The sequence below is a fragment of the Capricornis sumatraensis genome, chromosome 12 (assembly GCF_032405125.1).
Source record: "Capricornis sumatraensis isolate serow.1 chromosome 12, serow.2, whole genome shotgun sequence".
NCBI lineage: Eukaryota > Metazoa > Chordata > Mammalia > Artiodactyla > Bovidae > Capricornis > Capricornis sumatraensis.
The window spans coordinates 53,375,818-54,529,250 of record NC_091080.1 but is presented as its reverse complement, the minus strand read 5'-3'; the positions used below and the strand labels follow the sequence as shown (position 1 = coordinate 54,529,250).

At 36.5% G+C, this 1,153,433-nt stretch overlaps 1 protein-coding gene and 2 non-coding genes across 4 annotated transcripts; 1 reads left to right on the top strand and 2 right to left on the bottom strand.

The window, feature by feature from the left end:
* Positions 1 to 62,152: 62,152 nt before the first annotated feature.
* Positions 62,153 to 62,292, bottom strand: LOC138089389 (small nucleolar RNA SNORA48). The gene has a single exon (XR_011145814.1). It is a non-coding gene; the product is annotated as a small nucleolar RNA SNORA48 (small nucleolar RNA).
* A 305,303-nt stretch (positions 62,293 to 367,595) lies between these two features.
* Positions 367,596 to 367,721, bottom strand: LOC138089390 (U6atac minor spliceosomal RNA). Its single transcript, XR_011145815.1, has one exon. It is a non-coding gene; the product is annotated as a U6atac minor spliceosomal RNA (small nuclear RNA).
* A 56,726-nt stretch (positions 367,722 to 424,447) lies between these two features.
* Positions 424,448 to 962,007, top strand: KLHL1 (kelch like family member 1). Of its 2 annotated transcripts, XM_068984579.1 has the most exons (11): positions 424,448 to 424,950; positions 633,473 to 633,655; positions 650,402 to 650,538; positions 683,239 to 683,435; positions 762,956 to 763,168; positions 823,347 to 823,533; positions 853,633 to 853,857; positions 910,470 to 910,632; positions 935,612 to 935,824; positions 953,675 to 953,846; positions 961,948 to 962,007. In XM_068984579.1, the coding sequence occupies exons 1-11, from the start codon at positions 424,448 to 424,450 to the stop codon at positions 962,005 to 962,007; spliced, it is 2,253 nt and encodes a 750-aa protein (XP_068840680.1). The 2 variants fall into 2 exon arrangements, with proteins under 2 accessions (XP_068840680.1, XP_068840681.1); XM_068984580.1 differs by lacking the exon at positions 633,473 to 633,655.
* Positions 962,008 to 1,153,433: the final 191,426 nt, after the last annotated feature.

Sequence of the window (1,153,433 nt, the reverse complement as noted above, 5' to 3'; positions counted from 1 at the left end):
GAAGGAAACTGTAGATGAGGCTGATGAGAATATTCTCTGACTGAGAAACTCACTTATATTGCTAATTCAAATGAAAACCTGCCACAGTGCTTTTAAAAATATTTGATACTGTAAGCTAATACCTTTAAAACATTCATAAACTGGCTCACTATAGCTACTGATAAGAAGTCTGTTGTAAGGATATAATATCAAGGAAAAATTAGATAAATATAGCATTCCCTTGAATTCATCAATTGGAATCAGGCTGCAATTTAACAAAATGAGAATACTTAAGTAAATTATGTGATTATTGGAAATATATTATTGAAAAAGAATATTTAGCAAAAGATTCAATTACAAAAATAAATAGAAAATGCGTGCATAAAATAGCATAGATAGAATGATCTCAATAATGTAAGATATAACATATGCACATATCCATTACTTAACATCAGTAATTATTTCCCTCATGACAGAATTTAAAAACAAATGAAATAAGTAAAAATGCAATTACTGTCATATTAAACTATCATGATTCTATATGCTTTATTATTGTTCCCATTAAATTTCTGAATGTTTTCTCTTGCTTTATCTTTATGGATCTCTTACTTTTTGTTCCCTCTGATACTTTTCCAAAGTATTTTTAAACCAATTTATTTTAAGATGTTAACCACAGTTTTATGAGTTTTGATAATTCCAGTATACAGTCCATGGAATTCTCTAGGCCAGAATACTGGAGTGCGTAGCCTTTTCCTTCTCCAGGAGATCTTCCCAACCCAGGGATCGAACCCAGGTTTTCTGCATGGCAGGCAAATTCTTTACCATCTGAGCCACAAGGGAAGCTTATTAATTCTATTATTACTATTCTAAAAAGAAGGATGTTAATTTTGACTAGTAAGGAATATGTAGCCAAAGAAAAAATGAGGTTAGAAAAAATTCCACTAAATATCAAAATTTAATTGATACTTGCTTAACTCCCTAGACTATATTCTTAACCATGAGTCTACAATAACACCTCCCAGTACAGGCTGTCGATTTTTGCGTCTCCAGGAACAAGACATCTTGGTTATGTTCTTAAGAAAGTGGCCCAAAGAGTTTAATGCTGAAAATAAAAACAAAAAGTTCCCCTTGTGTTTGTATGTGTGTTTAAAGAAAATTTATACAGTTATAATTGTTTTTAATTATAAAGCAATATAATTAGGGTAGTCAGAAAAGTGGTAATAATTTTCTAGTTATGTTTGTACTTTTAACTTGTGAACACATTCACATGACACTAAGTGTTAGACTTAAGAAATATATGTGTTTTATTGTAGACCTTTTCAGAAATATTTTAATGGTCACCGTTTCAAAGTAGAACAAATCAGATTATTTTAACCAAGACATAAATGGAGGAAAGAATCGGTGTAGTATGAAGAAACTGAAATATGTAAGGCAAGCTGACATTCAAGGATAGACATTATGTCTGAGATCAATATATTTCTATAAATTTTAAACATCAAATATTTTTCTTGGTCCTGCATAGTTGGTGCACATTTAAAAACTGAATGGTAACATGAAAAGTAGTGTATAATTATAGAAAAAAACTAAAACAAATCATTTGATGTTATACTTTTAAATTTTGTTATTTAAAAATATGCAAGAAGTTTATAATATCATAGAATTTTTTATTTAGGACTATATTGTTGTTACAGTTGTTACAAAGGATGAGATGGTTAGATAGTGTCTATGGACATAAATCTGTGCAAGTCCTGGGAAGTAGTGAAGGACAGGGGATCTTGGTATGCTGCAGTCCATGGGGTCTGAAAGAGTCAGACACAACTTCGCAACTCAACAACAACAACAAACAATAGTTGTTTGATTTAACTTCTGATTTCTGCTCTCAAACACAACTATTTTCTTTAAGCTATAGAAGCAAAATGAAATTATTGAAAACTGAAATACTATAATTCCAGATGTCTGTTTATTAATAGTAGGTTTCTAATGTGTAACTGTCCAAAGAGGTCATTATCTGTGAGATTTGAATTACTAAGAGCAAATACTTACAAAAAATCAAGATCTTAATTTGTAACTTTTTACTATTAGTGTTTCTGTGAGTATTCATTGCAAATTTTTAAGGTAGATGAAATCTTGTACAAATTAAAGCAATTCCAAAATTCAAGATATTTTAAAGTTTTCTCTGTAATTTCATGGAATATTTATATGTATAAGTAAAATGATAGAATAAATAAGTGAATTGACTCAAGGAAATATGTGAGTACAAGATTAGAATGAGGAAAAGGAAAAGTCTGATAAGATCATTAAGGGCATGCCACTATTGTGTGCACTAACACCCATGTTGTTAAATCTCATTTTAAAAAAATTAATGCTGAACTATATGCTCACATGGAGAGATGGAGTCCTTTAAGAGTAAGATATTAACTACAGTAAGTAATAAGTAAGGACGGAAACTTTTGAAGAAAGGGAAAATAAAATTTGTGTATAAAATCAGGAGTTAACTGTAAAATTCTGGTAACTTTCTTAACATATTTACCATTATTATATTAAGCTATGTGTAAGAAAAGTGACTAAATGCAACATTTCTATAAACATTGTGATAATTATTTTGTCAAATGTAAACATGTAGTTAAATAACTCAGATAGAAAGTGAAAATCGCTCAGTGATGTCTGACTCTGGAGTGGGTAGCCTTTTTCTTCACCAGGGGATCTTCCCAATGCAAGGATCAAAACCAGTTCTCCCACACCTCAGGCATATTCTTTACCAGCTGAGACACAAGGGAAGCCTGAGAACAGTGGAGTGGGTAGCCTTCTTCAGCGGATCTTCCCAACTGCTTAGAACTCAACGAAGATCCCCTTCGTTAGCATTTTTGTTTATTTGTTTTTGGTATAATAGACGTGGCTTTGAGCTTTTCAAGTACAATAATTGAATTCTAGGAGACTCTCATTAAATGGTTATTTTCTAAATAAAACTTACGTTGGATTCTTCCCTCATAGCTCAGTTGGTAAAGAATCTGTCTGCAATGAAGGAGACCCCAGTTCTTTTCCTGGGTAAGGAAGATCCGCTGGAGAAGGGATAAGCTGTCCACTCCAGTATTTTTGAGCTTACCTTGTGGTTCAACTGGTAAAGAATCTGCCTGCAATTCGGGAGACGTGGGTTTAATCCCAGGGTTGGGAAGATTTCCTGGAAAAAGGAAAGGCTACCCACTCCAGTATTCTGGTCTGGAGAATTCCATGAACTGTATGGCCCATGGGGTCTCAAAGAGTCAGACATGACTGAATGACTTTCACTTTCACTTGTATTCTGCAAATTAGCTCACTTTGAACACAATCCTGAAAGGTGATGCTTTGAAAGCGCTGCACTCAATATGTCAGCAATTTGGAAAATCAGCAGTGGTCACGGGGCTGGAAAAGGTCAGTCTTCATTCCAATACAAAAGAAAGGCAATGCCAAAGAATGGTCAAAGTACCTCATAATTGCACTTATCTCACACGCTAGTAAAGTAATGCTCAAAATTATCCAATCCAGGCTTCAACAATAGGTGAAGCATGAACTTCCAGATGTTCAAGCAGGTTTTAGAAAAGGCAGAGGAATCAGAGATCAAATTGCCAACGTCTGCTGGATCATTGAAAAAGCAAAAGAGTTCCAGAAAAATATCTATTTCTGCTTTATTGATTATGCCAAAGCCTTTGACTATGTGGATCACAATAAACTATGGAAAATTCTGAAAGAGATGGGAATACCAGAGCACCTGACCTGCTTCTTGAGAAATCTGTATGCTGGTCAGGAAGCAATGGTTAGAACTGGACATGGAACAACAGACTGTTTCCAAACAGAAAAAGGAATACATCAAGGCTGTATATTGTCACCCTGCTTCAGTTCATTTCAGTTCAGTCACTCAGTTGTGTCCGACTCTTTGAGACTCCATGAATCGCAGCATGCCAGGCCTCCCTGTCCATCACTAACTCGTGGACTTCACTCAAACTCAAATCCATCAAGTCGGTAATGCCATCCAACCATCTCATCCTCTGTCATCCCTTTCTCCTCCTGCCCGCAATCCCTCCAAGAATCAGAGTCTTTTCCAATGAGTCAACTCTTCGCATGAGGTGGGCAAAGTATTGGAGTTTCAGCTTTAGCCTTAGTCTTTCCAATGAACACCCAGGACTGATCTCCTTTAGGATGGACTGGTTGGATTTCCTTGCAGTCCAAGCGACTCTCAAGAGTCTTCTTCAACACCACAGTTCAAAGGCATCAATTCTTCAGCGCTAAGCTTTCTTCACAGTCCAACTCACATCCATACATGACCACTAGAAACACCATAGCCTTGACTAGATGGACCTTTATTTGCAAAGTAATGTCTCTGCTTTTGAATATGCTATCTAGGTTGGTCATAACTTTGCTTCCAAGGAGTAATCATCTTTTAATTTCATGGCTGCAATCACCATCTGTGGTGATTCTGGAGCCCCCAAAAGAAAGTCTGACACCGTTTCCATGTTTCCCCATCTATTTCCCATGAAGTGATGGGACCAGATGCCATGATCTTTGTTTTCTGAATGTTGAGCTTTAAGCCAACATTTCACTCTCCTCTTTCACTTTCATCAAGAGGCTTTTTAGTCCTCTTCACTTTCTGCCATAAGGGTGAGGCTTCAGCAATATGTGAAACGTGAACTTCCAGATGTTCAAGCTGGTTTTAGAATAGACAGAAGAACCAGAGATCAAATTGCCAACATCCTCTGGATCATCCAAAAAGCAAGAGAGTCCCAGAAAAAACATCTATTTCTGCTTTATTGATTATGCCAAAGCCTTTGACTGTGTGGATCACAATAAACTGTGGAAAATTCTGAAAGAGATGGGAATACCAGACCACCTGACCTGCCTTTTGAGAAATCTGTATGCAGGTCAGGAAACAACAGTTCGAACTGGTCATGGAACAACAGACTGATTCCAAATAGGAAAAGGAGTATGTTAAGGCTGTATATTGTCACCCTGCTTATTTACCTTATATGCAGAGTAGTTTATGAGAAATCCCCGGCTGGAGGAAGCACAAGCTGGAATCAAGATTGCCGGGAGAAATATCAACAACCTCAGATATGCAGATGACACAACCTTTATGGCAGAAAGTGAAGAGGAACTAAAGAGCCTCTTTATGAAAATGAGAGGAGAGTGAAAACGTTGGCTTAAAGCTCAATATTCAGAAAACTAAGATCATGGCATCTGGTCCCATCACTTCATAGCAAATATATGGGGAAACAGTGGAAACAGCAGCTCTTTTTTTTTTTGGCTCCAAAATCATTGCAGATGGTGTTTGCAGCCATGAAATTAAAAGATGGTTACTCCTTGGAAGGAAAGTTATGACCAACCTAGACAGCATATTAAAAAGCAGAAACATTACTTTTCAACAAAGGTCCATCTAGTCAAGGCTATGGTTTTTCCAGTAGTCATTACGAATGTGAGAGTTGGTGTATCAAGAAAGCTGAGCACAGAATTAATGCTTTTGTACTGTGGTGTTGAAGAAGACTCTTGAGAGTCCCTTGGACTGCAAGGAGATCCAACCAGTCCATCCTAAAGGAGATCAGTCCTGGGTGTTCAGTGGAAAGACTGATGCTGTAGCTGAAACTCCAATACTTTGGCCACCCTATGCTACGAGTTGACTCATTTGAAAAGACCTTGATGCTGGGAAAGATTGAGGGCAGGAGGAGAAATGGACGACAGAGGATGAGATGGTTGGATGGTATCACTGACTCAATGGACATGGGTTTGGGTAGACTCTGGCAGTGGTTATGGACAGGGAGGCCTGGCATGCTGCAGTTCATGGGGTCACGAAAAGTACATGACTGAGTAACTGAACTTAACTGAACTGAACACAATCCAGTCTCCTTCAACTTAGTGTTCCTTTACTATTGCAACTGAACTCTCAAAAGAAATATATCCGATTCTTTCACATAAAAGACTCAGCAAGTGACCACAGTTAAGCCAGGTAGATGCATCCACATAAGACTTGGCAAAAATGATTAATGTGGTGTGGTGGCTATAAATGTGAAGATGTGGTACAAGCATTTGTTTCTCTTAAAGCAGTTCTAACAAACTGTTTTCCTGTCTCTGATGCTCTAGGCCTCAGGTAATAGGCATTACTTTTGTAAGATTTCCACTGGAAAAATCCCAGTTATATCTAGGTATTTTCTTGACTAGGTCATTCCAGTGTTGTTGCATTGTTGCACATGCTTCACGCTATGCTATGACTCAGGTTGCATGCCTTTGCCAAGCTCGTTATTTACAGAGTTGTTTCTGTTCAGAGGAAAATATTATACTAGTTCATATAAATTTGCTTTGAAGACTTGTGGGGTGGACTTCATTACTAGCAACATAGCATCAAACCTTACTTATCTGGTCTTCTAGAAATTTTGTAGGCAAAATAATACACTGTAAGAAATCCTGTTGTTTATAGTGATTATATTGGACTCTTATCTGCAGCTATGGAGTTTAACTGGAATGAAACTCTTGCCCTTTTACTTTACCCCTGGTAGTGATACCGAAACTCAGTATGATTCTCTTTTGTGTGTGCTTCTTGTTTATCAACTTACAATATGTTTTGAAAGAAACATTTAAGCCAGCAATCTGCAAAATTGGAAGTGATTTTTCTTGGTAGTCATTCCTTTTTCTATAACTCAAGAAGGAAAGCATTCATATAAAATACTATGCAAATGTTGGCATCTTATATGCTTACATACTTTGTTCTAAATTATCTTTTATTCTTTGAACTGAAATCAAGCATTAAATTCTGCAGTATGTGAAACCAAGCAAAAAATAACTATTTTCTTCAGGAAGCACTTGTTCCAGTAAGATAACTTATAAAATATTCAAACTTGCTTCTTTACCAAGACCACAGCTTCTTCCTTAGAACTAAACTAATAAAGTTCCAGCTTATCATCAAGACTGGCTTCAAAATTCCTGCCTTACAAACTCCATCCTCATCCAAAGATTACATGGTAAATTTTGCTCAATTCCAGTATATATTCCAACTTCTTAAAGTATTCCTTCAAATCGTCCAGCCCAAGGGTTTTAACTTTATTAACTCAAAATACACTGGGAAAATAAATTAGAATTAATGTAATTATAAAGCAATGTTTCCTAAGTCTGCATCTCTCATGTGTTCATCTCAACCTAGAAGATTTTACATTAGCAAATATTTAGCAAGAAGACTTCTAATTTCACATTTTTTTTGGTTTATAACTGATTATGGAGCATGAACTTGTGAAGATCTAGCCATTTCCTCACACCCTAACATTTTTTTCATAATGTTATATATTTGTGAATTGGTTAGCTAGGTTTCAGTGTATAAAGAAAAGTAAAACAAAGCTAACAGTTTTCTGTGAGTATTAAATATTTAAATTTTCTCACATTAACACATGTCCAAACTGACCATATACAAATTGGTTAATTGGTTATTTAATTTTGAATATAAATTATGCTTATTATCACAATATACTTCCTTATTCTGTTTTTTAAAATCAAGGTTTACATAGTTCGTGTATGTTTATTTATGCTGAAATATAATTAATCAGGGTTTAAAATAGTGTCCTACCATAATTCCATAAAGCTTAAGCTAAGATAAATTATAAACTAAAGGACTGACAGAAAACAATGAATGCCTGTAAATATATTGTTAATTATCAGCTTCAAGTATCTTCCTTAGATTTGCAAGAAACCTAAGTCTACTTTCATATCTTTTCTTTAATTCAACATCTGAATTTCCCTAAACCCTACACAACAGGTATGCTTTTCTTGAGCCAGCTAACAACTCACAAACATGAAAGCTATACCCTTAGTAAGTTTTTTTGGCCCAACATACAAATGACTGATGTTTCATTTAAAGAAGACACAAATAATTGGAAACATATCCTGTTTTCATGGATTAGAATAACTGATATAGTGAGCGTTCATTCAAAGTGATTAACAAAGTAAGTGGAATCCCTATCAAAATCCCAATGGGACTTTTCACAGAAGTTAAAAAGAAATCCTAAAATTTATATGGAATCAAAAAAGATGCTGAATAGCTAAAGCAAACTTGAACACAAAAAAGTAAATCTAGAGGCATAAACTTTTTTTATTTTAAATTATATTATGAAGCTAAGTTAATCAGTATAGTATGATACTGGTATAAAAAACAGACCCTTAGAACAAAGGGAAGAAATAGAGACCTTAGAAATAAACACAGGCATATATGGCCCACTAATCTTACACAAGTGTGCCAAGAATGCAAAACAGGAAAAGAATGAATTCTTCAACAAATGGTGCTGGGAAAACTGGATAATCACATGTAAATAAAAGTAAAATTAGACCCATATGTTACACCAAATCAACTCAAAATGGATTAATAATTTAAAGGTAAGGCCTAAAATCCACATACAGTGGAAGGGAGATTATACATTGGAAGTGAGAAATATATTTAAGGGACTAGCTCTGATAGACAGAGTGCCTGATGAACTAAGGACAGAGGTTCATGACATTGTAAAGGAGTCAGGGAGTAAGACTGTCCCCAAGAAAAAGAAATGCAAAAAGGCAAAATGGCTGTCTGAGGAGGTCATACAAAGAGCTATGAAAAGAAGAGAAGCCAAAAGCAAAGGAGAAAAGAAGAGTTATACCCTTTTGAATGCAGAGTTCCAAAGAATAGCAAGGAGAGAAAAGAAAGCCTTCCTGAGTGATCAGTGCAAAGAAATAGAGGAAAACAATAGAATGGGAAAGACTAGATATCACTTCAAGGAAATTACAGATAAAGGGAACATTTCATGCAATGATGGGCTGGATAAAGGACAGAAATGGTATGGACCCAACAGAAGCAGAAGATATTAAGAAGAGGTGGCAAGAATACACAGAAGAACTGTACAAAAAAGATCTTCATGACCCAGATAATCACAATGGTGTGGTCACTTACCTAAAGCTAGACATCCTGGAATATGAAGTCAAGTGGGCCTTAGGAAGCATCACTACAAACAAAGCTAGTGGGGGTGATGGAATTCCAGTTGAGCTATTTCAAATCCTAAAATGATGCTGTGAAAGTGCTGCACTCAATATACCAGCAAATTTAGAAAACTCAGCAGTGGCCAAGGGACTGGAAAAGGTCAGTTTTCATTCCAATCTCCAAGAAACGCAATGCCAAAGAATGCTCAGACTAATACACAATTATACTCTGGGCTTCACCAATACGTGAAGAATGAACTTCCAGATGTTCAAACTGGTTTTAGAAAAGGCAGAGGAACCAGAGATAAAGTGGCCAACATCCGCTAGATCATTGAAAAGGCAAGAGAGTTCCAGGAAAACATCTACTTCTGCTTTATTGACTATGCCAAACAAAGCCTTTGACTATGTGGATCACAGTACATTGTGTAAAATTCTGAAAGAGATGGGAATACCAGACCACCTGACCTGCCTCTTGAGAAATCTGTATGCAGGTCAGGAGACAACAGTTAGAACTGGACGTGGAACAACAGTCTGGTTCTAAATAGGGAAATGAGTATGTCAAGGCTGTATATTGTCACCTTGCTTATTTAACATATACACAGTATATCATGAGAAACGCTGGGCTGGATGAAGCACAAGCTTGCTGGAATCAAGACTGCTGGGAGAAATTCAATAACCTCAGATATGCAGATGACTCCATCCTTATGGCAGAAAGCGAAGAAGAACTGAACAGTCTCTTGATGAAAATGAGAGAGAAGAGTGGAAAAGTTGACTTAAAGCTCAACATTCTGAAAACGAAGATCATGGCATCCAGTTCTGTCACTTCACAGCAAATAGACGGGGAAACAGTGGAAACAGTGGCTGACTTTATTTATTTATTTATTTTTTGGCTTCAAAATCACTGCACACGGTGACTGCAGCTATGAAATAAAAAGGTGCTTATTCCTTGGAAGAAAAGTTATGTCCAATCTAGAGAGCATACTAAAAAACAGAGACATTACTTTACCAAAAAAGGTCTGTCTAGTCAAGGCTATTTTTTTTTCCAGTAGTCATGTATGGATGTGAGAGTTGAACTATAAATAAAGCTGAGCGCTGAAGAATTGATACTTTTGAACTGTGGTGTTGGAGAAGACTCTTGAGAGTCCCTTGGACTGCAAGGAGATCCAACCAATCCATCCTAATGGAAATCAGTCCTGAATGTTTAGTGGAAGGACTGATGCTGAAACTCAAACTCCAATACTTTGGCTACCTAATGCAAAGAAGTGACTCTTTGGAAAAGACCCTGATGCTGGGAAAGATTGAGGGCAGGAGGAAAAGTGGATAACAGAGGATGAAATTGTTGGATGGCATCACTGACTCAATGAACATGAGTTTGGGTAAACCCCTGGAGTTTGTGATGGACAAGGAGGCCTGGCATGCTGCAGTCCATGATATCTCAAAGAGTAGGACATGACTGAGCAACTGAACTGAAGAGAACTGAACGTCTAAAATCATAAAACTTCTAGATGAAAACCTATGGGAAAAATTAGTTGATGTTAGCTTTACTTTTTTTTTTTTGTTTTTGAAACATTTTTATTCCCACAGAACAGCCTAGGGTAGGACTGCGAGCCCTGAGCTTGGTGGAGGAACTTTTTGGAGCAGGGGTGCACTCTGTGTTCCCCGGGTATACACCATTAGCGGTTGGTTTATAAGCAGATCATCATGGGCACTGGCTTGAAGGCTGCAAGGGGCACAGGCAGCAGATTCCAATGGGAGCACACTTGTAGGGATATAGGTAGTGTGCAGGTCCTTCTCTATCAGGGGCTCTTCCATGGGACCATACCATGTCACCAGACAGCACTTTTGTCAATGAGGAACTTGGGAAAGTTCCATTTGATGGCATTTCCCACCAGGCACCTCACTTTGAGTTGGACTTCATTCACTTCCACAGAAGGTGGGCTGTTATCCCCATTCACATAGATCTTATTGCACATTTCAAAATTGACATGAAAGCCTGTGGTACTCTTTGATTCCTGTGTTCTTCCTGGCTCCTGCCTCTCAAACTTGTTGTGAGGGAAGACCAGGATCCCTAAACCACTGCTCAAGCGTACGAACAGTGAAGGTCATCCAGTTGACTTGGATGTAGTTTAGGTCCTTCTTGCCTCCTTGGGCAGCCACATTGGTGAGAATGCAGAGAGAGCCATGGTATTTGTCCAGGTTAAGTTTTAGATATAACACCAAAAGCACAGGTAACAAAAGAAAAAAAAAAAAAAAGTGAGTTTCTAACTGGGATTCCCTGATGGCTCAGTCAGTAAAGAAGCTACCTGCAATGTGGGAGACCTGGGTTCGATAAACTGACTAAGGAAGGATCCCCTGGAGAAAGGCATGGTAACCCACTCCAGTAGTCTTGCCTGGAGAATCCCCATGGACACAGGAGACTGGTGTGCTGTAGTCCATGGGGTTGCAAAGAGTTGGACATGACTGAGCAACTAAGAACAAGAGCTTCTGCACAGCAAAGGGTGCAGTCAACAAAATGAAAAGACAACTGCAGAATGTGAGAAAATATTTGCAAATCACCTACCAGATAAAAGATTAATATCCAAAATATATTTTTAAAAACGTAATTCAGTAGCAAGAAAAAATAACTACCACCAAAATGAGCATAGGTCTTGAATAGATATTTTTCTATAGGAGAGATAAAAAAGGCCAGCAAGTAAATGAAAATGTGGTAAACATCACTAATCATCAGGAAAGTGCAAATCAAAATGACAATGAATGTACATCATAAAAAAAAGCAAATGGAAAGGATATGGAGAGAAGGCAACATTCATATGCTGTTGTAGGAAATGTAAATTGGTTCAGGCACAATAGAAAATGACATGGAGTTTCCTAAACAAACAAACAAGCAAAAAAACACAGCAGAACTACAGTATGATTCAGAAATTCTACTTCTAGGTATTTATCCAAAGGATTTTACATCAAGACCTAAAGAGATCTGTACTCCCACATTTACTGAAGTTATTCACAATAACAAAGACATAGAAGCAATCTAAATGTCCATCAATGGATAAAAAATAAAGATAATATGGTATACACATACCATGGAATATTCTTGAGTTAAAAAAAAGAAAATTCTGCCCTTGTGACAACATAGATGAACCTGTCATATTATGATGTGAAATCCTATGCATAATAAGACAAATATCCTATGATCTTATTTCTGTGGCTTATCTAAAATAGCCAAACTCACAGAAGCAGAGTTTGTGATTGCCAGGATCTGCAGAAAGGGGAAACTGAGGAAGGAATTTGATGTTCAAAGGGTACAAAGTTTCATTTCTATAAGATAAAGTTCTGAAGACCTTCTCTACAGCATAATGCCCATAGCTTTCAATACTACATTGTATACTTAAAATGTACTAAGAGGGTAAATCCTATGTTAACTGTCCTTACCACACACACACACACACTCACCCAGAAACACACACCAATATTAATAAAAGACATGTGAAGAAATTTTGGGAGGTAATGAATATGTTTATGGACTGAATGGTGGGTATGGTTTATGACCAAACTCGTTTTGTTGTGTACATTAAATATATAAAGCTTTTTACATGTCAGTCATGCCTCAGAAAGAAAAACATCTACTTGAGACAGTAATAGAGAAACTTCTTTAAATTTAATATAGAGTTAAAGGCACAAGCAGATCATTTTAGTTTTCTTAAAAGGACAGTGTTATAAACACACACACACACACACACACACACACACATACACATATACATACACTTTAGAAAAAGATGTTTTCACATTTTCAGCCAAAAAAAAAAAATCTTAAGCTCATTATAAAGGTCATTAAAGATGAAATATTTTAAGAAGAAAAAAAATCAATTCTCAAGGAAAACTTGAACAAATATATCCCCAGGAAAACAGTTTCTGAGTTTTGTAGGGAAATCTTTTTTTAAAAAAATCTTCTAATCTGGAAAATTTATCCACAAAGGAAGCAAAGGAAACTGTTATGGAATTAGCATTAAACCTGAATGTCATGCACATTGTGGGCAATCTGCTAAAAATGTTCCAAAAACAGAAGGAATCATCAGCCCTTTTAGATATTTAAGTAGATACAACCCATTACATACATGTTTTCAAGATGAATTGTAATCACTTCTTAAGTCAGAGGACTTGACAACATCATGTATCACACATAGGGTATTCTAGTTTTACTTGGTAATTAGGGTGACCATTTTGAGAAGGCAATGGCACCCCACTCCAGTACTCTTGCCTGGAAAATCCGTGGACAGAGGAGCCTGGTAGGCTGCAGTCCATGGGGTTGTGAAGAGTCAGACACGACTAAGCAAGTTCACTTTCACTTCTCACTTTCCTGCATTGGAGAAGGAAATGGCAACCCACTCCGTGTTCTTGCCTGGAGAATCCCAGGGATGGGGGAGCCTGGTGGGCTGCAGTACATGTGGATGCATAGAGTTGGACATGACTGAAGCGACTTAGCAGCAGCAGCATGGTGACCATTTATGCTGGCAAATTGACTTTATCTGGAGGAACAAAAAGCTGCTTCTCATCTCTTGATGACAAGAGGTATTTCTGTCACTTGGAATAAGAGCCACCTAAGCATGGGAAATAGATAGGGAAACAGTGGGAACAGTATCAGACTTTATTTTTTTGGGCTCCAAAATCACTGCAGATGGTGATTGCAGCCATGAAATTAAAAGACACTTACTCCTTGGAAGAAAAGTTATGACCAACCTAGATATTATATTCAAAAGCAGAGACATTACTTTGCCAACTAAGGTCCGTCTAGTCAAGGCTATGGTTTTTCCTGTGGTCATGTATGGATGTGAGAGTTGGACTGTGCAGAAGGCTGAGTGCAGAAGAATTGATGCATTTGAACTGTGGTGTTGGAGAAGACTCTTGAGAGTCCCTTGGACTGCAAGGAGATCCAAACAGTCCATTCTGAAGGAGATGAACCCTGGGATTTCCTTGGAAGGAATGATGCTAAAGCTGAAACTCCAGTACTTTGGCCACCTCATGCGAAGAGTTGACTCATTGGAGAGGACTCTGATGCTGGGAGGGATTGGGGGTAGGAGGAGAAAGGGACGACAGAGGATGAGATGGCTGGATGGCATGACTCGATGGACATGAGTCTAAGTCAACTCTGGGAGATGGTGATGGACAGAGAGGCCTGGCGTGCTGCGATTCATGGGGTCACAAAGAGTCGGACATGACTGAGAGACTGAACTGAACTGAACTGAAGCTAGGTTTCTTTCAGTTCAGTTGCTCAATTGTGTCTGTTCAACTCTTTGCGACCCCATGGACTGCAGCACACCAAGCTTACCTGGATCTTGCTCAAACTCATGTCCATCGAGTCGGTGATGCCATCCAATCATCTCATCCTCTGTCATCCCCTTCTCCCCCTGCCTTTAGTCTTTCCCAGCATCAGGGTCTTTTTCAATGAGTCAGCTCTGCATCAGGTGGCCAAAGTATTGGAGTTTCAGCTTCAGCATCAGTCCTTCCATTGAATATTCTTGGTTGATTTTCTTTAGGATTAACTGGTTTTATTTCCTTGCACTCCAAGGGATTCTCAATAGTCTTCTGCAACACCACAATTCTTTCAAAATACAGGCACTGGGAAATCTGATTGCTCTCTCCCTTGATGCTGATGTTTCAAAGAGAAGATTCTCAGGTTCTCAAGATATTCCTGGTTTCAGAAAATTAACAAAAGTCCAGCCCATTAAAGGCCAATCTAGTCTTTGAAAGTATTTGTATACATTTCAAAGAGATGAGAAAACAATTATTTAATGGTTTTCTAAGGTAAATGCTCTGAAAAAAGAAAGGGAGGAAAACCTTTCACTTTCAACGGGGAAAAGTAAAGCCTTTTTATTGTCAACTTTAGACAAACAAAAATGACAGTGTAGAGAATCAAACAGCATTACAGATGATGACTTTTATTAATAAAAAACATTAAAAAGATAGAAAAGAAAAGAAAAGCCAGGGGCTTTAAAAAAATATTAATATAACAAAAGGGTTTACCTTAACTCTGCTTGAAATGAAGCAGAATAATTTTTTTTTTCCTTGAGAAAGACATCATTGTTAGAGTATTCCATAGGAAAAGACAGGTATGAAACCATAACTTTTTGTTTTATTTTCTGTATATAATCTGATTTTCTGAACATAATCATCAAAATAACATTTACTTATATATATATATATTAAAATATTTATTTATGTATTCATTTTACTTGGATTTGCAAGGTCTTATTTGCAGCATGTGGAATCTTCAGTTTTGTTGAGGCATGCAGAATCTTTAGTTGAAGCACATGGAATCTAGATACCTGACCAGGGATTGAACCATGGCCCTCTCCATTAGGAGCATGGAGTCTTACGCATTGGACCAGCAGGGAAGTCCATCCTCAAAATAAATAGAAAGCAACATCCAAGGGATTAAGATACTTGTCTGGCTATCCTTAAATCCTGACAGATTTCCTATTACATAAACAATGTTGAAATAGTGTTTATATCTTAAATAAATGGGAATGTTATATTACAGTGCTTGGACTATATCTTATTGGAAAAGGAAATCATTTATGTATATGACCGACATCAGACTTGTATTTTTTTTAATAGAAAGTTCTGTGGAAAAACGGATTTTTAAATAAGCAAGGCAGAAGAAAAACTTGAAGAAAGCTTACAGTGAGGAATGAAACTCACATTTCTGTCTAGGTTACTTAAAGTATCTTAACAATCCTAAAAGCACCCTGCAAATTTCTGTGGGTTAAAATTTCTCTTAGATTCTCTGGGCTCTGATTTTTGCATCTACTAAATTCTCATTATCATTTCTATATCCTATGGCTGATTTTTCATTCCTGTCTTGATACTGAAAAAATTAGTCATTTCATCATTGTTGCTGTTTAACCCCTCGGTTGTGTCCAAATCTTTGTGACCCTATGGACTGCAGCATGCCAGGCTTCCCTGCCCTTCGTCATCTCCTGGAGCTTGTGCTAACTCACGTCCATTGAGTTGGTGGTACCTTCAAACCATCTCATTCTCTGCTTGCCCCTTCTCCTCCTGCCTTCAATCTTTCCCACCATGAGGATTTTTTCTAATGAGTCAGATCTTCACATAAGGTGGCCAGAGTATTGGAGCCTCAGCTTCAGCATCAGCATCAGTCCCTCCAATGAATATTCAGGATTAATTTCCTTTAGAATTGATTAGTTTGACCCTTGCAGTCCCAGAGATTCTCAAGAGTCTTCTCCAAAACCACCGTTCAAAAGCATCAGTTCTTTGGTGCTCAGCTTTCTCTATGGTCCAACTCTCACATCCGTATATGACTACTGGAAAAACCATAGCTTTGACTATATGAAAATTTGCTGGCAAAGTAATGTCTCTGTTTTTTAATATGCTCTCTAAGTCTGTCATAGCTTTTCTTCCATGGAGTAAGCTTCTTTCAATTTCATGGCTGCAATCACCATCTGCAGTGACTCTGGAGCCCAAGACAATAAAATCTGCCACTGTTTCCATTGTTTCCCCATCTATTTGTCATGAAGTGATGAACCTGGATGCCATGATCTTAGTTTTTTGAATGTTGAGTTCTAAGCCACCTTTTTCATTCTCTTCTTTCACCTTCATCAAGAGGCTCTTTAGTTTCTCTTTGATTTCTGCCCTAAAGGTGGTTTCATTAACATATATGAGGTTATTGATATTTCTCCTGGCAGTCTTGGTTCCAGCTTGTGCTCCATCCAGCCTGGCATTTCACATGACATACTATGCATATAAGTTAATTAAGTAGGGTAACAATAAACAGCCTTGATGTACTTTCCAATTTGGAAACAGTCTGTTGTTACATGTCTGGTTCTAACTGTTGCTTCTTGACCTGCATATAGGTTTCTCAGAATGCAGGTAAGGTTGTCTGATATTCCTGTCTCTTGAAGAATTTTCCACTGTTTGTTATGATCCACACGTAGGTTTTAGCATCTTCAATGAAGCAGAAAGTGAAAGTGAAAGTGAAGTCACTCAGTCGTGTCCAACTCTTTGCGACCCCGTGGACTGTAGCTCTCCAGGCTCCTCTGTCCATGGGATTCTCCAGGCAAGAATACTGGAGTGGGTTGCCATTTCCTTTTCCAGGAAATCTTCCTAACCCAGGGATCAAACCCAGGTCTCTTGCATTGCAGGCAGACGCTTTAACCTCTGAGCCACCAGGGAAGCCCAATGAAGCAGAAGTAGATGTTTTTCTGGAATTCTCTTGCTTTTTATCTAATGCAATGGATGTTGGCAATTTGTTCTCTGGTTCTTCTGCCTTTTCTAAATTCACCTTGGACATTTAGAAGTTCTTGGTTCACACACTGTTGAAGCCTAACTTGGAGAATTTTGAGCATTACTTTGCTAGCTTGCAAGATGAGTGCAATTGTGTGGTAGTTTGAACCACTTTGGGTATTGACTTTCTTTAAGATTGGAATGAAAACTGACCTTTTCCTGTCCTGTGGCCACTGCTGAGTTTTCCAAATTTGCTGCCATATGAGTGTAACACTTTCATAGCATTATCTTTTAGGATTGGCAATAGCTCAGCTGGAATTCCATGACCTCCACTGGCTTTGTTCATAGTGATGCTTCCCAGGGCCCAATTGACTTCCCACTTCAGGATGACTGGCTCTAGGTGAGTGATCACACCATTGTGTTTATCTGGGTCATTAAGATCTCTTTTGCATAGTTCTTCTGTGTATTCTTGCCACCTCTTCTTAATATCTTCTGCTTCTGTTAGATCCATACTATTTCTGTCCTTTATTGAGCCCATCTTTGCATGAAATGTTCCCTTGGTATCTCTAATTTTCTTGAAGAGATCTCTAGACTTTCCCATTCTATTGTTTTATTCTATTGTTTTTTGTTTTTTTTTCTCTTTCTTTTCATTGATTCTTTGCCATTAGAGTGGTATTATCTGCATATCTGAGGTTATTGATATTTTTCCCAGCATTCTTGATTTCAGCCTATATTCATCCAGCCTGGCATTTCACATGATATGCTCTAGGCTTCCCAGATGGCTCAATGATAAAGAATCCACCCGTAAATGCATGAATTCAAGGGCAGATATAAGGACAATCTCTGCATTGGGAAGATCTCCTGGAGGAGAAAATGGCAACCCACTCAAGTATCCTTGCCTGGGAAATCTCATTGGCAGAGGAAGCCTGCAGGCTTCAGTACATGGGTTCCCAAAGAGCTGGATATGACACATAGCCTACCCTCTTCATATAGCTCAAATCAATAGCCTTGTTTTACTTCTTTCCCAATTTTGAACCTGTCAATTTTTCCATGTCCAGTTCTAACTGCTCCTTCTTGACTTACATGCAGGTTTCTCAGGGGACAAGTAAGATGGTCTGGTACTCCTATCACTTGAAGAATTTTCCACAAGTTGTTGCAACCCACACAGTCAAAGGCTTTAGTATAGTCAGTGAAGCAGAAATAGATGTTTTTCTGGAACTCCCTTGCTTTCTCCATGATCTAAAGGATGTTGGCAATTTGATCATTGGTTCCTCTGCCTCTCTGAAGCTCAGCTTGTAAATTTGAAATTTCTTGGTTCATATATTGCCTATGCATAGCTTGAAAGATTTTGAGCATAACCTTGCTAGCTTGTGAAATGAGCACAATTGTAGGGTAGTTTGAACAATCTTTTGCAAAGCCTTTATTTAAGACTGGAATGAAAACTAAACTTTCCCAGTCCTGTGGCCACTACTGAGATAGACAGACAGACAGATAGATGGATTTGTTATAATGAAGTAGCCATATACAATAATGGAATCATGTTAGCTGGCTAACCTGTGTCTGTAAGTCTGTTATTTCTGCATATGATGTGGAGCTTGACAGCCATGGGTAGGAGCCACTTGTGGAAAATGGGGAAGATCAAGGCAGTCTGAAACACTCAAAAACAAGTTGGATTCGCAGAGGATGAACTGACATACTTTCTGTTCTTGTTTCATCTCATTTGGTGATGAAAGTGTTTTTCAGAAACCAGGGTCCTTCATCATGAAACTGAACACACATCTGTGGCCCAGGAGTTAGAAAAGCCAGAGAATCTTAGGGAAGATAAAGAAGGTGCAGCCCTAGTTGTTGCCTCATGTCAGCAGTGTGAGTCAGCAGATGGGAGTCATTGGATATGAGTTAAAAAATGGCTGCGTCTTCCCTCGTGCCCTCCAGTTCCCCTAAGAATCCCCCCGTGACCCAACCTAAGTGGAAACATACAAGAAAATAATAATTCCAATTATTAATATTATTAATAATTAATTGCTATTAATTATTAATAATGAAATGCAATTCAGGCTAGTCAGTTTTATACTTTACAAAGCCATCACATTCAGAGTTATCTTTTCTTCTTGAATCCCTCACCTCTCTCCCTACTACAACCACTCATATGATGCAGCTGTCCATAATGAACTTTTATTAGAAATTTTTGGAAAACAGCAATTCATATCAAAAAGTCCTTTGACTTCTTATGCTTAATTGACTTATTGATTTAGTCTCTCTTATAGTTCTCATTTACACACTGAACAGATAGATATATGTGCATTCACTTTTATCCGTAAATGATATATAATATCCCTCCCAGATGAAATAAGCTCCATCTATTTCTCTTTTTTATACAATTTATAAACATTTATATTAATATGACAAAATTTAGCATTAAAATTTTTGCAGCCATAAGTTACATAGCAAATTTAAAAAATGAAGTTTATCTTCTATCACTGTAAACAGGAATGGTGTTCTTTTGGAGATAATAAATGCATCTGAAAGTTTTTAGTCAGCAGTGTCCTAGGAAAGACTGTTTTAGGCAACCTACAACATAATTATTAGGTAGCACAATAAAAAAATATAGGAACAAAAATGCATTTGACAGACTAAACAGCCTTTATACTTTACCTTGAAATATTTACTTCTTACATATAACTTTCCTAAGTGAAAATGTATCTTTGTTGCACATTCTTATTTAAATGTCCTAGAAATTGCCATAGACTGTGTTGACTAATTTATGCTTGTACAGATAGAATTTCAACATTGTTAATCTAAGATCTGACAAATGTTCTTACATACTGCTTTGCAACTTCCGATGATCTTCTATTATTTTTCTTTAAATGTTGACAGAAATCCAATAATGTTTGCATGGTTTGATGATATTTTGGGTTTTCAAGGTCATTTGCAGTAGTTGATAGATCATGATCCCCATAAAGGCACATCTTGAAGATTTATATTTATTGGCCTGTTACTGTGTAAAATTAAATTTTGTTTTCAATATAATTCTGCTATTAGAGGTGATATTTCCTATAAACAATGAGTACTATTCAGGCATTTATTTCTTTTTTGGAACTTACTATAAAACAATAATTTCTGAAGTTGGAAATGTTGAATTTAGTAGTTGTAAATCAGAGTATTTCAATGGCTTAGAACAATATCTGAAATAAAATAATAGGTATTTGATCTTCAGTGGGGGTGGCTAGTGTTGTGGTCTGGGTGTGGGTTGGAAAGAATTTCCAGACATGAGACAGAATGAGAGGAAAATAAAGTTTATTAGAGTGGGAGACACTGTTAGAACAGCAGGCCAGCTCAAAGGGTCCTTAGTCCACTTTTAAGAAGTGGGCTAAGGGCCTTGTGGGTCATTTATCGATTGGATGAGGCATGTATCCTGTGTGGGGGAAGAGTAAGGCAAATGCCTTCTGCCTGTCGGGTAGGAGGGGAGACAGGTTATACTGTTCAGGAGAACCTGAAATCCATTAACAGTTACAACATGGGAAGAGAAAGATGATAAGGGTCTGGTTTTTCCATTCTTGCATTCCAAGACCCTCTTTGGTTTTAGCTGCTTTTTAGTTCTTGGGTCACTATAGATATAGATATATAATAAGCTTTTACATCTAGCTAAAAGATGATTTACACATAAAGGAATTTGAATTGTGGGACATTAAAGCTCAGTTTGACATGGGTAGAAACTAATAATTTCCATTATAAAACTAATATCCTATATCTAGAGTATTTCTTTAAAAAACCCTTGGTACCTTTTTGTATGTATATATCCCTCTTTCTTGGAGTTTGACTGTGAAACTATAAAAACATATTACAAAAAGAAAACAATCTGCAACTTTGTTTCATAGGCTGCAAAATGCTTTCATTCCAACTGAGAAAGGTACTGCATTCCAAATTAGATTCCAGCTTCTATCTTGATGAACAATGAGAAAAATATGCTCTGCACTGTTTGCACCTTGAGACAGTGTCTCAACTAAGTGACAAATCATTCTCACTTGGAATATCTTTATTTTGCATAAAATACATCCATACATATCCTCAAGCCTCAGTGAGTGGTTAAGTGGTTATAAATAGATCTCTGTAGTTCAGTTGTACACCAACACTCCATTCATTACCAATGAAAATGACTTTTCAAATTCTTGGTACAAATTCTAGTAGAATACATTATTAGAAGTAAATTATAGTTATATTATTGCTTGCAAAAGACTTTCATTAAAAGACTGTACCTGGCAGTACCTAGACCAGCTGGTAAGGTTTAATAGTTCATAAATTAGCAATTGCACTGCTTTGGAAATCTATCATTTATTTTTATTGCATTTAAAAATGTTTGCTTGTTGGTTCAAGTCATTAAACATTTATACACTTAACCTTCTCAGCAATAAAATCCATGATTTTTTTGGCAGTCCCTCGATAGACCATACAGGTCTTAATACTTTTGTCTTCATAAATTAGAATATAATTCAGTAATATAAATTACTGCTCTAAATTTGATCTAATTCTGGAATCTATCAAGTTAGCCACCTCATTTAAATGAGTTACTGCCTAATACATCAGAAGATTTCATTCATTTTCATGGTCTAATTACATTAATCAGTTGCATCTAATAATTTTTAAAGTTGACTTGCAATAAATCATAAATATAAAGAGAAAAAAATTACATCAATCGTATTATCAAGAGACCGAATTTCATGAACTGGTGTGCCAGAATTATGTCATAGCTATTTTGCTTAATATGAAATTAATAATCTATTTTGTTTGCTAATTTAAATTTATTAAAACTTTTTTTAGGTTCATCAACAAAGAGGAATGACTTTAATAATACTGTCTGGACATAGCTTTGCACCTTGTATATATTTAATTTTGACCTTCATAACAGATCAATAATTTAGATTGGAAAATATCTCCAATGGGAAACAAGAAAAATAAAGAGAAAAAAGTAAAAAAATAAAAATGGTCATTGAAAATTTCAAATGCCTTTGTCAGTCGACATTTGAAACCTCTATTTCTCTGGAATTTTCTTTCTGCACTGAGGTATTCAATTTTCCTTTCTATCTTAACACATTTATCTAATTTTCATTATCACAAGAGGACTTGCAGAAGGAGAGATGCTGGAAAGGATGTTGATGACTTAGCAGGAGCCCTCAAAGGTATATTTATGGAAGAAATGATTTGTATTATACCAGAACCTTCTTCCCTCCTTGTGATTCCCATCAAATTTTACTATTATTTCACTTTTCACTTTTCCTAATTTGGCTCCTTATTAATTATCCATGAATCATTTCTTTTTAATTTCTCAACAGCTATCCTGAGCTGCTTGTTGGTAAGGGTAACATTTTAGATCTAAGTGTGCCTCAGAGTGTCTGAAACCTACCAGGTGGCTCAGTGGTATAAATTCTGCCTGCCAGTGCATAAGACACAGGAAATCTGGGTTCAATCCCTGGGCTGGGAAGATCCCCTGGAGGAGGAAATGGCAACCCATTCTAGTATTTTTGTCTGGAAAATTCCATGGGCAAAGGAGCCTGGTGGTCTACAGTCCATAGGGTCACAAAGAGTAGGACACAATTGAAGTGACTGAGCACACACACACACACACACACACAGTGTCTTGACATAATAAGTAATCAAAAACTACCTGCTGCATTAAGGAAAATACTTTCCTTACAAACATTACTTCATTCTTCATTGTCTTTCAATTTTAGCCTACAGATGCCAGACAAAATATCTGAATTTTTAACCAATATTTTTCCCATGGTTTATGGCCTCAACTTCATTATGAGAATATGCTGTGGTTTAGTAATGTTCTTTAAGCCTAGCTTTTCTAACCTCACTGTGAAATAAAGTAGAGCAAAATTTCTGCTTATGTCAGAATATGAGACTGTCTGTTTGTAAACAGCAATAATTATTTGGACAGGTAGAGGAATTGGTCATATAGTGAATATTGAGATAAAGTTGAGTTTTGGGACAAAGTAATAAGTGAAACCAAGAGCACAACAGATACTTAAATGAAAATCTTCAGTTCAGTTCAGTCGCTCAGTCGTGTCCGACTCTTTGCGACCCCATGACTCGCAGCACGCCAGGCCTCCCTGTCCATCACCAACTCCCAGAGTTCGTTCACCCAGACTCATGTCCATCAAGTCAGTGATGCCATCCAGCCATCTCATCCTCTGTCGTCCCCTTCTCCTCCTGCCCCCAATCCCTTCCAGGATCAAAGTCTTTTCCAATGAGTCAACTCTTCGCATGAGGTGGCCAAAGTACTGGAGCTTCAGCTTTAGCATCATTCCCTCCAAAGAAATCCCAGGGCTGATCTCCTTCAGAATGGACTGGTTGGATCTCCTTGCAGTCCAAGGGACTCTCAAGAGTCTTCTCCAACACCACAGTTCAAAAGCATCAATTCTTCGGCGCTCAGCCTTCTGCACAGTCCAACTCTCACATCCATACATGACCACAGGAAAAACCATAGCCTTGACTAGACGGACCCTAGTCGGCAAAGTAATGTCTCTACTTTTGAATATGCTATCTAGGTTGGTCATAACTTTTCTTCCAAGGAGTAAGCATCTTCTAATTTCATGGCTGCAGTCACCATCTGCAGTGATTTTGGAGCCCAAAAAAATAAAGTCTGACACGGTTTCCACTGTTTCCACTGTTTCCCCATCTATTTCCCATGAAGTGATGGGACCGGATGCTACAATCTTTTTTGTGGCCAAAGCTCTGCCTTTGAACACCATAACCATAGGTTTACACTGGATGCAGGAAAAAAAAAAAAAATATGGCACCCTCCTTAGCATTTCAGTACTAAGTACAGTTTACAATACTCTATGTTCACTTAGAAGACCTTAAGGTCGCTTAAAAACTGAGAATGAGGTAACTGAAACATGAAATTGGCTGCCTAGCACTAGACATGAAATGTGGAAAATAAGATGTGCAGAAACAGTTGCATAGACCTGGAAGAAGAAGATACCAGTTGTGGTAAGTAGAATTCTAAGGATGGCTTTCCTAAGATTTACATCCCTTCAATATTCAATGAAGCACAGATCTAAGTACTGCAGAGACAAGATTTTCCTTTTCTCCCCTCCAGTTTCCTATGTAATCATCCAGATAAACCACTTCTGTTGTTTCCTGTCATCATGGTTTTCCAATGTGATACTATTCCCCAGGTGCCAAATCTGACTGATGTCTTTAGCAACTGACCACATTTTATCTTTTCTTAGTGAATTTCCTTTTGATTTAAAAGCTAAATGACGTTAGCTCTCCCCCTATCTTTTTTATTTTTTAATTTGTTATTCACTGGTATTCTTTAACGACACCTTGCTGCTACTGCTGCTAAATCGCTTCAGTTGTGTCCAACTCTGTGTGACCCCATAGATGGCAGCCCACCAGGCTCCCCCATCCCTGAGATTCTCCAGGCAAGAATACTGGAGTGGGTTGCCATTTCCTTCATCAATGCATGAAAGCGAAAAGTGAAAGTGAAGTCACTCAGTCGTGTCCGACTCCTAGTGACCCTATGGACTGCAGCCTACCAGGCTCCTCCATCCATGGGATTTTCCAGGCAAGAGTACTAGATTGGGTTGCCATTGCCTTCTCCAAATGACCACCTTAATGTCCATTGAACTTTCTTCTGTTTATACCTCATGTCCTCCTACCAAATTATTAACTCTTTGATAAAGTAAAAGCATCTTATTTATCTTTCTAGGAAGCCCCCAGCATATTACTTTGGTCTCGAAAGATATTTATAACGTGTTTACTTAATTAGTTTGTTGAGTTTAAGGAACAAGGAAAAAAACAGACTGCTAAATTTACCTTAACAATAAATAATATATTTACATTCATCTTTCAAAAGCATTTTACTTTTCTCTCAATAAATATGATAAGTCACCTATTCATTTCTAGCATTCCGTACAGACTTCAGAAGGACTACAGTAGAAGTGATGTAACTATTGATATGTCTTGACTTTCTTGCAAAATAGAGTAGTAAAAGATTTATTATTCTGTCAATTATTTCCAAAGAATGACCATTATTTCCTTGAACTGGTGTATGTGTACCCTAACAATTCTAACACAACGTGACACTAAATGGAACTAAATGACAGAATAAACTAATATTAGAAAAAGACAGCAGGTAGCTATTGGCTTGTACACTGGAACTGGCTCACGTGCCTCCCCGGCCAAAAAAAAAAAAAGAAAGAAAGAGAGAGAGAGAGAGAAAGAGTGCTGGAATTCACTTTCCACAATGTGATATTTACTTTGAGTATCACTTCACCATTTTAGGGGAAATTTTCTATAAGATAACATAAAAGTGTGTAATGTAAGAGCAGTTGCATACATAAAATCAGCACAATTACAAACAAAATAACCCACACTTTAGACCAATGGTCCACAATCTTTTTGGGACCAAGGATTAGTTTCATGCAGGATAATCTTTCCATGGACCAGGGAGAGGGGGAATGTTTCATGAAGATTCAAGTGCAATACACTTACTGTGGACTTTATTTCTATTATATTATTATTATATTGTGATAGATAATGAAATAATCATATAGCTCACCATAATGCAGAATCAGTGGGAGCCCTGAGCTTGTCCCACATCTAGACAGTCCCATCTGGTAGTGACAAGAGACAGTGACAACCACTCCCCAGAGCTAGAATCACCACCTCAGCTCCTCCTCAGGCCATCAGGTAGTAGATTCTCATAAGGAATGAACAACTTAGATCCTTTGCATGCACAGTTGACGGTAGGGTTTACTCTCCTATGGGAATCCAAGCTGCAACTGATCTGACAGGAGGCAGAGCACAGGTGGTAATGTGAGTGATGGGCATAGTTGTAAGTACAGGTGAGGCTTCACTGGCTTACTCACTGCTCATTTCCTGTCCTTTGGCCCAGTTTTTAAGGCCATGGTTCCTGGTCCAGGGGGTTGGGGACCCTTGTTTTAGATGGTCTTTTAAAAGTCTTATTAGTTTTTTTTTTTTTTTTTTCATTTCCTCACACATCAACTTTATTAGGTTTTCATTAGTTTTGTAGCATGTATATTATTTAGGATTTCTCAGAATACAGGGCACTCAGGTGTCTCCCAAGGATTTGTGAATCTTCAGTCTTCACATCAGCAGACGTGGGAAAGAGGCTGAACTTCTAGATCTTTAATGTGCTCTCAGTTAATGCCAATATTGCTGATATGAGGACTGAGCTTCAAGAAGCAAGAAAATAAAGAGATGAAAGAAAAAAAGGTTAACTTAAATTTTTTACATACTTTAAATCTCTTTTGAGATAAGATGAAACTGGATAGATTTTAAGGGATAGACAAATAAGTTAATTTGTATTATATTTAGGATAATTTAAAGTTTCTCTGTTTAAAAAAAAAAGTACAATCTTCTTTATAGAGAATTGTAGAAAAGAGAAAACTAAATAAGCCTTATACATGTTATTTTAAGGTAAATAGTGGAAGATTAATAATACCTTTAATATTTAAAGGCAAGAGAGGGGACAAGGCTAGGCAGTTAACTAAATCCTCAACTTTTATACAGCTTCAATAGATCACCGTTAAAGTTAAAGAAACATAGATGAAATTGCTGTGGAACTTTTATTTATTTAATAATCTCTCAAAAGCATATGCTAATCTGTTCTACAGAAAACAACCAGAAAGGATAAAAAAGGAATGTGCAATAAGCAACTTGTCTTATTTGAAGAAATATTTGATTCTAGTTCGACTTTCCTTTATTATCCATATAATAGAGTAGCCAAGGAAATTTATTTCAAATAATTTGCTATATTTTGAGATATGTTGTTACTATTAATATATTAACTATGTTTAGTAAATTTTATTATCTAGCTGCTATAGTAAATATTTTTAAATTAAGCATAATTTGCTCTGCAAAATCCAAATGCAATATTGAAAATGCCAAAACCTGAGGGGCCTCATGTGTAAAATGAGAATAATACACCTTCTTTATGTAAGGGGATATAGAAGTATAGAGAAGTATTGTTGAAATTCTATATTCTTCTAAAGTAAAGGAAAGTGTTCCTATTTCCTTTTTATCACCCATGTGTCCATAGAGTATATTGTCACATTCTTTTTCATGTGCCTTTCACTTTTTAAAAAAAAATTTAGCACTATCTCACATGTTATTCTGCCATCAACCAAAACAAAACATGTATTAAAGATCAACAGTGTGATGTGACACCTAAAATATAAACACATACAAATTCTTGAATGTATAAACTGCATTTTATGTCAATTTAGATTTACATTCTACTTAAAGTGACAGTATATAATGGACAAACATTCTGTGATCTTTTTCCCCTGAAGAAAAACATCAAACAGCAGTATGTGATATATGCTCTCATCTCACAAAAGGTTGACAAGCTAATTGTTAATATTTCTTATGTTCAAATAAGCAGTTGAATCGGCAAGTAAGAAAAATCATAGTTAAGTGAAAGAAAAAGTTTTGTGTATATCTTTCCTGTTGTTCAGTCACTGAGTCATGTTCTTCCTACAAATATCCTTCCTAGAAAACATATATTTTTAACTTGTGGTTACACAATGAAAAAAACAGATCCATTCTTTTAAATCAGATTGTACAGTCTATTTTATCTTTATTATTTTCTCGTGATGAATATAAAATGTAAAAACAACCTAACCCATTTTCAGAAATTTAATTTCTGTTTCTCTTCAAACAAAGGATATGAGTTTTCCCAATACTCTTCTCTGTCCTTCCATATGTCATATTTGATTTCATTTCTGTTTTCTATTTCCCTGACTGCTTTTATAAGTCCAGTGCTTGAAACAGGCGAACAGCCCTGACATTTAAAGCAGGAGAGCTTGAATACCATGAACCTGCCATTCAGAAATATACTTTCCAGCCAGAAATCCCCAACCCTAACATCTTTCTAAAGATGAAACCATTAATTTAGAAAATCATATTAGAAAGCAACATTTACTTCCTTTGAATGCCATCCTGTTTTCTAACAGTGTGAACTATGTAACACAACAGAAATACTTTACTTAAAGAATTATTTAAACACAGAATTATTGTGGTTCGGTGCAATAAAATGTTCCTTTTTGTTTAGGTGAATATAATAATTGCCATGCTATCTCTATTTTTTCAAGTCAATATGGCAATTATGGGAATATTTTAGATTTAATCATTTCTTTAAGAATATGTACATTTTGAATATTCATTCAGCATTTTCAAAATTAAAGAAAATTCTATTTGACAGCATTTTATTATATTAGATTACATACCTTGATGATGTGAAACAATAAATGCTTTCATACTTATTGTTTAAAATTATTTAAAGGATCCAATTTTAGAGAAAATATTATATCATGATCAATATATAAAGTGAATTGCTTTAATTTACTAAAAATATTTAGTTTGCTAAACAATCTATAATTCATCATATGCATTATTTATTGGACAAACATAAAGTATAAAGGAGAGAAAACAAAAAAATGAAGGCTTTCTTCCATCTGCCCTGTATTCCTTCCTATAATACATAAAAGTAAGATATCTGTCTAATGGAATACAGAATAAAGTAAAATGTGTGGTTATATTTATTTAAAATTACTGAATGCATTCAAATCATACAAAGATGCATATTCAAAATCAAAACACAAAATTATTTTTCTAAATTATTCATACCATTTTTATTCTTCACTGAAGGGAGTGAGAACATTTCACACAGCAGTGACATGAAGGCTTTTTTTTTTTTTTCAGATTTTATTTTATTTTATTTATTTTTTTACTTTACAATATTGTATTGGTTTTGGCATACATCAACATGGATCCACCACGGGTGTACACGTGTTCCCCATCCTGAACCCCCCTCCCACCTTCCTCCCCATACCATCTCTCTGGGTCATCCCAGTGCACCAGCCCCAAGTATCCTGTATCCTGCATCGAACCTAGACTGGCGATTCATTTCTTATATGACATTACATATGTTTCAATGCCATTCTCCCAAATCATCCGACCCTCTCCCTCTCCCACAGAGTCCAAAAGACTGTTCTATACATCTGTGTCTCTTTTGCTGTCTCGCATACAGGGTTATTGTTACCATCTTTCTAAATTCCATATATGTGTGTTAGTATACTATATTGGGTACCCCACTCCAGTACTCTTGCCTGGAAAATCCCATGAACAGAGGAGCCTGGTAGACTGCAGACCATGGGATCGCTAAGAGTCGGAAATGACTGAGCGGCTTCCCTTTCACTTTTCACTTTCATGCATTGGAGAAGGAAATGGCAACCCACTCCAGTATTCTTGCCTGGAGAATCCCAGGGACAGAGGATCCTGTTGGGCTGCCGTCTATGGGGTTGCAGAGAGTCGGACACGACTGAAGCGACTTAGCATACTGTATTGGTGTTTTTCTTTCTGGCTTACTTCACTCTGTTCCTTTTGTTTACTGGTAATATAGTTATTTTATTCTTAATATTTTCAGGAATTTAAAGCAGGCCTTTATATATTAATGCAGATTCCATATAGTAAATTGGATTCTCAGCTTTGAAATTTAATTAAAATTTTAGAATCTTAACATGATTAACTATGTTATAATCAATAATAAGATAGTATCACACAAATCTTATTCCTTTGTCTAAGGAGTCACAAGGCAGTAGAAAACCCAGATGAGTGTTATTATGCCATGTCTCTCTGAATGTAGGTGTCTCGTTGCCTAGAGCAGTGGTTCTCAAAGTGAGGTTCCTAGGCCAGCAGCCTCAGCTCATCCAGGTACCAGTTAAAAATGCAAATTTAGGCTCAAGGTGTTTATGATATGTGCTAATTTATGAAAACCACTGACTCAGAATAGCTCAGCTGTTTCTCCTTCTTACTCCCTTATAATCAGTCCCAAATGTGACTGTAAAAATCTCCCTACCACCTTTAGAAAACCACACCTTATCCTCAGAATTACAGTTTGTCTTTTGTGAGAAATAGACAAAAAAAGAGAAAAGCTTATTGATCTCAAAAATTCATCTTTATTACATTTAAAATATACTCTACAATAGCTTTCATTTTGTCTTCTTGCACTTCAAAACACTGTAAAGATTGGTGCCATGTAAGTCTTTTAGTGAAAAATACATTTTTTAAAAACTTATTTGTAGCAAATCAAACCCTGACACTCTGATAACTTGCAGTGTGATTGTAGAGCTTTTCTAATTGTACTAACTAAAATTATAGATCACCGTGGATGGTGACCGCAGCCATGAAATTAAAAGTTGCTTGTTCCTTGGAAGAAAGGCTATGACAAATCTAGACTGCATATTAAGAAGTAGAGACATCACTTTGCTGACAAATGTCCCTATAGTCAAAGCTATGGTTTTTCCAATAGTCATGTACAGCTGTGAGAGTAGGACCATAAAGAAAGCTGAGCACTGAAGAACTGATGTTTTTGAACTGTTGTGCTGGAGAGGACTCTTGAGAGTTCCTTGGACAGCAAGGAGATCAAACCAATCAATCCTAAAGGAAATCAGTCCTGAATATTCAGATGCTGAAGCTGACGCTCCAATAATTTGGCTACCTAATGCAAAGAAAAGACTATGATCTGGGAAAGACTGAAGGCAAAAGGAGAAAGGAATAACAGAGGAAGAGATGGTTAGTTAACATAACCGACTCAATGGACCTGAGTTTGAACAAAGTCTGAGAGATAATGAAGGACAGGGAAGCCTGGCGTGCTGCAGTCCATTGAGTCACAAAGAGCCAGACATGACAGCGACAGAACAATTATAGAAAGGGATAATGATGTCTAAGATTTTTATGTTGATTAAACAAAGGTAGATTAAGTTACTATAGGAGGGCTTCCCTAATAGCTCAGTTGGTAAAGAATCCGCCTGCAATACAGGAAACCTTAGTTTGATTCCTGGGTTGAGAAGATCCCTGGAGAAGGGAAAGGCTACCCACTCCAGTATTCTGGCCTAGAGAAATCCATGGACAGTCCATGGGGTCGCAAAGAGTTGGACACTACTGAATGACTTTCACTTTCACTTCTTGTAAAGTACTTGGAGCAATGTAGGTTCTCAATACCTACATACCCTTTCTTATGTTTTCTTACCTATAATTTCTTCTTTTCTTAGAAATCATGTCTCCGCCGTCCTTAAAGAAAGAAAGAAAAATGAATATGTTAACTGCTCACTCCTGTGGGATTCCATGGACTGCAGCCTGCCAGGTTCCTCTGTCCCTGTAATAATTCAGGCAACCATGATGGAGTGCGTAGCCATGCTCTTCTCCACGGGATCTTCTCAACCCAGGGATCAAACTCGGGTCTCCTGCATTGCAGTGAGACTTTTCCCTGTCTGAGAAACCAAGCAAGTGCAAAGACTCTTCAAGTGATTCTCAAAGTAAGATTTCAAAATAGTTCTAAAAAGAATTTTGTCTCAGAAGCTCTGATAAGTATAAATCACATGCCCTGTTATTTCCCATTGAATATACAACACTTCCTAAAAGCCTCCTCTTTCACCTAATTACATCCGTTTGTCCATGTTTACAACTCTGCCTGGTCTATTGTCTCTTTCTTTGGAGATAGTAGGAACTTGAAAATAAAAAATGTCTTTATCTTTTGCCTTTAATTCTATATTGTTTAATAGGTGCTTTGAAGATAATATTTGCATTTCTATAGCAGGTCACATAACCTCATCTGTACAAGTTTATTTATCTTGGGAGAAAAAACAATATTTGGGTATTTTTATAAGTATCCTTCATTTAGTTGTGCATTAATAGAATCTACAGGTGCTAGTAAATGTCACATTTTGAATTTTAAATATTAACCATTTTTGTTTTACTATCACAAATACATAACTTTTTTTTTTTTTACAATTGTTTTAATTCTGTTTACTCAGGTAATTTATTTACTATGTATGATTCTATTTTTCAATGTTCTACTAAATCCAAAATGTTGATACTGAAGCTTCTTTATTACCAAATATACTTGAAGATATTTCCCTATTCCACAGTTTTCAAAAGTTATAATTTACTTTGTTATATATTCAGTGACCTTGTAATCTAAGTTTTCTTTTTCTTTAGTTTCAACTCGTCACATTATGTGTCATTGATCTTAACACTAAAACAGTTTTTTGTTTCATATTTTCTAATATTGTCTCTTTTGTTTTCTTCAGGACCATTTCATTGCCTACACTCATTCACTATTTCAGCAATCTCCTGTATATACTAAAGCAGAGACATTTTGAATGTGTGGAGGATAGTAATGACAGTATGGGATTTATTTTTCTTAAAATTTATAGGGAAGAATGTAATATAGCATCTAAAATTTTAATTAAAATACCCCTTAAAAGGAATTTATGCACTGCATTAATTCTACTAGTAAATACTTAACTCTTTCACCAAAGTATTCTCTTCAGCCATGTCTGACTCTATGAGACCCAGTGGACTGCAGCCCACCAGCTTCCACTGTCATGAGATTCTCCAGGCAAGAATACTGGAGTGGGTTGCCATGCTCTTCTTCTGGGGATCTCCCCAATCCAGAGAAGGAACTCCCATCTCTAAAGTCTCCTGCATTGGCAGAAGGTTCTTTACCATTAGTGCCACCTGGGAAGTCTATAGCAAGAACAGCTTCATTTAATTTCTGACCCTATAACTTGCCAAGCCTATGTCTTTGGGTACTTTATTTAAGCTCTCAACTTATATAAAGCTTAATTTCTCAACCAAAATTAAAGTGCACAACATGAGAGCTGTGCATTTCAGTTTAATTTAGGTTCTTATTAGGACCATAACCTGAAAATTGGCCTCTCAGCTCTGTGGAGCTGCTCTGAAGAGATGGGGGGGTGGTCAGTATATATGTGATTTTGGAAAAGGAGTACATGCATTCAAGCACGTATCTTGGCAGGTTACTGTTAGTTGAGAGGAATCCATTAATGATTTTTCTGCTTTTCTAAGTATGAGACGATATAGTAATTGGGGCTTACAAAATTTTCTTCTGAAAATATCTAACTATTCAAAGGCCTATTCTGCCAGTTTCCTCAGATCACTGATTCATCATTCCTGATCTTCATCCTGAATTCTTTTCAGTGTGTGGTGAAGGTCAGAGACTGCAGTGCCTCAATCCTTGTAACAACAGATGGCGAGCAACATTCTTTAGTTGGCAGTGTTCCCTCATGGTAATAAATTCAACCAAGGTTTAGGAGGCATTTCATGACCATTTTGTCCCATAATACTAAGAATCCTCACTTCTACATCAGGCCAGAATTTTGTTGATATGTCAATCAGTGTGCTATGAGTAGACTAAGCCCTATTAATTGTGGCCAAATGCCAGGGGATCACCTGTTTAACTAGTCTGTTATGGCCCAAGAAAGTTTCTTTTCTGTCTCATCTTTCAATTTCTAGTATTATACTACTATAATCATTTATCTCATTTAGAGCTAAATATTTGGTCAATCATTTTTAGTCACCTAGTCATCATTATTTTTATTGGGTGCATAGTTATATCTTTGGTAATGCAAGAAACAATCTTTTAAAATACATAGAATACAAGTAATATCGATAATAGCATTAACTGGGTCATAAGTAAGACTTAAAGCCAATAATTTCCTTTAGATGTGGTTCAGTCTGTCTCTAGGTCATCTGATACAATCTGCCCCACATGAACCACTGTCCTAAAGGTATATATTGATCTTTTATTCATAAAAGTTCAGCCCAATTTCCTAGTATTATTATGCTGATTATCCTTGGTATGGTTTGTTACCAACATAAGGAGGCTTTTAAACTTCAGTGATTGTAGCTTGATGTTAACCTTATATTCATTCATGCTAAGTCATTTCAGCCATGTTCAACTCTTTGTGACCCCATGGACTCTCACTAGGCTCTACTGTTCATGGGATTCTCCGGACAAAAATACTGGAGTGGGTTGCCATTTCCTCCTCCAGAGAATCTTCTTGGCCCAGGGATTGAACCCTAATCTCTTACTTCTCGTGCATTGGCAGGCATGTTCTTTATCACTAATGCCACTTGAGAGGATCTAACCTTATATATACATATCCATAATTGCATGAGGTTCTTCCTAATAATGGGAGATTATGGTATTTGGCAGGGATTCAACTTACTGTTCTGACAGAGTTTAAGTAAACATAAAGAAGATTTTTATTTATAGCCATGTTTGGAAAAAGTATGATTGCTTGGCCAAGCAAGGTGGGGGAGGGGGTCATCCCATCTAATAGTATTAATAGTAATAGTGGACCAAACAGAACAATCATTTCTTTCTTCTAGAATAAGTTTACTACAGGCCATCCAGTTAGAACCTTGGAGAGGAGAAATCTACTATGGTAACCCTGAAGTACTGGATGTGGATAATTGATCATAAACTCAGATAATTGGATTTATTTTAAAACTGTATATGAGTGGCCTCATACTAGAATACAAAGGTTTGATTCATATGCAAAACTATAAAAAATTAAGAAAACATGTATACATGTAGGCATTTTGTCTATTTCTAATGTTATCTTCTCATCCAGACATTGTTTCTCCTCTGTTTGAGCACTGTTTTAAGGTGAGTTTGAGATCAGCAGCCTCTGTATAGACCAATATGATGCAGAGGTACTTTCTATGTGCACACATGCTCTGTCTTTGCTACCTTTGGACTGTAGCCCACCAGGCTTCTCTGTCTATGGGATTTTCCAAGCAAGAATACTGGAGTGGGTTGCCATTCCTTCTCTAGGGGATCTTCCCAATCCAGGAACTTGAACACCCTTCTCCTGCTTCTCCTGCATTGTAGGCAGATTCTTCATCACTGTGCCATCATGGAAGCCCCAAGATCTTTTCTAAGTGAAAAATATAAATGCAAGAGACCTGTTCATGTACAGAATCTTTTTCTTATTTTCTTTTTCACAACCTTCTATGACTTCCTTTTTCACCTTTAGATTTTTCCATGCATACAAAATTGTTTTCCTTAGCAGTTTTAATTGCATTTTTAATTAGAATTCTTAATTCTTAAAAGCTTTAATTTCTAGTAAAAAACTACGACATAAGCAATTATACACTAGAAATTTATATATTGACAAAATTAAATACTATATATAGTTTTATATTATATTTATAATTTATATATCTTAAAATATATATTATACATATATAAAATAATATATAAATATAGTTATATATTATATATATTTCTATATTATATATAGATATTATAGATTATGTTAACATAGATTTATATTTATAAGCTATTTATAATTTCTGAACACGTATGCTAATAGAAAATGTCTCATTGTGACACCAAACATATTTATTAACAGTGATAAATATCTTTAGTGTCCTTGTAAAAGGAAGCCTATATTCAGAAGTTAATGTTTCAGTATCTTATTTTATTTGGAAGTGATCAAGGTATTCCAGTAGCCCTCCATTATTTAATTTTATTTAGCACAACTCTGATGTTTCAAGTTACCAAATAACTGGGGAAATTCTTTTTTAGGTGAATATTCCTAAAAACATAATCATTTTTAAATAATTTAACTAAAAACACATACTAAATTTAATTTACCTATAAAAACTTTATCATACCAAGGTTTTTTCTAACAAAGATTTTATAGCAGAAATAATAAGGTCTTAGAACTTCCACTAAACCTAGATATACAAACATTATACGAAATGTTAATGACTCAAAAGACATATTTATACTAATTAAATCAATAGATTAACTATAATATCAAATATTAATATTTTTCAGATCACATGAACCTGAAATTCATTTAGGTTAGTATGTTTCTGATCATTTATATAAGTGCTTAATTTGCTTTAAGCCAATTAAATATATATTATTTACAAATTAATTTAGTAATACTATCTGAAGAAAGATATATATTTTATCTGTAATGTACACACAAGACATACAGGCAAACACACACAGGGATCTCATAACTTTATTATCAATACTTAGTCATGAGTCAGGTATTGCATTAGTTTAAAAATAACAGTGGGACTAAGTTAAGTTTACTTGTTTAAGTTTCAAAAGACCTCTTTCCTGATGTTTTATTTTTAATTTCATGAATGGGAGATAGTCTAGATAAGAGTACGATTTCCTGAGAGTTCTGATATAACACTTAGATCTCAAGACACAGGATGAGAAGTGCAAGCTCCTTGTACAATAGAAAGACTTATTCTTTAGGGTCAGCAATCTGAAAAAATGTTTTATCAAGCTGGCTTTCTCTAACTGTGTGCATAAAAACCATTTCGGATGTCAGAAGAGCCTTGTGTTGTCCATTTTCAAGGTGAGATTTCTTTTACTCTCCGATTAAGTACTTGTAAGTATCAGTTCCATACATACATAAACATGGCTAGGGTCTTAGTTGGAGGTTGGTTTTCTAAAACCCTTCATTTAGCCTAATTGTGGAAAAGCATTAAGCCAGTCTCTAAATTAATTACTCAGTCCCGACTTCTTAGTATCTTTCAACTGTAGGGGATACTTTACCCTAGGGTCTTTCACCCAGCCTCCCTAGGTACTTGTTGAAACTGAAAGTGCTAGCAGCTCAGTCATGTCTGACTCTTTATGATCTAATGGACTGTGGCCTGCCAGGCTCCTCTGTCCAAGGAATTCTCCAGGCAAGAACTGGAGTGGGTTGCCATTCCCTTCTCCCGGGGATTTTCCAGACCCAGGGATCGAACCTGAGTCTCCTGCATTGTGGGTAGTTTCTTTACCTTCTGAGCCACCAGGAAAGTCTAGGTACCTGTTATTCACTGCCGTAAAGATCTCAGGATCATCAACAAATACTTCAGTTCAGTTCAGGCACTCAGTTGTGTCTGACTTTTTGTGACCCCATGGACCACAAAATGCCAGACTTCCCTGTCCATCACCAACTACTGGAGCTTACTCAATCTCATGTCCATTGAGTCGGTAATACCATCCAACCACCTCATCTTCTGTCTTCCCCTTCTTCTCCGGCCTTCAGTCTTTCCCAACATCAGGCCCTTTTCCAATGAGTCAGTTCTTCACATCAGGTAGCCAAAGTATTGGAGCTATAGCTTCAGCACCAGTCCTTCCAATGTATATTCAGGACTGATTTCCTTTAGGATTGATGGGTTGGATCTCCTTGCAGTCCAAAGGACTCTCAAAGGTCTCCTCAAAGACCATAGCTCAAAAGCATCAGTTCTTCAGCACTCAACTTTCTTTCTGGTCCAACTCTCACATCCATACATGACTACTGGAAAAAACAGCTTTGACTTGATGAACCTTTGTTGGCAAAGTAATGTCTCTGTGTTTTAATATGATGTCTAGTTTAGTGATAACTTTTCTTCCACAAAGCAAGTGTCTTTTAATTTCATGGCTGCAGTCACCATCTGCAATGATTTTGGAGCCCCCCAAAATTAAGTGAGCCACTGTTTCCACTGTTTCCCCATCTATTTCCCATGAAGTGATGGGACCAGATGCCATGATCTTCATTTTCTGAATGTTGAGCTTTAAGCAAACTTTTTCACTCTCCTCTTTCACTTTCATCAACAGGCTTTTTAGTTTGTCTTCACTTTCTGCCATAAGGGTGGTGTCATCTGCATATCTGAGGTTATTGATATTTTTCCCGGCAATCTTGATTCCAGCTTGTGCTTCTTCCAGCCCAGTGTTTCTCATGATGTACTCTGCATATAAGTTAAATAAGCAGGGTGACAATATACAGCCTTGATGTACTCCTTTTCCTACTTGGAACCAGTTTGTTGTTTCATGTCCAGTTCTAACTGTTGCTTCCTGATCTGCATATAGGTTTCTCAAGAGGCAGGTCAGATGGTCTATTATTCCCATCTCTTAAAGAATTTCCCAATGTTTATTTTTGTTGCAATGGTGAATGGAATTGTTTCCTTAATTTCTTTTTCTACTTTCTCATTATTAGTGTATAGGAATGCAAGGGATTTCTGTGTGTTGATTTTATATCCTGCAACTTTACTATATTCATTGATGAGCTCTAGTAATTTGTGATCCACAAAATTAAAGGCTTTGACATAGTCAATAAAGCAGAAATAGATGTTTTTCTGGAACTCTTTTGCTTTTTTAATGACCCAACGGATGTTGGCAGTTCGATCTCTGGTTCCTCTGCCTTTTCTAAATCCAGCTTGAACATCTGGAAGTTCATGGTTCATGTACTGTTGAAGCCTGACTTAGAGAATTTTGAGTATTACTTTACGAGCGTGTGAGATGATTACAATTGTGTACTAGTTTGAGGATTCTTTGGCATTGTCTTTCTTCAGGATTGGCATGAAAACTGACCTTTTCCAGTCCTGTGGCCACTGCTGAGTTCTCCACATTTACTGGCATATTGAGTACAGTAGTTTCACAGCATCATCTTTCATGATTTGAATTAGCTCAACTGGAATTCCATCACCTCCACTAGCTTTGTTCATAGTGATGCTTCCTAAGGCCCACTTGACTTTACATTCCAGAATGTCTGGCTCTAGGTGAATGATCGCACCATCGTGGTTATCTGGGACATGAGGATTTTTTTTTTTTTTGTATATTTATTCTGTGTATTCTTATCACCTATTCTTAATACCTTCTGCTTCTGTTAGGTCCAAACCATTTCTGTCCTTTATTGTGCCCATTTTTGTATGAAAAGTTCCCTCGGTATCTGTAATTTTCTTGAAGAGCTTTCTAGTCTGTCCTATTCTATTATTTTCCTCTATTTCTTTGCATTTATATTTTTGCAACCAATATTTATGAGATCCCAAGACCAGCAGAGTCTCACCTAAATTTATCTAAACTCAATGAGGAAGTACATGGGCACAAGGGGACCTAGCTGGTACAAAGGCTCTAGATTTCCATAGTTAAGGGGGAGAGAAGTCCATTCTGATTTCCTTCATGTTCACCAAAATTGATGATGGAAATAAAAGCACACAAAGTGACAATTGTTAGTTACAGTTTTATTTGTGGATTTACTGAGGACTGCAGCCTGTCAGACAGTCTCTCAAATAGCTCTGGGGAACTACCCTGAAAAAGTTATAGGAGGGGAAAGGTTTTTGAGAAGGTATGTGCAGTTAAAACATCTATTCTTGCTTCATTGACTATGCCAAAGACTTTGACTGTGTGGATCACAAGAAACTGTGGAAAATTCTTAAAGAGATGGGAATACCAGATCATCTGACCTGCCTCTTGAGAAATCTATATGCAGGTCAGGAAGCAACAGTTAGAACTGGACATGTTAAAAAAAAAAAAAAAAAGAACTGGACATATAACAACAAGTGAAGTGAAGTCACTCAGTCGTGTCCAATTCTTTGAGACCACATGGACTGTAGCCCACCAGGCTCCTCCATCCATGGAATTTTTCAGGCAAGAATACTGCAGTGGGTTGCCATTTCCTTCTCCAGTGGATCTTCCCAACCCAGGGATCGAACCCATGCTTCCCACATATGTAAACAGCAGACTGGTTCCAAATAAAAAAAGGAGTATCACAAGGCTGTATATTGTCACCCTGCTTATTTAACTTACATGCAGAGTACATCATGAGAAATGCTGGGCTGGAAGAAGCATAAGCTGGAATCAAGATTGCCGGGAGAAATATCAATAACCTCAGATATGCAGATGACACCACCCTTATGGCAGAAAGTGAAGACAAACTAAAAAGCCTGTTGATGAAAGTGAAAGAGGAGAGTGAAAAAGTTTGCTTAAAGCTCAACATTCAGAAAACGAAGATCATGGCATCTGGTCCCATCACTTCATGGGAAATAGATGAGGAACAGTGGAAACAGTGTCAGACTTTACTTTTTGGGCTCCAAAATCAGTGCAGATGGTGACTGTAGCCATGAAATTAAAAGATGTTTACTCCTTGGAAGGAAAGTTATGACCAACCCAGATAGCATATTCAAAAGCAGAGACCTTACTTTGCCAACAAAGGTCCGTCTAGTTAAGGCTATGGTTTTTCCAGTGGTTATGTATGGATGTGAAAGCTGGACTGTGAAGAAAGCTGAGCATCGAAAAATTGATGCTTTTGAACTGTGGTGTTGGAGAAGACTCTTGAGAGTCCCTTGGACTGCAAGGAGATCCAACTAGTCCATTCTAAAGGAGATCAATCCTGGGTGTTCTTTGGAAAGACTGATGCTAAAGCTCAAACTCCAATACTTTGGCCACCTAATGTGAAGAGTTGACTCGTTGGAAAAGACTATGATACTGGGAGGGATTCGGGGCAGGAGGAGAAGGGGACGACAGAGGATGAGATGGCTTGATGGCCTCACTGACTCTATGGACATGAGTTTGGGTGAACTCTGGAGTTGGTGATGGACAGGGAGGCCTGGCGTGCTGCAATTCATGAGGTCACAAAGAGTTGGACACAACTGAGTGACTGAACTAAACTGAACTGAACATGCAGTTAAGTACACAGTCTGGTAAAAGATTACTGTTAGTCAAGAGAAACAAATGTCTCTGATAATAAATTTAATGCTTTTCTAAGATTGGGAAGGTGGAAAAAAAATGGGGTCCATAACATTTCTTCCTGAAATATCTAGCTATCAGAAGACCTGTTCTGTAAGTTTTTCCAGAGCACACAGTGCATCATTCCTCATCTCCAAACTGAGTTTATTTCAGGATGGAGGTCAGTGACTGCAATGCAACAATCCTTGCAGAACCAGATAGCTAGTGACATAATATACTCTGTATTCCATATTCTATAATTGTCATCTTCATCCTTCTGTTTATTCATCTACAAAATATGATAAATAATAATGGCACTTACTGTCTATGAGTGTATTGAAAACTGAATATATCTATAAATACACATTCAGTGGAAGACATTTGTTAGTAGTTACATAGTTATTGTTGTGGTAATTAATAAGTATTTCTTAAAAAAGAATATTTGGTTTCATAAAGATGTGTTGTTGTTGTTGTTATTTGGTTGTTAAATCATGTCCAACTCTTTCCAGCCCCATGGACTACAGAAAACCAGTCTTCTCTGTTCTCTGTCTCCCAGAGATTGTTTCAAATTCATGTCAATTTAGTCAATGGTGTTATCTAATCATCTCATCCTCTGTATCCTCCTCCTCTTTTTTGCCTTCACTATTTCCCAGAAACAGCTGTTTGCATCAGGTGGCCAAAGTATTGGAGCTTCAGCTTTAGCAACAGTCCTTCCAATGAATATTCAGGGTTGATTTCCTTTAGGATTGACTGGCTTAGTCTCTTTGCTGTCCAAGGGACTCTCAAAAATCTTCTCCAGCACCACAGTTTGAAAGCATCAATTCTTCAGCACACAGCTTTCCTTATGGTCCAACTCTTACATCCATACATGACTACTGGAAAAACCATAGCTTTGACTATGTAGATTTTTGTCAGTAAAGTGATGTCTATGCTTTTTAATACTCTGTCTAGTTTGTCATAGCTTACTTTCCAAGGAGGCAGCTTCTTAATTTCATGGCTTTAGTCACCATCTGCAATTGGAGCCCAATAAGAGAAGATCTGTTGCTGTTTCAATTTTTTCCCCCTCCTATTTGCCATGAAGTGATGGGACTAGATGCCATGATCTTAGGGTTTTTTTTAATGTTGACTTTTAAGCCAGCTTTTTCACTCTCCTCTTTCACCTTCATCAAGAAGTTCTTTAGTACCTCTTCACTTTCTGCCATTAAAGTTGTATCATCCGCATTTCTGAGGTTGTTGATATTTCCCCTGACAATCTTGATTCTCGTGTGTGAATCACCCAGCTTGATATTTCACATGATATACCCTTCCTATAATTTAAATAAGCAAGCTGACAGGATACAGCCTTGTTGAACTCCTTTCCAAATTTTGAAAAAGTCAGATGTACAATTGCTGGTTTTAATTGCTGCTGCTTCACTGCATACAGATTTCTCAGGAAGAAGGTAGTGCTAGTTGTTCAGTTGTCTTCACCTCTTTGTGACCCCATGGACTGTAGCCTGCCAGGCTTCTCTGTCCATGGAATTCTCCAGGCAAGAATGCTGGAGTGGGTAACCATTCCCTTCTCCAGTAGATCTTCCTGGCCCTTGGATTGAATCTGGGTCTCCCACATTGAAGGCAGATTTTTTACCATCAAATCTACCATAACCTGATATTGCAATCTCTTTAAGAATTTTCCATACTTTATTGTGATTTACACAGTCAAAGTCTTTAGTGTGCTCAATGAAGAAAGTAATAGATGCAACAGTCATTTGAATTAAATTTGCTCATTCCTGTCCACCTTAGTTCTCTGATTCCTAAGTTGTTAATATTCAAGCTTGCCATTTCCTGCTTTACCACATTGCTTACCTTGATTCATGAACCTAATATTCCAGGTTCTTATGTGATACTGGTCTTTATAGCATTAAACTTTATTTTCACCCCCAGTCACAACCACAACTGAGCATTGTTTCCATTTTGGCCCAACTGCTTCATTATTTCTGGAGCTATTGATAATTGCTCTATGCTTCTATGTGGCTCAGATGATAAATAATTTTCTTGCAATGAAGGAGACCTGACTTTGAGCTCAGAATCCAGAAGATCCCCTGGAGAAGGGAATGGCTAGCAACTCCCATATTCTTGCTTGGAGAATTTAATGGACAGAGGAACGTGTTAGGTTATAGTCCACGGGTTTGCAAAGAGTCAGACATGACTGAGTGACTAACACTTCCACTTTCATTCCCCCAGTAGCATATTAGACACCTTCTGAACTAGATCTCATCTTCTGGTGTCATATCTTTTTGCCTTTTCATACTGTTTATGGAGTTCTGGCAAGCATACTGGAGTGGTTGCTATTTCTTCTTCCAGTGGACCATTTTTTGTCAGAACTCTTCACCATGACCTGTCCATCTTGGTTGGACATGGCATGGCTCATAACTTCATTGAATTACAAAAACCCCTTTAACCTGGTAAGGTTATGATCCATATAAAGTATAAGGAAAGTACAAATACATAATTATAGAATTTACAGTATTATTTGGAAAATATGCCACATACCTAAAGAAATCAAGAATTTACATGCCCTATGCTAATTTATACATAGTCAAGATAGATAACAATTATGGCTATGTATTTAAGTATTAGTAGGGAAAAAACAAATCCATAGTTAACAATCTTGTGCTAAAATTTTGACTTTTCCAATTATCAAATGACTAACATCTAACAAGTCACACAAGCTATCCAAGATTTAGCTTTATTATTGTAAGTCAGTTCAGTTCAGTCGCTCAGTCGTGTCTGACTCTTTGCGACCCCATGAATCACAGCATGCCAGGCCTCCCTGTCCATCACCAACTCTGAGAGTTCACTCAGACTTATGTCTATCGAGTCAGTGATGCCATCCAGCCATCTCATCCTCTGTTGTCCCCTTTTCCTCCTGCCCCCAATCCCTCCCAGCATCACAGTCTTTTCCATTGAGTCAACTCTTCGCATGAGGTGGCCAAAGTACTGGACTTTCAGCTTTAGCATCATTCCCTCCAAACAAATCCCAGGGCTGATCTCCTTAAGAATGCACTGTTTGGATCTCCTTTCAGTCCAAGGGACTCTCAAGAGTCTTCTTCAAGACCACAGTTCAAAAGCATCAATTCTTCAGCGCTCAACTTTCTTCACAGTCCAACTCTCACATCCATACATGGCCACTGGAAAAACCATTGCCTTAACTAGACAGACCTTTGTTGGCAAAGTAAGGTCTCTGCTTTTCAATATACTATTTAGGTTGGTCATAACCTTTCTTCCAAGGAGTAAGTGTCTTTTAATTTCATGGCTGCAGTCAACATCTGCAGTAATTTGGAGCCCCCCAAAATAAATTCTGACATTGTTTCCACTGTTTCCCCATCTATTTCCCATGAAGTGTTGGAACCAGATGCCATGATCTTTGTTTTCTGAATGTTGAGCTTTAAGTAGAAAAAGTATTATTTTTCATGGTTGCTTTGAGATTAGGTATAATCTGTATAAAACACTTAGCATGCCAAGTGAGAGGAACACTCTTGGTAGATAATTTTATTTCTTATAAATTTGATAGCTGTAAAGAAGTCAAAACCAAGATGTGTATTTATAGAATAACAAACGGAGAATAAAGAATTAAAGAAATTTAATTTATATTATGAGAGTATTATGCACATTACAAATTATGTGATTTATTTAAAATTAAGCTATTATGTCACATTCTACAGTTACATTTAAATAGGTATCAGTATTATCTTCAAATATTGATGGAAAATCCACTATAAGTTCTCAAATATAAGATTACTCCATTACTAGCTATAGCTAAGTACATATAGAAAAACATAATCATTAAATCACTGGTTATAATGCCATATTGATTTCATGAATTGTCATAACTAATTTTTTTCTTCATTTATATTTATCATAAAATGCTTTAAAATTCTTTTAAAAATTCTCCAAGATACAGTTAGTTTATCCTAAGTGATGACGCCTTGATATTTCTGCTTTCCTTTAGCAACTCTGATGTGAACAGATGATGCTAGAGATTTTCTAACAGTGTTAATTAAGGAAAGAGAAGAGTTTATAGGGAATAAATAATCTAATATCTATAGATAAGGACTTAAGCTTTGATTTACTCTTTTTTTTTTTTTCTGATTATCTACTTTAGAAATATTGATAGTTGATTATTCTCTCGTTAGTTTCTTGTTAGTTTAATTATACACTTTACATTTATCTAGCATATTCCTGAATGGATTTCTAACATTCATAGTCAAATTGTAGGTTTCCTACTTTCCAATGTATTAGATAAAATATTTAAAGTACTTGAAGTGGTCTATAAATATTAATTTTCCATTGCATCTTCCTATTCTCTTCTATGTTATCTGTCTCTTCTGTCTATTCTTTGTTGTTGCAGTTATTATCCAGAATAGAAGTAATGGAACCCAAAATACCTCTTAATTATATAAATTATTACAAATTATGCAAGCATAGAGGCATTTATCAATACTTACAAAAAATCAAAACTGTTTAATCATCAAAAATAATTTGAAAGATTTTTAAAAAGCTGTTTCAGAAATGTTTCAGCCAGAGTTGCTTGCATAATATAGGTTAAAAAAAAAAAATGCCTCCTCTGAACTCATACCATTTAACCAGAAAAATCAGAAAAAGGCCTCCAAATTGATGTACACCTCCAAGCCAATGCGAAACACCTGGAGAAGTGAATAGGATTTAATTTGATTCCAAGGAGACCCATGACTGAGATGCTTCTGTGTAAGACACAAACTGCATAATTATGTAGGCCTTGGTCTCAGCCAAAGTGAAGCTCCCTGTGAGCTTTCGACTAATTAGAGTTTTATCATTAGCTAAACACTGTAGGAGCATTTTTCTGATTGTAACCTAAGCAGAAATGGGTGAAAAGGAGGGAAGACACTTTGCATAAGAAATTTCCATGTTCTAACAACTGTAGTGAACTATTCAGATCTAATTTGAAGATGAAAATATTTGTTGTTGCTGCTTAATGGCTAAGTTGTATCCAACTCTTTTGCAACCCCATTGACTGTAGCCTGCCAGCCTCCCCTGTCCATAGGATATCCTCCCACAAGAATACTGGAAGTGTTGAAAGTGTTAGTTGCTCAGTTGTGTCAGAATCTTTGTGATCCAAGAACTGGGGTTCACCAGGTTCTTCTTGTCCATGGGATTCTCCAGGCAAGCATATTGGCACCAGTTGTCATTTCCTTTTGCAGGAGATATTCCCCACCCAGGGATGGAACCTGGGTCTCCTACATTGCAGGCAGATTCTTTACCGTCTGAGCCACCAGGGAAGCTCACAAATACTGGAGTGGGCTGCCACATCTTTCTCCAGGGGTTGAACCCAAGTTTCTTACATTGGTAGGCAGTTCTTTACACTGAGCTACCTAGGAAGTTTAATAAAAGTATAGAAGAGTTTTAACTTTTAACTTGTATTCTTGTATTTAATATATTATTTTAGATATGAAAAAAAGAAGTCAGCAGTAAAATTTACAAAATGGGGAAGATAGAATGACAGAGGGCTTCCCTAGTGGCTCAGCAGTAAAGAATCTTTCTGCAATAAGGGAGACACAGGAGACTCCAGTTCGATCCTAAAGCATAATGACAGAAAACTTAAAGCATTTCAAGGAGTTGCCTAGATATCACATTTACCTTTTAAAATATTTCAGTTCAGTTGCTCAGTTGTGTCCGATTCTTTGAGACCCCTTGGACTGCAGCATAACAGGCTTCCCTGTCCATCACCAACTCCTAGAGTTTACTCAAACTCATGTCCACTGAGTTGGTGATGCCATCCAATCATCTCATCCTCTGTTGTCCCCTTCTCCTACTGCCTTCAGTCTTTCTCAGCATCAGGGTCTTTTCCAATGAGTCAGTTCTTCGCATCAGGTGGCCAAAGTGTTGGAGTTTCAGCTTCAGCATCCGTCCTTCAAATGAGTATTCAGGACTGATTTCCTTTAGGATGGACTGGTTGAATCTCCTTGCTGTCGAAGGGACTCTCAAGAGCCTTCTCCAACACCACAGCTCAAAAGCCTCAATTCATCAGTGCTCAGCTTTCCTCATAGTTCAACTCTCACATCCATACATGACTACTGGAAAAACCATAGCTTTGATTAGATGGACCTTTGTTTGCAAAGCAATGTCTCTGCTTTTTAATATGCTCTCTAGGTTGGTCATAACTTTCCTTCCAAGGAGCAAGCATCTTTTAATTTCATGGCTGCAGTCACCAATGTGTGCTTTACTATTGCAGCCTGGTTAAAAAATATTCTTAATAAAAATTAAAATTTTGCTTTCTTTAACAGGCTTCAGTTCAGTTCAGTTCAGTTCAGTCATTCAGTCCTGTCCAACTCTTTGTGACTCCCATGGACCGCAGCATGCCAGGCCTCCCTGTCCGTCACCAACTCCTGGAGTTTACTCAAACTTGTATCCATTGAGTTAGTGATGCCATCCAGCCATCTTATCCTCTGTCGTCCCCTTCTTCTCTCGCCTTCAATCTTTCCCAGCATCAGGGTCTTTTCTAATGAGTCAGTTCTTCGCATCAAGTGGCCAAAGTATTGGAGTTTCAGCTTCAGCATCAGTCCTTTCAATGAATATTCAGAACTGATTTCCTTTAGGATGGACTGGTTGGATCTCCTTGCAGTCCAAAGGACACTCAAGAGTCGTCTCCAACACCACAGTTCAAAAGTATTGATTCTTTGGCATTCAGCTTTCTTTATAATCCAACTCTCACATCCATCCATGGCTACTGGAAAAACCATAGCCTTGATGAGATGGACCTTTGCTGACAAAGTAATGTCTCTGCTTTTTAATATGTCTAGGTTGGTCATAACTTTCCTTCCAAGGAGTAAGCATCTTTTAATTTCATGGCTGCAGTCACCATCTGCAGAGATTTTGGGGACCCCAAAATAGAGTCTGTTACTGTTTCCATTGCTTCCTCATCTATTTGCCATAAAGTGATGGCCTGGATGCTCTGACCTTTGTTTTCTGAATGTTGAGATTTAAGTAAACTTTTTCACTCTCCTCTTTCACTTTCATCAGGAGGCTCTTTAGTTCTTTACTTTCTGCCATAGGATGGTGTTATATGCATATCTGAGGTTATTGATATTTCTCCCAGCAATGTTGACCTAAGCTTGTGCTTTATCCAGCCCAGAGTTTTTCATGATGTACTCTGTGTATAAGTTAAATAAACAGGGTGACAATATACAGCCTTGATATATTCCTTTCCCAATTCTAAGCCAGTCTGTTGTTCCATGTCCAGTTCTAACTGTTGCTTCCTGACCTGCATACAGATTTCTCAAGAGACAAGTCAGGTGGTCTGGTATTCCCATCTCTTTAAGAATTTTCCACAGTTTCTTAGATCCACACAGTCAAAGGCTTTGGCATAGTCAATAAAACAGAAATACATGTTTTTCTGGAACTCTTGCTTTTTGGATGATCTAGCAGATGTTGGCAATTTGATTTATGGTTCCTCTGCCTTTTCTAAAACCAGCTTGAACATCTGGAAGTTCACAGTTTGTGTATTGTTGAAGCCTGACTTGAAAAATTTTGAGCATTACTTCACCAGCTTGTGAGATGAGTGCAATTGTTCGGTAGTTTGAACATTCTTTGGCATTGCCTTTCTTTGGAATTGAAATGAAGACTGACCTTTTCCAGTCCCGTGGCCACTGCTGAGTTTTACAAATTTGCTTAACAGGGTTATGACCATTTAAATTAATTTAAATTAAATTGACAGACTTATAACTTTAAATATGTAATTAAAAAATAATTTATATTGCAGAAAACTGACCAAAATTTTTGAAAGCACAGTGGTTTTCTGTATAGACAGTTTGACTTGGAATCCATTAAATCATTTGAGAGATGCTGATGCATTATTCTCTACTCCTTTATCCCATGTTGATAAATAAAAGCATTCCAGAGAAAGATAATATTGTGTGATATCAATGACACGTGGAATCTAAAAAATATAAAAACCAGTGAATGTAATGAAAAAGCAGACACAGATGTAGAGAAGACACTAGTGGTTACCAGTGGTGGGGGTGCAGGCAACACAGAATGAAGGAGTGGGAGGTACAAATTACTGGATGTAAGATAGGCTCTAGGATACAGTGTTCAACACGGGGATTATAGTCAATAGTTTTCAATAACTGTAAATGGGAAGTAACATTAAAATTGCATACACTTAAAAAAATAAATTTAAAAAGTTTCTTAAGTAAAAATGGAACATCCCAAAGTATACATACTGTTTTATTCTTGCTATTCTGAAATTTACTTTGCTACACTTCCTGGAATTATTCTTAATTCTCTCTTCTTTCATTTTTGTCTTCTTTTTTCACCTGTTCTCTCCCACACTCTCTCTGTACCTCTTTTTCATAACCTTGTCTTTCTATTTTCTGGAACATTCTATTAAAATTTATTTTTAATTTATTTAGTTTGCATGACCTATTTCTAGGTCATGATTAAATAGTAAATCATGTTATGATTTACTATTCTGAATATCTTCTTTCAGCTCTGAGTACATTTATTGTTTTGTACTTTTCCTCCTCATTTTCAAAGGCATCTTCCTTCTTATCTCTGACTCACTTTTCTCTGGGTTATTTTGTTTGTTTGTTTGACTTTTTCCTTTTGTCATGGAGGGTTTCCTAAAAAGTCAGATACTTTTGATACTCTTCTTATATTTAAGAATGATGTACTTACTATAACGCAAATCGTTAACTATTTGTAGTTGATAAATCACTAGTGAATGTCACTATGAGCTGATTCACTTCTTTCATTGGCACATTATTCACTGAGAATAAATGCAGTTCTTTTCCCTTTAGCTTGTTGGTTTACCCCAAAGAGAAAGCCTTAATACATTATTCCAGTAAATAAAGAAGCCTGGTGAGCACATTCTTACATTTGAGCTGTTTTACAAACTGGAATTTCACTATCAACTGTGTAAAATGTCATCAGATTCATATATTTTAGTTCAATACTTTAACCAACAAATATGCCTGCTGTCTTCAAATTTAATTAACTTAATAGAATGTTAATTAGTTAATCAGTTCAATAGAGAAGAATGGTCAATTTTTCTGTTTGGATTTCAGTTGCACACATACTTGTTTTTTGTTTGTAAATGTTGTCTTTCTTCTTGTAGCTGTTCTGTAGCTGGGCCTACTGCCTCCACTCAATAATTAGCTTTTTGTTTACATCATTTTATTAAGAAAGCTACTATTCCTTTATCTATCTTCTCTTCTGTTCCTTTTTTCTGATCTCCATTTGTCTTATTTTTGTATACATATGCCTAATTTTTTCTTCTTTATGATGGAATTAAAGGAACATAGACACTTATTTGTATTTGAACCGCTCTGTCTTATTGAAAGTACTAAAATTGCTTTTTTTTCTTAAAAGCTTGTCATCTACCCCAAGGGCAAATAGTAATTGCTTCCCTGAATATGAAGCTTCTACTCTATCACAACTTATCTAGCATTTATGAATGGATACAAATTATCTAAGAAGTGTATCTTTAGATTATCTTTGAGTAATACAATATTTGCTACTTTTCATGGCACATAGCAACAAGCATTTCTTTAAGAGACATTATTATTATTGAGTGAATTGTAGTTATTTCTGTACTTATGTTTTGTACATTTTGTACTGGTTCAGTTAGTCAGATGATCAAATGAGGAAGTAACAGAGGAGAAGTAATTTCTAAATTTCATGTAGTCATGTTGACAACAGGGAGTGTATAGCATTCATCTTTATATCCCCAAATTTACTTTATTCAGCTAAAATATGTGAGGTTCTGTTACAGATAAAACCCTGTTATTGACAAATTTATGATCCATTGATGCTTACATTTTAGGTGAGAAAAGTCAAATGGTAAGCAAATTCATACATATGTTGTATTAGTGATTTGTACTTTAAATTTGGACAAGGATAATGAGTATGATAATAAAAATACTGCTCCTTTATATATGGTAGTCAACATACTTCTGCAGTAATGTGACACTGAGTAGATTCTGACATAAATGTGGGAGATAGCATGTGCTTATTTAATAGAGTACATTGTATGTGAGAGGAGAGCAGTTGAAAATACTCAAAGATATGAAGTAGGCTTTTTGAACTTGTGGGATTACAGAGAAGACAGTGTTTGAAATGTAGTGAGTGAGGGAGCCTAGATGGATATCAATTTCTAGCTCATAAAATTTCTTAAAGATGTGAAAAGGGATTCAGAATTTACTTTGAGTGACATTCAAAATTATTAGAAGGTATTGAGTGGAGCTATAACATGATACAACTTACAATTTAGTGACATACTAGAAAATTATATGGAGAACAGATTTAAGGGCAAATCACAAGGAAAAGTACAAGTTATTAAATTTAAGAATCAGATTTTTAAAAATAGCATGAGAGGAACTGATGGAAGTGGTATAAGCTATCAGTAGTGACTGCTTTGGGAATAAATTAAAAAATCAACAGGTTTATTTTGTCGACTTAACATACTGTAGGAGATTCAAGAATAACTACAAGTAACCACTTGTTCCAAGCACAGAAAGGTAGACTTAGTTATAAAGAGTGGAGGGAAGGAAATGTTGATCAAGATATGGAGGCTTGACAGAAAGTCATGGTTGAAATTATTTACATATTCTATGTTAAGATGTCTATTTTAATCCAAACACATATGTTGACTGTGTGGATCACAGCAAACTGTGGAAAACTCAGGAAGAGATGGGAATACCAGACCACCTTTCCTGTCTCCTGAGAAACCTGTGTGTAGGTCAAAAAGATACAGAACCAGACATGGAACAACAGGCTAGTTTAAAATTGGGAAAGGAGTATGTCAAGGCTGTATATTGTCACCCTGCTTGTTTAACTTATATGCAGAATACATCATGTGAAATGTCAGGCTGGATAAAACACAAGTTGAAATCAAGATTGCCAGGAGAAATATCAATAACCTTAGATATACAGATGACACCACCCTTATGGCAGAAGCTAAAAAGGAAATAAATGGTTTCTTGATGAAGGTGAAACAGGAGAGTGAAAAAGCTGACTTAAAATTCAACATTGAAAAAACTAAGATCATGACATCTGCTCCCATCTCTTCATGACAAATATGAGGGGGAAAAAATGGAAACAGTCACAGACTTTATTTTCCTGGCTCCAGAATCACTGTTGACAGTGATGGCAGCCAAGAAATAATTAAAAGATGCTTGCTTCTTGGAAGAAAAGCTATGACAAACCTAGTGAGCATATTAAAAAGCAGAGACATCACTTTCCCCACAAAGGTCCATATAGTCATAATTATGATTTTTTCCAGTAGTCTTGTATGGAGAGATCTGAGCACTGAAGAATAGATGCTTTCAAATTGTGGTGCTGGAGAAGACTTGAGAGCCCCTTGAACAGCAAGGAGGTCAAGCCAGTCAATCCAAAAGGAAATCAACCCTCAATATTCTTTGGAAGAACTTTTGCTAAAGCTGAAGCTCCAATACTTTGGCAACCTGTTGTGAAGAGACAATTGATTGGAAAAGACCCTGATGTTGGGAAAAATTGAAGGCAAAAAGAGAAAGGGCCTTCAGAGGATGCAATGGTTGGATGACATCATCGACTCAATGGACATGAGTTTGAGCAAACTCTGGGAGAGAGTGAAGGACAGGGAAGCCCGTTGTGTTGCAATCCATGGGGTTGCAGAGTTAGACACGACTGAGCAGCTGAATAGCAACAACAGATGTTGAGCTTCCAGTTGGCTAAGTAAGTCTGGAATGTTGAAGTAGAAGCCAGTTCTTAGGCTATATTATTATGTACTATAATAGTTACATAATAGTTACACATAATTGTTACTTCTCTATTATATAATGGGACTACCAGTATAGAAAAATTTTTGAGGGCTGAGAATTCCTCAAGTTCAAATGTGAAAACTCTTATTGTATGTTCAAATATCTTAGATGTTCTCTGACAAATTCCAAGGGAATAAGAACCAAATTATTCACCAAATGTGGGAAATGGTCAAAAGTGGGTCATTCCTAATGTAACTGACATGCTTTAAAAAAAAAAAAAAAAGCTCATTTTCACAATTTTTGTTGTCTTTTCTCCATATCCATATAAGATCTGGAAATATTAAAAAAATACACTAATAATTTTCACAAGGTAAAGAATCTGCCTGCAATGCAGGAGACCCAGGTTCGATCCGTGGTTCGAGAAGATCACCTGGAGAAGGGCATGTCAACACACTCCAGTTTTCTCACTTGGGGAATCCCTTGGACAGAGGAGCTGGATGAGCCACAGTCCATGGGGTCTCAAAGAGTCGGACATGACTGAGCAACTTTCACTTTCACTTTTCAATAATTTAGGAATAATAAAACAGGGAAATTCTGTTTATGCTACACCATGTATATTATGGTGATTATATACTTATCAGAGTGATTATTTATGTCCATAAGCTAACACATTTCAGCGTTTTTAATAACAGACAGAGAAGAAACACAGCACCATTTCTCTCCCAAATGCCTCCTTTCTTGATATCTAAATTTCTTATAAAACATGTGTCTATATTTTTCCCTTTTAGGAAAATTTCCATATTTGTAGATTAATTTGTGGAAATATATGTAAACTATTTTCTAAATAGATAATATAAATTCTGTGGATAAGTGTAATTTTCTAACATATATTTACAATGCTTATGACCACAGTTGTTGCTATTGTTGTTTAGTTGCTAAGTTGTGTCCAACTCTTTGGGACCCCATGGACTGCAGCATGCAGGCTCTGCTATCCTTCATTATCTGCAAATTCACTCAATTCAGGCCTATTGGGTCGATGATGCCATCAAACCATCTCATCCTCTGTTTCCCTCTTTTCCTTTTGCCTTCAGTGTTCCTCAGCATCAGAGTCATTTCCAGTAATTCATCTCTTTTCATCAGGTGGCCATATTATTGGAGCTTCAGCCTTAGCAACAGTCCTTCCAATGAATATTCATTCAGGGTTGATTTCCTTTAGGACTGTCTGGTTTGATCTCCTTGTAGTTTAAGGGACTCTCAATAGTGGTCCCCAGCACCATAGCTCAAAAGCATCAATATTTCAGTGCTCAGCCTTTTTTATGGTCCAACGCATTCATACTGGACAAAAATGTAGCTGCGATTATATGGACCTTTGTTGACAAAGTGATGTTTCTGCTTCTTACTGCACCTGTAGGTTTATCATGGTTTTCCTTCCAAGGAGCAAAGGTCTTTTAATTTCATGGCTACAGTCACCTTCCACAGTGATTTTGGAAACCAAAAAAATGAAACCTATCATTGATTCAATTTCCCCCCCTTCTATTTACCAAGAAGTGATGGTATGGGGAGGGAGGTGGGAAGGGGGTTCACTTTCTGCTCTTAGATATGCTCTTGCATATCTAAGGTTGTTAATATTTCTTCCAGCAACCTTATTCTAGTTTGTGATTCATCCAGCCCAGCATTTCACATGATGTACTCTGCATATAAATTAAATAAACAGGGTAACTATATACAGCTTTGATGTACTCCTTTCCCAACTGTTGTTCATCATGTCCAGCTCTAACTTTTGCTTCTTGACCTGCATACATGTTTCTCAGGAGACAGGTGTGGTGCTCTGGTACGCCATCTCTGTTAGAATTTTCCACAGTTTGTTGTGATCCACAGTCAAAAGCTTTAGCATAGTCAATGAAGTAGAAGTAGATGTTTTTTTTTTTTCCTGAACTCTCCTGCTTTATTCATGATTCAATGAATGTTGGCAATTTGATTTCTGCTTCCTCTGCCTTTTCTAAATCCAGCTTGTACATATGGAAGTTCTTGGTTCATGTACTGCTGAAGCCTAGCTTGAAGAGTTTTGAACATAACCTTGCTAGCATGTAAAACGAGCCCAATTATATAGCAGTTTGAATATTCTTTGACATTGTCTTTCTTTGGGATGGAATGAAAACTGACTTATTCCAGTCCTGTGGCCACTGCTGAGTTTTCCAAATTTGCTGACATATTGAGTGCAGCACTTTAACAGCATCACCTTTTAGGATTTTAAGTTGCTCAGCTGGAATTCCATCACCTCCACTTGATCTTAGTAATGCTTCCTAAGGCCCAGTTGAATTCACAGGTCTAGGTGAGTGACCACATCATCGTGGTTATCCAGGTCATTAAGATCTTTTTGTGTAGTTCTGTGCATTTTTTCCATGTCTTCTTAATCTCTTCTGCTTCTGTTAGGTCCTTACCATTTTCATTTATGAAAATTTCCATCCCAGCCTGAATTGTTCCCTTGATATCTCCAATTTTCTTGAAGAGATCTTTAGAGATTTTAAGATATCTTTTGAGATTGCGCCCAGGTACTGCATTTCAGACTCTTTTGTTGACTATGAGGGATATTCCATTTCTCCCAATGGATTCTTGCCCACTGTATTATATATAGTTGTCTTCTTTGAGTAACACAAGCCCCTTCACCATGACAAAGCTGTGATCCATGAGTAGGATGTGAGTATTACTTTTAATAAATCTAAAAATAGAATGTTGAGCTATCCTACACCAATAATTCCTTTGTTACTTTACTAGTTGATATCCACAAACTAAGGTCTACATTTCTCCAACTATATGCCATTAATGTTACTTCTATAATTTGACATAGTCAAGCCTGTACTTTCTAATTTTATGAAGATATTTTTCAAGATACACACAATGTTGAAGTGCACTTAATAAAAGTTCTGTTTTGCTCCATTAAAAAGTTACATACAATTTTTATTCCTAGATAAATTTTATTTGTATTTAGATAAATAGAAGCTTCATGTATCTTTGTTATATAAATTGAGTAGCTTTTGAAAGTTAGGTAATTTTATTTTCAATTAATTTGAGCATATCCAAACAAGAATATATATTTGTATGTATAAAGTAGATGGTAGTTTAACCCTGATGTAAATTTTATGTTCACTTACAATTTATATTCCTAAATACTGTGTCTCTGACTGAACTCTCAAGTATTACCTTGGAAGATGTATGGGAGATCAGTTTTTAGAATTTATGCATAATATGTACTTAGCCACAATTAAAACATGTAGAATGTATATAAAATATTTTATGTTATAATTTTTAGCTCAAGTATCATTCGTGGGCAATAAATTGGTGCTTATTAAATAATAAAATAGAGCTCATTTCTATGCAGACATACAATTCTATCATAATTGTTTAACCAAAATGTGTTTACTTACTAAATCAAATTTAATTATATATATAGTGAAAAGTATATCCAGTGCACTTATGTCAGATTTATGTCATATTATTCTATAGAAAAATCAGGTTTATTTTTCATAAAGGAAACTGATCAAGAACAAATTTGTACTTAATTGAAGGAATAAATGAAGGAAAGGTGTTTTCAATTATATTAAAATATCTTAGCCATCTCCTTTTTCCTGGGTCATGATTGAAGTCCAAGTAATAGAATTAGCATTTTTAAACAGAAAATTCTTTTACTAACTGAACAACTTCACTTTCAAAATGAAATTAATCAATTAAGCAAGTATATGAGATGACAACAAAATGTATGCCTGATTTCTTTTAGAAAGAGTAGAAGTATTAAAAGATATAGTAGAGCTCTTCTTGCCTTGAGAACCCCATGAACAGTATGAAAAGGCAAATTGATAAGATACCAAGAGAGGAACTTCCCAGGTCATTAGGTGCCCAATATGCTACTGGAGATCAGAGGAGAAATAACCCCAGAAAGAGTGAAGGGATGGAGCCAAAGCAAAAACAATACCCAGTTGTGGATGTGACTGGTGATAGAAGCAAGGTCCGATGTTGTAAAGAGCAATATTGCATAGGAACCTGGAATGTCAGGTCCATGAATCAAGGCAAATTGGAAGTGGTCAAACAAGAGATGGCAAGGGTGAACGTCAACGTCAACATTCTAGGAATCAGCAAACTAAAATGGACTGGAATGGGTGAATTTAATTCAGATGACCATTATATGTACTACTGCAGGCAAGAATCCCTCAGAAGAAATGGAGTAGCCATCATGGTCAACAAAAGAGTCTGAAATGCAGTACTTGGATGCAATCTCAAAAATGACAGAATGATCTCTGTTCGTCTCCAAGGCAAACCATTCAATATCACAGTTATCCAAGTCTATGCCCCCAACCAGTAATGCTGAAGAAACTGAATTTGAACAGTTTTATGAAGATCTACAAGACCTCTTAGAAAGAACACCCAAAAAAGATGTCCTTTTCATTATAGGGGACTGGAAGGCAAAAGTAGGAAGTCAAGAAACACCTGGAGTAACAGGCAAATTTGGCCTTGGAATGCAGAATGAAGCAGGGCAAAGACTAATAGAGTTTTGCCAAGAAAATGCACTGGTCATAGCAAATACCCTCTTCCAACAACACAAGAGAAGACTCTACACATGGACACCACCAGATGGTCAACACCAAAATCAGATTGATTATATTCTTTGCAGCCAAAGATGGAGAAACTCTGTACAGTCAATAAAAACAAGACGAGAAGCTGACTGTAGCTCAGATCATGAACTCCTTGTTACCAAATTCAGACTCAAATTGAAGAAAGTAGGGAAAACTGCTAGATCATTCAGGTATGACCTAAATCAAATCCCTTATGATTATACAGTGAAAGTGAGAAATAGATTGAAGGGCCTAGATCTGATAGATAGAGTGCCTGATGAACTATGGAATGAGGTTTGTGACATTGTACAGGAGACAGGGATCAAGACCATCCCCATGGAGAAGAAATGCAAGAAAGCAAAATGGCTGTCTGGGGAGGCCTTACAAATAGCTGTGAAAAGAAGAGAGGCGAAAAGCAAAGGAGAATAGGAAAGATATAAGCATCTGAATGTAGGGTGCCAAAGAATAGCAAGAAGAGATAAGAAAGCCTTCTTCAGTGATCAATGCAAAGAAATAGAGGAAAACAAGAGAATGGGAAAGACTAGAGATGTCTTCAAGAAAATTAGAGATAACAAGGGAACATTTCATGCAAAGGTGGGCTCGATAAAGGACAGAAATGGTCTGGACCTAACAGAAGCAGAAGATATTAAGAAGAGATGGCAAGAATACACAGAAGAACTGTAAAAAAAAAAAAAAGATCTTCATGACCCAGATAATCATGATGATATGATCTCTAATCTAGAACCAGACATCTTGGAATGTGAAGTCAAGTGGGCCTTAGAAAGCATCACTACGAAGAAAGCTAGTGGAAGTGATGGATTCCAATTGAGCTGTTTCAAATCCTGAAAGATGATGCTCTGAAAGCGCTGCACTCAATATGCCAGCAAATTTGGAAAACTCAGCGGTGGCCACGGGACTGGAAAGGTCAGTTTTCATTCCAATTCCAATGAAAGGCAATGCCAAAGACTGCTCAAACTACCACACAATTGCACTCATCTCACATGCTAGTAAAGTAATGCTCAAAATTCACCAAGCCAGGCTTCAGCAATATGTGAAACATGAATTCCCTGATGTTCAAGCTGGTTTTAGAAAAGGCAGAGGAACCACAGATCAAATTACCAACATCTGCTGGGTCATGGAAAAAGCTAGAGAGTTTCAGAAAAACATCTATTTCTGCTTTATTGACTATGGCAAAGCCTTTGACTGTGTGGATCACAATAAACTGTGGAAAATTCTGAAAGAGATGGGAATACCAGACCACCTGATCTGCCTCTTGAGAAATCTGTATGCAGGTCAGGAAGCAACAGTTAGAACTGGACATAGAACACCAGACTGGTTCCAAATAGGAAAAGGAGTATGTCAAGGCTGTATATTGTCACCCTGCTTATTTAACTTACATGCAGAGTACATCATGAGAAACGCTGGACTGGAAGAAACACAAGCTGGAATCAAGATTGCTGGGAGAAATATCAATAACCTCAGATATGCAGATGACATCACCCTTATGGCAGAAAGTAAAGAGGAACCCAAAAGCCTGTAGATGAAAGTGAAAGAGGAGTGTGAAAAAGTTTGCTTAAAGCTCAACATTCAGAAAACAAAGATCATGGCATCTGGTCCCATCACTTCATGGGAAATAGATGGGGAAACAGTGTCAGACTTTATTTTTTGGGGGCTTCAAAATCACTGCAGATGGTGATTGCAGCCATGAGATTAAAAGACGCTTACTCCTTGGAAGAAAAGTTATGACCAACCTAGATAGTATATTGAAAAGCAGAGACTTTACTTTGCCGACTAAGGTCCGTCTAGTCAAGGCTATGGTTTTTCCTGTGGTCATGTATTGATGTGAGAGTTGGACTGTGAAGAAGGCTGAGTGCCGAAGAATTGATGCATTTGAACTGTGGTGTTGGAGAAGACTCTTGAGAGTCACTTGGACTGCAAGGAGATCCAACCAGTCCATTCTGAAGGAGATCAACCCTGGGATTTCTGTGGAAGGAATGATGCTAAAGGTGAAACTCTAGTACTTTGGCCACCTCATGTGAAGAGTTGACTCATTGGAAAAGACTCTGATGCTGGAAGGGATTGGGGGCAGGAGGAGAAGGGGACAACAGAGGATGAGATGACTGGATGGCCTCACGGACTTGATGGACGTGAGTCTGAGTGAACTCCGGGAGATGGTGATGGATAGGGAGGCCTGGCGTGCTGCAATTCATGGGGTCGCAAAGAGTCGGACACAACTGAACGACTGAACTGAACTGAACTGAGAACTATTCATGATATTGATACCATTTTCTAATTCATATTTTTCTTATTTATGAATTTTGTATTTGCTACACATAAAAATATGAATTCTGAAATGATAAATTTATTTACATCTTCCTTAACTACCTTACACTGAATATTAATAAATTTCTTTTGTCACTATGTGCTTTCTATGTGTGTATACACATCCATACATAAAATGTTTTATATATATATATATATTTAGAGAGAGAGAGAGAAAGAAATGTTTGTCTATGCACATAGAAATATATAAACATATATAATAGAAGTCATAACCTTTTTTGTTGTTGTGTGTGTTTTTTTTTTTTTTGCATATCTTTACTCCTAAGTTGAAATAGTTTCATGTATCTACAGGCTATTAGAAGTCCTTCTAAGAAAAAAAGTATTGCTTAAGGAACTCTCCTGTACCCTATGTTCATAAAATATTCTAATTTTATTTCTAAATATTTATTTTTACAGAAAATTTTTAAAAAAGTTTCAAATTTATTGATAGAATGTCATTCATAAGTAAGTAAATAAAAAAGTAAGTTCAGTTGCTCAGTCGTTTCTGACTCTTTGCGACCCCATGAGTCGCAGCACACCAGGCCTCCCTGTCCTTCACCATCTCCCAGAGTCCACTCAGACTCATGTCCATCGAGTCCGTGATGCCATCCAGCCATCTCATCCTCGGTCATCCCCTTCTCCTCCTGCCCCCAATCCCTCCCAGCATCAGAGTCTTTTCCAATGAGTCAACTCTTCACATGAGGTGGCCAAAGTACTGGAGCTTCAGCTTTAGCATCATTCCTTCCACAGAAATCCCAGGGTTGATCTCCTTTGGAATGGACTGTTTGGATCTCCTTTCAGTCCAAGGGACTCTCAAGAGTCTTCTCCAACACCAAAGTTCAAAAGCATCAAATCTTCGGCGCTCAGCTTTCTTCACAGTCTAACTCTCACATCCATACATGACCACAGAAAAAACCGTAGCCTTGACTAGACGGACCTTAGTCGGCAAAGTAATGTCTCTGCTTTTCAATATACTATCTAGGTTGGTCATAACTTTTCTTCCAAGGAGTAAGCGTTTTTTAAATTTCATGGTATTTTATCTTTAGTATTTTTCATTCCTGGTATCAGTTGGTTTTTTTCCCTCTCAGTTCGGAAGTGCAAGTAAGAACTACAGCAGACTGTCTTTCTAGTTCAGTCCTAGGGAGGCAATGATAAGTTCCCTACTGCCAAATATCCTGAAAGTAACATCAATCTGGTTATGCTTTAATCATGTGCTCATTATAATTATCAACACTACCTTGTCTCTGGCAGTTGAGTGTTACATCAGAATTCTGCTTTCTGGTAGCTGATACTACCACTTAAATAAGATTTAATGGAGAAATCTTGCAATGCCAATTATTACTGAGATTTTTTAAGGACTCGTGCAGAAGCTTATTAATTTTTGTTTATACTTTGGTAAAGGCAGTATTTCCACACCCTTCTAGTATTGAAATCAATGGTTTCATGTTTCTGTATTAGACAAAGTTCTGGAATTTTTGTTGCTGTTTTTGTTTTCATTTGCTAATTCATGTCCAACTCTTTATGACTCCATAGATTGTAGACTGCCAGACTCCTCTGCCCATGCCATGGGATTTCCCAGGCAAGAATACTGGAGCAAGTTGCTGTTCCCTACTGGAGAGAGTCTTCCCAACCCAAGGATTGAACCCACATCTCCTGAATTGGCAGGTGGATTCTTTGATACCAAATCACCTGGGAATCCCAGTTTCAGTTATGCAATATAGTGATAGAGCATTTATACACAAGATGATCACTGTGGTAAGTCTAGTTATCATCTGTTATCATTTAAAGTTATTGCAATATTATTGACTATATCCCATATTCTGTATATTATATACTTATGACTTATTTATATATATATATTACTTATATATATTATGACTTATACTTAGGGCTTCCCTCGTGGCTCAGAGGTTAAAGCGTCTGCCTGGAATGCAGGAGACCCGGGAATGCAGGAGACCCGGGTTCGATCCCTGGGTTGGGAAGATCCCCTGGAGAAGGAAAAGGCAACCCACTCCAGTACTCTTGCCTGGAGAATCCCATGGAGGGAGGAGCCTGGTAGGCTACAGTCCACGGGGTCGCAAAGAGTCGGACACGACTGAGTGACTTTACTTACTTACTTACTTACTTTATGACTTATTTATTGTATAACTGAAAGTTTGTGCCTCTTAATCTCTTTCATCTATTTCAACCATCTTCCACACCTCTACCCTGTAGCAACTATCAGTTTGTTCTGGATATGAATCTGTGTCTATTTTGTTTGTTTATTTGGTTGTTTTTTAGATACCACACACACAATATGTGAAATATCATACTTGCCTTTCTCTGACTGACTTATGTCATTAGCATAGCATATTCTTGTCACCAAAGGCAAAGCATTATTACATTTTATGGCTGAGTAATATTCTGTTATTCATATATATATATATATATATACACACATATATATATATATATATATATATATATATGTATATATACTATGCATTCTTTTTCCATTTGTCTATTCATGGACACATTTTTTGCTCCATATCTTTACATATTTACTGTTGTAAACAATGCTGCAATGAATATGCAGTTGTATATATCTTAGTGTTTTTGTTTTCTTCAGAAAAATAACAAGAAATGGAATTGCTGAATTGTATCATAGTCCTATTTTAATTTTTTGAGAAACCTGAATGCTGTTTTTTATAGTGGCTGCACTAATGTGTTATACATTTCCACCAATGATGCATAAGGGATTCCTTTTTCTCCATATCCCTCCCACCACTTGTTTTTAGTTGGCTTTTTGATAGTCATTTTGACACATATGAAGTGATATTTCACTGTGGTTTTGTTTTGCATTTCTCTGATGATTAGTGATATTGAGCATTTTTTCAGGTTTCTGTTCACTGTCTATATGTCTTCTCTGGGGGGAAAAACTTGCCTATTCAGATCCTCTTACCAATTTGTTTTTTTAATGTACCCTAGGCATGAAATAGCTCTGGCCTCCAGGCATCAAGCTAGGATGAACAAAGGACTAGACATCTGCTTTGCCCTTGACTGATATAAGAGAAACACCACCAATCAGGTGCCTCTTTGCCCATTGTCAGGAACCTCTTACTATTTTTAATAGGATTTTTTGGTTGCTTATTTGCTTGATATTGAGTTATATGAGTTATTTATGTATTCTGAATACTAATTCTTTATCAGATATAAGATTTGAAAATATCATCTCCCATTCAATAGGTTGCTTTTTCATTTTGTTGATAGTTTCCTTTAATGTGCAAAATTGTACAAAATATCTTTAGTTTGATTTGGTCCCATTTGCTTAGTTTTGCTTTTCTTTGCCCTTGCCTGAGGAGATTAAGAATATTGCTATGGATCAATGTCAAAGAGCTGACTGCCTAAATTTTCTTCTAAGAGTTTTATGGCTTTAGTTCTCACATTTAAGTTTTTAATGTATTTTGAAAGGTTTGTTATTGTTATTGTTTTTTGTTTGTTTGTTTGTTTGTTTTTGTATCAGCTATAAAATAGTGGTTCATATTTATTATTTTATGGTACCTGCCAAATTTTTCCAACATCATTTATTGAAGATAAATGTCCCATTTTAATTTTTGCCACCTTTGTCATAGATTAATTGACCATGTGTGCATGGGTTTATTTCTGAGCTCTCTTTTCTGTCCCATTGGTCTATGTGTCTGTTTTTGTGCCAGTACTACACTGTCTGATTACTATGGTTTTATAATATAGTTTGACATCAAGAAACATGACATTTCCAGCCTCATTCTTTTTGTGTCTTTCATGATTCCATACACATTTTAAGATTATGTGTTCCAGTTCTATGAAAAATGTTTTTGATATTTTCAGGGGTATTACAATGAATAGGTATACTGCTTTAGGTGTTATGGGTATTTTAACAATATTAATTCCTCCAAACATGAGCATAATGTATCTGCTTATTTGTGTTCATATCAGTTGAGAGCCACTTTGGGCACCTGGCTGGAGCAATGTAAATGGTACTATCAAGGTAGATGACCACTGTAAAAAATGATACCCAACAGTGCCTGGCCAATTAAGTAGAGGCAGAATTTTCTCTTTTTTTTTTTTTTTTTCATTTTTAATATGGAGCCCAACAGTGCTTCCAATAGATCTCTGCCTTTTCAGCACTGGCTGTAAAATTAGTCAATGAATCTGCCTCATGTTTGGCCCAGGGGCTTTTCACTGCCTTTGCACTGAGACTCAGAAAGTGAGTTTTTACAGTAGCCTTTTAAAAGTTAAGTCTTGGTTTGCTACAGCACACTCACTCCCTCCTCTCACTGCCAGCTGTCCAGGGAGTAAGCCCTGATAGATTTCAAAGCTAATTGTTATGGGTGATTGTATTCCCAGTGCAGGTTCTTAGGGATGGGGTGTCCAATATGGGGCTTGAACCCATAACTCCTTAGGAAGGACCTTCATGTTTATGGTATTTCTGTTTTGGGGGGAGAAAGTGTAACTGCCTTTGGGTGTGGGTACTATGTAGACTGTGTTTCTACTTCTCCTATTCATCTTAATATGTTTTCTTAGTTATATCCTGAGTTTTAGAAGAACTGTTCTGCTCTCCTTCAGGTTATTTCCAGATTTGTTCCATATACAGTTTTAGTTTTGGTGTGTCCCTGAGAGGATGTGACACCAGGATCTCCTTCTTTCTCATCATGACACCATATCCCAAAGGCTGGCATTTTAAACTTGCTTAATAAGACTATCAGTTCAGTCACTCAGTCATTTCTGACTCTTTGAGACACCTTGGACTGCAGCACATCAGGCTTCCCTGTCCATCAAAAACTCCTGGAGCTTGCTCAAACATGTCCTTTGAGTCGGTGATGCCATCCAACCATCTCATCCTCTATCATCCCCTTCTCCTCCTGCCTTCAACCTTTCCCAGAATCAGGATCATTTCCAGAGTCAGTTCTACACATCAGGTGGTGAAAATTTTGGAGTTTCAGCTTCAGCATCAGTCCTTCCAATGAATATTCAGGACTGATTTCCTTTAGGATGGACTAGTTGGATCTCCTTGCAGTCCAAGGGACTCTCAAGAGTCTTCTCCAACACCAAAGCTCAGAGGCATTAATACTATGGCACTCATCTTTCTTTATAGTACAGCTCTCACATTCAAACATGACTACTGGAAAAACTGAAGTTTTGACTAGATGGACCTTTGTTGGCAAAGTAATGTCTCTGCTCTTTAATATGTTATCTAGTTTGATAATAGCTTTTCTTCCCAGGAGCAAGTGTCTTTTAATTTCATGGCTGCAGTTAACAGCTGCAGTGATTTTGGAGTGCAAGAAAGTAAAGTCTGTCACTGTTTCCACCCTATCTATTTGCCATGAAGTGATGGAACCAGATACCATGATCTTAGTTTTTTGAATGTTGACTTTTAAGCCAACTTTTTCACTCTCCTCTCTCACTTTCATCAAGAGATTCTTCAGTTATTCACTTTCTGCCATAAGGGTGGTGTCATCTGCATATCTGAGTTTATTGATACTTCTCCAGCAATCTTGATTCCAGCTTGTGCTTCACCCAGCCTGACATTTCACATGATATACCCTACACATAAGTTAAATAAGCAAGGTGTCAATATTACAACCTTGATGTACTCCATTCTCAATTTGGAAACGGTCTTTTGTTCTATGTTTGCTTTCAACTGTTGCTTCTTGACCTGCATACAGATTTCTCAGGAGGCAGGTAAGGTTGTCTGTTATTCCCATCTCTTGATGAATTTTCCACTGTTTGTTGTGATCTACACAGTTAAAGGCTTTGGTATAATCAATGAAACAGAAGTAGATGTTTTTCTGTAACTCTTTTGCAGTTTCTATGATCCAGTGAATTTTGGCAATTTGGTCTCTGGTTCCTCTCCCTTTTCTAAATCCAGCTTGAACATCTGGAAGTTCACAGTTCACATACTGTTGAAGCCTGGCTTGGAGAATTTTGAGCATTACTTTGCTAGCGGGTGAGATGAGTACAGTTGTGTGGTAGTTTGAACATTCTTTGAGATTGGCATGAAAATTGACCTTTTCCAGTCCTGTGGCCACTTCTGAATTTTTCAAATTTGCTGGCATATTGAGTGCAGTAGTTTCACAGCATCATCTTTCAGAATTGAAATAGCTCAACTGGAATTCCATCACCTCTACTAGCTTTCTTTGTAGTCATGCTTCCTAAAGCCCACTTGACTTCACATTCCAGGATGTCTGGCTCTAGGTAAATGATCACACCACCGTGGTTATCTGGGTCACAAAGATCTTTTTTTGTATAGTTCTTCTGTTTACTCTTGCCACCTCTTCTTAATATCTTCCGCTTCTTCTAGGTGCATACTGTTTCTGTCATTTATTGTGCTTATCTTTGCATTAAATGTTCCCTTGGTATCTCTAATTTTCTTGAAGAGAACGCTAGTCTTTCCCATTCGATTGTTTTCCTCTATCTCTTTGTATTCATCACTGAGGAAGGTTTTCTTATCTTTCCTTGCTATAGTTGATTTCAAATTCTGGTGAGACAATAAAGTACATTAGAAGCCCTCAGAGGTGTTTAAGGCAGAACAGAGAACCCTAACACTCTGGTTAGAGCAAGTACATCTTATTTAACATTATGGAGATATTCTTAAACTTGGATCTCATTATTTTTTCCATTGGATTTTAGATATCATTACAATGAATACCTAAGTGCTTATTAATAGCAATTGTATTGACAGTATGTCCTCCATTCTATATTCTATATTTAAATTTGTTCCCTGCAAATAAAAATCATTATAAATTTATTCGGATTAGTGACGACATAAAGCTGAAATAGAAGGGCCAAGAGGCGAATCCAGTTCTCTAGCTATTAATACTAAAGTGAGGTATATTTTGATGTTGATGTGATCTTTTCTCCTTGCCACTCATGGCTGTCTCTAGATCTTCACAGTTCCTAGTTTCTTGACTTCAAATTTGCCTTCAGAGCATGGTTGTTCATTTTGATCCAGATTCTGTTTTTGACGCTTCGAGTTTTTACCCTTTACAAAAATATCGTTTGTATTTTCCTGGATACAACCTTTCTTTGCCCAGTGGTTCACAGGTACCCCCACTTGCTGTCCTTGCTCCCCGATTCACTTCCAAAGTTATAGCATTAAAATGTTTGTTGGGATATACACTTCTGAGTCTTTCCTGGCACTTGAAAATATTTTTCCCTCAGCAGGTTGAGTTTCCCAGAATTCCCTCCATTAAATTCTCTGCAGCAGCAAACCTATATGTTGGCTTGATTCTGATTTCAAAATATCATTTTGATTAGTCTCCCTTTACTAATTAAATGGAAAATAAGGTTTTGATTGGCTTTATTACTCAGAAAAGCAAACTTATTTTCTTAATACAGTGAAGCCTTAGTTCCCAAGTAGTACTAATCAATATTTTCGACCAATAGGTACAAACTGACTAACAAATTATTCTTTAAAGTGTATTTATTTTATTTGTCTTTGTTCCAGCATCCTGTATTCTCACTTCAAGTGTTCACAAAATCTGAACTCATTGCTGAGGCTTGAACTTCCCTTCAGGGGCTACACTCTTTCATACTCATTTCCCAGTTACATACTTTCCTGACCCCTTGTCAAGTTTAAACTTTTTTTTTTTTCTTCCTTTTCAACCTTTTGATGCCCTTCACACATTTCTTGCACCCTACATCTCTGACCGCTACTGATATATTTTCTATATCTATGGGCTTGTCTTGTGTTTCTTTTAGTTTCCACATATAAGAGAAAGCAAACAGTACTTGTCTTTCTCTGTCTGGTTTATTTCACTCAGCATGATATATATATCACAACTTCTTTATTCATTCTTCCATTGATGGACACTTGGGTAGTTTCCATATCTTGACTATTGTAAACAGTGCTTCAATGAACATGGGGTACATATAGTTTTTCAAGTTAGAGTTTAATTTTCTGTAGATAATACTCAAATTGAAATTGCTGGGTCAAAAAAAAAATTTAATACATTTTGGAAGAGGTTAATAAAGCTTATTTAGTACCAGCCTGTCAGGAATGAAACTATTAGACACTGAATACATTGAAATTATATCTTTAAAAAATAGAAGTACTGTACTGTAATAATTCTGACTACAGATGGGTTAGAGTTTGGAATACAATTCCTTTTAAGTGGTGCTGCTAACTTCTGAGTATATTTAGAATCTGAGTTATTTCTTCCTATGCATGAAGAGGACCGGACATATTCAGATTATCCTAATAATATGCTCTTATTGATGTTCATTAATGTCTTCATTTGAATAAGACCTATAAAGTGAAAAAAGACAAGTTATATGTCTTTACATTCAAATATAATGGTAAGACAATAGCAGCAAAATTTGTATGTGCAAGTTTGCAGGAATTACTGAAATTCTACAGTGTATACTCACATGAGGCTCTAATAAAGATGAAGAATATGATTCACAGCAGAAAGGATGCTCAGGCAAACACAGAGAGGTCTCAATGCCCCAGAACAACTTCTAAAACTTTTTGTCTTTTGTAGAAAATGTGTTTTGTCTTTGAACAGTGAACTGCCAACATTAGTCTGAGATACACTAGCTATGGAAGCCAAGGCTCAAGTGTACTGAATAATATTTTATAGCCTACTGGTAAGATGGCTAAAACTCTGCACAATAACCAGTCAAACAAAGGGTTAATGTTTTCAGTAGTGAAGTTGAATACCCATGCCTCCAAGACAGAAATGTTTAGAGCTCAAACAGCAAATTGAAATGTCACTTTCAAGTAGATTTCATTCCTATTTTGAACTAAAGTAAATACTAGAGTCCCAGACATTTCTGGATATCACTATAGGGCTACCATAGACCAAACTCATGTTAACAGTATGTCTAATGACAGATGCATGAATAAAGAAGATATAAGTATACAGCAAAATACTACTCAGTCATAAAAAGGAGTAAAATTAGATCATTTGTAGAAATGTGGATGGACTAGAAGTCTGTCATACAGAATGAAGTAAGTCAGAAAGAAAAAAGCAAGCATTGTATATTAACACATATATGTGAAATCTAGCATCGGAGATGAGTGCAGTTGTCTGATGATTAGCACATTCTTTGATGGTACACTTCTTGAAAACTGGAATGAGAATTTACCTTTTTCAGTCCTGTGGCCACTGCTGGGTCTTCCAGATATGCTCACATAATGAATGCAAAACCTTGATGACATCCTCTTTGGGGATTTGAATAGTTCCACTGGAATTTCATCGCATTCACTAGCTCTTTTAACAGCAGAGTTTCTTAAGGCCTATTTGACTTTTCACTCCAGAATTTGACTCTGGGTGACTCATCACACCATCATAGTACTCTGGTTCATTAAGATCTATTTTTTACAGTTCTTCCATGCATTCTTTGCATCTCTTCTTTATTTCTTCAGCATCTACTTGGTCTCTACCATTTTTACCATTAATTGTGCTGATCTTTGGGCAGAATGCTCACTTTATGTTTCCAATTTTCCTGAAGGGATCTCTAGTCTTTTCCCTTTTGTTGTTTTCTTCTGTTATTAAACATTATTCATTGAAGAAGGCCTTCTTGTCTCTTTTAACTATTCTTTGAAATTCTGTGTTTAATTGAATGTATCTTTCCCTCTCTCCCTTACTTTTCACTTCTCTTCATTTCTGCTATTCATAAAGACTCCTCAGATAACCACTTTGTCTTCTTGCTTTTTTTTTTTTTTCCTTTGGGATGGTTTTGTTCTGCCTCCTGTACAATATTATGGACTTCTGACCATAATTCTTCAGGCACACTGCTATCTAGATCTAGTCCTTTGAATCTATCTGTTACCTCTATTGCAAATTCATATGGGATTTTATTTAAGTAATACCTGGCTGGCCTACTGTTTTTCTGGTATTCTTTAGTTTAAGCCTGAATTTTGATATAAGAAGGTGATGATATGAGCCACAGTCAGCTCCAGGTCTTGTTTCTGCTGACTGTATACAGCTTCTTCATCTTCAGCTACAAAGAATGTAATCAATTTGATAAAATATTGCATGCCAGTCTTCAGCATTAGCTAGTCATCAGTATGTCTTCATCATGCTAGTCTTCAGCATGTCATCATGCTAGTCTTCAGCTAGTCTTCTTCATGCTGCTGCTGCTGCTGCTGCTAAGTTGCTTCAGTCATGTCCAACTCTGTGTGACCCCATGGTAGGCAGCCCACCAGGCTCCCTCGTCCCTGGGATTTTCCAGGCAAGAACACTGGAGTGGATTGCCATTGCCTTTTCATGCTAGTTTTCAGCAAATCAACAAATTTCAGATCATCTAAGCTGGTTTAGAAAAGGAAGAGGAACTAGAGATCAAATTGCCAATGTTTGCTGGATTATAGGGGAAGCAAGGGAATTTCAGAAAAGCATCTATCTATGTTTCATTGACTATGCTAAAGCCTTTGACTGTGTGGATGGATCATTACAAACTGTGGAAAGCTCTTAAAGAGATGGGAATACCAGACCATCTTACATATCTCTTGAGAAACCTGTATGCAGGTCAACAAACAATAGTTAGAATCCTGTATGGAATAACTAATTGGTTCAAAATAAGAAAGGAGTACAACAGGGCTGTCTGCTGTCACCCTGTTTGTTTAATCTATATATTGAGCAAGTCATGAGAAATGCCAGGCTGGCTGAGATACAAGCCGGAATCAAGATAGGCAGGAGAAGCATCAACAACCTCTGATATGCAGAAGATACTGCTCTAATGGCAGAAAGTGAAGAAGAGGTAAAGAGCCTCTTGATGAGGATGAAGGAGGAGAGTGGAAGAACCAGCTTAAGACCAAGTATTTAAAAATTAAGATCATGGCATCTGGCCCCATTACTGCGTGGCAAATAGAAGGGGAAAATATGGAAAAAATGACCACTTTTTTCTTCTTGGGCTCCAAAATCACTGTAGTGAGCCATGAAATCAGAAGACAATTGCTTCTTGGCAGGAAAGCAATGCCAAACACAGAGAATGTGTTGTAAAGCAGAGACATTACTCTGCCTACAAAAGTCCATATAGTCAAGGCTATTGTCTTCCCAGTGATCAAGTATGGTTGTAATATTCGGATCATAAAGAAGGCAGAACATCAAAGAATTGATGCCTTTCAACTGTGGGGGTGCTGGATAAGACTTTAGAAAGTCCTTTGGACAGCAAGGAGATCAAACCAGTCAATTTTAAGGGTGATCAACCCTGAATATTCACTGGAAGGGCTGATGCTGAAGCTGAATCTCCAGTATTGTGGTCATATGATGTGAAAAGACAACTCACTGGAAAATCCCTGATGCTGGGAAAGATCAAGGGCAGAAGGAGAAGAGGGCATCAAGGGATGAGATAGCTGGATGGCATCACCAATGCAATAAACAAAAACTTGGGCAAACTCTGGGAGATGATGAGGGACAGGAAGGCCTGGTATGCTGCAGTCCATGGGGTTGCAAAAAGTCAGCTATGACTGGGTGACTGAAGAACAACAGCAACAAAATGTGGAATCTAGAAAAATTATACAGACAAATCCATCTGAAGAGCAGGAGTAGAGATGCACACATAGTGAAGAGGCATGTGGGCATGAGGTGGGGTGTGGAGTGAAGTTGAATTGGGAGATTAGGATTGACACATACATGTGTAAAATTGATAGCTAGTGGGAACCTTCTGTATAGCAAGGGAGCTCTGCTCAGTACTCTGTGGTGGCCTATTTTGGTGGGATGAGGGAGGGAGGGACGTCCAAGAGGGAGGGACCTCTCTCTCTCTCTCTATATATATATATATATTTATATATATAGAGAGAAGAGAGACCTTAATCACTTTGTTGTACAGCAGAAACTAACACAACATTGTAAAGTAATTAAAGTATTGTAGTTTTGCATTGTTGGATTTTGCCATTTGATATTGGAATCCAACATAACACTGGTTATGTTTTACATCATTTTCATATATATTTCTCAATTTATGCTTCTTTTTTTGCTAATGACTTATTAGTTGTTGTTTATTTTATACTTATTTTAGACTGTAGGATTGATGTTAGACAAAAGGTAAATTTGAGCAATTTTTTAATTTGAGTTCAAAATGGGTTTAAAGCAAGAGAGACAACTTGCAACATCCACAATGCATTTGGCTCAGAAACTGCTGATGAATGTACAGTGCAGTAGTGGTTCAAGGAGAAAAGAGTCTTAAAAATGAGGAGCACAGTGGCAGGCAATTGAAATTTGGCAATGTCCAATTGAGAGGATTATCAAAGCTAATCCTCTGACAACTACACAAAATTTGCCCAAGAGCTCCATGTCAACCATTCTATGGTCACTCAGTTTTTGAAAAGGTGAAAAAGTTTGATAAGTGGGTGCCTCATGTATGCAAATTAAAAAAAAATCATCATTTTGAAGTGTCATCTTCTTTTATTCTATGCAACAACAGCCAAACAGCTATTGACTAGATTGAGATGTGCTATGAAATGTGGATTTTATATGACAACTAGCAGTGACTAGCTCAGTGGTTGGACCAGGAAGAAGCTCAAAAGCAATACCTCCCCCATCCAAAAAAAAAAAGAGCAATACTCAAAACCAAACTTGCACCAAAAAAATGGCACTGTTTGGTGGTCTGCTGCTGGTCTGATCCACTACAGTTTTCTAAATCACAGTGAAACCACAATATCTGAAAGTTACACTCAGCAAATTGATGAGATGCACTGAAAACTGCAACACATGAAGCCAGCATTGGTCAACAGAAAGGTTCAAGTCTTTTCCAAGACCATGCCTGACTGCATATCACATAACTAAGGCTTCAAAAATTGAACGAATTGGGCTACAGAGTTTTGCCTCATTCACCGTATTCCCCTGACCTTTCCAATAAACAACCACCTCTTCTAGCATCTAGACAACTTTTTTACAGGGAAAATGTTTCCACAATCAGCAGGAAACAGAAAATGCTTTCTGAGAGTTTGTTGAATTCTAAAGCATGGGTTTTTATGTTACAGGAATAAATAAACTTATTTCTCATTGGAAAACATGTGTTGGTTGTAATGGTACCTATTTTGATTAATGAAGATGTGTTTGAGCCTAGTTATAATTATTTAAAATTCACAGTCCAAAATTGCAAATATTTTTGTACCAACCTTATACTCCAACTAAAAAACAGAGAGAGAGAGAGAGAGAGAGAGAGAAGTTAGGCACACCACATCCACTAGTCTCAAAGAGTAAATATTCTTAGGTCTTCTCTGAGAAAGGAAGTGAGTCTTCAATAGCGTCTGATTCTGCTTTCTAAGAGTTCTTCCCCATTACTCTGTCCTCTCTCTGCCTTGTCCCATTTCTCTTAGATTTTGGTTTGCTCTCTGAAGGACCCTTTCTTTTGTATAAGAAATATCTCATAATTGAAAGAAAATACACCTCTTAGCCTATACAGCTACTGAAAATTCCTCTTAGCTCAAGTTGGTGTTTGTTTGTTTGTTTGTTTGTTTGTTTTTCAGATACAACTATTACACAATCCTTGTTGGATGTGACTGGTGATAGAAGCAAGATCCGATGCTGTAAAGAGCAATATTGCATAGGAACCTGGAATGTCAGGTCCATGAATCAAGGCAAATTGGAAGTGGTCAAACAAGAGATGGCAAGGGTGAACGTCAACATTCTAGGAATCAGCAAACTAAAATGGACTGGAATGGGTGAATTTAACTCAGACGACCATTATATGTACTACTGCAGGCAAGAATCCCTCAGAAGAAATGGAGTAGCCATCATGGTCAACAAAAGAGTCTGAAATGCAGTACTTGGATGCAATCTCAAAAATGACAGAATGATCTCTGTTCATCTCCAAGGCAAACCATTCAATATCACAGTTATCCAAGTCTATGCCCTGACCAGTAATGCTGAAGAAACTGAATTTGAACAGTTTTATGAAGATCTACAAGACCTCTTAGAAAGAACACCCAAAAAAGATGTCCTTTTCATTATAGGGGACTGGAAGGCAAAAGTAGGAAGTCAAGAAACACCTGGAGTAACAGGCAAATTTGGCCTTGGAATGCGGAATGAAGCAGGGCAAAAACTAATAGAGTTTTGCCAAGAAAATGCACTGGTCATAGCAAACACCCTCTTCCAACAATACAAGAGAAGACTCTACACATGGACACCACCAGATGGTCAACATCGAAATCAGATTGATTATATCCTTTGCAGCCAAAGATGGAGAAGCTCTATACAGTCAGCAAAAACAAGACAAGGATCTGACTGTGGATGAGATCATGAACTCCTTATTACCAAATTCAGACTTAAATTGAAGAAAGTAGAGAAAACAGCTAGACCATTCAGGTATGACCTAAATCAAACCCCTTATGATTATACAGTGGAAGAGAGAAATAGATTTAAGGGCCTAGATCTGATAGATAGAGTGCCTGATGAACTATGGAATGAGGTTCGTGACATTGTACAGGAGACAGGGATCAAGACCATCCCCATGGAGAAGAAATGCAAAAAAGCAAAATGGCTGTCTGAGCAGACCTTACAAATAGCTGTGAAAAGAAGAGAGGCAAAAAGCAAAGGAGTAAAGGAAAGATATAGTCATCTAAATGCAGAGTTCTGAAGAATATCAAGAAGAGATAAGAAAGCCTTCTTCAGCAATCAATGCAAAGAAATAGAGGAAAACAAGAGAATGGGAAAGACTAGAGATGTATTCAAGAAAATTAGATACCAAGGGAACATTTCATGCAAAGATGGGCTCGATAAAGGACAGAAATGGTCTGGACCTAACAGAAGCAGAAGATATTAAGAAGAGGTGGCAAGAATACACAGAAGAACTGTACTAAAAAGATCTACACGGTCCAGACAGTCATGATGATGTGATCACTAATCTAGAACCAGACATCTTGGAATGTGAAGTCAAGTGGGCCTTAGAAAGCATCACTACGAACAAAGCTAGTGGAGGTTATGGAATTCCAATTGCGCTGTTTCAAATCCTGAAAAATGATGCTGTGAAAGTGCTGCACTCAATATGCCAGCAAATTTGGAAAACTCAGCAGTGGCCACCGGACTGGAAAGGTCAGTTTTCATTCCAATTCCAAAGGAAGGCAATGTTAAAGAATGCTCAAACTACCACATAATTGCACTCATCTCCCACGCTAGTAAAGTAATGCTCAAAATTCTCCAAGCCAGACTTCAGCAATACGTGAACCGTGAACTTCCAGATGTTCAAGCTGGTTTTAGAAAAGGCAGAGGAACCACAGATCAAATTGCCAACATCCACTGGATCATGGGAAAAGCAAGAAAATTCCAGAAAAAAACATCTCTTTCTGCTTTATTGACTATGATAAAGCCTTTGACTGTGTGGATCACAATAAACTGTGGAAAATTCTGAAAGAGATGGGAATACCAGACCACCTGACCTGCCTCTTGAGAAATCTGTATGCAGGTCAGGAAGCAACAGTTAGAACTGGACATGGAACAACAGACTGGTTCCAAATAGGAAAAGAAGTACGTCAAAGCTATATATTGTCACCCTGCTTATTTAACTTATATGCAGAATACATCATGAGAAATGCTGCACTGGAAGAAACACAAGCTGGAATCAAGATTGCCAGGAGAAATATCAAGAAACTCAGATATGCAGATGACACCACCCTTATGGCAGAAAGTGAAGAGGAGCTAAAAATCCTTTTGATGAAAGTGAAAGAGGAGAGTGAAAACATTGGCCTAAAGCTCAATATTCAGAAAACGAAGATCATGACATCCAGTCCCATCACTTCATGGGAAATAGATGGGGAAACAGTGGAAACAGTGTCAGACTTTATTTTGGGGTCTCCAAAATCACTGCAGCCATGAAATTAAAAGACGCTTACTCCTAGGAAGAAAAGTTATGACCAACCTAGATAGCATATTCAAAAGCAGAGACATTACTTTGCCGACTAAGGTCCGTCTAGTCAAGGCTATGGTTTTTCCTGTGGTCATATATGGATGTGAGAGTTGGACTGTGAAGAAAGCTGAGCACCAAAGAATTGATGTTTTTGAACTTTGGTGTTGGAGAAGACTCTTGAGAGTCCCTTGGATTGCAAGGAGATCCAACCAGTTCATTCTGATGGAGATCAACCCTGGGTGTTCTTTGGAAGGAATTATGCTAAAGCTGAAATTCCAGTACTTTGGCCACCTCATGCGAAGAGTTGACTCATTGGAAAAGACTCATGCTGGGAGGGATTGAGGGCAGGAGGAGAAGGGGATGACAGAAGACGAGATGGCATGATGGCATCACGGACTCGATGGACGTGAGTCTGAGTGTACTCCGGAAGATGGTGATGGACAGGGAGGCCTGGCATGCTGCGATTCATGGGGTCACAAAGAGTCGGACACGACTGAGCGACTGAACTGAACTGAACTTAATTGAAGGGTCTTACAGCCACACTCTTCATCTGATTTTTTACCCCAGGTCTCATATCACTTTGAGAATTTTTTTACTAACTGAGAAGACTGGAGATGAGATGCAGTTTTGTTCTTCCAACGTAGCAAGTTCTTTCTCCTCTATCAGTCAGTTCAGTGCTCAGTCATGTCTGACTCTTTGTGATCCAATGGACTGCAGCACACCAAGCCTCCCTGTCCATCAGCAACTCCCAGAGTTTACTCAAATTCATATATATTTAGTCAGTGATGCCAACCTGCCATCTCATCCTCTGTCATCCCCTCTTCTCTCTCCTTCAATCTTTCCCAGCATCAGGGTCTTTTCTAATGAGTCAGTTCTTCACATCAGGTGGCCAATGTATTGGAGTTTCAGCTTCAACATCAGTTCTTCCTATGTACATTCAGGACTGATTTCCTTTAGGATGGACTGGTTGGATTTCCTTGCCGTCCAAGGGACTCTCAAGGGTCTTCTCCAACACCACAGTTCAAAGGCATCAATTCTTCGGCACTCAGCTTTCTTTATAATCCAACTCTCACAGCCATACATGACTGCTGGAAAAACCATAGCTTTGACAAGACAGACCTTCACTGGCAAAGTCATGTCTCTGCCTTCTAATATGCTCTCTAAGTTGGTCATAACTTTTCTTCCAAGGAGTAAGCGTCTTTTAATCTCATGTCTGCAGTCACCATCTGCAGTGATTTTGGAGCCCCAAAAAATAAAGTCTGGCACTGTTTCCACTGTTTCCCCATCTATTTCCCAAGAAATGATGGGACTGGATGCCATGATCTTCATTTTCTGAATGTTGAGCTTTAAGCCAACTTTTTCACTCTCTTTCACTTTCCCATTACTTCAGGGCAAATATATACGGTAACAGTGGAAACAGTGGCTGACTTTATTTTTGCGGGGCTCCAAAATAACTGTAGATGGTGACTGCATTCATGAAATTAAAAGACTCTTGCTCCTTAGAAGAAAAGTTATGACCAACTTAGAGAGCATATTAAAAGGCAGAGACATTACTTTGCCAATGAAGGTCTGTCTAGTCAAAGCTATGGTTTTTCCAGCAGTCGTGTGTGGATGTGAGAGCTGGACTATAAAGAAAACTGAGTGCCTTTGAACTGTGGTGTTGGAGAAGACTCTTGAGAGTCCCTTGGACAACAAGGAGATTCACTCAGTCCATTCTAAAGGAAATCAGTTCTTAATATTAATTCATGCTGAAGCTGAAACTCCAGTACTTTGACCACCTGATGTGAAGAACTGACTCATTAGAAAAGACCCTGATGCTGGGAAAGATTAAAGGTGGGAAGAGAAGGGGACAACAGAGGATAAGATGGTTGGATGGTATCACCAACTCGATGGACACGAGTTTGAATAAACTCTGTGAGTCGGTGACCGACAGGGAGGCCTGGTGTGCTGGATTCCATGGTGTTGCAAAGATTCAGATACCAAGAAACTGAACTGAACTGAACTGAAAGCTTTAAACATTACCAGAAATATTGGTTGAACATAATAAATGATTTATGAAACATTAATGATGACGGTGATAATGATACCATTTTATCTTGATGATCAGTAGTAGGAAACTTAACACTGACATAGGTATGACTCCTCTACATTGTGTAACTCACCTAATGAAGGAGAAAAACACATTTGAATAAGATGTGAGGTTTCTGGGTTTCTCTCCCTACCCTTTATGGTGTACCTTTTGCTGCTGGTGGTATTAACTAGTATAAAAATTTCACACTGTGAATGGGTATTTTTCTAAGAAATATTGGCTGATGCTCATATTATCTTCTGTGACACCGGCAGATTGAAAAATCTAGCAGCAATTCTTCATCCTATAAAGATGGCAACATGAGAAATTGCTATGAATAGTTACCTTGGATGTCATTCAAATCAAGAATATATTAATTTCTCTCATTTGAATGCATTGTTAATCTAGAATAAAAATAGAAGAGTAAAATATATTATGTACTTAAAGCAAAAACTCAGATAGTTACAGATACACAGATTTAGAAGTTGCCTTGCAGATTCCATTGTTCTTACCCTTTATAGATCATAAAACTCTAAGAATCTTAGAAAAACTATGAAATTGTGTTCTCAAAATCCATATGTGCACATTGCAGCACAGTTTTAGAAATAATGTCCAGGGATTTCATGGACTTTCTCGAGGCAATCTGTAGACTTTCAATAATTATAGACTTCATATAAAAATATATACACCCATGGTGGATTCATGTCAATGTATGGCAAAAACCAATACAGTATTGTAAAGTAAAATAAAGTAAAAAAAAAAAAAAAAAAAAAAACATGAACCAATAAATTGTCTTAACTTTTGAAGCTGCTATAATTCAAGAAATTTGGCAAACTTTTGCACATGATATAGTGATTTTAAAGCAATTTGTGAAAACTATTATGTTGATTTTTACATTTGTGATTTTATATAAGGCTTTCCTTAGTATTAAATTTTTGATCTTTCTATGATTCCTTGAAGGTAAATCTAATAAAAAAATCTAAGAATTGTTTTTTATATGTTATTACTTGCTAAAAATCTATAATTTGTAATCTAAGTAGAAAAATATGAAATGTGAAATGGATGCTATTCTAGTATCATTGCATTTATTAATCCTAGAGCAATGATTAACCCAGCAAAAAATAGTGTCCTTCACAGAGAAGTATTAGAAAAAACTAATTAGGCTGTGTAGATTTTAATTAGAAAATAAATTCCACTATTACAGGATTTGAAAAACTAAATTGTAAAGGGTAAACACATTGAGACCTTGTTAAAGGAAACATAGTTGCCCCAGAGAAAATCATTAAATTATTAGATTATGATATTTTGATATCATTTGCCCACACTCAATTATATCTGATATGTGTTGTATTAATCACCAAACAAAAATGTGCTACTTAACAAAGTCAATTATACACAGGTAGCTTGAATAATTCTCTGAAAGGTACAACACTTCAGAAATTGTTGACTATAATGGTTTTTAAGGTTTTTTTTTTTTTTTTTTTAACTTTGCTTATTTGTCTTTAGGATTAGTAAATTAGTTATAATATAATGATGGTACAGACCATTTTGTCCACTTTAATATTATAATGAATAGGGAAATAAATAATGAAGTGTTATTGAAAACATTCTTTGAATTGAACCACGTATTAAAAAATAACTTATGTAGGCTCTGCTGCTACTTTGAGCTAATTACCAGTGTCATTTCCATAATTATGCACCATATTCATTTCACAGAGCAATCCTTAGGATGGAAATAACTTAATTTAGCATACCCATTTCAGTAAACTGCAGAGTTGAAAATATGCATGAATAAATTTTAAGGTATATGAGTTCTTGGAACAGCAGTGTCACAAAATGTCTGGGAAGTAAACATTAATATCATCAAATTAGTTATTTTAAACAACTTTGAGCTCATGACTTTGCATAAGCCTTTATTTAAATTCAAAACAGTTAAATATGATTAATGCAAATTCCTTACTCTGAAATCTGTGATTAGATAGATAAAACTAGGTTTAACTTTATCCTCTCAAGGAAATATTGATTTAAATATAAGCATTTATCATATATATTTCAAGAAAAGATACTTTTTTGATTAAAATAAAAACTTCTAAAACATTTTTTTAAGCTTAAGAACTGACTTTTCCATGTAACAGATAAATAAATGTTATAATGAATTCAGCAGTAATTAACATGGTTCTTTAGAAACAAAGTTTCTTGAGCTGGAATACATCATATTATTGAGTCTCAAAATAGTCTTATGACAAAGGAATGACATCACTGTTTTACAAATAGAAAAATTCAAACATTAGAGAGGTTAAATGATTTCTGAAGGTAGCACAGAGTAAGTACTAAACAGGGAGGCTGTACAGGGCCTTCTGCGTCTATCCTGGTTCAAATCTGGTGGGCTTTCATCACAATACTTGGACATAACCCTGATATTTCACTTCAAAACATTTGAAGATGTTTTCTGAGAAAATGCACATTGATGTTTTAAACTAACACAAATTAAGCCCTCAGGGCTTCCCAGGTAGCACTAGTGGTAAAGAAACCCCCTACCACTGTAGGAGACATCAGAGATGGGGTTTGATCCCTGGGTCAGCAAGATCCCTTGGAGGAAGGCATGGCAACCCATTTCAGTATTCTTGCTTCAAGAATCCCCATGGATTGAGGAGCCTGGCAGGCTACATAGGGTCACAGAGGGTTTGGACACAACTGAAGCAATTTAGCACACACGCACCCAAGAGGAGAGTCAGAGATTAAAAACACATTGGAAAATAACGTTTGGAATTTATCAGTTCTCTTTCCTGCTCCATTTCCCAATACACTGCCCTTCACATTTTGCTTCAGTCTTCTCATTTCACCCATAACTGAACTGATCCCACACGACATTTTCAAATTTCCTGTGTTCCTAATGAGTTATGTAGGACTATCTCCTATATTGGTTACACAAAGCTTACAACTGATTGACACACCACTACTTTATGGCTAAGTGAGCAGACTCATAATCTATTGTTAGATTTTAAGAGTTTTGCAAAAGACACACAATACAATTTTTTTCTATCCTGTTTCCAGAATCTAAAAGTATATTTCAGTGTAACTCAAGACAAAATCAAGAAAAGCCTCTTCTACAAAGCTTAATTTTTTTCATGACTAGCAACACGAATTTTCCTAATTAACATATAGCTGGTATTTTCTCATTTGAATAATTTCAGTTTATTTGTATTTACCCAATCATTCATTTATAGCTTATATCTATGAAAATTGGAGATTTTAAAAGCATTCTTTTGAAAATTGATATATAAAATTAACGTTTTAAAATGCATAATATATTGGGATGTCTGCTTTAAAGATTTTTAATACAATGTTAATATTCTAAAACCAACTAGCATAAACCACCAGCAAAACATTTTTGTCCTTCTAGTTTGTTCTCATTGCCATATATACACCCAATTTACCATACTCTGCTAGTCATTTGGTTCTATTATCATTGATTTCTTTTTATTTATGAACTCACCATGAGTTTAATATGTGGAATTATTCAGGATAATATCTGTCCTGTGGTTGGTGCTCTAAAAATTCATCTGCCTCTTGTATAATCCAGCAAGAAATTATGTTGTAGATTTTTTTAAAGATAAAAATACAGTGTCTTAATTTTTTTACTAAACTGTTTTTGACTCCTTCCTATGTGTCAAATAATCCACTAATAAGTATGTAACCTTTAATTTTCACAATAAACTAGTGACAGTGTACTATGAAATATATAATAATATATTTCTGTATTTCCATTATTAATTCATTTAGCTGACAACTTCTGCAACTTTAATATGCCACACCAACTACTAGGCTATTTACTCATGGTCTCTCTCATGGGGCTTTATTTTTTAGCAATAGAGAATGGTACATAAGCAAAAAATAAAGAAATAAATATAGTAAGTCCTCTGAATAAAGTGTGTAGAGGAATCACTCAAACACTGATAATGGAAGAGCCCATTAGAGGGGAAACAAAATCATAACAAGCAGCCATGTATATGATTAATTATTAGAGTCAACTTTCAACATGGTCATTGGTTAATAATAATAAAAAGTAAATCGATACTCCAAATACGTTATTCTTACCAACATTTCATTTCTAGTTAATACAGAAGAGTAAATTGACTCTATTTCTCAAGTGATGCTATAGTTTTTATATTTCAAACACTAACCATTAAATACCATTAATACAAGGTCTACAGAAACACGTATTTTTTTGTTGTTGTTGTTTGTTCATTTTGTTTTGTTTTCATTCTTATGCACTGGGAAGATAATATCTTAGTCTGTGGTACTAAAACAGATTTACACCTAACTTAACTGTAATGAATTTTAAAATTGAATGGAAATAGTTAGCAATTATTAGATTTTCATACAAGAATCCTTCATTTTTTTTTACTTCTCTGGTAAAATCACGTTATCTTGAATTGGAAGGATATTACTCATCCAAGGAGATTACTCATTAAAGTATGAATTTTTTGATGTGATCTTTGAAATTTATCTAGGTAAATATAAAGCTTGAGAGATGAAATCTGATAAGTCTTGATGGTAAAATGATAAGATATGAAGACCTGAATTCAGCAAAAAAAGCGTTCTCTTTCTCCAGTTCACTCCAGTGCTATCACCTAGACCATTTTTTTTCTTTTTAATTTATAGTGTAAGAATTAAAGGTAGACATATTTGTTTCAACAACTAGATATTATGAATGGAGCACAACCAAAGGTCTGAGGTCTTGCACTTCTGTAATCTCACATCAAGCAGTCATTAGCAAAAGCATTTTCTAGTAGTCAGTCTTGTTTGAAGTCAGATAAATTCTATAGTCAGGAAACTTAAATTGTATGGATGCACATGAAGAATAGTGCCCTGAGTTGTCCATTATCAAAATGTCTAAGGTTAAGTGGAGAACTGCACTGAACAATGTCTAAAATCTAATTTCCTAGACAGGCAGAGAGGCAGCCTGTCTAGGAAATTAGGAAATTTTTTTACAGAAAATTTCTTTATTTATAATTACCTTCCACTTTTAAATTTTCTAACATCTGGCAGCATCAGTCTTCTAATTTTATAATGACTGAACTATTAGATATCATTTTTTTTCACCTTTTCTTGTGAATCATCTGGAAGATAGTTACAAAATTATTTTATTTGTTTTTGTTTTTCTGAAACAGCCAAGGCTTCACAAACTGTAATCTACGTGGCAATGTGAAAAAGTAATAGGTTTGGATAATAGCTATTCACTCCTGAATTTTACATCAGCATTCAAATGTCTTATCAATGTTGTCAGTGGCAAGAAGTATGCTAGTTGGCAAAATGATTTCTTTAAGAATTGCAGTCTTCAGCTTCTTAAATTAGAAAAAATTCTAAAGAAAAAAACAGAATGGAACTGTACATATATGCCCAATTTGTCAATTGCCCGGTTGTTAGATGAATGTATGGAACTATGTATACTCAACAATGAAAGTAATTTTTCCTCTAACTAAGCAAAGTTTATATTCTTGGAGCATATATAAAACATATATATAAATTAGAGGTATTAAGAATATAATGTGAGTTTAAATACATTGCATTGTATTATAAAACTCACAGATTTAGCTTATCTATCCATCTATTTTATCACCTTTTATCCATCTAAATCTAGATGTTATATAGTGATAATCTAACTTAGATATGAAGAGACTCAAGGAAAAAATATACAGGAAAATGTTAATAAATAAAACAGGAATTTGATCTGGAAAATTTGGATAAAAATACCAAATGAAGAAAAACATAAGTAACAAAGGCAATGTTGCTAATGATTAAGGGAAAGACTCAAAACTGATTGTCTGGGATCAAATCTCAGCTTTAAAACTGGATTTGTATTTGACTTGGGCAAGTTTCCTAATTTTAAAAGTCCCAAAGTTTATAGTGAGAATTTAGTAAGGTAACATATACAAGGAGCTAAGAACAATGTCTATTGTTTAATAAAAGCAATATTTTATTACTATAAAATATTCAGGTAATAAAGAATCAATGGCTGCTATGGCTGAGTTTAAATATAGGACAGCTTTTTCTAGTAATAAGAGAGGACAAAAGTAAGTGGAAACTTCAATTTTCTTAAATAGTTTCTTTATCAGAAATTCTATCTTCTCATGCAAAAATTCCTAGCCCATAGAACTGTAAAAATTTTAAAGTATATAAATTACAATCTGACAATATTTAGTATTTTAACTGTTTCTATTATTATTTTTATTATATGATTCTCTTTATTATAAATAAGCATAATAAAGTATGGGATTACCAAAGATTATTTTATGTTTCTGTTTTTACTTATTATGGATCTTCTTGGGTTAATTTATGACTTCAGAAGTTTATGTTGTGATTAGAAAAATAATATTAAAAATGCCAAGAGCATTTCTTCTAAAACACATAATGTTGGAAATTTTCTAAGTGTCTTTTTATAAAAGTTGAAGTAACAATGTTTAAATGCAACACAATAAATATACTTTCTGAGAGGATTTAAATTAACACATAACAATACTGTCCAAGACCATAGCTCGCATTTCATTTGTCATTTCTCACAAGAGTTTTTAGACGACAATTGTTTAGCAGAGGATTTAAGCCTGACTCTAACAAGAGTTGCTGAAAGTGTGAAAGTCAAAGTGTTAGTCACTAAGTCATGTTCCACTCTTTTTGACCCCATGGATTGTAGCCTGCCAGGCTTCTTTTTTCCTGGAATTCTTCAGGCAAGAATACAGGAGTGGGTTGCCATTTCCTTGTCCAGGGGATCTTCTTGACCCAGGGATCAAACCCCAATCTCCTGAAAGGGTCCTCTTGCAGGAAGACCCTTCACCATCTGAGCCACATAAGGGGCCACAATAAGAGTTACTCGAATTTTGTTATTCAGTGATAGTAGTTAACTGTACTTTAGACACCTTGCAATACAAAGTTGTTCTTGTGAATACATATGAGTGTTTTTCCTTAACTATCATGTATCAAAGAAGGTTATAAACTTCATTGTCTCCATATAAAAGTAAACAAAATCAGCATCTCTCTTCAAGGAAAAAAGTCATGATTTACATCAATAAAAATATAAACTCTCATACAGTCCACAAATTTTACATGATAGCCTGGAGCCAAAATAGTTTCAGTCTGGAATTTTCTTATGAGAGTTGCCATTAATTCTCTACCTGTACTACAGGAGATTTTCAGCATTGCACTATTCAAAAGTGAAATTTAGAGAAAGAATTTTTTACTTAATGCTACGTATCCTAGAATGTATGGAATAAAAGTGAGTATCATAATAACTAAGAAACCAACATACAGAAATTTTACTGTATAAGGCAATCAGACTTGAACTCCATATTGAAGTATATTTTGAAGGATAATTTATGTGTTTTATGTAGTAAACAATGTTAACATTCTTTCTTTGATAGTCATTCATTTTTATTTGAGAAGATTTGCAGTTCATGAATGTAAGAATATGCTATGCTTGTGGGGTCAAAAGTGATTTAAAATAATATGGACAGAAAGGAAATAGATTGGTGGGTGTCTGGCATCTCTTTTCCCCACTAAGATTTTCATTTGATTGTTCAGGATCAGTGTTAAGATCAGTTTCTTAGTTATCCCTGAGTCTCAAAGCATTATTAAAATTCAAGACTGAGGCGTATATTACTAGCTAACATTTTCTATTGAGTTAGTATAGATTAGGTAGTAAACAGTTTCTGCCCACAGAGTCAAAGGCAATGAAAAATCAATAAAAATTTTAACTGCTCTTATTTTATTCTTGATGAAATTCTCCAGAAATTGAGTGTGTCGCATAGGTAAATAATTGAGTTGTGGGTATAAAATCCATTAGATTTTACTATTAAATGATTGCATAAAATATCTGAGTTTTAAAAAGGAAATGACACCACATTTATTTGGCTTGCCTGAATACTAAAATATAAATGCTTCTCGACTGGTTGGGCATTTCCCTTTTGAAACAAAAATCAACATGAGCTATGCTTTAACTGTTTCTCTCCGAGACAATAGCTACAGAATGGGGAAGGAAAAAAAAAAAAAAAAAAAAAAACTTTGACAAGTCTTAATATCTAAACTTAGGAGTCTTTGTATTTATTCCTGAAAGTAAAAGGATTAGTGGGAAGGATAATAACTTCAGTTCAGTTCAGTTCAGTTCAGTCGCTCAGTCATCTCCGACTGTTTGTGACCACATGAATTGCAGCACGACACAGGCCGCCCTGTCCACCCCCAACTCCCAGAGTTCTCTCAAACTCATGTCTATTGAGTTGGTGATGCCATCCAGCCATCTCATTCTCTGTTGTCCCCTTCTCCTCCTGCCCCCAGTATCTCCCAGCATCAGAGTCTTCTCCAATGAGTCAACTCTTCGCATGAGGTGGCCAAAGTACTGGAGTTTCAGCTTTAGCATCATTCCTTCCAAAGAACACCCAGGATTGATCTCCCTTAAAATGAACTGGTTGGATCTCCTTGCAGTCCAAGTGACTCTCAAGAGTATTCTCCAACACCATAGTTCAAATGCATCAATTCTTTGGCACTCAGCTTTTTCACAGTCCAACTCTCACATCCATACATGACTATTGGAAAAACCATAGCCTTGAGTAGATGGACCTTAGTCAGCAAAGAAATGTCTCTGCTTTTCAATATGCTATCTAGGTTGGTCATAACTTTCCTTCCAAGAAGTAACCGTCTTTTAATTTCATGGCTGCAATCACCATCTGCAGTGATTTTGGATCCCCCCTCCCCCAAAGAAAACACTGTTTCCACTGTTTCCCCATCTATTTCCCATGAAGTGATGGGACCAGATGCCATGATCTTCGTTTTCTGAATGTTGAGCATTAAGCCAACTTTTTCACTCTCCACTTTCACTTTCATCAAGAGGCTTTTTAGTTCCTCTTCACTTTCTGCCATAAGGGTGGTGTCATCTGCATATCTGAGGTTATTGATATTTCTCCCGGCAATCTTGATTCCAGCTTGTGTTTCTTCCAGCCCAGCGTTTCTCATGATGTACTCTACATATGAGTTAAATAAGCAGGGTGACAACATACAGCCTTGATGTTTTCCTTTTCCTATTTGGAACCAGTCTGTTGTTCCATGTCCAGTTCTAACTATTACTTCCTGATCTACACATAGATTTCTCAAGAAGCAGGGATGATAACTTAGAACACATATTTTAAAAATGATTTTTAGAATGCTCTGTAAAAAATACTCCATACTCCATCTCACTTTTAATACATTGTCCTAGAGGAAAGGAAAGTGAAGATGATCAGGCGTACTGGACTCTTTGCAGCCCCATGGACTGTAACCTACTAGTCTCTTCCATCCATGGGATTTTCCAGTCAAGAGTACTGGAGTGGATTACCATTTCCTTCTCCAGAGGATCTTCCTGACTCAGTTATGGAACCCGGGTTTCCAGCATTGCACGCAGATGCTTTACTGTCTGAGCCACCAGGGAAGCAGAGTGAAACGTGTCCCTGAGTTGTCCTAGAGAAGGAAATTTAAAAAAAAAAAAAAAAAAAAACAAACAAACAAAAAAATACAACAACAAAAAAAAACTTTAGAACAAGGTCATCAGGGAAAGAAAAGTTAACGTGGAAGTAGACAACAGGTGTAATAGCCTCACAAAAAGTAAAGGGCACTGTTAAAGTTTGAGACAAAAATGATCAGGATATCTAAAGGGATACGGTGGAAACTATTAAGTGAAAAAGCCTCTATTTATTTGGCCTAAAGAATCATCTAAGGACTAAAGTAAAAGTTTTTTATTATTTGCTGTGGTGTGGCATGGGATTTGCATGTGTGGCCGGGATTCTATTGTTTACAAATATACTATTGTGCTAATCTATTTAGGTTTACTTCTATGTTCTTTCTTCCCATGCAGACAGATACAGATATTTCCTTTAGAGAGGTTCAGATTATTAAGAAAGTTATTAAAAGGAAAAGAGAAGATGAATGTTTAACTTTGTACTTCACAAATAAAATTTCCAAATATGCAGAATATGATAATCATTAAAGCCAAGCTTTATTTAGAGAAAAAAAAAAGATTTTATAACTCAACAATATTTTAACTGTAGACATCAAGATAGAAAATTGACCAATCGAGAAATTTTACAATTTTAACAATATATAGATTAGAGGGGAAAGAAAAAATGACATAAAAGAAGTTCTAAAAGAAAATAGGATTGGTAGAATCTTTTCTCTATGATTCAGAGAGAAAGTAAGGATCTTGTATTATATAGGTGAAACCAGCTCTAGACTGTGTTAATGTTAACATGAGTACTAGTATTGAATTTGATGAAAATGGGTGGTGGGCCACTGATTTTCAAAGTGTAGTCCACAGATCCCTAGGGTCCCCTGATATGTTCTCAAGGTGTCTTCCAGGGTTAGGAAAAATCCTAAGAAATTATTCGCTCTTTGAAATTATATTGACATTTGCACTCATGGTGGAAAAAAGTGTTGTGTAACAGTACATGCTTTTTCAAGATTCAAAATATGGTACCAAAATTATACTGAATCATACTGAATTCTTCACTACCACACATTCAAAGGAAAAACAACAACAACAACTCTTATCTAAGACTGTTGTTGATTAACAGCAATATAAAATTATTAATGTTATTAAACATTGACTCTTGAATGTCATCTTTATAATATTATGTGTGCCACAAATAGAATTCTGTGTAGCTCAGTTCTGCTGTATACATACCAGTACCATGACTTTCTCTAGAATGTGTTTTAGTTGCTCATTCTAACTCTTTGTGGCCCCATGGACCATAGCCCACCAGGTTCTGCTGTCCGTGAAATTTACCAGGCAAGAATACTGGAGTGGGTTGCCATTTCTTTCTCTAAAACACACTTGTAAAATAGTCTGACTTTCAATCTCAACTGTTTTTACCATGAAATAACATTTTTGTTTGAAAAAACAATTTACCAACTATAATGATTTGGGCCTTGGCATCTAGCAGTTTTTCAAAACAGGAATGAAGTGAATCTGACACTTGAAGGAAAAAGATAGAACTAACAGTGCTCATTGTCAATGGCAATCATTTTTATGGTAATATTCATAGCTAATTTGTATTATCTAGATACTCTCTGTCCGTTGCCTAATGAAGTTTCTAAAAGTAGAACTCTAAAAACTTATATTTACTATTGTGACTTTGACAGCTTCTCAATGCTTAGAATTTTCTGATGAGATTGATGGAGACATTAACATTTATGATCTTTTAAATATACATTATAATAAAATATGTCAACCTTGAAAATATGTATAATTCAGTGAACCAATATTTTCCAAATGAGCAACTCATGATGTTACAAAATCATGCAAGAATAAAACCTCTATTCAAAGTGCAAGATAGACCAATGGTCTTTAATGAAGCCAAATATCAAAGAACTTAATAGTTTCAGATAATATATCACATCTAAATTTTAAGAAATTATCACTTGTTGAGTTTGGGCACAGTGTCAAAGAATATCTCTAGTCATCAGAACAGAATAATGGAACAGTTGCAGAGGTACATCACTTCAATCAATCTTCAAGAAAAGAACAAAAATGAAGTGTAGAGGAGCCTTCAAATGCTAAAATCTCTGAGATTCACTTCAACAAGGCTGAAGGCGTAAGCATTGCTCTATACCAGTTGCTCCCCATCAGTGACTGAGGAGTGTAGATACCAGAGCTGACCATTATGTCTGAGATGGAACTCCACTAATTGTCAGTTTTTGCTCTGGTGCTCCTCATTCATTTAGCCAAAACTCTTAAAAGCTACACTGACATCTGAAATCTTCCTCCCAGATCCTTTTTCCTTCACTTTATCTTATCTTCCTGACCAGTATCAAAGTCTGAAAGTCCTCTCTGGCTTATCTTACTCTCTTTCTTTTTCATCTCTCATAGACATCTCTTTTAATAAATATCTTGCATTTCTATATTTGCATCTCCTGCCTGGGGGATATTTTCTGTTACATGATCCAAATGTATTTCCATTTCCAACTATATAAATATGTATGTAGGGTGGATTTTCATCATGTATGCCAACTGACATGCATATCACAATAGATTGGTGAAAACAGATACGAAAATTCAGCTTTCTTTGTTATGTCAGATATTGAAAGATTTGCAAAACCATAAGATAATATCACTCTTGTAACAAATTTACAGGAATATAGATTTTTTTCATAAAAAATATTTTATTTGTGTTAGCATAATGTTTTTTTTTTGCTATTTTAAGATAGTTGATGTATATTTTAAAACATTTAAATCAAGAATATATTTGTTTTTGTTGTTATTGTTGATGTTGCAACAAATTACCACAAATTTAGTGGTTCAAAATAACATAAATTTGTTATCTTCCAGTTCTAGATGTAAGACATCTGAAGTAGCTGTTAGTCAATTAAAATCAAGGTTTTCGCAAGATTATGTCCCTTCTTAAAACTCTAGAAGGGAATTCACTTTACCTTTTTCTAGCTGATAGAGACTGAACTTATTCCTTGGCTCTGGGCCCCTTTCTGGTAATTGCATTGCTTGTACCTCTGCATCAGTTATCACATCTTCTTCTTTGAGTCACACTCTGCCTTTACTGCCTTCTTCTTCCATCTTTTAAGGATCTTTTGCTTACATTGAGCCTACAAAGATGATATAGGACTATCTTCCTCTCTCAAAATCCTAAACTTAATCACATTTCAAAGTCCTTTTTCTATTTATAATAAAGCATATTCACAGGTTCCAAAAATTAAGTCATGAACACCTTTGAAAGTGTATACTATTCTATCTAACACACAGTGTAAGAATAAAAGTGTTTAAGAAGGTAAGAAGTTATGACATGGGCTTGATAACCATGTTACTCATGGAGTAAAGATGGAAAAGAGTATAGAATGTCACCACTGCAATTCTTTTTAGGGCTAAGCACATTTTTGGTAGATGGTTAGTTGTAAATGATCAAACAAAGAAATATCAAATAGTCATTCTTTTAGAACCAGAAGACAGAATTCTTAATCCATTCACTCCAATTTAAAAGACCATTTCTCATACTAACCATTTATCTCATGAAAAATTATGTCTACTAATGCACTGAGTCATATAGGAAAATATCCTTATCCTTTCCCTTTAGAATTAAACTAAAAATTCTCCTCTAATTTTAAATGTTGTGGAAACTGAAAAATGAACTTTTTTCTGCAACAAAGAAATTTAATTGATTTAGTCTCACTTTTGACTCTTGAAGGAAAATATATTTACCATGGAGAATAAGGGAGATGGAGGTGACATAGGGCGATGATGAGGAAACCTTGACATTTACCAATGGTCATTTATCAGTATCCAAAATATCTTGAACTGAAGTCAGGCTACAGCTTAACTTCTTTCTTCAAGTATGTTTCCAATAATTAATTATTTTCAGTTTGACCTGAAAGTTATTGAAAACAGTATTGTATGGATCTGCATGCTATGTCAGAAACACATCAGTGTGACATGAAAGTTGTACTTGAGGATATAAAATTATGGAGCTCTGTAGCCATAGATAAATCACTCAACTACTTTAAGTTTCAGTGTCTCCTTGTCAGATGACAATTACTTCCCTCTGTCCTTTCAGGATTGTTGGACTAACCAGTGCAATCATTTCTGTGAAAGTGATTTTTACCTTTTTAAAAAACCATTGATGGCATTGTTACTAATCAAGAAGCTTCTATGCATTAACTTTTCCTACTCTCTGTATGAATCAGTTCAGTTCAGTTCAGTCACTCAGTGGTGTCAACTCTTTGCGACCCCATGAATCGCAGCAGGCCAGGCCTCCCTGTCCATCACCATCTCCCAGAGTTCACTCAGATTCACATCCATCAAGTCCGTGAGGCCATCCAGCCATCTCATCCTCAGTCTTCCCCTTCTCTTCCTGCCCCCAATCCCTCCCAGCATCAGAGTCTTTTCCAATAAGTCAACTCTTCGCATGAGGTGGCCAAAGTACTGGAGTTTCAGCTTTAGTATCATTCCTTCCAAAGAAATCCCAGGGCTGATCTCCTTCAGAATGGACTGGTTGGATTTGTTTGCAGTCCAAGGGACTCTCAAGAGTATTCTCCAATACCATAGTTCAAAAGCATCAATTCTTCAGCGCTCAGCCTTCTTCACAGTCCAACTCTCACATCCATACATGACCACAGGAAAAACCATAGCCTTGACTAGACGGACCTTAGTCGGAAAAGTAATGTCTCTGCTTTTGAATATACTATCTAGGTTGGTCATAACTTTTCTTTCAAGGAGTAAGCGTCTTTTAATTTCATGGCTGCAATCACCATCTGGAGTGATTTTGGAACCCCCCAAAATAAAGTCTGTCACTGTTTCCACTGTTTCCCCATCTATTTCCCATGAAGTGATGGGACTGGATGTCATGATCTTTGTTTTCTGAATGTTGAGCTTTAAGCCAACTTTTTCACTCTCCACTTTCACTTTCATCAAGAGGCTTTTTAGCTCCTCTTCACTTTCTGCCATAAGGGTGGTGTCATCTGCATATCTGAGGTTATTGATATTTCTCCCGGAAATCTTGATTCTAGCTTGTGTTTCTTCCAGTCCAGCGTTTCTCATGATGTACTCTGCATATAAGTTAAATAAGCAGGATTACAATATACAGCCTTGACATACTCCTTTTCCTATTGGGAACCAGTCTGTTGTTCCATGTCCAGTTCTAACTGTTGCTTCCTGACCTGCATACAGATTTCTCGAGAGGCAGGTTAGTTGGTCTGGTATTCCCATCTCTTTCAGAATTTTCCTCAGTTTACTGTGATCCACACAGTCAAAGGCTTTGGCATAGTCAATAAAGCAGAAATAGATGTTTTTCTGGAAATCTCTTGCTTTTTCCATGATCCAGCGGATGTTGGCAATTTGATTTCTGGTTCCTCTGCCTTTTCTAAAACCAGCTTGAACATCAGGGAGTTCATGGTGCACGTATTGCTGAAGCCTGGCTTGGAGAATTTTAAGCATTATTTTACTAGCATGTTAGATGAGTGCAATTGTGTGGTAGTTTGAGCATTCTTTTGCATTGCCTTTCTTTGGAATTGGAATGAAAACTGACCTTTTCCATATGAATATTATTGTATTAATATTTCCAAGATCAATTATGTTATTTATTATCAAACATAAAAGGTGATATTATTTCGCTAGCTCCTGGATTAGGATTATAAGTGAATCATTTTTCTAAATCACATTTTAGTCATACTCCTTAAACTTTCAATTACTTCAAATGATAAAATAATTTTCTTTTGAAAAAATATCTTCAGATTATTTTCAGGTGTTTGTCCAAAGACTAAAGTTAAATTTTAAAGTTAACTGTGTTGAGAAGATGTTGTGTTATTGAATAGCTTGTGTAGTATATTCAATTTCAATAAAACTCATGTCAAGATTTTGTTTAATTTTAGGGGGGAAATATAAATTCACTTTAATACTTTTTCTGATATATACATCTTTTTCAAATAAGACATAATTTGTTTACAATTATATGGCAAAGTGTTCAAGAAGCAGGTTTTCCGAATATTTTCTAATTGACAACATGCCAGGCTTATGAATTTTTATCTTTATTCTGAGCATCATGAAGTACCTAGTTAACTTAATTGTTTAGTGGAATGTGTGAAATATTTATATATAAACATATGTGCTTTCCCTGGTGGCTCAGATAGTAAAGCATCTGCCTGCAACGCTGGAGACCCAGGTTCAATCTCTGAGTCAGGAAGAGCCCCTGGAGAAGAAAATGGCAACCCACTTCAGTATTCTTGCCTGGGAAATCCCATGGACAGAGGAGACTGGTAGGCTACAGTCCATGGGGTTGCAAAGAGTCAGACATGACTGAGAAACTACTTTACAGGTTTTATGCATACTTTCTAATATTGATTGTAAAGTTAAATACATTTTAATTCTAGTTTCTGGTCTCAACCAAGTGATTATCATCTATATTATCACATAAAATCTACCATCTTTTCATAGCAACTATTACCCAGGGAGTGGCCCAACTGAGATGATATCATTGTGGAGAAGGCCACCCTTATTAACCAAACTGGCTTACTGAAGTAATGCACAGGAGAGATGAGAGAGGCAAAGTCAGAAATCTTTCAAGTTGAATTTACTTTTTATTGTGGTTAAAATATACAGAAAACATTTACCATTTTAGTAAAGTTGCAGGATATAAAATCAACACACAGAAATCCCTTGCATTCCTATACACTAATAATGAGAAAGTAGAAAAAGAAATTAAGGAAACAATTCCATTCACCATTGCAAGGAAAAGAATAAAATACTTAGGAATATATCTACCTAAAGAAACTAAAGACCTATATACAGAAAACTATAAAACACTGATGAAAGAAATCAAAGTGGACACTGATAGATGGAGAAATATACCATGGTCATGGGTCAGAAAAATCAATATAATGAAAATGAGTATACTACCCAAAGCAATTTACAAATTCAATGCAATCCCTATCAAGCTACCAGCCGTATTTTTCACAGATCTAGAACAAATAATTTCAAGATTTGTATGGAAATACAAAAAACCTCAAATAGCCAAAGTAATCTTGAGAAAGAAGTATGAAACTGGAGGAATCAACTTGCCTGACTTCAGGCTCTACTACAAAGCCACAGTCATCAAGACAGTATGGTACTGGCACAAAGACAGACATATAGAACAATGGAACAAAATAGAAAGCCCATAGATAAATCCACATACATAAGGACACCTTATCTTTGACAAAGGAGGCAAGAATATACAATGGAGTAAAGACAATCTCTTTAACAAGTGGTGCTGGGAAAACTGGTCCACCACTTGTAAAAGAATGAAACTAGATCACTTTCTAACACCGCACACAAAAATAAACTCAAAATGGATTAAAGATCTAAATGTAAGACCAGAAACTATAAAACTCCTAGAGGAGAACATAGGCAAAACACTCTCCAACATACATCACAGCAGGATCCTCTATGATCCACCTCCCAGAATTCTGGAAATAAAGGCAAAAATAAACAAATGGGATCTAATTAAAACTAAAAGCTTCTGCACAACAAAGGAAAATATAAGCAAAGTGAAAAGACAGCCTTCTGAATGGGAGAAAACAATAGCAAATGAAGCAACTGACAAACAACTAATCTCAAAAATATACAAGCAACTTGTGCAGCTCAATTCCAGAAAAATAAACAACCCAATCAAAAAATGGGCCAAAGAACTAAATAGACATTTCTCCAAAGAAGACATATGGATGGCTAACAAACACATGAAAAGATGCTAAACATCACTCATTATTAGAGAAATGCAAATCTAAGCCACAATGAGGTACCACTTCACACCAGTCAGAATGGCTGCGATCCAAAAATCTGCAAGCAATAAATGCTGTAGAGGGTGTGGAGAAAAGGGAACCCTCCTACACTGTTGGTGGGAATGCAAACTAGTACAGCCACTATGGAGAACAGTGTGGAGATTCCTTAAAAAAATTGCAAATAGAACTGCCTTATGACCCAGCAATCCCACTGCTGGACATACACACTGAGGAAACCAGAATTGAAAGAGACACATGTACTCCAATGTTCATCACAGCACTGTTTATAATAGCCAGGACATGGAAACAACCTAGATGTCCATCAGCAGATGAATGGATAAGAAAGCTGTGGTACATATACACAATGGAGTATTACTCAGCCGTTAAAAAGAACACATTTGAATCAGTTCTGATGAGATGGATGAAACTGGAGCTGATTATACAGAGTGAAGTAAGCCATAAAGAAAAACACCAATACAGTATACTAACACATATATATGGAATTTAGAAAGATGACAATGACGACCCTGTATGCAAGACAGCAAAAAAGACACAGTTGTGTATAATGGACTTTTGGGCTCTGTGGGAGAGGGAGAGGGTGGGATGATTTGGGAGAATGGCATTGAAAGATGTATACTATCATGGAAGAATCGAATCACCAGTCTATGTCTGATGAAGGATACAGCATGCTTGAGGCTGGTGCATGGTGATGACCCAGAGAGATGTTATGGGGAGGGATGTGGGAGGGGGGTTCATGTTTGGGAACGCATGTACAGCCGTGGTGGATTCATGTTAATGTATGGCAAAACCAATACAGTATTGTAAAGTAAAATAAAGTAAAAATAAAAATTAAAAAAAAAGAAAGCTGTGGAACATATAAAAAAAATTACCATTTTAATAATTTTAAATGTCCAATTCATTTTAATGACATAAGTGCATTCACTAATGTTATCAATCCATTGTTATGCAGCTGTCATCATTATTCATATCCAGAACTTTTTCTTATCTCTGACTGAAGCTCTGTACCCATTAAACATAATGCCCTGTTCAAACCTTCCTCCCATTTCTGTGGCAATTGTTATTTTATTTTCTATCTCTGTAAATTTGATTATTTTTTAAAGGTCATTTCAAATGAAAAATACCAGATGTTTAAGGATAAGAGGGAATGTGGAATATCCATCAAATATCCTTATTACCAGTCCAAAGCTCTCTATTGTTTTCAATAAAATAATCTCATTGTCAGACTGTAGATGTTCTAAAAAGATGAATACAAAACCCAAATTAATTTCAGGACAACACTATGATGTTGTTTTTAGAGTAAAATTATTGGACTGGGCTAGTAACAGTTGTGCTAGGCAGAATTCTAAAATAACTTTCAAGATTTCCTACACTGTCCTTCCCTCTTGTGTGTAATTCCTAGTAGTTTAAACAGGGTTTCACTTCATAACATAATGTTACGTTCTCTACAATTCAGCTCAAAATAGGAATATTTTCAAATTAATCACATGATCCCATTAAAAGCAGAGTCTTCTCCTCTGGGTGGCAAAAGAGGAAGCCATAGATTTGAAGCATGAGATGGATTCCAAATGCCACGACTGGCTTGAAATTGGAAGGGGTCATTTGACATGAAATGTGGGTAGGTTCTAGGAACTCAGAGTAGTTTCATACTGACAGACAGTCAGGAAATAGGGACTTCAGTCTTTTAACCTCTAGATAGGAATGTATCAAAAATATGATTGGAAGTGAATTTTCTTCCACAACCCATCTTGTACAACATCTTGGCCTGGGAATACTCTGAGTAGAGAATTCACCCACATTAAAGCTAGACTTAAAACTTGCAGAACTCAGGACTGATCATTAGGTATACTTATTTTATTTGTGATAATTTATTACGCACAACAAGAAAGAAATGCAATAGCATAATTCAAAAAGATGTCTACTGGGGTCCAGCCCCGTTTGGATCCAGGGTTATCCTCAGAGTGACGGTGTTGGCAAGAGAGAGATAAAGAGATAATGAGAGAAAGAAAGAATGAATGTTGCAGTTAAGAAAATAGAGGAGAGAAGAGGCTGATATTCCTTGGTTTACACAGAAAGCCAATAAAGCCCCAGCATGGGACTTGCACTGTTCACGTAGGCCACAGGTACTCTCTCGAATTGCTGAAGGTGTCCCACCTTGGGCACCTTCTCAAGTGAGTCTTAGAAGCCCAGGCAGAGAAGTGAACTCAGAGGGCCCCTGCGCTCCAGGGAGTCAGCCTGAAAAGAAAGAGGAGGAAGGAAAGAATGACACGGGGAGACCAAGCTTCAGTGAGCAAGGCCCACAACTTTATTTTCCAAAGGAGCTTATATACCTTAAGCTGTACATAGAAAATAATGGAAGATGCAGAGTCATGCAGGGTCAGCAGTCCTGATCCTTATCGAGACCAGGCGTTCTTTCTGCATTTTTTCCAATATACAAAGGTCTTGGTTGATTTACATCATCTTCTGGCTAGGAGGCCTGCTAACGTTTTATGACCCTTTCTGATAATGATTAGTCAACCAGAAAACTTGTTTTCTCCAAAGGTGATTTTTCTAAAGTCAGGTGCCACTCTCTGAAAGCACTAGATAAGGTTGCATTCCTATAGGGTAAGGGTGTAGTGGGCTATAGCATGGAAATAATTTATTAATTCAAGGTCTAATGTGGTTAAATCAAAGGCTACTATTTATTTTCCCCACATACCAGCTATATTAATAATAGATTATCAGGGACACAGTGGGTAAGGGATATGGAAACTTTAGCAGCAAATATTGGCTCAACAATGAAACCCTCCACCAGTGCTATTCTAACAATTTTTTAACTCCCCAAAAGGCTCTATATTTTTGGAATGTTTTAGGCTTCCCATGCCTCTCACGGTTGGGAGGTTGTAAACAATCACATGCTTAGCTGCAGGAGTCTGAACAAACCTGTCAGGCAGTCTAGAAAGCCATCAGGGGGATTTGGATTGGAACACTCTATTATATGCAGGAGACTTATTAATTAAAGCTCTAAGTTGATTTTCTTTAGAGAAAGGTGGTCAGGGATAGCCCCCCGTTAATGTTGGAGAAGTTGGTGAGAGGCATGAAATAGTAAGACAGACAGATTCTAGTTTGGGGGTAGATGCTCAAGCAGGTCCAGGGGGTCCCTCGAGTCCTGATTTGCCTTTGTCCGTCAGGTCTCTTCCTCATGACCTTTGCCATGGGTGGGATCTCCTGTGCTGGCTCCTGGCAGATGTCAAAAGTGGTGAGGCACTATTAGTAGTCCCTGGAAGGAGGCCAAAGTCTGATGTAGCCAATTTGCCAGGGAAGAGAGGTGCTACACCTCATATAATGTGGTTTTCTTCATAGAGGCAAACAGGGCAAACTTTGACAGCAGTCATGATTGCATGCAGTGGTGGCTTCTGTATAATAACTTGTAGTCCTTTACTGGGTGCCTTGCACTGTCACATTTAGTCCAATGAGCACCCAGGTGTCATGCCATGACATGATCAGTGCTGAATTGATAAGCAGCCTGATTTCAGTTAGTGTCCTCAGAGGAGGGGTCTTTATCATGGGCATCTATATGAGTGATCCAGACTCTGCAATCAGTAGCCTCAACAATATTATTTAAGTTTTCGACCCTCAAACAGGATATCTTTAATTTGCTAGTCCATAGTATTTAATGTGGCAGACTAGACATTGGCAATAATCCAGGTCAGTAAAAATGTAATAGAGTTCATCAGTGGCAACAGTGATCATGGTTAAGAGAATTCCCTTTATTTCTGACAAGTGACCAGAACAATCATGCCAGATTTTAGTCTGACATGGTTGACATCCAGGTTGAACAACAGTGGAATCACGATAGCCACTATCTAGTTTTAACTTGCAAAATTAGCAGTGAATTGGGGACAGATATTTAGGAAAACCTGTGTCAATCAAGGCTTACATAGAACCAGTGCCTCTTCCTCAGGTGGTAAAATGTGACATAAGATTTACTTCAAAGGGATAGCTGCCATCCCATAATACAAAATTAAAATGGCACTAGGGCCATTTATACTCTTGAATTTTCTTTTGAAAAGTGAGCTTGGCTGAATCCTTCATATACTGTTAGCCTTTAGTCAGAGTTGATCCATCTCAAAATAGTGATACCAGACCAGAGAGCCACAGGCTATTCATGGGTCAAACATTCAGCTTTATGGAAAGATCAGGAGTGGGTTAGTAACTGCTTTACAAAGGGGATTTGTCTGGTGGCTGTGTGTGCAATGCATTGAACCCCTCAGGATGCCTCTGGGTGGAGTTTGCCTTCTATTGCCAGAGGCTGTAATTAGAGGTGCATATCTAAGGGGGTGATACTTTTGTGAGATCTTAAAAGTACAGAGAGTCACAACTGAGTTCAACTTCCCCCATAGCTGAGTAACTCTGGCCCCAAGCTAAAAACCCTGATTTCTGGTTAATCCAAATGAAGGTTCAAGTAAAATGTCTATGTGAGGCATGCATTGTCTGGAATACTTAAAGAATTTATACGGTGATTATCCTCCTTTTGGTGCCAGAAGGCCAATGATGTAACAGAGGAATTTTCAAATGTTCAAAAACCTGTGCTTTGTGAATAGGAACCTGATTTGTGTCAGGGTTTATCGAGCTCCTCTTTTATTTGAGATATGATAATACTACATTTATATGGAAACTGAGGTTTCCAACTTGGCCACCAACTGGAGCTAGTCTATGTGGTAAAATCTTTGGATTCAGAGAGTACAGGCTTTTGTGCCATATCATGAACCCTCAGTAGTGACCAATCTCAGAGAAGTTTAAGTATCCATAGGGGAGCATTGCAGATGTTCTCTGGGGGCCTTTTGAAATGAATATGACAGATATAATACTGTTTCTTAAGTGTGAGTAGAATAGGAAAAAAAAAATGTTGGCAATATCTCAGCAGCATATCATGCATCTTCAGTCCTGGCAATGGATTTCTGGAGAATCCTATGGACAGAAGAGCCTGGCAGGCTTCAGTCCATAGAGCTGCAAAGAGTTGGACACGACTAAAGCAACTTAGCATGCACACATGCACGCATGCACGCACACGTGTCATCACTTTGTCTGGAAGAGCTGGGGCTACAGGAGCTAACACTGATGATATTTCCACTCTAGAAGACTCCAGATGTTGTAACCCTTTCCCCTGGCCATGCAAGGCTGCTGTAGATAGTGCATCTTTCATTACTTCTGCTGACTTTAATTCCTTAATCAGGATTGTGATTTTCTTTTCACCTCCTGGGATTCTATATTGTTTTTGTTGGACCCCATAGGAAAAAACAAGAATCATTCTCCATATGCAGCAGTCTCTAAATGGGAGGATCTCCTTTGATATTTTATGAGAACTAAAAGAACAAATAGGTAAAAAGCATGAATGCCAATTACACATTTCCCACTAACAGTACATTGATTTGACACTGACAAAGTCACAATAAAGTGACTTTTATAAACCGTATAATTTGTGCGTGTTTGTGCACACATACGCATGTGCATTTTCAGGCACCTATGTGTTTTCTTCTACAGGAACATGAAGCAGTCTAACACTCCTCCCAAGGGGAGTGCAGAGCTATTAGGAATGCAGGGGAATCTAGCCTGTGGGGAATTATCAGGGAGGTTTTTATCTTTTGGCTTTTTGCTTCAGAGACAGCCCTGTCTCCTCTGCTGTGTACCAGGTGGTTTCTGCCACAACTCAGAAACTCAGGGCTCATTTGCTCTCATCTCTGTTGCCTCCAGCTTTCAACTACTTCTGCACATGGCTCCTCATTAGCCAGAGATACATTGCCTGCCAGCGGGAGAGTGGGGATTGCTGTCCCATTGTCATAATAACTTTTTCTTCCTATCTAAGGAAAGTGAGCAAAATTTAGTGTATCAGTTTTGTGGCTTGTTTTAATCTTAACTCTTACTGTTAGCCCTCTAAATCTGTAGTTTTATCTGAAACAGTGAGAACCCCTTACTTCCTCTGAGTCCTATGGGATGAGAGAGGATTAGATTGGGTGTCTACTTTTTCTCCAGGTGTACTTTATGAGGAAAGTCATATTGTAGCAGACATATACTAAGATTTAGAAATGCAGACATCTAGAGCAATTTTTCTTTCCTCTAGGTATATTTCAAAATTCACAGGTCTTGCTTATGGATTTGGGTATGAAATATGAAAGTCTGCAGTGAAAAATTATCACAAACTTTTTTTTTTTTGGTCAGTTCTACTGTATGGATGGAACTGATATCTAAAAATTAGAAAATATTATGAGGAGATTTCATTTGTAAGCAATTCATTCAAAATTGGAGTTTTAATAGACCTATATGATGAAGTGAGAATGGCTTAAGGGAATTGAGGGAAATGTATGATTATAAAGATTAGCCATGGAATCCAAATGGACAAAGAAGGAAGTGAAATTTTGAAGATGTTTAGCAATAGAGAAGAGTGACTAGAAGCAATCGTTCGTACAATCTAATATAATTAAAGAATTGTAGGTGATGCCAAACCAGAAGGAATTGTCTAGAGATGCAAGAGGCAAATTTACTAGGGTAGAATGATTTAAATTGTGACTACAGAATGATTGCAGTAATAAAACTACTAGGCCAAGCATATTTGTTTGCTTTTACATAACACATTATCACATAAATAATGACTTAAAAAAACTTGCATTTATTAAGTGAATTTTCACAGTTCAGGAGTCTGGGCATGGCCTAGCTGAGTTCTCTGCTTAGGGTCTCACAAGTCTCCCATCAAAGTGTTGACTGGAGTATGATCTCACCGGAAGAGTAAACTAGAGAATAATCCTCTTCCAAGTTTATTCAAATTGTTTTGCAGAATCCATTTCCCTGTGGTTGTAAATCCAGTGGTCTTATATTCTGACTGTGGGTTGAATACTTCCCTCATGTCTTGTGGTCCTCACCAACAGCATTTCCTAGTATGGCTGACTTTCTCTTCAAAACTAAAAGGAAAATCTGCTAAGACAGAGTGTAATAAAATGTAATGGAATCAATCATCTCATCACCTTTTCTGTATTCTATTGTGGAGAAGCAAGACCAGGTTCCACCCTTAGTTAAGGGTAGAGGATGACACACTATGGGTACCTTTAGAATATTTTTGACACACAACATATTCAGGATTGAGTTATTGATAACTGACTAATGGTAGGCAAATGAGTGAGGAGATATTTTTGGACATTACATTTTAATTTTTCCTTTGAACTCTGTAAATAATGAATTTTAATTTTGTTACCAAAACTTACAAAATGTGAAATTGTTGATTAAATGGATATTTAAAATATTATATTATTTTTATTCTCCCATGAAAATATTTGGTGCAATGCCTGTAAAACCATAATTCTTACCCAAAGAATTATTGATAAAGTGCCAATAGACACACATAAAATTAAGAATAAAAAAGGTCATGTCCAAAGAAGACATATAAATGATCAATAGGTGCATGAAAAGGTGCTCACATTACTACGTATTAGCAATATATGAATCAAAAGCACAATGAAATACCACCTCACATCTGTTACAATGGCTGTTATCAAGAAGACAGAAAAAACACATGTGGGTGAGTATTTGGAGAAAAGAGAACCCTTGTGCACTGTTGGTGGGGACGTAATGATGCAGTCAATATGGACTACAGTATGAAGTTTCTTCAGAAAATTAAAAATAGAACTACCATATGATTCCTTAATTCCACTATTGACCAGCTAAAAAAAATCACATATTGATGTATACCATACATGTTGAAAATCATTAGTAATTGGTTATTTAGCTTTCAAGATTAACTTACATTATTTTAGAGATAATAGTTATCAATAGAAATTCATCTAGAAAATTTTGATGACTTCTCCATCTATTAGTGTCATCAAAGAAATTCATCTACAAAGAGCCACAGGATATTATTTATGTATATATATAAATATATATATGTAAATATATATTTATACATACGTGTGAGTCTGTGCTCAGTCACTTAAGTCATATCTGACTGTTTGCAACCCCGTGAATTGTAAACTCCCAGGCTCCTCTGTCCATGGGATTATCCAGGCAAAAATACTGGAATGGATTGCCATGCCCTCCTCAAGGGGTTCTTTCTGACTGAGGGATCGAACCTGCTTCTCCTGTGTCTCCTGAACTGCAGGGGGATTCGTTACCATTGAACCACCAAGGAAGCTCCAAAATGGGACTGTGTTATTTTCAGAAAATGAAAAGAAATTGAGCACATAGGTATACTCAAATAATTTAGAAAATAAGAAAAAAAAAAGAGGTGTGCATATAAATATATGTTAATACTAAGCAACAGATATGTAGATATACACATAATAAACCAAAATGTTCATATAATCTATCAACTGAAACTTATTTTCCTCATAAAATAATGTAGGATATATAACAATCCCAAATGTTTCATCAGCTAAAAATTGCAGCACTGCATATATATTCAACAACAGTCTAGAGTTCAACAGACTCGCATGACCTAAGAAAGAAGTGAGGCTAATAAAACTGGAAACTCATTAAGTTTTAAAAGGTGATGACCATGGAAATAGAAGTGCAGTGTTTCAAATTGACAGGATAGTATAAATCTATGCTACAGGCTTTAGATATATACCTGTCAAAACAGAAACTTGATGTAGAGAGAATCACTAAGAAGTGGGAGTATCACACACACACATAAAAGAATTGTGTGTAAAGAAAAACCTTTTTAATTAAAGAATGGGCGCTTGCTTTTGTTCTTAATCTATTAAGGGAAAGTCAATCACTTGATTTCATTATGAATCCCTTCTCTGTCTAATTAACTACCTAATGGAATAATGTATTTGACACTAAATATATTAGCTCAGTCTAAGCTAATTTTATGTGATTTGAGTTTCAGGGAGAAAGATTTATTCATGTATATATTTTCTGAATTTGAAAATATACTTATTCTAAAAAAATAAGTGAATTTTAAAAACCCTTTCTCATCTCTCTGAAGGCAACAGCTATTGCTAAGACTATATTTTATGGATCAACTTTAAATTACTAAATTTTATAAAAAATCTGACACTGATTACTTGCACTTTTATATAAGCAAGAAAAAAAGAAAGACACCGACTTTCACTCATTATATGGAACATATATTGTCTAAAAGCACATGAAAAAATGCTCAACATCACTTATTATTAGACAAATGCAAATCAAGGCTGCAATGAGGCTTCAGCTCATACCAGTCAGAACGGCCATCATCAAAAAAATCTACAAACAATATATGCTGAAGAGAATGTGGAGAGAAGGGAACCCTCCTACACTATTGGTCAGAAAATAAATTGGTACCACCACTAAGGAGAACCGCATGGAGGTTCCTTAAAATACTAAAAATAGAGCTACTATATGACCCTGCAGTCCCACTCTTGAGTATATATCCAGAGAAAACACTGTCCAAAAAAATACATACACCCAAAAGTTCATTATCGTACTGTTTTCAATAGTCCAGACATGGAAGCAAACTAAATGTCCATCAAAATAGGAATAGACACAGAAAGTATGGTACATATAGATAATAGAGTATTACTTAGTGACTAAAAAGAATGAAATAATATAATTTGCAGCAACATGGATGACCCTATAGATTTTAGGATGAGTGAATTAGGTCAGCAAGAAGTAGAATTATGTATGTGAATCTGTTTCTGTTTTGTAAATAAGCAAGCTTTTATTATTACTTTTCAGATTCATATAAGGGATATGATACAATATGTAGAGCTCTATTCCTTTTATCTAACAAAATGTTAAGATAATGAAATCAAGTTCTGACAGAGTGTGGTCCAATGGAAAAGGGAATGGCAAACCACTTCACTATTCTTGCCTTGAGAACCCCATGAACCGTACGAAAAGGCAAAAAGATGGTACACTGAATGATGAACTCCCCAGGTTGGTGAACGTGAAAGTGAAGTCGCTCAGTCGTGCCCAACTCTTTTCGACTCCATGGACTGTAGCCTACCAGGCTTCTCTGTCCATGGAATTTTCCAGGCAAGAATACCGGGGTGGATTGCCATTTCCTTCTTCAGTAGATCTTCCCCACCCAGGGATCGAACCCAGGTCTCCTGCATTGTAGAGTGAGTGAGTGAGTGAAGTTGCTCAGTCGTGTCCGACTCTTTGCGACCCCATGAACTGTAGCCTACCAGGCTCCTCCCTCCATGGGGTTCTCCAGGCAAGAGTATTGGAGTGGTTGCCATTTCCTTCTCCAGGGGATCTTCCCAACCCAGGGATCAAACCCGGGTTGCCAGCATTCCAGGCAGATGCTTTAACCTCTGAGCCACCTTGTGCTCCTACATTGTAGACAGACACTTTATCATCTGAGCCACCAGGTTGGTATGTGCCCAATATGCTACTGGAGAAGATTGGAGAAATAACTCAAGAAAGAATTAAAAGACATAGCCAAAGAAAAAACAAGGCCCAGTTGGTGATGTGAATGCTGATGGAAGTTAAATTCGATGTTGTAAAGAACAATATTGCATAGGAACCTGGAATGTTAGGTCCATAAATCAAGGTAAGTTGGAATTGGTCAAACAAGAGATGGCAAGAGTGAAAATCAGAGTTTTAGAAATCAGTGAATGAAAATGGACTGGAATGGGCGAATTTAATTCAGATGACCATTATATCTACTACTGTGGGCAAGAATCCCTTAGAAGGAATGGAGTAGCCATCATAGTCAACAAAAGAGTCTGAAATGCAGTACTTGGGTGCAATCTCAAAAAAGACTGATCTCTGCTCATTTCCAAGGTAAACTATTCAATTCCACGGCAATCCAAGTCTATGCCTCAACCAATAATGCTGAAAAAGCTAAAGTTGAATGGTTCTATAAAGAGCTACAACACCTTCAAGAACTAATACCAAAAAAGTTGTCCTTTTCATTATTGGGAAATGGAATTCAAAAGTAGGAAGTCAAGAGATACCTGGAGTAACAGGCAAATTTTGCCTTGGAGTACAAAATGAAGCAGGGCAAAGGCTAACAGAGTTTTGCCAAGAGAATGCACTGGTCATAACAAACACTCTCTTCCAACTATACAAGAGAAGACTCTGCATAAGGACATCACCAGATGGTCAATATCAAAATCAGACTGATTATATTCTTTGCCGCCAAAGATGGAGAAGCTTTATAGTCAGCACAAACAAGACTTGGAGCTGACTGTTACTTGGATTATGAATGCCTTATTGCAAAATTCAGACTTAAGTTGAAGGAAGTAGGGAAAACCACTCGCATATTCAGGTATGACTTAAATCAAATCCCTTACGGTTATATAGTGGAAGTGAGAAATGATTCAAGGGATTAGATCTGATAGACAGAGTGCCTGAAGAACTTTGGGCAGAGGTTCCTGATATTTTACAGGCAGTGATCAAGATCATCTCCAAAAAAAAGTAATGCACAAAGGTTAAATGGTTGTTTGAGGAGGCCTTACAAATAGCTGAGAAGAGAAGAGAAGTGAAAGGAAGGGAGAAAAGGAAAGATATACACGTTTGAATGCAGACTTCCAAAGAATAGCAGGAAGAGATAAGAAAGCATTACTTTGTTATCAATGCAATGAAATAGAGGAAAACAATAGAAAAGGAAAGACTACAGATCTCTTCAAAAATATTAGAGATACCAAGGGAACATGTCATGCAAAGATGGGCACAATAAATGACAAAAATGCTGTGGAACTAAAAAAAGCAAAAGGTGTTAAAAAGAGGTGGCAAGAATACACAGAAGATCTCATGACCCAGATGACCACGTTGGTGTGATTACTCACCTAGAGCCATACATCCTGTAATATGAAGTCAAGTGGGCCTTAGGAAGCATCACTATGAACAAAGCTAGTGGAGGTGGTGAAACTCCAGTTAAGCTATTTCAAATCCTAAAAGATAATGCTGTTAAACTACTGCACTCAATATGCCAGCAAACTTGGAAAACTCAGAAGTGGCCACAGGACTGGAAGAGGTCAGTTTTTATTCCAATCCCAAAGAAAGGCAATGTCAAAGAATGCTCAAACCATTGCACCATTGCAGTCATCTCACACTCTAGCAAAGTAATGCTAAAAAATCTCCACACCAGGCTTCCCCAGTATATGACCTGTGAACTTCCAGGTGCGCAAGCTGTATTTAGAAAAGGCAGAGGAATCAGAGTTCAAATTGCCAAATTTTTCTTTGGGTCATAGAAAAAAAAAAAAAAATTCTGGTAAAGCATCTACTTCTGTTTTATTGATTATGCCAAAGCATTTCATTGTGTAGATCACAGCAAACTGGAAAATTCAGAAAGATATGGGAATACCAGACAACCTGACCTGTGCCTTGAAAAATCTGGATGCAGGTCAAGAAGCTACAGTTAGAACTGGACCTGGAAAGATAGACTGGCTCTAAATCAGGAAAAAAAGTACATCAAGACAGTATATTGTCACCCTGTTTATTTAACTTATATTCAGTGTACATCATGGTAAATGCTGGGATGGATGAAGCACAAGCTGGAATCAAGATTGCCAGGAATAATATCAATAACCTCTTATATGCAGATGACACCACACTTATGGCATAAAACGAAAAAGAACTAAAGCGACTCTTGATGGAAATGAAAGAGGAGAGCGAAAAAGTGGCTTAAATCTCAATGTTCAAAAAACTAAGATCATAGCATTTGGTCCCAGCACTTCATCACAAATAGATGTGGAAACATTGGAAAGAGTGACAGACTTGATTTGGGGGGCTCCAAAATCACTCAGATGTTGACTACAGCCATGAAATTAAAATATGCTTGCTCCTTGGAAGAAAAATTATGACCAACCTAAACAGCATATTAAAAAGCAGAAACATTACTATGCAAACAAATGTCTATCTAGTCAAAGCTATGGTTTTTCCACTAGTCATGTATGGATGTGAGAGTTGGGCTATAAAGAAAGCTACGTGCAAACAAATTAGTGCTTTTGAACTGTGGTGTTGGAGAAGACTCTTGAAAGTCCCTTGGACCACAAGGAGATCAAACCATTAGTCTTAAATTAAATCAGTGTGAATATTCATTAGAAAGACTGTTGTTGAAGCTGAAACTCCAATATTTTGGCCACCTGATGCAAAGAACTGACTTATTTGAAAAGACCCTGATGCTGGGAAAGATTGAAGGCAGGAGGAGAAAGGGATGACAGAAGATGAGATGGTTGGAAGGCATCATCCACTCGATGAACATGAGTTTGAGCAAGCTCTGGGAGTGGGTGATGGACAGGAAGCCTATTTTGCTGCAGTGCATGGGCTGGCAAAGAGTTATACATGACTGAAGCTATGGAACTGAATTGAACCGAATTGATTCTTTTTATTCCATGGCTGACGCACACCACATTTCTTCATCTTATAAGCCAGCGACATAGAATCTTCAGATCTGTTTGATTCTGTGTTTACATTGCTTTCTATCTTACAATAATACTTGTGACTACATCTGGATCACCTATTATCATCCAGAATAACTACTGATTTCAAGATTTCGAACTCAATCACATCTTCAAAGTCCCTTCGCCATTTAAGGTAACATAATGACAACTTCTAGATATTAGTACATTGACATAGAGGGGGTCATTATTTCCTCTACCATACAGAGTAACGCATAATAAGAAAAATGTTTCCAACTCTACTCTTTGCTTGGTACAAAAGTAAATGCAGTTTTGCATTATTGAACTTTGCCATTTGATATTGTAATACATTGTAAAATGTGGTTATGTTATACATCATTTTGATAGGCATTTCTCACTTTTTGTTGCTTTGCTAATGAGTTATTATTTAGTTTATTTTATATTTATTTTAGAGTTTAGAAATGATATTAAACAAGAAGTAAATTCGAGTGATTTTTTTTTTTTTTTTGAGTACAAAATGTGTCATAAAGCAACAGCAACAACTCGCAACACAAACAGCACATTTGGTCCAGGAATTGCTAACAAATGTACAGTGCAGAGGTAGTTCAAGAAGTTGTGCAACGGAGATAAGAGACTTGAAATGAGGAGTTTAGTGGCTGGCCATCGGAAGTTGAGAACGACCAACTGAGAGCATCATCAAAGCTGATTCTCTTACCAGCTACACGAGAATTTGCTGAAGAACTTAGTGTCGACCATTCTATGGTCATTTGGCATTTGAATCTAATTGGACAGGTGAAAAAGCTTGATAAGTGGGTACCTCATGAGCTGACTGAAAAACAAACAAAATCATCATTTTGAAGGGTTTTCTTTTATTCTATACAGCAACAATGAACTGTTTCTGGATCAGATGGTGCTACGTGATGAGAAGTGGATTTCATATGATAACCGTGACAATAAGCTCAGTGGTTATACAGAGAAGAAGCTCCAAATCACCTTCAAAAGACAAACTTGAACCGAATAAAAAGGTCATGGTAACTGTTTGGTGGTCTACTGCTGTTCTGATATATTACAGCTTTCTGAATCCCAGCGAACCACTACATCTGAGAAGTATACTGAGGATATTAATGAGATGCACCCAAAATGCAACGCCTGCAGCTGGCATTGCTCAACAGATTGAGCCAAATTCTTCTCTAAAACAGTCCCCAACCACAACTCGCACAACCAATACTTCAAAAATTGAATGAATTTTTATTCAAAAATTGACTATTAATTTTGTCTCATCTACCATATTCACCTGACCTTTGCCAACTGATTACCACGTCTTCAAGTACCTCCACAACTTTTTGCAGTGAAAATGCTTCCACAAGCAAAAAGTTGAGGTTTGACAGAAAACAACAAAATTCTGTAAAGCAATTATTCTTCAGTAAAATATAAGTAATTTTTTTTTTTAATTAAAGGGACACAGGAAAAGAAAAAAAAAATGAGGCAGAAAATCCTTTCTAAGAATTTGTTGAATCCAGCAGCAAAGACTTACACTACAGGAATAAGCAAACATATTTTTCATTGGCAAAAGTATGTTGATAGCTGTTGTTGTTCAGTCACATAGTCATGTCCAATTCTTTGCAACCCCATGGAGTGCAGCACTCCAGCTTTCCCTGTCCTTCACTATCTCCTGGTGTGCACTCAAACTCATATCCATTGAGTCGGTGATGCCATCCATCCACTTCATCCTCTGTCATCCCCTTCTCCTCTTGTCCTTAATCTTTCCCAGCATCAGGATCTTTTCCAACGAGTCAGTTATTAACATCAGGTGGCCAAAATATTAGACCTTCAGCATTAGTCCTTCCAATGAATATTCAAGACTGAATGCCTTTAGGATGGACTTGTTTGATTCCTTGCTGTCCAATAGACTCTTGAGATTCTTCTCCAGCATCACAGTTCAAAAGTATCAATACTTTGGAGTTCAGTTTTCTTTATGTTCCAACTCTCACATCCATACATGACTACTGGAAGAAGCATAGGTTGAGTAGATCGTTTTTCCAGTAGTCATATATGGATGTGAGAGTTGGACTATAAAGAAAGCTGAGTGCTGAAGAATTGATGCTTTTGAACTGTGGTGTTTTAGAAGACTCTTGAGAGTCCCTTGGACAGCAAGGAGATCCAACTAGTCCATCTTAAAGGAAATCAGTCTTGAATATTCATTGGAAGGACTGATGCTGAAGCTGACACTCCAGTACTCTGGCCAGAAGATGCAAAGGAGTGACTCATTTAAAAAGACCCTGATGCTGGGAAAGATTGAAGGTGGGAGGAGAAGAGGACGATAGAGGATGAGATGGTTGCATGGCATCACGGACTCAATGGATATGAGTTTGAGTAAACTCTGGGAGTTGCTGATGAACAGGGAGGCCTGGTGTGCTGCAGTCCATGGGGTTGCAAAGATTTGGGTATGACAGAGTGACTGAACTGAACTAAACTAAGGAGGACCTCTGTTGCAAAGTGATGTCTCTGCTTTTTTATATGCTGTCTAGGTTTGTCATTTCTTTCCTTCCAAGGAGCAAGCATGTTTCAATTTCATGGCTGGAGTCACCATCTGCAGTGATTTGGGAGCTAATGAAAATAAAGTCTCTCACTGTTTCCAGTTTCCCCTCATCTCTTTCCATGAAGTGATGTGACTGGAAGCCATGATCTTAGTTTTTTGAATACTGAGTTTTAAGCCAGATTTTTCGCTCTCCTCTTTCACCTTTATCAAGAATTTCCTCTTTGCTTTCTGTCATTAGATTGCTGTCATGTGAATATCTAAGGTTATTAATAATTCTTCTGGCAACATTGATTCTAGCTTGTACTCCATCCAGCCTGGCATTTTGTTTTGATGTGCTATGCATATAATTTAAATTAGCAGAGTGACAGTATACAGCCTTGATGTACCGTACCCCTTTTCCAATTTTGAACCCCTCCATTATTCCAATTCTGGTACTAAATGTTGCTTCTTATCCAGCATACAGGTTTCTCAGGAGACAGATAAGGTTGTTTGGCATTCTCATCGCTAAGGGTTTTCCACAGTTTATTTTGATCCACAAAAAGTCTCTAGTGTAGTCAATAAAGAAGAAGTAGATGTTTTTCTGGAACTCTCTCACTTTTTTCTATGATCCAGTGGATGTTGGCAATTTGATGTCTGGTTCCTCTGCCTTTTCTAAATCCAGCTTTTACCTCTAGAAATTGTCAGATTCACCTACTGTTGAAGCCTGCATTGTAGGATTTTGAGCATAAACTTGCTAGCCTGTGAAATGCATGCAATTGTGAGGTAGTTTGAACATTCTTTGGCATCACCCTTCTTTGAGATTGGAATGAAAACTGACATTTTCCAGGCCTGAGGCCACAGCTGAGTTTTCCAGGTTTTCTGGCTTATTGAATGCAGCACTTAAAAAACATCATTCTTTAGGATTTAAAATAGCTCCGCTGGAATTTGATCATCTCCACTGGCTTTGTTTGTAGTAATGCTTTGGAAGGCCCACTTGATTTCACATAGAGCCAAGGATGTCTGTCTCTAAGTTAGTGATCACACCATAGTGGTTGTTTGGGTCTTAAGGCCTTTTCTGTACAGTTCTGTATATTCTTGCCACCTCTTCTTGATATCTTCTACTTGTGTTAGGTTCCTACTGTTTTTGTCCTGTATGCTGTCCATCTTTACATAAGATGTTCCCTTGGTATCTCCAGTTTTCTTGAAGAGATCTCTACTCTTTCCCAGTCTATTGTTTTTCTCTGTTGCTTTGCATTGTTCACATACGAAGGCTATCTTATCTCTCCTTGCTCTTCTTTGGAACTCTGCTTTCAGATGGGTATATACCTGTTCAGATGGATATTAATTGTAATGGCTCCTATTTTGATTATTAAAGATATGCTTGAGTGTAGTTATAATTATTTAAATTTCAAAGTCTGAAACCACAAATACTTTTGTACCAGTCTAGATTTACTAGACTTAAACATCTCTTTTGATGATTTAGTCGCTAAGTTGTATCTGACTCTTGCAACCCCATGAACTGTAGCCTGCCAGGTTCTTCTGCCCATGGGATTTTCCAGGCAAGAATACTGGAGTGGGTTGACATTTCCTTCTCCAGGGAATCTTCACAATCCAGGGATTGAACCGAGGTCTCCTGTGCTTCAGGCAGATTCTTTACTCACTGAGGTATCAGGGAATCCCTTAGAAACATCTCTAAGAGTCATAATAAAGTACTAGAAAAACCAAATGCTATTTAAATATTAAAAGTAAGCATTACTACTGGTATTTTCCCTATGTTTTCCTTTTCATTTCATTTTCTACATTTATTTTTAATTGGAGGATAATTGCTTTACTATGTTGTGTTGGTTTCTGCCATACATCAACATGAATCAGTCACAGGTATGCATATGTTCCCTCCCTCTTGAACCGTCCTCCCACCTCCCACCCAGCCCATTCCTCTAGGTTGTCACAGAGCCCCAAGTTTGAGCTCCCTATGTCATATAGCAAATTCCCACTGGCTATCTATTTTATATATGGAAATGAATATGTGTAATGCTGCTCTCTCAATTCATCTCTCTCTCTCCTGCCCCCACTGTGTCTACAAGCATGTTCTCTATGTTTGTGTTTCTATTGTTGCCCTGAAAATAGATTCATCAGTGCCATCTTTCTAGATTCATATATATGTGTTAATATATGATATTTGTTTTTCTCTTTCTAACCTACTTCACTCTGTATAATAGGTTCTAGGTTCATCCACAACATTAGAACTAACTCAAATATGCTCCATTTTTTTGGTTGAGTAGTATTCTATTTTGTGTATGTATATATATATATATATATATATATATAATAACTTGTTTATGCATTCATCTGTCAATGGACATCTAGGTTGCTTCCATGTACTAGCTGCTGTAAATATTGCTGCTATGAACATTGGGATACATGTATCTTTTTCAATTATGGTTTCCTCAGGGCATATGACTGGTGGTATGATCACTGGGTCATATGGTAGTTTTACACCTAGTTTTTGGTTTTTTTCCTTTCTTTTTTAAGAAATCATATTGTTTTCTATAGTGGCTGTAACAATTTATATTCCCACCAACAATCCAAGAGAATTCCCTTTCTCTACACCCTCTCCAGAGTTTATTGTTTGCTTTTTATTGACTTTTTGATAATGGCCATTCTGATCTGTATGAGGAGATACCTCATTGCAGTTTTGATTGCATTTCTGTTACAATGAGTGATATTGAGCATCTTTTGTGTTTATTAACCATCTGTATGTCTTCTTTGGAGAAATATCTGTTTAGGTCTTCTGTCCTTTTTTGGTTATTTATTTTTCTGGTATTGATCTGCATGAGCAGCTTGTATATTTTGGAGATTAATTTTTGGCAGTAGTTTCAGGTTCTATTATTTTCTCCCATTTAGAGGGTTATCTTTTCCCTTTTCTTATAATTTCCTTTGCTGTGCAAGAACTTTTAAGTTTAATTAGATCCTACTTGCTTATTTTTGTTTTTATTTCCATTATTCTAAGATGTGGATTATAGAGGATTTTACTGTGATTTATGTCAAGGAATGTACTACTTATGTTTTCCTGTAAGAGTTTATTATTTCTGGCCCTACATTTAAGTCTTTAATCCCATTTGAGTTTATTTTTATGCATATTGTTAGGAAGTGTTCTACTTTCATTCTTTCACTTTCATTCTTTCACATGTAGCTGTCCAGTTTTTCTAGCACCATTTATTGAAGAGGTTGTCTCTTCTCCATTGTATATTTTTGCCTCCTTTGTCAAAGTGAAGTGTCCAAAGGTGCATGGGCTTATCTCTGGGCTTTTTATCTTGTTCCATTGGTCTATATTTCTGTTTTATTTTTTGTGCCAGTACCATACTCTCTTGTTAACTATAGCTTCGTAGTATAGTCTGAAGTCAAGAAGGTTGATTTCTCCAGCTTCCCTTTTTTCTTTCTTAAGATTGCTTTAATTGTTTGGGGTCTTTTGTGTTTCTATGCAAATTGCAAAGGTTTTTGTCCTAGTTCTGTGAAAAATGCCTTTGATAATTTGATAGGGACTCCCTTGAATCTGTAGATTGCTTTGGTTAGTATAATAATTTTTTACCATATTGATTCTTTCAATCCAAGAACATGATATATCTCTCCATAAATTTGCATCGTCTATTTTTTTTTCATTTTAAAGTAGATTTTTCTTTCACTTATCTAAATTTTATATAAAATAGTTTATGCATGCAGGCTTTTCAATAAATACAAAATTAACACAATTATTAGAATTTATAAAACAGTATAAGCATGCAATGCACATTTATACTTTGATTGTCTTTATGCATAATAAGCAAAAATACCACCTGAAAACAGTCAGGAATAGTTTAGTATAAAATCTTTAAACATACTGTTAGAAAATCTTTAAATATATTGTTAGCAAAATTTTAATGTAAAATCTTTAAATATACTGTTAGAACAGTCATTAGCATACAGTTATACAATGAGAAACAATTACTTATTGAAATTCTATTTATAGTATGCCAACATGGTATATACTTTTGTGTGTGTGTGTGTGTGTGTGAAGTCGCTCAGTCGTGTCCGACTCTTTGCGACCCCATGGACTGTAGCCCACCAGGCTCCTCTGTCCATGAGATTCTCCAGGCAAGAATACTGTTGAGTGAACAAAATATAAGTACTAAAGATATTAAAAAATAAGCTTCAGAAGTAATATAATACATATTTTCCCAAAAAGAAGCAAATTGTTAACTAATAATTTGATGATTGAGAGTATTTGTTTGTACATAAACAATGTTTGATTCTTTTGTCAAAGAGTCTTATTAAGATCATTGATTAGTCTGAATTCTGACATTTAAATCAGTAGTGTAGTAATGTAATAAAGAAATGATATTACAAACACCAATCTTATTTGGAATATGTATACTCAAGGTATAATTCAAGACAGAGAAGAAAATTTAAATTTATAACATTTAATCATATATCACATCTTGTACATAGCCATAGCATTTTATTTCCTTCACAGAATATACTTCTTTTTTTGAAATATACCAGTATAACACAATATTCAGTCTAATTATACAATATACAGCCTTATTTATTGTTATTTTATGACGGTGTTTGTAACTACTCAGCATATTTCTTATATCTGAGTCACATATTCTGTCATGCTACCAATAAATCGTGAAGTCTCTGAGGACATAAACTTGTAGCTTGCATTACATTTTGACCAAGGCAACACTGAGCTCAGTGAATGGAAGAAATAATTTTAAATGATCAAATTAACTGATTTCAACATAAAAATCAAATCTTAAAAAAACATTCAGGGCTCCTTTTCTATCTAATTTTATTTTTGGTTCCTATAATTGACAAAGTGGAGAATGCAAGTGGAGAGCATGTCTTCAATGGATTAAAAAGTCGTTCAATAATTCCTAAGCCTGAGGAAAAGCATGTGAATGGACTCTATTTTAAAATTCTATTATACTAGCAAATCTAACTTCAATAATATTTCTTTAAGAACACACATTTTTGTGATTTTTTTCTGTTCATAATAAAATAAATATTGAACTACATATGCAGTTTCTTTCAAAAAGGACACCATGTATCATTTATGCCTGCTCAAATTCAAATTGATAATAGTGTATTTTGATATATTATTTTCACACTTGTTACTTCAGTCAACAACCTTGTACAGTATTCATTTGAAGAAAAATAGAATAACTTACAAGACATGTTTGAGTTAAAACTGTAAAAGGCTCTGTGTGCCTTTAGTAATAAAAGATTAGGAATATAGAAGTATGATCTAGGTTCTATCAACATAAGGCAAGTTCAGTTCAGTTGCTCAGTCATGTCTGAATCTTTGTGACCAGATTGACTGCAGCAAGCCAGGCCTCCCTTTCCATCACCAACTCCTGGAGTTTACCCAAACTCATGTCCATTCAGTTGGTGATGCCATCCAACCATCTCATCATCTGTCATCCTCTTCTTCCCCTGCCTTCAATCTTTCCCAGCATCAGGGTCTTTTCTAATGAGTCAGCTCTTCTCATCAGGTGGCCAAAATATTGGAGTTTCAACTTCAACGTTAGTCCTTCCAATGAACATTCAGGAATGATCTCCCTTAGGATGGACTGGTTGGATCTCCTTGCTGTCCAAGGCACTCTCAAGAGTCTTCTCCAAGACCACAGTTCAAAAGCATCAATTCTTTGGCACTAGCTTTCTTTATCGTACAACTCTCACGTCCATACATGGCTACTGGAAAAATCATAGACTTGACTAGACTGACCTTTTTTAGCTAAGTAATGTCTCTGCTATTAAATATGCTGTCTAGGTTGGTCATAACTTTCGTATCAAGGAGTAAGTGTCTTTTAATTTCATGACTGCAGTCACCATCTGCAGTGATTTTGGAACCCCCCAAAAATAAAGTTTGCCACTGCTTCCACAGTTTTCCCATCTATTTGCCATGAAGAGATGTGAACGGATGTCATGGTCTTAGTTTCCTGAATCTTGAGCTTTAAGCAACATTTTCACTCTCCTCTTTCACTTTCATCAAGAGGCTCTTTCATTCTTGTGTGGTTTCTGTCTTAAGGGTGGTGTCAACTGCACATCTGAGGTTATTGATATTTCTCCCAGCAATCTTGATTCCAGCTTGTGCTTCATCCAGCCCAGCTTTTCTCATGATGTACTCTGCATATAAGTTAAATAAGCAGGGTGACAATATAGAGACTTGAGATACACTTTCCTGTCTGGAACCAGTGTGTTCAACTATTGCTTCCTGACCTGAATACAGATTTCTCAAGAGGCAGGTTAGGTGGTCTGGTATTCCCATCTCTTTCAGAATTTTCCACAGTATATTGTGATCCACACAGTCAAAAGCTTTGACATAGTCAATAAATCAGAAATAGATGTTTTTCTGGAACTCTCTTGTTTTTCAATGATCCAGTGGATGTTTGCAATTTGATCTATGATTCCTCTGCCTTTTCTAAAACTAGCTTGAACATCTGGTAGTTCATGCTTCATATACTGTTGAAGCTTGTCCTAGAGACTTTTGAGCATTTACTTTACCAACGTGTGAGATGAGTGCAATTTTGTAGTAGCTTGAGCATTCTTTGGCATTGCCTTTCTTTGGGATTGGAATGAAAACTGACCTTTCCAGTCCAGTGGCCACTGCTGAGTTTTCCAAATTTGCTGGTGTATTGACTGCAGCACTTTCATAGCATCATCTTTTAAGATTTGAAGTAGCTCAACTGGAATTCCATCACTTCCACTAGATTTGTTTGTAGCGATGCTTCCTAAGGCCCACTTAACTTCACATTCCAGGATGTCTGGCTCTATGTCAGTGATCACACCATCGTGATTATCTGGGTCATGAAGATATTTTTTGTACAGTTCTTCTGTGTATTCTTGGTACCTCTTCTCAATATCTTCTGCTTCCCTTGGTATCTCCAATTTTCTTGAAGAGATCTCTAATCTTTCCCATTCTATTGTTTTCCTTTATTTCTTTGCCTTCATCGCTGAGGAAGGCTTTCTTATCTCTCCTCGCTATTCTTTGGAACTCTGCATTCAAATGGGAATATCTTTCCTTTTTCTCTTTGCTTTTTGCTTCTCTTGTTTCCACAGTTATTTATAAGGCAGCTTCAGACAGCCATTTTGCTTTTTTGGTTTTCTTTTTCTTAGAGATGGTCTTGATCCCTGTCTCCTGTACAATGTCACTAACTTCATCCATAGTTCATCAGGAACTCTATCAGATCTATTCCCTTACATCTACTTATCACTTCTACTGTATAATCATTAGGGATTTGATTTAGCTCATATGAATGGTCTAGTGGTTTTCCCTATTTTCTTCAATATAAGTCTAAATTTGGCAATAATGAGTTCATGATCTTAGCCACAGTCAGCTCTTGGTCTTGTTTTTGCTAACTGTATACAGCTTCTCCATCTTTGGCTGCAAAGAATATAATCAATCTGATTTCGGTGTTGACCATCTGGTGATGTCCACGTGTAGAGTCTTCTCGTGTTGTTGGAAGAGGGTGTTTGCTATGACCAGTGCATTCTCTTGGCATTACACTATTAGCATTTGCCCTGCTTCATTCTGTACTCCAAAGCCAAATTTGCCTGTTACTGCAGATGTTTCTTGCTTACTACTTTTTCATTCCAATTCCCTATAATGAAAAGGACATCTTTTTTGGGTGTTTGTTCTAAAAGGTCTTGTAGGTTTTCACAGAACTATTCAACTTCAGCTTCTTCAGCATTACTGGTTAGGGTATAGACTTGGGTTACCATGCAATTGAATGGTTTACCTTGGAAATGAGCAGAGATCAGTCTGTCATTTTTGAGATTGCACCCAAGTACTGCATTTCAGACTTTTTTTGACTATGATGGCTAACCCATTACTTCTAAGGGATTATTGCCCACAGTAGTAGATATAATGGTCATCTGTGTTAAATTCACCCATTCCAGTCCATTTTAGTTTGCTGATTCCTAAAATGTTGATGTTCACTCTTGCCTCCTCTTGTATGACCACTTCCAATTTGCCTTGATACATGGCCCTAACATTCCAGGTTCCTATGTAATATTTCTCTTTACAACATCAGACAAACAAATGGTTAGTTTATTCTGTGAATATATATTAAGATTTACTTTTGTTGTTTAAAAAACTGGATGCCCAGGTCATAAGAGAAAAAAAAAAAATTCAAGACTTTGTTTATAGCAATAGTTTTTTCAAGGTAAGAAACATGTATTTATAAATGTCTTAAAATTGTATTATATACTACTGTATAAGTTTATAATGTGTATCATGTACATAGGGATGTGTGCATATATATATAGGGCCATACTTGTGAAGTGAGGTATGTATACATGGATGTGCAAGTGTTGCCATGTGCCATTGTGTGTATGACTATGTGGATATAAACACAGAAGGTGTTGATATGTATGTATGTGAGTGTCTAAGGGTTCATGGAAATAAGAGGGAATGTTATGTGGATGCATGTTGTGTATGTGGATTTATATCAGTTCATTTCAGTTCAGCCATTCAGTCGTGTCCCTCTCTTTGCGACCCCATGAATCGCAGCACGCCAGGCCTCCCTGTCCATCACCAACTCTCGGAGTTCACTCAGATTCACGGCCATCAAGTCAGTGATGCTATCCAGCCATCTCATCCTCTGTCATCCCCTTCTTCTCCTGCCCCTGATCCCTCCCAGCATCAGAATCTTTTCCAATGAGTCAACTCTTCTCATGAGGTGGCCAAAGTACTGGAGTTTCAGCTTTAGCACCATTCCTTCCAAAGAAATCTCAGGGCTGGTCTCCTTCAGAATGGACTGGTTGGATCTCCTTGCAGTCCAAGGGACTCTCAAGAGTCTTTTCCAACACCACAGTTCAAAAGCATCAATTCTTCAGTGCTCAGCCCTCTTCACAGTCCAACTCTCACATCCATACATGACTACTGGGAAAACCATAGCCTTGACTAGACGGACCTTAGTCGGCAAAATAATGTCTCTGCTTTTGAATATGCTATCTAGGTTGGTAAAACTTTTCTTCCAAGGAGTAAGCGTCTTTTAATTTCATGGCTGCAGTCCCCATCTAGGAGGAATATATTTGTCTTTGTGATTCAAAACTAAGGGCAATTTTTTTCACCAGGGAATGTTTGGCAATGTGTAAATTTATTTTTGGTTGTCACAACTGTAGGGGAGATGGGCTACTGATTTCTAGCAGGTAGAAGATGCTTACTTTCATTTCCTTTCATTATAATTTCTATTTTCTCACTTTTCAACTATTTCAGGTTCATCCTGATAGAAGAAAAGGCTGAAAATTATATCACCAGTTTATTACTGCATTTGTCTGGGGGCACTTTTTAGATTGAAATGACACTCAATCCACTGGGAGGCAGAAACTATGGATGCAACCCACACAGCTGTGATCAAACCTTTGACTCTGTTACTACAGCTGTCAAAATAAACTGATATGAAATATGAAAAAAAAGAGAGTTCTTATTTTTAACTGCCAGATACACTCTATAACTCTCTCAAAATATTTTCTGTTGGTTATAAAAAAGATGCATACTTTTTCGGTCATAAAGCTAAAAAATGCTTAATAAATACAGATTGCATATATGTCAAAGGCAAATTTGTTTATTAGCACAAAGACATGCATGCTATAATTTCACAGGTAAGGCTATTTCTGGCAATCTGCATACAATTTATTTTTAAAGCATGTATTTATGGTAGCTGCATGAGGTCAGCTTTTTTCCAAAATGATAATGTAGATTGTCACAGCTGATATTTAGCTATTATTTTTAAATGTTATTCTACATATGAAATGCTCTTTTCTCACTGCAAAATAACACTAACAGCATGCCTTTTGGGGATTCAGAGGAAAGATACATCAATTTACATTTTTTTGTACTTTCTCTCACATCTATAATAGGATATTATTGGGAGTTTAAATATTAGAGTAGTTTTGCATCTATTTCTTAAAAAGTTGCTGTTGTCAACATAAGTAGCTGAATTTGTGTAGCTGTTTTTTGGTGTGCATAAGATGCTACAGTTTTCTCCTCCTCTTTAAAAATCTTTACAAATGCTTTAAAAAAGATGTCTGAGAGAATGGACAGTCAGACTAATCTATCCCTGTGGGCTCATCTTTAATACATCATCTGTCTGTCTGGCTTTCATTTTGATAAGCAAGGCAACCCACATGATAACAAAGTCATTTATCTCCTGAGGTTACAACCATTGCATTGCTGCCTCCTTGATGAACAAATATATTCACTGCAGAGAAAGACACACTAACATTTTATATCAGATTAAATAGGATTACACGAAATAGTTATAAACTATCAATCACAAATCATTGAAAATAAAAATGCTCTGCATATTTCTATGGAAATTTCTAGAGTTGGAATTGTTTCATGATCATGAAATTTGACATCCAAGTTGATAGTAATCATCTCCTTGAATTGGGATAGTTTCTGGAATATGCAAATGAATGTTGATGAATATCAGATGGTGTAAAAAAGTTACTTCAGGTATCAATTAGCATGTGAGCAATTACAAAATATTTTGAATTCCTATCTTATTAATAACTGCTTTTTTCTTGCTTCTGCATTTTATTTTAGTTGGAATATAGCTGATTCACTTTGTTGTACAGCAGAAACAAACAGAAAACTGTAAAGCAATTATACCTTAGTTAAAACAACTGCTTTTTAATCAGTGCTATAGAGTATTAAGTATATCAATGGATGATAAAAAGCCAGTTATCCATATGGTACAAGAAAGAAACTGTTCTTTTAATTTTCCTATATCTTTTACATTTCCTAGGTTCTTGAGACAAATTTTAGAGTGAGAGAATAAAAAGAGCTCCAAGGTGGCTCAGTTAATAAAGAATTCCTTGTGACTCAGCTGGCAAAGAATCTGCCTGCAATGCATGAGACCTGGGTCTGATTCCTGGGTTGGGAAGGTTCCCTGGAGAAGCAAAAGGCTACCCACTCCAGTATTCTAGCCTGGAGAATTCCATGGACTAAACAGTCCATGGGGTCCCATAGAGTTGGAGACAACTGAATGACTTTCAGTAACTCACTGCCTGCAATGCAGGGTCAGGAAGGTCTGTTGGAAAAGGAAGTGGCAACCCTCTCAAGTATTCTTGCCTAGGAAATCCCATTGACAGACGTGCCTGGTGGGCTACAATCCATGGGTTGCAAGAGTTGTCCGTGACTTAGCAACTAAACCACTACCACCAACAACTACCTAAAACTGACGAAAGACAGAGTGACACTGTGTTAGTCAATGTAAAGAACTGAGCATCTTACCGAGAATCCCTTTAAGAGATTTAATTTTTAAGTGAGACTACAAATATGAAAAACAGATATTTCCTTCCCTGTTAATAATGTATCTATATTAATATTTGAAGAAAAGCATCATCAAAAGTGTTTTAATCACATTTAGGACATGTTTAAATATATTAGGAGAACAACATAAAGAAAAGAAAGAGAATACAAAGTGGAAGGGCCATTTTCATGTATTTGGGATAAGCAAAACAAATTAAAATGGTCAAAATTTGTTAACTATGTTACATAGTTACTACCATGAAATCACTGATAGTTCAGTTCAGCTCAGTCACTCAGTCTTGTCTGACTCTTTGCGACCCCATGAACCGCAGCATACCAGGCCTCCCTGTCTATCACAAGCTCCCAGAGTCCACCCAAACACATGTCCATCAAGTCGGTGATGCCATCCAACCATCTCATCCCCTGTCATCCCCTTCTTCTCTTGCCCGCAATCAATCCCAGAATCTGGGTCTTTTCCAAAGAGTCAGTTCTCCACATCAAGTGGCAAGAGTAGTGGAGTTTCAGCTTCAACATCAGTACTTCCAATGAATACCCAGGACTGATCTCCTTTAGGATAGACTGGTTGGATCTCCTTGCAGTCCAAGGGACTCTCAAGAGTCTTCTCCAACACCACAGTTCAAAAGCATCAATTCTTTGGCGCTCAGCTTTCTTCACAGCCCAACTCTCACATCCATACATGACCACTGGAAAAACCATAGCCTTGACTGGACGGACCATTGTTGTCAAAGTAATGTCTCTGCTTTTTAATATGCTATCTAGATTGGTCATAACTTTTCTTCCAAGGAGTAAGCGTCTCTTAATTTCATGGCTGCAATCACCATATGAAGTGATTTTGGAGCCCAGAGAAATAAAGTCACCCACTGCGTCCCCCTCTATTTGCCATGAAGTGATGGGACCAGATGCCATGATCTTCGTTTTCTGAATGCTGAGCGTTAAGCCAACTTTTTCATTCTCCTCTTTCACTTTCTTCAAGAGGCTCTTTATTTCTTCTTCACTTTCTGCCATAAGAGTGGTGTTATCTGCATATCTGAGTTTATTGATATTTCTCCTAGCAATCTTAATTCCAGCTTGTGCTTCTTCCAGCCCAGCGTTTCTCATGATGTACTCTGCATATAAGTTAAATAAGCAGGGTGACAATATACAACCTTGACATACTCTTTTTCCTATTTGGAACCAGTCTAACAGAAGCAGAAGATATGAAGAAGAGGTGGCAAGAATACACAGAAATGTACAAAAAAGATCTTCATGACCCAGATAATCACAATAGTGTGATCACTCACATAGAGCCAGACATCCTGGAATGTGAAGTCAAGTGGGCCTTAGGAAGCATCACTACAAACAAAGCTAGTGGAGGTGATGGAATTCCAGTTCAGCTATTTCAAATCCTGGAAGATGATGCTATGAAAGTGCTGCACTCAATATGCCAGCAAATTTGGAAAAGTCAGCAATGGTCACAGGACTGGAAAAGGTCAGTTTTCATTCCAATCCCAAAGAAAGGCAATGCCAAAGAACACTCAAACTACCACGCAATTGCACTCATCACACATGCTAGTAAAGTAATGCTCAAAATTCTCCAAGCCAGGTTCAGCAATATGTGAACTGTGAACTTCCTGATGTTCAAGCTCGTTTTAGAAAAGGCAGTGGAACCAGAGATCAAATTGCCAACATCCGCTGGATTATCAAAAGAGCAAGAGAGTTCCAGAAACACATCTATTTCTATTTTATTGACTATGCCAAAGCCTTTGACTGTGTGGATCGCAATAAACTGTGGAGAAATCTGAAAGAGATGGGAATACCAGACCACCTGACCTGCCTCTTGAGAAATCTGGATCCAGATCAAGAAACAACAGTTAGAACTGGACATGGAAAAACATTGATCGTTTATCAGTTTAAAAAAAAATCATATATTATGTTAAGCCATTCACTATTGAATAAATGTTTTTTTTTTCAAACAAAAAAAATCATCTTTGTGTAAATAATGATAATAATTCATGGCTGTTAATTGAATTGTGCACTGATTTTAGATCTGAAAACATCTAGAATATGTATTCTCTTAAATGTGTATAACAGATAGGTAGAAACATTTCAAGTACTTTACCTAGAGTGAGCTTGGGCATGTTACTTTGTGTATGTCTCCAATTATTCATCTCTGAAGCATGGGAAGAAATAATGACTGGCCTTGATTATTGTAATAACAAAATAAGAGAATTTGTATTAACATATTATGAGACTGAAAAGTGTCAAAATTTTAGCAAACATTTATTAAATGTAGGTATGTACCAAAAACTGTGCAACATACTGGGAGACACAGATAAATTACAAAAGTTTCTATCATTGAAGTAACCTTTCCTACCAGTGGGAGACATGAAGTTATATCTTTAATTTATGTTAAATTCTAAACAACAACCAGTTGAATGACTAATCACCTACTAAATTTCCATTGTATTTGCAAATTACTACCAAAGAGTTCCCAGGTGGCTTAGAAGGTTAGGAATCTGCCTGCAATGAGGGAGACCCATGTTCTATCCCTGGGTCAGGAAGATCCCCTGCAGAAGGGAATGGCTACTCCCTCCAGTATTCTTGCCTGGAAAATTCCATGGGCAGAGAAACCTGGCAGGCTACAGTCCATGGGGTCACAAAGAATCAGACACAACTGATTACCCACACAGAAAAGTGTAGTCCTTATTCAAAATAGTTGAGGATCAGAATTTTATATCTTTCACAAATATTTATCATTTCCTTCTATTTTATACTGTCAGCCTAGAGGACTTGCAGTATTTTGTCTAGCTAATTCTCATTACGTTTTTTTTACCTGAAATGTTTTTATTTTTTATTTATTCTTTAAAGATTATTTTTCTGAAAAAAAAAAAAAATCTGGATTAACAAGTTTAATTCCTTTCAGCACTTAAAAGTTTTTTCACTGTTTTATGTCCTCCACATTTCTGAGCAGAAGTCAACAGTATTTAAGTATTTATAATATCATTCTCTTGCATAAATGAATCTTACTCTGATTAATTTTTCTTAACTTTTGAGTTTCTGTAGTTTAACCATGACATGCATAAGCGTGGTTTTCTTTGTTTTTATCCTGCTTAGGACTCACTGAGCATGAAAAAATGTAAATTTATGTCTTCATCATATTGGAAAATTCTCTTTTATATTTTAAAAGTTATTTTTCACCAGTATCTCTCCATCAGCTATCCATCTCTGAGTATATATGAGTAACTCCAGGAGTTGGTGATGGACAGGGAAGCCTGGCATGCTGCAGTCCATGGGGTCACAAAGAGATGGACATGACTGAGTGACTGAACTGAACTGATATGTGTACATATATCTATAACAGTTTGCATAAGTTACTGAAGTTCTTTATAGTTATCATATTTTTAATATAGCTACATTTTTATTGATTCTTTCCTCCGCTATAATCACCATTCTGCTGTCTAGCTTATCCAGTGAATGATTTTATAACAGAAATTGGAGTTTACCCTCCAGAATTTCCATTTTCATTTCCTATTTCTCTGTATTTATCTTTTCATTTATGTACTATTATATTTTTTTCCTTTGAGTATATAATAGTAACTGATCCACTAATTCCAATAACTGACTCATCACAAGCTCAGTCTCCACAGATCACTCTTCTTAAGAATTTGTCACTTGTTTCCATTCTTTAGATATTGATTAATTTTGTATTATATCATGGATATTGTGAGGGTATATTTGGCAATCCTAATTTCTGCTGATACTCCTTCAAAAAGTCTTTCCTTCATCCCTTTCTCCTTCCCCTTCCTTCCTTTCTCCCTTATCTTTCTCTCTCTCTCTTCTTCTATCTCTCTCTCCCCCTTTCCTGTTTCTTCTCTCTTGTTTCTGAAGGTGGTCAGATTGGTAGGACTCAAACAACCAGTAGATATTGAGTATTAGATCAAATTTCAGTTCAGTTCTTTGATTCATAGATGGGTTGCTTGAAGCCACGTATTCATTTTACAGAGTCCAGTCAGGTTTTCTGGATTTGGACAGAATTTATATATATAATTTTAGACCCATTTTCTATGGCTATCTCCTTTTTGAATTCCTTGTTCTTCCAATTTGCAGAGGCTGTGTTTGATCTGAATTTTTTCTTCTTGTTCTTCAGGATACAAATACTACTATCTATCTATCTATCTATCTATCTATCTATCTATCTATCTATCTATTTTTTTAATAAAAACTGTAACCATGTGTTATGGTACAGACTTTAGACTGTGGCCAGTGTTTAGGCTAGATGCTATTAAGATAGGAAATTCATTCAGTACTTTTCCCTTGTTAAATCGTAAATATCTCTAGATTCTGTCTACATTCAGTGGCTCCCTAGTGATGTCAAGTACTTTTTGTTTTAACTCATACATGACCTGCCTCTTGAGAAACCTATTTGCAGGTCAGGAAGCAACAGTAAGAACTGGACATGGAACAACAGACTGGTTCCAAATAGTATGAGTATGACAAGGCTGTATATTGTCACCCTGCTTATTGAACTTATATGCAGAGTACATCATGAGAAATGCTGGGCTGGAGGAAGCACAAGCTGGAATCAAGATTGCCAGGACAAATATCAATAACCTCAGATATGAAGATGACACCACCCTTATGGCAGAAAGTGAAGAGGAGCTAAAAAGCCTCTTGATGAAAGTGAAAGAGGAGAATGAAAAAGTTGGCTTAAAGCTCAACATTCAGAAAACGAAGATCATGGCATCTGGTCCCATCACTTCATAGCAAATAGATGGGGAAACAGTGGAAACAGTGTCAGACTTTATTTTTTGGGGCTCCAAAATGACTGCAGATGGTGACTGCAGCCATGAAATTAAAAGATGCTCACTCCTTGGAAGAAAAGTTATGACCAACCTAGATAGTCTATTCAAAAGCAGAGATATTACTTTGTGGACTAAGGTCCGTCTAGTCAAGGCTATGGTTTTTCCAGTGGTCATGTGTGGATGTGAGAGACGGACTGTAAAGAAAGCTGAGCATCAAAGAATTGATGCTTTTAAACTGTGATGTTGGAGAAGACTCTTGAGAGTCCCTTGGATTGCAAGGAGATCCAACCAGTCCATTCTGAAGGAGATCAGCCCTGGGATTCCTTTGGAAGGAATGATGCTAAAGCTGAAGCTCCAGTACTTTGGCCACCTCATGCGAAGAGTTGACTCTTTGGAAAGGACCCTGTGCTGGGAAGAATTGGAAGCAGGAGGAGAAGGGGATGACAGAGGATGAGATGGCTGGATGGCATCAACGACTCGACGGACATGAGTTTGAGTGAACTCCGGGAGTTGGTGATGGACAGGGAGGCCTGGTGTCCTGAGATTCATGGGGTCTCAAAGAGTCAGACACAACTGAGCGACTGATAGTTCTTGACAAAATGGTTTGCCACATAGTATCTTCAGTTCAGTTCAGTTCAGTCGCTCCATCGTGTCCGACTTTTTGCGACCCCATGAATCGCAGCACACCAGGCCTCCTTGTCCATCACGATCTCGCGGAGTTCAGTCAGACTCATATCCATCGAGTCCGTGATGCCATTCAGCCATCTCATCCTCTGCCATCCCCTTCTCCTCCTGCCCCCAATCCCTCCCAGAGTCAGAGTCTTTTCCAATGAGTCAACATAGTATCTTACTCAAGCAAAATGCAATTGGAAGTTATTCTGCATTAAAATTATAAATATTACTTTTTCATTGTGAAAAGGAGAAAGTAACTAAAATGTCACCTTGAAAACATAAAGTGGATTTTTATTTATTTAGGTCTCAAAGGATTCTATCCCTCTTTCTCAAGCTAAATTGAAAAGTAATGTGTATTAATAGACCATTTTTTTTTTACTCATATATTTCCAGATATTTACTTAAAGAAGTAACACCACAAAAAGACTCTTCTATCATCCAGGGAAAACATAATGAGTCATACCTGTCTTACAGTAAAATATGTATTAAAGTGAAGAGGATCCTAGAAGTTTATGCACATCTCTTTAAACCTTAAACTAGCTAGAGGTTTCTTACTGCTTTTGTTAATTATTCCTGCCTGAAATAACACTGCAATACAGATCTTATGTGGCATTTCTGAATGGAGTTCTTCACAGCCAGAATTGATACTGAAGTCATATACAAGAGTAGGAATATACCCTATGTTAAACTATTAAATTACTTCAGAAACTCTTGATGAGGATCTATTTCCTGTGAATCACATGCTTTGATAGGGGTAAACGAACCCTTGGAAATTTTCTAAATTTTATTTTTAAAATAAAGTTTTTGTTGAAGTCAAAATTACATAAGAAAAGAACAAATCATGAAAATAGAAATATACAAGTGGTCTTAAAGCAAACATATATGTGCAAATTCACTATGATCCAGGCAAGTAGCATGGGCATTCCAGAAGCTTCCTCATACAAACTCTGTAAATGGTTCCACAATCTTCCCCACTTATGACCTGTTTGATTTCCAGGAGATTAGCTTTTCTTATTTGGAGACATTTGGAAACTTACTTAGAAAGTCATGTCCGTCTCTGAACTCCATGGACTATATAGTCCATGACATTCTCAAGGCCAGAATACTAGAGTGGGTTGCCATGCCCTCCTCCAGGAGATCTTCCTAACCCAGGGATGGAACTCAGGTCTCCCACATTGCAGGCAGATTTTTCACCAGCTTTCTCTTGGCTTGTGAAGAGAAACCTGAGAATACTGGAGTGGGTAACCTATCTTTTCTGCAGTGGATCTTCCCAAGCCAGGAGTCAAACCAGTGTTCCAACAGCGTTCACATTATTTATTCACTCTACTGTTGATGAATATTTGTCAGGTTTCAATGCAGTGACTTTTATGTATAGTATAGTTATGAATAACTTGTATTGGTGTTAAGATTTACCAGATTTTCCTTAGAGTAAAGATGGAGGATCACAGATTGTGGATATCTTAAGGTTTAATCAATGGTGACAAACAATTTTTAATAGTAGTTTTTCTTTTCCTTTTTCTCTTATTTACTCCCTCATAAGCAGTGTGCAAGAAATTCAGTTTCTCAAAATCTTTGATAATATTTGATAGTTTTAAAACTGTATTCTTTTTTTTTTTTTTTTGCTGTGTAGTGAGCAAACTTACTGAGGTCTTCATCTGTATTTCTATGATGACAAGCAAGTATAAATAAATTTTTGATGTATTTGTTGACCATGTGTATATCCTCTCTTGTGAAGTGCCTTGTTAAGTCATTTGCTTATTTTGTTTTAGTGCTGTCTGTCTTTTCTTGTACTTATCTCTGGATTCAAATATATTACAAACATATTGCCAATATAATGCCAGTATATTACAAATATCTCTGCCACTCTTTGGATTTGCTTTTTTACTTTAAGAGTACCTTTTGATAAATTCTCAGTTTTACTAATCTAGCTTCTCAACCACTTCTGCAATAATGAGTGCTTTTTGTAATCTCTTAAGGAAATCATGAAAGCACACACATATGTTATAATCTAGAATTTTTGTTGTTTTGTATTTAATTTGGAGAATCTAAAAATTGGGCTGACTTACTTTAAAAGAAGACTGAGATTATCATAAAATATTCTATTTCAGTTACTTGAGGTCATTTAGGATTTTAAGTATAGATTAGATGATTATTTTAAAAGAATTTCTTTTGATTCCTAGAGTTAATTTTTTTACATTGATATTATTTATCAATCTTTTAAATGTCCTATACTTCAATGTTTAATTGAGAGAAATATCATATGAGGAATTTTTAGTTCTGTCAGATTTACTTTATAAACTTTATTTATTTTTTTATTATATATATTTTTTGTTTGTTTTACTTTACAATACTGTATTGGTTTTGCCATACACCAACATGAATCTGCCATGGGTGTACACATGTTCCCAGTCCTGAATCTCCCTCCTACCTCCCTCACCATACCATCTCTCTGGGTCATTCCAGTGCACCAGCCCCAAGCATCCTGTATCCTGCATCAAACCTAGACTGGTGATTCGTTTCTTATATGATCTTATACATGTTTCAGTGTCATTAGATAGTATTTATTAGGCTCATCATTTTTGGGAGGTTGATGAAAATGTTCTAAAGTTAGATTTATGGAAGGCTGGTCAGGAAGATCCCTTGGAGAAGGCATGGCAACCCACTCCAGTATTCTTGCCTGGAGAATACCATGGATAGAGCAGCTTAGCAGACTACAGTCAATGGGGTCACACAGAGTTGAACATAACTGAAACAACTTCGCATGCATGGATGCATGATTCTGTACTTCCAAGGAAAGATAAACCAGAGATCATGTTGCCAACATCTGCTGGATCACTGAAAAAACAAGAGAGTTCCAGAAAAACATCTATTTCTGCTTTGAGGATACCAAAGCCTTTGCTTGTGGGGATCACCGGAAACTGTGGAAAATTCATAGAGATGGGAATACCAGACCACAGGACCTGCCTCTTGAGAAACCTATATGCAGGTCAGGGAGCAACAGTTAGAACTGGACATGGAACAACAGACTGGCTCCAAATAGGAAAATGATTATGTCAAGGCTGTATATTGTCACCCTGCTTATTTAACTTATATGCAATGTACATCATGAGAAAGGCTGGGTTGGTGGAAGCACAAGCTGGAATCGAGATTACTGGGAGAAATATCAATAACCTCAGATATGAAGATGACACCACCCTCATGGCAGAAAGTGAAGAAGAACTAAAGATCTTCTTGAAAGTGAAAGAGGAGAGTAAAAAAGTTGGCTTAAAGGTCAACATTCAGAAAACAAAGATCATGGCATTCAGTCCCTTCACTTTATGACTGCAGATGGTGACTGCAGCCATGAAATAAAAAGATGCTTGCTTCTTGGAAGAAAAGTTATGACCAATCTAGACAGCATATTAAAAAACAGAGACATTACTTTGCCAACAAAGGTCCATCTAGTCAAGGCTATGGTTTTTCCAGTTAGTCATGTATAGGTGTGAGATTTGGATTATAAAGAAAGCTGAGCACTGAAGAATTGATGCTTTTGAATTGTGTTGCTGGAGAAGACTCTTGAGAGTCCCTTGGACTGGAAATCAGTCCTGAATGTTCATTGGAAGTACTGATGTTGAAGCTGAAACTCCAATATTTTGGCCACCTGATGCGAAGAGCTGACTCATTTGAAAAGACCCTGATGGCGGGAAAGATTGAAGGCAGGAGAAGGGGATGATAGAGTATGAGATAGCTGGATGGCATCACTGACTCAATGGACATGAGTCTGAGTAAACTCCGAGAGTCAGTAATGAGCAGGGAGGACTGGCATGGTACAGTTCTTGGGGTTGCAAAGAGTCGGACATGACTGAGAGACTGAACTGAACTGAACTGAACTGATACACTTTAAACAGTTGAATTTTATAGTATTTAAATTTGTATGTATAAATCTATTAATTTTAAGTGTAAATATGTTCCAAGATTAATATATTTTAAAAGAAACACAATCAATCTTTTTTATTAGTATAGATAATTCACTTTTGTTACCTGTGGTTATTATCCCCAAATTATATTTTGACTGATCTTACAAATACTAGCTCAGATTTATACTTATTAATATTACAAGTATATCATTTCATATATTTTGACATTTTTTGAAGTGCTTCTTTAAACCTAAAAAAGTTATTGTTTTTATCTGTGTATTCAACATGCTTTATTAAGAATCAGTCAAGCAAATTATATTATATTTTTTAATAGCAGTGTTTCTTTGCTTCCTCCCACCTCCATTCACTAAATTCTGTTGGTTGGATCTAATTTTCTTCTCCAGGTTTAGTTTTTTATTTTAGTTTTAAATTTGTTACTTTGTCCATACTTATATTAGAGCTGATTATTTTATGTCAGTATTTAATGGCACCTCAACATTGTATTGTTTAAAAGACTAAAGTTTAGATAATTTGAGTAAATTGTTCAGAAATACAAAAGAAAAATTCTAAAACCAGGAGTAGAAATCTGTCCAACACCATCTCCATTACATATTGTTATTCCAGTTGACATAAAAGCAGATGCTTTGAGGCAATATAGCACAATTTAAAACAAATTAATGTTGGTTTAGGTAACACGATAGAAAAATTTAAAGGTGATAATTGGAGAAAACTATATGAAAGTAGATTAATAATCATTTGACACTTTTTTCAAGACATTTTAAGATGTATAGTCCCACATAATTCCAGGAAAAACCTTAAAAATAATCACCTCCATTTTAGAGATATAAAATCAATGTTTAGAATAGGTACATAAATTGTTATTAAAATGGCAATAAGTTAGAATTTGAAACAATTTTTGACTGAATTTTTTGCTTCTTTTGAGCTTAATCATGTTTGTCATTATAGACAGATAGGAGTTTATCTAATTTCTTCTCCCTTTTATGCTTGTTTTCTCAAAACAATCTTCTAAATTGTGTTCATTTCTCTTTAGCTTAAACTAAGAATTTCCATCATTCACCTGCTCATACTAAAAGATAAGCAGACTTCAAGCTGTCCTCTTCTTGACTGATCATTCCCAGGAAATAGTACCTCAAGAGAAAACAGATCATTCCTGTATGAAAAATGAAGTGAATGTGTCATATGGGAGTGGACTGTCAAGCAGAACAGATGCAGAGAAATCCCTTCTCTCTGTTCCCTATCAGTTATTTTTACTTCCTATATGGCAAGCTTTGTTTTAAGGTCTTAGGCAAGGATATTAAAATATATAATAATTTTAGAAACAATTATTTTATTAACAGTAAAAATTAAAACTGTCTACCTTTCATGTACAACTTTTCTAAGTCTTTGTTACAGCAAAATTTAGATGCACAGTCAAATGTTTATTTACTGATCACAGTTAGATATTTTGATACTTTTGATGCAATCTGCTTCAAGCAATAAACACATGATTCTAGATCAATACTAGAGGAAAGGGACTCTATAATCATGGAAATATCTAAATAAATGTCAAAGTCTCTCCTTGGTTAAACTTTAATAGAGCTCTTCTGAATCATCTTCCCAACAAGTCTAGGTTTTTCAATTTCTGTGTCAGTCTTGGTTTTGCCTAGTTTTAACAAAAATTCCTGTAAGTTGGTTTAGCTTAGAATTTCCCACCTTCAGTATCTCATCATCCTTAATATATGGCCAAATTCTCTTCACCATCACTCCCACAGAAGATATCTGACCACCCTGGCCTATCATTAGCAAGAACCATTTAGGTCAATTTAGCAAAGAGTCTTTCTACCAATTCTTTACCAAAACTAGCAAGTGATTTTCCTTTTATCAATCTCTACATCATTTTCTTTGACCATAAATCCCCACTTTCCTTCAATTTGCAATTGAGTCCCATTTAAACTCTTTAACTATTGTCTAGCTCTAGGTTTCTTCAACAGAGCTCAACCACAATCAGAGTTTTGAAGAGCGAGGAAAGATTTTGAAAAGGCACACTTTCAGCTTTGATAGTTTTATCATGCATAAAAAGCAACCTCAAGATCTCAAGGCATTCAAACAACAAATAGCTATTTCTTGTGCAGGCAATGTGAGATTTGTGTATAACAGTATATCTGCTGTGCTCAACTGGGCTTGACTTGGCCTCAAACATCTCCCTATGTCTATGTTCAAGCCCAGGATGCAGGAATACATGTAGAAATGAAAATAAAATAAATTGTGATTCTGCTTAGTTAATCCTTATAGAACTCATGATTATGTATGTATTAGTTGCTCAATCATGCCCCATTCTTTGTGACCCCATGGACTGTAACCTGCCAGACTCCTCCGTCCATGGAATTCTTCAGGCAAGAATACTGGAGTGGGTTGACATTTCCTACTCCAGGGGATCTTTTTGACCCAGGAATCAAACCCACGTCTCCTCCATTGTAGGCAGATTGTTTATCATCTGAGCCACCAATTGACTTCTAGTAAAAGACAAGCCATGGAGCTTAAATAATGTCTGAATAAGTAGTGAGAACGTTTCTTCCTACAAGTGTGAGTTTACATTTCTAGGAAGAGAGGGATTAAATCTCAGACGCCTGGGGCCAGTGGTTTATATTCCAAATGATTATAAATGACTGGAGATCTGGGGGTTTTCTCCCTTGTCAGAGAGGGAGAGAGGACAGCTGTCCCATCACCATGTAAACTACCATATTCATAAATTCAGGGTTCCATTGCTGTGGTGCAAGAAACCCATCTGTATGTGCTAGCCTAACCATCTGGCATTCATTATACTGCCCCAGAAAGAAGAGGAACTCAGAAGTGGTGAATTATTGCAATTATTGTTGTAAGTAAAAATCATCTGTCCTTGATCCAGAAACTTTATGTTTCTGAATATTATTTATATAGATATTTCATAATAGTATTTATATAAATAGAAGCATTAAGAACTTAAACTGGTAGTCACTGCTCTTACAGTGAAGAGAAAGAGTAGGGAGTGGTCCAAAAATATAAACAAAGTGTCCAGCTTCCACTTAAAACTCCCACATTCATGTATGCTTACATTTTATTGGCCTAAGCAGATCATAAGACCCAGCAGAGAGTCCATGAAATGAGATAAGTATGGCAAAAATAGGAAGGAAATTAAAATTGTAAGTGAATATTACAACCCACCACAGTCCACTGCGCTTAAACGTTTCTTACTTCCTGCACAGTAAGTGTATTTATCCCTTTTCAAAACATCTAAGTTCTTATCCAATCATTGTGTCAAGCTTAAATCAAGGTTAAAGTCCAGTCTGGATCTAATTCATTTCTGGAACTGATGTCTCTTGATTCAGAAAACAAAGAACTAAGACAAAAACAGGTCATCTGCTTCACACACATGCACAACACACCCCACGGTGAAAAGAGGGCTAAAATTATTACAATAGATTACAGGTGACAAATGGAAAGCACACAGGCCATCTCTGGTTCCTTAGAGTTTTGAAATTCAGCCAGGAGGACAGATGTTGCAAGGTCATCCTATTCTTCAGTTAAGACACAGTTTTTGATTGGGCCTTGGCTCTACCCTCTAGGGTTAGATACTCTGTTATAGTCTTCTTTGGATTTGGTTCCTCATATAAAGTCCTCCTGTTTCCTTATCCTCCCTGACCAGATTTGAAATGGGAGTTAGGGAATATACCTTTCTTGGCAGCCATTCTGCTTTTCCTGTTTGCTTCCTGCCAAAGATATTTGCACTCTGTAAGTCATTTTACATCTCTTTGAGTCAAGGACTCTTTTAACCCAAACTGAAGGCATTTTTCATAATAGAGCCTTTGAAAATGCATTGGTGCTTGTTTCATTTCTCTCAGCATCATCTGTGCATAGCCACACCTTTCTTTCATTATGTCAATTTAATTACTGATATTTTTAACTTATAAGGCTTTCCTGGAATTGCACTTTACGGTTCCTTTATTTGACCCATTTTATTTAACTGAAAAGATGTACTAAGGTCACTTTATTCAAGTCAAAGCTCTTTTTAGAAAGACCTATGAGTCATGTTCTTGATTTGGCCTTAGTTCTTGTTGTGTTCTAATTTAGAATTCTGGGGAAATAAATGTTCAGTAGACAGATATTGTAATAGCCTTTGTATTTACACATGAGTATGCCTAAAAGTATGTACATTGTTGACAGATATTAATATTAGCATATTACACTATACTAATGATTGTTTACAAAGATAAATTATTTTGTTTTTCCAGGTGTTCTTTATTCCAAATTTGTTAGTCAAACACTTTCATAACAGTTTTGCATTTAATTTTAATCTGAATAATTTTAACAAATATAATTACTCCTATTTTCCTTCTTTTTATTATAGTAATGAAACAAATCGCAGGGTTACTTGATGACCTTTTTAGGAAACCAAAATATAAATTTAACATAAGAGAGCTTAACAATCATATTATTAAGAATTTGATAAAGACAGAATCAAGTACAGGTGTTAGAGAAAATAAAATATAACTTGAAAGTGAAAGTGAAAGCTCTCAGTTGTGTCTGAGGACAGAATACTAGAGTGGGTAGCTTTTCCCTTCTCTAGAGGATCTTCCTAACCTAGGGATCGAACCCAAGTCTCCCACATTGCAGGTGGATATTTTACCAGCTGAGCCACAAGGGAAGCCCACATATATATAATTTAGAAGTTATAACTTCTATAAGAAATATAACTTAGAAGTATATAAAATTATAAATAATTCCAAGTAATGATAAAAAATATAGAAACAATAATTATTATAAATTTAACCCATATAATAAAAGTTAATTTTTAATATATAGAAAGTATATTAAAAAGCATGATGTATGGCAAAACCAATACAATATTGTAAAGCAATTAACCTCCAATTAAAATAAATAAATTTATATTAAAAAATAAAGTTAAGGAAATTAAAAAATAATAAAAGAAACATTGAAAAAAAAGCATGGAGAATTAACAATAATTTGGTTATGAAATAAAGCTCTAGTAATCTGAGCAAAAAATAATTCAGTAATTTTACAGAAAAAATGACCACAGATTCTGGTCTTACATTATTCATATAACAATTTTCTATTAAAAATTCATAATTATTACTTTAAACGTATGTTTAGGCATGCTCAAATACATAAGTATATCAACTGTAATAATGTAAAGTTTTAAAATATAATACTTACTATATTGGTGTTTTTCTTTCTGGCTTACTTCATTCTGTATTATAGGCTCCAGTTGGCATTGAAACATGTATAATATCATATAAGAAATGAATCGCCAGTCCAGGTTCGATGCAGGATACAGGATGCTTGGGGCTGGTGCACTGGGATGAACCAGAGGGATGGTATGGGGAAGGAGGTGGGAGGGGGGTTCAGGATGAGGAACATGTGTACACCTGTGGCAGATTCATGTTGATGTATGGCAAAACCAATACAATATTGTAAAGTAAATAAAAATTAAAAAAATTAAAAAAGAAATAAATTCATTTGAGTTCAGTAGTTCAAAAAAATAAAAAATAAAATACTATATTAAATAAAATCAGATATATTTCATATTAAAATGTCCATCTGAATAAATCATAAGAACAATTTTAATAAAAAGGTAGTGAACATTACTTTTTTTTACTTCTAAATTCATCTTTTTCTGAAATGTTTGTACCTAGTATAAGTAGCAATTTATATTAATTATTACATTTAACCAAAATAATCAATGTTTCTTTTCTCCAGATACGAGGGATGACTACAGGATAGAAAATTTAGAATAACTATTTTATTCTACATAGATACTTACTTAATATCATTTTAATGTTTGGGAATGCATGTAATAATTAAAGATTTTAAAATTAAAAAAATAAAAAAACTAATAAAAAATTGATAAATAAATAAAATAAACAATTTTAGCCAGACAAGGAGTGGTTTCTACTATAACAAACTCCTCTTGGCATATCTATGTTGTTGCTAGTGTTTAGTCACTAAGTTGTGTCTGACTCTTTTGTGACCCCATGAACTATCAGAGAAGCCCATACCTACATACTACAGAACAATTAAAGTAGTTTATGAGTAGGTTAAACCAAACAGACAAACCAACTAACTATCTTTTCATTGTCTGTGATTTACTATATAGGGCCCAGGATTCAATATGCATATTTATTGTTGTTCACTCACTGAGTCATGTCCAACTCTTTGTGACCCCACGGACAGCAGCACAACAGGCTACCCTGTGCTTCACTATCTCTGGTAACTTGCTCAAACTCAGGTCCAACCAAACATTTCAGCCTCTGTCATCTCCTTCTCCTCCTGCCTTCAATCTTTCCTGGCATTAGGGTCTTTTCCAATGAGATGACTCTTTGAATCAGGCAGATTAAGTATTGAAGTTTCAGCTTCAACATCAGTCTTTCCAATTAATAGTCATGGATGATTTCCTTTATCATTGACTGGTTTGACCCTTTTGCTGTCCAGGGGAATCTCAGAGTTTTCTCCAGCACTATAGTCCAAAAGGATCAATTCTTTGGTTCTCAACCTTCTTTATGGTCCAACTCTCACATCCATACACAAATACTGGAAAAACTAGAGCTTTTACTATACAGACCTTTGTCCACAAAGTGATGCCTCTGCTTTTTAATATGCTGTGTAATTTTGTCATAACCTTCCTTCCACAGAGCAAATATCTTAATTTCATGGTTGCAGTCACTGTTCACAGTGAGTTTTGAGTCAAAGAAAATAAAGTCTGTCATTCCATTGTGTCCCTATCTATTTGCCATGAAGTGATGGGAGTGGATGCCATGATCTTCATTTTTTGAGTGTTAAGCTCCAGTCCATTCTGAAGGAGATAAGCCCCGGGATTTCTTTGGAAGGAATGATGTTAAAGCTGAAGCTCCAGTACTTTGGCCACCTCATGCGAAGAGTTGACTCATTGGAAAGGACTTTGATGCTGGGAGGGATTGGGGGCAGGAGGAGAAGGGGACGACAGAGGATGAGATGGCTGGATGGCATCACTGACTTGACGGATGTGAATCTGAGTGAATTCTGGGAGTTGGTGATGGACAGGGAGGCCTGGCCTGCTGCGATTCATGGGGTCACAAAGGGTCGGACACGACTGAGCAACTGAACTGAACTGAACTGAACTGAAGCTTTAAGCCAGTTTCTTCACTCTCCTCTTTCACCTTTATTAAGAAACTCTGTAGTTCCTCTTTGCTTTCTGTCATTACAATGGTATTTTCTGCATATCTGAGGATGTTTATAGTTCTCCCAACAATTTTCATTCCAGCTTGTGAATCATCCAGCCTGGCATGGTGCATTCCAAATATAAGTTAAATACACAGGGTGATAATATACAGCCTTAGTGTTACTCCTGTCTCAATTTTGAACCAGTAAGTTGTTCCATGTCCGGTTCTAACTGTTGCTTCTTGACTCACATACAGGTTTCTCATGAGGCAGGTGAGGTGGTCTGGTTTTCCCATCTCTTTAAGAATTTTCCACAGTTTGTTATGATTCACACAGTCAAAGGTTTTAGTGTAGTCAATAAAGCAGAAGCAGGTGTTCTGTAATTCTTTTGCTTTTTCTATGATCCAACAGAAGTTGGCAATTTGATCTTTTGTTCTTCTGCATTTTCTAAATCGTTTTTACATCTGAAAATTCTCTGTTCACGTGCTATTGAAGACTAGTTTGTAGGATTTTGAGTATTACCCTGCTAGCATGTGAAATGAGTGCCATTTTGTGGTAGTTTGAACATTCTTTGACATTGCCCTTCTTTGAGACTGGAGTGAAAACTGACATTTTCCAGCTCTGTGGCCACTGCTGTGTTTTCCAAATTTGCTGGCATATTGAGTGAAGCACCTTAACAGCATCATCTTTCAGGATTTGAAGTAGCTCAGCTGGGATTCCATCACTTCCACTAGCTTTGTTTGTAGTAAAGCTTCCTAAGGCCCACTTGACTTCAGACTCCAGGATGGCTGGTTCTAAGTAAGTGACCACATGATGTTGGTTATCTGGATCATTAAGACTTTTTCTGTACAGTTCTTCTGTGTGTTCTTGCCATCTCTTTTAAATCTCTTCTGCTTCTCTTGGGTACTTCAGTTTCTGTCCTTTATTGTTCCCATCTTTTCATGAAATATTCCCTGGTATCTCTAATTTTTTTTTTTTTTTTTGATGATATGTTTCATCTTTCCGGTTCTATTGGTTTCCTTTATTTATTTGCATTATTCTCTTAAGAACATTTATCTCTCCTTGTTATTCTTTGGAACTCTGCATTCAGTTGGTTATATCTTTCCCTGTCTACTTTGCTTTTTTTTTCTCTCTCTCTTCTTTTCTCAATGCTCATTGCAAAAACTAGTTAAGTATTTTCTTGTTTCTGGTAACTCTGCCTGTTCCAGGTGGCTAATGTATCATGTTCAGAGTCTTAAATGCTACTGTGCAGCCATTGCCATCTTTGAAGAATTGACAACTCAGAACAAAATGAAAAGTTGATCCTGGTCTAGTTCCAGACAACCTTCTCTGAACAAACTAATCAGCAACTTTTGACAATGGTGAAAATCAGGATGTCGTGAACTAATGTTAGTATGCTTAATTTCACCAGCCCTTGACTTAAAAGTGAGGTGGAGGTAAGAAAAAGAGAGTGGCAGGGATTGAGAAAGATAAACACAGTCCATGATGTCTAGAATCTGGCCTGACAACTTCTGTTGATCAGATGAAGTAGGGAAAGGACTAAGATAAAGTGAAAATAATAATAATAATAAACAAGCAAAATGAGGTTACTGTACCAATCACAAAAATATTAATGGCTCCAAATCTCAGTTTATATGAACAAATGTTTATTAATTAAAGCTCTGTGTGTGTTCTAAGTCACTGAGTTCTATCTGACCCTTAGAGATCTCATGGATTATATAGACACTAGTTTTCTCTGTCCAAGGCGCATTCTCCAGGCAAGAATACCAGAGAAGTGTGTTGCCATGCTCTTCTCCAGGGGATCTTCCCAACCGAAGGATGGAGCCCACATTTCAAGTCTCTTGCATTTTCAAGCAGGTTCTTTACTGTTAGCACTACCTGGGAAACCCTAATTAAAGCTTTGTTCTTAGTTGCTCAGTCATGTCCAGCTCTTTGCAACCCCCTGGACTGTAGCCCGCCAGGATTCTCTGTCTATGGGCATTCTCTGTCTATGGGCATTCTCCAAGCAAGAATACTAGAGTGTGTTGCTATGTCCTAATCCAGGGGATCTTCCAACCCAGGGATCGAACCTAGGTCTCCCTCAATGCAGGCAAAATCTTTACCATCTGAGCCACCAGGGAAGCCCAATTAAAGCTTTAATCTGCATCTATTCTTCAAACCTTGTAGACAGATTAATGAAGATGCTCAGTCAGAGAATTACCCTTCTTGACAGCATCAGCTCAAAAGCAAAACTACATTTTCTTGGACCCTTTCCGACTCACCTAACAAATATCCAAATCCTGTAATATTATTACATATTTTCTAGTTTCTCCTTACAGAGACATCCAATATTTTTCTCTCAGTTTGTTATTGCAGCATGTTATAAAACTAACTTAGTTGCATCACAGAAACCATGATAGTTGAAAATAATCTTGTTTGGAAATTATCTGTCGGGGAAAAAATAGGCAAACTTTCATAGCTCCTTGGAGTTTCTGCCTTCTCTCTTTAGTGGAATCGAAGTTTTCTTGAAAATGAACTAAATTAAAAGTAAAGCAATAAATGTATAAAGTAGACAAATAAAGGAATAAATATATAAAAATAGTTTGTAATTATTTAGCAGTAGGACAATCAATATCTATTAAGAGAAAGGCTACTGGGTAATAAAAGCCCTTAAGAATCAAACCACTATTTCTAACAGCAAAGCATGGTGAATAAAGAAATTTCTATAAATTATTTAAACTTTAATCATAAAATTAAGTGTGCCCATTTTTACTGCTTGAAAAATTTTAATATAACTGTGATATTGGCAAGATACAGTCACAGTCTACAACTAACACTCTGCAGTAGTCATCGCATACTCTTATCTGTTCAAAAGGAAGACATTTACTGCATGAAGCTATTATATATGAGGCTACCGTGCAAGAATTGTAGGGACAGTATTTGATTTCACTACCAACTGGTTTCTCTGCCTATCTTGTTTGAAAGATATCTTAAGTGTCTGGGAAATATGGCTCCTAAACTAGGTCCTTTAATATAGGCCTAGTGAGGATAGGACCAGACAAGTTTTGCCCATATTTGTTCCTTTGAATACTGTAAGGGTTATTGAAAGCAAAATAATGTCTTTATAACTAAAAGGGTTATAGTACCTGGCATTAGGATATATGTGAATCGATGACATGTGCTTTAGAAATATGCCTTTTTAACCACCAAACATATATATATATATATAAATATATATATATAAATATATATTTCCTCCCCCCACCCAGGGACTGTATTCTGATGATCTTTATTCTCAGATTTATCTTATATTTTCATACTTGAAATGTAAATCCTCACTGTAAGCAGAAGGGCTTATGAGACCATAAAGCACTATAGCTAGTTTTACTCCTTAGCAAGATATTTTGTCTTTATTTCAGAACATTTTCTTTACTGCAGCAGGATGAATTAAGGAATATTGACAATCAGGCTCCTTACAGTTCTAGTATAGACAGCTAGAGGTTTTCTTTCTGGTTACAAGAATCTAACATTCCCTACTGTTACAAGAAATATAATTCTTCTCACAATATTACCAAGAGAAAACCCTCATATTTTTATATTTAGTTTAAATTTGCACCTTTAAGAAGTCCGTAGAAAGGTCTTTAGATACCTGTCCTTGTTAATAATTGTCACCAAACTCACTGTATCTCAAGATTGTTTTTAATTTTTTAATTTATTTTCTAAGACTTATGCTGGGAACCATTTTTCCAGAGCAACAAAAACTTCTCCTACACTTGTGGTTACTGAAGAGGCTCTTGTGACCATAGATTTTGGATTAACATGATATATGGTTCCACAGTGAGAGGGTTATTTTATGGTTATTTTACATCCTTTGCAAAGGTCAAAATTTATTTACTTTAACCAGAAGAGAATATAGTAACTTCTTCAAAGTCCTGAAGAAAAATAACTGTCAATTCTTTTTGTTTGCCAGAAAAATCTTTCACTTAAGAAAGAGGGTAGAGATTTTCAGTTTGACAGAAACTAACAAACTTTTTAGTAGTAACAACTTTTAAGTGAAAAACTATCCCAGAAAGAAACTAACAAAAATTATATCAGAAGAAAAGAGTGACATATAGATAAATTATATTTTAAAAGATTGTAAGAGGAGCAAATTCATATTTGAGAGTTTAAACAATTATTTGGAACTAATATCATACACATCAGGAGAAACTAAATGAGAACTTATTATTACTAACCTTACCTATATCACTATAAAAATGCAAGGAGAAAATAAATGAAAAATTACTACTGACTACTTATATCCTTGTCATTCTCTCTAACAGATGCTGGCAAATCTGGTCAACTGCTTGATTTTGTAAGGCCCAGGAGGTAAGAATGTTTATAGCATTTTTTATATGCTTAAACATAAGTTAGAAAAATAATAACATTTCATGACACATAAAAATGGTATACAATTCAAGTGTCCACAAATAAAATTTTGTTGGATCATAGAACATTCACCCATTTATGTTTTGATTATGATTGCTTTTGTGCTACAACATCAGTGTCGATATAACAAAGATAATTTGGTTGCAAAATGGAAATATTTACTAAATGAATGTTTACAAAATAGTTTATCAATCCAATTGTGTAAACCCAGATTCATTCATTGGTATTTTTAACTGAGTTCTGAATTCTGGCTAATCAAGACTCACTTCAGCATAGAAATGTTTTTAACATTGATGGAACACTGCAAAAGCAGTGTTTAGGGAGAAATTTATCATAATAAATGCATAAAAGAGGAAAAAGATTTATCAAAAATCAACAGATTAAGTCATAACCTTTTGGAAACTATAAAAAAAGAGAAGTTAAGCCTATAGTAAACAGAGAAATATGAAATAATAATAAGTAGAGCACAGTCAATGAAATGATAAACAGTAAAACAATGGAGAGGTTTAACAAAATCAAAAGTTGGTTATTTTATAAGATCAATGAAAATGATTAAACCTCTAGGAAGGTTAATCAATAAAACAGAGAGGATACGTAAAATATCAACTTCAGAAATAAAAGAATCATTGCTGTTTATCATATGAACATTGAAAGAATCATAAAGAATACTATAAGCAGGTCTATGCCTGCAAACTGATACCTTGGATAAAATGGACCAGTTTCTTTAAACATACAAATAACTAAAATTCATATAAGGAGAAATAAATACATAATCTGTACAGGCCTCTATCTATTATAGAAATTGGTCCAATAATTAATAATCTTCTATAAAGAAGGCTCAACTGGAATTTCCTCACCTCTACTAGCTTTGTAAGTAGTGATGCTTCCTAAGGCCCACTTGACTTTGCATTCCAGGATGTCTGGCTCAATGATCATCATGATTATCTGGGTCGTGAAGATCTTTTTTATACAGTTTTTCTGTGTATTCTTGCGACCTCTTCTTAATATTGTCTGCTTCTGTCAGGTCTATAACATTTCTGTTCTCTAGTGTTCCCATCTTGGCATGAAATGTTCCCGTGGTATCTCTAATATGCTTGAAGAGATCTCTCATCTTTCCCATTCTATTGTTTTTCTCTATTTCTTTGCACTGATCACTGAGGGAGGCTTTCGTATCCCTCCTTGCTGTTCTTTGGAGCTCTGCATTCTAATGGGTATATCTTTCATTTACTCCTTTGCTTTTTACTTCTCTTCTTATTGCAGCTATTTATAAGGTCTTCTCAGACAACAGTTTTGCCTTTTTGCATTTCATTTTCATGGAGATGGTATTGATCACTGCCTCCTGTACAATGTCATGAACCTCTGTCCATAGTCCTTCAGGCACTCTGTCTATCAGATCTAATTTCAGGAATCTGTTTCTCACTTCGACTGTATAAACATAAGGGGTTTGACTAAGGTCATACCTGAATGGTCTAATGGTTTTCCCTGCTTTCTTCCATTTAAGTCTGAATTTCCTAATAAGGAATTAATAATTGGAGCCATAGTTGGCTCCCAATCTTGTTTATGCTGAATTTATAGAGCTTCTCCATTTTTGGCTGCAAAGAATATAAGCAATCTGATTTCAGTATTGACCATCTGGTGATGTACACGTGTAGAGTCTTCTCTTGTGTTGTTGCTAAGAAGATGTTTGCTATGAACAGTGTGTTCTCTTGGCAAAACTCTGTTAGCCTTTATCCTGCTTCCTTCTGTACTTCAAGGCCAAATTTGCCTGTTACTCCAGGTGTTTCTTGACTTCCTACTTTTGATTTTCCAGTCCCCTATAATGAAAAGGACATCTTTTGGGGTGTTAGTTCTAGAAGATCTTGTAGGTTTTCATAGAACTGTTAAACTTCAGCTCCTTCAGGATTACTGGTCAGGGCATAGATTTGGATTATTGTGATATTGAATGGTTGCCTTGAAAATGCACAGAGATCATTCTGTCATTTTTGAGACTGCTCCCAAGTACTGCATTTTGGACTCTTTTGTTGACTATGAGGGCTACTCCATTTCTTCTAAGGGATTCTTGCCCACAGTAGTAGATATAATTTTCATCTGAGTTAAATTCACCCATTCCAGTCCATTTCAGTTCACTTATTCCTAGAATGTCAATGTTCACTCTTGTCATCTCCTGTATGACCACTTCCAAATTGCCTTGATTCATGGACCTAACATTCCAGGTACTTATGCAATATTGTTCTTTACAGCATCTGACTTTACTTTCATCATCAGTCATTTCCACAACTGTGTGTTGTTTTTGCTTTGGCTCTGTCTCTTCATTCTTTTGGAGCTATTTCTCCACTGATCTCCAGTTGCATATTGCACATCTATCAACTTGGGGAGTTCATCTTTCAGTGTCCTTTTTGCCTTTCATCTTATTTATGGGGTTCACAAGGCATGAAACTGAAATGATTTGCCATTTCCTTCTCCAGTGAATCATGTTTTGTCAGAACATGCTAGTGGAGGTGAAGTAATTCCAGCTGAGTGATTTTAAATCTTAAAGATGATGCTGTGAAAGTGCTTCACTCAGTATGCCAGCAAATTTGGAAAACTCAGCAGTGGCCAGAGGACTGAAAAAGGTCAGTTTTCCTTCCAATCCCAAAGAAAGGGAATGCCAAAGAATGCTCAAACTACCACACAATTGCACTCATCTCACACACTTGGAAAGTAATGGTCAAAATTCTACAAGCCAGGCTTCGACAGCACGTGAACTGGTGAACTTGAACATGTTCAAGGTGGATTTAGAAAAGACAGAGGAACCACAAAACAAATTGCTAACATCCACTGGATCATTGAAAAAGCAAGAGAGTTCCAGAAAAACAAACAAACAAACAAAAAACTACTTCTACTTTATTGACTACACCAAAGCCTGTGGATCACGACAAACTGTGCAAAATTCTGAAAGAGATGGGAATACCAGACCATCTGATCTACCTCTTGAGAAATCTGTATGCAGGTCAGGAAGCAACAGTTAGAACTGTACATGGAACAACAGAATGGTCCCAAATAAAGAAAAGAGGTCGTCAAGGCTGTATATTGTCACCCTGCTTATTTAACTTATATGAAGTGTACATCATGAAAAATGCTGGGCTGGATGAAATACAAGCTGAAATCAAGATTGCCAGGAGAAATATCAATAACCTCAGATATGCAGATGACACCACCCTTATGGCCAAAAGTAAAAAAGAACTAAAGAGCCTCTTGATGAAAGTGAAAGAGGAGAGTGAAAAGGTTGGGTTAAAATTCAACATTTAGAAAAGTAAGATGATGGCAGCTGGTCTCATCATTTCATAGCAAATAGATGGGGAAACAGTGAAGGACTTTGTTATTTTGGGTTCCAAAATCACTGCAGATGGTGACTGCGGCCATGAAATTAAAAGACACTTGCTCCATGGAAGGAAAGTTATGACCAAACTAGACACCATATTAAAAAGCAGAGACATTATTTTGCCAACAAAGGTCCATCTAGTCAAAGCTATATTTTTCCAGTAGTCATGTATGGATGTGAGAGTTGGACTATAAAGAAAGCTGAACACTGAAGAACTGATGCTTTTGAATTGTGGTGTTGGAGAAGACTCTTGAGAGTCCCTTAGACTGCAAGGAGATCTAAACAGCCCATCCTAAAGTAAATCAGTCCTGAATGTTTTTTAGAAGGACAGATGCTGAAGTTGAAACTCCAATGCTTTGGCCATCTGCTGCGAAGAACTGACTTATTTGAAAAGATCCTGATACTGAGAAATATTGAAGGCAGGAGGAGAAGGGGATGACAGAGGATTTATTGCCTGGATGACATCACCTACCTGATGGACATGAGTTTGAGCAAGCTCTGAGAGTTGGTAATGGACAGGGAAGCCTGGAGTGCTTCAGTCTATGGGCTCACAAAGGATCAGACACAAGTGAGCAACTAAACTGAATATATATATATATATATATATATATATACACACACACACACACACACACACACACACACACACACACAAACTTGGAATAATGTACAGTTTTAAACTGAGTGACTGAACTGCACTGATGTGAAGAACTGACTCATTTGAAAAGACCCTAATACTGGGAAAGATTGAAGGCTGGAGAAGAAGGGGATGATAGAAGATGAGATGGTTGGATAGCATCACTGACTCAATGGACATGAGTTTGAGTAAACTCTGGGAGTTACTGATGGACAGGGAAGTGTGGTGTGCTGCAGTCCATGAGGTTGCAAAGAGTCAGACACAACTGAGTGACTCTACTAAAGTGATAAAGAAAGCTCCATATTGAAGATGGTTTAACTGAGATATTCTATCACATGTATAATAAATGTTACCAATTTTCCTAAGTCTTTTCCTGAAAATAGAAGCAAAAATACCTCTTCCTAACACATTCTATGAAGTTAACCTTACCTTAATTCTAAACCATATAAAAATATTCCAAGAGAGGGATACTACAGGCAAATATTTCTCATGAATCTAAGTGCATTAACCTCAAAATTTTTAGTGAATTGAATCTATTCATGTGTAAAAAATGTAATTCCCCATGCCCAGTCGAATTTATTTTTGGTGTGAAATACTGGTTTAATGTTCAAAAATAAATCACTGTAATTCAGCATATCAACAGGCTAAAGAAGACAATTGTATGATCAATTGACTAACGATCAAATTGACAAATGATCAATCACAGAAAAAAAAAATCCAACTCATTCACACTCATAATCTTGGTTAAAAGAGTAAAAAAAATGATTAGCAAGATAGGAGTGGAAAACATTTCTTCAACTTTAAACTTGATGAAGAACATCTACAGTTACCTGCAGATGATATCATATATAATGGTGAGGAATTAGATGGGTTATCCTTATGTCGGGAGAGAGCAAATTAGCCAAGATGGCATGTTTAGGCTCTCTTCCTCCATATTTTGTAAATAATGAGTATTAACAGCTGAGATCATTTATAGCACTATGCATCCATGTCATGAGGTTTATGTAACAGCTGAGATCATGTGTAGCACTATGCATGTATGTCATGAAGTACTTGCTTGGTCACGGGCTACTTTGTGCTGTACAGATATATGAACTCCACCTAGAAAGTGGTGGCATTACAGTTAAATCATGTCTGTGTCTGTGAGAGACACAGCCATTAGAGGAGAGAATACAGCCTGTCTACTGCTAGGGTATCTGCATCAGCCAGGAGAAAATATTGTTACAGCTATTGCATCAGTCAGGAGAGAAGGAAGGTGTCTGCAGTTCCTATGGCTCCTCGTCTTCTTCCAGCCTCTTAGCTCACACTTTACCTTTCATGGGTTCAATGAACAGTGTGCACAGTGTGACATGTAAGGCAATTGACACTGTGAGCAGAGTCAGGGATACAATTGGCATAGTTGATAGGATACTCAGCAGGTGGAAGAGCCTGATACTCCACTGGATGGAGGAAGCCCATGGCCACCATATAACATGTGGTGCCGTGTGGCTGCAACCTTCTTGGCATGGGCTCCAGTGGAAGAATGGGAGGAGGTGGATGGTTCATGGTATAGCATTGAAAAAGCGTTATAGGCAGTGAGTTCCCGTTTGCTGAACAAGGTGGCATGGACGGTCGCTATCATCATATGGTGAAGGTGAATATGGATCAGGCCCTACATGATACCATGCTGTTGTGCAATGTGCAAAGATGCTTGGATAGAGCTAGAGCAACGTACACTTGCATTAGAGCAAGGACCCTGGGGCCCTAAAGAACCCAGCATCCCTGACAGTGAAGCAGTACATGAAGATGAGATGGTGATGATGAACATTATGAGACTGTGGTTCATCACTTGGCAGTGAGGCTTATTGTACAGCAGAAAGTGAAGCATGAGCAGCTTATGGCCAAGGGAGGATATCCACAAGAGATCGCCAACGTGACTGAGTTCACAACTTATCGACCATATACTCAGGTGGAGTGGTCAACTTGGGTAAGTAGTTTTGGCAAAAGCAAGAAGAAACCTTGGCAGCTTGGCTTTTGTGCCTCTGGCACACAGGGGTGGGCTTGGTGCCTGTGGCAGTATTATGGGTCTTTACTGAGAGAAGTAGAGGGGCAGCATGCAAAATGCCCTTTTAAAAGAGTGAAGGCCCCAAAGAGGGCCCAAGCTGACAGGGGTCCCATCCAGGTTATGTGGATGCAAATGTGGCCTGATCTGTGTGAAGTATGCTGTAAAGGCTGTGTACTGTGATGCTGTACTAACCTCTGATTCTCTTGCAGATTTAGAACAGTGTGAAAGCATTTGGAATCTTGTGGGTGGGCTGTGAATGCCATAAAAATCACTTCCTTGAGGGGGTGGGCCTTGAACCTATTGGTGGGGTGTTCAGATTCTTAATAAAAAAAACCCCACAGGGGTGGAGTTGTGCCTATGGAGGCTTTCTTGCAATTTTGCAAGGACAGACTGTGTAAAGGATTTGGCCATGAAAGATAAACACACTCCACCTGTGGGGGCTGGCTCTACTAGCCCCTTGAAGGCAAGGACTGCAACATGAGTTCAAAGTGATATCTGGTGTTGAGTTTTGCTATGTATTGAGGATGGAACTGTTTGCTGTTATAACAGTTACTGCTGTGGCAAGATGTAAATCCAAGGGTCAGTGTTACTTAACAAGAGAATATCACAGAAGATGGACTGTGCAAAGAATGTTAGATGAGAGAGCCTGAAGGGGTAGAGTGTGGGGAGTGAGCAATTTAGCCAAGATGGTGTGTTCAGGCTCTCTCATCCCACATTTTGTAAATAATGACTATATAACTGCTGAAATCATTTATAGCACTATGCATGCCTATCATGAGGTTTATGTAACAGCTGAAATCACTTGTAGCATTGCACATGCATGTCAGGATGTACTCACTTGGTCACAAGCTACTTTGTGCTGTACAGATTCATGAGCTTCACTTAGAAAGCAGCAGCATTACTGCTGCATCACGGCTTTGTCCATTTCTGTCACCCATGCGAGTAGAGAATATGGTGTGCCTGCTGCTAGGGCTCTGTGTCAGCCATGAGGGAATACTGCCATGGCTGCTGCACCAGCCTGGAGAGAGGTTGTGTTTCGTTAAGTCATGCTATGGCTGCTGCACCAGCTGCTATGTCAGCCAGGAGAGAATAAATGTGTCTGCAGTTCTTATGACTTCTCAAGTCTTCTTTCAGTCTCTTAGCTTGGGCTTTGCCTGCCATGGATTCAAGAAACAGTGCACATAATGTGAACAGTGAGATAATTGGCACTTTGAGCAGGGTCAGCAATACATATTAAGATAAGGAAAAGAAAAAGATTTCATCTCTGATCACTACAATGTAACATTGATTGTATAGGAAGTTGTGGTTGGTTGAATAAGATAATAAACAGAAATAAAAATGTTTAAAAATAGAAAAGAAAGAAATCAACCTGTTTTTATTTACAGATAACATGATTTTTCATGTAGAAAATTTCAAGGAATCAATAAAAACAAAAAAACTTTGGGTACTAGTGAAACAATACAGTAAAGTGATAGGATGCAAGGTTAAAATTGTTCACAGATGCAAGCTTCCCTAACTAGGAAACCTTGACAAGCCACTCGTCCAAGCCCACCCACAGGGAGCAACCTCCACAATAAAGAGGAACCACAAATGTCCGTCCTACAGAAAGGCCACCCCAAAGAGAGCAATCTAAACAAAATGAAAAGGCAGAGAAATATTCAACATGTAAAGGAATATGATAAATGCCGACTCAACCAAGCAAAAACGGAGGAGATAAGGAGTCTACTTGAAAAAGAACTCAGATTAATGATAATAAAGATGATCCAAAATCTTGAAAACAAAATGGAGTTACAGGTAAATAAACTAGAGACAAGGATTGAGAAGATGCAAGAAATGTTTAACAAGGATCTAGAAGAAATAAAAAAAAGCCAACCAATAATGAATAATGCAGTAACTGAGATCAAAAGCACTCTAGAGTGAATCAACGATAGAATAACTGAGGCAGGCAGAAGATAGAATAAATGAGATGGAGGATAGAATGGTGGAAATAAATGAAGCAGAAAGGAAAAATTAAAAAAAAAAAAAAAGAATTAAAAGAAATGAGGACAAACTCAGAGACCTCTGGGACAATTAAATGGCCCAATATTTGAATTATAGGAGTTTCAAAAGAAGACAAAAAGAAGGTACGAGAAAATACTTGAGGAGATAATAGTTGAAAATTTCCCTAAAATGGGGAAGGAAATAGCCATCCAAGTCCAAGAAACCCAGAGAGTCACAAAGAGGATAAACCCAAGTTGAAACACTCCAGTACACATATTAATCAAATTAACAAAGGTCAAACACAAAGAGCAAATATTGAATGTAGCAAGGGAAAAACAACAAATAACACACAAGGGGATCCCCATAAGGATAACAGCTGATCTTTCAATAGAAATGCTTCAGGACAGAAGGGAATGGCAGGTCTCTATAAGAGACCAACCTTAAACCAAGGCACACATACAGGCTGAAAGTGAAGGTCTGGAAAAAGATATTTCAAGCAAATGGGGACAAAAAGAAAGCAGGAATAGCAATACTCATATCAGACAAAATAGACTTTGAAATAAAGACCATAAAAAGAGACAAAGGACACTACATAATGGTCAAATGATCAATCCAAGGGGAAGATATAACAAGTATAAATATATATGCATCTAACATGAGAGCACCACAATATGTAACAAGTATGAAAGGGGAAATGAACAGTAACACAATAATAGTGGTAGACGTCAATATCTCACTCATACCTATGAATAGATCAACCAAACAAAAATTAGCAAGGAGACACAAACTTTAAATGATACAATAGACCAGTTAGACCTAATTGATATCTATAGGACATTTCAACCCAAAATAATGAATTTCACCTTTTTCTCAAGTGCACACAGAACCTTCACTAGGATAGATCACATCCTGGGCCATAAATCTATCCTTGATAAATTCGAAACTTGAAATAATTTTAAACATTTTTTTCTGATCACAATGTGGTAAGATAAGATGTCAACTAAAGGAAAACAAAAACTATTAAACATACAAACATATAGAGGCTAAACAACATTCTTCTGAATAAACAACAAATAACAAAGAAATCAAAAAATGCATAGAAACAAATGAAAATGAAAGCATGATAACCCAACAACCCAAAACCTATTGGATTCAGTAAAAGCAGTGCTAAGCAACTTTTTTTTTTGTTGTTGTTCATAGCAATACAAGTTTACCTCAAGAAACAAGAGAAAAAAATCAAATAAATAACCTAACCTTACATCTAAAGCATCTAGAAAAAAGAAGAAACCACACGGTTAGTAGAAGGAAAGAAATCATAAAAATTAGGGCTGAAATAAATTAATAGGAAACAAAAGAGACTATAGCAAAAATCACCAAAACTAAAAGCTGGTTCTTTGAGAAGATAAATAAAATAGTCAAACCGTTAGCCACATTCATCAAGAATAAAAGGGAGAAGAATCATATCAACACAATTATAAATGAAAATGGAGAAATCACAGCAGACAGTATAGAAATACAAAGGATCATAAGAGACTACTGTCAGCAACTATATGATAATAAAATGGACAACTTGGAAGAAATGGACAAATTCTTAGAAAAGTATTACCTTCCAAAACTGAACCAGGAAGAAATAAAAATCTTAACAGACCTATCACAAGCACGGGAATTGAAACTGTAATAAAAAATCTTCAAATAAACAAAAACCCAGGACCAAATGGCTTCACAGGTGAATTCTAACAAAAATTTAGAGAAAAGCTAACACCTATCCTACTCAAACTCTTCCAGAAAATTGCAGAGGAATGTAAGCCCCCAAACTCATTCTGTGAGACCACCATTACCCTACTACCAAAACCAGACAAGGATGCCACCAAAAAAGAAAACTACAGGCTGATATCACTGATGACCATAGATGCAAAATCCTCAACCAAATTCTAGCAATCAGAATCCAACAGTATATTAAAGACACCATACATCATGACCAAGTGGGCTTTATCCCAGTGATGCAAGGATTCTTCACTATTCGCAAATCGATCAATGAGATACACCACATTAAAAAATTGAAAGATAAAAATCATATGATTATCTCAATAGCTGCAGAGAAAGCCCTTGACAAAATACAACACCCATTTATGATAAAAACCCTCCAGAAAGCAGGCATAGAAGGAACACACCTCAACACAATAAAAGCTACGTATGATAAACCCACAGCAAACATTATTCTCAGTGTGGAAAAATTGAAAGCATTTCCCCTAAAGTCAGGAACAAGACAAGGGTGCCCACTCTCACTACTACTATTCAACAGAGTTTGGGAAGTTTTAGCCACAGCAATCAAAGAAGAAAAAGAAGCATAACAAATCCAGATTGGAAAAGAAGAATTAAAACTCTCACTGTTTGCAGATGACATGATCCTCTACATAGAAAACCCTAAAGAAACCACCAGAAAATTACCAGAGCTAATCAATGAATATGGTAAAGTTGCAGGATATAAAATTAACACACCGAAATCCCTTGCATTCCTATACACTAACAATGAGAAAACAGAAAGAGAAATTAAGGAAACAATTCCAACCACCATTGCAATGAAAAGAATAAAACACTTAGGTATAAATCTACCTAGAGAAACAAAAGAACTATATGTAGAAAGCTATAAAACACTGATGGAAGAAATCAAAGATGATGCATCAGGATGGCAAAATATACCATGTTCATGGATCAGAAGAATCAAAATATTGAAAATGAGTATACTACCCAAAGCAATCTATAGATTCAATACAATCCCTAACAAGCTACCAATGGTATTTTTCACAGAACTAGAGTAAATAATCTCACAATTTGTGTGGGAATACAGTAAAATCTCTAACAGCCAAGGCTATATTGAGAAAGAAGAATGGAACTGGAGGAATCAATCTGCCTGACTTCAGACTATACTACAAGCTACGATCATCAAGACAGTATGGTACTGGCACGAAGACAGAAATATAGATCAATGGAACAAAATAGAAAGCCCAGAGATAAATCCACAAACATATGGACTCCTTATCTTTGACAAAGGAGGCAAGAATATACAATGGAGAAAAGACAATCTCTTTAACAAGTGGTGCTGGGAAAACTGGCCAACCACTTGTAAAAGAATGAAACTAGAACACTTTCTAACACCATACCCCAAAATAAACTCAAAATGGATTAAAGATCTAAATGTAAGATTAGAAACTATAAATCTCCTAGAGGAAAACATAGGCAAAACACTTTCTGACATAAATCTCAGCAAGATCCTCTATGACCCACCTCCCAGAGTAATGGAAATAAAATCAAAAATAAACAAATGGGATCTAATGAAACTTAAAAGATTTTGGCCAATGAAAGAAACTATAAGCAAGGTGAAAAGGCAATCTTCAGAATGGGAGAAAATAAAGCAAATGAAGAAACTGACAAATAATTAATCTCAAAAATATACAAGCAGCTCATGCAGCTCAATACCAGAAAAATAAGTGACTCAATCAAAACATGGGCCCAAAAACTAAACAGACATTTCTCCAAAGACATACAGATGGCTAACAAACACATGGAAAGATGCTCAACATCACTCATTATCAGAGAAATGCAAATCAAAACCACAATGAATTTCTATCTCATGCTGGTCAGACTGGGTGTTATTAAAAAGTCTAAAAACAATAAATGCTGGAAAGGGTGTGGAGAAAAGGGAACCCTCTTACACTGTTGGTGGGAATCCAAACTAGTACAGCCACTATGGAGAACGGTGTGGAGATTCCTTAAAAAACTGGAAATAGAACTGCCATATGACCCAGCAATACCACTGCTGGGCATACACACTGAGGAAACCAGAATTGAAAGAGACACATGTACCCGTGTTCATCATGGCACTGTTTAGCTAGGACACAGAAGCAAGCTAGATGCCCATCAACAGACAACTGGATAGGAAAGCCAGGGTACATATACAAAATGGAATATTACTCAGCTATTAAAAAGAATGTATTTGAATCAGTTCTAATGAGGTGGATGAAACTGGAGCCTATTATACAGAGTGAAGTAAGTCAGAAAGAAAAACACCAATACAGTATATTAATGCATACATGTGGAATTTAGAAAGATGTTACTGTATGTGAGTATATAGCATATATATATAGCATATATAGCATATACTATATGCTAGAGAGCAAAAGAGTCACAGATGTAAAGGACAGACTTTTGGATTCTGTGGGAGATGGAGAGGGTGGGATGATTTAAGAGAATAGTGTTGAAACATTTATATTACCATGTATGAAACAGATCACTAGTCCAAGTTCGATGCATGAAACACAGCACTCAAAGCCAGTGCACTGGGACAACCCTGAGGGATGGGATGGGGAGAAAGATGGGAGGGGGTTCAGGATGGTGGACACATGTACCTCCATGGCTGATTCATGTCAAAATATGGCAAACCCACTACAATATTGTAAAGTAATTAGCCTCCAATTAAAATAAATAAACTAATTTTTAAGTCAATTGTTTTTCTATATACAAGTAGTGAATAATTATATCTTGAGAATTAAAATAAATTATCTTATACAGTAGCACTAAAAATAAAATAGTTCATTATAAAGCTAGTAAAATGCATATAAAATCTGTATGTGAAAAACTACTAAATGCTGCTAAGTCGCTTCAGTCATGTCCGACCCTGTGTGACCCCATAGACGGCAGCCCACCAGGCTCCCCCATCCCTGGGATTCTCCAGGCAAGAACACTGGAGTGGGTTGCCATTTCCTTCTCCAATGCATGAAAGTGAAAAGTGAAAGTGAAGTCGCTCAGTCGTGTCTGACTCTTAGCTATCCCATGGACTGCAGCCCACCAGGCTCCTCTGTTCATGGGATTTTCCAGGCAAGAGTACTGGAGTGGGTGCCATTGCCTTCTCCGACTAAATGCTAATGAATGAAATCAAATTCCTGTATAAACAGAGAAATATTCATGTTAATTGATTTTAAGAAGCAATATTTTTAAGATGCCAATATTCTCAACTTTATCTGTGGATTCAACACAATCCAAAAAAAAAAAAAAATCATAGAAAGCTATTTTATGGTCAGAAATATGACTTAAATTCATGTGGAATGACAAAATACAGAATAGCCCACACAATATTAAAGAAGATAAGTAAATACAGAGCACTTATACATTATAATTTCAAGATGACAATAATTAACACAGTGTGGTGTTGTTGAAAGAACATACCTGTAGATTAATAAGCCAGACTCCATTAATGGAGCATAACTGAAAGTTTGAAAACATAATAAACAGATCTTTGCCAAAAAAGCAGAGACAATTTCGTGGATAAAGGACCGTCTTTGCAACAAATAGCCCTGGAAAAATTGGATGACCATTTGCAAAATAAATGACACAGACTCTGTCCTTACACATGTCACAACAATTTACTCAAAATGGACCATATATTTATATGCAAAATGCAAGACTATAAAAGATATAGAAGAAAAGTTATGAGTTTTAATTTGATGATCCATATAAGAGACAATACCAAAAGCATGATACATAAAAGATACAAAAAAAAGGTAATTTGGAATTTATTAAAATGAAGTAATTCTGTTTTGCCAAATACACTGTTAAAATAATAAAATACAATGAATGGATAATAAAATACAATTAACAGATTGGGTTATATCATTTCCAAAATACATATCTGATAAAGGATTATATCCAGAACATGAAAATAATCTTTAAATCTCAAAATTAAAATTAAAATTAATAAAATGTACCATATTCCTATGAGGTTAATAGGGAAGTTTGATATGTCATATATGGAAATTCCCTATTTTCACTTTTTTTCTATAAACCAAAAACTTAAAAAAACAACAAAAAAATTACTTAAGAAAATCAAATAACCACCTAAATTATGCTTAATATTATTATTAATTGTTCATTTAATGAATTTAACTTTCATCAGCAAAATACTGAGACATCAACATAAATATATTTTTGACTAATATGAGATAATGCTGGTGACTTCAATTTGTGTTTTGCCTAATACTAATAAGTCATCTTTATGGAAATTTAATATTAAACTGACAATGAAATGTGTATGATGGATGCCAATCTGACTTGAGCTTTAAATTATGGATTTCACACCTGATGTGTTTCAGTGTGTGTTGATAACAAATGGAAAACACCTCTGTATCACGCCTACCTAAATGATCTCTATTAACTTGATGTTAAATATCCTTTCATGTTTTTTTTGCAAAAAACACAGCATACATTACAAATCAGGTGTATAAGAAATATATTCAATTAGATATTAGACTGACAAGCACATGAAAAACACATCTTTAACTTAGAAGAAAATTTGAACGTTATCTCATCTTTTGTTTTTTTAACAAGGAGCTTATAAGAATTAATAACAGTTCTTTGTATCTATATAATACTCAAAAATTTCATGCTAAAATTTAGCACAGCATGGCATAAACTGCCTGTTATTCAAGTCCCATGAAAAATTTTGTATTAATAGACATACTTTATTGCAACCATTACCTTTAAATACAAGAACTGTTTATTATTAGCAACTTTGGGATAATTATAGGATTATTTAATATATAATTAATCATTTTACTATAAAAATTCATAGATTAACTTTTAAATGAATCCATATCACAAATGTAGAGACTCATTGGGAAGCAGAGATAGTATATGTTTCCTTTAAGATAGGGACAGTTAATAATTAATAAATAACCCAAAGCTCAAAGTACATTTCAGAATTCAAAAAAGAATAGAATTTTATGTTGTTGTTCTCATTACTTATAATGACCCATCATTTCAGGAGTTTAGAAAGGCTGGTCCTTTAAAACTATGAGCAGATTAGATTCTAGGTCAAACATATTTTAAGGTCCAGAATTTGTTCATCTTCCCAATATTTTCAATAATTAGACAATAGCATAGTTTTGCTAACATCTGACCCCCATATATCCTCAAAGAGTATAGTGAACTGAAGTTGTTCAGTCATGTCCAACTCTTTGCGACCCCATGTACTGTAGCCTACAAGGCTCCTCCATCCATGGGATTTTCCAGGCAAGAGTACTGGAGTGGGTTGCCATTTCCTTCTCCAGGGGATCTTCCCAACCCAGGGATTGAACATGGGTCTCCTGCATTGTAGGCAGATGCTTTACCATCTGAGCCACAAGGGAAGCCCAAAGAGTATAAGGAAAGATTAAATAAAATCTAATGAGCTAGAACTTTTAGTTGGGGAAGGACCAGTAGTAGGATCTACTTAGTCTCCCTTGATCTCTTACTTCTTTTCATTTTGCTTAAAAATTATTTAGAATTATGTCTTCTCTTTTCTCCCATAATTCTGACTGACAGTGGAGAAAAATAAAATAAAACTAATAAGTAAACTCTATTAAGAGATTCAGCAGTATCAAAAAATTACTTGAAATCTATGACAGAATTACTTAAATTTACAAAATTAAATGATTCACTTAGGACAATTATTAAGGTCAAACGTCAGGATATGGCTCCAGACCTCCTTAACAAGAAACTACAGGGGAAGGGTGTAGGAATACAGGTGGTTCTTAAAAGAGAAACCAAACCCTCAATCTGAATGTTCACATCAAATCAAACATTATGTACCAGACTTAAATGTTATATTTCTATAAATCTGACAGTATTAAAATTATTTTTAAAAGATATAGACATTAATTAGTACTGTGAAAAAAATGTATTATTTGTGTGTAATAGGGAAGAACAAATTTGACTCCATATTGGATCTCTCTTACTTTAATCATCATATTCTAATTTTTTTTGCTACAAGTTAACCACTAGTTTCCTATAATTTAAAGTGTACGTAATGGTCCATCTTCTGGAACCTTGCCTTCCAAGTCTGAGCATTAAGCTAAAATGCTTTTGTTTAAGCTCTCAGGAAATACCTTGACCAGTTTAGTTCAGTTCAGTTCAGTCAGTAGGTCATGTCCGACTCTTTCAACCCCATGAATCCCAGCATGCCAGACCTCCCTGTCCATCACCAACTCCCAGAGTTCACTCAAACTTACGTCCATCGAGTTGGTGATGACATCCAGCCACCTCATCCTCTGTTGTCCCCTTCTCCTCCTGCCCCCAATCCCTCCCAGCATCAGGGTATTTCTCAGTGAGTCAACTCTTTGCATGAGGTGGCCAAAGTATTGGAGTTTCAGCTTTAGCATAAATTCTTCCAATGAACACCCAGGACTGATCTCCTTTAGGATGGACTGGTTGGATATCCTTGCAGTCCAAGGGACTCTCAAGAGTCTTCTCCAACACCACAGTTCAAAAGCATCAATTCTTCAGCACTCAGCTTTCTTCACAGTACAACTCTTACATCTATACATGACCACTGGAAAAAACATAGCCTTGGCTAGACGAAACTTTGTTGGCAAAAAATATCTCTGCTTTTCAATATGCTATCTAGGTTGGTCATAACTTTCCTTCCAAGGAGTTAGTGACTTTTAATTTCATAGCTGCAATCGCCATCTGCAGTGATTTTGGAGCCCCTCAAAATAAAGTCTGACACTGTTTCCCCATCTATATCCCATGAAGTGTTGGGACCAGAAGCTATGATCTTCATTTTCTGAATGTTGAGCTTTAAGCCAACTTTTTCACACTCCTCTTTCACTTTCATCAAGAGGCTCTTTAGTTCCTCTTCACTTTCTGCCATAAGGTTGGTGTCATCTCCATATCTGAGGTTATTGATATTTCTCCCAGCAATCTTGATTCCAGCTTGTGCTTCTTCTAGCCCAGTATTTCTCATAATGTATTCTGCATATAAGTTAAATAAGCAGGGTGACAATATACAGACTTGACATACTCCTTCTCATATTTGGAACCAGTCTGTTCTGTGTCCAGTTCTAACTGTTGCTTCCTTACCTGCATATAGATTTCTCAAGAGGCAGGCCAGGTGGTCTGGTATGCCCATCTCTTTCAGAATTTTCCACAGTTCCTTGTGATCCACACAGTCAAAGGCTTTGGCATAGTCAATAAAGCAGAAATAGATATTCTTCTGAAACTCTCTTGCTTTTTCCATGATCCAGTGGATGTTGGCAATTTGATCTCTGGTTCCTCTGCCTTTTCTAAAACCAGCTTGAACATCTGGAAGTTCGCAGTTCATGTATTGCTGAAGCCTGGCTTGGAGAATTTTGAGCATTACTTTACTAGTGTGTGAGATAAGTGCAACTGTGCAGGAGTTTGAGCATTCTTTGGCATTGCCTTTCTTTCTTTCTTTTCTTTTTTTTTTTTTTTTTTGCCTTTCTTTAGGATAGGAATGAAAACTGACATTTCCAGTCCTGTGGCCACTGCTGAGTTTTCCAAATTTGCTGACATATTGAGTGTAGCACTTTCACAGCATCATCTTTCAGGATTTGAAATAGCCCACCTCTAAATGACTTCAGATAAGAAGAAATTAACACAACTCTTTCAGAGTATGGCTGGAACCAGGAAATATTTGTAACAATGTTTCACTGTTTGTTGTTGTTGTTGTTTGTTTGTTTTTACTTTACCTCCTCAACTCCCCATCTTTGTTACATAAAAGAAACTAGCTTCCAACCATCCAAACCAAAGATGATTCTTTGGGACACTAATCCACCATTCTTAGTGTTGGCTTTCCAAATAAAGTCACTACTACTTTCTCTAACAACTTGTTGCTTCATTTATTGGCCTGTCATGTGGCAAGCAGTATGAACTTGAACCCAGTAACATCCCAAGTTTATTTTTCTTATTGTGGTGTTTCCAGAAACAACTTGCTTACATACTAAAATCTGATTTTTAAGATATTCTTTGGCTAATTTAAAGACTTGCATTAAACTATTTGAGTACAGACATCAAAACTTTATACATATGTTTTTCTCACCAGCCCTTTTTCAGAACTACCAAACCTTTGTTATAGTGATGTCCATCTTTACAGTGATAAGTTTTGCTAATTAATTTAGCTGTGCTTGATCAAATCATTTTATTATTTTCTTGGACTTTTTCTGGAGTCAAAATTTCAAAATTGTGTTTTCTACAGCACTGAAGTATCATAAATTTAGAGTAATGCAGCTCTTGTGCTCACCGATGCTTAGAGCCCCAGATACCCTATGAAGAAAGGGGCTTGACTCTGCAATTGACCTGAAGACCTCTGTGCTTCTGCATAAATGTGTGAATGACAATATATGAATGAATTAAAGCATCATCTCTAGCTTCTCATTCATATGTGTGTTTCTATGTGTGTGTTCTGCAGGTGTTGGAGAACTATATAATTCATCTTCCTTTCTTGAATGTAATAAAATATTTACTGGGTGAAATGATCGTTAATTATCAAACTATGGATAATGATTTAGGAAATATAAAAACAAACAAAAGAAAGGCAAAAAAGGAAAATATACTTCCCCCAACTCCTCAGGTGGTTCTCAGTTTTCTGTGAGGCTATTAAAATTCTGTGGTGGAGAGTTCTGAAAAATGTGGTCCATTGGAGAAGGAAATGGCAAACTGCTTCAGTATTCTTGCCTTGAGAATCACATGAATAGTATGAAGAGGGAAAAAGATAGGACACTTAAAGATGAACTCCCCGGGTCAGTATGTGCCAAATATTCTAATGGAAGACTGGAGAAATAATTCGAGAAAGAATGAAGAGATGGAGCCAAAGCAAAACAACACCCAGTTGTGAATGTGACTGGTGACGGAAGTAAGTCCTATGCTATAAAGGAAAATACTGCATAGGAACCTGGAATTTTAGGTCCATGAATCAAGGTAAATTGGAATTGATCAAACAGGAGATGGCAAGAGTGAACATCGATATTTTAGGAATCAGTGAACTAAATGGACTGGAATGGGTGAATTTAATTTAGATGACAATTATATCTACTACTGTGGGCAAGAATCCCTTAGAAGAAATGGAGTAGCCTTCATAGTCAACAAAGAGTCCACAATGCAATATGTGAGTAGGTGCAGTCTCAAAAACAACAGAATGATCTCTGTTCATTTCCAAAGCAAACCATTCAATATCACAGTAATCCAAGTCCATGTCCCAACCAGTAATGCTGAAGAAGATGAAGTTGTATGGTACTATGAAGAGCTACAACACCTTCTAAAACTAACACCAAAAAACATGGTCCTATTCATTATAGGGGTCTGGAATGGAAAAGAAGGAAGTCAAGAGATACCTGGAATAACAGGCAAATTTTGCCTTGGAATACAAAATGAAACTGGGAAAAGGCTGAAAGAGTTTTGCCAAGAGAATGCACTGGTCATGGAAAACACCATCTTCTGACAACACAAGAAAAGACTCTACCATGGATGTCACCAGATGGTCAATACTGAAATAAGATTGATTATATTCTTTGCAGCCAAATATGGAGAAGCTCTATACAGTCAGTAAAAACAAGACTGGAAGCAGACTGTGGCTCAGATCAAGAACTCCTTTTTGCCAAATTCAGACATAAATTGAAGAAAGTAGGGAAAACCACTAGACCATTCAAATAAAGAAAGAAAGGAAAGTGAAGTCTCTCAGTTGTGTCTGGCTCTTTGCGACCCCATGGACTGTAGCCTACCAGGCTCCTCCCTCCATGGGACTCTCCAGGCAAGTGTACTGGAGTGGGTTTCCATTTCCTTCTCCAAGGGATCTTCCCAACCCAGGGATCGAACCTGGATTTCCCGCATTCCAGGCAGACGCTTTAACCTCTGAGCCACCATGACCTAAGTCAAATCCCTTACAATTATACAGTGGAAGTGACAAATAGATTCAAGAGATTAGATCTGATAGACAGAGTGCCTGAACAAAACTATGGACAGAGGTTCTTAACATTGTACAAGAAGCAGTGATTAAGACCATCTCCAAGAAAATTAAATGCAAAAAGGCAACATTGTTGTCTGAAGAGACCTTACAAATAGCTGAGAAAAGAAGAGAAATTAAAGGAAAAGGAGAAACGGAAAGATAAATCCATTTGAATGCAGAGTTCCAAAGAATAGCAGGAAGAAATAAGAAAGCCTTTGTCGGTGATCCATGCAAAGAAATAGAGGAAAAAATTAGAATGAGAAAGACTAGCGATCTCTTCAAGAAAATTAGAGATACCAAGGGAATATTTCCTGCAGAGATGGGCACGATAAAGGACAAAAATATTATGGACCTAACAGAAGCAGAAAATATTAAGAAGAGGTGGCAAGAATACAGGGAAAGTCTTCATAATCCAGATAACCATGATGGTGTGATCACTCACCTAGAGCCATTTATCCTGGAATGTGAAGGCAAGTGGGCTTTAGGAGACATCCCTATGAACAAAGCTAGTGGAGGTGATGGAATTCAGTTAATCTATTTCAAATTCTAAAAAAAAAAAAAAAAAAAAAAAAATGATGCTGTTAAACTGCTACACTCGATATGCCAGCAAATTTGGAAACCACAGCAGTGGCCACTGGACTGGAAAGGTCAGTTTTCCAATCCCAAAGAAAGGCAATGCTAAAGAATGTTCAAACTATTGCACAATTGCACTCATCTCACAAACTAAGTAATTCTCAAAATTCTCCAATCCAGGCTTCAACAGTTTGTGAACTGTGAGATTCCAGATGTTCCAGCTGGATTTAGAAAAGGCAGAGGAACTAGAGATCAAATTGCTAACATCTGTTGGCATCATCAAAAACCCAAGAGAGTTCCAGGAAAACTATTTTGACTATGCCAAAGACTTTAACTGTGGGGATTACAACAAACCGTGGAAAATTCTGTAAGAGATGGGAATACCAGATCACCTCAGTTATGTAGGTCAAGAAGCAGCAGTTAAAACCAGACACGGAACAACAGACTTTTTCCACATTGGGAAAGGGATAAGTCAAGGCTGCATATTGGCACCTGGTTTATTTAACTTATGTGCAGAGTACATCATATGAAATGCCGGGCTAAATGAAGCACAAGCTGGAATCAAGGTTGCTGGGAGAAATATCAATAACCTCAGATATGCAGATGATATCACCCTTATGGCAGAAAGTGAAGATGAATGAAAGAGCCTCTTGTTGAACGTAAAAGCAGAGTGAAAAAGATGGCTTAAAACTCAGTGTTCAGAAAACTAAGATCATGGATCCGGTCCCTTCACTTCATGCAACAAGATGGGAAACAATGGAAACAATGACAGATTGTATTTTTTGTGGCTCCAAAATCACTGCAGATGGTGACTGCAACCATTCAATTAAAAGAAGCTTGCTTCTTGGGAGAAAAGCTATCACCAACCTAGACAGCCTATTAAAAAGCAAAGACATGACTTTGCTGACAAAGGTCCATCTTATGAAAGCTATGGTTTTTCCAGTAGTTTTGTATCGATGTGAGAATTGGACTTTAAAGAAAGCTGAGTGCCAAAGAATTGATGCTTTTGAACTGTGGTGTTGGAGAAGACTCTTGAGAGTACCTTGGACTTCAAGGAGATCCAACCAGTCTATCCTAAAGGAAGGACTGATACTGAAGTGGAAACTCCAGTATTTTGGCCACCAGATGCAAAGACCTTACTCACTGGAAAAGACCTTGATTCTGGGAAAGACTGAAGGTGGTAGGAGAAGGGGACAACAGAGGATGAGATGGTTGGCTGGTATCACTGACTCAATGGACACGAGTTTGAGTAAACTCTGGCAGTTGGTGATGGACAGGGAAGCCTCTTCTGCTGCTGTCAATGGGGTGGCAGAGTTGGACACAACTGAGCAACTGAACTGAACTGAATTAAAATTGAGCTTTGGAAAGCAGAGAAATTTGAAATAACCATATGGGAAATGGGAGTTTATTTCAGAAATCAGAATGAACTTGGAGAATACCATTTTTTTTGCTAGGGAAATATAGACAAACCATGACCTTTTACATTCAAATGGGTGCTATTTGACATTTTATCACAAGATGGTGATGAAGTTTTTTGGAAGCAGAATACAACCATACACTCTAACTCTCCTTAGTTTTTGAAAACTAAGATCATGACTTCTGGTCCCATCACTTCCTAGGAAATAGATGGGGAAACAGTGGAAACAGTAACAGATTTTAGTTTGTTAGGCTCCAAAATCACTGCAGATGGTGACTGTAGCCATGAAATTAATAGACACTCACTCCTTGGCAGAAAAGTTATGACAAACCTAGACCAAATATTGAAAAACAGAAACATTACTTTCCTGACAAAGATCTGTCTAGTCAGTAGTCACATATGGATGTGAGAGTTGGACTATAAAGAAAGCTGAGCACCAAAGATTAATGCTTTTGAACTGTGGTGTTGGAGAAGACTCTTGAGAGTCCCTTGGACTGCAGGGAAATCCAATCAATCCATCCTAAAGGAAATCAGTCCTGAATACTCATTGAAGGGACTGATGATGAAGCTGAAACTCCAATACTTTGGCCACCTGATGCGAAGAACTGACTCATTTGAAAAGACTCTCATGCTGGGAAAAATTGAAGGTGGGAGGAGAAGGGGACAACAGAGGATGAGATGGTTGGATGACATCACCAACTCAATGGACATGATTTAAATAAACTCTGGGAGTTGGTGATGGACAGAGATGCCTGGTTTGCTGCAGTCCGTGTGGTTGCAAAGAGTTGGACATGACTGTGCAATTGAACTGAAGTGAATTTTAGGCAATCATAAAAGTCTACAGTGTCATATCCTCAGTATATCATTGTTTTATATCTTTTCATCAGTGGTGTGTATTTCCTATTTTCCATGGGGCCTTCATCTTTATCACCTGTAACAGTTCTCTAATCAACTAGCTATTCGACTTTGTCAGTTTTTTTTTTCTAGATAACATTCAAGTTTCTTTAATTGTATGACATTCAGTGATTTTCATTATTTTTTCATTTTTTATTAGCATGTTTACTATTTATTTTCCCACTAGCATAATCAAATAAAGAAAATATTTTGAAAATTCAAGACAAAAATTCCTGGCAGCAGGTTTTGGGGACAATGAATGATACAGTGACTGTGTAAATCATTTCACTTTACTCATACACAGCTTCTACCTCAATTCATTGGGATGCTTGAGTGGGTCATCTGAATAATACATACAAGGAAAATATGCCTCTAAACATATTTAATTCTCCCCTGAAGGTGTCATAAACTAATATTATTGATTCTATGCATATCCAATTATTTTTCCCTTGGTAGAAATAATGTTTACTCGTGATTTGAGGAAAGCAGAATGAATGAAAACTAACAGTCACTCATGTTCCTGGGGACTAGTAACCTCATTTACTTCTCACAATATTATGTGATTGTGATAAAGAAATGGAATGTAGCACAGACAAAGTGGCTATTTTCATTTTAATATCTGGTACTGTGTAAATTGAGATAACCCAGGCTGAGTTGCAGAGGTAATGAGACAAAAATCTCAGGGACTTCATACAATGCATGTTTATATTTTGTTCAGTTTGTGCCTATTTTAGGTTGGTTTTCATGGAGAGGGAGTGGGAACATAGGGGTTGTGACTGACATCATTCTTATTCTGTGAGCCAAGCTGACCTAGCCTCGCTGTAAGGAGAAATTTCTTGGCACTTGTGAACACAAAGGGAGAGAAGTGTCTGCCAATCAAGCATTGTAACTTAAAGGCTTCCACCCTAAGTGACTAGCCCTTAATTTACACTAGCACTTCATTTACAAAAGCCAACCAAATGGTTAGGCCTAACTTCAGAGAACCAAGGAAGTACCACCCACATTCACATGCCAGAAAAGACGAGAGTGGAATGTATCTGTGCACAGATCTAATGAGTTCATGGACACTCTGCACTTTTTTTGCCCACAGACAAGAAAGCTGATTTTAAAATACTGAAGTCATTTTCAACTACAGTTGCATAATTAGATGTTTTATATTCCCTGTGGATCTTTAGCTGTATAATTTCTACACTCTTAAGTATGTGACATAATCAGTAGTAACACATTAAATGATTCTTAGAGATTAACAAATAAGAAGTATTGATTAGAGATTTACAAATTGAATAGCCCTAAATATCTCAAAGAATCAACTGGTGGCCAGGGTTTCTTGATTTCTAGGAAGGCAGTGATGAGAGAATAAGTAAAAGTCCAGCAGGGGGAACTCCACACTCAGTCATTGGTTCTGATCAACAATTATGTTTTCATGTGAACCAAGATCCTACTTCAGTGACAACATAGATAGTAACTAGACTGGGCAAAGAGAAGGAATTTTTTTCTTCCTCTAGATATGCTATAGTACAATTTCAGAGAATCTGATAATTCTACTCTGCCAAATGCTGTTCCTCACAAAAGCTGTCTTGGTATGCCTTATATAAAATATCCATTTATTTCCCCATATACAATAATTCAGGAAGAAAAATTTCATTTGATAATTTTCATTTCTGTAATATGTGTCATATGCCAGGCATTAGACTATACACATAATATTTTTGTGGTGTTTGTACTGTGAGGGATGGAAAATAAATGTAAATAAATTAGAATACCATACCATATGGCTAGCACTCTAACAGCTCAAACCATTACTAAAAGGACATTTCATGCAAGGATGGGCTCAATAAAGGACATAAATGGTATTGACCTAACAGAAGCAGAAGATATTTAGAAGAGGTGGCAAGAATACACGGAAGAACTGTACAAAAAATGTCTTCATGACCCAGATAATCATGATGATGTGATCACTAATCTAGAGCCAGAAATCTTGGAGAGTGAAGTCAAGTGGGCCTTAGAAAGCATCACTCTGAATAAAGCTAGTGGAGGTGATGGAATTCCAGTTGAGCTGTTTCAAATCCTGAAAGATGATGCTGTGAAAGTGCTGGGCTCAATATGCCAGCAAATATGGAAAACTCAGCAGTGGCCACAGGACTGGAAAGGTCAGTTTTCATTCCTATTTCAAAGAAAGGAAATATGAAAGAGTGCTCAAACTACCACACAATTGCATCTCACCATGCTAGTAAAGTAATGCTCAAAATTCTGCAAGCCAAGCTTCAGCAATACGTGAAACGTGAACTCCCTGATGTTCAAGCTGGTTTTAGAAAAGCCAGAGGAACTAAAGATCAAATTGCCAACATCCGCTGGATCATGGAAAAAGCAAGAGAGTTCCAGAAATATATCTATTTCTGCTTTATTGACGATGTCAAAGCCTTTGACTGTGTGGATCACAATAAAATGTGGAAAATTCTGAAAGAGATGGGAATACCAGACCACCTAACCTGCCTCTTGAGAAATCTATATGTAGGTCAGGCAGCAACAGTTAGAACTGGACATGGAACAACAGACTGGTTTTAAATAGGCAAAGGAGTACGTCAAGGCTGTTTATTGTCACCCTGCTTATTTACCTTATATGCAGAGTACATGAAGAGAAATGCTAGACTGGAAGAAACACAAGCTGGAATCAAGATTGCTGGGAGAAATATCAATAACCTCAGATATGCAGATGACACCAACCTTATGGCAGAAAGTGAAGAGGAACTAAAAAGCCTCTTGAAGAAAGTGAAAGAGGAGAGTGAAAAAGTTGGCTTAAAGGTCAACATTCAGAAAACGAAGATCATGACATCCAGTCCCATCACTTCATGGGAAATAGATGGGCAAACAGTGGAAACAGTATCAGACTTTATTTTTTGGGGCTCCAAAATCACTGCAGATGTTGATTGAAGCCATGAAATTAAAAGGCGCTTACTCTTGGAAGAAAAGTTATGACCAACCTAGATAGTATATTCAAAAGCAGAGACATTACTTTTCCGACTAAGGTCTGTCTAGTCAAGGCTATGGTTTTTCCAGTAGCCATGTATGGATGTGAGAGTTGGACTCTGAAGAAGGCTGAGCAAAGAAGAATTGATTCTTTTGAACTGTGGTGTTGGAGAAGACTCTTGAGAGTCTCTTGGACTGCAAGGAGTTCCAACCAGTCCATTCTGAAGGAGATCAGCCCTGGGATTTGTTTGGAAGTAATGATGCTAAAGCTGAAACTCCAGTACTTTGGCCATCTCATGCAAAGTGTTGACTCATTGGGAAAGACTCTGATGCTGGGAGGAATTGGGGGCAGGAGGAGAAGTGGACGACCGGGGATGAGATGGCTAGATGGCATCATGGACTCAATGGAGGTGAGTCTGAGTGAAGTTTGGGAGATGGTGATGAACAGGGAGGTCTGGTGTGCTGCGATTCATGGGGTCGCCGAGTCAGACATGACTGAGCGACTGAACTGAGCTGACTACTCTAACAGCTCAAACCATTACTAAAAGGGCATAAAAAATATAAATAAATAAAAAGAACTTTCCTTGAGAGAGTTCAAGAACTTTTTCATGAAACCGATTCTATTTGGAGTAGAAAATTTACAAGTGGCTCATTTCAGTTCAGTCGCTCAGTCATGTCTGACTCTTTGCAAACCCATGAATCGCAGCATGCCAGGCCTCCCTGTCCATCACCAACATCTGGAGTCCACCCAGACCCATGTCCCTTGAGTCATGATGCCATCTAACCATCTCATCCTCTGTCATCGCCTTCTCCTCCTGCCCTCAATCTTTCCCAGCATCAAGGTCTTTTCCAATGAGTCAGCTCTTCACATCATGTGGCCAAAGTATTGGAGTTTCAGCCTCACCATCAGTCCTTCCAATGAGCACCCAGGACTGATCTCCTTTAGGATGGACTGGTTGGATTTCCCTGCAGTCCAAGGGACTATCAAGAGTGGAGAAGATCTTTATAAGAAAACAGATCAAGACAAATTATATCTTCAAAAATACATTGTAACTTAATTCTGGTGCTATAGATGAGAGAATAGGGACAATCACAATGAAGAATTAACAGATATTTTAGTATTGTGGTTGTTAATATTATAGTTGCTTCAGTTAAAGAATCTAGATGATCAGTTCGTTTCATAGGAAAATAATTCCCTAGCAAAACAATCTCTTTAACATTTACTTTTCATTACCTTCATTTCATGCTACTAATCCCTCAGAGTATTTTGTAGTACAGAGGTGAATTCTGTTTTCTTTGATCACCCTTTCTAGTAAATTTACAGCCTTCTTTTCCTTTCCCTAGACCCACGTGGATTCTCTTCTGTGTCAATATCTGATACCTCATCTCATTTCCCTTTCTTTTCCCTCTTTGTTTGCCTGGGAGCTTTTGGACCTCATATGCTTTGCTTTTCCTTGATTAATTACCCTTGTAAATTAATTTATGTAGATATTTTATTCAGTAAAATTGCTATGTTGAAGTTAAGTTATTCCCAGTTTTGGGAAACCATCAGAGAGGTATGTTTCTGAAACGTCATACCTCATTTGAAGGGTTGACTCTCAAATAATTTACAGCTTTTTATTCCTGATTTAGTATAACCAAAAAGATGGTAGCACATTTGTCCTACTCATCACTCCATCTGTATCAGAACATTGTGTGTCAAATAATATTAACATAGTGAAAACATAACAGAAATTGAATCACAAAAGGTAACCAGAAATATTCTCAGAGAATCTTGTCAAATAGAGGTCATGGTATATTTTGCACCACTGGATATTTTCACTTTTTTGTATAAATGAAACCAAATACAGAATACTTTTGTTAATTGATTACATAATACTACACACCTATTAACAAAATATTAATTAAGTTTGCCTCTTAAACATGATAGTATTTCTTAATTTTGGAGTTTAATTTATCTAACACTACATAGAGTATTCAGTATTCATTTATCTTTCTTGAAAGTCAGTTTCATCCATAAATGATCAGAGATGTTACAGTATTTGTCCTTGAATCTCCATACACATGTTAAATATCTTCTTCAAAATTAATAAATATTTATTGTTTAGCTCTTCATAAAGTAGTTCATTATATCTGGCTTGAAAGGCAGGACAACCACATCTTATTCTTATTCACAACCAGATAGATCATTTAAATTATTTACTCAGAAAGCATTATTACAAGCAAATTTATATTTTAAATGCTAACATGAATTATATCCCTGATCTACTCCTCAGTGAACTTCTCTGCCAATGACCTATTTCCTGAAGACTTGGAAATATTATAAAATCTTCCAACATTCTCCCCTGGGACATTCTGAACCTTTACACAAGCGTATTTTAAAATGGAATCAGCTCCTGACTTACAAATGATCATTGTATTAACTTTATATCTCCTTTATAAAATAATATCCACAGAGGCTATCTCTACCATTGCTACTGAAGTTGTCAACACACACACACACAGACACACAGACACTGAGTGTTGCTATTTTGAGTAAGGGGTCATTTACTCATGTCCACTTCTTGGTTCATGAGCAGTATGAAATCGATAGAAAGATACATATATCTATATTTTAAAAACTTGGGGTTTGACCCTGATAATTACTAGGCATGATGCTTCTTTCTTTCTCCTAACTACAACTCTATACCAGGTCATTTAGTACATACCTAGATGGCAGTTTTCCAGAAAGGGATCCAGAAGATTTAAATATAAATATATTTCAGCAACATGAATTCTCTTATTGAATTGATGTATTACTAGGTCATAAGTATGAGATGACCACTTGATCAAGTCACTACCTGCCCAGTATCTCTATATTAGCCAACAGTAAAGCCAAAGTAGAGGCATAGATTTTATGTAAATTTAAAAATACCTTTGTCCCTCTTGTACCTATCCATTTCAGACTAAAAGTTTGTGTATGAGTAAGATGTGATTGAAATATAGGGGAAGTTGCAGCTATTGGGATGGAGTGTACTGACTTGGTGCTGATGAAGTATGAGCAAAAATCTTAGCAATTATTTAAGAAATATCTTAGATTCTTGGAAGAATATAAGGGACCCCAAATCTTTCTTATAAGATTCTTATGTGAAATGAAGGAAATTAATATTCTTTCCCTTTGAAAATCACCACTGGAGCCCTTTCTATGAAGAAAATATCTTTATATAGTTCTCCGAGATGGTTTCAATCACCTTGTTTTTTTTTTTTCTTTTTTAATATTGTGTTTTCTCTTTGTGGGAATGCAAATTGATAAAGCCACTATGGAAAACAGTATGGAGCTTCCTTTAAAAACCAGGAATAAAACTACCATACGACCCAGCAATCTCACTACTGGACATATATCCTGAGGAAACCACAATTGAAAAAGATACACGGAAACCAGTGTTCATTGCAACACTATTTACAATAGCTGGGACATGGAAATAACCTAGATGTCCATCAACAGATGAATGCATAAGACAGTTGTGGTGCATATAGATAATGAAATATTACTCAGCTATAAAAAAGAACACATTTGATTCAGTTCCAATGACGTGGATGACCTATTATCCAGAGTGAAGTAAATCAGAAAGAGAAAGGAAAATATCATATATTAAGGCATATATATGGGATCTAGAAGGATAGTACCAATGATCCTATGTGCAGGGAAGCAAAGATAAAGAACAAACTTCTGGACACATTGGGAGGACGAGAGGGTGGGATGATTTGAGAGATTAGCATTGAATATATACATTACTATATGTAAAATAGATAGCCAGTGGGAGTTAGATGTATGATGCAGGGGTCCCAAAGCCTGTGTTCCTGTGCTCTATAAAAACCTAGAGGGATGGGATTGGGAGAGAGGTGAGAGAGTGGTTCAAATGGGAAGAGACAAATGTATACCTGTGGCCAATTCATGATGATGTTTAGCAAAAACCATTACAAATATTGTAAAGGAATTGTCCTCCAGTAAAAAAAAACAAAAACAAAAAAAACAAACAGAAATGTAGTTATGTACAATGTTGTATTTATTTCAGGGTCTACAACATGATGATCCAACATTTAAATATATTACAAAATGATCAACATGATAAGTTTAGTAATCATCTATACCTATTCAAAATTATTATGGTATTATTGACCACATATCTTATGCTGTATGCTATATCCTGATGACTTATTTATTCCATAACTAGAATAGTGTATCTCTTAATCCCTCTTACTTATTTTGCCCAATATCTAACCTCTCACCCTCTGGCAACCACAAGTTGTTTTTTTTTTTTTCCTAAATCTGAGTCTGTTTTAGCTTTATTTGTTCATTTGTTTCATTTTCTAGACACCACATGTAAGTAAGATCATACAGCATTTGTTTTTCTCTGTCGGATTGATATGTTTGATTTAGCATAATGCTCCTTAGGTCCATGCACATTATGGCAAATGGACAAATATACATATATATATATATATATATATATGTTTCAGTATACAGATATATATGTTTCACTGTATATATATATATATACACACACACAAACACACACGCATATATATATATATATATATATATATATATATATATATATATATATATATATTTGTTATTGTTCCATGAATTTTTAAAAAAGCTTTACTGAGGTATAATTTACAAACCATAACATATATATTTCAATATATATATATATATATACCACTTTTATTTTATTAATTTATCTATTGACAAACACTTAGATTGCCTTCATATTTTGGCTATTGTAAATAATGATGCAAAGAACATAAGGGAACATGTGTTTTTATCACAGATATACCCTGCTTTTCTCTGGATAAATACTCAGAGATGGAGTTGCTGTACCACATTGTAGTTCTATTTTTATTTTTTTGAGAAACCTCCATAGATTTTTTTCATAATGGTTGGACCAGTTTATATTCCCATCAACAGTAGATGGCAGTTCCCTTCACTATACATGCTCCTAACCAACACTTTTTATTTCTTGTCTTTTGGATGATAGACATATGACAGAAGTGAAGTGATATCTCACTGTGTTTTAATTTGCAGTTCCCAGATGATTAGTGATGTTCAGTATCTTTTAATATGTCGGTTGGCCATCTCTATATCTTTATTGGAAAAATGTCTATTTAACGACTCTGTATATTTTTTAATTGAATTGTTTAGGTTTTTTTTTTTTATATTGCTTTGTGAATTCTTTGTATATTTTAGATGTTACCTCATTATTGGCTATACAGTTTGCAAATATATTCTCCTATTCAGTAAGTTGGCTTTTCATTTTGTTGATGCTGTCCTTCCTTATACAAAACATTTTTCAATTTGATATGATTCCATTTGTTTATCTTGCTTTGTTGCCCTTGTCTGGGGAGACAGAAGCAAAAATATATTGCTAAAACCAATGTTTTAATCTACAATTTTATGACTTACATTTAAGACTTTAGAATGTTTTGGGTTGATTCTTTATATATAGCATAAAAAAGTGTCCAAGTTACATTCTTTTGCATGTAAATTTACAGTTTCCCCAACATCATTTACTAAGAAGCTTTTCCTATTGTATATTTTCACCTTCTTTTTTCTAGATTAATTTATTATATAAATATGGGTTTATTTCTAAAAAGATATAGTAAATTCATCTTTACTATATAAATATTTATTTATTTTATTACATTGATCCTTTGTCTGTTTTTGTGCCAGTACCCTACTGTATTGCTTTGTGGTATAGTTTGAAATGAGGGACTGTGATTCTTTCAGCTTTTTTGTTCTTTCTCAAGATTGCTTTGTCTATTCCAGGTCTTGGGTGATTCCATATAAAGTTTTTGATTATTTATTCTAGTTCTATGGAAAATGCCATTAGTATTTTTATACAGATTGTATCAAATCTGTAGTTTGCCTTGGATCACATAAACATTTTATTAATATGAATTCTTTATATACAGAGGACTCTGTATCTTTACATTTATTTGTGTCATCTTCAGCTGCTTCCATCACGTCTTATAGTTTTCAGAATAAGGTCTTTCTAATCCCTGATAGTTCAGTTGGTAAGGAATCCAGCTTCAATGCAGGAAACCCAGGTTTGATCCCTGGTTCAGGAATTTCCCTTGGAGAAGGAAATGGCAACCCATTCCAGTATTCTTGCCCAGAAAATCCCATGGACAGAGGGTCCTGGTGGGCTATAATCCATGGGACAGCAAAGAGTTGGACATGAGTGATCCACTAAACCACAACAACCATTCCATGGTTGAATTTATTTCTAGATATTTTATTCTTTTGATGCAATTGTAAATGTGATTGTTTTCTTAATTTCTCTTTCTGATAAATTTTTATCAGTGGATAAAAATGCAGTAGGATTATGTATAATAATTTTGTATCCTAAAACTTTACTGTATTCATTTATTAGTTTTTTTTGTGGACAATTTATGTTTTTTTAATATGTATAAAATTATGTCATCTCAAACAGTGACAGTTGAATTTCTTTTTCAATCTGTATTTCTTTATTTATTATTTTTGTTCTATTAACAATTGCTAAGGCTAGTATTTCTAATATCATGTTGAATGAAAGTGGTAAGAATGGACTTTCTTGTCTTGTTCCTAATCTTAGATATCGTACAGGAAATGATTTCAGTTTTTTACTATTGAATATGATGTTAATGGTGAGTTTGTGATATATGGCCATTATTATGTTATAGTACATTCCTTTTATACCTATTTGATAACTGTATTTTTGTTTTTTATCATACATGAATGGTGAATTTTGATAAAATCTTTATCTACATCAATTGAAGTGATCATATATTTTTTGTTCTTTAATTTGTTAATGTGAATGTGATATATCACATGATTTGCAGATATTGAACAATCCTTGTATAGCTGGGTTAAATCCTACTTGATCATGATTTATAATCCTTAAATTTTATTGTTCAATTTGATCTTATAATATTTTGTTGAGGGTTTTTACATCTGTAATCATCAGGTATATTGATCAAAATTTTCTTTTTCTTTGTAATGCTTTGTCTCATTTGATATCATGGTAATTCCAGCCTACTAGAATGAGTTCAGAGATGTTTTTTGGACCTCAGTATTTTGGAATAGTTTGAGAAGGAATATAGTGTAGGAATTAATAGTGTAGGAATTAACTCTTTTATAAATCTTTGTGCAATTTCCGTGTGAAACTGTCTCATCCTAGACTTCTGTATTTTATGAGTTTTTAAATTACTAATTCAATTTCATTACCAGCAATTGTTCAGATTTTCTACTTTTCTTGTTTCAGCATTGGAAGATTATATATTTATAGAAATTTTTCTGTTTCTTTTAGGTTTTTCAGTCAATTGGTATGTAATTTTCCTCTAGTAATCTCTTATGATCCTTTGCATTTCTGTGATATAGATTGTAACATCTTCTCTATCATATAATTTTGCTTATTTGAATCCTCTCTTTTTTCTTCATGAGTCTGATTAAAGGGCTATCAATTTGTTTTTCATTTTGAATCATCATCTCTTATTTTCATCAATCCTTTGTAATGATTTTTTTAGCTTCTATTTATTTTCTCTCTGATATTTATTATTTGCTTCCTTCTACTAATTTTGTTATCTTACCTCCATTATGTGTAAGGTTAGATTGTTTATTTGATACTCTTCTTGTTGTCTGAAGCAGGCCTATATTGCTATTAATATGTTTTCCTCTTAGAATTGTTTTTGTTGTATTCCACAGAATTTGGGCCACTGTGTTTCTTATTATTTCAATGTGTTTTTTTTTTTTAATTTATCTTTACTTTTTTCATAGACCCTTTGGTTGTCTAAGAGCATTTTGTTTAGATTGAATATGTCTGTGGGCTTTTTTTTTCCAGTTATCTTATTTCTAGTCTCACATTTTGTGGTAAAAAAATATATATATCTGATTTTATTCTAAATTTGCTGAGATTTTATTTGTGGTGTAACATGATTTGTCCTGAAGAATGTTACATGTGCATTTGAAAATAATGTATATTCTGCTGTTTTCTGATGATGTGTTCTCCATGTATTTTTCAAGATAATATGATCTAATATGTCATTTAAGTCCAATGTTCCCCTATTGCTTTCTGTCTTGATGATCTACACATTGATACAAGTAGGAGTATTAATTTTGCCTACTATTATTAAGCTATTCTCAATTTCTCTCTTAATGGCTATTAAATGTGTATTTAGGTGTTCTTCTGTTTGGTACATATATATTTACGAAAGTTATATATTCTTGGTGAGCTTGTCTGATATAAGTGATGTTATTTAACTTATTAACTTATTTAACACCCTGGTTATTTAACTTATATGCAGAGTACCTCATGAGAAATGCTGGACTGGAAGAAACACAAGCCAGAATCAAGATTGCCGGGAGAAATCTCAGTAATCTCAGATATGCAGATGACACCACCCTTATGGCAGAAAATGAAGAGGAACTAAAAAGCCTCTTGATGAAAGTGAAAGAAGAGAGTGAAAAAGTTGGCTTAAAGCTCAACATTCAGAAAACGAAGATCATTGCAATGGGTCCCATCACTTCATGGAAAATCGATGGTTAAACAGGGGAAACAGTGTCAGACTTCATTGCAGCCATGAAATTAAAAGACACTTACTCCTTGGAAGGAAAGTTATGACCAACCTAGATAGCATATTAAAAAGCAGATACATTACTTTGCCAACAAAGATCCATCTAGTCAAGGCTATGGTTTTTCCAGTGGTCATATATGGATGTGAAAGTTGGACTGTGAAGAAGGCTGAGCACCAAAGAATTGATACTTTTGAACTGTGGTGTTGGAGAAGACTCTTGAGAGTCCTTTGGACTGCAAGGAGATCCAGCCAGTCCATTCTAAAGGAGATTGGTCCTGGGTGTTCTTTGGAAGGAATGATGCTAAAGCTGAAGCTCCAGTACTTTGGCCACCTCATGCGAAGAGTTGAGTCATTGGAAAAGACTCTGATGCTGGGAGGGATTGGGGGCAGGAGGAGAAGGGGATGACAGAGGATGAGATGGCTGGATGGCATCACCGACTCGATGGACATGAGTTTGGGTGAATTCCAGGAGTTGGTGATGGACAGGGAGGCCTGACGTGTTGCAATTCATGGGGTCACAAAGAGTCGGACGTGACTGAGCAACTGAACTGAGCTGAACTGAACTGCACCTGATTATTTTTGTTTTTGTGGGTATGGGATATCTTTTTTTATCTCTTCATTTAATTTTTTTATATCTTTATATCTGAAGTGAATCCTTTGTGGATAGCATACATGCTAATATCTTGTTATTTTTAGCCATTCAATCTTTCTATGTCTTTTGCTTATAGCATTTAATCCGTTTACATTTAGAGTAATTATTGATGAATATCTATTTATTGTTATTTTGTGGTTTTCTAGTAGTTTTGCAGTTCGTTTCTATTACTTTCTTCTCTTGATCACTTCTCATGTGATATGGTGATATCCTTAATGTTATTTTGGGCTTCCTTCCTCTTTGTGTGTGTGTGTGTGTATTTATTTTTATTTTTTATTTGTGTTTATCTTGAGGTTCATATATAACAACTTATATGTACAGGTATATATGTTAAGTTGATGTTCACTCACGTTTTTATGTTATTATGTTATACATTTTTTATTTTGTATATTTATTAACTAATTGTAGATAAAATGATTTTGTTTCTTTTTTCTTTTAACCTTCTTATTAGCTTTAGTATTATGTTATACATTTAGTATTATGTTATACATTGCATTTTTTATTTTGTATATTTATTAACTAATTGTAGATACAAATGATTTTGTTTCTTTTTTCTTTTAACCTTCTTATTAGCTTTGCAGGTGGCTGAAAGTAATATACTTGCCTTTACCAGTGAGATTATTTTCTCTCCTAATTTTAATTTGTTTGTGACTCTTTGTTTCTACTTAGAGAAGCCCCTTTGACATTTCTTTTAAGGCTTGTTTAGTGGTCATGCACTCCTTTAGCTTTACTTAACTGTGAAAGTTTTTATCTCTCAATTCTTATTAATAACCTTGGTATCTAGACTATTCTTGGTGGTAGGCATTTCCCATTTACGCTCTTTGAATATATCTTGTCACTCTCTACAGAGTTTCTGCAGAAAAGTCAGGTGATAATCTTTTACCAGTTCCCTTATACATAACTAGTTGCATTTCTTGCTGCTTTTAGGATTCTCTGTTTATGTTTAATGTTTGGCAGTTAGTTACAATGTGTCTTGGTGTGGTCTTCTTTGAGTTCATCTTATTTGGAACCATCTGTGCCTCCTGGACCTGGATATGTTTTATTTCTCAGGTTAGGAAAGTTTTCAAATATATTATTTCTTAAATACTTTGCCTCCTTCTCCTGTCTTCTCCTTTTGTGACCCCTATAGTGTGAATGTTAGCACATTTGTTTTTTTTTCCCGGATAGCCATTAAACTATCTTCATTTTTTTTTTTCAGTTAAGTTTGTGTGATTTCCACTACTCTGATTATCAGATCATTAATCCATTCTTTTCATCATCTAATCTACCTTGATTGTTAATTCTTTCTAGCGTTTATTTTATTTTAGATGTTGTATTCTTCAGGTGTAATTGGTTCTTTTTCATGTTTTCTAACTCTTTCTGTTAAAGTTCTTTCTGTCTTTATCCATTATTCTCCAAAGTTTGATGAACACCTTTATGCTTATTACCTTGAACTTTTTATCAAGTAAATTGCCTATCTCCATTTTGTTTATTTACATTTCTGAAATTTTGTCTTATTCCTTCATTTGGAATACATTTCTGTTTCCTCACTATGACTAATTTTTTGTCTTTATTTCTTTGTGTTAGATAAATCCATATGTCTCTCAATCTTGGAAAAGCATCCTAATGCAGATGTATTGTGTGGCCCAGCAAAATGCTGCCCACTGGTCAAGAGAGCTATATGCTCCATTGGTGTTTTCTATGGGGGTTGTGTACACTCTTCTGTTGTATCATGGCTAATTACTGCTGGTGCACTGGTAGTTGAGGCAGGCCTTTGGCCCATTAGCCTGTGAAGTCCTACTTTGTGCAGCTGCAGCCAGTGCACTGGTGGGCAGGACAAGCCTCTGGCTGTGAACCCTGTCTGTAAGTGATTTCTAATGGTGCTTTCATGGGTGAAATACATCCCTGCCTACAAGATCTGGCAGTTTGTGGCTTCTGTGTACATGCTGATGGTCCCCAGAACTAATCGATTAGAAGGAAGATTCCAACATGGTACCTGCCAGTGCTGGTGTCATCATAATAGATGAGATCACAAAGATGGTAGCTGCCAGCATCTCAGTCCCCAGTAAGAATCCCAACTGCCTCTGCTTCTTTTAAAGGCTCTCCAAGGTCAGCAAATGAGTTTGATCTAGGAACTTTTCAAATGACTCCTTCTGTGTGGGACTCAGAACATGTGAAATTTGTGTATGCCTTTTAAGATCTGAGGCTTGGTGGCCCCCACTTCTGTGATTCATGTAAACAGTTTTGGGTGCTTGTCTTCCCAAGGAAGGACCCCCAATCTGGGAAGATCAACGTGTCCTTGGTTTCTTCATCCCTCTAAATGTTGCATGTGTCTCTTTCTTTATATCATTAGTTATGAAACAATCTTCTCCACAGCTTCAGGTTATTTTCATAGATAGTTGTGCAGTAAATATTTGCAATTTTGTTGTGCTCATGGAAGTAACTGAACTCAGGCTCTTCTTTCTCTGTCATTTTTATCTGATCCAGTCATGATTATTTTAAGTTAAAGAAGATGTTGGTTGCCCATTACCTCTCAGAAAGTCCTCACCATGATATCATTGTTCCTTTCTTAACTTTATTGAAAATTCAAAAAAAAAAAAAATACCAGGGCTTGCCCCCAGCTCTAATACACTCCTCAAGAAACACTTGCTGCCACATCTTGATTTACCCACTCCCATTCTCCTACTTATTACTCAGTCATTTCATGTGTAAGATAGAATGGACAAGAGGACAATTTTGACTTGTTTTTTTCTCAATGGTGTTCTAAGAACAAAGATTAGGCTCAATTATTTTAAATAAATTTGAAAATCTCAGACATATCTGCCATATGTCCATATTCAGGTCAGTTCAGTTCAGTCGCTCAGTCGTGTCCCACTCTTTGAGACCCCATGAATCACAGGACGTCAGGCCTCCCTGTCCATCACCAACTCCTGAACTTCATTCAGACTCAAGTCCATCGAGTCAATGATGCCTTCCAGCCATCTCATCCTCTGTCATCCCCTTCTCCTCCTGCCGCCAATCCCTCCCAGCATCAGAGTCTTTTCCAATGAGTCAGCTCTTCGCATGAGGTGGCCAAAGTACTGGAGCTTCAGCTTTAGCATCATTCCTTCCAAAGAAATCCCAGGGCTGATCTCCTTTAGAATGGACTGGTTGAATCTCCTTGCAGTCCAAAGGACTCTCAAGAGTCTTCTCAAACACCACAGCTCAAAAGCCTCAATTCTTTGGCTCTCAGACTTCTTCACAGTCCAACTCTCACATCCATACATGACCACAGGAAAAACCATAGCCTTGACTAGACGGACCTTAGTCGGAAAAGTAATGTCTCTGCTTTTGAATATGCTGTCTAGGTTGGTCATAACTTTTCTTCCAAGGAGTAAGCGTCTTTTAATTTCATGGCTGCAGTCACCATCTGCAGTGATTTTGGAGGCCCAAAAAATAAAGTCTGACACTGTTTCCACTGTTTCCCCATCTATTTCCCATGAAGTGATGGGACAGGATGCCATGATCTTCATTTTCTGAATGTTTAGCTTTAAGCCAACTTTTTCACTCTCCTCTTTCACTTTCATTAAGAGGCTCTTTAGTTCCTCTTCACTTTGTGCCATAAGGGTGGTGTCATCTGCATATCTGAGGTTATTGATATTTCTCCCAGCAATCTTGATTCCACCTTGTGTTTCTTCCAGTCCAACATTTCTAATGATGTACTCTGCATATAAGTTAAATAACCAGGGTGACAATATACAGCCTTGACGTACTAGTTTTCCTATTTGCAACCAGTCTGTTGTTCCATGTCCAGTTCTAACTGTTGCTTCCTGACCTGCATACAGATTTCTCAAGAGGCAGGTCAGGTGATCTGGTATTCCCATGTCTTGAAGAATTTTCCACAGTTCCTTGTGATCCATACAGTCAAAGGCTTTGGCATAGTCAATAAAGCAGAAATATATATTTTTCTGGAACTCTCTTGCTTTTTCCATGATCCAGCAGATGTTGGCAATTTGATCTCTGGTTCCTCTGCCGTTTCTAAAACAAGTTTGAACATCAGGAAGTTCATGGTTCATGTATTGCTGAAGCCTGGCTTGGAGAATTTTGAGCACTACTTTACTAGCATGTGAGATGAGTGTAATTGTGTGGTAGTTTGATCATTCTTTGGCATCACCTTTCTTTGGAATTGGAATGAAAACTGACCTTTTCCAGTCCTGTGGCCACTGCTGAGTTTTCCAAATTTGCTGGCATTTTGAGTGTAGCCCTTTCACAGCATCATCTTTTACGATTTGAAATAGCTCAACTGAAATTCTGGCACCTCCACTAGCTTTATTCGGAGTGATGCTTTCTAAGGCCCACTTGACTTCACATTCTAGGATGTCTGGCTCTAGATGAGTGATCACATCATTGTGATTATCCAGATCATGAAGATCTTTTTTGTATAGTTCTTCCGTGTATTCTTGCCACCTCTTCTTAATATCTTCTGCTTCTGTTAGTTCCAGACCATTTCTGTCCCTTATCAAGCCCATCTTTGCATGAAATATTCCCTTGTTATCTCTGATTTTCTTGAATAGATCTCTAGTGTTTCCCATTCTGTTCTTTTCCTGTATTTCTTTGCACTGATTGCTGAAGAAGGCTTTCTTATCTCTCCTTGCTATTCTCTGGTACCCTGCATTCAGATGCTTATATCTTTCCTTTTCTCCTTTGCCTTTTGCCTCTCTTCTTTTCACAGCTATTTGTGAGGCCTCCCCAGACATATTAGAGGTGGCCATATCAGAGGTGCTGACAATCTTGCTTTTAAGCATGGTTAGAGGACCACCATATGCACTCTCTTGACTATATTCTTTGAATGGAAATTCAGGGATTAACTTGCCTCTTTCCTGAAATACTGTAACTTACAGATTAGAAGGGGTCACTAGACTCAGTACCTCAGAATGTCACTAATTTGAATAAATGATTGCCTTTAAAATAAGTCATTGCAATGATATACAAGGGCAAAAAGAGTTTCTTAAGCAAGTGGGAAAGCTGTACAGCTATATGCAAGGCAATGAAATTATAACTCTCTTTCACACCATATACAAAAATATGCACAAAATGGTTTAAATACCTACAGATAAAACATGACACCACAAAAGTCCTAGAAGATAACATAGGCAACACTCTTGAACATCAATAATAGCTATATTTTCTTAGATCAGTCTCCTAAGGCAAAATAATAAATGCAGAAGTAAACAAAGGAGAATTACTCCAACTTGAAAGATTTTGCATAGCAAAGGAAACTGTCAGCAAAATGGCTGAATGGCCTACAGAATGGGAGAAAATACTTACTAATGATGTGTCAATATTCAAAATATATAAACAGTTCATACAATTCAACATAAAGAAAAACAAAACAAAACAACCCAATCAAAAAATTAGCAGAATATCTAAATAGGCATTTTCTAAAGAAAATATGCAGATGGCCAAAGGCACATGAAAAGATATTCATCATCACTAATTATTAGAGAAGTACACACCAAAAGCACAGTGAGATCACAATGGTCATCATCAAAAAGTCTAAAAATAATAGATGTTGGAAAGGTGAGGAGAAAATGGAACTCTCCTATGCCATTGGTGGAAGTCTAAATTGGTGCAGCCACTATAGAAAACAGTATGGAGTTTCCTTTAAAACTAAAAATAGAGCTTCCATATGATTCAGCGGTCCCACTCTGGGGCATATATCTGGAGAAATATAAAAACTCTAATTCAAAATGATACATACACCCCTATATTCATAGCAGCACTATTTACAATAGCCAAGTCCTGAAAGCAGCCTAAATATTCACTGACAGATAAATGGATAAAGAAGATGTGGTATATGTATACAATGAACTATTATATAGCCATAAAACAATTTAAAAATGCCATGTGCAGTAACACAGATAGACCTAAAGGTTGTCATCTAAGTCAAGTGAGTCAGATACAGACACATTATCATGTGTATATATATATATACACACACACACAAATAACTGAATCACTTTGCTGTACACCTAAGAGTAATACAATATTGTAAATCAACTATACTTCAATTAAAAATAAATAACAAGAAGCCATTGGCTGGACCCTAATTGCATATGACTGAGGGGATTTGAATGCAGAGATACCAGGGAAGCACATGCACAGTAAAAAAGACCTGTGAGAATACAGCAAGAAAGGAGCCATCTGGAAGCCAAGGAGATATCTCTTCAGAGAAACCAACCCCACTGACAACTTGATCTCAAACATCTAACCTCTAGAACCATGAGAAAGTAAATTTATGTTGTTGAAGCCACCCAGTCTGTATTGTGGTTTTTTTTTTTTTTTTGTGACAGCCCTAGTAAAGTAATACAAATACTATGATGCAATATAATTAATTCTCAGAATATATTTAATAGATGAGCTAATGAAAATGAAATAGAATCCAATAGCATAGCATCCGTTACATTCCACATTGCTCATGTCTTAGCTTCCAGGAAATGTTCTTTTATTCTTCATCCCAGCAGAATAAACAAAGTAATTCTTTTCATTCAAAAATGTTACAGAAGCAGCTTATCCATAAATAAATAAATAAATAAAGAGAGAGAGAGAGAGAGAGAGAGAAAGCGAGATTGATGATGTACTCTGTGGTGCTGACAATGCTACGATGAAGTCTGTGAGATAACACAACACTTGATGAATGATGATACTGTTTTGTCCATAAGATTTTTGAATGGTGATGCCTGCAGTCAGTAATATCAGATTTTTATTTTTATTTTCTAGAGAAATTTCATAGAAATAAATTTAACTGTTTTCAAGGGAAATAATATCTAGCTAAGTGAACAGAATGCCAAAGATCTAGAAATACTTTTCTCAAAGATATTTTACTAAATGCAATATTTATAGATTTCTATCATCTTTGATTTTAGGATAAAAGTTTGTGCTGAAAGTGTGACTGTACTCTTGTAGTTCTTGTCTTTCAAGACTCTGCATTTCCTTATATTTACAATTATCTGGTGCTCTTTTATTTTTCCTTGGTTAAATATGTCTTCAGGAAATAATCAATATCACATGCTTATTCTTAATATGAATTACTATTTAACTACTCCTGAGGAGGTTTATACATTAGGCCACATCTTTAGTTATAGAATGGAAAAACTTGTTAAAATGAACTGACACATCATATTTTGGAGTTGAGAAGTCTTTCTTAGGAATCCTGAAGACATATAAGTCCACCTTTGATACTCTAAATGCAAACTTAAATACAATTATCTTCATCAATAAGCAAAGGTCCCACCAGATTACACAGTATATCTTCCAAGCTGACTCAGTGTTTCAGACATGTAACAGTTTACTCATGAGATACTGGGTCCCTCTGCCCTGCATGGCCCATGAGTGATTAGACTGGACACAGATAACTTGTTAAAAGATAACTTATATAAAAAAATAAAAGGAATTGCAGAGTCTTGAAAGACAAACAGGTGTCAATATTTTCTGATAAACAGTTAACTGAGTTAAAGTTGGCAAAACCAGGACTTTTCTCACTCAGAGACTTTGTATAAAATATATGAATGAAAGGTAGATGGGTGGACTATGATGTGGAGAGTGACATATATGCAGAGTAGTTTGGAAGAGATATTAGTTGGTTTCACATTCAACAGACACTTCCTGAGAATACATAGATAACAGTACTAGAAAGTAGACACCAAAAATTAAAGTCAATCAACACAAATGATAAGTAGAAGCTATGAAGCAATTAAAAGCTGAAATAATCAGAATGTGAGAATTATAGTATGCTTAGAAATATCTGACATTATGCAAAAGTAAGGATAACACTGTATTAAAATCCCAAGTATACATCACCTTGCTTCAGTATTTGGAAAATTACTGACTATCTTATTTCATATCAGTTCTCTACATTGCACAACACAACACTATTCTAGGTCATTTTTAATAAAATCCTAGATATCAAATTATTTCATATGAATACTTTAATATCTATTTTTAAATGATCTGACTCAAATATCAACAGTGTTTTTCTCAATAATATTATTTTACTTAAGATATTTAACAATAACTTGTCAATAATATTTAAATACTTAGTTAAATTGTACATATGTCTGACTGTCTACTGTGGTAGCATTCAAATTATTTGGTCTCAGGGAATCTGTATACTCTTAAACATATTGACATTTACAAGAATCTCTTGCCTTATTATGTTATCTATTGATATTTATCAAATTAAAACGAAGAAATTAGGTTTACTACGCTTTAATTCATTTAAAAACAATAGTAAAAAGTTCATTTTAACACAAATTCCACATCTTTAATGAAAAAAGAATGATATTCCTCCATTAAAAGTGAAAAGAATATAGTATTCCTTTACATTTTTGCAGATTTCCTTAATATTTTGTGTGATAAATGGCTGCTGTTTCTTACATCTTGCATTACATTCAAAATGTTGCTATCTGTTGTTTTAATGAAAGTATGTGAAGAAATATATCCCTACTCACACACACACATAAATGTAGTTGGAAAAGGAAGAAATTAAACAGCATTCTTAAATAATCTTGTATAGTCACCTTTAACATCATACCAAAATGAGAAAAGTGTAATTTTCCCCCCAACTTTATTGAGAAATAATTGAAAATTAGTATATATTCAAAATGTATAATGTGATGATTTGATTATATATGTATATGCACATTAAAGAATGATTAAAATATCCATTCTCAGCAATTTCAAGTACACAATATACATTGTTAACTAGTGCCAATGTGTTATACATCAGATCCTCAGAACTTATTCTTACAACTAAAATTTTGTACCCTTTGACCTATATCTCCCCATTTCCCCTTCCCTCCAAGTCCTGGCAGCCATCATTCTTTTTCACTGTTTATGTGAAGTTGGTTTTCTTTTTTTCTTAAAGATTTGACCTATATGCAGTTTAATATTAGTCTTTAGGATTATGCCAGCAAGAATACTGGAGTGAATTGTCATTTCCTCCTCCAGGGGATCTTTCAAACCCAGAGATCCAACCCGCAACTCCTGCATTACAGGTGGATTCTTTACTACTGAGCCACCTGGGAAGCCTACACTTTCTTGTATGTTGAAATCCTGACTCACAATAACTCTGAATGCCCACTGTAGTTGGAGATGGGGCTTTAAAGATATAGTTAACCAGGCTTCCCGTGTGATGCTGTGGTAAATAATCCACCTGCCAATGCAGGAGACATGAGAGATGCAGGTTCAATCCCTGGGTTGGTATGATCCTCTGGAGTAGGTGTGGCAACCCACTCCATTCCTCTTGCCTGGAAAATTCCATGGACAAAAGAGCCCAACAGCTTACAGTGCATGGTGCAGCAAACAGTGAGACATGACAGAACACACACTTCTAACATAAAATGAAGTCATTGGCCTGGACACTAATTCAGTATGGCTATCTCTAGAACTCTGATGAAATAAATTTCTCTTTTTTAAGCCACAGGAATGTGGCACTTTGTTAGGGAAGACCTAGAAAACATATACTCTCTGTATATTAAAGTTCTTTTATTAAAAGAACTTTAATTATTAGTACTGTAGTGAATTCTGGTGATTGCTTCTGTGTGATACCATGTAATTTACTTTTCTATTCTCACAGAAATTAATGGTTCCTTCTCTAGGAAATTTCATGTTCATTTTTCAATAGTAATTCATAAATGATACTACATTATATGTTTTCAGGATGATTCATATAATATCTGTGAGGTGTTTTTTTCATGATCTTAGCTGATAATTGCATGATCTTAGATGATAATTCATTTGGAATTATCATCTTAAAATTCTAAGCAGTCTTGTAGATCCACAGATTGAACCTGCATCTGAATTGGCAGGCAGATTCCTTATCATTAGCTCTTCCTGGGAAGCCCTGAGTAGGGTATATATGTGTGTGTATATACATGTGTATAGATCCAGAGATTGAACCTGCATCTGAATTGGCAGGCAGATTCTTTACCATTAGCTCCTCCTGGGAAGCCCTGAATAGGGTATATATGTGTGTGTGTATCACCGCAGATGGTGACTGCAGTCATGAAATTAAAAGACGCTTACTCCTTGGAAGAAAAGTTATGACCAACCTAGACAGCATATTCAAAAGCAGGGACATTACTTTGCCTATTAAGGTCCGTCTAGTCAAGGCTATGGTTTTTCCTGTGGTCATGTATGGGTGTGAGAGTTGGACTGTGAAGAAGGCTGAGCACCGAAGAATTGATGCTTTCAACCAATCCATTCTGAAGTAGATCAACCATGGGATTTCTTTGGAGGGAATGATGCTGAAGCTGAAACTCCAGTACTGTGGCCACCTCATGCGAGGAGTTGACTCATTGGAAAAGACTCTGATGCTGGGAGGGATTGGGGGCAGTAGGAGAAAGGGACGACCAAGGATGAGATGGCTGGATGGCATCACGGACTCGATGGACATGAGTCTGAGTGAACTCCGGGAGATGGTGATGAACAGGGAGGCCAGGCGTGCTGCGATTCATGGGATCGCAAAGAGTCGGACACAACTGAGTGACTGAACTGAACTGAACTGAACTGATATATATGTGTTTGTGTGTTCTCTAAGTTGCTAAGTTGTGTCTGCTGCTAAGTCACTTCAGTCATGTTCAACTCTGTGCAACCCCATAGACGGCAGCCCACCAGGCTCCCCATCCCTGGGATTCTCCAGGCAAGAACACTGGAGTGGGTTGCCATTTCCTTCTCCAATGCATGAAAGTGCAAAGTGAAAGTGAAGTCACTCAGTCATGTCCGACTCTTCATGACCCCATGGACTGCAACCTTCCAGGCTCCTCTTTCCATGGGATTTGTGTCTGACTCCCTTGCATTCCCATGGACTATAGCCTACCAGGCCTCTCTACACATGAAATTTTTTTTCCAATCAAGAATGCTGGGGTGGATTGCATTTCCTCCTCCATGGGACCTTTGTGACTCAGGGATAATACCCACATCTCCTGTGTCTCCTGCATTGGCAGGTGGATTCTTTACTACTATGCTACCTGGGAAGCCATAAATACATGTACACACACAAACACATATATATGAAGTGAGGTCTTATCTCATTCTGACTTTGATTTGCATTTCCCTGATGATTAGCAATGTTGAACATCTTTTCATATGCATGTTGGCCATCTGCATTTCTTTCAAACTATTTTAAAAGGTTATATCCAGAGCTGTCAACTCCTTGAAAAATATTGATGTACTGAATTATATGGATTACTGTTCCAGTTTAGTTCTTTGAACAATGCACACACCATATATTTTATTTAAACTATTTGATTCAAAAAAGCTTTGTCTCATTTGTTATTTTTACTTATATTTCCAGTATTCTGGGAGGTGGATCATAGAGGATCCTGCTGTGATTTATGTTGGAGAGTGTTTTGCCTATGTTCTCCTCTAGGAGTTTTATAGTTTCTGGTCTTATGTTTAGATCTTTAATCCATTTTGAGTTTATTTTTGTGTGCTGTGTTAGAAAGTGATCTAGTTTCATTCTTTTACAAGTGTTTGACCAGTTTTCCCAGCACCACTTGTTAAAGAGATTGTCTTTACTCCATTGTATACTCTTGCCTCCTTTGTCGAAGATAAGGTGTTCATAGATGTGTGAATTTATCTCTGGGCTTTCTGTTTTGTTTCATTGATCTATATTTCTGTCTTTGTGCCAGTACCATACTGTCTTTGTGCCAGTCTTAATGACTGTGGCTTTGTAGTAGAGCCTGAAGTCAAGCAGGTTGATTCCTCCAGTTCCATTCTTCTTTCTCAAGATTGCTTTGGCTATTCAAGGTTTTTTGTATTTCCATACAAATCTTGAAATTATTTGTTCTAGTTCTGTTAAAAATACCACTGGTAGCTTGATAGGGATTGCATTTAATCTGTAGGTTGCTGTGGGTAGTATACTCATTTTCACTAGATTGATTCTTCCAATCCATGAACGTGGTATATTTCTCCATCTATTAGTGTCCTCTTTGATTTCTTTCATCAGTGTTTTATAGTTTTCGATATATAGGTCTCCAGTTTCTTTAGGTAGGTATATTCCTAAGTATTTTATTCTTTTCATTGCAATGGTGAATGAAATTGTTTCCTTAATTTCTTTTTCTACTTTCTCATTATTAGTGTATAGGAATGAAAGGGATTTCTGAGTGTTGATTTTATACCCTGCAAATTTACTATATTCATTATTAGCTCTAGTAATTTTCTGGTGGAGTCTTTAGAATTTTCTATGTAGAAGATCATGTCATCTGCAAAGAGTGAGAGTTTTACTTCTTCTTTCCCAATTTGGATTCCTTTTATTTCTTTTTCTGCTCTGATTGCTGTGGCCAAAACTTGGAGAACTATGTTGAATAGTAGCGGTGAAAGTGGTCACCCTTGTCTTGTTCCTGACTTTAGGAGAAATGCTTTCAATTTTTCACCATTGAGGATAATTTTTGCTGTTGGTTTGTCATAGATAGCTTTTATTATGTTGAGGTAAACAAAGGAAACTCTAAGTAAGGTGAAAAGACCGCCTTCTGAATGGGAGAAAACAATAGCAAATGAAGCAACTGACAAACAACTAATCTCAAAAATATACAAGCAACTTGTGCAGCTCAATTCCAGAAAAATAAACGACCCAATCAAAAAATGGGCCAAAGAACTAAATAGGCATTTCTCCAAAGAAGACACATGGATGGCTAACAAACACATGAAAAGATGCTCAGCATCACTCATTACCAGAGAAATGCAAATCAAGACCACAATGAGGTACTATTTCACGCCAGTCAGAATGGCTGCAATCCAAAAGTCTACAAGCAATAAATGCTGGAGAGGGTGTGGAGAAAAGGGAGCCCTCTTACACTGTTTGTGTGAATGAAAACTAGTACAGCCACTGTGGAAAACAGTGTGGAGATTCCTTAAAAAACTGCAAATAGAACTGCCTTATGACCCAGCAATCCCACTGCTGGGCATACACACCAAGGAAACCAGAATTGAAAGAGACACATGTATCCCAATGTTCATCACAGCACTGTTTATAATAGCCAGGACATGGAAACCACCTAGATGTCCATCAGCAGATGAAAGGATAAGAAAGCTGTGGTACATATACACAATGGAGTATTACTCAGCCATTAAAAATAATACATTTGAATCAGTTCTAATGAGATGGATGAAACTGGAGCCAATTATACAGAGTGAAGTAAGCCAGAAAGAAAAACACCAATACAGTATACTGACACATATATATGGAATTTAGAAAGATGGTAATGATGACCCTGTATGCGAGACAGCAAAAGAGACACAGATGTATAGAGTGGACTTTTGGACTGTGAGGGGGAGAGGGAGAGGGTGGGATGATTTGGGAGAATGGCATGGAAACATGTATACTATCATGTAAGAAACGAATCACCAGTTTATGTTTGATGCAGGATACAAGATGCTTGGGGCTGGTGCACGGGGATGATCCAGAGAGATGATATGGGGTGGGAGGTGGGAGGGGGATTCAGAATTGGGAGCTCATATACACCCTTGGCAGATTCATGTCAATATATGGCAAAACCAACACAGTATTGTAAAGTAAAATAAAATTTAAAAAAAAAAAAAAAAAGCTTTGTCACATTTGGAGAAATAAATTAATTTCATTGAGCATTGCCTTTTTAGAGATAATTTTCTTTTTTATAGGTCTAACAATAATTACATTTCATATTGTGATCCAACCTAATAGGTTTATACCTTTATTGGGAATTTCCCTAAGATGTAATTTAATTGTTAGTAGGGGATCAATAAAAGCATAATGCAATGTGCTATGAAGATGTTTTGTTCTATAACTATTTGTTTCTATAGAATCCTTTTAGATTTAGTACTTATGAATCAGAGCTTAAACAGAAAGAAAGAAAGCTGAGAACTTGCAGACTACTTGACTCAAATAATTAGATTTTGTGTACAAATAAAAGAGTTGACAAAGAACATAACAGTTTACGTACCTTTAAGCCACATATTTAAGGACATTTTGGTGTACTATATTAACATATCAATAACATAAAAATGAAGACAATTTTGAAAAGCAAATGAGCCATAAGCAATATCTAAATTTATGTCTTTTTTTTTAATCTAAGACATGAAATAGTTATAGATTTAGAAGATATCTCCCCATTATCTATCTATCTATCTATCTATCTATCTATCTATCTATCTATCTATTATCTGTCTGTTGAGTAGTATCTGTCTGCATTCAGTTAAGGAGCATAATGTATAAACTGTTTCAAAAAGAAAAAAAAAATTGCTGGTTTATCACAGATAGTTACAGACTTAAAAAATAGGCTGAGAGAAATTCAGGAAAAATGTTTTCAGGAAATATGAAAGTGCAGGACCACAGGGATTGCATGAAGCAGCCACCAGTGATCCCAGCTGCCTCTGGGAACCAAAACAAATCATTTTCAAGAGCATACCCAGAGGTCCTGGAGGTTCTGTTGCCAGAGAAAACATAATATGCCTCGTTAAAATTAAATTTCAGATTTACAACATTTTTCTTTGACTATGTCCCAAACATTGCATAGAACACATCTACATTAGAAAGCATTCGTTGTTTTTCTGCTATTCAAATTCAGCTGATTGCACTGTATTTTAATTTGCTAAATCTTGCAATTCCAGCTGAAAACTACCATGGTGATTCTTGAAGCTTACAGCCCTGCAGTGTGTAATCCACTGAAGGACATCTGGGAACTGGAGGAAGTCATCTCCGATGATCTCGGCTGGCTGCCCACAGCTGACAAGAGAGAATAATAGCTTCTCCTATTCTTTTCTGGGAAAGGAGTTTTAGGTTTCCCTCCAGGGAAGAACATGAATGGAGACAATGGGGCACTGACAATAATCAATCTGCTATGTGAGTTTACCTAATCATAGTTCAAACACAAATCTTTATTACTGTACTTTACTACATTGATATTTTATCAATCTTAAATCTTAAGATTTAAATCTTCTATAAATCTTAAATATTAGATCATTTTTCATGAGTTATTCTATTAACCTGAGGCTTAATGTATATATATTCTACTTCTCGCATTATTGGATATTTAGGTTGCTTTAAAAAGTATTTCCACTGTTTCCCCATCTATTTCCCATGAAGTGGTGGGACCAAATGCCATGATCTTCGTTTTCTGAATTTGAGCTTTAAGCCAACTTTTTCACTCTCCTCTTTCACTTTCATCAAGAGGCTTTTTAGTTCCTCTTCACCCTGGCATGCTGCAATTCATGGGGTCGCAAAGAGTTGGACACGACTGAGTGACTGAACTGAACTGAACTGAAAAAGTAGTTCAAGTAAATGAAATTAAACATTAAGGAATAAAAAGGAAAATATTAGTAGAGATGATTTTCCAACTGAAATAAATATAAGATAGTCATAAGAAATATTAATAAAACAAGAAAAGTGCAAAAAAAGACTTTTTTGGGGCTTCCCTGGTGGCTGAGATGGTAAAGAATCTGTCTGCAGTGTGGGAGACCTGGGTTTCATACCTGGGTTGGGAAGAACTCCTGGAGGAGGGCCTGACAGTGCACTCCAGTATGCTTACCTGGAGAATCCCTATGGACAGAGGAGCCTGGAGGGCTGCAGTTCATGGAGTCATGAGTTGGACATGACCGAGCGACTAGGCACAAGCACACACATGAAAAATTGGAATTTAAGGAACACATGTAAGAATTAAAGATTTTAAAATTAAAAAAAAAAATTAATAAAAAAAATTTAAAAAAAAGTAATGAAACGATGATAAATCTTACAGTGTTGTGTTAGTCTCTCAGTCATGTCAGACAATTTGTGACCCCATGGGCTGTAGCTTGCCACACTCTTCTGTCCATAGAATTCTCCAGGCAAGAATACTGGAGTGGGTTGCCATTTCCTTCTTCAGGGAATCTTCCTGACTCAGGAATCAAACCCCAGTTTCCTGAATTGAAGAAAGATTCTTTACCATCTGAGCCACCAGATAAAACTTAAAAAGGACAGGCAAATAATGTATATAAAGGACTTAGTGGAGTTGGGAAAGAATGTTAGAAAAACTACAAAGAATTCATGGCAAACAGTGACATGACTTAATGAGGACTTTTAAAAATATTAATTCAGATGGGCTATAGAGTTAATGGTTTCCTAAATTTTAAGTGCCAATACTATTGCAACATCATTAATGTTTGATAGTAAATGAAATCACTAGGAATGTTTTCAGGATTAAACTATAGAGACAACCTACAAAAAGACAAGGATTTCACTTATTAGCTTGTAACTCTTGCCAAGAATTTAATGTCTCTGTCTCAGAACTTTATGTCTCCTCCAGTTACAGTTCCCCATTTTAATATGTACAATTCTAGGCATTCTTATGAACCTTTAGTTCAAGTTATTTCTTTGGAGAGAAAGTTCTTTTCTGATGTAACTTGAGTGGGAGCATTATAACTGTGCTTATACCAATCAGGGGAACATGTCACTTTACCAAAAACTTATTTCCTTAATAAGTTCTTCATTCTCTGCTTCCTTGTAACTCCTAAACTTTGGTCTCAGTTTCAAAGTTACATTACCCTTAAAAGTGCAATTTGGACTTCCCTGATGGCTCAGTGGTAAAGAACCCACCTGCCAGGGAAGGCAACATGGATTCCACCCTTGTGTGGGGAAGGAAATGGCAGCCCACTCCAATATTCCTGGACAGAGATCCTATGGACAGAGAAGCTTGGCTGGCTACAGTTCATGGGATCACAAGAGTCAAACACTACTTAGAGACTAAACAACAACAACAAAACTGCAATAGCTCTCATGATATTTGAAAAACTACAAGCTCCCTTTCATTTCAAAGTCTGTAAAAGCTCTCCATTTGCTGGTTTCCAAATGCATCTTCCTAGATAGCTTTTTATTTTTCTGATGGTATATATCTGGCATAGAAGACACTGATGTCAGCACATCGCTTGACCTGATAGTATGTTGCTGCTGTTGTTTTTCAATCATTAAGTCATGTGCAACTCTTTGTGACCCAATGGATTGTAGCATACCAGGCTCTTCCGTCTTCCATTACCTCTTGGAGTTTGCTCAAATTCATATCCATTGAGTCAGTGATACTATCTCAGCCTCTGCCTTCCCCTTCTCCTTCTGTCTTCAATCTTTCTTAGTTAGCATCAGAGTCTTTTCCAATGAGTCATCTCTTCGCATCAGGTGGCCAAAGTATTGGAGCTTCAGCTTCAGCAGCAAGCCTTGAAGTATTCAGCTGGATATCCAGCGATCATTAATAAAAAAAATTCAAAACAATTGATGTAGTTCAAACTATTATATTCCGTTTCCTCAATTCTGCTAGTATTCTCTGTTATTGTTCTCATTATCCTATCTGGTAAATTATTTATTTTTTAACTAACCCTCCTATTTATTGTATCTCACTTTTAAAACTGGATGACTATCTCTCTCTCTTTCAATAAATTGTTTCTACATTGTATATATGTTTTTGCATTGATATTCTGAACATTATTTTCTATATGGACCTTAATTTTTAATCCATCCATTGTTTACCTGCACTTAAGCAAATAAAATTTTCTTCTCTTTCTTAGTCTTATGCCTTAATTTCTATTTCTATGTATAACCCAGTTCCTACTTCAAAAGTTGACTGACAGTTCATATTTACTGAAATTAAAATTCTCACTGTTGAAGGAGATATAAATACATTTGCATGTGTCCTAATTCCCTTTAAGGGAACAGATGGATGGGAAAATTGTAAAGTAGCTTGAATTTAACTAACAATCAATGTCATTCACATGAACCACTGTGTAGAATAAACATAGCACTTCTCAGTTGATAGCCATACTATTACACTTTATCATACATATCATTTATCCATGAAGATTGAGTATGTCCTTTTACATTTGGAAAATGGGTAGATGAGAAATCAAGCTTACTCTATAAAAAATACTGTTATAGGACCCATTTGTCAACCATAATATATGATTCTTTTGTATTAATCTGTTACCATAACTTTCTTAGTGGGCTTGCAACTTCACACATCTATCTTTATCTGCTATGAAACTTCATGTTGTGTTAGTTCTATAGTACAATAAAATGAATAGATACTTTATGGCTTCCAATTGAAAATAAATGTTTCATGGAGAGCATTTTTCTTTTCACTGAACTAGCTGAATGACAAGCATATGATTACTTTTCTTTGTGTCTACAAATTTTTAAGAGGGAAAAACAGACTAAAGCCAGTTTGGTTACTGTTCAAAAGAAAATGCACCATGGTGCTAGGTATATTCTTCTTAGAGTTATATTACTCCAGTGAACACGTGGAATGAACATAGAAATCTCTAGGAAATCTGTATTGTTAGACATGTGGTTGGAGATGGAAGGTAGCAGTAAGTTTGTGTAAAACCAGGTGCCATGAGACTTCTTGAGAACTGAAGTCAATCTGATTACTTTTGTTAGTTTAAACCTGTTTCCTTTCTTCTTTCATATAACTGCATTTTCATTTATTACTTTGCGATTTAAAATTTCAATTAGTCTTTAATGAATTATTTTGAATGAATAAGTGATAGAACATTTTTAAGGCAATAAAACACAACAATTAGAATATTTTGATTATTATTTCAAATATATATATATATATGTCATTTATTATGATAAATATTTATAAAAGTATACATTTGATTCTATCTTATACTTCATGAAAAAATAATAATTATAACGATCTGATCACCCGTTTTCTTATGAGCTCAATACTCATTTGTTTACTAATTACTGTTTTGACTTTCCAGTTTCTTTATATTTACTTCTTTTAAATGTTTATCTTAACTTTATGACTCTTTAGTTTAATAAAATATTCATTGTTCCAGAGAGTAACTTTTTTGGTTATTTGTTTTTCTCTTTTGTAGATTATTTTCTCAGATAAGCCATTACATAGTATTGGACAGAGTTTCCCTGTGCTACTGAGTAGGTCTTTATCAGTTACCTATTTTATAGTAGTGTGTATATGTCAGTTTATCTTCCAGTTTATCCCCCCATCTTATGTGTTGGTAACCATAAGTTTTATTTTCTACATCCGTAATTCTATTTCTGCCTTGTAGATGAATTCATCTGTACTTATATTTAGATTTTGCATATAAATGATATCATATGATGTTTGTTTTTCTCTATCTGACTTACATAACTCAATATTACAATCTCTAAGTTGCTACAAATGACATTATTTTGTTCTTTTATATGGCTGAGTAGTATTCCATTGTATATGCACCACATTTTCTTTATTCACTTCTCTGTTGATGGAAATTTAGGTTGCTTCCATGTCCTAGCCATTTTAAATAGTGCTTAAATTAACGTTGGGGTGCTTGTATCCTTTCAAATTATGGTTCTCTTTGGAAATATATCCTGGCATTGCTGGATATATAGTATCTTTATTTTTAGTGTTTTTAAGAAACCTCTATTCTATTTTACATAAAGGCTGTACTAGTTTACATTCCCACCAACAGTACAAGAGGGCTCCATTTTCTCCATGCCCTCTCCACATTTATTTTTTTGTAGATTTTGAGAATGCTTATTCTGACCGGTGTGAGGTGATACTTAATTATACTTTTGATTTGCATTTCTCCAGCCATTAGTGCTGCTGTGCATTTTTTTCATGTGCCTTTCTATATGTCTTCTCTTGAGAAATGTCTATCTGGATCTTCCATCTACCCATTTTTTTATTGCAGTTTTTAAAAAATTCTGAGCTACATGCACTGTTTATATATTTGGAGATTATCCCTTGTCAGTTGCTTCATTTGCAAATATTTTATCTCATTCTGATAACTGTATTTTTCATCTTATTTATTTATTGGTGTGCAAAAGTTTTTAGAGTTAACTAGGTCTTACTTGTTTATTTATTTTTATTTTTATTATTCTAGAAGGTGGATAGTAAAAGATCTTTTAAAAATTTATGTCAAAGAGTGTTTTGCTTGTGTTTTCCTTTAACTGTTTATTTTATCCAGCCTTACATTTAGATCTTTAATTCATTTGGGGTTTATTTTTGTATACAATGTTGGGGAATGTTCTAATTTCATTCTTTTATATGTAGCTCTCCAATTTTTCCAGCACCACTTACTGAAAAGACTGCCTTTTCTCTACTGTATATTCTTACCTCCTTGTCATAGATTAGGTCACCATAGGTGCATGGGTTTATCTCCAGACCTTCTATCCTGTTCTGTTGATCTATATTTCTGTTTTTGTGCAAGGACCATGCTGCTTTGATTACTGCACCTGTGTAGTAGTGTCTGAAGGTGAAGCCAGGAAGCCTGATTTCTCCAACTCCATTTATCTTTTCCAAGATTACATGAGCTATTCAGAGTCTTTTGTGTTTCCATAAAAATTATAGGATTTGTTGTTGTTGTTCTAATTCTGTGAAAAAATGCTCTTGGTAATTTAATAGGAACTCCACTGACTCTGTAGATTACTTTGGATAGTATAACCATTTTCACAATACCGATTCTTCCAATCCAAGAACATTGTATTTTTCCATCCTTTTGGATCATGTTTGATTTCTTTTTTCAGTATCTTATAATTTTCTGAGTACAAATCTTTTGCCTCCTTAGGTAGGTTTATTCCTAAGTGTTTTATTCTTTTTGATGTGACAGTAAATGGGATTGTTTCCTTAATTTATCCTTCTGATTTTTTTTGTCAGTTTATAGTAATTCAAGAGATTTCTGTGTATTAATTTTGAGTCCTGCAACTTTATGAAATTCATTGATGAGCTCTAGCAGCTTTCTGGCAGTGTCTTCAGGGTTTTCTGTGTATAATACCATGTTATCTGCAAACAGTGACAGTTTAATTTCTTCATCTACAACATGGGCTTCTTTCACTGTGTTTTTTTCTCTGATTTCTGTGACTTGGACTTCCAAAACTATGTTGAATGAGAGTAAGAGTGGATGTACTTAACTTATCCCTGATCTTAGAGGAATACTTTCAGCTTTTCACTATTGATAATGATGTTTGCTGTGGTTTTGTCATATACTCCCTTTATATGTTGAGATTGTCTCCTGTTATGCACACTTTCTGCAGTTTTTTTTTTTATTGTAGGATAATTGTTTTACTATGATATGTTGGCTTCTGCCATAAGACAACATGGATCAAACATAAGTATACATATATCAGCTCTTTTTTGAGCCTCCCTCCCACCCTCTATTTCACCTTTCTAAGTCACTACATATCACCAGGCTGATTCACTGTGTTATGTTATATAGCAACTTTCCATTAGCTATTTTACATGCTAATGTATGTATTTCTATGCTAGTCTCTCAATTATTTCCACCCTCTCCTTTTCCTGCTGTTTCCACAAGTTTGTTCTCTGTGTCTTCAGCAGTTTTTTTGTTTGTTTATTTATTTTTTATCTTATATTAAAGCAGTGTTGAATTTTGTTAAAAGCTCTTTCTGTATCTACTGAGATGACTGTGTGGTTTTTCTTCTATAATTTTTTTCAAGTAGTGTATAACATATCACATCGAATGGTTTGCAAATATTGAAAAACCCCTGCATTCCTGGGATAAATCCAACTTGATTGTGGTGTATGTTCCTTTTAAGGTGTTATTAGATTTAATGTGTTGAGGATTTTTGCATTTATGTTCACTAGTGATATTCGCCTGTAATATTCTTTTGTGTGTGTGTGATATCTTCCTCTGGTTTTGGTTTCACAGTGAGGGGGGCTTCACAGGGCGAGCGTGGGAATATTTCTACCTCTACAAATTTTGGTTAGATTTTCAGAATGGTAGATATTAACTATCTTCTAAATGTTCAATAGATTTGCCTGTGAAACCATCTTGTCCCGGACTTTTGTTTGTTAGAAGATTTTTAAACACAGTTTTTAGTTTCAGTGCTTATGATTGGTCTGTTCATATTTTCTATTTCTTCCTAGTTTAACCTTGAAAGGTTGTAACTTTCTAAGAAGCTGTCCTTTTCTTATAGGTTGTACATTTTATTGGCATACAGTTGTTTGTAGTAGTCTCTTATGATCTTTCGTGGTATCCATTGTAACTTTTCCTTTTTCATTTCTAATTTTATTGAGTCCTTTCACTTTTTTTCTTGATTGGTCTGGTTAAAGAATCATAAATTGTATTTATCTCCTAGAACCAGCTTTTAGCTTCATAAATCTTTGCTTTTGTTTTCTTTTGTCTATTTTATCTATTTCTGACCTTTATAATTTATTTTCTTCTTCTAAATTTGGGTTTTGCTTATTTTTCTCTAGCTGCTTTAGTTATAAGGATAGGTTGTTGATTTGAGGTTTTTCTTTTTTCTTGAAGTAAGACTGTATTATAAACTTCCCTTTTAGAATTGTTTTGCTCTGTTGCATAGGTGGCAGACTTCATTAGCTGTTCATATTAACAAAAATAAATAAATAAATAAACTCTTCCTCTTGGACAAAGTTTGGACAGGCTTAATTTGCATCCTATCATAAAATACTGGGGATTCCTAAATTTATGATTGTTTAGTTTTATGAAGTCCTACTCTGTGCCCTCTCTTGCTTTTTCTATGATGCAGCAGATGTTGGCAATTTGATCTCTGATTCCTCTGCCTTTTCTAAAACCAGCTTGAACATCTGGAAGTTTGTGGTTCATGTATTGCTGAAGCCTGGCTTGGAGAATTTTGAGCATTACTTTACTAGCATGTGAGATGAGTGCAATTGTGCAGTAGTTTGAGCATTCTTTGGCATTGCCTTTCTTTGGGATTGGAATGAAAACTGACCTTTTCCAGTCCTGTGGCCACTGCTGAGTTTTTCAAATTTGTTGGCATATTGATGCAGCACTTTCACAGCATCATTTTTCAGGATTTGAAATAGCTCAACTGAAATTCCATCACCTCCACTAGCTTTGTTCGTAGTAATGCTTTCTAAGGCCCACTCTACTTCACATTCTAGGATGTCTGGTTCTAGATAAGTGATCACACCATCATGATTATCCAGATCATGAAGAACTTTTTTGTATAGTTCTTCTGTGTATTCTTGCCACCTCTTCTTAATATCTTCTGCTTCTGTTAAGTCCATACCATTTCTGTCCTTTATCAAACCCATCTTTGCATGAAATGCTCCCCTGGTATCTCTAATTTTCTTGAATAGATCTATAGTCTTTTCCATTCTGTTGTTTTCCTCTATTTCTGTGCATTGATCATTGAGGAAGGCTTTCTTATCTCTTCTTACTATTCTTTGGAATGCCGCATTCAGAAGCTTGTATCTTTCCTTTTTCTCCTTTACTTTTCACCTCTCTTCTTTTCACAGGTATTTGTAAGGCCTCCTCAGACAGCCACTTGGCTTTTTTGCATTTCTTTTCCATGGGGATGGTCTTGATCCCTGTCTCCTGTACAATACCACAAACCTCATTCCATAGTTCATCAGGCACTCTATCTATGGATCTAGTCCCTTAAATATATTTTTTAACTTCCACTATATAATCAAAAGACATTACTTTGCCAACAAAGGTCCGTCTAGTCAAGGCTATGGTTTTTCCAGTGGTCATGTATGGATGTGAGAGTTGGACTGTAAAGAAAGATGAGCGCTGAAAAATTGGTGCTTTTGAACTATGGTGTTGGAGAAGACTCTTGAGAGTCCTTTAGACTGCAAGGAGATCCATTCTGAAGGAGATCAGCCCTGGTATTTCTTTGGAGGGAATGATACTGAAGCTGAAACTCCAGTACTTTGGCCACCTCATGCGAACAGTTGACTCATTGGAAAAGACTCCATTCCTCGGAAGGATTAGGGGCAGGAGAAGAAGGAGACATCAGAGGATGAGATGGCTGGATGGCATCACTGACTAGATGTACGTGAGTCTGAGTGAACTCTGGGAGTTAGTGATGGAGAGGGAGGCCTGGCGTGTTGCGATTCATGGGGTCACAAAGAGTGGGACATGACTGAGTGGCTGAACTGAACTGAACTGATCCTGTGCAAAGTCTGTATCCAGATTTCTATGCATTACCTTTATTTGACTTGATGTAAAATGCAAATTTGGCCTTGGAATACGGAATGAAGCAGGGAAAAGACTAACAGAGTTTTGCCAAGAAAATGCACTGGTCATAGCAAACAACCTCTTCAACAACACAAGAGGACTCTACACATGAACATCACCAGATGGTCAACACTGAAATCAGATTGATTATATTCTTTGCAGCCAAAGATGGAGAAGCTCTATACAGTCAACAAAAACAAGACCAGGAGCTGACTGTGGCTCAGAACATGAACACCTTATTACCAAATTCATATTTAAATCAAAGAAAGCAGGGAAAACCACTAGACCATTCAGGTATGATCTAAATCAAATCACTTATGATTATACAGTGGAAGTGAGAAATAGATTTAAGGGCCTAGATCTGATAGATAGAGTGCCTGATGAACTATGGAATGAGGTTCGATACATTGTACAGGAGACAGGGATCAAGACCATCCCCGAAAAAAAGAAATGCAAAAAGCAAAAGGGCTGTCTGGGGAGGCCTTACAAATAGCTGTGAAAAGAAGAGAGGGGAAAAACAAAGGAGAAAAAGAAAGATATAAGCATCTGAATCCAGAGTTCCAAAGAATATCAAGAAGAGATAAGAAAGCCTTCTTCAGCGATCAATGGAAAGAAAGAGGAAAGGAACAGAATGGGTAAGACTAGATATTTATTCAAGAAAATTAGAGATACCAAGGGAATATTTCATGCAAAGATGGACTAGATAAAGGACAGAAATGGTATGGACCTAACAGAAGCATAAGATATTAAGAAGAGGTGGGAAGATTACACAGAAGAACTGTACAAAAAAGATCTTCATGACCCAGATAATCATGATGGTGTGATCACTCACCTAGAGTCAGACATCCTGGAATGTGAAGTCAAGTGAGCCTTAGAAAGCATCACTATGAACAAAGCTAGTGGAGGTGATGAAATCCCAGTTGAGATATTTCAAATCCTGAAAGATGGTGCTGTGAAAGTGCTGAACTCAATATGCCAGCACATTTGGAAAACTCAGCAGTGGTCACAGGACTGGAAAAGGTCAGTTTTCATTTCAATCTCAAAGAAAGGCAATGTCAAAGAATTCTCAAACTACCACACAATTGCACTCATCTCACATGGTAGTAAAGTAATGCTTTAAATTCTCTAAGCCAGGTTCAACAATACGTGTAACGTGAACTTCCTGATGTTTAAGCTGGTTTTAGATAAGGCAGCGGAACCAGAGATCAAATTGCGAACATCTGCTGGATCATGGAAAAATCAAGACATTTCCAGAAAAAACATCTATTTCTGCTTTATTGACTATGTCAAGCCTTTGACTGTGTGGATCACAATAACTGTGGAAAATTCTGAAAGAGACGGGAATACCAGACCACTTGACCTGCCTCTTGAGAAATCTGTATGCAGGTAAGGAAACAACAGTTAGAACTGGACATGGAACAACAGGTTTCATGTAGGTTTCAAATAGGAAAAGGAGTACATCGAGGCTGTATATTGTCACCTTGTTTACCTCACTTATATGAAGAGTATATCATGAGAAACGTTGGAATGGAAGAAACACAAGGTGGAATCAAGATTGCCAGGAGAAATATCAATAACCTCAGATATGCAGATGACACCACCCTAATGGCAGAAAGTGAAGAGGAACTAAAAAGCATCTTGATGAAAGTGAAAGTGGAGAGTGAAAAAGTTGGCTTAAAGCTCAACATTCAGAAAATGAAGATCATGGCATCTGGTCCCATCACTTCATGGGAAATAGATGGGGAAACAGTAGAAACAGTGTCAGACTTTATTTTTCTGGGGACCAAAATCACTGCAGATGGTGATTGCAGCCGTGAAATTAAAAGATGCTTACTCCTTGGAAGAAAAGTTATGACCAACCTAGACAGCATATTCAAAAGCAGAGACATTACTTTTCCGACTAAGTTCCATCTAGTCAAGGCTATAGTTTTTCCTGTGGTCATGTATGGATGTGAGAGTTGGATTGTGAAGAAGGCTGAGCGCTGAAGAATTGATACTTTTGAACTGTGGTGTTTGAGAAGACTCTTGAGAGTCCCTTGGACTGCAAGGAGATCCAACCAGTCCATTCTGAAGGAGATCAGCCCTGGGATTTCTTTGGAAGGAATGATACTAAAGCTGAAACTCCAGTATTTTGGCCACCTCATGCAAAGAGTTGACTCATTGGAAAATACTCTGATGCTGGGAGGTTTTGGGGGCAGGAAGAGAAGGGTACGACAGAGGATGAGATGGCTGGATGGCATCACTGACTCGATGGATGTGAGTCTGAGTGAACTCTGGGTGTTGGTGATGGACAGGGAGGCCTGGCATGCTGTGATTCACGGGGTTGCAAAGAGTCGGACATGACTGAGCAACTGAACTGAACTGAAAAGGAAACTAATGACAAGATGAAGTTCATGTTGCCTGCGGTGCTGTGACCAAAGTTTTCCTGTTATCTGCAGTATCCATGGTGGATACTGACCAACTTGTTAGATTAACAATAGGGTACATTTTCTGGCCTTTAATTGTTCTTCATAGAAAGTAGAAAATTGTTGAGGAATTAGATTAGGTCAGACCTACTAAATGTACTTTTGTTGAACATTTATGGTAAAAGATTTAGAAAATATGGCCTCACTTAATCTATTATCATTATTATTTTTTCTTTTTCTTGTGACATTTTGAAATGAGCCCAGTATAACTTTTTCTTCTTTATTTCAGACATTTGTGTTTTTTCTAACTGACTACTTGCTGTTTAACCAAGTCTGAATGTTGTCTTTCATTCAGGAAGTTTCCACAAGCCTCTTATCTGTATCCATCAAAGGGCACATAGGATGAAAACAACAATCCAGAAAGCTAACCAAAATGATCACAGGGATCACAGCCTTCTCTAACTCAATGAAACTATGATCCATGCCATGTAGGGCCACTCAAGATGGGTGGGTCATGGTGGAGAGTTCTGACAAAATGTGGTCCATTGAAGAAGAGAATGGCAAAGCAATAGAGTGTTCTTGCCTTGAGAAACCCCCAAACCCCACCCCACCCCCCATGAACAGCCTGAAAAGGCAAATAAATATGACACTGAAATATGAACTCCCCAGATTGGTAGGTGACAAAAATGCTACTGGAAAAGAGTAGAGAAATAACTCCAGAAAAAAAGTAGAGATGGAGCCAAAGCTAAAACAATGCACAGAGGTGGATATAACTGGTGATAGAAGTAAAGTCTGATGTTGTAAAGAACAATATTGCATAGGAACCTGGAATCAAGGTAAATTGGAAGTGGTCAAACAGGAGATGGCAAGAGTGAATATCAACATTTTAAGAATCATTCAAATAAAATAGACCAGAATGGGTTAATTTAATTCAGTTGACTGTTATGTCTACTAGTGTGGGCAAGAACCCGGTAGAAGAAATGGAGTAGGCCTCATAGTCAACAGAAGAGTCTGCAAAGCAGTACTCAGTGCATTCTCAAAAATGACAGACTGATCTCTTTGTTTCCAAGGAAAATCATTCAATATCACAGTAATCCAAGTCTATGCCCCAAGAACTAATGCTGAAGAAGCTGAAGCTGAATGGTTCTATGATGTGCTACAAGAACTTCTAGAACTAACACCAAAAAAAAAAAGTTGTTAGTTTCATCATAGGGGATAGAAATGAAAGTAGGAATCAAGAGATACCTGGAATAACAAGCAAGCTTAAACTTTGAGTACAAAATGAAGCAAAACAAAGGCTAACAAAGTTTTGCCAAGATATAACACACTTGTCATAGCAAGCACTCTCTTCCAAAAACACGAGACAACAATACAAATGGACATCATCTGATGGTCAATAGTAAAAATATGATTGATTATACTCTTTGCAGCTGAAGATGAGAAGCTCTATACAGTCAGAAAACACAAGAATGGAAGCTGACTGTGGCTCAGATCATGAACTCTTTATTGCCAAATTCAGACTTAAATTGAAGAAAGTAAGGAAAACCACTAGGCGATTCAGGTATGATCTAAATCAAATCCCTTATGATTATACAGTGGAAGTGACAAAGAGATTCAAGGGATGAGATTTGATAGACAGAATGCTGGAAGAACTTCGGATGGAAGTTCATGACAATTTATAGGAGGCAGTGATCAAGTCCATTCACAAGAAAAAGAAATGCAAAAAGGCAAAATGCTTATCAGAGGAGGGCTTACAAATATCTGAGAAAAGAAAAGAAGTAAAAGGCAAAGGAGAAAAGAAAAGATATACCCAACTGAAAGCACAGCTCCAAACAATAACAAGGCAAGATAAGAAAGCCTTCTTCTGTGATCAATGCAGGGAGGAAAACAATAGAATGGGAAAGACAAGAGAACTCATTAGGAAAATTAGAGATACCAAGGGAAAATTTCATACAAAGATGAGTTCAATAAAGGACAGAAATGGTATGGACCTAAAAGAAGCAGAAGATATTAAGAAGAGGTGGCAAGAATACACAGAAGAACTGTACAAAAAAGATCTTCACGACCCAGATAATTATGAAAGATGTGAAAGTGCTGCACTCAATAGGCCAGCACATTTAGAAAACTCAGCAGTGGCCACAGGACTGGAAAATGTCAGTTTTCATTCCAATTCCAAAGAAAGGCAATGTCAAAGAACGCTCAAACTATCACACAATTGCATTCATCTCACATGCTACTACAATAATGCTCAAAATTCTCAAAGCCAGGCTTCGGCAATACGTGAACCACGAACTTCCAGATATTCACGCTGGTTTTAGAAAAGGCAGAGGAATCAAAGATCCAATTGCCAACATACACTGGATCATCAAAAAAGCAAGAGAGTTTCAGAAAAACATCTACTTCTGCTTTATTGACTATGTCAAAGCCTTTGACTGTGTGGATCACAATAAAATGTGGAAAATTCTGAAAGAGATAAGCATACCAGACCACCCAACCTGCCTCTTGAGAAACCTATATGCAGGTCAGAAAGCAACAGTTAGAACTGGACATGGAACAACAGAGTGGTTCCAAATAGGAAAATGAGTACATCAAAGCTGTATATTGTCACCCTGCTTATTTAACTTCTATGCAGAGTACATCATGAGAAACGCTGGGCTGGAAGAAGCACAAGCTGGAATCAAGATTGCTGGGAGAAATATCGATAACCTCAGATATGCAGATGACACCACCCTTATGTCAGAAAGTGAAGAGGAGCTAAAAAGCCTCTTGATGAAAGTGAAAGAGGAGAGTGAAAAAGTTGGCTTAAAGCTCAACATTCAGAAAATGAAGATCATGGCATCTGGTCCTATCACTTCATTGGAAATAGATGGGGAAACAGTGGGAAAAGTGTCAGACTTTATTTTTTTGGGCCCCAAATCACTGCAGATGGTGAATGCAGCCATGAAATTAAAAGGTGCTTACTCCTTGGAAGGAAAGTTATTACCAACCTAGGCAGCATATTAAAAAGCAGATACATTACTTTGCCAACAAAGGTCCATCTAGTGAAGGCTATGGTTTTTCCACTGGTCATGTATGGATATGTGAGTTGGACTGTGAAGAAAGCTGAGCACCAAAGAATGGCTGCTTTTGAGCTGTGATTCTGGAGAAGACTCTCAAGAGTCCCTTGGACTGCAAGGAGATCCAACCAGTCCATCCTAAAAAAGATCAGTCTTGAGTGTTCATTGGAAGGACTGATATTAAAGCTGAAACTCCAATACTTTTCCACCTCATGTGAAGAGTTGACTCATTGGAAAAGACCCTGATGCTGGGAAGGATTGGGGGCAGGAGGAGAAGGGGACGACAGAGGGTGAGATGGTTGGATGGCATGACCAACTCAATGGACATGAGTTGGGTAAACTCTGGGTGTTGGTGATGGACAGGGAGGCCTGGCATCTTGTGATTCATGGGGCTGCAAAGAGTTGGACACAACTGAGTGATTGAACTGAACTGGAATGAACTGGTGTTTTTTCCAGTAGTCATTTATGAATGTGATAGTTGGACCATAAAGAAAACTGAGCCCTTAAGAATTGGTGCTTTTGAACTGTGATGTTCGAGAAGACTCTTGAAAGTCCCTTGGAGTGCAAGATGATCAAACCAGTTAATCCTAACGGAAATCAGTCCTGAATATTCATTGGAAGGATTGATGCTGAAGCTGAAGCTCCATATTTTGGCCACCTGATGTGAAGAACTGACTCACTGGAAAAGACTGAAGGCAGGAGGAGATGGGGATAACAGAGGATGAGATGGTTGGATGGCATCACTGACTTGATGGGCATGAGTTTGGTCAAGCTCTGGGTGTTGGTGATGGACAGGGAAGCCTGATGTGCCACAGTCTATGGGGTCACAAAGAGTCGGACATGATTGATAGACTGAACTGATGAGTGAATATTTCCTCTATCTTATATGTTCATCCATGTATTACTGCTTTTTCTTACTGTCCATGCTGTTCTCTGGGGAAGAATACTGAAGTCAGTTATCATTTCCTTCTCAAGAACTGTCTTGTTGGAAGACCCTGATGCTGGAAAAGATTGAAGGCAAAAGGAGAAGGAGAGGTAGAGTTTGAGATGATTAGAAAACATCATTGACTCACTGTGATTTTTAAACATTTTTCATGATTTTTTTGTAGCAATAAGTATCATAGAAAAATTAGAAAGCATAATGAAAATTTAAAGAATATGATATTTCAATATTATCACAAGATGAAATCAATATTAATTTATTTGTATATATATTTATATAATTTATCTTTTTTAAATTGTATTGTCATCTTTACTCACATACAATTCTGCATTGTTATATAGCCCTGGATTTAACAATATCTTTCTCAACAGGTGATAATAGGAAATATCTAGGTCCTCTGGGAGTCTTTTTATAGAATAGGTAGCTAGGAAGCAATTTTTTCTGATGGAAGGACGTTTGTAAGTAAGCTCTGCTGAATACAAAAAAAGAAAACACGAAATTTTGGAAGAAATGGTCATTCTGAATTCAGTGTATTTCCTTTTACTCTGATTTTTCCCTACTCTTATCCTGCGTGATTTCATCCTCCTAATGAACACAACATAGAAATTATTAATAGACAAAAAAAGTCAAATATGTGAAAACATTTTTGACCTTATCCTAATTGATGTGAATACAATTGGGGAAAAAAGATTCTAATCAGTTATATAATATGCCACAGCAAAATTTTGTAATTTACAATGCTTAAATATGTTAGCAACGATGGTAAGATTTTTCCAGTCAGTAATATGATGTGCAGTGAAAGCATGTAAGCAGAAGCACTTCAGGCCCATGATTGGTTGAGATGATGCCACTGGGAATAATGGCAATATCCATCAGAACTATGAATATGAGGATCTGCTTCAAATAAAGAGGTGAGAGTTGAACAGAACCAACTTTTTTCTAAAAAAAAGTATTTTAGAAAAACAGCAATCTGGATATCCTGGAGACTAAGCAAAGCATACAGAAATAGGAAGATAATTCATATTTGGAAATCAAAATGCAAAAATATATATAAAAGCAAAATTTGTATGAAAATTAGCCATTGGTAAGGCAACTTAATTGGGGAAAAAAAAAAAAAAGATAGTCTTTTCAAGAAATATATCCAGCTGCAAAAGATAAATTTGCACCCTTACCTCATACCATACAAAAAATTAACTTCAAATAAGTCATACACCTCAATCGGAGCTTAAAGTAGCTATATTTTAGAAGAAATGATAGCAGAAAATCTTTGTGACCTTGGATTGTGCAAAAAGGTTTTGATAAGGCACCAAAATCATGATCTATAGAAAAAAATTTGACAAACAATGCCTCATCATATTAGTTTTTACTTCAAAAAACACTGTTCAGGAAATAAAAAGATAAACCACAGATGACTTCTTCTCCACCCTACTTGATTTTCTTCCCCAGTTTTCTTGCCTAGAAACGAGTGACTTTCTTATCTAAGAATGTTTTCTGAAGGTTTACTTCCCACTCAATATCTGATTGTACTCATGTGAGAGACCCGACTCCCAGCATCTAGTTGAGGCAAGAAAATTTGTATATTATTATAAATGTGATAACTGTGAGACATTATTCAATTGCTGATTTAAGTTTCTAAGTTTTGGGGTTTTATTTATTTATTTATTTATTTTACTTTACAATACTGTATTGGTTTTGCCATACATCAACATGAATCCACCACGGGTGTACATAAGTTCCCACTCCTGAACCCCCCTCCCATCTCCCTCCGCATACCACCCCTCTGGATTATCCCAGTGCACCAACCCCAAGTATTGGTGTTTTTCTTTCTGGCTTACTTCACTCTGTATAATTGGCTCCAGTTTCATCCACCTTATTAGAACTGATTCAAATGTATTCTTTCTGATGGCTGAGTAATACTCCATTGTGTATATGTACCACAGCTTTCTTTTTTTTTTTTTTTTTTTCTTTTTGTTTTTTTTTATTAAATTTTAAAATCTTTAATTCTTACATGTGTTCCCAAACATGAAACCCCCTCCCACCTCCCTCCCCATAACATCTCTGTGGGTGATCCCCATGCACCAGCCCCAAGCATGCTGTATCCTGCGTCAGACATAGACTGGCGATTCAATTCTTACATGATAGTATACATGATAGAATGCCATTCTCCCAAATCATCCCGCCCTCTCCCTCTCTCTCTGAGTCCAAAAGTCCGTTATACACAGCTGTGTCTTTTTTCCTGTCTTGCATACAGGGTCGTCATTGCCATCTTTCTAAATTCCATATATATGTGTTAGTATACTGTATTGGTGTTTTTCTTTCTGGCTTACTTCACTCTGTATAATCGGCTCCAGTTTCATCCATCTCATCAGAACTGATTCAAATGAATTCTTTCTTATCCATTCATCTGCTGATGGACATCTGGGTTGCTTCCATGTCCTGGCTATTATAAACAGTGCTGCGATGAACATTGGGGTACACCTGTTTTTAAAAATATACCATAATAATGAGTGATGTTTAGCATCTTTTCATGTGTTTGTTAGGCATCCATATGTCTTCTTTGGAGAAATGTCTATTTAGTTCTTTGGCCCATTTTTTGATTGGGTCGTTTATTTTTCTGGAATTGAGCTGCACAAGTTGCTTGTATATTTTTGAGATTAGTTGTTTGTCAGTTGCTTCATTTGCTATTATTTTCTCCCATTCAGAAGGCTGTCTTTTCACTTTGCTTATATTTTCCTTTGTTGTGCAGAAGATTTTAATTTTAACTAGATCCCATTTGTTTATTTTTGCTTTTTTTCCCCAGTATTCTTGGAGGTGGATCATAGAGGATCCTGCTGTGATTTATGTTGGAGAGTGTTTTGCCTATGTTCTCCTCTAGGAGTTTTATAGTTTCTGGTCTTACATTTAGATCTTTAATCCATTCTGAGTTTATTTTTGTGTGTGGTGTTAGAAAGTGATCTAGTTTCATTCTTTTACAAGTGGTTGACCAGTTTTCCCAGCACCACTTGTTAAAGAGATTGTCTTTACTTCATTGTATATTCTTGCCTCCTTTGTCAAAGATAAGGTGTCCAAATGTGTGTGGATTTATCTCTGGGCTTTCTATTTTGTTCCATTGATCTATATGTCTGTCTTTGTGCCAGTACCATACTGTCTTGATGACTGTGGCTTTGTAGTAGAGCCTGAAGTCAGGCAAGTTGATTCCTCCAGTTCCATTCTTCTTTCTCAAGATTGCTTTGGCTATTCAAGGTTTTTTGTATTTCCATACAAATCTTGAAATTATTTGTTCTAGTTCTGTGAAAAATATGGCTGGTAGCTTAATAGGGATTGCATTAAATTTGTAAATTGCTTTGGGTAGTATACTGATATGCACTATATTGATTCTTCCGATCCATGAACATGGTATATTTCTCCATCTATTAGTTTCCTCTTTGATTTCTTTCACCAGTGTTTTATAGTTTTCTATGTATAGGTCTTTAGTTTCTTTAGGTAGATATATTCCTAAGTATTTTATTCTTTTTGTTGCAAAGGTGAATGGAATTGTTTCCTTAATTTCTTTTTCTACTTTCTCATTATTAGTGTATAGGAATGCAAGGGATTAGGGTTAGGGTTAGTGGAGAAAAGGGAACCCTCCTACACTGTTGGTGGGAATGCAAACTAGTACAGCCACTTTGGAGAACAGTGGAGATTCCTTAAAAAATTGCAAATAAAACTACCTTATGACCCAGCAATCCCACTGCTGGGCATACACACCGAGGAAACCAGAATTGAAAGAGACACATGTACCCCAATGTTCATCACAGCACTGTTTATAATAGCCAGGACATGGAAACAACCTAGATGTCCATCAGCAGATGAATGGATAAGAAAGCTGTGGTACATATACACAATGGAGTATTACTCAGCCATTAAAAAGAATGCATTTGAATCAGTTTTATTGAGATGGATGAAACTGGAGCCGATTATACAGAGTGAAATAAGCCAGAAAGAAAAGCACCAATACAGTATACTAACACATATATATGGAATTTAGAAAGATGGCAATGACGACCCTGTATGCAAGACAGCAAAAAAGACACAGATGTGTATAACGGACTTTTGGACTCAGAGGGAGAGGGAGAGGGTAGGATGATTTGGGAGAATGGCATTGTAACATGTATACTATCATGTAAGTATCGAATCGCCAGTCTATGTCTGACGCAGGATACAGCATGCTTGGGGTTGGTGCACGGTGATGACCCAGAGAGATGTTATGAGGAGGGAGGTGGGAGGGGGGTTCTTGTTTGGGAACGCATGTACACCTGTGGTGGATTCATGTCAATGTATGGCAAAACCAATACAGTATTGTAAAGTAAAATAAAGTAAAAAAAATAAATAAATAAAATAAAATAAAAATAAAAATATACCATAAAATAAGTGGCAACTTTTAGAATGTAACATTAAAAACAGCTTGCACACTGATATTTAGCTATATTTGTTTTTTTATAAAAATTAATATATGAAGTAAATATATGCACACATATAATCATGTTTTGGTACAGTTCAATTCAATCACTCAGTCATGTCTGACTCCTTGTGACCCCATGAATCACAGCACGCCAGGCCTCCCTGTCCATCACTAACTCCCGGAGTTCACTCAGACTCACGTCCATCGAGTCAGTGATGCCATCCAGCCATCTCATCCTCTGTTGTCCCCTTCTCCTCCTGCCCCCAGTCCCTCCCAGCATCAGAGTCTTTTCCAGTGTGTCAACTCCTCGCATGAGTTGGCCAAAGTACTGGAGTTTCAGCTTTAGTATCATTCCTTCCAAAGAAATCCCAGGGCTGATCTCCTTCAGAATGGACTGGTTGAATCTCCTTGCAGTCACATACCTTTTCCAATTCCATTGAAGATATAGAATTATATATTAATATAATCAACTGTTTATCTTAATTTATGAAATATTCATTTAGAGGGAAAAAATAAGATATTTTTCTTAAGTTGTTGTTCAGTCACTAAGTCATATCCAACTCTTTGTGACCCCATGAACTGCAGCACTCCAGGCTTCCCTGTCCTTGACTGTGTCCCAGAGTTTTCTTGAACTCTTGTCCTTTCAATCACTGATGTCATCCAATCATTGCATCCTCTGTTGCCCCCTACTTGTCTTGCCTTCAGTCTTTCCCAGCAGCAGGGTCTTTTCCAATGAGTGGGCACTTGGCATAAGGTAGCCAAAGCATCAGAGCATCACCTTCAGCATAAGTCCTTCCAACGAATATTCAGGGCTTATTTCCTTTGGGATTGACTGGTTTGATCTCCTTATTGTCCAAGGACTCTCAAGAGTCTTCTCCAGCAGCAGAATATGAAAGCATCAATTCTTCAGCACTCAGCCTTCTATATGATTCAACTCTCACATTCCTACATGACTACTGGAAAAACCATAGCTTCGACTAGATGGACATTTTTTGGCAAGTAATATAGTGTGTCTTCTTTTTAATACACTGTCTGGGTGTCTGGGTTTGTTATGGCTTTTCTTCCAAGCTGCAAGTGTCTTTTAATGTCACAGCTGCAGTCACCATTTGCTGTGATTTTGGAGTCCCCCAAAATAATGTCACTCACTGTTTCCATTGTTTCCCCATCTATTTGACATGAAATGATGGGACCAGAAGCCATGATCTTGGTTTTCTGAATGCTGAGTTTTAACCCAACTTTTTCACTCACATCAAGAGGCTCTTTAGTTCTTCGTTTTCTGCCGCAAGGATGCTGTCATCTGTGTGTCTGAGATTATTGATGTTTTCCTTGGTAATCTTGATTCCAGCTTGTGTTTCATCCATCCTGGCATTTCCCATCATGTACTCTGCATGTAAGTTAAATAAGCAGGGTGACAATATACAGCTTTGATGTACTCCTTACCTGATTTGTAACCAGTCTATTGTTCCGTATCCAGTTCTAACTGTTGCTTCTTCATCTGCATCCTGATTTCTCAGGAGGCAGGTAAGGTGGTCTGGTATTCCCATCTCTTTAAGAATTTTCCACTGTTTGTTGTGATCCACACAGTCAAAGGCTTTGGTGTAGTTAATTAAACAAAAGTAGATGTTTCTCTGGAACTCTCCTGCTTTTTGATGATCCAGCAGATATTGGTAATTTGATCTCTGGTTCTTCTGCCTTTTCTAAAACCAGCTTGAACATCTGGAAGTTCACAGTTGATATACTGTTGAAGACTAACTTGGAGAATTTTGAGCATTACACTAGCATTTGCTAGTGTGTGAGATGAGTGAAATTGTGCAGTAGTTTGAACATTCTTTGGCATTCTCTTTCTTTGGGATTGGAATGAAAACTGACCTTTTCCAGTCCTGTGGCCACTGCTGAGTTTTCCAAATTTGCTGGCATATGGAGTGTAGCACTTTCACAGCATCTTTTAGGATTTAAAATAGCTCAACTGGAATTTCATTGCCTCCACTAGCTTTTTTTCATAGTGATGCTTCCTAAGGCCCACTTTTCTCCACATTCTAGGATGTCTGACTCTAGGTGAGTGATCACAACTTCGTGGTTATCTGGGTCATGAAGATCTTATTTGTGTAGTTCTTTGAGTATTCTTGCCACCTCTTCTTAATATTTTCTGCTTCTGTTAGGCCCATACCATTTCTGTCCTTTCTCAAGCCCTTCTTTGCATGAAATGTTCCCTTGGTATCTCTAATTTTCTTGAAGAGATCTCTAGTCTTTCCCATTCTATTGTTTTCCTCTATTTATTTGCATTGATCTCTGAGGAAGGCTTTCTTATCTTGTTCACTCTGGTTAACTGACTGAAAACAATGTACAAAACCATTAAATTTCTCTCATACAATGCTAATTAAAACCACTAGCAATAAGACACCAAACAATGTTATTAGGTAGGTTCAAATATTGATATCAACCGTGCTCTTGGAATCAGCCTTCTGTTTAAATCCAATAGACTGTCAAGGTTTAGGTGACTTTCCCCTTAAGTTTCTGTATTGCACTTGTATTGTAGTTGTAGTTGTTCTGTATTGTAGCTGTTCCCAGGAATTAGCCTACTTATAGTAGGAATTATTAACAGTTTTACCTACTACATCTTGACTCACAAGGAGAAAGACTAGAACAATTCCATCCTCTATAACAGACCTGGTCATTGAGTTAAAGCTGACATGAATGATCTGAGATAGTAGCAAAACCTTTTTTCAGATTGGGTCTGGACAAATTTTGTAATTGCCTTTCTTTTTGCATGGCTTCCATTCTTGAAATATCTGCCTAAAATGTGCACAGAAATAATGAGTCAGGTATACCTCCAGAAGTTCCGCTGAGTAACAAAGTGTAGCTTCATTTTAAAGTAATGTCTGTATTCATCTGACATTTACATGATTTACTGGTGGTGGTAACTTATATACTTGAAAATCACTTATAAACTCTAATGTATAAGTTATTGTGTTTTCAAGACTAGATTAATATCTGGCTTCTACACAGAAAGTATAACTTCCAATGGTACATCTGTCAGTTATAGGGGGAAAAAATGCTGTTAAAATTGTTGGGAATTTCCAAATGTGACTTATATTAATCAAGGTGACCTTGACATAAACTTTAGGGTTTCATATTAAGTTTGAATAATTGATTCTAGTCTTTGTTTTTGAGGAGACTTAGTTAAGGGAGACAGCATAATCTGTAGAGTTAGTGTATACTACCAACTGGGAACAATTCTTCTGCCTCAAAGAAAATCTGACTAATACTTTCAGAAATGGAGACTTAGGAATATGAAAAGGTACTTACATGTGTTTTGTGTTGGAACTGCAGTGTCTGGGCTCTTCAGTAGCTCTTTTTTTTTTTTTTTTAGATTTCTACTTAGGGATGAGGAGAATGACAATCAAATCATAATGAGACCTGTCTGGTCAGTGATGGCCAACACAGAAGTACTGAATTCAAGGTTTCTATAATATTTTAGGACATCTGCAATAGAGTATTAAAAATATTACTGGAGTATAGTTGATTTACAATGTATAAGTTTCATGTGTGCAGCAAAATTACTCAGTTATACATATACATATATGTATAACCAAAAATTTTTTTCCTTTTATAGACCATTACAGAGTGTTGAGTAGAGTTCTTCATGCTATACAGTAGGTTCTTATCATTAACCTATTTTGTATAAGGGCTTCCCTGGTGACTGAGCAGTAAAGAAGCCACCCACAATGCAGTAGCTGAAGGACCTGGGTTCAATCCCTGGGTTGGGAAGATACCCTGAGAGGAAATGGAAACTCACTCCAGTATTTTTTTGCCTGGAGAATTCCATGGACAGAGGAGCATGGTGGGCTATAGTCCATGGGGTTGCAAAGAGTCAGATATGACTGAAGCAATTTAGCAGCAGCGACTTTTTATATATAAAAGTATACATATGTCAATCCCAATCTCCCATGTTGTTCCTCTTCTTATACTCTAGTAACCATAAGTTTGCTTTCTACATCTGTGACTTTACTTCTGTTTTGTAAAAAAAGTTCATTTGTATTATATGCTGTGTGCTGTGCTTAGTTGATCAGTTGTGTCTGATTCTTTGCGACCCATGAACTGTAGACTGTCAGGCTCCTCTGTCCATGGGGATTCTCCAGGCAAAGATACCAGAGTGGGTTGCCATGTCCTCCTCCAGGGGATCTTTCAAATCTAGATATCCCATATTGAAGGAAGTTTTTTGTTTTTTGTTTTTACCATCTGAGCCACCAGGGAAGCCCAGAATGTTGGCTAAAACAGTGAAATTGGGAGTGGGGGAAGGCAGGGTAAGGCTTTAAGGTCATGCTGAGGGTTATGGAGAAAGAGGATGAAGACAGGGCGGCTATTTCCCAGTGATTGTTGTGTTTCCCTCTCCATAACATCAGCCCACACCCCTGTCCCCACTACTCTTCTCCAGGAACTGGAGTTAGAATCTAGAAAGGCCCCTGACCACACACATCACTGGGTTAGGTGGTGGAATCAACAGGGCTTTTTTGTTCATTAAGAAGGTTCCAGGGGGCTGTTGTGAAAAGATAGATTATTACTGAGAACAAATCCTCCCATTTCTTTAAATTTGTGTGATATTACTTTTCCAGGTGCCAAAGTTTTTATTGTCCTATACTATTAATATCACAAATTTTTTTTCATTATAGGAAAACTAATATTATCTTTAAAAATTCACCTCAGACCCACCTCTTTAATTTGGAATGGTCAGATGCAAGAGGGATGAAAGTGTATGTTATACATACAGAAAGCCTTTATGGCCCATAAGTTTACCTACATTGGATACTAGAACAGCCCTAGTTGACAATGTAGTCAACTCAGTGGTCAATATCCTTATGATTGGGGTCCTGTCAACTCAAGAATGTAATCTATACAGCTGATCCAGAATTAAGTTGAATCCTCTAGGGTCGTATTTTACCTTGGTGACACCTGGAGATTGTAGCAATCAGGCTGGACTGGGGTAGGTCTTAAAGGAAGAAGTGCAATCCAGAAATGCTCAGGGCAGAATTCTACATTCTCTAAAATTCTCTATAGCCTCTATCCATTTTGTCCTCATTGCTAACCACATATTGGCCAAAAGGAGATCTCTTATTGGGACAGTCACATATAATTACCAATCTGACTTTCTAAAATGTATGTGCCAAGAGGAGATGATGGAAAGGGAAACAGAATCAGAAATGCTTTTGAGTCCATTTGTAGGAGAGTTTTCAAAATGCTGAGGTGCTCATGGAATGTGTTTTCAATTCAGTTCAGTTCAGTCCCTCAGTCATGTCCGACTCTTTGCGACCCCATGAATCAATCGCAGCATGCCAGGCCTCCCTGTCCAACACCAACTCCCGAAGTCCACCCAAACCTATGTCCATTGAGTCGGAGATGCCCTCCAACCATCTCATCCTCTGTCATCCCGTTCTCCTCCTGCCCTCAATCTTTCCCAGCTTCAGGGTCTTTTCCAATGAGTCAGCTCTTCACATTAGGTGGCCAAAGTATTGGAATTTAGCCTCAATATCAGTCCTTCCAATGAACACCTAGGACTGATCTCCTTTGTAAGGGACTGTCAAGAGTCCTCTCCAACACCACAGTTCGAAACCATCAATTCGTCGGCATTCAGCCTTCTTCACAGTCCAACTCTCACAGCCATACATGACTACTGGAAAAATCATAACCTTGACTAGATGGACCTTTGTTGGCAAAGTAATGTATCTGCTTATTAATTTGCTGTCTAGGTTGGTCATAACTTTCCTCCAAGGAGTAAGTGTCTTTTAATTTCATGGCAGCAATCACCATCTTCAGTGATTTTGGTCCCCAGAAAAATAAAGTCTGACACTGTTTCCACTGTTTCCCCATCTATTTCCCATGAAGTGATGGGATCGGATACCATGATGTTCATTTTCTGAATGTTGAGCTTTAAGCCAACTTTTTCACTCTCCTCTTTCACTTTCATCAAGAGGCTCTTTAGTTCTTCTTCACTCTCTGACATAAGAGTGGTGTCATCTGCATATGTGAGGTTACTGATATTTCTCCTGGCAATCTTGATTCCAGCTTGTGTTTCTTCCAGCCCAGCATTTCTCATGATGTACTCTGCATATAAGTTAAATAAGCAGGGTGACAATATACAGCCTTGATGTACCCCTTTTCCTATTTGGAACCAGTATGTTGGAATGTGTCGAGGAAATGAGAAAAGTCAGATATCTTGATTATCATCCTGTTGTTGAATGCTTCATCATAAAAGGGACTCTGTTACATGAAAATGATTAGGAAATCTGAAAATATTTTGCATATTACTAGATAGAGTTGAAATGATGTGCACGAGTCAGCTGAGTAGAATGAAAGCATTCTCAATCTATGAGTAATACAGTACAATACTACTTTATGAGATGTACTACTTTTAAATTAATCTTTTATCTTCATGTTCTTTTTTCACCTCTGTCTCCAGTATATATATATATATATATGTGTGTGTGTGTGTGTGTGTGTGTGTGTGTGTGTGTATATACACACACACACACACACATATATTCCAATGATAAAACAGAAATGAAAAAAAAAGTATGTGTTGACAGCTGAGATAGATATGTGCATGTAAATTCTTTATGCAAAAGAGAAATAATTGATCAAAATATTTTCTTTGAAATATTTTGTGATTGATCATATAAAAGATACTTGGTTACCTGCCTACAATGCAGGAGATGTGACTTCGATCCTGGGAGGGGAAGATTCCTTGGAGAAAGGCATGACAACCCACTCCAGTATTCTTGCCTGGAGAATCCCACAGACAGAGAAGCCTGGAGGGTGACAGTCCATGGGTCATAAGGAGTTGGCAGGACTGAGTGACTTTTACTTTCACTTGGTTGCAAGTTAGATTCAAATAAATATTCAAAACTTTATTGGCTTTACAATATTCTATTGGTCAAGAAGGCAAATATTTAAATCTTTACATTTAGCCATTTAATATCATATATTTTGGGCTTACATTAAATATATTTCACAACCAGCACTGCAAAGCAGAGACCAATAAAAGGGACACGCTGATCACTCAAAATTGATACCAGCTATGAAAAACAAGTCAGCTGCACTGGTGAGCATTATCTCATATGTATTCAAGATAGCCAGAAAATACTCATTTATGTAGACACAATTATCTGGTAATTTGTAGTGATGATTTGCTTCACTGATGAAACTTAAAAATCAATCTGATGGAAACTATTTTTAGCATCCTAGAAATATTCATGGCAAAATGTCATTAGTATGATTTACTTGATGGCACTGAAATTTAGGAGCTTGATGATACAGGGAAATAGCCCTTCAGGTGATATTTTCATTCTTACTAATGATCTAATATGACCCAGAGCATGATTTCTTTTTAGGCTGATTTTACTTTATCTTAGATTATTTCTTATTTGCAAAGGGCTGTCTCATTGAAAATAGTGTGTATATGTTTGTATATGTTTGAACTTACAGCAAAATATTGGATGCATTCTACTCAAAGCTTTCATAATGCTGTAATATTTGCATAATAAAAAGTCATTAGGTGGAAAAAAATACTCAAAAGTAAAATTGTATTTTCAATTTAGGCAAATGGACATGAAAAGAATTTACAATGTGTAAAGATGGGAAAGAGTCATAGATCTTTAGAAAGTCTTAAATCTTTTGCAAATTTGTATTAAAATAATAATGAATGTGGTAGTATGTGAACAACATATTTAATTGTCACTTGTTTTGAAAAAAATGCATTTTAATAAGTAGCACAATAAGAATACTGGGATCACACATAAAATCAATAAAGTATTCAGATATTTATAATCAGACCTAGAATAAAAGATAATAATAATAGAAGTTAGTTTCTGCTACTCTGGCTCTGGCAGTCATTAAATAGCAAGCCGTATGTAAACATGTAAATCACCTTTCAATCTCTTATGCACAGCTCTTATACATGGACTGCTAGTATATTCAGAGAACCACCAAAAAGATTCAGGGAATATGTGTATAAAAGTGCAAAAATACTTTGAATATTTTTACATGAATAATGTGTCTTTTGCATTGTGAAACAGGTTTTATAGTGGAGAAAAATATGATTTTTCTATTCTATAGATATACATATTTGCATATCTTTATCATCAGAAATGTATCCTTAGATGTTTGATTGTAGGTATTTTACTGGATAAAACTGTGTTAGACACCACTGCTGTTTTAAATGTCATTTAATTATTAAATTTAGAGTCATAAGAAATTTCCTCTTGTTTAAAATTTACATCCTTAGACAAATTAAAATATCTTAATGATTTCATATTTTTTCATAATTTTCCTTGTTGAAAAAAATTTTCCACATGTGCTTCATAAATGCATTTTCTAAATTTAATCCTGGGAAGTAGGTCCAGGAAATCTATTAATAAGACTTAGTATCATGAAATAATATCCCTGAATTGAGTTCAAATGTTTGTCCTTGACCAATGAGGTTGCTGTGTGACCTTGAACAAAAATAATTTAATTGGTATTTTTCTAATTATTGTCACTTGTTACATAAGGGAATATATCATGATATATCTATACTTCTATTCTTTTTAATTCTAAATCATGAGTGCATGTCAAATGGTTAACAACCTCTTTAGAGTTATGGTTTAAATATAACATTATTTCAAAAACAGTTCAATTCTCTACCTTGACCTAAAATACATTTGCATTACATAAAGGTAGTAAGGCAATAATGAAGATAATTCCACCTTCCATCTACCTGGCTTTTTTTTTTTTTTTTTTTTTTTTTTTATGTTGAGGTTAGAGAAATCACCAATGGAGCTCCAAGTCAAGACCCAGGTATGATCTTTCCACATGATTGAAATTTCTCAGCTACTTGACTAGACATAAGAATGATCCCATGATTTTTAAGCAATGTATATATTGTACTATTTAACATCTTTGAATGCCATTAGACAGATATGCCTATGATATTTTAAATAAATTGATCTGGGTTTCTTCCAAAACAATTCTGCTTTGAAACTTCTTTGAATATGTGGAACAACACACCAGAATTTGTCCTGCAATTACTCATTTAGTCATTCTAAATTTTATCACCCATGGAAACAGTCACCTGTTCTGATCTGTGAGTTTCCACACAGATTCACAACTAATACAACAAATATTTGTTGTTGTTTAGTCACTAAATTGGGTCCAACTCTTTGTTATTCTATGGACTGCAGCCCACCAGGCTCTTCTATCCTCCACTATCACCTGGAGTTTGCTCAGATGCATGTCCATTGAGTCAGTGATATCTAACCATCTCATCCTCTGCACCTCTTTTTCCTTTTGCCTTTAATATTTCCCAGCATCAGGATCTTTTCCAATGAGTCATCTCTTCACATCAGGTAGCCAAAGTATTGGAGCTTCAGCATCAGTCCTTTCAACGAATACTATGGTTGATTTCCTTTATGGTTGACTGGTTTGGTCTCCTTGACATTCAAGGTACTCTCAAGAGTCTTCTCCAGCACAATTCCAAAGCATCGATTCTTCAGCATTCAACTTTCTATATATGATCACTGGAAAAATCATAGCTTTGACTATATGGACATTTGTTGGCAAAGTGTTGTATTTGATTTTTAATATGCTGTCTAAATTTTTCCTGGCTTTCCTTCCAAAGAGCAGCATTTTTTAAATTTCATGGCTGCAGTCACTGTCTGCAGTAATTTTGGAGCCCAAGGAGATCAAATCTGTCGTTGCTTCCACTTTTTATCCATCTATTTGCCATAAAGTAATGGGACCCATTAATTCATAGGATCCACAATCTTTGCTTTTTGAATGTTGAGTTTTAAGCCAGTTTTTTTTTTTTTTTTCACTCTCTTCTTTCACTCTCATCAGGAGGCTCTTTCCTTCCTGTTCACTTTCTGCCATTAGAGTCATATCATCTGTATCTCTGAGGCTGTTGGTTTTTCTCCTGGCAATTCCAGCTTGTGATTTATCTAGCCCAGCATTGTGTATGACGTACTCTGCATTAAGTAAAGTAAGCAGAGTAACAATATAGAGGCTTGTCATAATCCTTTCCCTTTTTCTACCAGTTTGTTGTTCCATGTCCAATTCTAATTGTTGCTTCTAGACCTGCATACACGTTTCTTGAGAGATAGGTAAGGTTGTCTGATATCCCATCTCTTTAAGAATTGTTGCCAGTTTATTGTAATTCAAACAGTCAAATAATTTAGTGTAGTCAATTAAACAGAAGTAGATTTTTTCTGGAATTCCTTTGCTTCCTCTGTGATTCAACAAATGTTGGCAACATAATTTCTGATTCCTCTGTCATTTACAAACCCAGCTTGTATATCTGAAAGTTTGCCATTCATGAACTATTGAAGTCTAGCTTGAAGGATTTTGAAGATTACCTTGCTAGCCTGCAAAATGAGTACAATTATATAGTAGTTTGAATATCCTTTGTCATTGCTGTTTTTTTGGAATTGGAATGAAAATGACCTTTTTCCAGCCCTGTGACCACTGCTGAGTTTTCTAAATTTGGTAGCATATAGAGTGCAGCACTATAACAGCATCATCTTATACATTTTTTAGTATCTTAGCTGGAATTCCATCACCTCCATAGCTTTGTCCATAGTAATACTTCTTAAGGCCCACTTGACTTCACACTCCAGAATGTCTGGCCCTAGGTGAATGACCGCACCATTGTAGATATCCAGGCCATTAAAACCTTTCTTGTATAGTTCTTCTGTGTTTTCTTGCCACCTCTTCTTAATCTTTTCTGCTTCTATCTCAGGTTATCTTGAAGAGATCTCTAATCTTTACCATTCTACTATTTTACTCTATTTCTTTGCTTTATTCAGTTAAAAAGGCTTTATTATCTTTCCTAGCTATTCTCTGGGACTCTGCATTCAGTTGTGTATATCTGTATCTTTTCCCCTTGTCTTTCACTTCTTTTCTTTCCTCAGCTGTTTATGAAGCCTACTCAGAGAACCACTTTGCTTTCTTGCATTTCTTTTTCTTTGAGATGGTTTCGGTCAACACCTCCTGTCCAGTATTACAAACCTCCACCTATACTTGTTCAGGGACTACCAAATCTAATCCCTTGAATCTATTCACCATTTCCACTGTATCATTTCCACATAAGGTATTTCATTTAGGTCATACCTGAATGGAATAGTGATTTCCCCTACTTTCTTCAACTTAAACCTGAATTTTGCAATAAGGAACTCATGTTCTGAGTCACAGTCAGCTCCAGGTCTTGTTTTTTTGCTGATTATATAGAACTTCTCTATCTCTGGCTGCAAAAAAACATAATATGATTTCAGTATTGATCATCTGGTGATATTCACGTATATCTGGGGTTGTAGGAAATGTGTGTTTGCTATGACCAGCATGTTCTTTTGACAAAATTTTGTTAGTTTTTACCTTGCTTCATTTTGTACTCCAAGGAAAAACTTGACTGTTGTTCTGAGTATCTCCTGACTTCCTACTTTTGCATTCCAATCCCTTATGATTGGTGTTTGTTCTAGAAGGTGTTGTAGATCTTCATAGAATTTGTCAACTTTAGCTTTTTTTGGCATCAGTGTTTGGAGCATAGACTTAAATAACTGTGATGTTGAATGGCTTGCCTTGGAAACAAACTGAGATCATTCTGTCATTATTGAGATTACACCCTTAGGAGAAGGCAATGGCTACCCACTTCATTACTCTTGCCTGGAAAATCCCATGGATGGAGGAGCCTGGAAGGCTGCAGTCCATGGGGTCGCTAAGTCAGACATGACTGAGTGACTTCACTTTCACTTTTCACTTTTATGCATTGGAGGAGGAAATGGCAACGCACTCCAGTGTTCTTGCCTGGAGGATCCCAGGGACGAGGGAGCCTGGTGGGCTGCCATCTACGAGGTCACACAGTCAGACACGACTGAAGCAACTTAGCAATGACATTTTTAACTCTTTTGCTGACTGTGAGGGCTGCTCCATTTCTTCTAAGAGATTCTTACCCATAGTATATATAATGGTCATGGATTATTTGCCATCCCCATCCATTTTAGTTCACTGATTCCTAAGATGTTTGTGTTTAATCTTGACATCTGCTTGACTATGTCCAATTTACCTTGATTCATAGATCTAACATTCTCCTTCCCTATGCAGTGTTTTTCCTTACATCATCAGACTTTACTTTCTCTGCCAGACATATCCACAACTGAGTATCATTTCCACTTTGGCCCTGTTGCTTCATTCTTTTGAAGCTATCAGTAATTACCCTCGTTTCTTCCCCAGTAGCATATTGCACACCTTCTGACGTGTGGGAAGGGAGGGGGGTTGTGGAATCTTTCAGTATCGTAACTTTTTGCCTTTTCATACTGTTCATGTGATTCTCAAGGCAAGAATACTGGAGTATATTACCCTTTCCTCCTCCAGTGGACTATATTTTGTCAGATATCTTCACTATGACTTGCTTATTTTAGGTGGCTCTGTATGTCATGGCTCATAGTTTCAGTGAGTTTTGCAAGCCCCTTTGCCATGACAAGGTTGTGATCCATGAAGGGGACAACTAACACATCTAGCCACATAACTCACCACTCCAGTCAACTAATATACATGATCTTATGTTGCTGCTATGATTACTGTCAACCATAAAATATATTTATACTATCTTTTTTTTAATTAGGAACCAGTTTTCTGTCCTAAAGTTCTAAAATTAGTGATCAGTAAAAGCCTATGACCTTCATTTTGTAATAATTTATTCCATGTCAGTCTTCTTATATAGATATTATTATCCCCTTGATTAAATAAGCAGTATTCAGGTCTCTGAATATTTAGTTGTATTTACCAAAAACCTATGATGTATTATTTACTATTTATTGTTTTCCACATAAATATTGTATATTTGTAATAATTATCCACAATATATTTATATTTGATGATTGCTTGCACATAGGGATTATATTTATACAGGGGAAGTTGATAAGAAATTAATACATAACTTGGAATAGGATAAACATACTAGAAATTTTAGAGGAATATTAATGATTTTGTAGTTCAACACTGCTATTTTAGGAAACAATCAAGGTCCACCAATTGTATAGTTAGATTGCAGCAGAATTGGGAATAAGACACAGCTCAACAATTTTCTTTCCAGTATTTTGCAATCACAATCTTGTCTAACATGTCCTATGTTACAAGTTTCTATGTTCATCTGTGGCAGCTGTAATGACACTTCCTATTTTTAGTTTGTTAAGAATAAATTATCCAAATCTATCACATGACAGCATTTTCTATTGAATCTGTGAAATAACAGACTTGCACTGCCTTTCTGGAGGAAGGCAGCAAGTACAGCTTATCAATGGCATGCCCTGAGTTCAAGCATTTGAGACAATCTTTGTTGTTTGTCTATGTGCTACTGTGGCCAATATCAGAAGCTTGATGCTCATGTGGTCCAATTAACTGCATATTGTTCTTCAACTGCTGATAGTGTAGTTGATTTATTTCTTTTCAGGCTGATATCTTTATATAGACATTTTTAAAAAGTTCTCTTTTATAGTAAGCTTTTGTTTCAGAGGCATATTGTATTTAGCATTAATTGCTTTTATTTTAAAGGAATACATGGAAATGTCATCATGCAGTAACTGAAAGAGAATTAAAATATTTTGAATGTTGAGCCATTATAATATGTGAAGATAGATATGTAGATTTGAGAGGTTCTCTCATGTTTTAATTTGGTGCCATCATATCTCTGGAATTTGTACTGGCCAAAGCATCATTAATAGAGACAATAAAATGCACATTTTCAAATAAGAATATTATTAATTAATTTTTTAAAAATGTTATTCATAAAGGGCAATGTGTTTTGCTTTCATGTAGAATAAAAGAAATCACAATCAATATATAAGATTTTATGCATAAATGAGCCTGAAAACTTCACAGAAAGAAATAAAACTGTAAATTTGTTATTTAAGAGAAAAAATCATTGGGGAAAATGAAAAGCATATTAAAAATACTCTTTTTAAATGTTATATGGGAATGAATGACTATCAATTTCCTCATAATGGGAATGCACATTCTGAATAAATTATAGATATCTTAGAAATCTTCAAATAGTTTTTTAAAAAAACCTTATATATTTGTTTTTTTCATAAAATTCCAACAAATTTATCAGCTGCTGCTGCTAAGTCACTTCAGTCGTGTCCGACTCTGTGCGATCCCATAGACAGCAGCCCACCAGGCTCCCCTGTCCCTGGGACTCTCCAGGCAAGAACACTGGAGTGGGTTGCCATTTCCTTCTTCAATGCATGAAAGTGAAAAGTGAAAGGGAAGTTGCTCGGTCGTGTCTGACTCTTCGTGACCCCATGGACTGCAGCCTACCAGGCTTCTCCATCCATGGGATTTTCCAGGCAAGAGTACTGGAGTGGGGTGCCATCGTCTTCTCCAAATTTATCAGCACCAAACTAGTAAGTACATGGATATTACTGTGGCAATGTGAGGATCCTATACAGATATTTTGAATTAAAAATGGAATATCTTTCTGTTGAGAGATTATATAATATCCATAATCTTCAAATTACAAAACAACAAGAGGATAAACATTCAAGAGAAAGACCTAGGTATAATTTATAGAGGCTCAAAAGTCACATTTTATTAAAAATCTGATAATGATAACCCTCATTAATACAGATTTTTTAAAAGCTTAAAAGTTAGTAATCATAGTATCAATAGATCTTTAAGAAATATACCTTAAATTTTACAATTCAGTTGTGTTGATTTGCTTTCACAGAATAAGGGATGATCATAAAAACTAATTGCAGTGCTGGACTATCTGTTGATTGATTCTTAAAATATCGAACAGGATATTTTTAAATGTAGTGGAAATACTCATTTAAATTTGAATAACCTTTCCATAGCACTTCTATTAGATGATATATCATGTAGAAAAGTAAAAACATCTAGGTATCATATTATTTTATAAAGTTAAGAGGCATGCTAGAAATTACATATAATCAATATGAATGCAACTATAGCACTCACTGCATATGGCACCCTCCAATTTAAGTCTTTCTTCATAGTTACTACTGGTGCTGATTTTATGTTTAGAGTGTGCATAAAGAACAAATTCTTTGGTACCAAAAAAAAAAAAAAAAAGAGTTTATTATTATTTAAACCAAACAGTTAATTTCTCAAATCAATGCTTCAATAAAAAGTTCCTTTTGAGAAATATGTATTAGTACTTAATTCTAATTTAGGGTTTGATTTAAAGAATAGACATTTTTCTTTTATAAAGAGAAACCATCAATTTTTCCAAGAGAAACACCATGGAAATCATCCATAAACATTTAAAAATTCAGATTAATGAAAGGTACAAGGAAAATACTTGGGAAAATAGTTTGATTTTCATGAAAGGTAAGATAACATGTAAATATCATTCACTTATACAATGTGACTAACCTGGGTTTTAGAATGATAAATCACGTTTCAAATCAATTACATCACCTGACTGTAATCTTTTTTTCAAAAATGATAAAACATTTTTAAAATTAAGCATCATTTACTGTGTTCCTATTTGTGCTTAGAAGTTCTAGAAATTCTAGAAGTTCTAGAGTTCAAATGAAAAATCATTTGTAATTAAAGGTTTAATAATTTTACAGTTATCAATATGATTGTTGATCATCAATATTTCAAAAAATAAATAGCAGCATCTTAATATTTTTATCATTAAAATATAATCCTATCTTTAAAACATGGACAGTGTTTAGATTACCTGTATTTATGCTTATATTTTGTTTATTCAAACTGGAAAAAATATATCCCACTTCTCTTTAGGGAGTGTGCCCCTGTCCCCATCTTTAGAAGTAATCTTTTATCTTATGTTTTCATTCTGGTCATTGTTCCAGAATGTCTACTGTACTTTAAATATTGAAAAAAAGAATAAAAAATTATAACCACAATGGGACTAGAACATTCATTACTTCCTAACCAAGTTCTTTTAGAGTCTTTGATTTTTATGTGATAGATTCATCGTCTGTAGTCTTTTAAAATATCTAATTCTTTCAAAAGCATTCTTTCTCTCTCTCTCTCTTTTATTTTATTTTATTTTTTTTGCTACTGGGGACTTAACAATCAAATATTCCTTTATATCCCCCATTTTTCAGTTCAGAGTTCTGGAAACTTACTGGCATCTTCACAATATTTATTAAAATCATTCATAGTTGGATCATCTGCAATGTTCTGCAAGCCTCTGGCAACTACTCAGTATTAAAATTCTTCAGTGAGTTACCTCTAACTCCTCCCATCCCAAATACTGAAACTTACAACTCAATATATATCATGTCCTAGCTATGTGATTATGAGTATAATGCCTAAAGGAAATGAGGGAGAGCCTAAGAGAAATCAGGCAGAACACCTAGAGTTTTTGAGTGCACATAGATTATTCTGGTAGATTCATTTTTCAAAATAGCAATCTGCTTTTTGAGGCCTGAGAACGTGGTCACTAGACTGAACAGAAGTGTGAAAACTGTGTTTCATGTTTGGGAACACATGTAAGAATTAAAGATTTTAAAATTAAAAAAAAAAAAAAATCCACTACTATACATAAATAAAATAGGTAATCAACCAGGACTTATCATATAAAAAAAAAAAAAAAAAAAAAAGAAAACTGTGGTTCTTTTGTGTCTTGTTTCTGTAAAATTTAGTAAATTTTTCAGGAAAATTCAGCTTCCCTGATAGCTCAGTTGGTAAAGAATCTGCCTGCAGTGCTGGAGATCCCTTTTGGATTCCTGGGTTGGAAGACCAGCTGGAGAAGGCATAGGCTACCCAATTCAGCATTCTTGGGCTTCCCTTGAGGCTCAGCTGCTGAAGAATCTGTCTGCAATGCAGGAGACCTGGGTTCGATCCTTGGGTTGAAAAAATCCCCTGGAGTAGGGAAACACAACCCACTCTCGTATTTTAGCCTGGAGAATTCCATGGACTGTACAGTTCTTGGGGGTTGCAAAGAGTCCGCCACGACTGAGTGACTTTCACTTTCACTTTATTCTCAGTAAAATTTACTCATTAAATGTTTGCCCCTGATCATATTAAATTCCTTCTGCCTGCTATTTATATTGTTTTGTTGCTGCTTGAGAAAGAGGTGGGCTACTGGGGAATTCCTCCCTGATTTTCCGTAGCTAAAAGAATCAGAGTTCTGAGAAGACAGTAATAGCAACAGAAACAGCCCTAAAACGGGGGAATCATTTGTTTCCTCCAAAGTTCAAAATATAGAGAATAGCAAGAAACCCAGACCTCTAAGAGAAGGTTCTTGGTAGTAGTTTATCATGGGTAACAAATTAAATATATAACCTGTCTGAATATCTCTATCTTTTTAAAACCTTCCATGATTCAGACATACAATGCATTCTATTATTGAGTGTATCTACAATATTTTCTTATTTACAGTCCTCTTGTATTATTGTATTCGTTCCCTTCTCCTCCTGCCCCCAATCCCTCCAAGCATCAGAGTCTTTTCCAATGAGTCAACTCTTCACATGAGGTGGCCAAGGTACTGGAGTTTCAGCTTCAGCATCATTCCCTCCAAAGAAATCCCAGGGCTGAACTCCTTGCAGTCCAAGGGACTCTCAAGAGCCTTCTCAAACAGCACAGTTCAAAAGCATCAATTCTTCGGCACTCAGCTTTCTTCACAGTCCAACTTTCACATCTATGCATGACCACAGGAAAAACCATAGCCTTGACTAGATGGACCTTAGTCGGCAAAGTAATGTCTCGGCTTTTGAATATGCTATCTAGGTTGGTCATAACTTTTCTTCCAAGGAGTAAGCATCTTTTAATTTCATGGCTGCAGTCACCATCTGCAGTGATTTTGAAGCCCCAAAAAATAAAGTCTGACACTGTTTCCACTGTTTCCCCATCTATTTCCCATGAAGTGATGGGACCAGACGCCATGATCTTTGCTTTCTGAATGTTGAGCTTTAAGCCAACTTTTTCACTCACCACTTTCACTTTCATCAAGAGGCTTTTTAGTTCCTCTTTGCTTTCTACCATAAGGGTGGTGTCATCTGCATATCTGAGGTTATTAATATTTCTCCTGGCAATCTTAGTTCCAGCTTGTATTTATTCCAGTCCAGCATTTCTCATGATGTACTCTGCATATAAGTTAAATAAGCAGGGTGACAATATATAGCCTCGACGTACTCCTTTTCCTATTTGAAATCAGTCTATTGTTCCATGTCCAGTTCTAACTGTTGCTTCCTGACCTGCATAAAGGTTTCTCAAGAGGCAGGTCAGATGGTCTGGTATAATTAGTGAAAATGCCTAAATTTGAATATTTGTTCTTAAGGAGTCTAATAATACCATGATAAATCTACCTCTGTAAACATTTTCTGAAAAGTTATGTTTTGTGCAAAAGAAGCCCAAACTACTTACCCTCATTTACAAAAGAAATTTATTCCACCTGAAACAGAACAAAGTAATAAGGAATAAACTTTAAATTTCATCTTACTAAATAATTTGGTAACAAAAATGAAATGCTGATGTGTTTAATCAGCAGTTTAATCTCTAGCCCTCTTGGATAAACAAACTTTCTATTGCTAAATTAATTCTGTCATTTTATTAAGGGACCTTTTTTCATAGCATTATCCATAAAATATCACAACCTAATAGACAAAATCAATTGTTTGGTTTATTTATTTAAGTGGTAAGCATAATTTAATTATTATAATCTTTACTCCATTAAAATAATTTAAAGGTACAAAAATTCATTGAACACCATTTACCATTACTGTATATTTTGACTTGGTGTTATCTATTATTACTAAATAAATATAATAACATCAACTAGTTATGCTATATAACAGTTATTCTTTTTAATTTTTATATTTATTTTGAATACAACAAAATGAAATATTATACTTAAATGATAGTATTACTGTAGCAGTGTTAGTCACTCAGTCATAAACTGAGTGATAGATCCCTTAAATTCTAGTCTGCCAGGCTCCTCCTGTTCATGGAATTCTCCAGAAAAAGATACTGGAGTGGGTTGCCATTTCTTTTTCCAGGGAATCTTCCCAACCTGAGCCACCATGGAAGCCCTACTATATACTTCCTAAATAAACATAAAATATATGAAGAGAAGGGTTCTATTGGCCCTGCTGTCTTACAATACCAGTAATCTGTGAGGGTCTTTCTTCCCTCTCTTTGGATTTTAATACCATAAGATAATGCTCATAATTTGAGGGAAGAATCAAATAAATGATCAATACATATATAATAGATTAAATTATTGTTCACCAACTATGCAAAACCCTCCATCCCCCCCACACACATACACATACTATCTCCAACACACATGCCTGTGATGTTGGATTTGGCCATGTGACTTGATTGCCCAGTGGGACTGTGAGTGGAAATGGTAAGATGCCATAACATTTTTCCTTCTGACCTTCTCCATGAGCCTTGGAAACCACAAGTGTGGTAAGAACCTAAATGAAACTTAGCTCAAAGCAAAGCTGCTCCATTTTCATCACAGAATTGAGTAAGAAATAAATACTATTTTCCACTCAAATTTTGTGATTTCTTATTAAAGAAAAGCTGATGGATGCTATGGGATTTTATAATAATGCTTGCTTCTTGGGGTAGAGGTGACAGAGGAATGGCATGAAAAGGAGAGCATGTGAGTAGGTGCAAAGTATTCTTGGTGTTCTAGTACTTAAGTTGGATTATGGATCCATAGGAGTTCATTATGCCTGTAACTCACATAGAGCAGATATGATACTTGTGTAAAATATTACCCAAAATATTACAAAAGAAGAAAGAAGCAAAGTGAGTCTCTCACTTTTAGAAGGAACATAATGAATCAGCATTATTCCTATGTATAAATCACTTTTATAATATTTCTGTGCAATTACATGTGTCCATATCATACTTATTATATATAAATAGACAAATGTTAACATATATTTTATATTTTTAAAAGCTATTTAAGATGGTTCAATATCAGTTCTCAGCAGAGCAAAACGAAATTAACTTCACTTAATCAGTTTAGAAACCAATTTATTTCTTTACTCTTCAAAACCATAAAAACAAAGTTTTACATACTTAAATGACTTTCAGAAATATGCTGATTATTTTTCTTTATATTTATAAGACACAGTTATATAATTTATATATATACATATATATTTACAGACATGGTAGATTTGCCTATACATGTATTTCTCAAATACTGTTATTCATGTGCATGTACCAAATGATTTTGCACACTTGAATGAGTTAAGTATACTCAAAAGTTCCCACAGATAAACTTTTTAAGTTACTATAGAATCGTGAATATCTACTGAAATATTTTAAAATGCCAATTATTTTCAAAGAAATGTTTATGATATTTTATTATTGATTAAATAATATTGAATAAATATAAATTTATTATTGATTAAATACTTAATTTAAATTTTATTTAAAATTACCCTACAAACAAATTTGGTGTACAAAACATTATATCTTATAAACACTAACCATGAAATCATACAATTAATGAAATGCTAGAGACCGAACAAAACAAAATATATGATTATAGCTTATGAACTTAAACACTATAGGTCTCATATTGATGCTCCATATCTTGCTATGGTGGAGTGACATTGTTGTTATTGTTCAGTCACTGTGTCCAACTTTTTGCAACCCCATGGACTGCAGCATGCCAGGCTTCCCTGTCCTTCACTGTCTTCTGGAGTTTGCTCAAATTCTTGTCCATTTAGTTGGTGATGCTATATAACCATCTCATCTGCTGCCCCTTCTCATGTTACCTTCAATCTTTCCTAGCATCAGTGTCTTTTCCAAAGAATCAGCTCTTCTCATCAGGTGGCCAAAGTATTGGAGCTTGAGCTTCAGTTTCAGTCCTTCCAATGAATATTTAGGGTTGGTTTCTTTTAGGATTGACATTACCAACTTTGCATTTATAGGTTTTACTTAGAAGCCAAAAACTGCAATCTAGAATTATGTCTATCAATTTCATCAAAGGGAAAGCAAATTCATCAACTTTCTTTTTGTTTCCAACTACTGCACAATTGCATTCATCTCACATGCTAGTAAAGTAATGCTCAAAATTCTCCAAGCCAGGCTTCAGCAATACGTGAACCATGAACTTCCCAATGTTCAAGCTGGTTTTAGAAAAGGCAGAGGAACCAGAGATCAAATTGCCAACATCTGCTGGATCATGGAAAAAGCAAGAGAGTTCCAGAAAAATATATATTTCTGCTTTATTGACGATGCCAAAGCCTTTGACTGTGTGGATCACAGTAAACTGAGGAAAATTCTGAAAGAGATGGGAATAACAGACCACCTGACGTGCCTCTTGAGAAATCTGTATGCAGGTCAGGAAGCAACAGTTAGAACTGGACATGGAACACAGACTGGTTCCAAATAGGAAAAGGAGTACATCAAGGCTGTATATTGTCACCCTGCTTATTTACCTTATATGCAGAGTACATGAAGAGAAATGCTAGACTGGAAGAAACATAAGCTGGAATCAAGATTGCTGGGAGAAATATCAATAACCTCAGATATGTAGATGACAACACCCTTATGGTAGAAAGTGAAGAGGAACTAAAAAGCCTCTTGATGAAAGTGAAAGAGGAGAGTGAAAAAGTTGGCTTAAAGGTCAACATTCAGAAAATGAAGATCATGGCATCCAGTCCCATCACTTCATGGGAAATAGATGAGGAAACAGTGGAAATAGTGTCAGACTATTTTTTAGGCTCCAAAATCACTGCAGATGGTGATTGCAGCCATGAAATTAAGAGATGCTTACTCCTTGGAAGAAAAGTTATGACCAACCTAGATAACATATTCAAAAGCAGAGACAATACTTTGCCGACTAAGGTCCGTCTAGTCAAGGCTATGGTTTTTCCAGTAGTCATGCATGGATGTGAGAGTTGGACTGTGAAGAAGTCTGAGCGCAGAAGAATTGATGCTTTTGAGCTGTGATGTTTGAGAAGATTCTTGAGAGTCCCTTGGACTGCAAGGAGATCCAAACAGTCCGTTCTGAAGATCAGCCCTGGGATTTCTTTGAAAGGAATGATGTTAAAGCTGAAACTCCAGTACTTTGGCCACCTCATGTGAAGAGTTGACTCATTGGAAAAGACTCTGATGCTGGGAGGAATTGGGTGCAGGAGGAGAAGGGGACGACAGAGGATGAGATGGCTGGATGGCATCACTGACTTGATGGATGTGAGTTTGAGTGATCTCCGGGAGTTGGTGATGGACAGGGAGGCCTGGCGTGCTGCGATTCATGTGGTTGCAAAGAGGTGGACACGACTGAGCAACTGAACTGAACTGAACTGAACTGAACAAAAAAAAAAAAAAAGAAGAAGAAAGAAAAGAAATATAAAACAAATGCCATGAGTGTATGTTTTTATATTGTCAGTATCTCTTGTTATTATTCAAAGTCGAGTACTTTATTTTAGATTTTTTGCCACACTCAGTATTTCATTGTCTTTTGCCTATTTCAGCATCTTGAAGCAAAGAAAACAGGGAGATGTGAACTCTTATGAAAGAAAAAACAAATCTCATTTATATTGTATCACCTGAAATAATTTTAGAAAATAAATAGTGAGGTAATTAATTAAATAATGTCACTCAGTAATTTTTTTACAATTTGAAGTAACTTTCAGATGAATGAACTTGGTTCATTTGAAGTAGGCTCACTTTTAAATGAACATGTAAATGTACTTTGATCTTTACCTCATAGATAATATTATTTTCCCTTAAAGGCTTCTGTAGATTTCCAATTTTATGATTACAAAAATATCCATTATACATATTATTGCAATGATCACTATAGATATCCTTCAATAAATTTGAGCAAAATGAAAAAAAGTTCTATATTCTAATTATAACCAATCCTTTTGTCCAATGATACAGAGATAGGGAAATAGGGAGAATTGATAACAGATAGGGAGAACTGAAAAGGACTCTTCCTCAGTTCTTAGTAAGGACACAAAGAAGAATCTGAGGTCTTACTCATGGCAAAAATAAGTTTACTGAAGAAAGAACAGAAGGAACGCCTCAAGGGAGAAGTAAGTCAAGTCAAGAGAGGCACCGCACCAGGAATGACGAGGTACAGGGGTTTTCAAGACAGGCCTTTTATATATTCATTAGTGGGTGTGGACTGAAAATTTTGGTTGACAGTTGCAAGTTGAATAACAACAGGCTTTGTAAAGAGTATCTTTCCCATAATTCAGTCTATTATAATCAGATGTGTGTAAGTTTAAAGTGTTTATGAACCGTTAATGGGCTCCTAGCTGCCAAGGTCACTTGCAGACATATCTATGTATCAAGGACACATGGGATTTGGAGAAGTCCTTGTGATTAGTTTGCATCCATGGTGTGCCTAGGGCCCATGCTTTCAGTGAAAAATTGGTAATTTTTTAGCATAGCTGTGAGTTCTCCTTGGCCTCAGTGGGGCCAGTCTGGAGTGGTGTTTGAAGATTTCATTGCTCATGCCTAACTTCCTACATAACCAATCTACTTAAATTTATATGAATATTCCACATGTACCTAATTGGTTTACATTAATGTAACTGTAATCAATATTTACTATCCATTTCCACAAGATGATTGAGAGGTGATCACATACAACTTTAAAAATTTATTTTCATAATCTATTTGATTGATATATTTCTTATTTTTCCTAGTGTATATCTTGTTACATATTAATATGTTTATTCTGCATCCTGCAATCCTGACTTCTTTAGTACAGATCTGTGATGAATGCATATTTCATTTTTGGTTGTTACAGTGAAAATCAAGAAGTCACTCTATCTAATTTTGCATGCATCCCTCACATATTATAATTTTTAAAATGGGGATGACCCAGAGGGATGTTGTGGGGAGGGAGGTGGGAGGGGGGGTTCATGTTTGGGATCGCATGTACACCCGTGGTGGATTCATGTCAATGTATGGCAAAACCAATACAGTATTGTAAAGTAAAATAAAGTAAAAATAAAAATTAAAAAAAAAAAACATACCTTGTAAGAAATAAAATAAATGGATTCAGAATACTATCTATGCTTATCATTATTATGAAAAAAATAAAAACAAAACATTTAACAATGATGGACATTATAAGCAGTCAGGTAATTTTTCTTTCCAGAAAGGCATTAACTGTTTCATGAAATCAGAACATCTTGTGATTAGGCTTGGTACGACCCATCTAGCATTTTGTCCATGTGGTATTTTAGACCCAAAACATCTAACACAGAGTTGAAGTATAGTGGTTAAATTTTAAAATTACCATAATTCCTTGGGTATATATAAAACTCCAAGAACATGGTTATTAACATATGAAATAGCTAACTTGGTGTTTAACAGCAATTTTGGTAAATCAGTTATTTCATGTCTATATTTACTGAGAGAATATATATACCAATGACATCACTGACATAGAAAATAACCTTGCTTGTGATTACTAGATATTTTGCAAGATAGTGATTTTTTCATGTTTACGAAGGTACTTATTTAGTATTGAATATCTTCCCTATCTAATCCAATATGAGAAACCCACCAAAGTGTATCATCAGCTATGTAAGACATTGCTTTTTGCCTTGTTTAGAATGTTATTGCTTTCCTGGAAAACTCTATCGACTGAAGTTATCTTTGAAATTAGAGACTGTTCTTTGCAGGTATACACATATATTTCAATATGCATAGATCTAGAAATAACAAACCGAGGAAATGTCTATTACCCTGCTCCTAGGAAACTTTGCGAACAAGAATAAAGTCAGCTTTAGGGAATTATAGCCAACCATACTTACTAGCCTTAGGCTTCCCTGGTGGCTCAGACAATAAAGTGTCTGCTTGCAATGCGGCAGACCCAGGTTCGATTCCTGGTCAGGAAGATCCCCTGGAGAAGGAAATGGCAATCCACTCCAGCACTCTTGCCTGGAAAATCCCATGGACAGAGGAGCCTGATAGGCTACAGTCCATGGGGTCGCAAAGAGTCGGACATGACTGAGCGACTTCACTTCACTAGCCTTGTGTTCTCCATTGCTTTCAGGGAGTAATTAATGCAGACAGTGCTTCTTGACGATTACTCTATTCTCTTAGACCACTTTCTGTGGCATAGTTTTGCTGACAGATTTTTTTTTAAAGGATATAATCTTGGAAGAAAAACTATGACCAACTTAGACAGCATATTAAAAAGCATTGATATTACTTTGCCAAAAATAGACAAAGCTATGGGTTTGTTTGTTTGCTTTTTTTTTTTTTTTTCAGTAATCATATATGGATGTGAGAATTGGGCCATAAAGAAAGCTGAGTGCTAAAGAATTGATGCTTTTGAATCATGGTGTTGGAGAAGACGCTTGAGAGTTCCTTGGACTGCATGGAGATCAAATTAGTCAATCTTAAATCAATCCTGAATATCCGTTGGAAAGACTGATGATGAAACTGAAGCTCTAATACTTTGGTTACCTTATGTGAAGAGCCCATTAGAAAATACCCTGATGCTGGGGAAGATTGAAGGCAGAAGGAGAAGGGGATGACAGAGGATGAGATGGTTGGATGGCATCATTGATTCACAGGACATGAGTTTGAGCAAGCTCCAGAAGATGGTGAGGGACAGGGCAGACTGGCGTGCTGTAGTCCGTGGGGTTGCAGAGTCAGACACGACTTACAACTGAACAACAACAACATAACCTCACAGGAGCCCAAGAAAATAAAATCCATCACTGTTTCCACTTTTTCTATTTCTATTTACCATAAAGTGATGGGACTGGATGCCATAATCTTAGCTTTTTTAATGTTGAGTTTAAAGCCAGTTTTTTTCACTCTCATCTATCACTCTAATTAATCATGAATCTCTTTAGTTCCTCTTCACCCTCTACCTTAGAGTGGTATCATCTGAATATTTGAGGAGGTTGTTGATATTTTCCCCAGCAATCTTGATTCTAGCTGTGATTCATCCAGCCTGGCATTCCAGATGATGTACTCAGCATAGAAGTTAAATAAATAGGGTGATGACAGATTTAATTTTCTTAGGCTCCAAAATCACTGCAGACCGTGACTGCAGCCATGAAATTAAGATGCTTGCTCCTTGGAAAGAATGCTATAACAAACCTAATCAGCACACTTAAGAGCAAAGATGTCACTTTGAAGACAAAGTTCTGTATGGTCAAAGATATGATTTTTCCAGTATTCACGTATGGATAAGAGAGTTGGACCATCCAAGTACCAAAGAATTAATGCTTTTGAATTGTAGTGCTGGAGAAGACTCTTGAGAGTCCCTTGGAGTGCAAGGAATTCAAATTAGTCAATCCTAAAAGAATTCAACCCTGGATATTCATTGGAAGGAATGATGCTGAAGCTGAGCTCGAAAACCTTGGCCACCTGATGTGAAGAGTTGACTCACTGGAAATAATCCTGATGCTTGGAATGTTTGAAGACAAAAGGAGAAGGGAGTGACAGAGAATGAAATGATTGGATGGTATCACTGACACAACGGACATGAACTTGAGCAAACTACCAGAGATGGGGAAGAGTAAATATACCTGCTGTGCTGCAGTCCTTGAGGTCACGAACAGCTGGATACCACATGGTGACTGAACAATATTTACTGCAATATACTTGAAAGACTAACATTTGGGTTCTACTTGTATTGAGCTATTTCACATTCTTTTTGCTGTTTCAGAATTATAAGTTGAGTGTAGGAGACAGGAAGAATAAAAGAAAAGCAGGCCCCAGCAGGGGCCACAAAAGAAATTTATAATTATTGATAAACTGGATTCTATAAGCCATGAGACTCTTGAAACAAGTCCCGAGGGGACAGTTCATAATCTTGAAAACAAGATATGATCCTGGGGTCGGAAAACCGAGACCAGACTGTTTCTCAAGTGGCGTCTCAGAGTCACATGTTTTACGTATCTGGTGGATAATCTATAGATAATATTAGTCTTAGTTACTGATTTGGTACTGATTACTGTTTCCTAATTACTCAATGGTTAATGATCATTTTGTTCTTTGGCTCTGAAGGCCACATGAGTTATAGTTTAACTCCCCTTTTATTCTTTCATTCATGGCTGAAAGAATAATAAAGCTGGCTTGGATTCAGTTTCAGCACCGTAAACTTGGAGTGGTGTTGGTCCCCTGATCCTCGCTTTTCTCTGAATTCTTGTGTCTTGTTTCTCATTCTCACTGTATTGCCCTTTTGGAAACCCTGCTTGTCAAGCTGGTCTTGACAGATGAGTAAGTTAAACTGTCTCCTACCATACTCTAAAATCAATTAAATCCTTTCTGGAAACGTCATAAAGATCACACAAACAACCTTGGCCTGGCATTTGTTTATGTAGGAAGAAGACATACTCAAGGCCCTGCATATTATAAACACTGTTAGCTTGCCTGGAAAACCCCATGGACTGAGGAGCCTGGTAGGCTACTGTTCATGGGGTTGCAAAGAGTTGGACATGATTGAGCGATTTCACTTTCACAGCCCCTCAGAGCCATTTGAACAAATGTATTGAGTAGTTTAGGCAGAGAAATCTGAATTTTTAAAAAAATTGAAAATGAGAGAAAACATGCTAGTTTCAGGGAAATAAATATAGTTAAGAGTTCCTGGAGCACAGCTCCAGAGATACAAGCGGGAGAATCAATGAAACTACTTGTAAGGGTGTATCAAGAATACCATGTCCTAAGATGCAGAATTTCATCTAAAGTAACGGGAGACCACAAAATGATTGTGAGCAGGAATAGCACACTATCAAATTTGCCCATTAGAATAATTAGTGTGACAGGAAATGAGAATATTAAAGAGAAACAAGACTAAAGATTGAAATACTGTTAAGGAGGATATAGCAATAACCTAAACAAGAAATGATATGAGTATAGAATACTAAGCAGTAGTAAGATGGGTAGGAAGACAATTTTTGACAGATATTTAAGAGATGAAATTAATATGATTTATGAATCATGGAAATTTCACTACTAAATATGGAATTCACAATATTTTTATACAAAATTTATTGTCTGTTTTGTACTTAAGAGGTAGTACATATTTGTCTCCTATAGAATGAATGTTTATAGTCAGTAAATAGTAAGCAGAGTTTCTCCAAGTGCAATTATTTGTATACTTTGAGGTGAATTGGGAGCTTGTTAAAAATATAAACTTCTAAATATCAAATTTTAAGCATCACAGCCTTAGAATGTAGCAAAGTGCTAACTCTTAATTTATGGGGATTTTCTAAGATAGTTTTAACTGAAAGATGTTCAAATAAACTGACTGCAAATTAAAGGATTACAACCAATTTATGAAAAAAAGAAATACACTTTGTCACTGATGAGGGGCTTATAGGCATATAGCTATTCTATTATGGGCTCTCTTTAAATACTGTTAGCATGCCAAAAAGCTTTTCCTAAAGTATGATACATTGCTTTCCTGTTATCTTTCAAGGGTACTTGATTGTCTTTCTAAGACATATCCCCTTGATAGAATTCTTGTAGTATTGAGAATATATTGTGATTTATTGTTTGCTATATGCTGGCACACTGGTACACCCTTTATTTCTCTCCATCCTCTAATTTTCTTATCTACTGTGAAAACCTCACATGTACCTTGTGGATAACCTCACATGTATCTTGTGGATAATGATATTAAATACCTCTCCTAAGATTATATTTTAGATTTTCAGTCACCAAGTTTTTGTTGTTGTTCAAATTAATGACGAACAGAAATATGTAATATAGAATGAGAGATTATTTGCACATTTATCTTGCTGTAGAATCCTTAATTCCTAAAAACTGATGGTCACTTCTAATTTGAGAAGTCAATTAATTGATTTAAAATCACCATTCTTATGAGATACTACCGTATCCTAATCCCTGCGCATGGCAGTGGAAAGCAAAGAAGAATGCAATATCTTGTCTGAATGTAAAAATATACATTTATGGATCTTAAGGGGAGATTTTGTAATTTACAAGTAAGAATTTTCAAATAATAGCCGATTCAAAATCAGGAGAGAGAATGGGGCTGTCTTATACTTTGGCCACCTGACGTGAAGAACTGACTCATTAGAAAAGACCCTGATGCTGGGAAAGATTGAAGGCAGGAGAAGGGTATGACAGAGAATGAGGTGACTGGATAGCATCACTGACTTGATGGACCTGAGCGTGTGCAAGCTCTGGGAGTTGGTGATGGACAGGAAGATCTGGCATGTTCTAGTCCATGGGGTTGCAGAGTCAGGCACAACTGAGTGACTGAACTGAACTGATTGTCATGGCTGCTTATATTATCTTGGTATTTAATTTGCACTTCTTGTTTAGCAATACAATAAATTGTAATAGTAATTAACTTTTTTAGTTCTACTAGAACTTGTAGCTGCATATCACTAGCCCAGGAAAAGACCATTGATAAAATTCAAAATTCAAAGTATGGTTTCTACTAAATGTGTATTAATTTTACATCATTATAATGTACAAAATTTTAAGTTGAACCATTATAAGCCAATGACTGTCTGAACAATAATATTAATTTTGACTCAGATTATTTTAGCTGAGGGCTTCCTTTATGACTCAGCTGCTAAATAATCCACCTGCATTTTTTTAGCTGAATGGTGACTCATAAGACAGTTATCAGTTTCATTACTATGTACAACAGATTATTCTTCAAGCAGAGATTTTATCAGTTTGTGATCTTCCAGATTAATAAATTTACTCTTTTATCAATTCTATGTCCTTAGAGAATATGTCCATTTACTGTTCCTATTGTCCTCTTAACTGACGGTTTCTTACCTTAAAATCTACTGAGCTTTAAATATACCAAGACAATCAGTAGTATAATAATATATATTTTTAAAATATGTAATATCTTGAAAAGGAATATGTGCATATGTTTTTATTTAGTACTATGACACTGAAATATGATATTGTAATAATGTATAAATAATTATAAAACAAAGTATACATAAGTACATGCTGCAGGCCTTGACATTAATTGCAATATAAAGAATATACATGCAACTATTGTCATTGATAAAAATCACAATGTATATTATGACTGCATTAAAGCCATTGAAGTAAATAAGATGTAGCTGCATATGGAAACCTTACAGTAAAAGATTGTAATTAAAATATTTTAATAAAATTTCTAGGTTTAGAAACAGAACTTTCTATAAACAAAAATGGTGACATCAAGCTTTGAAAATATTTTACATAGATGAGTAAACAGATTCAGTGCTTTGAATAAAAATATAAACAAAGTAAACATGTTCAGTACAGTCATTCAGTTGTATCCGACTTTTTGCAACTCCATCAACAGCAGCGTGCCAGGCTTCCCTGTCCATCACCAGCTCACAGAGCTCGATGAAACTTATGTCCAAGATTGTGATGCCATTCAACCATCTTATCCTCTGTCCTGCTCTTCTCCTCCTGCCTTCAATCCTTCCCAGAATCAGGGTCTATTCCAATAAGTCAGTTATTTGCATCAGGTGGCCGAAGTATTGATGTTTCAGGTTCAGCATCAGTCCTTCCAAAGAATATTCAGGAGTGATTTCTTTTAGTATTGACTAGTTTGATCTCCTTGTAGTCCGAGGGACTTTCAGGAGTCTTTTCTAAGGCCACAGTTCAAAAGCAACGATTCTTCAGTGCTCAGCTTTCTTTACAGTCCAACTCTCATTCATACATGACTACTGAGAAACCCATGCTTTTGATGAGACGGAACTTTGTTGACAAAGTAATGACTGCTTTTTAATATGCTGCTTAGTTTGGTCACAGCTTTTCTTTCAAGGAGCAAGTATCTTTTACTTTCATGGCTGCAGTCACTGTCTGCAGCAATTTTGGAGCCCCCAAAAATAAAGTCTCTCACTGTTTCCATTGTTTTCCCACCTATTTGCCATGAAGTGATAGGGTCAGATGCCATGATCTTAGTTTTTTTTTTTTTAATGTTAAGTATTAAGCTAACTTTTTCACTCTCCTCTTTCACTTTCATCAAGAAGCTCTTTCATTCTTCTTTGCTTTCTGTCATATGGGTGATGTTATCTGCATATCTGAGGTTTTTGAAGTTTCTCCCAGAAATCTTGATTTCAGCTTGTGCTTCATCCAGCTCGGCATTTTGGATGTTGTACACTGCATATAAATTAAATAAGCAGGGTGACAATATACAGCCTTGATGTACTCCTTTCCCTATTTGGAACCAGTCTGTTGTTCCATTTCCAGTTCAAACTATTGCTTCTTGACCTGCATACAGATTTCTCAGGAGACAGATAAGGTGGTCTGCTCTTCCATTTCTAAGAATTTTCCCCAATTTGTTGTGATCCACACAAAGGCTATGGTATAGTCAATAAAGTGGAAGTAGATTTTTTTTTTTTTTAATTCTCTCTCTCTCTCTCTCTCTTTTTTTTTTGTTTTTTTCTATGATGTTGGCAATTTGATCTCTGATTTCTCTGTCTTGAACATCTGAAAGTTCTTGGTTCACATACTGTTGAAGCCTGGATTGGAGAATTTTGAGAATTACTTTACTAGCATGTTAGATGAGTGCAATTGTGTGGTAGTTTGAGCATTATTTGGCTTGCTTTTCTTTGTGATTGAAATGAAATTTGACCTTTTCCAGTCCTGTGGCCACTGCTGAGTTTTCCAAATTTGCTGGCATATTCAGTGCAGCAGTTTAACAGCATCATGTTTTACGATTTCAGATGGCTCAACTGGAATTCCATCACCTCCTCTATCTATTCATTTTTTAAAAAATTTATTTATTTTAAATGGATGCTACTTACTTTATAATATTGTATTGGTTTTGCCATACATTGACATGAATCAGCCATGGGTGTACATGTGTTCCCCATCCTGAGTCTCTCTCCTACCTCCCTCCCCACCCATTCCCTCTGGTCATCCCAGTACACCAGTCCTGAGCACTCTGTCTCATTCATCGAACCTGGACTGGTGATCTGTTTCACATATGATAATATACATGTTTCTCTGCTATTCTCTCAAATCATCCCACCTTCCCCTTTTCCCACAGAGCCCAAAAGACTGTTCTATACATCTGTGTCTCTTTGCTGTCTCGCATACAGGGTTATCGTTCCCATTTTTCTAAATTCCATATATAGGCGTTAGTATATTTTATTGATCTTTTTCTTTCTGGCTTACTTCACTCTCTATAATAGGCTCCAGTTTTATCCACTTCATTAGAACTGATTCAAATGTATTCTTTCTAATGGCTGAGTAATATTTCATTGTGTATAGGTATCACAGCTTTATTATCCGTTCTTCTGCTGATGGATATCTAGGTTGCTTCCATGTCCTGGCTAATATAAACAGTGCTGTGATGAACATTGGGGTATACGTATCTCTTTCAATTCTGGTTTCCTCGGTGTGTATGCCCAACAGTGGGATTGCTGGGTCATATGGCAGTTCTATTTCCAGTTTTTAAAGGAATCTCCACACTGTTCTCCATAGTGCCTGTACTAGTTTGCATTCCCACCAACAGTGTAAGAGAGTTCCCTTTTCTCTACACTCTCTCCAGCATTTATTGTTTGAAGACTTCTGGATAGCTGTCATTCTGACCGGCATGAAATGGTACCTCATTGTGGTTTTGATTTACATTTCTCTGAAAATGAGTGATATTCAGCATCTTTTCATGTATTTGTTAGCCATCTATATGTCTTCTTTTGAGAAATGTCTGTTTAGTTCTTTGGCCCATTTTTTGATTGGGTCCTTTATTTTTCTGGAATGAGCTGCAGGATTTGCTTGCATATTTTTGAGATTAATTATTTGTTAGTTGCTTCATTTGTTGTTATTTTCTCCCATTCTGAAGGCTGTCTTTTACCTTGCTTATGGTTACCTTCATTGTGCAAAAACTTTTAAGTTTAATTAGGCCCCATTTGTTTATTTTTGCTTTTATTTCTGTTATTCTGAGAGGTGAGTCATAGAGGATCTTTCTGTGATTTGTGTCAGAGAGTGTTTTGCCTAAGTTTTCCTCTAGGAGTTTTATAGTGTCTGGTCTTACGTTTAGATCTTTAATCCATTTTGAGTTTATTTCTGTGTATGGTGTTAGAAAGTGATCTAGTTTCATTCTTTTACAAGTGGTTGACCAGTTTTCCCAGCACCACTTGTTAACGAGATTGTCTTTTCTCCATTGTATATTTTTGCCTCCTTTGTCAAAGATAAGGTGTCCATAGGTGCATGGATTTATCTCTGAGCTTTCTATTTTTTTTTAATATATATTTCTATCTTTGCACTAGTACCATACTGTCTTGATGACTGTGGCTTTGTAGTAGAGCCTGAAGTCAGACAGATTGATTCTTCCAATTCCATTCTTCTTTCTCAAGATTGCTTTGGCTATTCGAGGTTTTTTGTATTTCTATACAAATTGTGAAATTTATTGTTCTAGTTCTGTGAAAAAATACCGTCGGTAGCTTGATAGGAATTGCATTGAATCTATGGATTGCTTTGGGTAGTATACTCATTTTCACTATATTGATTTTTCCAATCCATGAACACCATATATTTTTCCATCTATTTGTGTCCTTTTTGATTTCCTTCATCAGTGTTTTATAGTTTTCAATATATAGGTCTTTTGTTTCTTTAAGTAGATATATTCCTAAGTATTTTATTCTTTTCATTGCAATGGTGAATGTAATTGTTTCCTTAATTTCTCTTTCTGTTTTTTCATTGTTATTATATAGGAATGCAAGGGATTTCTGTGTGTTAATTTTATTTCTTGCAACTTTACCATATTCATTGATTAGCCCTGGTAATTTTCTGGTGATTTCTTTAGGGTTTTCAATGTAGAGGATCATGCCATCTGCAAACAGTGAGAGTTTAATTCTTCTTTTCCAATCTGTATTCCTTTTATTTCTTTTTCTGCTCTGATTGCTGTGGCCAAAACTTCCAAAACTATGTTGAATAGTAGTGGTGAGAGTGGGCACCCTTGTCTTGTTCCTGATTTTAAGGGAAATGCTTTCAATTTTTCACTATTGAGGATAATGTTTGCTGTGGGTTTGTCATATATAGCTTTTATTATGTTGAGGTATGTTCCTTCTATGCCTGCTTTCTAGAGAGTTTTTATCATAAACGAATGTTAAATTTTTCAAAGGCTTTCTCTGCATCTATTGAGATAATCATATCATTTTTATCTTTCAATTTGTTAATGTGCTGTATCTCATTGATTGATTTGCAGATATTGAAGAATCCTTGCATCCCTGGGTTAAAGCCCATTTGGTCATGATGTATGATCTTTTTAATATGTTGTTGGATCTTGCTTCCTAGAATTTTAAGGATTTTTGCATCTATGTTCTTCAGTGATATTGGCATATAGTTTTCTTTTTTCTGTGGCATCTTTGTCTGGTTTTGGTATTAGGGTGATGGTGGCCTCATAGAATGAGTTTGGAAGTTTATCTTCCTCTGCAATTTTCTGGAAGAGTTTGAGTAGGATAGGTGTTAGCTCTTCTCTAAATTTTTGGTGGAATTCAGCTGTGAAGTCATTTGGTCCTGGGCTTTTGTTTATTCTGATTACGGTTTCCATTTCTGTGCTTGTGATGGGTCCGTTAAGATTTTCTATTTCTTCCTGGTTCAGTTTTGGAAAGTTGTACTTTTCTAAGAATTTGTCAATTTCTTCCAAGTTGTCCATTTTATTGGCATATAGTTGCTGATAGTAGTCTCTTATGAGCCTTTGTTTTTCTGTGTTGTCTGCTGTGATTTCTCCATTTTCATTTCTAATTTTGTTGATTTGATTCCTCTCCCTTTGTTTCTTGATGAGTCTGGCTAATGGTTTGTCAACTTTATTTATCTTCACAAAGAACCAGCTTTTAGCTTGGTTGATTTTTGCCATGGTCTCTTTTGTTTCTTTTACATTTATTTCTGCCTTAATTTTTAAGATTTCTCTCTTCTACTAACCCTGGGGTTCTTAATTTCTTTCTTTTCTAGTTACTTTAGGTGTAGAGTTAGGTTATTTATTTGACTTTTTTCTTTAGGTAAGCCTGTGTTGCTATGAACCTTCCCCTTAGCACTGCTTTTACATGTCCCATAGGTTTGGGGCTGCTGTGTTTTCATTTTCATTCATTTCTATGCATATTTTGATTTCTTTTTTTATTTCCTCAGTGATTTGTTGGCTATTCAGCCTCCATATGTTGGAATTTTTAATAGTTTTTCTCCTGTAATTGATGTTTAATCTTACTGCATTGTGATTAGAAAAGATGCTTGGAATGATTTCAATTTTTTTGAATTTAGCAAGGCTAGATTTCTGGCCCAGGATATGATCTATCCTGGAGGAGGTTCCATGTGCACTTGAGAAAAAGGTGATATTCATTGTTTTGAGGTGAAATGTCCTATAGGTATCAATTAGATCTAATTGGTCCATTGTATCATTTAGAGTTTGTGTTTCCTTGTTAATTTTCTGTTTAGTTGATCTATCCATAGGTGTGAGTGGGGTATTAAAGTCTCTCACTATTATTGTGTTATTGTTAATTTCCCCTTTCATACTTGTTACCATTTGTCTTACATACTGCGGTGCTCCTATGTTGGATGCATATATATTTATAATTGTTATATCTTCTTCTTGGATTGACCCTTGATCATTATGTAGTTTCCTTCTTTGTCTCTTTTCACAACCTTTATTTTAAAGTCTGTTTTATCTGATATGATTATTGCTACTCCTGCTTTCTTTTAGTCTCTATTTGTGTAGAATATCTTTTTCCAGCCTTTTACTTTCAGTCTGTATGTGTCCTTTATTTTGAGGTGAGTCTCTTGTAGACAACATATATAGGAATCTGGTTTTGTATCCATTCAGCCAGTCTTTGTCTTTTGGTTGGGACATTCAACCCATTTATGTTTAAGGTAATTATGATAAGTATGATCCCATTGCCATTTATTTTGTTGTTTGGGGTTTGAATTTATATACCCTTTCTGTGTTTCCTGTCTAGAGGAGATCCTTTAGTATTTGTTGGAAAGCTGATTTGGTGGTGCTGAATTCCCTCAGCTTTTGCTTGTCTGTAAAGCTATGATTTATCCTTCATATTTGAGTGAGATCCTTACTGGGTACAGTAATCTGGGTTGTAGGTTTTTCTCTTTCATCACTTTAAGTATGTCCTTCCATTCCCTTCTGGCCTGAAGAGTTTCTATTGAAAGATCAGCTGTTATCCTTATGGGAATCCCCTTGTGTGTTATTTGTTGTTTTTCCCTTGCTGCTTTTAATATTTGCTCTTTGTGTTTTACCTTTGTTAATTTGATTAACATGTGTCTTGGGGTGTTTCACCTTGGGTTTATCCTGTTTGGGACTCTCTGGGTTTCTTGGATTTGGGTGACTATTTCCTTCCCCATTTTAGGGAAGTTTCAACTATTATCTCCTCAAGTGTCTTCTCATGGTCTTTCTTTTTGTCTTCTTCTGGAACTCCTATGATTCGAATATTAGGGCATTTAACATTGTCCCAGAGGTCTCTGAGGTTGTCCTCATTTCTTCTAATTATTTGTTCTTTTTTCCTCTCTGCTTCATTTATTTCTATCATTCTATCTTCTACCTTACTCATCCTATCTTCTGCCTCCATTATTCTACTGTTGGTTCCCTCCAGAGTGTTTTTTATCTCATTTATTGCATTATTCATTATATATTGACTTTTTTTATTTCTTCTAGGTCCTTGTTAAACATTTGTTGCATCTTCTCAATCCTTGTCTCCTGGATATTTATCTGTAACTCCTTTTTGTTTTCAAGATTTTGAACCATTTTTGCTATTATTCTGAATTATTTTTCAGGCAGACTCCCTATCTCTTCATCTTTTGTTTGGTTTGGTGGGCATTTATCCTGTTCCTTTACCTGCTGAATATTTTTCTGTCTTTTCATCTTGTTTAGATTGCTGTGTATGGGGTGGCCTTTCCATATTCTGGCCATTTGTGGTTCCTATTTATTGTGGTGGTTCCTCACAGTGAGTGGGGTTGTATGGGTGGCTTGTCAAGGTTTCCTCATTAGGGAAGCTTGTGTCGGTGCTCTGGTGGGTGGAGCTGGATTTCTTCTCTCTGGAGTGCCATGCAGTGTCCAGAAGTGAGTTTTGAGATGTCTATGGGATGGTGTGACTTTGGACAGCCTGTATATTGAAGCTCAGGGCTATGTTCCTGCATTGCTGGAGAATTTATGTGATATGTCTTGCTCTGGAAATTGTTGGCTCTTGAGTGGTGCTTGGTTTTAGTGTAGGTATGGAGGCTTTTAGATGAGCTCTTATCGATTAATGTTCCCTGGAATCAGGAGTTCTCTGGTGTTCTCAGAATTTGGATTTAAGTCTCCTGCTTCTGGTTTTCAGTCTTATTCTTACAGTAACCTCAAGACTTCTCCATCTATATAGCACTGATGATACAACATCTAGGTTAATGATGGAAAGTTTCTCCCCAGTGAGAGACCCCCGGAGAGGTTCACAGAATTTCATGGAGAAGATAAGAGGGAGGAGGGAGATAGAGTTGCCTAGAAGGAGAAGAGGGGGAATCAAAAAGGGAGAGAGAAAGCTAGCCAGTAATCAATTCCCTATGTGCTCTCCACAGTCTGGAACCCCAGAGATGTTCATAAAAAAACAAAACAAAGTCACAAAAATTATAAAATATATATATGAAGTTTCCTTTAAAAATAGGGTCTTTTTGTTTTTGCAAGGTAATAGTAGGTTATAAAAATAAAAATTAAAGGAGGAATAGAGGACTTAAAATTTAAAAATATAAAATATAAAATGATAATTGCAAAAATATATCTAGGAATTTCTCTGGAGCTTTTGCAGACAGTGTGGGGTCAGTTCAGTTGCAGATAGTTCCTTGATCTGGCTTATACTTCTCAAGATCTATAGGCCCGTTCCCATATAGTCAGTGCTAACTACAGGGTTTTAATCTGTTGCACCGGTCACTCCCAAAGCAGTTCCCACTGTTTATTTTAGCTTCTTTTGTTTGCTGGCCTCTTCAGTGTCTAATTATGCCCTGACACAAGGGGGCGAAGGCGGTTGGTTATTTAGGCTCCTTTGTTAAGTACCACTGTGAGGAGGGAGGATCACTGCAAACAAATATCACTGGAATGTGTGGGGAGTGCTCACAGTGTCTCAGCTGCACTGGGTTTGCCCCCACTCAGAGCGTGTAGGCTTTCATGGTCTACACTTCTCAGGTTCTAGGTTGCTCTGCCAGGGAACTGTCTGAGTCAGGTTGTGGGTTACGTGCACTTCCCAGGCCTAAGCTGCTCAGGTTCAGGTTCTTGGGTACTCCACAAAGGTACAGACTCATTTGGGCCTGTGTTTTGTGCCCTTCCCATGTCCAAGCAGCTCAGACGACCAGGTGCTAGTGAGTGCAGTTTCCCTCAGGTGGGGGTTGCATCTTATCACCTCCCCTGTCCCAGATGCTTGGTTTTCTAGGTGGTTGCAGGTGCGCCCCTCTCAGGTGTGCCGTGTGCCTCTTCTGGGAAACTGATCTCTGGCTGCAACCCTCCCGACGGATATCAACCATCCAGAATCCCAAGAATTCTTGGTTAGCAATGGAGCCTGGTTGCAGTTTAGTAGAGGATGCCTCTCTGGGGCCGAGATTGCCCATTTGGGGCTCTGGCGGCCCCCGCCTGCCTGTCTCCAGTGGAGGATGGGCCAGTCTACAGCCTGCTAGCTCTCTTCTTTTATTCACTCAGTCCTTTGTTCTGTGAGGAGGCCTGGCAGTGCCTTAGGTTAGGGCTTTTTGTGGAATAGTTCTCTCTCTCTTTTTTTTTTTTTTTTTTTTCTTCCTCTCTTTCTATGGCTATCCCACAGTTTGGCTTGCTATCTCACTATAGTTCCCTCAGATTGTGCTCAGGGATTTTGGTCCTGATCCTTACCCTAAGCAATGCAGCCCGCACCTCCCTGTTCAGCCCCCACTTGCTGGTGGTGGCTGTGAGTTCTGAGAGTTGCCTACACACATAATCTGTGGGTTTTATTTATTTATTTTTCCTCCCAGTTATGTTGCCCTCTGAGATTCCAAAAGTCCCCACAGACCCACTGGTGGCGTTTTGAAACCTCTCCTCTTTTAAGACTCCCTTCCCGGGACAGATCTCCATCCCTACCTCTTTTGTCTCTCTTTTGATCTTTTATATTTTCTCCTACCTCCTTTCAAAGACAATGGGCTGCCTTTATGGGTGCTTGAAGTCCTCTGCCAGCATTCAGAATTTGTTTAGTGGAATTTGCCCAGTGTTCAAATGTTCTTTCAATGAATTTGTGAGGGAGAAAGTGTTCTCCCCATCCTATTCATCAGCCATCTTAGGACCCTCCCCTCCCCCCCATCTTTATTCTTAGTGATGCTTCCTAAGGCACACTTGACTTCATATTCCAGGATGATTGGCTCCAGGTAAGTGATCACACCATTGTGGTTATCTGGGTAATTAAGAACTTTTTTATGTAGTTAAATCTGAGTATTCTTGCTACATTTTCTTAATACCTTCTGCTTCTGCTGGTCCATACTGTTTCTGTCCTTTATTGTGTTCATCTTTGCATGAAATTTCCCCTTGGTATCTGTAATTTTCTTGAAGAGATCTCTAGTCTTTACCATTCTATTGTTTTTCTCTATTTCTTTTCATTGATCACTGAGGAAGGCTTTTTTATTTCTCCTTGGAGCTCTGCATTCAAAAGGGAATATCTTTCCTTTTCTCTTTTGCTTTTAGCTTCTCTTATTCTCTCAGGTATTTGTAAGGCCTCCTCAGACAAATATTTTGCCTTTTTGCATTTCATTTTCTTAGGGATGATCATGAATACTGCCTCCTGAACAATGTCTGTACCTCCATCTATAGTTTTTCAGGCACTCTGTCTATCAGATCTAATATTTTGAATCATTTCTCACTTCCACACTATAATCATAAGGGATTTGATTTAGGTCAATCTGAATGATCTAATGGTTTTCCCTACTTTCTTCAACTGAAGTCTGAATTTCTGAGTTTTGCAATAAGTCATTCATGATTTGAGCCACAGTCAGCTCCCAGTCTTGTTTTTGCTGACTGTATAGAGCTTCAACTGCAAAAGAAAATAAATAATCTGATATCACTATTGACCATCTGGTGATGTCCATGTGTAGAGTCTTCTCTTGTGTTGTTGGAAGAGGGTGTTTGCTATGACCACCAGTTTGTTATCTTGGCAAAACTCTGTTGACCTTGGCCCTGCTTCATTTTATACTCCAAGGCAAAATTTGCCTGTTATTCCAGGCATTTCTTGACTTCCTACTTTGCATTCCAGGCCCTATGATGAAAACAACATTTTTGAGGGTGTTAACTCTGGAATGTCCTGTAGGTCTTCATATAACTATTCAGCTTCAGTTTCTTCAGCATTATTGGTCAGGGTATAGACTTGGATTACTGGGATATTGAATGGTTTGCCTTGGAAACAAAAAGAGATCATTCTGTCATTATTGAGATTGTATCCACTCGAGTTTTGCATTTTGGACTCTTTTGTTGACTATGATGGCTACTCCATTTCTTCTAAGGGATTCTTGTCCATAGTAGTAGATATAATTGACATCTGAATTAAATTTGCCCATTCAAGTCCATTTTAGTTCAGTGATTTCTAAAATGTTGATGTTCACTTTTGCCCTCTCTTGTTTGACCATTTCTAATTTACTTTGATTCATGGACCTCACATTCCAGGTTCCTATGCAGTATTGTTCTTTACAGCATCGGACCTTACTCCCATCACCAGTCACATCTAACACTGTATTGTAAACCTGAACTAATATTGTAGCTCAGCCAAACTTAAATAAAAATTTTCAAAATTAAAAATAAAATAGAATAAATATAACTGTGCATTGTTCTCACTTTGGCGCTGCCTCTTCATTCTTTCTGGAGTTATTTCTCCACTCTTCTCCAGTAGCATATTGGGCACCTACCAACCTGGGGAGTTCATCTCAGTTTTATATCCTTTTGCCTTTTCATACTATTCATGGGGTCCTAAAGGCAAGAATCCTGAAGTGGTTTGCCATTCTATTCTCTAGTGGACCACATTTTGTCAGAAATTTTCACCATGTCCTATCCATCTTGGTTCACCCTACGTGACATGGCTCATAGTTTCTTTGAGTTAGACAAGGCTGTGGTCCATGTGATCATTTTAATTAGTTTTCTGTGATTGTGGTTTTCATCTTTCTGCCCACTGACAGATAAGGGTAAGAGGCTTATGGAGGCTTCCAAAGGGGAGAGGTTGACTCTGGGGGAAACTGGGTCTTTTCTAATAGGTGGGGTCATACTCAGTAAATATTTAATCCAGTTTTCTGTTTATGGATGGGGCTGTGTTCTCTCACTGTTGTTTGATCTGAGACCAAATTATGATGGAGGTAATGAAGATAACGTTAATATCCTTCAAAATGTCCCATGCTTACATTGCCTCACTCAGTGCCCCCCAATCCTCAGCAGCCCACAGCCAAACCATGCCTCTGCTGGAGACTTCTGGACATTCAGAGGAAAGTCTGGTTCAATCTCCTTTAGGGTCTCTGCTCCTTTTTCCTGGGTCCTGGTGCACACAAGGTTTACTTTGTGCCCTCTAAGAATCTGTTTCTCCAATCCTGTGCAAATTCTGTAATAAAATCTCACTGGCCTCCAAAGCCAAATTCCCTGGGTGTCCTTTCGCCAGATCCTCAGGTTGGGAAATCTGTTGTGGGCCCCAGAACTTTCTTAAGAGTGTGAGAATTTATTTGGTATTATTGTTCTGCAGTTTGTGGTTCATCTAATTAGTGGCTCTGTGGTGGGGTTAATAGGGGCCCCTCTAAGAGGGCTTATGCCACACATTGTGTGATCCAGTTCTGCCACATCCAGAGTCCCTGCCCCTGTGGCAGGACACTGCTCACCCGTACCTCCACAGGAGATACTCAGATAATCAAAGGCAGGTTTGGCTCAGTCTCTGTGGGATCTCTGGGTTATGGTGTGCACAAAGCTTTGTTTGAGCCCTCTGAGCATCTCTGGTGGGTATGAGGTTTGATTCTAAAAGCGATTTTGCCCCTCCTACCATCTTGCTGGGGCTTTGCCTTTGCCCTTGGACTTGAAGTATCTTTTTTTTGGTGGGATCCAATATTCTTCTGTTGATAGTTGTTCAGCAGCAAGTTGTAATTTTTGAGTTCTCACAGGAAAAGAATAAACACATGTCCTTCTACTCTGCCATCTACAACAAGTTAACATGTACTAGGTAGATAAGTTAGGAAAAGGAAAATAATTCAGAATATGGAGAAGAGTGGAGATTCCTTAAAAAACTGGAAATAGAACTGCCATACCACCCAGCAATTCCAGTACTGGACATATACACTGAGGAAACCAGAATTGAAAGAGACACGTGTAACCCAATGTTTATCACAGCAATGTTTACAATAGCTAGGATGTGGAAGCAGCCTAGATGTCCATCGACAGACAAAGGGATAAGAAAGCTGTGGTACACATATACAATGAATATTATTCAGCTATTAAAAGGAACACATTTAAATCAGTTCTAATGAGGTGGATGAAACTGGAGCCTATTATGCAGAGTGAAGTAAGTCAGAAAGAAAAACAACAATATAATATATCAATGCACATACATGTATAATTTAGAAAGATGGCAATGATGACCCTATATGCAAGACAGCAAGAGAGACACAGATATAAAAAACAGAATTTTGGAATCTGTGGGAGAAGGCGAGGGTGGGATGATTTGACAGAATAACGTTGAAACATGTATATTACCATATGTGAAATAGATCACTAATCCAAATTAAAAGCATGAAACAGGGCATTCAAAGCCGGTGTACTGGGACAACCCTGAGAGGTGGGATGGGGAGGGAGGTGGGAGAGGGGTTCAGGATGGGGGACACATGTACACCCATGGTTGATTCATGTCAATGTATGCCAAAAACCACTACAATATTGTAAAGTAATTAGCCTCTAATTAAAATATATATATATATATCCTCTCTCTCATGTATGTGTGAGTGAGTGTGTGTGTGTATATAAGGGCTAATTCAGGTATCTTGGAAATACTACACACTTTTTTTTTTAATTAGAAGTAAACTTTAAAATATTGAATTTAATATGAAAAGCTTATATGCTTTATCTCAGGCATTGTTTAGCTCCTTATGAATCTTAATGATTGCTTATAACTAGCAAGATTATTTATTATTGTCATTGTTGTTCAGTCACCCAATGGTGTCCAACTCTGTGAGCGTGTGGACTGCAGCACTCCAGGCCTCCCTGTCCCTCACCATCTCCAGAATTTGTCCAAGTTCACATTCATTGTTTCGGTGATGCTGTCCAGCATCCTCATACTCTAATGCCCTCTTCTCCTTCTGCTTTCAATCTTGCCCAGGATCAGGGAATTTTCCAGTGAGTAATCTGTTCGCATCAGTTTCAGCTTCATTTTGTGCTTCAGTTTCAGCATCAGTCCTTCCAGTGAATATTCAGGTTTTATCTCCCTTAAGATTGACTGATTTGATCTCCTTTCTGTCCAACGGACTTTCAGTAGTCTCCAGCAGCACAGTTTGAAGGCATCAATTATTTGGTATTCTGCTCTGTTTGCAGTCCAGATCTCACAACCATACATGACCACTGGGAAGACAATAGCCTTCGCTATAAAGACCTTTGTCAACAGAGTAATGTCTCTGCTTTTAAACACACTGTCCAGGATTGTTATTTCTTTCCTGCCAAGAAGCAATTGTCTTCTTGTTTCATGGCTGCAGTCACCATCCACAGTGACTTAGGAGCCCAAGAAGAGGAAATCTGCCACTACTTCCACATTTTTCCCTTTAGCTGCCATGCAATAATGGGGGCAGATACCATAATCTGTTTTTGTTTTTTTTTTTCAATAGTTAACTTAAGCAGATTCTTTCATTCTCCTCCTTCAACCTCATCAAGAGGCTCTTTAGTTCCTTCCTATTTGCTTTCTGCCATTAGAGTGGTATCATCCACATGTCTGAGGTTGCTGCCCTTTCTCTCGGCTATCTTGATTCCAGCCTGTAACTCATCCAGCTTGACATTTCTTATGATGTGCTCAGTATACAGGTTAAACAAACAGAGTGAGAGCAGACACCCCTGTCATACACCATTCTTAATCTTGAACCAATCAGTTGTTCCATACAGGATTCTAACTGTTGATTCTTGATCTGCATACAGGAGACAGATAAGATGGTCTGGTGTTCCTATCTTTCTAAAAACTTTCCACATTTTGTCATGACTTTGGTTAAAGTCAAAGGCTTTACCCCAGTTCACGAACCATATATATATACTATATATATACTATATATACTATATATATATACTATATTACTATAATCTTAATACTCTGTGCTTTTTTGGGGGTAAGGTGGCTAGTAATTAATGTTCTAAATTTTATCATTTTAATCTTTTTTCAATCTTTTGGTTGCAGGTAAAGAAATGCAGAATATACAGAAATGATGAGAAGTCAATTCTAGAGGGTGTATATGTCTAAACAGGGAGAAAAAAAATACATGAAGGGTAATTTATGAACTTCCACTGCTGCTGGTGCTAAGTCGCTTCAGTCATGTCCGACTCTGTGCGACCCCATAGACAGTAGCCCACCAGGCTCCCCCGTCCCTGGGATTCTCCAGGCAAGAATACTGGAGTGGGTTGCCATTTCCTTCTCCAATGCATGAAAGTGAAAAGTGAAAGTGAAGTTGCTCAGTCATGTCCAACTTAGCGACCCCATGGACTGCAGCCTACCAGGCTCTTCCATCCATGGGATTTTCCAGGCAAGAGTACTGGAGTGGGGTGCCATGAACTTCTAGACAACCCTTATCATTCGTGAATATTGAATGAATGTATTATAAGTACCTTTAAAAATGTTATGTAGTGATATTTGAGGAAGACTGTCAGTGCAAGGAAGATGCATCTCTATATATGGCTATGTGCTGTGTAATATAGACGTCAGTAAATGCATAGTATTTAGCTAATGAAGCAATTCTTGCTGTTGTTCCCTTGGCAGAGAGAAGTGATGTGGCATAGAGAGAATTTCTCAACAACCCTGAGGCATATGTTGAAGGGTTAATGCAGCCACAATAGGGAAAGTGGAGACGTACTGCTTGCAAACAAGATGTTCTGCCAAGAAGACGGACACAGCCTTGAGATTAATGGTCCCTTGCAAATAAGGGAACATTCCCTTCTTGTGATAAGGGCTCTGGACAGACTCTGCAGTAGGCCAGAATTTCACTCCTTTTTGCTGTACGATAACATTTATGCACATGCGCTGTACTGAACAAGTTTGGTCATACAGTCTGGAATTCTGCCCAGGGGGGCTATATAAAAATAAACTGCGGGCCTGCTTGCTGGCTCAGCAGTTATTATTTTCCCTCTGACCAGAGTGTGTCTGTCTCTTGTATGTGTGTCTTGTTGTTTTATGTCATTTCACTCGTAATCTCCAGAAATCTCCTACATATGTAAATGAGATTAATGATGGGAGTGAGTCTTAAAATGAAATTATCCATAGCTTACTTTTTGTTTGAAGAAAACTAGACTGTTTTCATTTTTTAATAAATGTGTCATTATATTAAGTGACTTTAATAGAAATAGATCTGAAAAATTGTTCTCAGAGCTTGTCAGTGAAACTAACTGTGAAGGTTCTCAAGAAACTAAATTTGTTATTAAAAAGCATGCAGTTATCTGCTAAATGAGTCATTTATGAATCTCTGGGACTCAGAAGAAAGGGGATTGAAAGAACCAATAAACATAAAAGGGCTTCAAAGAAAACACCCTGTAGATTCACTTTTTCTTCTCCCTGATTCAGAAAACCAAGAAATCATATGAAAATAACTTGGATGGCTAGTTATACTTTTCTATCTAATTCTAAGAGAGAACAGGTACTGAGACAGGCAAAGAAAAGCAAACAACCCTCACAAATTATGCCTTAGAGATGAGCCTGTGTTAAAATGTGTGAGTTAACTGAAAGATCTATCTTCTGGATTTCTGTTGTCTCTGCTACCATGTCTATTTACATTATGCTCTAACTCCGAAGTATTTTGCAGAGATATATGTTTTGTATTTTGTGCTTTACCCAACAAATATCAAATTCATGTATATATGTATATATATACATATATAACAATTATGAGTATTTTAAGTTTAAATATTTAAACTCTATATACATTATATTTTGGACTATAATTATAAATTATAATAAATTTTCATATATACAATTTAAAGGTATAAATATAATATACAAAACTTCATTTCACTTTTGAATGGTAGGTACAGTACTTGTGTTGTTTATGAATGAGAGTAGTCCCCTTTTTTCTACTAAGCCCAATAATCTACATTACTTATGATTTAGGATTCATTTGTTGATATTAACTTGCCAAAGGAACCCTGAATGTTTATGAATTTATGTTTATGTTTTAAATATTATTTTGATATCAACCTTTTAGTGACAATTACCCTTTAATTCACTTTCTAGTTGTTTTGAAGGTTCAGTTCAGTTCAGTTCAGTTCAGTCCCTCAGTCATGTCCAACTCTTTGAGACCCCATGAATCGCAGCACGCCAGGACTCCCTGTCCATTCACCAACTCCTGGAGTTCAAACTCACATCCATTTGAGTCGATGATGGCATCCAGCCATCTCATCCTCTTTCATGCCCTTCTCCTCCTGCCCCCAATCCCTCCTAGGATTAGAGTCTTTTCCAATGAGTCAACTCTTCGCATGAGGTGGCCAAAGTACTGGAGCTTCAGCTTTAGCATCATTCTCTCCAAAGAACACCCAGGACTGATCTCCTTTAGAATGGACTGTTTGGATCTCCTTGCAATCCAAGGGACTCTCAAGAGTCCTCCAACACCAGAGCTCAAAAGCATCAGTTCTTCGGCACTAAGCCTTCTTTTCAGTCCAACTTTCACATCCATACATGACCACTGGAAAAACCATAGCCTTGACTAGACGAACCTTTGTTGGAGAAGTAATGTCTCTGCTTTTGAATATGCTATCTAGGTTGGTCATAACTTTCCTTCCAAGGAGTAAGCGTCTTTTAATTTCATGGCTGCAGTCACCATCTGCAGTGATTTTGGAGCCCCCCAAAATAGTCTGACACTGTTTCCACTGTTTCCCCATCTATTTCTCATGAAGTGATAGGACCAGATGGTGATTGCAGCCATGAAATTAAAAGACGCTTACTTCTTGGAAGAAAAGTTATGACCAACCTAGACAACATATTCAAAAGCAGAGACATTACTTTGCCGACTAAGGTCCGTGTAATCAAGGCTATGGTTTTTCCTGTGGTCATGTATGGATGTGAGAGTTGGACAGTGAAGAAGGCAGAGCACTGAAGAGTTGATGCTTTTGAGCTGTGGTGTTGGAGAAGACTCTTGAGAGTCCCTTGGACTGCAAGGAGATCTAACCAGTCCATTCTGAAGGAGATCAGCCCTGGGATTTCTTTGGAAGGAATGATGCTAAAGCTGAAACTCCAGTACTTTGGCCACCTCATGCAAAGAGTTGACTCATTGGAAAAGACTCTGATGCTGGGAAGGATTGGGGGCAGGAGAAGAAGGGGATGACAGAGGATGAGATGGCTGGATGGTATCACTGACTCGATGGACGTGAGTTTGAGTGTACTCCAGGAGTTGTTGATGGACAGGTAGGCCTGGCGTGCTGCGATTCATGGGTTCGCAAGGAGTCAGACACGACTGAGGGACTGAACTGAACTGAACTGATGGGACCAGATGCCATTTTGCTACCAAATGAAATGTTGTTTCTGTTATACACATATACACATAGGTTGCACATGTATACAAAGTTTTGGCATGCCCTTCAGAGTCTCTTAACTCAGTTTTCCAACCTTCCCTCTCCTATATCTGTATGTACATTGCATTCCAGTTGTTGACTAAGTATTCATTGTTTATTCCTTTATACCTTTAATTTACAAATAATGGCTTTTGCCCACACTGACCACTCAGTTTCAGTATATTTTTAACCCAATTCTGCCTTTTGAAATCCTATTAATTTTTTTTAAAGGTAAACTCATATGTGATCTCTTTGAGGGAGCTTTTCACATTTCAACAGAATTTCTCAAGCTTGGAAATATATATATTTTGAAGCAGGTAATTATTTATTGTAAGGAATGTCTTGTGCATTGTAGAATACTTGCAACATCCTTATCTTCTACTCTCTATATGGCATAACCCCTTCTATAATTTTGAAACATAAAAATATATCCAGAAATTGCCAAATATTTATTTTATATGGGAGTGTTGGTGTGCAAAATTGTCCCTAGCTGAGAACCATTTCCCTGGCAAAGGAGTATATCTCTCAGTCTTTACATTCCTATGGTACCTTATTTTTGCTTTTCTCTTGGCATATATCACATTTCCATCATATTTCAGTTAGCTGAGCACTTAGTAAACTCTCTTATTTTGTGTGAGGAACTGCATTTAATGTATGCTTGTTACACAATGTTGTATAAACAATACTTTTGACATTATGGGTGTACTGTTTCTTAAATACAATCAAATTCCAATGCCCATTCACTATGTTTAAAGATAAATTCAGATTCATTAATAACAATGGAGCAATTTGTTGTTGTTGCAATTAAGTTATGTGTTAGTAGTTATAAGTTTGCAACGTCAGGGTTCAAGAGGCTGTTTGATGTGCTCTCATGTTTCTATCTTTAATAAATAGCCACCAAATGGATAGTGGTGTTGTACTTTGGTATCAAAAATGGCTCACTTTGTTATAGCGTAGCTGATGAAAATAAAGATGGGTATGTCTTATGACTTGATTAATAATTATGTACAAGAATCACACTCCTTTTTATTAATAAAACAGCTAAGATATGTATTAGATTAAAGATTAATTCTCAGCTTCTAAGTGTAATTCCAAGTAGGATCCTTTTTCTATATCTATCTCTATATCTACAAATATGTAATGACCACTAAATGCAAGAACATCCAAACAGATAACAAATTTCATTACTTCCTGTTTAATGTTTATTACTGTTTAAGCTTTTCTGTCTATAGTGCTGAAATGTATCAGTTTTAAACTGAATCTCTCTTGTTAGCAGAAACCTTTTCAATACATATATAGGGTTTTACTCTTTTAAACTTAAAAGCAAAATAAAATGCACACTACAAGACACTCTTACAACTTACTCTTAATTCACTCATGCTGCTAAATATTAAAAATAGTTTAATATATGTTTTTGTCACTATTGTCTGCTTATATTGCTATTGAATAAATGAATAATAAATTACAGTGTGGTGGAGATTTCAGAGACCATAAATACTGACACCAGGGGAAGAAAGAGTTTCTAGTTGACAAGTGACATAGAAAAAAGAAGTAAAAGTTACATTTCTGCATTTCTCTGTGTTTATCAGGACAGTAATATTTTGATTACATTGAGTCACCAATAAAAATTTCACTATTTTCTGCATAAAAATAGCAGAAAAACCCATTATGTGCTATGGGAATAATTTTTACCTTATATACGTTTATTTTTTTTAATTGAAAAATACTTTCATATAATTTAAAGTATTAATATTTGAATAACCCATCCATATATATCCACTCACATCTCAGTATTCTTGATATGCTGCTGCTGCTGCTAAGTTGCATCAGTCGTGTCCTACTCTGTGCGACCCCATAGACGGCAGCCCACCAGGCTCCCCCATCCCTGGGATTCTCCAGGCAAGAACACTGGAGTGGGTTGCCATTTCCATCTCCAATGCATGAAAGTGAAAAGTGAAAGTGAAGTTGCTCAGTCGTATCCGACTCTTTGTGATCCCATGAACTGTAGCCTACCAGGCTCCTCCGTCCATGGGCTTTCCCAGGCAAGAGTACTGGAGTGAGGTGCCATTGCCTTCTCCCATTCTTGACATATATAATAGCTAATCATAAGACACTAAAAATAATGCAGAAATTTCTAGATAAGCTCTCTGGTTCTCTGAGGCTTCAGTCTTATTTTGTGAAAATGAAACTGTAGAGATGGATGAAATTACAATTTGAGGATGAGTGAAGATTCTGGTAATGGCACTGTCCTTTGTGCTATAGAAGGTGGATCATCTCTTGAAGACCAAGTGCCTCGGTCTCCTCAAAGACACCTCATGTCTGAAAATTTGCTTTGGAGTGCCTTCAGTGAGCTTTATTCTGTCTATTCTGCCTATTCTGCCTCCTTTCCCTTTTTCACATAGTATCTCACCATTCAAAAAATAAAAGTCATGGCACCCAGCCCCATATTTCATGGCAAATAGCTGGAGAAAGAATGGAAAGAATGACAGATTTTATTTTCTTTAGTTCCAAAATCACTATAGATGGTGACTACAGCCATGTAATTAAAAGACATTGCTCCTTGGAAGAAAAGCTATAAGAGTCAAACCTAGACAGCATATTAAAAAGCACAGACATCACTTTACCGGCAAAGGTCCTTCTAGTCAAAGCTATGGTTTTTCCATTTATGATGTATGGATGTGAGATTTGGACCATAAAAAAAGGCTGAGTGCTGAAGAACTAATGTTTTCTATCAGTGGCACTGAAAAAGACTCTTGAGCATCCCTTGGATAGCAAGGATATGAAACCAATCTTAAAGGAAATTAGCCCTGAATATTCATTGGAAGGACTGATGCTAAAGTTTCAACACTTTGGCCACTTGATGCAAAAGGTGGACTCAACGGAAAAGACTCTGATGATAGAAGAGAATGAGGGCAAATGGAGAAGGGGGGAAAAAGAGGATGAGATGGTTGGGTGGTATCATTAACTCAATGGACATGAGTTGAGCAAATTCTGGGAGATAGTGAAGGATAGGGAAGCCTGGGGTGCTGCAGTTCATGTGTTGCAAAGGGTAGGACAGATCTAAACAACTGAACAACAACTTCATCATGCAGCTGCTGCTTTGCCAAGTATATTTAACTTTCCAAAATTAGATTAATTATGATCTGTTAGAATATTTTAAAAAGTGGTGTCTCATGTCTGAAATCATCCCAAATATGTGCTAATATGCCCCATAGAAAATATCTGTGGTCACCAACAACCATCTGCTGCTCTCATGCACATTTCCAAAAGTATGAATAGATATCTGTAAGACATTTTTTTTTGCCATTTTAATTTTTTAATTGAATAACAATTGCTTTATAGAATTTTGTTTTTCTATCAATTGTCAACAAAAATCAGCCATAGGTACACCAATGTTCCTTCCCTCCTGAACCTCTCTCCCATCTTCCACCCCATCCCACCCTTCTAGGTTGTTACAGAGCCCCTGCTTGAGTTCCCTGAGTCATTCTGCAAATTCTCATTGGCTTTCTATTTTACATATGGTATTGTAAATTTCCATGCTACTCTCTCCATACATCTCACCCTCTCCCTTCTCTGTTTCCCCATGCCCAAAAGTCTGTTCTCTATGTCTGTTTCTCCCCTGCTGTCCTTAAAGTAAATCCATCAGTACCATCTTTATAGATTCCATATATATGCATCAGTATATGATATTATATTTCTCTTTCTGACTTACTTCACTCTGTATAATAGGCTCTAGGTTCATCCATCTAATTAGAACTGAGTTAAATGCACTCCTTTTCATGGCTGAATAGTATTCAATTGTATATATGTACCACTGCTTATTTATCCATTGATCTGTTGATGGACATCTAGGTTGCTTCTATGTTCTAGCTCTTGTAAATAGTGCTGGAATGAACATTGGGGTACATGTGTCTTTTTCAATTTTTGTTTCCTCAGGGTATATGCCTAGTAGTTGGGTTGCTGGGTCATATGGTGGTTTTAATTCTAGTTTTATAAGGATTCTCCACACTATCTTCATATCGCTGTATCAATCTTCCATATGGCTGTATTAATTTACATTCCCACCAGCAATGCAGGAGGGTTCCCTTTTCTCTACAGCCTCTCCAGCATTTATTGTTTAGAGTTTTTGATGGTGGCCATTATGACTGGTGTGAGGTGGTATCTCATTGTAGTTTTGATTTGAATTTCTCTAATAATGAGCAATGTTGAGCATCTTTTTATGTGTTTGCTAACCCTCTGTATGCCTTCTTTGGAGAAATGCCTGTTTAAGTCTTTTCCCCACTCTTTGATTGGGTTGTTTGTTGTTCTGGTATTGAGTTGTATGACCTGCTTGTATATTTTGGAAATGAGTTCTTTGCCAGTTGCTACCTTTGCTATTATTTTATCCGATTCTGAGAGTTGTCTTTTCACCTTGTTTATAGTTTCCTTTGCTGTGCAAAATCTTTTAAGTTTAATTAGGTCCCACTTGTTTATTTTTGTTTTTATTTCCATTATTCTAGGAGGTGAATCATAGAAGAACTTGCTTTGATAATAGGTATATTTCTGTTAATGTCGCAATTCTCCATGGCATCCAAGTTTTTATCATCTTAGATCATTTGTTTCAATCAAAACTATTTCCCAGTAATGAATTGTGCCCAATATTCTAACAACTTTTTTTTTTCTTCTCAACTGCTGCTGCTGCTAAGTTGCAGCAGTCATGTCCAACTCTGTGCAACTCCATAGACGGTAGCCCAACAGGCTCCTTTGTCCCTGGGATTCTCCAGGCAAGAATACTGGAGTGGGTTGACATTTCTTTCTCCAATGCATGAAAGTAAAAAGTGAAAGTGAATTCACTCAGTCATGTCCAACTCTTAGCGACCCCATGGACTGTAGCCTACCAGGCTCCTCCGTCTATGGGATTCTCCAGGCAAGAGTTCTCAACTGTTCCTACCTAAATCTGGCTTCTGAAATTCTCTATTGAGTAACTCTTATAGTCCATATTCCAGATTTCTCTCCAAATAAGTGCATGCAATCCAGACTAATAGCTCTAAAACAATGGATTCTAATTTCCCACAGAAAAAATTCAAAAATCTGGTGTTCAAATCTCTATCTAACCTGAACGTTATAATTTACAATCGACAGAAATCACTGGACTGAGGACCTGAGCCTGAATCTCACTTAAAATTTTTGCAAATTGTGTATAATTGCCCAAATTTATTCAAAATTTTTCTTTCCTAAATATTTTAGGAATATTTCCAAAATATTGTTTCCTAAATATTTAAAGTCATTTTCTCATACAGTTTTGCAAGTCTTAAATAGTTAGACTCAAAAAATCTTGTATACTTTAAAACATTAACAGGCAAATCTAATTAAAAATAATAGTAATAGAAGAGAAGGAGAAATAGCTTTTTCCAGCATCGTTTTCCACTTTTAACTTACATAAATGATGTTACAAGAGACATCTATTTGTTGTATTTAGTCCTTTTCTACATTCTGTTACTTTGCACAAACTCTCCTTCCCACTCAATTATTATTCACCCTTTTCCTGCATGGAGTTGCCCATCTCCATTCTTCTCACTTTAAAATGCCCAAAGAGATCAAAATGATCTCTTCTATAAATGATTGGAACTTACTTTTTGCCAATACAACCTGTCCCAGGCTTTTATTGTCCTTTTTGTTGTTGTTGTTGTTGTTGTTCATGCTTCACAATCAGCCATTTCACTAGTAGCCTTTGTTCCTTTTATTTAGAAATTACATTTAGGAATCAAGAATATACCTGTGGCAGATTCATGTTGATGTATGGCAAAACCAATACAATATTGTAAAGTAATTAACCTTCAAATAAAATAAATAAATTTATATTAAAAAAAAAAAAAAAAAAGAAACCAAGTTTAGCCACTGAATGTGCTCAGTGTTCTTGGGGTGTCTGTGTTTCTTGACCTCCCAGAGGACAGAGCTAGATAATATTGTTCACATATATCAATATAAAAACATTTATATTTATATAAGTGTCAGTTCAATTCAGTTGCTCAGTCGTGTACAACTCTTTGCGACCCCATGAATCGGAGCACGCCAGGCCTCCCTGTCGATCAACAAACCCCAGAGTTCACTCAGACTCACATCCATCGATTCTGTGACCCATCCAGCCATTTCATCCTTGGTTGTCCCCTGCACCTCCTGCCCCCAATCCCACCCAGCATCAAAGTCTTTCCCAAAGAGTCAATTCTTTGCATGAGGTGGTCAAAGTACTGGAGCTTCAGCTTTAGCATCATTCCTTCCAAAGAAATCCCAGGGCTGATCTCCTTCAGAATGGATTGGTTGGATGTCCCTGCAGTCCAAGTGACTCTCGAGTCTTCTCAAACACCACAGCTCAAAAGCATCAATACTTCAGCGCTCTGTCTTCTTCATAATCCAATTCTCACATCCATACATGACTACTGGAAAAACCATAGCCTTGACTAGAAGGACCTAAGTCGTCAAAGTAATGTCTCTGCTTTTGAATATACCATTTAGGTTGGTCATAACTTTTCTTCCAAGGAGAAAACGTATTTTAATTTCATGGCTGCAGTCAACATCTGCAGTCATTTTGGAGCCCACAAAAATAAAGTCTGACACTGTTTCCACTGTTTCCCCATCTATTTCCCATGAAGTGATGGGACCAGATGCCACGATCTTCGTTTTCTGAATGTTGAGCATTAAGCCAACTTTTTCACTCTCTTCTTTCACTTTCATCAAGAGACTTTTGAGTTCCTCTTCACTTTCTCCCATAAGGGTGGTGTCATCTGCATATCTGAGGTTAGTGATATTTCTCCCAGCAATCTTCATTCCAGCTTGTGTTTCTTCCAGTCCAGCGTTTCTCATGATGTACTCTGCAAATAAGTTAAATAAGCAGAGTGACAATACACAGCCTTGTCGTACTCCTTTTCCTATTTGGAACCAGTCTGTGTTCCATGTCCAGTTCTAACTGTTGCTTCCTGACCTGCATACAGATTTCTCAAGAGGCAGGTCTGATATTCCCTTCTCTTTCAGAATTTTCCACAGTTTATCATGATCCACACAGTCAAAGGCTTTGGCATAGTCAATAAAGCAGAAATAGATGTTTTTCTGGAACTCTCTTGCTTTTTCCATGATCCAGCAGATGTTGGCAATTTGATCTCTGGTTCCTCTGCTTTTTCTAAAACCAGCTTGAACATCTGGAAGTTCATAGTTCACGTATTGCTGAAGCCTGGCTGGGAGAATTTTGAGCATTACTTTACTAGCGTGTGAGATGAGTACAATTGTACGGTAGTTTGAGAATTTTTTGGCATTGCCTTTCTTTGGGATTGGAAATGAAACTGACCTTTTCCAGTCCTGTGGCCACTGCTGAGTTTTCCAAATTTGTTGGCATATTGAGTGCAGCACTTTCACAGCATCATCTTTTGGGGTTTGAAATAGCTCAACTTGAATTCCATCACCTCCACTAGCTTTGTCTTAGTGATGTTTTCTAAGCCTCACTTGACTTCACGTTCCAGGATGTCTGGTTCTAGATGAGTGATCACACAATCATGATTATCCGGGTTGTGAAGAACTTTTTTGTAGAATTCTTTTGTGTATTCTTGCCATCTCTTCTTAATATCTTCTGCTTCTGTTAGGTCCATACCACTTCTGTCCTTTATCGAGCTTGTGCCTATAGAAATATATGTAAATCAATATAAATTCAAATTATTTTATATTTCAAAAAAGTGCATCTGATAGAATGTACTTACTATGAGGCAAACTTTGAGTTTTTACATACATTTTTTTTGAATTTGTGCCTCAAAACAACCCAGTCAGATGGCTGCCATTCTTATCCTCATACATAAAACAAAACTAGTGGAGGTGATGGAATTCCTGTTGAGCTGTTTCAAATCCTGAAAGATGATGCTGTGAAAGTGCTGCACTCAATATGCCAGCACATTTGGAAAACTCAGCAGTGGCCACAGGACTGGAAAAGATCAGTTTTCATTCCAATTCCAAAGAAAGGCAATGCAAAAGAATGCTCAAACTACCGCACAATTGCACTCATCTCACACGCTAGTAAAGTAATGCTCAAAATTCTCCAGGCCAGGCTTCAGCAATATGTGAACTGTGAACTTCCAGATGTTCAAGCTGGTTTTAGAAAAGGAAGAGGAACCAGAGATCAAATTGCCAACATCCACTGGATCATGGGAAAAGCAAGAGAGTTCCAGAAAAACATCTATTTCTGCTTTATTGACTATGCCAAAGCCTTTGACTGTGTGGATCATGATAAACTGTGGAAAATTCTGAAAGAGATGGGAATACCAGACCACTTAACCTGCCTCTTGAGAAATGTGTATGCAAGTCGGGAAGCAACAGTTAGACCTGGACATGGAACACAGACTGATTCCAAATAGGAAAAGGAGTACGACAAGGCTGTGTATTGTCACCCTGCTTATTTAACTTATATGCAGAGTACATCATGAGAAACCCTGGGCTGGAAGAAGCACAGCTGGAATGAAGATTGCTGGGAGAAATATCACTAACCTCAGATATGCAGATGACACCACCATTATGGCAGCAAGTGAAGAGGAACTCAAAAGTCTCTTGATGAAAGTGAAAGAGGAGAGTGAAAAAGTTGGCTTAAAGCTCAACATTCAGAAAACGAAGATCGTGGCATCTGGTCCCATCACTTCATGTGAAGTAGACGGGGAACAGTGGAAACAGTGTCAGATTATTTTTGTGGGCTCCAAAATGACTGCAGATGATGACTGCAGCCATGAAATTAAAATACGTTTTCTCCTTGGAAGAAAAGTTATGACCAACCTAGATAGTATATTCAAAAGCAGAGACATTACTTTGCCGACTTAGGTCCTTCTAGTCAAGGCTACGGTTTTTCCAGTAGTCATGTATGGATGTGAGAGTTGGACTGTGAAGAAGGCAGAGCTCCGAAGCATTGATGCTTTTGAACTGTCGTGTTGGAGAAGACTCTTGAGAGTACCTTGGACTGTAAGGCGATCCAATCAGTCCATTCTGAAGGAGATCAGCCCTGGGATTTCTTTGGAAGGAATGATGCTAAAGGTGAAGCTCCAGTACTTTGGCCACCTCATGTGAAGGGTTGACTCATTGGGAAAGACTTTGATGCTGGGAGGGATTGGGGGCAGGAGGAGAAGGGGATGACGGAGGAGGAAATGACTGGATGGCATCATGGACTCTATGGACGTGAGTCTGAGTGTACTCCGGGATATGGTGATGGACAGGGAGGCCTGGCGTGCTGCGGCGATTCATGGGATCGCAAAGAGTCAGACACGACCGAGCGACTGAACTGAACTTAACTGATACATAAAACTAAGGTTATAAAGATTGTTACACTAATACAATAGTGTAACTTTGCTGGTTAAATGTAGAAATCCTACATGTTGAAGACAAATTACAGAAAGGAAAAATAATTGCCTCAAAGGGGAAAACTGAACTCGTTTTCATCCTTCCTTCCTAGTTTGTTTCCTTTCTTTCTTTCAGATAAATGTAATATTATTTCTAGACTTTGGGTGAAAATATTTCATCAGACTGTGAAAAGCATGACTGGCTGTTAAGCTCTTTTTGATTTACAAATACTGTATGAATTACTGTGCTGAAAGTTGCAAGGTTATGATTGGATTTTTAGCAGAATGCTATGATCAATTAACAATGCCTGCCAAGAATACCTGAGGGACAGGTGGCAGTATGTTATATTTAGTAACTCTATTATAACAGCCTATTTTCAGTATTCCCTGCTTTCTATTAATCATTTAATTCCCTACAACATAGAATTTAGTGCACTCGACTAATTTTTTAAACTCATCTATTTTTCCAACAAAATTATAAATGTTATTATGAAAAAATACTTATATCCATCTTGTTCATTTTTGTATCTGGAGTGTCTGGTATAGTGCATAGTATCTATATGAATTATAAATTGTGAAAACAAAGGTTAAATGTATATCTTATTTTGAAACCTTGTGTGAACAAACAGAACATTAGTAGGTGAATAATATGTTATAGACATGTTTAAATAACTGAGAACTAACAAAATGTTCTCAAAGGTCATCTGGGAACTGCTACCATCCTAAAAGTTATTTATTTTGAGATGCAAAATGACAGATGAAAATTTCCAATATCAAATTTTTTTAACATCAGCTGTAGCAATAGTCCTATATAACCTCATTATTGCTGCAACGGTTGTAAAGTCAATGGCTTGTAAAGTATATGATGTAATGAATATTCATGTTATGCAGATAGTAATGGGAATGCTTCTAGAACTCCACCTCCTTTCTGATACATTCTGGTCACATACTGATCTCTCTATGGAGTAAGTATTTCACCTTTTTATTAGTTTATTGTTAAATGCACCCAAGCATCGAGATTAATGCTATAAACTTAATATATATGAAATACAGTTATGAAGTATTAGAACAGAATCTTTCATATCTACTGAGAAATCTTGCTTTGTTTTTAAAAGTATGCTTCCTTTTTAGGAGAGATAACAGAAACAACTTCTATCACACTCAAAAGCAGCCATCTACTATAGAGAGTAAAAAGTGGCAGAGAAAATAGAGTGCACTTCTGTTATGAAATCTACACACAAAACTATAGCCAGTGACATTTTCATTCTTTCTGTATATTAGCCAAAAGCATTAAGATTTGAATGGATTAATTTACTTCTATTACCAGAAACCTGAGATAACATAATGCTTTTTGTTCCGTCTGCAATATGACCAGGAGAAATTGTAATGAATATGTTTAATTTCTCTGATAAAATGCTAAAGGACAAAATCATCCACCATTGTTTTTTAATGAACAAAATAATTTTGGTTTTAGAATATATTAAGACATACACAGTGGTAGGAATTATGGATAAGCTAAAAACAGTTTAGAAAAATACAATATATCTTATTTTAAAAAAAAAAGTTTTAAGATTTTCTTGTGTTTTACAATTTTTATGATAGTGCATTAATTCAATGCCGAGAGAGGTAGATATCTGTAAAGTAGTACATTTATGAAGAATATTAAGACAATCATAATTTATAACAGTCAAAAAAAAAAAGAAGAAGAAATCAACATGTGAGTTCACTCAGAGAATTTCAGGCCCAGAAATAATTAAAATTTATTTTTCTTTTTGGGATGATATTGTCTAGTAGTACAGATTTCATCGGGAATTCAAAATTCATACTTCATTTGTTCATTCCTTTCTCTATGGTAGCAATTAAAAAGAGATATTAAGAATACAATGTGTTCCCTGAAATGGCATTGTTATTATTCAATTATATCAGGACTTAAGAAGATGAGTTATAATAGATATATGAAATAGGTAATTTAATAATAATTTTTTAGAATGTTAAAAATGCTTAAGATTTTAGTGTATCCTGCTCTTAAAATCAGGTAAGCAGGGTTTCCTTCTGTTTTTTCTTTTTAATGTATGCAAAAAATCCATTGTGATGATTTACTACTGAGAATCTCTTTGGTTTCATTTTTGTAAGCCTGGAGGTCAACATTTGGTTGCAGAGAATTCTTAGTCACTCTTATTATTGTCATTTTTATAACCAGAAGAAGCTAGAAAGGTAGATCCTTTCTCAACTTGTAAGTGTCAAGTGGGGTGCTGTTGAAATGCATATTTTCAGTCATAAGTTAAAGTATAAGAATATCTTCAAAGTGTTTCAATTATATATACCTGTGTCGGATTTATGTTGATGTATGGCATAACCAATACAATATTGTAAATAATTAACCTCCAATTAAAATAAATTTATATTAAAAAAGAAGAAGATATTTATCATATTTCCACCTGAAAATAGCAGGGCATTCCTGTTAAGATTTTTTTTAATGGTGTCTGCTTGACTTCGGCAACAGATACAGTCTTAATAATTTATTGTTGTTTAAGAATTTTATGGTATAACTGTGCCAAAATGAAACCAGAAAGTTATGACACCATTCTTTCTTTCTCCCTGCTGAGGTGATGACCTAGGTAATTTCAAAATAGCATTTTCTTTTCTTACAGAAAAATTGCTGCTAAAATGAAATGAAAGAAAGCTTGCAATTGCTTTCAAAAATATAAAGTTTCACTCAAATAATCATACTCCAATTTTTTTCATTCAGATGGCATATTTAAACAAGCAACCCCAGACACACAGTAGAAAATTCTAACGTATAATAGCACACTTCTCTTTCCCTGTACTTTTAAGTGGTCAGTTTTCTTCTACAAATATTTCATCAGAATATCACAATAGTTTTATGAGATGAGGAGACCTTGTTTTATTATTTCCATTTTTCTCAGATTAAACGACTTGAACAAATACCAATTATTTAAACAAAACTGAGAATCAAAACTCCCAATTTATATTCTAGTATGATTTCCTTCAAAACACTGAAAACAATTCCATTTTTGTTGTTTGCCAGAGGTTGGCTTTCAAATGGTCCACTCCCTCCCCATCTGTCCCACATATAGACAAAATATAATGCAATTCCTGGCGTTCTTTCCTTTGGTGTGGTGAAGTGTCACTCTAGTCATGGATTCTCCAAGCTCCACCCCCTTATCACAATAAAACCCAAGCTATTCTCCTAACCTTCTCTACTCAATCCCTGTGGATCAGCTTTACCAGCTGAGCTACCGGGGAAATCCCATGGATCAGCTTTAGAGAGTGTTTGCTTTCTCCCATGAGCCTCATTATGTCAGTAGTACAACTGTTCCCATCTTCTTGGGCATCATCAGTCTTTATGTTTGACCACATTTTGGTTATGTGAGAGGGGCATATCTCACTTTTGCAATATGGCCACAAAATACACATAGACCTAAATTTCAATTTACTTTTGTAGAAATCTTCCTTCTGAATCTCTACAAATAAAATAATTCTCCTGCTTTCTTCCTCTGTAATCTTTACCTATATTTACACGGAGTGTTCATTTCTCTTCAGGATTCCTCCTCTTGCCAGCAACTCCTCCCCCCACCTCCATTTTCCTTTCATACCTGTGGTCTTTCCATGCCCTGTTTTAGAAAACATGTGACAATATACATTGATTGTTCTACTTACAGCAAGGAAAACATTACACAGGAACATGCAAATTTGTACTTTAAAATTGATTATGCTGTTGGAGCAGGGGTTGGAAAAATGTTTCAAGAACCAATTAGTGAATATTTTAGGCTCATTAGCCGGATTGTTCCTGTTGCATCTATTCAACTCTATAATTGTAACTCAAAAGCAGCCATAAACAACACATAAAGAAGGCTTTTATGGCTTAATCATAAGATAAATTTAAAATTGAACTATCATATGATCTAGCAATCCCACTCTTGGGTATATATCTGAAGGATGTGAAATCAGTGTCTCCAAGAGATGACTGCATTCTCAAGTTCATTGCAGGTTTATTTACAAAAGAAGTGTTCATCAAAGGGTGAATGAATTGAGAAGTTGTGACTTGTGACTTACAGATAGATAGTAGAAAGATAGATAAACAATACACACAAACAATGGAATATTAATATTATTCAGCAGTGAGAAAGGACATGTGTCATTTTCAATGACAAGGATGAAACTTGAAGCCACTATGCTAAATGAGATAAGTAAAGAAGAAGACAAATATTGGATGATGTCACTAATATGTAGAATCCAAAAGGAAAAAAAAAAAAAAGATTGAAATTGTCAAGAAAAATGGTGGTAGAATGGTGGTTACCAGAAGCTGGGGATAGGGGAATTGGGGATATACTGTATAAGAGTACAGATCTGCAACTAATAGCTATATAACTTCTGGAGATATAAGGCAGAAACATAATAATTATAGTCAACAAAATACCCTATTATACGCTTCAAAATTTCTAACAGACTAGATCTCAACTGTTCTCAATAGCAAAGAAAGAAATAGTAATTATGTGACATGATGAAGGGGTTAGCTAACCCTTCTGGAATAATTGTATTGCAATATATAAATGTATCAAACCAAAACACTGTACATCTCAAATTACACAATGGTATATATTAATTATATCTCAATTTTTAAATGATAAAGAATAAAATTTATGTGAAAAAAGCAAATGCCAGCTATACCTGACCTATAGGCTGTACTATGTCTACCCCTATACTATTCCTAGGTAATTTATTGCAAAGAGGTAACAAACCAAGAAAAAATTTTTTCACTCAGTATCACTTAATTACTTTAACATTTAATACTTAAGAAAACAAATGAGAGATGGCTAGATAATAACTATATGGATGTTTCAAAGAGGTACAGTAATTATTTTTATTCTGAGTTCCATAGACTAGGCATATAATAGCTATTTATTAAATAAATGAAGCAACAGCCTGTCACACAACACTGAAAACATTATAGCAGTCTTTGGAATATATATTTAATATTTAATATTGAAAATAAATCAGCAAAGTTTTAATGTAAGTAGTCCAGAATATTCGCAAAGAGTCAGACATGACTGAGCAACTTCACTTTCACTTTTCACTTTCATGCATTGGAGAAGAAATGGCAACCCATTCCAGTGTTCTTGCCTGGAGAATCCCAGGGACAGGGGAGCTTAGTGGGCTGCCATCTGTAGTGTCACACAGAGTTGGACACGACTGAAGTGACTTCAGCAGCAGCAGCAGCAGCAGTCCAAAATAATATCTACCAAAAAATAAATAAAAATCAAAGAGTTTAGCTTTCGAGGGTATTAAAACCATGAAGTGACCCATGAAATATTAAAATATAAAAATTTGTGTTCTGAAGAGCTAGATCTAGCAACTAATTTTCTTATTCAAATATAAATATTGTGCTTTATAATTATAAATACATATATGGTTTCTAAGAAAAAAATGCACTCACATTAGCAGAGTTAAAACATCATTTTGTAACTGTAATAACACATTCAATTGAGCAATTCTGAAATAACTGCAAAGCTGTGCTACTTAAACATGTTTGGCTTTGGTTCCTGCCCAATAACACAACCAAAAGATTAAATCTGCAATAAAACAAGCCAAAGGCCTCTGGAGGATATTAAGATAGCTGCCTACTCTGCTTTTGATTATTAGTTTCCTAAAACTTCTCATTTGAATGTAAATCTGAACTCTGAATAATGTTTATTTTTTTTAATGTAACTCCAAGAGATTTGATAATCTTTACGAAGAGTTTTGAATCAGAGCAATGCCCCTCTTTATTTTTGATCTGAATTCTATTCTTTATTTACCTATAGGCATAAGCAATTTTGCTACAGCCACTCATGGGAATTGTGTCTGCATATGAAGAAGAAGACAGGTAGGTATTTCCTATAATCAGTATTCATTAATATTGTTCATAAATATATATTTTCATCCTTAATATCTTTGACATTGGCATCAATAGGGGTATATAGGCAAAGAGTAATATGTGGTTCTTGCTTTCACTGAGTGCTGAATTAATTTGAAATGCAGACCATATGCCAGAAATTTAAAAATATGGCATGGTGAGATAATATTTGACATACTTGTTGAGGTTTTTTTTCTTATTATTTAATTTTTCAATTTTTCCTATTTAATCAGCAGCAGCTCTGTTTCCCTTTAAAAGGAAACAGTGAAAAGACATAAAGCAGAGATAGCCAATATGTTTCTGGCTTTCACTTTAAACATCTAAACCCTTTAGAGAAGTTTAATGTTCTTGCAGAATAGGTTAAAGAAAGATGACCCAAGGTATATGACAAAAATCTCTGGCAGAATCAGTGTGTGGATGTGATACCACTCACTTCATTACCAGAAAGTAACTATCCTGAGTAGGAGGGCAGAAGAGAAAAGTGAAGGAGATGAGGCTTTTTTAGACAACTTTCCAGTACTACCTGAGAAATGTCAGGCACCTGGAGAGAAAATGAATGTATACACGTAACTGGGCAGATAGATCCGTGGACAGTTCTACAGAGAGTTTCTGCTCTCAAGTGAAGCATAGAAGAAGCAAAGATTTAATGGGAGCCATGACCAGTGTGGTGTTGGACAACTTGGTTATTTCTGTGAGGTACTGATGTAACCTACAAAATACAGGATAAGTAGAGAAGTCTGCTTTTCCCCACAGAATAATCTTAACTTTAGCAAAAGCAGGGAGGTAAACACAAGAACGTTATCCATCATCCTGTCTGGAGGGAACTGATTATAAATTAAATCAAACTGTATAATATTTTAGAGTCAAACATTGGACTTTGATACCTCTTTGTGAAGTCTGTGATTCTGTTTTCTATAACTGTAATATTAATAATTATTAATATTAGTAATACAATGATGTATACAGAGTAGGATGTATACAACATATGATGAAGACACAATTAGTAATTAGAATGCTTGTTAGAGCTTAGGAACCTTTTATTTTGGACTCAGTGATCATATATATGTTGGTGCTATTCACTCTGCTAAGAAAAATTGTGAGGGAATTAAAACTGTATTTTTTGGACATGGATTTAGTTAACACTGAGACATATGAATGGAAGTGAAATTTAGATTTGTAAGTCTCTGGTATTGAAGTATCAACAAAACATGAGGCAGGCAATAGATGGGCCCCAGGTCAGATATTTACAGCTAGCCCCTTATTTATGCTTCAAAAATAAAAATAATAAATGGAACAGAATAAGTAGCTGGACTCTGTCTCCTGTGGACCTCAAGATAATGGGAACAGCAGGAATACGTAGGGACTAAGCCCTGCTTAGGTAAAAGATATGGTGACCACATACTTCTCTTTTTGAAGTAAAGGAGACCCCTTCATCTCTCCAAGATACACATGGGCAGAAAGGATCCTCAGGGGAGGGGGAGGAATCTGTCTTGGCTCAAAGGTCCATATGCACACACAGTGATTGCCCTGAGCCAGGTAAAATATGGACTCAAAGACCAACAAAGCAAAATGATTGGCCAGAGGAAACTGAAAGAACTGCTCTTATATGAGTTATGTAAACCACACCAAAAGTGTGTGACTCTCTCTCCAAGCACACGTGTGCCTTCTCCACACATATCTCCTCTCCTGATAAATATTTTCCTTGCCTCACTGCTTTTCATCTCTGCTAAATTCTTTCTTCAAAGCAAACAAGAGCCAAGGCTCTGCTACCAGCCACAGCCCCTGGTGTTCTAATGGTTAAGATTTGGCACTTTGACCACCATGGCCATAGTTTAATCCCTGATCAGGGAACTGAGGGGCTTTCCTGGGAACTCAGATGGTAAAGAGTCTACCTGCAATGCAGGAGACCAGGGTTTGATCCCTGGGTTGAGAAGATCCCCCGGAGAAGACGATGGAAACCTACTGCAGTATTCTTGCTTGGTGAATTCCATGGACAGAGGAGCCTGGCAGGCTACAGTTTATGGGGCTGCAAAGAGTCAGACATGACTGAGTGACTAACACACACACACACACACACACACACACACACACACACACACACACACACACAGAACTGAGAGGAATCCCCGATGGCTCAGTGAGTATAGACTTGTTGATCTTTTCTATTGTCTTTTTAGTCTCTATTATATTTACTTCTGCTTTAATCTTTGTTATTTCTTTTCTTCCACTAAATTTGGGCTTCATTTGTTCTACTTACTTTTTCTAGTTCTTTGAGGTGTAAAATTAGGTTGTTTATTTAAGACTGTTAAGGTCTTAAGGTTGGTATTTATCAGTATGAACCTCTCTTTTAGAACTTCCTTTGATATATTCCATAAACTTTAGTATGTTGCATTTTCATTTTTTCCAAGGGATTCTCTTTTGATTTCTTTTTTGATCTATTGATCATTCAGTCACATGTTGTTTAATCTCAATATATTTGTGAATTTTTCACTTTTCCTTTGTAATTAATTTCTAGTTTTATGCTACTGTGTTGCTATCAGTGTATATAATTATTCAAATTCTATCTTACCTGGCAAATAGTAATTTTTTCCTGATGAGTACAGATAATTTTTCTGTCTTTGCAGTAAGCAATGTGTGTATTCATTTTCACACAGCAGGCATTGTGTATGTTTGAATTTACAGATAGCTCCCAGAATATTATTAAAACTTTTTTCCTTGCTATTAGCTCAGTTGAAATAATTTTTCAACCCATTTACATTTAAGGTAATTATTCATAAGTATGATCCTGTTGCCATTTACTTTATTGTTTTGGGTTTGAGTTAATACACCCTTTTTGTGTTTCCTGTCTAGAGAAGACTTTCATAGATATAAGGAAAGATGTGCAATAAACACAAGAAGAATAGATAATGAACTGATACCATGTATCTCCCTTTTATTGTTAATACTTTTCTTTACAAGAATAAAGCAGGAATTATACTTGGTGTGCCCAGGAAATGTTCAATTTATGCAATAACTGTTCTGAGGTATAGGAGAATAAAGTCAAGGCAACCATAAATTAAGTGCTAGTACAATTAACCGTGCTTAGAAAATTGCCTAGCATATACCAAGTGGTAAATACACATTTTATATATATATATATATATATATATATATATATATATATATATATAATGTTTCCTTACTTATTGCCTAAAATAAGTAAGTATACTTATCTTTATTAGATTTGGGTATATAATTTATTTCCAAATTTTAAGACTTCTCAATTAATATTCTTGCATCTAAAAATTGATTCTAGGGATCAATACAGCTTATTTTAGAAATAGTTAATTAAATCTAATTTTTTAAACATATGAAAATAATCTTTAATTTTTAAAATAAGGAAATTTTACTTTCATAAAATTGTGCCTGTTTCTGTATGACTTCAAATGAAAGTCTTAGTGAAATTGTGTTTCAAAGCACTTTTTGTTTTCTAGCAAGATTTAATTTCTCTGGGGATTTCAAATTAATATTCCTGCTACCACTATTTTGACTCAGCATAGTTTTACTCTCTATTCAAAAAGTTTTGCATGGACTTTTAAACAAACAGAACTTTTATCATCTCTTCCCTATAGCACAGTATCCTCCATATTTGGTATTTATTTTATGGGCTCCTCTGGTAGCTCAAATGGTAAAGAATCTGCCTGAGATGCTGGAGATTTGAGTTCAATCTCTGGGTCAGGAAAATCCCCTGGAAAAAGGAATGGCTACTTATTCCAATACTCTTGCCTGCAGAATTCTATGGACAGAGAAGCCTGGCAGGAGTCTCCTACAGTTTATGAATTCTCAAAGAGTTGGACACAACTGAATGACTAACCTACATAGAAAACATCAGAAAAGAAACGTTGAAAAGGCAATAATCTATGTATACATCTTAAATTATCACAACAAATAGTTAAATTTAAAGAAAGAAAAAGATGATTCTTTAAATTTTTTAATTTAATATTAAAACCAAGCATTACCACTAACTTATGTAACTGAAAAATCTTTTCTAAACTCTGTTATAAGCTAGAGGATTACATAAACTTTCTATTTACAAAGCTCAGGCAAAATTTATGTATTTGAAATATGATATTCTACCTAAAAGAATTTATAATCATGACATTATTTGAAACATGCCTGTATTGCTTAAAATGGATAACCAACCAAGACCTACTATATAGCACGGAAAGCTGTGTCCAGTATTCTGTAACAACATCAATGGGAAAAGAACTTGAAAATAAGTTATTTATATATATATATATATATATATATATATATATATATATATATATATATATATATATATATATATATCTGAATTACTTTGCCTTACACTTGAAAGTAATGCAGCACTGTTATTTAACTATATAGCAATATAAAGTTAAAAAATAAAAAATTAATTTATTATATAACAAAAAAATAGAAATATTCCTATGTCATAAAATTAAATAACATTTATTATGAACTTGCTTTCTTCCTCCAACTGACTGTTACAATTCTACCCAGATGATAATAAATAAGCTCAAAATAATAGTGGTCTAAGTACAAGTGGTCTAAGTATAAGTGGTCCAAGGCAAACCATTCAATATCACAGTAATCCAAATCTATGTATGCCCCAACCAGTAACACTGAAGAAGCTGAAGTTGAACGGTTCTATGAAGACCTACAAGACCTTTTAGAATTAACACCCAAAAAAGATGTCTTTTTCATTAGAGGGGACTGGAATGCAAAAGTAGCAAGGTAAGAAACACCTGGAGTAACAGGCAAATTTGGCCTTGGAATACGGAATAAACCAGGGGAAAGGCTAATAGAGTTTTGTCAAGAGAACACACTGGTCATAGAAAACACCCTCTTCCAAAAGCACAAGAGAAGACTCTACACATGGACATTACCAGATGGTAAACACCGAAATCATATTGATTACATTCTTTGCAGCCAAAGATGGAGAAGCTCTATACAGTCAGCAAAAACAAGACTGGGAGCTGACTGTGGCTCAGATCATAAACTTATCACCAAATTCAAACTTAAATTGAAGAAAATAGGGAAAGCCAGTAGACCATTCAGGTATGACCTAAATCAAATCCCTTATGATTATATAGTGAAAGTGAGAAATAGATTTAAGGGACTAGATCTGATAGAGTGCCTGATGAACTATGGATGGAAGTTTGTGACATTATACAGGATACAGGGATCAAGACCATTCCCATGGAAAAGAAATGCAAAAAGCAAAATGGCTCTCTGGGGAGGCCTTACAAACAGCTATGAAAAGAAGAGAAGTGAAAAGCAAAGTAGAAAAGGAAAGATATAAACATCTGAATGCAAAGTTCAAAAGAATAGCAAGAAGAGATAAGAAAGCCTTCTTCAGTGATCAATGCAAAGAAACAGAGGAAAACAACAGAATGGGAAAGACTAGAGATCTCTTCAAGAAAATTACAGATACCAAGGGAACTTTTCATGCAAAGATGGGTTCAATAAAAGACAGAAATGGTATGGACCTAACTGAATCAGAAGATATTAAGAAGAGGTGGCAAGAATACACAGAAGAACTGTACTAAAAAGATCTTCACAACCAAGATAATCACGATGGTACTATCATTCACCTAGAGCCAGACATCCTGGAATGTGAAGTCAAGTAGGCCTTAGAAAGCATGGCTACAAACAAAGTGGAGGTGATGGAATTTCAATTGAGCTATTTCAAATCCTGAAAGATGATGCTGTGAAAGTGCTGTACCTAATTTGCCAGCAAATTTGGAAAACTCAGCAGTGGCCACAGGACTGGAAAAGGTCAGTTTTCATTCCAATCCCAAAGAAAGGCAATGTCAAAGAATGCTCAAACTACTGCACAATTGCACTCATCTCATACACTAGTAAACTAACGCTCAAAAAACTTCAAGCCAGGCTTCAGCAATACGTGAACTGTGAACTTTCAGATGTTCAAGCTGGTATTCAAAAAGGCAGAGGAACCAGAGATCAAATTGCTCACACCTGCTGGATCATGGAAAAAGCAAGAGAGTTCCAGAAAATATCTATTTCTGCTTTATTGATGTTGCCAAAGCCTTTGACTGTGTGGATCACAATAAACTGTGGAAAATTCTGAAAGAGATGGGAGTACAAGACCACCTGACCTGCCTCTTGAGAAACCTACATGCAGGTCAGGAAGCAACAGTTAGAACTGGACATGGAACAACAGACTGGTTCCAAATAGAAAAATGAATACGACAAGGCTGTATATTGTCACCCTGCTTATTTAACTTATATGCAGAGTACATCATGAGAAACACTGGACTGGAAGAAACACAAGCTGAAATCAAAATTGCCTGGAGAAATATCACTAACCTCAGATATACAGATGACACCACCTCTGTGGCAGCAAGTGAAGAGGAACTAAGAAGCCAATTGATGTAAGTGAAAGAGGAGAATGAAAAAGTTGCCTGAAAGCTCAACATTCAGAAAACGGAGATCATGGCATCTGGTCCCATCACTTCATGGGAAATAGATGGGGAAACAGTGGAAACAGTTTATTTTTTTGGGCTCCAAAATCACTGCAGATGGTGACTGCAGCCATGAAATTAAAAGGTGCTTACTCCTTGGAAGAAAAGTTATGACCAACCTAGATAGCATATTGAAAAGCAGAGACAATACTTTGCCAACAAAGGTCTGCCTAGTTAAGGCTATGGTTTTTCCAGTGGTCATGTATGGATGTCAGAGCTGGACTGTGAAGAAAGCTGAGCACCGAATAATTGATGCTTTTGAACTGTGGTGTTGGAAAAACTCTCGAGAGTCCCTTGGACTGCTAGGAGATCCAACCAGTCCATCCTAAAGGAGATCAGTCCTGGGTGTACATTGGAAGGAATGATGCTAAAGCTGAAACTCCAATACTTTGGCCACCTCATGAAAAGAGTTGACTCATTGGAAAAGACCCAGATGCTGGGAGGAATTGGGGGCAGGAGGAGAAGGGGATGACAGAGGATGAGATAGCTGGATGGCATCACTGACTCGATGGACACGAATTTGAGTGAACTCCGGGAGTTGATGATGGGCAGGGAGACCTGACGTGCTGTGATTGATGGGGTCGGAAAGAGTCGGACATGACTGAGCGACTGAATCGAACTGAAGTACGTATTACCTTAAAATGATTAAACAGAACAAAACCTTTTGTGATCACCACATCCCTTTTCAGCTATTGCTCTCTGCTCTAATTTGGTCCTCAACTTCATGTGCAAACTAGCAAAGAAAAATAAAAATAAAAAAATTCAAAAAGTTTTCTATACTCTATTTTTTTTCTGCACTTTATTTTCTTTCATTAACTTCTGAAGACCCTGGAATATTAAAAATTAAAATATTGCCTTGAAAGTGGCACTTTGAATTCTTTGTCACCATAGCCATGGGACACATCAATTTTTACTTTTCCTTAACTATGCAGCATATACCATTTTTAACAACTTTGTCTCTCTTAAAACTTTTATTTTCCATAATACAATACCATATCTCTTGTTTTTTCTATTTCCTAATTTAGCTTTTCTTCTTCTTTTTTTAAAAACAACTAAATACACATTTTGTTCATGTCTCTATGTCATTCAGACAGTAAAAATATATATTTTTACCATTGCTCCATTCCTAAAACTGGGTGTACTTTGTGAATGAAGCAGTCATGTTTTCTGTCCTCATTGAACTTATACCCTACTGAGGCAGAAAAATAAAATAAAATAAGTAAATAGATATATGAAATATATTGTGATACAATGATAAAATAATACTGTTGTGATGACAGGATAACATAGAACATATTTAGGGTAATCAGAGACAGAAATTTTAAAGAGGGCCTTGTGAGAGTGACCTGAAAGATCCAGGTAAGTGTTAGTGGTGGTCGAGGACAGAGAACCTGCTCTGAGAGGCATAGTCTTTGCAAAGGTTCTGAATTGTATTCTTAGAGGCAACCAGAATGTGGTGAACAAGGGTGAGAGTGATAAGATGGGGTTTGGAGAGATAGGTGAGACTGATGAGTCAGGGTTGGGAGAGATAAACAGAGGCATGATGCTGCAAATGCAGTTCACTCTTCCACTTATCACATCTTCCTTTCTACCTATTTGTTCATGATTATCAAATCCATATAGAATCAGTCCAGATTTTAAGAAAGACCTGACCTGGGAATAATATTGAGAGCTTATATATATTATTAAACCCATGAGGCTGGAAGAGATCACAATGCAATGAAAGAATGAGTGTAAAAAGCGAAGGAGGTTTGGTAATATTTATTGTTCTGGAAGATGAGGAGGGAAAACTTGCAAAAGACACTGAGAAGAAGCAAACAGATGGGCCAGAGGCAAACCAGTAGAGTGTAGTGTCCTAGCAGCCAAATGAAAAATGTGCATCAAGGATAAATGCTGATGAGAGTCTAGTTAAAAAAAAAAAAAAAGCAAACTGTTCATTATTTTTAAATATACAATGAAGATCATTTGAGCAAAGAGATAGAAAGGGAGACATGTGATTATCTATCTATCTATCTATCTATCTTGTTAAGGCATTTTGTTGTCAAGTGTAACAAAGAAATGTGCCCATAGATATAGAGTTTAAAGGTCTCAAGAAAACAATACTTTTGAAGAGAGAACCAACATGTTCTTATGTGATGTTATATTAGACAAAGAAGGATTGATGTAGAGATAGAACAGAATATTAATTGAGAGATATTCTAAAAGGTCTAGCATACAAATTGAAGGATAGAGACATCAATAACTTAATACATTGCAAGGAATTTTTAAAATGGTAAATACTAAAAACATATCAGCTACTATTCCTATATTATATTTATTTTCATTACTAAAATTGGATGGTGCATAGCTCCCTATTTTGAGAAAGACAGAGAAAAAGAAAAAGGTAGACCACACAGTGGTAATCAATGTCAATAGGACTCTATGCTTCAGTCCCCTGACCTCTATGTATGTCCAGATGCATATATGACAGGGGTTTTCTGAAAAAAAAAAAAAAAAAAAAGAAAAGAAAAAGAAAGAAAAGAAACAATCTATCTATAACTATCTATAAGTAATCTCAGAGCTGTTTACCTCAAGCGATTGGTAAATTATGATATTGTGATGTCACCAAAAGCACTTCATGATAAACGCAGTTTCAAATGGCTCAGCTGTTCATGCTGAATTTTCTCCTGTAATTATGCCAGGTTTGCTGGCATTAAGAAAGGAGTGGAGAAAGGTAGAAGTGTAGCATTTTCCCTTAGATATAGAAAAAATCATAATTTCTAGTCATTGTGAGCTAAATAGGAAATTGTAATAGATCCCCAAAGACTTACAATTTAATTGCAAGTCTAAGAATGTCTTTTATTTTTTCCTCTAGTATTTTGAAACTGGGACATTCTACATGCTGTGAATCTCTTGCTTTTACTGTATCTTTATATTAACTACACTTGATTAAGACTCTTAAAACAATTTCCTGATTATTTAGTAGTTTGTTTGTTTTTGCCTAAATGCAAAGAAAGAAAAAAGCACATTTTCTAGATGTGGTTATAATACCAGCATCAGTTTTGAATTTAACTAGAATGTATGCACCTAAAGGACAATTTTTTCCCCTTTAAGTTACAATATAAAAAGTATTTTATCATGTAATGTGTTCTAAACTGAGGAGATCTGAAGGAAATAAAAGAAATAATTCCTACTACTTGATTAAGATTAAATGCTTTACATAGAATTATAAAAACTCATGGGTCAGTTTAAAATTAGATTCTAACATAGGTAGAACTTGTATCAGAGGTTTAAGTGCTACAGGGATTAAGACACAAAAGAACCAGCACAACCACAGAAATGCTAGCTGAGGGCATGAAAAAAAGGACCTGGATCTCTTCTGTGTGACCAGAGTAGATTTATACAAGATTAAGCATTAAATCAGATTGTATTTGCCTTACCTAGATAAAATGAAAAACATGAGCAAAGCCAAATATATATTTATTTTCCCAATTGTTATAAAACTGCTTTGACAAGTTATTATTATAGCCAATATTTGAAAATAGTCTATATTTATGAAAATAATACTGTATAAAATCAATAAAATCATTCAATAAAAAGTATATAAAACAATATATAAAAAGTTATAAAACAGACGGCTACCATAAGCAAATGATAAACTATAGAATTATTATTTAATAATTATTTAAATTTTTTTTAGCTATCCATACAAAGAACTTTTGAAATTAAGCCCAAATTTATTTTTTTAACTGCTTTATTTAGATGTACAGAAGAGAGAAAGTAGCACTGATATATATATATATATATACTACCATGTGTAAAATAGATAGCTAGTAGGAAACTGCTCGGAGAAGGCAGTGGCAACCGACTCCAGTACTCTCGCCTGGAGAATCCCATGGATGGAGGAGCCTGGTAGGCTACAGTACATGGGGTCGCTTAGAGTCTCGGACACGACTGAGCGACTTCACTTTCACTTTTCACTTTCATGCATTGGAAAAGGAAATGGCAACCCACTCCAGTATTCTGGCCTGGAGAATCCCAGGGATGGGGGAGCCTGATGGGCTGCCGTCTATGTGGTCTCACAGAGTCGGACATGCCTGTAGCGACTTAGCAGTAGCAGGAAACTGCTAATATAACACAGGAAGCCCAGCTTAGTGCTCTGTGACAACCTCAAAGGGCTGGATGGGGAGTAGTGGGATGGAGGCTCAAGAGGGAGAGGATATATATAACAGACAGAGAGATATGACTGATTTGTGTTGATGTAGGTCAGAAACCAATACAACACTGTAAGGCAGTTGTCTTCCAATTAAAAATATATTGAAGGCACTTTACAATACACATTCAGAAATATATCAGTAATTAACTTTTTAAAGGGTTTTCAAAACATTCTAGGTGTGGTTATTGGGGAAAAATCCCCTGGAGGAGGAAAAAGCAACCCACTCCAGTATTCTCACCTGGGGAATCCCATGGACAGAGGAGCCTGGAGAGCTACAGTCCATAGAGTCGCAAAGAGTCACACATGACTGAGCAACTGATCACACAGGCACATGGTCATTGGACCAATAATTGAAAAATCTGAATTTTGAGATAGATACGGTGCATCACAATTTGCTAAATCACTCAGGCTTTCTGTATTTTTTCTTATGAAATGATATTAATATCACATATATTTGAGATGGCAAACTAATTGTGAAAATCCTAGAGAAGATATATATACATCTTCTTTGTAGTACACAAGTACTAATCACTGAGTTTGTGTTACTTATCCATCTTTTTTATTTCCACTGAAGATTCTGTTAGGACCAAACTGAAGCCAGGACAGGCTCTAAGGGGCAGGCCCGCAGGCAGTGTAGCTAGACCAATCAGAAAAAATCCCCGTAGCCCCACGCCCGTGCCAGACCCGAGCCAATCCAGGTAGGGATACGAGGTTTAAAAGTCCTGCGCACGCGTATGGTTTAACCAATCAGCTATGCTGTTACAGAAACAAAGAACCGTCTGTATAAAAGTATATGTGATTCAGAACTCGGGGCTCTTGTCAGATTCCACTGTGCTGGATGAAACCTGGGCCCTGGCTCGAGCTAGTAATAAACCCGTTTATGCTTTTGCATTGCTGTGGACGTCTTATTCTCTCAGTTTTGGGGACTCGGACTCTGGGCATAACAATTCTTTTTCGCTGTAATTAAAATAATTAACCTATATTTGGTGTTTAATGTGTGTCAGGCTGTTTGAGAGCCTTATGCGTGCTATTTTCAGAAATACTAATATTTATCTTGCATTATCTTCATTTTTCCTACAGCTATTTGTACTTTATAGACAGGAGAACTGGTACATGAAGACTTTAGATAATTTTCCCAGATTAGACAGAAAGCATACCTGACCCCAGCTTCTTGGACCTTAAATCCTGAATACAGAATCATTGTGTCATAAGACCTCCCAGGATTTTGCACTTGCAATACTCACATTTTAAATGAATTAAACTAATTTTGCAATGGAATTTGAAAACATTTGTGTTACAGCTCTTCAAATGATTTGTTGAGTAATTTTAATTATGTTAATAAGGCTTTTCAAATTATAAAAGAGATAAACCATGTTTCAATGCTTGAGAATCTAATAAAAAGATGAATAATGACGGAACTAACCAGTCATTACTGGTCTACCTTATCTTGCCTGCATGTGTGCTATGTCACTTCAGTCATGTCCCACTCTTGGTGACTCTGTGCACTATAGCCACCCAAGATCCCTCATCCATGGGATTCTCCAGGCAAGAATACTGCAGTGGGTTGCTATTCCCTCCTTCAGGAGATCTTCCCAATCTAGCAATTGAACCCACATCTCCTGTGGCTCCTGCAGTGCAGGCAGATTCTGTATAACTGAGCCACCGGAGGAGTCCCCTCCTTATCTTACCTGGTGGTAACTCATGTTTTTGTCCTGAGTTTATCCTTGCTAATGCAAATATATACAATCATGATGTTCATCAATTGGTTATTTTCATTTGTTTCTCATTTTATTGAAATAAAACCATTATTTTATGCCATCTTTTTGTTGACAGAATATCAATACCCTTAAGTGGCAATAGATTTAGATCCAAATTTCTTTTTTTCTCAGATTTCTTCACTTAGAAACATAATCATATAAATGCTAAACATTATTTATATTATTTTATATTTCTTGATACATATACATTGAAAGTATATCATGCATATTTTCTTTCCAAAGGCATTTTTCCCCTCTGTAACTACCATTCATTCAATCATTTTAGTTTTCTAAATCCATTGTCACTCACAATTCAGATTAGCACTAAGTGTACCTCCTTTCACTTTTTTGTCATTTTCCTATATGAATAATATATATACATTTTAAACATATATTGAGATAACATAAGCACATATGTATTAATATAGGTTATTGGTCATTAATTACCTTCTTGAAATGAAATATACATGACACAAATTTATCATCTTACTTTTTTCCAGCTTAATAATATATCTTGGACAATTTTTTTCAGTTAGCTGGTATATTTTGACTAATTTTTTTTTTTACTAATTATTTTTAATGGTTGCATAATATCCCATTGAGTGGATGTACCATATATTTTCAGTCTTTCCTCTGTAGATGGATTTAATGGGATATGAAGCAACAGACCAGTTCAGAATTTAGAAAGAAGTGTGTCAAAGCTGTATATTTTCACACTGCATATTTAACTTATCTGCAGAGTATATCATGTGAAACGCCCGGCAGGAATTAAGAATGCTGGGAGAAATATCAGAAACCTCAGATATGCAGATGATACCACTTTAACGACAGAAAATGAGGAGAAACTAAAGAGCATCTTGATGAGGGTGAAAGGGTGAAAAACCTGTCTTAACACACAGTGGGATCACATCCGGTCCCATCACTTCATGGCAAATAGATGAGAAAATATGGAAAGAGTGGCATATTGGCATATTTTATTATCTTGGGCTCCAAAATGACCCTGGACAGGGTCTGCAGCCATGAAATTAAAAGACACTTGCTCTTTGGAAGAAAAACCATGACAAACATAGACAGTATATTAAAAAGCAGAGACACAACTTTCCTGATAAAGGTCTGTATAGTCAAAGATATGGCTTTTCCAGTAGACATGTATGAATATGAGAGAAGGCTGAGCACCAAAGGACTGATGTTTTAAACTGTGGTTCTGGAGAAGAATCTTGAGAGTCCCTTGGGCAGCAAGGAGATCAAATCAGTGAATTCTGAAGAAAATCAACCCTGAATATTCACTGGAAAGACTGGTTGATAAAGCTGAAGCTCCAATACTTTGGCTACCGGATGTGAAGAGCCAACTCAGTGGAAAAAAACCCTGATGCTGGGAAAGATTGAAGTCAAGAGGAGATGGGAGCAACAGAGGATGAGATGGTTGGATGGTACCATTGATTGAATCAATGTGAGTTTGAGCAAACTCCAGGAAATAGTGAGAGACAGGAAAGCCTGGCATGTTACAGTTCATGAGGTCACAAAGAGTAGGACATGACAGCAACAAAACAACAAAATAGAAATAGTATCACAATAAATACATTTTATTTATATCCTTAGCTGTTTGTATATATTTTTTTTTAATTCTTCCTGATAGATTCCCAGGTGAAAGATACTAGAAAGAATAAGTATGTGCATCTTATTTCTAAATGACCTTGACAGACTGCTTTACAGATGCTACAACAATTTGATCTATCAATCAACAATGTGTAAAGCACTTTATCCTGATTCTCCAACAACAGGACATTTTACTCTTTAAAATTCTTCCAGGTCAGGAATTTTTCTAAGATCTGCCAAGATTTGTGTCTTTTTTTCATCAGTTCCTTCTAGCATGAGATGAGTCCTTTCAACCTGAAGACTCAAGTCTTTCTTCAGCTCCAGGGTACCTTCTACTATTTGCAGAGTATTTGTTTCTTTGTCATCCATTTCCTTGTCTCTTGATGGAATTGCTATTTTATCGGAGATGGCGATCGCACCCCGCTGCAGTACTCTTGCCTGGAAAATCCCATGGACGGGGGAGCCTGGTAGGCTGCAGTCCATGGGGTCGCGAAGAGTCGGACACGACTGAGCGACTTCACTTTCACTTTTTATTTTCGTGCATTGGAGAAGGAAATGGCAACCCATTCCCGTGTTCTTGCCTGGAGAAACCCAGGGACAGGGGAGCCTGGTGGGTTGCCGTCTATGGGGTCACACAGAGTCGGATACGACTGAAGCGACTTAGCAGCAGCAGCAAAGCTAAGCATTTGGGTTTATTACTTACTTTTTCAAATGCCAGTTTTCTTTCTTTTTTTTTTCTTTTTCCTGACTTTACTTTTACTGCTTTTTTCCTCCAGCCATCTAATTTAACTATTGCTATTGACTGTCTTCTCTGTGAAAGATGTTTTTTTTTTTTTTTTTTTTTGAGGCCCAGAGAAACTTCTTAGTGTATTAGACTTCAATATTGAGTGCTTTTTCCTTCATTTGTTGAAGTTCTCCCCTGGAAAAGGCACAAGAGACTCCATCTTTAATAAAGATCTCTTCTAATTCTTATTCTTCTTGAGCTTTCTAGCTACAGGATTATATTGTGTTGGTATGATTTACTTTATGAAAATGTTAAAAAAGCATCAAATTTTATAAAGTCTAATACAATGACTAACTGCACCAGCATTACACATTTTCAAGTGTTTGTCATGTTTATTCCAGATCTTGATTTTCTTTTAAAGAATAGACATAAATTTTCTACTTTCATATTTTGTCTTAAGCTTCATCTTTTGTTTCAAAGTACAGGAAAATCATTTCTAAATTTGAAGTTTATCATTTGTGTATGTTGTGAAATAATTTTATTAAATAACTAATGATCCCAAATAATATATATTCTTCTTTGGTTTACTTTTTCATTGTATGTATGTGTATTTACCACATTGTAAACATAATTGCCAAATTTTTTTGGAGCCTGAGGTTTATGTATGTCAATGCATATCATTCCACTTTCAGTAATTTCAACCTTTTCACCATTTGAGTTTCAGTTCAATTCAGTCACTCAGTCGCGTCCGACTCTTTGCAACCCCATGGACTGCAGCATGCTAGGCCTCCCTGTCCATCACCAACTCCTGGAGTTTACTCAAACTCATGTCCATTGCCAGTGTTGCCATCCAACCATCTCATCCTCTGTCATTCCCTTCTCCTTCTGCCTTTAATCTTTCCCAGCATCAGGGTCTTTTCAAATGAGTCAGCTCTTCTCATCAGGTGGCCAAAGTATTGGAGTTTCAGCTTCAGCATCAGTCCTTCCAATGAACACCCAGGACTGATCTCCTTTAGGATGGACTGGTTGGATCTCCTTGAAGTTCAAAGGACTCTCAAGAGTCTTTCTCCAACACCACAGTCTTTGGCACTCAGCTTTCTTTATAGTCCAACTCCCATGTCCATACATGACTTCTGGAAAAACCATAGCTTTAACTAGACAGAACTTTGTTGGCAACATAATGCCTCCATACCAGAATAATATACAAATTTAGATTGCTTCCAGGGTTCTGCTAGTATAAATATATTTGCAATGAATATTTTCTAAATGTATCCTTAGGTACATCTATGAGACATTCACTAGGAGATTATAGGCAATTGCTTAAAGGGCAATTGCTTGGTTACAGAATATGGGCAATTTCAACTTTACTAGATATTGCTGGCCAAATTGCACTATAAAGTACTTATACCAAATACATTCTGACCGGCAGCATGTGAGAATGCCTATTGTTCCATCTCACTGCCAGCAATTCTTGTTTCCGTTCTAACTTTTGCAAGTTTGATATTTGTTAAATAGTATTTCATATGAATTTCAATTGGGATTTTTCTAATAACCAGTGAGCTTGAGTAATCTTTCTGTGACTTACAACTATTTGGGTAGTTTTATCCTTTGTAAATCCCTTATGCAATTCAATTTACAATATTTTCTGTTATATTTTAGATGTGTACCTTATAAAAACTGTTTATTCATTATCGCAACCAATATTTTAACATGTGTTATATTGCTGTGCTGTGTTCATCAATATTTTAACATATTATTCATGAGTAATTTTATAGCAATCCTTAGGTATTCATACTTACAGCTTCAAGTCCTCTAAATAGTGTTAGGACCAGTCCTATTTCAGATGATCTGCCTTTTAATTTCCAGGTTTACCACCAGTATGATACTTACTTTATTTTTAAATTTCACTTACTTTATTTTTAAACTTCACTTACTTATTGAAAATAATGTTTATTATTAATTGTACACATTTCATTTGGGATTTATTTTCTTTTTAAAAAATCTATATTACCAGGATTAGGAGTATATTACTTGTTGATATGAATTCATAGGAGTTCAGGATAACTGGCTAGGTGACCTAGAAAGAACTTCAGACATGGTGTAAGCCCAGCTGAGCATATATAATAGCAGGAAGGTTTTCAATCCTTTATGAAGGTAACAAGAAAAAAGTATACTCACCAATCTTAAATTTGGGTGTTTGTTTTGGTCTTTGAGATTTGAGAGGACTTGGTCCATGCATATATGTTTCTATGTATCTTTCTTGGATCAGGGATCCCTATAAGCCAGACTCTTTCTCAGTCATACTCTTATGGTACTTCCCCCAGGAATGAGTCATGCAGGATACCAGATTCTCATTGTATGTTAAAGAAAGTGAGATAACACAATTTTAGTTATTCTGTCCATGCCTTATTCTTCCCTAGAAACCATGACTAGTTAACTTGCTGGTACTGAATGGATTAAACTGCCACTATTATAGAAATCTTAGTAAGATTTCATTTTAATGTGATATTTTAGACATGTGAGAATTGTTTTCTAAATGATAAAAATTGTGACACAAGTCATTATTTGACTTTTTGCTTTCTCAACTATTATAAAACACATAGAAGAGGTACTATGATATGCATGACAGTTGAAACATCTAATTCTCAAAGTAACTGAGTAGAACAATAACATGGTAAAAATAATTCTTGATAGTTTGATGTGAGTGAGAGCTAAGTTATAAGGACTCAAACAAATACCTAAAGTATAAAAACTTGGAATTTTATTAAAAAGAAAAAAAATAACTACATAGTTCAGTTTAGTTCAGTTCAGTTCAGTCGCTCAGTCATGTCTGACTATTTGTGACCCCATGAATCGCAGCACACCAGGCCTCCCTGTCCATCACCATCTCCCAGAGTTCACTCAGACTCACGTCCATCGAGTCAGTGATGCCATCTAGCCATCTCATCCTCTGTCGTCCCCTTCTCCTCCCGCCCCCAATCCCTCCCAGCATCAAAGTCTTTTCCAATGAGTCAACTCTTCACATGAGGTGGCCAAAGGACTGGAGTTTCAGCCTTAGCATCATTCCTTCCAAAGAAATCCCAGGGCTGATCTGCTTCAGAATGGATTGGTTGGATCTCCTTGCAGTCCAAGGGACTCTCAAGAGTCTTCTCCAACACCACAGTTCAAAAGCATCAATTCTTCGGCACTCAGACTTCTTCACAGTCCAACTGTCACATCCATACAACTACTTGAAAAACCATAGCCTTGACTAGACTGACCTTAGTCGGCAAAGTAATGTCTCTGCTTTTCAATATGCTATCTAGGTTGGTCATACCTTTTCTTCCAAGGAATAAGCGTCTTTTTATTTCATGGCTGCAGTCATCATCTGCAGTGATTTTTGAGCCCCCCAAAATAAAGTTTGACACTGTTTCCACTGTTTCCCCATCTATTTCCCATGAAGTGATGGGACCAGATGCCATGATCTTTGTTTTCTGAATGTTGAGCTTTAAGCCAACTTTTTCACTCTCCACTTTCACTTTCATCAAGAGGCTTTTTAGTTCCTCTTCACTTTCTCCCATAAGGGTGGTGTCATCTGCATATCTGAGGTTATTGATATTTCTCCCGGCAATCTTGATTCCAGCTTGTGTTTCTTCCAGTCCAACGTTTCTCATGATGTACTCTGCATATAAGTTAAATAAGCAGGGTGACAATATACAGCCTTGATGTACTCCTTAGAGTAATTTACAACGTAGCTTGGAAAATTCAGCTTAACACAAGTTTGAACAAGTACAGGCTACTATGAAGCATGAATTTTGAAGCCCTTGACTTTAAATCATTGGCTCTGTAATATTGATAATCCTAGAAAATAACATTCTCAATCCTAGTGTGTTGATGTTTGTCTGGTGGCTCAGACATAAAAGAATCTGCACACTATTTATATTATCGTGAAGTCGTGAAGTCACTCAGTCATGTCAGACTCTTTGTGTCCCCATGGACTCTAGCCCACCAGGATCCTCCATCCATGGGATTTTCTAGAGAAGAGTACTGGATTGGGTTGCCATTTCCCTCCCCAGGGGATATTCCCAACCCAGGGACTGAACCCAAGTTTTCCGCATTGCAGGCAGATGCTTTACCATTTGAGCCACCAGGAAATCACACATTTATATTATATAAACCACTTAAAGCATAGCTTCTGGCATTTTTCTTTTCAGATCAGAAGTATATAAAATAATTTTACATTTGAAAAAATAATTTGCAAGCTTAAATATTTATTGATGATTCAGGGCTAAGTTTGCTGTCAGTTATTGAGTTGTTAGTATATGCCAGAAGCTATGCTTTAAGTGGTATTTATATTATATAATACCACTTAAAGCAGATATTTATACTATATAGTACCACTTAAAGCAGGCACTTATATTATATAATACCACTTAAAGCATAGCTTCTGGCATCTACTAAGGAGTCAATAACTGACAACAAACTTAGCTCTGAATAATCAATAAACATTTAAGCTTGCAAATTATTTTTCAAATGTAAAATTATTTTATATACTTCTGATTTGAAAAAAAAAAAGAGCTTGAACATCTTGAAGTTCATGGTTCATGCACTGTTGAAGCCTGGCGTTGAGAATTTTGAACATTACTTTATTAGCATGTGAGATGAGTAAAATTGTGCCGTAATTTGCACATTTGTTGTCATTGCCTTTCTTTGGGATTAGAATTAAAACTGACTTTTTCCAATTCTCTGGCCACTGCTAAGTTTTCCAAATTTGCTGGCATACTGAGTGCAGCACTTTCACAACACTATCTTTTAGGATTTGGAATAGCTCAACTGGAATTCCATCACTTCTACTAGCTTTGTTTGTAGTGATGCTTTCTAAGGCCAACTTGACTTTACATTCCAGGATGTCTGGCTCTAGGTGTGTGATACCATCATGATTATCTGGGTCATGAAGATCTTTTCTGTATAGTTCTTCTGTGTATTCTTGCCACCTCTTTATATTTTCTGCTTCTGTTAGCTCCATACCATTTCTGTCTTTTATTGAGCCCATTTTGCATTAAACATTCCCTTGGTATCTCTTATTTTCTGGAAGAGATCCCTAGTCTTTCCCATTCTATTGTTTTCCTCTACTTCTTTGCCTTGATCACTGAGGAAGTCTTTCTTATCTATCCTTGCTATTCTTTGGAACTCTGTATTCAAATGGGTATATATTTCCTTTTCTCCTTTGCCTTTCACCTTTCTGCTTTTCATAGCTGTTTGGAGGCCACCTCAGACAACCATTTTGCCTTTTTGCATTTCTTTTTCATAGGGATGGTGTTGATCACTGCCTCCTATACAATGTCACGAACCTCTGTCCATAGTTCATCAGGCACTCTATCTTTCAGATCTAGTCCCTTAAATCTATTTTTCACTTCCACTGTATAATCATGAGGGATTTGATTAAGGTCATATCTGAAGTCTAGTAGTTTTCCCTACTTTCTTCAACTGAAGTGTGAATTTGGCAATAAAGAGTTCATGATTTGAGGCACAGTCAGGTCCTGGTCTTGTTTTGTTGACTCTATAGAGATTTTCCATCCTTGGCTGCAAAGAAGACAAGCAATCTGATTTCAGTATTGACCATCTGGTGATTTCAATGTGTAGAGTCTTTTCTTGTGTTGTTGGAAGAAGGTGTTTGCTACAACTAGGGTGTTATTTTGGTAAAATTTTATTAACCTTTGCCCTGCTTCATTCCGTACTCCAAGGCCAAATTTGCCTTGGGTAACCACAGACTGTGAAAAATTCTTAAAGAGATAGAAATATCAGACCACCTGACCTTAATCTTGAGAAATCTGTATGCAGGTCAGGAAACAACAGTTAGAATTGAACATGGACAAACAGACTGGTTTCAAATAGGCAAAGGAGTAAGTCAAGGCTGTATATTGTCACCCTGCTTATTTAACTTATATGCAGAGTACATCATGAGAAACACTGGGCTGGATGAAGCACAAACTGGAATCAAGATTCCTGAGAGAAATATCAATAATCTCAGATATGCAGATGACACCATCTTTTGACAGAAAATGAAGAACTGAAGAGCCTCTTGAAAGTGAAAGAGGAGAGTGAAAAAGTTGGCTTAAACTCAACATTCAGAAAACTAAGATCATGCATCTGGTCTGATCACTTCAAGGCAAATAGACAGGGAAACAGTGGAAACAGTAGCAGATTTTATTTTTTTGGGGGGGGCTCCAAAATTACTACAGATGGTGATTGCAGCCATGAAATTAAAAGACGCTTACTCCTTGGAAGAAAAATTATGACCAAGCTTGACAGCATATTAAAAAGCAGAGGCATTACTTTCCCAACAAAGGTCCATATAGTCAAAGCTACTGTTATTACATTAGTCATGTATGGATGTGAAAGTTGGACTATAAAGAAAGCTTAGCGCCAAAAAATTGATGCTTTTGGACTGTGGTGTTGGAGAAGATGCTTGAGAGTCCCTTGGACTGAAAGGAGATCCAACCAGTCCATCCTAAAGGAAATCAGTCCTGAATATTCATTGGAAGGACTGATGCTGAAACTCTGATACTTTGGCCACCTGATGTGAAGAGCTGACTCATTGGAAAAGGCCCTGATGCTGGGGAAGATTGAAGGCAAGAGGAGAAGAGGATGACAGAAGATGAGATGGTTGGATGGCAACACGGACTTAATGGACATAAGTTTGAGTAAACTCCAGGAGTTGCTAATGGACATTGATGCCTGGCATTCTGCAATCCATGTGGTCGCAAAGAGTCAGACAGGATTGAGCGACTGAACTGAAATGAACTGATCTGAAAAAATATAAAACTGTGATTTAATATAATACATTTTTATCAGCTTAAAATAAATAGATTTTATTCTTCTTCTCATTTTTGGCACTGTCAATCCTAACGGAAATCAACCTTGAATACTCATTGGAATGACAGATGCTGAAGCTGAAACTCCAATATTTTGATCACCTGATGTGAATAGCTGACTCATTGAAAAAGACCCTGCTGCTGGGAAAGACTGAGGGCCCGAGGAGAAGGGGGAGACCGAGGTTAAGATGGTTGGATGTCATCATTGATTCGATGGACATGAATTTGAGCAAACTCTGGGAGAATGTGACAAACAAGGAATCTTGGTGTGCTGCAGTCCATGGGGTCATAGGAAGTTGGACATGACTGAGTGACTGAACAACAACAATTCTAAGGAAGTAAAATGTAAACAGTGTAATGAAGATGCTAATACATACAATTATTCTCATGATATTAAAGCATAACAGATATGTGAGCAAATGATGATAGTTTTAACTGTTACTAACAAATGTTGGCAGATTATCATAAATGAATACATTTTAGAGAGTCTAACAGTTTCAATAATCAAATATTTCTATTTCATATTATCCTCAGTATATTGTACATGAAAAAGAAAGATCCTAGGGAAGTCCCTTCTGTAGTAAAGGAAGAATAAAACAAAACTGTTTACTATGTTTACTTAATACAAAATGCTTATAAATATTGGTTTCAGCTCCGTTTATTGCATGCACTAATTAGTTTTTATGTTTGTCTTACAGAAATATAAAACTTTTCCTGTTACATTAATATAAAACTTTTATTTCATGGGTTCATAAAAACTATTAAAAAACAATTTTTCCTGTATTATCCACCTTATTAAGTTTATTTTATGCATTATGATACACTCCTGAATAGAACTTAATAATTTACAGAGTTTATCAAACCATCCAGGCTTAAGAAAATTAAACACATTTTTGCCTGAGTTTTAATGGGAAATAATATGAACTTTTGAAAATCTATCTAGAGAATGCAACCTGTAATAAAAAAAGTAAATAACTGTATACATGAAATTGTGCTTAGAAAAAGGAACATTGACTTTAGCTTCCAAATGTAAGCATCTACTCTTCTTCATCTTTTCTTAACTGAGGTAAATCTTCAACTTTCAATTAAAAATGATTATTATTCTATTATCAACAACTCATTCTAACTAATAATATTTTGACAAATAGCTATCCAGTTATGACTATTGAGTCATCTATACAAATAAAGTTTTCATTTATTTAAGATTTTGAAATCAACATTGAATATATTTTATAGGTATTGAAAATGCTCTGATTCTCACTTGAGTAAGATCCCTCTAATGCAAAACTCATCCTTTATTTTTATCATATTTCATTCTAACAGTGGTGGGGGCATGAAAGACATTCAAAATGTCACATAGAGAAAAGCTATGGGGAGGGAGGTGGGAGGGGGTTTCAGGATGGGGAACATGTGTACACCCGTGGCGGATTCATGCTGATGTATGGCAAACCAGTACAATATTGTAAAGTAACTAGCCTCCAATTAAAATAAATAAATTTAAATAAAAAAATAAAACTCCTTTACAAATTTTTTTCAAACATGTAAACTGAAATAAGTAACATGCCTGAGTAATGCACTCTTTAGTTAATGTGTATTTTCTTAAATAGTAAGCACTAATTTTTGCAAATGGGCCTTCCTAGTTGATGACTTATTTTGTAATAGAACCATAAATTGAACTGTAGACTTTAGAACCATAAATAAGAACTAATATCTCTTCATCAGAGTCATAAATATTTAACATATTTTTATTGATGTCTTTGTAAATGAATGCTGATTGTTAATTAAATAAGAATACAAGTAGAAAAGAATAAAGAGTAACACTGATACATGCTTTCTTTTTTGAAGTACGGAAGCTTCATGAAATCTTTTAATTAAAAAAAATGAACTTTCTAGAACACACTGACATTTTAAAAAGACACAGAAAACTACAGAACAACTACAGCAAAATACAGAAAAAAGAAATAAAAAAAGACAAGAAGCAAATAGGAGGAAGAAAGTATACTTAAGGATTAGACAAAACCTTGAAGAAATGCAGTTATTGCAGGATTAATGTATGAGTATAAAGGATATCAATTTTTTTTGATAATGTTAGAGTAAGCAAAACAGTTGTTCATAACAATGCACCTAAAGAGATAAATAATTAGGAAAAATTGTCAGTAGGTTGCAGATTAAGATGCTCAACATGACTCATCAGAGAAATGCAAATCAAAACCACAATGAGGTACCATTTCACACCAGTCAGAATGGCTGCGATACAAAAGTCTATAAGCAATAAATGCTGGAGAGGGTGTGGAGAAAATGAAACCCTCTTACACTGTTGGTGGGAATGCAAACTAGTACAGCCACTATGGAGAACAGTATGGAGATTCCTTAAAACACTGGAAATAGAACTGCCTTATGACCCAGCAATCCCACTGCTGGGCATACACACCAAGGAAATCAGAATTGAAAGAGACACATGTACCCCAATGTTCATCGCAGCACTGTGTCTAATTGCCAGGACATGGAAGCAACCTAGATGTCCATCAGCAGATGAATGGATAAGAAAATGTGGTACATATACACAATGGAGTATTACTCAGCCATTAAAAAGAATGCATTTGAATCAGTTTTATTGAGGTGGATGAAACTGGAGCCAATTATATGGAGTGAAGTAAGCCAGAAAGAAAAACACCAATACAGTATACTAACACATATATATGGAATTTAGAAAGATGGTAATGATGACCCTGTATGTGAGACAGCAAAAAGAGACACAGGTGAAAAAACAGTCTTTTGGACTCTGTGAGAGAGGGAGAGGGTGGGATGATTTGGGAGAATGGCATTGAAACATGTATAATATCATATAAGAAACGAATCGCCAGTCTAGGTTTGATGCAGGATACAAGATGCTTGGGGCTGGTGCACGGGGATGGCCCAGAGAGATGGTATGCGGAGGGAGGTGGGAGGGGGGTTCAGAACTGGGAACACATGTACACCCATGGTGGATTCATATCAATGTATGGCAAAACCAATACAGTATTGTAAAGTAAAATAAATTAAAAAAAAAAAACAAACTTCTATAAATTAAAATCCTGCAAATGTAAATGTTGTCAGTTCTGGTTTTGTTGTCAGAAAGGGGATCCCTTCCAAGGTCCAAAGTGTGTTCTTGTCTAACACTCAGAAATGAATTGTCCAAGGAGACACATATACTGACAAAGCAAGAGGCATTTTTGGAAAAGGTCACACATGTGGAGAGCAGTAGGGTTAGGGAACCCAGGAGAACTGCTTTGTCACGTGGGTCCCAGTCTTAGGTTTTATGGTGATAGGATTAGTTTCCTGGTTGTCTTTCACTAATCATTCTGATTCAGAGTCCTTCCTAGTGGTGTATGCATTGCTCAGTCAAGATGGATGCCAGTGAAAAGTATTCTGGGAGGTGGTAGGACAAAAGGTGCCACCTTTTAACCTTTCCCAAACTCTTCTTGTTAGTGATGTCTTATATGTTCCGTGTTCCTTACCAGGACCTCCTGTTGTAAAAATAACTCAGGCAGATGGTTACTATGGTTCCTGGCCAGGATACGTGGTTTCAATCAGTGTGTTTCCCATAACAGTTTTTCACTGCTTGAGGTTTTCAGAAGGCTCAATGGTAAAGAATCCACCTACCAATGCAGAAGCTGCAAGAAGCACAAGCACAGGTTTGATTTCTGGGTCAGAAAGATCCCCTGGAAGAGGAAATGGCAACCTACTCCAGTGTTCTTGCCCGGAAAATCCCATGGACAGAGGAGCTTGGTGGGCTACAGTCCATGGGGTTGTAAAGAGTCAACAAGACTGAGCTTGCACACATGCAAATCTAAGCATAGTCAACATTCTTAAAAAACAAATAAACAACATCAACTTATATGTTTTGGAAAATATACCAATTTTTCTTATAAAATTCTTAATATTATTCTTTCCTATACTTTTACAAATTGTGCTTAATCAGGTTTTATCCAGAATAGTATTTGACTGTATGTCTATTGGCCATAGTGTAAGACTAAGAAACATCTGCCAGTCAAGACTAAAAAGAATATTGCCATCTTGTAGAATACATTAAAATTTTAAATATTATTTTCTTATATATAGTCCTTATCACATCACTCTTTTGTTTCCTTACTTTCATATTCTAACCCTCACTACTATTTGCAACACATATGTACATATAAACACAAACCTATACTTTTATTTCTACTAAAACATAGTTTTCATTTGCAAAGCAGAGGGTCACACAACTATTAGATTTAAACTGAATCTTACTCACCCTTGAGTCAAGATCAATACCTGTTTTATTAAGATGAGTAGGCACTATGTTCTCTGATTTGCAGAGGAGTAGCTGATCCTAACTGCAGAAAGATAATAATATCAAGAGCCTCCTAAAATCAGAGATAATGGGAAACTTTTAGAGCAGTCAAAGAAAAGTAAGCTATTACTTTAAAAGAGCTACAAGAATATCATATAAGAAACAAATCGCTAGTCCAGGTTCAATGAAGTATACAGGATGCTTGGGGCTGGTGCACTGGGATGAACCAGAGGGATGGTACAGGGAGGGAGGTGGGGGAGCCTTCAGGATGGGGAACACGTATACACCCATGGCGGATTCATGTTGATGTATGACAAAACCAATACAATAATGTAAAGTAATTAGCCTTCAATTAAAACAAATAAATTTTAAAAACCTATATGAAAGTTATATTTAGTTAACTTTATTATTGACAGCCTCACTGATAACACAAGAATGCATATAAAAAATATCAATTAATAGTTCAATGGCTAATAATAATAATAATAAAAGAGTGCTAGCACATCTTTCCATCAGTTCAGTTCAGTTCAGTCACTCAGTCGTGTCCTGTAAAATACATCTTTTGTCTTATATTTGAAACTTGTACCAACTATATTGAAATGCAAAATGCATGTGAATATTTATAACAGTGTAGGTTTTTGGTGTTAAACTGATTATAAAACAAGGGAAGATTAAATTTAGGTTAAATGAAAATGTATTATATCTTTGCTGTTTACTTCTCCTGATTAACCTCCTCAGTTCAGTCGCTCAGTCATGTCTGACTGTTTGCGACTCTATGATGCAGCACATCAGGTTTTCCTGTCCCTCACCATCTTCTATAGTTTGCCCAAGTTCATGTCCATCACATTGATGATGACATCCAACCAGCTCATCCTCTGGCATCCCCTTTTTCCCCTGCCCTCAAACTTTCCCAGCATCAGGGGCTTTTCCAGATTCAGTTCAGTTCAGTTCGGTTGCTCAGTCGTGTCCAAATCTTTCTGACCCCAAGAAATGCAGCACACCAGGCCACCCTGTTCATCACCAACTCCCAGAGGCCACCCAAACCCATTTCCATTGAGTCAGTGATGCCATCCAGCTATCTCATCCTCTGTCATCCTTTACTCCTCCTCCTGCCCCCAATCCCTCCCAGCATCAGGGTCTTTTCCAGTGAGTCAACTCTTTGCATGAGGTGGCCAAAGTATTGGAGTTTCAGCTTCAACATCAGTACTTCCAATGAACACCCAGTACTGATCTCTTTTAGGATAGACTGGTTGTATCTCCTTGCAGTCCAAGGGATTCTTGAGAGTCTTCTCCAGCCCCACAGCTCAAAAGCATCAATTCTTCAGTGCCCAGCTTTCTTTATAGTCCAATTCTCACATCCATACATGACTAATTGGAAAAGAGTAGCCTTGACTAGACGGACCTTTGTTGACAAAGTAATGTCTCAGCTTTTTAATATGCTATCAAGGTTGGTCATAACTTTCCTTCCAAGGAGTAAGCGTCTTTTAATTTCATAGCTGCTATCACAATCTGCAGTGTTTTGGAGCCTCAAAATAAAGTCAGCCACTGTTTCCACTGTTTCCCCATCTATTTCCCATAAAGTGATCAGACTGGATGCCATGATCTTAGTTTTCTGAATGTTGAGCTTTAAATCAACTTTTTCACTCTCCTCTTTCACTTTCATCAAGAGGCTTTTTAGTTCCTCTTCGCTTTCTGCCATAGGGATGGTGTCATCTGCATATCTGAGATTATTGTTATTTCTCCTGGCAATCTTGATTCCAGCTTGTGCTTCCTCCAGCCCAAAATTTCTCATGATGTACCCTGCATATACTTAAATAAGCAGGGTGACAATATACAGCCTTGATGTACTCCTTTTCCTATTTGGAACCAGTCTGTTGTTCCATGTCCAGTTCTAACTGCTGCTTCCTGACCTACATACAGGTTTCTCAAGAGACAGGTCAGGTGGTCTTGTATTCCCATCTGTTTAAGAATTTTCCACAGTTTATTGTGATTCACACAATCAAAGGCTTTGGCATGGTCAATAAAGCAGAAATAGATGTGGTTTTTTGTTTGTTTGTTTGTTTTTTGTTTTTTTGTTTTTTCTGGAAATCTCTTGCTTTTTTGTTGATCCAGTGGATGTTGGCAACTTGATCTCAGGTTCTTCTTCCTCTTCTAAAGCCAGCTTGAACATCTGGAAGTTCACGGTCACGTATTGCTGAAGCCTGGCTTGGAGAATTTTGAGCATTACTTTACTTGCATGCGAGATGAGTGCAATTGTGAAATTCTGAACATTCTTCAGCATTGCCTTTCTTTGGGATTGGAGTGAAAACTGACCTTTTCCAGTCCTGTGGCCACTACTGAGTTTTCCAAATTTGCTGACATATTGAGTATAGCATTTTCACAGCATCATCTTTCAGGATTTGAAATAGCTCGACTGAAATTCCATTACCTCTACTAACTTTGTTCGTAGGGATGCTTAGTGATGCTTCCTAAGGCTCACTTGACTTCACATTCCCAGGTGTCTGGCTCTAGGTGAGTGTGAGTGATCACACCATCATGATTATCTGGACCATGAAGATATTTTTTGTACAGTTCTTCTGTGTATTCTTGCCACCTCTTCTTAATATCTTCTGCTTCTCTTAGGTCCATACCATTTATGTCCTTTATTGAGCCTGTCTTTGCATGAAATCTTCCTTTGGTATCTGTAATTTTCTTGGAGAGATCTCTAGTCTTTCCCGTTCTACTGTTTTCCTCTTTTTCTTTGCCTTGATCACTGAGGAAGGGTTTGTTATCTCTCCTTGCTATTCTTTGGAACTCTACATTCAAATGGGCATATCTTTCCTTTTCTCCTTTGCTTTTTGCTTCTCTTCTGTTTGCAACTAATTGCAAGGCCTCCTCAGACAGCCATTTTGCTTTTTTGCATTTTTTTTTCCCTTGGGGATGGTCTTGATTCCTGTTTCCTGTACAATGTCATGAACCTCTGTCAACAGTTAATCAGGCACTCTGTGTATCAGGTCTAGTCCCTTAAATCAATTTATCACTTTATTGTATAATCTTAAGGAATTTGAGTTAGTTCTAACCTCCTACATTTGTTCAATTCATTTTCTTTATAAACTCTTCTGGACAATACCCCACGTTTTCTGTCTTCACTGAAATTAGTGCTTTATAATCTGCATAACCTGTCTATATGAGTTTTCCTATCATGTAAATGAATATAGTTTATAATTATCATTGGGAAATTTGTATTTTTAGTGTGTATCATATGCCAGAGAAATCATATGTAATTCAGTCATATTAAATTCTTTTGTTTAAAAATCCAAGCAAAACATTTGACTGTGTGCATATATGCACTGTCACACAGACACACAAAAGTGGCAGAAGAAGCGCTGACTTAAAAGTTAGAAGAAAGTTCTGTTTTTTTGTACTGCTACATCTATGCATGCCATAGTAGATGGAGAACCATATGATTTGATTTCCTTGGAATTCGTTTCTCTCAAATGTTACAGAGGAAGGAGGAGTTGGTTTCTAATATTTACTTGATTTAGTTTAGTTTCCCAGTTCATGTGGATTATTTTTAGCAGACTTCAAATTCAAAACTTAGACATAATTATAGTGTTTTGTATTGAGACAGGTACTATCTGTGATCAACACATTTTTAGAAAAGTTTAGTTTACTTCCTCTGATGTATTGAACTTGAAAAACAAAGGGCGATACAGTACACCTTTCACCTGTTTAAAAATGCACAAGGATGTGGAAAGACTATGTTTAATGAAAAATGCAGTGGATCAAATTCCATTAAAGTTTTAGTTTGACTTTTATCTAAGGTGACAACAAACTGACCTTATGAGCTCATTGCTGGGGAGCTAGGCTAAGAGAAAACCTCAAGGTCATCACTTTCAAGTAAGATCTATGGGTAACACTGTTTCTTAATGAAGAATGAGCAACTGTGAACTTTTTGGGCATACGTTTCCTTATACCACAGTAAGATACGTAATGTGAAAGAAGTCATATAGATATAATTTATGCATGTGTTAATTATGATCAGCCTTTTTTATTCTTTAACCTTGAGCTATATCTAAGATACTTCAAGCATAATTTTGCTGGGAAATAGGCATATATATCACATTTTAAAGTGAGGTTTTAATCTCTGGCATCATTTAAGCAACCTCTGAAATAGTGTTTTCTTACCCAATTATAACACAGATAAAAATATATTTTTAAATTTATGTTTATTTAGTATTTGATTTTTTTGTTGCTTAAGGTTTGTGTCATACATTGTCAGAATTGACTGTGTTTGTGTGGCATTTTGATGGATCAATAATAAATCTCCTGTACCCAAATATGACCCTTTTATCTGCTTGCTGAATATCGTTCACTCTACCATTATCTGTGTTTCACTCTACCATTAGAAGAACTTCCCTGGTAGCTTGGATGGTAAAGAGTCTGCCTGAAATGAAGGAGACCTGGGTTGCATCCATGGATTGGGAAGATCCCCTGGAGGAAGGAATGGCAACCCACTCCAGTATTCTTGAATGGAGAATCCGCATGGACAGAAGAGTCCGGTGGGCTACAGTCCATGGTGTCACAAAGTGCTGGACATGACTGATCAACTAAGCACAGCTACCATTAGGGAGAAATGGTAAAGTATGTTACTGGAAGAGATGGCACCCTGCCTAAAAGTCAAGTTTTCTAATACACATTTATCCATATTAAAACTGGGGAGGCAATGATTTGCTTTTTAAAGTCTATAACCAATAGTCTTATGTTGTTTCTCTTTCATTCCCTTTCACCTCTACCTGTCTTGATCTCTATTCCCTCTACTATATGTCCCTTCTCTTCTTTTTCTTTCTTTCTTTCTATTTTTTATGCTTCTGTGTAGCCACTCTATCTCACTTCACTTGTTAGTATCAAATGCCATCACTTTGAATGCCAAAGTAGCAATTTAAAATATTATAATTTTCCCAGACAAAGACTAGTAGGCATACACTTGTAGATGCACACGTTGGGTTTGATAATCATTGCAAAAGGAAGAACACATACCATGAGGAGGCACAGTATGAGGGTGTTAGAAAAAATCCATCATAAAATTTTGGGCTTATATTAGGTATATTTAAGGTGAGTTCAAGGAAGCAGGAAATCAAACAAAAGCCAATCAGTTTTACTCTGGGAAGTAAAACTGATTTTCAGGAAGCAGGGGCAACTGATTCCTACTTAGGCTTACCTAGATGGAAGCAAGACTGGACAGAAGCAAAATGGTAATTAGTATAGAAGCATCTGCCACTTTCCTTAGCCAGTATAGGAGTATGTCTGGTCTTTTTGTGGATTAAACATTATTTATGTATTCGTATTTATAGACATTATTCTATTTGATCAGGATTACAGAGTGGTCTCGTTTTCTTTGACTCTCTCATGGTCACTGATTTACACTATCTGATGCTAATATTCTGTGAATTTGCTTATTTTTTACGGAATAGCACTATAGTCTCCGCCACCCCCACCCCCCCACCGCTCCCCGCACCGGGCACTGGATTTCAAGGGATGATTTTTACTTTATCTTTACCAAGCTATGAGTCCCAAGCAGTCCCTTTCCCCAGTCTAGTGGTTAAAAGTATGTACTCTTGAACCACACTGCTGGGTTTGATTGACTATTGCATTTGTCATTTGCTAACCATATTACAGAATATCTACATCATTTAACTGTACTTTATCTACTTCTACTGAAAAATGGACATAGCAGTCTCTCCATCATGGTGTTATGAGGGTTAAATTAGTTAATACGTGTGAAATAGTGAGAACACTGCTTATCACATAGTCCTGTTGTAGAAACATTAGCTAGTATTATTTCATCAGCTTCCCTTTCCATAGATAAGTACTGGAACACCCCCCAAAAATGTTCATATCATGATTAAATCTTTTGCACTATCACTATTATCTTTATAACCTCTTTATACACCCAATTTTAGATATGTTTAAGCTCTAGTAACCTGCTAGAAATACCTGTGTTCTGGCTCCTTCAGGTGACTCTTTCATCTCAGATTCACCACTTCTTTGAACTTCACCATCTCCTTAACAGTGGTCACTGCCTTGGCCCAAAGTGGCTTACAAGTATCTGCAACTGAGGGCAAGTACCATAAACTCCCATCAATCACATCTGAGTCCCATCTTTCCTGTCCAATCACTAACCTTTTCCTTTTACTGATTAGAATGTTAACACATTATATAAAAATTTTACATTATAGTGTTACAGCAGTTTAGGACTGCTCTATAAAAAGTAAGAAGTAATATTTGTCTTAACTTTATGGCAGGATAATTTTGAAAGATTTTCATTTTGCAACAGCTTATGTATTTTTTCTCAGTTTTCCTTTTTAGGTAGAGAAACTTTGCAATTTCCTACTTTAGTGGCATTAGTAAGGTGAGGAGCAGCTGCAACATTTGGTCAAAACTCTTCCTGACTTTGCTTAAAGCAAAAACCAACTGATTTGATTATGCACATGCTGATGTGATGGAAAAGAATCACTGACGAAGTTCATTATGTGTAGGAATGGTGTCATGAAGTGAGAGACTGAGGAATATGTGTTAATTCTCTGAGCAATGGGAACACACAACAGTATTCTAGGAGAGTGTCCCAAGGAGGTGGTATGTACCATCTATAACAAAGACTGAACCCACACATTACACCAAAGAAGTAAAAATTTTAGACCTAAAACAACTGGGACAAAGGGCATCACAGTCAAAAACCCTAGAATATAAGTCATTAGAACAGAAGCCCCATGAAGGTAGGCCCTTTAATTTCTTGTTCAGTGAGGATTATATGCAGAGTACATCATGAGAAATGCTGGACTGGAAGAAACACAAGCTAGAATCAAGATTGCTGGGAGAAATATCAATAACCTCAGATATGCAGATGACACCACCCTTATGGCAGAAAGTGAAGAGGAACTAAAAAGCCTCTTGATGGAAGTGAAAGAGGAGAGTGAAAATGTTGGCTTAAAGCTCAACATTCAGAAAATGAATATCATGGCATCTGGTCCCATCACTCCATGGGAAATAGATGGAGAAACAGTGGAAACAGTGTCAGACGTTATTTTCTGGGGCTCCAAAATCGCTGCAGATGGTGATTGCAGCCATGAAATTAAAAGACACTTACTCCTTGGAAGAAAAGTTATGACCAACCTAGATAGCATATTCAAAAGCAGAGACATTACTTTGCCAACTAAGATCCGTCTAGTCAAGGCTATGGTTTTTCCAGTAGTCATGTATGGATGTGAGAGTTGGACTGTGACGAAGGCTGAGCACCGAAGAATTGATGCTTTTGAACTGTGGTGTTGGAGAAGACTCTTGAGAGTCCCTTGGACTGCACAGAGATCCAACCAGTCCACTCTGAAGGAGATCAGCCCTGGGATTTCTTTGAAAGGAACGATGCTAAAGCTGAAACTCCAGTCCTTTGGCCACCTCATGCGAAGAGTTGACTCATTGGAAAAGACTCTGATGCTGGGAGGGATTGGGGGCAGGAGAAGAAGGGGACGACAGAGGATGAGATGGCTGGATTGCATCACTGACTCGATGGATGCAAGTCTGAGTGAACTCCGGGAGTTGGTGAATGACAGGGAGGCCTGGCATGCTGCAATAATACATGGGGTCGCAAAGAGTCAGACACGACTGAGTGACTCAACTGAACTGAACTGAACTGAACTGAGGATTATATGTTCAAAAGGAAAATAGTTCCCAGCACTACTTCTAACACATTTTTTAGTCAATAAATTAATGAATGATTGATTATATCTCCAGACCTTTTGTACAGATTGACTGGAATTAGGGGAGAACACTTGTTGACAGGCAGGATGCCTATCCTACTAGGAATCTGGTTCAATAAAACACACACCTCACCCAAAAATTCATTATTTCATGGCTGTCTTGGAATCAAGGTTAGAAATCTATCCATCAGAGATGTGTGCGTGTGTGTGTCTGTGTGTGTGTGTGTGTGTGTGTGTGTGTTCACCTCTCCAGAATAATCACTACAAAATGATGTTCATATGAAAATCCTCCCTGATTTTAAATTGTATCTTCCCAAACACAGCAATAATCATGGTAGCAGCACTGATACTAGTATAATTTCAACTTTCAATGCATTTTACTATGGTTGTATCCTTTGCTGTAAGTTATATAGTCATTACAGAGGAGGCAATGGCACCCAACTCCAGCACTCTTGCCTGGAAAATCCCATGGACAGAAGAGCCTGGTGGGCCGCAGTCCATGGGGTCGCTAAGAGTCGGACGCGGCAGAGCGACTTCACTTTCACTTTTCACTTTCATGCATTGGAGAAGGAAATGGCAACCCACTCCAGTGTTCTTGCCTGGAGAATCCCAGGGATGGAGGAGCCTCATGGGCTGCTGTCTATGGGGTCGCACAGAGTCGGACATGACTGAAGCGACTTAGCAGCAGCAGCATATAGTCATTAACTCTGTCATGAAAATAAAGCCTGTTCTTTTCAAAAAAATTTTAGGTTGTGACAGCCTGACTAATGGCATTTTCCTGATTAGGTCATGCTTTCTTATACCTCTGTGCCTTTGCACATACTGCTCTCTAGGCTTTAATGCCTTCTTACCATCTGTACTTGGCTAACTGCCAAGTCACAGTTCATGAGTTTGCTTAGGTATTCTACACCCAAGAAGCTTTTAGAAAATAATTTTCAGTAGAAGAGAGAGGCTGTGAACACATTGATGAGTGACCTAAACTAAATATGAAGAAGAAAAAGGAAGAGAAAAGAGGGATTTGACATAATTATTAAAATGTTTTGTTCATAATTTTGCCTAGATTGATCTATATTTTTAGCATTATATATTATATTTAATTCATATTTAACCACATAATTTAGGTGTGTTCTCTGATATTATATATAGATGCTAATGTTCAGATCTGCATTTCTTGAGATCAAATTACAAAAGAAACTCATGTTTAAAGTAATTATTAATATTGTCCTGAAAATGTGACTGTCAAGATGAAATTGTGTATCTATCTATCAATATATATAGTCTAATTATCACATTAAAAATAAAATCAAAACTATAATGAAGATTAGCTCTAAAAAGAGCACAGAATTTTAGCATCTGTGCCAATACTTCATATTTAGTGCTCTTTATCTTCTATTAACACCATTATTTTGTTCTTTAATGACACTATAAGTAAAATTTAACATTTGATGAACTTCCTAGGATTTGTTAGTATTAACTCTCTCCAGCTAGTTGAAAATACTCTAATATAGAAACGGTCCTTAAAATATGTTATCACTATAAGTTAGTATACATGTTTATACCAATAACTATATATCTATTTATTAATGCACATAATAATATCTTTTTGGGGTAGATATTGTTGCAATTTTTAGAGCAGTATTTCACACATAACTATTGGCTTTCCTTTGAATGCATTTTCAATCTTTATTTCATTATGCAGGCTATCATTAACCAAAAGCGTAAATATTTTCAAAACGAAAAATTAAAATTCTCCCAATGTGAGCATTGGAAGGTTTAAATGCATTCAATTCTGAGATCCAAAATGACAAACCAAGTTCTAGTAGTAAAGTGATGTCAAAGACAAATACTATATGATATCATTTATTTGTGGAATCTAAAATAAGACACAAATGAACTTATTTGCAAACAGAGAGACTCACAGAGAAGAGGGGTTAAGGATGAATGGATTAGGAATTTTGGATAATCAGATGCAACTAATTTATATAGAATGGATAAACAACAAGGTCCTACTGTACAGCACAGGGAACTGTTTTCAATATCTTGTGAAAAATTATAATGGAAAAGATTATAAAAAGAACACGTGCACATCACTTTGCTATATATAAGAAATTAACACATTGCAAATCACCTTTACTTAAATAAAAAAAAAAAAGAAGTAGATTCTTTGGTTAGTGTCTATATATATTTCCATATCATAAGAAATACTAAATTCCAATTTTAAATGGTAGTCAATGTTGGTGTTTAATTTCATGAATCAACTCATATGGACCATGGTCAAACTTTATTCTGGATATTTCTGTGAAGATTATTTTTGGAAGGCATAATTATCCTTTAGGGTAATGTGGGTGGATTCACCCAATCAGCAGAAGGCCTTGATAGAAAATTACTGACCCCCTCCAAACAGGAAAGAATTCTGCTACCAGAATGACTTTGGACTTGGCACTACAATGCTTCCCTAAGCATCCGGACTTCTGGTCTACTTGACCGATTGGTTGATTTGGACTTGAAAAATTTCTGTATATGTGTGAGCTAATTACCCAAAACAAATATATTTTCCTCACTCCTTGTCTATCTTTCTGTATGTGTGTATTTGTGTTTTCAGATGGATGGTTAGGGATCTGAACAATGGTGATCAGAACACTAGGCAAAGGAGAAAGGAAAATACAAGGAGCTGGATATTTTCAAAATCTCAATACCCAAATAGAACTTCATAATTAAACAATAGAGTGTTATTCCTGGCCACAAAAACCTATTAACTTATGTGATACAGTTTAAACTGCAGCCTGGGAAACCAACCAGTATAATTATTACTGCAATTCTATGGAAACACTAATTTTCTCTCCCCAGAAAGCAACTTCACAAGAAAACTTTAAGAAATCAGTATGCTTGTCAACTGGGGATTCATGAATAAATTTGGATTTATGTAAGGATAATCTACATTCATTTACCTCAAATTGAAAATTGTGCATATTTTACTTAAATTTTTGTGCATTTGGAACTAAAGTTATATAATTTACTCATATTCATTCTTGATTCTGTCCTATCAAATTTTATTAAATATACAATATGCTTTATGTTCATTGCATTGCTGTTAGCACAAACAAATACAAAAGAGGAAAACATACAAAACACTAACTCAAAGTTAAACAGTAGCTGAACTTGCAAAGAGCAAACCAGCCTGGAAACATTTCTAGAAAACATAATTAAACCCTATATTGTAATTTAGAGAACCTAAGATTTTTTCCATGAGTCTGTAGTATTGACAGAGAAATGTTCAGGAATTAAATATTTTAGAAGGTCTTTCATTTTAAAACCAGCTTCTGAAAATTCAGGTAGATATCCAAGCAAAAGATTTATGTGTACCCATAGAATTAATATTGGACACTGTCAGAAGTTCTATAATAACTTCATTGTAAGCTTATTCATGGTTGACTGGAAATTATTTTAATTGTGACATGACAGTACTATCAAGTTTTTTTTTTTTAATTTATTATCTTGGAAAAAACACATTTAAATTAATGTGAAATATTGGAAAATATATCAGGGTACCACTGGAAGCAGAGAAATAATCTAGAATAAAATTGCCTATTGACTCTTTCTGGTAGATAGCATAGGCTAGGAAGGGCACAAAGGACTTATGACTAGGTCAACTCCTAACTCATTTCACTCCAGAATTATAAGTTTAAAATAAATAAATAAACTAGAGGTATAGCTAGACTTATATGATATCATGTATCTTAGCATAACTTTTTTCAGTTAACTCCTCTGTATTCTAGGAAAGGGTCTCAAAAGGGAAAATAGTAGAGAGCTGCAAAAAATAAATGTTGGAATTATTTTTTTTTTGTTTGTTTTGCTACATTTATCATAAGAATATTTATTCAAGTGGAACCCAGAAGTCTTTCCAAATAGCTTTTTATACTGACAGGTCATTGACTTCAACTGGCAGAGAAAATAACTGGCAAAATTCTAGGTAAAGGAGGTTGCATGTCTGCAGTATAACCTGATTACTGGTATTATTTGGAACTTCTGAACTATGACAGTCTTCTGCAACTCAACAAAATGTAGTTGAAATTAATAAGGTACCAAAGAAATGTATGTTCAGCAGCTTGATTAACTTAAAGTGGATGAATCAAATCCCAAATAAAGGGCAGATGCTCCAGTGTGCCTAAGGATGAATATATTATAGATTCTGAAAAATGATCACACTTTCACATTTCTAAATGTCCAAGGAACTGAAAATCAAGGTAGCTCAAGTATTACAATAGTTTTTATTTCAGGTTCATCTTTAGGGTAATTTTTTCAGATACAATATTTTAAAGCATACTTATAATTTTCTACTATGTTGAATATCATATTCTCTAGGGCATAGTACAGATTTCAAAATTATTGCTGTTGTGTTTAGTCATGTCCAACTCTTTGAAATCCCCTGGACTGTAGCTTGCCAGGCTCCTCTGTCTAGGGAATTTTTCAGGCAAGAATACTGGAGTGGGTTGCCATTTCCTACTCCAGGGGATTCTCTTGACCCAGGGATCAAGCCCACATTTCCTGCATTGGTAGGTGGATTATTTAACAGTACTATTACTTGAAAAATTTATTTTTATTATAAATATTCTGCTGTCTATGTGATGGTTACTAAAATGTTTAATATAAAATTAGATAATATGACATTCATATTATTCTAAGGTATGATTTCTAGATTTAGTGGAATTTGAACTATGTTAACTGAAGCATCACCTGCCTTCATGTCATAAACTCTTTAGCATATTTTTCCACTTTCAGTAAATGTCAGTAACCTGAATTTATAGCTTTTTAAGAGTTTAATTTGAATTCTACATGTCAAAAAAACAAAAAAAAGATGCAGATGTGAAGTTAATCTCAAAAAGAAGATTGAACAGAGCAGTTCCATAAGGCAAACAGTACTCTCTCCACAGGCTTTATAACTGAAATGTATTAATAAATTGCAGCAACAGTCATATCAAAATTTAAGTTATGTGTATTTTCTACCTTTCATTACTTCAAAGTAGGTATGGTCAATATCCAAATCAGATTGATTATGATCTTTGCAGCTGAAGATGGAGTACAGTCAGCAAAAACAAAACCTGGAGCTAACTGTGGCTCAGATTATGAGCTCCTTTTTGAAAAATTCAGGCTTAAATTGAAGAAATTTGGAAAAACCACTGGGACATCCATGTATGACCAAAATCACATCCTTTATAATTATACCGTGAGCTTCCCTGATAGTTCAGTTGGTAAAGAATCCACCTGCAATGAAGGAGACCTTGGTTTGATTCCTGAGTTGGGAAGATCCCTGGAGAAGGGATAGGGTACCCACTCCAATATTCCTGGGCTTCCCTTGTGGGTCAGCTGGTAAAGAATCAGCCTGCAATGTGCGAAACTTGTGCTTGATCCCTGGGTTGGGGAGATCCCCTGGAAAAGGGAAAGGACCTAAATCACATCTCTTATGATTATACTAGTGGAGGTGATGAATAGATTCAAGGGATTAGATATGGTAGATAGAGTTCCTGAAGAAATATAGATGGTGGTTCATAACATTGTATGAGAGGCACTAACAAAAACCATTCCAAAAAAAAAAAAAAAAGAAATGAAAGAAGGCAAAGTGACTGTCTGAAAAGACTTTAAAAATAGTTGAGGAAAGAAGAGAAACAAAAAGCAAGGGAGAAAGTGAAAGATATAACTCTACCACTGAATGTAAAGTTACAGAGAATAACAAAGAAAGACAAGAATATCTTAAATAAGAATGGAAGAAGTAGAGGGGACAATGCAAAGAAATAGAGGAAAAAATAGAATATGAAAGACTAGAGATCTCTTTAAGAAAACAAGAGAAATGAAGGAAACACTTCACATAAGGATGGGCATAATAAAGGACAGAAACAATAGGGGCCTAGCAGAAGTATAAGAGATTAAGAAGAGGTGGCAAGAACATACAGAAGTATCATGCGAAAGAGGTCTTAATGACCCAGATAACCATGATGGTCTGGTCACTCACCTACACCCAGACCTCCTGGAGTGTGAGGTCAAATGGACCTTAGGAAGTATTACTGCAATCAAAGCTAGTGGAAATGATGGAATTCCCTCTGAGCTATTTCAAATCTTGGACTATGCTTCATTCAGTATGTCAGCAAATCTGGCAAACTCAACAGTGGCAACAGGATTGGAAAAGGTCAGTTTTTATTCCAATCCCTAAGAAGAACAATGCCAAATAATGTTCAAATTACTGTACCATTGCACTCATCTCATATGATATTAATAGTAAGGTTATGCTCAAAATCCTTCAAGCTAGGCCTCAGCAGTATATTAACTGAAAACTTCCAGATATACAAGCTGTATATAGAAAAAGCAAAGGAACTAGAGATCAAATTGCCAACATTTCTTGGATCATAGTGAAAGCAAGGGAATTCCAGGAAAATATCTATTTCTGCTTATTGACTACTATTAATCCTTTGATTGTGTGGGTCACAACAAACTGGAAAATTCTTAAAGAGATGGGAATATGAGACACCTTACCTGCCTCCTAAGAAACCTATATACAGGTCAAGAAGTGACAGAACTGGACATGGAACAATGAACTGTTTCAAAATTGGAAAAGGGGCATGATAAATCTATATGTTGTTATCTTGATTACACAACTTATATGCAGATTGCATCATGTGAAAAGGTGGGCTGGATGACTTACAAGCGGGAATCAAGATTGCTGGGAGAAATGTCAGCAACCTCAGGTACCAGTCTAATGGCAGAAAATGAAGAGGACCTAAAGAGCCTCTTGATGAGGGTGAAAAAGGAGAGTGAAAAAATCTGGCTGAAAACTCCACAAGAAAAAAAAAAAACAAAACTAAGATCATGACATCCAGTCTCATCACTTCATGACAAATAGAAGGGAAAAAAGAAGAAGGCGTGACAGAATTTATAAGAAAATAAATTTTGGGCTCCAAAATCACTGCAGATGGTGACTGCAGCCATGAAATTAAGACACCATTCCTTAGAAGGAAAAAGCAGAGACATCACTTTGCCAACAAAGGTCCATATAGTCAAAACTATGGCTTTTCCAGTAGTCATGTATGGATATGAGAGTTAGACCATTAAGAAGGTTGAGTGCCAAAGAACTGATACTTTCAAGCTGTGGTGCTGGAGAAGAATCTTGAGAGTCCCTTGGATTGCAAGGAGATCAAACCAGTCAGTCCTAAAGGAAATCAGTACTGAATATTCATTGGAAAGATTGATGCCAAAGCTGAAGCTCCAAAACTTTGGCCATCTGATGCAAAGAACTGACTCATTGGAAGAGACCCTGATGCTGGGAAAGATTGAAGGCAAAAGGAGAAAGTGGTGGCCAGAAGATGAATTGATTAGATAGCATCATTGACTCAATGGACATGAATTTGAGCAAACTGTAGGAGATAGTGTAAGACAGAGGAGCCTTGTGTGCTGCAGTCCTGGGGTCACAAAGAGTTGGAGACAATGACTGATCAACAACACACTTTCCTCTGTAATATGAAGTACATATAAGTGTGTGTGTGTGTGTGTATGTGTGTGTGTGTGCTCAGTAGTGTCCAACTTTTTGCAATGCCATGGACCGTAGTCTACCAAACTCCTCTGTCCATGGATTTTTCCAGGCTAGATTACTGGTATGGATTGACATTTCCTACCCCAGGAGATATCCTGACCCAGAGGTCAAACCCCTATCTCTTGCATCTCCTATATTGGCAGGAGGATTCATTACCACCATTCCATCTGGTAAGCCATTTTCTAAAGTGTAATTGCTAGCAAATACTAATGTTAAGAGGTGAAATTTATTATATACTACCAAATTTGAGGCATAGTTCTATAGACCTTACAATATAAATGTTATCAGTGCTGTTTTTCAGTGGTGAAAGGGAGGTAGAGAGAGATCCTATGACATGTTCATGATTGCAAAATTCTAAGTCTACTCCAGCACCCTTGCCTGGAAAATCCCATGGACAGGGGAGCCTGGTAGGCTGCAGTCCATGGGGTCGCAAAGAGTCGGACACGACTGAGCGAATTCTCTTTCACTTTTCACTTTCATGCATTGGAGAAGGAAATGGCAACCCACTCCAATGTTCTTGCCTGGAGAATCCCAGGGACGGGTGAGCCTGGTGGGCTGCCGTCTATGGGGTTGCACAGAGTTGTACACGACTGAAGTGACTCAGCAGAGCTGGAAAGATTCTTCTGCAGACACCTTCACTACTCTCCTCAATTATTGTTCTGAATTCTTTGGGCTCCAGACTTCATTAAAAATTTGTAAAGATAGTATGTATTTGACATTTCTAAGATATTCTTTAAGTTAAGCTGATAAGATAATGCAGTTTTATTTATATGAAGATCTACAGTTACCGTCTAATCTACTTAAAGTTAAGTCTCAGTTCAGTTCATTTCAGTTCAGTTCAGTCACTCAGTCGTGTCTGACTCTTTGCGACCCCATGAATCGCAGCATGCCAGGCCTCCCTGTCCATCACCAACTCCTGGAATTCACTCAGACTCATGTACATCAAGTCAGTGATGCCATCCAGCCATCATCCTCTGTCATCCCCTTCTCCTCCGGCCCCCAATCCCTCCCAGCATCAGAGTCTTTTCCAATGAGTCAACTCTTCGCATGAGGTGGCCAAAGTACTGGAGTTTCAGCTTCAGCATCATTCCCTCCAAAGAAATCCCAGGGCTGACCTCCTTCAGAATGGACTGATTGTATCTCCTTGCAGTCCAAGGGACTCTTAATTTTGTGGGCGGTTTGCTTTGTATGTCCCTGACTCTTATGCTCTAACTGGAAACATTATAACAGTAATAAAACAATAATACTGAGAATAACACCCACTTGTATAATTATTTTGAGACTAATTATGCACAATTTATGTAAAGTAATTTTCATGCTATTTTTAAAATTTGTGTATTTTCAGGGTTGAACAAAGTGGTTATTACTTAGTAACCAGTCAACAAACACCATTGATATTAGTAAAAGTTCTAGTATTATTAGCAAATGACAAACACCAAACAGAGTTCTTTAATAGAAAGATGAATATGATAGAATCAATGTCAAAAATAATTTAAAAAGACATAAATGCAGAATGGAAAGAACATTCATTCATTTCTGATGCAAATACTGAATAGAAGAGCCCATTTTGAAGACAGTTTTGAAATTTTTACACACTTTTTCATAAACTCAGTTATCCTGTCCATGGATACTGTGCTGTGCTTAGTTGCTCAGTCATGTCCAACTCTTTGTGATCCCATGGGGTGTAGCCCTCCAGGCTCCCCTGTCCATGGGGGTTCTCCAAGGCAAGAATACTAGAGTGAGTTTCCATGTCCTCCTCCAGGGGTTCTTCCCAAACTGGGATATTGATTCAAATAAATTAAAAACTCACATTCATACAAGCATCTGCACATGGATGTTTGTATCAGCTTTATTCAGAAATTGAAAGCAAATCAAGCGGTGTATCAACAGGTGAATGACTGGAAAAACTGATACTTTTAACAATGGAATATCTATTCAACAATGAAAAGCAGAGTGCATTAATTAATACAAAGGCATGGCTGAATCTAAATGCCTTTTGCCATGTGGAAGAAAGCAGAACTCAAAAGAATATTTATTGTAATACTGCATTCAAATATAACATGCTGGAAAGGCAAATCTATAAGAACAGTGAAAGATCAGTGGCTGATAGGATTTGGAAGAATGAAATGAAATCTTATGAAAAAGAGACATACAAAGCATATTTTAGGGTGATGTGCTTTATGATACTGAGGTACTGGGTACCTCATCCTACGTAGGTTTCCAAATCTTATATATATATATATATATATATATATATCTCACAAGCAGTAAACTTTAATGTATGAAGACCAAAAAAGAAAAAAAAAAAAAAAGTCAACCAGAATGTCATGATGAAATCCAAACTGTGAAGAATGAATCTAACCCATATTACGAATATATCACATAACCTTACTGAAGAGGATGAAGTGAATAAGAGCTGAACTGTGCTGACTTTTTTAACATAGGTAAACAATATTTTGACTGGAAACGTTAAGGTTAACAGCAAAAAGAACTATGCATAAACAACATGATCTATTTGACTCTTTTCCCACAGAAGGATAGGTTAGCAATTCTGAAGCTATTAATATCTTTATTTAAGAGTTTAAAAATAAGTCATAAATGATAGACAATAAGAGGCTGGCTTCTTAATGTCAGATTTCCAGATAATATCAGTAGACACTGCATCTTCCAGGGTTGGAACTTAATCTTCTCTTACCCTAAGTGGGGATGAATTTAGAGACTTGATTTCAAAAATAAAGTAGAAAAGGGAAAAATAAAATAGTAGCTTTACAAGGGAGAAAGCTAGAACACACTAACTTAATGAAGTGATCAAAATTAAAATTATTGATAATGTTGTGTGTCTATTACTTACCTGTGCTATGACATGGTAAGAAGGGTATTCAACCTCTGTGACATTCTTTTCCCCAAACCATAATTCCAGTCCAATTATGAGAAAAACACCAGGTAAATCCAAAATATGACACATTTTTAGAAAATATGAGAGTCAAGTCCTAGGCAGATTGATAAGAAGTCCAGAGGTCCCCAAGGGAATCGGGGTCTGGAATTCTCAAGGAGGAGGAAAGGACACTTTTTTTTCCCCCCTTCTCCATTCCTTAGTCTTACTCACATTGAAGGTTTGTTTTTTGTTTTGTTTTGCTTTGTTTTTCCTTTAAGCCCAGAACTGATGGTTACACAACAAACAACTCATTTTTTTTTCCAGATTTTATTTTTTTTTATTACTTTAAACTCTGTACTAGGGATTATATAGCAACAATGTATCCTACTTGAGAACAGTTTCTCCTTCCTGAAAACCTTCTGAGAGAATGCAGATTTTGGGAGTGGGTCTGGAAGGATCTTTCTATTGTTAAATTCTAATCTTGTTATATTAAAATGTAAATTGTGGGTTTGGTAAAATTTTTACAACCTTGAGACATGTTTTCGATTTATTGTAATAACTAATTTAAAAAAAATATAATTCCCTTGCTAAAGAATAGTGAGTGAGGCACTCTCCTCCCCCTTCTGATGTCTATGTCAGAAGCTTTCTCTGTCCCTTTTTAATTTAATAAAACTCTGCTATACAAAAACTCTTGAGTGTTCAAGTTTGGTCTCTGGTCCCAAAGTTAAATCTTCTTCGGATATCATGAATCCTGCACCATTCATCATAAGCTATAAAATACTATACCAGCCTTCATCAAAACTGTCAAAGTCATGAAATTCAAATGTTAAGAAATTCACATAAGAGGATAATAAGAAAATAAATATAATCAAGACACAACATGGTATCCAGAATAGAACCTGCAAACACAAAATAGACTTTGATAGAAAAACAAATGAAATTTAAGCATAGTCTGGAGTTTACTTATTAGTAATGTGTCAGTGAAAATTTCTTGGCTTGACAAATGTATCAAAGCTTTGGTAACATTACCAAAGAAGTCCATATGGAAACTCTTTGTGTTATCTTTGCAAATTTTCTACAAATCTAACTTTAATCCAAGCTTTAAAAAAAATGCCTATGAAAAAAGTTATAGTAGAAAATATAGAAAACATGATAAGTTTTTGGATATATTAAAGATAGATTGAACAATGTTTGCAGAGTAGGTATTGAGTATCCATACGATACATTATTTGCATGAAATTAAAAGACACTCCTTGGAAGGAAAGTTATGACCAACCTAGACAGCATATTAAAAGGCAAAAACATTATTTTGCCCACAAAGGTCCGCCTAGTCAAGGCTATGATTTTTCCAGTAGTCATGTATGGATGTGAGAGTTGGACTATAAAGAAAGCTGAGCACTGAAGAATTGATGCTTTTAAAACAGTGGTGTTGAAGAAGACTCTTGAGAGTTCCTTGCACTGCAAGGAGATCCAATGAGTCCATTCTAAAGGAAATCAGTCCTAAATATTCATTGGAAGCACTGATGCCGAAGCTGAAGCTCCAATACTTTGGCCACCCGATGTGAGAATTGATTCATCGGAAAACACCCTGATGCTGGGAAAGACTGAAGGCAGGAGGAGGAGATGACAGGATGAGATGATTGGAAAGCATCACTGACTCAGTGGAAATGAGTGCAGCGTAAACTCTGGGAGTTAGTGATGGACAGGGAGACCTGGCATGCTACAGTCCAAGTGGTGGCAAAGAGTCGGACATGACTGAGCAACTGAACTGATCTGAACACTTACTTGTTGCAGATCAGTGCCAATGCAGGAGACATAAGAGACATGACTCTCATGCAAAGATTCGGACACAACTGAAGCAATTTAGCATGCATGCACACCAAGATTAGGACTTCCCAGGTGGCACAATGGGAAAGAACCCACCTGTCAATGCAGGAGACACAAGAGATATGGCTTAGGTCCCTCATTCAGGAGAATCTCCTGAAGTAGGAAATAGCAACCCACTCAAATAGTCTTGCCTGCAAGATTCCATAGATATAGGAAGCTGTTAGGCTACAGTCCTTGGGGTCTGAGAGAGTCAGAGGCTACTGAGTGCATGCACACACACACACATACACACACACACAGCCAAGACTATGTTTGTACTATAACATTTTAATCCACATATGGCTAATTATGGACAGGGAAGCCTGGTGTGGTGTAGTCCACGGGGTTGCAAAGAGTTGGTACGACTGAGTGATTGCAACAACAATGGCAAACTATGAATTTATGAATTACTAAATTAATACCTCACAATTTTACCTATCAGGCAATAATGTTTTTAGTAATTGCATAATTTTTTAAATTTAGTAAATTTTTCATTTTTATTTATCAAATTATTTTTCATTTTTGTTTAAAAGTACTTTTTACAGTTTCAGTATATTATTATATATTTCACATGCTATCATACCATCAGCCTTTGGAACATATAACACATTAGACATAATATGTGCTTAATGAATGCTGCTGAATCAGTTATTAAAATAAACTCAATATTTGTTTCTTTTTATTTACTCTAATCACTAAAAGTAGAGAATTACACAGTACATGAAATTACCACATAGAAGTCAAACATTGTAGGATTTCTTGAATCTCATTTTATAAACTTATTATTTTAAAATTCAACTTTGTAACATCTTTATATTCAACACATATGGAGAAATGTATCATTTAAAGTCAATGAAGCAAAGATAACACAGTAGCTTGCCAATTCACTTTAATCTCCATAAGCTTGGAAATTTTTTTTTTCTTTTGCTGATTATCTGAATTGTTTTCTCCTTCTTTCTTTATTTTTTTTTTTCCGTTCCATTAATTCTGGTTGATTTAAAATATTGTTAACCTATTTAGTCTCATTTCTTTATATATAAAATTATTTATATGAAGAAGTTAGAAAGAGTAGTTATATTTCAAGCTGAAATATATATTTTAATTCTTGAAGCATTCATTAACTACTAAAATATTTATTGGTAGCATTCAGACATCACACCCTAAAATAAAAATCCTGCCAAGTGTTCTTTGTTTAACTAATGCTAGAATAGATACATTGGAAAGATTAGTTACTATGAAAATCTATTAACTCATGAATATAGATAATTTAAAACCCTATTTACTTTTTTTTTTTTTTTTCTGGCTGCCTTGCACAGAATGCATAATATTCACAAATGAGGACATTTATATATTACCTGTCCCCAGTATCACATTGCATGTAAAATTAAGAAGTCACCACCTCAGTATAACTCTTTGGGAAGTATTAACTTGGTTATAAAAGTAAACAATTCTTAGTTGATCATTTCACATATCTGTCATGTGACATTGTATAGAATCTGTATGTCATAGATCATTGAGTTAAGATACTTGAAAACAGGTAAAAATTTTACATATAGTGAGCTTAATATTCCTAGAAAAGAAATTTGTCTTTTATCAGTGATCACTTTTGTTGTTAAATTTGAGACAGCTATGTGGAAAGCTTAGCAAAAGATTTTCATTCTTCAACAAAACAAAACAACAAAGAAAACAACAACAACAACAAAGAAACAAAAAATCACCTTGAACTTATTTAAAGAGAAGATATTCCATATAGATACTAAGGAAACATGATAAAGTCTTTCTACTAAATCTAGTCACTGACTAGGTATATCCAATATACTTTTGGAAGGATTCTGGGTGTTCATTGGAAGGACTGATGCTAAAGCTGAAACTCCAATACTTTGGCCACCTCATGTCAACAGTTGACCCATTGGAAAAGACCCTGATGCTGGGAGAGATTGTGGGCAGGAGGAGAAGGGGACAACAGAAGATGAGATAGCTGGATGGCATCACCAACTCAATGGACATGAGTTTGAGTGAACTCCAGGAGTTGGTGATGGACAGGGAGGTCTGGTGTGCTGTGATTCATGGGGTTGCAAAGAGTCGGACATGACTAAGTGACTGAACTGAACCAAGAACGCTAGAACTTGAAGCACATAAACATAACCAAGAAAACTAAAACTGAAAAAACCTCACAACAGACAGAAAATAATTTTGAATATTTGTATGTTTGTTTACTTTTGATTCTTACTTCCTATGCATTATTTCTATGCTGTGCTGTGTGCTGTGCTTAGTCACTCAGTCGTGTCCAATTCTTTGGGCCACATGAACTGTAGCCCACGAGGCTCCTCTGACCATAGGGATTCTCCAGGCAAGAATACTGGAGTAGGTTGCCATGCCCTCCTCCAGGGAATCATCTCAACCCAGGAATTGAACCAGGATCTCCTGCATTGCAGGCAGATTCTTTACCAGCTGAGCCACCAGGGAAGCCCAATATTTCTATATACAACTTTAAACAAAGTTGACTCCTACCATATACTTTTGCATCCTGATTTGATTATCAAATACACCTATATCTCAATATGTATTCCTAAATCTGCATGCTAAATGGAAAGCAAACTGTATTAATCATTTACCTATTACTGAATGTCAAAGGATGGTGAAGTTTCAGGAAAGGCAGGCAAATTTATATATTTGTATGTTTTATATTTTTATATAAAGAAGTAGAGAAAATTTCTATCCCATTGTTTCTTTCCTTCAGTAGGAGACAAGGTCACCTGCTGAGAATTATTAAGATATGGAAAACAGACTGATTGTAGAAGCATAGTAGGATTTCTACTCCACTTGTTGAGGTAACCATAAATGTATATTGGTGGCTATCTACTCACTCTTCTCAAGATACACAGTGGCATGGGGCTATTTCTGTAACAGGTATGAAAAGGGCAGTTAGTTGAGTTCATCTTGGACTCCAGTTTTGCTGGAATGGATAATAAAAGAATAAGAGATTTTAAGGGAATTGTTTGTAAGATTACTTTTGATCCTTGCAAACCAGATTATATAGGCAGGCAGGGAAATCTAAACGGGAGTTAAATTCCCATTAAATAAATATAAGCACACTGCTCTCTATCCACACCCTCATTTATAGCAGAAACTTAGAGAGTCCCTACTCCACTGAAATAGTATCCTACTTTCTCCACCATGATACAGTTACAAATATAGAATGTGCTAATAGTAATGAGGAAATCAGCAAAATAGTAAGCCTGATAGAGGATTTGAAGAAGGGAAATTTACATAATCAATTAAGGATTGCATGCTACAGAAGCTCACTAAAATAGGAATGACATCGTTTACTATCTGATTATATGCAAAACAGACATCTTTGAAGTTATCTTCTCTACCAAACAGAATAATTTTTATCTTTATTGGTAAAAATAGACAAGTAAAGAGATGATAACAGAGTCTAGGCTCTTGAAGATGGTAAATAGTAGTCCTGTTGAACAATGATATTGCAGACACATTTAGTCCACCCTTGGTCTCATATCCAAATTTTTTTATTTTTCTTTAAAAAAAAAAAAAAAAGGAAAAGAAAAGAAACAGTAACCACACAGACTAAATTCCTACCAAACAGCCTTTTTTTTTTTTTCTCTCGATTAGATACTTGCAGGCTACAAATATGCTTTCACCTGTTTTATAACTGGTTTAACCCACGTATTTTTTCTCTAGATTTTTCAATTTCTCCCTGGTTGTGGAAAATACAATACTACGGAATGGAGAGTCACGGTTTTGTTTGTCTTCTCAGACTGTCATGAGGTAAAGGCTGTGTAGCAAGCACTGAACCTCCAATCCAGTTCCATCTGCTTTCTAATTATAAACCAATTAAATTTTGTCATTAATTGTCTTCCAGTTCAACCCTTCAGTGCTATAAAATTCCGCCTTGGTTGACTCTTCATGATTTACCTGTATTACCTCATCGTTTAAGAAGTGGAGACTTCCCTTCATTAAAGAGTGCTTGGTGTCACTATTCTTTCATAGGACAAGGAAAAGTAAGACAGACAATTTCAGGGGCTATTTTGAGTTGTACCATATCTGAACCAGCTCTCTGCATGTTTCTATTGAATGTTATAGATCATTCCATTACGTGAAATGATTTAGAAAGTTAGTATTTATAGTTTCCTGGCTTATTCAAAATGTTTACTTATGAAGTAGATTTTGTGTATGTTATTATTTTGTCACATAAAAGAGAATTTAGGTTTAGTACAGTAATGCTTAAATTTATTTGTAAGCAACTTGACCATAACCTTAAATTTTTTGTGTGTGTTATACTAATGAGATACTTTTAGAAGAGTTCAGACTTAAAATCTAAACCAAAAAAAATTTTTAAAGAGAAGCTAAGCCCGAACATTTGCTGCTTTTTGTAACACTCCCAAATAGTCATGCATTTTTAATGACTATTTGTGAATCGTATTTCTAATTATTCATTAAAATTCATTGTTAGATGCTATGAATATGCTATAGCATAAATTTCCATGAATATAAAATGAAAATCAAAATACATGATGTTAAATCTGCAGAACTGTTTCTCCAATATGATACTAGAGTTCATAATCATAAATACTTTATAAGCTTCATATTTTACTGATAGTTTTAATTCAAAATTATTCATATCTTTGCACAATAATTGTCTGACTGAAACCATATACAAATCCTTTTGTCCTTGTCTTTGAAGTAAAATGCTGACTCAAGATTTAGTGATTGGGAAGTGTGAAGGTGTAGGAACAAAGAATAGCTGTTGAGTTGAGGAACTGGTAACTATTTAGGCTATAATTCTGCCACATAGCACAATCACCAAACTCCCATTCCCTGAAAGACAGAGATAAATGCTTAACACCACATTACTAAGTGGTTTTTATAGGAAGCAGAACCCTCCAGTGAGAACTGGAATGTAGACCCTAGACTCGTTGAAATCAGTTTGCTGAAACTTCATCTTGATACCAAGCAATCTGAAAATTATCCATGTGCTGATTATGCCCTGATCCTCAAACACTGTAAAACTTCTCACCATCTTCTCCAGAATGGGTCATGCAGTCTTGAGAGCATTAGTTCACTGTGACCCACTTGCCCGTCAAAGCAATAAGAGCTACTATTTTCTACTTCACCCAAAACTCTGTCTCTGTGTTTCTATTTGGTACTGATGAAGAGAGGCAAAATATCAACAACATGACCAAAATGCTAAACTTAATTGCTAAGTTAAAAACCTGAGTATGTGTTCTTTTTTATCAAAAATATTAACTGATGAAGATTTTCTGAGGGGATCACCACTCCATCTGTGAAACTTTAAAGAAAATAAATAAAAAACACACGGAAAACATCTACCCAGGGAATTCCCTGGCAGTCCAGTAGTTAAGATTCCATTCTTTCACTGCTGAGAGTACAAATTCAATCCCTGGTCTGGAAAATTCCTACAAGCCATGTGGTGCCAGAGGTGGGGCAACAGCTACCCAACTCAGATTTGATGGATCTAAGTTATCAGGGATGAACCAAAACAAGATCCCCCTCTCATAAAGCTTCCATTATAATAAGGTATAATAAGGCATAAAACAACATATGCAAATACACATAAATTTACTTATTATAATATCTCAGTTGCTAAAGTCTATACAGGCAAACGACACAGAGTAGAAGTTAAGACAATATCAGATTGTCAGGTAGGTAATCTCTGAAGAAGTAATACTATTCTGGGAATCCGGGGATCAATTCCTAGAAGATATAGAGAAGAATATTTCAAGAAGGAAAAAAAAAATCAACAAAAAGGACTTGCAAGGAGTAAGCTTGGAATACTTAGAGATCTGCAAAGTGATAGATACCCCTGGTACAGACTCAACAAAGGGGAGGTTGGAATGGGTCGAATTCAAATATGGGGTCAAAGGCTGAATTATGAAAGGCATAATAATGTGAGATAAGCATTTAGATTTTGTTTTAAGAAGTAACATAGTCTGAATCATAATTTTAAAATAGCACCCTGGCTGCTGTATGGAGAATAAATTCTCAATATAAACATAATGGGGGGAGGCAGACTACTTTGGCAAATAATGGCAAACAACCACCCAGATATGTTGGTGGTTCAGACTGGGCATATAGAAGTGGGGGTGGTGAAAATTGTGCATATATTTTTAGAAGAGATGCTTTATTACATCATCTGCTCTCTGTAGACATGAATAACTCATGATTTCCTGGAGTGTTTCTGCATTTGAGATACAGGAGCTAAAAAAGATAATATATTGAACACCAAGACTATCTGCCTCCTGTCATTTCTCCAATACAGAACCTTCCACTAAATTTCCTACTTTGACTGATAACACCCATTTATCCAAGCTAGAGAGCTGCAGTGTCTTCCAAACACTTCTCTTTCACTTCATTTTAACAGCTATTGCCTTTGGTGACCATTAATACCTTTGCAAAATGTCCATACTTCACCTCTATGATTCTTCCTTACAACAGTTTCATCTCTCAACTGAACTCTTGATCTGATTGCAAAATTTTCTGCCCTCATCTTTACTTCTTCATAAAGATGCTATTGTGATTGTTTTCAGTTCAGCTGCTCAGTTGTATTCAACTCTTTGTGACCCCATGAACCGCAGCATGCCAGGCCTCCCTGTCCATCTCCAACTCCAGGAGTTCACCCAAACTGATGTCCATTGAGTCGGTGATGCAATCCAACCATCTCACCCTCTGTCATCCCCTTCCCCTCCTGTCCTCAATCTTTCCCAACATCAGGGTCTTTTCAAATGAGTCAGCTCTTCACATCAGGTAGCCAAAACATTGGAGTTTCAGCATCAACATCAGTCCTTCCAATGAACACCCAGGACTGATTTCCTTTAGGATGGACTTGTTGGAACTCTTTGCAGTCCAAGGGATTTTCAAGAGTCTTCTCCACCACCACAGTTCAAAAGCATCAATTTTTCTGCACTCAGCTTTCTTTATAGTTCAACTCTCACATCCATACATGACCACTGGAAAAACCATAGCCTTGACTAAATGGAACTTTGTTTGCAAAGTAATGTCTTTGCTTTTTAATATGATATCTGGGTTGGACATAACTTTCCTTCCAAGGAGTAAGTGTCTTTTAATTTCATAGCTGCAGTCACCATCTGAAGTGATTTTGGAGCCCAAAAAAATAAAGTCTGACACTGTTTCCCCATCTATTTCCCATGAAGTGATGGGACCGGATGCCATAATTTTCGTTTTCTGAATGCTGACCTTTAAGCCAACTTTTTCACTCTCCTCTTTCACTTTCTTCAAGAGGCTCTTTAGTTCTTCTTCACTTTCTCCCATAAGGGTGGTGTCATCTGCATATTCTGAGGTTATTGATATTTCTCCTGGCAATCTTGATTCCAGCTTGTGCTTCCTCCAGCCCAGCATTTCTCATGATGTACTCTGCATATAGTTAAATAAGCAGGGTGACAATATACAGCCCTGATGTACTCCTTTCCTTATTTGCAACCAGTATGTTTTTCCATGTCCAGTTTTAACTATTGCTTCCTGACCTGCATAGAGATTTCTCAAGAGTCAGATCAAGTGGTCTGGTATTCCCATCTCTTTAAGAATTTCCCACAGATGGTTTTGATCCACACAGTCAAAGGCTTTGGTGTAGTCAACAAAGCAGAAATAGTTGTTTTTCTGGAACTCTCCTGCTTTTTCAATGATCCAATGAATGTTGGCAATTTGATCTCTGGTTCTTCTGCCTTTTCTAAAACCAGCTTGATTGCTTTATTGCTATACTTTTATCCTTTGATGATTTCTATTCATCTTTAAAATACTTTCAAACTTTTCAGATTATATAGGTTCAACTCTCCCCTTCCTGAGGCACTGCATCCTAAACTAATACCAGACAGCTTTGCGGTTTGCATTTATGGTACATTGTTTAAAACTTTCTCCTCCCAGTATGCTCTTTTCCCTTCATCTACTTAACAAACTTCCTTTTCCAGCCACTGAAGCTCATGGTTCATAATAAAGAGACTGAATTTAACTAAATCCATTTATTCTGTTTGGGACTTCATCTCTTATGTGAAAAACCCCTTTCTCCACCCAGACAAAATTGACCACCAACTTCTCTATAATGTTTATGAACATTACATTTTTAAGTACTATTTCCATGTGCAAATATGTACATACTCCTCGAAGGTGATCATATCTCTTTTTAGAAGTTTTCTGAGGTAAAGAATAATAAATTGTTTGCTTTTGAAAATGTGGTGCCTTGCATACATTCAAATATATTTCAATATTCTTTGTAACTCAATTACTACAGTAGAGGAATAACTGCTAAACAATATATTAATAGATAGCTAATAATGATATGTCCTTAAAATAGTCAATAATCCCTTACACTCACTCTTGTTTGATCTTTGTCTAGAACATATGCTTTTGCCATTTGGTTTTGTGTAAAAAATTGACTTCAAAACCTCAGGCCAGATTTTTTTCTCATATAATTTGATGAATAACCCCTTTGTGCAGGCCCTGAGACTCCTCAGTATCTGCAATTACTCAAGGCTCAAACATTAAGTTGCAGAAATGTCAGTAACCACATTTCTCTAGTTTTGGCTTTTAGTTTTTCTAATTCACTACTGCTCATATATAATATAAATTTAATAATTCATATATGATTCTCATATAAATATGTATGCTTTAGAAAATCAGCTGTTCATGTCTTTCCCTGCTAAGGTAAACTGAGAAGACTGGTTTCTAGGCAGAAAAGACCTGCAAAATATTTTCTTTAGTACAAAAAGTAAATAAATCCTCAGCCATTTTTTTGACTGCATAATTAATTGCCTTACTATATCCTGGGCCCCCTGGTGGTGTTAGTGGTAAAGTATCCACCTGCCAATGCAGGAGACGTAGAGACCCAGGGTCAATCCATAGGTTGGTAAATTCCCCTGGAGGAGGGCATGAAAACCCACTCCAGTGTTCTTGCCTGGAGAATTTCATAGACAGAGGAGCTGGTGGGCTACAGTCTATATGGTCACAAAGAGTCAGACACGACCAAGGTGACTTAGCATGTATGCCCTATATCCTAATCTCTCTCTCTCTTTTTTTTTTCCTAATGCCTGATAGCTCCCCTAATTAATCTATAGGTAACCATATTTGTTGGGATCTAGACACGCAAAGAGAAACCATTGTTTTAACTTGAAAAATTAATATAAAAATTGAGAGTAATTAGAGGACAGAAAGGTGGAAGGGGAAAAAAAGGAACTATTTAACAGAAGCAGCCACTGTCTCTACTGTTTTGAGAAGAAAGGGCAAAGGTTGGGGTTTACTAGAGCCTAGCACATTGGAGGAGAACCTCCCAAAGGAACTTCAGCCTCAGAAAATGAGACATAACTCATCTAGAGCTGGCATCTCAGAAACTCAAAGCAGGGTCTCTTCCAAACTGAAACTCAGACATGTGAGTAAAAATGCTGCTCAGTTTGTCTCTGAAAGCTACCATAGACGACAAATTGCTGTTAAGATGACACTGACACAGAAACAACTGAACAGAAGGAGTAGGTTCTTTCTGTCTCTTCTTACTTTCCCATCTCCCTCTAGCGATATGCCAAAGGAGAACTGCCGTTTGTAAAATCTGTCTTCCAATTTCGAACAGAAGATGGAAGTGGATACACAGGGGAGCAACAACAGCTGAAAAATCAGCACTCAATCTGTACAGCAACCATTGCATTACTTTGAAGGTCTGATGTACACTTCACATCACAGAACAAAGGAATCCATGAGTTGGGTCCCAGGAACAGAGGCTTCATGCTGTATTATGAGCAATATCTTGACTGCTGTCAACCTAAATAATGGGCAAGACTAAGTCATGTTTCTGGTTAATTATTGGCTATTTATAAATGGAAAACCAAGTTCTTTGTAATATTTTCATTAGTAAGCAATCAATAATAGCCTGCTTTTTTTCCTGTGGCCAAAGAGATAAACTCAACTTAAATTTCACAGAATGCTTTAATAGACTGAATAAATTGTGAATTAAATTATTCTTATGCTAATGCTAAGTAGTTAGAGTAGGGAAAAGGAGTCCAAAATGGTGGTGGCTAAAAGACAAAGAAAGGAAAATCTCATAAAAATGGAACAAAAGAAAATCCAAAGACCAGAGTGAGAACCTCAGGTGAAACAAAAAACCCTCCTGGCTATCCCAATTCACATAGGACAAGCTAAAGGAGGGGAGAAAAAAACATACAAAAAGAGGAGCCAAAATTAAGCCCCTCTCTTCTTTTAGGTAGGCCCACCTAATGCTTCTAGGTTGTATTTTCCTTTGCTTGCCAAATAAAACTGAACTGTAACCAAGCTGTAAAGCTGGTCCACCACTTCAAATCTGTGCTCTAGTGGAAACTGCACACTCCCCTGACACTAATATTCATCAACATATTCCTCTATAAGTAGACCGATGTCTAATCAGTTTGAATTGCATTACTTAGATGATTACATCGTTGCACTAGCCTGAAGTGTCTTGAGATTACACTATTGAACTAACATGAAGTGTCTTGAGTAAAACACTACAACTTCAGTTTTTGTAATTAGTATGTCCCCAATATGCAGCATGATATCATACATGAAGTGGTTTCTCGGTATATGATTGGCATAAAAACCAAAAATTATTTATTCCTTTAAATCATACATTGAGATATTTTACATTTTCACTAATATACCAGGGTAATATACAAAATTCAGTGACTTGTAAGTATTAATATTACAATGATTTCCAAAGTTTCTATCTCTCATGCCAAGATAGATACATTGTGAGAATCTGCCTTTGCAAGATAAAGGCAAATTTTATTTAATGCCTAATTATACAATGTATATTCAATATGTATGATTTAATGTTGATTATAAGCCTTAGTATTTTTAGTTTCCTGTATTTTCATTAAGAGAAATGAAAAAATATTATGTTGGCTGCTCTGGATCTTTCACTCATTCATTGTTTCTTTAATTAAAATACACTTAAAAATGTGTTATAAATCACAATTGTCACTATAGTCAAATGGAATATAATGCATTAAAGGTCTAAAATGCTCGTGGAAGCCATGTTAAATATATCAATGCAAACAGAAACATATATATATATATATATATATATATATATATATATATATATACACATATATATACATATATACATACAGAGCTTCCCCAGTGGCTCAGCAGTAAAGAATCTACCTACAGTACAAGAGATACAGGAGACACTGGTGGTCTACAATCCATAGGGTCGCTAAGAGTTTGACACAACTGAAGCGAAGCAACTGAAGACACGTTCATATATTCTCTAAGAAAATATTTGAAGTTATCCATTCATGTATTTATATTTTATGGAGAAGGGTATGGCAACCCACTCCAGTATTCTTGCCTGAAGAATCCCAAGGACAGAGGAGCTTGGCATGTGACAGTTAATGGGGTTGCAAAGTGTCAGACACGACTGAAGAGACTTAGCATACACGTTCATATTTTAACATTATTTCCTATGTTTGTGTTATTTTAATTGATTCCTTCCTCACCATGACATCTCCCCTCACAACCATACCACCTCAATAAAGCAATACACTGTTATACTGTGGGCTTTATACTAATCTTATACCCCACTGGGGTAATGAGGGCGATGGACCCTGGACTTAATTTTCTTTTAAGGTCAAGGGAGTTTGGCATTTTTCATTAGCATGAACTCTTTTGGAATAAGCTAGTGCTGATTAGCAAAGAAGACATAGGTTGATACTAAGGAATACTGGCAGAGGTGTATGGATACTGCATGCCATTCAGTGTCCCCTTTTAAATGAAATTAGCTTTTCATAGTACAAGGCCTTTATTAACTTGCTAAGGCTTCCCTAGTGGCTCAGCAGTGAAGAATCCACCTGCAATGCAGGATATGCAGATTTAATGCCTGCATCAGGAAGATACCCTGGAGAAGGAAATGGCAACCCATTTCAGTATTCTTGCCTGGGAAATCCCAGGGACAGAGGAGCATGGTAGGCTACAGTCCATGGGAACACAAAAGAGTTAGACATGACTTAGCTTCTAAACAGCAACAACATATATTCAAATTAGCTTTAAGAACAATATATTAAAATAAATAATTTCATAATTGTTCATATTTGTAAAATCTTCAGAATTAAGTTCTTTGTCATATTTTCACTAGATATATTACTTACTATATTATATGTCTATATAAATGCTTTATGTTTCATAACTATCAGTATATAGTTTTTATATTCTTTATGTTTTTTATTTTATATTGAATATGTATTATTATATATCTCTATCTGATTTGTTAGTGTAGCTGTGATAGTTAATTTTATATCTCAACTTGATTGAGCCATGGATGCTTAATTAAACATTGTTTCTGGAAATGTCTGTGAAAGCATTTCTTGATGAGATTAGTATTTGCATAGGTAGACTCCATGGTCTTCCCAGGTGACCCTAATGGTAAAGAACCCCTCTGCCAATGCAGGAGACTCAAGAGACGTGGGTTCAATCCCTGGGTCAGGAAGATCTGCTGGAGAAGTAAGAAGTGCATAGTAACACATTCCAGTATTCTTCCCTGGAGAATCCCATGAGCAGAGGGGCCTGGCAAGCTACAGTCCATAAAGTCAAGGAGTCAGACATGGTAGGAGTCAGCACACACATAGGTAGATCCCATAAATTGCCCTCCCAGTTGTAGCTGCATATCTGCATTCTCAAACAAAAGGCAGAGGAAAGAGGGATTCATCCCTATTTTCCTGCCTCACTGATGGAAGCCAAACATCTCCTATTCTCTTTTCCTCTCCAACAGTTCCCCTGATTCTCTGAATGACACCACTGACTTTCCTGTGGCTCCAGTTTCCATACTGCAGATTACTGATTTTTTTTCTCTGGAGAAGCCAGTCAAGAGTTAATATATTCCAGTCATGGAATATATTCATAGAGAACAAAAAGAGTAAAATAGGACCACCTTTATCCTCAAGGAAGTTTCAGATTTTTAATTTCTTTTTAAGTAATTGACTTCTCTTATCTGTAGGTCACAAGTATGCTGGAATAGTGATGGTGTCGACAATAATAACACATATTTAAGAAATAACAATAATACTACTTGGAATTTTCATTAAGGCTATATATTTCTCAAAATGATTCTCGATATACTCTCCGATTTCTTATTTTGATATATGAATTAATGCTAAGATGTATAAAATTTGCATATTTTATACATAACAAAGATTAAATCAATGTTATTTCATAAATAATAGTATTATTATATTTAAAATATGCTAAATTAAGTTTAAATATTAAGTTTAAATATTTTCTTACACAATTAAATTATATGATTTTCCCTTACAAAATATTTATAGAGTTTGAAATAAAAATATGGTTTGCCATTTGCCCATGAGATACTTAACTGGCTGAAGTTTCTAAGCATAAACACCAGTATGAAACATTGTTTATTTTTCTACATTCCTTCAGGATCTAATTTATGTGTTTTCTTTTGTGATGCACTATTCTCAAAACAGAAAGTATTGCTTTCTTGTCTATGTTCCAACAGCGTAATTCTTAATTGTACCTCAGAAAATGTGTACTACATAAACACTTCCCAAATATTCTCAGACATAAGTCATTTTATTTGGACCTGAGAGGAATAGAGACTCTGGAATGTTTAGAAGCCTGAAGACACCTCAGTTACATTTTTCTATGCAAACTCACTTGTATATGTTCAAAATTCTGGATGGCATTTGGAATTCTGGGTCTTCTGATGTGGGTCTCCCCAACATCAAAAGAGGAAAAGCAAATAACTTTACTGATCCAGACAAGCATGTCACAATCTCTGAATGTAGGAAACTTCTTGTATCCTTGGATGATGTTAAGGCAGGAACACCTACAAGTAAAGGCCCTGTTTCCACAGCTTCAACCTGAGTATAAGGAATGTTAATCTCAAGTACACACAAAAGAGCAGTGAAAGGTATGGAAAACTATTCAAAATGAGTTTGCAAGTAAGGGCACAGATAATCCTACAAGGTGCTATGACACTGGGATGGCCTTTTATTATTGTCCCAAATTGTGGCATGAAGACAGGGCCTGCACATCCTTATATCAGCCAGTTGATGTGGTTCAGGACATGCTATCCTAAACTCTGGCTTGAAAATCTTTCGCTGAAGGAGTTTGAGCAAAGGCAGAAGCAAGAAGTTCACTCTGACCTTCCTCAACTCTTACCCATCGTTCCTGAATGCAGGAGATAGTCTTCCAGGCAAAACATAGCCTTCTGGTACCAAAAGGAAGGGAAACATTATTTTCACCACAAATAGGAAATTTAGGACCAAGATATCTGTAAAAACAAACCTTTTAAAACTATCCCATCCTTCTAGTTACTTCTTCACCATTTACTACTCTCTGCCCAAATCCCTTTGTCTTGGCAGTTGATGTCAAATGTAATTTTTTCTTTCTTTTGTCTAAAAGGTATCAACACTTCCTGCTCTATTCACTTCAGGTTTTCATTCTCTTGGGAAAGTTCCCATGTACAGGTAAAAATTCAGTATAATATGTATGCTTTCCTTCTATTAATCTGTCATTGTAACTAATTTTTAAAATTAGCCAGGGCCTAAAGAGGGCCAATTAAAACTTCTTTCTCTCCTCCACATTTGGGGAGATATTTCCCTGTGGTCTGGGTCAAGTCTCAGTGAGGTACACCTGTAAACATTCAACTGCTGATATTTTTTAACAAGTGAAATTGGTGTGTTTGCTCTGAAGGGAGCATTCAGACAGATCCACTGTTCATAACAGTAATCTCTTGAAGACTGAATGTTTCCCATCTGCATGTCTTATCTGGAGAAATGTCTCTTTAGAGTCACATGAAAAGATGCTCAGCATTGCTAACTGTGGGAGAAATACAAATCAAAACTACAATGAGATATCACCTCACACCAAACAGAGTAACCATCATCAAAAAATCAAGCAATAAATATGGGAAAGGGTATGGAGAAAAGGGAATTCTACTGCGCTGTTGGTGGGAATGTAAATTGGTACAATCTAGTGGAGAAGGCAATGGCAACCCACTCCAGTACTCTTGCCTGGAGAATCTCATGGATGGAGGAGCCTGGTAGGCTACAGTCCATGGGGTCGCTAAGAGTCGGACACGACTGAGCGACTTCTCTTTCACTTTTCACTTTCATGCATTGGAGAAGGAAACAGCAACCCACTCCAGTGTTCTTGCCTGGAGAATCCCAGGGACAGAGGAGCCTCTTGGGCTGCCGTCTATGGGGTCGCACAGAGTCGGACACGGCTGACGCGACTTAGCAGCAGCAGCAGCAGTGAACAGTATAGGATGTGTGTGCTCAGTTGTATCTGACGCTGTGAGACTCCATGGATGGTACCCTGACAGGCTCCTCTGTCCATGGGATTCTCCAGGCAAGAACACTGAAGTGGATTATCATTTCCTTCTTCAGGGAATCTTATCAGCTCAGGGATCAAACTTGTGTCTCCTGCATTTCCTTGCATTGGTAGGCAGATTTTTTTTGTGTGTGTGATTATTTTATTTTATTTATTATTATTTTTTTACTTTACAATATTGTATTGGTTTTGCCATACATCAACATGAACCCACCATGGGTGTACACATGTTCCGAATCCTGAACACCCCTCCCACCTTCCACCCTGTACCACCCCTCTGGGTCAATGTTCATCACAGCACTGTTTATACAAGCCGGGACATGGAAGAAACCTAGATGTCCATCAGTAGATGAATGGATAAGAAAGCTATGGTACATATACACAATGGAGTATCACTCAGCCATTATTATTATTATTATTATTTTTTTAATCACTGAGAAACTTGGGAAGTACCAGAGAACAGTGTGGAGGTTTCTTGAAAATTAAAAAAATTGAGCTACCATAAAATCTAGAAATCGCACACTTGGGCATGTAATTAGAGAAAAACATGGTTTGAAAGGGTACATGCACCTCAATGTTCATTATAGCACTAAATGTCCATTGACAGGTGAATGAGTAAAGAAGATGAGGTACATATATACAGTGGAATATTAGTCAGCCATTTAAAAGAATGAAGCAATGCTATTTGCAACAACATGAATAGACCTGGAGATTACCATGTTATGTGAAGCAAATCATAAAGAAAAGACAAACATGCTATAGTCTTGCTTACATCCAGAATCTAAAAAAGAGAAAAAAAAATGATACAAATGAACTTATTTACAAAACAGAAACAGACTCACAGACTTAGAAAATGAATTTATGGTTACCAGGGGTGAAGTTTCCCAAGGAGGATAGATTGGGAGTCTGAGATTAATATGTACAAGCTGCTGTATTTTTTAAAAAAATGCCTTTTGATGAAAAAAAAAAAAACGATTTAATATTTCCCATTAATAGTAAAATTATTTACATGCATGCTATAGTTTTGTCACTACTACTAAAGAAAATATTTCTTCTATCATATTTCCTACAAGATTTTTCAGTGAAGGAGAACTATTGATTTTTGTCTGATAATTAGATAACTAATCATTCTACTGAATTACTTTTAAATTTTATTATCTTAGGTTCCACAGATATATAATTATACCCATATATTTATCCAGTCTACTCTGACTTAAAATAGAAATTTATTCCTGGAAAAACAAAATTAGATCAATTATTATCATAGATGTATAATATCATATAAAAAATGGATAACCAGTCCTGGTTCTATACAGGATCCTTGGGTACACTGGGATGACCTAGAGGGATGGTATGGGGAGAGAGATGGGAGGGGGGTTCAAGATGGGGAACATGTGTATGCCCGTGGAGGATTCATGTTGATGTGTGGCAGAACCAGTAAAATATAGTAAAGTAATTAGCCTCTGATTAAAATAAATAAATTTAAATTAAAACAAACATTAAGTATAAATGACATTATGGTGAACTATTTTTTGGTAATCAACAAACAAAGCAACCATGTGATGAAAGTCAATGTAACTAAAACTTGCATTAAAAAAAATACAAAGAACAGTACAGACAAAGAAATCAGTGTTAACAAAGCAAATGATGAATGAAATTGCAACTACTCTACACTGACAAAGCTAAAGAGGGCTGAAAGAAAACCTTAACACTATGGTGCCTCTATTCACTTAAAAAAGATAACTGCCTGGCTGCTCTCATTTCTGTGTTCAGCTCTTCTCAAGTCATGAGAAATACAAATCAGCTCAATCAGACCAAAAAAGGACTCCCAGCAGGTAAAAAGATATGAAAAGTAACTCCTTAAAATGCCAATTTATTTTAAGTCAAATGGACATTTTTTTTAGGTTTTAACTGTTGCCATAATATTTTCATTCTTCTCAATTTTTATAAACCTAAACATTTAATCAGAGAACTGATTGACATTTTTAAAAAAGGTTCAGTTCAGTTCAGTTCAGTCGTGTCTGACTCTTTGAGACCCCGTAAACAGCAACATGCCTTATAATAGTCATTATCTTGTCTTGTTCTTAATGTTAATGAAGATTCATGTGTTTCACCAACAATTAAAATGACAGAATTTTTCTCTCACTTTATTGCTTATTTATACACAAATGTAAAATAGAAATGGATAATTGCATATGCATATGTGTGTAAATTATTTTGAGAGTATCTAGTTTTTCATTATGTTCCAAACTAATTAATGTGTTTAGAATGTATTTTTTCTTTGTTAGTTGCTACAGACATCATTATGGTATCATTTATTTTTATTGTCTGATTGTTTTTTCTGGTAATTTTTCTCATGGGTCTAATTTACTCAGGTTTCCATATTTGAATATCACTGGAGAAATTAAAATTTAACCTAATCTTTAACTGTTAAGACTTTTCCTTGTGTGTGCATATTTTCTTTTCTGAATGCTGAGAATTTTTTTTTTTTTTTACTGATGATTTATAGTAAAGTTTTTAAAAAATCTACGTTTATGTGAATCTATTTGAATAATATTTCCCAGGAGTCAAGTTGTCTTTTTTTCAAATTTTCTTTAATTCAAATTGCTTTCTTCAATGATAAACTTTCCTTTTTCTTTTTTTTTTTTAGTTTTATTTCTTCCTGTATCTTTTTCAAAACACCAATTATTTCAACTCATGATATCATTTCATATTTATTGTCTTTGCTCTAATTTTCACTTCTTTTTCTTTTTCAACTCTTTTTTTTTTTCCACTCTTTTTATGTCATTGCATCACATTCCTGACTGAATTATCAGTGGAGTTCTTTTGTTTTCTTATATATATATTTTTAATTAACCATATGATCCATATTTTTCTTTTCTTTTCTTTTTTCATTGATTTACTAAGCTCTGAAAGCTCAAAGTTGATCTGTTACTGGTTTTGTAACAGTTCTTCCTTGAGCCTTTGAAGATCTTCTCTGAGGCCTTGAAATATTTCACTGCCTTTAGGTTTTTAGATTTTTGTGGGCAATGATTTTTCATCAAAGTTTTCCTCTTTTTTAGTGTCATCTTATTGGATTTTTTTTCTTATGAAAAATCATCATCGTGCTTCCTTTTCCCCATTAGATGTATGTCACTTATATGTAATTTTCATAATAACTTCACAATAATATTCATAAATAAATTCATAATAATTGTCATTATTATTAAACATAATTGAATGGGAAGAGCTCTTTTTGGGCCAATCATCTCACAAGAAATATAGTGATGGAGTCAGAAGATAGGAAAAGGGTTCCAGACACTTAGAGTAGAGAGGATTGATGTTCCATTCTACTGTCTATTATACATTTCTTGTGACAATCTTGCTTTTAGGTATTATTTTGTGCAAGATAACAAGAATAAATCCTGGAAGCATTCCACAGCTCATTTATAGGAAAATCTGAGTATTTGTACATTATTATCTTTCATTTTCCTACGATGACAGAGAGAGGCACCTACAGATGTTTTTTTTACCAATGTTTTCTCTGTCACTACAATGTTTTGTGCAAAGCTGGCATATCTGGTTATTGTTGTCATATATATATATATATATATATATATATATATATATATATATATATGTCAGTCAGTCATTTCAGTCATTCAGTCCTGTCCTACTCGTCGCAAACCCAATAGACTGAAGCACAGTCAGGCCTCCCTGTCCATCACCAACTGCTGGAGTTTACTCAAAGTCATCTCCATTGAGTCAGTGATACCATGCAACCATCTCATTCTCTGTCATCCCCTTCTCCTCCCGCCTTCAGTATTTCCAAGGATCAGGATCTTTTATAATCAATCAGTTCTTCACATCAGCTGGCAAAAGTATTGGTGCTTCAGCTTCAGAATCAGTCACTCCAATGAATATTCAGGACTGATTTCCTTTAGGATGGACTGGTTGGATCTCCTTGCAGTCCAAGGGACTTTCAAGAGTATTCTCCAACAATTAAGTTCAGTTCAGTCGCTCAGTCATGTCCAACTCTACGCAACACCATGAACTGCAGCACACCAGGCCTCCCTGTCCATCAACAACTACCGGAGTCTACCCAAACCTATGTCCATTGAGTTGGTAATGCCATCCCAACATCTCAACCTCGGTCGTCCCCTTCTCCTTCTGCCCCCAATTCTTCTCAGCATCAGGATCTTGTCAAATGAGTCAGCTCTTCGCATCAGGTGGCCTAAGTACTGGAGTTTCAGCTTCAACATCAGTCGTTCCAATGAACACCCAGGACTGATCTCCTTTAGGATGGACTGATTACATCTCCTTGCAGTCCAAGGGACTCTCAAAAGTCTCCTCCAACCCAACAGTTCAAAAGCGTCAATTATTGAAACATTCAGCTTTCATTATAGTTCAAATCTCACATCCATACATGACCACTGGAAAAACCATAGCTTTGACTAGATGGACCTTTGTTGGCAAAGTAATGTCTCTGCTTTTTAATATGCTGTCTAGGTTGGATATAACTTTCCTTCCAAGGAGTAAGCATCTTTTAATTTCATGGCTGCAATCATCATCTGTAGTGATTTTGGAACCCAGAAAAATAAAGTCAGCCAGGTTTCCACTGTTTCCCCATCTATTTGCCATGAAGTGATGGGATCAGATGCCATGATCTTCTTTTTCTGAATGTTGACCTTTAAGCCAATTTTTTCATCAAGAAGCTCTTTAGTTCTTCTCCCCTTTCTGCCATAAGGGTGGTTTCATCTGCATATCTGGGGTTATTGATATTTTTCCTGGCCATCTTGATTCCATCTTGTGCTTCCTTCAGCTCAGTGTTTGTCATAATGTACTCTGCATATAAATTAAATAAGCAGGGTGACAATATACAACCTTGACATACTCCTTTTCTTATTTGGAACCAGTCTGTTGTTCCATGTCCAGTTCTAACGGTTGCTTCCTGACCTGCATATAGATTTCTCAAGAGGCAGGTCAGGTGGTCTGGTATTCCCATCTCTTTCAGAATTTTCCACAGTTTGTTGTGATCCACACAGTCAAAGGCTTTGGCATAGTCAATAAAGCAGAAATACATGTTTTTCTGGAACTCTCTTGCTTTTTCCATGATTCAACAGATGTTGGCAATTTGATCTCTGGTTCCTCTGCCTTTCCTAAAACCAGCTTGAACATTTGGAAGTTCACAGTTCACATACTGCTGAAGCCTGGCTTGGAGAATTTTAAGCATTTCTTTACTAGCGTGTGAGATGTGTGCAATTGTGCAGTAGTTTGAGCATTCTTTGGCATTGCCTTTCTTTGGATTGGAATGAAAACTGACCTTTTCCAGTCTTGTGGCCACTGCTGAGTTTTCCAAATTTGCTGGCAACTTGAGTGCAGAACACTGACAGCATCGTCTTTCAGGATTTGAAACAGCTCAACTGGAATTCCATCACCTCCACTTGCTTTGTTCATACTGATGCTTCCTAAGGCCCACTTGACTTCACATTCCAGGATGTCTGGCTCTAGGTGAGTGATGACACCTTCGTGATCATCTGGGTCATAAAGATCTTTTTTGTACAGTTCTGTGTATTCTTGCTACCTCTTCTTAATATCTTCTGTTTCTGTTTGGTCTCTATCATTTCTTTTCTTTATTGAGCCCATCCTTGCATGACATGTTCCCTTGGTATCTCTAATTTCTTGAAGAGATCTCTAGTCTTTCCTATTCTACTGTTTTCCTCTATTTCTTTGCATTGATCACTGAGGAAGGCTTTTTTATCTCTCCTTGTTATTCTTTGGAACTCTGCATTCAAATAGGTAATGCTTTCCTTTTCTCCTTTGCTTTTTGCTTCTCTTCTTTTCACAGATATTTGTAAGGCCTCTTCAAACAGCCATTTGGCTTTTTAGCACTTCTTTTTCTTGGGGATTTTCTTGATTCCTGTCTCCTGTACAATGTCATTTACCTCTGTCCATAGTTCATCAGGCACTCTGTCTATCAGATCTAGTCCCTTAAATCTATTTCTCACTTCCACTTTATAGTCATAAGAGATTTGGTTTAAGTCATACCTAAATGGTCTAGTGGTTTTCTCCACTTCTATTTCAGTCTGAATTTGGGAATAACGAGTTCATGATCAAAGCCATAGTCAGCTCCCAGTCTTGTTTTTGCTGACTGTATATAGCTTCTCTATCTGGGGCTGCAAAGAATATAATCAATCTGATTTCAGTGTCGACCATCTGGTGATGTCCATGTGTAGATTCTTCTCTTGTGTTGTTGAAAGAGGGTGTTTGCTATGGCCAGTGAGTTCTCTTGGCAGAACTCTATTAGCCTTTGCCCTGCTTCATTCTGCACTCCAAGGCCAAATTTGCCTGTTATTCCATGTGTCTCTTGACTTCCTACTTTTGCATTCCCATCCCCTATAATGAAACAGACATCTTTTTGATGTTAGTTCTAGAAGGTCTTGTAGGTCTTCATGGAACTGTTCAACCTCAGCTTCTTCAGCATTACTGATCAGGGCATAGACTTGGATTACTGTGATATTGAATGGTTTGCCTTGGAAATGAACAGAGATCATTCTGTTGTTTTTGAGACTGCATCCAAGTACTGCATTTCAGACTCTTTTGTTGACCATGATGGCTACTCCATTTTTTTCTAAGGAATTCCTGCCTGCAGTAGTAGATATAATGGTCATCTGAGTTAAATTCACCCATTCCAGTCTATTTTAGTTCGCTGATTCCTAGAATGTTGAAATTCACTCTTGCCATCTCCTGTTTGACTACTTCCAATTTGCCTTGATTCATGGACCTGACATTCCAGGTTCCTATGCAATATTGCTCTTTACAGCATCAAAATTTGCTTCTAATACCAGTCCCATTCACAACTGGGTGTTGTGTTTGCTTTGGCTCCATCTCTTCATTCTTTCTGGAGTTATTTCTCCACAGATCTCCAGTAACATATTGGGCACCTACCAACCTGGGGAGTTCATCTTTCAGTGTACTATCTTTTTGCCTTTTCATACTGTTCATGGTGTTCTCAAAGCAAGACTACTGAAATGGTTTGCCATCCCCTTCTCCAGTGGACCACATTCAGTCAGACCTTTCCACCATGATCTGTCCTTGGGTGGCCCCAAAGGGCATGGCTTAATTTCACTGAGTTAGACAAGACTGTGGTCCATGTGATCAGATTGGCTACTTGTCAGTGATTTGTAGTTTCAGTCTGTCTGCCCTCTGCTCCCTTCTCTCAGTGCCTACCATCTTACTTGGGTTTCACTTACCTTGGACGTGGGCTCTCTCTTCACAGCTGCTCTAGCAAAGTGCAGCTGCCGCTCCTCTCGACCACAACCCCTGACCTCGGGCATGGGGTAGCTCCTCTTCTCCAACACCACAATTCAAAAGGATCAATTTTTTAATTTCTTCATTCTTTCTGCTCCGGGATATCAAATTAAGACCAGGAGGTAGACTTAATTTATACTCAGACCACCCATATCGATTTATTTCAAACATAGCATTAATTATTTTTCCTTCCTTGGAATCCCATCTAATTGATGAGAAATAGAAAAAGAGAGTGTTATTTGAAATTTGTAGATAGAACAAATGAATGAATATCTTTTAGAGAAGATATTAATCTTGAGAAGAATAAAAATTCAATTAGAGTTAGAAGGGGCAAAATTATACTAGGAATTGAGGAAGAGTAAATAAGGGAATGATGTTTTTATCATTTTTTATCATTTTTATCATATATATATATTGCCATTTTTATCATATATATATATTTTCCTTCTCCCAGATTTGGAACCAAAAATCTTCCAGCTCACAATTTTAGTAAATAAACTGTGCCAATTCAGGAGATGCAGGTTTGAGCCCTGGGTTGGAAAGATACCCTGGAGAAGCAAATGGCTACCCAGTTCAATGTTTTTGCCTGGGGAATCTTATGGGCAGAAGATCATGACAGGCTACAGTCCAAGAGTTCCCAAAATAGTCTAACATGACCCAGCAACTAAACACCACCAGCACCAGCACCAGCACCACCACCACCACCAAAAGCAAGAAAGTATGAAATGGTACAACACTATATATATATGGGCAAAACATTTTTTTTTTAATCATCATGATCAATTTTACAATAGATTTATCAATTTAGTTTAAGTAGGAACATTTTTGATTCAAAAGATAATGGAAAATAGGAAAGGTCTCTATACATAGTAAGGACTTTGAATCTGATATATTTTCCTTTTATTTTTCCTTAAAGAAAGCACTAGTTTATTTATTTTTTTTCTTTTTTTTAATTTTTATTTTTACTTTATTTTACTTTACAATACTGTATTGGTTTTGCCATACATTGACATGAATCCACCACGGGTGTACATGAGTTCCCAAACATGAACCCCACTCCCACCTCCCACCCCATATCAGCTCTCCGGATTATCCCCATGCACCAGCCCCAAGCACTAGTTTAGATTGGAGCTTTTCCCTAAACTTTTAACAAAAAAATAATTTCAATCTTACACAAATTATTCCAGATAATAAAAAAGTGTCTACTCTCAAACCTATTTTCTAAGATCAGCATAACTTTGATATAAAAACTTGACAGGGATATTACAAAAAAGAGGAAGTTATGGATTGATTTCTCATATAATCATAGATGCAAAACTCTAAAACAAATAGTAGCAAATGTGTAAAAAAGCAATCAAGTAAGCAGAGATACAAGATTATTTTTGCATTTAAAAATTATGATACAATTAAAGATATTAAGTTAAAGAAGTGGAAAAATGATATTTTCTTCATAAATACAAAATAATCATTTGATTGTATTCAAAAAATTGTAAAACCAAAATCATAAAACTCTTTTTGATGCTCAACTTATAAAACCCTTGAATATGACAACTTAGAAGCACAATGAGATATAATGAAAACTATAAATCAAAAATATAAAATTACAAAATGATGACTTCATCATTAATACCAAGTGCTAGCAAGGAAGCAAGGTGATTGTAACTTTCATTCACTGCTGGAGGGAATGAAAAATGGTACAGTCACACTGTTTGTCACTTTCATATTAAATTAAATATATGCTTATCATACAACCCAACAGTCACTGCTAGGTTTTTAACCTGAGGAAATGACAATTGTATTCACATAAAAAGGTGCTGCTGCTAAGTCGCTTCAGTCGTGTCCGACTCTGTGCAACCCCGTAGACAGCAGCCCACCAGGCTCCGCCATCCCTGGGATTCTCCAGGCAAGAACACTGGAGAGGGTGGCCATTTCCTTCTCCAATGCGTGAAAGTGAAAAGTGAAAGTGAAGTCGCTCAGTCCTGTCTGACTAGTACCGACCCCATGGACTGCAGTCTGCCAAGCTCCTCCGTCCATGAGATTTTCTAGGCAAGAGTACTGGAGTGGCTTGCCATTGCCTTCTCTGGTATTTGTATATTTATAGTGACTCTATTCATAACTGACCAAAATTGGAAACAATCCATTGTTCACCAATAAATTAGCTCTGCATAGTCATATAATTTAATGTTTCTATTTAAGCATAAAGAATAAACTACTGATACCCATAATATACATATATTTCATATGTATTTTAATGAAAGAAAGAAGCCGCTCTCAAAAAGTTATATGCTGTATGATTTCATTTACATGACATTTTAGAAAAGCAAAATTATAGGAACCAAGAACAAATTAGTTGTTGCCAGGGTTTGAGGTGGGAGGAAATTGTTGACTACAAACAAAACACAATGATTTCTAGTGTTATATGACACTTCTGTATCCTGATTATGGTAGTAGTTACATAAATGTATAGAATAGCTAAAACCCACAGAACCATACACAAAAATATATAAAGTGTATGGTATGTATAAGAAAATTAATACCATTCATAAATAATACCTAATAAAACTAATACCATTCATAAAAAATAATGAATACCATTCAAAAATAAAGAAGTCAGGAATCTTATTTAATCTGGTAGAAGAGAAAAAGGTAAAACAAACATGATATTAATAGAAGAATTCATGAAAATCCATCCTGCCAGTGAGACAAGAAGATCTGCCTGTAGTACTTCTGTAAAATAGTGTCCTAGCGAGTTCTAACAAGTTAAATATTGGAAATAAAATAAAAGTTTTATTTTTGCAAATGACATGACTATACATGCAGAAAATTAAAAGGAGATACCAAGAAAGTCCTACCTCTTAAATGAATTTATTTTGGATGTTTAATAAAAAGTTGAAAGAAAGAGATGGAGAGAGTTAAAAGAAACAAACTTAAAGCAATAACTTGCAGAAATCTGAAATACGCTAAAGTAGAATCAAACTACCACACAATTGCACTCATCTCACAAGCTAGTAAAGTATTCTCAAAATTCTCCAAGCCAGGCTTCACCAATACGTAAACCGTGAACTTTCAGATGTTCAAGCTGGTTTCAGAAAAGGCAGAGGAACCAGAGATCAAATTGCCAACATCCGCTGGATCATGGAAAAAGCAAGAGAGTTCCAGAAAAACATCGATTTCTGCTTTACTGACTATGCCAAAGCCTTTGACTGTGTGGATCACAATAAACTGTGGAAAATTCTGAAAGAGATGGGAATACCAGACCACCTGACCTGCCTCTTGAGAAACCTATATGCAGGTCAGGAAGCAACAGTTAGAACTGGACATGGAACAACAGATTGGTTCCAAATAGGAAAAGGATTATGTCAAGTCTGTATATTGTCACCCTGCTTATTTAACTTATATGCAGAGTACATCATGAGAAACACTGGGCTAGAAGAAGCACAAGCTGGACTCAAGATTGCCAGGAGAAATATCAATAATGTCAGATATGTAGATGACATCACTCTTATGGCAAAAAGTGAAGAGGAACTAAAAAGCCTCTTGATGAAAGTAAAAGAGGAGAGTGAAAAAGTTGGCTTAAAGCTCAGCTTTCAGAAAACGAAGATCATGGCATCTGATCTCATCACTTCATGGGAAATAGATGGGGAAATAGTGGAAACAGTGTCAGACTTTATTTTGGGGGGCTCCAAAGTCACTGCAAATGGTGATTGCAGCCATGAAATTAAAAGACTTTTATCCTTGGAAGAAAAGTTATGACCACCCTAGACAGCATATTCAAAAGCAGAGACATTATTTTGCCAACAAAGGCCCGTTTAGTCAAGACTATGGTTTTTCCAGTGGTCATGTATGGATGCGAGAATTGGACTGTGAAGAAAGCTTGGCCCCGAAGAATTGATGCTTTTGAACTGTGGTGTTGGAGAAGACTCTTGGGAATCCCTTGGACTGCAAGGAAATCCAACCAGTCCATTCTAAAGGAGATAAGTCCTGGGTATTCATTGGAAGGACTGATGCTAAAGTTGATGCTAAACTCCAGTACTTTGGCCACCTCATGCGAAGAGTTGACTCATTGGAAAAGACTCTGATGCTGGGAGGGATCGGGGGCAGGAGGAAAAGGGGATGACAGAGGATGAGATGGTTGGATGGCATCACCAACTCGATGGGCATGAGGTTGAATGAACTCCAGGAGTTGCTGATGGACAGTGAGGCCTGGTGTGCTCTGTTTCATGGGATCACAAAGAGTCGGACATGACTGAGAGACTGAACTGATCTGAACTGAAAGTATAATAGCATCTAACAAGTAGATTTTAAACTTGAGTAAATGAAATAAATTATTGGATATCCACACAGAATAAAGCATGAAGCTAGAAGGAATAGGAATTTTCTCCTTGGTGGAATATGCAATAATGAAGGATTACATTTTAGTTCATCATACTTACAGCTTATTTCCAAATCTATTTATTAAAACTAAAATCCTATGTGAAGTGAACAAAGCTTTGAATTGGCCTAGATAAAAAATTCTCACTTAACAATTATCTCTAGAAATATTAGGCTACCATGTGACAATAAGAACTGAGAAAATTCTTGTTGATATTGGACAGAACGTGATGACTGTTCAAGTCAAGATTGCCTTTATAAAGACTTCTCTCTAAAATTCAGAGCTTAAAGGAGAGAATGTAAGAAATAACACAAAATAGTTTAAGGTAAGTAAAGAATAGCATGAATAATTTAGCTATGATTACATGCCAGAGCTTAGTAAAATATATTTATATTTATGATTTTTTAATTCTTCAAATTTAACTCTGTTTCACATTTTTTGCAGCTAAATGATGTTAATCTGAATTATGGCATGGTAATCTGAAAGAATATCAACTTATTCTCAGTTATTATTGAGAAAAAACATCTTACTTTTATTCACAATGATTTTTGACCATTTACTATGAGCCTGACAATGTTGGATAGTGAGGAAACACACAAACATACAATATTTTATAATAATTTTTTATTTAAATAAATACATTTATTAATACATATAGTCAAAGTAAAATATTTTAAATTACACTTTAACCCATTTGTTTCATGCATTAATCAAAGACTTGAGATCTTGAGTCCTTTAATACTCAGCAATGCTTGCTTCCCCAGCGCATATACTAACACTGCTGCTGCTGCTGCTGCTAAATTGCTTCAGTCGTGTCCAACCCTGTGCAACCCTTTAGATGGCAGCCCACCAGGCTCTGCCATCCCTGGGATTCTCCAGGCAAGAACACTGGAGTGTGTTGCCATTTCCTTCTCCAATGCATGAAAGTGAAAAGTGTAAGAGAAGTCTCTCAGTCGTGTCCGACTAGTACCGACCCCATGGACTGCAGCTCACCAGGCTCACCCGTCCATGGGATTCTCCAGGCAAGAGTACTGGAGTGGGTCGCCATTGCCTTCTCTGATATACTAACACAGGGGGCCTCGAACTACTGCCCATGGTCCAAATTTGTTCCTCTACTGATTGCAGAGCCCACAAGATAAGTATGATGTTTTCTTTACATTTTTAAATAATCAGGGGAAAAAAATCAAAGGATGAACATTTTCCAAGACGTGTGAACAATGTATAAAATTGAAATTCCAATGGCCATAAAAATGTTTTATTAAAACAAAACTATGCTCATGTGCTTCTGTATTGCTTATGTCTCCTTCCATTCTGCTAATAGTTAAGAGAGACTATTTGGCCTAGAGTTCTGAAAGTATTTACTATCTGGCCCTTTACAGAAAAGAGATTTCCTGACCTAGCTTTGACAGTACATGGCAAAGGAGGTCTCATTGCTTGTCTAAGCATATTCTTCTGACAAGGGCTGAAACAGCAGAGACTCAGATATTTGAGTGTCCCATGTGGCAATAGTGGTAAAGAAACTGCCTGCTAAGTCAGGGAAAAAAGAAAACAGGGTTTAATCCCTGGGTTGGAAAGATCTCCTGGAGAAGGGCATGGCAATCTACTCCAGTATTCTTGCTTGGAGGATCCCATGGACAGAGAAGTCTTGTGGTCTACAGTCCATAGGGTCACAAAGAGTTGGGCACAACTGAAGTGACTTAGTATGCATTACGTGTTTTCTGCTCTTCTACCTTAAATAAAAGTATAGTAAATGACAGAAGGAGACGACAGAAGATGAGATGGTTGGATGGCATCACTGACTCAATGAACATGAGTTTGAGCAAGCTCTGGGAGTTGGTGATGGACAGGGAAGCCTGGCATGCTGCAGTCCATGGGGTCGCAAAGAGTTGGACACGACTGACTGAATTGACTGAAGCCTTTATGAGATTACTACTAGTGGTTTTAACCACAGTCTGTTATTTAGAAAAGCTGGCAATATCAGACAATGTAACTCTTTTACTGCATTTTAAATGCAGTTGGGTTTAATGCACATTTTGCATACTGAATGGAATCTCATGGCTCTAATAATTTTTGCAAGCTCATTTCAGGGCAATTTTAATTGAAACATTTAAATCATACTTTGCAGCCACAACAAATATTATTTTATGTAAACATTTCTCTTGTCTTCCCAGTAGCTTTTGTTTAAGGATCCATGATTCCCTTATTCTATGCAGTTAATCATTGATTGTTAGGCCAAATGGAGCCAATGTGTTGGAAATATACACCAGATTTTTTTTTTCTTTTTCCCTAAGATGTTGGGTCTGAGACCAGTAGAAAATGGTCCATGTGCATTATTCCCCATGTATATTCTCAGTTATATAAGAAGGAGAGAATCATTCTGACACTCAGAGAAAAGTGCTTAGAGTAGGAAAATAAAGGGAGGAAATGAATAGAGTTGCTTAAATGCCTGGTATGAGATGTGCTTGGAATAGGCAAACATCTGGACATTTAAGTGGTGTGAGCCCAATCAATTCTTTTGTTTTTATTAATCTAGTTGCAATTTAGATTTTTATTTATATATATGATATACTCTTGTTAAAAATTAGTCTAAATGTGAATTTACTTCTTTAGGATTTTACACTTTGGCTATTTTCTAGACTTTAAAAAATATATACTCTTTAAAATATTTTTAAATAAAAGGAAATCCTCCTATCCGTTTCTCAAAATTTTTTTTCCTTAAAATATATTTAAAGACTCCTCAGGCTCTAATAAAATGGTCAGCTAGAAGAACTAGATTTAGTTAACCATCAGCTAGTTTCTATGCTAAACAATTCTGTACAGGTTTATCACATGGCACTAATAGCAGTACGTCAAAATGGGAAAGGATGATTAAATTAGTACAAAGATATCAAAGTGTATATAATAAACTTACAAGATGGATTTGTGGCTTCTTTAAATATGTCCCTAACTCACACTTGTTTCCTTGAAATGACAGACATATTCACACTAATACTAGTGCTGTGTCTATCATATAGATGCTATGCTAAATGTAGACACTCAGATAAGTATGATCACTTTGCTGTCAGAGAACCTTGGCTAAAGACCAGGATGTGGCTTGTATAGTAAAGAAATAACTTTAACCAAAGAGAGGACTGGTCTTTGCTGAAACTACCACGAGGTGATCTCTAGGCTCTTGGACTATCGTTCCAGATATCCTTGTCTGGATTCTTTGGCCACTAGATTAACAATTTAATTCATAATGGATTTAATTCATTTGAGCCATGCACTACCATCTTTACCTCCAGTAGGAAATGGAAACAAAAGATATCATTCCCAACCTCAGGGAAGGGCTGAAGATAAAAGATCAGTCAGGTAGGCAGGATGTGATTGATTTTCCCAAATCTCAGAAAACCAAATGTTAAGATGCTTTCTTGGTCAGCAGTATGTACTCCATGTGTATTGTCAACACGAATTCTACAAAAGCAATCCTGTCTTCATTTTATAGTGAGAAGAAGACAGAAGCTCTTCATGTGATACTTTTCCTGATATCTTCCCTGTGTGCTTCTACTTCTAGTTGACTTTAATCTGTATTTTCATGTAATAAATTGTGACTAAATAGAAAGAAAAAAATCTGCTTCCTTAGATTAAAAATTGATTTTAATAAAGGATATAGTTCACATAACATGTTTCCTTTATTTCTGTTATCTTTATTTACAATATAGCAAAAATATATTTGAATTAGTTCCAAAAATTTTTAAATGTTTTTGTGAGGCTCTAATCAAAAATCAATGTGAATACATTTAGAAAAATCAACCAATCAAAGGAGTTGATTGACTCATAGAAGGGTCAATTCTTTTGCTCCTACTTTGCTATTTATTTCTATTCTGTATTGTTTTCTAATTTGAAAGAGTGTCTAAAAACCATGCTGCATTGATTAGTCGTTAGAGATGATGTGGCACATAAAGGGCATCATAATGCATTGTCAATAACCTGGTTTTAAAACCTGTATGACTTGTGATAGAAATTCATTTGGATTTTGGAAAGTGAAAAGAAATAGCTTATTAGTGAATCAAATTAAGAATGTTAAAGACCATGAAAATAAAAACTTGGAGCTAATATGACAGTGTGGTATATCCTTTTTCACTAATGACCTGCTTATTAAGATAGTATATAAGAACTCATGATCTTATACAAAGAATAATGAGACTAGAATTTGTCACATTTTTGGTACAGTAATGACATTTATTTAACTGACTCTTGTGTTTTAAACAAGAAATAACCAATGCTATGAATAATTGGGCTTCCCAGACAACATTAGTGGTAAAGAACAGACCTGCCAATGCAGGAGACATAAAAGACATAAGAGAGAGATGTGGTTTCAATCTTTTGGTCAGAGAGATCCACTGGAGGAGGGCATGGCAACCCACTTTAGTATTCTTGCCTGGAAAACCCCATGGACAGAAGAGCCTGGCAGTCTATGGTACACAGGGTCACAAATAATTGGGCAACGCTGTATATTGTCACCCTGCTTATTTAACTTATATGCAGAGTACATTATGAGAAATGCTGGGCTGGAGGAAACACAAGCTGGAATCAAGATTGCCGGGAGAAGCATCAATAGCCTCAGATATGCAGATGACACCACCTTTATGGAAGAAAGTGAAGAAGAACTAAATACCCTCTTGATCAAAAACCATAATTACTGTTAAAAATTTATATACTCTTGTGGTACTTACATCACTCTAATTTATTTGTTTCAGAAATTATGCTTAGATTATACATGAAAGTTTTGTGAGTCATTAAATGGCTAACCACCATCTTAACCTACCTTTCTTGCTGACAAATTCTTTAACAGAGATAACATATGAGTTTATTTGACTCAGTAAACTTTGGTGGAATAACTGGTATCAGTTCAATTCAGTTCAGTTGCTCAGTCGTGTCTGACTCTTTGGGACCCCATGAATAGCAGCATGCCAGGCCTCCCTGTCCATCACCATCTCCTGGAGTTCACTCAGACTCATGTCCATCGAGTCAGTGATGCCATCCAGCCATCTCATCTTCTGTCGTCCCCTTCTCCTCCTGTCCCCAATCCCTCCCAATATCAAAGTCTTTTCCAATGAGTCAACTCTTCGCATGAGGTGGCCAAAGGACTGGAGTTTCAGCTTTAGCATCATTCCTTCCAAAGAAATCCCAGGGCTGATCTCCTTCAGAATGGACTGGTTGGATCTCCTTGCAGCCTAAGGGACTCTCAAGAGTCTTCTCCAACACCACAGTTCAAAAGCATCAATTTTTCGGCACTCAGACTTCTTCACAGTCCAAATCTCACATCCATACATGACCACTGGAAAAACCATAGCCTTGACTAGACGGACCTTTGTTGGCAAAGTAATGTCTCTGCTTTTGAATATGCTATCTAGTTTGGTCATAACTTTTCTTCCAAGGAGTAAGTGTCTTTTAATTTCATGGCTGCAGTCACCATATGCAGGTAGATCTGCATTATATTTAATACTGATAACTGTAAAATCATGCCTGCTTTAATTAAGGCCACAAACTGAAACTAACTTTTCCTCCCCCTAATTGCCTTAGATTATATGAACTTGAAAAACACTTGGGTTATTTTCTATATTTTGGGGAAAAAATGTGATTTATATGAACGCGTAATTTTCTTTTCTTTTCTTTCTTCTTAGCTTGTGGAAATCATACTTCTTCAGGGGTTGAACCCAGGCTGTGGGAAGTGAAAGCACAGAAGTCCTAACCACTGGACCAACAGGAAATTCCCTATAAATTCTTTGTATAATGCAAAGGTAGAAAAAATTTACACATTATTAATGGCATAAATGCACATGTATACATAAACATACAGACATGCAGAGATCTTAGTTTTCCTTTTAAAATTTTAGCTATGAGATGGGAGTGATATTAAACTCATTATCTTACAAAAGAATAGGTGGATCCAAATTGTACTGTGGCAGATGGAATAAATTAAGGCTCCAACCTCTATAATCTACCCCTCCACTTTTTTTTTTTTTTTTTTTTTGGCTTTTGATAAAATTGCCTCTCTGAGGTTTGTATTTCAAACAGATGACTTCTAGTTCCTGGAAAAGGCTTGGAGGAACGCTTGTATCTTGTTGACACAGAAAAAGAAGGCAAGATCCCCCAAGAAATACCTTTGTGCACTAAGTCCAGAATTTTTACAGTAACTATGAGTCTTTTGAGACAATGAAAGAAGTTTGTGGATTGGCAAAATGGATGAGTAATCTTTCTCTATTCTTGTGTAGACTCAAATTGTAACATGATTTGTCTATGTTGTCCTCATTCATAGGACAATTATTGTTAATTCCCCCCAAATTGGGTTGCAATCTAAATGAAGTCAAGGGAAAGACTCACCCATCTAACCTCATTATCTTTAGATCAGAGAGAAAAACTTCATTTGCCATAGATATCATAAGATTTCTATATTCTGAATTTAGAGCCCTTTTTATTGGAATATTTCTCTGGATACACAATTTTATTAAGCTAATGGAAGCAATCTTTAAAAAGACAATCAATCAATCAAACAGAGACAAACAATTTCTACTGGCTTTAAATATCTGATTCCTTTGGCCATAGAATTACTTAAAAAAATCCTTTAAAATAAATTTATATTATATATATATGTATATATATATCTTGTCAGATTTTAGCCAGGACAAATAGATGCTACTGGCAGCAACTCCACAGACACAAAAGGCATCCCAACACAGGGTGCAAAGGATATTCCCCTCCCAAATTTCAGCACTTCTTCCAAAGAAAGTTAAAGGAATTAAAGACTTGGATAATTTCCTGAGAGCTGAAATCATTCATAGGACCTTATCTACAAATGGAGTGCAATCTGTATTTTTGTCTGGTCTTATCTAGTCAAAAACTTTTCCCTGGTGGCTGAGTCAGTAAGAAATCCATATGCAAGGCAGAAGAATTTGGTTAAGGAAGATCACCTGAAAAGGGAATTGGCAACCTGCAGTATTATTCTTGCCTGGAAAATTCCATGGACAGAGGAGCATGCCAGGTTAGAGTCTGATGGGCCACAAAGAGTCAGACACAACTGAGTAGCTAAATACAATTCAATTCAGTTCAGTTGCTCAGCAGTGTCCAACTCTTTGTGATCCCATGGACTGTGACACATCAGGCTACCATGATCAACACCAACTACTGGAACTTGCTCAAACTCATGCTCATCAAGTCAGTGATGCAATCCAACCACATGATTCTCTGTCATCCCCATCTTCTTTTGCCTTCAATCTTTCCCAGCATCAGGGTCTTTTCCAATGAGTCAGTTCTTCACATCAGGTAGCCAAAGTATATTGGAACTTCGGCTTCAGCATCAGTCCTTCCAATGAATATTCAGGACTGATTTCCTTTAGGATTGGCTGGTTGGATTTCCTTGCAGTCCAAGGGACTCTCAAGAGTCTTCTCCAACACCACAGATCAAAAGCATCAATTCTTTGGCACTCAACTTTCTTTATAGTCCAACTCTCACGTCCATATGTGAGTACTGGAAAAGCCACAATTTTGACTAGATGGACCTTTGTTGGTAAAGTAATGTCTCTGCTTTTTAACATGCTGTCTATGTTGGTCATAGCATTTCTTCCAAGGAATAAAGTTTCAAGGTTGCTGTCACTATTTGCAGTGATTTGGGAATCCAAGAAAATAAAGTCTTTCCCAGTTTCCATTTTTTCCCCATCTATTTTCCATGAAGTGATAGAATTGCATGCCATGATCTTTGTTTTTCAAATGTTCAGTTTTAAGCCAACTTTTTCACTCTAATCTGTCACTATCATCAAGGGGTCCTTTAGTACCTCTTCACTTTCTGCTAAAGGAGGGGTGCCATCTGCATATCTGAGGTTAGTGATATTTCTCCCAGCAATCTTGATTCCAGCTTGTGCTTCATCCAGCCTGGCATTTCACATAATGTAGTCTACACATAAGTTAAATAAGCAGGAAAATAATACTCAGCCTTGAAGCTCTCCTTTACGAATTATGAACCAGTCCATGGTTCCATGTTCAGCTCTAACTGTTGCTTCTTGATCTGCATACAGATTTATCAGAAGACATGTAAGGTGGTCCGGTATTCCCTATCTCTTTAAGAATTTTCTGTTTTGTTGTGATCCAAACAGTCAAAAGCTTTAGCATAGACAATGAAGCAGAAACAGAAGTTTTTCTGAAATTCTCTTGTTTTTTCTATGATCCAACGGAGGTTGGCAATTTGATCTCTGGTTTCTCTCCCTTTTCTAAATCCAGTTTGTACATCTGGAATTTCTAAGTTCACATACTGTTGAAGCCTATCTTGGAGAATTTTAAGCAATACTTTTGCCAGCATGTGAGATGAGTGCAGCTATGTGGAAGTTTGAACGTTCTTTGGCATTAACTTTCTTTGGGACTGGAAGGAAAACTGACCTTTGCCAGTCCTGTGGCCATTGCTGAGTTTTCGAAATTTGGTGTAATATTGAGTGCAGCCCTTTAAGAGAAAATCTTTTAGAATTTGAAATAGCTTAGCTGGAATTCCATCACCTCCACCAGCTCTGTTCATAGTGATACTTCCTAAGGACTATTTGACTTTGTACTCCAAAATGTCTGACACTAAGTGAATGATCACACCATCATGCTTATCTGGGTCATTAAGATTTATTTTTGGTATAGTTTTGTGTATTCTTGGTACCTCTTCTTAATGTATTTTGCTTCTGTTAAGTCCATACCACTTCTGTCCATAATTGTGCCTATCTTTTAATGAAATGTTCCTTGGTATCTATAATTTCTTGAAGAGATCTCTGTCTTTCCCATTCTGTTGTTTTCCTCTATTCTTTGCATTGAGAGAAAGGCTTTCTTATTTCTTCTTACTATTCTTTGCAACTCTGCATTCAGATGGATATATCTTTCCTTTTCTTCTTTGTCTTTCATTTCTGCTCTTTGCCAGGTATTTGTAAGGCCTCTTCAGATAATATTGCATTTTGGCATTTATTTTTTTCTTGGGAATGGTTTTGATCATCACCCCCTGTACAATGTTAGAACCTCTGTCCATAGTTCTTCAGGGACTCTGTCTATCAGACTAATTCCTGAATCATTTGTCACATCCACTGTATAATCATAAAGGATTTGACTTAGGTCATATGACCTAGTGGTTTTTCCTACTTTCTTTAATTTAAGTCTGAATTTTGCAATAAAGAGTTCATGATATGAACCACAGTCAGCTCCCAGTCTTGTTTTTACTGACTGTATAGGGCTTCCCAATCTTTGTCTGTAAAGAATACAAGCAATCTGATTTCAGTATTGACCATCTGGTGATGTCCATGTGTGCAGTCTTCTCTTGTGTTGTTGGAAGAGGGTGTTTGCTATGACCAGTGTGTTATCATGGAAAAACTGTTAACCTTTACCCTGCTTCATTCTGTACTCCAAGGCCAAACTTGCCTGTTATCCAGGCATTTCTTTACTTCCTACTTTTGAATTTCCATTGCTCCATAATGAAACAGCCATCTTTTTTGGGTGTTAGCTCTAGAACTTGTAGGTCTTCATAGAACCGTTCAAATTCAGCTTCTTCTGCATTACTGGTCAGGGCATAGACTTGGAATACTGTGATATTGAATGGTTTGCCTTGGAAACAAACAGATCATTCTGTCATTACACCCAAGTACTGCATTTTGGATTCTTTTGTTGACTATGATGGCTACTCCATTTCTTCTAAGTGATTCTTGCCCTCAGTAGTAGATATAAAGGTAATCTGAATTTAATGTGCCCATTCCATTCCATTTTAGTTCACTGATCCCTAAAATGTTGATGTTCAATCTTGCCATCTCCTGTTTGGCCACTACCAATTCCCTTTGATTCATGGACATGAATCAAGTTTCAAATGGTTCATGAACTTGATTCATTCCAGTTTCCTATGCAATATTCTTTCCAACATCTGCCTTTACTTCAATCACCAGTTACATCAACAACTGGGCATTGTTTTGTCTTTGGCTTCATCTCCTTATTCTTTCTAGAGTTGTATGAGCACAGCACATAGCAATTTACCAGAGAATCCTTGTGTCCCATCAACCTTTGTAAGGGTCTTTGAGGGTGAATGTGGAGGCATTTCAGGTTTTGTGATATATTTAACAAATTCTTTGAAAACAGTTTTTTCAAGTGTCCTGGTTGATTGCAAACCAGTCACTGATTTCTTGACCACTGTTCTGATCTTGGAGCTTTAAGAAGGATGGACCCAATGAGGTCTGGGTGTTTTCTTAGGTCTCTAACTTCAGAGGTATTGCAGTTGTTATCCAATAACTTGATGGATTTTTAATGGTCTATGGTTTCTTCAGAGTGGAAAGGCAATTAAGATACAGGATAATTAGACTGAGACTACTGAGAGTCTGTCTTAGATTCTTTTATTTTAGGTACCTCTTGTGTCTATTTTAGATACCTTTTGTGTCAGGTCACGAACTCCATATTGCAAAAATCAGACTTAAAGTGAAGAAAGTACAGAAAACCACTAGACCATTTAGGTATGATCTAAATCAAATCTTTTATGATTATACAGTAGAAGTGACAAATAGATTCAAGGGATTAGATCTGATAGACAGAGTGCCTGAAGAATCATGGATGGAGGTTTGTGGCATTATACAGGAGGCAATGATCAAGACCATCCCCAAGAAAAAGAAATGCAAAAAGGCAAAATGGTTGTCTGAGGAGGCCTCATAAATACCTGAAAAGAAGAGAAGCAAAAAGCAAAGGAGAAAAAGAAATATATACTCATTTTAATGTAGAGTTCCAAAGAGTAGCAAGGAGAGATACAAAAGCCTTCTTCAGGGATCAATGGAGAGAAAAAGAAGAAAACAATAGAGTGGGAGAGACTAGAGATCTCTTCAGAAAATTAGAGATACCAAGGGAACATTTCATGCAATAGGCACAGTAAAGCAGAAATGGTATGGACCTAATAGAAGCAGAAGATATTAAGAGGTGGCAGAATACACAAGAAATATACAAAAAAGATGTTAATGACACAGATAAGCACGATGGTGGGATCACTCACCTGGAGCCAAACATCCTGGAATACAAAGTCAAGTGGATCTTAGGAAGCATCACTACAAACAAATCTAAGGCGTGTGATGGAATTCCAGGTGCTGTTGATGCTAGTAACTTCAGTCGTGTCTGACTCTATGCGACCCCATAGAAGGTAGCCCACCAAGCTCCGATGTCCCTGGGATTCTCCAGGAAAAACAATGGAGTGGGTTGACATTTTCTTCTCCAATGCATGAAAGTGAAAAGTGAAAGTGAAGTCTCTCAGTCACGTCTGACTCTTCGCGACCCCATGGACTGTAGCCTACCAGGCTCCTCCATCCATGGGATTTTCCAAGCAAGATTAACGGAGTGGGTTGCCATTCCTTTCTCTGGAATTCCAGTTGAGCTATTTTAAATCCTAAAAGATGAGGTCATTAAAGTGCTGCACTCAATATTTCAGCGCATTTGGAAAACACAGCAGAGGTCACAGGACTGGAAAAGGTCAGTTTTCATTCCAATCTCAAAGGAAGGCAATGCCAATGAATGTTCAAACTACCTCACATTTACACTCATTTACACTCTAGCAAAGTGATGGTCAAAATTCTTCAAGCAAGAAATTTCAACAATACGTCAACCCTGAATGTCCAGTTATTTAAGGTGGATTTAGAAAAGGCAGAGGAACTAACATCCGTTGGATCATCGAAAAAGCAAGAGAGCTCCAGAAAAACATCTGCTTCAAAGCTTTGACTGTTTCAGTTCAGTTCAGTTCATTTCAGCTGCTCAGTCATGTTCAACTCTTTGCAACTCCATGAACTGCAGCACGCCAGGCCTCCCTGTCCATCATCAACTCCCAGAGTCCACCCAAACACTTGTGTTTGTATCACAATAAACTGAAAAATTCTTCAAGAGATGGAAAAATCAGACCACCTTACCTGCTTCCTGAGAAATATTTATGCAGATCAATAAGCAACAGTTAGAACTGAACATGGAACAATGGACTGGTTCAAAAGTGGGAAAGCAGAATGTCAAGGCTATATATTGTCACACAGCTTATTTAATTTATATGCATAGTACATCATGTGAAATGTGGGGCTGGATGAATTACAAGCTGAAATCAAGATTGCCAGGAGAAATATCAATAACCTCAGATATGCAGATGATACTACCCTTATGGAAGAAAGCTAAGAAGAACTAAGGAGCCTCTTGATGCAAGTGAAAGAGGTGAGTGAAAAAATTAACTTAAAACTCAGCATTCAAAAATACAAAGACCTATATATAGAAAACTATAAAACACTGGTGAAAAAAAATCAAAGAGGGCACTAATAGATGGATAAATATACCATGTTCATGGATAGGAAGAATCAATATAGAAAAAATGAGTATACTACCCAAAGTAATCTATAAATTCAATGCAATCCCTATCAAGCTACCAGCAGTACTTTCCACAGAACTAGAACAAATAATTTCAAAATTTGTATGGAAATACAAAAAACCTTGAATAGCCAAAGCAATCTTGAGAAAGAAGAATGGAACTGGAGGAATCAACCTGCCTGACTTCAGGCTCTACTACAAAGCCACAGTCATCAACACAGTATGGTACTGGCATAAAGACAGAAATATAGATTAATGGAACAAAATAGAAAGCCCAGAGATAAATCCACACACCTATGGACACCTTATCTTCGACAAAGGAGGCAAGAATATACAATGGACTAAAGACAATCTCTTTAACAAGTGGTGCTGGGAAAACTGGTCAACCACTTGTAAAAGAATGAAACCAGAACACTTTCTAACACCATACACTAAAATAAACTCAAAATGGATTAAAGATCTAAATGTAAGACCAGAAACTATAAAAACTCCTAGAGGAGAACATAGGCAAAACACTCTCTAACATAAATCACAGCAGGATCCTCTATGATCCACCTCCCAGAATACTGGAAATAAAAGCAAAAATAAACAAATGGGATCTAATTAAAATTAAAAGCTTCTGTACAACAAAGGAAACTAAAAGCAAAGTGAAAAGACAGCCTTTGGAATGGGAAAAAATAATAGAAAATGAAGTAACTGACAAACAACTAATCTCAAAAATATACAAGCAACTTATGTAGCTCAATTTCAAAAAATGGGACAAAGAACTAAATAGACATTTCTCCGAAGAAGACATACAGATGGCTAACAAACACATGAAAAGATGCTCAACATCACTCATTATCAGAGAAATACAAATCAAAACCACAATGAAGAACCATTTCACACCAGTCAGAATGACTGGGATCCAAAAGTCTACAAGCAATAAATGCTGGAGAGGGTGTGGAGAAAATGGAACCCTCTTACACTGTTGGTGGGAATGCAAACTAGTACAGCCACTATGGAGAACAGTGTGGACATTCCTTAAAAAACTGGAAATAGAACTGCCTTATGACCCAGCAATCCCACTGCTGGGCATACACACCAAGGAAACCAGAATTGAAAGAGACGCGTGTACCCCGATGTTCATCACAGCACTGTTTATAATAGCCAGGACATGGAAGCATCCTAGATGTCCATCAGCAGACGAATGGATAAAAAAGCTGTGGTACATATACACAATGGAGTATTACTCAGCCATTAAAAAGAATGCATTTGAATCAGTTTTAATGAGGTGGATTAAACTGGAGTCGATTATACAGAGTGAAGTAAGCCAGAAAGAAAAACACCAATACAGTATACTGACACATATATATGGAATTTAGAAAGATGGTAATGATAACCCTGTATGCGAGACAGCAAAAGAGACATAGATGTATAGAACAAACTTTTGGACTCTTTGGGGGAGGGAGAGGGTGGGATGATTTGGGAGAATGTCATTGAAATATGTATACTATCATGTAAGAAACAAATCGCCAGTATAGGTTCAATAGAGGATACAGGATGCTTGGGGCTGGTGCACTGGGATGACCCAGAGAGAGAGTACAGGGAGGGAGGTGGGAGGGAGGTTCAGGATTGGGAACTCATGTACACCTGTGGCAGATTCATGTCAATGTATGGCAAAATCAATACAGTATTGTAAAGTAAAATAATAATAATAATAAAAATAAATATCTTTTTTTAAATGCAAAGATCATTAAATGAAGACCTATCACTTCATGGCAAATAGATGGGAAAATAATGGAAACAGGGACATACTTAATTATTTTGGGCTTCAACATCACTGCAAATGGTGACTTCAGCCATGTAATTAAAGTTGCTTGCTCCTTGGAAGAAAAGGTATGACCAAACTAGACAGCATGTTAAAAAGTAGAGACATTACTTTGCCAACAAATGTCCGTCTAATCAAAGCTATGATTTTTCTAGTAATCATCTATGGATGTGAGATTTGGACCATAAAGAAAGCTGAATAGTGAAGACTTGCTGCTTTTGAACTGTGGTGTTGGTAAAGACTCTTGAGACACCCTTGGACTGTAAGAAGATCCAACCATTCCATTCCAAAGGAAATCAGTCTTGAATATTCTTTGGAAGGATGATGGTGAAAGTGAAACTCCAATACTTTGACCACCTGATGGGAAGAACTGACTCACTGGGAAAGACCCTGATGCTGGGAAAGTTTAAAGGCAAGAGGAAAAGGGGACAACAGAGGATGAGATGGTTGGATGGCATCACCGACTCAACAGACATGAGTTTGAGCTGTTTCTGAGTGTTGATGGTGGACAGGGAAGCCTGGTGTGCTGCAGTCCATGGGTTTGCAAAGAATCAGACATGAATGAGCAAGTGAACTGAACTATTCTTTTAATTTTTCATTAGCATTTTCCAATGTATCTTTCAATAAAGCTATATTGGAAACTTGAAGCCTTTTGGCGTGTTCTGCATAACAATTAAAATAAGTATCCTATTCTGTTTATTAGGCCTGGGAATCCTTAATGCAATTTAATCCTTAGTGCAATTTAATGGATGATCTTGTCTAACTAGTACCTAAGATTTTGCTATTTTAATAGGTATTTATAGCTTTTAGGATCACAGTTTTTAGACATAAAATAAATAGCATATGTCAAAAGAAGATGAATTTAATTCTTTAAAACTTCAGGATTCCAATTTTTTTTGTGTGTGTGTGTGTATTTCTCAGGACCAAACTAATACCTAAGAGGATCTGCCACTTAGTTGACTTTGTTGTGGATTTGTGGTATTTTAGAGTGTATCTCATTACATGAAAACTTTCTTGAGATTGTCAAGTAACCTAGTTTTAATTGAACCCATTCTTATTATGGCCTTGGAGACTTAGAGTTAAGTCTAATATGTCAGTTATATTATTTTAAACATTATATAATCATTATTTATAATGTTATAAAGCATATTATCATTGTTTATATATTATATAGCACTATATATGTAATATATAACATTTTAAAATAAATTTTGCTTGAAATGAAGGTATGGATGAAAGGGGAGTGAAGCTCAGTTATGAGAATGACTATAGCCACTGTTAATATGAAAAACTCAGAGAAATACCAGGTACATTGCCTGTGCTTCTTTTTGTTCCCCAGGCCACAATGCTCAGCTTTGTATCTCATCTCATTTGTCATCAATCATCAATTGTGTCAAAAATGAGTAAAGAAGACAATTTATGTAGTATCAACAAACTTTATTTAGCAGCTCATGTAGTAGACAGTTTCTGTTATGAAGGAACTAGATAACTTAAAAATGGAACAGAAAGAGAGATGCTTGTACAGAATAAAGAGTAAAAAGAAAAAAAAAGATAAAAGTAGAGAATATCTGATTGGCTGAGGCTACAAAGTCAATCTTTTTAAGGAAAAAAGAACAACAAAAATGTTTAGATATATCTGACTCCATATTTGGGGATTGGCAGACTGGATAGACTGTATTTCTAGTCCAGGGGAGCACTTACAGGCACAAAAATTATCTAAGTTAGGAGAAGTGTGTGACTGACAATGAGATGGTTGGATGGCTTCACTGACACAATGGACCTGAGTTTGGGAAAACTCTGGAAGATAATGAAGGACAAGGAAGCCTGGAGTGCTGCAGTTCATGGGGTCACAGAGAGTCGGACACATCTGAGTTAACATCAACAAAGAAAGCAATTTCATCAAATATGCACACATATGTCTTCACACACTTTGCTTTTGAAAGAAAAGTAAAAAAGCGAAGAGTTCAATTTAGTTATAGGTAGTAAGAAATAATTCTTGTATATTACATAAACCAGGCAATATATCAGGAAAATATAAAAATCAATGATCTACTTTCTATGTATATAATTAGTGAAATAAATTCAACATTGTTAGTCAAATTATTACTATATTTGAAAATATGCAACCTATATATTGTATTGACAGGGAAAATCAAAATCATAAGACAAGTAGATATAGAGCAAGACTCAAACAGAATTTAAAATAGCACAGGGGAGTATTTATGTAAGGGAGAGAAACAGGAAAATAGGGACTTCAAGAATTGACAAGATACTTGATTTTTTTCTTTCCTGGTTGCCCAATATAAGACAGAAAGTTAAAACTGGATTTTTTTTTCAGTCTCAGTTTTGGTTAATGCCTCAAAAGTCAAAGAAAATTTAACAAATGCAAAGTACGCTCAGACCCTCTACTAAATAAATTTCTGTGTACTAAAGGCATATTTCGTTATGAAGTGGGTTCTGTGACTTCTGGTCTGCATAAGAATCAGATGTTGAAAAATCCAGTTGGGAGGAAGGATTTCAGATTCAGTACTTCAGGCTTCAGTACTCTTCTTGGAATGGAGAAAGGTACTTCTTCTTTCCCAGGTGGCTCAGTGGTATGGAATCCACCTGTGTGGGTTTGATCCCTGGGTTGGGAAGACTCCCTGGAGAAGGAAATGACACCCATTCCAGTATTCTTGCCTGGGAAATCCCATGGAAGAGGAACCTGATATGCTACAGTCCATAGGGTCACAAAAGAATCAGACAGCAATTTGTGACTAAGCAAAAATAAGCTTAAAAAAAAAGTAAGGAAGTTTAAGTTTTACTATATCGACATAGTTTGCTATGTGTTTTCTGAAGTTCAAAGGAAACTGAGATACTATTTGACTCCTGTGAAGAGAAGTCTTACTATAAAAGTTGGAGATGTGACTGCCATTTTCTGGCAATGGAGAGAAGACCCTAAGGATGCTAAGTCTGTGTTCTATAACAAGTATATTTCTCGTAGACTACACAAAATTGAACAAGTATATCTTTCTAAGATTAGCCTAAAGGACATCTAAAGGACTTCTCAGTTTTAAAGATGGACCGATTTCTAGAGGTCTGAGGGATGAGAGCACAGCAGAAAGTTGTCAGCCACAGGAATCATTGTGCTATAATAGCAGGCAATTTACCATTCAATCAAAATTGAAAAGCAGAACTAATATATTTGCCATGAAGAGGGTACCAGCACCAAAAGACATATCCATCAGTCAGATAATAACTGTCCAGCATATATTGTTCCTTGTTCTCCCAAACTCCATCTGTTTTCAATCCAGAGGGGTCCAAAATAACAGATGCAGATTTGGCTAGGAGAAGATGAGAAGAAGGGAAAAGAGACAACCTTTTCCAAATGTAAGCTTTATAACCAAAACCAGAACTGAATTGCAATTGGGAAGAAACTTTAAATTGATTTTAAAATAAAGTTTTAACACTAAAAATGTATTATTTAATTACCACAGTAAAATTCTGCTTGTGATTGACATGGGCTAGAAAATAAATGAGACCTGATCAAGATTTCATTGAAAGGCCCAAAAGGGAAAAAAAAGAAGAAAAAAAAAAAAAAGTCTAGAACATAGGCTTTAAGAATGTACATGTAAGAGTTAGGTACAGACAAGCAGGAACATTTTAAGAGAATTTATTGTCTGTGTGAAATCACTTAGAGAAAAGAACCAGAAGCTTCAGGAAAATTTTTATGGATGAAGCAAGTGCAGAAAGGGTGAAAAAAAGTGACACAAGATGATGGAGATTAAAATGTAAGAAAAAGTCAAATCATTAAAGATTTGTAGGTCAAGATAAAGATTCTGAAATTTATGCTAAGTGCAAAAGATGACAGCCATTGAAGAGTTTTAAACTGCTGAGTGAAATGATCAATCAATGTCACATTTACTGATTTTAATTCAGTAATATCTCTCAGAGTGGTTCTATATTCTCCCTTCCTGTGGCCACTACTCCCACAGTTCTAATAAATTCACTAATCCCAGAACTTATTACTTCTCACCTGTACTATTATAGGAAACTTTTAAAAGACCTCTCAAATTTATATTCTTGTTAAAGTACAACTTTGATCATCTCTATTTCCTATTCAGTAACTCTTCATTAGCTAAAGGATGTGTTACGCTATTCTTTGACTTGACATTCAAAGCTCTCTATTTTGAGTTCCTGCCTAGTTTTATATCACAACTTAGCTACCAACTTGAACTCTTCCACATTTGCTATATTCTTGCAATTATTCCTTCCCATCATTTCCCTCAAGCAGTTTACTGTGCTCTTACACTATTCTTCTTCTCTGTGGGGTCAAATTCTCTCTATGCACAAAAAATGTAATCCTAATACCACTTCTGGTGTCCACAAAATCTTCTTTGACCAGCTCAAGCCAGATTCTGTGTCCTTCCCCCTCTTTATGTTATAATTTAATCAATTAATCAGGCAAGCATGTATACAGAGTTGTCAAATGGAATGCCTTCTGCTAGGCATCTCTCTCTCTCATTTTTAAAGTAGGATGCATAAGACAAGTTTTGGCACATGTGGCACTGAAAAGCATAATGCTTTATCCAAATGAAAGATGCATCATGCAATGGTATAACTTGATAATCCCTACAGTAAAATTGTATATATACTGTCTATGTGACCTCACAAGGCAAACTCTAAGTATCTCCAGGAGGGATCAGAGATGGCTTTATGATGGAGGTATGCCTAGGCTTTGATGAAGATAGGAGCTTTTAGACCAAATGGAGTTAAAGGCATTTCAGACAGAAAGAATGTCTGTTTATGCCTTAGCATCTGTGGGATACATATACCTGACAGTGGAAGCTGAGTCTACCTCCTTACATTTCCAGTTTCTGAGTTTCATATCCTACACAGTATAAGCAAGAACATCTTTCCTTTCCAACCACTTCAATTACAGATAGTGAAAACTGGGCAGCTCACAGAGCTTTCCCTGACATAACCTGTCATATATCATTAGGTAACTGTCACCATCATGGTTCCAAACAAGGTTCATCATTGTCCTCATAAAACCCTCAGCACTCACTTTCCCAAAACAGAGAAGATATTGAGGGAAACACTTCCTCCACCCCTGATATTTTCCTCCTTGGGCAGAGTCACACGTTAATATTGTAGTCTGACCCTTGTCTGTCAGCTCCTTTACTCATGGCATGTGAAAGTGTTAGTCATTCTGTCATCTCTGACTCTTTGTGACCCCATGAAGTATAGCCTTCCAGGCTTCTCTATCATGGAATTCTTCTAGCAAAAATACTAGAGGGGGTAGCCATTTCCTTCTTCCTGACCCAAGGATCAAACCTGGGTCTCCTGCATAGTAGGCAGCTTTTTAACCATCTGAGCCATGACGGAAGCCTAAACAGTGGTTAGATGCCACAAAGTAGTTGGCAATGTCTTAACTGTATGCATGTTGTCATGCCTGAGAGCCTCATCCATCTTTGTCAAGGGGAGTGCTAACCTTGTCTCTTTTCATATAACACTCAAGGCATAGCAGGAGAGATTTTACTATAGCTGAGTCTGGGAAAAAAAGCCAGGCAGTTGACTCTGCCCTTTCAACTCTTCTTTTTCTTGGGAACATATCTGAGAATGCTCAAATTCATTCTTCTCTGTTCCTTTACATCAAAGGAAGACAAGGCAGCCCTGGAAAGCTGACTATGAGTGGGTGAAAAAGTTTATTTAATTCAGGTATTCTAAATCAATAAGTGTGTTTCTTTCTTTCTCATTTTCTTCTTTCCTTCCATCCTTCCATGCTTCTTCCCTTCCTTTTTTGCCTGTCTGTTTTTATCACTCACATAAGTAAAATTCTCCCAAAGCAACCCCTCCCCCAGTGTCTTGTTTTTATGTGCCCTAGACCCTCACTGATACCCACAGTGACTGTTTTCATTGAAATAAATAACTGTTTCCTGTGTGCCAATTTGGTGAGATAATATCTCCCAGTTTTAGAAGAAAGTTCTAGTTTTTTTCCCAAATGGCCTGTATATGATCCTAGAATGCCTATGGATAATCTATTATGGGTTATGACAATAGTGGCATAGTAAATATCTATTTCAAGTGAATGTCTCCTGGCTGTTCAGCTATATTTATCACGTTTGTGAAACCAATATTTCTATAGATATTTTTATTATGTATAAAAAAAGATGCTAGGAAAAAATTCTTCTTTAATCTTCCTTTATTGATTTTAGTTTCTGTTTAATATTAATTAGTATCAATGTCTAATTAAGCATAATTTAATGAGCAATTTCACCAAAGTTGTATTTAATACAAAGATTCAAAATAAGAATATAATTTAATTTTATCACAATACCTGTGTGGCTGTTGTTGAGTCACTAAATCTTGTCTGACTCTTTGCAGACTTCGTGGAGTTCTCTGTCCATGAGGTTTCCCAGGCAAGAATACTGGAGTGGTTTGCCATTTCTTTCTCCAGGGAATCTTTATGACCCAGGGATTGAATCTACATCTTTGCTTGGCAGGCAGATTCTTTACCACCAAGCCACTGGGAAGCCTGTCCCAATATATTTTTAGATGAAATGTAATGATTTTTAAAATTTTTTAATTATTACAAGCCATTGATATTAAATTCCACTGAATTATTCATTCAGTGACATAAGGATTAAGTGAAATGTCTCTACTTCAGTGAGGATTTTTTTATATTCTTGAAGGAAGGCATCTGATGAAAATATGTTTATTAGTTGAGATGAATATTTTATACCATACATTAAATGTTTCTATCAAAAACAAGATTCAAACATGTAATTCTGAGACAGAAATTCTAGAATTGTATCCTATAATGTCTTCAACAAAATCAGTCCTTCTTAAAGTCATTTTTCAGTTAAATTAAAAAAAATAAATGCCTAGACGCTTACTCCTTGGAAGAAAAGTTATGACCAACCTAGTTAGCATATTCAAAAAGAGAGACATTACTTTGTCGACTAAGGTCCATTTAGTCAAGGCTATGGTTTTTCAAGTACTCATATATGGATGTGAGAGTTGGACTGTGAAGAAGGCTGAGCACCAAAGAATTGATGGTTTTGAACTGTGATGTTGGAGAAGACTCTTGAGAGTCCCTTGGACTGCAAGGAGATCCAACCAGTCCATTCTGAAGGAGATCAGCCCTGGGATTTCTTTGGAGAGAATGATGCTGAAGCTGAAACTCCAGTACTTTGGCCACCTCATGCGAAGAGTTGACTCATTGGAAAATACTTTGATGCTAGGAGGGATTGGGGGCAGGAGGAGAAGGGGACGACAGAGGATGAGATTGCTGGGTGGCATCACTGAATCGATGGATGTGAATCTGAGTGAACTCCAGGAGTTGGTGATGGACAGGGAGACCTGGCGTGCTGCGATTCATGGGGTTGCAGAGTCGAACATGACTGAGCGACTGAACTGAACAGAAAATATCTTAAAAATTTAAACTATGCACCAAGTATGATAAATATTTCTAAAGTCTTATAAACAATCCAACTTGGTGTAACAAAAATTAATCACTTTAGTTTTATCTTTTTATAAATTTTCTACATATGTACAATCACATAGAGATAATACGTATGTATATGATACAATTCACTTAAAGATATTACTATGTTAGCATTAAGTATATATTTTTGCTATGCATATTTTATAGGCCTTTTTGAAACTATTTTCTCTATTCATAGAATTAAATATTACACAGGCACTCTGTCTATGTATGTGTGTGTATACTCAGATGTATCTGACACTTTGTGACCCTATGGACTATAACACACCAGCTTCCTCTGTCCATGGAATTTTCCAGGCAAGAATACTGGAGTAGGTTACCATTTCCTATTTCAGGGAATCTTCCTGACCCAGAGATGAAACCTACTTCTCCTGCATTGGCAGGCAGATTTTTTTTTAACCACTGTGCCACCTGGGAAGCCCACATAGGCAATTTAGAAAATCATATATTTTATTTCACATTTTTAATAATAAAATTATGTACATATACTTGCTGGAGATTCAAGCTACTTATCTAGAAAATTCTCCTAAAATGTCAATTTAAGTTTCAAAATCTTGACTATAAAATTTCAAATTATAAAACAAAAAGAAAATAATTTTAAAAGAGGGAAAATAATTAGTAATTAATTTCACTGAAATGTGATATATTGCTATATTGAAAATCAAGATCAGTGATAACTCTGTGTTTGAAATATAAGGAAGGATAAATAGATTCTGTTTTATTCAGATGTGTGGACACTATCTACACAACAACTTCTTTCCTCCTAACTGGAAATTCATTCAGCCCAATTTTCGTCACTCATGAGATGTAAATTAGGAATGGCAAGAAAGCAACATTGGGGAAAGTGTCATACATTCTGTCTATATCATGAACATGGTTAAGCCAACATAATTGGGTCGAATTATAGTTTCCAACAGATTCAAAATTCGTCACACTTTATCCAGATTTAGAACTAAGGGAAAAAAAAAAAAAAAAAAAACACTGAAAAATCCAATTAGCCCTTCATCTTTCCTCTAAGATTTTGACATTTCTTCTTAATTTCTTGTCACTTGGAGTTTAATTGCTGCTGCTAAATCATTTCAGTCGTGTCCGACTTTGTGCGACCCCATAGACGGCAGCCCACCAGGCTCCTCTGTCTCTGGGATTCTCCAGGCAAAAATACTGGAGTGGAGTGCCATCACCTTCTTCAGTGCATGAAAGTGAAAAGCGAAATTGAAGTTGCTCAGTCGTGCCGGACTCTTAGCAACCCCATGGACTGCAGCCTACCCGGCTCCTCCATCCATGGGACTTTCCAGGCAAGAGTACTAGAGTGGGGTGCCATTGCCTTCTCCTTGGAGTTTAATTAGTAAACTAATATTAGTTTTAAAATATTGAATAATATTTTTGTTCTAGACCTAAAATATTTTTTGGAAACAGTGTGTCAGTATAGCCTCCACATTATTTTCATCTGTTCATTTTCACTCTTTTGGACTCCTTTTGTAGGTAGGTAGCAGTTCAATTCTATTTGGTAATAAATATGTTTTACTAATCTAAAGATAAATCATGTTTATCATTTTTTTAAACAAGGTGTGGCAATTTCACATGGAAAGGATTAGATCAGACAAAAAATAAGGTTTGCTTATTGTTTAATTTTGCTTTGTTTTGTCTTACAAATCTACATAAGGAAAATAAAACAGAATATTATATAGTCTGCAGTAGACTTGCACATTGATTTTGTGGGGTTTAAGTCTCCATCAATTTTCAGGAAAATAAAAGGAAATTTATAGTTCATTCTAAATTTACAAGACAATCATTTTTAAATACAGTTACTCTAAACTACATAATAAAATGGTTATCCTAGACTACAAAATTAAAAACTAAGTATATTTACTTCAAGGTAATAGTATTAATTTTAATTCAGGATAAATAGAAATATGTTTGAGATATACTTTGCAGACTAACTACCACCTTCAGATGATTGTGTTGTTCTTGCTTTACTTATAATGCACTGTTTTCTTTGTAGACCAGAGAGAGTACTAATACAGTTTCCAACTAGTAGACATATTTCCTCCAAAATTTTTTTGTGTCTACTAAAAAACATTCACTGAATATTAAGGATATAATTACATATATATATATATATATATATATATATATGTTTATCTATCTATAACAATTTATATTTTTAAAACTCATAGTTATATTGTAACCTTTTTAAATCAAACCTAAAAAAAATATAATAATGTCAAATGTCCAAAAGTCAATAGTTACTGAAGATTTGGTTCCAAAGACACAGTAATAAAAGGTTTCAGAGACTATATAGTTCAGAAAACTTATACTAGATTGTTATTTTTTAAGGCCAGACATTCTTCAGCACCAATGTACATTTTGTAACTCAGTATTTATATTTGAAAATATGACATGAAAAAGAACTTCTTTATTACATAATTGAAAGTAGGATGGATGGGGCAAGAAGATTCATCTATTTGCATAAACTGTAAAATACTAAACAAAGAGTACTTTCTCTCAGTCAGTCAACCAACCCTTTCATTTTCACAGCAAGCTTTTACATGAAGGTATAGTTAGTTATCATCATCATCATCATCATTATCATCTGTACTTTATGAATGAGAAAACAGATGGACTATTTGCTGGGTAATTTTTTGAAGCTCACTCAGTACATCCCAGGACTGAGATATGAATCCAGACTGATTCTATTGTCTATGGCCTTGATCATAATGTTACATTGCCTGTGAAGCTCCACTGAAAAAGACTGAACAATCTGACAAATAATCAAGTTTTAATTGAAACATTTTTTAAAGGAAATAATCCATTCTAATCAAATACCAAAAATAAGACTGTTTGACATTTAATATTTGAATAAGTTAAAAAATATCATAGGCAGACCAAAAATTATTTTAAGGCCTTTCATCATTTCTGAGGAAACCTTCCTGTCAATTTTTTTAACTTGAAAATCTTTATTTTCAAATCTATAGAAAATGCTTCATGTATTATTTATATCATATACTATATTTTAGGTAAAATACTCAGAAACAAGAATGTGATTGTAAACAAGGAACTAAGGGGAAAAAAAACTTATATGAAGTATGAACATATATTTGGATATTAGAAGAGAGTGAAAAAATTGGCTTAAAGCTCAACATTCAGAAAACAAAGATCATGGCATCCGGTCCCATCACTCCATGGGAAATAGATGAAGAAACAGTGGAAACAGTGTCAGACTTTATTTTGGGGGGCTCCAAAATCACTGCGGATGGTGACTGCAGCCATGAAATTAAAAGACGCTTACTCCTTGGAAGAAAAGTTATGACCAACCTAGATAGCATATTGAAAAGCAGAGACATTACTTTGCCGACTAAGGTCCGTCCAGTCAAGACTATGGTTTTTCCAGTAGTCATATATGGATGTGAGATTTGGACTGTGAAGAAGGCTGAGCGCCAAAGAATTGATGCTTTTGAACTGTGGTGTTGGAGAAGACTCTTGAGAGTCTGTTGGCCTGCAAGGAGATCCAACCAGTCCATTCTGAAGGAGATCAACCCTGGGATTTCTTTGGAAGGAATGATGCTAAAGCTGAAACTCCAGTACTTTGGCTACCTCATGTGAAGAGTTGACTCATTGGAAAAGACTTTGATGCTGGGAGGGATTGGGGGCAGGAGGAGAAGGGGATGAATGAGGATGAGATGCCTAGATGGCATCACTGACTTGATGGATGTGAGTCTGAGTGAACTCCGGGAGTTGGTGAATGACAGGGAGGCTTGGCATGCTGCAATTCATGGGGTCGCAAAGAGTGGGACACGACTGAGCGACTGAAATGAACTGATAATATATTTCCAAAATTTGGCTATCTTGAAACATATCAAATTATAATATCTGTCTAATCTTTGTTAAATGTAACTGTAAACAACAGCCTCCCAAACAGCCCTGGACACTCCTGAAAGTCCCATGACCCAGGATCCTCCCATTCAGGCAAACAAAGATAGTTGATTATCCTTTTTATTTGCTAAAACTAGAAAGTAGAAGCAGCGAAAAAAAAAATGAAGAACTCCAGTAAATTTCCCATTTCAATTATTCTTTAATCCACCTGCAATGTAGGAGATGTAGTTTCAGTCTCTGTGTTGGGAAGATCCCCTGGAGGAGGAAATGGTAACGCACTCCACTAGTTTTGGCTGAAAAATCCCACGGACAGAACAGTCTGACCAGCTACAGTCCAAAGGGCTGCAAAGACTCTGACACAGGTGGGCAACTGATCACATGCACTATATCATCACTTATTTTGACTTTAATATGTGGAAAGATTTTAACTGTACACTAGTTTATTCAATAATTGGTTGCATTCCATAATTCCTCACTATGAGAACATTGCATATCAAAATCTACATCATGTTTTTGGCTATGAAAATAAATGGATATATTGAATCCTCTATTAGGAGGAAAAATTAGAGAACTAATTATTTAAGTTGTTATGAAACAAAATAGCTTATATAAAATGCTATAGAAGTTCACAGGAAGAATGATGGGATGTTAAAAACCACACAAAGAAACTAGATTCCTAGGTTACCAACAGACATAAAGTAGAAGATAGCCACTGATAGTTCAGCTGGGAAAGAATCCACCTCTAGTGCAGGGGACCCCAGTTGGATTGCTGGGTCGGGAAGGTCCACTGGAAAAGGGATAGGCTACCCACTCCAGTATTCTTGGGCATCCTTTGTTGCTCAGCTGGTAAAGAATCTGCCAGCAATGTGGGAGACGTGGGTTCAATCCCTTGGTTGGGAAGATCCTCTGGAGTCTGGCAGGCTACTCACTCTAATATCATGGCCTGGAGAATTCCATGGACTGTGTAGTCCATGGGTTACAAAGAGCTGGACATTACTGGGTGAATTTCACTCACTGGAAATGTAACCATGTGGAGAAAATTATACTTTGTAAAGGGTAGTACAAATATAAGCCACTTGACAATGGAAAGAGGAAAAGTGAAAATGAAAATAAACAGCTCTGGCTTGTGTATGTGTGTGTATTTGTGTGTTAATCACTCAGTCATGTCTGACTCTTTGTAACCTCATAACTGTACTTGGCCAGGCTCCCCTGTCCATGAAATTCTCCAAGCAAGTGTACTGGAGAGGGATACCATTCCTTCTCCAAAATAAACCAAACAAAGACATATTTCTGGGTTATAAAAATATGAATAATAAACATGGACATTGATCAAATTCTTATTTTGCCAGGCCCCAATTTGTCTCCATAATTCCATTCTGGGCCTATTTTATTTCCTTACAAGAACCAGTGGAGATGTAGAATCAAGTGACCTAAACTTTTAATTTACATCCCAACTTGCTGCACATAAGGATGGAATTGAGGAGCAATAATTATTTTAATCTTTCAGTATATCATTAAAGTTAAAAGACAGCTATTAAAGATTCATGTCAACATACTATGTAAAGTAACTAATTTTAAGTACTATTAAACAATTAGAAAACTTCATATACATAAACTTACTTTTATAGATATCTCACACTTAAAACCTCAGATATGCAGATGATACCACTCTAATGGCAGAAAGCAAAGGAGGAACTATAGAGCCTCTTGATGGGGGTGAAGGGAGAGAGTGAAAGAGCTTGTTTAAAACTAAAAATTAAAAAAAAAAAAAAAACTAAGATCATGGCATCTGGCCCCATTACTTCGTTGCAAATAGAGGGGGGAAAGTGGAAGTAATGACAGATTTCCTCTTCTTGGGCTCTAAAATCACTGCAGATGGTGACTACAGCCTTGAAATCTGAAGACATTTGCTTCTTGGCAGGAAAGTTGTGACAAACCTAGACAGTGTGTTGCAAACCAGAGACATTACTCTGTTGACAAGTGTTCATATAGTCAAGGCTATGGTCTTTCCTCTGGTCACATACAGTTGTGAGAGTTGGACAGTAAAGAAGGTAGACCACTGAAGAATTGACACCTCTGAACTGTGGTGCTGGAGAAGACTCCTGAAAGTCCCTTGGAGAGCAAGGAGATCAAACCAGTCAATCCTAAGAGAAATCAACTCTGAATAGTCATAGGAAGGACTGATGCTGAAGCTGAAACTCCAGTATTTTGATCATCTGATGTGAACAATTGACTCATTGAAAAAGTCGCTGATGCTGGAAAAGATTGAAGGCAGAAAGAAAAGAGTGCATCAGAGGATTAAATGGCTGGATAGCATCACCAATGCAATGGACAAGACCTTGGACAAACTTTGGGGGATGATGAGGGACAGGGAGGCCAGGCATGTTGCAGTCCTTGGGGCTGCAGAGTTGAATACGACTGGATGACTGAATAACTACACTTAAAAGGACTTCCCAGGCGGTGTTAGTGGTAAAGAACCTGCCTGCCAATGCAGGAGATGCAGGTTACATCCCCGGGTTGGCAAAATCCCCTGGAGGAGGGCACAACAACCCACTCCAGTATTCTTATCTGGAGAATTCCATGGACAGAGGAGTCTGGCAGGTGACAGTCCATGGGATCACAAAGAGTCAGACAAGACTGAAGCTATTTAACACTCATGCTCGCACAATAACTAAAATTAATTTCTGCTGTGAAAAAATCTTTATAGATTCCAAAACATGTCTGTATGACATATTTTCTGCAATATGCAGCCCAAAACATGTGTGCCTAGAGGAAAGAAGGCAGGTAAGAGGTACTGATAAGCTTAAACTGAATTCTTTATGACTAAGCTATGCATACATTAGACTCGAGAAGAGGAAATTCACCACACTTATCCACAAACTCATCTTAAGTTTTCAGGAAGCTTAAGCCATGAAAATTGAAAAAAAAAATTTTTTTTCATTTGGTTTAAACAGAGGACAGAAGCTAAGATAAGAAAAATAAGCTTCTAATTATTAGTTAATCAAAACTAATACACTGCCTTTGCTGTTTCACATTTATTGTTGACACTTTGAATTTAAAAAGAACTTCAAGGGCACTAGGCAAAGCCCTCTGGGTTATGCTTAAGAGCTGCAAATATTCCAGAGAGAGGAAGAAGGAGGGACAGAGGGAGAAAGAAGGAGTGAGACACAGGGATCACCTTTGAAATTTATCAAGTAATGTTAAAAAGAAGCATATAAATAGACAACCCAAGTCTAATCTTTCAAATGTTAATGGCTTTAATCACTTCTTCTCAAATTGGTAAATTATCTTTTGAGATTGAATTAGAGTAACATGAAAAACACTCTACATATTGGACATTACTATATAAATGTATTCATTTATATTACCGTATAGTATCACTTCATATTTATTCCCTTTAAAAATGAAAGCATGATAACATGATCATTTAAAAATCATAAATTGGAAAGACTGGTCCAGATTGCTAACAGACCTCCTTTTCTCTTGGAAGCTATGCTATCTAATTAGTTAATAGCACTCACTGTCTAGTGGTGGTTACCCCGAATACAGAGATAAAGTCATGCAGGAACAAACAAGATTTGAAGCTCATATAAAGTGTTAAAACACCTTTGTATGCAATGGTAAAGCTCGAGTCTAATGAGGATGCCACAAAGAAAATCTTCCAGATCCTACTCCCTGAAGGACAGATTTTGAATTAACTAAATTCAACAGTATAAGAAGAGTATGACAGTAACTTCTCTTTAAAGATAAGTAATCAAAACCAATAAATGGAAATTAAATAAGAACCATGGAAGGGAAGATTTTAGCTGCAAGCCCAGTGAATACATATCCCTAAGTTATAAACAAATTAACATACCATAAGATTTTCTTCTGATTTCTCCTGTACACATACATACATACTATTCCTACACAGACATCTGTATCCTGCAGATGCTAAATTAAATTTTAAATAATTAAAAATAAAAGACATTTAGCACTGCTAAGGATTTAGATAAACTGATCCTCTGAAATATCCCATTTGTATACAGTTAAAAACCAATATTTCCTATATAAAGAATAACTGTTTCATAAGACTTCTCAACTCCAAGGCCTCTAGGCTCAGCTTACAGAACATTTCCTGACATCTAACTCCTTGAACTGACCAATCCAAAATTTTGGTACTGCATATGATACTTTCTGTACTTGTTTTTAGAGCTATTACACAATGGAATTATTTAGAAATTTTCAAATTTATTTGCTTTTATTTTCTTCCACTAGATGATAACCTTCATGAGAGAAGAGGGTGTGCCTAATATTTTTACTACTGTATTTCCAAAATCTACAGCAATCCTTGGAATATATATATATATATATATATCGTGATGTTTATAGTATATACAAAGGCAAATAATATGTGTATATTTTTTTCCAGAATGGGTTCAGTTCAGTTCTAATCGCTCAGTCGTGTCTGACTCTTTGTGACCCCAAGAATCGCAGCACGCCAGGCCTCCCTGTCCATCACCAACTCCCGAAGTTCACTCACACTCACGTCCATCGAGTCAGTGATGCCATCTAGCCATCTCATCCTATGCCGTTCCCTTCTCCTCGTGCCCCCAATCCCTCCCAGCATCAGAGTCTTTTCCAATGAGTCAACTCTTTGCTTGAAGTGGCCAAAGTACTGGAATTTCAGCTTTAGCATCATTCCTTCCAAAGATATCCCAGGGCTAATCTCCTTCAGAATGGGCTGATTGGATCTCCTTGCAGTCCAAGGGACTCTCAAGAGTCTTTTCCAACACCACAGTTCAAAAGCATCAATTCTTCAGTGCTCAGCTTTCTTCACAGTCCAACTGTCACATCCATTCATGACTACTGTAAAAACCATAGCCTTGACTAGACGGACCTTAGTTGGCAAAGTAATATCTCTGCTTTTGAATAGGCTGCCTAGGTTGGTCATAACTTTTCTTCCAAGGAGTAAGCATCTTTTAATTTCATGGCTGCAGTCAACATCTGCAGTGATTTTGGAGCCAAAAAACAGAAAGTCTGACACTGTTTCCACTGTTTCTCCATCTATTTCCCATGAAGTGATGGGACCAGATGCCATGATCTTTGTTTCCTGAATGTTGAGCTTTAAGCCAACTTTTTCACTCTCCTCTTTCACTTTCATCAAGAGGCTTTTGAGTTCCTCTTCACTTTCTGCCATAAGGGTGGTGTCATCTGCTTATCTGAGGTTATTGATATTTGTCCTGGCAATCTTGATTCCAGCTTGTGCTTCTTCCAGTTCAGCGTTTCTCATGATGTACTCTGCATAGAAGTTAAATAAGCAGGGTGACAATATACAGCCTTGATGTACTCCTTTTCCTTTTTAAAACCAGTCTGTTGTTCCATGTCCAGTTCTAACTGTTGCTTCCTGATCTGCATACAGATTTTTCAAGAGGCAGGTCAGGTGGTCTGGTATTCCCATCTCTTTCAGAATTTTCCACAATTTATTATTATACACACAGTCAAAAGCTTTGGCATAGTCAACAAAGCAGGAATAGATGTTTTTCTGGAACTCTCTTGCTTTTTCCATGATCCAGCAGATGTTGGCAATTTGATCTCTGCTTCCTCTGCCTTTTCTAAAACCAGCTTGAACATCAGGAAGTTCACGGTTCACGTATTGCTGAAGTCTGGCTTGGAGAATTTTGAGCATTACTTTACTAGCATGTGAGATGAGTGCAATTGTGCAGTAGTTAGAGCGTTCTTTGGCATTGCCTTTCTTTGGTATTGGAAGGAAAACTTACCATCTCCAGTCCTGTGATCAATTCTGAGTTTTCCAAGTTTTCTGGCATAATGAGTGTAGCACTTTCATAGCATCATCTTTCAGGATTTAAAACAGCTCAACTGAAATGTCATCACTTCCACTAGTTTTGTTCTTAGTGATGCTTTCTAAGGCCCACTTGACTTCACATTCCAGTATATCTGGCTCTAGATGAGTGATCTTACCATCGTGATTATCCAGGTCATGAAGATCTTTTCTGTACAGTTCTTCTGTGTATTCTTGCCACCTCTTCTTAATATCTTCTGCTTCTGTTAGGTCCATCCCATTTCTGTCCTTTATCGAGCCCATTTTTGCATGAAATGTTCCCTTGGTATCTCTAAGTTTCTTGAAGAGATCTCTAGTCTTTCCCATTCTGTTGTTTTCCTCTATTTCTTTGCATTTATCTGAAGAAGGCTTTCTTATCTCTTCTTGCTATTCTTTGGAACTTGCATTCAGATGCTTATATCTTTCCTTTTCTCCTTTGTTTTTTGCCTCTCTTCTTTTCACAGCTATTTGTAAAGCCTCCCCAGACAGCCATTTTGATTTTTTTTCATTTCTTTAACTCAATGAAGCTAAGCCATGCTCAGGGGGCCACCCATGATGGGCAGGTCATGGTGGAGAGGTCTGACAGAATGTGGTCCACTGGAGAAGGGAATGGCAAACCACTTCAGTATTCTTGCCTTGAGAACCCCATGAACAGTATGAAAAGGCAAAATGATAGGATACTGAAAGAGGAAATCCCCAGGTCAGTAGGTGCCCAATATGCTACTGGAGATCAGTGGAGAAAAAACTCCAGAAAGAAACAAGGGATGGAGCCAAAGCAAAAACAGTATCCAGCTGTGGATGTGACTGGTGATAGAAGCAAGGTCCGATGCTGTAAAGAGCAATATTGCATAGGAACCTGGAATGTCAGGTCCATGAATCAAGGCAAATTGGAAGTGGTCAAAGAAGAGATGGCAAGAGTGTACGTCGACATTCTAGGAATCAGGGAACTAAAATGGACTGGAATGGGTGAATTTAACACAGATGACCATTATATCTACTACTGTGGGCAGGAATCCCTCAGAAGAAATGGAGTAGCCATCATGGTCAACAAAAGAGTCCAAAATACAGTACTTGGATGCAATCTCAAAAACGACAGAATGATCTCTGTTCCTTTCCAAAGCAAACCATTCAATATCACAGTAATCCAAATCTATGCCCCAACCAGTAACATTGAAGAAGCTGAAGCTGAACGGTTCTATGAAGAACTACAAGACCTTTTAGAACTAACACCCAAAAAAGATGTCCTTTTCATTATAGGGGAGTGGAATGCAAAAGTAGAAAGTCAAGAAACACCTGGAGTAACAGGCAAATTTGGCCTGAAATGAGGAATGAAGCAGGGCAAATACTAATAGAGTTTTGCCAAGAAAATGCACTGGTCATAGCAAACAAAATGGGTTAAGACACTACAGTTCTCTTTGTTTAATAAACATTGCATCCTCTTGTATTCTCCTAAAAATAACTTCCATACAGTTAAAAATAATAGTGCTTCAAGAACAAATTTGAAAAAGTAAAATATTTTTCAGTTATAATATTTTATAATAACCAAACATCATATAAGTAAAAATAAAATATGGTAAAAATCTTTAAAGCTGCCTAATATAGTTGAGCAAGTTTCAATTTACACAACATGTAAAAAGGTACCATTCATACCATTTATTCTACAAACCAGGTAAGATGACACATAATGCAAAAATAAAGAGGTTAAGGTATGATAGAGGGACATTTTAGTCTTGTAACTTGGTGAACAATATAGTTTCAAAATGGAGATGATAATTTCAAAACAACTAATATAGAGTTTTTTATGTCACCACAATGTATGTTTGTGTGTAGTATGTAGTACAGAATCAATATGCACTTATCATATACAAATGGTTGTCTGAGGGGGCCTTACAAATAGCTGAGAAAAGAAGAGAAGTGAATGGCAAGGGAGAAACAGAAATATACAACTATCTGAATACAAAGTTGCAAATATAAGCAAGGAGAGATAGGAAAAGCCTTCCTAAGTGAAAAATCCAAAGAAATAGAGGAAAACAATAGAATGGTAAAGATTAGAGATCTCGTCACAAAAATTAGATAATTTTGGAGGGTAATTTTAGAGACTCTTGTAGGGCACAAACAAAGCTTTGTGTGCACCAAGATCCAGGAGAAAGAAGCAGTGACCCCAACAAGAGATTGATCCAGACTTTCCTGTGAGTGTCCTGAAGTCTCTGGCAGAAGCATGGGTCAACAGTGGCCTACTGTGGGGTCAGGGACATTGAATACAACATTCCTGGCATAAGTCTTTTTGAACGAAGTCACACATAACAGCCATTACCCCTATCATAGTTTGATCTCAGACCAAACTACACGGAGGAAACATAGCCCCACTCATCAACGGAAAATTGGATTAAAGATTTACTGAATGTGGCTCTGTGTATCAGAGCAAGACCCAGATTCCCCAACAGCCAGATCCTCCCATCAGGAAGCTTCCACAAACCTCTTATCCTTATCCATTAAAGGGCAGAGAGAATAGAAACCACAGTTACAGAAAAATAACCAAACTGATCACTTGGACCAAGGTCTTGACTAAATCCATGAAACTATGAGCCAGCTTGTAGAACCAACCAAGAAGAACAGGTCATGGTGGAGAATTCTGACAAAATATGGTCTACTGGAGAAGGGAATGGAAAAAACACTTCATATTCTAGCCTTGAGAACCCAATGAACAGTATAAAGAGACAAAAAGATATGACACTGAAAGATGAAATCTCCAGGTCGGTAGGTACACAATATGTTACTGGAGAAGAGTAGACAAATAGCTCCAGAGAAAATGAAGAGGCTGAGACAAAGCGAAAATGACACCCAGCTGAGGATGTAAAGTCCAATAATGTAAAGGACAATTCTGCATAGGAACCTGGAATGTTAGGTCCATGAATGAAGGCAAATTGAAAGTGGCCAAACAGTAGATGACAAAAGTGAATATTGACATTTTTGGAATCAGTGAACTAAAATGGGCCTGAATGGGCGAATTGAATTGAGACAACCATTATATCTACTACTGTGGGCAAGAATCTTTTAGAAGAAATGAAATTTTCCTCATAGTCAAGAAGAGAGTCAAAAATGCAGAATTTGGGTGCAATCTCAAAAACAATAGAATGATACTTGTTTGTTTCCAAGGCAAACAGTTAAATATCACAGTAATATCACAGTAATCCAAGTCTATGCCTCAAACACTAATGCAGAAGAAGCTGAGGTTGAAAGGTTCTATGATGACATACTAGAACTTCTAGAGCTAACACCAAAAAAAGTATGTCCTTTTCACCATAGGTAAATGGAATGAAGTAGGAAGTAAGGAGATGTCATGAGTTACAGGGAGGTTTGGCCTTGAAGTACAAAATGAGGCAGGGCAGGAGTTAATAGAGTTGTGCAAGAGAATGCACTGATCATAGCAACTACCCTCTTCCAACAACACGAGACATCTCTACACATGCACATCACCAGATGGTCAATACCACAGTTAGATTGATTATATTATTTGCAGCAAAATATGGAGAAACCCTATACAGTCAGGAAAAACAAGACCAGGAACTGTATGTGGCTCAGATCATGAACTCTTTATTGCAAAATTGAGATGGGAATACCAGACCACCTGACCTGCCCCTTGAGAAATCCGTATGCAGGTCAGGAAGCATGGAACAACAGACTGGTTCCAAATAGGAAAAGGAGTATGTCAAGGCTGTATATTGTCACCCTGCTTATTTAACTTAAATGCAGAGTACATAATGAGAAACGCTGGACTGGAAGAAGCACAAGCTGGAATCAAGATTGCCGGGATAAATATCAATAACCTCAGATATGCAGATGACACCACCCTTATGGCAGAAAGTGAAGAGGAACTAAAAAGCTTCTTGATGAAAGTGAAAGAGGAGAGTGAAAAAGTTGGCTTAAAGGTCAACATTCAGAAAACGAAGATCATGGCATCTGGTCCCATCACTTTATGGGAAATAGATGGGGAAACAGTGAAAACAGTGTCAGACTTTATTTTTGGGGGATCCAAAATCACTGCAGATGGTGACTGAAGCCATGATACTAAAAGACACTTTCTCCTTGGAAGAAAAGTTATGATCAACGTAGATAGCATATTGGAAAGCAGAGACATTACTTTGCCAACTAAGGTCTGTCTAGTCAAGGCTATGGTTTTTCCTGTGGTCATGTATGGGTGTGAGAGTTGGACTGTGAAGAAGGCTGAGCACCGAAGAATTGATGCTTTTGAACTGTGGTGTTGGAGAAGACTCTTGAGAGTCCCTTGGACTGCAAGGAGATCCAACCAGTCCATTCTGAAGGAGATCAACCCTGGGATTTCTTTAAAAGGAATGATGCTAAAGCTGAAACTCCAGTACTTTGGCCACCTCATGAGAAGAGTTGACTCATTGTAAAAGACACTGACGCTGGGAGGGATTGGGGGCAGGAGGAAAACGGGATGACAGAGGATGAGATGGCTGGATGGCATCACTGAATCGATGGACATGAGTTTGAAGGAACTCTGGGAGTTGGTGGTGGATGGGAAAGCCTGGCGCGCTGCGATTCATGTGGTCGCAAAGAGTCGGACACGACTGAGCGACTGAACTGAACTGAAGGGAAAGCTACTAGACCATTCAGGTATGACTTAAATCAAATCCCTGACAGTGGGAGTGATAAATAGATTCAAGGGATCAGATTTGATAGAGTGCTTGATGAACTATGGACAGAAGTTCATAACACTATACAGGAGGGGGTAATCAAAACCACCCCCAAGAAAAAGAAATGCAAAAATAATTCAAAAAAAAAAATCATTGTCTAAAGAAGCCTTACAAATAGCTGAGAAAAGAAGTCAAGTGAAAAATAGAGAAAAGGAAAGATCAGTTCAGTTCAGTTGCTCAGTCATGTCTGACTCTTTGTAATCCCATGAGTAGCAGCACACCAAGCCTCCCTGTCCATCACCAACCACCAAAGTTCACTCACTCTCACATCCATCAAGGCGGTGATGCCATTCATCCATCTCATCCTCTGTCATCCCGTTTTCCTCCTGCCCCCAATCCCTCCCAGCGTCAGTGTCTTTTACAATGAGTCAACTCTTCGCATGAGGTGGCCAAAATACTAGAGTTTCAGCTTGAGCGTCATTCCTCCAAAGAACACCCAGGGATGATCCCCTTTAGAATGGACTGGTTGGATCTCCTTGCAGTCCAAGGTACTCTCAAGAGTCTTCTCCAATACCACAGTTCAAAAGCATCAATTCTTTGGTGCTCAGCTTTCTTCACAGTCCAACTCTCACATCCATACATATATCCATCTAAATGCAGAGTTCTAAAGGATGGCAAGGAGAGATATGAAAGTCTTCCTAAGCAATCAATGCAAATAAATGGAGGAAAACAAAAGAAAGGGAAATTCAGAGGTTTCTTCAAGAAAATTAGAGATACCAAAGGAATATTTCATGCAAAGATGGGCACAATTAGGAACAGGAACAGCAAAGACATAATAGAAGCAGAAAATATTAAGTTGTGGCATGCAGAATAACTATATAGAAAAGATCTTAATGACGCCGATAATCATGATGGTGTGATCACTTAGCTAGAGCCAAACATCTTGGAATGAGTATACAAGTGGGCCTAGGAAGCATTACCATGAACAAAGCTAGTGGAGATTATGGAATTCCATCTGAGTTATTTCAAATTGTGAAAGATGATGCTGTTAAAGTGTTGCACTCAATTTGCTAGCAAATTTGGAAAACTCAGCAGGGGCCACCAGACTGGAGAGGGTCAGCATTCATTCCATTTCCAAAGAAAGGCAATGCCAAAGAATGTTTAAACTACAACACAGTTGCACTCATCTCACAAGCTACCAAACTAATGCTCAAAATTATCCAAGCGAGGCTTCAACAGTAAATGAACCAAGAACTGGCAAAGGAACCAGATATCAAACTGTGAATATCCTTAGATCATGGAAAAAGCAAGAGAATTCCAGAAAACACCTACTTCCTCTTAATTGCCTATGCTAAATTCTTTGTATGGATCACAACAAACTGCAGAAAATTCTTAAAGGGATTAGACTACCAGACCACCTTACCTGCCTCCTGTGAAACCTGTAGGCAGGTCAAGAAGAATCAGTTAGAAGCAAACATGGCACAATGGACCGGTTCCAAATTGTGAAAGGAGCATATTAAGACTGAATGTTGTCATCTTGCATATTTAACTTATATGTAGTTATATTATGCAAAAAATACTGGCTTAGATGAAGCAGAAGATGGAAGAAAGATTCCTGGGGAAAATATCAAAAACCTCAGATATGTGGATGAAACCACGCTTATGGCAGAAAGTGAAGAGGAACAAGAGTCTCTTGATAAAAGTGAAAGAGTGGAAAGAAAAAAAAAACTGGTTTAAAACTCAACATTCAAAAAATTAAAATCATGGCATGTGATCCCATCACTTCATGGAAAATAAATGGGGAAACAATAGAAACAGTGTCAGACTTTATTTTCTTGGGCTTCAAAATCATTGCAGGTGGTCACTGCAGCCATGAAATTAAAAGATGCGTGCTCCTTGGAAGAAAAGCTATGACAAACCTAGACAGTATATTAAAAAGCAGAGATATTACTTTACCAAAAAATGTTTGTCTAGTCAATGCTGTGGATTTTCCAATAGTCATGTATGGATATGAGTGCTGGGCCATAAAGAAAGCTGAGCACCAAAGAACTGATGCTTTTGAACTGTGGTATTGGAGAAGACTCTTGAGAGTCTCCTGGACTATAAGAAGTTCCGATGAGTCAGTCCTAAAGGAAGTCAGTCCTGAATGTTCATTGGAAGGACTAATGCTTTGGCCACCTGATGCAAAGAACTGACTCATTGGAAAAGACCCTGATGCTGGGAAAGATGGAAGGCAGGAGGAGAAGGGGACAACAAAGAATGAGATGGCTGGATGGCATCACCAACTTGATCGACAAAGAGTTTGAGCAAATTCTTGAAGTTGGTTATGGACAGGAAAGCTTGGAGTGCTATAGTCCATGGGTTTGCAAAAAGTTGGAAACAACTGAGTGACTGAACTGAACTGAAGTCAACATTTCATGCAAAGAGGGCACAGTAAAGGACTGAAACAGTAAGGACTTAACAGAAGCAGAACATATTAAGAGGTGGCAAGAATACTCAGAACTATACAAAAAATATCTTAATGACCCAGATAACCACGATGGTGTTTCACACCATCACTCACATAGAGCCAGACATCCTAGAATGCCAAGTCAAGTGGGCTTAGGAAGCATCACCATGAACAAAGCTACTGGAGATGATTGAATTTCAGTTGAGTTATTTCAAATCCTAAAAAATGATACTGTTAAAGTGTTGCACTCAATATGACAACAAACTTGGAAAACTCATCAATGGCCACAGGACTGGAAAAGGTCAGTTTCACTCCATCCCCAAAGAAAGGAAACGCCAAAGAGTGTTCAGTTCAGTCACTCAGTCTTGTCCAACTGTTTGCGACCCCATGGACCAGAGCATGCCAGGCTTCCCTGCCCATAACCAACTCCTGGAGTTTACTCAAACTCATATCCATTGAGCTGGTGATGCAATCCAACCATCTTATTCTCTGTCGTCCCCTTCTCTACCTGCCTTCTATATTTCCCAGCATCAAAATCTTTTCCAATGAGTCAGTTCTTCATGTCATGTGGCCAAGTATGTTCAAACTACAAGATTGTACTCACTTCACATGCTAGCAGTGTAATACTCAAAATTTTTCAAGCCATGCTTCAACAGTATATGAACCAATACATCCCAGATGTACAACCTGGATTATAAAAAGCAGAAGAAACAAAAACAAATTTCCAACATCCATTGCATCACAGAAAAGGCAAGAGAATTTCAGAAAAACATCTACCTCTGCTTCATTGACACTGTTTCCCCATCTCCCATGAAGTGATGGGGCCAGGTGCCATGATCTTAGTTTTCTGAATATTGAGCTTTATTGCAGCCATGAAATTAAAAGATGCTTACTCCTTGGAAGGAAAGTTATGACCAACCTAGATAGCATATTCAGAAGCCTAGACATTACTTTGCCAACAAAGGTCTGTCTAGTCAAGGCTATAGTTTTTCCAGTGGTCATGTATGGATGTGAAAGTTGGACTGTGAAGAAAGCTGAACACCGAAGAATTGATGCTTTTGAACTGTGCTATGGGGAAGACTCTTGAGAGTCCCTTGGAGAGTAAGGAGATCCAACCAGTCCATTCTAAAGGAGATCAGTCCTGGGTGTTCTTTGGAAGGACCGATACTAAAGCTGAAACTGCAATACTTTGTTTTGGCCACCTCATGTGAAGAGTTGACTCACTGGAAAAGACTCTGATGCTGGGAGGGATTGGGAGCAGGAGGAGAAGGGGATGACAGAGGGTGAGATGGCTGGATGGCATCACCGACTTGACACACCTGAGTTTGAGTGAACTCCGGGAATTGATGTTGGACAGGGAAGCCTGGCGTGCTGCAATTCATGGGGTCGCAAAGAGTCGTACACGACTGAGCGACTGAACTGAACTGAACTGACTGCTTCACTGACTATGCTAAATTCTTTTGCTGTGTGGATCACAACATAATGTGGAAATTTTTTTAAGTGTTGGGAATACCAGACCACCTTACCTGCCTCCTGAAAAACAGGTATGCAGGTCAATAAGCAACAGTTAGAACCGGACATAGAACAATGAACTGTGAAAATAGGGAAAGGGGTATGTCAAGGTTGTATATTGTCAGTCGGTTTAAGTGATATGCAGAGTACATCATGCAGAATACTGGGCTGGATGAAGTACAAGTCCACCATTATGGTAGAAAGTGAAGAGGAGCTAAACAGCCCAGTGATCAATGTGAAAGAGAAGAGTTAAAAAGCTGTCTTAAAACTCAACATTCAAAAAAACTGAGATCATGGCTTGTGGTCCAATCACTACAAGGAAAATAGATAGGAAACAATGGAAACTGACAGACTTTATTTTCTTGTGCTCCAAAATCAATGCAGATGGTGACTGTAACCATGAAATTGAAAGAGGCTTGCTCTTTGTAAGAAAAGTTATGACAAAGCTCAGTTCAGTTCAGTTCAGTCACTCAGTCGTTTCTGACTCTTTGCGACCCCATGAATTGCAGCACGCCAGGTCTCCCTGCCCGTCACCAACTCCCGGAGTTCACTCAGATTCACGTCCATCGAGTCAGTGATGCCATCTAGCCATCTCATCCTATGCCGTCCCCTTCTCCTCCTGCCCCCAATCCCTCCCAGCATCAGTGTCTTTCCCAATGAGTCAACTCTTCGCAAGAGGTGGCCAAAGTACTGGAGTTTCAGCTTTAGCATCATTGTTCCAAAGAAATCCCAGGGTTGATCTCCTTCAGAATGGACTGGTTGGATCTCCTTGCAGGCCAAGGGACACTCGAGTCTTCTCCAACACCACAGTTCAAAAGAATCAATTTTTCGGCGCTCAGCCTTCTTCACAGTCCAACTCTCACACACATACATGACCACAGGAAAAACCATAGCCTTGACTAGATGGACCTTAGTCGGCAAAGTAATATCTCTGCTTTTGAATATGCTGTCTAGGTTGGTCATAACTTTTCTTCCAAGGAGTAAGCACCTTTTAATTTCATGGCTGCAGTCAACATGTGCAGTCATTTTGGAGCCCAAAAACATAAAGTCTGGCACTGTTACCACTATTTCCCCATCTATTTCCCATGAAGTGATGGGACCAGATGCCATGATCTTCGTTTTCTGAATGTTGAGCTTTAAGCCAACTTTTTCACTCTCCTCTTTCACTTTCATCAAGAGGCTTTTGAGTTCCTCTTCACTTTCTGCCATAAGGGTGGTGTCATCTGCTTATCTGAGGTTATTGATATTTGTCCTGGCAATCTTGATTCCAGCTTGTGCTTCTTCCAGTCCAGCATTTCTCATGATGTACTCTGCATAGAAGTTAAATAAGCAGGGTGACCATATACAGCCTTGACATACTCCTTTTCCTATTTGGAACCAGTCTGTTGTTCCATGTCCAGTTCTAACTGTTGCTTCCTGACCTGCATACAGATTTCTCAAGAGGCAGGTCAGGTGGTCTGGTGTTCCCATCTCCTGAAGAATTTTCCACAGTTGATTGTGATTCACACAGTCAAAGGCTTTGGCATAGTCAATAAAGCAGAAATAGATGTTTTTCTGGAATTCTCTTGCTTTTTCCATGATCCAGAGGATGTTGGCAATTTGGTCTCTGGTTCCTTTGCCTTTTCTAAAACCAGCTTGAACATCAGGAAGTTTGTGGTTCACGTATTGCTGAAGTCTGGCTTGAAGAATTTTGAGCATTACTTTACTAGCATGTGAGATGAGTGCAATTGTGCGGTAGTTTGAGTGTTCTTTGACAAACCTAGACAGCATATTTAAAAAGCAGAGGCATAACTTTGCTGACAAACATCCATCTAGTCAAAGCTATGGCTTTTTCAGTAGTCAGGTGTGGATATGAGTGTTGGACCATAAAGAAATCTAAGCACAAACAACTGATGCTTTTGAACTGTGCTGTTGGAGAAGACATTTGAGAGTCCCCTGGACTGCAAGGAGATCAAGCTAGTCAATCCTAAAGGAAATCAATTGTGAATATTTATTGGAAGGACTGATGCTGAAGCTAAAGCTCCAATACTTTGGCTACCTGTTGCAAAGAGTTAACTCGTTAGAAAAGACCATAGCTGGAAAGATTGAAGGCAGGAGAAGATGGGCATGATAGAGTATAAGATGATTGGATGGCATCATTGATTCAATGGACATGAGTTTGAGCAAGCTCTGGGAAATAGTGAAGGACAGGGAAGCCTGGTATGCTGCACTCCTTGGGGTCCCAAAGAATTGGACATGACTGAGTGACCAAACAACAATATACTAATTTTTCCATTTCTACTACTTTCAATTCAAAGTAATAATTAGATGCTATGATTTAATATAGGTATTAAAAATACTATGTATGGAAAAGAATACTGGGTAAGCAGCTCACATTTCGAACATGTAACTAGCAAAATTAGCATTGATTTCATGAATATCAGTACTTGGGAAGAGAGTAAGGTATGTAATAGTGGTAGATCCACTAAGTTACAGTTATGGATCCCCATAAATCTTTCAAAACTTCAATGAATGACTCTTCCACTATAATGGTTAGGTAACAATTATACACAGGTTTACCAGGTGATTCAGTGTGAAAGAATCCATCTGCCAATGGAGGAAATATGGGTTCAGTCCCTGCGTGGGGAATATACCTTGGAGAAGAAAATGGCAACCCATACGAGTATTCTTGCCTGGAAAATTCCATGAACAGAGGATCCTGGGGGTTACAGTCCATGGGGTTGCAAAGAGTCAGGCTCAACTTACCGACTGAAAATTCAAAATGTTATTTCTATAAGTAACAGTTGTGCAAAATGTATATAAGTAGGCAAAGTTTGGATTGGTATTGAAATACAATCTGATTTATGTCCATTTTCTTTCCATTCTTTCTTCTAACTCTTGAACTCATAACATATTAACAATCGATTTTTAAATATTTAAATAATGTGTATTCCTGTTTGTTGGAAAAATCTGTATAATATTTGTGTCTGTTGTGTTTTTTGATGAATCTTTAAAACCTAGAGCTATGCCTGGACACTCAGTAAATGTTTTCTGAATCAATAATGTCATCCTGTAAGTTTATAGAATATAGATTAAAAGAAATAAAAAGCAGAAAATGTATTTTAAAGTTGCAAAATTTCCAGTTTCAAATGGAAAAACATCACACAAACATGAGAACAATTTAAAATATTAAATTTAGATTTAATGGTTTGATGATAAAAACAAACTTGAATCTGATCTTATACTCTGAATCAGAGCTATCCAATCTGAAATATCAGTTTAAAGCACAATAAACAACTTGGATGTTAGAGCAAAGTGGAAAATTTCAGTGCTCCTAAAGACCATGTAGTATAATAGGAAGACTTTGCAAAATTTAAAATAGATATTTTATAATATTTAATTGCAAACATCGCAACTATTGAACTAATTCTCAGGGCCCTCATTAAGCCTGCTTCAAAACAAATAATAAATATTTCAATCCTAGAACTGAATAAGCAGTGCCATTGATGACACACTTCTTCATTTTAGAATTAACAATATATTCAAAAGATGTAAATCACCCAGAGTAGCACAAATTCAAAAAAATTTCTACAAGTAGACAAATTTTAATTATGTCTGTTCACCTGATTTTGTCGTTTATCAAATACAAGATAAATTAAAAAGTTCATTTAACTTTGCCAAACTAGAAGGACCTGTATGAATGAAAAATAAATAAAAAGCTTTAAAAATGCACCCATGCCTTCATAACAAATAATGGCATCAAATATAACCAGTTTATTAGAATAAACTGAACCAATATGCAATATTTTATATAGACATACTGAGGATTTTTATGCAAAATATAGTCATGATTGTGGCACTTGATCCTGGAAATGCATAAGTGTTAAGACAGATACTACAAATGAATCTGCTCAATATTTTAATTGCACTAGCAGAGATCCACTGAATTTCATTTTTTAAAAATCAGATTTAAAAAAAAAAGCTGCCAGTGAATACTAAATATTACTGTTTTGTACTGACTGACATTTGTTAGTTATCACGTGGAAAATGTTCTGGGTATTCTAAATTACAAGAGCTTCGAGTTTGGCCTGATGAATTCTTCGAACTACAATGCCTGACTGACAGTGGATTCATGAATTGCTGTTCAGTCACTCAGTCGTATCCGACTCTTTGCAACCCCACCGACTGCCTCATGTCAGGCTTCCCTTTCTTTAACCATCTCCTGCAATTTGCCCTAACTCATGTCCATTAAATTGGTGATGCCATCTAACTGTCTCCTCCTCTGTAATTCCCTTTTCCTCCTGCTTTCAGTCTTTCCCAACATCTGGAATTTTCCAATGAGTCATCTCTTCACATTAGGTGACCAACGTATTGGAGCTTCAGCTTCAGCATCAGTCCTTCAAATAAATATTCAGGATTGATTTCCTTAGGATTGACTGGTTTGATCTCTTTGCAGTTCAAGGGACCCTCAAGAGTCTTCTCTGATACCACAGTTTGAAAGCCTCAATTCTTCAGTTCTCAGCCTTCTTTATGGCCCAACTCTCACATCCATACACCACTACTGGAAAAGCCATAGCTCTGACTATATGAACCTTCATCAGCAAAGTAACATCTCTGATTTTTAATGCTCTGTATAGGTTTATCAATGATCACATCTAGAATGGGTTCCTGCTTCTAGCTGATGTCACTACTAGAACATCCATGTTTGTCTTAATCAGAACAAAATATAGTCAAGTAGTCTTGTGGTTCTGATTTTTTAAATAGTTCTACTCCAAAATCACTGCAGATGGTGATTGTAGCCATGAAATTGAAAGAGGCTTACTCCTTGGAAGTAAGGTTATGACCAACTTAGACAGCATATTACAAAGTAGAGACATTACTTTGCCAACAAAGGTCCATCTAGTCAAGGCTATGGTTTCTCCATATGGTCATGTATGGATGTGAGAGTTGGACTATAAAGAAAGCTGAGCACCGAAGAATTGATGTTTTTGAACTGTGGTGTTGGAGAAGACTCTTGAGAATCCCTTGGATTGCAAGGAGATCCCCCAGTCCATCCTAAGGGAGATCAGTCCTGGGTGTTCATTGGAGGGAATGATTTTGAAGCTGAAACTCCAATATTTTGGCCACCTTTTGCAAACAGCTGACTCATTTGAAAAGACCCTGATACTGGGAAAGATTGAGGGCAGGAGGAGAAGGGGACAACAGAGACAACAGAGGATGAGATGGTTGGATGGCATCACCGACTCACTGGACATGGTTTTGGGTAGACTCCAGGAGTTGGTGATGGACAGGGAGGCCTGGGGTACTGTGATTCATGGGGTTGTAAAGAGTCGGACATGACTGAGTGACTGAACGGAACTGAACTATACAAACTTATCTTTGTACATTTTTGTAACATAAATGATTCTATTTTGTTAAATTTAATTGAATAATGTGATATGTTGTAATTAAGTGTGGTTTAATCATTGATTAGAATTAAGACTACAAGCAGAAGAAACTGTCAAGATAACTTTGGTTTGAAAAAAATAAAACTCTCTCTATTCCTGACAATGGGAGTCTACAGATAGAAGGTCTGGGGTTGTAAGGTAATTCTCTTGCTGTGGTCTCATTGATTTTATTAATATGAAGGGATTAGGGAAAAGGATTTCCCAGGAAGTGCCAGGGTCCAGCCCCGGTGGATCCAGGGAATTCGAAGGGGAGACGGAGTTGGTGTCCTAAGAAAGAACTATTTAATTAGAAATATAAAAAGAGATTAGGAAAGAATAGTGTAGTAGGAAAATTAGTTGCGAAAAAGAGGCTGAATAACTTGGTTTATGCGGAATACTAATAAAACTCCAAGACAAGGAATTTGCACCATCTACATAGGCCACCGGCACCCGCTTGAATAGCGGAGGGTGCCCCACCTTGGGCTCCCTCTCGCATGGGTCTTAGAAGCCAGGGCAAGTAAGTAGACATGGCAAGCCTCCATGCTCCAGATGGGAATTCAGCCAGAAAAGAAGAGAATGAGAAAAGACCACATGGGGGAAATCAGCCTTTCCAGGAACTGGTCCATTTTCTTTATTTTTCAGGTTCGTGTATATACTTTTTGTTATACATAGGGATGAATACAGAGTCATGTGGGGTCAGCAGACCTGACCTTTATCAAAATCAGGTGCTTCATATAAAAGGTCTTAGGGGTTTTGCATCATCTTCTGGCCAGGGGGCCTACTAACATTTTATGACCCTTTCTTTCTGATAATGGTCAGTCAACCAGAAAACTTATTTTTTCCAGGGGTGATTTTTTCTCAAACCAGGTACCACCCTCCGAAGGTACCGGATAAAGTTACATTCCTATAGTGTGAGGGTGTAGTGGGTTACAATTAAGAAAGGAATTTACTTAGCCTAAGGTTTAACATGATTAATCTTAAAGGTTAGTACTTATTTCTCTTATATGCTAGTTATATATTCATTAACATGTATAAGGGCAGGAGATTTAGCAACAAACATCGGCCCAATAAATGAAAAACCCTTCACCAATATAGTTTCTAGTCAATCCACTATACTAATAATTTCTAACTTCCCCAAAGAATCTGTCTTTAGAAAGTTGAAAAATATCTCATGCCTCTCATGGTGGGAAGGCTGTAAAAAATCACATGTGGCCAGACGAACCTGTTCAGGCAGGGTAGATAACCTTCAGAGGAGTTTGTAAGTTGAAACACTCTTGTCACACCCAGGAATTTTTATTAACTGGAGCTGTAGGTTAACTCCTTCTCCGAGAGAGGTGGTGGGAGATAGCCCCCTGAAAAGTCAGAGGTATAGGTGAGAGCATAAAGCAGTAAAGTAGGCAGACTCTGGTTTTGGGGGTAGATGCTTGGGAACAGGAGGTTTCCTGAGGCTCGATCCTGCCTTTGTGTATGCCGCGCCTCCTTCCCCATGACCTTTGTGACTGGTGGAGTTCCTCACGCTGGCTCCTGGCAAGGAAGTGCAGTGGTAAAGAATATGCCTGCTAATGCAGAAAACACAAAAGACACAGGTTTGATACCTGCATTGAGAATATCCCTTGGGGTAGGAAATGACAATTCAATTCAGTATTACTGCCTGGAAAATTCTCTGGACAGAGAAGCATGGCAGGCTACAGTCCAGGGGGTTGAAAAATGTCAGATATAACTGAATAAGTGTGCGCACACACACACACACACACACGAATGCACAAGGAAAAGAAAGGACTAGAATGATATGGTTTATCCTAGGCAAATGAGTTGTGTGAACTCTTTGAAGTGAAAGAGTAAGAAATAATAGGTTGCAATTTGCGTATAATGTAGTGAAGCTATAGATATAAAATTTAAAATTTGTACCTGGAGTTTGGAAGACAGTTTTTAAACATAATGCAGTATTTGTGAGTCATCTATTTACCCTTTGTAGTTTTGCTTGCTTTGTTTTGCTATTGAGAAGATTAATTCAGTTTTGTCTTACATTATATATAGTATCTGGAGAAGGTAATGCCACCCCACTCTAGTACTCTTGCCTGGAAAATCCCATGGGCAGAGGTGCCTGGTAGGCTGCAGTCCATGGGGTCGTGAAGAGTTGGACATGACTAAGCAACTTCACTTTCACTTTTCACTTTCATGCATTGGAAAAGGAAATGGCAACCCACTCCAGTGTTCTTGCCTAGAGAATCCCAGGGATGGGGGAACCTGGTAGGCTGCTGTCTATGGGGTCGCACAGAGTTGGACACGACTGAAGCGACTTAGCAGCAGTAGCAGCAACATATATAGTATCTACTGAGTAAGTATAAATTTATTATAAAAATAAGTAGCAGAAAGATCTTAACATTAGGACACCCATGGAAGTAACAAAGATGATTTTGTTCTGAATTACCTATCACGTAATTTTTATATAGTGTATACCAAAATCATGTTATGAAGACTAGGATTATAAGGGGGGAAATAAGCAATGTTGCAATTAAAATATTGGTAAATTAGAGGTGTCCCCAGAAGTTCTTAGTAGAAAACTGAAGCATAATCCATAGGGAAGAAATGATATTAGGAATGGAACTGTAGATGTAATCAGTTCATTTGTCAGATTAAGCTAAAAAATAGATAGTTTCATGAAAAAGGGTGATGTAGAATAGGAAGCTAAAATCACAAGGAAAGAACAATTTAAGTAAAAGACACAATAATCAATGAGAAGAACATTAACCATGTTTTCAGTCAGATAGGGAAAAAAAATATGATGTCACAGAAACAAAAAATGGAGTTTATAAAATAATTTGAGAAATAGTGTTGACAAATCTCAGCCAAAGACCTGATGGATTATGGAAAAGGAGGGGCCAACTTCTTCCCTCTGGACTTTTGCAACTTGCACAGAAGCACAGAAATTCTCTTTGGTGAATTTCCAGAGTATTTGAACTACAATAAAGGAGAGATCTGACAATGGAAAGGAGAATGAGAATGAATGGACTGTGTGAATCTGTAACCTCTGCTTGGTTCCCTGGTCTATATTCCTTTCTATAAAGACCAAAATACATGTGCTTCATTCTGTACCTGCCTGTGAGCACCCAAGCCTACAAAGATCACCTTCTCCAAGGGACTGAGACATCAGTGTTCCATTCTTTGACCAGTCATCTATCACCCCTGAACACATTTGTTGTTGTTGTTGTTTTAATGTGTTACCTAGTTTTCCTCTACATAGGGAAAATATTAGGATTGCTCTTCTCATATGCAAAATTAGAACAATAACATTTTCTTAACTATAGATTGTCCAATAATTTCAAGTAGAAAAAAAAAATTGAAAAGTAGTAAAGGGGTTAGCAGTTAACTGGTTTCCTAAATTTTAGGACATGGTTTGGAAATAAACTATATTTCAATGCTTTGGGGAATAAAATTTTGTTTCTGAAGTTACTCAAAGCATGAGGAATTTGGAAGACATTAGATACCAAGAGAAGGAGAAACTAGTGTATTCACATAAACAATGAGTAAAACTGAGGAATATAATTTATTATTGAGGATACTGTATTAAGATGATAAACAGAGGGAAAGAAAAGGCTGGAGTGCGAGAGACTGAAACAAGAGAAGGGACATTACTAGAGGCAAATCTGCATTATCTCTGAAGCAAAATGTGGAGTTGCTTAATATAGCAAGAACAACAAAGTATGTGACTATAAAGATGTAAAGAAATACTTACCATGAAAAGCACTTTGAATCTTTAATGTCTCATTTGACCCAAGGCTCTATCATCTACGTTTCGCAGAATTCACATAGTTAGGTAAAATACATAGCTGACAGCCAAAAGTTATTATTTGTTTCTCCATTCCAATATATAAGCTTTTGTTAGTAAACTCATACCCTAAATGGCCATAATTCTGCTCTTTAGTTCATTCTCTTTTTAAACGTCAGACAAAAGAAAAATGTTGCTGTTATTGTTCTGCAAATATCTAGAACAGCAAAGAAATCAGCCAGATTTATCTTGAGTCCAATAAGTAAAATGTGATCTCGCCTCATGTGATCTCACCTCATAATTTGTTTTATTTTTTTTTAAAATATGATTAGCTTTCAACTTTATTCTTTGTTTCTCTTTAGCAAAAATCTCTTAGTCCTGAGATAACAAAGACCATAAACTGGGTGACTTAAAACAAGGTGCATTTATGGTCTTTAAGTTGTGGAAGTTAGTTGCCCAGAATCAAAGTGTTAGCATGGCCATGCTTCTTTCTAAAGCTCTAAATGAGGAAACTTCCTTGTCTTTTCCAGCTTCTGATAGTTCAGGTATCCCTTGGTTTATGACAGCATCACTTCAATCTCTGCGTCATCTTCATAGGGCCATCTTTGCTCCCTGATGTTTGTCTAACTTTCCATGGTTTTTCCTTCTTGTGTTTCTGTTTTCTCTTCTTTTAGGCCACCAGTTGTATCAGACTAGGACCTACCCTAATCCTGTAAGATATCTTCTTAACTTCATTCTCTGTAAAGACCCTATTTCAAAGTTATATCACATTCCCAGGTACTGGGGGTTAGGACTTCAAGTTTCTTTCAGGAGACACAATTTATACTATAATAACTGCAATTAAAAAGCCAAGACTTACTATGTTGCAACTTATATTCCTACATTCCATTTCTAAAACATCTGGAAACTACATATCCCAGCTCTTTTTGAATGAGCCTCAGCTAGGGGATTGAGTGAACCTCAGCTAGGTCAGTGGACTGTTAGCCAAAGAGCTACATACAAATCCCATCTCTGTCTTCTGAGATTTTAGAGGCAACATTTGAATATGTGGCTTCCATATAGGGAATTCACTTGGGTCACTGAGTCACATTCAGGGGAGAGCTTCCACAAATCTCAACACAGGAATTTGCACACATGAAAAATAAATTTTCATTATTAAGTCAATGAGTTGCAGAGAGACTACCTTAACAGACATGCACATGTACAGTAAGAAAAGTTTCTACTCTCAATGTTGTTACTGGATCCTCTAATATTATGTCTAACAATAAAGGATAAAAATATATAATATGTATAAAAACGTCTTAATCCACAATGCAGTGTTGTTATCTACATATAGCTCATTTTCTCTCAAGACTTAGTATATACTATCAGTTTCATTGGACAATATTTTTAAGGTGAAAAGACTTGCAATTAATGATTAAGTCCCAACTGTTTTCAATGCATAATAAAAATGATATCACTTTTATGGCATCACTGAGTCAATGGACATGAGTTTGAGCAAACTCAGGGAGATAATGAAGGACAGGGAAGTCTGGCATGCTGCAGTCCATGGGGTCGCAAACAGTTGGACAAGACTGAGTGACTGAACAACAATGACAATAAAAATAACCAAGTTTATTGATTTCTTAAGATGACTGACATTCAAATATCTTAAAAGCAAAATGATTGCAAGACATTGTCTGGTAAAGGTTAATTATCATTCTACAGGTTATTTGATGGGAAATCCTACATATGTATGTACTGTAGAAACATGTTTAGACCAGCAAATTTATATTAATGTGTTCATTCAATTATGCATTCACACAGTGCTTTGGTGCCTATGTTTAATACTCTCTGCTTGGATTTAGGTGTAGCATAGCAAAACAAATAGGCAGGTTTCAGCTTGCACTGAGTTTAGAGAATATGGGAGGAAATAATAAATGGTGATACAGGTGCATAATTACATACTGCCAGAGTGTTATGAATGAAATGCAGAGGCAGATATAAAAACACAGAGCAAGAAATGTGATCTAGCCTGTATTGAGCTGAGAATGTTCCCATAAGAAAGTGACATCTTTCACTGTGTTTAATGTTCAGTAAGAATTAACTGAAACAAAAAGTGACTGGTGGAAAGTGGTTTATGCAGAGGCAACAAGAGGTCCAAAGATCCTGGAAAAAAAAAAAGGATAAACTCTAGGAGTGTAGAGAGCTTGTGAAAAATGTGTGAAATGAGAAGAAAAGTAGGGGACAGAAGTGGCAGGAAGCTGCAGTCTATGTTAGGGATTTTGTTTTCCATACTAAAAAAAAATATATATGGTCATATTTGCAAAATGAAAATATAATTCTGCCTGCAATTTGTAGAGAGAAAAATTGATCCAGGCAAATAATTTTGGAGACAGCTGTAGTATTTCAGTTTTCAATCTTAGACTAGCAGTTTGGGAAAATGAGAGAAGTAAATAATTTGAGAAGTATTTAGGATGTGCTGCATGCAAACCATAGAATATAGACATGCAAAAACATTTTACTGTTTCCTCTACTATATATTGCCTTTACTTAAAACACCATTCCACCTTATGGCATATCTGTGCCTACGCCTTTCTGGGGAAAGTAAGAAATGATATCGATTAGGGATAAGAGAAAAACTTGTCAATGAATATCCATTACAACTTAGTTTCACCTCCTAATTAGTTGGAGGGAAATTCAATCAATTCACATGCAACTCTGCTGTTTCCCCTCTGTCATAATGTATTTTCTTCCCTTCTCTCCATTGTTGAAATGTGAAGGCTAGATCCAGTCTCTCTGGCAAGGGAAGAATTATTTGTGTGCTTTGCTGTTTTCCCTATGTCTTCAACAAGTTGTCCTTCACTCTGTCTGTTCACTGAAATACCAAGAGTGTACTCTTAGGTGAAGCCTGTTTTAGTATTGTGGAAACAGAACACTTGATGTCAGTAGTCTTGGTTATCCCAAATCTATCTAACCATTTTGTAAATATAAATTTATTTATTTTAATTGGAGGTTAATTACTTTACAATATTGTACTGGTTTTGCTATACATCAACATGAATCCGCCACAGGTATACATGTGTTCCCCATTCTGAACACCCCTCCCTCCTCCCTCCCCATACCATCCCTCTGGGTCGGCCCAGTGCACAAGCCCCAAGCATCCAGTATCACGCATTGAACCTGGACTGGCTATTCGTTTCATGTATGATATTATACATGTTTCAGTGCCATTTTCCCAAATCATCCCTCCCTTTCCCTCTCCCACAGAGTCCAAAAGACTGTTCTATACATCTGTGTCTCTTTTGCTGTCTTGCATATAAGGTTATCATTACCATCATTCTAAATTCCATATATATGTGTTAGTATACTGTATTGGTGTTCTTCTTTCTGGCTTACTTCATTCTGTATAATAGGCTCCACTTTCATCCACCTCATTAGAACTGATTCAAATGTATTCTTTTTAATGGCTGAGACATACTCCATTGTGTATATGGACATCTAGGTTGCTCCCAATGTTCATCTCAGCACTGTTAATAATAACTTTTTTTTTTAATTGGAGGATACTTGTTTTACAGTATTTGCTGGTTTCTGTTGTACAACCAAATGAATCCGCCATAAGGATACATATTCTCTGGTATCTCAGGCTGTAAAGAATCTGTCTGCAGTGTAGGAGACTTGAGTTCAATCCCTGGGTTGGGAAGATTCCTCTGGAGAAGGAAATGGCAATCCACTCCAGTACTTTTGCCTGGAGATTCCATAGACATAGGAGTCTGGTGGGCTACAGTCCATGGAGTCACAAAGAGCTGGACTTGACTGAGTGACTAACACTCACATGCATATGTCACCTCCTTTTTGAGCCTCTCTCCCACCTGTATTCCACCCCTTGAGTTTGTCACAGAGCATCAGGCTGAACTCCCTGCATTATACAGCAATGTCCCACTATCTATTTTATACATGGTAATGATACATATTTTAATGACATCCTTTGAATAGCAAATGAGAAGCCCAAAATTTGCTTCTGCACATATTTTACCCATCTCTCCCCCAACTCATACCCATCCCCAGTATCTCAATACTGTTTGCTCTTTTTTGTGAGGAGGGACTTCCCTTGCATCATACCATGCATTTCTCTATTATATATATATCGATCATGCAAAAGACTCTGTCAGAATAAAGTTTATACTTTGTTCCTCCAAAAGTACTTTATTCTCCCCAAGCCTTGTTCTTGGTATGTAAACAAAACAAACAACAACAACAAATCTTTTGGCATTTGAAGTTTTTTGCTTATTTGTCTAAAATCTGAATTTCAACTTTAATATTTCCACATACACAGAAAGTAAATTATCATTTGAAAGTCAAAGTTAAACAAAGACCTGTTTGTTCTTGGCTGTTCTCCCCAAACCATAGTAATAATTCAAAGCTGGGAAAAGTGAGAGTCTAAACCATATTCAGAATTACACGTAATAAAAAAAGAAAAACATGTTTAGTGGACATTCACATCTGTTAATACTTTTTTCCCTTTAAGATGTCTTTTTTCTTCACAAAATAATATCTGGATACTTAGTGAAGCTCTGATACTTTTAAGCAAGTTGAGAATAAATCTGTGGTCCATACACAGAACTTAAGTACTAACTTATAAATATATTTTTCCAGCACATTCTAGATTTGATCACTGTTCATGAATCAAAGATATGTGATTAATCCACTGTATCTTTCTTTTCTGTGTGACTTCCCTGGTGGCTCAGGTGGTAAAGCATCTGCCTACAATGCGGGAGACCTGGGTTTGATCCCCGGGTCAGGAAGATCACCTGGCGAAGGAAATGGCAACCCACTCCAGTATTCTTGCCTGGAAAATTCCTTGGACAGAAGAGCCTCTTAGGCTGCAATCCATGGGGTCACAAAGAGTCAGACACGACTGAGCAAGCAGGCATTAATGATATTATACCTTGCCATTACATTTGAGTTCAATCTCTTAATATCCCTTGTTCCCAGCTTGATTCTGATTCACTTTACTCTCAGCACTTCAACCATTTATACACACATCTGTCTAGGAATTTTGGCATTGATGGGGAGGTTGCAAAGCTGCCGTGATTAAAGTGGAGAGAAAGTTTTGGGAAGACATAAAGAGACAGACAGAAAATATTTTGCCAGTCTGACTATATGACTAAAGATGATTCTAATAAGAAGAACACTCTAAATATACTTTAAAAGTCAAATACCTGTATGTACTATTAACTTGTGAAATAGTAATATGATTATAGGTTTCCTCAGATAAAGGAATTTTAAAAAGTTAAATCCTAGCAATTAAAAATATATTCCATTAAGTTATGTACAGATATGCAGATGACACCACCCTTATGGCAGAAAGTGAAGAGGAGCTAAAAAGCCTCTTAATGAAAGTGAAAGAGGAGAGTGAAAAAGTTGGCCTAAAGCTCAACATTCAGAAAACGAAGATCATGGCATCTGGTCCCATCACTTCATGGGAAATAGATGGGGAAACAGTAGAAACAGTGTCAGACTTTCTTTTTTTGGGCTCCAAAATCACTGCAGATGGTGACTGCAGCCATGAAATTAAAAGACGCTTACTCCTTGGAAGAAAAGTCATGACCAACCTAGATAGGATATTCAAAAGCAGAGACATTTACTTTGCCAGCTAAGGTCCGTCTAGTCAAGGGTATGGTTTTTCCAGTGGTCATGTATGGATGTGAGAGTTGGACTGTGAAGAAAGCTGGAGTGCCAAAGAATTGATGCATTTGAACTGTGGTGTTGGAGAAGACTCTTGAGTGTCCCTTGGACTGCAAAGAGATCCAATCAGTGCGTTTTGAAGGATATCAACCCTGGGATTTCTTTGCAAGGAATGATACTAAAGCTGAAGCTCCAGTACTTTGGACACCTCATGCGAAGAGTTGACTCATTGGAAAAGACTCTGATGCTGGGAGAGATTAGAGGCAGGAAGAGAAGGGGACAACCCAAGATGAGATGGCTGGATGGCATCACGGACTCGATGGAAGTGAGTCTGAGTGAACTCCGGGAGATGGTGATGGACAGGGAGGCCTGGCATGCTGAGATTCATGGGGTCGCATAGAGTCAGACACGACTGAGCAACTGACCTGAAATGAACTGAACTGAACTGAATTTATGTTATAAACACATTTAGTAAAGGAAAAAAATTGTCTTGCATACAGGAAATAGTGTCAGAAAAAAACACCCTTTTGTACCTAAGAAAGAAATGCAGGCAAGCTTCCCGTTTAGTGAAAGTGCATTACACACACACACATACACACACACACACACACACACACACACACACACAAGCACATACACATTCATACACACAGAGTAAGTCACAAATATTAATTTTGTTTTTAGTATAACAATTTGTAATCCAAGTGTGATAGATATTTTAATGTACTAACAACCTACTTATCCCTCAAGCAAACCTTTATTTTGGAAAGCTATAATACATTTTAAATAAATAATATATGGCAATTATGTTGGCATATCCAATGCATTTGGCTTCCTAAAACATAACTTCCTGATTCAAGGAAAAAAATAATCTAAATATGTCTAAGGTATTTTGGGGGGGGGGGCAAATCTGCCATTTAGAGCAGTATTTCAAACATAAATGCTGTTTATTGTTGTTCAGTATTTAAGCCATATTCAACTCTTTTGCAACCCATGGACTGTAACCTGCTAGGCTTCTCTGACCATGCAATTTCCCAAGTAAGAATACTGGAGTGTGTTGCCGTTTCCTTCTTCAGAGTGTCTTCCAGACCCAGGGATCAAACGTGTCTCCTGCATAGGCAGGCAGATTCTTTACCAGTGAGGCACCTGGGAAGACCTTGCAAATGTACTATATACATGGAAAAATAATATATACATATGTATGTCTGTATATACATGTGTGTCCATATGTATATGGACTGTGTGTCTGAATATGTATATACATACAGACTTACAGGGTATTGAGAAACAAAATCTTTATAGTATAGTGAAGAAACAATACTCACAACAGTGAACTTTTACATCATGGAAAATGACATGCCAATGGTTAACATGTTGTATTGTATAAATGTTAGCCATTTGATTCATGAATTACTATTGAATCAATAGTTCTGAACCTTTGAAATTTATTACTAAGCTTCTTGCTTTTTTGTGTTCAAGTCAATACAGATTCAATGGGCCCATAAATCTTCTTAAGTGAGTTGTTTCTCCTCCCTAATATCACCAGCTACCCTCTCCCCCAGTGTAAAGACTTAGCGTAAAGCTTAAGTCATAATGTTCCTTCAGTAGTTGAGTGAAGGAAGTAAATGAATTACACTGTAAAAGACAGTTATGGAGAACTAAGGTTCAGAGAGAACAGTGGGTGTGAATATCATGTAGCTTCTCAACTGCTAAAAAGGATCTTGATAAAGTGGATCCCAGCTGTGTTACTCCAGATGCCTGCCTTCTCTTAATGACCATTAGAACAGGCAACAAAGCAATTAATGGTGTATCTGTTAAAAAAAAAAAAAACTGTCAGATAACTTTTAAATAAAAATATGATAATAGGCAATTTCTCGATGTAAACTTCATGTAAACATTTTAATATGAACTTGCCCCTAGGATAATTTTTTTATGTAATTAATAAATTATGCCGCTGCTGCTAAGTTGCTTCAGTCGTGTCTAACTGTGCAACCCCATAGATGGTAGACCACCAGGCTAACCTGTCCCTGGGATTCTCCAGGAAAGAACACTGGAGTGGGTTACCATTTCCTTCTCCAGTGCATGAAAGTGAAAAGTGAAAGTGAAGTCGCTCAGTTGTGTCCAACTCTTGAAGACCCCATGGACTGCAGCCCACCAGGCACCTCAGCCCATTTGATATTTCAAGCAAGAGTACTGGAGTGGGGTCCCATTGCCTTATAAAAATCAAAGTGTCTCAAAACAGGTAGAGTAATTAGTGACAATTACTAAATATCTTCCTAAATACAATCTCTATCTACAGTTATGCAAATTGGTGACTATTTAGCCTCTGCTTGGATAATTCTGAAAACCAAAATTCACACTTAATAAAAAAGAGTTCCTTATTAGAGAGTCTTGCTTTTAATGAGTTTCTGTTATTAATTACTTGAAATGTACACTCTTTAAACACTTCCACAAAAATTCAACTTACTCTTTGAAACAAGGCAACTGTCATATTGATTTTTTATATGACTGGCTTTAGATATTTAGTGCAAGCATATGTTTGGGAGAGATGATGTCAGAGCTTTCTCTTTTTCATCAGTTTTCTAATGTAAATATTTATAATGATTCAAAGCATTTCTTTCATGTAATGAATGATCATAGAAATCATGCTCATGTCAATAGCCATATAATTCTGTATATGTTTATTTCTAGAATACAAAGCTAATTTATTTTAGCTATTTACATTTACAATGTAATATGTGCCTTTGTCCATGATAATTTAATAATTGAGACTGGATTAAAATATATCAATTTTTTTACTGTGACTTTAAACCTTCACACTAAGTGTTTAGACTTCACTTATTAAAGAGCAGCTAACAAAATTCTCACTTAAATGACAAGGTTAATAGGATCTATATCTCCTACTTTTAACAATTTTTGTCTCATCAGATCATCACTATGTTAAGGGTCAATACATACTTAATTGATAGAATTAAGTAAAAATAAAGAATTATTAAATAATTATATAATTATGATTACTTTTTCTTTCTAATTTCAGTGTTGTATCTTAAACTTGCTCTCTCTATAAATAGAGTATATGGATTATTTGTTCGGTAATTATATAAATAAGCACGCCTGTGTGAAGTCGCTTCCATCATGTCTGACTCTTTGTGACTCCATAGCCCACCAGGCTCCTCTGTCCATAGGATTCTCCAGCAAGAATACTGGAGTGTGTTGCTATGCCCTTCTCCAATTATATAAATGTACATCTGTATAAGTTATAGATTACATATTTATATAATTTAGTGCAACAATGCATTTTAAGACTGGAAATAATTGAACAATGTATTGAATTAACATATCAGATTGAGCACTCTACCAATGGTCCTACCATGAATCAGAAGGAATGTGTGTGTGTAGCCTTCTATTGTGCCATAAGAGAGCAATTCAAAATCATTTATGTATCAATGTCCTCTTGACAGGAAAAACTAGAGAAAAGACAAAAAGCACTAGACACTGGTCTTATCTCTTATTCAGATGGGAGCAATCTCTTTGAGTCCATAAACCAGCTCAAAGCAGACACCTCTAGCATGTATCCTAAATAATTGGGAACAATTTGACCCTCAAACCCTACAGAAGAAATACTTGGTCTTTTTCTTCTCCAAGGCATGGCCTCAATATAATCTATTTGATGGTGAAAGATGGCCCTTTGAGGGCACGCTTAATTAAAACACCATTTTACAGTTAGCTCTTTTTTTGTAAACAGGAGGGGAAAATGGTCAGAAGTCCCTTATGTACAGATTTCTTTACAGACACCACATTACACATGAATTGTGGGTTCTCTCAATCTGTACTGCCTGTAGTTTCTTCTGAATTTTTAAGTCCAAACTGTTCCCCTTATCTGGGACTGACTAAATCAAATCCTGCACATGCTGAAAAGCAGCACACCCACCTGACACCACATTAGTGGAGATACTTCTAGATTCAATACCTGCAAGTGATTAACAGGGAGACAAACAGAGATTCTCACACCAAAATAAGCAGAGAACCAGGTATAAACAAACATTTCAGAAAAATTGTCACCATCTAAAAGAAAAAATTCAACTGTAAAACAAATTTTTAAGGAAACAAAAAGAACAATTGGATTAGTAAATTAAAGTAATGTCCAACTCTTGTAAAATAAGGACCCTAGAAATTTAAAACAAAAGCATCAATACTTAATATTCAGTATGCTATGAATCTTCATGGAGTGTTGATTTAAATTTAAAAAAATCTGGGGATACATGAGTTCATTGGGGAAATTAAAATATTATTTGAAAATTTGGTGGTGCTTTGGAATTATTGGGAGTTTTGCTTATTAATGGTATTGTGCTCACTTTTTAAATAAAATGTCTTATTCTTTGAGTTTATGTTAATATATTTGTACATGAAAATGATAAAATATCTAGGATTTGCTTCAGAATAATCCACGGGAGCGTAGATAATTGATGTGGATAGAAGTGGAGATGAATAAAGATACATGAATTGACCATGAAATTCAATTATGGGTAGTACGTGAAACCTTGTTCTTCTCTTTATTTTTTGTATATTTCTTACATCAGCAGAAAAGCAGAGGATAATATAACAAACAATTTAATGAGTTAGAAAGACAGTTTGAGAAAATTAGGGTAATTTGGCATGCTGTACCTTAATAGTTTAGCCTTGAATGAAACATAATTTACAACTTTCTCTAACTGATGTTCTAAGAGATGAGAAGAAAATATATGTAGAAACAAATACATCATAGAGCTGAAGAAAAACTCAAAATTCCAGAGTACTGAATGCATATGTAGAATGAATTTTTAAAACAATCTGGAAAAGTCTAATTATTCTATTGCAGAAGAATATTTCATCACAGAGAATAAATAAGACATTCAAAAATGACTTAAAGGAAATTAAATAAATTATTAGCTATACAAGTAAAAATATATGTGTGTATATACGTATATATATATATGAACTTGTTTCATATATATATATATATATATATATGAACTTGTTTTATCATCAACCACACTACATGTTAAAAGCATAGTAACAAGAAATCAAGTGAACATTTTTTTAAAGTTAGACAATTATTAGCATCAGATGGCATTTGGCAACCATATAGTTTCAACTCATCAATGGTAATAAGTGCTGAATGAGATAGTGAGGCTTAGGGAGAGACAAATTGTAGGGGGAAAACATTCCCACCAACAAAAACAAACCAAAAAAGCAAGGCTACTGAGTGTTGCTGGAATTTTCTATTACTTGGGGTAACAGTTAATTGAGTTATCAATTTAATTATCTTTCTACCCCATTTATTATTGCTCTAATATGCCAAACATATGCCTCTGAGCCTTTCCACTTTTTTTTTTTTTTTCCCTGCCCCAATGACTATTGCCCTGGTAACTGCAAGTCTCCCTTTCACCCTCCCACTGCTTTATTCAAATCTCTTCTCAAATGTCATTTTATCAGAGAGCATTTCTCTAACCATATTATCTAAAATAATTGTTGAAACTCCCTCAGAATTCTCTAGTTCTCCCCTTGCTTAATTTTTCTACATAATAATTAAACCCCCATGACATTATTTACTTATTTATTTGCTTGTTTGTCTTTTCCCACTAGGATGCAACCTCTGCTGAAACATCCAGAACAGGGTTTGATACTAGTATGAAACAAGAAACACCATTAATTATTTAATGACTTGGAAAAGAAAGAGCTAAGACACCCCATCAGTGTTTCTTTGGAAAATGATGGTTACTTGCTAATGTGCAAAAGCAGAAAATCATAGAGGAGAAATATGTTATTTATATTTTCTCTAAGTGTTAAGGGAAGAATATGAACAAAAATGACATATGAAATTCAATAGCAAATGCTTTCCATTAGATTTAACATTGTCTCTGAATATAATTCTTACAAACCAAATTAACAAAATAAATCCAATTCTGTTTGTAGTCTATCAAAGAAAATCTCATTTTCAAAAGCCTACATCTTGTCTTTAACATACTCAGATGATATTTCAGCAATTTGAAATTATGGATAACCTGAGTTATATATGTTTTATATATTATGATCTTAAATAAATACAAGAATTCAATAAAGTGAGATCTTTGGTGACTGCTTGAGGCACAGTAAAATATTGTTAGAAGGATTTTCTAAGTACAAATGACTTTTTTCTCTGTAGGCTTCCTTTTTTGATATATATTCCTTATTACTTAATAATAAATTTTTACTGGTTTGACATAATATACTTTAAATTGCTTACATTACCCAGTGGTTGCTATTTGCTTCTGGATGACAGACCTTGGAAATGGTACCAATGAGTGACATCTTTAAACCTCCTCTAGTATGGAAGAGTGACATTTGTAGCTGGTCTCACCCTCAGGCCACTGCCTTCCCAGGATGATTCCTTATGGTCTGGTCATATAAAGTGAATAGAGGGCTGCTTCACTAAAAAACTGGTAATATTTTTAACAGTAAATGGAACTTTGAATATTCCTCACAATCACTCTCTGATAGCTGTGATCAATTAATGAAAATTTTGATAATGTAAATCTCATCACACTTTGTCACCATTAATCTGTGTAATAACGTGAAATTGCTATCAAAGACCTTATTACTGAACTACATGACTATTTTTTAAAGCAAACTTCAAAAAGTTCTATTTATTCTTTATAATTTATGGGCATCAAAGCATTATTTTAACATTTAAACAGCAGTAATACTTTCTATCTATAATATTTAAATTTCATAACCTATTAACTGAGTTTCATAATTTGCTGCTGCTAAGTCGTTTCAGTCGTCCGACTCTGTGCGACCCGATAGACAGAAGCCTCCAGGCTCCTCCCTCCCTGGAATTCTCCACGCAAGAATACTGGAGTGGGTTGCCATTTCCTTCTCCAACGCATGCATGCATGCTAAGTTGCTTCAGTAGGGTTCGACACTGTGCGACACCATAGACAGCAGCCCACCAGGCTCCTCTGTCCACAGGATTCTCCAGGCAAGAACACTGGAGTGGGTTGCCATTTCATTCTCCAATGCATGAAAGTGAAAAGTGAAAGGGAAGTCGCTCAATCATGTCTGACTCTTAGCGACCCCATGGACTGCAGCCCACCAGGCTTCTCTGTTCATGGGATTTTCCAGGCAAGAGTACCAGAGTGGGTTGCCATTGCCCTCTCCAAATTTGCATACTAACTATGTATTTATTGTTAACCATTTCAATTTAGAGACAGGATGTAGAAAGACAGAGATTGATATTTGTTGAGTAACTTCTATATGCTGGCCCCTATGTTGAAAGATGTAATTTAGTTAGTTTTTTTTTTTTTTTTCTCCTTCAAAATTTTTTGAAACATTATAGCCTCTGTTTTATAGATTAAGAAACAAAGTCTCTGAGGAGTCTGGAAAATATTTCAAGGTAAAACAGTTAATTAGTATCAGAACTGGAATTCAAATCCAAGTCATTGTACCCATAGTAAGCCCTATCTGTATCATTTTAAAATTTTGGTAGATATTGGTAGATGTTGGACAAGGCCCCTCTCATTTAGTCAAGATTGAAGACTCAGCAATGTAATTCGTTTCTTGATGTCTCTCATTGCTTTCTTATTGTTTCAGTTTTTTTCTTTCTTGACTTTTTTTATTCAATTATTCCAATTCTATTATTTATTTATATATACTATTTATAAGATATATTTGTTGTGTATGTGCTCAGTTGCATCTGAATCTTTGCAACTTCATTGACTATAGACCACTAGGCTTCTCTGTCCATGGAGTTTTCTAGGAAAGAATACTGGAGTGGGCTGCCATTTCCTGCTTCACGTGATCTTCCTGATCCAGGAATTGAACCCACCTCTCCTAAGTCTCCTGCTTTGGCAGATGGATTCTTTACCACTGTGTCATCTGGGAGGAGCAAGGATAGATATCTCAGTTTTATTAAAATGTTCATATAACTTGTTTTTCATTATGCACACTAAAATGTCATTTTTGATTTATGGAGAGTTCCTATTTCTTCATGATTTTTTCTTTTATACATATATATATATATATATATATATATATATATATATATATATATATCCCTGTTTCAGAAATAGAATAGATGATAGTAAATGTTTTATTCACTTAATTTTAAAGAATCCATGGGTATTTACAATCATGTTTTATTCAGAACTGTGTAACTCTGAAGTTAAATCATAGGATAAAATGGACTACTAATATTTCAGTGTTCAGTTCAGTTCAGTTCAGTCACTTAGTTGTGTCCAACTCTTTGTGACCCCATGAATTGCAGCACACCAGGCCTCCCTGTCCGTTACCAAATCCTGGAGTTTACTCAAACTCATGTCCATCGAGTTGGTGATGCCATCCAGTCATCTCATCCTCTGTCGTCCCCTTTTCTTCCTGCCCCCAATCCCTCCCAGCATCAGAGTCTTTTCCAATGAGTTAACTCTTCTCATGAGGTGGCCAAAGTGTTAGAAAAGTTGAAACTTTGCACTCAGGAAGTTCAAGTTGCAGGTTAAATGCAGAATACTAAATGAGCAGGAAACAAGAAAATTGAGTTTATCTTTAGAGTAACTGTAGATAGACTGGAGGAAGATTAATATTTAAAGATTATCAAGATGAAATTCCTGGTCTATATGTCAACTGACCACCTACATTGATAGTAGGTGACTATCACTTCCACTTCCCAGGTAATGCTAGTGATAAAAAGCCCATGCCAGTGTAGGAGACATAAAAGCATGGGTTTGATCCCCTTAAGGTAGGATCCCCTAGAAGAAGAAGAAATGGCAACCCACTCCAATATTCTTGGAGAGAGAATTCCATGGACAGAGGAGCCTGGTGGACTACAGTTCATGGGGCCTGCAAAGAGTCAGGCACAACTGAAAATGCTGAAGAATAATGAGAAATTTGTACAGGTTACATCATTGTTTTGATCTTTAGGTTAATAATCTAGAAAAATAAATACTACCTCTCCTGTTTTCAAAAGAATTTCCCACAATATTAACTACTCTAAGCTCTTTCCTGACCCAGGATCTTTGTATATAACATTTCTTTTCCTTCTTGCTTTTTCTATGTTCTCCTTATCCATCAAGTTTCTGCTTTGTAATCCTCCTCCAGAGTCCTGATTTCCCCTTGAGAACCAATACAGTTTATAAAGTGAGATAACATATGGCAAAGTGCTTTTAAAAATAAAAACCTAGCACTGTAAGTTATATCCATTTACTAAATACTAATCCTGGTTCTAAATCCTTAAATTAAATTAAGATAGCACCTCTATATGAGAGCAAGCATTAATACTACCCAGCTTATTTTTGAAACTTATTATGGAATGATCCTTGGTTAAATGATTGAGTTTCCTGATGGAAGAGAAAATATTCCTGATGATGTATTTCTTTCTTTGGATCCTTGCACTTTTCCAATCTAATTGACCTAACTTAAAAAACAGTCATGTCTGAGTCTGTGTGACCCCATGGACTGCAGCACACCAGGCTTCTCTGTATATCACCAACTTCCAGAGCCTACTCAAACTCATGTCCATCTCATTGGTGATGCCATCCAACCATCCCATCTTCTGTCGTCCCCTTCTCTTCTTGCCTTCAATCTTACCCAGCATCAGGTTCTTTTCTAATGAGTCAGTTCTTCGCATTAGGTGGCCAAAGTATTGGAATTTCAGCTTCAGCATCAGTCCTTCCAATGAATATTCAGGACTGATTTCCTTTAGGATTGACTGGTTTGATCTCCATGCAGTCTAAGGGACTCTCAAGAGTCTTCTTCAACACCGCAGTTCAAAAGCATCAATTCTCTGGTGCTCAGCTTTCTTTATAGTCCAACTCTCACATCCATACATGACTACTGGAAAAACCATACCTTTGACTAGACGGACCTTTACTTCACTGCTTAAAACCCTTTAAATTAACTGCTTAATTTTCCATTGTAGATACAATTTTTAAAAAGAACTTTACCCTTCAAATTATGGAATAATGTCATCTCAGCCTTCTTCTTATGTAATCCCTAAGAGTGGCCTTTGTATTCCTCCAATATACCATTCTCTTTGCTAAGTGGCTTTCAGTGGTCATTCTTTGGTGGCCTTTCTCCTGTTGTTGTGCTGATTGTTTTCTTTTATTTTTGTATTTTATCTCCTTCTTCTCATCTCTTTATCCATCTGTTTTAGACACACACACACACACACACACACACACACACACACATATTACTATCTTTCAAATGGGTTATAAGGTCAACTTTATAGAATACAATTTTCTAAGGATTCTACATAAAATGGAGAACTGTGAAGTGCCTTCTGCTATCTCATCTCTTAGCACTTCATAACACCAAAATGTTTAGGTTTATTTTTGATTTGTTTAGATGTTTTCTAGCTTTTCTCCCCATAGAAAATGTCAGTTCTGTGTGGATAATGAGAAGCCCCCCTTTACTTTTCATGTTATAAGCATATAACAAGGATCCAGTCACTCAGAAATAGATATTTGTTGTATGATCGAACAGATTTCAACAATTTTATGACACTGAGTCCAACAGTTAGTCATTTCTGCCTAACCGTCTAAATCATTATTAGGAAATCAGATATTTCAATATTGGACTGGATTTTTTTTAACTAAATAGCAGATTAGTTAAAATTCTTATTTTATTGAAGACCATAAATAAGTCTTGCCTTATTGATAAATTCACTTTTAAACTGTAATTCTCCTAGATCTTTCTGATTTTTGAAAACAATTACCAGTATCATCGTAAAATTCCCTTCTCCGTTGTCTTCTCTTGGAATGCATTACTGAAAGGAGACAGAGTAGAGGTTTTATGTTTAATGACATGCCCAGAATGACAGACTCTAGGTAGCAATAATAGAAAGACAATTAAAACATTGCAGCTGTGTGGAATTCAATATCTTCTGTGAACTGTCTCCATTTAAAGTTTTGAAAAAAAATTTTTTTTTAATAGGCAGGAAATGATATCTACCATACAAACTGAATTAATCTCTTTCAAAAATAAATAAATGTCAAATTATTTGTTTTTCCTTTACTGTTTTGACTGTATTGTTCCCTATGATTTGATTTCCTTTCAAACTTCATGTATGTGCATGTGCATATAAACTTACATATACCCACATATGTATATGCATAAAATGTATCTGAATAGAAAGCAATCCATTCGTACTGCACTAACTGCTTCATTCTATGGCTTCAACTGGGGAAGGATACCCACAGCAAAGGAAAAGAGGTTTCAAAAGGTTAGTGAAACACAATTATTTGTAAAGAAGTATATGATGTTAGAAGTTATGTTCCATATGAAAATTAAAATTTTGCATTTCAATAACCTTTAAAGTTCTCTTATTAACTAACCAAAGAAATCGACTCAGGAGTGGCTGATTAGGTCTATAGTACTCTGTGATTGGTACTTTAGCTTCTCCATACTTCATATTTGCATCTTTGGGAAACAGGCATGAGAAATAATTATGAAAAATCACCTGCAAAATCTGTATGTAAGAATCAGAAAAATTCTCAATCTAATAAGTATTATAATTATTAGAAAATTATTTTCCAATAAGAATTAGAAAAATATTCAGACCATTGTATGGTGTGGATAACTCATAATTTAAAATCTTCTTGTTTGTATATGTTATGTACTAGAATAGGTCCCTATTTTCTTCACAGCACAAGACTGAGGACACAGGTAATTCTCAATACTAAATTGATTGATTGAAATCTCCTGCGGTTTCAATTATTTCTGCATGGCTTGACATTTTTGTCAGTCAGAAATCCATAGTCTGGGTTTTCAGTGCTGACACAGAAGTACAGATTTATGGCAGAAGATCAGAAATAATGAATGAACCTTCTAGAAAGCTCATTCTATTGGATGGAAGTGTCAATCTTAGATTCTCCAGTCAGGAATCTGGAAAGAGAAAATTTGAAGTCTATCCTGTAGTGTAACTTGTTCTAGCAGTCTATTATTTTCACAAAAATCAGCATTAATAAATGGAGACATATTCAATTACTGAAAATGTGTTTTTATAATGCAAATTAAAATTTTTATATTTTGACAAAATATAGCTAATAAAAAAACTCAACATTCAGAAAACTAAGATCATGACATCTGGTCACATCACTTCACAGCAAATAGATGGGGAAACAGTGACAGACTTTATTCTTTGGGGCTTCAAAATCACTGCAGATGGTGACTGCAGCCATGAAATTAAAAGATGCTTGCTCCTTGGAAGAAAATCTATGACCAACCTAGACAGCATATTAAAAAGCAGAGATATTACTTTGCCAACAAAGGTCCGTCTAGTCAAAGCTACGGTTTTTCCAATAGTCATGTATGGATGTGAGATTTAGACCATAAAGAAAGCCAAGCACTGAAGAATTGATGCTTTTCAACTGTGGTGGTGGAGAAGACTCTTCGGAGTCCCTTGGACTGCAAGGAGATCCAACCAGTCCATCCTAAAGGAAATCAGTCCTGAATATTAATTGGAAATACTGATGCTGAAGCTGAAACTTTAATACATTGGCCACCTAATGAGAAGAACTGACTCATTTGAAGAGACTCTGGTGCTGGGAAACATTGAAGGCAGGAGGAGAAGGGGATAACAGAGGGTGAGATGGTTTCATGGCTTGACCAACTCAGTGGACATGAATTTGAGTAAACTCTTGGAGTTGGTGATGGACAGGGAGGCCTGGCATGCTGCAGTCCATGGGCTTGCAAAGAGTCGGAAATGACTGAGCAACTGAACTGAACTGAGCTAATATTCATATTCAAAGCCAGAATGTTGACCAGCAAACAACTCTACATTTAACTAAATTTGTACTACAAATGGGCTTCCCAAGTGGCATAGACAGTAAAAAATCTTCCTGTAATGCAGGAGACCTGGGTTTGATATCTGGGTCAGGGAGATCTTTTGGAGAAGGGAATGTCTACCCACTCCAGTATTCTTGCCTGGAAATTTTCATGGACAGAAGAGCCTATCAGACTACAGTCCATAAAGTTGCAAAGTGGTGGACACAACTGAACAACTTTGACTTTCAGTAATATCAGGTCGCATGGTGAAAGAGATTAAAACAATAAAAGGATCCATTCAACTCAGAAATAACTCATATTTTGTTTTGCTAACAGGCCTGAAATTTCCTAAATTACATTCAAATTCAGATTATGATAGTTGTTTCACAAAAGAATTTTGAACAGTAGAAGCTATTCATATACCTAGATTCATGCAGAAGCCCAGTTTATAAAACAGATAAAAACAAGATTGTCTTTATTCAAGCTGGGCAGTCCACCCTAGGCTGTGATTGCAGGTGCTGCCTTTAACATTTTTGGCAACCCCTAAAGAATGATAAAGAACTTTGAATATATCTTGGTTTAAAGCTTCATTTGCTAAATCTCGATGAATTATAAATTATTTTGTTGGCTGAAATTAAAAATTACTACCTGAACATGGCTTAAGTTATGTGAGCATCTGACATCAATGAATAGGATCTCCCACCAAAAAATGGAGAAAGATTACCTTTGGGAAACAAAAACAGAATTAAACTTTATCGAACATTGATAGTATAGAGGGGAAAGAAAAAGGCTGTGAGCTTGAAAAATCAATTCCCTAGAAATGCTACACCTTCCCAAAACTTCCCATACTTCTATCATCTTTTATCTCCTCTATTACCATAGCATTCTAATGTTTTCTTGTCCGTATCTTGCTTTCTTCTCTTTATTTTTAACCTGGCAGCCAAGATGTTCTTAGAAAATTAAAGTCAGATGCTATCACACCAATGCTCGGCACACTCCAATGGCTTCTCATCTGATTCAGAATAGAAGCAAACCTTCCTATCCACTCACCTGGAAGATCCTTTAAGCCACCATACTGACCCTCACCCCACGCTGAGTTACCTTATAACTCAGTTGGTAAAGAATCTGCCTGCAATGCAGGAAACCCAGGTTTAATTCCTGGGTTGGGAAGATCCCCTGGAGAAGGGAATGGCAACCCATTCCAGTATTCTTGCCTGGAGGATCCCATGGACAGAGGAGCCTGGCAGGATACAGTCCATGGGGTTGCAAGCATCAGACACGACTTAGCGACTGAACCATCCCCCTTCCCCCCCACCCCACCGCAAGTTCATCTTCTAGTTTCCCTTTGGTGACTCAGCTCTAGTTGATATGACTCCTTAAATATTCCAAAATGTATCCTTTCCCAGGGTCCTTGCTTGTCTATGCGATCTGTTTGGGGTACTGTTCCATTTACATGAATAAAATCTGCTTTCACTTCCTTCAGGACAGAGCTGAAGTATCCATCTCCCAGTGAGATTTGCTCTTTCAGACTACTTAAACTTCAACCTATTTCCCTTCAAAACTTTTACTTTCTTTATTTGATACTATCTCCATAGACATCTTCATCATCTGGTATTTATTTATTTATTGACCTTTAATTTATATCACTCACTTCAAAGATGTAAGTTCAATGAGGGCATGGATTTTGGTTTACCTTTTTTCTTAATTGCCTCATTCCTATCACTTTGAATAGGGCCTGGCACATAGTAGATGCTCAATAAAAAAGAAATGTGTTTGAATACATGCAGTAATGCATGAGTGAATTAAATATGTGTTTCTAATGTAACTAAAGTTTATAAATTTAAATGTAAAGACTTTAAAAATTTTAATATTAACAATGAAAAAATTGTCTAAATACATTACACATTGCATTGCCTCTTTCTAGAAAGGATCACAGAATATAAGCTGATTTTTTAAAATGTTTTAGAATCATTTAGTAATATGACTGAAGTATTCCAGAACACACTTTTTTATAATTCTATTTGCTCTAACACAAAATAATTCCAGACAGAATGTTTTATCATACTTTTGTTTAATTTTTTTTTCCTGCTCTCTTCTATAGGAGTCCATTCTACCCCATCCCCCAAACTGGTCACTATTATTAATTCAAAAATTGTATATTAATTTATCATGCCATGATAGGCACTATGTTATTGTTGTTGTATAGTTGCTAAGTCATGTCAGGCTCTTTTGTGACTCCATGAACTATAGCCTGCCAACCTCCTCTGTCCATAGGATTTCACAGGGAAGACTATAGCAGTGGGTTGCCATTTCTTTCTGCAGGGGGTCTTCCCAACCTAGGGGTCAAACCTGAGTCTCCTGCATTTGCAGGCAGCTTCTTTACCTCTGATCCACCAGGAACGCTGTGCTAGGCACTGTGAATTCAGTATTAAATAAGGTATGTTCTCTGCCCTCTATAACCATTATGGCATAGTAAAATAATCTCTGTGTTTTCCAGAAATTATTGTCTCAAAGGAGATACTATTTTTGTTCTTGCCTAAACACACACCCACACCCACACCCACACACACACACATACACATGCAAATACACACTAATATTGAAAAGTTCACTTTTGAAAATGCTAAAAATATTTTTTTATTAGAGAAGAGCAAATGTATAGATAATTATGAACCTCCAAACTCTGAATCACAGTTTATGAAAGGATATTGAAATGTCATAAGAAGTGTGTCTTTTTTAAAAAATGCACTCTTGTACTTAGCAGGAGGAAAAATATACCTGTGGAAAACTGTCTGAGCTAGACAATAAAAGAAAATACCTGTGATGTGGCAAGTGGAGTTTTAAATTTATTTTTCTTACACTAAGTCTTTTATAACGTCTAGCTAGTAAGATTTTTATAAAGATTAAATGAAATAGTTGTCTGGAATTTAGAAAGGTGTTATAAAATTATACTTTCCATTTTAGTTGCCTAGATCACTATATAAAAATAAAGTATAATATCATTAACATTTTTATAACTTTAACTTTGGAGAAAAGGTTCCATATTTAATCTGAGAGTCGATCTAGTATGAATAGATTTAAAGAATGTATTATAATCTACAATTGTATCTGTTTCCCACTGTCATCTTTATTTATAATGTTGTTTTAGAAAACTGAAAGTGTTAATCTCTCAGTTATGTCCGACTCTTTGCGATTACATAGACGGTAACTCACCAGGCTCCTCTGTCCATGGAGTTTTCCAAGCAAGAATACTGGAGTGGGTTGCCATTTCCTTCTCTAGGGGATCTTCCTGACCCAGAAATTGAACCTGCATCTCTCATGTCTCCTGCATTATAGGCAGACTCTTTATTACTGAGCACCAGGGAAGCCCAAACTCTACACACAACTTAAGTAGGCTAAAATCTCATGAAATTTATGTGGTGTTACGATTTTCAGATTTATCACTCTATTTTTTATCCTTTATAGTACACTTGTATTCAACACATGTCATATTTCCTCTGTTCTATAGAGGAGAGCCTTCCCTATAGAACCTTCCCATCTTTCATTTTGGCTAATAATTAGTGTAGCATAGGAAGAGAAAGGTCCCTGTAGATAAAGGAAACATATATTCAGTCTAGAGATTCATTAGTTAGCCTCCTACAAGGCTAACAAGTAATCTTCTTTTGGACTGGGGACCAAAAGACATCTTGATTGGTAGTAAAAGTCATGAAAATATACTAAATACCTTGAGCTTTGATATTCAAATTAAAAATTAGAAACCTATTTACTTGTATTAACAATGCTCAAAGGAATTTGATGTATCAGAATAATCTTCTTGAGGCTCTTTGAATACACAATTTACTTGAAATAAGTTATAGTATTATTTCTAAAACAGGTTATGCATGAAATATTGCTCTCAACTCTTATATGTTCACATGTTACTTAATACATGGACTTCTGGGAAAAGGAGCATTTGTAAACCATCTATAATTTATGTTATATACCTAGTCAAAATTGTGATAAGGCAAATGGAATATTAGTTTCTTAAGACAGGCTTTCTGATTATAGATTTTTAACAGATCTGGTAACAAAGCAGATGAAAGTAAACGTAAGAGCTTGGCAGATGTTCCTCCAGATAGAAAGATGGAGATATAGAAACCTGACATGAGAAAATCTTACAAAAATTTTCAAGAGCCCATGTCCATATGAGACACAAGACAATAAAATATCATTCACAAAGTTCATTCTGGGTTGGCTTCAATTTTCAGGTATCCCAAGCAGGAAATGGTAATTGCAACTATGTTGAAGCTAAAATTTAAATTTTGTGTTGTTATTTTCCTGTTTGTATTGACATTGTAAACTCTTTAAGTTCTAAGTCTGTATTGTATATACTATAATCTTACTATTTTATTTTGTCCTTAATGGTAAAAATTCCAGAGGATACACAGGTTACCTCACAGAGATAATGAAAAATTTAAATGTGACATGAAAAATAATGAAATTACTTTATTCCATGTAAATCTCAACCTTTTGGAAATATAAAGTATTAGTGAAACAGTTTGCTCTTTATCTATATTAATATATTGTCTATATATTTATATACTTTAAAAAATATTTCCTTTAAAAAAGTAACGGTTTATTTAATCATACCATATTGTTCTGAGCAATGTGACTATAACCAGAGCACCTACTTCAAATGTCAAAATAGTGTATTTTCACCTTGGACATTCTGCACACAATTTTGAGAATAAAAAGATAATTAAATGAAACCTCGGTCATCGTTAATATGAATTCACTCTTTTAGTATCATTTTGAATTCCTACACTCATGCAGTTAACTCAGACATATATGTATGAGAACTTCTCAAGCATATACATTTATTGCCTGATTCAAATCAAAAAGGTCAAATAAACCAAAGAGGTAGAGTGGATTAAAATGGTCCCTCAGGATCAATTAACACCTACAAATGTTTAGTAAGCAGTCATTTAACTGCTGCTTAACTAAACTATACATATACTGTAATGAAGATTAATAGACTTTGAACAGGTAATGTTTATTTGATTTAAGAAGAATAAGCCCTTGATACTATATATGAACTCACTTAATATTAATGCTATATGGCATTATTTCTTTCATATTAAGAAAGAAAATATCATTACAGAACTATTATGATTTCTCCTTCCACTCATTTTAAATATTTTCTAGTGATGTCCATAGATATATATCATTAAAATAAAACAAATATGAGCAAAAAAACAAACTAAAATACAGGAATTTTTAACATCTGAACTTTCAAATTGGATAATAATTAGCTGTTCAAGTGCTTTTGCTGAGTATTATTATGTAGAGGCAAATTACTAGACATTGTAGAAGTACTGTCTAAAAGATTCAGAAGGATCAGAATTCACTTGGAGCAGATACACATTTACTTCAATGTGCTTAGAAAATGATTGCTAAAAGAGAAAATTTTCCACCAAGAAAATGGTTGGATTCACATTAAATTTTTCTTTTTGGTTAAATGTTTGAGTTGTAGGAACTTTCAGCTAGGTGTATTTAATGTTCATATTGAATTTAATTATTATTTGGAGAGTTTTATTCATGTGTATAGAAGTAAATGTTTGAGCATCCTCTGGATTTTTTTGCTAAAGTTTTGTCAGGAAATTATGGCAATATTATGAACATTCATTTGAAAGACCCTGATTGAAATGACAGATCAATTTAATTAAACAATAGGATTAGAAAAATTGAGTTGATATTCTTGTTTAAAAGAAAGTGTAATGTGATTTTTGGGATTCTTCAAAAGTGTCTATTATGTTTTTGTCCTCTTCCTTATGAGTATGGTTATCTTAATCCGTAATTTATTTGACTCAAAAGTAGATTACAATAGATAATTATAAAGTAAAGATAGTTAATAATTTATAACTGGCTAAGCAATCATCCTTTGTTAGTGCTTACAGCCAGTTTCTAGGAACTTAATTCTTTCATATCTGCTATTTCTTGCCATTGGACCTAATGTGTTCTAAGTGCTAAATTATTATTTTTTTTTTTAGTTTGAATACTGGATACTTAACAAGGCATATGTTTTTCAAAGAGTTTTCTAATATATAAATGTAAGTCATGATATCTTAGTAAATTTATTCTTTCATTTCCTCTCTTTCTTTCCTTCTTTTTCTCTTTCTTTTTGACTTTCTTTCTCATTCATTTTCCTTTCTCTCCTCCTTCCTTCTCTTATTACTTCATTTTTTCCCTCCTTCCTTCTTCTACTTCAATAATAAAATATAACACTAAAGCTAAATAAATATAATCAATATCTACTTAAGAATTTAATTAATATTTCTTTATATTTAAACTCAAATTACATTAATTTGGGTCCTATAAATTTGAACAGATAACTTTTAAGCTACATAATAATCATATTGATATTGCAAAGTAAAAGTGTAATAGAATTTCAAAATAGCAGTGGAAATGAATACTGAATTACAGTTTTGAATGTTTCAGATATGAAGAAGGAAACTATAGCAAACCTTATTTATATTATTTTATATTATATATTTTATATTATTTAAATTAAGTTTAAATTTAATTAAGTTGGAAAATCCATGATGCAATCAATTTCTTAAAAAGTCAGTTAGTTATATGCACTCATATTTCTGTATTACCTCTGATGGAAAGTTTTTTTGTCTTGCTTGTAATGTGTGGTTTCATACACTGCTTTCTCCCCAAAGAGAAATACTTGATTCAGTTCTTGGATAAAAATGATCTGTCACCATTGTTTGCTTTAAAGGGCTTTTTTTTTTTTTCTTTTTTAACTCTGAATACTGAAAGAAAAAAAAATCAAGGCACAGGGGACTGTAGTCCAGCTGTTGTGGAATAAATCAATATTTAAATGTGGAATAGTGATTTTTCTCCTTCTGAAAGTAGGGATTTTATGTGCTTAATTTCTTGTTTTATGAATACATCTAACTTTGTCTAGGAAAGACTTCAAATGTAGCTTCAGTTTCTGTTTAACTTTACTGCTCAACAATGGGGTAATATAATAATAATATAACTGTGCTTTAATCTTTGATTCCTGTGTTCTGTTGGAGGTTGATGAAGCTATGACTTTCATAAATTTCTGTGAATTTCATTTAATCAAATAACCATATTCCTTGTTGAGTTAGGGAAACTGCAGCTTCTCTGATCTGTTTGACGTTGGCAAAAATCATTTTGGTTCTATTTTAAAGGCTCATTAAAGGAAAAGCTGAAAAATCTCTAAGTGGTCATAGCTAGAAGGGATCATAAATCTTCTCATTCTAAATATAAGGAAAAAACACATATTTTCTTCTTCAAACAAGAGATTTCTGCAGAATAGTAGCCTTTGGGTATACTCAGTGTTTTCCCCCAACCTCTTCCATACATTTTATATCACAATTTTTGTACTAGAAGGTTATGCCTTGAAATTATGTTTTTATCATTTTATTCCATTTCTTGGTTTACACTGAGAACAGCTTTCATTCTATGGCAACTCATTAAATGCACTGATTTTGCAAAACGTCCCCTGTGCTCAGATGCCCATCTTCAAATTTCTACCGTGTGCCTCTGGCCCCCAGGGTGAAGCACTGCATGAGTGCGTTATTGGCAGAATCACAATGTAATTGTCAGAATGGTGGCATCGTCACACTTTGACGCCAGCATCCTGTTTCTTTCTTCTCACTACAGAGAAACTAAGGCTAAAGGTTAAAGGATGCGGTTTATTAAATAATTCAAGCCATTAACCTGCAACCTGCAAAGCGATGGCAGCCTATTTAGTTTATGCTGCCATGATTCACATTTGGTGTTTACTGATGCTAAAGCATATTGCCTGTTTGCTTTACTTTTATTGCTACATAGTAATGTAGTAAGGAAGGAGAATAAAAAAAGATGACAGGACCCACACAAGGGGACAATAAGAGCAGCAGACTCACTTGCATAAAGAAGATTGAAGCCTTCCCTCCCTCTCTCCATCTCTCCGTTAAGGCCTCAGTGCACATCTGCGTCACTTACGGGGGAGGAGGAGGCGCCGAGGCAGAGAGAAAATTGTACTGTGAGGACCTTGACAGCTTCACAGCGCGGGCTTTCCTTCTGCCCTCCTGTATTTGCTGGATTTTATTTTTTTTTCTCTCTCTTTCTCTCTCTCTCTTACAAACTGAGTAGATAAAACCACCCCTTCTTGCCTTGCAGAAGGCATTTTGACTTTCTCAGAGATACCCGCAGCTCTCAGAGCATCTTCCTAGAGAGCAGGGACAGGGGCGCAGGTGCATCGAGAAGGCTGGGGGGTGTGTGCTTCTTCCGCGACTTGGGGATCTTTCTCTCTGCAGTCTCCAGGCACTGAACTCTAAGCTGCAAGGATAGGAGAGCCGACAGCTTCTCGACTGAGGCTCTGCCACCCTGCATGCTAGGGAGGTGTATCCAGCTGCCTTCGCCTCCAGAGCTCTGAGCGCGTAGACCTCCCTCCCTCGCGCGTCTCCGGCATCAGGGCCGTCCCTCACCGCGGTCACCGCGGGACCCCGCAAGGAGATCGGGGATTCTCAGCCCTCTGCGTCCAGTTCCTGACTGTGCACCCAGCCGTTGAGTTCCCCACGCGCGGGTCCTGAGGTCCTGACCGCAGCTGAGCCGCACGGCTTTGCTGTTCGCGCTCCGGTCGTCGCCCGGCAGGGAGCTCAGCCGCCCGGTCCCGTCTATTCCCGGGGTCCAGAGGGAGCCTCCCGTACCCTCCTCTAACCCGGGGCTCCGTTGGCCTGCCTCCCCAACCCATCTACTCCTGCATCAGCTGAGGTCCCTTCGCCTTCCTTTTGTCAGGCATGTCAGGCTCTGGGCGAAAAGACTTCGATGTGAAGCACATCCTGCGACTCCGCTGGAAACTCTTCAGCCACCCGTCGCCGTCTGCCGGCGGCCCGGCCGGGGGCAGCTGCCTGCAACAGGACGGCAGCAGCAGCTTCGAGCACTGGGGACCCAGCCAGAACCGCCTGCTCAAAAGCCAAGAGAAGGGCGGAGTGAGCACTTTCTGGAAGAAGCCTTCCTCTTCTGCCTCCTCTTCTTCGCCTGCCTCCCCGTCCTCTTCTGCCTCTTCCTTCAGCCCTCTGAATGGCACCCTCTTGCCAGTGGCTACGAGGCTGCAGCCAGGGGCGCCCAGGCAGGGAATCCACCAGCCTGCCAGGACTCTCTTCTACGTGGAGTCCTTAGAGGAGGAGGAGGTGCCCGGAATGGACTTCCCTGAACCACACGGCAAAGGGCTTGTCCCACAGGAGTTCAAAGTGGAGCCAGCCAAGTCGAGCCAAGCAACAGGTGAAGGGTGTGGACACAGGTACAGTAAGACCCCATGGGACAATCAAGCAGCCCTCAATTTCCACTTCTTCCCGTCCCACCCGGTGTGCCCTGGTAGTTACTAAGTATAAGATTCAGGTTGAAAATTTTGATTAAGAGATGCCAACCTGGTTTTATTACTGAAGTTGTAATCTCATTAAAAGTTTCCTCGTTAATTTCTATTAGCTCCTACATATTGCTTTTCTTTTGGAGTTGTAATTGCAAATTGAATATATATGCATTTTGCTAACTCTCCAGGTAGAGTGGTTCTCATATTTCTGAGGTTACAGTATTTTTCTGTCATTTTCTGACACTAAATGACATGTGTGAATCTCCCAGTTATCTAATGTGAGGAGAAACTTCATATTCAAATGCATCTTGTATACTGGCCTAGTAACTGGCTTGGCAGATTATCTAGGATCCTTGTGGCTTGAATCTATATTCCAGGAGTAATGAGGTGGACAGAAGGAGGTTCTGGACAACATTATCTTCTCTCTTTCTCCTCCATGAAAGACTATACTCTCTGTTACTCTGCTCTATCCCAGCTTGCCTTTTTATTCTACTTCGTGATCACCTTTGTTTTGTTCAATGTCTTAGAATTAAACTTTTACTAATGTCCTTTGCATTATTCTACCCTGATTCATTGGGTCAGTATGGACTGTGTATTCTTAGTAAGCAGGTCAATGCCAATTTCCTATTTATTTCTAATATTACATCTTTGAGTACAGTTTTTCTACTGTCAAGATGTAGAAAAACTCTCTCACATATGACCTCATTCCGAGTTTGATATTTTCAGAGAATTAACTCATTCTACCCTAGATCATTACTACTTTAGGCATATAGTGAAGGGATCTGAAAAGGTTTGCATTTTAATTCATATATGAGAATATATTATGAAGAAGAAATACAGAGGAACCATAGGAAAATTATGGGGAAATGATTAAAAATAAAATTTACCTTTCAGTAAGTAAATTAGAAACAGATGCAATGTTTAAACTTCTGCTTCACTGAATCAACATTTCATCAAGTTGTCATGAAAGAACACATAAAATAAAATACTATAGATGTTCTTTATATGGACAAATGTGAAGTTAAAGATACAAAAATAATCCTTAAAATTTTTCAATTATATGGATTATGTGGATTTGAATTTAAATTTTAAGAATCTTGAACATAATCTTATATGCAAAGATAATATAATGGAAGTTTATCATTTTATAAAGAGAGGTTTAATTTACTATTTTCAACTATGAGAAAGTTTTTTCTATGTATAGGAGACCTAAAATATAAATTTATCTATTATTCAGTTTAATTAAGATACTTTACAAAAATAGTCATGACTTTGGGTATCATTACTACTGTGACATTATTTGATTTATGTATTCATTGGTGACCTACAGTTATGGATTTTTTAAAAAATAAAATACATTGGGCTTTAGCCCCTTTAACTGAGAAATTTTAATTTTATTTTTGTTTTAATTTTTGGGTAATCATTTCTAAAGATCTAGTATTTCACCTTACATGTTTAAAAGAAAACCAGTTAGGTTAAATATTTACCAATTACTGTTATATTGAAGCTGGTACTTATGTGTCTCAGACAGTTTAGGAAAAAAAAAATAGATTTTTTTTTCAGTTTTGTAAAGTCTTCTCATCAGCTCAACACCTGATCTTCTGGGAATATTTGTGTTTGATAGTTGTAAAAACCAATTTGCTTTATAAAAATATATCAAGTATATAAGGCATATTTGGCATAAGTAATCTCAGAAAAATTTTATGTAAGTTGGAGAATTTGGAAATTCTTATGGAGTACTGGCTTAAGAATTTATAATAAATTAAAGAAATAAAACTAATAACTAATAGTCTAGGTTAAAGATAAAACACCCATCAGATTTACTTCCAGTCCCTTGCTTTTGAATATACATCAGTGTTTTTACTCATTAAGAGTTGTATATGAAAACAATTCTGAAAACAAGTCAAGTGCCACTTCAAATCATCTTTACTTTTGATATGAGGGCTTCTTATAAGAGTTTGTATGTGTAAAATGTTGAAATTAAGGTCTAATTTTATTTTAAAATTCTTATGCTTAAATCCTTTAGTTGAATTTTAATTTCTTGCTGGACAAATTAGTCAGCACTGATAGTATCTCGTGGATTTTATATGTTCCTAAACATTCATAGATGACTGGTTCTATGTTCATGATTGATTGACAGCAAGCTACTAAACTTAGCAATTAGTTGTTATCAATATATATTATTATAATATGTGGTAAGAATAATGTCCATTTCCTAGGAAGGACAATATTTCCAATATGTTAAATACAAAATGAAAAACAATATGTAAGATCATTCTGTAATATGGATTTACTTTGTTTTCTATCATAACCCATGCAGGCAATCTACATGGGGTTCATAATGACCAATGGACACATAAACCATATAAACCTGCATGATCTTTTTGATTACTTGAGTCATTACTTTACTGCTATTCTATGCTGTCACATTTGATATTTAGCATTTTGCTTCATCAATTTTGAGCACTATATTAAGCTACTCTACATGTGTAAAGAAAGAGTTGGCCCTTTTTCTCTTTCTTCATTTCTCTTTATTTATTTGTTCTCATACTAGTTAAGAACATTGTTTTATATAAGTGGCTCAGTTTTATTTGTTGTTCAAACAGCAGCTGGAAGTTGCTCAGCAGAAAGCAGCTCATAATCTCAGAATTCTGGAAAGCTCAATTATCATGGAGTTGAAACATAAAGGTAGCAAGAAGACATAGTAAATCGATTTACTGCTGAAAGCCAGTCTTTATCTTATCCCACTTTATCAGACATACATAAACAAATCTCAGTATTCTACCTTACCCGTGACACCACTAAGAATCCTAACTCTTACAGTAATAGGCTCTTGCCCTGTGCTATTACTCATTTATTTTCTCTTTTTTACTGTCTGAACTTCGTTGTTGGCCAGTGTATCATTTCCTAACCATCAGATCATTACATATTTTTGATATGTTTAATTTTTTTATACCAGATTCTATATGTAGTAAACTAAAAAAAACAAAGACCTATTCTTGAAGTTCATAGTAATGTGAATAGGAGAAAATACGTCATGTTTAACTGATTGCTTTTTTAGTCTTTTCAGCTCTCACAGAGTGGAGGCTTCTATTTTCATGGCTTCAGTTGCATATGTACTCAGTTTAGTTGAACTCTGTGACCCCATGGACTGTAGCCCGTGAGGCTCCTCTGCCCATGGGATTTTCTAGGCAAGAATACTGGAATAGGTTGTCATTCCTTCTCCAGGAGATCGTCTTAACCCAGTAAAATGAACCTGCATCTCTTGCCTCTCCTGCATTGGCAGGAGGATTCTTTACCGCTGAGCCACCAAATTGTATTTTAGTTGCATTTGAAAACTCAGGCTCCACCTCCCCACACTCAACCCTCTTCTTTACCCCCACCTTGACCTCTGGTCTCACACATCCATTTGATCTCTCTGGTGGATATCACAGATACAATAGAATACAGCACATACGAAACTGAGCTCATAAGCTCCCTTCTCTCTTGCTTACTTTCCTTTTTCTCTATCTCAGAGAAGAGCATTCCATGCGTTAGGTTGTGCAAGCTAGAAATCCAGGATCATATTTGTCAAAATCCTCTCTCTCTTGATTTTCAATATTCCACCAAGTTCTGTCACTTTTCTTTCAAAACTGTCCTTTCCCCTGTATCTATCCCACATCTCTCCATCTCCACCAACTGCACTTCATTTAAAAATACTGTTGTCTTTTATGTCAACTTCTGTAACTCCCATCTACATTCTCTTTCTTTATTAACCTTGGCACCTGTAATCTTCCTCCATACTAGAGTCAAAGAAAATTTATGAAATAAAAATTTGAACTATTTTGCCAGATCCTGATTCTCCTTTTATTTTTCAAAGCATTTCCACCACTCTGACCATGATCCATTCTGTGGACAGTGATGCCCTGAAAGAGCTGAACCTTGTCTCCCATCTAGGCCTTTCCCTCACAAGATCCCCATGCTCCTCCCCTGTCTCCCAGGGGCAATGTTCTTCTGTATTGCTTTTCCCTGCCTCTGGGCCTCACAAAGTTAATTCCTTTCCTGATTACATAGTGATTCTCCTTCTCTCAATTCACCCTTTTCTGAATTCATTACTATTCATTATTGAAACATCTTAAATAAAATCCTTGTAGCTTTCTTGAAGAAGCATTCATTGATCTTCCAGCAAAAGTCACTTTAAAATTTTTAATTTATTTTATTCCCTTATTTTATGTTTTTAAAGTAACTGGTCTCTGTCTTGAGTTTCTTATTATAATTATATAATAATATATGTGCTACATTTTTTTTAAATTTATCTAACTGCCTCATGGACAGAATGTTTCTGTTTGCTCATTATTTTATGCTTATCATAAAGCATATAGTTACTCAATAAATACTGTTGAATGAACACATATTTGTCATAATCATAATAAGTGACATTGATTAAGAACTTTCTATTTGACAGGTAGCATCTGAATATTTATATTGTGGAATTTAATATTTAGAACAGCCCTTTGATTCTGATATAATTATGGATCCCTTTGTTAAATGATTACATAATCATTTTATGATTATAAGAAGACTGAGATATAGACAGGTGATTAACTTCCCCCAAATCGCAGGACTGTAAGGAGTACAACTGGATGTTTAATCTTGATTCTCTGACTCCTGACACCATATTCTATGCCACTTTGCCAACTCTTCACTCAGTCTGTTTAAACAAACAAACAGAACAGAAGAAAAGAGGCTCCAGCCAAGATTACACTGAAAGAATTCTTATCTTTCTGGTGGAAATTATGCTTGTGTCTCAATGTTTAAATAAACTATTTTAAATGAAAGTGATGGACAACTCCTGAAAAGGTTCAGTCAGAGAGGACTTAGCCCAAGTTAAAAAACATCAAATTGCTTTCTGAAGTATTGCTCATTCCGTGCATTTTACTTTTTAGTTAAATCAAAGTATAAGGAAATAACCTAGACATAAAAAAATCATTAATTTTGGAATCCAAAACAGAGCATTAGGATGGAAAATCTCCTTCTGAAGTACAGAATAATTGATACAGAGATGTGTCACAGAAAAGAACATATACCATTAGAATCGCATAGAAGTTTGTGGAATTTATTTAGAATGGAAAGAAATCAGCCTTGTTTCAGTCCAAAGGAAAGGAAAATGACACGAAGTGCTATTTCTTCAGGAATATAGCTCTCAAAACATTCTTATATGGAACTCTAAAATAAATAATATTCATATTTTCTCCATGACCTCAATTTTGTGGTGAAAAAGTGTATGGCATTATTTTATTCAATTTTATGTCTTCCTTGTTAAAATTTCTACACTTGGCTATTATACAGACTATTAAAATTTAAGTTAGAATTAGCAAAAAACAATAGTTTCTCTGGGAAAGTTTTTTTTTTTTTTTAACTTATTTTAGGATGCATTTACCAATATATTGTGTTGTTTGCAAATGAGTCTGCAGTTTCCAGATGCCATCTCCTCTGAGTACATTTGCTTCAGGCAAATAAGACGATCATAAAGGAAAAAGTAATAAGATCACTAGGTTGGTTTGAAAGTACTCAAAAGTACTCAAAACTCCAGAGCTATCTAAGAGAAAGATGTAAAAACAAATGCAAGATGAAATAAATAGAACTCTTAGTTGTAACAAACCATAAAACCTCTACACTAGTTGAAAAATAATATTCTGGCTTTCTTTGAAATTTCTAATGAATACTTTGTAAACTATATCATTAACCACTTCAAGGCATCAGTTTAAATGTTTAAAAAATAAGGAAAATCTCCCTATTCAACACTTGATTAATATAGAATATAATATTGATAAGTTATTTTAATTTGTTGATTTCTTCTATAAGTATCAAAAGATAATTTGTATATCTAAAAGATGGTATATTTCTAACATGTACATGTTAAGTCAAATTTCATTGCTTTTGACTAAGAGCTCTTACAGAATTTACAGAAATTTTAGATCTGCAGGATATTTTAGAATTATATCAAGTTTAAGAACATGAAAATGTACTACATTTTAAATGGAGTCTCACAGTAATGAGACTATTGATTTTATTTTAACATCCAAAATAACTGTAGGTATTTTTGTAGTAGCTGTAAAAACAAATTCTCTGGAATGTACATATTAGTTTAGACCAGATAAACTTAATTCATCTTTCTGCGTTTAAGATAAGATTATTCAAAACTTTGAGGAAAACATGATATAGAAACAGATAGTGTGAGCAGAATCAAATATTTGAAAGTGTTGTAAATCAATTATAGGTAAAAATTCTGTCCACAATATATAAATAGGTTTGGTGCTACTACCTTTTCTCACTTTCTGGCCAGGATTTGGAAACAGATTGGTATAAGAACTTATGAAAGCATTGCACAGTTTAGCTTGACTGATAGAATGTATGGTATGATTTTAAAATCCTGCGAATGGTAAGCCAACAAGGCAGGTCATTTTGACTGAAGATCATGTCACAGAACTAGTACTTGAAAATGATCTGACAGTCTTTGATAAAGGTAAAGAGTGGAATCAATTGATTTAATTCTAAGTTCAGATTTCCCCATCCCTTAGGCAGCATAAATCAAACTTTTATAATTTTTCATAGGAAATCTTTCAATTTAATTTCTTCTCATACTTGTTTGTAGCACTGTCTCAGTAGATCATTTGGGCCCCTTTATTCTTAATGATGTTGATAGGTACTTAGTCATGTAAATCAGCATTTTCATCTTGGCTGAAATGTGATGGGATAACTTTAAAAATTAAAACATAAAGTTAGGGGGTTTTATATTACAAAGGTAGGAATAATTCAACTATTTTATAGTTTTAAAGAGGTAAATACAAAAATCTCTTTATATCTACAATAAACATACGGTTTGGTTTGATTTACTTCTTTAATAGATTCCAATTACTTTAAAATGTCTGAGATGTCTCTTTAGGCTAATATTCATAAGTATCAGCTTCAGAGTAGACAGAAAAATACCCTTGGAAAGAAAAACTGTTTTGAATTTATATCTTCAACTTTATGGATATAAAAATATCCTGACTTTCTAATCCTGAGATTCATCTTTGAACTCTACAATGCTGAAAATAAGTTGGAGTAGTTTATCATTCACAGTAAAATTTAACTATGATTTCTACTTTTTCAGTTACCTTACCTTAGATGTAATAATATGTAATTTCAGTAGAGAGGTTTACACACATTAGTAGCTAGGTATTTGGTCTTTGGTGATCTATTGATGATATTTAAACATTTACTTGTGCAATTTTTTCTTAAAAGGCATGGCATTTTGCATTTTAATTTCTTTATGACTGTGGCTTATAGCAGTTTTGGTTAGTGGTTAGCTTAGTTAGCTTGGACTTCCCTGGTGGTTTAAATATCTGCCTACAGTGTGGGAGACATGGGTTCAATCCCTGGGTTGACATTTCCTGGAGAAGGAAATGTCAACCCACTCCAGTATTCTTGCCTGGAAAATCCCCTGGACGGAAGAGTCTGGTAGGCTACAGTCCATGGGGTTGCAAAGAGTTGGACACGACTAAGCGACTTCACTCACTCAATCACTAGCTTTGTTAGTGGTTAGTTATAGTGGCTTTGGTTAGAAAATTCTTATTAGCAATAGGAATATGCCCATATTAATCTGCCTAAGAATAAGAAAATTTGGAAAAGCAGTCAATGTTAAAATAATCGTAGATCAAATAATCAAATCATTTTCTTTAAGTCAGGATAAAAGAACTGATATCTCTGCTTCTGGCTGAGTTAGAATAAAAGGCACTAGGCTTATGTGTGCATCTAAAATAACAACAAAGAAGGAAAGAAGAAAAGAATACAGAGAAAAAATGAATGAAAGGAAGAAAGGAAAGAAGGAAGTAAGAAAATAAAGAAAAAGAAAAAATAAGAAAGAAGAAATATATGAAACAAAATATTCAAGTCACTGGACATCAGACACTGCAGGAGAATAATTCCTGAGATATGAAAAAACAAATGGAATGAACACTAATTGTCCAAGCTCACTGCCTTCAGAGATTCCAGACACTGTTACAGGGAAGGAAAAAAAGAAGACTGTGCAAACCACCCTGGATTGAAGAGATGGAGCTAAGTGGCCAGGAAGACCAAAGTAGTGAGACCTCAAATGACAGTGTCATAAAAGAAATCTGTAATAAGTAGAAAGCTCCAGAAGTCTGTAGAGGTGCCACTTAAGTATTCAGCAGGTCAGTATTCAGTAGACTGATGATAGTTACACATGTTTAAGGAAACCACCCAAGTTCTGGGAAAGAGCCATGTCAGAATTACAGGGATGGTTGTTGTTCAGTTGCCAAATCATGTCTGACTCCTTGCAATCCCATGGACTATAGCATGGCAGGCTTCCCTGTCCCTCACCATCTTCTGGAGTTTGCCCAAATTTATGTCCATTGAATCAATGATGCCACCTTATAATCTCATCCTCTGTTGTCCCCTTCTCCTTCTGCCTTCAATCTATCCCGGCATCAGGGTCTTTTCCAATAAGTTGGTGCTTCGCATCAGTTGGCCAAAGTATTGGAGCTTCAGCTTCAGCGTCAGTCCTCCAAATGAGTATGCAGGATTTGTTTCCTTTAAGATTGGCTGGTTCGCTCTCCTTGCAGTTCTAGGGACTCTTAAGAGTCTTCTTCAGCACTACGGTACAAAAACATTAATTATTTGGTGCTCTGCCTTCTTTATGGCTCTCTTCTTAGATCTATACATGGCTACTAGAAGGACTGTGAAGTAAAGTGAAGTGAAAGTCACTCAATACTGTCTGACTCTTTGCAAACCCATGGACTATACAATCTATGGAATTCTCCAAGCCAGAACACTGGAGTGGATAGTTGTTACTTTCTCCAGGTGATCTTCCCAACACAGGGATTGAACCCAGGACTCCCACATTGCAGGGGGATTCTTTACAAGCTAAGCCACCAGGGGAGCTCAAGAATACTGGAGTGGGCAGCCTATCCATTCTCCAGCAGATCTTCCTGACCCAGGAATTGAATTAGGGTCTCCTGCATTGCAGGCTGATTCTTTACTGGCTGAGCTATCAGGGAAGCCCAAAAAGCCCATAGCCTTGACTACATGTACCTTTGTTTGCAAAGTGATATGTCTGCCTTTTAATGCACTGTCTATGTTTGTCATCGCTTTCCTGCCAAGAAGCAATCATCTTTTAATTACATGGCTGCAGTCACCATATGCAGTGATTTTAGAGCCCAAGCAGAGGAAATATGCCGCTGCTTCCACTTTTCTTCTTCTATTTGCCGTGATGGGACAAAAGGCTTTGACTGTGCAGGTCACAACAATCTGCAGAAAATTCTTAAAAAGATAGGAATACCAGATCACCTCACCTGCCTAATGAGAAAATTTTATGCAGGTCGAGAAGCAACAGTTAGAACTGTACATGGAACACAGACTGGTTCCAAATCAGGAAAGGAGTACATCAAGGCTATATATTGTCACCTTGTTTATTTAACTTATATGCAGAGTACATCATGAGAAATGCTGGGCTGGAGGAAGCACAAGCTGGAATCAAGATTGCTGGGAGAAATATCAATAACCTCAGATACACAGATGACACCATACTTATGGCAGAAAGTCAAGAACTAAAGAGCCTCTTGATGAAAACGAAAGAGGAGAGTGAAAAATTCAGCTTAAAACTCAATATTCAGAAAACGAAGATCATGGCATCTGATCCCATCACTTCATGGCAAATAGATGGGGAAACAGCGGAAACAGTGTCTGACTTTATTTTTTGGGGCTCCAAAATCAATGTCGATGTTGACTGCAGCTTTAAAATTAAAAGACACTTGCTCCTTGGAAGAAAAGTTATGGCCAACCTAGACAGCATATTAAAAAGCAAAGACATTAATTTGCCAACAAAGGTCCATCTGGTCAAATTATTGTTTTTTCAGTAGTCATGTATGGACTTGATAGTTGGACTATAAAGAAAGCTGAGTGCCAAAGAATTGATGCTTTTGAACTGTGGTGTTAGAAAAGACTCTTGAGATTCCCTTGGACAGCAAGGAGATCCAACCAGTCCATCCTAAAGGAAATCAGTCCTGAATATTAATTTCAGGACCTGACAGTGAAGCTGGAATTCAAATACTTTGGCCACCTGATATGAAGAACTTACTCAATTGAAAAGACTCTGATGCTGGGAAAGATTGAAGGTGGGAGGAGAAGGGGACAGCAGAGGGTGACATGATTGGGTGGCATCACCAACTCAATGGAAATGAGTCTGAGTAAAATCTGGGAGTTGGTGAAAGACAAGGAGGCCTGGTGTGCTGCATGTAGTCCATGGGGCTACAAAGAGTCAAACATGACTCAGCGACTGAATTGAACTGAAGAGACCAGATTCCATGATCTTAGTTGTGTGTTTTTTTTTTTTTTTTAATATTGAGTTTTAAGCCAGGTTTTCACTCTCCTCTTTCACCCTCATCAAGAGGCTCTTTGTTCCTCTTCACTTTCTGACATAGGGTAGTATCATCTGCATATCTGAGGTTTTTGATATTTTTCTTCACAGGGTTGTTACCTGTTCTTAATAATTAGAATGGAAAATCTAATGAATCCTGGTACTAGATAAAGTATGTGGAAGGGTATTAATCACTTAGTAATAGGAAATAACTAGCCTTGGAGTAAACACTTCCATTGTTCCATTTAACAAATCTTAACAGGAAATCCCCAAAGCATCAAAGTGCTTCCAAGTATTGTAACTGTCTTCCAGAACAGATTTGAAAAATAATTCATATATTAATAAATGTTTAGTACCAAAGAAGGCAAATATTTCAATGTCTGACATTGAATAGAAGATACCTAGGCAACAAAGAAGTGGAAACATATGAACCATAATAAGGAGACATATCAATCAACCAAACTGACCCCAAACTCTAGAAAAGTCTTTAAAGCAGTTAAAACAATATTCCATATGCTCAAATAGTTAACTCAGCCATGGTAGATATGAAAAAATCAATATCAAACCTCTAGACCAAAAGACAACACAATGCCTGAGATGAAAAAAAATATATTGAATGAAATTAGTGACAGAGCAAGAAGCAGAAAAACATAATGATTTTGAACACATAGCAATGAAACTATCCAAAATGAAATAAGGAAAGAAAGATTTGATAATTTTAAAAAACTTAATAAATATATACTTAGAATTCCCAAAGGAAAGAGAAAAATGAAGAAAGTAAAAAAAAAAGAAATAATGGCAGAACTTTCCAAACTTTATGAAAAGTATAAACTCATATTTTTAGTAATCCTAATGAACACAAGCTGGAATCAAGATTGCCGGGAGAAATATCAATAACCTCAGATATCCAGATGACACCACCCTTATGGCAGAAAGTGAAGAGGAACAAAAAAGCCTCTTGATGAAAGTGAAAGAAGAGAGTGAAAAACTTGGCTTAAAGCTCAACATTAAGAAAACAGTAGAAACAGTGTCAGATTTTATGTTTTTGGGCTCCAAAATCATTGCAGATGGTGACTGCAGCCATGAAATTAAAAGACATTTACTCCTTGGAAGAAAAGTTATGACCAACCTAGATAGCATATTCAAAAGCAGAGACATTACTTTGCCGACTAAGGTCCGTCTAGTCAAGGCTATGGTTTTTCCTGTGGTCATGTATGGATGTGAGAGTTGGACTGTGAAGAAGGCTGAGTGCCAAAGAATTGATGCTTTTGAACTGTGGTGTTGGAGAAGACTCTTGAGAGTCCCTTAGACTGCAAGGAGACCCAACCAGTCCATTCTGAAGGAGACCAGCCCTGAGATTTCTTTGAAAGGAATGACGCTAAAGCTGAAACTCCAATACTTTGGCCACCTTTTGCAAAGAGTTGACTCATTGGAAAAGACTCTGATGCTGAGAGGGATTGGGGGCAGGAGGAGAAGGGGACGACCGAGGATGAGCTGGCTGGATGGCATCACTGACTCGATGGACGTGAGTCTGGGTGAACTCCAGGAGTTGGTGATGGACAGGGAGGCCTGGCGTGCTGTGATTCATGGGGTAGCAAAGAGTTAGACACAACTGAGCGACTGAACTGAACTGAACTGAATGAATTTTAATCACAAGAAACACGAAAACTGCCATAAGTCACATTTTAATCAAATTCTCAAAACCAAGAATAAATATTAAAATATCAAAACTTCCAGAGAAAACACGTGTTGTGTAGAAGGATATAAAATAAAGAATGATGGATCATTTTATTTTCATTGAAAATGATGCTAGTGAAAAGTAGAACATCATCTTTTGAGAGTATAAGGGAAAAAATAAAAAATAAAACAAACTACCCATCTGAAATACTATATATATCCAAAATATTTTTCAAAATGAGAGTGATATGATATTTTTTCAGACTTAGAATAGTTGCAAAAATTCATCAGAAGGAGACATGCTCTACAAATATTAAAATTCATTAAAGAAAAGGAAAAATAAACCAGTTGGCACAAAGCAATGAAAAACCACCAGAAATGTTAACTTCATAGGTAAAAAGATAAAGATTATTCTTGATTATATAAATCTGGAACATCTGGAACATAAATAGTCGTTAAACAAACAAAAACTATGAAAATATGAGGGTTTTACCATATGTGTAACCTATACTTATAACTGCTATAGCATTAAGGGAAGAAATAAAAGTATAATATTGCAAGGTTATTTATACTAAATGTAAAGAGATGTATCATTTGAAAGCCATCTCAGAAGTATATTTTAAATCCTAAAATAACCACTAAAGTAACTGAACAATAATAAAGTAACAAAATAAAATAGCTAGTCATCCAGCAAAAATAAAATGCTGTTTTAAGAATTATTCTATTAATTGAAAAAAATGAGAGCAAAGATAGGACAAATAGTAAATGCACAGCACATATAATCTGAAATCTTACTATATCAAGAATTACATTAAAGTAATCGGTATATACATCCATAATATAAAGACAGAAATGGTCATTGTATAAAAAGCCCTAGAAGAAATACACTTTAAATATAAACACAAACACTGGATAAAAAGGAAAAGATAGAAACAATACAAAGCATGCTAAGACTAATCAAAAGAAAGCTGAATTAATATATAAAAATATTAAACAAAGCATCTCTCAGAAGAAAGAATATCAATCTGATAAAAAAGAATCTATTAAAAATACCCTGGAGGCAACATCAAAATGTTGAAAGATTAAATGTGTTTGCTCTAAGATCTGGAAAAGAATGAGAATGTCTTCTCTCACAACTTTTGCTCAACATTGTATTAGAGATGATATTCAGTTCCATAAGGAAACAAAAATAAATAAAAAGCACCTATATTGGAAAGGAAAAATTAATGTTTTCATTTGTACAAAATAGATCAACATAGAGTAATAAATAAACACTATGGCTTTGTTTGCAGATATGTTTGTTTATTAGAAAAAAATATGGAATCTACAAAAAGATGAAGTTTTTATGGTTTGGGATACAGAATCAGTATACAAAATCCAACTGCATTTCTATATACCATCAAGGAATATCTAGAAATTGAAATTACAAAAAGAGTAACATCAGTAAATTTTGAATATGTGTAAATGTTTACAACAAAAGATGAGAGGGACTCATAAGCTCAAAACAATAAAACTAGGTAGATAGAAATTAAAGTCCTAAAAATGGAAAAACATATTATGTTCATGGTTCAGAAAACTTACTATTACTGAGATGTTAATTCTTCTCCAGTTGATTTATAGATAGTATACATCCTCAAAGAAAATCTCTTCTTGACTTTTTTGAACAAGTTGACAGGTTTATTCTAAAACCCATTGAAATATTCAAAGAAGCTATAGAAAGGCAAAACTTGAAATTAACCTACTTTGAATAGTATAGTATCAAGTTCACAATATATAGATTAATGGAGAATAATTAAAATGTTTTTATAACAGCCATATTGAGCATGGCTTCCCTGGTGGCTCAGATAGTAAACAATCTGCCTGAAATGCCAGAGATTTGGATTCTATACCTGAGTTGGGAAGATCCCCTGGAGAAGGGCATGGTAACCCACTCCAGTATTCTTGCCTGGAGAATACCATGGACAGAGGAGCCTGGCTGGCTACAGTCCATGGGGTTGAAGAGTCAGACACAACTGAGTAACACACACAGCTAAATAGAGTAATACTTCACACCATAAAAAAGAATAAGCAACTGGTCATTAAACACTTATAACTGAATGAAAAAAAAATGAGCCAAAGAAACTCAATTGTATGGTATATTTCTTTTAATATTTATGTACTGTAAGTTTATTCATATTTTGAAAAATAATTTGATCCTAATTTTCCTTGAATCATATATTGGAGTGAAAGACTGACTGAATTTGAATACATGGTTCCAGGTATCATTTATTGATATTTGCCTTGCAGAACTTCATTATGAAATTATTCACATTAAGTTTTTTGTTTCCTTCTTCTTGGCAGTAGATGAGAAAGAAGAGAAGGCTGAATAGTTTTATAGCAGACATTTCTGCAAAGAAAGCTCAGAAATTCTTGCTGTGTGCCCACAAGGACTTTTATCTTGAGGCAATGGGAACCATCCCCATTTCTAATACTAGAGGAGCATCAGTACAATTCTGAGCTTTCCCTTAAGGACACAGAAAGGAAATGCTGTGCTGTCCTCATCTCTGATTCTTCTTTGTATTTTACCAGATGATTTGGAAGGATCACTAAACATATTTTCTCACAGAGGAAAAACAGGAGTTCATGCTCCTCTCTAGCTCTTGTCCTAACAGTTATAAAATATTTACCTGCAATTATTCTCCTTAATAATGGTCTTTGACTTTAAATAGATTTCTTATTAGAAGAAAATGTTTTCAATTTTAAAACTGAATTTATATTATTAAAGAGCTTATCAAAGAATACAAAATTATTTCTTTTTAAAAATTGAGGTGTAGTTGATTTACAATATGTTATATTCTACAACAAAGTAATTCAGTTATAAATATGTATATGTGCATTCTTTTTTATATTATTTTCCATTATAATTTATCATAATGGATAAGGATGTTGAATATTGTCCACTGTGCCATATAGTAGGACCTTATTGTTTATCTAGTCTATATAAAATAATTTGCATCTGCTAACTTCAAAATCCCACTCAGTCCTACTCTTCCCTCTTGGCAACCACAAGACTGTTCTTTGTGTCTGAGTCTGTTTCTATTTCATAGTAGTTCCATTTGTGTTATATTTTAGATTTTGCATATAACTGATATATGGTATTTGTCTTTCTCTTTCTGACCTCACTTAGTATGATAATCTCTAGCTACATACAAATTGTTGTAAGTGGCATTATTTTATTTATATTTTTTAAGCTGAGTAATATTGTATACATGTGCCACATCTGAGACATTTAGGTTGTTTCCATGTCTTGGCTATTGTGAACTATGGGGCAATGAACACAGAGTTTTATGTATCTTTTTGAATTATAATTTTGACTGGATATATGCCCAGGAGTAGGATTGCTGGATAATATGGTAGTTTTCTTTTTAATTTTATTTTCCATGCTGTTTTCCATAGTGGCTGCACCAGCTTACATTCCAACCAACAGTATACAAGGGATCCCTTTTCCCCATACCCTCTCCAGGATTAGTCACTTCAGTTGTGGCTGACTCTTTTAAACCCTATGGACTGTAGCCCATCAAGCCTCTCTGTCCATGGGATTCTCCAGGCAAGGATACTGGAATGGGTTGCCATTTCCATTTCCGGGGGATCTACTTGACCCAGGGATCAAATTTGCATCTCTTATGTCTCCTGCGTTGGCAGGATTGTTCTTTATGACACTAGATTGTTCTAGTGCCACCTAGAAAGCCCTAGACCCAGGCCTAGATCTAGGGATAACTGCTCTAGCATTTGTTATTTGGAGACTTTTTAATGCTGGCCATTCTCACTGTCATGAGGTGGTTGATTATTACAGTTTTTATTTGTATTACTCTAACAATTAGCAATCGTGAATATTTTTTCATGTGCCTTTCAGCCTTTGTATTTCTATTTTGGAAAATGCCTATTGAAATCTTCTGGATTACATTAAAAACTTTGTATTTAACTTATGGTGACTGTGAAGCAATCAATTTAGTTGATGAAAACCAAACTTTAGAAATTTTTTCTGTTGCAATATGTGATATGGACTAGAGAAAAATGGACCAAACTAAAAATAGAGAGACATATGAAAATTCTAAAACAAAAATCTACTGAGACACTATTATTAATAAAAAGAAACAGAAGAAAAAAAATATGGAAAAAATGCCTCAATTGTCCCATTAATTTAAGCTTCAATTGTGAAAGATAGAGAGAGATAAGAAGATTTCTACATCTTGGTGGGGAAATGAATGGATTTGTTCTTGTTCTACAAAGTGGACAGTGCTGGAGGCTAGAAGGAGGAAAATATTTTTTGTTTGAACAATATGAGTCCTATAAGCAGCTGACATAACTACTGTAATTTTTTTAGTCCATTTGGAAGAACTGTATTGGGGTGATGGAGTAAAGGGATTATAAGAATTAAATTTTATAATATGCTGAGACTTCAGATTTCACGTGAAAAATAGACCTGAATAGTGACAAGAAATATGTGGTTATGAGAATGAGTAAGTTGGGATGCTCCGGGGGTTGATGATGGACAGGGAGGCCTGGAGTGCTGCGATTCATGGGGTCACAAAGAGTCGGACACGACTGAGCGACTGAACTGAACTGAACTGAAGTTGGGAAAAAGATGTGGAATTCAAGGCACTGGAAGCAGAACTTACATTGCTTGGTGAATCATCTATAGAAGATTAAATATGTCCAGAAATATAGTTGAATTTGAGGGATCTCAATGTGGTATGGACCTAATAGAAGCAGAAGATATTAAGAAGAGGTGGCAAGAATACACAGAAGAACTGTACAAAAAAGATTTTCACAACCAAGATAATCACAATGGTGTGATCACTCACCTAGAGCCAGACATCCTGCAATGTGAAGTCAAGTGGGCCTTAGAAAGCATCACTACAAACAAAACTAGTGGAGGTGATGGAATTCCCATTGAGCAATTTCAAATCCTGAAAGATGATGCTGTGAAAGTGCTGTATGCAATATGCCAGCAAACTTGGAAAACTCAGCTGTGGCCACAGGACTGAAAAAGGTTAGTTTTCATTCCATTCCCAAAGAAAGGCAATGACAAAGAATGCTCAAACTACAGCACAATTGCACTCATCTCACATGCTAGTAAAGTAATGCTCAAAATTCTCAAAGCCTGGCTTCAGCAATACATGAACCGTGAACTTCCAGATGTTCAAGCTGGTTTTAGAAAAGGCAGAGGAACCAGAGATCAAATTTCCAACATCTGCTGGATCATCAAAAAAGCCAGAGCATTCCAGAAAAAAATCTCTTCCTGCTTTATTGACTATGCCAAAGCCTTTGACTGTATTGATAACAATAAAGTATGGAAAATTCTGAAAGAGATGGGAATACCAGACCATGTGACCTGCCTCTTGAGAAACCTATATGCAGGTCAGAAAGCAACAGTTAGAACTGGACATGGAACAACAGACTGGTTCCAAATAGGAAAAGAAGTACGTCAAGGCTATATATTGTCACCCTACTTATTTAACTTATATGCAGAGTACATCAAGAGATACACTGGGTTGGAAGAAGCACGAGCTGCAATCAAGTCTGCCGGGAGAAATATCAATAACATCAGATATGCAGATAACACCACCCTTACGGCAGAAAGTGAAGAGGAACTTACAAGCCTCTTGATGAAAGTGAAAGAAGAGAGTGAAAAATTTGGCTTAAAGCTCAACATTCAGATAACGAAGATCATGGCATCTGGTCCCATCACGTCATGGGAAATAGATGGGGAAACAGTGGAAACAGTGTCAGACTTGATGTTTTTGGGCTCCAAAATCACTGTAGATGGTGACTGCAGCCATGAAATTAAAAGACATTTACTCCTTGAAAGGAAAGTTATGACCAACCTAGATAGCATACTGAAAAGCAGAGACATTACTTTGCCAACAAAGGTCTGTCTAGTCAAGGCTATGATTTTTCCAGTGGTCATGTATGGGTGTGAGAGATGGACTATAAAGAAAGCTGGGCACTGAAGAATTGATGCTTTTGAACTGTGATGTTGGAGAAGACTCTTGAGAGTCTTGGACTGCAAGGAAATCCAACCAGTCCATTCTCAAGGAGATCAACCCTGGGATTTCTTTGGAAGTAATGATACTAAAGCTGAAACTCCAGTACTTTGGCCACCTCATGCGAAGAGTTTACTTATTGGACAAGACTCTGATGCTGGGAGGGATTGGGGGTAGGAGGAGAAGGTGCCAACAGAGGATGAGATGGCTGGATGGCATCACTGACTCGATGGATGTGAGTCTGAGTGAACTTCGGGAGTTGGTGATGGACAGGGAGGCCTGGCATGCTGCGATTCATGGGGTCGCAAAGCATCGGACACGACTGAGTGACTGAACTGAATGTCTTCAACGAAGAGAGGCATAAAAAATCAATATGAGGTATATCAATGGAAACAACTCAGTTGAATTCATATATAAATTTTATTTGGTGAAACTCTTCATAGATGTAGTTTAGTTTGTTTGTGAATGTATACATTGGGCTTCCTGGTGGAGGTAGTGGTAAAGAATCTGCCTGCCAGTGCAAGAGACAGAAGAGACTTGGATTCGATCCCTTGGTCAGGAACATCCCCTGGAGTAGGAAATGACAACTCAATTCAGTATTCTTGCCTGGAAAATTCCATGGGCAGAGGAACCTGGCTGGCTACAGTCCATGAGGCCACAAAGAGTTGGATGTGACTGAGCACACACACACACACACACACACACACACACACGTACAACACAAATGTATATATATTACATATAAATTTAGATACAAAGCAGTTTTAAAATACTAAAATATGCTTCTTTTTAATTTATTAACTTGAGGTAGTAAACAACTTCCACAGATTATACAGTGCTTCTGAAATAGCCATCACATTATTTCAATGGAAAGAAAAGCTATTGGAACCAAAGAGATAATATCAAATGCTTGGGCCTGTGGAAATTTAAAACTACTTCAAAATAGATTTTCAGTACTCACACACATGCTTATAATTTTTTATGTTGAATTCAATGAATAAAATTTCTATCTCTATGTTGTTTATGCAAATACAATTATTCTTATATTCTTTAGAAAAAAAACAATTTATGAGTAATTTTATATTTCACACAGCTTTATCCAATGTTTCACTGACCTGGAGAATTGCATTGGTTTAAGAATTAGCACAAAGAGAAGTGTACCAGAGTAAGCTGATGTAATATCATGAACTTATATAGATAAGAATATCAAAAAAGTATAATCACTTCTGAAAAATCAGTGATTGGCACAATCTCAGGAAGTAGCCTTCTTGTTAGTCCTTATTGACTACCATTATCTTATCGTATGATGTTAAATATAATACCTCTTTTTAGTATTATATTTTATTTAAAAGTACAAATACATTTCATTTAGTACATTAAAGTAAATTGACAGTTATTTGGGGCTTTGCTGTTTTTAGACAGAAAAACTTTGGCAGTCACAATTCAGAAGGAATGAAGAATTACAAATGTACATTTCTAACTCCTTGAAATTATAAAAACTTTATGATGAAAAGGTTAACCTCTTTCAAATAGCAAATATATTGGAAGCAGAAATTGCATCATAATTCTCAAATCACTGTAAATTAGGTAAATGGCTTAAATTTATATGTTTATGATACCTAGGTAAGAAATAATCAGAAATATTTTATTGTTGATGGGAATGCAATTTGCTGTATTTGGGAGGGAGGGGCATGGGCAATATTTATTGGTAAAAAAAATATAAAAGTCTTTTAATCAGTAATACAAATTTTGAGATTATATCCTTCAGACATAAAAGCACTGTAAGTTAAGGAACACCCATATCCCACATTTCCTCATTGATAGAAGTATGACAAAAAATCATTTTATATCCTTCATGCAAAATATGCATTATAAAATGCAAAATATTTCCTCTGTCTCCCTTTTCTCCTTCTGCCTTCAATCTTTCCCAACATCAGTGTCTCTTCTAATCAGTTGGAAGAGGGCAACAGGGGATGAGATCATTGTATGGCATCATGGATGCAAATAGACATGAGCTTGGGCAAACTTCGGGAGATGGTGAGGGACAGGGAAGCCTGGCACATTGCAGTCCATGGAGTCTCAAAGAGACAGACATGACTTGGCTACTGAACAACAACAACAAAATATACAGAAGTTGAAAAAGAATGAATAAATGTAGAATGTGTTGAATAACACTTGGATTCAGTGTATAAAATAATTTGTCAAAATTTGTGTGAAACATGTAAAATAGTGTGTATGATCACATTATATATTAAAACAAAGAATAAAACATCTCCACATTCATGTTTATATGTTTAAATGCCTTTGTAAGGTCAGAGAAAATAACATGGAAGTCAAATACCACATTTTTACTTTTGTTTCCAGAAAATTATAAGATTATTTTTAATATAAATTTGTGTATTTTAATTGGAGGTTAATTACTTTACAATATTGTATTGGCTTTTTCTATGTTCTTGATGTGATACATTGAACTTTATTACAATTATATTTTTTAAAAAAGATTAAACTAAGAAAAGCTTGTAAAATTTTTAATTTAGCAAATATTTGCTTTAAAAACAATGCATATAATTGTGGTCAAAATTTGGTAAATTCCTAACAGGTGTTAAAAGCAATATTGCTATCTACTGGTCATTTATTCAAATTAAAGTGACATGTGTGCATGCCTGCTTGCTGTCGCTTTAGTTGTATCTAACTCTTTGTGACCCTATGGACTATAGCCTGCTATCGTCCTCTGTCCATGGAATTCTCCAGGCAAGAATCCATGAAATTCTCCAAATTCAACACACTGTGGTGGGTTATCGTTTACTTCTCCAGGGGATCTTTTCAACTCAGGGGTTGAACCCACATCTCCTATGTCTCCTACATTGGCAACTTGGCTTTTTTTTACTACTAGTGCCGCTTGGGAAGTCCAAAAACTATATAATATAATAGACAAATAAGGCCATTAAAATATTCTAAGATATCAACATTCACCATGGAATGATTTTTTTTTTTTCTATTCATTGTATTCAGTGTATACCACATTACCAGGGTGATGCTGGCCTTATAAAATGAATTTGAAAGTGTTCTTTAATTTTTTCTAACAGTTTCTTTATCATTATTAAATTTATCATTTTCTTCATGCACTGCTTTATTAATTTAGTTTAGTTGTCTATGTGCTGTTGTAATTTACTGAACTCATTTTAAAATAATTATTCTGATTTCTTATTCAGTTCAAAAATCTCTATTTCTTTAAGATCAGTTATTGAAACTTTATTGGCTTATGTTGGTGGTGTCATGTTTTTTCTGATTCTTTGTTACTCTTGTTTCTTAGTGTTGGCATCTGCATTTGAGTAAGTGATCTCTCTTTCAGACTTTACACATTCCCTTTGTCAGGGAAAGGCCTTCACTAGTCCAATCAGCATGGGCACTGGACCAATCAACTGGTATTGACAGACAAGCAGGGCTTTCTATCAAAGATTTTGGTTGGGCAAGGCCACGACAGTTCTCTGAGATTGGGAGTGAGGGATCATCAGTTGAGTTCCACAATTGGGTTGGCCTTCTGGTTGGGTTCTACATTCAAGTGGAGCTGCTGGATGGTCCTCCTGGTTGGTTGAATGCACTCTGTGGGCAAGGGATCAATAGCTGGGCCCTGTGGTCACTTCTGGGTGAATGAGGTCTCAGGTTATGTTCCCTGGCAGTGAGGCTACTATTTAGACTCTGTAATTGTACAAGTCTGCAGGCTGGGCTCTGCAATTGCTTCTGGTCAAGTGAGGTATCACTAGTTGCTCAGTTGCCCAGTCATGTCCAACTCTTTGTGACCCCACGGACTGCAGCACATCAGGCCTCCCTGTCCCTCACCATCTCCCAGAGTTTGCCCAAGTTCATGTTCATTGCATTGGTGATGCCATCCAGCCATCTCATGCTCTGACACCCTCTTCTCTTTCTGCCCTCAATCTTTCCCAGCATCAGGGACCTTCCCAATGAGTTCTCTGTTTGCATCAGATGACCAAAATACAGGAGCTTCAGCTTTAGCATCATTATTTTCAGTGAATATTCAGGGTTGATTCCCTTAAGATTGACTGGTTTGATCTTGCTGTCCAAGGGACATTCAGGAGTCTTCTCCAGCACGACAGTTCGAAGGCATCAATTCTTTGACGTTCTGCCTTCTTTCCAGTCCAGCTCTCACAACTGTACATGACCACTGGGAAGAACATAGCCTTGACTATATGGACCTTTTTCAGCAGAGTACTGTCCCTGCTTTTCAACACACTGTCTAGGATTGTCATCGCTTTCCTGCTGTAATCAATCATCTTCTGATTTCATGGTGGCAGTTATTGTTCACAGTGATTTTTGAGCTCAAGAAGAGGAAGTCAGTCACTATTTTCACCTTTTCTCCTTCTATTTGGTATGCAGTAATGGGGCCAGATACCATGATCACAGGTTTTTTTTTTTTTTTTTTAATATTTAGTTTTAAGCCAGATCTTTCACTCTCCTCCTTCACTCTCATCAAGAGGCTCTTTAGTTCCTCTTTACTTTCTGCCACTAGAGTGGTATCATCCACATAGCCAAAATTGTTGACGTTTTTCCTGCTTCTCTTGATTCCAGCTTGTAATTCATCCAGCCTGGCATTTCTCATGATGTGCTCAGCACACAGATTAAACAAACAGGTGACTGCAGAAAGCACTGTCATACTCCTTTCTCAATCTTGAACCAATCAGTTGTTCCATCCAGGGTTCCATCTGTTGCTTCTTAATCTGCATACAGGTTTCTCAGAAGACAGGTGAGATGGTCTGGTATCCGCATGTCTCTAAAAGCTTTTCACAGTTTGTCATGATCCACACAGTCAAAGGCTTTAGTGTAGTCGATGAAACAGAGATAGATGATTTTTTTTTTCTGAAATTTGCTTGCTTTCTCCATAATTCAGTGAATCTTGGCAATTTGATCTCTAGTTCCTCTTCCTTTTCTAAACCCAGCTTGGACATTTGGAAGTTCTTGGTTCACATAATGCTGAAGCCTAGCATACAAGATTTTAAGCATGTCCTTACTAGCATGAGAAATGAGTGCAACTGTCTGATGGTTAACACATTCTTTGATACCAATTCTTGGGAATTGGAATGAGGATTGACCCTTTCCAGTCTTGTGGTCACTGCTGGGTCTTCCAGATTTGCTGACAAAATGAATACAAAACCTTGATGGCATCATCCCTTAGGGATTTGAATATTTCTGCTGCAATTTCATCACATCCACTGTTAGATAGCCCCTAAAATTAATTAGGTCCATAGAGTGGGTTTGATGATTGGCTAGGCCATGGTTATGCTTCTCCATGTGTGAGATCACTATCTGCACTCTCTGGTTGGGCAAGGCCTCCAACTATATTGTACTGAGTACAGTTGGGTGGGGTTGCAGACTGTGTTCTGTTGTGTGGCAGGACACTGTCTATGTTGTGGGCCCATGGTTGTGTGGTGCTGCAGTCTTTATTCTCATAGGGCCACTAGCTGGGTTCCCTGCTAGTCTGTGTCCAACGATTGAGGGGGCCATAGGCTGGGCTGTGCTGCTTGGTGGAGTTGTAGGCTTGGTGGTCCAGTTAGCCAGGCTACCAGGATGCCCAGGATCACTCGCTATGCTCAACAGCTAAGCAGGGCTTCTGGCTTGGTTCCCTGCCAGCACAGGTCTGTAGGGTGGTCTCCAGGTCTGCCAGGATTCTCTGGCCAGGCTTCCTGGTGTGTGAGACTAGGGCCTATGATCAGCAATTAGTGGGGCTGTGAACTTGTTTTTCTACCCTGATGAGCTACAGAATGTTTTAGCAGCTTAGCAGTTATGTAGAACTTTGAGGCTGCTTACCTGTGCAGAATGGCTTCAAAGATAGTACAGCCTGTTGGCTGAGAACTGCAATCAAGCAGAACTGCTAATGGAGATTCCTGACCAGATGGGGCCTCAGCTCAGCTCTGAAGATGAGCAGAGCTACTGGCTGGATTCTTGCTTGGCAACTCCTTTAAGCGGGAACCCAGCTGGCTAAGATCTGAGCACTGGTTGCTGGTAACCTTGGCTCTTCTCTGTCTCTTTGGAATTGCAGTGGTTAAATCTGCAGATGTCCCCTTGTAACCATTTGGAAATGAGGTGTGGGTATCCACTTTGGCTTTCTTTTCACACTGAGAAACCATGGTCCCAAGGGGGCCCTCCTGGTGCCCTGTTATGACAACCTGGAAGATAGGTGATGTTATCAAAGTGAAACTGCTCTTCTCATCCTTCTAATGAGGTCCTTCTCAGTCCTCGTGATCCAGGAGGGGGCCTAAACTTTATCCAAACTTTCTGAGATTTCCACAATTTTGACTTACCTATGGATAGTTGACAGTTGGTCTTCTTGTGGTAGGGACTAAAGTTGAGAACAACATATGTCACCATTTTGATGATTTTGTTCTCCAGTTTTTCAAATATAAAAATTTACTTAGATGTTGTTCTAAAATAATAGAAAGAGAATTCATAGTGCCTACCTCATAAAATATGGCTTCCTAGATGGTGCAGTGGTAAAGAATCTTCCTGCCAATGCAGGAGACACAGGAGATGCAAATAAACCCCTGGGTTGGGTAGATCTCCTGGAGGAGGAAATGGCAACCCACTTCCAGTATTCTTACCTGGAGAATCCCAAACAGAGGAGCCTGGCAGGCTACAGTTCTTAGGGTCACAAAGAGTTGGGCACAACTGAGTGACTGTGCATGCATGTACCTCATAAAGTATAATCATTTCCACTATTTAATAGTATACATGGGAAAAAAAATGACAATCCACTCCAGTATTCTTGCCTGGAAAATCCTATGGACAGAAGAGCCTGGTGGCTATGGTCAATGGGGTCACAAGAGTCAGATATGACTTAGTGACTAAACAATAATGACAATAATATTAAATATAAGTATAATGTTAAAAGAGTATGATGTATATTTCAAATGAAATTTTATATTTTAAAATGATCACACTTCCAAATCATACAAGCAAAATTTATGGAGTCTAGATTATTAGAAGGAAAAAAAAAAAAAAAAAAGCTGGCTACTCACAAGTCTGTGCCTTCCTGAGTTGCATGAGGCTTCCATGTCTGCCTTACTCACCTCACATGCATATTTATTGAGGAAATCATGACTGAGCATCTGAAAACACTTGGAGACTTTAACACATTACATCATAATAATCAAGCCAGTAATATCAGTACTTGGCTCCATAATACTAGGCTTAATGAAACTAGATTGAAAACACTTGCAACATGTCACTTTTTCCATTTGGACAAAGCTTTATCTAGGCTTAAATATTACCCTGTGTAATTTTATAGAGAATTTTTATATAGAACTTCATTAGTAAAGCATCTAACCTTGAAATCACTATTACATAATAACCTGACAGTGTTCTCCACAATGATTCATTGGCTTTCGTTTTTAAGAAAGAAGGAAGGAAGGAAGGAAAGGAAAAGAAAAACAACTCAAACAAACAGTTGTTCTTTTAAATGATTCTTTGAATGTTTCTCCAAATTTTTGATGTACCATATCAATATTTTCAGTCTTTTTCTTTCAGAGAAGCAATATGCTTGCAAGTCTAACTCTGGCTCTGTCTTTCAAAATATCAGCTTGCCCTGAAGCTAATAATTACACATAGAGTATTCACATTTAGCTAATTGTTAGTTTAATAATTTGAATCAGGAGTTGTCTCCAGATGAGATAATGTGGCAATTAATTCTCTTTTTTATTCCATTTCCTTGAGGAGGCACTCTTTCCTGGTAAATCTATTCTGCTAATCATGTTTCTCTTTTACTTGGAATGTGAGATCAAGTTATAGTACACAAAGCAAGGAACTTTTCCTCTGATTTGAAGTTTTATTTCTAAGTCTATTCTCACAGCAAACGATTTTCAGGAGTCATATTAAGAAGTAGAAATCATGTATCTACTTGTTAAGTAGAAACCCTTACCAGTTCCCAAAGTGGAGTTGTTTGAGAGGTTGTTTTGAATTTTTTCCTAAGAACACCAGTAGGAAGTTATCAAAATTCCCATAATGTATGTTAATTACACTAGAACTGAATCACCTCATTGGGAATGTCTTTAAAGTTTCCAGCTTGAAATTATAGAAGAGAATCACTTTCCCTCTCCTCAATAACATTAATGGCATTGGAATCTGGAAGTCATTGTATACAGCATTAGGGAAATAAGCAATTGAACATATTTCCGTAGAGTCAACTTCATGGCATGTAATCTGCCCAGTCTCACAAATCTGTGCTTGGAAGTATCCCACGTTTGGTTTAATGCTCTAATATTTCCCTCTTGTGTGTGTGTGTTTAGTCATGTCCTATTTTTTTGTGACCCTGTAGACTATAGCCTGCCACTCTCCTCTGTCCATTGGATTTTCCCTGCAAGAATACTGGAGTGGGTTGCCATTTCCTCCTCCAGGGTATATTCCCAACCGAAGGATCAAACCTGTGTGTCCTGCGTCTTCTGCATTGCAGGAGATTCTTTACTGCTGAGCCACCAGAAAAATGATATCCCTCTTAAAACTCCTAATGATATTGAATAAAGAACCTTGATTTTCCATTGAGTCTCACAATTATGTCATTCATTTGTAATAGTCCTGAGAATGCAACAAGAACAAGTGCTTTTCTTTCTTGGTACAGAAAGAAAAGATTTCTACAGATACAGATTTCTTTCTGTATCTTTAGTTTTCCTCTTGACAAATCTGACAATCACTGTAAAAGATTTCATTTAAAAATTATTTCAATAACCTCTCTCAAACTGCTGCTAAGTCACTTCAGTCGTGTCCGACACTGTGCGACCCCATAGACGGCAGTCCACCAGGCTCCCCTGTCCCTGGGATTCTCCAGGCAAGAACACTGGAATTGGTTGTCATTTCCTTCTCCAATGCATGAAAGTGAAAAGTGAAAATGAAGTCTCTCAGTTGTGTCTGACCCGACCCTCGGCGACCCTATGGAGCCCTTCCAGGCTCCTCCGTCCATGGGATTTTCCAAGCAAGAGTCCTGGGGTAGGTTCCCATTGCCTCCTCCACCTTTCTCAAAATGACTACCCAAATCCCAGGACCTTCCCAAATTTCACTTAAATACAACTGATTCCATTGACTATGTTGAGTAGATTAATGACAGAAACAATACTTATTATTTGGAAGGGTACTTAATTTTTGGCATAGTAGTAAATAACTCACCAGCCAATGCCAGAGACAGAAGAAATGTGGATTCGATCCCTGGTTTGGGAAGATCCCCTGGAGAAGGGCATGGCAACCCATTCCAATGTTCTTGCCTGAAGAATCCCATGGACAGAGAAGCCTGGAAGTCTACAGTCCATAGGATCGCAAAGAGTCAGACATGACTGAAGTGAGTTAGCACACAATCACTCTGTGTGTATCAATCTGACTATCAATGTTATATCAGAGTCAGCATAACAGAAGCTTGAAAAGCAACATATCTAGATATAGACAAAAGGAAGAGACTATTTTTAGTAGAAATGGGGATTTGGTAGAAGGCATGGTCATTTAGCTGTATTCAATTAACTCCATTCCCACATTTCTTCTGATTAATTTTCTTGGATAACTGCATTAATTGGAGATAAAGACATATAACTTCTAACTTTGTTTATTTGGAACAGTATGAGAAGAAAACTAGATTGGAAGATAGAAAAAGAAAAAAAAAAAAAAAAGAAGTCTGCAGTTATGGGTTTGCAATGAAAAAGGCAGTAGAGGTAATGATAGGGGTCAAAGGGTGACCTTAACTCACCTGGTCAGCTAAAGAAGCCACTCAAGTTGTCACATAAATATGGCAATCCTCTAGTGTTTTCACAGATAAGTCAAAGTGCATACAGAGTAAAATGATTCCTTCTACTTTAGATAGAGAACTGCACTATAGCATCTCACAACTTAACTTAAACCTTTCTAAACACAGTCTAGAGGAAGCAGAGATCAAATTGCCAACATCCATTAGGTTATCAAAAAAGCAAGAGAGTTCCAGAAAAACAACTATTTCTTCTTTGTTGACTACACCAAAGCCTTTGACTGTGTGGATCACAACAATCTGTGGAAAACTCTTAAAGAGATGGGAATACCCGACCACCTTACCTGCCTCCTGAGAAATCTGTATATAGGTCAAGAAGCAACAGTTAGAACTGGACATGGAACAGCCTTGATGTACTCCTTTTCCAATTTGGAACAAATTTTCCAATTTGGAACTAAAGAACCTCTTGATGAAAGTGAAAGAGGAGAGTGAAAAAGTTGGCTTAACCAATACAATATTGTAAAGTAATTAGCCTCCAATTAAACAAAATCAATACAAAAAAAAAAAAAAAGTTAGCTTAAACCTCAGTTTTCAGAAAACAAAGATCATGGCATCTGGTCCCATCACTTCATGGCATATAGCTGGGGAAACAATGGAAACAGTGACAGACTTTATTTTATTGGGCTCCAAAATCACTGCAGATGATGATTCCAGCCATGAAATTAAAACATGCTTGCTCCTTGGAAGAAAAGCTATGGCAAATCTAGATAGCATATTGAAAAGCAGACACTTTACTTTGCCAACAAAGCTTCATCTAATCAAAGCTATGGCTTTTCCAGTAGTCATGTATGGATGTGTGAGTTGGACTATAAAGAAAGCTGAGCACCGAAGAATTGATGCTTTTGAACTGTGGTGTCGAAGAAGACTTGAGAGTCCCTTGGACTGCAAGGAGATCAAATCTGTCAATCCTAAAAGAAATCAGTCCTGAAGGACTGATGTTGAAGCTGAAACTCCAATTCTTTGGCCACCTCATGCAAAGAACAGACTCCTTGGAAGAGACCCTGATACTGGGAAAGATTGAAGGCAGGAGGAGAAGTGAACTGAACTGGATTGAAATGAAACACAATCTATCCAAAAACTTTCTGAAATGAACTAATGAGAATTTTCTATTTTAGTCTATCAGTCAGGTCATCACATTCACTCAGTGATGTCTGACTCTTTGCAGCCCCATGGACTTCAGCACGCCAGGCTTCCTTGTCCATCACCAACTCCCAGAGCTTGCTCAAACTCATGCCCATCGAATCTGCAATGCCATCCAACTATCTCATCCTTTGTTGTCCCCTTCTGTTCCTACCTTCAATATCTTACTTAAAGAATCCAATTTTCTCATATTAAAAAGAACCACTGGTAATTAAAAAATAAAATTAGTTCTCATGATTGGTAAAATTAAACATAGCCTTTTATCATGTTTTAGTAAAATATGTAACTCCAAAATCAGATAAGAGTGTTATTCTCAAATAATGTTACAAGAGAAAGTCTATTAATTATTCAAGCATATCGAATAACTTCATATATATATTTATATACTTGATAAAGTATATATACCAGTTTACAATATAGACTGTAAGTGTAATAGTCACTTAGCTTTTATAACTTATCCTTCATATACCACTCTTTGATCCTTCAAGAATGATCAATCCATTGGCAGCAAAGTTCTTTGTGTATGATATAATTGGTTCAAAATCCCATGAGAAAACAAATACTTTGTTAAAATCAGACTAATGTCAAATACAAACTTCAATTTGGAAATTTAAAAAAAATATTTTAAAATCTACCAAATTAAGTAATGCCTTCCCACATGTGTTTTCTGTGTCAAAACATTTTTCTTACAATGAGGCAGATATTTCAGGAGGGAAAAAATCAGAAAAATAGGAAATTGCTGCTCCATTTGGGGGGCAGGGACATATAATTCCAGTGTTTAGGGATACCTAGATTTCACACTACCCCCATTTCATTATCTTTCTGAAAGGTAAATGTTTTTGGTTATCAAATTGACTTATGGTTTTAGATCCAGTTTATTTCATGTGGTCTTGGTCATATGATGGTAGAGGATGTATACACTCTTGTGGATGAGGATCTCTTAACCTGACAGGCAGAATTTATTTTCTCTAATATAATTGTGGGATCAGAAATGTCCTCTGTTATTCCCTTCCTTCATCTCTCCATTTCTGCCTGCTTTCTCTTTATTATCTCTCTCAGTATTTCTGTCTCTATCTTTCCCCAATCTTATTTCCAATGCATCCAAGGTATTCAAGAATAGATAATGATAGAGTTCTTCAAAAGATGTATCCTATAATTTATTTTCATTTTATTGTACCATGCAGCTTTCTTGTGGAAAAGAAGAAACATGCAACTTGATATATATCTTTCTTAAGAAGTTCCTAGAAGGAGAAACATTTGTAGTGCTGACAAAAAAAGGGAGTTTTCCTATTTTTATCCAGTGACACTGAAAAAAATAAAATTAGATTTCAAGGTTATATTTAAAATGTATTAACATATTTTGGGTATAAAGTCTCATAAATATTATACTACAGTTTAGATGTGATGCAGAAACCATTCTATCATTCTATGCATGCACAGTCCAATGAAAGATAAAGTGACTGTCACTCAGTCGTGTCCAACTCTGTGCAGACCCATGGACTATACAGTCCATGAAATTCTCCAGGCCAGAATATTGGAGTGGGTAGCTCTTCCTTTCTCCAGGGGACTTCTCAGCCTAGGAATCAAAGCAGAATTTCCTGCATTGCAGGGAGATTCTTTGCCAACTGAGCTATCAGGGAAGCACAGTCTAATATTATATATATTATCTACACATGACAACTGAGCACTTAAAATATGGTTAGTCTAAATGGAAAATTGAATCTTAAAATTTGTTTAATTTTAATTATTCTAAATATACATGTAAACAATAGCATGTAGCTAGTTGCTACCATATTGGAATACCACAGTCTTATCATGAAAAACATGAGTAACTTTTCTATATTTTCAGGGTACTATAAAATCATGGTGGAACTAAGAAAGGGATAATTCAGTTCATAAAGATAAATCTGTGATTGAAAAATTCTGTACTTATAATCTATTGAATGCTTTACATTCCACAAGTCATTATTTTAACCACCAGTATGATTTTTCATTAATTAAAATTATACAATCTCTATGCTTACAAAAATAGGCTAAATCATTCATTATTTTATGATATATATGCTTATAATTTTGTCTATTACACATAAGTGAAGATAAGAATTATTATTTCATTTTAAAGAATAAATGAGATTCTAGGCAAGGATATACTAGGTAAGCAAAGATTCTAAGTAGAAGAAACAATATGGACAAAGTCATATATATATATATATATAATTAAATATAGAAATAATAAGTGAGAGTTGAAGATAACAGTAATAGATTTGGATTGAAGAAAAGATCAGAAAGTTATATTAGTTTTTTTTTAATACTTTGTACCAGTTACCACAAAATTAGTAGCTTGAAACAACAAACAATTATTCTTGCAATTTCCCTGAGTTAGGAGTAGGGACATGGCTTAGTTGTGTTCTCTGTTGTTCTTAGTTGTGTTCTCAGTTGTGTTCTCTGTTAAGCCTCATAAGCCTGAAATCAAAGTAAAAGTTGAGATTCTTTCTATCCACAGGTTTGACTGGGGAAGATTGTTCCCAGGTTCAATCAGGTCTTTGTCACAATTCTTTTTGTTGATATTCGACTGGAGGCTCCAGCTTCCTACTGTCAGTTGGAAGCCACTGTGAGGTTCTGGAGGACACCCACTGTTCCCTACATTTTTATCTTCTCCATAGGCAATTCACACATTGTCTATTGGCTTAGTCAAAGCCAAGGGCAAAATTTATCTCTACAGTCTCCTACAATGGAGTCTCATATAATGTAACTTAAGATATCTGCATCCTATCTCCTATGTCACATTCTTTTGGTTAAAAGAAAGTCACAGATCCTACCTTTCCTACTCAAGGAAAAGGGATTATATTACCAGTAAAATATGCAGATGACACCACCCTTATGGCAGAAAGTGAAGAGGAACTAAAAAGCCTCTTGATGAAACTGAAAGAGGAGAGTGAAAAAGTTGGCTTAAAGCTCAACATTCAGAAAACGAAGATCATGGCATCTGGTTCCATCACTTCATGGGAAATAGATGGGGAAACAGTGGAAACAGTTTCAGACTTCATTTTTTGGGGGCTCCAAAATCACTGCAGATGGTGACTGTAGCCATGAAATTAAAAGACACTTACTCTTTGGAAGAAAAGTTATGATCAACGTAGATAGCATATTAAAAAACAGAGACAATACTTTGCCGACTAAGGTCCGTCTAGTCAAGGCTATGGTTTTTCCTCTGGTCATGTATGGATGTGAGAGTTGGACTGTGAAGAAGGCTGAGTGCTGAAGAATTGATGCTTTTTGAACTGTGGTGTTGGAGAAGACTCTTGAGAGTCCCTTGGACTGCAAGGGGATCCAACCAGTCCATTCTGAAGGAGATCAGCCCTGGGATTTCTTTGGAAGGAATGATGCTAAAGCTGAAGTTCCATTACTTTGGCCACCTTATGCAAAGAGTTGACTCATTGGAAAAGACTCTGAGCTGGGAGGGATTGGGGGCAGGAAGAGAAGGGAACGACCGAGGATGAGATGGCTGGATGGCATCACTGACTAGATGGGCATGAATCTGAGTGATCTCTGGGAGTTGGTGATTGACAGGGAGGCCTGGTGTGCTGCGATTCATGGGGTCGCAAAGAGTCACACACGACTGAGCGACTGAACTAACTAACTAACTAAAACTCATTAGAGGTCACCTTAGGTTGTGTCAAGCACAAAAATCTAACCAGGGTTTAGGTATGGTGTGTATTAGACTTAATTGGACATCATATATTTTTGAGTTAAACACCATATATTTTAAGTTAAAAAGATGTACTTTGCAGACAGAAGTTATGGTATGCAATGAAAAGAGTCATGTTCTCACTAAATTGAGGGAATAAAATCAGAGGGCTTTTTTTTGTTGTTGTTGTTGTTTGTTTACTTTGTTTTGATAGAACTAAATCCAGTGGATCAATTATTTAAAAACACCTTGCCTTACTACAGACAGGTATCAGGCAATGAAGCCCTATATTTGAGTGCCAAAATCTATAGTTTGAGAAAGCCAGTGCATTAACTAAGGAAGCTAAAGAGAATGAGAACACTGATTCTGTTTTTCATAGAAGTATGAGCAGCAGTACAGGTGTCAAGCATGTCAGCCATACATCTGTAACTGGAGAGAGGAAAACAGGTTAACAAAGTAAACAGGAATGACAAACAAAATAGAAGACATATATTCCCTAAGGTAAAATGTTAAAATATCTATGGTGCAATTTCTTTCAACATTAAAACATATTAAAAAGTATTTTATCAATAGTTCCAAGTACTTAAATATAAGAAACAGATTAGTGGTTGCTTACATTTAGAAGATTGGGGAAGGATTTTCTAATGGGTTCAGGTGTCTTTGGGGAAGATAATTAAAATCTCAAAACCTAAATGTCATGATACATGAACAACTGTGAATATAGGAAAAACATTGATTTATACACTAAATAGGTAAATTGTATGGTGTGTGATTTATATCTTAAACCATTCATGTTGATGTATGGCAAAACCAATACAATATTGCAAATTAATTAGCCTCCAATTAAAATAAATAAATTTAAATTTAAAAATTAAAAAAAGAAAATAAAATAACTTTACTGAAAGAAAATTGGTATTTATAAAATATTCTCATGTATAGATATTTTTCATATTCCTAAAGTTTGAGGTATAAGGATCTTTGGACATAACGAAAGAATGTGTTGATGCCTAGTATATATATATATACATCATATATATAATATAAAAATCATAGCTGTAGATGGAATGAGATAAAATTGTATTAATCATATACAACAATTTATGAGAACATTTGTTCAAAACTACATAGGACAAGCCAAAGAAAAGTTGAAAAAACATATTAAAATTCACAATAAAAAGGACAGTAGGCCAGGCCTGGGTGTATCCTACATTCACAGCATGGTGGGAAGCTGTTCCCATGGCAGCCATTTTGCCTTACGGACTCCTCTTTAGAAAAGGCTTTTCCACCTGAGAACTGGCTACAAGTGTTGACAGCTGTGTTGCCAACATTTTCTTTGGCATGTATCAGGACAGGTGGTAGCAACCATCCAAACAAAGCATTATGAGTTCAGCCTACAATTGTTCTTTGAATAAATAGACTGGAATAAAAACCCTACCCCACAAAAAAAAGCACAATTATGTGCAGTGAGACAACAAGAGCATTTGAAAATACCATCTCAGTAGTTTGTGACCTGTGGAATTGTGCACAAATGCTTATTCTGACCTTGCTGTAAATGGAAGAGGAGACACAATTTCAGATGTCAAAATATTTTTGAAAGATATTAATCAAATGGAAGAGTAGCAATAAACTCAACAAATAAGTGAATCAAGCTTGCAGAATGGAATATTAAATAGAATTGAGTGCTTGATCAGCAAAATTAGGTACAGGCTCAGGATGTGGAAACACAAAATGTATACAGCTAGATTTTTTTTCTTACCAGACAGAATATTGTTCTCTAAGGCAAACAAACATTTCCAGAGAAATATCTATAGGTACACATAAAAAAAATATGATGAAATGAGACAGAAAGAGTATGAGTCCTTGTTTTATGAAAGTTGACTGTAAGAGATTTTTTACAACACTTTTCCAGAGTTTGCTTGTAAAATTGTCACAAAGAATTAACACCAAATTTAAACAATCCTCTGAAGCAGCTTGTCTTAGGGGCAAATAATAATAATAGTTAAAAATTCAGATTCTAACAAATAAAATAAATGTGCTACAGGAGCAGATTGAATAGTTGATTGAATATTTAAGATAATAAGCAGATCAAATAATTAGGATCTGAAAAGAAGGTAAAGGAGTCCTAAGAAAATGATGAAATTAGTTAAATAGTTTAAAAAAGATTGATATTTCTTAGATCTACAACCTTGATGATTGAAAGCATTGCTTCCCTGTTCAAACAAATAGAAGTTTGTGAAGTGGGAAGTTAGTGGACTCTTTTGATAGTAGGATAGTCTCAATCTGGACAGAAAACCATTTTTGCAAAAATAATACTTGGACTTTGAAAAAACTAGAACTCCTGTGGATTTTTTTTATGAATGAAAGAAAAGAAATTTAATATTCCAGTCATAAAGAGTGATTAAAAATGAGGAGCAAGAACGAGGAGAAAGAGAAAATGATTTGGTGAGAAATATAAACAAAGACTGTGGAAAAGAAGGTGAACTCACCCGGTGGTTCAGCATTAAAGAATCTGCTTGCAATACAGAAGACACGAATGTGGGTTTGATTCCTGGATTGGGAAGATTCCCTGGAGAAGGGAATAGCAACCCACTCTAGTATTCTTTCCCAGAAAATCCCATATACAGAGGAGACTGGTAGGCTATAGTCTATAGGGTTGCAAAGAGTCTGGCACAACTGAAGTGGCTAATCATGCACACATACATGGAAAAGAAGATGAGAGGGAGAAAGAGAAAAAGAAAGGGTTTGTAATGGAGAAATAAGAAAGTTGCTCATGAAATATATACACAAGCTGAACTTCTGAATGAAGAGGCAACAGATCTCAGAATCACAAAAAAGAACATGAAGTGGAGCATGAAGGTGAAGCAGATACAGGAAGAAGCAGATGCCAGAATAGATGAGAAAAATATGAGTATAGAATAAGATTAACAAGTTAATACGGAACACCATGCAAGCCAGAAACAAAAGTTGGAATAGAGAAAAATAATATGCAAGGATAAAGACAAGAAGAAATCTAGTGATTAAAAGATAAGAAGAAAAATAGATAAATAATGTGAAGTTAGGATTTAATGAGTTGAAAGAAAGCAACACTCAGAATGAGGTCAATGGAATCAGTGAAGACATTAAACCTGAAGATGATGCTCAGTTCAATGAAAACTAACGTGGTAAGACCTCAGACCAAACAGAAGACTATTGTGTGAATATTTTTAGAATAATGTTCAATATGGCACAAAATAGTGACGTTCAAATGAAATGAAAGAAAGCTATAATAAAATGAAAAAGTATCAAGCAGTTCTTTTTAATTAAAAGTTAACTCAGGACTGATTGTGAGTACCAGATTTCAAAAAATGTGCTAATATTATATATGCCACTGATAACTTAGGCCCTATGCCATGTTTGTTGTTTTCTTTAGGCTTTTTAAAGAGTATTACCTAAATATGTCTTGTTCAGTTTTTAACTGCCAGTTTTCTTTCTTGAAATTTGAAAGGAGAATTAAACATTAGTATTCAGATGAATAAGACAAAGTGCAATTCCATTTTTACAACTCTTCTATTCCTAGCCTTTGATTTTCTGTTACCAAAAAATAAGTAACTTTATTTTGAATTCAGTTGGTTTCATTAGTGGTAGAAGAAACCACATCACCTATATTTTCTGATTTTTATATTTTTACAGTAATTAGCCTCCAATTAAATAAATTTAAATTAAAAAAAGAAAAAAAAGAATTTTGAATTGGAAGAAGGATATATTTATACCAGTCAGCGTTCTTGCTAACATACCCTATTATAATTAGATATTAATCAAAATTATAACTAAATTATGTTTTTTAATAAAAAAGCTATAATTTGTTAAATGCTCACTATGTGCCAGACACTATACTAAGCGTTTTCCATCAGTTATTTTTGTTTGAGCCTCAACTAGCCTCTATAGGAATAAATAAAATTACTATTTTCATTTTTCAGATGAGAAAATAGAGAGACAGCTATACCGCAAAGCCCAATATTAACATGTATAAGATTATAAATCAGATATTCACAAAGGCTTGTAATATGTGTGTGTGTGTGTGTGTGTGTGTAACTCTAGTAACAAAAATTTTCTTTTCACTTTAATTTAACACAAGCAAATTTATATATCTTATCAATGATAACAATTTGAATTTTGTCTTACAAAGCAAACATTGAGAAAATGGCCCCAAACACAATTTAATGAGTGAGGATGGATAGTCTGTCTCCATGAAATGTATCAACTATCTGAGCAATATATATTTCTATGAAAAAAGGAAAAGAGACCATCTGTGAAAATTATTGAATGTATTGTATTTCTAAATTTCCCTTTTTAAGTAGGTCTTTCTATATTTGTTGACCAGATAGAATGTAGCCACATGAGTAGCTCTTACAGATTCTGAATTTTTTATGAGTTTTAGAAAGTATTGAATCTTGCAGGACCTATATGAATACCAAATCAAAAGACCTGGGTTCCAGTTTTGTCTTTATCATGCTATGTAATTTAAGGTAATCAGGATCAGGTTGACAGAGTAGAAAGGCCCCCCATAGCAAAGCCAAAATTACCGCCACATATAGAGCAACTCTTTTTTGAGAAAGACCTCAAGAATATCACAATAGCTCTTCTACAACTAATTATATAAAGAAACATATCAATGTGGAAAGATGAGACACAGACATGATCTATTCAAGTTCTATACCTCTGGAGGGAAAACCAAAAGTGGAAGGGTATATCACAGATGTCAGAGTCCTTGCTAAGGAGGCAAGAGATTGAGTCCTACATTGCATGCCCCAGCCCAGGTTATCAGCACCAGATATATGAACCCTCTTGTGAAAGTGAAAATCTCTCACCTGTGTCCAACCCTGCAACCACATGGACGATACAGTCCATGAAATTCTCCAGGCCAGAATACTGGAGTGGGTAGCCTTTCCCTTCTTCTGGGGATCTTCCCAACCCAGGGATCAAATCCAGGTCTCCCACACTGCAGGTGGATTCTTTACCAGCTGAGCCACAAGGGAAGCCCATGAATCCTCTTAATGGGTTTAAAAACTAGCAGGACAAATAACCAGAGAATTGAAGGATTGTAAGAAACCTAAATTCCAGTTAAAGGCCACACACAAAAACTTACTCCTTTTGAGTTCCAAAGCAGAGACAGCTGGTTAAAATACTTCAAGCACTTTAGCTAGGCTTCCAAGATTGCTCCAGAACACAACCTCCAGCCATGCCAGGCTCTGGTCCCAAACCCCTGTGCTACCAAGGTGGTAGCCCTTGGAAAGCTTCAGCAGAAGCCTTGGTCAGGAATGGGGTTTGACTACAGGTCCCCTCACCATAGCAGTGGATCTTGGTGAATCCTGGAAGGAGCTGTGTCCTGCACCAGGCTCTGGCATCAGTCAACCTTACCAAGGAAGTGGCCTCCAGTCAATTCTGGCAAAAGCCCCAAACAAGGCCAACGTTGGCTCCAGCTCCTCTTGTCACAGCCACTAGGCACAGGTAGCCTAATTAGATCATTCTACAAAAGGCCATGCCTTCAAGACCAGAAGAAATAACTGTTTTGCCTAATTCACAGAGACACACACAGAAAGTAATGAAATATGAGATGAAAGAAATATATTCCAAATGAAAGAACAAGATGAAATGCTAAGAAAACAGAATCAAACAGAAATAAGTAATTTATCCTATAGAGAGTTCAAGGCAACAGTAATAAAAATGATCGTTAAGACTGGAAAAAGAGGAACACAATGTCAACCAAAAACTAGAAAAATGTACAAATGAAATAGAGCTGAAGAATACAATATCAAATGAAGAATGCACTAGAATTTTGGACTCAGAGGGAGAGGGAGAGGGTGGGATGATTTGGGAGAATGGCATTGAAACATGTATACTATCATGTAAGAAATGAATCGCCAGTCTATGTCCGATGCAGGATACAGGATGCTTGGGGCTGGTGCATGGGGATGACCCAGAGAGATGTTATGGGGAGGGAGGTAGGAGGGGGATTCATGTTTGGGAACGCATGTACACCCGTGGTGGATTCATGTCAATGTATGGCAAAACCAGTACAGTATTGTAAAGTAAAATAATGTAAAAATAAAAATTAAAAAAAAAAGAAATTAACAACAGATTAGGTGATACAGAAGAATGCATAAGTGACCTGAAATACAGAATATTGAATATCACTCAAGCAGAACAGCAAAAACAAAAAGAACACTGGGATGGCCCAGAGGGATGGTACAGGGAGGGAGGTGCGAGGGGGGTTCAGGATGGGGAACACGTGTATGCCCGTGGCAGATTCATGTTGATGTGTGGTAGAACCAATACAATATTGTAAAGTAATTAGCCTCTAATTAAAATAAATAAATTTAAATTTCAAAAATTGTTTAACTGAAGGAATAAAGTTGTCGCTTAAATATTCTTTACTTGAAAATCCTTGCTTTAAATAGAAATGAAAATGTTCTTCTGTGTATTGGGTGCTAATAAATCATGCTTTTTATGCATTTCCAACTTAAAAAAAAAAATGAAGATAGCTCTCACAAGAGAATAGTAAGAATAACTATGCATCAACAAAGTGGACAACCTAGAAGAAATGGATAAATTCCCAGAAACATACAATCTTTCAAAACTGAATCAGAAATAAATAGAAAATATGAAGATAATAATTACTGAAAATGAAATTGAATCAGCAACAAAAAAATTTCCAGTAAACAGAAGTCCAAGATGATATGGTTTCACAAGGGAATTCTGCAAAATATTTTTTAAAATAGTTATTATCTATTCTCAAATTACTCCAAAATATTAAAGAGAAGGGAATGTTTCCACACTTTTTCTACAAGGTTAATAATGTGATGCCAAAACCAGGAGAGGACCATACACAAAATATAATCATAGGCCAATATTGCAAATGAACATAGATGCAAAAATATTCAATGAATTACTAGCAAGCTGAATTTTTAAACATTGAAGGGATCATATATTATGATGAAGTGGAATATATTCCAAAAATGGAAGGATGGCTCTATACCACAAATAAATCAAAATGATATACCACATTAATTAAAGTATAAAAACCACATGATCATATCAATAGATGCAGAAAAACATTTGACAAAATTCACCATTTATTCATAACAAAAACTCTCAACCAATTGAGTATGAAAGGAAGATATCTTTAAAAAAAATCATTTATAAATGAATCCAAATTAGAAAACAAGAAGTAAACCAGTTGCTATTTACAGATGACCTGGTACTTGAATTGTTGTTCAGTCACTAAGTTATATACAACTCTTTATGATCCCATGGACTACCAGGTTCCTCTGTCCATGGGTTTTCCTGGCAAGAATCCTGGAGTGGGTTGCCATTGCCTTCTCCAGGGAATCTTCCCAACCAGGAATCAAACCCTCATCTATTGCATCCCCAAAATTGACAGGCAGATTCTTGGCAGGCAGATCCTTGAGCCACCAGAGAAGACAGAGTCTATAATAGAAAACATTAAAAACTCCATCTAAAAACTTTAAAAATTTGTTGCTGGAAGTTTTTTGTTTTTTTCTTTGGATGTAGTTATAAATGTTATTTTTTTTCTTGATTTTTCTGATAGTTCAATATTAATGTTTAGAAACAAATGGAGTTCTCTGTAGTAATGTTGTGTCCCACAACAAATTTAACCAATAAGGTTAAAGAGAGAAAAAAGAGTATACCCTGAAGACTATAAGACATTCATAAGAGAGATTGAAGACAACACATATATGAAATAAAAATATATAGTGAGTTTATGAAGAGGATGAATAGCACTGTTAAAAATATCTATACTATGCAAAGCAATTTGGAGATTCAATGTAATTCCTATTAAAATATACATGACAATAAATAAAAAGATATACTGAGTTCACAGACAAGATGAATAATATTGGTAAAAAAAAATCTATACTACCCAGAACAATTTACAAGTTCAAAGTAATTCCTATTAAAATATGCATGACATTTTTCATAGAACTAAAACAAATAATCATAAAACATGTATGGAACTACAAAAGACCCTGAATATCTAAAGCAACCTTAGGAAATAAAAGGAAAGCTAGAGATATAATGCTCTCTGAATTAAAATTATATCACAAAACTATGGTAATCAGAATGGTATGGTACCTGCACAAAAAAAAAACACAGATCAATGGAATAGGGAAGGCATAGAGATAAACCCATGCACATACTGTCAAATAATCTGAAATAATAGAAAAGACAATAAAATGGGATTGGGGAAACTGTTTCATAAGGGGTACTAGAAAACATGATTCTTGCTGTTGTTCATTGAAAAGTGATGTCAAACTCTTTGTGACCCAGAGCATGCCAGGCTTCTCTGTATCCACTGTCTCCAGAGTTTGCTCAAATTCATACCCACTGAGTCAATGATACTATTTAACTAGCTCATTCTTTGCCTCACCCTTATCCTTTTGCCTTTAATATTTCCCAGCATCAGGGTGTTTTCCAATGAATCAGCTCTTCACACCAGGAGGACAAAGCACTGGAGCTTCAGCTTCAGCATCAGTCATATTTAGGGTTGATTTCCTTTATTTTTTATTTTATTTTATTTTATTTTTTTTTTAATTCTTATTTTTACTTTATTTTGCTTTACAGTACTGTATTGGTTTTGCCATACCTTGACATGAATCAGCCACAGGTGCTCATGAGTTCCCAATCCTGAACCCCCCTCCCACCTTCCACCCCATATCATCTCTCTGGATCATCCCCATGCACCAGCCCCAAGCATCCTGTATCCTGTATCGAACATAGACTGGCAATTCGTTTCTTACCTGATAGTATACATGTTTCAATGCCATTTGATTTCCTTTAGAATTGACTCTTTTGATCACTTCATACTCCAAGGGACTTTTAAGAGTCTTCTGTAGCACCACAATTCAAAAGCATCATTTTTTTCGGTGATCAGACTAATATTTGCTGTTCACTCACTCAGTCATATCTTACTCTTTGTAGCCCTATGGACTGCAGCACCCCAGGCTTCTCTGTCCTTCCACATCTCCCAGAGCTTGCTCAAACTCATGTCCACTGAGTGAGTAATGCCATCAAACCATCTCTCTGCAGTGATTTGGAGCCCAAGATTTCCCCATCTATTTGCCTTGAATTGATGGGACCGGATGCCAAGATCTTCATTTCTGAATGTTGAATTTTAAATCATCTTTTTCACTCTCCCCTTTCACTTCATCAAGAGGTTCTTTAGTTCTTCTTTGCTTTCTGCCACAAGTGTGGTATCATCTGCATATCTGAGGCTATTGATATTTCTCCTGGCTATCTTCATTCCAGTTTGTACTTCATCCAGCCTGGCATTTCACGTGATATACTCTGCATATAAGTTAAATAAGCAGGGTGACATGTACAAACTTGACAATATATGGACTTCCATGACTACCAGAGAAGACTCTTGAGAGTTCCTTGAATTGCAAGGAGATCAAACCAGTCAATCCTGAAGGAAATCAGTCCTGAATGTTCATTGGAAGGACTCATGCTGTAACTAAAACTCCAATACTTTGGCTACCTGACACAAATAACTGACTCATTGGAAAAGTCCCTGACTCTGGGAAAGATTGAAGGCAGGAGGAGAAGAGAATGAGATGGTTGGATGGCATCACTGACTCACTGGACATGAGTTTGAGTAAGCTCTGGGGGTTGGTGATGGCTAGGGAAACTTGGCATGCTGCAGTTCATGGGGTTGCAAAGAGTCAGACACGACTGAGTGACTGAACTGACTGACTGATGACTACTGAAAAAACCATAGCTTTGATTATATGGACCTTTGTTAACATAGTGATGTCTCTACTTTTTAATGTACTGCCTAAGTTTATCATAGCTTTCCTTCCAAGGAGCAAGCATCTTTTAATTTCATGGTTGCAGTCACCATCTGTAGTGTTTTTGGGGCCCAAGAAAATAAAATCTGTCACTTCTTTCACTTTTCCCGTTTCTATTTGCCATGAAGTGATCCGATGGGATGCCATGATCTTAGTTTTTTTCCATGTTGCATTTCAAGCCAGCTTTTTCACTCTCTTCTTTCACCTCAAAGGGACTATTTTTTCCCTCTTCATTTCCTTACTTTAGAATATCATCTGCAAGTCCGAGTTTGCAGCTTTTTCTCCTGGCTATCTTGATTCCAGCTTGTGGTTCCTGCAGCATGACATTTTGCATAATGTACTCCACATACAAATTAAATAAGCAGGTGACAATAGTGAGCCTTGTCATATTCATTTCCCAGTTTTGGACCAGTCAGTTTTTCCACGTCTGGTTCTGTTGCATCTTGAACTGCATACAGGTTTCTTAGGAGACAGTAAGGTGATCTGGTATTCCCACCACTTTAACAATTTTCCACAGTTTATTGTGATCCACACAGTCAAAGGCTTTCACACAATCAATGAAGCAAAACTTGATCTTTTTCTGGAATTCCCTTGCTTCCTCCATGATCCAATGAGTGTTTACAATTTGATTTCCATTACCTCTGCCTTTTTTAAACCCAGCTTGCACATTTAGAAGTTATTGGTTTATGTACTGCTGATGCCTAGCTTGAAGGAATTTGAGCATAACCATCGGAGCAAGTGAAATGAGCACAACTGTATGGTAGTTTGATCATTCTTTGTCATTGCCTTTTTTTGGGATTGAAATGAAGACTGACCTTTTCCAGTCCTGTGGCCTCTGCTGTGTTTTCCAAATGTGCTGGCATATTGAGTGAAGCACTTTAACAGCATCATCTTTTAGGATTTGAAATAGCTCAGCCGGAATTCCATCACCTCCATTAGTTTTTTGTAGCAATGTGTCCTGAGGCCCATTCGACTTCACACTACAGGATGTCTGGCTCTAGGTGAGTGACCACATCATTGTGGTTTTCCGGGTCATTAGGTCTTTTTTTTTTTTTTTTTTTTGCATAGTTCTTCTGTGTATTCTTGCCACCTCTTCTTAACCTCTTCTGATTCTGTTATATCTCTACCATTTGTGTCCTTTATCATACCCATTCTGCATGAAATAATCCCTTGGTATCGCTAAATTTCTTGAAGAGATCGCTACTCATTCCCATTCTATTGTTTTCGGTTTCTTTGCATTGTTCATTTAAGAAGGCTTTTTAAAATGTCACCTTGCTATTCTCTGGAACTCTTCATTCATCTGGGTACAAACTTTCTTTTCTCCCTTGCCTTTTGCTTCTCTTCCTTCCTCAACTATTTTTAAGTCCTCCTCAGACAAGTACTTTGCCTTCTTGCATTTCTTTTTCTTTGGGATGTTGTTGTTCACTGTCTCCTCTACAATGTTACAAACCTCTGTCCATAGTTCTTCAGACACTCTGTCTATCTGATCTAATCCCTGGCATATATTTGTCACCCCTACTGTATAATAATGAGTGATTTAATTTAGGTCATATTTGTATGGCCTAGGATTTTCCCTACTTTCTTCTCTTTAAGTGTGGATTTTGCAATAAGCAGCTAATGATATGAGCTACAGTCAGGTCCAGATCTTGTTTTTACTGACTATATTCTGTTTCTCCATCTTCAGATGCAAAGAACATAATTAATCTGGTTTCAGTATTGAGCATTTGGTGAGGTGCATGTGTAGAGTCATCTCCAGGGTTGTTGAAAAAGGGTTTTTGCTCTGACAAGTGTGTTTTCTTGACAAAACAGACAACCTAAATGTCTATTTTTACTGTTGTCATCTCCTGCTTGACCATGTCCAATTTGCCTTGATTAAGGACCTAATATTCCAGGTTCTTATGCAATATTGCTCTACGGCACTGGACTTTACTTTCACCACCAGATACATTCATAGCTGATTGTCATTTCTGCTTTGGCCCAGCTGCATCAGTCGTCTAGAGTTATTAGTGATTGCCCTCTGCTTTTCCCCAGTAGCATATAGGACACCTTCTGACCTGGGGGACTCATCTTCTGGTGTCATATCCTTTTGTTTTTTTTGTACTGTTCATGGAGTTGTTGTAGCAAGAATACAAGTGTGATTTCTCATTACCATTTCCACTGGACCACATTTTATCAGGTATTTTCACAGCTGCACATAAAAATTAAAACTATACACTTTCTCACACCAGATACAAAAATAAACTCAAAATGGATTAAAGAGTTAAATGTAAGACCGGAAGTGATTAAAGTTTTAAAATAAAAATAATATATAGAGAACACTTTTTGGGTTTAGCAATATTGTTTTAAATGTTTCTTCAGGCAGTGGAAATAAAAGCAAAACAAGCAAATGCAACCAAATCAAAATAAAAACCTTTTTCACAGTCAAGTACAATATGAACAAAGCAAAAAAATCAGACTGATGAGCATAAGATATTTTCAAAGTATTCTGCATTAAGAAGATTTTTGAAATTATATCTCCTCTCTGTTCAGTTCAGTTCAGTCACTCAGTTGTGTCCGACTCTTTGTGACCCCATGAATCGCAGCACTCCAGGCCTCCCTGTCAATCACCAACTCCTGAAGTTCACTCAGACTCGCTTCCATTGAGTCAGTGATGTAATCCAGCCATCTCATCCTCTGTTGTCCTCTTCTCCTCCTGCCCCCAATCCCTCCCAGCATCAAAGTCTTTTCCAATGAGTCAACACTTCGCATGAGGTGGCCAAAGTACTGGAGCTTCAGCTCTAGCATCATTCCTTCCAAAGAAATCCCAGGGTTGATCTCCTTCAGAATGGACTGGTTGGATCTCCTTGCAGTCCAAGGGACTCTCAAGAGTCTTCTCCAACAACACAGTTCAAAAGCATCAATTCTTCGGTGCTCAGCCTTCATCACAGTCCAACTCTCACATCCATACATGACCACAGGAAAAACCATAGCCTTGACTAGACGAACCTTAGTCGGCAAAGCAATGTCTCTGCTTTTCAATATGCTTTCTACATTGATCATAACTTTTCTTCCAAGGAGAAAGCGTCTTTTAATTTCATGGCTGCAGTCACTTTCTGCAGTAATTTTGGAGCCCAAAAAATAAAGTCTGACACTGTTTCCACTGTTTCCCCATCTATTTCCCATGAAGTGATGGGACCGGATGCCATGATCTTTGTTTTCTGAATGTTGAGCTTTAAGCCAACTTTTTCACTCTCCTCTTTCACTTTCATCAAGCGGCTTTTTAGTTCCTTTTCACTTTCTGCCATAAGGGTGATGTCATCTGCATATCTGAGGTTATTGATATTTCTCCTGGCAGTCTTGATTCCAGCTTGTGCTTCTTCCGGCCCAGCGTTTCTCATTATGTACTCTGCATATAAGTTAAATAAGCAGGGTAACAATATACAGCCTTGACATACTCCTTTTCCTATTTGGAACCAGTCTGTTGTTCCATGTCCAGTTCTAACTGTTGCTTCCTGGCCTGCATACAGATTTCTCAAGAGGCAGGTTAGGTGGTCTCCACTAAGAAGATATTTTCAAACTATATCTCCATTGTCTCTTTAAAGGAAAATATATAAAGAATACATACAACTAAATATGAATACCAAAAAGATAAATAAACAATAATTCCATTAAGATGGGCAGGAGGATTTCTGGAATTTGGAGGACACTGGATACATATATATGTATAGTTGAGTCCTTTTACTTTTCACTTGAAATTATCACAGCATTGTTAATCAACTATACCTCAATACAAAACCATTTTTTTTTAATGGGCAGGAAAAGGAGAAAATGATTTTTTTCCAAAGACGAGAAATAGATGCCAACAGGTACATGAAACACAGTTCAACATCACTAACAGGGAAATGCAAATCAAAACAATGAGCTATCACCCCATATCTGTCAGAATAACTATCATCAAAAAGACAAGGAATAACAAATATTGGCAAAAATGTGAAGAAAAGGGAACTCTTGTAAACTTTCATAGGATGTAGATTGATAGAGTCAGTATTGACGTTCAAAACATTAAAAACTTTCCAATGATCCAGCAATTTCACTCCTGAATATTAATCTGAAAAAAATGAAAACAGAAATTTGAAAAGATATATGAACCTCAATATTCATTGCAGAATTATGAGCAATAGCCAAAATATGGAAATAGCTTTAGTGTCTATCAACAGGTGAATGAGTAAGGAAGATGTGGTGTATATACTATCACTCAGCCACAACAAATAATTAAATTTTTTCCTTTATGAAAACGTGTGGACCTAGAGAGGATTATGCTAAGTCAAATAAGGCAGAGAAAAACAAATACTATGTATTTTTACATCTATCTATCCAGTCACTCAGTCGTGTCTGACTCTTTGTGACCCCTACGAGGCTCCTCAGTCCATGGAATTTTCCAGGCAAGATTACTGGAATGGGTTGCCATTTCCTTCTCCAGGGGATCGTTCCAACCCAGGGATTGAACCCAGTTCTCCCTCATTCCAGGCAGATGCTTTAACCTCTGAGCCTCTAAAAAACAAACTAGATAACAAATATAACAAAACAAAAGTAGAACCACAGATACAGAGAAAAACTAGTGTTTGCCAGAAGAGAAGCAGTGAAGTGAGAAATAAACTAGTTGAAAGGAATTAAAGGTACAAATTATCAATTATAAAATAAGTAAACCACAGATGTAAAGCACATAAAATATTGTCAATAGTATTATCATAACTTATATGGTGCATAATGTATAAAAATATCAATCACTATGATGTATACCTAAAATTCATGTACCAAAGTCAACAATTAAAAAAACGAAAGCTTATGTTTTAGAAAATCATGCATTGAATCCATAAAAGTTAGATTCATATAAACACTTTAGGATAAGCGATAGACCTATATCACTAGATTTTTTTTTTTTTATTTTCTATAGTATGTTCAGTTCAGTTCAGTCGCTCAGTCGTGTCTGACTCTTTGTGACCCCATGAATCACAGCACACCAGGCCTCCCTGTCCATCACCAACTCCTGAAGTTCACTCAGATTCATGCCCATCGAGTCAGTGATGTCATCCAGCCACCTCATCCTCTTTCATCCCCTTCTCCTCCTGCCCTCAATCCCTCCCAGCATCAGAGTCTTTTCCAATGAGTCAAATCTTCGCATGAGGTAGCCAAGGTACTGGAGTTTCAGCTTTAGCATCATTCTTTACAAAGAAATCCCAGGGCTGATCTCCTTCAGAATGGACTGGTTGGATCTCCTTGCAGTCCAAGGGACTCTCAAGAGTCTTCTTTTATTTTATATATGTTATTCACTATATTTTAATGAAGAATCAATAAAATTTGAGTGTTTTCTTGAGTAGGTCAAGATATTTTAATGACCCAGAGGTGTTTATTTTATCTTTGCCAATAAGATCAAAGTCAAATTGGGTCATAGAGGATCCTGCTGTGATTTATGTCAGAGAGTGCTTTTCCTATGTTCTCCTCTAGGAGTTTTATAGTTTCTGGTCTTACATTTAGATCTTTAATCCATTTTGAGTTTATTTTTGCGTATGGTGTTAGAAAGTGTTCCAGTTTCATTCTTTTACAAGTGGTTGACCAGTTTTCCCAGCACCACTTGTTAAAGAGATTGTCTTTTCTCCATTGTATATTCTTGCCTCCTTTGTCAAAGATAAGGCATCCATTGGTGTGTGGATTTATCTCTGGGCTTTCTATTTTGTTCCATTGGTACAGGGAGGGAGGAGGGAGGAGGATTCAGGATGGGGAACACGTGTATACCCATGGCGGATTCATGTTGATATATGACAAAACCAATACAATATTGTAAAGTAATAACCTCCAATTAAAATAAATAAATTTATATTAAAAAAAGTCACATTGAGTAGGCTAGTCAAACAGTTGGCCCACAATATTTAAGTTTATATTTATCTTATTAACCTTTTATCAGATATATTTTCTTATTATACTATGTATTCTGTGGAGTACTTCCTTAATCCATTAAAAACAGCAAGGTAATAACAAAAATAAATCTTCTAAGAGCAATAGCCAAACCAGTGTCACCTAAGTGCTTAAACAGAGCATATAGAATTAGTATAACAATACGAGCACAGCTAAAATTCAAGAAAAAATTCACGACAAGCCAAGATGTGAATAGCTACAGGAAGGCTGGATTCAGGAGATAGTTTACAGTACTGCCACAGACCACTGATTCTTTTGTTCTTTCCATTTCCTCCCTTTTTGAAAGAGAAATGTATATAATTGTTCTCCTATGCTTGTCAAAGCATGATATGTAGGAAGCATTTATGATAGATATTTTGTCTCTACTTTTACAGATCTTCAGATGAAAAGGAACACTGCAGTAGTCTGTACTAAATAACTAAATAAATTATATAATTAACTAACTAAATAAATAATAACTAAATAAACCACATGCAGGAGTTTCATGTACACATGAACCTAATTTAAATAATGGTATCTTGGGATTTTCAAGCAACAGTGTAACAGGATGAATCTCTTAGAAATTTCGGGAGAGGAGTAAATGTATTTTGCAGTTTGGAGAGACATGAATCATGGGAGTTAAAGGCTGAACTATCACAGACAGACTTTAGACCATGGCCTTGATATTCACAGCTTGTATAATATCCTTTGCTCAAGTATGAATGGGGCTTGTGACTTCCTTGTAACAATATCAAAGATGATGGTATTTACTTCCTATGATTAAGTTAGATTATAATGCAAAGGAAATAAGATGATAGCTGTAGATCTAAGTTTATATATGACTACACCTGCAGTATACACAAAACTCTTAAGATTATTTCCTTGTTGGCTTAGAGGAAGTGAGACACCATATTGTGAAAGGACCTATAGAAAAATCCACATGGCCTATATCTGCTGAAAAAGACTTTGGCACTAAGGAGATGAATTTGGTCAACCACCAAAATAAGTTTGGAAGCACATTCTTCTCCCGTTTGCTCTTCCAGATGTAAAAGTAGCCCGGATAACACTTTGATGGCAGGCTTGTGAGTTTTTCATATAGACCCAAGAAAATTGAGAGATAGTAAATATATGTATAGTTTTAAGCTGTGAAAATTGTGATGAAATATTATGCAGCAATAGAAAATTAATATGCCACTGTGGCAGTTACCCAGAACTGACATACTTCCCAAGATATGTTTTAAATCCGAGACATCCTTGAGAAAGCTGGAGGACACTGGTTTTCCTAAAATGCCCTTACTTTTTGGTTGGGTCTAATGCATTGGAGAAGGAAATGGCAACCCACTCCAATGTTTTTGCCTGGAGAATCCCAGGCACAGAGGAGGCTGGTTGGCTGCCGTCTCTGGGGTCGCACTGAGTCAGACATGACTGAGGCAACTTAGCAGCAGCAGCAGCAATGTGCATTTTAAAGTGTAAAGTATTAGCCTCCAATTAAAATAAACAAATTAAAAAAAATAAAGTATACTTGGTATAATTTTGCAAAATTACTATATAAATAATAAACTTTTCATGACATGTGCTTTGTAGTATTTCTGGAAAAAGAAAATCCCTGAATGTAGTGGTTGAATTTAAATGTGTGCTATACTCCTAAAAATAATGTTAAAACCAGTCAGTAATTTTTTAGAATAGTCAAACATTTGAACATTTAACAAAATCAGCAGCTGAACAAAATCAATTTAAAAAGCAATTGTATTTCTGCATACTAGTAGCAGTAATCTGAAAGTGAATTATATGATTTACAATGAAATAAAAAATCATCATATACTTAAGAATAAATCTAATGAAAAATGTGCAAGTTTTCCACAATGAAACATACAAAAGTTGTTGAATGAAGATCAGTAAGGTCTAAAAAAACGAATGTATAAATTGGAAGACACTGCCATTATTTTGTCCATTCTATTAAAACTTATCTATAGATTTAATGACTTTGGAACCCAAACCCCAGATAGTTTTGTTGACAACACTGATAAGCTAATTTTAAAATCTGTGTGGAAATGCAAAGGATCTAAAACAACCACAAAATTTTTGAAAAAGGTGAATATTTTAGGACCTACACTTTCTGATTTCAGGGCTTGTCATAACACTGTAGTAATCAGAATAAAATTGTGGTGTTAGTATACAAAATGCAGCAAATAAACCAAGATAATAGAAAATTCTGAAATAAACTATGACACATTTATGATTGACTAATAGCCAATTAAGATTCCAAGTCAATGAGGAAAGAAAAGTTATTTTTAACAAATTGTGCTTAGAGGTACCAAAACTTGGTACAGGGCAAGTCAAACTTCAAATTCTACCCTACTCTGTACACAGAAGCTATTTTCACAGAGATCACAGACTTAAAAGCTACAATCACAAACTTTTTAGAAGGAAATATAGTAAAATATTTTGATTTCATTTTTTGTTATTGTTTAGTTTCTAAGTCATGTCTGACTCTTTTGCAACCCCATGGACTATATATAGCCCACCAGGTTCCTCTACCCAAAGGATTTCACAGGCAAGAATCTTGGAGTGATTGGAGTGAGTTGCTATTTTTCTCCAGGAGATCTTCCTGACCCAAGCATCAGATCTGTATCTCATGCATTGGGAGACAGATTCTGTATCACTGAACCACCAGGAAAGCCCTAATAACATTAATGCAGCCAAATATGTTTTCAGAGAAGAAGTAAAAAGCAGTGAATTTGGAAGAATAAAAGTGATAAATTGAAGTTACCCAAAACTTAGTTCAGTTCAGTTCAGTCACTCAGTCATGTCCGACTCTTTGCGACCCCATGAATCGCAGCACGCCAGGCCTCCCGGTCCATCACCAACTCCCGGAGGTCACTCAGATTTACACCATCTCATGCTCTGTCATCCCCTTCTCCTGTTCCCAATCCCTCCCAGCATCAGAGCCTTTTCCAATGAGTCAACTCTTCGCATGAGGTTGCCAAAGTATTGGAGTTTCAGCTTTAGCATCATTCCTTCCAAAGAAATCCCAGGGTTGATCTCCTTCAGAATGGACTGGTTGGATCTCCTTGCAGTCCAAGGGACTCTCAAGAGTCTTCTCCAACACCACAATTCAAAAGCATCAATTCTTCAGCGCTCAGCTTTCTTCACGGTCCCACTCTCACATCCATACATGACTGCAGGAGAAACTATAGCCTTGACTAGACAGACCCTAGTCGGCAAAGTAATGTCTCTGCTTTTGAATAGGCTATCTAGGTTGGTCATAACTTTTCTTCCAAGGAGTAAGCGTCTTTTAATCTCATGGCTGCAGTCACCATCTGCTGTGATTTTGGAGCCCCCAAAACTAAAGTCTGACACTGTTTCCACTATTTCCCCATCTATTTACCATGAAGTGATGGGATCAGATGCCATGATCTTCATTTTCTCAATGTTGAGCTTTAAGGCAACTTTTTTACTCTCCTCTTTCAGTTTCATCAAGAGGCTTTTTACTTCCTCTTCACTTTCTGCCATAAGGGTGTCATCTGGATATCTGAGGTTATTGTTATTTTTCCTGGCAATCTTGATTCCCGCTTGTGTTTCTTCCAGTCCAGCGTTTCTCATGATGTACTCTGCATATAAGTTATATAAGCAGAGTGACAATATACAGCCTTAACATACTCCTTGTCCTATTTGGATCCCCAAACTTAAAGTATTTACTAATCAAAAAACATTATTAAGAAGTAAATGTGTAAGCTACAGAATGGGAAAAAACTATTTCTTTAAGGACACTTCTGGTTAATAGAAATGTTCTCTATTTATATTGGGTTGAGTCATGCTATATATGATTGTCAAAAGAAAAAAAAATATATCAGTTGGAAATATAGTAATAACTAAAACAGGATACTCAGAAGTAAAAAGACAGACACATTTATTTACATGAAATTTACAACATTTTAGTAGCCAAAAATATCCCATCCAAAGGCAAGTGAAGACAATGATCTGTAAAAATCATTTGATATGATGATAATTGTGAAAAATTGGCACGAAGTATATGGTCATATAATAATAATAAACAAATTAAAATAATGTTCAAATAAAAGAAACTTCCTCAAATTTAGTAGCAGTTTATGAAAAAACAAACAAACAAAAAATCTCATTTGCATTCATCAGTTTAGCAAAAAAGAAAAAGAAGATAATGACTCAAAGACCTGTTACACAGATTAAGGTTTGAGTTTTTTAAAAAAGTAACAAATGGACTCCTCTTTAATATTTTTGGCAGAATTGTGAAGTGTTGTATCAATGGAGGAATATTCTGAAAACAGTTATGAATATTGCAATTATAGATATTTTAAAAATGAGACCTTCTAATTTTGGCACAGTTGATATTCTGGCTAGGTCTTTGTTTGTGGTGGAATCTGTGCTGTAGGATATTTGTAGGATATTTAGAGCATCTCTGGCTTGCACTCACACTTCCCAGTATGTAAGCTTAAATTGTCTCTGGATGTTATTCAATGTTCTGTGGAGGACGAAATTGCCCATGGTTAGAACCATAGTTTTAAGTCAACCTCTTAAAAGTTTTTGTTGCATTATTATAGAAGCAGATTAGCTTAAAAAAAAAAAAAAAAAGACAACCAAAGCATCAATAGTGTAGCGACACCGTGGAATCTTAGGAGGCCATCAAGATAATGAATCAGCATTATATTGGTTGATTAGAGGAACTTCCATAAAGTACTACTGAATAGGAAGAAAAGAAGGAAATGGCCTAGAAAAAAAGATTGTCCTAAAATTGTCCTTGTACTTATGATTTTCAACATTCTATTCCTGAGTTTGAATTAAACTTGTATCAATCTGCATATAAATAAATAAAATGAAGGTTGAAAAAAAACCAATTTTGGCATGATTGTGACTGGGCAGTCTATCAGTCTGTCAGCCTATTTATAAAACCAAGATGAGCAGATGTTCTAATGAGGTGATACAACAAGGTAAAGAAACAATATTAATTTCTAGGTATATCTGAAAGACACAAAATGACTTTGTTTTAGCAATATATTAGAAGTGATTTAATTTTAAAACTCTTTCCTCCAATTATCATACTTCTCTCTGCATTTATGATTTCCTTTTGGGAAGTAAAATGATTCTGTGGTCACTTAACACTTATACACTCGAGACCCTTGCCAAGTGTTGAAGGGTGTTTGAAATAAGAGCCAAGCTGTGCTGGCATGGTCTTCAGATTCATTCCCTAGTCCAATCAGGCAGCACTCAGACTAGCAGACACACAAAGGCAGTCTGAGGCCAATGCCAACATGTATTCTTTCAGATTCTGCCAGCTTTTACCCAGACTGCATGTTGAGTGATGAACAGGCTGCCATATTAGTGGCAGTATATTGGTACCTGTCCACAAATCCCTTTTTTCACCTAGTGAGCCAAGATGGAATAAACTATCAAGAATTATGGAATATACTGTCATGTCCTGGTGTCCACATGCCCTGGAGATCTGCTATGGACCCATTTAAAAAAAAATTCTAAGAGAGTGAAATAAATTAATCACATAGAATATGAATTAAGACCTCAATATCCTGAGTTCAAATCCCAGCTCTAACACTTACCTAGAGGTGTAACCATGGACAAATTACTTAGTGTCTCAAAGCCTTTTCTTTTATAAGCAATTTGCAAAATGATATATCATATTACCCACTTGGTTGTTTTGTTTCAAAGAGTGAATATTATTAAACCACTTAAACTAGCACTTATATAATCATTATATAAATGTTTGCTATTACTAATACTATTATTCTGCTATTGAAAATATTGAGACTATAGGAATATAAATTCTCGTAAAACATATTACTTTTATTATTCTTTTGTGCTGATGAAACTAAAAGATGTGTAGATCCTTGATTAGGTGGGACATTAAGAAAATGAAATGATTTTTTTAGACATGAGGAAGTAAAAGTAAAATAGTACAGATTACACAGACATCATGAAGAGAGTTAGAAAGTTATGTGTCCTGTTACTTTACTGAGCTTCTATCGTAGAATATATGAAATGTACCATAAATGTCAGTATACGTAGAAGTATTTGAACAACACACATTAAGTGCACTCAACCTGAGAGACTGTGATTCAGTGAATGTGATATACAATGGAAGTAACAGACAGATTAAAGGGATTAGATCTGATAGACAGAGTGCCTGAAGAACTATGGACGAGGTTTGTGACATTGTACAGGAGGCAGAGATCAAGACCCATCTCCATGAAAAATAAATGCAAAAAGGCAAAATGGTTGTCGGAGGAGGCCTTACAAATACCTGAGAAAAAAGAGAAGCTAAAGGCAAAGGAGAAAAAGAAAAGATATACCCATTTGAATGCAGAGTTTCAAAGAATAGCAGGGAGAGATAAGAAAGCGTTCCTCAGTGATCAATGCAGAATAATAGAGGAAAACAATAGAATGGGAAAGACTAAAGATCTCTTCAGGAAAATTAGAGATACCAAGGGAACATTTCACACAAAGAAGGGCACAATAAAGGACAGAAACGGTATGGACTTAATGGAAGCAGAAGATATTAAGAAAAGGTGGCAAGAATACACAGGAAAACTATACAAAGAAGATCTCAATGATCCAGATAACCAGGATGGTGTGATCACTCACATAGAGCCAGACATCCTGGAATGTGAAGTCAAGTGGGCTTTAGGAAGCATCACTACAAACAAAGCTAGTGGAGGTGATGGAATTCCAGTTAAGCTATTTCAAATCCTAAAAGTGAAGCTGTGAAAGTACTGCATTCAATATGCCACCAAATTTGGAAACCTCAGCAGTGGCCTCAGGACTGGAAAATGTCAGTTTTCATTTCAATCCCAAAGAAAGGCAATGCCAACCAATGCTCAAACTACCACACGATTGTACTCATTTCATAAGCTATCAAAAAGTAATGCTCAAAATTCACCCACCAGGCTTCAACAGTACATGAACCATGAAATCCAGATGTTCAAGCTGGATTTAGAAAAGGCAGAGAAACCAGAGATCAAATTTCCAACATTTATTGGATCATCAAAAAAGAAAGAGAGTTCCAGAATATCTTCTTCTACTTTATTGACTATGCCAAAGCCTTTGGCTATGTGGACCACAGTAAGCTGTGGAAAATTCTTCAAGAGATGAGAATACCAGACTACCTTACCTGCCTTCTGATAAATCTGTATGTAGGTTAAGAAGCAGCAGTTAGAATTATACATGGAAAAATGGACTGATTCCAAATTTGGAAAGGAGTATGTCAAGTCTGTATATTGTCACCCTACTTATTTAACTTATATGCAGAATACTTCATGTGAGATGCTGGGCCAGATGAAGCACAAGCTGGAACTGGGATTGCCAGGAGAAATATCAATGACCTTAGATATGCAGATGACACCACTGTGATGGCAGAAAGCAAAGAAGAACCCAAGAGCCTCTTGATGAAATTGAAAGAGGAGCATGGAAAAGCTGACTTTAAACTTGGTATTCAAAAATCAAAGATCATGGCATCTAGTCCCATCACTTCTTGGCAAATGGATGTGAACAATGGAAACAGTGACAGACTTTATTTTCTTGGACTCCAAAATCACTGCAGTAGGTGACTGCAGCCATGAAATTAAAAGATGGTTGCTCCTTGGAAGAAAAGCTATAACCTACCTAGACAGCATATTAAAAAGCAGAGACATTACTTTACCAACAAATGTCCATCTAGTCAAGGTTAATGTTTTTCCAGTAGTCATGTATGGATGTGAGAGTTGGACAATAAAGAAAGCTGAGCACGGAAGAATTGATGCTTTTGAACTGTGGTGTTGGAGACTCTTGAGGGTTCCTTGGACTGCGGGAGATCAAATGAGTCAATTCTAAAGGAAATCAATCCTGAATATTCATTGGAAAGATTGATACTGAAGCTGAAACTCCAGTACTTTGGCCACCTAATGTGAAGAACCGACTTATTTGAAACGACTCTGATTCTGGACAAGATTGAAGGCAGGTGGATAAGGAGGCGGCAGAGGATGAGATAGTTGGGTGACATCACTGACTCGATGTACATGAGTTTGAGCAAACTTCGGGAGTTGGTGATGGACAGGGAAGCCTGGCCTGCTGCAGTCGCTAGGGTTGCAAGAGTCAGTCATGACTGAACGATTGAACTGAACTGACTGAACTGAATGTGGTATGGGTTCAGGGAAAAGGGATAGTTAAGAAGCTTCTAAGTGGTTCTTAGGATCAACCTGGTGTGGATATCACTGATATAGAAGAGATTTAGTTAAGTGATTGACCCTGCCTTGTCCCTGGCCTAAGTTCTAAGAAGGCTTGGAGAGCCTATTAAAACTGCAACATGTATGACATGGTTGATAAATGCCAAGTCTGTATTTCTATCATATTCTCAAGAGCATTCTGTCTTTATTTGTATTAAATGTTATAAAATTGTTTAATTTCTCTTCTGGCCATCAAACTGTGAAGCTTGTCAAGTGGAAGACCTGACAACTGAATGATAAGAGAAAACCCAATGCGCATATCTTTAGATAGGTTCTTTTATAGAATTGATTATTTAAATCAATTCATTTCAACATAAAATGTTTCATGATTTTTATAAATATATAATGGTTCTTATTTTGTATATGTATATGTTTATTTTTTTGGTGAAATAATTCCAGTTGCAAAGCCCTTATAATTTCAAAAAGCACATTTGTGCCAGTACATTGAATAGAGTGGTGACATTAAAGGAACAGTAAAGTTGGCAGTGATGTTGATTAGCTGGACTCACATTCTCATTTCATAGATGAGAAGGCGAGGAGGCTAAGGCTCTCAAATGTTAATTGACCTTTACAAGGTCCCAGATCTCATTAGTGGCTTTCCAAGTGTTAGAACACTATTTGTCTGACTGCAAAGCCAATATCTTTCACTAAGCTCTTTGCCCTTCATGTAATACTGCATTTGCATTTTTGCTGTTTTTGTTGTATGTTTATTAATATTTGGGGAGAAGGTTTGGAAGTTATACAAATAAAATTTTTATGATTAAATGTGTTGTTGAAAGTTTAATGGGGGAATTTAAATAACTCTTTGAACATCATTAATTTGCTAATCCCAAATATGTTTTTGTCTGTGAATGAGGATCCTATTTAATATGACCTTTTAAATATACACAGATGAAATTGAATCTACTTTCTTTTACTGTAAATGTTGTAGCAAGAAGACTGTTGGCTGGTGCTTACATGATCTAAGAATAGTCTCTGATATTTTTTTTTTTCTCCTTTACCCAGATTGAGTTAATTCCCTTCATTAGAGCATGCTAGGAAACCATACAGAGCTGAACTATGCCAGCTTTGTAAATCATTCCCATCTCAGTTTAGACCAAGCCAAACAGATGCAGCCTCTGCTAGAAAAAGAATGGCCATCTATAAGGGCACCTGTAAAAAACAGGTTAATAACAGAAACTTTTCCAGTACAAAATTTTTAAAAGAATAATAAATATGGGCTGAATCATACTTGACCTTTTATTTAATGAGAGGAAAGTCTTTGACAAAAAGAAAACATGAAACCTAAAAAGATAAATATCACCGAAAGGGCACAGGACATGTGCAGAGCTTGCATGGCTTCTATTTCATTGGATAAAATATTACTTTTTTTCCTTAACCTTTAGTGCTTATGATGTAATTCCTAATATTATTAGCTTAAAATCATTTTTAATTAAGATTTTATTTTAGAGCAGTTTAAGTAACAGGAAAATTGTGAAATAATATAGATAGTTCCCATAAACTTCCCACTGCCTACCTGCGACCCCATTTTCCCTATTAACAGCTTGCATCAGTGTGGAACAGTTAGTACAACTGATGAACCTACGTTGATATATTATTTTTAACAAAAGCCCATTGAATATATTAAGATGAATTCTTTTTGTTGTTGGTTTCTATGAATTTTGCCAAATTTTAGTATAAAGTTATACATCTACCATACAAATATCATACAAAGTATTATTGTGCTCAGTTGTGTCCCATTCTTTGTGGCCAGGGATCTCCCCAACCTAGGGATGGAACCCACATCTCTTGCACTTCTTATGTTGCAAGTGGATTCTTTACTACTGTGCCACCTAGGAAGCCCAAAATATTATCACTACCTTGAAAATTCCCTGTCTTAGACATACTTATTTCTACAACCAAGCCTTCAGAAATTATTTTTTTCATCTGTGTAGTCTTCCATTGTTTAGAATGTCATGTAGCTGACATGACATATACACAATGTCGTACAATGCATAGTCTTTTCAGATTGGTTTCATTCACCTAGTGACACACATTTAAAGATCTTTGTGACTGCTGGTGGCTTGATTTTTTTAAAAAAAATTAATGAGCAATATTTCATTTTATGGCCACACATACCATTGTTTATCCAATTCAACTATTAAATGAAATTTTGGTTGCTTCCATTTTTTGAAATTATAAATAAAACCTCTATAAATATTTACTTGGAGGATTTTGTGTGCATATAAGCTTCCACTATATTTGATAAAGGCTTAAGAGCACAATTGCTGTATTATATCATAAGAATATGGTTAGATGTTTCAGAAACTGCTGAACTGTCTTCCAAAGTGGCAGCACCATTTTGTAATTTGGCCAACAATGAATGATGGTACTTGTTTCTCTATATTTCCATCAGCATTCTGTATCTTCAGTACTTTGGATTTTGACATTTCTAATAGGTATATGGTGGTACATAATTATTATTTTAATATGAAGTTTCTTAATAATGTGATATTGAACATTTTTCTATCTTTATTAGACATATATATATATATATATATATATATATACACATATATATATACAAATATATATGGGCTTCCCTTGTGGCTCAGCTGGTAAAGAATCTGCCTACAATGAGGGAAACCTGAGTTTGATCCCTGGGTTGGGAAGATCCCCTGTAGAAGGGAAAGGCTACCCATTCCAGGATTCTGGCCTGGAGAATTCCATAGACTGTATAGGGCATGGGGTCGCAATGAGTCTGACACGACTGAGTGACTTTCACTTTAACACACATATATATATATATATTTCTGTATATATTTTGGCAAGGTTTCTCTTCAAAGATTTACCTGTATTTTTTCCCTTATTTTTAAATTTTGAGAGTTTTTCTGTGTTTTGAATACAGTTCTACTGGTAAAAAATTTCTCCAACTCTGTGACTTGTCTTTTCATTCCCTGAAGAGAAAATTTTGCAGAACAGAAGTGTTTAATTTTAATAAAGTCCAATTTATGAATTTTTTTCTTTCATTTATTGGTCTTTTGGTCTTAGTCTGAAAAATCATTGTCAATCCTGAGGTCACATAGATTTTCATCCCTGTTATCTTCTTGAAGCTTTATAGTTTCACATTTTACTAGCTTTAGAACTAGTTTGCCAGCTTCCAAAAAGTAACTTGCTGAGATTCTGATTGACATTGCATTGATTCTACAGATCAAATTGTGAAGAAACAACATTTTAACAGTATTGTTCTTCCTATCTATGAATATTGACTATCTCTGCATTTATTTTGGAGAAGGCAATGGCACCCCACTCCAGTACTCTTGCCTGAAAAATCCCAGGGACAGGGGAGCCTGGTAGGCTGCCGTGTATGGGATCGCACAGAGTCGGACACGACTGAAGCAACTTAGCAGCAGCAGCAGCTGCATTTATTTAGAACTTTGATTTCTTTCATCAAGTCTTAAAGTATTCCTCGTGTAGGCCTTGTATACATTTTGTCAAATTTTTACCTAAACATTTTTATGCTATGTAAATAGCATTGTATTTTAAACTTCAAATATATATAGTACTGTTTATTAATTCCAGTTGTTTTTGTTGGATTTTGGTGAGATTTTCCACATAGACAACCATGTCATTTGCCAACAAAAGAGACAATTTTATGTCTTCCTTTCCAATATTTGTACCATCTATTTTGTTTCTTGACTTATTGTATTAAGCAGAATGTCCTGTACAATGTTGACTGTAAGTAGTGAAAGATGGTATCCTTTCTTTGTACCTGATCTTAGGAGGAAAACATCTAGTTTCTTATCATTCTTAGTATGAGGTTAGCTCTACATTTTTTTGGTCTCCTCTTTTCCTTGTATGGGCTTTTCTGGTGGCTCAGACCGTAAAGAATCTGCCCACAATGCAGGAGACCTGTGTTGGATCCCTGGGTTCGGAAGATCCCCTGGAGAAGGGAATGGTTACCCACTCCAGTATTCTGGCTTGGAGAATTACATGGACAGAGAAACCTTGCAGGTTCAGTCCATGGGGTTGCAAAGAGTCAAACATGACTGAGAAATTTTCACTTTCCTTGTTTACTCAGAGTTTTTATCATAAGTGAGTGTTTTATATTAGCAAATGCCTTTGTATTTGCATCTATTGATATGGTCTTGTGATTTTTCTTTAGTTTGCTTTTATAATGGATTTTATTAAGTTATTTTTGAATGTTAATGCAGTCTTGCATACCTGAGATAAATTCTACTTGGTTATCCTATATATAATCATTTTTATACATTGTTGTATTTAATTTGTTAATATTAAGTTGAAGATTTTTGCATACTTGTGAGAGATACTGATCTGTAATAATATCTTTCTTTTAATGTCTTTGTTTGGTACTGACTTTATTCTGAAGTAGATTGTAAAGAACTGACATTGTTTCTTCCTTAAATGATTGGTAGAATTTACCTGTGAAAACATCTGGGCATTTTGCCTTCTCTTTTGGAATGTTATTTATTTGATTCAGTATCTTTAAAGGTTATCTACTTCTTCTTGCATGAATTTTGATAGATTGTGTCTTTCAACAAATTGATTCATTCCATCTAACTTACCAAATTTGTAAGCATATAGTTGTTAGTAACATTTTTTGATTAAATGTTCATGAGTTCAATAGCACTAGCTTTTTTTTTTCCCTGGAGAAGGTCATGACAACCTACTCCAGTATTCTAGCCTTGGGGAATCCCATGGATAGAAGAGTCTGGCAGACTACAGTCCATGGGGTTGCGAAGAGTCGAACAGAACTGAAGCGACTTACCACCAGTCCTTCTTTTATTTTTGATATTAGCAATTTGTGCCTTTTCTCTTTTTTCCTTGGCTAGTCTGAGTAGAGTTTATCAATTTTATTAATCTTTCCAAAGAATCGGAGTTTGTTTGCTTTACTTTTCTCTATTGTTTTTTCTTAGTTTCAATTATATTGATTCCTGCTGTGATTTTTATTTTACTTTTTATTTATTTTATTTTTATTTATTTATTTTTTTACTTTGAAATGAATTTGCTCTTGTTTCCTAGTTTCTGAAGGTAGAAGCATAGATTATTAATTTTAGATAACTTAAAATTTATGGTTTCAATGCTAATTTCACTCTACTGCTTTTGATGCATATCACATACATTGATAGGTTGTGGTTTCATTTTCATCTAATTCAAAGTATCTTAAATTTTTCCTTGAAACCTCATATTGATCTACAGATTATTGAGAAGTCTCAAAATCTCCAAATATTTTTTTGAATTTTCCAGGTATCCTTCAGTTATTGATTTCTAGTTAAATTTCATTTTCACCTACTAGCATACTTTATTGGAGAGGCAATGCCAACCCACTCCAGTACTCTTGCCTGGAAAATCCCATGGACGAAGGAGCCTGGTAGGCTGCAGTCCATGGGGTCGCTAAGAGTCGGGCACGACTGAGCAACTTCATTTCACTTTTCACTTTCATGCATTGGAGAAGGAAATGGCAACCCACTCCAGTGTTTTTGCCTGGACAATCCCAGGGACGATGGATCCTAGTGGGCTGCCGTCTATGGGGTCGCACAGAGTCAGACACAGCTGATGTAACTTAGCAGTAGCAGCATACTTTATATGATGTTTGTTCTTTTAAATTTATTAAGATGATTTTTATGGCCTAGAATATCATTTATCTTGGTGAATGTTCCATGTGAGCTTGAGAAGAATGTGTATTCTGCTGGTACTTGATGAAGTATTCTATAAATGTCAATTAGATCCAGTTGATTGATGGTCCTATTTAGTTCAGCTACATTCTTACTGATTTTTCCCTGCTGTATCTGTCTTCTACTGATAGGAGAATGTTGAACTCTCCAAATATAATAGCAAATTCATCTAGTTCTCTTTGCAGTTCTATCAGTTTTGTCTCATATGTTTTGACACTGTTATTAGGCACATAGATATTAAAGATTATTGTTTTTTTTTGAATAATTGATCCTCTTATCATTATATCATGTTCCATTTTATAACTCTTATTGCCCTGAAGTTGGCTCTGCTTGAAAGTAATATAGATGTTCCTAAAAATAATATAACTTTTCCTGCTTTCCTTTGAATAGTCTTAGCGTGGCATAGTTTTCTCCAAACCTTTACTTCCAAATTATCTGTCTTTATATTTAAAGTGAATTTCTCTTAGACAACATATAGATGGGTCTTTTTTTCTTCTTTTGTTCTCTGAGATTCTCTGTCTCTTGTTTTATTTCGACCATTCACATTTAAAGTGATTATTAATAGTAGAAATTATATTTACTGTTGCAATTGTATCTATTTTAACTGTTTTCTATATGTTGTCTTTGTTTTTTGTTTCATTTTACTTTCACATTTTCTACCTTCTTTTGTTTGGAAAACATTATATTATTCAATCTCCTCTCCTCTCAGCATATGTTATATACTTCTTTTAAAAATTCTTAGTGACTGTCTTTGAGTTTTAAATATGTGTAATAGAAATCTCCTACAGCTCTATAGTTACCTTATGAGAATACCTTATAATAGGTACCTTATGACAGAGTATTTCCAGTTCTCTCCGTTTGTTTATATGACTATCATTTATTTCGCATATCTGCAACTATCAGTTCAGTTCAGTTTAGTTCAGTTGCTCAGTCTTTTCTGACTCTGCGGCTCCAAGTACTGCAGCATGCCATGCTTCCCTGTCCATCAACAACTCCTGGAGCTTACTCAAACTCATGTCTATTGAGTCAGTGATGCCATCCAACCATCTCATCCTCTGTTGTCCCCTTCTCCTCCTGCCCTGAGTCTTTCTCAGCATCAGGGTCTTTTCAACTGAGTCAATTCTTCGCATCAGGTGGCCAAAGTATTGGAGTTTCAGCTTCAGCATTAGCCCTTCCAATGAATATTCAGGGCTGATTTCCTTTAGGATGAGCTGGTTGAATCACCTTTCAGTCCAAGGGACTCTCAAGAATCTTCTCCAACACCACAGTTCAAAAGTATCAATTCTTCATTGCTCAGCTTTCTTTATAGTCTAGCTCTCACATCCAAACATGACTACTGGAAAAACCATAGCTTTAACTAAATAGACCTTTATTGGTAAAGTAATGTCTCTGCTTTTCAATATGCTGTCTAGTTTGGTAAAAGCTTGTCTTCCAAGGAGCAAGCGTCTTTTAATTTCACAGCTGCAGTCACCATCAGCAGTGATTTTGGAGCCCGCCAAAATGAAGTCTCTCACTGTTTCCATTGTTTCCCATCTTTTTTGCCATGAAGTGATAGGGCCGGATGCTATGATCTTAGTTTTCTGAATGTTGAGTTTTAAGTCAACTTTTTCACTCTCCTCTTTCACTTTCATCAAGAGGCTCTTTAATTCTTCTTCACTTTCTGCCATAAGGGTGGTGTCATCTGTATATCTGAGGTTATTGACATTTCTCCTGGCAATCTTGATTCCAGCTTGTGCTTCTTCCAGCCCAGCATTCCTCTTGATGTACTCTGCATATAAATTAAATAAGCAGTGTGACAATATACAGCCTTGATGTACTCCTTTTCCTATTTGGAACTAGTCTGTTGTTCCATGTCCAGTTCTAACTGTTGCTTCCTGACCTGTATATAGGTTTCTCAAGAGGCAGGTCACGTGGTCTGGTATTCCCATCTTTTTTAGAATTTTCCATACTTTATTGTGATCAATACAGTCAAAGGCTTTGGCATAGTCAATAAAGCAGAAATATATGTTTTTTCTGGAACTCTCTTGCTTTTTCCATGATCCAGCAGATGTTGGCAATTTGATCTTTGGTTCCTCTGCCTTTTCTAAAACCAGCTTGAACGTCTAGAAGTTCACGGTTCATGTATTGCTGAAGCCTGGCTTGGAGAACTTTGAACATTACTTTACTAGCATGTGAGATGAATGCAATTGTGCGATAGTTTGAGCATTCTTTGGTATTGCTTTTCTTTGCGATTGGAATGAAAAGTGACTTTTTCCAGTCTTGTGGCCACTGCTGAGTTTTCCAAATTTGCTGGCATATTGAGCATAGCGCTTTCATAGCATCATGTTTCAGGATTAGAGATAGCTCAACTGGAATTGCATCACCTCCACTAGCTTTGTTTGTAGTGATGCTTTCTAAGGCCCACTTGACTTCACATTGCAGGATATCTGGCTCTAGGTGAGTGATCACACCATCGGGATTATCTTTATTGTGAAGATCTTTTTTGTAACCTGGAGTTAAACTGTTCATTAAAATATTTTTGATCATCTATATACAATTTACACCCTAAATGGCTTATTTAAGTCTATATCCTTATGCTTCACACAACTGTTATAGAGTAGGTGTCCAATAGAGGCTTGTTAATTTCGCTTCATAAAGATTTCAAAAAAAAAAATAAATCTTTCATTGCCATATGATTTCGTCTAACTAATTGGTAATTTTACCCTTACTTAACATGCTTTTAAAATGTGCTTCAATTTTCTACCACCTCTTGAGAATGAAAAGCTTGAGTGTAAATTCACAGTGCAGACAGTAAAAAGCACAGCTGGTAAACCACAGGGCAAATTTGCAAACCCTTGTAATGCTTGATTTGGTTCCGTTAATTACTGTTTATTTTGAATAATTATGCTATAGTCTGTAGTTTAAAAAACATTTTTGTTTGAACAAATTGATAGAAATATTTATCAATGTCTTTAGCTAATGCTTTAATTTCCCCTGGATAATCACTGTGGAATGCAAAATTTAGAACACTGGTCTCCATAATAGGAGTTGATATATGCTTAGCCTTCTCTTTATTTATTTATTTATTTTTATTTTTATTTTTTTTTTTGCCTTACCTCGGTTTTGAGGAAACAATGAATGTTAGTGGTAAACCTGGGAATTCTGATTACCATCTGTCTGATCCACCTGCTAAGGCTTTACTTCAACTGATAATTAGGTGCTATTGAACAAAGGCATTGCTTCTTAGATAAAAATAAATCTAAAAAATTCTAGTTATAATAACTTTAAATAACTTCCTTTGCGAAGCTTATTTCCCCCTAAACACAAAGATTTAAAGAATAAAATCTAAGGGAAAATATGGTCTCTAAAAACCTTCCACTCTTCTTAGAATTTTATTTACACAGTATTTATTGCCGCAAGGTGCATTTTTTTCCCCAGTGTTAATGAACAATGCATTAAAAGATGAGTTCTTTCTTCTTACTGATTGTAGTAGGAATAGGAAAACACCTCAGTATTCAACCTTTCATTCTTGTTAGATAACTCCCACCTCTGCCCAATCTATTATCTTCTTCTTAATATGGTTCAAGGTATAGGGACCATTGACTAGCATATGTGCTTGCCAAAATCATCCTCTCCATCCTTTTAAACCCTGATTCATTTTTATAATTGTACTTTTCCTAACTTTAATCAAATGACAGTTGTGCTTTAGTTATTTAATAATATATCTATGGAAGAATATAAGTCTCTTCAACAAGAAACTTGTGGTCATAACAAAGTGTGTCTCAGATTTGGGGTACTTTCTGAGTAATATTTAGCTAATGGTCATGTTGATGTATGGCAAAACCAATACAATATTGTAAAGTGATTAATCTCCAATTAAAACAAATAAATTTGTTTTTTTTTAAAAGGAAATTTTAAAGTAATTTCAGAAGTAATGTGACAATAAAGATAGTTCCTGCTGCTGCTGCTGCTGCTAAGTGGCTTCAGTCATGTCCAACTCTGTGCGACCCCATAGACGGCAGCCCACTAGGCTCCTCTGTCTTTGGGATTCTCCAGCCAAGAGTACTGGAGTGGGTTGCCATTTCCTTCTCCAATGCATGAAAGTGAAAGCGTAAGTGAAGTCACTCAGTCCCGACGCTTAGCAATTAATGTTTATTTTCTCCTTACTTCCCCTAATTTGATGCCTCATTCCCCATCATAACATGTTGGTATTAAAAGAATGTCCCTGGTTCAGAAAGAAGAACTGATGTTGAAAGAATTGACTTTGGGTCAGGAATTAACCATTGCACATTTGAGCAGTCAGGGTCCCAAGATTTGTGGTGTGTTTTATTAATAGAACAAACGAAGCAAACAGAGTCAAAATTTTTCATTTATTTGGGGCCAATTGTCTTTGAGAATGAAAAGTATGAACTATTTTTCCCTGTATTTGTGTGTTAGTTATTCAGTAGTGTCTGTTTCTTTGCTACCCCATTGACTGTAGCCCACCGAGCTATTCTGTCCATGGAATTTCCCAGGCAAGAATACTGGAGTGGGTAGCCATAGGCACAAATGAAAACTTTTTCAGATTTTCAGATATCAGTGACACCATAGATTGGATTGTTTGGTGATTAAAATTCAAAGGGATACAAACCAAAGTCAGGAAACCAGCAGATTTATTTAAGGTTAAAATTTGGAAATATTCCAACAAGGGAATAAACATTTAAAAAAAAATATGGCTTACTTCACTAATACAGTATACTAACGCATATATATGGAATTTAGAAAGATGGTAACGATAACCCTGTATGCGAGACAGCAAAAGAGACACAGATGTACAGAACAGACTTTTGGACCCTGTGGGAGAGGGAGAGTGTGGGATGACTTGGGAGAATGGCATTGAAAAATGTATAATATCATGTAAGAAATGAATCACAGTCTAGGTTCGATGCAGGATACAGGATGCTTGGGGCTGGTGCACTGGGATGATCCAGAGAGATGGTATGGGGAGGGAGGTGGGAGGGGGTTCAGGATTGGGAACTCAGGTACACCCATGGTGGATTCATGTTGATGTATGGCAAAACTAATACAGTATTATAAAGTAAAATAAAGTAAAATTTAAAAAAGAGAAACAATAAATAACTAAATAACATGTTATATTTATGCAATAGAATACTAGTGAGTTATTTAAGAAAGATTAATATCAAAAAACTTGCTAACCACAAGTATCTAGTTACAAAGATTATGTGCTTTCTAATCCTATTCATATGCTGTCCTATGAGAGGCCAAAGTTATCCACAGTGATAAAAATTAGATGTCTTGATCTGATCAAAAGGTTTGATGGGAATTTGACTGCAAAGCATTATAATGAAACTTTCTTGGATGAGGGAAACCAAATGTAATTAAGATGAGATCATGTTTTCACACATGTACATGTTGGTCAACATTGGACAAACTATGTTTCCTCTGTGTGTATTTTGTAATATTGAAAATACATCTCAAGTTTTAACATGACAAGTTTTAACACCCTTGTACACATTAACATGAAAAACACTAAGGCATTTCTATATTATTTAACGTTCATCTAATCCCAAAGAAAGGCAATGCCAAAGAATGCTCAAACTACCACACAAAATTGCACTCATCTCACACACTAGTAAAGTGATGCTGAAAATTCTCCAAGCCAGGCTTCAGCGATACTTGAACCGTGAACTTCCAGATATTCAAGCTGGTTTTAGAAAAGGCAGAGGAACCAGAGATCAAATTGCCAACATCTGCTGGCTCATCGAAAAAGCAAGAGAGTTCCAGAAAAAAACATATATTTCTGCTTTATTGACTACACCAAAGCCTTTGACAGTGTGGATTACAATAAAGTGTGGAAAATTCTGAATGACATGGGAATACCAGATCACCTGGCCTGCCTCTGGAGAAACCTATATGCAGGTCAGGAAGCAACAGTTAGAACTGGACATGGAACAACAGACTGGTTCCAAATAGGAAAAGGAGTACATCAAGGCTGTATATTGTCACCCTGCTTATTTAACTTCTATGCAGAGTACATCATGAGAAATGCTGGGCTGAAAGAAGCACAAGCTGGAATCAAGATTGCCAGGAGAAATGTCAATAACCTCAGATATACAGATGACACCACCCTTATGGCAGAAAGTGAAGAGGAACTAAAAACCCTCTTGATGAAAGTGAAAGAGGAGAGTGAAAAAGTGGGCTTAAAGTTCAACATTCAGAAAACGAAGATCATGGCATCTGGTCCCATCATTTAATGGGAAATAGATGGAGAAACAATGGAAACAGTGTCAGATTTTATTTTGGGGGGCTCCAAAATCACTGCAGATGGTGACTGCAGCCATGAAATTAAAAGACGCTTACTTCTTTGAAGGAAAGTTATGACCAACCTAGACATCATATTGAAAAGCAGAGACATTACTTTGCCAATAAAGATCCATCTAGTCAAGGCTATGGTTTTTCCTGTGATCATGTATGGATGTGAGAGTTGGACTGTGAAGAAGTCTGAGTGCTGAATAATTGATGCTTTTGAACTGTGGTGTTGGAGAAGACTCTTGAGAGTCCCTTGGACTGCAAGGAGATCCAGCCAGTTCATTCTGAAGGAGATCAGCTCTGGGATTTCTTTGAAAGGAATGATGCTAAAACTGAAACTCCAGCACTTTGGCCACCTCATGCGAATAGTTGACTCTTTAGAAAAGACTCTGATGCTGGGAGAGTTTGGGGGCAGGAATAGAAGGGGATGACATAGGATGAGATGGCTGGATGGCATCACTGACTCGATGGATGTGAGCCTGAGTGAACTCCCGGTGTTGGTGATGGATAGGGAGGCCTGGCGTGATGCGATTCATGGGGTCGCAAAGAGTCGGACATGACTGAGTGACTGAACTGAACTGAACTGAACACATTTTGGGTGCAGCTGACCAAAGTAGATTTTGCTGCTTTGTTAATTCTCTTTGCATACTGATTGAGTAATCCTCATAGATACCTGCTGCTTTGTTGAGAATGCACCCGTGTCCTTTAATTAGTCTTCTACCTAGAGCTTCATAATCAATCAATTATCAAGACAGGTATTTTTATAAACTAAATCATTCATTTAATATTTTGATGGATATTTTCTCAAAGAAAACATTTCATAATATTGATGTTCTGTCTGTTTTGAGTTAAACTTGCTAAGTTTAAAAATCGTTCAGACCCTAGGTAGAAAAGGAAATCATCCTGTTGTATAAACCCACCCATAAATAAAATTTAAGTTGAAACTCAATATTTTTCAAAATTTATTCTCCAAGGAAACATTTCTCACATACAGCAAAGCAAGCATTCATGCAAAATATTGAATTGTGGTGTAACTTGCTAGGCTGTTCTACTGGCAACAGAAAACTGATTATTTTCATATTCTTTCTTTTCCAAATTCAAATGTACTCAAAATTATCTCAGTAGTTATCCTCTTCTTTGGTATTTTTAAGTGGAATGATGAGGTTACATATTGTAAAATAAGGAATTTTGCAAAGCCAATTTCTATTCTATTTACATTGATATTTCTGTTAAGTATTCTATTAAGCGGATGAATATCACTATGCTTGTTAGGTTGTGAATTTGAATTTTCATTTCCTTTATATTTCCTTTTTTCATTTAAGTTTATCAATGATAACTTTTTAATGACAAAGTGGTAAAGGGGTTATGAGAGTATGAGTGAAAGTGTCAATATAAAAATTATTGTAATTAACAGTTCATTAGTTATAATGGTCAAATCAGATCACTTAATAATGCCAGAGAAATGTTACTAAATGCATTACCTTTTCAAATCCATAAAAGCTATGACTGCCATTTTTAAAAATAATGTATCCTTATTGTTAAAAACTGTGCAGTTATTATTTATGCTGTCCTGGAGTGGCTGATTCAAAAAATAAAACCATACTTCTTAGAAAAATGTAGTATTGGTATAAAGAAGACACTTGGGTCTATCTCTCAAGGGACTTATGTATCCCACAGATAGCAGCCTCCAGAAAGAAAAAAAAAAAAAAAAAAGAGAGAGAGAGAGAAATGAACCTGAATTTTAGACGAAAGCTTGGGATGACTGATGAATTAAAACTAAGTTGTTTTCAGAACTGATCTGCATTGCTAACTTAGTGCAACTTAGCTGCATTGCCATAGAGAAAGAATCTGTGGCCAAATTTAACAGTCAGTCAGTTCAGTTGCTCAGTTTTGCTCGACTATTTGCAACCCCATGAATCGCAGCACTCCAGACCTCCCTGTCCATCACCAACTCCTGGAGTTTACTCAAACTCATGTCCATCGAGTCAGTGATGCCATCCAGTCATCTCATCCTCTGTTGTCCCCTTTTCCTCCTCCCTCAATCTCTCCCAGCATCAGAGTCTTTTCCAATGAGTCAATGCTTTGCATGAGGTGGGCAAAGTATTGGAATTTCAGCTTCAGCATCAGTCCTTCCAATGAACACCCAGGACTGATTTCGTTTAGAATGGACTGGTTGGATCTCCTTGTACTCCAAGGGACTCTCAAGAGTCTTCTCCAACACCACAGTTCAAAAGCATCAATTCTTCATCACTCAGCTTTCTTCACAGTCCAACTCTCACATCCATACATGACCACTGCAAAAACCATAGCCTTGACTAGACGGACCTTTTTGGCAAAGTAATGTCTCTGCTTTTTAATATGCTGTATAGGTTGGTCATAACTTTCCTTCCAAGGAGTAAGCGTCTTTTAATTTCATGGCTGCACTCCCCATCTGCAGTGATTTTGGAGTCCCCAAAAATAAAGTCTGACACTGTTTCCACTGTTTCCCCATCTATTTCCCATGTACTAAGTATCAAATTGAACAGTACTAAGTATCTCCAGGAATCAACCATGATGTGACTGGGAAAGCTAAAATGAAAAAGGACATATAAAGGAGAAAATAAAGTTTTTATTAATTTAAGGTAAAAAGAAGATCAAGGAAAATATCAAAAACACCTTTGAACAGAAGAGAAAAATTGATAACTGAAAAGGCACATTCATTTAATATTTTTAAAATTCTTTAAATTTGTTATTTTTTTAACAGACTTTTTGTTTGTATAATTGATTATAATTTTGTTACATAAATGTGAATTGGGATGGAATTACTAAAACAAATGCAATTTCAAAACATTTAAAAAAATAAAGCCAGTCCAGGTTCGATGCATGAGACAAGGTGCTCAGGGCTGGTGCACTGGGATGACCCAGAGGGATGTGGGAAGGAGGTTCAGGATAGGGACCACATGTAAATCCATGGCTGATTCATATCAGTGTATGGCAAAAAACACTACAATATTGTAAAGTCATTACCCTCCAACTAAAACAAATATATTTAAAAAATAAGCAAAAGTTACTATAAGACAGGCATGAATGAGTGCTGTATTCACTTACTAATCAATTAATTTATTTATACTCAATGAGAGTTTTTATTTTACATTGATTAAAGGTAAACATATTCAGTTCAAATAGAATAGGAAAAACGTTGTCTTGCATTAAGGATTTTTGATCTAAATTTCTGTTTCAATACTTTTCTACAACCTAAGTGATTCATGTAATACAATTTTGTTTAGATATCACACAGTTTACTTTCATATCAAAATCATTTAAATGGTTTATGCTGACAAATTTTGAGGAATATACCTCACATTATAAATGTTAATGAGCACCTCAAAATTTCTCCAAAATTTCTCATCAGTTTAAGACAGATAGTTCTATATAGATATGGATTTTCTGCTTATTCTCAAATTTAACATATTTAGATCATGAGAAACACTGGGCTGGAGGAAGCACAAGCTGAAATCAAGATTGCTGGGAGAAATGTCAATAACCTCAGATACACAGATACACCACCCTTAAGGAAGAAAAGTGAAGAAAAAAGAGCCTCTTGATGAAAGTGAAAGGGGAGAGTGAAAAAGTTGGCTTAAAGCTCAACATTCAGAAAATTAAGATCATGGCATCCAGTCCCATCACTTCATGGCATAGATGGGGAAACAATGGAAACAGTGGCTGACTTTAATTTTCTGGGCTCTAAAATCACTGCAGACGATGATTACAGCCATGAAATTAAAAGACGCTTACTTCTTGGAAGGAAAGTTATGATCATCATAGACAGCATGTTAAAAAGCAGAGACATTACTTTGTCAACAAAGCTCCATCTAGTCAAGGCTGTGGTTTTGCCAGTGGTCATGTATGGATGTGAGAGTTGGACTATAAAGAAAGCTGAGCACCGAAGAATTGATGCTTTTGAACTGTGGTGTTGGAGAAGACTCTTGAGAGTCCCTTGGACTGCAAAGAGATCCAATCAGTCCATTCTGAAAGAGATCTGGGATTTCTTTGGAAGAAATGATGCTAAAGCTGAAACTCCAGTACTTTGGCCACCTCATGCAAAGAGTTGACTCATTGGAAAAGACTCTGATGCTGGGAGGGATTGTGGGCAGGAGGAGAAGGGGACGACAGAGGATGAGATGGCTGGATGGCATCACTGACTTGATGGATATGCACACCCTTCACAAAGTTCTATAGATTAAACTTCTTACAAAAATGTATGCTATTTTCACTTTTTCACAGAGCTTTGTGCCTGCTGCTGCTTAACCATAAAGAATAAACTTAGTGCTAAGTAAAATGCTGTCCAAAATCTAGCCCTCAGCTACCATTTATATTTTCTAGTGACCTTAGATATTAAAGTAGCCACTATCCTAAATGTGATACCTCATGGAAAAGTCTTGTAGTTAATTATCTTTCTGCGTTTAAATCATAGAACGTGCAATACTCTTTATCCTTCTATGTCGTACGTTTTGAAATTCTGTATTTTTCTTCAGTCTAATTTTACCATTTACATGTAGCTTCTCTGTCTTCTCAATCTAAATTAACTGTTTTTTTCCTGTACTCATAGCAGTTTGCTTAGTATATTTATTTCAATAATCTCTTTCTACCTTGCATTTGTTTCTGTAAACTGTGTACTTTTGTTTTTCTCACTCAAGCATATGCTCATGTGGATCAAGAAGCGTGTATAATTCATCACCTTATTTCTCAATATTCAATAGCAGGACCTAGCAGCAAATTGGTTTCTTCCCCACCCTGGGTGATCGAACTGAATTTAATTCATGTGGATGGGAGAGAGAGGAGAGCCTGTTTAAGTGTTAGTAAACAAACAAACAAACAAACAGAAAATCCAACTTAGATTTTTTTCCTTTTTTTAAAGGAAATACAAAATAACTTGCTTTTAATAACTCTATTAATAGTTTGTTACTAAAATAGTTTGTTATTAAAATATATTGAAGAGTAACATATTCAAATGTGTTATGGTTTGAAAACATTGCTCAGTTCAGTTCAGTTCAGTTCATTCACTCAGTGGTGTCCAACTCTTTGTGACCTCATGGACTGCAGCACGTCAGGCTTCCCTGTCCATCACGAGCTCCCAGAGTTTACTCAAACTCATGTCCATCAAGTCAGTGATGCAATCCAACCACTGCATCCTCTGTTGTCTCCTTCTCCTCTAGGTTGGTCATAGCTTTTTCTCTGCAGAGCAAGTGTATTTTAATTTCATGGCTGCAATCACCATCTGCAGTGATTTGCAAGCCCAGAACAATAAAGTTTCTTACAGTTTCCATTGTTTCCCCATTTATTTGTCATGAAGTGATGGGACCAGATGTCATGATCTTAATTTTCTGAATGCTGAGTTTTAACCAACTTTATTAAGTTCAAATTTTAAGTAATGACTTCAAATATGGTAAAGCCTCTGTTAGATTTTTATTGCTATTTAGTTACTAAGTCATGTCCAACTCTTTGTGACCCCCACGGACTCTCAAAGAGTAGCCTATCAAGCTCCTCTATCCATGGGATTTTCCAGCAAGAATACTGAAGTGATTTGCCATTTCCTTCTCCAGGGGATCTTTCTGATCCAGGGATTGAATCTGTATCTCCTGCAATGGTGGACAGGTGCTTTACTGCTAAGCCACCAGGGAAACCCCTCAATTAGATAATGCCTTTGAAATATATTAAGTTGTTCTGTTTGTTTGTTTTGTTTTGTTTTGTTTTGTTTTGCAGTTTAGCTACCATCTTTGTTTAGAATATAGAATATGGACGGAGGCGCCTGGTGAGTTACAGTCCATGTGGTCGTAAAAGAGTCAAACATGACTTAGCAGCTAAATATTAATAACAATAATGCCAAAATATTTTTCACAATCACCAGAGGAAAGTGAGAAATTATGTAAACATTCCTCAGTACTATAACTTATCTTTCTAACCAGTTCCCATAGGACAAGTGTGTTGATTTTGTTTTTGTGTTTCATGGTTAAGGGGTAATATGCAGTCCTAAAATAGTGATGCCAAATATACTGCATTAAAAAGAAACATAACTTATATTTCATTATGGTTTCATTAACTTTGAATTCCACTGTTGATTGAGCATACAAATTTTCTGTGCACTGGAATTTTTGCTACTTACTGGAAACTTGGATTGCAGTATCAACTGAATTGAAATTCAGTGTACTATGCAGCTTTAAGAAAGTAGAGATCAATGATAATATAAAATCTGTTTAAAATATTGGAAATATTTGTTATACACAAGAATAAAAATTAGTCTGTAAAAAATAGCTTACTAGAAATTGACAAATCAAAACAAACAAAAATAACCTCTCTACAAAACTAAAAATAAGAAAAAAAAATACCTTTATTTCTATTTTTTTGTTAGGATTTTTATTCTTGTACCCCCAATCCCCAAACACAAAAGCACACAAAAGAAAAACAGACATAGATTTTCTTAGCAATTTATCTGCATCTCTGAAATGTCAGTAGAACAAACTGGCAGATAGTTAATAATGTCAGCAAAGGCAGAGAGAATCATAAATCGCATGTGGGATGTACCCCTAATATCAGGGAGATCTCCACTTATCTAGTTCAGGAAACTAACAATACCTTTATCAGATGCCCCATTGCTGAGCATTTAAATGTTGTCAGTGTTAAGTTGTCTTCCTCTTATTGAGTTAACTTTGATTCAAGAGTGTCTGCATAAAATACTTGCCTTTTAGAAGGATATGTCTATGTGTTCTCCCCAGTGAATATCAAGTATTTGCTGAATGATATTTTGATTTCAGGAGCATGGTATTACTGATTAAATAAATGCTATAAAATTTCTACTACATGCCATATTTATGCAACATTAAGGAAAATGTATGAAGCCCTATATTTTTACATGAGAAAATATCTTAATGACCATTTTGTAGAACACTCTAACATCCCACTCCACAAGTCCATCTTTATAGAAATTTGTGACTTAGACGTGTCTAATATCTTTCCTACTGCCATATGTTATATTCCAACTAATAATCTGAGAGTATGACTAACTTCCGTATACTAACCAGTATTGATTTCCATTTACAATTCTATTCTAAGGATGATGTTAGAGAAATATTTATTTATCTGCTCTAGTCAGTTATGGAAAATATAGTATTCATTTTCCTAGCGATAACAATATTACCACAAAACTAACTAATGAATATAAAAACACTTTCAAAATGGAAAAATGTCACAAAGATGATTATACTAATATGCTTTATTATGAAATTCTTCTCATAAAAAATATTTAGAGCTGGATGGTTATCAACTACCAGATTAATGTTTTTCTTCTATCATGGTTAAAATTATTTTATAATGTGCCATAGTCTAGAGAAGATCATTTGTATCACCATAATAAAACTAAGAAAACGTTAAGTAATTCCAATCAGTCTAGTAACCAGGGAGACTAATATGTATTTTAATGAGCCTTAGAATATCAGTTATAACACATGAAAGAGGAATTAATCAATCACCATCATCCTTTAGGGAATTTCTGAAGTAAACTGTAGTTCAGTTTCTATGCTCTTTATAAGTAAAAGATAAGAAATAAAGGAAAACCTCGGCTCACTTCCTTTAACTGAAGATATCAGAACCTCAAACTTCATTTTAATATTTTATAATCTTAAACCTTATAAAACTTTAACTCTCTAGATAAAAGTTTAATACAGAGATAGAGGCTGGCTTCTGAAGAAGGTTTTATGGAAAGGTTCCTTAAGAAGGAAGAAGGCTCCAGAGTCATGTGTGAATATTTCATGTGACACAAGTCAGTTTTCATCAAAAGGCCTCCTTTTGATGACAGATAGAACATCAAAAAATTACTTTAAAACTTTAGATGGATTCTATTACTAATATTAAAGTGATAAAATTAAAAGAATTTTTAATATTTTTACCTCATCCATTTAAATGCCCAATTAAAGGTAGCAGTATATTTTCAGTAAAAACTTAAGACACTAAATTGATCACTTACAGTACTAATTTTTTTTTCATTTAACATCCTGAAAATATATGCTTTAAAGTGTCACTCTTTGTTTTCTATCCCATTTTATTATTTTACAGTTGTAGATACTTTGATTTGTGGTCAGTATAAATGTTGTATCAGAAGACAATAGATAGAATAATTATGGTTTGTCCTGTGACAAACTGAGGGGACAAAAATACCTTCTTTTCTCACTTTGAAGTTTTTTATGAAGTTAACATGGGATAAGATCCTGTATATAAAAATACACTGAAAATCATAAAATCACGTGTAAATAAACTACTAAAAGTTTACAGACCTTAAAGTAGTGTCATTAGCATGTAATAATTTACAAATTCTTATGTTTATGGCAATGATTATTACACTCCAGCAGACGGTGAGAAAATCAGCAGAAAAACTGCAGTTCATTTGTGTAATGATTTAGGGGCTCATTTTTTTTTTTTTTCTTTTCACTAGTAATTCAGACCAAGGTCAAGTAGTTATTGCTAAAATAACTCTGAAATATGATAAACTGTGGCCTATGTATTTGTAAATATAGGTAAAGGCACTTTCAAAAGGAAAAATGTAAGTTTATCAAGAACTAATATTTCTTCACCTTAGTGACAAAAAGAAATAAATGAATGGAGTTCAGTCACTGATAGGACAATTGATTTTGTCATTTATCTCTACAGTTGATCCTAATCTGCACTATTTTGGTCTTGATTTTCCATAGCTTTTATAAACTGGGTTTTAGTATTCTCCTTCTGGAAGAAAATATTAAAGAAAATATAAAATTGAAAAATGATTAAGAAAATACTTCCTAAAGTATACTGCTAATCGAATCTTTATTATTAGTACCAAAGATATCACATTCAATAAGACAGGTTCAAGTGGTAACAAATGAATTACTCTTTAAGAGAAAATGGGTTTATCCCAATGAACTGAAAGTGAAGAAGTACACTGTTAGTCACTTAATCATGTCTAACTCTTTGCAAACCCATGAACTGTAGCCCACCAGTCTCCTCTGTCCATGCAATTGTCTAGGCAAGAATACTGGAGGGGGTAAGCATTTTTCTCCAGTGTATCTTCCTGACACTGGCATTGAATCTGGGTTTCCTGCATTTAAGGCAGATTCTTTACCATCTGAGCCAACTGGGAAGCCAATTATCCCAACAACATAAGCCAATTTCAAAACAAAAGTAAATAAAATGATTTTGTAACTGGGTTTATTTTCTCTATGTTTTCTCCCTTTTAGATACCATTCTTAGGTTTCAAAATGCTTTTAGTTGACTGCCTTATCAGATAAAGTTGATGCAACAATATTTACCTATTTCTTTAATAACCTTCTTGTTTATCAAAGAATATGAATTAAACCAAAGAGTCTCTTGATGAAAGTGAAAACGGAGAGTGAAAAAGCTGGCTTAAAACACATCATTCAAAAAATGAAGATCATGGCATCCAGTCCCATCACTTCATGGTAAATAGATGGGAAAACAATGGAAACAGTGACAGACTTTATTTTCTTGGGACCCAAAAATCACTGTAGATGGTGCCTGCAACCATGAAATTAAAAGACATTTGCTCCTTGGAAGAATACCTGTGACCAGCCTAGACAGCATATTAAAAAGCAGAGACATTACTTTGCCAACAGAGGTCTGTCTAGTAAAAGCTATGACTTTTCCAGTAGTAATGTATGGATGTGAGAGTTGGACAGAAGAAAGCTGAGTGCTGAAGAATGGACGCTTTTGAACTGTGGTATTGGAGAAGACTCTTGAGAGTCCCTTGAACAGCAATGAGATTCAACCAGTCAATCCTAAAGGAAATCAGTCGTGAATATTCATTGGAAGGACTGATGCTGAAACTCCAATACTTTGGCCACCTGATGTGAAGAACTGATTCACTGGAAAAGATCCTGATGCTGGGAAAGATTGAAGGCAGGAGGAGAAGGGGACGACAGACAAGGAGATGATTGGATGGCATCACTGACTTGATGGACATGAGTTTGAGCAAGCTCCAGCAGTTGGTGATGGACGGAGAGGCCTGGTGTACTGCAGTCCATAGGGTGGCAAAGAGTCGGACATGACTGAGTGACTGAACGAACTGAACTGTCTTTATCATTTAAAATGCTTAAAGATAAATCTAGAAATAATCACAAAATTAAAACTGAACCTTAAATTGCTTTCTGAAATATACACCAAATTTAGGTAGTAATTCACTAACGTGTGGTAGGAGGATAATTATATATCATCAGGTTCTGAGTTTCCCAAGTGCCTATGTCTTGTCAGACCAATCAGCTTTATTGAAACTCCAAAGAATATATACTTTATTAAATTCCTGGAAAATGTAATTGTGTAATAGTCCCACATTTCTTTTTCTAAGATTTTCTTAAAGACAGTGTGCCAAACTGTGGAGTGATATATGCCAGTAATAAAAGAACTGAAGTGTCTCCCTTAAAAGGAATGAAAGCTTGTCTCAGACTCTGAAGAGATCTCATCAATAACTTACTTGAGGACGTCCACTAAGATGTGAGGAGGAATTCAAGTTCAGAGATGGAGTGTAGGGTTTTAAAACTGATCACTGAAAATATCAGGACTGGCCCCCAGCTTCACAGGAGGTAGTTTTTCCATTCTACTTTTAAATATTGTTCTGCTTATGCCTGGAAATCTAGAAGCAGCCAGAGAAAAAGTAGAATATAGTTAAAAAATCCACATCAGATGAAAATTTACATTTTGAAGTTAAGAATTTAGTTGCTAATATATTTCAATTCATATATTTAGCTCTGCTTTTAAAGCAGTTTGTTGGGAATTTGTTTTGCTAAATTGAAATCACTAAAACATGAGATGCAGACTATTGCCTAGAGATTAGAAGAATTTCCCTTTTAATAGGTCAAATTTTTGTATTTAATGAATGAATTCCTTATATTATTATTCAGAAGCAATGAATGTGTGAAATAATGTGTCTCTAAAGAGCACAACGTTTATAAACTGTACTACATGGAGCAAAATTCATTCCTCTATGAATATATATATATGTATATACATATTTACACACACATACACTATATGAATATATATATGTATATATATGTATATATATATACACACACACATACACTATATGAATATATATATATATGTATATATATGTATATATATATACACACACACATTCCTATATGAATATATATATATATGTATATATATATACACACACACATACACATATATATATATGGATATATGTATATATATATACACACACACACATACACTATGTGTGTGCTAAGTCACTTCAGTAGTGTCCAATTCTTTGTGGCCCTATGTACTGTAGCCTATCAGGCTCCTCTATCCATGGGATTCTCCATGCAAGAATACTGGAATGAGTTGTCATGCCCTTCTCCATGGATTCTTCCTGACCGAGGGGTCAAACCCACATCCCTGATGTCTCCTGCATTGGCAGGTGGGTTCCACTCGCACCACCTGCGAAACCCATATACCATATGTATGCATAGATACTATATATATGTCAACTACAAATTGGCACTTGCCACTGGCACTGGCCATCTACTTCTACAAGGATTAAATTAGATACTGCCACAGTTGCTGATATTCAACAATCCTTGAAAATAATTCAAAGTAGAAAGCAAAAATGAAGTACTCTGTCCTCTAGAAAAAAACTGGCAGAATACGTTTTCAGATAGATATTTTCAGGAGCCAATTTTAAGAACTCAATTTTTGTATTACCTCGTATCTAGAAAAGCAATAAAATCTTTCATGGTGACAAGGGACTGCTCCTAAAGACTAGCAGAAACCTTCTGGAAAAAAAAAAAAAAAAAGATGTGCATGATTGCATGTAATTCTGCTTCAACAAAATCACTTATATACTGACCTTTCCCCTGAATTATTTGGAGCAATTTATCAGAACTATCTGAAATGCTGTCTCCCAAGCTATAGTCCTCATTTTTTCCCCAATAAAGCTTAACTCACAAAATTCACATTGTACATTTTTTAAAGTTGATATGTATGGGCTTCCCAAGTGTCACAGTAAAAAGAATTTGCCTGGCAATGCAGGAGATGCATGAGACTCAGGTTTGATTCCCATGTTAGAGTGATCCCCTGGAACAGGAAGTGGCAACCCCGTTAAGTATTCTTGCCTGGAAAATTCCATCGGCAGAGGAGCTTTTCTTCTAAAATTATACTGGTCAAGTTAAGTTTCTTATTTTTTGTTACGTCTTATATCTATGATAAATGTTTTTTTTTTGAAATGATTTACTATTGCACAAACATCTCAAATTCTGGTCTGTTCTTGTTCCCCCCCCCCATTGGTCAGTCTATATAGTCTTGTGTACATGTTTAGATGGTTTGGTTGCAAGCTCCATAGAAGATAAGCATTTAATTGCTACACTATTTATAATCCCTAACACAGGATAAGTTTTCACTGAATGAATTTATTAAAAAACAGTCAATGTCATATGGCAGCTTTACTTCAAGTTTTTAAAGGAATCTTCATACAGTTTACCATAGTAGCTGTGTCATTTTTCATTCCCCCCACAAAGCAATAGGGTTCCCTTTTTTCCATATCCTCTTCAGCATTCATTGTTTGCAGATACTTTAATAAAGGCCATTCTGACCAATGTGAGCTGCTACCTCATTTTAGTTTGATTCACATTTCTCTAATAATGAGTGATGTTGAACATCTTTTATGTGTTTGTTGGCCATCTGTATGTCTTCCTTGGAGAAATGTCTATTTAGAGTTACAAAAAATAGGACAGTCAATGCAACCTAAATTTGTTACTATACAGGGAAAAAAAAAACTAAAGTCAATAATTGCTAGAAAAACAAATGCCTTATTACAAGACAAAGATAATCAACAGTTGTAGCTTTAGTGCTTAGTATGGCAAGATAGAAAAACATGGGCTAGGAAGGCAGATAAACCTGGGTCCAAGTCTAGAATCTGTCACTATGTACCTTTGGGATCTTAGCGTGTGATTTATTTTCTCTGAGAGGTATGTTCTTCATTTGTAAAATGGGGACAATCATCTTTACTTTCCAGAGATTGTGTGAGGATTAAATGTAATAATGAATGTAAAGCATCTCTCAAAGTCTGCCACTAAGGTCTTCTTGACATTGTTTCCCACATTATTCTATGTGACCCTTTTGCTCATACTCAAGCCCCTACCACCAAAAACAAGTATTTTCATTACTTTGTATGTCTTTTTCATTGGTTGTATTCTCTGTCTATAATCTTCCAGTTTGCTGGCTTGATAGACAAATCAAATCTTTTTTTAATTAAGCTTACCCTGCTACCAAAAAGAGATTCAACGTAAGTCACCTCTTTGTCTTAAACAAAAGAAAGCAGAGAAAGCACAAAAAGAACAACTTAACTAGAAAATATTCCCTTAAAGAAGTCAGTTGAAGGTTTGATTGAATGAAAGAGAGATTTACTGGGATGAGGCAGTTTTAAGGCAAAAAATTTAATTAAAAAAAATACTAAACTGGTACAAGAAAATTTCTCTGCTAATTTGAAAACTAAACATCAATTTTTTTGTCCTTATGTTTGAGAGGAAAGCAGTATTACCTAACTTGAAAGAACTATCTTGAAATATTTTATTTTGCCGAATTAAGAGATGTTTCATGGGCATGACCAATTGTCATTTGGAGAATATATTTTCTTTAAACTAGATATTCATTTTTAAGAGTAATCCAAAAATGTTTCAAACATTTAAACATGTTGTACCTGGTAACTTTTAGAAATCTGAAGGGGATTTCTTGTTTCTGTTATTTGAGTTTTAACTTTTCAATGAAGTTCAAATTGTTATATTTATTTATTAACTCTTTTTACCACTCTGCTGCTTGCCAAATATATATGTACCACTCCCTACTTGTGATTTACCTAACAAATGGTAAATATTTCATAAATATGTCATCAGAATAAGATGGTTTTGTTTTGAGAATACCATAAGAAAAAAACTGTCTTTATAGGATATTTGCCAACGATAAAGAGAATTACTTGCAATTGAGGATTCGTCCCTAACAAAATAAGGGTTTAAAAATTAAGATCATGCATAAAAGGGCTTTTGTTTGTTTGCCTTAGTAGATTTAATCATACATTATTTTGGTCCTGATTATAATGTTTGTTTAATGATTTTAGAGTAATTCAAGTTTTCTTTTGGAAAGATCACCTTAGAGAAAGAACTCTCAGACTTTCAGATGATGGTTAGTAGAATCAAGACTTCACTCTTTCAGCTGTGCATTGAATTTGGGATTGCAGTTCAAATGTTGACAAAATGATTTCAAATAAGAATTGCTGTACATAACACTCGTAAGAGTTAAGTGTGACTTTTTCCTTTTTATAACAACAAAACTTGGTCTCAGAAGGTAATGTGACTTTCCCAAGGTTTCCCAATGAGTGATAATCAAGACTGGAAATAGGTGTTGGAGGCCTGTTCAGTTCAGTTAATCTTGTATGCTGAATATGTAAAAATGGACAGATTGACTATGTTGTTTAGGGGTTCAGAGACATAGTAACATTTCTTTTTAACAATTGTAGTAAAATATCTAATCTTTTTTAATCCTCAAATATGATTACAAATTGAGAATTAGGAGAAGTTTATTAATTTTCAAAATATTACCAATAATCTCATTAATGATATGGACCTGATAGAAGCAGAGGATATTAAACATAGGTGACAAGAATACACAGAAGAACTATACAAATAGAAAGAAAAAAATCTTAATGACCCAGAGAACCATGATGGTGTGATCATTCATTTAGAGCCAGACTTCTTGGAGTGTGAAGTCAAGTGGGCCTTAGGAAGCATCACTGCAAACAAAACTAGTGGAGGTGATTTGAAACAGCACCATCTGAGCTATTTCAAATCTGAAAAGATTAAGCTGTTGAAGTGCTTCACTCAAAATGCCAGCCAATTTGTACATCTCACCAGTGGCCACAGGGCTGGGAAAAATCAGTTTTCATTCCAATTCCAAAGCAGGGCAATGCCAAAAAATGTTCAAACTACCACACAATTGCACTCATTTCACATACTACCAAGGTCATTATCAAAATCCTCCAAGTTAGGCTTCAACAGCACATGAACCAAGAACTGCCAGATGTTCAACCTGGATTTAGAAAAGACAGAGGAACCAGAGATCAAATTAGCAATATCTATTGGATAATAGGAAAAGCAAGAGAATTCCAGAAGAAACATCTACTTCTGCTTCATTGATTATGCTAAAGCCTTTGACTGAGTGGATCACAACAAACTATGGAAAATTCTTAAACAGGTGGGGATACCAGACCAAATTAACTGCCTCCTGAGAAAACTGTATGCAGTTAGAACGGGTTCAATTGACTGGTTCAGAATTGGAAAAGGAGTGTGTCAAGGTTGTATATTATCACCTGGCTTATTTAACTAATGTGTAGAGTACATCATGCAAAATGCCAGGCTGGATGAAGCACAATATGGGATCAAGATTTCCAGGAGAAATGTCAATAACCTCAAGTATGCAGAAGACACCACCTTTATGGCAGAAAGTGAAGAGGAATTAAAGAACCTCTTGATAAAAGTGAAAGAGGAGAGTGTAAAAGCTGGCTTAAAATTCAACATTCAAAAACATAAGATACTGGCATCTAGTCTCATCTCTTCATGTCATACACATGAGGAAACAATGAAAGACTTTCTTTTCTTGGGCTCCAAAATCACTGTGCATGGTGACTGCTACATGAAATTAAAAGATGCTTGCTCCTTGGAAGAAATGCAATGATAAACTTAGACAGCATATAAAAAAGCAGAGACATTACTTTGCTGACAAAGATCTGTCTAGTCAAAGCTATGGTTTTACCAATAGTCATGTATAGATGTGATAGATGGACCATAAAGAAGGCTGAGTGATGCAGAATTGATACTTTTGAACTATAGTGTTAGAGAAGACTCTTGAGAGTCCATTGGACCTCAAAGAGATAAAACCATTTAATTCTGAAGAAAATCAACCTGAATATTCATTGGAAGGACTGATGCTGAAGCTGAAGCTCCCAACAATTTTGCCATCTGATGCAAACAGCCAACTCATTAGAAAAGATTCTGATACTAGAAAAGAGAGAAGACAAGGGCAGAAGGGGATAACAGAGGATGAGATGGTTGGATGGCAACACCAACTCAATGGAGATGAGTTTGAGCAAGATCTGGGAGATGATGAAGGACAAGGAATTCTGGAGTACTGTTGTTCATGGGTTTGCAAAAAGCTGGATATGATTGAGTGACTGAACAACAACAAATCTCATTAAGTGAATACATAGAAAGGAATTCCATTTCTTTCATTCAAACCAATCCAAAGACCATGTATTTATATATTTGGAAATTTAAGTGTTATTTGTTTAAAAATTAATAATAATGTAGCTTACACCCAGGGATGTATCTCAAAACCAGGTATTTAAAAATGTTTATAAAACTAATAAGGAAAGATATATACATGTATATATAATTATTTATATTAAATAAATAGACAAATTCACAATAAACTATATGTAATACATAATTATCTTGATTTATAATTTATTATGAATTTATCTTTTCAATATAAATAATTTAGTTCAACTAATATGTGTTTGGGTCCTATATCACACTTTTTTTGTTTTAATAAATAAAACAAGATGAGGGGACAGTAAGTTACAAAAATGATGGTATTATTCTAGACAGATTGATAAGAAATCTCTCCAGAAGATTTCATTTGAGCAGAGATCTAAATACAATGAAGGAGTGAGCCATATCAAAAACTGTAGTGGTTGTGTTGTAAGACAGAGCAAGTTAAGTGCCTCTAGGAGGGATTAAATGTGGAATGTTCTAGGGATATAAACAGACTTCAGAATACCAATCAGGATTGAGCCCTGGGAAAAAATCTGAAGATAATAAATAAGTGGGGAAGGAGAGAGTAGGCTACATAGAGCCTTATAGGTCAGAGTGTGGAGTTAGAATTTAATTCTGAGTACAATGAGAAGTTGCTGGAGAATGTTGTATAGATGATGTGAGGGACTTTTTATATAGATTGCTGCTGCCATAAGACAAGTTTGTGTATGAAAAAGGTGAGCAAGAATTGCAGATATATACCAATTAGGAAGAAATTGCAGAAGTGAAGGTGAGAGATGATGTATCAGGATAGAATTGGTAGAAGCACTGAGAGACTGATTGTATTTTAAGACTTCTGCTTTTAGGAAGATGGGGTAGATGGACTCTTCCCAATTCCTCTGGCTAAATAAATAATTTTATATATATATAATGTGTGTGTGTGTGTGTGTGTGTGTGTGTGTGTGTGTGTGTGTCGCTTCAGTCATGGCTGACCCTGTGAAACCCTATGGACTTAGCTCGCCAAACTCCTCTGTCTGTGGGATTCTCCATGGAAGAATACTGTAATGGGTTTTCATGCCCTCCTCCAGGGTATCTTCCCCACCCTGGGATTGAACCTGTGTCCGTTAGCTCTCCTCCATTTGCAGGAAGGTTCTTTACCGTTAGTGCCACGTGGGAATATATACTTACAATCGATATAAGTAAAAGATACATAAATCCAGTATAGATATCTTGGGTTTTTCATTTACTTAGAGAAATAGGGTAGATTATATATATATATATATATATATATATATATATATATATATATATATATATATATATATATAAACAGTATGACTTCATCTCTATACATTTTATCTTATTTTATATATTATATATTATATTATTATATTATATTATAATTATATTATATAATAAGATAAAATGTATAGAGATGAAGTCATACTGTTTTTATACTTTAGGACCCACTGGGAATAGCACAGCAGTGATTTTTCCAGGTTTCATTTTCACCATATATAGCCTAGTTTGAATTATCAAATCAGCAACCTGGAAATAACAATTGAAGAGAAAAAGTGTTTGTTGCTCAGCCATGCCATACTCTTTGCGACCCCATGGACTACAGCCCACCAGAAATCTGCTCTTTAGCTAAATACTACAAAGGGGTGGTCTAAAACAACAGAAAGGTTTACACAGAAATCTTTTAGATATATACCACCTATGAATACTTCAGTCAGATACAGAAGGAAACAAACAAACAACAACAACAAAAATGCAACTTCATTCTCACTTCTACCAGCAAATCCTGAGTAGGAAACATAGATACCCATCCTGGTGATGTATAAGAAGGGTCCACTGTGGAGGCTTCCTGGTAGTTCCCTGGTGGCTCAGAGGGTAGTGTCTACCTGCAACTTGGGACACCTGAGTTAGATCCCTGGGTTGGGAAGATTCCCTGGGGAAGGAAATATCAACCCATTCCAGTATTCTTGCCTGGAGAGTCCCATGACAGAGGAGCCTAGTAGGCTACGTCCATAGGGTCACAAAGATTCAGACCTCAGTGACTGACTTCACTTTCTTTCTTTCTTTCTACTGTGGTGGCCTCAGAGAAGTTCAACAGGGAAATAATGAGCCAGTGCTCCCTGAACTCATCAGAGCAATGTCATAGAAGATGTGCTGAGGCACATGATTTAAATAACATCCAGAGAGTGGTGTTTCACCCTCAAATGGTAACACAAGGGCCTCTCCTAAAACCCTCTCTCCAACTGCATCAGTGGAGACCATGTTGGGAGTCTCAAATTCTAGGCATACTATATGGTTTTCTCTCATAGCTCAGGTCAGTAAAGAAATCTGCCTGCAATTCAGGATACCTGAGTTCAATTCCTGGGCCAGGGGAGATCCCCTGGATAAGGAAATGCCAACCCATTCCAGTATTCTTGCCTGGGAAATACCATGGACAGAGGAGCCTTGCTGGATACAGTCTATGGGATCGCAAGAGTGGGACACAACTTAGCGACGAAACCACCAAAGCGTAACAAAACACCTTTCCTCACTAGGCTGGTGTTGGAGGAGGAGAGAAATACTAATGCATCCAGGGATTTCACCATCACTCATTATCACTAAGGCCACTTCTCCACAGTGTCAGTGGAAGCCAAGTAGGAAGCAGTAATAAGGTCTTTCTATCCCTCCTAGTCAGAATGATATCAGTAGGGACTTAAAGGGGAGACTGACCTCCCATTTCTCCTATACCCAGTAGTAGCAGAGAGAACCTTTCAGCCCCAACCCACTGAAACTGAGTAGAGAACCTAGACTTACATGTCAACTTGAAAGATAATGAGGCTGTGCCCTTCCTCATGATAAGAGCACTGTCAGAAGACTCTAAAGCACAAAATTTAAATAAGACTTATAGTATTATAACAGAAAATACAAAATGTCTAATTACACTCATTACTTGAAAATTAGGAGGATCCAAGTATGATGAAAAAAGACAACAAAAGACAACACTGAGATGACTCAAGTGTTAAATTATTTCCCAAAGATTTTAAAGCAGCCAACATTATATATATATATATATATATATATATATATATATATATATATATATATATATATATATATATATAAAGGAGCATTATAAACATGCAGGTGGCTCAGTGGTAAAGAATCCATCTGCCATGCAGGAGGCCCTAGTTTGATCCCTGTGTCAGGAAGATGACTTGGAGGAGGAAAATAGCAACTCATTCCAGTATTCTTACCTGTAAAATCCCATGAACAGAGGAGCCTGGTGGGCTACTGCAGTCCCTGGTTTTGCAAATAATTGGACATTACTAAGCAACTGAGTACACAAGCACTATAGAAATAGAAATAGAAAGCTTCAACAAATGCATAGAAAATATAATGAAGAGTCAGATGGAAATTATAGAATTAAAACAATACATTAATTAAAATAAAACTCAAATAATGATTTCAATAACAGAATGAAAAGATCAGAGGAAATAACTTTTTAGCTCGGTAGATTTATAGAAGGTCTTCTATACAAACTGAACAATGAGGAAAAAGAAGACTGGAAAAAGAAAGAAAGAAAAAAAGATAGCCTCAGTGCCTTATGAACTGTAACAAAATATCAATCTCTTGTGTAATTAAAGTTGACAAGGAGAATATAGGGTGAGACTTAAATGTATTCACATAATAATGGCTAAAAACTCCCTAAATTTTACAGACAAAACACAACAGAAAAAGACAATACCAAACATAGACTCACAGATTGAATAAGAATAAACCCACAGGTATACACGTGTTCCCCATCCTGAACCACCCACCCTCCTCCCTCCCCATACCATCCATCTGGGTCGTTCCAGTGCATCATCCCCAAGCATCCAGTATCATGCATTGAACCTGGACTGGCGATTCATTTCATATATGAATTTATGTTGATGTATGACAAAATCAATACAATATTGTAAAGTAATTAGCCTCCAATTAAAACAAATAAATTTATATTTAAAAAATAAATAAAGCCAAATCCTTAAAAAAATAAATAAATAAACCCAAAATAGAATAAAGTACCCCAAAATACATAGTGAAGTGAAGTGAAGTCACTCAGTGGTGTCTGACTCTTTGCAACCCCATGGACTGTAGCCTACCATGCTCCTCCTGGAGAATCCATAGGATTCTCCAGGCAAGAATACTCGAGTGGGTTGCCATTTTCTTCTCCAGGAGATATTCCCAACCCAGGGATCCCAAAATACATATCACATTATAATGAAATTTTGAAAACTAAATTTTGGAAACAGAGAAAACAAAGTGTTGCCTATAAGACAAAAACAATTTGAATGACAGTGAATTGCTCATCAAAAATCATGGAGGTCAGAAGGAAGTGGTAAAATATTTTTTAAGTACTGAAAGAAAAGAACTGTCAAACAAAAATTCTATATTGATTTTTGACAGGTACTGACTGTTAAAAAGATGAAAAAAAAAAAAAACTAAATGTGGGATAAAATCTTTACTAAGGTTATAAGTAGCGTTTTTGCCAGTGGTCATGTATGGATGCGAGAGTTGGACTGTGAAGAAAGCTGAGCACTGAAGATGCGATGCTTTTGAACTGTGGTGTTGGAGAAGACTCTTGAGAGTCCCTTAGACTGCAAGGAGATCCAACCAGTCCATTCTAAAGGAGATCAGTCCTGGGTGTTCTTTGGAAGGAATGATGCTAAAGCTGAAACTCCAGTACTTTGGCTACCTCATGAGAATTGTTGACTCATTGGAAAAGACTTTGATGCTGGGAGGGATTGGGAGCAGGAGGAGAAGGGGACAACAGAGGTTGAGATGGCTGGATGGCATCACCGACTTGATGGACGTGAGTCTGAGTGAACTCCGGGGGATGGTGATGGAAAGGGAGGCTTAGTGTGCTGCGATTCATGGGGTCGCAATGAGTTGGAAACGACTGAGGGACTGAACTGAACTGAACTGAAGGTTATATGTGCCAAAAGGTTCATATCTAGAATATTTAAATAACTTCAAAGCTCAATCATGAAAATACTCAAATGATCCAATTAAAAACCATACAAAGAAATGAAGCAATATTTAGCAAAGAGAATATACAAATGTCAATTACATGAAAATATTTCTACCTTACTTTCCATTAAAGAAATAGAAATTAAGACAATAATGAGATAATGCTACATAATGTTTTAATTAATATTTCTGTTTTTAAATTTTTAAATTATAAAAGCATGTTAACACATTTGCTGGAGATTTGGAAAATACAGAACAAAGTAACTTATAGTTCTACTGTATATTACAATTACTTTTTAAATAGATAACAAGATTTTTAGTTGGAGTTTCAATATTAAATTCTAAAAAATTAATAGAATGAATAGAAAAATAGAATATAGTAGACCTGAAAATCTCTATGAAGCAATTCAACATAATTAAGATGTATTCAGTTTTCATACAATAGCAGGATGCAAAACCTATTCAAGTTCCCATAGACTATAAACCAGGAGACACTGGAGCATATCCAGGAACACAACAAATTTCATTGTCTAAAGGTATTGAAATCCTGAGTCTGTTTTCTTATCATTGTGGAATATGTTAGAAATCAATAAGCAATCCATATTAATACAAAAGACATCATTAAATACTAGCAAAGAAGATATTTAAATCTATCTTAAACTGCAGTTAGGAATGCATAATGCTACAAAAATTTTAAGAACTGAATAAAATAATAAGCAAATTTAGAAAGCCCAATTATTGTATTAAATAACATTTAGTATTGAAAAAAAAAAATTCAGAAGATTTCCCAAGGTGGCAGAGAAATAGGACAGGGAGACGAATTTATCCCTCACAAATTCATCAAAGAATCATTTGAATGCTGAGCAACTTCCACAAAATAACTTCTGAACACTGGCAGAGGACACCAGGCACCCAGAAAGGCAGTCCATTCACTTTGAAAGGACGTAGGACAAAATGTAAAAGACAAAAAGAAGGACAAAAGAGTTAGAGGCTGAGATCCATCCTGAGGAGGGTGTCTTGAAGGAGACGTTTCCACACAGCAGGAAACCCTCTGCCCACAGGCAGGTCTTTGGGGAGTTTTGGAATCACAGACGGCAACATAACCAGAAGGGGAAAACAAACAAAAAAAAAATTGCAGAATAGACGCCCAACTGCAACTAACAGTGGAGAAGTGCCCCAGATGCTCGCTTCTGCCACCAGCAAGTGGGGGCTGAACAGGGAGGTGTGGACTGCATAATCAGTGCTTAGGGTAAAGACTGGGCCTGAATGCCTAGAGGACAATCTGAGGGAGCAAACGTAAGATAGCAACCCAAACTGTGGGGTCCCTAGAAAAGAACAAAAAAGAGAGAACTTTCCCGTGAAAGACTCTAATGCACAGCCTGGTCCACTCACAGAACAAAGGATTGAGAGAATAACAAAGGAGAGCTAGCCAGCTGTGTACAGGCCCCTCTCCCACACCAGAGGCAGAGAGTCACACGTGCAATAGCCAGAGCCAGAAGGCAATGGGATGCTACAATCTCGGCCCCAGAGACCAGCATCCTCCACCAAACTGAGCAGGTTACCAGTTGCTAACCACATCTTCCTGGGATCCTGGATGGCTGACATAGGCCAGGAGGGTCGCAGCCTGAGGTCAGCTCCCCAGAGCAGACACATGGCAAACCTGAGACCATGCTCTCATGGTGCACCTGGGAAACTGAGAAGCCCAGCTGGGGAGGTGATTAAGATTCATGGCCCACCGGGGACAGTGTGCTTACCAAGCGCCTAGTCCCCTGAGCTGCTCGGACCTGGGCAGGGCACAAAATGCACAAGCAACTGAGTATGTGCCCTTGTGGAGTACCCAAGAAACTGAGTGGCTTAGACCTGGGTAGTGCACAAAACGCAGGGCCTGCTTTGGACAGTACCCCTGCAGAGCAACCTGGAGCCTGACCAGTGTAGACCCAGGAAGCATACACTGTCTTGGGCTGGGACAAACTCAGTGTGGTTCATACACTGTGAGCACTCCCCACACAAGCCAGCGATATTTGTTTGCAGTGTCCCTCCCTCCCCATAACACAACTGAACAAGTGAGCCTAAATAAGTGACCTCCTTTGGCCCCTGTGTCAGAGCAAAAGTTAGACACTGAAGGAACTTACAAACAGAGGAAGTCAAAATAAACAAAGAAGAGGGAACTGCTCTGGAAGTGACAGGTGAAATAGATTAAAACTCTGTAGTTATCCTTGACTAAACACTGGAGGGGCCTATAGACATTGAGGACAAGTACAATCTAGAACAAGGAGCTATCTGAAACTGAACTGACCCCACACTGCCCACAACTCCAGAGAAATTCCTAGATGTATTTTTACTATTATCACTTTTTAATTTTTATTTTTTTTAAATTAAGTTCTTTATTACTCCTTTAATTTTTATTTTTATAACCTACTATTACCTTGCCAAAAATTACCCTATTTTTAAAGTGTATTCATATTATAATTTTGTGATTTATTTTGTTTTCTATTTTTAATATTACAGTTTTAAGAGTCTAACCTTTACTCTAGATTTTTAATTTTTGCTTTTTGGTATTTGTTATCAGTTTTGTACCTTTAAGAATCTAGTCTTCAGTATCCATTTTCACTTAGGGGTGTGAATACTGGCATGATTGCTCTCTCACCTTTTGACTCTTCTTTTTCTCCCCGAGGGCACCTCTATCTCCTCCTTCCCCTTCTCCTCTCTACTTAATTCTGTGAATCTCTCTGGTTATTCCAGGCCGTGGAGAACACTTAGGGAACTGATTACTGGCTAGATTGGCCTCTCCCCTTCTGACTCCCCCTCTTCTCCTTGTGGTCACCTCTCTCTTCCACCTCCCACTTCTCTTCTCCATGTAACTCTGTGAACATCTCTGGGTGCCCCTCACTGAGGAGAACTGTTTCACCATTAAACTAGATGTTTTATCATGTGTACTGTATGGATGGAGAAGTCTTGAGGCTACTGTAAGGATAAGACTGAAAGCCAGAAGCAGGACTCAACTCCAAAACCTGAGAACATCAGAGAACTCGTGATTCCAAGAAATATTAATAGACAAGAGCTCACCCAAAATCCTCCATTCCTACAGGGAAACAGAGCTCCACTCAAAAGCCAGCAAGTTCCAGAGCAAAACATACCATGCTAATTCTCAAGCAAAGCAGGAACACAGCCCTGAGCATTAAAATATAGGCTGCCAAGGCCATGTTAAACCCTTAGACACCCCAAAACTCACTACTGAACACTTCACTGCACTTTAGAGAGTAGAGATCAGTCTCTACCCATCAGAACACAGATGCAAGTACCCGTAACTAGGAAACTTTGGAAAACTACTAGTCCAACATCACAAAGAGGCACCATAAACTTCCAGCCTGTAGAAAGGCCACCCCAAACACAGCAATCTAAACAAATGGAAAAGGTAGAGAAATATACAGCAGGTAAATAAACATGATAAATGTCCACCAAACCAAAGAGGGGGAGATAGGGAGTCTGCCTGAAAAATAATTCAGAATAATGATAGTAAAGATGATCCAAAACGAAAGCAAAACGGAGTTACAGATAAATAGACTGGAGACAAGGATTGAGAAGCTGCAAGAAATGTTTAAGAAGGATCTAGAAGAAATAAAAAAGTCGATCAATAATGAATAATGCAATAACTGAGATCAAAAGCCCTCTGGAGGAAACCAACAGATAGAATAAATGACACATGATAAGATAAGTGAGATGCAAGATACAATGGTGGAAATAAATGAGGCAGAGAGGAAAAAAGAAAAGATAATTAAAAGAAATTAGGACAACCTCAGAGACCTCTCAGAGAAGGCAATGGCACCCCGCTCCAGTACTCTTGCCTGGAAAATCCCATGGATGGAAGAGCCTGGTAGGCTGCAGTCCATGGGGTCAGGAAGAGTTGGGCACGACTGAGTGACTTCATTTTTTATTTTTTACTTTCATGCATTGGAGAAGAAATTGGCAACCCACTCCAGTATTCTTGCCTGGAGAATCCCAGGGATGGAGGAGCCCTAGTGGGTTGCCGTCTATGGGGTCGCACAGAGTCAGACATGACTGAAGTGACTTAGCAGCAGCAGCAGCAGCAGCAGAGACCTCTGGGACAACGTTAAATATCCCAACATTTGAATCATAGATGTCCCAGAAAAAGAAGACAAAAAGAAAGGGCATGAGAAAATACTTGAAGAGAAAATAGTTGAAATCTTCCCTAAAATGGGGAAGAAAATAGCCACCTAAGCCCAAGAAACCCAGAGTCCCAAACAGGATAAACTCAAGGTGAAACACCCCAAGGCACATATTAATCAAATTAACAAAGATCAAACACAAAGAGTAAATATTAAAGACAGCAATGGAAAGCAAAACATAACACACAAGGGGTTCCCCATAAGGATAACAGCTGATCTTCCAATAGACAGTCTTCAGGCCAGAAGGGAATGGCAGGACATCCTAAAAGTGATGAAAGAGAAAAACCTACAACCCAGATTACAATACACAGCAAATATCTTATTCAGTTATGAAGGAGACATCAAAAGCTTTCCTGACAAGCAAAGTCTGAGTGAATTTAGCACCAGCGAAGCAGCTCTTCAACAAATGCTAAAGGATCTTCTCTAGGCAGGAAACATAGGAAAGGTTTATAAACTCAAGCCAAACTAACAAAATAAATGACAATGAAATAATACTTTTCAATAATTACCTTAAATGTAAATGGGTTGAATGTCCCAATCAAAAGGCAGAGTGTGGCTGAATGGATACAAAAACAAGACCCCTATATATGTTGTCTACAAGAGACCCACCTCAAACCAAGGGACACATACAGACTGAAAGTGAAAGGCTGGAAAATGATATTTCATGGAAATAAAGACCAAGAGAAAGCAAGAGTAGCAATGCTCACATCAGAAAATATAGACTTTGAAATAAAGGCCATGAAAAGAGACAAAGAAGGACACTACATAATGATCAAATAATCAATCCAAGAAGAAGATATAACAATTATTAATATATATGCACCCAACATAGGAACACTTCAATACATAAGGCACATACTAACAACTTTGAAAGGGGAAATTAATAGTAACACAATAATAGTGGGAGACTTAAATATCTGACTCACACCTCTTGATAGATGAACCAAACAGAAAATTAGCAAGGAAACACAAACTTTAAATGATACAATGGACCAGTTAGACCTAATTTATATATATAGGATATTTCACCCAAAACAATAACTTTCACCTTTTTTCTAAAGTGCACATGGAACATTCTCCAGTATAGAACACATCCTGGGCAACAACTGTAACCTTGGTAAATTCAAAGAAATTGAAATTATTTCAAACATCTTTTCTGATCATAATATGGTAAGATAAGATGTCAACTACAGGGGGAAAAATATTAAAAACAAAAACGTATGGAGGCTAAACAGCATGCTTCTGAATAACCAACAAATCATGGAATAAATCAAAATGGAAACAAAAATATGCATAGAAACAAATGAAAATGAAAAGAACGATAATGCAAATCCTATGGGATTAAGTAAAAGCAGTGCTAATGGGAAGGTTCATAGCAATACATGCTTACCTCAAGAAACAAGAGAAAAATTAAAAAAAAAAAATCTAACATTATACCTACAGCCACTAGAAAAAGAAGAAATGAAGAATCCCAGGGTTAGTAGAAGGAAAAAAATCTTAAAAATTAGAGCAGAAATAATTGAAAAATAAATAAATGAGCCTACAGCAAAAATAATAGTAAAAAAAACTTGAGAGGGAGAGGGTGGGATGATTTGGCATTGAAACATGTATAATATCCTATGTAAAACGAATTGCCAGTCCAGGTTCAATGCATGATACTGGATACTTGGGGCTGGTGCACTGAGACGACCCAGAGGGATGGTATGGGGAGGGAGGAGGGAGGGGGGTTCCGGATGGGGAACACGTGTATACCTGTGGTGGATTCATGTTGATATATGGCAAAATCAATACAATATTGTAAAGTAATTAACCTCCAATTAAAATAAATAAATTTATATTAAAAAATATATATATATATATATATTAAAAAAAAAAAAACCTAAAAGCTAGTTCTTTGGGAAGATACATAAAATAGCAAAACCATTAGCCACACTCATGAAAAAAAAAAAAAAAGAGAGAGAGAGAAGAATCAAATCAACCAAATTAGAAATGAAAATAGAGAAATCACAACAGACAACACAGAAATTCAAAGGATCATAACAGACTACTATCAGCAACTATATGCCAACAAAATGGACAGCTTAAAAGAGATGGATGAATTCTTAGAAAAGGACAACCATCCAAAACTGAACCAAGAGACATAAAAAATCTTAGCAGACCTATCAAAAGCATGGAAATCAAAACTGTAATAAAATATCTTTCAACATATAAAAGCCCAAGACCAGATTCATATTTGTCAACTGAACTGAACTGAAGACATATAAATTCACAATATGTATCAGTTCAGTTCAGTCGCTCAGTCATATCTGACTCTTAGCGACCCCAAGAATCGCAGCACTCCGGGCGACCCTGTCCATCACCAACTCCAAGAGTTCACTCAAACTCACATTCATCGAGTCGGTGATGCCATTCAATTATTTCATCCTCTGTCGTCCCCTTCTCCTCCTGCATCCAATCTCTCCCAGCATCAGAGACTTTTCCAATGAGTCAACTCTTCTCATGAGGTGGCCAAAGTACTGGAGTTTCAGCATTAGCATCATTTCTTCCAAAGAATACCCAGGACAGGTCTCCTTCAGAATAGACTGGTTGGATCCCCTTGCAGTCCATGGGACTTCCAAGAGTCTTCTCCAACACCACAGTTCAAACGCATCAATTCTTCAGCACTCAGCTTTCTTCACAGTCCAACTGTCACATCCATACATGACTACTGGAAAAACCATAGCCTTGACTAGACGAACCTTAGTCGGCAAAGTAATGTCTCTGGTTTTTAATATGCTATCTAGGTTGGTCATAACTTTCCTTCCAAGGAGAAAGCATCTTTTAATTTCATGGCTGCAGTCACCATCTGCAGTGATTTTGGAGCCCAAAAACATAAAGTCTGACACTGTTTCCACCGTTTCCCCAACTATTTCCCATGAAGTGATGGGACCAGATGCCGTGATCTTTGTTTTCTGAATGTTGAGTTTAAGCCAACTTTTTCACTCTCCTCTTTCACTGTCATCAAGAGGCTTTTAAGTTCCTCCTCACTTTCTGCCATAAGGGTGGTGTCATCTGCATATCTGAGGTTATTGATATTTCTCCTGGCAGTCTTGATTCCAGCTTGTGCTTCTTCCGGTCCAGCATTTCTCATGATGTACTCTGCATATATGTTAAATAAGCAGGGTGACAATATACAGCCTTGACGTACTCCTTTTCATATTTATGTGTATGGAAATACAAAAAACCTTGAATAGCCAAAGCAATCTTGAGAAAGAATGGAACTGAAGTAATCAACTCGCTTGACTTCAGACTATAGTACAAAGCTACAGGCACCTAGACAGTACGGTACTTGCACAAAGACAGACATGCACGTCAGTGGAACAAAATGCAAAGCTCAGAGATCAATCCATGCACCTATGGACACCTTATCTTTGGCAAAGGAGGCAAAAATATGAAAAGGTTAAAAGGCAATCTTTTTAACAAATGGTGCTATAACTACCTGTAAAAGAATGAAACTAGAACACTTTCTAAAACCATACAAAAAATAAACTCAAAATGGATTAAAGATCTGAATGTTAGACCAGAAAGTATAAAATTTTAGAGGAAAACATAAACAAAACACACTCTGACATAAATCACAGCAAGAACCTCTATAATCCACCTCCCAGGGTAATGGAAATAAACCCAAAATAAATAAATAGGACCTAATGAAACTTAAAAGCTTTTGCACAATGAAGGAAACTATAAGCAAGGTGAAAAGACAGCCTTCAGAATGGGAGAAGATAATATCAAGTGAAGCAGCTGATGGAAAATTAATCTCAAAAATATACAAGCAACTCCTGCAGCTCAATTCCAGAACAATAAATGATCCAATCAAAAAAGGCCAAAAAACTAAATAGACATTTCTCTAAAGAAGAAATACAGATGGCTAACAAATAAGTGAAAAGTTGATCAATATCACGCATTGTCAGAGAAATGCAAATCAAAACCACAATGAGGTACCATATCATACAGGTCAGAATAGCTGCTATCCAGAAGTCTACAAACAATAAATGCTGGAGAGGGTGTGGAGAAAGGGAACACTCTTACACTGTTGGTTGGAATGCAAACTAGTACAGCCTCTATGGAAAAGAGTTTGGACATTCCTTAAAAAACTGGAAGTAGAACTGCCATATGACCCAACAATATCACTGCTTGGCATTCACACTGAGGAAAGCAGAATTGAAAGAGACAGGTGTACCCAAAATTCATCACAACACTATTTACATTAGCTAGGACATGGAAGCAACCTAGATACCCATCAGCAGACAAATGAATAAGAAAGTTGTGGTACATGTAAACAATGGAGTATTACTCAGCTATTAAAAAGAACACATTTGAATCAGTTCTAATGAGGTGGATGAAACTGGAGCCTATTATACAGAGTGAAGTAAGTCAGAAAGAAAAACACCAATACAATATATTAATGTGTATACATGGAATTTAGAAAGATGGTAATGATGACCCTATATGTAGACAGCAAAAGAGACACAGATATAAAGAATAGACTTTTGGACTCTGTGGGGGAAGGCAAGGGTGGGATGATTTGAGAGAATAGCATTGAAACGTTTATATTACCTTATGTGAAATAGATGAACAGTCCAAGTTCTATGAATGAAACAGGGCATTCAAAGCTGGTGCACTGGGACAACCCAGAGGGAGGGATAGGGAGGAAGGTAGGAGGGTGGTTTGAAATGGGGAGACACATGTATACCTGTGGTTGATTCATGTCAGTGTATGGCAAAACCCACCACACTATTGTAAATTACCCTCCAATGAAAATAAATAAATTAATTAAAAAGGAAAAAAGAAAAGAAAGTTCATAACTGGAGGCAGTTACAAATCTATTTACACAGCAGGGGAAGACAAAGATTTTAAAGAAATGCTAAAGAAAAGTTATTAAGAATAGGAGAAGTTCTAACTTTAAATCAGATTGAAAGATCAAAAAGTAAATACAGAATAAGAGGATAATACAAAGATTTACATGCAAAGAGTTGGAAATAATAAAACACACATATTCCTAGCTTTTAGACACTAAGTTATAAGTAATATAAATACAAAGAAGCCCATGTTGAAACAAAGCACAATTATATGGAACTGGACATGGAAGAACAGACTGGTTCCAAATAGGAAAAGGAGTCTGTCAAGGCTGTATATTGTCACCCTGCTTATTTAACTTTTATGCAGAGTACATCATGAGAAACGCTGGACTGGAAGAAACACAAGCTGGAATCAAGATTGCCGGGAGAAAAATCAATAACCTCAGATATGCAGATGACACCACCCTTATGGCAGAAAGTGAAGAGGAGCTAAAAAACCTCTTGATGAAAGTGAAAGAGGATAGTGAAAAAGTTGGCCTGAAGCTCAACATTCAGAAAACGAAGATCATGGCATCTGGTCCCATCACTTCATGGGAAATAGATGGGGAAACAGTGGAAACAGTGTCAGACTTTATTTTTGGGGGCTCCAAAATCACTGCAGATGGTGACTGCAGCCATGAAATTGAAAGACACTTACTCCTTGGAAGAAAAGTTATGATCAACCTAGATAGCATATTCAAAAGCAGAGACATTACTTTGCCGGCTAAGGTCCGTCTAGTCAAGGCTATGGTCTTTCCTGTGATCATGTGTGGATGTGAGAGTTGGACTGTGAAGAAGGCTGAGTGCCAAACAATTGATGCTTTTGAACTGTGGTGTTGGAGAAGACTCTTGAGAGTCCCTTGGACTGCAAGGAGATCCAACCAGTCCATTCTGAAGGAGATCAGCCCTGGGATTTCTTTGGAGGGAATGATACTAAAACTGAAACTCCAGTACTTTGGCCACCTCATGAGAATTGTTGACTCATTGGAAAAGACTCTGATGCTGGGAGGGATTGGGGGCAGGAGGAGAAGGGGAGGACAGAGGATGAGATGGCTGGATGGCATCACGGACTCAATGGACGTGAGTCTGAGTGAACTCCGGGAGATGGTGATGGACAGGGAGGCCTGGCGTGCTGCAATTCATGGGGTCGCAAAGAGTCGGACACGACTGAGCGTCTGAACTGAACTGAACTGAACTGAACCAAATACAGAAAGAAAATCAAAAGCTCACCTAAATTCACACAACAGAACTCCAACAGTGATACTAAATTCTCAAATGGAACAGTAAAATTCAAACTACTTGAGAATTATATATTCAAAGCAGTTATTGAATTAAAAAATAGGTAGGTACATCTAGGGTTATATCCAGTGATACTATCACTCAAAAAAGGTGATAAATAAAGCTCTTTTCACAAATACCCTATCTAGATACAACTGGTATTTATCAGTATTTGTAGTCAGTTCAGTACATTATTCCCAGATAAAGTAAAATTATAAAACAAAATAAATGGACACTATAACTGGGTTAGATGGTAAAAAAGTTTGCCTACAATACAGGAGACCCAGATTTGATCTCTGAGTTGGCAAGATCTCCTGGAGAAGGGAATATGCACTCCAGTATTCTTGCCTGGAGAATTCTGTGGACAGAGAAGCCTGGTGGGCTACAGTCCATGGGGTCACAAAGAGTCAGATATGACTGAAGTCTTTCATTTTAACTTTTTTTTTTTTTCATTCCTAATTTAGAAACATAAATTGTATTTCTAAAAGAATTAACTTTTAATCTCTGGGTTTATTAATACATTGATATTTATTATTGAAACACTGACGCTTTGAAGCATGATCATGATTAAATGAAATATTACTGCATAATTGCTAAAGCAATTGAATATTTTCCAAATATTTCTGATTGAGTTCTTTTTTTTTTTTTTCTGTGTACTTTAACCTACAAACTAGATATGGTCTTAGCTAAAGGTTTAGAAACATTTATTCCTTTAGTATTATCCATCATTTAATTCCATACTAGATTTGATAAAGTTATCACCTCACTTGATAACCATAAAATGATAGTTTCACATCAAATTTTTTGCCCTTCCTTCACTGAACTCAAGTTTCTCAACAGCTCCTCTTTGCTAGATTCTCAAAAATGTACCAGCTTCCTATCCCTAATTTTCTAAATCTCTCACTTGATTTAGAGTCAAACAGTTTCTAGGCCTGTCTTCACACCTTCATAAAAAGGTTTTCTTATAAACAAAAGACACTTCATTTAGTATTTACCAAGATATTCTCTTTAAAGACTTATTGATAAAAGTAATTTTCTGTTTGTTTGGTGTATAATTGTAATTCAAATTAATATTACCAGTAAATAGTATTTTACTAAGTTACTATGCTATTTTAAGGAAATATACCTATACTTTCTTTTTTTAGTAAATACAACTGCAAAATTTTACTCATCTGTGATCCTGTTTCTGACAAGGGAAATTTGTTCACAGTCCTACTCCTGATCCCATAGAATCAGCAATACATAGAAATATAATTGTCATGAAAACTTTTTCACAAACTTAAAGCAAACCCATATCATACTATCTGCCGAGTCCCTGTTCAGCAGGCAGATGGAAAGCCCAGGCTTATATCTTTTTTTTTTTTCAGATTCTTCTGATCCGAAGAACCCATTTTACAATAGAAAATAGATTTATTGTAATCAAAGTTAAGAGTACGTTGCTTTCTACATACAACATTCTTTAGCCTTTTATGTGTGAAAGATTTTGTAGTAAAGCATTATTCAAATGTTCTATAAGATAGCAGTGACAACTCATTTAGTATCCATGTGTATTCTTAGAATGAGACAGGATAGTAAAATTATGCAAGATTTGAAAATTAATGATGTGAAAATTCTAGAAAGTTTTCTAAAACAAGCTGCAAATATTATTGGAGCACTTTATGTGATTATTAATATTTAAAACTAAAATACTATTATTTTGTGTCTGTATTTTAAGGAAATGTTATGGTTCTCAAAAATATCTTATAATGTATCTGAATAAAAAGAAGTGAATTAGGACAAAGTGAAAAGTGAAGTCGCTCAGTCGTGTCCGACTCTTTGCGACCCCATGGACTAGTAGCCTAACAGGCTCCTCCCTCCATGGGATTCTCCAGGCAAGATTACTGGAGTGGGTTGCCATTTCCTTCTCCAGGAAATGAGGGCAAAAGTGAATGAATTTCCAAAATGTCTCTGTGGCATGTATATTATTTTAGGCTAATTTTTAAAAGCAAACAAAAGAAAAGCTCTGAAACTCAAGTAGAAGTTACTCTTTTATAAGAGAAATTTATATTTTCAAAGAAAATATTTATTTGTAAGGGTATCTCACTTGCTGTCTGAGGAAGATGTCATTTTTGTTTCTGTTGTTCAGTCGCTAAGTTGTGTCCAGCTCTTTGAGACCCCGTGGATTGCAGCACACCAGGCTCCTCTGTCCTCCACTATCTCCTGCAGTTTGCTAAAATTCATGTCCATTGAGTTGGTGATGTTATCTAGCCATCTCACCCTCTGCTGCCCTTTTCTTTTACTGTCAATCTTTCCCAGCAGCAAGGCCTTTCCCAATGAGTTGGCTTTTCACATTATGTGGCCAAAGTATTGGAGCTTCAGCATCAGTCCTTCCAATGAATATTTAGGTTTGATTTAGCTTAAGATTGACTTGTTTTATTTCCTTGCAGTCCAGGAAGTTGAGGATGATTAAATGTCTAAAAACTCTTGTCAAAGGAGAAGTCCACAGGCTTAAATCTATATAGCAATCATAATAAACTTGATGTGTGTGTGTGTGTTTTTTTTTTTTTCTTTTTATAACCTCCCTTCCTCTCCCACATCATCTTTTATCTTTAGCTGGAAATGGTATTTAAGGTGAGAGATTGGGCCATTTTAGGGAGTTATTCAGCTTTTCTGGGTTTCTGTCATTGTACAGGAGATATATATTATATTAAACTTCTATTTTTCTCCTGTTAATCAGTCTTTTATTTTAGGGGGTTTCAGCCAAAAAGCCTAGAATGTGGAGAAAATTTTATTTTTCCTCCCCTATAATAGTATACCTGAAAAACCAAAATCAAAAAAGGCATAAGTACCCAATATTCATTGCAGCACTGTTTATAATAGCTATGACTAGAAGCAACATAGATGTCCATCATCAGCTGTAGTACATATATACAATGGAATATTATTCAACCATAAAAAGGAATGCATTTGAGTCAATTCTAACTAGGTGGATGAACTCAGAGCCTATTATACAGAGTAAAGTAAGTCAGAAACAGAAAACCAAATATTGTGTATTAACACATATACATGGAATATAGAACGATGGTACTGATGAACCTATTTACAGGGCAACAGTGGAAATGCAGACATAGAGAGCAAACTATGGACATGAGTTGGGGGGAGGAATGAGCAGTTGGGATGAATGGAGAGAGTAACATGGAAGCATATACACTACCATGTGTAAAACAGATAACCAATGGGATTTTGCTGTATGACTTAGGGAACTCAAACCAGGGATCTGTAAAAACCTAGAGGGGTGGGAAGTGGGAGGTAGGTTAAAGAGGGAAAGAAGACATGTATACCTATGGCTGACCCACGTTGATATATGGCAGAGGCCGACACAAAATTGTGAAGTGATTTTCCTTCAATTGAAAATAAATAAGTTTGGGCGGTAAAAAAGTATATCTGAAGATTTGATATTGTCAGTATTAGGGCTTAATGGCTGAGTTTTACTCAAACAACATTCACTGGTAGTTTGGGAACAACCTCTATGTGAAGTTTAAGAGTAGTTGAGAGAAAGCTGCAAACAAGATTTTCCCCTCAATACCTGCTTAGATAAAGAGAGTTAAACTTTTTCTTCCAGTACAGGTCAGCTCAGAAGGAGAATATTTAAGGATAAAACAAAATAATTAAAATATAATGGTGTGCATTTTGATACATATCAGCTTACAAAATTACATTTGTACATTCAGATTGAGAAGTACCAGTAGAAAGCAGTTTCACGAATCCCAGAGGTAATATCTATGCCTAAAAATAAAACCTCCAAATGATAATTAAGGAAATTAAATATGCTCATGGCATATTATGATCTTAAAGAGAATACTAACTGAAAAAAATCTAAAGTTTAGATGATATATTTGAAAAAATGTATTTTAGTCAGTGTTTGAGTGGAATTCAAATGAACATATTTTTTTCATACACATATGTGACACATTCCACATGCATATAAACAGTATCTAAGAATTTTACCTGGGTTTGATTCCTGGGTTGGGAAGATCCTCTGGAGAAAGGAAAGGCTACTCACTCCAGTATTCTGGCCTGGAGAATTCCATGGACTGTATAGTCCATGGGGTTGCAAAGAGTTGGACACGGCAGAAAGTCTTTCACTTTCAATATTTTGAGTAATTTTTGAAAACTCTATTTTTAAAATGAAAAACAAAGCTATTTTATGGTCATGAAGTCTTAATTTTTTTTTTTTTTAATTGAAGCTATGCATAAGAACAAGGTTGGGCTTCCCTGGTAGCTCAGCTAGTAAAGAATCTGCCGGCAATTCTGGAGATTCTGGTTTGATTCTTGGGTCAGGAAGATTCTGTGGAGAAGGGATAGGCTACCTACTTCAGTATTCAGTATACCTATATCCAGTATACCTAACTCCCTGGTGGCTCAGACAGTGAAGAATCTGCCTACAATGTGGGAGACCTGGGTTTGATCCCTGGGTTGGAAAGATCCTGTTGAGGAGGGCCTGGCAAATCACTCCAGTCTTCTTGCCTGGAAAATCCCCATGGACAGAGGAGCCCGGTTAGCTACAGTCCATGGGGTTGAAAAGAGTCAGACACGACTGAGCGACTAAGCATAACAGAGTACCTAAGAACAAAGTACTGAAAACTCACTGGGAAATTTTATTAAGCTTATTGCCAGAGAACCATACAATTTTGCATGGTATTTTCCATGTTTCATTTCTATGAAACTAGAGTCTACTATATTCATTTCTTTAAGTTCCCCTGTCATTATATTTTCTCCTGTACTTTCCTGAAATAAAGTATAATAAAATGTTATCAGATTCTACTAGTTAATATTTAAGCACGTTGGTTTCAAATATTTTTTCCTTTGGTAGTGAAAAAACCATTTATCCTACTCATGCTTTCAAACTTTGGAAATCTTGTATATTTTGCAAGTCATTATATCAATTATTACTTTCTCCCATCTATTCCTTCTTCACCTTCTTACCCCATTCCACCACTTGATCATCATAGCCTCTATTATTGTGCTCCATCCTATGCTTAGCACGAGACTTAAAATATATTTACAGATGTTTATGATAAACCTTTAGATAAACAAACAAAGTTATACTTTCTAGACTGTGATATTAAAGTTCATATGAGTTAAATTAATTTGCCCAAGTCTATGCTATATGTTAGTGGTATAATCAGGATTCATTCCCTGGTCATTCATATTCTAAATCTTATCCTCTTTCTCTTTCTATAAAATATCTTTCTGTCCTTTTAAATTTCATGATATTTTTGGCTCTTCTATTTTCACTTAACTTTTCCCTTTTCATTATCTGTAATATTTATGTTTTCAGTAACACATTCTAGGGCTTCCCTGGTGATTCAGCAGTAAAGAATTCACCTTCAATGCAAGACATGCAGGAGACTTGGGTTTAATCCTAGGGTTGGGAAGAGCCCCTGGAGGAGGGCATGGCAACCAACTCCATTATTATTGCCTGGGAAATCCCATGGACTGAGAAGCCTGGAGGTCTACTGTCCATAGAGTCTCAAAGAGTTGGACACAACTGAAGGGACTGAGCATGCACACAACACATTCTAGATGGTTCAGGAAAATATTCTTATTTTTTACTTTTTTTTTTTTCATTGATTAGGGTCATACCTTTTACATGAAATAGTTTACAACCATCTAGAACAGCTGAAGAACATATAGCTTCTAATCAAATGACCTTCCTATCTGTAAGGAATGTATGACTTCCTCTCTTAGGAATTGACTACTTAGAGCAGCCAGTTCCTATCTAGCTCAGGGTCCTCATTGATCATCCATCATCAATTTGCAGAGAGTGCAAAAGACTGCAATCTGTCCATAGCTGATATTCTGGAACAGTATATTTGATGGCATTTATTCTTTAAAAGTGTCTTGCTGTTGTGTTGTTCAGTTGCTAGTCATATCTGACTCTTTGCAATCCCATGGATTGAAATACACCAGGCTCTTCTGTCCTACATAAGCTCCCAGAGTTTGTTCAGATTCATGTGCATTGAGTTGCTTGTATCTTTCATCTCATTTTCGGTGGCCCCCTTATCCTTTCACCTTCAACCTTTCCAGATTCACAATCTTTTCTAATGATCTGGCTCATTGCATCAGGTGGCCAAAGCATTGGAGCTTCATATTCAGTATCAGTACTTTCAATGAATATTCAGGATTGATTTGCTATAGGATTGATTCATTTTCTCTCCTTGCAATCCAAGGAAATTTCAAGAGTCTTTGCAGGCCCCACAATTTGAAAGCTTCAATTCTTTGGTAGCTCAGTCTTCTATATGGTCCCATGACTATTGGAAAAACCGTGCTTTTGACAGTATGGACCTTTGTCTGCCAAGTGATGCTTCTGCTTTCTAAACAATGTCTTAGATACTGCCTAAAGAATAGGTGGCAAGAATACACAGAAGAATTGTACAAAAAAGACCTTCATGACCTGGATAATCACGATGGTGTGGTCACTCCTCCAGAGCCAGACATCCTGGAAAGTGAAGTCAAGTGGGCCTTAGAAAGCATCACTACAGACAAAGCTAGTGGAAGTGATGGAATTCCAGTGGAGCTATTTCAAATCCTGAAAGATGATGCTGTGAAAGTGGTGCACTCAATATGCCAGCAAATTTGGAAAACTCAGCAGTGGCCACAGGACTGGAAAAGGTCAGTTTTCATTCCAATCCCAAAGAAAGGCAATGCCAAAGAATGCTCAAACTACCACACAATTGCACTCATCTCATATGCTAGTAAAGTAATGCTCAAAATTCTCCAAGCCAGGCTTCAGCAATACGTGAACCATGAACATCCTGATGTTCAAGCTGGTTTTAGAAAAGGCAGGGGAACCAGAGGTCAAATTGCCAACATCCACTGGATCATCAAAAAAACAAGAGAGTTCCAGAAAAACATCTATTTCTGCTTTATTGACTATGCCAAAGCCTTTGACTGTGTGGATCACAAGAAACTGTGGAAAATTCTGAAAGAGGAGGGAACACCAGACCACCTGACCTGCCTCTTGAGAAATTTGTATGCAGATCAGGAAGCAACAGTTAGAACTGGACATGGAACAAGATACTGGTTCCAAGTAGGAAAAGGAATACGTCAAGGCTGTATATTGTCACCCAGCTTATTTAACTTCTGTGCAGATTACATCATGAGAAACGCTGGGCTGGAAGAAGCACAAGCTGGAATCAATATTTCCAGGAGAAATATCAATAACCTCAGATATGCAGATGACACCACCCTTATGGCAGAAAGTGAAGAGGAACTAAAAAGCCTCTTGATGAAAGTGAAAGAAGAGAGTGAAAAAGTTGGCTTAAAGCTCAACATTCAGAAAAAGAAGATCATGGCATCTGGTCCCATCACTTCATGGGGAATAGATGGGGAAACAGTGGAAATAGTGTCAGACTATTTATTTTGGGCTCCAAAATTACTGAAGATGGTGACCACAGCCATGAAATTAAAAGATGCTTGCTCCTTGGAAGGAAAGTTATGACCAAACTAGATAGCATACTCAAAAGCAGAGATATTACTTTGCCAACTAAGGTACATCCAGTCAAGGCTATGGTTTTTCCAGTAGTCATGTATGGATGTGATAGTTGGACTGTGAAGAAGGCTGAGCACCAAAGAATTGATGAATTTGAACTGTGGTGTTGGAGAAGACTCTTGAGAGTCCCTTGGACTGCAAGGAGATCCAACCAGTCCATTCTGAAGTAGATCAGGTCTACGTATTCTTTGGAAGGAATGATGCTAAAGCATAAACTCCAGTACTTTGGCCACCTCATGCAAAGAGTTGACTCATTGGAAAAGACTCTGATGCTGGGAGAGATTGCGGGCAGGAGGAGAAGGGGACAACAGAGGATGAGATGGCTGGATGGCATCACTAACTCGATGGATGTGAGTCTGAGTGAACTTCGGGAGTTGGTGATGGACAGGGAGGCCTGGGGTGCTGCGATTCATGGGGTCGCAAAGAGTCGGACACAACTGAGCAACTGAACTGAACTGAACTGACTGAAAGGAAAGAGAAAAAATAAATTTTTTTCTAGACCCTTTGGTTATATGTGAATTAACTGTTGTCACTAATTTAGAGTAAGAAACAGCTTCCAAATATCACTAACTTTCCCCAGTGACACAGGTGCTTCTGTGCCAGGATGTGAGTTATATTCCAGTCAGCTTCATGTTTCTTCAGGTCCTGGATTCCAAGCTTAAAGAGCACATTCTACCTGAAATGTGCTGCACTCCTGTTGGAGGGCAAGAGTTCAGGAGAGCTGGACCGTATTTTTAATGCATGTTAAAGCCCTTTGACTAGAACTGCAACACTTCTTCTTTCACTCTATTGGCAGAAGAAATCTACTGGATAAAAGTCAACACCTAAAATTTCAATCTCTCTGCTTCACTCCATCAGGTTGGGATATAAAATACAAAGTCGGTATTTGGTGACTAATAGTAATTTCCACTATGGTCCACTTTTTTGGTCACATTCCTATCCTTTTTTTTTCACATACAACACAAGTTCATCTCTCCCCACGGAAGACACACTGAAATTCTCATCCCAACAGAGTATCAGTCTCAAAGTACAGTATTTCCTGATGGTGTATAGATCAGTCCAGATGTGAGTTATTAGCAGTCCCCTCCTTACACACATGCACACATATGACTGACATAGAGACAAAATAACTGCAGTAAACACTCACATTCAAACAGGGAGGGAATGGGTAACTAATAGCAATGCTTATTATGACAATCCTAAAATACTGTTAGGATGATATTGCAAATCTTCCCAACCAAGATGGCAGTGTTCTTTGATTAGGCTCCACTATTGCTCCCAGGAATTTGCTGTCTTAGCTATGACTTTCGGAACTCAATAGGACTCTGTAGTGTTCTTGGGCACAGAATCATTTCTATGTCCCCTGTTTCTTGTTTATAACAAATAGACACCTACTTCCATGAGCTTCCATGATCTTCCCTGAGTTCCAAAGAGCAGATGCAAACAGTTACTAATCAGTAAAGGGAGAAGATCAGAGACAAGGGAGGAGAACACCTTGGTCACATTAGGGAAAAAAAAAAAAAAATTCAAGCCCTGCACATACCCAGATTATTATCATCAACTCAGACTTTGAGCCATTGCTTTAAAACACCTCACCTAATCCCCTTCGGTTGGGACACAGTTTTTGAGGCATGAGCCCACTGCAGCCCCCTTTGCCTGCCAAAGTAATAAAGCTATTACTTCTACTTCACCCAAAATTCTGTCTCTGTGGTTTGATTCAGCACCATTTCACAGAGACTGAGTTTTCAGCATAATTCATGGATCCACCTTTGGGACAACCTTCCTATCCCTTTATCAACATTGGCCATCTTTTATGATAGAACTGGGAATTATGCATTTCTTTTCACTAGAGTGCTTAGACTGCTTCCTATCCATAAAAACTTAAAAAAAAAAATTAATGTGTTGAATTATCATGGTCTCTTTTATTTCAGATTCCCTCCCCAAAGGGGGGGAAGAAGTAAATAATCTAATCCAATCAGTTCCATATAATCATGCCAACTTTATTCAACAACTATATTGATATTTATAAATTCAGTGACAAGTACTTTGAGATTATCAGTCATCCATGGACTTCAACTTTATTTCTTTTCATGGAATTATTTAGCCCAACTCAAACCATTCAATGTCACAGTAATCCAAGTCTATGTCCCAACCAGTAACGCTGAAGAAGTTGAAGTTGAACAGTTCTATGAAGACCTACAAGACCTTTTAGAACTAACACCCCAAAACGATATCCTTTTCATTATAGGAGACTGGAATGCAAAAGTGGAAGTCAAGGAACACCTGGAGTAACAGGCAAATTTGGCCTGGGAATACAGAATGAAGCAGGGCAAAGGCTATTAGAATTTTGCCAAGAGAACGCAGTGGTCATAGCAAACACCCTCTTCCAACAACACAAGAGAAGACTCTACACATGGGCATCACAAAATGGTCAAAACTGAAACCAGATAGATTATATTCTTTGCAGCCAAAGATGGAGAAGTTCCATACAGTCAGCAAAAAGAAGCTGGGAGCTGACTGTGGCTCAGATCATGAACTCATTGCCAAATTCAGACTTAAATTGTAGAAAGTAGGGGAAATCACTAGACCATGCAGGTATGACTTAAATCAAATCTCTTATGATTATACAGTGGAAGTGAGAAATAGATTTAAGGGACTAGATCTTATAGACAGAATGCTTGATGAACTATGGAATGAGGTTCCTGACATTGTACAAGAGACAAGGATCAAGACCATCCCGATGGAAAAGAAATGCAAAAAAAGCAAAATGGCTGTCTGGGGAGGCCTTACAAATAGCTGTGAAAAGAAGAAAAGCAAAAAGCAAAGGAGAAAAGGAAAGAGATAAGCATCTGAATGCAGAGTTCCACAGAATAGCAAGGAGAGATAAGAAAGCCTTCCTCAGCAATCAATGCAAAGAAATAGAGGAAAACAACAGAATGGGAAAGAGCTCTTCAAGAAAATTAGAGATACCAAGGGAATATTTCATGCAAAAATTGGCACAATAAAGGACAGATATGGTATGGACCTAACAGAAGCAAAAGATATTAAGAAGAGGTGGCAAGAATACACAGAAGAACCATCCAAAAAAATCTTCATGACCCAGATAATCATGATGGTATGATCACTCACCTAGAGTCAGAAATCCTGGAATGTGAAGGCAAGTGGGCCTTAGAACGTGTCAGTATGAACAAAGCTAGTCGAGGTGATGGAATTCCAGTTGAGCTATTTCAAATCCTGAAAGATGATGCTGTGAAAGTGCTGCACCCAATATGCCAGCAAATCTGGAAAACTCAGCAGTGGTCACAGGACTGGAAAAGGTCAGTTTCCATTCCAATCCCAAAGAAAGGCAATGCCAAAGAATGCTCAAACTACCACACAATTGCACTAATCCTACATGCTAGTAAAGTGATGTTGATAATTCTCCAAGCCAGGCTTCAGCAGTACGTGAAACTGAAATTCCCAGATGTTCAAGCTGGTTTTAGAAAAGGCAGAGGAACCAGCGGTCAAATTGCCAACATCCACTGGATCACCGAAAAAGCAAGAGAGTTCCAGAAAAACTTCTATTTCTGCTTTGTTGATTATGCCAAAGCCTTTGACTGTGTGGATCACAAGAAACTGTGGAAAATTCTGAAAGACATCGGAATAACAGACCGTCTGACCTCTTAAGAAAGCTATATGCAGGTCAGGAAGCAACAGCTAAAACTGGACATCAAAGGCAAAGGAGTACATCAAGGCTGTATATTGTCACCCTGCTTATTTAACTTCTATGCAGAGTATATCATGAGAAACGCTGGGCTGGAAGAAGCACAGATTGCAATCAAGATTGCTGGGAGAAATATCAATAACCTCAGATATGCAGATGACACCACCCTTATGGCACAACGTGAAGAGGAACTAAAAAGCCTCTTGATGAAAGTGAAAGAGGAGAGTGAAAAAGTTGGCTTAAATTCAACATTCAGAAAACGATGATCATGGCATCTGGTCACATCACTTCATGGGAAATAGATGGGGAAACAGTGGAAATAGTGTCAGACTTTATTTCTGGGGGCTCCAAAATCACTGCAGGTGGTGACTGCAGCCATGAAATTAAAGGACACTTACTCCTTGGAAGAAAGTTATGACCAACCTAGACAGCCTATTCAAAAGTAGAGACATTACTTTTCCAACCAAGGTCTATCTAGTCAAGGCTATGGTTTTTCCAGTGGTCATGTATGGATGTGAGAGTTGGACTGTGAAGAAAGCCGAGAACTGAAAAATTGATGCTTTTTAACTGTGGTGTTAGAGAAGACTCTTGAGAGTTCCTTAGACTGCAAGGAGATCCAACCAGTCCATTCTGAAAGAGATCAGGCCTGGGATTTCTTTGGAAGGATTGATGCTAAAGCTGAAACTCCAGCACTTTGGCCACCTGACCTGAAGAGTTGACTCATTGAAAAAGACTCTGATGCTGGAGGGATTGGGGGCAGGAGGAAAAGGGGACGACAGAGGATGAAATGGCTGGATGGCATTATCAACTTGATGGACGTGAGTTTGAGTGAACTCCGGGAGATGGTGATGGACAGGGAGGCCTGGCAAGCTGCGATTCATGGGGTCGCAAAGAGTCAGACACGACTGAGTGACTGAACTGAACTGAAAAGAATTTGCTCTGGCCATTTGTCCAATCAGGATTCTTAACAAATATCTTATGGTGTCTCAAGATTCAAATTATATCTGAGTTTTATATTTTACTGGTAAAAGAGAGGCAATTGTTTCCTTTCATATCAATTCAAGTTCTGAAGTTTCTGTATTATTTCCTTCTTTCTTCACAAATTTAAATGTGATAATTTGTTTTCCTGACCACACCTACTCCTTGCAATATCTTATCCCAGTGGTCCCCAACCTTTTTGGCACCAAGGACTGGTTTCGGAGTACTGGGGAGAGGGTTGGTTTTATTGGGATGATTCAAGCGCACTACATTTATTGTATCCCCCACTTACCTCCTGTTGTATGGCCTGATTCTTAACAGGTCAATGGCTGGTATGGGGATTGGAGACCCCTGCCTTCATAAATGCAGTAAACAAAACACAAGTCCTTCCAGTAACTTTTTTCTAGAAATTTATTTGGTGAGATCCATACATTCATTAAGTTTACTTTCTGCCTCTCAAATATTCTTGGTCAGTAGGTTTACCAAGTGTTTCATCATTATATAACATGGCACTATTCTAATCTCTATAAATGGATTCCTCACTGTCTACCAAATTAATCCTAAATGAATCCAAAATTCTTTGCTATCTTCAGTCATCTGTTGCAGTGATAAAGCTATTTAACAACATAAAAAACTTTTTATATTGCGCACTTTGAAAAATGTTCCATCTTAGGTGACATTAATAGGCCTTTGAGAGAGTAGTAACTGTCATGATAGGATTGCAATATTGCTTTTTGGTATATTTTTCCCCTTCCTATTCTGGGAAATGCAGTCACTTCAGACAGCTACAACGGAAAACTAATATATGCATTCATATCTTGTCTGGTTTTGTAACTGCAAAGTTCTGTCCTCAATAAATGTGGGCTTTGTTGGGAACCATGGAGGAAAAGAAAAGAGTAACATTTACTTTTAACTAGAAGTGATTTATGCTCCATCAGTCTCCTTAGGCATTTTTTGACACCAAAGCAGTCACTGTATCTCTGTGCCTTCTTACTTTATCTTTGTTTCTCTAGATTAGCAGTCAGGAATATCAAGTTTGCAAATGAGAAGGAATTTTATTTTTTACATTTTAAAAGTATATATTTTTTATAAAATAGTCAAAACACTATGGTAGTCTTTTAAAATGAAAACAAACATCCCACACCACGTGTTTCTTTTTCATCACTTACTCTTTCATATTCACTATTGTATTTGAGAATATTCTTTCATTATAATCACTCTAAGCTACAAATTGTATTCACATTATGAGGTACTTGATATATGCACAATCAACAGCATGAACTCAGTAACTATTGTTATTTAGAACTCTTTTGACCATGAAATTGAAGGGAATCACACATTTTGTAAAAAGGATGATTCATAGAAATTTAGTCCAACTATATGATTTTCCAACAACTCTACATTTATTTCTACCATATCTCATTTTTTAAATTGTAGTTTGCTTTCTTTTCAATAACTAACATTTCAATGCACAACTCACATAATGTTTTATTGTCATGAGTTGTGCCCTCTCTCTCTCATACACACACTGCACAATTTCACAACACACACACACACACACATACATAAATTCCTCTGAGTTTTTAAATCTTAACAACTCTTTTAAAGTCATCACTAAATTTCTAACAACTGCACAGTTCTTAGACTGCATTAGGTGTCTTATAAATTTGGGTTGTTATATTTACCCATGAAGGAATGTGTGCTCAAATTGGCTAAGTGACATATTCAATATGATAGTCAACTATTAACAATAGCTGGGTAAGAATCCAAATATACTAGCTCTCAATTTAATGTTCCTTTATGTGTAATATATGTGGATAACTATAATACATATCATACAAATAAGAACATTGCAAAATATTTCTGAATCCCTAAAACTGAATTTCTGGAAAAAAAAATGCCTCATCATTTTGAACTTAACTATATGTAGTAATATTTTATTGATCAAATAGTCCTGTCTAGAAACAATCTATATGAGTTACTGAACTTTAAATCAGGGAGGGAGGTATTTTTGCATTTTTCTGTTTTTGTTTTAGTTATACATGTATTCTTATAACATGTTGAAACAATAATGACTTGTTACTATCTTAAATTTCCATGTGTAACTTTGGTTCTGTCACTTATTCATTCAGTAGATTATTTGTTTATTGCTGATCCTGTGTGTGTGTGTGTGTGTGTATGTGTGTGTTTTAACAAAGGAGCTCTTTTAACATGAAAATAATACCAAAAGGATATGCTTTTTGCCTCTAACTCTAGGATGTTTCTGCAGTGAGCAGGTCCTTTTTGGATGATTTCAAGAGGAAGGTCAATGTGATGAGACTTGGCTGAATTTATCTGCCTTTTCTGAACTTCCAAAACGTTTTATCTGATTCAGTGCTTTTGGGACTGATGCTTTATTAGCTTTGGAGCTGCTGCTGAGAGTGCTCTGTCTCTGTTATTTTAACATACCAGACAGTCTATGGCTAGGATGAAGACAATCAAAAAAAGCTTGCATGTGAACATTTAAGCAGGCTTAAAAAAAGTCAAAAGAAAACTCAAAATTAGTTTTGGAAGTTCATATATTTATAATGGGGTTTTTGATCTGAATTCAAATGACATCTTTCCAGTTTACTTTTTCTTAACTTATACACATACAGAAGTTGATTGTGCAGATGTAGCATGGGTAGCATTCTCAAGATACATAATTATTTATCCCAGGAGCTACTACTTAAATTTGCAAATTATTTTCCAGATGGTCTGTTCAATAATAGGAATATTGGAAAATAAATAAAATAAGACTAAACTTCTTTAAAGAGCATGTCCTAGAATTCTTAAAGATGAAAAATAAATGAGTACTTCAGTTCAGTTCAGTCGTTCAGTCGTGTCCAACTCTTTGCGACCCCATGAATCGCAGCACACCAGGCCTCCCTGTCCATCACCAACTCCCGGAGTTCACTGAGACTTGCATTCATCGAGTCAGTGATGCCATCCAGCCATCTCATCCTCGGTCATCCACTTCTCCTTCTGCCCCCAATCCCTCCCAGCATCAAAGTCTTTTCCAATGAGTCAACTCTTCACATGAGATGGCCAAAGTACTGGAGTTTCACCTTCTGCATCATTCCTTCCAAAGAAATCCCAGGGTTGATCTCCTTCAGAATGGACTGGTTGGATCTCCTTGCAGTCCAAGGGACTCTCAAGAGTCTTCTCAAACACCACAGTTAAAAAGCATCAATTCTTCAGTGCTCAGCCTTCTTCACAGTCCAACTCTCACACTCATACATGACCACAGGAAAAATCATAGCCTTGACTAGACGGACCTTAGTCGGCAAAGTAGTCTCTGATTTTTAATATGCTATCTAAGTTGGTCATAACTTTTCTTCCAAGGAGTAGGCGTCCTTTAATTTCATGGCTGCAGTCACCATCTGCAGTGATTTTGGAGCCCCCAAAAATAAAGTCTGACACTGTTTCCCCATCTATTTCCCATAAATAAAGAGATGGGACTGGATGCCATAATCTTCGTTTTCTGAATGTTGAGCTTTAAGCCAACTTTTTTCACTCTCTTCTTTCACTTTCATCAAGAGGCGTTTTAGTTCCTTTTCACTTTCTGTCATAAGGGTGGTGTCATCTGCATATCTGAGGTTATTGATATTTCTCCCAGCAATCTTGATTCCAGCTTGTGTTTCTTCCAGCCCAGAGTTTCTCATGATATACTCTGCACAGAAGTTAAATAAGCAGGGTGACAATATACAGCCTTGACGTACTACTTTTCCTATTTGGAACCAGTATGTTGTTCCATGTCCAGTTCTAACTGATGCTTCCTGACCTGCATATAGGTTTCTCAAGAGGCAGGTCAGGTGGTCTGGTATTCCCATCTCTTTCAGAATTTTCCACAGTTTATTGTGATCCACACAGTCAAAGGCTTTGGCATTGTCAATAAAGCAGAAATAGATGTTTTCCTAGAACTCTCTTGCTTTTTCAATGATCCAGCAGATGTTGACAATTTGATCTCTAGTTCCTCTGCCTTTTCTAAAACCAGCTTGAACATCTGGAAGTTCACGGTTTTACACCTATAAAGATGTCATTTTCATTATAGGGGACTTGAATGCAATAATAGGAAATCAAGAGATACCTGGAGTAACAGGCAAATTTTTCCTTAGAATACAAAACTAAGCAAGTCAAATGCAAATAGAGTTTTTCCAAGAGAATGCACTGATCATAGCAAATACTCTCTTCAAACAACACAAGAGAAGACTTTATACATGGACATCACCAGATGGCCAACACTGAAATCAGATTGATTATATTCTTTGCTGCCAAAGATGGAGAAGTTCTATACAGTCAGGAAAAAACAAGACTGGGAGCTAACTGTGATTCCCATCATGACCGCTTTATTGCCAAATTCAGACTTAAATTGAAAAAGTAGGGAAAAACATTAGATCATTCAGGTATGACCTAAATCAAATCCCTTATGATTATACAGTGAAAGTAACAGATAGATTCAAAGGATTAGATCTGATAGAGTGCCTGAAGAACTATGGACAGAGGTTCGAGACATTGTACAGGAGGCTGTGATTGAGACCATCCCCATTAAAAAGAAATACAAAAAGGCAAAATGGTTGTCTGAGGAGGCCTTACAAATACCTGAGAAAAGAAAAGATGTGAAAGGCGAAGGAAAAAAGGAAAGATATACCCATTTGAATTCAGAGTTCCAAAGAATAGCAAGGAGAGACAAGAAAGCCTTCCTCAATGATCAGTGTAAAGAAATAGAGGAAAACAATAGAATGGGAAAGACTAGAGATCTCTTCAAGAAATTAGAGCTATCAAGGGAACTTTTCATGCAAAGACGGGCACAATAAAGGACAGAAATGGTATGGACGTAACAGAAGCAGAAGATGTTAAGAAGTGGTGGCAAGAAAACACAGAAGAACTATACAAAAAAGATCTTCATGACCCAGATAACCACGATGGTGTGATCACTATGCGGGAGCCAGACATCCTAAAATGTGAAGTCAAGTAGGTCTTAAGAAGCATCCCTATGAACAAAGCTATTGGAAGTGATGGAATTCCAGTTGAGCTATTTCAAATCCTAAAAGATGATGTGTTAAAGTGCTGCACTCAATATGCCAGCAAATTTGGAAAACTCAGCAGTGGCCACATGACTGGAAAAGTTTCATTCCAATCTCAAAGAAAGGCAATGCCAAGGAATGCTCAAACTTCTGTACAATTGCAGTCATCTCACACGCTAACAAAGTAATGGTCAAAATTCTCCAAGTCCGACTTCAGCAGTACATGAACCGTGAACTTCCAGATGTTCAAGCTGGATTTAGAAAAGACAGAGGAAACAGAGATCAAATTGCCTACATTTGTTGCATCATTAGAAAAGCAATAGAGTTCCAGAAAAACATCTACTTCTCCTTTATTGACTATACCAAAGACTTTGACCGTGTGGATCACAGCAAACTGTGGAAAATTCTTAAAGAGATGGGAATATCAGACCACCTGACCTGCCTCCTGAGAAATCTGCATGCGGGTTAAGAAGTAACAGTTAGAACTGGACATGCAACCACAGACTGGTTCCAAATTGGGAAAAGGAGTACATCAAGGCTGTATATTGTCACCTTGCTTATTTAACTTATATGCAGAGTACATCATGAAAAACGCTGGGCTGGATGAAGCCCAGGCTGGAATCAGGATTTCTGGAAGAAATGTCAATAACCGCAGATATGCAGATGACACCACCCTTATGGCAGAAAGCAAAGAAGAACAAAAATACCTCTTGATGAAAGTGAAAGAGGTGAGTGAAAAAGTTGGTTTAAAACTCAACATTCAGAAAACTAAGATCATGGCATCCAGTCCCATCACTTCATGGCAAAACGATGGGGAAAAAATGCAAACAATGAGAGAATTTCTTTTGGGGGGCTTCAAAATCACTGCAGATATTGACTACAGTCACGAAATTAGAAGATGCTTGCTCCTTGGAAGAAAAGCTATGACCAATCTAGACAGCATAATAAAAAACAGAGACATTACTTTGCCAACAAAAGTCCATCTGTTCAAAGCTATGTTTTTTCCAGTAGTCACGTATGGATGTGAGAGTTGGAATATAAAGAAAGCTCAGTGCCAAAGAATGGATGCTTTTGAACTGCGGTGTTGAGGAAGACTTTTGAGAGTCCCTTGGAATGCAAGGAGACCCATTCAGTTTACCCTAAAGGTAATCAGTACTGAATATTCATAGGAAGGACCAATACTGAAGCTGAAACTCCAATACTTTGGCCACCTGATGTGAAGAACTGACTCATTTGAAAAGACCCTGATGCTAGGAAATATTGAAGGCAAGGGAAGAAGGGGACGACAGATGAGATGGTTGAATGGCATCATCAACCCTATGGATATGAGTTTGAGTAAGCCCCAGGTGTTGGTGATACACAGGGAAGCCTGGCATGCTGCAGTCCATGGAGTCCCAGAGAGTCGGACATGACTGAGTGATTGAATTGAACTGAACTGATGTTATGGTATGATTTTTAATTTATAGGTCATGAAATGGTATTAAATTTGTTATGCAATGTGTTTATTCTTATGAAATCCATACTTAGGTATTTTGATATGAAGTGTTTTGATATTCTCAATGTACTTTCAAGTATTTTGAGGAATTACAAGTGTATCTGTATGTGTGTGTGTGTGTGTGTGTGCATGCATCTGCACAGAGGATAGGACACACAGCCAGTGAATGTAGGAAAACTGAAGAGTGATAGCATACATGAAAGAATTTTAATAATAAATCTAGTGAAGGATATATGAATATAGTAGTTTTTCAACTTTTTATAGATTTGATGAATCTGATAAATGTGACATCTTCTAAATTAAAAGCTGGTGGAAATGATATATGTAACCGCTCTAACATTCTAAAGGTATAGTTAACAAAGATATGTGAACAAAAACATTCAAGAGCACTCTTTAAACAAAGGGACTGTTAAGATGGCATAGATGTATTATCCATATGGAAAACATAATTCAAAATTCAACATAAATAAACCATCATGTTGTTCCAGGCTTTGTGATGTACTGTTATTCAGTATAGATTTTATCTTACTTGAGAACTGTTAATACAGTTACAGTTTGCCAGATTGCTTGCTTTATAAACTATGCATCAAGGAAAGCATGAAATTAAAGCATAAAAAAGCTTAAGCTTCAACATAAGCTGAGAGAATACCTTCATATCTGTCCATTTCAGATGCTATAATATAAGTAGTTCTGTGTTTTGCTAAATTCATCCAACCTCATTGTCTAGTCTACTAGTTTGCATACATAAAAGTCAAGGATTTTTGCTTATATTCATTATCTATAATATACCTTAAAATCATGTGCATACTAATTTTAGGATAAACATGAATAATAACTGATATTTTGTCAGTGCTTTATATTAATTTTTCATAATATGTCTGTAAACCCAGATTGACACAGAATATTTTGATGTATACTGTGTATATACCTCCATTTAACCTGCTCCCACTAAGTAAGTAAATATCATTATACTGGTGACAGAAATATATATATATATATATATATATATATATATATATCTGAGACAGCCTGATCTTTGAGAAAGCAACAAAGACAATACAATGGGGAAAAGATAAGCTTTTTAACAGATGATGTTGAAACAACTAGACAGCCACATGCAAAAAAAGAAATCAATCAACACACAACCTCACCCTTCATTAATATTAACTCAGATTGGATCACAAATCTAAATGTAAAATGCAAAATTATAAAACTCCTAGAGAAAAACATAGGAAAAAATCTAGGTGACCTTTGGTATTTAGATAACTTTTTAGATACAGCACTATAGGCACAACTTGTAAAGGAAATAATTGTTAAGCTGGACTTCATTAAAATTAAACATTACCGTTCTGCTAATTACACTGTTAAGAGAATGAAAAGACAAGCCACACAATGGAGTATATACTTGAAAATAACATATGCAGTAAAGGGCTATTATCTAAAATATATAAAGAACTTTTAAAACTCAACAATAAACGAAACAAACAACCCAAGTTAAAGAAATAAGCCAAAGCCTTAACTGATGCCTCAGTTGCAAATAAGCCTGTAGAAAGACACTCTACCTCATATATCATCAAAGAAATGCAAATTTCCCCAGGGAACAGCAAGATGCATCAGACCCTGGAGACAGGACTTTCTGTGAAGGAGACCTATTAGCTAATCATCATGCCTGCAACCCGAGAGGCAGACTTCTAATTAACCATGCATCTAAGGAAGGCTGACTAATTCTTTCTGGAGATATGTGGGGCACTCTTCTGTAGTCCTTCAGAGCACAAGTACCTTCTGGAGGCAACCTTGCAGGTGGCTGGTACCCTGGTTTTTATATCTGGTGCCCCAGTTTTTGAAGATGCCATGCAAATGCTGCCCTTAATTACCTGATTCTTGTGGTCTGGAAGATTCACATTTCTGGGTCACATAGGACAGTGGCCATCAGGGAGTCTGCCACCAACAGGTCACTGTGCAAAAATATGGTATATTTCCCGTATTCTTGTAAAGAAGTCTAGTCTTATTATGGTGCTTCAGTCTTAAAGGTAGCCTTCAGGTTTGGCTTACATTTAGAGAACTATGAAACTGCTCTCAAGAAGGAAGGCTATAGACACCAGTTTTGGTGCTGTCCATCTGTCTTGCTCCAGCTTGCCAGTACCTCCTATAAAAGAACTTATACACTTTTTTGGACATTCAATTTTTATGACTCTCACACTGGAGACACTGCCAGATTACCTGGTTAAGGTTGTGGATGGGTTGTGCTTGCAATCCCACAGATTAATATATATTTGTATATTTTTAGAAGATGTTGCACCCTGGGGTCTGGCTATCAAATAGACTAAATCTAGATGCTGAGATACTCCTCTTAGGGAGACTGACAGGTCTTGGCACATCCTCAGTATTGGGAATTAACTAGTAAATGTATAATAAGCTGCTTGGAAAGCAAAACTATTTGAAAGATGACAAAAGAGTTGGAGCAAGGTTGGACTACCAAGTTTTTCTCTTACACAAGGCAATTACTTCAAGTCTGGGAGAGGTGGTTGTTTTATCTACATTATAGAAATAAACACAGACAGTCAAGGCAAATGAAAATAACAAAACAAAATAAAATAAAACAGTGAAATATGTTCTATATAAAAGAACAAGGTAAAACTTTAGGGGAAAAAAAAAGAACTCAGTGACATGGTAATAAGTAATTTACCTGATAAAGGGTTCAAAGTAATGATCATAATGATATTCACCAAACTGAGATGAATGCAAAAAGAGAGAAAATATAAGAAAGTACCAAACAGATGTCACATTCAGTGTTCTTGACTGGAGAATCCCAGGGACAGGGGAGCCTGGTGGGCTGCCATCTATGGGGTCACACAGAGTTAGACACTACTGAACAACTTAGCAGCAGCAGCTGAAAACTTAATAACTGAAATGAAAAAGTACATAAGAGGGGTTCAACATTGTATTAGGTGAGGCAATTAAAAGATCCATCAACTCCAAGACAAGGCAGCTGAATTAATGCAATCAGAGAAGCAAAAAGAAACATAAATGAAAAAAAAAAAGTGGGAAGAAAAAGTTTAATAGGGTTACATTCAGAAAACTAAGATCATGGCATCTGGTACCATCACTTCATGGGGAATAGATGGGGAAACAGTGGAAACAGTGTCAGACTTTATTTTTTGGGGCTCCAAAATCACTGAAGATGGTGATTGTAGCCATGAAATTAAAAGACAGTTACTCCTTGGAAGGAAAGTTATGACCAACCTAGATCACATATTGAAAAGCAGAGACACTATTTTGCCAACAAAGGTCCATCTAGTCAAGGGTATAGTTTTTCCAGTGACCATGTATGGATGTGAGAGTTGGACTGTGAAGAAAGCTGAGTGCCAAAGAATTGATGCTTTTGAACTGTGATGTTGGAGAAGACTTTTGAGAGTCCCTTGAACTGCAAGAAGATCCAACCAGTCCATCCTAAAGGAGATAAGTCCTGGGTGTTCATTGGAAAGAGTGATGCTGAAGCTGAAACTCCAGTACTTTGGCCACCTCATGCAAAGCGTTGACTCATTGGAAAAGACCCTGATGCTGGGGGGGATTGGGGGTAGAAGGAGAAGGGGATGACAGAGGATGAGATGGCTGGATGGCATCACTGACTCGATGGACATGAGTGTGCGTAGGCTCTGGGAGCTGGTGATGGACAGGGAAGCCTGGTGTGCTGTGATTCATGGGGTCGCAAAGAGTCGGACATGACTGAGTGACTGAACAGAACTGAACTGAAGACAAAATAAATAAAGTAACAAACACTTACAGGGGCCTCAGAAGGAGAGAAAGAAAGAAAGGGGCAGAAATGCTGTTTGAAGCATGGCTGAAAATGTCTTTAATTTGGGGAAAGAAACAGACATACAGATACAGAAAGCCCAGCAATTGCCAAATAAAATGAAATCAAAGAGAATCACAGTAATATATATCATAATTAAAATGTCAAAATTCAAATCCAAGGAGACAATGCTAAAAGCAGAAAGAGAAAAACAACTTTTTATGTACAAGGGTGCTGTAAACATATGATTATCAGCAGATTTTTCAACAGAAAATTTGTAGGCCTGAAAATAGTGGCAGAATATATTCTAAGTGCTGAAAGAAAAAAAAAAATATCAAACAAAGAATATTATACCTGGCAAAGTTATTTTTCAGAATTGGAAGAGAGTTTTAAGAGGTTTCCAGACAAAGAAAAGCTAAAAGGGTTCATTACTACTAAACTAGCCTTGTAAGAAGTGTTAAAGGCACTTCTTTAAGCTGAAAAGGAAGGGTGCTAATTAGTACCAAGGAAACATGAAAGAAGAAATCTCATTGGAAAGGAGTATATATAGTATAAGCATTGAATTAATCACTAACAAAGTGAGTATGAAGGTAAAAAAAAAAAAAAAAAACCAGTGAAAATAATTATGATTACAGTATTTAGTTAAGGGATATTCAAGTAAAATATGGCATCAGAAACAAAATATGAAGAGGGAAGAGTAAAAATGTTAGGCTTTAGAAGGGATCACATAAGTTGTTATAAACTTAAAATGCATTCTTATGAGATGGTTGGATAGCATTATCAACTCAACAGACATGAGTTTCCAGCAAATGCCAGGAGATAGTAAAGGACAGGGAAGCCTGGCATACTGCAGTCCATGGGGTTGCAAAGAATCAGACACAAATGAGCAACTGAACAAAAACAAAGAGATATAAGTTGTTATATATAGCCCTCGTAAAAATCACAAAGCAAAACTCTATAGTAAATACACAAAAGTCAAAAAGGAAAAGAAAAGATTACAAAAACAGCCAGTAAACAATTAACAATATTGAAAAAAGTGCATACCTACTAATAATTTAAATGTAAATGAACTAAATCTTCAATCAAATACATAGAGTAGATGAATATATTTTTTAAGAAGACATCTATCTGTGGCCTACAAGAGATTTACTTTAGATGTAAAGATAGACTAGAAGGGAAAAATGAAAAAAAAAAAAAAAGATATTCCATGTAAACGAAAACCTAAGAAACCTAGAGTAGCTATGCCTATATCTGACAAAATAGATTTTATGTAAGACTTTAATAGAAGGTAAAGATGGATGTAACATAAATATTAATAGACCAATCCAAGGAGAGGATATAGCATTGCAAATATTCATATACCTGACAAAGGATCACCTAAATACATAAAGTAAACATTAGCAGATGTAAAGGGAGAAATGGACAGTACTACAGTACTAGTAGAGGATTTTAATACTCCCAAACACATCAATGTATAGAGCAACCAGACAGAAAATAAAAAAGGACACATTGGCTTTAAATGTCAGTTATATCAGATAAACATAATAGACCTATAAATAATTCACCCAAAATCAAAAGAATGTGCATTTTTCTTCTCAAATGCACATGGAACATTTTCAAGGGTAGACCATGTTAGGTCAGAAAACAAGTGAAAGCTAAAGTGTTGGTCATTTAGGCATGTCCAACTCTTCGTGACCCCATGTAACCAGTCTGTCCAGAGAAACTCCATGGACAGAGCCAGGCTCCTCTGTCCATGAAATTGTTCAGGCAAGAATACTGGAGTGAGTTAGCCATTCCCTCCTCTATGGGATCTTCCCAACAGAAGGAGATTAGACAGCATGCTATGAAACAACCAATGGGTTAAAGAGTAAATCAAAAGAGAAAGTAAAATTTACATTAAAGAAAAATGAAAATAGAAATGTAACATAATATGTGAGATGCTGCAAAGTCTGTTATAAAAGGAAAGTTCATAGCAAAATATTTACCTCAGCAAACAAGAAAGTTCTCAAATAAATAACCTAAGTTTACACCTCAAGAAACTGAAAGAGAACAATGTATAAGACTCAAGTAGTATTTTAGAAGGAAGGAAATAAAGATTAGAGATGAAATAATGATTAAAAAGACATTAGAGAAGATCTAAATGAAACTAAGTGATGATTTTTGAAAAGAGAAACAAAGTTAATGGGCATTTAGTTATATTCACCAAGAAAAAAGGAGGATTCAAATAAATAGTTAGAAATAAAAACAGAGATACTAAAACTTTATTCCCAGAGATTTAAAAAAAAAAAAAAAAAAGATCCTAAAAGATTACTCTGGATGATTACTGCTGCTACTGCTGCTAAGTCACTTCAGTCGTGTCCGACTCTGTGCGACCACATAGACGGCAGCCCATAAGGCTCCCCTGTCCCTGGGATTCTCCAGGCAAGAACACTGGAGTGGGTTGCCATTTCCTTCTCCAATGCATGAAAGTGAAAAGTGAAAGTGAAGTCGCTCAGTCGTGTCCGACTCTTAGCGACCTCATGGACTGTAGCCCACCAGGCTCCTCCGTCCATGGGATTTTCCAGGCAAGAGTGCTGAAGTGGGGTACCATTGCCTTCTCTGACTCTGAATGATTACACACCAACAAATTGGAAAACCTAGAAACGGATAAGTCTTAAAAACATACAACGTACCAAGACTGAATCATGATGAAATATAAAATATGAACAGCAAGAATATTAGCAAGGATATTGAATCAGTAGCTAAAAATCTTCCAAACCAAAGGCCAGGGCCAGACAGATTTATTGTTAAATTCTACCAAATATTCAAGGAAGAATTAATACCAATCCTTTTCATGCACTATTAATATAAAAAAAAAGGAGAAGGAAATATTCACAATTAATTTTATGCTGCCATAATTATCTTGATATGAAAATCAGACAAAAATGCCAAAGGGAAAGAAAACTACAGGCAAGTATCTCTGATGAATATGTATGCAATAAAATATTACCAAACAGAATGCAAAAATACATCAAAAGATTAATAGATCATGATCAAGTGGGATTTATTGCAGGGATAGCAGGCTGGTTCAACATCGACAAATTTGTCAATGTGATACACCATCTTAACAAAATGAAAAATAAAAATCGTGATCATCTTAATATAGGTATAGAAAAAGCATTTGATAAAATTTAAAATCCATTTGGGATAAAAAGTTTTCAACAAAGTTGGTGTAGAGAAAATACCCTCAAATAAAACAATGCATGACAAACCCACTGCTAACATTATTCTCAATATGAAAAGCTGAAACCTTTGCTCTAAGATTGATAGCAAGAAATGAATGGTCAGTCTTGCCACTTCTGTTCAACATAGTATGTTATAATTTCTAGTCAGAGCAATTAGCCAATAAATAGAAACAAAATGAATCTATTTCAAAAAGGGGGAAAAAATAAACCGTCACCATTTGTAGATAAGATAATATTATATATAGAAAACCTTAATACTTCAACAAGAACTGTTATACCTAATAACTCAGTGAAGTTGCATAATACAAAATCAATAGACATAAATACGTTGCAATGACAGATTAAAGAGAAATTAATAGAATATTTTAAATTGCATTAAAAATAATAAAATATCTAGGAATAAATGTGAAAGAAGTGAAAGATCTATGTATTAAAACTTACAAGACATTAATAAAAGAAATTGAAGAAGACAAAATAAATGGAAAGATATTCTGTGCTCATGGATTGGAAGAATCAATATGTAAAATGTTCATACTACTCAATCTACAGATTCAATACAATTTTGATAAAAGTTCTATTTGTTTTAAAGAAATAGAGTTAATAAACTTAAAAATTGCTTGATATCACAAAATAGCCAAAACAATTTTTAAAAAGAACAACGCTGGAAGCATATTTGTTGGTTTTAAACTATATTTCCAACTTATAAAAATAGTGTGGTATTGATGTAAAAGCAAACACATTGATCAACAGAACAGAATAGAGAGCACTTCTCCCCCCCCAAATATATTTATAGTCAATTAACTTATGACAGAGAAGCCAAGAATGTGCAATAGATAAAATCTAGTGTCTTCAGTAAATATATTGGGAAAACTAGACAACCAAATGGCAAAGAATGAAACTGGACCACTATTGTTTTTACCATAGACAAAGATTAACTCGAAATGGACTAAAAATTTGATCATACAAATTCTGAAAACATAAAAATTCTGGAGGAAAATGTAGGAAAGAATATCCTTGACATTTGTCTTGGGAATGATTTTTTTGGCTATGATACCAAAGCATAAGTAATTAAAGCAAAAATAAATAAGTGTAGCTACATTAAAATAGAAAGATTCTACACAGCAAAGAAAATTATGAATGAAATGAAAGACTACCTACTGAGTGCAATAAACCATGTGCATATCATTTATTGATATGGGTTCATATTCAAAATATATCAAGATCTTATACAACTCAATAGCAAAAAAAAATTTATTAAATGGTGGGCAGGAGATATTAATAGACATTTTCCCAAGGAGGACATGGCCAGTAGATACATGAAAATATTCTTGACATCATTAATTAGAAGATAAATACAATGCAAAACTACAGTGAGGTATCACTTCACATCTTTTAGAATAACTAGTATCAAAAAGACAAGAAATGATAAGTGTTTGTGAAGATGTAGAGAAGGGAAATGACTAGTTAACAATGGAAACATAAATTGGTTGCACCCTCTGTGGAAAAATAGTATGGAGGTTCTTATAGGATTACAAATAGAACTACCACACAACCCATCAATTATACTTTTGATATTCAACTAAAGAAAATAAAAACACTAATTTGAAAAGATATATATTCCCTTATGTTTATTGCTGCTTTGTTTACAGTAGCCAATATATGGAAATGATGTAAATGTCCATGGATGAATGAATGAATAAAGAAGTGAGATGGAGATGGAGGAAGGAGTGGCAGCCCACTTCAGTATTCTTGCTTGGAGAATTCCATGGACAGAGGAGACTGGTGGGCCATAGTCCATAGAGTCACAAAGACTTGAACACGACAGGGCAACTAACACACACACACACACACACACACACACACACACACACACATTTACCCACAAAAAGAATGAAATTGTGCCATTTGCAGCAACATATATGGATCTTGAGAGCATTAAAGTAATTAAAGTAAGTCAGAGAAAGACAAACACGATATGATCTTTCTTATACATGTAATCCCAAAAGATCAATACTTGCAGGAATGTGAGGAGGAGATGGATAGAAAGGTCACAGAGGTTTTCTAGCTCAGTGAAACTAATCTGTATGTTACTATAATGGATATCAGATAACCGTGGATATCAGATAATCGTGATGGTGTGGCCACCCATCTAGAGCCAGACATCTTGGACTGCAAAGTCATGTGGGCCTTAAGAAGTATGACTACAAACAAAACTAGTGGAAGTGATGAAATTCCAGCTGAGTTATTTCAGATCATAAAAGATGATTCTGTTAAAGTGCTACACTCAATCTGTCAGCAAACTTGGAAAACACAGCAGTGGCTACAGGACTGGAAAAGGTCAGTTATCATTCCAATACCAAAGAAAGGTAATGCCAAAAGAAAGGTCAAAATACCACACAGTTGTACCCATTTCACATCCTAGCAAAATAATGCTCAAAATTCTCCAAGATAGACTTCAGCAGTACATGAACAGAAAACTTCCTGGTGTTCAAGCTGAATTTTAAAAATGCAGAGGAATCAGAGATCAAATTGCCCATCCATTGAGTCACTGAAAAAGCAAGAGAATTCCAGAAAAACATCTACTTCTGCTTCATTGACTACACTAAAGACTGTGTGGATCACAACAAACTGTGGAAAATTCTTAAACAGATGGGAATATCTGACCATTTTACCTGCCTCCTGCAAAATCTGTATGCAGGTCAAGAAACAACTGTTAGAATTGGACATAGAACAACAGACTGGTTCAAAATTGGGAAAGGAGTACCTCAAGGCTGTATATTGTCACCGTGCTTACTTAAATTATATGCAGAGTACTTCATATAAAATACTGGGCTGGATGAAGCCCAACCTGGAATCAAGATTGCTGAAAGAAGTATAAATAACCTCAGATATGCAGATGACACCAAGCTTATGGTAGAAAAGGAAGAGGAACAAAAGAGTCTCTTGATGACAGTGAAAGAGTAGAATGAAAAAGCTGGTTTAAAACTCAACATTAAAAAAACAAAGATGGCAGGAATGCAAACTAGTACAGCCACTGTGGAGAACAGTGTGGAGATTCCTTAAAAAACTGGAAAATAGAGCCTTATGACCCAGCAATCCCACTGCTGGGCATACACACAGAGGAAACCAGAATTGAAAGCGACACATGTACCCCAATGTTCATTGCAGCACTGTTTATAGTAGCCAGGACATGGAAGCATCCTAGATGTCCATCAGCAGATGAATAGATAAGGAAGCTGTGGTACATATACACAATGGAGTATTACTCAGCCATTGAAAAGAATACATTTGAATCCATTCTAATTAGGTGGATGAAACTGGAGCCTATTATACAGAGTGAAGTAAGCCAGAAAGAAAAACACCAATACAGTATACTAACACATATATATGGAATTTAGAAAGATGGTAACAATAACTCTGTATGCGAGACAGCAAAAGAGACACAGATGTATAAAACAGTCTTTTGGACTCTGTGGGAAAGGGAGAAGGTGGGATGATTTGGGAGAATGAGAATGAAACATGTATAATATCATATATGAAATGAATCACCACTCCAGGTTCGATGCATGATACTCAATGCTTGGGGATGGTGCACTGGGACCACCCAGAGGGATGCTACAGGGAGGGAGGAGGGAGGGGGGTTCAGGATGGGGAACGCATATATACCTGTGGCAGATTCATGGTGATGTATGGCAAAACCAATACAATATTGTAAAGTAATTAATCCCCAATTAAAATAAATAAATTTATATTAAAAAAACTATGATGGCATCTCATCTCATCACTTCATTGCAAATACATGAGGAAATAATTACAAACTTCACTTCTTGGGCTTAAAAATCATTGCATATGGTGACTACAGCCACAAAATTAAAATACACTTGCTCCTTGGAAGAAAGTTATGACAAACCTAGACAGCGTATTAAAATCAGAGACATTACTTTGCCAAAAAATGTCCCTATAATCAAAACAATGGCTTTTACAGTTCTCAGTTATTGAAGTGAGAGTTGGACAATAAAGAAGGCTGAGCACTGAAGAATTGATGCTTTTGAAGTGTGGTGCTGGAGAAGACTCTTGAGAGTCCCTTGGACTGAAAGGAAATGAAACCAGTAAATCCTAATGGAAATCAATTCTGAATATTCATTAGAAGGACTGATGCTGAGGCTGAAGCTCCAATACTTTGGCCACCTGATGTGAAGAGCTGACTCATTAGAAAAGACTCTAATGCTGGGAAAGATTAAAGGAACGAGGAGAATGGGATGACAGAGGATGAGATGGTTGGATGGCATCACTGACTCAATGAACATGAGTTTCAGCATGCTCTGGAAGATGGTGAAGGACATGGAAGCCTGGTGAGCTGCAGTCCATGGGGTCACAAAGAGTTGGACATGATGAGCTACTGAACAACAAGAGTCCAGAGATTAAAGGTACAGCTCCTGCTTCTCCAAGGTAGTCTCAGAGTAGAGTGAAACAATCAAGTTAACTAAAAATGAGAACATAGGTAAGTGTGATAAATCTTATCCATGGTTCTACACACTGAGAAAAATGCTCAAACCCGATTTTAAGAACAAATAGACTAGGAGGATCATAAAAAAGGGAGTTTGATTCTTTCGGTCTTGAAGGACTAATGTAAAAACATTAAAGTAAAGAAAGAAGATGATTAAAAAATATATATGATATTTCTTTAAGCCACCTCACCTAGTGAATCACTCTGGAGAAGTCATAACATTTTGCATACTGGTACCAAGACAGTTATTTGTCTTAAACTTCAGTTTAACTACTGATGCTGCTGAAAAATGATTTAAGTTTTCTTCAAAGAGATATTTCTTTATTTAAACTTTACAGAATTTTAATATTCAGTTCAGTTCAATTCAGTTCAGGTGCTCAGTCATGTTCGACTCTTTGCGACTCCATGAACGGCAGTACGCCAGGCCTCCCTGTCCATGACCAACTACCGGAGTTCACCCAAACTCATGTCCATCGAGTCGGTGATGCCATCCAGCCATCTCACTCTCTGTCGTGACCTTCTCCTCCCTCCCCTAATCCCTCCCAGCATCAGGGTCTTTTCAAATGAGTCAGCTCTTCGCATCGGGTGGCCAAAGTATTGGAGTTTCAGCTTCGACATCACTCCTTCCAATGAACACCCAGGACTGATTTCCTTTAGGATGGACTGGTTGGATCTCTTTGCAGTCCAAGGGATTCTCAGGAGTCTTCTCCAACACCACAGTTCAAAAGCATCAATTCTTCAGCACTCAGCTTTCTTTATAGTCCAAATCTCACATCCATATATGATCACTGGAAATACCATAGTCATGACTAGACAGAACTTTTTTGGCAAAGTAATGTCTGTGCTTTTGAATATGCTATCTAGGTTGGTCATAACTTTCTTTACAAGGAATGTCTTTTAATTTCATGGCTGCAATCAACATCTGCAGTGATTTTGGAACTCAGAAAAATAAAGTCAGTCACTGTTTCCACTGTTTCCACATTTATTTACCATAACGTACAAGCTGGAATCAAGATTGCTGGGAGAAATATCAATAACCTCAGATATGCAGATGACACCACCCTTATGGCAGAAAGTGAAGAGGAACAAAAAAGCTCCATGATGAAAGTGAAAGAGGAAACTAAAAATGTTGGCTAAAAGCTCAACATTTAGAAAGCGAAAATCATGGCATCTGGTCCCATCACTTCATGGGAAATAGATGGGGAAACAGTGGAAACAGTGTCAGATTTTATTTTGGGGGCTCCAAAATCACTGCAGATGGTGATTGCAGCCATGAAATTAAAAGACGCTTACTCCTTGGAAGAAAAGTTATGACCAACCTAGATAGCTTATTCAAAAGCAGAGACATTACTTTGCCAACAAAGTTCCATCTAGTCAAGGCTATGGTATTTCCATTGTCATGTATGGATATGAAAGTTGGACTGTGAAGAAAGCTGGGTGCAGAAGAATTAATGCTTTTGAACTGTGGTGTTGGAGAAGACTCTTGAGAATCCCTTGGACTGCAATGAGATCCAACAAGTCCATTCTGAAGGAGATCATCCCTGGGATTTCTTTGGAAGGAATGGTGCTAAAGGTGAAACTCCAGTACTTTGGTCACCTCATGCGAAGAGTTGACTCACTGGAAAAGACTCTGAGCTGGGAGGGATTAGGGGTAGGAGGAGAAGGGGACAACAGAAGATGAGATGGGTGGATGGCATCACTGACTTGATGGACGTGAGTCTGAGTGAGCTCTGGGAGTTGGTGATAGACAGTGAAGGCCTGGCGTGCTGCAATTCATGGGGTCGCAAAGAGTCAGACACGACTGAGCAACTGAACTGAACTGAACTGAACTAAACTGATGGGACCGGATGCCATGATCTTAGTTTTCTGAATGTTGAGCTTTAAGTCAATATTTTCACTCTCCTCTTTCACTTCCATCAAGAGGTTCTTTAGTTCTTATCAGTAGAGGGTATAATACAGTAGTTGAAGGCAGAAAATGAAATTTCTCAAATTCATACCAGCATCATTCACAAACTATTTGGACCATCACTATTTGGCTCTATTCCATCATTTGTAAAATAAAGCACCTATTTCTATAAATAGATGTGAAATTTAAAAGCATAATAATTGTAAAATATTTAGTGTACCATTTTACATGAACTAAGCTTTCAATGTATCAATCATTATTGTTTTTTTCACTATCTCTACTAGCCCCTGCTCCTTAAAAATATCAATACCTCATACTTCACTGAGAAAAGTGAAGTCAGCTGGTAAGGAAACTCTCTTCTCAGGTTCTGTATACTAAATGCCTGAGTTTGGACCTTCCTTAAATCTCAGTGGCTTCCTCAATGCTTCAAAACTCTTTCTCCAATATTCTGGATACTATATCTTCCTTTCGTTCCTTTCTCCAACCTTACTCCATTGTTTCCTTTTGGTTTTTCAACACGTTCCTTTCTTACTGGTTCTCTTCTATCTACATTTAAACACCTCATGTTTCTTCTGTCTCAAAACACTAAAACAAGTAACCTTCTTAGATTTGATGTTTCTTTCCTTCTAGCCTTTAGAGAATTTCTTTATGACTTAAGTTAAGCAGGAGTGGTCCATTCTCAAGTATCATTTCTTGGAATTGAACTTTGAGTCATTGCATTCCATTGATAAATTGCCTTTAATTTATGAATGACAAAAAATTTTCTCATGAATATTTCAAGTGTTTCATCAACTACTGCAGCATTTAACTGGCAGTTATCTTTTATCTGTTTGTTTTTTTTTTTTAATTCTCTCACCCATTTGTTTGCTTTAGTGGTAGCAGTCTCTTCTGTTTCTCTCCTACCCTTCTGACTTCAATGCTTTCTCATCTTTTTTATTATTGGTGACACCAAAGGCCTTCCATTTTTTTCACTTTGCAGTATATCCTGTTAGAAATTGACCACATTCTAAGCATTCATTCTAACTCCTATACACTACCAAGTCTTAAGTGTCTATTTTTCTCTTCCAACCTCCCTTTAAATTATCAAAACTTTTATTCTGTTTGGATTACCTATATGTACCTTCAGCTCCACAATTCAACAAGTGAACTAAGTGTGTTTTTCTAATCTACTTTTTTTCCTTGCTTCCAATCTCATGAAATGGCAGTCATCCCACAAATTGCTGCTGCTGCTGCTAAGTTGCTTCAGTCATGTCCAACTCTGTGTGACCCCATGGACTGCAGCCCACTAGGCTCCCCTGTGCCTGAGATTCTCCAGGCAAGAATACTGGAGTGGGTTGCCATTTCCTTTTCCAATGCATGCTAAGTTGCTTCAGTCATGTCTGACTCTGTGCAACCCCATGGACAGCAGCCCACCAGGCTCCTCTGTGCACAGGATTCTCCAGGCAAGAATACTGGAGTTGGTTGCCATTCCCTTCTCCACGTCTCACAAATTACCTAAGCTCAAACTTCAGAATCACTTGAAAGTTCTCTGTCACTTTCTAAAATATTACACTAATCCCCACAGAATTTACCACTTCATCCTCTTAGGTGAAGTCTTCATTATTTTTGGCTTGTACTGCTGAAGTGACTAATTAATTAGCCTTGAGAATTAGGACAGCATGATGGGTAAAGGAGCAGTCTCTACATCCCCACTGTCTGAATTCAATTCTTGCTGCTTCCACTTTACAGCTGTGTGACATTTATAACCATTCCTCAACCTCTGAATTTATAAAGTGAGGATAGTCATAACATCTATATCTAGGGATTTTTGTAATAACTGTGTTAACATGTAAAACTCCTGTCTGATATAAAGTGAATTCTGTGTAAGGATTGGTTGCTACCTTAACTATCAATAAATTTTTCACTCATATAAAACTTAAAAAAAAATTTTCACATAAATCATTTTATGATTTACCCTACATTTATTTCTTTCTTGCTCCTCCCCAGAAAACACTTTGAGATTCAGTCACAACATTATACTTGAGCCTTCCATAATATTGTTTTTTATTTCCATACTTTCAACTCTGTTTATGTTAATTTTTTTCAACCTTAGGATTTAATAGTCATAGATGTGTTTGTGTGTGTATATGCCTGTGTGTGTGTTCTGTCATAGATAGCTAGGTTAATTTCAGAATACTATAAGAGAGTTTTCTGGGGTGAAGTCGTATTTCATTTTCAGAAGTCAGAGTAGAATCAGTACCGACCTGAATTTTTGAGGATGTTCTTTTTTATATAAAATTTATATAAAACAGAAAAGTTTTGAGTTCTAAAAGTGATATCTTCATCAAAACATGTAAGTATTCATTTAACATTTCTGTAGCTTATTTTTATTCATCTCTTAAATTAAAGTATTTAATATTTAAGGATATATTGAACATGGATGACACAAACATGCCATGTATATGAGAAAGTGCTTCTTGAAGGAATGCTAATACATTCAAGAATGTTAATGGTAATACTGTATTTCAATTCTAGAATATGTACGTGTGTGTGTGTGTGTGTGTGCATATACCCTATAACTTCCACTTCCACGATAAATTCTAATCATGTTTGTGAATCCCTTATTAGTATATATTACTTTAAACTGAAGTTTTAAAAATACTTTTTAGTGCGCCTTTTTCAGAAGTAATTCAGTACTCATTGTAGTACTATGTGTATTGCTTTAAAACTGTTTAAAATACTGTGAAAGAAAAATAAATAGTTCTAGAAATCTATTCCAACTAAACAAAAAAATAAAGTAACATACCTTGTTTACCAGTAAATCTTTTTGCCATGAAAGCAAATGTGTTTTGACTATCTTTCTTTTTTTAGCCCTCCTATATATTTAGCTCTGCAAGCTAACTGAAAATTCATAAATGACTAACATTATCATTATGCATACTACATTTTTGTTCAACTTCACAATGCTTTAAGCACATTGATATTTATAAAAGCTCCATAGCAATTGGAGTAACATTTTGAATCTTAGAGATTCTCATTATAAATGCATGAATGATGGTATAAACAGCATGGAAAACTCCCTGACTTTATTTCGCATTTCCTTATCTCTTTCACTAGCTTTCAGTTTGACAGATTCAGTGATGATTTTCTTTGCTGTCATGCTCAAAATATAACATTTATACATTTTTCCTCTTAACTATTTGCCATTTAATAAATGTTATTAAAATTCTGATTAGAACTGCACCAGAGTATTCGATATTTTTCAGACAGAAAAATGAATATTATAGCCACATAAAATTATTTCTTTATTATAAAGTTGTGCACTCATTTTAATTTCAGTATCCACTCTAATTTTTCCTAATATAATTTGTTGTTAACTTTGATTATTGTAAGACTGATTTATATCCTATTATTAAACAGAAAATTAATATTAACATTAGAAATAAGAATCCTTTTCAGCTATTTTTTTTTCTCTCAGTTTGTCAGGATAAAATCACTTATCTTTCTCATTCAAATATATGGATTCACATAAGCATCTGAAAGAAGGCATATTTTATTATTGGATATTGTTTATCAATGTATTTTATTAGCATTTTTGGGGGGATAAATAAATAAATAAATATATATATATATATAGACTATAGGCTTTCTCTCTTTCTCACAGCGAGCCAATATATATATCCCTAGAGCCAACATAGTAGTGAATATATTTTCTCTCCTTAAATTTATTTTCTCTATATATATATATTATTAGCCATCAAAGAAATGTGTATATATTTTGTGTATATGTTATGTTGCAGTTATAAACCTTAGGTTATATACCATAAAATCATTTCAAATCACTGCTTTTGATGCCTATGACAAGTAGCAATAAAATGGCTTGTTTTATTAAATCTGGAATTTACCACATGCAGAAACATATTTTATGGATATGAAATCTGTTCTTTATTATAGTTCAAGCTGCTTTATAGGCATCTGATAAACAATTTTCTACCCTACCAGTGCACAAATATTCTAGAAATTCAACTTTTTAACAGCTTTCAAAATTCCAACAAATTTTAAATATTTTATAATAGTTATAATGCAAATATGATGCTGAATTCCTATATAAAACTGTGTAACATTATTCTATTTTTTCACCTATTTGGAAGAAAACCCATATTATTAGAGATTTTAAAAAGTTATAATTATGCAATACAGACAGTAATGCTTCAAATCTATGAGGTAGCTTCCAGTCTAATAAAATTAATATAAGAATACTGCACTATTGTTACACTGCACATTCACAATAAACTAAACAAGCAGATTACATGGACTACAACCTTGCCTACCTCAGTGAAACTATGAGCCATGTTGTGTGGGGCCATCCAAGATGGATGGGTCATGGTGGTGAGTTCTGACAAGACATGGTCTACAAGAGAAGGAAATGGCAAACCACTTCAGTGTTCTTTCCTTGAGAATCCCATGAATAGTATGAAAAGGCAAAAAGATATGACACTGAAAGATGAACCTGGAAAGTGACACCTGGGAAGGCCATAGAAAAATAATATTTGAGGACAAAATTAATAATACAGGAGATTCAAGAGAGGTGGTGTTTTAGTTGACTTTTCAATAATAGGCAGGCGGCACTAGTAGTAAAGAACCCACCTGCCAGTGCCTTAGACAGAAGATCTGGGTTCCATCCCTGGGTCAGGAAGATCCCCTGGAGGAGGGTACAGCAACCCACTCCAGTATTCTTGCCTGGAGAATCCCATGGAAACTGGCAGGCTACAGTCTTTAGGGTCTCGCAGTCAGACATGTCTGATTGTGACTCAGCATACATGCTTGAAATAATATTCAAGGAAGAGAAGAGAAAAAGTATCCTTTAAAAGAGCAGCATGTACAAATTCTCAGAGTTATTTAGACAGAGGTCAAAACTGACAGTCTAAATTCATTGTATACATAACGGGACAGAATCTGGCAGTATAGAAAAGTGTTTGTCTCATGGTTAGGAGCCTGGACTTTTACTCCTAATACACTTGCTTTTGAATGCCATTTTGTTTTGTATGTTGTTGATAGCATCCATAGTAATGTTATTTAAAGCCCAACATTCCAACTAAACAAACTTGAGCATTGTAACCATACTGTCTCTCTATATCTATCTATCTATCTAGTTTATCTGTTTCCAAACAAAAAGTCTGTAGTTTATGCTATGATCCTTGATCTCCCAGCCATATTTCACATATGTTATACCCTCTCTTCCTGGGGAACAAGTAAGACAACAAATTATACCCAGGATTCTATTTTCTGTTCTTTATACTTCTCTGGGAACTTTACACTCTATATATAGAAAGTAAAGGGTGAAATATTTAAGAGAATATGAACTTAATGAAATAAAATGGAAAACAGTAAAAATAAAAACTGTTGGGAAAGAAGACAAATGCTAAATACAGTCAAACCTTTTACTCCTAAATGACAAAGGAAGATGTATGTAATTATACAAAATAGGAAAATTAAGCAAAATTTAAAAAAAAATATGGAAAGTCTCACAACCATTCAATTTTCTTGGAAAATAGTGGAAATTTATGAATAAAATTTAATAGAACTTTAAAAATGTAACTCTGCCCCATAATGACAAAATTCATTAAGACTCTACCAGTAATTCATGTATTATATTACTTTCAAGGGCAAAAGTTTGCTCTTTACATTTAGGAAAATATAAACAGCCTTCAAAAGTGCTGTAAACAATTTGAATAGTAAGAAGTGCTAAAATGCAAATAAATATTGCCTGAAAAGAGTAACACATTTTTTAAGGGGAAAGTGAACATTTTCAAGAACTAGATTTTCTTACCCTCCAAAATGGAGAGGGCAGAAAAGTCATTGACTAAGGGAAATAAAATAACAGCAAAGAAAGAAAGTGTATAAATAAACATTTAAACTATGTTTAATATCTGGTCTAGATATTTTATACTAAAATTCAAAGCACTCAAAAGAGGTGCCCTGCATACTTTTAAAAAAATAATTTATTTATATTAATTAGAAACTAATTACTTTACAATATTGTGGTGGTTTTTGCCATACATTGACACGAATCAGCCATGCGTGTACATGTGTCCCCCATCTTTAATGTCCCTCCCACCTATTTCCCCATCCCATCCCTCAGGGTGGTACCAGTGCACCAGCTTTGAGTGCCCTGTTTCATACATTGAACTTGGACTGGTCATGGTAATATATATGTTTCGAGGCTATTCTCTCAAATCATCCCACCCTTGCCTTCTCCCACAGAGTCCAAAAGTCTGTTTTTATATGTGTCTCTTTTGCTGTCTCACGTATAGGGTCATCATTACCATCTTTCTAAATTCCATATATATGCGTTAATATATAGTATTGGTGTTTTTCTTTCTGACTTACTTCACTCTGTATAATAGGCTACAGTTTCATCCACCTCATTAGAATTGATTCAAATGTGTCTTTTTAATATCTGAGTAATATTCTATTGTGTATATGTACCACAGCTTTCTTATCCATTCATCTGCTGATGGACCTCTAGGTTGCTTCCATGTCCTGGCTATTATAAACAGTGCTGTGATGAATATTGGGGTACACATGTCTTTTTCAATTCTGGTTTCTTTGGTGTGTATTCCAGTAGTAGGATTGCTGGGTGGTATGGCAGTTCTATTTCAGTTTTTTAAGGAATCTCCATACTGTTCTCCATAGTGGCTGCAGTAGAGGGCATTCCCACCAGCAGTGTAACAGGATCCTTTTTCACCTCACCCTCTCCAACATTTGTTACTTGTAGACTTTTTCATAGCAACCATTCTGACCAGCATGAGATGGTACCTCATGGTCATGTTGATTTGTATTTCTCCAATAATGAGTGATATTGAGCAATGTTTCATTTATTTGTTATCCATCTGTATGTCTTCTTTGGAGAAATGTCTGTTTAGTAATTTGGCCCATTTTTTAATTGGGTCGTTTATTTTCCTGGTATTGAGCTGCATGAGCTGCTTGTATATTTTTGTTATTAATTCTTTGTCAGTTTCTTTGTTTGCTGTTATTTTCTCCCATTTGAATGCTATCTTTTCACCTTACTTATAGTTTCCTTCATTGTACAAAAGCTGGTAAATTTCATTAGGTCCTTTTTCTTTATTTTTGCTTTTATTTCCATTACTCTGGGAGGTGGATCATAGAGGATCCTACTGTGATATATGTCAGAAAGTGTTTTGCCTATGTTTTCCTCTAGCAGTTTTATAGTTTCTGGTGTTACATTTAGATCTTTAATACATTTTGAGTTTATTTTTTGTGTGTGGTGTTAAAAAGTGTTCTAGTTTCATTCTTTTATAGGTGGTTGACCAGTTTTTCCAGCACCACTTGTTAAAGAGATTGTCTTTTCTCCATTGTATATTCTTGCCTCCTTTGTCAAAGATAAGGTGTCCATAGGTGTGTGGATTTATCTCTGGGCTTTCTATTTTTTTCCATTGATCTATATTTCTTTCTTTGTGCCAGTACCACACTGTCTTGATGACTGTAGCTTTGCAGTATAGCCTGAAGTCAGGCAAGTTGATTCCTCCAGTTCCATTCTTCTTTCTCAAGATTGCTTTGGCTATTTGAGGTTTTTTGTATTTCCATACAAATTGTGAAATTATTTGTTCTAGCTCTGTGAAAAATATCCTTGGTAGCTTGATAGGGTTTCCATTGAATCTATATTATTGCAATGAATTATTGAATTATTATTGCATGAATCTATATATTGCATTGAATCTAGGGATTGTTTTGGGTAGTGTACTCATTTTCATTATATTGATTCTTCCAATCCATAAACATGGCATATTTATCCATCTATTTGTTTCATCTTTGATTTCTCTCATCAGTGTTTTATAGATTTCTATAAATAGGTCTTTTGTTTCTTTGGATAGGTTTATTCCTAAGTATTTTATTATTTTCATCTCAATGGTGATTGGAATTGTTTCCTTAATTTCTCTTTCTGTTTTCTCATTGTTAGTGTATAGGAATGCAAGAGATTTCTGTGTATTAATTTTATATCCTGCAATTTTATTATACTCATTTATTAGCTCCAATAATTTTCTGGTGGTGTCTTTAGTGTTTTCTATGTAGAGAATAATGTCATCTACAAATAATGAGAATTTTATTTCTTCTTTTCCATTCTAGCTTCCTTTTGTTTCTTTTTCTTCTCTGATTGGTGTAGCTAAAACTTCCAAAACTATGTTGAATAGTAGTGGTGAGAGTGGGCATCCTGGTCTCGTTCCTGACTTTAGGGGAAATGCTTTCAATTTTTCATCATTGAGGATAATGTTTACTATGGGTTTAACATATATGCATTTCATTATGTTGAGGTATGTTCCTTCTATGCCTACTTTATTGAGGGTTTTTAATCATAAATGGATGTTGAATTTTTTCAAAAACTTTATCTGCATCTATTGAGATAATCAAATGTCTTTTAACTTTCAGTTTGGTAATGTGATGTACCACATTGATTGATTTGCAAATATTGAAGAATTCTTGCATCCCTGGGATAAAGCCCACTTGGTCATGATGTATGATCATTTTAATATGTTGTTGGATTTTGTTTGTTAGAGTTTTGTTGAGAATTTTGCCTCTAGGTTCATCAGTGATACTGCTCTGTAGTTTTCTTTTTTTGCCTGGTTTTGGTATTAGGGTAATGGTTGCCTCATAATATGAGTTTGGCAGTTTAACTTCCTCTGCAATTTTCTGGAAGAGTTTGAGTAGGATAGGTGTTAGCTCTTCTCTAAATTTTTGGGTAGAATTCACCTGTGAAGCCATCTGGTCCTGGGCTTTTGTTTTTTTGGAAGATTTTGATTACAGTTTCAATTCCCATGCTTGTGATGGGTCTGCTAAGATTTTCTATTTCTTTCTGCTTCAGTTTTGTAAGGTTATACTTTTCTAAGAATTTGTCCATTTTTTCCAGGTTGTCCATTTTATTGGCATATAGTTGCTGATAGTAGTCTCTTATGAGCCTTTGTATTTCTGTGTCATCTGTTGTGATTTCTCCATTTTCATTTCTAATTTAATTGATTTTATTCTTCTCCCTTTTTTTCTTGAGGAGTCTGCCTAATGGTTTATCTATTTTATTTATCTTTTCAAAGAACCAGCTTTTAGTTTTGTTGATTTTTGTTATAGGCTCCTTTGTTTCTTTTTCATGTATTTCTCCTCTAATTTTTATGATTTCTTTCCTTCTACTAACCCTGGGAGTCTTCATTTCTTCTTTTTCTAGTTACTTTATGTAAAATTAGATAATTTATTTGATTTTACTCTTGTTTCTTGAGGTACGCTTGTATTGCTATGAACAACAACAACAAAAGTTAATGAGCACTGATTTTACTGAATCCCATATGTTTTGGGTGGTTGGGTTGTCATGTATTCATTTTCATTTGTTTCTATATATATTTTGATTTCTCTTTTGATTTCTTCTGTGATTTGTTGTTTACTCAGAAGAGTGTTGTTTAGTCTTCATATGTTTGTGCTTTTGTTTTTATTTCTCTGTAGCTGACATTTAATCTTACCACATTGTGATCAGAAAAAAAAATGCTTGAAGTGATTTTAATTTTTTGAATTTACTAGATTTATGGCCTAGGATGTGATCTATCCTGGAGAATGTTCCATGTGCACTGGAAGAAAAGGTGAAATTCATTGTTTTGGGGTGAAGTGTCCTATAGTTATCAATTAGGTCTAACTGGTCCATTGTATCATTTAAAGCTTGTGTTTCCTTGCTAATTTTCTGTTTGGTTGATCTCCATAGATGTGAGTGGGGTATTAAGGTCTCCCACTATTATTGTGTTACTGTTAATTTCCCCTTTCATACTTGTTAGCATTTGCCTTACATATTTTGGTGCTCCTATGTTGGGTGCATATATACTTATAATTGTTATCTTCTTGGATTGATCCTTTGATCATTATGTAGTGTACTTCTTTGTCTCTTTTCAGGGTCTTTATTTCAAAGTCTATTTTATCTGATATTAGTATTGCTACTCTTGCTTTCTTTTGGTCTCCATTTGCATAAAATATCATTTTCCAGCCTTTCTTTCAACTGTATGTGTCCCTTGGTTTGAGGTGGGTCTCTTCTCAGTTCAGTTCAGTTCATTAGCTTGGTCATGTCTGACTCTTTGTGACCCCATGAACCACAGCACACCAGGCCTCTGTGTGCATCACCAACTACTGGAGTCTACCCAAACTGATGTCCATTGAGTCAGTGATGCCATCCAACCATCTCATCCTCTGCTGTCCCCTTCTCCTCCTGCCCTCAATCTTTCCCAGAATCAGGGGCTTTTTCCAATTAGTCAGCTCTTTGCATCAGGTGGCCAGAGTATTGGAGTTTCAGCTTCAACATCAGTCCTTCCAATGATATTGTGGTCTTGTTTTTCTATGCATTCAGCCACGCTTTGTCTTTTGATTGAGTCATTAAACCCATTTACACTTAAGGTAACTATTGATAAGTATGATCCCATTTCCATTTACTTTGTTGTTTTGGGTTCGAATTTATAAGCCTTTTCTGTGTTTCCTGTCTAGAGAAGATCCTTTAGCATTTTTTTTAAGAGCTGCTTTACTGGCACTGAATTCACTCAGTTTTTGCTTATTGGTAAAACTTTTGATGTCTTTTTCATATTTGAATGAGATCCCTGCTGGGTATAATAATCTGGGTTGCAGGTTTTTCTCTTTCATCACTTTTAGAATGTCCTGCCATTATCTTCTGGCCTGAAGTGTTCCTATTGAAAGAACAACTGTTATCCTTATGGGGATCACTTGTATGTTATTTGTTGCTTTTCCCTTGCTGCTTTTAATGTTTGCTATTTGCATTTTATCTTCATTAATTTGATTCATATGTGTCTTGGGGTGTTTCACCTTGGGTTTATCCTTTTTGGAAATCTCTGGGTTTCTTGTATTTGGGTGGCTATTTCCTTCCCCATTTTAGGGAAGTTTTCAAATATTATCTCTTCAAGTATTTTCTCATGTCCTTTCTTTTTGTCTTCTTCTTCTGGGACTCCTATGATTCAAATGTTAGGCTATCTAACATTGTACCAGAGGTTTCTGAGGTTGTCCTAATTTACTTTAATTCTTTTTTCTTCTTTCCTCTCTCCTTCATTCATTTCCACCATTCTATCTTCCACCTCACTTATCCTATCTTCTGCCTCAGTTACTCTACTGTTGGTTCCCTCCAGAGGGCTTTTGATCTCAGATGTTGTATTATTCATTATTGATTGATTCTTCTTTATTTATTCTAGGTTCTTGTTAAGCATTTCTTGCATCTTCTCAAACCTTGTATTTATCTGTAACTCCATTTTGCTTTCATTTTGGATCATCTTTGCTATCATTATTCTGAATTCTTTTTCAGGCAGACTCCCTATCTCCTCCCCTTTGTTTTGTTTTGTGTTTTTTTTTTTTTTTTTGGAAATTTATCATGTTCCTTTACCTGCTGAATATTTCTCTACCTTCTCCTTTTATTTAGTTTGCTATGTTTGGGGTGGCCTTTCTGTAGTCTGGAAGTTTGTAGTTGCTCTTTATTGTGGAGCTTGCTCCCTGTGGGTGGGGTTCGAAGAGTGGCTTATCAAGGTTTCCTGGTTAGGGGAGCTTGCTTCTGTGTTCTGGTGGGTAGAGCTAGATCTCCTCTCTGGAGTGCAATGATGTACCCAGTAACGAGCTTTGGGGTGTCTATGAGCTTGGCATGGAGAAGGCAATGGCACCCCACTCCAGTATTCTTACCTGGAAAATCCCATGGACGGAGGAGCCTGGTGGGCTGCAGTCCATGGCGTCACTGAGGGTTGGACACAACTGAGTGACTTCACTTTCACTTTTCACTTTCATGCATTGGAGAAGGAAATGGCAACCCACTCTAGTGTTCTTGCCTGGAGAATCCCAGGGACGGGAGAGCCTGGTGGGCTGCCATCTATGGGGTCTCACAGAGTCGGACAAGACTGAAGTGACTTAGCAGCATGAGTTTGGCATGGCTTTGGCCAGCCTGTATTTTAATGCTTAGGACTGTGTTCCTTCTTTGTTGGAGAATTAGCATGATATGTCTTGACCCGAACTTGTCAGCTCTTGGGTGGGGTTTGGTTTCAGTGTGGGTATGGAGACTTTTGTATGAACTCGTATCTGTTAATGTTCCATGGAATCAGGAGTTCTCTGGTGTTCTCAAATTTTGGATTTAAGCCTCATGCCTCTGGCTTTCAGTCTTGTTCTTACAGTAGCCTCAAGACTTCTCCATCCATACAGCACACATGATATAGCATCTACGTTAATGGTGAAACAACTCTCCACAATGAAGGAAACCCAGAAGGGTTCACAAAGTTCTATGGAGAAGAGAAGAGGGAGGAGGGGGATAGAGGTGACCAGGAAGAGAAGAGAGGGAGTCAAAAGAGGAGAGACCAGTCTAGCCAGTAATCGGTTCCCTAACAGTTCTCCACATCCTGGAACACCCAGAGAGATTCACAGAGTTAAGTAGAGAAGAGAAGGGGGAAGGAGGAGATAGAGGTGACTTGGGGGAGAAAAGGGAGAGTCAAAAGGGGAGAGAGAAATTAAGCCAGTAATCACAACCCTAAGTGAAAATGAAGACTGAAGACTAGATTCTTAAAGGTATGAAATTGATAACAAATACCAAAAATCAAAGATTAAAAATCTAGAATAGAAGTTAGACTCTCAAAATACAATATTAAAAATACAAAACCAAATCAATTATATATATATGAAATTTGCTTTAAAAATAGTCTTTTTTTTCAAGGCAATGGTAGGCTATAAAATGAAAATTAAAGGAGTAATAAAGAACTTAAAATAAAAAAAATAAAAATGATAATAGTAAAAATATATCTAGGAATTTCTCTGGAGCTGTTGTGGACATTGTGGGGTCAGTTCAGTTTCAGATAGCTCCTTGTTTCAGCTTGTAGTTCTCAAGGTCTATAGGCCTCTTCCAGTACTTAGTTAATGTTAACTACAGGCTTTTGATTTGTTGCACTTGTCACTTCGAAAGAAGTTCCCTCTTCTTTGTTTATTTTGGTTTCCTCTGTTTTCAAGTCTCTTCAGTGTCTAATTTCTGCCCTGACACAAGGGGGTGAAGGTGGCCACTTATTTAGGTTCACTTGTTCAGCTGTGTTTGGGGAATGAGGAATACTGCAAACAAATATTGCTGGCATGTGTGGGATGTGCTCACAGTGTATGGACCACACTGGGTTTGCCCCAGCTCACAGCACTGTGTATTTTCTGGCTCTACACTGCTCAGGCTCCAGGTTGCTCTGCAGGGGTACTGTCCAAAGCAGGCCCTGCATTTCTTGCACTTCTCAGGTCTAATCTGCTCAGGTTCAGTTTCTCAAATATGCAGCAAAGGCACAGACTCAGTTGGGGGTGTGTTTGGTGTCCTTCCCTGGTCTGAGCAGCTCAGGTGACCAGGTGCTTGGCAAGTGTACTGTCCCAGGTGGACTGGGTGTCTTAATCACCTCCCTGGTCATGGCCACTCTGTTTCCTGGGTGCACTGTGAGAGCACCGTCTCAGGTACTCCATATGTCTCCTCTGAGGAGCTGATCTCAGGCTGCCACCCTCCCGGCAGATGTCAACCAACCAGGATCCCATGAAGATGTGGTTAGCAACTGGGAGCATGCTCACAGTTTGGTGGAGAATACCAGTCTCTGGGACTGAGATTGCTCCTTGCCTTCTGGCTCTGGCTGTTGCACGTCTGCCTCTCTGCCTCTGGCAGTGCGGAGGGTCCTGTCCACAGCCAGCTAGCTCTTCTTTGGTATTTGCTCAGTCCTTTGTTTTGTGAATGGGTCAGGCTGCACATTAGAGCCTTTTGTGGGATATTTCTGTCTCTCTCTCTCTCTTTTTTTTCCCCCCTTTCTGGCTATCCTACAGTTTGGGTTGCTATCTCACATTAGCTTCCTCAGATTGTCCTCAGGGCATTCAGGCTCAGTCCTTACCCTAAGGATGCAACACATGCTTCCCTGTCCAGTCCCTCCAGTGATGGACTCAAGTGTCTGGGCTACTTCTCCCCTGGGAGTTGTGGTTAGGCACATAATCTGTGTGTGTGTGTGTGTGTGTGTGTGTGTGTGTGTGTGTGTTTTCCTGGTTATGTTGCCCTCTGAGATTCCAAAACTCCCCACAGACCTGCCAGTGAGAGGGTTTCTTGTTATTTGGAAACTTCTCCTTCATGACTTCCTCTGCAGGATGGGTCTCCATCCCTAATTCTTTTGTGTCTCTTATTGTTTTCTATATTTTGTCCTACTTCCTTTGAAGAGAATGATATGCCTTTCTGGGATCCTGATGTCCTCTGGCAGTGATCAAAAGTTGTTTTGTCTTCACTCCATTGTATATTCTTGCCTCCTTTATCAAAGATAAGGTGCCCATATGTGTGTGGATTTATCTCTGGGCTTTCTATTTTGTTCCATTGATCTATATTTCTGCCTTTGTGCCAGTACCATACTGTCTTGATGACTGTGCCTTTGTAGTAGAGCCTGAAGTCAGGCAAATTGATTCCTCCAGTTCCATTCTTCTTTCTCAAGATTGCTTTGGCAATTTGAGGTTTTTTGTATTTCCATACAAATGTTGAAATTATTTGTTTTAGTTCTGTGAAAAATATCGCTGGTAGCTTGATAGGGATTGCATTGAATTTGTAAATTGCTTTGGGTTGTTTTCTCATTTTCACTATATTGATTCTTCTGATCCATCAACATGGTATATTTCTCCATCTATTAGTGTCCTCTTTGATTTCTTTCATCAGTGTTTTATAGTTTTCTATATATAGGTCTTTAATTTCTTTAGGTAGATATATTCCTAAGTATTTTATTCTTTTCGTTGCAATGATGAATGGAATTGTTTCCTTAATTTCTTTTTCTACTTTTTCATTATTAGTGTATAGGAATGCAAGGGATTTCTGTGTGTTGATTTTATATCCTGCAACTTTACTATATTCATTGATTAGCTCTAGTAATTTTCTGGTGGAGTCTTTAGGGTTTTCTATGGAGAGGAACATGTCATCTGCAAACAGTGAGAGTTTTACTTCTTCTTTTCCAATTTGGATTCCTTTTATTTCTTTTTCTGCTCTGATTGTTGTGGCAAAAACTTCCAGAATTATGTAAAATACTAGTGGTGAAAGTGGGCACCTGACTTTAGGGGAAATGCTTTCAATTTTTCACCATTGAGGATAATGTTTGCTGTGGGTTTGTCATATATGGCTTTTATTATGTTGAGGTATGTTCCTTCTATTTCTGCTTTCTGGAGAGTTTTTATCATAAATGGATGTTGAATTTTGCTGGGTATACACACTGAGGAAACCAGAATTGAAAGAGACACATGTACCCCAATGTTCATCACTGCACTGTTTATAATAGCCAAGACATGGAAACAACCTAGATGTCCATCAGCAGATGAATGGATAAGAAAGCTGTGGTACATATACACAATGGAGTATTACTCAGCCATTAAAAAGAATACATTTGAATCAGTTCTGATGAGATGGATGAAACTGGAGCCGATTATACAGAGTGAAGTAAGCCAGAAAGAAAAACACCAATACAGTATACTAACATATATATATGGAATTTAGAAAGATGGCAATGATGACCCTGTATGCAAGACAGCAAAAAAGGCACAGATGTGTATAGCAGACTTTTGAACTCAGAGGGAGAGGGAGAGCATGGGATGATTTGGGAGAATGGCATTGAAACATGTATATTATTGTGTAAGAATCGAATCACCAGTCTATGTCTGATGCAGGATACAGGATGCTTGGGGGGGGGGTGCACGGGGATGACCCAGAGGGATGTTGTGAGGAGGGAGGTGGGAGGGGGGGTTCATGTTTGGGATCGCATGTACACCCATGGTGGATTCATGTCAATGTATGGCAAAACCAATACAGTATTGTAAAGTAAAATAAAGTAAAAATAAAAATTTAAAAAAATAAAATTAAATTAAAAAAAAAATAGTTGTTTTGTGCTCAACATTCAAATGATCTTTTGATGAAACCTTTGGGGAGAAAGCGATCTCCCCATCTTATCCTTCTGCTATCTTGTGACTGCCCCACCCCATTCTTTTGAACATATTCACTTCAGTTCAGTCGCTCAGTCGTGTCTGACTCTTTGTGACCCCATGAATCACAGCACGCTAGTCCTCCCTGTCCATCACCATCTCCCGGAGTTCACTCAGACTCATGTCCATCGAGTCCATGATGCCATCTAGCCATCCCATCCTCGGTCGTCCCCTTCTCCTACTGCCCCCAATCCCTCCCAGAATCAGAGTCTTTTCCAGTGAGTCAACTCTTCGCATGAGGTGGCCAAAGGACTGGAGTTTCAGCTTCAGCATCATTCCCTCCAAAGCAGTCCCAGGGTTGATCTCCTTCAGAATGGACTGGTTGGATCTCCTTGCACTCCAAGGCACTCTCAAGAGTCTTTTCCAACACCACAGTTCAAAAGCATCAATTCTTCAGCGCTCAGCCTTCTTCACAGTCCAACTCTCACATCCATGCATGACTAGTGGGAAAACCATAGCCTTGACTAGACGGACCTTAGTCGGCAAAGTAATGTATCTACTTTTGAATATGCTATCTAGGATGGCCACAACTTTTCTTCCAAGGAGTAAGCACCTTTTAATTTCATGGCTGCAGTCAACATGTGCAGTGATTATGGAGCCCCAAAAAATAAAGTCTGACACTGTTTCCACTGTTTCCCCATCTATTTCCCATGAAGTGATGGGACTGGATGCCATGATCTTCGTTTTCTGAGTGTTGAGCTTTAAGCCAACTTTTCCACTCTCCTCTTTCACTTTCATCAAGAGGCTTTGTAGCTCTTCTTCACTTTCTGCCATAAGGGTGGTGTCATCTGCATATCTGAGGTTGTTGATATTTCTCCCGGCAATCTTGACTCCAGCTTGTGTTTCTTCCAGTCCAGCGTTTCTCATGATATACTCTGCATATAAGTTAAATAAGCAGTGTGACAATATACAGCCTTGAGAGACTCCTTTTCCTGTTTGGAACCAGTCTGTTGTTCCATGTCCAGTTCTAACTGTTGCTTCCTGACCTGCATACAGATTTCTCAAGAGGCAGACTAGGTGGTCTGGTATTCCCATCTCTTTCAGAATTTTCCACATTTTATTGTGATCCACACAGTCAAAGGCTTTGGCATAGTCAATAAAGCAGAAATAGATGTTTTTCTGGAACTCTCTTGCTTTTTCCATGATCCAGCAGATGTTAAGAATCATAAAAGAATCAATAAGAATAGAGAAAAGCAAATATGTTGTTTCCAAAAGGGGAGATAGATTTCAGCCTGTATTTCAATGTTTGTTATCAATGATGGAAAAATGGATCAAAGAATTTCAAGAATTTGTAAACTCCAGAAATCAGTGATCGTTATTCACAATCTGCTGGATTCATTTGGATAGTTAAATAAATGTAATAGGGTGGACATCTTTATTACATAAATATATTTTATTTTCCACACAATTTAACACAATAAGTGCATTTGAAGGAAATGCTATTAGTTGAAAATTTTTATTAAAAAAAAATTCTTGAAGAATAGAATGACTAGTGGTTTTAAACTGTTCTTTCCTTGAGATGATTATTCAATAGTTTTATCTATTAGTCTGCCAAAGGTTAGTGATCATACATATCAAATTTGTGCAAATGCAGTGTAAAATATTGCAACGTTTTATGTCTCATGGTCCAAAAAGAAGCTGCAGCTTATTTTGATCCAGGGATGTTTAGGAAATATGTGAGCTCTGCACTGTCCGCCCATGTTAGTTCTTAAAGACTCTGCCTGCCAATGCATGGGATGCGAATCTGATCCCTGAATTGTGAAGATCCCTGGAGAAGGAAATGCCAATCCACTCCAGCATTCTTAGGTGGAAAATCCCACAGACAGAGGAACCTACTGAGCTACAGTCCATGGGGTCACAAGAGTCTGAGACAACTTAGTGACTGAAGAACAGCAACAAAGCTCTGCCTTGGTTCCAAAAATAAAATATATGAATAGGATATACAAGTGTTGTCTTAGTAACACTGTACTAAAATTCAGAATTTTAGTTAATAGCTGCAGTCCTAATTTCCTTATTATTATTATTATTAATAAGAGGATAATTGCTTAACAGTGTTGGGTTTATTTCTGCAATATAATAATGTGAATTGGCCCTAAGTATAACCGTCCTGTTGAACCTCTCTCCAATCCCCACTCATCCAACCACTCTAGGTTGTCACAGAGCACCACGTTGAGCTCCCTATTTTATACAGAAACTTCAGACTAACTGTGCATTTCACATGCTGCTGCTACTTAGGCACTCAGTCTTATCCGACTCTGCAGTGCCATGGACTGTAGCCCCCAGGCTTCTCTGCCTATGGTATTTTGCATAAAAAATACCTGGAGTGGGTTGCCATTTCCTACTCCTCTATTTTACATATGGTAGTGTATATGTTTCCATACTATTCTCTCAATTCATCTCATCCTTTCCTTCCTCTGCTATATCTGCAAGTCTGTTTTCTGTATTTGTGTATCTATTCCTGCCCTGTAAACATGTTTATCATTACTATTGTTCTAGATTCCATATATGCATGTTAATATATGGTATATGCTTTTCTTTTTCAGATTTACTTCACTCTGTATAATAGGCTCTAGGTTCATACGCCTCACTAAAACTGACTCAAATTTGTTCCTATATATGGCTGAGTGATATTCTATTATATATATGTACCACATCTTCTTTATCCATTCATCTATCAGTGGACACCTAGGTTGAGTCCATGTCCTGGCTATTGTAAATACTGCAGCAATGATACTGAGGTACATATTTTTTTTAAAATTATTATTTTCTCAGGGCATATGCCCAGTAATGAGGTAGCTGGGTTATATGGTAGTTTCCCTGGTGGCTCGATGGTAAAGAATCTGCCATCAATGCAGGAGACACGGGAGATGTGGTTTGATCCCTGAGTCAGAAAGAAACCCTAGAGGAGGAAATGGCAATTCACTCCAATATTCTTGCCTGGGAAATCCCAAGGACAGAGGAGCCTGGCAGGCTAAAGTCCATGGGCTCACAAAGAGTCAAACACTATCGAAGTGACTTAACACACACACATGGTAGTTTTATATTAAAAAAAAAAAAAAAAAACTCTCCATACTGTTCTCCATAGTGGATGTATCATTTGTATTTCCACTAACAGTGCAACAAGATTCCTTTTTCTCCACATACTCTCTAGCATTTTTATTCTTAGACTTTTTGATGAAAGCCATTCTGACTGATGTCAGATGATACATTATGATGGCTTTGATTTGTTGAGTATTTTTTCATGTATTTATTAGCCATGTGTCTGTCTTCTTTGGAGAAATGTCTGTTTAGATCTTTTTTCCCATTTTTTGATTCAGTTGTTTATTTTTCTTATATTGGGTTGCATGAACTATTTGTATATTTTGGAGATTTATCCTTTGTTAGTTGCTTCATTTGCAGTTAGTTTCATCCATTTTGAGGATTGTCTTTTTATCTTTTTTCTTTAGTTTCCTTTGCTGTGCAAAAGGTTTTAAGTTTAATTAGATCCAATTTGTTTATATTTGTTTTTATTTCCATTAAGAAGGTGTGTCAAAGACGATCTCACTGTTACTTATATCAAAGGGTGTTCTACCTGTGTTTTCCTTTGAGTTTTATAGTTTCCAGTATTTTTGTTGCCTGATTTTGGCATCAGGAGATGGTGACCTTATAGAATAAGTTTGAAAGTGTTCTTCCCTCTGAAATTTTTTGAAAGAATTTGAGAAGGATAGGCATTAGCTCATCTTTAAACATTTGGTAGAATTCATCTGTAAATACATCTGGCCCTGGGTTTTTGCTTCCTGGAAGACTTTTGATCACAATTTCTATTTCTGTTCATAATTTCTATTCCTTCCTGATTCAGTTATTATAGAAGATTATACTTTATATAAATGTATAGTCTAAAAAGGGCTTCCCAAGGGCACTAGTGGTAAAGAACCCTCCCACCAATGCAGGAGACATAAAATTTGTAAACTCAATCTCTGGGTCTGGAAGATCCCCTGAAGGAGGGCATGGCAATCTACTCCAGGATTCTTGCATAGAGATTCCCATGGAGAGAGGAGCCTGGTGGCCTACAATGCATAAAGCTGCCAAGAGTCAGACATGGCTCAAGTGACTTAAAACAAACACACATACTATAAAAGGTTATACTTTTCTAAGAATTTGTCCATTTCTTCCAGGTTGTCCATTTTATTGGCATAAAATAGTATTTTATGATCTTTTGTATTTCTATATTGTCTGCGTGTAACCTCTCCTTTTTAATTTCTAATTTTGTTGATTTGAGATTTTCTCCCTTTTTTCTTAATGAGTCTGGCTAATGGTTTGTCAATTTTGGTTTGTTCTCAAGAAACAAATTTTTAGTTTTATTGATCTTTGCTATTGTTTCCTTCATTTATTTTTTCATTTATTTCTGCTCTGATCTTCACAGTTCATTTCTTTCTACTAACTTCTGGTGTTTTTGTTCTTCTTTCTATAACTGTTTCCGTGTATACTTAGGTTTTCTATTTGATGTTTTCCTTATTTCTTGAAGTAGGATTGTATTGCTACTTGTATAAAATTCCCTCTTTGAGAACTGCTTTTGCTGTATCCAATAGGTTTTAAGTTGTCATATTTTAATTGTAATTTGTTTCTAGGTTTTTTTTATGTGTCATATATTTTTTTATTTCTGCCTTGATTTATTCAGCGACCTCTTGGTCATTCAGAAGCATATTGTTTAACCTCCATGTGTTCATGGTTTTTATATATTTTCCACTATAGTTGGTATGTAATCTTATAGCATTGAAGTTATAAAAGATGTTTGATATGATTTCAATTTTCTTAAAGTCACTGAGGCTTGATTTGTGCCCCAAGATATGATCTATCCTGGTGAATGTTCTGTGTGCACTTGAGAAAAACATGTATTCTGCTCTTTTTGGATGGAATGGCATTATATATCAATTAGGTCCACCAGGTTTAATGTAACGTATAAAACTTGTTTCCTTATTAATTTTCTCTCTACATGCAGGTGTATTGGGTGCAGGTGTGGTGTTAAAATTCCCTATTATTGCTGTGTTACTGTTGAGCCCCCCTTTTATGTCTGTGTTTCCCTTATGTATTGAAGTACTCCTATGTTGAGTGCATATGGAGAAGGAAATGGCAACCCACTTCAGTATTCTTGCCAGGGATGGGGGAGCCTGGTGGGCTGCCATCTGGGGTCGAACAGAGTCAGACACGACTGAAGTGACTTAGCAGCCACAGCAGCATGTTGAGTGCTTAAATATTTACAAGTCATGTGTCTTTTTTGATAGATCTCTTGATCATTATATAGTATCCCTCCTTGTCTCTTGTAATACTTTTTATTTTAAAGTATTTTGTCTCACATGGGTTTTGTCATTCTTACTTTCTTTTGATTTCCATTTGTATGGAATATCTTTTTCATCCTCTCAGTTTCAGTGAGTATGTGTTTCTAGGTCTGAAGTGGGTCCCTTGTAAACAGCACATATGTGGGTCTTGTTTGTGTATCCATTTAGCCCATCTGTGTCTTTTGGCTGGAACATTTAGTCTATTTACATTTAAAGAGATTTTATATATATATATATATATATATATATATATATATATTACCATTTTCATTTTCTTAATTGTTTTGTGTTTGTTTTTGTAGTTCTTTTCCTTCCCTTGTGTTTCTTTCTTAGAGAAATCTCTTTAGAGTTTGTTGTTAAGCTGGTTTGGTTGTGCTGAATTCTCTTAACTTCTGCTTGTCTGTAAAATTTTTGATTTCTCCATCAATTTTGAATGAGATACTTCCTCAGGGTAGAATAATCTTGGTTGTAGGTTTTTCCCCTTTCATTATTTTAAATACATCCTGTCACTCCCTTCCATCTTACAGAGTTTCTAATGAAATGTTAGCTGTTGGTTTTATGGGATTTTTGTTGTGTTACTTGTTGCTTTTTCTTTACTCCTTTATTGTTGTGTGTGTGTGTGTGTGTGTGTGTGTGTGTGTGTGTGTGTGTGTGTTTAACCTTTGTTGGAGAAGGAAATGGAAATCCACTTCAGTATTATTGCCTGGAGAATCCCATGGACAGAGGAGCCTGGCAGGCTACTGTCCATGGGGTCTCAAGAGTCAGACATGACTTAGCGACTAAACTACTATTACTACTAACCTTTGTTAGTTTGATTGATATGTGTCTGCTAATATTTCTCCTTGGGTTTATCCTGTATGGGACTTTCTGTGCTTCTTGAATTCAATTGACTATCTCCTTTCCCATGTTAGGGAAGTTTTCTACTCTAATCTCTTCAAAAATTTTCTCAAAGTCTTTATCTTCCTCTTCTGAGAACCCTATATTTCAAATGTTCACAAGTTAACATTGTTGCAGGGGTCTTTGAGACTATCCTCAATTCTTTTAATTTTTCATCTTTCATTCTGCCCTTCAGCTATTATTTCCACCATTCTATCTTCCAGCTTACTTATCTATTTGTCTGCCTCATTTACTCTGCTATTGATTCCTTTTAGAGTACTTTTAATTTCAGTAATTGTGATGTCTGCCACTATTTGTTTACTCTTTATTTCTTCTAGATCTTTATTAAATGTGTTAGAGGATTCTTGCATTTTTTTTCCTATTTTTGAGATTTTATATTAACTTTACTACCATTATTCTGAATTATTTTTCAGGTGGTTTGCCTATTTCCTCTTCATTTACTTGGCCTTTTAGCTTTTTATCTTCTTTCTTCATCTGCATAATAGTTTTATTTCTTTCAACTTTGTCTAATCTACTGTGTTTGAGATCTCCTTTCCCAGACTATAGTGTCATAGTTCTTCTTGCTTTTGTTCTCTGTCCCTGGTGGGTGAAGTTGATCCAGCAGTTTGTGTGACTTTTTTTTTTTTTTTTGATTGTCATTATCCAGGTTTAGTTGTGAGCCTACTACTTAAGGATCAAAAACAAAAAAAAAACATTAATTTATTCTCTGAGGGCTATATTTAAGTTGGTATAGCCAAGGTAGAAATGTCAATTAGTACTTATCTATGAATGGAAAAACAAACAAACAAACAAAAAAAAAAACATAAACTAGGCAAACTGTATTGTCTAGTTAAGTGATAATATCATTGAGATATAGGTCCAGAGAAGAAAAAAAAAAGATTTTTGAATGACAAAAATCTTCACAAATCATCTGTATTTTCACTGCATGTAAGTTGCATCAAAGATACCGTTTTCTAGAAACTTTAATTTTAAAAGATAAATTATTTGGCACTCCAATAACATTTTGACTCATGATATTTATATAAAAATAAATTTTACATTAACTTATATTATAGATTAAATTTGATTTATATGTACATTCTAAGCATATAGAAAATGATATTTTACAGGGTCATTTGGGAGCTCTATTTTTAGTTTAGTTTAGAACCTTCATACTGTTCTCCATAGCTGGTATACCAATTTACATTCCCACCAACAGTTCAGGAGGGTTCCCTTCTCTCCACACTCTCTCCAGGTTTTGTTACTTTTGGATTTTTTTTTGATAGCCATTCTGACCAGTGTGAGGTGAAATATCATGGCAGTTTTGATTTGCATTTAAAATCACTGCAGATGGTGACTGCAGCCATGAAATTAAAAGACACTTACTCCTTGGAAGAAAAGTTATGACCAACCTAGATAGCATATTCAAAAGCAGAGACATTGCTTTGCCAAAAAATGTCCATCTAGTCAAGGTTATGGTTTTTCCAGTGGTCATATATGGATGTGAGATTTAGATTGTGAAGAAAGCTGAACGCTGAAGAATTGATGCTTTTGAACTGTGGTGTTGGAGAAGAGTCTTGAGAGTCCCTTGGACTGCAAGGAGAGCCAACCAGTCCATCCTAAAGGAGATCAGCCCTGGGATTTCTTTGGAAGAAATGATGCTAAAGCTGAAACTCCAGTACTTAGGCCACCTCATGAGAAGAATTGACTCATTGGAAAAGACTCTGATGCTGGGAGGGATTGGGAGCAGGAGGAGAAGGGGACAACAGAGGATGGGATGGCTTGATGGCATCATTGACTCGATGGACCTGAGTCTGAGTGAACTCCGGGAGTTGGTGATGGACAGGGAGGCCTGGCGTGCTGCGATTCATGGGGTCACAAAGAGTCAGACACGACTGAGCAACTGAACTGAACTGAACTGAATAACTACTGATGTTGAACATCTTACGTGCTTATTGGCCATCTATATGTCCTCTTCAGAGAAATGTCTATTCAGCTATTCTGCCCATTTTTTTTTTTTGAGTGAGGGTTTTTTTTTTTTTTTTTTTTTTTTGATGCTATTAAGTATCATAAGCTGTTTGTAAATTTTGGAGACTAATCCCTGACTAGTCACATCATTTGCAAATGTTTTCTCTCAATCTGTGGATTATCTTTTCATTTTGTCCATTGATTCCTTTGCTGTGCAAAACTTTTCAGTTTAAATAGGTCCTGTTTACTAATTTTTGCTTTTATTTCCATTAATCTAAGAGTTAGATTGAAAAAGATGTTGTTGTGATTTTATGTTAGAGAGTGTTCTGCCTATATTTTCCTCCAAGCATCTTATAGTGTCTGATCTACCATTTAGATCTTTAATCCATTTTGAGCTTATTTTTGTGTATGGAGTCAAGGAACGATTTAATTTCATTTATTTACATGTGGCTGCCCAGTTTTACCAGCACCATTTGTTGAAGAGACTGTCTTTCCAACATTGTGTAGACTTGCCTCCTTTGTCATAGATTAGTTGACTACAGGTGTATGGGCTTATTTCTGGGTTATCTATCCTGTTCCATTGATCTATATTTCTATTTCTGTGCCAGTACCACACTGTTTTATTGACTGTAGCTTTGTAGTATAGTCTGAAGCCAGGATGTATAATTCCTCCAGTTCTGTATCTCTTTTTCAAGATATCCAAAGGGATTAAAAAAAAAAAAAAACGGCCTGAAAAGTAACATCCACTCAAGTGTTCATTGCAGCAATGTTCACAACAGCCAAGACATGGAAACAACCTAAGTGTCTACTGACAGAGGAATGGATAAAGAAGTTGTGGCACATAGTTACAATGGAATATTACTCAGACATTTAAAATAATCAAATAAGGTCATTTGCTGTAACATGGATGTGCCTAGAGAGTGTCATACTGAGTAAAATAAATCAGACAGATGAGAACTATCATATGACATTTCATATCTTGAATCTAAAAAGAAGTGATGCAAATGGACTTACTTCCACAGTTAGAGACTCACCGATTCAGAAAATGAACTCACTGTTGCCAGGGCAAAGGTATAATTAAGGAAATTGGGAAGGTCATGTACACACTACTATACTTAAAATGAATAGTCAGAAAAAGTCTATTATATAGCACATGGAATTCTGCTCAATGTTATGTGCCAGCCTGGATGGGAGGGGGGGGTTTGGGGGAGAATGGATGCATATATATATGTATGGCTAAATCCCTTTGCTATTCACCTGAAATTAACACAAGATTGTTAATCACCTACACTCCAATAAAACAAATTTTGGTGTTAAAGAATAAATAAAATTTTAAAAATGAAAGTGTATTATTAAATGTGCTGGTTTGCTTATACAGGAAGCAACCTAGATGTCCATCAGCCAACGAATGGATAAGAAAGCTGTGGTACATATACACAATGGAGTATTAATCAGCCATTAAAAAGAATACATCTGAATCAGTTCTAATGAGGTGGATGAAACTGGAGCCAATTATACAGAGTGAAGTAAGCCAGAAAGAAAAACACCAATACAGTATACTAATGCATACATATAGAATTTAGAAAGATGGTAATGATAACCCTGTATGCAAGACAGCAAAAAAGACACAGATGTATAGAACACTCTTTTGGACTCTGTGGGAGAGGAAGAAGGTGGGATGATTTGGGAGAATGGCATTGAAACATGTATTATATCATATATGAAACAAATCACCAGTCCAGGTTCAGTGCATGATACAGAATGCTTGGGGCTGGTGCACTGGGATGATTCAGAGTGATGGTATGGGGTGGGAGATGGGAGGGGGATTCACATTTTGTTGATCAGTCACTCATTCTTGTCTGACTCTTTGCAACCTCATGAACTGCAGCACCCCAGGCTTCCCTGTCCTTCACCATTGCTCAGACTTTGCTCAAACACATGTCCACTGAGTCAGGGATGCTGTCGAAATAACTCATCCTCTGTCATACCCTTCTCCTTCTGCCGTCAATCTTTCCCAGCATCAGAATCTTTTCCAGTGAGCTGGGTCTTTGATCAGGTGCCCAACGTATTGGAACATCAGTCCTGCCAATGAATATTCAGGGTTGATTTTCTTTAGGATTGACTGGTTTGATCTTGCTGTTCAAGGGTCTCACAAGAGTCTTCTCCAGCACCACAGTTCAAAAGCATCAGTTCTTCAGTGTTCATTCTTTTTTTATTTTCCTGCTCTCACATCCATACATGACTACTGGAAAAATCATAGCTTGACTATATGGGCCTTTGTTAGGCAAAGTAATGTCTCTGCTTTTTAATACACTGTCTAGGTTTATCATATTTTTTCAACCAAGAAGCAAGCATCTTTTAGTTTCAAGGCTGCAGTCACCATCCACAGTGATTCCAAGAAAATTAAATCTGTAACTGTTTCTTTTGTTTCACCATCTATTTGTCATGAAGTGATGGGACCAGATGCCATGATCTTTGTTATTTGAATGTGGAGTTTTAAGCCAACTTTTTCACTCTCCTTTTTTACCTTCTTCAAGACTTAAAACTCAAGAGTTGAGTGTTTCACTTTCTGCCATAATGGTGGTGTCATCAGCATGTCTGAGGTTATTGATATTTCTGCCCACAATCTTGATTCCAGCTTGGGCTTCATCCAGCCCAGCATTTTTTCATGATGTACTCTGCATATAAGTTAAATAAGCAAGGTGAGAATATAAAGCCTTGCCCTACTCCTTTTCCAATTTTGAACCAGTCCATTATTCCATGTCAGGTTCTAACAGTTACTTCCTGACTGCAAACAGGTTTCTCGGGAAGGAGGTAAAGTGGTCTAATATTCTCATCTCTTTAAGAATTTTTCACACTTCATTGTGATACCCACAGTCAGCGAATTCTGCACAGTCAATGAAGCAGTAGTAGATATTTTTCTGGAATTCTCACCTGGGTCCAACAAATGTTGGCAATTTGATCTCTGGTTCCTCTATGTTTCCTAAATACAGTTTTTACATCTGGAAGTTCTTGGACACATACTGCTAAAGCCTAGCTTGAAGGATTTTGAGATTTCTTTGCTAGCATGTAAAATGAGTGCAACTGTGTGGTAGTTTGAACATTCTTTGGCATTACCCTTCTTTAGGATAGGTGTGAAAACTGATGTTTTCCAGTCCTGTGGCCACTGCTGAGTTTTCCAAATTTGCTGGACTATTGAGTGCAGCACTTCAACAGCATTGTCTTTTAGGATTTGAAATAGCTCGGGTGGAATTCTATCGCTTCCACTAGCTTTGTTTGTAGTGATGCTTCTTAAGGCCCACTTGACTTCATGTTCCAAGATGTCTGGCTCTAGGTGAGTGATCACACCATTGTGGTTATCTGGGTCATTTTCTTTCTTTCTTTTTTTTTTTTTTTTGTATGGTTCTTCTTGTATTCTTGCCATATTCTTGCCATATTCTTTCATATTGCTCCTTTAGGTCCATATCATGTCTGTCCTTTATTGTACCTATCTTTGAATGAAATTTTCCCTTGCTATCTCCAATTTTCTTGAAGAGATCTAATTTTATTGTTTTCCCCTATTCTTTGCATTATTCACTTAAAATACTTTCTTATCTCTCTACTATTCTTTGGAACTTTGTATTCAAATTGGTATATCTTTGCTTGTCTTCTTTGCCTTTCACTTTTCTTCTTTTCTCAGCTATTTGTAAGACCTCCTCAGACAATCATTTTGCCTTTTTGCATTTCTTTTTCTTGGGGATGGTTTTGATCACCACTGACTGTACAGTGTTACAAACCTCTGTCCATAGTTTTCCAGGCACTCTCTCTATCAGATCTAATCCTTTAATCTATTTGTGTTTTCACATTATGAAATCCATATTAGCTAGTGAAGGGAATATGACAATATCTTTTGACACACACTAGTAGACACATTTCTGAAAATATTACAATTTAATTAATATTTAAGACACACTGCTTAATTTTCAGACATGTTGCTGAAAATATTATTATTAATATGATATATTTTGATTATGAGAAACATTTTAAAAGGCAACATAAAAAGAATACTTTAGAAATGCTAGAGAAACTAGGTTTTAACATTGTAAATTACCTATTTTTTTCTCAATGAAATGTCTCTGGGAATTCAGTGAAGTACATAATGGAGAGAGTAAAAGGAACCATTTGTCAGAAGGATACAATTTTATTTATTTATTTAATGAATGAAATAAAAATATTGGCAATTTCCATCCTCACTATTGTCTTCATGGTTCTATTAAAAGTATTTAATGAATTTCATTTTTTAAAAATATTTGTTTATTTATTATTTATTTGGCTGCATTGTATCTCTGCTGCAGCATGCAAGGTGTTCATTACATCATGTGGGATCTTTCATTGCAATTTATGTATTCTCTAGTTGAGGCACACTGGCTATAGAGTCTGCAGGTTTCAGTAGTTGTGGTCCATTGGTTTAGCTACTCTGCTGTGTGTGGGATTTTAGTTCCCTAACCAAGGATCAAGTCCACATCCTCTGCACAGCAAGGTAGATTTTTAACCACTGGACCACCAGGGAAGTCCCCTGATAAGCTTCATCTTATCATACTTTCTTTACTTGGCCTTTTGAGATACTAATACCTTTCAGTTGTTTGTCTTTGATTTTCATCTTTAACTTTTCTTTGCAAGTTCTTCTCAGCTTTATTTGCTGGTTATTCTGAGGACTTCATTCTTAAACTTTCTACCTTTACTACATGTGGTCATTGTGTATATGATCTGCATCAGTGGCATGGTTTTAAATATTGTCAATAAAAAATATGGCAGCCAAATGCATTATTCAAACTCCTAACTTCACTAGCACTAAATAATTTTATCCAATAGCCTACTTGACATTGCCACTTGGATTTACTCTGGCACTGAATTCTTGTTTATATTCATTTCTCTTGGCTTTTTTTTTTTTTTTTTTTCCAATTATATATGGTTCAAAATCAGCCCCCGAATTGTTAAGGTAAAAAAACCTGTACATAATCCTGTGTTTCTTTTTCTACCTTTTTTACCTTCATACTTGACATCCATTATAACTATACAATCTATCAGCAGTACCTTTGAAGAATATTGCAAATGCTTATCTTCTTTCAGTTCATTTCAGTTCAGTTGCTCAACCGTGTTCGACTCTTTGCGACCCCATGAATCACAGCATGCCAGGCCTCCCTGTCCAACACCAACTCCAGGAGTTCACTCAAACTCATGTCCATCGAGTGAGTGATGCCATCCAGCCATCTCACCCTCTGTTGTCCCCATCTCCTCCTGCCCCCAACACCTCCCAGCATCAGGGTATTTTCCAGTGAGTCAACTCTTCTCATGAGGTGGCCAAAGTACTGGAGTTTCAGCTTTAGCATCAATCCTTCCAAAGAACACCCAGGACTGATCTCCTTTAGAATGGACTGGTTGGATCTCCTTGCAGTCCAAGGCACTCTCAAGACTCTTTTCCAACACCACAGTTCAAAAGCATCAATTCTTCGGTACTCAGCTTTCTTCACAGTCCAACTCTCACATCTATACATGACTATTGGAAAAACGATAGCCTTGATTAGACGGACCTTTGTTGGCGAAGTAATGTCTCTGCTTTTGCATATGCTATCTAGTTTGGTCATAACTTTCCTTCCAAGGAGTAAGCATCTTTTAATTTCATGGCTGCAATCACCATCTTCAGTGATTTTGAAGCCCCCAAAAAGTAAAGTCTGACACTGTTTTCCCCATCTATTTCCCATGAAGTAATGGGAATAGATACCATGATCTTATTTTCCTGAATGTTGAGCTTTAAGCCAATGTTTTCACTCTCCTCTTTCACTTTCATCAAGAGGCTTTTTAGTTCCTCTTCACTTTATACCATAAAGGTGGTGTCATCTACATATCTGAGGTTATTAATATTTCTCCTGCCAATCGTGATTCCAGCTTGTGCTTCTTCCAGTCCAGCGTTTCTCATGATGTACTCTGCATAGAAGTTAAATAAGCAGGGTGACAATATACAGCCTTGAAGTACTTCTTTTCCTATTTGGAATCAGTCTGTTGTTCCATGTCCAGTTCTAACTGTTGCTTCCTGACCTGCATACAGGTTTCTCAAGAGGCAGATCAGGTGGTCTGGTATTCCCATCTCTTTCAGAATTTTCCACACTATATTATGATTCACACAGTCAATGCTTTGGCAGTCATTAAAGTAGAAATAGATGTTTTTCTGGAACTCTCGTGCTTTTTCCATGATCCAGCAGATGCTGGCAATTTGATCTCTGGTTCCTCTGCTTTTTCCAAAACCAGCTTGAACATCTGGAAGTTCACATATTCCTGAAGCCTGGCTGGAGAATTTTCAGCATTACTTTATTAGCGTGTGAGATGAGTGCAATTTTTTGTGGTAGTTTCAGCATTCTTTGGCATTGCCTTTCTTTGGGATTGGAATGAAAACTGACCTTTTCCAGTCCTGTGGCCACTGCTATTTCTAAATTTGCTGGCATATTGAGTGCAGCACTTTCACAGCAGCATGTTTCAGGATTTGAAATAGCTTGACTGGAATTCCATCACCTCCACTAGCTTTGTTCATAATGATGCTTTCTAAGGCCCACTTGACTTTGCATTCCAGGATATCTGGCTCTAGGTGAGTGATCACACCATCGTGATTATCTGGGTCATGAAACTCTTTTTTGTATAGTTCTCCTGTGTATTCTTGCCACCTCTTCTTAATATCTTCTGCTTCTGTTAGGTCCATACCATTTCTGTCCTTTATCTAGTCCATCTTTGCATGAAATGTTCCCTTGGTATCTCTAATTTTCCTGAAGAGATCTCTAGTCTTTCCCATTCTGTTGTTTTTCTCTACTTGTTTGCATTGATCACTGAGGAAGGCTTTCTTATCTCCCCTTGCAATTCTTTGGAACTCTGAATTCAGATGCCTCTATCTTTATTTTTCTCCTCTGCTTTTCACTTTTTTTTTTTTTTTTTGCACAGCTATTTGTAAGGCCTCCCCAGACAGCCAGGTTGCTTTTTTGCATTTCTTTTCCATGGGGATGGTCTTGACCCTTGTTTCCTCTACAGTGTCATGAATCTCCATCCATAGTTCATCAGGTATTCTGTCTATCAGATCTAGTCCCTAAATCTATCTCTAACTTCCACTGTATAGTCAGTCATAGGCAATTGGATTTAGGTCATGCCTGAATGATCTAGTGGTTTTCCCTACTTTCTTCAATTTAAGTCTGAATTTGGCAATAAGGAGTTCATGATCTGAGCCACAGTCACCTCTTGGTCTTGTTTTTGTTGACTGTATAGAACTTCTCCATCTTTGGCTGCAAAAAATATAATCAATCTGATTTTGATGTTGACCATCTGGTGATATCCATGTGTAGAGTCTTCTCTCGTGTTGTTGGAAGAGAGTGTTTTCAATGACCAGTGTGTTCTCTTGGCAAAACTCTACTAGCCTTTTCCCTGCTTCACTCCATATTCCAAGGCCAAATTTGCCTGTTACTCCAGGTGTTTCTTGAATTTGAACTTTTGCATTCCAGTTCCCTGTAAGGAAAAGGGCATTTTGGGGGGGATGTTAGTTCTAAAACGTCTTGTAGGTCTTCATAGAATCATTCAGCTTCAGCTTCTTCAGCATTACTGGTTCAGTCATAGATTTCTATTACTGTGATATTGAATGGTTTGCCTTGGAAACGAACAGAGATCATTCTGTCATTTTTGAGATTGCATCCAAATACTGCATTTTGGACTCTTTTGTTTTCCATGATAGCTACTCCATTTCTTCTAAGGGATTCCTGCCCACAGTAGTAGATATAATGGTCATCTGAGTTAAATTCACCCATTCCAGTCCATTTTAGTTCGCTAATTCCTAGAATGTCGACGTTCACTCTTGCCATTTCCGGTTTGACCACTTCCAGTTTGCCTTGATTCATGGACCTGATATTCCAGGTTCCTATGCAATATTGCTCTTGACAGCACCAGACCTTGATTCTATTGCCAGTCACATCCACAACTGGGTATTGCCTTTGCTTTGGCTCCATCTCTTCCTTCTTTCTGGAGTCATTTCTCCACTTATCTCCAGTAACATATTGGGTACCTTATCGACCCAGGGAGTTACTCTTTCAGAATCCTATCAATTTGCCCTGTCATACTGTTCATGGGGTTCTCAAGGCAAGAATACTGAAGTGGTTTGCCATTCCCTTCTCCAGCGGACCACATTCTGTCAGAACTCTCCACCATGACCTGCCCATCCTGCGTGGCCCCACATGACATGGCTTAGTTTCATTGAGTTAGACAAGGCTATAGTCCTTGTGATCAGATTGGCTAGTTTTCTTTGATTATGGTTTCAGTGTGTCTGTCCTCTGATGCCCTCTTGCAACACCTACCATCTTACTTGGGTTTCTCTTACCTTGGACGTGGGGTATCTCTCCACAGCTGCTTCAGCAAAGCACAGCCACTGCTCCTTAACTTGGATGAGGGGTATCTCTTCACAGCTGCCCCTCCTGACCTTGAACTGGAGTAGCTCCTCTCAGCCCTCCTAAGTCAATAAGAACTAATTAATCTGATTACATCATAATGGGAGATTTATACTAGTGAAAAATTAAATTTATATCTCTTTAGGCACATAAATGCATAAGTGTGCATGTTTGGTCAGCAGAGTTCAGTTGAGACACTCAATTGTGTCTGACTCTTAATGACCCTATGGACTGCAGCACTCCAGGCCTCCCTGTCCATCGCCAACTGCTGGAGCTTGCTCAAACTTATGTCCATCGGGTCAGTGATGCCATCCAGCCATCTCATCCTCTCTTGGCCCCTTCTTCTCCTGCCTTCAATCTTTCCCAGCATCAGGGTATTTTCTGATGAGTCAGTTCTTTGCATTAGGTGGCCAAAGTATTGGAGTTTCAGCTTCAACATCAGTCCTTCCCTACTCAGGACTGATTTCCTTTAAGATTGACTGGTTTGATCTCCTTGCAATCCAAGGGATTCTCTCAAGAGTCTTCTCCAGCACCACAGTTCAAAAGCTTTAGTGCACAAGTGTACATGCTTGGTCAGTTGTGTCCAACTCTGCAACTCCATGGACTATAACCCACTAGGTTCCTCTGTCCATGAGATTCTTCAGGGTAGTGAGCTGCCATTTCCTTCTCTAGGGAATCTTCCTGACTCAGGGATTGAATCCATGTCTCTTGCCTGCATTGGCAGGTACATTCTCTACCAGCTGTGCAATCAGGGAAAACTTTTGCCACATAGATTTGGTGCAGTTCAAATACTCGATAGAATTTTGTCTTCAAGTCACTAAAAAAAAAAAAAAAAAAAGATAATCAATTATTATCATTAGCATCTGTGTATGAAAAAAGAGGAAAGTACTGTAAGGAGAATAATCGTTAATATAAATGAGAACCATATAATTATTGGTGAGATAATTACAGAAAATATTGGGGACATATTAAAATAAATGACTAATTTTGTTGTTCCCAATAGATTTTTAATGCATATAGTTATATACATGCTTATTTGAGTGCATAGCCAGTCATGCACATAAGTGTATCCAAATATGGGGACCATATCTCCAGACACAGAAAATGTACACATTCTTCTACGTCCACAAAAATGACAAAAATCTTTACAACTTTGAAAAGATAGGGCCCTAGATGTGAAAGCTAGCTAGGAGATACAAGTGCATGTTCTCAAATGAATTAAACAACTTGACATTTCTCATAAGCCTTTTTCCTGAGATGATGGATTCCCTCTGAGTCAAAGAAGCCTCTGAATATTTATTTTTGAATAAATATTCAAAATGAAGCCTATAAAACAATCATGACAACCTAATTTTCAGTGCAGTAAATTGCAAATATGATTGAGCTGTGTAATAGGCCCTTCAGAAAATGATACTTTAAAATAAATACTTCTGGAGATTATGAAGTTGGAAAATTTAAAGCTAGAACTCTTACAGGAGAAATATGGCATGATACTCAGAGAAACAAGATAGCAAGGGACACCAAATCAGAATAAACCAATACATATTAATGCCACACTATGTTAATTTTCAACATGGAACCCTAAACATTGTACATTTTATGTATCATCTGGCATGTGGTTGAAAAAAAGCACTTATTGATTTTCAGATAGTATTTCCTACCTATAAACCAGTTGTTTTATTATATCATATTTATTATTGTAGTAAGTAAAGAATAGTTGTATAAGGGTAGGTTTTAATCTTAACTAGTAATGTATGTGTCAAAAAACTGTACCATTAGAAATACGTATCAGTCTCTCTTAAGAAAGCATTACAATGGAGATTAGCTTGCCTTTTCTCAGTGGGTCTGAAACTATCTGATTTTTCTTCAAAGCAGAAAGCTTAGTTTTTGTGTCTGCTTTTTCAACATCAGACTTCTCAGCTAATCTATAGTAATGAGTCAGGTGGCATAAGATGTATGTATCACAGCTTATGTAACATATTCTCTCCCAGAGAAAAACTTGAGGAACTGAGTCCATCAGAGGAACCAGAGAGCTTATTCTGGCCAACTCTTGTATTTGAGCATGCATTCTCCGAGTGGGAAGTCAAACCTGCTTATTTTATTCAAATTTATTCAAATGAACAAAAGTCACATTTTATTTATTTTTTTTCCATCCTTTGTGCTGCCTTTTCTCTTTCTCTGTTCATTACTTGAATTGTCATATGTCCAGAGTATAGACTTTCTTTTTCATAGTTAGAAATACATTCTTATAAGCAGCTGAAGAAACAAATAACATGTTGCACTCTCTACAGTAATAGAAACAAAATTTTTAAGGGAATCACAGGACTCTTCATAGTCTTTGAATTCTCATAGTTAGTGGATACATCTGTGTCTGTGCTTGTTTTATTATGTGTTCTAATAAATGATTATGACCAGTATATATTATCTTTTTTATTATTTTAATGTGTAAAGTTAGGAAGTACTAGACAAGTTGAGATTCTTTGCTATTTAATGGTCCACCAACAAAGCTTAAATAATTTATAGGTGAAATATTTCATAGCAAAGAATTTCAACAAAGTTTAAATAAGAAAGACAACTCCATCTCCACACTCCCAGATGAATTTAAAAAGATGTTTAAGTGCTTATATTCGGTGTTTCCCTTTGTATTATTCAAAAATATGTCAACTTTAATCTGATTATCATTTATTCTAAGCTATACTGTTTTTAAAATAGATATTTCCCATGTATATATCAGCAACTTGGAATGTAAGATTCACTTAAGTAATGAGTACATCAATATGTCCTTACATAGATGTGTATGTGTGCCTTTGTGTATGAGTGATTTCTGGGAAAAGTTAATTTTTGAGCAGAATAATATTAGAAAAAACATAATGAAGTCTAACTTCTATAATTTTATTATGAATCTTAGAAGTAGATATTTTTAAGAATCAAGTGCACATATTTGATTCACTGCAGTATAATGTTTCAAGTATATTTTCCCAATCTAATTAGTATCATAGGGCTTGTAGATAGATTCACATATTATTTATACATTAAATTATTAGCAGTATTTCCTTTAATACCTATGATATCCGAGAAAACACTATACTCATAATTGCAATCAGATAACTTTCTTAAACTACATTTTAACAATAGAGTCATAACTCTTATGGTTCTATTCATAATGCTAATGATATTTATTAACTAAATATAATATGTTAATGTATTTTTATTTAAAAAGCTAAAAGAAGAGGAATTTGTAAGTATGTAAGACTGTGCTTCTTTTTTAGTTGCTCAGTCTTGTCTGACTGGTTGATACCCTATGGGTTGTAACCTGCCAGGCTTCTTTGTCCATGGGGAGTACAGAAGACTGGAGTGGGTTGCCATGTCCTCCTCCAGGCTATATTCCAGGGATCAAACCAATGTCTTCCACATTGCAGGCAAATTCTTTACCATCCGAGCTACCAGGAAAGCCCATGAATACTGGAGTGGGTAACCTATCCTTTCTCCAGGGGATCTTCCCATTCCAGGAACTGAACCAGGGTCTTCTTCATCGCAGGCAGATCCTTTATCAGCTTAGTTACCAAGGGAGCCCTATGTAAGATTAACTTGGAAATAAATGATTGCTCAGATCAATCTAATTAATGTGATGATTCAGATTATTGCAGATTCCTATGAGTCTTTTCTGTGATAAACTATCTGAAATTTGCTGCTGCTGCTACTGTTGCTAAGTCGCTTCAGTCATGTCCGACTCTGTGTGACCCCAGAAACGGCAGCCCACCAGGCTCCCCCATTCCTGGGATTCTCCAGGCAAGAACAATGGAGTGGGTTGTCATTTCCTTCTTCAATTAATACATCACAAATATTCCCATTTGACAACATGTCAACTTTATTATATTTGTAGAAAAAGTTGTTACAAGCCACCATATTTAATAATTGCTGTGCATTTGCTATAGATATAAATGCATATCAAAATAAAAAGAGTGCAAATTATACTTTAAAATATTTAAACATATTAACATTTTCATGGAACAGCTATTTTCTTTAAAATAAATATACAATTTGATAAAAAAAAAAAACACTAAATTTTAGCTAACCAGTTGCTAGACCTGAACAGACAGGATCTTCTAAAGCACAGGTGATATACTGTTTGAAACTAGATATTTATACATTCATACTAATAGGCTGTAAGAGTGTCAAATTACTAAACAATAGTTATAGTTTATTGGGGCTATCCAGACATCTCAAAGATAATCTGTCTACCAGTGTAGGAGATGAAGCAGACATACATTCACTCCCTAGCATGATCCCCTGAAGAAGGAAATGGCAACCCACTCCAATATTCTTGCCTTGAAAATCCTATGGACAATGAAGCTGTGCAGGCAACAGTCCATGGGATCACAAACAGTGGACATGACTGAGTGACTGACCACATAGTTTATTGCTGTTTATTAGCCTAATTATTAATATAAATACTTAAGGAAATATATTCAGTCAGAAAAATTTCCTAGACAGGCAACCCAGATTCTTTTATATATTTATTTTAAAAATATTTGAAAATAATTTTTTGCTCTAATTATATTCTGCATATGAGCTTGTCAGTCTCCCAACTCTAACAAACCTAAAGGAAGCAAAGTTTATTCTGGTACTTACTATAAGAGTAAGGAGGCTTTGTGTAAGAAACATTGAAAAAATGATTAATATCCTCAAGAGTATTGCTGTAGAAACAGCACAGTTTTTAAAATATTGCCATTTAGAGTATCTCTTGATAAAAACTAATACTGTAAACTTAAAATTCAATATAATGAAATAATTATTGAGTGGAATGAAATAAATTAACTCTCTTCATTGAAGCAGAATTTCGTATGTGTACAATTGGTGTTGTTCTTTGCTAAGTCTGGTCCAACTGTTTGCAACCTCAATGACCGCAGCATGCCAGGCTTCCCTGTCATTCCCTATCTCCCAGAGTTTGTTTAAATTCACGTTCGTGGAGTCAGTGATGTGATCTAACCATCTCATCCTCTGCTGACCCCTTCTACATTTGCCTTCAAACTTTTCAGCACCAGGATATTTTCTTGTGAGTAGGCTCCTTGCATCAGGTGGCCGAAGTATTGGAGCTTTCCTTTAGGATTGACTGGTTTGATCTTGCAGTCCAAGGATCTCTTGTGAGTCTTCTCAAACATCACAGTTCAGAAGCTTCGATTCTTCGGTGCTCAAATTTCTTTACAGTCCAACTCTCACATCCATACATGACTACTGGAAAAAACATAGCTTTGACTATATGGACTTTGTCAGCAAAGTAATGTCTCTGCTCTTTAATAAGCTGTCTAGATTGGTCATAGCTTTACTTCCAAGAAGCAAGTGTCTTTTAATTTCATGGCTGCAGTCATGATCCACAGTGATTTTGGAGCTCAACAAGAATAAAGTCTTTCACTGTTTCTGTTGATCTCCATCTGTATGCCATAAAGTGATGGGACTGGATACCATAATCTTAGTTTTTTGACTATTGAGTTTAACCCAGCTTTTTCATTCTCTTCTTTCACTTTCATCAAGAAGTTCTTTAATTGCTTCTCACTTTCTGTATAAGGGTGGTTCAATTCAGTTCAGTTCTGTCACTCAGTCGTGTCTGATTCTTTGTGACCCCTTGAACAGCAGAATTCCAGGCCTCCCTATCCATCACCAACTCCCGGAGTTCACCGAAACCCATGTCCGTTGAGTCGGTGATGCCATCCAACCATCTCATCCTCTGTCGTCCCCTTCTCCTCCTGTGTCATCTGCATATTTGAAGTTATTGATATGTCTTCCAACAATCTTAATTCTAGCTTGTGACACATCCAGTTCAGCATTTCGCATGATGTACTCTGCATATAAGTTAAATAAACAGGGAGACAATATACAGCTTTGACACACTTCTTTCCCAGTTTTTTACCAGTCTGTTGTTCCATCTCCGATTCTAACTGTGGCTTCTTGACTTGCATACAGTTTTCTCAGAAGACAGATAAAGAGATCTGGTATTCGCACCTTTTAAAGAATTTTCCACAGTTTGTGTGATCCACATACTCAAAGGTTCTATAGTAGTCAGTGAAGCAGATGTTTTTCTGAAACTCTCTTCCTTTTTGTATGATCCAGTGGATGTGGGCAATTTGATCTCTGGTTCCTCTGCCTTTTCTAAATTCAGCTTGTGCATATGGAAGTTCTCGGTTCATGTACTGCTGAAGCTAAGCTTGAAGGATTTTGATCATAACCTTGCTAGCACGTGAAATGAGTGCAGTTGTACAATAGTTTGAACATTGGTTAGCATTGCGCTTCTTTGAGATTGGAATGAAAACTGACATTTTCCAGTCTTGTGGCCACTGTTGAGTTGTCCAAATATCCTGGCATTTTGAGTGCAGCTTTTTAAGATCATCACATTTTAGTATTTAAGTAGCTCACTTGATTTCCATGAGCTCCACTAGCTTTGTTTGAGTAATGCTTCTTAAGGCTCACCTGACTTCACACTCTACAATATCTGGTACTAAGTGAGTGACCATACTATCATGGTTATCTGGGTCATTAAGATCTTTTTGGTATAGTTTTTCTGTGTATTATTTCCACCTCTTCTTAATCTCTGCTGCTTCTAAGACATCTCTAGTCATTCCCATTCTGTTGTTTTCTTCTATTTCTTTTCATTGTTTATTCAAAAAGTCCTTCTAATAGTTCCCTTATTTTCTCTAAAATTCTGAATTCAGTTGGATATTTTTTTTTACTTCTCTAATATTATTTAATTCAAATGTTTCTAAAAATATTCATTTATTCAAAATATAAATCAGTAGCTATATACTGCTGTATATTTATATATAGTTTTATAATTCATAAAAAGATGCATGCAATAAAGGACAGAAATGGTATGTACCTAATAGAAGCAGAAGAAATTAGAAGAGGTGGCAAGAATTTGCAGAATAACTATACAAAAATGGTCTTAGTGACCTGGCATTGGCCACAAGACTGGAAAACATCAATTTTCACTCATCTAAAAAAGGGCAGTCCCAAAGAATGCTCAAACTACTGAACAATTACACTATCTCACATGCTAGAAATGTCATGCTTAAAATCCTTCAAGCTATGCATCAGGAATAAGTGAACAGACAATTTTGCAGATGTACAAGCTGAATTTACAAAAGGCAGAGGAAGCAGAGGTCAAATTGCCAACATCCACCGGATCATAGAAAAAGCAAGAGAATTCCAGTAAACAATCAACTTCTGCTTCATTGACTACACTTAAGCTTTTGACTCTGTGGATCACAACAAACTGTGGAAAATTCTTGAAGAGGTGAATACCATTCCACTTTATGCATATCCTCTGACACCTGTATGCAGTTCAAGAAGCAGCAGTTAGACCCAGAGATGGAACAACTGACTGGTTCAAAATTGGGAAAGGAAGATGTTTGGCTCCATATTGTCACCCTGCTTATTTACTTTAAATGCAGAGTACATCATGTGAAATACCAGGCTAGATGAATCACAAGCTGGAATCCAGACTGCAAGGAGAAATATCAACAACCTCAGATATACATATGACACCATCCTAATGGCAGGATGTGGAGAGGAACTAAAGAGCCTCCTGAAGGTTAGAGAGGAGAGTGTTAAAGCTGATTTAAAACTCAGCATTCAAAAAATGAAGATCATGGCTTCTCATCCCATCACTTCAATTCAAATAGATTGGGAAACAATGGAAAAGTGATAGACTTTATTCTCTTGGGCTCCAAAATCACTGCAGATAGTGACTGCAGCCATGAAATTAAAAGATGCTCCTTAGAAGAAAAGCTATGACCAAACTAGACAGCATATTAAAAAGCAGAGAAATTACCTTGCTGTCAAGTGTCCATATAGTCAAATTTATGGCTCTTCCAGTAATCATATATGGATGTGAGATTTGAACCATATAGAAGGCTAAGCACCAGAGAACTGATGATTTCTAACTGTGTTGCTGGAGAAGACTCTTGAGAGTTCCTTGAAACTCAAGGAAATAAAACAGCAAGGAAATAAAACCAGTCAATCCTAAAGGAAATCAATCCTGAATACTCATTGGAAGGATGATGCTGAAGCTGAAGCTCCAGTACTTTGGCCTCCCGATTCAAAGGGTTGACTCATTGGAAAAGGCCCTGGTGCTGGGAAAGATTGAAGTTAGGGGGAGAGGGGGCAGTAGAGTATGAAATGGTTGGATGGCATCACCGACATGAATTTGAGCCAACTCCAGGAGATAGTGGAGGACAAGGAAGCCTGGCCTGCTACAGTCCATGGAGTCACAAAGGGTTGGACATGACTCAGTGACTGAACTGAACTGATATTAGAATTTAATTGATTCTTTTCTTAGAGCTAAACTTGGATTATCAGTTTGGGGGAGAAAGATCTAAGAGGTAATGTCACACAATATCTAAGTTACATTCCAAAACATGACATTACTCTTGATATTAAGCAGGACCAACTGGCTGAGGAAATGTTTCCTTTTTTTTTAAGTTATGTCTTCCTCCCTAATGACTTAATTTTAATTTGTAGCTATCATGCTTTCCACACATCCAAGTAGATACCAAATCTAACTACCATTAAAATATACAGAATGTGTTTCTCCTCTTGTTGGACAAGGGAAATCATGGCAAGCCTATCAATTTTCCTGTTCCTTTAGCTCAGTTGTCATCTACAGGTGGATCTGTTCATTATTAGTTAGCATTCAAGTAATACTTATATGACTGGACTATATTATCTGTCACTGGTGAATCAGACACTACTAACCCACTCCAGTATTCTTGCCTGGAGAAGCCCAGGGATGGAGGAGCTTGGTGGGCTGCCGTCTATGGAGTCGCACAGAGTTGGACATGACTGAAGCGACAGCAGCAGCTGCAGCAAAAGCCTATGTATATGCTCACTACTACTTTGAGCAGCCCAAACAAAACACTCATATGCAAAACCATTGCAAATCTTATGTTGGCTCCAATCTCTTCTCCAAAGAACTAGTTTAATATGTGCAAACTTTATTTTCCAAAGGGAAGGAGTTGTAAATATTTTACTATAGTTGGACTTTAAGCAAGCTAAGAAGTTGCCTTGTATTAAAAAGTAAATACATTAAAGGTAGAACTTCACAATTTAACCTTTAAGACAAGCTTTAATCCATTAGCTTATAAATATTCTTTGATATCTGAAAATGTATCTCATTTGAATTTTTAAAAATATCTATTATACTAGGCCTCCTCACTTCTTCCAATACATAGTGTCTTAACTATTTTAAATTCAATCTCCAAGATCAAACTCCAGCAATTTTTCTAGAGTCTTTGCTCCTTTTAAAATAATAGAGTGTTGATTTTCCCATTATAAATAATGCATCTGTGCTGGATAAAGTTAGCAAAAGACATTTGTTCAAAACTGGAAGTGGAGCATAGAAATTAGGGTGACTGTCAACTTCAGAATATAGTTATTCTCTTTTGTGTGTGTGTGTGTCTCCAGTTGTATAAAAAATAAAAGACTTAGGGACAGAAGAAGGAAGGCAAAAATCAATGGTAATAAACCTACCCCACCAAGAAAAAAGTATGATCCCTATTCCCTCTATAATTCAGTCAAAGAAACATATCTTTTCTTCTCTTCCCAGAAGCAAAGAAATGAGGAGAGGGAATATCTTTACTTATGCATAACAATAAAGGCATCAATAATGATAAGATATAGGAAGAAACTTGTACTTGCTAAATTTTGAAAGAAGGATTATGGGGCAAGACAGATTGAGACTTCAGAAGAAAAAAAAAAAAGTATTTAAAAAGACAGAGGTTCCTTGTGGGATGGTTGTGAGAAAAGGGAAAAAGTGGAGAGGGCACTCACTTTAGACACTGTTATCCAGTCTCTCAAACTTGCATGAATTGAAAATCCGATTATTTGGCATAAAGTATAAGCTTAAAAAACAGAACTTAAGGTCTAAGGATTATTATACCTACTCATTCAATATATAAGGTTTAGATTCATTACTACTGACCTTGAATGCAATTAATCATTTTTTTCAAGATCACACACACATTCAATTCAGCTTCTGGAAAAATAATTGACCTAGGGAGGGAGTCTTTTTCCTCATCAATGACAGACACTAGGGGCTTCTCAGGTGGGGCTGCTGGTGGTAAAGAACCTGCCTGCCAGTGCAGGAGATGTAATAGATGCCGGTTTGATCCCTAGGTCAGGAAGATCTCCTGGAGAAGGGCATGGCAACCCACTCCAGTATTCTTGCCTAGAGAATCTTATGGACAGAGAAGCCTGGCAGATTATGGTACATAAGGTCACGGAGAGTCACACCTGACTGAAATGACTTAGCATGCACTGATGCAAGGGGTAAAAAAGCATCTCTCTCAATAAACTAATATAAATAGAGTTTAGGATAAGGTCACTGTCTCCATAGGAGAATTACAAACTTATAAACGGTAAAAAAAAGAGTCTTTTCATATACAATAGGGCAGTTCATTGAAACTACTGAATGTAGTAATTAAGCAGAGCAAACATGTAACATTCTTCAGGTTAGATTAATTCAACATTTGTGGAATAGAGTTCTTACAGATTTCATGACACTGGGCTAAATACCTGGTATACCAATCAAAATACCTGGAATACCAATCATGTTTTCCACCTCTTATCACCTCATTTAAGACAAAACAAGAGTGTGAAAATTTTTTTGTACGTTAAAAAAAAATTTTTTATTGTACATTAAAATTAATTAATTCATTCATTTAAACAAATTTTATTCAAACTGCATTAAATTTTTATATTGTTATAACAGAATTTCCATTGTTCCTGGTAAAGACAAACAGACACTTAAAAAAAAAAATTTGTAGTATTGGTAGGGTGGATATGGACCAGAAATTAAAATAGAGGAGAAGGAATATATGAAACATCTGAAGAAAAGGATGGCACAATTTCAGTAGCATACTTTATTGATATATTCCCTAAATTATTAAATATATTCCTTGGTTAAAAATGAATTCATCTTTAATTATAGGACAGAAAAATTCCTCAATTTTTAACTTCTTAATAAAACATTTTCTATGATTACTAGCCATAAAATAAATACTTTAAATCTATTGATGAATTCACTGCGTGAGTTAACATGCAGTAAAATAAGCATTTTTGTAATATTTTGTGAACATTTATCTTATTTGTGGACAATTTATGAGAACGAAAATGGAAAACTGTTGATGTAGATATGGATTAAATTCAAGTACAATAGAAAAAAACATTTGTATCAGCTATTTCTAAAGGATATTTGATTTTATGGCTATAATAAATTTTATTTTCAGTTACTTAACAAGCATAAATATCCCTTCAAACTTTATGTATCTTCAAGATGTTCATTTTTTCATAATAGTTTAAATGCAATATTAACCTGGATAAAGATTTATTTGTGCATTAGTATTCTCCAAGGTTAAACATTAAATCAAATTAAATCAATAGTATCCACATGTAATAACTTTTTTAATGGCTCCCTCCACTCACTCTTGTGAATTATCAAGACTTATTGGCCTCCACTGAATTTTTCATATTAAAATTCAGTGGCAAAGTAAAGATGATTGTGGATAATTTCTGATCTCAAAAGTAATTCTAATTGTGCACCATAACATATCTCTAAAACTTATCCACTGCTAGATATTATGACAAGCATATTGCTTACATTAAAAGTTTAAAAAATGATATTTTGATATAATAACAAAATTTGAGAGTCAGCTTTAATGTTGCATAATTTAAACCAGAATTAGATAAGTAGTAATGTTTGAAAAATTTGTTTTTTTTTTTTTCTTAATGTGTGCACAAAATAACTGAAGTTCAATACTACGTATTTGTATGTAATCAAGTAGAAATGCCTAAGGTGTGGTCCACAGTGTTTTTAGAGATTCAGGAGAGTCTTTAAGAAAATAATGAGTTTTGAACTAAGACTCAAAAGATGTGCAAGTATATATGGTAGAGAGATGGAAATATGAGTTATTTCACAGATAGGGATACCCATAAGCAGGAACCAGGAAGTATTAATATCATGAAATTCTGCAAGATAAATTGTAATTATTGATGTGGGAAACATCAGCATGTGATAAATTCTAAGTGACAATCAGGGATCAAATTATGAAAATTTTTAGTTTACTTTTGTATTTATTTTGTGGATGAACCTTAGCCATTCCAGAATTTAATACTTTTTCAATTCTCATTTTAATACCATCATGAATACCTGAGAATTCTGTTGACAATTAGTAGATCTGTTGACCATTCTGCATTGCATATAGCTTGTGAGCCATAGATGTAGACAAGAGAAACTGCAAAATACTATTATTATTTCTGTTCTATTCTGTATGTGCCCTTATTTATGCATATCTTTGAGTGTCTTAGAAAGCTTAATAGTGTACTGATGGCAATTCTTGCAGGGGGCACTCCGCAGAAAGAGAGAGGCAATGGAACTTCCCTCAGCAAAGCCGAGGGGTCCCGAGGAGAGGTGAGCCTGCTGTCCTCCAACCCAGCCCCTCGGCGAGCGAGAGACAATCAGACGTGACAGGGCTTCCATCTAAGCAGTTCCGCTTTATTGCCACAAGCTCTTGGTTTATATAGGCAAGCAAGGGGGTTTTGCGAGGGACGTTCTACAGTTGCACCAATCACGTTAAAGGTCAAATCATCATGCGCCTTCATTGTAACAGGAGTCTATGGCGATCACACGCTGTCCGCGTGCACAGAAATCAAGAAAGCCAATCAAAAACTGTAACATAGACCACGCCCCTATCTCTTCCACCAGGCGCCCTCTTAGTTTCCCATCTTTTTTAAGGTTTCTCATTTAGGGCCCCACAATTCTAACATTCCACCATGCTTTATTATAGAATTAAGCTGAGTTTCCAGTTCATCTATAGTTAGCCAAGGAAGTTTTGAAAAAGAATGGGGTTGTTGGAGATTATGAGTGAAATGACATAAAAGACAAGACACACACGAGAGACAGACACCACTCTGGCCAGAGGAAAAATTATAACTGCGCAAGCAAGCAGGCTTGCGGTTTACATTTATATAGCCCCCCTGGGCAGAATTCCAGACAGTATGACCAAGCCTTTTCAGTATAGCGCATGTGCATAAATGTTATCGTGCAGCAAAAAGGAGTGAAATTTCTGCTTACTGCAGAGTCTGTCCAGAGCCTTCCTCTTTCTTCTTATCACAAGAAGGGAATGTTCCCTCATTTGCAAGGGACCATTAAACTCAAGGCTGTGTCCAGACTCCTTGGCAGAAGGCCTCGCTTGCATGTTCAGCCCACGCAGAGAGCGCCACCTGCTGGCACATCTCCACTTTCCCTATTATGGATGCATTAACCCTTCATAGGGTGTCATGCACACAGTATAAAATGTATTTATAACAATTAAAATAGTCTGAGGCATAGTCAGATGAGAAGCTAGAATAGAGAGAAAATGATGAAATCATGTATATAAGAGAATCCAATCATAAAAATGATTTTCCCAAGTGGCTCAAATAGTAAAGAATCTGCCTGCAATGCAGGAGACCCAGATTTGATCCCTGGGTCATGAAGATTCCCCTGGAGAAGGAAATGGCAACCCACTCCTGTATTTTTACCTGGAGAATTAAATGGGCAGAAGAGCCTGATGGGCTACAGTCCATGGGGTCACAAAGAGTCAGACACAACTGAGGGACTAACACTTTCACTGTCAGTAAATATTGGCAGTAAATATGGATTTCTACTGTATCTTACTAATAAATGTCGATACTAAGTTGATATTACTGAAACACCTTTGGAAACTATTTTGATGCCAATAAAGCAATGCTCCATTAATCATTATTCTTTTCTATAAATTCTCTTGCTATTTCCAGGTATTTTTTCATATAAAATGTAAAATATTTTAGTCAAATTATAATAAAATATTTGTTTTTAATCACTAAAACATAGTTTGTTTAAATGTTGCATATGATTAATAGTAGATTAATCAGTTTTTATTTAAAATGAATTGCTTTTTAGAATATTTAAAATGATATTTATCTCAATAAATTTAACTTCAGTAAATAATTCTGTGTTTTTTACTATTGATCAGGCAAAGTCTCTAATTCTCAAATTCTCTTTAGAATTTGTATTCTGAATTACTGAAATCACTTTGGTTATTTATTTTAGAAATAAGTATTTATATTGTCCTAAGCCTATTTAGTAAGAACCTAATTTAATTTATATGTATTCTTAAAGTCACTTTTGTACAATTGTGTTTAGTGCGTGTGTTAGCATTTGGCAGTATTTGCAGGATAGACACATATTTTTCCATAGCATAGACATCAACACTTTTATTTCCCATGTTTGAAAAAAATGAGCTCAACTGGATTTCTAGCTTCAGTTATTTGATACATCTGTATATAGAATGTTTCTCTGGATTGATTTTCTCAAAAATACTGAAAATATGCATAGAACATTATATGATATGTAGATTTAATAATGAATTTTGTAACTTCTTCATGATGATACATTGCAGATACATTAAAGCATAGATGCATGCATGCGTGCAGGCTAAGTCGCTTCAGTCATGTGCAACTCTATGCAACCCCATGGACAGCAGCCCACCAGGCTCTTCTGTCCATGGAATTCTCTAGGCAAGAGTACTGGGAAGGGACGCAAGAGTACTGGGATGGGTTGCCATTTCCTTCTCCAAAAGCATGGATAAGCCTCTCACCTTCAAAGAATTTTTCAATCACATTATTACTCTTTAAAAACCTGCACAGCAAGAAATTATATTCTAAGACATTGCATTCACTATCTTTTCTTTCTTACTTGAATATATTTGGAATATATGTCTATGCAAAAGTAATAAAGTAAAACCTATTTGTAGTGATTTTAATTATAAATTTAATTATCAAAATGATTATCAAATTTAGTGTTTTTTAATTAACAGTATTTTAGCTACTACAGTAACTTTTATTTTGCTTACCTCAGCACATTATTTTATTTCATACAATAAAATTATCTGAGAAATGAAAAGCGGAAAACAATTATAATATTTTAACAGAGCTATTATCACTGAGATATTTTTTCCTTAACAGCAATTGGGTAATTTTGAATATGTCTTATAAGGTCTTGGTACACATAATGATGTGATGCTGAAATAAATATTAATGTTATTAATTGCATTAGATCATCAACAAGATAGTAATAAAACAAGGAAAACATGAACTTGACAAGATAAAAATCTATCAATTTTAATATCCTCAAATGAAAACACAATTACTATACAGCTTAAATGTAACCTTCTAAGTGCTTTTCTGTGATGCAAAAAGGGCTAGGACAAAAGTTAAAGCAACATAATTTTGGATGCTTAGCATCTCATTCCCATGCTCCTCTGTCCATGGAATTCTCCAGGCAAGAGCATTGAAGTTGGTGGCCATTTCCTTCTCCAGGGGATCTTCCTGGCTCAAGGATCAAACCTGGGTCTCCTTCATAGCAGGAAGATTCTTTACCATCTGAGCCACCAAGGAATCAGAGGTCATTTCATTGATTAGTCAAATGTTTTTATATTGTCATTTGTCATGGGGGTCTTTATTTTCTGATCTGACATTTTCCTATCTGTTAGATCTATACAAGTAATAGTTTCACCATTTCTAAACTTTTTCTATTCCCAGCCTCTCACTTATGGAATTCCATTTCCATTAACAAAAAACTGGATAATAAATTCCTTTTTAGAATAACAGTTTAAAACTTCTCACATACACCACATATGGGCCATTTGTGAAGTCGCTCAGTCGTGTCCGACTCTTTGTGACCCCATGGACTGTACCCCACCAGGCTCCTCCATACATGGAATTTTCTAGGCAAGAGTACTGGAGTGGGTTGCCAAGTGGCCTTAAAAGTAGACCCCAAGTTAAATTTATAAGAAGTATGTGTAAATTAGTACCAGTGCACAAAAGCTTTTGGATATGCTTTAATACCTAGAAATGGGTTTACCCAAATACAGGCCTTGACCTTCAAGTGGTTTTGTAGGTTTTATTTGCATTATGTCTCCTCAATCTATATCTATTCTCTTAAAACTCCCTGTATTAAATCTTATCTGGTCCAGATCTATATAGTCTTCTCCCTTGAATACTATTAATACAATAGTCTCCCTGTCTGCAATCTCTCCTCTTTATGATCCATATATCCAATTTTCTCACTCCCTGGCTTTTAAATGGGTGATTACTTAAAACCACTCTTTCCAAAGTGTTGCTCAAGCTCCATAAAATATTAATAGGGGTTATCCTTTGTGTAATTCTCCTTAAAAAATCAACACATATAACAAAAAATAAATTGTTTCAAAGATAAATGTATTTGAGTGAACAGAGCTAAACAAATTAAAGTTATTTTATTTATTTTCACATCCTTTGTTGGTTTTAAGTGTAATAAGAATCTCTAAAGGGAGGCAGTAAATGGGGCATTATCTTCAAATTGATCATTTTTATTTTGATCTCATGCTAAAAGTATTTCAGAAAATTTGGATGCAGCTTAAAAGATTGTTTATACTGGAGGAAGAAATGGCAGCCCATTCCAGTACACTTGCCTGGAGAACCATGTGCACAGAGGAGCCCCAGGCACAGTGAGGAGACACTACAGTTCATGGGATCACAAAGACTTAGCAGCTGAGCACATTTGCAAAGTGCAGCCTGAGTCCTGGGAACCTTAAAAACTTCCCAGTGATTATAATAATCAGCCTTTATTTAGCAGCACTGCTCTAGAAGAAATCTGTGCCTTTAGGGAAGAGCATTGTGATAGACTGGTGATATTTGTTCTCAACATCAAAATGTTTAGGAAAATATTGTAAATATCAACTATTAATTTTCTCACCTTTATTGTAAGACTAAACATTTTGGACCAAAAGGACTTGATCAAAAAAGAAAAAAAAAATATTTTCTGCATCATAGTTATAGAGCCCTATATGCTCACAGAATTCAATGCAGTTAAGGAGTCTATTTTATTCCAAACTAAAAGTAGGGATACATGGTCCAAAAGCATGTTTCATTTTTAAAGTTATTTATTTGAAAATTTAGTGTTTATACATTCATCCTAAGAAATGCCTTCACAAACCAATAAAATTACTCCAAATTTTAATTATACCTGAACTTTACGGAAGTATATAATCAAATTCAGCAGAATTTCACTGTTTGGCTGTGAATACTCAACTTGGCTTCTTCCACCTCTACTCCAAATATTCCTAACAAACATTTCTCCCCTCAAGTGATCTCATGTTAAGTTAGCATGAAAATGTTAATATTATTCTAGTTTGACACTACAAAAGATGTGGGTAAAGAAGTTGCCATTAAGTTTAAACAGATTTTCAATGTAATTAGAACTTTTCTTCAGCTTATATTGAGTTTTGACAATTTTGAGTAAGTTTACGAGGCTATGTCTCATTAGGGAAAAAAATAATGTTGGTTTGCCTTGCTGTTGCCACATGGTTCATATATTAACTAATCAAGAAACTAAATAATGCCTCAAAAAAAGATAGTTTATAATCCCTTTAATATGTCATTCAATGACAAGGCTGTATATTGGCACCCTGCTTATTTAACATATATGCAGGGTACATCAAATGGGTATATCTTTCCTTTTCTCCTTTGCTTTTCTCTTCTCTTCTTTTCACAGTTATTTGTAAGGCCTCCTCACACAGCCATTTGGCTTTTGGGCACTTCTTTTTCTTGAGGATGGTCTTAATCCCTGTCTCCTGTACAGTGTCACAAACCTCTGTCCATGGTACATCAGGCGCTCTGTCTATCAAATCTAGTCCCTTAAATGTATTTCTCACTTCCACTGTGTAGTCATACAGGATTGGATGTAGGTCATACCTGACTGGTCTAGTGGTTTTCCCCACTTTCTTCAATTTAAGTCTGAACTGGGCAATAAGGATCTCATGATCTGAGCCATGGTCAAAATGTGGCAAGAATACAAAGAAGAACTGTACAAAAAAGATCTTCAAGACTCAGATAATCACGATGCTGTGATCACTCACCTAGAGCTAGACATTCTGGAAAGTGAAGGCAAGTGGGCCTTAAAAAGTATCACTGCGAACAAAGCTAGTGGAGGTGATGGAATTCCAGTGGAGCGATTTCAAATCCTGAAAGATGATGCTGTGAACGTGCTGCACTCAATATGCCACCAAATTTGGAAAACTCAGCAGTGGCCACAGGACTGGAAAATATCAGTTTTCATTACAATCTGAAAGAAAGGCAATGGCAAAGAATGCTCAAAGAATGCACAATTGCACTCATCTCACATTGTAGTAAAGAAATGCTCAAAATTCTCCAAGCCAGGGTTCAGCAGTATGTGAAAAGTGAACTTCCTGATGTTCAAGCTGGTTTTAGAAAAGGCAGAGAAACCAGAGATCAAATAGCTAACATCTGCTGGATTTCTGAAAAAGCAAGAGAATTCCAGAAAAAAACATCTATTTCTGCTTTATTGACTATTTCAAAGCCTTTGACTGTGTTCAGTTCATTTCAGTCGCTCAGTCGTGTCCGACTCGAGACCCCATGAATAGCAGCACGCCGGGCCTCACTGTCCATCACCAACTCCCAGAGTTCACTCACATTCACCTTCATCGAGTCAGTGATGCCATCCAGCCATCTCATCCTCTGTCGTCCCCTTCTCCTCCTGCACTTAATCCCTCCCAGCATCAGAGACTTTCCAATGACTCAACTCTTCGCATGAGGTGGCCAAAGTACTGGAGTTTATGCTTTAGCATCATTCCTTCCAAAGAAATCCCAGGGCTGATCTCCTGCAGAATGGACTGGTTGGATCTCCTTGCAGTCCAAGGGACTCTCAAGAGTCTTCTCCAACAATATAGTTCAAAAGCATCAATTCTTTGACGCTCAACTTTCTTTACAGTCCAACTCTCACATCCATACGTGACTACTGGAAAAAACCATAGCCTTTACTAGACGGACCTTAGTCGGCAAAGTAATGTCTCTGCTTTTGAATATCTTATCTAGGTTGGCCATAACTGTTTTTCCAAGGTGTAAGGGTCTTTTAATTTCATGGCTGCAGTTACCATCTGCAGTGATTTTGGAGCCCAAAAAAATAAAGTCTGACACTGTTTCCACTGTTTTCCCATCTATTTCCCATGAAGTGGTGTGACCAGATGCCATGATCTTTGCTTTCTGAATGTTGAGCTTTAGGCCAACTTTTTCACTCTCCTCTTTCACTTTCATCAAAGGGTTTTTAGTTCCTCTTCACTTTCTGCCATAAGGGTCCTGTCATCTGCATATCTGGGGTTGTTGATATTTCTCCTGGCAATCTTGATTCCAGCTTGTGTTTCTTCCAGTCCAGCGTTTCTCATGATGTACTCTGCATATAAGTTAAATAAGCAGGGTGACAATATACAACCTTGACATACTCCTTTTCCTATTTGCAACCAGTCTGTTGTTCCATGTCCAGTTCTAACTGTTGCTTCCTGACCTGCATACAGATTGCTCAAGAGGCAGTTCAGGTGCTCTGGTGTTCCCACCTCCCTCAGAATCTTCCACAGTTTATTGTGATCCACACAGTCAAAGGTTTTGGCATAGTCAATAAAGCAGAAATAGATGTTTTTCTGGAACTCTCTTGCTTTTTCAATGATCCAGCAGATGTTGGCAATTTGATCTCTGGTTCCTCTGCCTTTTCTAAAACCAGCTTGAACATCAGGGAGTTCACGGTTCACGTATTGCTGAAGCCTGGCTTGGAGAATTTTGAGCATTACTTTATTAGCATGTGAGATGAGTGCAATTGTGCTGTAGTGTGTGCATTCTTAGGAATTATCTTTCTTTGGGCTTGGAATGAAAATTGACTTTTCCAGTCCTGTGGCCACTGCTGAGTTTTCCAAATTTGCTTGCATATTGAGTGCAGCACTTTCACAACATCATCTTTCAGAATTTTAAATAGCTCCACTGGAATTCCATCACCTCCACTAGCTTTGTTTTTAGTGATGATTTCTAAGACCCACTTGACTTCACATTCCAGGATGTCTGGCTCTAGATGAGTGTTCACATCATCGTGATTATCCGGATCATGAAGATCTTTTTTGTACAGTTGTTCTGTGTATTCTTGCCACCTCTTCTTCATATCTTCTGCTTCTGTTCGGTCCAGACCATTTTTGTCCTTTATCGAGCCCATCTTTGCAAGAAATGTTCCTTGGTATCTCTAATTTTCCTGAAGAGATCTCTAGTCTTCCCATTCTCTTGTTTTCCTCTATTTCTTTGCATTGATCGCTGAAGAAGGCTTTCTTATCTCTTCTTGCTATTCTTTGAAACTCTGCATTCAGATGCTTATACCTGTCATTTTCTCCTTTGCTTTTCACCTCTCTTCTTTTCACAGCTATTTGTAAGGCTTCCCCAGACAGCCATTTTGGTTTTTTGCATTTCTTTTCCATGGGGATGGTCTTAATCCCTGTCTCCTGTACAATGTCACGAACCTCATTCCATAGTTCATCAGGCACTCTATCTATCAGATCTAGTCCCTTAAATCTATTTCTCACTTCCACTGTATAATCATAAGGGATTTGATTTAGGTCATACCTGAATGGTCTAGTGGTTTTCCCTACTTTCTTCAATTTAAGTCTGAATTTGGTAATAAGAAGTGCATGATCTGAGCCACAGTCTGTGTAGATCACAATAAACTGTGGAAAATTCTGAGAGAGATGGAAATACCAGACCACCTGACTTGCCTCTTGAGAAACTTATATGCAGGTCAGGAAGCAACAGTTAGAACTGGATATGGAACAACAGACTGGTTTCAAATAGGAAAAGGAGTATGTCAAGGTTGTATATTGTCACCCTGCTTATTTAACTTATATGCACAGTATATCATGAGAAACGCTGGACTGGAAGAAATACAAGCTAGAATCACGATTGCCGGGAGAAACATCGATAACCTCAGATGCAGATGACACCACCCTTAAGGCAGAAAGGGAAGAAGACTAAAGAGCCTCTTGATGAAAGTGAAAGAGGAGATTGAAAATATTGGCTTAAAGCTCAACATTCAAAAACGAAGATCATGGCATCCGGTCCCATCACTTCATGGGAAATAGATGGGGAAACAGTGGAAACAGTGTCAGACTTTATTTTGGGGGGGCTCCAAAATCACTGCAGATGGTGACTGCAGCCATGAAATTAAAAAGTGCTTACTATTTGGAAGAAAAGTTGTGACCATCCTAAACAGCACATTGAAAAGCAGAGACATTACTTTATCAATAAATGTCATCTAGTCGAGGCTATGGTTTTTCCAGTGGTCATGTATGAATCTGAGAGTTGAAGTATAAAGAAAGCTGAGAGCAGAGGAATTGATGCTTTTGAACTGTGGTTTTGGAAAATACTTTTGGGAGTCCCTTGGACTGCAAGGAGATCCAATCAGTCCATCTTAAAGGAGATCAATCCTGAGTGTTCATTGGAAGGACTGATGTTTAATCTGAAACTTCAATACTTTGGCCACCTGATGCGAAGAGTTGATTCACTGGAAAAGACCCTGATGCTGGAAAAGGTTGAGGCCAGAAGGAGAAGGGGATGACAGAGGATGAGATGATTGGATGGCATCACCAACTCAATGGACATGAGTTTGGGTATACTCCAGATGTTTGTGATGGGTGGGAGTCCTGGCGTGCTGCAGTTCACGGGGCTGCAAAGAGTCAGACACCACTAAATGACAAAACTTAATGTGGCCATAGCCTTTTTTAAGTAAGTAACTAAACTCTGATCCTGTGGGCAAGCTCAGAGTTGGACCCTCAGGGTAGCAGTTTGAAGAGACTTAAAAGCCTTTTGAGTCTCTGGGGACCATGCTAGCTTTTTAGTTTGCTAAGTCTCAGTTGTAAGTTTATGTAAAAAAACATGCAATTCCCTATAACCTGAAACCCAAAGGAGAAATAGCCTGTAATGCCCAAGAATCCTCTCAGTTGTCTTCATGTCATAGGCAGAGGATGATTTAGTATAGGTTTAACTCTAGAAAGTATCCTTCAAGTCAATGAATGAAAAATATATGTCTCATTCAGGAATTTCAGATAATAATGTATAAAGATTAGGCACTTATTATTCATATATCTTGAATTAGTCTCATTTTATCATTTGACTTCTTTACACCCAATATAGGAGTGTTGTATGGACTGTTACAGGGAATTAATAGTCCTTGTTACTTTAAATTTTCAATGATGGGTTTTAACCATTCCTTTACCTCAGGCTTTAATGGATACTGCTTTGATGTGGAAATAGTTGAGGGTCTTTGAGCTTGATAAGGAGCACTACTTTGTGTTCAACCCAGTTTTTCATCAGCCCATACTAAGATTTACATTTCATGCAATTAAAAATAGTGGGTTCCATAGTCGTGAAATCAGAGGCCTGGATCTTGTTCACTATATCCCTCCCCAGAAGGGGTGAGGGAGTCTCTGACATGATTAAAACATTGTGAGAAAATAGCACAGAGTCCCAGTTGCCACTTAAAGGATGACTGAAATAATAGCATTTGATTCATCCAGACAGCCCATTACAGTAGTGAATTGGGAGGGAAGTTGACAAGGAGCTTCAGTTATCATAGAGAAAGTTTCCCCAGCGCCCATCCAAAAGAAAACCAACTGATTGCCCATGCCCCCGCCTCCCCCACCCCCACCGCCCCACTGCCACAGTTATTACTACTCAGGATTCCTCAGGTGTAATTAGGATATGAGCTTGTGTCGGGACCCCTGGGCACCTTACATCTGGATTGTCTTGAAAGTCTGACCCCTGGGGCCTACATCTTGGAGGGCAGTCTCTTCTCTAGTATGGTCCTTTGCAGACTGGATATTGAGCTAGGATTGGCATAGATGCTTGACTGCAATCCTGCTTGAGATGTCTTGCCTTCACACAGTATTAAGAAATCCATCCCTTTTCACCTTGGTTCCTCTGGGCATTTTTCCTCAGGCTGTTTCAGAGTAGATCTAACAGCCATTATCGGTTGTCTGGATCTTTTTTCCTCCTATTTTCCTCCTTGTATTCTCTTCCATAATATACCATCTGAGTCAACTGTAACAGTTTTTTTAAAGACTCATTTGGTCCAAATGTCTGTTTTTGTAACTTACAACAGATATCTGGAGGTGACTGAGTGAGAAATCTTAAGAACATTTCTCTCCATATTTTGGAGATCAGTGTCACTAAACTTGTGGAGAGCCTCTCGTAGTCTATCTAGGAATTTACCAGGGGTTTCCTTCTCTTCCTGTTCCGTCAGTCAACTTAGCATAGCTTAAAACCTTAGCATGTGCTCACTTGAGTCTTTGAAGAATACATCCCACAAAGTGGCTGCGATTCCACCTTCCTTTAGCTGTGTTATCACATCAATCTGGCACCATAATGGGAGCTGCTTGACTCCCAGTAGGAAGAAGGGCTATTTCATGTTCCTTCTTTCCCTTTGTCTCACATTCAAGCCATTTGTCTCCAAAAGTTGTAGCTTCCCCCCAAACTAAAGTTTTTTTTGAGTCAGGGGTCAGCAACTGTTTCAAGACATGTTACATCTCTTCAAGTAAGCTCATAAAGTAAAGTTAGTTCCATAAAAGCTTCTATACACTTTTTGGATCCTCTAAATAGTTTTGACTGCAGTTAGTACTGTTTGAATTTTTACAAAGATTGAAACAACCCCTCCCAGAAGGGTGCCCTGATTCTCAGCCTGTTCAGTTGGGAGCAACAGATACAGGGACAAAGTAAGAGGATAGGAGGGAGCTGAAGGTTTCACACCCAAGTATGCACCTTTAGGACATAAGTCTGGCATGTCTCACAGAGAGATAAAGAGCAACACATGGTACTTCTACCCATTTCCCTTGTCTTCTACAGAATGGGTCTAGTTGTAAAATAGTATCACGATTAAGAAATCCTTAAGAGACCCTTCAACAGGCCAGCATTCCCCGCCTTCCAAAGGATACTATGGAAGATCAGATGTGTCTTTTTTTTTTAAATTTGGGGGACCTTGTCACAGTTTTGAAACACACTTTAAAGGAGTGGTTCTGGAACTGCTTGCTCACATCTGTAAGAGAGAAAACATGGCATTGACAGCCATGGCTTCTTTCTATCAGAGGCGTCCCTCATTGCTCTAGATGGGGATATAGACAGACTTTCCACTGAAGCTTTCCTTCCCTGGTCAGATTAAGTCTGTTCCTTACTGACACAGGTGCCTTACTCATCCCTCCTGGTTCTATCACCAAGGAGGGATGGAGATGCACCAGGAGTACACCTGATGGCATCCCAAATTTATTTCTAGTTCCATACCACCACAATCTTTGCTTAATTTGCCAGAGTAGTTTCCCAGAAAGTTTCCCAAGCTAGTACTACTAGGGAAAGCATCAGTCTTCCATGTTCCCATTGACATTCCTGAGTACAGTCCTGACTGCAGTAGAAGTGATGAGTCATTGCCACATCAGTAAAACACTGGAGAGTTTTATCTAGTCTGCTAAGAGCTAGTACTACCCAAGGAAGAAGCCCACTGCACTCCCAAACTGGGATTCCTGCCCTATGTCCTCACACTCACTAGCAGCACTTTCATATTGTTTGGAGGCACAGCTATGACAAGGACTCACTAGTTCCACTTAGTTCTTAAACATGATCTTAGAAAATTTGTACCAAGCTTGGGGTCTAAGTACATAGTTAATGGCATAAATCACAAGTCCCTTGAAAGTCTATGATCTGACAGATTAGGTTAGTAGTTCTAATTCTCCACATAATTATGAAATGGTCAGAGACCAGGAAAAGCTGACCAAGACAGGAAAGTTTGGCCCACCTGCTAGCCCATTTCTGGTTGCTCCCCTTGCAGGGAACTTGGGTGACTCTTGGCATTGACAGGTTGGTTTAAACCCTGACAAGGCTCCCCGTTGGGGGGCTACCTTCAGTCATTGCCATGAGGCACTGCAGAACTGCAAAGCAGGGATCATCACTTGCTTCATGCAGAGTGTGTCATTCATTCACACAGGCACACAGAAGAGTTAGTAAAGTAAAGCAGAAAATGTGTATACTGAGAAAACAGAGAGGCTATTGCTCTCTGAACACATAGAGTATTCTTATCTTGTCCTGAATATCCCAGACAAGCCCCCAGGATGATAGCTTATGGTGAACAATGTTGGATTTGTAATCTCTGAAGAAGATTTAGCTTCAGGACCAGGGACCTGGCTTGATCACTCAAGAGTTTTAGTGTAGCAGAGTTTTATTAAAGTATAAAAAAGGACAGAGAAAGCTTCTGAGATAGACATCAGAAAGGGGACAAAAAGTGCCCCCTCCCCACCCTGCTAGTCTTAGAAAAGGAGTTATATGCTTTTTAAATTGATTGTTACAATAAATCTAAAGAATGTCTCAAGGTTGTAAAGATCTTACTAGATCCATCCCCACAATGTACATTTTAAGATAAATTGAAAGTGAACTCACTCAGTCGTGTCCAACTCTTTGTGACCCCATGGAGCATTGCCTACCATGTTCCTCCATCAATGGGATTTTCCAGGCAAGGGTACTAGAGTGGGTTGCCATTTCCTTCTCCAGAGGATCTTCCAGACCCAGGGAATCAAACCCAAGTCTCTGGCATTGTAGGCAGAGGCTTTACCTTCTGAGCCACCAGGGAAGCATTTTTAAGATAACAGTATTTTAACTAACAATAGAAAGATTTTACTAGACCCACTCCCATAATATACATTTTAAGATAACAGGACTAGTCAGGTTTTCAAGAAGGAGAAACTGTTCTCAAGAAGGATAATTTGTGGTTATATAATCCTTATCACAGAGTTTAAACTGAGTTGTTTCCTTGTATAATCATCAGCTCTGGGCTTAAAGAAAAAAAAAAAAAAAACGTTTTATGTGATTTAAGACTAAGGAATGTAGACAAGAAAACATTTGTCCTTTCCTCCTCCTTGAGAATTCAGACCCCTTTTGCATCTCCAAGAGTCCCAGACCCCTTCTTCTCCTCAGGGACCCTGGACTTCTTATCAACCTGCCCAGGAACTGACTTTCTCATAACTTAGGAAAAGACATAAAAATCCTCCTATGATAATTGAACTCAGATTTTTCACAAAATAAAACACTTTATTTTTTTTTTCCTGATTAAATAGACCAAGTAAAAATTTGGTGGATGAACTATCTATTTCACACAAGTACCTTCATATATATATATATATATCCACCTCCCCACCCCCCCACCACCCTGCCCCCCACCCAGAGACTTTTTTAGATAACTAAAATCTACTAATCACAATTTCATTCCCTTGATCACTAGTCAAATTTTACCCTTGCCTGGAAAATCCCACTGATGGAGGAACATGGTAGGGTATGATCCATGGGGTCACAAAGAGTCGGACACAACTGAGTGAGTTCACTTTCAATTTATCTTAAAATGTACATTGTGGGGGTGGATCTAGTAAGATCTTTACAACCTTGAGACATTCTTTAGACTTATTGTAATAATCAATTAAAAAAGCATAGAACTCCTTTTCTAAGACTAGCAGGGTGGGGAGAGGGCACTCTTCATCCCGTTTCTGATGTCTATCTCAGAAGCGTTGGTAAAAATGCATGGAAGAACTGTACAAAAAAGATTTTCACGACCCAGATAACCATGATGATGTGATCGCTAATCTAGAGCCAGACATTTTGGAAGGTGAAGTCAAGTGGACCTTAGAAAGCATCACTACGAACAAAGCTAGTGGAGGTGATGGAATTTCAGTTGAGCTGTTTCAAATCCTGAAAGATGATGCTGTGAAAGTGCTGCACTCAATATGCCAGAAAATTTGGAAAACTCAGCAGCGGCCACAGGACTGGAAAAGGTCAGTTTTCATTCCAATTCCAAAGAAAGGCAATGCCAAAGAATGCTCAAACTACAGCACAATTGCACTCATCTCACATCCTAGTAAAGTAATGCTCAAAATTCTCTAAGCCAGGCTTCAGCAATACATGAACCGTGAACTCCCTGATGTTCAAGCTGGTTTTAGAAAAGGCAGAGGAACCAAAGATCAAATTGCCAACATCCACTGGATCATGGAAAAAGCAAGAGAGTTCCAGAAAAATATCTATTTCTGCTTTATTGACTATGTCAAAGCCTTTGACTGTGTGGATCACAATAAACTGTGGAAAATTCTGAAAGAGATGGGAATACCAGACCACCTGACCTGCCTCTTGAGAAATCTGTATGCAGGTCAGGAAGCAACAGTTAGAACTGGACATGGAACAACAGACTGGTTTCAAATAGGAAAAGGAGTATGTCAAGATTGTATATTGTCACCCTGCTTATTTAACTTCTATGCAGAGTACATCATGAGAAACGCTGGACTGGAAGAAACACAAGCTGGAATCAAGATTGCTGGGAGAAATATCAATAACCTCAAATATGCAGATGACACCACCCTTATGGCAGAAAGTGAAGAGGAGCTACAAAGCCTCTTGATGAAAGTGAAAGAGGAGAGATAAAAAGTTGGCCTAAAGCCCAACATTCAGAAAATGAAGATCATGGCATCTGGTCACATCACTTCATGGGAAATAGATGGGGAAACAGTGGAAATAGTGTCAGACTTTATTTTTTTGGGCTCCAAAATTACTGCAGATGGTGACTGCAGCCATTAAATTAAAAGATGCTTACTCCTTGGAAGAAAAGTTATGAGCAAACTAGATAGCATATTCAAAAGCAGAGACATTACTTTGCCGACTAAGGTCCGTCTAGTCAAGGCTATAGTTTTTCCTGTGGTCATGTATGGATGTGAGAGTTGGACTGTGAAGAAGGCTGAGAGCTGAAGAATTGATGCTTTTGAACTGTGGTGTGGGAGAAGACTCTTGAGAGTCCCTTGGACTGCAAGGAGATCCAACCAGTCCATTCTGAAGGAGATCAGCCCTGGGATTTCTTTGGACGTAACGATCCTAAAGCTGAAGCTCCAGTACTTTGGCCACCTCATGTGAAGTGTTGACTCATTGGAAAAAACTCTGATGCTGGGAAGGATTGGGGGCAGGAGGAGAAGGGGATGACCGAGGATGAGATGGCTGGATGGCATCATGGACTCGATGGACATGAGTCTGAGTGAACTCCAGGAGTTGGTGATGGACAGGGAGGCCTGGTGTGCTGCGATTCATGGGGTCACAAAGAGTCGGACACGACTGAGCGCCTGAACTGAACTATACTGAATAGTCAAAATTTTTGGCTTCGTGGGCATTAGGTCTCTGTAGCACCTAATTGATTTGCTGTTGTGGCAAGAAAGTAGCCTTAGAGAACACATAATGTAACAGGTGTGGCTATGTTCCAATAAAACCATATTTACCAAAACAGGTGGCAAGCTTGATTGGAAAACTGTGTAAAGACAAAACAACCATATTTTCTTGTATTCATAGGTACTGTCATTGACTAAAATTTGTATCATCAGTATCTATAGTTTCCATTCCAGAGAACTTTAAAAACATGCTATTGATCTCTGTGCCAGTAAATTTCTTGATGGTGAAAGAATATTCACTAGAGCATCCAATAGTTATGGTTAAATATGTTGACCATAATAGATCTCCTGTATCATTCCATATATAAATCCATGCAAAGTATGCTACCTGGGCTTCCCAGGTGGTGATAGTGGTAAACAACCTGACTCCCAATGTAGGAGGCATAAGAGATGCAGATTCAATCCCTGGGTCAGGAAGATACCCTAGAAGAGGGCGTGGCAACTAACACCAGTATTCTTGCCTAGATAATCCCATGGACAGAGGAGCCTGATGGGATCCATGAGTTTGCAAAGAGTCCAACACAACTGAAATAAAGTGGCATACATGCACTCATAAGCACAGTGAAATGATATAAATAAGATAAAATAATACAGAATTATATGTTCATAACTATTTTTCTTTCTTCTTTAGTATGACTGAGAAATGTTGACATTACAGATTCTAGGATTTCTGTTAATTCAGACTTCCTTTAGCTGATAATTGATGTTGCAACCACTCTTCTGAATTATCTGAAGCCACATAAATTCATTTTATACAGGCCAACTTTAACCTGATACTTTCTAAATCTTTTACTATTAATGTTTCTCAGATCCCTGTCTATACAAATTAGCATCTTATTGCAATAATTTTAGTGTGTGATGTATCTTCTCAAGGCAGAATTTGCATTATTTTATCATTCATGTCAATTTCCAACTGTGTTTCATATTAAGAGCACTTTCAGAGTTTATACCACTTTATATTGCATGAATCTTTCTCTCTAAATTACCTTCTTGGATTTTTCCTTCTTGAGTGCTGAGAATTTTCAGAATCTAAATGTGATTTACTCATTAACCATTAGATCATGGCCTGAAACACAATTTTCCTTATACTGAATTTAATGTTCTTTAAAATATATCATTTCACATCTTCTGATTTCACACATCTAAAATATATTTTTAAAATATATTATACATACATACACACATATATATATGCATGAACTAGGCATTTAAAAATTTAAAACAAATAAACCACAAATTTATTGTTTTGTATTTGTTTTATATATCTATTTATTGTTTAAAGTAGGTATGATTTTTCAAGCAACATACTGCACTGTACTGATATGCATCTAATTCACAAAAATACTCTTTCAATTTCACAAATACTACTGGTCACATTTCCACATTTGGATTTTTTTGAAAATATGCATAAGAGCTTAAGTGACTAAGCAAATTTAAATATAGACATTTATTTACACAAACATTTATGAGAAAGTTTATTAATGGTAATTCAATTTACAGATAAATAGAGATTCAGACTTCATAGACACACATGCACACACATATATATATATATATATTCACTTTTCCCTGGCTATTTTATTGTTCCATCTTACCAATGTTTGTGGTGTGCTTGTGTGTGTGTGTGTTTCAATACTTCTGAGAAGAATCCTTACTTAAAATTCTATTATAATTATCTTATAAGAGACAGTTTATCCAGAAGAAACATAATGACTATATTAATTTTTTTTCTTGTTTCTAAATAGTAGCAGATGGTGCTTGAACTTTATCCATTATATTTCCTGCATCTGAGCCTCTCTCATGGGGATAATTGAAAGATTTTAAAATTAGTGTCTTTAAAATAACCAGACATTTATTTTTATCATTAATTTACTCTTCTATACCAATATATGAAGATGATGTTTCCTACTCTAGTATTAAAATACAAACTTGATTTTTAAAGATGAATTTATTTAAATGTTTTCCCTTTTCTTTTTCAAAATAAGAAAACAATAACTCTAAATGGAGGACTTCTGGAGTTAAATATATGTGCAATATTTGCTTTTACTGTCAATATTTTATCAATTTTTGAACTTTGCAATTATTTGTAATAATATATTTATAGTTTTAAAATTGAAATAAATGTACTTTATATAAAATATTTAAGAAATGCAACAAAGGAAGAATATAACAAACTTTTAAATTTTCATGAAAAAATATTTTTTAAGTTAAAATAATTATCTTAATGAAAACATAATATAAAGCAATGTACATTTTCTTCAGTGTATACTAAATTTGCAGATCTAAAATTGTTATTTTGTTATTTAAGTAAAATAATCTTTTACTAATTACAGGCTTTCCCCAAGTACTATACATGAGTAATTTTTTAAATATTGTTTTAGAAATGTTTTTGAAATTATTCTCACAAGACCACAGCTAACTAATTTCTCAAGATAAACAAAAGATTTCTTGCAAATTCATCTTGCCATTTTAGTTCTATTCTTAATCATTGACATTAAAATGTAAGGCATGCATTCTCAGTTGGTTCAGCCATGTCCAAGTCTGCACAACCCTATGGACTGTAGCCCACCAAGCCCCTCTGTCTATGGGAATTCTCCAGGCAAGAATACTGGGGTGAGTTGCTATCCCCTTTTTCAAGGAATCTTCCTGACTCAGGGATCAAACCTGTGTCTCTTATGTCTCCTACATTGGCAGGCATGTTCTTTACCACTAGTGCCACCTGGGAAGTCCAGCAATGCTGAGATCTAGTCTTTGTCAGGGTTTCTTGTTTGAAATAAATATATCAAAATACCTGTTTAGATTATTTTTTAAGTACTTACTACATTATATTTAGTTTACTCTTTAGTATTTTCACAGCATATGTAAATGCACTATGCGTGAATACACGGGAGTAAATTACTAGTTGCAATTTTTTTTTTTCTACTGAAATTGGAGCTATTGAAAATTTAGCAATAGCAATTCACTCAAACATTTAACAACTATTTCTGTGTGCCAGGCACTTCTGTTGGCTTTTGAAATATAAATGCTTTTACCAAAAATATATTCCTTCATTCTATGAAACAAATAAACATAAAGTAGCCGATTTATTTCACAAATAGTTAATGAACTCTTAAAATATCTATATGCCAGAGGTGTATTTAAATCACTGTAGGTAGTTAGCATATCAGGGTAAACTGCAACTTCATAAGCAATGAAGATTAAAATATATCTTTTGGAAAGAATTTATATTTAAACTGATCTCTGAAGGAGTAAAGTTATTCATGAGAATCTCAATGTTTTATGCAAGTTTCAGGTGAATAAAAAATTTGTGTGTGAAAGCTTTAGAGGAAAGAAATCTAATACATAGCAGGAAGTAGAATTAGTATTCCTAGAATTAAAGATTGAGCTGAACAGTATTAAAAGTTGAAGTATCAGATCAGATAGGTATTTATAACATGTGATCTGTTATTTGAACCAAGGAGGCAATAAACACTGAGAGCTGCTTGGCAGTGTGTAGAATTTATGATGTAATAGTTTTGGATTGGCCTGTAGGTAGGCATCTTAAAGGGAAAAGAGATGGGTAATTTGGAGGGGTTAACTTTTTTAAAGTTAGTGTTATGTTAGTTACTCAACAATGTTGTCTGACTCTTTGTGACCTCATGGATTGTAGCCCACCATGATTTTCTCCTGTCCATGGAATTCTCCAGGTCAGAATACTGGAGTGGACAGCCATTTCCCTCTCCAGGACATCTTATCAGGATTGAACCAAGATCTTCATAGTAGGCAAACTCTTTTCCGCAGTTTAATCTTCCAAATGTACCTGTGTCCTATTCCATGAGCTGTTATTTTTGCCTAATCCATATATTGTTTGGTAAAATAGATGCTTTATATCAGGTTTGTTTGAAAGAGGGAAAGTAAATGATGTTTATGCCTGAATTGTTTAGCATTGGGACAGAATTGCATGTTGGTCAGCTCTCCACTATTAAGAAATGAACAATTAAAAAAAAAAAAAAAAGAAAGAAAAAAAAAAAGAAATGAACAATAATAATGCCAGTAGAAAAGACAGTAATGCCCTTGAGAAAAGCAGTTTCATTATTTGGGTGGTTGGAGAAGTAGGATTTCAGTGGATTGAGGAGCACTCAGGAAGTCAGGGATTAAGATAAAGGGTACAGACAATACCTTCAAGACATGGTTGGGAAAGGAAGTAGAAAGGAACAGCTATGGCTGGAGTAATTCAAGAAGTTACTGACAGGACCACAAATCATGAAGAGGCAAAAAGACAGCTTACTTGGGGTCTTAGAATTTCAAAGTGAGATCACAAATTCTGGAGGGAACCAGAATGATATACCACTGGAGGACATCCCCTGGGGGCAATCTTCCAATTACAAATAAAGACACAGCTAGGTGGAGCACAGGGAAAGTGAAGTCACTCAGTCGTGTTCGACTCTTTGCGACCCCGTGGACTGTAGCCCACCAGGGTCCTCCGTCCATGGGATTCTCCAGGCAAGAATACTGGAGTGGGTTGCCATTTCCTTCTCCAGGGGATCTTCCTGACCCAGGGATCAAACCAAGGTCTCCCACATTGCAGGCAGATGCTTTAACCTCTGAGCCACCAGGTAGAACACAGGGAAAGGAGGTGTTAGAGGTGAAATTAAATCATGGTCTGTTAATACTTAAGTGGCCTAGAAGCCTTGTTTGTTGAATACAAAAAGCTTATAGTAACAATATGTTTTATTGTTACATAGTGAGGTAAAGGTAGGTGTTTGGAAGTTGAATTCAGTGTTTCCAGGTAATTGTCAGGTACTGTTGGAAGAAACATTTCTAGAAAACTGTTGGGGGCTGCTAGGTATTATCTGGTTCTTTTGACAAAGAAGAAAAGGCAGCTGTATCACAGTAAATTAATAGGATATTCTGGGACGGTAGATGACTTCTGAATAAGACATAGTAGAGGGATGATAGAAAGATCAAAGATAGCCAAGGCAAAAGGTTCCCAGTATTCAATCAGTAATCTGGAGCACTGATTGGGGTCCAAATGTCTGTTAGATTTCCTCCAGTGGCTAGACTTTGGGAAATGTAGATGATGGCATTATTTTCCCTGGCATATGGGGTCTGGATAGATTTTGAGAGAGATAATGATAATACTAGAGAAGGAAATGGCAACCCACTCCAGTAATCTTGCCTGAAGAATCCCTGGACAGAGGAGCCTGGCAGGCTATAGTCCATGGGTTCACAGAGTCAGACACGACTGAGTGTCTGAACTGAACTGAACTGAGAATGGCTCCTGGCCCTGGTTAGTGAAAGAATTTTAAGCCAAACAGATTAATTAAGTGACCAAGAACTGAAGCCAGAGACTTACTCTCAGCAGAGTTAAGACAAGATGTATGGTTTTCATAGACTTACCAATAATGAAGGATGCTCACTCTATGTAGGGCAAAGAACATTAATAAATCCATAGCTACACTGAAGAGTCCCAAAACTTTAAAAATCTGGTCTTTCATAGTTAAAATCAAAGGACCAAAGGACCAGAGTCATGTCTTCTAAACTTTCATTCCAGGCATAAATTCATCATAAAAGTTTTCACTCATTGAAAATTTTGCCTATAAGAAGGAAAGTAAGAAGAAAGAGTGGCAAGCTGATGCATCATTAGATATTACATAATAAAGAAGATATAACAATTCCCTGATGACAGCAATTAGAACAAAGGTAATGAGAGATATTTAATCAGATTTAATCAGGGACCATGCTGACTACTGGCCTGGTCCAGAGTCTTGGAGGGTTGTCTGCATCACATACCATCAGCTTCACATCAGAGTCAGTTTCAGTTCTAGGCCTCAAGGTGTTTCAGAGGCCCACTCAAGTAGGGAAGCCTTTTTTTTTTTTTTTTTTTTAAGGGTAAATATTCTAAGAGGTAATAATTTTATATTTAGTATCATAAAGTTTGTTTAGAAGTACCTGATACATCTGGGCTGTAAGGCATCCTTTGCAAGGTATCTTTTCCAATAAACATAGTCCCCTGGCTGTTAATTGTGGTACTTTATATTGTCTCCTGGGAACTCACTGTGTAAAGATTTTTGTCAGGTACTCATTTTGCTTTATAGGCTTAATGAGAATTTAACAATAATATAAAAAATATCCCTTGACTAGAAGGAGCTCCTCTAACCCTGAGCTAAAACTCATGGATTTCTAGTGTTTATTTCTAAGGGTGACTATTTGTTTTCCCAAATGTGTAGATCTTACATTTAATAGAACAATTGGTAGGAATTGAGGCCAAAAGTAAAAGATTAAAAGCCTCAGAGAGTTTTACCAATTGAGTTTTGATAATGACACTGATTCTTTCTACTAGACCAGAAAATTGAGGCTAATAGGCACAATGGAAATGCCGTATAATATGCCAGATTTCACAAACAACATTTGAAATTTGTCCAGTGAAATGGCTACCTTTGACACTATGTAATTCTAAGGGAATTTCCTAAGTAAGAATAATCTTTTCCAACCATATTTCTAACCCACCGTCAAGTGACTAATCTGCAAGAAAAGGCTTCCATGCATTGGGAATTTGTGCAAATCATCCCCCAAATATATTTGTATCCTTGAGAGGAAGACAGCAGGATAAAATACAGTTGGCAGATAGCAAAGGCACCTGGAATCAAAGAAAGTGGTCTTGAGGAGTATGAATAATCTTTCCTAAGTTATACCTAAGTCAGATCTGACACCTCTAACACATTTTGGCTGCTGTTGTGGGAGGTTTCCAAAAGTAATGTTTTCCCCAAATATTTTTTATCAGTATCCCCATTATGGTTTCTTGAGTGACTGCAGGATAGCTCTTTGGCCCCTAACAAAGCCCAGTATTTTACTTGAGTTTGGACAAATTGGAGTTTATCCCTTAAGACCTCATGTCCTTAGTATGCTAGTGAGTGAGGAGGTGTAGGTTGTCCCTGAGGCTTGCTTCCTCAATGGGAGAACATAGCAAATGTTTCTCAACATATTGGCATGAAGCAGAGTCATTAACAAAATATACATGGGCCAAATCTTAGTTCAATATCTGTGAAAAATAAGTAGGGCTTTCCATGATGCTCTGAGACACAAAGTAAATTGACATCTTACCCACATAAAGGCAAACAGGTACTGATTATCTGGACGTATAGAAATGCTGAAGAAAGCAATACATAAATCTCTAACTGTTAAAATCTGTGGACTTCCCTGGTGGCTCAAATGGTAAAGAATCTGCCTGAAATGTGGGAGATTGGGGTTCAATCCCTGGGTTGAGAAGATCCCCTGGAGGAGGGCATGGCAACCCACTTCAGTATTCTTGGAGAATTTCATGGACTGAGGAGCCTGGAGAGCTACAGTCCATGGGGTTGCGAAGAGTCAGACATGATTGATCAAACACACACATAAAAACACTACATGTTTGGAAGGATTAACTTGAGAATAGTATGAGGGATGGGGACCACAGGCAGATGTGGTATGACTATATTGTTTATGGCTCAAAGATCTTGAATGAAATGGCTGCCTGCATTATGAAGTTTGTGTATGGGAAGGACTGATGTGTTACAGGGACTTGGTCATGAGATTATGAGGCCCCTTTAGGGGTATGCCTTGGCAAGGGGACACATTTTTTTCTAGGGCTTCAGATCTGAGAAGGTTTTGCCTCAAGGGAGGCAAAGATCTACTAGGGTCTGTTGTTCTTCAGTCACTAAGACGTGTCTGACTGTGCAACCCTGTCGACTACAGCACACCAGGCATCTGTTTCCTTCACTGTCTGCTGGAGTTTGCTTAAACTCAGGTCCGTTAAGTCAGTGCTATCCAACCATTTCATCCTCTGTCACCCCATGGACTGTAGCCCGCCAGCATCCTCTGTCCATGGGATTTCCCAAACAAGAATACTGAAGTGGGTTGCCATTTCCTTCTCCAGGTGATCTTCCCATTCCAGGGATCAAATCCAGGGAATGAGGCACAGATTTTTATTTGTAGGAAGGAACTTAGAAACAGTATCTGAACATGAAGTAATGTTTGATTCACAGACCTTTTGGGTATCATAAATTCATTGGGAGACTTCAGTAAATCAATTGAAATAGGCTTCCCTCTCTATTTGCTTAGTTTCAGGCCTTTTAGCTTCTAATTATACACACAAAAAGAACAATTTTGGAATTTCAAAAACTCACTGTAGTGGCCCGATCAATTTTATGCCATGAAGTGATGGGAACAGATGCCATGATCTTAGTCTTTTGCATGATGAGTTTTAAGCCAGCTTTTTCACTCTCCTCTTTCACTTTCATCAAGAGGCTCTTTAGTTCCTCTTCACTTGCTGCCATAAGGGTGGTGTCATCTGCATATCTGAGATTATTGATGTTTCTCCTGGCAATCTTAATTCCATCTTGTGATTCATCCAGGCCAGCATTTTGCCTGATGTACTCTGCATGTAAGTTAAATAAGCATGGTGACAATATACAGTCTTGACGTAATCCTTTTTGCATTTTGAGCCAGTTTATTTTTCCATGTACGGTTCTAACTTTTGCTTCTTGACCTACACACAGGTTTCTTAGGAGGCAGGTAAGGTGGTCTGATATTCCCATCTCTTTAAGAATTTTCCAGTTTGTTTTGGTCCACAAAGTCAAACTGGAGGAGGAAATGAAAACCCATTTCAGTATCCTTACCTGGAGAATACCATGGACAGAGGAACCTGGTGGGCTACAGTCCATGGGATCTCAAAGATTTGGACACGACTGAACAACTAACACACACACACACACACACACACACACACACACACACACACACACACAGAGGCTTTAGTGTAGTCTATGAAGCAGAGGTAGTTTTTTTTTTTTTTTTTTTCCCTGGAATTCCCTTGCTTTTTCTATGATACAACAGACGTTGGCAATTTTATCTCTAGTTTCTCTGGATTTTCTAAATCCAGCTTGTACATCTGGAAGTTCTCAGTTCACATACTGTTGAAGCCTATCTTGGAGAATTTTGAGTATTATTTTCTTAGCATGTGAGATGAGTGTAATTGTGTGGTAGTTTGAATATTCTTTGGCATTGCCCATCTTTTGGATTGGAATTGATAACACCTTTTCCAGTCCTGCAGCCACCACTGTTTAATAACATAGTTCTTTTCAGAAGGTCAAAAATAATTTGTTTTATTTTTACTGTTTTAATACTTTAGGTTCAGGAAATCTTAAATATGTTTAAATTTTAATGGGAAGAAGTCATATTAGACTTCTAAAATTGTATTTCTTAAAACTAGAGGCTTTAGGGACTTCCCTTGTGGTTCTGTGGCTAAGACTCTGCTCTCCCAATGTAGAGGGCCCAGATTTGATCCCTGGTAAGGGAACTAGATCCCATATGCTAAAGGCTTTGTATTATTGGATAAATAAGAATAAAATAAAAGGATAAATAATAATAAAAATAAAAATTACTATGTCATATCACAACAGATGTTAGACTCTCAGATTAGAAAGAGACTATAAAGTTTATTTAGTTTGAAAACATAAAATTCCATAATCCAATGTCAGATTTTTCTGGCATTTTAGATATAGAAATCATTGTAAAGATATGACATTTATATCTTAAAATTTTAAGATTGCGTTTATTAAAATAATAAGCCTAGGTGTATATCAAGGCTTCATTATACAGTGAATTTTAGCTTAAAATTAATAAGCATCCTGAAACTGCTTTTTATATCTTGAGCCAAAATTTAAGAACAACAAGCCTTACTCAAGTCTGAGATCAGGAAATGATTTAAGAGGAAATGTGTAAGAACTGTGACAGTGACTTACTTTATAAGGAGAAAATAGCATCAAACCAACATAACTGTTTCTCTCACAATTCAACTTCTCTTCAGGAAAAGTAACTTGTTTTCATAGATAACATGAAAAAACAAAGCATTAGAAATTTTAGGACAGAAATCTAGGAATGAATATCAGTTCAGTTCAGTTCAGTTGCTCAGCTGTGTCCGACTCTTTGCGACCCCATGATTGCAGCGTTCCAGGCCTCCCTGTCCATCACCAACTCCTGGAGTTTACTTAAATTCATGTCCATCGAGTCAGTGATGCCATCCAGCCATCTCATCCTCTATCATCCCCTTCTCCTCCTGCCCCCAATCCCTCCCAGCATCAGGGTCTTTTCCAATGAGTCAACTCTTCGCATGAGGTGGCCAAACTACTGGAGTTTCAGTTTTAGCATCATTCCTTGCAAAGAAATCCCAGGGCTGATCTCCTACAGAATGGACTGGTTGGATCTCCTTGCAGTCCAAGGGACTCTCAAGAGTCTTCTCCAACACCACAGTTCAAAAGCATCAATTCATCAGCGCTCAGCTTTCTTCACAGTCCAACTCTCACATCCATACATGACCACTGGAAGAACCATAGCCTTGACTAGATGGGCCTTTGTTGGCAAAGTAATGCCTCTGCTTTTTAATATGTTATCTAGGTTGGTCATAACTTTCCTTCCAAGGGGTAAGTGTCTTTTAATTTAATGGCTACAATCACCATCTGCAGTGATGAACTCTGAAAAAATAATTTTTGAGGCTAGTTTCTAACTCTGTTCTTTTAAGACTTATTCTCAAAGTATTTTCAAATTCTTCAGAAAAGGCTCAAGTTCCTGTCATAATCATTTGCTAATATACCTAGGTTATGTAAAAAAAAAAAAAAAAAAAAGACTACCTTGACAGTAATTAGCTGTTTTACTTTGCCTAGATCTTGTCAAATTCTATGTATCCCCCATTTCATTTTATGTCTATGGTCTCACAAATCTCTAAAGTTGAAAATAAAATAAATTATATTTTCCCTATCTCCTCTACTATTGCATCCATCACAACCTGAGTGACTTGAAAATAAAATATACTAGATCATTTTTCCAATAACATTTCCCAAGCTATGAAATTCTTAATGAGGTGTAAAACTTTCTGCCCTAAGTACATTATTTAACTTGTAGAAAGTTAACATAATGATCTGAATTTATCCCAAACTTCCTGGAAACCTATCTGGAGCCATTTTGCAGGGCTGTCTCTAATATCTTGACTTTTAGACATTTTTCATGTCATTATCAGTATCAGTCTGATACCAGACCAGAAATATCAGGGTCTTAAAGGGGCATTCTTGATCTAATTGGCAACTTACAGTTCTGACTCTATTCTCCTTAGTTAAATGAGAGTCAATAATATGCTCATTCTTGATTTAAAGATGTATCATTCAGGAAACTTTGAGACTTTTCTGTTCAGTGTGTTGATGTCTGAAATAATTCTGTTACTCTTGTCACATATACCTAAGCCTGAATTTCTAAAATATATGCTGGAAAATACCATATTATGGGGTTGTAATTTGCAAACTTGTGAAAAGAATACAAATACTATAGCAATTTTTCTGTTAACTATTTTGAATATTCATTATTGCTATTAAATATTTTAAATATTTAAAAGAAAACATGCAAATTCTGATGAAAATAACCATGTTACAAAAAAAAATACTATAGATAACAGAGAATACACATAATTTTAACGGATTTAGATTCATAAGCTTGTCTGTATATTCTTTGGGTGTTTGATGTATACAAAAACATCTTCTGGAAATAATACCGAATGTGTTTTTTCTTATCTAACTCTAATGGCTTTTTTTTTTTTTTTAATTTGCTTACATTACACTGGCAAGGCCCTATAGAAAAATGTTGAATAGAAGTAGTACTAGTAGATTTTGTTGTTAATTTCAAGGTGAAAAGGATTCAACAGAATTTGATATTTGCTGTATGAATGAATGAAGTGGTTTATATAATTAAAAGTTTTCCTTTAAGTCCAACTTAGTTTTGATGCATTACCAACCATATATTTGATACTTTTTTTTTATTCATTTCTCTTTCACATACTTTTCTATACTTGGTTGCTAATATTTTCTTACAATTTATGTAAATATCTTTAAGAGAGACAATGACCATTAATTTTCCTTCCCAGCATCATCCTTTCCAGGTTTTGTATCAATGTTATATTTACCTCATTAAAATATTTGGAAGACATGATCTCTTTTTCCATTCTCTGGTGATAGTCTTTTTATTTTAGTTTAAATATTTTCTACTTATGTTTTCAAATCATTGTTATATTAAAGAATATTAATATTAATGATTATTTTCACATCTACTAAATACCTAGCTGTGATCCATCCATCTAAAAATATCTGTAGTGCTTGGTGACCTGTTTCTAATGTTTGTTTTTCTCCCTATAACTTCTTTATAAGTTTGCTACTTTTGTTTAATGTCAAGTGCTGTATGCACATACACAAGAAATCAAAGAATCTAAGGTTATCTCTTTCTAGTGATAATTTATTTTGACAGTTTGTTGGCATTTACATTAGAAAATCAACTTAATTCAATTGGAGATTTCACTGATTCATATCTAGGTTTCAGCCTTTGTATCATCTTGTCTATTTCCAGTTTCTCTGACTTCTAGGATATAGTTCTTCAGAAGTTCAGTTGATAGTCCATTAATTTGCCAAAGTTCCCTGTTTTTGTTTGCGCTTAAAGTCAAATTGTTATCTTTCAATCTCTGTTTAACTTCTAAACGTACTGTAACTATTTTTTACTCACCTACCACATTTCAGTTCAGTTCAGTTCAGTCACTCAGTCGTGTCTGACTCTTTGCCACCCCATGAATCACAGCACGCTAGGCCTCCCTGTCCATCACCAACTCCTGGAGTTCACTTAAACTAATGTCCATCGAGTCGGTGATGCCATCCAGCCATCTCATTCTCTGTGGTCTCTTTCTCCTCCTGCCCCCAATCCCTCCTAGCATCAGAGTCTTTTCCAATGAGTCAACTCTTCGAATGAGGCAGCCAAAGTATTGGAGTTTCAGCTTTAGCATCAGTCCTTCCAATGAACACTCAGGACCGATATCTTTTAGAGTGGACAGGTTGGATCTCCTTGCAGTCCAAGGCACTCTCAAGAGTCTTCTCCAACATGGTAGTTCAAAAGCATCAATTCTTCGGTGCTCAGCTTTCTTTATAGTCCAACTTTCACGTCCATACATAACCACTGGAAAAACCATAGCCTTGACAAGCACATTTAGGAATCAGCAAATAACCACTAAGGGAAAAGTGGCACACAATAGTGGCCATGCCTGAACTTTCCTGCTTATGGTCCCACATTTGCCCTCCAGTTCTGACTACTTTTGGGAACAATATCCATTCTTCCACCAAGCCATATGGTACCAGCAGCAGTTCTGCTTAGTTCCCACATTATTAGCTTTTTAGGTTCTCAGACTCCTACTTGACGTTGCTTATAGTTGGTAGAAACCTCGAGGAGGAAGGAAAACGTGTTAATTTTGAGCTGACTTTCATGAGTTTACCTTTATTCTAGTATCTTATTCTTTCAGATTCTAACTGCCTTAGAAGCTATAAGTATATTCCAGTAGTTATTTTGATATTTTATGCAACTTTTTTTCTGGTGTTCTTGGTGAGGGGTTTAGTTAGCAACAAGTTATTGCATTGTAAATGGAAGTAAAATACTCCATGTTACTTTCTATCTTGAAATATATCATTTATTTCCTTATTAATGTTATGCATCTAATACAGTGTCATTTTTTAAGTTTTTTTAAGAGTTTATTATCAGAGCACATAATTGAGTCAGCTGGTCCTATGATGCATGTATATTGACAGTGTTCTATACATAAAATATATATCTTAATGTCTTTATTATGAAACAGCCTATAATAATATTAGATATAAGAGCCAAAATTAAGTATCATGGATTTTATGAAATCCTAAAACCTGATGAAGCACAAGTTGGAATCAAGATAACTGGGAGAAATATCAATAACCTCAGATATGCAGATGACACCACCTTTACGGCAGAAAGTGAAGAAGAACTAAAGAGCTACTTGAAGAAAGTGAAAGAGGAGAGTGAAAAAGTTGGCTTAAAGCTCAACATTCAGAAAATGAAGATCATGGCATCTGATCCCATCACTTCATGGGAAATAAATGGGGAAACAGTGGAAACAGTAGCTGACTTTATTTTTTGGGGCTCCAATATCACTGCAGATGGTGACTACAGCCATGAAATTAAAAGACGCTTACTCCTTGGAAAGAAAGTTATGAACAACCTATACAGCATATTAAAAAGCAGAGACATTACTTAGCTAACAAATGTCCATCTAGTCAAGGCTATGGTTTTTTCCAGTAGTCATGTATGGATGTGATAGTTGGACTGTAAAGAAGGCTGAGTGCTGAAGAATTGATGCTTTTGAACTGTGGTGTTGGAGAAGACTCTTGAGAGTCCCTTGGACTGCAAGGAAATCCAACCAGTCCATCCTAAAGGAGATCAGTCCTGAGTGTTTATTTGTAGGATTGACGTTGAAGTTGAAACTCCAATACTTTGGCCACTTGATGCAAAGAGTTGACTCATTGGAAAAGACCCTGATCCTGGGAAAGATTGAGGGCAGGAGGAGAAGGGGATGACAGAGGATAAGATGGTTACATGGCATCACAGACTCAATGGACATGAGTTTGGGTAAACTCCTGGAGTCAGTGATGGACAGGAAGGCTTGGTGTGCTTGTGGTCCATGGGGTCGCAAAGAGTCAGACATGACTGAGCGACTGAACTGAGTTTTTTACATAATTATATATGTATGTTTTTGTTTAATCAGTTGGGTACAGAATATGAGTCAGCAATCTACTTTCAAATTTTTGTCAGTCTTTTTGCAAATGACATTATACAATTTCTCACAGTAAAAATCACCTACTTATATAAAACATTTACTAAAACCTCACAAGAATAGTTATTTAGAAACATATCATTAAATGGTCAAACTCAATGTCAAATTGATTAAATTAACATTTAAATAGTAATTCATTTTAGGGAGGTTATGTTTGTAATTTACCATTTCTCACTGTTTTCAAGTTTATTATCTCCTGATAAATACAGATAACCTATCTTTTAAATTTCTTTAAAGTAAGAAAAATTTGCAATTCATTTATTGCTTCCTAAAACAAATCATTTAAACCCAAATGTATTTTTCTGACAGATTAATAATAATGGACATAAGGAAAGAAGCTTAAATTTAAAACTAATCTTTGTATGTAGTTCTGAACGATTGGTGGCACTTTATAAATCCCATATTTTTGTGCTTTTTGTGTGTGGTTTGCAGACTGTCAGAAACTAGCCATTTGCTGACACCTCAAAGTGATATGGACTCTGGTAGCTCTGAAGAATTCTATCAGGCTGTGCACCATGCTGAGCAAACATTCAGAAAAATGGAAAGTTATTTGAAGCAACAGCAACTCTGTGATGTTATCCTGATTGTTGGGAACCGAAAAATACCTGCACATAGGTATAGTAATCTGCCTTTATCAGAAATATGAATTCGTATATTTATAATGATGGTCTGGTATATAGAGTTCAAAATACTCTACAAGTAGAGAGATAAGAATCCATGTTTTTAAGGATGTTTGTGTAATTTTCTTGGTGAGAGTTATAATGCCATGTTAAGTCACCTTTTTAAGAAGTAAAGCAAATGTAAATAGTTCAGAAATAACTCTTCCAATAAGGTTGAAAAATATCCCATTTTATTGATTCATTACTGAGTCATACTAATTGGGAATCAATTCTGACTTAGGAGTATGTACCTAAGCTCTGAAATGAGATACGCTTTTCTGTCAAAATTGAAAGAAAGTCAGGTTATTTTTGGTATACACTGTTTATTTCAACTAGGAAATTCAATGTGATATCACAGGAAATTCATAGTGATATCTTTATTTTAAATATATTAAAGGTTCCTTAATTTGTGATGTACTGATATTATTCTAAGGCCCAATATATTCAAACATTAATGCATTTTTAAATATTCCTTATTACTTATAAATAACAATTCTAAGTAACATGAACTAGATATCTGATTGTGTCCTATTGATATACTATTAGTTTATTTTAGAAATTTCATTACATTTGATATTGACTTTTTTCCTCAATTTTTCTATTTATTTTTTGAAATTTTTATGAGAAAACAATTTAAATTTAATTTTTGATACTGATTATTTTAAATAGTTGAATATATGGACAAATCGCTTTAGGCTACTTTGATGTATGCCATTTAATACCATTAATACTGATGAATAAATAGAAAACAATAAACTATAAAATAAATATTTACAATGTACCTCTCTTTCCCATATTTTTAAACTTATATTGCATTATCTAGATAATATATATGCACCTAAGTGCAAACTATTAAACTAATTCCAAAATATAAGGCTATATTTCTATTATGATAAGAATGTTAAATCATGGACATTGCATTTAAACCAATACACTAAAAATGCATAGGGAAAAACATTTGGCACTAAATAATTAATCTAGACCTAATCCATCAACTAACTATGACAGCAATTCTAATAATATAATAGTGATAGTCACTAAACTGTGTCCAATTCTTTGTGACCCCAAGGACTAACGCATGCCAGGCTCCTCTGTCCATGGATTTCTCCAGACAAAAATACTGGAGTGGATTGCCATTTCCTTCTCCAATAATACAATAGTCACACTTATTTTGCAAACAGTTTTATGAAATTGCATTATCATTACCAATAGAACAATTGTATTATCATTATTATTGAGACAGTGTTGCAATATGTGGGACAAATATGTAGATCATTCTGACCTATCATCTAAATAGCATCTAGATAAAAATTCTGTTAACAAGTGATTTTAATTTCATAATGTAGCTGTTTATTTTAATTACCCACTAGTTTTATATATATATATATATATATATATATATATATAATTTGTTCAAGAAGACAGCGGGAATCACCTCAAAAGTATGTTAACAGAATAAATTCTCATTAATTTTTTTGAAACAGAGTTTTATATAATTTTAATAATCTTATTTTATAGACTTTTATTGGTACTAATTTAGTATTTCTCATTTGAAGCAATTTTAACCAGTATATCAGGCAATCCCCCATATTAATTATATTCTATTGTTTTCCATATTACTCTTCTTATCTAGACTGTTAATATTATTTTCTAAATAATTTGGTAAATTATGCATTTATTTTATAACAAATATGACCAAAACATAAGTTTGTTTATTGGTTTAGATTTCTTTAAAATATATCTTAGCAATATATTATTTATATGATTAATATTTTAAACATTTAAATATTTTATGTATTTAGCAGATATGAAATTTGATATATTATTGTCAGTTATCTACATTTTTCTTAATATAAGAAAATTTTACCTTATTCACTAAATTTATTTAAATTAGGATTTATATTTTCTCACTCTATAGTTTAAAACTTTAGTACTATCCTTTCAGTGAGTAGATATCTAAGGTAAACATATATTAACAAATATGTGGGAAACTATTTATGGGAAGCTTGAAAAAGGCAAGCAGTGTTTTTAAGAATTGCAAGTAGATTGCACCTCCTTGTTTATACTTTTGCAAAAGAAAATGACTATTATGAATGCAAAATCAAATCTATGCTTAAAAAATAATAATCTTAGTAGTAGTAACAAATGAATGGATTTTTAAGTTATACTGTTATATTTTGATTAGCATAATTGAATATTGTCTTTGGACAAAATATATATAATATCTTAGTTATTAGCAGTGAATAATATGGGACTAGTAAGGTAAGTTCAAATCATGGAAAAACAAACAATTTGCATTAAGATCTATTCTGCCTGAAAAGACATTGCAAGTTAAATGTCATAGTCATTTATAAAGATCATGTGTGTTTTCTTTCATATTAATTGTCTTGTCATTTGAAACTTTCAAATCAATTCCCATTTAAGTTAACAGATTATGACCATTACTGACTTCCCATAAAATCTTTATCTAATGTGATGGCTATATTGCATATATATTTAACCTGATGTAAGTCACAACTATTTATTAATGAAAGACTGTGTATTTATAGGTATATTTAGATTATTGTTAGGCATATTTTTAAGTAGATTAGCTCTGAAAGGCTAACAGTATTTAAGATAACCATTAATATATTTTCAGAATTAAAAATAATAAAAATCTTGATTTTATCTGTGCTTTAGTTTCTCAAAGAAATTTTAAAATACAGACTTCTTTTATTTTATTTTTTTCCTTTTTTTTTATTAAATTTTAAAATCTTTAATTCTTACATGTGTTCCCAGACTTCTTTTAAATGGTCCAGATTAATTGGTTAACAACTACCAAAACAAAACATTTGAAGGTAAAACTCCAAATTCTAAATATAGGGATTTTTCTTAGGTAGGCTGCCTATAATTAAGGATGTCAGATACTGAAAATTAGACTGGCAAACCCTGTATGCGAGACAGCAAAAGAGACACAGATGTATAGAACAGTCTTTTGGACTCTGTGGGAGAGGGAGAGGGTGGGATGATTTAGGAGAATGGCATTGAAACATGGATAATATCATATATGAAATGAATAGCCAGTCCAGGTTCAATGCATGATACTGGATGCTTGGGGCTGGTGCACTGGGATGACCCAGAGGGATGATATGGGGAGGGAAGAGGGAGGGGGGTTCAGGATGGGGAACACGTGTATACCTGTGGAAGATACATGTCGATGTATGGCAAAACCAATACAATATTGTAAAGTAACCTCCAATTAAAATAAATAAATTTATATTAAAAAATAATTTAGACAGTCAAATTTTCAATAGTAAAAGAATTAAGGAGTTTTCATGGCTTATTCTCTCATGATATACAAGTATATAACGAAATACAGTTAAGATTTTGAAAGTTTTTTTTTTCTCCCTTTAGCCATCATTAAGAATAAGTGCCTTGGATACAAGTAAATGAGAAAATCTTAAATAGCTAACTTCCTGTGAGTTGAAAATAATGGCGCTTTTAATTTTATGTGCATAGAAAAAGGGTGGAAGAATCTAAAACACAGTCAACAATCTTTGTTCTTAGGAAGCAAGGCTCTTAGACATGATAAAGAAGGCACTGGAATTATTTTTAATGTATAAACATGTATATGCTTTAAACTTCTTAGTATTAACATTTCAAGATCAAATAAATTCTTAAGTGAAAAATAAAATCATACATGATAGAGAAGAAAGGATCTTGCTCTATAGACCAAAACATTGGGTATCTCAGGAAGCAACATATTCTATTTTCATTTTCCTGCAGGGGCTTCCCTGGTGGCTCAGATGGTAAAGAATCTGCCAAAATGTGGAAGACCCAGGTTCTGGGTTGGGAAGTTACCCTGGATAAAGGAGCTGCAACCCACTCCAGTATTCTTGCCTGTAGAAGTCCATGGACAGAGGAGCCTGACAGCTACAGTCCATGGGGTTGCAAAGAGTTGTGTAGGACACAACTGAGTGACTAGCACTTTGACAGTGTATTTATTTATTTCAAGAATATATTTATTACTCTAATATTCTTTATTGAGCACTAGTATTATGGAAATAGTTGAGGCTAAAAGGGGGAATTGCTATATTTAGAAACATTTAATTTCACAAGTAACTTAGACATTAATACTCAAGAGTAGGCAAACAGTAATGTTTATCTCTACTGATGGAAAGTTTGTTTATAGATATTCTTTGATGGGAGCAGAATAAATTATAATAGTTCTGTACAAACTTCAGAAGGAAAAAAAAAGAAAGATTCCAGTGCCTGCTGGCGTCAGTAACTCTAGGCAACTCCCATTGCACTAGACTCCAGAAGTGCTCCTGTGGACACAGTATGCCTATGAGGCCTGCTCAATCCAGACTGGGTTCCTTGAACCCAGGCTTCTGGTTGGCCCAACCAGGCCAACTCCAGAGATCTAGGCTTTTATCCTTCCCAGTGTTGGGCCATCCACTTGTGCCGCCAAGTTCCAGTGCCAGGCTTGCCCCTGTGGATCCAAAATTTAAGTTGGTTCCCATGGATACGGGCTTCCTGGGCTCAGGTGGTAAATAATTCTCCTGCAGTGCAGGAGACCTGAGTTTGATCCATGGGTTAGGAAGATCCCCTGGAAAAGTGAAAGGCCATGCACTCCAGTATTCTGGCCTGGAGAATTCCATGGACTCTATAGTTCATGGGGATGTGAAGAGTCGGATACCACTGAGAAACTCTCACTTTCACTTGCCCTTGGATCCAGGCTGTCTGCTGTCTCTGCAACAGAAACTTGCTTTGGCAGAACAAACCCTCAGACTGGCCCGAAAGTTTTCACCTTACAAGCAAACTCTGGTGGTTCCAAGTTCAAGGCTTACTCTATTGCCACGCCAGCCACAAGAATAATCCAATACTGCAATATGGTGGAGAATTAATCACTTTAATATATATGTTAGAAGACAAAAGGGTTCAAAATAACTACAGCTACAATAATTAGTTAATAAATACACAGTGTACACAGTGTAACAACAGGTGAATTGTGACATCAAAACAAAATATGGGGGGATGGGAAACTGGGAGTAAAAGGTCAGAGTACTCCTATGAGAATGACATTATCAGCATAAAATAGACTTATTTTTATAGAATATTTTATGAAAATTTAATGATAATCTTAAAGCAAAATTACAACAGATACACAAAAGTAAAAAAGAAAGGAATTAAAGCGCAACACTAGAAAATCATCAATCCCCAAGTAACAATAGCAAAAAAGGAAGGAAGAAACAAGGCATCAGTAAAATAGTCAGCAAACAATACAATGACATTATAAATCCTTCAGTTCAGTTCAGTTCAGTTGCTCAGTTGTGTCTGACTCTGCAAACCCATGAATCACAGCATGCCAGGCCTCCCTGTACATCACCAACTCCTGGAGTTCACTCAGACTCCTGTCCATCGTGTTGGTCATGCCATCCAGCCATCTCGTCCTCTGTCGTCCACTTCTCTTCCTGCCCCTAATCCCTCTCAGCATTAGAGTCTTTTCTAATGAGTCAACTCTTTGCATGAGGTGGCCAAAGTATTGGAGTTTCAGCTTTAGCATCATTCCTTCCAATGAATACCCAGGACTAATCTCCTTTAGAATGGACTGGTTGGATCTCCTTGCAGTCCAAGGGACTCTCAAGAGTCTTCCCCAACACCACAGTTCAAAAGCATCAATTCTTCAGCACTCAGCCTTCTTTACAGTCCAACTATCACATCCATACATGACCACTGGAAAAACCATAGCCTTGACTAGACGGACCGTTGTCAGCAAAGTAATATCTCTGCTTTTGAATATGCTATCTAGGTTGGTCATAACTTCCTTCCAAGGACTAAGCATCTTTTAATTTAATGGCTGCAAGTCACCATCTGCAGTGATTTTGGAGCCCAAAAAAATAAAGTCTGACACTGTTTCCACTGTTTCCCCATCTATTTCCCATGAAGTGATGGGACCAGAGGCCATTATCTTCATTTTCTGAATGTTGAGCTTTAAGCCAACTTTTTCACTCTCCACTTTCACTTTCATCAAGAGGCTTTTTAGCTCCTCTTCACTTTCTGCCATAAGGGTGGTGTCATCTGCATATCTGAGGTTGTTGATATTTCTCCCAGCAATCTTGATTCAAGTTTATGCTTCTTCCAGCCCAGCGTTTCTCATGATGTACTCTGCATAGAAGTTAAATAAGCAGGGTGACAATATACAGCCTTGACATACTCCTTTTCCTATTTGGAACCAATCTGTTGTTCCATGTCCAGTTCTAACTGTTGTTTCCTGACCTGCATATAGGTTTCTCAAGAGGCAGGTCAGGTGCTCTGATATTTCCATCTCTTTCAGAATTTTCCACACTTTATTGTGATCCACACAGTCAAAGGCTTTGGCATAGTCAATAAAGCAGAAATAGATGTTTTTCTGGAACTCTCTTGCTTTTTCCATGATCCAGTGGATGTTGGCAATTTGATCTTTGGTTCCTCTTTCTTTTCTAAAACCAGCTTGAACATCTGGAAATTCACAGGTCATGTATTGCTGGACTGTCTTGGAGAATTGTGAGAATTACTTTACTAGCATGTGAGATGAGTGCAATTGTGTGGTTGTCTGAGCATTCTTTGGCATTGCCTTTCTTTGGAATTGGAATGAAAACTGACCTTTTCCAGTCCTGTGGCCACTGCTGAGTTTTCCAAATTTGCTGGCATATAGAGCACAACACTTTCACAGCATCATCTTTCAGGATTTGAAACAGCTCAACCGGAATTCCATCACCTCCACTAGCTTTTTTCATAGTGGTGCTTTCTAAGGCCCACTTGACTTCACATTCCAGGATATCTGGCTCTAGGCGAGTGATCACACCATCGTGATTATCTTGGTTGTGAAGATCTTTTCTGTACAGTTCTTCTGTGTATTATTGGGACCTCTTCTTAATATCTTCTGCTTCTTTTGCTGCTGCTAAGTCACTTCAGTCGTGCCCGACTCTGTGTGACTCCATAGACTGCAGCCCACCAGGCTCCACTGTCCCTGGGATTCTCCAGGCAAGAACACTGAAGTGGGTTGCCGTATCCTTCGCCAATGCATGAAAGTGAAAAGTGAAAGTGAAGTTGCTCAGTCGTGCCCAACTCTTAGCAACCCCATGGGTTGCAGCCTACCAGGCTGGAAGGAACTGGCAACCCACTCCAGTGTTCTTGCCTGGAGAATCCCAGGGATGGAGGAGCCTGGTGGGCTGCCATCTATGGGGTCGCACAGAGTTGGACACGACTGAAGTGACTTAGCAGCAGGTTCCTCCATCCATGGGATTTTCCAGGCAAGAGTACTGGAGTGGGTTACCATTGCCTTCTCCATCTGCTTCTGTTAGGTCCGTACAAGTTCTGTCCTTTATCGAGCCCATCTTTGCATGAAATGTTCTCTTGGTATCTCTAATTTTCTTAAGGAGATCTCTAGTCTTCCTATTCTGTTGTTTTCCTCTATTTCTTTGCATTGATCGCTGAGGAAGGCTTTCTTATCTCTTCTTGCTATTCTTTGGAACTCTGCATTCAGATGCTTATCTCTTTCCTTTTCTCTTTTGCTTTTTTGCTTCTCTTCTTTTCACAGCTATTTGTAAGGCCTCCCCAGACAGCCATGTTGCTTTTTTGCATTTCTTTTCCATAGGGATGGTCTTGATCCCTGTCTCCTGTACAATGTCATGAACCTCAGTCCATAGTTCATCAGGTACTCTATCTATCAGATCTAGGCCCTTAAATCTATTTCTCACTTCCACTGTACAGTCATAAGGGATTTTATTTAGGTCATACCTGAATGGTCTTGTGGTTTTACCTACTTTCTTCAATTTATGTCTGTATTTGGCAATAAGGAGTAAATAATCTGAGCCACAGTCAGCTCCTGGTCTGATTTTTCCTGACTGTATAGAGCCTGTCCATCGTTGGCTGCAAAGAATATAATCAATCTGATTTCGGTGTTGACCATCTGGTGATGCCCATGTGTAGATTTCTCTTGTGTTGTTGGAAGAGGGTGTTTGCTATGACCAGTGTGTTCTCTTGGCAAAACTCTATTAGCCTTTGCCCTGCTTCATTTTGTACTCCAAGGCCAAATTTGCCTGTTACTCCAGGTGATACTCTACTTCCTACTTTTGCATTCCTATCCCCTATAATGAACAGGACATCTTTTTTGGGTGTTATCAGTAATTATTCTAAATATCATTGGATTCAACTCTTTAATACAAAGGCATAGAGTGGCTGAATGACTTAAAAACTGACTCAATTATATTCTGTCTACAAGAGACTCAGCTTTAAGAGAACACATAGTCTCAAAGTAAATGGATAGAAAAAGTTATTCCAAGCAAATGAAAATAAAAAGAGATCAAAGTAGCTATGTTTATTTCAGACAGAATAGACTTTAAGCCAAAAATCGTAACAAGAAACAAATATAGTCACTATATATTGATAGAAGTGTCAATTCATCAATAGAATATGACAATTATAAAAGTATTATTGTAATGCTTTCACAGTATATATATATACATATATATGTATCACATTCACACATTGTATAACAACAGTGGGCTTCATAGGTAGCTCAGCTGATAAAGAAACCACCTACAATGCAGGAGAATCTTGTTTTATTCCTTGGTTGGGAAGATTCCCTGCAGAAGGGATAGGCTACTCACTCCATTATTCTTGAGCTTGCCTGGTGGCTCAAATGGTAAAAAAAATCTGCCTCCAATGCGAGAGACCTGGATTCGATCCAGGGTAGGAAGATCTCCTGGAAGAGGGCATGGCAACCCACTAAAGTATTCTTGCCTGGAGAATTCCCATGGACAGAAGAGCCTGGTGGGGTGCAATCCATGTGGTCACAAAGAGGCGAACATGACTGAGAGACTAAGCACAGAACAGCACATATCAACAATATCTCAACAAAACTAAGCTAGGGGAGATAAGAGAAGCTGTAAAATTTTGTTTTTCTCCCGATTGTTTAGATATCATTTAAATATCCTCTTTATTCTTACTGTGAATATAGAGCAACCAGTGAAGCATCTTTCCTTGTATTAATTAAAACAGACATTTATCAAACATATTGTAGCATTGGTCTACCCTGCTGGTGATGCAAAAGAATTATAAAACATGCTCATTTTCCTTGTGAAGCTTCCAGCTATCTTGAAGAAGAAAGTATAACCCATAAGACAATGTACTGAAATATATGGCTCTGATTCCAAATACAAGAGACGATGAAAGAAATGAGTACTATATAAGAGTATTACAAAAGTTTTTTTTTAGGAGAAATTGAGATCAGCCTAATGAAAGAGAACAAATATGCTATTTTAGATAGAATAGTATGGAAAAAAGAGAAGTAAATAATTTGCAATTTTGAAAATTATGATTACCAGCTTAGCTAACTTGGAGCAATATAGAAAGTAAGCTACAACATTAAGGCAAATGTGATTATGATAAACCTTGATATCTGGTAGAGAGGTTTGCATTGGAATTATGTGTACAGTTAAAAGTTCACATAGGTTCTTGAATAGGGGAGTAACATAGTCAAATTAATGCTGTGTTTAGTCATTCGATCATGTCTGATTCTTTGATACCCCATGTGCTGTAGCCCACCAGGCTTCTCTGTCCCTGGGGATTTTCCAGGCAAAAAGACTGGAGTGGGTTGGCATGCCCTCCTCCAGAGGATCTTCCCACCCAGGGATCAAACACAGGACTCTCACATTGCAGGTGTATTCTTTACAAACTGAACCCCAGGGAACCCCAAGAATACTGATATGGATAGACTATCCCTTCACCAGAGGATCTTCCCCACCCAGGAATGGAACTGGGGTCTCCTGCATTTCAGGTGAATTGTTTACCAGCTGAGCTAATCAAATCAGTAATAATAATAGCTTCCCTGGAGGCTCTGATGGTTAAAAACCCGCCTGCAATGTGGCAGACCCAGATTTGATCCTTGCGTAGGGAAGATACCCTGGCAAAGGAAATGGCAATCCAATCCAGTATTCTTGCCTGGAAAATCCCATAGACAGAGGAGCCTGGTGGGCTACATGGAGTTGCAAAGAGTCAGACACTACTGAGAGACTAACACTTTCGCTTTCAATAACACTAGTTAACACTCACTCTATTGCTTATCTGCCAAATCCTATTTGAAGTGTATCTCATATACTAACCCACTTTGCCCTGAAAAGGAAGAAAATTATTTTTCCACTTTTTCTCTCATAGAATAGAAAATGGAGAAATTAAGAATTCACCCAAATTATGCACTTCATAGGTGGTGGAAATAAATTCAAAGCCAGGCTGTCTGGCTATAGAAGTAATGCTTTAATGACTACAATAGTCTGCTTAGCATAATTTACAAAGACAGTCTGAAAAATAGCACAGGTTTAGAAAATGTAGGAGAGTCTTCCCTTGTGACTCAGACAGTAAAGTGTCTGCTTGCAATGCAGGAGACCCGGGTTTGATCCCTGGGTTGGGAAGATACCCTGGAGAAGGAAGTGGCAACCCACTTCGGTACTCTTGCCTGGAAAAGCCCATGGACAGAGGAGCCTGGTAGGCTACAGTCCATGGGGTCGCAAAGAGTCAGACACAACGCTCTTTTAGAAAATGTACAAAAGATGGGCAGAGCAAAAACTAGCTACTGCCCCAGGAAGCTGTTATACTTAATCCAGGCATGAAATGAGGACCATGTAAACACTGAAAGAGAGATGAATTTAGAAATACTTTGAACAGTGTCATTAGTCAGGATCTTTGGATGCAGTGTAGAGACTGGAATTCAGGTATGCAAGGTTTATTTATAAAATATTTTAAGAAGAAGAGCAGGATAGGGTAGAAGAAGGAGAAAATCCAGGATGTAGTCTCAGCAGGTTCGTCGCTTCATCTTTAACTCCTAGTCATACCCTGAGGCAAAGGGACAGCCTTCATACCTTGGTTCTATTTATCATCATTGTTGGACCCACTCACAAGCTGAGAGTTGGGAAGGCTGCAGAATTTTGGAGATGAGGTGAGAGTAGCCAGAGCACATGGAGAGAGGGAGCCTCTGTTAGACCAAGTGCAATTGGTCTACACAGAAAGGGCAACTGGAAGCAGTTAGGTGTCAGTTTCACTGGTGCCGGAAACATAGGTGTACCTCATAAAAGGGGTCTGGGCACAGGAACCATACAGTCCAATTAAAGAGGGAAGGTGGATATTGTGTCATATTTATATAGACAACAATGCCAGAAGACATAAGTAATGACTTCATAATACTGTGAAAATTCAATATACTGGCAATACACCAAGTAGAATTAGGGAAGTAAAAATAAAAGAGCCCTCCCAATGAATACTCTGAAGTTTAGTTGAGAGCATACCAGAATGCTACTGGGATATCTAGTGAGCAGTTTCTACAGGCATTCTAGATAAGTTGCTAGATTAAAACCACAATAAATGTTATAATTAAGGACATGCTCACACATGGTTCTGAAACAGTGAGTGTTAAGGCCAAAATTTAGACACACACACACAAACACACACACACACACAAACACACACACACAAACCTGGAGGCAGTGAAAGGGTCAAGAAGTAAGAGTAAGAAAAGTCAAAGAATTTGAGGAAAACCAGGCTGAGGAAGTCTGCACTGCCTTAGCTAAAATGGGATTTAGAGAAGGCGTAGGAAGTCCACAGTGTCAAACTCCAAAATAACCTGGAATAGGACTTAGACAGGTTTAATAGCTTTGTAAGGAAATAAATTTATAGTGACCTCAATAAGAGACTTTTCCAGAGTGACTGCAAGCATTCACTTATTTATGCAGTTTTTGATTCTGCTTCTCTTGCATTAATAGAAGCTATATACTCACCTATGAAGATATTACTCTCTGTTATGCATTGCACTCCTCTTTTAACATCTAATTCAAATTTTATGTGCCACTAAATCTAAATGCAGTAAAAACTTTTCTGTACTTCTCTTACTGAGTTGGCAGTATTTTGTATTTTATAGCTGATGGAGAAGATCTCATATCATTATTTAAGATAAATTCTGTAGGTTTTGTAATGTTTTCCTCTACATGAATGTTGCCTGGTTGCAAATAAAGCCCTTATATACTCAAACTGGTTAACTGGCTAACTTTATGTCAGTATATTTCTTATGCTCCAGAAAAAGAAATGTACATATATATATATATATATCTGTGGCTTATGGTAATTTACTTTGGTTTTCAGTTATATTTAGTTCTTTTGATAAAACTGATTAATACTGATTTATCTAATCAGTGTATAACAAATATTTAAAGCTATCTGTACCTCAATTATTTTGTCACCTTTGGGAATATAAAGAGTTGACATGTTTAAGTACTAACTGTCCATTAAGAAAAATGATAACTTTAATTATATCTAACATGTTACCAATTAGGCTATTAATATTAATAGTTAAAATCATGAATCACATGCCTAAATTCATGAAGTATGCACTAAGGCTTTTTCCCAGTTGAAAAAAGTCATAAACTTATGAATCATAAACACTATAGATCATATAGTTATACTGATACCACTACTTTCAATCCTATTTAAACAGAAAAGCTTCAGAAATAATTCAGACAACTGATTAAAACATACATCTTAACTACAATTCAGGTATCAATTTTTTTTTAACAATTCTCTATTCATAACATATTGTCAAATATTTTACTCATTCATCTTAAAATATATTCCTACTTAGGATTTTAAAATATACAAAAATCTTAACAATCATTAAAACAATAATAAATCATCAGAAAATTGAAATAGCTGCATGTTTTTAAAGCTATCAAAAAGTTGTGGCAAACAATAAAAATTAAAAATAACTAAAAACTAAAGTAATATTCTCTTCTTAGCTTCTACTTTTATTTTAATGGTGTGAGTTGACCATAATGTCCATTTTACAAGTAACACTTAATGATACATGGGAGAAAGCCTGGAGAATGTAAATCTACAGTCAAGAGCAAAATCAGTCAACTCAACCTGGAAACAAGGCCATTAAAGCAAGTATGAAAGATAATTTAAAATATCTATACTGCTGCTGCTGCTAGGTCACTTCAGTCGTTCCGACTCTGTGTGACCCCATAGACGGCAACACACCAGGCTCCCTTGTCCCTGGAATTCTCCAGGCAAGAACACTGGAGTTGGTTGCCATTTCCTTCTCCAATGCATGAAAGTGAAAAGTGAAAGTGAAGTTGCTCAGTCATGTCTAACTCTTCGTGACCTCATGGACTGTAGCCCAACAGGCACCTCCGCCCATTTGATTTTTCAAGCAAGAGTACTGGAGTGGGTTGCCTTGCCTTCTCTGAAAATATCTATTGAAAAAGATGAATATGATAAATAATGTAAGTTGATACTAACAAATTTGGAAAAAATATTGACTCACTAGAAGTCTTCTGCAATAAAACACAAAGCAACAGAAAAATTGAGTGTAAACTGAGCTCACTCAACAACATGTAAGGTACTCTCAATTATCAGAACATACATAGAATTAAAGTCCAAAAAAGAGTTAGAAGACTAATTGGGGGAAAAAATGAGGTACAATTAACAGATAATTTTCTAAATTTGATGAAAAAGATCCATCCACCTCTCCAGGAAGCACAGAAAATGGTAAGAAGAATAACAAAGTAACCACATCTATATAACTTAAGCCATAATAGGCCAACTCTAAATCTTAAAATAAACTGAAGAAAACTAAAACAATTAGAGATAAAGGACATAGTAAAACAGGGAAACAATTATAAGAATGAAAAATAATTTCTATTAGAAACAATAGAGTCTTGATTATAATAGAATATTAGTTTTCTAGCTCAAATTTTTTTTTCTCTCAATCTAGAATTCTATATCAAGTGAAATAACTTTATATTTTCAATGCAGCTAAATTAAGATATTTTTATATAAGTGAAAACTGACAGAATTTATTATCATTAGACACTCTTTACAAGAAATACTAAAGAAGTTTCTTTCACTTGAAGGGTATTGATATCCTTCAGTATCTTTATCTTTCTTTAGAACAAAATTGAGTCATTTTTACTTTCACACATATATTCTTTAGGCTTCCTTGATAGGTCAGTTAGTAAAGAATCCACCTACAGTGCAGGAGACCCCAATTTGATTTTGGCATTGGGAAGATCAACTGGAGAAGGGATAGGCTACCCATCCCAGTATTCTTGGGCTTCCCTCATGGCTCAGCTGATAAAGAACCCACCTGCAATGCAGGAGACCTGGGTTCGATCCCTGGGTTGGGAAGATTCTCTGGAGAAGGGAAAGGCTACCTACCCCAGTATTTTGCCTTGGTGAATTCCACGAATGGTACAGTCCATAGGGTCACAAAGAGTCGGACACAACTGAGTGACTTTCACTTTCACTTTCATATATTGTTTAAAATGATTCTTGACTGAGCAAGAAGAAAGTAAGGAGTTGGACTAAGAAAAATTATGCTGTTGCAAGGTTCTTGCAATGATCATGAAACATTAGGTTGGTACAAAAGGAAATGCAGGGAATGCTAAATCAGTATAACTAGGCTTAAATACATCTTTATCAATCAAAATAAGAACCATTACAATCAACACATTTTTGCCAATGAGAGATGTTTGTTTATTCCTGTAGGGTAAAAATCCATGCTTCAGGATTCCACAAACTCTTGCAAAGTATTTTATGCACCCTGCTGGTTTGGAAGCATTTTACCTGCAAAAAGCTGTCCAGATGCTTGCAGAAATGGTAGTTGATTGGTGAGAGAGGTCAGATGAATATGGCTGATGAAGCAAAACTTCATAGCTCAATTTCTTCAACTTTAAAGCTTGATTGTGTGACATGCGGTCAGGCATTGTTTTGGAGTTGAATCAGGCCCTTTCTGTTAACCAATGCCAACTGTAGGCATTACAGTTTTCAGTGCATCTCATCAATTTTCTGAGCATACTTGTCAGATGTAATACTTTCACTAGGATTCATAAAACTGTAGTGGATCAGACCAGCAGCAAACAGTGACCATGACATTTTTTTTTTTTTTGGTGCAAGTTTGACTTTTGGAAATGCTTTGGAGCTTCTTTTTGGTTTAACCAGGGAATTCCAAGTGGCTCAAATGGTAAAGAGTCTGCCTGTAGTGCAGGAGAACTGAGTTCAATCCCTGGGTAGGGAAGACTCCCTGAGAAGGGAATGACTCCCCACACCAGTGTTCTTGCCTGGAGAATTCAATGGACAGAGAAGCTTGGCAAGCTTCAATCTATGGGATTGCAAAGATTAGGACTTAAGTGAACAGCAAAAACTTTCACTCAGTCCAATTGCTGAGCTGGTTGTCATAATATAATTAACTTTTCAACTCCTGTCACAATCCAATCAAGAAATGATTCATTTTTATTGCAGAGAATAAGAGAAGACAACATTTTGAAACAAAGATTTTTTTTTTTTTTTAATTTGGGATAAACTCATAAGGCACCTTCAGAGGGTGATGTGAGTTGAAAAGTTAATTATATTATGACAGTAAGCTCAGCAATTGGGCTGAGGGAAAAGTGTTATGGGAAATAGATGGGGAATCAGTGGAAACAGTGTCAGACTTTATTTTTGGGGGCTCCAAAATCACTGCAGATGGTAATTTCAGCCATGAAATTAAAAGACGCTTACTCTTATGAAGGAAAGTTATGACCAACATAGATAGCATATTCAAAAACAGAGCCATTACTTTGCCAACAAAATAATGTCTAGTCTAGTCAAGGCTATGGTTTTTCCAGTGGTCATGTATGGATGAGAGAGTTGGACTGTGAGGAAAGCTGAGTGCCGAAGAATTGATGCTTTTGAACTGTGGTGTTGGAAAAGACTATTGAGAGTCCCTTGGACTGCAAGGAGATCCAACTAGTCCATTCTAAAGGAGATCAGTCTTGGGTGTTCATTGGAAGGACTGATGCTAAAGCTGAAACTCCAGTACTTTGGCCACTTCATGCAAAGAGTTGACTCACTGGAAAAGACTCTGATGCTGGGAGGGATTTAGGGGCAGGAGGAGAAGGGGGCAACAGAGGATGAGATGGCTGGATGGCATCATTGACTCGATGGACATGAGTTTGGGTGAACTCCAGGAGTTGGTGACGGACAGGGAGGCCTGGCGTGCTGCAATTCTTGGGGTTGCAAAGAGTAGAAATTCAATGCATTTTAATTAAAAGTCCATTTAATTTATTTGAAGAGATTGCATTAAATTTATATGAAGAATAAAACTCCACTAATAGTTAAATGAAAGGAAAAATAAAAGGGGAGGATTTGTTTCACTGCTTATAAATACTATTTAGAATCATAGCTTTTTTTTCTATAATGTATTGTATTAGCACAAGGACAGGAAAATAAGGGGAAAAAAGTCAGCGACAGATCACAATACATTCAGGACTCGAATTTGAAATATAGTTGGCACCATTAATTCACCGGGACAAATGAAATTCTTTAGTAATTTCATGGAACATGGACAAGTATATAGAGAAAAATAAAATTGGAATCCTATCCGAAAGGATGAATGACTTAAATTTGAAAGAAAAAAATATGGAAGAAAATGTAAGACAATACTCTGTGACCAAAGGTTGGAGCAGAATTTTCTAAATCAGTTTTTTAAAGTACACTTCATAAGGCAATAAATAGACAGATGCATACATATGTATATATACATAATGGATGGATGATAGGCAGATGGATGGATGGATGGATAGACAGATAGTGTCCTTCATTGCATTCTTGTTGACACATTCATGGCCTAAATAAGATCCTGTGACTCTTTCAGGCTTGTTCTGAGCTCAGTCTCTGACTATTTTGCTGCCATGTTTACAAGTGATGTTTGTGAAGCCAAGCAAGAGGAGATCAAGATGGAAGGCATAGACCCCAATGCTCTCTGGGACCTTGTCCAGTTTGCATATACAGGTACAGTAAAAGGATTAGAATTTTATGTTAATATCTTTTGAATTTTAGAATTTTAATATATGTTTTAAAACTAAAAAAGAAAAACTGCTGAGCTTGTATCAGTCTTGTTTTTTCAGTTGAGACACAAACAGAGAAAAATCAGACCACATTTTTCTTTGTCAACAAAATCACCAATGTAAATTATATATAAATTCTCTACTCCCTTCCACAGATAATTTAAACTGGTTTATAATAATAGTCAATGGAATGAGTTTGGAAGACAGGAGAGATTATTAATTATTAAATATGAGTTTGTTTATGTTCAAACAGAGCATTAGGAAGAAAAGCTATAATTTCTTTCTTTTAGGAAATGATGGGTTCAAATAATTATTTTATCCTTGTAACATGTTTATTTCAGTATTAAAACCTTCACAGACAATTTAATGTGGACTTGACAAACTTAGCTTAAAAAGGAAAATGAAGACACTTAGAATTGTGAAAATGGCTAATTTTTAAGCATTTTTTTCTTTTTTTCTGACCTATTATATGTTTTTGTTGGCTTTTGCACCATATTATATTTAGCACAAATAATTTAGCAAATAACTGTTACATGCTACTCAATGTACAAGTATTAGCTGTGCCTCTGGGGAATAAACTAATGAATAAACCATATCTTTGCCCTACAGAAGCTCACAGTCCAAGTGGAGTCAAAAAGTTAGACAAGGGATAAATATGATAGAATTTCAAATGTTAAGAGGAAATTAGAGGGCATAAAACCTGCTATTTAGAGCATTATTATGACTCACATTTGTTTAAAACATTTTAATAACTTTCAAGGTTAGTAAGAGAAGGAGACAGATTATACTAAAATCTTGTGATAGAAGCAAAGGCAAATAGTATGGATTGGTGTAATATTTTTAGAAGTAACAGGTAGTTCATTTTGCCCTAACTCTTGATCATAGTGTGAAATGAAGAAAGAAAGAGAAGTTCGAGCCTGATTACCAAAGCAGCAAGACCCTAATTTAAGGAGCTGTGTTTTTGCAGTACTTCTGGTTACAGGGAAATGAGAAATGGCGTTGTGAAGATCAGACTTTCCTGGTGGCTCATTGGCAAAAAATTCACCAGCAATACAAACTTGATCTCTGGGTCAGGAAAATCCCCAGAGAAGAAAATGGCAACCCATTCCAGTAATCTTACCCGGGAAATCCCATGGACAGAAGAGCCTGGCAGGCTACAGTCCATGGTGCTACAAAAGAGTCACACACGATTTAGTGAATAAACCACTACATTATGAAGATTAGCCACTAGAACCAGATGCTATGGAACTAGTAAGAATCTGTTCTCTTGGAGAATTTAGCTTCTCACAAAGAGAAGTTTACTACATTAATGTTATACTTACTCAGTAAAAGAAACCACTTTGGAAAGAAAAATACACATGTTCCAGGTACTTGAATCTCAAGGCAGCAATGTGATGGAAAGACTTAAACATTTTCCAGCCTCAGTAACTTTTAAATTACATTTTGTCACAGGAAATATTGCAATGGACAAAGTTAATCAGGTAAGCACATCTGTTTTCAAGGCTGTTGCAACAGGGGAGTGAGATAAGAATTCAGACTTAATTTTGCTGAAACAAAGGGTTAGGGGAGTATTTTTAAGTTCTGGGGTAAAAGAGAACACAGGCCTTTGCTTATTGACTTTACCTAGAGGAAAAGTAAACTTTCTCCTCTTTGTAACAGAAGGTAGTTTCACAACTTGAAGCAAGGTGCCCACTCAAATTCTGCTCTTTCCATTTCGAAAAATAGAGATATACAAGTGCTATTTCCCTTGATGTTGGATTTTCAAAGAGATGGCTTTCAGGTCCTTGAGAAAAATCTTCCTGTTGTATAACTGGCAAGAAGCCAGCTTATTTTTTTCTTTTTAATAATTTGCATCTCAAAGAGGTAGAGGAAGATTTATAATTACAAGTTTTCTAAAGCAAATGCTCCAGGAAAAGGGAGATCAAAGTCCTCGAGTCAAGAAGTAGCCTGTCTAAATTTTAGTAAAGCTGAGGGGACTTTAAGACCATCTTTTTTGATTTCAAATTGCAAGCAGTTTGATATAATGATATAAAATATTGCTGACTTTCCAAACAAGAGATAAATAACATAATCACACTACTGTTTCCTAGAAAGAGAAGAATCATGAAGCTAGCATTTTAGGAATCCTTCTACAAACACAAAGACATAGATCCAACACTTAGAGCCTCCATGGCTCTTGGCAGCCTTGCATTCCTCGAGTGAAAAACTAGGTCAAAAGACACTTATCATTGTGCAACAGAAAGTTGGAAGGTGTTTCAAAGCTTCCTGCTGAATGACCCAGATTTGGCACTGCTTTGTAGAGGGCAGACCAGATACAAAGCTGCCTTTTGGTTACCTCTGCCACTCTGGCCTTTGCTCATATTAATATATTCATACCTACCTCATGGTTGTTAAATTTCAAGTTGTTATAGAAATGTGCTAGATGAGCTAATAATTTGCATCATAATATTGCACAATATTGGGAGTTAGTCATAATAGAAAGTGTGTACCTTTTTTAAAAATATATATATACAATGTAGGAAATTATAACAACAGTAGAGATCAAGTAAATAATGATACAGAAAAGAAAGACTGAGAGGTATCTCTGTGTGTGTCTATTTAACTAGTCAACTAGCTGATCTCTAAGGCTTTCGTTTGTAGAAGGCTAAAAATGAACACATCTCAAAAAAGGAGAAATAATGAATGAGCAGTGAGATCCTTAAAGGGTCATCCAATTGGTAATATTTTCTTGAATTCTAAAGTTTGGGCAGCCTCAGAAAAACTAAGGAGGTTCAACTGTCTCAAGAATTGACAGTTAATTATTAGCTGTCTAGTTCTGCATCTAGTAGAGATGGGCAAGAGTACCTTAAAATGATTTAAACAGATAAAATTTCCTTGAGGTCTGGAGAGTCTTTAAGATTTGAAAGAACTGTATATAGCTATTTTTATAATCTCATTAAAAATTTATGAGTGAATAGGTAAACTTCCTTGGAAGAATTAACTGAGATAAGCTTCAACGATTATAGAGTTCAATAATTTTTGACTTGAACAAAGAGGAAGCATTCTTTAAAGAATTCTTGTGGTAAAATTTGTAAGAAGTAGAAGACGTTCTCTCTATTTACCTTTCTTTTTTCCTACTCCATCAAATTAGAGTGAGAAGGAATGGGATCAGGAGTGTGGTAGTGTTTCATTAAGAACCAAAGCAAATATTTAGAGATTTTTCTTTTTCTCCTAGTGATTAGAAAGAGTGACCTGGATAAATAAATAAGTGAATGCTGGATAATAGCTCAAATGAAATTAGAATTTTATTCTAAAGGGAAAATATATAATAATATAAAGGTTAATACTAGCAATATGTAAGATAGAATAAAAAAGCCAATAAGTCTTTGTGTTGACACTAAAGAAAATGCTGTTGAAAATATGAAAGGTAAAGATATAAATTATAAAAATAACAACTAATTATTATAGTATCAAAACTAGCTACTTAAAATAAAATTCACAATAAGGTTATTTTTTTTAACATCTATAATATTCAGGAATAAAAAAGAAATGAAATTAATATCAGTGTTAGAAATAATTGTATACCTAACAAGAGACTTCCTGTTGCCTTTCTAAATTCTTGATTAACTTTGATTTCTTCTTTTTAAAACTTTCTATTGAATTTTATTTATTTTTTAAAATTAGGAAATATGAGTGTGATCTTAATCATTTATGCAGAACAAAAGACTATTTAGTAACTGTGTACGTTATAAATGCCCTTTAAGCAGTGTCTTAAATTTAAAGTTTGAATATTTAATTAAATCCAGAGAGTATGTAATTCTGCAAGCTAATAATATATGTTTTTCAAAATCAACTGATACCTTGGTTAAAAATATTTGAGCACTTATTGTCTGAAGATGGTCACATTAGGGACTACAAAATGAAACATAAGTTGAAACACTAAAATGATATAAACCTTTAAACAAGTTTGGTAATTGATACATTTATTGGAGTGAAGCAGCTCTTTACTTTTGTTCTTGAAACTGGTAAGATCTATGTGTCACCATTCGCTTACTGGCATTGTCAGTTGTATAGCATCAAATGAATGTATAAAAAATTTTTTTAAAACATGTTCCCTCATGTAATGGAGCTTTTATTCTATACTTGTACTCATCTAAAAAAGAGATATGGGGCATTACTTGTTTAATCTACAGTAAAGCCTATGGTTTGGGAAAATGAAGTCAAGGCTGTTCTGAAACTATTGTATAGAATGTCTTTCAAAGGATGATATCAGAGAACAAAACATATGTTTTTATTTTATCATTATCGTACTTTCAAATTCCTTAGAAACTTAGATATCTGTAGAACTGTAGAAATTCTTTCTTGAGCGTTATGAATTTCACTAATTTTTCTATAGCTAAGAATGTGATACAAAGCAGAGGCAACAGAACAAATTTTTTGAGGATTACATATTTGCTATCTTAAGCATTGACAAAATCATCATAACATAGATCAGAAATTTGTTGGTTTCCTTTAAATTAATATTAAGGGATGCATGCATGCATCATAAATCACCTTAGTTATGTCCAACTCTGCCAACCCATGGACTGAACCCTGTTAGACTCATCTGTCCAAGGAATTTTCCATGTAAAAATATTGGAATGAGTTGCCATGCCCTCCTCCAAGGGATCTTCCTGATCCAGGGATCAGAACACAAGTCTCTTATGTCTCATGCATTAGCAGGAGATTTCTTCACCACTAGCATCACTTGTGAAGCCCAATATTAAGGGATAGCTTTTTTAATTTTTTTTTCAATTTTTTATAGACTCTGAATTTATTACTGCAGCCAAGTTAGTGAGCTAAAGTAACTTGATAAAATCCATAGTCAGCTGTTGAATCTACTGCTAGAGTAAAATGTCAAAGCACAAATTGAGTAGTATTATGCCTACTGAACAATATCCTTTAGTAGAGTGCTAGTTAATTAGTGACTATCTTGCCCTCACAGTAATTTAGGTAGCTTAAATCCACTCCCAGGTAACTAGACAATGGCTCACTGCAGGCTTGAGTCATACTTCCTCCCAAACTAGTGGTGGTTCCCTTCAGGAACCTGTGATTCCTGACAGCTTCAGCACATGAATGCCTGACAGTTCTTGCCTTGTGAATGAACTGAATGCCTCTGAATTTTTACTATAAGGCCCACTATGTGTCGTGCCCTATGATGAGTTCTGGAAGACAATATACTGATTTATACACATTCTCTACTTTTTAAGGGTCTTTCCAATTTTGAGTTTCAAATAGCTAATTTTCACTATAAACATACTTTTCAATATACACAGCCTAGTGTTTCCTCATTAGAGAACGGTGTAAAGCGAATTTTGAAGGTTACTATACTGATTGTGTGAATATCAATTTTAGCCAGAAATAGATGATCACATTGTGAATATGAAAGAGGAAGTTTAATATATTTGAAAAGGATGCTTTGGGATTCACTGTAGTTTAAAGTTGCCATCAGACTGATAGAAATATGCTTCCTGTTTATCCTGACATACTTGAACATATACTGTGTTCATTGATGCATAAGAAAATAAATTTTCAACAAATATAGGTGATTGGATTGCAGGGTTACTAACAAAGTATCAGGTCCTGTAGAGAACTGATAAGGACAAGGTTTAAATAAAGGCAACTGTCCATCTAGTAGTGATATTAAAAAGAAGGGCAGAAAATTAAACTGCCAAATGGCAAAATTTTAATCATATTGAAGAGTTAACTTCCTTAAAAGACAACAAAAAAGGTTTGTGTGCCATTGAAGTTAATTAAAGCCTTAGTACATGCTAAGGAATGGTAAGATAGTTTCTGCTTAGTACCAAACATTTGAATAAAACACCATGAATGGTATGAAAATATACATACACAGAAGCTAACAAGCTTAATGTTCTGCCTTCATATTAAAAGATATACATCAATATACACAGCCCGGGCTAAATATTCTAAATCCCCTTCAGAATTTTTATGGTAAAATTATTGTCTTATTTTTATTATGGGTTTAATTCAAGTGGTATGAATATGCAATATTATTTTTAAACTTATGGGTTTTGCTAGATGAGAAAATTATCTTCTCATTTTAAGAAATTGAGCCTTAAAAGACTGGTTTTATATATTGCTATTACCAATTAATTAAAAATATTGAGAATAATTATCATAGGATATTGAAATAACCTATAGAAATCAGTAAGAAAAAAGTAAAAATAGCAAAATAGATCAGTTGTGTATTGCCATCATACTCCTACCTTTCCACTATGTTACCAGGAAATTTTGTATGCATGTGTGTGTGTATGTGTGCACATCTGTGCATTCATGCAACACTAAATAATATAAAATTAATTGGGGGAACACTATTGTGTCAAATAGATAATTTAAAATGATGTATAGTTTATATATATTGTGTAATTTTGGTTGCTATTATTGAAATACACTTTTGCTTTATGCTATGGGATTCCATAAATAGACTAAAAATGAAAAGGCAATATGAAATTCAATATTTACCAGCTAGACAGGAAAGGTTTTGTCTCTTCTGCAGTGTAACTCACATTTAATTTCTGAGTTTCCAAATAGGGGAAATCTCTCACGTCTCATCTTGTAATCAGCTTTAATTTTCTTTAAAAAAAATCTGCTTTGATTTTTACTGTTGTTTTCAGTCTTATAATTCTCTACATTTTCCTCTGCTTTGGATATTGGGAAGGTATGAACTGAATCATAAGCCACTATGCCAACTGGGCAGTGTCCATGCTATGTATTTTTATACCATTAACATTATATTTGGTTAAATTTTCTCAGAATTATTTTACCTTCACTCTGATCCCCAAATATTTGTACCCTTGATTCTGTTGTATTTGAAGGGCAGTGGCTCCATATAGTGTAATATGTTGAATTTAATGTCAGAAATAACTGAGCTTGTCTTTACCTAGGACCATTTCAACCAAGATTCATCATGATGTGGGCAATCCAATGTTCATTAGATTGTTGGGCATTTATTCTAATTAGCACCGCCTATTGCTTACTCCCCCTTAAAAATTTAGATTATAGCCTTTGGTCTCCCCCATTGTACAGTTAAAGATATTAGTCAAATTTCTTAACTTCCTAGAGTCTTAAAATAACTCAACTATAAGAAGGGGAAAATGATGATGTCTGAGAGGATTCTTTTAAGAAATAAATAAACTAATATAATAAAATAAGTTTAACATAACACAGCATATTGCAAGCACTCAATAATGATGACTGTACATGATGTTTTTCAAATGTTTTATATTTTTTTTCAAATCTTTGTTGTAATCTGCCATTAAAAAATGAATATAAAGGCTGAGAACTGGGGAAATAATAATCATTTTTTAACAAACATTCAGAACTTTTGAATCCAATTTATTATATGCTTCAGTATAGAATATGATTTATATTTAATATGCATGATTTTATGTACATTTTTAGTGCTACATGTTTTATTACACCCACTAACTTGCAATTTTGCTATATTATATATTTGAGGTGTGTTTATATTATGTATTACATTTATTATCTTATCTTATCTGATCCACACCGTAACATTCTGAGATGGATAATTAATCAAATTTTACTGTCAGATTCAGAAATATAAACACAATAACCCAGAGGTCATCAAAACAGCACAGAGGTAAAGCCACAATCTAGTCTCCAATGACAGTTCATAGTTGTTTTTTTTTTTTTTTTTTTTGAGTTCAGTTCAGTTCAGTCACTCAGTCATGTCTGACACTCCCTGATCCCATGAATCACAACACGCCAGGCCTCCCTGTCCATCACCATCTCCTGGAGTTCACTCAGACCCACGTCCATCGAGTCCATGATGCCATCCAGCCATCTCATCCTCTGTCATCACCTTCTCCTCCTGCCCCCAATCCCTCCAAGCATCAGAGTCTTTTCCAATGAGTCAACTCCTTGCATGAGGTGGCCAAAGTAGTGGAGCTTCAGCTTTAGCATCAATCCTTCCAAAGATATCCCAGGGCTGATCTCCTTCAGAATGGACTGGTTGGATCTCCTTGCATCCAAGGGACTCTCAAGAGTCTTCTCCAACACCACAGTTCAAAAGCATCAATTCTTCGGTGCTCAGCCTTCTTCAAAGTCCAACTCTCACATCCATACATGACCATAGGAAAAACCATAGCCTTGACTAGAATGACCTTAGTTGGCAAACTAATGCCTCTGCTTTTGAATACACTATCTAGGTTGCTCATAACTTTTCTTCCAAGGAGTAAGCATCTTTTAATTTCATGGCTGCAGTCAACATCTGCAGTGATTTTGGAGCCCAAAAAAATAAAGTCTGACACTGTGTCTACTGTTTCCCCATCTATTTCCCATGAAGTGATGGGACCAGATGTCATTATCTTCGTTTTCTGAATGTTGAGCTTTAAGCCAACTTTTTCACTCTCCTCTTTGACGTTCATCAAGACGCTTTTTAGCTCCTCTTCACTTTCTGCCAAAAGGATGGTGTCATCTGCATATCTGAGGTTGTTGATATTTCTCCCGGCAATCTTGATTCCAGCTTGTGTTTCTTCCAGTCCAGTGTTTCTCATGATGTACTCTGCATATAAGTTAAATAAGCAGGGTGAAAATATACAGCCTTGACGTACTCCTTTTCCTATTTGGAACCAGTCTGTTGTTCCATGTCCAGTTCTAACTGTTGCTTCCTGACCTGCATACAGATTTCTCAAGAGGCACATCAGGTGGTCTGGTATTCCCATCTCTTTCCAAATTTTCCACAGTTGATTGTGATCCACAGAGTCAAAGGCTTTGGCATAGTCAATAAAGCAGAAATAGATGTTTTTCTGAAACTCTCTTGCTTTTTCCATGATCCAGCGGATGTTGGCAATTTGATCTCTGGTTCCTCTGCTTTTTCTAAAACCAGCTTGAACATCAGGGAGTTCATGTTCACATATTGCTGAAACCTGGCTTGGAGAATTTTGAGCATTACTTTACTAGCATGTGAGATGAGTGCAATGTGTGGTAGTTTGAGCATTCTTTGGCATTGCCTTTCTCTGGGATTGGAATGAAAACTGACCTTTTCCAGTCCTATGGCCACTGCTGAGTTTTCCAAACTGGATTTTTTTTTTTTTTTAAACCGGATCTAAAGTTACTGTGGCTCAGATCTTGAACTCCTTATTGCCAGATTCAGACTTAAATTGAAAAAAGTGGGGAAAACCGCTAGACCATTCAGATATGACCTAAATAAAATTCCTTATGACTCTACAGTGAAAGTGAGAAATAGATTTAAGGGATTACATCTGATAGATGGAGTGCCTGATGAACTATGGACGGAGGTTTGTGACACTGTACAGGAGACAAGGATCAAGACCATCCCCATGGGACAGAAAAGCAAAAAAGCAAAATGGCTGTCTGGGGAAACCTTATAAATAGCTGTGAAAAGAAGAGAAGTGAAAAGCAAAAGAGAAAAGGAAAGATATCAGCATCTGAATGCAGAGTTCCAAGAAGAGCAAGGAGAGATAAGAAAGCCTTCTTCAGTGATCAATGCAAAGATATAGAGGAAAACAACAGAATGGGAAAGACTAGAGATCTCTTCAAGAAAATTAGAAATACCAAGGGAAGATTCCATGCAAAGACGGGCTCGATAAAAGACAGAAATGGTATGGACCTAACAGAAGCAGAAGATATTAAGAAGAGGTGGCAAGAATACACAGAAGAACCGTACAAAAAAGAGCTTCATGGCCCAGATAATCATGATGGTGTGATCACTCACCTAGAGCCAGACATCCTGGAATGTGAAGTCAAGTGGGCCTTAGAAAGCATCATATGAACAAAGCTAGTGGAGGTGATGGAATTCCAGTTGAGCTGTTTCAAATTCTGAAAGATGATGCTGTGAAAGTGCTGCACTCAATATGCCAGCAAATTTGGATAACTCAGCAGTGGCCATAGGACTGGAAAAGGTCAGTTTTCATTCCAATCCCAGCGAAAGGCAATGCCAAAGAATGCTCAAACTACCACACAATTGCAGTCATCTCACATGCTAGAAAAGTAATGCTCAAAGTTCCCCTCCAAGCCAGGCTTCAGTAATATATGAACTTCTAGATGTTAAAGCTGGTTTTAAAAAAGGCAGAGGAACCAGAGATCAAATTGCCAACATCCACTGGATTGTTGAAAAAACAAGACAGTTTGAGAAAAACATCTATTTCTGCTTTATTGACTATGCCAAAGCCTTTGACTGTGTGGGTCACAATAAACTGTGGAAAATTCAGAAAGAGATGGGAATACCAGACCACCTAACCTGCCTCTTGAGAAACCTATATGCAGGTCAGGATGCAACAGTTAGAACTGGACATGGAACAACAGACTGGTTCCAAATAGGAAAAGGAATATGTCAAGGCTGTATATTGTCACCCTGCTTATTTAACTTATATGCGGAGTATATCATGAGATATGCTGGACTGGAAGAAGCACAAGCTGGAATCATGATTGGTGGGAGAAATATCAATAACTTCAGATATGCAGATGACACCACCCTTATGGCAGAAAGTGAAGAGGAACTAAAAATCCTCTTGATGACAGTGAAAGTGGAGAATGAAAAAGTTGGCTCAACACTACACTCAGAAAACACAGATCATTGCCTCTGGTCCCATCATTTCATTGGAAATAGATGGGGAAACAGTGAAAACAGTGGAAACAGTGTCAGACTTTATTTTCTGGGGCTCCAAAATCACTGCAGATGGTGATTGCCGCCATGAAATTAAAAGACGCTTACTCCTATGAAGGAAAGTTATGACCAACATAGATACTATATTCAAAAGCAGAGATATTACTTTGCCAAAAACAGTGCATCTAATTAAGGCTATGGTTTTCCCGTGGTCATGTATGAATGTGAGAGTTGGACTGTGAAGAAAGCTGAGCGCCAAAGAATTGATGCTTTTGAACTGCGGTGCTGGAGAAGTCTCTTGAGAGTCCCTTGGACTGCAAGGAGATCCAACCAGTCCGTCCTAAAGGAGATCAGTCCTGTGTCTTCATTGGAAGGACTGATGCTAAAGCTGAAATTCCAGTACTTTGGCATCCTCATGCGAATAGTTGACTCATTGGAAAAGACCCTGATGCTGGGAAGGATTAAGGGCAGAGGAGAAGGGGACCATAGAATTAGATGGCTGCATGGCATCACCAACTCGATGGACCTGAGTTTGAGTAAACTCCGGGAGATGGTGATGGACTGGGAGGCCTGGCGTGCTGCGATTCACTGGGTTGCAAAGAGTCGGACACGACTGAGTAACTATACTGAACTGAACTAAAAGTTATTGATGGAGAAGGCAATGGCATCGCACTCCAGCACTCTTGCCTGGAAAATCCCATGGACAGGGGAGCCTGGTTGGCCGCAGTCCTTGGGGTCGCTGAGTCAGACACGACTGAGTTAGTTCCCTTTCCCTTTTCACTTTCAAGATTTGGAGAAGGAAATGGCAACCCACTCCAGTGTTCTTGCCTGGAGAATCCCAGGGACAGGGGAGCCTGGTGGGCTGCCATCTATGGGGTCGCACAGAGTCAGACATGACTGAAGTGACTTAGCAGCAGCAGCAGCAGCAGCAGCAGCAGCAGCAAAGTTATTGAACACTATGGCTGATTAATGTGAGAGGGAATGTTGTTTATATGTACTTATGTAATTTCCATATAGTGTGAATAATGTGAACTCCCATTGTCTTAACATCAACTGGCATAAAATACAATTTTTTTCCTTTCTGTGGAAGGTTATTTTGATGTACACACTGCAATATTTAAAATGGATAAACAACAAAGACCTACCTTATAGCACAGAGAACTCTACTCAATATTATATAGCAAGCTAAATGGGGAAATAATTTGAAAAAGAATAGATACATCTGTATGTATAACTGAATCACTTAGCTATATACCTGAAACTAATACATGTTTTAATAATTATGTATATGCTTTATAGCATGTAGGTTACATACTTTAGAAAGAAAGTAGATGCCACCCCAATGGGAAAAACTGATTGTTTATTTAGCACTATGGACATGGAACAACAGACTGGTTTCAAATACCAAAAGGAGCACATCAAGGCTGTATATTGTCACCCTGCTTATTTAACTTCTATGCAGGGTACATCATGAGAAATGCTGGACTGGAAGAAACACAAGCTGGAATCAAGATTGCCAGGAGAAATATCAACAACCTCAGATACACAGATGACACCACCCTTATGGCAGAAAATGAAGAGGAACTAAAAAGCCTCTTGATTAAAGTGAAAGAGGAGAGTGAACAAGTTGGCTTAAAGCTAAACATTCAGAAAACGAAGATAATGACATCTGGTCCCATCACTTCATGGGAAATAGATGGGGAAATAGTGGAAACAGTGTCAGACTTTATTTTTTTGGGCTCCAAGATCACTGCAGATGGTGACTGCCGCCATGAAATTAAAAGATGCTTACTCCTTGGAAGAAAAGTTATGACCAACCTAGATAGCATATTCAAAAGCAGAGACATTACTTTGCACACTAAGGTCATTCTAGTCAAGGTTATGGTTTTTCCAGTAGTCATGTATGGATGTGAGAGTTGGACTTTGAAGAAGGCTGAGCGCTGAAGAATTGATGCTTTTGAACTGTGGTGTTGGAGAAGACTCTTGAGAGTCCCTTGGACTGCAAGAAGATCCAACCAATCCATTCTGAAGGAGCTCAGCCCTGGGATTTCTTTGGAAGGAATGATGCTAAAGCTGAAACTCCTGTCCTTTGGCCACCTCATGCAAAGTTGACACATTGGAAAAGACTCTGATGCTTGGAGGGATTGGGGGCAGGAGGAGAAGGGGAAGACACAAGATGAGATGGCTGGATGGCATCACTGACTCGATGGACGTGAGTCTGAGTGAACTCTGGGAGTTGGTGATGGATAGGGAGGCCTGGCATGCTGCGATTCATGGGGTTGCAAAGAGTCGAACACGACTGAGTGACTGAACTGAACTGAAAATATCCTAAGGCTTGGACAGGAGAGGCTAAGGCTTCACTTTCAGAATTTTGCAATTTTAGGTAAAACTTTGTTTTATTATCGTATCTAAATAAGTAATATTACTAAAAAATACTGCACATGTTTAATATTTACTATTTTAGGATGTTTCACACACATCTTAGTTATGTCTCATGATATTCAAGTTTATTTTGATACTGGGAAAGCTGTAACACCAACTTTGTATGTTTCTAAATAATACATATCTTTTAAAGTACTCTTTTTGTTGAATTTTGACTATGGCTCAATATTTGGCATTTCAAAATTTAAACAGCTGATACTCTTTGTAGACTGTATCCAAAAACAACTAAACACAATTAAAAACAATAAAGGAACAAAAACAGGAAAAAAAAAAAAAAAAACTGCAACATTACTGCACCCTTCTTCAATTTCTATAAATTACCATTGTGTATGGTTAACCATCTTTATGAAGAGTTACTTATTTTTCATGCTTGAGAAAAGAAATTTATAATGAGAATCCTAAGCACTTTAATTTTAAATGTGTTTTCTTGTTCAGATAACAGATGGTAAGGACTTCCCCTAAGAAAAACAAATTTCAGCCATAAAGTAGATTGCCTGCTCAAAATATCCCAAAGGAGCATCTTATCTCTGACCCTTTAGATTGTGTGCTTAAATTCTCTTCTCAGACACATTGTTGCTACCTCTGAACTCCCGTTACATTCCTCAGCCAGAGAAAACACTATCCAGATGGTGTTCATGTGAATCTGATGTCTGATGCATGTTCCAACTCCATGGTTTCTTCTTTGGAGAAATGTTAAAGCAGAATAGTAAAAAAAAAAAAAAAAAAAAAAATACTAAAGAAAATCTAGACTAGTAATGGAAATGTAGTCCTGTGAGAAGAGTTATAAAAAATCACTTTGTGCATGTACGTTAAGTTACTTCAGTTGTGTCCAGCTCTCTGCAACTTGATGAACTGTAGCCCACCAGGCTCATCTGTCCATGGGATACTCCAAAAGAACACTTTACATTTACTTAATATGTAATATTTTTTATTTTTTTATGCATTCATGTCCATGAAGAGTAGCAATACTTTGAAATATATGTCATTAATTATTACAAGTTTTTCTGGGCAATGTAGTCTATGATAAATGGACATTTTTTATAAAATATGATTTTTTGAATTTTGGGGCAGATTATTTTATTTATCAAATTAAATTAAGGATATTTAAACCTGAAGTACAACCATTGCTTCTTATACTTATTTAATTTAAATTTTCTATTTCACAAAATGACTTCAAACTAAAATAGTTAAATAAGACCATCTGTATATCTTCTTGGAGAAATGTCTACTTAAATCTTCTGTGCATTTTTTGATTAGGTTGCTTTTTTCATATTGAGCTGCATGAGCTCTATGAATATTTTAGAGATTAACTCCTTACTCATTGTTTTGTTTGCTTTTTTTTTTTTTTTCCCCCTTTGAGGGTTGTTCTGTTTCGCTTATGATTTTCTTTGCTGTGGGAAAACTTATGCATTTCATTAGATCACATTTGTTTATTTTTGTTTATATATATATATATATATGATCAAAAAAATATATTCTATGATTTATGTCAAAGAATGTTCTGCCTATTTTCCTCTAAGAATTTTATAGTGGTTGGCCTTATATTAATGTCTTTAATTCATTTTGAGTTGATTTTTGTGTATGGTGCTAGGGAGTGTTCTAATTTCATTTGTAAGCATATCAGTGCCCAAATTTCCCAGCTCCAATTATTAAAGAGCCTTGTCTTATCTACATTGTATGTTTTTGTTTCCTTTGTCATAGATTAGATGACCATAGGTGCCTGGGATAATCTTTGGACTTTCTATCCTGTTCCACTGGTCAATAGATCTGTTTTTGTTCCAGTACCATGCTGCTTTGATTACTATGACACTGCAGTGTAGTCTGAAGTCAGGGAGCCTGATTCCTCCAGCTCCATTTTTCTTTCTCAAGATTGCCTTGTCTAATTAGACTCTTCTGTATTTTCATACAAACTGCACAACTTTTTGCCCTAATTCTGTGAAAAAATGCCATTCGTGATGTGATAGATATTGTACTGAATCTGTAGATTGCCTTGGGTAGTATAGTCACTTTCAAAAAAGGACATTTGTTGTTCAGTCACTAAGCTGTGTTTGACTTTTTGTGGCCCCATGGACTGCAGCATGTTGGGTTCTCTGTCATTCCACGGTCTCCTGGAGTTTGCTCAAGTTCATGCACATTATATCAATAATGTCATCCAACTATGCCAACCTTTATTGCCCTCTTCCCCTCCTGCCTCCAGTCTTTCCAAGCATCATGGTCTTTTTCATGGAATGATTTGCATCCTAAGTGTCTTAAAATTCAGTTTGCATTCATAGAAATTACATACCAATATTTTGTTTTAACTTCTCAGTCACTAAGACAAAGAAAAAAGGCTAATATGCTATTAAAATCAAAATTAATATTTATTCAACATAAATACAGCTTACTGATATTAATATCTGAGAGAAATATTTTTGTGCATTTGAATACTTGAAAACCAGAATGGTGTACTTCAGACATCTTCAATAATGTGCCAGGAGTAGATATTATAATGCATTATATAACTTTTTTTTTTTTCTGTTGTCTGATTTGAATTCAAAATATAATGTCCAGAAACACAGATTATTAATTTCAGTATAAAACAGTTATTAAAATCCTTGGATCAAACTCTCTTGGGCTCAAAAAACATTTAATTTGAAGAGATTGTTCAGTTCAGTTCGGTCACTCAGTCATATCTGACTCTTTGTGACCCCATGAATCGCAGCACACCAGGGCTCCCTGTCCATCACCAGCTCCCAGCATGCACCCAAACTCATGTGCATCGAGTCGGTGATGCCATTCAGCCATCTCATCCTCTGTCGTCCCCTTCTCCTCCTGCCCCCAATCCCTCCCAGCATCAGGGTTTCTGACAATGAGTTAGCTCTTTGCATGAGGTCGCCAAAGTATTGGAGTTTCAGCCTAAGCATCAGTCCTTCCAATGAACACCCAGGACTGGTCTCCTTTAGGATGGACTTGTTGGATCTCCTTGCAGTCCAAGGGACTCTCAAGAGTCTTCCCCAGCACCACAGTTCAAAAACATCAATTCTTCAGTGCTCAGTTTTCTTCACAGTCCAACTGTCACATCCATACATGACTACTGCAAAATCTATATCCTTGATAGATGGACCTTTATTGGCAAAGTAATGTCTCTGCTTTTTAATATGCTATCTAGGTTGGTTGCTGTTACCATGCTGAAATTAAGTGTACACATTCCATGTAAAGATGTTCTAAATTATTAAACTTTGCAATGACCAAATGAACATATATATGATAGGTTTGACATATAGGTTGCCAAATTATGTTGCCTAAAGTAGATGATTGGATAACTTGTATAACAATGAGTTGATCTTTTATATATATATGTACGTATATATATATATATATATATATATATATATATGTGTGTGTGTGTGTATATATTAGGGACAGAGGTGGCAAAAATACACAGAAGAATTACACAAGAAAAGATCTTAATGTCTCAAACAACCAAGATGGTGTGATCACTCATGTAGAGCCAGACATTCTGGAGTGTTAAGTCAGTGGGCCTTGGGAAGCATCACTACGGACAAAGCTAGTGGAGGTGATAAAATTCCAGCTGAGTTATTTCAAATCCTAAAAATTGGTGCTATTAAAATGCTGCACTCAGTATGCCAGCAACTTTGGAAAACTCAGCAGTGGACATAGGACTGGAAACGGCAAGTTTTCATTTCAATCCCAAAGAAAGGCAATGCCAAAGAATGTTCAAACTGCCGCACAATTGACTCATTTCACATGTTAGCAAGGTTATGCTCAAAATCCTACAAGCTATGTTTCAACAGTATATGAACTGAGAATTTCCAGATGTACAACCTGGATTTAGAAAAGGCAGAGGAACCAGAGATCAAATGCCAATATCTGTTGGATCATCAAAAAAACAAAATGTTCCAGAAAAATATCTACTTCTGCTTTATTGATTACGCCAAAGCCTTTCACTGGGTGGATCACAACAAACTCTGGAAAATCCTTAAAGAGATGGGAATACCAGACCACCTGACATCCCTGCTGAGAAGTCTGTATGCAGGTCAAGAAGCAACAGTTAGAACTGTTAGAACCAGAACAACAGACTGGTTGTTTTCTGGTTGTATTTCCTGGTTTCAAATCAGTAAAGGAGTACATCAAGGCTGTATATTGTCACCCTGCTTATTTAACTTATATACAGAGTATATCATGAGAAATGCTGTGCTGGATGAAGCACAAGCTGGAATCAAGATTGCCACGAGAAATATAAATCACCTCAGATATTCAGATGACATCACCCTTATGGAAGAAAGTGAACAAGAACTAAAGAGCCTCTTGATGAAACTGAAAGAAGACAGTGGAAAAGTTGGCTTAAAACTCAGCATTCAGGAAACTAAAATCATGGCAACCCATCCCATCACTTCATTGCAAATAGGTGGGGAAACAATGGAAACAGTGACAGACTTTATTTTGGGGGGCTCCAAAATCACTGTAGATTGTGACTGCAGCCATGAAATCAAAAGACACTTACTCCTTGGAAGAAAAGTAATGACCAAGCTATACAGCATATTAAAAAGCAGAGACATTACTTTACCAACAAAGGTCCATCTAGTCAAAGCTATGGTTTTTCCAGTAGCCATGTATGGATGTCAGAGTTGGACTATAAAGAAACCTGAGTGCTGAAGAAATGATGCTTTTGAACTGTGGTGTCAGAGAAGACTCTTGAGAGTCCCTTGGTCTGCAAGGAAATCCAACCAGTCAATGTTAATGGAAATCAGTCCTGAATATTCATTGGAAGGACTGATGCTGAAGCTGAAACTTCAATACTTTGGCCACCTGATATGAAGAACTGACTCATTTAAAGGACTCTGATGCTGGGAAAGACTGAAGGTGGGAGGAGAAGGGGACAACAGAGGATGAGATAGTTGGGTGGCATCACTGACTCGATGGACATGAGTTTGAGTAAGCTCTGGCATTTGGTGATAGACAGGAAAGCTTAGTGTGCTGCAGTCCCTAGGGTCACAAAGAGTCTGACATGATTGAGCAACTAAACTGAATTTACTTTTCTCCTTAGAAACCTGTATGCAGGTCAAGAAGCATCAGTTAGAACTGGACATGGGGCTATGGACTAGTTCAAAACTGGGAAAGGAGTATGTCAAGCCTCTATAATGTCATCCTGCTTATACAGCTTCTATGCAAAGTGAATCATGTGAAATGCTGGCTGGATGACTCACAAGCTGGAATCAAGTTTGCCAGGAGAAATATCAATAACCTCCGATATGCAGATACTACCACCCTTATGGAAGAAAGTGAAGAGGAATTAAAGAGCCTCTTTTGAGGGTGAAAGAGGAGAATGAAAAAAACAGCTTAAGACTCAGTATTCAAAAACATATATAGCTATGGCTGATTCATGTTGATATTTGGCAGAAACCAACAAAAATCTGTAAAGCAATTATACTTCAATTAAAAAATAAATACTTTTTTTTTTTTAAAAAAAAGCTAAGATTCTGGCATCTGGCCCCATCACTTCATGACAACCAGATGGGGAAACAATGGAAACAGTAACAGACTTTATTTTCTTGGACTCCAAAATCACTGTGGATGGTGATTGCAGCCGTGCAATTAAAAACACTTGCTCCATTTAAGAAAAGCTATGACCAAACTATAAAGCATATTAAAAAGCAGAGACAAAACTTTGCCAACCAAGGCTCTTATAGTCAAAGCTATGGTTTTTCCAGGAGTCATGCACGGATGTGAGTTGAACTGTAAAGAATGCTGAGTACCAAAGAACTGATGTTTTTGAACTGTGGTGTTGAAGAAGACTCTTGAAAGTCTTGAACTGCATGGAATCCAAATCAATCCTAAAGGAAATAAACCCTGAATATGCATTGGAAGAACTGTTGCTGAAGCTGAAGCTCCAATACTTTGGTCACCCAATGCAAGCCAATTTATTGGGAAAGGCTGATGCAGGGAAAGGTTGAAAGTAGGAGAGGAAGGGCATGATAGAGTACAAGATGCTTGGATGGCATCACAAACTAATTGGACATGAGTTTGAATAAGCTCCAGAAGATGGTCAATGACAGGGAAGCCTGGAGTGCTGCAGGCCATGGGGGTCACAAAGAGTCAGAGAGGACTGAGATACTGAACAACGACAATATTAAAAATAAGTGATGACACTTTACCCTTCATTTCAAGGAGTTTAAACACCTGTACATGGATCTGGAAATATCCAAAGTCAAGGTTTTTACTCCGCAAACAAGTTCTTGTTCGTCCAAATGATGGATATGTAAGAATAGTAGATTTAATGCAATTTAAGTAAATGAGGGGCTTCCGTGGTGGCTCACTGGTAAAGAATCTATCTGCAATGCAGGAGACCTGGGTTCCATCCTTTGGTCTGAAAAATCCACTGCAGAAGGGCATAGCAACACACTCTGGTACTCTTGCCTACAGAATTCCATAGACAGAGGACCCTGGCAGGCTACAGTCCATAGGGTCACACATAGTCAGACATGGCTGAAGTGAAAGCAGTAGCAGCATCAAATAAATTAGAACTATTGACATTTTTGGTTCTGTCCTCAATCCTGGTGTGCTCCCTAGAGAAAAAATGGAAAAATGATGCTTTTTGTTGTCATAACTTTTTCACTGATCCTCGAGCAGATATTTCTCTAATTTTTCTAACAGTGAGTCCTTGAATTCTGCAGTATATTTAGTACTCAAAAGCATAATCAGCTCTTGTCTTGTGGCTAGAATGCATGAAAAATGTTATTTATTAATTAATAAATTCTAATGTCATAAAATTTCTGAAGTATGTATTATCATTGTTTTATAAAATGTATTTGCTGCAATTTTCAGGTGACAATCAAGATTTTCCTCCAGATGAGAGGAAGAGAGAAAAAAGTGAAAGAGAGAGAAACAGAGAGGAGGCTAGAGTGCCAGTAATATGGTGTATATTAGATTAAGGAGTAACTAATGGCAGCAAAAGTCTAAACTTCAGTAAAAATCAATTTATTTTGGTAATTGTTTAAAATATATGTAAACCTACTGAATGTAATAAAATGATGTAAACCAACATTACCTTAGCTTTCTTGCCTTAAAAAAAAAGAAACAACCCTAGGAATTTATTGGTATAAATAAGCAAATTATAAATCATTTACATAATTAATCTGTTCTCAAAGAGATAGAGCATAACTCCCTGTTCCTTAAGTGTGGCTGTGCATTATATCTTTCTTCCAGAGACGGGAAGAGTTCTTTAGCATTCAGAAACCTGACAACACTACTTCTCCCAAATGTCATGTTGATAATTTGCACACTTGATATGATGTGATGAGCCCCAAAACCAATAATCTCAGTGTAATCATAATTTAAAAAATCCCAATTGAAAGACTGTCTACAAAATACTTAAATAGTACTTCAAAACTGTCAAAGTCATTAAAAATAAGGAAAGTCTAAGAAACCATCACCTCCAGAGTTCTTGCCTGGAAAATCCCACCAACAGAGAAGTCTAGCAGGCTGTAGTCTATAGGGTCGAGAAAGGGTTAGACAAAACTTAAGACACTATGCAAAAAACAAAACAAAACCTGTCACAGCCAAGGGTTTCCTAAGGAAATATAATGACTAAATGAAATATGGTATCCTACATGGGATCCTGGAACAGAAAAAAAGGATAATAGGTTAAAAAAAAAAAAAAAAGGCATATGTGAGTAAAGAATGAACTTTATTTAATAACAATATAACAATGCTGCTTCATTTATATATGGATCATATAATATTAATTATGAAAAACTAGCATATGCTATATGAAAAATATCTGTGCTACCTTTGCAAATTTTATGTAAATCTAAAGTATTTTAGAAAAAAAGTTATTCTTTAATCCTCTATAAATTTCTAAACTGTCACTTTTATACTTCGTTTTAATTCTAACATAGCAATGACATTATATTTTTTTTTTCAATGAAGAAACATGTAGACAGATGAGAGGTGGATAGATTATTTTAATTACTTTATGTATTTTATAGGCAATTTTTGCCCTTACAAGGTAAAATGAATTTTTTTTCAAAATAACTGACTTAATGGATGAAATATGGTTGTACAGCATAGTTGTTAGAATACAGCTTGTCTATCAAAAATGTAAACAATATAGATTCATATTCTTCTATAACAGTCAATTTTTTTCCCATTATATTTTACATATTTTCACTAGACTACAGCATAAATTTAACTATATTCCCTTTCAGGAAATCAGAGTTTGAGTCTACTTGTATGTGTTGGATTAGTCAGTAGCTTAAGCATTTATTTAATGTGAGGTAAAGGTTGCACTGGACATGGAACAACAAACTGGTTCCAAATAGAAAAAGGAGTATGTCAAGGCTGTATATTGTCACCCTATATGAAGAGTACATCTTGAGAAATGCTGGGCTAGAAGAAGCACAAACTGGAATCAAGATTGCTGGGAGAAATATCAATAACCTCAGATGTGCAGATGACACCGCCCTTATGGCAGAAAGTGAAGAGAAACTAAAAAGCATCTTGATGAAAGTGAAAGAGGAGAGTGAAAAAGTTGGCTTAAAGCTCAACATTCAGAAAACGAAGATCATGGTATCTGGTCCCATCACTTCATGGGAAATAGATGGGGAAACAGTGGAAATAGTGTCAGACTTTCTGTTTTTGGGCTCCAAAATCAATGCAGATGGTGATTGCAGCCATGAAATTAAAAGATGCCTACTCCTTGGAAGGAAAGTTATGACCAACCTAGATAGCATATTCAAAAGCAGAGACATTACTTTGCCAACAAAAGTCGGTCTAGTCAAGGCTATGGTTTTTACTGTGGTCATGTATGGATGTGAGACTTGGACTGTGAAGAAAGCTGAGTGCCGAAGAATTGATGCTTTTGAACTGTGGTGTTGGAGAAGACTCTTGAGAGTCCCTTGGATGCAAGGAGATACAACCAGTCCATTCTGAAGGAGCTCAGCCCTGGGATTTTTTTGGAAGGAATGATGCTAAAGCTGAAACTCCAGTACTTTGGCCACCTCATGAGAAGAGTTGACTCATTGGAAAAGACTCTGATGCTGGGAGGGATTTGGGGGCAGGAGGAGAAGTGGACAACAGAGGATGAGATGCCTAGATGGCACCACTGACTTGATGCAAGTGAATTTGAGTGAACTCCAGGAGTTGATGATGGACAGGGAGGCCTGGCATGCTGAAATTCATGTTGTCGCAAAGAGTCAAACACAACTGAGCAACTGAACTGAACTGAAAGGTAGCACACATTGGAGGCACCCTATTCAAAACTCAGTACCTTCTTACTCTACCAGTCGACTCAACAGAGAGTGATTCTATTGATGCAATTTGTGTAGGGTTAAAGTCAGTAACTGGGGTTTTACCTCATTGGTAATTATGGGTTAAATATTGCTGATCATTTTATGATCACATCATAAAATTTTTTCTTAGGTAACATGAAGAAGTGCTTTGGAGAAGTTTTAGTAAAGTTATCTTCACTGACACAAAAGAACTCTCCATTAAAGGATATTTTCTCTTCTGATGGGTGTTTTCTTGTCTGAATTTGAAGCTTAAAACTATGCAACCATGAGAGAAATAGCAAGGCTCTTGAGAAGATGGCAGTTTCCTGATGATGTATTGAGCCTTATCAATTAATCAGCTCTCATCCTTTGGACTTGTCAAGAAAGATTATAAAATGTTTCCTTATTATTTAAGTAAAAATTCTCATGGTTTTCTACTGCTATATTTATCAGCTGCTTAATTATCTAAAATTTAATCTGCCTATCAGATATTTTAAGCTAATCTTTAGTGGTACCTAAAGAAAAATCATACAGGCTTTCAGTTCAGTTCAGTTCAGTCACTCAGTCGTGACTGACTCATTGTGACGCCATGAATCGCAGCACGCCAGGCCTCCCTGTCCATGACCAACTCCCAGAGTTCACTCAGACTTGCGTCCATTGAGTCAGTGATGCCATCCAGCCATCTCATCCTCTGTCGTCCCCTTCTTCTCCTGCCCCCAATCCCTCCCAGCATCAGAGTCTTCCAATGAATCAACTCTTCGCATGAGGTGGCCAAAGTACTGGAGTTTCAGCTTTAGCATCATTATTTCCAAAGAAATCCCAGGGCTGATCTCCTTCAGAATGGACTGGTTGGATCTCCTTGCAGTCCAAGGGACTCTCAAGAGTCTTCTCCAACACCACAGTTCAAAAGCATCAATTCTTCGGTGCTCAGCCTTCTTCACAGTCCAACTCTCACATCCATACATGACTACTGGAAAAACCATAACCTTGACTAGACGGACCTTAGTCGGCAAAGTAATGTCTCTGCTTTTGAATACACTATCTAGGTTGGTCATAACTTTTCTTCCAAGGAGTAAGCGTCTTTTAATTTCATGGCTGCAGTCACCATCTGCAGTGATTTTGGAGACCAAAAAAATAAAGTCTGACACTGTTTCTACTGTTTCCCCATCTATTTCCCATGAAGGGATGGGACCAGATGCCATGATCTTCATTTTCTGAATGTTGAGCTTTAAGCCAACTTTTCACTCTCCTCTTTCACTTTCCTCAAGAGGCTTTTTAGTTCCTCTTCATTTTCTGCCATAAGGGTGGTGTCATCTGCTTATCTGAGGTTGTTGATATTTCTCCCGGCAATCTTGATTCCAGCTTATGTTTCTTCCAGTACCATGTTTCTCTGCATATAAGTTAAATAAGCAGGGTGACAATATACAGCCTTGACATACTCCTTTTCCTATTTGGAACCAGTCTGTTGTTCCATGTCCAGTTCTAACTGTTGCTTCCTGGCCTGCATACACATTTCTCAAGAGACAGTCAGGTGGTCTGGTATTCCCATCTCTTTCAGAATTTTCCGCAGTTGATTGTGATCCACACAGTCAAATACATTGGCATAGTCAATAAAGCAGAAATAGATGTTTTTCTGAAATTCTCTTGCTTTTTCCATGATCCAGCAGATGTTGGCAATTTGATCTCTGGTTCCTCTGCCTTTTCTAAAACCAGCTTGAACATCAGGAATTTCACAGTTCACATATTGCTGAAGCCTGGCTTGGAGAATTTTGAGCACTACTTTACTAGCGTGTGAGATGAGTGCAATTGTGCGGTAGTTTGAGCATTCTTTGGCATTGCCTTTCTTTGGGATTGGAATGAAAACTGACCTTTTCCAGTCCTGTGGCCACTGCTGAGTTTTCCAAATTTGTTGGCATACAGACTTTACCTCTCCATAAATGTTAAAGCCCTTTGTGAACATTAATGCCTTAAAAGTTGACTTAGTGGATGTATAGAATTGCTTTCTCCCCGCCACCCCACCCCCCCCCGCCACATTACGCCAGTTGTATCTCTTTTAGGTTTACTTTTATGTCAGATACCTTTCTACCATCTAAATCTGACAGCGAAATAGCCAGGTTATAGATACAAAGTAGATCATGCATGAGATAACTCAATTTATGTGCATTCAAGCTCAACACTAACCAAATTTCATTTATGCCTTCTGGCTTTTACAAATGTATCCTTTCTTTGGATATATTCCAAGTTGAAAAAAAAATATAATATTTTTGAATCTTTGAAACAAACAATGCTTACATCCTCCAAAGTTACATCCAAATTTATCACTAAGTAACTTTTAAAAATTAGTCTACAGATAACCTGTGAAAATTTAGTTTCTCCCTTTCTTTTTTTTTTTTTTTAAACAAGAAAGAATGGTGATATGCCCTGCTAATATTTTACCTAAATTATTATAAAGTACAATATTACAGCCAGCATTTGAATTTGGATTGAATAATTATTTTTATTATATACCCTATAACTTATTTCACTGTATAATATCTATGAAACAGTTTGATTTGGGGAGGTAAATATACTAACATGGACACACACACACATACACCATTTTATATGTTAGGCTTACATTTATAAGATTTTTTATACAGTACTTTGGTCAAGCATTTTAAATTGGCAATTGGTTATATGAAGTTTCCATGATCATAATAATATGATCTATATATTGTAAGCTTAAGAAAACAAGAAAGAAATAACATATAACCATAATTTCTCTAAATTGTAATATCCTATCTTTGTGATTTTGTTAGTAAAGTTTGAATTAAAACCATCAGAAAATATTTACAGTTAGTAGTCAACTAAAATTATCTTGGTTAACATTTGAGTATTCTTTTTTAAAGTTTTATTAATGAATAATTAACATTCAATTAGCTACACATACATAAGGTGTATAATGTGATACTTTGACATGTGTATACATGTAGAAAGGCTTCCCTAGTAGCTCAGATGGTAAAGCATTTTAAAAATTCGATCCCTGGGTGGGGAAGATCCGCTGGACAAGGAAATAGCAACCCACTCCAGTATTCTTGCCTGGGAAACTTCATGGATAGAGCAGCCTGGTGGGCCACAGTCCATGGGATCACCAAGAGTCAGATATGACTGAGTGGGTAACACACAAACATGTAAAACCATCACCAAAATCAGGATAAGGAATATATCTGTCACCTCTTTTCATGATCCATTCTGTTGCATCTCCTTATCCCTCCCCATGCTCAGGTACTAATGATCTGATTTGTGTTACTCATAATTGATAAGCTTATATGTTTAAGAATTTTAATTAAACTGGATCATAAATTTTCCTTTGTCTGATTTTATACATTCAGCATAATTTTTCACTCAGCATAATTAACCAACATATTGCACATAGCAATAGTTCTAAATTATTACTGAACAGTAGTCCTGTAAATGAATAGATTATAATTTGTTTTTCCATTCACTTGTTGAACATCTAGGTTGTTTTCAGGGTTTGGTCATTACAAGATAGATCTACTATAAGCATTCATGCAAAATGATTTATTTAAACATTTTTTTTTTTTCTTTCTCCTAGGTAAATAGTTAAGAGTGGGATGGCTAAGTCATTTTAAAACAAAATTGTATAAAACTACTTTCCAAAATGGTTATACCATTTCACATTCCCATCAGCAGTCCTAATGCATGTGTAGTGGTATTTCACTGTGTTTTTCACCTTTCATTCTCTTAAATACTAATTATGTTGAGCATTTCAGAGTCATGTATCTTCTTTTATGGACTGTCTGCTTAGATCACTTACCCATTTTTTATAAGCATTTTTATATAAGCTTTATATAATAAGATTTTTATTATTATTGAGTTTGAGAGTCCTTTATGTATTCTACACACAAGTACTTTATCAGATATATGATTTTGCAAACATTTTTTCCTAGTTCATGCTTCATCTTTTGTTCCTTTACTGCTGTCACTTAGTGATCTATAACATTTTTTTTTTCTGTAGATTATGACTTTTGACATTTTATCTAAGAAATAATTAAAGTTATAGAGACTTCTATGTTTTCTTAGAGAAGGTTTGTAATTTTAAATTTAGGACTATGGTCCATTTTGAGTAAATTTTATGTATTGTGTAGACTAAAATACAAGTTTTAGTACATGGATATCTGCTTGTACTTATTATTCAAAGACTGTGCTTTTTCAATTGAATTGTTTTTGTGCCTTTGCAAAACTTTATATATGATTGGTTGTATTTTTAGAATCCATTCTCTTCTATTGATCTATTTGTCTATATTTAGACTGATAGCCATACATTTTAATCACCACAGCTGTGTAAAATGTCTTAAGATCTATAGTGTCATTATTTCTACATTTGTTCTTTTTCAAAGAACATTCTTGGTTGTTGCATATACATGTGAACTTTAGAATCAGTTTTGCAATTTCTACAAAATGTCTGCTTGGGTATTGAATATAATCATAATAAAACTATAGATTAACTTGGGGTCAGTTGCAATCCTGATAATGTTGTATCTTCCAGCCTGTGGGCAAAGTATATCTCAAACTTCACCCAACACCTCAACTATTCTAATTAGAAAGCTGTATTGTGATATCCTCAAGACTAACACTCCAGGTTTCATGATTCATGAGAGGATGACTCACAGGACTCAGCATACAAACCAATGGCACTGATTTATCAAAAAGATTCAGAGCATAATGAGGAAAGGGAAATATTGTACAGAGCATAGTATTGGGAAAATCAGGAGCAAGCTTCCAAGGTCAGCATTTCAAATGGAATAGCACAGGGTACACTTAATTTCCTCTGCAAAGAGTTGTGACAAAGTCTGTGAGTTGTTGTCAACAAGGGAGAGTTTTTATTGATGCAGCTTTTGCTTAGTATAGGCCAAAATTCAAGACTCCAAGAAGGAAAGCAGTTGTTAAGCACAAGCCATAATGTTTACACAAATAGTTTAAGCACAGTGAGCCATATATACTACTGAATAGTGGGAACCCTCTTGAAATCTAAGTTTTCAGATACCAATCAAGGGCAAATCTTGCGGGCATGCCTTTTCAATAAGAGCAGTTCAGATTTGCTGTGTTAATTTGTTAATTCTTTCTGCACATATGCTACTGAGAACAATAATCAATTGAAATTAAAGTCACTCTCCTAATGTTCTGAAGTCACAGTAAAAATAGAATCTATAAAGATCATACCATCTGAATGTATCCTTTTTAAACTGATTTCACATGATCAATGTTAAAAAAACAAGCATATTTTTAATAATCTTATTGAAATATTTTAGATATAGTTCCTCCAAAGATATAAAATCATGACAAAATTTTAAATACATATATATGTATGTATAATTGCTGGGCTTATAATCAATTGTAAATAATAAGAGATTTTATTGTACACATTTTATCTTCCTTATATTTTATATATTTATTGATATAAGTGTATCAGTACATATTTAATAAAGCATATGAAATCTACATAAAATATAGGTTTCTACAATTTTTAGAATATTTTTTGAAGTTTACTAATATTTCATAGTATATTTGGACAGGGAGGCCAGTTGTGCTACTATTCATGGGGTTGCAAAGAGTCAGACATGACTGAGCGACTGAACTGAACTGAATATTCCATAAGCTTTAACATATATATGTATAATTACACTAATATAATTAGACTTAAAATCATTTAGACTGGTTGTTTGACATTATTATTGAATGACAATGTTACTGATAAAGTGAAATATAAACACCTCAAAAATTGTATTGCTATTGACAAATGTGTCCTTTGTCAAATTGATCATGATATTCAATGTTCTACTAATTGATAATATCTGAAGTGGGTCCTTGTGCATTTATTAAAATGTTGAAAATTTGTTTATAACTTTTATTATTGATAATGTCCCTCTTTTATACCAAGCAAAAATGTAGGTAGCTAATTTGATTAGCAATTAATATGCAATAAAATGATTTTAATTTCCTTTGAATTTATATCCAAAGGTAAATAGAATTTACCTCTCTCTTTTCTTCATCAAATCCCTTGTTATACTGGGAAGCAGGCTTTAGATTTCTTTGCTTTCATCCTTTCAATGAAACTCATAAATGAAACATAATGCTTTTCATCTATTAAACATGTTAAGTTATGGATGAAATGTCGTGTTTTAAAATGAAATGACCCCTCTACAACATATGACTTATTAATTATAAAGGGAAATATTTCTGTAGAAATTTAAGTTTCTTTAAAATAAAAGTATCTGGCAGACACTATTTTAAACAAGATAACAAATTTAACACCGGCAAGAGTGGAATATACTGCCATTATCACTCACTCTGTATACATGGAATAAAAACATCACTTGTATTGTCTCCCTACCAAAAGGTATTGGCTAAATCTAATCATGGAGGAAAAATATGACTAATCACATCAGGGAATTCTACAAAACATCTTGTCTGAACTCCCCTAATATAAATGTCATGAATGACAAAATTGCTGGAAAACTGTTCCAGATTAAAGAAGACTAAAGAGATGTAGCAACTAAATCATGTATAAGACTTCATTGTGTGTGTGTTCATGTGTGCATGGGCACGCACACACTCAGTCGTGTCTGACTCTTTGCAACCCCCTGGACTGTAACCCATAGGTCCCTCTGTCCATGGGATTTTTCAGGCAAGAATATTGGAGTTGGTTGACATTTTCTACTCCAGGCGATCTTCCCAACCCAGGAACTGAACCTGCATCTCCTGCTTTCCTGCATTGGCAGGATGATTCTTTATCACTGCACCAACTGGGAAGCCCTTGATTAGATGCTGAATAAAATCAGTTCACTTCAGTTCAGTTCATTTCAGTGGCTCAGTCATGTCTGACTCTGCAACCCCATGAGTCGCAGCACGCCAGGCCTCCCTGTCCATCACCAACACCCGGAGTTCACTCAGATTCACGTCCTTTGAGTCAGTGATGCCATCCAGCCATCTCATCCTCTGTCATCCCCTTCTTCCCCTGTCCCCAATCCCTCCCAGCATCAGAGTCTTTTCCAATGAGTCAACTATTCTCATGAGGTGGCCAAAGTACTGGAGTTTCAGCTTTAGCATCATTCCTTCCAAAGAAATCCCAAGGCTGAGCTCCTTCAGAATGGACTGGTTGGATCTCCTTGCAGTCCAAGGGACTCTCAAGAGTCTTCTCCAACACCACAGTTCAAAAGCATCAAATCTTCGGTGCTCAGCTTTCTTCAGAGTCCAACTCTCACATCCATACATGACCACTGGAAAAACCATAGCCTTGACTAGAATGACCTTAGTGTGCAAAGTAATATCTCTGCTTTTCAGTATGCTATCTAGGTTGGTCATAACTTTTCTTTCAAAGAGCAAGCATCTTTTAATTTCATGGCTGCAATCACCATCTGCAGTGATTTTGGAGCCCCAGAAAATAAAGTCTGACACTGTTTCCACTGTTTGCCCATCTATTCCCCATGCAGTGATGGGACCAGATGCCATGATCTTCATTTTCTGAATGTTGAGCTTTAAGCCAACTTTTTCACTCTCCTCTTCCACTTTCACCAAGAGGCTTTTTAGTTCCTCTTCACTTTCTGCCATAAGGGTGGTGTCATCTGCATATCTGAGGTTATTGATATTTCTCCTGGCAATCTTGATTCAAGCTTGTGCTTCTTCCAGACCAGCGTTTCTCATGATGTTCTCTGCATATAAGTTAAATAAGCAGGGTGACAATATACAGCCTTGACATACTCCTTTTCCTATTTGGAACCAGTCTGTTGTTCCATGTCCAGTTCTAACTGTTGCTTCCTGACCTCCTTACAGGTTTATCAAGAGGCGGAAATTTACATTAGGGCAAATACTATTGTTCTTGAGTGTAAAAAATTAAATTCATGAGTGGCTATTTAAAGAATGCTGTTGTTTTTAAAGAGAGACACACTGAAGTATTCAAAAGTGAAATACATATTTATTAGAAGTAGTATAAAGTAATTCATCAACTATAGCATAAACACACAAACATATACATAAATATAGCAAAATATTAACACTTTGTGATTGTGTTTTTCTTAGAGAAGTTAAGGAAAAGGTACTTAAGTGCTTATTGTACTATTATTGTAAAGTATTGAAATTTAAAAAATTCAGGATAAATTTTTTGATGTGGGAAAAAAATAAAGGCATTCTGTTTATGAAGAGTTTCCTTAATAAGTATCCTGTCCTTAAAAGCTGAATTTTTGAAAGTAAACAACTTCTCTAGAATGTAATAAAAATGAATATTGATTATGAAATAAAGATTCATCTAAGGAAAAAAAAAGTTACAGTATCATCACCAAGTTAAAAAATGTATTCCAGCTGGCAAGAATATCTTTCTAAATTTTAATTAGATAGCAACTTAATAATATAAATATTAATCAATTATATTCCCTATGGTTTTACACTTGAGGTTCAATTTAGACACTTGGGACAACTTTCAATTCAAGTATAAGTTTTAATTTATTTCTGGAGTATTATTAGTTTATATATTGCATATTGTTGTTTGAAGCTAATAATTCTGAGTGTGGATTCAGAGCTTAGGCTTCTTGCTTCCCATGTAGCTTCCATCCACTGGGGCTTTTATGTAGGCCTTAGCTAGCCTGTGGGCTTCCCAGGTGGCACAGAAGTAAGGAATCTACTTGCCAAGGCAGGAGATACAAGAAATGTGAGTTAGATTCCTAGACTGGGAAGATCCTTTGAAGCAGGAAATGGCACCCCACTTCAGCATTTTAGCCTGGAAAATTCCATGGACAGAGGAGCCTGGCTGCCTTCAGTTCATGGGGTCACAAAGAGTTGGACACAACTGAGTGACTGAGCACAAAGCACACTTAGCTGGTAGAAAAGAAAGTGTAGGGGTGAGGCACAGTCATATCATAAATGTTGATGTGGTAGCAACACACATCCACTGACATGTGTCATGATGTTAATATGTGACTTGACTCCATGTTCAGGAAAAATTAGTGCAGATATTTCTAGTGAAGGGTAGTCATGTATATCACAAAAGTTAAGATGATATACATCATTTCTGAGACTACATGACCTAGAAAACCTCACCCAATAGCAATAGAAAATCTGAATGGAACTAAACTACTAAAGATGTGCTGAATTGTTACATGAAAGAAAACCTAAGTAGCTGAGACTAGATATTTACACAGATGAAATTTATAAACATTCTAGAAATAGCTCCACTATTTAACAAGTTATACCAGTAGTTAGGAAAAAAAAAAGAAAAGAAAAGAAACACTGAAGAGCTCAATTTTGAGATTAACTGACCAGAAAGAAAGGAAAGTTCCTCCCCTGGTGGCTCAGATGGCAAAGAATCTGCCTGCAATGCACAAGACCCAGGTTTGTTCCCTGGGTTGGGAAGATCCCCTTTAGAAGGGAATGGCTACCCACTTCAGTATTCTTGCCTGGAGAATCCCATGGATAGAGAAGCCTGGCGGGCTACAGTTAATGGGGTCGCAAAGAGTTGGACATGACTTAGTGACTAACACACAACACCGACCATAAAGAAAGAAATATTATAGGAAATTATAGACACAGTGAGTTAAATACGATATTAGCAAACACACAACATGTGCGGTTATAAATATATATACAGATGCTAATTAAAGTCACATAAATATTCCATATTCATATAAACAGTGCATATATTGTCAGAAACTTAGTGCATCTTTGCTCTCCTAAGCTTTTAAAAGTGTGTGTGTTCATGCATGCTAAGATGCCTCAGTTGTGTCCAGCACTTTGTCACTCTATGGACTATAACCCACCAGGCCTCTCTGTCCACAGGATTCTCCAGGAAAGAATGCTAGAGTGGGTTGCCATTTCCTCCTCTGCGGTATCTTCCTGACTCAGGGATTGAACCCTCTTCTCTTGTGTCTCCTGCATTGGCAGGGTGGTTCTTTACCATTAGAGCCACCTGGAAAGACATGTGTTGTAAAATATTTCTCTCTATATATATATCTTTTCTTTTTTTTTTTTTTAATTACTTAATTCACATCCAAAGGAACAACCATAACTCCTGTTCAATAGGATACATGTATTTCAGAGGAAGCTCTGTTCATGTTTGGATTATTTTGAATATCATACAAATTAAGAAATGCAAGATGCTGAAAGCAATTATTGACCTTTCATGAGTTATATTTATGTGGATTATCAATTTAAGTTCAATCATTTCTAGAAGGTTGGCCTAATGTTTTGAATAATAGACTGGTACATATTATTTCATGCTTTAAACAGTTTTGTAATTCTTTTAACATTTTAGGTTGCTTGGAATTAAAAGAAGAAACAATTGAAAACCTTCTTGCAGCAGCTTGCCTTCTTCAGCTTCCTCAAGTAGTGGAAGTGTGCTGCCATTTCCTCATGAAGCTCTTGCATCCATCAAACTGTTTAGGGATCCGAGCATTTGCAGATGCTCAAGGATGCATTGAATTAATGAAGGTGGCCCATAGCTACACGATGGTAAGGAAATGTAATTTTTTAATAATAGCGACATAACTGTATTGTCAGAGGTTAAAATAATTACAGCCATTGCATTCAAAATTAAAACTCAAAATTTATTTTGAATCACTGGCACATTTTTATCATGAGACACAACGTACTGTATAGTATTTAAGAACCTCAAAGTAGAAAAAGACATCACACAATGGTTTTATTATGGCTCCATTTGCATTTTATAGACAATATAGGTATAGATATTGACTGCTTGGGATTTTAAATGGTTCTTAAAATAATTTTTTTCTTAATTTCTCCCAGGATATCTGTCTTTTACATCTCCTTCTACAGTTGCCTTTCCCCAGCTTTTCTTTCTAGTTAACAGCTAGAAGCTTCTGTCACAAAAATTTTTCTTTCACATTTTTCAAACAACCTCTCTACCATGGACTCAGGTTTGTGCATGCTAAGTTGCTTCAGTCATGTCTGACTCTTTGCAACGCTATGGACAGTAGCCCATCAGGCTTCTTTGTCCATGGGGATTCTCCAGGCAATACTGGAGTGTGTTGCCATGCCCTCCTCCAGGAGATCTTCCCGACCTAGGAACTGAACCTGTGACTCTTAAGTCTTCTGTACTGGCAGGCAGGTTCTTTACCACTAGCACCACTTGGAAAGCCCATGGACTGAGGTATATTAACCAAAATTCAGTGTTGAAATCCTATCCCAAATGTGATGGGTGTTTGGAGATGGAAGCTTTGGAGGTGAGGTCATCATAGCAGGCCCCTCAGGATGCCCTTATGAGAAGAGACACTGTAGAATTTGCTTCCCCTCTCTCTTTTTCATGTGAGGACACAGTGAGAAGATAGCCATCTGACAGCTCAGAAGAGAGTCCTTATAGAACCCAGTAACACTATATTTTAATACTAAACTTTTCATCCTTCCAAACAATAAGAAATAAATTCCTGTTGTCTAAGCCACCTAGTCTTCAGTATTTTGTTATGGAAGCCTGAGATATCTAGTACACTTTTTATCATAGCATGTCTGTATGATTTATGGAGAAAAAAAGATAGTGATAGTATATTTTAAAGTATTTATTGGGATAGCGAATATTGGATTTCAGAATCCCTGGGAACTTTTATACTAAAAGGGAAAATATTTAGGTATGTAAATTAAATGATGTTTGTTGTTGTTGTTGTTGTTTTTTAATTTGTCTTTCTGTATCATTTTTCATTAAAGGTGTAAATTGATTATCAGTCAGTAAACAATCCTGTAATACTATAAGCCTATTTTATATTTTTCTCTTTGATTTCTTGCTGTATTTATAGACATATTATATATGTAGATATTTTAACAGAAGGATTAAAATCATTTAAAGTGTACACTTTAAATGGGTGGACTTTATAGTATATTCTTCAAAAGTTATCTTTATTTTAGAATTGAATAATCAGTTAGAACATTTTCATACTGATCATTTTATATCCTAAAAGCAATCATTCTAAAAATGCTTAATAGAGTGCCTAGAATATAGCAAGCACTATATAAAATGTTAACCATTTTTGCTATTATCATTAATATTATTAATGATTTAATTTTTATTACTGGAACAGCCAACTCTAAAGCATATCACTTTCTCTTTGCAAATCAAAGGAGTAATTTATATGAAATAAATCTCATTCAGCTTTATAGTTTCTATTTAGAAACTCTTATTTTGAGATTTAGCACCTTTTAAAGTTACTAATGACAATCAGCCATTTAAATCTCCTTATTGTTATTCTTAGAGAGAATCTCAATATTATTTAATTCTCTTCTTTAATCCTTTAAGCAGATTAGTAAATTAAATAAAATGTAGAAATAAAGAAAGAAGATGCATGCTTTGTACTTTTATTGTCAAATTCTTTTTCTGAAATATTTCGTGACAGGCATAGTATTACTATTCAAATTGTATGAACCATATAATGTAAACAAATACTTCATCTACCAAAACATCAAAACCCAACTGCTCTCATTTAATTATGCACATTTCATTACACTTCGGAGTTCCTGGCTTAGCTAAGCCAAAGAACAATATGCCTCCATATCCAGTGGGATAATGGTCCCTTCTGGTCTGGTTTGAAATTATTAATTTAATAATCAAAATGTTTACCTTGCAGCTGCTTGAACTGATGTAGAATTTATGACACAATAGTATCAATATAGTTTTTAAACACATTAAAAATATTCTTTACAGTAAAATATACATGTAAACAGAAATAGGAACGTCCTGGCTAAGACACTCAACATTCTAAACAACTCTATCTTAACTTATTTTTGAGACTATGGATTGATCATGTGCTGTGTTATGCTTGTTAAAATTAAAATGATTTCAATTTCTGTTGGAAACATGAAGGTCCAGTGTACGCCAGATGCTCATGGGTTACTCTTTTACTGCAAAACATTTTCTGACCAGTTTTCTTCCTAGAGTATTATTTTGTCTCAGTTCTAATGCTTTAAAATGAATGTATCTGATATTATTATTTTTTACCATATATTAGCCTCTGATCCATGTTTAGTTTTGCATATCTCCTCATTTAATCTATTTAACTTATGCTTAAAGAACAAACTTATTATGCTTTTTTTTTTTTTTCCTTCTTCTTCTTCTTCTTAACTCATTCAGTAGCAAAACATCTCAGGGTTTCTACTGAGTAAACTCTGGTACTAAATTAATATATTTATTGGTTTTAAATATACCTTCTTTGCTTATTTTACACATGGCATTCTTGTTTTAATTTTCAATTTTCTTACCAAAATATTTTAGATATGAACTTGATCTTCCAACATTCAGATCTTAATTTGCTGTCTGTATGCCTTTGCTTTTTATATGTTTTGCTGTTCCCTTTGGAAATTTCACTTATTTTAATTCAGCTATTGATTTTGTGTGATTCCCAAATCTATTCAGGGAAAGTGACCTTGCTTGGCAGTGGTTCATGTGTGAAATATTGGAAAATTTTGATTACGAGGTCAATATTAGACAGAAGTGTGAAATAAATTCTGAAACATTAATTTACATTTTGGGTGCATGAATATAAAGATACCAACAAGAAAATTGAAGGAAATAGTTCCTTTTACTCTATTAGAGTTCAAAATGAAAGCTGTTGTTAATTCCTGACATCTCATTTTAAAAACATTAGAAAGCAACAAACAGAAGTAGATGAGAATTATAAGAATAACAAATATTTTATAACCATGAAATATGAAGAAAAATTGAAAAGATTTGGTTCCTTTGGCTGAATAATACCAGGGCATGGAAACAGATATCTTTGTGTACTTGATAGAAAAAGTTTTTGTTTGAAACAGCACCGTTTGTGTTTTCTAATCCTGTTTTTAATTTTAGTGGTATAAACGTAAACTTCTTTCAATTTAAATATCATAGGAAAGAATAGTATTGGAGTTGAAGTGCTTTGTGTGATGATAGATGAAGGGTTTGGAGTCTCCTTCCATCTTCTTATTTTTCTTTCTCTGCTGCTTGTCTATTTCTACTAATCATCAACATCACTTCCTACCAAGATCAGCTCTGCCTTTAGAGGAGACTCCTGGATTTTTAAGAAATTCTCTCCATATGGTTCTGGTTTAGACTATGACAATTAAAAACATTCATGCAAGGTATAGAAAGTGGAAATGAAGGAGAATCCATTATTTCTGCACAGGTAGATGCAGGCAAATATGTGGATGAATGGAAACTTGAAGTAACTTCTAAGTGAGCACTTGAGAGCAATTGGCTTCACTGCTGTAGACTGAGACAGTTGATTGGAGATTTCTGGAGGTTCTTGAGTTCAGTGCATTTGTGGAGTACTTCTCAGAACAGTTCATATTGAACAGAGGTAGAGATCATTAGCAGAAAGTTCTCTGACCTTCATTTCCACAGCTCTTTCAACAGCTATTTAGGTCCCCAATTCCCTATCCAAAATCTATTTTACATAGAAAACATGGTTTGTTTTTTTAATTCAACAATGTCTTGAACACATACCCCCAAATAGCAGATTTAAACTCCACATTTTTATAGAAGTAATTCTCCCCACCTAACTTCTGAATAACTGCCTGGGCATTTTTCCTAAAAAAATAAATTGAATTAATTTTACCACTTCTCCATATGTCCATGACTTCCTTTCACTTGTTCTTTACTCATGATAGTTCTTTTATCTGGAATCCCTGGTATCTAATTCTAAATAACCACTCTCACTTCACAGTTTAAGTTCACCCATGCCTAAGAAATATTTTAAAATTTTTCATGGCATTCTCTGTCTTATTTAAATTCTTACTGTTCCTTTTGTTAGCACTATATGGTGTCACCATACATTTTCTTATGCAGTTAATTATCCCTTATGGCTTTATGACTGACTTCACAACTGCATTCCAACTTCTTTGTGACAGAGAAAAGGTCTTTCCACTGAGATTTGTTTTTCCCAACAAATGTCCATTGAGATTTGTATGTACCTGCATGTGTAATATATTAACTAATTCCTATAGTTCCCATTTGATTTAAGTCATGAATGTTGGCTTAAATCTCAACATTCAGAAAACGAAGATCATGGCATCTGGTCCCATCACTCCATGGGAAATAGATGGAGAAACAGTGGAAACAGTGTCAGACATTATTTTGGGGGGGCTCCAAAATCACTGCAGATGGTGACTGCAGCCATGAAATTAAAAGACGTTTACTTCATGGAAGAAAAGTTATGACCAACCTAGATAGTGTATTCAAAAGCAGAGACATTACTTTGCCGACTAAGGTCTGTCTAGTCAAGGCTATGGTTTTTACTGTGGCCATGTATGGATGTGAGAGTTGGACTGTGAAAAAGGCTGAGCACCAAAGAATTGATGCTTTTGAACTGTGGTGTTGGAGAAGACTCTTGAGAGTCCCTTGGACTGCAAGGAAATCCATCCAGTCCATTCTGAAGGAGATCAACCCTGAGATTTCTTTGGAAGGAATGATGCTAAAGCTGAAACTCCAGTACTCTGGCCACCTCATGCAAAGAGTTGACTCATTGGAAAAGACTCTGATGCTGGGAGGGATTGGGGGCAGGAGGAGAAGGGGACGACTGAGGATGAGATGGCTGGATGGTATCACGGACTCAATGGACGTGAGTCTGAGTGAACTCTGGGAGATAGTGATGAACAGGGATGCCTGGTGTGCTGCGATTCATGGGGTCACAAAGAGTCGGACACAACTGAGTGACTGAACTGAACTGAACTGAACTGATAGTTCCCATGGATATTTAGAGTTACTATTCTCAGAACTCCCAAATTCAGTTATTCAACAAGACTATCCATGTTTTTCCTCTAACTTCTAATGATATATCCTATTGTTATTTTCTTGTTCACACAATTCCAGCCACATTGTTCTTCTTGCTATTTTTTGACTACAGCAAGCGAACTATCACCAGATGAACTTTGTGTTGTTCTTTTTTATTCTGCTGGAAATGCTCTTCTACCAAATATTTATATCCTTTCTCTGTCTTATTCAGCATTCTGCTCAAATGTCACTTAGACAGAAATCTCTTCTCTGAATATTCTATTAAAAGTGGCATTTCTTTCAAAACTCTCTCTTTCCTTAAACTGTTTTCTATCCTTTAGAGTACTTTTGGCACCCCCCTCTAGTACTCTTGCTTGGAAAATCCCAAGGACGGAGGAGCCTGGTAGGCTGCAGTCCATGAAGTCGCTAAGAGTAGGACACAACTGAGCGACTTCACTTTCACTTTTCAGTTTCATGCATTGGAGAAGGAAATTGCAACCCACTCCAGTGTTCTTGCCTGGAGAATCCCAGGAACAGGGGAGCCTGGTGGGCTGCCATCTATGGAGTCGCACAGAGTCGGACATGACTGAAGTGACTTAGCAGCAGCAGCAGCAGCAGCAGCATTCTAGTTTTATATCATTAATTTTTTTGTTAAGGGTTGTTGTTGTTCACTTCCACCATAATATGGTATCTCCGAGATAGCATCTGTTTAACTTCCTATAGCTTGGAAACCTAGATAGATGTCTCTTCATAGCATTCCTTGTTGAAAGGGGAAGTTACTGTTGACTATTTTGTACCAGGAGCTGTAGAAAGACACAATGTTGACCAAAATAAGCATATGTTGCCCTTGTTATTCAGTCACTAGATTGTATCCAACTCTTTGTAACCCCATGGACTGTAGTGCTCCAGGCTCCCCTGTCCTTCACTATCTTCTGGGGTTTTCTCAAATTCATATCCATTGAGTTAGTGATGCTAACTATCTCATCCTCTGCTGCCCCCTTTTCATTTTGCCTTCAATATTTCCTAACATCAGGGTCTTTTCCAATGAAATTGTAGGATGATATAGGAGATCAAAACAGGAAAAGTTTTGGCAGTGCAAAATTTTGCACGATTAAGGAGACTTTGTTAAAGATTTGTGATGTTATATTAAAACAAGGATATAACATTGAACATTTCTGAGCAAGTAAGAGCCAAGATTTAATTTTAAGACTAATCTTCGGATTGGCCTGAGGAGAAGGCAAGAAGAAGACCAAGAATAAGGCTAGTACTTCATAAGAGTATATTATATATAAAAACATGTATATTTACATATACTGGATGAGTGAGAAAGAAAAAGAGAAACTCAGGTAGCTCCTGACATTTTGCTTGATGGCAATGCTTATCTCTACTGGTGCTGGTGGTGCACAAGTTAAATACATAGTATATATCAGACTTTTTTTTTTTTTTCCTATGTTTCCCTTTACTTGCTTGGCTGCATATTAAAAAGCAGAGATATTACTTTGCCAAAAAAGGTCTGTAGAGTCAAAGTTATGATTTTTCCAGTAGTCATGTATGGATGTGAGAATTGGACCATAAAGAAGGCTGAGAGCTGAAGAATTGATGCTTTTGAACTATGGTTCTAGAGAAGACTCTTGAGAGTCCCTTTGACTGCAAGGATATCGAGTCAGTCCTAAAGGAAATCAATTCTGAATATTCATTGGAACGACTGATGATGAAGCTGAAACTCCAATATTTTGGCCACCTGATGTGAAGAGATGACTCAGAAAAGACCTTCAATGCTGGGAAAGATTGAAGGAAGGAAGAGAATGGGATGACAGAGGATGAATTGGTTGGATGGCATCACCACCTCAATGGACATGAATTTGAGCAAGCTCTGGGAGATGGTGAAGGCCAGGGGGAAGCCTGGTGTACTGCAGTCCACGATATCACAAAGAGTCAGACATTACTAAGCAATTGAACAAAAATGATATATTAAGCATTGCTCTACATGTTAAACAAACTTTTAAAATTTAATCTTTTCACAACTCCTGCAAAGCATGTGTTATATTCATTCTAAAATGAAATTAAAAGATGCTTACTCCTTGGAAAGAAATTTATGAACAACCTAGATAGCATATTAAAAAGCAGAGACATTACTTTGCCAACAAAGGTCCGTCTACTAAAGGCTACAGTTTTCCCATTGGTCATGTATGGATGTGAGAGTTTAATTATAAAGAAAGCTGAGCACCGAAGAATTGATGGTTTTGAACTGTGGTGCTCGAGAAGACTCTTGAGAGTCCCTTGGACTGCAAGGAGATCCAACCAGTCCATCCTAAAGGAGATCAGTCCTGGGTGTTCATTGGAAGGACTGATGTTAAAGCTGAAACTTCAATACTTTGGCTCCCTGATGTGAAGAGCTGACCCATTGGAAAAGACCCTGATGCTAGAAAAGATTGAGGGCAGGAGGAGAAAGGGATGACAGAGGATAAGATGATTGGATGGGATCACCAACTTGATGGACATGAGTTTGAGTAACCTCCGGGAGTTGTTGATGGACAGAGAGGCCTGGCATGCTGTGGTTCATGGCATTGCAAAGAGTAGGACACGACTGAGCAACTTAACTGAACTAAACTGAAGGTTTAGGGAGGCTAAATAACCTACTCACGAATAGTGAAACATGCTAGAATGGAGATTTAAATATGACAGTGTCTTACTACAAACTTAAAGATCTATTTAATGTGCTAATTAATTTACATATTACCAGAATATCAAGTTGGATTCCTGATATCCAGAACATTACAAGGCATAGATTAGTTGAGACAAATGGGCACTATAAACCTGCAGCATGGATGAGATCAAAGAATTCCGTGAAGATTTTGCTCCTCAGTTTTATCATTTCCCTATTCGCTTCACCCTTACTTTCTACCCAGTGCTACCAGCATGCCTTGAAAGATTCCACAATGTTTACTCTAGAAGCAGGAGCAGTTTCAGTAAGACTAATTGGAGGCTGCTATGATCAGTCAGTAGCTTCAAAAACCAGGTGTTTCACAGATGGAGCATGAAGCCTTCCAAACTCAGTATAAGAACAGCAGCCCTTTCAAAGGCCAGAACCCAAAAGCTCCTGTACATAGTTCACGTGTCCTTTAGAGCTGTAAAAGTAATGCCAGAGAATATAAACTTTATTGATGTGGTTTCTGTTTATGGTTTTGAAATATCTGACATTTCTCATGATTTCTAGTCAGCAGCATCTTTTTTTTTTTTTAATCTTTACGAAAAGTCCAACAAATAAACATAAACTAGAATTTGCTTTTAGAGAGCAAATGGAATTTAAATGTCTTTGTTTCCCTACATTGTCAAAATAAAGTTCACTTCATCCATATTCTCCTCAGGACTCCTATGTGATGTATTAGTATTTGCTGTGAACTTTTTTTTTGTCTGTTTTTCATTCATTGCTTTGTGTTAGTCCCTTTGAATATCTCATTTACAAACATGGTGTGAATAATGAGTTTAAATCAGTATGCAAATATCAACCTGAAACTTAGCCAAATTTGATTTTCAGAATTTCTTTGTAAATTGAAGTGAAGGTGTTGAGTGAGTGAATAAGTTGCTTGAAGGACAACCACCACCTACATTTAATCCTCACAAACAGTGAGAAGCATGCAGAGGGCTCTATAGAAAGGAACCTCCTCTCATCTTGTTTTTGTTTATGCTTTCCTTTACTTGCTTTGTCCCTAAATTAGACTGACAACTCTTCACAGGCAGTTTTAATTTGAGTTATTGATCACAGTCATTGGTAAAATTCTAGTCTATTGCCTACAACTGGAAGTTGATTTGAGTGGAAGAATTTTTAAAAATTGTCTTTAAATTGCTTAGTGTTGTGCACAAACAGGATATTCAGATTATACCAGATAAACTGACAGAAATGTATAATAAATAGTAATATTATAATAAATAAATATTCACTTATGCAATTGCAGCTTTGACTATATAATTTTTTTAATTGTTAGGATTCTAGAAAATAACCACAATAAAATGTCCATTTATGACCATTTCAAAGACTAATTAAGCATATTCAAAGAGGATCCAAGGAAAATTGTAAGCTTTTTAAGGATTCATTTCAGACAAAGTCCATTTCTTCTATTCAGATGCTCTTTGAGTATGTTTCTATTTTAGGTTTTCATATTCAAATGGAAGATATTCTATTTTAAGAAATATGTCCTTCTGCTTTGTTGTTGATAATGGTGAAGATGATAATATTCACCTACTTGAAAAACCCTCCATTCATTGTAGGAATTCTTTCATTTGCATACTCTGATTTTATTTTCATTTATTTTACTGGGCTATTTCTAAAATACAATGATTTGGCACACAGCCGTATAAAGTCATACCACTTGTACACACACACACAAGCAAAATCTACTATTAAAATTATTAAAATGTATTAGGTTATTTGGGGCTTCCCAGGTGGCTATACTGGTAAAAGAATCCTCCTGCAAAGGAGACATGGGAGAGGCAGGTTTGATCACTAGGTTGGGAAGATCCCCTGGAGGTAGGCATGGCAACTCACTCCAGTATTCTTGCCTAGAGAATCCTATGGACAGAGAAGCTTGGTGGCCTATGGTCCATAGGGTTATCTACCAGATTTAAATCTTTGTTGAGTTGCTATATCATGAGTTGATTCTGTGGAACAATACAATGAATGAAATTCCAAGAAGGAACACTAATGTCAAAAAAATTTCCTATAAACCCAAATCTAAAGGATTTTCAGAGTCACTTGTAAGTAGTATTTAATTATTTGAATTATTTAATCCATAGAATTTCATTCTATGAAAAGTAATATTTCTACTTTGTTAGAATAGTTCTAAAAGGGCTTCCTAGGTGATGTCAGAAGAAGGAAAAGCCAGAAACTTTTTGGCTACAGTGCCTTTCATTTTGCAAATCAGTTCTTCAACAATGAAATAAATAACTTGCTTTTCTTCGAAGTTTTGCATGCCTACGAAAACCTGATTTTCTATGCATATGAAAGTTTCACTTTATTACAAAAATTTGCACCTTATGAACTAATGTTATAGAATATTTATGTTTTCTGATGAGGTAATGAATTACTCACCAGGGAACTAATTTCTTTATATGCTTCCTTTTAGATTTTTCTTTCAATGTCACTTCTGTTAAGGACTACACATGTGCTTAAAGATCTTTAATAGTACTTTTTAAAAGAGTAATAAAAGGAAGAGGGAACGGTTATAGTTCACAGGAAACATGCTAAATCAATCCTTGCCAGAGGGGAAGCCCAGTCTGCCCTTTGTACACAAGGCAGCATAGGGCTGGGGTTGATCATTACCTTAAAATAATACTTTCAGAAATGTACAACTAGACACAATTCAACAAAAAATAGCTTCTAATAGAGAATTGGATGTTCCTCCCAGACCCCAAGTTACTCTAAATATGTTAAATTTTCTGCACAGAGGTGGACTTAATATTCCATGAGGCACAAACTACATCTGACTTGTTCACTGCTATACTCTTAATTCTTAGGAGAGCATCTTTCTCATTGTAGACACACAATAAATGATGTTTGAAAGAAATAATAAATGAGTTTTTTCACATATTAATAATTTGAAATACTATTAAAATTTGCCAACTTAAATTAAATATGAATATTAATAATATAAAGTGATACATATTATCTCTGAGCTTTCCATGTGACTCAGTGGTAAACAAACCGTCTGCCAAGCAGGAGATGTGTGCTAGATCCCCTTGTGGAAAAGATCCCCTGGAGAAGAAAATGGCTGCCCACTCCAGTATTGCTGCCTGGGAAATCCTGTGGACAGAGGAGACTGGTCCATGGGGGTTGCAAAGACATGACTCAGTATTAAGCAACAGCACTCTACTCAGCAATAATAAAAAATATTTATATGGTGCTGACACGACTGAAGCGACTTAGCAGCAGCAGCAGCAAATTTACCTTTCATATCTCTTTATTAAAAATATGTATAAATAAATAAATAGTAAATGCTTATAGAATGTATCATGATCTCAAAGTTCATTAGCTGTGTTTTTAATCAATAATTTCTAAACATTTTAATAAGTAACATTTTCTGTTCCACCTACTATGTGTGTATATTTTTTAATTGAGTTTTCAGTGAACCTATTTCATATTCAAGGTCTATATTCAATATTTTTTTATTATTTATAATAACAAAGTTCATTTAAATTTAATTTTCTTTGAAGATCCTCTTGATATCCATAAATACATATAAAATCTTGTGATTTAATAGAAAGAATATGTACTACAAAAAATAGAAAGAATATGTAGTACAAATATGTACTACAAAGAAAGAATTTGTACTACCAAAAAGTGTAGGCCAAATGTATCCAATTGTCACATATGATAGCTAATTATATAAAATAACACATAATTGAAAGTTTCCAGATGACAGAAAGCTGAAATTAGCAAAGATTTAATAAAGGAGATTCAAATCCTGACCTAAGTAAATTAAATAAATAGTTTAATTTAGATGGTGAGTTTTATTCCAGTAAGTGTCCTATTTTATTTTATTTTATTTTATTTATTTATTTATTTTACTTTACAATACTGTATTGGTTTTGCCATACATCAACATGAATCCACCACAGGTGTACATAAGTTCCCACTCCTGAACCCTCCTACAATCTTTACTTGAACAACAAAAAACCTATTTTAGTTTTGTTAGAGTTATATAATTTATAATTAGTAAAAAGCTTTCTGAAAAATTATGAAGTTTAAATATTTTTAAACAAAATGGACTATTTATTCTATCTTAAATCAAAGTAGATTTATTTAAAGACTCAGATTACTAAAGCCAGATATACTACTCTAAACATTTGTTAAATGCAATTTGCATTTTAATTGGTTTTAGAGTTAGAGGGAAGAGATTGTAAATATATGGATATAGATGGAATTCATTTCTTCTCCGGTTCTATTTGAAAGGAAACTGACCTGATTATTAATGTACGAAGCATTGTTTCTATTTTTACTTCTGGCATAGGGAAAATAATAAATGAAGATAACTAAGAGACAAAAAGACAGGATAAAAGGAAATTTAGAAAAAGTACACACTTTTCAAACAAAATGTATTGTAGTTGAACTAGAAGAAAATTGATGAAGCTAAAATTAGATTTATCACACATAGTGATTAAGATATATGAATGCATTTATATATACAAATACATATCTTTAATACCATTGCAAATATTAATCAGAAGAAAGGTTGTATTTTAAGTAGTAAACTCTGTAATAACTCTAGTTTATATGGCTTCAGATAGTAACATTTACCACATATATAACACATATCATCATCACCATTCTCATATTATTTTTTACATTTAAAAAAATTACATTTCTGACAAATAACTAAAAGAAGCATCAAAATGTAAAAAAAAAAATAATTAGGATATCATCTTCATTAGTTAGGCTTGCCTTGTCATATGTGCCACAGATATCATTTGAGGATGTAGTAATGAACTTATTTTTCTTTGAAATAACAATCTTGAAAAATCTATTTTCTTAATTGTTCAGAAAGATTTGGGAAAAGTTGTCATTCAGTTCAGTTCAGTTCAGTTGCTCAGTCGTGTCCGACTCTTTGGGACCCCATGAATCACACCACGCCAGGCCTCCCTGTTCATCACCATCTCCCGGAGTTCACTCAGACTCACATCCATCGAGTCCATGATGCCATCCAGCCATCTCATCCTCTGTCGTCCCCTTCTCCTTCTGCCCCCAATCCCTCCCAGCATCAGAGTCTTTTCCAATGAGTCAACTCTTCGCATGAGGTGGCCAAAGTACTGGAGTTTCAGCTTTAGCATCATTCCTTCCAAAGAAATCCCAGGGTTGATCTCCTTCAGAATGGACTGGTTGGAACACCTTGCAGTCCAAGGGACTCTCAAGAGTCTTCTCCAGCAACATAGTTCAAAAGCATCAATTCCTCGGTGCTCAGCCTTCTTCACAGTCCAACTCTCACATCTATACATGACCACAGGAAAAACCATTCCCTTGACTAGACGGACCTTAATCGGCAAAGTAATGTCTCTGCTTTTGAATATGCTATCTAGGTTGGTCATAACATTCCTTCCAAGGAGTAAGCGTCTTTTAATTTCATGGTTGCATGCACCATCTGCAGTGATTCTGGAGCCCAAAAAAATAAAGTCTGACACCGTTTCCACTGTTTCCCCATCTATTTCCCATGAAGTGATGGGACCAGATGCCATGATCTTCTTTTTCTGAATGTTGGGCTTTAGGCCAACATTTTCACTCTCCTCTTTCACTTTCATCAAGAGGCTTTTTAGCTCCTCTTCACTTTCTGCCATAAGGGTGGTGTCATCTGCATATTTGAGGTGATTGATATTTCTCCCAGCAATCTTGATTCCAGCTTGTGTTTCTTCCAGTCCAGCGTTTCTCATGATGTACTCTGCATAGAAGTTAAATAAGCAGGGTGACAATATACAGCCTCGACGTACTCCTTTTCCTATTTGGAACCAGTCTGTTGTTCCATGTCCAGTTCTAACTGTTACTTCCTGACCTGCATACAGATTTCTCAAGAGGCTGGTCAGGTGGTCTGGTATTCCCATCTCTTTCAGAATTTTCCACAATTTATTGTGATCCACACAGTCAAAGGCTTTGGCTAGTCAATAAAGCAGAAATAGATGTTTTTCTGGAACTCTCTTGCTTTTTCCATGATCCAGCGGATGTTGGCAATTTGGTTTCTGGTTCCTCTGCCTTTTCTAAAACCAGCTTGAACATCAGGGAGTTCATGGTTCACATATTGCTGAAGCCTGGCTTGGAGAACTTTGAACATTACTTTACTAGCCTGTGAGATGAGTGCAATTGTGCAGTAATTTGAGCATTCTTTGGCATTGCCTTTCTTTGGAATTGGAATGAAAACTGACCTTTTCCAGTCCTGTGGCCACTGCTGAGTTTTCCAAATTTTCTGGCATATTGAGTGCAGCACTTTCACAGCATCATCTTTCAGGATTTGAAACAGCTCAATTGAAATTCTCTCACCTCCACTAGCTTTGTTCGTAGTGATGCTTTCTAAGGCCCACTTGACTTCACATTCCAAGATGTCTGGTTGTAGATTAGTTATCACATCATCATGACTATCTGGGTCGTGAAGATCTTTTTTGTACAGTTCTTCCATGTTTTCTTGCCACCTCTTCTTAATATCTTCTGCTTCTGTTAGGTCCATACCATTTCTGTCCTTTATCGAGCCCATCTTTGCATGAAATGTTCCCTTGGTATCTCTAATTTTCTTGAAGAGATCTCTAGTCTTTCCCAATCTGTTGTTTTCCTCTATTTCTTTGCATTGATTGCTGAAGAAGCGTTTCTTATCTCTTCTTGCTATTCTTTGGAACCAAGCATTTAGATGCCTATATCTTTCCTTTTCTCCTTTGCTTTTCACCTCTCTTCTTTTCACAGCTATTTGTAAGGCCTCCCCAGACAGCCATTTTGCTCTTTTGCATTTCTTTTGCATGGGGATGATCTTGATCCCTGTCTCCTGTACAATGTCACGAACCTCATTCCATAGTTCATCAGGCACTCTATCTATCAGATCTAGGCCCTTCAATCTATTTCTCACTTCCACTGTGTAATCATAAGGGATTTGAATTAGGTCATACCTGAATGGTCTAGCAGTTTTCCCTACTTTCTTCAATTTAAGTCTGATATTGGTAATAAGGAGTTCATGATATGAGCCACAGTCAGCTCCTGGTCTTGTTTTTGTTGACTGTATAGAGTTTCTTCATCTTCACCTGCAATGAATATAATCAATCTTATTTCGGTGTTGACCACCTGGTGATGTCCATGTGTAGAGTCTTCTCCTGTGTTGGAAGAGGGTGTTTGCTATGATCAGTACATTTTCTTGTCAAAACTCTATTAGTCTTTGCCCTGCTTCATTCCGCATTCCAAGGCCAAATTTGCCTGTTACTCCAGGTGTTTCTTGACCTCCTACTCTTGCATTCCAGTCCCCTATAATGAAAAGGACATTCTTTTTGGGTGTTAGTTCTAAAAGGTCTTGTTGGTATTCATAGAACCATTCAACTTCAGCTTCTTCATCATTACCGGTTGGGGCATAGAGTTGGATAACTGTGATATTGAATGGTTTGCCTTGGAGATGAACAGAGATCATTCTGTCATTTTTGAGAATGCATCCAAGTACTGCATTTCGGACTCTTTTGTTGACCATGATGGCTACTCCATTTCTTCTGAGAGATTCCTGCCCACAGTAGTAGATATAATGGTCATCTAAGTTAAATTCACCCATTCCAGTCCATTTTAGTTTACTGATTCCTAGAATGTTGACGTTCACCCTTTCCATCTCTTGTTTGACCACTTTCAATTTGCCTTGATTCATGGAGCTGACATTCCAGGTTCCTATGCAATATTGCTCTTTACAGCATTGGACCTTACTTCTATCACCAGTCACATCCACAACTGGGTATTGTTTTTGCTTTAGCTCCATCCCTTCGTTCTTTCTGTAGTTATTTCTCCTCTGATCTCCAGTAGCCTATTGGGCACCTAATGACCTGGTGAGTTCCTCTTTTGATATCCTGTCATATTTCCTTTTCATACTGTTCATTAAATATTAAAAATTTGAATGTCTCAAATATTGTCCAAGACTCTAAACCTTGGTTTGTAGGTATCCAACCACTTGGTATACATTTAACAGACTGTTTCAAAGCCTTTAGTGATTTGTGATGGTTTGGTTGTCAGTAGATTTAAGCATCACTTGGCATAGGAAAGAATATTATTTTACTACAGGATTTAGGCTGAAAAATGGACAGTCTGATGAACTCACTTGAAATCTATCACAGTAAACTGACACTCTCTTTTTCTTCTTTTAAAATCATGAATTGCTCTGAGAACTACTGCCTTATTTTTTTTCAAGATGGCATAAATATGAGTGATGTATCCCAGCTTAGTAGAAATAAAACTTAGTGATAAACATAACTTAAGCTAAACAAGAAAAAAATTACAAACTACTAATAGTATATTCATCTTTTGATAGCTGAGGCCATGGAACTGGGAATCGATGAATCTTCAGTTTCCATGCCAAAATTAAAGAAAAAAAAAAATTCTAATAGATCAACAGATGAAAAACTTACTGACTCCAAGATTCAGTTTGGGTGAACAGCATAATAGAGTACAACCATAAACTCTTCATTCAGTGATATTCCTCAATGTCAAACATTCACTTCAATTCAGTTGCTCAGTCGTGTCCTACTCTTTGTGACCCCATGACTCATATCATGCTAGGCTTCCCTGTCCATCACCAACACCCAGAGTTTACTCAAACTCATGTCCATCGAGTCGGTGATGCCATCCAGCCATCTCATCCTCTGTTGTCCCTTTCTCCTCCCACCCCCAATCCCTCTCAGCGTCAGGGTCTTTTCCAATGAGTCAACTCTTCGCATGAGGTGGCCAAAGTATTGGAGTTTCAGCCTCAGCATCAGTCCTTCCACTGAACACCCAGGACTAATCTCCTTTAGGATGGACTGGTTGGATCTTCTTGCAGTCCAAGGGACTCAATAATCTTCTTCAACACCACAGTTCAAAAGCATCAATTCTTTGTTACTCAGCTTTTTTCACAGTTCAACACTTACATCCATACATCATCACTGGAAAAACCATAGCTTTGACTAGATGGATCTTTGTTGGCAAAGTAATATCTCTGCTTTTCAATATACTATCTAGATTGGTCATAACTTTCCTTCCAAGGAGTAAGCCTCTTTTAATTTCATGGCTGAGAAAATAAATGTTTCTTACTGATCACAAAACCAAAAACTGATATAGTAATCTGGAGTATCCTTTGGTTACTTAGAAAAAGCCAATATAATGCATACTAGAATTAGATTTTAAACATACATAATTCCCTGCAAATATTAGTTTCTAGCTGTTTTAACTCAAAACTATCATTGGTTAGGTGTGAGAAATATGCCACCCTTAGAATTTGGAGTTCAATCACACCATGGAAATATGTGTCTAAGATGGTGAAAAGCATGTCCCAAAATTAAACTAAATATCTACCATTATTAATAGTTGCTTTAGTTGCTAAAAAATTAAATTAAAATGTATATTCATTTTTTATTTACAACTTATGGAATATTGTTTTTGTTTGGTCTCTAAGACATGTCCAATTCTTTGTGACCCCATGAATTGCAGCATGCCAGGCTTCTCTTTCCTTCACTATCTCCTTGAGTTTGCCCATTGAGCTAGTGATACCATCCAACTGTCTCATTCTCTGTCACCTCCTTCTCCTCTTACACTCAATCTTTCCCTGCATCTGAGTCTTTTCCAATGAGATGTCTCTTCACATCAGTTGGCCAAAATGCTGGAGCTTCAGCTTCAGCATCAGTCCTTCCAATGAATATACAGAGTTGATTTCCTTTAAGTTTGAGTTGATTTCCTTGATGTTTAAGGGATTCTCAAGAGTCTTTTCCAGCACCACAGTTCAAAAACATCAATTCTTCAGCACTCAGCCTTCTTTATGGTCCAACTCTCACATCCATACATGACTACTGAAAAAAACATAGCTTTGGCTATATGGAATTTTTCTGAAAAAATGATGTCTCTGCTTCCTAATACACAGTGCAGGTTTGTCATAGCTTTTCTTCCATAGGACAAGTATGAATATAATATTCCATATATTATAGATATTATAGATATATATAGACTTTGATTAGATATTGATTTGAAAGAAAGAAGCAAACATATAAAACACACTGGAGTTGATGAACAAGAACTAATCAAAAAAATATTAATTGGTGTGAAAAGACAGTTAAATAATACATGTATCCATTCTCTAAAAAAATGGCGAGCATCTTTTCAAGTAGGTATCTACAGAAAAATTTTGTTCTCCTTAAATCTGTATACTATATGAAATATTATATCTATATTTTGATAATATATGAAATATTATATGGATTTAAAGGAGAACAAACGTCCTATGGAAGAAAAGCTATGACAAACATAGACAGTGTATTAAAAAGCAGAGACATCACTTTGCCAATAAAGGTCCAAATAGTTAAAGCTATAGTTTTCTAGTAGTTATGTATGGATATGAGGGTTGGACCATAAAGAATGCACCAGTGTGTTTTATATTTTGGCTTCTTTTTGTTCAATGTAAATCTTTAGAAAGACTAAAGCACTCAAATACTTCATTGTAAAAGTAACACAAATTGTATTTAGAAGCTACTGTTTATTATTAAAACATGTGAAGAAAAAGCAGGAATTGTTTCCTATAGCAAAACTACAAAAATAAAGATTTTAGGCAGAAAAATAAAATTATTTTATCATCATTTTAGCCAAATGATGATAATATAGCATATAAGAATTTAGCATAATAACCATTTAGCATAATAATTATTCTCTTGATAGCAGTATATGTCAAATATATATTATTTTGATACATACATATGTATACAAAATTTTTACATGATTCATTTAATAAAACTTTTTAAATAATTATATGCTTAATTTATGTTTATAGTATTCAATATCTTCAGCTATCAATCTATCACAGATAAAGGAAGTATTTGCACAATTTCTGAAATGCCAAGGACATAACACAGAATAACATTTCTTATTAACATTTCTTGAGGCCTTTCCCTGGGTTTGACTTAGGTGTTTTTACACACATTAGTACAGCATCCCTATGAAATAGGTAAAATATTGTTCTTATTTTACAGATGAGAAATTGAAGACACAATAAGATTAAATGTCTTGCACAAAGTCACCCAGTGAATGAATTGTAGATCTTGAATTTTGAATTTTTGAACACAAGTATGAAACATTTTGTCCACTGCCTTAGATTAAACTGATAAATATCACTTTACTGGAAAAAATATATCATCCAAACTTTAAGGTAATTTTTTTCAAAAGTGATTTTTTTTGAAAAAGCAACAAAGAAAACAGATACAGGGGCCTTAGTTTAAGGTTAAATAATATGGGAAAGAAAAGTGAAAATGTTAGTCGCCCAGTCATGTCTAGCTCCATGGACTGTAGCCCACCAGTCTCCTCTGTCCATGGGATTTCCCAGGCAAGAATCCTGGAGTGGGTTGCCATTCCCTTCTCCTCAGGTCTTCCAACCCAGAGATTGAATCTGGGTATCCTGCATTGCAGAGCAGATTCTTTACCATCTGAGCCATCAGAAAAGCCATAAATATCAATTGTTGTTGTCATTGTTGTTTAGTCACTAGGTCTTGTCCAATTCTTTTGTGACCCCATGGACTGTCCTGGAGTGAGTAGCCATCCCTACTCCAGGGGATCATCCCGACTCAGGGATTGAACTCAAGTCTGTTGCATTTCCTGCACTGGCAGGTGGATTCTTTACCACTGTGGCACCAGGGAAGCCAGATAAATATCAGATGTGAGCCAAATATGTAAAGTACATCAGAAGTATACAGTTCAAGGCTAATGGAAAATATTATATTTTTATCACCACACCTAGGTTTGCCTCTAAATTTGCAGACAATGGAAGTGATTTATTTTGCTCTGCACCTTACATTATCAGATTACTAGTCAGGTATTTGATAAAGTTTCTTTTCACTGAAGGAAGATGCCTTCAGCTTTTTCCAAAGGAAATGTTACTGTAATTGCAGCTCTGTTTTAGTTCTTCATTGACTAGATTTTCTTATGGCAGAAAAATATATGCTCCCAGTTTTTTGATCAGTAAGATCATTTACATTTTAAAATACAAAAGCCCCCTAGTTATCTGCCAAGTTGGTGCTAAAACAGCATGAGTCGTTAATTGTTATGCATAAATGGACTTTATGAATATGCTAAAATTACATAGGATTTAACATTTATGACTGTTTATGCATTTGTATTTTTAATGTTTCTGTTCATTTCCTGTGCAGCCTTTACTTTATGACTTCATAGAGAAGATAATTAATGTTTGTGAGGTTTTTGTGTCAGAGATAATATATGAACAAAAACATGTTTGCTGACCTCTCTCTTTCTCTCTTAAGAATATGTTAAAATGAAAAATTCAAATGAAAAAAGAATCTTTACATTCATCATTAGACTTTGTTCTGTGACTATTTTTAGTATGAAAAGGTATGTTTCCATAAGATAAAGAGCTCAAGGCTTTCATAAATGTATGTAAAATCTAATATTCTTAAGGACATGTCAAACAAAAAGTCAAGAAAACCCACTTATGTCTTACTTATTACTCATCAATTTAGCCATCTCATTTGTTATTAGTTCAATAACTTTACTTTAATTTTTGCCCTCTCTTTCTTTCTGATTGGTGTGAAGTAACTTTGAATGTAGGAGTCCACATGGTGACATTGACTTAGAAATGTCACTTTTATTATAACCATTTCATGAGCACTGCCTGATTATCTGTTAAAATAACATTGTCAACTACAAATGGACTAATGCTTTATACCTTGTAACATTTATTCAACTATCCTAATTTTCCTTTAAAATGATGTTAATCTAGGAGTCAGATGTTGGGCAGTTGACAATCTCACATATGGTTTAAATGAAGGGGAATTCTGATAAAGATGATAAGCAGTAAGCACTCTTTTCACAGCTCCTTTTATAAAATTTTTTTGAAATGAATGGATGAAAATAGAAATTAAGAAGGAAATGTGCCCATATTTGAATTAAATAATTGTTAAGTCAATAATGTAAATTGTGAAGGACACAATTTGCCAAATAAGTAAATTTAGCCAAAAAATAGAAGGGAAGCACCAATTTGACATATATATTATTAGACTTTCCTTCAGGGCTGACTCTGCCTTCGTGATAGGGGATTCCATCTCTTTGTAGAGAAAATCTGTGGCATTAACATACTCAGCATGCCTTTTTCTAAAACTTGCATTATTTTATTTATTTTTATTTTCCCACTCAAGAAACTTCACACCTGAAAAAAACAGCACAAATTAACATCTAAGTACCCAGTTTAAGGTGGTTCAGACGGTAAAGCATCTGTCTGCAACACAGGAGACCTGGGTTCAACCCCTGGGTTGGGAAGATCCCCTGGAGAAGGAGATGGTAGCCCACTCCAGTACTATTGCCTGGAAAATCCCATGGACCGGGGAGCCTGGTAGGCTACCGTTCATGGGGTCGCAAAGAGTTGACAAGACTGAGTGACTTCACTTTCACTTTCACCCAATTTAAACTCGGTAAATTCAAGCTATGTGAGGTGAAAAAGAGGTTCCAGTTTAGGAATATCTGCAGCATCTATCCTGGGTATCTAGGAGTTCTAGATAAAAATGTTTACATTTAATAATAACCATCAAACTAATCAATATTATCATCATCTTTAACAACAAGAATATATTCCACAGATAAATTGAGGAAATGCATATGTATGTAAAATATGCAGATTCTCTGAAAGAATATCCTATTTAGTATAAGAAAGAAAATATAATTTCCAGAGCTCTTTTCATTGAGTAAAACAATTAAAGGTTAAATAAAGTAAAAGTGAAGTCGCTCAGTCGTGCCCGGCTCTTTGTAGCCTGTCAGGCTCCTCTGTTCATGGAATTCTACAGGCAAAAATACTGAAGTTCCTTCTCCAAAAGGTAAAAAACCAGCTCTCAACTGGTTGCTCATGCCAGAGTAGTTCATGATGGTGAAAGACACACTTATTCACATTTCAAGCATATGTTACCAAGACTTTTAAACTATATTTCAGAAACTCCTAGAGGCACAAAATATTGCTGAAAATTGTGAATAGCTTATATGTTTGATCACAAGGCATGTGAGAAGTAGTGTCTGGATAAATAGCTGGAAAATTAGGATATGATCGATGTGAAGGGACTCTAACATCATAATAAATACTTTGCATGTTTTTTCCTATTATTAAATGGGAATATTGAAAAGCTTTTATGTAGGAGAATGACACAAGTGTGCTTTACAAAGATGATGGAGAGGAGGTAATAGTTAATTGATTAAAGGAAGGACACACACTAGAAACCAGAAGAACTGCTGTAGGCCATTGCAATACTGTTCTTTATGAAACAGTTGCATCTAGACTCTAACGGATAGGCTGAGTATGAAACAAATGTTGCAGAGGCAAAAAACAGTTGATGAAAATATAAAACTAAATCCCACTGAGCCTGATCTTTGAGTTGTGCTGTTGTGGTTGACTCTAAGCTATATTAAGCTTGTGCTTTGATGAAACATATCCAATTATTTTAAAAAAATGTAACTAGCTATTATAATGGAGAAGGCAATGGCAACTCACTCCAATGCTCTTGCCTGGAAAATCCCATGAACATGGACGGAGGAGCCTGGTAGGCTGCAGTCAGTGGGGTTACTAGGAGTCAGACACGACTGAGTGACTTCACTTTCACTTTTCACTTTCCTGCATTGGAGAAGGAAATGTCAACCCAGTCCAGTATTCTTGCCTAAAGAATCCCAGGGACAGGGAGCCTGATGGGCTGTCATCTATGGGGTCACACAGAGTCAGACACGACTGATGCGAGTTAGCAGCAGCAGCATGAGATAGCCTTTCATGAAGTTCTAGGACAGAGGAGCCTGGTGGGTTGCAGTTCATGGTGTCACAAAGAGTCAGACATGACTGAGGAACTAAGCACAGCACACAGCAAAGAAAGAAAGATAAACAAGAAGGGGGAAATCATCCACTGTTTTCTTTCTCATACAACATTCAATTTCATGATCACACAAAAATGAACAGTGTGTATCTAAAAGTTCATGCTATATAAGATAAAATGAAAGCAATATTTAGGGAGGAAATATTTAACAGTTTTAACAAAAACATTACTCGATAATATAAGTCATATCTACAAAATATTTTTATAGACAAGTCCACAAATTAAAAAAAAAAAAAAAAAAAAAAAAACAACATGGTAAAACCATATGGAAAAACAAAACTGAATGAAACAACAGACCTGGAGTGCATTTTTGGCTCACCTTCTCTTCCTAAGTGGCCGCCTTCCTTCCCATCTGGCTCATAGGGCTCCCACGTCCCCAGAACTATCCAGACATGGACCTCTCCCCACCCCCTGGGTCAGCAAGTTGCCCTTCATGCTGTTTCTTATGGACTTGGATAACACTGGTTGGCTTGGAGACTGGTCTCCAGCCAAAGTAACATTTGTGGCTAGAAAAGCACATTGGCCTCCTTGACCTTGAGCAGTACTGAGCCCTGTATAGGAAGCTGGCTGAAAAAGTGGCTGGCTATGTATGAAACTTCAAGCTTTTTCTTAGATTTGGATGCCACCTCAGGTTAGGGACAGGATGGGGTGGGGGCAGGGACTTGGACCATGAGGGAGATAAAGGACAACATGCAGTTTGACAAGATCTTCATCTGCATCAGACCCCTGATGTCATATGGTCGCTGTGAGGTCCAAAAGTGCAGTGGAGTGAAGAAATACTAGGGCCCAGTCTGTTAAATGCATTATCCTCACTAGGGACTAGCTGCTAATCTTAGAGGATCTGCTCACTGATGACAAGAACATTGAGACCAAGAAAAGACCCTGAGCTTGTAGCACATCTTGTTTACCTACAGCCACAGTCAAATTTCCCAATCAGCCACTGTCAGTCTTAATTAATTTAAATAATAAATTAATCAAGACCAGTCAGCACCTGGTTCTGTTGAAGAAGGCTACTCCCTTGGAGGGAGATTAAACAGCAAGTTGGTAGCCTCATAGAGGTCCTAAAGGAGCTTGAATTTCGAATAAGCCAAGGGGCTGCCACAGTAAATAGCAGCTGAAGGAAAGAAAAGCAAGAAGGCAGGGAATCCTACAGCATCAGAGACTGGATGCTGTGGATCAGGGAGATATAATTTTTGTTGTTGTTTAGTCCCTAAGTCTTTTGAATATACCCTTTCTCCTCTTACTAACACATTATTACTACGTTAATAATAAAGTGTCCTGCATAAGAAAAGCATTTTCGTTTCTTTCCTGAGCCATTTATTGGAGAAGGAAATGGCAACCCACTCCAGTATTCTTGCCTGCAGAACTCCATGGACAGAGGAGCCTGGTGGGCTATAGCTCGTGGGGTAACAAAGAGTTGGACATGACTGACATTAAGTCCCTAAGTCATGTCTAACTCTTGTGTAATCCCATGGATTGTAGCCTGCCAAGTTCCTCTGCCGATGGAATTCTCCAGGCAAGAATGTTGGAGGTGGTTGTCATGCCCTTCTCCAGGGGATCTTCCCAACCCAAAAATCAAGCCCATGTTTTCTGCTTGCCAGGCATAATCTTTACCGCTGAGTCACTTGGAAAGCCCGGAGAGATATGATACTCCTGGACTTCCCTGGTGGCTCAGATGGTAGAGTATCTGTCTACAATGTGGGAGACCTGGGTTTGATCCCTGGGTTGGGAATTTCCCTGGAGAAGGAAATGGCAACCCACTTCAGTACTCTTGCCTAGAAAATCTCATGAATGGAGGAGCCTGGTGTCCATGGGGTGGCAAAGAGTTGGACCCGACTGAGCTACTTCACTTCACTTGCTTTCCTAGACGCAGCCATTTAGTACTTCCCAAGATGGTGGCACCTGGTGCATAACTGGCATGGAAATGCTATGTAAAATCAGTCAGGAATCTTTTAATTCTTTAGAAGATTTATTTGTTTATTTTTGGTTCTGCTTGGTGTTCATTGCTGTGCACAGACTAATTGTGGCTATCGGCGGGGGATGGGTGGGGGGCGCTAATCGCGATGCATGGGCTTCTTATTTCAGTGGTTTTTCTTGTTACAGAACACAGGCTTCAGGTGCATGGGCTTCAGCAGTTGCAGCTCAGGGGCCCAGTGGTTGTGGCTTATGGGCTCCAGAGCACTGGCTCAGTAGTCCTGGCAGATGGGACTTAGATCCTCCATGGCATGTGTGAACTTCCCAGATGAGGGATCAAATTCTTGAACCCTGCATTGGCAGGCAGATTCTAAACCACTAGACTACCGGGGAAGCCCCAGGAAACTTTTAAATTGAAAAAAAAAAAATCTTAAAATAAGTTGAAACTAAATTTACAGTGCTTCATTCTTCACTCATAGAAAAGTAGACTCCAGGGATACTATTTGCCAAGGAATTTATACATCCAATCTGAAACTTATTGAGAGTAAAACAACATCTCAAGAAAAAATTAGAGAGAGATATTAGCAAAATTTCTGTTCCAAAAGAAGCAGGCTATATTTTGGTGAAAGGAAAGAAATACCCATTTGAAAGTTGGTTCATATAACTGAAAAGACTAAGGGTGGGGCAAGCTTTAGGCTTGGCCAAATGTTGTGTGCAGTAAATGAAATTAAATTACTTCATACCTGCATGAAGTAATTGGGTACTTTAGGTCGACTTCAATCCCAAATTCTGCATGATTCATGTTGCTGTTCCTCACTGATATCAAATTATTATTTTTCACCTATTTCTTTAAATGTTATATTTCATTTTTATCTAAATTATTCAATGAATCTTTTAATGTATTGTATTTAACTTTGCAGAAAATTATTTATCTGTGGTTTATTGACCATACATCACATGTTTTACAAAAGCATGAAAAATATCTGAAAATATCTTAAGTTTTGGAGGCCAGGGTAGTGTGATAAATATACTTTAAGACCTTGCTAATCCAGGTACCTTGTTATAGTTGATGATATAACAGTGAATGTGACAATATTTATTAATATTTACTGCATAAAGTTTTCAGTGTTGTGAAATTTGACAGACTATTTGGGACTCACAAAATAAAGGACCCTTGACTCTGAGGAACTTAAGGAAAACCACAGATAACTTAATGCTTGATCTGAGACTAGGAAAAGAGAACAGAAGGGAAGGAAAGGGAAGAAGAAAAGAAGAATAGCAACAAATGAAGAATATAATAAGAATTAATTACTGATAATATCAGGTTAATACACTGCTTTTACTAGCTTCATAACATTATTTATTAACTCAGTGTTTAAAAATACAGTTTATGAGTTATGCTCATTATTAGCTATGTCCTAAACTATTAAGATTTATCTCAAATTAAAAAAAAAAAAACAACAATTACTCCCAAAACCCAAAAAGTCATTCATGCAGTGACCAATATAATTTTATTGATATTTGATAAATATCTGATAAATTGCTATTTGGTGAACTATAGGGAAAACAGTTTGGTGATAATGAGAATACATCTGGAGATTAAGAGAAGATTTTCTTTTTAATTCTCTCCACCAGAAAAACAATAATGACTGCCAAATCTGAATATATTTTGCTCTGAATTGCTCAATAATGATGTAGTTTATTGATATTTTGTGTACTTTGTTTCCTTTACCTTAGATATTTGCTGTTTTAGCCTCCCTCAAACTCCAATTTTTGAAGAAAATTCCTTAGAATAATATTACGTAAACTATTTTACAACAAGGTGATATTTTCACTCTAGAAAAACTACTTATATGAAAAGCAGAGATATTACTTTGCCAACAAAGATCTGTCTAGTCAAGGCTATGGTTTTTCCAGTGATCATGGATGGATGTGAGAGTTGGACTGTGAAGAAAGCTGAGTGCTGAAGAATTGATGCTTTTGAACTGTGGTGTTGGAGAAGACTCTTGAGAGTCCCTTGGAGTGCAAGGAGATCCAACCAGTTCATTCTGAAGAAGATCAGCCCTGGGATTTCTTTGGAGGGAATGATGCTGAAGCTGAAACTCTAGTAGTTTGGCCACCTCATGCAAAGAGTTGACTCATTGGAACAGACTCTGATGCTGGGAGGGATTGGAGGCAGGAGCAGAAAGGGGCGACAGAGGATGAGATGACTGGATGGCATCACTGACTCAATGGATGTGAGTCTGAGTGCACTCCAGGAGTTGGTGATGGACAGGAGGGCCTGGCGTGCTGCAGTTCATGGGGTCGCAAAGAGTGGGACAGGACTGAGTGACTGAACTGACTGAACTGACTGAGATACATTTGGGATAAATTCTCTCTGCAGGTAAAATTATGCTTATTCTGCACAAGTTTCATCATAAAGCAGAGGCAGTTAAAATTTGCTCTGGGCTAAAATGTGTCAAGTAAGCATCAACTTGCAACTTTGTTCCCTTTTCTTTCTCCTTCTATCTTGAACATCCAGTAAATTATTCCCCTATTTCTTTGGCACACATATATATAGTGTGTGTATGTATGCTTGTGTATCATATGCATATAATTTTATTATTTAATGTAGTAATTAGAAATTGTCATAATTTATATGATGTTATATTTAGAAACTTAATTTAGAATGAATATTTAAATGGAATAAATAATTTTAAATTAGCAATATGTATCATGTGTAGTTGGAGAAAGATATAGCAACCTACTCCAGTATTTTTGCCTGGGAAGCCCAATGTACAGAGGAGCCTGGCAGGCTACAGTCCATGGGGTCACAGAGTCAGACATAACTTTAGTGACTAAACAACATCATGTATAGTACATTAAGACATTAATATTGAAGATTATTTTTCAAAATATTTTAGCATTTAATTTAAATATTAATAATATTTACTTTATAATATCATAGTATAAAAACAGCAAATACTCTATTTTAATACTGCAAAATGATAGACAAATTCTATAATCAGCTTTCTTTAGCTGATCAGTTCAGAAAAAATATTAATAAATATTTTATCTTTTATTATACTGGTCAAAGTGAAAAAAAATACAATTTTGTGAGTCTTCCTCATCACATAGCTATGTCCTAAACTATGAAGATTTATCTTTCATTTTAAAAAAGTATAAAAATTATTTAAATAATTTTTAGGAAGACCCCCAAATCATCCATTCAATGGCTAATATAATTTTATCAATATACATCATTTTTATTTGATAAACTATTAGAAAAGTATTTTGGCTTTAATGAAGAAGCATCTGTACATTAAGGTTTTCTTTCTAATTCTTACCATCATAAAAATAATCATAGTGACTGAAAAGTCTAAATATGCTAAAAGAAACAAATATAAATAAAATAAACTAACACCATCTATATCTTTATAAATGAGTGTCTAAATCAGTTAGTATAATGTATAGCTATCACTTTTGATTCATGTATAATTGTACAAGTTATACAACTTGAAAATGAGTAATTCATAAATTACATGTATGACATATTTCTTTTTATCAACAAAAAAATGTCTACTTAATGAAAGTATTTTTTTACAATTTCCTCCTCAAATTCTTGCACTATAAATTTAAGGAAGAAAAGAACTGTGAAACTGTGTAACTTCCCAGTTTATATACCAATTGAAATGTTGAATCAGATCATAGGAAGAAAGAATAGCTACCCAAGGAACAAATTAGTCTGTAAACCCTTCTCTTATACCATTTCCTTACCATCTCTCTCTCTCTTTAGCTGCAAGTCATGCCCAGCTCTTGCAACCCCGTGTACTGTAGCCTGCCAGGCTCCTCTGTCAATGGGATTTTCCAGGCAAGATTATTGGAGTGGGTTTCCATTTCCTTCTCCTTTCTTTACCATATTCAGACTTAAATTATAACACTAATAACTGCTTATATTATAACACTAAAAGCAGAGACATTACTTTGCTGACTAAGGCCCATTTAGTCAAGGCTATGGGTTTTCCTGTGGTCATGTATGGATGTGAGAGTTGGACTGTGAAGTAGGCTGAGCGCTGAAGAATTGATGCTTTTGAACTGTGGTGTTGGAGAAGACTCTTGAGAGTCCCTTGGTCTGCAAGGAGATCCAACCAGTGCATTCTGAAGGAAATCAGCCCTGGGATTTCTTTGAAAAGAATGATGCTAAAGCTGAAACTCCAGTACTTTGGCCACCTCATGTGAAGAGCTGACTCATTGGAAAAGACTCTGATGCTGGGAGAGATTGGGGGCAGGAGGAGAAGGAGACTGCAGAGGATGAGATGGCTGGATGGCATCACTGACTTGATGGATGTGAGTCTGAGTGAACTCCGGGAGTTGGTGATGGACAGGGAGGCCTGGCATGCTGTGATTCATGGGGTCACAAAGAGTCAGACATGACTGAGTGACTGAACTGAACTGAATAACAGCTTATACTATAACACTGCTTAAATTATCACTAATAACACTTCACCGGAAACTTCTAATTCTCCAGGCTCTCTGAAAATCTTTCTGTATATGCTTCCTTGATTATCCTATCTTCCCTTCCCCATTGCAGGGTGTCACTTTCTTTGTAGATAGGGACTTGGGGACTGGAGTTGACGAGAAGATGGATGCAGAGGACCCAAGTCTCAAGTGAAACAAGGGTGCTTTATTTGCAGAAATGCATATTTATATATCTTCATACAAGGCAGCTTTAGGCAATAAAAGATATTGAGCAAAAAAAAGCCAAGCAAATAACAGTCTTCAAAGGGCCAGAAAGCATTCCATATCATGAGTAAGAGGGGCATAACTGAATCGATTACATTTAAGTAAGGTCACTGAAGGGAGTCACTGAAAGGAATCCAAGCAGGTGTCCTTTCTCAGGATCTCAGTCCTGAGAACTGTGTGCAGCTCTGCTCACTTCTGTTTTCCAGGAACTGATAAGGAATAGAGAGTCCTTGAGAAAGAGCACACAAAAGAAGAACATATTGGATCCCTTAAAGTTGAATGTCCCCTGACAGCAGGGTTCTTGTCTTTGCCCTATTCTCTTACTTTTCTATATTGTCTCACAATATATCCATCACTTATGGCTTCAATAATTATTATTAAACTGAGACCTCACTTCTCAGTTCCAGAACTCAGTTCTCAATCTCTGTGTATAACTGTTGATAGTTGTTTGTATTAATCGCTCAGTGGTCTCCAACTTTTTGAGACCCTATGGACCTGTAGCCCACCACACTCCTCTGTCCATGGAATTCTGCAGTCAAGAATGCTGGAGTGGGTAGCCATTCCCTTCTCCAGGGGATCTTTCTGACCCAGGGATCAACCTGGTCTCCTGCAGTGCAGGCAGATCCTTTACTCTCTGAGATACTATGGAAGCCTACTGATAGCTGCTGTGTTGGAATTAAACTAATTAGATTTTCTAACATATACTCTCGAACTTCTCAGTTTAGTTCAGTCACTGAGTCATGTCCGACTCTTTGTGACCCCATGAACCACAGCATGTCAGGCCTCCCTATCCATCACCAACTCCTAGAGCTTACCAAAACTCATGTCCATTGAGTCAGTGATGCCATCCAACCGTCTCATCCTCTGCCATCTTCTTCCGCTCCCACCTTCAATCTTTCCCAGCATCAGGGTCTTTTCAAATGAGTCAGCTCTTCACATGAGGTGGCCAAAGTATTGGAGTTTCAGCTTCAACATCAGTCCTTCCTATGAACACCCAAGACTGATCTTTTTTAGAATGGACTGGTTGGGTCTCCTTGCAATCCAAGGGACTCTCAAGAGTCTTCTCCAGCACCACAGTTCAAAAGCATCAATTTTTCTGCACTCAGCTTTCTTCATAGTCAAACTCACATCCACACATGACTACTAGAAAAATCATAGCCTTGACTACATGGACGTTTGTTTATAAAGTGATGTCTCTGCTTTTTAATATGCTGTCTAGGTTGGTCATAACTTCCTTTCCAAGGATCATGTGTCTTTTAATTTCATGGCTACAATCACCATCTGCAGTGATTTTGGAGCCCCCCAAAGAAAGTCGGCCACTGTTTCCACTGTTTTCCCATCTATTTGCCATGAAGTGATGGGACCGGATGCCATGATCTTAGTTTTCTGAATGTTGAGCTTTAGGTCAACTTTTTCACTCTCCTCTTTCACTTTCATCAAGAAGCCTTTTAGTTCTTCTTCCCTTTCTGCCATAAGGGTGTATCATCTGCATATCTGAAGTTATTGATATTTATCCCGGCAAACTTGATTCCAGCTTGTGCTTCTTCTAGCCCAGCATCTTATATGATGTACTCTGCGTATAAGTTAAATAAGCAGGGTAACAGTATACAGCTTTGACATACTCCTTTTCCTACTTGGAACCAGTCTGTTGTTCCATGTCCAGTTCTAACTGTTGCTTCCTGACTTGCATACAAGTTTTTCAAGAGGTAGGTCAGGTGGTCCTGTATGCCCATTTCTTTGACAATTTTTCACAGTTTATTGTGGTCTACACAGTCAAAGTCTTTGGCACAGTTAATAAAGCAGAAATAGATTTTGTCTGAACTTCTCTTGCTTTGTCAATGATCCAGTGGATTTTGGCAATTTGATCTCTGATTCCTCTGCCTTTTCTAAAACCAGCTTGAACATCTGGAAGTTCACAGTTCACGTATTGCTAAAGCCTGGCTTGGAGAATTTTAAGCATTACTTTACTAGCATATGATTTGAGTGCAATTGTGTGGTAGTTTGAGCATAATGGTTCACCATCTACAAGGTAACATAGGTTAGTAAACTCATGCTAGAAACAGATTCCTCCTTCTTCATTCCTAGTGTTTAACTTCCATGTATGAAAATTATTATTTTCAAATGCCTTAAAAATTTCTGTCTCCATGTTACTTCATTCTAATCTACCCTGCATCCTACTAATATAATCTTCTTTTATGTAGAAACCTCAAATTGATTTAAATTCTTTATAACATAAAGCCCCAAATCCCTACAAATCTCCCAAAGCACTCTTTAGCAATGCTCTATTTTGTTTAATTCATACTTCTGGTTATATCTATGTCCTCTATCCTCTCCAATTTTTCCCACAGAATATGCTACCTAAATTGCAATTAACTTTCTTGCTGCATTGCTAGTCCTGCACAATAAAGAATCACTCATGTCTACCTATGATTTTCAAATATCTAGTCAGGCATTCAAGTAAGTAAACAGATATTCAGAATTATCTGAAAGTAAAAGCAAAATTTACATAAAAACACAAAATATATTTAACATTTTATATACAATTAAATTTTCTAGAAATTTTTCAAAGACAACTATCATATGAATAGAAGGAAGATTGTAAATACCTACTGCATTGAACATGACCATGGATATTTGCCGTATCAGAAACTTGCAGTGTCTGTGTCAATGTCTTTCATAGTATTATATTTCCATCATCAATATAGCACAATTTGGGCTTCCCGGGTGGCTCAGTGGAATGCCTGCAATGCAGGATTTATCCCTGTGTTGGGAAGAGTCCCTGGAGGAGGAAATGGCAACCCATTCCGATATTCTTGCCTAGAGAATAGGCATGAGCCTATTCTCCCATGAGCAGAAGAACCTGAGGGGCTACAAACCCTCACAAAGAACTAGACATGGCTGAAGCAACTTAGCAGGCATGCAGGCATAGCACAATATAGCTTTAGTAGCCATGATGAATCTATGTGTAAAGTATACTTATTTACATGTTCAAATGGTCAATTTTTTTAAATTGGAATATTATCAGGTAAATATTGAAAATTGTGTTTTAGAACTCTACCCCAAAATTTTGGTCCCCAATGGACCAACACTGAAAATCTATCAATTGTTCTTTTCTTGTTTTTGTTGTTTGTTGGTTTGTTTTCAATGAGGTAAAGATTATGGCAAAACTCTGAAGAAATAGATGATAAAGATTGCAAAAAATGTTTTATCCTTTCGAGATTTAAGGGAAAGTTTGAAAATCAGATGGTATCTTGAATGTGAAAATAAATATTTAAATCAGAACAATAAAAGCTAATTTCTTGCAGAATAACAAGATGTTACCAAAATATGGTAATACAGTAATATTCTTAACAATTGAGAAAGTTTGCTAATATAAGCTGAAATCCAAGTGAATATAATTTTTCTAGTCCCTTGAAAGTGAGACTACTTAAGTAGTCTTGACAAGATGGAACAGAATGGTAATAGCATGTGTAATTATTACAGTCAAATAAATTTTCATTACAAATGAAGAAGTGTCATGCATGAAAATCAAGATAGAAATTACCTCTTTCCTTAGAAAAATTATTTTCTAGTACCAAAGAGAATGATTGAATGAGAACTAAACCATATTCACAAAGGCTTTGTATTCAAGATAAAATTAAGATTATAAAAAAATATAATTTTGAGATTATAAGTTCTCTTATATAAAAAATAGTAATTCCAGGAAATTTGGAAAACCTCAAACTAAGAAAAAAAAATCAAAGAAAAACACTAAAATTTTCACCAGTATAAGACAATTTTAATATTAAAATATTTTGTTCCAGCCCTGTTTGTCTAAATATTATTAAAATACAGACCATATTTTGATCAAGTGGGCCTTGAAGTGACAATAAAAACAGCATTTTCTCACAAGTGCCCCTGTAAAACTACTTTATGAGTCCCCTTTTCATTGCGTTGCTGAATAAAATCAAAGACCGGGCTCCATAATTGTTCTGATGGTTTGTAGTTAATGAAAGTTCTCCAAGGAATCTTGAGTCATAGAATTAGCCTCATTTCTGTAATTAAAATGTCCAGTCCTGTACAATACTTATTAACTGAATCCTGTGTAACCTCAGTGACTGTTCAATAAGTGGTGACTCTCGTAGGATGTTAACAAGGAAAGAAAACACATACTTTATTTACCTGCTAAAAATTCACTATGTGAAGCCACTTTACTAATCAAGATTCTTATGCCAGTTACTTTAGTTTCCTGGGAGATTTTGATACACTGGGTTAATCTGGGGGCATTAATTGATTAGTGTGGCAATCTTGTTAAATAATTTTCTGGGGGTGCTGTGACAGTATACATTTTTAAAACTTTGACTTACTTAGTCCAGTGTTTTGCACCCAGCCACTTATCAGGGATTATTTTGGCAAGGAGATAGTGTGGCACGGGATTAATAACAGGACTTTGGAAGCAGACTGCTTGATATTAAATATATATTTAATTAATGGCTGTGTTAAGTCTTTTTGCTGCAGTTGCTTTTTCTCTAGTGTGGAGAGCAGGGCTACTCTCTAGTTGTGGCTCATGGGCTTCTCATTGCTGTAACTTCTTTTGCAGAGCACAGGCTCTAGGGTACATGGGCTTCAGTAGTTGCAGCACAGGCTTAGTTGCTTAGCTGCATGTGGGAATCTTCCAGGACCAGGAATCCAACCCATGTCTCCCGCATTGGCAGGTCAATTTTTCACCGCTGAGCTACCAGGGACATTCCAGCTGCTTGCATTTTTAATATGACCACTTTGGAAAGCCAGTCAAGCCAAGCAACTTCATTGTGACTCACTTTACTTACCTTTAAAAGGGGTGTGATTATACTATCTACCTCATTGAGTTGTAAATATTAAATAGCATATTTAATATCTTAGAAATTTAAAGGATGAAGTCACAACTGTATTACTTACATAGTTGCAATTATTTCAAATGATATTGAATTGGCTGGAATTTAAGATTTTGTATGTGCTGTACTGTGCTTAGTCATTCAGTTGTGTCTGATTCTTTGTGACCACATGGACTGCAGCCCACCAGGCATTCTGACAAGAACACTGGAGTGGGTTGCCATGCCCTTCTCCAGGGAATCTTCCCAACCCAGGGTTTGAACCCAGACCTCCCACAATGCAGGCAGATTCTTTACTATCTAAACCACCAGGGAAGCTCAAGATTGTGTATGCTGCTGCTGCTGCTGCTGAGCCGTTTCAGTCATGTCTGACTCTGTGCGACCCCACGGATGGCAGCCCACCAGGCTCCCCTGTCCCTGAGATTCTCCAGGCAAGAACACTAGAGTGGGTTGATATTTCCTTCTCCAATGCATGAAAGTGAAAAGTGAAAGTGAAGTCGCTAAGTCTTGTCTGACTCTTAGCGACCCCATGGACTGAAGCCCACCAGGCTCCTCCATCCACGGGATTGAAGTCAAAACATTTACCTCCTCTCTGATGCCCAGAATTAGACATAAAGGCTTGTCATAGAGTGAACTATAAATAAATGTTTTAATATTGGTCAAAAGGAGAAATCATCGTCTACTTTTCAATATCAATAGCTATAAATGATACTAGTTCAAGAATTTGATTAATTAAGAGCATGAAGAGGAAAGGTCCCAAGCTACAGTATATGCTGTTCTGTTTGTCATGTAATTTTAAGAGTTGAGTTCAGAATTAAAAAGCAGTGATTGAAATTCATCAAAGTCAAATAGATTTGTCATATTATCAATGTTGTTATTGCATGCAAGCACATTATTTTTACATCACATTTGAGACCCAACTTTTGTTTATGTTTATATTCTGTTGAGTTAGTCAACCTCATTGCTTGGGGACTTACGTTGAGAGTAATCTGTACAAAGCTGGAATTAATCCAATCCAGACAAGTGTTTGTATGTGCTCTATGCAATTTAGAGGTTGCAAACAAAGTGAATTTACTCAAAACGGAAGAAACGTAAGGATAGCAATTTTAACTGCCTTGTCAATTTATTTTTTTCAGGATAACCATGAAATAGCCAGTTTTATTTACTGTAGCTATTTTAGTAAGGCATTCCATTACTGTAGGAAGTATAGTTATGGGAGCTATCATAGAGAACAGATTAACTAAAAATCATAGGTTGTAAATCTTCCAATAAATGTAAAAATCATATCATGATAATTGATCATGATCATATCAAACCCAATATAGTTCAGCGTGGAGCCAGATATAGTGAATGCTAGAGCCAGATTTAAAATCCTTGGTTGCTCTTCTCAATCACATAAAGTTGCATAAGCATGGACTATTTACTTAAATTCTCTTTGCTCAAGTTTCCTCAAATGGCAAATATAGATGTTCAAACAGGTTTCTGGTTTTTCTTCTTTTCTACTATTTTTTCTATTGTGGGTTCTTTAATTATTATATGGAGTTCTGTCCTCATATGGTACCAGGACCAATGGGAATAAGATGCAAGAAGAATGCTTTGAATTGAGTATAAAGAATTTTTTTTTATTTTAATAATATCACCTTCTTCAATTGGTAGAAAGTTCCCACTGATGGGAAAAATGACTATGTCGAAGATTTGTAAGGATGTTGCAAAGAGGTTCACACAATAGAAATACAGTTGAAATACACATCGCATTTTTGTATGTACATTTCTTCTAACATTCATATTGTATTATTCTCAAGGAGAGAATCTTCACAATGATAATTTTAGCTATACCTAAAAATACCCTAGTTGAGACTCATAAAATAAAATTTAAGCAAGGTAACTTTGTCAAGAGTTGCTTGAGTTTCATATTTCTTGATTTCAGCAAAGTTCAAAACTCTAATCTTAATGCATTATTCTCATGAAATAATGATAATAAAATTTATTTTTTATAAATTTCATAAATTTTCTTAAATTTTTCATAAATTTCTTCTAAGACCTTTTTAGTGTTCAGTTTAAAAAATGAAAAATCTCTGTTCTGTACATCAAAATCTAAGACTATGTAGATGTTACATTTATTTTATTAAATCTAAACTAAATATGGTATTGCTAATTTTGAGTACTTTTCTTCAAACATATGGAACATGTGTTAAGCATTCCTTTAAATGAATAAGAACATTAAAAACATAATATCATGATCATTGATAACAAAACATTATGTTTCAGCTGTACATTTTCATATATGATCTATATCCTCTTTATATTGTGTTATCTGTATCTTACTTCTCTCAATTTTATTTCTGTGTTGGTCTGTGTATGTTCATATTTTTTCACCCTCCATCCTTTGTAGTTCTATATATGTCTAGTAAAAAATTCTCAAAACTAAACTCCAGGGAACTGTTTTAACATATTGATTAGTTTTTTGAACTTTTGCTTACAGTTATCACTATTAATCTTTCTTGTGTAGGAAGCATTTTATTTTACAGTCTTTCATTTGCTTCTGCACTTTCATTACCCCCATTTGAGTTTTCTTTTCATGATTGCATTCAGTTTCTTCTCAAAGACTCTTCCATCTGCTTAGGAAGAGGGTCATTATATGCATTTATTCTAAGAAATATTTTGAGTACCTAGGTTGTTCCAGACTTTAAAATAATTATCAAGGATTCAAGGATGAGTCTTAACTTTGCAAACAATAAATATTATAAAATTATGGTATTGAATTATCTCTTTCCAGTGTTGTAGTTCTCCAAAACATAATTTGTTTCTGCTAGCATTATATTATTCATGCTTTCAATTTCTACAGTCAGGTTTTTTACCCACCAATTGACTGGAAATGCTTTTTAAGGAAATTAACAACAAATCTATGAGGTTTTCTGTTTTCATTCCCTCTGAACTTACTGTAATTTTTAGTTTTATTAATTAAACTCTCCTTAAAATTTTCTTTCACTTGCCTCTCTGACTCTTCAGTTCAGTTCAGTTGCTTAGTCATGTCTGACTCTTTGCAACCCCATGGACTGCAGCATTCCATGCATTTCTGTCCAACATCAACTCCTGGAGCTTTCTTGGACTAATGTCCACGTAACCATCTCATCCTCTGTCATCCCCTTCTTCTGCCTTCAATCTTTCCCAGCATCAGGGTCTTTTCTGAGTCAGCTCTTCATAACAATTGGCCAAAGTATTGGAACTTTAGCTTCAGCATCAGTCCTTCCAATGAATATTCAAGACTGATTTCTTTTAGGATTGACCAGTTTGATATCCTTGGAGTCTAAGGGACTCTAAAGAGTCTTCTCCAATATCACAGTTCAAAAGCATCAATTCCTTTGTACTCAGCTTTCTTTTTACTCCAACTCTCATATCCATACATGACTACTGGAAAAACCATAGCTTTGACTAGAGAGACATTTGCTGACTGACCTACTAGTCAGCAAAGTAATGTTTCTGCTTTTTAATATGCTGTCTCATAGATATATCTTTTCTTCCTTTTCCTTAGATCAGCCATATTGGCCAAACCACAAAAGAAATTCAATTCTCTAATTGAAATGACTTTGAATCCTGTCTATCCAAGACTTACCTTTTCATGCACTTACATTTCTAGCTTCCTGTCACATATTAATATTTGCCATATAGTGTGCCTTATCACTTCAATAGTGAGTCATGTAAGAACTTGTACGTTGTTAGATGTTAAGTCTTTCTAAATGTTCTCCATTTCTGCCAATGGTATTGTCAATTTATTTGACTATCAAACTGCAAATTCGTGTCAAAATTTAAGTTGTCATTAAGTCACTTGCACCTGATCTCATTCTGTTTAGTCTACTTTATTTACTTTTGGTGTTCCAAAATATGTCATCTGTTTACCCTTGATCAGAATTACCATTGTATCCCAAGCATTCTATACACAATTCTACCTTTCAAATTTGTTGCAGTTCTTCTTTTACTATGGTTAATTCATTGGCTAAGTCATTCATGGAAATGTGTCTGCCTACTTTGAAAGTAAAAGTGAAGTAGCTCAGTTATGTCCGACTCTTTGAGACTCCATGGACTATAACCTACCAGGCTCCTCTGTCCATGGGATTTTCCATGTAAGAGTACTGGAGTGGGTTTCCATTTTCTTCTCTAGGGGATCTTCCTGAACCAGGGATTGAACCTGGATCTCCTGAATTGTAGGCAGACGTCTGAGCCAGCAGGGAAGTCCCTGCCTACTTTCAGTTCAGTTCAGTTCAGTTGCTCAGTCGTGTCTGACTCTTTGCGACCCGATGAATTGCAGCAAGCCAAGCCTCCCTGTTCATCACCAACTCCCGGAGTTCACTCAGACTCATGTCCATCGAGTCCGTGATGCCATCCAGCCATCTCATCCTCAGTCGTCCCCTTCTCCTCCTGCCCCCAATACTTCCCAGCATCAGAGTCTTTTCCAATGAGTCAACCCTTCGCATGAGGTGGCCAAAGTACTGGAGTTTCAGCTTCAGCATCATTCCCTCCAAAGAAATCCCAGGGCTGATCTCCTTCAGAATGGACTGGTTGGATCTCCTTGCAATCCAAGGGACTCTCGAGTCTTCTCCAACACCACAGTTCAAAAGCATCAATTCTTCAGTGCTCAGCCTTCTTCACAGTCCAATTCTCACATGCATAAATGACCACAGGAAAAACCATAGCCTTGACTAGAATGACCTTAGTTGGCAAAGTAATGTCTCTGCTTTTGAATATGCTATCTAGGTTGGTCATAACTTTTCTTCCAAAAAGTAAGTGTCTTTTAATTTCATGGTTGCATGCACCATCTGCAGTGATTCTGGAGCCCCCAAAAATAGAGTCTGACACTGTTTCCACTGTTTCCCCATCTATTTCCCATGAAGCGATGGGACCAGATGCCGTGATCTTCGCTTTCTGAATGTTGAGCTTTAAGCCAACTTTTTTGCTCTGCTCTTTCACTTTCATCAAGAGGTTTTTTAGCTCCTCTTCACTTTCTGCCATAAGGGTGGTGTCACCTGCATATCTGAGGTGATTGATATTTCTCCTGGAAATCTTGATTCCAGCTTGTGTTTCTTCCAGTCCAGCGTTTCTCATGATGTACTCTGCATAGAAGTTAAAAAAGCAGGGTAACAATATACAGCCTTAACGTACTCCTTTTCCTATTTGGAACCAGTCTGTTGTTCCATTTCCAGTTCTAACTGTTGCTTCCTGACCTACATACAGATTTCTCAAGGGGAAGGTTAGTGGTCTGGTATTCCCATCTCTTTCAGAATTTTCCACAGTTTCTTGTGATCCACAGAGTCAAAGGCTTTGGCATAGTCAATAAAGCAGAAATAGATGTTTTTCTGGAACTCTCTTGCTTTTTCCATGATCCACCGAATGTTGGCAATTTGATCTCTGGTTCCTCTGCCTTTTCTAAAACCAGCTTGAACATCAGGGAGTTCACGGTTCACGTATTGCTGAAGACTGGCTTGGAGAATTTTGAGCATTACTTTACTAGTATATGAGATGAGTGCTATTGTGTGGTAGTTTGAGCATTCTTTGGCATTGCCTTTCTTTGGGATTGGAATGAAAACTGACCTTTTCCAGTCCTGTGGCCACTGCTGAGTTTTCCAAATTTGCTGGCATATTGAGTGCAGCACTTTCACACCATCATCTTTCAGGATTTGAAACAGCTCAACTGGAATTCCATCACCTCCACTGGCTTTGTTCATAGTGACGCTTTCCAAGGCCCACCTGACTTCACTTTCCAAGATATCTGGCTCTAGATTAGTGATCACACCATCATGATTATCTGGGTCGTGAATATCTTTTTTGTACAGTTCTTCTGTGTATTCTTGCCACCTCTTCTTAGTCCTTGATAAGTTAATACCATCACAAGAAACAAAGTTATATGCAAAGATGAATGGCTTAAAGATATACCATTCTGTATGAATGGTTGAGTCCTTTGCTGTCCACTTGAAGCAATCACAAGATTGTTAATCAACTATATATCAATAGAAAATAAAGGAGCTTCATGTCATTAAAAGATATATAATTCTAGATTTAAATTAACATCTATGTGCATGTCTTTGAATACATTTCCTATTCTTTATGAGTCTCATTACTTCTGTGCATAAATACAATCAAATAAGAAAATATGAGTAAAGTGCCTGACATGGTGAGAAAAATACTAGTAGCACTTATTTTTATTGCTGTACACAATTTCCTAATGAGTCATGCTTTCTTTCTTTTTTTTTTTTTTCTGTTTTCAGTTAGGCATTTAAATATGTAAATGAAACACCATAATATAAAACAACTAAAGAAGCCTCCACATATAATTAATAATTTGTAAATGTTATATCCATTCTACTCAACTGTTTGCATGCACGGTATCTTACAAATTTAAATGTTCCATGAATTTCTTTTTTGTATTGGTGGTGATCTTGGGCCAAGGCTTTACTGGGATATGCAATCAGGGTTTCAAAATTGAGGGGAAAAGAAAAAAGTATGCTAGAAAGCAGGAAAGGAAAATGCAAAGTAGTGCATTACTGAGCTCTTAACAACCTAACAACAAGACACAATCAGTAGTTGAACAATGAGGAATGTCTTCAAAACAGCCCATGTAGAACCACTGTGGCTCAGATCTATGCATCCACAAGATAAAAAAGAAAGGATTATCTGTCAACACATCTTGTCTTCTGTTTATGAGAGTTTGTACCACTGTACATTATTTCTGTCTCTTCAAAATTGTGTTAACCAGCTCTGTTTATCCAGTTAGTAGTCCCAGATTATAGTTCAGTGGAACTCTTCCAATGTCTACTGGCAAAAACATCCCCTTCACTAGAATCTAGGATCGTTTGCTCAACCAGTTATTGAGCTGTAGAAAACTAAAGCACACTTTCATGATTGAGTTATTGAGAATAATACTGACAAAGACTGATCCGAAATGTATCTCTTATTTTCTTGGCTCATGAATTCTAGCACTTGAAAATGCAGGATTAAATACCAACATTGATTCAATGCATATACTATAATTTAGAGAAACATGCCCCAACCACGCATGGTCTGTGTCCAAAGCTGGTGCATCCAAACCCATAATATGTTGTTTTACTATTCTTCAGGCCAGACAGTTATCAGTGATATAATAAGACCAATGAATCTTGTGTTCAAAAGCCTATTCATGATGTTGTCAATCATACTATATCAATGAATTAGGAATTCCCTAGACCATTAAATGATGTTCACAAGCAAAGAAGGTAAATCTAAGTATAGAATATGTTGCTGTTTCAGGAAAGTTTAAATTCTGTCACCTGCAACATAGAATGGGACCTATGTAATTCACTTTCACCTGCTGATTAGCTGGTCTTCCCCAAAGAATTGTACTGTATTAGGAAGTCACAGCGAGATCAAATTTGTTGAGAAAGAATTCATAGTTTCAAGCCTGGGCATAGCTCCCATTCTTGCTATATTGGTGATCTCTTTATAGTCCCATTGTAGGAACATGATGGCTAAAGAAAGATGATAGCTGTTGTGCATGACACAAGTAACTGTCTACCTGGTTATTGAGAGACTCCTCTGTAACAGATGTTATATCCTGAGCATTAAAGAAAGATCCTTATTTTATGGTCACTCCAATGGATCTATTGACATTAGATTATGCCAGATTTCTTTGCAACCAATCTTTCCCTATTGTTCCTTTCAGGCCTCTTATCAGCCAGCTAAGCTGTTTTCCTGTGCTCAGAAGGCCATGCACAATTTAGACTTCTCTCTCTTCATACAAAGTATACATCCAAGTGTACCATTCACAGCTTTGACTATGACAAGGATTTTCTTTCATCGTGGTCTTGGTTAGTACCAGCATAGCATGCCAACCCTTTTCTAAACTAGAACTGAATCCTTTTTTTTTTCCATAAATTTATTATAAGGAACCCCATTTGAGTAAAGGAATGTACTTACTAGTGCCTTTTAGATGTGTTGGAAGACAATGCTTCCATTTAATGATTGCAATGGCTGGTCTCGATGCCTACTTCACATCATTAGCCAATGGATTTAATAACATCAAACAATTTTCAGTCACTGGATGTTCCATGATAAGAACTTTGGTTACCACGTGAGCCCAACCATGCTCTGATAGTTGGCTTTTTATTTTTTTTTTCAGACCTAGAGCAAGTCTTATTTACAGAGTGAGTGTGTGTGTGTGTGTGTGTGTGTGTTTGTGTGCATGCACACAAACACATGCTAAGTTGTTTCAGACATGTCTGACTCTTTGTGACCCTATGGACTCTAGCCCACCAGGCTTCTCTGCCCATGGGATTCTCTAGGCAAGAATACTGGAGTGGGTTGCCATGCCGTTCTCCAGAGGATCTTCCTGACTCAGGGATTGAAACTGCATCATCCACATATCCTTCCTTGGTAGACTGGTTCTTTACCACTAGTTCCACCTAGGAAGCCCCCTTAACAGAGGGTAGTTTTGCTATTAAAGTTAAGAAGCTTGAGCCATGGTATTAACCATTGACACTTGTTAGTTCTCTTCCACACATTCTTATCCATTAGTTCTCTGCCCCCAATTCTTATCCACTCCCAGAACTAATTTTTACTCCTGTATCACAAATGGCAGGGAAAACTTACCCAACAACTGGGACTTGCATACACTAGCACCATTAGAAACCAATAGCCTGAATAGATTTGAACAATAAATAAATTTGAATCATATTCTGATATGCCTTAAAAATCCAAAGGAACCTAATAAATTCTGTGCCTCATTTTCACTGGCTGGTTGGTTCTCCCATTACAATCTAGACCATGAGGTTATTGAAAAGTCTACAGATGCAGCAGATCCTCAAAACTTCATAGGGATTCAGGTCTCAACTTCTGACATACATGTGTTTTGCTAAGTTATCTAGAATAAACACCACTTCCTGTTCACCAAAGCAAATTTTCATGTATATATTATCAATAGAGTGGATTTCTTTGATGGCTCATGGAATGTCAGGAAAGCAAAGTGTTTGTAGACTCAGTTCAGTTCATTTAAGTCAATCAGTCATGTCCAACTCTTTGTGACCCCGAGGACGGCAGCATGCCAGGCTTCCCTTTCCATCAACAACTCCTGGAGCTTGCTTTAACTCATATCCATTGAGCTGGTGATGGCATCCAACCATATCATCCTCTGTTATCCCCTTCTCCTCCTGCCTTCAATCTTTCCCAGCAACAGCATCTTTTTCAATGAGTCAGTTCTTATCAGGTGGCCAAAGTATTGGAGATTCAGCTTCAGCATCAGTCCTTCCAATGAATATTCAGGACTGATTTCCTTTAAGATTGACTGGTTTGATCTCCTCTATCCAAGGGACTCTCAGGTGTCTTCTCCACCACCACAGTTCAAAAGCTTAAATTCTCTGGTGCTCAGCTTTCTTTATGGTCCAACTCTCACATTCATACATGACTCTATGGATACTTCCATACTTTTCCAAAGCTATAGAAAAAACATAGTTTTGATTAGACAAACCTTTGTCAGTAATGTCTTTGTTTTTGATATGCTGTGTAGGTTGGTCATAGCTTTTCTTCCAAGGAGTAAGTGTCTTTTAATTTCATGGCTGCAGTCACCATCTGCAATGATTTTGGAGCCCAAGAAAATAAAGTCTGTCACTGTTTCCATTGTTTCCCCATCTGTTTGTCATGAAGTGATAGGACCAGATGACATGATTTTTGTTTTTTGAATTTTGAGTTTTAAGTCAGTTTTTGTAGACTATATCAGGGCAAAGAATATAATCACATTGCAACAAGAGCTCCAAGATTATTAAAGCATACTGCCATATTTATTATATAAAGACAAACTCCTATGTTCTTTTTTGATAATGAATATTCAGAGAAAAGCATTTGTCATGTCCATGGCTACATACTAATGCTTCAGGCAACTGTGAGAGTCTTCCCATACCTGGAAGCACCACCTTAGGGTGTCTCCATGCCTGAGGGTATACAGTCTTTCTCCTTCTAAGCTTCAAGCCTCTATTTCTTCTAGCCAGCTCTAGGCACTCTTCAGAAGGCAACCGCAGAAAACAGATTGGTACTTTTGTGCTTCTTCATGTGAATTAAATTCTCTGCTATTGACAGTTAAAACTAGCATTATACAAAATAAAGATGAAGAGTCAAATTCATGCTAGTAGTTGAAAGTTTTCTTTATTTAGAATGACATTGGTGGTGGTGGTTTAGTTGCTAAGTCATGTCCAACTCTTGCAACCTCATGGTCTGAAGCCTGCAAAGTTCCTCTGTCCATGGGATTTTCCAGGCAAGAATACTGGAGTGGATTGCCATTTCCTTCTCCAGGGGATCTTCCTGACCAAGGAATCAAACCCAGGTGTCCTGCATCGCAGGCAGATTCTTTATGAAGGAAGCCCAATGCTTGGGGCTGGTGCACTGGGACAACCCAGAGGGATGGTATGGGGAGGTAGAAGGGAGAGGGGTTCAGGATGGGGAATACATGTATACCTGTGGTGGATGTATGGCAAAACCAATACAATATTGTAAAGTAATTAACCTCCAATTAAAATAAATAAATTTATTTTTAAAAAATAATAAAAAAGAAAAAAAGAAAAGAAAAAGCACCATGACAAATTAAAAGAAATGCTCTGAAAGAAAAGAAAAAGCTTAGTTTGTACCTTATAGAGCCTTTTCTCCTTCTCTTTGAACACGAGATTGTACATCTTCACTTTGCTTCATGCCTCACAAAGTGTAGCCAAGCTTGCCAGAATCAGGAGATTCTGAGATATGCAAAAATTTGAGAACAACTGTTCTAACACATCAGAGAATCAAAGAGAGAGCTCAGCCAGCTGTTAGTATATCTCAATTATTGCAATTTTTTTTATTTCTCTGGAGATAATCACAGAGATGGTATATGGAACCATTTTATCTGCACTGAGGTGAAACTTCATTATGAAACTCAATTTACTGTGCAGCCTCTATAGGTCCCACTATAACAAGAGAACCATCATAGCATTTCGATGTCACCCCAAATCAAACAGTCTTTAATGATGTCAGGTTACCTCTTCTCTGTGCACATCTACTCTTAGCAAAATCTGAAGATCCCTTTGGGGTAAAATCAGAGGGAAATTTATTACATACACTTGTGTCTATATTCATTGTATATACTTTTCAATGAATCTTATTACCCCATTAAATTAACATATTCAGGTATGTGAATGTACATTGATCTAGAAATTGTAAGTAGAGTTATTAATAGAATTTGCTATTGCAGTGGCTAATCTTCAGTTCAGTTTAGTTCAGTCACTCAGTCGTGTCTGACTCTTTGTGACCCCATAAACTGCAGCACCCCAGGCCTCCTTGTCCATCACCAGATCCCAGAGTTCACTTAAACTCACGTCCATCAAGTCAGTGATGCCATCCAGCCGTCTCATCCTCTGTCGTCCCCTTCTCCTCCTGCCCCTAACCCCTCCCAACATCAGAGTATTTTCCAATGAATCAGCTCTTTGCATGAGGTGGCCAAAGTACTGGAACTTCAGCTTTAGCATGATTCCTTCCAAAGAACGCCCAAGACCAATCTCTTTTAGAACAGACTTGTTGGATCTCCTTGCAGTACAAGGGACTCTCAAGAGTCTTCTCCAACACCACAGTTCAAAAGCATCAATTCTTCTGCACTCAGTGTTCTTCACAGTTCAACTCTCACATCCATACATGACCACTGGAAAAACCATAGCCTTGACTAGATGGACCTTTGTTGGCAAAGTAATGTCTCTGCTTTTGAATATGCTATCTAAGTGAAGTGAAATGAAGTCGCTCAGTCATGTTGGACTCTTTGCGACCCCGTGAACTGGGACTCACCAGGCTCCTCCGTCCTTGGTATTCTCCAGGCAAGAATACTGGAATAGGTTGCCATTTCCTTCTCCAGGGGAACTTCCCAACCCAAGGATCGAACTCAGGTCTCCCGCATTGCAGGCAGACGCTTTAACCTCTGAGCCACCAGGGAAGCCTAGGTTGGTCATAACTTTCCTTCCAAGGAGTAAGCCTCTTTTAATTTCATGGTTGTGATCACCATTTGCAGCGATTTTGGACCCCCAAAAAATAAAATCTGACACTGTTTCCACTGTTTCCCCATCTATTTCCCATGAAGTGATGGGACCAGATGCCATGTTCTTAGTTTTCTGAAAGTTGAGCTTTAAGCCAACTTTTTCACTCTCCTCTTTCACTTTCATCAAGAGGCTTTTTAGTTCCCTTAGATGTAGTAATTCAACCAAAAGCATTTCATATTGCTGTAAGTTCCTAATATGGCCAGCCATCTTACAATTATTTTTAATCCACAATAACAGAAATGCACAGGTAGTTACTAAGTAAAGATAAAAAATAGTAATTGTGAATTAAGAGCATTAGGATATGTCAAGTATTTAAAATGTGATCTGATGCCCAAAAGCTTTGTCTCTCTGTACCTGTGTGCTGTACACTTGGGTGAAATAGAAAATAATAGCTTTAATGCTTTGCCAGCAAAGGGATAGACACTGGACTTCTGCCTCAAAAAATTATCGGCGCCAAAGAACTTGTTCTCCTAACCTTGATGAGCTTCTCTGTCCCTTTAATGTTTCCTTGGGTGATTTCTTGGCTGCTCCTTCTATGATTAGCAGAGAGGGGAAGACTATATGTGCTCAGCCATGTCCAACTCTTTGAGATCCCAAGGATTGTAGCCCAGTAAATTCCTCTGTCCATGGGATTTTCCAGTCAAGAATACTAGAGGGGGATGCCATTTTATACTCAAGGTTTTGTTTGTTTGTTTGTTTGTTTGTTTGTTTTCTGATGCAGGGATCAAGATTGACAGGCAGATTCTTTACCACTGCATCACTTGGGAATGCCCACCTGTTCATCAAATCCACCCTTTATTACTCATTGAAGATTATAATGGCTGGAGTTTTGCATATAAGAATTGGAGAATGGAAAGGTTTTCATGCCTGGGATGCCCACAGGACACTGCTTGGTTTCAGTACTTTATATAAAAATACTTCATAGAAAATATAAAACTTTCTTTGTATATTGCATAATCCAAATCTGTTATAAGAGTACTCACAAGATTAAGAACTGTATCTTGTTTGCTGATTAGTAGCTAAGTTGTGTTCAACTCTTTTGGAACCCCATGGACTTTAGCCTGCCAAGTTTCTCTGTCCATGGGGTTTCCCAGGCAAGAATACTGGAGTGGGTTACCATTTCTTTCTCTAGGGGACATTCCCCACCCAGGGATTTAACCCACATCTCCTATACTGGCAGGCAGATTCTCTACCAGTGAACTACCAGGGAAGCTGATACAGTAGTTAGAAGGAATTTTTTTAAAAATGCAGTAAATTATAAGGAAAAAAAAAAAAAAAGACTTGTTCAAGATGATCATTAAATTAGGACAAAGAGAAAAACTGAAAATAACAAAGTGTTTTCAAGGCAGGTATAAAGAAGAAGAAGTAGAGAAAAGACACTTGGACACAATGAAGGAAAGGGAGGATGGGACAAAGTGGGAGACTAGGATCAAAATATATACAACTATCATGTGTAAAATACATAATTAGTGGGAACATGCTACAATGCACAAGAAGCTCAGTTTGATGCTCTGTGTGGCAGGTTTTGGGGAGGGGTGGGAGAGGAGTCCATGAAGGAGGGATCTATGTGTTCATTTCAGGTCAGTTCAGTCAGTTGTGTCCGACAGTTTGTGACCCCATGAACCACAGCACACCAGGCTTCCCTGTCCATCACCAACTCTCAGAGTTTAACCAAACTCATGTCCATTGAGTCGGTGATGCCATCCAACCATCTCATCCTCTGTCGTCCCTTCTCCTCCTGCTTTCAGTCTTTCAGTCAGCTCTTTGCATCGGGTGGCCAAAGTATTGGAGTTTCAGCTTCAACATCACTCCTTGCAATGAACACCCAGGACCGATTTCCTTTAGGATGGACTGGTTGGATCTCCTTGCAATCCAAGGGACTCTCAAGAGTCTTCTCCAACACCACAGTTCAAAAGCATCAATTCTTCAGCGATCAGCTTTCTTTATAGTCCAACTTTCACTTCCATAAATGACTACTGAAAAAGCATAGCCTTTACTAGAAAGACCTTGTTGACAAGGTAATGTCTCTGCTTTTTAATATCCTGTCTAGATTGGTCATGACTTTCCTTCCAAGGAGCAAGCGTCTTTTAATTTGATGGCTGCTATCACCATTTGAAGTGATTTTGGAGCCCCCAAAAATAAAGTCAGCCACTGTTTCCACTGACCTATGTGTACATATAGCTGATTCACTTCACTGTATGGCAGAAATTAATGCTACATTGTAAAGCAATTATCCAATAGTAATTTTTAAAGGTCTTTATTCATTTACTCTGACAGTGCAAGAAAGAGACCAAAAGTGGTGCTTCCTCTCAGCTATCCCCCACAGAATGGCACCAGGTGAGGTACCGATCCAGCTGTGGATCAGCATAGACTGGGAAGTTTCTCTCACTCATTACCAAGGAACCTCCAGCAGAAGACTCCTGCTACTTTATTGAGTGGTGGGTCAAAGAATAGGAGAATGGGAAGGGCTAAGAGTGGCAAGGTAGTGAGTCAAATTGGAGGTAACCATAGGCAAAAACTCATCTTCTGCATCTGAGTGGTTAACTCAGGAGGAGGGGATTTTTGTCTTTCAAGTCTTGTGGCTTCCCTCATGGCTCAGACATAAAGAGTCTGCCTGCAATGCAGGATACCCAGGTTCAATCGCTGGGTCAGGAAGATCTCCTGTAGCAGGAAATGGCAACCCATTTCAGTACTCTTGCCTGGAAAATTTTATGGACAGAGGAGCCTGGTAGGTTACAGTCCATGGGGTCGCAAAGTCGGATACAACTGAATGACTTAACTTTCATTTCCTTTCAAGTTGTGTAGTTTAATAGCCATCCTCACTGACAATCTATTTGAATCTTTGGAACAGGGATGAAGTGGATAGAAAAGTCTTACAGGAAAACTCCATAAAGACTAAAGTATCTGCAGTTGTAAAAGGAGTGCATTTATTTGAAATAAGTGAGTGAAGTTGCTCAGTCGTGTCCGACTCTTCGCGGCCCCATGGACTGTAGCCTACCAGGCTCCTCCTTCCATGGGATTTTCCAGGCAAGAGTACTGGAGTGGGTTGTCATTTCCTTCTCCAGGGATTTGAAATAAGGTGACTGCAGTTACCTTGTCCCTGCCCATAAACCACTTGAACCCATTCTTTACTTTCCATTAAAACAGTGAATCCCCCACCTTCACCCTATGGCTTGGGAAATGATAGGCAGCATGTTGAGTGTATCATATGCTCCAATTAGACCCATTGATGTAGGTTACAGATCTAGGGTTTTTATCAGATGTAATCGCCACTGGAAGATATTAAGAAGAGGCAGCAAGAATACATAGAAGAACTATACAAAAATATTTTAATGACCCAGATAACCACGAAGGTATGGTCACTCTTTAGAGCCAGATATCCCGGATTGCAAACTCAATGGGGCTTTAGGAAGCATCATTACAAAAAAAGCTAGTAGAGGTGATGGAATTCCAACTGAGGTATTCAAATCCTAAAAGATGATGCTGTGAAAGTGCTGCACTCAATATGCCAGCAAATTTGGAAAACTTAACAGTGGTCACAAGACTGGAAAAGGACAGTTTTCATTCCAATCCCAAAGAAGGGCAAAGACAAAGAACTTTGAAACTACTGCACAGTTGCACTCATTTCATATGCTAGGAAAGTAATGCTCAAAATCCATCAAGTTAAGTTTCAACAGTACATGAACCTAGAACTTGCAGATGTACAAACTGGATTTATAAAAGCAGAGGAGTCATGTCTGACTCTGTGCGATCCCTTAGATGGCAGCCCACCAGGCTCCTCTCTCCCTGGGATTCTCCAGGCAAGAATACTGGAGTGCGTTGCCATTTCCTTCTCCAAAAGCAGAGGAATCAGAGATCAAATTACGAACATCCATTGGCTCATAGAAAAAAAAAAAATAAGAGAATTTCAGAAAAACATGTACTTTTGCTTTATTGACTACACAAAAGCCTTTGACTTTGTGGATCACAACAGTGGAAAATTCTTAAACCAATGGGAATACTAGATCACCTTACCTTCCTTCTGTATGCAGGTCAAGAACCAACATTTAGAACCAGATATGGAACAATGGACTGGCTCAAAATTGGGAAAGGAGTAAATCAAGGCAGTATATTGTCACCCTGCTTATTTTAACTTATATGTAGAGTACATCATGTGAAATGTCAGGCTGGATGAAGCATAAGCTGGAATCAAGATTGCCAAGAGAAATATCAATAACCTCAGATATGCAGATGATACCACCCTAATGGCAGAAGTGAAGTGGAATTAAATAGCTTCTTGATAAAGGTAAATAAGCAGAGTGAAAAAGCTGGATTAAACTCAACATTTAAAAAGCAAAGATCATGGCATCTGGTTCCATCACTTCATGGTAAATAGATAGGGAAATAGTGACAGAATTTGTTTTCTTGGGCTCCAAAATCACTGCAGATGGTGATTGCAGTTGTGAAATTAAAAGATATTTGCTCCTTGGAAGAAATGCTATGACAAATCTAGACAGTATTAAAAAGCAGAGACATTACTTTGCCACAAAAGTCTGTCTAGTCAAAGCCATGGTTTTTCCAGCAGTCATGTATTGATGTGAGAGTTGGATTATAAAGAAAGCTGAGTGCTAAAGAATTGATGGTTTTGAACTGTGGTGTTGGAGAAGACTCTTGAGAGTCCCTTGGACTGCAAGGAGTTCCAACCACTCCATCCTAAAGGAAATCAGTCCTGAATATTCATTGAAAGGACTGATGCTAAAGCTGAAGTTCCAATACTTTGGCCACCTAATGGGAAGAATCAACTCATTGGAAAAGACCCTGATGCTGAGAACAATTGAAGGTAGGAGGAGAAGGAAATGACAGAGGACAAGATGTTTGACTGGCATTATTGACTCACTGGACATCATCTTGAGCAAACTCTAGGAGATGCTGAAGGACAGGGAAATGGTGTATTGCATTCCATGGGGTTGCAAAGAGCCAGAAAGGACTAACTAACTGAACAACAACAATGGAAGCTGAACAGGATATAAACATTGTCTATTAGGGCTTGGGTCATCCCAAGAGGCTCAGTGGTAAAGAATCCACTTGACAATGCTGAAGATGGGTGTTCGATCCCAGAATGGGAGAAGGAAAGGGTAACCTACTTCAGTATTCTTGCTTGGGAAACCCCATGGACAGAGGACCCTGGCAGCTATAATCCATCAGTTCTGTTCAGTTCAGTTGCTCAGTCGTGTCTGACTCTTTGCGACCCCATGAATTGCAGCACTCCAGGCCTCCCTGTCCTTCACCATCTCCTGGAGTTCACTCAGACTCACGTCCATTGAGTCTGTGATGCCATCCAGCCATCTCATCTTTGGCCATCCCCTTCTCCTCCTGCCCCCAATCCCTCCCAGCATCAGAGTCTTTTCCAATGAATCAATTATTCGCATGAGGTGGCCAGAATACTAGAGTTTCAGCTTTAGCATCATTCCTTCCAAAGAAGTCCCAGGGTTGATCTCCTTCAGAATGGACTGGTTGGATGTCCTTGCAGTCCAAGGGATTCTCAAGAGTCTTCTCCAACACCACAGTTCAAAAGCATCAATTCTTCAGCACTCAGCCTTCTTCATGGTCCAACTCTCACATCCATACATGACAAGTGGAAAAACCATAGCCTTGACTACACGGACATTTGTTGGCAAAGTAATGTCTCTTTTTTTGAATATGCTATCTAGGTTGGTCATAACTTTTCTTTAAAGGAGAAAGTGTCTTTTAATTTCATGGCTGCAGTCATCATCTGCAGTGATTATGGAGCCCAAAAAAATAAAGTCTGACACTGTTTCCACTGTTTCCCCATCTATTTCCCATGAAGTGATAGGACAAGATGTCATGATCTTCGTTTTCTGAATGTTGAACTTTAAGCCAACTTTTTCACTCTCCTCTTTCACTTTCATCAAGAGGCTTTTTAGTTCCTCTTCACTTTCTGCCATAAGGGTGGTGTCATCTGCATATCTGAGGTTATTGATATTTCTCCTGGCAATCTTGATTCCAGCTTGTATTTCTTCCAGTCCAGCATTTCTCATGATGTACTCTGCATATAAGTTAAATAAGCAGGGTGACAATATACAGCCTTGACATACTCCTTTTCCTATTTGGAACCAGTCTGTTGTTCCATGTCCAGTTCTAACTGTTGCTTCCTGACCTGCATACAGATTTCTCAAGAGGCAGGTTAGGTGGTCTGGTATTCCCATCTCTTTCAGAATTTTCCACAGTTTATTGTGATCCACAGAGTCAAAGGCTTTGGCATAGTCAATAAAGCAGAAATAGATGTTTTTCTGGAACTCTTTTGCTTTTTCCATGATCCACCGGATGTTGGCAATTTGATCTCTGGTTCCTCTGCCTTTTTTAAAACCAGCTTTAAGATCTAGAAGTTCGTATATTACTGAAGCCTGGCTTGGAGGGGAATTTTGAGCATTACTTTACTAGCATGTGAGATGAGTGCAATTGTGTGGTAGTTTGAGCATTCTTTGGCATTGCCTTTCTCTGGGATTGGAATGAAAAACTGACCTTTTCCAGTCCTGTGGCCACTGCTGAGTTTTCCAAATTTGTTGGCGTATTGAGTGCAGCACTTTCACAGAATCATCTTTCAGGATTTGAAACAGCTCAACTGGAATTCCATCACCTCCACTAGCTTTGTTCGTAGTGATGCTTTCTAAGGCCCACTTGACTTCACATTTCAAGGTGTCTGGCTCTAGATTAGTGATCTCATCATCATGATTATCTGGGTCGTGAAGATCTTTTTTGTACAGTTCTTCCATGTATTCTTGCCACCTCTTCTTAATATCTTCTGCTTCTGTTAGGTCCATACCATTTCTGTCCTTTATTGAGCCCATCTTTGCATGAAGTGTTCCCTTGTTATCTCTAATTTTCTTGAAGAGATCTCTAGTCTTTCCCAATCTGTTGTTTTCCTCTATATCTTTGCACTGATTGCTGAAGAAGGCTTTCTTATCTCTTCTTGCTATTCTTTGGAACTCTGCCTTCAGATGCTTATATCTTTCCTTTTCTCCTTTGATTTTTGCCTCTCTCATGTTCACAGCTGTCAGGAGCCAGCGTGAGCATTTCCACCCATGACAAGGTCATGCGGAAGGAAGCCTGACAAAAGGCAAGGACGTGTTCGGCTTCAGGAATTCCCCTTAGAAATTCCTGAGAATCCACCCCCAAAGACCAGAATCTGCCTGCTTTACTATGTTATGCTTTCCACCTACTCTTATGTCATTAACAGGGGGCTGTCTCCCCACCACCTTTTTCTGGGAAAAAAATTAGAGCTTTTAGATAATAAATCTCCTGGGCATAATACGAGTGTTTCAATCCAAAAACCCCTCTGATGGCTTTCTAGCCTGCCTGCAGGACTTGTACAGCTGCACATATGATTGTTTGTGGCCTCCGGACTGAGGGAGGCATAGGAAGCTTAAAACATCCTAGGAATGTCGAGGCTTCCGAGGAGTCAAAATCATTAGAATAGGACTGATTAAAGGTTTCATTTGTTGAGCCAATACTTGCTGCCACATTTTCATATCTTTTATGTTTAGGTATAGTTTGTATATAGAAAAACAGGTAGTAGACCTGGTAGTAGCAACACTAGACCTTTGAGTTAAGTACTTTCTTTGTTATAACCCACTGCACTTTGTTCTATAGGAATGTAACTTTTTTGTACTTTAAGACTGATGCAGAGTGAAGAAAAAAACACTTCTAGGGAAAAGGAGTTTGCTGGACAATTATCCAGGAAGAGAGCCATAAAAATGTTAACAAGCCTCTTGGCCAGAAGATAATGTAAACCATCTGAGACCTTTTGTATAAGGGAGGATGTGCAAAAAAGAAAGCCTTGTCTCAATGAGAGTCAGGACTGCTGCCCCTGCATAACTCTATTTCTTTATGTACAACTTGGGGAATATAAGCTGATTTTGAAAAATAGTTTTTGCAGTCTTGCACTAATGCTGGGCTTCCCCATGTCGTTCTTTATTTTTTCCTGCTCAATTCCCATCTGGAGCAGGGAGGCTCATCATGTCTACTTATTTGTCCCAGCTTCTAAGATCCATAAGAGAGAGAGCCCATGGCGGGGCACTCTCCAATATTCAAACGGACGCTGGTGGCCTAATGTAGATGGTGCAAGTTCCTTGTCTGGAACTTTATTGGTCTTCCACATAATCCAAGTTATTCAGCCTTCTTTCTCTACTTAATTATCCTACTATACTGTTGTTTCCTAATCTAACATTATATTAATAAATAAATAAGTTTTCCTCGCCAACTCCGTCCACCCTTCGAATTCCCTGGATCCACCGGGGCTGGACCCCAGCACACAGCTATTTGTAAGGCCTCCCCAGACCATTTGCTTTTTTGCATTTCTTTTCCATGGTGATGGTCTTGATCCCTGTCTCCTGTACAGTGTCACAAACCTCATTCCATAGTTCATCAGCCACTCTATCAGATCTAGGCCCTTAAATCTATTTCTCACTTCCACTGTATAATCATAAGGGATTTGATTTAGGTCATACCTGAATGGTGTAGTGGTTTTCCCTACTTTCTTCAATTTAAGTCTGAATTTGGAGCAATATTCCATAGGAACCTGGAATGTCAGGTCCATGAATCAAGGCAAATTGGAAGTGGTCAAACAAGAGATGGCAAGGGTGAACATCAACATTCTAGGAATCGGCAAACTAAAATGGACTGGAATGGGTGAATTTAACTCAGACGACCATTATATCTACTACTGTGGGCAGGAATCCCTCAAAAGAAATGGAGTAACCATCATGGTCAACGAAAGAATCCAAAATGCAATACTTGGATGCAATCTCAAAAATGACAGAATGATCTCTGTTCGTTTCCAAGGCAAACCATTCAATATCACGGTAATCCAAGTCTATGCCCCAACCAGTAACGCTGAAGAAACTGAAGTTGAACAGTTTTATGAAGACCTACAAGACCTTTTAGAACTAACACCCAAAAAAGATGTCCTTTTCATTATAGGGGAGTGGAATGCAAAAGTAGGAAGCCAAGAAACACCTGGAGTAACAGACAAATTTGGCCTTGGAATGCGGAATGAAGCAGGGCAAAGACTAATAGAGTTTTGCCAAGAAAATGCACTGGTCATAGCAAACAACCTCTTCCAACAACACAAGAGAAGACTCTTCACATGGACATCACCAGATGGTCAACACCAAAATCAGATTTGCCGGGGTCCAGCCCCAGTGGATCCAGGGAATTTGAAGGGTGGACAGCGTTGGCATGAGAAAAACTTATTTATTGATTGATATAAGATTAGATTAGGAAGAAATAGTGTAGTAGGAGAATTAAGTGGAGGAAGAGGGCTGAATAGCTTGGATTACGCAGAAGACCAATAAAATTCCAGACAAGAAATTTGCACCATCTATGTTGGGCCACCGGCGCTTGCTTGAATATCTAAGGGTGCCTCGCCTTAGGCTCCCTTTCGTGCGGCTCTTAACAGCCAGGGCAAGTAAGTAGACTTGGTGGGCCTCCGCACCCCAGGTGGAAATTCAGCCTGAAATTAAAGTAAAGAGCAGAGGGAGGGAAAGAGAGAGAAGAAGAGAGAGAGACATGGGGGGAGCCAGATTCCCAAGAAACCAGGCCGAGAGACTAGTCCGAGAAACTGGTCCAATCCTTTATTGTTCAGAAGGCCTTTTATACTTTTGATAAAACATGGAGATCAATGGGTAACACAAAATTATGTAGCGTTCGCAAGCCAGACTCTTTCTGTATATCATTTTGTATACAAAAGGTCTCAGGTGATTTACATTATCTTTTGGCCAAGAGGCTTGTTAACTTCTTCCCTAGGCTCTCTTCCTTAATGAATGTTAATTTTGTTTCCCCTGAAGTGTTTTTCTTTAATCTACATCTCCTTAAAGCGCTAAAGTTACATCTCTATAGAACAAAGGTGCAGTGGGTTATAACAAAGAAGGTACTTAACTCAAAGATCTAATGTTGCTAATACCAGGTCTACTACTTGTTCTTCTATGTACCAACTATATCTACAAATAAAGAATATGAAAATTTAGCAGCAAGCATTGACTCAACAAATGAAACTTTTAATCAGTTCTATTCTAAAGATTTTGACTCTTCGGAAGCCCCTACGTTCCTAGGATGTTTTAAGCTTCCGAGGTCAGGAGGCCTCAAACAATCGCATGCACAGCTGTACGAGTCCTGCAGGCAGGCTAGAAAGCCATCAGAGGGGTTTTTGGATTGAAACACTCTTTCAAATGCAGAAGACTAAAGCCCTGAATTGACTTTTCCCAGAGAATGTCAGAAGAGTGGAAAAGCAGAGCACAAAAACCGGCAGCTTTTTGTTGGGGTACATGCTTAGTTATTTCCAGAGGGGCCCCTGAAGTCTGAGCACGCCTTCCGTATGTCAGCTTCCTTCCTCATGACCTTGTCATGGGTGGGATTCCTCACACTGGCTCCTGGCACAGATTGATTATATTCTTTGCAGGCAAAGATGGAGAAACTGTCTATACAGTCAACAAAAACAAGACCAGGAGCTAACTTTGGCTCAGATCATGAACTCCTTATTGCTATAATCCATGGGTTCTCAAAAGATTCAAACCTGACTTAGTGACTAAACAGCAGCAAGTATGTTTTGGATATTATGGCCTAAGTTAGGGGAATGTGCAGGTAGGAATGGTTAAGCCAAACTGTGAGAAAATATCAACTACACTCAAAGTTGAGTGGGACCTCTCCAGATAGGATGAGAAGGCCCATGGGATTTATCTGTTAGGTGGGATAGCTTTTCCATGCTGTTGTGGCACCTTCTGACAGCAGTGGCAGTCTACAGGCCCAGTTTGGATGGAATCTGAATTTCCTTGGCTGTCCTCCATAGATCCCAATTAATCTATTTACTCTGAGAAAGAGAACAACTCATTCTCCATGTTTAGCTGACAGTCCTGCTCTACTCATTCTTTCCTTGTCCCTGTTTTAGTGGAGAGGTGAGCATCTATAGATTTAACACAAAAGCTTATTTGTAATATCTAAATTGACCTAAATCTCTTGTCCTCAAAGAAATGGTTACAAGGCTTACTTATATGCCAGTCTGATGCCAATCTCAACTAAATAAGCAGACCATTAGCCACACTCTTTGAATCTGTAACATGGTACATTTTGTGGTGGCCTGGAAAACCATGAAGCTCTGCCCATTTTCCACATCTCCTTCACTTCTCTTCAGTAACCAATAGGACTCTTTCCAATTGGATTACAGCCACACTTTCTTACATCCTAATAGAACTTAACTGGAAAGAGACATCTGTAAATCAGTTCCATGCAAGGTTTCAGCAAGTCACTGTGTCTGAATCCCCATTGGACTAGTGGAGATTATCTCCTCTTGGGAGGCAGGGGAGCATTCCTGGGACCTACCCTTGGAGTTATGGGACAGCAGCTGGGCCAGAAATTACCATTTATACTTCACTAGAGAAGACTTGTGGTGTTGGATAAGACTCTTGAGAGTCCCTCAGACTGCAAGGAGATCCAACCAGTTCATTCTGAAGGAGATCAGCCCTGGGATTTCTTTGGAGGGAATGATGCTGAAGCTGAAACTCCAGTACTTTGGTCACCTCATGCAAAGAGTTGACTCATTGGAAAAGACTCGGATGCTGGGAGGGATTGGGGGCAGGAGGAGAAGGGGATGACAGAGGTTGAGATGGCTGGATGGCATCACTGACTCGATGGACTTGAGTCTAGGGGAACTCCGGGAGTTGGTGATGGACAGGGAGGCCTGGTGTGCTGTGATTCATGGGGTTGCAAAGAGTCGGACACAACTGAGCGACTGAACTAACTAACCAACTAACTAAGAGAAGACTTGAGCCTCCTCTACCAGGTAAATTGAAGTCTCTTTTCAGACCCATGACATGATTGGAATTTCCAAAAGCAATACTACTTTAAGACTATGAATCTTGTGGTCACTAGCCACCAGGCCCAATAACAGGCCAATAATTGCCTATCAAATGATGTTTACCTTTTAGCCACCTCTAGGATCCTATGTGTCCAGAAGACTAAAGGGTAGTTTGCAACTCGTAATAGGTTCTAACTGATAAACTGAGATGTTGCTGTGATCTGTAACTCTAATGGCAAATGTGAGTTAGGGGGTGGGGGAGGGGGTCCCAGAAAAGAACAAACTAAGTAGCTTGATGGAGAGCCTCCAGGGTATACTATTGTTCAGGGCCCCACTCAAAGCCAGTGGTCTTTTAAGTCACCCAGGAGATACGTATCATCAGATCTTCTTCATTGGGAATGTAAGAGCCTCAATAACCAAATAAGTCTACCAATCACTGGGCCTCCTTTTCTTAAAATGTTTTATTTTGTATTGGGGTATAGTCAGTTAACATGTTGTGATAGTTTCAGGTGAACAACAAAAGGACATAGCCATACATATACATCTATCCATTCTCCCCAAATTCCCCTTCCATCTGCCAAGACAGAGGATCAAATTCTTGGCAGTCCTCTCCTCTAAATGAGAGTCTTATTTAGTCCTCTAAATATCATGCTTCTTCCCAAATTTTACCCAGGAATTTTACTTAAGTTGAAAGTTCTTAAAACTTGTGCATGTCAACTATGTTGCTATATGTGGGCAGTAGGTTTCCCAGCCCCTGCTGGGTATGGCCCTTGTTCTCAACTCACCAGGAAGATGTCAACGATAAAGAGAAAGGCTAATCCTCTCTCTTGGAGCAGATAGTTTTTCTAGATCATGACATATCAATAGATGACAGGCAGTAGCCAGGGGATTTCAGTTGCCTTGTAGAGGTAAAGTTGTCTTGAATTCCATTTCACATAAAGGAAAACTGAGCCTGATCGTCAGGGTTCAGAATGATGCTGTTGAAGGCACTTACATCAACTGCTGCATTCTTTCAGCTTGAACAATAGCTTCTATGACACTCGCCATGCCAGTTATTGTCTTGATTACAGTATTGAATTACCTTCAACAAGTGGTGAATCTTAAAGGCTTTCATGCAGGCCAGATAGGACTATTGAATGGAGAAATAGTCTCACAGAAGAATTTGGTTTCCTTAAGCTCAGAAATAACAGTTGGAATTTCTTTCCTACCCTCCTCATCTGCTATTGCTTTAGGGAGACAGTGTCATTAGACATTGGTAGCTGGATTGTTTCGTAGTCATCCCTATATCCCACTAAGACAGTCTTAACTGGAGCAATTCCCATTAAGGCTTGAGAACAAAGGTGAACAGGAGTACACATAGAGAACACATTCATACCAATAGTGCATTCATTAATAGGATCCATAATAGTAAAAGATAGAGAGTTCCAAAAGGATCCACTCTTAGCCAGGACTGAACAAGAGTCCTCCCAGGGTTTGTGGCTTTAGACTCAAACCCAGAGAGCATTATCTGTTTCCCCATCATTGTGACAGGTGACTCAGGCATCAAAGTCACCTGTGCCCTCCTATCCAAAAGACCAATAAAGTACAGTATCCTCCAATCATCCCATTAAACCCTGACCCTAACATGTGGCTCATCTCTGGGGAGGGGGAGAATTTGGCCTAATTCCCAGGCTTGTTTATTTTTAAAAGCAAACCTTTGGAGAAATGTCTATTTAGATCTTTGGCCCATTTTTTGATTGGGTCGTTTATCACTCATTATCAGAGAAATGCAAATCAAAACCACAATGAGGTACCACTTCACACCAGTCAGAATGGCTGCGATCCAAAAATCTGCAAGCAATAAATGCTGGAGAGGGTGTGGAGAAAAGGGAACCCTCCTACACTGTTGGTGGGAATGCAAACTAGTACAGCCACTATGGAGAACAGTGTGGAGATTCCTTAAAAAATTGCAAATAGAACTACCTTATGACCCAGCAATCCCACTGCTGGGTATACACACCGAGGAAACCAGAATTGAAAGAGACACATGTACCCCAATGTTCATCGCAGCACTGTTTATAATAGCCAGGACATGGAAACAACCTAGATGTCCATCCACAGATGAATGGATAAGAAAGCTGTGGTACATGTACACAATGGAGTATTACTCAGCCGTTAAAAAGAATTCATTTGAATCAGTTCTGACGAGATGGATGAAACTGGAGCCGATTATACAGAGTGAAGTAAGCCAGAAAGAAAAACACCAATACAGTATACTAACACATATATATGGAATTTAGAAAGATGGCAATGACGACCCTCTATGCAAGACAGGAAAAAAGACACAGCTGTGTATAACGGACTTTTGGACTCAGAGAGAGAGGGAGAGGGCGGGATGATTTGGGAGAATGGCATTCTATCATGTATACTATCATGTAAGAATTGAATCGCCAATCTATGTCTGACGCAGGATACAGCATGCTTGGGGCTGGTGCATGGGGATGACCCACAGAGATGTTATGGGGAGGGAGGTGGGAGGGGGTTTCATGTTTGGGAACACATGTAAGAATTAAAGATTTTGAAATTAAAAAAATAAAAAAAAAAATAAAAAAAAGCAAACCTGAAGGTCTTTGAAAAAGCTGGCAGGGCTTTCTAATTCATCTCCAAACAGTGGGAAGAGAGGAGGTGACAACCTCATAAGAGAGGTTAACTGGACATGATAACCAGTCAGACTGCTACAGGTAATCCAAGAAACCAAGTCTTGTTAATAGTCTTGTTGCCTACTGTTCTGAAACCATCTCTATAAGCACAAACAACAAGCAGGGTGGCTTGCAGGGCTGCAATTGTCTCTGCCAGCATGGTCCAGACATGGTTTCCAGTGCAGCATCTTCCCTAGAGTGTGTCTAATGTGTCAAAGCCCAAGTAACCATCAGGCAAGGAAGGGGTGTGTCTCAAATGTGTAATCTTCTCATTGCCTGCCTTCCCCTCCTATGTAGAAAAAGGCAGAGCATTCTGGAGGAAGGGGTCTGCAGTGGCAATTCCACAAGGCACCCCTGCCCTTAATTAAATTAGTGGTTTTGACAGCAAATTAACCAAGTTTCAAATATCTCTTCTCATTCTACTATTGTCATCTATTTCTTTACAATGTTCACTTAGGAAGGCATTCTATCTTTCCTTTCTATTTTTTGGAACTCTTCATTCACATAGGTATATTTTTCTCTTTCTTCTTTGCCCTTCAGTTCTCTTTTCTCAGCTATTTGTAAGACCTCCTCAGACAACCACTTTGCCTTTGTTGCATTTCTTTTTCTTGGGGATGGTTTTGGTCACAGCCTCATGTACAATGTTATGAACCTCCATCCATAGTTCTTCAGGCACTCTGTCTATGAGATCTAATCCCTTGAGTCTATTTGTCACTTCCACTGAATAAACATTAGGGATTTGATTTAGGTCCTGGTGGCTCAGATGGTAAAGTGTCTGCCTACAATGAGGGAGACCCAGGTTCAATCCCTGGATCAGGAAGATCTACTGGAGAAGGAAATGACAACCCACTCCAGTATTCTTTCCTGGAAAATCCGATGGATGGATGAGCCTGGTGCAGGCTACTGTCCATGGGGTCACAAAGAGTCAGACATGGCTGAGCAACTTCACTTTCACTTTCATACCTGAATGGTCTAGTGATTTTCCCTTACTTCAATTTAAGTCTGAATTTTACAGTAAGGATCTGTTTTACAGCTCATGATCTGAGTCACAGTCAGCTTCAAGTCTTGTTTGTGCTAACTGTATACAGTTTCTCCATCTTCAGTTGCAAAGAATATAATCTGTTTGATTTCAGTATTGACCATCTGGTGATGTCCGTGTGTAGAGTCATCTCTTGTGTTGTTGGAAGTTAGTGTTTTCTATGACCAGTGCATTCTCTTTGCAAAAGTCTGTTAGCTTTTGCCCTGCTTCATTTTGTACTCCAAGGCTAGACTTGCCTGTTACTGAAGATATCTCTTAAATTCCTAATTTTTCATTCCAGTCCCCTATGATGAAAAGGACATCATTTTGTTGTTGTTGTTAGTTCTAGAAGTTTTTGTAGGTCTTCATAGAACCATTCAACTTCAGCTTCTTTGGCATTAGTGGCTGGGGGATAGACTTTGATTACTGTGATGTTAAATATTTTGCCTTGGAAATGAACCAAGGTCATTCTGTCATTTTTGAGATTGCACCCAAGTATGGCATTTCAGACTCTTGTTAACTATGAAGGCTACTCCGTCTCTTCTAAGGGATTCTTGCCCATGCATGCATGGTAATTTGCTTCAGTCGTGCCTGACTCTTTGTGACACTATGGACTGTAGCTCACCAGGCATCTCTGTCCACGGGATTCCCCAGGCAAGACTAAGTTTCCACTTCAATTCAGCCTCTTCATTCTTTATAGAGCTATTTCTCCACTCTTCCCCAGTAGCATATTGGACACCTACCAACCTGGGGGGCTCATCTTTCAGTGCCATCTCTTTTTTGCCTTTTCATACTGTTCATGAGTTTCTCAAGGCAAGAATATTGAAGTGGTTCACCACTCCCTTCTCCAGTGGATCACATTTTGTCAGAACTCTCTACCATGATCCATCCATCTTTGGTGGCCCTGTGTGACATAGCTCATTGTTTTATTGAGTTAAACAAAGCTATGATCCATATGATGATTCTGATTAGTTTTTGGTGACTGTGCTTTCAGTCTGTCTACCCTCTGATGGATGAGGATAAGAGTCTTCTGCAAGCTTCCTGATGTAAGGGCCAGGCTATGGATAAAACTGGGTCCTGCTCTTGTGCCAGAGCCATGCTCAGTAAATATTTAATTCTAGAGATCACTTCAAGAAAATGAGAGATACCAAGGGAATATTACATTCAACGATGGAAACAATAAAGAACAAAAATAGAAAGAATATAACAGAAGCAGAAGAGATTGAGAAGAGGTAGCAAGAACACACTGAAAAAATTGTACAAAATATGTCTTAATGACCTGGATAACAATGATGGTGTGTTCACTCACCTAGAGCCAGATATCCTGGAGTGTGAAGTGAAGTGTACCTAAGAAAGCATTACTATGATCATAGCAAGTGGAAGGGATGGAATTCCAGTTGAGCTATTTGAAATCCTAAAAGATGATGCTGTTAAAGTGTTGCACTTAATATTCCAGCAAATGTGAAAAACTCAGCAGAGGCCACAGGACTGGAAAAGATCAGTTTTCATTTCAATCTCAAAGAAAGGCAATGCCAAAGAATGTTCAAACTACTGCACAATTTTGCTCATTTCACATGCTAGCATGGTAATGCTCAAAATCCGTCAAACTAGGCTTCAACAGTACATGAACTGAGATCTCTCAGATATACAAGCTAGAACCAGAGATCAAATTGCCAATATTTTGGATCATAAGAACAACAAGAGAATTCCAGGAAAAAAAAAAAAAAATCTACTTCTGCTTCATTGCCTATGCTAAAGCCTTTGTGTGGATCACAACAAACTGTGGAAAATTCTTAAAGAATGGGAATACCAGACCACCCTACCTGCCTTCTGTGAAATCTGTATGGAGGTCAAGAAGTAATAGAACTGGAAATGAAGCAGTGGATTGGTCAAAACTGAGAAAGGAGGATATCAAGGCTGTATATTGTCACCATGGTTATTTAATTTTATCAGAGTACAACATGCATAATACCCGACTGGATGACTCACAAGCTGGAATCAAGATTGCTGGGTAAAATATCACTATCCTCAGATATGTGGATGACATCATGCTAATGGAAGAAATTTAAGATGAAGTAAAGAGTCTCTTGATGAAGATGAAAGAAGAGACTGAAAAAAACTGACTTAAACTCAACATTCAAAAAACTAAGATCATGGCAGCTGGTCAGATAACTTCATGACAAATAGATCTGGAAAAAATGGAAACAGTGACAGACTTCATTTTCCTGGGCTCTAGAATCATTGTGGACAGTTACTGCAGCCATTATAATAAGGTTGCTTGCTCTTTGGAAGAAAAGCTATGACAAACCTTGACAGTGTATTAAAAAGTAGAGACATCACTTTGCTGACAAAGGTTTGTATAGTTAAAACTGGTCCATATAGTTAAAGCAGGTCCCTATATTCAAGCGACTGTTTTTTTCAGTAATCATGTACCAATGTGAGAGTTGGACCATAAAGAAGACTGAGAGCTGAAGAATTGATCCTTTTGAACTGTGGTGCTGGAGAAGACTCTGGGAGTGCCTTGGACAGCAAGATCAAACCATTCAATCCTAAAGCAAACAATCCTGATGCTGAAGCTGAAGCTCCAATACTTTGGCCACCTGATGGGAAGAGCCAATTCATTGAAAAATATTCTGATGCTGGAAAAATTGAGGGCAAGAAGAAAAGGGGCAACAGAGGATGAGATGGTCCAATGACATCATTGACTCAATGGACATAAGTTTGAGCAAACTCTGGGAGATAGTGAAGGACATGGAAGTGTGTCATGCTGTATTCCATGGAGTCACAAAAAGCTGGACATAACTAAGCGACTAAACAAGAACAGCAAAGATCTCTTCAGGCTCTAAAATGAATTGATCTTGAAGGGCTCCACATACATTTTCACTAAAGTCATAAGCCTTAATTACTCACTGCATTACAGAATGTCTGTCTTTGTCAGGGGCCAGCTTAGAGCTAACTTACAGCATAACTTGATGCAACCCACTATAAGGATCCAATGGTTAGGGGCCTCATTACCATAGCACCATGAGGAATAGTCAGGGGCTGTTTTCCTAGCATTCTAATACTATTTTTGGGTTTCTAATTTGACTCACAGGTAAGTATGACTAGGGACTTGTGTGTGTGTGTGTGTGTGTGTCTGTGTCTGTGCATGTGTGTGTGTTAGTCACCTAGCCATGTCCAACATTTTGCAACACCATGGACTATAGCCCTCCAACCATCTCTGTCCATGGAATTCTCCTGGAAAGAATACTATAGTGGGTTATTCCCTTCTCCAAAGGATTTTCCCAACCCAGGATTGAACATGGAGCTTCTACATTACAAATAGATTCTTAACCATCTGAGCCACCAGGGAAGCCCTGACCAGGGAGTTAGGGGCTAACTAAAGAGAGGGATCAGTGGTCCCCTTAAGAACTGAAAGTTTTCTGTAAACAATTTGTTAAATAATGTCTTATCATTCAATTCTAATTAAATCAATTATGAATAGATGATCACCTTTGAGAACTTTAAACTCAACTAGATAATGTTAATTTTCTGTTGATCAAATAACCAAATTTTCCTTCTCATTTCTTTAATTATAAAAAACCTCAACAATATTTTGAACTGAATGGGGGTGTGGCCACATATTTTCACCTTTATATTTAATTTCCTGATACATAATTTAATATATTTAGATGTGCAGTAAATTTAGCTGAATGACAGATTTGGTGAGGGTCATGATTCATCCACCAGCTTTAACCACTAAGTGCTTAAATAGATAGCAAGCATGAAAAATTGATAAACCTGACAGGGAAACTGGTAGGAAGAATTCTAAAAATGCCTTTCTCTGCCAAAATCGCCTGGTTATTCAATCAAACACTAATCTAGATATTGCTCTGAAGGCACTTAGCAGATGGAACTGAGTTGACTAATCAACCAACTTTAAGATAGAGTTATCTGGGATCATTGTATCATGACATGAGTGACTAAACACGAAAACAAAGCCAGGAGAGTCAGAGAGAAGTGGCAGAGTAATGAAGTTGAGGCTGAGGGCAGGTAGAAGAGACTGGAAATGTAAAGACTCAACCTGCCTCTGATTAGGGCTTCCCTGGTGGCTCAGAGGTTAAAGCGTCTGCCTCCAATGCGGGAGACCCGGATTCGATCCCTGTGTCCGATCCCTGGGTCGGGAAGATCCCCTGGAGAAGGAAATGGCAACCCACTCCAGTATTCTTGCCTGGAGAATCCCATGGACTGAGGAGCTTGGTGGGCTGCAGTCCACGGGGTCACAAAGAGTCGGACATGACTGAGTGACGTTACTTACTTACTTAACCTGCCTTTGCTGTATTTAAAGATGGAGGAAGGAGTACGAGGTAAACAAAGCAGGAAGCTGAGAATGACCAGCAAAGAGGCAGCTAGGAAATGGGAAGCTGGATCCCAAAACCACATAGGACTGAATTCTCCCACAACCTGAATGAACTTCTAAATAGATTCATTCTCAAACACTCCAAAAATATAAATCCTTGTCTACATTTTAATTTTCCTTTTGTGAAACCTGGAGCAGAGAATCAGCTCAGCTGAACTTTTCCTGGACTTCTGACTTCCAGAACTGTCAGGTAATGTTTTTCAGTCGGTAAGTCATGTTTGACTCTTTTGCGATCCCGCCAGGCTTCACTGTCCATGGGATTTTCCAGGCAAAAATACTGGAGTGGGTAACCATTTTCTTCTCCAGGGGAATATTTTCAAGCCAGGGATCAAACCCACATCTCCTGAATTGGCAGGATTCTTTACTACTGAGCCACCTGGGAAGCCTTTGTGAGACAATAATTGAATGTTTTTGCGAAGCCAAAAAATTTGTTACAGCAGTGATAGGAAAAAATATACAAAAAAAAATTATGTTAAATAATCAGAAAATAGTTATTAAATAGACTTATTAAATGTAAAAATGTATATTTAGAGTATTTTTAGAAATAAAGAATGACCATTTCCATATTGAAACTCTCTGGGATGGCAATGCCTATAGCCTGTGTGACGTGTGAACTTCTGTTTTTTCACAACAGTTCTTGTCTCACTTTGCTGCATCTCATTTATAATAATATTCTGTGGAATTATGCTTGGCACCAATTTGTATATTTAATGATTGCATGTAACAATATATGTTGTGATGCATCTAATGGTTATTTTATTTGCTGAGACATAAATCAATGACATGTGCCAAGTTATTATCTGGCAAAATCGGAGGACAATTATTACATATATGAACAACTACTAACAGGATTATCTTTCATTATTTCAATTATTTTGCATAAAGTAATGTATTATCTTTCATTAATTTCCATTTCATTGTTTTTTGGAAGAATTTTTATAGCTTTGAACTTTACTTGATTTTTTAACAATGATTATGTCTGCTGTTTATTTTTTTTAAATAGATTAATATAAGAGAAGTTGCTCTGCTGTGACTTTTTTAACATTGATTATGAATTAGTATACTTCAGAATGGAAATAGTCTAAATCCTTTTATTAAGCCATACATGAATGCAGAATTACAATTAAAATTTCACATGCTTCTGTAGAGACAATTTAGACCTTAATATTGCAAAACTGTAATGTATGGGGAAAGCTAACGCTGATATTCACTGCTAAATAATGTGATTATGTAAGCAAAATCCATACCAATTGCTTTCTTTCCTACACATAATTTTTACCCCAGTTTTTTGAATATTTCAGATTATGCATATAACAGTCATTTATTCTTACAGGCTTAACAACAAAAGACTATATAAATCTAGGTTGACAAAACAATCCTGCTTTGTCCTAAAAAAAAAAAAAAAAAAAAACAAACAAACGAAAAAAAAACAACACACAAACCTGTTTGCTGTTGAAAAGGATAAACTTTCTTTCAGTTTGTTCTAAGTACAGACTATGTACTACCAAACTATATATACATCCTTACATATCAAAGTAGATTCTAAAAGTCAACCTGCTGCCAGTTGAGGGAAGACAGAAATATCTAGAAATAAAAATTTATTTTTCTTTCAAAGTTGTAGAGGATTATTATTTTTATATTTTCATAAAGCAATGTAATTTGTTGCAGAAAACACTTATGTGATCAGATGGCCTGGATGCTTCGCTGCAATGAAAGAAATGCCTTTGAACACCTTTTTGTGTGTGTGTGTGTGTGTGTGTGTGTGTGTTTGTGTGTGTGTGTTAGTCGGTAAATAATGTCCTACTCTTTGTGACCCCATGTACCTCACCTGCCAGGTTCCTCAGTCCATGGGAATCTCCAGGCAGGAATACTGGGGTGGTTCATTAAATAGACATTTCTCCAAAGAAGACATACGGATGGCTAACAAACACATGAAAAGATGCTCAACATCACTCATTATTAGAGAAATGCAAATCAAAACCACAATGAGGTACCACTTCACACCAGTCAGAATGTCTGCGATCCAAAAATCTGCAAGCAATAAATGCTGGAGAGGGTGTGGAGAAAAGGGAACCCTCCTACACTGTTGGTGGGAATGCAAACTAGTACAACCACTATGGAAAACAGTGTGGAGATTCCTTAAAAAATTGCAAATAGAACTGCCATTTGACCCAGCAATCCCACTGCTGGGTATACACACCGAGGAAACCAGAATTGAAAGAGACACATCTACCCCAATGCTCATCGCAGCACTGTTTATAATAGCCAGGACATGGAAACAACCTAGATGTCCATCAGCAGATGAATGGGTAAGAAAGCTGTGGAACATATACACAATGGAGTAATACTCATCCATTAAAAAGAATACATTTGAATCAGTTCTAATGAGATGATTGAAACTGGAGCCAATTATACAGAGTGAAGTAAGCCAGAAAGAAAAACACCAATACAGTATACTAACACATATATATGGAATTTAGAAAGATGGCAATGATGACCCTGTATGCGAGACAGCAAAAGAGACACAGATGTGTAGAGCGGACTTTTGGACTCTGAGGGAGAGGGAGAGGGTGGGATGATTTGGGAGAATGGCATTGAAGCTTGTATACTATCATGTAAAAATCGAATCATCATTCTATGTCCGATGCAGGATACAGCATGCTTGGGGCTGGTGCAAAGGGGATGACCCAGAGGGATGTTGTGCGGAGGGATATGGGAGGGGGGTTCAAGTTTGGGATCACATGTACACCCGTGGTGGATTCATGTCAATGTTTGGCAAAACCGATACAGTACTGTAAAGTAAAATAAAGTAAAAATAAAAATTAAAAAAAAAAAAAAAACACAAAGAACAAAGATCATGGCATCTGGTCCCATCATTTTATGGCAAATAGATGGGGGGGAAAATGGAAACCAAAAACATAAAAATAAATAAAGTTTGAATACATATGTAGGCTAAATTCTCATGATTAATTTGGCAACAATACTGTTTCTTGCAGAACAGACACAAACATCTGGCTTTCATTAAGACTGTCCAGAGATTTTTTACTTTCCTTCTAACTTTTCCTGCTGCTGCCATTCTCAGTTATTTCTATAAGACACCAAAAGAAACCTGGCAAATACTGATGCAGGGCAATTTATGAAGAAGGGGGAAAAAGACAGGTTTGGCCTCTGCTAAGGAGTAAATGTGTCTAATGTTAATAATTATAAAAAACAATACTATTACTCTAATAATTTATGCAAGCAGTGTTACACAGTTTACAAAGCAATTACATGTTTGACAATAGTAATATCAAACCTTTTCCTCCCCAACAAAATGGATGTATACCTGTTTAGCTAACTGGGTTTGTTTTTCTTAGTGGTGTGCTCAAATGCTCAGTTGTGTCCAACTGTTTGTGACAATATGGACTGTAGCCCATCAGGCTCCTCAGTCCATGGGGTCCTCCCAGCAAGAATACTGGAGTGGGTTACTATTTCCTCCTCCAAGGGATCTTCCTGACCCAGGGATCAAATCCATGTCTCTTACATCTCTTACATTGGCAGGCAGATTCTTTACCACTATCTCTACTTGGGAAGCTCCTTCTTGGTGGTAAAGTTTATAAATGATTTCTAAACAGTTCCTTAAGTTAATTAGTAGATAATATGTATCACATATTACAATTCTTGAATAGTATGTCTTCAGAAGCAGAAGCAGACCAAATCAAGAATTTCAAGAATCATCCCAAAATAAATTTGTGCATACTTTACATAGTATTGCATGACTTAGGAATTTTTTTCCTCCTATTTTTTTGCCCTAATTTGCTTGATAGCAAGTTACAAAAGTTTCCTAGGTAGGTGTTTGTTATAGAACCTATTTTCAAGGTGAAGAGATGATATATCAGAGCAATTAAATATCTTTGCCTAGAAAATCATGATTAGGAAGTATTATAATTGAGGGTTTATCCAATTCTTCTTACCAAAAAAAAAATTTATCTTTCTACCAAAATTTCTAATGCATCTTATCTCTTTAGCAGCACTTTTTCAGAAAATACTTCCAGTCATAGACATGTATTTCTTAAGGAACTTATAGCAAAATTATATTTTCCCACTTATAAACTTGAAAGATGACCACCAGAAACCATTTTTGATGCTGGATAAATTTTGGGGGTTATTATAAAATGCTTCTTTTGAAATTTGTTGCTCAAGTATTTTGGGAAGAAATTCTATCAACAAAGTAAACATATTTGCTGCTGAGTCGCTTCAGTTGTGTCCGACTCTGTGCGACCCCATAGATGGCAGCTTACCAGGCTCCCCCGTCCCTGGGATTCTCCAGGCAAGAACACTGGAGTGGGTTGCCATTTCCTTCTCCAAGACATATTTAGTGGGTGGTAAAAATTAACTATGAAAACCGGCAAATTTTCATTTTAGTTGTCTTTCCTGGTGGCTTAGTGGCAAAGAATCTGCCTGCAATATAGGTGATATGGGTTCGATCCCTGGGAAGGAAAGATCCCCTAGACAAGGAAATGGCAACCCACTCCAGTATTCTTGCCTGGAAAATCCCATGGACAGAAGAACCTGGCAGGCTACAATCCTTGGGGTCAGAAAAGAATTGGACATGACTTATGGACTAAACAACCACAACAAAGGAAACAAAAGCAGATATCTCAGAGAAAATTCAGTGAAAATTATGTCTTCTCCTCTGCCTTACTTTTCTGATTTTGAGGATTAAAATCATTCAGAGAGATTAAAAAGTAATAATTATTTCATCTTTATAACACATAAATCAGAATTAAATATTAACCTTCAAGTATGTGTAATGATAATCAATACAATAATAATATATTTGCCCTAGAAACAATGTGAGAAACTGCAAGAAAGACAATTTTACTTCAAAATGAGTTCAGTTTTCTGACAGTTATTCAACAGTAGTATAAGCTTTCTTCCAGTGGTAGATTTCCTACTGCTGAACATAATCATAAGGCAAGCATTGCACAACATTATGTACTGTGCACATTAAGTGACTTCAAAGATTACTTCCATTTTGAGATGATGTGAAGTCACAGAAATTTTTATTTCTTAACCCTGCTAAGTAATGATATGAGTATTAGACTGGATAACATAAACATTATTTAGTATTCTCCAAATCTATGGTTCTATGAGAAATATTTCCTTGTTTTGGAAATTGTTATTCATAGAGAAAAATTGTGTATCTCCTAACTCAAATTCCTCCTTGGCCTCCTTTATTTCATGTGCATTTTCATCCACTGGATTTCATGAAATCTCTCAATTTTGTTCTCTTGTCATAAAATGTATATACCTCTCTTTCAACATCATATTGTCTTCCTCATTGGAAAGTAAGTGTATTAGGAGGCGGAATCCTTTTCTTTATTATTTTTCTTGTCCTTCTATTCTTAGTATTAAACCCATACTAAGCATAGAAAAAAGGTAAAAGTTTGTTGACTGAATATTAGTAAAGAAAATAGGGAAGATAAAGAACTATGAACTTGAATGCAGCTACCAGTAAAAGCCTAAAAGTAAGGGTAAGCTCTGATGCAGAACAGCTACTGGCTAATGCTTATATAATACTTGCTATGTATCAGGTATTTTCCTAAGAAAAATATTAATCTCCAAGCTTAATCCTCACAGGACTTCCCAGGTGGTGCTAGTGGTAAAGAACCCACCTGCCAATGCAGGAGATGCAAGAGACACCGGTTTGATCCATGGTTGGAGAAGATACCCTGGAGAAAGAAATGGCAACCCACTCCAGTATTCTTGCCTGGAGAATCCCAGGGACAGAGGAGCCTGGTGGGCTACAGTCCATGGGGTCGACAAGAGTCTGACACGACTGAAGCGACTTAGCACACTTAATCCTCACAGTAGTGCTACTATTTTTATCCTCATTTATAGGTAAGGGACTTCCCACATGCTCAGTGGTAAATAATCCACTGCCAAGCAGGAGACATGGGTTCAGCCCCTGGAAAATCCCCTGAAGAAGGATATCCCAAACTTGCTTGGGAAATCCTATGGACAGAGGAGCCTGGCAGGCTATAGTCCATGGGGTTTAAAAAGCATCACACACGACTTAGCAAATAAAAAAAAAAAAAAAAAAACAGCTAAGAAACCTAAATTCCTAATGTGCAGCCAGCAGATAGTCAGGTAAGGATCTAAATCCTGACCAATTTACTAAGTCAATACTAATCTATTGAGTCTCCCTAATTACCAGGCTACATTATGGGATCCAGTTATACCAAGAATGAGTTGGAAACATGATTCAAGTAAGCACTCAGGAATCGGGGTGCATAACGTTGCATAGATCTAAGTAAGTAAGCAAGCCTAAACTAGATGGGCAGAAAGAACAAGAAGAAGAAGAAGAAAAAGAAAAAAATAACAGAAGGATGCATAGCCCAGGTAATATAACAAGGTGAAAGACTGAATTCCTAATCTCATCCCTATCTTGACTAATGGTATGGCTATGTATGAGTGCCTCTGAGTCCCAGGATTCTTATCTGTAAAGTAACAAGGTGTGACTATCTCCTAATGAATCCCTTCCCTTTGAACTCTGAGGTAGTGCTCAAGAGCTTAGGCAGCAACTTTGACACAAGCATTAAAAATTTACAGAAGCCAAACAATCAAAAGCCCAGGAAAATTGGTTTTAACCTGAAAGATTAGAGTCTTGACAGTAAAACCAGTATAGCAACTTTAAGGTGTTACTTCTTAGCCCCTGATAACTTGGGAGAGAATTATCTCTCCCTGCTCTGCATTTTTAGAAATTTTAAATTTTAGAGGGGATGGGGGAAACATATGTAAAGAGAAGTTGATCCAGAGATCAGACCACTTTCTCCTATCCCTGACACTCATTTGGGTCATGGGAAAGCTAGCTAATATTTCTCTTTTTTTAACTGATTTTATTCATTTTTATTTGAAATTAATTTTATTGGAATATAGTTGCTTTATAGCACACCACTCCAGTACTCCTGCCTGGAAAATCCCATGGACGGAGGAGCCTGGAAGGCTGCAGTCCATGGGGCTGCTGAGGGTCGGACACAACTGAGCGACTTCACTTTCACTTTTCACTTTCATGCATTGGAGAAGGAAATGGCAACCCACTCCAGTGTTCTTGCCTGGAGAATCCCAGGGATGGTGGAGCCTGGTGGGCTGCCGTCTAAGGGGTCACACAGAGTCGGACACAACTGAAGTGACTTAGCAGCAGCAGCAGCAGCAGTTGCTTTATAATGTAGTGATAGTTTCTGCTGTACAGCAAAGTGAATCAGTTACACATATACATATATCCTTTTTATTTTATTTTTTTTAAATTTCCTGACCCAGCAATCCCACTGGTGGGCATACCCACCAAAGAAACCAAAACTGAATGATACACATGTACCCCAATGTTCATTGCAGCACTGTTTATAATAGCCAGGACATGGAAGCAACGTAGATGTCCATAACCAGATGAAGGGTTAGGGTTAGGTTTAGGGTTAGGGTTAGGGTAAGAAAGCTGTAGTACATATACATAATGGAGTATTACTCAGCCATTAAAAAGAATATATTAGAATCAGTTCTAATGAGGTGGATGAAACTTGAGCCTATTATACAGAGTGAAGTAAGCCAGAAAGAAAAACACCAATACAGTATAATAATGTATATATATGGAATTTAGAAAGATGGTAATGATAACCCTGTATGCGAGACAGCAAAAAAGACACAGGTGTATACAACAGGCTTTTGGACTCTGTGGGAGAGGGAGAGGGTGGGATGATTTGGGAGAATGGCATTGAAACATGTATAATATCATATATGAAATGAATTGCCAGTCCAGGTTTGATGCATGATACTGGACGCTTGGGGCTGGTGCACTTGTACGACTCAGAGGGTTGGTATGGAGAGGGAGGAAGGAGGGGGGTTCAGGATGGGGAACACGTGTATACCTGTGGCAGATTCATGGTGATGTATGGCAAAACCAATACAATATTGTAAAGTAATTAACCTCCAATTAAAATAAATAAATTTATATTAAAAAAAACAACATAAAAAATAAAATAAATAAAATAAAACAAATAATAAATTTCCCTCCCATTTAGGTCACCACAGATCATTGAGTAGGGTTTCTTGTAATAAACAGTAGCTTCTCATTATTTATCTATATATAAGTGAATCCCAGGCTCCCAATTCATCTCACCCCTCCTTCCCCTCTTGGTAACCATAAATTAGTTATCTACATCTTTGACTCTATTTCTCTATGTCTGTTTTGCAAATAAGTTAATATGTACCATTTTCCTAGATTCCACGTATAAGTGATATTTTATGATTTTTTCTCTAACTTACTTCACTCTGTATGACAATCTATAGGGCCATCCACATATCTGCAAATGTCACTATTCTGGTTCTTTTTATGGGCCAAATTAATATTAATATTACCCATTGTATATATGTACCATGTCTTTTTGTCCATTTTTCTGTTGATGGATATTTAGGGTGCTTCCATGTCTATCATCATGGCTATCATCAATAATGCTGCAATGTAGAGTGTGGTGTACTCTTGACTTATGGTTTTCTCTGGGTAAATGCCCAGGAGTGGGATTGCTGGGTCACATGGTAGTTCTATTTTTAGTTTTTTAAAGGAAACTCCATACTGTTCTTCATAGTGGATGTACCAATCTACATTCCTGCCTACAGTTTAGGAGGATTCCCTTTTCTCCACATCCTCTCAACATTCAATGTGTGTAGTTATATTTGTTTGTTTGTTTGTTTGTTTGTTTTATGAAGGCCATTCTGACCAGTGTGAGGTGACAACTCATTATAGTTTTAATTTGCATCTATCTAATAACAAGTGATATAAACATCTTTTCATGGGTTTTTTGGCTATTCATATGTCTTTGGAGAAATTGCTAGTTAGATCTTCCCCCTAGAAAATTGATTTTTCTTAAAGATATTATTCCATAAAATAAAGAGTTTAGCCAAAAGATTGGTAATAATTGCCATGTTTTCTTAGGTTTATGTGAGAGATTTTAGCACAATTATTTTTAGAATTTCTCTTATATGTTATTTTCCTAGGGCTCCCATAACAAAGTACCAAAAACTGGGTAGTTTCAAACAATGAAAATGTATTTTCTTGCAATTCTAGAGGCTAAAATTCTGAAATACAGATGCCGGCAAAGCCCGACTCTCTCTGAAGTTTAGGAAAAATCTTTCCTTGCCTTTTCCAACTCCTGGTGGTTGCTGGCAATCCTTACCATTCCTTGGCTTTTGGCAGCTTGACTTTTACCTCTGCCCCTTTATCTATGCGTTACTATACCTTTGTTTATATGGTCTCCCCTGGTCAGAAAATATTTCTTCCTGTTTCTCATTTTCTAATTTATGCTCCTACATAATATTTCAGGTCTTTTTGAAAAACAAGCTTTTACAGACGAGGACAGTCATTTCCCATGCTTTGCACATTGTCTAGCTGTCCCATGTGTGGTAAACATTTTATGAAAATTAATTTCATTCTTCTCACTACAATTATCCAGCAATAAATGTTAGGTGTTCAATAAATCTGTGTAGAATGAATGATTGAGTGAACTTATAATAAAAATAACATACAAAAAATAAACATCTCAAAATGTACTTATGTCTCTCATTACTTGATCTTCTCAGGCAACAGAGAGTTAGCTAAGATGTAAGGAAACTAGTGTGAAAAGATATTTTTTCTTCTTTAGTGAATAAAAAATAATGACACAATTTATTCAATTCTAGAAGCTAAATTGCAAACAACGCAGGAAATATTAGGCAAGATATTATTGGAAGGAGACCTGATGGATAAGAAAAGAAAAAAAAATCTAAAAGAACTTCAGAATGCCAATATATATATAACAAAAATAAAAAAAAACAACAACAATAAAACAATATAATCTATGTGTCAGTATAATGAATTCAGTAATATTCAATATTTTCTTCCAATGTATAGTTTATTTATAGCAATATTTAAAAACAATATTTCTTATTTCCTAAAGATATAGTATAATTTATGCAGATACAAAATTATGAGAATGCAATCTAGATTAGATGTAAGAAAAAAAAATGCTGTAGTAATATTAAATGACGCTATTACCAGAGCTGTCTGAAAAAGAAATCAAACCATAAAGGGCTATAGCCTTACTCTCTGCTAGATTTCAATTTGACTCAAAGTTTTTTAGAAGCCAAATAAAAAGATGAATCTGATCAATTTCACAATTTACAACATCCATGATAAAAGCAAACCAATTTACATAGGAGAAGTGCAAGTATTCTTGCTACTAAAATTTGAAAGAAATTTCTCCCAAGGGCCATCATAAGAGTACACCATAAAATTGTTCAATGAAATCCTTGAATAATGTCTTTATGATAGGCACTGCTAAAAGTTTCACAGAACTGATTTTTATGGTACCCCTCACTATACACTGATGGTCTAGCTATACAGTTCCACGTGTAGTTTAAAAGAGGCATAGATTTTTAAGTAACTGGAATAATAGATGAACAAAAGTCTTTCAAAGATTCTTTGGAAATTTATTTATCTTATTGCAGCTCTTTAGAGAAATTTGGTGGCATTAAATCTCAGAGCACACAGTTGGCTCATTTAGTAAATAGGTATCGTGCATACGTGTGCTAAGTTGCATCAGCCATTTCTGACTCTTTGTGACTATAGCCTGCCAAACTCTTCTATCCATGGTATTCTCCAAGTGACAATTTTAGAGTGGGTTCTTTGCCCTCCTCCAGGAATCATCTTGACCCAAGAATCAAACCCTTATCTCTTATGTCTTCTGCATTGACAGGTGGGTTCTGTTCTATTTTGTTGCTGTTGTTCACTTGCTCAGTTGTGTCTGACTCTTTGAAACCTCACAGACTGCAGTATGCCAGGATTACCTATCCTTCACTATCTGCCAGAGTTTGCTTAAACTCATGTCCATCAAGTCAATGATAGAATCAGATCATCTCATCCTCTGCCATCCTTTTCTTTTTGTCCTCAATCTTTCCCAGCTTCAGAGTCTTTTCCAAATAAGTCAACTCTTCACATAAGATGGGCAAAGTATGCTCTGCTTCAGCATCATTTCTTTCAATGAATATTCAGAATTGATTTCCTTTAGGATTGACTGGTTTGATCCCTTGCTGGCCAAGGGATTCTCAAGAGTCTTCTCCAGCACCACATTTCAGAAACATCAGTTCTTCAGCTCTCAGCCTTCTTTATGGTCCAGTTCTCAAACATTAATGCAACCGACTCCTGTATTCTTGCCTGGAGAATCCCAAGGATTGAGGAGCCTGGTGGGCTACAGTCCATAGGGTTGCAAAGAGTCAGCCACAATCAAGCCACTAACATTACTACTACTACTGGATAAAACATAGCTTTTACTATAAAGATTTTTGAATTTTCACAGTATTGTATTAGGCACACAGGAAACACATGGAGCAAAATTACTTCATGAAATCAGCTATTCTGTGAGGTCAAATGTAAGAAAAAATAGCTAAAGACCTGAAAGTAAAAGTTGATTTGCTTTTGTGATAGCTGAAGGCCCTTCAAGCCTTGGATTTGATTCTAAGAACACATTCACAACATGGGTCAGGTCTTGAGCAAACAGGTTTGAATTTGCTCTGACAAACAGATGAATCAGCACTTGCTGCCTCTTCTGCTATGTTTTAGCAGGACACTAAGTCACCAAGGCTTTTGGGGAAGAGAAGTGCACTGATTCAGATTTTACATTAAAAAAAAAAATCATTTCGAGATTTCTGCCACCTTTGCAGCTTTAAAACTATCATCTGAGAAGTCTTAGTTATCTTCCTTGGGGTTGTCTCAGGAGACAAGGAGGAATGTGGAACAAAAATAAAGGCCAACAGTCAAATCTCTGTCTTCTCTTACATTTATTAGACACATAAGACACTGTGAGGAAATGCAAGATTTTCAACAAGCAGTTTTTAAAGTGTTTGAAAAACATTGCACTGAAGTTCACTATCTAAAAATTTATTTTTCTCTAAGATCATAAATATATCTATTCAATAAATCTGTACTATTCACTGGCTATGTTCCAGAATCTAGATATAAAAAGTTAATTCAAAGTCTTTGTCTCAAGGAACTCAAAGTTTGTGATAAGATCCCTAAGTACACCAAAAATTATACAGCACTTTGGTAACTGATATGTCATGTACCATACACTGTGCATGCATATAAGATAGGGCAGCCAGATCAAATGGGAGTGAACAGAGAGCTCTTGATATGTATATATATATATGTGTGTGTGTGTAGAGAGAGAGATATAGATATCCATATCTATATATATATGGTTATATACATATCCATATTTAGTTTTTGAACTGAATCTTGAAAAATGAAAGCAATTAGGACAACAAAGTTGGCTAATAGCCATTTTAAGCAATGTAGTGAGAATAAGGCAAATCTAATGAGTAATTTTGTGTCAGAAGTGCCAACAAGTTTGGAAACGTAATCAGGAAGAGGTCAGGTCATAAAGAACCAATATGCTTAACCAAAAGATTTGAAGCAAAAAAAAAAAAAAAAACAAAAAACAACAACAACAAAAGTTTATAATAGTGTCAAGAGCATATTTATGTTTTAGAAATATCCTTCTCACAACAATACAGTGGGACCACTAGAGAAGCTAAGGATAGAGTCAGGCAGAGTCATTAGTGAGTATGGAAGCAATCTGCTATAAAATAAATGGAAATCTAAATTAAGTCAGAGAAACTGTCAGGAGAGAGGTTTGAGAGCTATTGGGAAGGTGAAATATATGGGATTTTGTGACTTTCTATGCTCTGTTCTCTTTTTTCCTTTTTGAGTAAACAGTGATGCATCTTATAGTGCTAGATTTGTGTAATTTTATTCCTACTTTCTGATTGATGATATATAGTCAAGCTTTTAATAAATTGAAATACTATTTTTTTCATATTCACCAAATCTTACATAGCAGTCCACTTGAAATTTGAACATTTAATCACTTAGTATATTCTGCCTGCATAACAAAGCTCAATGTTATAATCCTACAGTTATTACAAGATCTGTGCTCTCTCAGATACATTTGCACTTCAGTTACAATTGCAATGCTTTCATCTTAACAGCTTCTAGCTTCTGAAGGATTACGTCTCAAGGATTATGTTATAATGAAATCAAAGGTTATTGACTACTTTTCTCATTTCTTTCTGGGAGGCTTTGCTAGCTAAATAAAACTGAGGCCAAATTTATGCCAAACTATGTCTCTCCCTCTAGGAAAACATAATGGAAGTTATAAGAAATCAAGAGTTTCTACTGCTTCCAGCTGAGGAGCTCCATAAACTCCTGGCCAGTGATGATGTCAATGTTCCCGATGAAGAAACCATCTTCCATGCATTAATGATGTGGGTCAAATATGACATGCAGAGGAGATGCAATGACTTGAGTATGCTTCTGGCCTTCATAAGACTGCCGCTGCTTCCACCTCAGGTAATTAGACGCTGTTTTCATAGTTAAGACTGACTGAAAAATTCTGTGCTAAAATTAAATATTACAGCCAATGTTTTACTATTATTTGATAGGTGATGGTTCTGCCACTTACTGAATAATGCCTATATGACTGTAGGAATGTTAATTTCTCTGAAGTTTAATTTCTTTATCAAATCAAATTATACTACCACACAAAAATTTTATGAGGCTCAAATTAGATAATATATGTAAAGTACTTAATATCAATAGAATATTGTAAAGATTTTTAGAATATTGCAATTATTAATTCTCCACTTCCCTGTTTTGATGATTGATCTAACTACCTGTCTGTCTAGTATCTAGCTTACTAATGTAAGATACAATAGCATGATCATTTTCTGAAAAATATATCTCCCTAGAATATTCTTAAAAGCTCAAATCATGGGATTTCAAGCCTTTATAGAAGGATAAGATATATTACTGAATGGCAGAGAATTGTGAATAAACAGCATTTGGCAATTGGGACTATGAAATCTTTAGAATTGGAGCTAAAGAAAATCCGCACACCAGATGTACGACCCACCTCATTTTATTGATGAGTTGTGCAGGACATAGGTAATATGATAAAATATCAAGTTCACTCAACTTATAAGAAAAAACATGATTAATTTTCCCTGATTCAGAGTCTTGTGTCTGTAAATTAACTTCTAATGTTGAGAAATCATACATGAATAGCATTGTTAACTCAGAGTGTCTAGCATTTCAGGGTATCCAAATATAAGTTTGAAGGTGGCTCTGCCCTCTGAAATGATAGATAAAATTGTGTGTGTTGGGGGGTGTACATTTTGTATGAGGTTTATTAGGAGCCTGCCCTTTTGAATCCAAATCATCATCGACATTTTCAACAATTCACATAATACTGAAAACATAAGATAGGGAATTAGAAAATCAGGAAACAATACACAAGCATAACCTGTTAGTAAAAAGTGAAGAGAGAGGGAAGTAGGGTCACAGATTAAAAATGGAAAGTTAAGAAAAACAAAATATCGTGCCAAAACTGGGATTTAAATGAACATTTATGAATAAAGTAATAATTGTATTTAATTTGGTTGCTCAAATAAAGTAAAAGGAAAGAGAAAATTTTTGGAAATACCACCTAAATGAATTATGCAAATTTATCTTATCTGCTTTATTGACTATGCCAAAGCCTTTGACTGTGTGGATCACAATAAACTGTGGAAAATTCGGAAAGAGATGGGAATACCAGACCACCTGAACTGCCCCTTGAGAAATCTGTGTGCAGGTCAGGAAGCAACAGTTAGAACTGGACATGGAACAACAGACTGGTTCCGGATAGGAAAAGGAGTATGTTAAGGCTGTATATTGTCACCCTGCTTATTTAACTTATATGCAGAGTACATCATGAGAAATGCTGGGCTGCAAGAAACACAAGCTGGAATCAAGATTGCTGGGAGAAATATCAATAACCTCAGATATGCAGATGACACCACCTTTTATGGCAGAAAGTGAAGAAGAATTAAAGAGCCTCTTGATGAAGTGAAAGAGAAAAGTGAAAAAGTTGGCTTAAAGCTCAACATTCAGAAAACAAAGATAATGGCATGCAATCCCATCACTTCAAGGCAAATAGATGGGGAAGGAGTGGAAACAGTGAGAGACTTTATTTTGGGGGGCTCCAAAACCACTGCAGATGGTGATTGCAGCCATGAAATTAAAAGACACTTACTCCTCAGAAGGAAAGTCATGACCAACCTAGACAGCATATTAAAAAGCAGAAACATTATATTAAAAAGCAAAGACATTATTTTGCCAACAAAGGTCCGTCTAGCCAAAACTTTGTCTTTTCCAGTAGTCATGTATGGATGTGAGATTTGGACTATAAAGAAAGCTGAATGCTGAAGAATTGATGGTTTTGAACTATAGTGTTGGAGAAGACTCTTGAGAGTCCCTTGGACTGCAAGGAGATCCAACCATTCCATCCTATAGAAAATAAGTCCTGAATAGTCATTTGAAGGACTGATGTTGAAGCTGAGACTTCAATACTTTGGTGACCTGACACAAATAACTGACTCATTTGAAAAGACCCTGATACTGGGGAAGATTGAATGTGGAAGGAAAAGGGGATGACAGAGGATGAGATGGTTGGATGGCATCATTGATTCAGTGGACATGAGTTTGAATAGACTCTGGAAGTTGGTGATGGACAGGGAGGCCTGACATGCTGCCATCCACAGGGTTGCAAAGAGTCGGACACGACTGAGCGAATGAACTGAACTGAACAGGCATTTTGGTAGCTTGATAAAGAATGGATTGTAAAGCCATGCACTGGATTTGTCTAAATCCCAGATAGGTTCTGATACCAGATATTTTCAGAGCGTGGACACCTCTCTGAATAGAAATGGACAATGATCACGAGTAGCCAAAACAAGTAGATAGCCATTAACTTATGATAGATAATGTGGTAATTCTTCACTTTGATCCTGCCCACCCATTTCAGCTTTTTTGTTGAAATGTACAGAGCTTGGAGTCAAACTGGTGCTCAAAAATCATCATATATAATAGGACACATACCAGAGGAGGCACAAAACATGACCAGAGTCCCATCTTTTCACAATATGGCTTTTGTTCATACACTCCTAGTCCAGTCTTTTGTCATTAAGAGTGGGAGTTCCTCCTACATTTACATCTCTATATATTTTTATATCTTCTTCACTGTAATGTCAGAACAAAGATGTACATTCTATTGGCTTGTTCCTAAGCCTATGCATTACACATAGGTTTTTAATTCTGATTGGTACAACTGCTTTACTTTGATTAGTGAAGCAATATTTAATAACATCAGAAAATAAATTATTATTGGGTTTTCCTAAAACTAACTAGTAAAGAATTTCATGTTTTATCACACTGCCTGATAGACATAAATACAGCATTTATCTACTTTCCATTCCTCATCTCTCAAACTGGGAGCATTACAAGCATAAGTTTATGTATATTTTCAAGCAACAGATGTGCAGGAGGAAAGAGTAAAACATATTTTATTTTCATAAAAAATGTGTCTTTAGATATAGGAGACTTTATCACTTCCATAAATAATATTAATTAATTACATGCCTTTATAAGCACTTTCCACACAATATTTCCAATCCTAAAAAGCACAATTGCAAGATAATCTGCAGAGAGATAAACAGGTTCAAAAAAGTGAAGTGATTTTTCAAAGTCATAGAGCTAGTGAAAAATCCAGTTTTCCTCCAAATCTGGGCTGGCTAGATATGAACATATACAGAGACATTTCTACTGTGAGTATATGTTCTTTCCTTATTTACTGTCTAAACTGGAAGATCATTAAAATATTCTGAATATAGCAATTCTGAAGATTCTTATAGAAAACGCTGGGAAAGGAAGAGTGAGGGAATTGGAACTAACATACATTTTTTTTCTTTCTTTAGTCACCAAACTTATCTCATTTAATGTCTATAATATCCCTATGTAGTAAACATTATTATCTTTTAACAAATGAGTAAATTGAGAATCAACATGATAATCATCTTTCCAGTAAGTTGTATAACTCAAACTACTCTAGTTGCGTTTGATACTGTTTATTTTCTCTCTGGTGGGAAATAAGTGCAATGTTTATTTCTGCTGTTAGTTTCCTATTTACCTCAATGTCCAATCAGAGTTTTAAAAAGTTGAATTAAATCTAAATTTTTCCAGCCTTTATATGAATTTTCAAAGCTGCTAAACATCTTAAGGTTTTTCAGAAAAGCCATATGTTGATCAGAAGACACATTTTTCTTGATGGGTTTTAGAGCCAGTAAATACAGATTTTGTTCTTAATTCTGACAGTGATTAATGTATGGAGTTTTTTTTTTTTTTTAACCTTCAGTTGACTTGTATGTATATACTATGTATCTTATTACATTACATATGTGATTATACTGCTTTTTATATTATACATTATATATATTACACACATATTTGAAAGTGAAAGTGTCAGTCAATCAGTCATGTCCAACTCTTTGTGACCCCATAGACTGTAGTCTGCCAGGCTCCTCTGTCCATGGAATTTTCCAGGCAAGAATACTAGATAGAGTGGGTACCATTCCCTTCTGCAGAGGATCTTCCTGACCAGGAATTAAACTAGGGTCTCCTGAATTGCAGGCAGATTCATCACTAGACTCATATATATTTACATAAACTTACATAATAAGTAATATTTTAAAATACTAAAAATATTTAAAGGAAGAAGAAGCTACATTTTCCTAGTGTGTTAGGGGTTTATTTTAAAAAGAAATAGTCCTCGGACTGATTCTTCAGGGAGATTTGAGAGAAGAATTTGACTTATCTTTTTATAATTCCTATAGATTTAAATGAAACATTTCATGTTAGTGACAGACCAATATTCGGAAGGCCAGATATGAGCTGCTTATAGTATTATTAAGCAAAACATAATAAACTACTGACCAAGACAAGAATGCAAGGTCAAAGGGGATTTAGCAATCTTTAAAATAAAAAAAAAAAAGGGGGGGGATATGTACTTCTAAGGTAAAGTTAAACTAAATAACCTATAAGTTTTTATATAGTTAGCAGTTTCTTTTTCTATTTAGTGAGTGCACACACACACAGAAATTATAAAGTAAAAAGAAAAGTAAACACAATGATGGAAGTTTTAGCAGAAAAGAAAGCATGTTAAAAGATTGATTAGAGCCAAAGCATAAATGTAGACTGCAGTAAGAGTTTGCTTTTATTAATATAGTCATGAAGCAACTAACCAACTTCACTTAACCATATTTCAGTTCCTCATGTCTCACAATCTGCATTCTTACGTTTGTTACTAAGTCTATAATGTTATAGAAGTTATTTCTTATGTCCTGATATTCTTTATTATTCAAAATTAACATGCTATTATGAAGTATAAATTATATTAATTTGGATTATAAAAACAAAAAGAAGAAGCAAATTTTGGTAGAGGCTATGGATCTTAATTGAGAACAGTGGCAGACAAAATGAGCTTCAGAAAAGAATGGAAGAAAAGACATTTTAAAAATTCAGAAGCAATAATGCTTATTTTACTCTCTATTGAAGTAGAATTGCTAATACTGAAATAAATTCAATTAACTTAGCTATAGAAAGAACAGGAGGAAAAGGCCAAATCAAAGAAATACATAATTGAGATATACTTTAAGAAATGGTGAATTACTTCTATTATCTTTTTAAATAAGTAAGGAACAGAATTTTGCATAATATTTTTCATGTTTTCTTAGATACTCAGGGGAGTTATAATTTCAAAGGAATTGGAAAAATATGGAAATTTCATTTTAAAGAATGGATGATTATGTGTACAATATACATATCACAAGGAGGCTACTCAGTTTGATTCATTTATTTTCTATATTTCCTTTTTTAAAGACACAATATAAGAACATGTTGCTACACACACACACACACACACACACACAAAAGTTTTAACATTTTGTAACTATTGCTTCCACTTGTTTTAACTAATTTAGTAGAATGGATCTTTGTAATAGGTACATATATATTTATTTGTTATAGATGCATTTTAAAAGTATATGTAGGTATCCATTTTGGTATGTTCTTTTCTAATGAGATATTTTAGTAAGTAGAAGCATGGTACTCTCAAAAAATACAGTTGTATGTATGATCACACCAAAAGTCTTCAGGTAAATTCACTTTTACCACAGTCAGAAATTATTTAAAAGTTTGGAGATATACAGATAGACTTTGTTTCATGTCTTAGAACTGGTATTGTTTATTTCTTTTGAGGCAACAAGGAGAATCATTTCTCAAAACTTTCCAACAAGCATACCTACTGACTCTTAACATAAATAAATAGTAATGTCTATGTGTATAAATATTTTCTGTAGCAAAATGTGAAAGAAAAAAAAAAGCAAACAGGTTGCAGTGGATAACAAAATATGACCTAGGTTTAGAGGAGTATCATTTATAATCAGAAAATTAAAATTTTAAAAATAACAAGGAGACACAAGAGTTTAACTTAAGGAAACATATATTACCTCTGTCCTATAAGAATTAATTATCTCTATGCAAAGTTATAAGAAATTTATTCCAAAGTATTTTGTTAATGTTAGTTACAGCAATACAAGAGGGGAGAGTTCCTCAACCATTTGTCCCACTGAATGTGTGACAACTGATGAGATACCAGAAACACAAAAACTGTTTTTCTATAAAAATTATAGCCACAACTAAAAAAACAAAAACACTAATTAAAAGCAAGGAAAATGACAATGAATGAATCAATGGGAAAAGAGTAGTTATAAATAAATCAAAAAGCTATGGCTTTTCCAGTAGTCATGTATGGTATGAATGTGAGAGTTGGACCATAAAGAAAGCTGAATGCCAAAGAACTGATGCTTTTGAACTGCGGTGTTGGAGAAGACTCTTGAGAGTCCCTTGGACAGCAAGGAGATCAAACAAGTCAATCCTAAAGAAAATCAGTCCTGAGTATTCATTGGAAGGACTGATGCTGAAGCTCCAAATATTTTGGCCACCTAATGTAAAAAACTGACTCATTGGAAAAGACTCTGATGCTAGGCAAGATTGAAGGTAGGAGGAGAAGGGGACCACAGAGGATGAGATGATTGGATAGCATCACCAACTCGATAGACATGAGTAAACAAGCTCTGGAAGTTGGTGCTGGTCAGGGAAGCCTGGCATTCTGTACTCCATGGGGTTGCAAAAAGTCGGACATTACCGAGCAACTTGAATAGAGATCACTGAGCTGACTGATTACCAGTATTTGTTACTTCTTCATTTTTTCCTATTTTTTTCTCTTTGATTTGCTTGCCATATGATTAATTAATGATTATAGAATGTCATTATCAAATAAATAGTTTTTTCCATAATACTAGAGTATAAGAATTTTTAAAAGCTGTATATTAAAGTTATTCTTCTTCAAAAGATACCCGTTTTCAAACAGTGTCTTTAAAGCAGAAATGCACAAACAATATATACATCTGAAATCTAATAGATGTATCTTAAATATTATTTAGCTTCATGGTCATTTGACCTACTATGACATTCGCAGTTTAAGTTACAACGTTAAGAAAATACAAAATCTTTTTATTTCAGCAACTTTTAAGTCAAAATATTGTTAATTTAAAAAAGTATTTGCACATGCACAAACTCATACATTCATGTTACTACCTTTGGTCAAGTAAAATACATGGAGGAAATGTTGTAACCTATTCTGAAAGCCTTTATTTTTGCTACGGTATATCAAGTGTTTCTGCCTTAAAAAAGGGTTGATCACAGTGCTTCTGGTTTTATTCCAATCTTTCCTTATACTGAACCTTCTCTACTGCAATTACACCTTCTACATTTTCTACTACGAATTTTACTCTATGTTGGATAATTCCAAGCAACCTACAAATTTTCATTGGTTCAGACATACTAAAGCAAAACAAAATATCTCATACTCCTTTGACCAACTACTCCAGTTCCCTATTCTTTTTTCCCCAGCAAAAATATGTAGTCATCATTTATAGTTGCTAAATCTACTTAGTCAGAATCATCTTTCTGTTATAAAAGTTCTTTGAAATAATCATGATCACTCCAAAGAGTGCTGTCATTTGTGTTTTCATATTACTTGGCTTTTCAGCAGCCTTTGACACAATCTGGCCTCTCTTACTCAATAATTGCTCATTCTTTTTACTTTCTGATGTTGCAATGACCTGGGGCATCAGATGAAAATAGCATTTACTTCTTTACTTTTAAATACTATCTGGGAGTCAATTATGAATTCTGATTATGTATGTCTAGCTTTAAAGTTTTCCTTAAAGATAGATTCAAATACCCTATTAAGTACTTGACATTTCTAGTTAGATATTCAATAGTTATTTAAAATTTCACATTTCCAAAATGAAAGATTTCAAATTCCCAAGTCTCCCCCACCCTGTACTTCCAATTTTTAGTAAATATCACTACTAATCACTTAGTTGTTCAGACCTACCTCCTAGAATCATTTTTAATTCTCTACTTTGCATTGCATTTAACATTCATTTCCTCAGGATGTCCTTTTCACTCATTCTAAACCATATCCTGAATCTGTGTGTGTGTGTTTTAACACATCTCTATAATCAAACCCTAAAATACATCACCAGAGACTTTCTCCTACACTTGAAATAGCCTGCTCATTATTATTCTAACTTTTATGCTTAACTGCTGCCATAACTTCCATTCAGCAAACAGAATTTAGCAGTATGAATCAATTAATATCGAACTTAAGATTTAGACACTTAGAATTTCCCTGGTGGTGCAGAAGGTAAGAGTCCACCTGCCAATGCCGGGGACACGGATTCAATTCCTGATCCTGGAAGATCCCACATGCTGAGGAGCGACTAAGCCCATGCACCACAACTACTGAGCCCACACTCCAGAGCCTACACACAGCAACTACTGAAGCCTATGCACCTAGAGTCTGTGCTCCGCAATGAGAAGCCAGTGTATCACAGTGAAGAGTAGCCCACACTTGCTGCAAGCAGAGAAAACCCACACACAGCAGTGAAAACCCAGTAGAGCCCAAAATTAATTAATTAATTACTTTAAAAAGAGATTTAGATAGTTAGAACACAATTTTAGTATACCTGCCCTACAAGACCCTACAACTGTCCCATGATCACTCCTCTGAACTGATATCTTATCAGCTCTAAGGACACTACAGACACACTGACATATCTTGTGTTTCTTGAGCATGTCAGGTTTCTTTTGTCTCTAGTACATTTGTACCAGCTGATTCTGGGGATTAGAAACTGTGGTATCCAAGAGAAGAGAGTGGTGATACAGTTTTCTCAGGGGTAAGCAATGAAAGGAGAAGCATAGTCTATAGATAATTAAAGGCAACAATAAAACTGATTTAACATTGGTCTACTTTTATCATTGTGATATCTTGACAATTCTAAGCAAAGCTAGAAATAAATTCCTACCTCCTGGGCACAATTGCCCATCACACATCTTTTTTGGCCCTTGTTTGCCTGGAAGATGTTCGCCCTATCATGGCATCACTAACTCATTTTTTTTAAACTAAATACATCTCACCTTAAATGTGTCTTCTTAGCACTTTCATATATTGCTTTCTTGGTTAGTAATAGTTTATTTGTTTTTACCTCTTTCCTGATAACCCTTCAGAAAATCAGACTTGAGTTTCTTGTTCACAAAGTACCTGTCATAGTTGATACTCAATAAGTATTTGCTGAATCAACAAATGGAAAGTTTATGTTAGGTCCTAGGAATTTTGGCTTCATTTATTCTAGAATATTCATTGGAAGGACTGATGTTAAAGCTGAAACTCCAATACTTCGGCCATCTAATGCAAAGAACTGACTCATTTGAAAAGACCCTGATGCTGGGAAAGATTGAAGTGGGAGGAGAAGGGGATGACAGAGAATAAGATGGTTGGATGACATCACTGACACAATGGATGTGAGTTTGAGTAAACTCTGGGAGTTGGTGATAGACAGGGAGGCCTAGCCTGCTGCAGTCCACGGAGTCACAAAGAGTCAGACACGAGTGACTGAATTGAACTATATTCTAGCTGTCTGTTGCTGTATGATTTGTTTGGAATGTGAGAGAAAGCACTGTGGTTGATTGTTGTGTGCTGTGTACTAGTTGCTCAGTCATGTAGAACTCTGCAATCCCATGGACTGTAGTCTGCCAGGCTAATTACATGGAATTAACCAGGCAAGGATACTGGAGTGGTTTTCCATTCCATTCTCCAGGGAATATTGCAGACACAACTCACCTGATTTGCAGCCATATTCTTTACCATCTGAGGCACCAGGGAAGCCCATGTGTCAGTTTTTTACAATCAAGCTAACAGTGGATACTAGGAAAACTGTCATCAAGGGGAATCATAGTATATTGATTCAGATTTTGCTAAAAAAATATGTTATTGATTGGACAATGGGAGGCCAGTCTTAAATAGGATCTGACCTCTCTCTTTATTCTGTTAGATAAATTAATAAAATGAATTTATAAAAATGAATAATACATGTTAGTTGTGTATTTAAAAATAAAATGTCTTAAGAAAAATTGGTTTCATTTTCATGGATAGCATAATAAACCAGCAAGAAAAGTTCATTCCACAAAGAAAGGAAAACTCAAATTAAATATAAAACTACCTCACAAGCATTTTTGTATATATTAAATAATATACATAGAATTTATCAAGAGGCCACACAGTGCAAGAAAAATTACTTTTCGCAGTTAAACATTAAAAAAAGAATTTCTCTTTTTGTTCATGCCTATTATATAAGGATGATAAAATTAAAATTGAATATATTAATTTGTAAGAGGACTAAGAAAAATTGTGGAACATTTTTAATAAAGCATAAGCCATTTAAATCATTCAAACTTTTCAAATAATTTTTATTTATGATTTGGAGGAATTTAAATGAACTATTAAAGCTATCTTAATATTTCAGCACATAGAGTTTATAGAGATGAAATCTGGAGATTAAAGCAGGATACTTAGACTTAAAAACACTTGAAATTTCAGCAAATTTCAAGGCTATAGCCTATGAAGAGAAAAGTTACGCTGGTCCAATTATAGAATTATTCTTTAATTTTGATAAGTGATTTGTTTGAGATATACATAAAACTCAACATTCAAAAAACAAAGATCATGGCATCGGGCCCCATCAATTCTTGTCAAATAGATGGGGAGACAATGGAAATAGTAATAGATTTTATTTTCTTGGGCTCCAAAATTACTGCAGATGGTGACTGAAGCCATGAAATTAAAATTAAAATTGAAAGATGCTTGTACCTTGGATGAAAACCTATGACAAAACTAGGCAGCATATTAAAAAAAAAAAAAAAAGAGATATTACTCTGTTGATAAAGGGCTGTCTAGTCAAAGCTATGATTTTTTCAGTAGTCATGTATGGATGTGAGAGTTGTACCATAAAGAAGAATAAGTGCTAAAGAACTGATGCCTTTGAACTGTCGTGTTGGAGAAGACTTGAGAGTTCCTTGGTCTGCAAGATCAAACCAGTCAATCCCAGGAGAAATCGATCCTGAACATTTAGTGTAAGGACTGATGCTGAAGCTCAAATACTTTACTTACTTGATGAAAAGAGCCAGTTCTTTGGAAAATATCCTGATGCTCAGAAAAACTGAAGGCAGGAAGAGGAGGGGAAAACAGAGGATGGAATGGTTGGATGGCATTACCAACTCGATGGTCATGAGTTTGAGTAAGCTCTAGGAAATGTGATGGAAAGGGAAGGCTGGTGTGCTACAGTCCATGGGGTCACAAAGAGTTGGACATGACTGAACAAGTTAACAACAACAGCAATACATAAAATACATATATTCCTGCATACTCTTGTCCACATTGCTATTTTTATAACATAATTTTTTGCTTGTTACTATTTGAGGAACAATAAGGCAGCCTAGGGGTGATGCAACTGATGAGTTTCCAGAATTCAAAGAAGGTGAAAAAGCAAATCATTCAGTTCAGTTCAGTCGCTCAGTCGTGTCTGACTCTTTGCAACCCCATGAATTACAGGACGCCAGGCCTCTCTGTCCATCCCCAAATCCCGGAGTTCACTCAGACTCATGTGCATTGATTAGTGATTCCATCTATCCATCTCATCCCCTGTCGTCCCCTTCTTCTCCTGACCCAAATTTTTCCCAGCATCAGAATATTTTCCAATGAGTCAACTCATCACACGAGGTGGCCAAAGTTTTGGAGTTTCAGCTTTAGCATCAGTCTTTCTAAAGAACGCCCAGGACTGATCTCCTTTAGAATGGATTGGTTGGATGTCCTTGTAGTCCAAGGGACATTCAAGAGTCTTCTCCAACACCACAGTTCAAAAGCATCAATTCTTCGGTGCTCAGCTTTCTTCACAGTCCAACTCTCACATCCTTACATGACCACAGGAAAAACCATAGACTTGACTAGATGGACCGTTGTTGGCAAATAATGTCTCTGCTTTTTAATATGCTATTTAGGTTGATCATAAGTTTCCTTCCAAGTAGTAAGCATCTTTTAATTTCAAGGGTGCAATCACTACCTGCAGTAATTTTGGAGCCCAAAAACTAAAGTCTGACTCTATTTCCACTGATTCCCCATCTATTTCCTGTGAAGTGATGAGACCAGATGCCATGATCTTCGTTTTCTGAATGTTGAGCTTTAAGCCAACTTTTTCACTCTCCTCTTTCACTTTCATCAAGAGGCTTTCTAGTTCCTCTTCACTTTCTGCCGTAAAGATGGTGCCATCTGCATATCTGAGATTATTTATATTTCTCCTGGCAAACTTGATTCCACCTTGTGCATCTTCTAGCCCAGCATTTCTCATGATGTACTCTGCTTATAAGTTAAATAAGCAGGTGACAATGCACAGCCTTGACGGACTCCTTTTCCTATTTGGAACCACTCTGTTGTTCCATGTCCTGTTCTAACTGTTGTTTCCTGACCGTTATATAGGTTTCACAAGAGGCAGGTTAGGTGGTCTGGTATTCCCATCTCTTTCAGAATTTTCCACAGTTTATTGTGATCCACACAGTCAAAGGCTTTGGCATAGTCAATAAAGCAGAATTAGATTTTTTTTTTCCTGGAACTCTTTTGCTTTTTCTGTGATCCAGGGGATGTTGACAATTTGATCTCTGCTTCTTCTGCCTTTTCTAAAACCAGCTTGAACATCTGGAAGTTCACGGTTCACATACTGCTGAAGCCTGGCTTAGAGAATTTTGAGCATTGCTTTACTAGCATGTTAGATGAGTGCAATTGTGCAGTAGTTGGAGCATTCTTTGGCATTGCCTTTCTTTAGGATTGGAATGAAAACTGACATTTTCCAGTCCTGTTGCCACTGCTGAGTTTTCCAAATTTGCTGGCATATTGAGTGCAGCGCTTTCACAGCATCATCTTTCAGGATTTGAAATCGCTCCACTGAAATTCCATCACCTCCACTAGCTTTGTCTGTAGTGATGCTTTCTATGGCCCACTTGATTTCACATTCCAGGATGCCTGTCTCTAGGTGAGTGATCACACCATCGTGATTATCTTGGTCATGAAGATCTTTGTGTATTTTTGCCATCTCTTCTTAATATTTTCTGCTCCTGTTAGGTCCATATCATTTCTGTCCTTTATTGAGCCCATATTTGCATAAAATGTCCCCTTGGTATCTCTAATTTTCTTGAAGAGATCTCTAGTCTTTCCCATTCTGCTGTTTTTCTCTTTCTTTGAACTTATCACTGAGGAAGGTTTTCTTTTCTGTCCTTGCTATTCTTTGGAACTTTACATTCAGATGCTTATGGCTTTCCTTTTCTCCTATGCTTCTTGCTTCTCTTCTTTTCACAGCTATTTATAAGGCCTCTCCAGACAGCCATTTTGCTTTTTTGCAGTCCCCCCCCACCCCACGGGGAAGGTTTTGATCCCTGTCTCCTGTACAATGTCACAAACCTCATTCCATAGTTCATCAGGCACTCTATCTATCAGATCTAGTCCCTTAAATCTATTTCTCACTTCCACTGTGTAATCATAAGGGATTTGATTTAGGTCATACCTGAATGGTCTAATGGTTTTCCCTACTTTCTTCAATGTAAAAGTGAATTTGACAATAAGGAGTTCATGATCTTAGCCACAGTCAGCTCCTGGTCTTGTTTTTGTTGACTGTATAGGTTTCTCCATCTTTGGCTGCAGAGAATATAATCAATCTGATTTTGGGGTTGACCATCTGGTGATGTCCATGTGTAGAGAAGTCTTCTGTTGTTATAAGAGGGTGTTTGCTATGACCAGTGCATTTTCTTCGCAAAACTCTATTAGCCTTTGCCCTGCTTCATCCGTATTTCAAGGCCAAATTTGCCTGTTACTCCAGGTGTTTCTTGACTTCCTACTTTTGCCTTCCAGTCCCCTATAATGAAAAGGACATCTTTTTTTCTGTGTTAGTTCTAAAAGGTCTTGTAGGTCTTCATAGAACCGTTCAACTTCAGCTGCTTCAGTGTTACTGGTTGGGGCATAGACTGGGATTACTTTGATACTGAATGGTTTCCTTGGAAACGAACAGAGATCATTCTGTCATTTTTGAGATTGCATCCAAGTACTGCATTTCAGACTCTTTTGTTGACCATGATGGCTACACCATTTCTTCTAAGGGATTCCTGCCTGCAGTAGAAGATATAATGATCATCTGAGTTAAATTCACCCATTCCAGTACATTTTAGTTCGTTGATTCCTAGAATTTTGATGTTCACTTTTGCCATATCCTGTTTGACTACTTCCAATTTGACTTGATTCATGGACCTAACATTCCAGGTTCCTATGCAATATTGCTCTTTACAGCATCAGACCTTGCTTCTATCACCAGTCACATCCAGAACTGGGTATTTTTTTTTTTTTTCGCTTTGGCTCCGTCCCTTCGTTCTTTCTGCAAATCTGGAGATTTAAAGCAAATCATTAAATGTATAGAAACATGTTCTATAAACTTTGGAATTACCTTGGAGCATAATGAAAATTGTTGCAGAGTTCAGAATGGTAAAGAGGCTGATCTAATGTACATAGTTCAGTGGACTCTCTCTTGTTACTGTGATAAGAGCACACTAGTGGAAAACAAGAGAAGAAAAAGGAAATCAGTTAGCAGGTAATATAAGCTTAGAGGTGAGAATTTTTGAAGAAGTCAGATGAGGGTAATGAGTTAGTAGCAATGAAAATAGAAGTGTTTTAATTCTGGATATATTTTAAAATAGAGTGAGTTAGTTGGGAGAGTGAAAAAAGAGAAGAATCAGAGAGATTATCATTTGTTTTTGTTATTGTTGTTGTTGGCTTAATCTGCACTGAGGAAGGATGTACTATTAAGATTTCTATAGGGCCTATAAGTGCAGATGTTGAGTAGGCATTGAATACATCATTTAGGAGTTGTGGGGAAATGGCCAGAAGATACAAACCAGGAAGTGTTAGTCACTCAGTTGTGTCTGACTCTTTGTGACCCCATGGAAAGTAACCCAGCAGCTTCTCTGGTTCATGGAAATCTACACACACACACACACACACACACACACACACACACACACACACACATATACTGGAGTGTGTTGCCATTCCTTTCTCCAGGGGATCTTCCCACCCCAGGGGTCAAACTAGGGTCTCCTGCATTGCACGCAGATTCTTTACTGTCTGAACCACCAGAGAAGCTAAAAACTAAGAAACTGCTGGCACAAATATAACTTAAAAACATGGTATGATATGGTTTCACAAAAGAAGTCTGTACCAAAAAAAGGCAAAGAAGACTGATGTTCTAGGACTTGAAGTGTTACAAAAGTGGAGACAAAAAGAAGAAAGAGCCTAGTGACTTAAATGAAGAAAGTAATCATATGCAATGAAAACCAAAGGAGCTTAATGTCTTGGGATTCGAGGGAATATACCATCAGAAAGTAGTGTGGATACTGCTCAGAGATCAGATAGACTGATGCCTAATAATTGATTTTTGAACTTAACAAAATGAAGGCCTTTGATGACTTTGACAAGATTATTTTCTGTGGAATAGAGATAAGAAAACATCAAAAAAAATTGAAATGCATAGAATCTTTAAAACTGCAAAACTGAACTAAAAAATAACCAAAAAATGGCTGGAATTGTCAGCATGGGTCAGCTGATGAGAAACAAACATTGAAAGTTCAACATAAAAATTTAAATAAATAATCATTAATTATAACAAATATTTAGCTAAGGAAAGTAAGAAATCAAGATAAATCTAATATAGAAATAGCAGATATAAGGAGTAACTACTACCTTTAAGGCTAATACCAATGCCCAGAACTGAGATCTGGATCTCCTTGAAGAGGAAACAAACATGACTTTCTAGATGGTAGAGAAGTCACTAAGTTAGTAAAATAATGGCAGAACTAGAGAGAAACCTGTTCTCTAGATCTTATTAGAAATTTTCCTGACATGTCCCCAAAGAGACACCCTACTGCAAAAATCACCTGAGGAGTCTTTTGGAGTCAGTTTCTAACTTCTTCTGGCCAGCATGCACTACAAGAGGCAATTATTGGAGAACTTGCAGGCAAATCATCACATTATTGTTATTTAGTGGCTAAGTGGGCTCATACCAGGAAACAAAATCTGCAATGTCACCTTTGAGCCCTCTACATCAATGCTTACTTAGTGCTGGTTGGCAAATAAAAATTACTTAAAGGACCTAGATAATTTTTAAAAAATAGCCTAAAAGAATGATTTTGGAACTAGGAGTTAATGAAATGATATTAATTGTAAAACTGGGGGAGGGGGTGGCGTCAAGCATGTTCATATACTAACAGGTATGATCCAGAAGAGAGGGAAATTTGATGATGTATGAGAGAGGGAAGGATTGTCTAAATTTTTTTTATAAATTTATTTTAATTGGTGGCTAACTGCTTTACAATATTGTGGTAGTTTCTGCCATACATTGACATGAACCAACCATGGGTGTACATGTATCTCCCCATCCTGAACTCCTCCTGTCTCCCTCCACACCTCATCCCTCAGGGTTGTCCCAAAGCACCAGCTTTGAGTGCCCTGCTTCATGCATCAAATTTGCACTGGTTATCTATTTTACATATGGTAATATACATTTTCAATGTTATTCTCTCAAATCGTCCCACCCTCACCTTGTCCACATAGTCCAAAAGTCTGTGCTTTTTATCTGTGTCTCTTGGGCTGTCTTGCATATATGGTCATCATTACTGTCTTTCTAAATTCAATATATATGTGCTAATATACTGTATTGGTGTTTCTCTTTCTGATTTACTTCACTCTGTATAATAGACTCAAGATTCATCCACCTCATTAGAACTGACTCAAATGAGTTCTTTTTTATAGCTGAGTAATATTCCATTGTGTATATGTACCACCACTTCCTTATCCATTCATCTACCAATAGACACCTAGGTTACTTCCATGTCAAACCTATTGCAAACAGTGCTGCAATGAACACTGGGGTATATGTGTCTTAATTCTGGTTTCCTCAGTGTATATTCCCAGCACTAGGATTGCCGAATCATATGGCACTTCTATTTCCAGTTTTTTAAGGAATCTCCACACTGTTCTCCATAGTGGTTATACTAGTTTCTATTCCCACCAACAGTCTAAGAGCGTTCCCTTTTCTCCGCACCGTCTCCAGCATTAATTGTTTATAGACTTTGCAATGGCCGCCATTCTGACTGGTGTGAGATAGTACTTCATTGTGGTTATGATTTGCATTTCTCAGATAATGAGTGATGGTGATCATCTTGTCATGTGTTTGATAGCCATGCATGTGTCTTCTTTATATAAATGTCTGTTTAGTTCTTTGGCCCATTTTTAATTGAGTCATTTATTTTTCTCATATTAAGTTGCATGAGATGCTTGTATATTTTAGAGATTAAGTCTTTGTCAGTTGTTTTGTTTGCTATTACTTTGCCCCATTCTAAAGACTGCCTTTTCACCTTGCTTATAGTTTCTTTTGTTGCACAAAAGTTTTTAAGTTTAATCAGGTCCCATTTGTTTATTTTTTGTTTTTATTTCTGTTAATCTGGGAGGTGGTTCATAGAGGGTCTTGCTGTGATTTACATCAGAGAGTGTTCTGCCTATGTTTTCCTCTAAGAGTTTTACAGTTTCTCATCTTACACTTAGGTCTTTAATCCATTTTGAGTTTATTTTTGTATATGGTGTTAGAAAATGTTGTAGTTTCATTCTTTCTTTCACAGGTGGTTGACCAGCTTTCCCAACACCACTTGTTAAATACAATTTCTGTTCTCCATTGTATATTTTTTCCTCATCTGCAAATGATAAGGTGTCCACAGATACTTGGATTTATCTCTGGGCTTTCTATTTTGTTCCATTGTTTTGTATTTCTGTCTTTGTGCGAGTACCATACTATCTTGATGACTGTAGCTTTGTACTGTAGTCCTAAGTCAAACAGGTTGATTCCTCCAGTTCCATTCTTGTTTTTCATGATTTCTTTGGTTATTGGAGTTTTTTTTTTTTTTTTGTATTTCCATAAAAATTGTGAAATTATTTGTTCTAGTTCTGTGAAAAATACCATTGATAGGTTAATAGGGATTGCCTTGAATCTATAAATTGCCTTGGGTAGTATACTCATTTTTACTATATTGATTCTTTTAATCCACGAACATGGTATATTTCCCCCTCTATTTGTGTCATATTTGATTTCTTTCATCAGTATTTTATAGTTTTCTATATATAGGTCTGATGTTTCTTTAGGTAAATTTACTCCTAAGTATTTTATTCTTTTCATTGCAATGGTGAATGGGATCGTTTCCTTAATTTCTCTTTTTGTTTTCTCATTGCTAGTGTACAGGAATGCAAGGGATTTCTGTGTATTAATTTCATATCCTGCAACTTTACTATATTCATTGATTAGCTCTAATAATTTTCTGATGGTTTCTTTAGGGTTGTCCTATGTAGAGGATCATGTCATCTGCAAACAGCGAGAGTTTTACGTCTTCTTTTCAATCTAGATTCCTTTTGTTTTTTCTTCTCTGATTGCTGTGGCTTAGAATTCCAGAACTGTGTTGAAAGGTACTGGTGACCAAGGGCACCCTTGTCTTGTTTCTGATATTAGAGGATATGGTTTTGATTTTTTGCCATTGAGGGTGTTTGCTATGGATTTGTCATATAGGGCTTTTATCATGTTGAGGTATGCTCCTTCTTTGCCTGCTTTCTGGACAGTTTGTATCATAAATGGGTGTGAATTTTTCAAAGGCTTTCTCTGCATCCATTAAGATATCCATATGGTTTTTATCTTTCAATTTGTTAATGTGGTGTATCACATTGATTGATTTGTGAATATTGAAGTGTACTTGCATCCATGGGATAAAGCCAACTTGGTCATGATGTATGATCTGTTTAATATGCTGTTGGATTCTGTTTGCTAGAATTTTGTTGAGGATTTTTGCATCTATGTTCGCCAGTGTTATTGGCCTATAGTTTTCTTTGTTTTTGACATCTTTGTCTGGTTGTGATATTAAGGTGATGGTGGCCTCATAGAATGAGTTTGGGGGTTTACCTTCTTCTGAAATTTTCTGGAAGTGTTTGAGAAGGATAGATGTTGGCTATTCTCTAAAGTTTTGGTAGAATTCACCTGTGAAGCCATCTGGTCCTGGGCTTTCGTTTGTTGGAATGTTTTTGATTTCAGCTTCCATTTCTGTGGTTGTGATGGGTCTGTTAAGATTCTCTGTTTTTTCCTGGTTCAGTTTTGTAAGGTTATACAACAGAATTTATCAATTTATTCCAAGCTGCCTATTTTATTGGCATATAGTTGCTGATAAGTAGTCTCTAGTGGTCCTTTGTATTTTGTGTTGTCTGCTGTGATTTCCCCATTTTCATTTCTAATTTTATTGATTCTGTTCTTCTCCCTTTTTTTCTTGATGAGTCTGGCTAACAGTTTTTCTATTTTATTTATCTTCTCAAAGAATCAGCTTTAATTTTGCTGATTTTTGGTATAGTCTCTGTAGTTTATATTTCATTTATTTCTGCTCTGTTTTTTATGATATATTTTCGTCTACTAACTTTTGGGGTTCTTCTTTTTTCTAGTTGCTTTAGGTGTAAAGTTAGGTTGTTTATTTGATGCTTTTTTTGTTCTGTGAGGTGGGCTTGTACTGCTAGGAACCTCCCTCTTAGAACTGCTTTTTTGGAGAAGGCAATGGCACCCCACTCCAGTTCTCTTGCCTGGAAAATCCCATGGACGGAGGAGCCTGGCAGGCTGCCATCCATGGGGTCGCTAAGAGTCGGACACGACTGAGCTGCTTCACTTTCACTTTCATCCATTGGAGAAGGAAATGGCAGCCCACTCCAGTGTTCTTGCCTGGAGAATCCCAGTGGTGGGGGAGCCTGGTGGGCTGCCATCTATGGGGTCGCACAGAGTTGGATTCGACTGAAGTGACTTAGCAGCAGAAGCACTGCTTTTGCTGAATCCCGTAGATGTTTTGTTGTCTTGTTTTCATTTCCTTTTGTTTCTAGGCATATTTTGATTTCCCTTTTGATTTCTTCCCTGATCTGTTTGTTTACTCAGAAGTGTGTTGTTCAGCCTCCATATGTTTGTATTTTTAATAGTTTTTTTTTCCTTATATTTGACAAATAATCTTATTGTGTTGTGATCAGAAAAGATGCTTGAAATTATTTCAATTTCTTTTTTAAATATATCAAGGCTAGATTTATGGCCCCGAACGTGATCTATCCTGGAGAATGTTCCACATACACTTGAGAAAAAGGTGAATTCCATTGTTTTTCAGTGACGTGCCCTACAGATATCAATTAGGTAGAACTGATCCATTGTGTCATTTATAATTTGTGTTTCCTTACTAGTTTTCTGTTTGGTTTGACCTATCTATAGGTGTGAGTGGGGTATTAAAGCCCCTCACTATTATTGTGTTACTGTTAATTTCCCCTTTCATACTTATTACTCTTTGCCTTGCATATTGAGGTGCTTCTATGTTGGGTGCATATATATTTATAATTTTTATATCTTCTTCTTTGATTGATCCTTTTATCATTATGTAGTGTGATTCTTTGTCTCTTATCAAGGTCTTTATTTCAAAGTACATTTTATCTGATATGAATATTGTTGTTCCTGCTTTTTTTTTTTTGGTTCACGTTTTCATGAAATGTCTTTTTCCAGTGTTTCATTTGCAGTCTGCATGTGTCCCTAGGTTTTAAGTGAGTCTATTTTAGACAGCATATATAAGGGTCTTGTTTTTGTATCATTCAGCCAGTCTTTGTCTTTTGGCTGAAGCATTTAATCCATTTACCTTTAAGGTAATTATTGCTAAGTATGGTCACATTGCCATTTACTTGTTTCCTGTCTAGAGGAAACCCTTTAGCATTTGTTGAAGAGTTGGTTTGGTGGTGCTAAATTCTCTCAATTTTTGCTTATCTGTAAAGCATTTCATTTCTCCTTCATATCTTAATGAGATCCTTACTGGGTATAGTACCATTGGTTGTAGGTTTTTCTCTTTCATCACTTTAGGTATGTCCTGCCATTCTCTTCTGACCTGATGAGTTTCTATTGAAAGATCAGCTATTATGTTTATGGGGATCTCCTTGTGTGTTATTTGTTGCTTTTCCCTTGATGCTTTTAATATTTTCTGTTTGTGTTTGACCTTTGTTAGTTTGACTAATATGTGTCTTGGGATGTTTTTCCTTGGATTTATCCTGTTTTCGAAATCCCTGGGTTTCTTGGACTTGGGTGGCTATTTCTTTCCTCATATTAGGGAAATTTTTGATTATTATCTCCTTAGGTATTTTCTCATGCCCTTTCTTTTCTTCTTCTTCTTTTGGAACACCTATGATTCAAATTTTAGAGTGTTTAACATTGTCCCAGAGGTCTCTTAGATTGTTCTCATTTCTTTTAATTCTTTTCTCCTCTCTGCTTCATTTATTTCCACGATTTTATCTTCCACCTCACTTATACTACCTTCTGTCTCATTTATTCTACTGTTGTTTCCCTCCAGAGTACTTTTGATCTCAGTTATTGCCTTCTTCATTGTTAATTGATTCTTCTTTGCTTCTTCTAGTTCTTTGTTAACCATTTCTTGTATCTTCTCAATACTTGTCTCTCATTTATTTATTTGTATCTCCATTTTGTTTTCAAGATTTTGGATCATCTTGACTATAATTTTTCTGAATTATTTATCCCTATCTTCTCTTTTGTTTGATTTGATGGGTTTTTACCATGTTCCTTCACCTGCTTAATATTTCTCTGTCTTTTAATTTTGCTTAGATTGCTGTGTTTGGGGTGCCCTTTCTGCAGGCTGGAAGTTCTTAATTGTGAAGGCTGTTCCCTGTGGGTGGGGTTGGACTAATCGCTTGTCAAGGTTTGCTGTTTGGGGGAGCTTGCTTCTGTGTTCTGGTGGGTGGGGCTGGATCTCTTTTCTCTGGAGTGCACCAAAGTGTTCAGTATTTAGTTTTGGGGTGTCTCTGCATTTGGCATGGCTTTGGGGATCCCATCTTTTTATGTTCAGAGTTGTGTTCTTGTTTTTTGAAGAATTAGTATGTTGTGTCTTACACTGGAACTTGTTGGTTCTTGGGTGGAGCTTGGTTTCATTGTAGGTGTGGTGATATTTGAGTGAGTTCTTCTCTATTAATGTTCCCCGGAGTCAGAAATTCTCTAATATCCTAAAGTTTTGGAGTTAATCCTCTGACTCTCGCTTTCAGTCCTTCTCTTACAGTAGTCTCAAGATTTCTCCATCCATACAGCATAGAAGATAAAACCGCTAGGTTATTGGTGAAACAATTCTCCACAACCAGGAACACCCAGGGAGATTCACAGAGTTATATGGAGAAGAGGGAAGAGGGAGATAGCAGTGACCTGAAGGAAAAAAGGGAGAGTCAAAAGGAGAGAGAACAATCAAGCCATTAATCAAATCCTTAAATGAAAATGGATAGTGAAGATTAGATCCTTAGAGGTACAAAATTGATAACAAATATCAAAAAGCAAAGATTAAAAACCTGAAATAGAGGTTGGACTCACAAATATACAGTATAGAAAATACAAAGCATAATAAACCACAAAAATAAAAAAATATATATATATATATGGAATTTGTTTTTTTTTTTAATAGTAATAGTCAAGAGATAAAGGGATAATAAAGAACTAAATTATTTTATAAAAAATTAAGAAGTGATAATAGTAAAAATGTATATAGGAACTTCTCTGGAGCTGTTGTGGACTGTATGGGGCCAGTTCATTGTCAGATAGTCCCTTGTTTCCACTTGTACTTATTCTCAATGGCTATAAATGCCCCTCAAATACACAGTAACCAATATTAAATCCAGGGTTTTAATCTGTTGCACCTGTCACTTCCAGAGTAGTTCCCCCTTCTTTGTTTATTTTAGCTTCCTCTGTTTGCCAGTCTCTTCAGTGTCTAATTTCCACCCTGATACAGGGGGTGAAGGTGGCCACTTAGGCTCATTCATTCAGTTATGTTGTGGGGAGGAAGGGACATTACAAACAAACACTGCTGGTGTGTGTAGGGAGTACTTGCAGTGGATGGACCACACTGGCTTGCCACAGCCCAAGGTAACATGTACTTCCTTGGTCTACACTGCTCAGTCTCTAGGGTGCTCTGCAGGGGTGCTGTCTCAGGTGGGCCCTGCATTTCATCCAGTTCCCAGGATTAAGCCACCCAGGTTCTTGGATGCTATGCAGGAGCACGTACTCAGGTGGACTGTGAGTTTTGTGCTTTTCCCAGGTCCAAACACCTCAGGGTGCTTAGCGAGCATGCTGTTCCAGGTTGGCCATTCATTTTATTCACCTCCCTGGTCCTGGCTGCTTGGTTTCCCAGGTGTGCCATGAGATCACAAACCCAGGTATTCCGTATGTCTCCCCTGGGGAGCTGATCTCAGGCTGTGATACTCCTGGCAGATGTCAACAGTCCAGAATTCCAGGAAGATGTGATTAGCAACTGGGAAACTGCTCAGAGTTTGGTGGCTCTGGAGCCAAGATTGCAGTAGACCCTTGCCTTCTGTCTCTGGCTGTTGCAGGCCTGTCTCTCTGCCTCTGGGGAGAGTGCAGCAAGGGTCACCATGATGCATTAGAGCCTTTTGCAGCAAAGGTCTTTTCCTTTTTTTTTTCTTTTTGTCTTTCTGGCTATCCCACTGCTTGGGTTGCTATATCACATAAACTCCTTCAGATTGTCCTCAGGGCTTTCAAGCCCAGTTCTTACCCTAAGAACCAATCATGCAACTCACACCTCCCTGCCCAGTCCCCACTTGCTGGTGGTGGATGTGAGCATCTGTGCCACTTTTCTGCTAGCAGCTGTGATTAGGCACATATTCTGAGGTTTATTTTTATGTTTTTATCTCCCAATTATGTTGCCCTTTGTGATTCCAAAACTCCCCACAAACACACCTGTGAGAGGTTTCCTACTGTGTGGAAACTTCTTCACAACTCCCTCTCCAGGATGGTTCTCCATCCCTAAATCTTTTGTTCTCTGTTTTTGTCTTTTATCTTTTGTCCTACCTCCTTTTGAAGAGATTGGGCTGCCTTTCTGGGTGGTGGTATCCTCAGCCAGCTTTCAGAAGTTGTTTTTTAGAGTTATTCAACATTCAAAGATTTTTTGATGAATTTGTGGGAGAGAAATTGGTCTCCCCTTCCTATTTCTCTGTCATTTTGGTACCTCCTCCCTTGCCAAATATTTTCTTTGAATGTACTACCATAGGTATGATTTCATGCAAAGAGGGAAGATTGGCTTTTGAAAAACAAATTGGAAATTTATGAAAAGTTAAAACATGGGCATGCAGAAGTGCATAGGTGAGCAAGCAATGGTGGATCCTAAATTGACTCTGGCATCAATTCAGTGTTTGATCATAGAAAGTATATTTAATTTCATTAGACTTCAGTTTCCACTTTAGGGCAAGGAGATGGAAATATCCCTTTTGAGAGTCACACCTTATTCTTGAGAATAGGTTTTAATTTCCTAAGAATTAAAGCCTGCTCAAAATTCTGCAACATAGATAACTTTATAGGGAATTAAGAAATGTATTCCTACCCATGTTTAAAAAAAAATGTTTCAAAACTCTCATGAACTTTTCATTTATTCAAAGTATATTAATGCAAAGCAAAACACGACTTGAAGAATGACATTTGTTCAGCAAAAAAATGATCGTTTATGAAATATAGATTTCTTCCATTGTAGTCTGTAGCCTGCCAGGCTCCTCTGTCCATGGGATTTTACAGGCAAAGATACTGAATTTGGTGGCCATTTCTCCCTCTAGGGGATCTTCCTGACCCAGGGATTGAACCCGTGTCTCTTATGTCTCCTGTATTGGCAGACAGGTTCTTTAACACTAACATCACCTGGGAAGCCCGCCATTGTAGTCATTTTCCCCTAAGTCATCATTTACAGCTTATAAATAATGAAAAGAAAACAACAACACCACCAAACTTAAAAAAATAAACTGTTAGTATTATAATGCAAACCTTAATAATTTAAAGTGTTCCTAATAGGGAAGGAAGCAAACTTAAACTATGTGAAGAAACCACAAATGAATTAGAATTTATCACACATGTGCTGACTCAGTGGTAAAGAATCTGTTTGACCATACAGAAGACATGGGTTCAGTCTGTAGATTGGGAAGATTCCCTGGAGAAGGAAATGCAACCCACTCCACTATTCTTGCCTGGAAAATCCCATGGACAGTGGAGCCTAGCTGGCTATAATTTTGGGGCTTGCAAAGAGTCAGACATGACAGAGAACACATAGAACAGAAACTGGGGAAGGAAATGGCAACACACTCCAGTACTCTTGCCTGGAGAATCCCATGGAGGGAGCAGCCTGGTAGGTATATTATGATTATAATTTTCAAGAGTATCAGATAAATGAAATAGTTTATTATTTTAATGATTCTGAAAATGGAAAAAAAAATACTCCCCAGAGAAGAGCAACTTAACATTGATGACTATCTAAAGAATTAGGCACATACACTCTTTTTCATTTGAATTAAGTGAAAAGTACTTAGACATCACCCAAAATAAAAATGATCACTTTAATAATATTAAAATAACAACACACTGCTAAGGTTAAAAATAATAAATACTTGTATATTATCTTGGCCAATATTCAAAATTTATTGAACCAATGTTTCCCTTTCCAAAATATAAAGGAACATTATCTTATTGGTGTTGACTGTAATGCAATTTCAATATTTTAACCACTAAGAAAATGGAGCACATGTTAATTTAATATTTCTCATATATACATCAAATTTTCTAATTCAACTTCTAAAAATTGAGCATTTTATTTACTTCTCATATGTATGGCTATTATTAGAAACATTTGTTACTCCTCTGTTACTTAACTGCATCCAATGGAATTTATTTTTTGAACCAGAGGATCATTTATGAAATATTTGTGTGATTTTTTTTAACTCGTTAATTTGAGGTTGTGTTTATTCCAACATTCTACCTACTGTTAGCTTCCTTATCAGGCCAATATAAATTAGCTTGAATTAATTTTCTTACAATTTCCAAGGAAGATATGTAAATGATTACAAAATGCCATAATAAAACTATGTTCATTCCTTACTTTTATTGATTTTTATTGTCTTAAAGACTTTGAAAACCAGTCTTCTAATATTTTGCCAATAGAAACTAAGATATGAGGATTAAAGACAACCAGTTTAGGTAATATTTTTAGTTTAATTACTCATAGATTTGTGTAAAATGAAATTTAGAAATCCTAATTTTAAAATTATACTTTTTCCACCCATGAGAACAAAGTTTCAAACAAAAAATTGTCTTTTGACTCTTATGTTTGAGCATTTAACTCAAATTGAAGTATAAACTATCATCATGACACTAGTGCAGAAATGACATTACAGATACTGAATATCTCAACTTTCTGTTTATAGGTCAAGAATAAATCTAGATAATTTAAAACACAGTAACTAATTTTATTGTAATTCAAAGAAAAAATGAATAATTAAATAATATTTTGTCATTTATAAATGTTTTCTTAGAAATTTATGATCATATAATTATTTATTCAGTTTCTCAATGTTCTTTATAACTATCTAAATATTTTAATATATTGTATTTATTTCTACAAATGCTATGTTTAAATGTATCATGTTACATAATTAATGAAATTAATACTATCATATTTATACTTTTAAACTGCCAATCATTCATTTTAAACATATAATCTGTATATGTCTACTTTTAGTGAGATTTTCCATAGTCATGATGTCTATTTTGTGATTTATTTAATGTTAAAATATAGTGTATCCGTTCAGTTCAGTTGCTCAGTTGTGTCCAACTCTTTGCGACTCCTTGTCCAACACCAACTCTCAGAGCCTACCCAAACTGATGTCCATTGAATCAGTGATGCCATCCAACCATCTCATCCTTTGTCGTCCCCTTCTCCCCCTGCCCTCAATCTTTTCCAGCATCTGGGTCTTTTCCAATGAGTCAACTCTTCACATCAGGTGGCCAAAGTATAGGAGTTTCAGCTTCAACATCAGTCCTTTGAATGAACACCCAGGACTGATCACCTTTAGGATGGACTGGTTGGATCTCCTTGCAGAGCAAGGGACTCTCAAGAGTATTTTCCAACAACACAGTTCAAAAGCATCAGTTCTTTGGTGTTCAGCTTTCTTTATAGTCCAACTCTCACATATATACATGACCACTGACAAAACCATAGTCTTGACTAGATGAACCTTTGTTGGCAAAGTAATGTTTCTGCTTTTTAATATACTGTCGAGGTTGGTCATAACTTTCCTTCCAAGGATCATGTGTCTTTTAATTTCATGGCTGCAATCACCATCTGCAGTGATTTTGGAGCCACCAAAAATAAAGTCTCTTACTGTTTCCCCATCAGTGTATCTGGCATAATACTAAATGCTTTATGCATATTATATCCTTAAATGTTTCACCACATACTAATTATTATACTGCAGATACTAACTTTATACTTGAGGAAACTAAAACTTCATTAAATCACCCAAAGACAAGTATAGTAGAAAAGGGATTCTGCCTGGAAAATATTTAGTAATTTTTTTAATGCATTTGTATATTATAGAACAATAATCTAATAGGATGTTAAAATTCTTAGAACAATATTATAGAAAAATTATAGAACAATAATCTAAGAATGTTAATGTGATAATTTAAATATTTCAGGTATGCTTCTGAGGATATATATTTTTTTTCACTAAAAATCTACATTTGGCATGGTATAATGATTTAATAAATAGATGTTTCAAGAATAAAATTTTATTATTACCTTTAAAGCAAAATATTTCTTTTTTTCCAAGTAACTTTTAAAAATGAACATCATATCACCTAAGTGAAAAAATAAATTTTCAAAATAGATACTATATAAGTTATTATCTATCAGTAAAGTCTTTTCTGCTATGTTTCAAAGGACAGGGATACATTTATATGTCTCATTTTCCTGCTATGATTAGGAGCTAAAATAACTAACTTAAATAAGGATTGTGTGAGAAGGCAGTGAGAGTTAATCAGTGACAAACAAAATGTGAAAACAGAAGAGAAAGTAGATTAAAAAATAATATTTTCATTATTTATTTTAAAATTATCATGTATTATAGAATTCCTGACCAGCACTACTATACTTAAAAGCATATTTATTTTCAATAATATTTAAAATATTATTTCACATAAAATTTTTTAATAGGCTGTGTTAAGAAGTTTCTTTAATTGTTTTTTTGTTTCCCTCTGGATTTTAATAAAACATAGTACACATTCCAAATGTGGTACTTTTCCAAAATTCAAATCCTTCACAGTTCCATGGTTAACAATTTTATTTTGTTTCAAGTACCTCAGACAGCTTAGAGTTACATATTATTTAATACTTGTGTGTGTAAATAGTCTCTCAGTCATGTTCAATTCTTTGTGACCCCATGGACTGTAGCCCACCTGGATCTTCTGTCCATGGAATCTCCAGACAAGAATACAGGTGTGGGTTGCCATCTTCCCAATCCAGGTCTCCATTATTGCAGCAGATTCTTTACTGTCTGAGCCTCTAGGGTAGTCTCACTGAATACTTGGCCAGATTAAATACATATTCAAAAAGTATAAGAATTAAATATGTGATCTTTGAAGCTAAAATACCCCATATTTCCCACAGGGCGGGGGGGAAACTGCTGGTGTTGAGGATGAAATTACAAAATTACTAAAACAGCAACAAAAACATGGTGCATTTTTTATGATTAAACCCTCTTATTACCTCTGCATTGGGTCTCTGAAATATTTTCAATGAATCGCTCTAGACTAGCATTTCCCAGTGGTTGTTCCTGGAGTAATAGTATTTAAGGGTATATATCACAAAAATGTTTTATGCTAAAAAAAATTGTAAACCCATCTTTCTATATCCCTATTTTAAAATTTAACAGTGAAGATTGTCACAATAGTACATTAGTAAAGAAAGCCACATAATTCTGTCATGGAATCACTGACTTTTCTGAAGCATACTTATTTCAAGTAAAGCCTATTGAAGTCATGGAAAGAATGATCTACTGAACATGTAGGGAATCACTGTTCTGAGTGGTTTTATTTATGATTGTTAACAATTCTCTCTCTCTCTCTCTCTCTCTCTCTTTTTTACAGTTCTTCTGTGCATTTTTTCTTTTTTTTTTTTACTTTACAATACAATATTGTATTGTTTTGCCATACATTAACATGAATCCGCCACGGGGCAAAGGTCAATAAACAATGGATTTTCATTTGGAGTAAAGTATCCTAAATTAAGGGTGTTCTAAGATGTGTTTATATTTAAAGAAATTGGCTTTGTTTCACTTCTATGAGTCTGTCTACAACAAAGTAGTCTGCTAAATTGGCTTTGCTGAACTGTAAAAGCAGCATATTCAGTGAATTCAATAAGGTGACCTATAAAGACCCTGGAAATAGTCATAAATACTAATGAGTGTGTTCTTGATTCAGTCAGCTGTGAGAGTTTTCCAAACCATTAAACAACTTCCCAATTTGCTACAAATTCATCATGAGTGCTGTACTCTTTTCAAGAGGAGGTTAAGAACAAGAGATGACAAATATATGGTAAGGATTTAGAGAGTGATGAATATTTAATCACAATGAACACCTGAAATCTGTTCTGAGGGAGTAGTCACTCATAATATTCATGTGTTACAAGAGGAAAAGATGAACTTGATTCTGACCATTGGTTTCCACCTCATGCTAATAAATAAGATCTATTTAAAAGATTCATGTCCATTTCCACTATTGGTCAATTTTTTAGGAGAGTGGATTTTTTTAATTTATATATAGGTATCTCACTCAGTCATGTACAACTCTTTGAAACTGCATGGATTATAGCCCACTAGGCTCCCCTGTCCATGGCATTCTCCAGGCCAGAATACTGGAGTGGGTAGACCTTCCCTTCTCCCAACCCAGGGATCGAACCCAGGTCTCCTGTATTACAGGTGAATTCTTTACCATCTGAGCCACCAGGGAAGTCCATACATTTTCTTTACAAAACCATCAGTCTCCTTTCCCTGTATACTATCACTGTCTTTAGATTATGCTTTACCTTTTTTTTTTTTTTTTGCAAAGGATTCCATCTTAATTGCTTAACTCCATGATATATTTCTCTATGTGTACCTGATCTCAAGAGGGCTCAGCCTGCACAGGCTTGAAATGGAGCTTGGGTTCCCAGCCACAGATTGAGGCTGGATTGTAGCAGTGAGAGCAGCAGATCCTAGACACTAGACCAATGGTCAGTGATAAAGGTCTTAGCTCTGTGGCTTTGCAGGAAAGAATTCCCACAAAGAGGGAAAGTAGTGAAACAAGTAAAGTACTTATAGGAAGAAAAAGAGTACAGTACCTGTGGATAGACACATTGGTGGACTCAGAGAGAAAGTCACTGAGTTGAACCCTCATGAAAGTTTGAATTACTGACATGCCTCATTTCTTCCAGCTTTCCTTTGGCCAATCAACTTAATTTGCCTAGTTCCCAGTCTGAGTTTGGTATATCTCAGGATCCTCTCATGTGTTTACATGCATCTCTTAGCTAAAATGGATCCTATGGGAAAGGCCTATGGGTAGCCTGACATTAGTTAGCATCATTCCCCTTTGACCTCCAAAGAGTCTTTTTGCACATGTGTGGTCACTGAGGTCTCCTGACTTTGAGAATGAGAAATATGTGGTCTGGGCATGACCCAGCCTCCTCTCTTATTGTCCTGCTATTCTCATCGTGGAGTTTTGTCTCACAGGGAATGAATCTCTAATCATTTTACCAGGAGGGGGCCATCTACTTCCCGCCTTATATTTATTCTTCACAATGCTTTCAAAGTGAAAGTTTTAAAACACAAACTTAATCACAATGTTCATTGGCTTTGAAGCACACACGTCAGATATATATATATAGCATATATTATCCATAGCATTACATTATCTGTTACAATCTTCTTTCCTATAGTTCCTGGTCTACTAGTTCAGAGCAGCAGAATATTTTTAAAAAATTTTTTCTGATTTAACACATGACAAGCCTTCTTAACTTTACATCCATAATCTGAACCTCATACTCAGACATTCATGTGCTTGACTAGCTTACCTGCTTCACCATTAAAAACTCAATTTGGGGTTGAATATACTATGAGGCACTTCCCTGATGACTTCTACTCATTTTTAGAAATGAATGCTCCTTAAGATGCTCTTATAGAACCCCTTTTTAACTCCATTCCTAGCACTGGTAACATTTTATTTAGGTTACTTAGAGGTATGTGTTTATGTGGCCTAATCCATGTAAATTCCTTAAGATTTTATCTTCAGTTTCTGACACACATTGGATACCTAAACACTGTCTCTTGCAATGCAAAATATTTTTTTTAATAGTTGCTTATTAATGTCTTTTATAATCAAATTTTAAACAGATTACTCTGAACCCTACTAACTAGTCTTTATCTTCTGGGTGTGACTCTTTTCTTAAAACAATAAATGTATCTGAAAAAATTAAAATCAAATTTTTATGAAAAGCTAGGTTTAAATATTCAAAAACATACAAACCACAAGTGAAATATTAATATATCTTAATTCACCATGATGAATGCTAATCAATTAAAACTTGGTCAGTTTGAAATGGCTTTATTTTAGCATATTTTGCAGGAATTTCAGTGGTTTTTTTTTTTTTTTTTTGGTTGTTGTTGTTTAATGTATATATAGTGATGGTGATTTAGTTGTTAAGTCATGTCTGACTATTGTGTCCCCATGGATTGTGACCCATCAGGATCCTCTCTATGGAATTTCCTAGGTAGAAATAATGGAGAGTGTTGCCACTTCCTTCTCCTGGGAATCATGCCAACCTAGGAATCAAACCTGTGTCTCCTACATTGCAGGTAGATTCTTTACCTCTGAACAACAAGGAGAGTCCTTGTGTGTATATATGCATATGTATGTATTGATGTGCATGTGTGCTAAGTCGCTTCAGGCATGTCCATCTCTTTGAGGCCTTATGGACTGCATCTCATCAGGCTCCTCTGTCCATGGGGATTGTCCAAGAGGGAAGAATGGAGTGAGTTGCCTTGCCCTCCTCCAGAGGATCTTCCTGACCCAGGGATCAAATCCAGATCTCTTATGTCTCCTGCATTCGCAGGTGGGTTCTTTACCGCTAACACTACATAGGAAGCCCATATGTTGATGGACAAATAGATATATCGGCTACTCTGGTGGCTCAAATGGTAAAGAATTTACTTGAAATACTGGAGAAGTGGATTCAATTCCTGGGTTAGGAACATTCCCTGGGGAAGGGAATGGCTGCCCATTCCAGTATCTTCCTTGGAGAATTCCACAAACAGAGGTACCTGGTGGGCTACAGTCCATAGGGTTGCAAAGAGTCAGACACAACTGAGTGACTAGCACTTTCATTTTCATTTTTTTATGCATATGTATGGGTTTCCAGGTGACTCAGCAGTAGAGCCTGCTGCATTGCAGGAGATGCAGGTTTGATCCTTGGGTCCAGGAGCATATTTATATATGAAAATAACATATATAATTAATGTTTTTCTTATTAATCTAGCATTTTAATTTAGAGTATTCTGTCAGATAATTAATAGCACAGAATATCAAGCTCTATGATTCCTTTTCAAAGAATAGAAGGAATCCATTTTCTCCTTGCTGTGATCTTCACAGTTTTTAATATACACAAGGCCATGTTCTTTGCATATATAAAGTCCACAGACTAAGAGGAAAATATCAGAAAAATAATACTACTTTTTTAGAAAAAGAATGCTAATGTCATTGAAACATGTATACTATCATGTAAGAAATGAATCGCTAGTCTAAGTTCAATACAGGATACAGGATGCTTGGGGCTAGTGCACTGGGATGACCCAGAGAGATGATATGGGGCGGATGGTGGGAGGAGGGTTCAGGGTTGGGAACTCATGTACACCTGTGGTGGATTCATGTCAATACATGGCAAAACCAATACAGTATTGTAAAAAAATAAAATTTCAATTTAAAAAATCAATAAAAAAAATTAAAATAATAATAATAACATTGACTCAAGATAATGCTTGAGTGTTTCATGACTTTCCTTTGACTGAAACAAATATTAATACACATAACTGCATTGTTCATTAAGCTTTTTTGATTAAGATGAGGTGAATGCATAATATTCAAATAAGAATGTGGGTGTTTGCATCATTCAATAGAAATGGCCAGAGGGATGTTGTGGGGAGGGAGGTGGGAGGGGGGTTCATGTTTGGGATCGCATGTACACCCATGGTGGATTCATGTCAATGTATGGCAAAACCAATACAGTATTGTAAAGTAAAATAAAGTAAAAAATAAAAATTATAAAAACAAGGAAATGGAATGTGAGTATTTGCATTGTCAAAATGACAGCTGAAACAAAATCAGATAATTCATTCACTTAGTATTTCTGTGATAATAAAGATTATCTTATTTAGGGATCATAAAATGTGATAAACATTGTAACTTCAAATACAAAGCAGTGTTGCAAATTGAAGTCCCCCCCCCCTTTTTTTTTTTTTTAGCTGAGTCCTTCCTTTTGGTCACTTCTTAAGCTTTCCATGTAATTTGTTTACAGCATCCATTCAACTTCAAATTCTCCCCATAGAGAATAACGAGAGGTAAACGAAATATCCTATCAGTAATTTGCATTTTGCTTACATCTGTCTATCTTTCTTTTAATATTCAGTTCAGTTCAGCTGCTCAGTGGTGTCCGACTCTTTGCAACCCCATGAACTGCAGCATGCGAGGCCTCCCTGTCAATCACCAACACCCAGAGCTTGCTCAAACTCATGTCCATTGAGTCAAAGATGCCAACCAATCATCTCATACTCTGTTGGCCCCTTCTCCCCCCACCTTCAATCTTCCCAGCATCAGAGACTTTTCAAATGAGTTAGTTCTTCATATCAGGTGCCCAAAGTATTAGGTTTCAGCTTAAACATCAGTCCTTCCAATAATATTCAGGATGCAGTGGTTGGTTCTCCTTTCTGTCCAAGGGAAACTCAAGAGTCTTCTCCAACACCACAGTTCAAAAGCATCAATTTTTCAGCGTTCAGCTTTCTTTATAGTCCAACACTCACATCCATACATGAATACTGGAAAAACCATAGCCTTGACTAGACAGACCTTTGTTGATAAAGTAATGTCTCTGCTTTTTAATATGTTGTCCAGGTTGGTCATAACTTTCCTTCTGAAGAGTAGGTGTCTTTTCATTTCATGGCTGCAATCACCATCAGCAGTGATTTTGGAGCCCACAAAAATAAAGTCTATCACTGTTTCTCCATTTATTTGCCATGAAGTGATGGGACCAGATGCCATGATCTTACTTTACTGAGCATTGAGTTATAAGTCAACATTTCATTCTCCTCTTTAAATTTAATCAAGAGGCTGTTTACTTTTTCTTGGCTTTTTGGCATAATGTTGGTGTCATCTGTATATATGTGGTTACTGATATTTCTCCCAGCAATCTTGATTCCAGGCGTGCTTCATCCAGTCCAAAATTTATTGTGATGTGTTCTGCATATACGTTAAATAAGCAGGGTGACAATATACAGCCTTGACGTACTCCTTTCCTGATTTGTAACCAGTCTGTGTTACATGTCCTGTTCTAACTGTTGCTTCCTGACTTGCATACAGATTTCTCAGGAGGCAGGTCAGGTGGGCTGACATTCCCACCTCTCAGAATTTTCCAGTTTATGCTGATCCACATAGTTAAACACTTCGGCATAGTCAATAAAACAGAAGTGGATGTTTTTCTGGAACTCTCTTACTTTTTCAATAATCCAGCAGATGTTGGTGATTTGATCTCTGGCTCCACTACCTTTTCTAAATCCAGCTTGAACATCTGGAAGTTCACAGTTCATGTACTCTTGAAGCCTGGCTTGGATAATTTTGAGCATTACCTTGCTAGCATGTGAGATGAGTGCAATTGTGTGGTAGTTTGAGCATTTTTTGTCATTGTTTTTCTTTGAGGTTGGAATGAAAACTGATATTTTCCAGTTCTGTGGCCACTGCTGAGTTTTTCAAATTTGCTGGCATTTTGAGTGCAGCACTTTCACAGCATCATCTTTTAGGATTTGAAATAGCTAAACTGGAATTCCATCACCTCCTCTAACATTGTTCATAATGATGCTTCCTAAGGCCCACTTGACTTCATATTCCAGTCTCTCTGGGTCTAGGTGAGTGATCACGCCATAATGATTATCTGGGCTGTGAAAATCTTTTTCGTGTAGTTCTTCTATGTATTCTTGTCACCTCTTCTTAATATCTTCTGCGTCTGTTAGGTCCATATCATTTCTGTCCTTTATTGTGCCCATCTTTCATGAAAAGTTCCCTTGGTATCTCTAATTTTCTTGAAGAGATCTCTAGTCTTTCCCATTCTATTGTTTTCCTCTATTTCTTTGCACTGATCACTGAGTAAAGCTTTCTTATTTCTTCTTGTCATTCTTTGGAACTCAACATTCAAATGGATATATCTTTCTTTTTCTCCTTTGCCTTTCACTTCTCTTCTTTTCATAGCTATTTTTAAGGCCTCCTCAGGCAACCATTTTGCCTTTTTGCATTTCTTTTTCTTGGAGATGGTCTTGATCACTACCTGTAAAGTGTCACAAAACCTCCATCCATATTTCTTCAGGCCACTCTGTCTATCATATCTAATCCCTTGAATCTATTTGTCACTTCCACTGTATAATCATAAGAGATTTCATTTAGTTCATACCTGAATGGTCTAGTGATTTTCCTTTTTTTTTTTTTTTCAATTTAACTCTGAACTTGGTAATAAACAGTTCATGGTCTTATCTTCTAAGCATCCAGCATCCAGCTTCTTTCAAATTTATAATTTTCTACACTTCTCTTTGTTTCCTAGGCCTGAAACTTTGTTTAGGATATTTCCAAAAGTTTTGTTTTCAAATGCAATCATGAAGTATCCCATTCTTTCAGTTTTTCTGAGTATCAGTTGGAACACATCAGAGAAAAATAAAACACAAAGAAAATGAATAATTGTAACACATTGCATAAAACCAATTAATAAGAACTTCCATATGCCTGATAGCAAGTCATTAAGAAATTTCATAATAATAAAATAAAACATTTATCAATTAAATTGCAAAGCTGGAAATAATCTTTAGAGGTAGCTGACAATACACATAAAATGAGTGAAATGCAGCACTCATTCACTCTGATTTTTGTTATCCAAATTTATCTTTTAGCTTGGTCTGCCATAAGAAAACCCTACAGTCTATGTGACTTAAATAGCAGGAATTTATTTTCTCATAATTCCAGAGGCTATAAGTCCAAGATCAAGGTACCAGAAAATGGAATTCTGGTGAGATCACTTCCTGGCTTCCAGACAGTCAATCATCTTCCTGTTGTGTTCCCCCATGGCCTTTTCTCTCAGAGGGATGAGAGTGGGAGGAGGTTGCATATGCTCTGATGTATCTTCCTCTTCTTTTACAAAAGATCTCTCTGGTCAGGGCTCCATCTTTATGATATCATTTAACCTTTATGATGTCATTTAACGTTTATGACATCTTTATGATGTCATCTAACCCAGGTCGCCCACATTGTAGGCAATTCCTTTAGCAGGTGAGGCACAAGGGAAGCTTCATTTAACTTTAGTTATCTTCATAAATTCCCTGTCTTCAACTGAAGCCATTTTTATGTTTAGAGCTTCAACATATAAATATGGGGAGTGTACAATTTATTCCATAACACCATGTAAAAAGTTCACTTTATATTGAGTTTATGTTTCTGCTTACCTTAGTGAGTTGTGATAATCTGATGGTCATAAATGGCAATAAAGTTGACTTTGACACATAAAAATGTTACTGTTAAAAAAGTTTTGTTTTTGAAAATATACTTTTGAATAAAAGAATCTTGAATAACTTTTTTATATATCCTCAGTTCAGTTCAGTCGCTCAGTTGTGTCTGACGCTTTGTGACCCCATGAACCACAGCACACCAGGCCTCCCTGTCCATCACCAACTCCCGGAGTTCACTCAGACTCACATTCATCGAGTCAGTGATGCCATCCAACCATCTCATCCTCTCTCGTCCCCTTCTTCTCCTGCCCTCAAATCTTTCCCATCATCAGGGTCTTTTCCAATGAGTCAACTCTTCACATGAGGTGACCAAAGTACTGGAGTTTCAGCTTTAGCATCATTCCTTCCAAAGAAATCCCAGGACTGATCTCCTTAAGAATGGACTGATTGGATCTCCTTCCAGTCCAAGGGACTCTCAAGAGTCTTCTCCATCACCACAGTTCAAAAGCATCAATTCTTCAGTGCTCAGCTTTCTTTATAGTCCAACTCTCACATCCATACATGACCACTGACAAAACCATAGCCTTGACTAGATGGACATTTGCTGACAAAGTAATGTCTGTGTTTTTCAATATGCTGTCTAGGTTAGTCATAATTTTCCCTCCAAGGAGTAGTTAAGTTCAGTTCAGTTGGGTTGTTTAGTCGTGTCCAGCTCTCTGCAACACCATGAACCACAACACACCAGGCCTCCCTATCCATCACCAACTCCCGGAGTTTACCCAAACTCATGTCCATTGAGTCGATAATGCCATCTAACCATCTCATCCTCTGTCGTCCCCTTCTCCTCCTGCCTTCAATCTTTCCCAACATCTGGATTTTTTTTAATGAGTTAGCTCTTCGCATCAGGTGGCTGAAGTATTGGAGTTTCAGCTTCAACATCAGTCCTTCCAATAAACACCAAGGACTGATCTACTTTAGGATGGACTGGTTGGAAGTCCAAGGCATTCTTCAAGAGTATTCTCCAACACCACAGTTCAGAAGCATCAATTCTTCAGCACTCAGCTTTCTTTAAAGTCCAACTCTCACACTGATACATGACCACTGGAAAAACCATAGCCTTGACAATATAGACCTTTGTTGGCAAAGTAATGTCTCTGTTTTTTAATATGCTGTCTAGCTTGGTCATAACTTTCCTTCCAAGGAGTAAATGTCTTTTAATTTCATGGCTGCAATCACCATCAACAGTGATTTTGGAGCCCACAAAAATAAGGTTAGCCACTGTTTCCACTGTTTCCCCATCTATTGCCATGAAGTAATTGGACTAGATGTTGTGCTCTTAGTTTTCTGAATGTTAAGCTTTAAGCAAATATTTTCACTCTCCTTTTTCACTTTCAACAAGGGGCTCTTTAGTTCTTCACTTTCTGCCATAAGGGTGGTGTCATCTGAGGTTATTGATATTTCTCCCTGCAATCTTGATTTCAGCTTGTGCTTCTTCCAGTCCAGCGTTTCTCATGATGTACTCTGCATATAAGTTAAATAAGTAGGGTGACAATATACAGCCTTGACAGACTCCTTTTCCTATTTGGAACCAGTCTGTTGTTCCATGTCCAGTTCTAACTGTTGCTTCCTGACCTGCATACAGGTTTTTCAAGAGGCAAGTCAGCTAGTCTGGTATTTCCATCTCTTTCAGAATTTTCCACAGTTTATTGTGATCCACACAGTCAAAGGTTTTGGCATAGTCAATAAAGCAGAAATAGATGCTTTCTGAAACTCTCTTGCTTTTTCCATGATCCAGCAGATGTTGGCAATTTGATCTCTTGTTCCTCTACCTTTTCTAAAACAAGCTTGAACATCTGAAAATTCATGGTTCATGTATTGCTGAAGCTTGGTTTGGAGAATTTTGAGCATTACTTTACTAGCGTGTGAGATGAGTGCAATTGTGTGGTAGTTTGAGCATTCTTTGTCATTGTCTTTCTTTGGAATTTGAATGAAAACTAAGAGCACCTGGATGCATTTGCAAAAATGAAAGAATGATCTTGGTTCTTTTCCAAGGCAAATCATTCAACATCACAGCAATCCAAGTCTGTGCCCCCAATAACTGATGCCAAAGACGCTGAATTTGAATGGGTCTATGAAGACCTACCATATTTTCCAAAATTAACATTAAAAAAAAAATGTCCTTTACATGATAGATGAGTGGAATGCACAAGTAGAAAGAGCCTGAAAAACTATAGATGGAAGTTTGTTATGCTGTTCAGGATGGAGTGACCAAAATCATCTTGAAGAAAAAGAAATGCAAGAGAGCAAAGTGTTGTCTGAGAGGGCTTTACAAATAGCTGGGTAAGAAGAGAAGCAAAAGACAAGAGGGAAAGGGAAAGATATACCTAACTGAATGCTGAATTCCACAGAATAGCACGGAGATAAGAAACCCTTCCTCAGTGATCAATGCAAAGGAATAGAGGAAAACAATCAAATGAGAAAAACAGATTTTTATCTGGGAAACGAAATATTTCATGCAATTTTGCATGTAAAGGACAGAAACTATTAGGACTTAACAGAAGCAGAAGAGATTAACAAGAAGTGGCAAGAGTACACACAAGAACTTTACAAAAAAGTTCTTATTGACTGGGATAATCATGATGGTGTGGTCACTCGCCTAGAGCCAGACATCCTGGAGTGTGAAGTCAAATAGGCCTTAAGAAGCATTACTACACAGAAAGCTAGTGGAGGTAACAGAATTCCAATCAAGATATTTACAGTCCTTAAAGTTGCTGCTATTTACAGCAATTTAAAGTTGTTGCTAAAGTGCTACACTCAACATGTTAGCAAGTTTGGAAAATGCAGTAGTGGAAAACTCCAGAGTACTAGAAAAGATCAGCTTTCATTCCAATTCCAAACAAGGGCAATATATCCAATCTATGATACAATTATGCTCACGTCACATGCTAGTAAGCTTTTGCTCAAAATCCTTCAGGCTCATCTTCAGCAGTATGCAAACTGAGAGATTCCAGAAGTACAGGCTGGGTTTAGAAAAGGCAGAGTAACCAGAGATCAAATTGCCAAGACTCATTGGATTAATGGAGAAAGCAAGAGAATTTCAGGAAAAAAAAAAAAAAAAAAAGGCTTCTACTTCACTGACTACTCTAAAGCCTTTGACTGTGTGCCTCAAACAATCTATGGAAAATTATTACCGAGGAAAGCACCTGTCTCCTGAGAAACCTGTATGCAGAACAAGAAGCAACAGTTAGAACTGTACATGGAACAACTGACTAGTTCAAAATTGAGAAAAGAGTGAATCAAGGCTGTATATTGTTTGTCATCTGGATTATTTAACTTTAAAGCACAGTATATCATGTGAAATGCCAGTCTGAATGCATCTCAAGCTGGAACCAAGATTGTCAGGAGAAATATCAACAACCTCAGATATACAGATGATACCAGTCAATTACAGAAAGTGAAAGTGAAGAGGACCTAAAGAGCCCCTTGATCAAGGTGAAAAAGGAGAGTGAAAAAGCTGGCTTAAAACTCAACATTCAAAAAACAAAGATCATGGCATCCCGTCCCATGCAGTTCAGTTCAGTTCAGTCATTCAATCGTGTCCAATTCTTTGCAACCCCATGAATCACAGCACGCCAGGCCTCCCTGTCCATCACCAACTCCTGGAGTTTACCTAAACTCATGTCCATCGAGTTGGTGATGCCATCTAGCCATCTCATCCTCTGTCGTCCCCTTCTCCTACTGCCCTCAATTCTTCCCAGCATCAAAGTCTTTTCCAAAGAGTCAACTCTTCATATGAGTGGCCAAAATATTGGAGTTTCAGCTTCAGCATTAGTCCGTTCAATGAACACCCAGGACTTATCTTCTTTAGGATGTCCATCCTAGATGGATCTCCTTGCAGTCCAAAGGACTCTCAAGAGTCTTCTCCAATACCACAGTTCAAAAGCATCAATTCTTCTGCACTCAGCTTTCTTCACAGTCCAAATTTCACATCCATACACGACCACTGGAATAATCATAGCCTTGACTAAATGGACCTTTGTTGGCAAAGTAATGTCTCTGCTTTTCAATATGCTATCTAGGTTGATCATAACTTTCCTTCCAAGGAGCAAGCATCTTTTAATTTCATGGCTGTAATCACCATCTGCAGTGGTTTCCACTGCTTCCCCATCTATTTCCCATGGACTGATGGGACAAGATGCCGTGACCTTAGTTTTCTGAATGTTGACCTTTAAGCCAAATTTTTCGCTCTCCTCTTTCACTTTCATCAAGAGGCTTTTCAGTTCCTCTTAACTTTATGCCATAAGGGTGGTGTCATCTGCATATCTGAGGTTATTGATATTTCTCCCTGCAATCTTGATTTCAGCTTATGTTTCTTCCAGCCCAGCATTTCTCATAATGTACTTTGCATATAAGTGAAATAAGCAGGGTGACAATATACAGCCTTGACGTACTCCTTTTCCTATTTGGAACCAGTCTGTTGTTCCATGTCCAGTTCTAACTGTTGCTTCCTGACCTGCATACAGGTTTATCAAGAGGCAGGTCAGCTGGTCTGGTATTCCCATCTCTTTCAGAATTTTCCACAGTTTATTATGATCCACACAGTCAAAGGCTTTGGCATAGTCAATAAAGCAGAAATAGATGTTTTTCTGGAACTCTCTTGCTTTTTCCATGATCCAGCAGATGTTGGCAATTTGATCTCTGGTTCCTCTGCCTTTTCTAAAACCAGATTGAACATCTGGACTTTCACGGTTAGCGTATTGCTGAAGCCTGGCTTGGAGAATTTTGAGCATTATTTTACTAGCATGTTAGATGAGTGCCATTGTGTGGTAGTTTGAGCATTCTTTAGCATTGCCTTTCTTTGGGATTGGAATGAAAACTGACCTTTTCCAGTCCTGTGGCCACTGCTAAATTTTCCAAATTTTCTGGAATATACTTCATGTCAAATAGATGGAGAAAAAAGTGAAAGCAGTGACAGATTTCATTTTCCTGGTTTCCAAAATCACTGCAGACACAGACTACAGCCTTGAAATTAAAAGACTTATGCTTTTTGGAAAGAAATTTGACAAACCTTGACAGTGCATTGAAAAGCAGAGACATCAGTTTGCCAACAAGTATCCTTATGGTCAAAGCTATAGTTTGTTCCAGTTCCTTTTTTCATTTGCGTGCCTGACCCTTCATGGTCCCAAGAACTGAAGCACACCAGGCTTCCCTGTCCTTCACCCTCTTCTGGAGTTTTCTCAAACTTGTGTCCATTGGGTCAGTGATGCCATCCAAGGATCTGATCCCGTGCTTTCCCCTTCTCCTCCTGACCTCAGTGTTTCCCAGCATTGAGATCTTTTCCAATGATTCAGCCCTTTGCATCAGGTGGCCAAAGTATTGGAGCTTCAATTTCAGCATCAGCCCTACCAACGAATATTCTGGGTTGATTTCCTTTAGGATTGATTGGCTTGATCTCCTTGTTGTTCAAAGGACTCTCAAAGAGTCTTCTCCAACATCACAATTCAAAAGCATCTATTTTTCAGTACTCAGCCTTCTTTATGTCCAACTCTCATATCTGTATATGACTACTGGAAAAACAGTAGCTTTGACTATATGGACCTTTGCCAGTAAAGTGATGTCTCTGCTTTTTAATACACTGTCTAGATTTGTCATAGCTTTTCTTCTAAGAAGCAAGAATCTTTTAATTTCATGGCTGCAGTCATCATCTTCAGTGATTTTGGAGCTCAAGAAAAGAAAATCTGTTACTGTTTTCTACTTTTTCCCCAACTATTTTTGTGAATGATGGGACCAGATACCATGATCTTAATTTTTTAATGTTGATTTTAAAGCAGCTTTTTTGCTCTTTTATATCACCTTCAACAAGAGGCACTTTAGTAACTCTTTGCTTTCTGCCATTAGAGTGGTATCATCTGCATATCTCAGGTTGTTGATATTTTTCCTGATATTTGCAATATTTATGTCTGAATGTGAGAATTGGACCTTAAAGAAGGCTGAACACTGAGGAATTGATACTTCCAAATTGTGGTGCTGCAAAAGACTCTTGAGAGTCCCTTGGACAGCAAGGAGATCCAACCAGTCCATCCTAAAGGAAATCAGTCCTGAATATTCATTGGAAGGACTGGTGCTGAAGCTGAAACTCCAATACTTTGGCCACCTGATGCAAAGAACTGACTCATCTGAAAAGACCCTGGTGCTGGCAAAGATTGAAAGTGGAAGGAGAAGGGGACTACAGAGGATGAGATGGTTGGATGGCATCACAGACTCAATGGACATGAATTTGAGCAAACTCCATGGGATAGCATAGAATGGAAGAGCTTGGTGTGCTACAGTCCATGAGGTCCCAGAAAGTCAGAGACTGAACAACAACAACAAAGAGGCAAGATAATTAGAGTTCTTTGGACAAGGTACCAGGGGCACAGAAGATGAGGTCAGCAGTGACCAGAAAGTGATAATATAGGGCTTGTAGTGAATCATACATACTTTAACTCTTAATTTAATTAATAAGAAATATACTGTAGGGTTTTAAGTGAAGAACACACACGCATTATATTTTTTCTTAATTTTTATTATGGAAACATTCCAATGGATTCAAAAGTAGAGAGTAATTAGATCTTTAGAGGATTGTTCTAGTTAATGTCTGAAAAATAAATATATAGTAGAGAAATAGTCAATATTCCAGCATGAGTTAAAATTCATTGATGATGATTCTTATGAAAAATATTAATAAAGGCACTACTTACAAAGATGTGGCCAGTTTTGAAGAAATGACCAAGGAATATTGAGGACTCAGAGGCCTTGAATTACGGGGATGATGGAGGAAACTTTATTACAAAGTCCAGAGTGACTGGGGCTATGGCAGAGGGGTTTCCCTACTCTAACTTTCCTCATAAAGAGATAGTCACACCACACAGGAAGCAGAGAAGACATGTTCTCATCTTTGCTTCCCCTTTCTGCTTGTAAATCCCATTGGTTGAACCCAAACAAGAGCAAGTCTGAAAGCAGCAAGGAGATATATTTTCAGAAGGTTCAGTATTTTAAAGAACTGAAAAGGACATAATAATGCAAAATGAATAATGGGAAAGCAAATGAGAAATAATCAACACTAAGACGGAAACCTGAAAGCAGATTTACTAGTTAGAATGTATTAAAATACTCCAGGTGATGATGATGAGAGACTGTCCCTGGATGGTAGTAGTGAATATATTCAGGATCTATTTTTAAGCTCAAATTAAAAGTATTGTCCTGTGGATCTGAAAGGTAGAATGAGAGAATGCAATAGTATGTCCGGGTTATGTGTTTATATAACTTCAGATATAAGGATTAAGGTGAGTAGATGGCTAAATGATTAGATGAGTGAAATATAAATAAAGATGAGAGAAAAGAGATGGGGGAGAGGTAGAGGAGGTGTGTTTTATAAAGAATAACATCTCAGTACACAAGATGTTATACATGATTTTCTTTCATTCCTCTGGTCTATGAGTTTTCTTAGTGAAACATCTTTCATGATTTTTCATGCTTGACAATGAGGTATCTATCCTTATTGATTCAGTTAAGGAAGACCTACCATTGTAAATATTTCTTTACCACATAGCTACTGACTCATTGCATCTTCCTGTTTCCTAGAGTATCTTGTTTCTATATCAGTTAGTAACCTTTTACTAAAGAGTTTTAAAGAGTTTAGTTATATTCTTACTGCTGCATTTATTTTTCTTTGTAAATTATGATATCTTTCAGTTCAGAAAATAATTCTATTTATGATTATGTTCCTAAGACAGAGTCTCTAAAACAGTATGAACATGATGAGTGTTTATTGCATCAGTTAATTAAATGGCCTCTCCTGGATGTCAGAAGCAATCATTTTAACTCACATTTCTACAAAGAGAGAAGTCATTTAATTTTTATAACTGATGTCAACTTGTTTCTATTCCTCCTGATGGCAGAATAATTTATACTTAGTATTTAGAAAAGCTAAAAAATTATATGGTTCATAACTACAATGTTCAGGTGACTATTTAGTCAGTTGGAAGTTTAAAGTTCTTGTTTGGGGCAGTCTTTTCCTGTCACGGGGTCTCACACCAATCTTCTTCCTTCCGTTGATGGTGCCTGTTGAAGGAGGATGATTACATTTCTTTACAATGATAGAGATGCTTCTTTTCACCCACTGTAGTCTGGGTCCTGATGGATTCTAAACTTTCAAATATATGATACAGTGTTATTAACTATAGTCGCTGTGCATTACATTACATCCTTCTACTAACTGTAAAAGAGTTTTAGTTATATCCTTAATGCTGCTGCTACTAAGCCGTTTCAGTCGTGTCTGACTCTGTGAGACCCCATAAACCGCAGCCCACCAGGCCCCCTCATCCCTGGGATTCTCCAGGCAAGAACACGAGTGGATTGCCATTTCCTTCTCCAATGCATGAAAGTGAAGAGTGAAAGTGAAGACGTTCAGTCTTGTCTGACTCTTCGCGACCCGATGGACTGCAGCCTCCCAGGCTCCTCCGTTCATGGGTTTTCCAGGCAAGAGTACCGGAGTGAGGTGCCATTGCCTTCTGCATTCTTACTGCTGCTGCTGGTGGTGCTAAGTCGCTTCAGTTGTGTCCTACTCTGTTCGACCCCAAAGAGGGCAGCCCACCAGGCTCCCCCGTTCCTGGGATTCTCCAGGCAAGAACACTGGAGTGGGTTGCCATTTACTTCTCCAATGCATGAAAGTGAAAAGTGAAAGTGAAGACGTTCAATTGTGTCTGACTCTTAGCGACCCCATGGACCACAGCCTACTGGGCTCCTCCATCCATGGGATTTTCCAGGCAAAATTACTGGATTGGGTTGCCATTGCCTTCTCCTCTTACTGCTACAAGGACTTATATATTTCATAACTGGAAGCTTGTAGCTTTTGATCACCTTCATCCATGTCTCCACTTTTCCCTGTGCCTTGGAAACTACCATAAGTAATTTGGACCTATGCATTCATTTCTTGCTTGTGTGTTATTTAGACTCGCATATAATTGGGATCATATAGTATATCTCTTTATTTTCCTTCTGACTTATTTCTCTTAACCTAATGCTCTCAAGGTCCATCCATTTGTCATAAATAGCAGAGTTTTCTTCTTTTTTAAGGTTGTATGTATATAAACATATACATTTGTTGTTGTTCAGTCACCCAGTCCTATTCGATTCTTCACAGCCCCATGGACTGCAGCACACAAGGCCTTCCTGTCCCTCACCATCTCCTGGAGTTTGTCCAAGTTCATGTCTATTGCATTGGTGGTGCCATCCAGCCATCTCATCCTCTGATGCCCTCTTCACCTTCTGCCTTCAACCCTTCCCAGCATCAGGTTATTTTCCATTCCCATCAGGTGACCAAAATATTGAAGTTTCAGATTCAGCATCAGTCCTTCCAATGAGTATTCAGAGTTGATTTCCTTTAAGATTGACTAGTTTGATCTCTTTGTCCAAGGGACTCTCAAGAGTCTTCTCTGGCATCACAGTTCAAATATATCAATTCTTTGGTGCTCAGCCTTCTTTATGGTCCAACTCTCACATCCATATGTGACAACTGGAAAGACCATAGCCTTGACTATATGGACCTTTAGTCAGTAAAGCGATATATTTGCTTTTCAACATACTGTCTAGGGTTCCTGCCAGAAACAACCATCTTCTAATTTTATGGTGGCCGTTACTATCTGCAGTGATTTTAGAGCCCAATAAGAGGAAATATGTCACTACTTCCACTTTTTTCCCTTCTATTTGGTATGAAATGATGGAGCCAGATATCATGATTTAAGTTTTTTTTTTTTTTTAATATTAGTTTTACACCAGCTTTTTCACTCTTCTTCTTCATCTTCATCAAGAGATTCTCTAGTTCCTCTTTGCTCTCTGCTGTAAGATTGGTATTATCCACATATCTGATGTTGTTGATATTTCTCCCACCAATTTTGATTCCAGATTTTAACTCATCCCGCCTGGTATTCCTCATGATGTGCTCAGTGTATAAGTTAAATAAACAGGGTGACAACAAATAGCCTTGTACTCCTTTCTCAATCATGCACCAATCAGTTCTCCCATACAGAGTTGTAACTGTTGCTTCTTGACCCACATACAAGTTTCTCAGGAGACAGGTTAGATGGTCTGGTATTCGCATCTCTTTAAGAGTTGTCCACAGTTTGTCATGATCCACACAGTCAAAAGCTTTAGTGTATCAATGAAACAGTGGTAGATGCTTTTACGGAATTCCCTGGCTTTCTCTATGATCCAGTGAATGTTGGCAATTTGATCTCTTGTTCCTTTACCTTTTCTAAACCCAGCTTGGGCATCTGGGATTTCTTGGTTCATGTCATGTTGCAGCCTAGCAGGCAAAATTTTGAGCATGAGCTTACTAGCATTGGAGATGAGTGCAATTGTCCACTGGTTTGAGCATTCTTTAGTACTCCCCTTCTTGGGCACTGGGATTAGGTTTGCTCTTTCCCAGTCCCTGTGTCCACTGCTGGGTTTTCCAGATTTGCTGACATATTGAGTGCAGCACTTTGGTAGTAGCATCTCTTAGGATTTTAAATAGCTTTCCCGGAATTCCATCACATCCACTAGCTCTATTGACAGCAGTGCTTTCTGCTGTCACACACGACTTTACACTCCAGAATGTCTGGGTCTGGACAGCTGACCACATCATTGTGGTTATCAGGTTCATTTGGATCTTTTTGTATAGTTCTTCTATGTATTCTTTCCATCTCTTCTTGATCTCTTTTGCTTCTACTAGGTCTACCATTTCTGTCCTTTATTGTGCCCATCTTTGGGTGAAATGTTTCCTTGATATTTTCAATTTTCCTGAAGAGATCTCTAGTCTTTCCTTTTCTGTTATTTTCCTCTATTTCTTTGCACTGTTCATTGAAGAAGGACTTCTTGTCTCTTCTTGCTATTGTTCAGCAATGTTTGATGTGGCTATGGGTTCATAGTCTCTGAAGCAAAGAATTCACTCCAGGACCAAAGGAACACAGTTGCTCATGGCTTTGCAGCAAAGTAACAGTCTTATTTAGAGTTAAGAAGTAACAGAGATGTCTCTGGTATAGACACAAGAAGAGGGTAGAGAGATTCCTATCTTTTGCCTTTAAATCATCTTATTATATACTTTTTGACCTGTTACTAAAAATAACTATTGTATAGGATTGCACAGTTAACATTAGGTCAGTTTGTTTCCCTTAGATCTTGTGAGGAAGTTTGGTCATCCTGACAATATCAAGGAGCCTGTTCCTATGATGCCTTTATTATCAATTAATCAATTTCCCAGTCTCACTTCTGTTTTGGGTAATTGTCCATAAATTCCAAACAGCCATAAATTCCAAAACATGAGTGACTATGTAACTGGGCCCATGGAAACTCCCTATCAACCTGTCTAAGGAATGTTATCAATATTCTCTGGAACTCTGCATTTAGTTGACTTTGAGTAAGGTCTGGGAGTTCATAATGGACAGGGAAGCCTGACGTACTGTAGGCCATGGAGTCGCAAAGAGTCAGACACGACTGAGTGACTGAACTGAACTGAACTGAACTAAATCTTTCCCTTTCTCCCTTGCTTTTTGCTTCTCTTCTTTATTCATCTATTTGTAAAGCCTCTTCAGATAACCACTTTGCTGTCTTCCTTTTCTTTTCCTTTGAGATGGGCTTGTTCACTGCTTCCTGTACAATGTTATGGACTTCTGTCCATAGTTCTTCAGATCCATTGTTTACTAGATCTAATTCCTTGAGTCTATTCCTCACAGCTACTGCATATTCATAGGGGATTTAAGTCATAACTGGTTGGCCTAATGGTTTTCCACACTTTTGTTAATTTGGGCCTGTATTATTTTGCTATGAAAAGATGATGATCTGAGCCACAGTCAGCACCAGGTCTTGTTTTTGTTGACTGTATACAGCTTCTCCATCTTTGGCTACAAATACTATAATCAATTTGATTTCTGTATTGACCATTTGGTGATGTCCATGTGTAACATTGGCTCTTGTGTTTTTGAAAAGGGTGTTTGCTATGACTGGTACAGTCTCTTGGCAGAATTCAGAGGATGAGCAAAAGTTGATGTATATATATGGGTTTTCTTAGGTGGCTCAGGGGTAAAGAATTTGCCTGCCAATGCAAGAGACACAGACATGGGTTCGGTCCCTGGGTCTGAAAGATACCCTGGAGGAGGAAATGGCTACCTGTTCCAATATTCTTGCTTGGGAAATCCTGTAGACAGAGGAGGCGGGCTACAGTCTATGGAATTTCAAAAGAATCAGACATGATTAAAAGACAACAGCAAATATACATACATACATATATATATATATATATATATATACATACATATACATATATATATAGAGAGAGAATATGTATATAGATATATATATCTCACCTTTTCCTCATCTATTCATCTATCATTAATGCTATGTTTCTCCCATCTCTTGACTATTGTAGATAATGCTGCAATGAAAATGTGGGTGTAGATATCTTTTCAAGTTAGTGTTTTCACTTCATTTGGAAAAATGCCCAGAAGTGGAATTGCTAAATCTGGTGAATATCACTTTAAACAATCCTCTTCCAGCATGTATCTACACATTAAAATGATTAATGTAATTTTTTGCAATGACATGGCACTGTCATGCAAGTCTCAGAGGATTATCTGTAAAAATCAGAAGAGTAAATAGTCTAATGATTACCGTTTTGAAAAAGTCAACCAACTGAAAATTGGACTGTTAGATAAAAAATTGTCAGCTTAATACACTTGCTTAACTGAAAGCACTGGAAAATAATTGCCATATGCTCCATTATAATATATAATATATTATAAATTATAGTATAGATTACTCCATTATAATACAAATTCTATTATAAATTAAGTTAGGCAGTGATATATTACTTTATATACCAAATGTCTGGCATAGTATTTGACACTTTTCAATTATTTTAATGCCTTTAGTAGTAAGATTAATAAGCATCTATCTTCCCTATCCCTGAAGTTTGTTCAGTCAGGATGTTTGAACCACTCATTTTATACCTAGACTTTAGAAACTCTACAGACAGAGTGTATACACAGTGGAATTAGCTTTACTTGGGAGAATTATTTAAATCCCTTATTGACTTGCAAGATGCATCCACCTTGATGTTTTCACAGGGACTGATTTCACTGATGATGATCAAAAGAGGTATGTTGGACTTTGATCAGAGCAAATCTAAAGAAAGCTGGGAATCTGCAAATATGCTATGATTAAAATTCTTTCTCCATCTTCTCTTAGTGAAATGAGGAAAGGAAAATACTGACTGCTACCTTATAATTAGTGTGAGAGAAAGTTAGAAAGGTTCTTATTTAAAGAAAATTGAGTTAGGGCTAGCACAAAACAAAAATGTAATACTAGGCTCCTGTTATTGAAATTTGGGAATCCAGTTTTCCAGACAATAAATGAATGCAGTCTCTTCAGTTGCTTATGGTAATGTGTAGGCCAACGTGCTGCAATAGCCCTGTCAAGGAAGGCTATTTGAGAATAACCCTTACACTTAGTGGACTGAACTTGTTGGCTATGGTTAGTCTGTGTTACCTCTTCAGTCAGAGAAATTTCTTATAGAAAGTTTACAGAATTCCAGGATAACACTGAAGATCACAATTAATTTTACTATTTCAGGAGCACTCTACTTAACACAAAATTGTTTGAAATCAGATTATGATTTTAGTAACTTGTCAAGGTAGAAGGCTGGTCGAGGTATAATGAGCTTGAACTAGGTACTTAAATTACGTTAGGAAATACTTTCAGTTGTAAGAAACTAAAACAAGATAGCAAGACAATACATTCTGAGTATATATATTTTACGACAGTATGTGAGAGTACCATGAATTCTGTATATGATTGCTTGTACAATACATAACAATTGAAATTATGAATCATTCTCAGATATTCAGAAAAGAACTAATAAGACTGTCAACCAGTAAAATGACTTTTGGAAAGGAAAGAGAATAGTTAAATAGAAGGGTTTTAGGCAATATTACAATAATGTACATTATCTGATGATGCTGTGGAGGTGGAGTTAACCGAGAAAATAAGAAACTTTGCTAAATAGAATTACCAGTGGATCTACCATCACAGACAGGAAGAAAAATTTGAGGAGTGTTTATTAATTGATACCATATTTTCCAAATTAGTTGGAATCAGGTTAAATAGAAGTGGCTTAAAACATAAGTACAGATACAAAAATACATACCCTGTACCACCAATGAAAAGTAGAAGACATAAGCCATTACAGATGGGAAAATGATAATAAGAAAAAACAAGTTGAGATATAAATGTATGATTTGAATTATCAGTGGAACATTCAAGTTATGCTTCTTAATTGAGTCAAAATGACATTAACATAATGTCCAAGATCCCAAATTATTTGTGTAATAGAATTCTACTATTAACCATGATTGGAAAGAGGGCTTCCCTGACAAATAACTTGGAAAAGAATCTGCCTGCAATGCAGGCGACCCTGGTTCAATTCCTGGGTGAACAAAATCTGGTTGAGAACGGATAGGCTACCCACTCTAGCATTCTTGGGCATCCCTTGTGGTTCAGCTGGTAAAGAATCCACCTGCAATGAGGGAGACCTGGGTTGGGAAGATTCCCTGGAGAAGGGAACGGCTACCCACTCCAGTATTCTGGCCTGGAAAATTCCATGGACTGTATAATCCATGGGGTTGAAACAGTCAGATATGACTGAGCAACTTCCATTTTTATGACTGGAAATAAGCATGGATCTGGGATAAATCATTTAGAAATATATGTTTGGTTGGTTGATAAGCAAAGATATTTCTGAAAGACCATAAGTATTTGTGAAGATGATTAACATGCAAGTAATTTGAGATGTAATAGTGAATATATTTTTGCCTGTGTGCTGTATGTTTTCAAGTTTCAGTACTGAAGATATTATTTAAAATAAATTAATAGATACTCTTAATTATAGTAAAGTATCAATCACTTAAATAGTTATTGAACAGTTCATAGGAGCTTTAACCCTGTTAATCACACCTAAGAAGAGATGCCACACATTTTTCTTGATTTTCTATAAGTTTATGAGTCAATATGACTATGAAGCCTTTAATCAACTACACAGATGGCAATTGATTAAAGTCTAATATGACCAATTAAAAACAAATTGTGTCAACTGTGGCCTGAGTAATTAGGTAAATCCTTGTGGAAGTAATAGGACTTAAACTAGATTCTGAAAATTGAGTAATATTTTAATGAAAGCATCAGAGGTAAAGGCATTATATCATTGCTTTCTAAAGCCATAATATATTCAGATAAGAGGAAGATATCAGAAGAACTAAATTATTAAATACAGAATAATGTGCCCTAAGTTATTAGAGAAAGTGGCTGAATAGCTAGAAAGAAGTTATAGCATAAAATTTATGGCTTGCTAGTCTGAGGATATTGAATAATGTCTTGCAAACAATAAGAAATTAAAGCAGGTTTTGAATATAACCTAGATAAGAGTAAATTAATGAAGGTGTTCTAAGGGATGGAGAGAAGGGTGGGCTTGAGTAGAATAGATTAGTGATAAGAGAAGCTGGAGGTATCCAGGATCTGGATTATAGCACCTGGCACAAAACATGCACTAAATAAATAGGTGTGAACTACTTACTAAATGAATGTATGAATGAATACAAGGTCTGGAGCCTACATAGGATGCAATAAAAATTTTCAGGATGAAAGTGGAGTGCATGCAGAACACAGGATTGCTTCTTTGAGCCTTAGAAATGCTGACCTTTCAAACCACTTTAGAAATGCAAATCCATGTTAAATAAATGCAAGTTAATGCTAAATTATGAACTCATGAAATCTATTTCCACTTATCACTAATAGGAACTATCATTTGAGTTAATTTTTATGAGCTTTGCTTCTTTTGATTCTGTCATTATTCTTGTCTATTTGTACTGTCAGCCAATTGCTTTTCATCTTAAAGCAATCAAATATTTCTGTGTTCAGAATAACATTAATGAAACTGCTTCTCATTTTGTAAATGGTTTCTTCCAAATACTTGAGCAGGAATCATACAAATGTATCATTTGGATATATCAGATATGTTTTAGCATGTTAGTAATTGTGTTTTCATTTTGACATGATAGCACTGAAAGAGAACATAAAAAGCTCTAGTATGTCTACTTTCTTCACTTAATTAAAAATAAAAATAACATCCTCAAATTTCATTCAGAATCACTGGTGTCCCAGTGGGGAGAACTAGAAGATATTTCATTTTCTTAAAATTTCATGATTCTATTCTTTGTTAAAATTATTTTCATCTAATGTTAATGGGATTTTAGGTGAAACATGTGGGTCTGGCTGCTTATATAGGTGAGTTTCTTTTAGGCTGCAGGCAGATGTTTCTTTTAGGCTGGCCACGGTTGATCTAGTTTTCTTTCACAAGCTTAGGCTGTTTCAGTCACAAGCAGATATTGAAGTAATTAATGATGGACTGCAAAAATCAGTGAAACAATGTTTGAGCCTGGTTGTCCATTTTCCTCTCTCTTTTTGAAAATCTATCAAATAGGTTGGAAATATATAGAAAACTTCTCCAGGCATGAAACAACTTCTGGTTTCCCTTGAGGGGCGGGACAGCCCTATCTAAGAGCTCTCCTATGAATCCTGTTTATTTATTGTGATGTCACAAAGTTCTGTGATAAATAAAGTCTCTCCTTTGACCAGCACTTTCCACTCATTGTTTTTTTTTAACTTTTTTATTTTTACTTTATTTTACTTTATAGTACTGTAATGGTTTTGCCATACATTGACAAGAGGCTCAAGGTTCAAGGTCACTCTCAGTGTGACTGCTAAATCATTGTTTCCTTGTAGAATATCTTAGATAAATAAACCACATAAAAATAAAAAAAATATTTTATTTGCATCCCCTATTTATAAGACATTGAAGTAAAAATAATTTTCCTGTAGTTTATGGTATATGCTATTTTATCACTTTTCTTATTTATTCTGTCAAGCAGAAAATTGAAAGACCATGTATGAAGCTGTCATTTGTTCTGTAGGGACTGTCACTTCTAATAAGAATTAAATTTGTTTCATAGTTTCAAATTTTGTGAGTTGATTATTTTAGCATAACACCTAATAGCAAAGTGAGTTTCAAGTACTGTGAAATAATATGAGATATATGAAATTTTTTCTCTTTCATGAATGTAAGAAAGTTCATAACTTTGACAGCCCAAGGACAAAGGGTTAGAAGAGTTAATACATTCTTTGGTCCACAGTAAGTGCAAATTTATCTTTCTTTGTTTATTCAATATTGCATTCCATTTTCCAATGGATCTTTAGTCAGATATAAGGTACAGAAAGGTGTATTTGCAATACTTTCTACAGATTTTGTTGGTTACTGTGCTTTTCAATACAATGTTACTCTTACTTAAAGAATACCTTTTAATACAGTTGTTTTTACTTCCAGCCACTAACATTATAGAAAAGTGTTGCTATAATTTATATTTCTCTAATATATTTATTTTATATTTTAAGAAGTCTAGATATAATGCATATTTCTGTAATGTAGATATTTTCTGATTTACTGAAAAATTAAAGTTGTATGCTCTCTGTGTAGTAAAAATAGGTTGTACAGCACAAATAATTTGTGTGTTTGATTTTATTTGCTTATGATGAAATGTTGGGCATTCCCTCATAGCTCAGAAAAACCTGCCTGCAATTCAGGAAACCCGGGTTTAATTTCTGGGTTGGGAAGCTCCCTTGGAGAAGGCATTGGCAACCCACTCCAGTATTCTTGCCTGAACAATCCAATGGACAGAGGAGCTTGGCAGGCTACAGTCCACGGAATCTCAAGAGTCAGCCAGGACTTAACAACTAAGCCACCACCATCATGAAATGTTACAATGTTACAATTCAAGGTAGCACTCATACTTGCAAGTTACTGCAGAAAATCAAGACAAAGATTCTAGCCAAGAGGGTATTTTATTTGAAACATTAAGTTATAAGTTATACAGAAATGAGACAATATTTTTGAATATTTTCTTATTTAGAGGTTGGAAAAACAGTGCAAACTAGATACTTGAATAATACATTTCATTTTAATGGAGTAATATTTTCAGAATCATAATTTCTAATTTATGGCAAGCATTTGAAATTAATTCATATAAATAATTTTGGAAAATGCAGTTTGAGTTAGTATCTATGTATAAGAATGCAGATTAAAACATATTAAATATTTTTATGTTGCTAAATATGAGGTTCAATTTCTGAAACATTAACAAATTGTATTTTAATAGCAAATGTAATGGTCATTTGAAAGAAATATTGTTTTAATAACCATTTCTTTTTTGTTTGTTCATAATTAAAATAAAATCAGTGATAAAATGAAAATTTGAGCTGAGAAAAATAAAGCAATAATGTTTTAATATACCAACCGCAATGACCATCTTTATTCTAATTAAAAGTTTATAGCATATCTGGCAACTGGAAACTTCTAACTGAGTTACTATTGAGTACTCTAGCTTTAATGAATACATTATTCTAGTTTTTAATATTAATCAATTCTGAAAATCATGCATGAGGTTTCCCTGGATGTTTCTTAATCCAGTTATATTCTGAAGCTATAGGGTTATATTACAACTTACTGGTTATTATTTACTCACAAAGGAAAATGACCAAGATTATAGAGAGATAGATCATATTTACAAAGTAGCTGCCTAGCTGATGTGGATCTTTGGATGGAACAACCTCTTAGTATTTCACACAATGTTAATTATTAATCTGCCTTATGCTATCCTTCATATTGTCAGGATGTTTTTATTTCTGGCATATCTTCTACATAATAACATATTCTAAAACATTATTTTGTACATAGTGGGATTTTCTTTTTTTTCTTGAGGTTTATATCCAAGTAATTTATAAGGACATAGCTATTGGTTACCTTAAGTGTAAGAACATTGTAAAGTGTAAAGTGTAAAGATATCAATAAACTTCCAAGTATATTTTTTGTAAACAAAATTATACGATGATTATCTTTGACTGGAAATAATATTTCTATATAATATCCTAAGAATAAACTCTGATTTATAGATAATTACTATACAAATTCTGATATATAAACATGAGTGTGTTTCAAAGTAGTAGACAATTATTGAAACATATTGATGTATTTTTCTAAATAGGACAGAGCAAAGGAAATGTCAGGGTAGTTAAAGTTTCTCAAAAATTTAAAAATGCAAAAAACTAACTTCCATTGCATCAGTTCAGTTCAGTTCAGTTCATTCACTCAGTCGTGTCCGACTCTTTGAGATCCCATGAATCGCAGCACGCCAGGCCTCCCTGTCCATCACCAACTCCCGGAGTTCACTCAGACTCACCCCATCAGGTCAGTGATGCCATCCAGCCATCTCATCCTCTGTCGTCCCCTTCTCCTCCTGCCCCCAGTCCCTACCAGCATCAGAGTCATTTCCAATGAGTCAACTCTTCGCATGAGGTGACCAAAGTACTGGAGTTTCAGCTTTAGCATCATTCCTTCCAAAGAAATCCCAGGGCTGATCTCCTTCAGAATGGACTGGTTGGATCTCCTTGCAATCCAAGTGACTCTCAAGAGTCTTCTCCAACACCACAGTTCAAAAGCATCAATTCTTCAGCGCTCAGCCTTCTTCACAGTCCAACTCTCACATCCATACATGACTACTGGAAAAACCATAGCCTGGACTAGATGGACCTTAGTCGGCAAAGTGAAGTCTCTGCTTTTGAATATGCTATCTAGGTTGGTCATAACTTTTCTTCCAAGGAATAAGTGTCTTTTAATTTCACGGCTGCAGTTACTATCTGCAGTGATTTTGGAGCCCCCCAAAATAAAGTCTAACACTGTTTCCCCGTCTATTTCCTATGAAGGGATGGGACCAGAAGCCATGATCTTCATTTTCTGAATGTTGACCTTTAAGCCACTTTTTTTCATTCTCCTCTTTTACTTTCATCAAGAGGCTTTCAGTTCCTCTTCACTTTCTGCCATAACAGTGGTGTCACCTGCATATCTGAGGTTATTGATTTTTCTCCCGGCAATCTTGATTCCAGCTTGTGTTTCTTCCAGTCCAGCGTTTCTCATGATGTACTCTGCATATAAGTTAAATAAGCAGGGTGGCAATATACAGCCTTGACGTTCTCCTTTTCCTATTTGGAACCAGTCTGTTGTTCCATGTCCAGTTCTAACTCTTGCTTCCTGACCTGCATACAGATTTCTCAAGAGGCAGGTCAGGTGGCCTGGTATTCCCATCTCTTTCAGAATTTTCCACAGTTTATTGTGATCCAAGCAGTCAAAGGCTTTGGCATAGTCAATAAAGCAGAAATAGATGTTTTCTGGAACTCTCTTGCTTTTCCCATGATCCAGCAGATGTTGGCAATTTGATCTCTGGTTCCTCTGCCTTTTCTAAAACCAGCTTGAACATCAGGGAGTTCACGGTTCATGTATTGCTGAAGCCTGGCTTGGAGAATTTTGAGCATTACTTTACCAGCATGTGAGATGAGTGCAATTGTATGGTAGTTTGGGCATTCTTTGGCATTGCCTTTCTTTGGGATTGGAATGAAAACTGACCTTTTCCAGTCCTGTGGCCACTGCTGAGTTTTCCAAACTTGCTGGCATATTGAGTGCAGCCCTTTCACACCATTATCTTTCAGGATTTCAAATAGCTCAACTGGCATTCCATTGCATAGGGAGGAATAAAATTTGTGTTAATCTTGGATCATTTCAAAAAATCTAAAAATAGCTCAAGTTTAGAAATCAGCCTGACTACCTATTACTCTCAATTTGGACCTGAGTTTGGAATGGAATAATCCTAAAAACTGTTGTTATGGAATATGAAATACAGACCCAAGTGATATAGTACCCATAAGCAAGAAATATTTACAAGTTACAGTTTGAAACAGTTTGAAAACAGTACAGTGATTAAGAAGAATTTAACTTCTTTCCAAATAAAGAATGTTGTCAACTGGTTGAGTACACCAAAGTTAAGAAATTTTACAGAATTATTTGTTAATAAAATGGAAAATATCATTTAAATACAAAATATCTTGGTCATTTTTTAGAAATAAAGTACAAATTTTAAGTTTATTTTGTATATCTTTCAGGTATTTTTTTTTTTTTTCTTTCCCCTTTGGACTTGCTATGAGCTGATATTTATTTAAAGAAACAAGAAAAACAGGGATATTTTCTTCAGAAGGCCAGAATTAAGTAAACCATGTGTTTCCTGAGAAAGGCTTTCTCACTTTTAGGTCATTTAGATCATTTTAATTCATCATATTAGACAGTTTACATTTGGAGGTGGAACCAAGAAACAAAACAGGGAGATGTTGGTGAATATGATTAGTGCCAGAGCAAACTTCCCAGACTCATGATGGGATGAAGGATGTCCAGGGAAGTGTTAGCCCTAGGAAGGACATGTGGCCTGGATAGTTGGAAAGAGAATGAAGCAGAGGTGCATTAAATCAAAACCAACTTTACTCTCTTTCTAACAGCTGATCTTTTTGCCAGGCCCTCTGTGTAAAGGTTTAAATCTGTTGGCTTCATCTCTATTTCCGAACCATTGTGATATGTGCAGATAGGTGAGGCCTTTGGGCATTGCAGAGATCTGGAGAAATCAGTCCATAAATAAAAATTTGAAGCTTAAGACAAGCCTTACTCAAAACTAAATGGACAACCACATATGCAGTGAGATCTAGAGAGTCTGAGGTCTAAGTTCTAGCTATAAGGAGTTCATTTATTTTTCTTTTTCTTGACATTAAGTTTTTTTTGTTTTATATTGGAGTATAATCAACTAACAATGTGTTTGTTTCGGGTGCACAGCAAAGCAATTCAGTTATAAATATATAGGTATTCTTTTTCAAGTTCTAGGACATACTTTGAAATAAATAGTATATAATACACTTTTATGGATATATCTATCAACATTAAGAAATTAATTTCCCATTTGAAATTATTACTTGAAAGCATTTTAAACCTAGGCACTCAGAGTTGACTGTCCTCTGAAACTCCATTTTTACAGAATTCCTTTCATTTTCTTTTATAATTTTAAATTTATAAAAATTTTGAAATAAATCTTATTTACTTTTTTTTCTTCCTTTTGGGCTCTGCTATTTCCCCAAATCTATTTCATTAATGTTTCTATTTATTAATATTTTACAAATAAAATAGTAGTCCCTTAAGAAATGGGTAGGAAGGCAACAAAGTTTTAGTATATAAGACAAAAAGTACAAGCAAGACTAATTAAACATCTTATTTGTATATTCCAAAGCACCTAGTAATTCTAATACTTTTTTTTTTTTTACTTCATAGCACCTTATTTTAAATTGGAGAATAATCAAGTAACTGATATGTTTTTGTGTTCTCCCTTATATTTCCAACAGTAATTTATATATTGCAGTAGTTAAATAAATTTATTTGATTATGGTTCAAATAAATTTCTAAATTATATATTGTCATCATTTATTAACATATTCACTTAATAAACATTTATCTACCAATGTGATACAGGGTCTAACCAATGGGAAGAAAAGGTCAGTGAGTCAACGTTAATGTTTCTACTTATAAATTTCCTAAATCCATGCAACATATTTAACTCTCTTGAAATAAAATAGGTTTCATGAACAGAAAAAGAGAATATGATGCTGAAAGAGTCAAGGAAAAAGAAAATGCAAAGAAAGGCAGAGAAAGAGGAAAATAAAAGATTTTTGGATATATTCAAAGAAATATACAGAAAAAGAATTTGTAGAGATGATAACTTTTTATAGTTAAAAAAAAGAGAATAATATAACATAAAATTCTGGTCTCCCTCAGGTGCTGGATTTTTGGTAATTTTTACTTATTTATTTTAGTTTCACTATTGGAAACTATTACTTTACTTGAAGTAGAGTTTTTCAATGGTTTGCATAATTAAAATGGTGTTATGAGCATTATTTTCTATTTTTATTGAATTGTTTTCATTTGAAAGGTATTTAAACTATGCTTGAACATCTTAAATTATGATGTCTTTTAAAACTGTAAAAGCTTTAAAGTATGCTTGGAATACATTAAAGTATGTGAATATTTATGATAGGTGTGTTAGGTCTTAATTTGTTGAAGAATTTTTTTTAAAATCTACTTTACCAGAAATTTTTATGCCCAAAAAGGCAGCTATATTTGATTTATGAACAGATTTTATAAAAAGGAAATGAAACTGAAAAGTGATATTTAGAAGTTTCTTTATACTCTGAATGGCAAAATAATAATACATAGTATGGAATCAAAAATAATATATTTTCCATTTTTCTTAGCCATGCATTTAACTCATATTTATTTCTCAATGTAATCAATTCTTATTATATTTTTTGTCCCTGTCAGTATAAGGGCAATATCAAAGTTACTAAGCTTCTAAATTTCTAATTAGATATGCTCATACTATAAAAAGCATTATTAACATGAATGTGTATTATTCACAGATATTGGCAGACCTAGAAAACCATGCATTATTTAAGAATGATCTGGAATGTCAAAAGCTGATTTTAGAAGCAATGAAGTACCATCTGTTGCCAGAAAGAAGAACTTTAATGCAAAGTCCAAGAACTAAACCTAGAAAATCTACAGTTGGAACTCTGTATGCTGTGGGAGGAATGGATAACAACAAAGGTATTTAGTTCCAGATCTTTAATAATATTCACCTGGTATCATACCATAACATGAATTTACTATTGTAATTTGTGTAATACCAACAAACTTCACAGAAACTTAGCTTTATTCATTAAAATTTTAGATTTAGGAAAAAATTATGATGCCTCATTTTTCCTTTTTTTTCAATCTGTAGTTACTGCTTCTGTTTATTTCATCTTTAAATCTTTTATCTCTTTGCATTATGTACAAGATTTCATATGAAATTAAAAAAAAAGATTGAAAGCACTTACAAAGCACAGACCAAATGATTTGTTGGGTATCTCGAAAAATGTATTTCTATTCTAAGTAAGTATATTTATATTCTACTCTAGTCTAAGTAAAGTAAAAAGTATTTCTGTTTCTAAATGCAATGTGTCAGCCCTATGCTTGCTGAGAGTAACATTTATGAAAAAGAGTCTCTGCTTTTGAAGAATTTAGAATCTCTTACAGAAGCCAGAGGGCTTCCCAGGTAGCACAGTGGTATAGAACCTGCCTGCCAACGGAGAAGACATAAGAGAATTGGTTTCCATTCCTGGGTTAGGACGATCCCCTGAAGGAGGGCATGGTAACTCACTCCAATATTCTGCCTGAAGAATCCCAGGCCAGAGGAGCTTGGTGGGCTACCATTCATAGCGTTGCAAAAAGTCAGACATGACTGAAGTGACAGCACAGACATATGCACAGAAGCTGGAAAAATAGACAATTATCAATGAGGGTACTGGCAGGTATCATTTTCAAGTTTAATTTTCTTTTTTTTTTTTCCACATTAAATATTTTTCCTTTTCTTAAAACAGAAGCAGGTACACTTTATAGTAAGTCTCAGATTTTATAAATGGGCAGTGATTTTATACATGTATATAAAAATTTAAGTTCAAATATATGATATTTGCTTTTAAAGAACACTGCATTCTACAGAAAGAATGCCCATATAAGATCAATTCCATTTGTACCTCTGCACATATCATTTAAAAATAAAGAGAAAAAGAACAGTGATTGAATCAGGTAAGCCTGTGGCTAGGATTAAACAGTAAACAATTAACATCAATATACAAATTAACATTAATATAAAAGTCATTATCCTGTTAATTAGCCAAAAGACATGGCTAATTTAAATTTAAAAATTTAGTGAGTTTAAATACAATTGCCATACCATAAAGTAGTATGAGTACAGGGAGTACACTGAGTTAAGCTGTTTCCCATCATCCCCAAACCATCCCCCCAATCCTGGTTCACAAAACCAGTCCCTGGTGCCAAAAAGGTTGGGGATCACTGGTGCAAAGGATTAAAAGAGTGTGATAAAACAAAGGGTTTAAAAAAACATTCCTGATTAAGTCAGAGACGAAACAGGGAAAAAAAAAAAAAATGATGGAATCTTTAGGAATTCTTACCATAACCACAACCCTCTAGGAATTAGATGTTAAATATATCCCAAACTTAGAAAAAAATCCAACATTTAATACCAAACCTCAGAGAACCTAGTTTTCCTGCTGTAGCAGAAACTTAGAGAAGCCAGTGTTTCAAGAGATTTAAACAACTAGGACATTTTCAAGGTAATCATTGTATTTGCATCGTGCTTTTACTACTTAAAAGTGTGTTCTACACCTTATTAACTTGTGTTATCTCTAAATGACCATTAGGATTTTATCTTAAAATTGTTATTTCTTTTCTTGAAACATAATGAGGAAAAGGAAATTAAAATGTAATAAGAGGCAGAGAAATCAAAAGAAAAAAGAAGTAGCTAAAATTAGAATTTATTTTGCATGACTAATTTGAAAAATAAAGCAACACAATGATAATGACACAATATGTTAGAATACAATGATATAGAATACTTAGCATATTTTTTGGAATTTTTTACATATTTATATTGTGCCTTAGAAGGCTATATGAACATTTTGTTGAGTTCCTCTTCAGTTTCATAATTACTGGGATTCAGGTGATATTCCATAGTATTGATAAGCTGTGAGTACAACCCCTGTAGATTTTCTGTAAACGCTGCAAAACTTCCAAGCATTTTTCTCTCCTTTCCCTTCCTTTCTTCTTATATTCACATGGAAGCACATGGATCCTTCGGTGATGTATTTTCCTGCACATCTATTTTGTTCCAGGCTCTGTGTTAAGAACTTGTGTACCATGTTGAACATTATGAATTACTAATCCTACCTCATGGGCTTCTCATGTGGTGTTACTGGTGAAGAACCCACATGCCAATGCAGGAGACACAAGAGAGGCATGTTCTATCCTTGGGTTGGGAAGGTCCCTTGGAGGAGGAAATGGCAACCTGGTCCTATATTCTTGCCTGGAGAATCCCATGGATAGAGGAACTTTGTGGGTTTATAGTCCATGGGGTCTCACAGACTCAGACACAACTGAAGCAACTAAGCATGCACACAAGTACCCCTACCTCACAGAGCTGCCAAGTTAATCCGGGAAAGTGAACAGTAAACAAAATATTTGTGAATAAAATGATCTTGAGAAGAATGAGTTTGTGAGTACAATATCTATAATGCTTGGGTGCTAACCTAGTCTAGTCTAGGAAAGTGGAGAAGTACAGAGAAAGTGTTGGTTGTTGTTGTTCTTAGCTGAAATCTAAAGGATAATTAGACATTCAGTTCAGTTCAGTTCAGTTCAGTTCAGTCGCTCAGTCGTGTCCAACTCTGCGACCCCATGAATCAGGTAAATATCAAGTTTTATTTTTTTCAGGTAAATACCAAGAAGTGAAACTGTCGGAAGTTCTATTTTTAATTTTTTAAGGAAACTTCATAGTGTTTTTCATTGTAGCTGCACCAGTTTACATTCCCCAGAACATCGTGCAAAGATTCATTTTCCTCTCCACCCTCACCAATATGTGTTATTTGTTGTCTTTTAAATGACAGCCATTCGGACAGGTGTTAGATGATAGCACACTGATCTGATTTGCATTTCCCTGATGATGTTGAACATTGTCTCATGTGTCTCCTGGGCATATATTTTACTTAGAAACATATTTATTTAGGTTCTCTGCATATTATTTAATAAGATATATGTTTTTAATATTGAACTTTATGTTTTGTTTCTATAGTTTGGATTTTAACTTCTTATTCAATATATTACTGTTTAGTCTCTGAGTTGTGTCTGACTCTTTTTGTCTCCATGGATTGTAACTTGCTAGGCTCTTCTGTCCATGGGATTTCCCAGACAAGAATACTGGAGTGGGTTGCCATTACCTTCTCCAGGGGATCTTCCCAACCCAGGGATCAAACCTGCATCTCTTGAATTGCAGGCAGATTCTTTACCACTGAGCTACCTGGTAAGCCCCTTTATTGAATATATCATTTGCAAATATCACCTCTCATTCAATAGATTCCTTTTTTGCTTTGTTAATAGTTTTCATCTCTGTGCAAAAGCTTGCAAAATATTTTCACTCTGATGTAATCTTTTTTGTTTATTTTCATTTCAGCTTACTTTGTCTGAGGATATATATATATATATATATATATATATATATATATATATATATATATCTCCTATATATATATAGGCTTCCCTTGTGGCTCAGCTGGTAAAGAATCTGCCTGCAATTCAGGAGCCCTGGGTTTAATCCCTGGGTTGAGAAGATCCCCTGGAGAAAGAAAAGGCTACCCAACCCAGTATTCTGGCCTGGAGAATTCCATGGACTCTATAGTCCATGAGGTCATAAAGAGTTTGATATGACTGACTTTCACTTCACTTCACATGTATATATATAGACATATACATCTATATAGATAGATAGATAGATAGATAGATATAGATATAATCTTGCTAACATTATGTCTGAAAGAATACTGCCCATGTTTTCTTCTAGGATTTTATGGTTTCAGGTTTCACATATAGGTTAAGTCTGTAATCCATTTTGAGTTTGTTTTTGTATATGGTGAAGGGAAAGTGACCCACTTTGATTATTTTGCATATAGCTGTCCAGTTTCCCCATTTATTGAAGAGGTTGTCTTTTCCACAAGTTATATTCTTGCTTACTTTGCTATAGATTAACTGAGCATATATGTGTAAGCTTATTTCTAGACTTTCTACTCTGTTCCATTGATCTATGTGTCTGTTTTTATGCCAATGTCATGCTGTTTTCATGGCTATAACGTTGTAGTATAATTTGAAATCAGGGCCCATAATACTCCAGTCTTGTTCTTCTTTCTAAGGATTATTTTGATTATTTGAAATTTTAGGTTTACCCATTCTAGTTCTGTGAAAAATGCTGTTGATATTTTGGTGGAGATGTCATTGTGTCCATAGATTGCTTTGGGTAGTAAGGACATTTTAACAATATTAATTAGTATATCTTTATATTTTTGTATTGTTTTTAAATTCATAAGTGTCTTACAGTGTCCAGAGTACAGATCTTTTACTTTTTTGGTTAAACTTTTTTCTAGGTATTTTATTCTTCTTGATTCAATTATAAATGTAGTTGTTTTCTTTATTTATCTTTCTGATACAAAATTATTACTGCATAGAAACACTACATATTTCTGTACATTAATTTTATATCCTGCTACTTTAGTGAATTCATAAGTTCTAATATTTTCAGTGGAGTCTTTAGGGTTTTCGAATTATAATATCATGTCATCTGTAAACAGTGACAGTTTTGCTTCCTTTCAATTTTAATACTTTTTATTTCTTTTTTCTTGTGTGACCAGCATGGCTAGGACTTTCAATAATATGTTTAGTAGAAGTGGCAAGAGTGGGCATCCTTATCTTCTTCCTGTTATTAGAGGAAATACTTTCAGGTTTTCATCACTTAGTATGGTGTTTCTATGATACTGTCATATATAACTTTTATTATGTTCAGTTATATTCCCTCCACACCTATTTCATTGAGAGTTTTTATATCTTAGAAGAATGTTGACTTGGTCAAAAGCTTTGTCTGCATCTATTGAGATGACTATGTAATTTTGTTTTAGTATAGGTTCATCTCTGGGACTCTCTGTGCTTTCTGGATGTGGATATCTGTTTCCTTCACCAGTTCAGGGTTGCTTTCACCATTATTCATTCTGATAGTATTTTTTGTCCCTTTTTTTGTTTCCTTCTAAGAAGTCTATAATGCTAATGTTAGTATGCCTGGTGTTGTGTCAGAAGTCTCAAGCTAGCCTCATCTTTTGGTTTGTTTTTCTTTTCCACTGGCCTAACTTCCAGATTATTGATCCATTGTTCTGTATCAGTTAATCTGCTGTTGATTTTCTCTGTGTATTTTTCATTCAGTTAATATATTCTTCAGTTCCAATTGGTTCTTTTTTATGTTTTTATCAATTTGGTGAAGTTTTCACTGTGTTCATTCATCTTCTCCTAAGCTCTGTGATGATTTTTATGACCATAAATTTAAACAGTAATATATATTTTTTTAGAATATTGCTTATTTCCATTTTATTTAGCTTTTTCCCCCCTGAGGTTTTCTGTTTTTCTTTCATTTGCAACATATTTCTTTGTCTCATTTTGTCTAACTCTTGGCGTTCGTTTCTATGTATTAGGTAGATCAGCTATATCTTCTGAAATAGTGGCTTTGAGTAAAAGATGTCTTACTGCACCCAGTAACACTGTACTGCCTCAGTGCCAGAGCTAAGTGCTACAGGATTTTCCCATACGTGGGATGTATGTGCCCTCCTATTGTGGCTGGGCTGTGATTTCTCTGGGTACAGCTAATATGTGGGACTGACCCCCACTCATATAGCTGAAAGGCCTGGCCACAAGTGTTGCATGTACTCTGTTGTATGTGACTGAGTCCTGGTGTGAGCACCCCTTCAAGGAAACACCAGTGCTGGTCAAGGACATCTGCCAGGTCTGGCTCTACTGCCAGTCAAGTGTACCTGCCTGGACTGGTGTTCCAAGGAGCTACTTTGGATAGTGTCTACAGCCAATTGAAGGTGGCTGTTAATAGGTAGGTAGCTACTTTGGAGGGGCATAGTCTTCATCATGTCCACAGGTGAACTTACCTTGGTGGGTTGTTGTGCTAGTAAGTTACATGGCAAGAGTCATAAGTGGCACTAAACAACTAAGTAAAAGAGGATAGGGGAAAAAAAAAAAAAAAAACAAAACAAAACTACTGGCACTTGCCACTCCTCCATATCCAGAGAAAGTTCCAAAAATCCCAGTGTCTCAGATACACACCTTATATCATCTTAAAATTAATCAATGGATTTCTTCATTATGAAGCAGGTACTTTTTTTCTGCATTGGGCTTCAGAGTAAATGAGTTTTTCATGTTCCTTTAAGAGCAAATTCTTAATTTCCATCCAGCTATCTTACTTATTTTCATAGTCAGACATTGTGGCAGCTTGTCTTCCCAGTGCAGGTTCCCAGGCCTCAGAAGACTCATGAAAGGTTTAAAACCTTTGCTCTGCAAGGGTAACTAGTAAAGCTGTGATGTCCCTTTCACCTCTGGTTTCCAGTGTCTGGAGTCCCGGCCAGACTGTATGTGTACCCTTCCGCCCATTTCATCGTGGCTTCTTTTTATCCTTAGTCGTTAAAACAAGAACAACAGAAAAAGTGTCTGTGAGTTTTCCTGCCATTCTGAGTTAGTTTCTGTATATGTAATTGTAATTTTAGTGTTTTCGTGGGAGGAGGGGAACCTAGGATCTTTTCATTCTGCCATCTTGCCCCCTCCAATATTATTACTTTAAATACCAGCTTTCAAGCACCACTATATAAAAAATTTCATTTACATTGTATAACAAATTTTATTTGAGAACATTTTGGTTTTGACAGAGGTTAACATTCGTCCAACTTTTCTCTCTGACCTAAAACCTATTCATGATGAGATGTAAACATAGCGACTTTTTAAAACATCAGCATAAAATTCTGACATATTTAATTCTTAATATGTGATTTTTGGTTATAATTTTATAGAAGTTTGAAACTAGTTCTGTAGTGTACAGGATTAACAGATAATCCCAGGAAAGGTAAATAAACTTTTTATTTTAAGAAACATAAAAGAAAGGATCAATAATTGAAAAACTTAGAAAATGCTCTCTATATTTATTTCTCTTTCATGTTTTGTAAATTACATTTACGCATGTACAATTATAAATATTTTTAAAATGTTCCCTAATTTAAATTCTGTATTTGATCAATTTCTCATGTGCTTTACCTCTTTATAGAATATCTTTGAAATATAACAGGCATTGCATTAAAATTCAGAATATATTTTCAAATTTTATGTTTAGGATAGTCATGAAAAACTATTAAATTAGTACTTTTAAGTGCTCATAAAATGTATATACTTAAATCTCAAGAAAATATATATTTGAATATCGATTATGAGAGTTGGACTGTGAAGAAGGCTGAGCACCGAAGAATTGATGCGTTTGAACTGTTGGAGAAGACTCTTGAGAGTCCCTTGGACTGCAAGGAGATCCAACCAGTCCATTCTGAAGGAGATCCAACCAGTCCATTCTGAAGGAGATCAACCCTGGAATTTCTTTGGAAGAAATGATGCTAAAGCTGAAGCGCCAGTACTTTGGCCACCTCATCCGAAGAGCTGACTCATTGGAAAAGACTCTGATGCTGGGAGGGATTGGGGACAGGACGAGGAGGGGACGACCGAGGATGAGATGGCTGGATGGCATTACAGACTCAATGGACGTGAGTCTGAGTGAACTCCAGGAGTTGGTGATGGACAGGGAGGCCTGGCTTGCTGTGACTCATGGGGTCGCAAAGAGTCGGACACGACTAAGCGACTGAACTGAACTGAAACTCACATTCAGGACAGTTTTGAAAATTAAAATCTTACATGTAAGAACTAAAGATTTTAAAATTTAATAAAAAAAAAAAAAGGAAAAAAAAAAAAAGAAAATTAAAATCTTATCACATGTCCTAAAACAGTCTTTTTTTAAGTTCAATTTTCATGTGTATATTATTTCCTCAAAGAAAAAATTCAGTTCAGTTCAGTTCAGTCACTCAGTCGTGTCCAACTCTTTGCGACCCCATGAATCGCAGCACGCCAGACCTCCTTGTCCATCAACAACTCCTGGAGTTCGCTCAGACTCGCATCCATCCAGTCCGTGATGCCATCCAGCCATCTCATCCTCTGTCGTTCCCTTCTTCTCCTGCCCCCAATCCCTCCCAGCATCAGAGTCTTTTCCAATGAGTCAACTCTTCGCATGAGGTGTCCAAAGTACTGGAGTTTCAGCTTTAGCATCATTCCTTCCAAAGAAAGCCCAGGGCTGATCTCCTTCAGAATGGACTGGTTGGATCTCCTTGCAGACCAAGGGACTCTCAAGAGTCTTCTCCAACACCACAGTTCAAAAGCATCAATTCTTCAGCGCTCAGCCTTCTTCATAGTCCAACTCTCACATCCATACATGACTACTGGAAAAACCATAGCCTGGACTAGATGGACCTTAGTTGGCAAAGTAATGTCTCTGCTTTTGAATATGCTATCTAGGTTGGTCATAACTCTTCTTCCAAGGAGTGCGCGTTTTCTAATTTCATGGCTGCAGTCACCATCTGCAGTGATTTTAGCCATATGAAAAAATCAAATTTTAGGCATAAAGCGTATAAATCCTATTTTTATGAGATAATTTCTCAGCTAAAATACATAGTATAATTATTAAATAAAAGTTTTATAGCTCAACACAATGTCATTATATTTCTCACTATAAAAATAATATTAATATCTCAAATATATCTTATTAGCAATATTTCATTCTAATTTGGCTTCAAACTTTAGTCATTAGAATCACTCTGTCCTCTGTAGTTAATCAGCTATAGGGATTGTCTGATTTACATCATCATTTCTCATACTTTGGTTGAAGCTTTATTATCTTATGTCTCTGTTTATGTAACACATGTAAATGCATGTGTTTATCAAATGGATCATTTTTTCTGACAAAACATTAATAAACCAGATAATTATCTCCTTACCTCCAGTTTCTCTCCAATCCTACTCATTCAGCTCATTATTTTCGAATTACTTTATCATAACTTTTTAGGATGATCTTTAAAATACAAATATATAAATAAAACAATAAAAACCTTCATTAGGTCCCCATCTCCCAGGTAGAGCTTAATATTCTTCTTTTTTTTAAATATAAATTTATTTATTTTAATTGGAGGTTAATTACTTTACAATATTGTATTGTTTTTGCCATACATCAACATGAATCTTAAGTGCAATATCTTTATTACCTGTCATTCCAAATTTAACCAGAAAATTTTTCCTATTTTGTGTCCATCACAAATGTCTTGAATGATTCACAAGTATCTCAAATGATACTTTTAATGTGATCAAATTTCATCATTCACTCCCTCAGATTTAGTGCATTATATTGGTTGCACTGCCACCCACACACATACATTGTCTAAGGCTTTAGTATCTTTTTCCATTGTATACTTCTCTTTGCTTTTCTAAACCTACAGTAATATTCTCCCTCCCATGGTATCTCAGTTAACCTTATTTGATCCTTGTTCTACTATATCTTAGCATGTATGTTTGCCATTTTTATTACACCAGTCATTATATTGAATACATCTTTTTTCATTAATTTTTGTTTGCAGAAAATAATACAGATTTTTAAACATAGATCATAGTTAAAAGAATCATACAGTTAAATTCCGCATACTCACCTATATTATACAGTTAAAATTATGCTTCATTTGCTTTGTCACATATTTATTTAGCTATTATTCTTCTACTCATGGCTCATATTTTCAATGCATTTCAAACTTGTAGACATAAATATGCTTAATTGTGGACACATTTATGAATATTATTAACAAAGTTTCAACATTTTTAGAGTTTTGGGGCAATATTAGCATACAGTGAAATCCCGAAATCTTAAGTGTACTTTTAAATGATGTTTGACAAATATAGTACCTAGGTAATTCTAAGTCTTAACTTTGAAGAACAAAGATTGAGAACGTTGTCATTACCTAAGAAAGTTCCCTCATATCCTTCCCTAGTTAGTCACCAGCTTCAACATCTCTAAGACAACTATTTTTCTGAATTTTTTGAACTAGTTTGGCCTGTTCTTTAACTTCATATGAATGCAATCATACATTTTATATCTCTTTATCTAAACTTTCTATCAATCAGCATATTTTAGTGATATACCCATGGCATTGTACATTTCAATAGTTCATTCTTTTTTTTTTTTTTTAATTCCTTAATAGCAATCTGTTTATCCAGTTTCCTTTTGATGAACATATGGGATATGTCCAGTTTTAGCTATTATAAATAAAACTCTGTGAGCAGCCATGCACAAGTATTTTTTGTGATCACTGCACTTTCATGTATAAGAGACACACAAACCAATGTTATAAAGCATATGATTTTCCAAAAATGTGAGTGGAAAGCATCAGAAAAATATCTCCTTGTGTCTTGAGGAAAATACAAATATATGAGCAAATAAATCACAGAAATGTGCTGTTTTCACTATGGCTGATCACTACTAAACCTATTTACTTGTTTGTGATTTTTGTTCTACTAATAATGACATGTCACATGTTGGGTAGCAACCTGAGCTTTTGGAGATTTTTTTTTGCATATTAAATATACTGAGATTATTGGAAGTACTTGTATGTAATGCCAAAAATTTTGAAGACTTTTATGTTAGTTCTGTTTAACACTCAGGTAGTTTTGATAGCTTGACTTTTAAAAAAAACCTTTTAAGATAATGAAGCGTTAACACATTTCAGAAATACTAATGTGGACTTGAAGATAATGATCTACACACGTAATCATATACCTGTCAAGAGATGATTTAATACCAAGAGCAAAATTCATGAATAAATACCATAGGGAATAAGCACATTTAATTTACTCTATCACAGTTGAGTCATATTAACTATGCATATTACCGAAGGAATCCAATCATATATTCTGAGAGAGATAGGGGTAATGATTTCAATGATGAGGGTGATGTCAACCTCAATTTCCATGGCTTAAGTGAGAAATGGGAGAAATGAAAATGCTGATACCTCTGAAAATTCCAGTGTCTGTGTTGTACAAGGAGTAGAGTAATGCATTTTATTATTTACTTTTTATTTTATATGACAGCAAGCTATAAAAAAAGAAAACTTAGTACCTTATTTTGTATCAATAACAATGAAACACCCAAAAAAGATATCTCCCTGAATTAAAAAAAAAAAATATATAGGTATATATCTTGTGCAAATTTAAGTCCATATTAATGTGCATTTAATAGAAATATAAATAATTTTTAATAAAACAATTTTAATTATTTTAAGATGTTTTTTGGCTGACATACGGGTTTTAAGGCCTAATTTCTCATTGGAAACCCCAGATACATTTTATTTTGATAAAATTGCTTATTTTAGTAAAATTAAAACAATTAGAGTTGTGTGTCTTGTATCCTTTAGCAAGATAATTAAACATTCCAAATGTTGGTGTTCCTGACACATATTATGGAAATAATAACACATACTCTTTTGAGATACTCAGAAATATCTAGACAAGGATATATGTAAAACTTAACTGCATCCTAAATCAATAAATGATGGCAATGCAATCTTATGATTTGTTACATACTATTTATTGCTGGAAATTTTTATTCACACTTAAACATCTAGTCTTTGGGATTGAGGCATGTATGTTTCTCAGAACAAATCCATCCAAGAGTGTTGTCATTAGTAAGCTTTTGATTTTTAGAGAAAGTTTCTTTGGAAAGGAAGTTTATGTACAAAATGAGTACATGTGTAAAAATACATAGTTATGCTTTTGCACATCTGATTTGCACATATATAATTTAATCTTGTATATGAGTCATTGTTTTCTACATTTTTTATTTATCAAAATTTCAATGTCAGTACAATTTAATCTTTATCACATAAGAATTCTAAAACTGTTATTATTCTTTAATCAAACAGTTATATTTTATGCCAGTTATACAAATAAATTATGTTCACATATTATACTATTCTTAATCTTAGTCTGTTGCAATAACATTCTAGTTAGAGGCATTATTGTTGTACATAATTTCAGTTTCCTCCAAGTGGCTTCTTTACAGAAATCTGTAAAAGTGACCATTTTCAATGTCTACCTTTGAAGCATGGGAAAGAATAACAAGGGTTTCATAAGGTTAGCAGTCTAATTGCAATTCTATTAAATGCTCACATGTTGAATAGAAAAGTTTGACTTTCTGTTCGATAGTTCTGTTAATATTGTTTCAGTCCCCAAATTAGAAAAAAAAAACAAAAAACATTTAATCTCTGCCTCCCAAATTGGAAAGTGTTAATTATGAAATTGGGCTGCAATTGTATCCATTCTACTGCCATTTCCTCAATATTTTTTGGGTTCCCAGATCATAATTTCATCCTTTTTGGATTATCTAATTTGCTGCAAATATTCGTTGAGTACTTCTTAATCTCTAGTCATTATTCTTGGTGCTAGTAAACCAAACAGCAAAAGTCCCTGGTCTGTGGTAATTTAAATTATATTCAACAGACCAAAAAAATATATACAGTTAGTTTAGTATGTGTGATGATTAATTATCAAGAAATATAAAGTAAAAACAAAAAAAGAACATCAGAGGAACAAGATGAGGGAATAGTGCTGCTATTTCATTAATGTTGGCTGAGGAAGGCCACATTCATAAGTTAAATTTGATATACAAACTTATATCTGGAAATTCAGTCATTTTTTCCTAAAAAGAACATTTCTTTGTTTTATTATGATTAATAAACATTTTATGTTTCTTTTTCTCCAAATATTTATATTTTATTGGTATTTTAAGAGTAAGGGCTAGCAAAGTATGGCCTACAAGCCAAAACTAACTGACCAATTTGTTTACATGGTTTCAATTTTTACATTATAATATTTTAAAGTAATCAATGAAGGAATAATATATTTTGATTCATTTAGTGAACATTTTCATTTTGTGAAATTCAAATCACAGTGTCCATAAAGTTTAACTGAGACTCATTCATTTTGTTTATCTATTGTTTACAGCTGCTTTCACTCTATAATTCCCATATGGTTGCAACAAATAGACCCTTAGAAAAACCCACAAAGATCTGCTTTTTACTATCTGGCCTTTCATGGAAGAAAGGTTTCCAAACTCTGTTATAGAAGAAAGTAAACCTATAGATCATATTTCTAGAATGCTTGTGGTGCCAACTGTATTATTTACTTGACCCAACTCTAATTTACTGGCACCTGGAGTGGGCAATTTTTATAATATGTTTACAATGTCCCACCATAAGCAGCTTCCTGGTCAACCTGCTTATCTGCCTAGGAACATTCTTTGAGGTACTGAGAGCAAGGTCAGACTGCCTGCTCTTTTCATAGGAAGCCCAACTCTGCAAACAAAGCTGCAGGAACCATCCACAACTAACTGGGTATGAAAGTATGGGATTTTACTGTAATATCAATTCCAATGATCTTGTTTTTTTTCTTTATATGCTCCACTTACATCTTTGTTGGTAAATTCTCTCTTCAATTATCTTTTTTTTTTTTTTTTTTTTAAATGGCTGTGGCTTTATCATAGTAGTCGTAGTGTAAGTCTCTCAGTTCTGTCTGGCTCTTTGCAACCTCATGGACTGTAGCCCATTAGCCTCCTCTGTCCATGGAATTCTCCAGGCAAGAATACTGAAGTGGATTATCATTCCTTTTTCCAAAGGATCTTCTTGACCCAAGGATTGAACCCACATCTCTTGCATTGCAAGCAAATTTTTTACCATCTGAGCCATCAGGATTTTATCATAGGAGGCATAAAAACATCCAAGGGCCTGTGTGTGAATTCAGCAACAAAAATGTAGTGAGCAATCACCTGCACAGTTTGAAAGAGGTGAGGTGATTTGTTACTGATCACAAAGTATATCTGTTATTAAGTAGTGATTTGGGAACTGAAGAGCTAGTAGCAAAGTTTGTACTTGTTATTCATAATTTGTTATGGTAACTAAAACATGGGGGCCAAATGTTTTATTTAACTAAACCATGATAACTGAAATTTATTCATGCTAGAATTATGCAAACCTAGGATTATCTGTATTTGAGGAGATATTGCAGAATCATACTGCAGAGAAAAGGGACTAGAATGTTAGGGTAGGAGACTGAAAGGCACAAAGTTATAAATAAGAAGCCCTCTTTTGCTTCAGTTAAAGTCTTAGAGGCACCCTTCTCTTCTTGACACAAAGCAGTCCCATTGTACAACTTTGTCAGTAGGCAAGCAGAGGTCACTCTGGCTTAGACTAAGGCATTTTAAGAGACTTAAAAGCTTTTGAACAATATAGGAAAATATAAGCAAGGTAAAAAGACAGCCCTCAGCATGGGATAAAATTATAGCAAATGAAACAACTGACAAAGAATAACCTCCAAAATATACAAGTAACTCATGAAATTTAATACTAGAAAAACAAACAACCTAATCAAAAAGTGAGCAGAAGACTTAAACAGATGTTTCTCCAAAGAAGATATACAGATGGGTAATAAACAGGTGAAAAGATGCTCAACCTTGCTTATTATTAAAGAGATGCAGATAAAAATCACAACAAGATATCGCTTCACACCAGTCAGAATGGCCATCATCAAAATGTCTACAAACAATAACTGCTGGAAAGGTTGTGGAGAAAAGGGAATCCTCTTGCACTGGTGGTAGGAATGTAAATTGATGCAGTCACCATGGAGAACAGTATGAAGATTCCTTTAAAACTTAGAAATAAAACTACTGCAAGACCCAGCAATCTTACTACTGGGCATATACCCTGAGGAAAGCATAACTGAAAACAACACACATACCTCAGTGTTCACTACAGCACTATTTACAATAGCTAGGACATGGAAGCAACCTAGATGTCCATCGACAGATGAATAGTTGTGGCAAATATACACAATGGAATATTACTCAGTTATAAAAAGGAATGCATTTGAGCAAGTTCCTAATGAGGTGGACAAACCTAGGGCTTTTTATACAAAATGAAGTCAGAATGTGAAAGACAAATATTGTATGTATTATATTGTATCCACATATATAGGGAATCTAGAAATGAAGTACTGATGAACTGATCTACAGGGAAGCAATGGAGATGCAGACATAGAGAACAGACTTTTGCATACAGTGAGAAAAGAGAAGTTGGGCTTATTTGAGAGAAAAGCATTGAAACATATATGTTACCTTGTGTAAAATAGCTAGCCAGTGGAAATTTGCTGTAGGACACAGGGAACCCAAAGAGAGGTGGGATGGGGAGGGAGATGGGAGGGAAATTTAAAGAAGAAGGGTATATATACACCTATGGCTGACTCAAGTTGATATATGGCAGAAACCATTATAATATTGTAAAGTAATTATCCTCCAATTAAAAATAAAGAACATTTTTAAAAAGAGAGACTATACGTTCTAAAGAAAGAATCAACAAAGAATTAAAAGGTAATAGTCTTTCAAATTGATATATTTTGGAGGTAAAATAAAAGCAATAAGAAAACCACATTATTACATTGTTTTGCTTATCTTATACATGGTAGCAACGAATATCAAAGGATGCATAATTAAAGCTATAGCAAGCATGTTGATGACATGTCAAAATCACAGCAGCAGTGACTCTTCCCTTAGATTGTGACTGACTGAGTGAACAGGGGAAAGAATTAAAACCATCCTTTATTCTAAATGTTTGCATTGCCTCCTTGTTGACAACCTCCTTGCAGCCACACGTCAGTTATTGATTTTCACTTACAGCCAGGTGCATGATCAGATAGATCAACATCTTTCTTATGAAGGAAAAGCAAATTTCTTAATATAACTAATAAAGATAAGATCATAAGTGGAGAGAAAATGTTAATTATTAACTATGAAATATAAACTTAATTTCCTTGTTTCCTTATTGAATCATCTTATTATTGAGCATGTTTTATGATATATCTTTAGATTTTCATATATGTAAAATTTTAAAATTATCTAACTGTAAGGATAAACCTAGAGAAGGAAATGGCAACCCACTCCAGTATTCTTGCCTAGAGAATCACATGGATAGAGAAGCCTTATGGGCTGCTGTCCATAGGGTCGCACAGAGTCGGACACGACTGATGTGACTTAGCATGCACGCATGGATTGGAGAAGGAAATGGCAACCCACTCCAGTATTCTTACCTGGAGAATCCCAGGGATGGAGGAGCCTGGTGGGCTGTTGTCTATGGGGTTGCACAGAGTCGGACACTACTGAAGCGACTTAGCAGCAGCAGCAGAGATAAACTGATATTTTTCTCTCTATATTCAAAATACATAGCTAGATCATTTTATTCTGAATTTGTCTCATCATACTTTTCATCATTGTCAGTATTGTTGAAAGACAAAAATGGAAATTGAATAGATAGGTGGAATTAACCATCTTGACCTGATTTTTACTTCCTTGGCTTGAACTGGACAGACTGCACTATCATGGACTTTTAAAGAACAGCTTTTCATACTGAAATTCTGAAGCTGTATAATTTCTAAAGCATTGAACACAATAGTGATCATCATACAGCTTTAAGAAAATGATTCACTTGTGATTCTGTGTCAGAGAAACCTGAGCAGTTGCAGTTAGGTGGGGGAAATAACTTTAAAATGCTGTATGACTTTTTCTGAAGAAAAGTAATATAATAGAAGACAGCTTATTATTTCATCTTTACCCTTTTGAGGACTGCTGTACTTGATGTCTGTCTCAATAACTCCATTTGGTCACTTTGGTTCCACTTCAGTACATTTTATGAAATTGAAGTATATCTTTGGAGATTACCAGTTCACTGTCATCAGTTTTTAATCAAGGTGTAGAAACAACTCAAAATCACTAATAACATCGTGTCAGCCTAAGCCCGGTTTTGTCTTTGTTTTTCTTAAACAAAGAATTGATTTTGGGGATAGATGTTGAATTACCAGCCTTCCCTGATATATAAGGCTCAGTTAGTAAAGAATCCACCTGCAATGCAGGAGACCCCAGTTCATTCCCTAGGTTGGGAAGATCGCTGGAGAAGGGATAATCTACCCACTCCAGTATTCTTGTTACTTCCCTGGTGGCTCAGCTGGTAAAGAATCTGCCTGAAATGTGGAAGACCTGGGTTTGATCTCTGGGTTGCTAAGATCACCTGGAGAAGGGAAAGGCTACCCACCCCAGTATTCTGGCCTGGTGAATTCCATGAATTGTACAGTCCATGGGGTTCCAAAGAATTGGATGTGACTAAGAGACTTTCACTTTCACAAGAGATATTTTAAGGGGAGCATCATACTTCTCCAAGACTCTCAGGGGAAGAACTATGTAAGTCAAGGTATCTGCTTTCATAACAATCTTTAGAGTCAGGAAAGATGCTCATGTGTTAAATTAAATCCTGGTTTTTTATGCAATTGCCAATGAGTCTGCAAAGAATTTTAGCTTCTAGAAGCAATATTGGGGCTTCCAAAATGGTTCTGGTGGTTAAGTACCTGTTTGTCAGTGCAGGAGATGCAAGAGATGTGGGTTCAATCCCTGGGCCAGGAAGATACCCTGGAAAAGGAAATGGCTATCCACTCTAGTATTCTTGTGTGGACAATCCCATGAACAGAGGAGCCTGGCAGTCTACAGTCCATGGGGTCACAAAGGGTTGGATACAACCGAACACACACACCGCAGAAGCTATGTTGCATTATGACAAGAGAAGGAAGGGTCTCTCAGGTCAAAAGTGAATCACCTGTTGGTGAAGTTTTCTTTCATAGCCTCCTCTTCAGTAGAAAGAGACAAAGCTTAGTGACTAACTTGGTTATGCTGCTGCTGCTACTTGGCTATAGCCATTTCTAAAGTCTCTTCTGAGGATGTATCAGGGTTAAAATTATAAGTTAAATTCTTCAAAATTTAGTCTACTGAAAACTTTATTTTATCTTTTAGTAGTCAGAGAATTTGGGTCACTTATCTGTACATATTGTGGGTCTTTCAAAGAATATGGATTGAATAATAAATTAGTGTTTTGTGATTAAAAAAATGCCATCATAATTATAGATTCTTGAGTACTGGGTATATTTTCCTGGTCAATCTCCCAGTGAATATACCGTACGTAAGTGCATCCTTTTTCTAAATCAAGTATCTTTTTAGACACCCACGTGGGAATAAGCAGTGTGTGTTTGGGTGCATTTCATATGTACCAGATCTTAATACTCCAATGTGTGGTTCTTCACTAACAAGGGGAAATAGACCTCGCAGGGCTAACTCAATTTACTTCCATGGTAAAGACTCATGGAGAATGAGAAGTAAAAGACTGAGAGATATGTAGAAGACATTGTGCCTTCCTGTTCATGTGGTACTAATGTAAACCCTCAGTTTGAAATGAGTAAACATTGTAGATCACAAAGAGCCTTCAATTAAAATATCTTTATAAGGGAGGGTGCTCATTAATGAAAAAGATAAAAATGTACTTTCCAAGAGTTTATAATTTAGGTGGAGATCAGTGAAATCTCATGTGCTTTTTTTTTGTTGTTTTTTTTAATTTTTAATTACACTTATGAAAAGGCATTTTAGTGACTTTTATTTGTGTCATATAGCCAGTAATATTATAAATAAAACCCAATTGTCCAAATAGCCATGTTTCCTTCGATTCATCAGTGCTGACATTTTCAACAAAGGTTAGAAAATTTCTAATAAGGATTATAAGGAAAGTATTTCTAAAAAGAAACTTTAAAACTTTTTTAAAAAGTTACCTGAGAGGGCATTTTAATAACAATATAAATTACAAAAACTTGGCTAATATTAGACAAACATTAGCTATAAAAATAAATATTTAATGGAAAATTTTCAAGTAGTATGACTTTATGCTCAGTTCAGTTCAATCACGCAGTTGTGTCTGACTCTTTGTGACCTCATGGATTGCAGCACTCCAGGCTTCCCTTTTCAGCACCAACTCCCAGAAACTACTCAAATTCATGTCCTTTGAGTCAGTGATGCCATCCAACCATCTCATACACTTTCATCCCCTTCTCCCACCTTCAGTCTTTTCCAGAATCAGGGTCTTTTTCAAATGAGTCAGTTCTGTGAATCAGGTGGTCAAATTATTGGAGTTTCAACTTCAAAATCAGTCCTTCCAATGAATTTTGAGGACTGATTTCCTTTAGGATGGACTGGTTGGATCTCCTTGAAGTGCAAGGGACTCTCAACAGTCTTTTCCAACACCACAGTTCAAAACTATCAATTCCTTAGCACTCAGCTTTCTTTATAGTCCAACTCTCACATCCATACATGACTGCTGGAAAACCATAGCTTTGAGTATATGGACTTTTGTTGGCAAAGTAATGTCTGTTTTTTAATATGCTGTCTATATTTGTCATAGCCTTTCTTCAAGGAGCAAGTGTCTTTTAATTTCACGGCTGCAGTCACCATCTGCAGTGATTTTGGAGCAAAAAAAAATTAAATTCTGTCACGGTTTCCATTGTTTCTCCATTTATTTGCCATTAACTGATGGAACCAGATGCCATAATCTTCATTTCATGAATGTTGAGTTTTAAGCCAACTTTCCTACTCTCCTCTTTCACTTTCATCAAGAGGCTCTTGAACTTTTATTCACTTTCTGCCTTAAGGGTTGTGTCATCTGCATAGCTGAGGTTACTGATATTTCTCCTGGCAATCTTGATTCCAGCTTGTGCTTCCTCGAGCCCAGCATTTCTCATGATGTACTCTGCATATAAGTTAAATTAGCAGGGTGACGTACATATAAGTACGTCAATATAGCCTTGACATACTCCTTTCCTTATCTGGAACCATTCTGTCATTCCATGTCCAATTCTAACTGTTGCTTCTTGACCTGCATACAGATTTTACAGAGGACAGGTCAGATGGTCTGGTATTCCCATCTCTTTAAGAATTTTCCACAGTTTGTTGTGATCCACACAGTCAAAGGCTTTGGCAGAGTCAATAAAGCATAAGTAGATGTTTTTCTGGAATACTCTTGCTTTTTTGATGATCCAACAAGTGTGGGCAATTTGATCTCTGATTCCTCTGCTTTTTCTAAATCCAGCTTGAATATCTGGAAGTTCACAGTTCATGTACTGTTGAAGCCTGGCTTGAAGAATTTTGAGCATTACTTTGCTAGTGTGCGAGATGAATGTAATAGTGAGATAGTTTGAACATTCATTGCCTTTCTTTGGGAATGGAATAAAAACTGACCCTTTCGAGTCCTGTGGCTTCTGCTGAGTTTTCCAAACTTGCTGGCATATTGAGTGCAGCACTTTCACAGCATCATCATTCAGGACTGGAAATAGCTCAACTGGAATTCCATCACCTCCACTAGCTTTGTGCATAGTGAAAATTCCTTAAAGACCCACTTGACTTTGTATTCCAGGATGTCTGGCTCTTGGTGGGTGATCATACCATTGTGGTTATCTGGGTCATGATCTTTTTTGTACAGTTCTTCTGTGTATTCTTGCCACCTCTTCTTAATATCTTCTGCTTTTCTTAGGTCCATACCATTTCTTTCCTTTACTGTGTCCATCTTTGCATGAAAAGTTCCCTTGGTATCTCTGATTTTCTTGAAGAAATCTCTAGTCTTTCCCATTCTATTGCTTTCCTCTATTTCTTTGCATTGATCACTGAGGAAGTCTTTCTTATTTGTCCTTGCTTTTCCTTTGGAACTCTGCATTCAGATGGGTATATCATTTCCTTTTCTCCTTCTCTTCCATGTCTTTTCTTTTCTCACTATTTGTAAGGCCTCCTTAAACAACCATTTTGCCTTTTGCATTTCTTTTTCATGGTGATGGTTTTGATCACTGCCTCCTGTACAATGTTTATGCTCAGTGAACATTTATTAAGAAAATGAAAAAAATAAAGAAACAATGTTTAATAATTTCTATTAGAACATATTTGAATTGATTTAATATCAGCCAGCATGGGAAATAGATGGGGAAACAGTGTCAGACTTTATTTTTTGGGGCTCCAAAATCACTGCAGATGGTGACTGCAGCCATGAAATTAAAAGATGCTTACTCCTTGGAAGGAAAGTTATGACCAACCCAGATAGCATATTCAAAAGCAGAGACATTATTTTGCCAACTAAGGTCTGTCTAGTCAAGGCTATGGTTTTTCCTGTGGTCATGTATGGATGTGAGAGTTGGACTGTGCAGAAGGCTGAGCGCCGAAGAATTGATGCTTTTGAACTGTGGTGTTGGAGAAGACTCTTGAGAGTCCCTTGGATTGCAAGGAGATCCAACCTGTCCATTCTGAAGGAGATCAGCCCTGGGCTTTCTTTGGAAGGAATGATGCTAAAGCTGAAACTCCAGTACTTTGGCCACCTCATGAGAAGAGTTGACTCATTGGAAAAGACTCTGATGCTGAGAGGGATTGAGGGCAGGAGGAGAAGGGGACGACAGAGGATGAGATGGCTGGATGGCATCACTGACTTGATGCACATGAGTCTGAGTGAACTCTGGGAGTTGGTGATGGACAGGGAGGCCTGGTGTGCTGCGATTCATGGGGTCACAAAGAGTCGGACACGACTGAGTGACTGAATTGAACTGAACTGTGTTTTGATGTGAATTATCAAAATTAAACATTTTCTAAATGTTTTGGAAGTTTAATAAAACAATTTAATTTCAGAAATGCTTACGTAAACTTTAAATATGCAGGTTGTATTCATACTGCTTTTCTATTGTCTGCTAATGACATTAGCATATTTTTCTTAACATATTAAACATGTTACATATTTAAAGGTGTTTAATGTTTGTAATTATGTCTTATTTTATAAAAGCTTTGATATATCGACATTTATGCAAAAAGTTTTTACTATTTTTTAAAAATTTCGTTTCATTAAGTCTTGCTGTCAGTCTATTTTTGTTTTTGATTTGTTTCTTTATTTTTGATGTAACTATATTATTTGAGTGGTTAGTGATTATATAGACAAAAAATTCTAAGTCTCGAGGTTTTTCCTCATGAATTATTGTTCTTAGGCCCACCTAGAATTGAACATTCATCAACTATATTTTCATCTTCTAGGATGTTTAAGGTTTTAGTAGAATGTGACCAAAGGCAGGTTACCAAAAATTACCATGTCTCTGAGAAGCACACAGTAAACATGCTGGTTCTATATCGCTCTTTGCTGTGCTTTAACCCATGTCACACCTAAACCTCATTTTTGTAAAAAGAGTAAGACAAGAATCTCAATGACTTTTTCTCCAAACAATTGATTACCCCAACACTATTCATCTGAATAGTAAAATGTTTTTTTAATGATTTGAACAGCCACATTTATCATAGTATACTCACACATTTTAGAGTTGTTTCTGTCTTTCTTTTCATGTTCATTAACATAGCCATATTATTTCATCATAAAGCCACATTTTTCTTCAGTTTTATTTATTTATTAATTTTTATACTTTACAATATTGTATTGGTTTTGCCATACATTGACATGAATCCACCATGGGTGTACATGTGTTCCCCATCCTGAACCCCCCTCCCACCTCCATCTCCATCCTATCCCTCTGTGTCATCCCAGTGCATCAGCCCCGAGCACCCTGTATCATGCATCGAACCTGGATTGGCAATTCGTTTCACATGATATTTTACATGTTTCACTGCCATTCTCCCATATCATCCTGCCCTCGCCCCCTCCCACAAAGTCCAAAAGACTGTTCTATGCATCTGTGTCTCTTTTGCTGTCTCACATACAGGGTTACTGTTACCATCTTTCTAAATTTCATAGCCACATTTTTTAATTATCTAAGGTTATACAATACTTTTAATATTTCATCGGCCAATTTTTCCTCAGGATTCCTTTGTATTGGAGATTGTCTCACCTTCAAAAATGTATTTCCTAATATTTGACATTTGCATGTTCAGAGAAACACAAGCACAATTTTATAAATACCTTGTACAAATATCATTATTATATAAATTGTGATTTTAAGATAATTATGGTTTCTATAATAGCAAACTATCTCATTCAAAAGTCATATGATTCTTTCCATTCATTTAAATTAACATGATTCAATAAAGATTTTTTTATTGTTTTTTCATCTGGAGTTGGAACCTATTTTGCTGACTTCATTTTTAGATAACTTACTTTTAGTGGTAGTATTTAAATAAGTTCTGTTCTTTATACAATTTATGTGATTTTTATAAAAGGAATTGCATTCCCTTCTCCAAGGTATGCTTCCAACACAGGGATCAAACCTAATCTTCCACATTGCAGGCTGATTCTTTACCATCTGACCTACCAGAGAAGCCCCTATATATTTATATCTCTATACAACTCTTCCTCCATTTATAATTTACCTCTTGAATCCATTGTAAGTCCAAAGTATAGTAAGTTGAAAGTGCATTTAATACACTAAACTATAGAACACCAGAACTTAGCCTAGCCCATCTTAAGTGTGCTCAGTCTACCTACAATTGGGTAAAACCATCTAATGCAAAGCCTATTTCACAGTAGAGTGTTGAAAATCATATGTAATTTATTGAATACTGTCTGAAAGTGAAAAGTAGAATGGTTGTAAGAGTTGTTTAACTTCTTGATGATGTGGCCACATATGAACTGCTTCTCTCTCCCCTGCCCAGCTTCACAAGAGAGTATTGTACTTCATATTGCTGGCTCAGCAAAAGATTAAGATTCAGCCTAAGATTGCTATTGAATACATACCACTTTCACACCATCATAAGCTGAAAAATCATTAAGTCAAACCATTGAAACACAGTTGGGGACTGTCTTTATATAGCTATATATCAGTTTCTCATCATTTTACAACTATTTATATTGGGGGACCTAGAATTCCCTTGGTTGTTTGCTTGGTACATATGAAAGTGTTACGGCGATTATGAAATGCTTGCAATGTCATCCTAAAAATTTATAAGGGATTACCTAAAAAGTAAAGACTCATTTGTCCTTGAAAGATATTTTCTCTGCAATAATACTTTTTTTGTAAGTATAAGAATATTTTCTTGAAGTTATATTTTTCATAAGTATGTAGATACATGAAATTTTTATTATATGAAAACTTCAAAATATATCGTTTTTAATAATGATATTTTCTTTAAAGTTTAAGGTCTTAAGTATCTTTAAAAGTATCCAATGCTTTAAAATTTTTCCAAAATGCTTCTTAATATTTATTGTTTTCTATAAAAATGTATATATATATATATATATATCTGACTAATTTAAAATTTCCAAAAGTTTGATGGCATCAGGATACATTACTTATTATTGGGCCATGATGTTCTTTGGTCATTATATAATGTATTTTGCTGTAATAGCCATAAATGCTTGTTCTGAGTTAAAACAATGCATTTTTTTCCCTGATTATTCCTTCACTATCAGCTATTGGTATTTTCAACTGTCTTAGACCATTTTGATTTGCAGGTTTGTAAAAAGTATTGAAAGTCAGGTAACTAAGCTTGTGCTCTCTCTGCTCAACCATGTCCAACTCTTTATGACCCTATTGACTATAGCCCACCAAGCTCCACTATCCATGGCATTATTCAGCAAGGGTACTGGAGCAAGTCTGCCATTTCCTCCTCCAGGGAATCTTCCCTGACGCAGGGATGGAAACTGTTTCTTCTGAGTTTCTCATGGCAGGTGGATTCTTTACCACTGAGCCATTGCAGAAGCCCTGTTACTAAGCATATTAATATTATATTAAAATTACAGTGTGGACTTCCCAGGTGGCTCTAGTGGTAAAGAACCCACCTCCTAAAGCAGGAGATGCAAGAGACCTGGATTGGATCCCTGGGTAGGGAAGATCCCTTGGAGGAGTAAATGGTAAATCCACTCCAGTATTCTTGCCTGCAAAATCCCAAGGACAGAGGAGCCTGGTGGGCTAGAGTTCATAGGGTCGCAAAGAGTCATACATGACTGAATCAACTTAGCAGGCACACAGTTATAGTAAAAACGCTCTGCGATACCTGAAGTCCTTTCTGTTGAGTTGAATGAAAATCTTTAGCTTCTTTATATTTTATGACATCTATTTTGTCTTTAGAAAACTCCTATAATTTTATTCTGTGCAGTGTTCAAGATAAGTATCATTGCTAAATATTTGAATTATAGATATGAAATAAACCATTTGTAATTTACAATCACATTTGACTGTATGTATGAACAATTCCAAAGATACCTAGAACCACACTTTATTGAGCACTTTTTCTCAATTTTATATTTTAAGAAAGGAGTTTGCTGTTTGTTTTGTCATGAGAAAAACACGTTTGTGTTTGCATTGTATCTTATATCTTCTAGTTATGTTATTGAAGTTGGAAAAATATACATTTAAAAATTCAAATTAAAATAAACTATACTCTATTACTGCTGTAACACATTGACATAAATACTTTTTAAAACAAGTACCAACTTTTAGCTCACAGTGGGTCACAGGTCCAGGAAGGCATATCTGGTTTCTCTGCTCAAGATCTCAAAAGGCTAGAAAGCAAGGTGCTGGCAAGGCTGTGTTCTCATCTGAAGCTGGAAGCCATCTTCCAATGTCATACAGATTACTGAATGAGAGTTTACAAAAATAGGCTGCTATTTGGCCTGCAGTCACATATTTTAAAGTTGTGCCTCCACTTTGCAGGCATTTGAAATAACCAGCAATGGTTTCATAATCAGAGGAACCACAGAGTAAATACATCTTAAAATAAAATTTCCTTTTTAATTTCTTCCAAATGCATTACTAACCAACACTTCCTGTGCTTAGTCGCTCAGTCGTGTCTGACTCTTTGCAACCCCACAAGGCTCCTCTGTTCATGAGGATTCTCCAGGCAAGAATAATGGTGTGGGTTGCCATGTCCTGCCCTTCTCCAGGGGATCTTCACAATCCAAAGATCGAACATAGCAGTTCACTCTTATACATGTTCTGTTTTTAATTTATGTATTGACAAATATTGTCTTTACTTTAAGGAATGACATAAGGTAGTATTGCTTAGACAAAATGGCTTCATCCTTCCTCTGACTCAGGAAACCACTAAGGGGAAACATAAAAGGAAACAACAGGACTCAAAAAAAAAAAAAAAAAAAAAAAAAGAAAAAGGTTGATAAATTTTTTACAAGTATAACACAAGAAGTTTATACAGACAACTAATGAGATATGTTGGTGAGAAAATTCCTTACAGAATATTATTGTTAATAACTTTCATTTAAAAAGAACAGGCATATTGTTAACTTCATGACCATTACAAACTGGATAAAATATTTATATTACATGCTGACTAACTGAGGAAATAATTTATTGACTACTAACTTCCTGACCCAGAAATTGAACGTGGGTCTCCCGCATTGCAGGCAGACACTTTACCATCTGAGCCACCGAGGAAGCCTATAGTAAACTCTACAAATCAAGAAATACTTGTTTTATATTACTAAAATTTCTTTCTTTTTTTTTTTTTAACTAATCAAAACCGAAGAGTAGAGTGAACATAGACTTTGGTTTCTGAGGTAGGAAAATAATGCCTCCCAAAGATATCTATGGGACTTCCTTATACCTCAGATGGTAAAGAATCTGCCTGCAATTCAGGAGACCTGGATTTGATCCTTGGGTCAGGAAGATCCTCTGGAGAAGGGAATAACAATCCACTCCAGTATTCTTCCCTAGAGGGTCCCATGGACAGAGGAGCCTGGCAGGCTCCAGTCTGTGAAATCTCAGAGTCAGACACAACTGAGTGACTAACATTTATGTATGTATGTACAGATGTCTAAAACCTAATCCTCAGGATACAAGTATGTTAGTTTACCTAGCAAGTGCAGGAAAGGGGCTGGTTGTGAAGGGAATTAAGGTTGCTAATTAGCTGACCTTAGATTTTTCTACATTAACTCAAATTAAATTGGGGTGAGCCTATTATATTCACAAGAATTATTGTCAGAGAAACACTATGTTGCAGGACCTGAAGATCAAAGGAGAGGTCACAAAGAAGATGTGAGACCTAAGCACCACTTCACTAGAACCTCCTGAAAGAAAGAACTCTCAACACCTTGATTTTAACACAAGATCTAATTTGAACACCTGAACTTCAGAACTAAGAGATAATGTGTGTTTGTTAGGCTGCTAATTTGAGATAATTTTTTTACAATAGCCATAGTAAATTTAAACAACTTTAAAATTTTACATAATGAATACAGGGATGCATTCCTATTTCTGATGAAGTTCAGTTCAGTTGCTGAGTCGTGTCCCCATGAATTTGCGACCCCATGAATTGCAGAATGCCAGTGAACAGTGAACTTCCTGATGTTCAAACTGGTTTTAGAAAAGGCAGAGGAACCAGAGATCAAATTGCCAACATCTGCTGGATCATGGAAAAAGCAAGAGAGTTCCAGAAAAATATCTATTTCTGCTTTATTGACTATGCCAAAGCCTTTGACTATGTGGATCACAATAAACTGTGGAAAATTCTGAAAGAGAAGGGAATACCAGACCACCTGACCTGCCCCTTGAGAAATCTGTATGCAGGTCAGGAGGCAAAAGTTACAACTGGACAGGTAACAACAGACTGGTTCCAAATAGGAAAGGGAGTATGGCAAGGCTATATATTGTCACCTTGATTATTTAACTTATATGCAGAGTTTAGTTCAGTTCAATTCAGTAGCTCAGTCGTGTCCAACTCTTTGCAACCCCATGAATCGCAGCATGCCAGATCTCCCTGTTCATCACTTTCTCCCGGAGTTCACTCAGACTCACGTCCATCGAGTCCGTGATGCCATCCAGCCATCTCATCCTCTGTTGTCCCCTTCTGCTCCTGCCTCCAATCCCTCCCAGCATCAGGGTCTTTTCCATTGAGTCAACACTTCGCATGAGGTGGCCAAAGTACTGGAGTTTCAGCTTTAGCATCATTCCTTCCAAAGAAATCCCAGGGCTGATCTCCTTTAGAATGAACTGGATGGATCTCCTTGCAGTCCAAGGGACTTTCAAGAGTCTTCTCCAACACCACAGTTCAAAAGCATCAATTCTTCGGTGCACAGCTTTCTTCACAGTTCAACTCTCACATCCATGCATGACTAGTGTAAAACCCATAACCTTGACTAGACAGACTCTTGTTGGCAAAGTAATGTCTCTGCTTTTGAATACTTACTTTAGAATAAAAATATATAGATCACCTTTGAAAACTGTAGCTAGAGAAAAAACACTGTAAGAATTAAAAATCCTGCCATGTGTTGAGGTTTAAGACAAACCTAGTTTGCTTGAATGAGACTTTGAATCTCAAATCAAGTTCTCAATTTTCCCTTTGAATAGCATCATCTTTGGTTGTTCAGAGGCCATTGACTTCACATATTTTCAATGATTTTTCTCTTAGAAAGATGACTATACTTTAGATTCCCTGCAGAAAATTTGATCAAGGTTTTGGAGATTAAGAAAATTGTTGTTCATACCTTTATTTCCTTGTGTACCTAGATCTGCAAAATATGGGTTTCTTAGCAATGGATTAATTACAAATAGGTTACACTGTTTCTTCTGTCATGATTTGTCAAGAGTTAGTCATAAGAGAGAGGCATTTGCATATAACATACCACTCAGTTTTGAGACATTCATGGCATTCCCATGCTATTAACCTTTGATAATTCAGATGACCTTGAAATTGTTTAAAACTTTAGTTCACCTTGGGATTTCAATTTTTATGTATTTGAATAAAATTTTATTATAAAACATAAAGAATCCACGTACAATGCAGGAGATCTAGGTTCAATCCCTGGGCTAGAAAGATCCCCTGGAAAAGGGAAAAGGCTACCCACTCCAGTATTCTGGCCTGGAGAATTCCAAGGACTGTATAGTCCATGGGGTCACAAAGAGTCAGACACAACTGAGAGACTTTCACTTTCATAATAATTACATTAAGCATAAAATAAGCAGATTTATTTCAATAATATTTTATGTTAACAAACTGTATCAAATGACTTTCATGAATATTAAAGTTCATTTTTACTCTAACAATGTTAATAGTACTATAATACTTCATATTTAGCAGTATGAAAATCAGCTCCTCATGTATTTAATAACATCAGAAAGCCAAATTTAATTCATTCTAACTCAGTATTTATATTATTACTGCTTTGTCACTTTTGAATAAAAACTGAGCATAAATTACACCATTTTTACTTCAATTAGTAGAATTTTTCCTGCCAAGTTGTTTATATTTGTTTAGTTCATTCCTTATTAGGTTCTATGAGTAAATGAGACCTCTGAAGAATGTCTTCCCTAGTTTGCAAACTTGTAATATATTACAAATAAAATAATTTTTAGTGCATAAGTGAAAGTACACAAAATATTGACTTGTTAATGTAAGGATATTTAATCATTAAAGATGCAACATTGATGAATATGAGTCTAAACATTATGATGAAACACTGAAGCAAGATCAAGTTTACTGACTTAAACATTTGTAAATTAGCTCAAAGTAGTTATTTTTAATGTGAAATGTTTAACTGGATCCCTTGAAATATATGTCACCAATGATTTAGCTTACTCTTTCAATTTCAATCTTACTAGTCAGATTCACTGCATTTCTCAAACTTATACATTAAAAAGCTTTTAGGAAAGATAAGCTATTTTATTTAGATTATAACATACTTGATAAGGATAGGAGATCATTTCATGTCTCTAAATTCTATTGTTATTCCCTGGATGCATTTTATTAAAAATAAGGTTTTTGATTTTTTTTTTTAAAGCACAGCTAACATTTGTTTGCGTTATCTTAAAGCTGAATTTTAAAACCTTTGTTATTTAAGACATAAGACAAATTTTTAAAGCAATTTGGCAAAGAATTTGCTAAATTAACCTCTCTTCACTCTCAGAAATTATACAGATAGCATGTGTAACTTAGTTATTTAAAAGGACTTTAATATATTTCCTTTTTAGACTAGGCTTATATTACATTTTTTATAGCAAATAATGATAAAAGGAAGCTATAAAATGTACAGAACTGTCATGCTAAATAATGATTCCATTGAGTCAGTAGTGTAACATGAGATCATTATATAATTCAAATAAGCTGAACATTTGTGTCTACTTTAATCATTAATGTCTTCTCTGCCAAGAAGAGAAAATAAGTTACTTAAATTGACACTCCCTTTGTTTTCTTGCCATCTTTTTCATCAAGAAAAGTGAATGTGACAAGAATGTTTTCATATCCCAATTTGTGCAGTGTCTCGGAAAGATTATTTTTTGGATTTATAGTGAACAGTGACTCTTTAATTTATGTTTTATCAGGAGCTACAACCATAGAGAAATATGACCTCAGAACAAATTTGTGGATCCAGGCAGGGATGATGAATGGCAGGAGATTGCAGTTTGGTGTGGCTGTTATTGATGACAAACTCTTTGTAATTGGAGGTCGAGATGGCTTGAAGACATTGAACACTGTTGAATGTTACAACCCCAAAACCAAGACTTGGACTGTTTTACCACCAATGTCAACACATAGACATGGTCTAGGTAAGATTCTTCTTTATTGATATCATTTTCGGAAAGTATTTTATTGAAAGTAAGAAAGTGGAAGAAAGTGAAGTTGCTCAGCCATGTCCATCTCTTTGCGACCCCATGGACAGTAGCCTGCACCAGGCTCCTCTATCCATGGGATTTTCTAGGCAAGAGTACTGGAGTGGGTTGCCATTTCCTTCTCCAGAGAATCTTCCCGACCCAGGGATTGAACTCAGGTCTCCCGCATTATAGACAGACGTTTTACTGTCTGAGCCACCAGGGAAAGTAAGAATGTGTGTTCAAATTTAGTATTATTTTGATCAATTATCATTAACTTGAAGTAAGCTGTAAACTAATTTGGAACATATATATGTATATATATTGATGTATATATGTGTTGATATATATATATATATATATATATATATATATAAACATATATATAGATGGATAGGTTCTTGACATTTTTCTGTGTTGATCAATGTTCATTAAACTGTTAAAAGAGTGATGTTAAATATACCAAGATGAAATATCTTTGGTTTCCATCAATGGATGAATGGAAAAAGAAAATGTGATACATATCCATGATGAAATATTGTTCAGCCATGAAGAATAATGAAATATTGCCATTTGCAACAACATGGATGGGCTTTGAGGGAATTATCCCTAGTGAAATAAGTTAGATGGAGAAAAATAACCATATGGCCTCACTTACATGTGGAATCTGAAAAAAAAAAAAAAATCATGGATTTAGAGCAAAGATTGGTTGTTGCCTGAGGCAGTGTTTCAAGAGTGGGTGAAATGGATGACACAACTCAACATTAGAAATTTCCAGTTATAAAATGAGTAAGTCATGTGGATATACTGTACAGCATGGTGACTATAATTAATAATATTGTATTGCATATTTGAAAGTAGTAGGAAAATGGATCTTGAAAGTTCTCATCACATGGGGAAAAACTGCAACCATCTCAAGGTGGATGTTAACTGAACTACTGTGGTGATCATTCTGCAAAATATATAAACATTGAATCATTATTTGTACAGGAAACTAATGTGCTGTATTAATTTTACTTCATTTTCTTAAATAAAATAAAAGCAAGGACTTGTAAAAAATATACCTAGATGAGTAGACCTCAAGTTATTCTCAGTTTTCAAAATTTGGTACTCATACAGCATGTAACATTCATCTACTATGAAGAGAAAATGCACAACTATCATGGAAAGACCAGAGTAATACAATGTGGAAGAATTAACAATTAATGTGAACTGAGAAAACAATTAATGTGGTTTTCTCTAGCATTAGTGAATAGTCAAATCTTTGCATTTAATCTTTGCCATCTTGAAAAGCCCATGGGGAGAGGCAGAACAGATTTAGGAAAAGAGTGACTCATATATAGGCACTAGAAATCAATATAATAGGATTTAACTGATCTCCAGTAGGGAGTAACCTGGAAATGGGGTGAACTGTATTTGGATTCAGAAGTTCTACGTGTGAGTTTTCAATCTATCATGGGATATTGGCTTGATTTGGGGCCAACAGTTAAACTATGAACCTTCATTTCTTCATCTGCCACCAATTCAAGGTTATGAATTAGATTAAAATTGGATGATGATAATGAATGTGAAATTACTTGTAAATTATAAAGTCCTCAACAAATATTTGAAAAAGAGTAATATGATATAGATCCTGAGTTTGTGTTTCTCATCCTGTGGATTGTAAAAAGTCCTAGTAACTTTTTGAAGACCTGAAACATGTCAGATAGTTGGCTAAGTACATTTAGAAATATACATTAGAAAGGTATTGAGGTCTAATTGCAAATTTACTGATCCAGACTTTTATAGGATAGCAAAATCATAGAGCATTTAAAAAACAAAAATTAATGGTAGTTTAAGGTCTTCAACACTACAATATAATTCATATCTGCCATCATCTAAGACAAACTTTAAAAATAGCTCTGAATTAAAACAACTTACCTTTTTGTTCTTCTGATTTACCTCCACTTCGATCAGTTTTCTGATTTTTATTTTATTTGCCATTGTTGGTAAATATCTTGCTTTGTGATATGCAGTGAGATTACAATATTGCCCATGCATCTTATATTATACTCCAAGTGGCAAGAAGCTAAAGTAAAATTTTAATATAAAATAAAAATGCAAAATAATTTAGTTGACCTATATAGCTTTCCCCCACCTAGATTTGCTTGAAAAAAATCCTTACATGATTATATTAGAAAGCCACATGAGTTCTTTGGTTGTTAAAGTTGAAGATGTCAAAACATTCATAGATATCAAAAACATTTCATAGATATCAGTAAATGAAGACTGATTCTTCTGCTGGATAAAATAGCAAATGAAACTGTATTCATGTTAAGTCTGTAATATCAGGGAGTAATGCATCTCTTTAGGAAATGAAGCTAATTAAGACCACAATTGCCTCAACATGCTGAGTTTTTATTTTAGCATTGTATCTGTGAAACACATAGTTCTATAAATCATATCTTCTTTCCCACAACATTTATTTTGTATAAAATTGAATAAGTCACTCTCACAATACACTATTTGCAAATAAATAGTTTTAGGAAAAATTGATAAAATAGTAATATAGCTTTGTTGATTATGGATTTTCTATATGCCATGCTTTGTGTTATATGTTAAATATATCATAGGATTTGTTTTTGTTTGTTTAGTTTTCAACTGAGATAAAATTAAGTGTTAAAGTGTAGAATTGAGTATTTTTGAGTCTATTCACAGAGTGTGTAGTCATCACCACTATTAAACTCCAAAATATTTTTATCATCCTAAAAAGAAACCCTGTAATCAATAGCAGTCACTCACCATTGTCCCATCTGCCTGGCCCCCTTAGCAAAAATTAAACTATTTTCTGTCCTGGTGAAATTGCCAACTCAAGATAATTCATTTAAATAGAATCATATAATGTGTGGTTTTCTGATTTGTTTCCACTTTTCGGTTATTATGAATAAAACTAAAATGAACATCCATGTATGTATTTTTGTATGAATATGTATGTTAAATTCTGTGGGATATGTACATATGAGAAAAGTTGTTGAATTACACGGTAGCTCCATCTTTAAATTTTGGATGAACTGCCAAGCTATTTTCCAGAATGGCTGTCCCATTTTCCATCTCCTCAGCAAAATATGAGGGTGCCAATTTTTCTATATCCTTGACAACATTTGTTACTGTTTATTCTTTTTCTATTATAATGATCACAATGTATCTCATGATTTTATAAAAATTTCTCTACTGAGTAATTTTGAGAAATAGTTCATGAGCTTATTGACCATTTGTACCTTCTCTGGATAAATATGTATAACTTTTGTTCAGGTTATTTCTTCTTTTATCGTTCACTTTATATTCTATATGTGAGTTTTCTATCAGATATAATACTACAAATATTTCATCCCATTCTATGGGTTCTAATTCAACTTTTTGATAGGATCCTTTGAAGCACAAAAACTATTGACTTACTAAAGTTAAATTTATTTTCTTTTCTTCTGTTTCTTCTGCTTTTGGTGGAGTATAAGAAAAAATATTGTCTAATTGATGATCATAAAATTTATGCTAATACTTTAGAAATTTTATACTTTTGGGTCTTAAATTTAAGAACATAATCTATTGTTAATATGATGTGAGCTAATAGTTCAAAATCATTTTTTCATGTTGTTTCACTGTTTTTTTGTTGAAAAAAAATATTTCTTTTCCATTGAGTTATCTTGGTGCATCATCAAAAATTTATTGGCCATAAATATGAAGATTTATTTATAGACACTCAGTTCTACTCTATTAATATCTCTGCCTATACTGACACCAATACCACACTGCCTTGATTACTATAGCTTTGTAATAAGATTTGAAATTGGATAATTTCAGCCCTCTGACTTATACAGGACTGTTTTTTTTTTTTAATTTTTATTTTTACTTTATTTTACTTTACAATACTGTATTGGTTTTGGCATACATTGACATGAATCCGCCACGGGTGTACATGAGCTCCCAAACATGAACCCCCCTCCCACCTCCCACCCCACATCATTCTTCCGGATCATTCCCGTGCACCAGCCCCAAGCATCCTGCATCCTGCATCCTGCATCGAACATAGACTGGCAATTCGTTTCTTACATGATAGTATACATGTTTCAATGCCATTCTCCCAAATCATCCCACCCTCTCCCTCTCCCTCAGAGTTCAAAAGTCTGCACTACACATCTGTGACTCTTTTGCTATCTTGCATACAGTGTCATCATTACCATCTTTCTAAATTCCATATATATGTGTTAGTATACTGTATTGGTGTTTTTCTTTCTGGCTTACTTCCAAGACATGGAAACAACCTAGATGTCCATGCAGGACTGTTTAATAGCCACATATCTGTTATTTTCATACAAATTGCATATTTATACATTATACATCCATTTCAATACAGTTTTAAAATTATTACTTTATGCATATGTCTTTATAATGACAGGAGAAAATAAGGTGCTATAAATTATTAAAAATACAGTTATTACCTTAATAGAGTTCTTTACTCTTCTTGTGAATTTATGTTGCTATCTAGAAATGTCTACACCTGACCCAAAGGACCCCTTTCAGGGCAGATCTATTAGCAACAAATTCCCTTTATGTTCTGTTTATTTATTTTTTAAAATTTTGATATATGATCATTTCTCCTTTATTTTTAAAGGACATAAAATTCTTAATAGTCTTTTTATGTTAACACTTTGAATATGCCATACCATGTCTTCTGGTTTCCTTGATGAGAAATGAACTGTTAATCTTTTTGAGAATCCCTTGTGCCTGGTAAGTTGCTACTCTTTTGCTACTTATAAGATTCTCACTTTGACTTTTAACAGTTTGTGATATGCCTATGTGTGCCTAGTTTTGAGTTCATCTTACTTACAGGTTCTTGAACCCAGCTATCTTCCAGCTCAGCTGAGCTCCTGATAAGGCAGAGTTGTAAACTGACCACTGAAGTGTTGAAGGATTGCCCAAACATGAACACTGAGCCCCTAAGCAAAATCAAATTTTTCTTTCTCCTTTCCTCATAAACGTCTTGGTAGAAGTGCCTGAAGACGACCTCTTGCCAAGACTCAGACATGGGTACCTTAGGATGAAAGGTGGTTGGGAGAGAAATGCAAATATGTGAAGATCATGATCAGCTAGATAATCTGAGTCCTTCACTGCAACTTTCTTGAAAGTTTGCAGTACTTTGGTTTTACATCAAGATTGGTGTTGGGATAATAGCTTTCCCCTATGAGACCTGCCAGGTAAGGCCTTTGTAATAGCTTATGATCAGGTTTAAAACATCATAAGTAGATTTTTAGAAAGAGCTAAATTCTTCATGACTTATCTTTCATTCCTGCTTACACAAATCCTCAAAGTCAGATAGAGATAAAAACTTATTACCTTCACAGATTTTACCTGTGCATGTGCACATGACCTTTAAGAGTACCAGGAATATGTCAATCTTTTCAAATTTCTCCATGGACATCCTTTCCCCAGTTCTTCTGTTGTTGTTGTTGTTGTGGGGTTTTTTTTTTTTTTTTTTTTCAGCTTCTTGTTTGCTTTAACTGTTTTCACCACCTCAGGCTGCACTGACATTAAGTAATTGACATTGATTTTTTTTTTTTTTTCTTGACACACATTCTGGAACATTCTCAGTAAGAAGAAGCCTTAATCAGGTAAAACAAGAAACTCTTGCAAGTGTAGGTTTCCATAGAACTACCAGACCCATCAGAATAATAGCAATTTCCTAAGAATGAGACTTCTGAGGAATCTCCAAAATCTGTCCAGAGCCCTCCATTAGCTGATATGCTTTTAGATTTCATCACTACCTTGATCATGAGGTTTTTGGTTTTCAAGATTACTGCACAGTTAGGGAAAAGGTGTTTGGAATAAAACCATAGAGCTCATTATTCTTATGTAGATTATGCTGTTTTTATTTTTTCTTGAATAAATCTCTTCAAATATTTAATATTTTTATTTCACCTTCAGAGTTCTGATTTTGAAACATTTTGTCAGTGTTCTCATTATACTTTTATTTTGTCATTGCTGCAGATGTCAACAATAGAGATGGTTTTTATGTGGGTACAATAAAAAAAGAACTGGCTAATCCATAAGAAAAGGAGTCTTTTGAAAACATAATTGCTACTAAAACTTTACAAATGTCTTATATGGTCTAGCCATCAGCACAGGAAAACATTTTAAAAGCAATGAGAATAACACTGATGTTGGTCTTTTGTCAGCTATGTTGGTGAACAATGACTTCCCCATAGAAGTTGAAGTTAGCCTCCCTTGAGAGCTAAAAGGACACATGCATAATGGACAAACATAATGCATGAAACTTCAGGCTGTACACAAACCAAAGAAAACCAACAACTGAAAAACCAATAAACATAATGTTTAGCTTATGAAAGTGATTAGATGTCCTGGAACATGGCTGAAATTGAGACAGGCTTGTTAATTCAAGTGAAAAATGATACCCCTTGGAAAGTCTGATAAGGACAAAAATGCTTCCAGGAAAGGTACTGGGTACCCCAACTGGCATCGTTGCTTCTACTCATTCTAGAGATCTGTGAGATAGCTCTGAGTCACTGACTTTAGCTTTTTAATCAGGAATAAGAAGTAACTCAAACTGTTGTCATCTATCATAGTAGACAACGCTGCTTCAAATGGCTGATCGCATGTGCGTACATTCTTAAAATAAGGATATTCCCATTCAGAGTTAGTGTAAAAAAAAAAGTTAAATCTGTACTCGACAATTACTAATTGATTAAATACTCACAGTTCAGTTCAGTTCAGTCGCTCAGTCGTGTCCGACTCTTTGTGACTCCATGGACTGCAGCATGCCAGGCCTCCCTGTCCATCGCCAACTCCCAAAGTTTACTCAAACTCATGTCCATTGAATCGCTGATGCGATCCAACCATCTCATCCTCTGTTGTCCCCTTCTCCTCCTGCCTTCAATCTTTCCCAGAATCAGGGTCTTTTCCACTGAGTCAGTTCTTCGCATGAGGTGGCCAAATTATTGGAGTTTCAATTTCAGCATCAGTCCTTCCAATGACTATTCAGGACTGATTTCCTTTAGGATGGACTTGTTGGATCTCCTTGCAAACCACAACTACATTATAATTTAGACATTTTTGCAGTTTTAAGGTTTAAAAAATTATGGACCAAGTGGCCAATTAGTTTTCCCTATGTCACCCACCTTGTAAGGAAGATTTATACTCGTTATTTTTTTGGCTCCAAAGTCATTTTTTCCTAATATAACATGCTGTTGCCAATAAGTTAATAATAATAACAAGTATTTTTGTTTTTCAATTGCTAAGTCATGTCTGACTCTGAACAACCTTATGTATTGCAGCGTGCCAAGCTTCCCTGCCTTTCACTATCTCCCAGAGCTTGCTCAACTCATGTCTGTTGGGTCAGTCATGCCATCCAATCATCTTGCCCTCTGTTACCCCCTTCTCCTCCTGCCTTCAATCTTTCCTAGCATCAGGGTCGTTTCCAATGAGTTGGTTCTTCACATCAGGTGGCCAAAGTATTGGAGTTTCAGCTTCAACATCAGTCCTTCCAATGAATATTCAGGGTTGATTTCCTTTTAGATTGACTGGTTTGATTTTGTTTTTGTCCAGGGGACTCTCAAGAGTCTTTGCCACATAAGTTTCAAAGTATTAACTTCAGTGCTCAACTTTCTTTATGGTCCAACTCTCATATCTACATTTGTATTGGAAAAAACATAGCTTTAACTATAAGTATCACTTTTGTAGGCAAAGTAATGTCTCTGCTTTTCAATACACTGTTTAGGTTTGTCATAGCTTTTCTTTCAAGGAGCAAATGTCTTTTAAGTTCATGGCTACAGTCACGATCCATAGTGATTTTGGTACCCAAGAAAATAAAATCTGCCACTATTTCCACTTTTTCCCCATTTATTTTCCTTGAAGTGATGATGCCATGATCTTTGTTTTTTGAATGTTGAGTTTTAAGCCAGATTTTTCAGCCTCCTCCTTCACCTTCATCAGGAGCCTCTTTAGTTCCTCTTCATTTTCCGCCATTAAAGTGACATATCTGAGGCTGTTGATATTTTTCCTGGTAATCTTGATTACAGCTTGTGAGTCATCCAGACCAGCATATTGCATGATGTACTCTGAATATAAGTTAAATAAGCAGCCTTGACCTACTCCATTCCAAATTTTGAACCAGTCCATTATTCCATGTCTGGTTCTAACTGTTGCTTCTTGACCTGCATATAGGTTTCTCAAGAGGCAGGTGAGGTGGTCTGGTATTACATTTTCTTGAAGAATTTTCCACTGTTTGTTGTGATCCATATAGTAAAGGCTTTAGTGTAGTCAATGAAAGAGAAGTAGATTTTTTTTTTCCCAATAATCTTGTTTTCTATCATCCAGAGGATGTTGGAAATTAGATCTTGTTTCTCTACCTTTTTTTAAAATCCAGTTTGTACATCTGGAAATTCTTGGCTCATGTACTACTGATCCCTCACTTGAAGGATTTTGAGGATAATATTGCTAGCATGTGAAATGAGTGCAATTGTAAAGTAGTTTGACAATTCTTTGGCATTGCTTTTCTTTGGGATTGGAATGAAAACTGACCTTTCCCATTCCTGTGGCCACTGCCGGGTTTTCCAAATTTGTTGGCATATTGAGTGCAGCACTTCCACAGTATCAGCTTTTAGGATTTGAAACACCTCACCTGGAATTTCATTATTTCTACTATCTTTGCTCATAGTAATGCTTCCTAAGGCCCACTTGACTTCACACTCAGGGGTCTAGCTCTAGGTGAGTGACCACAGTATCTTGGTTATCTCAATCACTAATTTTTTTTTTTTTTTTTTTACAGTTCTTCCATGCATTCTTGCTTCCTCTTCTTAAGATCTTTTGCTTCTGTTAAGGTCCATATTGTTTCTGTCCTTTATTGTCCCATCTTTACATGAAATATTCTCTTGGTATCGCCACTTTTCTTGAAGTGATGTCTAATCATTCTATTGCTTTCTTCTATTTCTTTGCATTGTTCACTTAAGAAAGCATTCTTATTTCGCCTTCCTATTCTGTAGAACTCTGCATCCATATGGGAATATATTTCCCTTTCTTTTTTGCCTTTCACTTCTCTTCTCTTCTCAGCTATTTGCAAGGGCTCCTTAGACAACCATTTTGCCTTTTTACATTTACTCTTCTTGGGATATGGTTTTGGTCACCATGCAATATTATGAACCTCCATCCAGAGTTCTTCAGTTGCTCAGTCACTCCAATCTACTCCCTTGAATCTGTTCACACCTCCACTATATAATCATAGGGATGTGATTTAAGTCATACCTCAATGTCTTAGTGGTTTTCCCTACTTTCTTCAATTTAAGTCTGAATTTTGCAATAAGGGGTTCATGATCTGAGCCACAGTCATTTCTTGCATTGGTGGAAGAGGATATTTGCTATGGCCAGTATGTTCTCTTGACAAAACTATGTTAGCCTTTGCCCTGCTTCATTTTGTACTCCAAGGCCAAATTTACCAGGTTATCTCTTGACTTCTTACTTATACATTCCAGTCTCCTCTGAAAAAAAGACATCTTTTTGGTGTTTGGTGGAGTTCCATGGTGGGAGCAGGGTAGTGACCAGAGCTCTGAGTTTCTAATGTGGTGGGGCAGGAGGCTATGAAGCACTTCTCACCACCTTGGGGCAGCTGGGTTTGCCAGACCTGGACAATAACTCTGAAGAGCCAGAGAAGAGGAAAGATGATGGCCAGTTATTGGCCAGTGGTGGGCCATGTGGGTGGCAGAAAGTTCCCAGGACAGCCAGCATCAACAGTGAGACCAAGGAGCCCTCAGTTCATGATCATCCTCCAACCTCAACTCCAGCCTTCCCTGTACCCCCTTCCCAGAAAATCCACAGGTCCTTTGGCCAGCACCCATGTGGCACACTGTCTGACACCCAGTGGCGAGTGAAGGTTTACATGCCGAAGGGCTAAAGAAGGACCAGCATTTGGACAACCAGGGTGCAGGACATGTCTGTGCAGTTACAAACAGTGGCTGAAGGACATGTCCCTGGTAGTCAGGGCATGACAAAACATGGCCCACTGGAGAAGAGAGTGGCAAACCACTTCAGTATTCTTGACTCAAGAACCCCATGAACACAAAGAAAAGTCAAAAAGATATGACACTGGAAGGTGAACCCCCTAGGTCAGTAGCTGTCCAAAATGCTACTAAGGAAGGGCACAGAAACAGCTCAGGAAAGAATGAAGTGGCTGGGCTAAAGTGGAAACATTGCTCAGTGTGGATGTGTCTGGTGGTGAAAGTAAAGTCCAATGATGCAAAAACAATATTGCATAGGAACCTGGAATGTTAGGTCTATGAATCAAGGTAAACTGGGCACAGTCAAGCAGGAGATGGCAAGAATGAACATCAACATTTTAGGAATCAGTGACCTAAAATGGACTAGAATGGGCAATTTTAATTCAGATGACCATTATGTCTACTATGGTGGGCAAGAATTTCTTAGAAGAAACGGAGTAGCCCTCATAATCAGAAGTGTCCAAGATGCAGTATTTGGGCACAAACTCAGAAATGACAGAATTATCTTACTTTATTTCCAAGGCAAACTATTTAGCATCACAGTAATCCAAGTCTATGTCCCAACCACTAACGCTGAAGATGAAGTTGAAGAGTTCTATGAATACCTATGATATCTTCTAGAACTAACACCTAATATGATACTCATATTATATTTATATATATATTTTATTTTATTTTTAATTAAGGCTCATTCTCTCATTTTATGTACACAGATTAAAAGACATGCACACAAAAATATCAGTTTAGTGTCTGAGTGTCTGAAACTGTTAGCATGTTTGATTGTGAAAATTTCTATAGAAAGAATTTGAGGAAGGATTCAATAAAGTATTTCAGATTTGAAATACAGACATAGATTTAGATATAGACAAATGAATAAGTATATGAATAGGTAAAGAAATTGACTAGATAGATAGATAAAGTTCCGTGTTAATTTATATGACTTTCTTAATTTCACTGAGTGAAAAGGGAAAATGCTGATGGCGGTAAGTTTGTTATTTTCATATCAATGATTTAGGTATATTAAAATGATACAATTTGAATTAATAAATCAGGACCAAAAGTCTCTATGTTCTGTCATTTAAGGATTATCTGTTTTATAGGCTGGTATCCCATTTAACCTTCCTAGCATGAAAACCATCTATGTATATAGACTCTAGGAACTTACTACCTAATATTCAGTTCAGTTCAGTTCAGTTCAGTAGCTCAGTCGTGTCCGACTCTTTGCGACCCCATGAATCAGAGCACGCCAAGCCTCCCTGTCCATCACCAATTCCCGGAGTTCACTCAGACTCATGTCCCTCGAGTCAGTGATGCTACGGATTCACAAACCATCAAGAATTCCTGGAATAATTCAGGGATTAAAAGAGAGAGAGAAATATATATATTGTGCAATTTCTCTGAAAACACAGACATGGTTCAGTTTTAACTCAAAAAAATTAAAAAAATAACAAAATACCAAAAGCAAAAGGAACACAAATGTATTTGGTATTCTTTGCTAGTCACCAAAGATATTCAGTCTTGAAATAATCAGTTATATTAAAACAGGGAAAAGTATATATATATTTTTTAATTTAAGATGTTTGTTGAAATGAAATAGTAAATAGAATTTTGAAAAAATAAAATTGTAATCTCTAAAAATCACTAAGAGGAAATAAATTAAAATTATGGCAAAACAGATGAGACAAAGAAATAATCAGTATGATATTTTTATTCAGGGTAATTTATAAAAAATATTGAGAAAGTGAGAGAGAAAATAAGAAATAATCTGAGAGAATTTCTCCAAAGTATAACACATGGCCTCTGCTGACCTGAAGTAAATAACCAGATATTTCTCTAACAAAGATGGGTTTACTGGGGCCAACAAAGAATTGCTATGGTGAGCTATGTGCAAGTTCCCACATAACAAATGAAGGAGAACTTTTTTATGGAGAGGAAAAGGAAGTTGGGAGGATTATAGTAAAGAGTCCATGACATTTTGTTTTCTGGATCTTTGCCAGGAAAGAAGAGGAGTCCTTCTGCTACTGTCTCAGAATCTGAGAGCTCCCCTTGCTGGTGTCCCAATTTTAGCTAATTGAAATTCCTATTTGTCTTTTTTTTTTTTTTTTTTTACATTTTCCCCTTTAATTAAAAAAATAAATAAATAAATAAATTCAGTGTTGGTCAAGACTCACATCTAGTTTCAGATACTTTTTGTCCCTAACATCAGGAAGGACTTTCCAAGGTGTACTGTCTTATGTCAGAAGAAAGTGCACTGATTGGAAAACTATTATGATCACATTCAGGTAACAAAGAAGAGTTGAAATCACTTTCTGTCTTAAGTCCATATATTATCAAGATCATCATCATTGGAGCTCATCTGAAGCATTACATCATCATCATAAGTTTGGGAGACACATTTATGATAGGCTTCATCTTGATAGCTTGAAGTTGTCTCCTCAGATATTCTCTGCTTCAGTTGTAGAAACTGTTTACTTTCAGGGTACCAGATAATGTGCAGTTCCAGTCAGTGTTCAATACTTTCTTTAGGTGTATCATATGAATCAAAGAACCTTTTCCTTGAAATTTGTTGGCACAAGGGTTAGTTAGCAGTGCCCAGAGAGTATGAAGAGAGTTTGGTATTTTCTAATTAATAAAGTCTCCAGGTTGCAAGATGTAATGCTTAATGTCTTCATGTTGAGCACACTGTGAAAATATTTATTTACCAGAACATGGTTATTTTTAATAGAAGTATTTATGCTTTTGCAATACGGGAGTATCTTTTATCAGTTGTGGATTAAAAGAAATAGAAAGCAAGTATATTAAACTTCCTGTGATTATCTCACAGGGTGAGAGTTTATAAATTCCCAAAGGAGTGAATCTGAAGTTTAGAAGGACCAACAGCAATGCTCTTGGTCAAGGTGTTTGGAGGGTCTCTACAAATCTTGCCAGTTGAGCCTTCATAATATTGTTAATGCTTTGGACTTAATCAGAGGATTGAGGGTGGTAAGCAGAGCGAAATTGTTGCACAACAAGCCAAATGGGGCAGAATTATAGAAGTACCTGGCCAGGAAAATGGTTTCCTCTCTATGAAGTTTGAGAGGCATTCTGCCAGGTGTGGATAATGTTTTCAAAAAGGATTTTAACAGTAGAAGAAGGTCTGTAAGCAAGGGAAGGTTTCAGTCTAGTGTGAACACATGCAAACTACAACTAAAATATATTTATATCCATAAGACCGAGGAAGTTGTATGAAATTCATTTGCCAGAACTCAAATGGTCCATTGGAAAGTTAAAAGTTTGGGAGCAGTACATACAGGTTTCCCCAGGTTGTATGTTGCACAGAGGAAACAAGTGAGGTAGGCACAGTTTGTTACCTTTTAAAAATTTTCCCACCAATATTGATTCATAAACACTCTTATTTGTCAGTGGACCAGTTGTTTAATGCATGTACTGTTATTAGGATTGTAAATTTTAGAGTTCCTAGTAGGACTGAGTTGGTATTTAGTCCAAACCAGAGCTTTCTCTTTTATCAAACTACTAATTGAATTTTCATTGGCTGAATCCTTGCCAGGAAAGAGATTGTCTTCCTGTTGGGCTCCTCTACTGACTTCCCTGGTAGTTCAGACAGTAAAGCGTCTGCCTACAGTGCGGGAGACCTGGGTTCAGTCCCTGGGTCGGGAAGATCTCCTGGAGAAGGGAATGGCAAACCATTCCAGTATTCTTGCCACCCCACAGCCCCCCAAAAAAGTGGCTCAAAGAAATATTTGAGGTTCCCCTGGTGGCTCAGAGGTTAAAGCATCTGCCTGCAATGCAGGAAACCTGGGTTCGATCCCTGGGTCAGGAAGATCCCTTGGAGAAGGAAATGGCAACCTACTCCATTATTCTTGCCTGGAGAATCCCATGGACGGAGGAGCCTGATGGGCTACAGTCCACGGGGTCACAAAGAGTTGGACACCACTGGGGAACTTCTCTTTCTTCACTTTATTGTTACCAGGTGTGAGAGCTTCCCCTGCTGTTCTCTCAAATCTATTTTATTGAGGTTTTTATTTATTTAATTTTTCATACCACTAGAATGAGTAGTCCAGAGGGCAATCAGAAAAATGAATGAAAAAAGAGCAAATTCACTCTATCTGTATCAAATTGCAGAATATCAAAGATAAAGAAATAATTACATATCTCCCAAAAAGGGAAATAACACACTTAAGCTAATGAGAACAATAGCCATGTATGAATAACAATGAAATAACTGCAATAAAATACCAAAATCCACAGAAAAGGAAGGATGACCAGATTGCTGTCAGGCTTCTTAATAGCAATGCATTGTCCACAGATAATGAAAGCATTCTTCAAACTTCTGATGCATAAAGGTTTTCAACTCATTTATGTCTCGCCAAACTACTCCTCATGCTATGGAAGGAGAAAAAAAAAATAAAAAATAAAAGACATCTTCAGACATTTTGATTCTGCTGATTTCAGCAAGGATATGAACCTCAAAATCTATTCTCAAAACAATACTGAAAAAAGAAAGAGGCATCTTAAGAAAAAATAATCTAATTTTAGGATTCAAAGATCTCCTTCATTATCAGGAAAGATAGAGGATAAACACTTGTACTTTCACAGAGTTCCTGATCTCATGGGAGAAATATCTCATCAGATGTTCTCTTTGCCAAGAGCAAACACAGAGTTATTTCCCACCTGCAGACACTTAGTGAGTCCTAATATAACAGTGGATTTTACTCCTATTTGTTGCTAAGAAGTACGGTTCCACTTCTGGCCTGTTATACTTGACTAAAGGAAAATTGCTGAAACCATCTGAGGATGCTTCATTTACAACTGAGGGTGAACTGGGGTGAAAGGATGGGGTATCTACATATATGCATCCAGAAATGCTCACCTGCCAAAAGAATAAAGCAAATGAAGTTTCATAAACTAGCCAGGGGAAATGTAAAGTTAAAATTAAAATATCAAGAAACAATTTTCAAAACAATGTCATGAATATAACTGAATAAAATTCTTGAATATAAGTATGAAGAAAAAGAACCCAAAGTGACATCTATTATCAGTGTTTACCCTGACTTTTAGAATCTATACTTATAACAACAAGTAATGAATGGACTGAAGAAAATAGCAACCTAATAAAACCTTGCATTTGTTTGCGATATGAACCATTAGTCTAGAAAATTTCATTTTAATCTGTCAATTTTCATTGTCTTAGAAGGAGCACTTGCTTCAGCTTAGCCTCTGCTACTTTAATTATATTAGTATGTATCTGTCATCTTCATGTCTCTTATACTTAAAAAATAGCATTTGTCACAAAACTAAGAGGTCTACATTTTTTTTTAAATTTTAAAATCTTTAATTCTTACATGCATTCCCAAACATGAACCCCCCTCCCACCTCCCTCCCCATAACATCTCTGTGGGTCATCCCCATGGACCAGCCCCAAGCATGCTGTATCCTGCGTCAGACATAGACTGGTGATTCGATTCTTACATGATAGTATACATGTTAGAATGCCATTCTCCCAAATCATCCCACCCTCTCCCTCTTCCTCTGAGTCCAAAAGTCCGTTATACACATCTGTGTCTTTTTTCCTGTCTTGCATACAGGGTCGTCATTGCCATCTTCCTAAATTCCATATATATGTGTTAGTATACTGTATTGGTGTTTTTCTTTCTGGCTTACTTCACTCTGTATAATCGGCTCCAGTTTCATCCATCTCATCAGAACTGATTCAAATGAATTCTTTTTAACGGCTGAGGTCTACATTTCTTTAAAAGTTTGGCAATTTTCACAAGTAAATACAATTCAAAAGTGCCAGCTCACTTTTATATATCAGATTTTTAAAAAGACATTGTGAAAAGAAAAAATACATATACATATAATGGAGTAAGTTGACAATGTAAAAAAAAAAATTATCTTTTGATACTATATACCCAAATACATGTACACAAATATGTACCCAGATCCACAATTTTAAATACATATGCATGTCTGATTCATAAAACAGGGAATGTTCTAATCATGATATGGTATATAACAAGAAGTTTTTAGAGCAAATAGCTACCATTTTCATTTAAAACTTTAATGTTTGAGTAAACAGAAATTTATAACAACAGTTTTCTTATTACTTCAACAGATGTAATATAGACACAGACGTGTATACAGCTTTAAATAACATTTTAGAGACTTTAAAATTTTTTTTAACTTTTAGTTTAGCAGTTTCTCTTGGAAATATCATGTCTAGAACATTAGTAATGCCAGCAAAAAAGAAGGAAAAGAAAGAAGGGAAGGATAACGAAAAGATAAGAAATAACAACAAACACCTTTTCAACAGAATGTGCACTTATAAACTGTGATTTATAAACTCTAAATATTAGTGAAATCCTCATTATATATTCAGTCTTCTGCGGTCCTATCAGCTGTTGCATTCCAAGCTTAGATATTCTCTGATCTCTTTCCACTGAATTATGTTTTTTTTTTTAATAAACTTTTATTGAAGATGTTTTAGTGCTAAGAATTCAATTAGTGTTGAGGATAAAGATATATGTAAGAGAGAAAATGACCTTCAATATTGTACACGCTATTTGTAAATACTAGTTGTGAATGCTCTCTTACAAATAAAAATCATTAATCCAGGCACAGAGATTCTGTGTTTGGTTTGTTATATAATATCTTATTCTATTACTCATTTCTGCAGTAAAATTTAATATCACAAATTGACTGGTCTTTAACATAATTCCCCTGCCATTTGTGTATATCCTATCTCTTAAATCTGCCTGCAATTCAGGAAACCCCAGTTCAATTCCTGGGTCAGGAAGAGCCACTGGAGAAGGGATAGGCTACCCATCCCAGTATTCTTGGGCTTCCCTGGTGGCTAGCTGGTAAAGAATCCTCCTGCAATGTGGGAGACCTGGGTTTGATCCCTGGTTAGAAAGATCCCCTCGAAAAGGGAAAGGCTACCCTCTTCAGTATTCTGGCCTGGAGAATTCCATGGACTGTACAGTCACAAAGAGTTGGACACAACTGAGCAACTTTCAATAGTGTAAAAAATTTGTGAACTGAGTATGAAGAATTCTTTTTACTATACTGTACTCTGATAAAATGCTAAAGACTAATAGATTTTCTAGAACAGGTATCCCCAACCTCCAAATCTAACTCCTGATAATCTAAAGTAAGGCTTTTATGTAATAATACTAGAAATAAATTGCACAGTAATTGTAACCTTCTTGCATCATCCCTAAATGATCCCCCTCACCAATCCATAGAAAAGCTATCTTTCATGAAACTTGTCCCTGGTGCCATTAAGGTTGGTGACTGCTGTGAGTACACTGACCCTTGAAACTAAGATCTAAATGCCAAGCTTCTTCATTATGAGAAACTTTGATAAATGTACTTGTTTGATCTAAGAGTCACAGTTTTACGTTTCTCTGTTTGAGCAATTAGTGAGTTTTCTGTTTCAAGAACATTGTGGATAATGTGGCTAATTATGTTTCCCTCTATGAATTAAATGTTATAAAGTCTAGAATTAAATTTGCATTCTAAATGTAACAAACATGCATGCATTTTTTTGTAGCAATCTCATGTTGGGCTCTATTTTGTCTTTCTTTGACTGTTTTCCTATCATCTAATTTTACTAAAATATATCCATCCTTATTTCACATGTTTTTGGAATCACTTTAATTTTTCAATAATAAGATGAAGTATTAAGTTAAGGATAAGGCTAGAAGAACTGGTCTAGTTAAATCCAAGAAATTGTTTGTAAGAATGTTCATTTGTTAAGTTATTCCATCATTCAAGTAGCATTAAAATTGTACTACTACACGCTTATGTTAGAATAAAAAGATCAATGAAATATTATACTTAAGGATCTTACATCTGAGTAAGGAGACCAAAAATGTTAAAAGATAATTTAAATGAACTGCTGTAAGTATTAATACAATAAGTAAGAGTATTATGATCATATTCTTTTAAGTCAAAATGGGTAGGTTAGAAAGGATTCTAAAGAAAAGTGATGATGAAACTAACTATAGAGTATTAATAATCAGGCAAATTGAAGATGAAAAATACAGTTCAGTCAACAAAACAAAATATATAAAAATACCAATGTGAAAAAGAAGCATAGAATATTTGAGTAGCAAACCACAAGGTTATTGAACACAAATTTTCTGGTGTTGGATTGTCTCATGGATATATTTTAAAATATAGCAAATATAATTTCCTTCATGTTTAATCTGCAGTATAAGAGATGTAGGAGCATACATAATATGATCTCCATAATCTCACTTATAATAATATTTAATTGGAATTTAAAATTTAATAGCAAAATATTTATTTTGAGGTAATTTCTTGTGCATCATTGGCTTGGTATATTTGAATTTAGCTCAGATATCAAAAAATAAAAGGCATAAATTCACCTGATATCTTTTTCTCAGGTTGAATAGGAAATAAATGAAATGGGATTTTTAGAAAACATGAGTGCAGTTTGGTCACTCAGGTGAATCACAGAAAAATAGCTGTTAACAGAAAAGGAAAAGTATTAAATCAACTACAGAAACTATACCACTTCAGTTTTTGTTATTTTCGCTATAACAGCTAATTTATTGCTTACTTTTGCTTTATCTGGGGAGATTATTTTATTTTAAAGTTTTCATATTTTGTATTTTATCTTTTTTCATAAATATCTTCAACCTGAATGATCACATGAATTTTCCATGTTCCAATTTAAAATGCATGTTAAAATTACATTTAATAGAAAATGTCTTCATTTTTAATAATTTCCATCTCAGTATGCTGGTAGTAATGGGACACTAGAGCAAGCAAAACCAAAAAAAACAAAAAAGGTGTAGATTAATAGATATCTAAATCTAAAGAGTGGCTAAGAGACTTCAGAATGCTATTTTGACACTTGAGAAAAAAAGTTCAGAAAGAATAAGTAGGTTGCTGAAGTTTATTCAGTTTATTAATACTTTGGTTTCGAATTCTCCAGGAATTTGGGATTTGTTTTGTTCTCCTTTGCTACTTGCATTGATTTTCTACTTCATTCTGATTATTTGCAGATTACTATTTCTAGAGTAAATCAAGTTTATTTTTCGCAGTATGATGAGTCCAGGGGTGAGCAAGGTTTTGTGAGTCTTAAAGATGAGGCTTTTCTTAAGAATAAAAATATAATAGCTGCCTGAACACATTGCTAGAGCCATTTCATGGGCCTCAAAAGGAGCCTGGTGAGAGAGGACTGCTAAGCCTTAAGCTTCATCAGCCTCACAGGAATTCTTTTCTCAATGAGCAATATTACCAACATTTACTCGAAGATCATATTTTGCTTTAGTGAATACATAAGTCGATGTGTTTCTCTTTTTATGGAAATCACTAATGGCATTATTTTACACATGAATTCATATCGTATTCAAGAATATTGTTATTGTTTAATCACTAAGTCTTTTGTGACTCTTGTGACTCCACGAACTGTAGCCCTCCAGGCTTCTCTGTCCATGAGTTTTCCCAGGCAAGAATACTGGAGTGGCTTGCCATTTCCCTCTCCAAGCGAACTTTCCAACCCAGGGATCAAACCTGTGTCTCCTACTTTGGGACACAGATTCTTTACTGCTGAGCCACAAGTGAAGCCCATTCAAGAATATGTTAGTTAAGATGCTTGGAATGATTTCAATTTTTTTTGAATTTACCAAGGCTAGATTATGGTCCAGGATGTGATCTATCTTGGAGAAGATTCCGTGTGTGCTTGAGAAAAAGGTGAAATTCATTGTTTTGGGGTAAAATGTCCTATAGATATCAATTAGCTCTAACTGGTCTATTGTATCATTTAAAGTTTGTGTTTCCTTGTTAATTTTCTGTTTAGTTGATCTATCCATAGGTGTGAGTGGGGTATTAAAACCTACCACTATTATTATGTCATTGTTAATTTCCCCTTTCATACTTGTTAACATTTGTCTTACATATTGCAGTGCTCCTATGTTGGGTGCATATATATTTATAATTGTTGTATCTTCTTTTTGGATTGATCCTTTGATAATTATGTAGTGTCCTTCTTTGTCTCTTTTCACAGCCTTTGTTTTAAAGTCTATTTTATCTGATATGAGTATTGCTACTCCTGCTTTCTTTTCATCTCTATTTGCATGGAATATCTTTTTCCAGCCTTTCACTTTCAGTCTGTATGTGTACCCTGTTTTGAGGTGGGTTTCTGACCACAATGCAGTAAGATTAGATCTCAATTACAGGAGAAAAACTATTAAAAATTACAACATATGGAGGCTGAAAAACATGCTCCTGAATAACCAACAAATCACAGAAGAAATCAAAATATGCATAGAAACAAATGAAAATGAAAACGCAACAACCCAAAACCTGTGGGACACTGTAAAAGGAGTGCTAACGGGAAAGTTCATAGTAATATAGGCATACCTTAAGAAATAAGAAAAAAGTCAAATAAATAACCTAACTCTACACCTAAAGCAACTAGAAAAGGAAGAAATGAATAAACCCAGGATTAGTAGAAGGAAAGAAATCTTAAAAATTAAGGCAGAAATAAATGCAAAAGAAACAAAAGAGACCATAGCAAAAATCATCAAAGCAAAAAGCTGGTTCTTTGAAAGGATAAATAAAATTGACAAACTACTAGCCAGACTCATCAAGAAATAAAGGGAGAAAAATCAAATCAATAAAATTAGAAATGAAAATGGAGAGATCACAACAGACAACACAGAAATACAAAGGATCATTAGAGACTACTATCAGCAATTATATGCCAATAAAATGGACAACTTGGAAGAAATGGACAAATTCTTAGAAAAGTACAACTTTCCAAAACTGAACCAGGAAGAAATAGAAAATCTTTTAACAAACCCATCACAAGCACAGAAATTGAAACTGTAATCGGATATCTTCCAGCAAACAAAAGCCCAGGTCCAGGCAGCTTCACAGCTGAATTCTACCAAAAATTTAGAGAAGAGCTAACGCCTATCCTACTCAAATTCTTCCAGAAAATTGCAGAGGAAGGTAAACTTCCAAACTCATTCTATGATGCTACCATCACCCTAATACCAAAACCTGACAAAGATGCCACAAAAAAAAGAAAACTATAGGCCAATATCACTGATTAACATAGATGCAAAAATCCTCAACAAAATTCTAGCAATTAGAATCCAACAACACATGAAAAAGATCATACACCATGACCAAGTGGGCTTTATCCCAGGGATGCAAGGATTCTTCAATATCCACAAATCAATCAATGTAATTCACCACATTAACAAATTGAAAACTAAAAGCCATATGATTACCTCAATAGATGCAGAGAAAGCCTTTGACAAAATTCAACAACCATTTATGATAAAAACTCTCCAGAAAGCAGTAATAGAAGGGACATACATCAACATAATAAAAGCTATATATGACAAACCCACAGCAAACATTATCCTCAATGGTGAAAAAATGAAAGCATTTCCCCTAAAGTCAGGAACAAGACAAGGGTGCCCACTCTCACCGCTACTATTCAACATAATTTTGGAAGTTTTGACCACAGCAATCAGAGCAGAAAAAGAAATAAAAGGAATCCAAACTGGAAAAGAAGAAGTAAAACTCTCACTGTTTGCAGATGACATGATCCTCTACATAGAAAACCCTAAAGACTCCACCAGAAAATTACTAGAGCTAATCAATGAATATAGTAAAGTTGTAGGATACAAAACCAACACACAGAAATCCTTTGCATTTCTGTACACTAATAATGAGAAAATAGAAAGAGAAATTAAGGAAATAATTTCATTCACCATTGCAATAAAAAGAATAAAATACTTAGGGATATACCTACCTAAAGAAACTAAAGACCTATATATAGAAAACTATAAAACATTGGTGAAAGAAATCAAAGGGGACACTAATAGATGGAGAAATATACCATGTTCATGAATCAACTCCTGTAGCTCAATTCCAGAAAAATAAATGACCCAATTAAAAAATAGGCCACAGAACGATATAGACATTTCTCCAAAGAAGACATATAGATGGCTAACAAACATATGAAAAGATGCTCCACATTACTCATTATCAGAGAAATGCAAATCAAAACCATAATGAGGTACCATTTCATGCCAGTCATAATGGCTGCAATTCAAAAGTCTACAAGCAATAAATTCTGGAGAGGGTGTGGAGAAAAGGGAACCCTTTTACACTGTTCGGGAATACAAATTAGTACAGCCACTATGGAGAACAGTGTGGAGATTCCCTAAAAAACTGGAAATAGAACTGCCTTATGACCCAGCAATCCCACTGCTAGGCCATGGAAACCAGAACTGAAAGAGACAAATGTACCCCAATGTTCATCGCAGCACTGTTTATGATAGCCAGGACATGGAATCAACCTAGATGTCCATCAGCAGATGAATGGATAAGGAAGCTGTGGTACATATATACAATGGAGTATTATTCAGTCATTAAAAAGAATACATCTGTATCAGTTCTAATGAGGTGTATGAAACTGGAACCTATTATACAGAGTGAAGTAAGACAGAAAGAAAAACACCAATACAGTATACTAATGCGTATATATGGAACTTAGAAAGATGGTAACGATAACCCTCTATGCGACACAGCAAAAAAGACACAGATGTATGGAACAGACTTTTGGACTCTGTGGGAGAGGGAGAGGGTGGGATGATTTGGGAGAATGGCATTGAAACATGTATAATACCATATAAGAAACGAATCGCCAGTCCAGGTTCAATGCAGGATACAGGATGCTTGGGGCTGTTGCACTGGGATGACCCAGAGGGATGGTATAGGGAGGGAAGTGGGAGGGGGATTCAGGATGGGGAACATGTGTACACCCGTGGCGGATTCATGTTGATGTATGGCAAAACCAATACAATATTGTAAAGTAATTAGCCAGTTAAAATAAATAAATTTAAATTAAAAAAAATAAAATGGATAACCAAAAATAAAATAAAGTAATGCTTTGCTATAACTAAAAAATGACTATATTAGTTAATAATTTTATAAAAAACTGTTTTCTTTTTTCATGTAATATACAAAAACTATAAGCATAGTAGCCTATACACTTCATTAATAAAATACTAAGACATATGCATGTTTGCATGTTTATGATGTTTGTTAAAGTGACTAAATTGCTAAACTTTTTTAATCAGTCAAACCATTGTTTATACAAGTCTAGAGATTTGTGAAATACTAACAGCTAGCATGAGACCAAATATTTATTTTAAAAAACACTATCATAGCTAATGTTCTGACACTAAGGAAATGCCCCTATTTTCTATTTTATTAAGGGGATATTTAAAATTTTTCTACTGTAATCAATTAGGAATTCAGAAAATATATTTCATTTAAGTTACTCCAAATAAATCTATAATGAAAGTGAAATGATATGTTTTAAATTTTTAGATGAGATCAAATCAGTCTTCTTTGTCTCTTTATTCTAATTACCATTGCTAGAATGTAAACCCCTAGAGGACATAATTCTTGTTTCTGTTGTTTGATGTCTTAAGCACTCAACACATATAGAAAACTAAATATTTTGAATAAATTATTATTTTTAATTCAAAGAGTATACCATATAAAATTGAAGGTATTGACATTGAAACTAATTATTTATGTGACTAATGTTATCATAATAGATGTTTATTTACTAGTATCTTTTGTTATGGCAATTGACCAGCAGTGTGGATTCACTCTGCCTTTTTCAGTGTTGTTTCTGTAACACCTCAAACATTTTAAGACACCAAATACTGAGGCTTGAGTGCATTAGCAATGCTAAGTTCAAGGAGCTAGTTGTGCTGTTAATAGTGACTTATTAGCTCCATAAGATGAATTCATCATTCAGCATTACCAGGAAAATATTAAACAAAAATGCATTTTATTCTTTTTCCTTTAGAGATTAGATTGTCAGGTTAAATATAGACAAAAGCTAATTTCAAAGGCATTTTACCTTTCCACAATACATGAATCTCTGTTCAAGAAACAATAAAGATGAAAAATGACATCCTAGCAAGTTTCCTTCTCTGGCTGTTTCATTTAAAAAGTAGTTTTAAATGTGGAAATTCAAATAGAATTTGGAAGTGGCTTTAATGGTGACTTTAAAAATGAAACATAAGTCATCAGTACTCAGTTATGTGATTCTTCAGAATTAGCAGTTTCTGAAAAGTTAATATGTGAGAAAATATTATAGCATTAATGTTCCAATTGAATGGAATGAGATAGGCTATATATATATATTTAATCAGTTAGAGTCACATTGTACTTAAACTTTAGGATTAAAGCAAGTAATGCAAAAATTAACTCATACAACATTTATGCTTGGTTGAAGGGTGAAAATAAGGAAAAAATTTTTCATTATTTTGCCAGACTGAACTGTTTAACATTCTTAAATAATGACAAAAATGTAGAATAATTAGCAGTTTAAGGTACTACACAAAAAAGCACAATATATTACATTTTAATAAAATGAATCACTATATATATGTGCAACTCTATACTTGTACTCTCAGGTCAAACTTGGATAAAATTTTCTTAATTAGACATTTTGATGCATCTTGCAACATTATATATATCTATAAATCTGTATATTTTTACAAAGAACAGTACATTAGGATTATTTTTATCTTTAATCAGAATGATCTAATCATTAGGACTCCATGTATGTTAAAAGGAATAATGCTGAATTATTGCTATTCTTTTCAGTACTTAATTAGTAGTTTCTTTATTATACAGGGAAATAAAATAAAAAGCTTTAGGAAAAAGTTATCTTTAATAGTTAATATTTTTGTTATTCTTATAATAAACTATCATGTCACTTTGGGATTGGAATGAAAACTGACCTTTTCCAGTCCTGTGGCCACTGCAGAGATTTCCAAATTTGCTGGCATATTGAGTGCAGCATTTTCATAGCATCATCTTTCAGGATTTGAAATAGCTCAACTGGAATTCCATCATCTCCACTAGATTTGTTTGTAGTGATGCTTTCTAAGGCCCACTTGACTTCACTTTCAGGATGTCTGGCTATAGGTGAGTGATCATACCATCGTGATTATCTGTTCTGTGTATTCTTGCCACCTCTTCTTAATATCTTCTGCTTCTGTTAGGTCCATATCATTTCTGTCCTTTATTGTGCCCATCTTTGTATGACATGTTCCCTTGGTATCTCTAATTTTCTGGAAAAGGTCTCTAGTCCTTCCCATTCTATTGTTTTCCTCTAATTCTTTGCATTAATAACTGAGGAAGGCTTTCTTATCTCTCCTTGCTATTCTTTGGAACTCTGCATTCAGATGCTTATATCTTTCCTTTTCTCCTGTGCTTTTCACTTCTCTTCTTTTCACAGCTATATGTAAGGCCTCCTCTGACAGTCATTTTGTCTTCCACACAATTGCACTCATGTCACACGCTAGTAAAGTAATACTCAAAATTCTCCAAGCCAGGCTTCAGCAATAAGTGAACCGTGAACTTCCAGATGTTAAAGCTGGTTCTTGAGATCAAATTGCCAACATTGCTGGATCATCGAAAAAGCAAGAGTTCTAGAAAAATATCTATTTCTGCTTTATTGACTATGCCAAAGCCTTTGACTGTGTGGATTACAAAAAACTGTGGAAAATTCTGAAAGAGATGGGAATATCAGACCACCTGATGTGCCTCTTGAGAAACCTATATGCAGGTCAGGAAGCAACAATTATAACTGGACATGGAACAACAGACTGGCTCCAAAGAGGAAAAGGACTACGTCAAGGCTGTATATTGTCACCCTGCTTATTTAACTTATATGCAGAGTACATCATGAGAAATGCTGGGCTGGAAGAAACACAAGCTGGAATCAGGATTGCTGGGAGAAATATCAATAACCTCAGATATGGAGATTATCCCACCCTTATGGCAGAAAGTGAAGAGGAACTAAAAACCCTCCTGATGAAAGTGAAAGAGGAGAGTGAAAAAGTTGCCTTAAAGCTCAACATTCAGAAAACGAAGATCGTGGCATCCAGCCCCATCACTTCATGGGAAATAGATGGGGAAAGAGTGGAAACAGTATCAGACTTTATATTTTGGGGCTCCAAAATCACTGCAGATGGTGATTGCAGCCATGAAATTAAAAGACACTTACTCCTTGGAAGGAAAGTTATGACCAACCTAGACAGCATATTAAAAAGCAGAGACATTACTTTGCCAACAAAGATCCATCTCATCAAGGCTATGGTTTTTCCTGTGGTCATGTATGGATGTGAGAGTTGGACTGTGAAGAAAGTTGAGTGAAGAAGAATTGATGCTTTTGAACTGCGGTGTTGGAGAAGACTCTTGAGAGTTCCTTGGACTGCAAGGAGATCCAACAAGTTCATCCTAAAGCAGTCCCGGGTGTTCATTGAAAGGGCTGATGTTGAAGCTGAAACTCCAATACTTTGGCCACCTCATGTGAAGAGTTGACTCATTGGAAAAGACCCTGATGCTGGGAGGGATTGGGGGCAGGAGGAGAAGGGGACAACAGAGGATGAGATGGCTGGATGGCATCACCAACTCGATGCATATGAATTTGTGTGAACTCCGGGAGTTGGTGATGGATAGGGAGGCCTGGCGTGCTGCAAATTCATGGGGTCACAGTCAGACATGACTGAGCAACTGAACTGAACTGAACTGAAGTTCAACTTGGTGCTTTAGTATATAAGATTGACATTTTAACACAAGACTTTATTCATTCAACAAATGTATTGCCAAGAACGTCCCTGGGTGCCAGAGAGAGAACTGTGAACAAATATAATCCTGTTCCTATATTGCTTTGGGTTTAGCAAGGTAACAGAAAACTATGGAGTAGCTGTTGACCTTTGATTTTAGGAAAACTTTTCTTTGGCTTTACTTAAATAAAGATATGCTATACTTAAAAATAAAATGTGTACATTACTGTATTAAATACTCTATAGTGTTGAGGTTTTTGTGCTGTCAAATTTAAAAAGAAGTAACAAATTTACTATGAAAACTGTGTTACCTAATATGTGTGCTTTCCAATAATGCAAAATGATGAATGTCCCTGGGAGAATACAAATTTATATATATATATATATATATATATATATATATATATATATATATATATATATATATAGTTTCTGTAAGTATTTTAACTTTAGAATAAAAATATTAGAGTTTCTTTAGTATCTATATGTAGGCTATAGTAGCTGTGGAATATAATTTTTGCCAACACAACCTTATTGTCTATGTGATTAGGGTAAAAGTTGATGGATCAAATTCTGATGCACACATAAGGTGTTTTTCTGCAAATCAGGCAGAAACAAAACTAGTCATATCAGTTGATATATAAGCTAAACCAAGCACAGCTCCTTATTATGGAATACAACTAAAACTATGGTTTAAACTAGGCTATTGAATTCTCATATTTGAGCATACCTGAAAACCCGTATTCTTGAAAGAAAAAGCCTTTGTTTTGAATAGGTTACTGAACAATGTTTTATGAGTATAATTTATGACCTTCTTTAATCAGATAATATTGACATAAGGACAGAGGTGTTTGCCAAAATAATATTTCTTCTTAGGCACATATATTAAAGACCACCCATTTTACTAAGTGACAGAAAATTTCTATTATCGATTATATGAAAAAACAGTAAAGGATTAAAATAGATAATATGCTTGTAATAGTCTACACTGGAAACTGAACTTATGATTTAGAGTTGTTTAAATAAAGTAACCACGCTTCTTTGATGCCTACTCTCCAATATTTATTTTAGACAAAAATAATTCTGCTATTAATTAATGAGTCTCTCCATAAAGATTGAAGACTTAAAAATACATTATATTCAGTATGTCACCATCTTCTACAATAGCGACAATATAATTAGAACTTTTAGACTTTTATGAATAAAACAACTTCTTTTAACATATTATCTATGTTAAATATATAGATTCTCATATTTTTAGCAAAAAAAAAATAATGCTTTGGCATATAATTTTTTTCTTTAGTGCTTTTATCATCATTTAAACAATAATGGCCATTAATTTTATCCTAAAATACAGCCTATCATTTTTATCCATATCATAAAATACTTACATTTCATTAAGATTATGTTAATTATAATAAATGCAATCAAAATAAATATTGAGATTGATTTTTCCTACTTTGATGATGACAAAACAGTTGGCTATTCCATAAGTCAGTATGAATAAAAATATATGACTACTCAACATATTTAAGCACTAACTTTATGCTGAATCTCAATAACTGCTAAGCATTAGAAATGTGTAAAATATCAATACTATCAGTTCAGTTCAGTTCATTTCAGTCAGTCAGTCGTGTCCGACTCTTTGCAACCCCATGAGTCGCAGCATGCCAGGCCTCCCTGTCCATCACCAACTCCCGGAGTTCACTCAGACTCAAGTCCATCAAGTAAGTGATGCCATCCAGCCATCTCATCCTCTGTCGTCCCCTTCTCCTCCTGCCCCCAATCCCTCCCAACATCAATGTCTTTTCCAATGAGTCAACACTTCGCATGAGGTGGCCAGAGTACTGGAGTTTCAGCTTTAGCATCATTCCTTCCAAAGAAATCCCAGGGCTAATCTCCTTCAGAGTGGACTGGTTGGATCTCCTTGCAGTCCAAGGAACTCTCAAGAGTCTTCTCCAACATCACATTTCAAAAGCATCAATTCTTTGACTCTCAGCCTTCTTCACAGTCCAACTCTCACATACATACATGACTACTGGAAAAACCATAGCCTTGACTAAAGGGACCTTAGTCCACAAAGTAATATCTCTGCTTTTCAGTATGCTATCTAGGTTGGTCATAACTTTTCATGGCTGCAGTCACCATCTGCAGTGATTTTGGAGCCCAAACAAATAAAGTCTGACACTGTTTCCACTGTTTCCCCATCTATTTCCCAAGAAGTAATAGGATCAGATTCCATGATCTTCATTTTCTGAATGTTGAATTTATAACTAAGATAAAGAGAGAAACAAAAGAAAAATGGTGAAAAGGTAATTAAATTTTGAATTTTGAAATGTGAATCCAGATCAGTTCTTTTTTTCTTCTGAGACGAAGTTTTAACCTTGACCCAGTTTTTTGACCTCAGTATATGAAATCACAGTAAACTAAAAGTTACATTTATTTTTGAAGTGAAGTGAAGTCGCTCAGTCGTGTCCGACTCTTTGCATCCCCATGGACTGTAGCCTACCAGGCTCCTATGTCCATGAGATTTTCCAGGCAATAGTACTGGAGTGGATTGCCATTTCCTTCTCCAGGGGATCTTCCCGACCAAGGGATAGACGCTTTACCGTCTGAGCCACCAGGGAAAGACTTTTTTTTTTTTTTTTTTTTGAAAAAGTGCTAAAATGGGCCAAAGAAATTTAAGTTAATTCTTATTTAACTTTCACAATAACTGCTTGAGGTAAGTAGCTTTATTAACATTATCTTTGCAGATTAGAAAACGGACACAAATAAAATAACTGAGTTACTGTTGTAAAGATACTCAACACTTTTTGCATCCAATTCCATGCTTTAATAGTGATCTTCTTATTAATTGTCTGCTCTGGTTATAGGTTGGAAAACACCTTCATGTCAATCACCTAGAGTGTGCTTTCCATAAATACAGGATCTGTATCAGCAGATTCAGGCAACCATGGACTGAAAATGTTTGACATAAACTTCCAGAAAGTTCCCAAAACCAAACCTTGAACTTGCATGAGCAGTCAACTATTTACATAGCATTTACATTGTATTTACAATGATTTACATATCATTTACATTGTATTAAGTATTCAGATCAATTCAGTCACTCAGTCCTGTCCAACTCTTTTCGACCCCATGGACAATGTGTCAGGCCTCCCTGTCTATCACCAACTCCCAGAGCTTACTCAGATTCATGTCCACTGAGTCAGTGATCCCATGCAACTATCTCATCCTTTGTTGTCCCCTTCTCTTCTCACCTTCCATCATTCCCAACGTCAGGGTCTTTTCAAACGAGTCAATTCCTCACATCAGGTGGCCAAAACATTGGAGTTTTAGCTTCAGCATCAGTCCTTCCAAAGAATATTCAGGAATGATTTCTTTTAGGATGGACTGATTGGATATCCTTTCTGTCCAAGGGACTCTCAAGAGTCTTCTCCAACACCATAGTTCAAAGCCATCAATTTTTTGGCACTCAGCTTTCTTTATAGTCCAACTCTTATATCCATACATGACTACTGGAAAAAAAAAAAAAATCAAAGCTTTGATTAGATGGACCTTTGTTGACAAAGTAATGTCTCTGCTTTTGAATATGCTATCTAGGTTGGTCATAACTTTTCTCCCAAAGAGTATGCATCTCTTAATGTCATGGCTGCAATCTCCATTTGCAGTGAATTTGGAGCCAAAAAAATAAAATCTATCACTGTTTCCATTGTTTCTCCATCTATTTGCCATGAAGTGATGGTATCAGATGCCATGATCTTAGCTTTCTGAATGTTGAGTTTTAACCCAACTTTTTCACTCTCCTCCTTCACTTTCATTAAGAAGCTCTTTAATTCTTCTTCACTTTCAGTCATAAGGGTGGTGTCATCTGCGTATCTGAGGTTATTGATATTTTTCCCAGCAATCTTGATTCCAGCTTGTGCTTCTTCCCCCCAGCATTTCTCATGATGTACTCTGCAATATAAGTTAAATAAGCAGGGTGACAATATAAAACCTTGATGCTCTCTTTTCCAAATTCAGAATCAGTCTGTTGTTCCTTGTCCAGTTCTAACTGTTGCTTCCTGATCTGCATACAGATTTCTCAAGAGGAAGGTCAGATGTTCTGGTATTCACATCTCTTTAAGTTTATTCCACAGTTTGTTGTGACCCACACTGTCAAAGCTTTGGCATAGTCAATAAAACAGTAGCAGTTGTTTTTCTGAAGCTCTCTTACTTTTTTGATGATCCAACAGATGTTGGAAATTTGAGATCTGGTTCCTCTGCTTTTTCTAAATCCAGCTTGAACATCCAGAAGCTCAGCATTCACGTACTGTTGAAGCCTGGTTTGGAGAATTTTAAACATTACTTTGCTAGTGTGTGAGATGAGTGCAATTGTGTGGTAGTTCGAACATTCCTTTGCATTGTCTTTCTTAGGGATTGGAATGAAAACTGACCTTTTCCAGGTATTAGAAGCAATCTAAAAATGATTTAAAGTATATGTAATGATGTGCCTAGGGTGTATGCAAATATTATGCCATTTTGCATAAGGAACATGATCATCCTCAGATTTTGATCTGAGAGGAGGTGGGCCTGGAACTGCCACCTTGCAAATATCAAGGAGAACTACACTCCTATGCAATGAGTCAATTCCTAAGAAATTTTAATGGAATGATATTTGCCCTAACAGATTGAATAAAACAGGGATCAAGAAGATAAGACATTTTAGGAATTTGTGAGCAGTAATTTTCAACTTCTACAGTTGCTTATTTTTATTACTTTTATATACATTTGTTTCCATTTAATTAAATATAGCTGCATAGGACTAGCAGAACTGAGAGAAGCAAATCAATATGCTTTTCTCTTCTCTTAAAATAGCATTTCTAGTATTAAAAACTCTAAAAAACTCTAAAGATTCATCACAATAAAGTGATGGATTCCTATCTTAATGCAATTATTTTATATACTTTACACATTCATTCATAAGTTTACAATGTTGAAAAGCATACAAATAGGCTTAGTGCAATTTGTTGTTTTGAAGTTTTATCTCCACATTTGGCTCAGCAGTAAAGAATCTGCCTGCATGCAGAGCCGCAGGAGACATAGGTTTGATCCTTGGATATGGAAGATCCCCTAGAGCAGGAAATGGCATTCCCCTCCGATATTCATACCTTGGAAATCCCATGAACAAAGGATCCTGGCAGACTACAGAACATTTGGTCGCAAAGAGTAGAGCATGCCTGAAGTGACTTAGCAGGCAAGCAAGCTCCACAATTAGATTCACATGTTTTGCAGTTGTGACCATTTCATCAAAGAGTAAAAGAAATATGTTACAGCATTATTGTGGTCAAATAGAATTCATGAAAAATTATTTTATAATATATAAACCCTCTATCTCACCATTCAGGAAGCCCTAAGATCTAAAGCTATGAACCCAAATCCTTTTACAGGTAGACTTTGGCAAATAAGTGTATCTAGTTTTCATTTTTAGACTTTTATACCTGTTTTTGACTATAAGAAGCTAGTATGAATTTGAACTAACAAAGGTCAATTGCTGTCAGTATATAAAAGTCAATGAAAGTGTTACTTGCTCAGTCATGTCTGACTGTAGTATATGTTAGCATGAAATGTCAGAAAATGGTATTTAGAGGAAATGTCTATAGTGGATCTCTAACCTTGGCTGTTACATGTAGAAATTTATGGAGGTATATTAACCCATCTGCATGCATGCTAAGTCACTTCAGTCATGTCCGACTCTTTGTGACCCCATGGATTGTATCCCACCAGACTTCTGTCCGTGGCATTCTCCAGGCAATAATCCTAGTGTCGGTTGTCATGCTCTCCTCCAGGGGAATCTTCCCAATCTTCTTGGGAAGACCCAGGGATCAAACCCACACCTCTTATGTTTCCTGCATTGGCAGGCATATTCATTTCTACTGAGCCACCTGGGAAGCCCATTAACCTGTGCGCATCCTCTTAAAAGATTTAAGATGGAAGGGTAAAGACAAGTGGTTCATTAAAGGTAAATTGAGGCAGCTGATTTCCATTGCTTAACAACAATTTTGAAGACAATGGATTAAAAATAAAATGTTACCAGTGTTATAAGATTCTAAAAGATAAAGACCCTGACTATTTTAGTTTGTTTATTTGTTTGTTTGTTTTTGCTTTTTTCTTATCTTTGAAAGTTGCTAACAGCACACAAAATTAGATGATAGCTTAGAGAGAACAGGCTGGAATGACAAAACATGCAACACAGAACAAGAGTCTGCAAAACACAGAAGAGGACACAAAGGAGATGAATGTGCAGCCAGTGTAGATTAGGGGAAGAATCTTGATGTGGAGACCTATGGGGTGAGGAACAGATTGGTAAAGCCAGAAGGCATGTGTGGCAGCTGATCAACATTGTTTTGAGGGCCAAATCTTAACAGCAGTGAGATAAGCCGATCACAGCTTCCCCAAAACTATTCTGAAGATTATAAGTTTTCTATGTGTTTATGTCCTACATGCTTGTAAAACATAAACAACAAACTTATGCGAGGATCCACTGGAAAGAAAGAAAATAATTAGGTCTCACATGTTTTTCTCTTGTACTGTTGTTGCTGCTACTGCTAAGTCACTTTAGTCGTGTCTGACTCTGTGTGACCTCATAGATGGCAGCCCACCAGGCTTCCTCGTCCCTGGGATTCTCCAGGCAAGAACACTGGGGTGGGTTTCCATTTCCTTCTCCAATGCATGAAAGTGAAAAGTGAAAGTGAAGTCGCTCAGTCATGTCTGACTCATAGCAACTGCATGGACTGCAGCCTACCAGGCTCCTCCGTCCACGGGATTTTCTAGGCAAGAGTACTGGAGTGGAGTGCCATTGCCTTCTCTGTTTCTCTTGTACAGGAGATATTAATTACCTTAGTCTCTACCCTTCAATTAATCTCCCTTATTACCAAAGTTAACCCTATGAAACACAAATCTTATAATCTATTTATCTAATTAGAGAGAACAAACTCTTTAAGATAACATTCATAGCTCATCAATATTTACCTAATGTTATCATAAACTCTGCTACTTCCCTCTACTATTAGACTCTGAGATATATAACACTAAATATTTTAACAAGCTGAAAACACACAGCTATTTTACAGCTTACGGTGAACAAGGTGTTGCCTCCACCCAGACTGAAAGGGTGAGAGTATTAGTTGCTCAGTCATGTCCAACTCTTTGTGACCCCATGGATTTTAGCTCACCAGGTTTCACTGGTCATGAAATTCTCCAGGCAAGAATACTGGAGTGGTCTGCCATTTCCTTCTCCAGGGAATCTTCGTAACCCAGGAACTGAAGCCATGTCTCCTACATCTCAGGCAGATTCTTTACCATCTGAGTCTCCTCCTCTATTTCCTGACTAGCAAATTCTTATTCATATCATAATATTTGGGTCTAATGTCATTTTCTACATAAAATCTTCCTTTACCATCCTTCACAATGCTTGTTGTTCTCTTTTCTGCATTTCTGGTACATAGTGGTTTTATTATGTCACCAACAACTATGGATCACACTTATTTAATTACCATACATAGCTAATTAGCTTCGAGAATGAAACGATGTCATGTTCATTTTTATTTAACTGCCTACAAGTTCCTAAAATATTGCCAGATCATATTAGAACTTGGTTAAGTGTGTAGAAGATACTATCATTGATTGAACACAGTTTATGATTGAATACAGAAAATTGATTGATTGAAAAGATTATTGATTGAACACAGAAAATCATTAAAGACCCATTTAAAAAAATAGTTTACTTTTAAGATAAAACTCACACTGGCTTAACTTCCATAAATCAATATACCTGAAGCTCAAGTGAACATATATATACTATGTATTATATATATATATTCAATAGAACCTAGAAAAAATTCAGGAATGGCAGCTCGAGCAAAAAATAATTAAAAATTAACAAACATAAAAGTATAGACAGGATCCTAATTGATGAAGCTATTAAAATTATTAGGTGGATTGTTAATCATGTCACTTCAAGTTCAATGTGTAACAAAAACATAAACTGTGTTCAAATGTGTTGAAAATTAACCTTTAGTTCAGTTCAGTTCAGTCGCTCAGTCGTGTCTGACTCTTTGCAACCACATGAATCGCAGCATGACAGGCCTTCTGGTCCATCAGCAATTCCTGGAGTTCACTAAAACTCATGTCCATTGAGTCAGTGATGCCATCCAGCCATCTCATCCTCTGTTGTCCCCTTCTCCTCCTGCCCCCAATCCCTCCCAGCATCAAAGTCTTTTCCAATGAGTCAACTCTTTGCATGAGGTGGCCAAAGTATTGGAGTTTCAGCTTTACCATCAGTCCTTCCAAAGAACACCCAGGACTGATCTCCTTCAGAATGGACTGGTTGGATCTCTTCTTGCAGTCCAAGGGACTCTCGAGAGCCTTCTCCAACACCACAGTTTATTTTTTTTTATTATATTTTTTAATTTTTATTTTTACTTTATTTTACTTTACAATACTGTACTGGTTTTGCCATACATTGACATGAATCCACCACGGGTGTACATGCATTCCCAAACATGAACCCCCCTCCCACCTCCCTCCCCACAACATCCCTCTGGGTCATCCCCATGCACCAGCCCCAAGCATGCTGTATCCTGCATTGGAAATAGACTAGCGATTCGATTCTTACATGATAGTATACATGTCAATGCCATTCTCCCAAATCATCCCACCCTCTCCCTCTCCCTCTGAGTCCAAAAGTCCGCTATACACATCTGTGTCTTTTTTGCTGTCTTGCATACAGGGTCATCATTGCCATCTTTCTAAATTCCATATATATGTGTTAGTATACTGTATTGGTGTTTTTCTTTCTGGCTTACTGCACTCTGTATAATTGGCTCCAGATTCATCCATCTCATCAGAACTGATTTAAATGTATTATTTTTAATGGCTGAGTAATACTCCATTGTGTATATGTACCACAACTTTCTTACCCATTCATCTGCTGATGGACATCTAGGTTGTTTCCATGTCCTGGCTATTATAAACAGTGCTGCGATGAACATTGGGGTACATGTGTCTCTTTCAATTCTGGTTTCCTCGGTGTGTATGCCCAGCAGTGGGATTGCTGGGTCATAAGGTAGTTCTATTTGCAATTTTTTAAGGAATCTCCACACTGTTTTCCATAGTGGTTGTACTAAAGAATCAATATAGTGAAAATGAGTATACTACCCAAAGCAATTTACAAATTCAGTGGAATCCCTATCAAGGTACCAGCGATATTTTTCACAGAACTAGAACAAAAAATTTCAAGATTTGTATGGAAATACAAAAAACCTAGAATACCCAAAGCAATCTTGAGAAAGAAGAATGGAACTGGAGGAATCAGCTTGCCTGACTTCAGACTCTACTACTAAGCCACAGTCATCAAGACCGTATGGTACTGGCACAAAGACAGAAATATAGATCAATGGAACAAAATAGAAAGCCCAGAGATAAATCCACACACATATGGACACCTTATCTTTGACAAAGGAGGCAAGAATATACAATGGAGTAAAGATAATCTCTTTAACAAGTGTTGCTGGGAAAACTGGTCAATCACTTGTAAAAGAATGAAACTAGATCACTTTATAACACCGCACACGAAAATAAACTCAAAATGGATTAAAGATCTAATTGTAAGACCAGAAACTATAAAACTCCTAGAGGATAACATAGGCAAAACACTCTTCGACATAAATCACAGCAGGATCCTCTATGATCCACCTCCCAGAATTCTGGAAATAAAAGCAAAAATAAACAAATGGGATCTAATTAAAATTAAAAGCTTCTGCACAACAAAGGCAACTATAAGCAAGGTGAAAAGACAGCCTTCTGAATGGGAGAAACTAATAGCAAATAAAACAACTGACAAACAACTAATCTCAAAAATATACAAGCAACTTATGCAACTCAATTCCAGAAAAATAAATGACCCAATCAAAAAATGGGCCAAAGAACTAAATAGACATTTCTCCAAAGAAGACATACGGATGGCTAACAAACACATGGAAAGATGCTCAACATCACTCATTATTAGGGAAATGCAAATCAAAACCACAGTGAGGTACCACTTCACACCAGTCAGAATGTCTGCGATCCAAAAATCTACAAGCAATAAATGCTGGATAGGATGTGGAGAAAAGGGATCCCTCCTACACTGTTGGTGGAAAACCACAGTTTAAAAGCATTAATTCTTCAGTGCTCAGCTTTCTTCACAGTCCAACTCTCACGTCCATACATGACCACTGGAAAAACTATAGCCTTCACTAGATGGACCTTTGTGGATAAAGTAATGTCTCTGCTTTTTAATATGTTATCTAGGTTGGTCATATGGAGCAGGAAATGCCAACTCACTCCAGTGTTCTTGCCTGGAGAATCCCAGGGATGGGAGAGCCTGGTGGGCTGCCATCTCTGGGGTCGCACAGAGTCAGACACGACTGAAGTGACCTAGCAGCAGCAGCAGAAGGTTGGTCATAACTTTTCTTTCAAGGAGCAAGTGTCTTTTAATTTCATGGCTGCAGGTACCATCTACAGTGATTTTGTAGCCCCCCAAATTAAAGTCTGTCACTGTTTTCACTGTTTCCACATCTATTTGCCTTGAAGTTTATGGGACCAGATGCCATGATCTTAGTTTTCTGAATGTTGAATTTTAACCCAATATTTTCATTCTCCTTTTTCACTTTCATGAAGAGGCTCTTTAGTTCTTCTTAGCTTTCTGCCATAAGGATGGGATTATCTGCATATCTGACATTATTGATATTTCTCCCAGCAATCTTGATTTCAGCTTGTGCTTCATCCAGCCCAGCATTTCTCATGATGTACTCTAGCATATAAGTTAAATAAGTAGGGTGACAATATATAGCCTTGATGTACTCCTTTCCTAATTTGGAACCAGTCTGTTGTTCCATCTCCAGTTCTAACTGTTGCTTCCTGATCTGTATACAGATTTCACAAGAGGCAGGTCAGGTGGTCTGTTATTCCCATCTCTTTCAGAATTTTCCACATTTTGTTGTGATCCACACAGTCAGAGTTTTGGCATAGTGTATAAAGCAGAAGTAGATGTTTTTCTAGAACTCTCTTGATTTTTCAGTGATCCAACGGATGTTGGCAATTTGATCTCTGGTTCCTCTGCCTTTTCTAAATCCAGGTTGAATATCTGGAAGATCATAGTTCATGTACTGTTGAAGCCTGGCTTGGAGAATTTTGAGCCTTACTTTACTAGCATGTGAGATGAGTGCAATTATGTGATAGTTTGAGCATTCTTTGTAATTGCCTAAAATGATCGGTGAAAAAATCTATGATTCACATGTAATTCAAAATATATTGACTTGAAATATTTATTTTCCAACTACTTTTTTTTTTTAATATGGAAATTACTTTTCTTTTTTCCCTTTTCTTTGATAATAAGTCAGATTGCTGTATCTGGGATATGGGAAAAATAAGCATTTCTCAGTTTTAAAAATATGAAAATTTTATTGCCTGGCATGCTGCAATTCATGGGGTCACAAAGAATCGGACATGACTGAGCGACTGAACTGAACTGAACAGATCCATAATCAAAATAATGTCAAGTTACGTATTTAGTTCTAATTTTTAGTGATTGTACTCAATATTTTGGAAGTTTATTCTGTAAGCATTTAGTAAATAATTAACAAGGTGTTGTCCGTGTGATCAGATTGGTTAGTTGACTGTGCTTGTGGTTTCACTCTGTCTGCTCTCTGATGCCCTATCTCAGTGCCTACCATCTTACTTGGGTTTCTCTCACCTTGAACGTGGGGTATCTCTTCACAGCTGCTCCAGCAAAGCGCAGCCACTGCTCCTTATCTTGGAAGCAGGGTAACTCCTCTTGACCACTGCCCCTGACCTTGTCTAACTCAATGACCACAGCTTGTCTAACTCAATGAAACTAAGCCATGCCGTGTGGGGCCACCCAAGATGGATGGGTCATCCGTCTGACAGAATGTGGCCCATTGGAGATGGGAATGGCAAGCCACTTCAGTACTCTTGCCTTGGGAACCCCATGAACAGTATGAAAAGGCAAAAAGATAGGACACTGTAAAATGACTTCCCCACGTCGGTAGGTGCCCAACATGCTACTGGAGATCAGTGGAGAAATAACTCCAAAAAGAATGAAGGGATGCAGCCAAAGCAAAAACAACACCCAGTTGTGGATATGAGTGGTGATATAAACAAGGTCTAATGCTGTAAAGAGCAATACTGCATAGAAACCCTGACTGTTAAGTCCATGAATCAAGGCAAATTGGAATTGCTCAAATAGGAGATGGAAAAAGTGAACATCGACATTTTAGGAATCAGCAAGCTAAGATGGACTGGAATGAGTGAATTTAACTTAAATGACCATTATATCTAGTACTGTGGGGAGGAATCCTTTAGAAGAAATGGAGTAGCCATCATAGTCAACAAAAGAGTCCAAAATGCAGTACTTGGATCCAGTCTCAAAAACGACAGATTGATCTCTGTTCATTTCCAAGGCAAACCATTCAACATCATGGTAATCCAAGTCTGTGCCCTGATCAGTAATGCTTAAGAAGCTGAAGTTGAACAGTTCTATGAAGACCTACAAGATCTTTTAGAACTAATACAAAAGAAGATGTCCTTTTCATTATAGGGGACTGGAACACAAAAGAAGGAAGTCAAGAAACACCTGGAGTAACAGGGAAATTTGGCCTTGGAATACAGAATGAAGCAGGGCAAAGACTAATAATGTTATGCCAAGAGAATGCACTGGTCATAGCAAAGACACTCTTCCGCAACCCAAGAGTAGACTCTACACATGGACATCACCAGATGGTCAACATCAAAATCAGATTGATTATATGCTTTACAGCCAAAGATGGAGAAGCTTTATACAGTCAGCAAAAAAGGACTGGAAGCTGACTGTGGATCAGACCATGAACTCCTTATTGCCAAATTCAAACTTAAATTGAAGAAAGTAGGGAAAACCACTAGACCATTCAGGTATGACCTAAATCAAATCCCTTACAATTATACAGTGGAAGTGAGAAATAGATTTAAGGGACTAGATCTGATAGACAGAGTGCCTGATAAACTGTGGACGGAGGTTTGTGACATTGAACAGGAGATGGGGATCAAGACCATTCCTAAGAAAAAGAAATGCAAAAAGTCAAAATGGCTGTCTGAGGAGGCCTTACAAATAGCTGTGAAAAGAAGAGAAGTGAAAAGCAAGGAGAAAAGGAAAGATATACCCATTTGAATGTAGAGTTCCAAAGAATAGCAAGGAAAGATAAGAAAGCCTTCCTCAGCAACCGATGAAAAGATAGAGGAAAAAAAAAAAAAAAAAGGAAAGACTAGAGATCTCTTCAAGAAAATTAGAGATACCAAGGGAATATTTCATGCGAAGATGGGCTCAATAAAGGACAGAAATGGTATAGACCTAACAGAAGAAGAAGATATTAAGAAGAGGTGGCAAGAATACACAGAAGAACTGTCCAAAAAAGATCTTCAAGAACCAGATAATCATGATGGTGTAATCACTCACCTAAAGCCAGATAACCTGGAATGTGAAGTAAACTGGGCTTTAGAAAGTATCACTACGACAAAGCTAGTGGAGGTGATGGAATTTCAATTGAGCTATTTCAAATCCTAAAATATGATGCTGTGAAAGTGCTGCATTCAATATGCTGGCAGATTTGGAAAACTCAGCAGTGGCCACAGGAATGGAAAAAGTCAGTTTTCATTCCTATCCCAAAGAAATGCAATGCCAAAGAATGCTCAAACTACTGAATGATTCCACTCATCTCACACACTTATAAAGTAATGTTCAAAATTTTCCAAGCCAGGGTTCAGCAATATGTGAACCGTGAACTTCCAGATGTTTTAGCTGGTGTTAGAAAAAGCAGAGGAACCAGCAATCAAATTACCAACATCTGCTGGATCATCAAAAAAGCAAGTGAGTTCCAAAAAAACATCTATTTCTGCTTTATTGATTATGCCAAAGCCTTTGATTATGTGGATCACAAGAAACTGTGGAAAATCCTGAAAGAGATGGGAATACTAGACCACCTGACCTGCCTCTTGAGAAATCTGTATGCAGGTCAGGAAGCAACAGTTAGAACTGGACATGGAACAACAGACTGGTTCCAAATAATAAAAAGAGTACGTCAAGGCTGTATATTGTTACTCTGCTTATTTAACTTATATGCAGAGTATATCATGAGAAAGTTTGAGCTGGAGGAAGCACAAGCTGGAATCAAGATTGCCAGGAGAAATATCAATAATCTCAGATATGCAGATGACACCATCCTTATGGCAGAAAGGTAAGAAAAACTAAAGAGCCTCTTGATGAAAGAGAAAAGGGAGAATGAAATTATTGGGTTAAAATTCAACATTCAGAAAATTAAGATCATGGCATCCAATCCCATCACTTCATAGCAAACAGATGGGGATACAGTGGAAACAGTGGCTGACTTTATTTTTGGGAACTCCAAAATCACTGCAGATGGTGCCTCCAGCCATGAAATTAAAGACGCTTACTCCTTGGAAGGAAAGTTATGACCAACTTAGATAGCATATTAAAAAGCATAGACTACTTTGTCAACAAAGGTCTGTGTAGTCAAGGCTATGGTTTTTCCAGTAGTCATGTATGGATGTGAGAGTTGAAGTATAAAGAGAGCTGAGCACCGAAGAATTGATGCTTTGGAACTGTGGTGTTGGGGAAGACTCTTGAGAGTGCCTTGAATTGCAAGGAGATCCAACCAGTCCATCTTGAAAGATCAGTCCTGAATGTTCATTGGAAGGACTGATGTTGAAGCTGAAACTCCAATACCATGGCCACGTGATGTGAAGAGTGGACTTTTTGAAAAGACCCTGATGCTTGGAAAGAATGAGGCTGAGAGAAGGGGATGACAGAGGATCAGATGGTTAAATGGCATCACCAACTCAATGAATATGTGTTAGGATAGGCTCTGGGAGTTGGTGATGGACAGGGAGGCCTGGACTGCTTCAGTTCATTGGGTCACAAAGAGTTGGACACTACTGAACAACTGAACTAAAATGAACTGAAATAATTAACATTTATTTGATGTTTTAGTATTTGTACCTTAAAATTTAATGTGGTCAAGAATCAATATAATTTTCTCAGAGAAGGTGTTTTCCTAAAGTTTTATTTCTTCATTTTCTTTCAGATTACTACACAATACTTTCTATGCCATTAGGTATCCATAGTATCATACTGCATTTCAAACCAGTGAATATAATTAATTTGTTATTTAGGCCTTAGTTTGCATAATTAATCAGTTATGTCCTTCTTTCTTTATTTCCCCATGCTTTATACACTCAGACTCCTAGCAAAAACACTTTTATTGAGTGTTCATAAAAGCCATATCACAGTTGTAGATGCTCTGTGAGATGTAATAATTAATCAGAAAAAAATGTTACTTTAACAAAGATTGTATATTCCAAGATGCAAGTTCTAAATTACTTTAATACTATCTGGAAATAAATACAAACATTTTTAAAAGCTGGTAAATCATGGTTGCATTATTTGCAACTTGGTGTGTTGTTCAATCACTCAGTCATATCTGACTCTTTGTGATTGCATAAACTACAGCACACCAAGCTTCCCTGTCCATCACCATCTCCTGGAGCTTGCTCAAACTCACAATTACTGAGCCAGTGATGCTATCCAACCATCTCATCTTCTGTAGTTCCCTTCTTCTTTTGCCTTCTATTTTTCCCAGCTTCAGGGTCTTTTCCAATGAGTCAGTTTTTCTCATCAGATGCCCAATGTATTGGAGCTTCAGCTTCAGCATCAGTCCTTCCAATGAATATTCAGGACTGATATCCTTTAGAATGGAATGGTTTGATCTCCTTGTAGTCCATGAGACTCTTAAGAGTCTTCTCCAGCACCACAGACTGAGGCATGAATTCTTTAGAACTCAAACTTTTTATTGTCCAACTCTCACTTCTGTACATGATTACTGGAAAAAACATACAGACCTTTGTCACCAAAGTAATGTCTCTGCTTTTTAACACACTAAGTTAGAGATAGTTTTTCTTCCAAGGAGCAAGCATCTATTAATTTCATGGCTGCAGTCACCATCTACAATGATTTTGAAACCTCCCAAAATAAAGTCACTGTTCCCATTCCATCTATTTGCCATGAAGTGATGGGACTAGATGCCATGATCTTCATTTTTTGAATGTTGAGATTTAAGCCAGAAACTTTATAAGTAAGAGGGAAATTTTCTCTAAATAATTGGGTGGAGTTTTAACGATGGGTAAAAGTTTGATATGCTACCATAGAGGAAGGCCTTTTACAGTATGAAACGTGAGAGTCATGAAAGATAAAATACGTGTCACGTAGATGAAACACTAATTATTACACCAATAATTACAGTGATATTATTATTAGAAAAAATTTTTTCTGCTCATTTCACACATCTTATTAAAGACTGTAAACAGTCTTACATACATATCTGAAATGATGTACTGCCTCCAATCTGTTTAAAAGCAAAGCAGCATAGGTAAAGCGGATCAGCTGTCCATAATTCTTCACTTTTGGAATCTTTCTTCTTGATTTTACATTAATTTCTGAAGGTCAGAAATGTCATCTGACACTTTTTTTGAAATGATTATTTTAAAATAATTACTTCATTCAGTATTATAATTATAGAAATGAAGTACTTATTTAAGAAATGAAAAAAAAAAAAAAAAAGAATATGGCACTTAACATCATTGGTATACCTTGATATCGGCCAGCATGAAAAAATACTGATAAGCTTGTCTTTCTGATACTAAGAATATATTCTAATGCTAGCTTTAATATGCTTCTTTGGTTTTCATTGGATATTTCTTTTCTGTTGCTTTTCATTCTTTTCCCTATTTCATATCAAAGGATTGGTATAGTCTTTAAAACTTCATTAACAATGAAGCAAATACTGATTTGAATAATTTATGACTATATTATCAGTAGATTCAGTTTTAAAATTTGGCCAGGCCAATACGGAAGCCTAAAGATAAATCTGCAATACCAGGAGCCCCATGTGCAATCAGGGCTTCCCTGGTGGCTCAGATGGTAAAGAATCTGCCTGAAATGCAGGAGATGCAAGTTTGAACCTTGGGTCAGGCAGAACCCCCAGAGGAGGAAACAGCAACTCATTCCAATATTCTTGCCTGAAAAATTCCATGGACAACGGAGTATCCCAGGCTGCATTCCACTGGGCTGCGAAGAGATGGACACAACTGAGCAACTAATACATTCACATGCAATCAGTGTCAGAGAGTGGTCCATAACACGTGTGGTCTTGGCGCAAGTTCCATGGTGGATACGGACAGTTCAGTTCATTTCAGTTCAGTTGCTCAGTTGTATCCAACTCTTTGCGACCCCATGAATTGCAGCACGCCAGGCCTCCCTGTCCATCACTAACTCCCAGAATTCACTCAGACTTACGTCCATCGAGTCAGTGATGCTATCCAGCCATCTCATGCTCTTTCGTCCCCTTCTCTTCCTGCCCCCAATCCCTCCCAGCATCAGAGTCTTTTCCAATGAGTCAACTCTTTGCCTGATGTGGCCAAAGTATTGGAGTTTCAGCTTTACCATCAGTCCTTCCAAAGAACCTCCATGACTGATCTCCTTTAGAATGGACTGGTTGGATCTCCTTTCAGTCCAAGGGACTCTCGAGAGTCTTATCCCAACAGAAAGTAGTCAGTTATGAGTAGAATATTTTTATAGTTGATACAACAACTAAAAAAAAAAAAGAAAAAAGTATTCACTCTTTTTTATACTTAATCTGTTTTTTGTTTCTGTTTTGTTCAAACCGTTCCCTTCACTTAGATTGTCTGGCAGGCTTCCCTGGTGGCTCAGGAATAAAAAATTTGTCCAAAATGCAGGATATGCAGGAGATGCTGGGTCAGGAATATTCCCTGGAGGAGTGCATGGCAACCCACTCCAGTATCCTTGCTGGAAGAATCCAATGGACAGAGAAGCCTGGCGGGCTGCAGTCCATAGGGTTGCAAAGAGTCGGACATGACTGAAGCAAGTGAGCACACACACACATTGTCTTGTGTCTGTTTGTCAATATTCTAGTCAACCTTTACATCCTAATTCACTTACCTTATCTCTTGTGATATCTTCTCTGATCATGCAATTGCAATCCATGGTCTTTGCATTACTTCTCTATTTTATCTTAATCGCAATATTTGCTTTAAAAGTCAATAATGCATAGCTACAGGAAAGCTGGCATTTAGAAAAGTAGCACTTCAAAATCTATTACAATTGCATTTCTTACATGTAAAAGTAGCCCACTGAGTCACAAGGATGTTGGTGGTTGGATGTCAGAAGAAGGCTATGTTATCTTTAGGGATCTCAGGAAGGACAGGGTGGAATGGCATGAGATTTTATCATGTTCCTCAAAATGCACACAATTTGCAACTTAGGAATGATTTAATTTTAGAATTTTCTATTTAATATTTTTAGACCATGATTGACAACAGGTAACTAAAATGGAAAATGAAACAATTTTTAAACAATATCATTTAAACTAATAACTAAGGATTACAATAAATCATTCTTTGGCTTTTCATAAGATTAAAAAAAATATATTTATTTACCAAAATACTAAGAGAGGACATTTTTTGTGTGGAAGATTTTGTACCATAACTTTAAACTGCCTCAATGAATCAAATATAGATGGAGTCCTCAGAAGTAGAGGCAATATGTCACACTGGAGTATACTTAAATTTTTAACTTGCTCCTTCACAAGACTTCTTCCATTTCCCCTAAAATGACAATGCAGGTTGAAATTTGATTAGAAAACCAAACGTCGGATTGTATTGCTGTCATTATCTTCATCAAATTGAATACTTCAATTTAGTTCAGTCGCTCAATCTTGTCTGACTCTCTGCAACCCCATGTATTGCAGCATGCCAGGTCTCCCTGTCCATCACCATCTCCTGGTGTTCACTCAGACTCACATCCATCGAGTAGGTGATGCCATCCAGCTATCTTATCTTCTGTTGTCCCCTTTTCCTTCTTTCCCCAATCCCTACCAGCATCAGGGTCTTTTCCAATGAGTCAACTCTTCACATGAGATGACCAAAGTACTAGAGTTTCAGCTTTAGCATCATTCCTTCCAAAGAAATTCCAGGGCTGATCTTCAGAATGGACTGGTTGGATTTCCTTGCAATCCAAGGGACTCTCAAGAGTCTTCTACAACACCATAGTTTCAAAGCATCAATTTTTCAAAGCTCAACTTTCTTCACAGTCCAACTCTCACCATATATGACTACTGGTAAAAACCATAGCCTTGACTAGATGGACCTTTGTTGGCAAAGTAATGCTCTGCTTTTCAATATGCTATCTAGGTTTGTCATAACTTTTCTTCCAAGGAGTAAGTGTCTTTTAATTTCATGGCTGCAGTCACCATCTGCAGTGATTTTGAAGTAATGTTAAAAATGTTTCAGATGTTTCTCTAAGTGCTTTGCATATATTAGTTCATTAAATAATGAACTTGAAACAGCCCTATATGTTAGGTACTATAACTAGCTCAAGTATACAGATCAGTTAATTGAAGCACAAGAGAGAAATGTTTCACATAACTGGAATATATATTTAAAAGAATGTGTTGATGAAATAATTGAAGGAGGGGTATAAGAAAAGAGATTTATAAATACATCCTCAGTATTTGAAAATATTTCCTGAGTCTTTCTTTTTTTCTCATATCGATTTCTGCCACATTACTACAGGACTCTGTAATTTCTCTTGCATACCACTGGCATGGACTCACACATTCTAATTTCTCCATACCACATCTAGTATGATGTACAGTAAAAAAAAAAAAGTATGGTTTTATCACATCCCTGATTTAAACATTTTGGTAGCTTCACAGTTTTCTTGGGATTAAAAAAAAATACTTATTTGTACACAGAGCCCCATGATATGCAGTACTTTTATTCTTCAACATTAATGTTTACTGCCTATTTCTTAATTCTCCAGTTTTCTTGTCATACTAGCCTTGCAGCTCCTCGGACATAGTCTGCTTCTTCCTGCCGTAAAGCCTTTACACCAATGTTCTTTCTTCCAAGAATTTCTCACCTCTGATGAATCCTAATCTTCCCCCAATCATGACTTGTTCACTTTGGACAAGAGTCATTCCTTTCATCATGTAGACTGGTACTAAGTTAGTACCCATTTGATGTACACCTCCCCTTTCCCCACCCACTGTACACTGCAGATATGTCTTACAGAACTATACCATAATTATTGGAAAGCTGTTTGGGTGGTGGGCTTCCCTGATAGTTGGGTTGGTAAACAATCTGCCTGCAATACAGAAGACCCCAGTTCAATTATTGGGTCAGGAAGATACTTGGAGAAGGGAAAGGCTACCCATTCCAGTATTCTTGGGCTTCCTTTGTGGCTCAGCTGGTAAAGAATCCACCTTCATTGTGGGAGACTTAGGATCAATTCCTGGGTTGGGAAGATCCCCTGGAGAAGGGAAAGGCTGTCCACTCCAATATTCTGTCCTGGAGAATTCCAAGTCCTTGGATTTGCAAAGAGTGAGACACAACTGAGTGACTTTCACTGTCACTGTCATGGTCACTGTTTGGGTGGTGAATAAATCCAGAAAATGGACTTGTATAACAGTGAAATTGTGATTAGCTGACTGCTAAACTTCTATGACAACCTCAGTTTCATATATCTACATAAAATACACATGTAAACACATACACAAGACATGAATGAAAGATCTTAAGAAACTTGCAAGTTTGGCATATTATTATTGAGAGACATTCTGCCATAGTGCTAGTACAGTAGTCATTTTCTAATGTGGCAGTCTATCTTGACTGCACATAAGAAGCACTGCTGCTGCTACTGATAAGTCCAACTCTTATCAGTAGTCGCTTCAGTCATGTCTAACACTGTGCGACCCCATAGATGGCAGCCCACCCGGCTCCCCTGTCCCTGGGATTCTCCAGGCAAGAACAGTGGAGTGGGTTGCCATTTCCTTCTCCAATGCATAAAAGTGAAAAGTGAAAGTGAAGTCGCTCCATCGTGTCCGACTCTTAACGACCCCATGGACTGCAGCCTACTAGGCTCCTCCGTCCATGGGATTTTCCAGGCAAGAGTACTGGAGTGGGTTGCCATTGCCTTCTCCATAAGAATCACACATATGTTTAAAATTTTTTTAAACGTACCTGAGTTTAGACCTAAGCCCAGTACAGTGAAATCAGAATCTCTCTAATTCAGACACTAATATCTTGTTTTGAAAGTTTCTAAATGATCTCAATGGGCAGCCAAGACTATCTTAGTGAAGGAAAGAGTGAAATACATCAGTACAAATTGTGCTTTTTCTCTTTGCTTGTGGATCAAGAAAATAATATTTTAACCCTAAATGATTTTGTAAGAGTGCATGTAAAATATACGTAGTAACTTAGTCCATTTTTTTCTACCTGTGGCCAACATTTTAAAAATATATGTGCATTAACCAATGTGTATTTTACATCATAATTATATAAAGATATTTATAGAGAGGGTATTATATATATTTGAAGAAGGAAATGGAAACCCGCCCCAGTATTCCTTCCTGGAAAGTTCCAAGGGCAGAGAAGCCTGGCATGGTTTTTCAGCCCATGGGGTCACAGGAGAGTCAGACACAACTTCTCAACTGAACAACAGTGAAAATTGCATAATTATAGACATTTATAACATTGGGAAAAGTTTCACAACCTTTTTCTTTTCTCTCCCTCTTTTTCTCTCTTTCTATGAATATATAAATAGAGGTATTTAATATTTTTAAGAGATTTTTACAGACTAATGTGAGTAAAATATATGCTTATCTATTTCAATATTCCCCACTGCACAAGGCTTTTTTGTTTGTTTATTTAATTCTTTTCACAGAGCAACTGTAAAACGTTCATTCTTATGAGCTATTGCTTAGTGATTCGTTGCTCTTGAAGTAAAAGTATATAATTATAGCAGAATTAAGTCTCTCTAATGGTTAGTTAGAGAGTTGCCTGGTGGCTCAGAGGTTAAAGAGTCTGTCCGCAATGGGGGAGACCTGCGTTCCATCCCTGGGTTGGGAAGATCCCCTGGAGAAGGAAATGCCAACCCACTCCAGTACTCTTGCCTGGAGAATCCCATGGACAGAGGAGCTTGGTGGGCTACAGTCCACGGGGTCGCAGACAGCCGAACACGACTGAGCGACTTCACTTTTACTTTCAATGGTTAGTTATAAATATTTACTAGATACTACTGTAACTTTGGTGATGATTATAAAAAAAGAATTTAGAAAATAAAATAAAAAATAAGTTGTGCTCAGAAAGTCATATGCATATTATGAAGCCACTGATGAGTTAGATATATTCTGTGACTTCCATTAAAGAATATTTATTCAACTCAGTGATTAAGTTAAAATACATTTAAATGCACTATTCAGTTCTAGTTCAGTTCAGTCGCTCAGTTGTGTCCGACTCTTTGTGACCCCATGAATTGCAGCACACCTGGCCTCCCTGTCCGTCACCAACTCCTGGAACTTCCTCAAGCACATGTAAATCGAGTTGGTGATGCCATCCAGCCATCTCATCCTCGGTCGTCCCCTTTTCCTTCTGCCCTCAACCCCTCCCAGCGTCAAAGTCTTTTCAAATGAGTCAACTCTTCGCATGAGGTGGCCAAAGTACTGGTATTATTCATATAAAAATAAATTTCTCTACCTAGGCAAAAGGAAATCTCATATTTCACGATTTCATTATTTTTAAATATGTAAATAATGGTAAATATATAAAAATTTAACAATACTAAAAAGTACTTTAAGATTTTCATTATTTTTCATAATTAGAATATATATTCTCTTTAAATTTGAAGGACTGAGAATTTAGAATAAAGTTAGCAATATTTTGAATGGATAATAGCAACATGGACAGATGATTTCTTTCTCAGGAGAACAAATTAATATATCAGTTGCATTAATATAAAAACAGTAAAACAAATATTTTGAGGTAAATTATGTAAGCAGTAGATTGTACTTTTAAGTTAAACTTTTTGCAAGAATTACCTGTCAAAATGACTGCTGCCAAGATCACTCTTTATATTTAAAGATCTTAAAATGCATTGCATTTATCTGTCCTCTAAAGCCCATATAGAAAGTTTTCAGCTTTTACTTGTGGTGTTTTACCTGACAATTAGTAGTGAATTGATGCCTTCATTGAACTATCTTGAAGAAAAATTACACAAAATTTTCTAATATTATATTGCAGAATTTTCAGAGGTAAGAATAATATGTCAAAGCTATATTGACACCCTGCTTATTTTATTTATATACAAAGTGCATCATGTGAAATGCTGGCCTGGATGAAGCACAAGCTGGAATTAAGATTGCTGGGAGAAATATCAACAATACACAGAAGACATCACCCTTATGGCAGAAAGTGAGGGAAAACTAAAGAGTGTCTTGATGAAAGTGAAAGAGGAGAATGAAAAAGTTGGCCTAACACTCAGTATTCAGAAAACAAAGATAATTTCATCTGGTCCCATCACTTCATGGCAAATAGATGGGGAAACAATGGAAACAGTGACAGACTTTATTTTGTTTCACTCCAAAATCACTGTAGATGGTGACTGTAATTATGAAATTAAAAGCTGCTTGCTCTTTGGAAGAAAAGCTATGACCAATCTAGACAGCATATTAAAAAGAGAGATATTACTTCCCTGACGAAGGTCCATCTAGTCAAAGCTATGGTTTTTCCAGTAGTCATGAATAGATGTAAGAGATGGACTATAAAGAAAGCTGAGCATCAAAGAATGGGTGGTTTTGAAATGTGGTGTTGAAGAAGACTCTTGAGAGTCCTTTGGACTGAAAGATCAAACTAATCAATCCTAAAGATCAGTCCTCAATAAACACTGGCAGGACTGATGCTGAAGCTGAAACTCCAATACTTTGGCCATCTGACACCAAGAACTGACTCATTGGAAAAGACCCTGATGCTAGGAAAGATTGTAGGCAGGAGGAGAAGGGGATGATAGAAGATGGCATCACCAACTCAATGGACATGAATCTGAGCAAGCTCCAAGAGATGGTGATAGATGAGGAAGCCAGATATTGCTGCAGTACGTGGGGCTGCAAAGAGTCAGACACGACAGAATGACTGAACTGAACTGAGGCACTCTTAAAGGATAAGTGTACTGAGATGTAGGAAATAAGGGATTTTTTTTTTCATTGTCAAACAGCTGGTAGAAACAGAGTGAAATTTGAGCTCAGGCAATTACCCTCTATTGTCAATGTTGCCAACAAATATCTTCTACTGTTTCTATCAACATGTATGATAACAAAGAAATGGACCTACAAAAGTTGCTTATTCATACAATGTAATAGTGTATGCAATGGAAAATAATAAATGAGTGCCTCACCTAACAACTTGAATGAATGTTATAAACATAACATGAAAGTGAGAAGACAATATTTTTTTCCTATATCTAGCTTTGATATTCTCACTCAAAATAACTTGATTAATTAAAGAATTTTAATATATAAAATCATTCAATTATGTTTGTATGCTTATTGTGTATATTCCTCATTAAAATATTATAAAGTATTTAAAATTTTATAAAAACTAGATCATAATACTTTCACAAAATATTGTTAAATTTCTTTCCAAAGTGGTATACTTAAATGACAATTTCATCATAAAATTTTATGATCCAATGTTTATAAGAGTTTTTGATATTAAAACCTTTTAAAATTTTAAAAAATAGTAAAGTATGGTTGTCAAAAAACTTTCTTTCAAAGATGTTTTGTTTTTATATCCTGATTATTCTGATTACCAGCTATATTAAACATTTTATATGCTTATAGGACCTTCATATATCCTCTTCTATAAAATTCCTCCGTTGTCCATAGGGTTGCAAAAGAGTTGAACATGACTGAGCAACTAAACATAAATATAAAATACAAAATTCCTGGCAGGCTACAGGGATTTCCCAGGCAAGAATACTTCCCAGGCAATTTCATACATATGAACTTGAAGGTTCATATGCAGGGAACTTACTGTAATCTCAAAATTAAAACCATCACAGATTAAGTATTTTTATAGAGTACATAACTGAATAAATAGTCACCAGACAAATTAAAACTTGTATAGTGAAATGCTAAAAAGCAAAATGGCTGTCTGAGGAGGCCTTACAAATAGCTGTGAAAAGAAGGGAAGCAAAAAGTAAAGGAGAAAAGGAAAGATATACCCATTTGGATACAGAGTTCCAAAGAATAGAAAGGAGAGATAAGAAAGCCTTCCTCATCAATCAGTGCAAAGAAATAGAGGAAAGCAATAGAAAGGGAAAGACTAGAGATCTCTTCAAGAAAATCAGAGATATCAAGGGAATATTTCAGTCAAAGATGGGCTCAATAAAGGATAGAAATGGCAAGGACCTAACAGAAGCAGAAGATATTAAGAAGAGGTGGCAAGAATATACAGAAGAACTGTACAAAAAAGATCTTCACGACCCAGATAATCACGATGGTGTGATCACTCACCTAGAGCCAGACATCCTGGAATTGGAAGTCAAGTGGGCCTTAGGAAGCATCACTATGAACAAAGCTAGTGGAAGTGATGGAATTCTAGTTGAGCTATTTCAAATCCTGGAAGATTATTTTGTGAAAGTGCTGCACCCAATATGCTAGCAAATTTGGAAAACTCAGCAATGGCCACAGAACTGGAAAAGGTCAGTTTTCATTCCAGTCCCAAAGAAAGGCAATGCCAAACAATGCTCAAACTACTGTGCAATTGCACTCATCTCACCCACTAGTAAAGTCAAACTTAAAATTCTCCAAACCAGGCTTCAGCAATACATGAACCATGAACTTCCTGATGTTCAAGCTGGTTTTAGAAAAGGCAGAGGAACCAGAGAAGAAATTGCCAACAACTGCTGGATCATCGAACAAGCAAATGAGTTCCAGAAAAGCATCTATTTCTGCTTTATTGACTATACCAAAGCCTTTGACTGTGTGGATCACAAAAAACTGTGGAAAATTCTGAAACTAATGGGAATATCAGGCCACCAGACCTGCCTCTTAAGAAATCTGTATGCAGGTCAGGAAACAACAGTTAGAACTGGACATGGAACAACAGACTGATTCCAAATAGGAAAAGGAGTACTTCAAGGCTGTATATTGTCACCCTGCTAATTTAACCTATATGCAGAGTACATCATGAGAAATATTGGGCTGGAAGAAGCACAAGTTGGACTCAAGATTGCTGGGAGAAATATCAATAACCTCAGGTACACAGATGACACCACCCTTATGGCAGAAAGTGAAGGACTAAAAAGCCTTTTGATGAAGGTGAAAGAGGAGAGTGAAAAGGTTGGCTTAAAGCTCAACATTCAGAAAACTAAGATCATGGCATCTGGTCCCATTATTTCATGACAAATAGATGGGGAAACAGTGGAAACAGTGGCTGACTTTATTTTTCTGGGCTTCAAAATCACTGCAGATGATGATTTCAGCCATGAAATTAAAAGACTCTTACCCCTTTGGAGGAAAGTTATGACCGACCTAGACAGCATATTAAAAAGCAGAGACATTACTTTCTCAAAAAAGGTCCGTGTAGTCAAGGCTATGGTTTTTCCAGTGGTCATGTATGGATGTGAGATTTGGACTGTGAAGAAAGCTGAGAGCCAAAGAATTGGTGCTTTTAACTGTGGTGAAGACTCCTGGATGAGTTGAGATCCAACTAGTCCATCTTAAAGGAGATCAATCCTGGGTGTTCATTGGAGGGACTGATGTTGAAGCTGAAACTCCAATACTTAGGACACCTGATGTGAAGAACTGGCTAATTGGAAAAGACCTTGATGCTGGGAAAGATTGAGGGCAGGAGGAGAAGGGGACGTCAGAGGATGAGATGGTTGGATGGCATTTCTGACTCAATGAACATGGATTTGAGTGGACTCTGGAAGTTGGTCATGAACAGGGAAGCCTGGAGTGCTACTGTTCATGGAGTCACAAAGAGTCGGACATGACTGAGCGAATAAACGAAACGAACTATAGTACTGGTATGGAACCCACTTTCAAAGTCAACAGCAACTTCTCTCTTTACATATCCAATATAAACTTGGACTTGGTAAGAAATAGGCAGGCAAATAATTGACCCATCCTCCTAGAAACACTCTTTGTTCATAATTTTCAGATACCAGAAGCTTCTGAAAAATTCTCCAACCCATCTAAATATTTCCTCTCTGTCTCCTTTGTCCTTTTTTTCTTATAATTGATACTGGAACCACTCAAGACTTTGCTGCTGTGAATAATGTATTTATGAAATGAAGCAGGACCCTATGATCCTTGATCCCTCCCATGTCCTCAACCTGACTTTTGTCAAATAATAAGTTTAATCAGATAAGTGAAAACATGCAAAACAAGGGAAAACAATCAAAGGAGACCAATAAAAATATTGTATTCATTAAACATAATCAAAGACATTTACCTCCTTCTGCAGGGCTATAGGTAATATTCTGAACCATATCTTTGAGCTATCTTAGAAATACTGAAACCTCCACCAGGTGGAGAATTTAACTACATGATGACCAGACTGTAGTCATGACATAAACTGCCACAATTCTGAGAACTGGCTTCAAGAAATGCAACAGAACAACCCTGGAACTGAAGACTAACTATATTTAAAGCAATCAAGATGATGCTGGTCAGACCACTGGTAACCAACTTCAAGACTGCAGTCAAAACTGACTGTGGTGATTCAGCAAATAACTCCCTCCTTCCACTATAAAAGCTCTTGTGAGGATGGGGGTAGTAGGTTACTTGGACAGGTACCTGCCCTTCTCACCCTGTCCCTTGGTTGCTGACATTCAAATAAACAAAACTTTCCACCAACCTGGCCTTTTTGATGGCTTTTGAGAAGCAAGCAGACAGACCCGTGGTTCTGTTAACATTTATTCCATTTATGTTAAGTATTTAATGACTATGTAAGTTTAATGAGGGCAGGGCCTTTTTATTATTCACCTATATGTTCTTGGAACTTTGGTGATAAGAAAAATTCTAATAGTAGACACTCAATAAACATTAGTTGAATAAGTTAATGAATCCATGAATAGGTTAAAAGTATCATTTTACTTTCATATCTGTGTTGAGATACAGTTCTCCATGATTCTTTCACATTTTTGTACAACTTTTAAATAAGACAGTAACTTCCCCTCCTCTAAATTTTTATAACAGAAATACTAATAAGATAAAGATAGTTCTTTTCTCCATAGTAAAAAACAATCATACTTAAAAGCATGAAGAGAATGTCTCCTTCTGGAGCAATGGGTATATAAGTTTGTTGTCCATTATATATTAATTTGCTTCCAACTTCAAGTTAACTTACAACCTATTGAATGTTCAGATATCATCTAAATATTGTCAAAGCAAAAAAAAAAAAAGTGTAATAGATAAACAGACAAGGAAGACTTTATTCAATACTATTGCAATAAGGAAAAGAGACCAGAATTGAGGCTGAATGCACCTCCACTAAAACAAAGGGGAGGAGGGAGTTTCTGAGAGCTGTAATGCATGGGTGGATCATAGGTAGTCTATGTTTGTAAATTGGCCTTATTTAAACAAAGGTAAATTGAGTTTACTATCTTCCAAACAAGAGGTAGACTTACAACTTGAAGCAAGGTGTCTGTTGAAGTTAAGCTGTTACTCTTGCACAGAAACTGGGAGATATAAACACTAACTTTCTTGCTGATTATATTCCTAGGTTCTTGAGAAGCAAAATATTAGGCTGTAACACTGGCAATAGGTTTTTTAAAAGATTAACTTCTCAAAGGGACCGAAAACTTTCAATTTGCAATTACAAGTTGTTTAAAGTAAGTGCTTTAAGGAAAGTGAGGTCACGATTCTAGAGGCAGGAGAATCCTGTCTCAAGTCTGGTCAACATGAAAGAGATGTTAAAGTCCTCTTGGCATAACCAAGACTGGGAAATTGGGGCTTGGAGAACTGATAAAAAAAAAAGTTGATACTCTGACTATTGCCATTGTTATGGTAATAACTATCTTTCTTCTATGACCGAGGAGCCTTGTGTCTTCTCTCAATATACATACATTTGGGGCAGTTTAACTTGTCAGCTAGGAAATAGGGTAAGAATCACAGGTAGTTCAAAGTTCTAACAATCAGACATTGTGCTTTGAAACTTGTGGAAAATTAACCAGAATTCCCCTAATAGATAATGAGACCACTTCAGTAAATATAAACACAATATTTAAATACTTAGTGATTATTTAACATTTAAGAAAATTCATCTAATATAAAAGTGAATTGACAGGAAAAAAACTGTGTAAAATTTGTATATATCATCTATTGATGACTCATAAGTAATTTAATTGCTTGTGTTTAATAATTTCAGCTTATAAGAAAAGAGATATTGTATTCTCTAAGCTTTAGATACATTTATTGTGTCTTGACAGGGGAGCCAAAACTTAGAGGACCCTAGCCTGAAATTCAAACTAATTATATTACACTGCTTAATGCAATTTTCCTGAATGTGAAAAAAAAAAAAAAAGTACTTTAAATTGCAGTGTAAAAACAGTCTTCAAAAGTAGAGGCATAAGATGCATCATCTCTGACTTTTAGATTTTGAATCTTTATATGATCATAAATAAGAAAATATATTTTCCTTCATAAAGCATATAGGTCATAATATTTAGATGGATTCCTTTATGTTTTCATGTGAATGAAATGGTTCAATTAATAGTGATTAGTTTCGACCTCAGTGAAATCATTTGTTAACTGATAGAGGCTATTCTGAATGACATAACAGCTAAATAATAGCTTTTACTGTTAATTTGATTTGAGAACCTCACTGTGTCATGATTCATTCACTTTTTATCTTTCCTTTACTGCAGGTGTGACGGTACTGGAAGGCCCTATCTATGCTGTGGGAGGACATGATGGCTGGAGTTATCTGAACACAGTGGAGAGGTGGGATCCTCAGAGTCAGCAATGGACATTTGTAGCTAGCATGTCAATTGCCCGAAGCACAGTTGGGGTGGCAGCATTGAATGGCAAGTGAGTAGACTTTCTTTTTTTTTTTTCTTTTTAATCTGAAAAAAGATTTTGAGTGAATGTTCTTTTAAAATAACATTTAGCAAACTGCTTTTAAAAAAAAACTCTTTTTTAAAATTTTAGGTTTCAATTTTTCTTTTAAGTTTAGTCTTTGTGGATTATTGACAGTTCTAGACTATGTATTTTTCCGATTATCACTTCTCATAAAATAAAAACCAAACAAAAATAACAAAAATGACCAAACACCCCCCAAACCCCAAAAATACATAGAATAAGGAATTCTACTCAATACTCTGTAATAATCTAAATGGGAAAAAAATTTGAAAAAGAAGATACATGTATGTGCATAAGTGAATCACTTTCTTGCATACCTGAAACTAATATTGCTAACTATTGTTGTTATTTAGTCACTAAATTGTGTCTGACTCTTTTGAGACAACATGGACTGTAGCCCACCAAGCTCCTCTGTCCATGGGATTTCCCAGGAAAGAATAATGAAGTGGATTGCCATTTCCTTCTCTATGGGATCTTCCTGACCCAGGGATTGAACTCCAACATAAAATAAAAATTAAGAAGAATAGCCAAAAAAAACTGAAAACAAAATACAACAAAAATCCTCAAATTTCTTTATGTTAATTGCTTGTTTAAAAGTAATAAATATATTTCATGAAAATTATGTGAACTGCATAGTTTACCATTTCTGGTGAAATAGTCTGAGGAGCCTTTTGAAAGACTACCAAAAGTTTTGTACTTAATGTTTTTTTGCCTGATTGTATCAATTTCTCTACTTTTCTCCTTTTCTATTCCTATCACACTAAGTCAGGGATTTTCAAAGTCAACACTGTTGATATTTTGAGTCAGATAATTCTTTGTTGGCTGTGAGGCTCTGCCCTGTGCATGTACAATGTTTAGCAGCAGACTGGCTTCTATCCACTAGATACCAGCTGTACCCACCTGCCCAATGTGATAACCAAAAGAAGTCTCCAAATATTGCCGAATATATCCTCTGGGGTGGCAAAATACACTCTCTCTCACTACCTGAGAAACTCTGCCCTAAACAAAGATAATAACACCTCTGACATGAACTACGGCAGAAGTTTCCAGTCTCCTTCCTTCTTTTCCCCCTAAAGTCCATTTGCTAATGCAGCCAGAGGTGCTTTACAAATACAGGTAACATATCAGTTCTCTTCAAGAACATTTTAAAATTAGAATACAATGCCTATTTCTACCTAAAATCATCCACTGGATCTTTCTTCCTACTCTACATTTTTTTCCTCAATACATCCGCCCAATTGCCTTTTCATCTTTGCTTCAAATACAGCAAATCTAATTCCACTCAATCCCTTTGACTGTACTCTCTCTCTTTTTTTTTTTTTTTTTTTTTTGCCTAAATGTTATTCCTTACAATCTTCACATGCTTGGCCTTTTAACACTGCTCAAATTTCATCTCAAAATCTGTCCACATACACAGTTATTTACTCTTATTTTTATTTAAAATAGACCACCCTGCACACTATCCCAAATTGTTTGCGGTTCATAAAATTACATACACTATTGTTTTCTATTTTTACTGGGTATACATGGTCAATAAATCTTGATATCTGTCTGCAACATTCATTATTGTATCCTTAGGCATAATGCACATTCAATCTATTTGCTGAATAAGTGTTGAAAGAATTATACATCCAATTAAGTAATAACTTTTGAGAACTTAATTACCTTTGACAAATTTGTCCTAAATATACGTATCTATAAAGTTATTATTATATCCCACTGTTAAAATATAAATAAACTGCTTCCCTCAGCTAAATTGTACATATATGCACTCTTTGGCTTTAAAAACTCTAGGAAATTCATATTTTAATGGCTATACAGTAATTTATTTTATGCCAAAAAATTCCCACAAAAACACACAAAACATGATAAATGTAAGTGAACAGTATAAATTTAAGTAACTAGTACTGATCTGAAATAAGCAGACTGCCAAATATGACTCCAGCAAAGGCAGGTTTATTCAGAATTGGCACAGAATTGCAATTTTGGATCTACAATAATGGTGAACATATGCATGTCCCAAAGGGTAAGTGGAAGAGAAAGCTTTTATAGAGAAAAAGTAAGTTGAGAAGGTTAGAGTAAACAAAGTCCTTTTTCCCTGGCGTAGTCGTTTTCATGAAAAAGAAAAGTCTTTCTGTTGTGTATGTGTGTGTGTGTATAGAGTCATGTCTAACTCTTCGCGACCCCATGGACTGTAGCTTGCCAGGCTTCTCTGTTCATGGGATTCTCCAGGCAAGAATAATGGATCTGGTTGCCAATTTCCTACTTCAGGGCATCTTCCTAACTCAGGGATGGAACCCTTATCTCTTGCATCTCCTGCATTGGCAGGTGGGAAGCCTTTCTTACTTTTGGGCTCTGCTATTATCATAGGGTGTAAGAGCTCCTCATTTCGATCTCTCAGTTGTCTTTAATTGAGTTTTCTGCTTATAAATTATTTACACTAGTCTCTGACTTTTAACATCCAAAATATCTGCTGCTGCTGCTGCTAAGTTGCTTCATTTGTGTCTGACTCTGTGCGATCCCATAGACAGCTCCCCCATCCCTGGGATCCTCTAGGCAAGAATATGGAGTGGGTTGCCATTTCCTTCTTCAATGCATGAAAGTGAAAAGTGAAAGTGAAGTCGCTCAGTCATGTCTGACTCCTAGCGACCCCATGCACTGCAGCCTACCAGGCTCCTCTGTTCATGGTATTTGCCATGCGAGAGTACTGGAGTGGGTTGCCATTGCCTTCTCTGATCCAAAATATCTAAATATATCGAAAACACATATCTACAGTGATGTGTGTCTAAAACAATCCCCAAATTTAGATATTGTACGTGAAAAGACCATTGAATACCATTAGATATAAACTTTTGGGCACTTTCCTAACTGTACCCTTAGGAAGAATTTCTACAAAATGAATTGCAAGACAATAGAGACTGAAATATTTTCTAGCTTCAAAGGATTATTTTAATTTAAACTTTGTCTTTGATGCCTGCATGCATGCTGTCGCTTCAGTCATGTCCAACTCTTTGTGATCCTCAAGGAACAGTAACCCACCAGACTCCTGGGTCCATGCGGTTCTCCAGGCAAAAATACTGGAGTGGGCTACCATTCCCTTCTCTAAGGTATCTTCCCTACCCAGGGATTGAACTGATATCTCTTATGTCTCTTGCACTGGCAGACCAGTTCTTCAGTACTAGCACCGCCTGGGGAGCCCTGTCTTTTGTAGGATTCACCAAAATGCTTTTTCAATAGTATGCAAAAATTTCTTGCATCCTGACCGATAACTTAATATCATGATTTTCTTTGAAAAATAATCATTTTAAATACAAAATGCTTTTCTTAGTGTGAGGCTAAGTTTGAGTAAATTGCTCATTCTGTTTCATCAAATGTGTGTATATGTATTGTAAATTATAACAATATTTTCTACTTTCATCAATATTAACATATTATGCCCATTTATGATTTTAATTGCATATATTTTGGGCTTTCAAATTTCATATTTATATATTTATCAATCTGTGATTTCCTTAGTCTTAGGAGTCAGTTTTCATTTAGGTTTATTGTGCACTTAAAATTAGGACTTCCTGGTATAGAATCTGCTTGCAACTGTAAAGATCCATTGGTAAAAATGGTAAAGAAAATGCCTACAATGCAGGAGACTCATGTTTGATCCTTGGAGTGGGAAGATTCTCTGGAGAAGGGAATGGCTGCCTACTCCAATATTCTTGCCTGGAGAATTCCATGGACAGAACAGCCTAATGGGCTAGAGTCCATGAGGTCACAGAGCCACACATGCCTGATCAACTAACATCTTAAAATTATTTTCTTACTGTCATATATACTTCCTGAGAATCCATTTAGGAATTTGCCTAGAAATAAATATTTCCAGAGTAATTAGAGAAAATGTTAGATCTATACATTTGAAATCTTTTCATTTGATAATACAACCTCACTTTTATCTCTAAAAATTAATCTCTATTTTGTGCATGTGTTTATGCTCTGTCACTCACCTTTGTCCTACTCTTTGTGACCCCATGGGCTGTAGCCTGCCAGACTCTTCTGTCCATGGAATTTTCCAGACAAGAATACTGGAGTGGGTTGTCATTTCCTACTTCAGGGAATCTTCCCAACCCAGGGATAGAATTCACCTCTTTTGCATCTCCTGCATTGACAGGAGGATTCTTTACCAGTGTCCCACCTGGGAAGCCCCAATGTAGTTTAGTGGTTTTAATTTGAGTATAGGTTTAATATTATTCTTTCTGAGCTTTATTCACATTTGTTTGTATTTTTGAACATCGCAGATATTATATTTTGGTTTACATATTTGTATGTATTAATTATGCATTTAATAGTGCAGTAGAGAAGAAAGTTTAAGTATTTATGTTTATAGTAAACCACCTTACTAAAATGAACATGTCAGTTATATTATTTCTTAATTTATAAATATTTTCAAAATATATATTTTTTCCATTTATAATGATAAATTTTCTAGGAAGATAAACATGGTAAACTAAATGCAAATGAAATTTTTTTCTTATTTCTTAATATGTATGCTTATCTTCTTTTTAATGAATTCCTTTTATTTTTAGAATAACAACATAAATATCAATATCAGGTGACCTCAACTGTCTTTTAATTGGGAAAACTTTAAAACTTTGGTGTCTGTGTAGCATTAATTGTTATTTGGGATACTTATACCAAGTGATTTTAAGGACCAGATCTTATCATTGTCTATAATTTCATTAATGGAAATTTTGCTTAAAATATCATATTTAGTATAATGTTTTATTAAATTTTCTTAAAATGTATAAAAGATGTTTTCTTATTTTTTCTATTATATGGTAATTTAAATAAATATCATGATTATAAATCATTATTATATGCAAAGAATAAAACCAACTCATCCTTTTTAAATTATTCATTTAATATTTTGCTGCATTCTATAGTCTATTTTTAATCTGTTTGGTCTACATGAACTAATGGTTTTGAAAATCAATTTCCTAACATTTTCCATGATGATATGAAGCTTTTCTTATAGACTGAGAGGCTTTCTATATCTGTTATGTTTTTACAAACATGAGAAGTATAAATATTTGAGCATGAGAAATTATAGAAAAATTATATATATATATATATATAATCACATATATTCCATTTAAAAATTATATTTTACTGAGATTCTAATATTTAAAAGAAAGCAGTTTTACATTACTTCCAATCCTATGACTAATAAAATAATTGTGTGTTGTTATATCTACTTTTGTACTGCTATTATCCTCCTAATTTCTTATATTTAGGTGTTAACATTATTATTCATTTTGTCTTAGGTTTTCTCATTGTTATTATTCTGTTTTTGTTTCTCTTTTTAAACAAATATGTGCATAGAATGAAGCTCTACTTGTTTTCCCTCTTGTTTTCTTATTCATTAATTTGAACTTGGCTTGTTGTTCAGTTTCTGTCTCACTCATTGAGACCCCATGGACTCAGACACCAGGCTTCTCTCTCCTTTACTGGCTCCTGAAGTTTGCTCAAATTCATGTCCACTGAGTCTGTGATGCCATCCAAACATCTCATCCTCAGTCTTCCCCTTCTCCTACTGCCCTCAATCTTTCCTATAAATAGTCTTTTCCAGTGAATCAGCTGTTTGCATCAGGTGGCCAAAGTATTGGAGTTTCAGCTTCAGCGTTAGTCCTTCCAATGAATATTCAGGGTTGATTTCCTTTTAAATTGACTGGTCTGATCTCTTTACTGTCCAAGGGACTCTCAAGAGTCTTCTTGAGCACCACAATTTTTCTCTATGGTCTCAGCTTTCTTTATGGTCCAACTCTCACATCCATACATGACTGATGGAAAAACCATAGCTTTGACTCTACAGACCTCTGTCAGCAAATTAATGTCTCTGCTTTCATAAGCTGTCTATATTTGTCATAAGTTTTCTTCCAGAAAGCAAGCATCTTTTAATTTCATGGGTGCAACCACTATCCACAGTGATTTTCTTGGAGCCCAAGAAAATAAAATCTCTCACTATTTCCACTTTTTCCCCAACTGTTTGTCATGAAGTAGAGGGACTAGATGCCATGATCTTAGTTTTTTGAATGTTGAGTTTTAAGGCAGCTCTTAAACTCTCCTCTAACACCCTCTTCAAGAGGCTCTTTAGTTCTTCTTTGCTTTCTGTCATTAGAATGGTATCATCTGCATATTGAGGCTATTGATGTTTATCTCAGCAATCTTGATTCCAGGTAGTGATTCATCCATCCCAGCATTTCACATGATGTGCTCTGCATATAAGGTAAATAAGCAGGGTGACAATATACAGCTTTGATGTACTCCTTTTTCAATTTTGGACCAATCTGTTGTTCCATGTCCAATTCTAACTGTTGTTTCTTGTTCTGCATACAAGTTTCTCAGGAGGCAGGTAAGTTGGCTTGGTATTCCCATCTCTTTAAGAATTTTCTAGTTTGTTGTGATCTACACAAAGAATTTTGTGAAGCAGAAATAGATGTTTTTTTGTTTTTTTTTTTCTGTAATTTCCTTGCTTTTTCTATGATCCAATGGATGTTGGCAACTTGATTTCTAGTTCTTATGCCTTTTTTAAACCCAGCTTGTTCATCTGGCATCTCTAAGTTCACATACTGCTGTAGCCTAGCTTACAGGATTTTGAGCATTAACTTGATAACATGTGCTTAATTTTATTTATTTTGTCTTGAAATTCAGAATTTCACAAAATAGTATTAATAATTGTCTTGTAGTTTGTTTTCCCTTAGCATAACAAAATTGTCATTTTAATAGTTTCCACTTGTTGCTTATTAATGATAGTGCTGCTGTGAGCATCTTCAAATATATATATATCCTTTGTGAGCATGCATATACAATTTAGATTTGGACATGGAACAACAATTGCTAGTTTATCCAGTACACATGTGTTTAACTGTAATAAATTTTGAAAGTGCTTTTCCTAATTTATGTATGTATTAACAGTGTGTAAGTATTCTAGATACTCCATATCCTACTGATTTGGTAATGCTTGTTTTTATCTTTTATGGTTTGTTCTATTCTAGTCAATAATATTCAACTAATGACTAAGATTGAACACTTTTTAATGTACTTATCTGTTTATTTTTTCTGACTAAACTATATGCTTAAGTATTTTTCCTGTTTCCATGGGAGGAGTTTCTTTATTTTTTCTTTCATTTTGCTTCATAGAGTTCTTCATGTGTTCTAGAAATTATTTCTGGGTAAATGCATCTTACATTATTATTAGTAGCATATTACTACTACTACTATTTTCCAGGGGGGATATGTTGATTATATAATTTATTAGACATTATATGTATATTAAACTTTCTTATGTCTTCAATCATTTGTTGTAAATTGGTTTGACTAGTTTAATGTCAAAGCCATGTACCATTAAGATTAAACAATGATTACTAATCTGCTGCCATTTTTTTATTAGCCAGATGTGTGATAAGTCCAAAGTTTTTCACTTTTAATATGTTTTTAAATTTCAGACTTGCATTCTTACAGAGATTTTTTCCTATTAGTTAAGGTATAGTCAAGTGACAGAAACCACAGCAGTCACCTATCAGTTATTCTAAATAAAGATAATCTAATATAAATATTTGTTAAGTAGATATAAAAATTAACTTAAGAACACTATGCACTTTCCTGCTGGCTCAGAGGGTAAAGCGTCTGCCTGTAATGCAGGAGACCCAGGTTTGATCCTTGGGTCAGGAAGATATCCTGGAGAAGGAAATGGCAACCCACTCTGGTACCCTTACCTGGAAAATCCCACAGAAGGAGAAGCCTGGAAGGCTACAGCTCATGGGCTCACAAAAAGTCGAACATGACTGAGCGACTTCACTTTGTTTCAGAGAACACTATACCATAATGTATCTACTAAAGGAAACAGCTATTGTCCCTAGCATTGGAAAATTAAGAGGGGATTGTAATTATTAAGATTTAGAAAATCAGAGGAGAAACCTTGTGCAGCTGAAATCCAGACATTTGTGATTAGATCCCTGCTCAGCTAGAACTAGCATCTCTGATGTGAAAGAGGGGTTCCTTGCCCTGTGATCTGGAGCTCTGAGGAGGTGGTGGTGCCAGTCTGCTCCTGCTGATAGTTCTGAGTCTCAATAAGGCTGATATTAAATTTTTTAAAATGGCAACCAAATGCAACTGGATGCAAAAAGAAAGATGGGGAGACACTCATAGGAATGGGAAACAAGCAAAAAGGAGCGAGACCCTTCCTCCTCTAGCACCTTTCAATCTCTCTCTAGCACCTGTTCATTGTCACATCTTAAAAAGGGAAGGAACCAGGTGGCAAGACAGAAAAGTGATTCACTGAGTTTCAGCCCCTACATCAAAAAGTAGAGTACGGAATAGAGAGTGTGGGGCTGAGAGATAGTAACTTACCTGCTGTCATATTCTTCTCCTATTTTAAAATGTTTACCAGAGTATAACCTGATAGCTTGCCTTTCATTCTTTTAAATTAATATTTGGAAATTCATTTGAACAATCTCAATCATGTCTTTATTTGACTGAGGAAGGTTTTATCTACTGAGGATTATTTTTTGTTTGATTCTTTTTCCATTATTCTAGTTCTTTGGTTTGGGGATATGTATTTTAGTATGTATTTACATTAATGGTTATGTGTAGTCTTGAGCACTGATTTCTTTTCCATAAGCACCTTTCCTCCCCGGTGATTTTATTTCTTTTCCAATTAACTTGGGAAATTGATTTCATATTTCATATTTAATTTTTGCCATTTTGTTTGTGAATTTTACTGTTGCCAATGCAGACACATTTTTTTTTCATTTTTTATTTATGTGATACTTTTTGATATCTCTATTTCTGTACTCATATTCATCTTACTTTAATTGGGGTTGCTCTCTTAGTGTTTTTCTTAAAAAACATCTTATATTTCCAAATCTATACATTATAAAAAATTTTTTGAGAGCACATTTAGTGACTTTCTTATCACTTACATTGATGATAATAGATTCATTTCTTGTATCCTTCAAAAAATAGGTATCTCACAGCAACTTTGCTTGAGATGAGAAATATCTGCACTTCACTATATTATTCATTTGTTAATTTTATCTTTGAGCAGAAGACACACATATGCACACACAAAACACACAGATGCCATTTTAAAGTTTAACATTATTTATCTTGTTCTAGTGGTCAGGATCTAGTGTTAGTCACTCAGTGTGTCTGACTCTTTGCAACCCCATAGACTGTGTAGCCCACAAGGCACCTCTCTCTGTCCATGGGATTCTCTAAGCAATAAAACTGAAGTGGGCTTTAAACTTTAAAATGACATCTGTGTGCTTTGTGTGTGTGTATGTGTGTCTTCTCATCTATCTACCTATCTCTACCTATCTACGTATGTGTGTATTTTATTATATATCCAAACTTAATCAGGAATATATGGGATAAAAATTTTAATGAATAAAATATTTAATGAATAACCTTTTCATAAATTTTTACATTTCATTATAATTGTTTATCCAATTTCCTCCCCTTTAAATCGACTACACAGGAATTCATTATTTGTGTTTTTGTGTGGTCCTTGATATCTTGGAAGAAGAACAGTGAGTGCTCCTGAAGAGAAATATTGTTTCCCTGCCCAGAGATTGGACCTAGGTACTTTGGATGAAAACCGGGAATATTAACCACTAGACCACCAGGGGCTAGAGGCTAGAAGCAAAGTGGCCCTGGATCTTTCCCTCCTTTGAAAGCAAGAATGTTTCAAAGAGGCAAGAACTGTAAAAAAAAAAAAAAAAAAAAAAAGTACAAAGTTTATTGTTAGAGACACAGCACAGTGTATAGGAGAGTGTACAGAAAAACAATTTGTTTAAGTCAGAAGCTAGGTAGAAATACACAATTAGAGAGAAAGCGTATGAACTTGGTCGCTAATGAAGAGGAGCACAATGAGTCAGAAAATAGGCAAAGACACACACCTGGAGAGGAGTACTGGCATCCTGAGCAAGGACGAGTGCAGCAAAGAGGTGATGAATCTTAAAGGTAAATCACTTATATAGGCCAGTCCTTCCAGGTCTTTATTTACCTTTGGTCAATTATTTTGTTTCTCTCTTCACATCTGACAGGTTCATGGATCTTCCTCAAGATGCATTTGTAACTTTTTTCTAAGATAGATTCCACCACAGAGACCTATGGGTGCATGTCCACATTTTTTATTGGGTGGGGCCCCACTCCCTTTTTGAGTCCAAAGAAGCTTTCCTGTGCCATATGCAGACAGGGAAGTCTTCCTTGACCTCAGGAGTGGGCATCTTATCTCTACTTTAGCAGAGCTCAGCTTTTGCCACTAGCTTTCTCCTTGGAGTGTCTGGGTGAGAACAAAGCTTGAATTTTATCCCACTTAAAACACACCAGATGTCCAGCTCAGGGGATCATCTATCCCATATCTCACTTGCATTTTTTTTTTAATCAGCTACAATATGTAATATCCAAAAGGTCCTATTTTACTCTAATAATATTCTTTATATCAAATATCATAGTGTGAGTATTTAAAATTTTTATACTAAAATTTATTTACGTTTCAATTGTTTATTTTCCCAAATTTTAATCCCATTTTAAGAAAATATTTGAAATGATTTTGATTTTACTTCAAATAATCTTTCTCTTTTAACTCAGATTAACATATATGTCATTTGGGTTATTTTGTTTAATTCTCCTGAATATGATTTAATTGTCTCAAAATTCTGTTGTTTAATGACTGTCTCTTAATGTCTGGTTGCTTTTCCTGTTTTACTCAGAGGGAAAAAAATGATCACTATAAAGTGACCTTTACTTCAGACCCATATCAGAAAACTGTTTCAATATCACCCTCTGACTGTAGTCTATTTTTCTCTCACTTCTAATGACATAGCTTTTTTTCCCCTCTTGTTTTAGTCTCACATCTCACAAATGTGCCATTCTAACCTGACTGCTGCTTCTTTGAACATTATTTTGAATAATTTTCCCAAATAAGGATAATAAAAGCCAGTGTGTAGCCCTCTTGAGTTTAGAGTCTTCATAATACCCTTTGTTGTGGAAAAACATGACATTGGTTCACCACTTAAAATTAATTAGTATATTTTGATTAACTCAAGAGCAAAATTACATCAATTTTATAAAACATTTTGGTCAGTCTTCCAATGAGACGGATTGAGCTAAATGGTAGATATACATCTCAGGCCAGCACCATCCCAGACTTACTTGATGTATAAAAGAAATACAACAAAACAGTGAATAGACACTCTGGTGTGGGTATTGACCATATTAAACCTCAAGCTCTCCAAATAATGTCTACACTACTAATTCTTTTTGTTTCTTATTTACTCTTTGCCTTAATTTTGTTCTTTCAAGTTTTGTTTTGTAGCTGAAAGGACTTTCTGTTTTTTTTTTCTCTTTACTTCTTGAGTTAGCTCATAAAACAGATACTCATACTCCCTAATTGCATCCATAAATAGGCTTAAATTTTAACAAATGTGTGCTACAGTCCCTAAAGAATTTGGAAAACAGACGAAAACACCTGGATTTTTTTACGATAAACCACAGCAAAACTGATTCACTCAGTCATTCAAAACCTCATGTTAATAAGGAAGCTACTGTTTCTGGGCAATCTTAAGGTTTTTGACCTTGAAATAGTATGATAACATGAATCATGTCTGTTGTTTTTCCAGTACAGTCCAATATCTATCACCATATTTGCACTTGTCACTTACATGGTGCTAAGACAATTTCTGTTTTTGCATCCAAATTTTGATATTATTTTTCTTAAAAATGAAACCACAAATTATAAGTGATTTTATACTATATACATGTTACAAAACAAGTTCATGTGCTGAAGGCACAATGAAGCCAAATCAAAATGTTGGATATGGAGGAGAGAAAGTTTTAATACAGGGCTGTACAAGGAGATAGGTGGCTCATTCCGAGCCCAAAACCTTGAATTCCCTGATGGATTTCGGCAAGACATTTTTAAAAGCAAAGTGAAGGAGGGTATGGTTTGTTGTTTCAAAATTCTTAGTGTTGACATGTTTTTTTCCTGCAGCTGTCCATGGATGTCAGGCCACAATGTTCCTGTAAACTTCCAAGTCAAATGTTATTATCCGTTCTGCAACTTTTTATCTCTACATGAATGGAAATGTCAAGACAGTTTATTTATCTTCCTCTATTCTTGCCTCATCACAGCAAAGATTTGGAACAAAAGACTGAAGTTTAAAGCAAGAGACAAGTTACAGCTCAGTTACAGCTCAAGTAGGCAGATCTTCCAAAACATGGAGTGGGGCAAATGACTCCTGAATGAGTCCTGATGACTACTTGGCTTTCCTTTTTACTTCCTGTCTCCTTCTCTTGGTTGTGCTCTGTTCAAAATAGGGCTTCTACTCACCACCAATCAGGAAAAGATATGAAAATTGGCATATACTTAAGGCTGATTGACAGTTGCAAGTTACATAAAAGCAGGCTCTGTTGCACATGTCTTCCATAATACAGTCTCCTATAATCAGATGTATGTTCAGTACAGTTCAGTTCAGCTCAGTCCACTTTAGTCGCTCAGTCATGTCTGACTGCTCGTGACCCGATGGACCACAGAACACCAGGTCTCCCAGTCCATCACCAACTCCCAGAGTTTATTCAAACTCATCTCCATTGAGTTGGTGATGCCATCCAACAACCTCATCCTCTGTCCTTCCCTTCTCCTCCTGCTTTCAATTTTTCTCAGCATCAGGGTCTTCAAATGCATTAGCTCTTTGTATCAGGTGGCCAAAGTATTGGAGTTTCAACTTCAGCAATTTCCAATGAACACTCAGGACTGATCTCTTTTAGGAGGGACTGGTTGGACCTGCTTGCAGTCCAAGTGACTGTCAAGAGTCTTCTTCAGCACTCTAGTTCAAAACCATCAATTCTTCAGTGCTCAGCTTTCTTTATAGTCCAACTCTCACATCCATACATGACCATTGGAAAAACCACATCCTCAATGAGACAAATATTTGTTGGCAAATTAATGTCTCTGCTTTTTAATATGCTGTCTAGGTTGATCATAACTTTCCTTCCAAGGAGTAAGCATCTTTTAATTTCATGGCTGTAATTACCACCTGCAATGATTTTGGAGCCCCCCCCCAAAAAAAAAAAAAATCTGCCAATGTTTCCAATGTTTCCTCATCTCTTTACTATGAAATGATGAGTCCAGATGCCTTAGTTTTCTGAATTTTGAATTTTAAGCCAACTTTTTCACTCTTCTCTTTCACTTTCATCAAGAGGCTTTTTAGTTCCTCTTCACTTTCTGCCATAAAGGTGGTTTCATCTGCATATCTAAGGTTATTGATATTTCTCCCAGCAATATTGATTCCAGCTTGTGCTTCTTCCAGCCCAGTGTTTCTCATGATGTACTCTGCATAGAAGTTAAATAAGCAGGGTGACAATATACAGCCTTGATGTACTCCTTTTCCTATTTTCAACAAGTCTGTCATTTCATATCCAGTTCTAACTGTTGCTTCTGACCTGCATACAGATTTCTCAAGAGACAGGTCAGGTTGTCTGGTATTCTCATCTCTTTAAGAATTTTCCACAGATTATTGTGAGCCACATATTCAAAGGTTTTGGCATAGTCAATAAAGCAGAAATAGATGTTTTTCTGAAACTGCTTTGCTTTTTCAATGTTCCAGTGGATGTTGGCAATTTGATCTCTGGTTCCTCTGCCTTCTCTAAAACCAGCTTGAACATCTGGAAGTTCACGGTTCATGTACTGTTGAAGCCTGGCTTGGAGAATTTTGAGCATTACTTTACTAGCATGTGAGATGAGTGCAATTGTGCAGTAGTTTGAGCATTCTTTGGCATTGCCTTTCTTTGGGATTGAAGTGAAAACTGACATTTTCCAGTCCTGTGTCCACTGCTGGTTTTCCAAATTTGTTGGCATATTGAGTGCAGCACTTTCACAGCATCATTTTTTAGGAATTGAAATAGCTCAACTGGAATTCCATCACCTCCACTAGCTTTCCTCATAATGATGCTTCCTAAGGCCCCCTTGACTTCATACTCCAGGAGGTCTGGTTCTAGGTGAGTGAACACACCATTGTGATTATCTGGGTCATGAAGATCTTTTTTGTACAGTTCTTCTGTGTATTCTTGCCACCTCTTCTTAGTGTCTTCTGCTTCTGTTAAATCCCTACCATATCGATTCTTTATTAAGCCCATCTTTACATGAAATGTTCCCTTGATATTATCTCTAATGTTCTTGAAGAGATATCTAGTCTTTCCCATCCTTTTGTTTTCCTCTATTTCTTTGCACTGAACACTGAGGAAGGCTTTCTTATCTCTTCTTGCTATTCTTTGGAACTCTGCATTCAAATGGATATATCTTTCCTTTCCTCCTTAGCCTTTCACTTATCTTCTTTCACAGCTATTTGTAAGACCTCCTCAGAGAGCCATTTTGTCTTCTTTGCATTTTTTTTCTTGGGGATGTTCTTGATCCCTGTCTCCTGTACAGTGTCCCAACCCTATGTCCATAGTACATCAGGCACTCTTTCTATGAAATCTAGCCCCTTAAATCTATTTCTCATTTCCATTGTATAATCATAAGGGATTTGATTTAGGTCATACCTGAATGATCTAGTGGTTTTCCCTACTTTCTTCAACTTGTCTGAATTTGGCAATAAGGAGTTCATGATCTGAGCAATAGTCAGCTTCCAGTCCTTTTTTTGTCCTTGGTTCCCTGTTTGAGCATCAGTTCAGTTCAGTTCAGTCACTCAGTCGTGTCCGACTCTTTGTGACCCCATGAATCACAGCACGCCAGGCCTCCCTCTCCATCACCAACTCCCAGAGTTCACTCAGATTCACGTCCATGGAGTCAGTGATGCCATCCAGCCATCTCATCCTCTCTCGTCCCCTCCTCCTCCTGCCCCCAATCCCTCCCAGCATCAAAGTCCTTTCCAATGAGTCAACTCTTCGCATGAGCTGGCCAAAGTATTGGAGTTTCAGCTTTAGCATCATTCCTTCCAAAGAAATCCCAGGGCTGATCTCCTTCAGAATGGACTGGTTGGATCTCCTTGCAGTCCAAGGGACTCTCAAGAGTCTTCTCCAACACCACAGTTCAAAAGCATTAATTCTTCGGTGCTCAGCCTTCTTCACAGTGCAACTTTCACATCCATACATGACCACAGGAAAAACCATAGCCTTAACTAGACGGACCTTTGTTGGCAAAGTAATGTCTCTGCTTCTCAATACACTATCTAGGTTGGTCATAACTTTTCTTCCAAGGAGTAGGTGTCTTTTAGTTTCATTGCTGCAATCACCATCTGCAGTGATTTTGGAGCCCCAAAAATAAAGTCTGACAGCCACTGCCAAACTCCTCAATCTGAAATACAGTGGTTTCATGAAATAAACCTCTCCTTCCTTCTCCAGTCTTCACTCTTAAACATCTGCCTTAGAAACACTCTACATCAAGGCATAATGAACTGCTTGATTGTTCACACTTTTTTGCATTTGCAAATACTCATTTATCTGCCTCAACCTCCCTTCCATGTTTTCCTTAGTAATTTGTGACTGTCCACTGTCCACTTAGTTTCTCTCCTCAGATTTTCATCTGGTCATTGGATACATTTAGAAATTTTCTCGACTGATAGCCTGTCACAACTCTACATCTCTCTATGCATTAAGTTCCATGTGGCAAGATTGGTACTAATAGGATTCAGTTTATTTTACTTGAGAAAAATAGTGTAAGAAATCATTGAAATATATTAAAATATACCCTTAACTAAATAAAACATAAATGAGATCATTTATAATAGCTCCATCATTCAAAACCTAATTTAATCTGCACCTTTTCCATGAACACTTTTAAAATCCACTGATTTAAGAATATTTTTCTAGGGACTTCCCTGGCGGCCCAGTGGTTAAGACTCTGCACTTCCAGTGCAGGGGCACAGGTTCAATCCCTGGTCAGGGAACTAAGATCCCACATTCACAGTGTGGCTAAAAAAGGTTATATATGTATGTGTGTGTGTGTGTGTGTGTGTGTGTGTAAAAGCAATGAGGATTTACTATATAGCATAGGGAACTAGATTAAATGTCTATATATATATATATATATATATATATATATATATATATATATATATATATATACATAAAACCTTTCTATCTTTTGCGTTCCTAAGACACATGCTTGATACTTTTCTCTGCAATTTGTCAATATCTTATTTCAGTGGAACTTAAACGGGTGCCTTTTCTTTGACAAACATCATTTGTAAATCATTCTTTCTCAATTAGAAATGAGTGCTTTGCTTTATTCATTAAAAATTACAAATACATACTTGCTATGATGATATATCAAAGAAAATAAATCGAACCCACCCTCAGAGAACTTACATTTTTAATATGGGGAATAACAAATAGAAGAGGAAAGAAATTTAGAATTGTGATAGGCATAGAGTGAGATTTGGTAAGAAAATGTTGAGGGATTAAAATTGAAGTGACTGTTTCTGCCCCTTTTGAGTTAGTAAACTCTATCAGGCTGTGGGATGTAGCTCATAAACCTAAATTAATTTCTGTGTTTATAATCTTCAGAGATTTTTTTTTTGAAAGTATAGCCACTTTCTAATAAAATAAGGTAAGTGTTTTGGCTTACCTTAGTCATCTGCTATAATAAAAATAAGTCCGTTATGTTTGGGGCAATGAATTATGCTCAGGAACTGAGATTGTCTTTACCAATATTTTAAACACAAGATCCCTGTAGGAAATTCACAAATGGACAGCATACAGGGTGATATCTCTTAATAAGCTAATAAATAAATAATAAACCCAGTTTAGATTAAATATACCATTGTTCCAGGCAAGGGGAGAAGGTAAAAATACAGTTTAAATTTAGTTGAAATATGTTATTTCTGAGTTTAGGTTTCTGGAAGAGGTAGTTTTGCCAACCAACAACTATGCCCATTGGGGCAGTTTTGCCAACCAAGAGCTAATGCCCAGTGGGCAGTGAAAAATGGAATGTTCCTCAGTTGCTAGAACACCTTGCAGGGAACCCTGATGGTGTTTGTACTGAAGGGCAGGCTGATATTCCTGGGGTTCTTGCCTGATTTTTCACTGCTGCTGATAAAATAGTCACCTTTATTGTGACAGAAATTAATGCTCAAGGTCTTTGGAGAGCTAGATTGGCTTGGTTCAGGAGGAAATTCTGGGATAACTCTCACAAACTCTGTATTTATAGTCCAAATGTTCCCTCTGCTGTAGTTGCTTGTCCACCAGTTTGTATTGAAAAACCCCCAGCTAGGTTCCCTCAGCAGCTGAGCTACTGTTTACAGTTAGAACAGATGAGATGATAACATCCAGACACAACTTACTTCATTCTTATATCAAAGTAACTTTTCTTCTGGAAACAACTTTGCTTTTTGGGGATGAACAAATGGATTTGAAATTATAGTAAACCAATACACAACAACGTCTGAGATTGAGTTTGCCACACATACCAACATTTGGCAACATTACCAAAGAGGGTTCTTGGCCTTCTACAATTATTAGAAATTGATTAGCAGCCAGACAATAAATTCAGTCAAAGCTTTATTGAGGCTCCTGCTGCAGCAGTGGGGAACAAGAATAAACAATAAATTCCCTTGCTGGCTTGGTCCCGGGGGGGGCAAGCTCTTTCCTTACACAGAGTGAGGGTAGGGCCAAGTCCAGGGGATGGGCCAGAGGGGCAGCTTAGCTATTTTGCCCACCCCTGAGGCAAATTTTAAGCAGGGGCATGCACAGTACCCTGCTTTTCTCCAGGCTCTTCAAAAGTGACAATTAGGTTGTTTTGTATCTGCTGTCCAGCATTTGTCCTAACTATACATGTGTGCAGTTATTTTTAGTCTGATAGAGTTTCTCTACATTTTGTTACTCAAGCTATATCCAGGTGCAAGCACGGCCACATTGCAGCAAAGCATCCCAGATTCTAGGCCTGTCTCAAGTGGGAATAAAAGCAGTCATGCAGCCTATTGTGCAAGCTTACTGAAATCCCTCTCACTGTATTGTCAGACACTCCTCAAAAACCTCTCATGGAAATTACTCACTAAAAGGCACATGCAGGAGTATTCTGGTAGCAGGTATGACAAGCCTGTGGTCGGATGAAATAGTTCTCCATCAACTGAAAAACAAAAGACCAAACAAAGTTCTGGATTTAGGGTTATTTCTAAAATGTTATATATACCACAATTTCTATAACCAGCCCTCAAGTTATGTATGTATCATTGAGCTATGATAAAATATGTGTGTGTATTAGTCTCTCAGTCATGTCTGACTCTCTGCCACCCCATGAACTGTATTTTGCCAGGCTCCGGTGTCCATGAAATTATCCATACAAGAATACTGGACTGGCTTGCCATTCCCTTCTCCAGGGTACCTTCCCAACTCAGGAATTGAACCTGGGTCTCTCAGATTGCAGGCCAGTGATAAAGTATGCCACATATTAAATAACTTTCCCTAGGATACAGATTATAAATAACAGATTTCTGGGGAAAACAAAATGGGATCAAAAAAGACTTTCTAGTGGAGACGTACCTTAACTGATTAATGAGAGAAAAATGAACAGTAACCTACTTTATATAATAACAAGGTACCTAGGACAGAATCCACAATGGCACACAGGGCTGGAAAGGATCTAGTGCTATGACAGAAGCTTCTAATTGCCTCTTAATACTCATTCACTCCTTTTTATATGATAGTATGCACAGCACTGTTAGCTAGGCAGGAGACCACCTAAAATAAAGACAATTTTTCCCAGTACCTGATCAATCAGGTATCGTCATGTAGCTAATTTCTGGCCAACAGGAGATAAAAAATGAGTTGTGCAGCTTAAAAGATGAATTCTTAAAGGGAAAGAATTATGTTCCTTCTTCCACTTCTCCTCTATCTTTCTGTTTGAACTATTGTGATAGTTAGAATTCCACCGTCAGGACAAGAGGAATTGTAGAAAATTCTCCACGAAGTTTTAATATTGTTACACATTTTCAAGGCAAAAAAAAAAAAAAAAGACAAGTTCTTTTTCAAAATATTTTCAAGGTTATTTGTAAATGGAATAGCTTTCCGAGATAGCAATGTCTTTTTGAGGGACAGAGAGCAGATTTTTCTTTGACTGAAATAATAAACGCAATATTTCCCTTCAGAGCAACAAGTTTGCTGGCAGTCCCTTTAAAGATGATAATTAAAAACTCCAGATGTGAAAAAAGCCCTCCAAGTAAACATTATTTACCTGAATCTCTCTGCATCACCCTTGTGGGACTAGGGGGCACTGCGAGAATTCGCATTAACAGGGAGCTCATTCTGCCTGTTGTGCGTGAGAAATTATGTCACTTCTCTCTGGTCCCATAATCTTGTGCCTTTTACCAACATTTATGACACTGAAGTAGGTTAATCTGTTAACTTTCAGGTTGGGTAGAACTTCAGACTTTTCACAATTCTTGATAAAGGGTCTATCCTAGCTTCCCCAGTGGCTCTGTCAGTAAAGAAACTGCTTGCAATGCAGGAGACCCAGGTTTGATCCCTGGGTCAGGAAGATCCCCTAGAGAAAGGAATGGCAACCCACTCCAATACTCTTGCTTGGAGAATTCCATGGACAGAGGAGCCTGGTGGACTACGGTCCTTGGGGTGGTAAGAGTCACACACAGATTAGTGCATAAGTCATCCTACAGATGATAGATTGAAAGTTGGAAGCAGCCTGGATCTCAACATATATGCAAACCTTCTTTACATTTGAACCCATATCTTTAAATAATGCAGAATTTAGTTCCTTCAACTGCCATATTGTATGGACAATCGTACCCCAAAGACATTGCAGATTTGATTCTAGACCACTGCAATAAAGCATATATTGCAATAAATGGAGTCATACATTTTTTGTTTGTTGTTTCCCAGTGCATATGAAAGTTATATTTACACTAGTGCTCAGTCGCTAAGTCGTGCCTGACTCTTTGCAACTCTATGGACTGTAGCACACCAGGTTTCCCTATACCACAGCATCTCCCAGAGTTTGACCAAATACATGACCATTGAGTCAGTGATGCTTTCCAACCATCTCATCCTCTGCCATCTTCTTTTCTTTCTGCCTTCAGTCTTTTCCATCATTAGGTTATTTTCCCATGAGTACACTCTTCGCGTCAGGTAGCCAAAGTATTGGAGTTTCAGCTTCAGCATCAGTCCTTCCAACGAATATTCAGGGTTCATTCCCCTTATGATTGACTGGTTGAATCAGCTTGCTGTCCAAAGGACTCTGAAATCTTCCCCAGAACCATGGTTCAAAAGCACCAATTCTTCAGTGCTCAGCCTTCTTATGGTACAACTCTCACATCAGAACCTGACCACTGGAAAAATCATAACTTTGACTACATAGGCCTTTGTCAGCAAATTTACACTAAACTATAGTTTATTAAGTGTGAAATGGCATTATGTCTTTACAAACAATCTACACATCTTAATTTTAAAAAGTATTATTTCACAATGCAAAATTGACAAAGAACTCTGTTTTATAAAAAAATGCAATATCTGAAAAATGCAATAAGGTGGAGCACAATCAAAAGCAAAAAATGCATAAATTATACATAAAATGACATATGCTTGTACTAGAATTTAAAATATATGGCGCTGAGATGAGCACCTGGCAACTAGATCTCAAAATAGGAAGACCTGCTTACTAAAGTTTATGTAAAAGTTTTCTGTTAAGCTGAATAAACACATAATTCTGGGAAAATGGTATGAAAGTTTCATTCATTCTCAGCAAAATTCTAGAAGAGTTTACTTAAGGCTATTTTTGACCTCCTGCCAATTTTTGCATGCAAGGAGGGACATGCTGATCAATATTCACAGCAAACTGATTTATGACACTAATGTCTCCTGAGAATGCTATTTTTTTTTTGTCCTTATTGTCTCTGAATGAAATTCCAACTCCATTGCACAGCATAAAATGCTCTTCATTTTCAGTCAGTCCTTTTCATCCTAGCAGCCATCTCTCCTTTCCCCTTGTTTACTACAATCCATTCCACCAATATGACATACTTGCCACTCTTTATTTATCATGTGCTATGACCTTTCATGTCCCTTGTCTTTACATATAATGCTTTCCTTGTATGTAACACTTTTCCTTATTTCTTCATCTTACAAATTTCTACTCATCGTTCAACTCTAAGTTAAAAATGTCATGTTTCCTTTCTTGCTATGAAACTGTCAGCTGTCACTTTTTATGTTGTCAGTGCCTTTACTTCTAGTATCAGATTCTTCTCTGGTCTTCATATTCTCAACATCTTATTTGTCATTGCAGTGAAATAAAGTAGGGAACCATTCTAAACTATGATTAAATAGATTGTCAGAGGAGATCTGAGAAGATAACATTGGATAATTGCAGACGAATTTTTATGTGTGCATTACACTTTTTTTCTAACTGCAAAATCTTTTCAAGTATTGAAATACATCTGTTGGTTTTAATAAAGACACCAATAAAGCAGCGCACAATGACATTATTATCTTTTCTATACAATTTTCTCATTACTTTTTTGAAGATTTTTTAAGGAAAAAATGTAGTATATTTATTATTTTCCAGCAGTTTTGCCCTAGTATTAATAATTTTTATTGTGTTAACAAAACTAAAGTAATTTCATTGTTAATCTGTGGACTACATAATACTGGAAAGAACATTAAAATGGACTTTTACCAGGTGAAATAAAATACTGATGACCTAGGTTAGACTTCAGTAAATTATAAAATAACAGCTGCTGCTGCTGCTGCTAAGTTGCTTCAGTCGTGTCCAACTCTGTGCGACCCCATAGACGGCAGCCCACCAGGCTCCCCCGTCCCTGGGATTCTCCAGGCAAGAACACTGGAGTGGGTTGCCATTTCCTTCTCCAATGCATGAAAGTGAAAAGTGAAAGTGAAGTCACTCAGCCATGTCCGACCCTGAGCGACACCATGGACTGCAGCCTACCAGGCTCCTCCATCCATGGGATTTTCCAGGCAAGAGTACTGGAGTGGGGTGCCATTGCCTTCTCCGAAAATAACAGCTACTGTATATCAAATATTTATTTCACAAGAGAAGTTGTCAAATATTATGTCATTTTTATTGAAATGTTGCATAAATTTATTTGTACAGACTGTGTGTTATTGAGTTTTATTAGGAGAGGGTTCATATAAAAGACAGAGAGATTGAATGAATGGTGGTTTATAACATACATGATTACACTAAAAAGTCAATGATGCTATAATTTGTGAACTTTAAGTTACATTTTATTTCCAAATACAATGTTATGCTAATAGGCTCTATATTTGTTTTCTATAATGTGATCAATATGCTTAATTATCATTAGTTATCATTATTTTCATATGAGCTTTCCTGGTGGCTCAGTGGTAAAGAACCTGCCTTCCAATTCAGGAGAGGCAGGCTCAATCCCTTGGCCAGGAAGATTCCCTGGAGAAGGAAATGACAACCCACTCCAGTATTCTTGCCTGGGAAATCCTAAGGTCAAAGGAACCTAGCAAGCAAGAGACCATGTGGTCACAAGAGTAGGACACAAATTAATGACTAAGCAGCAACATTTTCATACACATTTAGCTCTATATTTGTATATGTTCACATTCTTTAATAATGTCAAAACTATGACAAATTATTGTATAGAGTGATTTTATTAATTGGTTGAGCAACACTAGATTCAGATAAATCAATAGTATAATTTGTTACTTTAATGTGTATAAAGAAATAGAGTAGCTTGAAGTCAATTATTCCACTAAAACAATGGAAAAGAAAAAGTGGGAAACTTTTCTTACATATAAACTATGTACCAAGAACTATACTAGGTGCCCTTCATGAAGACACTTACCAATAAATAAAATCTCTGCAAAAGCAATATTTAATTAAGTTTTAATAATAATACCTTAGTATTACAGCATACTTCTTTTGAGTTAGATCTTCAATTTAAATGAAACAAATGCAATTCAGATTTTGTAAAGCATTTAAGATGATAAAAACTTTCTAGTGAATGCTAATTTCCCTTCTGGATGCTTTTGCTAGCTAAACTGTCCAATACTTGCCCTTTAAATTGCCCCTATTGGTTAATTTCAACACACTGTAAGACTGAGAGCTGCCAGGCAACTTTTGAGTAATCAAGCAAAGAGACATTACATCCATAAAGAGAACACTTGGACAATCAAAAATATTGCATCATGGCTGGCATTTAGAGCAGCATAAACATCTTTTTAAAGTTCTCCAGGATTTAAAATCAGTTTAAAAATCACATTTTAGACTTAGAAAGGATACTAAAGGATGAATTTTTAAATCTATGATCTAAAACTATTTTATAGACTAAGTCATGTCTTTTTATGCTGTTGCTTTATTAGAACCTGCAAAGTATAGTATTGAGTCTATTTGCCAATATTATTCATAATGTTAACTAGTAAAGCAAACAATTCATGACATCTAATCTTATTTAAACATAATCAAGCCACAACCCTTTTCCACTCAAAATCGTCTTGTGGCTTCCTCTTTCACTTAGGATCAATGACTACATTTGTTTTAGAGAATAGACAAAATCTAAACACCTATGTGATGTCCCTGTACCTGAACCCATCAGCTCATCTGCCACCCTGCCCATAATCTCTGCTCCTGGTGCTCTGGCCTCTGCTGCCCTTGAAACTTTGTACTGATCTGTTTGAATGTGAAAGTGTTAGTCGTTCAGTCATGTTCTACTCTTTATGACAACATGGACTGCCAGCCTCCTCTGTTTATCTGGCTTCAAATTTTCCCCTCTTAGAAGTTCCTGAACTCTCCTCCAACCACTATTATTCTCATGAAATTCTTGGACAAACTTCATCTTCCCAATGAGACCTTTTCTGGTGATTAAAATTGTGACCACATTTCAGTTGTAATTGATATTTACAGTTCTAATTCCCATTCCCACCAATTTCACTCCTGATCCCACTTTCCTGCTCTGTCAACAGTGTGTATTTTAGCTGTATACCCTCTAGTAGAATTGAGTGCAGGGAATTTTCTTCTTGTTTTGTTCATGGATACATTCACAAAATTTTGCATGGTATGTGACATATACTACGCCTTCAAAATTATGTGCTGAATAAATGGGTAAATAAATAAATACAACTCTGTATCTTAATGTGATGCAATCTTCATGACTAGGATCAAATAAGCAAAAATGATTTTTATTAGGAATAGACGATGTATTTCTACTTCTGTATTTATGAATGTATTTTATGTAAAATTTATGCTGTAATATTTATTTTCCTGGGTTCTGATCATAACTCTCAGTAATGAAATAGCAAAATAAGTGCATCAAGTAAGTTTCAGCAATATTTACCCAGGCTAATATTGTTGTACTCTTTTTTCCTATAACAGTTTGTCTGTCCAGATAAAACATTAGCTATTAGTATAGACACTAATTAAGATAGTATAACAATATGTGTATAAATTACTTCATTTATTTAGCGTTCTAAACTATGAATACAGATCACAAGAAGTAAGCATGATCTACATACTGGAAAAATCAATTGCTGAACAACAAGTGAAATAATTGAGTTTTTTCTGATTATCCTCAATTTCAAGAAAAATTGAAGATAAATATCTTATTAGTTTTAAAACAGACATTCCTTGATATTTATTAAAATAATATATTAAGATTATTTAATTACATATGTAAAAATAGTTTTAATCTAATATTCTAGAAATAGTAGAGGTTAGAAAACTATAGTAGTTTTAATTTCATCTAGTATATTAGAATCATAGGAAGTCCAGGTATAGGAAATTAGTTATAGAGGACCTTAACAAAAATTTCCATGCGAAGTAACATTTTTTAACACATGGGAGGCTCAGGTTGTGATTGAAATTTTATTTTTCAAGGAATTTCCTTTCCTCTATTTGTCATATAGACAGAAATACTAAATCATGTTTTCTCAATTGTGTTTTTAGGTTGTATTCAGTTGGTGGTCGTGACGGAAGCTCCTGTTTGAGTTCAATGGAATATTATGATCCTCACACAAATAAGTGGAATATGTGTGCTCCAATGTGTAAGCGGAGAGGGGGTGTAGGAGTGGCCACATGCGATGGTTTCCTTTATGCAGTAGGAGGTCATGATGCTCCTGCTTCAAATCACTGTTCTCGGCTCCTAGACTATGTAGAAAGGTGAGAACCCAATACACGGTTAAAATGAAAGACAGAATGTGAATTAAATTGATACTTAATGCAAGTGACCATATCAACAAAATATGCTCACTCTGCCTAAGCTAAGAAAGTACTCCTAAAGCTGTTTCATTAATCTCTTTCTTTCTCCTTCTCTCTCTTTCTCTTGCTTGTGTATCACACAAACACACACATACACTATACTATGTTTTATTTTTTCTTTCATCATCCTTACTCCTTCCCTCCTTCTTTCTTTCTTACCTTTTCAACTAATATTTTTTGAAACCTTACAATTTTTTTTCACATAATCCTAAAGTAATCTTTAAACTTCTCATGAATATATATTAAAAGTTCATTTAAAACCAATACAATATTGTAAAGTAATTAACCTCCAATTAAAGTAAATAAATTTATATTTTAAAAAATAAAATAAAGCTGTAAGTACTTTTTAAATGTATGAATGCTTGTTAATTTTCTTTTAAAAATTGAATATTTCATTTATTTGTTTTATTCATCCTGTCTTATTAGTTCTACTACTCACTTCAAATTTGCAAAGATGAATTATGAGCTTTGTTTAATGCCATACCTTTCGCAGTGTAAGACAGACTTATTAAAACTGTATTCTCTATAATGTTGAAGTATAACAGAAATATAGATTCTCTTTTAACTGTTCCTAAAAATGCCAGGTGCAAAGGTTGGAGTGAAAAGTCACCTTGGCTTCAGTCTTAGTCCAACAGTGGACACACTTCTGGCATGTTTATAACAAATTTCTCTTTCATAGCTGCACATCATTTAGCACTATTATGTCATGTGCAGTAAGAATTTGAGAGACTTTTAATGATATTTATATTTTCAACTGGACATGGAATGAAAGACTGGTTCCAAATTGGAAAAGGGGTACATAAAGGCTGCATATTGTCACCCTGTTTATTTAACTTATATGCAGAATACATCATGAGAAATGCTAGGCTGGATGAAGCACAAGCTGGAATCAAGATTACTGGGAGAAATATCAATAAACTCAGATATGCAGATGAGACCATCCTTATGGCAGAAAGTGAAGAACTAAAGTGTCTCCTGATGAAAGTGAAAGGGGAGAGTGAAAAAGTTGGCTTAAAGCTCAACATTCAGAAAACTAAGATCATGGCATATGGTCCCATCACTTCATGGCAAATAGATGGGGAAACAATGGAAACATTGACAGACTTTATCTTCTTGGGCTCCAAAATCAGTGCAGATGGTGACTGCAGAGATGAAATTAAAAGACTCTTGCTGTTTGGAAGAAAAGTTATGACCAACCTAGACAGCTTATTAAAAAGCAGACTTGCCAACAAAAGTCCATCTGGTCAGAGCTTTGGTTTTCTCCGGTAGTCATGTATAGATGTGAGAGTTGAACCATGAAGAAAACTGAGCACCAAAGAATTGATGCTTTGAACTGTGGTGTTGGAGAAGACTCTTGAGAGTCCCTTGGACTGCATGGAGATCCAACCAGTCCATTCTAAAGGAAATCAGTCCTTAATACTCACTGGAAGGGCTAATGCTGAAGCTGAAACTCCAATATTTTGGCCACCTGATGCGAAGATCTGACTCATTTGAAAAGACCTTGATGCTGGGAAAGATTGAAGGCCAGAGGAGAAGGGGATGACAGAGGATGAGATGGTTGGATGGCATCACCGACTCATTGGGCATGAGTTTGAGTTAACTCCAGGAGTTGGTGATGGAAAGGGAACCCTGTCTTGCAGTCCATGGGGTCGCAAAGAGTCAGATACAACTGAGCAACTGAACTGATTACATAAGGAAACATGATGATATATGAAGAAGTGAGATTAGAGAATATTGAAATTATTATTTTTTATCAGCTGGAATAGGATAAGTAATTCTACTGTAATGAATAACTTCAAAATTCTCAGTGACTTCACACTGTAAACTCTTTTTCTTGTTCATGCCACATGTCTATGAGAGCCATGATTTTATTACTCTGGTACTCAGAATGAGATATAAGATAAAATACGAGCACCTATTGGTTTCAATGTCAGAAGGGAAAAGCCAGAGAGTAGTACTACATTGTTCATCCATTCATAAAGATTCAACCTTCAAATATTAAAAATATAATTCTCCTTTACTTATGCTTTGTTGACAACTCAATCTCATGGCCACCGAAATTTTCAGATTGTGGGAAGACATTATCTGACGTACCTGGGAGAGGAACAAGAGATGTCTAGCGTATCATACTGATGAATATAGCAATTTTTATCTTAATATTAGGAGATCAAATCCTTTATATTTATGTCTGTTTGTAGGATAGACAGCGAGAGAAGGGGCCTCTCTCTCCTTTATGATTTTTTTCTAAAAATACATGAGCATTTTTACTGAGAATAAAGTCATTGGAAAGAGATAGTTTTTAGAAAACAGGCTCTGTTCAGACTTGAGGTACTTCTTGAATAAAATACAAAAACATGTCTAACAATATTGTTACTCTATGAAATGGACTGTATATATATATATATATATATATATATATATATATATATATATGTATGTATATAAAGAATGGCATTAAGCTCACCATAGTTTCATTCCACCATTATCTTATCCAGTGAAATTAGGAACTATAGGTACTACAGTGAGGATGGTGACCAGAATACAAATTAATAGATGTATACTTTTATACACACAAACATATAATCATTTATTTTAAAATACTGCCAACAGAATGGCAGGTTATTCACATTTTCCTCTGTAAAATTGTTGGGAAAAAATGACAAAGAAGAGGAATATGACAAGGCTCTGAATTTCACAGCAAATATCTTATATATAAATGCCATTAATTAAATGATATTTCATGCACATATTCTTTCCCAAGTTTGCTCTCTAATGTATTAAAATGATGTTTGAGAACAAAGGCATAAATAATACAGTCTAGGAATACATTTATCATGCAAAATTATATTTAAATAAGCACAGTTATTTTAAATTATAGGAGTACAGTACGAATGAATAGCTTAAGTAATGCAGAAGCACACAGAACCATTATTATTCTTATCCAAGCTCATACCATGTGTCAGGTTGATAACATTTTTGCACTTTTTATGAGATATATTCTATATTGATGATTTCACATGTGAATCACCAATAAATCAGGATACATAATATTGCTCTGGTAGAATTACTTTGCACATATAATGTAAGGAATGTTTCTTAGTGTATAACCATAGGCAAACAAATCATTAAGAATAGCAGGTAGTGTAAATGCTGTTTTATAGATAAATAGATACACAGACTAAAATTATTTTACAGTGAGTTCTTATAGAAGTGTGTATGTGTGCATGCTCACTTGTATCCAATTCTTTGTGACCCCATGGACTGTAGCTCACCAGGTTCCTCTGTCCACGGAATTTTTCAGGTAAAAATACTGGAGTGAGTTGCCATTTCCTTCTCTACTTATAAAAATGTAAATACATTATAAACTAGTAAAGTACAGTTATATAACCTCTATCAAAAATTGTAGAATTGGTCTTTCTTAAATACAAGGAAACTTGGCATCTCAAAGCAGAACAGAAAAGACAGCAGGGACTGAGTAAGAACAGGAAATCTAGAATAGTTAATGGAAGACTAAAATCTAATGTTGCAGACAAGCCTCATTCTAGTGAGAACGTCCTAGTGAACAAAATCAGTGTCCAAAAATGCACTAAGTTCTAGCAGAATTTAGATTCAGAAAGTACAATTCATTAGAAAGAGCACATTCATCCATCTATTTACTTATTCAATAAATATTGTTTTGTGTGTACTTTTCACTGTACTAGATAGATATTAAAATGTTTTAGAATAAAGAGATAAGGAAATGAATAATTATAACTTTAAGATCACAAACAAATTGAGAAATCAAGCAAAGGATCAGAAAATATGCTCAAAGACATCAGTACCATTGCTGGCTAATAAGATATCAGGACCATCTTTGTCCTTTAAATCTGCATATCAGTAATGAAACATAGTAGGAAAGGGGTGCCAAGATCAAAGGAACTTCCTAAACTCAGGTTTGTAGTATACACTTTGTTTCCTCCAATCTTTCTCCTTAGAGTAGCCAGAGGAATATTTCCATGATGCAGAATTGGCCTGGAAGTGCAATGGAGTTTTCCTTTGTTTCAATTGTATCAACATAATAAAAAAATATTTGTTTTGCAACAATTTTTCCACTAAAATAGATTCTATGTGCTGGTCAAGATTATCTTGTCTATGCCTATATTATTCCACTTGGCTCAATTCCTGACACTGATTAAGCAGTCAACAAACATTTATTGAGTATTTAGACAACAAGGTAAAAAAAAAAAAAAAAAAAAAAAAAAACACCTCAAATTTATCCAAGGAAAAATCTCATGAGATATACTGTAAATAGGTAGTCAGAAAGAAAGATAGATTTTAAAAGAAATGGATGGATGGCTGTTTAGATGGACTGATGGAAATATATGTAGATAAATTTTGACTTTTTATTTCTCTATTTGCATGTGAATAGCCATTTCCATCATCATAAGCTGGGGACTCTTGATTTATATGTATATGTTGGGCATACTTTTAATAGAAAAATTTTGATGAGACAAAAATATTAAGTAAGCATTATTCATGTATTAGTTGAAAATTATTTTGTACTTTATCAAACACTATTAACAATGCTCACAATTTTTGATACATTGCTTATAATGAATATACAACTTTTGTTCAAAATCTACCAAACTCTACTACAGCAATAACTGAAAAAGTCATAAAAAATAACAGTGTGCTATGTGCTTAGTCAGGCCCAACTCTTTGTGACCCCATGGACCGTAGCCTGCCTGGTTCTTCTGTCCATAGGAATTCATTACTGTCATCATGCATGTGTGAATGCTAAGTCACTTCAGTTGTGTCCAACTCTGTGTGACTCCATGGACTGTAGCCCACCCAGTTCTTCTGTCCATGGGATTCTCCAGGCAAGAATACTGAAGTGGGTTGCCATGCCCTCTTCCAGGGTATCTTCCTGACCCAACCGGCATCTCTTATATCTAACCTGCACTGACAGGTGGTTTCTTTACCACTTGCACCACCCGGGAAGCTCATCTTCCCAGGTGAACTGGGAACTGGCATCTTATGACTTGATTTTTTTTAACTTTATATACATTTTTTAAAATATAAATTTATTTATTTTAATTGGAGGTTAATTACTTTACAATATTGTATCATCTTTAGATATTTGTTAAAAACAAAAACAAGATTTGCTGTCTTTACATGTAGTAATTATTTTAAAAGTACCATAAATATTAACATGTAAAGCAAGAATCGAATTTTGAATTCTTTCATTTCTCCTGATTTCTCATTGCAACCTTCTGGTTTTGATATGATCCAAGAATTTCTGAGCACTGAAGATAGATGATAAAGGAGAGACTTATTTTAATTTTAATTAAGGATGCTTAGTTATACTAAGGCTTATATGGTGTATTCATATATTAATTCATATTTGTATATATATATATATATATATGAGATTTTTTTTTTTACAAAAATGTAATTACTTGAATTGTTTAAGGTTAAAATGTTAGGTAGACACTTTTGCACTTTTTAATAAGTATTAATTTTTATTCTCCTTAAAATATTGTTGGAGCCAGTCAAATGAGTATAGCATGAAACTAACTGGGTTTTTTGCCATCGCTTTTCTATTATTGTGCATGTATAATCTTTTCTATTTCTTTGATAGCTAAATATGTTCAAATTTTTATAGAAATACATACAATAGATGGAGATCCTCCTACATAAAATCAGGGGCCCTACTTTATATGTAGATGCAACAATTATTAACCTAGGCCATAGCTATACTACTTTATGTTTGTGATTAGATATTTTTCTCAATGGTTTGTGAGGCCAGTGTTATCTTTGGAGTGAAAAGATGGACATAGGGAGTGACAGATTAATCTGCTGTCCCAGCCTAGAATGCTGGCTTTGAAGGTATACATACACGAAAATACAAAATATGATGTCTTATACAGATGGAAGGATATCAACTTTGGTATCAAACTGTAAGATTTATTTTCATGTTGAGACAACTATTTAAAAATACATAATTCGTGCTCACAACACGAGTAATAATTTTCTGTTATATGAGCAGATAAAATAATTATCAATACATAAAAGAATCTATTTCTTCTTAGTTTTGAACTGTTAAAGGTATTTATTTTAAAAGTTATATTTTACTAGCATTCAGATTGCCTAAGAATAATATATCTTCTGTTTATTGATAATAGCTTAAATAATTGTTAAAACTCTAATAATAAAACTGCACCAGAGAGGAGTCAAAGAGTTACTTATCAGATCCTTACTTTCTCTGGTCCAGTTAACCTCCCCTCAACTTGAAGGGAATTGATTTAGTTCATACCTGAATGGCTTAGTGGTTTTCCCTACTTTCTTAAATTTAAGTATGAATTATGCAATAAGAAGTTCATGATTTGAGCCACAGTTAGTTCCTGGTCTTGTTTTTTACTGACTCTATAGAGCTTCTCCTTCTTCACCTGCAAAGAATAAAAACAATCTGACTTCAGTATTGACCATCTGATGACATCAATTCACAGAGTCATCTTTTGCATTGTTGAAAGAGGATGTTGGCTATGACCAGTGCATTCTCTTGGCAATAGACTGTTAGCCTTTGCCCTGCTTCATTTTGTATTCCAAGGTCAAATGTGCCTGTTACTCCAGGTATCTCTTGACTTCCTGCTTTTGCATTATAGTCCCGTATGATGAAAAGGATATCTTTTTTGTGTGTGTTTGTGTGTGATAATTATAGAAGATCTTATAGATCTTCAATAGATCATTCAATCAAATCCCTTATGATTATGTAGTGAAAGTGACAAATAGATCCAAGGGATTAACTCTAATGGACTGTGTGAAGAACTACGGACAGAGGTTCATAACATTGTACAGGAGGCAGTGATCAAAACCATCCTCAAGCAAAAGAAATGCAAAAAGGCAAAATGGTTGTCTGAGAAGGCCTTACAAAAAGCTGAGAAATGAAAAGAAGTAAAGGCAAGGAGAAAAGAAAGATATACCCATCTGAATGCAGAGTTCCAAAGAACAGCAAGGAGAGATAAGAAAGCTTTCTTAAGTAAGTAATATTAACAAAAGGAGGAAAGGAACAGAATGGGAAAAACTAGATATCTCTTTAAGAAATAAGATAATCTTTATTTCCCTCTTAAGAAAATTAGAGATTATGGGAAAATTTCATGCAAAGATGAGCAGATTAAAGGACAGAAAAGATATGGAGCTAACATAAACAGAAAATATTAAGAAAAGGTGGCAAGAATACACAGAACTATAGAAGGAAAGGTCTTATGAACAACCATGATGGTGTGGTCACTCACCTAGAGCCAGACATCTTGGAGCATGAAGTCAAATGGGCCTTACGAAGCATTACTACAAACATAACTAGTGTAGGTGATAGAATTCAAGTTGAGCAATTTCAAAATAAAAGATGATGCTGTGAAAGTGCTTCACTCACTACGCCAACAAATTTGGAAAAGTCGGCAGGGGCCACAGGATTGGAAAAGATCAGGTTTCATTCCAATCCCAAAGAAGGGCAATGTCAAACAGTGCTGAAACTACTGCACAATTGCACTGATTTCACATGCTCTCAGGTAATGCTCAAAATCCTTCAAGCAAAATTTCAACAGTATGGGAGTCAAGAACTTCCAGATGTGTCAGATCAGTTTAGTTCAATCTCTCAGTCATGTCCAACTCTGCGACCCCCATGGACTGCAGCACACCAGGCCTCCCTGTCCATAATCAACTCCTGGAGCTTATTCAAACTCATGTCCATTGAGTTGGTGATGCCATCCAATCACTTCATCCTCTGTCATCCCCTTCTCCTCCCACCTTCAATCTTTCCAAGCATCAGGATCTTTTCAAATGAGTCAGTTTTTTGCATCAGGTGGCCACAAAGAAGGCTGAGCACAAAGGAACCCTCTTACACTGTTGGTGGGAACGAAAACTAGTACAGCCACTATGGGGAACAGTGTGGAGATTCCTTAAAAAACTGTACAGAGAACTGCCATACGACCCAGAAATCCCACTGCTGGCCATACACACTGAGGAAACGAGAATTGAAAGAGACACGTGTACCTCAATGTTCATCACAGCACTGTTTACAATAGGCAGGACAGGGAAACAACCTAGATGTCCATCAGCAGACGAATGTATAGAAAGCTGTGGTACATATACACAGCGGGATATTACTCAGCTATTAAAAAGAATGCATTTGAATCAGTTCTAATGAGGTGGATGAAACTGGAACATATTATACAGAGTGAAGTCAGACAGAAAAGCACTAATACAGTATATTAATGCATATATATGCAATTTAGAAAGATGGTAATGATAGCCTTATATGTGAGACAACAAAAGAGACACAGATGTAAAGAAAAGACTTTTGGACTCTGTGGGAGAAAGCGAGGCTTGGATGATTTGAGAGAATAGCATTAAAACATGTATATTATCTTCTGTGAAGTAGATCATCAATCCAGGTTCGATGTATGAGACAGTGTGCTCAGGGCTGGTGCATTGAGATGACCCTGAGGGGTGGGATGAGAGGTGGGATGGGGGTTCAGGATGGGTAACACATGTACACCCATGGCTGATTCATGTCAATGTATGGCAAAAAAAAAAACACTACAATATTTTAAAGTAATTAGCCTCCAATTAAAATAAATAAGTTAATTTTCTTTTTTTTTAAAAGGAGGTTGAGCACAGAAGAATTGATGTTTTCAAACTGGTTCTCTCTTGAGAACCTCTTGGACAGCAAGGAGATCAAATCAGTCAATCTTAAGGAAATCAACCATGAATACTCACTGGAAGGACTGATGCTGAAGCTGAAGCTCCAATACTTTGGCTACCTGATAGGAAGAGCTGGCTCACTGAAAAAGACCCTGATGCTGAGAAAGATTGAGGGCAGAAGGTGAACTCAGCAGCAGAAGATGAGATGTTTGGATGGTATCATCGACTCATTAGATGTGAGTCTGAGCAAATTCCAGGAGATAGTAAAGGACAAGGAAACCTGCCATGCCACCATCCACGGGGTGGCAAAAAGTCAGACAGGACTTAGTGACTGAATCACAACAGCCTTGAAGAATAGATGTAGTGGAATATGAAGGTGAAAGTTAAAATGTTAGTCACTTGGTCATGTCTGACTCTTTGCAACCCTATAGACTATAGCTCACCAGGCTCCTCTGTCCATGGAAATCTCCAAGCAAGAATACTGTAATGGGTAGCCAATCCTTTTTAGAGGGGATCTTCCTTACCCACAGATCAAACCTAGCTCTCCTCAACTGCAGGCAGATTCTTTTCTGTTTGAGAAGATGACCTAAATCAAAATAGATTTTTTCTTACAACTTCATTGAAAAGTTGAAATTAACTTAAAAAAAAATATTTTTTTGAGAGTCCCTTGGACTGCAAGGAGATCCAACCAGTCCATTCTGAAGGAGATCAGCCCTGGAATTTCTTTGGAAGGAATGATGCTAAAGCTGAAACTCCAGTACTTTGGCCACCTCATGTAAAGAGTTGACTCATTGGAAAAGACTCTGATGCTGGGAGGGATTGGCGGCAGGAAGAGAAGGGGTCGACCGAGGATGAGATGGCTGGATGGCATCACTGACTCGATGGACGTGAATCTGAGTGAACTCCAGGAGTTGGTGACGAACAGGGAGGCCTGGCGTGCTGCAATTCATGGGGTCGCAAAGAGTCAGACACGAGTGAGTGACTGAACTGAACTGAACTGAACTAAAGCAAAAAATGTTGAAATAAGGAGCAGGCATCTTTTGTTCTGTGGTTATCATGTTCCTTCAGCAAGTTTTCATTTTACAGACAATTTTAGCCACTATATCCTCATGAATCTCTTGCCTGTGGTCTATAAACTTCAACAGAGTCCCTGATACAAAGCTTACATTCTGACCATGAAGGCCAAGATGAGATGTAGGAAAGGCAGACAGCTAAACACATAAACACAGTTCCCCTGCATGCTTTTTCTTTTCTTTTCTATAAACAGGCAACCTGAGGCAAAAAAAAAAAAAAATGCTTAGAAGAAAATTTTGTCAAAAACATGAACTGATAAAGATAGAGTACACTGTTCATAATAGTCAGAAAGTGCTTATACATCTGTGGTCTTCTCCTAAGCTAACAAAAGCTGTTTTTTTTTTTTTTTTTTTCTTTAGAAGGGTAACAATTTTGTGTATCACCAGGCTTAGAGGTGGATTCATGGACTTCTATAAACAAAAAAATAAATTTTGATTCATTAATGTGAAAACAATGATAAACATTATTGAGTAATTTTAAATTTGTGTGATTACTTCAAAAATATCTATTAGAAAGAAAAAGTATTTCAGAGGGAGCAGGGTTAAGACACATTTTTTGTCTTGATTTGGTTTGATTTTCCAGCTCTATATGTTTAAATATCATCACAATTGACTGATGCAACTGAAAAGATTTCTATTAAGCACTTACCAATCCGTGAAAACAGATATACCTAATTCAAAGATCTGGATCTTCTGGGAGAATACACTAAATATTTAAAATTTTCCTTAGAAATTTAGTAAAATAAGAAAAGAATGATTTCTGTTTCTAAGCATAGGACATTATTTCTAAATTTTACCTAAATATAAGATGTACTCAATTAAGTTCTCTTGAATTCAGTTCAGTTCAGCCACTCAGTCATGTCTGACTCCTTGCAACCCCATGGACTACAGCACGCCAGGCCTCCCTGTCCATCACCAATTTCTGGAGCGTATTCAAACTCATGTCCATTGATGAATGATGCCATCAAACCACCTCATCCTCTGTCATCCCCTTCTCCTCCCACCTTCAATCTTTCCCAGCATCAGGATCTTTTCAAATGAGTCAGTTCTTTACAACAGGTGGCCAAAGTATTACAGTTTCAGCTTCAACATCAGGCTTTCCAGTGAATATCCAGGAATGATTTCCCTGAGGATGGACTGATTGGATATCCATGCAGTCCAAGGGACTCTCAAGAGTCTTCTCCAACACCACAGTTCAAAACCATCAATTCTTCAGCATTCAGCTTTCTTTATAGTCCAACTCTCACAGCCATCCATGACTACTGGAAAAACAATATCTTTAACTACACAGATCTTGTTGGCAAACTAATGTTTCTGCTTATTAATATGCTATCTAGATTGGTCATAACTTTTCTTCCTAGGAGCAAATGTCCTTTAATTTCATGGCTGCAGTCTCTATCTGCAGTGATTTTTGATTTCCAAAAAATAACATCTGTCACTGTTTCCATTGTTTTCCCATCTATTTACCATGAAGTTATGGGGCCAGATTCCATGATCTTAGTTTTCTGAATGTTGAGTTTTAAGCCAAATTTTCCACTCTCCTCTTTAACTTTCCTCAAAAAACTCATTAGTTCTTCTTTGTTTTCCACAATAAGTGTGGTGTCATCTGCATATCTGAGGTTATTGATATTTCTCCTGGCAAACTTGATTCCACCTTGTGCTTCATACAGCCCAGCATTTCTCATGATGTACTCTGCATATAAGTTAACTAAACATGATGACAATATACAGCCTTGCTGCACTCCTTTCCTGATTTGGAAATGGTCTGCGGTTCTATGTCCAGTTCTAATTGTTGCTTCTTAATCTACATTCAGATTTCTCAGGAGGCAGGTCAGGTGGTCTGATATTCCCATCTCATGAAGAATTTTCTACAGTGTGTCATGATCCACCCAGTCAAAGGCTGTTGTACAGTCCATAAAGCAGAAGTAGATGTTTCTGAACCTCTCTCACTTTTTTGATGATCCAATGGATGTTGACAATTTGGTCTCTGGTTCCTCTGCCTTTTCTAAAACCAGCTTGAACGTTCGGACGTTCACAATTCACATACTGTTGAAGCCTGGCTTGGAGAATTTTAAGCATTACTTTGCTAGCGGGTGAGATGAGTGCAATTGTGTGGTAGTTTGAGCATTCTTTGGCATTGCCTTTCTTTGGGATTGAAATGAAAACTGACCTTTTTCAGTCCTGTGGCCACTGCTGAGTTTTCCAAATTTGCTGGCATTTGAGTGCAACACTTTCACAGCATCACCTTTTAGGATTTGTCATTCCACTCTATAATCATAAGGGTTTTGATTTAGGTCATACCTGAATGGTCTAGTGGTTTTCCCTATTTTCTTCTATTTAAATTTGAATTTGGCAATAAGGAATTCATGGTCTGAGCCACAGTCAGCTCCTGGTCTTGCTTTTGCTGGCTCTATAGAGCTTCTCCATCCTTGGATGTGAAGAATATAATCAATCTGACTTCGATATTGACCATTTAGTGATGTCCACATGTAGAGTTTTCTCGTGTTGATGGAAAAAGGTGTTTGCAATGACCAGTGTGTTTTCTTGAAAAAAATCTGTTAGCTTTTGTCCTGCTTCATTTCTATATTCCAAGTCCAAATTTGCCTGTTACTCCAGGTATTTATTGACTTCCCACTTTTGCATTCCAGCCCCCTGCAATGAAAAGGACATCTTTCTTCTATGTTAATTCTAGAAGGTCTTGTAGGTCTTCATAGAACCATTTAACTTCAGCTTCCTCAGCGTTACTGTTCAGGCATAGAGTTGGATTACTGTGATATTGAATAGTTTGCCTTGGAAACAAATTGAGATCAATCTTTTGCTTTTGAGATTGCATCCAAGTACTGTATTTCAGGCTCTTTTGTTGACAATGAGGGCTACTCCATTTCTTCTAGGGGATTCTTGTCCAGAGTAGTAGATTTAATGGTCATCTGAGTTAAATTCACCCATTCTCTGCCATTTTAGTTCACTGATTCCTAAAATGTGTATGTTCACTCTTCCTATCTCCTATTTGACCACTTCCACTTTGCCTTGATTCATGGACCTAACACTCAAGGTTCCTATGCAATATTATTTTTTATAGCATTTGATTTTACTTCCATCACCAGGCACATCCACAACTGGGTGTTGTCTCTGCCTTGGCTCTGTCTGTCCATTCTTTCTGGAGTCATTTCTCAACTGATCTCCAGTAGCATACTAGGCACCTACTGACGTGGGGAGTTCATCTTTCAGTGTCCTATCGTTTTGCCTCTTCATACCATTCATGGAGTTCTCAAGGCAAGAATACTGAAGTGATTTGCCATTTCCTTCTCCAGTCGACTAAGTCCTATCAAAACTCTCCACCACAACCCATCTGCCCTGTGTGGTCCTATATGGCTTGGCTCACAGCTTCATTGAGCTAAATAAGGCCATGGCCCATGTGATCACATTGGTTAGTATCCTGTGACTGTGGTTTTCATTCTCTCTGCTCTCTGATGGAGAAGGATAAGAGGCAATGGAAGCTTTCTGAAGGGAGAGACTGAGAGGGAAAGTGGGTCTTGAGCATGGTCAGGGACATGCTCAGTAAGTCTTTAATCCAATTTTCTGTTGATGGGTTGTGCTGTGTTCCCTCCCTCTTATTTGACCTCAGGCCAAACTATGGTGGAGGTAATGAAGATAATGGTGACATCCTTCAAAAAGTCCCATGCATGCACTGCTGCACTCAGTGCCCCCAACCTTGCAGCAGGACACCTCCAACCCATGCCTCCACTGTAGACTCCTGGACACTCTGGGGCATGTCTGAGTCAGTCTTTTGTGGGGTCCTTTCTGGGTCCTGGTGCACTCAAGGTTTTTTGTGTGCCCTCCAAGAGTCTGTTTCTCCAGTCTTGTGTAAGTTCTGATGGCTCTATGGTGGGGTTAATGGCGACCTCCTCCATAAGGGTTTATGCCATATCCAGGTCTACTGCACCCAGAGCCCCTACCCCTGCAGCAGTCCACTGCTGACTTGTACCTCTGCAGGAGATACTCAAACACAGTTCTGTCTCAGTCTCTGTGGGGTCTCTGGGTCCTGGTGCCCACAAGGTTTGTCTGAGCCCTCTGTATAGGCCATGGAATTCTTTAGGCCAGAACACTGGAGTTGGTAGCCTTTCCCTTCTCGTCCAAATCCATGAATTTTCCCAACACAGGGATTGAATCCAGGTCTCCCTCATTGCAGGTGAATTCTTTACCAGCTGAGCCACAAGGGAAGCCCTGTAAGATATACTTGTGTTTTCTTAATTTTCCTGTGGTATTAGTGTATGAGAATGTCTTCATTATTTGAGCTTTACTTAAAATTTCAGAAGCCTTCAGAAATGCATTTATTATTCTTTAGTGCAATTAGTGTTAGATTTTGCCTCAGTTTTTCTCCTTTTCTGCAACGTGATCAACAAAGTCTGTTGTGTAGATAGTAGTTGAAAAAAAAAAATCCCATAGAGCTGAATACCAATCATATGGGGACTGAAATAGGACTTCAGAGAAAGCTATTTAAGTGAAGCGATTGTGGCAAAAGGCAGACTAGCTTCTATTGGAGAAAGAATAAAAATGTTCACATTTCACTAAAATTAAAATGCATTATACTTCTTCCTTTTAAGGTTATCTTCACTACAAAAACTTCCTGGCAAAAAAATAAATAAGATAAAAATTCACTCTTTATCCAGCTTCAACCACCATCACTGATTTGCCATTTTTGCTTCATCCTTTCACATTTACAGTATTTTTTCCTGAAGTATTTTAAAGTACTTCTTAAACATGTCATTTTAGCTCAAAGCATTTCTGAATTCAACCCAGAAACAATGAAATATGATCACAAATTTACTTTTTCAGCTTAATTGCAATTAATAAAAATTTAAATAATCTCTTATTAAAAACTGATACCCAGAATTAAAATTTCCAAAATGTCTTAAGCATCTTTTCATAGTTGTTCTGTAAATTGGAATTCAATAAGTTTCAATCAGTTTATTTCATTACATTTTAAAACTACATTTAATTTATAACAGCTACTTCTTTCTAGTTATGCATTTTATTACTTTTTTTCTTGAAAAATTGTCGTTATCTGTAAAATATTTTGCTTGTGTATTGTCCAATTTGATTCCTCTTGGTGTTTCTCCTTTCTTTCCTCCACTTTTATGTTTATATATTTCAAAACACTCATGGTAGAAATGTAAATATCTTAAAGATTTTGCTGGCATAGATTGCATATTTGTGTTTGTGTCTATGCGTGACTGTGTCTATTTGTGACAATTTACATTTATTAAGTATAACATGTAAGATTACTTTGGCTATTTGCCTAACAGCCTATGCTTTAACATAGTTCTGGTTTTCACATATATTACCTTGGCTGTCACAATTTCTCCAACCATAGTGTGTAAATATATGTAATGTCCTGGGTGAAATATTCTTTGTGAAATACAAAGTCCAGATTCTTGGGGTCTTCCCAGTCATTTCTTTTGTAACAGACTTTTTAATTTTCAATAAATTATAGGCTTTTCTTTTTTGGTTTTTTGTTTGTTTGTTTCTTTTGCCTGTTTATTTCTTTTGCTTTTTTTGGAGATCTGTAGGTTGAAAATTTCAAAATAAGACTGGAGTAGAAAAACAAACTGGGAATATATTTGTATATATATTATAGCTTTGTAAAAATAAAAATAAAAAAACAAAAAACTTCCATCCATTCTTCTTTTATATTTACTTACTCTACTAGGTTCTTACTAGATGTTTTTGTATATGAGCTAGTAATTGTAGGTTAAAAGCAAAAAAGTGGATTAACCATTCCTTCTAAACTGAAGCAAAGCACACTAACCAAGGAATTCTTTGTGGTTTTACCACCTAACCTATAAAATATTTGTATTTAATGTATGGTAATAGACCATCCCAAAGAAAGGCAATGCCAAAGAATGCTCAAAATACTGCACAATTGGACTCCTCTCACATGCTAGTAAAGTAATGTTCAAAATTCTCCAACCCATGCTTCAGCAATACATGAACCACGAACTTTCAGATGTTCAAGCTGGTTTTACAAAAGGCAGAGGAACCAGAGATCAAATTGCCAACATCCACTGGATCATGGACACAGCAAGAGAGTTCCAGAAAAACATCTATTTCTGCTTTATTGACTATGCCAAAGCCTTTGACTGTGTGGATCACAATAAACTCTGGAAAATTCTGAAAGAGATGGGAATACCAGACCACCTGACCTGCCTCTTGAGAAATCTGTGTGCAGGTCAGAAAGCAACAGTTACAACTGGACATGGAACAACAGACTGGTTCCAAATAGGCAAAGGAGTTTGTCAAGGCTGTATATTGTCACCCTGCTTATTTAACATATATGCAGAGTATATCATGAGAAACACTGGACTGGAAGAGACACAAGCTGCAAGCAAGATTGCTGAGAGAAATATCAATAACCTCAGATATGCAGATGACACCACCCTTATGGCAGAAAGTGAAGAGGAACTAAAAAACCTTTAGATGAAGGTGAAAGAGGAGAGTGGAAAAAGTTGGCTTAAACCTCCACATTCAGAAAACGAAGATCATGGAATCAAGTCCTATCACTTCATGGGGAAACAGTGGAAAAAGTGTCAGATGTTTTTTTGGGGGGCTCCAAAATCACTGCAGATGGTGATTGCAGCCATGAAATTAAACGACACTTACTCCTTGGAAGGAAAGTTATAATCAACCTAGATAGCATATTCAAAAGCAGAGACATTACTTTGGCAACAAAGGCCAATCTAGTCAAGGCTATGGTTTTTCCAGTAGTCATGTATGGATGTGAGAGTTGGACTGTGAAGAAAATGAGAGCCTAAGAACTGATGCTTTTGAACTGTGGTGTTGGAGAAGACTCTTGAGAGTCCCTTGGACTGCAAGGAGATCCAACCAGTCCATTCTAAAGGAGATCAGTTCTGGAGGTTCATTGGAAGGAATGATGCTAAAGTTGAAACTCCAGTACTTTGGCCACCTCAGGCAAAGAGTTGACTCATTGGAAAAGACTCTGATGCTGTGAGGGATTGGGACCAGGAGGAAAAAGTGACGACAGAGGATGAGACGGCTGGATGGTATCACCGACTCGATGGATGTGAGTCTGAGTGAACTCCGGGAGTTGGTGATGGACAGGAAGGCCTAACGTGCTGCAATTCGTGGGGTCATAAAGAGTTGGACACGACCGAGTGACTAAACTGAACTGAACCAAACTGTCTGAAAATTGAATATTTGGTTAAAATTAAAAATAACAACTTGAACCCTCTGCTTCAATCTCTTGATTTACCAATTGCTCCCCTCAAGTGGATGCCAAATAACTGTCACTGAAACATAGTTCTATTCATGTTGTGTTTCCTCAAGTTTCAAGTTTTCTTATTTTTCTATTGAAGAAACATGAAATACTTTCATACTCTGGGAATCAAGTAATCTACTAGCTGATCAAATATCATCTTTTAAACAATGCTTCTTCTTATATCTATGATCCTAAACACACTGCACACCTAATTTTCTCAAAGCTGTCCATGATTTTTTTTTTTGCACTTGTGATCTTTTGTGCAAATATCTTCTTTTTTTCTAGCAAATTTAGGATAGACTTTCAGACCTTGTTTAAAGAAGATTTCAAAAGTCAATAATTGTATAATTCTCCCAGATTTTTAACCATTACTTCTGTTTCATAATCATCACTTTTTTGTACTCTCTTGAAAGAACCTCATTCCACTGTAGAAAATATTTATTTTCATCTGTCTTTCTTGGGAAAAATAATGATATTCATTTTTGTGAAATGACTCTGGATCCATCTAGTTAAGAGTTTAGCTATATTTTTAAAATACCTGAAACAATATAAAGCCCAACTTTGTGGATATTGGCTCTGAAACATCCGTTCAAATAATTGAGCTTTAGGGAAAAAGCTAAGTTTTCTTTTCCATGGCTTGTTTTGAAAGTGCATCATTAATATCCAATAGTAAAGTTGAATATGATTAGAATGTTATATCCTATCATCCTTTTATTTTAGGTATGATCCCAAAACAGACACATGGACTATGGTGGCTCCTTTGAGTATGCCCAGAGATGCTGTTGGAGTCTGTCTCCTTGGTGACAGATTATATGCTGTTGGTGGCTATGATGGCCAGACGTACCTCAACACTATGGAATCCTACGATCCACAAACTAATGAATGGACCCAGGTAAAAATGTTGCAAGCATAAGTTACTTCATATATAAGAATTATTTTTTTTCATTTACTTCCTGTGGAGGAGATGTGTACATACAACAGTGTATTTAGTTTAATAACTCTGAACTCAAAGTGACTGATTTTTGTTCATTTTCATGTTCATTTTATAAAAAGTTTATTAAATCATATACATTTGTGTACTTTTCTATTGTGTATTCTATACTTCAATAAAATTTATATTAGAAAGTGAAATTTATGCCTCAGTGGGATTTCCATTTTAAGTCATACCAAGGGACAGGGACTGAATTTTAATCAACTGAAACAAAAAATAAAAGTGAAATATATTTGTTCACAAAAAATTAACTATACTTGGTTTTAGAGATAACAAAATCAAGTGGATAGAAGCTTGTAGAAATTAGCTTTCTGCTTCCCATTTTTTGCTTGACTGTCTTTGTTCGGTTCCTTGCTATCTATGGCAGAAAGAATATTCCATGGGATGGTACTGCTGGAAACTGCAAATGAAACTCTTCACAACCATAATCATTAAACAAAAGAACTTTGTTCAAAAAGGCCCCCAGAACAAATAGCAAAGAGGCCTGAATAGTCTGTTGTATAACTCATTCATTCCTAGATGAACACTTTGTTCAAGAAGATGGAGAAAAATAATTGGCTGATCTTAGGTTAACCTTATAGGGGACTGGAATGCAAAAGTAGGAAGTCAAGAAACACCTGGAGTAACAGGTAAATTTGGCCTTGGAATACAGAATGAACCAGGGCAAAGACTAATAGAGTTTTGCCAAGAAAATGCACTGGTCATAGCAAACACCCTCTTCCAACAACACAAGAGAAGACTACACATGGACATCACCAGATGGTCAAGATCAAAATCAGATTAATTATATTATTTGTAGCCAAAGATGAAGAAACTCTATACAGTCAACAAAAACAAGACCAGGAGCTGACTGGGGCTCAGATCATGAACTCCTTATTGCCAAATTCAGAATTAAATTGAAGAAAATAGGGAAAACCACTGGACCATTCAAGCATGACCTAAATCAAACCCCTTAGGATTATACAGTGGAAGTGAGAAATAGATTTAAGGGCCTAGATCTGATAGATAGAGTGCCTGATGAACTATGGATGGAGGTTTGTGACATTGTACAGGAGACAGGGATCAAGACCATCCCCATGGAAAAAAATAAAAATAAAAACAGACAAAATGGCTGTCTCAGAAGGCCTTACAAATAGCTGCGAAAAGAAGAGAAGTGAAAAGCAAAGGAGAAAAGGAAAGATATAAGCACCTGAATGCAGAGTTCCAAAGAATAGCAAGAAGAGATAAGAAACTCACAGCAATCAATGCAAAGAAATAGAGGAAAACAACAGAATGGGAAAGACTAGAGATATCGTCAAGAAAATTAGAGATATCAAGGAAAAATTTCATGCAAATATGGGCTAGACAAAGGACATAAATGGTATGGCTCTATCAGAAGCAGAAGATATTAAAAGGGGGTGGCAAGCATACACAGAAGAACTTTACAAAAAAGATCTTCATGACCAAGATAATCATGATGGTATGATCACTCAGCTAGAGCCAGATTTCCTGGAATGTGAAGTGGATCCTAGAAAGCATCACTATGAACAAAGCTAGTGGAGGCGGTGGAATTCTAGTTGAGCTATTTCAAATCCTGGAAGATGATGCTGTGAAAGTGCTGCACTCAATATGCCAGCAAGTTTGGAAAACTCAGCAGTGGCCACAGGACTGGAAAAGGTCAGTTTTCATTCCAAACCCAAAGAAAGGCATTGCCAAAGAATGCTCAAACTACCTCACAATTGCACTCATCTCACATGTTAGTAAAGTAATGCTCAAAATTCTCCAAGACAGGCTTCAGCAATACATGAACCGTGGACTTCCAGATGTTCAAGCTGCTTTCAGAAAAAGCATAGGAACCAAAGATCAAATTGCCAATATCTGCTGGATAATCAAAAAAGCAAGAGAGTGCCAGGAAAATATCTATTTCTACTTTACTGACTATGCCAAAGCCTTTGACTGTGTGGAACACAAGAAACTATGGAACATTCTGAAAGAGATAGGAATACCAGACCACCTGACCTGCCTCTTGAGAAATCTGTGTGCAGGTCAGGAAGCAACAGTTACAACTGGACATGGAACAACAGACTGGTTCCAAATAGGAAAAAGAAGTTCGTCAAAGCTGTATATTTTCACCCTGCTTATTTAACTTATATGCAGAATACATTGTGAGAAACGCTGGGCTCGAAGAAGCACAAGCTGGAATCAAGATTGCTGCAAGAAATATCAATAACCTCAGATATGCAGATGACACCACCCTTGTGGCAAAAAGTGAAGAGTAATGAGCCTCTTGATGAAAGTGAAAGAGAAGAGTGAAAAAGTTGGCTTAAAGCTCAACATTCAGAAAAGTAAGATCATGGCATATGGTCCTATCACTTCATGGGAAACAGATGGGGAAACAGTGGAAACAGTGTCAGAATTTATTTTGGGGGGTTCCAAAATCACTGCAGATGGTGACTGCAGCCATGGAATTAAAAGATGATTACTCCTGGGAAAGAAAGTTATGACCAACTTAGGCAGCATATTCAAAAGCAGAGACATTACTTTGCCAACAAAGGTCCATCTAGTCAAGGCTATTGTTTTTCCTGTGGTCATGTATGGATGTGAGAGTTGGACTGTGAAGAAGCCTGAGCACTGAAGAATTGATGCTTTTGAACTGTGGTGTTGGAGAAGACTCTTGAGAGTCCCTTGGACTGCAAGGAGAACCAACCAGTCCATTCTGACGGAGATCAGCCCTGGGATTTCTTTGGAAGGAATGATGCTAGAGCTGAAACTCCAGTACTTTAGCCACCTCATGTGAAGAGTTGACTCATTAGAAAAGACTGATGCTGGGAGGGATTGGGGACAGGAGGAGAAGGGGATGACAGAGAATGAGATGGATGGATGGCATCACTGACTTGATGGACATGAATCTGAGTGAACTCCGGGAGTTGGTGATGGACAGGAAGGCCTGGCGTGCTACAATTCATGGGGTCACAAAGAGTCGGACATGAGTGAGCGACTGAACTGAACTGAACTAGGTTAACCTTCAGTTAAGCTATTAGAGATTCAGGATCATGTTCAGAGAAGCTTCCAAACCAGTCAAATATCTGGAGAATGTGTGTTGGGTTGGGAAAATATAAGGGTAGGACACCTTAAGTAAGGTGGAAAATACCTATGCTTACAGTTACTATAGACTTGCTTGTAATGAAGGGAATGGGTATGTGTTCAGACTTTTGCTTTAATACTGTTTCTCTCAACTTTTTTTTTTTCTTTCCAAATCTCTCAATATTTCTTATCTCTCTGCTTTATCAAAACTTAAAATCAAGAAACAGTTCAAACAAACAAACAGTTTTTGCACCAATGGGTACATTTAAATTCCAATGTCTTACTTAGTTGAAGAAGAATAATAACCTTGTCTCTTTGTATTCCTTAATGCATAGAAGGCTTTATTTTTGATCACAAGAGATTGACTAAAATTTATATGAAGAACTTGAACATTGATTGAAGTAAATCTTTGAAAGAAATTCTTACTTTTAAAGATATATAATTTCTTTCTTGATATGTGTTCAACTACAATATTAAATAGACTTTGTTGGAAGTACAAAATAAAACTCATCATGGTCAGGCTAAAGTATCTGCCTTATGACTCTTACTCTTCCTTAAGGGGAACTTCTTTGATTTCAGTGAAGATAGATGCATTTGACAAAGGAGGAAGAAAACAGGTAGAATGGAGGAAAGACCAGTGTAAATTTGGAGAACTACGTTCTGTGATTTTCTGTGTTTAACTTTAATTCTGAAAAAGTAGTGTTCCTTATTCAGGGAAAAGAAAACATATAATAAGCTATAATTATTGCACTGAGAGTTTAGAAGATATATTTTAACTCCTTACATTCCCAAGTTTCTAGTTTTATAAAGTGAGCAATGCATGAATTATTTTTGGTTTGCTAATGAAGTACAAATTCAATGTTACATATCTTAAATGAACTACTTTTACAAATGAATATTAAATAAAGGAGGCTTATGAGCATATAAATGATATAATATTTTCATTACATATTTATAATAATGAGCCATTATGCTTATCATTCCTCTAAAATTGAAGTCAGAATAATGCATGTAGTACTAATGGGTAGAAACTTCCAACAGCCATTCTCCCTCATCTATGCTTTATTATACTGTTTTGGATCATTTACTATTTTACAAATAGCAAAGTGGTATTTAAAATGTTTTAGAACAAATTTATTTTAATATAATAGACATTAATTTTAAAATTTCTAAATTAATATTTTACAACCATATCTTTTCATTCTTTGTATTTTTAAGACTTTCAAGGGGCCATCAGGAAACCCACACAAAATCAGTTTGGAAAAGTTTCGGGATTCCAGGCTATTAGAGACAGTTCTCATATATGCTGTGTATTGCCTGTTACTTGCCCTTCACTTACTACACAGATGGACAAAATCAATTGGTTGTTTCATTTGTTATTGACACCATCAACTGGCCAAGCATTAGAATAAATAAGAAAATTATATTAAAATATATAAAAATGTATATTTGAAAAACTTCCCAAGCTAGCTATAATTGAAAATAATGAAAGCAGATGAGGGAACATTTGCCAGATACATGTCTTACATTGTTACATACAGAAGACACACATACATGCTAGCATGAGTGTGTGTATTTGTGTTTTAAATAAACTTGATTTTGCCACTTAATTTTTTTTGCATATGATTTGAAATAAAATATTTGTGCTTTAAAGCATAGAAAGAAAATTTTGACTTTGTTTCCTCTAGCCTGAGTAAAATCATCCTTTCATGTGTTTCTTTGGTACATGGTCATAGTGCTGTCATGCTGCATCTACCTGCAGCTATAAAAAACAAATACAATATGTCATTTAGAGTCATATATCCAAAGACCGGCATAGTTGCTAGCATGGGTAAGAGATGTGTGAAACTTCCTTAAGTGAATAAATTGTGAATTATTTTTGCATCTCAGTTTACTCTGTTGTACATGGGTTTAGTTTATTTGCATACAATCAATCTATAAGATATTTAGAATGAGTTTCAGGGAAGTCTGGTAAGATATTTGCATCTTGGACTGCTGTTTAATAACTGATACTATGCCAACCTTTTTAGATTATCATAGTTTACTGAATGGTATAATGCTGGAGAGAGAAAAGGGCAGATTGTCAAAATATGTATTAAATAAGATAAAACTGAACCAAGGGGAAGAGAAGGAAACCTCTCAAATATTTAAAATGTACTTATGTACAATATATCAAATGCTTAAAATAGAATGATAAATTCTGAGGTAAGAGAAATACTTAACTATGCTAGAACTTAAGTGTGTTAGGTAGAGAAATCTTCTTTCAGGAAATTATATAAATAGACTGTGGCATGGCAAATAAATAATAAACAGATAAAAATATGGGGAGTGGTTTGGTTTAAGAAACAGAATTTTTAAAGAGTCATGGGAAAGAGAACACATGGCATGTTTCATTGAGCAAGAAATAAAGTGATGAGGAATAAGTTTGGAGAGAGAAAATGGGTCTTTATGACATAAGGTAAGAAACCATGTTATAGAATCTTGACTTTACCATGAACCAAAAGGATAGTTAATGAAGGACTTTAGGCAGGGAAAGTAAATAATCAGAATTGTTTTAAAATGATTGCACTTCATAGGATGGGAAATATGATTAGGGGAAAGCAAGATCAGAAATTTATTAGGATATACTTCACTAATTCACTGCATGGGTGGGAATTTTTTCCTTCTTTCCTTCTAGGTGTTTTTTTTCTAATCTAACAATTGACATAAGACAAATTAACAGAAAAACAAAAATTTAATTTTGTGCATATAGAAACCCCATATGGACTCAAAAAAGTGGCCAAAAGCAGGAAGTTCTTATACTGTTTTAGACAAAAAAACAATAAATACATAAAGAATTTAGAAGACAAAGTGTTTTGGGATTAGGTAGTAAATTACTGAAGAAATTACAAGGTTTCCTGACACAGCCTTCTTGGCCCTAAATTCCTTATGTCTGGTGGTAAGGATGCTTTTTACACTCCTAGTAGAGAGAGGGTACCATTTCACATGAAACATTTATCTCCTGCTTTAAGGGGTCAAAGGAAGGTCACAGTGCCCCTTCTGCATGAAGTATCACTCAAGCATCTTTAATTAGAAATAATCAACGTGCCAAAGTGGCATATCCTGGAGTGGGTTATTCTACTCCCCTTTCACACTCAAGGTGAAATTGTAATCTGAACTAGTTGAAGATAGTAGGAATAGTATAATTCAGTTGGTAAGAGAGATAATTATAAGACTTGATGTTATTCAGCTGTCAGGTTGAGGGAAATGAAACTAAGGGCTGTAGATATGCTCTAGGTTCCTGTCTTGAGCAACTGAGTAGAAGGATAAAAGAAATAACAGAAAGAAGAGTAAACTTGGGGCAGTGGAGGGGAGGATGGAGGAAGCAGCGATTCATTTTTATATGCAAATATAAGCATGTATAGAGACATAGATGCAAATGTAGATAGAGGTATACTTCATCTGGAACTAGGCATAGTACTTTTCAGTGCTGGATGAACATAGAGAGCATCTGGGAACTCTTCAAAAATACTACTCAGAACTCATGTCATTCCAATTGAATGGCAGGCCTTGAGTACTTATATTTTGTAAAAGCTCTTTAGATAGCTCTGACATGAAACAACACTTGAAAATGTTTGGAAACTAAAAGAGAGACAATGGAAAGTGTGCAATTTGGAGTCAGAAATATTGCAAATTGTAGACCTAAATGTTACCAGATTTATATCATTGCATACTCCATTCACTGTAATATAGGGATGACAACATATGATGGGATTATAAAAGTGACTGTGGTGATCAACAAAAATTATTCTTAATACACAATATGCTATCAATATATCACATGCTCCTTTTTGCCTTTCACTTTGAGCAAATATATGTGAAAAAGACAAGAGACATAACATTAACCTTTTAAAAGAAGATATTGTATTAAATGAAAAGTATAAAAATGATATGAGAAAATTTTCTACTTGTTTTAATCTATAGAAAGATAGCAGGTGACAATAAGCACAATTAAAAGAAATAATGTATAATTAGATAATGGTGGTAATTTTCATATGTAGAGGGTGAGATAGTGTCCTTTCTCAATCAATAAGATAGTGTGTGTGATCTGAAGTTATTTTGCTCTCAGCTACTTCATTTGCTACACTTGATTCATTTTATCTTCAGTTTGAAATAATATCCTGTAATTTCTAGTCTACCTGATAGTTTTATGTAAATGAATTAGTCTTAGAAAACTGTATCTAAAAATCATTGATCTAAAAACTTCAAATTATTAAATTCTTAGCTTACCTCCATGAAATAAATTTTCATTACAAATTCTTTAAAATCATTGCTTTCAATATATTTCTAGCCAATTACATATTCAGGATTATTTTTTAAAAATCTCAATCTCATCAATAACACTCATAATATGGATTTTAAAATAAGCCCTGTAGCAATTGTAATTATGTTCTAATGATGACAGCATATTGAAATCACATCATTAAATATCTCTCTTTAGAATGAATTAATAGCACATTTTATTCAGTATAATATCTTTGGAAATGGCTTTCCAGTGACTTCAATAGTGAAGCAGCTATTTCATCTAAAACATACTTCAAGCTATCAATTTGAAATTTCATCAAAAATGTGTCCAGGCAAGCTCCAGAAAAAATCTTTGCTGAAAACTTTCCTATAGAAGCTTCACTTCACTAAATATCATTAAATAATTTATTACTTTTATCAAAAATTCCACAAATAAGTATAGATTTTAAATACTTCAATATTCATATTATTTTATATACATGCCATTTTCATTGTTTCCATGTTTATTGTATTACTTGCAGATACATTGGGAAATGATAATCATATTTATTAATGATTTTCATGGATATGAATGAATGATTTAAGTACATTATAATCTGTATATTTTCCATTACAATAAAATATTTCTTAAATCATATTTTATTTTTTTCAACAGATGGCTTCCTTGAATATTGGGAGAGCCGGTGCCTGTGTAGTAGTCATCAAGCAACCTTGACTTATATTTTTGGAGAGATTTTATTTGCTGGAGTGGTTATTTTTATATCAGAGGGCAGGAATGAGAACTTCTGGAGATGAAAATTCTTCAAGAAAAAAGATTTTGGTAGATTTACCTACTGAGATCAAAAGAGGTAGAAGATGAAACAGAATTATGGGAAACAAGAACATCAAACTGCTGTGGGAACACTATCTGGTCCTATGCTAGTTCAGGAATGGTTATTGGTAATTTGTTTTGTATTGAGGCATTCAATAACTAGAGTTACCAAAGGCTCATTTTTCTTGGTCAGTTAAAAGGAGAGAGAAAGATTTGTGACATGGATAATTTCATGACTAAAGCTTATTCAATGTTTTATAATCTGTGATGATATTCCAGAGGTTGCCAAGAGTAGAAGACATGATATTTCATCTGACAGAGTCTGATTGATTCTGCCCTAATTTTTAATCAGATGTGGTCATACCAGGAGGCGGAATGATGCTTTATTAAACAAACATGCTTTTTTTCTAATTTTCCTAAACTATGAAGACAATTAAAGAAACAGATTCATGCTTGCCTCTTGCACTCAAAAAACAAATCAAAGCTGCATATATCATCCAGGAGGATAGTTGAATTTTATTGCAACTGAATTAGCAATTTGAAGTTGGCAAACACAAAGGATTGTTTTCATTAAGCTTCCCATATTGCTTTGCTTTTTGATCACACTGAGAATCAATAAAATCAAAGGCTTTTGCCTTATGATGAGTTCAGTGTAAGCATGGAAACCAGTTATTCTGAATTTTATATATATATATATATATATATATATATATCTCCATTGCATGTTGAAGTCCTTTAGAATTTTGTTCATAAAACATCTTAGAATTTTGAGAAATCTATGGTACATTCATTTGCAGTGTTAATGGCCATTGTCAGAAGGAGGGCAGACTTCAGACCCTCATTTCCTACTTTTCAAACTTGCTACATTGATAAGCACATTATTTTATGCCAAATGTTTGTAATTGTTTAAAGCATATAGTGGAAATGTTATACAATGTCTTCAATAGATCCAAGTAAATGTTAAATATAATTAATAAATAATAGAAAATTTGCTTTTATCAGTGTACCTTTCTTCAATAAATTTTAATTCAGACCAGAGTAAAAACTTGACAAGTTATTCTGCAAAAATAGGCAAGTTTTGTTCCTTGACATTTCATAAATCAAGGAGTATATGTTTTCATCAAAATAAGCTTATTTCTTCCTAAATACTATGCTGACACAAAGTGCAATCTTTATTGATTTTTTTTTTGTGTATGTGTGATCACTCACTTGAGACATTTAGCAATAATGCTTAGAAAATTCATATCCCATAATGAAAGTGCTGATAATCGTGCAAGAACTATCAATAGGAAGTCCCTCATTTTGAGTCAGTGTAAAACATGTAATTGAGTTTTATTGTTGGGTAGTGGAAAAATACTAGAAACGTAGAAACCAAGAAAATATTGATAGTTTGTGTAAAGGAAATATTAGGAAATCCAATGTTTTCCAATATGTATATGTGATCAAATGTTATCGGACATTCAAAAAATAACATAATTATAAATACAAGATGTTAAGGAAGTATCAGTGATTTTTTAATTGTAGTTAAAAGATATATAGCATGAAATTCATATTTTAGCCATTTCAAATTGTGCAGTTTCCCTGGTAGTTCAGAGGTTAAAGCGTCTGCCTGCAATGCGGAGACCCGGGTTTGATCCCTAGGTTGGGAAGATCCCCTGGAGAAGGAAATGGCAACCCACTCCAGTATTCTTGCCTGGAGAATCCCATGGATCAGGAGCCTGGTGGGCTACAGTCCACAGGGTCGCAAAGAGTTGGATACGACTGAGCGACTTCACTTTCACTTTCTCTTCAATACGTAGAACATGTGGATAATATCAGCTAACTGGAATAGACAGCTTATACTTGAAATGTTAAATAATAGAGGGGAAAGTAAAATGGTGTATATCTATTTTTCAACCATTAAAAGTTTGTGGCAGTCATATTTAAAATTTGGTTAATACATTTATCAATGTTTTTACAGATGATTTTTTTTTCCCCAAAGAGATATATTCCACCAAACAAATTTGCTGTATCCAACCAAATATTTTCAATATGTGAAACATATTAGCTTGCTGCTGCTTGCATTTCATACTATGAGTGTGCACACCAAATTTACCAGTCAAGACATAGAAGAGCAGTTTGGAGAATAAACTCAAAGCTTATATGAGATAAGAAGAATGGATATTATTGTGTTATTTACTAAAAAAATATATTGTCCACCAAAGTTACATGCTAAATGAGTTTCAGGATGTACTCATCTACCCTGCTATGACTCCAATCCAGGATTCTTAAAACTTAACTTTGTCAACTGGTAATTCAGCTATGTTAAGGACCCCACTTTGGGGTGAAATTTCTGATAAAGACAGGACTTACTATTTGGGTGTTTAACTAATAAGGTATACCTAAAGAAAAGAAGCATGTTAATATAATATACTATCAACATTGCTAGTTTTTCTAATATACTCTTCAGGCTTTTTATAATATTGATGTCTCTGAAGCATAACTTATTTCTATAAGTAGCTCTATTTAATCTTCAAATTTAGTAGTTTTCTTTTCTTCTTTAATTTTCCTGGTCCCACCACATATCATGTGGCATCTTATTTCTGCAGATGAGGGATTAAAATTGCAAACCCTGCAGTGGAAGTGCAGAGTCTTAACCACTGGACCACCAGGAAGTCTCTGTGTAATCTGCAAATATTTTCAATGTTAATGATTACTATTAATAATACTAGGAATATATAATATACAATTGTCCCACCATATCCATGGGGCATTGCCCAAGGACCTGCCCTGTGTATCATAGTTTGTAGACGCTCAAGACCCATAGTCATGATTCGCATTTGTAGGTCCCATTAACTTCAGACTGTGTAGTACTGTATTTATTGAAAAAATATCCATATATAAGTTAACCCATGCAGTTAGAATCCATGTTGTTCAAGGGTTAACTATAATTCAAAATTATTTATAAAATATGCAATCACATCCAAGCGTCCATACATAGTAGTACTGGAATTTTTAATGCCACACATTAAAACCCAATATAACACAAATTTACAGTTTGAATGTAATAAAAAATAATATTTGTAAGTTTCTCCTGGGTAGATACTGCAACATAGACCAAATAAGACTAGAAGCATTATTGAAATCAGCTGAGAATGTCTAAGGAGGTTAAATTATTATTTTATGTATTGCTTGAAGAAAACAAAAAAAAAATATATTTAGAAAATAAAATATTTAAGTAATCTGCTAAAATCTATAATAAAACAATAACTTTAAAAGTTAACATTTAAATAGAGGCTAAAACATAATGTTGAAATATCTAGTCATATTTCTAGATTGAAATGTTACTATAAAATTTTTAAGATTTTGAGGCTTTTGGGAACTCTTAACATATCCATGTCACTTTAAAAAACTATGCATAGTGGTTTTAGTATTTTAAAAGACATGAAAGTAGCAATAGAAGTAATAACAGAAATAAGAATCAAATTTCATCTTTTTGGCAAGAAGGGAAACAATTCGCTATCCCCAAAACACCTTTTTTGGGGTATTTGGACATAAGGATTATCTTGAACTGGCTATTTTTTAAGAAACAGCAGACACAGGAAAATCTCTGAAAACTAGGTAGACATACTGTTAGAGACATTTGTATTTACATGAGAAATTTCATTTGTAAGGGCATCTCACTCTCTGTACAGGAAGAGGATGATGACTAAGTATCTAGAGACTTTAACAATGGAAAAAGCAAATCTGATTAGCCACCTTACCCTAATTATTGTGACTTTACTGCTCCCATTAGTGGCTCCTCCAACTCCAGTATCTTCTTTTTTCTTTAACTTAAAATGATAAGCTTTGTTAATGATTTTATTGCTTTTAGATATGAGAAGATTAAAAAAAAAAAAGGCTCAGAAAATCTTCTGAAAATATCTAACTATGTAAAGACCTGTTTTGTCAGGTTTTCCCAAAGCACAGATGCCTCATTCATGATCTCTGCCCTAAATATATTTCAGGGTGATTTTTAAGTTCAGTGACTGCAGTGGCAAGGGACTTCATCCTTGTCAAAGAAGATGTTGAGTGACAATTTTTCATTCACACAGGTGATGATCATCTCACTTTATTTTATGAATGTGATATCTCTAAATCCTTAAGACTTTGATGGTAAAAGAATACTTGTTTCCTATTACACTGCTATATGATTTTTTTTTTTTTTCTAACACTCTTGGTCTTTTTCACTGTTCATTATTCCTCTAAATGATAGTGAACCAGTAGTATTGCAATAGATTGGTGATAGTGGTGGGAAAATAAATAAACAAAAAACTTTTCCAATCCAGAAAACCTTGCAACAAAAATACTAGAAAAAAACTTTATTATTTAATAAGCATAAAGCCAGAATGTAATACATATCACACATAACATGCTATGAGGTGGCAAAGATAGAAAGCTCATCCTTTTCTGTAGTCAAGCAGACACAACTCATTAGACACTTTTTTTTTTCAAAATAAACAATATTTACTTCTTAAGTAAGAGGAACTGAACATTTGTCACATAGTTCATCCTAACTTTACCCAGCAGTTGCTTAAAAAAAAACAAAAACAAAAACAAAAACAAACTAATGTGACTTGTTAAATTTGAACACCAATTTCAGCCATTATTTCTCTGTAAACTCTATTTCCATCTCAGTTTTCTCAATGAAGGTACCAACTAAGGAGTCAGTAATCCTGTCTAGTTCTCATATGAAATCCATGTACTCCAGGATAAACTTCATTAGGAATAAAAGTAATTTTTTTTTCTCATCTACTTTCATTTTGTCTAATTTTTCAGTGGTTCAAAAACCAAATGATAAGGATTGTGCTATACGTTGGATTCCCTTCAAGCCCAAGCAGCAAAAGTTAACTAGGTGAAATGTGTATATGATAAGCAGAGAATTCCAATTACAAAACCTTACAATTTTTAAAAAGGAAGATATATGCAAGAGAAATTGTATGTTCATTCTATGCCCATTATAATCTGTTTAGTCTTTTATAACCATTTATAATCTGTTTTAGTCTTACTGAGACTGGATAGGACAGAAGTAATCCCTGGTCTCAAGGAACCAAATTTGGCTTACAATTCTTATTCACCTTCATTCTCCTAAGATGATAAGTGCAAGTTTGCTTGGGAACTATCAGCTTGCTTGAAACAAAAGTAAGCCAAATAAATTTTGAAGATCTAATTAACTTCATTCAGTGATTCGTGAACTGGGTGGAACCCCGTTTAGGAACTAAAGGAAAGCTCAGAAAGGGTTATACAAAATGGAAGCACTTTATAGGAAGGATGTAAGGCAAGGGAGCTATTGGCAAAAGAAAGGAAATAATTATGTTTAGGCCAAAATGCCATCTTTGGTAGGGGGAGGAAATATCATAGGTTTTATTAAGCAGATTGCCTCTTCTTTCCTTTGGGAATGATGAACCTCTTACCTGAGAGATTACTTCATTGGTGATGATCAGGAAATTCTGAACTGCTTGATTAAAATTACATTTCTGAAAGTCAAAATGCCAATTAGGTTAAGTATTAAATCTATGTTTGGTATCATGGACTTTAGCACAAGTAATACTTTTTTAGGCCTACAGTCATCATTTTAACACTTAGAAAGGCAAACCACTTCCATTGCCTGCTGAGAAACTTGTATTTTCAAAATAAATTATATTTAGAATTAGTATACTAGTTCAGCTGATTAAGAATCCACCTGCAGTGCAAGAGACTCTGGTTTGATTCCTGAGTCTGGAAGATGCAGTGGAGAAGGGATAGGCTACCCACACCAGTATTCTTGGGCTTTCCTGGTGTCTCAGTTACTAAGGAATCTGTCTGCAATGTGGAAGACCTGAGTTCGATCCCTGGGCTGGGATGATCCACTGGAGAAGGGAACGGCTATCCACTCCAGTATTCTAGCTTGGATAATTTCGTGGACTGTATAGTCCATGGGGTCGCAGAGTTGGACATGACTGCACAACTTTCACTTTCATATAAATAATGAAGAAAATAAAACCCACAGCATCAACATCTTTTGTATTAAACTGAGGGGCACTATTAAAGTGTTTGTGTTGGGAGCCAAGATGGCAGAAGAGAAGACGCAGAGTTCACATCTCCCCAGAATTAGGCTATTTGCCAGATGCTGGTGAAGGGACCACAACAGTGAGGCTGATGGGAGGATCACCGAGTGACCAGTAGGATATCAGAGGAGAGAGTACTGGGAGAAATGGAGATGGGTTTGGGCTGGCACATCTGAGTGGCAGCTGGGGAAGAGGAGGGTGTTCACATGCCTGGAGTGGCAGATTTACCTCAGGGTGACTCAGTGGGGAAGGAGGGACCCTTGAGGCTTGAAGGATTGGGAATAACATCACTGGTGTTTCCTCTACTCACTTGGCTAAGGGAGCCTGCTGGAGTGCCAGGCCTGGAACTATGCCCTCTGATCTCCCTTTGCCTGTGTGGAGCCTGGTGCCATTGCAGCAGGGAAGAGGAGGAATCTGATGGACTGGGAGAGACCTTTAAACTTTGGGGTGTTGGGTTTGCCATCTGACTTTCCTCAGCTGAAGCCTGTGCTTGATTCCTCATCATCCAAAGTCAGAGGTACTCCAGAGCCCCTCTGAGTCAGGCTGAGGCTCGGATTTGCCCCTGCACACACAGAACGACCTTTGCCCAGACACTTTTCTGGCATCATGGATCCTGAGCCTAGACCACACCCCCACCTAAGCCCTGCTGCTCACAGGCAACACTTCTCCTGACATTATTTTGGAGGGGGTTTGTTTTTTTGGGTTTTTTGTTTGTTTTTCCTTTACTTTTGTTCTTTGCTATTGGGATTCTGTTTTACTTTTGATGGTGTTTTCATATATCTTCTTATTTTTCTAATACACCTGTTAGTTTCCAGATTTATTTTATTTTTTATTCTTTGTTATTCTTCTCCTTTTCTCTCATTCTCTATTTTTCTTTGTGTCATGCTGTGTGGCATGTGGGATCTCAGTTCAAGGGCCAGGGACTGGGCTGAACTCCTGTGGTGAGGGCACTTAGTTTGAAACACTGGACTAACCTCAGATCCCAGGGAATATTAATTGGAGTGAGGTCTCCCAGAGATCCACATCTCAACACTGAGACAGCTCTAACCAACTACGTTCAAACACCAGGGCTGGAAACCTCAGGCCAAAAAACCTGGAATACAAGAACACCATTCCACCTATCCAAACAAAAAAGAAATAAATGAAACGAGAAAAAAAAAAAAAAAAGTAACAGATAGAGAAGCAAGGTAAAACCTCCAAAACCAAAACAATGAATAAGAAATAGGTAACTCAATTGGAAAATAATTTATAGTAAAGATAGTAAAGATGATCCTGAATAGCAGAGATAAAATGGAAAAAAAAAAAAAATGCAAGAAACACTTAATGAACACCTGGAAGAATTAAGTTGCTCTAGTCATGTCTGCCTTTTTGCGACTCTGTGGACCTGAGGCTCCTCTGTCCATAGGATTCTCGAGGCAAGACTACTGAAGTGGATTACTATGCCCTCCTCCAGGGGATCTTCCAGGCCCAGAGATTTAACCTGCATCTCATTATGTCTGTGCATTGGCCAGCAAGTTCTTTACCACTAGTGCCACATGGCTTCTCTCATGTCTCAGTGGGTAAGCAATCTTCGTGCAATGCAGGAGACACAAGAAACATAGGTTTGATCCCTGGGTTGGTTAGATCCTATGGAGAAGGAAATGGCAACCCACTCCAGTATTCTTGCCTGGAGAATCCCAAGGACAGAGACTTGTGGGCTACAGTCCATGAGGTAAAAAAGAGTTGGACGTGACTGAGTGACTACCACCTCTACCACATAAAAGAACTAAAGAATAAACAAACAGATGAACAACACAATAACTGAAATTAAAAATACTCTAGAAGAAATAAATTGCATGATAACTGAGGCAGATGAACAGATAAGTGAGCTAAAAGATAGGATGGTGGAAATAATTGCTGAAGAGCAGAACAAACAAGAAAGATGTAAAGAATAGAGGACAGTCTCAAAGACTTCTGGTACAATATTAAATGCATCAACATTTAAATTATACTGGTCCCAGAAGAGTAAGAGAAATAGAAAGGGTTTAAGAAAATTTGAAAAGATCATAGTCAAAAACTTCCATAACATGGGGAGAGGAAATAAAATAACTAGCCAAGTCAGAAAGCAGAGACCATATAGAATAAGCCCTAGAAGAGCAACAACAAAACACATATTAATAATAGTACCAAGTATTAAACTCAAAGAAAAAATATTAAAAGCAACGAAGGAAAAGCAAAAAGTAACATACAAGGGGTGTGCGCATGTTTGTGCACACATTCCCTAAGTTGCTTCAGTTGTGTCTGACTCTTTGTCAACCCATGGACTGTAGCCCACCAGACTCCTTGGTCCATAGGATTCTCTATGCAATATACTGGAGTGGGTTACTATGCCCTCCTCCAGTGAATCTTCTTGACCCAGGAAGTGAACCCATGTTTCTCATGTCTCCTGGATTGGCAGGTGGGTTCTTTACCACTAGTGCCATTTGGAAAGCCCTAACATGCAAGAGAATCCCCATAAAATTATCAGCTGATTTTTCAGAGGAAACCCTTCAGGCCAGAAGGAAGAGTTGAGATATATTTAAAGTGATGAAAAGTAAAAAATAAAAACAAAAAACACAAAGCAAAAGCCTACAACCAAGATTACACTGTGTAACAAGGGTCTTATTCAGATTCAATGAATAAATCAGAAGCTTTACAGACAAGCCAACACTATGAAAATTCAGCACCAATAAACCAGACTTACAACAAATGCTAAAGGAACTTCTCTAAGCAAGAAATGCAAGAGAAGAAAAAGACACAAAAACAAACCTGAAATAATTAAGAAAATGGTAACAGGAATATATATATATATATATATCAATAATTACCTTAAATGTAAATGGATTACCCTTTTACACCGTTGGCATGAAAGTAAATTGGTACAGCCACTATGGAGAACAGTATAGATATTCCTTAGAAGAACTAAAAATAGTGCTATCTTATTACCCTGCAATATCACTCTTGGGCATATAGTTGGAGAGAAATATGATTGAAAAGGATACAAACAGCCCAACATTCAATGCAACACTGAAATTGGTCAAGACATGTAAGTAACCTTAATGTCCATTGACAGAGGAATGGATAAAGAATATGTGGTGCAAATATACAATGGACTAATACTCAGCCATTAAAAATGAAATAATGCCATTTGAAGTAACATGAGTAGACCTGTAGATTGTTTTACTGTAAGTCAGACAGAAGGAGAATTGCCATATGACATCCCTTGTATGCAAAATCTAAAAAAAAAAAAAAAAGATACATAAGAATTTAACTAAAAAACATAAATGACTCACAGACTTAGAGAACAAATTTGTGGTTGTCAGGTGGGAAGGATGTGGGAAATGGATAGTTAGGAAGTCTGGGACCGACATGTACACACTGTTGTGTTAAAATGTATAGCCAACAGGCGTTTATTGTATAGCACAGGGAACTCTTCTCAATATTACATGGCAGCCTGGATGGGAAGATAATCTAGAGGAGAATGGATACATGTATGTGCATGGCTGAAGTCCTTTGCTGTCCACCTGAAACTATCCCAACATTGTTATTTGGCTATACTCTCATGTGAAATAAAAAGTTTAAAGCAATGTAACTTAATTAAATACCCAAACCAAAAGACACAGACTGACTTAATGAATACAAAAACAAGACCTGTGTATATACTGCCTAGAAGAAACCAATTTCAGATTTGGGACACATACAAACTGAAAGTGAGAGTATGGAAAAAATATTCCATGCAAAATGAAATTTAAAAAAAAGCTGAAATAGCAATACTCATAAAATAGACATTAAAATAAAAACTATTACAAGAGATAAAGACAGGACATTGATCACAGGATCAATTCAAGAAGCTGAGATAGTGATTATACATATTTATGCACTTCGTATAGGAACATCTAAATACGTAAGACAAACACTAACAATAAAAGGAGAAATTGGCAGTAAGACAATGATAGTGTGGGACTTTAACACTCTAGTTACACCAACAGACAGATCATCCAAATCAAAAATAAGTAATGAAAAACAAGTTTTAAATAACATAATAGATCAAATAGATTTAACAGATAGTTATAGGACAAGTCAATCTTAAGTATCCAAATAAACTTTCCTCTAAAGTGCACATGGAATCGTCTCGAATATAGACCACATCTTGGGTCACAAATCAAGGCACAGAAAATGTAAATAAATTGAAATCGGATGAAGCATCTTTTAAAAGCACAGTGCTATGAGAATACAAATCAGGTACAGGGGGAAATAAATAAATAAATAAAACCTAAATAGAGCACAGAAAAAGATGGCAGAGGAGTAAGATGGAGAGATGGCCAGCCACCTCCAAAATCCACCTCCAAAAACTCATCAAGATTCAGAACAATTCCTACAAATCAACTTCTAGGTGATAGCAGAAGACTGCAGGCCTCCAGGGGACTTAGGCTAAGCTCCCTGGAATAAGGTAGGAGAGACGATGGAAACATTAAAAGGGAAAAGATGGAGAACTTTTGGATGGGTGTTGTGCCCCAAGGGAAGGAGGGAGTTGTGAAACAGGAAGAGTTCCTGTGCACTGAGCAACTCCCTCACAGGGAGCCCCAAAGAGGAGTTGCAGAATCTGGGAAAGCCAGGCACAGCTGGGACTTAGAGGGCAAAAAACAGAGAAAGCTGCACCCCTCAATCTATAAACAGCTCACAGACGATGGCCCTGACCAAATGGCAGGCTCAGGGAACCAACTGAAGCCCACAGAAGTCCCGTGGTGCAGAGGGTGGGCCAGGGTGTCAAGTGAGGCATGGCATACAAATCTCTGCAGCACACATAACCCTTGTGGTGCAGAGAGAAGGTCCAGGGAGATGAAAGAAGAACACACAAACCTTGCAACATAGAGGGTGAGCCCAGTGAGCCAAACCAAATGCACACAAGTTCCAGGACATAGAAGGAATACTTAGTGACCTGAAACAAGTACACACAAGCCCTGCAACACAGAGGGTAAGCTCAGGGAGCTAAGGGAAGCCCACAGAAGTCTCTGTGATGCTGAGGGCACGGCTGATAGCCGAGAAAAGATCTACACAATTCCTTACTTAGCAAACTTCAGCCTGCAGTACAGGGCAGGGTCAGGGAACAGAAGCACCAGCAAAGATTACAGGGACAAGCAGGGGGCTGGTGGCAGTAAGGATATGCTGAGAGGGCCACTTCCATGTGGCTGCAGAAATGGACATGCCTAACATTGCCAAAGCTAAAAAGACTGCTCAAAGACATACAAAATCCATAGACACCCCACAGGACACTAGTCGAAACCCATCCACAGGGGCAGATTCCACAACCAAGAAAAAATATGATTTTGAGAACTTTTTCTCATTTTCTTTTTTCTTAAAAACCACACTGTTTATTTCTCCTACATATTTCTACCTTCACATTAGCCTTTTGCTGTGTTTTGCTCTTTGATTTTCTTGTTTAAAAAATAAGATTTTTTTCCACATTTGTGATTTTTCTGATTTTGTTTTTTATATATTTGACTGCTTTTCTTCTAGTTCTTTACCACCTGTAGCTATTCCTGAATATATAAAAATATCTTTCACATGTGTCTATTTATCTTTGCTTTTCTATTTTTTTCTTTTCTCTCTTTTTTAACCTCTCTTTCTCCCCTCCTTTTCTCTTTTATTGCTCCTCTCCTGTTTTTCTTTCTATTTTTCTTCTCCTTTCTTTCCTTACCTTCTCTTTTTTCACCATGTAAGTTGAATTGTTGTGCTCTCTTTGCTGTATTCCTCAATTGGCAACCTTCTCAGGCTCAGTTTTCCAGATTGAGTGTTAATTAGCTCTGCTTTAATTGGTTGATATCACTTTTGGTTTCCCTTGTTCACCAAGTCAATCTCCTATATTCTTTTCTTTTAAACGCTTTGGTTATAACTCTGTGTTGAAGTATGTGTACATGTCCCATTGTTTCTGTAATTACCTACTCGATCTTCTCCCACTAGAACACAGGCACAAGTCATTTGTAACAAGAAGTCAACACAAACCACTCAAAAAAACCTTTCCCTCCAAAGACAAAAACCAAAAAGAAAAAAGAATACAATCATAAAGCCTGGGGAAAGGAGACCTCAACTGGAGCAAGTTAGGAAAAAAAAAACAAAAAAATGAAAAGACAGAGAAATACAGTGGAAAAGAAAGAAAAAGACAGAAACTCACAAAACCAAATAAATAAAGAGGAAATAAGCCAATTACCTGAAAAAGAATTCAGAATAATGCTGGTAAAGATGCTCCAAAGACTTGAAAATAGAATGGAGAAGATGAAAGAAACAAATAACACAGTTAATACAATCATCAAGGACATAGCAAAAATAAAGAAGAAGCAAATAGAGATGAATAACACAATTACTAAAATTAATACTCTAGAGGGAATCAATAGCAGAATAGCTGAGGCAGAGTAATGGATAAGTGAACTGGAAGATAGAATGGTGGAAATAACTAGAGAAGAGCAGAATAAAGAAAAAGAATGAAAAGCGTTGAGGATAGCCTCAGAGATGTTTGGGACAATATTAAACACACAAACATTTGAGTTATAGAGATCCCAGAGGAAGAAGAAAAGAACAGCACTGAGAAAATTTATGATGAAATTATAGTTGAAAACTTCTTCAACATGGGAAAGGAAATAGTCAATGCCAAGGAGCACAGAGAGTGCCTTACAGGATAAACTCAAAGAGAAACACATTGAGACACATATTAATAAAGCAAACAGAGATTAGACACAAGAAAATAATATTAAAGGCAGCAAGAGAAAAGCTACAAGTAACATACAAGGGAAAATGCATACAGTTAATAGTGAATCTGCAAGTCAGAAGGGAATGGCACAAAGTATTTAAAGTATTGAAAGAAAAAAAAAATCTACACCCATGATTACTTTACACATTAAAGATCTCATTCAAAATTGATGGAAAAATCAAAATCTTCACAGATATGAAAAGTTAACAGAGTTTATCTCCACCAAACCAGCCTTACAACAAATACTAAAGGGACTACATAGTCAGTAAACACAAGAGAAAGGAAAGACCTATGAAAAGAAACCAAAAAAAATTTAGAAATGCCAATAGGAACACACACTCACACACACACACAAAATTATTGTAAATGTAAAAGGATTAAATGCACCAATGGAAAGAAACAGACTGATTGAATGAATACAAAAATAAGACTGATATACATGCTGCCAACAAGAGATGCACTGCAGACCTAGAGAAACATACAGACTGAAAGTAAAAGGATGGAAAAAGATACTCCATACAAATAAAAACAAACAAGCAAAAATCCAGAGTGGCAATTCTTATTTCAGACAAAGTCAACTTTAAAATAGAGACTATTATAAGAGACAAAGAGGGACACTACATAAAGATCAAGGGGCAAATGCAAGAAGAAGACATACAAATTGTAAATATTTATGCACCCAACATAGGAGCACCTCAATACATAAGCCAAACATTAACAAGCATAAGAAGGGAAATTGACAGTAACACAGTAATAGTAGGGACTTTAACACCCCACTTAACCAAAGGACAGATTATCAAAACAGAGAATCAATAAGGAAACACAAACATTAAATGAAATATTAGACCAAATGGACCTAATTGATATCTTCAGGACTTTCCATCTTAATATGGAAGATAAAAGTTCTTCTCAAGTGCACATGGAGCATTCTCCAGGATAGACCACATCTTGGGCCGCAAGTCAAGCCCAAGCTCAGTAAATTTAAGAAAATTGAAATCATATCAAGTATCTTATCTGATCACAATGCTATGAGAATAGATATCAACTACAGGAAAAAATCTCATGGACATAGAAGACTGGTAGACTACAGTTCATGGGATCGCAAAGAGTCAGACACGACTGAGTGACTTCACTTTCATTTGAGAAGGAAATGGCAACCCACTCCAGTACTCTTGCCTGGAAAATCTCATGGATGGAGAAGCCTGCAGGTTATAGTGCATGGGGTAACAAAGAGTCGGAAAAAAAAAAAAAAAAGCAAAAAAAAACACAAACTCATGAAGATTAAACAATGCACTACTAAATAATGAAGAGGTTACTGAAGAAATAAGAAGGGAAATGAAAAAAAAAAAAAATCCAAAAACAAAAGGCAATGAAAACATGATCACCCAAAACCTATGGAATTCAGCAAAAATGATTCTAAGAGTGAAGTTTATAGCAATATAATCCTACTTCAAGAAATAAGTAAAGCATCGAATAGACAACTTAATTCTACATCTAAAGCAGCTGGAAAAAGATGAACAAAATACCCTAAAGTCAACAGAAGGAAAGACATCATAAAGATCAGAGCAGAAACAATTGGAAAAGAGATGAAGGAAGCAATAGCAAGATTAATAAAACTAAAAACTGGTTCTTTGAGAAGATAAACAAAATTTACAGACCACTAGACAGACTCATCAAGAAAAAAGGGAGAAAAATCAAATCAGCAAAATTAGAAATGAGAAAGGGGAGGTTACATAAAACAGACAACACAGAAATGCAAAGGATCCTAAGAGAATATTATGAGCAACTATATGCTAATAAAATGGACAACCTAGAGGAAATGGACAGATTCTTAGAAAAGTTCAACCTACAAAGACTGAACCAGGAAGAAATAGAAATTATGAACAAGTCAATTGCGAACACTGAAATCAAAACTGGGATCAAAAATCTCCTCAAAAACAAAAGCCCAGGGCCAGATGACTTCACAAGGGAATTCTATCAAACATTCAGAGAAGAGCTAATGCTTATTTTTCTAGAACTCTTCCCAAAAATATTCAGAGGAAGGAACACTTCCAAACTCATCCTGTGAGGCCAGAATCACCCTGATACCAAAGCCAGGCAAAGACAACACAAAAAAAATTGCAGGCCAATAACACTGATGAGCATAGAGGCAAAAATCTTCAACAAAATTCTAGCAAACAGAATTCAACCACACATTAGAAACCTCAGGCACCATGATCAAGTCAGGTTTATTCCAAGGATGAAAGGATTCTTCAATATATGCAAATCAATCAAAGTGACACATTATATTAACAAATTGAAATATAAAAATGATATGATCATCTCAATAGATGTAGAAAACACCTTTGACAAATTTTAGCGCCCATTTATGAAAAAAAAGCTTCAAAAATGAGTATAGAAGGAACCCAGCTCGACATAATAAAGGCAATATTTGATATGCCCACAGCAAACATTATTCTCAGTGATGAAAAATTGAAAGCATTCCCCTAAGATCAGGAACAAGACAAGGGCATCCACTCTCACCACTTTATTCAACATAGTTTTGAAAGTCCTAACTACAGCACTTAGAGAAGAAAAAGAAATAAAAGTAATACAGATTAGAAAAGAAGAAATAAAACTCTCACTATTTGCAGATGATATGATACTATACATAGTAAACCAAAAAGAAACTATCAGAAAATTACAAGAGCTTATCAGTGAATTTAGAAAAGTCGTTGGATACAAGGTCAATACACATAAATCATTTGCATTCCTATGTACTAACAATGAAAAAAATCAGAAAGAAAAATTAAGAAATCAATCCCATCCACCATTGCAATAAAAAGAATAATATATATAGAAATACACCTACCTAAGGAGATAAGAGAACTGTATAGAGAAAATTATAAGACACTGATGAAAGAAGTCAAAGGCAGCATAAAAGATGGAGAGATATTCTTTGTTCTTAGGTGGGAAGAATCAATATTGTGAAAATATCTATACTACCAAATGCAATCTTACAGATTTAATGTGATCCCTATCAAATTACCAATGGCATTTTTCCACAGAACTAGAACAAAAAATTTCACAATTTATATGAAAACACAAAAGACCCCAAATAATCAAACCAGCCTGAAGAAAGAAGAATGAAGATGAAGGAATCAACTTTCCTGACTTCAAACTCTATTACAAAGATACTGTCTTCAAGACAGTGTGGTACTGGCACAAAAAGAGAAATAGAGACCAATGGATCAGGATAGGGATCCAAAAGATAAACTCACACACCTATGGGTACCTTATTTTTTTTATAAAGGAGGTAAGAATATACAATGGGGCAAAGATAGCCTCTTCAATAAGTGGTTCTGGGAAAAATGGACAGCTACATGTAAAAGAATGAAATCAGAACACTTCCTAATACCATCAGTTCAGTTCAGTTCAGTCGCTCAGTCGTGTCCGACTCTTTGCGACCCCGTGAATAGCAGCAGGCCAGGCCCTCCTGTCCATCACCATCTCCTGGAGATCACACAGACTCACGTCCATCAGGTCAGTGATGCCATCCAGCCATCTCATCCTCTGTTGTTCCCTTCTCCTCCTGCCCCCAATCCCTCCCAGCATCAGAGTCTTTTACAATGAGTCAACTCTTTGCATGAGCTGGCCAAAGTACTGAAGCTTCAGCTTTAGCATCATTCCTTCCAAAGAAATCCCAGGGCTGATCTCCTTCAGAATGGACGGTTTAGATCTCCTTGCAGTCCAAGGGACTCTCGAGAGTCTTCTCCAACACCACAGTTCAAAAGCATCAATTCTTCAGCGCTCAGCCTTCTTCACAGTCCAACTCTCACATCCATACATGACCACAGGAAAAACCATAGCCTTGACTAGATGGACCTTAGTCAGCAAAGTAATGTCTCTGCTTTTGAATATACTATCTAAGTTGGTCATAAGTTTTCTTCCAAGGAGTAAGCATCTTTTAATTTCATGACTGCAGTCACCATCTGCAGTGATTTTGAAGCCCCCCAAAATAAAGTCTGACAGTGTTTCCACTGTTTCCTGGTTTATTTCCCATGAAGTGATGGGACTGGATGCCATGATCTTCGTTTTCTGAATGTTGAGCTTTAAGCCAACTTTTTCGCTCTCCTCTTTCACTTCCATCAGGAGGCTTTTTAGCTTCTCTTCACTTCACAAAGATAAACTAAAAATGGATTAAAGACCTAAAAGTAAGACCAGAAACTGTAAAACTTTTAGAGGAAAACTCAGGCAGAACACTCAGTGACATAAATCAAGCAAGATCCTATATGCTCCAACTCTTACAGTAAGGAGATAAAATAAATAGATAAATAAACAAGTGGGACCTAAGTAAACATAAAATATTTTGCACAGCAAAGAAAATTACAAACAAGGTGAAAAGACAACCCTCAGAGTCAGACAAAATAATAGTAAAGGAAACAGTTGACAGAGAGTTAATTTCCAAAGTATATATACAAGCAACTCAATACCTAAAAACAAACAACTCACAACCCAATCACAAAGTAGGGAAAAGATCTAAGCACATATTTCTCCAAAGACATACTTTAAAAAAAAAAAACACATGAAAAGATGCTCAACATTGCTCGTTATTAGAAAAATGCAAATCAGAAGTACAATGAGAAACCACCTCATGCTGGTCAGAATGACTATCATCAAAACGTCTAAAAACAATAAACACTAGAGAGGGTGTGGAGAAAAGGGAACCCTCTTGCAATGCTGGTGGGAATGTAAATTGATACAGCCACTATGGAAGATGGTATGGAGATTCCTTTAAAATTAGGAATAAAACCACCATATGACACAGCAATCCCAATCCTAGGGATTTACCCTGAGGAAACCAAAATTTAAAAAGACACAAGTACCTGAACATTCATTGTTGCACTATTTGCAATAGCTAGAACTTGAAAGCAACCTAGATGACCATTGACAGATGAATGGATAAAGAAGCTGTGGTACATGTATACAATGGAATATTACTCAGCCATAAAAAGGAACACATTGAGTCAGTTCTAATGAGGTGCACTATCCTAGAGCCTATTATACAGCGTTAAGTAAATAAAAAAGATATATGTAAATATCATATACTAATGTATATATGTGGAATCTAGAAAGACGGTACTGATGAATTTATTTGCATAGCAGCAATGGAGAAACAGACTTAGAGAACAGATGGACACAGGAGGACGGGAGGAGGGTAAGGGTGAGATGTATGGATAGAGTAACATGGAAACTTATAATAACATATGTAAAATAGATAAACAATGAGAATTTGCTGTATGACTCAAGGAATTCAAACAGGGGCACTGTAACAATCTGAAACGATGGGGTTGGAAAGAAGATAGGAGGGATATTCAAGAGGGAGGGGAGATGGGTATATCCATGGCAGATTCTTGTTGATGTACGACAGAAAACAACAAAATTCTGTAAAGGAAATATCTTTCAATTTAAAAATAAAAAAATAAAAAAGGAGCCTAAATAAATGGAGGTTAAACAGTTATCTGCTCAATAACCAAGAGATCACAGAAAAAATGAAGAGGAAATTTAAAAATACATAGAAAAAATGACAATGAAAATAGACGATCCAAAACCTATGGTATGCAGCAAAAGCAATTCTAAGAGGGAAGTTTATAGCAATTCAATCTCAGGAAATTAGAATAATGTCAAATAAACATCTAACCTTACACCTAAAGCAACTAGAGAAAGAATAAAGAAAACCCAGTCAGAGGAAGGAAAAAAAAAATCATAAAGATCAGAACAGAAATAAATGAAATAAAAACAGAGAAAATAATAACAAAGATGAATAAAACTAAAACTTTGTTCTTTGAGAAGGTAAGCAAAAGTGGTAAACCTTTAGCCAGACTCCTCTAGGAAAAATAGAGAAGAGTCAAATTAATAAAATTAGAAATAAAAAAGGAAAAGTTACAACCAATAATGAAAAATATAAAGGATCATAAGAGACTAGTACAAGCAACTATATGTAAACAAAATGGGCAATCTGGAAGAAATGAATGAATTTTTAGAAAGGCACAGCCTCCCAAGAGGGAACTAGAAACAGTTAGAAAATTTAAACAAAGCAATCACAAATAATGGAATTGAAACTGTAATTTAAAACCTTCCAACAAAGAAAAGTCCAGGACCAGATGGCCTCACATACAGGTTCTATCAAAACTTTAGAGAAGAGCTAACATCCATCTTTATCAGACTCTTCCAAAACATTGTAGAGGTAGTTTGCAGAGGCAAACTCATTCTCAAGGCCACCATCACCCTGATACCAAAACAAGACAAAGATATCACAAAGAAAGAAAATTATAGACTGTATATAAATGCCAAAATCCTCAGCAAAATGCTAGCAAACATAATCCAGCAACATATTAAAAGGATTATACACCATGATCAAGTGGACTTTATCCCAGTAATGCAAGGATTTTTCAATACATGCAAATCATTTGATGTGATACACTTTGTTAACAAACTGAAGAATAAAAACATGATCATCTCAGTAGATGCAGAAAAAGCAGCTTTTGACAAAATTAAACACTGATTTACAATGAAAACTCTCCAGAAACTGGGCATAGAGGGAACTTACCTCAACATAATAAAGGCCATGTGTGACAGACCCAAGAAAACTATCATTCTTAATGATAAAAAACTGAAATTGTGTCTTCTAATATCAGGAACAAGACAAGGTTGCCCACTCTCACCACTCTTATTCAACATAGTTTTGGAATTCCTTATGATGACAATTAAGAAAAAGAAATAAAGGAATACAAATTGGAAAATAAGAAGCAAAGCAATCTCTCTTTGCATATGACATGTTATTATACATAGAAAATCCTAAAGATATCACCAGAAAACGGTTGAACCTAATCAATGAATTCGGTAAAGTTGCAGAATACAAATTTAATACACAGAAATCTCTTGTTCTATACACTAAATCAGAAAGAGAAATTAAGGAAACAATCTCAATCACTACTGCGTCAAAAAGAAAAAAAAAAATATCTAGGAATAAACTTATCTAATGAGACAAAAGACCTGTATGCCCAAAACTATAAGACACAGATGAAAGACATCAAAGATGACACAAACAGATGGAGAAATACACCATGCTCTTGGATGGGAAATAACTGATATAGTGAAAACAAATATACTACTTAAAGTAATTTCCAGCCCTGGGATTTCTTTGGAAGGAATAATGCTAAAGCTGAAACTCCAGTATTTTGGACACCTCATGCGAAGAGTTGACTCATTGGAAAAGACTCTGATGCTGGGAGGGATTGGGGGCAGGAGGAGAAGGGGACGATAGAGGATGAGATGGCTGGATGTCATTGCTGACTCGATGGACGTGAGTCTGAGTGAACTCCAGGAGTTGTTGATGGACAGAGAGGACTGGTGTGCTGCGATTCATGGGGTCACAAAGAGTCGGACACGACTGAGTGACTGAACTGAAAGCAATCTCAGATTCAATGCAATTCCTGTCACATTATCAATAGCATTCTTCACAAAATTAGGGCAAAAAGTTTACATGTTTACAGTTTGTTGGGAAATACAAAAGACCCTGAAGAGCCAAAATATTCTTGAGAAACAAAAATGAGCTGGAGGAATCAGGCTCCTAAACTCAAACTATACTACAGCACGACATTAAATAAAACAGACGGTCTTAGCTGAAAAGCAGAAATAAGGACCAACGGTACAGGATAGAAATCTCAGAGATAAACCCACACACCTATGTTCACTTAATCTATGAGAAACGAGATAAGAATATATAATGGAAAAAATATATACATCTTCTTTAATAAGTGGTCCTAAGAAATCTGGACAGCTACATGTAAAAGAATGAGATTAGCATACTGCCTAACACCATACACAAAAATAAACTCAAAATGAATTAAAGACTTAAATGTAAGACACTATAAAACTCTTATTAGACAAAGCAGGAAAACCTCTCTGTGACAAAAATCACAGCAAGATTTTTTTTAACCCACTTCCTCAGGCAATGAAATTAAAAACAAGAATAAAAAAATGAAACTTAATTAAACATAGTAGCTTTTGTACTGGAGAATGCAATGGCACCCCACTCCAGTACTCTTGCCTGGAAAATCCCATGGACTGAGGAGTCTGGAAGGCTGCAGTCCATGGGGTCGCTGAGAGTTGGACACGACTGATCGACTTCACTTCATTTTTCACTTTCATGCACTGGAGAAGGAAATGGCAACCCACTCCAGTGTTCTTGCCTGGAGAATCCTAGGGACGGGGGAGCCTGGTGGGCTGCCATCTATGGTGTCGCACAAAGTCGGACACTACTGAAGCGACTTAGCAGCAGCAGCAGCAGCAGCAGCAGCTTTTGTACAGCAAAGGAAGTCATAAGTAAAACAAAAGGACAACCCTCAGAATGGGATAAAATATTTACAAATGAAACAATGAACAGAGGGTTAATCTTCATAGTATACAAAGAGTTCATGTAGCTTAATATATTTAAAGAAACAACTCAAACAGAAAATGGGCAGAAGATCTAAATAAAGATTTGTCCAAAGAAGATCTAAAGATGGCCAAGATGCTCATGAAAAGATGTTCATCATCACTTATTATTATAGAAATATCAATCAAAACTATAATGAGGTATTACCTCATACCAGTCAGAATGGCCATCATCAAAAAATCTACAAATGATAAATAATGGAGAAGGTGTTGAGAAAAGGGAACCCTCTTACACTGTTTCTGAGAATGTAAATTGATATAGCCATTGTGAAGAGCAGTATGGAAGTTCCTTAAAATGATAAACATAGAATTACCATATGACCTCGGAGAAGGTGATGGTACCCCACTCCAGTACTCTTGCCTGGAAAATCCCATAGAAGGAGGAGGCTGGTGGGCTGCAGTCCATGGGGTCATGAAGAGTCAGACACGACTGAGCAACTTCCCTTTCCCTTTTCACTTTTCATGCATTGGAAAAGGAAATGGCAACCCACTCCAGTGTTCTTGCCTGGAGAATCCCAGGGACGGGGGAACCTGGTGGGCTGCCATCTATGGGGTCACACAGAGTAGGACAGGACTGAAGTGACATAGCAGCAGCAGCAGCACATGACCCAGCAATCCCACTACTTGTCATATACGCAGAGAAAACCATAACTTAAAAAGACACATGTGCTCCAATGTTCATTGTAGAACATTTGAGAGCCAGGACATGGAAGAAATATAGCTGTTAATCAACAGATGAATGGATAAAGAAAATATGGTACATATATCCATGGAGTATTATTCAGCCATGAAAAGGAATGAAATTGAGTCCATTGTTGCTGCTGCTGCTGCTGCTAAGTCACTTCAGTTGTGTCCAACTCTGTGCGACCCCATAGATGGCAGCCCACCAGGTTCCCCCATCCCTGGGATTCTCAGACAAGAACACTGGAGTGGGTTGCCATTTTCTACTCCAATGCATGAAAGTGAAAAGTGAATGTGAAGTCGCTCAGTCATGTCTGACTGTCAGCGACCCCATGGACTGCAGCCTACGAGGCTCCTCCTTCCATGGGATTTTCCAGGCAGGAGTACTGGAGTGGGGTGCCATTGCTTTCTCTGGAGTCCATTGTAGTGATGTAGATAAACCTAGAGTCTGTTATACAGAGTAAAGTAAATCAGAATGAGAAAAACAAATATTTTATATTAACACATAGATATGGAACCTAGAAAATGGCATTAATAAACCTATCTGCACAGAAGGAATGGAGACACAGAAGTAGAGAATGATCTTCTGGACACAGGGCAGGAAGGAGAGGCTGGGATAAACTGAAAAAAGTATTATTGACATATATACAGTACCATGTGTGAAATAGATAGCTAGCAAGAACATGTTGTATAGTACAGGGAGATCAGCTTGATGTTCTGTGATGACCTAGAGGAGTAAGATGGTGATTTGGGAGGGAGGGAGGCTCAAGAAGAAAGGGACATATTTATACATATGGCAAATTCACTTCATTGTTCAGCAGACACTAACACAACATCTTAAAGTGATTATGATCCAATTAAAAAGAAAAAGTTTGTGTAGTTAAAAGATAAACAAAAGCACATTAAAAAATTTAAGTGATTATTCAAGAGAAAATTAATTCTAATCAAACAGCCTGGAACTGGAAACGGTTAGGGGTACTCAGTTTATACGAGCTAGAAGAGAGATGTAAACAGAGGAGGTGCAGAAGCAAAAAGAGTATTTGACTGGATACAGCTTAAAGTTAGTTGGTTGTGATTCGTTGTTTTTAGCCATTTAATTTCATAACTTTGAGGCATTTAGAGGCTTAGATTTGTGTTTGCTTTCATAGGATACCCATGCACTGGTTCCCCCTCAGTCTAATGGCCTCTTTGCTTAATTATCAATATTAATTGATATTGATGTGTCAGAAGCTCAATTTTAATTGACATTTTAATGTAGTAAACAACATTAATTTTAGATTTCAAAAGATTTATGTGAAATAAATTTTATAAACAATATTTGAATATTAAAAAAATTGAATTTATAATTTTAATGCTATATTTGTTAGTGCTGACTAATGTTTTGAAAAGTTTCCTATCAGGATAAATTCTTCACAAAATTAAAATACAAGTATATTCTATTTATTAGTTTAGAGTAAAATGTGAGAGGAAGTTTAAATAAGCTACAGATGAGACTGTTAAAGGAAATTTAATGTAATTACATTTATATGCACACATATTAATCAAGGAGCCTTTAAAAATTATTAATATTTTCATAGATTTATAACAAAAATGCTAAGACTCTGAAAGTTCAATTTAGAAACTTAAGGAAAATGTGATTTGTTTATAGAATTAGTATTAAGTTGATTTTTTGTTTGTAAATAATAGCTGCTAATAATCTTTCTTCAACTTAAAAAACAAGAAAAATTTAATATTTATAAAGTATTTCCATTTCTATTATTATTATTTTTTAATTTTTATTTTTAATTTATTTTGCTTTGCAATACTGTATTGGTTTTGGCATACATTGACATGAATCAGCCACAGGTGTACATGAGTTCCCAATCCTGAACCCCAGTCCCACCTTCCACCCCATATCATCTCTCTGGATCATCCCCGTGCACCAGCCCCAAGCATCCTGTATTCTGTATCAAACATAGACTGGCGATTCATTTCTTACCTGATAGTATACATGTTTCAATGCCATTCTCCCAACTCCTCCCACCCTCTCCCTCTCCCACAGAGTCTAAAAGTCCATTCTATACATCTGTGTCTCTTTTGCTGTCTTGCATACAGGGTCATCATTGCCATCTTTCTAAATTCCATATATATGTGTTAGTATACTGTATTGGTGTTTTTTCTTTCTGGCTTACTTCACTCTGTATAATAGACTCTAGTTTCATCCACCTCACTAGAACAGATTCAAATGTATTATTTTAATGGCTGAGTAATACTCCATTGTGTATATGTACCACAGCTTTCTTATCCATTCATCTGCTGATGGACATCTAGATTGTTTCCATGTCCTGGCTATTATAAACAGTGCTGTGATGAACATCGGGGTACACGTGTCTCTTTCAACTCTGGTTTCCTTGGTGTGTATGCCCAGCAGTGGGATTGCTGGGTCATAAGGCAGTTCTATTTGCAATTTTTAAAGGAATCTCCACACTGTTCTCCATAGTGGCTATACTAGTTTGCATTCCCACCAACAGTGTAAGAGGGTCCCTTTTCTCCACACCCTCTCCAGCATTTATTGCTTGTAGACTTTTGGATTGCTGCCATTCTGACTGCTGTGAAATGGTACCTCATTGTGGTTTTGATTTGCATTTCTCTGATAATGAGTGATGTTGAGCATCTTTTCATGCGTTTGTTAGCCATCCATATGTCTCCTTTGGAGAAATGTCTATTTAGTTCTTTGGCCCATTTTTTAATTGGGTCATTTATTTTTCTGGAATTGAGTTGCATAAGTTGCTTATATATTTTTGAGATTAGTTGTTTGTCAGTTGTTTCATTTGCTATTATTTTCTCCCATTCAGAGGGCTGTCTTTTCACCTTACTTATATTTTCCTTTGTTGTGCAGAAGCTTTTAATTTTAATTAGATCCCATTTGTTTATTTTTCCTTTTATCTCCAGTATTCCGTATCTATTATTAATTCATCAATGTCTCCATATTAAAATTAGCAGTTCCTTCAGAGTTATACTCTATCCATTATAGAACTAAAAATATAATTTTATGATATAAATCTGACTATCCATTTTTTAAATATGCTGTTAAATATAACTGTTTGAGAAAATGCTTCATATTGACTCAAAAATTAAACTAACTTATGGATATTAGATTATTTTCAGTAAAAAATTTGAAGTGTTTTTATTGTATTTTGATAATGATTTAGTTATTATATCTTGATATCATGACCTAATATAAGTGCATTAGTATTCTATTTCATTTTTTCCCCACCTTTGGACAAGTCACTTCTGTTAGATAATTTAAGCTAAATTCAAATACTTCTATTTTGCTTAGTAATAATTCAGAAAAATAAAATGTGGCTATTTAGAAATTCAAAATTATATCTCATGCACAAATCTGTTGATATTCTTTAAAAAATAATAGGTATTTGAATGCCTATATTTTTCTAAATGTCCAAAATCTCCTTTTCCATCACTTCTGTTACCAAACATAAATGACATGCAATAATTAACTAACACAAATAGCATTTACATATTAACTAGTTCTAAAGCTACTTACAGATAATTTTTTTTTAATTTAAATCATTGAAAAGAGAGATTAGATTGAAGCTAGTTTGATATCAGTCAAAGAATTAAGAGAATTCCTAAAAGACTAGGAAACAGATCATGAAGTGTACACATTAGGGAGAATAGCTGAATTGCATGCCCAAGTACTGCCTTGATTGATTTTTACTCTGATTCTCTCACCAAATTACATTTGCAAAAGTAACCATGGAAACTAAAAGCTTGACTATGGGAACTGAACTAGCAAAGTAATATCAATGAATATAGTAAAAGGAAAGCTAAGGTGATTTCAAAGTCAAAGAGGTGTCTTATTTTTACATTCAAATATGGTACACTGAGTTTTCTAAATCCTAGGAAATCAACATTTATTTACTATCAGAAAGAGTAGATACAGGAAAGTAGATGCACCAATAAACAAAATGCTTATGTTTTAATAGTTACTCTCTAATTTTCTATGTATGTATTGCTTATAAAGTGGTTTAGCACATATATAAAAATATTTCTTTAATAAAAACATCACATTCTTTGATATGCATTTCAACTAGAATAAATTACCTCTATGGTCATAAAAGATTATTCATATACTATGCTATTATTTTGAACTGAACACCTATCATTACAATTCAGAAACTTGCTGAAAAATCTCAGTTCTTCAATTGGCTTCACAGTGTGTAAGAATATACACATTACAAATCCATAATAAAATATTTTTAATCTATAATTTATAGCATAAAGATAAATTAAAGGCAATATACTCATAATGCAACATATTCATTTGTCAAATATTCAATGATACCATTTTATAACTCTAGGAATCTAAGTTGATGTTGGGGACATAATTTTAAACAAAAAATTTGTTCTCCATATTCATAACAGTGAAAAGAGCACACTTACGAGCAAATAATTCCTGTACCCTGAATAAATGTTGGGGTAGATTTAAGAGCCAGATGTAAAAGAAGTTGATGCTGTTGCTGCTGCTAAGTCGCTTCAGTCATGTCCAACTCTGTGTGAGCCCATAGACGGCAGCCCACCAGGCTCGCTCATCCCTGGGATTCTCCATGTAAGAATATTGGAGTGGGTTGAGGTAGCAACAAATTGAAGCCAAATACAACAGACGTCTTGATCTCAGGGAGCCTTGGCCTGTAGTGACTTGAAGCAGAGTTTCAGTTCCCTGACCAGGGATTGAAGTCAAGTCGTGGAAATGAGAGTGCTGAATCTTAGTCACTGTACCAGGGGCCAGTGACAAGGTTCTGGATCATCAGCTTTGTAGAAATGATGTTCCACAAAGAGACAGGAAGTAGTGAAACAAGTAAAGTAGTTATTTGAAGGGAAAGGATATGTGTGGGTAGACATGGGGGTGGGATCCAAGAGAGTCAGCCCTTATGGTAATTTGATTCACCTATACAAGGCATTTCTTCTCGGTTTGCTCTGGCCAATCATCTTGCCTTGTCTGTCTCTGAGTATGTAACTTGTTTGTTTTAGCCAAGACAAATTCTAGCAAAGAAATCTAAGGGTTGTTTGACATCACCTGTCAAGTGTGTAGTCAAGTCAAGTGTAGTCTGTGTATATGTAGTCAGGAAGCTTTCCTTAACCTGGAGAATGAGAAATATGTGGTGTCTATCTTTTATCTGGGCAGGGTTCAGCTCCTCACTACTACTATTATGAAGTAGTAGCAAATTTGAAAATACATATTACTGATTCCCAATGGATTGATCACTCCTCAATTGGTCCTTTAACCATTCATGAATGCCAATAAAAGGAAATCAGGTTCTTAAACATTCACAAAGTATTCTTACATGTTAAAATTTGAATTTGAATTTAGATCACACTGTCTTGTATCTGGGCTCTACCTTTTTCCAGGGCAAATTGCTTAACTTCTTTATTTCTGAGCTTCCTCACTTTCTATATTGCATGCTCAGTCACTCAGTTGTGTCTGACTATTTGCTACCTCATCAGTCTTCTCTGTTCAGTGATAACATCATAGGTCAGTTGTTTTAAAGTCCTGTATATCAGGCATATTAAAAGAGGAATGCATAAAAAGAATATCTGCATTTGTGTGTGTAGTTAAATTTGTATCAAACATTCAGCAACTGAATCCTATGCATCACCAAACCAGTGGATTCTAAGAGGTTGCTGTAGGAAAGTCTTCAACTGGAAGAGTCAGAACAATTGTAAACATTTTGTGAATATCTTAATTGGCATTTCAAATATGATTGCTGACCACGGAGATGACAGATAAGTTTCAAGAAACAAACATACATTAGTTGTTTCTGACTGTCTCTGGAGGCCAGAATCAGCTGGCTGTTTAACACAGTTGTTCAGAGTTTCTTGATGCTCTTAAGAGATAGAATGTCAATGCCTTTAGTGAGGTTGCACAGTCATTGATATCTCTTGAACAAGGTCACATGTAAAGGATGCAAATATTTTGCTAGACTTCCTTAGTCACCCCACAGAGACTTATCCAGGGGTAAATTTGGACAAGGCATGATCTGCTCTAAATGGTAAGTCTTACAAGAGTTTTATCAGGTTTTCAGGGTTTAGCTCACAGGATATGATATATTCTGATAGGGATATAAAAACAAGTTTTAGTTTTTAGTTACAGTGAATCAAGTGGGAAGAAGAAAACTACAAACAATAACATGGATAGTTTTAGCCAGATATTGAAGGAAATGAGGATCTAAACGTCTGAGCAAGTTAAAAAGATCCACTCAAGTTTTCAAAGAGGTGAAATTAAATCCATAGGGTGAAATTAAACCTTTGCAAATCCATTAGTTTTCTGAAATTTATATAGTGGTGCAAAATAGCTTAAGACAGTGAGCTGAAAGAGTCTGACAACCTGGGAGGACTGTTTTCCATTGAAACATTAAAGTTTTCTCTATTCTCTCCCATCTTCCTTTTGAGAAAAAGTAATTTTAAATGAAGGTTATTATTGATTATAAAATAAGGCTGATATCCTTAGGTATGCCCTGCTACTTTCATAGGTATAGTAAATATGAATAATTTACCATGGTCTTTTAAAATTTACTTTGCTAGAATCTCAGATTGGAGATTCTCAGACAGGATTTTTAAAATTCTTGTGAGTCAAACCAAGAATTTAAGTAGCTATTAATTTGGTTGAATTCTCTCTTTTCAAGACTGCCAAAATATCTTCATGTTCCTAGACCTACTTATTTAATCACATGTAAGAGAGGGAATCCTGTAACACAGGTACCAAACCAGTTTTTACAAGATAACTTTGTAAGCACTGGTTCCATAAATTCAGTCTTAGTTTCTTAAAGATATCTGATCATATCTGACTAAGTCAGTATTTTATTCAAATATGATGAACTCAAGCAATGGGCTTGTGTGCCTGAGGTCCAGAAAGCCAAAACTCTTGAGTTCAGGTGTTAGCAGTGAAGTAAGGATTTATTGCTTGGCACCTAGCAAAGGAGTAGGGAGCACAAGTCTCAGGTCCACTCCAACGTGGTCCTTGAATTACTGATTTTTTAAAGAGAAAGAATAAAAAAGCTAGGATTAACCATTTAAACATTGTCTTGTGACATTTCTTAATCATAGTTTTGAAAGTCAAGATGCCTGCATTTTATGAGTCTCTGGTCTTGTGGTCCATGACCCAGGGATCAGTTATCTCATCTTATTCTAAAGAAAAAAAACTGAGCTTGTATATTAATGGTGCTGTCAACACCAGAATTTTTAATACAGTAATGATGCTATTCATGTCTGCATCCATGCTAAGTCTCTTCAGTCCTACAAGACTCTTTGACACTCTATGGACTGTAGCCTGACAGTATCCTCTGTCCATGGGATTCTCCAGGCAAGAGTACTGAAGTGGGTTGTCATGCTCTCCTGAAGTTGATCTTCCCCACCCAGAGATTGAAGCTGCATTTCCCATGACTCCTGCATTGCAGGCCGTTTATTTACCACTGAGACAATGGGGAAGCCCAATGATATTATGAAAGTAAAAGTGAAGTCACTCAGTCATGTCCAACTCTTTGCAACCCCATGGACTGTAGCCTACCAGGCTCCTCTGTCCATGGGATTTTCCAGGGAAGAATACTGGAGTGGATTGCCATTCCTTTCTCCAGGAGATCTTCCCAACTCAGGGAATGAACCCAGGTCTCCCGCATTGTAGGCAGATGCTTTATTGTCTGACCATCAGGGAAGTCCTTGATATTATAAATAATATAATGATATTATAGATAATATCAATCTTAATTACCTGACTGATTAATTAATGTCCAGTTGGCATAAGATTGTGATTAGAGGGAACAAGAAAGAGAATGAAACTTTGAATAGAGAGGTTAATCACAAACTTGGCAGGGATACTCCGTTTTAGGGGGACTCAACTTTGATGACCTTTCAGGCAAGTCATTGGTTGCATATCAATCTTTCTTATCATATCCTGATAAAACAGAGAACAGATTCTTATTGTACCTGTCGTAAATGATGATTATCCACACAAGAGTGAGAAAGTGCTGAAACAATGGTGTTCCATCACTTGCGTTTTGAAGAACTCAAATATAAGCAGGGAAGTGGGAAATCTTTATAGTGAAAACAAGGGTTGAGGCATCCTTTGATTGGGATTTGTAGGAAGAGGGAAAGCTGGAAGCGAGCTAACTAGAAAAGAGGCATCTCATGTTTGGGGAGCATATTTTGCTTTCTCTAATTATACTTGAATTGTAAGGGGTAGGAGTAAAAACAGTAAAATATGAAAAGGTCAGTTCCCTTATACATTTCAGCACTTTTATATACTTAACTAGGTTTTCATAATTTTATAGTAAAAATTATAAAAATCAGGATTGGGAACTCATGTATACCCATGGCGGATTCATGTCAATGTATGGCAAAATCAATACAGTATTGTAAAGTAAAATTAAGTAAAATAAAAAAAAATAAAAATATAAAAATCAAAAAGCAAGTAAATTATTTAAATTGGAATCCTGGGAACTATCCTTTACTAATTTGATGATGACTAATAGAGGTTTTCCTGTGGGGAAAGGGGCTAGATAATGATAGATAGCCAAATAAAAATTTGAGTTAGATAAGTATTGATAGCCATAATTTTGTACACTTGCTGTTTTCTTTTTTTTTAATAAGTTTCAAAGTGAATTTTTCCATACACTACATGTTTCTTAAGGAAATATCATCTACACAGACACAAAGTTCACCCAACATTTTACATAGTGTTAAAATATATACTGAACCATATTAAAAGTGTTAAGGATTTATTTGAGTAAAAATCTATTGAATAAGGAAGTTTCCAACTTAGCAAATATAAAGGAGTCCCCAGGAGCTGTTCAAGATGAAAGACTATTATAGGCAGAAGGGAGTGGAAACAGGAAAGTTATACTAGGCAAGAAAGTGGGTTGTTTATTGCAGTGCAACTTTCCTTTAGGGGATAATATGGGTCTGTCAGACAGATTACCTAACTAGTGCTGATCAAGTGATTCCTGATTGACTGGTTTAACAGTGCATTCCTAGGAGAGTCAGGAATGTATTACAATTAAACTTATCTGCAATTAGACCTTGGTTTGAGGATGTGGGGCTTAGCATAAGCAACTCCATTTGGGGCCTGTTGTCTTGTTTTTTTTAACAGTAGAGGCAACGAAGTCCAGCGATCTGACCTGTCTTTTAATAAGTGTGACCAATTCCTTGAGTGAAAACTGGAACAGATGAAAGACAAGCTGCTGGAGCCAGAAATACAATACATTTATAGTTAGTATTGGACCACCAGAACTATTTTTGTAACAACGAATGAACACAGGATTGTAAAAATTAAACCTCATTTACTACCTTTTAGATATAGTCTGCAGGTCTTAATAGATTCTTCACTGTTTCTTTTGCAAGCGTACACTTTGTTTCTGAAATATTTTAGCTTTTCCAATATGATTTTGCAAATTACACATAGGGAAGGGATACCAAAGACAGAGAAAGAGTGCTCCAAATTGGTAAATTTCAATTTTAATAAGCAAGAGAATTTACTTATGAGGCTTATCTTGGGTAAACACAATATGTGTATGTACTATGTTGCTTCAATCATGTCTGATTCTTTGCAACCTTATGGACTGTACCACACCAAGCTACTCTGTCCATGGGGTTCTCCAAGCAGGAATACTGGAGTGGGGTGCCATGCTCTCCAGCAGATCTTCCTGACCAAGGGACTGAATCCTGTGACTCCTGCACTGCAGGCAGACTCTTTACGACTGTCACTGGGGAAGCCTGGTAGATCTCTATACCCACCCACCAAATTTTAAACGTTTATGTAGAGACCTTAACAGGGTTTGGTCAAGTAGTTAGTCCAGATGGTCTCAACATCTTACTCTCCTAAGACTATGTCCTTGGAACACCTCCCACTGTGGGAAAGGTAGGCAAAGTATACACCACAGAAACCGAGGAAAAGGGGAGGAGCCTCTGGTTATCAGCTCAAAGGACAATGGGAGGTCATGTCCTGGCCTCCTTCAATATCCACAAAATTTAAACACCTTGAATTTGACCAGTGAAAGCCCATTTTCAGCATTCACTTATTAATTGCTTCTAATTAACAGACAAATTAAACTCATTCCTTTGCCGTCTTCCTTCCAGTATTAATCCTCAATAAGATTTCCTCTATTAAAATCTTTTTTAATACAATAGAGATAAAAGAAAAGACAATATCAAGTTGATTGTTCAAAATTATCAAGGCATTAAACATAATCTTATATTTTAAACTCAAATAGCATTCTTATGGAAATAGCTATATTTACTGGCTGAATATAGCAGTATTTTCCAAAGTATCTTTTTCTTTTAAATACTGTAGATTTTCCAAGTTATTTTCTTATTTCCAATTTTGTCATCTTGTTGTTTCTTATGATCATCTTTAAAAGGAGTAACAAGCTTGATATCCCTGTTACAACTGAGTTACTGGTATTGAAGAAGGTATTTTAATGTTTTCAGTTTGTTAAAATGTGTGTGATAATCACTCAGTCATGTTTGACTCCTTTCGACCTTATGGGCTGTAGCCCGCCAGTCTCCTCTGTACATAGAATTCTCCAGGCAAGACTACTAGAGTGGATTGACATGCCTTTCTCCAGGGGATCTTCCTGATCCAAGGGTCAAACCTGGGTATCCTGCATTGCAGGGAGATTCATTACTGTCTAAGCCATCAGGGAAGCCAGTGAGTGGTATAATGTTTACTTGGAACTCTGGTAATCCTTTCAGATCCCTGAACTTTTTTTTTTTTTTTTTTTTTTTTAAGGTATAGTAGTAGCCTGGAAATTCCCATGGATGGAGGAGCCTGGAAGGCTGCAGTCCATGGGGTCACGAAGAGTCGGACACAACTGAGCGACTTCCCTTTCACTTTTCACTTTCATGCATTGGAGAAGAAAATGGCAACCCACTCCAGTGTTCTTGCCTGGAGAATCCCAGGGACAGTGGAGCCTGGTGGGCTGCCATCTATGGGGTCACACAGAGTCAGACACGACTAAAGTGACTTAGCAGCAGTAGCAGTAGCCTGGGAGAAAACTGAAGCTTCAATGCCTACCAACATTAGAGATGCATTTCAGTTTTTTTTAAAAAAAAAAACCTCCCTGTTACATCTCCCAGTATTCAATATTTACCTAACACTAGGAAAAAAAGTTAGTTTTTGAAGGGGTTCAAGCTACATTTTCCTAAGAGATGGAACCTTGGCATATTTAATATTTTAAGCTGAAGAAGTTTGAGAAAAGAGCTGAAAGAGGAAAGTTACTCTCTTTCAGCCCCTCATCCATCTTTCTTGAAACAAGTTAGGAAAACTTCAAGTGAGAGGTGCTTTTCCCATACCCAGGAGAAAGGAGCATCCTTATCTCAGAAGACAAATGAAGGCCCAGAACAGTCTTAACACACAGGCCTTCTTAAGTTTCCCCCAGTTTACTACAATTACCTTACACTCCTTACCTTACCTTATTCTTCCACAACTGTCTGCTCATCATCAAACCTAGCCTAAAAGTATGTATGTCTGTTTCTTTGGGTCTTAATTTCTTTCTAAGAGCTCCTGTGTCACATAAAACTTAAATCAATTTGTATGTTTTTCCCCTGTTAATGTCTTTGTCAGTTTAAGTTTCAGATCTAGCCAGGGACCCTAAGAGCTGAAAGAAATCTCACTCCCCTACATTTTCATTTCTGGATCCTTCAAATTTGTTTTTGTTGTTGTTGCTTTAAACAATAATTTGTTCTATTCCCTTTCTTTTTTTTTTTTTTTCTAGCATATGCTTACTTGTTTGAAAGCCATGTAAAATAGATTCAAGCACCCCTATCTGTGAAATGGGGTTATTACTCATTAATATATTGGTTCTACATTCATATAATTTAATATAGTACCTGGAACAGAGAGCATAATAAAGAATAGTCTTTAACTGTATTAGATTAATCCAGTCAGCACAATAAACATATTGTTTAATTTTTAATTAAATTTGATTTAATGTTGATCCTAAAAATATCTCAGCTACACATCATTGCTGTTTAAATGTCTATTTTGTTTATAGAAGAAGCATCACTGTTTTGTTCGAGAATTCAAAATTTAATTATGTTTACACTTTTTTCTTAGTTAAATATTATTTACCCCCAAGAATTACATTCTCTCCATATATTATTGGAAAAGAAATCTAGTTCCCTCTAATAACAGAGCCATATTTCATCTTCAAGTGGCCGTAGGTAATAATAAAGCTGTTTCTTTCTCTCTCTCTATTTTTTCCTGTGTTTTTCCTGATCAGCAGTAAAAAGAGAGGCTGCAGACCTCATTAAGTTGTATACTTGATAGACTTTATAAAGCAACCCTCAATAGCAAATAAGAAAGAAGCAAAACTGAGCAATAAATAAAGCAACAAAATTGAAATGAATTGCACATTGCTTGAAAAATCAAGAAGACAAGGAAGAAGAAAATTCTGTTGCTTTTGGAGCATGCAACACTTGCTTTTATTTTTTCTATTGTAAAGGCTATTTGGTGGAAAATATTTTCTGTAGAAAAACAGTGATCATCATCAAGTTTTATTCACCTTTTTGCTAAAGTGTCACACAAAATATTAATAAATTTACTATATCCCCACTGAAACCTCTTCATATGTGACATCCCAGGGACAGTAAAGTTCTGAAACAGCAAATTTCCCTCTCTTTTTAAGGCAACACCAAATAATGCTCAATCTACCACACAATTACACTCATCTCACATGCTACCAAAGTAATGCTCAAAATTTTCCAAGCCAGGCTTCAACAGTATAAGAACCATGAACTTCCAGATGTTCAACCTGGATTTTGAAAAGGCAGAGGAACTAAAGATCGAATTTCCTACAACCATTGGATTATCAAAAAAGTAAGAGAGTTCCAGAAAAAAGCATCTACTTCTGCTTTATTGACTATGCCAAAGCCTTTGACTGTGTGGATCACAATAAACTGTGGAAAATTCTGAAAGAGATGGGAATACCAGACCATCTGACTTACCTCTTGAGAAATCTGTATGCAGGTCAAGAAGCAACAGTTAGAACTGGACATGGAACAACAGACTGGTTCCAAATAGGGAAAGAAATATGTCAAGGCTGTATATTGTCACCCTGCTTATTTAACTATATGCAGAGTACATCATGAAAAACATTGGACTGGAAGAAACACAAGCTGGAATCAAGATTGCTGGGAGAAATATCAATAGCCTCAGATATGCAGATGACACCTCCCTTATGGCAGAAAGTGAAGAACCAAAGAGCCTCTTGATCAAATTGAAAGGGGAGAGTGAAAAAGTTGGCTTAAAGCTCAACCTTCAGATAACAAAGATCATGGCATCTGGTCCCATCACTTCATGGCAAGTAGATAGGGCAACAATGGAAACAGTGACAGACTTTTTTTTTTTTGGCTCCAAAATCACTGCAAATGATGACTGCAGCCATGAAATTAAAAGACACTTACTCCTTGGAAGAAAAGTTATGACCAACCTAAACAGCCTATTAAAAAACAGAGACATTACTTTGCCAACAAAGGTCCGTCTAGTCAACGCATTGGTTTTTCTGGTGGCCATGTATGGATGTGAGAGTTGAACCATAAAGAAAGCTGAGCACTGAAGAATTGATGCTTTTGAACTGTGGTGATGGAGAAGACTTTTGAGAGTCCCTTGGATGGCAAGGAGATGCAATCAGTCCATCCTAAAGGAAATCAGTTCTGAATATTCATTGGAAAGACTGATTCTGAGTCTGAAACTCCAAGATTTTGGCCACTTGATGCGAAGAACTGACTCATTAGAAAACACCCTGATGCTGGGAAAGATTAAAGGCTGGAGGAGAAGGGGACAACAGAAGATGAGACGGTTGGATTGCATCACAAACTCAATGGACATGAGTTTGTGTAAACTCTGGGAGTTGGTGATGGACAGGGAAGCCTGGAGTGCTGCAGTCCTTGGTGTAGTAAAGATTTGGACACAAGTGAGTGACTGAACTGAACTGAACTCTCTTCTTTTTCTTCCTTCCACTTCCCATTCTTCTCTTCCCCCATCTTCATCTTTATTCTTCAATAATGCCATTCAACTTATTTTAGGAAAATGTTTTACCTTTAACTCCAAACATTTGGGTTATTCCAGAACCATCATTTGCATCATCTTTTTCTTGGCCAATTCAAGAAATTGTAGAACTGTAGATTGTTCTCCATAGTTGGTTCTCTCACTATATGCTGATATCCTGAACTTTGGTGATCCTAAGACCATGCTTTCCACTTAGAGATATTCTTAGCATCTCTTTTAGAGTCTCAAGATTCACATTGATCCTTAGCAGTCTTCCATGTCTGTGTTTTTGGAACATATTTGAAGCAATAATTATAAATGTATAAAGAAATATGTAAATAAATAAATAAATACATGTAAATAAAGTGAGTTCCTGATTATCTTTCAAGGCTATTAGATACTGAGAACTGACACAGAATGATTTCATATCTGTTTAACAATTTTAATTCTCTCTACAAATAAAACCTTTACTTTATCAGATATTCACTCATAAATGGAAATAATGATCACACACCCATACATAATATATGTTGAATAAGCAGTCTCAAATTATCTGTAATAAGGATCCTTATTACATTTTTTAATCTATTGCAGATGAATACGTAAAGACATTATGTCAATGTTAATTGTTCTTAAAATTTCTAAATGTTTATTTCCATTTCTGTACTTTTTTGTTAAAGACCTGTGACCAATAATGTATAGCCTATTACATTGAACTGAATATATTTATTACCATGGATAGGTCACCGTTAGCTCTCTAAAAATAAAGCCTGTAATTTATCAAACATTTACTCATAAATAAGCCAGTCAATCCTAAAGGAAATCAGTCCTGAATATCCATTGAAAGGACTGACGCTGAAGCTCTAACCCTTTGGCCACTTGATGCGAAGAATTGACTCATTAGAAAAAACCCTGATGCTGGGAAAGATTGAAGACTGGAGGAAAAGTGGACAACATAGGATGAGATGGTTGGATGGCATCACCAACTCGATGGACATGAGATTGAGCAAGCTTTGAGTGTTGGTGAAGGACGGAGAAGCTGTGCATGCTGCAGTCCATGGGATCACAAGGAGTCAGACATGACTGAGTGACTGAACTGAACTGAACTGATATGCCACTGTACCTGTTGGGATTAGATATTGTGGGAGCTCCAAGATCAAAGTGTCATAAATAAGAGCTCTTACAAGTATTTTTTTCTCTTTCATGTAAAGTCTGAAGCTATGCATGTCAGGACTGGTGTGGCAATTTTCCTTTTTGGAGTCCCTAGATACCTAGGCTTTTTCATCTTCCTTGTTGATGTACTTAAACTCTACTGATTTTCTGTATGGGAAATGAATCCAGCACTTGTTGTCACATTTATATAAAGGAAGCAGAAAAAAAGAACAAACAAATCAGGAAAGAACAAATTAAAGTAGGAAAACATTCTTGCTATCTATTGAAGAAATTCCAAGCAGCTGAAATATGGCACTTCTGTTTTTATCCTATTATCCAAATTTAGATACATGACCACACTTAACATGAGAGGTTTCAAAATGAAATTTTTATCCTGTGAAGTTTGATTAATTCAAAAAAAGGAAAAAGAAAATTGCAAGCCATATCTGCTACATTATTATATAGATTCCATTTGGTGTTTAAAAGTGTTCCCAGAAATTATGAATTTGATTTATCACTTTAAAAATTTTATCTAAATTTTATTTGACCTTGAAAATTTTTGAAACAGTAAAGAAGTAATGATTTTTTTCCAAAAATTGGAATTAGCTGAGGTGATTTTCTGCTCTTGTTTTGTCTATTCAAGAAAATAAAAAAATGTAGATTTAATTTTAACACAGTTCACTGACTCTTTCAATTATATATGAATGATAAAGCTCACTTCGCTGCCTCAGTAACTATGACATAACTGGGCAATCATTTCCTCAATAGTGCCATTTACTGAAGAGACTGAAGGAGGATACACTCATCATTTTAACTTGACAAAGCATATGCCTTCTGGGATGGATAAAGTACTCGAACGACAATTTTCATGGTCATTTTTTATATTTCAGGATGGACTTTGATAATATATGCCTTTCAAAAAACTAATATTAAAAGGCTATTGCTTAAACACACCTGGAGGATATTTTTTCCTAATAAAATTTATGAGGTCACAGTTGCCTAAAATCATTATCAGTGGAATTCACTAATCCAAATGGGCCACGGTGAGAAAGAAAATAATTACATTAATTTGATAATATCTGAAAATTTAAAGTATTGAAAAAAGAGAGATTTAACTTTTTAAGGACTTTTGCTAAGAAGTCACACACAGTCATTTCTGCTTCTCTCATAAAACTGCTCTTTCTTCCCCAGTAACCAGATCAAGGACAAAAAAAAGAAAGAAAGAATCACAACTTGGCTTAGGATATATTAGATGCCATGATTTAGATTACTGTTTTAAGGATTAGACATTGGAGCTATAAAATTCCTATACTAAAAGAAGTATTTTATACCCCACTGGGGTATAAAACTCATAGTGGTATACACCGATTATTTTTCTACGATTGGCTTTAGTGCTCAAAATATGTATTTTCTCACGTTGTAACCTTACTGTCACGTCACATTTGGAGTTCAGATAGAAGTAATTCTGTTGTCTAGAGAAGACTGTACCTTGCATAAGGTTAGTTTGGACAAATTGGTTTTGTTTTTTGATCATGTATTAAAAGGGTTCAGTGAAACATTCTATACATAGGGGAGAAATAAAGAGTGATGCTTGTGCTTCCCTGATGGCTCTAACAGTAAAGATTCTGCCTGCAATGAAGAGACTGGAGTTCAACCCCTGGATTGGGAAGATCACCTGGAGAAGGAAATGGCAACCCACTCCAGTATTCTTGCCTGGACAATTCCATGGACAGAGGAGCCTAGTGTGCTATAGCCCATGGGATCTTAAAGAGTGACTGAGCTACTAGCTTTCAATTTTCTCTTTGGGTATATAAGCTACTGACTACATATGGTTGTCATTAATTTAAGGTAGAAAGAACTGAAAGAGGATCATATTTTGAAATCAGTATTGTACACATTTTTGGAGTGAATGCAATACACAGCATTACTATGTTCCTAAATTACAAAATAATATGTTCTTAAGAGTAAAAAACTATTTTAGAAGTTATCTAACCCACCATCTTAACTGATAATAGCTATACTGTTTCTGTCTGGATGTTTCAAGTGTTGATATTTTCTTGGATTTATAGACACAAAATGATACTTTTAAAATAGGTATTATTATTTTGGTACATAGGATGACACCTGACTCTTTATAGAAGATAATAATAGATTTGGAAGTAAGTACATTCCTATAGGACATGCTGCATCTTTTCAAGAAGATCTTGGCACTACTTAATGAAACACATATTAAACATAAGCTATCAAATATATTTATTTCCATGTTTATTTTATTAATAATATACATAGTACATAAGGTATGGGCTTCCCTGGTAGCTCAGCTGGTAAAGAATCTGCTTGCAATACAGGAGACATGGGTTCAATCCCTGGGTTGGGAAGATCCTCTGGAGAAGGGAAAGACTATCTATTCCAGTATTCTGGCCTGGAGAATTCCATGGTTGTATAGTCTATGGAGTCACAAAGACTTGGACTTTATATAAAGTAAAGCTTTATTTTATATAAAGTAAGCTGGCCTTTTCCCCCAGCTCCTGGGAGCTTACCTCTAAATTCTTGACATTTCCACATGATATGCCTATCTCTGCTCATGGTACACCTTTCAGACAATCCTACTAATGATGTGTGACTAATGGTAGCCCTTACACAGTTAATGATAACCTGAGATGACTCAGGATACAAGCCATTTCAAAAGGACCAGTCAAGTAATTAGAGGGTCTCTTTGATCTTTTTGGAGGGGAGATGGCTGGAGATTGAGTTTAATCTCTTGGTCAATGATTCAATTAATTATTCCCACTTAATGAAACCATTCAGAAAACTAAGAAAATGACATCCAGTCCCATCATTTCATGGCAAATATATGGGGAAACAGTGGAAACATTGGCTGACTTTATTTTTCTGGGCTCCAAAATTACTGCAGATGGTGATTGCAGCCATAAAATTAAAAGATGCTTACTCCTTGCAAGGAAAGTTACGACCAAACAACAGCATATTAAAAAGCAGAGACATTACTTTGCCAATAAAGATCCATCTACTAAAGGCTATGGTTTTTCCGGTAAATGAAAGACATTTGACATTTGACATTTGACATTTGACATTAAATGAATGACATTTGACATTTGACATTAAATGAATGACATTTAACATTTGACATTAAATGAATGACTTTTCCACTGGTCATGTATGGATGGGAGAGTTGGACTGTGAAGAAAGCTGAGTGCTGAAGTATTGATGCTTTTGACTGTGTTGTTGGAGAAGACTCTTGAGAGTCCCTTGGACTGCAGCCAGTCCATCCTCAAGGTGATCAGTCCTGGGTGTTTATTGGTAGAAGTGATGTTGAAGCTGAAACTCCAATACTTTGGCCACCTCATGCAAAGAGCTGACTCATTGAAAAAGACTCTGATGTTGGGAAAGATTGAGGGCAAGAGGAGGAGGGGACGACAAAGGATGAGATGGTTGGATGGCATCACCGACTCAATGGACATGGGTTTGGGTGGACTCTGGGAGTTGGCGATGGACAGGGAAGCCTGAAGTGCTGTGTTTCATGGAGTTACAAAGAGTCAGACACGACTGAATGACCGAACTGAGCTGAATTAAACTCCAGTAAAAACTCTGGACACTGAAGCTTGCAAATGCTATAAATTCTGTTTTAGTACAAATACCTTTTTTTTTTTTTTGTAGAATATTTTATATAATATATGTTTAATCAGAAAAGTGAAAGTGAAAGTAACTCAGTTGTGTCTCTTTGTGATCCCATGGACTATAGCCCCACCAGGTTCCTCTGTCCATGGAATTCTCTAAACCATAATACTGGAGTGGGTAACCCCTCCCTTCTCCAGGGGATCTTTCCAACCAGGGATCAAGCCCAGGTATGCCACATTGCAGGTTAAATCAGAAAGTTTGGAAGAAAATATTTTATGGAGTATACGTTAAGTCTAATACTTGGTTTTACTTGTAAGTTAAGTTAGTCTATACAATTTTATGTATATTCTGACAGAAATAGTAGATTGCTGGATCTGAGAAACAAACCATGTATTAGACCAGACACACTGGCAAAACATCTTAATCCCCATTCCTTGACACCCAATCCTCATTGGGTGATGCAATGGCTTAGTCTGTTCAGGCTCTTATAACAGAATATCATAGACTGGGTGGCCTATAAACAATAAAAATTTGTTTCACACTTGTGGAGGCCAAGAAATCCAAGATCAAGGTGCTACTAGGAGACTAGGTGTCTCGTAAGAGCCCACTTCCTGGTTCATAGACAGCTGTCTCCTTGCTATGTCTTCACACAATGGAAGCAGAAAGGAAGATCTACAAGCCTTCTTTTATAAGAACACTAATAAAAGGGTCCACCTTTTTGATTTAATCACCTCCAAAGGCTCCACTTTCTAATATTCACATTGTGGTTAATATGTTAACAAGAATTTGAAGAGGAATACAAAAATTTTGTTTATTGCACACAGTATTTGGTATTAATTTGACATGCAGTGGGTTTACATCACAGTAGTTGTACCCCAAAATTGAAATACCTAGTGCTTACATGGGAGAAGGAAATGGCAAACCACTCCAGTATTCTTGCCTGGAGAATCCTGTGGACAGAGGAGCTTGGAGGGCTGCTATTCATAGGGTCACACAGAGTGGCACACAACTGAAGCAACTTAGCAGCAGCAGCAGCAGTAGTGCTTACATAGGGCAGCTGGTGTACCTACCCATTTTCCCTGCCAGAAAAGGAAAGAGACTTCGTTCTTAATCAGAAAGATCAATGAATCTCCTCATATGAGAATTAGAAGGGCTTCATGATTATTATCCAGAAATTTAATTGTTGTCTCTCAGAAGATGGATTGTGTAAGTTTATTATTACTGTAGAACACAAGCAAATATTCTTCAGCAAGAAGAGGGGAATTTTTACTATTCTGAAATGTATCTAGGGAATGATATGTTCTCTACATTTAATATACCTTATATTTCTTTTCCTATAGAAGGCATGAAATGTGCAGAAAACAGAAATCCAGTGAGAATTATCTCCTGGTATTATCCTTAAACTGTAATTAATACAGAAATATTTTAAAATATAGATGTAAAGTTTTCCAGGGAAGATTTTTGATCTTTGAGACTCTGATTTCTTAACTTTCTTTAATATTTTATTTATATAAATTATTATTACATCTTAATAATGTAAAAAATAAAACAAAACCATAGTCATAAAGGCTACTTCCCTCATGGAACACACAATCTAGTGCCGAAAACAAAGCACATACTGTAAAAACACAGTTCAGTTCAGTTCAGTCTCAGTCATGTCTGACTTTTTGTGACCCCATGAACTGCAGCTTGTCAAGCCTACCTGTCCATCACCAACTCCCAAGTTCACCCAAACTCATGCCCATTGACTTGATGATGCCATCCAACCATCTCATCCTCTGCCATCCCATTCTCCTCCTGCCCTCCATCTTTCCCAGCATCAGAGACTTTTCTAATGAGTCAACTCTTCTCATCAGGTGGCCAAAGTATTGGAGCGTCAGCTTAACATCAGTCTGTCCAATGAACACCCAGGACTGATCACCTTTAGAATGGACTGGTTGGATCTCCTTGCAGTCCAAGCGACTATCAGGAGTCTTCTCCAACAACACAGTTCAAAAGCATCAATTCTTCTGCACTCAGCTTTCTTCATAGTCCAACTCCCACATCCATATGTGACTACTGGAAAAACCATAGCCTTGACTAGATGGACCTTTGTTGGCAAAGTCAAGTTTTTGCTTTAATATGCTGTCTAGGTTGGTCACAACTTTCCTTGCAAGAAGTAAGCATCTTTTAATTTCATGGCTGTAATCACCATCTGCAGTGATTTTGGAGCCCCCCCCCCCCACCACCACCAAATAAAGTCAGCCACTGTTTCCCTAACTATTTGCCATGAAGCGATGGGACCAGATGCCATGACCTTAATTTTCTGAATGTTGAACTTTAAGCCAACTTTTTCACTCTCCTCTTTTACTTTCATCAAGAGTCACTTTAGTTCTTCACTTTCTGCCATAAGGGTGGTGTCATCTGCATATCTGAAGTAATTGATATTTCTCCCAGCAATCTTGATTCCAGCTTGTGCTTCTTCCAGACCAGTGTTTCTCATGATGTTCTCTGGATATAAGTTAAATAAGCAGGGTGACAATATACAGCCTTGACATACTCCTTTTCCTATTTGGAACCAGTCTGTTGTTCCATGTCCAGTTCTAACTTTTGATTCTTGACCTGCCTATAGGTTTCTCAAGAGGCAGGTCATGTGGTCTGGTATTATCTCTTTCAGAATTTTCCACAGTTTATTGTGATCCACACAGTCAAAGGCTTTGGCATAGTCAGCAAAGCAGAAGTAGATATTTTTCTGGAACTCTCTTGGTTTTTTGATGATCCAGCGGATGTTGTCAATTTGATCTCTGGTTCCTCTGCCTTTTCTAAAACCAACTTGAACATCTGGAAATCCACGGTCCACCTATTGCTGAAGCCTGGCTTGGAGAATTTTGAGCATTACTTTACTAGCACAAATGGACAGAAAATTGCAATTTGTAAAGGTCTATCAATAGAATCTGACAGATACAGAGGTCTGAGAAAAATTGTCTGAGACGCTAATGCTTTTTAATGAATAATGGATGTAATTTACTTAGGAGAACTCTCTAAGGAGAGAGACTTGCATGCACCATGCTCTGTGGTGGAAGCACACATAGCCTGTTCCTAGCTTATAGCAAACCAAAGTGTAAAAGCAAGTGGGACTTGAGGTGCTGAGGTTCTGCTGTAATAGGGATTTGTCAACCTTAGGGTCAATGGGCATTACTTATTTTAATAAATATAGTGCCATAGAGGTATTTTTAGTGGAGGAAATGGCTGGTGATTTAATGTATATTTTCAAAATATTACTCTGCCTGCTATTAATCAAAACAAAGAAGACCTGACTGCCAATAAGAATGTGACTCCCAGTATAAATTCAAGCAAAGTATAGTCCACAGTAAAGTAAAAACCAGCTTGCAGACTTCATATATAACTAATATTTCATGACTTAAAACATCACATACATATTATGGTAGACAGAATTCAGAGATGGCCTTACAGTGCTCTGTAGTAGTTAGGAATACTTTGTGAATATGATGCTCACATATCACTGTGTTTTCTCTTATAGTAAGGAATAATTTGTGAATGTGATGGGATATGACTCCCTGATTAGTTATAGTCCATTGATTTAAAAGGAATATCATTGAGGTGGGAGTCTAAAATATGTCATTCAAAAGTTCTGTCTCCTCTTGCAGTCAGGAAGGTTTAAATGTGAGAAAGCATTGGAGAGGACACATATAGACCTGAGAATGTTACCAGGGAGCTGAGCTACTTTGTGCAGTAGTTTGAACATTCATTGGCATTGCCTTTCTTTGGGATTGAAATGAAAACTGATCTTTTCCAGTCCTGTGGCCACTGCTGAGTGTTCCAAATTTGCTGGCATATTGAGTGCAGCACTTTCACAGCATCATCTTTTAGGATTTGAAATAGCTCAACTGGAATTCCATCACCTCCACAAGTTTTGTTTATAGTGATGCTTCCTAAGGCCCACTTCACTTCTCATTCTGGGAAGTCTGGCTCTAGGTGAGTGAACATACCATCATGATTATCTGGGTCATGAAGATTCTTCTTCTTCTTCTTTTTTTTTTTTGTATACTTCTTCTGTGTACCCTTGCCACCTCTTCTTAATATCTTTTGCTTCTGTTAGGTACATGCAATTTCTGTACTTTATTGAGACCATCTTTGTACGAAATGTTCCCTTGGTATCTCTGATTTTCTTGAGGAGATCTCTAGTCTTTCCCATTCTATTCAGTTCAGTTCAGTTCAGTAGCTCAGTCGTGTCTGACTCTTTGCGACCCCATGAATTGCAGCATGCCAGGCCTCCCTGTCCATCATCAACTCTCGGAGTTCACTCAGACTCACGTCCATCTAGTCAGTGATGTCATCCAGCAATCTCATCCTCTGTCATCCCCTTCTCCTCCTGCCCCCAATCCCTCCCAGCATCAGAGCATTTTCCAGTGAGTCAACTCTTCGCATGAGGTGGCCAAACTACTGGAGTTTCAGCTTTAGCATCATTCCTTCCAAAGAAATCCCAGGGCTGATTTCCTTCAGGATGGACTGGTTGGATCTCCTTGCAGTCCAAGGGATTCTCAAGAGTCTTCTCCAACACCACAGTTCAAAAGCATCAATTCTTCGGTGCTCAGCTTTCTTCACAGTCCAACTCTCACATCCATACATGACCACTGGAAAGACCACAGCCTTGACTAGGCGGACCTTAGTCAGCAAAGTAATATCTCTGCTTTTGCTATCTCTAATATGCTATCTAGTTTGGTCAAAACTTTTCTTCCAAGGAGCAAGCATCTTTTAATTTCATGGCTGCAGTCACCATCTGCAGCAATTTTGGAGCCCCCCAAAATAAAGTCTGAAACTGTTTCCACTGTTTCCCCATCTATTTCCCATGAAGAGATGGGACCGGATGCCATGATCTTCGTTTTCTGAATGTGGAGCTTTAAGCCAACTTTTTCACTCTCCTTTTTCACTTTCATCAAGAGGCTTTTTAGCTCCTCTTCACTTTCTGCCATAAGGGTGATGTCATCTGCATATCTGAGGTTATTGATATTTCTCCCGGCAATCTTGATTCCAGCTTGTGTTTCTTCCAGTCCAGCGTTTCTCATTATGTACTCTGCATATAAGTTAAATAAGCAGGGTGACAACGTACAACCTTGACGTACTCCGTTTCCTATTTGGAACCAGTCTGTTGTTTCATGTCCAGTTCTAACTGTTGCTTCCTGACCTGCATACAGATTTCTCAAGAGGCAGATCAGGTGGTCTGGTATTCCCATCTCTTTTAGAGTTTTCCACAGTTTATTGTGATCCACACAGTCAAAGGCTTTGGCATAGGCAATAAAGCAGAAATAGATGTTTTTCTGGAACTCTCTTGCTTTTTCAATGATCCAGCAGATGTTGGCAATTTGATCTCTGGTTCCTCTGCCATTTTTAAAACCAGCTTGAACATCAGGCAGTTCATGGTTCATGTATTGCTGAAGCCTGGCTTGGAGAATTTTGAGCATTATATTACTAGCATGTGAGATGAGTGCAATTGTGTGGTAGTTCTATTGTTTTCCTCAATTTCTTTGCACCGATCACTGAGGAAGGCTTTCTTATCTCTCCTTGCTATTCTTTGGAATTCTGCATTCAAATGGGTATATCATTTTCTCCTTTGCTTTTCACTTCTCATCCTTTCTTAGCTCTTTGTATGGCCTTATAAGCAGCTATTTTTTTAATCACATTTATTTTTCTTAAGGATTATGTTGATTCCTGTTTCCTGTACAGTGTCACAAACCTCTTTCCATAGTTCATCAGGCACTCTGTTTATCAGAGCTAATCCCTTGAATCTATTTCTCACTTCCACTGTTTAATCATTAGGGATTTGATTTAGGTCGTACCAGAATGGTCTAGTGGTTTTCCTTACTTTCTTTAATTTAAGCCTGTATTTGGCAATAACAAGTTCATGGTCTGAGCAACAGTCAGCACCCAGTCTTGTTTTTGCTGATTGTATAGAGCTTCTCCATCTTTGGCTGCAAAGAATATAATCAATCTGATTTCGGTGTTGACCATCTGGTGATGTCCATGTGAAGAATCTTCTCTTGTGTTGTTGGAAGGTGTTTGCTATGACCAGTGAATTCTTTTGGCAAAACTCTATTAGTCTTTGCCCTGCTTTATTCTGTACTCCAAGGCCAAATTTGCCTGTTACTGCAGGTGTTTCTTGACTTCTTTCTTTAGCATTTCAGTCCCCTATAATGAAAAGGTCATCTTTTTTGGGTGTTAGTTCTAAAAGGTCTTGTAGGTCTTCATAGAACCATTCAAATTCAGCTTTTTCAGCATTACTGTTTGGGTCATAGACCTGAATTACCATGATATTGAATGGTTTGGTTTGGAAACAGAGATCATTCTGTCGTTTTTGAGATTGCATCCATTACTGCATTTTGAACTCTTTTGTTGATTATGAGGGCTACTCTATTTCTTCTGTCGATTCTTACCCACACTCGTAGATATAATGGTCATCTGTGTTAAATTTACCCATTTCAGTCCATTTTATTTTACCGATTCCTAAAATGTCAACGTTCACTCTTGCCATCTCTTTTTTGACCACTTCCAATTTGCCTTGATTCAAGGACCTAGCATTCGAGATTCCTATGCAATATTACTCCTTATAGCATCAGACTTTGCTTCTATGGCCAATCAAATCCACAACTGGATATTTAGTTTGCTTTGGTTCAGTCTCTTCAGTCTTTTTGGAGTTATTTCTCCACTGATCTCCAGTAGCATATTGGTCACCTACCGACCTGTGGAGTTCATCTTTCAGTGTCCTATATTTTTGCCTTTTCATGCTATCCATGGGGTTTTCAAGAAAAGTATACTGAAGTGGTTTGCCATTCCCTTCTCCTGTGGACCACATTTTGTCAGAACTCTCCACCATGACCCTTCTATTTTGGGTGACTCTACATGGCCTGGCTCATAGTTTCATTGAATTAGATAAGGCTGTGGTCCGTGTGATCAGATTGGTTAGTTTCCTGTGATTATGGTTTTAATTTTTCCTGCCTCTGATGAAGAAAGATAAGAGGCTTATGGAAGTTTCCTGATGGGAGAGACTGAGGGGGAAACTGGGTCTTATTCTGACTGGCAAGGCCACACTCAGTCAATTTGAATTCAATTTTCTATTGATGGGTGAATGCATCTACATTCAGAGTTTATTATAATTGCCTCTTGAAGTGGTCAGTGTGAGCATTAAATGTTAGATAGACAGGGTCTTGGACTGGGGAGCAACCCAGTGTGATGATTTCATCTCTGCTTCTGATTCCTATGCCTTTGATTCCAAATCCATAACATGGAAATAATAATTCTTGTCCAATCTCTCTCACAAACGACAAAGAAGAGGAGAAGTCACTGCGAAGAGTGAATCATCCTTAACAATATCCTGAAATTCACCTGTACTCCCTGAGGAGCCTGGTAAGTGCAAGAGGCCATTGCTGGTACCAAAGCTCTCATGGAGTCCAGTCGAAGGAAGGAAGTCCATCCTGGGACGCTTCATCAGTCGCCATAACTGTCAACTAAAAAAAAGATGTACAACTTGAGAATTGTGAGTTAAGTTTTATTTGGGGCTAAATGAGGACTGTGGCAGAGGAGGCAGCATCTCAGATAGCTCTGAGAGACTGCTAAAAAAATTGTTTAGTTACCTCAAATGTTTAATGAGAATGATATTAGAGTTAAGGGAGTTAAAGCTGGAATCAAGATTACTGGGAAAAATCAGAAACCTCAGATATGCAGATGCCACCACACTTCTGGCAGAAGGTGAAGAACTAAAGAGCCTCTTGATGAAAGTGAAAGAGGAAAGTGAAAAAGTTGACTTAAAATTCAACATTCAGAAAACTAAGATTATGACTTCTGGTCCCATCACTTCATGTCAAATAGATGGGGAAACAGTGGAAACAGGCTGATTTTATTTCTGGGGGCTCCAAAATCACTGCAGACAGTGACTGCAGCCAGGAAAATTAAAAGATGCTTTCTCCTTTGAAGAAAAGTCATGACATACCTAAACAGCATATTAAAAAGCAGAGACATTACATATTAACAAAGGTCCGTCTCTTCAAGGCAATTGTTTTCCCAGTAGTCATGTATGGATGTGAAAGTTGGACTATAAAAAAAGCTGAGCACTGAAGAATTGATGCTTTTGAACTGTGATGTTTGAGAAGACTCTTGAGAGTCCCTCAGACTGCTAGGAGTTCCAACCAGTCCATTCGAAAGGAGATCAGTCCTGAGTGTTCACTGGAAGGACTGTTGCTAAAGCCGAAACTCCAATACTTTGGCCACCTCATGCAAAGAGTTGACTCATTAGAAAAGACCCTGATCCTAGGAGTGATTGAGGGCAGGAGGAGCAGGGGCCGACAGAGGATGAGATAGTTGGATGGCATCACCAACTCAATGAGTTGGGTAAACTCAGTGGCACATGAGTTTGGGTAAACTCTGGGAGTTGATAATGGACAGGGAGGCCTGATGTGCTGCAGTCCATGTGGTTGCAAAGAGTTGGACACAACTGAGCAACTAAACTGAACTGAACTGAACTAAGGGAGTTAAAACTATAACTATTTTTCAGTGAATGTCATCATCTTAATGGCATTACTATAAATTTGCTTCTTTAGTAAAATGCAAAAATTGATTTACAATAATTGATTAGATTGTAAATTATGTATTGTTTGATAGAAAATGTTGGTGCAACTTCCTTCTAGTATCCCATATCTTACATATTGTGAATATAAGGTTTAAGGGAATCATTGACAGACATAATTTAATGATAGAAAAATAAATTGGTTGGTATTTTATTATACTTTTTCAATTATTTTAAATAATTGTGTTATTATTATAATTTAAAATCTTATTTTATTGCAGATATATAGAACATTAACTATAAACATTTTGTTACAAAATCCTGTTTTAAACATACACACACACATGAGCTAAATTAGCATAATCTGTTAAGCCAGTAAAGATTTTAATGTTCCCATTGCAGACATGTAGATGAAAAGCAGATATTTTGAGAAAGATCATACAATCTGTAAGCAACTAAATCTACTCATATTCAAGACCTAGCTCTGTAACCCTCCTTCTTATATAGCAGTTCACATAATCAATGCACTTGAATTTTCTGACAAATAAAAAATGTATTGAGAAATTGTTCTATTTAAAAGTAATTTATGATTGCCTTTGAAATCTTTACATGAATTGTTGAAGTAAAACATTTACCTCTAACTGTGCTTATTCTTTTCATTATCATTTTTAATAAGAGAACAAGTGAAAGGAAGACAAAGGCATAGAATAAAGAAAGGAAGCATTGCTTAATTTGTCAATGCAAAAATCTTTTTACTACAGTAAAGTGCTTGCAAAGTATTGAGTATTTGTCCAATATTAAGGTCTCTCTAGAAATAAAATGAAAATTTGACTGAAAAACAGTGCAACCTTAATTTTTTAAGTGAATTGGATTTTCTGAGTGCTTGATATTTTGTCCCTGTGGGATCAATGAATTCCCTAATTTTTCTAGATGAAAACAGTTGAACTGGACACTGTGCCTCCCTTTTGCAGTTCATTATGAAGCTTAACTGAGTAGTCAGTCAATTCCAATTTGTGTGCAACATTTCCAGTTAGGTTACTAGGAATCAGAAAAAAGAGCAGAAACTAGGAGCCAGGTCCTGCTCTTTAGGTGATGTTTCACACGAAAAGGGTCAGGTACCTGTTCCTAGCTCTTCTGGGGATACTAAGCGAGAAACCCTTAGCAAATGTATATTAAAAGAACATTAAGGAATTTTGTGAAAATGGAAATAACATTTCTTAAAAGGAAATAACCAGGAAATTAACTCTAGATAAGTAAGTTAGGATCAGAAATGAAGACATTCAGTCTAGCTCATCAGTTTAAAGTAAAGACGACAGGAAAGCAGTCAGGGAGAAGCAAATAATTTTAAAATAGTGATATTTTCTCATAATGATAAAATTATGAATTTATCTAGATTAAAAGTGAAATTTGGCATTCTAAATGGCAAAACCCACAATATTAATAGTGTTTTTAAAAATCAGTTTTAGTCAATTTGAAGAACTTATGTAAGTTGAAATTGTGTAAACAATTTGGTTTTCCAAAAATATACACATTAGAACATATATTCCAATTGATTTTTACATGTGTTGAAAAGTTGCTGTTGGAAATTGAATATAAAAATTTAGGTAAATAGTTTTATATGATGAATGATCATTAATAGTCTTTAATACATGAATATGTACCATGAATCTCTAAGGTTAGGATAGAGTTTTCAGTACTTTCTCAGAAATTTCTATTTTTTCATCCATTTACTCATTCATTTACTCAGTCTTAATTTTTTTTTTCAATATCTGCAAATACAAGGCAGTGTATTAGGCATTAGGAATATAGCAATGAACAAAAGAGACAAAACTGCCTATCTTCAAGACTTTGCATTCTAGCTGAAAATCTTGTGGGTGTAATGCTTTCTGTATCAGTCTTTGAGAAACACTGACAAAATATACACAGATTGCTCAAAATTTAAATGGGGAAATAGGCAACATTTAGCTGAAGTGGAAAAATACTGTGGTCTTGGATATTTCATTAGCAGAAATCTTGAGACTATTTATTTGACACCACTTCAAAAATATATATTCCAGTAATAATGCCATTCAACATACACAGCTGATGAAATTAGAAGATAAAAAAACAATAATCATAAATATCATTTAAGAAGTCAGACACATAAATTAAACAGTAGATTAGAAAATCATACAATTTCATAGTTGCTGTTTTTCAATCCCTAAATTTTGTTTGATTCTATAACCCATGGAATGCAGCATGCCAGGCTCCCCTGTCACTCACCATCGTCAAAGTTTGCCCATGTTCATGTCCACTGAATTGGTGATTCATCTTCTGCCACCTTCTTCTCCGTTTGCTTCAATCTTTCCCAGCAACAAGATCTTTTCCCATGAGTCAGCTCTTCACATCAGGTGGCCAAAGTATTGGAGCTTCAGCTGCAGCATCAGTCCTTCCAATGAGTATCAGGATTGATTTCTCTTAAGATTTCCATTAAGATCTCCTTGCAGTCCAAGGGAATTTTAAGAGTCTTCTCCAGCACCACAATTCAAAAGCATCAATTCTTTGGTGTTGAGTCTTCTTTATGGTCCAGATCTCACATCCATACATGATTACTGAAAAGACCATAGCTTTGACAATATGGATCTTTGTCTGCAAAGTGATGTCTTTGCTTTTTAATATACTATCTAGGTTTGTTATAGCCTTCCTTCCAAGAAGCAAGTATCTTCTAATTTCAGGGCTACAATCACCATCCACAGTGATTTTGGAGCCCAAGAAGAGAAAAAGAACTATCAATGCTCCTACTTTCCCCCTCTTTTTTTGCCATGAACTGATGATACTGGATGCTGTGATCAGTTTTTTGAATGTTGAGTTTTAAACCAGCTTTTTCACTCTAGTCCTTCATCCTCATCAAGAGATTCTTTAGTTCCTCTTCATTTCCTGCCATTAGAGTGGTATTGTCTGCATATCTGAAGTTGTTGATATTTCTCCCAGCAATCTTTATTCCAGCTTGTAATTCATCCAGCCCAGCATTTTGCATGATGTACTCTGCACATAAGTTAAATAAGCTGGCTGACAGTATACAGCCTTGACTTACTCCTTTCCCAATTTTGGACCAGTCAGTTGTTCCATGTAAGGTTCTAAGTGTTTCTTCCTGACCCACATACAGGTTTTTCAGGAGACAGGTAAGAAGTTCTGGTATTCCTATTTCTTTAAGAATTTTTTGCAGTTTGTTGTGATCCACACAGTCAAAGGTTTTCGCGTAGTCAATGAAACAGAAGTAGATGTTTTTCTAGAATTCCCTTGCTTTTTCTATGAGCCAACGAATGTTAACAATTTAATCTTTGATGCCTCTGCCTTTTCCAAACCCAGTTTGTGCATCGGGAAGTTCTCAATTCAAGAACTGCTGAAGCCCAGCTGGAAGGATTTTGAGCATAACCTTACTAGTATGGGAAGTGAGCTCAATTTTCCAGTTGTTTGAACATTGTTTAGCTTGCCCTTTGGAACTGGAGTGAAAACTGACCTTTTCCATTCATGTGGCCACTACTGGGTTTTCCAAGTTTACTGACATATTGAGTGAAGCACTTTAACACCATCATCTTTCAGTATTTTAAATAACTCAGCTGCTCATCATCTCCACTAGCTTTACTGGGCTTTCTAGGTGCCACTAGTGGTAAGGAACCCAACTACCAATGCAAGAGATGTAAGAGACCTGGGTTCGATCCCTGGGTTGGAAAGACCCCTGGGGGAGGAAATGGCTACCCACTCCAGTATTCTTGCCTGGAGAATCCCATGGACAGAAGAGCCCAGTGGGCTACAGTCTAAGGGATAGCAAAGAGTCAGACATGATTGAAGCCACTTAGCAAACATACAAAGCCCACGTGACAATTTCATAGTAAGTGTTGTAAATTAAAAGAATTGATTCATTGAAAATTCTAAAATTTAAGATGCAAGTGGCAGGATTTTGATTTTTCTCTGATAGAATGCAGTCTACATGTCATGATACTCTCTTTCAGTTTCACCAAAGACCACCACACAGCTTTCGACAGACTAAGTTTTTCTGAAGTTGGCATTATTAGCTAAAAAATAATAATTTATCAAAAGTGAAGTGATTGCTCTGTGGCATCATCAAGAATAGTGGCTGGATCAACCTAAGGCAGCGATACTCACTGTATCAACAAAGGGATCTCTTCTCCTTTAAACTTATCTTAGGAAGTGATAGTTGCCTGCATATGAAGTTGTCTACGTTGGAATATCAATGGTTGTGGCTAGATGCTATTATAGGGAATCTCATGAACATATGAGTTACAACATACACATATTTTGGAATGTTGTATGTGGTGCAGGTTCTGTACTGAAATGAGATGAGAAACACTGAAGGTTGATCTTCACATATTTTGATCAAGAAAAAATTTTGTTAGTGTTCATAAAGGTTTACAATTATTGTTAAATTATTATTAAGTTATATTAAGCTGTCTGTTGGGTTCTATAACATACTTTTCATGTCACCTCACTTAGCCATTGCACCTCAGCAAATTCTTATAATTATTTTAATGTTGGAGGAATAGAAGCAGATACATGCCAAGGTTAAATAGCAAAGTTCATATAGTGGCCCTGAAATGTGACATCTGATCTATGAGAACTGAAAGACAGCACTGGTTCTATTCTTCTCTATTTTTCACACAGTCTTGAGTTATATTTTGAGATAATGATAAACATATATACACACATACATATTTGTAGATAAAATTAGCAATACGAATGTAATTAAGTCTTTATTCTGATTTACAAATGAATTGACCGCCAGTCTAGGTTTAATGCAGGATACAGGTTGCTTGGGGCTGGTGCACTGCGATGACCTGGAGAGATGGTATGAGGAGGGAGGTGGGAGGGGGGTTTAGGATTGGAGACTCATGTACACCCGTGGCGGATTCATGTTGATATATGACAAAACCAATACAGTATTGTAAAGTAAAATAAAGTAAAATTTAAAAAAAAAAAAGAAAAAGAAAGAAAATAAAGTTGATCATTATCTAGCAATAGGAAGTGATCGGTTTTTCTGTATTTTTCTCATTACCAACCAAAAATACATTTAAAATGTTGCATCTATTTTGAGATAACATTATTCAAGGCTATTTTCCCACTCTACTTCATTAAGTTTATTTGCTATATACAAATTGACTTTCGGGTATGCAAATATACATCATAATCTGAATTGTTTCATATATAATCAGGCTGGTAGTCAAATTGTTTTTTTCTATTGTATATTTACTTTATTTTTGCTAACAGGGTGTATTTATTAAGGAAAGGCATTTTTGATGTTTACAAATGTGTCTGGGTCTGCATACATGGAAAATATTGCAGCCAAACTCAGTTCAATTAGTCAATATGTATTGATCACAATCAGAGTTATTCAGGTATAGTGACCATAAATTGTAGCAATAACATTTATTTTTATAATAATAAATTATAACTTTAATTAGAAAGTCTCTCATGTGATGTTTTTCATTTGTGATAAGCTCTTTATTGTTATTTAGAGCACTTGTATAAAATCAATACTCTATTAGTGCTTCAAGCTAACAGTTAGTGTGAATCAAAAACTCAAAAGCTGTCCTCAATGAAAAAAATCATTATCATTATTATCTTGTTATTTAGTATCTATTTAGACCACATTTCTTCACTGAGCTTAGACATCATTTATATTAGTTTTAATGGTTTCACTAAATTACTTACAAAAATGAGAAAAAATTCTATTTATTAAATTTGAAAGGCTATTATTTTTAAACTTGATGCTCTCTGTATATTGAATTATTTAAAATTGTATTTGAAGAAAGGAAATAAGAAAACTTGAGCCAAATAACTTCAAAGATCTCTAAAGCATGAAAAATTATTTTATATCCTTTTTACATTTTGTATAGATATTATTCCAAATCACTGAATAATTGAATAAATTAACAATAGATATTGTCTTCCATTTTCCCATGCAAAGTTCCATATTTTGATTTCATTTATCAGGATGATATGTTACAAAGAAAAGACAATTGCATATTCAAACATATCCATAGCCACATTCTCCCTTGCTTAATAAATATTAGAAATTCCATTCAATTTTGAAATATAGATATTATTAAAGGACATAATCAGTTTACAGTCCCACCAACAATGCAACAGGGTTTCCTTTTCTCCATATCCTATCCAGTATTTATTGTTTGTAGATTTTTTGATGAATGGTCATTCTGACTGGTGTGAAGTGATACTTCATTATAGTTTTGATTTTCATTTATCTAATAGGTGATGTTGAACACTTTTTCATGTGTTTATCAGTCATTCATATGTCTTTTTTTTTTTTTTTTTTTTGCCTTTTCACACTGTTCATGTGTTTTACCATTCCCTTTTTCAGTGGACCACTTTTTATCAGAACTCTCCACCATGACCTGTCAATCTTAGGTGGCCCTGCACAGCCTGGCTCATAGCTTCACTGAGTTACACAAGACTGTGATTCACATGATTACTTTCATTAGCTTTCTGTGGTTGTGATTTTCATTCTGGAGGCTGAGATTATAGATCTTACTTCTTTTGTCTGCCCTCTGATGCATGATGATAAGGGGCTTGTGCAAGCTTCCTGATGGTAGGCCCTAGCTGTGGAGAAACCTGGGTCTTGCTTTGGTGGGCAGGACCACACTGTAAATCTTTAATCCAATTGTCTGTTCATGAGTGAGATTATGCTCCCTCCCTGTTAGTTGCTTGGCCTGAGGCCACCCAGTCCTAAAGTCTACAGGCTCTATGGTAAGGCTACTGGTGACCTCCAAAAGCTACTTATGCCAGCATGCACCTCCCAGGACTGCTACTACAAGTGTCCCTGTCCCCTGTGGCAGGCCACTTCTGAGCCACACCTCTGCAGGAGACCCTCAAACACTTGGTCTGGCTTAGTCTTTTACGGGGCCACTGCTCTGTTCCCCTGGGTCCTGGTACACACAAGATTTTGTTTGTGCCCTCCAGGACCCTCTATTTCCTCCAGCTCTGAGGGAGTTCTATAAACAAATATTTCTGTCACATGTCATGTAAATGTAACATCACATGTGTGGATGTGAGAGTTGGACCATAAAGAAGACTGAGCACTGAAGAATTGATGCTTTTGACCTGTAGTCCTGGAGAAGACTTGAGAGTTCCTTGGACAGGAAGTAGACTAAACCAATCAACCCTAAAGGAAATCAACCCTGAGTTTCACTGGAATAACTGATGCTGAAGCTGAAGTACCAAATACTTGGTTACTTGATGTGAAGAACTGACTTACGAAAATATCCTGCAGCTGGGAAAGACTGAAGGCTGAAAGGAGAGGGGGGTGGCAGAAGATTAGATGATAGCATCACTGACTCAATGGACATGAAACTCAGCAAACTCTGGGAGATAGTAAAGCATGACTGACTTAGTGACTGAGCATGACTTAGTGACTGAACAATAATAACATCTTTGGAGAAATGTCTGTTTGGTCTCCTGCCTATTGTTTGAGTGGGTTGTTGTTTTTCTTGTATTGAGCTGTATGAGTTTGTATATTTTGAAGATAAATCCTTTGTCAATTGTTTCATATGCAATTCTTTTTCCCCATTCTGAGAGTTGTCTTTTCATATAGTTTATAGTTTCCTTTTCTATGAAAAAAGCTTTGAAGTTTAATTAGTTCTCATTTTAATTTTGTTTCTATTTCCATTGCTCTAGGAGGTGAGTCATAGAGGATCTTTCTGTGATTCACACCAAGAGTGTTCTGCCTATGTTTTTCTCTAAGAGTTTTATAGTTTCTGGTTTTATATTTATGCCTTTAACCCATTTTGAGTTTATTTTTGTGTATGGTTTAGGATGTGTTCTAATTACATTTTTTTAACATATAGCTATCCAGTTTCCCAGCACCACTTATTGAAGAGTCAATCTTTTCTCTATTGTATGTTTGTGCCTCCTTTATCAAAGAAAACAATAAATGCTGAAGAGGATGTGGAGGAAAGGGAACACTCTTGCACTGTTGGTCAGAATGTAAATTGGTACAGCCACTGTGGAGAACAGTATGGAGATTTCTTTAAAATATTAGGAACAAAACTATCATATGAACCAGCAATCCCAATACTTGGTGTATACTGTGAGAAAACCATGATTGAAAGAGACACATGTACCCCACTGTTCATTGTAGCACAATAACCAGGACATAGAGGAAACCTAGATGCCCACCCACAAATGAATGGAGAAATAAGTTGTGATATATATGTACTATGTGATATCACTCAGCCACGAAAAGGAAAGATTTTGAGTCAGTTCTAGTGAGGTGCATGAACCCAGAGCCTGTTATACAAGTAAGAGAAAAACAAATATCATACATTAACATATACATATGGAATCTAGAAAAATGGTACTGATGACTCTATTTGCAGGGCAGGAATAGAGACTCAGACATAGAAAGCAGACTCATGGACACAGAAGGGGTAGGAGAGAGTGATGAATTGAAAGGGTAGCATTGAAACATATGAATTACCACCTGTGAAATAGCTAATAGGAAGTTGCTATATAACATAGGAAGGTCAACTCAGTGATCTCTGACAACCTAGAAGGGTAGGATGAGGTGGGAAGTGGGAGGGAGTTTTAAAAGGGAGGGAACATATGTAAACCTATAGCTAATTAATGTTGATATATGGCAGAAGCCAACACAACATTATATAGTAATATCCTTCAATTAAAAATAAATATATTAAAACAAGGAAATAATCATTCCAGCAAATATTACATGACCGAAAATTCATAGTTACCGTATTATCCTCTAAAGGGTGTGCAAAATGAGACATAGCTTTGAATTAAGTTGGGAAAGTAAGATATTTGTATATAAAATACAATAAATTAAAACAGAAAGTAAACAAATGTAGGGATTTTAAGGTTCAAATCACTCATATGTGTTGGTGGAGTTCAGAGAAACTATTTAGGAACCCATTTGGACTTACTGAAATTCAACAACCAAGTGATAAAATTAGGATTATGTTCAACTGAGAGTAAAGACATCCAACTTCCACAGTGATTTCAACAGTCAAAATATCTGGAAGTGTGTTGATATAGCATCTCTGCTGCACAAAGTCCTCACAGATTCTGAATCTCTTCAGTTCAGGGTTAAGCTATCCTTAGGCTATAACCCATATTCACAGAGTCCAAAAAAAAAAAAAAAAAAAAAAAGCAACTTCAGATATCTGGATGGAGAAAGAAATGAATAAGGGGAGAAGGTTACTTACCTTTTTTGTTGTTGTTAAAGAATAACCAAGACTGCCTTAATATTCTTCTTGGCTTGACCAAAATTTTAGAAATTTCCTCCTAACTGTAGGTCCCTCATCTCTTTTTTGTTAGAACATTTAACTTGTAATTAAAAATTTTGCCTCCTACCCTTTTTTACTGTGAGGTAGTAGTTGTTTTCAACCTTGTCAATTCACTTATTAGTTTTTGTCAATATTTCTGTAGATTCCTTAAGATTCTCTACAAATATACAATCATGTCAACAATAAATAAAAGCAGTTTTACGTCTTGTTTTCCAATTTTTACACCCTTAATTTCTTTTACTTGCCTGATTGCACAGCTTAGGATCTCCAGTAATTTGTAGAATAGGAATAGAAGGAGCAGATAGCCTCACCATATGCCCATTCATGAGGGGAAGAATATTTAGACTTTCATCATGAGATATGATGTTGGCTGTAGGTTCTTTTTGTTTTTGCCTCTTTCAAATTCTTATATGCACATCCATGTTCCTTATTGTGTAGATGTGTGTGTGTGTGATTGTGTGTGTTTTAATAAGATAACATAAAATCTTAGTGTTGTCTATGATGATTTAAATGAAAAGTGAGTGTCTTTTCTCTGTATAATCTCCCTTCTTCCATTGGCTTCATGCAAAGGGCTTTAAGAATGTAAAAGATGATTGAGTCAAAAGTTTGTAGGAGTCTGGGTCCCCGGATTACCACACCGAAGAAGGTCATCTGCCCAGCTACCAGGAAAACCTGCTGCGTTCCACACCTGGAATTTTGTGGCTTAATTGTTGCAGCAGCTGTTACTCTAACAATTACAAAAGTTAGATTTCAAAAGTAGTTGTTGTTTAGTCACTCAGTCTATTCTTTGTGATCCCATGGACTGTAGCCCACCAGGCTACTGTGTCCATGGGGATTCTTTAGGCAAGAATACTGAAGGGGGTAGCCAATGTTACTTAAGAGGCAGGGATATTGAATAATATCTCTCCAACTGAGAGTTTTGAGACCAGAAAACACAGCAAGCAACACCATTAAGTTAATTGTGAAATTTATTATAGTAACTTATATACAGTTAGATGGTCATTCAGAGGCATTTGTAGCTACACTCTGTCCCTGAAAGGGAGATAGGGGAATTTAAAGGAATCAAGGAATCAAGGATAAATGTAGAATCTGACCAAAAAGGAAAAAGCAAATCCACATCAGTGAGAGCCAGGAGTTTTTCCTTCCCTGGGGATCTCATGACTATTATTCTTAATGGACTATTAACAATCTGCATCAGCAAAGAATTAAATATAAGATAAAGTCAAGGGTTAAAGACTATAGGAAACTTATTTGACTTGCATGCATTTCTTGTGATTAGGTTAGAGTTCAGTCATGCAGCAAAGGGAAGAGATAGGACTCAGGCTCAAAATGGTGTCAGTGTGATCCAGGACCACAAATGATTATTATTATCTGCTAACTCCAACAAAGTAATGTTTTTCCACCATTGACCACCGTTCACCCATTTCTTTCAATTCCCCATCCCACTTATGGCAATCATTCTCTGTATCTTGTTTTTCATTATTTTTGTTTTGTTTTTATTTCACATACAATATTCATCTTTGTCTGACTTATTTCACTTCAGTCATTGAGGTCCATATTATTGAAAATGGTAATGATTTATTCCTTTTCATGGCTGAAAAATATTCTATTATTTATTAGAAATTATATCATTTTAATGCATTATGATGAATAGTGCCATAATGAACATGGAGAGCAGGCACATGCCTTTTTAAGCTAGTGTTTTTATTTTCTTCAGACAAAATTCAGAAGGGAAATAACTGCATTATGTTAGGTCTATTTTCTTTCTTTGAGAAAACTAAACACTTTTTTACATAATAACTGCACCGATTTACGTTCCCACCAGCAGTGCACAATGGTTCCCTTTTCTTCATACCCTAATTCAGTTCAGTTGCTCAGTCATGTCTGACTCTTTGTGACCCCATGAATCGCAGCACGCCAGGCCTCCCTGTCCACCAACAACTCCTGGAGCTCACTCAGACTCACGTCCATCGAGTCAGTGATGCCATCCAGCCATCTCATCCTCTGTCGTCCCCTTCTCCTCCTGCCCCCAATCCCTCCCAGCATCAGAGTCTTTTCCAATGAGTCAACTCTTCACATGAGGTGGTCAAAGTACTGGAGTTTCAGCTTTAGCATCATTCCTTCCAAAGAAATACCAGGGCTGATTTCCTTCAGAATGGACTGGTTGGATCTCCTTGCAGTCCAAGGGAGACTTTCAAGAGTCTTCTCCAGCACCGCAGTTCAAAAGCATCAGTTCCTTGGCACTCAGCTTTCTTCACAGTCCAATTCTCACATCCATACATGACCACTAGCAAAACCCCTGAAACAGTTATAAATATCCTGCCAGTCTCTAGTCAGTTTCACAACCCAAGAATGTGTTTCTGAAGCACCTTGAGCCCTCACTTTCAAACAAAAACATCGAGAAAGGTAGTTCTTCTATTTCGCAGTTTCTGTGGGAGTGTAGGAGCCTAACTTTGATTTATGTCAATTAGGAAAAACAGATCCTAATTACAGAGAAAAAACATTTGGAAACTCAGGGATAATTCACTGTGCTCAATAAATCCCCACTATCAACTTGCCCCCACTGTTGTCCTGTCTTCCACAAATTTTCCACTACACACCACAGAGTTTAAACATCCTCCTGCCTTGTTTTCAACACAATAGAAGCCAAGATCTCTCTACAATTCCAATAATCTTAAATAAAGTCAATCTTGCTTATTGAACTTTGTTTGATACAATTTGTCTTAGACAAGAAGTTTACCAGAAGCTGCCATGTGAAATTTGCACCTCATCTGATTGACCAGAACTTTGTTCCAAGGCCACTGGGAAATATAGTCTTTTTTTCTGAGCAATCATAGGTTGAGTAAAAAGTTTTGCTTTTAGAAAACAAAAAGATAACATTTGGAGGTAACTATGCAACAATTTACCTACTAACATTCAGGTACCAAAATAAAGACACTAGGGTTTGGTCATTTTGGCAAGTCCTTGACTATACAATGCTATTTTCAGACTGCCTTGTATTTTTTGTCTCCCTTCTTCTCTTGTCTATTTGCTCATTCTTCAAATGTGGTAAAAAAAAAAAAATCTTAAAGTACTGTGACTAATGGTTGTCTCCATTCAGTGAGAATTTTGTCATGTAAATTAATAATTTAATCATTTTATAATAAAGCTTTGTTATGCAGATATTATGTGGAAGTCACTGTGATATAGTCTGAAATTATGAATAATAGAACCTCAGCAGCAGTAAAAAAATATACAAGGCTTGAAAAGATGTAAAATAAACAACTTCAGATCAAAGCACATATGGGGAAAAACTAGATGCAAATGATACTGTAATTAAATATACACAGGAATTGAAATTAAGGTCTTGTGAAAGTTTTTCTCACTGAGTGAATAACTGAATGAATTATTGAAGATGAAGATGGACAAACCAGGGAATTAGAAGAGCATCCGTAAGAGCTATAAGAATGAGTCTTCAAATGGCAAGTCTTGTAAAACAGAGAATGGAAAATAAGCATAATGTTGGGAAAAAAAAAAAAAAAAACTACATTCAACCCTCCTGGACTATCAGATTAAGTGAACCAGAGAAACAGGAAAACACAAAATACAAAAGTTTCTGAAAATAAGATCACACATTGAAAGACTTGCCCAAAGTATGGTAACATAAAACTAACATTATATTCAGGGTTAGGCATTTATTGATTAAAAAATTACATTTTTTTTCCTCTCAAAAGGATCACAATTTAGTTGCATATATTTGGAAAACATTCAAAGTAATCTTAAAAATGGTTTATAAGCATTATAGTATTTGAAATGAAGAGGTAACACAGAAACTGCCTTTAGCACACATTCAGTACAGTTCTGTCACCCAGTGATGTCGAACTTTTTACAAACCCATGGACTGAAGCACACCAGGCTTCCCTGTTCATCACCAACTCCCAGAGCCTGCTCAAACTCATGTCCATAGAGTCAGTGATGCCATCCAAGCATCTCATCTTCTGTCATCCCCTTTTCCTCCTGCCTTCAATTTTTCCCATCATCAGGGTCTTTTCCAGTGAATCAGTTCTTCACATTATGTGGCCAAACTATTGGAGTTTCAGCTTCATCATCAGTCCTTCCAATGAATATTCAGGACTGATTTCCTTTACGATTGGGAATAAACAGTTTTTTAAGACATTAATATTATAGCAGTACAGTTCAGCTGTAAGTAACTAAAGATATATCAAAGGAACAAAATAAACAATACTAAACATTCAGTTCAGTTCAGTTCAGTCGCTCAGTCGTGTCCGACTCTTTGCGACCCCATGAATCGCAGGACACCAGGCCTCCCTGTTCAACACCATCTCCCGGAGCTCACTCAGATTCACGTCCATCGAGTCAGTGATGTCATCCAGCCATCTCATCCTCGGTCGTCCCCTTCTCCTCCTGCCCCCAATCCCTCCCAGCATCAGAGTCTTTTCCAATGAGTCAACTCTTTGCATGAGGTGGCCAAAGTACTGGCGCTTCAGCTTTAGCATAAGTCCTTGCAAAGAAATCCCAGGGCTGATCTCCTTCAGAATGGACTGGTTGGATATCCTTGCAGTCCAAGGGACCCTCAAGAGTCTTCTCCAACACCACAGTTCAAAAGCATCAGTTCTTCGGTGCTCAGCCTTCTTTACTGTTCAACTCTCACATCCAAACATGACCACAGGAAAAACCATAACCTTGACTAGAGGGACCTTAGTCAGCAAAGTAATTTATCTGCTTTTGAATATGCTATTGAGGTTGGTCATAACTTTTCTTCCTAGGAGTAAGCGTCTTTTAATTTCATGGTGGCAGTCACCATCTGCAGTGATTCTGGAGCCCAAGAAAATTAAGTCTGACACTGTTCCCACTGTTTCCCCATCTATTTCCCATGAAGAGATGGGACCGGATGCCATGATCTTCGTTTTCTGAATGTTGAGCTTTAAGCAAACTTTTTCTCTCTCCTCTTTCACTTTCATCAAGAGACTTTTTAGTTCCTCTTCACTTTCTGCCATAAGGGTGGTGTCATCTGCATATCTGAGGTTATTGATATTTCTCCCGGCAATCTTGATTCCAGCTTGTGTTTCTTCCAGTCCAGCGTTTCTCATGATGTACTCTGAATATAAGTTAAATAAGCAGGGTGACAATATACAGCCTTGACACACTCCTTTTCCTATTTGGAACCAGTCTGCTGTTCCATGTCCAGTTCTAACTGTTGCTTCCTGACCTGCATACAGATTACTCAAGAAGCAGGTCAGGTGGTCTGGTATTCCCATCTCTTTCAGAATTTTCCACAGTTTATTGGGATCCACACAGTCAAAGGCTTTGTCATAGTCAATAGATCAATAGATGTTTTTCTAGAACCCTCTTGCTTTTTCCATGATCCAGCGGATGTTGGCAATTTGATCTCTGGTTCCTCTGCCTTTTCTAAAGCCAGCTTGAACATCAGGGAGTTCATGGTGTGTGGATTGCTGAAGCCTGCCTTGGAGAATTTTGAGCATTACTTTACTAGCATGTGAGATGAGTCCAATTGTGCAGTAGTTTGAGCATTCTTTGGCATTGCCTTTCTTTGGAATTGGAATGAAAACTGACTTTGCCAGTCCTGTAGCCACTGCTGAGTTTTCCAAACTTGCTGGCATATTGAGTGCAGCACTTTCACAGCATCATCTTTCAGGATTTGAAACAGCTCAACTGGCATGCCATCCCCTCCACTAGCTTTGTTCGTAGTGATGCTTTCTAAGTCCCACTTGACTTCACATTCCAAAATGTCTGGCTCTAGATTAGTGATCACATCATCATGACTATCTGGGTCATGAATATCTTTTTTGTACAGTTCTTCTGTGTATTCTTGCCATCTTTTCTTAATATCTTCTGCTTGTGTTAAGTCCAGGCCATTTCTCTCCTTTATTGAGCCCATCTTCGCATGATATGTCCCCTTGGTATCTCTAATTTTCTTGAAGAGATCTCTAGTCTTTCCCAATCTGTTTTTTTCCTCTATTTCTTTGCATTGATCACTGAGGAAGGCTTTCTTATCTCTTCTTGCTATTCTTTGGAACTCTGCATTTAAATGCCTATATCTTTCCTTTTCTACTTTGCTTTTCACTTCTCTTCTTTTCATAGCTATTTGTAAGGACTCTCCAGACAGCCATTTTGCTTTTTTGCATTTCTTTTCCATGGGGATGGTCTTGATCCCTGACTCCTATACAATGTCACAAACCTCATTCCATAGTTCATCAGGCACTCTATCTATCAGATCTAGGCCCTTAAATCTATTTCTCACTTCCAGTGTATAATCATAAGGGATTTGATTTAGGTCATACCTGAATGGTCTACCGGTTTTCCCTACTTTCTTCAATTTAAGTGTGAATTTGGTAATAAGGAGTTCATGATCTGAGCCACAGTCAGCTCCTGGTCTTATTTTTGCTGACTCTATAGAGCTTCTCCATATTTGGCTGCAAATATAATCAATCTGATTTCGATATAGACCGTCTGGTGATGTCCATGTGTAGAGTCTTCTCTTGTGTTGTTGGAAGAGGGTGTTTGCTATGACCAGTGCATTTTCATGGCAAAACTCTATTAGTCTTTGCCCTGCTTCATTCTGTACTCCAAGGCCAAATTTGCCTGTTACTCCAGGTGTTTTTTGACTTCCTACTTTTGCATTCCAGTCCCCTATAATGAAAAGGACATCTTTTTTGGATGTTAGTTCTAAAAGGTCTTGTAGGTCTTCATAGAACCATTCAACTTCAGCTTCTTCAGCATTACTTGTTGGGGCATAGACTTGGATAACTGTGATATTAAATGGTTTGCCTTGGAGATGAACAGAGATCATTCTGTCATTTTTGAGACTTCATCCAGGTACTTCATTTCGAACTCTTTTGTTGACCATGATGGCTACTCCATTTCTTCTGAGGGATTCCTGCCCGCAGTAGTAGATATAATGGTTATCTGAGTTAAATTCACCCATTCCAGTCCATTTTAGTTGGCTGATTCCTAGAATGTCAACGTTCACCCTTGCCATCTCTTTTTTGACCACATCCAATTTACCTTGATTCATGGACCTGACATTCCAGGTTCCTATACAATATTGCTCTTTACAGCATCGGACCTTGCTTCTATCACCAGTCATATCCACAGCTGGATATTGTTTTTGCTTTGGCTCCATCCCTTCATTCTCTCTGTAGTTATTTCTCCTCTGATCTCCAGTAGCGTATTGGGCACCTACTGACCTGGGGATTTCCTCTTTCAGTATCCTATCATTTTGCCTTTTCATACTGTTCATGGGGTGCTCAAGGCAAGAATACTGAAGTGGCTTGCAATACCCGTCTCCAGTGGACCACGTTCTCTCAGACCTCTCCACCATGACCCGCCTGTCTTGGGTTGCACCTGCAGGCATGGCTTGGTTTCATTGAGTTAGACAAGGCAGTGGTCCTAGTGTGATTAGATTTACTAGTTTTCTGTGAATATGGTTTCAGTGTGTCTGCCCTCTGATGGCCTCTTGCAACACCTACCATCTTACTTGGGTTGCTCTTACCTTCGACGTGGGGGTATCTCTTCAAGGCTGCTCCAGCAGAGCACGCCACTGCTCCTTACCTTGGATGAGGGATATCTCCTTACCACCATTGTTCCTGACCTTCAACGTGGGATAGCTCCTCTAGGCCCTCCTGCGCCTGCGCAGCCACTTCTCCTCGGATTGCTCCTTCTGGCTGCGGGCCCAAGCCTCAGTCTCAGGATGGCTCCTCAGGGTCACTGCCCCTGGCCTCGGGCGTGAGGTGGCTCCTCCCAGCTGTCACCCCTGGCCTCGGGCTCGGGGTGGCTCCTCAGGGTCACCGACCCTGGCCTCAGGCGCCAGGTGGCTTCTCCCAGCTGCTCCTGACCTCAGACGCAATTAAAGAATAATAAAGAATAGTAAACATTAAAGACCAGGTTCAAATGGAAGAAATAATCAATAAGAGTAATGAAAAAAATAGCTTTCTCAAGACAAACTCCAATAAAATCACCTTTCAACATGATAAACTTTTTTTTTTTTAATTGGAAAAGATGTTTGGTTTAGCAAAGACACCAGGCCAGAATAAACTTTACTAAATATTATAGCACACAGTGCACATGAACTTGTTAAACTACATAATCATAGTTAAAAAAAAAAATAAATATAAGCTAATTAGTCAAGGCCTAAAAGAACTTGCAAAGTTAGAGTGTGTCAATCACTCTGACTCTCCATCTGGAGATTCTTTCTACCTAACATGTCTGTAGAGATTTACAATTTAATTTTTATCCCACAACATACTTCTTCTGCAATGCTTTCTTACATGTTTCTAAACAAATTACAGTCTAAACAGAGCACATTTGTCTTGGTATTACATTTTTGGTAACTTTAAAAACTTCTAATTTCTTATCATACCCATTTCTGATCACCAACTGTGTCTCTCTCAACTCACTCAACCCTTAAATATCATTTTGTTATTTCTTCACTTCTATCATTTATTTTATGCTTAAAATATACTTACAGAGCAAAGGATATCATCAAAATTAATTGTATTTATGGGGCAACCGTTTTTACTTTCAAAATTATGCATTATAAGCTAAATTGGAAAGAAAGGCTCTAACGGAAGAATTTTCCACAGTTTTTTGTGATTCACACTGTCAAAGCCTTTGGCATAGTCAATAAAGCAGAGTAGATGCTTGAACATCAGGAAGTTCATGATTCACGTATTGTTGAAGCCTGGCTTGGAGAATTTTGAGCATTACTTTACTAGCATGTGAAATGAGTGCAATTGTGCGGTAGTTGGAACATTCTTTGGCGTTGCATTTCTTTAAATGAAAACTGACATTTTCCAGTCCTGTGGCCACTGCTGAGTTTTGCAAATTTGCTGGCATATTTAGAACTGGACATGGAACAACAGACTGGTTCCAAATAGGAAAAGTAGTACGTCAAGGCTGTATATTGTCACCCTGCTTATTTAACTTATATGCAGAGTACATCATGTGAAATGCCGCGCTGAATGAAGCACAAACTGGAATCAAGATTGCTGGGAGAAATATCAATAACCTTAGATATGCAGATGACACCACCCTTATGACAGAAAAGTGAAGGTGAAGTTACTCAGTCATGTTTGACTCTTTGTGACCCCAAGGACTGTACCTGCCAGGCTCCTCCATTCGTGGGATTTTCCAGGCAAGATTACTGGACTAGGTTGGCATATCCTTCACTGGGGGATCTTCCCAACCCAGGGATCGAACCTGGGTCTCCTGCATTGCAGGCAGAACTCTTTACCATCTGAACCACAAGGGGTCTTCAGAAAGTAAAGACAGAAAGTGAAGAAATAAAGAGCCTCTTGATGAAAGTGAAAGAGGAGAGTGTAAAAGTTGGCTTAAAATTCAACATTTAGAAAACTAAGTTAATGGCATATGGCTCCATTATTTCATGGCAAATAGGTAGGGAAAATGGAAGGAGTGACAGACTTTATTTTTCTGGGCTCCAAAATGACGGCAGATGTTGACTGCAGCCATGAAATTAAAAGACACTTGCTCCTTGGAAGAAAAGTTATGACCAATCTAGACAGCTTATTAAAAAGCAGAGACATTACTTTGCCAACAAAGGTCCATCTAGTTAAAACTATGATTTTTTTTCAATAGTCATGTATGGATGCAGGACTTGGACTGTAAAGAAAGCTTAATGCCAAAGAATTGATGCTTTTGAACTGTGGTGTTGGAGAAGCACTAGAGAGTCCCTTGGACTGCAAGGAGATGTAACCAGTCCATCTTAAAGGAAATCATTCATGAATATTCATTGGAAGGACTGAAGCTTAGTCTGAAACTCCAATACTTGGCCACCTGATCCAAAGAACTGACTGGTTGGAAAAGACCCTGATGCTGGGAAAGTTTGAAGGCTGGAGGAGAAAGGGATGACAGAGGATGAGATGGTGGAAGGCATCACTGACTCAATGGGCATGAGTTTGAGTAAACTACAGAAGTTGATGATAAACAAGGAGGCCTGGTGTGCTGCTGTCCATGGGATTGCAAAGAGTTGGATGCGGCTGAAAAGAACTGAATAGAAAGAAGAAATTTGTCAGATGTAAAATAGATCTCAATATTGTCAAGAAGCCAGTTTGTTTCGATTAAGAAGATGAGAGAGATAAATGTTGAGAAACTACTAGCAAAGTTCAGAGTTTGAATTTTAGATTTTAGCAATGCATTTCCGGGAAGGCACTGGGGTTTCCTTGGTGAATCAGGGGGTGAAGAATCTGCCTACAATTCAGGAGCTGCTGCTGCTAAGTCACTTCAGTTCAGTCGCTCAGTTGTGTCAAACTCTTTGCGACCCCATGAATCGCAACACGCCAGGCCTCCCTGTTCATCACCAACTCCGTGAGTTCACTCAGACTCACGTCCATTGAGTCAGTGATGCCATCCAATCATCTCATCCTCTATCCTCCTCTTCTCCTCCTGCCCCCAATCCCTCCCAGTATCAGAGTCTGAGGTTGCCAAAGTACTGGTGCTTCAGCTTTAGACTCATTCCTTCCAAAGAAATCCCAGGGCTGATCTCCTTCAGAATGGACTGGTTGGATCTCCTTGCAGTCCAAGGGACTCTCAAGAGTCTTCTCCAACACCACAGTTCAAAAGCATCACTTCTTCGGCACTCAGCCTTTTTCACAGTCCAGCTCTCACATCCATATGTGACTACTGAAAAAAACCATAGCCTTGACTAGAGGGACCTTAGTCGGCAAAGTAATGTCTCTGCTGTTGAATCTGCTGTCTAAGTTGGTCATAAATTTCTTCCAAGGAGTAAGCGTCTTTTTAATTTTATGGCTGCAGTCACCATTTGCAGTGATTTTGGAGGCCAAAAAATTGAAGTCTGACACTGTTTTCACTGTTTCCCCATCTATTTCCCATGAAGTGATGGGACCGGATGTGATGATCTTTGTTTTCTGAATGTTGAGACTTAAGCCAACTTTATCACTCTCCTCTTTTACTTTCATCAAGAGGCTTTTTAGTTCCTCTTCATTTTCTGCCATAAGGGTGGTGTCATCTGCATATCTGAGGTTATTGATATTTCTCCCAGCAATCTTGATTCCAGCTTGTGCTTCTTCCAGTCCAGCATTTCTCATGGTGTACTCTGCATATAAGTTAAATAAGCAGGGTGACAATATACAGCCTTGACGTACTCCTTTTCCTATTTGGAGCCCAGTCTGTTGTTCCATGTCCACTTCTAATTGTTGCTTCCTTACTTGCATATAGGTGTCTCAAAAGGCAGGTCAGATGGTCTGGTATTCACATCTCTTTCAGAATTTTCCACAGTTTATTGTGATCCACACAGTCAAAGGCTTTTGCATAGTCAATAAAGCAGAAATAGATGTTTTTCTGGAACCCTCTTGCTTTTTCCATGATCCAGCGGATGTTGGCAATTTGATCTCTGGTTCCTCTGCCTTTTCTAAAACCAGCCTGAACAACTGAAATTTCACGGTTCACGTACTACTGAAGCCTGGCTTGGAGAATTTTGAGCATTATACTTTACTAGCATGTGAGATGAGTCCAATTGTGCAGTAGTTTGAGCATTCTTTGGCATTGCCTTTCTTTGGGATTGGAATGAAAACTGACCTTTTCCAGTCCTGTGGCCACTGCTGAGTTTTCCAAACTTGCTGGCATATTGAGTGCAGCACTTTCACAGCATCATCCTTCAGGATTTGAAATAGCTCAACTGGAATGCCATCACCTTCACTAGCTTTGTTCATAGTGATGTTTTCTAAGGCCCGCTTGACTTCACATTCCAAGATGTCTGGCTCTAGATGAGTGATCACACCATCGTGATTTTCTGGGCCGTGAAGATCTTTTTTTGTACAGTTCTTCCATGTATTCTTGCCACCTCTTCTAAATATCTTCTTCTTCTGTTAGGTCCAGACCATTTCTGTCCTTTATCAAGCCCATCTTTGCATGAAATGTTCCCTTGGTATTTCTAATTTTCTTGAAGAGATCTCTAGTCTTTCCCATTCTCTTGTTTAGCTCTATTTCTTTCCATTGATCACTGAGGAAGGTTTTCTTATCTCTCCTTGCTATTCTTTGGAACTCTGCATTCAGTTGCTTATATCTTTCCTTTTCTCCTTTGCTTTTCGCTTCTCTTCTTTTCACAGCTATTTGTAAGACCTCTCCAGACAGCTATTTTGCTTTTTTGCATTTCTTTTCCATGGGGATGACTCCTATACAATGTCACAAACCTCATTCCATAGTTCATCAGGCACTCTATCTATCAGATCTAGGCCCTTAAATCTATTTCTCACTTCCAGTGTATAATCATAAGGGATTTGATTTAGGTCATACCTGAATGGTCTACCGGTTTTCCCTACTTTCTTCAATTTAAGTGTGAATTTGGTAATAAGGAGTTCATGATCTGAGCCACAGTCTGCTTCTGGTTTTGTTTTTGTTGACTGTATAGAGCTTCTCCATCTTTGGCTACAAAGAATATAATCAATCTGATTTCGATATGGACCGTCTGGTGATGCCCATGTGTAGAGTCTTCTCTTGTGTTGTTGGAAGAGGGTGTTTGCTATGACCAGTGGATTTTTTTTTTTTTTTTTGGCAAAATTCTATTAGTCTTTGCCCTGCTTCATTCTGCATTCCAGGGCCAAGTTTGCCTGTTACTCCGGGTGTTTCTTGACTTCCTACTTTTGCATTCCAGTCCCCTATAATGAAAAGGACATCTTTTGGGGGTATTAGTTTTAAAAGGTCTTATAGGTCTTCATAGAACCATTCAGCTTCAGCTTCTTCAGCATTACTGGTTGGGGCATAGACTTGGATTACTGTGATATTAAATGGTTTGCCTTGGAAATGAACAGAGATCAGTCTGTCGTTTTTGAGATTGCATCCAAGTACTGCATTTCGGACTCTTTTGTTGACCCTGATGGCTACTCCATTTCGTCTGAGGGATTCCTGCTCACAGTAGTAGATATTATGGTCATCTGAGTTAAATTTCAGTCGTGTCCAACTCTGTGTGACTCAGAGACAGAAGCCCACCTGGCTCCCCCATCCCTGGGGTTCTCCAGGCAAGAACACTGGAATGGTTTGTCATTTCCTTCTCCAATACATGAAAATGAAAAGTTAAAGGGAAGCCGGTCAGTCATGTCTGACTCTTAGCCACCCCATGGACTGCAGCCTTCAGGCACTTCTGTCCATGGGATTTTCCAGACAAAAGTACTGGACTGGGTTGCCAATGCCTTCTCCAACAATTAAGAAGACCCGGGTTCAATCCCAGGGTTGGGAAGATCCCCTGGAGAAATGAATGGCTATCTACTCCAGTATTATTTCTTGGATAATTCCATGAACACAAGAGTCTGGTGGGCTATAGTCCATGACTACACAAAGAAAGGGACATGACTGAGAGACTAACACTTTGACTCTTTTTTTTCAAGGTGTTTGGTGTTCTTGCAATGGTTAGCTGAATTTAAGTGTAAATAAAGAGTGTTTAGTTGTCAAGAACAAAATCTCAGACACTGGCTGTGACATGGTCATTTGTAAGTTTGTTAAGTCATTCATGTACAATAATAGAGCTTAAATTTGAAAAATAATTTTAAGTCCAGTTTAGATAGAACACGTTAGAAGAGAGGAAACATAATTTTTTGTTTTGTTGTTAAACTAATGTTACTTTAAATAAAAACAAGTAGTGATTATCTGGAATAAGATTCAAGGATGTATAGATGGAAATTTTAGAAGATAAAGCCTTTAAAAGGTTGTAATTTTTGCAGTTTGTCAATTTGTTCTTGTCAGCAGGCTACACTTTTGTTTAGCATTCTAAAAAGAATGTTGTTGGGTCATCCTCAGGATCCTGAAAGGTAGGTGATGAAATCGTCACTTACCAGAGGCATGTTAATGAACTTACCTCCCCAGACTAGACAGTAGCAAGAAAGGATTCTCTGTTTCCTCTGTCTTCTGATAAAAAGAAAAAAGTGGTCTGGTCCATTTGGAGATCTGATACATCACATTTTGAACTAAGAGCCTTCATAAGCAGGTGAAGTTATTCAGTTACTGTAAGGAGTTATTCAGTGTTTCCATAAGTCTTTTAAACACATAGCTAATAGAGAATAAGTTTATATTTAAACTCTACTCATTTCATTGAATTAGTGAGAGTGGAAAATACCACTATGTCCCACTCATATTGCTTAAAACCACATAACATATTAGATGTGAATAGAATGAGGAGGAAAGCCATTTGTATTTTTCCATCTGCTATATTCCTGCAGTGTAAAAATTATTTAGAAGTGCTATTTCAATTAATTAGATTGTAAATTTTTGTGGCAAAAATGGGTCACCCATTCATTTTGAATAACAAACAAATGACGTTCAAAACACTGCTATGTTCAAACATGAACAAAATTATTATGACTAAAATTAAGCATTAAATATATAGCATATTGTTTTCATGTTTTCCACAGAATTATAATTCTAAAGAATTAAACTTATAGATACACATGATCAAAAACACTCTGAGTTGTCATTTATTCAGGAGAGCTTTTCTCAAGCATCACGTTCTGTAGCCATCTGTTTATTCATTTTCTAGCAGAATTTCTGAATATTTCCTTTTTATCTAATTAGTTTCATATTTAGGATTAAATGCATATTATATTACCTTTCTCTGTTGGTCTCACGCATATACTGCTACTTTCCTAGTTTTGCTTGTTCATTTGTTTGCCTTTAGTCTGTCTTAGCATTTATTTTGTTACCCTATAAAATGTTTTTAAAAAGTAGCAAATCAGATGAAAGAATATAAATAAACAACATAGATGAGACTTCAGAAGGAGTATTGGAAATTGCTTCAAATAAAGAAAAGGCTTTTCTAGAGGAGAAGCCCCTGGGTTGCACCAGTGGTAAAGAACCTGCCTGCCAATGCAAGAGACATGGGTTCAATCCCTGGATATGGAAGATCTCCTGAAGAAGAAAATGGCAGCCCACACCAGTATCCTTGCCTGGAAAGTTCCATGGACAGAGGAGCCTGGTGGGCTACAATTCATCTGGTAGCAAAAGAGTCAGACAACTTAGCATCTGAGAACATCTAGAGAAGAAGAGTATGTATAGAAAATTAAGGTGGAAATCAGAAGTTACTATTTAGTAAAGAATAATCAAATGAAAACATAATGAAGAGTAATGCAAGATGAGTAAAAGAAACTACAGTAATGGGATCTAAATGCTGATTAGAAGTTTCAATATTTGATTCAAAGAGTTACAGGCTATCCTTTTAAATTCCCAACCATAATGTATCACATGTCATATTCAATCAACAAATAATATACTTATTCATTGAAAAAATAAGTTGCAAATGCACAATCAATGTATAATTTAGTAGACAATTATTTTTTTTCTCTTTCTTTTCCTTCATTTTCTTTTTAAAAACGAGATCAGTCTAAGAGCAATATAATAGCCTAGCATGGGCGGAGGACCCTGGTAGGCTGCAGTCCATGAGAACGCGAAGAGTTGGACACGACGGAGCGACTTCACTTTCACTTTTCACTTTCATGCATTGGAGAAGGAAATGGCAACCCACTCTAGTGTTCTTTCCTGGAGAATCCCAGGGATGGGGGAGCCTGGCGGGCTGCCATCTATGGGGTCGCACAGAGTCAGACACGACTGAAGTGACTTAGCAGCAGCAGCAGGGTTAAAAGAGCTTCCCTGGTGGCTCAGTGGTAAAGAACACACCGGCCAATGTAAGAGGCTCAGGTTTGATTCTGAGGTTAGAAAGATCCCCTGGAGAAGGAAATGGCAACCCATTCTGGTATTCTTGCCTGGGAAATCCCATGGCCAGAGGAGCTTGGTGGACTACAGTCTATGGGGTTGCAAAATAATTGGACACGACTTAGCAGATAAACAACAAAAGCAGTTAGAAACTCTATAACATTTGACAGTTACTTAATCAATGAGTATAAATAATTATACAGTTCATTAATAGCAACGCTGAGAAAATTTAATGAGGTCATATATATTGAGTTTTCACTTTATGATTCTTAATAGCCTGCTTTTTACTTTGTGACTGAGGACATGTCTCTGACATACAAATCATCATCCCTTCACATGTAGCCAAGTCAAGCATCATCTTTTGACACCTCCTTTGTTTCTCTCTCACATATTGATTTTGCATTGTCCCGAATAGCTTTTCTATCTACACTCACTCTCTAGATAATTACATTCAGTCTTATGTTTTTAAATGCTATCAAAGTATTTAAAATGTCCACAATTATTATATCTCCAGCTCATATTGACAACTTTCTCCAACAATGCTTCTAGTTGGATGACTAATCAAGACCTTAAACTTGAAAAGTCTACAACTGAACTTCTGAAACTGCTCAAAATCTTGTGTAGCCTCAGATTGTCATACCTCAATTGATGGCAGCTTATGCTTCTAATTACTCAGGCCAAAAATCTTAGTACTGTCCTTGAATTCTCATTACTGAATGAGAGCAGAGTGGGGAGGGGAGAAAAGATTATTGGTACTTCTTTTAAAATCTTTGTTAAAGCCAAGCACCTTTCACCATCCTTATGCACTCTCATAAAGGCATCACCAAAAGTTCTCTTGTAGTAATCCAATCTCTAAACTAGAACTGTAGCTTCTACACCATCCCTTTACAGCTTGTTTTTAGCAGAGTTACAGGAATAATTCTCTTAAATACAACTCATAACATGTCATTCCTCTGCTCAAACTCATAGTAAATGCTATTTATTATTTCTTTAATCTCATCCTTCACTATATTTTGCTAGGTTGCTACACTCACAAAATACTTTATCTAGCCAACTTTATTTTTATAGCATTTATTGCAATTCCAAAATACTTGATGATTTTATATAATTACCATTTATTACTTATATTATCCCCTCTCCCCTAGCTAGGGAAGGGAAAGAGGACTCCACAAGGGAGGAATCTGGACTGATTTCTTCACTGGTGTGTCCTAGGACCTAAGATTGCATCTGGCATGCAAAGGGACACAATCAATATTGGCCAAATGAGTAATTTCTACTCAATGTCTAAGTTGCACATGACAGGATTAATTATTCCTTTCTTCCTCTCTAGCTTCTGACACATGGAGCATGTGGGCTTCATATGCTGCCTCTCTATCACTCTTCTGATTACATCTCTTATTCCCATTTTGACATTCACAACTAATCTTTTTTTTTTTTTTTTCATTTTCTATATCTGCACTATTTTTGCTATTTTTGTTAATAACATCAGTTACATGGGTTTCAATGTCAAATATATGGTGACAAATTAATGCAGGTTTCTCCATCAAAAACCTAAATATTTTGTACCAGACACATGTATCCAACTTTCTACTTGATGTTGGTTAACTCTCCATTATTCCTAAATGAACAGAATGTGGCAATCACTGTTTTCCTGCTAAAAATCTATTTTACTAACTTTAACAAATGATAGCACCATTTGCAAATTAAAGTTAGAGACTCAGAATTCTACTATATACATTCACTTCTATTTTATTAAATTCAAATTATGTATTTATTATTAACTTTGTCTCAATATTGTAAACTCTATGAGATCAAGGAAAATGCCTAGCTTTGTCACCACAATAAATACAATTTCCATGTATGTATGTATATTTATATTGTTTATAAACATTGAGAATGAACTATTATTATTTTGATGGTTCTTGTATTATTATTATAAAACATAATTCTTGATTCTTCTAAGGTGATTACTATATGGTTGAACACAAAAAAATGCGCAAAAATAATTTTTAACACCATAATGTTTTAATGGTTGAGAAGAACACTAGGAAAATTAAATCAGCTTTCTTGTTTCACAGATAGTATACATAAGCTGTGACAGAATACAACCTAGAGCCCATTTATTTTTTCTAACCTTTTTCATTATTACCATGTTGAAGCTTTTGATTCTGCCACATTGCTATGAGTATATGTCTTCATTTTCTAGTAATTATATTCTATTTGTTAAAAAGCTCTTTGGATTATTTGAAAATAAAATAATATGAGAATACTTATACTTTTGACCTTAATTTCAGATGCCTAATAATCACCTTTTTAATTGAATATATGAATACATTATCTCTTCATATTAGCAGGTACAGCAGCATTTTCATGAGTTAATAAAGAGCATGTCAAATATAATTTTGTATTTTTCTAAAGGTGATCCTCTTTTCCACACAGTATTTTAAGCATGAATCAAAGAAACATTAATCTTACTTAAAATACTATAGTATTTCAAACAGAAATTAAAGTATATTCAGTTCAGTTCAGTTGTTCAGTCGTGTCCGACTCTTCGCAACCCCATGAGTCACAGCACGCCAGACCTCCCTGTCCATCACCAACTTCTGGAGTTCACTCAAACTCATGTCCATCGAGTCAGTGATGCCATCCAGCCATCTCATCCTCTGTCGGCTCCTTCTCCTCCTGCCCCCAATCCCTCCCAGCATCAGAGTCTTTTCCAATGAGTCAACTCTTCGCATGAGGTGGCCAAAGTACTGGAGTTTCAGCTTTAGCATCATTCCTTCCAAATAAATCCCAGGACTGATCTCCTTCAGAATGGGCTGGTTGGATCTCCTTGCAGTCCAAGGGACTCTCAAGAGTCTTCTCCAACACCACAGTTCAAAAGCATCAATTCTTTGGCGCTCAGCATTTTTCACAGTCCAACTCTCACATCCATACATGACCACTGGAAAAACCATAGCCTTGACTAGACGGAACTTTGTTGGCAAAGTAATATCTCTGCTTTTCAATATGCTATCTAGGATGGTCATAACATTCCTTCCAAGGAGTGTCTTTTAACTTCATGGCTCCAGTCACCATCTGCAGTGATTTTGGAGCCCCCAAAAATAAAGTCTGATATTGTTTCCACTGTTTCCCCATCTATTTCCCATGAAATGATGGGACCAGATGCCATGATCTTAGTTTTCTGAATGTTGAGTTTTAAGCCAATTTTTCCACTCTCCTCTTTCACCTTCATCAAGAGGCTTTTTAGTTCCTCTTCACTTTCTACCATAAGGGTGGTGTCATCTACATATCTGAGGTTATTGAGATTTCTCTCAGCAATCTTGATTCCAGCTTGTGCTTCTTCCAGCCTAGTGTTTCTCATGATGTACTCTGCATATAAGTTAAATTAGCAGGGTGACAATATACAGCCTTGACATACTCCTTTTCCTATTTGGAACCAGTCTGTTGTTCCATGTCCAGTTCTAACTGTTGCTTCCTGACCTGCATATAGGTTTCTCAAGAGGCAGGTCAGATGGTCTGGTATTCCCATTTCTTTCAGAATTTTCCACAGTTTATTGTGATCCACATAGTCAGATGCTTTGTTATAATCAATAAAGCAGAAATAGATGTTTTTCTGGAACTCTCTTCCTTTTTTCCATGATCCAGCGTTCGTTGGCAATTTGATCTCTGGTTCCTCTGCTTTTACTAAATTCTTTTATTAATTTAATATTCTGGATTTTTCACTTTCATAATGCTATTTATTCTTTCAGTAGTTTTATATACAATAGACAGAATTTTCCTTTAAAAATGTTTCTATTCAAAATTGGAGTTTTCTTAAAGAATAAGCTACCTAGTTTGTGGTAGACAGATTGGATTTAGTAGAAGTGTCTAATTCTGTCTAATTTTTCTTTCAGTTTTCAGTAGTTTAACTGAAGTAGACAATAAATGTCTCATATACATATGTAATATATAGTGTTATATATGAAAAATACTATGTTATGCATATGTATCTATACAGAAATATAATGGTTATTTGTTTGTGTGTGAATAGAAAACTAGATAGAACATTAAATTATGAAAGAAATGGAAAGAGAAGGGGAGAAAGAAGGAAGCAGGTTTAATGTGGACATACAATAAAGTGCTGGAAATCTAGAAGAAAAGCTTGAAAAATATCACATATATGTTTTGACCTTATACAGAGATCCATGTGTGCTAAAGTAAATATACTGTGAATCTGTATCTTGAAAAGCACAACTTTGAGAATTTTTCTTTTCTTGTAATGCAAAACAATGTTACTCTATTGGTTTTTTCTTGGTGTTTAATTTATATGATATAGCTGAGTTCAGATTAAACCTTCTCTATTATTCAAATCGGAGAAGACAATAGCAGCCCACTCCAGTACTATTGCCTGGAAATTCCCATGGACGGAGGAGCCTGGTAGGCTGCAGTCCATGGGGTCACTAAGAGTCAGGCATGACTGAGTAATTTCACTTTCACTTTTCACTTTTATGCATTGAAGAAGGAAATGGCAACCCACTCCAGTATTCTTGCCTGGAGAATCCCAGGGACAGAGGAGCCTTGTGGGCTGCCATCTATTGGATCAAATAGAGTCGGACACAACTGAAGCAACTTGGCATTATTCAAATCTATTGTTTACATAGATTGTTTGGGGGATACATTTAGACAACTCATTTGAAAAAATCAGAAAGCTATGAAAAGTATTGTGTTTATATTTCCTTTTTGTTTTATTTTACCAAAGATATTTAAATTTAATACAAACAGGATTAAATATATCCAGGGATATCAAAATAATGCTGTAGTACTACGTGAAGGCTTTAAAATATTTGCACCACTGTCAAAAACCTTTTCTGTTGTTAACTGTGGTTACTTAAATCACAGATTTATGAAATTTTCATCAATCAGGCCAAATTGTACACGGATTGGGTGAAAAACTTTACAAAAGGTTACCTTAAAGAGAGTTTATAAAGAATGTGCCATAATCAGTGGCACTTGTTTCTCTGCTTGTTATGATTCTTTCACTCATTACAGTCAATTACCTGAATCCAACCCATTTTCTGAGTTCAAAAATGTTCATTGAACTTGCCTTGGCTTTCCTCAATTTTTAAGGATATAATTGGCATAATATTATGTAAGTTTAAGGTATAAAATAAGTTGATTTGATACATTTACATTTTGCAATATGGTTATTACAATAGCCTTAGCTGGCATCTTTATCACCTCACATAATTTTATTTTCTTTTATGTGGTGATAATAATTAAGATCTACTCCCAGTAATTTTGGTGTGTAAAATATAGTATTTGATTATAATCACTTGACTGTTCATTAAATTGCCAGGATTATTTTCTTTTTCTAGTTACAAGTTTGTACCCTTAAATATCTCCATAATATCCCTATTCTGCAGGCTCTACTAACAACCATTCTACTTTCTGTTGCTACAAACGTGCCTTTTTTAGATTCCACATATAACCGTTATCATGCAATATTTGTAGCTTTCTTTCTGACTTACTTCACCTAGCATTATGCCCTTAAGGTCCATTCATGTGGTTACAAATGGCAGGATTCCCTTCTCATAGGTGAATAATGCTCACCTTTAAGTTCATTTGCTGACAGACCCTTAGATTGCATTTTGGGTATGGTGAATAACACTGCAATGAACATGGAAGTACAAATATCCTGCTATTATTTCCTTTGGATACATAGCAAGAAATGGAATTGCTAGATCACATGGTAGTTTTATTTTTAATTTTCTGAGAAACCTCCATCTTAATTTCCATAGTGCCTAAACCAATATACATGCCCCCCAACAGTGCACAAGTGTTCCCTTTTCTCTGCATCCTCACCAACATTTGTTATCTTGTATCTTTTTCATGACAGCCATTCTAACATCTGTGAGATGATACGATCTCATGATTTTAACTTGCATTACCCTGATGATTCCTGATATTGAGCCCATTTTCAGGATCCTATTGACCATTGGATAGCTTCTCTGGAAAAGATGTCTATTCAGTTTCTTTGCTCATGTTTTAATTGGATTATTTTTCTGATACTGAGTTGTTGGACTTCTTTACATATTTTGGATATTAACCCTTTACCTGACATATGGTTATAAATATTTTCTCCCATTCTATAGGTTCCATTTTGTTGATTGTTTCTCTCATTGTGCAGAAGCTTTTTAGTTTGGTGTATTTCCACTTGTTGACTTTTGCTTTTGTCCCTTGACCTTTTGGGGGTCATATCCAAAAAATCATTACCAAGACCAGTGTCAAAGTTTTCCTCTACTATGATTTCCTCCAGAAATTTAAGGTACCATGTCTAATGTTTATGTTTTTACTTCATGTCAAGTTAACTTTTGTGAGTGGGGTGCAAGATGTTTGATTTCATTTTTCTCCATGTGGTTATCCAGCTTTCCAACACCATTTATTGAAGGAAGTATCCTTTCTCCATGTGTACTCTTTACTCCCTTGTCCAATATTAGTTGACCGTATACACGTGGGTTGTTTTAGGACTCTCTATTCTGTTCCATTGTTCTTTGTGTGTTTTTATGCCTGACCATACTGTTAGTTACCATAGCTGTGAAATGTAGCTTGAAATCAGGAAGTGTAATGCCTCTGATTTGTCCTTCTTTCTCAGTATTGCTTTGCTATTCAGGGTTCAATACAACAAATCAACAGTGAATATCATGCTCAGTAGTAAAATGTTGAGTTTTCTTCTAACATCAGGAACAAAACAAAGAAAAGGGTGTCTACTCTCACTGTTTTTATTCAACACAGAACTAGAAGTATATTTAGAAGAATTAGATAAGACCAAGAAATAAAAGGTATCTGAATTGGAAAGGAAGGAGTAGAATTGTAACTATTCACAATGGATATAATCTTATACACAGAAAACCTTAAAGAATCCATCATCCAACTGTTGTATTTAATCAAAGATTTTAGTAAAATTCAGGATATAATATAAATATATAGAATTAATTTTATTTCTAAATGTTAACAACAAAGTATCTGGAAAAAAAATAAAGAAAACAATCCCATTAAATCCCACCAAAGATAATATAATATAAATGCATTATATTAGTCATGATTTTAATCACAGAAGTGAAAGATCTATACAATGGAAACAAACTTTTGATGAAAAATGTTAGAGAAAACAAGCAAATGGGAAAACATCCATTTTCACAGACTGGAAGAATTAATGTTGTTAAAATGTCCATATTACATAAAACATCTATAGGTTCAATGCAATCCTTTTCAGAATTCCAGTAACATTTTTGAAAAATTTCAACAACATTGAAAAAAATATTTATTTATTTACTTATTTGATTGTGTCAGGTCTTATTTGCAGCATAAGAGTTCTTCATTGAAGCCCACAAGGGCTTCTTTAATTGTGGTGCAAGGGCTTATTTGCCCTATAGCATATGGGATCTTAGTTCCCAAAACAGGAATTGAAACCCCTATCCCCTACATTGCAAAGTGGATTCTTAATCACTGGACCACCAGGGAAGTCCCTCCAATGGCATATTTTCACAAAAAATAAATATCCTAATTTTTTTATGCAATTACAAAAGACTCCAAATAAGCAACATTATCCTAATTATTATTATTATTTTTTAATTTTAACAAATGAAGTTAAACATTAGGGAATAATTATTAAATCATGAAATTTAAAGTAAATAAACTAAAAGCATTCTGAATGCTAGAGATAGAAAGATTGCTATAGATAACAGGATCCTACAGGGATACTTTGATTTTCAATATAAGAAAAGTCATGATTGCCAAAATCTTTAAATATCCCTGGTATTCCTGAAGTTAAGGAAGATGTATATTTTCAGTAATCTCAAATATCTACTCCATATATGTTGAATTTACATTTGGAGAAGAAAATGGAATAGCTTGTTGTCGGGAGCCATGTTAGGCATTACTGACAAAATAGAGTCACGGCCCCAACCCCCTCTCCTCATCTTGCAGGCACAGCCCTAGGATGAAGGAGTTGGGCCTTGTGATTCTGACTTCTTTCCTTTCTTTTGTTGAGTTGGTTGGAAAGAATGTTATGGTGCTTGAGAGAAGCATGAGAAAGCACAAAGCCTTCTACAGTTGTGCCCAGAAAATAATTTATAAAGTTACTGTTGACATTCGTTCAAAGATCTTTACAAAGAATATTCCAGGATGAGCATATAGGCTGCAGCTTGAGGCCATGGGAAAGACTGTTATCTGAGACTTGTTTGTGAGGGAAATATTTATGGCAAAAGAAGATTGCTGAGTTTAGGGTTTAGGAATAACTAAAAATAGCTAGAAGCCTTTTTAGAAGATCATGATCTTAAGATGTTAGGGGCAAACAGGATTTAGAAAGATATGAAATAAACTGAGGAATGTAGCATGAGTTACAATGTAATCACAAGTTAAGTACAGTAAATCTGGGTGGGGGAAATCAAAAACGTCACACCTCTGATCTAATGCTTTTGTCAAAGTATAAAAGAGAACCTGAAGCTTGAAATAAACATGTAGTTTCCTACCATGAGTCAGAGACTACATCATCCCCAGCAGATGTAGTTCCATAATATGAGTCAGAGGCTACATCATCGTCCACCGACACCGCTCACCCCTTCAGGCTGATTCCCTGGCTGCTGGAGCTGAACTCCAGAAGCTTGTGAATTCTCAGTTTCAGTGAAGAATAAAAAATTGCAAACATAAAACTAATGGCTACAATGTAGGTAAAATATTAAGAACAATTGACGCATATCGCAAACTGTGTTATTTTAGTCACACTCTTCATTCAGCTAATATATTTTATAACATAAGGAGTAATAAATGAAAAAAAATCTAGATAACAACATACATGACTTTTGTTCTGTCTGAGGAATTTTCCTAATGACTGTGCCTCTACTTCTTTTGGTTATAGAAATTAAATAAATGTAATAAGACCAGAAATCTGAGCTAGTTACAGAGAAATAAGAAAAGTAAATATGTTAGTATTTGGCAATGGTGAATATTGTATAGATTATTATTATTTCATGGAAAAATATTTTAATTGTGGTGATATGTGACTCAAAATAGATTATGTGGTCTGTGCTCTTAAGACTACTATAAAATCATTAAACAGTAATTAATTTGAGCAATTCCTAATAAACTTCTGAGTCTTATGCCTAAACCATGGCAGTTGTTAAACTACATAATAAATTCTGACATCTTACCAGATGTCAATGATAATACCTACTTGACAGTGATAAGTACAAAATGTTAGAAGAGAAAAATCACTTCAAGTAGATTATTCTTGTCAAGCCTCAGCTGGCTTTAACTAGGAGTGCACATAACAGTTGCTTTGATGTATTCTAGGGTATGCTCTGGGAGAAAATTAGGGTAGATGTTGGAAGTTTTTCCTATAATTTCTATGATATCTGTGTTCTCTTTTAAAACAAAAAGTGATGGTAACAAAAAACATTATCATATTCCACTATTTTGAAGTAACATAGAGACTGTTAGAGTCTTATATTTTTAACTTGAGCAACCCCACAAAATCAGTTCTTCTCTGCATCAGTTCTTCTCTTCAATGTGAACAGTTTGTCTCATTTTTCAATGTTTGCTAGTCTCATCTATGAGGATCTTAAAAAAAGATAAGCACTGTAACAATATACTTTTCAGTCTGTAATTATGTGAATGAAAAGTGAAAAGAAAGTGAAACTGTTAATTGATCACTTGTGTTTAACTCTTTGCAACACTATGGACTATAGCCCAACAGGCTCCTCTCTCCATGGAGTTCTCCAGCAAGAATACTGAAGTAGGTAGCCATTCCCTTCTCCAGAACATCTTCTCAATCCAGGGACTGAACCCAGTCTCCCATATTGCGGGCAGATTCTTTACTGTCTGAGCCACAAGGAAAGTCCTATTATGCCAAAAAATATAGTAAAAACTTGGGAAAAACTCAACTCATACAATACTGTGTATCAATTTTATCTCAATAAACCTGGAAAACATAATTTAGAAGAATGCTTGTCCAGCACATTAAACAAATTATATATATATATATATATATATATATATATATATATATATATACACACATATATATTTAAAAGATTGTTTTCCATCCCCTTTCTTTCTCCTGAGGCATGTAGGTGTCTTACATACCTTGATAATGAAGCAACTGCTTTAAACTCAATTGTACACTAAGATATGCTTTGGGAAGTTAATTATTGGAATTGTTGTTCAAATCATTGGCAAAAGAAAAAAAAAATTCAAAGGCTAAAAAGTAGGATACAATCATTCTTTAATTTCAGTATGTTTTAAAATGTCAGAAAATATATGACCTGTGTAGATATAATTATTATTTAAGTCCCAAGTCTAAGGAAACAAAATGATCACTCAATAGTTTTGTCAAATATCTAAGTCTATAAGCAATTGCTTTTCTCTTACATTGATACATCTTAATAGAGCTCTTAATATAGTGTTTATTTGAAACTGAACAACTCTTAGAAGTTCTGTTTTATTTTTTCCTATTTATACATTTTGTGGATAGATTCCAAAATTTTATGGATAGTGAAACAACAGGCAACACAGTGAGGTCCATAAAACCTTGGCAAGTTTGGCTTTTTGAAAGTAACTCTCTCTCTCTTCTTTTTCTTCCTTTTTTTTTTTTTTTCCATCAGAGAATAGCAATAAAAACACACACAAAAAAATCTTAATAGGATATATGCAATGTCTAGCCCTGAAGACAGAGTTTTTATATTTTCTATAAGCTGAACTATCCAGGAATGTGGAGTCAAGTGGGCCTTAGAAAACTATGAACAAAGCTAGTGGAGGTGATGGATTTCCAGTGGAGCTATTTCAAATCCTGAAAGATGATACTATGAAAGTGCTGCACTCAATATGCCAGCAAATTTGGAAAACTCAGCAGTGACCACAGGACTGGCAAAGTCAGTTTTCATTCCAATCCCAAAGAAATGCAATGCCAAAGAATGCTCAAACTACCACACAATTGTAGTCATCTCACATGCTAGTAAAGTAATGCTTAAAATTCTCTAAGCCAGGCTTCAGCAATACGTGAACTGTGAACTTCCTGATGTCCAAGTTGGTTTTAGAAAAGGCAGAGGAACCAGAGATCAAATTGCCAGCATTCCCTGTATCATGGAAAAAGCAAGAGAGTTCCAGAAAAGCATCTATTTCTGCATTATTGACTATACCAAAGCCTTTGACTGTGTGGATCACAATAAACTGTGGAAATGTCTGAAAGAGATGGGAATACCAGACCACCTGACCAGCCTCTTGAGAAACCTATATGCAGGTCAGGAAGCAACAGTTAGAACTGGACATGGAACAACAGACTGGTTCCAAACAGGAAAAGGAGTACATCAAAGTGGCATATTGTCACCCTGTTTATTTAACTTATATATAGAGTACATCATGAGAAATGCTAGGCTGGAAGAAGCACATGCTGGAATCAAGATTGCTGGGAGAAATCTCAATAACCTCAGATATGCAGATGACACCACCCTTATGGCAGAATATGAAGAGGAACTAAAAAGCCTCTTGATGAAAGTGAAAGAGGAGAGTGAAAAAGTTAGCTTGAAGCTCAACATTCAGAAAACGAAGATCATGGCATCTGGTCCCATCACTTCATGGAAGAGCAGTATCAGATTTTATTTTGGGGGGCTCCAAAATCACTGCAGATGGTGACTGCAGCCATTAAATTAAAAGACGCTTAGTCCTTGGAAGGAAAGCTATGACCAACCTAGATAGCATATTCAAAAGCAGAGACATTACTTTGCAAACAGAGGTCCATCTAGTCAAGGCTATGGTTTTTCCTGTGGTCATGTATGGATGTGAGAGTTGGACTATGAAGAAAACTGAGTGCAGAAGAATTGATGCTTTTGAACTGTGGTGTTGGAGAAGACTCTTGAGAGTTCCTTGGACTGCAAGGACATCCAACCAGTCCATCCTAAAGGACACCAGTCCTGGGTGTTCATTGGAAGGACTGATGCTGAGACTGAAACTCCAATACATTGGCCACCTCATGTGAAGAGTTGACTCACTGGAAAAGACTCTGATGCTAGGAGGAATTGAGGGCAGGAGGAAAAGGGGACGACAGAGGATGAGATGGCCGAGTGGCATCACCGACGCAAAGCACGTGAGTTTGGGTGAACTCCAGCAGTTGGTTATGGACAGGGAGGCCTGGCGTGCTACAGTTCATGGGGTCACAAAGAGTCGGACATGACTGAGTGACTGAACTGAATTGAACTGATAAGCTGAACCTGCAATTACCATATTCTTCTGAGAGGTAAAATAGTGTGTGTGTGTGTGTGTGTGTAAAAAGAAGAGAAATTCTTAAACCTCAAAGATTTTCAGTAAAGTTTCTGCTTTCTTTTATTAAAAAAATATTATATTAATAACTACAAAATAATCACTTGGTTGATTTGCTGAATATATATAAAAGAGCCTATGGTAACAGAATTAGTATGTAGTTAAATATTGTGTTTATAGCTCAAAAATAGAAGAAACTCTAACTCTCTTAGATTTATTTGGTACATGAAGTATTCAAAACATTAAGATGACAAAGCCTCAGGTTTTTATGGTGAAATCTGAAATCAATAGAAAATATTATTCAAGGATTACATTGGATAAATTATTTTAGTATTTAGAAATCACCATTACAAAAAGAAAACATGCTGGAATTCTACTTCAAAGATTTTCTATGTATTCCCTCTTCAGCTTGACTGTTTCTAGTTTTTGGCTAATTTCATCTAGTAAACTGATGTCTAGCTGGTCATAGAATTGGTCCTATGGTGTTGTTGGTGGCCTTGTGTTTGGAGCAGTGGATCCTTAAGGGAAAATGAACTTTATAGATCTTTCCTTTTTGAGCACTCTCGTCTACTTTCTATGGATCCACAGAAAAAACAGTTGTACCTGGGCTTTATGCTTTGTTTCTTTCCAACTGAGCATCCATTGCTTAAAAAATACGGATGGCAAGATACTTTCTATCATTATCAACTACTCCTATGGTCCTTATCGCTTTTCAGATTTTATTAATTTACCATCCTAAATGCATTACTAAATTAATATTATTTTAGACATTCATTCATACAACTTCTCTGGTCGTCTATTTATAGGAATTTTCTTTGTATGTTATTTCAGAGGAATCATTCATAAACCATAATAATTAATTTAATTTTAAGAAGTAAATGTATTACACACAATCCACTTTCTATAAAACATAATAAAATAATACTCCTAATCCAACCACTTAATCTCACAACTAGAACCCTGAAAATAACTTTACTGTGCAAACTTCCCCATTTCTTCTTTCTTCTCCCCAAAGGTCACTACTATTGAAAGTTTTAGCATTATTGTGTTTTTGTAAAACATTGTATTAAAGTTTGTGTGTATTATTCTACAATTAGGTTTGTTTTTCACAAAACATTATATTTCTGCCAGTAATCCATGCTGTTCCATATAGCTCTCATACACATTTTGTGAAATTGAATAGATATGTATGTATACACACACACACACACGTGTATATATATATATATATATATATATATATGTATAAAATCTGTGTCCCAGTAATTTTGTGTGTGTGTGTGTTCAGTTGCAAAGTCATGTTCCACTCTTTGTGACCCCATGGACTTCAATGTAGCAGGGTTCCCTGTTCCTTTCTCCCAGAATTTGCTCAAATTCATGTCCATTGAGTCAGTGATGCTATCTAAATATCTCATCCTCTACCACCCTCTTCTCTTCTTGCTTTCAATCTTTCTCATCACCAGGGCCCTTTCCAATGAGTCAACTCTTCACATCAAGTGGCCAAAGTGTTGGCACTTCAGCATCAGTCCTTCTAATAAATATTTAGATATGGACACGATTGAAGCAACTTAGCAGCAGCAGCAGCAGAGTTGATTGATTGACTGGTTTGATCAGTAATTTTACTCTTAGATATATGCCATGGAGGGGGGGGGCTTGCTAATTTTCACTAGTAGACCTAATAATTCATGAGTACACATTAAATTGTTTATTGCAGCATTGGACAAATCAGTAAAAAGCAAATGAACAAACTAGAAGTCAAATGCATATAAAATTGAGAAAGACTGCATTTAGGTAAATAAACTGTGGGGTACTCAGACCTGAATTATGTAGTAGTACTTTATTTTTGAAACACAGAAATAATTAGTTCTAAAAATATTTTTTAGGGCTTCCCTTGAGGCTCAGCTGGTAAAGGATCTACCTGCAATGGGGGAAACCTGGGTTTGGTCCCTGGTTTAGGAAGATGTCCTGGAGAAGGGTAAGGCTACCCACTCTAGTATTCTGGCCTGGATAAGTCCATGAACTGAATAGTCCATGAGGTCGCAAAGACGGGCTTTCATTTTCACATTCAAAAATATATTTTTATCTAGAAAAGTTTTCTATCTATATTTATCAGATATTCAGGTAATTCTGTATTCAGGGAATTCTGAAGTTATCATTTAGAAATTTACAATCTTTGATTTGAACTTCTCTTGTTTTTCAAACTTTGCTTTGTTGAAATCAGCTTTTCTCCAGTGTCTTATGTTCCTTTCCTTTGTTAACATGGTTAGAGATCTGAACAAGACTACTTAGATCTGGATTTTTTCCCCCCAAGCGCATCCATTTGGAGACAAAAATCTTTCATAGTGTCCAGATGGCATTATCAATTATTGACATAATATAGATCCTACAGCTGCTCTGTTTTTATAAGTGCTCTAAAACAACAATGAGAATGACATAAATAAGTTAATATCCACCAGGAATCTTGCTGCTTGAAGAAAAATATGCTGGAGAAAGGAAATCTAATTCTCTCTCTCTTTTTTTCTGCACCTGAATTACCTGTGCTTGAGTCAGGCATTTTTCCCTATGAGATTTGTGAATGAATTGTGTAATAGACCAGAAATTTGCAGAAAAAAATAATGGCTGTCTACGATAGCAGAAAACAGTCTCCAGGGGTTATAAAGTAGATCTACAATAAGAGTAATATGCACATGCATTAACATGAGGTTTTCAAGAAGATCATCTTGAAAACAGAGAGATTAAATGTTATGTGCAGTGATTTCCTTCTATCAAAATAAATTTAAGGCTGTGGAACAGAATGCTTATAACACTTCTACTCTCATCTTGAAAATCTTCTAACAGTCAGAGGTGAGGCTAAAAGGATAAAGAGGAAAGAATAGAGAGACTCAGGGATTAGTGATGCTTCAGAGAACTAGACATTCTTTTTCTTAGCTGCTCTCTTTCTCTTGATGCTCAGTTCAGTGATTTCAGTCACTCAGTCATGTCCAAATTTTTGTGTCCTCATGGACTACAGCAGGCCAGACTTCCCTGTCTATCACCAATTCCTGGAGCTTACACGAACTCATGTACATCGAGTCAGTGATGCCATCCAATCATCTCATCTTCTGTTGTCTCCTTCTCTTCCTGCCTTCAATCTTCCCAAGATCAGGGTCTTTTCAAATGAGTCAGTTCTTTGCATCAGGTGGCCAAAATATTGGCGTTTCAGCTTCAGCATCAGTTCTTCCAATGAATATGCAGTACTGATTTCCTGTAGAGTTGACAGGTTGTATATTTGTGCAGTCCAAGGGACTCTCAAAAGTCTTCTCCAACACCACACTTCAAAAGCATCAATTTTTCTGCACTCAGCCTTCTTCACAGTCCAACTCTCACATTCACAGATGACTACTGGAAAAACCATAGCTTTGACTAGATGGACCTTTGTTGACAAAGTAATGTCTCTGACTTTTAATATGTTGTCTATGTTGGTCATAGCTTTTCTTCCAAGGAGCAAGCATCTTTTAATTCCATGTCTGCAGTCACCATCAGCAGTGACTGTGGAATCTAAGAATATAAAGTCTCTCACTGTTTTCGTTGTATCCCCATCTATTTGCCATGAAGTGAAGACTAGATGCCATAATCTTAGTTTTCTGAATGTTGAGTTTTAAGCCAAATTTTTCACTCTTTCACTTTCATTAAGAGGTTCTTTAGTTCTTCTTCACTTTCTGCCATAATGGTGGTGCTATCTGTATATCTGAGGTTACTGATATTTCTACCAGCAATCTTACTTCCAGCCTGTGCTTCATCCAGCCTGGCATTTCCCATTATGTACTCTGCATATAAGTTAAATAAGCAGGGTGAGAATACACCCCCTTGATGTACTCCTTTCCTGATTTGGAACCACTCTGTTTTTCCATGTCCAGTTCTAACTGTCAGATCTTGACCTGAATATGCATTTCTCATGAGGCAGGGATAGTGATCTGGTATTCCCATCTTTTGGAGATTGTTCCTGTTTGTTGTTATCCATAGAGTCAAAGGCTTTGGCATAGTCAATAAAGCAGAAATAGACATTTTTCTGGAACTCTCCTTTTTTGATGAGTCAACTGATGTTGACAATTTGATCTCTGGTTCTTCTGCCTTTTCTAAATCCAGCTTGAACATCTGAAAGTTCACAGTTCATGTCCTGTTGAAGCCTGGCTTGGAAAATTTTGAGCATAATTTTGCTAGATTGTGAAATGAGTGCAGTTATGCAGTAGTTTGAACATTCTTTGGCATTGCCTTTCTTTAGAATTGGAATGAAAACTGACCTTTTCCAGGCCTGTGGCCACTGCTGAGTTTTCCAAATTTGCTGGCATGTTGAGTGCAGCACTTTAACAGCATCATCTTTTAGGGTTTGAAACAACTCAACTGTAATTCCATCACTTCCCCTAGCTTTGTTCATAGTGATGCTTCCTAAGGCCCACTTGACTGCATTCCAGGATGTTTGGCTCTAGGTGAGTGATCACACCATCGTGGTTATCTGGAACATGAAGATCTTTATTTTATAGTTCTGTGTATTCTCACCACCGATTCTTATTGTCTTCTGCTTCTGTTAGAGCCATACCATTTCTGTCCTTTATTGTACCCATCTTTGCATGAAATGTACCCTTGATATCTCTAATTTTCTTGAAGAGGTCTTTAATCTTCCCCATTCTATTGTTTTCCTCTATTTCTTTGCATCAATCCCTGAGGAAGGCTTTCTATTCTTTCCTTGCTATTCTTTGGAACTCTGCATTTAAATGGATATTTCATTCCTTTTCTCCTTTGCTTTCACTTCCCTTCTTTTCTCAGCTATTTATCAGGCCTCCTCAGACAACCATTTTGCCTTTTTGCATTTCCTTTTCTTGGGGATGGTCTTGATCACTGCCTCCTATATAGAGTCATGAACCTCTGTCCATACTTCTTCAGGCACTCTATCACATCTAATCCCTTGAATCTGTTTGTCACCTCTATCACCTTCACTGTATAATTATAAGGGACTTGATTTAGGTCATACCTGAATGGTCTAGTGGTTTTCCCTACTTTCTTCAGTTTATGTCTGAATTTTGCAATAAGGGGCTCATGGTCTTGTCCATAGTCAGTTGCCAGTCTTGTTTATTTCTGACTGTATAGAACTTCTCCATCTTTGACTGTAAAGAATGTAATGAATCTGATTTTGGTGTTGACCATCTGGTGATGTCCATCTGTAAAGTCTTCTCTTATGTTGTTGGAAGAGGGTGTTTGCTATTCCAGTGAATTTTCTTGGCAAAACTCTATTAGCCTTTGCCCTGCTTCTTCTTGTAATCCAAGGTGAATTTTGCCTGTTACTCCAAGTGTTTCTTGACTTCCTACTTTTGCATTCCAGTCCCCTATAATAAAAAAGACATTTGTTTTGTGTGTTAGTTCTGGAAGGTCTTATAGGTCTTCATAGAGCTATTCCACTTCAGGTTCCTCAGCATTACTGGCTGGGGCATAGACTTGGATTATTGTGATATTGAATGGTTTTCCTTGCAAACGAACAGATCATATTGTCATTTTTGAGACTGCATCCAAGCATTGCATTTCACTCTTTTAATGACTATGATGGCTACTCCATTTATTTTAAGGGATTTTTAATCACAGCATTAGATATAGTGGTCATCTGAGTTAAATTCACCCATTCTAGTCCGTCTTAGTTCACTGCTTCCTAAAATGTTGATATTCACTCTTGTTATTTCCTGTTTAACCACTTCAAATTTGTCTTGATTCATGGACCTAACATTCCGGGTTCCTATGAAATATCGCTCTTTACATCATCAGAATTTACTTCCATCACCAGTCACATCCACAACTGGGTGTTGTGTTTACTTTGGCTCCTTCTCTTCATTCTTTCTGGAGTTATTTCTCCACTGTAATCCAGTAGTATTGGGAACTGGGGAGTTCATCTTTCAGTTCAGTTCAGTTCAGTCGCTCAGTCTTGTTTGACTCTTTGTGACCCCATGAATCAGCACGTCAGGCCTCCCTGTCCATTACCAACTCCCGGAGTTCACTCAGACTCACGTCCATTGTGTCAGTGATGCCATCCAGCCATCTCATCTTCTGTAGTCCCCTTCTCCTCCTGCCCCCAATCCCTCCTAGCATCAAAGTCTTTTCCAATGAGTCAACAGTTTGCATGAAGTGGCCAAAGTACTGGAATTTCAGCTTTAGCATCATTCCTTCCAAAGAAATCCCAGGGCTGATCTCCTTCAGAATGGACTGGTTGGTTCTCCTTGCAGCCCAAGGGATGCTCAAGAGTCTTTTCCAACACCACAGTTCAAATGCATCAATTCTTCGATGCTAAGCCTTCTTCACAGTCCAACTCACACATCCATACATGACCACAGGAGAAACCATAGCCTTGACTAGACAGACCTTAGTCGGCAAAGTAATGTCTCTGCTTTTGAATATGCTGTCTAGGTTGGTCATAACTTTTCTTCCAAGGAGTAAGCATCTTTTAATTTCATGGCTGCAATCACCATCTGTAGTGATTTTGGAGCCCCCATGAAGTGATGGGACTGGATGCCATGATCTTCATTTTCTGAATGTTGAGCTTTAAGCCAACTTTTTCACTCTCCTCTTTCACTTTCATCAAGAGGCTTTTTAGCTCCTCTTCACTTTCTGCCATAAGGGTGGTGTCATCTGCATATCTGAGGTACTCTGCATATAAGGTAAATAAGCAGGGTGACAATATGCAGCCTTGAATCACTCATTTTCCTATTTGGAACCACTCTGTTGTTCCATGTCCAGTTCTAACTGTTGCTTCCTGACCTGCATACAGATTTCTCAAGAGGCAGGTCAGGTGGTCTGGTATTTCCATCTCTTCAGTGTCCTATTTTTTTGCCTTTTTATACTGTTCATGGGTTCTCAAGACAAGAATACTGAAGTGGTTTGCCATTCCATTCTCCAGTGGACCACATTTGTCAGAAATCTCCAAAATTACCCGTCTGTCTTGGGTGGCCCTACAAGGCATGATTCATAGTTCCTTTGGGTTATACGAGGCTGTGGTTCATGTGATCAGTTTGATTAGTTTTCTGTGATTGTGATTTTCAGTCTGTCTCCCCTCTGATGGATAAGGATAAGAGGCTTATGGAAGCTTCCTGATGGGACTGACTGTGGGGGAAATTGGGTCTTTTTCTGATGGGTGGGGCCATGCTCAGTAATGCTCAAAATTCTCCAATCCAGGCTTCAGCAATATGTGAACTGTGAACTTTCTGGTGTTCAAGCTGGTTTTAGAAAAGGCAGAGGAACAAGAAATCAAATGCCAACATCCACTGGATCATCGAAAAAGCAAGAGAGTTTCAGAATAGCATCTATTTCTGCCTTATTGACTATGCCAAAGCATCTGACTCTGTGGATCACAATTAACTGTGGAAAATTCTGAGAGAGATGGGAATACCAGACCACCTGACCTGCCTCTTGAAAAATCTGTGTGAAGGTCACGAAGCAACAGTTAGAATTGGACATAGAACAACAGACTGGTTCCAAATAGGGAAAAGAGTATGTCAAGGCTGTATATTGTCACCCTGCTTATTTAACTTCTATGCAGAGTACATCATGAGAAACGCTGGACTGGAAGAAACACAAGCTGGAATCAAGATTGCCAGAAGAAATATCAATAACCTCAGATATGCAGCTGGCACCACTCTTACGGCAGAAAGAGAAGAGGAACTAAAAAGCCTCTTGATGAAAGTGAAAGAGGAGAGAAAAAAGTTGGCTTAAAGCTCAACATTCAGAAAATGAAGATCATGGCATCCAGTCTCATCACTTCATGGGAAATAGATGGAGAAACAGTAGAAACAGTGTCAGACTTTATTTTTTTGGGCTCCAAAATCACTGCAGATGGTGACTGCAGCCATGAAATTAAAAGAAGCTTACTTCTTGGAAGAAAAGTTATGACCAACATAGACAGCATATTCAAAAGCAGAGACATTACTTTGCCAACTAAATTCCATCTAGTCAAGGCTATGGCTTTTCCACTAGTCATGTATGGATGTGAGAGTTGGACTGTGAAGAAGGCTGAGAGCTGAAGAATTGATGCTTTTGAACTGTGGTGTTGGAGAAGACTCCTGAGAGTCTCTTGGACTGCAAGAAGATCCAATCAGTCCATTCTGAATGAGATCAGCTCTGGGATTTCTTTGCAAGGAATGATGCTAAAGCTGAAACTCCAGTACTTTGGCCACCTCATGTGAAGAATTGACTCATTGGAAAAGACTTTGATGCTAGAAGGGATTGGGTGCAGGAGAAGGGGACAACAGAGGATGAGATGGCTGGAAGGCATCACTGACTTGATGGACATGAATCTGAGTGAACTCCGGGAGATGGTGATAGACAGGGAGGCCTGGCGTGCTGTGTTTCATGGGGTTGCAAAGAGTCAGACATGACTGAGTGACTGAACTGAACTGGACTGATGCTCAGTAACATTTTAATCCAATTTTCTGTTGACAATTGGGGCTGGGTTCCCTTTCTTTTTTTTGACCTGAAGCCAAACTATGGTGGAGGTAATTAAGATATTGGTGATCTCCTTCAAACAGTCCCATGACACAGTGCTGTACTCAGTTTCCACGACCCTTAACCATGTCACCACTGACCCACGCCTCTGCTGGAAACTCCTGGACACTCATGGGTGAGTCTGGATCAGTCTCTTGTTGAACCACTGCTCCCTTCTCCTGGGTCCTGGTGCATACAAGGTTTTGTGTGTCCCCTTCAAAGGTCTGTTTCCCCAGTCCTGTGTAAATTCTGGTGGATCTATGGTGGGGTTAATGGCAACCTCCTCAAAGAGGGCTTATGTCATACCAAAGTGTGCTGCACCCAGAGTCCCTGTGCTGTAGCAGGCCACTGATGGACTGATATACTACAAGATGGCAGAGTAGAAGGACTTGTGCTGATCTTCTCATGTGAAAACTCCAAAATTACAACTTGCTGCTGAACAACCATCGACAGGAAAATGTTGGATCTCACCAAAAAAGGACACCCACCTTCAAGGGCAAAGGAGAAGCCACAGAATGACAGTAAGAGGTGAAAAATCACAATTAGAATCAAATCCCATACCTGTCAGAGATGATCAGAGGGCTCAAACAAAATGTTGTGTGCAGCAGGAGACCCATAGAGACTGAGCCAGACTTGTCTTTGAGTGTTTCCTGATTCTAAATTTTATGAATTCAAAGAATAATTATTCATTTTGCTTATAAATAATTACTGTGTTTAATATTTCAATGGACACTAAAATTATGATGAAGAAAATATAAACTGATATTCTTCATCACTCATGAGTTATATATGCTATTATTTTCTATACTTTCCCATCCTTTGAATGACTAAAGACAAATATTAGTAAATTGTCAAAGATGTTCTTAGTAATTACAGGCTTGAAAATTAAATCATACTTTTTTTTTTTTTTTTTTTTTTGCTATTTTGGCTATAGTTATGTAAAATATAATGGAGAAAATGGTCAAAGTGTAAGCATGAATCAAGAGAGTTGGGTAACTGCAAATAGTAAATTTCCAGTAAAAAGGAAAATCTAACTATTGATCTACCTACCCATACACACACACACACACACAAACACCATACACACACACACACATACCTGCATTTATACATACATATTGTACTAGTGAAACTTTCAACCTGATTCCTCAAACTTTTATCAAGTTATACAAATAATTTTCTTTGTTTAAATTCAGTTTTTCTGGGTAATCAAGTATGAAAATGCAGAACAGATAAACAGAAGTGACTGTATAGTGCCTTTCCTACTACTTGAATTTAGATTCATTGAATAAACCCCTTGTAGAGAACAATTTGAGTTGGCAAGGCAAGAAATCAGAAAAACAGAAAAGAGAAAAAAAAATTGTATTAAGAGAATTGGTAACACCAATAAAGTGTGATTTACTTTTGGTTCATTTTATGAATGTACCTATATGATATATCAGAAAATATGAGAAATAAAAGTAGTTGTGACAACCCTTTGTTGAATATTCCACAGCAAAGAAAAAAAGCTGCATAAATAATACTGACATGGGAATAAGTCTTCATGAAAACACCATAATTAATGGAATTGTATACAAATTGTGAGTGAATTAGGTTCAGTTTTCTATGGTGAAATTGCTAGTGGCATAGAGAATCATGACACATACTATCTTCAGAAAACATGACTGTGATGCAGTGTGGTAGAAGTCTAAGGCAAAATGTAAAGCCATCACACATTATTTCATCTTTCAGGCAGAATTAAGTAGATTTAGTTTTGTTAGTTAAAATAAGGAAAAGGAGTCCAGAATGGTGGTGGCTAAAAGATAAGGAGGAGAACACCTCGTGAAAACAGAACAAAGGAAAGTCCGAGAATCTGAGTAAGGACCTCAGGCAGAACAAACAACACTCCTGGCTAACCCAATTTACATAGGGCAGGCCCAGGGTAGGCGTGGGGGGACATATAAAAAGAGGAGTCAAAAGGCTGGGGCTCTCTTGCTCTTTCTCTCTCTCTCCCATTCTCTGGGGCACTCTTCTCTTCACGTCTTTGGGTCTACATGCCCTCACACCTCGAAGATGGATTTCCCTGCTATTATCTAAATAAAATAGAGCTGTAACACTGAACTGTAACACTGATTTGTCTAAGAGCTATAATATGGTCTGTTCAAGACCTGAGAGCTCTAACACAGACTGTCCAAGTCCCGAGAGCTATGACATGCCAAAGGGGGCTTTAATGTCCGTCACTCCAAATCTTTGTTGTGACGAGACAGATCTGAGAAGCATAAACTCGCCTGACAGTTTCAAATCAATTTATGGATGCATTTTAAATTTTACTGTATACATTAGTAATTAACATTTGGAAAGGACGATAAGCAAGGAGATAGCATTACCATACCACGCTAAAAATATATTGAATAACTTTAAACATATGCATATATATATTCTCACCACCTATGTTATAAATTATTAATTTACTCTTAAAATTTCATGGTATTCACACAGGACATTTTGTGATTTTCCACGTCAGTGCTTACTGTAGACAACTATAATTATTTATTCAACTAAATAGGTAGCTGAACTTTTTCTTAATTTGAAAGTCATATTGCATTCCTTAATCTTCTTCACAGTAGACGTATAATCTGCATCAAAAGACATGAACAGACAATATTTTAAAAATTAAAATGCTTAGATAGTAACATCTATAAAAAAAATAGTTTCACCACCTTTAGAAATCCAATAATTTAAATTATAACTAGAGAGGCCATAAGAATTGACATGCCCTTCAAATTAGCTTAATTAAAAGCAAAATATATATATATATATATATATATAATGAAATTTGTAGAGCTCTTGCATATTAAAAGATAGTGGAGTTATAAGTTGATAAAATATTTGGGAGAATCTATTTGGAAATATATATCAGTCTTGAAAGTGTTTAGACCGTTGACTATGGCATTTTATTTATTAGAGTATATCATGAGGATAATCGGAAAACTAGACAAATATTTATCCATTTTGATAAAGTTCAGAAAAATATGTTCATTATTATTAAAAATACTTAACACAATACCAGATAAAGTAGGGATATTTAAATTCAATAAATATTTATTGCATTCATTTTTATTCTGCTCCATATTGCAAAGATGGACAAACACATCATAGGGAACTGAAGGGTGTGTGTGTATCTCCTCATTTACTCCTACTTTCTAAAAGTGACATATATAGAATCTTTCTTGCACACATACTTTGGTAAGTGGAAAACTCCTCAGAAGCTTCCAATGTGTGATCTGAAATCATCCCCCTTGTGCCGAGGGCAGGAAGAGACAGAAGAGGCAGACGACTACAGACTGGTAGGTGGCAGGTTTCATAAAAGCAGGGAAACTTACAAGCTTGTTTTGGGTGGCCACAAAATGAGTAGTTTTCCACATTTATCACTCAAATCTTAAAAGCTATCTAGAGGTTTTAACTAGAATCATTCCCTGACCCAAGACGAATGGGTCATGGTGGAGGGGTCTGACAGAATGTGGTCCACTAGAGAAGGGAATGGCAAACTACTTCAGTATTCTTGCCTTGAGAACCCCATGAACAGTATGAAAAGGCAAAATGATAGGAGACTGAAAGAGGAATTTCCCAGGTTGGTAAGTGCCCACTATGCTACTGGAGATCAGTGGAGAAATAACTCCAAGAAGAATGAAGGGATGGAGTCAAAGCAAAAACAATACTAAGTTGTGGATGTGACTGGTGATAGAAGTAAGGTCCAATGCTGTAAAGAGCAATATTGCATAGGAACCTAGAATATCATGTCCATGAATCAAAGCAAATTGGAAGTGGTCAAACAGGAGATGGCAAGAGTGAACATCGGCATTCTAGGAATCAGGAAACTAAAATGGACTGGAATGGGTTAATTTAACTCAGATGACCATTTTATCTACTACTGTGAACAGGAAGCCCTTAGAAGAAATGGAGTAGTCATCATGGTCAACAAAAGAGTCCAAAATGTAGTACTTGGATGCAATCTAAAAAATGACAGAATGATATCTATTTGTTTCCAAGCCAAACCATTCAATATCATGGTAATCGAAGCCTATGCCCCAACCAGTAATGCTGAAGAAGTTGAAGTTGAACAGTTCTGTGAAGACCTACAAGAACTTTTAGAACTAACACCCAAAAAGATGTCCTTTTCATTATAGGGGACTGGAATGCAAAAGTAGGAAGTCAAGAAGCACCTGGAGTAACAGGCAAATTTAGCCTTGGAGTACAGAATGAAGCAGGGCAAAGGCTAATAGAATTTTGCCAAGAGAAAGCACTGGTCATAGCAATCTTCTCATCCAACAACACAAGAGAAGACTCTACACATGGACATCACCAAATGGTCAACACCGAAATCAGATTGATTATATTCTTTGCAGCCAAAGATGGAGAAGCTCTATAGAGTCAACAAAAACAAGACCAGGAGCTGACTGTGGCTCAGATCATGAACACCTTATTGCCAAATTCAGACTTAAATTGAAGAAAGTGGGGGAAACCACTAGACAATTCAGATATGATTTAAATCAAAACCATTATGATTATACAGTGGAAGTGAGAAATAGATTTTAGGGGCTAGATCTGATAGACAGAGTGCCTGATGAATGATGGATGGAGGTTCGTGACATTGTACAGGAGTCAGGGATCAAGACCATCCCCATGGAAAAGAAATGCAAAAGAGCAAAATGGCTGTCTGGAGAGGACTTACAAATAGCTATGAAAATAAGAGACGTGAAAAACAAAGGAGAAAAGGAAAGATTTAAGCATCTGGATGCAGAGTTCCAAAGAATAGCAAGGAGAGATAAGAAAGCCTACTTCAGCGATCAATGCAAAGAAATAGAGGAAAACAAGAGAATGGGAAAGACTAAGATCTCTTCAAGAAAATTAGAGATAGGCAGGGAACATTTCATGCAAGAATGGGTTTGATAAATGACAGAAATGGTATGGCCCTAACAGAAGAAGAAGATATTTAGAAGAGGTGGCAAGAATACACAGAAGAACTGTACAAAAAAGATCTTCACGGCCCAGAAAATCACGATGGTGTGATCACTTATCTAGAGCCAGACATCCTGGAATGTGAAGTCAAGTGGGCCTTAGAAAACATCGCTATGAACAAAGCTAGTGGAGGTGATGGCATTCCAGTCGAGCTATTTCAAATTTTAAAAGACAATGCTGTGAAAATGCTGCACTCAATATGCCAGCAAATTTGGAAAACTCAGCAGTGGCCTAAGGGCTGGAAAAGATCAATTTTCATTCCAATCACAAATAAAGGCAATGCCAAAGAATGCTCAAAATACCACACAGTTGCACTCATCTCACATGCTAGTAAAGTAATGCTCAAAATTCTCCAAGCCAGGCAAGAGCAATATGTGAACCATGAACTTGCAGATGTGCAAGCTGGTTTTAGAAAAGGCAGAGGAACAAGAGATCAAATTGCCAACACCTGCTGTATCATCGAAAAAGCAAGAGAGTTCCAGAAAAATATCTATTTCTGCTTTATTGACTATATCAAAGCCTTTGACTGTGTGGATCACAATAAACTGTGGAAAATTTTGAAATAGATGGGAATACCAGACCACCTGACCTGCCTCTTGAAAAACCTGTATGCATGTCAGGAAGCAACAGTTAGTATTGGACATGGGACAACAGACGGTTCCAAATAGGAAAACGAGTATATCCAGGCTGTATATTGTCACCTTTCTTATTTAACTTCTATGCAGAGTACATCATGAGAAACACTGGGCTGTAAGAAGCACAAGCTGGAATCAAGATTGCCAGAAAAAATATCAATAACCTCAGATATGCAGATGACACCACCCTTCTGGCAGAAAGTGAAGAGGAACTGAAAAGCCTCTTGATGAAAGTGAAAGTAGAGATTGAAAAAGTTGGCTTAAAGCTCAACTTTCAGAAAACGAACATCATAGCATCTGGTTCCATCACTTCATGGAAGATAGATGGGGAAACAGTGGAAACAGTGTCAGATTTTATTTTGGGGGGCTCCAAAATCACTGCAGGTGGTGATTGCAGCCATGAAATTAAAAGACGCTTACTCCTTGGAAGGAAAGTTATGACCACCCTAGATAGCATATTGAAAAGCAGAGACATTACTTTGCCAACTAAGGTCCGTCTATTCAAGGCTATGATTTTTCCAGTAGTCATGTATGGATGTGAGATTTAGACTGTGAAGAAAGCTGAGCCCCAGAGTATTGATGCTGTTGAACTGTGGTGCTGGAGAAGACTCTTAAGAGTCCTTTGGACTGCAAGGGGATCCAACCATTCCATCCTAAAGGAGATCAGTCCTGGGTGTTCACTGGAAGGACTGATGGTAAAGCTGAAACTCTAATACTTTGGCCACCTCATGCAAAGAGTTGACTCATTGGAAAAGACCCTCAGCCTGGAAGGGATTGGGGGCAAGAGAAGAAGGGGCCCACAGCGGATGAGATGTCTGGATGGCATCACCGACTTGATAGACATTAGTTTGAGTGAACTCCAGGAATTGGTGATGGACAGGGAGGCCTGGCGTGCTGTGATTCATGAGGTTGCAAAGAGTTGGACACGACTGAGTGACTGAACTGAACTGAACTGAATTCATTACATCTAGATAGTCTCAATGCCACGTTTCTATCTTAAGACTATATCCTTGGGGAAGCTTCTGACAATGGGGAAGCAAGTGTGGAGTACGCATTCCAAAGATGGGGGAGGAGGTGGGGAGCCTCCATCTGCCTAGGTCCAGATTTCAGGTCACATCTGCTAGATAATCTCTTCCTGAATATTCTCCTGATATGATAATAACTTTAAGGTTATGCTTCTGTCTCTGATCTCTTGCCTGAGCTCTGAACCTACATCTGTATTCTAAATCAGCTACTTAAATGTATCCCAGGAGATTCAATCTTAGCACTCCAAAATCAAAGTTTATCATTTCTCAGAAATCACTTTCCCCCCTTGACATATTTTTGTTTGGTGAATAGCTCCACAGTTTTACAGCAGCAGAGAGGGACCGCATCCTTCTGCAGCATTCTATCCAATCATTTTGAACTTCTGTAGAATATAACTCTTCACTAACACCATTATCCAATTCTTTGCCCAAAAGGACCCATTAAAAAAATAATAATAACCCAACTTTTTCTTTGAAAAAATTGTATATTCACATGCAATTGTAATTAAGACAGCAGAAATATCCTATGTACTTTTTACTGAGTTCCCCAATGGAGACATCTCGCAAACCAACAGTGTACTATTACAACCAGGATTTTGACATAGGAAAAATACTATAGTTCCATCAGAACAAGGATCCCTTATGTTGCCATTGAAAAGCCACATCTAATTTCCACACCCCCATTCTTGACAACTGGTCTGTTATCCACTTCTACAATTTTGTCACTTCACAAACGTAATATAAATGATATCATACAGTATGAGATCTTTGGAGTTTTTTTTTTTTTTTTTTTTTTAATCAGCATAACTCTCTGGAGACTCATCAAGTTGTTAAGTATATAGATGTTCATTGTTTTTCATTACTGATTAGTATTTCTTATCCTGACTGTACGACAGTTGGTAGAACCATTTTTCCTTTGAAGGGAATCTTTTTTTTTTTTTTTTCTTTCAGTTTTTGGCTATTGCAAATTAAGCTGCTGTGAAGATTCATGTACAAGTTTTTGTGTGAGCTTATATTTTTCATTACTGTGGGATAATTGTCCCAGAATGAAATTTCTATGTCACATGATAGCTGCATATTTAGTTTTATAAGAAACCACCAGCTGTATCATTTTATATTCCCAGTAGCAATATATGCATTATATATTAATTTTATGCATGTTTGCCAACATTTGCTGTTGACTCATATTTTTTAAATGATATATCTCCATGAGTTAGACTAGTAAGTAGTATAGTATTGCAGTAGCTCAATAAATGTTTGCTGAAGATTTTTTAAATGACTGAATGAAATTCTTTGTTAATATCTTTAGAGGTATTTCTATTTAGGTTAGGATAATTAGTGTTTGGGGATGATTTAAGTTCTCCCAGAAGAATGTTATGATAAAAATTAACAAAGTGAACTGGATTAGTACTTAGGTAGTTATTTATTAAAATTGATTTTATTTTCACAGCTATAGAAAATTTAAAACAAAATTACCATCTTTCCCAAAATAGAATATGCATCATAAAGGCTTCTTTAGAATATCCTGGCCACTAAAATATCTATTATTTTTATAAGCTCTTATCAAAATAAAATGGAAATGCAAGCTATTCTGAGTATATTATATTGAGGAAAAATTAATTCTACTGCAAATAAAGCTAATATGGGTGCTTGTGTTTTTCACTGAAACTTGTTTAAAAAGACTGTGCTAGATCTATGAGGTTTGCATTATAAAGACAAAAGGGAAGTATCTTTAATTTTTAAGTATGTATGAAAATTTTAGTAGAGGGAATTCATTTATTTAGCCATATTTACTTCAATTAATATTTATTGACAACTAATTATATGCCAAACATTTATCTCTTCATTAGGATACATTCAGTGAATAAGAGAGGAAAGTTTCTTGTATAAGTGAGGCTTACATTTTAGTAATAGACAATAAATAATATATCACCGTCTTATAGTAAGCAACTAAATTATAGCTTGCATCATAAATGATATCAAATAGAAGAGAATGAAACAAGATTGGGAGGAACAAAAATTTTGAGGGAACATGGTAGATTGTAATTTAAGATATGAGGTTAAGTTAGACATGATCAAGAAGTTAAAATATGAAAAACAATTTTTTTTTCATTTTTATAGGTGAAGAACATTCTTGATGATACAAATAGACAGTGGTAAAACTATAAACTGGGATAAAGAATATTTGTAAAACATCAAAAGGGAAGGGAAAATATATGTGGTTATAGCAGAGTCAGCGACTGGAAAAAAATAAATATTAAGTCATCGTGGAGATGGAAATGACAACCCACTCCAATATCCTTGCCTGGAGAATTCCACGGACAGAGGATCCTGTCAGGCTGCAGTCCACGGGGTCACAAAGAGTGCGACATGACTGAATGACTTTCACACATACATAGTGATAATGCAAAAGCATATCCTAAAGATAGAAAGAGTCAGACACGACTTGAGAGACTGAACTGAACTGGGGTACAGAAGCCAGATTCAGCTTCATTATTCCTTGCCCCAACTCCTCAACCTCCAGTAGAAAGGGCTTGGACTCAGTAACAATGATATATCTTATCAACAATATCATGAGTCACATGAGGAACTGGAAACCCAGAAAGATTTACCTAAATTAGCAGAGGAGAAGGAAAAAGGCCAATGATAGCTTAAGATCCATATATTACTGACCTCAAAATCTGATGATTATTTCCTACATTATAGCTCCTGTTTCTAAAATTATCAGTCATTTACTTGATGTTCTCATCATAAGAAAAAAAGTTTTAAAATATATTTCTCCCAGTAGGTAAAGAGAAGAAATCCTAAATAACTTTAACATTATCTTAAGCATGTAATAGCTACATTTTGAATTAAATAATATAATAAACCAGATCCTTTATTATATTAGATTAAATAGCTATAACCATGGCATTCTCTGGAGTTTTCATATATCCAGGGTCACATATTGTAAGTTTTCAGGGCGATTATAAGAGCTATCAAAAATTTGGTGGCTAAAAACAACAGAAAAATATTATTCTGTAGGATAGAAATCTAAAATCAAGAGATTGGCAGTGTTGCTTCTCTCTAAGAGCTCTGATGGAAAGTCTGTCCCCTGACTTATTTCTAGCATCTGGTGACAGAGGGCAATTCTCGCCATTCTTTTGCTTACAAATGCATCACTACAAAACCTGGTTTAGTATTCACATGGAGCTTTCCGTGTGTGTCTCTTCTCCATACTTATGAGGATATTATTTGTATTAAATTAGAGTCTCACTCAATTTCAGTATAACCTCATCTTAATTAAGTCTGCAGAGATCTGATCTCCAAATCAGGTTACATGCAGAAGTATCAGGCATTAAACTTTCCACATATCTTTTGAGCGGACACAGTTAAACCCATAAAATATAGAAATCATGCAGCAGAGATCAGCTAAAAACAATGAAGTGAAAGACTATATAGGTTGAAATATTGGGGGTATTTGTTGGAATATTGATGTCTATGTGAGTATGTATATTTTTGTGTTTGCTTTTATGATCGTGGTTTCAAGTTTACATGTCTTGTCACAATTCATGCACTGCTTTTAGGCTACAGTCAGCCTCCATACCTGAGGATTCTTAATCCACAGTTTTAAACAATTGCAAATTGAAAATACTTTTAAAAAATTCCAGAAAGTTCCAAAAAGCAAAGCTTGAATTTGCCACATGATGGTAAATATTTACATGAACTTATAACAATGTATATAGCATTTAGATTATAAAGGTAGAGATTTTAAATATATAGAAGGTTGTGCATGGGTTTCATTTAAATACTATACTGTTTTATGTAACAGAGGAACAGCCTCAGATTTTTATATCAGAGGGGATCTTGGAACCATCCCTTGCAGCTTCTGAAGGATGACCTTGGTTCTTTTTGGCGCTAGTGGTAAAGAACCTGTCTGCCTATGCTGGAGACATAGAGGACATGGTTTTGATCCCTGGGTCAGGAAGATCCCTGGAGGAGGGCATAGTAACCCACTCCAGTATTCTTGCCTGGAGAACCCATGAACTGAGGAGCTTGGCAGCCTAGGTCAAAGCTTTGTTTTGCCAATATTTACATACAGATATAAGAATTGGACCTTAAAGAAGGCTGAGGACAAAAGAATTGATATTTTCACAACATGGCACTGGAGAAGACTCTTGAGATTCCCTTGGTCACTGACGAGACCAAACCAGTCAATCCTAAAGGAAACCAACCCTGAATATTCATTGGAAAGATGGCTGCTGAAGCTGAAGTCCCAATACTTTGGCCACTTGATGCAAAGAGACAATTGCATAAGACCCTGATGCTGGGAAAGATTGAGGGCAGGAGAAGGGTGTGACAGAGGATGAGACAGTTGGATGGCATCACTGACTCCATGGACATGAATTTGAGAAAACTGGGAGATACTGAAGGACAGGGAAGCCTGGTGTTCTACAGCCCATGGAGTCGTAAAGAGTTGGAAATGATTGATTGAACAACAGCAAATTGCAATATCAGCTTAGTAAAATTGCTATAAAGTATAAAATATTATGATTTTTCTCATTTTTTTTTCAATAAATAAAGGACAATTATAATCTTTACTCAATTTGGAGAGAGAAACACTACTTTAAAATTTTGACTTTCTCACAATTTATGTTAATTGATTGGGATATTTCACTCAAAAGAAAAAAAAAAGCTTCATTCTCAGGAAGAAAGGAAATAACATGTAAATATTATTTACCTCTTTGATCATTGCAATTATTGTTTCATAAAGCTATGCCCTTCTAAAGAAATGCCAGGATAGCAGTACTAACATTTTGTGGGGTTATTGTTTTACCTTAACTTCACAGCTTTTATAATGACACTAAAGTGGAAAGAGATTACGAAACTCAATTCCCCTGTCTTTATAAAAATATTTCCAACTTTTGTTACAGAGATAGTTTGATTTTTTTTTAACACTCATGTCCACAACAATAAAATGGTTGAAAATTTCCAGAACTGTAAGTCTAACCAGCTCTTCTTCACATCATCCATAGCAAATAATATTTGCTTTAGGATATCAAGGAACCACAATGTGGGGAGGGAGGGGGACAGTGAGGAAAGAACGAAGATTGTTTTTTCTTTTAAACCCTTTACTTTCACAATTCAACAGTAAATCAACAGTGAATGTTTGGTATGCCTGAGGCCAACATGAAATCAGCATGCCTTTTGGACTTGTCTTTTGTTCTTATCTGATAACTCTTCAAAATACCCACAAGCTTTCCTATCTTGGAGATCCTCAGCACCAGTGGTAGTCCCCACTGAATTCATCCATTACATCAAAATGATATGAAACTAAAAGCTATATATGACAAACCCACACCAAACATTATCCTCAATGGTGAAAAATTGAAAGCATTTCCCCTAAAGTCAGGAACAAGACAAGGGTGTCCACTTTCACCGCTACTATTCAACATAGTTCTGGAAGTTTTGGCCACAGCAATCAGAGAAGAAAAAGAAATAAAAGGAATCCAAATTGGAAAAGAAGAAGTAAAACTCTCACTGTTTGCAGATGACATGATCCTCTACATGGAAAACCCTAAAGACTCCACCAGAAAATTACTAGAGCTCATCAATGAATATAGTAAAGTTGCAGGATATAAAATCAACACACAGAAATCCCTTGCATTCCTATACACTAATAATGAGAAAGTAGAAAAAGAAATTAAGGAAACAATTCTATTCACCATTGCAACGAAAAGAATAAAATACTTAGGAATATATCTACCCAAAGAAACTAAAGACCTATATATAGAAAACTATAAAACACTGATGAAAGAAATCAAAGAGGACATTAATAGATGGAGAAATATACCATGTTCATGGGTCGGAAGAATCAATATAGTGAAAATGAGTATACTACCCAAAGCAATTTACAAATTCAACACAATCCCTATCAAGCTACCAGCCATATTTTTCACAGAACTAGAACAAATAATTTCAAGATTTGTATGGAAATACAAAAAACCTCGAATAGCCAAAGCAATCTTGAGAAAGAAGAATGGAACTGGAGGAATCAACTTGCCTGACTTCAGGCTCTACTACAAAGCCACAGTCATCAAAACAGTATGGTACTGGCACAAAGACAGACATATAGATCAATGGAACAAAATAGAAAGCCCAGAGATAAATCCACACACATATGGACATCTTATCTTTGACAAAGGAGGCAAGAATATACAATGGAGTAAAGACAATCTCTTTAACAAGTGGTGCTGGGAAAACTGGTCAACCACTTGTAAAAGAATGAAACTAGATCACTTTCTAACACCGCACACAAAAATAAACTCAAAATGGATTAAAGATCTAAATGTAAGACCAGAAACTATAAAACTCCTAGAGGAGAATATAGGCAAAACACTCTCAGACATAAACCACAGCAGGATCCTCTATGATCCACCTCCCAGAATTCTGGAAATAAAAGCAAAAATAAACAAATGGGATCTAATTAAAATTAAAAGCTTCTGCACAACAAAGGAAAATATACGCAAGGTGAAAAGACAGCCTTCTGAATGGGAGAAAATAATAGCAAATGAAGCAACTGACAAACAACTAATCTCAAAAATATACAAGCAACTTATGCAGCTCAATTCCAGAAAAATAAACGACCCAATCAAAAAATGGGCCAAAGAACTAAATAGACATTTCTCCAAAGAAGACATACGGATGGCTAACAAACACATGAAAAGATGCTCAACATCACTCATTATCAGAGAAATGCAAATCAAAACCACAATGAGGTACCACTTCACACCAGTCAGAATGTCTGCGATCCAAAAATCTGCAAGCAATAAATGCTGTAGAGGGTGTGGAGAAAAGGGAACCCTCCTACACTGTTGGTGGGAATGCAAACTAGTACAGCCACTATGGAGAACAGTGTGGAGATTCCTTAAAAAATTGCAAATAGAACTACCTTATGACCCAGCAATCCCACTGCTGGGCATACACACCAAGGAAACCAGAATTGAAAGAGACGCGTGTACCCCAATGTTCATCCCAGCACTGTTTATAATAGCCAGGACATGGAAACAACCTAGATGTCCATCAGCAGATGAATGGATAAGAAAGCTTTGGTACATGTACACAATGGAGTATTACTCAGCCGTTAAAAAGAATTCATTTGAATCAGTTCTGATGAGATGGATGAAACTGGAGCCGATTATACAGAGTGAAGTAAGCCAGAAAGAAAAACACCAATACAGTATACTAACACATATATATGGAATTTAGAAAGATGGCAATGACGACCCTGTATGCAAGACAGGAAAAAAGACACAGCGGTGTATAACGGACTTTTGGACTCAGAGAGAGAGGGAGAGGGTGGGATGATTTGGGAGAATGGCATTCTATCATGTATACTATCATGTAAGAATTGAATCGCCAGTCTATGTCTGACGCAGGATACAGCATGCTTGGGGCTGGTGCATGGGGATGACCCACAGAGATGTTATGGGGAGGGAGGTGGGAGGGGGTTTCATGTTTGGGAACACATGTAAGAATTAAAGATTTTAAAATTAAAAAAAAATAAAATAAAAAGAACTGTACAAAAAAATGATATGAAACTCAGCTGTCTAACTTTGTATTTGTGAGGAATATTGGTAATAGAGTTCAAAATAAAGTTACAGAGAGGAATTCATTTCAGCACACAAATGATTTCCCCTCTAACTAATCCTGTTTTTATTCAGACACAGAGACTTGTCTACACAAGGCTATTTCTCTCCCTAGGAAGAAGACAGGAAAAACCATCTGATAAAACATATTTAAGCACACAAACAAGAAAACTCCAGTTTAGGGTATTTTCTTGACAAATGAGTGTCCCCTTGGTCATATCAATGTTCAGTATTAGATTCGAGCCTTACTAGTGACAAAGGAAGCTGTCAAAAAGGTGGAACGTATCAGTCATGATTTGAAAACACAGTAAGACAGGGCAGTCAAGTGAAAAGAGCAGGGCATGAAGAAATTCAAACTGATAGGTCTGATTTAGCTGATAGCTGCATCATAAAGCAAAATTTTGATTTGCTGAAGTATATTGAGAGCTTAAAGGTATTTCCTTTTATACCTCTTTTATTTTTTTTCTATAGATAATTGAATTCTGAGGATTATAAATTTCTTAAAACAATGAATCTAATGTGGACCAAAAGGATTTGTAAGGGATAAAACATACAGATAAAGTTGAAATAGTTTTAACACAGCTCATGAAATGACTCTGTCCCTTTTAAACTAGGGCAAATACATTTAAATGGTTGAAAAATTATTGTTGCTTAGGGCTTCTGAAGTGTTACTCCACTGAGGACTAAGGTAGATTAAGGTCTCATCCTTCATTTAAAAGAGAGCACAAAAAAACTGGGCATCTACCTCTGGGCTTATTGCAGTATCAAAATCTCTCTCTCTCCTTCCACAAAAACAGAACGTTCTATGTTCCTTCTACAGTTCTGAATATCCCAGAACTGTGTTATTATTTTGACCAGTGGAATATGAGGGAAGTCATGTTGTGCTAACCTAAGCTACCATGCTGTGTGAAACCCAGACAGCTCCATGGAAACCCTCCTGTGTCAGGGAACTCATGCCAGTCCTTCAGCTGAGCACCCAGCTAGTGACCAGCACCGACATTCTAGTCATGTTGATTGGCCTCTTTGAAAGTTCATCTTCCAGCCCCAGCCCAGGCACTCTTGCTGATTAGAAATATAACAGAGATAGAATTCCCACAAAGCCCTGATCAAGTTGCAGATATGTAAGCAAAAAAAATGACTCTTCTTGTTATAAACCAGTAATTTGGGGGATGTATTGATACCAGTAGTACAAAACTAGAACAACTTGTTAGGAGGCAGCCTAACTCTGTTACCCTTACCATATATCTAGCACTCCTCTTTGCTTTTTTTTTTTTTTTTTCTTATTCTTAAGGACTAGGAAAAATGTAGAACAGAGTGAGTTCTCAGAGTTGTAAATAGCTGACCATAATTCTCTGGGTGTCAAATAAAGGGTGGAGGATAAGGTGGGAGAATAGGTTTCTTTCCCTTTTAAGTCTCACTGCTCATATCCTGTAACACAGGATTAACTCTCAATAAGTTACTCGCATTTAAACTACAGTTGTTTTAGTATCTGCAGGGGATAGGTTCTAGGCTTTAAAGGAACACCAAAATCCGAAAAGGCTGAAGTTTTTAAATAAAAAGTTTTCAAACAAAAAGATATTTGCATATAATGTATGGAAATTCTCTCATATATTTCAAATCATCTACAGGTCACTTAGAATACCTAATACAATACTAACTAAAGAGTTGTAAGTATAATTCAAATGCTATGTAAACTATGGCAAATTTTGCTCTTTGGAACTTTCTGGAGATTTTTCTTTTCTTTTCTTTTCTTTTTCTTTTTTTTTTTTTTTTTGAGATTTCTCTTTTTAAAATGTTTTTCATCAGTCCTTGCCTGAATCTGCAAATGTGTAATCTGGGATAGGGAAGGGCCAAGGGTAGTGTCTTGAGAGAATCCTAACAATGACAACCTTTAACAAGTGATGCAGGTTACATTGTACTAGTCAAATAAATATGCCTTACTTATCACTATTTTTACTCATAAAAATAATAGGTGTAGAGTCTTCTGATATCTGTTTCACAGCCTTTTCATTTTTAGGTGTGTGACTGGCTGATTGAACAATGCAGATTCAGCGTGTTTGTGTTGTTGTTCAGTCACTCAGTAGTGTCCAACTCTTTGTGACCACATGGTCTGCAGCATGACAGGCTTCCTTGTCCTCCATTATCTCCCAGAGTTTGCTCAAACTCATGTCCATTGAGTCAATTATGCCATCCAACCATGTCATCTTCTGTTACCCCTATTTCTTCCTGCCCTCAACTTAACCAGCATCAGGATCTTTTTCAATGAGTCAGCTCTTCACATCAGTAGGCCAAAGTATTGGAGCTTCAGCTTCAGCATCAGTCTTTCCAACGAATATTCAGGGTTGATTTCTTACAGGATTGACTGGTTTGATCTCCTTGCTGTCCAGGGGACTCTCAAGAGTCTTCTCCATCACTACAGTTTGAAAGTATCAATTATTCAGTGCTCAGTTTTCTTTATGGTCCAACTCTCACATCTATAAATGAATACTGAAAAAATCATAGCTTTGATTATAACTGACCTTTGTCAGCAATATGATGTCTCTGATTTTTGATATGCTGTCTTGGTTTATTATGGCTTTCCTTCCAAGGAGCAAGCATCTTTTAATTTCATAGCTGCACTCACCATCTACAGTGATTTGGGGAGCCCAAGAAAATAAAGTCTGTCACTATTTCCACTTTTTTTCCCCATTTGTTTGTCATGAAATGATGATACTGAATGCCATGACCTTAGTTTTTTGAATGTTGAGTTTTAAGCCAACTTTTTCACTCTCCCCTTTCATCTTCATCAAGGTGTTCTTTGCTTTTTAAATTATTTTTCACTTTCTGTCATTAGGGTGATGCCATCTGCATAAATGACGTTATTGATATTTCTCTTGGCAATCTTGATTCCAGCTTGAGCTTCATCCAGCCCAGTATTTCACATAATATACTCTGCTTATAAGTTAAATAAACGGGGTGACAATATACATACCTTGACGTAGTCGTTTCCCAGTTTTGAACCAGTCCATTTTTCCATGTCTTGTTCTAATGGTTGCTTCTGGATCTCCATACAGGTTTCTCAGGGGGCAGGTAAGGTAGTCTGGTATTCCCAACTCTTTAAGCATTTGCCATAGTTGGTTGTAATTCACACAGTCAAAGGCTTTAGCGTTGTCAATGAAATAGAAGTAGATGTTTTTCTGGCATTCCCTTGCTTTTCTATGATCCAATGGATATTGGCATTTTGATCTTTGGTTCCTCTCTGTTTTCTAAATCCAACTTGTACATTTGGAAGTTCTCAGTTCATGTACTACTGGAGCCTAACTTGAAGGATTTTGAGCATTGCCTTGCTAGCATGTGAAATGAGTGAAATTTTGTGGTAGTTTGGAAAAGCTTTGGCATTGCCCTTATAAATATGAGTAAGTTTAAACATGTTTTATTTTTTGTTTCTTAATTTTTTTTCATTTAATTCCAAGTGGATAACATATAATCTCACTTTTATAATTATTAATAAATTCCTTAATTATAAGAGTATATGACATCTTCTATACACTTTCTGTTATTCATCTCGGGATAGCCCTGTACTTAAATCTCCAGTTAAAATTTGGTCTAGTTTTGTGGTGGGTCTCTTGTAGGCAGCATATATAGGGGTCTTGTTTTTGTATCCATTCAGCCAGTCTTTGCCTTTTGGTTGGGGCATTCAACCCATTTATGTTTAAGGTAATTATTGATAAGTATGATCCTGTTGCCATTTACTTTATTGTTTTGGGTTCAGGTTTATACACCCTTTTTGTGTTTCCTGTCTAGAGAATATCCTTTAGCATTTGTTGGAAAGCTGGTTTGGTGGTGCTGAATTCTCTCAGCTTTTGCTTGTCTGTAAAGCTTTTGATTTCTCCTTCATATTTGAATAAGATCCTTGCTGGGTACAGTAATCTGGGATGTAGGTTATTTTCTTTCATCACTTTAAGTATGTCTTCCCATTCCCTCCTGGCCTGAAGAGTTTCTATTGAAAGATCAGCTGTTATCCTTATGGGAATCCCCTTGTGTGTTATTTATTGTTTTTCCCTTGCTGCTTTTAATATGTGTTCTTTGTGTTTGATATTTGCTAATTTGATTAATATGTGTCTTGGGGTGTTTCCCCTTGGGTTTATCCTATTTGGAACTCTCTGTGTTTCTAGGACTTGGGTGATTATTTCCTTCCCAATTTTAGGGAAGTTTTCAACTATTATCTCCTCAAGGATTTTCTCATGGTCTTTCTTTTCGTCTTCTTCTTCTGGGACTCCTATAGTTTGAATATTGGAGTATTTCATATTGTCCTGGAGGTCTCTGAGATTGTCCTCATTTCTTTTAATTCATTTTTCTTTTGACACATGTATACTATCATGTAAGAATCGAATCACCAGTCTATGTTTGATGCAGGATACAGGATGCTTGGGGCTGGTGCACGGGGATGATCCAGAGAGATGATATGGGGTGGGAGGGGGGTTCATGTTTGGGAACTCATGTATACCCGTCATGGATTCATGTCAATGTATGGCAAAACCAATACAGTATTGTAAAGTAAAATAAAGTAAAAATAAAAATTAAAAAAAAAATCAATCTAAGTTATATATCAGCTTTTTGCAACCAACAACTGATTGGTTGTTTGAGACCCAGAAATTTGGAGTAAAAAAGAGGTAGGATCAGTTCTTTCAATCTTTACAGTGGAGATGAGTGCATTGGAGCTCTGTCTTTTGTGGATATTTCTGTTCTACTCTCTTCTGCTTCTGGGTTCATCTCCTCTGATGTGGGCAGGAAAGGAAAAAAAGGGCATGGCAAAGATTTTAAAAACTAGACACATATCAATGGTGGAATGGTCTGGGTATAGGTTTGATTTAGTCTGGCTGTCTTTGTTACTTGTCACTACCCCAAAAATGGTATTGTGAAGAGATGGAAGTCAATGTTAACTTCATAAAGGGTCCATTGCTGCTGTTATTCTTAGAGAATTTCATCTTTTTCTGAAGACTCTGAGAGTTACAGGAACTCGGGAGAGTATTTTTCTGTTCCTTCTTTTCCTAGAATATACGATTCTGCAGCCTCTATTCATTGTGCGTTTCCAAACTTTTTTAGCATGTCTTCTACTTTCAGAAATATTCAAATATTTGGCATAAATTTATTTATCTCGTATGTTGCCGAATGGTAGTTAGATAATAGCAACATTACAGTGAGTTTTTCCTCTTTATATCACTTTAGAAGTAATATAACAAGGCCACATTTTCCTATCTTATAAAATGCACAAGTTGTATCACACATATCTACTTGTATAGCAAGTTAACTTTACTCTCTCCTTCTGTGTGTGTATGCTTGGATGCTCAGCTGTGTTCAACTCTTTGCAACACTTTAGACTATAGCCCACTAGGTTCCTATGTCCATGGAATTTTTCAGGCAAGAATACTGGTGTGGGTTTCCATTTCCTCCTCTAGGGGATCTTCCCAACCCTGGGATCAAACCCATATCTCCTCTGTCTCCTGTATTGCTGATGGATTCTTTACACCCAAACCGTCGTGGCAGGACCACTGTCTCCGACAATTATTCAAATTTTTGACTTGTCAATTTTCTTAAAACAAAACAAAGCAGAACATTTATAAGATGTCCAAAATGCTCACTGCTTAACTTGGTTCAAATGCAGAAATGTCTACCACAACTTTCCTAGACTCCACTAATCCACACCCAGTAGTTTTGCTGGTCTTAGTTACTACCATCATAGGATTGAAGCTTCTGTCCATGTGAAGACATAACTGACAAAATCATTCATTTTCAGTTATCATGAGGCCTGGGGACACCAATTTCATGAGTTCTAGACATTGTTTTTCTCTATGCTTTATATAGTAGAATAATCAGTTCCTTCAGGTAGGATAGTAACTCTTTGGTTTCCTAGCATAAGAATCTCAAAGTGACCAGGCAGTAGCCATAGCTTCAACCTACTGTTTTTCCCTTGAGGAAAAATGACTTGCAGAGATAAGGACATTTAAGCAAGCAAAGCATACATTTACTGAAAGAAAAAATAGATGTTCCATATATGATTCTCTGATAATGATTGTAAAATGTCCCTTCTACTTCCCCTTGGATTCTCAAATCTATCTATTCTATGGAATGAGATGAATCAGCCTGTACTGTTTGTTGAGCCCTAGTACACTTTTCATCTCAAAGAACATTTCCCAAATGACAAAGATATCATATGAGCCTTTAAATATGACTTTAAGTGTCCATCCCAAATTTCCATAAGATTAGCTGTTCTCTTGGTTATGTAGACTACAGTATCAAGGGCCATTTTACACACTGTGAGATGGACTTGGAGTAGTACTTCACTTAGTATATGGAATTTAAGACTTTCACTCTAAATAAGGGTCCCTAGTCAATAACAGCCCAAAGTATACTGATCAAACCTTGAACTATTTATGTATTTCTCTTTCTCCAGTATACAATTGCTCTGGTGAATGGCCATAAATTTCTTTGAGACTGCTGTTCAGTCACTAAGTTGTGTCCAGCTCTTTGTGAACCCATGGACTGAAGCCTGCCAGGCTTCCCTGCCCTTCAGTATCCCCAGAATTTGCTCAAACTCATGTCTATTGAGTCAGTGATGTCATCCAACCATCTCATCCTCTGTTGTCTCCTACTCCTCCCGCCCTCAATCTCTCCCAGCATCAGGATCTTTCTAATGAGTCTGCTCATTGCATTAGGTGGCCAAAGCATCGGAGCTTCAGCTTTAGCATCAGTCTTTCCAATGAATAACTTTGATACAGTCCATCTACTCAAGGCTATGGTGTTTCTAGTAATCATATATGAATGTGAGAGTTGGACTATAAGGAAAGCTGAGTACTTAAGAATTGATGCTTTTGAACTGTGGTGTTTGAGAAACTCCTGAGAGTCCCTTAGATTTTAAGGAGGTCCAACTAGTCCATCCTAAAGGAAATCAGTCCTGAATATGCATTGGAAGGACTGATATTGAAGCTGAAACTCCAATACTTTGGCCACCTGATGTGAAGAGCTGACTCATTTGAAAAGACCCTGATGCTGGGAAAGATTGAAGGCGACAGGAGAAGTGGATGACAGAGGATGAGATGGTTGGATGGCATCACCAACCCAATGGACACAAGTTTGAGTAAACTCTGGGAGTTGATGATGGACAGGGAAGCCTGGTGTGCTCCAGTCCATGGGGTCACAAAGAGTCGGACATGATTGAGTGATTGAACTGAACTGAACTGAAATATATCTTTGAGATATACTTGAATAATTACTACTATGGTGGTGCTAGTGGTAAAGAATTCTCCTGCCAATGCAGGAGAAGTAAGACATGTGTGTTTTATCCCTGTATCAGGAAGATCCCCTGGAGTAGGAAATGGCTACCCACTTCAGTATTGCCTAGAAAATCACATGAACAGAGAAGCCTGGCAGGCTACAGTCCATATTGCTGCAGAGTCGGACATGACTGAAGGAACTTAGGACATACATATTATAGCATTAAATTCCTATTTTTCAAAAAGTCCCTTGTCTCTCCTCAATAAAAAGCACTTAGGTATGAGGAATGTTTCAGGTCTGGAAACTGGATTAAGAATTGTTATTTGCACTGTGATAATTGTCATCAATCTTCTGTTTCCCCATATTTTAAGTTTCTTTATTATAGGAGCCAATAAATACACTCAGTACCTGCTCAACTACCTTGTCCTTAAGAAAATCATAGTTGGCCATCCAGGGATCCCAAAGGTCAAGAGTGTCATATCAACCTTTCTACCATTGTCACCATTATGCCACCCCAAAATTCACGTCCACCAGAAATTTCATCTTTGGAAATTGGGCCTTTCCATATTTAATCAAAATGAGGGCCTACTGGTTTAGAGTGAACCCTCAATTCATTAACTCATATCTTCATAGAGAAAGGAAAGGGAGATTTGGGTATAGAGATACAAAGAGAACACAGAGAAAAAGGCCATGAATGATTCAGACAGAGATTCAGGTGATGGAACTAAGAGACAAAGGATATCAGGGATTTCTAGCAATTATCAGAAGGAAGAAGTGAAGAAGGATTCTTTTCTAGAGGCTTCTAGAGTCCATGAAAATAAAGTCTGTCACTGTTTCCATTGTTTTCCCACCTATTTGCCATGAAGTGACGGGACCAGATGCCATGGTCTTCTTTTTTTGAATGTTGAGCTTTAAGCTAGCTTCGTCAGTGTCCTATTTCACTTTCATCAAGAAGCTCTTTAGTTTCTCTTTCCTTTCTTCCATAGGGGTGGTGTCATCTTCATACCTGAGATTACTGATATTTCTCCCTGAAACCTTGATTCCAGCTTATGCTTCATTCAGCCCAGCATTTTGCATAATGTACTCTGCATATAAGTTAAATAAGCAGGGTGACAATATACAGCCTTGACTTACTCCTTTCCCAATTTTGAACCAATCTTCTGTTTTAGTGCTGCAGAACACTAAAGATTTTTATTTTACAGGTTTTTGGTATAGAGAGCTAAGAAACTATTCATCTAGAAACCTAGATTAAATTAAATCAACAGTAATTTAATTTTTTTTAAAGGTGAAATACCTCCCTCATATTTTAAAAGGATCCTTTGCCTAATATGCACAAATCAACAGTTCATTTGGAGAAAAATATTTGATTAAACTGTTTGCAATTCAAGTCTTTCTGTTTTGTATATACATTTCTCTTTGAATTCATTCTTCATTTTCCATGGATCTGATATATGTTGACCTACAGAATTTAAAGTAGTTTTGAAAACTGATAATTATTTTATTTCACATAAATTTTTTTTTTCTGTAATGATATTCTCTTAATCCATTACTTTTCATATGTCCTAAAAATGTGTTACTTGTTTTTCATTTAGCAACTAGATCAGTAAAAAGTACCCATGGTACCAATCTCTCTTATTTAAATGTGCTTGCTCTGCCTTTGATGTGACAGAGATTACAAAGCAAGCATGAAAGTAGACAATAATTAATTCTTATTCTTCCTCTTGTTGAGAAGGTAGTTACATAAATATTTTACTAAATTTGAAGAAGATAATATTACCTCCATGACCCATATCTTTCTCTAATCTCCTGAATAGACTTAAATTTAATTCAGTTCAGTCCCTCAGTCGTGTCTAACTCTTTGCAACCCCATGGACTGCAGCATGCCAAGCTTCCCTGTCCAACACTAACTCCCGGAGCTTACTCAAACTCATGTCCATTGAGTTGGCAATGCCATCCAACCGTCTCATTCTCTGTTGTCCCCTTCTCCTCCTGCTGTCAATCTTTCCCAGCATCAGGGTCTTTTCCAGTGAGTCAGTTCTTCATATCAGGTGGCCAAAGTATTGCAGTTTCAGCTTCAGCATCAGTCCTTCCAATGAATATTCAGGACTGATTTCCTTTAGGATGGACTGGTTGGATCTCCTTGCTGTCCAAGGGACTCTCAAGAATCTTCCCCAGCACCACTGTTAAAAAGCATCAATTCTTAAGTGCTCATGTTTCTTTGCAGTCCAGCTCTCACATCCATACATGACTACTGGAAAATCCATAACTGATTAGACAATTTTGTTGGCAAAGTAATGTCTCCGCTTTTTAATATGCTCTCTAGGTTGGTCATAACTTTTCTTCTGAGGAGCGAGCATCTTTCAGTTTCATGGCTGCAGTCACCATCTGCAGTGATGTTGGAGCCCCCCAAAATAAAGTCTGTCACTGTTTCCATTGTATCATCATATATTTACCATGAAGTGATGGGACCAGATGCCATGATCTTAGTTTTCTGAATGTTCAGCCAACTTTTTCATGCTCCTCTTTCACTTTCATCAAGAGGCTCTTTAGTTCTTCTTCACTTTCTGCTATAAGTGTGGTGTCATCTGCATATTCGAGATTATTGAATAGACTTAGTACCCATTAAACTACTGAACACAACCATGTGAAAGCAGACATGGGGAACATATCATGAACATATTATTAAATCAGGTTCTGCTACTTCCCCCTTATAAAATCAATACTAAAAATGTTGGTAGAAAAGAAATATGCTTTAATCAGATTGTTGGCAATCTGCGGAGACATTGCATATTCAGAGTTCTCACAAAATTACCCCTAAAGATTCTGCCCGGCCATGGAAGTTTTTTAAGGGAATTAGAGAAGTAATTTAATTAATCATTGAGATAGGGTGTCAGGGTCATCACCATTGCCCTTTGTCTGTAGACTTGTATGCAGACTTGTCAACTCTTTGTAATATTTATTTGCTGTTGTTCAAGTAAAGTGATTAAATTATGTCCAACTCTTTATAACACCATGGACTGCAGTACACCAGGCTTCTTTATCCTCCACTATCTCCTGGAGTTTGCTCAAACTCATGTCCATTGAGTCAGTGAAGCCATTAATTCATCTCATAATCTGTTCTCCCCTTCTCCTCCTGCCCTCATTCTTCCCCAGCATCAGTGTCTTTTCCAGTGAGTGGACTCTTCACATCAGGTGATCAAAATATTCGAGCTTTAGCTTCCATATCAGTCCTTCCAATGAATATTCAGGTTTGATTTCCTTAAGATTGACAGGTTTTGTCTCCTTGCTGTCCAAGGGATTCTCAAGAGTCTCCTTTAGCACCGCAGTTCAAAAGATTCAATTCTTTGGTGCTCAGCCTTCATTGTCCAACTCTCACATTGTACATGACTGTGGAAAAACCATAGCTTTGACTATACGGACCTTTGCCTTTAGATGCTATCTTGTTCATATGGTTTCTTTGTGAGATTACTGAAGGGGAAGCTAGGAAAGAGATTTGGTCATCAGTTAATTACTTATTCTTCCTTTCTACATCTTCAATCTATGAGAGAAAATGCCAGGCAAAGTGTTGTGTGATCAAAAGTTTTGAAAGGTGTGACAACAGTAGAAATGAGTAGAACATGGAGGTGCCTGGTTGAAGGTTAGTGACAAGACATAGGAGTGCCTTTTCAGAAAATTATTTCCTGCAAAGAACTTTTTTCGTGTCAAAGGCTGCTTACAAACATTGCAATGAAGAATGATACTGGAGTCATCCGGCTCTTCTCCAAACACAGATTCTGGATTGTGAAGTCAAACATTTGAAAGATATAATTAACTTTGAGGGGTATACAATTCCTAAAGAATGTCTATCATATGGAGAAAAGATTACAATCTTCTAAAGTACAGTCCGTAGTTAAGAATTCTGTGAGATGTTACTGGTAATGTGAAGGGGGTAGTATTTCAGGAGCAAATAATATTAGGAAACTGTGAGGTAAACAGAAATAAATAGGTTGACCTAATTCAGAATTTCTTAGATCTCTGAATATGATAATATACATTGTGAACCACTGAAAATTGGAAAATTGGGATATACTGTGTAGTTAATTCATTCTGCCTCTAATTCCTATTTGAGAGGGTGGGACATTTCCCTCACACCTATCTGGAGATAGGATCACATTCCATAAGTGGAAGGCTCAATCTGAAAGACTGCCCTCCACTTCAGATGTCAATCACAAGCCCAGGTTATCTGCACATCTAACCTACTAGCTACAGATTGGAGGTCCCTAAGACCCTCTCCATCTCAAGATGCCAATCACTAGTCCAAGTCATTACCTGCACTATGGATGGATAGCTGTGCATCAAATGTGCCCAATGTAAAGGGAGATAATTCAGCAACAGCCAGATGGAAGAGATGAATAAGGCAAGTATGTATAAAATATCATTCATGGGAAACTTTCATGCTCCTTGAGAATGCCACTCTCCTAAATCTCTACTTATGCACCAACATAGAAGCCCTAACCTTTTGTTTTGGGGATTTTATGGAGGCTTCATTACAAAAGGGCAATTGATTAAATTATTGGAAGAGCAATTGCATTCCTATGGCACAAAAGGCCAAATTCTGACAGTGAGCATTCAGAGTAAAATAAGGATTTGTTTCAGGGCACTAAGCAAAATAGTGGAATAAAGACAACTTAAGATCTCCTCCAACTTGGTCTTTGAGTTGGGGATATTTTTAAAGATGAAGAATAAAGAAGCTAAATTAATCATTCTGAAGTGATTTTTCCTTAGGTGAATTTTTCTTAGGTTGAAGTGGATTATTTAGAAAGAGACACATTCCATGGGCCAAATGCAGTCCATCTCAGAACATAGCTGCTTGTGGTATTTCTTAATTATAGATTTTGAAGTCAGGATGTCTACACTTTACAAGTCTCCTGTCTGGTGGCCTATGACCGTGGGGTCTGTTAGCTCATCTTTTCCTGGAAAAACAACCTGAGTCTGTGCATTCATGATATCTTCAAAACCAGCAATTTTAGTACAGTAATGATATTACAAACTATAGCAATTTTAGTCATCTGACTCTGGTGCATTATTGTGTTCATTTAGCACAGGGGACAAGAAATGGAAAAGCTTTGGATAGTGTGGTTGATCATAAACTTAGCAGAGAAATTCAGTTTTATGGATACACAGTTTCACTAGCAGTCATTCTTCAGTATCAGCCTCATTTTGCAGATGGAGTGAAGTCATATCCTGCCCTATTAGGACATTTGATATTGTGACATAAAAGTTAAAACCAGTTTCTTGATTAAGTGCAATCCCTGCTTCCAGCCTTGGCCATTGCAGCCCTGATCATATGACCATTGTGTGGAGTAGGGGGAAAAAAAAATGTTGACGTGTGGAAGAGCACTGTCATCCTCCCCTCTCCCTCTTCCTCACATCTTCCAGGAAAACAGAAAAATCTAACTAGTGTGGACATCCCTTAATTCTACCCATGTTCATGGTGAATGTAAGAACATTCATGAAGGCACATAACCAGCCCTTCATGGTCTTATCTACCCGTTTTAGACAACAAATTTTTATTTGTTCATTCTAATTTTCTGTTAAAACTATTACTGCAAGAAGATTATTACTCTTTCTATTGTTGGAAATTAGGGGCTGTAAAATATGTTCCTTTATTTGAAAAAATGACAGTCATTCAAATTGGTGTAATATCTTCTCTTCTAGTTGTTCTATTATGCTGTAACCATTTGTATCCACCACTAGATAAGCAAAGCAGAGTCAAAATCTATCCTTGTCAATATCCACTGATGAATTTATTTACAAAAAAGAATTCCATGGACATGGAAAACACATTTATGGTTATCAAAGGAGAAAAAATAAATTAAAAGATAAGAATTAACAGATATACACTACTATATATAAAGTAAATAAACATCAAGGTCCTAATGTATAGCAAAGGGAAATGTATTGAGTATCTTGTAATAACCTATAAGGGCAAATAATCTGAAATATAATACATGTGTGTCTGTATGTATATACATAACTGAATCACTTTGCTGTACATCTAAAATTAACACAACATAATACATCGACTATATCTTAATTTTTTAAAAAGAGAAAAGACCCTTTGCAGCCCCCAAGCATACATATTTAAATGCTTTTTGTTTTAAAGTATAGACAGCTTTTACAGGGACCTAGACATTGAAACTATGTCGGTAAAGACTGCTTGAAAACTCTTTGGTTTTTCTTTCTGAAAAATACTGGACTCAGTCTTTAGAAGAGTCCTTAAAATACTTGTCATAATTTATCTCCAAACCTGACATCCCCTACTTCCCTAGAACTATATCCATCACTCCTCTTGACACCCTTAGTGTTTCCAACTTGCCAAGATTCTTTTCCTTATGTATGAAGTTTGTTTTCATAGTTTCCTTTTCTCCATTCATGTGTTTTAGTCAATTTGAATTACTTTGTTTGCTTTGCTTTTCTTGTATGTTCATTATATACTGTTGTTCAGTCACTAACTTGTGCCTGACTCTTTGTGAAACCGTGGGCTAAACCATGTCAAGCTTCTCTATCTTCACTATCTCTAAGAGTTTGCTCAAACTCATGTCCATTGAGTTGATGATGCCATCCAGTCATCTCAACATCTGCCACTTTATTCTCCTTCTGCTCTCAATCTTTTTCAGCATCAGGGTCTTTTCCAATGAGTTGACTCTTTGCATCAGGTAGCCAAAGTATTGGAGCTTCAGCAACAGTCCTTTCAATGAATACTCAAGGTTGATTTTCTTTAGGATTGACTGCTTTGATCTCCTTGCTGTATTGCAGACCTCAAGGGTCTTCTCCAGCAACACAAATTGAAAGGATCAATTCTTCAACACGCAGACATTTTTATGGTCCAACTCTCACATCTGTATATGACTACTAGAAAACCATAGCTTTGAGTCTATGGACCTCTGTCAGCAAAATGCTGTCTCTGTTTTTTGTATGCTGTTTAGATTTATCATACCTTATCTTGCAAGGAGCAAATGTTTTTTTTTTTTTTTTTTTTAATTTCATGGTTGCAGTCATCATCTGCAGTGATTTTGGAGCCCAAGAAAATAAAATCTATTGCTGTTTCCATTTCCCCCCATCTATTTATTATGAAGTGATGAGACCAGTTGCCATGATCTTAGTCTTTTGAATGTTGAGTTTTAAGCCAGCTTTTCCACTCTCCTCTTTCATGTTCATCAAGAGGTCTTTTAGTTCCTCTTTGCTTTCTACTATTAGGGTGGAATCATTTGTGTATCTGAGGTTGTTGATATTTCTCCTGGAAATCTTGATTCTAGCTTGTGATTCATCCAGCCTCGATTTTGCATGATGTATACAAGCAGGGTTACAATATACAGACTTGACATACTCCTTTCCCAGTTTTGGAACCAGTGTGTTGTTCTATGTCTGGTTATAACTGTTGCTTTTTGACCTGCATACAGGTTTCTCAGGAGGCAGGTATGGTAGTCAAGTATTCTTATCTCCAAGAATTTTCCACAACTTGTTGTGATCCACACAGTAAAAGGCTTTATTGTAGTCAATGAAGCAGAAATAGATGTTTTTGTTTTTTTTTTTTTTTTTTCTGGAATTATCTTGCTTTTTCTATGATCCAGTGGAGGCTAGCAATTTGTTCTCTGTGTCCTATGCTTTTTCTAAATCAAGCTTGTACATCTGGAAGCTCTGTTCATGTACTGCTGAAGTCTAACTTGAAGGATTTTGATCATTACCTTTCTAGCATGTGAAATGAAGGTTAAATATGATGTTTGTGAGGTCTTCCCATTCAACCCATCTTGAATAAATGCTATAATTTCCTACTTTACTGTTAGAGTCTAGTACATGTTTGATAACTTATGGTGGTTGGTGTCATGTTTGTGGCCTCTGAAGAAGATTTCACTCCACTCCAGTACCAAAGACACAGTTTCAGTCTCTTAGAGCTTTGTGCAACAAAGATTGTATTAAAGGATAGAGAAAGCTTCTGACATAGAAATCAGAAGGAGATAGAAAGAGTACCCACCTCACTAGTTTAAATAGGGCATTATATAATTTCCAATTGGCTTCTAGAAAAGATGAACATAATACCTCAGGTTGTAAAAGTTCCACCAAACCCTTTCCCAAGGCATACATGCTGAGATAACTTTGCTACAAGATTAACCAGAAGGAAAGTGTTTCAGGCAACAAGTCTCTGGGCGAGGTATTCTGTTGCTGAGAAACAGGTTCCCAGGTAAGATTTGTTACAATTATAATTATTAACATAGAGCCTAAGAAAAGCATATTCATAAGTAAGACATGGTGTGTAACCATCAGCTCCCAACTGAAGGAAAGACCAAGTCTCAAGTGAGATACATTGTTGCAATATCAGAATAGGGTGTAAAAGAAACCTGTCTTACTCTGACGAAGGAAAAAAAAAAAATGTATAAAGGAATGTTTACCTCCACAAGGGGCCTTGGACTGCCTGTCAACCTGCCTAAGATTTAACTCTCTTATTTTCCTAACACTATTTAGTATTCTAAAGTACTTGGAAATAAAAACCATACAATTTAGTTGTCTTCATTAACTACATTGATTATATAATTCTTCAAATTCCTATTTGACTTTTCTTTTATATACAATTTATTATGAAACTAACTTGAAACAAAATAATGCTTCATGAACCTAAAGTGTGATTTCAAAGATATAGATTATATTTTCAATTATATTTGCAATGTTGAAAAACCATTTACTTGGAACAGCTATGAGCAGCCAGGATTTATAGTGATTAAGAGGCCAGGCTCTGAAGCTGCTGTTCTTATCTTGGTTTTTGTGACCATGAGCAAATAATTTCAACATGTTGTGTTTTCATTTCCTGAGCTGTTAAATTGCCACATTTATAGTACCTGACATAGAGTTGTAATGAGGTATAAATATATATTAAAAGGTTAGAATAATTTTGACACTTGGTAATTTCTTAGCATATTTTGTCTATTTATACTATTACTTGTGATTATAATGGTAAGAAGAGAAGACAAGGGATCAGTGTTGGTCATAGTATTTACTGGATAAGAGGAGACAAAAGCACAAGCAGATGCACACCACTGTGCTTTGTGCCACAATTTCCATGGTGGCTCAGTGGTAAAAAGTCTGCCTGCAATGCAGGAGCTGCAGGAGCTGCAGGTTCAATCCCTGGGTCAGAAAGATTCCCTGGAGGATGGCATGGCAACCCACTTCAGTATTCTTGCCCGAAGTATCCCATAGACAGAGGAGCCTGCCAAGCTACAGTCCATAGGGTTGCAAAGAGTCAAACACAACTGAAGTGACTTGGCATGCACATGCACGCAGAAGGTAATAGGAGACAGGGAATATTATGAGAGAAGCACTGGAGAAGATGAGCCATCTGGCACAAGTTATAGAGTTCTACTAAAAGCTAGCAAAAATAAAATAAAGAAGTAGTATAAGTAAATTTAAAATTGAAATCATATCAAGCATCATTTCTTTTTTTAATTTTTTTAATTTTAATTGGAGGTTAATTATTTTACAATTTCTAATCATAATGCTATGAGACTACAAACCAATGATAACCAAAAAAAAAAAAAAAACTTCAAAAAATAAACACTTGGAGCTTAAATTATGTGCTACTAAGTAACCAATAAATCTGAATAAATCAAATGGGAGATTAAAAAAAAAAAAAAAACCTTGTGGACAAGTAAAAATGAAAATAAAACTATCAAAAGTGAGGCACAGAAAAAACAAAACAAAACAAAACAAAGAGTGGTTAATAGCAACACAAGCCTTCTTTAAAAAATGAGAATAGTTTAAAATAATCAAAATTTACCTCTCAATTAACGAGAGAAGGAAAAAAAAAAGCAAAATCCAAAGCTATTAGAAGAAAAGTAACCATAAGGTTCAGAGCAGAAATAATGAAAAATGATACTTAAAGTCAATAGAAAGATCAATATAATAAGAGCTGCTCCTTTAAAAGAGCAAATAAAACTGATAAGCCTTTAGCAATTCTCATATCAAGGAAAAAAAAAAAAAAAGAGAGAGAGAGAGAGAGGACCAAAATAAAATCAGAAATGAAAGAGGACAAGTTACAACACATACCACAGGACCACAAAGGATAATAAAAAATTATTACAAACAATTATATGCCAGTAACATAGATCACTTAAGAAATTCCTTGAAGTATGCATTCTCCCCAAAATTAATCAGGATGAAATGTAAAGTTGTGTAGGCCAATTACTGAAAGTGAAATTCAGCTGTTAATAAAAGAACTCCCAACAGAGGCTCAGGATCAGACAGCTTCACAGGTGAATTCTACCAAACATTTGAAAACTTAACACCTATCTTTCTCAAACTGCTTCAAAAATTTGCAGAATTTATTATGCTTCCAAAATCATCCCATAAGGTCAGCATAACCCTGATATTAAATCAGACAATCATATCACAAAGAAACAAATTGCAGACCAATATCACTAATGAATACAGATGACAAAATTTTCAAAAAAAATATTAAACAAACTGTATTTCACAATACATTAAAAAAGTTCATACAGCATGATCAAGTGGGATTATTTCAGGGATGCAAAGATACTTCAGTATCCAAAAGTCAGTCAATGTAATATACTACATAATAAATTTAGGATAAAAAAACATATGATCAACTCAAAAGATGTAGAAAAATGCCTTTAGCAAAATTCAACATCCATTTATGATAAAATATCTCAATAAAGTGGATTTAGAAAGAATATACCTCAACATAATAAAGAACATATATAGTTAACATTACACTCAGTGATGAAAAGCTGAAAGCATTTCCTCTGATATTAGGAGCAAGACAAGGATGTCACCTACACTACATTTATTTAACATAGTACCAGAAACCCTCACCAAGACAATCAGTCAAGAAATAGAATTAAAAATAATCCAAATTGTAAAAGAAGTAAAACTCTCAGTGTTTCAGATTAAATGAAACTATACAGAGAAAATCTAAAGACATCACCAAAAATACCATTAGAGCTAAGAAATAAGTTCAGTAAAGTTGCTGGATATAAAGTTAACATAAAGAAATCTATTGCATTTCTATATACTAAAAACAAACAATGATAAAGAGCAAATAAAAACAAACCCCATTTGCAACTGCTTCAAAATAATAAAACACTCAAGAATAAACCTAAGGATATAAAATATCTGTACTCAGAAAATTATAAGACATTGATAAAAGTAATTGAAGACAAAAACAAATGAAAAGACATACCATATTAATTGATTGAAAGAATTAATATTGTTTAAATGACTTTATTAACCTAAATAATCTTTAGAGTCAACACAATTCCTATGTTAATAATATTTTTTTTTTTTTCACAGAACTATAGCAGATGATGTCTGAGAAAGAATGGCAACCCACTCCAGTACTCTTGCCTGGAAAATACCATGGGCGGGGGAGCCTGGTAGGCTGCAGTCCATGGGGTCACTAAGAGTCGGACACGACTGAGCGACTTCACTTTCACTATAGCAGATGATATTTTGAGATTTAGAGTACTACAGAGAAATCAAAAAGATCCTAATGACTTTCCCACTTGATACCCATTACTTGAAAACTATTCTTTTTCCTTTGCATCATAGAAAAGCAAATAAAGTCAGACATTTCCCCACATCACCTCTTAAATATGGAATGAAGGAGAGACTGGATCCAGTGCCCCATAAGATTCACCCTTCCCCCACACCTTCTTTCTTTCAAAGTGGCAAGTTTTAATAAAAAAAAAAAAAAAGTACATTTGTTTTCTTAAGGCACAAGACCAAGGCCCCTTTGAAAACAAGAAGGAAGGGGAGGGGCAGATGAGGAAGAAGGACTTCTTAGGTGCAGAAGCTCTTCTCTCAGGGAGAGAAGCTGCCCTGGGAGTCTGTTGGGAGAGGTGGAAATATGTTATGTGGCAGTGATTGGAGAAGAACCCTGAAATCTTTTCCTTAAAACTGATAAGCATTTACAGTAAGAAAAGAGAGAAAGTTTGAGGAAATATTAGTCCTTCAAAGGCAGGAGATGGAAGTCAAATAACACTTCTATTACGGTCACATTTTTCTAACTCCTAGCTTCTAAAACTTAAGACAAGAAAATGGTAAAAAGGAAGTTGATGGTGAAGGGATGGAAGCATTGTTTGAAGATCCAAAACCCACAGCTCACTCCAAAAAAAGATGAAGCAGCAGAGATGAGGTGGATGGATACCATCATGAAAAAGGCCTTGAAAAAGACTTGTGAAAAGCACTCACTCATACTCTTCCTCTCCATCACTCCCCACATTTTCACCTAGCTAGGCATGGGCTCTTTCAAACCTATTTCCTCCAGTGCACTTTGGGACCACTCATCCTCCTCCAGCCAGCTGGTCAGCCTCCCCCATAGTCTTCAGCTTTGAGCTGTCCTGGACATCACTCCTCAGTGAAATTGCATACAAAGGCTTCCCTGGTGGCTCACTGAAGAAGAGTCTTCCTGCCAATGTAGGAGACATGGATTTGATCTGTGATCTGAGTAGATTCCACATGCAGTGGAGCAACTAAGCCTGTGCACAAAAACCATTGGGCCTGTGCTCTAGAGCCTGGAAGCCACAACTACTGAGCACATGTGCCACAACTAATGAAGCCTGAGAGCCCTAGAGCCTTTGTTCCACAATAAGAGAAGCCACTGCAATGAGAAGACTGTATATGACAGCTAGAGAGTAGCCTCCACTCACAACAACTAGAGAAAAGCCCATGCAACAACAAAGACCCAGCGCAATCAAAAATAAATAAATTTAAAGAAAATCCACCCATGATGAAGTAGGCCTTCTCAAAGCTGAAGATAATGTCCAACTTCAAGTGTTTGTCCAAAAGCTCTACTTACTGGTCAATCAGTTCCAGAGTTGAAGACATGTACAAGGTCCTTTGTCCTTGTCTTTTGAAGTAAAAGGCTGACTTCAGAGTTAATAACAGTGATATGTGAAGATGCAGAAACAAAGAATACCTGTTGGACTGGGGCTGTTGTTCAGTCATTCAGCTGTGTCCAACTATTTGTGACCCCATGAACTGCAGTACACCAGGCTTCCCTATCCTTCACCACCTTCTGAAATTTGTGCAAACTTCTCCTAGAGTTAACTGAAACTTATGTCCATTGAGTCAATGATGCCATCCAACCATCTCATCTCTGTTGCCCCCTTCTCCTCCTGTCCTCAATATTTCCAAGCATCAGAGTCTTTTCCAGTGATCAGCTCTTCCCATCAGGTAGCCAAAATACTAGAGCTTCAGCATCAGTTTTCCAATGAATATTCAAGGTTGATTTCCTCTAGGATTGACTGGCTTTATCTCCTTTCTGTCCAGTGGACTCTCAAGAGTCTTCTTCAACACCACAGTTTGAAAGCATCAATTATTCAGTGCTCAGCCTTCTTTATGGTCCAACACTCATATCCATACATGACTATTGGAAAAACCATAGCTTTGACTAGACCGACATGTTGGCAAAGTGATGTCTCTGCTTTTTAATGTTGCCTAGGTTGTCATAGATTTTCTTCCAAGAAGGAAGTTCTTGGAAGTCACCATCCACAGTGATTGTGGAGCCCAAGAAAATAAAGTCTGTCACTGTTTCCATTGTTTCACCATCTGTCTGCCGTGAAGTGATGGGACAAGTTGCCATGATTTTAGTTTTTTGAAGGCTGAATTTTAAGCCAGCTTTTTAATTCTCCTCTTTCAACGTTCATAAAGAGGTTCTTTATTTTGGTCTAGGGAACTAGTATCAGCTTTAGACTATAAATCTGTCACATAGAATTTCCCTGAGAGATATAGATAAAGTCCTGACACACATTCCTAAGTTATTTTTACAGGGAGGAGACTCGCAACAGATGAAAACTGCTGACCTCAAGAACATAGACCCTAGACTGATTGGAACTAGTAGGTTCCAACTGACTCTCCATCACTTCAGCTAATTAGAAAAATGTCCATGAGCTAGTCGTCCCCTGCTACTTGAACCATTTTCTGAGTTTTCACCATATTGTTCAGGATTGGACACACAACCTTAAGAACACTAGCCCACTATGACCCCTTTTTCCTGCAAGCAGTTAAACTATTCTTTCCTGCTTAATCAAACCTCTGTGTCTTAGATTCAATTTGGTGTCCATGTATTGAGGCCAAGTTTCAGCAACACATGGCAAGTTCATTATCTGGACCCTCATTGACACAAAATAGGGACTGGAGTGTTTCTTATAGATGACCTTAAGGTTTCTCCACTTCTGGAAGCTGCAAATTCTAATCTTGCAAGCCAGAATAACCTGCCTAAGCTCTTGAACCATCTTCTTCTGCTGCTTGACTGATGTAGCCAGATACCATTTTTCACTGCCACATTATCCTCGGGCTGTCCGTAAGATTCTCCAGGCAAGAATACTGGAGTGGGTTGCCATGCCCATCCAAGAGGATCTTCCTGACCCAGGGATTGAACCCACATCTCTTACATCTCCTTCATTGGCAGGCAAGCTCTTTACCACTAATGCCACCGGGAAGCCAGAACATCAACTTAAATCACATTGTTTCACAGCTTCTAACTCTGTGTATCCCTCTTTGGACCACAGGTGCCATCTCCACCTCTTTTATTAAACTTTACTTATCTTCATTTCTCCCTCTTACTTGAAGCCAAGCCTGCCCTGGAAACAAGACTCAAAATCATGAACGGTCATAAGGGTATCTCATTATGAGCACCTTAGGGTCCAACGGTCTTTTGACAAGTCTATCTGCACCCCTGCCTTTATCTGGAACCCACAAAAATTGCTTGGGACATTCCCATTTAGTAATCAGCAGTCACTGCAAAGTTGACATTTCTGTTTTGTCCGTGAGCTGAACTTTGGAGAATTTGGAACATAATTTTTGTTATGCAATAAAGTATATATAGGGAAAATTCAAAGTACCCTCAGTAATATATGTGGACATCTTATGAATTAGCAAATATATCTTCTAACCAGTTTTCCAAAACATTTTTAGAACTGACTTAAAATAATGGTAATTTAACTTAAATTGATTTTGAAACCAAAACAAAGTCATTCTTTGCTAATGACTGCTTGATTCTATATTTTAAAGTTATCTTTATATGTAATTATAGTAGGTGAATTCTATAAAGCCTGTATAATACATAATTGAAAAATTTACACTGTCAAGTATCTATTCTTCCAGTTAATCAAGGTTTTAAATTGTGAAAAGTTAACATTTTAATGGTAAAACAAGGTCTTGTGTTATTGTTAGAAGAATGGAGCTATATAAAAATGTAAAGTTCATCATGTGATATTTGGCACTAGATTTTTTTGGGTTGAAATACTTTCCCCATGACTTACTACATGTGGGAACTTCAGGAAAGCATTTCATTTCTTTGTACTTCAGTTTCTTCATCCATAAAAATGTACTTTCATCATTATCTTGTTGTAGGTATTAAATAATTTAAAGAGATATTACACTGAAGTAGTAAACATTACTTGACATATAGTTTGCATTTAAGAAGCATTTTTATTTATCTATTCCTTTCCCATAGAGAGATTTGGAGAGGTGTTAGGACATGTAGTTCATGAATTGCTTGGTTTTATTTTTCCTGTTGCCAAAAATAATGCTATAGTACCAATGAGGTACTGAAGGTGACTTTTACTGGGAGAACTGATAGTGAAATTTCCAGGAATTTTGAGAGTTGGTTGATATTATGTTGATAGCTTAAGACTAGCTACAATGGAAATAATTAATGAATCAGTCCCAAAAGGCAATTGCTAAACATTTGCTAGGATGATTCTGGGGTTAAGTTTGTTAACCCAGTCAATAGTTTTCTCTTGCATTGATCTGCTGGACAAACATAAAGGATCCATTCATTTAAAAAGGAAGAATTTGAAAATTTGGCAGTTTTCTGCAGTTTATAGAAACAATTTTATATACTATAGAATGTTTGTTTAACTACAACATGATCCAGAAATTTTGCTTCAAATTTATAAATAGAAATGGAGGCAGCTGTGCACCAAAAGAATTGTTCAAGAGTCCCCTAGCAATATTATTCATTATGGCCATAAAAAGAGTTCTCTCAACAGGTGAGTATATTAAAAATTGTTTTATACTCATACCAACAAATATTACACAATAATAAAAAGAAATGAATTACTGATGAATGAAACATGGAGAAAGAATCTCACAGAATGAAGCTAATTGAAAGAAACCAGATTAAAAAAGGTGTGTAAGGCACATGACCTTATTTATATAAAGATTAAAACTGAAAAAAAAAAAAAAAAGACTTGGAAAAAAGTAATCTATAATGAGAGAAATTAGAACTAGCGCTGTGTTTGGTAGATTGTAGTGGTAGTGGTAATGGCACCCCACTCCATTACTCTTGCCTGGAAAATCCCATGGATGGAGGAGCCTGGAAGGCTGCAGTCCATGGGGTCACTGAGGGTCGGACACGACTGCGCGACTTCACTTTCACTTTTCACTTTCATGCATTGGAGAAGGAAATGGCAACCCACTTCAGTGTTCTTGCCTGGAGAATCCCAGGGATGGGGGAGCCTGGTGGGCTTCCGTCTATGGGGTCACACAGAGTCAGACACCACTGACGCAACTCAGCAGCAGCAGCAGCAGCAGTGGTAGTGACTCCTTCCAGTGACTGACTGGAAGGAGAGTGATAGAAATGTCTGTAGTGATAGAAATATTCTGTATCTTAAGATGGGTTTTGGCTTCATGGATATACACATTTATCATATGCTACCAAATGTACACTTAACATTTGTGCATCTTAATTTGTATAAATTATATCTCAATAAAGAAAGATAAAGCAAATATTTCAGTGGAAATGCTGATTAATAATAGAAATTAGTGATGATCAAATTTGATAATTATAAAATAAAATTTAGGAGAATTTACATATATAAAAAAGGAAAAGACTAACGATTGTGCAGTTCATCTAATCTTTTCAAGGTGCTATAATTTTTTGAACGTGTCATCTTGTATAATTTTTTTTCTAAAATTTATTTTTATTGGAGAATAATTGCTTTACAATACTGTGTATGCTTATAAATACTCTGCTTTCTAATATTCTAAAATTGGTTTAAATGAAATATTTACCTCATAAAATAGCTTGGTGGTTTAAATGAAATAATCCATCCAAATAATTTAAGATGCTTCAGTTTTGATAAATGCTTAGTAAATTATCTTACAGCTATTTTTATTATTGAAAAATACACATAAAATGGAAAGAGAATATCTCATTAATTTCTATTTCCATGTCATAAAAATGACAGAGAGAGTGGATCAGGTAAAATGAAGAACTAAGTATATTTCCCCTGACCTGAATACTTCAAATATTATTTGAAACAATTCAGGAGATGACAAATAAGAAAACAAACCTAATCAATCTTGCTGTGCTTTAATTTTTGATTGAAAAGAGTAAGTATTATCCAAAAAAATGGGAAAGAGGAGAGTAGTTTGGTGGCTTTGAAATGAGTGAGAAACAGACTGTCATCTTCCTTCTATCCAGCACTAATGTACATTCTAGGAAAAAATGAATTAGTGTCTTCTTATGCACATGGAAAATAGTTTTAAATTTAGACTTCAGTATGGGAATACAATAAAAATTTGCAGTCATGCAAGTACTCAAATTAATTTTGACATAATTTCCTTTTCTAGGGAAAAAAAAAAGCTTTACCATTATATATTTAGCATTAGTAGTAAACAATGAAGATGAAGGAGGGCTGTTATTTCACTGTTTACTTCTCTATACTTCTAAAAAAAATAAATAAAACCACATTTTTACTATGATTATATATTACTTTTATAATTTCAAATAGATATTTTAAAAGATTCAATGAAGACATCATATATTATTAAATATCTTCTCTTTTCATTTGATTTCTTAGATAAAGAATATAATATTATTATTCCTTGTGCTGTGAGAAATAGGAATCATTATTACTGCTGCTGCTATATTTTAGATTCATGTTTCTATAGAGGTAAAATTAACATATTAATAAATTGCATTGTACTTAGGCACTCAGTTTTACATGTATTGAGCATAGTAGCTCAACCCTGTAGCTATCATATTTAGCAAGGTATAGAAAAATTTTATCATGCTCCAAAATTACTTTTTGTCTCCCATATCCTACCCCTTCACACCTCCCTCCTTGCAGCTACTCATCTTATTCCTATTACCAAAGACTATCTATTACTTGAGTTCCATAAAGCTCACACATTTGACCCTTGAACATACTGGGGGAGGATGGGGTGGCAAAATCGCAGGGGGTGAAAATCTGCATATAACTTTAGAGTCAGCCCTGCATATCCACCATCCTCTCTTCTGCATCTGTGAGTTCAACCAGCTGTGGATCCTGTAGTTCAGAAGTGCATATTTGTTGGGGACAGAAATCCATGTACAAGTGGACCTATGCAGTTTAAACCCATGTTGTTCAAAGGTCAATTGCATATAATATTTATTCTTTTTTGTCTGACATCTTAGACTGATTTTTTTGTAAAGAAAATTGTCCATGTTATTTTGAGTACCAGTGGACATGGAACAACAGACTGGTTCCAAATAGGAAAAGGAGTACGTCAAGGCTGTATATTGTCACCCTGCTTATTTAACTTATATGTAGAGTACATCATGAGAAACACTGGACTGGAAGAAACACAAGCTGGAATCAAGATTGCTGGGAGAAATATCAATAACCTCAGATATGCAGATGACACCACCCTTCTGGCAGAAAATGAAGAGGAAGTAAAAAGCCTCTTGGTGAAAGTGAAAAAGGAGAGTGAAAAAGAGCTTAAAGCTCAACATTCAGAAAACGAAGATCATGGCATCTGGTCCCATCACTTCATGGGAAATAAATGGGGAAACAGTGGAAACAGTGTGAGACTTCATTCTTTTGGGCTCCAAAATCACTGCAAGTGGTGATTGCAGCCATGAAATTAAAAGACGCTTACTCCTTGGAAGAAAAGTTATGACCAACCTAGATAGCATATTCAAAAGCAGAGACATTACTTTGCCAGTTAAGGTCGGTCTAGTCAAGCCTACGATTTTTCCAGTAGTCATGTATGGATGTGAGAGTTGGACTGGGAAGAAAGCTGAGCACTGGAGAATTGATGCTTTTGAACTGTGGTGTTGGAGAAGACTCTTGAGAGTCCCTTGGACTGCAAGGAGATCCAACCAGTCCATTCTGAAGGAGATCAGCCCTGGGATTTCTTTGGAAGGAATGATGCTAAAGCTGAAACTCCAGTACTTCGGCCACCTCATGTGAAGAGTTGACTCATTGGAAAAGACTTTGATGCTGGGAGGGATTGGTGCCAGGAGAAGAAGGGGACGACAGAGGATGAGATGGCTGGATGGCATCACTGACTCAATGGACATGAGTCTGAGTGAACTCCAAGATTTGGTGATGGACAGGGAGGCCTTGTGTGCTGCAATTCATGGGGTCGCAAAGAGTCGGACACGAGTGAGCGACTGAACTGAACTGAACTGTGTGTATTCATTTTTTATGGGCAGAAAGTAAAGCATTCTTTGAGAATATCACAAGCCATTATCCAATCTGTCAATTTCTCTGTTAATGAGCATTAATGTTTTTTCATGTTTTTGACTATTATGAATAAGGATGGTCTAAAATTCCTTTTAGTATTAGTATGGATGTGAGAGTTGGACCATAAAGAAAGCTGAACACTGAAGAATTGGTGCTTTTGAACTGTGGTGTTGGAGAAGACTCTTGAGAGTCCCTTGGGCAGAAAGAAGACCAAACCAGTGAGTCCTAAAGGAAATCAGTCCTGAGTATTCACTGGAAGGACTGAAACTGAGGCTGAAGCTCCAATACTATGGCCATCTGAGGAGAAGAGCTGACTCATTGGAAAAGACCCTGATGTTGGGAAAGACTGAAAGTAGGAGGAGTAGGGGACTACTAGGATGAGATGATTGAATGGTATCATTGACTCTATAAACATGAGTTTGAACAAGCTCCATGAGTTTGAACAAGCTCCATCGACAAGGAAGCCTAGCATGCTGAAATCCATGGGGCTGCAAAGAGTCAGACACGGCTGAGCAACTGAACTGGATTGAAATATACTTTTATCAGTGTTTTTAAGAATATATATTTCCACTGCTTTTCGGGTAAATGTGTAAAAGTGAAATTTCAGGCCTAAAAGATGTATATACACCTCTGGCTCATAAGATACATGTTTATGTACATATGAATATGTATATATGTATTTTATGAGCCATATGCAGACATAAATTATATTTTATGTAATAATAATATACTATTTTGTTATACCATTACAAATGTCAAGCAATTCTCCAAAATGTTTGTGCCACTTACCACTCTCACCAGCAGTATGAAGTTCCAGTTCCTTCACAACTTCAACAGCACTATTAGACTTTTTAAATCTATGTATTCTAATGAGAGAAAAATGGTAACGATTTGTGACTCAGTCCCTTTTGTGACCTCAATAAATATACTCAGCAATGATAAATTTCTCTAAACCTCTGGGACTGAGGTGAAAATATTTAACCATCCTAATTTATTTTTTGTGCATTTTACCTTCTCATAAAAAGAATGAGATACAATAAATTGAAAAAAATGAATGAAAACAATTTTCTACCAGAAGTTGCTAAATAAGTGTGCTTTCTTCTAAAATTACAACGCATCTTCACAGTGTTTTAATAGGTTACATTTTTGTGGAGGAATTTATATTTGAACTATTTCCTAGGAAAAGGAGAGAAAAAATACCATAGTTTAAATAAATTTTATACAAATCATTTTATATGAATCAGCTAATTGCAGTAATTCAGTAGTATCTGACTCTTTGCAATCCATAGACTACAACAAACCAGACTTCCCTATCCATCACCAACTCCTAAAACTTGCTCAAACACATGTGCATCAAATTGGTGATGTCATCCAACCATCTCCTCCTCTGTCATTCCCTTCTCCTACTGCCCTCAATCTTTGCCAGCATCAGGGTCTTTTTCAATGAGTCAGTTCTTCCCATCAGGTGGCCAAAGTATTGGAGGTTCAACTTCAGTATCAATCCTTCCAATGAATATTTAGGACTGATCTCCTTTAGGATTGACTGGTTGGTCTCCTTGCAGTCCAATGGACTCTCAACAATCTTCATCAGCACCACAGTTCAAAAGCATCAATTCTTTGGCATTCAGCTTTCTTAATAGTCTAACTCTTATATTCATACGTGATTACTGACAAAACCATAGCTTCGACTAGACAGACCTTTGTTAGCAAAGTAATGTCTTTGCTTTTTAATATGCCTTCTAGGTTGGTCATAGCTTTTCTGCCAAGAAGCAAGTGTCTTTTGATTTCATGGTTGCAGTCACCATCTCTAGCGATTTTACAAGCCAAGAAAATAAAGTGTCACTGTTTCTATTGTTTACCCATCTATTTGCTGTGAAGTTATGGGACAGGATGCCATGATATTCTTATTCTGAATTTTGAGTTTTAAGTCAGTTTTCTCACTCTCCCCTCTTTGACTTTCATCAAGAGGTCTTTAGTTCCTCATTGTTTTCTGCCATAAAAGTGGTGTTATCTACATATCTGAGGTTATTGATATTTCTCCTGGCAGTCTTGATTCCAGCTTGTGCTTCATCCAGTCCAGTATTTTGCATGATGTACTCTGCATAGAAATTAAATATACAGGCTGACAATACGCAGCCTTGACATACTCCTTTCCCACTTTGAAACCAGTCCATTGTTCCATGTCTGCTTCTAACTGTTGCCTCTAGACTGGCATACAGATTTCTCAGGAGGTAGGTAAGGTGGTCTGGTATTCCCATCTCTTGAAGAATTTTCCACAGTTTGTTGTGATCCACATAGTCAAAGACTTTGGCATAGTCAATGGAGCAGAAGATGATGTTTTGCTGGAACTCTCTTGCTTTATTAATGATCCAATAGATGTTGGCAATTTGATCTCTTATGCCTCTGTTTTTTCTAAATCCAGCTTGGCTATCTGGAAGTTCTTGGATTGTAATGAAAACTGACATTTTCCAGTCCTTTGGCCACTGCTGAGTTTTCAAAATTTGCTGGCATATTGAGTGCAGCACTTTCACAGTGTTATCTTTCAGGATTTGAAATAGCTCAACAGGAATTCCATCACCTCCACTAGCTTTGTTTGTAGTGATGCTTCTTAAGGCCTGCTTGACTTCACATTCCAGGATGTCTGGCTCTAGGTGAGTGATCACACCATCATGGTAATCTGGGTTATGAAGATCTTTTTCATATTATTCTGTGTATTCTTGTCACCTCTTCTTAATATTGTCTGCCTTTCTTAGGTCTATACCATTTCTGCCCTTTATTGTGCCCATCTTTGCATGAAATATTCCTTTGGTATCTCAAATTTTCTTGAAGAGACCTCTAGCCTTTCCCATTCTATTGTTTTCCTCTATTTCTTTGCATTTATCTCTGAGGAATGCATTCTTATCTCTCCTTGCTCTTCTACAGAACTCTGCATTAAGATGGGTAAATCTTTCCTTTTCTTCTTTGCCTTTCAGTTCTTTTCTTAGCTATTTGTTAGGGCTCCTCAGACAACCATTTTGTCTTTTTGCATTTCTTTTTCTTGGGGATTGTCTTGATCACTGCCTCCTGTACAATGTTATGAAGCTTCATCCATAGTTCTTCAGCCAATCTTTCAAATCTAATCCCTTGAATCTATTTGTCCCTTTCACTGTATAGTAAGGGATTGAATTTAGGTCATACCTGAATAGTCTAGTGGTTTTTCTTCTTAAGTCTGAATTTTGCAATGAATAAAACTTCAAACATACATCTGGTCGAGTGGGAAACTCTTTCAACTTCACAGGCTAATTATGTAATTAAAAGTTACAGAAATTTAAATCTATAAAGTGCTTTAAGGTTATGATTTTACAAATGCAAACTCATGTCTATTTTGAAGACTACATAGAGTAGCTACAGATGTATTTAAACTCATACTAAAATATAAAAGACAAATCTTCTTGACAATGCTGTTTTTTTCCCCTTAACAACCAAAAAGACTTGTTTTTGTGTGGACAAAAGGTTTTAAACACAGAAACATCTCACAAATTTCCAGATGATATTCACTTTTGTATCACAAGCAAAATATTTGAATTCTTAATTGGAAGTGGCATTACTCTTTACCACATGTTTATACTTTCATCTGCTGGCCAGAGGATGCAAAAATTTTAAAAAGCACACATTTTGAAAGGGCAGTCTAAACTAAGGGTAGTCAAGTTTAGTCAAACTTAAGAAAAGCTTTGTTCAAATACATATCTTTCCTATAATAAAAAACTTTAAAAGTAAAATATTTTACTTCTTTATCATATGTATTATATATATAAACAACAACAACAACAACAACAACAAATAATATATATATATAAACTCAACTACTGTGCATGGTTCAACTATATTTTAAAGTATATTTGAATAACTAAAGCACTGATGGGTGATGATGCTTTATTGTTCTCCCCCTGATTTCTGAAAACAACCAAGCGATGCATCACTTCAAGATCAGGATTGCTTTTTTTGTTGTTCCCCCAAAATGAACTGAATCTGTAATGCCTGATATGCCTGAAGTTAGGTCACAGGGCTCCCAAGTGAAATGTGTGATTCTTGGTTTCTTTTTTATTGATCCAAAAATTTAGAATATTAGTTGCTTTCTTTTTCACATTACCTGTAATTTTTTTTCTTTTCCAGTTACTTAATGAAAATTTCTAATCTTCAGTATTTAGAAATCTAAACAGATTTAAGATTTTATTTGTAGTCAATGAGGATAAGATGGTTGTATGTCATCACTGACTCAAAGGACATGAGTTTGAGTAACCTCGGGAAGTTGCTGATGGACAGGGAATCCTGGCGTGCTGCAGTCCATGGGGTCGTAAAGAGTCAGACACAACTGACTGACTGAACTGAAACCATTTCAGATTTTCCCAAAGCTTGAATTATTGACATAGGTAGTACTTGATCAAGGACTACTATGTGATACCGAATAAGAATACAGAAAGTAAAGGCAGTTGATGAAGTGACTTTTTTGTTTGTAAGCTGGTTGAAATCAAGTTTTCTTCTCTTATAATTGTAGCCAGAATGATCATATGCTAAGATATGGCCCAGAGACATGGCAAAGCCTTGCGTGATTTACTCTTAGCCCTGGATATATGTTTCCATATTTTTTACCCTTTGAGCATAAAATGCTCAGCTTTGAATACATTTTCAGAATCACAATATTTAACCAGTTTTTTACACCACAAAACAAGAAAGAATGTCAGAAACCACCTTGATTTTCAGGAGTGTATATCATGAAGGCTAGTGTGTAAACTATGTAGTTAGAAGGTGGTCATGGTTACACTAGACATAAGAATTACATTAACCTAGAAATAAGAATTTATATCAGAAATGTAGATTGATTATTAACTTTGTGTTATCAAATAATATAAAATGAAGACAATATGGCCAGATTTAGTTTTATTTCCCAGGTTCAAAAAATATATTCTCATATCTTGTTTTTAGTTACTATTTTTTGTATCACATCTCATTCTTTTTCATCCCTCAGAGATAAAACGGAAATAGCAGACACTCTATAAATTGAACTCACAAGCAAGGAAGAAACAAAAGGTACCTAGAAACATTAAGGAAGACTTCTGAGAGCCTTGAAGTCTTTTTCCAGATGGACAATGTAGTTTGAATTATTCTTTATACTATCCCCTCCAGCTGTTTTGTTTGTGAGTTTTGTTTAACTGTTGATTCTTATACTTATAATATATTTTCTTCCCCTTATAGAGTGCATTTGGCAAAGTTATGACTGCAACTATTCTACACTGGTTATTGCCAATGCCCAAAGGGTGTAAGGGTGAAGAGGTTTTCATTCCATGCCAGAGGGAAGTTTATTTCTATAAACTTTCTCAAATCTTATGGGTCAAAATACCTCTTTCTCTCATAGTTGTTAAATCTCTAGTGAGCATTTTTTATACACACAAGGTTTTAATGAAATAATCTCCTGTATGTTTGTTTTAATTAATTTTATGTCTAAAATACAGTTTCTTACATTCTTTTTGCAGCTATAAGTATATAGAAAAAAGTTTCTGGAAATATCAACTTCAGGAATTTTGGTAAGGTGTAGTAGTAAGTATCATGACCCCACCACTTATTTCCGTGCACATAGCTTTTAGTGTAATTTGATTTCATTTTTCAGCCTTAATTACCATCTCTTTTTTCAATGGTTAAGTAATGCATTAAGATCTATGAATTCTAATGAACTTTATAGAAAGAAATTGTTATGTGTCTCACAATAAGACTAGAAAAAAATAACACTTCCTAAATCTAATATGGAAATTGACATTAAATGTTTGTTTTAATGCATTTAAATATAAATTTTTCATAATACATAACTCAGTTTCAGCAAATAATAGTGGGAAAAGCAATATGATATTTAAAAGATGAAATTAAACTATTAAATTGCAGTAATTTATGTGTTATCTTTTATGTGCTTTTCTGTAAGCAGGTTGAACCACAGAGAACATAAAATTATATTAACCAACAGAAAGAGAATCTAGAATTCAAGACAGAAAAAATAATTTTTACTTAATGAATTTGCTATTAAGATTGGTGTGCTTGCTAGTGAATGAAGTGAAAGTCACTCAGTTGTGTCCAACTCTGTGACCCTGTGGACTATACAGTCATGGAATTCTCCAGGTGATAATATGGAGAATACCCAGGTCTCCCACATTATTGGCAGATTCTTTACCAGTTGAGATACCAGGGAAACCCAAGAATACTGGAGTGGGTAGCTTATCCCTTCTCTGGAGGATCTTCCCCACCCGGGAATTGAACCAGTGCCTCTTGAATTGCAGGCAAATTCTTCACCAGCTGAAATACCAGGGAAGCACTGGTTCTTCCTAAGGAAGGAATTATATCTAATCATCTGATTTATATGGTACTTTTGTAACAAGATGTATATTTTTGCAAATTGTCAGTAGAACAAAAACTGAAAAAAAAATTAAAGTGAAAAAATGTCCATTTTGATCACATGGAATATAAAACAAGATAATAATTGCTTGCATGTTAATTGCATACAATGCAGTGGACCTTCTGAAATGGATGATGGAGTTTGATTATCTAAAGACCAAGGGTTCAGTTAAGAGTTTAACTTTTCATACTACCCATCCATGGGGTTCTCTAGGTAAGAATCTGATGCTGTGACAAAAGGAAAAAAGGCACCAGAGGATGAGATGGTTAGATAGTGGACATGAATTTCAACAAACTCCAGGAGATAGTGGAGTTTGACATACTACAGTCCATGGGATCGGACATGAGTCATTCATGACCTAGTGACTGAACAGCAAAAACAAAGACAGATTATTTTTTATGCATTAATTGACTCCCCAAATTTCTGTTGGTTTAGCTTTCCCCGGAAAATATTGAATTTTATCTGAGCCAAACATTCTTGGAAAATAACAGCAATTAAACACTATTCCACAGCCACTGCCCATTTCGTGTTCCAGGAAATGGCCTACTGCAAAGAACTATCCCAATATAACTTAAATAAAGTTCATGTATGGCTCTCTAATATACATATGGCAAGACTAGACAGATGCTTTTTAAATTCCCATTATTTGGTTCATAAATGAGTACAAAAAAGATCTTCATGACCAAGATAATCATGATGGTGTGATCACTCACCTAGAGCCGGACATCCTGGAATGCGAAGTAAAGTGGGCCTTAGAAAGCATCACTATGAACAAAGCTAGTGGATGTGATGGAATTTCAGTTGAGCTATTTCAAATCCTGGAAGAAGATGTTGTGAAATGCTACACTCAATATGCCAAAAAATTTGGAAAACTCAGAAGTGGCTATAGGACTGGAAAAGGTCAGTTTTCATTCCAATCCCAAAGAAAGGCAATGCCAAAGAATGCTCAAAGTACTGCACAAATGCACTCATCCCACACGCTAGTAAAGTAATGCTCAAAATTCTCCAAGCTAGGATTCAGCAATACCTGAACAATAAACTATCAGATGTTCAACCTGGTTTTAGAAAAGGCAGAGGAATCAGAGATCAAGTGATCAACATCCACTGGATCATCGAAAAAACAAGAGAGTTCCAGAAAAACATCTATTTCTGCTTTATTGACTATGCCAAAGCCTTTGACTGTGTGGATCACAATAAACTGTGGAAAATTCTGAAAGAGATGGGAATACCAGACCATGTGACCTGCCTCTTGAGAAACCTCTGTGTAGGTCAGGAAGCAACAGTTAGAACTGGACATGGAACAACAGATTGGTTCCAAATAGGAAAAGGAGTCCGTCAAGGCTGTATATTGTCACCCTGCTTATTTAACTTTTATGCAGAGTACATCATGAGAAACGCTGGACTGGAAGAAACACAAGCTGGAATCAAGATTGCCGGGAGAAATATCAATAACCTCAGATATGCAGATGACACCACCCTTATGGCAGAAAGTGAAGAGGAACTAAAAAGTCTCTTGATGAAAGTAAAAAAGGGGAGTGAAAAAGTTGGCTTAAAGCTCAACATTCAGAAAACTAAGATCATGGCATCTGGTCCCATCACTTCATGGGAAATAGATGGGGGAACAGTGGAAAAAGTGTCAGACTTTATTTTTTGGGGCTCCAAAGTCACTGCAGATGGTCATTGCAGCTATGAAATTAAAAGAAGCTTACTCAGTGGAAGCAAAGTTATGACCAACCTAGATAGTTTATTGAAAAGCAGAGACGTTACTTTTCCAACAATGGTCCATCTAGTCAAGGCTATGGTTTTTTCCAGTGGTTGTGTATGAATGTGAGAGTTGGACTGTGAAGAAAGTTGAGTGCCAAAGAATTGATGCTTTTGAACTGTGTGTTGGAGAAGACACTTGAGGCTTCTCCCTTGGGCTGCAAGGAGTTCCAACCAGTCCATTCTGAAGAAGATAAGTCCTAGGTGTTCTTTGGAAGGACTGATGCTAAAGCTGAAACTCCAATACTTTGGCCACCTCATGTGAAGAGTTGACTCATTGGAAAAGCCTTTGATGCTGGGAGTGATTGGGGACAAGAGAAGAAGGGGACAACAGAGGTTGAGATGGCTGGATGGCATCACTGACTCGATGGACATGAGTTTGAGTGAACTCAGGGAGTTGGTGACAGGGAGGCCTGGCGTGCTGCGATTCATGGGGTTGCAGAGAGTCGGACACGACTGAGTGACTGAAGTGAACTGAAATTCTCCCACTGATCTACATGGTCAGAATGTTCAATAACCTGTGTATGCCTATATGCTTAGTCATATCCAAGTCTTCAGTACTCATTGTGCATGCTAAGTTGCTCCAGTTGTGTCAAACTCTTTGGATTGGCTGGACTGTAGCCTACCAAGCACCTGTGTCCATGGGGTTTCCAGGCAAGAAAATCAGAGTGGGTGGCCATTCCCTACTCCAGGGGATCTTCCTGATCTAGGGACTGAACCCATGTCTCACTATGTGTCCAGCATTGGCAAGTGAGTTCTTTACCACTAGTGCCATCTTCTGTACCTTGACTTCACCCAAATTTTGTCAGTTTTTTTCCAAGTGTATGAACTTGGATCCCTCTTCTGTGAGCTCTATATGAGAATGTGTTATATTGCTTCAGTCATGTCTGATTCTTTGCAACCCTACAGACTGTAGCCCACTAGGCTCCTCTGTCCATGGGCTTCTCCAGGCAAGAATACTGGAGTGGGTTGCCATACCCTCCTTCAGGGGATCTTCCTGAGAATAACTAACTCAAAGAAATACATTCCTGACCTATTGTCTGATCACACTACTGGCTCATCCCACTCCTCCACAATGGATTCTTTCTAAGATTGCTAATTCCTTCTTATAAGTAAAATTCATTTTGGCCTGATATTTGAGAGGCTTAATGATCTCAAAATTTCAGAGTATTCCTATTGTCATAGTCCCTCTTTCTTCTTTTAGCTGGGATTAGCTTTTCTTCTTTTTCCCCCTCCCTTATCTAAGTCTGAATTTGGTTTTCTTTGATAAACTCCTTCTTAATTGTGATCAGTTTCTGAGTTAAATTTACAGATAGCAATTGATGAAAACTCATCTGTATAAACTAGTAGTAGAACCACTCTCAAATTTTAGAGTTAAATTACATGTTTTAGGAAGAAAGAGAATCAGAGTAGTTGTAATTTTCATTTTAATACTTACCTAGGATTCAAAATACTCAGTTAAATCCAATATACTATTATAAGTTATATGAAAAAGTGATCAAGTATCATAAACTTGAATTAGAAAAAGAATCAAGCTCTAAACTTTCACTTTGCATGTTAGGGTAGTTTTCTGGTTTACATGTGCAACCTTTAAAAGGTAACCCACTTTTGTACCATTAAAAAACTATCTATATTTTGGTTTTACTTATGAACATTTAACTTCCAGATGTACAAGATGGTTTTAGAAAAGGCAGAGGAACCAAAGATCAAATTTCCAACATCTGCTGGATCATAGAAAAAGCAAAAGAGTTCCAGAAAAACATCTATTCCTGCTTTATTGACTATGCCAAAGCCTTTGACTGTGTGGATCACAAGAAACTGTGGAAAATCTGAAAGATATGAGAATACCAGACCACCTGACCTGCCTCTTGAGAAACCTATATGCAGGTCAGGTAGCAACAGTTAGAACTGACATGGAACAACAGACTGGTTCCAAATATGAAAAGGAGTACTTCAAGGCTGTATATTGTCACCCTGCTTATTTAACTTCTATGGAGAAGTACATCATGAGAAATGCTGGGCTGGAAGAAACACAAGTTGGAATCAATATTGCCGAGAGAAATATCAATAACCTCAGATATGCAGATGACACCACCCTTATGGCAGAAAGTGAAGAGGAACTAAAAAGCCTCTTGGTGAAAGTGAAAGAAGAAGTGAAAAAGTTGGCTTAAAGCTCAACATTCAGAAAACTAGGATCAAGGCATCTGGTCCCATTACTTCATGGGAAATAGATCCGTGGGGAAACTGTGGAAACAGTGTCAGACTTTATTTTTTGGGGCTCCAAAATCATTGCAGATGGTGATTGCAGCTATGAAATTAAAAGATGCTTACTCCTTGGAAGCAAAGTTATGATGAACCTAGATAGAGTATTGAAAAGCAGAGACATTAGTTTGCCAACAAAGGTCCGTCTAGTCAAGGCTATGGTTTTTCCAGTGGTCATGTATGGATGTGAGATTTGGACTGTGAAAAATGCTGAGCGCTGAAGAATTGATGCTTTTGAACTGTGGTGTTGGAGAAGACTCTTGAGAGTCCCTTGGACTGCAAGGAGATCCAACCAGTCCATTCTAAAGGAGATCAGTTCTGGGTATTATTTGGAAGGACTGATGCTAAAGCTGAAACTCCAATACTTTGGCCACCTCATGTGAAGAGTTGACTCATTGGAAAAGATTGTGATGCTGGGAGGGATTGGGGGCAGGAGGAGAAGAGGAGGATAGAGGATGAGATGGCTGGATGGCATCACTGACTCGATGGTCATGAGTTTGAATGAACTCAGGGAGTTGGTGATGAACAGGGAGGCCTGGCGTGCTGTGATTCTTGTGGTCGCAAAGAGTTGGACATGACTGAGTGATGAACTGAACTGGACTGATGAACATTTTTGCACAAAAAAGGCTAACCTGATTTTGAGAGGAAATTTTTAACTATAATCAGCAGCCTATCTATACATAGGATGTGGCAAGTCAGGGAAGAAGACAGGAAGTAATCAAAGATGCTTGATGGCTGTATTATATTATTTATCACATTATGTAATTTTTAAATTATGTTTCAAGTATCTAGCCCTAGGTATGACACATAATTTATACTGATTGAATATTTACAGATTGAATTTTTAATATCTCTATGACATAAACAGATTTCATTTAGTATTTTGCTTCATTCAAAAACCATGATGTTGGTTGTAAGGTATGTTAATTCTTAAGATTGACAAAAAGGATAATGTAATGTTTATTATTGAGGAGAGGCAAACAAATTTTGGAAAATGAAAAATTTTCAGAAATGTCTGTATCACTCATTTTCAAGTTTAATAAGCAACTCTTAAGTTTTATGTTTGGTCATCTTGAGATGAAGTCTTATTTGACACTATGCATTTTTATGGTCATTTATATTTTTATGTTGAATTTATAAACTGAATTTATTTTATACTTTAAAGAATAACTAAGCTGATGTTACAATAGTTTTGCAGGTTAGTAAATACAGTTCACATTTCAAAAATCAAATCCAACATGAATAACCTATTCAAAAATGAGTAAAAATCAATTTGCTGAGAAACACAATCTTGACATTAAAAAAAAGTTCCCTCAAAATGTACTATGATAAGATTACTTTCAGCTATGGCACTGGCCACAGTTGTTTTCCCCATATCAATAAGTACCCTTCATTCACATTTCTACATATTAAAAACTAGCCAGCTTTTATAGTACTTATTTATGGATGCTTTTTCTAAATGATATGCACATACCTATTCTACAAAAGACTTCTTTCTTCTTATTCCACCATGCACTGTTCTGGGTTAGTAGAGTTACTTCAATATTCATTCCCATGGAAACATTAGAATTTTTGGAAATAGAGTCTCTGCAGATGTAATCAAGTTCGATGAGATCATACTGAATTAGAGTCAGACCTACATTCATTGTGACTGCTATTTAGACTTCTCCTCCAGCCTTCAATCTTTCCCAGAATCAGCATCTTTTACAATGTGTCAGTTCTTCGCATCAGGACCTTCAGCTTCAGCATCAGTCCTTCCAATGAATATTCAGGAATGATCTCCTACAGATTGACTGATTTGATCTGCAGTCAATCAGACTTGCAGTCCAATGGACTCTCAAGATTGTTCTCCAGCATCACAGTTCAAAGGCATCAATTCTTTGGCATTCTCATATTCATACAGGACTACTGGAAAAACCAGAGCTTTGACTAGATGGACCTTGGCCAGCAAAGTAATATGTCTGCTTTTTAATATGATGTCTAGATTGGTAATAGCTTTTCTTCCAAGGAGCAAATATCTTTTAATTTCATGGCTACAGTCACCGTGTACACTGATTTTGGAGCCCAAGAAAATAAAGTCTGTCAGTATTTTCATTGTATCCCCATCTATTTGCCATGAAGTGGATGTGACCATATGCCATGATCATCTTATTTTGAATTTTGAGTTTTAAGCCAGCTTTTACACTCTCCTCTTTCACTTTCATCAAAAAGCTCTTTAGTTCTTCACTTTCTGCCATAAGTGTGGTGTCATCTGCATATCTGAGGTTATTGACATTTCTCCCAGCAATCTTGATTCCAGCTTGTGTCATCCAGCACAACATTTTGCATGATGTACTCTGCATATAAGTTAAATAAGCAGGGTGACAATATGCAGTTTTAATATATCCCTTTTCCAATTTGGAGTCAATTCATTGTTCCATGTCCACTTCTAAGTGTTGCTTCTTGACCTAAATACAGATTTCTCTGCAAGGAGGTAAGGTGGTCAGGTATTTCCATCTCTTGAAGAATTTTCCACAATTTGTTGTGATTCACACAGTCAAAGACTTTGTGTAGTCAATGAAGCAGAAGTAAGTGGTGTTCTGGAATTCTCTTGCCTTTTTTTTTTTTTTGATCCAACAGATGTTGGCAATTTGATATCTGGTTCTTCTGCCTTTTTAAAATCCAGCTTGAACATCTGAAAGTTCACAGTTTATGTACAGTTGAAGCCTGGCTTGGGGAAATTTGAGCATTACTTTGCTAGTGTGTGAGATGAGTGCAACTGTGTGGTAGTGTGAACATTCTTTGTCATTGCCTTTCTTTAGGTTTGGAATGAAAACTGACCTTTCCCAGTCCTGTGATCACTGCTGAGTTTTCCAAATTTGCTAGTATACTGGGTGCAGTACTTTAACAGCATCGTCTTTTAGGATTTGAAGTAGCTCAATGAGAATATCATCACCTCCACTAACTTTGCTCAGAGTGATGCTTTCTAAGGCCTGAAAGGTTGCCTTGAGCAGGGAAAGATGTAGGGATTCTTGGCCTCTGGAGGAGAAGAATTCAATCTGGGGCCATTGATGAGGCTTGATTGCTCAGAGCTTTTGTGTGATAAAGTTTTATAAAAGTATAAAAGAGATAATCAAAGCTTCAGACACAGGCAGAAGTGAGCAGAAAGAATGCCCCCAGGCTAGTCTTTAGTTGGATGTTATATAGCTACTCAGGTCAGTTCCATTCAGTTACTCAGTCGTTTCTTACTGTTTGCGACCTCATGGACTGCAGTACACCAGGCTTCCTTGTCTATCACCAGCTACTGGGGCCTACTCAAACTCATGTCCATTGAGTCAGTGATGCCATTCAACCATTTCATCTCACCCTCTGTTGTCCCCTTCTCCTCCAGCTTTCAATCTTTCCCAGAATCAGGGTCTTTTCAAATAAGTCAGTTCTTCACATTAGGTGGCCAAAGTATTGGAGTTTCAGCTTCAGTATCAGTCCTTCCAATGGCTATTTAGGACTGATTTCCTTTAGGATGGGCTAGTTTGATCTCCTTGCAGTCCAAGTCACTCTCAAGAGTCTTCTCCAACACCACAGTTGAAAAGCATCAATTCTTCAGCTCTCAGCTTTCTTTATAGTCCAACTCTCACTTCCATACATGACTACTGGATAAAACAAAGCTTTGGCTAGATGGACCTTTACTGACAAAGTAATGTCTCCACTTTTTAATATGCTGTCTAGGTTGGTCATAACTTTTATTCCAAGAGCAAGCATCTTTTACTAGCAGGCTGCTAATTGGAGAAAGTGAATTCCTCAAACCTCAGACACTGGCTCCAGGCCCCTCACCCACAACATGCATTTTGAGATAACACTGTCACGAGATGAGTTGTCCTGGGCCATAAAAGGAATGACATGAAGCTTGAAGAAAGGTAGGTTTCCAAGCAAATATATAGTTTCATTAACATAGATTAGGAGAACAATGTATGAGTAAAACATACTGGTTTTCTGAACCATTATTGGTTCTGAGTCTCTTAAGGGGAACTGACTTGAAGAAAGACAGAGTCTAGGGTAAATACATAGTTCATTACCATAGCTTAAGAAAAACATTTCCATAGGAAAAATGCATTGGTTAGCTTAAGGTATGAGAAAAGTTGTTTGGGTGGAACCAGGTGTAGTCATGGCAACACAGAATTTTAAAAGAAATCTCCCTTTGAGCTTTTATAGAGAAGGAGAAAAATCTGATACTTGTTTGTTTCCTCCTGCTGCTTAAGAGAGATAAAAAGCACTTGACACTTGCAGCCTATTTCCTCCATTTGGAGACCCTTAGCTTTCCTGCCTGTTACCCTTTCAGGCCCACTTGACCTCACATTCCTGGATGTCTGGCTTTAGGTGATTGATCACACCATCATGGTTATCTGGGCTATTAAAATCATTTTGGTATAGTTTCCTGTGTATTCTTGCCACCACTTCTTATACCTCCTGTTTCTGTTAGGTCCATAGAGTGTCTGTCCTTTATTGTACCCATTTTTACATGAAATGCTTCCTTGTTATCTCTAATTATCTTTTTTAAAAAATTGTTTATTTCTTTTTGTGCTCTTTACTTTTTATTTATTTATTTACTTTAAAATGCTGTATTGGTTTTGCCATACATTGACATGAATCTGCCACAGATGTACATGAGTTCCCAATCCTGAACCCCCCTCCCACCACCCTCTCCATCATCTTTGTGGGTCATCCCGGGGATCAGACCCAAGCATCCTGTATCCTGCATCAAACCTACACTGGCGATTAGTTTCTTACATTATAGTATACATGTTTCAATGCCATTCTCCCAAAGCATCCCACCCTCTCCCTCTCCCTCTGAGTCCAAAAGTCTGTTCTATACATCTGTGTCTCTTTTGCTTTCTTGCTTACAGGGTTATCATTACCATCTTTCTAAATTCCATATATATGTGTTAGTATACAATATCGGTGTTTTTCTTTCTGGCTTACTTCACTCTGTATAATTGGCTCCAGTTTCATCCATCTCGTTAAAACTGATTCAAATGTATTCTTTTTAATGACTGAGTAATACTCCATTGTGTATATGTACCACAGCTTTCTTATCCATTCGTCCGCTCATGGACATCTAGGTTGTTTCCATGTCCTGGCTATTATAAACAGTGCTGCGATGAACATTGGGGTACATATGTCTCTTTCAATTCTGGTTTCCTTGGTGTGTATGCCCAGCAGTGGGATTGCTGAGTCATTAGGCAGTTCTATTTCCAGGTTATTAAGGAATCTCCACACAATTCTGCATAGTGGCTATACTAGTTTGCATTCCCACCAACAGTGTAAGAGGGTTCCCTTGTCTCCACAAACTCTCCAGCATTTATTGCTTGTAGACTTTTCGATCCCAGCCATTTTGACTGGTGTGAAATAGTACCTCATTGAGGTCTTGATTTGTATTTCTCTGATAATGAGTGATGTTGAGCTTCTTTTCATGTGTTTGTTAGCCATCCATATGTCTTCTTTGGAGAAATGTCTATTTAGTTCTTTGGCCCATTTTTTGATTGGGTCACTTATTTTTCTGGAATTGAGCTGCATAAGTTGCTTGCATATTTTTGAGATTAGTTGTTTGTCAGTTGCTTAATTTGTTATTATCTTTTCCCATTCAGAAGGCTGTCTTTTAACCTTGCTTATATTTTTCTTTGTTGTGCAGAAGCTTTTAATTTTAATCAGATCCCATTTGTTTATTTTTGTTTTTATTTCCAATATTCTAGGGGGTGGATCATAGAGGATCCTGCTGTGATGTATGTCAGAGAGTGGTTTGCCTTTGTTCCCCTCTAGGAGTTTTATAGTTTCTGGTCTTGAGGTTTAGATGTTTAATCCATTTTGAGTTTATTTTCTGTATGGTGTTAGAAAGTGCTTTAGTTTCATTCTTTTACAAGTAGTTGACCAGTTTTCCCAGCACCACTTGTTAAAGAGATTGTCTTTACTCCATTGTATATTCTTGCCTCCATTGTCAAAGATAAGGTGTTCATAGGTGTGTGAATTTATCTTTGGGCTTCCTATTTTGTTCCATTGGTCTATATTTCTGTCTTTATGCTAATACCATACTGTCTTGATGACTGTGGCTTTGTAGTAGAGCCTGAAGTCAAGCAGGTTGATTCCTCCAGTTCCATTCTTCTTTCTCAAGATTGCTTTTACTATTCGAGGTTTTTTGTATTTCCATACGAATTTGTTCTAGCTCTGTGAAAAATACTGCTGGTAACTTGATAGGGATTGCATTGAATCTGTAGATTGCTTTGAGTGGTATACTCATTTTCACTATATTGATTCTTCCAATCCATGAACATGGTATATTTCTCCATCTATTAGTGTCCTGTTTGATTTCTTTCACCAGTGTTTTATAGTTTTCTATGTATAGGTCTTTAGTTTCTTTAGGTAGATATATTCCTAAGTATTTTATTCTTTTCATTGCAATGGTGAATGAAATTGTTTCCTTAATTTCTCTTTCTACTTTCTCATTATTAGTGTATAGGAATGCAAGGGATTTCTGTGTGTTGATTTTATACCCTGCAACTTTACTATATTCACTGATTAGCTCTAGTAATTTTCTGGTGGAGTCTTTAGGGTTTTCTATGTAGAGAATCATGTCATCTGCAAACAGTGAGAGTTTTACTTCTTCTTTTCCAATTTGGATTCCTTTTTTTTTCTTTTTCTGCTCTGATTGCTGTGGCCGAAACTTCCAAAACTGTGTTGAATTGTAGTGGTGAAAGTGGGCACCCTTGTCTTATTCCTGACTTTAGGGGAAATGCTTTCAATTTTTCACCATTGAGGATAATGTTTGCTGTGGGTTTGTCATATACAGCTTTTATTATGTTGAGGTATGTTCCTTCTATTCCTGCTTTCTGGAGAGTTTTTATCATAAATGGATGTTGAATTTTGTCAATGGCTTTCTCTGCATCTATTGAGGTAATCATCTAGCTTTTAGTTTTTAATTTGTTAATGTGGTGAATTACATTGATTGATTTGCATCCCTGGGATAAAGCCCACTTGGTCATGATGGATGATCTTTTTAACATGTTGTTGGATTCTGATTGCTAGAATTTTGTTAAGGATTTTTGCATCTATGTTCATCAGTGATATTGGCCTGTAGTTTTCTTTTTTTGTGGAATCTTTGTCAGGTTTGGCATTAGGGTGATGGTGGCATCATTGAATGAGTTTGGAAGTTTACCTTCCTCTAAAATTTTCTGGAAGAGTTTGAGTATGATAAGTGTTAGCTCTTCTCGAAATTTTTGGTAGAATTCAGCTGTGAAGATGTCTGGACCTGGGCTTTGTTTGCTGGAAGATTTCTGATTACAGTTTCAATTTTCTTGCTCGTGATGAGTCTGTTAAGATTTTCTATTTCTTCCTGGTTCAGTTTTGGAAAGTTGTACTTTTCTAAGAATTTGTCCATTTCATCCAAGTTGTCCATTTTATTGGCATGTAATTGCTGTTAGTAGTCTCTTATGATCCTTTGTATTTCTGTGTTGTCTGTTGTGATCTCTCCATTTTCATTTCTAACTTTATTGATTTCATTTTTCCCCTTTTGTTTCTTGATGAGTCTGGCTAATGGTTTGTCAATTTTATTAAAGAACCAGCTTTTGGCTTTGTTGATTTTTGCTATGGTCTCTTTTGTTTCTTTTGCATTTATTTCTGCCCTAGTCTTTAAGATTTCTTTCATTCTACTAACCCTGGAGTTCTTCATTTCTTCCTTTTCTAGTTGCTTTAGGTGTAGAGTTAGGTTATTTATTTGACTTTTTCTTGTTTCTTGAGGTATGCCTATATTGCTATGAACTTTCCCCTTAGCACTGCTTTTATAGTGTCCCACAGGTTTTGGGTTGTTGTGTTTTCATTTTCATTTGTTTCTATGCATATTTTGAATTCTTTTTTGATTTCTTCTGTGATCTGTTGGTTATTCAGAAGCGTGTTTTCCAGCCTCCATATGTTGGAATTTTTAATAGTTTTTCTCCTGTAATTGAGATCTAATCTTAATACATTATGGTCAGAAAAGATGCTTGTAATGATTTCAATTTTTTTTTTTTTTTTTATTTACCAAGGCTAGATTTATGGCCTAGGATGTGATCTATCCTGGAGAAGGTTCCATGAGCACTTGAGAAAAAGGTGAAATTCATTGTTTTGGGGTGAAATGTCCAATAGATATCAATTAGGTCTGACTGGTCTATTGTATCATTTAAAGTTTGTGTTTCTTTGTTAATTGTCTGTTTAGTTGATCTGTCCATAGATGTGAGTGGGGTATTAAAGTCTCCTACTATTATTGTGTTATTGTTAATGTTTAGTTGACCTGTCCATAGGTGTGAGTGGGGTATTAAAGTCTCCCACTATTATTGTGTTATTGTTAATTTCCCCTTTCATACTTGTTAGCATTTGTCTTATATATTTCAATGCTCCTATGTTGGGTGCATATATATTTATCATTGTTATATCTTCTTCTTGGATTGATCCTTTGATAATTATGTATTGTCTGTCTTTGTCTATTTTCACAGCCTTTGTTTTAAAGTCTATTTTATCTGATATGAGTATTGTGACTCCTGCTTTCTTTTGGTCTCTGTTTGCATGGAATATGTTTTTCCAGTCCTTCACTTTCAGTCTGTATGTGTCCCTTATTTTGAGGTGGGTTCTTGTAAACAACATATAGGGGTCATGTTTTTGTATCCATTCAGCAAGTCTTTGTCTTTTGGTTGGGGCATTCAACCCATTTATGTTTAAGGTAATTATTGATAAGTATGATCCCATTGCCATTTAATTTACTGTTTTGGGTTTGGGTTTATACAACCTTTTTGTGTTTCCTGTCTAGAGACTATCCTTTAGGATTTGTTGGAGAGCTGGTTTCAGTTCATTTCAGTTCAATTCAGTCACTCAGTCATGTCCGACTCTTTGCAACCCCATGAATCGCAGCACACCAGGACTCCCTGTCCATCACCATTTCCCAGAGTTCACTCAGACTCACGTCCATCGAGTCCATGATGCCATCCAGGCATCTCATCCTCGGTCAACCCTTCTCCTCCTGTGCCCAATCCCTCCAAGCATCAGAGTCTTTCCCAATGAGTCAACTCTTCGCATGAGGTGGCCAAAGTACTGGAGCTTCAGCTTTAGCATCATTCCTTCCAAAGAAATCCCAGGGCTGATCTCCTTCAGAATGGACTGGTTGGATCTCCTTGCAGTCCAAGGGACACTCAAGAGTTTTCTCCAACACCACAGTTCAAAAGCATCAATTCTTCAGCACTCAGACTTCTTCACAGTCCAACTCTCATATCCATACATGACTACAGGAAAAACCATAGCCTTGCCTAGACGGACCTTAGTCGGCAAAGTAATCTCTCTGCTTTTGAATATACTATCTAGGTTGGTCATAACTTTTCTTCCAAGGAGTAAGCGTCTTTTAATTTCATGACTGCAGTCACCATCTGCAGTGATTTTGGAGCCCACAAAAATAAAGTCTGACACCGTTTCTACTGTTTCCCTGTCTATTTCCCATGAAGTGGTGGGACCGGATGCCATGATCTTCGTTTTCTGAATGTTGAGTTTTAAGCCAACTTTTTCGCTCTCTTCTTTCACTTTCATCAAGAGGCTTTTTAGCTCCTCTTCACTTTCTGCCATAAGGGTGGTGTCATCTGCATATCTGAGGTTATTGATATTTCTCCCAGCAATCTTGATTCCAGCTTGTGTTTCTTCCAGTCCAGCATTTCTCATGATGTACTCTGCATATAACTTAAATAAGGAGGGTGACAATTTATAGCCTTGACGTACTCCTTTTCCTATTTGGAACCAGTCTGTTGTTCCGTGTCCAGTTCTAACTGTTGCTTCCTGACCTGCATACAGATTTCTCAAGAGGCAGGTTAGGTGGTCTGGTATTCCCATCTCTTTCAGAATTTTCCACAGTTTATTGTGATTGACACAGTCAAAGGCTTTGCCATAGTCAATAAAGCAGAAATAGATGGTTTTCTGGAACTCCCTTGCTTTTTCCATGATCCAGCAGATGTTGGTCATTTGATCTCTGGTTCCTCTGCCTTTTCTAAAACCAGCTTGAACATCAGGGAGTTCACGGTTCATGTACTGCTGAAACCTGGCTTGGAGAATTTTGAGCATTACTTTACTAGCATGTGAGATGTGTGCAATTGTGTGGTAGTTTGAGCATTCTTTGGCATTGCCTTTCTTTGGAATTGGAATGAAAACTGACCTTCCAGTCCTGTGGCCACTGTTGAATTTTCCAAATTTTCTGGCATATTGAGTGCAGCACTTTCACAGCATCATCTTTCAGAATTTGAAACAGATCAACTGGAATTCCATCACCGCCATAAGCTTTGTTCATAGTGATGCTTTCTAAGGCCCACTTGACTTCACATTTCAAGATGTCTGGCTCTACATTAGTGATCACTTCATCATGATTATCTGGGTCGTTAAAATCTTTTTTGGTACAGTTCTTCCATGAATTCTTGCCACCTCTTCTTAATATCTTCTGCTTCTGTTAGGTCCAGACCGTTTCAGTCCTTTATCAAGCCCATTTTTGCATGAAATGTTCCCTTGGTATCTCTAATTTTCTTGAAGAGGTCTCTAGTCTTTCCCATTCTGTTGTTTTCCTCTATTTCTTTGCATTGATCACTGAAGAAGGCTTTCTTATCTCTTCTTGCTATTCTTGGAACTCTGCATTCAGATGCTTATATCTTTCCTTTTCTCCTTTGCTTTTTGCCTCTTTTCTGAGTTGGTTTGCTGGTACTGAATTCTGTCAGCTTTTGCTTGTCTGTAAAGCTTTTGATTTCTCTGTCATATTTAAATGAGATCTCACTGGGTACAGTAATCTGGGATGTAGGTTATTTTCTTTCATCACTTTTAGTATGTCTTGCCATTCCCTCCTGGCCTGGAGAGTTTCTACTGAAAGATCAGCTGTTATCCTTATGGGAATCCCCTTGTGTTTTATTTGTTGTTTTTCCCTTGCTGCTTTTTATATTTGTTCTTTGTGTTTGATGTTTGTTAATTTGATTAATATGTGTCTTGGGGTGTTTCACCTTGGGTTTATCCTGTTTGGGACTCCCTGGGTTTCTTGGACTTGGGTGATTATTTCCTTTCCCATTTTAGGAAAGTTTTCAGCTATTATCCCCTCAAGGATTTTCTCATGGTCTTTATTTTTGTCTTCTTCTGGGACTCCTATAATTCAAATGTTGGAGTGTTTCATATTGTCCTGGAGGTCTCTGAGATTGTCCTCATTTCTTTTAATTCGTTTTTCTTTTTTCCTCTCTGATTCATTTATTTCTACCATTCTATCTTCTATTTCACTAATCCTATCTTCTGCCTCCATTATTCTACTATTTGTTGCCTCCAGAGTGTTTCTGATCTCATTTAATGCATTATTCATTATATATTGACTCTTTTTTATTTCTTCTAGGTCCTTGTTAAACCTTTCTTTGCTTGTTCTCAATCCTTGTCTCCAGGCTATTTATCTGTGATTCCATTTTGATTTCAAGATTTTGGATCATTTTCACTATCATTATTCAGAATCCTTTATCAGGTAGCTTCCCTATCTCTTCCTCTTTGGTTTGGTGAGCATTTATCCTGTGGCTTTACCTGCTTGGTATTCCTCTAACTGTTCATCTTGGTTATATTGCTGCATTTGGTGTGGCCTTTCTGTATTCTGGCAGTTTGTGGAGTTCTCTTTATTATGGAGTTTCCTCGCTGTGGGTGGGGTTGTATCAGAGGTTTGTCAAGGTTTCTTGGTTAGGGAAGCTTGTGTCGGAGTTCTGGTGGCTGGAACTGGATTCCTTCTCTCTAGAGTGAAATGATGTGTCCAGTAATGAGTTATGAGATGTCAATGGTTTTGGAGTAACTTTGAGGTGCCTGTTTATTGAAGGTCAGGGCTGTGTTCCTGTGTTGCTGGAGAATTTGCATGGTATGTCTTGCTCTGGAACCTGTTGGCCCTTGGGTGGTGCTTGGTTTCAGTGTAGGTATGGAGGCATTTGATGGGCTCCTATTGATTAATGTTTGGAGTCAGGAGTTCTCTGATGTTCTCAGGATTTGGACTCAGTCTCCTGTTTCTGGTATTCAGTTTTATTTTTACAGTAGCCTCAAGACTTCTCCATCTATACAGCACTGATGATAAAACATCTAGGTTAAAGATGAAAAGGTTCTCCACATTGAAGGACACCCAGAGAGGTTCACTGAGTTACATGGAGAAGAGAAGAGGGAGGGGGATGTTAGAGGTGACTGGAATGAGATGAGGTGAGATCAAAAGAGGAGAGAGCAAGCTAGCCAGTTATCACTTCTTTATGTGCTCTCCACTGTCTAGACCTCTCAGAGATGTTCACGGAGTTATACAGAGAAGAGAGAGAGGACAGAGACATAGGTGGCCAGTAGGATAAAAGACAGAAATGAAAAGGAGAGAGACAGATCCAGCCAGTAACCAGTTCCCTAAGTGTTCTCCACCGTCTGGAATACACAGAGATTCACAGAATTGGGTAGAGAAGAGAAGGAGGAGGGAGGAGACAGATGAAACCTGGTGGAGAAAAAGGAGAGTCCAAAGGAGGAGAGAGCGGTCAAGCCAGTAATCTCACTCTCAAGTAAAGATGGGTACTGAGGATTGGGTTTTTAAAGGTACAAAATTGATAACAAATACCAAAAAGCAAAGATTTGAAAATCTAGAGTAGAGGTTGGATTTTCAAAAATACAATATTAAAGAAAAGAAGAAGAAAAAGAAAGAAAAACAAAATAAAGTCACAAGAATTATTAAAAAACAACAACAACAACAACCACAAAAATATATATATGATGTTTGCTTTAAAAATAGGGTCTTTTTTTAAAAACCTAATAGTACTTTATAAAAATAAAAATTAAAGGAGAAATAGAGGACTTTAAAAAATGTTAAAAAAAGAAGAAAAAACAAACAAACAAAAGAATGATCATAATAATAGTAAAGGAATATCTGGGAGTTTCTCTGGTGTTGTTGTGGGCAGTGTGGGGTCAGTTCATTTTCAGATAGTTCCTTGATCCGGCTTATATTTCTCAAGATCCATAGGCCCCTTCCTATTAGTCTGTTCTAATGACAGGGTTTTAGTCTATTGCACCTGCCACTTCCAAGGTGGTTCCTTCTGTTTTAGCTTCTTCTGTTTGCTGGTCTCTTCAGTGTCTGTTTTCAGCCCTAACACAAGGAGGGCGGTGGTGGACACTTTTTTTTTTTTTTTTTTTTTTTTAGGTTCACTTTTTCAGTCGCGCTGTGGGGAGGGAGGGATGCTGCAAACAAATAACACTGGCATGTGCTAGCAGTGTCTCAGCCACGCTGGGCCTGCCCCCGCTCACGGTGCACATAGCTCAGGCTCCAGGTTGCTCTGCCGGGAACTGTCTGAGGCTGGCCCTCGGCTGCATGCACCTCCCCAGTCTAAGCCGCTCAGGCTCAGGCACTCAGGTAGTCCTCAGAGATGCAGACTCGGTTGTGCCTGCGTGTTGTGCCCTTCCCAGATCCAAGTAGCTTGGGTATTTGGTGAGTGCAGTCGCTGTGACTTATCACCTTTCCCATCCCTGCTGCTCAGTTTTCTGGGTGTACAACTGGCGCCCCTTCTTAGGCGGATGATGACTGTCCAGAACCCCAAGAAGTCTTAGTTAGCAAAGAAGCTTGCTTGCAGTTTGGTAGTTAATGTCTCTCTAGGGCTGTGATTGGCCCCTTCTGGCTCTGGCTGCCTGTCACCAGAGGGGATGATCGGCAGCAGGCTAATTCTGTTCCATCCTTTGTTCTGTGTGCAGTCCTGGCAGTGTCTTATGTTACAGCTTTTCGTGTAGTAGCTATACCACAGTCTTGTGTGCTAACCCAAGTTAGTTCTCTCTGATTACACTCAGGGCATTCTGGCCTGATTCTTAAAAAGCACTGCAGCCTGCGCCTCCCTGCCCAGCCCTCGCATGCTAGTGGCAGATGCAGGTGTCTGCCCTGCTTCTCCTTGGGGGAGTTACCACTGGGCTCGTAATCTGTTGGTTTTAATTGTTTATTTATTTTTCCTTCCTGTTACGTTGCCCTCTGTGCTTCCAAGGCTCACCACAGACTCGGCAGCTAGTGTTTCCTGGTGTTTGGAAACTTCTCTCTTTTTAAGACTCCCTTCCCAGGACAGAGCTCCCTCCCTACCTCTTTTGTCTCTTTTTTCATCTTTTATAATTTTTCCTACCTGTTTTCGAAGACAATGATCTGCTTTTCTGGGTGCCTGATGTCCTCTGCCAGCATTCAGAAGTTGTTTTGTGAAATTTACTCAGAGTTGAAATGTTCTTTTCATGAATTTGTGAGGGAGAAAGTGGTCTCCCCATCCTATTCCTCTGCCATCTTAGGACTGCCTCCTCTAATTTTCTTAAAAAGATCTCTAGTCCTTCCCATTCTATTGTTTTTCCCTATTTCTTTGCATTGATCACTGAGCAAGGCTTTCTTATCTCTCCTTTTTATTCTTTGGAACTCTGCATCCAGATGGGTTTATGTTTTCTTTTCTCATTTGCATTTAACTTCTCTTCTCAGCTCTTTATAAGGGCTCCCCAGACAACCATTTTCTGTTTGCATTTCTTTGTCTTGGTTGTGGTCTTTATCACCACCTCTTGTACAATATCATGAACCTCCATCCATAGTTTTTCAGGTACTCTGTCTATCAAATATAATTATTTGAATCAATTTTCCCTTCCACTGTATAATCATAAGGGATTTTATTTTGGTCCTACCTGAATGGGCACTGAAATCAAGCATACTCTGTACAGAAATAACCAGTATGGAGAATGTTTGTGAAAATGATTTTACGAAGGTGAGTAAGAGGAGAGAGCACTAGGGACTCTTATCACTCACAGAATATTGTATGCTTCTAAGGACTAACATTGACTGTTTTTTTTTTACTCTGAAGGATTGCTTTCTGTTGATTGACTCATTCCATTAAAAGTGAAAAGATTTACCATATGATGTATAAATTTCACTCCTGGTATATACCTGAAAAAAAAACAAACAAACAGTTATTTGAAAAGATACATACACTCCAATGTTCATAGCTGCATTATTTACAATAGACAAGATATGTGAACAACCTAAGTGTCCATAAATAGTTGAATGGATAAAGAAGATGTACTCAGCCATAAAGAAAAATAAACAATATCGATTATATGTGGAATCAAAAGAAATCGATAAACTAATAAATATAGCATAAAAGAAGCAGATTCATAGATAGAGAAAACAAACTAATGGCTACCTGTATGGGAGGGGCAAAATAGGAGTTGGTGGAGTGGGCAGTACAAACTGTTGGGTGTAAGATATGCTCAAGGATGCATATATGTAGTCAATGCTTTGTCAAACAGTAAATATAAAGTAATCTTTAAAAATTGTATACTTGTATAAAATGAAAATTGGTTCAAAATTGGGAAAGGAGTATGTCAAGGCTGTATACTGTCACATTTCTTACTTAATTTATATGCAGAATACATCATGCAAAATGCCGGGCTAGATGAAGTGCAAGCTGGAAACAAGATTTCATGAGAAATATCAATAAACTCAGATATGCAGATGACAGCACCCTTATGGCAGAAAGTGAAGAGAAGCTAAAGAGCTTCTTGATGAAGATGAAAAAGGAGAGTGAAAAAACTGGCTTAAAACTCAACATTCAGAAAGCTAAGGTCATGGCATCTGGTCCCATCACTTCATAGCAAAAAGTGGTAAACAACAGAAACAGCAAGAGATTTTATTTTCTTGGGCTCCAAAATCACTGGGGATGGTGACTTCAGCCATGAAATTAAGACACCTGCTCCTTGGAAGAAAAGCTATGACAAATTTAGACAGTGTATTAAAAAGAAGAAACATTACCTTGCCGACAAAGTCTGCATAGTCAAAGCTATGGATTTCCCAGTAAGTAGTCATGTATGAATATGAGAGTTGGAGCATAAAGAAGATTTAACGATGAAGAATTGGTGCTTTTGAACTGTGGTGTTGGAGAATAATCTTGACAGCCCCTTGGACTACAAGGAGATCAAATCTGTCAGTCCTAAAGGAAATCACTCCTGAGTATTCGTTGGAAGGACTGATGCTGAAGCTAAAACTCCAGTATTTTGGCCATCTGTAAAGCAGATTCATTAGAAAAGACTTTGATTCTGAGAAAGATTGAAGTAGAAGGAGAAGGAAATGACAGAGGATGAGATGGTTGGATGTATCACTCAATCAATGAACATGAGTTTGAGCAAACTCCAGGAGATGGTGAAGGACAGGGAAGCCCAGCGGGCTCAGTTCATGAGGTCGCAAAAAGTCAGACACAACTGAGTGACTGAACAACATCAATAAAATGAAAAAAAAAAAAAAGCGAAAAAAGATAATAGACTTTCTTACGCTTTAAATAAAATCATTTAGATAAGGTAACAATAGTTATTGCATCATATTTAAAGTATATGTAAATTACTTAGAATTATGAAATAATTCTTACTCATGTCAGGTGGTCACAGTTGGAGGCCAATTCTCCTCCAAAAGTAGGTTAAGAAACCCAGGGCCTTTCTTTTGTTTTGCTCTAACATCAACACATTGCTTCACAATCACTATGGAAGGAGAATGAATGATAGTTTGGGATGTTTTTAGCAAGTCAGATCTGAAAGTGATATGCACTCTGATAACTAGATTTTATAACGAAATCTCAGATTGTGTTGTTACAACTAGGGATCCAGTACGGACTTCAGAGAAACTTAGTCCATATCTTATACCCAAGAAGTAAAGAAAGAATGTTAGATGAAGGGTTAGCCTGGGTCAAATCAGTTCAGTAAACAATTACTGAACAATTATGATGGGCCTGCACCCTGTGTAGTCAGTTTAGAACTGAAGAGATATTAGGGAATTTCCTGTCATTCATAATTCATAATATTTTAAGCAGAGTTTAAATAACTCACTATATTAAATATTAAACATGCGATTGATAATATATTACATTTTCATTTGGTGTTTTGTGTTTGAACTGTAATCATTTCATTGTCATATGCTTAATATTTAGTTATTCCATTTTATTTATTTCTAAATATTGTGCAATTGTTTCAATATAAACTTTCCAAAACTTTTAAAATAAAAATCACCCTTGTGCAGACACATGAGAGATTAAGCAATATTTACTTATTGTATATAGAAATATACAGGAGTATAGTCCTGACTCATAATACACTAGTCATATTAAACTGTGATAAAAACTCGAAAGCAGAGGATAAGGGAATGGGGATTTTGAATCCCTGAGAGAACTTCACTAAAAAAACCCTCAGTGTCAGCTCTGGCATTTGAAACCATTGTTTACAGGAATTACTCTAGAACCCATTGCAAAAAAAAGCATCCTTCTTCAGTATTTGGTGATTTTACCCACCAAGATTGAATAGTCTTTTTTTTTTTTTTTTAAGTTTTTTTTTTATTTTTTTAATTTTAAAATCTTTAATTCTTACATGTGTTCCCAAACATGAACCCCCCTCCCACCTCCCTCCCCATAACATCTCTGTGGGTCATCCAGTATCTTGAGTTAAAAAATGTTATTCCCATTCCTTTTTAGGCTAATTTTTAGACGTCAAAACCTATCCTAACTGATGCTGAAATTTGGTATTATGAAGCAAACACACAAGAGGCAGGTTTTAAAACTGAAATTGCCCAGGTAGAAGTAGCTTGGGAGACAATGGGGATTGCAATAGTCCCAAGTATGGAAGTTCGATTCTTGTAATTTGTTGCTAAACAGATGACCAAAATGCTCTTATTTTATACTTTACAATATAAACTTAACATGATTGTACATTTTGAGATCTGAGAGGGAAAATTCAGGTTGTTAGAGAAGGTCGTTATATTTTTCCTTTCTCTTAGATTCAGTAATATCCTGTAATAAAGATAAAGACTCAGCTTGAAATGACTCATCAGAAAGAAAAAGACATACTTTTCACCTCTGGACAACCTCTAAGGATGACTGAAAGTGTAATAACCTGGAGGCTTTTGGGGGTGAAAACGCTAAATTATTTAACAAGAAGTTTGTTATTGTTAGCAGAGTTAAGGAATCCAGAGCCAGAATTGGCAATGAGATTGAGATACGGAAGAACTCTGATTCCCACGGTCCCTTTCCATGAATCTCCTATTACAAACTACCAGGCAGACACAGGAGACAACTATTTTTATGGCTTATGTGCAGATAGCATGGATCATAGAAGATTAACTTCGTCTTCCCATTCATTGTCTCAAATTGTCCAAAGTAGATGACTCAGTGGAGGCCATTAAATGGAGGGTTAGATAAGTGAGCATGTAACTAAGTATTGTCACCACGAAACCAATACTTCAAATTCCAGCTATAGAAGTGGGAACATGGCTCAACATGTTATCTGGTTTCCAGGGAGTTATCTTCCTAGTGTCTGCGATTAAGACATTATGATTGGTCTCCCACTTAGCAGCTCCAAGCCACTTTCATGTTTGCTGTTTTCACACACAGTGAAGACACATGCCTATAAAAATGCAAGATGTAAATGATAAAGAGTCAGCATTCAGAATATGCATAATTTCCAAATCACATCTCAGATGTGGGCATGGATAACACTGAATACAGGATTTCTCCCAGAAGTGGAAGGGGTTTCCCTGATAACTCAGTTGGTGAAGAATCCATGTGGAAGGGGTTTCCCTGATAACTCAGTTGGTGAAGAATCCATCTGCATGCAGGAGACCCTGGTTCAGTTTCTTGGTTGGGAAAATTTGCTCAAGAAAGGATAAGGTAGCCACTCCAGTATTCTTGGGCTTCCCTGGTGGCTCTGCTGGTAAAGAATTCGCATCCAATGCAGTAGACCTGGGTACAATACTTGGGTTGGGAAGGAAAAGGCTACCCACTCCAGAATTCAGGCCTAGAGAATTCCATGAACTGTCTAGTCCACAGGGTCGCAAAGAGTTGGACACAACTGAGCGACTTTGCTTTCACTTTCCCAGAAGTGGAGCCTGGGCATAGGGAGTGAGGTAGAAATAATGGGCTAAGGAGCTTCTTCCAGAAAAACAAGCAAGAACAACTAGGAATCATCCCAAGATCAGGGTGAGAAGACCACATTATTCTTTGAAGTAAGATATGACCACATTATTTTGTTTCCAGTAACTTCCTCTGTCAACTTGTTTTTAATTCTTGTATTGTTTCACCTTCCTTTTTATGTTGTATTAATTAAAGGTAATGAACATTTATCCAAACATCTCCAGGTCACAAGGAGAACAGCCTAAACTAATGGTGATCACACCTTACTTGGAGAGGGAGATGAATGCCATTACAAGAGGAAACTTTGAGGAGGAGATTAATGATTTTTACATTGTCAGGAATATTTTTGGAAACATATATATGGGAAGGATGATATATATGAATGTCAGTTCTAAATTATAATTTTCAGAAATATTAAATCACAACTTCTTACAAATACAATCAAATATTTATTTTTTATTCTACACATCAATTAATTAGGGGAGCAATAAGTCATTAATATAGGTCCAAAAAATTTCAAATATTTCAAATAGTTATAGGCAATTAAATCAAGGAGTATTAGTACAAGATCACTGAGTTTAATATAAAACTAGTCAATGTTCTACAGAGTCATAAACCATAATCTTCACTTTTGCCATCAGGCAAGAGTTATGTACATCTCTATTGGATAAAATCTACAAGTTAGAATGCTCTGTTACTAAATCTGGGACCTGAGATCAATAGTAAACAGTGAGTTTCCAGATTTTAACATTGCACAGTTTTATTTTTCATTCAACCTTCAACAAAGTTGGAGAATAAATGTAGGGAGAAAAACAAAAATATATATTCTCCTAAAACTTAGATTAGGATACCTGTATGATGCTGAAAAAGCAGACCCATTTTTTTTGTCTTTATTTCCAGATTTGGGATAATTTTTAAATCATTAGTTAGATCAAGGATTTTGGTTAGATGATTTTAGCTAAATAACACTATTTTGTGTTTGTTTGAAAAATGATATTTCATTTTCCTAATGGGAATCCTGGAGAAGGAAATGGCAACCCACTTCAGTATTCTTGCCTAGAGTATCCTGTGGACAGAGGAGCCTGATGGACTGCTGTCCATGGGGTCGCACAGAGTCAGGCACAACTGAATTGACTTAGCAGCAGCAGCAGCAGCAATGGGAATCCACCTTTATTGAATTTCTACCCATGTGGCTTCAGGGGCTGAGTCAAACATCAGGACCAGTGTGGACATAAAATTGAGAGAAAACACTTCACTTTCCTTCAGAAGTGTGGAAAGAACTGGATTTGATTATCCATCCACAAGAGGTATAGCTATTAACAATTTTGTTAGTCCAGTAATTTTGCGTTTGATAATTTTTGCAACCATATTGCTATTGAGATTGATGAGCCAATTTAGTAACAGAGTTTACTCAAGGAAGAAGATTTGATAATTGTTAGACTAAAACTTATGGTGATATTATTGGAATCTTGTGGGAACCTAAACCTGAATTCAAATGTAGCTTGACTTTTCAGTTACATAAAGTCAAATATATCCTTAGTTTTCATTCAAAGTAGAATGGCTTTTCTTTTAAATAGTTTTTAAAACTTACTTAGAATGAATACATGTAAATTATAGTTTCTGATCTTTGTGTTTCAGAGAATATCATTTTTTTTTCTTGACATAATTGAAAATTTAGAACATCTTTTGATCAAAATTGTTCTTTCTAGATTTCAAAAACATTTGTATTTGGTCTGAAAATATGGGGAGATATCTAGTTCAAATTTAATTGTTACTTCAGTGTAGAGGACTTGCTTTTATTTATTTAATTTTTTATTTTATTTTTTTTTACTTTACAATACTGTATTGGTTTTGCCATACATTGACATGAATCCACCACAGGTGTACATGAGTTCCCAACCCTGAACCCCCCTCCCACCACCCTCCCCATATCATCTCTCTGGGTCATCCCAGTTTAAAAGTCTAGATAACATTTAATTGCCATCTATTTTTCTCTCATAAATTCTGAAGTAAGTTTCTCATTGCTGACTTGTTTGCACTCATCTTGCTTGGCTTTCTGTATGCCACTTGCATTAAAAACTCCTGTCTTCCTTCAGTTTGGAGAAATTCTTGATGAAAAAAAATGTGTTTTTCTGGTTTTGGTCTCAATTTCAACTCATATATTTTAATTGCTGATTTGATTCTGTCTTGCTTTTTCTCTTTTTTTGATCAGGATGACAATAAAATGTGGAGAATTCTCAAAGACCTGAGACTACCAGACCACCTGACCTGTCTCTTGAGAAATCTGTATGCAGGTCAGGAAGCAACAGTTAGAACTGGACATGGAACAACAGACTAGCTCCAAATAGGAAAAGGAGTACATCAAGGCTGTATATTGTCACCCTGCTTATTTAACTTATATGCAGAGTACATCATGAGAAACGCCGGACTGGAAGAAGCACGAGCTGGAATCAAGATTGCCAGGAGAAATATCAATAACCTCAGATATGCAGATGACACCACCCTTATGGCAGAAAGTGAAGAGGAACTAAAAAGCCTCTTGATGAAAATGAAAGAGGAGAGTAAAAATGTTGGCTTAAAGCTCAACATTCAGAAAACGAAGATCATGGCATTCAGTCCCATCACTTCATGGGAAATAGATGGATAAACAGTGGAAACAGTGTCAGACTTTATTTCTTGGGGCTCCAAAATCGCTGCAGATGGTGATTGCAGCCATGAAATTAAAAGACGCTTAATCCTTGGAAGGAAAGTTATGACCGACCTAGACAGCATATTCAAAAGCAGAGACATTACTTTGCCAACAAAGGTCCATGTAGTCAAGGCTATGGTTTTTCCAGTGGTCATGTATGGATGTGAGAGTTGGACTATAAAGAAATCTGAGAGCAGAAGAATTGATGCTTTTGAATTGTGGTTTTGGAGAAGACTCTTGAGAGTCCCTTGGACTGCAAGGAGATCCAACCAGTCCATCCTTAAGGGGATCAGTCCTGGGTGTTCGTTGGAAGGACTGATGTTGAAGCAGAAACTCCAATACTTTGGCCACCTGATGTGAAGAGCTGACTCTGGAAATGCCTCTGATGCTGGGAAAGATTGAAGGCAGGAGTAGAAGGGGAGGACAGAGGATGAGATGACTGGATGGCATCACCAACTCAATAGACATGGGTTTGAGTGGACCCTGGGAGTTGGTGATGGACAGGGAGGCCTGGTGTGCTGTGATTCATGGGGTCTCAAAAAGTTGGACACAAGTGAGCGACTGAACTGAACTGAATATATTCTTGGAAGTTTCTCTAAATTCAGTTTAAATCACTCTATCAACTTCTTCATTCCATTTTAGCATGATAATTAAATATTTTTGTGTTTCCTTAAACTGCATTTTTTCCCCAATCATATGCCCCTTACTGGACCACTCTCACCTTGTCTTTCCCAGTATAAGATTTAGGCAGTACAACAGCCTCTGTATAAAATAAACTTCCACCTGTTTTTATGTAGTTAGTTCCTACTTATCCATCATATTTCAATACCATGTCACATCCTCAAGGAATTATTTAATTCTGAAGATGTTTTAGATGTCACTAATCTGTTATTTTATCTTCATTTTATATACAACTTTTTATAAATGTTTTAACCTGATTATTTAATTAATTTTCTTTAATTAATTTTGTATCTGAGAAGAAAAATTACATGTCTGATAACAGACCATAGTGATACCAGTGTGGACTGTTATAAATATGTGTGGGATTAATGAATTTAAGAACAGGAAAGAAAATTCCTTTTTTTAAAATTCCAGCCTCTTGTACAGTTTTTCCTCTTTTTAAAAAAAATAAGCATGCCTTAGGGATCTCTGTTATTATTATGGTAGTGATTAATTTCTTAAGATCCCAACCTATAATAACCATTAATGAAATGTTTATTTTTTTTTAATACTCAGGTCTTTGCTTATTAGCTAGTACAATATATTATCTGGATTTCTTTGTATCCCAAATTTTTATCACAGTATCATCCTTGTTATCATTTGTATTTTCTGTCTTTTTTCTGAATGTGTTATGTCTGACTCTTCTTTCCATGCTTGCTGCAATAAATTTTTCATGGGGCATTCTTAAAGTAGCTTTATCATCATGCAGTCATTTGTTATGAAACTAAGAGTAGTAAACTTCCTCATTTATAGGATGTGCACCTGCCATTCATATTTTTTAAGTTCTGACTGCATCTTGCAACTATCATGGGGTCACAAAGAGTCGGGACATGACTGAGTGACTGAACTGAACTGGAGAGGCTCTTAGTTTAAATTTTTTGAGCAAACTGTCACATTCAAGGGGACAATACTGATGGTGATAACTTTTTATAAACAGTTGTTCCAGTCTAAGCTTGTAACATATTGAATAATTACTGCTTACAATAGCCATGCCAAAATGAGTATCCCATTATCAAGGGAGGAAGTAGAAAAACAGAAATGTTAAGAAAATCAGTGCACAATAAACCTGTAATGAATGATAACAATAAAAATCAAAGTACTGCAGTCTGATCCCACACACTGAACATAACCATAGAGCTTCAGTGTTGGAGTTTACAGAGTTTAGCATTCTAGTTTAAATTTAACAGAGATTCATAGCATGATGACAGTGACTTGAAGAAGTCAGATAAGAACAATGCTCCCAGTGATCAGAGAAAAACTGAACTGAACAGTTCCAGAAGTTCTCAAATCTACATCCAAAAATTATTATAACTGAGAACTGTATGCTTTTGTAGAATATAGAATTAATTGTTATAACAATGTAAGCAAAAGAGGTTTTCATAGTTTAATGGAGATCTTGGTGGAAAATTGGGCTTTGTTTTGGAAGTTAGTGTGAAGTAAGAATATTAGAAGTGAGTGTGAGTCTTATTCATTATTTGGTTGCATAGCAACCCCACGTCCAAGGAGCGTCGGCTGCACTGGCGTTAGAGGGCCAAGAAGAGCTAATCATTTTCAAGATCAGGAGTGGTGACCTCGTACAAGGTAAGGAGCAACGGCTGAGCTTTGCTGGAGTAGCTGTGAAGAGATATCCCACGTCCAAGATAAGAGAAACCCAAATGAGACGGTAGCTGTTGTGAGAGGGCATCGGAAGGCAGACACATTGAAACCATAACCACAGAAAACTAGCCAATCTGCATGGACCACAGCCGTGTCTAACTCAATGAAACTAAGCCATGCCGTGTGGAGCCACCCAAGATGGACAGGTCATGGTGAAGAGGTCTGAGAGAATGTAGTTCACTGGAGAAGAGAATGGCAAACCACTTCATTATTCTTGCCTTGGGAAACCCAACCCCATTATTGCCTTGGGAACAGTATGAAAAGGCAAAATGATAGGATACTGAAAGAGGAATTCCCCAAGTCAGCAGGTGCCCAATATGCTACTGGAGATCAGTGGAGAAATAACTCCAGAAAGAATGAAGAAAAGAAACCAAAGCAAAAACAATACTCAGTTGTGGATGTGACTGGTGATAGAATTAAGGTCTGATGCTGTAAAGAGCAACATTGCATAGGAAGCTGGAATGTCAGGTCCATGAATCAAGGCAAATTGGAAGTGGTCAAACAAGAGATGGCAAGAGTGAACATCAACATTCTAGCAATCAGGGAATTAAAATTGACTGGAATGGGTGAATTTAACTCAGATGATCATTATATCTACTACTGTGGGCATGAAGCCCTTAGAAGAAATGGAGTACCATCGTGGTCAACAAAAGAGTCCAAAATGAAGTACTTGGATGCAATCTCAAAAATGACAGAATGATCTCTATTTGTTTCCAAGGCAAACCATTCAATATCACGGTGATCCAAGCCTATGCCCCAACCAGTAATGCTGAAGAAGCTGAAGTTGAATGATTCTATGAAGACCTACAAGACCTTTTAAAACTAACAGCAAAAAAAGATGTCATTTTCTTTATAGGGTACTAGAATGCAAAAGTAGAAAGTCAAGGAACACCTGAAGTAACAGGCAAATTTGGCCTTGGAGTACAGAATGAAGCAGGATAAAGGCTAATAGAGATTTGCAAAGACAACATACTTGTCATAGCAAACACTGTTCCAACAGCACAAGGGAAGACTGTACATATGGACATTACAGATGGTCAACACCGAAATCAGATTGATTATATTCTTTGCAGCCAAAGATGGAGAAGCTCTATACAGTCAGCAAAAACAAGACGTGGGGCTGACTGTGGCTCAAATCATGAAATTCTTATTGCCAATTCAGACTTAAATTGAAGAAAGTAAGGAAAACCACTAGACCATTCAGGCATGACCTAAATCACATCCCTTATGAGTATACAATGGAAGTGAGAAATATATTTAAGGGCCTAGATCTGATAGACGAAGTACCTGATGGACAGAGGTTCGTGACATTATACAGGAGACAGATATCAAAACCATCCACAAGGAAAAGAAATGCAAAAAATCAAAATGGTTGTCTGAGGAGGCCTTACAAATAGCTATGAAAATAAGACAAGCAGAAAGCAAAGGAGAAAAGGAACTCTATACCCATTTGAATGAAAAGTTCCAAGAATACCAAGAAAAGATAAGAAATCCTTCCTCAATAGAGTAAACTAATAGAATGTGAAAGACTAGAGAATTCTTCAACACAATTCGAGCTATCATGGGAACTTTTCTTGCAAAGATGGGCTCCATAAAGGATAGAAATTGCATGGACCTAACAGACAGAAGTTATTAAGATGGTGACAATAATACAAAGAAGAACTGTGAAAAAAGAGTTTCATAATCAGATAATCACGATGGTGTGATCACTAAGCTAGAGCCAGCCATCCTGGAATGTGAAGTCAAGTGGGCCTTAGAAAGCATCACTATGAACAAAGCTAGTGGAGGTGATGAAATTCAAGTGGAGCTATTTCAAAACCTGGAAGATGATGTTGTGAAAGTGCTGCACTCAATATGCCAGCAAATTTGGAAAACTCAGCAGTGGCCACAGGACTGGAAAAGATCAGTTTTCATTCCAATTCCAAAGAAAGACAATGCCAATGAATGCTCAAACTACTGCACAATTGCATTTATCCCACATGCTAGTAAAGTAATGCTCAAAATTCTCCAAGCTAGGCTTCAGCAATACATAAACCATGAACCTCCAGATGTGCAAGCTGGTTTTAGGGAAGGGAGAGGAACCAGATATCAAATCACCAACATTCGCTGGATCATGGAAAAAGCAAGAGAGTTCCAGAAAAGCATCTATTTCTGCTTTATTGAGTATGCCAAAGCCTTTGACCGTGTGGATCACAATAAACTGTGGAAAATTCTGGGAGAGTGAAAAAGTTGCTTAAACCTCAACATTCAGAAAACTAAGATCATGGCATCTAGTCCCGTTACTTCATGGCAAATAAATGGGGAAGCAATGGAAACTGTGAGATATTATTTTTGGGGGTTCCAAAATCACTGCAGATGGTGATTGCAGCTATGAAATTAAAAGACAGTAGCTCTTTGGAAGAAAAACTATAACCAACATAGACAGCATATTAAAAAGCAAACACATTACTTTACCAGAAGGTGTCCATGTAGTCAAAGCTAGGTTTCTCCAGTAGTCATGCATGGATGTGAGAGTTGGAGTATAAAGGAAGCTGAGCACCAAAGAATTGATGTTTTTGAACTGTGGTGTTGGAGAAGACTCTTGACAGATCCAGCCAGTCCATCCTAAAGGAAATCAATCCTGAATATTCATTGGAAAGGCTGATGGTAAGCTGAAACTCCAATACTTTGGCGACCTGATGCAGAGACCTGACTCATTGGAAAAGACCCGACTCATTGGAAAAGACCCTGACGCTGGAAAAGATTGAAGGCAGGAGGAGAAGGGGACGATAGAGAATGAAATGGTCAGATGTCATCACTGACTTAATGGACAGGAGTTTGAGCAAGCTCTGGGGGTTGGTGATGGACAGGAAGGCTTGGCGTGCTGCAGTCAGTGGGATCTAAAGGGTCAGACATGACTGAACTGGACTGAATATGTATTAAACTGAATGAAACTGAAGATATAGACATGAAAATTTATTAATTATTAATAATGTTCAGTTGCTATACAGTTCAGTTCAGTTGCTCAGTCTTGTCCGACTCTTTGTTACCCTATGTATCGCAGCACGCCAGGCCTCCCTGTTCATTACCAACTCCTGGAGTTCACCCAAACTCATGTGTATTGAGTCGGTGATGCCATCCAGCCATCTCATCCTCTGTCATCCTTTGCTCCTCCTGCCCCCAATCCCTTCCAGCATCAGGGTCTTTTCCAAAGAGTCAACTCTTCTCATGAGGTGTTCAGTTTTTGAGTTTCAGCCTCAGCATCAGTACTTCCAATGAACACCCAGGACTGGTCTCCTTTAGAATGGATTGGTTGGATCTCCTTGCAGTCCAAGGGACACTCAAGAGTCTTCTCCAACACCACAGTTCAAAAGCATCAATTCGTCGGTGCTCAGCTTTCTTCATATTCCAACTCTCACATCCATACATGAACACTGGAAAAAACATAGCCTTGACTAGACAGAACTTTGTTGGCAAAGTAATGTCTCTGCTTTTGAATATGCTATCTAGGTTGATCATAACTTTCCTTCCAAGGAATAAACATCTTTTTATTTCATGGCTGCAATCTCCATCTGCAGTGATTTTGGAGACCCCCAAATAAAATCTGACACTGTTTCCACTGTTTCCCCATCTATTTCCCATGAAGTGATGGGACTGAATGCCATGATCTTCGTTTTCTGAATGTTGAGCTTTAAGCCAACATTTTTACTCTCCTCTTTCATTTTCATCAAGAGGCTTTTTAGCTCCTCTTCACTTTCTTCCATAAGGGTGGTGTCATCTGCATATCTGAGGTTATTGATATTTCTCCCAGCAATCTTGATTCCTGCTCCTGCTTCTTCCAGCCCAGCGTTTCTCATGATGTACTCTGCATATCAGTAAAATAAGTAGGGTGACAATATACAGCCTTGACGGACTCCTTTTCCTATTTGGAGCCAGTCTGTTGTTTCATGTCCAGCACCAGAGTCTTCCAATGAGTCAACTCTTCGCATGAGGTGGCCGAAGTACTGGAGTTTCAGCTTTAGCATCAGTCCTTCCAATGAACACCCAGGTCTGATCTCCTTTAGAATGGTTGGATCTCCTTGCAGTCCAAGGGAATCTCAAGAGTCTTCTCCAACACCACAGTTCCAAAGCATCAATTCTTTGGTGCTCAGCCTTCTTCACAGTTCAACTTTTATATCCACTACATGACTGCTGGCAAAACCATAGCCTTGACTAGACGGACCTTAGTCGGCAAAGTAATGTCTTTGCTTTTGAATATGCTATCTAGTTTGGTCATAAGTTTTCTTCCAAGGAGTAAGCGTCTTTTAATTTCATGGCTGCAGTCACCATCTGCAGTGATTTTGAAGCCCCAAAAAATAAAGTCTGACACTCTTTCCACTGTTTCTTCATCTATTTCTCATGCAACTTGATGTACTCCTTTTTCAATTTGGAACCAGTCTATTGTTCCATGTCCACTTCTAACTGTTTCTTCTTAACCTGCATACAGGTTTCTTATGAGGCAGGTAAGGTCGTCTGGTATTTACACCTCTTTAAGAATTTTCCATAGTTTGTTGTGACCCACACATCTTAGCTGGTTACAAATTTTCTACATCTTGGTTGATTCTACATCTTGGCTGATTACAAAGGCCCTTACTTTTTTTAGAAAGGGAGTTACTTTTAAGGTAAAAATGCATCCTGTCCTGGAAGCCAAGATATAAGTTCATAGTATAGACTTCAGTAATCCAATACAGATCCAACCAGTCCATTCTGAAGGAGATCAGCCCTGGGATTTCTTTGGAAGGAATGATGCTAAAGCTGAAAATCTAGTACTTTGGCCACCTCATGTGAAGAGTTGATTCATTGGAAAAGACTCTGATGCTGGGAGGGATTGGGGGCAGGAGGAGAAGGTGACGACAGAGGATGAGATGGCTGGATGGCGTCACTGACTCGGTGGACGTGAGTCTGAGTGAACTCCGGGAGTTGTTGATGGACAGGGAGGCCTGGCGTGCTGCAATTCATGGGGTCTCAAAGAGTCGGACACGCCTGAGCGGCTGAACTGAACTGAATCCAATACAGACAGCTAAATATGTTACATGTTCTAATTTGGTGATAGTGAGGAAAAAATCAAGGAGAATTAAGATTTTTTTTTTTCTAATAACAGAACCCTTGTATTTATGGGAAGTAATAGATATGAGAGTTGGACTGTGAAGAAAGCTGAGTGCTGAAGAGTTGATGCTTTGAACTTTAGTGTTGGAGAAGACACTTGAGAGTTCCTTGGACTACACAGAGGTCCAACCAGTCCATCCTAAAGGACATCAGTTCTGGGTGTTCATTGGAAGGACTGATGATAAAGATGAAACTCCAATAATTTGGCCACCTGATGTGAAAAGGTTACTCATTGGAAAAGACCCTGATGCTGGGGCTGATGGAGGGCAAGAAGAAAAGGGGACAACAGTGGATGAGATGGCTAGATGGCATCACTGCCTTGATGGACTTGAGTTTGAGTAGACTCCGGGAGTTAGTGATGAACAGGAAGGCTTGGCGTGCTTGGATTCATGGGGTCACAAAGGGCCGGACACAACTGAACAACTGAACTGAACTAAATTGATATGATACTAGCTGAGGACTTTTGTTGTAGAGCGATAGAACACAGTAATAGTAACTCATTTGTTTGGTCTATTGTGCGAATGATTTATGATCTTGCTTTCAAAATCTTCTTTTAATGCCCATAATCTGAATATGCTTTCTACTCTATTTTGATATTTAGTGTGCTAACATTATTTTAATATTTAATTTTGTTCAAGAATTGGTCTTAACTTATTACCACTAGTGAAGAACCTTGACTGACACGGAAACTGAAACTAACAGATTCTTTAGAAAATTGAGGAAACAAAGATTTATTTTCTAGTTTCCATAAGAATAAACAGAGTAAAAAGAATTTCAGCCAATATTATAGGCTGGGGCTATGGTAGCAAGGGGTTCCCAGGTGGTGCTGGTGGTAAAGAACCCATCTATCAATGCAGGAGACATAAGAAACTTAGGGTTCAACTCTTGGGTCAAGAAAATTCACTGTAGGAGGGCATGACAGCCTATTCTAGTATTCTTGCCTGGAGAATCCCATGGACAGAGGAGCCCGATGGGCTGCAGTCCATGGGGTCCTAAAGAGTCAGGCATGACTGAAGTGATTTAGTTACCATGCACGAATGGTAGCCCATGGCAAAGTATATAATTAAAATAAAACTTGTGACTAGGCATAAAATTAAAATTCTGGAGAATCAAGTTGTTTCTGGCATTTAAAATCTGAATGATGTACAGAAAAGTAACTATTTCTAATGATGCCTTATAAATTAAAGAAAGAATATACATTCACATTCTTAACTATACAACTCAGAGCATGGACTGTCAGGATTGTATAATTGTGGTAAAATAATTAGAAGCCTATGGAAAATATTTGTCATAGATAAATGGGGTTAAAACTACAACAATGCAAACAGACTCTCAAATTGTGATTTTAGGGTTTGCTATATCCCTGGGTCAGTCGGGAAAAAAAAAAAATCATTTGGCTAATTTCCTAGAGAACACTTATTGTAAGGAGCCAATTAAAGAAAAAGTATTGCAAAGTAAAACGGAAATCATGAATAGACATAAAACTCATAGGCACATGAAGGAGACATTCTCATGAGAGCTAGAAGAACCAAGGTAAAATACTAGGGTTATTAAAATCTATGCTTTTGCAGGAGGAGACTGACAAAGAGGAGAATTCTAACCCCTGAATAGGAGTTGGGGCTCTGTTAGTGTTGTGACCTCAGGAAGCCAAAAGGAAGGCCCCTGAAAGCTGAAACTCAGACATTTGGAAAGCTCAGACTTTTGTCTTTGAGGGTACAAAATGAAGCTAATTCTTGGAGAGTAGAAAACAGTTAGCAACTAGAACAAAATGCAGCTGGCAGGGTGTAAAACCATGAGGAAGAGGCTGGTAGGAAAGAACAATCTCATCAACTACTGCCTTCTCTTTTCTACTCTCTCAGTAGCACCCACTGTTGGTGAAAGCTACCAAGGATTCTGTTGGCAAAAAAAAAAAAAAAAAAAAACAACCAAAAACCACTTTTGAGTTTCCAGTACCAGAAAGTAGAACATAGGAGGTGAATGTGGAACTGAGACTACAGTTGAGAAGACACACATAGCACATATAATAATTTACAATGCTTCTTGAATTTGCCAGTTCTTGTTATGTGAAATTCATTGATCAGTAAAAAAAAAGAGAGAGAGAGAGAGATCTAAGAAATAGAATGTAGAAAATGTTTGAATTTAGGGAACTCATTCTCTTTTTCTGTGGTCTTTTTGGGTTTGGAAGGGGTAACTTCCCTGTTTGCTCAGAGGCTAAAGACTGCCTGTAATGTGGGAGACCTGGGTTCAGACTTGGGGTTAGGTAGATCCCCTGGAGAAAGGAAGGGCTACCCACTCCAGTATTCTTGCCTGGAGAATCCCATGGACAGAGGAGCCTGGTGAGATACTGTCCGGGGGCTCACCAAGTACTATACACCACTGATCAATTAACACTGAATATAACTTAAGTATGTCTCTCTTGTTTGTTTACCCAGTGATCCAAAAGTCTATCCACTGTGAGTATTTCCAAGGGCAAGAAAACAAGCTTCACCTGGTCCCAAATACAAAGCAAACAACTCTTGAGAGATGCTGGAAATACCTATGGAAAAGTGAACTGTTCTAAGGGAAGTGCAACAAGCCACATTCTTAAAATCATAGACCAAATGCAAAGGGACATTAATTGATTAGCAAAAAGATTACATAATCTTTATGCATTCATTATAGTGCATTGTGAGAAGCATAACACTGCAGATCAGATGGGTGATTTTGGAGATAAGGCAGGAATAAGCACCGAAGGTAAAAGTAACTTGTCTGAGAAGTTAGATCACACTCCAGAATTCACTGCTTATCCCTTCCCATAAAAAAGGTCAATGTAGTGAAAAGGAAATGAAGTGCAGAGAGGGATGGGAAATATGTTTAATTCAGTCCATGACATTCAGTATTTGTTCTGGCCAAGGACCACTATGCATCAAATTATTTGGCTTCAGTTAGTTTACGAAATAGATCAAATGTAACTTTGCTTTCAGAGAAGTCTCAAAACAATAGACAAACAGCTGTAATTGTCAACTACTTAGCCAATGTCTGGGACCTCACATTTGCATTAATAAAAAGAAGGTTGCCTAATTAGTACGGTGCCCAAAGCAAAACATCTTTTGAATTTTCTTCTTCACTGTCATGCAAAAGAATGGACCAGGCAGGTTCCCCTGAAAGAGCTGAGGCACGATAGTTGGCTAATCAAATAAATTATACCAAATAAGCATTTTTTAAATGTACTTATTTTGGGGAATATTCTACCACTTGTACATATAACCATTTCCTTTCCTTTCCATTAAAAAAAATATTCCTTCATATTGCAATAGTTTTAATGAGTTTGATAAATTTATGCACTGGATAGATGCCTTGAAAGTGAAAATGAGGTCGCTCAGTTGTGTCCAACTCTTTGCGACTCCATGGACTCTACCCTCCAGGCTCCTCTGTCCATGGGATTCTCCAGGCCAGAATACTGGAGTGAGTTGCCATTTCCTTCTTCAGGGGATCTTCCCAACCCAGGGATCAAACCTGGGTCTCCCGCATTGCAGGTGGGTGCTTTATCATCTGAACCACCTTTGTATCTTCATTTTTAGTCAACTGAACAAGAAATCTATTTTGAATTTTGGGCAGGTTGACTGAGGTCTTTTTAACACTAACCAGCTTTCCCATGGATATGTGGCAGGATTGGTATGAGGATTAAATGTATAGCATTTATTATCAGGAGCTTCCCTGGTGGCTCAGCTGGTGAAGAATCCACCTGCAATGCGGGAGACCTGGGAAGATACCCTAGAGAAGGAAATGGCTACCCACTCCAGTATTCTGGCCTGGAAAATTCCATGGACTGTATATATAGTCCATGGGGTTGCAGAGAGCCAGGCTGGATGAAATACAAGCCGGAGTCAAGGTTGGCAGGAGAAATGTTACTGACATTTCATATATGCAGATGACACCACCCTTATGGCCGAAAGTGAAGAAGAACTAAAGGGCATCTTGATGAGAGTGAAAGAGAAAAGTGAAAAACCTGGCTTAAAACTCAACATTCAAAAACTAGGATCATGGCATCCAGTCTCATCACTTCATGATAAACAGATGGGAAACAATGGAAACGGTGAGAGACTTTCTTTTCTTGGGCTCCAAAATTACTGCAGATGGTGATTGCAGCCATGAAATTAAAAGATGTTTGTTCCTTGAAAGAAAAGCTGTGACAAACCTAGACAGCATATTAAAAAGCGGAGACATTACTCTGCCAATAAAGGTCCATCTACAGATGGTGATTGCAGCCATGAAATTAAAAGATGCTTACTCCTTGGAAGCAAAGTTATGACTAACCTAGATAGCATATTCAAAAGCAGAGACATTACTTTGCCAACAAAATTCTGTCTAGTCAAGGCTATGGTTTTTCCAGTGGTCATGTATAGACATGAGAGTTGGACTGTGAAGGAACCTGAGTGTGGAAGAATTGATGCTTTTGAACTGTGGTGTTGGAGAAGACTCTTGAGAGTCCCTTGGACTGCAAGGAGATCAAACCAGTCCATTCTCAAGGAGATCAGTCCTGGGTGTTCTTTAGAAGGAATGATGGTAAAGCTGAAACCCCAATACTTTGGCCACCTCATGTGAAGAGTTGACTCATTGGAAAAGACTCTGATGCTGGGAGGGATTGGGGGCAGGAGGAGAAGGGGACGACAGAGGATGAGATGGCTGAATGGCATCACCGACTCGATGGACATGAGTTTGAGTGAACTCCGGCAACTGGTGATAGACATGGAGGCCTGGAGTGCTGCAGTTCATAGGGTTGCAATGTGTCAGACATGACTGAGTGACTGAACGAAACTGAACTGAATCAAACCTATGGTTTTTCCAGTAGTCATGTATGGATGTCAGAGTGGGTCTGTAAAGAAAGTTGAGTGCCAAAGAAGTGATGCTTTTGAACTGTGGTGCTGGAGAATACTCTTCAGAGTCATGTGGACTACAAGGAGATCAAACCCGTCAATCCTAAAGGTAATCAGTCCTGAATATTCATTGGAAAGATTGACACCAAAGCTGAAGCTCCAAATCTTTGACCACCTGATGCAAAGAACTGACTCCTTAGATACGACCCTAATGGTGTGAAAGATTGAAGGCAGGAGGAGAAAGGGACAACAGAGGATGAAATTGTTAGATGGCATCACGGACATGAGTTTGAGCAAGCTTCTGGAGTTGGTGATAGACAGGAAAAACTGGCGTGGTAATATCCATGGTGTCACAAAGGGTCAGACATGACTGTGTGAATGAACTGAACTGAACTAAACTGATTTATTATCAGTGTCTGATCAATAGTAAGTAGTCAGTTAATGAAAGTTATTAAAAAATAAAGTATATTTATGCTCTAGATCCTCAGTTTACTCCTATTTTTAGCATATGGGCTACCATCTACCACAGCAGCATTCTCTATATACATCTCTTTGCCTGTTTTCCTGCTACTATGACTTTTTAGAGTAGACAGCTCACTTATGCTTCAGTAGGCAAAATAATCAAATTTCAGTTTACTGTGTACACTGGCCTACTGAATCCTGACATCTGAGTCAATGTCCCAACACATATCTCATTTCTATCATGACCACTCTTTATCCTCATCATACTAGCTGATTTTCTAATATCCTGACTTATCTCCTTCCATACATTAACAATTTATCCTGATAAGGACAAAAGAGTCTCAGCATGAAGGAACAAAGCATGCAGCAGGGAATTCATGGATTTAGAGCCTGGCCACCAAATCACTGAACAATAGGATTTCAGCAAACAGTAAAAATGGGCATTGAGAGAGATAAGAGGAGAAGAAAGGAGAAGCACTTAGCTGATAATATAAACAACACTACTGTACAGAAGCATGGAATAAGGCTCCTGACAAGGAAATGATGCCATCTAGTGTGAACTGATTTCACATGCAGCCCAGTTGCCACAGAGCATTCTTAGTATCCTTTACCAAAAACCAAGAGGCCACATCTGTAGAATGTAGATTTGTCACTAAATTTCATAAGCTTTAGAAAATACTAATGCAATCCTATATTATTTTAGCTAAATTGAAAGTTTCTATGTAATATCAAGAACAAAATAGTGTAAAATCCAGTACCTTAATAATAATTAAAAAATAACAAGTAAAATTCTAATATACAGATTCAACTTATTATTCTCAAGATTTCCTGCTTGAAGTTTTTCTATTTTATCCGTTTAACTATTTAGGTACAAATGCTGTTCTGATTCTTTAACTTTACATTCATGAAAGTATTTTCACGTACAATGAAAAAAAAAGTATGGGTTTTATTATTTTATCCTAACATTCTGTCAAATAGCATTTTAAAAAATACTTAATTGTAACAATTTTTGTAATTCATTTCACAAAGAAAAGCAATATTTCTTCTAAAAGTGAAGATTAAAATGCAAAAATTGTTATGTGATTGATATTAGAGTTGATAGAAATCAATAATTATCTTTTTGTTTTAATATTTTTCTTTGCAAATAGATTTAAAAAACAAAACAAAACAAAACAAAACAAGATGGCAAAGTCGAAGGAAACACACTCATCTTCTGCTGAGAGAACTCCAAAGTTGCAACTCACTGCTGAACAGCCATCAACAGGAGAATGTTGGGTCCCACCAAAACAAGATACCCCACCTCCAAGGGCAAAGAAGAAGCCCAAACAAGATAGTAGGAGAGGCGAAATTGTGTTTAGAATCAAACCCCATACCTGCCAGAGATGCTCAGAGGGCTCACAGAAAATGTGCTCACCAGGAGAACCCACAAAGACTCAGCCAGACCTGCCCTTGAGTGTTTGAGTGACTCCTGTGGAGGTACAAGTCAGCAGTGGCCTGCCACAGGGGCTGGGGCTCTGGGTTCAGCAGACCTGGGTATGGAATAAGCTTTCTTGGAGGAGGTCACCAATAATGCCAACATAGAGTGAGAGACTTTATTTTGAGGGGCTCCAAAGTCGCTGCAGATGGTGACTGTAGCCATGAAATTAAAAGACCCTTGCTTCTTGGAAGAAAAGATATCACCAGCCTAGACAGTATATTAGAAATCAGAGACATTACTTTGCCAACAAAGATCCATCTAGTTAAAGATATGGTTTCACTAGTAGTCATGTATAGTCATGGAGTATAAAGAAAGCTTAGTGCTGAAGAATTGATGCCTTTAACCAGTGGTGTTGGAGAAGACTCTTGAGAGTCCCTTGGACAGCTAGAAGATTCAACCAGTTTATCCTAAAGGAAATAAGTTCTAAATATTTATTAGAAGGACTGATGCTGAAGCTGAAACTTCAATGCACTGGCCACCTGATTTGAAGAATTGACTCCTTAGAAAGACCCTGATGCTGGGAAAGATTGAAGGTGGGAGAATCAGATGACAGAGGATGAGATGGTTGGATGGCATCACCGACTCAATGGACATGAGTTTATGTAAACTCTGGGAGTTGGTGATGGACAAGGAAGCCTGGTGTTCTGCAGTTTGTGGGATTCCAAAGAGTCGGACACAATTGAGTGACTGAACTCAACAGAACTGACAGCTGCCCGAACTTCCACAGGACAGAGGAAACAGACTCTTGGAGGGCACAGACAAAACCTTGTGTATACCAGGACCCAATAGTAAGGAGCAGTGACCCCACAAGAAACTGACTCAGACTTGCTCGTGAGTGTCCAAGAGTCTCTGGTGAAGGCGTAGATCTGCAGTGGCCAGCAGATCTGCAGGGTTGGGGACACTGAGTGCTGCATTACCTTCATGGGACATTTTTGGTTTTTGTTTGTTTGTTTGTTTGTTTGGGGGGGACATTTTGAAGGATGTCTCTATTATCTTCATTACCTCCACCATAGTTTGGCCTCAGGTCAAACAAGAGGGAAGGAACACAGCTCCTCCCATCAACAGGAAATTAGATTAAAGATTACTGTGATGGCCCCACCCATCAGAAGGAGACCTAGTTTCTCCCTCAATCAGTCTGTCCCATAAGGAAGATAAGCCTATTATCATATCCATCAGAGGTCATAAAGAGTGAAAACCACAATCACAGAAAATTAATCAAACTGATCACATGGACCACAGCCTTGTCCAGCTCAAAGAAACTGTGAGTCATGCCATGTAGAGCCACTCAAGAGGGAGTGGTCATGGTAGAGAGTTCTGAAAAAATGTGTTCCACTGGAGAAGGGAATGGCAAACCACTTCATTATTCTTGCCTTGAGAACCCCATGAACAGTATGAAAAGGCAAAAACGTAGGAAACTAAAGATGAACTTCCCAGGTCAGTAGGTTCCCAATATGCTACTTGAGAACAATGGAGAAATAACTCCAGAAAGAATAAAGAGATGGAGTCAAAGCAAAAGCAACACCCCGCTGTGGATGTTACTGGTGATGGAAGTAAAGTCCAATGATGTAAAGAACAATATTGCATAGGAACCTTAAATGTTAGGTCCATGAATCAAGGCAAAATGGAAGTGGTCAAACAGGAGATGGCAACAGTGAACATCAACATTTTAGGAATCAGCAAACTAAAATGGACTGGGATGGGTGAATTTAACTCAGATGACTATTATATCTACTACTCTGGGCAAGAATCACTTGGAAGAAATGGAGTAGTCATCATAGTACACAAAAGAGTCCGAAATGCAGTACTTGGATGCAATCTCAAAAATGACAGAATGATCTCTGTTCATTTCCAAGGCAACTCACTTAGTATCACAGTAATCCCAGTCTACACCCTAACCGGTAATGCTGAAAAAGATGAAGGTGAATGGTTCAATGAATACCTACAAGAACTTCTAGAACTAACACCCAAAAGAGATGTCCTTTTCATTATAGGGGACTGGAATGCAAAAGTAAGAAGTCAAGAGATACCTGCAGTAACAGGCAAAATTTGCCTTGGAATGCAAAGTGAAGCAGGGTAAAAGCTAATAGAGTTTTGCAAAGAGAACACACTGGTCATAGCAAACACTCTCTTCCAACACCACGAGAGAAGACTCTACATATGGACATCACCAGACGGTCAATACCAAAATCAGATTGATTATATTCTTTGGAGCCAAAGATGGAGAATTCTATACAGTCAGCAAAATCTAGACCAGGAGCTGACTGTGGCTCAGATTATGAACTTCTTATTGCAAAATTTACACTCAAATTGAAGAAAGAAGGGAAAACCACTAGACCTTTCAGGGATGATCTAAATCAAATCCCATATGACTATACAGTGGAAATGACAAACATATTCAAAGGATTAGATATGATGGACAGAGTGCCTTAACTATGTAGGGAAGTTCTTGACATTGTACCGGAGGCACGGATGAAGATCATTTCCAAGTAAAAGAAACAGAAAAAGGCAAAATGGTTATCTGAGGAGGCTTTGCAAATAGCTGAGAAAAGAAGAGATGCAAAAGGCAAAGGAGAAAAGGAAAGATATACCCATCTAAATGCAGAGTTCCAAAGAAGAGCAAGGAGAAATTTGAGAGTCTTCCTCAGTGATCAATGAGAAGAGATAGAGGAAAACAGAAGAACAGGAAAGACTAGCAATCTCATCAAAAAAATTTGAGATACCAAGGGAACATTTCAAACAAAGATGGTCACAATAAAGGCCATAAATGGAATGGATCTAACAGAAGCAGAAGATATTAAAAAGAGGTGGCCAGAACACACAGAAGAACTGTATAAAAAGACCTTCATGACCCTAACCACGATGTTGTCATCACTCACCTAGAGCCAGACATCCTGGAATGTGAAGTCAAGTGGGCATTAGGAAGCATGACTATGAATAAAGCTAGTGGAGGTGATGAAACTCCTGTTAAGCTATTTCAAATCCTAAAAGATGATGTGGTAAAAGTGCTGCACTCAATATGCCAGCAAATTTGGAAAACTCAGCAGGGGTCACAGGGCTGGAAAAGGTTAGTTTTCAATCCAGTTCTAAAGAAAGGCAATGCCAAAGAATATTCACACTACCACACAATTGCACTCATCTCACATAGTAGCAAAGTAATCCTCAAAATTATCCAAGCAAGGCTTCAACAGTATGTGAACTGAGAACTTCAAGATGTTCAAACTGGATTTAGAAAAGGTAAGGAACCAGAGATCAAAATGTCAACATCTGTTGGATCTTAGAAAAAGAAAGAGAGGTCCAGAAAAAACATTTACTTCTGCTTCATTGACTATACCAAAGCCTTTCACTCTGTGGATCACAACAAACTGTGGAAAATTCTTCAATAGATGGGAAAACCAGACCACCTGCTCTGCCCCTGAGAAATCTGTATGCAGGTCAAGAAGCAACAGTTAGAACTGAACAGGAAAAATAGACTGGTTCCAAATCAGGAAAGGTGCACATCAAGGCTGTATATTGTTACCCTGCATATTTAATATACATGCGCAGTACATCATGCGAAATGCTGGGCTGGATGAATCACAAGCTGGAATCAAGATTGCTGGGAGAAATGTCAATAACCTCAGATATGCAGATGATACCACCTTTATGGCAGAAAACAAACGCGAACTAAAGAGCCTCTTGATTAAAGTGAAAGAGGAGAGTAAAGAGTTGGCTTAAAACTCAACATTCAGAAAACTAAGATCATGGTATCTGGTCCCATCACTTCATGGCAAATAGATAGGGAAGCAATGGAAACAGTGAGAGACTTTATTTTGGGGGGCTCCAAAATCACTGCAGATGGTGATTACATTGCATAAACACTGACACTCTGTTGCTGCTGCTGTTGCTATTATTGTAATATAGTCCTTTATTGCTGACCCAGAATTCTTGTATCTTCTGCTCCTACCCAGGAAACTGGAAAGCTAACTTGTTAACTTCCAAATACAGTAAAATCTCAGACTTTTCATCTGTCTTTGCATAGGATATATCTTAATCCCAATGTGACCAGTATTGATCTCAGGGACAGTGGTCTTGTTCCCAGGTGGCCCTAGTGATAAAGAACACACCTGACAATGCAAGAAACAATGAGGCGAGGGTTCCATCCCTGGGTCAGTAAGATGTCCTGGAGGAGCACATGGCAAGCCTCTCCAGTATTCTTGCCTGGAGAATTTCATGGACAGAAGAACCTGGCAGGCTGCAGTATACAGAGTAGCAAAGAGTCAGACACAGCTGAAGCAACTCAACTTAGCATGCATGCATATATTTTAAAAATATATAGTATTCCCTTATTTTCATTCTGATTTAATATTTTTAATCAACTCTAGAAATGTATTATCAAAATATTAATTTGAATATTGCATTTATTCCATCTTCTGTATTATTGTTTTTGGAATACCTTTTTTATATGTACTGATAGATTCAAGGTCCCTTGAATTCTGTTAATTATCATCCATTTTTTCAATTTCTTATTTTGCATTCTGTAATATCCTCAATTTTTTCTCCTACCTTATTAATTCCCTCTCCCTCTGTCTCTCTCTAATAAAACTTGCCCAAGTTTTACATTTCTGAGTCAATATTTTTCTTTAATAGAAATAAAATTTTGGTTCTTTTTCACATCTGCTTGTACTTTCTCATATTATCTGATTCTTTTATATCTAGAATCTTAAAAACCCTTAATAGTTTTAAATAAATCTATTTTTAAAATATTTTCTTTCAGATTGCAGAACTCAAGGACTTAAGAGTTTTTATTATTTTTGCCTTATCTGTTTATTCTAAATTATGCTTGATCACATATATTTTGTAATTTTTATTTCCTGGTGTTTTAGAAGGTCTATGTGATTTTTACTACCTGGTTTGAGGAACCCTCTTTCTGAAATACTTATGTGGATCCATCTTTTGTTCCTGTACAGGCATTCCAAATCAAGCCCTAATTTTATGTACCAAACATGTCTCCCATAGCAGCCACACCATATTCCTCACTTAGCTATCACAGCATCAACTTGTATCCGGTGTTTCAAAACCACTCTCAAGTTAATTGATTAGCTAAAATGACTCATAAGACTCAGTACAATGTGATAGTATAGCTAAGATTTATTACATCAAAAGATATAAAGTGATATCAATATTTAAAAAAAATGCATCAGTGGAATGCAAACGGGTCAGGAACAAGTGTTTATGTCACTCCCTTACTAAGTCTCACAGGATACATCTTTTTTTCTTGTACCAGCTATAAGGCTATACGAAAATTGTCTTGGATCAAGGAAACTCATTAGGACCTCAGGGTGCAAGTCTTCACTGGATAATTAATCACACAAACACATTCTACTACACTACGGGTCATGACAATAGCAGCTTGGGATCCCAACAGTGAAAACACGTGCAGCATTAACATCGAAGATTCCACAAAAGTCATCCTCATTAATCCTGAAAACCCAATACATCAAGTCCCATTGCTCTCCGTGTACAAAACTACAGCCAATTGGTAACATAAGAATATTCTCAAGATAATGTTTCCAGGACTTGGTCAGTCTTGGTTCCAAGTGATTGTAGAGACATGTAAGGACTAAGCTAAATCTGCCATGTTGATCACTTCTCACACCACATTTTGGCTCAGTTTTTCACTTGCTTGTTTAATTCTGTCATTTTGGCAATTTATTGTTTAAAAATAACCAAAATATTGCTTTAGCATTTATAAGTGTTTTAGAGAAAGTAATTTTTTATTTTTTTCTGAGTTCTCATCTTGATCTTTATATATTTATTTATATGAAGGGCTCCTATTTTAAATTAAACAATTATTTGTGCATAACTGTGTAATTCCATTTTTCTCAGGCTGGTATTAAAGAGATGAGCATACATAAATTTGCTTACAGAGTATATTTAGTGCAAACAACTTAATAATAAAATCTTCATCTATTATCTGTCTGTGATTTGTATTCATTTATTAAAGAAATATAATGAAAAGATGGTAGTCTCAGAAGTGAAAGAATTGAGATATTAAAAAGAACAATTGAAATATGATATGTACTCTTCACAATTTTATCCTTTGATTAGAAATCATTCTAGTTCAAGGGAAAAAAGGAATATTTCAAAGAGGCGAAATGTCTTTTCTACACCAACACCAGAGTCACAAATTCCCCTTTAGATTATATTTCATTGAATTTTCAGTGGAGATAAAATACTATTTTGGGGAAAATTGTAAGGTTTACCTCAATATATTAATATTTCACATGCCATACCCTTCACATTTCCATAGCTTGCTTAACCATATTAATTTGAAACATACTGAATTTTCACTAAAAGTTATTAAGTTGTGTTTTGCATATGTTCCAGTCCTGAGTTGGAACCCAAGTTCTTCTAGAAGCATTTGTGTTGATTTCTCCTTATTAACTGGCTCCTTGTTTACTCTGGATCATAATTTTGTATCAACTGGAAGCTTACTAAAATGTAATAATTTTTCAGTTTCATAGCTGTCAGAAAATACATTTCAAAAATACAATTATAAGTAAGGTATAACAGCCCCAGGTGAATTACTAGGATGAAGACTGAAAACTTGCATATCATGTTGTTCATTGTTTCATTCAGTGCATTTATTGGGTAACTATCATGTGACCAGTGTGCTGTCCTAAACAGTGAGCATATAGAAATAAAAATTGAGATGTTCTCATAAAGACTGTAATATATTTTGGATCTAAATGATTAGAGAAAATTGTCATATAACACTAGTGTGATATTTCTGTTCAAAAAGAAATGATCACCTTAGAGTAAATTTATGAAGTTTTGTCTTCCTTTGGCCGACTTTATCCACTACAATGCCCCAAACTGACCTGCTTTGAAAAATGGATAGCAATACACATTCAAAATCATTCTCATGGAAATTAATTCTTGACCAAAAATTATATTTTGCTTCATGCCAAAACATTAATTTAAAGTGGTGCAACCACTATTTCAACTAGTTTTGATGGATTTTTTTTTTTTTTTTACCTCAGGAAATGAGAGCAAAGCATTGTTGCTTTTCATTTTGGAATACTCTCTGGTAGAGTCCAGCTCCAGCAGCCAGGGAATCAGCCTGAAGGGGTGAGCAGTGTCTGTGGACGATGATGTAGTCTCTGACTCATAGTAGGGAACTACGTGTTTATTTTAAGCTTTAGGTTCTCTTTTACACTTTGACAAAAGCATTAGGTCAGAGTTTTGACATTTTCAGTTTCCCACACCCAGATTTACTGTCTCCAGAAATCACTGTTGCCCTACAGAGTTCCTGCTTTAGTGATTCTCTTAGAATCGACTTTACTATCTATTATCTACTTTCTCTTATGAGTCCTATACTTAACTTGTGATTACATTGTAACTCATGCTACATTCCTCAGTTTATTTCTAATCTTTCTAAGTCCAGGTTGCCCCTAGCATCTTAAGATCACTATCTTCTAAAAAGGCTTGTAGCTATTCTTAATTATTCCTAAACCCTAAACTCAACAAACTTCTTTTGCCATAAATATTTCCCTCACAAGCAGGTCTCAGATAACAATCCTTCCCATGGCCTCAAGCTGGGGCCTACATGCTCATCCTGGGACATTCTTTGTAAAGATCCTTGAACAAATGTCAATGGTTACTTTATATATCATTTTCTGGGCACAACTGTAGAAGGCTTTGTGCTTTCTCATGCTTCTCTCAAGCACCTGAACATTCTTTCCAGCCAACTCAACCAAAACATTAATTTAAAGTGGTACAACCACTATTTCAACCAAGGAAAGGAAAGAACAAGTCAGAATCACAAGGCCTAACTCCTTCATCCTGGAGCCATGCCTGCAAGATGAGGAGAGGGGATTGGGGCCGTGCCTCCATTTTGTCAGTAATGCCTAATGCGGCTCCCAACAACTCTTCCTTTTCTTTATAACACAATGCATTCTTATTCAACTTTTAAGAAAGAAATCCATACTAAATTTTATTTTCATCGTTTTGATCTCCCCACCATCCTGAGGGAAGATAACCATCCAATCACCTTTAAAACTCATTCAACAAATTCAGAGAAACAGATAACAAACTAATGGTTAACCAATGGGGAAACAAAAGGAAGGGAGGAACAGAATAGGAATGCAGGATTAAAACATACAAACTACTAAATATAAAATAAATTAACTATAAGGATATATTGTGAACACAGGGATATAAAGCCATGATCTTATAATTTTGAATGGAGTGTAATCTATAAAAGTATTCAATCATTATGCTGTACACCTGAAAATAATATAATATTTTAAATTAACTGTATCACCTAGAGCTGACACATTGGAGTGTGAAGTCAAATGGGCGGAAGCATCACTACGAACAAAATTCTAAAAGATAATGCTGTAAAGTGCTGCACTAAATATGTCAGTAAATTGAAAAGCTCAGTAGTGTCTACAACGCTGGAAAAGGTCAGTTTCCATTCCAATCCCAAAGAAGCGCAATGGCAAAGAATGTTCAACCTACCATACAATTGCACTTATTTCACATGTTAGTAAGATTATACTCAAAATCCTTCAAGCTAGGCTTCAGCATATGTGAGCCAAGAACTTTCTGATGTACAAGCTGGGTTTCAAAGAAACAGAGGAACTAGAGGTCAAATTGCCAACATTCATAAGATCATGGAGAAGACAAGAGAATTCCAGAAAAATATCTATCTCTCATTCATTGACTACACAGAAGCCTTTGACTGTGTCACAGCAAACTG

What these genes read in the sequence shown, in the direction of transcription:
- KLHL1 (XM_068984579.1), top strand. Translation starts at nt 424,448, where the DNA reads ATGTCAGGCTCTGGGCGAAAAGACTTCGATGTGAAGCACATCCTGCGA. An exon ending in TGTCCAGTTTGCATATACAG is followed by an intron (nt 650,539 to 683,238) that starts GTACAGTAAAAG and finishes TTAACATTTTAG; the next exon opens with GTTGCTTGGAATTAAAAGAA. An exon ending in TGGCCCATAGCTACACGATG is followed by an intron (nt 683,436 to 762,955) that starts GTAAGGAAATGT and finishes CTCTCCCTCTAG; the next exon opens with GAAAACATAATGGAAGTTAT.